Below are 1,044,092 nucleotides of genomic sequence, written 5' to 3' on the forward strand. Positions count from 1 at the left end.
TTAACCATAACCACAGGGTAACCATACTATAAATCATAACTGGCAAGTCATTAATAATAACAAAAAATACAAAAAAAATCATTGATCGAAGTTTCGAAGGTAAAAAATACGTTGTATTAATCAAAATAACCTTCATTAAATAAAATTAAGCAGACATTGTGTGGAATTCAGATTTTAAAATCTGTTATGAACTTGATATTGATTGCATGCGCTTATTTGTGCTATTTTCAACCAAAAGGGTACTTATTCTCGCTTGTCAGTAAGGCGCTATTTCCATATATATAGCTTCAATTACAAATCAACCTTATCGACAACCGACAATGTGGTACCTTTTGGTTGAAAACGTCACATTTATGCGCTTCGCACTTAGAGCGTCCCCACACTAGCGTCTCTCTAGCGTCGGCGTCTAGTCAACTCTATCCTCCTAAGACCCAGCCATACAAATGAAAAATCCATAATTTGCCGCTGAAATTTGAACTGATAGTCTAGGAAATAGAGTTGATTTTGCGTTGTTTGGAAATTGAATGAAACAATGAAAAAGCGACTGTTCCAATGGAATATGATTTACATTTGATCGACCTGAAGGTAGGTAGGTATAGGTAGGACCTTGGGCCTTACGAGGTTAAGGTTGCTTCTAGATGCAACGTTGGCGCAGCGTTGCCATTTTCCATGAGCTGACTAGACAACGACGCTCAAAAGACGCTAAGACGCTAGTGTGGGGTGGCTTTAGGCGGTCTCCACGTTGGATGCGGTTCATGAGATCTGCACCGATGTGGTATGAACGTTAACAGTGTGGTCCAAAATTACGTTGTTATTTTTTTTCTTTGGCATATTGTTATAAGGGACTAACAAATACTTGAGTTTGTGTATCAAAGCTAATACGCTAATTAATAAAAAGGGTTAATTTTGAAGATACCTTTGGTTGTAGTTAAATGATTGTCGTTTTATTTTTTAATTATATTTTGTAAAAGACGGGTAAGAAAAATATCCCTAAAAATTATTTGATAACATTTTTGCTCCCTGTAGTGCGCGTGAGAGGCTCTCATTGTCGTTAAAAGGTTGTATCATAACGTAAAAACTTTAACAAACTGTAAAATCTGAATACCGCTCGTAGTTCTATGAAAAAATAGCTGAATAACGATGATCAGCCGCAGCCTTATAAATAATGGTATCGTATGCTGCGTGTCAGAATTGCGTGATTTATAGCGTGCGAAATTCGACTCACGGCGCGTTGCGTGTCTGGGGGGAACTTAATCCAAACGCTTGCGGGCGAAGCGAGTATTGGCTAGTCTAACCCGAGGGAAGTAATTTAAGAGTTGCATAACATTCTCATAGTTTCCGAAAATTTCTGAAAAATGCTTATGCAAGATTCCGCGTAGAAAGGTCCGTTAATAAGGCATTATTATTTTTACTCGAATATTCTTAACTGTTGACGAATAACATGTAACATCTGTCTTTACACAACTTTCACAACTCGGCAATTTCCTGCTTCGTTTTTCCTGAGGTACTTAATTCAGTATAAATACCAATGATATTTTTGGTTGTGTCTGATTTTTTCCTGTTTATTAAATATTATGCCATAGAACTATGAGATTCAAATAATAGTCGCACCTGAATGAAGATCTTAGAGCTCATTTCAGATCGGACCAAAGTGGGAGGTTTTGAACTATAATTATGTGGTTTAACGCTAGTAATATTTAGTATAATATGGACCTGGAGGTCACAGTTGATATTTTCGACCACCTTCACGCGGTAAACTGGAATATGGTCGGGGCTCCTATCGGGCCCAGGGGATGCCAAAAAGGGGCTACGGTATGCAAGTATCTTATAATTAAGACCCAGAACCTTATATAAGTATTTCGTGCATGTATTTTACATACATACTAGAACTGGGGTCACCATTTATAATTCCTCGCCCCTTGTTGTCTACTTGCTTGTTGTAAATTCCAGTGTTTTATAAGCTTCTTGATTATTACTGGTGGTACTGTTGGGACAGTACCCCCCGTCTACTTGTACGGCAGTGAACTCAAACAAGTGTCAGAGTTCAAATACTTGGGCCATTGGGTGACTGCGGACCTCTCAGATGGCACAGACGTGGAAAGGGAGAGACGCTCCATGGCTGTGCGTTGTAATATGCTTGCCCGCAGGTTTGCACGGTGTACAAAAGAAGTCAAAATAACATTGTTTAAGGCCTACTGCCAGAGCTTCTACACGTGCAGCCTGTGGGTAAGATATACGCAGAGTACTCTCAACACCCTGAGAGTAAAATATAATAATGGGTTTAGGGTACTGTTGGGTCTGCCGCGCTTCTGCAGTGCATCAGGTATGTTTGCGGAGGCTCGAACTGATGGATTCCAGGCCATAATGCGTAAGCGTACTGCCTCACTGATGCGGCGGTTGCGCGGTAGCTCCAACAGTCTGTTGCATGTGCTGGCCGAGAGGCTAGACTGCCCGTTCCAACACCACTGGATGCTGTTGCATGTACAGCAGTAGTGTTTGGAATGTGGCAGTCTTCATTATGTAAATAGTTAAATGTGATATATATTTTTATTTGTAATTTAATGTGTGTTTACTAACATTAGCATTTTAAGATTGATTTAATTGTATTACTAACAAATTATATGGGCATTTGCCTGAAATAAATAATTGAATTGAATTTAGTCTGAAATAATACTAATAATAACACACGCAGGGTTAAAGACAGCTTAGGCTGAGCTGTGCCAACTGGCAAGCGGCCGAATCTGTTGATGTGCTCTGTGTGCCTACTTAGCAAGATCTGCATATATTTTGCATAAACTTATCGTATCCCCTATACGTCGTATTATTATTTTATATACATAGCATATAAAGCTGGTTAAATCGAACGAAGGCAGGCTGGATATAGGGGTTCCGCAGGGGTCTTCGCTCGCAAACTTTAACAAATACAGGTCAACGACTTACCGGATGCTGTAGACGGAACAATGTTTATTTTTTCTGATGACGCATGTGACGTTCTAATTTCAAAAGATATTGACACTTTAGAGACACTTTAGAACAACTGATTACTAGCGACGTACACAAATTGCTTCACTGGTTCTCTGTCAACGGGCTAGTTTTAAACGTGACAAAAACTCAGGCGCTCCATTTTAAAGGTGGCCGACCGCCGAGGCCCCTCGCCGTCGTGGCTAACGAAACTGTTCTCCCACAAGTAAAACACGCTAAGTTTATTGGCGTAACGATCAATTTGGCTTTAAATTGTAAAGCCAAATTGATCGTTACGCCAATAAACTTAGCGTGTTTTACTCCAAATTGAAAATATTTGTAATAAGTTGTCAGGTGGTTAAAACGTCTGTCTCTCATACTTCCGCAGGCACAGGTACGAAATAGCTACTTTGCACTGTTCCATTCGGTACTTAACTACAGTCACAGAATAAGTTTAGTAATAGTATTATCATACTACAATCTCCGAGTTGTGGGGACTTGCCGCTGACTGGCGCCACGCGTTTGTGCTCCAGAAGCGTCAAGCGGGCCGTGCCCCTCCCGGTTCGCCAGCTCGGCAGCCGTTTATATCTCACATCTAAACATAATGATACTTCGACTAAATCTATCAATTCAGTGTTTAGTAAGTTCTTTTATTTTTGTAACTGAAGTGGCGCTGTCTGTAGAAGGTTTTTACAATAAATGTCTTTTCTTTCTATCTTTCAATTTTAAATTTTTGCCACTAAAATCGATACCGCGCTCTTAATTTTAATTTAATTTTAATCTATTTTAATTTAATTTTTAAATTAATTGTTATGTATTATTCTAGTTATTCTGACATTGTATGATTTAAATTTATTTTGCTCATTATCAATCATGGAAAACGTATTAATAATAAGTGTTATTCCGGTTTTTTATCCCATAGCTCAGTCCATCGCTTTGATCAAATATCCTAGTTCATTTTAGATTTCATTAACTATTAATAGTCCTTACACCCTGGCCGGTGCTGCCTCTGCGTGCGTCCCATGACACGGGCAGGGGCAGCATCCGCTCGGTGTACCCCTTACATTTCATAAAGTGTCAAAAGATCTACGTGTTGCCTTCGGTTCCTCGCAGGCCTCCCAAAGGTGATGGGAAAGACATACAAATAATAGTGTTAATTTTATCTTTAAAATGTTTTGACGTGTAATGTATCCGTGCATATACGAAATAAATAAATATGAAAATATCCATACTTTTAGAACCAACGGCCGTAACCGTAATTTTTTGGTCATAATTCATCGCTTCATATTGTTGTCCAGTTGACATTTCCTGTGTTTACGAAATTAATTCTTGATTAAGTCTGTAATAATACACGCGGGATAAAGACAGGCGGAGCTGTGCCAACTGGCAATAGGCCGAATCTGTTAATCTGCGATGTGTGGGTCTACTTAGTACGGATCTCCATATATTTTGCATTAACTTAACGTATCTGAGTATTCCGTATCATCTAGATTCTGTCCGTGACTTTGTCTGCGTGGGATATGACGATCATTGATAAAAATTATCCTATGACCTTCCTCAAGCCTGAAAACATTTCCATACCAAGTTTCATCTAAATCGATTTTGCGGTTTAAGCATAAAGAGTTGGTAATAGGATAAGAGGTAGCAAACAGAGAATCACATTAATAATATTAGTAGGGATAATTGCTATAGAGGTAGAACTTATATAACGTGGGTCACAATAACCCGACACTATTAGGTACCATATAGGTATTTCCACAAGTAATGAATTTTATACAGGTGTATAGGTACCTACTTATCAGTAAAGGGCAAATATATCCAATTGTATACACGTGGGACAATTAGTCTGAAAGACTCACCTACTAACAGAACAGCTAAAAGGTTAAGGGGCTACCTGAGGGTTTCATCGATTTTTGACAAGTTTTGAATCGTATCTCCTACTTTTGCACTACATATAGAATTATAAGACAAGCGGCTATCGGTTCTTCAATCTTTTATCTCCATTTTTGTCTACCGGATTGTGAAAAAAATGAATACTTATTTATTTATGATTGTTTTAAACATTGTCTAAAAAACACTTTTTTCGTATCTCGATTGCTGTGAAAGATCTTACTTATACGAAATCTACATATTTGGGTTCGTCTTAGACGTCTCTAAAAATTTGTCTAAGGTTTTAATTTTAAACTAATTAACACAAAAGTTATGGCCAGAAAACCAGTTTTTTGGCCTAAAATTGTTCAACTTTGATGGCAAATATTTCGAAAACAATGAACTTTGAAGTAAATATGGGATACTATAGGTATATTGCTAAAATCCGTTGCTGTTAATATGATAAGCTACAAAAAACATTAGAAAACTAAGGGATTCAAATCGAAGGCCATTGGGGCATGGAATCCCCTTAAAAACAGGGAAAATAGCCAATTAAAAAAATGAAAGATATGAAAAGAGAAATGATAAGGCAATTGTCACTATCGTAACGCAGTTCGTATATCGTCCCTACTTTTGGGGAAACTTGTATTAAGATACTGTCAAGCAAAAGAGAACGTGGGATGCGTTGCACACAATTTTTTTTATAAGTATTAATTAACTGATCAGCGATTGACACTAGTTTCACCCGATATAAAATAACGACAGAGCCTGAGTTGTAGCTTACAGATTCAGTAATAGCCTATTGTCTCTTGTTGAATCAATAAGGGATAACAGACGACGGGAACGAATTACATTTCTTAGCAGTTTGTACTACTAGAAATGACAAGGCAAATTGCTTCGTGCGAATATCTCAGCTTCGGCGTTGAATAGCAGTATAAAATAAGTAATGTTTTCAAAGTAGTGCTGATATACATTTGTCAAATTCTACATCTCATGATCATGACTGTGTAGAATTGTGTTGTATTGTGTCGTGGGCCCATTTGAATAATAATTGATAATTAAAGAAACTCGCGTTGTTTCCCACGCGGAATATTTTAAAATTATAAACTGTACAGAGGAGCTGTTACACCTGACAGCTACGCCATCTTTTTTTAGGTAAATAATTAAAGTAGATTTTAATTTGGATGTGTCACCAAAGTAATGGTGGTATACATTACGAACATTCGGAAATCATTTAGATTAGCGCCCTGTCACCTGTGGCTGTCCTTTCTCATTTGGCTGATCCCCTCGATCCGACCATAACGCAAATTACCGGCTGATAATAATAAAACATTTCGGTATTCCAATCTACCCATCGCAGGGGATCACGACAAAAGTCGGGGAAAAGCTAAAAAAGAGCCATGAAAATATCACAAAAAACAAACCTGGGCTTACGCAGCATTTGAGAAGGGTTACTAATGGACATTTTTGTTAAAAAGGGGACCTAATGATTTCGTTTTGTTTGCCACACCGAAGATAATAAATGTTCAGCCGACGTAAATGACATAATAATGGTGGAGATTAACATATGAATAAATATAATGACAGGCAGATGGTTGGGTTTTCCGTTATATTGACCATTTTATTATCAACTAGTTTGTGCCCGCGTCTTTGCTCGTTAAACGGACAGAAGTCTTTTTATGTCGAGTCATAGCCTTAAAATTCAATTCAAGCAAGTCATTTTATGACAAAGGATATTGCGGGTTGCTTGTACAATTTGAGAGAAAAACAAGCCTATCGAAAATAGTTAAATATCTCTAAAGAAATAAAGGCTTTCAAAATACATGGCCTTAAATACAATATATGATACTAATACTAGGTTTTTTTGCCTTCGAAATAAGTAGAGAATAAGAAGAATTAAAAATGAAATTGATTCGTTAATTAATATGAACATGGACAGAGGTATTGGAAATGGACGCATAAAGGATAAAGGTGGGTAAAAAATTCTAATTACCTTCAGTCAGACATTGCGGTACCAGAGTTAATTAACTTTAGACTTTTGAATGCAACTCGGTACTCCATACCGGTTTAGGGGCAGCGCATCTGATTGAAAAGCCCATCTTCCCTACAGACATACAATACAGGCTTAAGCACTTTGAATATAGGAAAATGTGGGGTGGCTGCACAGCGGGCGGGCCCTTTACCACGCAACGCAAACGAACGAATAATTTACCTTTTATCATATCCACTGACGCGATCAGTACACAACTCAGCGTACGTTCTTATTAAGCACGCAATGTAGGTGTTGCGGTTTTCGGGTGTAGTTGTAATAAAGGTAAGGGTGTTTCAGTCGACTTATACGTCGGTTTCGACTTTAGTCTGCTACCAACTCCGGGAGACGGCGCGTGCGGCAGCGGAGCCGAGATTCGTAACAAAGTAAAGTTTCGTGATTTGGAAAAGGTTTATTTTCAAATTTAATTCGCCGTTGTTGTTGCTTCTATTGGCTACTCTTGGAAGCTGTACGGGAGATATAAAGGTTTGTTTATTTATTAATTTATGGTCAAATATCAGTTTTTTTTTAGGTATCTGCTCGTTACCTCGATGGACATTTTAAAAACGTGATTACAATAGTTTAAGAATTCGTAATAGATAAAAAGTGCATTAAGGCATGGCCCATTTTTATTTTGTAAAAAATTTTTTTTTTATCGTCATAATTCGACAATAGTTGATGGATATATAGAGTTCCTTGTTCTGTACAATATAAGCTCAATTTTACTGTGACCTACAAAATCTTCCTCTGAGTTATGAAAACTTATGGTATTTTCGTAACAATATTTTCTGTAATTACGTACACCTTTTATTATCTCTAATTGGGATTTTGTATTTATTCCGCCAAGAATGCTGAGCTCTTTAAATTTTACGTATTGTAGTTTACTTAATGAAAAAATGTACCTAAGCACCACGGTACCCTCATCGACACAGACGACACAACAAAAATCGGGTGCTAGTAAAAAAAATAATATTATTTTGTTTTACCTTTGTAAATCTAAATTATTTCTAACGAATTGGAACCTCATTAAGTCAAACAAGAACCTCAGTAGCTTACTAAGTAAATAAGCTTTTCATCACACCAGCTCGTAAAGGCTCACTTTATTCTTAAATAACTGATGAGAAAGTTGCATTTTATCCACAAGAGTGGAAAAGTAATCAGATACTTAGTGTTCCCTTATGTTGGCTGGTGGAATAATATTGAATTGTAGAAATGATTTTTGAACGATATATATTTCATTGCGTTCCTGTAGATATGATTTCTGATGTTCTACAGTTAGTATTTTGCTTGCGTTGGTGTTGAGAAAAATATAGTACTCGGTAGCAAATATTGCTTTATACACAGGACAATACGATAAAGGAAATAAGATAGTTAAAAAGAGAAAATAATTAGAACAGCAAAAAAAAAGGTAGAATTAATTACGTATCAAAAACAGAAAAATTACAGACAGATCGAGTAGGGAAATGTGTGCAGTAGGGAAAAAGCCCTCTCAGCATATTGTTGCAATTTTCAAACGAGGCAAATTCCAACGCTGTTATTCTGCCCAGGCCTTAGGGAGTGACATATAAATATTAGTAAGATATATAAATATATGAAAAAAAAAACATAATAAGTAATAAATAAATAAATTTATATATTATCTTGCTAGCTCGTGTACCAAAATTAGCACGAGGAGTTAAACGACAACTTTGCCCCCTTGTAAAGTAAATAACTATTTTCGAACCACAAAAGAAAGTAAATTGAAAACAGATTTACAGATTTTAAAGAAAGGTAGCAGGTACCAGGCGGTGTTATCGCTGTAAGCGATCTCTTTCAGACAACCACAGGGTAAAGAACAAAAACATTAGCTACGTGTATAGCGCAGCGTAGCTTGCAGCATAGTTTTCCCGGTATGTAGCGAAAGTATTTCGTAGAGGTAATATTTCGTGATTAGCGCCGGATGTATGAAAAACTCTCTCAGGGAATACCTAAACCTTCTTAAATAATAAACCAAAAAGTCGTATACTAATTTTTTTCCGCATACCTATCCCACGAGATTTGTGTCATCAAGGATCTATGAAATTTTATGAAACACACACAAACAAACACATCATACCGTTAGGAAACTGACTTCACCAATGGTGCCCAACTTAGCCCCAGTAAAATATTAAGTACAATAATATTTTTACCAAAATGGGGTTTGGTAACTTTGCTCGTGATCTTTCGCGTTGACAGCGAGCTACGGTATCCGCATACAACCAAATACACGACTAGTACGTAAGTACCTACTTATGTCATTTAGCACACAGCCCGTCTAAAATGAGAATCAAAATGTAGAACAATTCAATTCGAAACCCATTCAAGTGCAGACAATGTAAAAAGTACTTAAACTCCATTTATAAAAGGTCAAAACATTTCAATTATAAGGGAAAAAGGTCAAAGGCGTTTTTGTTCTAAACGAGCTTTAGCAAAAACCATAAATACTGCTAAAATTAACGTTATTAAAAAGGAATAAATTCTATGTAAGAAGCGGCAGGTGTACGGATTGAATGAAAGAAAGAAAAGTCCACATTTTAATCCTCAAGGCGCGGGATGGTCGACATAAATTAAAAGTTGGACTAACGGTGGCTTACTTTGTGTACTAGAGCCCTATTCTGATTTAATACTTTGTTACGGGTTAAATATTATTTTGATACGACCATGAAGATCCCTCACGCTGATAGGTGATGCGAAATGAAGTGAAAGTCGTGCGCGAGAAGCACGCCAATCACCATGACGATCGTCAAGTCCAGTTCAAAACCATAACAAACTGTTAAATTAGAATCGATATCCTAATTTCGTGTTTGCCTTGAGAAGAATCTGTTATGAGTTATACTTGTGAAATTCTTCTAAATTATTGTCTAACATTTCGTGATAAAGGACCACATTTATTACATTTTATTTTAACAGAGATCACCAACTGTTTGAAAGCTAATGGAGTTTGTCTATCGTAAATCCACATTTAAATCCTCAAGGCGTGGAAAGGTCTTAGGCGTGCTGGGGTTGCTACGAGAAAGAAATCTTTTATAAGTCTTACTTGTTTAATTTCTTTAGATATACGTCTTAGGTTTTTGTGATAAAGGACCACTCATTTAATGAGATTTTGCTGTCGTTCCTCGTGCTAATATTGATACCTGACCAAGCAAAAGATTCTAAAATTCTAAAACTGGAATCTTGAGCGTATGTCACCTCACCTCTGTGGGTCTCTGTGTGTCTGGAACCTCAGGTGGCATGAGCTTTATCTGCCAAAAATGTGGGAGATCGTGCCGCTCACGCATCAGCCTCCACAGTCACCAAACTCGTTGTCTAAACAGCAATGCATAAATCGTCTGCAATAGACGCAAAGGCCTGTGATGAGCATGTGTCAGTAGCTACTTTAGGCCTGGTAGGTAGTTACCGTTGCTAAAAATTGTAATTTACTAAGAATTTAGAGCAATGTTCATGTCAAATTTCATGTTTTCAGAATTAGATCGTTACTAATGATTGTATCATGTCAGTTTAGTTCGTGTGACACTAAATGGTTGTTATTACTCAGTCTTTAATTATTACAATGTTGAGCTATTATTACTACTTAACTAGAAACGTAATAATTACACCAATTTTCCACCAAAAACAAGATAATTGTCGTTTCTAAATTACCACGTCGTTACCTCCTCGTGAATTAAAGAAACCATTTTCAACACGTGTCGTTCATGATGGCCTTGTTTCAGCACACGTAAGCCGTAACAGCCACTCTGAAACTCATTAAAATGTATAGTGACGGTCGGGTGGGGTAAATAAAACGGGTAAAAATAAGACGTTTTTAACAATCAACTTACTTATACAACTTATTATATTTCATTCCTATTCCATTTAAAAAGAAGCCTAGTGTGTAGACTTCTTTTGTTGTGTTAACTCACCTAACCCTACCATAATCTCAGCTGATAAATTCCAAATTTAAAATGCTTTTGGATTGGCTGTTCTACGCGAGGGGGACTTGCTTGTAACTTTATACACGCACAAATAAGTGCATTCGGAGGTTTTGGGATTATACTGAGCAACTTTTACTATGGTACCAACCCCGAAATCGCGAAAAGCAATTTGGCTGTTTCATACATTTTGGCTGGTCCATTTTCTATCGTCGCAGTTGAATGCTCACCGCGATCTTGCGCCGCCCCTTTAAAGGCGGAGGTGGCACTCGTTGGGTTTTTAGACGGTAGTAGGATCCTCGTCCTTTAGTCCATCATACTCGTCTCGCTCCCCTCGAGACGGGATGCGTGAAGGCATTTTCCCAACGTAAAAAAAAGGTAAATTTTCTATGGGAGGGTACATTTTTTATAGATACTAAAAGTGAATCCCAGTATAGGTACGCTAGAGAAATCAGAAAAAAGGTGTTGGATCAATAACTCGAGAGCTGTTTAAATCCTGGTTCCAATAGAACCAGGTAGTTCATGTTACCTGGTATCGACCTGTCTAGGCGCAGTGAAAACTCTACAGTTTTATAATATCTAATAATAGTTTCTGTTCGCACGGCTGATCTATATCAGTACCTACATTGTGCAACCGGGGGCCGATTCTATTTGAAGAATTTCATATGGTTTTCATCTTGTTTTATAGGATGACAGTGACCAAAAACAATCAGAAATCGCCCCTTAATGAAAGATTCCCACATACCGGCTGGAGTCGAGTCGCGCCGGAGCGCATTTTCAATATGCCTATATGTACATTATAGAAGCATCAGCCGACCGGCTTGCGGCCGCACAAATGTGAAAATGCGCGCCGACGCCGCCCGTACGGTGGAAATCGTACTTAAGACATTTCACTCGCACTTACTGATTCGAGTATGGTGCCCGATGAAATCGAAATCGTATCAAAATGAGATGAAAACCATATGAAATTATTGAAACATAATCGGCCTCAGTGAATTCAAGTATAAGCAAGAGAAATCAGACAAGAGGTGTTGAAGCAACATAACTCGAGAATCACTATAACTTCTGTGTCCGATAGAAATACTAGTCTCTAGTAGAAACACTAGGTTACCTCGTATCGACCTGTCTGGGTGCAGCGAGCGAAAAGTCTAAATATTGCAATTTCCAACGCTATCGGTTTCCGTCCGCACTTTATTCGTGTTATAAATTTGTAATGCATATGATTATATCTATGTATTATAAATTGATAAAAAGAAATGACTTTCTGAATAAACCTCTAGCACATTGTAACATGAGCTATTCTTACTAGAGGAATATTTTGCCCTGGCCATTCAAATTAGATCCAAAAAAGTATATATTGAGGAATTAATTCCCGGCAAGCTGGAATTCGTTTTAATAACTTCATTTGGTCCTAAATGCGTGTGATCCCTAGCTAGCTATGTTTTTCACAATCCATAACTCCCGCGGGAACAATATAGGCCTTTGTCGTTCAGTACCTGCATAAAATAAGTTCTCGAGCAAAAGTGAAGAGTAAATTCCCTTTTGAAGTCTTATTATTTAATGACAGCTTAATAATTTGTCAGATTAAACACATATTATATGTTTCTTTGATATAACTAAGTTGAAGTGACATTGGTTAGCAAGCTGTAGAAAATATAAGAGTTACTGTGTTTGTCTCGAACTAACCAAACTTTTCTTTTTTTGCAGGTGGAAATTGAGAAAAAGAATCATGCGACGTCTCGCACCATTCACATGTTGCCTGATTATTGTATTCACCACGTTTATAGGTAATATACTTCTTCAAACTATTCTTCATCATTTTGTTTTGGGTCATTTTGCTTTTCATTGTCTCCGCATTTTATATTTTGGAAATTGTTTAAGTAGAAAACATATAATTAAGTACATTTCGGTCTTAGTAGGAGAATAAGTGTTACAATTTTGCAATTTTAGTAGGTATATTTTTGATACCTCGAAGGAAAAAAGCAGTGATTTTTGGAAAGCTCCTTACTAAGTAGATATACTAGCGGTTTAAACTACCTTAGACAAAATAAGACAACACAATCGTGCATTTAAAATTTGTTAAGCTTGTTTTTGTAATAAAACTATGAAAACGGATTATATCGCGTATATTGAATTTATAATACATCCCGACGTTTCGAACTCTTTACAGCGTTCGTGGTCAACGGGTGACACGGGTTGAACGGGTTGTTTTTGTCTTTAATATGGTACATAATTACCTACTAAATAGAACGGCGGTAGGTAATTTTATGCCAGAAATTCTAAATTATACGTTTACATGTAACCTACTTAAGTTACGCGTTCGAGCCTTCGTGTGTATTTTTAAAAGATTGGCTCTATTTATGTTTTTGTTCACAGATGAGGGTAATGGAAAATGGAAAAGTAAAAACAGAGAAAATCTCCAGAAAGACATCGCTGAGTTTCAGGAAATGGCGGGTAATAATATTAACATTTATTTGGTTGAAATGACTCTTTGATGGGTTTATTATGTCCGAACATAATGAATACAAATTTTTGATAGAATTTGATAAAATTGATCTTTTACGTGATTGAGCTAATACTTTTTTTGACTTGCAATTTCTAAGACTGTCTTCTATTTATTTCCAATGAAATATTTAGTTTATATTTATATGTATATATTTTTTTTACAGAAAAGATTGAAGATGAAATAGAAGACATCTACGAAGAATATTCTGATAATTGGGTCAAGAACGCAGAAATTTCTAACGAAGAAGCAACTTTCGACGTGTCTGATGTAGACAATGCTAATAATACTTACAATGATAAAAATAATATCAATATCCTTAATTTAATAAGCAATTATACGAAGGATCTAACCGAGGGCAAAAATAGACCTGTGCCTGAAACTTCCAAGGTAAATGGAACGCCTACAATTGATACAATAAAAATAAGTACGACTGAAAAAGCTAATGTGTTTCGCTCAAAATGGCCAAAATTTGAAGATATTTTGCTGGACATAGGCAAAAAATACGATTGGAAAAATGACAGATGGATTAAAGTAAAAAAGAAAGCCAACCAATCCAGCGAAGAAAAGCACATAGCATTCCATGAGAGACATTTTAGCTACAAAACTGTGAAATTAAATAGAAGTAAAAGTAGACGTAATGTCGTGATAGCAGTCACGGCGGTAAGATAGGACGTGCCAAGTCGCCTGGCTCTCTTTGGTAGAAAAATCTAAAATCTATTTTTATTAGTCGCTGCGGGACCAAAGCGTCATCTAGTCGATAATTTAATATTGAATCGTAGCATTTAAAGTTCTAAAAGGAAGGAATGGCTATGTGATCCCATTTAGCAGTTTTGTATCGATGAGAAATTAGGTTTTCTGTAATATACCTCTCGTTATCGTAGTCATGTGCCATTTTGAATAAACCAGACCCCATTGTATTTAATCCGCAATTGCTTCAAAGTCAGTAAAAAAAAACCTAAATAAGTTAAGTAGATATTTCATCTCTAATATACGTACAGAAATAATTACTTGTAACTCCATGTGGATATATGGACAGGGAAGTGTTAAGAGATTCTTCAAAAATGTTACACAATAAATTATTATTTAAACCTGTCGTGTATTATTAAAGCAAATATCTCAAATTACCACGAAACAACAAAATGAATGATCCCAAACCACAGAAAGCACTGTAATTTTCGCAGGTAAATTCGGAAAAGGGCCTTCTTTCGTAAATATTAAGATTAAATTTTCTACACTCGCTGTGAAGCAATGGAAACAGGGTGTAAGGTGAAATAATTGACTTATTTATCATACTCATCCCTGACCTCTTTTTCGACTACCGTCTTATCCCATTCCTTTTATTTATTACAGACATGTGTTATCCCTCGCCTCTGGGAGGGGCAGATGGGAGTTTCCCTAATTATGTTGTGCTTTGTGTACGTATTTGTAATAACGATAAGTGAATGTCGAAGCTTGTTTTATATTTGGGAGCAGGTGGTGAAGAAACATTTTATTCATTAAAAAAGGTTCATTTTAATAACGGTCCTGTAGAATTTACTTTGAAAAATGAAGCTTACGTTCATTGAATTAATCTCTTTGTGTATGGCAAATAAAAGAGGAGGAAAATTTGTAACAGTAAAGGGAAAATAAAAAGGACATGATAAAATACAAATTTGCAAAACCTTGAATAAACGAATGTGGCTTTCCATCAGAGAAGGGTTCCTATGCACATGGAGCATATGGACTCTTTAGCATGGAAAGCCACATATAAGGTGCCTACCTAAAGCTTTATTATCAAGTTAAGTACCTTTGTAATAGGTAAAAAATAACCCGTTTTTCGTATACCTATATGTAATGTATTCAGAATTAAATACAGCAAACTGACATTTTAAAAGAATTCTGAGTAACGGTACAAATCTGATACGATACAATGTTCTTACTCATTTATATTTATACAAAAAAAAAAAAAAACAGTAAATTTTGGCAGGTTTACATTGGATAAATAGGACCAAATGATGTGAAAGAGAGAAGTGCCTATGCCCAGCAGTGGGGCACTCTTATAGACTAGTAAAAAAATGTCTTGACTTACTTGACTTATTGTCCTATGTCCCCTAGGTGGGGCAGAGGGCGTCCACAATGCGCCGCCATCTGGATCGGTCTTGAGCTTCGTGCTTGACTTCGCTCCAAGTCTTCCCAATAGCCTTCGCCTCTGCAATGATAGTCCGGCGCCAGGTCTGCTTTGGACGGCAACGTTTCCTCTTTCCTTGGAAATTCCAGTCTAGGGCTTGCCTCGGTATGTGTTCAGGATCCCTTCGGAGTGTATGCCCAATCCAACTCCATTTCCGGCGCTTGATCTGCTGGTCGATCGGAGTCTCATTGCAGCATCTCCACAGGTTGATATTGGAAATTTTCTCGGGCCAGTATATACCGAGAATGCGGCGGAGGCAGCGGTTAATACAGACTTGTAGCTGGCGCGAGATGTCTTTTGTGACCTTCCACGTCTCGCACCCATACAGCAATACGGTTTTTACGTAAAAAATGTGAGTTATCATAAATCTTTCGTTCGCTGTCAACGTTTTAAGCGTTAGCGATATAAATCATCTATAGGGACCAAATAGCTTTAAATCTAGTGGCTTCTGTGGGCAGTAGACACGATTAATACGAGTAGCTTAACGCCGACAAATGCGGGTGATAACGCGGCTATATTAGTCGACAAATAACGTCTCTAACATACAATTAAAATATAATACTGTAACTCGTCCACAATTACACTTGTAAATATTCTTAATACCTAAATAAAATATTTGATGTGGTAATACTAACTCTTAAAGTGTGTAATAAATGATTTAACTTTTTGCATGCGAAAAGACGAAAATTGGGCACTTCTCGTATTTATTGTCAAAGAAAATGTTGACATCTTCAATTATGTTGAAGAATTAGTACATTGTGATACAAGTGTGCTACGTTGGTCATTACACACGAGGCGGTATTGTGCGCGCGAGATGTAAGCGAGCGCGCAATAAGAAAGCCGATGTGTGTAATGACCAATGTACACGCGTTTCTTACTCCGTTTTTCAACACACTTTCGAGGAAAAAAAAGAAACTTTCATATTAATCAAATTTTAATTGTTAAAACAGTAAAAGTCTAGTCATCTGGGTAATTAAACTTTTTTGCTAACCTAATTTGACTTGACCTTAATCCTTATTAATTTACCTATGACGAACATTGAAACCAAAAAGGCTATTTACCTATTCATATCGTATTAAAATAAATAATCCCTCAATTTCAATAAGACACCAGTCTTTTTCTCGTAGTTAACACTGAAGTTGTTATTTCTACGAACTAATAGAACAACGATACCAAACTTCGCAAATTTATGCAAATAAGTTCAGCTTTCAGGAAAATGCTTTGAGATTGGTACTTAACATAATGACAGAGCCATGCTACAATTCCGCAAAATGTGCACGCAAAAGACAAATTTATTATAAAACCGGTATACCGTCGCAAGATGGAAAATTTTGTAAGAAATATTGTTATAAAAACAAAAAGGAGTATTATAAGTACTTTTGCAAACAGTAGGCTCTCCTACGTTGCAAAAGAAAGTACTGCTGCTGTGTTCAATTCTAATTTAATACTGACTTAATGAGTAAAGTTATGGTTTGGAACTGCTTTTGATTGTAATATAACATTTAAAACCTTCGCGCTTTAAACACGTATTAAATCACATTTATAGTCGGGTCTATCGCGAATTTATTTTGTTAACTTTATTGATCGACGTTTCAACACAGGTTTCACCGGTCGTGGTCGCGGCTAACTAACATCCCAGCGAAATGTTATAACAGAGATTTGTGTGACTACTCGACGAAAAGTGTATGAAAAAGTTTGGGGCAGACAACACATTTTCAAGTTAACATATATGTGATTTGACGATTGTCTTGGTAAGTGGCGAGTAACTCAAGTAGGACTTTCCTTTATTTAGCATGCATCAATGTGAACGATCTGTAAGGTCGTCTAAAAAAATGAAATCAAAACCGTAACAAGTTGTTAAAGCTGATTCGGGCTTTGTGTTTTGTTACGACAAAAGAACGGTGTATTATAAGTACCTACTTTTGCAAACGGTTTTCGTTCTAAGTATAAGCTTTATAAGAGGAAGTATTCTTACAAAACACTGTCGGAAACAAAATCTAGGAAACGCGTGCAAGTAAATTTTCTCAGATAATAAAGAGAAAGAATGCCGGAAGCTCAGTTTTTCTTCGAACGGCTCAGCGAGACAAAAACAAATTAAATATTTTTTAATATTGTCTTCGGTTACCGCCATATCTATGGTTACCGCGACTGACGCGTTATGAAATAAATATGTATGTACTCATGTATGTGGGTATATTTGTACATTGTAGCTTATCTTCAGTCACCCGTTGACCACGAACGCTGTAAAGGGTTCGAAACGACGGGATTATATTCAATATACGCGATATAATCCGTTTTCATAGTTTTATTTCATAAATATTTTTTATCGAGCAATTTACCTATCGACATCTGAACAACTCAAAAAATAGGTACAATAAAATACAGTCAGCAGTAATATCACGCTTTAGTACTGCTGCATAATGCTGGTGTTTATGAATCCAAATGGTACCGTTTAATCCGTAAAATCTACGAGTAATAGGGCACAGGATCGTCTAAAGCCAACTTGATACGGGCTGATCTCTCAGCAAACTTGCGTAGTTCCTCAGCAAACAGATCTATTTACAATCGAGGCCCTAAGTCAACAGTAATATCCTTATCGTTTTCAAGAGACACTTGTAAGACATGCTATTCAGGCTTGTAAGGGAAAAAAAAGGCGGATTAAAATTTTATCTTGGGCACTGGGGTAATATTGATCTTCGAGCCATAAGTACCTATATCAACGGATAAAAGTTTATATTTAGACCTGAAAATTACTCTTTTTTATTTTAGTAGGTAACTATACCTATGTAGAAAATACAATGTCAGTTGAATAATTTGTGATGGATTTTTATTTAAAAAGCGAAATGCGTTTTCGATTTTTTCGATTGACGGTTGATTTCGTAGCACTTTCTCTTTTTATGTTTCTATTTTTGTGTTTGTGTTGACAAATAAATTATTTCTATCTCTATAAATACTTAATATCCGTAAAGAAACTTGCGATTATAATATAAAAAAATCTTATTTAAATATAGGTGTGTATGTAAATTAGGTAGGTTAAGTATACACGATCACGAGATAATTTTGAATGCAGAAAAGCATGAAATGGCCCTTGGCTCGAAAATTTGTGCTTACACAGCTCACATGCATTTACAACTAGTGACAGGAGTAAACGGCGGCGAGACGGCAGACGAAAATAGCATCTCGGTAGGTAATCCCAGAGTATAAAGTGCTTTGTGTTTATAAAATAATGAATCATATTAAATTAACCATGAGGCACCTTATACAAAAGCCATTCATTAAGTATTCAGGAGTTTTGCTCAGCTTAGTGCTCTTCTGTTCACTTGAGAGGTTAAAGGTGAATCTCAGCTTAGGCCCTGTCAGTGTTATAATCTTTAAGTGAAATGTTAGGCCAATACTTCCGTACCGTACTTCCGCATATCCGTACATCAACGCCAAAGAAGAGAAAAGATGACAGAAGCTACGAAAAGTTTTATTTAAGTTTCGACTGTTATCTTGGCTAGGTCTCCTGATCAGTCGAAGTATTTAAAAACGTCTTTTCTTCGCAATTCTGGGGTTGGTTGATCCCATAGTTGTTCTCTACATTAATGCGAGAAAATGCACTACGAGAAATAACATCAATAATCGAATTTAAGTTCGAATGCCTCCAGGAAAGGGCAAAAGCTCCACTCATTTACTCTAAGGTTAGCTGGAAGAAATCCCTTATAGGGATAAGCTCGCCTTTGTACCTAAATTTATATGAATTTCATGTTATCAATTTTTGTTTTGTACAATAAAGTGATTTACTACTACTACTACTACTAAAAGCTAAGAAATTCGGGTCGTATTCGCGGATAAATTTTTGGACATGTTTTCTGCGACTCGGCAATTTATCATACCCATATATGTTGCGGGCTTGCACAAAAAATCAGATTATTTTATTAAAAAAAACAAAAAGGTACGTGAGCCCGCTCGCGTACGTGCCTTGAATGGTATTAAGCGAAAATGTGGAGTTTATGATTTTTTTACGAGACCGTAGCGAGAGTTGCTGTTACCTAAGAATTTCAATTTGCTGCCGATGTACCTTTAACGACTTTTCAATGGTGGTTTTCAATCATCATCATCGTTCTACGCAGGGCAGAAGCTACTTATAATACCTATTACATAAATCAAATCCTTTGACCGTACATAGTTTCCGTACATAAAAAATATGTTTTACCTAGAGCCCAATTCAGATCAGCCCGAAGCCCGAAGCCTGAAGCTGATCAGTAGACCGACCAAAATTCGAGTCTACAAGACTGTAATTAGGCCAATTTTGATGTACGGATGTGAAGCTTGGACGCTGACTCAGAAAGAAGAGAATAAGCTCTTAGTGGCGGAGAGGAAAATCTGGCGAAAGATTCTGGGGCCTATCAGAGAAGATGGAACTTGGAGGCGCAGGAATAATAGGGAGCTAGAGGAGCTGGTTGCGGTGCCCAATATAATTGGCGAAATCAAAGCCACACGACTCCGCTGGCTTGGTCACCTGGAGAGGATGGGAGAGGATCGTGCTGTGAGAAGAGCGTATGTGGGGCACCCGGGCGGAAAGCGTCCGTCTGGGCGTCCCAGATACCGCTGACGTGACGAAGCCCTAAAAGACCTGTCCGCCCTCGGAATACCCAACTGACGTGAAGTGGCGCAGAATAGGGCAGAGTGGCGCTCTCTTGTGTCGGAGGCCAAAATCCTTTTTGGGTCACTGAGCCAGTGAAGTAAGTAAGTAAGAGCCCGATTCAGAACTTTTTTCAGTTTTGGTCTTATGTTGATACGATCTTGAAGATAGCTCACGCTGATTGGTGCGTGCGAAATTAAGTTAACGCCGTGCGTGAGATGCGCGCCAATCACCAAGACGATCATCATCATATTATCACAACAAGTTCTTAAATCTGTATCAGGCTCCTGTACGGATACGATGGTCGCATAGACATAGTATAGTAGTTATAGACATGAAACCGAGCGACCAGGGGTAAGAGAAAGACATATTCATGTATTGACAGGTTAATGTATGGCAGCATAATTCGTTTTCTCTTTCACTCTTATAAATTTCGGTATTTCGTCATCGCCTCCTACCTATGCTGCCATAACCCGACCATGAAAAAAAAACCCGGTCGGTGATAAGGACAAAGCATGGCACTATTTTCTCTTTCCTCTTATAGGAATCGCAATAAGACTATCTTTCTCTATCAAAGAGTGTCAGGCCCTTGGATGGTCGTTATTGTCTACGTGATAGCGTGATAAAACGGTGTCCGTCACTTTCTATCCCGCGGGTGTTAAAAGGTGACAGTTATTTTATCACGTCGATAAACATCCATAATACGCCGGCTTTAAATTGGGTTATTAAAAATGTTTAGCAATTCGTAATGCATTCTAACAGACAGGTAACTTGGTTGCATTGCATATAACTGAGCTTAAGTTACTCAGTATTATTTTTAAGAACAATTCTCGTACCTAATTTGTTTTTACCGACTGCATGTGATGATACCTATAAATAAATCGATTTTTCTCAGTAATTTTACTCTCATCAAATAAAACTTAGATAAATACTTGCAATTATCATAAGAAGCTCTATCGTTGTTGTAGCAGAAATATGATACCATTTTTAAATAATATTTCATAAAATGGCGCTCAAATTAAAATGTCGCTCGTAAATTTAATTTATGCATCCCGAACGCACCGCACCGCCATACTGTCAATAAATATTCGAGAATAATGTTATTTTTAAATTTTCAACATGGTTTGTGCAAGTAACGATGGGTCCCCGCCATTCTGTATTGTTTGGCGAAAATAATTGTAACGACAATGTTTTTTTTCGCATGATTTGATTCCAGATAAGTTGTATTTCCGAAAAATTAAATTATGTTGAGAAATTGGTTTCTTAAGGTTTTTATGTAACTTTTCTTTCACATTCAAATGTTAAATTTGATACCGGTTTTGCGCAAAAAAAGGCTGACAAAATGTTATATTCGCGTAATAAAAAAAAAAAACAGAAAATTGCCTAATGAATGCTATTTAAATAAATTGTTATATGTTGAAAAGTTTTCGGTATCTATCTAACAGAGTTATTTTAAATAGTTACATTAAACTGTACATGCTACGTGATAATATTACTGAAATATTACTTAAACCTTTATAACGCAATGTAGGTCAGGAACAACATAACTTTTGACCCTGATTTTCCATTTTTATCCTAACCAGAATCATTAGGATAATTTCATTGATGGTCATGGAGAGTTAAGTAAGTACTTTCTGAACAAGTTTGGGAACAAATCAAATTATTTTTATTAAATATTTTGTTTTTTTTTTTTTTTTTTTTTTAAGTAGTCACACTACTATATATAAATTAAAAACTGTAATAGATGTCATATATTAAAGAAAAAGTGACGAAGCCCTCCAGTGGTGAAGGCCGGATTCGAACCGGCGTCTTTAGCTATCGCGGCTAACGCCATGAACCCCTAGGCCACCCCGCCACCACTGGAGGGCTTCGTCACTTTTTCTTTAATATATGACATCTATTACAGTTTTTAAGTACTTTCTGTTCAATACGGGCTTAAAGATACCTGTCATAATAATTTATGCCTATATACGTTACAGGGGAATACAAGAATACCTTTAGCATGCAGATATTTTGCTTGTATTACCAAAAGCTTTTACCCGAATCGAAAAGATATTCCAATGGCTATAATGGTAATGAATGCGCAACTTAAGGATTTATCGGCAATGCCTCTTGGGTCAAAGAAGGTACACCAAATATTCAACATGGACGTGGGTTTACAACTCAAGGAATTTAACTTCGTTTATTTGTGTTAATGTGGAAGGGAGCGTTGGGTGAATTTATTTGCAGCTTAGCTTCGTCTGACTCTTTGCTATTTGCAAATTGGTATTTATACTGTCACTACAGGGTAGCCTAAAAACACGTTGACAGTGATTCTTACTGAGGAACATTGTTGATAATTTTAACAAAGTTAAAAGAGAATATTTTTAAGATGATATGTCTTTTGTTAGTATGATTCAGATTTATTTTCAAGATTATATTTGCTTATTATTATTATATTTTAGATTTTTTTAAACCCTCTTTATTTACATACAAGATATTACTGTATATTTTATATACAGTGGTACTACGTAAACGAAGGTATTTAAACGAAGACGACGACTTATTTAGCCTTGTGAACCGATTTTGCATGTACAACCAGCCTTAAAGTTTATAGTCTATTGGTTCATTATTTTTAGTATGTGGGTATTTTTGGACTTTTGTAGTTTTTCCTCTGTCACCCGTTGACCACGAACGCTGTAAAGGGTTCGAAACGTCGGGATGTATTATAAATTCAATATACGCGATATAATCCGTTTTCATAGTTTTATTTCATGACTAATCGAAGTAACCGAAGACAATATTATTTAAACGAAATTAAGGCTAGAAGTTTTCTTTTAATTAATTATTATAATATTTACTTTTCAATGACTTTTTGTAAAAGATGTAGCTATAAGCCAGAAAAATATTACAAAAAAAAGTCAACATATTTTTGGGCCAGCCTGTATATTTTTAGCCCCGAAGACTTCTTGTGAGTTTTCGGGTACCATAAACTTATACAATAAACATAACATGTTTTTATAGCTTTGCAAATAACGTAAAATTCGCAGGTAAATTTGCGTTGGTAGGTTGTAGTATATCAGCAGACAGTAAAAAAATATTTTAGGTAAATAAATTTGCAAAGGTTTATTATTCTCATAAAAAATTTAAAATTCACAAACAAATTTTAGTATATCAGCAGGAAACAGCGACCGCAGTGCAGCTCACGACCTAATTACATATGGTAACTTGGGAATTAACGTATAAACGCACAGGATCGTATATTTTATCACAGTTGTTCTTCACAACTCAAACTCAGCTAACAAACTCGAGATGGAGACTGATTCAGATTTAACAATTTGATATGGCTTGTATCGCATTTTGATACAACCTTGACCGTGAGCAGTCAACCAAGAGCGTTTTCACATTGTCCGATCGGGTGTTGGATACAACCACAAAGAAATAAAAATGAAAATAAAGCTTTTTTTATATTTATTTATATAGGAATCGATTGTTTAAATGCTCAAAAGATAACCTTAAGCTAAAAAGAAGGGCTTGATAACCGGACACTCTTTAGCAGCTACTTTTTTTCAACGATCATCCGACATTCGATATCGGATCCCATAATGTAAAAACGCTTTTAGTCTTTTTAGTGCGCGTGAGATGTCTGATAACATGACTTAAGACCTTACTACAATAAGATCAAAACCTCATCAAATCTTAAAAACAGAATTGGCTTCTTGGGACGGAACAAAGAAAATTACCTCGTCAGGTCGGCCGAACAAATATAACTTCTTCGTCAAAAATATCTATGCGTTATTCGCCGTTATTACAATGGGTTAGGGTGCAAAAGTGTGCATATCTTTAAGAAAGACTGTAGCTAATGAAATATTTTCATTAGACGAGTGGGTACGCGTAGGTAAATACTCGTACGTTTCCTCTAACGCCAGCGGTTCCTAACTTTTTTATGGGGTAAAATAAAACTAAGAATTTATGGTGATATGGATGATTTGTGAAAGGGTAATTTCTAAGTTCATATACTAAAATCAACTTCTGTGCGAAAGCTGCCACTAGACCTTCGTGATTCACTTGAACCTGAAAGAGAAAATTTCCCTATTCAGGTACTTACGAAGAAACCTAATAGACCGAAACCGAATCCATTTCTTGTTAAAGGGTAAAGGTAAGATTTATCCTTAATGTAGGTAAGGTTACTTGGGAAAGCCTGTGAATAGTCTGGGTTGGCTGTCAAATTACAAATTTGTTAAATGGGTTAGAGATATGTACTTACATAAATAACTCATGCCTATTGCGTAATGCAAAGTTGATAGATAATGGTTATTAGTAGCACTAATATTTTGAAAAAGGGATCTGGAATATAAACATGATAATTTTAATTATTATTTATTTTCATTTTCTTTCCGGGATTTGAACCCGCTCCCGCCCACCCACTAGGCCAGACCGGCCGGAATAAATATTTATTAAACATACTTCGTCTTGGTATTCAATAATTAGTTTCTTTAAGCAGATCATTTGTATAAAATACGAAACTCAATACAGACAAGTAAGCGGATTGCAAATAGAATTCACTTTCAAAGCGTAATGACAAAATTCTCTTATTTCAGAACGAAATTCTATCGAGCGAATTTCGTAATCGAATTAAGTACTATTTTAGTTCTAGGCTAGCTCGAAACTTCAATACTCAATGGTAAACACTATTGCACGAGTCGACTCGATATAATTTGGTATGAAAACACCACCTCGCCTTGATCCTTAAAGCGAGCTGTAAAAATACGTAGGCCGACTCTGTCTTAGCGATTTGATATGATTTTCATCATGTTTTGATATGACCTTGTGTTGGGTTGGGTTACGCTGATTGGTGCTATCGAAATGCAGTCATGAGGCGTACTCTAATTGTAATAAAAGGTCAATAAAAAAGGCAAGGTAAAGCAAAGCAAAGGCAAGGTAAGGCAAAGGTAAGGTAATTTGATTTGGATATTTTAAGGTCCCTTTATGTGTTATCTGTCGTGATATCACCGATTGGGTCCTACAGAAAACCAAAGCTAGTTTCTTAATATCACATAGTGGTCACACTTCGCGAAGGAAAGCGGGATAGATGGCTGGACGAATCCAAAACCACCACCCTCACAGGGCGCGACCTCGGGATACCGGACGACTACAGGATCTTCATGCGGGAGGCCTTATCACCCACGACCGCCTACCTACTCTGGAAAGCCAAGTCGGAGCTAAAGGAAACCAGTTTGTATAAGTTTGTATGGTGTAAAAAAGGATGCATACTTATCAAGAAGGACGAGCAAGGTAAAACACATCATATAAGATCGGTGAGTGATATTGAATATTGGGCTTCCAAAACGGATTGACTCTTGCATTATAAATTGTTTTTCTTTATGTTATTCTCGAACTCCCCATCGGCACACAAACCTCCATAAGGTTTTGCCTACGATGGGTCTTGTAATGATCTAAAACACTGTAATTTGTTTCCTTATTCAATAAATAAAAAAAATAAAAAAAACATATAATATAACATGGAATTATGCTGAGTTGGGTCCATTTCGTGATGCGCATCTGTTTCTCTGCTTTTTATGTCTGTAAATGTTCATACATGTTTATGATTCTCGCGAATTATCACCAAAACATCTTTTATCGTTATCTTTAAAAGTGAACTTTTTTCAACCAGGAATGTCACTTTTGGCACTGACAAATCGTATTCATTAGAAATCTCATTAAATTCATAACCTGTTATTACAATCAGAATATGCCTATTGGACTAATCTTATTAGGCTTATCACTCTCATATATTGGTGCGAGTGAGATTCGCCAGATGGCCCTATTAAATTGAAATGTAAAAGATATCGAATCGTTGTAACAGAATTGGCTCCCTGAACGGTCTTGCCTCGGAGTAACATTGGCCATAAATTTCAACGCAGTAGAAGGGGAAAGAATGATGAGATTGGTGGCAGCAAAATTGAAGCAAGGAATTGAGAAGGAATCATTGTCCACTGAATGATGCATTCTTCATTTTTAAATGTAAATTTATTTAATCTAGGTATAAAATGTTTGAATGATTTTTTTGTACCAGTAAAAATTGCATCACATAATATACCGGGTGTTTCCTGTAACAGGAGCATTAAATTAAGCTGTAGGATGTACTCCTCAAACTGACCAACAATTGTTCAGCAATTTTTAAAAATAACTTGTGTTTTAATTTTCATTACACAGTTTCTTCTAAGACGCAATGTATTGCAAAATTTGTTATGTTTAAAGGGTGACAAGCAACGTCAAACACACAGATGGCAGCGTACATTGAAAATAATATTTAATTGGTATGAAAAAGGTATAATCTAAAAATTTCATAATTTTAAAAAGTTGCTGAACAAATGTTGGTCAGTTTGAGGCGTACAGCCTCCAGTTTAATTTATTGCTCCTGTTACAGGAAACACCGTGAAGAGATAATTAAGCATAGGTACAAACATATCTTAACAATATGGGTACCAAATTAAAGCTAGTGAAAAGAACATTTCAAATATATATGTAAATAGTCTGGTTTTTTGTTTGTTTTAATAATAGTTGCAATATGATGTAACAGAAAATTATACTTTTTTTCAACTTGACACTTGTACTTTTCTTATTTTTGGTTATATCTGGTTATGAAATAAAACTATGAAAACGGATTATATCGCGTATATTGAATTTATAATACATCCCGACGTTTCGAACCCTTTACAGCGTTCGTGGTCAACGGGTGACTGACAATCCCACAATCCTACAATTTAGGAGGGAATTAAATATTCTCGGGTCCGTGGTGTAGGGTTGGAGCCGGCGTAGTTTTTATCGCGTGTATATATATATATATATCTTTACTTGAAAATAATTGTAGTGTATAACTAGCCTTATGAACCGATTTTGCATGTACAACCAGCCTTAAAGTTTGTAGTCTATGATTGTTCATTATTTTAGTATGTGGGTATTTTTGCACTTTGTAATTTTTCCTCAGTCACCCGTTGACCATGAACGCTGTAAGTCGGGATGTATTATAAATTCAACATACGCGATATAATCCGTTTTCATCGTTTTATTTCATGAGTAACTATCGCGGTAACCGAAGACAATATTATATATCTGGTTAATTATTTTTTAATGTTATATAGAGGATATTCACAGTCACTTGGTATGTATTTTGCAATGATCCATTCAGTCATTTTCAATTTAGAGCAGTTCAAAGTCAACTGTGGATTGTGAAATTTTTGAATGTTTTCTAATAATTTGTTAGACGAAGTAGTGAAAAGTATATTATATATTTATGATCTACTCACAAAGCCCTTGCATTTGATATCCCACATGGTATGATTAAAAAAAAAAGTAAAAAACATTGTACTGCCGACTTTTTGACGTCACAGCAACTACCCCCACCACTTTCGCGCTTGTCATCTCATATATTTGTGTTCAGAACATCACACTGAATGCACTGATACCAAATATGTCCATATTTGCGACGACATGAGCGAAAATCGATTTCCAGAAGACTTCTAGACCAAAAACCACCGTACTAAAGCTATAATTTAGACTCAACAAATATTTACAAAACATAGCTTGTATTGTATTGTATTGTAGTTCGGGCGATTTTCCGCAACTCGACGACTGGCGCCTATTTTGCGTGTCATGGGGGTGGGCTAGTCCTGCCAGCCCAGCTCCTCGAGGAAACCTATCAAACCTTTGATGTTGAGTAGGACCTCGGGGAGGTCTCTCGGGGATCCGAGATGTTTTGCCCTGTATGGGGCCACTCCGCTGCACTCTCCAGCACCACGTGAGAGGCTGTTTCTTTTGTCTCCATGCATCCTCTGCATAGGGGACTGTCTGTGACACCTGTTATAAAAAAATGTTTGTTAAATAGTCCATGACCTGTTATGACATTGGTTACCATGCGCAGTCATAACATAACAAAACATAGCTTATTTACTATACAAATATTCGGCTAGCAACCATTTGATTTCATGTTAACTAATGGACCCATATCGCTATACCACCAATTTATCAAAGTGCTCTGAGTGACCGTACGCAATCAGGGTTCAATTGTGTCCCACCCACAGGTGTTTCTCTGTGGCAGCGATATGTCCTCGATACGGGCTAGTTAATTAATAGACTTATATTGACCGGGATATAGACCGTGATTACCTTTTGTATTATTTGTGAGCTCCCGATATTTCGACGCAGTTACATGCATCATGTTCACGCGCAAGAATGAGGGTAGACAGAGCGCTGTCTACACAACTTTGACACCCACCCGCTATCTTCAGTCACCCGTGAACATGATGCATGTAACTGCGTCGAAATATCGGGAGCTCACAAATAATACAAAAGGTAATCACGGTCTATATCCCGGTCAATATGAGTCTAGTGAAACTAACCTTGAATCATTCAAAACTCTAGTTAATTAATGTACAAGTGTACAGTTATATAGGTAGATCGTGTTGTTAGTACCCACAGTACGAGTCTTATTAAGCAGATCAAATATTTTATGTACAGTTATTTCGTAGCGATCCATCAATCAGATTTCGTTATCTGCCTCTCTATATTTGTACGATAGAGAGGCAGACAATGAAATTTCTATATTCATTCCCTTCAGGCCCTTGGGGAGTATCGGGTAATGACGAACATTACTTTACGTTAAATGCGATTAGACGGAGGAGTAATTTTAATTGGCAATTACGCGTGCTAATATTAATATGAGAAAATCTGATGAACTTTTGACGTGTAATATAGTGAAACGTCTTTGAAATGGCATAACACTAATTATCTATTACAATTCATCGATTATTTAACCAGCAGGAAACTGTTTTATTTAATGTATGTGTGTCAAGTGGCTAATTATTTAATATACGAATTCATCAATATTAAAAACTCTCAATCTCTCTCTATCAAGAGAGTAGTGTAGAGGGTAAAATGGAGAACCTGACGTTTTTAAGAAATAATTAACCAACATTAACAATAAAACCTGTTAAAATACAACTGAGTCAGTTTTGATCGCTCATGATTCAATTGATTATTTTAATTTGAATAAAAAACTTGAATACTATGAACAAAATTGCAAATATATTTTATATACTCTTGAGTACCTAGGTATGTACGATCGAAATACGTAGTACTATATTAACATTCATATTTCAGTACCCTTATTTGTGTATGTTGTATGTAGTTTTATCAGGTTTTCAGCTAGTCAGGTGGCATCACCATTACGCAAAAAACGGCAAAAAAAACATATATGTTGTATGGGAGCCCCACTTAAATATTTATTTTATTCTGCTTTTAGTATTTGTTATTATAGCGGCAACAGAAATACATCATCTGTGAAAATTTCACCTATTTAGCTATCACGGTTCATGAGATACAGCCTGGTGACTGACGGAAAGACAAACAGACAAACAGCGGAGTCTTAGTAATAGGGTCCCATTTTTATCCTTTGGGTACGGAACCCTAAAAAACAACGTTTAACATTTATCCCTGCACCATTTTTACATCTCTGTTTAGCCCGATGGTTGACTGGCAGAGAATGCTATGCTGAGTTTAAAAATAATAAATCTTCCTTCTTCGCACCTTATCCCAAAACTCCCTTGTTTCCTTCGAAAATAGATAACTTATAATTTATGAGTTTCAGCCAAAAGTTATCTTCAAAATTTCGAGCTCCGTCTCATTATCTTATCAAGTTATCAAATAATGTGAAGCGTCCCGCCCGATATAAGCTCAACTGATTATTTTAAAAATAATATCTGATCTCGTTGGAAACTCGAGATTATAAAGTTTCGCGGAACCGGATATTTTTGTTCGAAACAAGACTTCTTCTTTGTTTTGAATAAAAATTAAATTACAAGGAAAAAGTATTTTAAATATCTAAGGTCGAAAGTCGTTGATTCATCCTTTTTTGGAGTTTTAGGAAAAGGCTGTAATTGTTTGCTCAGTAAGAGCGTTTTCACATTGTCCGATCCCGATGACGGAAGGAAGTAAAATGTAAGATATCTCTGTCTTAATATGCATTAAATGAATCATTATTATTAAAAAACCATAAATAACGCAAAAAAGGCTGAATTAATGCCAATGGCACTCTCCCGCAGCTGTTAAAGTCATAGACGCCTTCCGACATACGATACCGGAAAGGCGCTTCCGATAAATTCAGCCATGTCGGAGCCATGTATTTGTTTGTGTGCGTATCTGTAGGCATAATGCTTGTTGTCGTGTGCGGGGCCGCTAAAGACGGCGCCCGGGCGCGGCCCCACGGCCTGACTACGCGTATGTAGGATCCTACATCCGATATCGAAACGGACAATGTGGAAACGCTCTAAGGAGGGTTGCAGTCAAAACAGTAAGTCCGGCTGTGGATTGACCTTGCTGTGGTTTTCTAGAAGGGCTAAAGTATGGGGTTATTTAGTTCTAGGGACACCTGGGGGCTTAGCCAAATTGACAGTCGTACGTTCTATGAACGGTATACATTTTCGAGTACTTGCTTGCTTGCCACAATCACGAAAGAGACGTGTACACACTCGTGCTTTATCAGTGCGGCCCTCGCAGGTAGGCATCAAAGCTTTGACGAAGAGCACACAGGCATCACAATTAGACGGAAAGGCCGGCTCTAAATGGAGCATTTTGTCCGGCGTGTGAAAGGCTCACGAGCTAGAAACCTTATTCGGATACTAATATGCAAGGCTCGGAAAAACGCCCGTCATTTTGAAAACATAACCAAGCGAGGCTCACTCCGCGATTTCGTCGCGTCGCTACAAGTACATGCGGCCCACACCAATTTTGTTGTCTAGCCATAGTAGTCGCCGCGCACCGCTACGGAACGGACGCCTGCTCGAGCTTGCGCCACCTTGCGGTCATATCTGTCGTAAGAGAGTGAATCTTCTGTACTATTATTTATTCTGTGACATAACCATAATTTAGGACCAATTTATTAGTCGAAAATGTTCGTTCACAGTCTACGGACGCCATTGGGCATATTTAATCGTTGACATTGGTATAAGGAAGTCTCTGTTAAACGGACCAGGATTATGCTTTGAAAATGACGGGCGTTTTTCCGAGAATTGCTATTATGTAACACCGATTTGTATGAGAAATGGTTAAACCGTCTAAACTCAATGAGAATACCGATTTTGATTTAAATCCATTCATTTCACGTCTAAGAGCCACTTGCTCCATCCCACTAACCCAGGGTTAACTGGTTAAACCTGGAGTTACCGTGGTTAGGTACCAGTACAATTTGACACTGGGTTAACGGTTTAACCCGAGTTATTGGGATGGTGCAAGTGGCGGTAAGCTGCAAGACTGTTTCTATCATCATCATCAGCTTATTCTCGTCCACTGCTGGACATAGGCCTCTCCTATTGCACGCCATTGAGCACGATTTGCGGCAACTCTGATCCAGCTCTTGCCAGCCGCCTTGCGAAGGTCAACGCTCCATCTAGTTTGAGGGCATCTACGTCTACGTGTTCTATGCTATCCGCAGACTAATCTGACATCCGGAGTCGTAAAACATCTCATTCCCACTTGCATAGTTGTAGAAGGTGAAAGAGATGATAATATATGATTTAAGTGGTCATTTTGGTTAGTGGTTAGGTAGTATAAATGCAGCGAACCGTTATCAATATAATTCTCATACGCCAAAGACGCGCTCGAGAATATACTCCCATTTTGTTACAAGCTCTTGAGTAGACAGTGTGCAAGCAACGTACTGTGCAGTCGGTGCAGCTGTAAGCAGGGAAGCTACCTTTGACCTCTTTACACACTAGAGTTTTGAATGATTCACGGTTAGTTTCACTAGACTTATATTGACCGGGATATAGACCGTGATTACCTATTTTTTTTTTGCCGACGCGCAAGAATGAGGGTAGACAGAGCGCTGTCTACACAACTTTGACACCCACCCGCTATATTCATATTCATATTTCTTTATTGCATCCATGGTACACAGGTGTTACATATATAATAGTTTCACATGGGCCCTGGTAGGGCAAGGCAATTATCTTAAATCTAAAGATTAATTTATATATGTACAATATATTTGACAGTGTCTTATTTAACTTTTAATAATTTCATAGTTGTATTATATAATATATAGTTATTTCTAAAGTCCATAACTGATTTTATTTTACCAAAATTTATAAAATTAAAATTAAATATACAATAATAATATACATGCTTAAAACGATTGTAAGTTTATGTCAAAAATATCGATACCTATATAATGTCAATTTCAAGCTTAAATTAAAAATTGTAAAATGAGACATGTCCAATAAATACACTAAACTACAAAAGAATTACATTTCATCTTCCAAAAAATCTTTAAGCCTATAATAACACTTATTAATTAAAAAGTCCTTTAACTGCTTATTGAATAGCGTTTCTGATGTCTGCAATTTAATGTCGTCCCTGATTTTATTATAAATTTTGATGGCCATCATGTTTGGGCTTGATTTATGTAGCTTTAGTACAGAACTTGTCGGTGGCGCCAGGTTATTCTTAAATCTACTTTCAAAACGTCGAGGACGGTCGGCAATTTTTGGAAAGAATTCCGGGTGTTTCCTGACAAATTTGCAGATTTCTAAAATGTACATTGATGTTAATGTCAAAATTTTGTATTTAATAAAGTAGGGTCTACATTCGTCGGAGTCTGTAGTGTTGGCGAGTATTCGTATGCATTTTTTTTGAAGGACAAATAGATCATTTATGTCAGTACTCGTGTGTATTCAGTCACCCGTGAACATGATGCATGTAACTGCGTCGAAATATCGGGAGCTCACAAATAATACAAAAGGTAATCACGGTCTATATCCCGGTCAATATAAGTCTCTTTACACACTATTTAAAACTGACCGCTTAGCATAACTTAAGGTACAGATGTAGTGTATAATTGTTTTCCATCGTATTTTCTCGGAAACGTTCGTATTTGTCATGCTACTCCAGTCAACCTCAGTACTTTTTGTACCGAGACTGACTGAAAAAGCAAGACACGTTCGTACGTTTCCGTGAAAATACGAAGGATAATTGATTAAAATGTCTTTCCAGGGTGCTTAGCCAAGATGCCAAATGCTTACGCTCTGTAGCTAACAAAACGCCAATGTCTCTGTCACACTAATATGGAAGAGTGACTACCGTATCGTACGCCATGGAGCAAACGATTGACATCTTGGCTACGCACCCTGGGCCTCAAACTACCTATACCAAATTTCATCTAAATTGGTTTAACAGTTTACGCGTAGGTAACAAAAACGCAGGCAGACAGACAGATATCATTTCGTATTTAAATTATTAGTAGGGATGTACCGAACATAACTTTAATAAAATTAGGAATACCTAAGTACCAAGCATTTCCACGCCCAAATAAAATTCGCATGAAATTCTTGATTTATCGCCAAAGGAAAAGTAGTAAATAACTTGCGTACCTACTCGTTTTCAAACGTTCTGGAAGAGCTTTGGTTACAAACACACGTGTATAGACAAAGAGCCATCCCCGGAAAATGGTACATATTTAAGGTAACAATAAATCCGCATTAGTTAGTTTGCTATACTATCCTTATCATCATATTTTTATAGCTCTAAATGACGGGTTCCCCTCATCTGCCAGAATATTATTTGTCAGAAATACACTTCGCATAACAAGTATCGCAGAAAACTTTTAGTCGAATGTTACTTTCGCATAAATATATACTTGCCATAATAGTCATTTCGCATAATATTCATTTGGCAGAATTTTCTAAGTGGGTTAGGTTAGGGTTTTCTGCTAAATAATATTATGCAAAAAGAAATTATGCAAAGTAATATTATGCGAAAAGCAGTATGCGAAAGGTAATTTTGCCAAACGAAATTTCTGCCAAGTAACATTATGCAATACAAAAATATGTCAAAAAACTTTCTTCAAACACAATAGGGAACCCAAAATGACAGGCAAGCATAACTTTCTGTTTAAAAAGAGGAATGACAAATGATGAGATGCCGAAGATGTCTTATTTCGTCGGGTGAGAAGCAAAGGTGTCTAAGTACCACCACAACTTCATAGCCATAGTGAACCGTATTATTATCCGAATAAGGTTGATTTTTGTTTAATAATTTTTCAGTAATTCGTGAGTTTTGCTTGTCACTTAAAAATTTAATAAAGGGCCGGTCTTATATTTTTCAGCCTTAATGTACTAATTGCAATTTTTTCTGAAATAAAACTCACAGGTGATGAATGTGTGTGCGCCACACGCGCCGTGGCACGCGCCTACACACAATGGCACACAAAAGCCGACCGCTCACTGAAAAGAGACAATGCCTTTTGTTTAACAGATTACCGTTTTAACCGTAAAAATCATTTGAGAAGATGCATTCTATAGCTCTGCGTCTAGTATTTTCACAAAATGACAACCATTAGTCAAAACAACTGAAAACAGCGCAGTTCCGACTGTGAAACCGCTTCTTGAGAATTTATACGTAACGAAATACTTCAAAGTGGGTCATATTTTATCGCAAGGAAACCGCATGCGCTACATTAGTGTAACCGAAGTAGTTTAGGCAAGGTGGTGAGGTCGTTGTTTAATGTACTGTGAAGAAAATTTCTCATTTTCTTGTATGGTAGGCAAATATTTCCTTTTTCTAAATGAAAGTTTCCTTTGTTTTCTGTGATTTTTTTGAAATTTCTGCATCTTTCACATCGGTAATTCCGGGGTTATATTCTGCTAGTTCTCAAATGATTTTTACGCTTAAGACGGTAATCTGTTACACAAAAACCATTGTCTCTTTTGTGAGAGCGGTCGGCCATTGTGTGTGTGTGCGCCGCACGCGCCGTTGTTTAATGTGCTGTGAAGTACGGAACACAGCTAAACTTTGAAATGAACTGTCGCCTGCGGTATTTCCGGATGGATACAACCTACAAACCTTCAAGAAAAGAGCTTACTACCATCTTAACTCTTTATCAGGAATTATGCAACTTTGAACCCTATCACTGAAATAAAGTTCAAAATCAGGAAATTTATTCCCTCTGCTTTATAAATGCTTAAAGGTCAGTATAGCACTTGCAACCACTGGTGTAGCAGGCGTCCATTGGCGACGGTTATTGCTTGCCATCAGGCGTGAAACCCTTGGGGTGTGGCAAAAGATAAAATTTAATTAATATTTACAAAACAGTCATGTCAATAATTATATTATTTAAAAAAAACTTAAAGCATGGGTATGGGTAAGAAGTATGGGCATTTCCACTTAACGGCCTGGCCACTGGCCATGACATCGCGGCGGCCATAGGTTGGATCGAGACACAGCGATCGAACCTTTCGTTCCCACCTATGGCCGCCGCTCGCCGCTGCCGCCGCCGCGCGATGTCGTGGCCGGACCGTAACTGCAATCGCAATCGTCACAAAACTGACGGTCAATGTCAAATTTGTCAGGAATACATTTTGTCAGGAATGTGACGGTGAGACGTTACTGAAACAGGACTTAAGTCGCGTTTAAAAGTACTTACAAGTTAAAATGAAAATGCCCTTATAAGAGTTGAAGAGTTACCACAATAAGCTTAGTTAAAACTCGGTTAAAACTTATTATACCTTATTGGTTTTCTATCTATACTCTGATTTGTAATTAAATTCCAAAAAACTAACCTCACTCAGATCCTTTTTCTTTCGTAATAATGGAAAATATGTAAAGAAGTAAACTCCAATTTCCCTTTTGCATACTCTAGCATTTAAAATAAATATAGATGTATCCTTCTGTAGTTCTGGATGTAGTTTCTTAAAACAGACGGAAAAGAGAAAAAGTGAGGTTAGATTATTGGAATTTAATTATAAATCAGTTTATAATTATATATGGAGTGAGCAATCAAAGCTTATTTCTCTATGGTATGGTATTTAAATAATAAATATGTTATAGTGTCCATATAATTTTGAACCCATTCGCTTACGAGTAGCTAATACTTTGGCTGCTGACTTTACCAAAGAGGACTCAGTCTCCTTTAAATTAGGTGTTGAAACTTCTGTTTTGACTCATGCAAACTTGGTTCGACGTGTTTGGCTACGTCTAGCAGGACAATTCGAACGTAAACTGATATCATAATGATATTTGAGTCATGTTATTCAGTTATCGTGCGTCTCCCCGCGCCAATACATAGTAACCTCACAGAATAAATAATAGTATTTTATCATACAGAACGGCCACGCACCGCCCCGCCCCGATTCCAATTACCTCTCCCCGTGATGTGACAGCAGATTGACGACCTTTTGCCGACCGCTCAGTACTGTTTTTAAGCAACTTACTCACACAATGACGCTTGATGCGTGTACAGACGTGCCGTTCACACATAGAAACGCAAGTGATTTTTGATGTATAGCGTGTCCGCCCTGTGGTAACCTACAGACAAGTACCTACGAGCGAAAAGCACGATAACTGAATAACATTAGCTAGATGTTATTCTGATATCAGTGTACGTTCGAATTGGCCTGTTAGTTTAGTATCGAGTTGAAACATCTATACTTGTATTAATTAAAATGTCTGAGCTCCCAAACTATAAGATGTTGACATTATTAACATCTGAAGTTTATATAACGTTTAGCATCTATTTAATAAGTACCTTAGGTCGTAGATAGGTAAAGAATAGTGAGGTATCTATGACTTCTATGAGATATAAATATTATTCTAGATGATATCTGTAAAATATTTAGATCACTACGGTTTCACTCGCTATTATTTTAAGTCGCTTTTGGCGACATGTTTCGGACTCTCCGGGAGTCCTTCCTCAGGCAGGAATGTCCGCGGCGGCTCTACTCCGTGCACTACCTGCGTTGCCCGCCTCGTCGCTTGTTGCGCGCGCGCTGATGGGGCGATAGTTTAATTTCGATGATATATGTAGCTTATATATTGTAAGACAAGTTTTATATATTTATTTATTTGAGTTTATTTATGGTAATCGCTTACCAACCAGGCGATTTGTCTACTAGTTTGTCTCCTGTATCATAAAAAACATAAGAAAGATACATAACGCAGACTTAATACCTATAAAGGCATTCTCTAGTACGCAGCCTTATGCTCAAACAGAAATTTATTCACTTTTATGTTTTTCAGTTTGAAATATGGAAGTTTTTTTCATAAAACTATTGACTACTTTTACAGTTTTCACCTAAAACTTCAAATGTATATTTTATTTGTTTTAAGGAATATTAATCAAATAATATGCAGCTTACTGTACGTATTTCAAAAATACTCTTCCAAATTTTTTTCTTCAGTAACTTGATTAGTTTAATCCGAAAGGTAAATAAATAAGATAGGCGTGTAAAGTTTCCTTAAGGTAATTGTAGTCTTTCAGCCGGAGGTAAAAAACCTTTTTAATTAAACTTGGGGGAAAATAGTCCCAGGGAAGTTTGTTATGTTAGAAATAAGGAATTGAGCAGTGGAGTCCCCTGAGTACGGAAGGGGTAAGGTGCTTTGGGGTAAATTCAGTAATTGCATATTTATGTTACAGAAGTACTACTGTATGATTATAAAATTCATTTTCACTGTTAACCGAAACTACTTAGCTAACTTACTAGCTTTTCCAAATAATTCCGATAAAAAAAAAAACTTAATATAAAACCTGTATTTTTGTACATGTATCAAACTCTCGCTTCATTATCATTTCTATTATCTATAGGTATATTTTCTTTTCTTTTAAGAGCGATTATTTCCAAAAAATACCGACCTAATCTACCTATTAACTTTATCAACGAGTGGTACTTGAAAATTTATAGTTATACTATTTACTATTTCGTCGCCGTGATTGATTCATATACCCATGCCAACTTGTAGGTTTCTATACCATAGCACTAACGATCACTGAGCAAAGCCAGAGTTGCTTGAGACACCGACGTGATGAAACTATAAGTCCCTAGTAGTCTACGGAGCCCTAAAAAAATTATAGATTTATCAAAAACTTTCTTCTACGTGATCCCATAGAGGTACGTCGTTTTGTATGTGGTGACCAACTTGATTATAATGAGCCCCAAATCAATCAAATCATTTACGTTCAGGCAACTAAGACCCATAGATACTTACATACCTTACAAACGAACATCTATGCAATAATAAAAATCTTAAATAATTAAAAAAAAATCGTGACACAGTTTTCTGCTGCGGCGTCACCTGCTCTGGTGTAGTGTGTAGGATTACAATTACCCCAATGCACCACCCAATCCTCTTACACGATGAAGGTCCCTGATTAGGTTTTGGTCCTCCAACCGTTATTCCGTGATAAAGGCAGAATAATGAGACTGTGGGTCTACCGCGAACCACGTTTGACGTGTTGCCTCCCTGTCACACTTACGTACGAATTTACAAGTGCGACAGAGAGGCGACAGAGAGGCAATACGTCGAACGTGGTTCGCGGTAGGCCCCCGGGTGCGAAATGGACCGCACGCAGCGAACACACTTATTTACGTTTTTCATTATGTTACATACCTGTCTAGGATTTTCAATCGAATCTAAACCTTAATTCTAAGTAATAAGTTACAAATTGTATTGAAGTTTTACCAGACACCCTTTTTATTGAATTCTATATGATATTAGATCAACGAGGTCGTTACCCGGCATTCATTAGATTCCCATTTTAAGGGTATGGAGAAGATTGTAAGAAATATTGCTTCTGTGTAGACGCGATGAATGAGATAAGCACCTTTAGGGGAGACCAAGGTGAGTTGTGACATCGATGATTTTTTAGAATCTATTAAATAATAACGAGCTCGCAATATCGCGCGTTTGTTAGTTCTTAGTTACTAGCTAACTAACGCGCACTGTTACGAGCTCACTAACAATTAATAGGGCCTAAAAAATCCATTCCACGACTCTCCTCTGTTACTCTGCTTTCTTAGATTTTTGATTATTGTAAAATTAGGAGCGAAAAACGGATTTCATACAAATTTTTAAATGCTCCTAACTCTTATAATAATAATAAATAAAAAAATCAAACGTAGGGGCATAGCTATAATTAATATACTACAAATTGGGTAACAATACTTTCAATAATGTTAATATCCAGAGAGGAAAACGAACTACGTTTGTATGAAAAGGCGATTTCGCGCGGGTCCTCCACTTTCATCTTAAGCTATTCTTGTATCTACGTGTATACCTAAAGTGCCTAGTAATAGGTACCAATATTATAGCTGGTAGACTAAGAACAAATTTCCTCTATCAGCATTTAAAGTCAAGAAGTTTACAAACTTAGTCAGCATTTGAGATTTATAACTTGAATTCACCCTTCCCTTTCTTCGATTCTGTATTCCAGTAGGCCAAGCACATGATTGGCGCGATAGTATCTCGCCGCGAGATAGACTACCCGTCTTTTTCTAACTGTATTAATTAAAGACGGACGGGTAGTCTATCTCGCGGCGAGATACTGTCGCGTCAGTCATGTACTAGCCCGGCTGAGAACGATTGTGTTATAACAATTTGATATGGATTTTATAGGTATATTATTTGAATACGATCTTGAGTGTTGTCATTAAGTCCTCTTGTGTAAATTTCATTCGATATAGCGTGACGTGACGTAGGCGTTTGCGTTGTCATTTTGTATGGGATTTTGAGTTTTCAAAACGTCCCGCTTGGCGCGCTGTTCAAACTCCCATACAAAAATAGACATAACGCAAACGCGAACGCTCGTCATGCTATAGAATGAAAACACTAGGGGTTCTGGTAAACGTGCAATTGTAAATAAGTGCATTTTCAAAGAGATACTTTTTAGGGTTCCGTACTCAAAGGGTAAAAACGGGACCCTATTACTAAGACTCCGCTCTCTGTCTGTCTGTCTGTCCGTCTGTCACCAGGCTGTATCTCATCAACCGTGATAGATAGACAGTTGAAATTTTCACAGATGATGTATTTCTGTTGCCGCTATAATAACAAAAACTAAAAACAGAATAAAATTTATATTTAAGTGGGGCTCCCGTACAACAAACGTGTTTTTTTTGCGTAATGGTACGCAACCCTTCGTGCGCGAGTCCGACTCGCAATTGGCCGGTTTTTACTTCTTTGTAGTGATATCCGATACCGGAACGGAGAATGTGAGCCGCTTACTCTGACTAATTTTCACCAATTGCAACTCTTTCGCTTTTATTCAATCTTTTATTGGTGCGCTTTAGGGATCATCCATTAATTACATCACATGTTTAGGGAAGGGAAGGGGTCAAGAAAATGTGACATGTTGTCACAAGGGGGAGGGGGGAGTCACAAACTTTGTGACGTCACTTAAACTTCATCAATAACCGAAATGTGGCGTTACACCAGGGGGAGGGGTTTGCCAAAAGTGTCCGTGTGAAAAATAGGCGGAGGCGTCAAAAAACCTAGAAATTCGTGTGACGTAATTAATGGATGACCCCTCAGATGCCTGATGACATTTCTCAACGTAACAAAATAAAATCAAAACCACATCAAATTGTTAAAACTAAATAGTGTTCTCCGTCTATAAAACTTGGCAAATTTCGCAATTTCTGTATTCAGAATTGGAATAAATCGCGGTCAACTGGATTACACTTGAAAATGACGAGCGGATGACTGACAAACCTATTACGGTGAGTACTTTAGTGATGTCGACAGCTCGATATCGAATCATTCTGTATCGATTACAAAATTACTATAAGTATATTGGTATTTAACCAGGGTCAAATTTTACATACTCTGAGACTATTTCAAGAGAATGGATGGAATGGACTTCTTACAAAACCCTTTGGGAAACAGAGATGCCTAAGTGTATAATAAAGAACTATTTCCATTTCTTAATATTTGATTTCTTAGATTTTGAAAGCATCATATTTTGGCACAGTAACATTTTTGGTCAACTGTGAGTTGCCCCTAAAGTTTTATAAAAATGTATATTTATTTTTTAATGTGGACAGACTCAGTTACATACAATGATCTTTTCATTTTATGTATAGGTAGAAAATAAAATGGAGCAGTATCTAGGTATTACCTGATCAGTAGTGTACCTATATTTAAGAAATTCCAGGGACAATTCACAATTTAAAAAAAAAACAGTGGGTAAAAAAAAGAGTTTTTTCCTCTATCTTCAATCGTTTCGGATTTCCCCACATTGGTCCACTTAGAAAAAAACACTCTGTGTACTTTTCCTGGTTTCTTTTTACAAACAATAGTGGAAATTAACAGGTTAACTGCCAATTGTCTAGTAGATATTTCTTGGAATCTCACTATAAACAAATGTGATTATTGGTCAAATCTAAGAATTATTATTACATTACATAAAAAATACATTAATCTTATTACGAAAACGATATGTGACGTTTTCAACCAAAAGGTACCACATTGTGGCTTGTTGATAAGGTTGATTTCTAATTGAAGCTTATGGAAATAGCGCCTTACTGATAAGCGACAACCCTTTTGGTTGAAAATGGCACATATAATCAATTCATTACTATCGATACATATTAAGCCCCATCACTAATCACTGTATAGAAAAAACGAACGAGTCGAGACACCATTAAAAATGGTTCGCAAGAAATTAGAGTTTGAGGAGAGACCAATATGTAACGCGGTTACTGTTTACAGATCAAGAGGGTACGTACACATTAACAACATGAACCTAGCTGCCGCCATACAATCGAAGTTAAGCTCTCATTGTAAAATGTAACGTTTTCAATCAAAAGGTACCATTTTGTCTTTTACGATAAGGACGAAATTTGTTTGTGTCTGTAGGCGAATAACCTATCTGAGCGTCCTTACCGTGACCGTTACCGTTACCGTTACCGTTACCGTTGTTGCGTGAGCGACAATGTGGTACCTTTTACTTAAGAACGACACAAATGACATGAAATTTGACATGAACATACAAGTATCTTGTATCTATGTCTGGTACTAATTTTCGTTCCTAGAAATTCTAAGAAGAAATTAGAAAGTTTCAAGTACATATAAAACTTCTACTACCTGATAAAAAACAGAGAACTACAAAACAGACTGTAGATTCTTTAACATTTAAATAAACTTTAGGGGGCCTAGCCAAGATGACAGTCGTTTGCAGAAAACGGGAGGAAACGATAAGATAAAGGTATATAATGTATGGAAATCATAGCGTTTCCTTTCGTTTTCTGCAAACGTGTCATCTTGATTCCCAGTTTTGTTGAATAGAGCAGAAAATTCGTTCTAGAAAAATAAATGCAGAAAAATTAATTCCGTCAGGATCCTTATCATACACAGAGGTAAAAAGTAAAAAAAACTATTTGCATTAAGGTGGTTCGATTTTCATACAAAATTAAATCTGCTTTAATTAAGGCACTACACACTATTACTACACAAATATTTGCTCATTTATCTACTTTGGAATATTCGTTTGCGCTAAATTAATAGAAAAACTTTGTTTCATACAGAAATCATACATAAATCAACGTAAGATTTTTTCATAAATTTTACGTATGTGTGTGTCACAAATGTCGTGTACAAATACGTTGCGTGCGGCGTTGCCGCTCTATGACGTTGGCGACGTTGCCTGGCCGACCTGGCAGGATTTGCAATGCCGTCATGTTTAGTGCATTTTTATTTGACAGTGTTGACACTGACACATAGGGTCATGTTTATTGTGACTTATCAACATGGATACCTACATCTATGCTTATCAATTTGTTTGTATAAATTGAAAATGATAGCAACGTCTAAATCAAGTTACAAAAATCATCGGTGTTCTGGTCCGCGAAAATCCAGAAAAATTCAGACTCAATTGAAGCGGAATTCATGATGGTGAAGTTTCGTAAGGTAGGTACAGTTTCATTCCTTCATTGTACATTGTAATTTTCTCGTGCCGATCTTTTTAGAAAATAATTCTCACTTCTTCCGTAATGGTAGATATAAGCAGTGAACAATACCTATATAATGTAATTATTACTGTTTTGGTTGCCGAATAGTCAATGTGTCACTAACTAGGTTTTTTTAGGTATTGTGCAAAATGAAGAGGCATTCTTGGAAATAAAATGTTTTCCTTCATTAGCCAGAAAAAATCAGGACATCCTCACTGCAATAAAGTAAAATAAAACATTTCCTGGGGATGAAAATTATGGAATTTTGTCTATGAATGAAAAACACAATTATTACTAGGTTTAGAATCCATATTGTTGCATCATCTTTCTTCCTATAACATTAGAGATTTTGTGCTATCATGATATTATTTTTCTTTCAGGTACAGGGACAACTACGGATAACAAATATGAAAAAATGTTATTTCATTTGTTGTGTGAATCCATCTACACCAACAAGACAACCACTGCTGGACATAGGCCTCCCCAGGGATCTCCACAACGACTGGTCTTGCAAGACCGGCCAAAATATCGAGAATTAAATAATATAAATAAACATGATAAATATCCCGTTTTCTATAATAGTTATAATTAGAAGGCCATGCAATGTTGTTACTCACTGTACCTACTTGAATCCAAAAAAAAAATATAAAAAAAGTTTTAATTTTATTTTACAATTACTACTTTATTATTAGTACATTACGATACAAGTGCGAAAAGTAGGAAATTGACAACGAGTGGCGATAAATTGAAACACGACCGAAGGAAGTGTTTTAATCGACACGAGTTGCGAATTACCTTTTCGCACGTGTATTGTACAACGTTTTACAGTACATAATTATGGCCCTTTACATTTTCGACATATGCACGTATTGTACTAATTACCGCACTAGGGCGGTAACGTATATGTAGCACCATATGTACTAAAAAGTATTTTACAGTACATATGGTGCAACTTTCTCGCCCTAGTGCGTAAAGAGCACTTTTCATGCATATGTCGAAAGTTTAAAGGGCCATATGTACTGTAAAACGTTGTACGATACACGTGCGAATAGGTAATTCGCAACTCGTGTCGATTTAAAACACTCTGCGGTCGTGTTTTAATCTGTCGCCACTCGTTTCGAATTTTCTCTTTTCCGCACTTGTATCGTAAATAAATGTTTCAAACTGCAAGGGTACGATGATAGATCTCAATTCAATATAATTTTGCAACATTTGGCATTATTAGGTTATAAATTGTATGGAGATGAAATCTATCATCGTACCCTTCCAGTTTGAAAAATACTATAGAGGCTGGGCAGTAAGGGATTGCTTTACTTGTAGAACTATATTTAGCGCTTTAAAAAAAAACTGATACCTGACACTTACAAACCTGGACTTCCTTGGGCTAGTGCTACTAAGAATCGTCAGTATTCTCCATCCTTTCTGAGTTGGAAGAACCCAAAAAGGTGAGATTTGTGAAAGTCAGGTTTTCAATATATGTGGCGTTTTCAACCAAACGGGTACCTACTTATTGTTGTCATATTTCCATAAAGCTTCAAAATAAAATCAACCTAATCGACAACTGACAATGTGGTACCTTTTAGTTCAAAACGTCACATATTTTTATAAAACGTTATAAACTAATTTATTAATAATACTGAATATCTGGGAGAAAAAGGAAACATAAGTAAAAACTCAAAAACGCTCGTTTTCCCAGAGATAAGACCTAGCTAGATCGAACCCCTTACAGCAAATTTCATCGAAATCGTTAGAGCCGTTTCCGATATCACTGAAATATATTTCTGTTATATCGGAATCGGACAAGAATTCGAAGAATAAAAGGTATAAGAAACATAAGATAACACAAAAAGGACAAAAAAAGTACCCCTGACGTACCAGTCTCGAACCCGAATCCTATTGCACGTATTTCCACGAACATACCGCAACGCCATTGCAGCATACTTACACTGCATGAAATTGTCTACTACAAGCATCACGGAAACACTGTTTGCATGTGTGAGTAATAGTAGGAAATAGCATGACAGAAACACTCTGTCGACTTTAAAAGTGTTTTTTGCACTAATGAAGTATTCAATGTTTATTATAATAGTTCAATATTTATGTAAAGAGTGCGCTAAACATACTTTTAAGTATACAGATACCAACACTATTCCGCAAAAAAATAAAACCTGAAAATTTGCGAAAGTGACGCCATCTAGCGGGGTTTAAGCTTTGGGTAACCTAGTCGAACCACCTTTTTTTTTTACTTTTTAAGGTGCCGTAGGTTCACAGAGCGGAGTTTTTGAAAAATCTGGTTGCAAAAATTTTAATTAGAAATCTTAAGGATTTTCTCTAGGGACTTCAGCGATACGAATCCTGAATTTTTTGACTTTCACTTGATAGAAAAAAAAAACACGAACATTGGTCTAAAACGCATTTAAAAACATTTGTAACATTTTTTTTTTTTTTTTTTTTTTTTTTTTTTTTTTTTTTTTTTTTTTTTTTTTTTTTTTTTTTTTTTAATAATAAATAAATAAATAAATATTATAGGACATTCTTACACAGATTGACTAAGTCCCACGGTAAGCCCAAGGAGGCTTGTGTTATGGGTACTCAGACAACGATATATATAATATATAAATACTTAAATACATAGAAAACACCCAAGACTTAGGAGCAAATATCTGTGCTCATCACACAAATAAATGCCCATACTGGGATTCGAACCCAGGACCATCGGCTTCACAGGCAGGGTCACTACCCACTAGGCCAGACCGGTCGTCTCGGATACGAATCCTGAATTTTTTGACTTTCACTTGATAGAAAAAAAAAACACGAACATTGGTCTAAAACGCATTTAAAAACATTTGTAACAATGTGTGCACAAAAGCTAAAAATATGAAAATGGCTTCTAAAAATGTGCAATTTTATTTTGAAGAGAACTCACTCGATTACGTTTTTCTTTTTAAAAGTTACAACAAATTTAAATTCCAAAAATATGATATCCGCGGTGCCGAGCACGCACATCCTACTCGCTCAAGCTTACGCTCCGTGAGAGTGAGAGAAGAACACGAACCTAAGGGGCCTTAAACACTAATTAACACCGTTCGCAGACACTACTTGCAGCGTCTGGAACTCTTCGACAAAGCGATACAAGCATACAATGAAGCACTCCGGTGGAATGTAAGTAAAATACTAAAAATTATAGTCTGCACCTTCTCAAATGACTTTTTCTCCTAAGACGGTAATCTGTTAAACAAAAGCCATTGTTCCTTTTGTACTAGCGGTCGCCCATTGTGACCAATGGCACGCGCCGTAGCACGCCTTCAGACTCAATGGTACATCATGGGCGACCGCTCGCACAAAAGGAACAATGGCTTTTGTTTAACGGATTCTTAGATTCTGCAGACTATAAGCGCTTATTACATCTATACAGTTGTGATACAACATCGCTTTAGAGCTCATGTGACACCATTGTATCAATAAGTTGTATTATAGTTATTTACGATACAAGTGCGTAAAAGAGGAAATTCGAAAGGAGTGGCGATAAATTAAACCACGACCGAAGGGAGTGTTTTAAATCGACATGAGTTGCGAATTACCTATTCGCACGTGTATCGTACAACGTTTTACAGTACATATGGCAGTTTAAATTTTTGACATAGTTACGAAATGTGCTAATTTACGCACTAGTGCGGACAAGTAGCACCATTGTACTGTAAAATAATGATGTGTATTACAGAATGATGACGTCCATTCTCTGCTCGGCCGGAGCGTGGCGAGAGCGAAGGCTACGTATTACAGCGGCGCTTTAGCGGACGCAATTCGAGCTACTGGTATCTGTCTTTATATTTTATACTTAGACCCCGAGTTTTCACTTATTTTTCTATTTAAAATGAAATAATCTCAACGCAGATGACGTCTTTGAAGTCTTTTTGCCTATACCCAAAACAATTAGTCTGTTAGAGATACTTATACGAACTGTAGAGATTATCTTTCTATCCGGACCTACTATTGATGTCAGCAAGTTGTTATATAGTGTGGTCAATGTTATAGTTAGCTGTACTATTTACCACAGATTATCAGTCATCATCATCTTCTAATATCGTCCTTTGAAGTGAGCATTCGGTAGTTGAACCTCTTTTATCGTAATTTTTATCGTTTTTTCAGAAATAGAACCCGAGAATGTATCAGCGCTGCACATCAGAGCTCAAACGGCGTATGAAACATGTGCCTTTGAGCGTTCTCTTGTTTTGTCACACCGTGGGCAGTTGCTGAGGAAACTGCCGCCAGACTTCGCTGAGTGTGCCAGAAACGCCGAGGAGGCCGTATGTACCGAACACTATTTGAGATAGACCTTCATTTGTTCTCTAAGTTTGAAGGCCAATGGCCTTCAAATTTATGTAATTGATGTTGCGTAGGGATGTGGCCTCGCTCTGTATTTTCTATGGCATGTATAACGGGGAGTGCTCCGGGGAATTGTACGGATTAATCCCTGCCGCTTCTTTCCGCCATCGCCCTACGCGACATTTCCATCTTCACCACTTAGATGGTTCGCAGTCCTCAGTTGTGCGTTTCTCCAGAAATTCCCTGCCTCGCGCAACTAAACTGTGGAATGAATTGTCGTACGCAGTATTGCGTGCTCCCATCTTAAAGGCCGGCAACGCATTTGCAACCCCTCTGATGTTGCGGGTGTCCATAGGCGGCGGTAATTGCTTACCATCGGTTGATCTGACTGCTTGTTTGACTCCTATATCATAATAAAAAACTTAAACAGTATTTGATAAAAACTATTTGTTAGCGAAGTAAAAAAAGTTATTCATTATCTTTTCAAAACCGTACTTCTGTTTCAATACACCAGTCAAAGCCAAGGCAAAGCAGTTTATTACTCCATTCTATGTTCCATCTTAACAAGATATTCTACGTCATCAATAAATATAACACAGCGACATAGGCTGGCAATCAGAGAGTTTGTGCAACTTGTAATAAAGTTAGAACGACAACAAACGCAAACTCGCGAACCAAGGCCCGGGGGAGTTGCGGAGTTCACGCTTGGCATTTAAAAAGTATATGGGTAGGTACAAGATCATTGCAACTTTCGTTGAAACGGAGTTTCTGAGGTGCAACACAATATACACTCTGTTTCAATAACTGCAAACCTTTGACAATGAAATAGGTAGGTACCAGCGAACTATAATAAAATGTAATGAGAGTTTCGTTTATATATGTATTATTATGTATATTTCTTCGATGGTGGTAGTATTACTTTTTTCCATCGATTTTTCAAACCATAGTCGTCTCAATACTTTTCAAGCAGATTTTTTAGGGACTAACTTCGGAATTCTCTTTTATCAAGCCGATTTCGTTTAATCTAGTAAACATTACATTGTAGCAATGAGGATATAATAAGATAGAGCGGTACTGTCATAGTAAATTTTGTAACCACTGTAAATTCACTGCCATCTATCGACATACTTTAAAACTAAAAATGAAGATTTATAAAAATACGTTAAAATGTATTTAAATATGGATAAATATTTTTTTTATTTGCAATAAATTTTTTTATATGATTTTGACCCATGTTCTTTCACTGGTATGCGTTAAAATTATAAATAACAAACGAAACAGTCAACGCCCTCTATACGAGAGTAGGCCAAAACTAGTGGCGCCATCTGATCGAGAATCAAAATTTCGTGATTTTCAAGGCACGTTTTTTCCTTAGACTGTATCCATCTATTACGGGGTTATATCTATCTTCGATTGTAGGTCCGTCAAATGTTAAATGGTAGTCATTTTGACTAATTAAAATACTTACCAATGCATTTTTGCATCGGTAGGACGAATGACAATTTCTGTAAAACAACTGTGAACCATCTTGATAGCTACTCTACTTTACCAGCAACTTGAAACCGACGTAGTATAAAACTTGAAATTACTCGGCGCTACGTCTGCGTATTCTGTAAATCAACAGTTAACTTTATCAGGCTTCGAAGGCGCTCCTGTACGAACACTCAGAATAACACTATATAAATAAGCCTAATATAACTGAATGTTTCTATTTTTCTCTTTTTGTAAACTGGGTTTTGTTTTTATGGAATCGGAAATTAATTTATACTACGAGACTTGTTGTAATATTAGAATATAGGCACGTAGGTTAGGTTTAGGTAGCAACCGTATAATTTTTTTGTATAAATGCTAGAATGGAAGAAAAAAAATTTCAGGGCCATTAGTTGGCCCATAGACCTTGAAACAAGCGTACATACTTATAATAAATATATCTTAAAACTAAAAACTACAAAACACGTTATGCCTACGATGCATTGCAACCACACAGTGTCAGAGAACGGGCCGCGGATCTGCCAGAATCTGACCCCCTCCGCGGCCAAAGCTCCTCTTTGGCTAAGGACGCTACGTTCAGTTAAGATGCGTTGGGATAAGATTGAACGGGTTTTTCATGAGGGGTAAAACAAAAAATCGTCTGTACGCCGAAGCATTACGGGCGACTTTTAATTTCGCATGAAAAACTGTTGTAGGTAATTCAATAACGAAGTATCTACCCGTTATTATTTTAATAAACTAGTTGTCACCTGAGCTCGGTGTTTGATTTACTACATGGTGACAGCGGTGGGATCCTTTCAATCTTACCCCAACGCACCTTACTTCAGTAAGAACGCTCGTCACAATTTATTCAAACTCTTTATTCTTCTAGATCAGAGTATGCACCGGAAAAAGCGCAGGCAAGGTGCTGCAGTCGGTTAATCTCCTACGTTCAGAGGCGTTTGAGGAGATGACCAAGGACGAATTCACGCCTATCGTCATTAAACATCATAGTCGAATGTCACATCAGACAACACATAAGGTAATATTGAAAATAATAATACGTAGGTAAGTTTGAAATTATCTGCGAAAAATCTAATAATCCGTTCAAATATCGATACGTATGTAGGCATTTTATAATGGCGGCCATGCACTTTTTTGACTTGTATGTCATGGTAGTAATTTTTTGTGTATTAAATTTTCCTAGTGATTTTAATTAGGGACATTAGGAATACAATTGTTGTGAACGTCTCACTAGGACCTTTACTGGCTAATATTGATTTAAAAGGTTCTAATTTTAAAGTAATAGGTATTTTAGGTCCAAGACATGTCACGTATTGAACAGCAGAAGAAAAACCAAATGACCCGTCTGATGGCATCGAAGTATTTAGAAAGAATGGCCCACGACAAATATTTCCTTACAAACCTTTGTAAGGACGAGAGACTGGCTTCAGCTAACAAGAAAGGAGCCGCGAAACTACAAGAGTTAGCTACTAATGCGCTCATGGACGTAGAAAACAGACAAGTAAGGTCAATACGGGTGATGGTGGCTGCGGAATAAGGTGTCGCTGGGCTTTACTTTGGGGCCTGTTTACACATTGATTAATGTTTATTGCGAGTTCATACATTTTCCACTTAAAGCAAGTAGCAAATATCTAAACTCCCTACCTTTTGAGGTGTTTCCCTTATGCTATGACTTGGGGTTTTTCAAGAAGTAGGTATTTAGGGTTCTCATAGGTTGGCAACGCATAAGTGGCTCCTCTGATGTTGTTTATGTCCATGGGCGGCGATGACTGCTTCCCATCAGGCGGCTTTATTGCTCGTTTGAAATGAAATGAAATGAAAAAGGTTTAATTAGGCAAAAAACTCTACATCACAGAAAACTTGACAGTGGTCCCCGAACTAGGCCGAGCCTGTATCTTGGGAACCACAGAGAGTTCGTAAGCATTTAAATTTATGTTACACTTATATACATAGCTTCCTATTACATAAAAAAAACTAATCAATGTTTAAACAGGCCCCAATGTGAAGGACAGTCACACTTACCCGTAACTACTTACAATTTTTTTTATTACACAATTAGTACAGTAGTTGAATGAAAAAAATGTGTTTAGATATGGAGAGAAGACACATCACTTTTGAACATCTTTAAAAAAAAATCTAACCAGCAGAATCATTTGGATAGTTGAGCTTTAAGGAGATTTGAATTTACTACTTTGCCTACCTATTCTTAATATTATTATGTCCAGATTGCAGAGATCACTCGTAAAAATGAAGAACAAGGTAGGACCTAAAGTACTTCTCTGAGATTCTCCACAAATAATGAGTAGGTTGCCATTTTTACCACATCACGCAGAGCAATACATTATTTACGCCTCGTATAAATAATCTTTAAATATATTTAGAGCTAAACGATCTATACCATTTAATTCCATTTTTTCCAAGAGCAACGATATACATATACTGTACCAAATCAAAAGCCGTGGTTTAGTCCATGTATAACGACCAACATCTTTTAATTTCGTTGAATGTTTTTTTTAAATAATAATAATTTAAACGTTGATATTAATATCCTTTGATACAATAGTTATTTAGTTAGTTTACAGTTTCCTTTATAGAACAGTCCACAATAAAGCTCACTAGCTATCTATCTACCTTTAGAGTAAGTAAAGTTTCCCAATCCTAATTGGATCCAATCGCACTCCAGCTTTGTAGATAGCATCAATTTATCGAGCTAGGCAAACCGCTTACGGCATGCAACGGCTTGATGCCTCATTAGCCTAGTCGGCAAAGAATATTAGAGCTAGTTTAAGTTAAAACTATAGAAACCTGCTCCTAGTGGATTTGAATACGTTCGAACAAAAACAAATGACATACTTCACCTGATATTACTTTGTTTGTCATAGTTAACAGGAAGTTCCTAAATGTTTAATAACAATTAGATGGATAAATAAATATCAATAATACGAGGATACATTATAGACTGGACGCATCCCAGGTAGCAAGTGACGTCAGCGACGTCATAATGACGTAACGGAGGTCACAATGACGTATAAATGCTACTTGGGATGCAACTCCAAAGGTGTCACATGATCGCCGGTGGCGATGGTTTTTGATTTAGGATTTTACGCTACCTGCACACTTTATTATTTCAAAAATTATATAGAACTACGTAAGATGGGTATGATCTTTATGATAAAATTTCAAAGGAAAAATAAATCTCGAAATAATATCCGGAAAATGCTGACGGCAATAACAAAATGATTATGTTAAGTTTGTATGTAAATGGGGTAAATCTGCAGGGACTTAAATCAGAAGGCACGGAGCCAAGCTATCTCAATAGAATAGATGCAAAATCAAAAACATTTTGGCACGGAAAGACATCCGTTTCTGCTGGCCGAGTTTACTTAATACAGGCTTTATTTGGAGGTCTGTTCTCAAATAAAAATGAGACGTATGGGTGCTCGATTGGAATTATATTGATTCGTTTTTCAAAATTCGACAGTTGAGGGGGCCTAGCCAAAATGATAATCGTTTATTAACAAACTATTAGGACTTCCGGTTCGAGCGCCATCTTAATAGTTAGCATCGTGATTAATTACTTTGTTTTTTTGCTCATTAATATTGTTTAAAGTGTAATATCGATAGCTTATTATACAGTAAACTAATGTGGTAGTGTGCAGTGAATGGAGAATTAATTTTGAAGCGCGTTTAACCACCATCTTGGAGTCAACGGCCGGTAGTCCACGTGCTTCTTGTAAAGTCTAGCTATCGATTTACAAGAGCTAACAAATCACCGTACACTGTCTTGTACAACCGTACAATTTTTGTCGTTTTTAAACCTCTTAATACCTTGATACTGGCGAAATAGTCCCACTGGGCTAAAGCCATAATTTTAAAAGAAGAAGAAGAAGAACAAACTATTAAATGTAAATTTGTGTCTGGATGACGAAAAGTCACGTTGTCATTATTTCCATACATTCGTTAATTTTTCTATGACGTTTTCTAACGTCATGCTCTCTGGCTCCACATTATATTTTGGCATATTTTTTTATTACTCGAGGATTAACTAAACAATTGTTGTTTAATTTGTACCAACTTGAAAAAAGTTATAGGTAATACCCCTATAGTTTGGGAGTACACGCCAAATGAGGTTGAAGGTACCTAGTCCTATCACCGTCAGTCAGATTAGCGAGCCAAATTCGACCCTGGTTAAATGGATGTATATTTATTTGGATTAGATTAAGACATGAAGAATGCAGGCCCTGGCTTTATTTGTACGCAGCCGGTGCTCATATTTTGTGTTGCATTTTGTTTGTCTCGTAAAATTTCCTGAATAAGCACAGCAGTGTGCAGTAACAATATTAAATATTCATTACTAGCATAAACAAATGAAGCATGACATGCGTAAAGTTGTGCAAAATATTGTAAGTTGTATTTGAGTACTTCCGTATACTTCAGATTGTCAGGATATTCCAAAAATGGACTCCAATTTTATGGTATTATGGTTGATTTTTTAAATTACCCGAATATAATTTATCCGCAAAATAATAATGTATATATGGAGCCATACAGTACCAATTAATTCAGCTCAGCAAACACACATGTGACTCCCTGGAGTTGCAAGCGTCCATAGTCTATTGCAAGCACTTATCGTTCAGGCTGTTTGCTCATTAGCCACTGACGTTGTACTAAATGTATAAAATCCATTCGGTACTTCTTGGTCTTGGTAGTCCTTTATCTATTTTTATCAATGATGACACAATTGGACCTACCCCACCCCTTAGGCCTAGTAAACATGAAATCGGTACATCGACTAACAACTAATAAAAAAAGTCACGTGACCATACATTATTAAAATTTAAGTTCCGATTGACGTTTTCTATCAACGGCTGTGACCTTGGCTAGGCCCCCAGGACCTCCAAGTTTAAATCACGCTAACTCAACAGGCCGTTTTACGAGAACGTCGACCCATGTATGCAACATCGCCTGCTGAGAGCGCAGCGCGCGCGCGTCTCCGTCAAGCCCGGAAAGAGCAGTGGGAAAAGGCGCGCCGTCAGAACGTGACAGATGCCACTCGACTTTTGTCAGCTGCTGTGGCTATGCAGGAACAGCATGATACTAACAAGTAGCTATACTGTTAATTAATAACTACATGAAGCGATGACTACATCTCCTGACGCAAAAGTTTTAGGAGCAGTAGGAGAAAGCCCAGCGTCAGAACGTTACGGACGCCACTTGGAGTTCGACGTTCCACGTTCCATATGACTGACACTTATCTGACATGTATCACTGAGAGTTCCCTTCTCTATTAATGTACCTCGCCCGTTACTTTAAATATTACCCAATACACAATTTCCCGCTATTAAAAAAGGTGTTATTGCCTAAAATTCAGACTTCTATAGGTAGTGATTCTAGTTCGTTGACGATAAAACATTTCTCACATGTCCATTGTCTAGATGCCTGGAGTTAGCCGAGTTCGCCATGCAGCAAATAGCACGCCTACCCACCTTAGTACAAACTTTGCTTAGTTTGGGGCTAAGTCGATCTATGTAAGATTGTCCAAACATTTATTTATTTTATTGTCCAGATGTTTGGAGTTGGCTGAATTCGCCATGCAGCAAATAGCACGCAAGCCTGCGCACCTGCTGCCGGACAAAGAAAAATTTCTGCAGGAGTTGTACATGACTGTTGCTCTGGCTTTCCTGGACCAGGTAATTGTTGAAATAGTTATTTAATGTTGTTTAATTAAAGGAGGAGCTGGTCTTGGGAAGTCTTTTATAAGAGGGCAAAAATTTATTTAGAAGTTATATTGATAACCAAGCCAGCAAATCTAAACGTGATATCTAGCGTTGCGAGGGTCCCAAGGCACCAGGTTCAAACAAACTTTGCTGCAAATCGCACGTAAGCCTGATCACTGCCGGATAAACAGAAGTTCGTGCAGGAGTTGTACATGACTGTTTGCCTGGCTACCCTGGACAAGGAAATTGTTGAAAAGTGTATCTCATATCAGCCAGAGAACGTCCACTGCTAGACACACCCAAAAGCGTGCCACAATATCTTACGCCAACCGCATCCAGCGGACTCCCGCGACCTTTACCAGGTCATCAGTCCACCTTGTGGGAGGTCTACCCACGCTGCGCCTTCCGGTACGTGGTCGCCACTCGAGAAACTTTCCGCCCCAATGGCCATCGGTTCTACGTGCAGTATACCTATATAACTAGCTTATATGTTCGCTTGGAATTACATTAGACACCGTGAGTTCAGTGCCGTGGTAATAAATATATGCCATTTTTAAAATCCATTATACTTTGTCAAATGACTGTCTCATTTCAAACATAGACAGAGATAATCATACTATCTTTGTCTTACACTAGTACTAGCACCCAAAAGAAAAGGAAGAGTATAGTTTTTTTGGTTCTTATTTACTGCCAATTTGGTTTGACCAACTATATATCCGATATTAACTTCTGTTGTTTTTATAAATGTTGCTAGGTATTAATTTTAAATGTCACTGTGTATTATGATGTCAATGTAAAGTTGTAAACGTTGTATTGACTCGTGAAAAGGCCCTTGAGGCCTACTTATTATTTCAGGCCTCTTTAATATTTTTATTTTGTATTTTTTTTATACCACGTCCTTGGCAATCAAGCATACGGCCCGCCTGATCAGTTACCGTATATTACCGTTGGTGGTTGTATATTCATATTTTTGGATTGTTTGAATTGATTGTAAAGATGTTTCTGAACAGTCGAGTAATATAATTATGTACGAGTAAATTCTCCTAAACAGGTGTTCACATTGTCAGTTGCTATACGAATTAATTTATTTCAGAAACGAGTCGCAGAAAGTATGAGCGAGGCGGACCGGGAAAAGAAAGCATTCCTCATGCTTGGCATTGCATTGTCGAGGGAACCGAGCAGGGACTCGCTGTGGCGGGCTAGGCCTATGGCTCCACACACTGATGTCAAGTCAGTCTCTCTCTTTCTCTCTTGGTGATGACCACACCAGCTTTCTCTCTCAGATAATAATCTATTAAGATTTGAAAGCAAGCATTGCTCATGCTTGACATCGCAATGTTAAGGAACCGAGCAAAGACTCGCTGTGGCGGGCTAGGACTATGGCTCCACACACTGATGTCAAGTACGTCTCTCTACCTCTCTTTCTCTTGTTGTCTTTTTTGATGATGACGGAACAGCGCCAGAGTATCTACGCATGTAGCGTCCCGGACTACTTTTTCATTCAACTCTAAACGGGAGTTGTTTAGCTACAGGATGTACCTAACTTGAAAAATAAAATAAATCTTTACACTTTGGAAGAAAAAAGTTTTGAAACGAGAATTTAAGAAAAGCAACTTTTTTATTATTAAAAATATGGACTGCACTGGACTGGACTAGCACTGATCCAGCAGTGAAAATCCTTTTTTTTTTCCCAGAATCAGTAAATATATATGTAAAACATATATTAATTTCAGGCAAAAAGAAAAAATCATGCATTTAAGGGTTTAATTTTATGTTTCAATTGGCGTTTTCTATTGACGACTGTCATCTTGGCTAGGCCCCCAGATGCTCATGTTTTATGTGACAAGCAACATTCAACAAAAACTATAGTTCAAACAACTAACCAGATTACATAATTAGATACACGATACTACTATGATAATTAGATACACGAGAGTGTTCCTTTAAACCGATTAGGCCTGTTTAATCCACCCTGTATACGATTAACCTGCGTGGTTCCCCATCGCAATGGAAGCCCGCAAAGCACTGGTCACAGATCACTTAACCACTAGGCACTGGGATACCTTAAATATATAACTTAAGGCGGTTCCCTGAGCCAGAAGGCGTAAAAATCTCCTTATATGATCATGTTTTTCTAAGAGGCGTTGATATTCGTAGACGTGGAAAAAATATATTATGTAGTTCTTGACTATATTATCTTTAATAACATAGCTTCCGATACACGTATTATGACACTTCGCTCGATACAATTAATTCCCAAAGTAACCTCTAACTCGGACTTTTAATTAAACTTTACTCGGTTATTTAAATAGTAAATTCATATTAGCTTTCGAATTTCGATATTGTAAGGTAACGTTTTTAAAATAAATAAAAATCGACAAAATTCGATCGAAATTGACACTTGGCGCGCATGATCTTTCCCGTTCTTTCTTGCGAAATGTGACAGTGACAGCGGCAAACCGACAGAACGGCCTTAACTCTGGGGGCTGACAAAAAAAGTTGCGACATGGTTTTCTAGTAGAAGGTAGCTTAGCTATAGCGAATAAATCTAGTTCTAATCTAGTAGGTGCTTAGAGCGGAGTCTATAATTTGTCGTCTATAACCTGGAACTTGGAGGCATGCCCCGCATTTCCTAGTGGTTCTAGCTTGAAACGAAACCAACGTTAGATGCCAGTGGAAATGAGGTGGGTAGGTATTTCCTTTTACCAAACGGCGGACCATTTCGTATAGTCACAGATCAGTGCCACAAAGAGACTCAAATATCAGCATGACGAAGCTATTTTTATACCATGCTTTATATTATCCTCGCGTCAAATTACACACCCATACACAAACACACACACACACACACACACACACACACACACACACACACACACACACACACACACACACACACACACACATATTAAATCTTCCTCTTGAATCACTATCTATTAAAAAAACCTAGTTTTAAAGATCTAAGAATACATAGGGACAAACAGACAACAGGAAGCGACTTTGTTTTATACTATGTAGCGATTTTATACTTCTATTGCCTTATTTCTTTCTGCGTTGTTAAGAGTGGCATTATTATGGAGGGGCCAATAACTATAGGAATCACCCTACGAAAATTTGGATTTGCTTTTTATAATAATTTCTTTGAGATAATAGTAGAATATGCAATGACACTGGGCGACAGCCCAGAAAAGGAAATTCAAACTGAAACGTTCGAATTTCTTTTCATGAATTATAGATACGCGCAGCCAGAACGAGTACCTGCGCTATTTGTAGAAATAATAGGTTAGCGACGTTAGCGTAATTTAGAAAAAGGTTATACTAAAAAGCCTACTGTTATTGTTATCTGTTATTGAATGGGCATCATTGCTACTCCTAAGGCCCGTCATATTTACGAGAAAATTGCCAGTTGAATTTTTAAATAGGAACATGGTTGAATTACTTATGTTTTTAAATCGAATTAAACAAAAGATATACAACTCTGTTCGTATTGGAAATGGTTTAATTTACATTGAAGTAATTAGTGATATAGCTAGATAATGGCTTTAGATGGGAATTGTATAGAGAGAGCATGTATTGTATACCTACCTACCTACTGCTTGTTGAGAGATCGAGTAAAGCATCGACTAATGATTAATGTTAGCTAAATAGCAATGCTTCATTAAGTGTTATGTTACTTGATATCAAATGTCGTATTGTTAAGCATGCCTATCAATATGTACATATGTATTGTGTACTAATTAGTGTTGAATCATCTGATTCAGTATACGACTTATTATCACACATTATAAAATATTTTATGATAATTTCAGTTACTTCATTTTTATTTAAGCATTGCAATTTTGAATTCAATACTGAATCGATTTTTGGGACGAGCTCACTTTTAACTAAAGAGTATACCTGTATCGATGTTTGCAGGACTCGCTTGCGCAACCTCGAGCGCTCTTTGGCCCTCGCCGAGCGCGCGTCCGAACGTTGTTACATCCTGCACGAACTAGCGCGCCTGTACGTCGACACCAAGAAGGCTCAGAAAGCTAGATATTATTCTACAAAATGTCAAGCAGGTTTGTGATTAGCTAAAACAAATAATTAACAAAGTGATTCAGGAGACTTGAGCATTACCACAAAATAAGTAATAGTATTATCACACAGAACGGCCACGCACCGCCCCGCCCCGACTCGAATTACCTCGCCCCGCGACAGAAATCTGGCGGACTTCTGGCGTAATCTCAGTACTATTTTTAAGCAACTTACTCACACTATGACGCATGACGCGCGTATAGACGTGCAGTTCACACATAGAAACGCAAGTGATTTTTGATGTATAGCGTGTCCGCCCTGTGGCATTACTAACCCTAAAGCTACTTACAGTATTATGTCCGTCAAATCGGGGTATGTAGATGTAAAAGTATATAAGACGAGTACGACGAGTTAGTACGAGTGTACCTATCGAAAATGAACTCACAAAAGCTTAATTATTAAAATAAATTTGTTAAATTTAGAAGCTCGATCGTCAGGCCAAAGCGTGTGGCTTCTCAACGCTACCTTCCTCCTGGCAAGATGCCACGTCCTCCAAAATAACAGACCTGAAGCCCGGGCCGCGCTGCTGGAAGGCTCGTCTGTGGCTAGAGCCTTTGGATATGGCGATGTTTCCGAGTTCTTTGACACAGTACGTATCTTTCCAAGTTTATTACTGTACGGTTTTTACTCACTATTATTTTTAGTCGCTTTTGGCGACATGTTTCGGATTCTTTGGTTTGGTTTGGTTTGGTTTGGTTTGGTTATGTCTCACGATAGTTTAAGTGCGGTTTATTACTGTACTATTTATTGTACTAAAAAACAAACAGACCAGACGCCCGGGCCGCGCTGATAGACAGCTCATATTTGGCTCGACCTTTTGGATATGGTTATGAGTTCTTTGACACAGTTCGTAGTGGTATCACTATAATATGCAGTCAGTTGGTATCACTATAAAATATACTATGGTAGCTTTCAATTGTGTCTGGTTATTTCCACTAGTGACCACCAAGTGGTTTCCAGTGGTAACAATTAAATTAAAACCAGTAGTCCATAGTCGTAACAACTTGGTGATAATAGGTGGGAATAACCCATCATCATGTCCTACATTTTCTGCGATAAAGTACTGAAATGAGTATGACCTTAGTTTAACAAAAGGAACCTTCCAGTCACTCGTTTTAATTGCAAGCGTAGTTTCGTAGTTGAATTTCTTCGCAGTGACCTTATTAAAGCAAGTACCTACACGGGAGAATAATTAAGGCCAGGAATGAAGCCGTGATTAAGTAGGTAGGTACTCCTTTATTTAGCTGGAGTTGATTACTTTAAATTGAATCCCTGAATGACAGTATTTAGTCTGCAAAGTGTACAAGTTTATAAAAAACCACCACATACGCAATCACAATAGACGACAAAAAAATCACGTTTGTTGTATGGGAACCCCACTTAAAACAAATATTAATTTTATTCTGTTTTTAGTATTTGTTGTCATAGCGGAAACAGAAATACATCATCTGTGAAAATTTCAGCTGTCTAGCTATCACGGTTCATGAGATACAGCCTGGTGACAGATGGACACACAGACGGAAAGCGGTCTTAGTAATAGGGTCCAATTTTTACCCTTTGGGTACAGAACCCTAAAAATATGTTAGCTAGAGACGTTTTGACCGAGCGTTAGCGAAAGTCTCCGTTTTAGCTTGGGCAAAAATGCTTTCGTTTCTCCGGATGTTCTTCTCTGCAGGTCGCATTTCTCAACAGATTCTCGTGAAATTTGGTCATCAGAATAAATGTTTTTTTTTTTCGATTTTGGTTTTGAAAATTTTTCAAAATGGCGGACCCATACATTTGTTCCTTTTTAAGTAAAATTATGCTCGTGAGGTCCACAGCTCTCTAAGCCACTAGTGTTAAAAGTGGTAATGGTCCGGAGACGCGGTCAGGAGGGATAGAATGGTTGCACTTTTATCGTCTATCGTGTCTTCCACTTACATACATGTTAGAATTTCATAATTATATTGACAGATAATATAAGTTTTACACATTTTATTCAAATTTACAGAAACAAGACTATATTTTCAAGGGTAAACTTCAAACAAAACTAAGGTTAAAGTTGGTTCGATAAAATAAAAAGAACTAAAACATGTTTAATATTAATTTGTTTTCAATTGTAGGTATATAGTTTCCACGATGCATACTTTTAGTATAAAATAGCTAGTAATATTGCCCAGGGATCTGACAAGCAGATTTTTAAAGAGAACTTTATTTTATGACGCCATTTCCTCCGCCGCAAGATTCATCGCGCGCGCCATGTTTTGTCCCCTTGTAATGTCCTGTCTTTACGAGTTTTAACAATAGTAATCTTACTTACGTAGTGTGCCAACGTGTCGACTGAAGGAGAAATCTTGCTCTCCGAGGAGCCACTGTCAAAAAGAGAGAAAGACATGGTGAGCCTGATGCAGGATGATGACCTGAAATCTGCCGCCGAACACTTGTTCAGGAGGATGTCTACAGTCCCCGTTGCCAGGTAATAGACTTGATGACAATTTTTTTATCAATAGTATCCAGTTGATTGAGTTAGTTTTTTGGATCAACACTATTATTGTGCGTTTATGTATATTGTTGCAATACAATATATATTTTTTAATGTAAGAAATCGAATGGTACCATTATTATTTTCCTATTTGCATGTTAGATAAAAAAAAATTAAACAGGTCTTGTATTTCTTTATTATTCCCATATATTTTATTGTGATAAATTGCTCATTTTCTATCTATTTAACTAGATTTAGTTAAAAAAAATAACAAGTATCAACAACCCTATGGTTTTTTACTTCGCCCATTAAGTAAATACTTGTAATATAGATTGTATATCATCATCATCATCATCATCATGTCAGCCGATAGACGTCCACTGCTGGACATAGGCCTCCCCCAAGGCTCGCCACTCCGACCGATCCTGTGCCGCTCGCAACCACCGAATTCCCGCGACCTTCACCAGGTCGTCGCTCCATCTCGTTGGAGGCCTACCGGCAGTTCGTCTTCCGGTACGCGGACGCCACTCCAGAACCTTCCGGCCCCACCGGCCATCAGCTCTGCGAGCAATTGTATATAGATAAACGAATCTGCTGTTGTGTAGATTTTTTTATAAGTTGTTTGTACGACGGAAGAGATAATAATACACAAAGGCAGAGATAATAACGACTTGATTATCTCTGCCAGTCAGCTATAAAGTAAAGCAAACACGGCCACCGAGTAAAATACCGCAAATTATCGAATCTGTTTGAGCTGTAATTTATACCGGCAATATCGGTACAACGTGTATAATTATCGGCCGCATGATGAATAAATTATTAACAAAATAATTACTGTATCGCTTTCCATATAAAGAGTTGTGTACAAATGTCGAGGAAATATATTGCGCGGTGGTTCTAAATTGCAAACTTCTAATAATAACCAATTTATTAACAAGCAGGTACGTCTGCGAGCGATACTAGAAATTTTATATTTAAGGAAAAAAGGAAAAAGGGAAGGCATGAAAAGATTTGCGAGGTTCTGGTATAGGCTTCCGCGTAGCTCAATTGGTTGAGAGCAATGCATGGATTGCAGAGGTTGCGGTTTCAAGTCCTGCCGGAAGCGTAATTTTTTTCATTTTTCCGTTAATATCAAATTTCTAATAAGAAACTTAAGTTACATGAACAGTGTAGAATGAAATTCAGTGCAAGATAGCAGTACCACTTATTATGAGGAATAACACAAATATTATACTAACAAACTATTTTAATACTTTACAAACTCTGAAGTGAAATAAAAAATAAATGATCGCTTGGTAAGTTTAAAAAAGTTATGGCTTTAAAGTTTTACTGGAAGCCTTTTCCGTAAAATTATTGAAGAAAAGCAATATCTTTACAATCAAGTATTTACGAGGAACTCTAAAATCCAGTTTATTGCATGTACGAGAGTTTGTTCCACTGGGATAAAACTTTATACAAAGTTACGAAATTTATACTGGACTGCAAAATCTTATAGCAGCATTGGACGTTAAATAAGCTGAAGAAAATGTTTATCATTACCTACATGTCATTTTTTTACCCATCACGGAACAATTGTTGGTGTTCAACATTAATGGTGTTCCGGATATTTGGAAGGCGTGCGCCGAGCCGAAGGCAACACGTAGAGACCCTTTTGACACTTTAATGAGATGTAAGGGGTACACCGAGCGTTTGCTGTCCTTGCCCTGTCATGGGACGTAGAGTACGCTGGTTCGATCCCAGCCCTGGGAACTTTTTTTTTTACCACGTCGGTGGCAATCAAGCATACGGCCCGCCTGATGGTAAGCAGTTACCGTAGCCTATGGACGCCTGCAACACCGGAGATTTACACGCGCGTTGCCAACCCTAACACTCCTCTCCCTCGTTGAGCTCTGGCAACCTTACTTACCGGCAGGAACACAACACTATGAGTAGGGTCTAGTGTTATTTGGCTGCGGTTTTCTGTAAGGTGGAGGTACTTCCCCAGTTGGGCTCTGCTCTAGATCTGGAATGACATCCGCTGTCCTGTGCCCTACCACACAAAGCGAGATGTCATTCACAGTGCCCATACCTCTCTTAAAACTCTCTTTTTCTTTCCTATATGACATATATTTCAGTTTTTAATTTATATAGTAGTGTTTCTACTTGAAACAACACGAATCATTTTTTCCCTAGTGATGTGCATTTTGTTGACGTTGTTGTTTTAAAAACTTGCGCTGCTATATTATTAACTTTAACCAGTTTAGTAATCGCCTTGCTTCTCAAAATCCAAAAACTTTCAGCGTGACCCTCCCATTATGGTTCCAGACGCTTCTCAATAATGCCCGGAACGCGCATGGAGGCTGCGCCCGCGCCGACGGGCGGGCGGCGCGCGTCAATCCTGCCGCGCGCGCAGCCCGTGCGACACTACAAGACCTCACACCCGCTCGGTTTCCAGGACTTCGACAATTAATTTTATTTTGTCTAGAAAACACTTTTTTGTATGTCGTTTTTATGGTTCTTTAAAATTTTTGCAATTGGCTTTGATTGGAAAGTAGTTAACAGTAGAAGGAATTTATTGCGAATCGTTGCAAATTTTACTTCATTCATTAAAATTGACCTTTGATATAAAATTTATTTTGAATCTATTAGGTGTTTTCAATAGTCAAAAATCCGTTTAAAAGTCAAAATTACTAATGCTACAATTTTCTTCAAGATTTGTAGAATTTGTAAATTTTACAAAACGGTCATCAACTTAACGATTTGTTAGCTGTACGTCCAATACGTAGTTCGTTCAAATGATATATCAATTCGCATTTCGTCCAACACGTATTTGGTCCAACATCCCGCTCGGTTTCCAGGACTTCGACAATTAATTTAGTTTTGTCTAGAAAATACTTTTTTGTGTGTTATTTCTATGGTTCTTTGAAATTTTTGCAATTTTCTTTGATTTTAAAATAGTTAACAGGTAGACGGAATTTATTGCGAATCGTTGCAAGTTTTACTTCATTCATTTAAATTGACCTTTGATATAAAATTTATTTTGAATCTATTAGGTGTTTTCAATAATCAAAAATCCGTTTAAAAGTCAAAATTACTAATGCTACAATTTTCTTCAAGATTTGTAGAATTTGTAAATTTTACAAAACGGTTTTCAACTCAACGATTTGTTAGCTGTACGTCCAATACGTAGTTCGTCCAAATTATATTTCAATTCGCATTTCGTCCAACACGTATTTGGTCCAACATGCATTTCGTCCAACGGAGCTTTTTGAAGTCGTCCGGATTTGACACAAAGTGTGGTAAGAAAATCAGGAGGGTGATTCGAATTAAAAAAATTTGTTACAGTTTTGAACTGGTTATGATACGATCTTGATGATCGTCTTGGTGACTGGTATGCATCTCACTCAAGACTTTCGATTCCTTTCGCATGCACCAGTCAGCTCGAGTGATCTTCGAGTTCGTATAAAAATAATAACAAAATAAATGTTAGTGATTAACACTCTACTACTAAACTGTAACAAATTGTTTAACCAGAATCGAGCTCCGTTATTTTCCCTACAAAAAGAACTGTAAAAAATTCCACAGTGTTCTTCATACCCCGTTATTGAACTTACCCCAGCTAACCTCAATTAAAGTCACATTAGTTTCCTAGTCTGTAGCAATTCCATACCCTTTTAGCGTTATACCTATACCTCACAATAACAGGGCAGAAACAACCTCAATTTGAAATTGGAACACTAAATGTGGAATTAACCGCCGCGGCGTTGGAAGTGTCCTAAATCATACCCGATCCCTATGCTTGACGAGGAATGAGCAATTAACCTAGCATAACGGAGACAAACAAAATGTATGGATCTACCTAAACTTATAGTTTGTCAAAGGACTGTCTCATTTCAAACATAGACAGAGAAAATCATACTATCTTTGTCTTACACTAGTACTAGCGCCCAAAAGAAAGGGATGAGTATAATTTTCCTGGTTGTTACTGACTGACAAATTCGTTTGACCAACTATATATCGTAAGATTGATCGTACTTAGATCGTAAGAGAGACAGATACAAAAGGGAGTTAGTTAGTTAGTTAGTTATGCTGGACATTTTCCGCAAATCGACATCCAATGCGCCTATTTTGCGTGAAACGAGGTAGCGCTACTCTAACCACCCCAGCTCCTCCACGAAGCCTAGCAAAGTCTTCAGGTTGCTAGTTGCCTCTTTTAGTGTGCATGGATTACCTAGGTATTTGCTCCTATACACTTCTACCTGTTTACAGTCTAGGAGAATATGTTTTGTTGTTTCTTCTTCTTACATGCACGCTCTGCACATGGGGCTATCAGTTTTACCCAAATACAAAAGGGAGGTCACGACCCTCAATATTGAGGAATACGACGCAAGGAGGAGGACCTAAACTTAATTCTCCTATGGCTCAGTACCAACGTTTACCTATTAATGGATAGGCAATTAGACACCTAGTGTAGTTTTATTTATATTATTTTAATGAATAAGAATCAGGAGTTACTTTGTGGAAATGCATATCAATTAATACAAAAATATTATTATGCTAATCCACGAAAAGATTACGTGTTAGTCAATCAGTGCTAACCCGTTATACCTATACTTACTTGCGTATTTTTTACATGCAATTAATGTTCCCACCCTCCCACCGCAAAAATAAATACGCAAATAAATATAACAAATCACCACCAAATAATATTCGACACGTGTTTCGCCTCTCTGCGAGGCATGTTGCCAACGGCAACGAAAAAATAATTCGTGATTTTTTTCTTCTGGTGAATCTTCGCATATTAGCAAAATGATATTTTTGTATTAATTATACCAAAGATAGATATAACTCCGTAATAGATGGATACAGTCTAAGGAAAAAACGTGCCTCGAAAATCACGAAAATTTGATTCTCGATCAGATGGCGCCACTAGTTTTGGCCTACACTCGTATAGAGGGCGTTGACTATTTCGTTTGTTATTTATAATTTTAACGCATACCAGTGAAAGAACATGGGTCAAAATCATATAAAAATAATTAATGCAAATAAAAAAATCATTTATCCATATTTAAATACATTTTATCGTATTTTTATAAATATTTATTTTTAGTTTTAAAGTGTGTCGACAGATGGCAGTGAATTTACTGGGGTTACAAAATTTACTATGACAGTACCGCTCTAGTATAAGTTACTCTATGATTATACTATTTTGTTTTTCTGGCCTCCAGCCGGCCTGCCTTGGGGCACAAAGCGTAAAATTTTGCCCGCTGCGCTAAATGAAGTTGCCGCTTTTCGGCTCCGTCAAACAAAAAAATAATATACACACCTCGGGTAGTAAATAAGACATTTCTTGAAATAAAACTATGAAAACGGATTATATCGCGTATATTGAATTTATAATACATCCCGACGTTTCGAACTCTTTACAGCGTTCGTGGTCAACGGGTGACTGAGGAAAAATTACAAAATGCAAAAATACCCACATACTAAAATAATGAACAATCATAGACTACAAACTTTAAGGCTGGTTGTACATGCAAAATCGGTTCATAAGGCTAGTTATACACTATAATTATTTTTCAAGTAAAGATATATATATATACGCGATAAAAATAAACTATGCCGGCTCCAACCCTACACCACGGACCCGAGAAGATTTAATTCCCTCCTAAATTGTAGGAGGGTATCCCAATATGGGACCGGCAACAAACTCGGCGGGACACATCTTTTCAAAACATCAGAATGTGCAGCATCATCCAACACTACGGTCTCACAGTCTATGTCTCGCTTGCTCCTTTATCAGGTGGACTACAGGATCCCAAGCTGGTGGTAGAGAAAAGCCATCTTCCCTATTAAAGTTTGGATATTTCTTAATCTCAATGGCCTCGCGCAGCATTCTGGGTATGTAACGCTTCTCCTTGGCAAGAACCAGAGGCTTATCAAACTTGATTGAGTGATTGGCTTTATCCATGACATGCTCACAGACAGCAGACCTAGGTCGACGGTGCTTGACATCAGCTATGTGTTCCTTCACCCGAGTGGAAATGCTCCGTTTCGTCTGCCCGACATATGATAGGCCACACTCACAGTCCAGCCTGTACACTCCTGTAGTCTGTAGAGGGGTATTGCATTTTACAGGCCTCAGGAATTGTGACATCTTCTTCATTGGCTTCTTCTTTTTTTTTATCGCGTATATATATATATCTTTACTTGAAAAATAATTATAGTGTATAACTAGCCTTATGAACCGATTTTGCATGTACAACCAGCCTTAAAGTTTGTAGTCTATGATTGTTCATTATTTTAGTATGTGGGTATTTTTGCATTTTGTAATTTTTCCTCAGTCACCCGTTGACCACGAACGCTGTAAAGAGTTCGAAACGTCGGGATGTATTATAAATTCAATATACGCGATATAATCCGTTTTCATAGTTTTATTTCATGAGTAACTATCGCGGTAACCGAAGACAATATTAAGACATTTCTTATTTACAGTCCTAGGTATACCATAAGCCATGGCTCTAAATCGGCTTTATTACTTATTTCGCAAAGAACTAATGATGTCAACAGTAGCGCTTTCAACGCAAAAGCGCTTCAGGGTTCTCAAAATCAATGGTCGGCCTCAGACTTGTTTACACAACGTAATGAATGCGAATATGCAGATGCCGCTAGTCCGCTTCTAGGGGAAACAAAAGTGGTAGTAGACTGGGGCTAAATTATTATGCAACTTGATGTCTACGCGATAACGTGTAGAAAGAGCTACATGATATTTTCCATAATGCCACGCAATGCGTCACATAGTTTGTAACTTGGTTAGAATAGTAGCCCAACTTTTTTTTGTTGAACTCTAAGCACATTAAAAGTTGTGGATAAGGTAAAATACCTGGGGCACGTCCTCACGAGCGACCTAAGGGATGACTTGGACATCGAAAAGGAGCGCAGGGCGTTGGCGGTTCGGAGTAACATGGTTACCCGCAGGTTTGCTCGTTGCGCACGTGATGTAAAAAATCACGTTATTTAAATCGTACTGTCCATCCTTTTACACGAGCAGCCTGTGGGTCAGGTACACGAAACGAGCCTACAACGCTCTGCATCGGGCATGTTTGTGGCAGCTCGCACGGATAGTTTTCAGACTATATTACGAAAATAGTAGATTGTGTTAAAAGGGAGCAAAATGACATATTTACGGCGAGGGCGTACATTGAATCCTAAACGAAGCGAAGGATTCTATAATAGAATCCCGAGAGTAACGAGGGATTCTAAAGTAGAATCCTGAGCGTAGTGAGGGATTCAAATGTGTTACGCCCAAGATGGAAACAATTTTGCTACCATGTGACACATACTGCTTTTCACATCACTTATGAGGTAATTAGGATGTTTAAAAATATTATAAAAACTAAAAAAATAATGTGCAAAAAAATACAAAAATAGTGTCCTAGAACAGAAAAGTGTTACTTTGATCCCTCCTAGCAGGGAAGAAAAGTGCCACTTTGATCCCTCCTAGCAGGGAAGAAAAACCCCTTTTTCGAATTGGTGATGTGAAAATATAATCTCATTACTAAGTCATGTGAGATGTAGTCCCAACAGTAGCATTATGCTGTAGTAGTGTAGGTATATAAAAATATATATTATAAATTAGCAGGTCAAAATTTCTATGTATAAATACTCATCATCATCATCGTTATTCGCTTGCCCTTGTCCCATTCACCTGGGACTTGGAATTCTATGCATAAATACTAACACTAGGTTAAGATATTTGCTTGTTTGTCCTAACACTATGGATACATCGTTTGTCCGAAATAAAGAAATTTATTATTATCTTTATTTATTTTGGGTTTTAGGTTAGGGATTTACAATGTGAGTATGAAAGTAAAATATAAAAACACTTTCAAAACATTACAAAAAATGTATAAACACTATAAAAAACCTAACCTATGGTGCCGCCGGCAGCGAGGCAGGGCCCAGGCTACCGGTGGTCAGGGCCGCAGAGAGAGGAACCGACGTACTATACGCGCCGTGACCAGAATTACCGCCTTCTGCATCTGACCCATGATCCAACCACCCAGCGAGAGTCTCTCTAGGTGTTGGTCGAGACTCTTCGCTATGAGACCGTTCGCTAGCACGACTATAGGAATTAATTATTATTATTATAATGTCACTTAAGTAAGGGTTGTCCAATAGTCCATGTCCATATATTGGATGTCGTTGCCATTCCACAGTGTCCCAACAAATTAATGGACACTGTGTTTACGTGCGGTCCGTAAGTTATTTTATTCCATTCGTTCTGTTTATCATGACGTGACGTTCATTAGGACGAGTTGGACTGTTTTGTGTACTCCGGTTCTACTATTTGAAATACGTGTAACTGATATTGTCTAAAAGGGTTCATGACTAATTTGGAGAAATGGGTCAAACGCATTTTAGAAAAAGGTCACTCCTGTTGACGATATAATAAAAGTTAGCGACTTTATTTGGTACGTATATACCTATATCGTTTTTAGTGTTCCGTATTAAACTTATGGGATCACTTCGGTCTTGTTTTTCTCAGAGACCGTTTGACGTTGATCGCTAAAATTTGGAACAGGTATAGCAATTATTACGAATCAATGTGGAGGGTAATGAGAGGAAAGGAAAACCGAGAAAACGGTGGATGGACTGTGTAAGAGATGATATGAAACGAAAGCAAGTAAATGACGAGATGACGGGCGATAGAGAAGTATGAAACAAAAAGACAACTGCGCCAACCCCAAGTGAATGGGATAGGGGCAAGTGAATGATGATCATGATATTATCATGTAAGTGATAAAACGTGTACCTATGTAGGTATAAATAACATGTCAATAACAGATTTTCTTAAGTTCGAATTCCGCTTTCGTACGGGGCTAATTTTACGAGCCAGGAAACAATTTTAGGGGCAATTCGAAAAATATTTAATAATCTATTCGCGACGTGCCCAAAATATACATCCAAAAATATCTTGATAATGAAAGAGAGTAAAATACTGCTTGAATAGATTTTATTTTTCGAATTTATTTTTGTTTCAATTAGCGGTGAAATAATAATTTGCCATCTAGCATACATTTTATTAAATAAATTTTTTAAATACTGATATATTTTTTTACTCCACGACTGACAGAAAAAAAATATATTTGATGTTTGATGTTTTAGCTTTATACTTATTAAATCGTCTCGAGGCAGAGGTGTAGGGTTGGAGCCGGTGTAGCTTTATTTGATGTTCATAAGCGCATTAAATATGCCTACTTGAATAATAACCTATCTTTTCAACACACTTGCTCAAAGCGACGTTTTTATTCCACCGATTTTTGGCTCATAATCCTAGATATTTAACACGCGTGCTCTTTCAGTGTATTATTCCATTCGTGCTTTTTCATTATATTATCCGACTGAGTTAAGAAGGTAACTGATTGCTAATAATGTGCATGGAAAGGGAGCCTTCTTTAATTGGTCAGACTGGCGGGCACCGGCGCGCCCGACCGCCTGCGGCTGGGGCGACGGGCGGCCGGCAGTATGACAGATGCAACACACAATACTAACTGTTTTAACCTTTAAAATTTGATTCATATGAGATTCTTTTTTTTCTCGCAAGTGTGTTGAAAAACGTCGTATGAAACGCGTGTGCATTGGTCATTACACACATCGGTTTTCTTATTGCGCGCTCGCTTACAGATCGCGCGCACAATATCGCCTCGTGTGTAATGACCAACTTAGCACACTTGTATCATAATGTACTATTATCTCTTATCTTATCATTTTAGTAGACGGTACTAGTTTCTAAAAATAACTTTCATCGTCTTACTTTATAGGTATATGTATACAGTAACAGCATGGTAAATGTCCCTAAGCGTGTCAAGTATGACGTGAAGCGCGACGTAATTGGTCGTTTGTGTGACGTACGCAATAAATAGCCGTAGCCCAGTGCTCGTGACACCCTCAGACGTCAAATATAGCCTCTGCCTAGGCTGCTATTTATAGTTGTGCTTTATACGACTAGTTTAATAATTATTCAAAGTCGGGAAAGTTTTTTAGGTAAGTCGAACTTAAACATACCTTAAGCCTTATAAGATCAAGATCAGTTGAGATTATTGGGATCTTTACGGAGTTTACCGACGTAATTTGTCGTTTCCATGTTATCAGTCTTCTCCCTCCTCTTTAATCGGTATAGGTTAATGTTTTTAATAACATTTAGAAAGAAAAGTGTGTGTATTTTATAAAAATACTGTTTATTCCTACATTGTCAAAGAGGACAATGTCCCTGAGCGTGTCAAGTGTGACGTAGAGCGCGACGTAATTGGTCGTTTGTGTGACGCACGCGATAACTAGCCACCGTCCAGTGCTCGTGACACCTTTAGACATCAAATAGAACCACCGTCGATGCAGTTATTTAACTGTATTGTCCACAGAAGTAAGCTTTTTTAAAAGCTTAGTTTAAATCTATACGATTCTAAAATTAACGATGGCGATAAAATATGATTTAAACCCGCGATGGACACAAAGTTTATTATCATCGTAAACTCAGCGAAACTAGCTTTCCGCTCTTGGTGAAAAATATCATCGTATAGAGTTTAACCCATTCTTTGGGTGACTTAAGGCATCTTAAGGCCTTAAGGGGCAGTTGTTCGGAGCTGTTAAATTTTTGTTCTAACTGACAGGCCGATATCGTCCGGCGGACTGATAGTCAGTCAGTGGGCCCCTTTATAGGGATATTTATTGTTTGTGTGCATGTATATGTAGCCATAATGTTTGATGTAGTGTGCGTGACCGCTGAAACAGGCGCGGCGCGCCGTTCCTAGTACACCCCGTGACCCGACATTGCGGGTGTAGGATCCTTAATACCTAGGTACATTGCCGTGATACATACGGTGTGCGATTACGCTAGTATCGCGTTACTTCGCATCATGAGGAATTTATACAACCGCGACGCAGAACCTCATACCTTTGCGGCAGATTATATAACACTCGCAGATCAGATACAGATACACCAGAAAGAAATCACATCGAAATTATAATTTGTCTGGCGGCTTAAGGGTAAAGAGCCATAAAGATAAGTTAATTCGTTATCTATTGTAAAAAGAGCGTAAGTGATTTCTTACATATACAAAAAGCTAACATAATAGTTTTGTACTAAGGTTCAATGTCAAATGATATCACTAAAATTGCAAATTAATGCAATAAAAACCATTGGACTAAAAACTAAAATATCTATTGATTTTTAAAATATTGGCTGTATCAGCTGCGCTCATGTAAATGCAATATTCGAAATACCAATGAATTTTTTATATTGACCCTATCCAATTGTGCGAACAATAATTGAAATATTGCATTGCATTGGTTGTATTACTTGTTAGTATAGAAGTAACTTGGTGCTGGAAAATAGGGTCTCCTGACACAAGTATTATCAAGTATATTTACCAGGAGGTTTTCTTTTTCCATTTGTAAACACAATGTATGTGACCAATAAACGATTTTACTTTTGTGGCATTCCACGAGAATGTCGCTTACGACATGCCATTCTTTTTGTACTTCTAAAAATGCCGAGAAAGCGATTTTTGATCTTGTAATGTTTCATGACTTGGTTAACAAATTGGCAGTATATTTTCGAGCTTTACGTATTTGATTGAGGTAGGTGCCATACAAGGCAATGCATTTCGTAAGTGACAATCTTGTGGGATGCCCCTTTTTCATTTTTCAAACATTGATTCTCGTGTGGCGTATCTGTAATTATTTTATCTCTGTATTTACACACGTAACACTGTACTTTATGCAAATTTGCGCCGGCATGTAATTGCAGTAGCAAGCAGGAGACAGTTTTAGTGCTGGAATAGGCATAATTCCTGAAATACCGGGAGGCTAAACAACTGGTTGGATTCGTTGTTTGAAATGCGAACGGGAATTTTAGGCTGAATTTAATTGATTTGGATTTGGCTGTACATAGCTGAGTAAGTAGTTTAATCAATCGTTATACATGGTTGATGTGTCAATGATACCACTAAACGCCTACTTTACTCCAAAATTATCTTGAAAATTGGAATTGTAATTTCAATCTTAAAATTACCGTAAAATGGGGTGAGTAGGGTTCGCGGGGAGAGTTGGGTTATGAATGGGGAGAGAAGGGATGAAAGGGGGGTGGGATAGGATTTTAAGGCTACTGCTACAAAAATAATGTATTCCAATTTATAATGGAGCTATAGTAATACACATAATATAATATATATGTATATTATATTTGTATATACTATGTGATTATATGTCATTTTTATTTTATTTTTGGTGTTGTATTTGTAGCACCGCCCACAATCTCTCTGCTTAGCCTTAAGGTTGACTGGTAGAGAATGCCTTATGGCATTAAGTCCGCCTTTTGTACTGTAAGGTTTTTTCTTTTGTGCAATAAAGATTAAATAAATAAATAAATAGATAAAAAATAAAAAAAAACGATACAACAATCTTCCAAAATCACCTTTGTATGAAATCCCATCTCACCCCAATTACGAGGGACTACGGGGTGAGGTGGAATTTCCTGTTTATCGTCAAAGCTATGAAATGGAACTACCCAAAATAAAATAAAAACTAAAATACAAACGTCCGGAACACTTATTATATACACCATTCAGTTTGCATATGTAAAAATAAAATGTTATCGAGGTTTGAATGTCAGTTTTGCTCCTACTCACCCCATTTTACGGTACTCTATTGTGGTAGGTACGTTGATATACATTAGTATCAATATTAATATTGTTAAGAACAAATTAAATTATTTTCTATGAAAATATTTTAATTTTGTGGTTTTTGAAGTAGACACACTACTATATAAACTATAAACTGAAATAAATATCATATACGAAGGAAAAAATGACCAAAGCCTCCAGTGTCCAGAGCTGGAAACGAACCAGCGTACCCCGTTTACCGGACAGGTGCCTGAACCGCTCGGCTATCCGGCCACGGTGGCATGGGTCGAAATTTCCAAGTATATGACAATTCCCGTAGGCTCTGGACACTGGACACTGGAGGCTTTGGTCATTTTTTCCTTCGTATATGATATTTATTTCAGTTCATTAATATTGTTGTTACATGATACACTTAAATGAGGATGTAATATTGTTTTTATATATTAAAAAAAACCGGCCAAGGCGAGTCGGAGTCGCGCACGAAGGGTTCCGTACCATTACGCAAAACAAACACATTTGTTTTATGGAAGCCCCACTTAAATATTTATTTTATTCTGTTTTTAGTATTTGTTGTTACAGCGGCAACAGAAATACATCATCTGTGAAAATTTCAACTGTCTAGCTATGGCGGTTCATGAGATACAGCCTGGTGACAGACGACAGATAGACAGACAGCGGAGTCTTAGTAATAGGGTCCCGCTTTTACCCTTTGGGCACGGAACCCTAAAAAGGCGTACAACGACCTCAATGACCACAACTACTCTGACAAGAGTGTAGGTACTTTTTGATTACGTGTTAATTTGATTATCACGTCCACTGCCGTCACTATGAGCATAAAAGTTCATCTGCCAGTTGGTAACACACACACGCAACGCATTGACACTCAATCAGAATTAGGCTTTAAGTATATGTTTCTCTTTTATGTTAGCTATAGTTGTATTATTTATTACTAAGCTTTACTAATTTGAATTACCTTATTCTACTTTTAATTTTTCGGTTCTACATGGTTGCTATAGCCGCTTATGTATATCTTTAAGTAAATCGTATGATTTCCCTCACGGGAAAGGCTTTGCCTAGTGTGGGGTTCAGTATGAACTGTAAATGCTCTAATGTTTCTGGAAATAAACTATTTGTATTTGTAAGAAAATAAATTCTTGTTCTTCTTCATTTAAATCCATTTATTCATTTATCTATTCATAATTAGTTTTTACCTACACTTTAATACAAAAAGCGTACCTTTTCATCTCAGAATATATAATCTCAGATCTATCATTCACCCATTCACCCAATAAATTTCTGATATCTAATAAAAACGGTTGAAAAGCTGCCATAAAAGAATTAACAAAATACTTTGAAGGATAACAAGAAATATATTTGAAATTCATAAAATGCCCTTTGACTTTATAAAAATACGAATGGAATAAAAAATGAACAAGGCACGTGTGTTCGTCAACCTTTAACTTTGAAAGTTCAGCAATAAATGTTTCAGAAGAAAGTTAATCGGTGTTTCGATTTTTCCAAGAACGACCAGACGTCTGGTTATACGAGTAGTGCTGTTCACACACTTTAAATCATAATTATGTGTTCGAAACACGTTTATAGCTTTAAGACAGTAGTTTATGTAACTGCTATATTATGGTTGTGTAATGTTTTTATGAAACGAGTTGAAAGCGAGTTTCATAATAGTACATTGTGATACAAGTGTGCTACGTTGGTCGGCGATATTACGCAGTAAGAAAGCCGATGTGTGTAATGACTAATGCACACGCATTTCATACGACGTTTTTCAACACACTTGCGAGGGAAAAAAAAACTCATATTAATCAAATTTTAACTGTTCAAACAGTTAGTAAAAGTCTTGCATCTGTCATACTGCCTGCGGCCCCTCGACCAAAATCTAAAAATCTACTCGACCAATTTAAGAAGTTCCGTTTCTATACATATTATTAGCAATCAGTTACCTTCTTAAGTCAGTCGGATTATTATTAATTACCTAACAAGTGCTATAATATAATGGAAAAGCACGCGTGTTTAATATCTAGGATTATGAGCCTAAAAGCGGTTCAATAACTTCCACGTTACGAGTTCCAATTACTCACGTAGATCCGGTACCGGTCCAGATCCGGGCCGAGGCGTCCGACACTTTATTTTTTACCGATCACCCGTCATAGAAAATGAGGTATCGGAATTCGTATGGGAATTGCATCAGCGTTATTGTTGCGACTTTACCATTGCAGCATTGACGCCAACATTCAACTTGTCACTCATTTTATCAATAAAATTGACAGTGATATCGCCCGCGTCACCTGAAAGATACCTTTAATTAATTATTCTACTATTACGTCATCATTTTATGAAAAACTCAGTTATTACACCTTATAAAACAAAGTTCTCCGCCGCGTCTTTCTGTTCGCGATTAAGTCAAAAACTACTGAACGGATTTTCATGTTTTCATAGAGTGATTTAGGCGTACAATTTGTTATCTAAGGTTTTGTGTAACCCGTGCAAAGCCTGTACTGTAGTAATGTACTAACGTACCAATTATTGTATTTAAAGGCATTGATTAACATATGCACAAGCCCGTGGAATGCTGCGTCATCACACATTACATCGATTGAAAAACCATTTTGAATCTGGAATTAATTGAGGGAAAGTACGGTATACAATTCAGTGAATCAAATGTCACTTAATGTTGTTACACGTAGGCTGAATGCAGCTCACAATGCCTGCTAACATGTATTGGCTCGGTGACATAATTAAGTAACCATAGCTCATTTACCTTACCAGTGAAATCAAAACACTAGAGACCGTCTAAGCTAATAGGGTTGTTGACACATGTTGAATTTTATAATTAAATCTAGTTAAATAGATACAAAATGAGCAATTTATCTAAATCAATTGTAACTTAAAAAAAACCTGGCCAAGTGCGAGTCGGACTCGCGCACCGAGGGTTCCGTGCTTTTTAGTATTTGTTGTTATAGCGGCAATAGAAATACATCATCTGTGAAAATTTCAACTGTTTCTATCACGCTTCGTGAGATACAGCCTGGTGGCAGACAGACGGACAGACGGACAGTAAAGTTTTAGTAATAGGGTCCCGTTTTTACCCTTTAGGTACGAAACCCTAAAAATATATGGCCCATAAAATTCAAGCCCTCAGTTTCAAAATTTCAGTTTTTTTCAAACATCCAAAAAGGGAAAAAAATAATGGTACAATTCGATTTCTTAAATTTTATAAAAAAAATGTATAGCAACAATATACATAAACGCAATATTTCGCAATAGCTACGTTACATTGATCAAAACAAACCTAGCCCCGTAGACAAGATGCCAATCGCTAACGCTCCGTAGCGAACGAAACGCAACTGTCACTGTCATACTGATATGGAAGAGTGATAGAGAGACACAAAGCGATTCGATGGCGAAGGGCAAGCGATTGTCACCTTGGCTAGGCCGCCTGATCGACAAAATGTCAAATACCCTATTTTGCATCGACTTTTATTGAAGAAAGTGTAGTAATGTCATTAAGAACGTCATATTTTCATAGACCTCGGCGGACTTTCTCTGATCAGATCGGGGAAATCCTGAAGAAAGGCCAGGTCAAGAGCACCCTAAACCGGCGAGCGTGTATGAGGAATGTTATGAAAGTGAAGGAAGCGAAAGAGGTATGTCAGGATCGTAGCAAGTGGAAATCCGTGGTCTCTGCCTACCCCTCCGGGAAATAGGCGTGATTATATGTATGTATGTATGTATATTTTCATAGAAATTTGACATGTCCACAATTTATTATTGCAAATACCATGCAAAGTTTGGGTGGAAGGAAATATTTCTTACACGTTGTTTTAAGCCGCAAGTGAATCGGAAATTTTCTACGAAAACGCACTCCATTTGTTAAAACTCGAGAGAATTGAGATGTCTCTAGTCTCATGGGTGAAACTCTGTCAGCCACATACACTATTCCGGAGCAGTGGGGCTGATTTGTCTGTCGTTGTTTACTGATTTCACTGCAAAATGGATTGGAAAATGAGCAAACCTCATTACTGAACCTCGGATGAAAATGACAGCTCTGCTATAAATAAGTAAGTAGTGATTCTGTGATGCGATTCTATTGATTTGACCTCAATTCAAGGCATGTTGGTTCTGCGGATGTGTGGCGCTTTCGGATAGTTTTTCCACGTGAGTCTAATACGTTTACGAGTAGAAAGCCTGAACCTGTCCTGTAGATGACATACTTAATCGTTAGCTATTTGGTTTCATTATATGAAGGCTTTAGTCGTACAGCTTTTAAGAAATAGAAAGTTTGAACATGACTGTATAAGTAGCGAGAAAATTAGATTAGAGAGTCCGCAGCAAGCTCAGCCGAATTTCACCTACACATACAAACGGAGTTTCGTTCTCCTTTTTTTTTTTTTTTCAATTTATCGAATAAGGAAGCAAATTACAGTTTTTTAGATCATTACAAGACCCATCGTAGGCAACTAAACTACGTTTAAAACTACGTGTTGGATTGTAATTAAACTTTGCACATGGCATAAGGTATATCTATGCCTGTAATTATTTTATATAGCTCCAGCTTATAAAACAAATGAAATAGAGCAAAAACAAGTTTTGTATGAAAAACTTATATTCGCTGTATTTTTTTTAACTATATATGGTAATCAAAACAAAACTCTAATTATTACAGCTACAATTACAGGCATACCTTATCCTGTTGTAAGTACAAACAAAGTTTCAGAGAAATCTAGCCAGTCGTTTTAAAATGAGAGCGTAACTACGTCTGTATAGCTGCGGACTCTTAAAGACTATTTAATTGTTAAGAGGCCGGTGTCGATTTTAGTCGCAAAAATGTAAAATTGATAGATTTAGTCGGTGAAATTGTACACCTTTTGTTACCTAATTGAAATAACAAGTACTGGTTTCTATTAGCACGTCTTCTTATCTTACCTTTTATCAGATCAATTTTTTGAAAACAGACTCACTAAATTAGTAATGTTGGCTTTTCTGATGGACGTTTAGGTAAACGCGCGTAAAGCACTGATTTTGTCGCTCTTATTTGTAAATTTCGTAAAGTTTGGACTGCTAAACATGGTAATTTTTTATTACACTTATCCTGTACTTGACGTTTGTCAGACTACATTTTTATTATTATGACTTTGAAGTAGTGTTAATGAAAGTTAGACTAAATCAATTTTCTCCAGAAATTACTTCAAAACAAGTAACAATTTCTCTGAAAATCGACTTAATTTCAACATAGTTTTGATACTTAAACAATCTACAACATTTGCTGAAACTATTCTTATACATCAATTTGTATAATTTACTACCATACATTTTTGATGAATTTTTAAAAACTACCCCTTCTTTTCATATATTACCGGTGACGCACGCTCGCGACCTCATTATTAAAAGGCAAGATGAGAAGACGTGCTAATAGAAACCAATACTTGTTATTTAGATATTACGTAACAAAACGTGTATAATTTCAAGGACTAAATCTATCAATTTTAAATTTTTGCTCCAAAATCAACTACGGCCTCTTAATGTGCACAGGCAGAAGCCTGAACTCATTGTAAAAAAGTTTTCGACACACGTATCTAATGTTAGTTATGGCATAGACGTTTGGCGTTAGAACAGTGAAGGAATTTAATTCCAATGCCACTTCGTTGGTACCTTGTCAAAGTGAGAATCAATATAAAAGCCGCTGGGGACCTCATACTATTGTCATTGTGACGAGGTACAAAGTGGTATAGAAATAGATTTCCACAACCGAATTATCCCGTACGGATGTCGGATATGCGGAAAAATATTTACGATGAACGCAAATATTTGGTGAGACAGAATTCCCTCATGAAAATCGTGAAGGCTGTGCAAAAGAGGCACTCCTAAACGGTGACCTACCGTATAATAAGCGTCCCCCGGGACCCTAATGACTTGTTTCGGGATAGGTTCATTAATTATTATCGCGCCACGTCAGACCACGGACGACCACGTCGTTCCTATCCGTTGCCGAATTAGGGAGAGTCAGAGGTTCAGATGAACATGTATTTTAGATGCGACAAATGTTATGGAAAAGCTGTTTTGCCCGACCAATTTTATTGCTTGCCGAGTGCCGATCCTTGCTTGCGAAGGATCGATGCATTTGAAATGTGGTGCTAGGGGCGTATGTTGAGGATACCCTGGACCGCCATGCGCACCAATGTATCGATCCTTTCACAGCTTCGTGTCCGAACTCGCCTATCCACAGTCTGCCAGCAGCGCATATTTTCCTACTTCGGCCACATAATGAGGAGGGGAGATGCCTTGAAAAGCTGATCATTGTTGGAAACACGGAGGGCAAACGAGGCCGGGGATGGCCTCCAACTAGATGGAGCGATCAAGTAAAAGGGGCCCCATCATTAACCAACTTTTGCTCGTTCGTCAGAGACGTGATAGACAGGCAGCGATGGAGGCAGATCACAAGAACCAGGTGTGGAGCATTCACATCCACTGATGATCACGATCCTCAGTCATGAGAGAGCGACCACACAGAGAGAGAGAGAGAGAGTCCTAACCTTTCAGAGGGGGCTAACGCAAAATTGTAGTTTTGATATTGACTTTTTACACGGTTTCATCAAGGGCAAATGCAATGAAAAAATTCACACATAAATAGCTACTCGTATATTAGTAAAATGTTAAATTTGATATTATGTAAAAGGTTTAATTTGGCTCTAGTAATCAAATATGAAAACAAATTTAAAAGTGGAAAAATTACTGCCTTAGCTGAGACTTAACTTAACTTTGGCGACTTAGGTGGGGTGGGTTCGTTCGCAGACGTTTCTGCTTGTTTTTTTTTTTTTTTTACTAGCCCGTTATGGTGTCCCACTGCTGGGCAAAGGCCTCTCCCCTTGTTTTCCACGACTCCCGATATAGTGCCTCCTCCGGCCAGTTGTTGAGAAAGGTAGACACCTCCGTCTGGGCCTGCCGGGTCCGCGCCCCTCTTCTGGCATCCATTTGGTGGCTATGCTAGCCCATCTGCTTGTTAAAAATTAAATTATGAAAACGTCTAATTTTAACTTATTTACAGTTGTAGGTTTATGATATACCTACAACTAGGTTTCCTAGCTGACCCAGCACTACAGGCATGACGCGGCCGGGGCACCGTCTGGTCCTGGGGCCTTTTTGCATCCTTTAAGCCGATAGGCCATAAAACAAACCTAACCTAACCTATCTATAGGATAACCTGAGGAATTCCTGAAAAGTTAGACGTTTCAGAATTATGACTAATGAGAATATGACAATAATTACATTATGACTTTTAATAATTATGTCAAACAAAGGGACCCCGATTTGAACACCTCCCCGCAGTGACTAAAATACTCGACTTGGTTTCACATTACATCTCAAAACTTTTTTGTAGTAGAAAAATTGCGTTGCGAGACTTGCATCTTTTTACATGTAACGTTTTTGATGGGATATTGTTATTATGATGTCATTTAGTTAGCGTGCTCGTCGCTCGAGCCAATACATGTATGGACAAGTACTAGCAAAATGCAAGATATTTGAATGACATCATTAAGATGGCAATCTGATCAGAGTAGGTACGTTCGAATTTGCCTGGGTAACATATAGTTTGTCAAAGGACTGTCTCATTTCAAACAGACAGAGAGAATCATACTATCTTTGTCTTACACTAGTACTAGCACCCAAAAGAAAAGGATGGGTATAGTTTTTTTCTGTTCTTATTTACTGACAATTTGGTTTGACCAACTATACATGGTACTTAAGGGCGATTCTAGGACCGCGCTCGCGCCATCAATGGGAATACACGAGTAAAACTGACAAATTCGTTACATTTTGTCAATGATTAATTACTTATTTGAAATTTCCGTTATTGTTGTCACAGGACGAGATAACTCGCAATACGCTTGTGATAAATAACGTAGTTTGGCAAAATACCTAATACCTGCTTGTTTGTTCTTCAGCGGGGCTTTACGGTGTAATTAATTTGCATAAGCACAGTAATTTTGTGAAGAAACTTGCTATTGCAATAAGAAGGGGTAAGTATTTATCAATACATTTTAACTAACACTTTAAACTCGCGTTTTGAACACAAATTATACGAACGGGTCTCATCATCATCATGTCAGCCGATAGACGTCCACTGCTGGACATAGGCCTCCCCCAAGGCTCGCCACTCCGACCGATCCTGTGCCGCTCGCTACCACCGAATTCCCGCGACCTTCACCACGCCACCACGCGAACGGGTCTACCGCGATTAAATTTCATTGTTTTTACCTTAAATTCCGACGTTTCACACCACAGCTGGTGCAACTCAGCTGAAAAGTATATAAGTAAAGTGCAAAGCGTAAGTATATTCGAGTATAATTTTTTCTTGATTTTCCGAGGCACGTTTTTTCCTTAGACTTTACTTCTATCTTATACCGAGTTACATATAAGTATCTTTATTATTACGGAAACATCGGAGGTAATTTTACCTAATTACATTCGATTAAGTCCAATTTTCCGGAATTATCTAAAAATAGAAAATAGAAAAACCACCTGGTTTATTTAGGTGAAGGCAAGGTACAAGTTACTCCAAGTTTTCTAAGCACCACTTGCACCATCCACGGTTAGCCCACTAACCCGGGGTTAACTGGATAAACCTGGAGTTACCATGGTTACCAGTACGATTTGAAACTGGGTTAACGGGTTATCCCGGGTTAATGATTAACCGTGGCTGGTGCAAGTGGCCCTATTTATAAAAGAATAAGTAGCCATCACAGATTATTTGATTTATTTCAATTTTAACTTCTATCATGCAATAAAAAGGAAATTGGGTAAAATCCAATAATTGCAAAGATTAAAGGCCACCGCAAAATGATTGGAAGCCTGCACGAGGCCGTAAACATGAGGCCGATTATGTTTTCACAATAGAAATGATGACACAAGTTGAATTTTATAACAAAATCTAGTAAAATAGATAGCAATGCTTAAGTGGCTCCTGTGATGTTGCTTATGTCCATGGCGACGATGACCACTTTCCATCAAGCTGCTTGTCAGCTCGTTTGCTGACTATCACATAAAAAAATTCCATTCCATACTAAGATGGGTTCTCAGTTGGACGGTGACGTCACATTCACTTATCGTTTTGTTATAGGAGTGTTTCGCGAGTGAAGTGCGACTGTCGGACTTTGATTATCATTTCTGAATTTTGTATTGCTTTAATGCAAAGGGTCCCATATAGACATTTGTTCCTAAAAACAAACCTGATCGACTGATACTATTAGTGCCAGTTGCATCATCCGCACTTGATAGACTAAACAACGTCTCCCGGCGCGCCGCAGCAGTTTACTATCAAACTTTCCATACGATCAAATTTAGCGAACTTTAACGATGACAAACAGTTTGGTGCAATTTTGATACCTACAACACAACCTTGAAGTTAAAATTCGGATGAGGACTGTAGCTACAATTAGAGATTTGAATGATTCACGGTTAGTTTCACTAGACTTATATTGACCGGGATATATATAGACCGTGGTTACCTTCGGCCTTTCGGGAGCTCATAAATAATACAAAAGGTAATCACGGTCTATATCCCGGTCAATATAAGTCTACTGTAGCTACAATACCGTGGTGACATTACTGATCTGATAGCATTACATTTAAGGTGATCTTATTTTGTTACGGCCTTAAATATCGCTCACGCAGGTAGGTGCATGCAAAATTTAGTGAAAACCGTACGTGAGATGCTCGCCAATCACCAAGATAATCGCCAGTGTCGTATCAAAACCAGTGCAAAATCGTAACAAATTGTTAAATCTGCATCGGCCTCCAGATCGATGGCTCCATTTGTTCGCTGTTTTCATCTCGCTGGACAAACATAGTGCCCACGCTCGTGGGATTGTTTGTTGAACATAAATAGCTTTAAACATACTGTTATGTTATATAGTTCAAGATATTATATATAAGGTATCGCTTTTATTAAATTATCGGTTTTACGGATTTTCTAAGAACGAAACGTACCTAACTAGGAGGTCTATTCTGATTGTAATAACACGTTATGAATTTGATCTAGATTTTGTTATGGATGTGATCTATCAGTCTCAAAAGTGACGTCACATTTCTGGTTGAAGACAGTAGCCATTTTTGCAGTGTTGAATATGGAACCTACTTTTATTCCATTATAGTTCAAAATTCGATTTGATTGTGTTTTTTAACAGGGACTTAGGAGGGTAGGTATCCTTACTTATTTTTCATGTCAAAAATATGCTTAGTTCTATATTGATGTTTCGTAGAATATAACGTTCTTATATATGGCTTAATTTTCTGCAAGTTTTGCCAGTTATTACGTACACGTTATTTTTGCTTAAAAAAAATGAAAAACTTCATTAAAACTTCAGATAGGATAATTTTGAATTATTTAGACCAACACTAAGAAACCGAAGTAGGTTACATATATTTACATTTTACGCCTTATTACAAAGGGATAAAGTGCAAAAGTGTAAACATATCTTGGACATCGACCGTACACAGTTAAGTAAAAACGCCCTTCATTTATAAGATTTCCAAACGGAATTCAGTCGCATAGTGTCGGGGCTTCTAACCTCCGTGGCGACCTGACATAGACCGACTGAGTGACTGGCTGACTGACATACGTTATTTGGAACGACCGACATTCGAATTCCAAATTAGACATGACAATCTCAAGACAAGACTAGTTCACGACAGACAGTGTAGGACGACAGACAGTTCACATAGATATAATAAATATTATTATAATAAATATTATACCTAGGACATTCTTACACAGATTGACTAAGTCCCACGGTAAGCCCAAGGAGGCTTGTGTTGTGGGTACTCTGACAACAGTTGTATCTTTAGATAGCAGAGATTCGCCTAACCAGTGCAAAATGAAACTAGACACTATGCTTTACATAATACTTAAACAAAATTTCAAAAAATGTCTTTAGTTACTGAGATATTTAATGTTTTAAGATAGACGTTTTCGAATTTTTGGACATTGAGTTATGCGTATCTCTTCTAACTCAAGTTAGAATAACTCTTCGCAGTTTTTTTACGGCAAACTGGATATCTACTATCTCGAGTTATCATAGTTTCGCGTAACCACACGCAGGTAGTACGGCGATAGGCGGCTCGCGGTGAGGCGGGGGGCGGGGCGCGGATGGAGCGGCTCGTCGCTCCTTGCCACGTGTATTTGTTTATTTGTGTAGTTACAAGCAAAAGGTACCACATTGTCGCTTGTCATAAGGACATTCTGACAGGTTTTTCGTATAAAGATACAACCAATTTTCGTCTTTATGGTAAGCGACAATGTGGTACCTTTCGATTGAAAACGTCACATTTACATTTCATTACGTACGTAATATTGACCCGGTTAAGTTAGCGTTCCGGTGTTTTTTTATGTTGTTTGTTCAAAGTATGATAAATTAGACTTATATTGACCGGGATATAGACCGTGATTACCTTTTGTATGATCGGGAGCTCACAAATAATACAAAAGGTAATCACGGTCTATATCCCGGTCAATATAAGTCTAGTGAAACTAATTGTGAATCATTCAAAACTCTAATGATAAATTAGTCTTTAAAATGAGTTCTTTACGAAGTAAAGCCTTGTTACGAATGTGTAGTGAGAGAAATGTGAAGGCGTGTCGGATGACCAAAACAGCGTTTGCCTACGTTGCACCAAACCTGTGTTCCACTATTAGGTACAGCTCTCCCGAGTGCTCATTAAGGCATGTCGGATGACCAAAACAGCGTTTGCCTATGTTACACCAAACCTGAGTTCCAATAGGTACAGCCGGGGTTCAGCATCAGCTCTATCTTGGGTACTGCTCTCCCAAGTGCTCATCAAGGCGTGTCGGATTACCAAAACAGCGTTTGCCTACGTTGCACCAAACCTGAGTTCCACTAGGTACAGCCAGGGTTCAGCATCAGCTCTATCTTGGGTACTGCTCTCCCAAGTGCTCATTAAGACGTGTTGGATGACCAAAACAGCGTGTGCCTATGTTACACCAAACCTGAGTTCCACTAGGTACAGCCGGGGTTCAGCATCAGCTCTATCTTGGGTACTGCTTTCCCAAGTGCTCATCAAGGCGTGTCGGATGACCAAAACAGCGTTTGCCTACGTTGCACCAAACCTGAGTTCCACTAGGTACAGCCATGGTTCAGCATCAGCTTTATCTTGGGTACTGCTCCCCCAAGTGCTCATTAAGACGTGTTGGATGACCAAAACAGCGTGTGCCTATGTTGCACCAAACCTGAGTTCCACTAGGTACAGCCAGGGTTCAGCATCAGCTCAGCTCTATGTATACTAAAACCTTCTCCAGAATGTAACAAATACTTTTCTGAAAACCGCATCAAACGCGAGATAATCGCGGACAAACATACGGGTCAAACTGAGACCCTTTTTTTTAAGGCGGTTAAACATTTTGGAGTAACTGACCTTCTGCCGTTAATTCCGACTTTTACACTTACTGGGATTAAATATTAAATAAGGTACATACAAACAAACACACACATACATACATACATACATACATACATACATACATACATACATACATACATACATACATACATACATACATACACACATACATACATGCAATACATGCATACGCTATTAAACATAAGGCTCTTTCCACCAATCGATTGATCTACTTTATAACCAATGATGTAAGGACTGATGGAAATCGGGCTCCTTGTATGTAATGTGAGTTAGCACATTATAAAATGGATTATGTTGTGTAGTCTGGTTACGCGTTTTACTAGGAGCACTAATACAACGAACTCTTACAACTTAAGATAAAAGAACTACGTGTGACCACCTCAATATTCCCCATGCCCTGGTTACACGTTTTACTAGAAGTTGATACAGTCTTCTAACTTTAGATAAACGAAAACCTCAATAAGCCCGCGAGCCGTGGCCACGCGAAATATTATGAGCGCTCATACAACGAACTCATCTAACTTTAAGTTAACATAGTTACGCGCAACCACCAAATGTATGAAACAGTGTTTACGCCAAACTATGTTTATGCGTTTATTTCAAAAACTATGTATTTTTACAAAAAAAAGTAAAGAAATATTATTCTTCACGTCTATTGAAACACAAAACACATATTAAAAATGACTTAACTCAATAAACTCACGAAATATATGAGTTTATTAGTTTTCACGCTCACCGAAAACTTTAAACTCGATTTACTCAAAACTGTGTTTTTTGAGATAGCAGAGATACGTCTGACACGGCAGAACTATAATATATATGATATATAAATACTTAAATATATAGAAAACACCCATGACTCAGGAACAAATATCTGTGCTCATCATACAAATAAATGCCCTTACCGGGATTCGAATCCAGGACCATCAGTTTCACAGGATGGGTCACTACCCACTAGGCCAGACCGGTCGTCGAACATATAAACTTATGTAGCAAAGTTAGTAGCAGAATTACATAGCATTCTCGCGTTTGTAATGTTTTGTTACTACCAACTGCGTTTAGTATGTTAGCATTCTACCGCGAAATGTGGTGAAACTTTCAACTTGATTCCGTAACGTTAATGTTCTGCAGTAGAAAATAACACTGTACACGCTATACACACTGTTTTATTGTTGTTGTTATTGTTAACATAGGGGGAAAGCTCGAGACACCCGTCGGGAGTTTGTACATCTTGCAAACTTTAATTAGAATTTGTAACAAAATGGCAAATACTAAACGCTTGTGCGAGAATCAAACATATTTCAGATTCAGATTCAGATTATTATTTATTTGCGTTAAGTGCATGTACATTCCCTATATTGTAACCGGTATATGGCGCTGTCGTCGTTCACGGTCCCAATAACGAGCAAACAAGTTAGCTGATCCCTGAACAATCCAATACTATTGACAGATTTGAGAAAATATTGTTTGTTGTAGTGTATGTTTTAAATAATTATAATTATAATACATTGTGATACAAGTGTGTTACGTTGGTCATTACACACGAGGCGATGTTGTGCGCGCGTGCTAAAAGCGATCGCGCAATAAGAAAGCCGACGTGTGTAATGACCAATACGCACGTGTTTCATACGACGTTTTTCAACACACTTGCGAGGAAAAGAACGAAACATTCATATTAATCAAATTTTAATTGTTAAAACAGCTAGTATGCGTCTTGCATCTGCCATACTGCCTGCCGGTGCTCCCCTGGCCCTGCATGTGGCGCCTCGCCGGCGCCCTCTTTCCTTGTTGTAAAATCTACTCGACCAATTTAAGAAGGATCCGACTCCATACATATTATTAGCAATTAGTTACAATCTTAATTCGATCAGATTATCATACATTACCGCACGAGTGCGATAGTATAATGAAAAAAAAAACCGGACAAGTGCGAGTCGAACTCGCCCACCGAGGCTTTCCCACTTTATAGTCATTTGTTATAGCGGCAATGAAAATTTTAACTGTCTAGCTATCACGGTTCATGAGACAGCCTGGTGACAGACAGACGGACAGACAGACACGGATAGGGTCCCGTTTTTACCCTTTGGGTACGGAACCCTAAATACAGTTATACAGTATCATCATCATCATCATTCGCTTGCCCTTGTTCCATTCACTTGGGGTCGGCGCAGCATGTATTTTTCTTCCATACCTCTCTGTCACCCGTCATTTCATCATCTACATGCGTTAGTTTCATATCAGCTTTCACACAGTCCATCCGCCTTTTCCTTTTTCACAGTTATACAGTATATACAATTATGAATGTTTACATCAATTACTTACTTAATCTAGCTAAAAATATAATGTATAAAATAATGTCAGGTGTTATATGAATGTCAAATATTGTTATTATGTAAATATAAAAAATAAAAAAGTCAACTTTACAATATATTCCTAAACTCATTTTTAATCAAGTGCGTTGGAAAATATTCTTCAATTGTGTAGAATGGTCTATTAATGAAATAATCTCTTAAGTTAATATCAAAGGTCCTTAGTTCACTACATTGTTTTATGTCACTACTTAATTTATTGAAAATTAATGGATAAAGTTAGATTTAGTTTGAACAAATTTTGATTAATTTCTGATATTAAAATTATCGGTTTCTTCAGCTTTTCTATAGTTATTTTGATTGACATAGATATAAACACAATGCCGTAATTGTAAATATTTTGTGGTCTATAAACATATTGCGATAATACAAAGCCTGAATCAAGTCAAATATCGCTCGAAATGTTTCGCTCCATGATAAGGAGTTTTGTCTGGACTTTAAAAAAATCGATTACATACGAGATTAGTAACTGTATGTGGGGTTTCGTACGTACGGTCCCTATACGTTATGACTCTTTGGACATATACTTTTCACTTCTCATGCTCTCAAAGTGATTCATATTAGACCTGCAAAGCGGGGCAAAAATCGTATTTTAGTCCATAGGGAAAATATTTTTGATTTCGCCTACATTTACTTCTGAATCGAATCAGAATTTAAATAAATCTACCCGGAATACCTCTTTCGCCTCCACAATTGACTCAGAATACAATTAATCTACCCGGGAAAAACATAGCTCTATATATTAAAAATTGTACCAATTGTACTTTTAATATTTCATAAAATATTAAATAAAATAAGTACCTACCTGTTATTTTTTTTATTCAAAGTGAAAAGTAGACTGTATAACTCGGTAATAAAACCCCGTTTAACCTCGCTGTGCCTATCGACCCTCGCCGTTCCGTCTCGGGTAGCTGTATGCACACCTCGCCTGAAATGGATCGTTTTATTCCCTAGAATACAATATTGTGAATAAATTGATTGGTGATTTGGGGCAAATTTTTTATTTATAGTTTATTTTTAAGTTAAGTTTTTAATTTTAGTTTTTCATTTAGTTTGTAATTTTTTTTTTATATTGTTTATTGAGTATGTATCAATAAAAAAAGTTTGTTTATTATTAAAAATAGTGCTGTGCTATACTTAGGACACTTTTCTTGCATATATTTTATAATTTGTTAAAAATAATATAAAAATATCCACAATTTATCTTCAAATAACCTGTTTTTTTTACTTCATCCCATCCCAATTAACTTATTCACTGCCAGTATAAGGAGATTTGTTCAGAATATAAAAAATCGATTATATAAATATATTAATTGTTATAATATTGTGTGATTAGTAACTGTATCTGGGACTTCGTACGTAACACAGTTATATGTTATGACTGGACTATTTTCTTTTATCTTTAAATAATCTATTTTAATATTGTTTTTACTTCGTTCCATCCCAATTAACTGATTTACTCAGTTTCTATTCGCAGGCGCTAGCTACAAAGCAGAAATAACGTGTTATTGGCTATAGGCGTATAGCTCGCACTGGCAGTGTATGCGATTATTCACTTTATTCCAATCAGGGTCAATAATAATGTCAATACTCAAAATTACAATCGTTCTCATTAATGGTCCGCATTTTAAAACAGTTGTTCTGAGTGTTTTAATGGTAAACATATTATAAATTGCAGCACTCATATTTACTAATAGCACTGTAATATAACTAAGGCATTTAGCTGAGAGTTTATAGCTTCTGGGCAGCTCAACATTGCAACGATCACAAAGGATAATGGTCAAAGTAAACTGTTATGAACTCTTATTTCCATTGTGGAAATACAATAATAATAGATGGCTCTAAGACGACGTTGAGCTCCGTGCACTGGCTGAATGGAATTGGAAATATTTTCTACACAAACCATTTTGGTCGGACCACAGTATAGGTACTTAATGATAACAGTAATCTTTCTATTTACGTAGAAACCTTGACAGTCTATTGACAGTAAGCTAGAAACGGTCGGACTCGGTCGGGTCGGAGGCCAGAAAGGTCGCTAAAGATAGGAAAAGCTTGGCGCGAGCTTGTGAAGAACCTATACACCTCTGGGGTGCCTACAGCAATCTATCTCTGGCTATTTAGGAATTCACAATATATGCATCATAATACTGAGAAACAGTTTTTTTTATGTGATAGTCAGCAAACGAGCAGACGAGCCGCCTGATGGGAAGCAGTCATCGTCGCCCATGGACATAAGCAACATCACAGGGAGCCACTTAATCATTGCCGACCTTTGAGAACCCTACATACCCGCTTCTTTGTTACTTATGTTTGGTATATTAAGAATGACCATAGCTTACTTAATACAACCTTGTCAACCTTGTACCTATAACTAATGCAATTTATTTATCTTGGTAGCTCCCTTAATTTAACATCTATATGACATTATTTGCCCATGCAAATCGAGCTAGATGTGCTGCAAATAATATTAAAGTTTATATGTCACCTGCTATAACTAACTAGCAAACAAACAGTAGAACAATTTATAACTTGTTATTCTGCTTAAACCCCCGCGCTTTTACATATCCTCATTTGAAGATGGACTACTCAATTTTAAATTCACTCTGTGTTAAAGATACGAATCTTAGCAGAATGCACTCGCTGATATTTATATTCTTTGATATGAAATATTGGAGCGTCTATTGTGGCAAATCCAGTTTGAATTGGCTGACCTTATGAATAGATATGTTATATGATATTATGTTAGACGTATAAGCTTTGAAGGGAAAGCTAAGATTTTCTTTCTTCACATTTATTCATTGTTGAACGTTAAAAAAACGTGGAGGTTCTGTTTGAGGAGGCTTGGTTGAGAGTTGAGAGTTACACTCCTAGACAATCTCTTCCTATTTCCTTAATTTTCGCTTTGTGGAGTGAATTGCATACTCCCGCAACTCGTTGCTATAACCAAAGAGAACAGATAGTATAGAGGATTATTGTCATAGTAAATTTTGTAGTCACAGTAAATTTACTGCCCTCTATCGACACACGATTAAAACTAAAAATGTAAATGATTTTTATATCAAAAATTTGTATATAGTATGGAAAAAAATTAATGGGCCCTGGAGGGAAAGTACCTTATAACATAACCTTAAGTTATCTCATTTTACTTAAAGGAAACATTATTTTATTTTTAAAAAGAAATAAAACTGCATTCAAAGTTTGTGTAAATTCGCTTGTCTCGCCCGGGAATTGAACCGAACGTTTGTTCTCCCTCCAGAGCCCATTAATTTTCTTCATCCTGTATACATGGATAAATTATTTTTTATTTATTTTTAGAACGCCATATGACTTTGACCCATTGTCTGTTACTGATATGTATTAAAATTGTTAAATACCAAACGGTGTCATCAACGCCATCTAGAAGAGTATAGGCCAAAGGTGTGGCGCCATCTATTCGAGTATAACTTTTTCTTGATATTCCGAGGCACGTTTTTTCTAAGACTTTACTTATCTTAAACGGAGTTCCATATATCTTTGCTATAACATATATGTTTAGCACCTATCTAAGTGTATTGTTTTTATTTTTGATGACAACCTTATACCATAGAGTAACTTATACTAGAGCGTAGCATAGTAAATTTTGTAACCCCAGTAAATTCACTGCCATCTGTCGACACACTTTAAAACTAAAAATAAATATTTATAAAAATACGATAAAATGTATTTAAATATGGATAAATGATTTTTTTATTTGCATTAATTATTTTTATATGATTTTGACCCATGTTCTTTCACTGGTATGCGTTAAAATTATAAATAACAAACGAAACAGTCAACGCCCTCTATACGAGTGTAGGCCAAAACTAGTGGCGCCATCTGATCGAGAATCAAATTTTTGTGATTTTCGAGGCACGTTTTTTCCTTAGACTGTATCCATCTATTACGGAGTTTTATCTATCTTTGCTTATACACATACTTATTATACACTGGTTAGGCAATTATCCTAGATCTCACAAAACATACTAAAAATATAGCACCACTAAGCGCGGTTTGTACCATCCCACTAACCCGGGGTTAACCGGTTAAACCTGAAGTTACCATGGTTACTAGTGCACTTTGACACTTGGTTAACGGTTCAACCGCTTAACCCCGGGTTAGTGGGATAGTGCAAGTCGCGCTAAAGAAGTTAACTATGTTTTTTTTTGCTCAGAGATATTATCCCTGCCTCGCTAAGCAATTCAATCTAACTTTAACAAATTACTTCAATAAACCACGAAACTTCTCCCTTAAAGTATAACAATTTGTCTATATTTTAGTTTAATCTCTCAAATGATTACACAAATGTTTCTTAAAGAGCTCATCTTCTATCCAACTAAATCCAAAAAATTTAATCAAAGGGGAATTTGCAAGTTAATAGGGGGTATCACTGCAATTCTGCCGCCAGAGTGCACCACTGGCAATTATCGTAACATACATACATACATAGAGTAACATACATACTGTGCCTTAACCCTTAAATGCATAATGATGTATATATGCATCGTATATTTGATGGTCCGTGGCTCAATATGCAGCTATCCAAAATATTATTCCCTCAATCTATACAACATGACACATCTATTTCAATTTATTAAAAAGTTATACAAAAAATCATGCATTTAAGGGTTAAACAGTTTTTAGGGTTCCATGCCCAAAAGGGTAAAAACGGGACCCTATTACTAAGACTCCACTGTCCGTCTGTCTGTCACCAGGCTGTATCTTATGAACCGTGATAGCTAGACTGTCGAAATTTTCACAGATGATGTAGTTATTTCTGTTGCCGCTATAACAACAAATACTAAAAGCAGATAAAATTAATATTTACGTTACGGTACGGAACCCTTCGGGCGCGAGGCCGACTCGCACCTGGCCGGTTTTATATTATATATAAGGATTATTGTTTAAGCTGCTAATTGTTTTGTTAAAGGGGCCCACTGACTATCAGTCCGCCGGACGATATCGGCCTGTCAGTTGTTCGGAACTGTCAATTTTTTGTTCTAACTGACAGGCCGATATCGTCCGGCGGACTGATAGTCAGTGGGCCCCTTTAGGTGCATAATTCGATTAGGTAATTGAGCGCTTCAATCGCCAACAAACTGGTTACAGCTTGGCGATGCTATAAATTTTGTTTGTAAGCATGTACCTTTTGTCTTAATAAATAAATAAAAAAGTATAAATGTGACGTTCGGAAGGCGTATTCTGATTGTGATGACGTAATCGTCATCAGACGGAGATACTTTTCTGGTTGAAGAAGTCACTTTTAACACTATCATCATATCCTCAACAAATCTAGATCAAATTCATAACTTTCAACAACTTATAACAATCGGTATACGACGACTGCGGGCTTAGCACGGTAGCAATTTTTATCGCCTGTCACCATGCCTGTCACGTTCTAACATGTATGTAAGTGCGAAAGTGACAGGCATAGTGACAGGTGATAAAAATGCAACCATGCTGATACCGCTGATATTGGTAATCGGCAGTCAATCACTGATGAGTAGTTCGCGAATGAAAGATTCAAATGAAGTACTTCACTTGATGTCACTCTTTCATTCACTAGTTCAGTTCGGATTTTGAAGACTTCCGGTTCGAGCGCCATCTTGATAGTTAGCATCGTGATTAATTACTTTGTTTTTTGCTCATTAATATTGTTTAAAGTGTAATATCGATAGCTTATTATACAGTAAACTAATGTGGTAGTGTGCAGTGAATGGATAATTAATTTTGAAGCGCGTTTAACCACCATCTTGGAGTCAACGGCCGGTAGTCCACGTGCTTCTTGTAAAGTCTAGCTATCGATTTACAAGAGCTAACAAATCACCGTACACTGTCTTGTACAACCGTACAATTTTTGTCGTTATTAAACCTCTTAATACCTTGATACTGGCGAAATAGTCCCACTGGGCTGAAGCCATAATTTAAAAAAAAAGAAGAAGAAGAAGTTCGGATTTATTTAGTTCTTTGCTTCAGCAGTTTAGTTTAATTATCTTTTCATTTACTTGCTCATTCGTCTAAAGAGCGACAAGGACGCCACGTTTAATCCTTCGATTCATAAATTCATTTATTTGAGTGATTCATATTGAATGAAATTATCAATCGAATCCTTCATTCAACTCAATATATCTGCGAATGAGAGATAGAAAACCAGTACTGTTGATATAGATGAATCATAGATGAATCTTTTGAGCTACTGAACTAAACTGAACTAGTGAACTAAAAGAGTGAAGTACTTCACATCGTATGAAAGATGCATATCAATCTTTTCTTTTTAGTGATACATTTTGCGCATGACTACAGTCAATTAACTATATGAACTACGTTATTGGCAATTTAGTCCAATCTACTGGTTAGTTAAATTACCTATATTGTCATTGTTAATTCGTGTATGTTGACTCATAATATCTTATGGTTCTGCTTATAAGCTCTGTTTTTAGGGTTCCGTACCCAAAGGGTAAAAAGAGGACCCTATTACTAAGATTCCGCTGTCCGTCTGTCCGTCTGTCTGTCTGTCACCAGGCTGTATCTCATGAACCGTGATAGCTAGACAGTTGAAATTTTCACAGATGATGTATTTCTGTTGCCGCTATAACAACAAACAAACGTCCAACTCTCACTTGACCGCTTTTTTTTAAATACCTATTCTGACGTAAACTTAACCATAATAAGGAAAATCTCATACCTAACTATAAAAATAGGTATACCTATTTTTTTTAACCTGGTGAAAGAGAGACGGACAGACGGATAGACGGACAGATGGACAGACGGACAGACGACAGACGGACAGACGGACAGACGGACAGACGGACAGACGGACAGGCGGACAGACGGACAGACGGACAGACGGACAGACGGACAGACGGACAGACGGACAGACGGACAGACGGACAGGCGGACAGACGGACAGACGGACAGACGGACAGACGGACAGACGGACAGGCGGACAGACGGACAGACGGACAGCGGAGTCTTAGTAATAGGGTCCCGTTTTTACCCTTTGGGTAACCCTAAAAACAATAACTAATGTACGTTTGCGTGCTATATTAAAATACTAAAACCAAAACCAAAACAAAACTAAACTATTGCGTGCAAAAAAACTAATCTATGAACGCACCTTTCTAATAAAATAAACATATAATTTCATAAATCTAGTAACCCACAAGCTGCACATATATGGTTAAAGAATTAATCCATTTTAATTGCAGGCCGTACGTTAAACGGTCCAATTTTATAGCACTTTTGTGCTCCATTTGTCACAGGAAACAAGTTTTATAGCTTTTGTAGCGACAAATCGGACGATTCGAACGTACACTGACATCAGAATGGTATCTGAATGATGTCATTTAGTTAACGTAAGTCTCGTTCGCGCCAATGCATGTAGGTAGGTACGGACAAGTACGAGCGAAATCCTCGATATCTGAATGACATCATTTTGTCATTCAGATATCAGTGTACATTCTAGGCCTGAAAAACGAGCAACAGAAAATCTGTTGATGAGCATCGAGCACTTGGACAAATTCAGCCGACATTTTTTGCTGACCATAAATACTTCAATAGTGACGTTTCGGAACATTGTTAGCTTGGAATAAAATGTGCGCGTTGTGTTTTTGTTAAGGTTTTTTTGCGGAAAGTAAAAGGCTGATATAGTTACTTAGTTTGTCTAGTTAGGACTACAATTTGCTTGAATAGCTTCTGAAATAGAAATGTGTTGCCACATTGTTTTTGTTATGATACAGGAGGCAAACGAGGAGATGAATACCGTGACGGTAGGTGATTACCGTGGCCACTGGACACCCGCCACACCAGAGGGGTTGTAAGTTACCGGCCTTTAAGTTATTTTCTTGAAGGTCGTATCGGTCGTATGTATTTATCTTAAGCCGGCTACACATAATTTGTCTGACGTGTCGTGTTGTCTTGTGTCGTGTCGTATCAGAACGGTATTCGGTTTCATACGTTTAATAAGATTTGCACATTTGTCTGACTCAGCGTGCATCAAGACCACGACAGACAAATCTGAATTCGGCTTTAGCCCACCTCTGTGCCTGTACCCAATTCCATTTCAGCCCGCCAGATATTTTACTAATATCTTACCATAAATCCAGTTTAAAAGCATTTATCATTCAAAAAGCCAATCCTTCAGTCTAACCCCTTTTATTAAATAGAGTGCTAGTAATACGATTAAACGTGTTTTTTCATCTGGGATCCATATAGTGCGCTCTGATATCTCCGGCTTGAGAGCTGAGCATATTTACCCTTTTGCTGAAAGCTTGCAGTCGGTCAATATTAACTTTATATATTAAAGTTCCCGATTGAATGGTAAGTAAGTACTCTTCATACATACATTACATTAACATAAAATAAGGAATGAGTAGTAACACTGCTCTTATTTAATTATATTTAAGTTTAAGTAGCTATACTAGTAGCAATGTGTATTCAAAACTTGCATTTCATTACTTCTAGTGTTACTATTTTTTTGGTTTTGTTTGTCATTCATCGTTACTTCGTATCTACTCATTTACTCAAAGGTTAACAGGAAAAGATCCCATTCAGGGATAAGTTTGCCTTTGTTGAATTTAATTTACTCTATAACATTGTTCCTATTATTTATTTTACTATGTGCAATAAAGCATATACATACATACTTACATACGGCACAATTTTTGCTTTGTTGTACCAAAGTAAACGCTCTTTTGCACCAGTCTTAAGCAAGAAGAAATAAGGAAATAAAGGCCGTGCCCGGGCCCCGGGCCATGGCGTCCGACATGTCATTTTCTATGATGGCTGATCGGTGATCACGTGGAGCTCGCAATATAAAACGAACCGCCGGAAGCTCCGGCCCGGCCCCGGCCCGGCCCTGGCCCGGTCTAGCGTGAGTAATCCTTTACCACTTAAGCTACCTAACAGAAATGTCTTGTACGTGCCCTTCATGAGCGTTATTCGATTAATACGAGCAGCGTAATAACCAATTTCGTGGAGCTTATCACTGTTATGGCAGCTGCAGTTTCAGCCTTTGTGTCAATTTTCAAGGCTATAATCACGTCTCTATTGAAACGGGTGAATTTGAAATTAGTCTTTTTAAGTACTTAATTGAAAGTTATTGTAGTACTTAGACATTTAGATAATTCTATGAACGTTTTAATAAAATGCTAACCCGTATCCAAAAAGCCGCTGATGATGCGTTCTCCTTTTGAAATTACATAATTAAATTACATGAAAGGCATGAAAGTTAGAAGGCACAATACAATACATGAATATAATAAAAAATAAAACTGAAATCGGATTGAATCGGATAAAATTGAATTTATAGTACATCCCGACATTTCGAACCCTTTACAGCGTTCGTGGTCAACGGGTGACTGAGGAAAAACTACAATGTGCAAATAATGAACCATAATAAACTATATAACCAGACTTAAAGTTTATATTTTATTATGGTTCATTATTTGCACATTGTACTTTTGCACAATGTAGTTTTTCCTCAGTCACCCGTTGACCACGAACGCTGTAAAGGGTTCGAAATGTCGGGATGTATTATATATTCAATATACGCAATATAATCCGAATTCACAGTTTCTTTTCATGAGTTAACTATTGCGGTAACCGAAGACATTATTAAATATAATGTTAAGCAAATGTTCATGTTAATATAATTTAAGCATATCGTTAAATGTGAGCGTAACTTGGTTTGTGTGGTAGCGGCTAGGTTTGTGTAACTATTAATTGCTGTAGCTAATGTGTTAACAGAATCAAATTTACACATGTAGCTTAATCTTACCTACAATTTATTATAAGACTTAAATATTGAAATGAAATGAAATGAAATATTTATTTGCTTAAACATGGTAATTACATACAGATGTTATAAATTAATTTTAGTATCACATGTTAAGCCAAAAAATGGCATGCAAATTTAAAACTAAATAAGAATTTTTATTACAATTTCAAAATTAATATTGAAAAACAAATTTATTAAAACGATTAATATGACATGCAAGTCACATTTTTTTTTTATAACAAGTCACATAAAGTTTAATAGTACATACATTCAAGTATATTATTTAATAATATTGAATCAAGTATATTATTGAATTGTTACTTCTACGAATTCTCATTAATTTGTGTATATTTCTTTGAAACTACTTAAGTCTGAAAAGGAACAATGAAAGGTACTTAAAGGCTCCAAAGTCTAAACATATCATGAAAATAAAATCTTAAAAATTTGCTATTTTCATTAGGGACAAAACTGCCATTTAAATCAGAAATAGGTATCTTTTATTTCTTATTTCCCCCCGCGTTAAGCCAATATAATGAAAATAAAAACAGAAGCGTAACAATTCTTTTCCAAATTCAATTTCACTGTATTATACGATCGCTGTCCTTTTATTTATGTCAAAATACATAAAAAGTATGATAATTTATTATTTTTCCCCCTGAGATTACGAGTTTTGCTGTGCAGTAAAATGCTAACAGAATTTTTAGTGTTCATTTAAAAAAATAATTTCCATTATTTCGCATTTGCATTATTTTCCGTTACCTACCACATTAATGAAGGAAATATTTTTTTATCAGAGAAATTTAAAATTAATTTCAGAGGAAATCTTACACGAATTAACCAATAAGTACTATATCTATGGAATTGTTATACAAATCAATACTTGGATTTACTCATATAGGGAATTCCATAGGTCTGTAGCTTATCTTTGTCAACTAATACTTAATATTTGGGAGACCGAGCTTTGCTCGGAAAACATAAAAACTCAAAAATGCGCATTTTCCCAGAGACAAGACCTAGGCTAGATCAATTATTCGCCCCCGGAAAACCCCCATATTGCAAATTTCATCGAAATCGTTAGAGCCATTTACGAGATCCCCGTAATATATAAATATATAAAAAAATCAATTGAATTGAATATATACAAGAATTGCTCGTTTAAAGGTATAACACTTAGAGGCCAATTCTGATAATGCAAGTTGTTACTTATTATGTCATATAAGTATAAGGCGTCTCACGCCGAGCAAGATGCCTAATGGTACGATTCTGATACGACATCAATCTGCGTGAGCCATCGTCAAGGTCGTATCAAAACAATATCCAGAATCGGCCTCCTGTATCATTAAGATAAGATAAGATAAATTTAATTTATAAACTCGATAAAAGTACGCTTGTAGGTATAAGAAGTTATTCTTGTTGTTGTTCCGTCACTGTTTGTTTGAGAAACTAACGAAGTAGGTTCTTATTCACATGCTGTATATACAGGGTGTATGTTACGGAGACAACACTAAACTCGGTCACAAGCATAGACTATAACTTTCAGACTCCGCTTTGAAATATATTTTTGGAGAGCACTTTGTCACAACATACGAGTATTAGTATGAGCTTCTTTACTTGTAAAATTCTCCACGCCGTACCTAACTGACGGGCCAATTCGAACAATGATCTAGATATCCACTAGATATGAAACAGAAATGATAACGAGATATTCCAATAGTAGTATAGATAGTACGGTAAAATTTCTAGTAGCCCAAAATGAGGAACTAAAAAAGAAAGTGGAGAAGCTTGAGGAGGACAGAAGAAAGGACAAGGAGTACATAAATCTCCTCGAAAATAGAATGGAGGACATGTCGCGCGACAGTCGAAAGAAAAATATTGAAATTAAAAATGTCCCAAAACTTGAGAAAGAGACTAGAGGAGACTTAGTTACCATGGTCACTAAGCTGTCAGAGACCATAGGGCTCCCTATATCTCCCTCGGATATCTCGGACATACATAGGGTACGTAGCCGACCGAATGACAAGCAAAACCCTTCCATTATAGTTGAAATGGTATCGGCTATACAGAAAACTGATATTCTAGTGAAATGCAAAGATTACAACCTGACAAACTCTAGCAACAAATTACGCGCTAAGCATCTCGGCTTACTCGGACATAACATACTGGAGACCCCAATATACGTCACGGAGAACTTAACAGTTAAAGCAGCTCGACTACGATTTTTAGCAAGAGATTTGGCAAGCTCAAAAGGATACGAGTTCTGTTGGACGTCTTTTGGGAAAGTTTTTGTTAGAAAAACGAAATCATCACCTATAATTAACATCACAAGTGAGGCGCAGGTGCAGAGACTTCTTCAAGAGACGTGACTAGCTATAAATCTAGGTATATCTTGTTATTATTACTCTATTGCATGTTTGGCTGCATACTATTGGATTACTTTTTTGTTCTCGCTTTACACGTACAACACACACATACTCCACATAACTATTTATTGTAACACAAAATATATACATGAAACTAATATCTTACACAAATATCACCTAAAACCCCATACTAATTATAGGTTATCCTATAGACCAAATGCACCCGATAAAGTTAGTAAAAAATACTTATGCTCATCATCAAAAGCTACCACAACTGATTTCGAACATACCCAAAATGGATGACACCCTTTCAACTCTTAACCAAATTGACGACTTACTTGTTGCGCAATCTGTGGAATGCAATGAAGAAGACATTCTAAAACATATAAAAGTCAAACAATCTGATATTACTATTTTAGCACAAAATATAAGAAGTATTTACTGTAACTTAGATAATCTCATAGTAACCCTAGCACAGTTTAAGTTTAATGTTGATATTATAGTACTTAGTGAATGTAGATTACATCCGGACAAACCTGTGCCATCATTAGAAAACTATTCAACTTACTCAACAACCAAATATTTAAACCAAAATGACGGAGTAGTCGCCTATGTTGGAATGACACACAAGGTTAAAGTAAAAGAAATAAAACTTACACATGCATCAGGACTAGAAATAAGTTTCTTAGATAAAAAAATAATTGGAATTTATCGATCACCATCTGTTAATAATGCTGATGAATTCATTAACTCACTAAACAAGCACTTAGAAACAATAAAAACATGCAAAAATATTATAATTACAGGAGATATAAATATAAATCTAATCCATCACGAAAATCAGCAGTCCTGCGAGCGTTCTAACAGGTTAAATTATTTAAATATGCTTGCAATGCATGGGATACTCCCAGGACATGTCTTGCCAACCAGAAATAAAACATGTTTAGACCACATTATGATTAAAGTTCACAAAGAACACTCGCAGGCAAATATACTAGTTTTAAACACGACTATCACTGATCACTACACGATATTACTAAGGCTTGGTATGAATAACTTTACAAAAATCCTTCAAAAAACTAGTACCAAAATAAACTTTGAAACTGCATTAAGTAGCTTAAAAGAAGTAAACTTTACAGACATTTATAAAAATGATTACCCCAACTATGTTACTGACTATATAATAAGCACAATTCGAAAATGTCTTGCTACAAATACGATAACAACACTTGTACCTAGAAATAATCGTATTAAAAAACCGTGGATAACTCTGGGAGTTCTCCGATGCATCAGAAACCGAAATAATATGCAGCGAAAGCTTAGGCTGGATCCTGATAATGTAGTTCTTAGAACAACATATCGAAGATACCGAAATTTCTGCAATGGCCTTATAAAAAAGCTTAAAAGGAAATACGACAGAGATAACTTGGTTAGCTCTGGTAAAAACTCAAAAACACTATGGAAGGCAGTAAATAATATAACAAATAGAAAACAAAATAAAAAAGAAAACGTTGAACTACTTGACATTAAAAATACCCCCATCGAATCTCTAAATGAAGTAAATCAGTACTTTTCAACCGTTGGCAAGTCTCTTGCTGAAACAATATTGTCCAATAATAATGTTGTAAGCCACATAAATCACAATCTAACTAACACATGTATGCCTTCTTTTGTACTCTACGACACAGATCCAAATGAGATATATACTACCCTTTCAAATTTAAAATCGACTAGTGCTCCTGGATGGGACAACATCTCTACACAGTTCCTGAAACTGGCTAGTGGTATTGTTGTTCCGATCTTCACGCACTTAGTGAACCTATGTTTCAGTCGTGGTATCTTTCCCGACTCTTTAAAACAGGCTATCATCACTCCCGTTTTTAAGAGTGGGAACAGAAATTGTATATCCGATTACAGACCTATATCGGTCCTACCTGTCATATCAAAAATTATAGAAAAAGTCATAAATACCAGAATATTAAACTTCCTAAATAAATTTAACATTTTGTCAAACGTCCAATATGGGTTTAGACGAAATCTCTCCACAGAAGACGCAGTATCAGCTCTATCTTCTCTAATAATAGACAAACTAGACAAAAATAAAAAATCACTTACCGTGTTCTTAGACCTAAAGAAAGCATTTGATACTGTTTCTGTTCCCATACTAATGAGATCCTTAGAAGCCACTGGAATCAGAGGAGTACCACTGTCGCTACTTACCAGCTACCTTCATAACCGTAAGCAAAGAGTTAAGATTGGTGAATATCTTAGTGAGGAATGCGACATAAGTTATGGCGTTCCTCAAGGAAGTGTTCTCGGACCAACTCTCTTCTTAATATACGTCAATCAACTTTGTCAACTTAAAATCGATAACGGATCGATTTTTGCTTACGCTGATGATACAGCTATTGTGTTCTGGGGGGATAGCTGGGAAGATGTAAAGAGATCCGCCGAGTCTGGACTAGCAAAAATTGCTCAGTGGCTACAAAATAATCTATTAACATTAAATATAGCAAAAACGAACTTCATATGCTTCACTAAATACAAAAGAACGCAGCCCAAGTCTACCTTCACTTTGAGAATACATACCTGTAACGACCTACATGTAAATTGTACATGCCCAGAAATCCACAAAGTTGAGTACACAAAATATTTAGGCGTTATGATAGATCAGAGACTTACCTGGCATGTACATATTGAACTAATCATGTCGCGCACTCGAAAGATGATTTGGATCTTTAAAAATCTTCGACACGTAGCAACAAAAAAGCTACTTAACCAGATTTATATTTCTCTCGCTCAGTCGGTTCTTGCCTACTGTATTCCAATCTGGGGCGGTGCCACAAAAACTAAGTTTTTGGAGTTAGAAAGAGCTCAAAGAGCGTTAATCAAGGTAATGTACTTTAAGCCCTATATGTTCCCTACCAGCGAGCTCTACCAAATTTCGGACCTGCTCTCAGTTAGAAAGCTATATGTAATTAATGCAGTTTTACGAAGGCATAAAGAAACCGTATACAAACCTGAAACAGACGATAATAAATCTAAAAGAAGAAAACCCGACGTAATATCCGCTCCTGTACCTAAATCCGTATTCGCAAAGAGGCAGTACGTAGCTCAGTCGGTAAAATTGTATAATTATATAAATAAGTTGTTAAATATTTACCCCGCAAGCTCTAAAGAATGTTTAAGTAAACTAAATACATGGATTAACACTAAAAGCTATAATGATGTTGAAAATATATTAGTTGGAGTCGTCTATTAATAATAATATTAATTGTATACTGTATACTACATCTTAAAAAAAAAAAAAAAAAAAACTTCCTGCAGCTAATGCATGGGTCTTCAGATTCATTTTTACGCATCCAGAACCTATACACACGCACACAGAAAATTTACATAAATTTAATAAACACGCAGAAACAGAAACACACACACACACACACACACACACACACACACACACACACACACACACACACACACACACACACACACACATCCCCTCGATTATTAAAACTTTATTAAAATTGTAGTCCACCTCATTGTACCTTATATAAAAGAAAAAGGCTTAGGTCCTCTATTAAGAACAGATTTTTGTTAAAATTAGCTTTATATACTTAATTTCTTTCTATTTTTAGTTATTTTGAAGAAACATTAGTTTTAAGCCACAGCTATTGCTTTTATATACATTCTGTTACCACCTACGGGAGAGCGGTGTCTCTTGACACAAGTGTCATTGTACGCTTAAAAAGAGGCACCTGCCCAGTTATAACTACGTTTGTTTGTGCGAACTCAATAAACATTTTTATTTTATTTATTTATTTATATTTAAGAAAGTCATTTCAAATTTGACATTTCCGCGATTCCGAATGTCCTCTTGAACGATCTCTTTAAGATTTGCTTAAGATATTACTTAGACATCCAATTGATATCTAATGGATATCCCAAAACGTCACAATAATTGTAGCATGAAATGACAATTGGTTTCTCGAATCGTACTGCAAAAGATAACTAGTTGAGAACTAAACTATAACGTATCTATTAGATCTCGTATTGTTCTCGTATCTAGTAATTATCACGTTGTTCGAATTGACCGGTGAGTCGATGATGATGAGATGCAACTGTTAAATACAACAGTCTATGTTTACTCCAATAACTGAATTTTCGTTCACTTAATCCTGTTTACAGAAACGGATACGGTTATTACGGTTCTCAGACATTTCAGAAAAGTTTCTTGAAAACAATGGAAGCTTTCATGCTAGAAGTGGAAAAATTCGGTCCTATACAAAAATAAGAGGTTTCCGAAATTTTCCATGCGGAGATTTCGCAATTTCGGAAAGTTTCAGACGGCGCATCAGTAGTTAAGCCTAGAAATGTAAATGATCTGTGGTACAATACGACGGAAGCTTAGCCTTGTCTTTGAGGCGTTTGCAGTTTCGAGAATTGTTCTTATCTGAATATGGGAGGGAAAACTTATTTTTACGTCTCAGATTCAAGACATTTTCACGTAGAGGTGTGCAGTTGGATTGAATGCAAAAATAAAGTTTTATGTTAACTATAAAAAAAACAAAAGCTGCTGTAGAGTTCGAAACGTCGGGATGTATTATAAATTCAATATACGCGATATAATCCGTTTTCATAGTTTTATTTTATAAAAAAAAAACAAATTTTCCGTCGCACGTACGGTATTATATCTACAAGCAAAAAAAACTGAAAAAGAGCAAAAATGCATGCACACCTCCTCCTGGTATTGCGCAACCTCGGATTACACGCATTTAGGACCAAATGAAGAGATTGAAATGTAGCTTGTTAGGAATTAATTCTTTAAAATTTGATTGGCCTACCAGCAGAAAATAACACTGTAAATCTCTCTGCCTATGCGAATCTTGTCAACGAGAACGATATAATTTGGATTTATCACCCCAAAAAGCAAAAGAAAAAAAAATTCTACTGCTGCTAGCAAAATTGGTTTACGAGACTTTAATTAAAATGCTAACATGCAATAAACGATCCTACCAACGCTTAATAAACCCGTATTCCAAACAAAACTTTTTTTAACCGATTAATTCAGCTCCATTGTTTTTTACCGAACGCTTCATTTCGTAAAAGGTATTTGTACACGAGAGAGCTGTTTGATTTTGCATTTTCCGAGAGGTCGGGCCAATGACAAATTTACCGAGCCATCGAACGAGACCGGCCAGAGAGCTAGGTATCTGCCAGTAATTGAAATTACTGGGATATAGGCACCCCAGATGCCGGTTCTGATTTAAACAAACGCAATGGTTTTGGTAAAAGCTTGGTAGGGCTTAAAACCAGAAAATTTGAAGAAAAAAAAGATTGGCCTAGATGCCTAGCCAAAGTGACAATCGCTTGCACAACGAAACGCTTTGTGTTTCTCTATAAATGATTGACATTTTGGCTATGCACTCTACTCAGCGTCTTGCATCTTGGTGCGGCGTCGGATCTCTACATTCCTCACTCGGTCTTGAAGTTTGATGCCGAGCATAGCGCGCTCCATGGCTCTCTGTGCCACTCGGATTTTATGCACAGCCAAGGAGGTGAGCGTCCATGTCTCGCCACCGTTGGTCATGGTGGGCAGGACACATTGGTTAAAGAGGCGAGTTTTCAGGCATTGTGAAATGTTAACGGGTTTGAGGATGTCCGCTAATTTATTAAATGCCGCCCAACCCAGCTGGATTTTCTTGGAGATCTTCTGCTGATGTGTTTTGTAAAATGATAGAATATGTCCAAGATGCACGTATTGCTCGACCACCTCCAGTCTTTTGTTCCCAACCACAATGGTTGGAATCGATTTACCAGAGATGTTCGTCATTTAACTTACTACTACTACCATACATCTGCTAAGAAAATTCAAAGGTAGTCTGTAGTCGCCAACCCGCATTGGGCCAGAGAGCGTGGGGACTCCTAAGTAATCTCGTGCATAAGAGACGACTTAAGACTAGCAGTGGTACGTATACAGCAGCAGGCAGCAAGCAGTGGTCTGAATTAACATTATTATTATTCGCTTTGCTCGTAACTACATAAATGAGAGGAACATAATTAAAAAAAGTAGCTTGATGCATAAAATGAATAATTTTATACCGAAATAAATGTCATATACGAAGGAAAAAAATACACGTCAGTCACGTCACGGTGGCATAGGTCAAAATAAATTATAAATATGTTCATAGAAAATAATTAATTTTGTTCTATGAATAATTTTATTAATCTCATTGTAACATCACACAGTAGTGGCAAAACTAACTCTGAATAATGCTCACCTAAGTCAACTTAATGTTAATGAAGCAAATTCTAAGCCGGCTTAACGTAAGTTTGATTTGAAATCGGAACACGTAATTATTACTATGCTGTTTCCGTCATTATTAATTATTCCATTATTACCTTACCGCACGCGTTGCCATTAATTCGATCACAATATTGATTCATGATAATTATTAAAGGATTTTACAGTATCCCATTTGCATGTAGTTACAATTATTGATTTTATGTTAGTGTGGCAGCAGATTAATACGGTCTACATTTGGTCTACATATATTTCGATGTTCAGTAAATTTCGTGTGCGTAGCGCACTTACTTATCATTAGGTAAATTCGTTTTAGAATAGCACAGTAATTTTTACAATAATTAAAAAGGCTTCATATTAGTAGTAGGTAGTAGTAGTAAAACTCTTTATTGTACAAAGGCGAACTTATCCCTTTAAGGGATCTCTTCCAGTTAACCTTTGAGCAGTTGAGGGAGAATTGGAGAACGGTAGACATCAAAGCTGTACTAAATGGCATAAAAAGAAAATATTTATTTTCTTCTATATTTATTAATATTTTCGTTATTATAATCTACAGCTAGAAAGACATGCGATAGCACTCAACTTTTTTTATTTATTTGATAAAAGTCAAAAATAGGATCGTGACAGAGAAGTCAGAAACAAGACAACGAAAAGAATTTTGACCCAATTTTTTTGCAACCTAATAACAACTACTCACCGCATCGTTCCGGTAACGCAAAAGCCTATTAGAACTTTAAAATCTCAACTTAATTTGATATTTATTCGAAATTACTAACAGTCGATGTAGCACGCTATAACAATAAGCTCAATTAGATGTCAATATCAAGCTGAGATTTTGAAAATTCTAATTGGCCGCTCGCAACCGCACTCGCTGCGACTAAAAAGTGTAATATCCACTCCATGTTTAGTTAATATTGAATTTAGTCGAACTAATTTTATTAAAAAATATTTGATTGCTACACATATTAATAATAGTAATTTTTCATAAATTGCCAGTAACTACAACTGTACAGTTTATAAATTACAGAAGTCGCAGTTCGGCTATAAAATTGTACGCGCCGTGGTTAACAGTTATTCAGTAAAATTTCTCATACTATATAGGAATTGATGTAAAATATGATAGAGCCAGTTACAATTTTTGCTTACAAGATCTTAAATTTTATGTTTACTTTTGTAAACCATGATTGTACATTGATAGTATTTAAGTAACTATTTAAGCGTATTACGATTGTTTGTATTTTTGGATATTTTTCAATGAAATAAATTTTATCTTATCTTATTCAATCTAAAATAGTATATTAATTAGTATTATAAATACAATAAATATAAAATTAAAACTATAGGTAGAAGTACTAAAGCTAAAAATAAAATTAATTATAATTTTAGCAAACTAACAGGCAATGTATAGGTAGGTATATAAAAGGCCTATGTCCCGTTCCGACTGTCACCTGGTCCAAACGTGCCAAAAATGCTAGCGGCATTGCCGCGTTGCACGGCCAGCGATATTTGCTGGACCAGGTAAGAGCCGGAACGGGGGTCGCAGCCCCTATCCCTATCTAAAATTGTTTTGTTTAAATTTTCAGTAATAGCTAAACAAGCAAGCAAGTGTAAAGCTACATTATAAAATAAAGCAATATACTAATTATATAACGGTGCGACTGAAAAAGTCGCAGTTCAGTACATGGCTAAACACACATATATATTGTTAAACAGCACTCCGCCTTAGATTTGAAAGTACTAAACTTAAATTTCAAATATAAAAAATACCATAACAGGTATAGTTTTTGCTCATATAAATTACACAAATATCTATTTATAACAAATTATAATAAACTATTTTTATTATCAATCACACATATTTTTAAATTTAACGAAATAGTAATAATGATAAAATTTACCGCTTCGGGCAAGAATCGCGCTTAAACAACTGAGCTATAAGCAAGCTAGGACGCAAGTGCGATTCTTGCACGAAGTGGTGACGTTTTCCTTTTTTATTTTATTTAAAACTACATTATCAACTGCACCGTTGCAGTATAACGCCCGCTGCTACTGAAAAAGTCGCAGTTGGGCAATAAATTTCGTCTCCGCGCCGAAGCTACAAATATTTTGTTAAACTTGCGCCAGTTATTGAACTCCCGCCGCCGTACACCGCGCCGGATATTGTGCGAACATATTGGACGATATGCCGGTTTCCATATGCAAATAGCTATTTTTAGAATAAAGTAGTGAAATATTCGGTTTTGAAGGGCTAAAGCTATTGAATATCCGGCTGGCTATTTACCATTTTTGTTAATTTAACATATGTTTTTACTTCATCATCTTCTTCTTCAGCTTGGCATGTCCTAAAGGATGTCGGCGATCACAATGCGAAAATCCTCTCTGATTCGCCACTGCCCAGAGTGGTGGTACAACTCCTTATATTACCGCACCATGATGTTCTGGGTCTTTCTCTACCTCTTTTTCCATGAAAAAATCCCTAAATAATGATTGTAATATTGCATATTTGGTGATTTTGGTGTTCCTGTAGATATGTCCAAGATTCCCAGATTTTTGACATTCGCGGCAGTAATGCAGATAGCAGCAATGTCGCGCCGTAATACTGCGGCAGTAATGCTAGTGTAGTCTAAATCCAAACAGTACCTTAAGGCTACTATCTACCTAATATTTTTAATACGTACTTAGGTACCAGTATTCATACTGAAAGTATAATGATCATGTTCAATTATAACTTCCCTTACATAAGTTAGTATGGTAAGGTTTCCCTTAAATTGGCTAAGGTTATATTCAAACATTTTTCACTGATTTGATTTTCTATTCAACGCGTATATTTTCGGCCCCTTCAAAACCTATACTATATTTAAGACCATTAAGTTAATAAAATAACACATACAAACAGATATTAATAAGGCTTTTAGAAGTTTTCAACCATAGAATATACCTAAAAGAATTAACCTGCACTGACATAATTAAAATAACAAACAAAAGCGTGACCGAAAGGCTTTTAGAAGTTTTCAACCATTAAGGTAGGTATATATTACAGTCGGACATAATAGTCGCACATCCCGAGATAACGAGCGAGCGTGAGGGTTTTATGAAACAGGATGAATGTCCAGAACTTTAAACCACGTTTCGCACATAAACTACGAGCGCCAAGTTCTGAAATTGCCTCGGAATTGATTCTCGACGCGCTTGGTTTTTCCATTATTGTTATTATCCGATCGAAGTCTATATCAGCAAGCAGTTTAATAGAATTATAACAGTCTTGGCAGTGTATCATTCGTATGTACCTTCAGGCGTTTAGGTACTCGCTTAGGTACCTATACACGCTGAATTGATTATAGGTTTTCACTGTTACTCTTGGCATAGGCCTCTCCCATATTCCTCCACGAGTCCCTGTCCTGAGCCTGTCTACAATAACCTATCTACCAGTAGGTGATACAGACAGACACAATAAGCATGACTTTATTTTTAAGTAATGCCATTTACTATTGACAGTGTAGTCATTGGGATGAATTGATACGATCTGAAATTTGGAATGAACTAAAAATATCGATTCTTATTTAAGGTGGCCCTTTTCCCGCACATTTTGTTTTGTAAGCATACTAGCATAATACGTCCGAATATGTTAACGTACAACTAGGGTAGTCCGCAGTAGAACTAGGGTCACCGACATAGCTCGCAGAATTGCAAACCTTAAGTGGCAGTGGGCGGGGCACATTGCTCGCAGAACTGATGGCCGGTGGGGCCGGAAGGTTCTGGAGTGGCGTCCGCGTACCGGAAGACGAACTGCCGGTAGGCCTCCAACGAGATGGAGCGACGACCTGGTGAAGGTCGCGGGAATTCGGTGGTTGCGAGCGGCACAGGATCGGTCGGAGTGGCGAGCCTTGGGGAGGCCTATGTCCAGCAGTGGACGTCTATCGGCTGACATGATGATGATGATGATGATGATGAATTAAATTTCCAACAGACTTGGTCCATATTTTGCTCGGCGGATTTAAATACGCATTATGTTATTTTACCCGAACATAATGAAGGTGTGGACCACAATGTAAACTCATCGGACCTTTCATTATTGCTTATTATTTACAAAGGAATTGAGTGAATTGCAAAAAAGTGTACGTATTACGTAATGGAATATTCACAAAAATGTGACGCACGTTGAACACTTCTATAGGTATCAAAGGATTGATTCACCTCACCCCGCGCCGCATCGCTTCGCTTCGCGTTCGCGTGTTGTTCGCCTACGTAGTACGCTGCGTTATTCCGAAAATGTATAATATTAGACTTGATTTAACTGCAAACTCCTTATGAATAAAGAATTCGTCTTGCTACTCGTAAGTCTGAGGCAATTGGGTCTGAAATAACATTGACAATTCATATTCAATATAAAAGCGTTATGTAAATATTTTATAAGTAAATCTCCTATTATAAATCCTCCCATTGTCGATCAGACATTCAAATATTTGCATTTCGTCTTTAAGAAAGAACAAAATGGCTTTATGAGAAATCGCACCATAAAAGTAGTCGCTATGAGATACATCGGAGCGGCCGAGGTGCTCAAAAATATCTGAACACGCACTCTAACGCCTTGAAAATAGAGGCGTGTTCAGATATTTGTGAGCACCTTGGCCGCTCCGATATATCTGATGGCGACTGTACTTGTAGATCGATCAATCCTATCAATTAAATTAAGTAAATTATAATGCACACGTAACTTATGGTTATAGGTTTCAATGTGAGTCTAAGCTGAATAATTAAATCTAAAATGAATTATTAAACAAAAATCATGAATTACTAAGCTCATACTTCTAAACTTTTGTTAATTGCCTAAACTCACACTTGAGTGAGTTAAGCATAAATTTCTAGAAGATCTTACGCTAAATTATTTAAGTATGTGCCTGTCAGAATTTTACACGAAGGAAAATCACTCAGCTGCAGTCGCCATCCGAACGTTACCTTTATGGCTCCTCTACACTATCGGCGATGATAGATGATGACTCGCGGGCACGATAGTGTAGAGGGCATACTCGGCAGTCCCCGCCAGTCATCGTCTATCATAGTCAAGGATCGCCCGTGACCAGTGAGTTGTCTGTTTTTTGGGAACGCATCAAAGCTCTCGGCTGGTTTTGTTGGTACAGGCGATCATGAGGATGCTTGCACGATGATCTTACCAACGATAGACGATGATACTATCAACGATCTTCGCCGATAGCGTAGAGGAGGCATTATATGTAGGTATACATAGGCTGACGTTTTTAGCGGTTTGAAACCCCCCTTGACACCGACTTAGACTTTTGCAGCCACGTAATGTGAATGGATGGATTTCAGCGACCTCGCTGATCCGTTTAAGCCGTCGTACGTCTTAGTGTTAGCGAGTTGGATTGCGTTATATGGGGCAGTAAGAGCGTTTTCACATGGTCCGGTCCGTTATCGTTAGGATCCTACATCCGCGTAGTCCCCGGGCGGGCGACGTTTTTAGCGGCCACGCACACTACAATAAACATTACGCCTACACATACGCTCACTCAAACAAATATTATCGTATTAGGATCGGACATAGTCTGCATCTTCTCAAATGATTTTTACGCTTAAGGCCGTTCCATCGTTTTGCCGCTGTCTTTGTCACATTTCGCAAGAAAAAACGGGAAAGAACATACGCGCCAAGTGTCAATTTTGATCGAATTTTGTCGGTTTTTATTTATTTTAAAAACGTTACCTTAAAATATCGAAATTCTAAAGCTATGAAATTACTATTTATGTTAAGATTGTTTTTTCTTCTTTTTTTGTTTATAGTAAGTATCACATAATAAATAATCGAGTAAAGTAGGATTAAAAGTCCGAGTTAGAGGTTACTTTGGGAATTAATTGTATCGAGCGAAGTGTCATAATTCGTGTATCGGAAGCTATGTTGTTAAAGATAATATAGTCAAGAACTACATATATTTTTTCCACGCCTACGAATATCAACGCCTCTTAGAAAAACATGATCATATAAGGTGATTTTTCGCCTTCTGGCTCAGGGAACCGCCTTAAGACGGTAATCTGTTAAACAAAAGCCATTCTCTTTTGTGCGAGCGGTCGGCCATTGTGTGGCATTGTGTGTGAGCGCCGCACGCGCCGGGGCACGCGTCAACACACAATGGCAGACAAAGGCCGACCACTCGCACAAAAGAGACTGGCTTTTGTTTAACAAATTACCGTTATAAACGTAAAAATCATTTGAGAAGATGCAAATTATAAGCGGGTTAGCAAAAACCAGTATGAGCAACGCTATTAATCTGGCGTGGACGCGTGCGACAGATTTTACCTACAACAGAACCCGTGTGCGTGCGCCCGCTCCGTGCATCCGAGCCAGCTAGTGGGATAGATTAATAAAGGTTAGACAAACTACTCGAGTTAAATTGAAAAATTTATAATAATCAAATTATAAAAAGTATTAGGCCGTAAGTCCGTAACCTAACTGAACTAGCACTCTCAACTGAGATCGTAAACTGCTCACCTGCTGCGTGCAACCGCGCAGCCGGGCTAGCACATGATGCGCGACAGTATCTCGCCGCGACATGACTACCCGTCCCCCTTTAATTCATACAGTTAATAAAAGACCGGTAGTCTATCTCGCGACGAGATACTCTCGCGCCAATCATGTGCTTGGCCTACTGCTAGCGAACGCCCTGCGACACTAAACGTAACATTACCATTTAGCTACATTGAAAGAGACTCTTGCACTGACACCACGCCCTCAATTCCGTCCTGTCACACACCCACATACATCACTCTTAACACAATAAAACTATACGTATGTACTGACGAGAAGAAAAACTCGCGCCGAGCTAAAAGCTATTCGGAGTGATTTATCGTCCCGCTGCGTTTTGTGCTGTTTAGAAAGATTAAAATATAAATGCGAGATAAAAACAACTGAAGTATTTTATTTATCTTGATTGCTTTCTTAGAGTATTTTATTATGATTACACACTTATTTAGCTTCACCGCGTATATATTTGTATATATATATCTGTGCTTCTTCAAATCTTAAAACTTGAATTTGAACATTTTGAACTAGTTCCCGGTGTCCGATTGATTTTATTTATCTTGATTGCTTTCTTAGAGTATTTTATTATGATTACACACTTTTATTTAGCTTCACCGCGTATATATTTGTATATATCTGTGCTTCTTCAAATCTTGAAACTTGAATTTGAACATTTTGAACCAGTTCCCGGTGTCCGATTGAGCTCAAATTTGGCATAAGTACTTCCGTATTTCCGATGACAATACAATAATATGCATACATGGAGCGGAACTCCTTGATGGAAAGACATAAACACTTTGAATTTAGGTTCATTAAAAAGAACTCGAGAAGAATTATTTATTTATTTATTATTTTCATTACATTTAATTACATGAGATAGATTACATTATTTTAAAGTTTTGGGTTGAAAGTAAAAGGCAATTATAAAAGACTGTGTATCAAAAAATGCGTATCAAAGGGTACCTATGTAGATAACGCGTGTTCTAAGCAAATCAGTTGACGACGTCGACATAATATATCGAAACGTTCAGATGTAGTGCATAATCATTTACCATCGTATTTTCACGGAAACGCACGAACATGTTATGCTATTTCAGTCAATCTCAGTAGAAAAAGTACTGAGGTTGACTGAAGTAGCATGATAAATACGAACGTTTTTGAGAAAATACGATGGCAAAAGATTATGCACTATCAGTACACCTGTAATCTGTACATACCTACGAGTATGTATTTATAATGAAGAAAGATGACGTGTAATTTTTTTTATTCTTTTTACCTATAAAAATCTGAATCTGAGTCTTCAAAGTTATATTCGTTAAGTTATTAAGTTAAAGTGGATATTAAGTTATAGTTAGACTTATATTGACCGGGATATAGACCGTGATTACCTTTTGTATTATTTGTGAGCTCCCGATATTTCGACGCAGTTACATGCATCATGTTCACGGGTGACTGAAGATAGCGGGTGGGTGTCAAAGTTGTGTAGACAGCGCTCTGTCTACCCTCATTCCCTAATAATACAAAAGGTAATCACGGTCTATATCCCGGTCAATATAAGTCTAGTGAAACTAACCGTGAATCATTCAAAACTCTAAGTTATAGTTGCCATTATTGAGTTGTAGTTGTGTTCGTGTAGATTAGTCTAGGATAATTTATATTGTAATTTTATATTATGAGAATAAATACCTAAATCTAAATCATTCAACTGAAACACAATATCCTAGACTCCTTATCAACTTACGTATCGACTCCTTAGCGCTAAAGCTCTATAACATGAGAATACGTACAAGCTATCGACGCTTAAGTTCCCTCATATCCCATGTCACCCTGTCAAAGACATCACCCTTATTAAGGGGCTTTACAGTGAGCGATCAAAGCACTTCGATTATTTTCCTTCACCGCATTTCCACCCACTTAAAACCTCATAACGTCTTCTTTGAATTTGGAGGTGCTTAATATTATAATGTTAAGGAAGTTTAATTAGCTTTGATGTGGAGCCCTATTTTATTTTATGAACGGAAAGAGACGATTATTATATGCGTATTTTTGTGTAATTAATTAGTATAAAAAATGTTTAAAAGTTATACGAAGCAGCATACGAGTTATAGCAGCGAAACACGAATTATGACACTTCGCTCGATACAACTAATTCCCAAAGTAACCTCTAACTCGGACTTTTAATCCAACTTTACTCGGTTATTTATTATGTGATACTATAAACAAAAAAAGAAGAATCTTAACTTAAATAGTAATTTCATAGCTTTCGAATTTCGATATTGTAAGGTAACGTTTTTAAAATAAATAAAAATCGACAAAATTCGATCAAAATTGACACTTGGCGCGCATGATCTATCCCGTTCTTTCTTGCGAAATGTGACAGTGACAGCGGCAAACCGATGGAACGGCCTTAACGTGTGCCGTAAAATTTGTCTACTTTGTTCCCAAATTTTCTCTAAAATCGAATTTCAATCGAAATCTTCTTCTTTGCCTGGCCCTTTCCCATTTTATTTGGGGTCGGCCCTCCGTATCATGCGTCTCCAGGCAGCTCGGTCCTGGGTCGTCTCCTTGTTGACTTGGGCTTCTTTGAGGTTCTTATCTACTACGGACATCCATGTGATTCGGGGTCTTCCTCGTCCTCGGGGTTTAGTTTCAATATCTAGCACTTTCCTGGTCATGTGGTCGGATGGTCGCCTCATAACGTGTCCGTACCACCGCAGACGGCTCTCCTGTAGTTTATCTGGGATAGGTCTCACTTTGAAGGTGCCTCTTATGTGTGTGTTTCTGACATGATCCAGCCTAGTTACACCACCCGCCCACCTGAGCATCTTCATCTCTGCGCAGTGTAATTGATTTTCATGCTGCTTTTTGAGTGGCCAGCATTCGGCTCCGTATGTCATGGCCGGTCGGACGGCTGCTCTGTATACTCGTCCCTTTATGCGCACGGGCATTCGGCTGTCGCATAGCACGCCGGTTAGTTCTCTCCATTTCAACCACCCGGTATTTATGCGATGGGTGACATCAGTGTCTATTGACCCATCTTTACTGATGACTGACCCTAGGTACTTGAAATTGTCCACTTCTTTTAGCTGGGTGTTCTGCAGACAGATGGTGTGTTTGCTGTTGACGCCACTAAAGTTGCAGTGCATGTACTCGGTCTTCTCTCTGATTTTCTCTGAATTTCAATCGAAATCATTATAAAAAAATTTATATCATGGCAGGAATGTTTGTATCGCAATTTAAGTCAGACCTCATATGGAGTACTGCTGTCACTTATGGGCAGGAACATCTGGATGCCATCTTGGACCCTTCGACTCAGTCCAAAGGCGCGCTGTACGAATCGTCGACGATGCAAACTTACAAGCGATATTGAACCTTTAAGTCTGAGAGACTTTGCCTCCTTGCAGGCGTCTATACGCTATGGTGACTGCTTACCATCAGGCGGGCCGTATGCTTGTTTGCCACCGACGTGGTATAAAACAAAGTAAGCCAATTGAAAGAAGACCATCACTTATATGTTATTAAATGAAGTCGGGATACAGATTTTACCAATGATTCCAATTAGACTGACAACCAGAATTATTAACGCTAAAAATTATTAACGTAAGGTTACAATTAAGAATTGAGAATCACACCAGAGTATGGAGATATCGAGTAATCTATCTCAGTATATATTATTTAAGTATTCACATTCAAACACTTGCACCGTTCGATATAGGTAAACCCAGGCTAGCTGTACCCTCGTAGGTTGTAATAAAACTTAGTGAGTTTGACTTTCTTTTCCTAATTACCTATCCCTTAGACTATGTTATATTTATTTAGGGCTGTGTAAAATGCTTGATTCTGACTCTTTAATGTACACGTAGGATATAGAGTCTATTCGGAAGGAGAAGAGTCGTGGAATGTATTGGGCCTCATACATTCCACGACCCTTGTCTTCCCGCACACTCTATTAACGGTAACATTCGGATGGCAACCTGTAGCAGCTGCCGACATCTTTACACAACATCGATATAGTTGTAAGATATCGTGCTATAGCATGTGGGTGCTGTGCAATCTCGGAAACCTCTTATACTTAGCCTAAAGTTGCCTACTCAATACACCTCGACTTTGCAAAGACTGATCGCATAGCCGGAACACCAATGCATCTAGATTAAGTCTACGGTGTATGCGGCTCACGTCTTTCGAGCACCAGCAATGTCGCCCCGCATTACTATCAGCAGCAGTAATACAATACAATGCAATACAAATCTTCTTTATTCCACACCTCAATAAAAGAAAACAATACAGAATGCTGAATGAAATACTGGTGGTTTGAATAGCTTGAAGTTGGCCTACTCAATACAACTCGACTCTGCAAAGACCGATGGACGGAGCTGTAACACTAATGCATCTGGATAAAGCCTACGGTGTATTCCGGTCACGTTGGCCGGAGTACGCTTTAATTTGCATTATTAGCTTTAAATGTTATATGGCGGCAATGTTATTTCCTTAGATCCGTTACTTTTAGGGGAAAGTGGAGGACCGCGTCTCCCCACAAACGTAGTCCCCATTTTCTTCTCTCTATATTGACATTGCGGATAATATTTTTACACTATTTGATGTATATTAACTATATCTATGCCCCTTCGTTTACTGTTTAATTTTTATTAGAGTTTAAATCAAAATGCGAATTTATTTTTGAAAGCCCCTAACCCTTATAACAATTAATATCTAGCGAGGAAGATGGGGATTAAGTTTATATGGAGGAGAGGTACGGTAGTCCACTTTGCTCTTCAATTCTTCGAATCCAAGGCTTTAAATCCATCGCTTAGCTTTAGGTACGTAACTAATGCAAGATATAAAAATATGTTTTTATGTTATTTGAAAATCGATAAAAATATTAATGTACGAAAGCAAAATCGTTATTGCATTACCAATCACCAAATAGTGAATGGTGCTCAGTCGTACCTACTCCCAAAATAAATTAAAATAAATTGGATCAACGCAAATACAAACATTGCAAGTTAAATAAAATCCCGCTAAAGTACCTAGATACTATCAATACTATGTTTTAAATAAAACGTTTTTATTTACCTACGTTCTACACACATTCGTTCGAGATACGGGCTTGGAGCCTTTGAAAATAAATATTCCTGGCGCTTCAGTGGAAAACATGGTGGGAAATAAAAATACGAACGAAAGAAGCATAGGGTTAATTCCAATGGAACGACACAGTGGAACGACAACGTAGAAAATTTTATTTGCTCCATGCATGACGGTGGCGCCGCTCTAGTGGGTGTGGGACATATTGCTTGTTTGACAGTTGGTAGCTGACAAATAGTATGAAGATGTCGTCCCATGAAAGTGAAATTGTCACCTCGTGCATTGGAGTCGCTTGTATTTCCCCCACACCAACTTCGCACATAGCCAATACTTTATCGTTCACGGTACTGAATAATTGATCGTAATGACAAAGGGCCTAAACCCAACGATACGACGTAGAAATCGAGGCAGAGAAAGATCAAGACGGAGACGGCGTGGCAACCAACAAGATAGGTGCATATTGCAAAGAGTGGCGCCGGTCCGTCACCGTCAACGCAAGCTCCTGATGACACTCCTCGGTACGGAGTGAAACATGTCGAGCGTTTTTCGACTTAAAATACAAGAGTGACCCGTTATTAATATATTTAATAAGATTTGCAAAGACTGAGGTGCGAGTGTGCATTAGATAGGTCCAAATGGCAGGATAGAGGGTAGGCCTATGTTCAGGATTCTTCTATAAACATTTTTAGGTAGGAATTAATCAGTTCACCTACGCTCGCGAATCAACCAGAATGCAAACCCAGGCTACAGTCAGGATTTAAAATAGTCGAAAAAAAAGTAAATTCACTAAATGAACGCCTTAAAGCTTTGAATTCGTTAACAAAATTGGAGTACAGAACGCTTTGAGTATCCAGTTCTTTTACTCTGATACTGCGTGAAAAACAGAATATTGCCTGGATCAAATTCACTTTGTTACTGTTTTAAAATGTTCGCACTTTTCACGTAAATCGTTTGTCAAATAAACGTGTCCGTTTTCAGAAATGTAGGTTTCTTCTCATCTTTCAGCTTTAATCATAATTAAAGCTGTGAAAAGTATGAAAGTTATGAAACATTCCGCCTGTTCATACGAGCTTAGTATTTCGTATGAACTTTCAACCTCTATTCCATTGATATCTAAATAATACTTAAATAATACTTACAGAAAAAGCGCTGGTAGCCTAGCGGTAAGGGCGTGCGACTTGCAATCCAGAGGTCGCGGGTTCAAACTCCGGCTCGTACCAATGAGTTTTTCGAAATTTATCTACGAAATATCATTTCATATTTACTAGTCGCTTTTCGGTGAAGGAAAACATCGTGAGGAAACCGGACTAATCCCAATAAGGCCTAGTTTCCCCTCCGGTTAGAAGGTCAGATGGCAGTCCCTTCCGTAAAAACTAGTGCCCACGTCAATTCCTGGGATTAGTTGCCAAGCGAACCCCAGGCTCCCATGAGCCGTGACAAAATGCCGGGACAACGCGAGGAAGATGACGATCTAAATAATACTTAAGCTCACCTTACCTTAGCGCTTTTCTGATTAAGCCCGGGTTGGCGGCCTGGATCTTACCCGCTGATTAAATGATGATCAACCTTAATTTAGGGGCTGTAGTTTACGAGTATCTCTCTAGGTCAACTAATTACTTATTTGAAGCTAGGAAAGTGTCACAGAGCATTCGAAATATATAATATAGAGTATGCACAAGCCGCACCTTAAAAATATTAAACACTAACTTTTGCCCGCGACTTCGTCTGCGTGGACTTAGTAACAGCAGCTAAAGTAAGTAGCGCCTGGAAAAATTCTCATAGCAATCATTCAATTTGAGCATATTATGCACACAAATTAGCAGGCACTTCATTAATTATCTCAATTCTACCCCGCTTTTTACTTTCTTAAGGGATGATTTTCGGGATAGAAACTATCCAATGTCCTTCTAAGGGACTCAACCTATCTCTATGCCAAATTTCATCTAAATTGATTCAGCGGTTTAAGCGTGAAAAGGGAACCCACAGACAGGAAGACAGACAGACAGACTTTCGCATTTATAATATTAGTATGGATATTTTACACAAAAGCTATTCGCAATTTGATTTTTGATGGAACTCATCGAATAAAAATAAAAAACATACGCGATCCCGGGCACGCTCAGCCATCTCGCTTAGAATTACGCTTAGTGAGAGTGAGAAGAACCTGAACCCGCGGGGCCTTAAGGAAAGGTGTAATACCGGCTCAGTGCAATTAGTTGCCCTGCCCGGTTGTTAACCATCATCCGCTTACTTCCACTTCCGTTAGCCACTCTACTCTCGCAGGCCTGAGGACATTAGAAAGAAAGAAAGAAAGAAAATAAATTTATTCAGGACGCTTACAGTATTGCTTAAATGTAATACACTTTTATTAATATAAAACATAAACGTCACTGAAAAGGTCTCCCCTCAGCTTGATGTCAAGTTACCTTTCAGGTATCTTGACGGTGGTCTTCCGTGGAGACCTGTCCAAGCGATCGCGTCAGCACGTAAACTTAATTAACATTGGTTAAACTAAATTGAGATCAGAACAGATATTACAAATAAATATTAGGTAGGTACCTATTTCAATTTGACTTATTAAGTATATATTAATATATGGCTTATTTAATAACATATTATTGTAAGACTGGTTGTAAAAGTTATTTTTCAGTGAATAATTATATAAGTACCTAGAGTAGGCATGTATTTAAAAAAAAGCGGACAAGTGCGAGTCGCACTTGCCCACCGAGGGTTTCGTACTTTTTAGTATTTGTTGTTATAGCGGCAACAGAAATACATCATCTGTGAAAATTTCAACTGTCTCGCTATCACGGTTGATGAGATACAGCCTGGTGACAGACAGACGGACAGACGGACGGAGGAGTCTTAGTAATACGGTCCCGTTTTTACCCTATGGGTACGGAACCCTAAAAACCTAGCATGTTGTGTGTGTTTATTGAATATAAACTCCTCTAGTTTTCAACTTTTATAAGTTTTAGTTATGTGTATAGGTATGTTCTTTTTATCTTAAAAAAATAATTTTTGTATACGTATTGATAGTCTATATACAAAATTGGAATATGTACCTATATATTATAAATGTAATATTTAAATAAGATAAAATCTCTTTATTTACAAGATATATACAGTATACAGTGGTACTACGTAAACGAAATTAATAACTAGCTTAAATCTAAAATAGGCCGTCGATGAGCCATTGTACCAAGGATGCTGGCGGCATTTCCTCGCTGTATCGCAATGCTGATACGTTGTGCGAGAAAGCCGCCAGCTCTTCGGTCACCAGTTACGTCAACCAGACGCTTCGCGATTTCTGCAAACATCTTGTGCGCGCTGGGATCCCATGGACCTAGAGTTTCAACTCCAAATGGAACGAAATGATACTCTCTACCGAGGCTCTTATAGTTAATACGTTATAATATATTATATTTAAATAATATATTCACCTCAAAATATAAGCTAAGATTGACGTTACATAGCACTTATAAAACTCGTATAACAGCAATTACATTTAATACTCGTATATGGGTAATTACATTTAATTTGCTATAAATTTAGCTGTAATAAGGCGTGGATCAATAAATATAGTAAATACAATTGGGCAAGCAGTGTATAGCAATGTAAAGTAAACTAAAATATGGCAACACTGAGCCTAAAAAAACAGCAATTTACTATCAAACAACCGCTTGTTTTTTTTTTCTTTTTTATTATTATATACATTTTATCTCTGACACCTAGAGACTTTTACATCTCTAAACAATTTTAGTACTTCTGTTGTTTGTATGTTTTTTATTAGTTTTTTGTGTAATTTGACATTTATATTTATGTAATTGTTTTTTGTAATTTTGGGTTAATTTTATTGTTTGTAAGAATTAAAATTGAAAAGTGCCTCTGTGGCCTATTTGCTGAATAAATGTTTGATGTTGATGTTTCATGTTGATGTATCGCCTCTCGCGCTCTTTCGTACTTCGTATGACGTAAGCACTTAATTCGAGTCTGGTAACAAGGCCGAGGTAGGTGTCAGGCGTCATCCGTCTCCGTCGGGCAGGTAGCCATTAATATAGCCTATAGACGCCTCAATGCCATGGGGATTCACTGGCTAATGCCCAACGATACTGGATGCCTACTCGAAGTATGAAATAGAACTGAATTTGATATTAATATGAAACTTGACTTGAGAGTTATAGTTTAAAGGTAGATACCACTCGGATTCTGTGTACTGCAGCAGTATTGCGGCGCGACATAACTGTCGACTGCATTTCTGCAGCAAATGTCCAGAATCTGGAGCTTTAGATGAGTTTTTTTTACCTTCTATAAAATGTATAAACCAATTTCAATCTTGTCTTCCTCGCGTTATTCCGGCATTTTGCCACGGCTCATGAGAGCCTGGGGTCCACTTAACAACTAATACCAAGAATTGACGTAGGCACTAGTTTTTACGAAAGCGACTGCCATCTGACCTTCCAACCCAGAGGGGAAACTAGGCCTTATTGGGATTAGTCCGGTTTCCTCACGATGTTTTCTTTCACCGAAAAGCAACTGGTAAATATAAAAATGATATTTCGTACATAAGTTCCGAATAACTCATTAGTACGAGCCGGGGTTTGAACCCGCGACCTCCGGATTGAGAGTCGTACACTCTTACCGCCAGGCCACCAGCCTAGTAAAAACCAATTTCAATAATTACATAAACCATTAACTCATTCAATGTTTTCCACGTTTTCTCATTAATTACTGTTTTCCAATTTTCTCTTCAACCAATTAATTACCATTTGGGCATTAATACAATTTCAATTTATTTATTTACTGAAGATAAGATAGCAATTTACCCGAACCTGATTAATTTAGTAATTTTAATATCGAATTGTTAACAAAACTAATTATGAATGGGAAGATTACTCGATGGGATTATGTGAAACTAGTCCCTACCCGCGGCTTCGTCCATGTCGAAATAGTAAAAAAAAATCTGCTGTGTCTGCACTCACCATAGCTGCTGGACGAGAGAAGGGTCAGAAACGCGGGAGGGCATATGACCTTGTGAATGTCATTACCTATCCATCTACGGTACAATCAAGTGCTGACTTGTACTTAAATATTACATACACCAAATTCTGTTATATTTATACTCGTTGTGGAAGTTGATTATACTATATATACTTCAAACCGTCTACTTCATTGAAGAGCACCGAATTATCCTACTAACTCCATTTTATCCCCACTAAGTATTAATTTGGATTTCAAAATATCCTGCCTAGGTGTTATAATTTATTATTATTTATTTATTTTAAACTTTATTGCACATAAAAAGTGTACAACAGGCGGACTTAATGCCATTATAGGCATTCTCTACCAGTCAACCATAGGGCTAAACAGAAATAAAAATAATTAAATAAGAATAATTTTGTAGTAATAGTAAACTCTTTATTGTACAAATTTTAATATACATATTAAAAATTACATGGTACAAATAATAAAGGCGAACTTATCCCTTTGAGGGATCTCTTCCATGTAAAAATTAATTTATTATGGCTCCTCTACACCATTGACCATGATGGCCAATTGCAGGTGATACCGATCGCGTGGACGGCTTAATGGCCTACAGTAGTCCATGATCGCTGATGATGGAGCGTAATCGCCATTTTGTCGGTTTTAGCGCAAACATCAAAGGAAGTGGCGGCCATGAGTGTGCGCGTGCAATCGTCGCCCATTCTGTAATCAACCATCATTGCCGATGGTGTAGAGGAGCCATTTAGGGTCCAACGTTTTGCTTTAGAGGTCAGCACACACTAATCAGTTTAACATTATCTTTAAATAAACTCAAAACAGCCTATTTATTCCACTCCAAAATTGCTTTCCCTGAACGTAGTCTTCACGATTGCTTCATTAAAATCCCATTACATCACCGCTTACATTTGTCCAAATTCTGCGGTTGGTTCCATTTTAACTATTCCTAAACCTTATTACGTAGGCATAAGGTATATCAAAAGTCAGTGCTTTGTAGTTTGTATTTAGTTCAAAGTTCCATTTGCAGCAATTAACGGAAATAGTCGAGCTTTGCGACAATTAATACAAGACAAACCGTGTGCGACAAAATTGCTTAAAGGATTAACCAGCAAAACCACACTGCTGTGCAAAATACTCTGACGTTCAGCAACAGAGCATAGTAATGCCACCATAAACATCAATTTACTATAAAAATATAATGGAACTTCCACACATTATCACGTCAAAGTTGCCAGACTTGCAGACATCTAAGACGGACTTTGTTTACTTCCTAGCTTCATACAATATGAAAAATGTGTAGTCAAAATCTGTCTGGTACAAGTATTTAACCAATACTTCAACCAATAACGTCGGAACGTCAATTTGTAATCAAGATTAAAATATATGGATGGTATAGAAAGGACCGCAATCTCTTATGGCAGAATTGTTGCAAAAGTGACCGCGTTAAGCTTTAAATAATAGTTCCTAATCTCTCCGGTGGCGCTAGTTAGGCTCTGGGACATGAGTATAACATGAACCATATAAGGCAACAAATAACCCGACCAAATTACGTAGGTTGTTTTTGGTAGTATTTCGGTGTATGGTGGCGCCGCCTCTTTACTGTTTTTTGATGGACACTTTTCATACATAGAGATTTGGCTCCTTTATACAGTCTCCATGTTAAAATATATTGCTCGATGAAGGCTTAGCCATAACCTAGATAAAACATCTGACATTGACATAATTGTATAGCTTTTCATTTATTATTATTGTCATGGAGACTATGTAAAGGAGCCAAATCTCTATGTATGAAAAGTGTCCATCAAAAAACAGTAATTAGGCGGTGCCACCATACACCGAAATATTATACAAAACAACCTACGTAATTTGGTCGGGTTATTTGTTGCCTTATATGGTTCATGTCCCAGACCCTAACTAGCGCCACCGGAGAGATTAGGAACTATTATTTAAAGCTGAAAGCGGTCACTTTTGCAACAATTCTGCCATAAGAGATTGGCATCCTTTCTATACCACCCATAATTATTGTTTTTAACTGTAATTTGTTGTAATTTTTTTATACTGTAAAATACCAATAAAATATTTATAATCAATGAAATATAACACAGCTGTTTCAATTTGAATGTGATTGACAGCAGCGCCCTCTGGCGATTTGAGACCTATTATGGAAAATATATTTACAAAATTTCGTGTATTAAATGCTTTGCCCCTTCGTTTGACTTCCTATTTTTTTGATTGAGTTATGATCGAAAACCAAAATGTTAGAATTTTGAAGCTTCAGAAAATTGGGGACTACTTTGATATGAAGAAACGGTAGTCCAATTTCCTTTTAACATGTGAACATTTGTCACGTATCGACGGGGTTTAATACTCCCTCTACTCTGTTAAATCGATCGTATGAAGTGGTGCACTAAGTGTGTAAACTGCCGTGTTGGTTTACGGATATTGCTCCTTGTCACGAGCGGCTAAAGTCATTAATTACTTTAGGTACTAAACCCTGTGAGAAGTTAAACCTAAAACCCACTTTGTTATATAGTTGTCAAGAGTAACATTAACGGGTATAACGCGATATAAATTCATTATTATCACCTTACATTTGACGTTGCACGAGCTGTGGTCATTGAATATGTGATTTAAACTTTCACGATTTTTACTCATTATTATTTATCTCCACGGGACTTAATCGCGTAAAATAGTTTTAAATTTACCTCCGACGTTTCGAGGACGGCTTTGTCCCCGTGGTCTTCTCCGAGACCACGGGGACAACGCCGACCACGGGGACAATGAGTATCGTAATGTAGCACCAGATGTACTGTAAAATATAAATTATAACACCTTAACCTCTCGCGTTCTGTACACATATTCAATTATTATTTATCTCCACGGGACTTAATCGCGTAAAATAGTTTTAAATTTACCTCCGACGTTTCGAGGACGGCGTTGTCCCCGTGGTCTCGGAGAAGACCACGGATATGTGTACAGAACGCGAGAGGTTAAGGTGTTATAATTTATATTTTACAGTACATCTGGTGCTACATTACGATACTCATACTCATACTCATTTATTTATAATAATATTACATATTACACGTCATAATTGGATTTACGTAATATATTCAATTCATTAAAATAATCATTAATTAAGTACAGTAAAATAAAACAATATAAAAATAATCAATTTCAAATATCCAATAATAATTAAGAACACAAAATATAAAAGATTAAATCATATACCAGGATACCATGCTATAATAATACATTACGTAGCTACGTCGAAAATATGGCTATAGTATATGTACTGTAAAACGTTGTACGATACACATGCGAATAGGTAATTCGCAACTCCGGTCGATTTAAAACACTTCCTTTGGTCGTGTCGTAGTTTAAAATTCACCACTCGTTGCGAATTTCGCACTTGTATCGTGAATAACTATTATACGATACGTTGCCTCGCTTAACGGAGCAGCATTCTATACTTGTATTATATCAACCTTTTATGCAATAAAAATACGAAATATCCACTAGCGGTTAGTTTACGATCACGCTGAAACTCTACGGTTTGTGTTCTGCTTTCGTCAATATATCCTAGAGCATGCTCGGAATATAAAATAAATTTACGATTTCGTGCTCACCGCAGTTTGGATCATTCCAAATTTCCGAAATCATAGCTATGATTGTGTCTCGGTCACTCGCTGTAGAGAATCTCAGGAGGAAAAAGGATGGCATAAAACAAGTTATTCGTTTGTAGTAACCCCTCTGCAGTGAACGTCGCTAGAGATCTGATATTATTGTTGGTTGATGCATCGCTGAAGGTGTCGAAGAGAAAAATATATTATAAATGTTTCACTCTTGAGAAAATTCTTGTAAAAAGACAGCGAGATGCTTTCAATTTTATTGTTGGTTGCAAAGGTAACAATTGAAGCCATTGAAGCCAACTAACAAATGGAGAAAGCATTGTTCATCTCTTTTACATTACCTTTTTGTTTGGATGATACACCTACGACACCCATGTAGATTAATGACATACAAAAAATAAAGTCTGTTGCTGGAGAAAAAAATTATAAAAATAGACAAAACATTTTCCATCACTTTAAAACTTGATTTATTAAATAACAAGTTGGTTACGTAAACGAACGATGTGGATAAATTTCGCAAAAGTTTGTAGATTGTAGGTAGGAAATGTAAACCGGTTTTTTTTACTGTGTGCACCAATCAGCGCTAATGGCTTACGGTGATTAGTCCTTACGAAATTAATCGAATAATTCGGTTATTTAATTTATTTATTAGGTAAGTTGAGTTGACATTGTTTGTATGATAATTTTATCTTGTATTATCTTGTGAGCATTTTGGGGTCACCCGCAAGTTTTTCACAAATAAAAAAAGTAGTAGTAGTCATCTCATAAGGTATTTCACTCGCACTTGTTGGTGCGCGTGAGAAGTTTGATGACACAAATGTTCGTATCAAAATGAGATAAAAATCGTAAAAAGGATTCAGATTTAACAATTTATTATGGTTTTGATAGAACCTTGACGATCGTCTTTGATCGTGATTGACGCGCATCTCGACCACGACTTTCAATTCATTACGCATGCACCAATCAAGGTCGTGTCGAAACCAGCTCAGAACATTAACAAGTTATTATATCTGAATCGGGCTCCGTATCAAATTATTAACAAAATAGGTAGGTATTACATACACTTACATAGGTATCGACGTTGTGTGTGAACTGAAAGGGGAGTCTAAATTTAAACCGTAATACCGTATAAGTATGAAATAGAGGGGCGAGACGTCGGTACAAATTGTAAGATATTTAAGTACAGACATTTATGGCCAACACTGATATTACAGGACAACGGTACGAGTAGAATTACAATAGAATAGCTAAAGGTTTTTTTTTGTATTTTAATTTTAAAAGCTTAAAAGTTGTCTTAATAGATAATTAACTGTATTTAAGAGTACTTACCACTCACGTAATTTTCGTAAGGTTGTAAAATATATTTTCGATTTGTTATGAAAATATAACTGTATCTTTTTTTTATGGGTCGGAATTAGGTTTTACGAAACTCCATGTAAAGCCAATTACCGATGGTATGATCACATGACCCTCGGTAATAGGATGTATGGGAATCTATTATCGACCCATTCAATATTTGTTAGGGTTGGTGATAGGTTCTTAAAGAAGTATCTATTACCGAGTGGTGGCATCAGATGATGGGGTCAATGACCTATTATTATTATTTTTTAACCCTCGGTATTAAGTGCCAAATCTTGAGTCGGGTTCCTATTCCCTCCTCGGTAATATAATCTCAATTCGCGGTAATAGAATCACAACCCGTCATTACCACGGTAATAAAAGACTCGCGTTCTTTGGTTTCAATAATTATTTTCTTAAATATAATATAAACAAAAACCGGCCAAGTGCGAGTCGATCTCGCGCACCGAGGGTTCCGTACATTACACAATTTAAACAATGTATTTTTTATGTGAAACGTAAGTGAAAGGTAAATTGCGGTTTACGATTTATGACGTATTAAAAAAAAAGTACTTACTAGATCTCGTTCAAACCAATTTTCGGTGGAAGTTTGCATGGTAATGTACATCATATATTTTTTTTAGTTTTATCATTCTCTTATTTTAGAAGTTACAGGGGGACACACACATTTTACCACTTTGGAAGTGTCTCTCGCGCAAACTATTCAGTTTAGAAAAAAAATGATATTAGAAACCTCAATATCATTTTTGAAGACCTATCCATAGATACCCCACACGTATGGGTTTGATGAAAAAAAAAATATTGAGTCAGTTCTAAGTATGGGGAACCCCCAAAATTTAATGTTTTTTTTTCTAATTTTGTGTGAAAATCTTAATGCGGTTCACAGAATACATCTACTTACCAAGATTCAACAGTATAGCTATTATTGTTTCGGAAAAAAGTGGCTGTGACATACGGACGGACAGACAGACAGACAGACATGACGAATCTATAATTGTTCCGTTTTTTGCCATTTGGCTACGGAACCCTAAAAATGAGTCTTAAAAGTTACGAAGGTGAGTTTAATAATCACTCCAATAAAATAAAAAATCTTGTATATCCAGCTTCTTAACGACCGAGAATTTTTTGGAAACATTCCAAGATTTTCAAAATACCACGGTATTAGGCGCCTATACCTTAAACAAATATATTATGTAGGCAATTACAAAAAGAATACATAATGGAACTAGATATCATACAAAATCTTATATATAATCTAAAAAAATTAAATTCATACTTTCACAAGGGATGACAGATACAAATTACATTAATGTAAAAGCCGGGATTGAATAATAACGGCTCGGTCAGAATCTTAATACATCTCGATCAAACGAGAAAATATATTCGAGAATTCAGTGCGTGCCTTTGAATTTTATTTATATTCAAAATGAATACTTACGAGTAAATATGCTTTTATAGAAAAATGTTTCTACATTAATTCTGTATTATACATCAAACGCAGGCGTGTTTTAAAGGTTGTTGTTTTGAATAGAGTTTTAATTTAAATACGAGTAAATACCAGTACAAGTTAAATAAAGTCACACTGAAGAAGCTGAGTTTTATTTTATGATTGCTCACATAGGCTGGATAGTTTTAAAATCTTATTGCCGTTTAATTTTTGAGATTTATTTTTGTGAAATAAAAAGTCAATTTTAAATTCGTGTTGATTAATGAGTAATATTGATGATTTTATGGTGTAGTCCAACTGCGAAGTTAATTCTTTCCATGTTATAGGATAACAGCATTGCTCTTTAAACTCGCGTTTTGAACACATACTGTGGTATTTTCTATAAAAAGGTACTTATTGTCGATGGCGCTTACGCCATTATTAACGATGCTCCGATATAAATACAATGCCGCGCGAAGCTGTGCGGCGTAAGCGCCATCGACAATAAGGTCCCTTTTAATAGAAAATGCCCCATATTTAATTATATGAACGGGTCTACCGCGATTTAATTTCATTGTTTTTACCTTGAATTCCTGGTACAACTCAGTGGAAACGTCGGAATTCAAGGTAAACACAATGAAATTAAATCTCGGTAGACCCGTTCGTATAATTAAATAACAGCAATGCTGTCAAAAATAATATCAACGCTGCAGCAATACCTCTAATGCAGTCTGAATGTGAATGTCCCCTTAAAGCAGGTAAATACAGTGTTTTGTAACAAGAGGGAATAATTTATGGAGACACGTATAGCTCGGCGTATTCGTAAATTACTTACTCGCGCCTCTTGGGACGCCTTAGTCAAGGTTTGCCGAATGCCATTCAAGTCGGATTTACGAACTTACCGATTATTGTACGCGTACGAAGCTGAATTTTAAAGTTGGAATTGAATGAAATTCTTATTCTTCTTCTTTTCGTGTCGAGGTTCCTTTTCATACGATGGATGCCCAGTAGGCAGCGGTATTGACAGCCCTGGCTGTCGCGTCCCTCAGATCCAGCTCCGAGCAGTGATGTGGGCATGCGGGGCACACCAGTAGATGTGCCATTGTTTGCGTTGCTGTGCCGCAGGTACATTGAGTTGAGGGGCTATGGAGCAGCTATCTAAAAAAATCTAAAAATGCTTGCCTGAAATAAAATCATTTTTTTTTTTAATTCTTATTAAATATCAAAAAGGCAGAATAAGCCGCACTTATTGTAATTTGACCATCTTTGTACCATATTCTATGAAATAAACATTTGTATTTGTATTTTGTATTTGTAAGGCCATTCGGACGTTTCCTGCAAGTATTGTTCTGCAGCATTACTGTTGCAGGAGATATATCGTCGATGTCCGAACATTTGACCCTTCTGCAGCAATGCTGCACGTTCCAGCAGTAATGCTGGTGCAGTCTGAATCCAAACGTCACCTTAAAGGTGACGGTCGGATGGCACTGTAGCTGCATTACTGTTCCCGTAATGCTACTGCCGCGATTAAAACGTCCAATCTATTAAATTAACAGTGACAGCAGTAAATTAGCAACATTACTGCAGAATACAGGGTGGCTAAAAAATAAGTGCATTCCCGTTGCCAGGGAGGTTTTGGGATTAGACTGAGCAACTTTTACTATGGGACCAACCACGAAATCGCGAAAAAAAATGTACCCCCGCATAGAAAATGGACCAACCAAAATGTATTAAACAGCCAATTTTTTTTTCGCGATTTCGTGGTTGGTCCCATGGTAAAAGTTGCTCAGTCTAATCCCAAAACCTCCCTGGCAACGGGAATGCACTTATTTTTTAGCCACCGTGTATAGTTGTCATTTTAATGTAACCTTAAGGTCAATGTGGGTAAGACCGTCATATGATTTTTTTGCTAGGGAAGACCGCCATTTCACACATTAAACCCAACAAACAAATGAATAGAACAAAATCAGTCTATCGGGATACAACCTAGTATCATCGTCTAAAATTCTATGTAAAACAACGTCATGTAAAAACCGCACATATTGCGAATATGCATGGAAATGTCGCGAGGTTGCGACGCAATTTGTGGCCCTAATGCGTCGTGCACATGCGATTTGCCCGTAAACGTCATTCCCATAACCCACAGAGCACTCACGCTAGATAGAGCTTATGACCAGACAGCGGACTGTATGGACCAACCAAGAAATCGCGAAAAAAAATTTACCCTTCCACAGAAAATGAACCAGCCAAAATGTATGAAAAAGCCAATTTTTTTTTCGTGATTTCGGGGTTGGTCCCATAGTAAAAGTTTTTCAGTATAATCCCAAAACCTCTCTGGCAACGGGAATGCACTTATTTTTTAGCCACCGTGTATAGTTGTCATTTTAATGTAACCTTAAGGTCAATGTGGGTAAGACCGTCATATGATTTTTTTGCTAGGGAAGACCGCCATTTCACACATTAAACCCAACAAACAAATGAATAGAACAAAATCAGTCTATCGGGATACAACCTAGTATCATCGTCTAAAATTCTATGTAAAACAACGTCATGTAAAAACCGCACATATTGCGAATATGCATGGAAATGTCGCGAGGTTGCGACGCAATTTGTGGCCCTAATGCGTCGTGCACATGCGATTTGCCCGTAAACGTCATTCCCATAACCCACAGAGCACTCACGCTAGATAGAGCTTATGACCAGACAGCGGACTGTATGGACCAACCAAGAAATCGCGAAAAAAAATTTACCCTTCCACAGAAAATGAACCAGCCAAAATGTATGAAAAAGCCAATTTTTTTTTCGTGATTTCGGGGTTGGTCCCATAGTAAAAGTTTTTCAGTATAATCCCAAAACCTCTCTGGCAACGGGAATGCACTTATTTTTTAGCCACCTTGTATATACGTGGACTTGGTCACTTTTTCTTTAGTGTATGTTAACTATTTCTGTTTAAAAGCGAGTTTGAGTTTTGCAAGTAAATGTCAATAAATTGTAGCGTACGTGATACTTATAAGGGTCACCCGACACTAGCATCTCCCGAGCGACGGCGTCTCGTCAATTTCTATGGCTGCTGCTCGACGCCATTTTCCATAGCGCTAACTAGGCGCCGACCATAGACATAGTATATAGAAGTAGTAAAGTTATAGACGCGCCACCGAGCGACCGGGGGCAAGAGAAAGAATATTCATATAAAATTTGGGCAGCATAGGATTTTTTCTCTTTCACTCTTATAAATTTCGGTATTTCGCCATCGCCTCCTACCTATGATGCCACCCGGTCGGTTATAAGGACAAAGCATGGCACTATTTTCTCTTTCCTCTTATAGGAATCGCAATAAGACTATCTATCTCTATCAAAGAGTGTCAGGCCCTTGACGCTGACACTCAAATGCCGATTGTGTGGTGGCCCTAATCTAGGTAGTGAAACGCCAAGAGGAAAAAATTTCGTTTCATAAAACCTCATGTAGGAGGTAGTCTGTAACACATCCACATCTGCGGGTTCCGCTGGAATTACGGTCGTTAAGGAAGGGGACGTGTGGAGGTAGCAGGTGGTAGGGTATACAGTTGGATGGAGATACTTGTTTGCGAGTCGGACACCCTAAATAATCTGAAAGCTTTTTAGAGTTCCGTACCTGAGGCTCATTCTAAATGGGACCCATTTCTACGTCTTCAACGGTTATCCGTCCTTTAGAAATTAGATTGTTACAAAATATTAGGTGTTTGAAGTTTTGGAACAATACGCACTGTTAGTGTTCGGAAAAAGAAGTCGTGGTGTGTTTTGGGCAGAAGTTAGTGTTGTAATTAAACCATAATATATCAATCCAATAAAAGTAATAAGTTATGTTGATTTATTTTAAGCTCATTCCGCAAATTTACAAAACTATTTGAAAGCAGCTGTTATAGCTGCATTTTGTATGTTAAAATGATTCGTTAATTAGAGGAAAATTAAATTATTATGATTTTAAATTAGTGTCATTTAGGCGGACGTACCGATAATTTCATAATATTCCAGCTTTTCGGCCATATTGAGGGTCTCCGGCAAGCTCGGTTCTCCATACAAACGTAGTTCCGCTCTCATTTTAAAACGACTAGCTAGATTGCTCTGAAACTTTGTACTTGCAATGGAATAAGTTATATCTATGTCTGTAACTAGTTTATGTAGCTTCAGATACCATAGCTAAAAAAATTCAGCGTGTTTAAGTTTTTCATACAAAACTGGTTTTTGCTCTATTTCGTTCGTTTTATAAACTAATTTCAGACCTAGATATAAATCATGTCATTGTATGTGAAAAGTCTCATAGCAATCCAACACGTAGGTTTAAAATGAGACCTGAACTACGTTTGTATGGGAAGGTGTAATTCGGCCGAGCTTGCCGGGGACTATGACAAACTGTTCAGTTATATAAATACTGACAAAAGTGACAAACGCATATAGTCTAAACAGAGGGCATACCGCGAACCACGTTCGACGTGTTGCCTCTCTGTCGCACTCGTAAATTCGTACGTAAGTGTGAGAGGGAGGCAACACGTCAAACTTGGTTCGCGGTAGGCCCTCAGTACGGTGCGCTGCGGCGGTGTGGTGCAAACGGGACATCGCTATAATAGTATATATTTCATAGCGCTGAATATCGCTCACACAGCCGATCCGCGCGCAGATCGCGTCCGTGCGTCCGTGTGACCAAAGCCTTAAAGGAAAGTAGGACCTTGAAATTAGAAAAAAAGAATATTGCTCTTAGAGCTCCACTAGAGAGAGAGAGCGAGGTGAAAATTGGGTTGAAAGTTTTTAATAACTTCTACACCAACGAAGTCGCTGGTGAATTCTCGTTTCGTAATATGAGAGCCATGTAGACACAAAAATAATTTTAAAAAGGAACTGATATGATTCGTGGTGATAAAAAGCACCTTCTCAATACCATTGAATAAGCTTGACGTTCTTCCATTTTATATGTATTCTTAAGGGAGGAAAAACCATTTATCAATGTAAAATAAAATCTAAAGGAAGTACCTTGGATATTGCAGTTTGCATCAAAATCCGTTAAGCCGTTTTCACGTGATGCGCGGTCAAATAAACAGACAAACAGATAAAAAGACAAACTTTCTATGTTGGAACGTGTTCTGTTATCGATTCTAAGTATCCCCAGCCAATTTTTTTTTCGAATATCTTCCAAGTACAGACTTTCGACCCTCTTCCGCTTTATTATATGTATAGATAGATAAAAGGGATTTTTGAATTGCTGTTTTCGAAACTAACCTGTTTCTAACGTTATCCCAATTTACCTTATCTAATCCTTCATAATTGGATTTGGAGTTCTAAAACTACGGGTATTTTAATAGCTTAGGCCAATTAATCATTTGTCCCAGACCGCCCGACTAACCAGTAGGGTTTAGCTGTTAATCAAATTAGCCAATGATCGGCTCGATTAATTTAGTTTTGGGACCCACTTGCGACTAATTAGTCGCATGTCGCAATCATCTCAGTTAAGCAAATATAAAGCGTGTTCTTGCCCTCTAGACAAATAGCGACAGCTATGTCTAGATAGATAGTAGTATTTCTCCAAGAAACATTAGGCCTTACACTCATCTGTCGTACAAAATATCCATAAAATCGAATATTTAGTACTCAACTAACTTAGCGGTTTCACTCACGTATTTTTTTAGTCACTCGCGCGACGTGACGCCCACCCGTCGTGACCGCTACTCACTCAAGCACTGTTAGTGCTTGAAAATGGAGAGCTAGGCTCTCCGAAACATGTCGCGCGAGTGACTAAAAAAATACGTAAGTGAAACCGCTAAGTTAGTTAAATTTTGTACTCAAGAATATTTTTAGACATGCAATTGAAACAAAAATGATTTTTTTAATACAGTTTTGTTTCTTTAAAAAAATTAAAGAATGTTCCCTTTAAGTAAAATGAGCTAACTTAAGGTTTTAAGACACTTTCCCTCCAGGGCCCATAAAATTTTTCCTCCCTGTATTTGACATTATTACACGAATTGACTAATCCCCACAATAAGCTCCAAAAGGCTCAAGTTGTGGGCACTTAGACCAACGTTATAAGTAAATCTATAGAAAATACCACCAACCACCACACAAATAAATACCCTTACCGACTGTCCTAGGTCCTAGGCCAGAGGTCGTCAAAATAACTATCTATTGTTGATTTCTAGTTTACATAATTATATATTATATCCGACATCAATCCCGAGGGCGCGCCACGGGTTCAAATCCTGGCTCGTAATGAGTTTTTCGGAACTTATGTACGAAATATTATTTGATATTTACCACTAGCTTTTCGCTGAAGGAAAACATCGTGAGGAAACTTGCATACATCTGCGAAGAAATGCAAAGGTGTATGTGAAGTCCCTAACCCGCATTGGGCTAGGGTGGGGACTATAGCCCAAGTCCTCTCGCGCATGAGAGTTATATGTTACATGTTACAAGAGGAGGACTGTGCCCAGCAGTGGGACGTATATAGGCTGAATTATTATTATTATATTGTACTAGAGAATCATGTTATATGTATTATATCTGTTACACTAAAAAAACAGCTATGATAAATTCCTTCTGTTCTCCATACTAGCGGCCGTGGAATAACTGTAGGCCGAGCATATGATTGGCGCGACAGCATCTCGCCGCGAGATAGACTACCCGTCTTTTACTAACTGTATGAATTAAAGAGGGACGGGTAGTCTATGTCGCGGCGAGATACTCTCGCGCCAATCATGTTCTAGCCCGGTTGGAACGTTACCAGATTACCTAGCCACATTACAAACTATTTACAACACAATCAAATCTCCGACCAACCACTTCAAACCAATATTGACACTACAAATGAATCTGTCAGCATCAACCGTCATGAATGCGATATAACTTCATCGATGTCCTATCTCATACAAAGCGATGAAATATAAGCTGTATTAACACTATTTAAGATTGATTTTACGTAGATTGTGTAAATGAGCTCAATACAGTGAAAATAGTCTTGCCTACGGGAAGCGCTGAAATCGGTAATTCTATTATTTCCCCCGTAAATCTATTTCGGTCATCACCTGGTGCAACGCTTTTGGGCAGTGTAAAAGGAAATTGCTGTTCTCTGATTTGGCAAAGGAATTTTTTTTGGGTCATTGGAAGAGTAGGCAAAATAATGTATAGTTTATGTTTTTTTAAAACTACAGCTATAGATAATTGTGCGATAAAGATGTAACTTTCCTGCCTTTTTTAGGGTCCCGTACCCAAAGGAGACCCTATTACTATGACTCCGCTGTCTGTCTGTCCGCCTGTCTGTCACCAGGCTGTATCTCATGCTAGACAGTTGAAATTTTCACAGATGATGGTATTTCTGTTGCCGCTATAACAACAAATATTAAAAATTACGGAACCCTCGGTGATTGAATCCGACTCGCACTTGTGCAGTCTTTTATGATATCCTCGTACTAGGCAAACGCGCATATTAATTGTCGGATGGTAAGCCATTACCGTCGCCCATAGACACCCGCAACACCAGACGTGTTGTTAGTGCGTTGCTGGCCTTTAAGAAAAGAGTACACTATTGTCTTGAAGGTCTGAAGGCCTTATCGGTCCTGAAATACCGCAGGCTCATTCCACAGTTTAGCTGTGCAAAGCAGGAAGTTTCTTAAGAAACGCACAGTTGAGACTCCTAATCATCTAAGTGGTGAAGATGGAAATGTTTTTTCGTAGCTGATGGCGGAAAGAAGCGACAGGGATAATAATTATCGCAACAATTCCTGGGAGCCTTTTTTGGTAATCAACTATAAGCATGTATAATGTATAAAGATTATCTTAGCAGCAAGATTACCTAAGACCTAATCTCCGAAAACTTTAAAATTATTAAGACTTTAAATTTTAATTTTCCCTAACGCCTTTTTTTAAAGAACCTTTGAATTTTTAGAAGAATCACTACCAGTCTAACCTTTTTTTTTTTTGATGACCCAGGGGGAATCCTTTATGGATCCCACTGGCCCGGGAGAAGCCTAGTGGGTATGTCCGACTCCCACGGACTAAACCCCCTGGGGTCTTCCGCTGCGCGCTTTGTAGACGGGGTTTCGGGAACTCGGTTGTAGACCTCCGATACCCTACCAGTCTAACCTAACTTAACCCAATGGCTTCTACAGGATGCCTTTTGCAAACGTTTGGAAAAAGTTAAAGGTAAAAAAGAAACGCGTTCAGTCAAATGAAAATTCGGTAAATGAAACATCGGGCAAGCATATTTCGAAGTTGCGACATGTTACCTAGCAGCCAGCGTCAATGCGCGTTTAGAAAGCCATCTTTTCTTCCTCAGTAAAAGAAGTTGATGTCACGACAACAATAAAGGTGTGATAAATGAAGTCAGAAGTACCTACTCTCCTAAAATATGCCTACGTAATATCCCGCGCACAACTGCGCGAACCTTGCCGATTCGAACTCACGTATATTTGAACTCATTTTGATATTACTCGTCTTGGCATCTAGCTGATGTGACTGAAAATGATAATAAGGAATATAAAATGATAATAATTTGAAAGCGAGGAACGAAAGTGATGCTAAGTAGTTAATACTTTTACCAATACATTGCAATACTAATATTCTTTATTGCACACCAATAACAAAAAAAACCGGCCAAGTGCGAGTCGGACTCGCGTTCCAAGGGTTCCGTACATTACACAATTTAAACAATGTATTTTTTATGTGAAACGTGAGTAACGTGAGTGAAATGTCTGTAGCTTCATAGCCCAGCGTGCCAATCTGCCATGAGGGTCTTTCATCTTATGAAGCCAAAGTAGCGCGCTATGATCCGTCACAACCGTGAAATGAGTCCCATCAATGTACGGCCTAAATTTTTCTATTGCAAAAACGACACTCAGTAGTTCCCTTTCTGAAGCCGAATATTTTGCCTCTGTATCAGTGCTTTAAAAATCAAAAACTAAGTAATTAAGTCCGACTCAAGCTTGACTGCACATTTCTAATAGGTTTTCCTGTAATCTATAGATTTACCTATAGGTAAAGATCTATTTTGTGTATTTTTTTCAAAATTTTAGACCCAGTAGTTCCGGAGACAAGGGGGGGGGGGAATGGTCATTTTTTGCCTATTTTCTTGAATAACTTCTAAATTGTTTACCCTAAAATTATAAAAACAAATATATTTGAGATTCTCACAATGAGCTCTTTCATTTGATATACGAGTATAACACGATATATGTAGTTTGAAAAACTTTATTTTTTAATCCTCTCATTTACCCCCCAAAAGTGGCCCCATGTTTAAAATTCATTTGTTTACGTTACATGTTCGTCTTTGGGTCACAAACTTACATATGTGTACCAAATTTCAACTTAATTGGTCCAGTAGTTTCGGAGAAAATAGGCTGTGGTTATTATTATAAGAATTAGAAACGAAAATTTTATTTTATACACGTCTTAACTCTAAAGAACGGTCTCTTCCAGACAACTTTTGTGAAGTGGAGACAAGACAAAAATACCAAGTGATGGACAAGTAAATATAACAGATTTTAAGTTCGAATGCCGCTTGTGATGTAATTCACTTTCAAGCCGTTACCATTTTTCAGGAACTTTCTTTATTTTTCACGCCTGATGACGCTGTAGACAATTTTGAGGTCGTTTACTCGGTACGCACGTTCAGGCGTCGTTGGAAGAGATGGCTCAAAATAGTTTTATAGTCAAAAGTGGCCAGTGGTTTAAAGCCTCTCTAATAATAGTTATTTGTTATACAAGGGTGCAAAGTTGTATTTTACCCGAGACACACACGAGAAGTAAAATAAATTTGCACCCGTGTGTAACACAAAACTTTTCACCTCACTATAGCGAGGAAAGTGCAACATCCACAGGCATTAGATCATCTTCATCACTGGAATCACTCATTTTTTTACGATATTATAACAAAAATCATTGGAAATTCTGTATTTTTACGTAAGAAGTTTTTCAGTAGGTAAAAATTTTGTTGACAATGTTGACATTTCTGACGTATGAAATGTCGATGATGCGTTTTGAAATTGCATCAACTCAACTTGTGCGTTCAGAATTATATTTTCCCCTCACTAGCTCGGAAAGCCGTCTTTTATCCTTTAAAACAAGCGGGGAAAAACGCATTTTATCCACTAGTGGGGAAAGTAATTTGACTTTGGATGGAGCGTGTTTAAGTATCTTTTAACAGATAACAAAACGGAAAACGCTCATAATAATGGTTCGTTCGATATTTATAAATCATTAAATAAATGGTTTGAAAATTTAATAAAAAATACCAAATTTAGCTTTATTTAATGATTTTAAGTCATAAACCTTAAGTTCCATAAGAAACATTTGTTTTTTTAGATGATGTTGAATGTAATTTTACTTAACTTGTGTAACTTTTACTTATAACTCTGTTCTCGTGTAAGTGACTTGTATGTCTTTTATGAGAATAAATATCTTTAAACCAATTCAGAACGCACAAGTTGAGTCGATGCAATTTTAAAACGCATTGTCAGAAATGTGAACATTGTCAACAAAAATATTCTCACCGGCTCCGACACATAAAAATACACAACTTCCAGAGTTTACCGTTATAATTATCGTATTAACGTAAAAAAAATTGTGATTCCAGTGATGAAGATGATCTAACGCCTGTGGATGTCGCTATAGTGAGGGGAAAAGTTTTGTGTTATTCACGGGTGCAAATGTATTTTACTTCTCGTGTGTTTCAATTCCACACTCGCGGGTAAAATACAACTTTGCACCCTTGTATAACAAATAACTATTAATTTCATTATTAAAAAAAAACGTTTCTTATGAAACTTTAAGGTTTATGACATAAACTCATTAAATAAAGCTAAACTTGGTATTTTTTATTAGATTCTCAAACCACATGTTTAATGATAATTAATATCGAACGAACCATTATTATGAACGTTTTACGTTTTGTTATCTGTCAAGCTACTTAAACACGCTCCATCCAAGGTCAAATTACTTTCCCCACTAGTGGATAAAATGCGTTTTTACCCGCTTGTTTTAAAGGATAAAAGACAGCTTTCCGAGCTAGTGAGGGGAAAAAATTATTTTACATTTGCCACTATTTTCTACTGACGAATTGGTTTGTCACTTAGGCAAAGACATCCCCTCATTTCCTCAACTCGACCTTCTCGTTTGTATTTTTTAATAATAAATGTAAAAATCATCGTAATCTTACTAAATCGATAGAACCTTGTACTATTTTTTCATCAAATTTTAATGGAGTTAATTTTTAAAATTAAGTCAATAATTGTCTTTTTTTCGCTACTTCTGGAGGTTCTGAAACTTCGTGATTTGACTTTAGTTTTTTTTATATTATTGTTTGATTAGATTTGATAATATGTAGCTATATTCTTAGTATTAGAATAAATAAAATAGGTACAGTTACAAACCATTTTATCGAATCGTTGACCCAAACAAAATTCATTAGTCAGACCAGTGAAACGAACGAGTAGAAAAAGGTAGCGCAATCAAAATGTCTATCAGTCAATTGGATACCCACTGATTCAGTGAGCTTGGTCCTAATTTAACAATTTGTTACGTTTTTGGTTTTGTGTTGATACGATACGAAAAAGAAAAGAAATATAATAAAGGCAGTAGAAAATAGAGGAGTACTAATTGGACATCTGCTACAACACGACCTGGCCCCGTAGACATAACCAATCGCTATCGCTACGTAGCGAACGAAACGCAACTGTCACTGTCACACTAATATGGAAGGGAAGAGTGAGTCACAAAGCGATTCGATGGCTAAGCGCAAGCGCCGCCCGTTCCTTGAGAACACCATAGAAAGAAAAATAGAAGGAAAGAGAGAAAGAGGTAGACCGAGAAAAAATATTTCAATCAAATAAAAGAAAAGGTTCAGGTAGTGTCATAACAGAAGGTTAAAGAGTTGGTGGAGACCGGACGAGTTGGAGATTGCTTTACACACACACACACACACACACGCACAGCTCTTAAATATAAAGAAGAAGAGAACGATAGTCAAGGTCGTATGAAAACTAGTTCAGAACATAACAAATTCGTATATAGGAGGTGCAAGCACGTATTGCTCGCCCTTAGAGTTGGTCAAAGACGCCTAGTCTTATTAAGATGGCATATAGTCGAGAAATTGGGACCGGTTCCGCCGTGGCGAGGTGGCCTAGAGGTTCAAGGCGTTAGCCCGGATTGCTAAAGACTAGTTCAAACCATAACAAATTCGTATAGGAGGTGCAAGATCGTACTGCTCGCCCTTAGAGTTGGTCAAAGACGCCTAGTCTTATTGATGGCATATAGTCGAGAAATTGGGACCGGTTCCACCGTGGCGGGGTGGCCTAGAGGTTCAAGGCGTTAGCCCGGATTGCTAAAGACCAGTTCAAACCATAACAAATTCGCATAGGTGCAAGATCGTACTGCTCGCCCTTAGAGTTGATCAAAGACGCCTAGTCTTATTGATGGCATATAGTCGAGAAATTGGGACCGGTTCCACCGTGGCGGGGTGGCCTAAAGGTTCAAGGCGTTAGCCCGGATTGCTAAAGACGCCGGTTCGAATCCCGCCTTCACCAATGGAGGGCTTCGTCACTTTTTCTTTAATATATGACATTTATTTCAGTTCATAACAAATTGTTGAAGCAGAATCGACCTCAATGGCGTGTTCTATATTTTTGACTTCAACCAAAAATATAGAACACGCCAACGAATATATAATTTTACGACCTAAACCATTTGATAACAATTTCACTGTAGCAGTGACGCTAGAGTACTTCGTCTGAATTCGAACCTTTAGACTTCGGGAAATACCTGCCTTACAATCGCTAAATCGATTAGTTTATTTTAAAAATAGCTACTGTCCAAATTGAAAATCTAAGCTAAAGTGCCTATTTACGGACTTACTACTGGCTACTTTTTAGCTTATTTATTACATTTAGTTCAGGCAGCCATTTTATTTTAGTGGTACTAATTTAGTTTATAGTCAAAGATACTTACTCTTCGACAAATATGTAGAAATGAAAGTAATCGAATGTCACCGGTGTAGGTGAACAAGAAAAAAAGATTTCGCAATTATAATTATTTATAAACGATTTTGCCACAAAAATAGAATACTCAAAAAAGATTGTCAAAAATGCAAGAAACAATATTTTGAAAGAACTTAAGATTGTATAGTATTCCAATAAACAATGTTTTGAGATTAGTAGTTAAAGAGAGGAGTACTGTTATTTGCCTGTACAGTCAGCAGCAGAAGTTACTAAGCGGGCTAGGTGTTCAAAATGATCTTGACGCGTTTTTATTGTTAAGAGAATAAGAGCGTGTCAAGGTAATTTTGAACACCTCGCCCGCCTACCAACTTCTGCTGTTGACTATACATGATGAGCGCTCATAATGTCCATAATATGCAAGCTGTTTTTAGTGACACTATCTCAGGGCCAAATATAATGTTTCAAGGTTTTATTTAATTCTCTTACTTCTCTTATTTTTCTTCTTGCACCATTTTTATGTCTCTGTTTAGCCCTATGGTGGACTGGTAAAGAATGCCTTTTGGCATTAAGTCCGCCATTTGTAAAGAAAATTGTCACCACCATTTAATTGTTTTTTTTTTTGTGATATACTGATGTGTCCTGCCGAAGTTCTTGCCAGTCCTTCGGGATACCCTCCTCCAATTGAGGGGGGTTTAAATCTTCTCGAGGCAGAGGTATAGGGTTAGAGCCGGTGCAACTTCGTTTGAAGTTCATAAGCGCATTGTAATATAAGAGTTTTGAATGATTAACGCTTACTTTCACTAGACTTATATTGACCGGGATATAGACCGTGATTACCTTTTGTATTGCTTATGAGCTCCCGCCTTTTGCATTGTCGTATTGTACAACTTTGGCACCCATCCGCCATCTTCAGTCAACCGTGAACAAGATGCATGTAACTGCGTCGAAATATAGAGAGGTCATAAATAATACAAAAGGTAATCACGGTCTATATCCCGATCAATATAAGTCGCATTGTAATATGCCTATTTGATTAATAAACTATCTTTATCTATATCTTTACCTATTTCAGCATCATCATCATCATCATCATCATATCAGACCTTTATCGCCCACTGCTGAGCATAGGCCTCTCTTCCAGTACGCCACTTGTCCCGGTCCTGAGCTAATCTCATCCAGAACCTACCTGTTTACCTATTTGCATTTACTTATGTTTTAAATGCAATTCTCTCTGATGTAATATTCATTAAGCTTTGTACAAACCAGATTGGGCCGCCGTTGATGGATGGTGACAGATGAGCGTGAAGCTTACGCGAATTAGTTCTAAGACTGTTGTCTCCAGGTGGAAATTCATTGCGGTGCTCTCTGATAATATCTCTGCGGTTGTCTCTATGGGTGGTAAAAAGATTTTAAAACAGAATTTGTCATAATTACAATACAAATTCGTTAGCTAGTCTAAAAATATTGTTAGACGTAAGTTATTTTAGTACCTAAGTACATATAGCAGTAGCAGTTCTTTATTCTGATATAGATATTCATTAGTTAAAATTGTGTTTATCTCAATTAACATAATGTACAATTTATGAACCTCCAGGTCTTTTTTGTTGAATTTTTCTTTTGTTGCGGTACGTCTTTTGTATCGCATTTTTGATATGTTTATATGACTGTTTGGTTTCTAAATAAACTCTTTATTGCTCACCAATATGAAAAAGAACATGTACAAATTAAGCACATAACTTAGACTATGGTAGACCATAGGTATCAAAAACTGTAATTACGTCCAACTCACGCTTGACTGCACATTTCTAATAGGTTTTTCTGTGTAAAGAGCTATTTTGTATATTTTTTTCAAAATTTTAGACTCCGTAGTTTCGAAGATAAAAGGGGGAATAGTATTTGTTGGCTATTTTCTTAAATAACTTGTAAACTATTTTTTTTATACTACGTCGGTGGCAAACAAGCATACGGCCCGCCTGATTTATTTGATTTGGTTGGCTTTAAAATTACAAAAAATATATATTTGAGATTCTCATAACGAGCTCTTTCATGCGATATGTTCGATATGATATGTGTATTCGATTGGTTTAATTTTACATGTACAGTTTCTGCAATAGTTAGTTGGTTAAATAGTTGTAAATTCTAAATAACCTTTCACAAAAAAAATCGACTTCACTACAGACAGATAGATTGTACTTACCTACCTATAATATGTATCGAGGTTGACTGAGTAACAAATACAACGTAATAGTGAACAACGCTACATCTGTACACAACAACAATTCAAATTAACAGAAGGTTTTTCAGTAGAATTGGGATATTTTTTCTTTTTTTTTTTGCATGCAACATGCAGAATGTTTTGAGAGTATGTTATATAAAAATGATGTTCCGTTTTATAGTAAGGGGTTTTAGCTCAAAATAATTAAAGTCCCATCCAGCAGTAAGGGGGTAAAAACTCTGGTTTTAACGACCGACATGAGAGTTGAAATCATCGCAAGGAATGGCAAGGGAAATTTTACTTATCCAGTTAAACTGGGGACTCCTTCTAACTTCAGCAACTTTTGTTCAAATTCTTAAAGTTGTACTACCTATTCATGTAACTGTCATAATTAACTTAGTCCTAACTTAGGTCGTCTTTAGTTAGGGACCCAGCAAAATACTTTCTAATACTTAACTCATTACTTATTTCTTCTTAATGCAAGAAACTTTCAACGTTTTCATAAAACTCTCAATGTTTTGCCACACACAATGACAAGAACCTGTATTAAAACTTAAAATATGTTCCTGCCAAATTACTTCAATATAGAAAATTTTAATTTTACTTTACGAAATGTACCTATAGCTAAAAAAACAAAACCATTTTAAAATTCATTTAAATTTGATAAACAAGCTAGTGAAGATCCGTTTTATTAGAGAGCGCCATTCCAATTCATACAATATGCTATTGATTTGATATTGGTACGACACGACGAATTTATCAAAAATATCATAGAAGGGAAAGTTGAAGCAAAGAGGAAGAAGGGAAGACCAAGGAGAGAGTACATGCATCAAAAAAAGGAAAAACTCAACGTCGTGTCGTATCAGGCTGTCAAAGAGAAGGCAGAGGACCGCCAAACATAGAAATTGCTCCTCCGACAAGAGTCTTACTCTTAAATATATGATGATGATGATTGATATGATATATAAACGAGGAACTAATGTAAAAAAAACGGGCCAAGTACGAGTCGGACTCGCGCACGTAGGGTTCCGTACCATTACGCAAAAAAGGGCAAAAAAATCACGTTTGTTGTATGGGAGCCCCACTTAAATATTATTTTTATTCTGTTTTTAGTTTTTAGTATTTGTTGTTATAGCGGCGACAGAAATACATCATCTGTGAAAATTCCAACTGTCTAGCCATCACGGTTCATGAGATACAGCCGGGTGACAGACGGACAGACAGACAGACAGACAGACAGTGGAGTCTTAGTAATATTAGGGTCCCGTTTTTACCTTTTGGGTACGGAACCCTAAAAAAGTGCAAGCGAGTCAACTGAAAGCCGTTCAGGGAGGCGTATTCTAATTGTAATAACAAGTTATTACTATTAGATTATATTTGATGTGGTTTTGTTATAGTTAGATATGATTTTTAAGTGTCAAAAGTGTCATTTCTTCAATCAGACACGTCACTCTTGACACTGGCAGATCATATCTATAACAAATCCAGATCAAATTCATAATTTGTTATTAGAATCGGAATAAGCCTCCGGGTCATTTTCATGACGGCCTGATCGTTAAGTTTATCACCTAATTTGAATTTAAATACTACCTTTCAGAATTATGACCAAAGCTTTTAATGTCCTATATAACGCTCTTTAGCTTAATTAATTCCTTCCTTTGCAATTTATATCGCAATAAAATTTAAATGCGGGACCTTACATTTTTAAAGATTTCCCAATTTTTTGTCACTGCGGACACGCCATAGCTCGAAAATCGTTTGACGTGAGTATTTATGTGTATTTTTTATTGACGGTTTGAATTACCGACCTCTTAAAATACTTTCAGATGTACAGTAGCATTATATCTTGTCTCTTACTAACAGCTAAACCTGGTCTCCCGTAAAATATCCTGTCCCCTACCATTGTAATAACAAGGCAGAACCGAACTTAACGGCAACAGCCCGCACGGCAAAACGGGAACGGAATATGAATTAAGTATTGAGGTGTGTGGGGTTATTTCAACAGATTTTCGGCGGATTGAGAGTATTTATAATTACAAGTAAAACGGGGTTTTTACCGTGTAAATATTATTGTAAGAGAATCATGCACTAACTTTGGATCAGTGATCCAAAAAGAATCTTGGCTTCTGTCACAAGGGCCACTCTGCCCTAGTTGGGTACTCCGAGGGCGGACAGCTCTTTTAGGGCTTCGTCACTCCAGCGGTATGTGGGACGCCCGGAGGGACGTTTTACGACTAGGTGCCCCACATAGGTACCCTCTTCTCGCAGCTTGAATGAATCACAACCAGTATAACTTAATTTAAGACTGTCTACGGAATAACCCCATATCACCTTACCTACTAGCGAACGTATAGGTACCAATAATTTTCCATAGACGAAGCGAAGTTCTATTGAAATTCCACTTAATATCATATCAGAAATTCTTTTGTTTCAGGTTTCAACGTATAGTGATCCTGATAATACATTCTGTCAACTTACAATTAAAAAGTCGTAACTGCCATCTAAAATCAGTTTGAATTTGGAACTTGTTACGTTAGAATAAAGTCAAGAATCGAATGACTTTTTTAATATCTATGCGGCTGTTACGCGTAGGGTAGGGTATCGCAGATCGCAGTGTGAATATTTTAAGGTAGTATTTAGATGTCTTTAAATTAAGTGTCCTTCAAAGGGAATTCCTAACCCTTTACCTACGGGTGTCAACCAGAGTTGCCAGTAAAGCAACACCGCTGCAGTACGGGTGTCAACTATAGTTGATCGAAGCTATGTTCATGTTTAATATTTTTTTAAATCAAAACGAGACCTTGTGTCTTGGTAATAGCGGTCATATTATGCATTGGGATTAATATAGGTGCAAAGAAAAAAATATCATAATGTTTCGGTAGATGGCATTGACATAAACATATTTTTAAAATTACCGCTTCTTTGCTGTCAACTGGGGTTGACACCCGTACTGCAGAAGCGCAAATAATTGAACTCAATATGGCGGTCCTAGTGTTGTTTTATATTTCATCGACTTGTTGTAGGAGTGAGACGTGTGGGTGTTTTGAATGTTATTTTTAATTTTTTGACTTTTCTTGGTCCAAATAGTTACAAAATTGGAATATAATATTTTTTTTACTAAAACATAACTTCTTAAGCTTCTATCCCGTACTTACAGAAATATCGACAGTTGTATCGACATGCGCACATCACTATTTTTCGTCAGTAGCAGAGATTTGTTTGTATGCCACATTTTAAGTGATTAATTTTTTGCAATATTTCAATAATTATCATCATTCAAGTAGTTAGTTGTGTTAGATATATAATAAACTAATACTTTAAAACTTAATTTTGAGAAATTCGCTAATAGTAACTTAACATTCTTCAATTTCTTAGTGATTAATATTAAGCGTGAAATAAGAAATATTAGTGAATATAAATACACTAAGTGATAAGTTATTAACTAAACATATTATACTTAATGTGTGTGTGAAATTTCAAGCACGTAGCTGTAGTACTTCAAAAGTTACAAGTAAGTGAAATTATGTCAAACCGCTGACTCTCGCCAATACATGCCCGTATTGAGCGGTGACTGGGTGTTCAAAGTCCCCGTAGGTAAAGGGCTAATTGAAAGTACGCCTGAGAGTCGGTTAAATATCGTACCAGAATTTACTTACTTACCTGCCAGTGTGGCGTGACGACCTGAAGTGAATCTTGGCCTCCGACATCAAAGACCGCCATGCTACTTAACTCTGTCCAAAGCCGGTTCTGTCCAGTCGACGGCTCAGAGTTCGCTAGGTCTTTTTGCAATTAGTCTCTCCAGCGTCCAGACGATTTTCGGCCATTCGGTACTCCAAAGTAAACCCCACTTTTTACTCAAACGTCGATATTTTACAATCACATTTTCCAGAAAATTGCGCTCAAGCTCCATATCAAAACGAGCTGGACATCATGTTAGGGGAAAGGGATTTCATTACTTTTTACGAGGGCTTTTATTATTTACTGTACACACAATGCATTTCAAGTTAAATCTGCTTTAGAATGGTACTGACAATATCATTTTGGATTACAACAATGTTGTGAAATGTTTTATTCTCGAGTAAATGTAACGAATCTCATTAATTTGACGTCTTCTGTAAGCAGCGAAATTCATAGAATTATTTAGAATAGGGTATTTGACTTGCCAATCTTTTTTCGAACTGTAAATACGATTTTTCCACTATGGAATTCATATGAAACACTAGCATGTGACTTCACAATCATCATCATTAATTTAAGAGCCTAGCTCTTGTCGGTGGAGCAATTTCCATGTATCTCTTTCCTGAGCCTTTCGTTTTTATCTTTTCCTTTAGTTGGTCCGTATGTTCTTCTTGGTCTCCCTCTCTTCCGCAACACAACCAAATCACAACCAAATCCACAACAAATCGCAGACTTTACAATCAAATTACCTAAAATACTCTTTATAGTTTTATACGGGTCTTAAAATAGAAATGGTGTCTAAAAGTAACTGCTGTCTACGTGTCTCTATTAATCTTCTGGTGCTTTATTTCATGCATGGTGTAAAATAATTTATTTTTCTCAAAAATGGACGGCAAAGTCGCCGTTGCCGGTTAAAAAGTAGGTCGCGAAGTGCGTAGTTTATGGTCAGTCAAAAAATTATAAAGTTAAAACATTGCAGTCTTGATTTCGGGACTGCAATGTTGCATACAAATTTCATTATTTGTCGAGTTCCAAACTTTTTAAATGTTGAAGTGGCCATATCAAATGAAGGCTTAGGTCCATTAAACAGCCAAACAGATGATTAGTACTTATTATTATAATGTTGGTACCGCGACTATTTAGGTGTCTCAAATAGGTTGGCGTATTTTCAGCAGAAAAATACACTTCCATTTTTAATTAAAAAAATAAAACGGCGGCAAAGCAAATCTTTTTACTTTTTTCTGTGAAAATATATACATAAGAATGTTGCTTCTGTAAAATATTTCTATTATATTTGCATTTATTGCGCCATTTTTGAGAAAAGCACTATATATGCCTCGTCTGGAAGGCTACTTGCTGGCTTCGGATTCAATTAAACGGACTCCCAAGGTCGTCCGTTTAAAACGAATCCTCAGCCAGCAAGTAGCTACTTCCGAGCCTCGACAATAATGTACTATTAAATACAGTCAAATACCCTATTTAATCGCCTTGAACATTTAACTGTAACTGTTACATAATTGGCATGTGAAAGATTTCCTAACATCTTCCAGCAAAATTAATAATCTTATTTTTATTATTTTTTTGGAATATAATAAGTATCAGAATTTGGCTTTAGAAATTAACTTAAGTGTAACACAGTACGTAAAAATTCATCAACTTAACATCTACAATTAAAGAAATAACACTCGATAAATCAAATCGAAATACTACAAATCTGGGCGTTTCACGCTTTAATTAATAAATAGGTAGCTACCCAATTGTCAAAATACTAAGGTGAAATTAAACATCCCGTGTAGGCCTACAAAATTAAACACATCAATTCGAATTCACAAATCGTTTCAGCATTTCCAATACAAAAGAGCCAAAGAGCTAAACCGGTTTACACTGTTTCCACCGGCTCTTTGTTCAACCGCGTCATGCAACAAAAGGTTTAATGCTAAACGTTAATCCTTTGGGACTATAGCATTTTGTTTGAAAGGAATTATTGTGTGAATCTTCGTCATTAAAATTCATGGCGGGCAAGGTGTCAAACCTTGACGGCGGTGGGTGTTATTCTGAGTTACAGAATATAAGGCGAGTTGAGAATAGGCCAGTGGCTAACCAAATATAGTCGAAGAAATATCCAGTTGGTGTAAGTGTGCGATCGGTACTTAGTAAAACCTCCCAATTATAGTGCAATCCAATAGCATAACTATAAGCGCACAAGTTGGATACGTAATTTGGTATAAATAGTACAAGTAGGAGACGGTATTTGGTATAAATAGTACACGTTGAAGATTTTAATTTAAAGCGAGGTTTAGACTAGCAAGAAATTGCTGCAATTTTCATTACATTGCGGTATCTGATAAACATTTTGAATGCAATTTACCTTAGTAGTCGGCAATATAACGTAAATTGCATGCAAGTTCTTGCTAGTCTAAACCTCGCTTAGACCCATTTCGGACCTTGTCTTATCACGGTGACAATCAATATCATAAAGTCGCTAGAGACCTCATACTATTGTCACTGTGACAAGGTACATCATGGGTCCGAAATTTAAACTCTGTCTCTCTCTTTTCGGGGTTTTCTGTGTTTTTTCTCTCGTTTATGAAAATATTTTGATTCATAGTATTTGAATGTCCTAATCCTAAAGCAAAATAGTTCGCCTATTCGCACCTAAGCAAAAATATTATGAGTAACAGTTTTGAATGATTCACGATTGGTTTCACTAGACTTATATCGACCGGGATATAAACCGTGATTACCTCTGACCGTGGTAATCACGGTCTATATCCCGGTCAATATAAGTGTAGTGAAAATATTATGAGGTTCTTTTATACCATAGTTTAGACGATATTTCTTGTTCGACTCACTGATAGTTGTGTAAACAATACCAATTTTGTATTTTCGACCTGAAGCTATCTTCACTGTTTAATTCAAAACGCCCTGTCTAGAAACTAATTTAAAAGGAAATACGTTGTACGATAATAGAGTATATATTAAATATAGTCTGACAAAACTATATCTACCTAGTTAATTTAAAGCTAGTTTGAAGAAATGTTTTTTTTTTTAATTAAAGTCCCTATTTTAAACATGGCAGTTTACCTTACATAATCTTAAAACATTTATTTCAACATGTAACAAATATTGTTTGATAAATTTGTATCAATTTGCTATTATTCTATCTAGTATACTGAGTTAATGGAAAGCTTTTCGCATTTTCATGTTCATAACTTTGCCTTCCAGCTCTTATTTTACGTAGTTTAACCTTTATAGACTAGTGGTGTGCTGTTGTTTCAATCGCATCCTCAGCTATAAGTGCCAAAACCATTTAACGTAGCGTCCTACGTAGCCGAATAACACGCGAACGCAAAGCAAAGCAATGCGGCGCGGGGTGAATCAATCCTTTACGACGCGCCCTTCAAAATATGACGTACGATGATACAGAGAACCTACTAATAGTCGTAACATGATTGTGTACTTTGAAATTTAATACTTAAGACCCATTTTGTTAAGGCGATAAGACTTCTATTGTGTAAGTACTACTATTAATTTATAATTAAGTGAATAATTAAAAATTGATTAATTTTGTCCTTCGCTGCCTGAAACCCAGGAACTCCTAGTTCAGGCATTCGTAAACCACTTTCCTCTACTAACAACTCTTAGTCTTTAAGATGAACCTCTGTACAATACTTTTTTCAATAAATTATTTGTATTTGTATTTGATACCTATAGAAATAGCCAAACTGGCCTCCAAAAAGCTTGGGGTGCTTAACAGAGCCAAACAGTACTTCACACCGGGTCACCGACTTTTGTTATATAAAGCGCAGGTTCGACCCCATATGGAGTACTGTTCTCATCTCTGGTCTGGCGCTCCACAATACCAGCTCCTTCCCCTTGACTCCATCCAACGTCGGGCAGTTCGTATTGTCGGCAATTCCGAACTTACTGACGGCTTAGAACCTCTTAGTCTTCGGAGAGACGTTGGCTCTCTTTGCATGTTCTACCGTCTGTACAATGGGGAATGTTCCGAAGAACTTTTTGATCTGGTGCCATCGTCTCGTTTCTATCACCGCACCTCCCGCCAAAGGAGCAAAGCTCATCCTCACTTCTTAGACACATGGCACACCATGAATAAGCGGGCATCCCGCTCGTTTCTTCCCAGAACGTGCAGAATGTGGAATGAGTTGCCTCCTGAGGTATTTCCTTTGTGCTACGACATGGGATTCTTCAAGAAGCGGGTATTTAGGGTTCTCAAGGGTCGGCAATGCTTAAGTGGCTCCTGTGATGTTGCTTACGTCCATGGGCGACGATGACTGCTTCCCATCAGGCGGCTCGTCTGCTCGTTTGCTGAACATCACATAAAAAAAAAAAAAAAAAAAAAAAAAGAAATGCCCTACGTGGGCGATCTCGTTGCGAACGTGAACGCCGGACGCCGTGAGCCCGCCGCGCCGCGCCGCAGCACCGCACCCACCGCACCGCTTCGCGTTCGCGTTTTGTTCGCCTACGTAGTACGCAGCGTAAGTGGTGTTGGAAACGTTATCGCGTAGAGCGATGCTCTATTTCGGGTTGTCAATTTTGCTAATGATTTATTACTAGTATAACAGATTTGGTATATGCAGTCAGAATAAACTCGGTAAATTGCAGAAAAATGTTCTTACCTATGTGTAGGGTCTAATTTCCGTGCGCATCTACGATTTTTGAATTGTGCACCGCTTTTAACTCATAAGTGATGGAATTGCTCAGACTTGCAATGAATGAATGTGTAAGTGTTGCAGAACATTTTCAAAAATGCATAGACATTTTAAGTTTAGTTGTTAAGCGCTGGTGGCCTAGCGGTAAGAGCGTGCGACTTGCAATCCGGAGGTTCAAACCCCGGCTCGTACCAATGAGTTTTTCGGAACTTATGTACGAAATAAATGCTTATGTTATGTATGGATGTTATGTATAATTTGATATTTACCAGTCGCTTTTCGGGAAGGAAAACATCGTGAGGAAACCGAACTAATCATAACAAGTACAAAAATACAAAAGGTAATCACGATCTATATCCCGGTCAATATAAGTCTAATCCTAACAAGGCCTAGTTCCCCCTCTGGGTTGGAAGGTCAGATGGCAGTCGTTTTCGTAAAAACAGTGCCTACGCCAATTCTTGGGATTAGTTGCCAAGCGGACCCCAGGCTCGCATGAGCCGTGGCAAAAATGCCGGGACAACGCGAGGAAGATGATGATAGACATTTTAAGTTTCTGAAAACTTACACGAGAATTTAACGACAGTTTCCACTAAGAAAGATTCTTGTGGGAATTTTTAAATAATATTAGTTTTTAATAGCAGTAGACATATTTATTAATAATGCCTGTATCTATTAAGGTCTTGACATGTTTACGTTGTTTGCTAAATTTAAATTTATGAGATCCTTTCCTATAGAAATTTGCCAACTTCGGAAACTTTTCCTTGGTACAATGCCTACCCCCATGAATATTTTATATACGTTACAAGTCCACGTATAAGGTTAATTAGGTCTTTCATCCTTCTCCAACTTTGCGTTTCCCCGGGAAGGATAAAGAATGCAAATTCCAAAAAAGAATGAAGATACGTACTTTGCAACTACATTTTTTAAATTTAGCAGCAATATTATCTCAGAAATGCTCAGACTATAGTCTCAGGAAGCAGTCTCTCGACCCGCTATTGGAATACCAGACGGCGCTGGTAAACGCTGCCAGCCAATTTAAAGTTTTAAGCCAGTTATGCTGCAAATAAAAAAGATAGCAAGCCCCCATTCAACTTGCCCTCACATAATGCACTCCGATAATTCAGTCTATAAAGCTGCGGCGGGAAAATTTATTTTCTGATATTTACAAGTAATGGTGGCTATAGTTAATTTTAAAATTTAATTTTGATAACGTCGTTTGGTGAGTTAAAGCTATATAAATAGGAACTATTGCTGTATCAAGCTGATGTAATAAAAAACCTTTATAAGGAGGTATAAACTAATTTACTTAAGACGAAAGTGGAGGACCAGCGCATAAGCGCCTTTTCATATAGTCTGCATCATCTCAAATTACTTTTTCGTCTAAGACACACAAACAAACTAAACAAAAGCCATTGTCTCTTTTGTGTGAGCGTGTGTGTGTTGGCGCGTGCGGCGCTCACAAACAATGGCACACAATGACCGACCGCTCGCACAAAAGAGACAATGGTTTTTGTTTAACAGATTACAGTACGTTACGTTGTCCTCATTTTCCTCTCTGGATATTAATATTATTGAAAATATTTTGACACAATTGGTTGTATATCAACCACAGCTATGCCCCTACATTTAAAGGAGCATTTAAACATTTGTATGAAATCTGTTTTTCGCTCCTAATTTTTACAACAATAAAAAAATTTGAAAAAGTGAAACGTAGGTTTTTTTGGTATTTATGGTAAATATACATCAAATTATGCAAAAGTATTTTCCAATATGTCAATATCCAAAGAGGAAAATGAGGACTACGTTTGTATGGAGAAGCGACCGTCCCGTTTCGTCTCAATTTTATTTATCAAGTATAATCTGGTAGCAACTGATTTAAATACATAAAGGAAATTTGTTTCACTAAAAAGTACCTACCTTAGTACCTAAATGTATATAGTCACAGTGTGTAATGCCTAGTTAACTATTAATATCCCTACTAATATTATAAATGCAAAAGTAACTCTGTTTGTTACTTGTTCCCGCTTAAAACGCTGGACCGATTTAGAACTAACGTTTCCCAGAGGTAGGTTGAATCCCGAAAAAGGACCGATTTTATTACGGAAATCATTCCTTTAAGAAGTTAAAATGGGGGGTGAGATATAAGCGCGATATGATTAATTCTCTTCTTCTTCACGTGCCATCTCCGTCCAGGAGGTCGGCGACCATATGTCTATATGTCTCTCTATGTTCACGCGGTATGCGTGGTAGCGGTAACAGGCACACATCATGGACTGGAAATATAAGAGACTGGTTAAAAGTGAAGAGCATTGAGACTAATTCGCATGACTGAACATAGAGACATGACTAATTCTACGCAGATAAAAATCGCGAACAAAAGTTAGTGCCAAATAAATTTAAATAGAAATAGAAATAGTTTATTCGTGGCACATTATACGACAGGTTAACAAGAGGAAGAGGGAGGAAGAGGAATTTGATGAAGGTTTGGTAGTCAGAGGTGAAAGAAGTCTCGAGCCGAACGTCTCGTACTAATGAATTTCTTGTAAGTAACTTATACAGCAAAACGTCGAGAGGAAGTCGGACTAATCCCACCATGGCCTAGTTTACCCTCTAGGTTAAAAGGTCAATTGGCAGTCGCTTTCGTAAAAAGATGTAGGTACTTGCGCAGCGACTGACATGACACAAGAATCCACAATTTTCAAGAAGAACCAACTTCATTGCCAGATTTATGAATTCTGAATTCAAAGTCACAAATGATGATAGTCTAAAACCTGTAAATTTTTTGGGTGATGACTGTAAAAGCAAATATACCTAAGAGTGCATATTACTTGTGAATTTGACGACCCCTGCCGTAGGCCGCCGTGCTGATAACTCGACTTGAGCATCGTGTACTTCGCAAAGACAAGCTATTTTCCATAATCGAATAAGTCGGGAACGGCTCTGAAGGATTGCTAGGGAAGGGGAGCACAGACATTTTGTCTGCATAAACCTCGCATGTACTTACTACTTACTATAGAAATCTAATTCTGCAGTAATTAGTAAGAGTAATTGAAGAAGGTACACGAAAGTAACATGTAAAAGATTTATTAAACATATTAATAACGGGTCACTCACGTGTTTTAAGTTGAAAACGCTCGACATGTTTCACCGGTCCGTCACCGTCGACACAAGCTCCTGATGACGCTCCTCGGTACGGTACGGTTGTCATTCGCAATTCAACGCGGAAACGCAGCAAGCGTGATGGGCACCTTTGCATCGGGAGCGATGCGGGGTGGGTTATTCGAATAGTTTTTTATGGGTTAGTTTAGGTAAAGTTTTATTTATAGTTAAGTTTATTGCTTAGGTAAATTATTTCTTATTTCTTAAGTATTTTTAATGATAGTATTTTTTTATTGTGACCGGAAATGTAAAAAAAAAAACATAATAAACCAAAAATGCATGAACGCGTGAACACACGACCGTGTGTTCACGTCAACGTCTGAAAGCGAATTCGAACTTACATCAAAAGGATGTCCTTTTGCTATCTCCCAACGTCATAAAACTGACAGTTCTGTCAAACGCCATAAGTTGCATTTGGTTGAAATTTCAGATAAATATAAGTGTGACAGAGTATGTCACGAGAAGTTATGAGAATTCGGACTTCGCATGACGTTACTGCAGACAATAGTCTCGTTACTAAGGAATGTCAAGCCAAGTCAAACGATTTCCCTTAACCTTAATATGTAATTATCGCTGACACATATTTTGGGACATGTTTTCCCAAGTAAATCCCTAGTCTTAAAGTCGACGTGACTTATACAAGTAACTTTAGTCTGGCTGTAAAGTTCTCAAAGTTTTAATGAAAGATACGATTGAGTTCTACAGAACGTGACTAGCAGACAAATTAGTCCAATATGTTTGAGTGGTCCACTTTGATAATGTCTGTGAAGGGTGTTCATTCTGAAACCGCTCGACACTTTTGCAAAATTAATTATGAACATTGAAACTTATAAATTGTCTTCAATGAACACACACACACACACACACACACACATACACACACACACACACACACACACACACACACACACACACACACACACACACACACACACACACACACACACACACACACACACACACACACACACACACACATATATATACACATTTAATGTAGATAAAATTGTATTAGCTTAAGTTTTCTTTCTGCTTTTGTTAAACTAAAAATTACTTGTTGCTACGGAGGAGCGGGGCTTCCTGATACAGGCATAATATACTTAAAAGGAAGTCCCAACCTACTACCTTGTAATGTAACATTTTATTAATGAAATAAAATATTTTCATTTTCATTTTTTTTTCATTTTTTTTTTCAACAAAGCCTCGTAAGGTCACTCATAGGACTTTTTGAGGGCATACGGTTTAATTTTAACTTTTAAAGACTGGCTTCATTATTGTTCCAGGGACATAAATTACACTAACACCACACACACACACTACACTACACTGCCACGGCTGCTGAAGTGGTGGTGTATGTACACCAGAAGACCGGTTACACGCTGAGGGTGTTCCAGCTTCGATCGCGCCACTACGTGCACTTCAACTGTTTTGTGGTGCGCGTGCCGCGACCGCTGCAGTAAACCATCGAGTGCGTAAACTTCTGGCCGAAGGGTGTCGTGTTTCGGAGGTTCCGGGGCAAACTGCCGTATCTAACACAAAAGCAGCCGATTCAACGGGGTCACGCCATTTTGTCGCATAAATAGTGTTTGGTTTTAAGTTTATAACATACCAAAGAGGATATAATAGGATAGAGCGGTACTGTCGTAGTAAATTTTGTAACCACAGCAGGGGGTGTCACTACGCAGTTTAGGTACATTTGGCCGGCGCGCCTCCCGGGCAGGCGTATGGCAGTGGACTGCCGCTCGGCTCGCACGATACTCGCGTCACTTGGCGCTCGCGCAAAATTGAAAATACCCAATGGCTTCGAAACCTAAATATCGATCTAATCCGTATAAACGTAATCCTTACTTAGTATAACTTAGTATAAACATCCTTATTATTTTATTGAATATTGGTTGCCCAGAAACAATATTAGGAACTGACAGACATACTTTCAAAGGAATATAGTCCTCCACATCGATTTCGATGACGGCGACCTCAACAATCAAGGTTTTTCCCTCTCATGAGCTCTTATGTGGCTGGCCAGGCTAAACTTGCTCTTCAAAGGAATACGGCTGTGGCATATCTACTTCCGTGAGAATCAGACATACTATCTCCGGATAATTTTTTTATGTTTACAGAATCAACATATTTGTCCTAAAAATTATAAATCAGTAAGTATAGGTACAATAACTTGCCAAGTGGCAACCCCGTGCCGACACTCACAGCTCGGTCATAAAACTGCGGCGCGCAAAGAAGATTTACGGTTCGTGCGTGGTTATAAGTTTCAATTTTGCTTGCAGGCGGCAGTATAGGTATAATTTTATACCTAAATCAGATTTTTGTGAAGGAGTGAATTTTCTGTACGGTGTAGTACTGTTAGTTATTCTGTGACCACAGTAAATTCACTGCCATCTATCGACACACGATTAAAACTAAAAATGAAGATGTATAAAATACAATAAAATGTATTTATATAAGGATAAATGATTTTTTTTTTTTGCATTAATTATTTTTATATGATTTCGACCCATGTTCTTTCACTGAAATTTTAATAACAAACGAAACCGCCAACGCCATCTATCCGAGAGTAGGTAGTGGCGCCATCTGATCGAGAATCAAATTTTCTTGATTTTTGAGGCACGTTTTTTCCTTAGACTGTATCCATCTGTTACGGAGTTATAACATACATATCTTTCTAACATACATATATACGTTAGTCTGTAATTATGGGCCTTGTTGTCTGATTTTAATTTAAAATAACAAAGGCTTAGACGTATGCACCCACAGAGGTGGGCTAAACTAGCCACGGAGTGGGTGCCACAATGTAAACGCCGGCATGGTCGGCTTAAGAGGAGATGGCGGGCAACCTGGACGCGTTTCTCAAAAACTGGATGGATGCTGCGGTTAATCGGGAGGATTGGAAGTCTAGGGGGGAGGCCTTTGTCCAGCAATGGGACACTTTATAGGCTCGTAAAAAAAAAGGCTTAGGCCTGTCCTCGTTTCCTCCAGTCAACCCTGTCGCTGGTATTTTCCCACAAATCGGGATAGAATGCGTACAAGTCGCCCCGCCACCTCCTTTTAGGTCTGCCTGCACCATTTAGGATATTCCGTGGGTCCCACTTGGTCACCATTTTGGCCCACTTTTGCATGCCCGGGTAGCCGGGTACATGCGACAGCGATGTCTAGTTTTTTCTGATAGGGCAGTGAATTTTGGGGATAATAATAATAAATATTCTTTATTGCACCACAAAGAAACAAAGACAAAGGAAGATCTAAGTCATTAGCAGGTTTTTATGAAAGATTTTTATTTTTAATGCCATTGTTTTTAATGTATTCAGATCATAAGTCCTTGTATCAAATCTACCTATCAACGTTCTCTACCTTAGGTATATAAAAACTTGTTATATTTAAATTTACAGAGATTATCGACTTTGAGAATACGCCTCTATGTAGGCATCGATGAACTAAGATAATGAGGATGGAAAAACTAAATCGTGATACGACTCCATCCATCTGATTTGAATAAAATTGTACTTTGAATCCGATATGTAATTAATCATTATTCGAAACACTGAAACAGGGAGAAGAAAAATTAATTGTCCAATTATTGTAATCAAGCTTCATTATTATCTGTCCATTCTTTTTACGTATATATAAAAATTGTATTCTGTTCACGTATTTCTTTTCATTTAGTACACACGGTAGGTTCCTTCCTAAATTCCTAATGGTACGGTATTAAGATATAATGATTGATGCCTGCCGGCAGCAATACAATTCTGAGGCCCTACCGCCAACCACGTTCGACGTGTTGCCTCTCTGTCGCACTTGTAAACTCTTACGTAAGTTTGACAGAGAGGTAACACATCGAACGTGGTTCGCGGTAGGCCCTGTGTAGCGTTCAGCGTCTTGCTTACGTAAGCGAACGCGAAGCGAAGCGGCGCGGCGCGGCGGGCCCACGGCGTTCGCGTTCGCAACGAGATCGTCAACGTAGGACACTTCTATAGGTATCAAAAGATTGATTCACCCCGCGCCGCATCGCTTCGCTTCGCGTTCGCGTGTTGTTCGCTTACTTAGTACGCTGCGTAACGCTGGGGTGCAGTATGAATTTAAATCTTACCGTTAGGCGTGGTGGGGCAAGAACAACGATTGATAATAAACATGGATGACTAACTTCAAAGAAAATATCAGCTTATAAAAGGCTCTAAAATTAGAATACGCATGCTCACCAGCGGACCAATTGCAAAATCAAAGTTTAGGTATGGGTTTTCTTCGACCAAGATTATGATTAGTCAATTTCACCGACCCGAAATACTATTGGTCTATTTTAAAATTAGTCGCTCTGATTGGCCGTAACCATGCCGTAACACTGTCACTAGTGACATGACAATCAAAACTGTCTCTTAGTAGACGGTTTCATCGACCAAAGCGTAGCGAAGGTCTACTTTTTGACTCGGGCGTTTTGCTTTTGTATGTCCGGATGTTCTCCTCTACAGGTCGCAATTCTCAACCGATTCTCGTGAAATTTTGTGACCAAATTCTATGATTAAATAAAAAATTGTATCGATCCGGTTTTTGGAAATTGTTCAAAATAAGAAAATAAAGAGGCGTTTTATTATTATTATTATTATTATAATTATAACATGGTTCATGGCCAAGATGCGACACTGACAACGTCGATTGTCAAATGTGTGATGAAGAGGAAGAGACAGTAATATGTCTGAATGTCGCGCCCTCGCCATAACGAGAATTAAATACTTAAGGGTCGATTGCGATAGGTCGAAGTGCCCCCAAAACAATAAGATAAGATATCAATTTTCCAAAACAGAACCGGCCTCAGTGTTTGTTATTGACAGACAAAACGAGCGGTATAAATATTTACACATGTAATCTTCTCACGCCAATGTAGCGTAAGAAGCGTGTAGGAGACAGATAATAGCAGTAAGAATACGTGTGTGAAATCATGTATAAAAGAGTTACAAACATCTGGTGCTGCCTAGGCGATGCTAAACGTTGATATTTATAATAAAACCAAATGACATCTTTAATTACTTTATAAGGATAAATTCAATCGTAAGGTAAAGACGCTAAGGACGAAGATTTTTTGTACGCCCACGCATAGTGGCATTGATTATTTTTATACCACGTCGGTGGCAATCAAGCATACGGCCCGCCTGATGGTAAGCATTTACCGTAGCCTATGGACGCCTGCAACACCGGAGATATTACACGCGCGTTGCCGACCCAAGATGATTGCCGGCATCATGGGCGGGACAGGAAAATAATTACCCACCTACAGAGATGGGAAATGGCGAGCCAATGTTAATTACGCAATTCTTCGTAGCTATTACTAAAACATAAACAACATGAAAGATTGTAATTGATCATTAGGGCCTATACAAACTATACTCATGCAGAATGTGTATAAGTAGCACGTATACGCCGCTGTATATTCTACATGTATAATTAATAGGTACCCCCAGTCCCCCATGTTCTGACGTTTAGTAGCTTAAATCGAGTTCTGATCCCAGCTTAAAGTCCAATTTAGCTGAGTCCATTGTGTAGTTAGGTTCTCAAACTAAGTTAATTCTGTATTGTGTGCCTAATGCAGGATATGTTGACCGAACTCGGATGCATGCAATTATTCTACACTTCACCGAGAAATTCGTACCTTTACCATGAGTATTAAATTTCTAATTACAACAAATTTTAAAACGTAATAAACATAAGAGCCTCGGTAGAGAGTATCATTTCGTTCCATTTGGAGTTGAAACTAGGTCCATGGGGTCCCAGCGCGCATAAGTTGTTTGCAGAAATCGCGAAGCGTCTGGTTGACGTAACTGGTGACCGAAGAGCTGGCGGCTTTCTCGCACAACGTATCAGCATTGCGATACAGCGGGGAAATGCCGCCAGCATCCTTGGTACAATGCCTCAAGGGCCTATTTTAGATTTAAGCTAGTTATTAATTTCGTTTACGTAGTACCACTGTATATATCTTGTATGTAAAAAAATTTGTGAAACATAAAAAAAAAAAAAAAAAAATTACAACATAACAACCGAAATACAAATCAGATGAAAGTTATCCTCCAAACGTATAATAAGCAATAAAGTAGAGACATACATATTCTATGGACCAATATCTCAGTATCTCTTTGACTTCGAAAAACGGTATATATGACTGATACTTTACTGACACATATCATTGAATATATGCTCTTCTTCATAAATACAGTGGAAAAAAAATATGGGCTCTGGTGGGAAAGTGCCTTAAAACCTTAAGTTAGCTCATTTTACTTAAAGGAAACATTCTTTTATTTTTAAAAAGGAACAACACTGCATTCAAAGATTTCTTTTTTTTTCTTCAATTTTGCTTGTCTGAAAATATCCTTGAGTACTTACTAAATATTCTATTTTGTGAATATTTTGTACGCCAGACGAGTGTAAGGCCTAATGTTTCTTAGAGAAAAGTTATCATTAACATTAACTGTATCAACTAGTAGAATAAAATAGCAACTAACGTAAAGTATTTTTTGGATTTTTTAGTCGGTTCAATTCCTGGGCGAGACAAGTGAATTAAAAAAAAATCTTTGATAAATGTTTTGTTTCTTTATAAAAATAAAAGAATGTTTCCTTTAAGTTAAATGAGCTAACTTACGATTTCAAGGCACTTTCCCTCCAGGGCCTATTAATTTTTTCCTTATCATATTACCCAATACACAATTTCCCTATATTAAAAAAGTTTTAATTGGCCAATAAAAGTTTTGGCTAAAATTAAATTCTTTATGTCAAACGTTTTGCGTGCCATTACAAAATTTGACTATGTCAACATGCTCGCGCGTTGAGGTTCTCTCGGCACAATAATGTTGAATTTTACAACAAAATCTAGTAAAATATAAAGCAAATGAGCAATTTATCACAATAATGTGGATATTAAAATAATATATGGAAATGATAAAAAAATATAGGATCTAAAAGTTTCAAAATTTGACTGACTATCGTTTCTGACTTTTGTATTGCTTTAATGCAATGGGTCCCATATAGACATTTGATCCCAAAAACAAACCCGACCGATTGATATTATTAATAAAAATTTGTCTGTCTTCTATAGTAATTCTAGTGTGTAATGCTCAAATAGGAAAAAAATAATCATTAGATTCCTTAGATTTTATTAAAAAAATATTGTATAGTAACAATATACACCAACGCAATATTTCACCGACAACATCGCAATTACCTTGTTTTCCATACATCGAAACGGCTTCTAAGCAATAGCGACGTTACTTTATGATGTCACGATGTGTTGCCATTTTGTAGAAGCGTTTCGTCAGTAAAGTGCGGGTGCCAGACTTTGACCATCATTTGTGACTTTTGTATTGCTTTCAGTCCCATACAGACATTTGATCCTCAAAACAAACCTGATCGACTGATACCATTAATAAAAAAATTGTCATGTGTTGCCATTTTGTAGAAGCGTTTCGTCAGTAAAGTGCGGGTGCCAGACTTTGACCATCATTTGTGACTTTTGTATTGCTTACCCATACAGACATTTGATCCTCAAAACAAACCTGATCGACTAATACCATCAATAAAAAAATTGTCAAGTACCCTATTAATGGATCGAGTACTATCACTTAACTCGTGGTAAGGGTTTCGGTTAATAGTGCACGGAAAAAAAAACTTTTGGAACTAGCTACACCAACTTATGCTTGTAAATAAAACCAAAGATAGATATAACTCCGTAATAGATGGATACAGTCTAAGGAAAAAACGTGCCTCGGAAATCAAAAAAATTTGATTCTCGTTCAGAGGGCGCTAGTAGTTTTGGCCTACAGTCGAATAGATGGCGTTGACGGTTTCGTTTGTTATTTAACAATTTTAACGCATGTCAGTGAAAGAACATGGATCAAAATCATAAAAATAATTAATGCAAATAAAAAAAATCATTTATCTATATTTAAATACATTCTATCGTATTTTTATAAATCTTCATTTTTAGTTTTAAAGTGTGTCGACAGATGGCAGTGAATTTACTGGGGTTACAACATTTACTATGACAGTACCGCTCTAGTATAAGTTACTCTATGTTAAAACTCTGTTTTCACTTCTCATGCTCGTAAAAATCAGATCGCATGTAACCGGCATAAAATTGTTTATTATGCAATAGTGATATGATTAGTGCCTTATATATTACTTTATCGAGTTAGCAATATATATATTTCCAAATTATGCTATACAAACTACCACTGCTGCTGCAGGTGGCCTAACCTAACCTTAAGTATTTAATATATCTCAGTACGCTCGGATTGATAAATTGCCTCGGATACAATGGATTACTTTATGCTCTTGTTGTACAATTTACTTGTATAAAGCAAACAAAAGATTATTGCTGTATAGCTAGTTAGCTGTAAGGCGAGGCATTCATAGAACTTGTTCTTCCCACTCCCCCCATTTTCATAGAAATAGATTGGTCTATTGAAAATAAAAGTTATCGAAGCCCTGCTGCGTGCTGGGGGCTTTTGCCCTGATGCTAATTATATTACGTGGAGCGCCTTTGATTGGTAAGTATACGATAAGTTTATGATATCAATGTTGTGTATGTTTAACTGTTTTTTTGCTTTTTGGGGTTCCATAGAGAGTATGAAACACTTTCGCCGATAAGGTGGTAAAGTAAAGGTACCGTTCGGAATAAGACTGCACCAGCATTACTGCTGCAGTGTTGCGGCGCGATATTGCTGCAGAATGTATTGCTGCTGTAAATATCAAAATCAATGTTTATGACCGGATTTTTTTTTGCAGTCTGCAGTATCTCGCTGCCACAGGTTAGGGCGGCACGTACTGCAACCCTATGAGGTACAGAACATTACCCAAAGAATCTGGAACTTTCCGGACTTAACGGACATTAGTAATGAACTTTAAAGGGCCGTCACAATAGATCACTGATTGGTCGAAGTGACACTCAAAGGCCTGTATCAACCCAATAATAATAAATAATAGTTGGTGCAGTGTGAATCCGAATGGTGTTTTGAAACCTATTTGAATAGCACATAATACACCTGCCTAAAACTATTGACCTAAACGTATGAGGGACACTTACGATGGTTTATTGTATGGTTAAAAGGAGCACTAGTTTTTTGTATTTTAATTACTACGGAGTCTTAACAGTAACATGGGCTATTGTATGTGTGCTTTAAGTACCGCTTGACCAAAAATGATATTTAAGTTCCTTTCATCTGTACATACTACTGTATCTGTATCTATTGTATCTGTACTGTCATCTAATAATCTGTGTTTCGCTAATAAAATATTACTTAGGTACTTACCTACTTACTTTGAATCTTTTCTGATATAATGACCAATATTGTACCACAGGATTTAGTTTTTGCCGATTTCTCAATTTATTTTAGTAATCATATTTTTTCCTACCTACAATTCCTGGTTTCTGCATGTTGACAAAGAATCAACATACAAAAGTCAAAAGAAAATCAACTGACAAAGGATGGTATTTAGGTATATGTACTAGCGTTCACACAGTTATTTCTGTTTTACGGCCCCGCAACTGACCACACGAAACGTGAAAAACAGAATGTGAAACATTTTAAATACGCGACAGGCAACATGTGTCACATGAAAATAAAAACACAGACATAAAAGGATCGTTGTGACAGCGGATAACGACAAAAAAGTAGAAAACAACACAGGAAGTCCGCACACGACAAAATAACTTTGTAATGTTAGATCTACGTAATATGAAACTCAAAGAATACGTCGAGTGAAATTCTCGATACGTAAGTCGGGTCACGTAACGGCTTAACTTAACACACATAAATTCAAGTCAGGACCACGCAAAAATGATGGCTTCAAATGCCTCAACATTTCTCAAACTAAGAATTTCCCCCTTGATTGCGTATTTCCTTGAAAACAAAGGAAAATAAAACTGGAAGTGTTTGGAAAACACATGGGAGGATTGGTGGAGACAGGGACAAGTAAATAATTAAGACTGATTGCCTCCATGTAACATCGCGAGCCGCGTGCCCCGCGCGCCTATTCACTGCACTTAGGCACTATTTACTGTTTTTGCATTTTAGTTTGGTTTTGATATCAGTCACTGCTTTTTATCACTCCGAAACGTAAAATAGGGCTTGCCTGTCATAGGCACAAAAACCAAAGCGTAAAAAAAATTACGCAAAAGTAGGCAAGTGTTAGCCTACATTCATTTGTTTAGAGTGAGTTTATACATTTGCTACGAAACGCAAGTAGCAAATGTATAAACTCGCAATAAACACACACATGTCCTAATGTGAAGGCCAGCCACAATTATCCGTAATGACATTACCTCCTCACACATGTGTCGGTCCTCTGCCTTCTCCTTGACAGCCTGATACGACACGACGTTGAGTTTTTCCTTTACTTGATCTATGTATGTTCTCCTTGGTCTCCCTCTCCGTCCCCTAGCCTCAACTCTCCCTTCAATTATGTTTTTGATAAATTCGTCTTGTCGTAGCAGGTGTCCAAGCATCTTTCCTCTTTTATTTTCTATGGTAATGGCATTACCTACTTTTATTTAATACTTAATGAGTATAAGTCTTCGTTGTTTACTAGCATCTAGTGGAGCTTACCGGGATTCAGGCGATGTGCGAACTCATTCGCACGCCCGAGTTCATCCTTAAAATATTGTCGTTTTTATACCTTGCCCGCTAAAACGGGAGGAAATTGTTTTCTGATTGGGTAAAGAGCTGTCAAAAAAGATTAAGGAGCCAGGTTTTTGCGGTTATCTAATATTGGACCAGTGTTCATCGAGACATTTGATAAATGGTTAAATAGGTTGAGGTTTAAGTATGATTTTATTATCAAGTAATGCAGCTGCAGTCGACTTTTTTGCTGTGAAAATGTTGACACACGCAGCTAGACATCTGACGTGTGCATGCTTAGCGTGCCTAGCAGTGGGTTTCCGGCTTTATACGGATTATAATAATACGGTTGCTGGATAATTTGCCACATAATTTAATATGAAAGTCAGTATTTAGTATTTTCCATTTCTAACATGTGAAATACAGGCAAGCCACTTTATACTGAAACTCAGCCTTTGAATGCATAAATACAATTCAGTAAATAAAATAGAGTTGTAAGTAAAAATGCCCTGCAAAAAATAAATACGAGGTAATAAGAATTGTGGGTGAAATGGATCCCTTAATGCATTTTCATATTAAAAGAAACATTTGTTTGATGCAATTTTTTTAGGGTTCCGTAGCCAAAATGGCACAAAAGGAACTAGTTTAGTCATGTCCGTCTCTCCGTTCGTCCGGCTGTCCGTCTGTCCGTCCGCCCGTTCACCTGTCCGTCCGTTCGTCCGTCCGTCCATCCGTCCGTCCGTCTGTCTGTCTGTCTGTCCGTCTGTCCATTTGTCCGTACTTCCGTCCGTCTGCCTGTCCGTACGTGTTGTCACAGCCATTTCACTCGAAAAAAAATTTGCGTGGGTCACGTCATTTGGTAGGTTTTTTAAAATAACTAGTTAGTAAGAATGTTCTTTGGTTATTTATTATTTAAATTCAATGAGCCCTTTCATAAAATTGATGTTTACTAGAGCTGGACCAAGATAAGTCTGCAACGGTTTTGATAGTACACGCAGTGCAAGTGTTAAGCCCGGTTCACATTTGTCTGACGTGTCGTGTTGTGTTGTGTCGTGACGCATATCGGTTTCATACATTTAATATGGTATAGCGTGCATATTTGTCTGACGCAGCGTGCATCAGACAATTAAATGTGAACGCAACCATATTAAATCTATGAAACCGATATGCGTCACGACACAACACAACACGACACGTCAGACAAATGTGAAGCGGGATTTATTTCTACGTAATTTTTTTTTTTATTATGATTGACATCTGCATATACAATTTATAAATTACTTAAATGATGACGGAATTTTGAGTTTTGCTAAAGCACGGTACTTACTTATACAAGTACCTAGGTAAAAAAAAAAAAAACCATTCCTCGCATCCCATCTATTCTCGCAAAATAAAACACAACATCGAACTGCAGTGAAAAAGCAGGGATACATCTTTACGAGCGGATTGTCCATTAAAATCGAACGCAAATTGGCGTAGCTAAGGTTTTTTTGTACAAATGCCATTTGCAGAAATAACAACCTGAAATGCTTTTATGAGAATCTCGTGAGCGTGATTCAAAGTCGAAGTTTAGTTTTTTTAAGATAAAATGTGACTTGCTAACCATACTAGCATTTTTGTGATTAAGTGTATGTTCTACATATCATTTTTAGGGTCCGTACCCAAAGGGTAAAAACTGGACCCTATTACTAAGACTCCGCTGTCCATCCGTCTGTCCGTCTGTCACCAGGCTGTATCTCATGAACCGTGATAGCTAGATAGTTGAAATTCACAGATGATGTATTTTTGTTGCCGCTATAACAAAAAATACTAAAAACAGAATATAATAAATATTTAAGTGGGGCTCCAATACCACAAAACGTGATTTTTTGCCGTTTTTGCGTATTGGTATGGAACCCTTCGTGCGCGAGTCCGACTCGCACTTGACCGGTTTTTTGTATTCATTTGTGTTATTTGTTCTCGCAGGGATCGGTTCGAATTTTTTTTTTTTTAAATAATTAGTCAAAACTAGTTTTCACCAAAAATCTTTACGAAAGCTAATTTGACTGAAAAACCTCAGTTAAAACTGGTTTTCACCGAGGCGATCGGATAACTGATTATAACTAGTGAAAATGTGTTTTCACTGAGGCGATAGGGAATATTATAATTTTACGGCTCCCACATTGGCTGTCATAAAATGTTATATAACATCGTGTGACAGTGACAGCATGGTAGTATTGATAGTGTTTTATTACGTTGTCCCTGTCACACGATCTTGTATAACATTTTTTAAAAGCTAATGTGGGAGCCCCATTAGTGAATAAGTATTGCACACAGCAGAAACAAATCGGTTCGGATATTACAATACCAAAAGCGAGCTTGTGGATAAACAATTGCCGTACGCAAGACTGGAGGGTTATATGAGAAGACAAACAGCCGCAAACTCGTGAAATATGGTTCCAATGATAAATGGAGTGCTCCAGCATTATTAGACGAGGCATGTTAACATGCAGATGCAAAACATGTGTTTGTGGGCTGACATGTTTTCATTTATGTCACTATCAAGGCTTTATTTATGCGTATGCTTGACAAGATTTATTTTGTCTTCGCCATGTTGTCTTCAGTGGTAGGTACTAAAATGTCAATATATTTTTCGCACTTAAACTATCGTGAGACATATTTCAAAATATTTATCAGTACGGTTTTTACTCACTATTATTTTTAGTCGCTTTTGGCGACATGTTTCGGATTCTTTGGGAATCCATCCTCAGGCACGAGTGTCCGCGGCGGTTGTACGTCGTGCACTGCCCGCGTCGCCCGCCTCGTCGCTCGTTGCGCACGCGCTGATGGGGCGAGGGCGGGGGGCGCGGGGCAGTCCGCAGATGGAGTCGTCAAGTGAAGGTCTGGTAGGGCGGCTGTATCGAACGAAGTCAAGCACACTGCACGCACTATGTCCCCGCGATCGTCACAACACATCGCCATCAACATGTCGCTAAAAGCGACTAAAAATAATAGTGAGTAAAAACCGTACTGATAAATATTTTGAATATATTTTTCCTTTAATTTATTGTGGGATGTCCTTAGAGGTGGTCCAGGTTGTGAACCTTAATATACAGATGTCGCTAGTGACGTCGTCACAGTTGCAATGACTAAATTCACGTTGATTGACGGATGTTCAGCTGGCGCAATTAGTAACGCATTGGACCGGCAATCCAAGGATGTGGGTTCCAGTCCCATAATTTCTTAATATAATCAGAGAAAGTTTGTTTAGGTAAACAAATCTTTAATCACGAATATTTTTCAATTAAAACGCGCTCATTGTTTTCGTTAAAAAAATAGAACATTTCGTGTTCCGTAATTCAATAGAAGTTACCCGTATTCACAATAGGTATGCTGGCATTTCGAGCTGTTGAATTCAAAGTTGGTTTAAATTTATAGGAGGAAGTTATCAGACTGGGTGCCGCTTAGTTATGACCGTCGAGTGTTCAGTACAAGGGAAGTAAAAAATCCTACGGCAGAAAGCCGTCTGAAAACGCCATTTGGGCTATGCGAGCTCCAAATAGTTATTACATTGCTACGAGTCCTTTGAATGCTTTGCGACAGCGAGGCGTGAGTCGGAAATGTTCAATCTCGCGAACGTATAAAAATTAAAGCGTTTAATGTCCTGTAAACGTGTTTCGCTTTCGTATTTCAAGATTTCGTGGAATGCAGTAAGAGCGGTAGGTATTCGTTTGTTTTTCGTAACTAAAGGGGCCCACTGACTATCAGTCCGCCGGACGATATCGGCCTGTCAGTTGTTTGGAACTGTCAAATTTTTGTTCTAACTGACAGGCCGATATCGTCCGGCGGACTGATAGTCAGTGGGCCCCTTTATGACATCTCAAATTGCTTATGGTTTTGGGACATTATCCTCGAATGAAAAAGCATTAGCTATACCTACTACTTACTACGTACTTATACAGAAGACAATATGCGACATTATACTTTTAAAAGGAATTTAGGAATTTAACCCATTCTGCTCTGTAAAATTATACCAAGTGAATGTGGGGTAAAATAAACACAGGGGCAAATGAAAAACTTATAGGGAATCCTCAGAGCCGACCAAGCGTGGTCAGTCTACTGTTTTTCTTGCTCCGAGCAAAATAAACTATGTTTCTTAACCCAGCTGACCTTATAAAGACATATGACATATTCTGCTCAACTAAAAAGGTATATTTATCGTTTTTTCGTATATTATTTATATACGGTTTTAGAACCATGTCACTGTAAATGAGCAGCTTGAATACGTTACCATGTCGGTCTAAAAAACATCTTCCTATCAACGTGACCTGTAAATTGTAATTTCCGTTTAAATACAGTTTATTTATGTGCTTCGTTTAGTGTTCAATAAAATATCCAATGTGTAGCGATGGATAAATTCTGGATACTACAATACCCAGAGTGTAGTATTAGTGTAATAAGCCACAGCGTGCAGCGGTAATAACAAGTGGTTATGTTCTTAAGGACAACATTATTTTGCATTTGCAGTGTAAACATTTCTCCCCTTTTTAATGTGTTAATAAATTTCTGGTTAACGGATGGGGTTATTAAAGTATTACTTTAAAGTGTTACAAGAAATTATTAGATACCGCGACAAACCTTGACGGAATGAAGGTCTTAAATACAAGATGGATGGCGTCCTTAAGATCTCAGTGGTTCATCGAAGAGAACATAATTTATGGTTGTCCCGAGTTAAGTGAAGTTCGATCAAAAGTTCTTTGGGTTTGAAGCTGACACTTGTTTAACCACCTTTGTAACTTTAGTATCATCGTTTAAATTGCGAATTCATTGGGCACGCTGTCATTTTGACTAAACTTTATGAGAAACTTTTAGACTAGTGTGATTGTAGATACTTAATGTTAGTTTGAAGATGAAATAGCTATATATCAAGCAAACTCGAGCGTTGCCAAACTTATGTAGCATCGGACAGCAAGGCATATAGAGGTTGTATGTATCTGTTGGAGCGTCGTGCTATCTTGTGATCGAAAATACATAAATTCAACAATGATACTCTGCGCCAAATAACGTTGTGGAGATCCTTGTGGAAGGCCTTTGCACTTTGTGGATTTCATATAACATAAAAAATGGTTGAGCACCCCCTTGTAGTTGAGATAAAGTTACAAAACTTAATAAGTGTACGAAAATAAGGGGGTGCCCCGTCGGAAAAAAAAGGTTTTTTTTGAACCGGCCTATTCTTGATTCTTAGCCTACTTGAATTTCCGAACGATTAACGGCAACATTAAAAATAAAATTATGATTGTCACTCTGTCATTTGTCACATGTCTACGGTGCATAATATGGCAAGTGACAGTAATATTTACTAAATATTGTACAAAAAAAACTATCTATTGCACATTCAAACTATACGTTTCCTAAGTTACTGAATGATTAGAAGATTGCCAAAATATTAATTCGTGATGATTTCATTTTCACACGGGTTTAGCATGTACGGCCAACTAAAATCAATCAACAACAAACCACCAAAGCAGCTTACATTCTGCACGGATTTCGACAAAACTATAGTTATTAACACGTTTATCGAACGAGGGTGGAAGCAAGTCGAACCCACAGAAGCTTGGAATGTGTACTGGGCGAATACAAGCAACTGCCGTTCTATATTCAACGTAGATAATGGCATCATACTCAACGACTACCAACTCATCAACCATTTCCCAAAACACTACGAATTAGTTCGTAAAGACTTACTAGTCCGAAACATAAAGAAATATCGGAAAGAATTAGGAAAAGAAGGAAACCCTCTCGCTGACAAATGTGAAGTTATACAAGGAGATTACAAAGTCACCCGCTATGTGCATTTAGATTTTATTCCAGTAACCTATGTCTTACCATCAGATTATAATCTGTTCCTGGAGGAATACCGACGCTACCCAAACACTACATGGATCCTCAAACCAACAAGCAAATCACAAGGAGAAGGCATTTTCCTCATAAACAATTTGTCGAAACTGAAGAAATGGTCTCGAGAATCGAGGAAATACTTACAGCATCGATTCACCAACAAGGACTCTTACGTAATATCGCGCTACATAGATAATCCGCTTTTGATTGGAGGAAAGAAATTCGATTTGCGGATTTACGTCCTCGTTACGTCTTTTCGGCCTTTGAAGGCTTACATGTTCCGACAAGGCTTTTGCAGGTTCTGTGCGATGAAGTACGATTCGAGTGTCGCTGAACTGGACAACATGTACGTGCATCTGACCAATGTGAGCGTTCAAAAGCACGGTGAGGACTACAATCATTTGCATGGCGGCAAACTTGGTATTCAAAATTTAAAGCTATATTTAGAAGGTACGCTTGGTCGTGAAGTAACCGAGCGGTTGTTCCGCGAGATACAGTGGCTTATAGTGCATTCCCTAAAAGCAGTGGCGCCGGTTATAGCGAACGACCGCCATTGTTTCGAATGTTACGGTTACGATATTATCATAGATGGGGATTTGAAGCCGTGGCTTATCGAAGTGAATGCGTCGCCATCGATGACGCCGACGACGCGGAACGACGGCATCCTGAAGAGGAAACTGCTGGAGAACATGTTGTCTGTGATACTCCCTCCCAGTGGGATACCTGATGCCCGCTGGAAAAAGACGCCGAGCGACAGAGCTTTGGGGGACTTTGAATTGCTAATAGATGAAAGTAGGTTATGTACAGAAGAGTCATAGGTGTTACTCCCTAAAAATATGTTTGAACAAGCATATTTGATTTGAGATATTTCTTAAACGTGAACAAAAATATGAATACGTACTTATTATATTTAATAAAAATTGCTTAAATTAAATGTCTTTATTTTATAAACTGTAACCTGTAAGTAGAAAAAGTTCTGAAAATTCACTATTGAGAGCGGCGATATAAACATTAGTTCATTTTATGGTAGGTTTAACCTATCTGCAAAAAGTAGGGATGTTTATAGATAAAAAACAGTAGTCCAGAGAGTAGTTTTTCAAGGTTTTACTTAAAAATCACAATACAAAAATTACGATAACCTTAAATAATCACTGTCTAAAGCGGCGACTATTCGCCATGTAGTGACGAAGATTACATTCTTCCTTTTCCATGAACTCCTCGTCGATAAGTAAATCGAAGTCACCGAGCGCGTCAGGGCTCGGGGTCTTGTTCCATCTCGCGTCTGGAACGCCGTCCGGCGGCACAACCACTGATACGATATTATCAATCAGTTTATACTTCAGAATTCTATCGTTGTGTGTAGTAGACTGCAACGAAGGCGAAGCATTCACCTCTACCAGCCACGGTTTGAGCGCATCATCAATAATTATATCATAACCATAACATTCAAAACAGTGTCGATCGTTCGCCATCACGGGCGCAACTGCTTTCAATGAATGCACTATAAGCCACTGCATTTCCGCAAATAATTTATCCGTCACCGTTCGACCGCGAGTGCCTTCCAAATATAAACGGAAATTTTGAATGCTCATCTTTCCGCCGTGCAGACTATTGTAATCTCCGCCGTGCTTCTGTACGCTAACATTAGTTAAATGAACGTACATATTGTCCAACTCCGTAACACTCGTGTCATACTTAACTGTACAAAAGCGGCAGAACCCGTGCTGAAATAAATAAGCTTTAAGAGGACGAAATGACGCCACTAACACATATAACCTCAGATCAAACTTTTTTCCGCCAATCAAAAGCGGATTGTCGATGTAACGTGATATAACATAACTTTCCTTGCTGCTGAATTGGGGGTGGAAGGGGGTTTTCGCTTCACGCGACCACTTCTTTAGTTTGGAAAGTTTATTTATTAAGAAAATTCCGGCGCCTTGAGACTTGCCGCACGGCTTCATTATCCAAGTGCTTTGGGGAGATTTCCGGTATTCCTCGACAAACATATTGTAGTCGGCGGGCAGCACATACGTTACAGGTATAAAATCTAGATGAATATATCGAGTGCCGACATGACCGTTCGTTAGTTGCACCTCGGCCTTTTCTGCTAAAGGACTGCCTTCTTTTTCTAAATCTTTTCTGTATCGCTTGATGTTTTTCACGAGTAAATCCTTCCTGGACAGTTCATAGTGGTTTGGAAAGTGATTTATAATTTGGTTGTCGTTCATTCTGTATCCGCTTTCAATGCTAAATATGTTCCGACAGTTGGTGGTGAAGGACCAATAGAAGTTCCACTCGTCGTCGGGGCCCACCTGGACCCAGCCTCTGCGCTCGAAGTTGGAGATGATCACGGACTTTTCCAGGTCGGTACAATAAGTCACTCTACTTTTCTCGTTACATGTCGGACTTTTGCTAAAACTGGGTAGGATTTTTTTCGTTTCCTGATTCATAATTTAAAAGTTTTTTTATAAATTTGAAAAGAAAATAATTAAATAAGAAAATGCGTGTTAAATACTAAAAAAATGTTTGTCATTTAATTGACGTGACATTGTCAACGTTGTCAACGGTGACTAATATGGTTGTTACCAAAGAATAATGTACGTACGGATAGTAAATTTAGACCTTTTTTCCATCTTTTTGCGTTTAGTATTTATTTTCCATATTTACTCGTATATTTGAGTTACATACATACTTACATAAAGTTTATAATTGATTAAAAAATTTGGGCTGGAATTATCAGAAATTAAGCACTTTAATCTCTTTGGTTACGGAATATTGTCATCTCCCGAAACCCCTTAAGTTAACATAACTATGGAGCCGCCCATATGGAGCTTTGGGAATCATTCATCACATTTTACAGTTAACATATTATGTCAAGTATTGAGTAAAAGTTCAACAAAAGTTCATATATTATTAATGGCGTTCTTATTACTTTTAGTGCGTGCATAAAACGTGCTATCCTTTCCAACCCAAACAAAACATTGAGCATCGAAAAAATGCCCATCAGTAAAACAGAACGCGTCGCTGAAAAAAAGGCAAATTATACAAATGAAATCTTGATTGATAGTCGAGCGGCGGAAAGGATTTTCCCGCTCAACCGAGGTAAAAATAAGACCGAGGCAAGCTTTAGTTCACTATCCAATTCAAGTCAAGGCAACTTCAATTCCCTAAAGAAATCTCTCTCAATATTTTCTGTCTTGCGTTTTGTTTATATTGTCTTGATTCTGCGGTTGCTACGATATTATACTATTATTATTTTCGTATGAAACTGTAAACTGTTTGTAGGATTTAGTTGGGTATTGATGCTAGAATCAAATATCAAATACTTTAGGTTAACGTGGACTTACTGAAAAGGGAAAAAAGGTACCTAGTGTAGTGGTGTAGTGTGAGAGGTGTTTAAAATGATCTGAAGGATCAGTGTACATTTTCTTTTATTCATGATACAAATTTAACTGTTCAATAATTTATCTCTAGTCAGTAAATGAAATTTGTTTGCAAGTACCCAGGCTTCAAGGGCTCGTAAGGGGCCCACTGACTATCAGTCCGCCGGACGATATCGGACTGTCAGTTGTTCGGAACTGTCAAATTTTTGTTCTAACTGACAGGCCGATGTCGTCCGGCGGATTGATAGTCAGTGGGCCCATTTACACGAGTGAATACAACATTTACATTCATCTGAAAATATGTTTTTTTTTTATACCACGTCCGTGGCAATCAAGCATACGGCCCGCCTGATGGTAAGCAGTTACCGTAACCTATGGACGCCTGCAACACCGGAGATATTACACGCGCGTTGCCGACCCTTTAAAAACCTGTACACTCCTTTTTTGAAGAACCCCATACTGTAGCCCCTCGGGAAAACCTCGGCAGGGAGCTCATTCCACAGCCGAAGCGTACGCGGAAGAAAATTCCTTTTAAACCGCACAGTACGCGACCATTTAGGTGCTATTTAGCTTATACTAACTCCAGATAAGTGTTACTTTTTAGGGTTCCGTAGCCAAATGGCAAAAAACGAAATTTTATTTTATTTTATTTTATTTTGATGGGTACAATAACATAATGCAGGCAAACAACATTGTAAAATATTTCTTACATAAGCAACTTACACATTACTTACATTACGATTACAATTGTACACAACATTATCGTGGAATAATTATTAAGCTAAATACTAATTTTGACTATAAAATCTTCTTATATCCTTATAGATCCTTTCACTCACGTTTCACATAAAAAATACATTGTTTAAATTGTGTAATGTACGGAACCCTTGGAACGCGAGTCCGACTCGCACTTTTACTTTTTCGTGAAATGACTCTGAACGTAACATATCAAAGAAAGAACACGAGCAACCCATCTGCAGTCACATCTGCTGTTGATCTAAATAATATAACAACAGTTCCGGGTGAAATCGAAGAACTTTTCTCAGAACCTTTTCGTCAAATCAGCCCCCGTAGAACAGCTCAATTTTTCATATCTTAGATAAAATCAAAGGGACGCAAAAGGGCTTGACAGTTTGCATGACGAAGGGCACGATTGGTAGGAAATCGCGATTTTCAATCTTTTCACATCGATATTGTATTCAAGAAGGTCCAGGTCAGGTATTGCTAGGTATAAAAAGTAACACATCTGCAGTTGGCAAGGGCCTGACACTCTTTGATAGAGAAAGATAGTCTTATTGCGATTCCTATAAGAGGAAAGAAAAAATAGTGCCATGCTTTGTCCTTATCACCGGTCGGGTGGCATCATAGTTTTACGAGGCGATGGCGAAATACCGAAATTTATAAGTGAAAGACAAAAAATCCTATGCTGCCCAAATTTTATATGAATGTTCTTTCTCTTACCCCCGGTCGCTCGGTGGCGTGTCTATAACTACTTGTATATAATACTATGTCTATGGGAGTTGGTATAAGCTAACTCGACACAGACTCTCTGTAACATAGGTACCTACTTAGTGATACACTCCATTCTCACTATTAAAATTTCTAGTGTTGGCTTATTTGAATAGGCTACGGAGACTGCTTAATATCAGGCGGGCCGTAAGCTTGTTTGCCACCGACGTAGTATAAAAATAAACTTGATTTGAATGAAAATAGGCACACAGATACAATTGTATTTAAGATTTTTAGTGTTCCCTAACCAAAGGGACCCTATTACTAAGATTCCTCTGTCCGTCTGTCTATCTATCTGTCACCAGGCTGTATCTCATTGAAACGAGACGGAGGATCTCTGTCATCGTTCATTAAAATAATGTACATTAGATACATAGAGGAACTCTTGAAGGAAAACAAATATATCCACATATGTGTCATCTGGTATCATTAACTGAAGTGTTATATGCATGATTGTATGTAGAGGTAGTTTTATATGAGCAGGATGGAGAAATACTTATACATGGAAGATATAAGAAGGCTGTTGTCTCTTCTCTAATAACTTTACTATGTGTTATATAGTTAGTAAAAGGTTGAAAACACATACTAACTAAAACCTGGCTTAATCATTGGAAACTAAAGTAGTAAATTTTGTATCTTGTATCTCAATTTGTTTTATGATAATAAACATACAGATAAACATATTGTAAAGATGTGAAATATGACAGCTTAAGCATAATACCTAATCTTTATTTGGAAACTATGAAAAGAGGCACTGGAGTGCGCATTAAAAGATGGAAACTTAATTTTGTTAATTACTGGAAAACTAGGAAACTGAATTACATGATTCTTATGTAAAATGGGTGTATGTATGTAGTCATTATATAGTAATTTATTAAATAGGAGATTTTATAATATAGTTTTTATTAATAGTTATAAGCGGGATGATTGAGTGGACTCATGTATGGGAACTATTATTGACTAGGAAATGTTTAAATGAGGAAGCATATTATGTGTTTTCTATGTAATTAGTGTTTAGGTAAGGAATTGAAACTCAAAAAGTTACTATATAGAGTAAAATTGGATTTAGAAAATTAACGATATTTTGTATGTATATGGATGTAGAAAACAACTAATTCTGATATTCACAGTAAGATTAAGTGAACATAAAACGTTATAAGCAGCTTATTTCAATTGAATTATATGAAACTTTGTGAGAAAAGTCAGGCAATTGTTAAAGGAAAATGGTTATTTGATCTTTATTTGATAAGAAATGAACTAGGAGGCTTTTGATGTCAAAATCATAGAGTTAAGACATTATTGATGTTCATTATTGCTATGGAAGGTTAAATCATATGCTTTAGCAATAGTTTTAACTATAACTAGTAGCGTAAATATCAGAAAACTTAAGTTAAACATGTAAATATTGTATAAGGAAAGGTTAGGTTCTTGTCAAAACTTTCGAAGATAGAAATCTAGGAATCTCAGCTTAATTGATGTGAATTGTTGTTGAAAACAATTAGAATATAAGTTTAAGAAAGGATTTTAGTCATTATTATCAGTAGTAATATCAAGAAACTTAAGTTAGGCATGTAAATATTGTAATAGGATAGGTTTCCCTCTTGTCAAAATTTCCTTGTTAAAAATTTGGGAAAATAAGCATTTTTATTGTAAATTATTGGTATAAACAATTGAAAAATAAGCTTTAAAGATAATTTTAACCAAAATCAGTAATGAAAAAATCGGAAAATTGATGAAATTTGGATAGTATTTGGTTAGGTTATGTAAGGTCCAAAACTTCAAAAATAAAGTGTTTTGAGAGTAAAAGCTTATAGAAATATATAGATAATAAATAAATACATCCGAATTTGCATTATTTCTCATCTAAAAACAAGTATTTAGCTCAAAATTTGGAAAAATAGTTTCCCATAGAAAAAATGCCATTCATTTGTTTCAAAGGAAAATGAACCTTAATGTCATACAAATAAGGTACAAAGACGATTGCACCTGATGCCCAAAATTGTGAACCAAATGAAAGAGTGAAGAGTACCATACGTATTTGTCAACAAATACGACAAAAATTTCAAATATGCGGTCTAGAACAGGCAGGACCACAAAAATCGGGGTATAAAAGGAAGGGAGGTTTCCCAGTAGATTGATTCAGTCTCCAGCAGCCGAACCAGAAGAAGCTCTCAAGAAGAAGAAACCCTGAAGAAGCAAGAAGAAAGAAGCCTGGAGGAGCCTGGACCAGCCGGGAGCCGTCAAGGAAGCCCTGCGAAGCCTGGACCAGCCGGGAGCCTTTGGAGAAGCCCTGCGAAGACGTCGAGGAAGCCCTAGGAAGCCAGGACCAGCCGGGAGCCATCGGAGATGCCCTGCGAAGACATCGGGGAAGCCCTACGAAGCTGAGGCCGCCTGGAAGCCCGAAGCCATCGGAGAAGCCCTACGAAGCTAAGGCCGCCTGGAAGCCCTGCGAAGCCCGAAGCCATCGGAGAAAGCCTACGAAGCTGAGCCAGCCTGAAGGCCTACAGAGCCGGGAGTCATCGGGAAAGACACCAGAGCAACGTGTATCCGTCAGCAGAGCCCCGGGAACAGCCTACGAGACTTCAAAGCAGAGATCAGCGGGAAGCTGCTCATTAGAAGCCTACGAGAAGCCCGGTGAGTCTTTGAGTATTCACTTAGGATGTATAATTTAACAATTTTGATAGTGGAAATAGAGTCTATGCAATGTGAATTATAAATATATTTATATAGGATAGATTGAATGCTGAAACCTATACTAAGGAATTGGATTAAAATAATAGAATGACTAAATTTTGAAACAATATTGAAACAAAAGAGAATTTTATATTGCTTTTGTGCTATGCGAATTTATACTATTTTGAAATAATATTGAAGAAAGGAGAGTCCTGATTTATTGCTTTTGCTATGCGAATTTTATAATTTCTTAATTTAAAAATGATAATTATTTGGGAAATAAATTTTATGTTTTGAATCTCAAGACTATAAAGAAAATGAATGAGCTTATGTTTAAAGATACAAAGTTAAAGTTTGATTTCTTCTAACTAAAAAGATTTTATACATGCAGAATTATTTACAAACTTGGAAAAGAATTGATTGAGAGAAGAAACTCTTATTAATGAATAAAATTAGACTGAAGCCTTGATTGAAACATCAAAGTTTATATCTGGTTAAAAAAGTGCCAGAATCCAGTCAGATTTCACATTTATAGAGTTCACCAGATAGCAGAGCGACTCTGGATGACTTTGGGTGTAATAAAACCTCACCTGATTTCTGTGAACATATCTATAAACAAAGAATTTGGAATTTGAATTGGAAGGTTTTATTTTATAAGTATTTATTTTATGGGCTTTGTTCTGGTTTAATTCAGATAGATAGATTCTTGTAGTTCGCGTTTACATATAGCTTTGTTTATTCTTCTTTTGAATAATTTGAAGAGTTAGTTATATATCTGGATTTCTATCGTATACAATAACTTTACAGGATCAAAGACATCTGGATGTGTTCATAGTCTGTCTCCAGAAGTCTCTACATAGGGACCTAAATCAGTCTTAGCTTTTTGTTTTATTATAATTGTAGAGTCTAGCTAAATGTAATGAAAATTTGTTTAAAGTATAATGTTTCCTTTTATCGCAATTACAATTATGCTTTTGTCTAGTTTGAAGATCTCTATGTATTGTGGATGTAGGCCTCCAATTCCAGATAGTTTTCTTCTGGATTCTTTCTATCTGATGAATGTAGGTTACGAATCCAGGTAGAGTCATTCGCTTAGTTAGTTAATAGGCAGGTAACTTGATAGGGCTAAAAACCAATAACCTCAAAAACCAAACTAAAATAACAAAACAAATTAATAAAACTTAAAATACTTTTCTCGGATAATAAATGCTTTAAAATCCTAATCAGTTGTTTGCTTTGGTACTCCGAATCGCTTCCTTAAAGTTCCTGGGTTGCTATTTTTCACATCTAAAGGGTCCTAATAACACCACTACGATCAATGCCTGGCCATTAGTTTTAAGTAGGCTGCAAAGCGATGAACTACAAGCTCCAGGGAATTAGAATAAGCTCGTGCATCGTTCTTCAATATGGTAAGTTAATAATGGGTTTGTAATTGGTTAATTATTAAGGGATGGGGGGATAGTTAAGTAAGTTGGGGGGGGTTTCTCTTCATCATGAACCGTGATAGCTAGACAGTTGATATTTTCACAGATGATGTATTTCTGTTGCCGCTATAACAACAAATACTAAAAACAGAATAAAATAAATATTTAAGTGGGGCTCCCATACAACAAACTAGTTTTTTTTGCCGTTTTTGCGTAATGGTACTTCGTGCGCGAGTCCGACTCGCACTTGGTCCGTTTTTTTATTGGCTTTTATAACCCTGAAGTGAAATTATGAGCCAAGTTTAAGTTCCATTTTTAAGTCTTTTATGAGGACAAAGGATAGCAGGTATCGATATCATCATCTTCCTTGTGGCATTTTGTTCATGGCTCATATATGGGAAACCTGCGATCCGCTCGGCAACTTAATCCTAAGAATTGCCACAACCACTAGCTTTTACGAAAGCGATTGTCATTTGAGCTACCAACCCATAAGGGACACTAGGCTCTATGGTGCTAGTAGTTAGTTATCGTTATATTGGTACGAATTTCAAAAGGTAATTGCTGAGTCATGATAAAACTCAAACTTTACCTTTACCGCATTTTTGTCACAAAACGTACGAAAACCGCAATATGTATAAAAATCTTTCCACGAGCGAAGTGGAGTTGAAAATCTCAACAAATTGGGGGTCGTCTAATGGGCCGTGCTAGCGGTTGAGATTGCTCTTGATTTCGGATTTTGTTTTGTTAATGAAAACAAGACGGAAATTCACGGCATTTTAGCCTGGTAACAGATGTTTTTTGAAATGCATTTTAAATTAAGCTTTGGTTGTGGTAAGGTAAAAGTAAATAATAATAATAATAATATCGTTTATTTCAAGTTTTAAACTCATACAATAAAATAAAATAAGGTAACATAAAACTTAAAAATACAATACAATACAATGATGCGGAAGCTATAAATAGATCCTTTGTTAAATTATACCTTAAATAAGTAGATAATTATTATTTTCCATTTTCGTTCAGGTGCACGGCCGTCCAGTGTTTTAGGATGTTATTGCTCGGGTTTACAGTAAACAGCGCCAGAATATCATTTTGCTGCGAGTTTTGCCATACGTTTGCCCAGACCGAAGCTATGCGGGACCGCATGATTGCTTAAAAATCAGGTACTCCCGCATTAGCAAACATGGTCTTAGCACTGCAGTAACGAGGTTGTTTCATGAGTATTCTGAACGCATCGTTATACTGAACCCGAAGCGCGTTATATGAGCGTTTGGTGTAGTTACACCAAAGTGAGCATGTATAAAAGCACTGACAGAATGCCCTAAACAAAGTAATTTTTACGTCAGTGGTGCACTTAATAATATTATTAGGTACTATTTTTAAATATTACGAAGCCATATGAGTTTGTGTGGGATTTACATTACTACATATACGATCTTACAATAAATGTATTTTCTTTCTTTCTTTCTTTCTTTCATCTAGGTTCACGCGCGAAGGAATCTCAATTACAATTTATATTTTATATCAAAACGTATTACAATTTCAGCCAACGTCACGTATTTCAAATTGAGTTCAAGGCTCTTATCTTGGCCTAATATTTTCCTTATTAATAAAATAAGTTAAAATGAAAAACCCGGACAAGTGCGAGTCGGACACCCACCGAGGGTTCCGTACTTTTTTCTATTTGTTGGTTAAAGCGGGAACAGAAATAAATCATCTGTGAAAATTTTAACTGTCTACCACGGTTTTTGAGATACAGCCTGGTGACAGACAGACGGACAGTGGAGTCTTAGTAATAGGGTCCCGTTTTTACCCTTTGGGTATTACGGAACCCTAAAAAGCAGCTGTTGCTGTCCTCTTCGAGCCTAAAGCACGCGAAGTCATCATTAGTGCTGGACTAATGATCATTCCTTGCAATTTTCGCACATTTTTTTATCCTCGACTAGGGAACTAGGTTATTTTTAGCAGTTTATCAATGTTATGAATGCGTGGTAAGTTCCACTGTGGCATCGAAACTCATGAGCCCATTTTGGTTAATGATACTATATCAATAAATTCGTTTACATGGATGACACATATACTTATTTAACAGATTTTGAAGAGGGAAGAGGCTTTTTACGGCCAATCTTAATCGTACTTAGTAGAAAAAACACGCGCTAAATATGTTATCTTATGCCAACCATTTTCTAGACTTATACAGCGAAGAACATATCCCACCATTGGTTAAAAATAACGCAGTAAAAACTTTTTCGTTTTCTTAATTTGAAAGCATTGCGGGCAGCGGCAACCCGTTTAACTTTTAACCTTAAATGAAATAGAGCTGGCGCGGAATTTAATATCTTGCTCGGTGATTACTATGATATTTTAAAAGTGCAGGTCGCATAGTTATTCTTATTGCTATCCGAGCCTCTGCGAGTCGAAAACTTAGATATTTGAACATTAACTTTACCCTCGTAAGGCCCACCATACAAAGTTTCCCTATTTTTAATTTGAACCTTGTTGTATAGAAAATTAGGGTGACTTTCGTATGTTTTAGAAAACATTAAAAGAAAAGAAATGCTACTTAATTCAGTTAGTGTAAGGTTCAAATTAGATTGAAGCAGAGTGTATATTGTAATTCACATTGGGCATTACGAGGTTAAGATACGTCAAAAATTTGCTAAAGATACGACATGGATCTGGGGCCTGTTCCTCAAAAGCTTGTAACTTGTAATACAAGCGGATGTCACTTTTTGACAGCTTTTAGAAAGCTTTTGTATTACTGGCTACAAGCTTATGAGAAACGGGCCCCTGATGTCAGTTTCAAATGTGACATATCTTCAAACAATAACGTCACTTTTGAGACTGACATCCGATCCATATCGTATCTTTAGCAAATTTTTGACGTATCTTAAAGTTCGAATCAGGCCGTGAGGCGTTTGGTCTGTGAGCAATGGAAACAGGAAAAGTCGTAAGAGATATATTTCACCACTCACAAATTTTAATACGAATGGTTTCTAATTAAAATGGTGATTCATTACGCCATTCAGTTTTAAAATTTTGTATGAAACCTGTTTTTCGCTCCTAACTTATAATAATTAAAAAATGGATAAAAATCGAACGGTCGGGCATAGCTATGATTAAAATACATCAAACTGTGTGAAAATATTTTCAATAACGTTAATGTCCATAGAGGAAACTAGGGAATACGTTTGCATGGTCGTTCCCTTTCGTCTTAATGTTATGTCTCACGATAGTTTTATATTCGAACATTCATCCCTGTGCAGCAAATTTGCAGTTGCATTCGCTAGATTTCGACTCACCGTTAATAATTTAAAAGAAAACTCGCGAAACTTTTCATTACAGCATACCTAGTCAGCATTCATGAGGCGAAAAGCTGAAGTTTCCACTTTGCAGTTATAAAAGCAAGTGTAGTAAAAATAACACTTAATAACTTCCGTGAGGTATATGTTGGTGAAGTTTGAAAGGGTTATTCACATTATTACGTAGCTAACGAACGTAATGTAGTATGTAGTAGCTAACGTAAATTAAAAAATTATAGTTTTTATATACGTTTCACAGTTTAAATTTAGATTTTACTTGTATTCTCTCGGCTACAGATACGAGTATAGGGAACAACGGTTGGCTCAAATGAGTTTTAACTTATTTACTTACATTGGCTATGTGAGCTGTAAGACCTCGCGTTCAGCTTCATAAGCTTAAAAAATGTAAAAAACACAATAGTCTTAAGTGCCATAGACCCTACTGGCACTTAAGTCCTTTATTCCAATGTCCGCCATTTTTCGAACATTTTCCAAAAAACGAAACGACAGAAAAATTCTATCTACCTGCTTACAAAATTTTCTCGAGAATCGATTGAGATTTATAATACTTGAGATAGCCTGATAGAGAGGACCTGCAGACATCCGGACATATTACGAAAGCATTTTTGCCCAAGCTGAAAAGGAGACCTTCGCTAAGTCTTGGTCAACGGTCAATAATATACGTACCTTGGTACATAACATAAAATAACAGTCCCAGCAAAAATGGAGCAGTCATATAGAAAAGCTACAAAACTAAAAACATGTCTCACATCACAAGACAACTCAAACATGTGTGTACGTGGAAATTGGACCGGATCCGGACGTTGGGGGCCTTTGATCAATGCCGCACGTTTGGAGGGGAGCCTACGTTATTATACGTCGCATACTTATACATAAAGTATGCTTCAGGAAAATTGTGCACTAGGGAACATGGGCATGGCGAAACGGCGGAAATTATATTTCGTATTCTAGTATAGTCTGCCAGTCAAAGGTCAGTTGGACGGAGAAGAAAACAAATAAAGAGGTTTTACGCATGGTAGGTGAGAAGAGGAGTTTGTTGAGAACCATAGAAAATAGAAGAGGAAAGATGCTTGGACACATGCTACGATACGACAAATTTATCAAAAACATAATTGACGGGAGAGTTGAGGCAAGGCGACGGAGGGGGAGACCAAGGAGAACATACATAGATCAAGTAAAGGAAAAACTCAACGGCGTGTCGTATCAGGCTGTCAAGGAGAAGGCAGAGGACCAACACATATGGAAATCGCTCCACCGACAAGATGATGATAATGATGATGATGATGAGTATAGTCTGCATCTTCTCAAATGATTTATTCGCTAAAGACCCTAATCTGTTAAACAAAAGCCTTTGTTCCTTTTGGGCGTGCGCGTGCCCATTGTTGGTGAGCGCGTGACCATTGTGTATCAGCGAGTGGCATGCGCTCACTAACAATGGCCACGCGTTCGTATAATTAAATATGTGTTCAAAACGCGAGAGTTTAAAGAGTATATTCTAGCTCTAATGTAGTCCTAAAATGATAAAATGAATAATCTCCAAAGCCTTTGCCAATGTAGCCTTATCTTTTCGGTTAGTTACACTTAAACCCGTTGTATGTTCATTCGGAATTCGAGCGCAAATTATCTAGTGGCTCATGCTTTGTGTAATCCAGCTGTGTGATCAACGAATCTATCGGCAGAACTATCACCTAAAGGATATTTTGACCGCTCTGACCTAGTGGGTAGTGACCCTGCCTGTGAACTTTTGAAGCCGATGGTCCTGGGTTCGAATCCCGGTAAGGGCGTTTATTTGTGTGATGAGCACAGATATTTGTTCCTGAGTCATGGGTGTTTTCTATGTATTTAAGTATTTATATATTATATACATCGTGTCTGAGTACCCATAACACAATGCCTCCTTGGGCTTGCCGTGGGACTTAGTCAATCTGTGTAAGAATGTCCTATGATATTTATTTATTTATTATTATTTATTTATTTCGTGTTCTGTGCAGACGAGTAGACCTATATTGGGTGAAATTTGTGCACAAGCACAAGCTGAAAAGTTTACCTGACCTGACATACAGGGTGACCCTAAATACATTGACAAAATGTTATGTACACATATTGAGTTTAGCGTTTGTGTATCAAAGCCCTATTATTAAACACTTATTAATATGTAAACAGGTACCGATATCAGGCCAATTACACCTATCCCGCAGTCACACTTACCCGAATTGACCTTACCATATTTGCGCAAACACTAATATAAAAAAATATGACTTGGGCTTTAAATTATATAAATCGAGAGAAAAATTCGAATGTGTCTCTTACTCCGCTACATTAAACCGGATATCTTTAATATTTGTAACAGGAGGCGTGTTCTGATTGTAATAATAGGTATGAATGTGCTCCGTTTTCTTTATACAGGATGGCCAAAAAATATGTGCATTCTCGTTGCCAGGGATATTTTGGAATTATACTAAGCAACCTTTTACTATGGGACCAACCCTGAAATCGCGAAAAAAAATTTCACTGTTTGATCCATTTTATATGGGAGGGTAAATTTTTTTTTGCGATTTCTTGGTTGGTCCCATAGTAAAAATTGCTCAGTATTATCCCAAAACCTCCCTGGCAACGGGACGCACATATTTTTTGGCCAGCCTGTATATGGCTTTCCCCTCTTCTGGGTTTTGGCAGGAGGGATTTTGCCAATGTTGACGTTTTATGACGTACCACGCACGTTAGGAAATGTTCGGTGAATAATTTTGCTTTAGTAAAGGGAATTGTGTCGGGAACCTAAAACAAAAACATTTATTGTTATGGACGTCACAGACAAAGGACATTATGTACAGTTTATTAGAAAAAGAGCGGGAAGGGAGAAAGTTTTGACAGTTAAGAAGCATGTCAACATAAGAAGAAAAATAAGAAATGGACAATAGATATAAGATCTCAAGTACCAGAAAGTGTAGAGCCGTTAAAGTTTTATATTATTTTCTTGTATGTGTTTTAGAAGAATTCCAGTGATGGGAGGAATAGATGTGTCTGGTTAAACAAATGTCATTTGAATAATTTTCTGCACTGACAGATCATATCCATAACAACTCCAGTTCAAATTCATAACCTGATATTACAATCAGAATACTCCTCCAGTTTAATTCGCGCAGCGGCTCACGGTGTTAAATGGTTCGGAATCGAGATAGTTGCGCTTACTGTACCCATTCATTACATCCTGCTTACACTATACGGCGTAAAGTGAGTAAGAAGTAGTGGCGCTTATGTCCTTTGCATTAAAGTGGGAGTTCCTAAATCATAATACTGAACGTACTTGTAAGTTGGCGGAGCGAGTATTTGCAGTGTTTTAAGTAATTTATGTGAACAGTTACAAGTGATGATTTTGATAGATTTTACTGCGGCAAAATAGATTTATATAAAATATTTATATTAAGGGGGTAATATACAATATTAAGGGGTCTTCGTTTTATTTATCGCGATTTTTTGATTTACAAGAGTTAGGAACTTTTAAACATTTGTATGTATGTACCAAATTTTTCTTTCTGCTCCTCTTATAATATCACAAAAATCTAAAAACCAAACCAAGGGGAATAGTTGTTATTAATATATAAACTAAAAAAGATCAAAACCGTGACAAGTTGTTTAATCAGAATCGGGCCCTGGAAAAGTGGCGTAAACGAACAGACTAAAGATTATGCTGATGAAAAATAAACGCCTCACATGAAAAGGTTCTTTATAATCCAGGCTCCCTTTCCCATACAAATACTTCCAAACATAAATTTGTACACTGAATAAACTTACCGGATGACACAAGGATTTAATCTCGGTATTTCTCGGTGTGAAATCCTGTCGCAAACTACATCAATCACGTAAAGGGCTCGGCTTATAACACCGTATAATAAAAGGGTAAGTGCACTTAAAATTCGAAGGCACTTAAGCCCTTTTTGCTTTAGTATATTTCTGGTCGCAAAATGTTGGGATTCTAAATTCTCCCGGGATCTCATCGTGTCCTTTGTCCGTCCGAAACGGACGACGATGGTATCAGGTAAATACGCGTAAAAGCCGTAACAACCATTGAAAAAATCATTCAATTGTTAACCGTATTCCTGGGTAATAGATTCCAAATTCGAAATGATTTTCTAATGGCTGTTACAGCTGTTTTACCTGGTGGGGTATTTAATGAAAACAGACGCTGCACCTTCGCGTCTTAATTTTTTATTTATGGTATTTATCGATCATTTACACCATGGAATTGAATGCCTATTGTTTCCTTATACCGGGTGTGGCCTGTAACACGAGCAAATAATTTAAATTATTTAGACTTAGATTATACTCAATATTGTGTGGTTAATAGTTATTTGTGCAACAAGAGAGGAAAGTTGGGGGTTTCTTGCGAGTGTTTATTTTGAGTCCCGAGAAAGCGAAAGATTCTAAGGTAGAAACTTGAGCGTAGCGAGGGACTCAAAAACACGAGATGTAAAATAACTTTGCTCTCGTGTTGCACACATAATTTTTCACCTCAGTAGTGAGAACATATTAAAGGTTAAAATGTATTTCGAATTACACAGAATAAACAGAAAAAAAAAGTATTATAATATGTACGATACGATACGATACGATACGATACGAGACGAGACCGGACCGGACCGTACCGTACCATACCATACCATTAAAAAAAAATCTAATAAAAGTATGAAGTTCATGGCCTTCACTAAATTAAAAAGCTACATTGTTTCACTCCCTTGAGTGAGGAAAGTCGCACTTTCTTCACTCCAGGGAGTAACGAAAGTAGGCTTGTTCGAGCTGCTGAGGTGAAAAATAGATTTGCCCAAGCACGCCCAAGCTTTCGCCTCGCCCATGCTCGGTAATGGAATACCTCTAAGACTCGTAAGCTCTTATTTCGCATCGCTTCAATCAACCGAATATGCGGGATAAGCAGAAATTTCTGATCATAGAGCATAAATCTAAAATTGGATTCTAAGTCCTGCTTACTCGACTATCGGAAAATTGTACCTACAGGCCAATTCGAACATGCACCTGTCATCATAACGATATTTGAATCATCAGTTAGCTGGTATTTGCTATTGAGTTATTATTACTTCGTATAGAGAAGCATGGCTTTGGTATACATGGTTAGTAATAAACATCGTAAACGAAATTCATGGCGCTTACGCGTTTAGGTCACGAGATTCACGCTCTGCTTCCATAGTTTGTAGCAAAATACAAGTTCTCTGTGCCTGTTCTATACGTAATAATAATAGTTCAATCGACTCAACTTTAACCCAACAACTCAACACTCAACTCAAATTATTGTCTTCGGTTACCGCGATAGTTACTCATGAAATAAAACTATGAAAACGGATTATATCGCGTATATTGAATTTACAATACATCCCGACGTTTCGGACCCTTTACAGCGTTCGTGGTCAACGGGTGACTGAGGGAAAACTTCAAAGTGCAAAAATACCCACATACTAAAAATAATGAACCATCATAGACTATAAACTTTAAGGCTGGTTGTACATGCAAAATCGGTTCATAAGGCTAGTTATACCTATACATTACAATTATTTTGAAGTAAAGATATAATATATATACGCGATAAAAACTACGCCGGCTCCAACCCTCGGCTTAGTCGTTACATGACCGGTAACTACTTACCTACATATATTTTATTTGACTATATATATAGTATTGCACCTGTCCAATATTTGATCAAATTTATATTATTTGCGTCTCACATTTTGCTTAATGAAAGAATGAAACGCAATGCACATTTGACCAAAATAAGCATGCAGCTTGTAGTGACACTATCTCAGGGCCAAATAGAATCTTGTCAAGCTTTATATAAGTTGCTTTAGATAGTAATGCTAACATTGCGCCGGTATTTTCTCGGGGGTATCCGGTGATATGTTTTGACATTCAAAACCCCATTGTAATGTGCCAAAAATGTAGGTATTTAGATAAATCTTTGTTCATGTCTCGTGTTTCTTGTACTATGACTTTTTACAATCATTTTGATAATTTACAAGAAATACTAATATAGAATACTGCTGTTTCGTAAATGCGGTCCCCCATGTAATAAAACATAAAATCTCATACCTACGTCATGCGAAGTTTTTTTTACGGGCACATTTGATAAAGCGCCAACATCCGGTACCAATTTCCCCGGTCATAGACAAGACGGAGATAAATACAAGCTTTGTTTTGTTCAGTTCAATTGAAGAAGTCGTACAACATGTGTCGCTGGCACCCGTCCAAGGAACTTGCCGTGAGACTAGGGTTACCAGATATCCAGATTTTTTTCGGGATATCCCGATTTTCAACTACCGTAAAACGGGGTTGGCTTTCAAATTGTGAGGATACTTTGATCACTTTTAATTTTAAAATTTTTGTCACATATTCGTAAACTACTGAACGCATCCGATACATATTTTTATGTTAGCAACACTAATAGGTCGGTAATCTTTCCTTGCGACGTACGTTCACAATACGCTACTCTTCTTTGGGGAAAAAAATATATGTTGTGAGTGGAAAATAGCGCGATTTTGTGGTATGAAAAACTTCTGCCCTGCCAGGGTAAGTGTTTTAATTACAGTATTCCGTTGTTATTGATGTTATTATATATAATCATATTTCTTTAGGAACATAAACATGATTCTGTTTTTGGTCGGCGACGGCCATTCTGTTCCCTATTAGCAAGTTAACGAAAAGGGGCTATATTGATAGACAATGTGAGGTGACATTGATAGTTATCATGTTCACCCCAAAGGTTCATCTGACTCCATTCACTTATAAAATGGAACTTGTTTCGTTAGTCAGACAAGTCGGTGAAATTTGAAGAAAAAATAATATTTTCAAAAATCTATTAAAAATAGCCTTGACCATATTTTATGAGGCAACTCTATTTATTTATGTTCAGGAACATATTTTCCATGGAGACTATATAAAGGAGCCGAATCTCTATGTATGAAAAGTGTCCATCAAAAAACAGTAATTAGGCGGCGCCACCATACACCGAAATACTACCAAAACAACCTACGTAATTTGGTCGGGTTATTTGTTGCCTTATATGGTTCCTATGGAGCCTAACTAGCGCCACCGGAGAGATAAGGACCTATTATTTAAAGCTGAAAGCGGTAACTTTTGCAACAATTCTGCCATAAGAGATTGGCATCCTTTCTATACCATCCATAATATTTTCTATCTTAATAAGTTTCATCTGTCAGACGTCTTTGTGTAGGTCGACCATATAAAAAAATAAAAAAATAAAATAAAAATTATCTAATTTAGACTTTCAAAAAATCCATATTTTGTTAGTGATACTTAAACTAGGGAACCTATAAACTAAGTGTTAGTCTAATTATAACATTTACATTTACATTTACAACATTTACAATATATAACGTGGAGATACCACTACTACTATATAGATTTCCAGCAAATACAAAACAATTATTATGTGGCGCGGCCATATTATTCTTCCACAGACATCGCATAGATAAATAGAAGCTTTGTTTTGTTTGAACTGAACAAATGGAACTTCTAAATTCAATAGGTAGTTGAATATTGGGACGTTCCGAAAGAATCAAGAAGTCTGGCCGCCCTACGTGCGACGATAAATTGTCTACACAAGTTGGTTAATCGGCTATACTTGCTGCAATTGCTGTTATTTCCTGATGGTCCGCTTTCGACTTGTTTTCTTTATTTTTACCGCGCGGAAATAGTCGGGTGAGTGCTTGATTAACAGATTTATCTTTAAAAGAATAGAACAAAATCAAAGATTATCAGGAAGGGTTATCAGAAAAACAGGTTTTCACTAGCCGCGGATTTGCTGGACCATGAAGTCATATACACTTAATATAAGACTAAAGGTCTGTCCAAATATATCGACGCGGAATCGTCTAAAGCCGATAGAAAAATTCTTTATTACTAAGCAATAAGAGCGAAAAAGGAGCCGAGCCGAATGACGACTTTTTCGCTCTAATTGCGCAGACATAAAGGTTTTTTCTATCGGCTTTACGACGTTTGTAGATAAATTATGAAGTTGGCAACATTGTATCTTGACAACGAATAACGGATGTTGCGGTCTGTTAATTCCCTGTTTGTTGGTAATACTATAAACAAAGGAATATCATTTTTGGCACACTATACTACGTCCCCCTAGAGTAGCTAAAGAGGCCGATTCAGATTAAACAACTTGTTATTGTTTTGAACTTATTTTGACACGACCACGTATACCATAGATATATGAAAGGTACGTATACAGTTGTCATAGTTAAATATAATGGTTTAATATATTTTCACGAGGTAAGAGGGAATGTTTGTGGCATAACGACTCGCTTTTCAGGTATTTTTTTTTTCCATGCGAGAATAGTAAATAGAGAAGATTGACAATTACATGTTGCCATGGTTACGTTGTTTTGAAAACCAGATTTTAAGGCATTTACTTTTACCAAACACGTTTTCTATTGTAGTTGTTTTTTCCATAAAGCGCCATCATCCAAGCATGTTAGTACAAGGTTGTATAAAATTTCATGTAACATATTGTGGTAATATTATCCCCTGGGCGACAGGACAAAATAAGGACAGGAAAGAGTTTGCTTACTCATACAAAGCTTCAATGTTGTAGATAACGTCTAATATTATTTTTACATTATAATTATTTGCGTATGAAATTTGTCAACTTAATGGTACTTTCTAATGTCGAATTGTACAATTGTACGAGTACACATGCTGTTGTAGACACAAAAATATATCTAAATACCTTTAATTTTTTTTTTTAGGTACGTTCTTATCAAATCAAGGCATCAATTTTTGATCTTCCCTAAGAGTTCATTAGACGGTATCTGGTGTGCTTATAGGAAGTTATCATACAGCATAAAGCTAAAATACAAAAAACCGGCCAAGTGCGAGTCGGAATCGCGCACTGAGGGTTCCGTACTTTTTAGTATTTGTTGTTATAGCGGCAACAGAAATACATCATCTGTGAAAATTTCAACTGTCTAGCTATCACGGATCATGAGTTACAGCCTGGTGACAGACAGACGGACAGACGGACAGCGGAGTCTTAGTAATAGGGTCCCGTTTTTACCCTTTGGGTACGGAACCCTAAAAAGGGTGATAACTGATAGCGCAATTATGACCTACAATGTTTAGGCGTGCGAGCCACGCGCTGTTGTAAATATTTAGATTGTAGGTCTTCTATATCTACTACACTCTTGCCAAGGTTTTTATGTGAACGATACGCAAAAACTAGAGATCACGTATACAGGAACGGAAAAGGAAAATAATGCGTTGTTCGTTCCTGTACCTTATTAATACAGGAACGGAATGAGGAAATTTCCTTGTAACAATAAAAGTGTCCTGTTATATCCTGTTTGTTCTGCCTTTGTTATTTTCGCCTTAATTTTATTTTCCTCTTTTTGTAGTGGCTTTTTTGTGGTAAAAACGTAAATTATTATCTTTTGTTCGTACTTTTACATATGTACTTAGCAATTTATAATATTCAGAAAAAAATTGAAAAAAATTATTTCACGTGTAGCAGAAAATTAAAAGGTATATTATTTTTGAACATTTAATAGTAAGTAGGTTGTGTCACAAGAGAGCAAAATGACATATTTACGACGACGGCGTACATTGAATCCTGAACGAAGCGAAGGATTCTATAATAGAATCCTAAGTGTATGTAGTGAGGGATTAAGGTGTTAACGCCCAAGGTGGAAATAATTTTGCTACCATGTGACACATACTGCTTTTCACATCACCCATGAGGAAATTGTTATGTTCCAAAATATGATTTAACCTAAAAATATAGTATGCAAAAAAGAAAAAAAATCGTGACCTAGAATTGAAAAGTGTCACTTTGATCCTTCCTAGCCTCAATTCAAACCCCTTTTTCGAATAGGTGATGTTAAAATACGTATTTATAAGTAGTTTGCGGTGCAATACTACTTTGTGTCAATAACGCAAAACATTGTGAGAGACATTCTACGTCATTTTTCATAAAATGAGTCATATGGTCGCTAGTTCACTAACTGACATAAAAACTAGTCACCGTTACTTTCAAAATGCTTATATTTACAAACCAGCTGGGACTCACGAGAAAAACTCAACAAAATCAATACGGGCCCGTGTTTACGCGTAGTCATAGTGCCCTCGCAGCTTTATTTGCCCACTGTCATGACAACAGGCTCACCCGTGCCTCAAATATTTGCCCAATGGACCGAACTTTCTGCCTGACTACACGGGACCAGCAAAAATGAATCAGGAAGCGAAAAAAATAGCTACTAGCCTGTATGGGAGAGTGAACGTGCCAGCTGTCGAAAGGTGCCGCGTGAACTTTTGCACGGATTTAGAAAAGTCGGTTTTGCTGAGCAACTTCGAGCGGCGCGGGTGGAGCCAAGTTGGACCAGATGACGAATGGAATTTCTACTGGGCCTCTACACAAACCTGCAGAAGCCTGTTCAGCGTCGAAAGCGGCTACCGAATGAACGACAACCAAATGATAAATCACTTCCCAAATCATTACGAATTATCAAGAAAGGATTTGCTCGTGAAAAATATTAAACGATACAGAAAAGAACTTGAAAGAGAAGGCAGTTTAATAGCTGAAAAAGCTGAAGTAGTACTACCAGGGGGTCAAGTAGTCACGCGTTACATACATCTTGACTTCGTGCCGGTAACCTTCGTCCTGCCAGCAGATTATAACATGTTCGTCGAGGAATACCGTAAGTCACCGCAGAGCACTTGGATCATGAAGCCGTGTGGAAAATCCCAAGGCACCGGAATTTTCCTAATCAACAAACTATCAAAGCTTAAAAAATGGTCTCGTGAAGCGAAAACTCCTTTCCACCCGCAGCTAAGCAAGGAAAGCTACGTTATTTCCCGATACATAGACAACCCTCTGCTGATCGGCGGCAAAAAGTTCGATTTAAGACTTTACGTGTTGGTCACTTCTTTCCGCCCTCTTAAGGCTTATCTGTTCCAACTCGGCTTTTGTAGATTCTGTACAGTGAAATACGATACTAGTGTTACCGAACTAGATAACATGTACGTGCATCTTACGAATGTTAGTGTTCAGAAGCATGGCGGGGACTACAATAGCATACACGGGGGTAAAATGAGTGTGGAAAATTTGAGATTGTATTTGGAGGGTACGCGAGGTAGAGCTGTTACAGAGAAGTTGTTTGCGGCAATGCAGTGGCTTATAGTGCATTCCCTGAAGGCAGTTGCGCCGGTGATGGCGAATGACAGGCATTGTTTTGAGTGTTATGGTTATGATATAATCATAGATAACAAGTTGAAGCCTTGGTTGGTTGAAGTTAACGCTTCGCCTTCACTAACGTCTACAACGGTGAACGACAGAATACTAAAGTATAAGTTAATAGACAACATTTTATCTGTTGTGCTGCCGCCGGATGGTGTGCCGGACGTCCGGTGGAATAAGTTACCGAATGCTGAAGCTTTGGGGAGCTTTGAGTTGCTTATCGATGAAGAGCTTTTGGAGAAAGATGAACCTAGTTCAGGGGCACGTGGAAGGAATAGTAAATATAAGTGAGAAAGTTCATATTTATTATAGAAATGTATTTGATATGTATTTGTATGGTTATTTTACCTTCAATCAAATATAAATTATAAACATGCGCATAATTACATTTTGCCCCGCCACTCAAATATTCGTAAAAATGGTTTATTTTTTGTTATACAACAAATTACAAATTTAAACTAGTTTGAACTAGTTTAAAGTTGTACAGTCAGCATCAAAAGTAGCGGATCAGACTACGCGCTAAAAGTAGGTACCCACCTACCAACCATTCTCCAAGAAGAACCATTCTCTAATGTGTGAACAAAAAATTATGTATCTACTAGATATGTATATGTAAAATACTTAGGTTGTCTTACGATTATCATAGGAGAAAAATAAATCCGTATCCGTTACTGTCATACAAAGTCTGCGTAAAACGATTTACTACACTTTTTTGATCCTATATTGGTATTGAAAAAGCTCGTGATTCTGAGTAATCCACCTACCCCTACACCTACACCTACCTCATATAAAATTTCCAAGTTAAATAAATGGTGTACACCTAATGTACAATTTTAAATAAAATGGCCCATATTTTGACAGTCTTTTTAATGTGACCTATAAGTATAACCAGGTATTATCCAGTAAAAAGAATAAGATTTTTTTTATAGTACATTTTACAACTAGTGTGAAAAGAATGTCTTTCTACCACTAGTACCGAGGTATCTTGCCACGAGCTGAAAGCGAGTGGCAAGACTCGGTACGAGTGGTAAAAAGACATTTCACACGTGTTGTAAACGACTTTTTTTAATACAATTGCGAAAAAATAATAAATTAATATATCATTAGTAGAATCATACCACCAAACCAAACCAAAACCTATTTATAGCTAACTAGCCCCTATTAGAGCTGATGCCACATAAAGTGCATCTAAAGTAGCACACGCTGCTTATTTACATTCTAATGTCAGCTCCGGAAAAATAACACCAGCCACAGGCCATTCTATATGCTAATAATCCCCCTTCCTCCTCCCCCCTAACTTCTAGTTAATGCTGTACAAGTTTTATCCGAACTTGAGTCTCTGAGGTCGAGTTTAAAATCTGGCACTTGTACAGTTTTCGTTTTATTATTATTATCATGCACCTTTTATCTGTAAGAGTTAGTCGAAGAAACTGTCTGAAACAGTCTATTTTTCTTTGTAAAGTGTTTAAGCTAAAAAATCAGAATCCTTACTATACCTATAGTAATAGTATAAATTCGAAAGTAACTCTGTCTGTCTGTCCGTAACCTTTTTACGCTTAAACCGTTGAACCGATTTAAATGAAATTAGGTATGGAGATAGCTTGAGGCCCGGGGAAGGACAATGGGTAGTATTTTCACGCAGACAAAGTCGCGGGCAGAAGGTAGTATAAATAAATATAGTCATGAGCCTATTTAGTCCTCAGAAAAACCTCTTCCCAGAAGACGGGCTTGGCTTATAGTTTCGACGTAAGCCTAATGCAGATTGGGGATTTGATTTTTAACTAACATCGAATAGGTAATAGCAGCGCGCTCTTTCTTTTTTCCTTGGATAATAGGAACATACACAAAATATTCCAAACATACCTAGCAAGATCTTAACTCTATGGACAAGTCTGAAAATAAAAAAAATATATTTATTTAACTGATTAAAAATAGTAGGTACATTTTGGGTATTGTTTGACGTAAATCCACGATTTAAAATTATGTAATATACCAAATTTCAGGACTGTTCTAGAGATTTCGACCTTTATCGTAGTTCAATTGTGCTTCAGTAGGCCGAGCACATGATTGACGCGACAGTATCCCGCCGCGAGATAGACTACCCGTCTTTTGCTAACTGTATGAATTAAAGGCGGACGGGTAGTCTATGTCGCGGCGAGATACTCTCGCGCCAATCATGTGCTAGCCCGGCTGACATAGTTAACTTTTGTCTCTGTGAAAAACAAGCTTTGCTCGGAAAACATATAAAACTCAAAAATGCGCGTTTAACCAGAGATAAGGTCTAGCTAGATCGATTTTTCGCCCCAGAAAACCCCCATATAGCACATCGAAATCTTTAGAGCCGTTTCCGAGATCCCCGAAATGTATATATAATATATACATAATATGTATAATATGTATATATGGATATATGTATATAAACATTTATATATATATAATATGTATACATATATATTATATACAAGAACTGCTCGTTTAAACGTATAAATATAATATAATCTATACATATAATAAAGCGGAAGAGGGTCGAAAGTCTGTACATGGAAAATATTCGAAAAAAAATTGGCTGTGGATACTTAGAATTGACAACAGAACACATTCCAACAGTTTTTAGAATTTTTGTCTGTTTATCTGTTTGTCTGTTTATTTGACCGCCCTACAATTGAAAACGGCAGAACGGATTTTGATGCAAACTTTACTAATCTGTCGAAAAAAACCACGGCCAGGTTATAGGCTATAAAAATTTGAGAAATTTTACCCCTAAGAGGGTTAAAAAGGGGATGAAAGTTTGTATGGAGTTCAAGATTTATTTTAAGTTAGCAATTTGAAACTTCGTAAGAAGATATATTATTGAAATACAAGAAAACTAATTTCAGCGTTTTTGAAAATTCATCCCGAAGGAGGTGAAATAGAGGTTGAAAGTTTGTATGGAGTTCAATTTTTTTTGAGTGCGTTACATGAAACTTTGTATAATGGGCATATTATTATAATATAGGAAAAGTGATTTTAGCGTTTTCAAGAATTCGTCCCCTAACAGGGTTAAAAGGGGGTTGAAAGTTTAAATCCATTACAAATGCTTTGAAACTTCTTAGAAAGGTATGACAGACGATTACAAAAAACTAATTTTGACGTTTTTGGAAATTTAACCCCTCAGGGGGTTGAAAATGGGATGAAAGTTTGTCTTGGGGTGCAAATTTTATTTTAAGCCAGGAACTTAAAACTTTGCAAAACGTTAATTATAATAAAAAGCAAGAAAAAAAATTTCAGCGTTTTTAAAAATTCATCCCCCATGTTGGTGAAAAAGGGGTTAAAAACTTTATCTTGTTAACTATATCATTTTAGCTACTAGGCCAAGTTAGGTACCGTTTTTGTATAAATCGGGTATGCCGAATTCATTTATGATATCAAAATGACACCATTCCCGAGTGAAAACACAAAAAATATGAAAAAAACTTTTTTTAATTTCTCTTTACGCTTAAACCGCTAAACCGATTTAGATAAAATTTGGTATAGAGATAGTTTGAGTCCCGTGGAAGAACATAGGGTAGTTTTTATCCAAAAAATGGAGACTGCGTTTGCATGGAGAAGCGGCCGTGCCCTTTCCTCTTAATCTCTTAAAAAAAAAAACATTTTTCAGTAAATGTCAAACGATTTGGGACTTTTATGCGTTACCATGCCTTCCCGAAAAAAATCGAATCTTTCGCGAAAGTCTCGCAATGCATTGCGGCCACAAGGGGCACGGTCTCAGGAGTCTGAGAAAAAGCACGGCGAGAGACTCAGTGGAGCCAGGCAGGTCGCTTCGCTTTCGGCTGAAACGGCAAGCCAGCGCGAGTCTCTATTGTGATCCCAAATACATCGTACGCAATACATATGTAGGCGCAGATCCTGACGGAGTGTGGCGCCGGAGAAGCCGTGTTCATCCTGCGTATCCCCCTCATTCCGAGCAACTTCCCGTTCCGCTTCAAGCGCCTACAGGTCCCCGTGAGCGTCTGCTTCGCTATGACCATCAACAAGTCGTAGGGGCAGACGCTACGCAGTTGCATTTCCCACTCCGAAAACAAAAAAAAAGGGGCAGACGCTGCCCGCCGCCGGCGTCATGCTTAGACTGATTTGACTGGAGGACCGATTTGGATGACATGATTTTGATGGGAACACCCAAATATTCCGAAATACGTTTTTCCGATTTTTATAACCACGACTTTCATAATCCCGATTATTTATAAGTCCGAAATATCAAAATTACGATTTTTAAAAACACGATGGAATAAAATCACGAATGTGCTATTTCCGAAAATTTTAAATCCGATTGTCACTTGACAGAAAGCTTGAAGTTCCGGTTTTACACTTTTTCGAAAATATTTTTTTTCCGAATTCCTAAATTCCGAAAAATCATTGTCCGATCGGAAATAAAATAATTCGGTATTCAGAAATTCGGTTTTTTACAAGATCGGAAAAATGAAGTCCGTGATATTCAAATGAAGACTCACGTTTTAGTAATTATTACGGGTACCTGTCGTGCCGCGTCATGTTAAATTCGGCATAAAATATTTTTGGCATAAAAATTCGGCATAAATAAATTAGACAGAACTGCGAACCCGAACTGTTGCTAGAAGTGGGTTAGGTTAGGTTAGAACTGTGACCCCCAAGAAAACGAACTGTTGCCAGAAGTGGGTTAGGTTAGGTTAGAATTGCGACCCCCAAGAAAACGAACTGTTGCCAGAAAAGTGCGGTTAGGTTAGGTTAGAACTGCGACCCCCAAGAAAACGAACTGTTGCCAAAAAAGTGGAAATTTAAAAATCACGTTAATTCGGAATAAAGCGGGCAATTCCGAATTCGTGATTTTTAAAATCGTAAATGTTAAATTCGGTGTTTGCCACCATCGGAATTGTTATAGTCGGAGTTATGTAGTTCGGAATTTACAAAATTCGGCTTTTTGGGTTTTCGGAAATATAAATCTTCGTGATTTTCATCATTCGTAATTATGACAGTCGGAATTTTGATGGGTTGAGCATTTAAAAATCGGAATGATGAAATTCGACATTCTAAAATTCGGAATAAAAATTTTCGGAAATATGTAGTGTACCCGATTAGGTACAGTCAAGGACGTAAAAATACAAAAATGGTACTGTGTCGCTCGATATACACCTATTACTCTATGCCGTTTAAATCACGTCAAAAATTTGAACAAGGGCAAAAAAAAAACATTTTGGAGTGTAATTTTATTTAGTGGTAGCAAAGAGGATATAATATTATAGAGCGGTACTGTCATAGTAAATTTTGTAACCACAGTAAATTCACTGTCATCTATCGACACACTTTAAAACTAAAAATGAAGATTTATAAAAATACGATAAAATGTATTTAAATATGGATAAATTAATTTTTTTATTTGCATTCAAATTCAAATTCAAATTCAAATTCAAAATGTTTTATTTGCAAATATAGGTAGTACATACAGTGATGGTAATCTTACAATAAGTGGTGTCTCTATATTTGACCATCACGCATGCAAAAAACAGTGTCTTAAGTCTAAATTAAAAAATTGTGTAAAAATAAACTGAACAGAAATCAGTATCAAAGAATTAATGACAACAGTTACTATTAAGAAGACTAGTTTTATAATATTAAATACCCGGATGTCAAACAATTAGAATTTATATAGTAAAACTAGGAATACAAATGTCGCAATGTCAAAGTCAAATAATGAAAAAAAAAAAAAAAAAAAAATAGAAATTAAATATTCAAATAATCCGAGAGATAATAGTAGCATTTATCTGTTAAGAATGTCATCAATGCTCGTTTGAATTCAATTGTATCCTTATTTCTAATTGTGTCAGGTAGTTTATTATAAATTTTGCTTCCCAAACAAATCACACTCTTTAGTTTAAGGGCAGTATTAGCTGGTTCTGTATGTAAATCGATTTTTACTCTTTTATTTCGTAAATGCGTTGCTTTTTTAAAAAGTGTGGGATTTGTTTTAACAAAGACAGCAATTTCATAAATAAAGAGCGAAGGTAGAGTAAGCACTTTTAGTCTTTTGAAATGTGGGGCGCAGCTATCGAGTGTTTTTAAGCCACATATTGCTCTTATGCATCTTTTTTGGGCTTTAAAGACTAAATCTCTGTTAGTAGAGTTGCCCCAAAAGATAATTCCATACCTCAAAGTAGACATAACATAACCATGATACGCAGCCATAACCGCATCCCTACTGACTATCTTTGCAAGTCTAGATAGTGCATATGAGAATATATTTAGTTTTCTACAAACTTCTTCGGTATGCGGCTTCCAGGTTAATTGACTGTCTATTTTAATACCTAAGAATTTAGTTGAGTTCACAGTTTCTATCTCAGTTCCTAGGTATTCACATTTGATTGGAAGAGGAATTTTCCGTTGATAAAAGTGCATAATTTTTGTTTTGTTCATATTGATTAATAAATTATTATAAGCAAGCCATTCAATAATATTGCATAATGTCATATTAATTTCAGTTTCATAATTATTATCATTATCACATTCAACAATTACAGTGCTATCATCAGCGAATAAGACCATTGGATATTTTACATGTTTAGGGAGATCATTAATATAGATTAGAAATAAAAGGGGCCCTAGAACACTCCCTTGAGGGACTCCGTAGACTATTTTGCGTCTATTGGACACGAAAGATCTTTCCTTTTTAGTTTTTGGACATATTTGGACCATTTCAGTTACCTGTTCTCGGTCACTAAGGTATGATTTGAGCAGATCAAGAACATTGCCACGTACACCGTAAGAGACCAATTTTTTTGCTAGTAATTTATGGTCAACGTGGTCAAACGCCTTCGTCATATCCATATAAATTGCACAAATACGTTTTCGCTTGTCCATAGATTCGATTACAGGCTTTACTAAATCAAAGATGGCCATGTTAATTGTTTTTTGCTTTCGGAATCCTTTTTGTTCTTTAACCAGTAAATTATATTTCTCAAAGTATGAGTAAAGGGCTTTAGATATTACATTTTCAAAGACCTTCAAAAAAATTGAAACAAGAGCAATTGGCCTGTAATTTTTGGCGTCATCTCTGTCTCCTTGCTTATAGACTGGTTTTACAATTACTGGTTTAAGTTGGGCAGGATAAATTCCAGTTGAAATACTGACATTAATTATATGGCTAAGGGGATGAGCAATAGTGTAAGAAACATGTTTGATCACTTTTGTACATATACCATCATATCCAACACTGTTTTTATTTTTAAGTGATTTTATTATATTAATTACATCTAGGGCGACGGTCGGTGGCATAAACATAGAATGTGGACAATTTGCTTTTGTATCAAATGCTTGCGTAGATTTTTGGTTGTTTCTTTGTATTTGGTCTATAAAATGGTCATTAAATGCATTCGCTATATCGCTTGGGTCGCTTATCATTTGTTTATTTAATTTAAGTTTTCTTATGGGTTCCTTAGGGAAGTTTTGTTTAACACTGTTAATTATTTCCCAAGTCGCTTTGGATTTATTGGCTGAAGATTTAATATGATGATTATTTTGTGATCGTCGGGTAAGCGTAATGATTTTTTTATATCTAGCATTATAATTCAGATAGATGTTTTTATTATTGATATTAGGGTTTAACCTATACTCCCAAAGAAGTTGTCTCCTCTTTTTGCTACAAAGTTTTATGCCTCGAGATATCCACTTAGCTTTTTTGTTAGTTTTTAATTTAATGGTATTCATGGGGAAACACAAGTCATAAAAGCATTTAAAGGTTTCTAAAAAAGCGTTATAAGCCTCATTCGCGTCGTAGGTATTGTAAACTTCTGAAAAAGATAAACTATCGAGGCACTTTTTAAAGCGACTTAGATTTTCAGTGCTGTAGTCTCGGCGTTTTATTTTCCATGATTTTAGTGCGCAAGTTTTTTTCACCGGACACTGTAATAATTGAGCCGTGTGATCCGATAGTGCTAAATCAATAACGGTGCCCTTACAGCCTTTGATATTATGGGCAAAGTTATCAATGCACGTATTACTTACTATTCTGGTCGGTTCCTTAATCTCTAGAAGTAGGTTATGACTCTGCAATAGGTGTTCGAATTCTAGTGAGTTGTTATTTCTATTTAATAAATTGATATTAAAATCTCCGCATAAGATGATTTTCTTTTGTGAGTGGTTACAAACTTTACATAACAAGTCATCTAATTTAGTGAAAAATATTTTAAGATTAGATTGCGGAGTTCTGTAAATACAAATTATAATTATATGATGCTGTAGCAGTTCAATAGCGCAGCATTCTATAGAGCATTTAATAGAAAATTGCTTAACTATATCCAATTCCTTAAATTGGTGCTGATTTTTAACTAAGAGGCAGGCACCTCCTCTTCGTTTGTCCCGAGAGAAGCTGGCTGCCAGGGTGAAGTTCGGTATTGTGACTAAGTCTTCCAGTCCATCCGGGACAAAGTGCTCGGTGATGCAGATAACATCGATTGGGGTGCGGTGCGCGGCTAGTTCATCCAACTGGACCGCTAAAGCATCTGCTTTATTTATAAGCCCCGCTATGTTTTGGTGCAATACGTGGATGGACTTGTACGAAAAAAAGCCGCATCATTGTCGTTTCCTCTTTGTAGGCTGTTTGTGCATTCTGAGAATTTGGAATTATTTGCTTCATCGTTAATTTCACAAAACTCGGTTTGGTATTTTATTGTTGCGACTAATTTACTAACATTGTCGTGTATATTTCTGATTCCTCGTTTCATAATTTTCCCTGTGCGCTGTGAAAACATATCTAGAGTAAGGTCCATGTTGGAATCATAAAAATATGCGTACTTATTTGTGTAGTTATCAAGGTTGAGCATACTATTGAATAGCTCGACACGGCAGTTGTAGATTGGCGCTCCACAAATATATGTAGGTACACAAATGATTATATTTGTGTGCGTAATTTTTGTTAAAGTATCTCTTATAGACAGTACAAGTTCTATGTAATGTTTTGTTGTTTCAAAGTCAGTTTCACCTATGACAATGACACAAAAGTCATTTAATGTGAAATCAATCACCTTTTGCTCTAGGTTTTGGAGCATCAGCTGAATTCCGCGTCCTGGGGTGCTATAATGACAGCAGTTAAATTCAGGATAATATGTGTGCATAATGCTGACCATATTGATTTTCTCATCAGTACTTAAAATTATGAGCTTATTTCTTTTGTCTACTGTGTTCTTAATGTTTTGTACATTAACCGTCAGCTGCGGTTCTTTTGGTATGATTAGCGGTTGGGAAATAGCAGGCAATTTTGAATGCTCTGTGACCTGAGAAGGTGTGTCTGAGTTTTGGGTGGAGTCCAAGGTGGACTCATCCAGGGGTCTGGCTTTTTCCGTTTTTTTTTTCTTTGGGATTCGGACTCAAACTCCTACGGCGTGAAGCCTTAGAGTTTTTTTTGTGACTAGCTATTTTTGAAGGTGTCGATTTAAGGGGTGAATCCCCCGTAAGTATTCTTTTGTAGGCTTTGGTTTTCTTTTGTTGACTTTGTATGATTTTTTTAAGGTCTTGAACTTCCATATTCAAATTAGCTATTTCATTATGAGCAGTTGTAACTTGCAAGGTAAGATTATTTATTTCCTGTCTAAGCTCTTTTATTTCCGAGCTCTCTAAGTCAGGGATGTTTGGTAGACTCCTAGGCGTGTCACCCCCAAAAGTAGAGTCAAGGAGGTCTGATTTATTTTCCACGTTGGACAGATCCTCTAGTGAGCTTTGGGGACTTGGCTGCTCCCTAGGTGTGGCAATATGTTGTTGGCTAGACGTTATAGGAGATGGTTTTTCTGTTAAATTGTCAACTTTGTCTAAGTTATGGCATACCACCTGTAACTCTTCCACGCATGGGCTACTAGATGCATTGCATTTTAAAATCGGATCAGGTGCGGTTCCATCGTTTGCATTATTATAGTGATTATTAATAATAACATGCGTAGCCGGCTCAGGGCAGGATTTTATTGTGTTGTTTACTGTATTTACTGGTGATAAGCTGATACTTTTTTGTCTAGGTCTCCTTCTAGTTGTCACATTGTTTATTTCCCCCTTATTCTCGAGACATATATTTTTTTCCTGCTTAGAGGTTGATTGCACCTCAGGTTCAGTCGTTGAACAGAGGCCAACACATTTATCGCAATTCCAACTTTCCTTGTTTTTTTTTGTCATGAGCAGAAACCTTTTTGTACTCACATTTGCCGTGCATTTTATGTGACGAGTTTTTTTACATGTGTAGCATTTAAGATATTCCTTCGAGGTTACATCGGCTCCACATATCGAGCATTTTATTTTTTTACCATCTATACGGAACGACATCTTTTTGCTGTATTTCCTTATTTAAAATAAATCGGATTAGATAATTGTAATCGATAGTCGGTATTCGAGTCGTAGTCGATAGCAAACGATTTATATGCAGTTTCTGAACGCAATTTTTGACACTGGTAACACTATTAACATTTATATTTTTGTTTGTTCAGTTGGTAGTATCTCTCAAGTGTCACTTCACAGCTGACTGTCAGCGATTTGTCGAAAGTACACCCGCTATTTTTTCACTAATTAGTAGATATCGTGATAAAAATGTAATTTTGAAAGTGAAACGGTCGAAATACGTATCTTACGAGTGTGGAATCAGTGTTAAGAACTCCTTTTCTGGGACACAGTTTGGCACAATGTGGGATCTTACGAAAAGTACGTATGTTTTATAAACTTTTTTTTTTTACACAACACAGATTTACTTGAATAACACAATTTTAAATAATTTAAATTCAAAGAGCTCTCCCGTAGACATGTTTGCACGGCTAGGGTTGCCAGTGCCAAAGTCCAAATTTTATTCTTTTTATTATTTTGACATTAATTCTTTTTATTATTTTGACCCATGTTCTTTCACTGATATGCGTTAAAATTGTTAAATAATAACAAACGAAACCGTTAACGCCCTCTATACGAGAGTAGGCAAAAAGTAGTAGCGACATCTGATCGAGAATCAAATTTTCGTGATTTTCGAGGCACGTTTTTTCCATAGACTGTATCCATCTATTACGGAGTTATATCTATCTTTGGTGGTAGGTACATAATTGTAAAATATTTTATCTGGACTACAGTCCTCTAGCGTATCCATCTGTCAACTTTACTTTAAGTTCCGTCTCCAGGGGACAGGGAGATAGATTAGGGGTGAATTAGCCGCTTACTGACAGACCGAATTCCACGCAGGCGAAGCCGCGGGCACAGCTAGTACTTAATATGATACCAACAAACACAAAACCATTATTATTTATCTGTGACTTCGATTGTTGATTTTCCAGTAAATGATATACGTTTCGTTTGCTCTTCAACTATTTATTCAAGAGTAAAAACAACAGCCCAAAAGCTAATACATAATTTATATCTTTGGTGTAAATAAATAAAATATTAGCAGAGTTTTGTATAACCTTTACTTGAAGCTCGAGGTATTTCAGGCTGGCCGACGTCTCAAGGGTGCAATATTAATGCGTTTAGAATGTATTGAGGTCACCTTAACCCATCTAGATCTGGACCTGGCGTAGCTAATCGAGTAGATGAGTTAGCATTAGCAGTCGAACTAAAAATATCACTTTACTCGATACAAATATTTTAGTTTTAGGCAAAGAAAATAAATGTATAGTTATACGTTATACGTGGTTTTCAGTACATATGGCCCTTTAAATTTTCGACATAGTTGCATAATGTGCTGATTATCGCACTAGTGCGGAAAAGTAGCATATGTACTGCAATAGTACATTTCGATGCTAGTGCGGAAAGTATGTCATTACTTCACGAGTACCGAGCCGACGGCGAGTGGCAAGACTCGGGACGAGTGAAGACTGACATATCCGCACGTGTATCGAACGACGTTTTTTAATACAGTTGCGAAAAAATAAGAAAAGCAACAAGTATTAAGGATCCATTCCTTTTCCATTCGAAACTTTTTATATTATTAATTCTGTGACATCATTGACATTGACATTATGAAGAGATGTTTTTCTAGCTTTTATTCGACTAGAATAGATTTTGTTATTATTATTGAACCCACTTCAATGAGTTTTTTTTTCAAATGCATGTTCTATAAGACAGAAACAATTGTAAATATTAAAACATTGTACTATTATTACCTAGATATCGTTATTTACGATTATTTGTGTATCGTATATTTATAAAAACAATATCGAATGTTGCCTTTGGAAACTTAAAACATTCTTGCAGTAAGAAAATACGCCTCTTATTTGACAGGCGTTCCGTTCCATTCAGACAACTTATTAAGAACGGTTTTTCAACATTAAAAAATAAACGTGATACTTATAATGATGACGAGGTAAGTAATAAAATATGAAATATGCATATTTTTCGTATTTTTACATTAACAGTAGGTTTTTATGTTGATTACGACGTTTAAAGGAAACTAATATAAACATTCATCAATAAGTGTTATGAATTGGAACAAGTAGTAGTGTTGTGTTCCTGCCGGTGAGTAAGGTTGCCAGAGCTCAACGAGGGTGCGGTGTGTTGACGACGGGGGACCTACGGAACTCACGGTACTGCATTTGGTCTGTATGGACGCGGCGTACAGGTGCGGCGATCAGGGAGACCCGGTGAAACGGCTGTCCGCTGGCCGCCCGCAGGTCAGTAGGGTTCCCGAACCCAGGGATTACTTAATCTCCGCCCTGGGAGGCTGAACCACCAACCTCGCGTAAAATCCTTGATGTAGTAGTCGTGCCGGAGAAGGAGACCGGAGTGGACCCGGCTGCTGCACCAGGGGGGGACCGGGGGCCCTTCCGTACGCCGTGCCTGTGAACCGCACTACCCTACATATTCCTTTGGCAGATCTGTTCTGTTCTCTTGTCCCTTAAGCCGTCAACGCCCCGAACCCTCTTTGTACACTCAACAACAACAACACATGGCAAATAAGGGTAAAAAAAGAAATGGTTTCTCAGCGGCATCCCCTTCCACACAAGTGGACTTCTGCAATATCAGGGGATTACACTCAAATTTGAGCGCAGTCCATTACCACCTGGAATCTGCGCAGCCGACCATCCTATTTCTAACGGAGACGCAGATATCCTGCCCGGCGGACACTGCATACCTACTATATCCCGGCTATACACTTGAACACAAGTTCATGAGACGCGCTGGTGTATGCATGTATGCCCGGCAGGAGGTCTGCTGTCGCCGCCTCCATGCCTTTGAAGACAGGGACCTGTCAGTTCTGTGGGTGCGTGTGGACTACAGCGGCCACACTCGTGTCTACGCGTGCCTGTACAGGTCTCATAGCGGAAACACGGAGACAACCCGGCTCTTCGAGCACCTGCAATCGACGACTGACAAACTTCTAGAGCAGTACCCTTCCGCAGAGCTGGTGATTTTAGGGGACTTTAATGCCCACCACGTTGAGTGGCTTGGTTCCCGGTCCACCGACCACGCGGGGAGGTCTGCTCACGAATTTTCTCTGGCCTATGGATTCTCGCAACTGGTACATTCTCCCACGAGAATACCAGACATCGAGGATCATACTAGCTCTTTACTGGACCTCCTGCTGACTACACGTCCGGACGGATATTCCATCTCAGTGAATGCACCTCTCGGTTCGTCCGATCACTGCCTCGTCCGGACACAGGCGCCTTGCGCGCGGCCCGATCCACCACGGCCAACTAGCTCGCGACGCGTGTGGCAATATAAATCAGCAGATTGGGACGGACTGCGTGAATTCTACGCTTCGTACCCATGGAGGCAGCTCTGCTTCACATCAGAAGATCCTGACTCCTGCGCAGCCAATGTTGCCGAGACCATACTGCTGGGAATGGATTGTTTCATTCCCAACACGGTAATAGCAGCGGGAGCAAAGCGACGACCTTGGTTTAATCGGCCTTGTAAAGAGGCTACAGTTCGCAAGCAAGCCGCTTACAGGGCTTGGACCAAGGCCGTAGCTAATAAGGATCCGAACGTTTCTGATGTGAAACGCGACTTAAACGCTGCCTCGAGGTCCAGTAAAAAAGCCATTGCCAGGGCTAAATACGATTTCGTCGGCAGAATTGGCGACAAGCTAGCGGGCTATCCCTCTGGGAGTCGCGCGTTCTGGTCGCTCGCCAAAGCTGCCGAGGGAAATTTTTGTCAGTCGTCTTTACCACCTCTGCGAAAAGCTGATGGTGATCTGGCCCACAGTGCAAAAGAGAAAGCCGATCTTCTTGGTACTCTTTTTGCCTCGAACTCGACCTTGAACGACGACGGTAGCGCCGTACCGCCCACCATCCCGCGGTGTGCATACTCCATGCCCGAAATCTCATTCACGCAGAGGGATATTCGGCGGGAGTTGCTATACCTAAACGTTCATAAGTCGAGCGGGCCAGACGGCATTCCAGCACTTGTGCTCAAGCAGTGTGCTCCTGTCCTGAGTTATGTTCCGTGTTGGCGCGTCTCTTCACACTCTCTAGCAACAAACGGCATGTTCCATCTTCGTGGAAGACGGCCCTTGTGCACCCTGTGCCTAAAAAGGGCGACAGATCGGACCCATCGAATTACAGGCCTATCGCTATTACCTCCCTTCTCTCTAAGGTCATGAAGCGTATAATCAACGCAAAGCTCCTGAGATACCTAGAAGAACACGACCTGATCAGCGACCGGAGGTGGGTCCATACGCAAGGAATAACTTGCGACCGGTCGCTGCTTGCGATGGGTCTATCTCTATGGCAGCCACCTGTCCGGTGGTTGGCATGGTGAATGGTCTCGGGGGGAGCACAAGTTGCAGAGAACCTCGAGGCAAAACTGGTTGTGCTCCTTCCCGAGGTTACCGCCTGTTAACTGCCTGGTTCTACCGTAGAAACAGGCAGAACAGAAACAACCAGTTGAATCATCTTGGGGTGAGCTTTGCAACGGATCGAACACCAGGCTCGGAAGTAGATGATGTCATCCGCATGACACCATCTACTACTGGGCCAGGAAAGAGAACCAGTGCAAAGAACACCCCCCACCATCCCTCATATGGATCTATGTTTGCGTGCCAACGTCGAGAAGCCACTGTAGGTTCGTCTTCGTTAACGGAGGCGAGCATGCAGGGGCAGAACGATGGTGGCGCGCAAATAAAGATCCATATCCCGTAAAATCAACCGTAAGCGATGACGTGGCATGTCGCAGCGGGCTTCTCATCCACAAAGAAGGATGATTAGCGGTAGAATGCCACCCGCGTGTTTGTGCCGTGCGCGGGGACCCGTACGGGTGGAGAAGGAGATCCTGGGAGCGGGTGCGAAGCGGGGGTCTGTAGTCGTTATCCCCGTTAGACGAAGTTCCTTTGGCTCTGGATTCATCTCACACGGGAGGTCTTGGCTTAGCCAGCCAGGATCAATCGGCTGTTGTGTCCAGTCAGATGGCCACGTGGCGAGTTTCCTGGAGTGTAGGGGTCTGTAATCGGCGGAGCACGATTCCTGTGTTGGCTGTGGAGCTGACTAAGGTTTTGGCACCGTGCGGATTCATGGGCAACGCACTCTGGGACGCTATATCAGCTAGGTATCTCTGATGTGTCAAAGCATCCCAAATGTGAGGCTCCAAGGAGGGTGGGGAGCCTAGCTGCTGAAAATTTTCCTGTTGGTTTATGGATAACATAATACCTAAAACGACGGTAGGAGGAGAAAAAGCCGGACCCGTACGGGATGAGGCAAAGGCGCATAGCGCAAAGGTTGCTGCACCAGCTGGGAGTGGACCTGTCCCTGACAGGAACACGGGAGCAGGTGGCAGTAAGGCATGGAGGTCCGCAAGGACGGAGGGCGCGCATGGCGCGAAAAGCAGAGGCCATGGTGGAGCAGGCCACTCCAAAGGTACCACCAGATCTTTTCCCCAAGGGTTGAAAAGTGGATGCGTTCAGCAAGTTCCCGTAAGGGGACCGACTAATGCAGGTGCTGGAGGAGTAGGCAGCGGAACGATGGCCCACTGCGAGAGGCAAGCAGGAGCACCACTTCCATATCCTGCTGGCGTTGCTCCGGGCGCCCATGACGGCGCGGCCACGCCCAAGGGTGTGGACGAGCAGTCGGGTGGAGGAGCCGCTATGTCCAGGAGGCAGAAGAGGCGTGCGAAGGCGCGAATTGCGAGGACGGACGCGCAAATGGTGGCCGGACCCAACACTAGTGGAGCGGGAAGGCCACCAAATAAGAGGCCACTGGGGGCCAGTGGCGACTCGTCTCTGCTCGCTAGCGACCCCAAAAGAACGAAGGTAGGAGGATCGTTTGCGGAAGTCGTGGCGAGCGAGAAGATGGCCATCGTCCCAGTGGCCTTTCCAGCTGAGAAGGTGATGCAGGAGCACATGCCGGCGATCGTAGGAGCTCTGCTCCTATTCCTTGATGAGGCCGCCGAACCTATGCCCGACATCACACTCGGCAACCTTGTGGGGGGCGCGCTCAGCGTAACCTGCAAGGGGAGGGAGACCGTGGAATGGCTCAGCACGGTAATCGGAGGTGGTGAGATTGCCGGGCTGCGCCTAAAGGTCATGAGTGCCAGAGACCTGCCGAAACCGGTCAAGATGGCCTGGAAAACGGTGGTTGATGGCAGTCAGGACATCACGAGAGCCCTCAGAGTGCTGCAGAGGAGGAACCCGAGGCTGCACACAAGCGAGTGGAAGATAGTCGACACCGTGGGGTCGGGGCCGAACACCAGGCGAATCGTCCTGATGGACCGGGTGTCGGCCGCCGTCATCAAGGAGGCCGACTATGTTCTGCACTCTGGGCTCGACACCAGCCACTTCAAGCTCCTGGAAGAAGGGAGGGAGCAGGGGCCTGAGGGGGCTGAGATCGGGGCCTGTGGGGTAGTACCCGAGGAGGCTACGGTTGCTACGGTGACAGGGGAGGCCCCGGAACGGGAGGCGCCACCAACTGGCGACGCACCTGTGGAGGTGGCTGGGGACCGGTCGGAGGAGACGGGGGATGTGTTGCAGCCCGGGGGGGACTACGCTGAACCGTTCATGGCTCGGGCATCGTCACCGAACTCGGTGGCGGGCTCAGAGTACCTGAGCGGTTTATCGGAACTCTGCCTGGACGGCAACATATCACCCATGTCTTACAACGACGGGGACGACACGGTCCAAGAAGTGGCTGCTGATCTCAGCACCACCAAACACTAAAAAGCCGCAATGGAGGGTATAAGGTGCGTACAGATAAATCTTCAGCACAATAAAGCGGCCACTGCCCTTCTGGCTAGGCAGCTAAAAAGCGACAAGTTCGATATTGCTCTTATTCAAGAACCATATATTTACAAAGGCGAGATAAGAGGCTTAAACGGTACTGGCGGGACAATGTTGTATGTTTGTCCTGAAAGTAATATGAGAAAGGAATATAACATGTATTTATGTTAAAAATGGCATTGACGCTATGCTTCTACATGCTTTCTGTTCCAGGGATCTGACCACGGTCAAGATCCAAAACAAGGGGGGGGGGTAAGGCTCTAATCTTCTCATCAGCCTACCTTCCCTACGAGGCAGCAGATCCAATCACTGGGCAACTGCGGGATCTTGCTGTCTACGGCAGCCAGGCGAACACCGACCTGATCATCGGCTGCGACGCGAACGCACACCACGTCATCTGGGGAAGCTCGGATGTCAACAGAAGAGGGGAGAAGGTACTGGATTTTCTGGTAAGCTCTTCCTTACAATTATTAAACAAAGGCAATGAACCGACATTCGTCAATGCTAGGCGAGGTGAGGTTATTGATATAACGCTAGCGTCCAACAACGCGAGTAGTAAGATTAGCTCATGGCATGTCTCTGGGGAGATTTCTTTATCGGACCATAGATACATATGCTTTAGGTATAAGACTAAAATTCAATTAGAAATTATACGCAAACGGAATCCCAGAAACACCGACTGGTTAGCGTTCAAAAGCGACTTGAAGGCGGAACTGGGAGACCTTAAAGGCAAGCTAAACTCTATCAGTGATATAGAACTTGAATCAGACCGAATGGTACAAGCTGTCTATACAGCCTGGGCAAACAACTGCCCGGAAAAGAAAATCCTGGCGAAGAAGGTGCCCTGGTGGAACCCGGAGATCGCAAAACTCCGGAAGGAAACCAGGGCTGTCTTCAACGATGCTAAAAGGACTAAGGACTTTCAGCATTATGCGCAGAAACTCACTGAATACAGCAAAGCGGTGAGGAAAGCAAAAAGGAAGGCATGGATGAACCATTGCGATCAAATCAGGTCCATACCGGAAGGCATGAGACTTACAAAAGCGCTAGCCACAACGAAGTCAGTTCCGCTCACTTCAGTTAGAAGAAGTGATGGAGGAATGACTGAAACGGGGTTAGAAACCCTAAAAGTCATGTGTAACACACACTTCCCAGGCTCGATAATACACCAGAGCTTAACGGACGATATAGTAACTAGTGTGGTGGAACAACCCACTAGCACTACCAGGTACAACTGGGACACGTCTAAAAAGGTAGTAGATCACGATAAGATACAATGGGCACTATCAACATTTCAGCCATACAAAGCCCCGGGGCCAGATGGAATCTACCCCATACTACTACAAGAGGGCGCCAATGTACTAATACCACACTTAGGTAGACTGTACAGAGCGTGCATAGCTTTCGGACACGTGCCACGTGTGTGGAGGATGGTAAAAGTAACATACCTGCCTAAACCAGGCAAAGCAGATTACACAGAAGCCAAATCGTACAGGCCGATAAGTCTGTCATCATTTTTCCTCAAAACATTGGAGAAACTGGTAGACAGACATATAAGGGATGGTCCTCTTAAGAGACATCCACTGCACCAATTGCAATGTGCGTACCAGCCGGGTAAATCGACTGAAACGGCACTGCACCTGGTGACAACCAAAGCAGAGCAGGCGATAGAGAACAAGGAACTATGCCTAGCCACTTTTCTAGACGTGGAGGGGGCATTTGACCGCACCACGTATCAGGCAATCAACACTGCAGCATCTAAACATGGCATAGAACCGACAATCTGTAGATGGATTGGTACTATGCTAAATAGCCGACTAATAAAGTCCACCCTCATGGGAGATGAAATATTAGCCACGGCCACGAAGGGTTGCCCACAGGGGGGGGTTCTTTCACCAACTCTCTGGAGCCTGGTAGTGAACTCACTGCTGGAAGAACTAAACAAAGGCCCAATATACACGGTAGGGTATGCAGATGATTTAGTGATTCTTGTAAACGGGAAATTCCCGGGAACGGTATCGGAAATCATGAATACAGCACTGAAGCAAGTGGAGAGGTGGTGCAACCATCATCAGCTCTCCATCAATCCTGGCAAAACAGTAGTAGTACCGTTTACCAGGAAAAAGACCCTTAACGGCATGAAACAGCTGAAGCTTTATGGAAGGGTTCTGGAAATGTCCGATGAAGTGAAATATCTAGGTTTAACACTAGATAAAGAACTGAACTGGAAAAAGCATGTCGAAACTACCATAACCAAGGCACTGAGGGTGTTTGGAATGTGTAGAACGGCATATGGCAAAACGTGGGGCTTAAACCCAAAGGTACTGAGATGGATCTATACCATGATGGTAAGACCTATCATTCTGTACGGATGCCTGGCATGGTGGCCAAGGACACTAAAGAGCACATGCAGGGATGCCCTTACGAAAATACAAAGAACGGCGTGCATGGCTATTACTGGCGCGTTTAGAACGACGCCAACAGCGGCGATGGAGGTACTACTAGACCTCCCGCCGCTGCACCTAGTGATACAATCTGAGGCGCGGAAATCGTTACACAGGCTGGCTTTGACAGGCCTCTGGAGCGATAACAAGCCAAAGACTAAACACACAAACATGGAATGTGACAATTTCATGAAAAGGATTACGAATATGGGCTGCGATAAGATGCAACCCAAGTTTGTGTTCCGTAAGAATTTTAATGTTAAAGTTCCAACAAGGGCTGAATGGACCGAAGGTCTTGAAGCACCAATGTCTGATGAAAATGACATCATATGGTACACAGACGGGTCCAAGACAGATTCTGGTACTGGGGCAGGCATTTATGCAAATGACTTTAGTAGTAGCATAAGCATGGGCAATTACGCCACTATCTTCCAAGCCGAGACATACGCTATAATTGCCTGTGCACATGAGAATATAGTTAGGCAAACCCAAGGGAAGAATATCTATATTCTCAGCGACAGTCAAGCTGCACTCAAAGCGCTTAAGGCGCCTAGAGTGGACTCTAGACTGGTATACAATGGCATCCAAGCTCTGAACAAGCTTGGAAGGCAAAACAAAGTGCAACTGGTGTGGATCCCAGGGCACGAGGGATTCATGGGCAATGAAAATGCAGATGAACTTGCCAGAGCCGGATCTGCAAACAACCTTATAGGTCCGGAACCATTCGTGGGGCTCTCACAGGGAACCATCACAACGGCTATCAAAGACCTTACTAAGACCAAACACCAGGAAGAATGGGGCAGTCTGACGGGTCTAAAGCACTCAAAGCTCTTTATACAAGGGGTAGACTCTGGTTGGAGCAAAAAGCTTTGGAAACTTAGCAAACGGCAACTCCAAATAATAACGGGGGTGTTTACTGGCCATTACGGGGTCAAGGGAATCCTGGCCAAGATGGGGCACGCTGACAACACCGATTGTCGTATGTGTGGCGAAGAGGAAGAGACAATAGAACACCTTATGTGTGAATGTCACGCCCTCGCCAGACAAAGAATGAAGGACTTTGGAACAGGCTACCTGGTACCAAAGGAATTCAAAAAGCTACCCATAAGGTCCATCATCCGGCATATGGAGAGGGTGGGGAAGGCTCTTGAGTAGCGGACGGATCTTTCCTAGGGGGTAACTGCACAAAAGATCCCTATGGGTCGAAGTGTATCCGTAAGGGCCCCCGAAACTATAAGATAAGATAAGACCGTCAGTATGGTTTTCGCCACGGTCGCTCGACTGGTGATCTTCTAGTGTATCTCACTCACCGCTGGGCTTCGGCCATTGAGAGTCAAGGTGAGGCATTGGCAGTTAGCCTAGATATAGCGAAGGCGTTCGATCGGGTCTGGCATCGGGGTCTCCTGTCGAAGTTACCATCTTATGGATTGCCGGAGGGACTATGCAAATGGATCGCTAGCTTTTTGTCTGGCAGACGCATACGAGCCGTAGTAGACGGAAGCTGCTCCAATAGCATGGACATTAACGCTGGCGTTCCGCAAGGCTCTGTGCTATCCCCAACGCTGTTTTTGCTGCACATCAATGACATGTTGTCTATCGACGACATTCATTGCTATGCAGACGACAGTACTGGGGATGCCTATTACGCAGGCCGTGCCAACATCCCTCGTTCCGTGGTGCTAGAGAGTCGTGAAAAGCTTGTGTCGGATATTGAGGGCACTCTATCCAGAGTTTCGGTGTGGGGCCGGGACAATTTAGTGCGATTCAACCCCACCAAGACACAAGTTTGCGCGTTTACCGCTAAGAAAACCCCATTCACTGTGGTCCCACAGTTCGAAGGCACAGCCCTTACCATGTCAGGGAGTATTGGGATCCTCGGTGTCGACATCTCCAGTGACGTCCAATTCCGTAGCCACCTGGAAGGGAAGGCTGATCTGGCATCCAAAAAACTCGGTGTGCTCAATAAAGCACGGCGATACTTTACTCCGGGGCAAAGACTGCTGCTATATAAATCGCAAGTCAGACCCCATATGGAGTACTGCTGTCACCTTTGGGCAGGAGCACCTGGATGCCAGCTTGGACCCTTCGACTCAGTCCAAAGGCGCGCTGTACGAATCGTCGACGATCCCAAACTCACAAGCGGTATCGAACCTTTAAGTCTAAGGAGAGACTTCGCCTCCTTGTGTGTGTTCTACCGCTTGTACAATGGGCTGTGCTCTGAAGAATTGTTTGACATGATGCCAACGGCCGCTTTCTATCACCGCACCGCTCGCCATCGGCAGGGTGTTCATCCTCACACCCTAGCACCTAAATGGTCGCGTACTGTGCGGTTTAAGAGGAATTTCCTCCCGCGTACGCTTCGGCTGTGGAATGAGCTCCCTGCCGAGGTTTTCCCGAGGGGCTACAGTATGGGGTTCTTCAAAAAAGGAGTGTACAGGTTTTTAAAGGGTCGGCAACGCGCGTGTAATATCTCTGGTGTTGCAGGCGTTCATAGGCTACCGTAACTGCTTACCATCAGGCGGGCCGTATGCTTGATTGCCACCGACGTGGTATAAAAAAAAAAAAAAGTATAAATTTAAATAAAGTAAAAAGCACTAGTTCGCGAAAACCAACTTTCCGCACGCTAAACAGCCACGAAATGTAGCACTTTTTGAGCAACTGTATTAAAAAATAATTTAATTGATATGTGATTTTATATTATACCTACTTTAAAACATAGAAAAGTTTAAATCGACGATTTTATAAAATTCTCATAATTTTCGCTGACCACCCATCGGGGCCCCGCCACGTGACTGCTTTTGCGCAAATACGCGGCGCCACTTGGCTACTTTTCCCGTTTTCGCTGGCGCCACTTGAAAGGCTACACGTCTTCGTGAATATTTTAACGTGACGTTTTTTCGCCGAAAGCTTAAGAACTTAGATTGGATGCCCCGAAAAACGCCACTTCACCGCTTGAATTATTAGTGATATTAGAATGTTCTGGGCTGTTTGATGTCTTGGAGGGCTCGTCAATAAATTACGTTAAAATATGGCAACATTATGGTATGATTTGTTTAGCTACAGACGCTGCGTTTCATCTCGTTCGTGGCCGGGAATTTGATCAGCGGGAGACTTGACTTGATTAAATACCTAAATAGTTATATTATTATAAGATGAATACCTATATTTTACAAAGGATTCTTATCTTTGTTTTTGGGGTTCCGTACCTCATAAGGAAAAAACGGAACCCTTATAGGATTACTCGTGCGTCTGTCTGTTTGTCTGTCCGTCTGTCACAGCCCATTTTCTCCAAAACTAATGGACCAATTAAGTTAAAATTTAGTACACATATGTAAGTTTGCAAAGACGGACATGTAACGTAAACAAATGAGTTTTAAACATGGCGGTTACTTCTGGGAGGTAAATGAGAAAATTAAAAAATAAAGTTTTTCAAACTATATCGTGTTACATATCAAATGAAAGGAGAATCTCAAATATATATATATTTTTTTTAATTTTAAAATAAATAGTTTAGAAGTTATTTCTAAACTATTTGGATACTATAATGGAATCCTGAGCTTAGCAAGGGATTCTTAGATAGAATCCTAAGCTTAGTGAGGTTAACGCCCAAGGTGGAAATATTTTTGCAACCATGTGACACATATTGCTTTTCACTTCACCCGTGAGGAATAGTAGATTGTGTTACAAGGGAGCAAAATGACATATTTACGGCGAGGGCGTGCATTAAATCCTAAACGAAGCGAAGGATTCTATAATAGAATCCCGAGAGTAACGAGGGATTCTAAAGTAGAATCCTGAGCGTAGTGAGGGATTTAAGTGTGTTACGCCCAAGATGGAAATAATTTTGTTACCATGTGACACATACAACTTTTCACATCACCTATGAGGTAATTATGATGCTTGAAAATATTATTTAAAGTAAAAAAAATTATGTGCAAAAAAATGAAAAAATAGTGTCCTAGAACAGAAAAGTGTTACTTTGATCCCTCCTAGCAGGGAAGAAAAGTGCTACTTTGATCCCTCCTAGCAGGGAAGGAAAAACCTTTTTTCGAATTGGTGATGTGAAAATTATTTTTCACATCACCAATTCGAAAAAGGGAACAGAAAGTTTCACTTTGATTCCTCCTAGCGGAGAAGAAAAGTGCCACTTTGATCCCTCCTAGCGGGGAAGAAAAAGCCCTTTTTCGAATAGATGATGTGAAAAGTATATTTCTATTTTCCGTTGGGTGATGAGAAAGAATAGGGACAAAAAATAGTTGATCCACCCATTTACCGATTTACAAAAAAGAGGACATTTTATACAAAAAGAATATCAAGTGTGAGTTTTTAAAATGTTTACTTAATATGAAAATAAAATTTTAACTAGCACAGCTATGCAAAAGACGCTAATTGAGCTAGTATGGAAATTCACACGCCTTTTCCCTCGCGTACAAAACCTATTTCCATAAATTTGCAGTTGAATCAATAGCTGCATAGGTATTCCATAATTCCGTCGATCGGCGGCGGAATGTCCGGAAATTGCTTCAAATTGGAGACACCGTCGTGCCAGTCTCAAGCACATTCGTATTCGTAAAACATGATAGAAATAAGGATAAACTAAACGGTTACCGATCACAACGTCGTAACATTTTCTCATCACATTATCTCTTAACCTTTTGATCTTTTTACATCATAAACAAAAACGTCACTATCACGCCAATGTAAACTTTACTTTACTTGAAAGTGTCAAGGTAACTTTGAAAGCGTCCACCATAACCTCTAATAGGTGATCCTTGGCGCTGTGGGCACAACTGGTAACGACCACTTTAGGGCTCTTTGGCGTTCAAAGGCTCTCATTATTCTGTAAAAATTGATGAGAAAGTTGCATTTTGTCCACAAGAGGGCCAAAGTTATTTGATGGAAATGTTGTTTCCTCATGTGTATATGTGTGCTTGCGCATGAAGAACAAACTGAAATTGATATAATAGATATCAAGTTATTAAAATCTGAATACTAACTAGCTAATTTTACGGTTTCACTCGCGTATTCACCCAAAATTAGCTTAAAGTTAGTAAGTCTCATGAGCATTTGTTGATGTTATATTGTAATTGATTTCTTACCAATATTACGTGTGCTCATTTTAATTAATTATTTTAATGAATTTATAATAAACCATTCATTTATTTTCACGTCACAATAAATAAAACAGTAAATAGAAAGTCCATGCATAGATCGTGATCGGCAACGCAGGCTTCGTCAAGTGGACACAAAAGCAAATCAGCAACAGGCTTTTAGCATTTATAATAAAATTAGTTTGTATTAAAATAAAGTATTAGTTGTGATACTTAATATAAGTTTTTGACCGAACAATATTGTTGTTTCATTTTTCACATAAGTGAGCAGCGGAAGATTTCTTTCACCTGATATAAATCAATCATGTCTAATTTTCGGCAGTGCCAGAAATTGGTCAATTTTTAGGTTTAAAACTTATTTTAAAGATTATCCTTGGCCGATTGGATACCTAACAAACATTGTAAGAAAAAGGATAGTGAATACCGTCAATACATAAACGACCCAATATTTCCTAAACTATAAAAAATGTATAATGTCGGCTTTACCTTTAACATAATAAGGTTGTAAGATATCGCTCGCTTCCAAGTCATTTGCCAAATCGTTACAAGATGAACGAGAAAGTTCCATTGAAATATGACACCTGTTAGCGAAGTTGGAATCAAAGGATCCTGATGTAGGGCCGTGCATTGTGATTGGATAAGCGAATGCGGGTTAGTCGAGATACTAATAGCACCAATATAACGGGAACTCTATATACAACCAGAAATATAACGATTAGTGATTTTGACGAATACTTAATATTTACTGTTTTTGCCACAACCACGCGCGAAGCACCGAATATTCAGGATATTGTATGAATATCTTAGAGATGGCTAGGGGGCGCCACAAGCCTTTGGGAAATTGTCATATACTTGGAAATTTCGACCCATGCCACCGTGACCGGATAGCCGAGCGATTCAGGCACCCGTCCGGTAAACGGGGGACGCTGGTTCGATTCCAGCTCTCTGGAGGCTTTGGTAATTTTTTCCTTCGTATATGACATTTATTTTCAGTTTATATTGTATATTTGTATAAATAAACGTTATATAACACCTGTTAGCGAAGTTGGAATTAAAGGATTATGATCTAGAGCCGTGTATTTTTGACTGGGTAAGCGAGAGAGAGAGAGAGCGAGAGTGAGATACCTATACTAGCGCCAGTGTAACTTAAACAAGACAATACAAGTAGAAATATAGGTATCAGTGAGTTCAACGATACTAGTTTGTTCCCGGCTTTAAATATCTTGCTCGTGCTTGTCAAGTTTTTGGAATAACGAGCTGAAGGAAATCGAGAATGTTCTTCCATTTGCTTACTTGAGGGATTATTATCGCCAGTCAATTTATGATGTTTTTTCCTTGAACGTTGGATTTACGTTATGTAGGAAAAGGTGGAATCCAGTCATTAGTAAATGTAAGCGGAAACGAATATCGACAGTCGATAAATCGATGATCGGTAGTGTTGTGCGGCGACAGAGTAACATCCTTAGTGCGCAAAACGATCAAGTTGATAAACATGACCAAGTGCGGGTAGTTCGAAAAACTTAGTTAAACGCGATAAGTCCCGTTGTATAATTTAATAAGGTGGATTATTGTAAGGATTTCGAGTGAGATTTTATTTTATTGTAAATGATCCTCATGTTGGTGTTTTGATTTTCATTATACATCTCTACAATTTAACTGTAGCCGTTGCGCGTTGGTTTTATTATGTCTGGTAGCTTCGATAATAAAATCTACTTTAAATATTAACAAATTCTAACTAATATTATAAATGTGAAAGTAATTGTCTGTCTGTCTGTTACTTCTTCACGGTTAAAACACTGAAGTGTTTTACATGAAATTAACTGTATAATTCGCCTAAAACTTTTTACTAGCCGCCTGATTTCAGTATTACTTAGTCTATCTATAATGTCTATATTAGTACTGTTAGGAACAAAATGAGTAAAATAACGAATGGGCTCGAAAAATAAGGGTTTTAAGAGACAGTACCTTGTAATGTGAGTGAGACAGGGTAACCTGGCAATATCCCGCGCTGTGCGGGCCCGCAGTTTCTTCTTTTGATCTTCTTTCTTCTCTGTCTCACTGTTTAAGTCTGTCACTGTCCAGTTACAAGAAATATAGATGCTTAAGGCATACACAGTGGTGCTGATATTTTGACTTTAAATGAATTTAACGCGAAGGACGCGATATGTCAGCCATGACGGTAATTGTCGAAGTAGTTCTAGAAGTGAAGTTATTTCAATCGGAAGTGACTGAATGATATTTGAATGGACGGATTTTTTTTTATACCACGTCGGTGGCAATCAAGCATACGGCCCGCCTGATGCTAAGCAGTTACCGTAGCCTATGGACGCCTGCAACACCGGAGATATTACACGCCGAGATATTATATTGCCGACCCTTTCAAAACCTCGGCAGGGAGCTCATTCCACAGCCGAAGCGTACGCGGGAGGAAATTCCTCTTAAACAGCACAGTACGCGACCATTTAGGTGCCCTAGCAGCCTGTGCCTGTGAGGATGAACACCCTGTTGATGGGAAATCCGGGAGAATGAAAAGAATGTAAATTCTACGTACAATGTTGCTACATGAAATAATGTATTCCTAAACAAGTACAATAACTGAACGTTGAAAGTCAGAAGTTGAGAACCAATCGAAACGATAGCCACCGATCCGAAATATAAACTCAACAGTGAATTTAAATCAAAGTCACGACGTACTCGATACACAATATTGGAGTTGGGTTGACTAGAATTTGTGTTGTAACTGCTTGCAAGTCAAAAGATCAGCACAACCAGTAAATAATGGACACTACTGTAATATAAACACTAAGCTCTAGCTTTTGTATACATAATTAATGTCACTACCGGGTCTAACGCGATTAAATTAAATTATTTTACCTTTTTTCCGACGTTTCAGCTAGGTTGCACTAGCTGTGGGTACGGAAGACTGACACACTTGAGCAAAATGTCAATTAATGGTGAAAAAGGTAAAATAATGAAATTTAATCGCGTTAGACCCGGTAATTACATTATTTATATTATAAACAGTTACTCTATCTGTCGATTTTGTCTTTTCACGATTATTTATTTATTTAAAATTTTAATCAGGCAACAAAGGCCATATATATATTATTGATTCACAATAAATAAAACAGTAAATAGAAAGTCCATGCATAGATCGTGATCGGCAACGCAGGCTTCGTCAAGTGGACACAAAAGCAAGCGGTTTAATTATTGATTAACATAGGTACATTTTATATTTTATATGCACCTGGCCCGCGGTCCTTTCTTTAAGAAATAATTATAATTATGTCATGATCTTGAAAGAAACCATTTACTCTAAGTATAAAAACGTTTCAGGTAAATTTGGAAATTTGGCGCTAGTTAAACTGACTAACAGCGAACAATTATTTATTTTATTTTATTTATTCAGGTAAATACACATAATATACAACTTAATTACAAAAGTACCGTTAAACCAGTAAGGTTTGTCTCGGTACACCATCCGCAGTAGATTTTATACAATAATAAAATACAACAACAACATAAGCGCAATATAATAGCTGGTATTATGTACTTTTCTGTACATAGGTATGGGTCATGGGAATATTTCAGATCCTCTTCAAACTGCCGTAAAGCATCCGCCGGGTCGGTGCGGATACGACTTTAAGATTTATATCCTACCCAATTTATACCCTACATTGGTAAAAGACTAACTTATAGAATATAAAGCGAAGTGACATTTTCTTTAAACGCTGGTACAGTCACCATCAGATATATCGGAGCGGCTGAGGTGTTCACAATATCTGAACACGCACTCTAACGCCTTGACAATAGAGGCGTGTTCAGATATTTGTGAGAGCATTGACCGCTTAGATATATCTGATGGCGACTGTACTTTCGATCTAGTCGTCAAAAGTAGCACCTTATCGAAATCGCATCGCACGCCCCGATGACCTGCATTGGTATCATGGTCGCATTTTTATCACTTGTCATGTCTTGCGTCACTTTCACTCTTACATACTTGTTAGAACATGACAGACATGACGACAGGTGATAAAAAACGGACCATCTTAGCACCACTGATATATTTTCGATTTATTTGTGATTTTCTATGCTGTAAATTTTGTTAAGAAATTATTACTGTCACTAATATAGTTTTTAAGTTTTATTGTAAGTACTAACATTTTATGAGTCATGAGCTCGAAATAAACGATAATTTAATTTAATTTAATTTTAATTTTATGCCATTCGATTAAATTAAATAAAGGCATGAAAAATTATTGAAGATGGTGTAAAGTATTTTTCTTTAAAAACCTATAATAAATGTTTTCTCCTGCTATCAGGCTATACCTAATTAATCTAATTATACTATTCATAAACTATTTATGTAGCAAATTCTGTTTTTTTGTCGATTAAAAAATAAGTGGTGGTCAAAAATCGTGGGTTCACACCTTAGTCGTCAGAGAAATAAATAATTTTCAAAAAAAAGTTCTAATAAATATTCGGTCATTATGTCAGACACGACAAATTAATAAAGTAATTAAACAATAATTTAAACTACACTTCGGTTACAATTAAATTTTAAACAGCATGTCGCTTGAACCATTATATTTACTGGTAACGAGTTTTAAAAACTTATAATCACATAATTATAGCGAAAACGTTATTTAACGAGTTCCATAAATAAATCTGCAACGGATTATCCACTCTACCCTTCCTTAATCGGACACATTTGTACAAAACCATTAAAAGCGTCGGTGCGGAAAATACTAGGCCGATTTTGATTTAATAATTTGTTAAGATCATCGGGTTTTGATACGATCTTCTTTCCGCCATTAGTTTACGCCACATCATTTCCATTTTCACCACAAAATGGGCCCACTGACTATCAGTCCGCCGGACGATATCGGCCTGCCAGTTGTTCGGAAATGTCAAATTTTTGTTCTAACTGACAGGCCGATATCGTCCGGCGGACTGACAGTCAGTGGGCCCCTTTAGATATAGTTTGAATCTTCTCAAATGATTTTTACGCCAAAGACCCTAATCTGTTAAACAAATGACATTTTTCTTTTGAGCGAGCGCGTGGCACTCGCTCACAGAGCTTTGGCGTAAAAATCATTTGAGAAGATTCGAACTATAGTTACCAGTCCTCAACTGTGCGTTCCTCCCGAAACTACCTGCATCGCACAGCTAAACCGTGGAAATCGTGGAATGAACTGGTGCCGGCGGTATTACCGGACCGATACAATCTTCAAAACTTCAAGAATCTTAAGGCCGTTTTATCGGTTTGCCGCCATCACTGTCACATTTCGCAAGAAAGAACGGGAAAGACCATGCGCGCCAAGTGTTAATTTTGATCGAATTTTGTCGATTTTTATTTATTATAAAAATGTTGCCTTACAATATCGAAATTCGAAAGCGGTAAAATTACTATTTAAGTTAAGATTGTTTTTTCTTCTTTTTTTTTTGTTTATTATGTCACATAAATATAACCGAGTAAAGTTGCAATAAAAGTCCTAGTTAGAGGTTACTTTGGGAATTAATGGTATCGAGCGAAGTGTCATAATTCGTGTATCGGAAGCTTATAAATTAAAGATAATATAATCAAGAACTACATATATTTTTTCCACGTCTGCGAATATCAATGTCTCTTAGAAAAATATGATCATATAAGGAGATTTTTCGCCTTCTGGCTCAGGGAACCGCCAAAGGCCGTTAATCGACTTGCACGACGCCTCTAGATTTGCACGACGGGCGACGGGGCGACGGTTATTACTTACCACAAGGTGATTCATCTTTTTTGCCTCCTAAATCATTAACCTGCCGTCTACCACTGTCAAAAAAAATTTTTTAGGGTTTCGTACCCAAAGGGTAAAAACGGGACCCTATTACTAAGACTTGTTCGTCTGTCTGTCTGTCTGTCACCAGGATATGTCTCATGAACCGTGTTTTCTTTTCGATTAGTTTAAGATGACTCAGTCGTATCAAAATTAGATTAAAATCATATAAAATTGGTAAATCGGAATCAGCTTCTATATATTTTGTATCCATATTAATCCCTTTTAAAATTGGTAAAACTGCGACGTTAAACACGGGTCCGGACTCGGACCCAAACGGTATTTAGCTTTATTCATACATATATTAATTAACGTTGGCGGCGGAAACGTAAAATAAAAGGTTACAAAAGTGTGGTATTTAAAGCCTGGACAAATTCAATTTGGCCCTGAGATAGTGTCGGGACAAGCAGCTTACATATGGCAAGAATAATGTGCATACTTCATGCATAGTCAAATAAAATATCAGTAGGTACCGGTCATGTCAACGACTAATTTCAAAACATTGTTTATTTGAAATTTTAATGCTACGCAATACTTCGTTTTTTTAATCATCTGAAATGTTTTATTTTATTCAAAATAATTATTCTTGCATCTTTGACAATATTTTTTTGGCAGTTTTTGTAAATTCGTTAATAATAGAGAAATCTCTTCTTCTTCTTCTTCTTTTAAAATTATGGCTTCAGCCCAGTAGGACTATTTCGCCAATATCAAGGTATTAAGAGGTTTAAAAACGACAAAAATTGTACGGTTGTACAAGACAGTGTACGGTGATTTGTTAGCTCTTGTAAATCGATAGCTAGACTTTACAAGAAGAACGTGGACTACCGGCCGTTGACTCCAAGATGGTGGTTAAACGCGCTTCAAAATTAATTCTTCATTCACTGCACACTACCACATTAGTTTACTGTATAATAAGCTATCGATAATTCGATGACTTTCAATGCCATTTGTCAAAATGTATGTATGTATGTATGTATAAACTCTTTATTGTACAAAGACATAGAACACAAATATGGCACAGAAATAGGCAGTACAAAGGCGAACTTATCCCCATAATGTCTCCTTGCCAGTTAAATAAATTGGTACCATATTGAAAATTCGCAACATGGCGAAGGCAATACAATCATGCCAGGTTTTAATTTATTCAAGAAACTTCGTTTTCTATTCAGATTGCTTATTTTTAAAAGACGAGGTAGTAAGTTTTACAAACGGACTCTGGTGTTACTTTTTAATTAGTTTCCTGCTGAAATAATGTCGCAGTAAATTAATGCGGGAACGACAATAATACAGGGAGAAAAAATAAAAATACAGAAAACAAATGTTCGTTGAGAATCTATTCCTGGTATTCAATACGGGTCATATTTTATGTATCTAATATCCGTCGTTGTTCTAATTTTCAAAACTTTTCGGTACATAAGTAACATTTTTTTATAGTTAACCCTTTTTGTATTTTACTCTTGCTTATTGATGAATAAGGAAAATAACTCATCGGTACGAGCCAGGATTTGAACCCGCGACCTCCGGATTGAAAGTCGGACGTCAGATCCACTCGGCCACCACCGCTTATCATTTGATATTACTAGCTTTTCGGTGAAGGAAAATATCGTGAGGAAACCTGCATACATCCGCGAAGAAATTCAAAGGTGTATGTGAAGTCCCCAACCCGCATTGGGCTAGCGTGGTGACTATAGCCCAAGCCCTCTCGTCCATGAGAGGAGGCCTGTGCCCAGCCAGTGGGATGTATATAATTATGTAGGCTGAAATATTATGTTATTATAAGAAAAACAAATTAAAGGTTATATTCTGGTTGTAGAAGTATTTGCAGCAGCAGCGAGATACGGGCGAAGTCACTGTCAGACTCCTTGAAAGAGTAAAGGTACCGTTCGGATTCAGACTACACCAGGAGTATTCCAGCATGACATTACTGCCAGCTGCATTGCTGCGGCAAATGTCAAGAATTCGGGCAGCAACATTGATTTGACATCTGCCGCAGCAATGACAGCTTCAGTCGCAACTGGAAAAAACAAGAATCCCCGGCAAGCTCGGTTCTCCATACAAACGTATTTACGCTCTCATTTTTAAACGATTAGCTAGATTGCTATGAAACTTTGTACTTACAATAAGATAAGGTATATCTAGTCCTGTAATTAGTTTATGTAACTTTAGATACCATAGTTAAAAAAAAAACAGCGAATTTAAGTTTTTTATACTAAACTTGTTTTTGCTCTTTTTCGTTTGTTTTATAAACTGGAGCTATATAAACTAATTACAGGAGAGAATACCTTGTGACGTATCATTGTATGTGCAAAGTTTCATTACAATCCAACACGTAGTTATAAAATGAGAACGAAACTCCGTTTGTATGGGAAGGTGAAATTAAAAGTTTTGAGAAATTACATTTGGCATTAAACGATGAAATGTGGTAAAGCATGAATATTGAATAACAGTATTTTCCAAGAGCCCATATATCATGTTAGAAAGTTTAAAATGTCAAATCCAGTATATTCTGAGATTCTAAATTTAATGCTTCCATAAAATAATATTATCTCTGCACTTGATAAATCCCGTGCCAACTCCTTTACTTTGAGAGTGACATACACGATATAGCCGAGCGCATGAAAATAAAATGTTACAAAATTCAACTTTGTATCATTTAAATAAACTGGTTTAAATTTTTCTGGTATATAAAAATTTTACTTGAATAGCTGAGGTCGCTATAATGGTTTAAAATAAGTATATAGAAATACAAACCAATTCAAACGTGCACTGACATCTAAATGACATCTAAAGGTGAAATCAGAGGTTCATTTTGTGTTCATTTTGTAAAGATGCCGAATGAAAATATCCAACACTTGGATTATTTCACTAATGACTAATTTTTTTCAGTGTGTACAAAATCCTGCGTTTATGCGTGTACGTGTTCTATTGGATATATTATCTGTGGCTACTTACTGTTATTATACAAGTATTTTCCCGCGCATCAGTCAAGGCAATCATTTATCTCCGCAACCCATCGCAACCCCGGCGCCGGAGGTGACAGTTCCGTTAACTTATCTAAATACTCGTATTTAAGGCGGTTTTTCTAGGTTCCGTACAGTGGGAAAAGAGAAAAAACTTTTGAGAATTAATGATATATCATGGAGAAGTAGCAAACATTAAATTTTGTAAAATGTAAATACTTTATCTACTATATAATAATTATGAATGAAATTATGAACATATTAATCAAATTTTATAGAAATATGTTTCTCATATAAGTGAAAATGTAAATTTCTTTTTGAGAAAATAAAAATTCTTTAACCGGAAAATAGACAAAACAAAAAGTTAAAGGTCCCCGGCAAGCTGTTACAAAAGTAGTTACGCTCTTATTTTAAAACGAGTAGCTAGTTTGCTCTGAAACTTACAATAGGATAAGGTATATCTATGTCTGTAATTAGTTTATGAAGCTTCAGATACCATAGTTAAAATCAGCGAATTTAAATTTTTCATACCAAACTCTTAGGATCTTATTAGTGTTATAAATAATTAAGATATAATCAAAAAGGTCGAAGAAGGTTTCATATTATTAATGACCTCAGGAGCTACTAACACATACAGGCTGTAGTAAAAAATCGTAATTAGTTAATTTCTTCGTAACCGCTACACCGGTTGTTATGATACTTTGTGTACTGTTTCTAAATACCCTAATGCATATTACATTTCGGCTTTGTCCAATGGCTAGGGACACCCTGTATACTTTGGTATCTTACGATATAGCAAGGTATCTTAAGATGTTATAGCTCGGTATATTATGGGATGCTAGACAGAGAGCGATAAATATTTTGGTATCGTTGTCGTGTGCGGTGCATAGCTATCTCTAAGATATCTGTCGGTATCTTACGGTATCTGTCGGTATATTATCGCACCGTCTGTGACGGGCTCAATTAACTCAAAGGTTACACCTTTTTTCTTTAGGTACTCAGTCAGGGGCTGTAAGGGCTAATCTGTGTGAACACGAAATGGGGTGCTTTTATATTAACCTGTGTGATAAAAGAGTTAAATGCCGTAGTATCCATTTCTGAAATTCCAATGAGTCAAAATTTTTGATTTGCTTTAAATATATTTTTAATTTATTTAAAATATCATTAACAAGTTCCCATTCAATAACTGCGTAATGTAAGTCATGAAAAACCCTTAAAATGGAATCAGATACTTCCGATAGTGATGTTTGCCAGCTTCTGAAAGCTTTTAATCGACGTAGGTAGTTCGACGAAGCGAACGATGCATGAATGATTTTGATTGCAGTTGTGTTTATTTTAACCATTTTAAATCTAGCCGCGAAACCAATTTTTCAATTTGTTGTTTTACAATATAATGAATTGTCATGGACAGGGATTATTCTTTTGAAGTAAAACTTCTTTAGGCGCGACTAGAGGGTAACTCAGATTTTTTTCTGACGGAAGTAACGCTTAGTAGTGACACACGCATAATAGGACACACGTCAAAGTGCCAACATAGCGATAAACGTCAAATAAGTTTTACTAGCGCGCGCGTTACACGCACACACTTTTTTCCTTTTTATAACTTTTAGGTAAAAATAGCAAAACTCCTAACTGTGGACCTTAAAAGACGGTCTACCGATGTACAGTTAACAGCATGGGCGATGGTACTTAGGTGTTTATGTGTTATTTCGTGATAATATAAAGTGTATAATAGGGTAGTTGAAATTTTTTTATGGTATCAGTCGATCAGGTTTGTTTTGAGGATCAAATGTCTGGACCCATTGTCTTAAAGCAATAAAAAAGTCACAAATAATGGTCAAAATCTGGCACCCGCACTTTACTGAGCAAACGCTCTTACAAAATGGCAACACTTCGTGACGTCACTGTGTCACTTTGCTTAGAAGCCGTTTCGATGTATGGAAAACAAGGAAATTGCGATTTTGTCGGTGAAATCTTGCGTTTATGTACATTGTTGCTATACAATATTTTTTTAAATAAAATGTAAGCAAGCAAACAAATGGTACAGTCAAGTGTAAAAATATGGGTGCACTCATCATACTCAAAAATATGTCCCATAGTTCTTATGTTACTGCTCCTAAGAACTGGGACATATTTTTGAGTAAGTTGTATGCACCCATATTTTTACACTTGACTGGACCATTATTTTTTTCCTATTTGAAAGTTAAAAAAATAGTTATTTGTGCAACAAGAGAGGAAAGTTGGTTTTTCTTGCGAGTGTTTATTTTGAGTCCCGAGAAAGCGAAAGATTCTGTAATTGAATCACGAGCGAAGCGAGTGATTCTAAGGTAGAATCTTGAGCGTAGCCAGGGACTCAAAAACACGAGATGTAAAATAACTTTGCTCTCGTGTTGCACACATAATTTTTCACCTCAGTAGTGAGAACATATTAAAGGTTAAAATGTATTTCGTATTAAACAGAATAAACAGAAAAAAAAAAGTATTATAATTATGTACGATACGATAAGATACGATACGAGACCAGACCAGACCGGACCGGACCGGACCGGACCGGACCGGACCGGACCGTACCGTAACGTACCGTACCGTACCGTACCGTACCATAAAAAAAATGTAATAAAAGTATGAAGTTCATGGCCTTCACTAAATTAAAAAGTTACATTGTTTCACTCCCTGGAGTGAGGAAAGTCGCACTTTCCTCACTCCAGGGAGTGACGAAAGTAGGCTTGTTCGAGCTGCTGAGGTGAAAAAGTTTTTTTCGAAACAGGTCTTGTATTTTTTATTATTCCCATATATTTTTTAAGTTTCCAAATTTATTGTGATAAATTGCTCATTTTCTATCTATTTAACTAGATTTAGTTATTGTTATTATTTGTGTAATTAGTAGGATTAGGTACTGATATTATTTGTGACCTTAGCCATCATTGTATATTTTCTTTGCCAACATAAAATGAATTCCGATTCTGCTTTACTATTTTTTACGGTTTGGTCTTGTTATGATAAGACTATAAGACCTTGATATGTTAAGATACACATACACTTATGAGAGCGACTACAAAAAATAATATTTAAATATAGATATATCGCCTTTAATTATGATTATTAAATAGGTACACGTTTCTTATTCAGGTAAAACGGATACCTTAAGAAAGGTGGTGCTTGAATAATAAAGCTTCAAGTGTTCTCAGAAAACAATTTGCAATGTCACTCCGAAAATGTCGGTCAAGTGACGTGACGCTATGCTATATTGAAGTGAGCTATAGCTACACGTATCCGGGCTAGCACATGATTGGCGCGAGAGTATCTAGACTAGACATAGACTACCCGTCCCCCTTTAATTCATACAGTTAGTAAAAGACGGGTAGTCTATCTCGCGGCGAGATACTGTCGCGCTCATCATGTGCTCGGCCTACAGCGACCCGATGATCGATAAATAATACTGTGAACTGTAAAGTCCCCAGTAAATCCCTCGGGATATTTATATTAGCGGAGCACAAGGAAACACAACCGTTAGGAATCTTCGTATATTGCAAGACAAGTCTTAGGTCTACCCGCGCTGTCAAGCGTTTCTTAATGTATTTATATCTACCTACACTACATCCCTCCACACTTAATTACAATTACAACCCCAAAAGAAGTACTTATCTACTTAACCTAAGGTAACCCTTAACCTAGTACTTATACTTAGGAGGATTGTCTACACGACATTGTCTCACCTGACGCTCAGGGCGAGTCTGGGGCGGTACAGGTGCGTTTGGCGCTTTAGCAGGGCTCGGCTGAGGATCCTCGCGGTCGGCATCATGCCACGTCTCCTCTTCTCCCTCCACTTCGAGCTCGCGATTATCTACGCCCTCACCCAACTCTTCGGGCTTCACCACTGGTTCCCGAGTAGTTCGAACCGAATCTTCATTTGGCCCTACCAGTGAACTTAACCTACTTGTCCTCCGTCTCAACTGATCGATATGTCTGTGCACTTCCTTACCATCCTTATCAATAACCTTATAATTTGTTCTCCCTAATTCTTTTGAAACCGTACCCGGAACCCACTTCTCACCTTGTAAGTATTGCCTGTACCACACGGCGTCTCCCGCCTCCACCCTCCGCTGCGTCCCTCCCGCCGCCTCCGTCTGTTTTTTCTGTGCGGCTAAGACCTTAGCTCCCCTATCTGGCTTTAAAGCGTCTAACCTAGTGCGGAGTCTACGATTCATTAACAGCATAGAAGGCGTTTCCCCCGTCGAGCAATGTTCCGTGTTGCGGTAATGCAATAAATAAGTATTTAGAGATTCTAGAACGGGTCTCTGTTCCGATATAGCTTTCTTTATCACTCGTTTCACTGTTTTAACCGCGTTCTCACAGGCCCCATTGGACGCGGGGTGGTAGGGCGCTGTAAATATGTGCTCAATAAAGTTACGACTGGTGTGTTCTTTAAATTCCTTACTGGTGAACGGTGGGCCATTGTCAGTGACCAACTGTTTAGGCAACCCGTACCTACTCCACAACTCAGTTAGTATTTTTATTGTAAAGCTAGCGGCCGTACTTGGCACTTGAAATACTTCAATCCATTTCGACATGGCATCTAGCACGACGAGATACATTTTACCGTTAATAGGTCCCAGGTAATCTAAATGCAGCCTCGCCCAGGGCCGCGCGGGCCAGGGCCAGGCGCTCGGTGCGTGGCGCGGCGGCTGGTCCGCGTGCGCCGCGCACACCGCGCACGCCCGGCACGCCGCCTCCACGGCCTCGTCTACCCCGGGCCACCAAACGTAGCTCCGGGCCATCGCTTTTGATTTCACGATACCCATATGGGGTTCGTGAATTATTTCTAATACCCTAGCCCTACAGCTCTCCGGTATCACTACTCTGTGACCCCACATTAGGCAGCCGAGCTCTTCGTAAAGCTCTTGTTGCCTATTAAAATATGGCCTTAAGTTATCTATGTCGCATCCTGGCGGCCAACCGTCCCTAACGTACGATAAAACCCTACTTAGCATGGCGTCCTTAGCCGTTTTTAATTTTACTACATTGTAATCTAACAATAAAGCCTCTTGAGCGAAATGTAAATATGTCTGCTCCGGAATAGTAGCCTCCTCCGACCGCCCCGGCTCCGGCAACCGCGACAAGCCGTCCGCGCAATTATCTGTAGTTTTGACGTATTCTATCTCGTAATCATACGCGGATAAAATAACGGCCCACCTCTGTATCCTACTAGCGGTCATTTGAGGAATGTTTTTATGTTGGCCAAATATTGAAACCAAAGGTTTGTGATCGGTCCGTAATAAAAATTTGCGACCGTATAAATATTGGTGAAATTTCTTTAACGCGAATATTATAGCTAAACCTTCGCGATGAATCTGCGAATAATTCTTTTCCGCATCACTAAGTGACCTAGACGCAAACGCGACTGCCCGCTCGCGCCCCCTTTCGTCCCTTAGTGAAAGCACTGCCCCAACGCCCCTCGGGCTCCCGTCACAAGTGAGCACCAGCGGGAGGTCTGGATCGTAATGAGCCAGTACCTCCGCGCTCGTCAGCAATTTCTTTACTTCCCGAAAAGACCACTCACATTCTCCATCCCAGTTCCAAATTACATTTTTCCGTAATAAGTTATACAAAGGAGCTAATATGAAACTAATATTTTTAATAAACTTCGCAAAGAAATTGACCATCCCTAGGAAAGAACGTAATTCGGTCACGTTTTGTGGAGCAGCCATTTTTAGAATTGAATTTATTTTTGACTTATCTGCCCTTATCCCGTCTTTGGAGACCACGTACCCCAGATAAGTAACTTCTTGGGTTAAGAACACGCATTTACTTTTCTTCAACTTTAACCCGTTGTCTAACAACCGTTGTAGAACCAATTCGAGCGAGTGAATATGCTCCGCCTCCGTCTTACCCCCAATTATCACATCGTCTAAAAATACCTGAACGTTTGGAATGCCTTTTAATAAACTCGTCATTATTCTTTGGAAAATACCTACACTTGATGCCAGTCCATAAACTAAACGATTATACCTAAAAAGGCCTCGATGCGTATTTATTACGGTGTACATCTTAGACTCGTCCAGTTCCACCTGGTTGTATGCCTGCGATAAGTCAATTTTGCTAAAATATTTATTGCCGTTCAAACCTACTAACACATCGTCAATTTTAGGCAAAGGATAACGATCGATCAGTAAGACGGGGTTCAAAGTAGATTTATAGTCCGCACATAATCTAAGGGTGCCATCAGGCTTAGGAATAGGTACCAGTGGCGAGGCCCAGTCGGAGTGGTCCACGGGCTCGATGACGCCCGCGCGCAGCATGGCGTCCAGCTCGGCGTCCACCCGCGCGCACAGCGCGTACGGCAGCGGCCGCGCGCGGTGGAACACCGGCGCCGCCCCCTCGCGCACCGCCAGCGTCGCCTGGCCGCCCGTGTACCGTCCCAGACCGCCACTGAACAGCTCCTTATATCTGTCGAGTACATTAACAATATTGTTATTCACATGCTTTAATTCCTCTTTCCCAGATACAAAATTACAGCTAAATTTAGGAATAGGTATATCTGGAACCTTAATACCTAATTCGGCCAACCATTGCCTCCCTATTAATGAAGTCGTACCGGAATCTATTATAAACAATTGCAAAACTTTCGTTATATTGCCGTATCTAACTTTAGGTCTAATCATACCGAATGGTTTAAATTTACAATTATTAATAAATGTGAAAACAGTATTTCCGGGTTCTAACACACAATCGTTGAAAAGGTCGTCATACATCTTTTTACTTATACAGGCAATAGCGGTGCCTGTATCAATCTCCATGGTAACAAGTTTATTGTCTATATACACAGAAACACTTACTGGTTTATAGTCGTTCAAGCACAGATGGTTTAATTCTTGCTCGATGTCATACTCATTCCCGCTGATATCCGCGTCCTCCATCTGTTGCACATTTCCGAAATGCAGGCCACTTCTCTCCGCCCTTGCCCACTCTGGGCAAACCCGGCGTAAATGACCCGTGCGCTGGCACTTGCTGCAGATAAAGGTCTTATAGCGACAGCTCCCGTAGGTATGGTTTTGCGCGCCACAGGCCCCACAAGACGGATAGCGCTGTTGCGGCCCGACTGTAGGGCCCCCGCTGGGCCAGTTGGCCCTCGCGAAGCCCGGCCGCTGCTGGCTGGCCCATGCCGGGCCCACTCCGCCACCTCCCCGCTTGCGTAGGCCGCTCCCGCCGGCCGGCGCGAGCGCATGTACCGCGGCCGGCTGCCCGCCGCCGCCGCCGCTCCCGCTGGCCTCCGACTCCCGTGACCCCTTCGCCTCCACCGCGGCCGAGTCCCGTTCCGCCGCCTCGAGGGCGGTCGCGACCTTCACCGCTCGCGCATAGGTCACGCCGTCACTCTCAGCAAACAGCCGCTGGCGAATAATGTCACTCCTTATTCCACATACGAACTGATCCCGCATGTTGTCATCCAGTTTGTCTTCGAACTTGCAATACCTTGACAATTTTTTTAATTCCGCTACATAACCGGCTATAGTTTCATCCGCGCCCTGTCTCCTTTGTCTAAACCGGAACCGCTCTGCCAACGCCGATGGCGCCGGTTGTAAGTGATCACTCATGCACTTTACCGCCTCGGCAAATGTTAACTTTTCAGGTTCCTTCGGGCTAGCCAAATTCACTAATAGTTCGTATGCTTCGTCCCCCATAGACGCGATAAGCACTGGTAACTTCATATCGTCCGCCACTTTATTAACTTTTAAGTACATTTTGAGCCGATCCACGTACGACGACCACACCCCGCACTTAACGTCGAACACACTTAACTTTCCGATCGACATATCGAGCTCCGGTGTTAATTTTATTGTCCGTCGAGAGATCTCTTACTTAATTGACTCGTCGCCACTGTAAAGTCCCCAGTAAATCCCTCGGGATATTTATATTAGCGGAGCACAAGGAAACACAACCGTTAGGAATCTTCGTATATTGCAAGACAAGTCTTAGGTCTACCCGCGCTGTCAAGCGTTTCTTAATGTATTTATATCTACCTACACTACATGAACCATGGTATAATAATAACAGAATACATAATGGTATAATATATTATTATACCATGCTGTGAACAAAAATAGTACATACCGAGTGTAGCCTGTAACAGGAGCAATAACTAATAACTAAACTGTAGGCTACTCCTGAAGCTGACCAATATTTGTTCAGCGACTTAAAAATAACTTTTGTTTTTAAAAGTTGCTGAGACGCAATGTATTGCGAATTTTGTTATGTTTTGACAAGCAACGTCAATCAGGCGGTATGTTCAAAATTGTGAACGAAAAGATATAACATATGCCAATAGACTCTGTACAGCTGCGAAATTGCACGGATAAATTATGAATGAATTCATTAATACTTAAATTTGCCATGCACTTTTATTGCTGATGGTACGTGTACAAACAGTGTCAACTTGACACAACTCCTTATGGCATTGGAACAAAGTACATACTAAAATGTAACGCTAGTTTGTACATATTCTTTGTACATATTCCACGATCTACTTTAAACTTTCATTGTGTAACTAAGGGTTCCAAATTCAAATACAAAACAACTGCTTCTGGGTCTCAGGAGGCTATATTCTGTAGGTACAAATAAACATCCTTTATCATTTAGCGTTGCCTAAAGTTATGCCGCAACTAAGCAATGTAGCAACTAATTCTGTCCAGTCCATACCAGTTTCAGGCTTTGTTGGACAAAATTACTATTACAATTCAACACATAAAACGTATTACAGAAACTTTGGCAAACAACAAACCAGAACGACAGTTTGCTAACATATATTAGTAAGTTTAGGCATTTCTAACCATTATGTTTCCAAAGTTAAGTGTGCCGCAGGGACTAACATATTAGTAGATTATTTGTATCGTATTCAAGGCATTTTGGAGTTATATTGTGAGAATAAATGCTACGTTGGGGATACATTTGCACATCATCGCTTGTAAGGATGCCTTTATACTGAGGCTTAGAGCGGAGATGAAAGGAGACGTGCGGCAATTTTATCAACCAATAGCTTTAGTGGAAAAACTGTCTAACCATCGCAAGCGCACTTTCGGCCGAAATGTTACTTTCCGGTTGCAAAAGCATTACTGTATCCATAGCATTGGATAAAATAAGTAACTCCAAGTAGTGGAGTATCAAAATAAGTCGACTATTACCGGCTTGCCTAATTTTTACAGTTAAATCCGCGTTTGCCCACGAATATTTTCGACGCGTCCTCGATACTCGTCTTTATACCATTTAATAAATAAATAATAAATAAAATAAAAATAAAATAAAATAAAAAGCCTTTTTATGCCTTAACCACTTAAATATACAAATTATTTCTAAACTAAATACTATTTGTTACTAATCTAGTAAAGTGTTAGGAGCCCTTCCGGGTATAGGCCTCCTCCAACCTCTTCCACCGTTCTCGATCTTGTGCCTCTGTGAGCCAGTTGCTCGACACTCTCTCTAAATCGTCTGCCCAGCGGGCGCGGGGACGCCCAGCTCCTCGTTTCCCACTTGGTCCCTTCCAAGTAGTTACTCGTTTTGTCCATTTTTCATCTGGCATCCTCGCGATGTGACCTGCCCACTGCCATTTGAGTCTTAGTGAGTCCTCGAGAGCGTCAATTACTTTAGTTTTTTCTCGTATATTTTTGTGACGTATTTTATCTATTAGCCTAACTTTTAATTTTTTTCTTTCGATTGCTCTTTGACATGCTCTAATCTTGTGTTTAATGTAGTTTGTGTATTTCCACGTTTGACAACCATAGTTAAGTGTGGGAAGTAGACAGGAATCCAGTACTTTTCTTTTTAAATGTAGTGGCAGGGCGCTCAGAAGTATATTTGCCATACTCCAGAACTTGTTCCACGTTTAATACCATTTAATACTAGCTTTAATACTAGCTTTGTTGGTATTTTTGAATTATTCAAAAACTGGTGGAGTCAGCATCAAGGCAGCGAATAGAATAACACGTCAAAAGTGACAATATCTATATACATATATCACCAAAGTTCAAGTTCAAAAGTACCTGGCTCGTATTAATTATTTAACATTAGAGATATATCTCTTTATATAAGCTAATAGAGATTGATTGATATTTGAGATTGGTGCTACCTGTATAGTTCGTAGATTTCAAACAGTCCCCTTTCGGCTTATCCTTTGTCTATTGTTAAATAAAACTGCACGTGCTACTTACTAGCATAAAAAAATGGTATGGCCGTTATAACCGGTTATTCAATTACCACTCTATGGAGATTGCAATAAGGTTTAAAATGAACTAATGGGAAAACATATTCCTTAGCTGTGTGGTCTTTGCGGTTACTGAGTGCCGGCAAGTCGAACGCTACAGAACCAGTCTAAAATGTGTCATCGATATGCGTAACAAAGGCGCGTTATCGGAGAGCGCACTTACATTTTGCACGCTGCCGGCACTACAGACCGAACGAACCTACAGTCCATTGAAAACTCATTGGTGTGAACCAAAATTCGAAACCCAATCTAAACTTCATCAAAAGAATACCGAGCAATGAATAATAACACCAAACTAGGTAGAGGGATCAAGAGTTCCAGACTGACCAATTATAACTTTTAACAGACGAACTAAAAGCACTATCGGTTAGAAATTTAAAGTTCAGCCAGACGTGATATTATTGCTAAAATAAACTTTAATATTTGGATATTACCTAGTGTATTATTTTGATAGGATATTAAATTAACGTACAAAAACTAATCTCAAACAAATTAGATAAAAAAAATCCAGGAATTTTACTATTATTATAGTATAATAACAGCTCTCTATCAAATGGTCAAATAAGTGTTTTTTGAATAGTTTTATTGGAAGGGCTTTAAAATCGTCAGTAAAAGTATTAAATAATTGTATTGCTCTGTAATGCACGTTTTTTCTGCTCAGTAAAAGGTCTGTCCTTATATAGGGCCCTTCACACTCGTGCGCGAATCAAGGTTTTACAACAAAACAAAATGGAAGAACAGCTAAATCACGTATGATGCCGTAGATAACTATCACTTCAACTCGATCAGCTGATGCTACCGCCATCTTGCCGCAAACCAAACTGCGAAATTGCCGCGAGTGTGGAGTCTACGTTAAGGTCGCGATATGTTCGTTCCGCGAAGTCGCGCCGCGATTCGCGCACATAGTCTGGAGGGAGCTTATCGATTATATATATATATATATATATATATATATATATATGGGTGCTTTTTGACTCTGAGTACCTACATATTTCAAAGATGTACATTGCAGGTAATGTTAAAATTTTATTTTGCCTAAATAAAGGTCTGCAGTGATCCAAATACCAAGCCCCAGATATAGACCTTACACATTTTTTTTGTGTTTTAAATATGATATCAGCATCGACTGAGTTCCCCCATATAGTCAAACCATATCTCAATCCGTGATATGCCGAAAGAGCTGTTGCTCAAACATAGACAAACCTCACCTATGCACCAGCCACACAGGCACATATTGGCACAAAGGCGCTGCACTCCAATGCAGACCCTATTTTACACTTTAACCGAGAATGTTGTTTCAGCTTCTCAAAAATTCTGCCGTGAAAGGCTTACTTACCCCAACGGCAAAGAAGATTCCCGGCTTCATATTGCGGCCTTCTGGCACAGACATGTATGTGTAAACACCTAGAGTCTAGACGTTATATATCTAGTCCTGACCTTAAAAAGTATTTTTTCGTATTATCAAATTCGAGCGTTTTAAACACCGCACTTCTATGGACACATTTTTATCGAATTGGTAGTAGATTTTTTACAGCTTTTGATAACTTGACCCGAAATGCCATCGAAATGTCCTACTGCCATTGTCTAATAAGCAATTCGGACCAAACGTTAGAACAATGACTTATTAATTTTTTTGAAATTATATGTATTTATTAGTTTAAAAACTCTATTTCACAAATAAAGAAACATGTAGAAATGGCGGACTTAATGCCAAAAGGCATTGTCTCCCAGTCGACCAGTGTACGAGTACATTGTCTTCTTCTTCTTCCTCGTGTTATCCCGGCATTTTGCCACGGCTCATGGGAGCCCGGGTTCGGCTTGACAACTAATCCCAAGAACTGACGTTGGCACTAGTTGTTACGAAAGCGACTGAAATCTGACCTTTCAACCCAGAGGGGAAATTAGGCCTTATTGGGATTAGTCCAGTTTTCGCACGATGTTTTCCTTCACCGAAAAGCAATTGGTACCTAAATATCAAATGATAGTTCGTACATAAGTTCCGAAAAACTCATGCTACGACCCGGGGTTTGAAACCCGCGACCTCCGGATTGAAAGTCGCACGCTCTGACCGCTAGGCCACCAGCAAGTACTTTGTACTAATCAAATTTTTATTTATTTATTGGCCTATTTTAAATATCCCACTGCTGGACAAAATACTAGTCAAATATGGGGCATTTTCTATGAAAAGGGACCTTATTGTCGATGGCGCTTACGCCGAACAGCGTCGCGAGGCATTGTATTTATATCGGAGCATCGTTTATAATGGCGTAGGCGCCATCGACAATAAAGTCCCTTTTTATAGAAAAGACCACATATGTTGTCTAAATAAAAGACATGTCTGTGGTGTGAGGTTGCGAGATGGGCCGCGGTAATACGCTCACCAAACAGACTTTCATAATAGAAACCTTACAAAGGGACGGAAACAGGACAAAATGTAAGTATTTATTATAAAAGGCTCAGTATCGCGATGTTTTTGACCCAAATGGGACTTAGGTAAGTATATTGTCTATTGTTCAGCATAGACTCTAGATTAGCTTTTGTTCTATTCATTTTTCAAGAAAGATATTTTCTTTCATTATGATATTAAGCTTGGTGTGGTTCTGTTAAATTTAAAAGTATTTTTAAAGTAAAAATACAAAATTAAATAAAAAATACGAACCCTTCATGTAATAGCTTTTAATCTGATTATGAACGCATTAGCTGATTGTGTCAATATGTATAAGAGGCCCGTCATCCCATTTAGTTAAAATAATTATGGTGAGAAGAAATCAGAGGAAACACGAACCACTAAATTAGAATATATAACACGGCGGCCGCCGCAACCGGACAGAATTTTACCGAGCAGGGTCGGCCCCTTTCATAGATTCATTCTCAGCCATAGCCCCTCTTTATCTTCGGGCTGCGCTCCTGCCAGGTCCTTCGATATCGCGTCTTCACATGCCATTCATGAAACCATGTAATTAATGAAATCAGGCATTTGCATCAGGGATCTCATGAAATTACATGATTCTACTGACCTTCATGACACTCGTACATACATACTTAGGACAGTATCTAAAGTAGAAAATGTCTCAGATCACATGTTTGTGATACGAGGCTTTCTTATTTACTGGCCGGGTTGTGTTGGTACATTATTTTTATGTTCAACGAAGCCGGAAAGCGGCAACTTCGTTTAGTGCAGCGGGTCGAAAGTAGACACTTACAGGGCGGAGGGCAGAAAATAAAAATTACTGTTTTACTAACGATTTGATCAATTAGAAACAAGGTCAGACGTCAGACCAAGCTAACTCTGAACAGGCTGGCAAGTGACAGCTGGTAAATGGCTGGAAAAAAAGGTTTTTAATTCGACCAGTTTTTTGTTTTTTAGGGACCCTATTACTAAGACTCCGTCTGTCCGTCTGTCCGTCCGTCCGTCTGTCTGTCACCAGGCTGTATCTCATGAACCGTGATAGCTAGAGAGTTGAAATTTTCACAGATGATGTATTTCTGTTGCCGCTATAACAAGAAATACTAAAAACAGAATAATATAAATATTTAAATGGGGCTCCCATACAACAAACGTGATGTTTTTGCTGTTTTTTTTCGTAATGGTACGGAACCCTTCGTGCGCGAGTCCGGCTCGCACTTGGCCGGTTTTTTGAATGCGTATAGCCAAAATGCAATACTGCACAGTTATTGACACTAAATTGGTACGGCTGTGTATGTATCGGAATACGCCGCTACCGAAGAGAAACGTAAATAAACATCGTGAATTTTGGAGGAGGCACGTCGATACACGCAGGTGCAAAAATTAACTAATCGGATCGCGAGCGTTAGATACTTACCTACATGAATATTCTAACGATAATTATGCAAAGTTAGGGGTGAATATTGTTTCTAAATTATATACGTCATGATAAGGCGGAAAATGTTCCGGTTTTTTGAAGTCGTTTTTGTTTTGTTAAAGATTATTGAACAGCAGCCGGGCTAGCACATGTATCTCGTCCGCGATATAGACTACCCGACCCTCTTTAATTGATACAGTTAGAAAAAGACGGGTAGCCTATCTCGCAGGCGAGATATTGTCGCGGCAATCATGTGCTAGGCCTACAGCTGCGTTTGCACTGCACCATAGAATAAGTAATAATATTATTATACATAACGGCCATCGCACCGCCCCGCCCCGACTCGAATTACCTCGCCCCGCGACAGAAATCTAGCGGACTTCTGGCGTGCTCTCAGTACTATTTTTAAGCAACCTACTCACACTATGACGCATGACGCGTGTACAGACGTGCCGTTCACACATAGAAACGCAAGTGATTTTTGATGTATAGCGTGTCCGCCCTGTGACTGCGCATAAATCTTATAAACGCAACACACAAGCACGTCACGTCTAGTTTGACTAGGTACGTCTATAATGGCCAATTGCACCAACCACAGTTAACAGAGTGATCAACGTCACGCAGCAGAAATATATACTTCCCATACAATACAATGTAGCGAACGCTTTATCTGTGACAGACGATTTGGTACAACCGACCCAAAGATTACGTTGATGTGAGCGTGTAGGCAGTGTTGGCCGAACGTTAATTGCAATTAACCATTTGCCAGTACAAATTGAACCGTAAACCGTAACGGACGGTTACAGTTTACGGTTCAATTTGTACTGGTTAATGGTTAATTGCATTAACGTTTCGGCCAACACTGCGTGTAGGTGCTCTAGGAAAAGGATCAAGAAACGTAAGCAATGCTTTGTTTTTCTTTCTAATTTACCCTTTTAAAGTAGCCTTATGCATAACTTAACACTTGTTTTTATACGTTACACTAAAAATGGGTATAATGGTCCCATTTTCTTAAATGAGACCATTTATGAAAATGTTTTATCTCCTTACCTATTTTTACTGTGTGCCAAGCCCCAAATTGATACTGGCTGTGGAGTGTACTTAAACTGTTACCTTCATTCATATTCCATGCACTTGTCACGTTACTCCCTCCTCCACGTATATTGGAGGAGTGAGTAACGGAGCTGGGAGTGAGGAGGTAGAAAGGAAAAGATAGATATAACAGGGGTAGGTTCTTTATTTAACGGCTATTGTCTAAATATGACACGCTAACAGATGCTTTAACTTACAAAAAGAATAAAATAAAGTTTATAGTCGCGCTAATAGCACGCGCAAGGCAGGAGCACGCACGCGGATAGGCGCGCTGATAGCACGCGCAAGGCGAGGCGCGCTGGTAGCACGCGCACAGTAAGGCGCGCAGATAGCACGCGCAAAGGTAAGGCGCGCAGATAGCACGCGCAAGGTGAGGCGCGCTGGTAGCACGCGCACAGTAAGGCGCGCAGATAGCACGCGCAAGAGTAAGGCACGCAGATAGCACGCGCAAAGGTAAGGCGCGCAGATAGCACGCGCAAAGGTAAGGCGCGCTGATAGCACGCGCAAAGGTAAGGCGCGCAGATAGCACGCGCAAAGGTGAGGCGTGCTGGCAGCACGCGCACAGTAAGGCGCGCTGGTAGCACGCGCACGGTAAGGCTCGCTGGGTAAGGCGCGCTGATAGCGCGCGCACGGTAAGGCGCGCTGATAAGCACGCTCTTCGAAGAGGCGAGGCGCGGTGACAACACGCGCCTGTTGAGGCGAGTCGCGCCGATAGCGGGCGAGGCGCGGTGACAGCACGCGCCTGTTGAGGCGAGGCGCGCCGATAGCGCGCGCCTAGGAGACGAGGCGCTCCGCTAGAGCAACCGCAAAGCACCACCGGACTTGGGCGCGTGCAGAGAGCGCCAGACTTCGCCAGGAACACAGGTAACTTTTTAAGGAGCGCGATCGAGGGTTTCTTGATGGTGCGGGGCCTGGCTTGGCCCCGCACGGACCCTTACAACTGACGTTCCTTTATTGGGAACTAGAAGCAAACTGAATTCAGATGTCCGCTGGACCGCTTATATAGCTAGCAATAACATTTTCTAGAATTCTTCTTTACTTCGTTATTAATTTTGAAAATATTTGAAAATATTAGTTCACCAGTAACAATTTTTAGGTAAAATTTAGAACAAACTACTTGAAAACTATACGACCTAAACTTCATGCTAAATAATTTTGAGTAAATTATTAGTTTGACGGATAATGTCAAAACAAAGAAACAAATATGTCAAGGAAAATTTATAGTGAATTTTAGGTCGATTAGCTTCGAAATTATAATAAAAACATGAAGTGATTAGAAAAACAGCAAGGTAAGTAACCGGACGGGTCAGGGCCGTATTAGGGTAGAAGGAGTTTTGGGAGAATTTAGAAATGATAGCCAGAAAGTAAAACATTTTAAATCAAAAGTTTCAGGGAGTAATTTGGAAGACGAGAATCAGACAGAAAGAGAAGGCAAAAGCGTTAAGGAATTATAGCCGATTGGAGAATCCAGAGCATCAGCCCGTGGGAGTAAGAACTGGGAGTTAGGACCCAGGTATGAGATGCTACATTACCCCAAAAACCACGGAAAAAAAACTTTGTCGTAATCTTAAACGGAAAAGTTTTTTTTTTGTGAAGAGTTAAGTTTTAGGGGAAAGTAAAGGAAGTAAGTAGTTAAGTAAGCAGGTAAGTAAGTAAGTAAGTAAGTAAGTAGGTAGGTAAGTCAGTAAGTCAGAAGAAAGAAAGAGCAAGCTCGTTAATGGGGATGAATAAATGGAACGAGAGGATGAGTGATATAATGGAGAAGAAGATGAATAGATCGAGGAACTTCCCTGCACTCATACATCTCCTGTCATAATCACGCATTCATAAGTCTCTGGCAAAGGAAGGGGATGTGGTTCACGCTCTATGACACACACTCCTAAGAAGTCCTCGCTATGACCTGAGGCTTCTTTATAGAAGGGAGTAGTCAGCCGCTCCACTAGAAAAGATAATAAGATAATAATGAACGACCTAAGGCTTATTTTAAGGGAGTAGTCAGCCGCTCCGCGAAGATAAGTTTATGTACAAGTTCTAGTCGGTTTAGAGCCGACGAGAATAGAGAGTAGGGGTAGAGCCTACTTCTAGGTTGTGGTAGGGGTAGACCTACCACAGTTGAGTAAAAAAGAAGAGTTTGACCATAAGGCTTATTTTTTTCTTCAGAGTTGGACTACCGCTCTGCAGGGTGAAGAAAAGAAAAAGAAGGGCACCTGGCTTATTAAGCCACCCGAGAATATGAAGAAATATTTACAGATGACACACTCACTCAAAATGAAAGAAATGGAAAATGGCAGTTAATGAAGAATGAAAACGAGCTTGAAGAAGGAAAAAGGGGAGAAGGAGGACGGGCTGAGCTGAAGAGTAAAAGAAGTACAATTATTATAAAGTTAAAGACCTATAAAAATACATCATTAGAAATAAAAGTGATAAAAAAAGTAGCTATCTAGTCTGATTGCTATAATAAGATAATCTAAAAAAAACGTGCCATATTGACTAAGGAAATAGAAAATTAAACAGAAAGAGGCCGAAAAGTTATTTAAGATTTAAAGACACGGATTCTGTCTATAATTTAGAATTTAGTGGATTAAGAAAGCCGGTAAATTTAAAAGTTGGGCGCCAAAACTGTCACGTTACTCCCTCCTCCACGTATATTGGAGGAGTGAGTAACGGAGCTGGGAGTGAGGAGGTAGAAAGGAAAAGATAGATATAACAGGGGTAGGTTCTTTATTTAACGGCTATTGTCTAAATATGACACGCTAACAGATGCTTTAACTTACAAAAAGAATAAAATAAAGTTTATAGTCGCGCTAATAGCACGCGCAAGGCAGGAGCACGCACGCGGATAGGCGCGCTGATAGCACGCGCAAGGCGAGGCGCGCTGGTAGCACGCGCACAGTAAGGCGCGCAGATAGCACGCGCAAAGGTAAGGCGCGCAGATAGCACGCGCAAGGTGAGGCGCGCTGGTAGCACGCGCACAGTAAGGCGCGCAGATAGCACGCGCAAGAGTAAGGCACGCAGATAGCACGCGCAAAGGTAAGGCGCGCAGATAGCACGCGCAAAGGTAAGGCGCGCTGATAGCACGCGCAAAGGTAAGGCGCGCAGATAGCACGCGCAAAGGTGAGGCGTGCTGGCAGCACGCGCACAGTAAGGCGCGCTGGTAGCACGCGCACGGTAAGGCTCGCTGGGTAAGGCGCGCTGATAGCGCGCGCACGGTAAGGCGCGCTGATAAGCACGCTCTTCGAAGAGGCGAGGCGCGGTGACAACACGCGCCTGTTGAGGCGAGTCGCGCCGATAGCGGGCGAGGCGCGGTGACAGCACGCGCCTGTTGAGGCGAGGCGCGCCGATAGCGCGCGCCTAGGAGACGAGGCGCTCCGCTAGAGCAACCGCAAAGCACCACCGGACTTGGGCGCGTGCAGAGAGCGCCAGACTTCGCCAGGAACACAGGTAACTTTTTAAGGAGCGCGATCGAGGGTTTCTTGATGGTGCGGGGCCTGGCTTGGCCCCGCACGGACCCTTACAACTGACGTTCCTTTATTGGGAACTAGAAGCAAACTGAATTCAGATGTCCGCTGGACCGCTTATATAGCTAGCAATAACATTTTCTAGAATTCTTCTTTACTTCGTTATTAATTTTGAAAATATTTGAAAATATTAGTTCACCAGTAACAATTTTTAGGTAAAATTTAGAACAAACTACTTGAAAACTATACGACCTAAACTTCATGCTAAATAATTTTGAGTAAATTATTAGTTTGACGGATAATGTCAAAACAAAGAAACAAATATGTCAAGGAAAATTTATAGTGAATTTTAGGTCGATTAGCTTCGAAATTATAATAAAAACATGAAGTGATTAGAAAAACAGCAAGGTAAGTAACCGGACGGGTCAGGGCCGTATTAGGGTAGAAGGAGTTTTGGGAGAATTTAGAAATGATAGCCAGAAAGTAAAACATTTTAAATCAAAAGTTTCAGGGAGTAATTTGGAAGACGAGAATCAGACAGAAAGAGAAGGCAAAAGCGTTAAGGAATTATAGCCGATTGGAGAATCCAGAGCATCAGCCCGTGGGAGTAAGAACTGGGAGTTAGGACCCAGGTATGAGATGCTACACACTCTAGGCGCCAATTCGATTTGATCAGACCAACTTGTCCTCACAGTGGCAACTGCGTAACCAGAGGGGCAGCTTCCACATGATAATTTAGAATAAACGGGGTATATTTATTTAAATACACACATAACACGGCTGCCTGCAGTGTTGGCCGAAACGTTAATGCACCATTGAACCGTAAAGTGTAACCGTCCGTTACGGTTTACGGTTGAATTTGTACTGGTTAATGGTTAATTGCAATTAACGTTCGGCCAACACTGACTGCCTGTGTGTGTAATATTGACTAAAAAGCCAAATACTAAAATTACAGTTTTATTACCCAAAATAGGTACCTACAGTCAGCATCAAAAAGATAGAGACGGCCAAAGTGGCCAAATATATCGTGATACACCCTCTTGTGTGATAGCCAAAGTGTGTAACAATATATTTGGCCACTTTGACCGTCACTGTCTGTCTATTTGATGCTGACTGATACTAGGTACCTACTCAATTTGTCTGTTTTTAATAATTCTAAAACTAACACAGGACTTAATCGCGTACAAAAAAAAAATATGAGTGAAAATCGTATCAGTATATTGTCTGTTTTTTTCTAAAATAATAGTTGGATTGCCAGGCTGGGGGTAATCAAACTGTTAGTATGTTGGATAGAGAAGTAAAAGAGTTTTTTAATACAGTTGCTCAAAAAGTGGTACTTTTTGTGGCTGCGTAGCGTGCGAGAAGCTCAATTTCTCGAACTAGTGCTTTTTACTTTTTAGTTCCAAACTATACTTTCGAAACGCAGTTAAAATTGAATTTAGCGCGGAGCAGGTACCAGGGCCTCATGAGTTACTCGGAGGTGTCGTTGACCAACCCGCGCCGGGCCCGCGGCGGCCGCGGCCGGGGCGCGCACGAGTATGAAGGTATCGCGGGCTGCGGCAGCTCGCGTATCGCGGGCTGTATAGGTACTTTTGGTTTTGGTTTGGTTAGGTGGTATGATTCTACTAATGATATATTAATTTATTATTTTTTCGCAATTGTATTAATAAACGTTGTTTACAACACGTGTGAAATGTCTTTTCACAATAGTTGTAAAATGTACTATATTAAATTCACTTTCATACGCCAGCTCTAATGTATAAAAATAATCTTATACCGTAACCTATTGAAAATTATTTCATATCTCCATGTAAGTAGTACGCTTACGGGTAAGCGGCCAAGCGAAGTGACATCTCAGAAAGAATTCAATACCAAACACACAAAGTCGGCATATATGTAGCCCGTTTTGGACTAATCTCCCCAACATAATAAACTGTTCGTGCGAAGATATTCTTGCACCATGCGTGCCGTCACCATGACAATAGGGTGCGGAAGGGAAAGCATAACGAGGGGGCACAAAAGACCCTTTAAAAATTGCCGCCATTGCTATACGTGCGCACGTAAGGTAACGTGTAACTATTAGAGGTATACAATTCAGGTAGATTTTCTTTAAGGGGTAAAGTTTTTGAACTTTCTGTTGAAAATGTATTACTTGTCAATCGCATGGCTAATTTTATCGTGGTAAATATCATTGACCTTGAAAGTTGTTCCCACTTCCACAATCCAAAGAGTAAGGAACTAAGGGTCGGTTGCACCAAAATGTTTGTCATCGTTAAAAATTTCGTTAAATTTTATTGTATAGAAAGTTTCATAGTAAACCGCCGCGGCGCGGCGGGTGACGTTGATCAGTCTGTCAAGTGCGGCTGGTTCAACTGGCACTGAGTAGTTTCACCAACCACAATTGACAGACTGATCAGCGTCACTCATCAGTGAACTATGAAACTTTCCATACTATAAAATTTTGCGAACTATACGATGGAATGGATGCTGATTTCCGCACCTCTGAATAAGTAATAGATGGTTATAGTTCAAGTACAGAAGGTTGAGCCGTAGACCTAAGTTCTAATCGGTACCTACCTGGGGCCCATTTCGCGAACGGTATTAGTCTAATATTATTAGTGTGTTGCCATGGTAACCCATACGACTTGATAGTCCGTGGACTAATAATATTAGTCTAATACCGTTCGACATAGAGTAACTTATACTAGAGCGGTACTGTCATAGTAAATTTTGTAACCCCAGTAAATTCACTGCCATCTGTCGACACACTTTAAAAATATAATTGAAGATTTGTAAAAATACGATAAAATGTATTTAAATGTAGATAAATGATTTTTTTTATTTGCATTAATTATTTTGATGTTTTTGACCCATGTTCTTTCACTGATATGCGTTAAAATTGTTAAATAACAAACGAAACCGTCAACGCCATCTATACGACTGTAGGCCAAAACTAGTAGCGCCCTCTGAACGAGAATCAAATTTTCTTGATTTTCGAGGCACGTTTTTTCCTTAGACTGTATTCATCTATTACGGAGTTATATCTATCTTTGCCGTTCGAGAAATGGGCCCCTGGTATCGGTGCAAGTTGACGTTAAATGTGGCTGCCTAGAAACTTATGTATCAAACCACAGAGGTTGGCTTTCAACCTTTTTTGTCACTGTATATTTTTTACTGTGCAATAAAGTAAAAAAAAAAAAACCGGCCAAGTGCGAGTCGGACTCGCGCACCGAGGGTTCCGTACTTTTTAGTATTTGTTGTTATAACGGCAACAGAAATACATCATCTGTGAAAATTTCAACTGTCTATCTATCACGGTTCATGAGATACAGCCTGGTGACAGACAGACAGACGGACAGCGGAGTCTTAGTAATAGGGTCCCGTTTTTACCCTTTGGGTACGGAACCCTAAAAAGTGTCGTCTATCGACAATCTTTAATATGCTTGATGTCTAGTATAGATATATAAAATGCCTGACTGAAGTACTTTCCTACTGTGTACTGCGATTGCAATTTCAAATATCGTCTATATGAATCCCCACCGTACGTGTCGGCTTTTACTGATTAGGGTGCATCAGACTGATTTAGCCGCGGCCGGTGCAATATGCATATTCGTTAGTTTGGAGTTTCATTGTTATAGGTAGTTCCGAGCTCGACTTCGTTTCAGCTTGGGCAAACATGCTTCCAGCGATGTCAGCATGGTTGCATTTTTATCACCTGTCACTATGCCTGTCACTTTCGCACTTACTTACTTGTTAGAACGTGACAGGCATGGTGTCAGGCGATAAAAATGCTACCGTGCTAAGCCCGCAGATGTCTGTTTACCTCTACAGTACGGATAGGTATAATGGTCGTTCGTCTATGTAACAGCGTGATAAAACGGTGTCCGTCACTTTCTATCCCGCGGTGTTAAAAAGTGACAGTTATTTCTGTTAGAATATGTATATAATCTCCTTACACCATCTACTTGAACTTAATCTAATGCGTCGCTTAATCTAATGTCTGATTTAATATCTTGTGTTTTTATTAATTATATAACAATTCAAGTCTTGGAGGCCCAGACATCTCTGGATAATTTGATGATCTTTTTTATTATTATATACATTTTATCTCTGACACCTAGAGACTTTTACATCTCTAAACAATTTTAGTACTTCTGTTTATTGTATAGTTTTTATTAGTTTTTTTTCTTGTGTAATTTAACATTTATATTTATGTAATTGTTTTTTGTAATTTTGGATTAATTTTATTGTTTGTAAAAATTGACATGTAAAAGTGCCCCTGTGGCCTATTTGCTGAATAAACTTTTGATGTTGATGTTGATGTCTAGTTGTCTATGCTTATAGAATGCTATATAAGTCTATGGTTTTTGACACCTTTCCTCTTCCGTCATGGCGTCCAATCGATTTGCCATGTAAACCTTGCTCTGTCCTTTAATTAAGTAATTAACCAATATGTGTCAGCTGTGATGTTAAAATAAAAGTCCATTTTCTCAGACTATTTTTAATAAAATAATGTATGAAGAAAGTCCGAGGTTTTGATTTGTGGTGAGCTACCCACGCGCCCTGCCGGGCTAGCACATGATTGGCGCGAGAGTATCTCGCCGCGACATACTACCCGTCCCCCTGTAATTCATACAGTTAGTAAAAGACGGGTAGTCTATCTCGCGGCGAGATACTGTCGCGCCAATCATGTGCTCGGCCTACTGTTGCAACTCCTGCAAAGCCCTCATGTAAGTTGCAAGATCTGCCGACCCATCCGGCGTGCAATTTCATCACGTGGATAAAGCCATCCATAAGGTATATTTTTTCTAAGAGTAACTTTAATGTCAAACTTAGGGTAAGCATAGTAAGATAGCAAATTAAGTTACAATTAATACATCCCGACGTTTCGAACCCTTTACAGCGTTCGTGGTCAACGGGTGACTGAGGAAAAGCTACAAAGTGCAAAAATACCCACATACAAAAATAATGAACCATCATAAACTATAAACTTTAAGGCTGGTTGTACATGCAAAATCGGTTCATAAGCTCAATATAACTATTATATATACGCGATAAAGATACGCCGGCTCCACCTCTGATCTGAGAAGATTTAATTCCCTCCTAAATTGTAGGAGGGTATCCCAATATGGGACCGGCAACAAACTCGGCGGGACACATCTTTTCAAAACATATTATATTCAGAATGTCCAACATCATCCAACACAAAGGTCTCACAGTCTATGTCTCGCTTGTTCCTTTATTAGATGGACTACCGGATCCCAAGCTGGTGGTAGAGAAAAGCCATCTTCCTTATTAATATACGCGATATAATCCATTTTCATAGTTTTGTAATATTAGGAATTGAATAGAAAAAGCAGATAATATTTAAATATTTTATTGTGTATCAACTAAAAACTTAGAGTACATGTCAAACTATTTATTTCATTTAATCTTATCACCTTAATATAAATCATTGGTAAATAACAAAGTTATTCATCTGTTCATCTGTCCATAATAGAGTTAGACCAAGATAAGTCTGCAATGATTTTGATAGCACACGCAGTGCAAGTGTTGTTTTAAATGTCAAGCTTCTCTTGACATATAAATAACACTTGCACAGCGTGTGCTACCAAAATCATTGCAGACTTGTCTTGGTTTCACTCTAGTTGTATTTTATATTCCAGTAGGTAAATGAATGATATATTTAAAACCATAACCCGTCTTCGGCTTCTTCTTCGCTGTCTGTAACTTGGAGATCATCCTGTATAGCAGGATCAGGCTGAAAAAAAAAGAAATTCAGCTTTCATATAAAGTAAGGACTCTAAATTTCGTACATTGACACGTCTGTTCCTATCTCTATCGCGCGTAATTATGCGGGTGCGATGGAGATAGGAAGTGGTGGGGTGGGTCAATGCACGAAATTCTCGTCGCGTCCATACTCCCCATCATCAGTGATCATTCCTGTTTTTTTTTTCAGGGCCCCCTTACTTAGTATGACGTGATTGATGGACAGCCCATTACTCTGATACTAACGTGCCAGTTACGAGTGTACACCGATACTAACCTGCCAGTTCTCAGGCGGCTCCTCTTTGAACTGCGGTGGTTCTATAGAAGAACCCTCCATCATGGGCGGCTCCATGTGCATGTCCGGTTCGATTGGCTCCTCCTGGACACGTCAACAACATAAGTATGAATGTCATCGTTAAAAACTGTAGTTATCGCAGAACACGACACCATAGAGTAACTTATACTAGAGCGGTACTGTCATAGTAAATTTTGTAACCCCAGTAAATTCACTGCCATCTGTCGACACACTTTAAAACTAAAAATGAAGATTTATAAAAATACGATAGAATGTATTTAAATATAGATAAATGATTTTTTTTATTTGCATTAATTATTTTTTATGATTTTGACCCATGTTCTTTCACTGATATGCAATAAAATTGTTAAATAACAAACGAAACCGTCAACGCCATCTATACGACTGTAGGCCAAAACTAGTAGCGCCCTCTGAACGAGAATCAAATTTTCTTGATTTTAGAGGCACGTTTTTTCCTTAGACTGTATCCATCTATTACGGAGTTATATCTATCTTTGACGAGACTAAGACGAGGTGAGTGCTTATATGCCGTGTATGTGCAGATAGTTGCCCAAATGATATTACGCAAAAATTCAGAATCGTAACATATTATACGATATTGATCTGATACTGATGTGTCGTGGGAAAGTTTCCAAAACTGCGAAATTTCCACATGAAAAATTTCGGCAACTCATATTTTTATATGGGGATCAAAATTAAAACTTTCCTTCATTTCCTGTGAAAAGTTCCTGAAATGTCCGAGTACTTCGTTCCTCAACTTGCAGGGTCTGTAGATGTGACTGAGTCAACACACTGTAAGTGGCACTTTAGTTGGCTTTGGCTCAATATTTTGGCAAATATTGCGTATACTTTTGTTGAGTATGCTAACAGAAAGATATAATTGTATTACAAATATTTGCCAAGTGAAACGACTATGGTGTTGTTATTGTCAATAAAAAAATTATTAATTGCCAAATATTTACTTTATTTAACTTTTGGCGAAAGGGAATATGAAATGCTACTTGCCTGGGGCCTAGCCAATATGACAATCGATACTTAAATATTGTATGGAAATAAGTTTTCGTAGCATCTGTCATCCCGATATTCCCGATACATTTTGTCTATATGTTTGGCGTTTGTTGATGTACGAATGTTATCATAGCTAGGCCCTCTGCTTTGAATACCCTAAATGAACATTTCATGAGAGCGAAAGAGGCAGACTGACTTATTAGGAACTCTGTATCGAACGGCTATCGTAGGTCAACATACCTTGATGAGAGTAGGGAAGGTGTACGGCGACGAATGCTGGTCGAGGTCGACGAAGTCTTGCTGGGGCTCAACAGGCTCGCTTTATTAGGAACTATGTACCGAACGGCTAGCGTCTGTCAACATACCTTGATGAGAGTAGGGAAGGTGTACGGCGACGAATGCTGGTCGAGGTCGACGAAGTCTTGCTGGGGCTCAACGGGCTCGCTTTATTAGAAACTATGTACCGAACGGCTGTCGTCTGTCAACATACCTTGATGACAGTAGGGAAGGTGTACTGCGACGAATGCTGGTCGAGGTCGACAAAGTCTTGCTGCGGCTCGACGGGCTCGCTTTATTAGAAACTATGTACCGAACGGCTGTCGTCTGTCAACATACCTTGATGACAGTAGGGAAGGTGTACTGCGACGAATGCTGGTCGAGGTCGACGAAGTCTTGCTGCGGCTCGACGGGCTCGCGCTTTATTAGGAACTCCGATGTGTCGAACGGCTCTACCATTGAGTCATCTTCTGTGGTAATCACAAATTGTCTTTTAAGTATTTATTCTGTTAAACGCAATCGGAGATTATCATAAGTGTCTCCAAATAGGACCAAAAACCAAAAATCGGCTTCTTAGTACTATAATCGTTCGGACGAAACGTTTTGCCTCCTCCTTTTTGGTACGGACGGCTAAGGAATGGAATGCGCTCCCGCCATCTGTATTCCCTGATCAATATGACATCGGTCTCTTTAAAACAAGAGTGAATAGGCTGTTACTGAACCGGTGAGCTCCATCTTAGGCCCTGTCTTCACTTTCCATCAGGTGTGACTAGGGCCAATCGCCGATCAGTTTATAATAAATAAAAAATAAAATAAAATAAAAAATGCTTGATAACAAATGATTCTCTATTAATGTGAGTATTATAACAAACTTTCACCACATTTGTAAAAGAATAACTTATTTTTCACATGCGATTGCATGCACTTTAAACTTCTTTAGGCGCGACTAGAGGGTCTCAGATTTTTTTTCGAAGTAACGCTCAGTAGTGACACACGCACAATAGGACACACGCCAAAGTGCCAACATAGCGATAAACGTCATCGTCAAAGAAGTTTAACTTCAATCGCGCGTAAAGATTACACACACACATTTTTTTATTTTATTTGCCTAACCTGTTATGGTGTTTCTCTCGCCAAACTATAATTAATTGCATATTTAACCCGTTTCGAACAACATCGTGTCGTTTTGCCAGAATAGTTACCCTTTCTTGCCACCTTCACCATATATAGAGCTGCGTACACGTAATTTCATACAAAACATATGAAAAGTCAAACACGCCTGAGATTTAGAGGTTTTTGATATTTCAAAGTGCTGGAGTTTTTCAAAGTGAGGTTAACATAATAAGAGAAATAGAAACTGTAATAGATGTCTTATATTAAAGAAAAAGTGACGAAGCCCTCCAGTGGTGAAGGCCAGATTCGTCTTTAGCTATCGCGGCTAACGCCATGAACCTCTAGGCCACCTCGCCAAGGCGGTACCCGTCCCAATTTCTCGACTATATGTCATCTTAGTAAGACTAGGCGTCTTTGATAAGAGTAATAGTTAAAGTTACCTGGGCGAACAGAGAGCTGAACCATAGTATCTTCGTTTGTCTCCACCTCTTCCAGCCCCGAGCTGCCGCTGTCCGAGTATTGCAGATCTGCGTCAAGAGACACTAAAATAAAGTAATAGAATAATACTATTGTAAAAGCGATATTGTTACTTGTTATGCCTGCCTGTTTACCTTTGTGATGGGAAGTTTCATCAACCTGATAAATGGGCGAATTCCGTTAGGATCTAATAATAAGGGTAATTGAAAAATTTTAATAAAAGAAAGTCAAATGAAAAAAGGCCCTATCAACCGTGGGCAAAACATAAGCGGCCCAAACTTGGTATCTCCATATTTTTTTTTATAATACATATAGTTGGTCAAACCAAATTGGCAGTAAATAAGAACAAAGAAAACTATACTCATCATTTTCTTTTGGGTGCTAGTACTAGATAAGACAAAGATAGTATGATTCTCTCTGTCTATGTTTGAAATGAGACAGTCCTTTGACAAGCTATACATACGAAGGTTGAGGTTTCGAAGGAAATAGCTAAATTCCCTTGTAGGATATCAATAATAAAGTTGTAATGTTCTATCAGGATCGGATACCATCATAATAATACATCATATTTTTACGGTGTATGCTTTTTCTAAGGGAAAATGCGTGTCACTAATTCAAATGCTTAGTCCAATACTGTCATCACAACATACGTTTATTTGTAATGGGCACAAACATCGTGTAAAAAGAAATAGGATATAGTTTAGCAGTTTACCTTCTTCCAAACTATTCTGGTCTTTCCTTGGTCGACCTCGCTTCCTTGGTGTGGCTCCTGAGAAAAAATACATTTGCATGACTTTTCAATGTATACCAGCTGACTCACTGACTCATATTTAAAACCTAGAAGGGACTTATTGGCCCTATGTATGTATATATATGTAACAAAAAAAACCGGCCAAGTGCGAGTCGGACTCGCGCACGAAGGGTTCCGAACCATTACGGAAAAAAACAGCAAAAAAATCACGTTTATTGTATGGGAGCCCCATTTAAATATTTATATTATTCTGTTTTTAATATTTGTTGTTATAGCGGCATCAGAAATACACCATCTGTGAAAATTTCAACTGTCTAGCTATCACGGTTCATGAGATACAGCCTGGTGACAGACGGACAGCGGAGTCTTAGTAATAGGGTCCCGTTTTTACCCTTTGGGTACGGAACCCTAAAAACCTAGAAGCTCGCGTTAGACAGAGATAGTTACCGTCGACGGAAGTGCTAGGTGGCTTTACACTTCCTCGGGCGTCCGCGGCCGCGTTTCTCGTCGCTGGGCGGCGGCGGTTCCTCAGGTTCGTCGGACTGTTCTGCCTTTAACATCTTTTGTTGCACTCGTTATATTCGCGTTCGACAGAGACAGATAGTTACCGTCGACTAAAACATCTGGTGACTTTCTCGGACGGTGCGCCTTCTGTGTTATAGTCGTCTATAGACTCGGGTGGCGAATTATTTTCCTATCGATACTGACTCATCATTATCAAATCCTTTATGGCACTTGCACATAGAACCTTGGAATTTGGCATGGAAAAAGACCTTAACGAACATGCAAAGGAAACATTTAAAAAAATGGGAAAAACTGTATATTTGGTGTAAAAAAGCAATATTATACTATCAACTGATGTCTTGGGTGGCTTGTACTACTTCGGGCGTCCGCGGCCGCGTTTCTCGTCGCTGAGCGGCGGCGGTTCCTCAGGTTCGTCGGACTGTTCTGCCTTTAACATCTTTTGTTACACTCGTTCTGTTCGCGTTCGACAGAGACAGATAGTTACCGCCGACTGAAACCTCTGGTAACTTTCTCGGACGGCGCGCTGTCCGTATTACGCAGTCTCGGGTTGCGTACTGTTTTCCTATTGATACTGACTCATTGACGCATCATCATAACTTATAAGACAGTTACAGACCACCTACAGCGTTGAAAATTGGCATGTAAATAGACCTTAACATACATTCAAAGGAAAAAATCTTAAAAGTACTATTAGTATTTTTTTAAAGCAATATTATACCATCAACTGATGTCCTGGGTGGCTTGTACTTCCTCGGGCGTCCGCGGCCGCGTTTCTCGTCGCTTGGCGGCGGCGGTTCCTCAGGTTCGTCGGACTGCTCTGCCTCTTCTAACATCTTTTGTTGTACGCGAGCTATGTTCGTCTCCAGTTGGCTCACGTTCTCACCGAACTGTTTTGAAAATTATGAGCATTTTTATTTTTATACTACATACATACATACATATAATCACGCCTATTTCCCGTAGGGGTAGGGAGAGACCACGGATTTCCACTTGCTATGATCCTGACATACCTCTTTCGCTTCCTTCACTTTTATAACATTTCTCATACACGCTCGCCGGTTTAGGGTGCTCTTGACCTGGCCTTTCTTCAGGATTTCCCCGATCTGATCAGAGAAAGTCCGCCGAGGTCTGCCCCTTCCAACTCCCGTTTCTACCTCTCCCTTATACACTCTCTTTGTTAGCCTTCTTTCACTCATTCTTTCCACGTGTCCAAACCATCTCAACATACCTTTCTATACTAAAGGCAAAGATAGATATAACTCCGTAATAAATAGATACAGTCTAAGGAAAAAACGTGCCTCGAAAATCAAGAAAATTTGATTCTCGTTCAGAGGGCGCTACCAGTTTTGGCCTACAGTCGAATAGATGGCGTTGACGGTTTCGTTTGTTATTTAACAATTTTAACGCATATCAGTGAAAGAACATGGGTCAAAATCATAAAAATAATTAATGCAAATAAAAAAAATCATTTATCTATATTTAAATACATTCTATCGTATTTTTATAAATCTTCATTTTTAGTTTTAAAGTATGTCGACAGATGGCAGTGAATTTACTGGGGTTACAAAATTTACTATGACAGTACCGCTCTAGTATAAGTTACTCTATGCTAAAGGTTTTATATAAACTTTTGAGAATCAGCATCATCATTATATCAGCCAGAGGACATCCAATGCTGGACATAGGCCTCCCCCACAGAGTGCCACAATGACCGGTCTTGCGCCACCCGCATCCAGCCATTACACGGTTTTACATACATACTTTTGAGAATACACTAACAAAAATTATCTTGCAGCACAGAAAACACCTACGCTTTTACACGCGTTCACATTTGTCTGTCGTGTCGTGTTGTGTGCAACCATATTAAATGTATGAAACCGATATGCGTCACGACACAACACAACACAACACGTCAGACAAATGTGAACCGGGCTTTAGCTTCACTCCATATATCTGCTGTATAGTGTTTCTTGGACCAGACCATGGAGCACATCCTCCAGCGGTGCCCACTCCGCGCATACTCGGGTAGCCCGGATGACCTATTAGACCTGACGGCCGATGCTGTGCAGTGTTTGCAAAATTTGGATGTTGCCTTATAAAATAATATACTGTACATAATTTTTGCCTATGTGACTATATCGCCATACGATTAAATAAATAAATAAATAGTATTGTCTTCGGTTACCGCGATAGTTACTCATGAAATAAAACTATGAAAACGGATTATATCGCGTATATTGAATTTATAATACATCCCGACGTTTCGAACTCTTTACAGCGTTCGTGGTCAACGGGTGACTGAGGAAAAATTACAAAGTGCAAAAATACCCACATACTAAAATAATGAACAATCATAGACTACAAACTTTAAGGCTGGTTATTATAAATTCAATATACGCGATATAATCCGTTTTCATAGTTTTATTTCATAAATAAATAGTGTTTCTTTTCAAATATATACTTGATTCAAATCTTGTAAGTTCGATTTTCTTGCTGCCCCGTGTTTGATCGAGTTGAAATTAGCATACTGCCTAAGTTTTTAGTGACATTACAATAATATGATAGCACGGAGCTGATCTAATGGTGCATCAGTCAGATGGTGGCCAAAGGATCTCTTTGTCCAACAAATACTAGACTTATATTGACCGGGATATAGACCGTGATTACCTTTTGTATTACTCGTATTTGTATTTGTATTTGTCAATATAAGTCTAGTGAAACTAACCGTGAATCATTCAAAACTCATACTAGTTTTAAATTTATGTGTTATTTGTGTGCGTGTGGATATTTTGGTGGAAATATTCGCTGTATTGAGTAAGGTCTTGGTAGCTCAGGTGGCAGCGCACTGGGCTAGCGATCCAGTGGTCGTGGGTTCAAATCCCACCTAAGACAGTGATTTTTTCCTCTTTTAATTTGTTTCTAAGCTTAATAGCATCGTTCGTAGGGGTTTCTACTTAATGCTAAATAAATACTCGTTTACTACTGATTATTATATTTCGACGTAGTTACATGCATCTTGTTCACGGGGGGTTCTAGTGAAACTAACCGTGAATCTTTTAAAACTCTTAAATACTAGTTTATGATGATTATAACGGTCTTGAGAGGGAATATAATTGAATATTGAATTGAAGTATAATGGCAAGGAGGTATTCTTTATATAATAACAACCGCAAAACACCTTGAGAATGGCTTCAGCCTGCCTCGTGAACTGCGAGTTGAGACCGTTGTAGACTTTGCAGTTATCTACAATGAGTTGCATGTCACGTATTTGATACTATACTCAAAACTGACCTGTTCAAGAGCCTCCTGGGTGACCTTGAGAATGGCTTCAGCCTGCCTCGTGAACTGCGAGTTGAGTCCGTTGTAGGTTTTGCAGTTATCTACAATAAGTTCCATGTCACGTATTTGATACTATACTCAAAACCGACCTGTTCAAGCGCGTCTTGGATGACCTTGAGAATGGCTTCGGCCTGCCTCGTGAACTGCGAGTTGAGTCCGTTGTAGGCTTTGCAGTTATCTACAATAAGTTGCATGTCACGTATTTGATACTATACTCAAAACCGACCTGTTCAAGCGCGTCTTGGGTGACCTTGAGAATGGCTTCGGCCTGCCTCGTGAACTGTGAGTTGAGTCCGTTGTAGGCTTTGCAGTTATCTACAATAAGTTGCATGTCACGTATTTGATACTATACTCAAAACCGACCTGTTCAAGCGCGTCTTGGGTGACCTTGAGAATGGCTTCGGCCTGCCTCGTGAACTGTGAGTTGAGTCCGTTGTAGGCTTTGCAGTTATCTACAATAAGTTGCATGTCACGTATTTGATACTATACTCAAAACCGACCTGTTCAAGCGCGTCTTGGGTGACCTTGAGAATGGCTTCGGCCTGCCTCGTGAACTGCGAGTTGAGTCCGTTGTAGGTTTTGCAGTTATCTACAATAAGTTGCATGTCACGTATTTGATACTATACTCAAAACCGACCTGTTCAAGCGCGTCTTGGGTGACCTTGAGAATGGCTTCGGCCTGCCTCGTGAACTGCGAGTTGAGTCCGTTGTAGGTTTTGCAGTTATCTACAATAAGTTGCATGTCACGTATTTGATACTATACTCAAAACCGACCTGTTCAAGCGCGTCTTGGGTGACCTTGAGAATGGCTTCGGCCTGCCTCGTGAACTGCGAGTTGAGTCCGTTGTAGGTTTTGCAGTTATCTACAATAAGTTGCATGTCACGTATTTGATACTATACTCAAAACCGACCTGTTCAAGCGCGTCTTGGGTGACCTTGAGAATGGCTTCGGCCTGCCTCGTGAACTGCGAGTTGAGTCCGTTGTAGGTTTTGCAGTTATCTACAATAAGTTGCATGTCACGTATTTGATACTATACTCAAAACCGACCTGTTCAAGCGCGTCTTGGGTGACCTTGAGAATGGCTTCGGCCTGCCTCGTGAACTGTGAGTTGAGTCCGTTGTAGGCTTTGCAGTTATCTACAATAAGTTGGATGTCGCGCAGGAACTCCGCGCGGCTGTGGTATTTGTGAGCTGTGAATGAAACAACACTTGTATAAACTTATCACGCTTCACGACGTTCCAATACTAATACGTTGCTACGCGTCGTAAAAGCCAACCGCCATTAAGGTACCTTTACTCGTGGAACGTCACAAATAGAAAGTGTAATCTAACGGATTAAATCACAGAAAATATGTTTTCAGTGAATCTTCATATTAGGGTATCAAATAACCTAAAGAGTGTATATCTTTTACATAAAAAAACTATATATATAAATATATATATAAATATATATATAAATCGTGATGTCTCGTAGTTATACAAAAAAAAAACGCATATATTCATTAAAAAAATTATATCAAGTGTAATATTGTCTTCGGTTACCGCGATAGTTACTCATGAAATAAAAGTATGAAAACTGATTATATCGCGTATATTGAATTTATAATACATCCCGACGTTTCGAACCCTTTTCATAAAAAAACAAAAAATTAGTAAATTTAACAAGTTTGGGAACAAATCAAATTATTTTATTAAATATTTTGATTTGTGTTTTTTAAAGTAGTCACACTACTATATATAAATTAAAAACTGTAATAGATGTCATATATTAAAGAAAAAGTGACGAAGCCCTCCAGTGGTGAAGGCCGGATTCGAACCGGCGTCTTTAGCTATCGCGGCTAACGCCATGAACCCCTAGGCCACCCCGCCACGGCGGTGCCCGTCCGAATTTCTCGACTATATGCCATCTTAGTAAGACTAGGCGTCTTTGACCAGCTCTAAGGGCAAGCAGTGCGCGCTTGCACCTCCTAAACGAACTCCTTACGGATTTACGTTGTAGCGAGAGAGACTGGTGCTGCCATCTATGAACAAGTTTGGGAACAAATCAAATTATTTTATTAAATATTTTGATTTGTGTTTTTTAAAGTAGTCACACTACTATATATAAATTAAAAACTGTAATAGATGTCATATATTAAAGAAAAAGTGACGAAGCCCTCCAGTGGTGAAGGCCGGATTCGAACCGGCGTCTTTAGCTATCGCGGCTAACGCCATGAACCCCTAGGCCACCCCGCCACGGCGGTGCCCGTCCGAATTTCTCGACTATATGCCATCTTAGTAAGACTAGGCGTCTTTGACCAGCTCTAAGGGCAAGCAGTGCGCGCTTGCACCTCCTAAACGAACTCCTTACGGATTTACGTTGTAGCGAGAGAGACTGGTGCTGCCATCTATGAACAAGTTTGGGAACAAATCAAATTATTTTATTAAATATTTTGATTTGTGTTTTTTAAAGTAGTCACACTACTATATATAAATTAAAAACTGTAATAGATGTCATATATTAAAGAAAAAGTGACGAAGCCCTCCAGTGGTGAAGGCCGGATTCGAACCGGCGTCTTTAGCTATCGCGGCTAACGCCATGAACCCCTAGGCCACCCCGCCACGGCGGTGCCCGTCCGAATTTCTCGACTATATGCCATCTTAGTAAGACTAGGCGTCTTTGACCAGCTCTAAGGGCAAGCAGTGCGCGCTTGCACCTCCTAAACGAACTCCTTACGGATTTACGTTGTAGCGAGAGAGACTGGTGCTGCCATCTATGAACAAGTTTGGGAACAAATCAAATTATTTTATTAAATATTTTGATTTGTGTTTTTTAAAGTAGTCACACTACTATATATAAATTAAAAACTGTAATAGATGTCATATATTAAAGAAAAAGTGACGAAGCCCTCCAGTGGTGAAGGCCGGATTCGAACCGGCGTCTTTAGCTATCGCGGCTAACGCCATGAACCCCTAGGCCACCCCGCCACGGCGGTGCCCGTCCGAATTTCTCGACTATATGCCATCTTAGTAAGACTAGGCGTCTTTGACCAGCTCTAAGGGCAAGCAGTGCGCGCTTGCACCTCCTAAACGAACTCCTTACGGATTTACGTTGTAGCGAGAGAGACTGGTGCTGCCATCTATGAACAAGTTTGGGAACAAATCAAATTATTTTATTAAATATTTTGATTTGTGTTTTTTAAAGTAGTCACACTACTATATATAAATTAAAAACTGTAATAGATGTCATATATTAAAGAAAAAGTGACGAAGCCCTCCAGTGGTGAAGGCCGGATTCGAACCGGCGTCTTTAGCTATCGCGGCTAACGCCATGAACCCCTAGGCCACCCCGCCACGGCGGTGCCCGTCCGAATTTCTCGACTATATGCCATCTTAGTAAGACTAGGCGTCTTTGACCAGCTCTAAGGGCAAGCAGTGCGCGCTTGCACCTCCTAAACGAACTCCTTACGGATTTACGTTGTAGCGAGAGAGACTGGTGCTGCCATCTATGAACAAATTTAATTTAATTTGATTTGTTCCCAAACTTGTTCATAGATGGCAGCACCAGTCTCTCTCGCTACAACGTAAATCCGTAAGGAGTTCGTTTAGGAGGTGCAAGCGCGCACTGCTTGCCCTTAGAGCTGGTCAAAGACGCCTAGTCTTACTAAGATGGCATATAGTCGAGAAATTCGGACGGGCACCGCCGTGGCGGGGTGGCCTAGGGGTTCATGGCGTTAGCCGCGATAGCTAAAGACGCCGGTTCGAATCCGGCCTTCACCACTGGAGGGCTTCGTCACTTTTTCTTTAATATATGACATCTATTACAGTTTTTAGTAAATTTAACTTAAAACTTTCTAATTTTATCTAAGTTTCGTAGTAAAGTTGTCGAATGAAAGACAACGAGCAACAACTAACCTTGTATCTTCTTCCCCATGGTTTCCATGTCTATCGGTTTTTTGATAACATTATAGTAGTCCTTAACTTGCTTCTTATTGACTGGCTTGAGGAACGGCCAGGCCTCCGGCATCACCTTAAGCTTAGTAGTCAGCAAGTTTTCAAGAATGAACGACAGCGCCACCTGTAAGAAAAACATTGTCAACCACCGACGTAAAAAAGTTCAGTTCAAATATACTTTTCCCCTCACTAGCTCGGAAAGCCGTCTATTATCCTTTAAAACAAGCGGGGAAAAACGCATTTTATCCACTAGTGGGGAAAGTAATTTGACCTTGGATGGAGCGTGTTTAAGTAGCTTGACAGATAACAAAACGTAAAACGCTCATAATAATGGTTCGTTCGATATTAATTATCATTAAATAAATGGTTTGAGAATCTAATAAAAAATACCAAATTTAGCTTTATTTAATAATTTTAACCTTAAAATTCCATAAGAAACGTTAGATTTTTTATAATGATGTTAAATATAATTCTGAACGCACAAGTTGAGTCGATGCAATTTCAAAACGCATCGTTGACATTTCATACGTCAGAACAGAAATGTCAACATTGTCAACAAAATTTTTACTGTTCTTCTCACCGACTCACGTTAAAATCAGAATTTCTAGTGTTTTCTGTTATAATATCGTAAAAAAATTAGTGATTCCAGTGATGAAGATGATCTAACGCCTGTGGATGTTGCGCTTTCCTCGCTATAGTGAGGGGAAAAGTTTTGTGTTACACACGGGTGCAAATGTATTTTACTTCTCGTGTGTTGAAACACTCGCGGGTAAAATACAACTTTGCACCCTTGTATAACAAATAACTATTATTGCTTTGCAACAAGCACTTACACACAGTCTTTTTGTGAAATTCTTAGTATTAAATTTGATCTGTATAATAATTCAAAATTATTATGGAATAATATTAACATCAATAGATTGCTCTGATAATTAGCTTTAAATAATATATATGTACATATTAGGGTTTACTCCCGGTACTGAGTACAAACCTTAGCACATATGTGCCATTCTCAATCAAAAGGGTACTTATTGTCGGTTGTCAATAAGGCGCTATTTCCATATAGCTTCAATTTTAAATCAACCTTATTAAACCAAGCAAAAGACAGAGAAAACTGGATAAAACTGGAGGAGGCCTATACCCAGACAGGGGTTCCTATCCAAAAAAATGATAATGAAACAAATAAACAGTAAAGCAAATAACCTGAGATGGGAAACGAAATGGCTTAATAATAATAATAATAATTGATAAGCGACAATGTGGTACCTTTTGATTGAAAACGACACATTTGTCTACATTATTTGCAAGTTCTATTGACGACAACTTTACCTGATCATTGTCGTCGAGCAGTGGGTTGATCTGTTTCTCCAACTTCATCAGCTGTTCCTCTTTCTCTGCCAGTTTTTCTACGCATCTCTGCAGCATCCGCTGCGCCGCCACCGTCAGGCTACTTGTCGCACCTACATCAGACAAAAGTACCTAGTGTTGCTAGTTATTAGGGTTCCGTACCCAAAGGGTAAAAACGGGACCCTATTACTAAGACTCCGCTGTCCGTCTGTCTGTCACCAGGCTGTATATCTCATGAACCGTGATAGCTAGACAGTTGAAATTTTCATAGATGATGTATTTCTGTTGCCGCTATAACAACAAATACTAAAAAGTACGGAACCCACGGTGCGCGAGTCCGACTCGCACTTGGTCGGCTTTTTTTAGTGTATACCTACATGCCTAGCCGTGGCGGATTTGCCCTAAGGTCTAACTAGGGCGGCGAGATATTAGGGGCGGCAAATTGTGACAAATTTGCTGCTGATAACAAGAAATAACTCAAAATGGGCGGCTACAGGGCCTGAGGCCTAGGGCGGCAAAGACTGCAAATCCGCCACTGTGCCTAGCATACTTATAGACCCCTCAGCGTAGCATGGCTTGAACTATACTACTCGAAGTCGCGCTGACATAATATAATAAAAAAAACTGCCTATATAGGTTGGCAAAAAAATAAGTGCATTCCAGTTGCCAGGGAGGTTTTGGAATTATACTTAATTTTTAGCCACCGTGTATATCATTATTATTATGCACATTGTAAAGTGAGCCGTATTACCGTTGTATAAGGTCGAGTTCTCGACGATCTGGTTGACGTCGGCGAGGAAATCCTCCCGGCTATGGTAGTGCTTCTGGCGCAGGTTGTCGCGGATGGTCTGCAAGTCCATCGGGCGAGATATGATGAGGTAATAGTCTGCTACCAACTAGAAAAAAAATCAAAACATCAATACCTGTACGTGTACTTAATCATATTTACAATGAAACCTATATGAAGTGTTCATGATTACCTAGTATACAGCATAGTTAACAGCTCAAGTAGATGGCACTGTACGGCACCAGTCGTTTAGGGCAAGATACGCATTGTGATAATGATGGAATCATTTCAACTGAGCTAATGCACTTACCTGTACTCACAATGGCATTGTATTATTACAATACTATTATCTGCTTTTGTTCTCGTAGCCGCCGATTAGTTACTTACAAAATAAGTTAGAAGTGCATTGCATGCCTTACTCGTGCACGATCCCTCGACTGATTGGAACGTCCAAACCGCCTGGTTAGAGGAGTGGGCAGCAAAAAACGAAACCACAGACCTATTTCACCTGGATCCCCGTAAATTCCCGCGTGGTTTCAAAGAGGCCCGTCGTGTCTGGTGTTCCTTAAACAGTATAAGAACCGGAATAGGTCACTGCGCTTACCTGCGTAAAAAATGGGGTTGGACTGATGCTGAGAAATGCGACTGCGGAGACCCTTAAACAAACTGTGCACCACATGGTTTTCGAATGCCCCATAACCAAGTATGACGGGTCACCCATGGATTTCAAAGACCTCACGAGCGACGCTATCGACTACTTACGGAATGCTAAATTTAAGTTATGATTTGCATGTTAATACTAAAAACACAGTGTATAATGCCATACGATAAATAAATAATAATTGCATGTATATTGAATTTTTAACCTTATTCCTTGTTGAATGGGGTTAAAATGGTCTAAAAACATGTTGTAACAAATGGTTTTCTACAGAGTGCATTCGTTTTGGGTGTCGACGGTTGTAAAATGCAAATAAAGTTATGTTAGCCATTATTTAGTTAATGTATTTTGTAGTCTATTGTTTAAAAAATAGAGTCGTTAATTTATAACTAACATTTCAAGGCGGTTATAATCTGCTTTTACTACGAGGTAGTTATCCTAATTTGTGGTTTACCACTCAATGGCATTGTATTCTTGAGACTCTTTGAGTAAACAGGTAAGTGCATGAGGTCAGTTGAAATGATTCCATCTATAACTGTCACATATTAGTGGTCAAAGAACCAGTCCAGAATAAATCCAGGGCCAGCACATTTTTTAATATCGTGCAAGCAAATCAACCTACCAGGTGAGAGTGGGCGACTCTGCGCCTGCGTTCGCTCGGCCAAATAGTCCGAGAACTCGATTTCAGTTCCGTGTCACTATTTACAATAATTAAAAAAAAACCGGCCAAGTGCGAGGGTTCCGTACCATTACGTAACGGCAGCGCCACTTAAATATTTATTTTATTATGTTTTTAGTATTTGTTGTTATAGCGGCAACAGAAATAGGTACATCATCTGTGAAAATTTCAACTGTCTAGCTATCACGGTTCATGAGATACAGCCTGGTGACAGACAGACAGACGGACGGACAGAGTACTCTTAGTAATAGGGTCCCGTTTTTACCCTTCGGGTACGGAACCCTAATTAGAAGAGAAAGAAAAAGTTACCAAGTATTGAAGTTTTCCAATGACCAATGTCTTTGAAAATTAAACTAACCTTAGGATTTACGGGTAATAAGAAGGGTTGAACATCAGGTAGATGCCGCATGTGACTCAACACATCCTTCAGAAGCGAAGACAGAGTGACCAGCGGATCTGTCCTTCGTCCGACCGGTCTTTTTACGAAGTAGTCACAAGACTCGTACGCTTATAACGATCACAAAAGCCTTCCAAAATTAAACTTACCTTAGGATTGACGGGTAATAAAAAGGGTTGAACATCAGGTAGATTCAGCATGTGACTCAACACATCATCCAGAAGCGAAGACAGAGTGACCAGCGGATCTGTCCTTCGTCCGACCGGTCTTTTTACGAAGTAGTCACAAGACTCGTTCGCTTATAACGATCACAAAAGTCTTCCAAAATTAAACTTACCTTAGGATTGACGGGTAACAAGAAGGGTTGAACATCAGGTAGATGCCGCATGTGACTCAACACATCCTCCAGAAGCGAGGACAGAGTGACTAGTGGGTCAGTTCTTCGTCGTTCTGCCGGTCTCTTGACGAAGTAGTCGCAGGAGTCGGTGAGCGTGCCGCGGCGCTGCTTGCGGCCCCCCGCGCCCCCCGCGCCCCCCGCACCCCCCGCACCGCCCGCGCCCGGCCGGCCCTCGCCGCGGCGCCCGCCGCCGCGACGCTTCAGCTCGTCGGCGGTTTGCTTACGACAAACAGAGTACTTGTAAGGGCAAAGTCGATATTCAGGTCGAACCATAATACTCACAATCGATATGTGATAACCCCTTAAGAGTAATAACGATAGATATATATAAAAACAATATTGTTAGAGTAGGATAGCGCTTTAGTGAATAAAGAACACTTCCAATATGTCGTTGTTTCAATTAGCTAGTCCTTACATACTCATTGTGACATTTTCAATCAGAACGTACAATATTGTCGCTTACCATAACGACGAAAATTGCTTGCGTCTTTATACGAAAAACCCGTCGGAGCGTCCTTATGGCAAGCGACGATTTGGTACCTTTTGCTTGAAAACGACACAATTAATCAATAAATAGACACTGACATTAATTCATTTCATCATAAAAATACAGAAGTAAGAAATAAATTAGCAAGAAACTTAACTATAAATAAAACTAAACCTAAACTAACCCATAAAAACTATTCGAAAAACCTACGTCGCATCGCTCTCGACGCAAAGGTGCCCATCACGCTTGATGCGTTTCCGCGTTAAACCGCAATGGACAACCTCTGCAGCAGGAACGACCCGGAGCGGCAAAATATTCTCCTTCTTGCTATATCGTGCCCTTAAGAGTCCCCGGCAAGCTCGGCCGAATTTCACCTTCCCATGCAAACGTCGTTCCGCTCTCATTTTAAAACTACAAGTTGGATTGTAATAAAACTTTGCACATATAATGACATGATGTATATCTAGGTCTGAAATTAGTTTATATAGCTCCAGTTCATAAAACAAACTAAATAGAGCAAAAACAAGTTTTGTATCAAAAACTTAAATTCGCTGTATTTTTTTAACTATGGTATCTGAAGTATAAACTTATTACAGACATAGATATATTATACCTTATCCTATTGTAAGTACAAAGTTTCAGAGCAAGTTTTAAAAAAAGAGCGGAACTACGTTTGTATGGAGAACCGAACTTGCCGGAGACCCATAAATTACATCTTTATTATTCGTTTAGTCGCTATCATATTTGGCAATTACTCCATCGTAACTGTATAATCATTAACCTCAACTCTCCTGCCAACAGTTATACGAGACATGAGCCGTTCCGACTCGTTGCCACGGTCGTTATGGGCACTTTTGCAAAGTAAGGAGCGACCTAAATATTTGTGCTTACCTTCATAACCTTAGTGGGCAGGGTAAGTTTGACCCCGTCGACATATCCGGTGTCTTCTTCATCCGGCTCCGGAATGGGCTCGACGTCCGTTTCCGGGGGGGAGGAGGGTCCCCCTCCCATGGACCCGGTGTATAGAGGGCACGCTTTGTTCGTACGCATGTGCCCTACTTGGCCGCATGCGCCGCACTAGGAATAAAAAACAAATTAGAAGCCATCTTAAATGGAAATAATATTTTATATAATCGTGTTTACACGGAATTTATTAGTCCTTTGTGGCCTAAGTACGGCACGTGATTTAAAAATGCAAATTAGTTTTTGGCAACGAATTTATTTTTGGTACAAGCTGTTATCGCTTCTATTTCCACAGCCAACTAATACTCATCGAGACAATTCTAAAAACCCCAAACACAATTAGGTTTCGTTGTTTTATAACAGAGTTCCTATGGCCACCTCCTGTCTCCATCATCAGATCGGCTCGATGGTACCATAATATTAAAATTAAATTAAATTAAATTAAATTGTCATTTATTTCAGGCCTAATACACCCATATGTGTTAGTAATATTGCATTGTCATCCTTACATATGTATGCAAATTTTCAACTTCGTTGGAAGTCAGGAAGTGGATTAGACCCTTACAAACATAAATAGCTTGTGAGAGACGTACGGGGTTGGTTGGCGTCAACAGTAACGCCTCAACACGGGCGTCTCTCTATAATCTGCCTGTTTTTTCTAGAACCGAGGCCACAGGGCACAGGGCTCCCAAATGAACAGGGAAAATGAACATGCATTGCAAGTTAATAAAAAACTTGTAATTAAAACACTATTGTATACAGCGCGTGCTATGATCTAAGCTTGTAGCCGATAACGTATTTTACAGTACATATGGTGCTACTTTCTCGCACTAGTGCGTAAAAAGCTCTTTTCGTGCATATGTATGTACTGTAAAACTTTGTACAATGCACGTGCGAATAGCTAATTCGCAACTCGTGTCGATTTAAAAACACTCCCTGCGATCGTGTTTTAATTTATCGCCACTCGTTTCGAATTTCCTCTTTTCCGCACTTGTATCGTAAATAACTATTTTCGATTTGTACCGAAAAGCGATTACGAAACGAGAACCCGCCTAATAGGAGCTCACTGGCAGTAAATGAGTTAAGAATTTTGACCACCCACGTGGGTTGTCTAGTGAGTTGCATGATCATTACCTTAAGCTTCAAGTCCGGTTTCAGTTTAGCTCGCCGACGGGACGGGGTGTGCAGGTCCGGTTCCTGTTTAATCTGGCCTAAAGGAATGAGTCCTGGAGACGCTGATCCCAAGTCGTTGGATGACGACATACTCATGCCTGTTACGACACAAGACAAATATTATTTTATTGGAGATATATTTAGCTAGGTGATATTGATTCTGGGGAGGGCCCCCCAAAACTGCATATTGTGGGAAACGCCGGTGGGTTTAGTGGGTTAGCTCCTCTCCCTCTTTTCTCAATGGAAAGAGCTGGGAGGTGAGAGTCCCACATATCCCCCATAATGGGCCCACCTCAGGTCAGGGGGGAAATGCGTAACAGCATTCCAACACCGAGAAAAAAAGGTGATATTGATTTTAGAAGAGATGCAAAATCTATGGAAAAGTCTTTATTGAGCCTTACTAAAAAACCTACATCTACGTTAGCTATTAAATCTGTATTTTACACTTTCTCGGATTTTTGCGGAATTGGCGGAAAGCAATGGACATAAAACATAGTGAACCTTAATCAAAAATGAAATTAAATCTTTAAAATTAGTTGAAAAAAAAAAGACACTATAAAACTCCCGTGAGACTCAAACATATTAAACGCAATTAATAGCTCGACAAGCTATTCGACTTAATAATACGTGAGTGACCCGGTTTAAAATAATTAAAAAAGACACTATTTAGATAAAGTCAAAATGTACTCACTGTCAGTATTGAATACGCCAGGCGTAGTAACATTGCCAGCCAGTCTTTCTCTCTCCTGATTTCGTTTGATACGTCTCAGTTGTTCCTAAAACAATCATTTATATTAGTAGTCATTGCAAAAATACATGTAACAGTACGAAAAAATCATCAACATAAGAAAGTCAATGACGGCAAACGAAAAACAAATATTTTTGCACACAGTGCGATTAACAGATTTGTGCGGTGCGTCGTGTAAACAGAGATTTGAGAAAAGCCAGCGCAAAGCTACTTGCGCAAGTAGCGCGATCGGCGTGACTTGAGGAAGTAAAACTATACCTCGTTTTTTAGCATTAAACGAGAAACTAGCAAGAACATGCATGCAATTTAACTGTATTCAAAAGTTTGATCAGATACCGCAGAAATCAAACTTTTGAATACGAAAATTGCATGCAAGTTCTTGCTAGTCTAAACCTCGTTTAATGCTAAAAAAAACGACTAAACTTAAACTAAACTTGCATGCAATTTTCGTTACATTGCGGTATCTGATCAAACTTTTGAATACAGTTAAATTGCATGCATGTTCTTGCTAGTCTAAACCTCGTTTAATGCTAAAAAAACGAGGTGCTTACTTAAGCGTGCAGTTTTTATCAGCATACCTCGGATTTTGGGTGCGGGAATGTTATACACTAGCCAAAAAATAGGTAAAAACTGTAAAAAAAAGAAACTGGTGGACCGGATTTTCGTGTAGGCTTCTAATACGGCGGCCTTCCGTACGAACTCGACGCGGGTGTAGCGCTGGCGTTGTTCTCACAGACTATATAGTGAGAAAAGCCGCCTCGTCTCTGAGAACTAAATAAGGAATATATAGTCAAAAGCCTACCTGAATCCTCCTTTTTTCTCGTTTCATCTCCTCCTTTTGAGTTTCGTCCATAGTCGCGAACTGTCGGATGAAAGCGTCATCTTTTGTAGACCGGATTTTGGTGTAGGCTTCTATTACGGCGGCCTTCCGTACAAACTCGACGCGTGTGTAGCGCTGGCCTGACGCGTTGCGGAATGTGCGGACTATGCGGAGGACTCGACCTGGGAAATATTAGAAAGTTGATGATGTCAAGGGAATATTTCCAAATGATTTTTTGCATTTAACTTTGCTCTACTTATAAACATGACGTTTTTATTGTCACTTCACACAGTGCCTAATGGACAATAGATTATTTTAGACAAAAACAGCACAAAATAAATAATTTAAAACAGGTTAAGTGCGAGTCGGTCTCGCGCACGAATTACCAATCATTACGCAAAAAACGGCGAAAAAATCACGTTTGTTGTATATTTTCTGTGTGTGAAATTTTCAACTGTCTAGCTATCACGGTTCATGAGATACAGCCTGGTGACAGACGGACAGACAGATAGAGGAGTCTTAGTAATAGTGTTCCGTTTTAACCCTTTAGGTACGGAACCCTAAAAAACTATACCTTGACTGGAAATCTGCTGCTGATCCTGCTGGTTGATCTGCGGTTTCTTGTCTTGACCGAGAATCATCTTCCGTAGTTCAGCTCTTTCAGCTTCCTCCCTTTCCATAGACAACTGCAACATACATGTCAGATAAGTTAGTTGGTAAAGTAAGCGCTTGGCAAAAGGGCGGCCACGTTATACATCAAAAATCACGCGTTTCTATGCGTGAACGGCACGCCTGTACACGCGTCATGCGTCATAGTGTGAGTAAGTTGCTTAAAAATAGTACTGAGCGGCCGGCAAACGGCCGTCAATCTGCTGTCGCGGGGCGAGGTAATTCGAGTCGGGGCGGGGCGGGGCGTGGCCGTTCTGTATGATAATACTATTACTTATTCTGTGGCGTAAGTGTACTTTTTTTGTAGAATGATAGTATAAGGGCCATATTATTAAAAAAAACACCACCATATAATAAAGATCATGCACAATTCCCCTAAAACATGACAAGAGGTCAGCACAGCAGAATATTATCTCACACGGGAGTTAGACACTACTTAGACATTCAGATTTCAGATAGACTGTTACGAATATAATTTGTCAGTTGTCAACATTAATATTATATATACAGTAATATTTCACAGGTTACACGGTAAGTGTTAACTTTAGGATTTTTTCCTACCGACGTGAAATAAAAAAGTGACCAACCTGCTCCGTAGTTTTCTTGTTAGCCAGCATGTTCTCGAGATTTTTGCCCATTTCTTCCATGTCAGACTCTTCACTGACAGAACTCTCCGCCTCGTCCGTACTAAGCACCTCAGCACTCGCCAGCACCCGGTTTTGAAGCTCGAATATACGCTGGCATTCTTCTTTATATCTGTAATGAGAATGAGTATGAAGTGGGTTTTCATGTTGGGCTTGTAGTTAAGTATTCTAAAATATGATTCAAAACATTCAAAATTCCATACAATATTGTTAGTACGTACCATCGTTATAGCTATGTGTTAAATAAAAACAAAACTTTCAACAATGAAATCACAAATTCACAATCCAATAAATTTAAATAATGAATATAATAATAATAAGCCTCATAGCCTTAGAAGTATTTTATAATTGTGATTGTAAAATAAAAATCACTTATCATAAAATGTGTCTAAAGTATTTACGGTATGCAAATATTTTTAAGTTATAATTTAGTAAAAGATGCAACTAATATAAATAGTTAATAATTAATTAATAACGTTTACCTTTCTTGATGTTCTGCAATTGAGAAACGATTTCCTCTGGAGAACTTCGTCATGCCTTCCTCACCCGCCTTTGCCTTTTCGGTCGATAGCGTTCTGACGACGTCTATGACCTCCCATCGAGACAGTTTCTTAATCTATCGAGAAAAAGGAAGAACTTATTAATAATCTCTTACGAAAAAACTACTACATAATAAACAGCTTAAAATACTTAGTGCACGGAGTACAGCAGCCGCGGACACTGGTGCCTGAGGAAGGACTCCCGATGAGTCCGAAACATGTCGCCAAAAGCGACTAAAAATACCAAATCGACGTGAAACCGTAGTGATCTAAATATTTTGAAATATGTCTCACGATAGTTTAGTTTCGATTAGTTTAAAATACATCTTATCAACCTCACTCGCCCAGTATTTTTAGTATGATTTTAATTTAATTTAATGTTACAAACCTCTTCCGCAGGAACACCAAATTTTCTCAACAACGCGTTCGCATTATTCAAGTTCCTTCTCAGATCCACATCAGTCCCCGTAATAATCTCTTTGGCTGAGCTTCATCAGTAGGCTAGCTGCTGTGTCGGCTTATTGGACACGCGCACGTAGATGCTATCGCACCCGATCATTTTACATTAATCCATACTAATATTATAAATGCGAAAGTCTGTCTGTCTGTGTGTGTGTTCCCTCTTCACGCTTAAACCGCTGAATCGATTTAGATGAAATTTGGCATAGAGATAGGTTGAGTCCCTGAGAAGGACATAGGATAGTTTTTATCCCGAAAATCATCCCTTAAGAAAGTAAAAAGCGGGGTGGAATTGAGATAATTAATGAAGTGTCTGCTAATTTGTGTGCATAATATGCTCCAATTGAATAATTGCTATAAGATTTTCTCTAGGCGCTATTTTTACTCTTGCCGGGGTTACTAAGTCCACGCAGACGAAGTCGCGGGCAAAAGCTAGTATCACTATATATCCAAAATGTTAACAAACCTCTTCCTCAGGAACACCAAACTTCCTCAACAGCGCCTTAGCATTATTCAAGCTAAGCCTCCTCAAATCCGCATCCGTCCCGGTAACAGTTCTCTTAGGCTGAGCCTCTTCAGTAGGTTGCTGAGTGGGCTTACTAGGCACGCGCACGTAGAAGCTATCGCACCCGGTCCAGTCAGTCAACATTTATAGCACTATATACCAAATTTTATACGAACCTCTTCCTCAGGAACACCAAACTTCCTCAACAGCGCCTTAGCATTATTCAAGCTAAGCCTCCTCAAATCCGCATCCGTCCCAGTAACAGTTCTCTTAGGCTGAGCCTCTTCAGTAGGTTGCTGAGTGGGCTTATTAGGCACGCGCACGTAGAAGCTATCGCACCCGGTCCAGTCAGTCAACATTTATAGCACTATATACCAAACTTTATACGAACCTCTTCCTCAGGAACACCAAACTTCCTCAACAGCGCCTTAGCATTATTCAAGCTAAGCCTCCTCAAGTCCGCATCGGTCCCGGTAACGGTCCTCTTCGGCTGAGCCTCGTCCGCGGGCTGCTGGGTGGGCTTGTTGGGCACGCGCACGTAGGAGAAGCCCTCGCCGCAGCCGGTGGGGTCGGCGGGCCCGGTGAGCTGCAGCAGGCACTTGCCGCGCATGGCCTGGATGTAGGCGCGCGTCGTGTTCCAGGGGGCCACTTTCACCTGTTCGTTAAGAGGCCGGTGTCGATTTTAGTGGCAAAAATGTAAAATTGATAGATTTAGTCGGTGAAATTGTACACCTTTTGTTACCTAATTGAAATAACAAGTACTGGTTTCTATTAGCACGTCTTCTTATCTTATCTTTTATCAGATCAATTTTTTGAAAACAGACTCGCTAAATTAGTAATGTTTGCTTTTCTGATGGACGTTTAGGTAAACGCGCGTAAAGCACTGATTTTGTCGCTCTTATTTGTAAATTTCGTAAAGTTTGGACGGCTAAACATGGTAATTTTGTATTACACATATCCTGTACTTGTCGTTTATCAGACTACATTTTTATTATTATGACTTTGAAGTAGTGTAAATTAAAGTTAGACGAAATCAATTTTCTCCAGAAATTACTTTAAAACAAATGACAATTTCTCTGAAAATCGACTTAATTTCAACGTAATTTTGATACTTAAACAATCTACAACATTTGCTGAAACTATTCTTATACATCAATTTATATAATTTACCACCATAAATTTTTGATGAATTTTTAAAAACTGCCCCTTTTTTTCATATATTACCGGTGACGCACGCTCGCGACCTCATTATTAAAAGGCAAGATGAGAAGACGTGCTAATAGAAATCAATACTTGTTATTTAGATATTACGTAACAAAACGTGTATAATTTCAACGACTAAATCTATAAATTTTCAATTTTTGCTCCAAAATCGACTCTTAAATCACAATCTAGCTGTTATACAAATAACAGGAGGTTAGTGGAATTATTCGTATCAGGTGTCCTAACATCTTGCCTCTCCTATTCCTTATGGTATTTAATAAGCTTCGTCTTTATCCTACCATACTCAAAACCTCTTCATTCGTCTTTCTTTCGGTCCGACTAATCCTTTCCATCCTCCGCCAACACCACATTTCAAAAGCTTCCACATTTTTCTGTCTTTTCGTCTCAGTGTCCATAACTTTTTCATAAACATTTTGGAAGGCAAAATTGAAAAGACGAGAGGCAGTGGAAAGGCAAGTGAAAAAGAATGCGTCGTACGAGCAAATCAAAAGACTGGCTCAGGAAAGAAAGGGTTGGCAATTACTCCACCGACAAGAGCAAAGCTCTTAAGTTATGATGATGATGATAGTGGAATTATTACAAAGGAAATTCCAGTGTTTATAAAGCTTGATTTCCTCCTACGCTGACGTCGGTCGAACGTACGAATTAACACAATGTTCTATGGGCCACCGCACAGCGAACCTGACGTCCGCGGCAGGCATTGCTATAGTTTGAATCTTTTTAAAGGATTTTTACGCCAAAGACCCTAATCTGTTCAACAAAAGCCATTGTTTCTTTTAAACGAGCGCTTGGCCATTGTGATTAAGCGCGTGGCCATTGTGTCAGCGCGTGGCACGCGTTCAGGCAGGCAGACATATGTTCAAACTATACGCGCCGCTAATGGCGCGCGTTGGTCTCGCTCGTCAGCGCCGCGTGCGTCGGTGCGCTGACGCGCTGTACACCACTGCTGATGCAAAGCTGACCGGTTGGTTATAGGCAAATGTGTCGTCGTCAGCATCCGACGTCAGCGACCGATGTCAGCGTAGGAAGAAATCAAGCCTAACTGAAATAACTGTGAATATTTTTGGTATTTGCATTTACAACTAAAACGAGCAATTAGTTAAAAACAAAAATCTTTGTAATTTTAACTTGATCATCCATGTCACAATTCAACCGCATGGTAGAAGCGCCATCTACCTACTTCAGCTGTCAGCTCAGTCTAAACTACCACAGACGTAATGATAATGTTACCTCGTCATCCATCTTCAACTGCAGCTCTTCATCATCGTCCTCCTGCGGGGTGAAGATGAACTTCTCTCCATAGCCAGCGTCCTTCAGCCGTTGTTCAGCCGACGCCATGCTAAAGTACGCGCAACATTGCTCGGGGGACACCATTGCGCGGATCTCCTCTTCAGACGGCAGACGGAATTCGGGTTTTATTACCCACCTAGAGATGTTTCTTCATTAATATAAATTACATATTTTTTTCAATATCAATGTCCGTAGTCAATGGAAAAACAAGATTCGAGCCCTACACCCCAGCAGGGGGTAACAGGAAATGAAGAAGAGAGAGAGAAGAGACATATTTTTTTTTTACAAAGTGCGAAATCGTTTTTAGGGTACCGTACCCAAAGGGTAAAAACGGGACCCTATTACTAAGACTCCGCTGTCCGTCTGTCTGTCACCAGGCTGTATCTCATGAACCGTGATAGCTCGACAGTTGAAATTTTCACAGATGATGTATTTCTGTTGCCGCTACGACAACAAATACTAAAAAGTACGGAACCCTCGGTGGGCGAGTCCGACTCGCACTTGTCCGGTTTTTTTTTAACTTGTGCTAATGTGCTGCGTAAAAATATTAATAAACGAAAATACATAAACTATAATAAATAGAATCTTGAGCATTGTGAGGGTTTCAAATCACTTTCAAATAAACATCACTTATTTTTTTTGTGATTGTGACACGCTTCCAGCGACTATGGAACAATATAATTTGACACATTTCAAACACAGTATGAAAATATGAGCATTGAGCATATGTAAGTTCAAATTTTTTTTTTTTTTTTTAAGCCTACTAAGTGTCCCACTGCTGGGCAAAGCCAGTTGTTCAGGAAGCAGTCCAGGTCATCCCGCCATCTCCGTTTGGGCCTGCCCCGTCCACGCCCCTCTACCGGCATCCACTTGGTTGCTAAGCTAGCCCACCTCTCCGGATGCATGCGGTGGACGTGACCGGCCCAGTCCCATTTGAGCCTAGCGGTTTTCTCGCCTACGTCAGAGATGCCGGTTTTTGAGCGCAGCGTGGTGTTTTTTATGCGATCAGCTAGTTTAACACCTAGAATGGTGCGCTCCATAGCGCGTTGGCAAACCTTCAGTTTGGACTTCTGGATCTCTGTGAGTGACCAAGTTTGGGCGCCGTAGGTTAGAACAGGCAGAACACACAAATAAAATTGCAAAAAAAAAATTGTAAAAAAAAGCGCTGTCTCGCCAACAAACTGCATAAGCAGTTTGGCGAGTAACTTTAAAATTGATCAAACCTTGAAATTGCCTTTGAAAAAAAATTAGAATTTATATACGCATATACAATATACACGTAGCATGGTGGTCGTCTTATTTCCTATTTCACGCACTTACTTAGTTTTAAAGTTCATGTTGTAACGTTGTCTACAAATAGTATGTAGTAACAAAATTAGAAGTCGATATAAATAATTTTGAGTGATTACATAATGAAATGGCAGTACTCACCAATTTGAATCTAATCCAGTACGCTTGAAATCTGCGCAAAGCTTCAGACGTTTTCTTATTGAGCTTTCAGAGTGAGATGGGAAAGCTCTCTTAATGTCGTCCATTTTGATACGGCGTGGGTTGTCACGGGATTTCCAGAATAGGCGATAGATGTAAACCTGAAAAGCAATGTTTCATAATAGTGCATTACGATACAAGTGCGTAAAATAGGAAATTCGTAACGAGTGGCGATAAATCAAACGAATGCGTTGAGAATTACCTATTCGCACATGTATCGCACAACGTTTTAGAATACATATGGCCGTTTAAATTTTCGACAGAGTTACGTAACGTGCTACTTATCACACTAGTGCGGTAAATAGAACTATAATATGTACATATTATGTACTGTAAAGAAATATAATCATTTGGTAGCTCTCGTGAGTACTGTAATAATTTTACGGTTCAAGTCACGTATTTCTGTCGCTACGCGCAACATTTTTCGGAGCTTAGGCTTTGCATTTTAAAGAATTGAGGTGCTGAGTGCGATGACGCTCAGCGAAAACCAGAAAATATGTTAGTATATTCGTAAAATTATTATGGAACCGTAATTTTAGGTTAATTTCTAATAACAGTGTTTTTAATAAATGGTGCAATGTTTCAGCAGAATATTTTATAAATATCATAGAGTAACTTATACTAGAGCGGTACTGTCATAGTAAATTTTGTAACCCCAGTAAATTCACTGCCATCTGTCGACACACTTTAAAACTAAAAATAAATATTTATAAAAATACGATAAAATGTATTTAAATATGGATAAATGTTTTTTTTTTATTTGCATTAATTATTTTTATGATTTTGGCCCATGTTCTTTTACTGATATGCGTTAAAATTGTTAAATAACAAACGAAACCGTCAACGCCATTTATACAACAGTAGGCCAAAGCTAGTAGCGCCCTCTGAACGAGAATCATTAGACTGTATTCATCTATTACGGAGTTATATCTATCTTTGTAAATATTTAAGGTCTAAGAAAACACAACTGCTGTAAGAAAACACGCATCAACAATATACATACCTGTAGGAAATCTCTAACGAAGTTGTTGGCCCTTTTCGAGTTGGGTCCAGGCACCTCATAAAGTGGACATTCCTGGCCTACCACGTATAATGCGTCGATTTCACGGATGTAGTACGCTTGTCTGCAAAAGATTCCACCTTAATTATAAAACATAAATAAATAGTTTCTCTCTTATGATGATGGACAAAAAACCTCTTACAAAATGAAATCTCTTTCGCATTGGGACGAATATAACCATGCCATGTGTAATTTTAAGTGCAATTGTATATTGTGAGATAAATAAATCATATCATATGAATCATATCATATATAAACTGGTTCATGCGAGCAAGCAAACTACCAGGGTACTTATGAACCTACGAAAGGTAACGAATGAAATCAAACCTTGTGCGTATGACGAGGAAGTCCGAAGGTGGTATGTTGTGTTCGTATATAGGCGCTCTGTACATGTTGTTCTCGACGACGGGTTGGGTGGCGCCGGGGGGTAATATACCGAGGAAGGGCGATGTGTGCGCGTACGCAACTTCACCGTATTTCAGAGGTTTCGGGCCGCTGTCCTGAAATAAAAAAGTATTGGCTATCTAGATTTAAATCTTCTCGGGGCAGAGGAGTAGGGTTAGAGCCAGCGTACCTTTATTTAACGTTCATAAGCGCATTGTAATATGCCTACTTGAATAATAAACTTTCTTTATCTTTATATGGAAATATCACAGTTTCATAAAAAAACCAACCAAGTGCGAGTCGGACTCGCGCACCGAGGGTTCCGTACTTTTTAGTATTTGTTATTATAACGGCAACAGAAATACATCATCTGTCAAAATTTCAACTGTCTAGCTATCACGGTTCATGAGATACAGCCTGGTGACAGACAGACAGACGTACAGCGGAGTCTTAGTAACAGGGTCCCGTTTTTACCCTTTGGGTACGGAACCCTAAAAAGATAATGATGTTGTCCGGGCATATTTTAACCACAAATAAATAAATAAATAAATAAATAAATAAAGCCTTTATTACTTAAAAAAAAAATGATTTGAAAAGAATATACTTAAAGGTGGCTTGCATTTATCAAATATGTTAGCGCAATTTGGGTATATTGCCAATCCGCCGACTTAGGTCTAAAATGGTCTCTCATTTCGACACTCAATTTTAAAGGTGTGGAACAGATTTTTGATCATTGTGCCCATCTAGTCAGGAAATGTACAATTGTTACACACCTTCGTTGCACTTCGTTTGTAATAGTTCTTGATCTTGGTGCACATGCCCACTTGACTGATCAGCGGTGGGTGTTCCTCACAAAACTCTACTAGCACCAATTCTCCATCGCGGCCGCTGAGGTCTTCTGGTGTTCTCATGAAGAACACGTCGCCGCCTCCTGAGGCTAAGCGTTCCGCTTCACGTTGCTGTAACAATCAAATCAAACATATTGTTAGTTATTCCCGAAGGGAAAATACGTTGATAAACTGAGGTGGCAATAACTTGGACTCCTTCTTGACAGGCTGGCCGGATATAGCATTAAACAGAGACGAGTGGAAAAAGAGGGGGGAGGCCTTTGCCCAGCAGTGGGACACAGTGGGCTCTGAATAATAATAAACTGAGGTGAATCAAATCTCATCGTCAACGTCGCTGAGAGCCCGTTGATAAGGTTCCTGATGGGCTGCTGACGGTCGGGGAAGATAGATAAGTATGTATATTTGTGCCTATACTGTACCTTAGCCTTCTTCGTGATGTGTTTAAATCAGGGGCTGCACAGGGAGCGGTCCGGGGTTGGCCAGCTGTCCGTACGACAGTTTTCTTAGCGCCGGTTGGTGGAATAAGTCTTGCCGACCCAAAGGGCGCTCGGAGCTCCAAAGCTACTGGGGTACTGTGTTGGATCAAACCTAACCGCCTGTGGCCCAATGTCCTTTTAAAAGGACAACATTAAAATCAAGTTTTTACCTCTTATTATAAAGGCTTCAAAGTACAATACCCGAGTGCTGTTGGATGAATCTCAGCCTCGTGTGGCCCAATGTCCTTTTAAAAGGACAAACTCAAATCGATTGTTAAAACTCAGTATTACCTTGGCCTTCTTCCTGATATGTTTGATCAGGGGCTGCACAGGGTGCGGGCCGGGGTTGGCCAGCTGCCCGTAGGACAGCTTGCGGAGCGCCGGGCGGTGGAAGGCGCGGAGGCGCGCGGGGCCCATGTGCGTCTGCATGAAGGGCGCGCGGAGCTCCACGACGGGGGTGCTGTGCTGGATCAGTTGCCCGCCGCCGACTTTGAGGCGCGGGTTTTGAGATTTGGGCTGGTAGAAGCTGGAACAAAATACGTATGTACACGTGTTCGAGAATTATATGGAATTTTTAAACGATTAGTTTTTGGAAACTATTCGAAATGACGGAGCCTAAATATATCTAGAACTATCCGTGATCTCCGTGGCGAGGTGGCCTAGGGGTTCATGGCGTTAGCCGCGATAGCTAAAGACGCCGGTTCGAATCCGGCCTTCACACGTCACTTTTTCTTTAATATATGATATCTATTACAGTTTATAATTCATATATAGTTGTGTTGTGACTACTTAAAAAACACAAATCAAAATATTTAATAAAAGAATTTGATTTGTTCCCAAAGTTGTTATTAGCTAAATTAATTTAGTTCGTAGTATTATATACCTAGTACAATAAGATATATTGCGTACTGGATCTCGGCAGATTGATGAACTTTTTGTATACACTAACACATTTTCACAATTTCATGCAATAAACATTAATTATGAATTAAAGGAGTCTAAAGATCACAGACTTATAACTTACACATCGTTGGAGATATTGAAGGGATCCCGATCAGGAGACTTGGGCGGCGGCGGTGGTGCGTCCTCTTGCAATACGTTGATAACCCCAGCTTTTCCTAGCAAGATCTTGGATTTCTTGACGTGAGGGTGCGGAATCTTCACTTTGGGTTGAGGGCCTCGTTCTGACAACATAAAGATTCGGTTTTACTTTCAATTCAATCTGTAAGTAGTATGGCTCCATCGATACTGTCGATGATTTCGCCAACGTCAAAGTGGGATCCACGTGGGATCGAATTAATATTTCTTGATTTTCTTCAGCCAGTGTACGGTAAATAAAATTATGGGCCTCTAGGGCTCTAGCCAGACACGGTTAGAGGTAGAAATACCAAATGCTCTTAGAGCACGACGTTGTTCGGTAGTTATTGTTGTTTTCTCGTAAAACCGATAGCTGGATTTTAAGAGAAGCACGTGGACTACCGGCCGTTGACTCCAAAATGGTGGTTAAATACGCTTTGAGATTAACTCTCCATTCACTGCACACTACCAAATTAGATTACTGTATAATAAAGCTATTGATATTACACTTTAAGCAATATTAATGAGCAAAAAACAGGAATTTATCACGAGGCTACTATCAAGATGGCGTTCGAACCGGAAGTCCTCGGTTTTACTTTATGAGTAAGGTAAAGGACCTAGTGTTTAACAGCATAATAGTTATAGCTGACAGCCCGTTTATTACCTCTACTGCTTAGAACTAAGATTGTGGCAACTATGGGACAGTGGGAAAAGTGGCGCTGTCTTGTGTCGTAGGCCGTCTCATTTTGGGTCGCTGAGCCAACGGAGTAAGTAGTAAGTATGGGACAGTGCCCAGTACTGGTTACAAGGCTAAGAAGAGAAGCAGTTGCTAAGAAATCGAGTCATTGAGTCTGAATGAGAACTCTTATCAGTTGTAGAATAATATGCGCTTAAAGGTCTTCGACATATTATGCAGATTTCGTCAAAATAATTTAAGTCTTTTGTAAGAAAAATTGTCGCTATCGAAATACTGAAACCATTAATTGTAGAAGACATAAAAAGTTAGTTTTGAATGATTCACGGTTAGTTTCACTAGACTTATATTGACCGGGATATAGACCGTGATTACCTTTTGTATTATTTATGAGCTCCCTCCCTCCCCACACACACCCACACCCAGCTGAGCTAAGCTGAGGGTGAGCTTTGACACCCACCCGCTATCTTCAGTCACCCGTGAACATGATGCATGTAACTGCGTTGAAATATTGGGAGCTCATAAATAATACAAAAGTTAATCACGGTCTATATCCCGGTCAATATAAGTGAAGTGACATAAAAAGTGTCTTGAAATTATTTCCGAAATGGAATGGAATTTAGTGTTCCGTTATAAAACTATTATATGTACTTCTCTGGAACTCAAACTATCTCTATACATTTCAACTAAATTGGTTTGGGGGTTTAAGGGTGAAGAGGTAACAGCTTATGCCCGTGACTTCATCTGCGTGAGAGAATGATGATGATAATTGATAAAAACTATCCTTGAACCTCAAACTATAGTATAAACAGGACAAAGTATGTTATCTTTATTCAAGGCACCGCGCGCGACTTCTATGTGTGCGCCATAGTATATATGCGTCGCCGCACGCACACTCAAACAAAATCTCGACCCGTTTCTCAGTGCGCCAGTAGAGATTTTGTTTGAGTGTGCGTGCGGCGACGCATAGATACTTATAGCGCACACATACAAATCGCGCGCGGTGCGTTTGTATGAAGATGACATACTTTGCCCTGTTTATACTATGTCAAACTATCTCCAGATCAAATTGAATCTAAATCAGTTCAACAATTGCGGAGAAAAGAGTTACAGACAGCCGTGCAGCCAGACAAACAAAGTTGATTTCAGATTTATAATATTACTAGCTGTTGCCCGCGACTTCGTCTGCGTGGAAATAGTTCCAGCAGTTAAAAATGTAATGGCAATCATTTTGAGCATAATATTAAGCATATTAACACCAATTCATTCATTCATTTATTCCTTTATAAAACATAGTTTTACATGTCAAACAACAACACATGTCAAACATAGTTTTACATGTCAATTAACAGGCATTTCAGTAATTTTCCCATTTTCACCCCCTCTTTTACCCTCTTTCGGGATGACTTCCGACATGAAATCTATCCTGTCCTTCCCCGGGACTTAAACTATCTCTACGCCAAATTTAGACTAAATCCGTTCAGCGGTTTAAGCGTGAAGAGGTAACAGATAGACAGAAAGATAGAGAGACACTTTCGCATTTATAATATTAGTATGGATTATAGGGATATTAGGGATTGACGACGGTCCAGAAGGACCTAAAAGAGATAGGAATAGACAACACCGTAGCCCAAAACTGGAAACAGTGGAAAAGGCAGACAAGGAGAGCCGACCCCAGATAATGGGATAAGGCTTAGGACAAGAAGAAGATAGGGATATTAGGGATGTTTCATAGTTACCTCTAGTAATCTTGGATGGGTCCACATCATCCGGTATCCCCAATATAATGTTCTCATCGTTGGGGTCCAACGTAAGTATTTTCGGTTTCGGGATCTTGGACATGTTTTCAGCATCCCAGATAACTTCATCTTCCCATGTACCGTATACTAGTTCTTCGTTCTCGACGGGGAATATACTGAAATGAAGATGATTATTCAGAATATGGTTGAAGTTATTTACCTAAACAATCCTGGTAATTATTATCATTTGAACTTTGTCGCAACACAATTTTTTGCCTAAGAATATAGTCTGTGCGGAAAGAGAAAGAGTCCTGGAATGTATACAATACAATCTTCTTCTCTGTCGTATCGCTCTTGACAGAGCGGTCGTGGTCACGTTGAGGCGTTCGCATCGGTAGTAGAAGCAACAACAATACAATACAATACAAATATTCTTTATAGCTCACCAATATGAAAAAAAGAACATGACATACAAATTACACATACATACATTCCACGACTCTTCTCTTTCCGAACATACTCTACAAAAACATATAAAATAAATATTAGGGTTCCGTACTCAAAGGGTAAAAACGGACCCTATTACTAAGACTCCGCTGTCCGTCAGTCTGTCACCAGGCTGTATCTCAGTTGAAATTTTCACAGATGATGTATTTCTGTTGCCGCTATAACAACAAATACTAAAAAAAGTACGGAACCCTCGGTGCGCGAGTCCGACTCGCACTTGGCCGGTTTTATTTACATACACACCTGTACCAAGTGTTGTCTTCACCGTCAGCAGACGCGGACGGTTGAGGGTTTGTGGTTGACGTTGACGAACTGAAAAAAAGAGACAGTAAAATATACCATTTATTCGATATAATCATACGTCGCACTACACCGGGCATTTTGGGGGCATGTCACTTCGTAAGGTTCACAAATCAATTTTCGAGTTGTCAGAGTAAAGTAGTATTTGGTACCTAGTATTTGTAATGTGCAAATCCAAATACCTTAGCAACTAAGGCTGTACGTTAGTTAGGTATCTATTCGTTTATATCATATCCCTTTAATTTTAAATAAAAATAAGACTTAATAATATGAACGACAGTCATAATGACGCATGTCAGCTATTTATTTGTTTTGTAGATGGCCACTTAAATGGGCTTATCAGTTGTCACTTCAAAGAGTACACATTAAAGATTAATAAATGATAACTATGTTACAAATACTAAGTACATGTACTCGGAAGTTAATATGTTTTTTTGTAAACCTTACCAAATGACTTGCCAGCTAAATGCCCGCTGTAGTGCGACGTATGGACATAATATTTACCGATGACAATAAAGTAAAATTATTTCCACTTATAGTGGCAGCAAAAGTTACCTTTGTGTCCCATCTGGTCTCCAGTTGACGCCGTAGCGTTGTTAATGTACGGGAAGGCAGAAAGCTTCCCTATACGTGACGTGGTATAGATAAAGTGTCAACCATACCATGAGCTTATACTAGATAGATAGATAAGGCTACACTATGCCCGCTCCGGCCACACACTGCCCTACTCGGGCGATTAATCGCGACGCTTCATACTTCATATTGCCACGAAGTGCTGGAACTTAATTCCGCTTCCGATTCGTGCACTGAAATCGCTTAACACTTTTAAGTCCAAATGTCGAGCATACTTGCTGAACCATCAAATTGAGTTTCTATCTTAATAAAGTTTCAAGAATTTTAATTTTCACATTTATGCGTGAGCTAATTTACCCGTTGTGTGTCACTGACGGAAAGAGCAACCCATTTTCTCTGCTGTTTTATGCAAGCCAACGATCCGCAACGTTGAACAAAAAATGTTAAATTATATCTACCTATTGCCTAATTTCAATTTAATTTCAATTTTTTTTTCTGTAATTCTGTAATTAGTGTTTGACGTTTGTGTTGTCACTCGTTTAGTTTTAGTTTAGTTGTAGCTTAGTTTTTAAGTCAGGTACCCACTGAAAATCAGCGTCATGGCTTGCCGTGGCATTATGCTGAGTGGGGATCCTGTTTTAGCATCTAATTTGTGTTTTATGTGTTCTTCATAGTTTTGTCCAATGTTTATGATGTTAAAATAAATGTATTTTCTTTCTTTCTTTCATATTGCCGGTCCTTTGACTGGCGCAAAAAACCGAGGAGCATGACGAGTGGCATTACGAATAGCGCGGCCACACTACGTCTCTGCCTACTTCCCATGCCACTCGTCGAGTATGTGGCCGGGGTATTCGATGGCAAACGTACGTGGTGGGCTTGGTGGGGAGCGGCGCAGGCTGCGGGCGCGGGTGAGAGAACTGTTGAGCCGTCCTGCTCACTGATGTGGGCACCCAGCCTGCTGCGTTGCTCTTGCTGTTCAGCCGTGCTAGCACCTGCAATATAACACATGATCAGTAGATTCTAGAGTAGTATAATGAGCGAATAGAGAAACTAAGCGGGCGTTGGGGGCATGCAGCACTTCAAACTCCAACGTTTGCGATCAGCCTTAGAGCATGCTGCTCAAATCGCGCCACGCTGGACTACTGCCACTGAGGTCGCAGACTTAAACTGCTGCCCTTATTACCAATGGAATTTGAACCTACTGTATAGTATTTATGGGAACGAGTCCTAGAGGTCCCACTGTTAGACCTACCAGCAATCTCCTGTTCAGTTTTGATCTCTTCTGGGCTGTCTTTTCTACTTTAGTGCGAGCACTCATCATTAACACCCAACCTTACATAACGACCCTGCCACTAATGGTACACGATTAAATGTGCTCACCTTATGTTTGATTTCGCTATCCCAGATGAGGAAATCTTACCATTTCAACTGCGATATTATAAGAAAGGAATCCTCAAGAAACCCACTATAAAAAGTCATCAACCTTCTGATGTCCCGTTTTGGTCTCTTACTTTATTTGACATCCAACATTTACATGGCGACCCTGCCAAACTAAAATCAACGCACCTTATGTTTAATCTCGCTGCCATCCCAAATGACATCATCTTCCCACTGCAATTGAGATACCATAAGGAACGAGTCCTCAGGGAACCCACTGTCGAGACTGTCAGCGGCCTCCTCTTCGGTATTGGTCTCTTCTTCTGGCCTCTCCTTTGATTCGTTTTCACGTTCTGGCGATTGAGCCTGGAAGAAGAATAAGCTTTAAGCGCTAAAACGTTAAGAAAGCAGAGTATTTTCTATTGGAATAACTACATAGTACAAACAAAGTCGCTTCCTGCTGTCTGTCTGTCCCTATGTATACTTAGATCTTTAAAACTAGTTTTTTTGAATAGACAGATTGATAGGGAGGAGAAGAGAGGAAGGTTTATATGTATAATACATCAGCATTGCATCCGTGCGAAGCCGGGGCGGTTCGCTAGTTAATTTACAAAATTGCCTGTTTCATTGCTTTGAATATCTGTTGTATATGCAGTTTTGTAACATAAGGCTCGAAAGTAAAAATAAACTATATACTGTTTTTTTTATTCCGTAGACTAAAATGACATTTCATGTGGTACTAAGAAATGTCATGTCTTACACATGAAACGACATTTTAGTCTACGGAATAAAAAAACAGACCTTATATTTTAGAAATAACTAGGCGAATTTGATAAGGAATACGCGGCGTAGCGTCTAGCGGTAGTATATGTAGTTTTACCTCTTATTTTGTCTTGTTTTATGTTTCCGTCCGTATGGGACTATATACAATGACTTAAAAATGGCTTCTTGAGCAGGCGTTCTACGACCACAAGGAGCTTTTTAATTGAGTAATTATTTAAGTTTAACCTTATGGTTTAGAATTGTATGATATTTGTACAGTTACACGCTGCAATGTAACATACTTATTGACATGTAATGTTATATTATAAATAAATTATTATGATTATGTATTTAGCTAAAACCCCGCTCTGTATGACCCTTACCTTAACTTTAAACCGGTAATCAAAGCCTTCCCAGGCACGTTCAACATAATAATATCGTGCCACACTTAACCCGGCCCGAAACCCCAATGTACCATCGGCTGACATCGACATCGGGCGACATATCACGACACCATCCCTAGTAACAAGTGACGTCTCCGTCAAGTGACCGAGTCATGGGTGTTTTCTATGTATTTAAGTATTTATATATTATATATATCGTTGTCTGAGTACCCATAACACAAGCCTCCTTGGGCTTACCGTGGGACTTGGTCAATCTGTGTAAGAATGTCCTATAATATTTATTTATTTATTTTATTTACGTCTCTCTGTTTATTCTTACCTTGCATCACATCACCCGTATTGTCTAAACAGACATACCTTCACTTTAAACCCGTAATCGAAGCCATCTCCCGTCTCAGGCACGTTCAGCATATCGTACCACACTTGGGCCGGACCGAAACGCCAATGCGCGGGCGTGGGGCGTTGAGACTTGTCGCCAGATTGAGCGTTGTTGCTATCGTTGTTTGACTGTTGGTTTTCTTCCATTGGTCTGTAAGAAAATGATACATATAGTGTTTAAACTTACGAAAAGCAAAGCGTGAAAATGGTAAACCCTTTCACCTCCAAAAACGTCCCAATATCAACCCCCATGCATTTCGACAAGGCTCACGATTAAGCGCGTTAAAAAGGATATTGATCTGGGCATTGTAATAACATTTTTAGTTTCTAAGAATGTTTATAGTTTTCTGGCAAATAAGTTTCTTTCCTTCAAGTAGCGCGCTTGACAGATACGCAGACTTGCCAGTTGAATTTATACCTAAATGAACCTACACATGATCTAGTTTTACTTGTGTACATTAATGACTTCCTCATCTTCGCTCGCGTACTGTGGCTCGTAATTTTCAGGCGGTTGAGGCGCCTTCGTTCGTTGAGTTTAAACCTAACTGCACTAATATAAAGTCTACTATCGCCTGTATACCTACGTAGCGTATTCGTTGTCGCTCGCGTATTGCATAGTTCTCAGGTAGATGGGTTTGTTTTCTTCGTGTAGCGCGCAGACTTGGCAGTTGAATTTAAACCCTACAGCATTGAGATAAGGTCTATATTACCTAAGTAGTTTATCCTCATCATCGCTCGCGTACTGAGGTTCATAATTTTCAGGAGGTTGAGCGGGAGTGTCGCTACTAGTGCTTCCGCTACGACGCCGTCGCCTGCGTTTCTTCACGTAGCGCCATATTTGAGGTAGACTTGATAATTTGCCAGGGCCAAAGAGCCTTGAGAAAAGAAGAACCTGGAAAGTGCTTTGAGGATTAGTAACAGCTTAAATTCACAATATATGGGATCAGATCGCGATCCATTTCACCTGTCAAATATGTGGCTTTAAGGATTTAGGACATCTTCACACTGGCAGGCGTGGCTCACTCCGCGATTTCGTCGCGTCACTACAAGTACATGCGGCCCATACCAATTTTGGTGTCTAGCCATAGTAATTGCCGCGCACCGCTACGGAACGGACGCCTGCTCGCCTTTGCGTCACCTTGCGGTCGTATCTGTCGTAATACTCGTAATAGACGCGTTTTATTAGAGAGTGAACCTTCTGTACCTAATACTATTATTTATTCTATGACATTGGATGCAAATCCGCTGTCATATTTCAAACTAAGAAACTGAATACAACTGAAAGGATTTTAAAGGCTCTGCTTTCATTCACCAATACGGTGATATTAAATGTTAATTCAACTTGTTGTGGGACTTCCTACACTTCATACTTATTTTCCTTCACATTTTGATACTTTATCAAAATGTAAACTTACTTTATCAGGTCTGAAGTCTGGGAAGAGTTCTGTAACATCAGTGTTAGCATATTTCGAAGGTAACATTGCAGCCAGCGGTGTCTCCAGTTTCTTATTTTCTGATGTCTGGGTCTTTAACGATCTGTCCCTGTAAAAAAAATATTATTATTATTATTCAGTAAGCAGGCAGGCAGTTTTGTGTTGCCTGTATCCAGTAATCACCATTTCGCGATTTCGGGGCTGGTCCCATAGTAAAAGTTGCTCAGTATAATCCCAAAACCTCCCTGGCAACGGGAATGCACTTATTTTTTGGCCACCGTGTATAAGGTGTATAAGTTATATAACATTCAGGTTGGATCAATTTATAAAAAGGCCATAGAAACATCATATTAATATAAAAAAATATATTTGATGTTACTTCACACAAAACATTATGGGCACATTTTAAAAATATCTCCTTTACTTCTAATTTTTATACGAATTGTTTGTATTTTATACAAATACATATGAGTTTATTTCATTATTATTTTTTACAGTTAATTTGTTCTCAAGGTATAAAATATAAGGATTAGATTGTGTAATGAAGAAGGTGCGGGTACAGCATGCTAGATTTTAACCGTAAATGTTAAATTAAAATGACTTGAGAAATTTAGGAAATCCTCAGCTAATCTGGTCTAGTTATAGGTAACTAACAATAACTTACGGAATAGTTGAAGGCGGAGGCATAAGCCCTCCATCCCCCTCCATGTCACCCTCATATCCATCATCGCCCGCCCTCTGCTCCTCCTGCTGAAAAATCTCTTTGTCCTTCCAATTCTCATTCGCTTCGCTCTGTGGACAATCACTTTTAACATCTACTGACACGGCCGTGTCAATATCCATCTCATCATCTTTAACTTCTGTTTGTGTGTGTATATCCGGTGCTTCCCGATTAGTACTAGTGTCTTCCTAATGTTAACACAAACATATGTTAGAACAATTAAATTTTAGTTTTACGATTAGTGTAGCGATTAGCTGTTTGTTAGTGGCAGAAGATGAGGATGAAATGAATAGTGATAGATATCATGCTGTGATATTGAAGGTGCGATGAAGTAATGAAAGAATGAGAACGTCACCCAGGAGGCCGGGAACAGTAACATGTAAGAAAAAAACCTGTGGTATAGAAGACCGACATATAAAATGTATTGCAGGGAAAACCGTCATAGGACTTGCGGCTAGCTAGATAGACTAGCTTGCGGGTTGCTACACCGAGTAAGGCGCTGTACGTATCGCGCTTACACCGCAACGGCTGCTGAAGTGGTGGAGTATCTACACCAGAAGACCGGCTACACGTTGAGGGTGTTCCAGCTTCGGTCGCGCCACTACGTGCACTTCAACTCTTTTGCGGTGCGCGTGCCGCGACCGCTGCAGGGGACCATCGAGTGCGCCGACTTCTAGCCGAAGGGTGTCGTGTTTCGGAGGTTCCGGGGCAAACTGCCGAATCCGACACAAGACCAGACGTTTCAACGGAGCCATGCCGTTTTATCGCCAAAATAGTGTTTAGTTTTTAAGTTGATGAAATTTATATGTAAGGTGTATGTAATATGGGCCTGAATTAAATTTTAAAATAAATAAATAGAGCATGAACTCTTGTATTTGTATACATATGTCGCTCAGACAAAGTCTGAAAGAAAGAGCTTTGCTTCTTCCGTTCTACCAACCTTTTGTAAGCAGAGTATGTGTATAAACAAAAGAATTCTCTGGAGTTGCAGGCGTACTTAGGCTATGGAGACTGCTTAACATCAGGCGGGCCGTATGCTTGTTTGCCACCGACGTAGTATTTAAAAAAAACAAAAAAAAAAAAAAAAAACAAACAAACAAACCCATCACCAGCAGCCGAGAGCAGCTTTTTGTTACCATACAATTAAAATTACACACTCATTTTAAAACAACACGCTTAAATCAAAATCATTTATTCACAGTATTACAAAATATCACACGTCCAAGTAATATAAAAAAGAAACATGTCATAATATTTTATTTGACATGTTATTTTTTACAGCCTTACATATATATTTTTTTATTAATTAATTTGGGGTTATTATATAGTTGTAACAATATACACTTTTTTGAATGATATATTTGATGTTTATGGTCACGCGCTTTGTATCTCCGTTTCTGTATTTTTAATGGTGGTTAAAAATTAGTTACAGTTGTTTATTTTTAGTAGGTAAGAACTGAGTTCTATTAACAACATTGATAGTTTGGTATGTCCGTATTTGAAACCCTTCTTATGTACCCCTTGTATTTTTACAATAAGATAACACTCCTCGTGCTTAATAATTGTTGGGATTTAATATGCGGAGTATATGTTTACGTGACGCGCCATCTGTCCTCTTTTTAGAATGTGGGGAGGCAGCCTATATTTAAATTCCGGGCTTTATGAACGTTATCCTCCAATTAGGATTTGGGATCTATTTATTATTATTCGGATCCCATTACTTAAACACTAGGAAATTATGTTGTCAACGAGCGCTGTCCAGCGGAGTTGAGTCACACGATGGGCAATTTGCGGCGAACGGAGCGCAAACGCATCGCTGAGTCCGGCATGGCGTTCACCCACAAGGTTTATCACTCCCATAAAGAAATCTTGGGATGATATGTTTACTGGACTCCAAAATGAACCAAGATCTCCATGTGGCAAGTCTTCATCAGCCCACTGACCTGACTGATCTCGGAATAGCCTGTCCGGATTACGTAATCCTTGTGCATCATTGCTAACCAAGATGCGTTGATGGCCTGGAGCATCATAGTCAATCTTCGCTCCTTCAGACACCATCATAATCTCCCTACGCGACACAAAGAAGATAAAGTTTTTCACGCGATGGACATCTAACTCAAAGTCCTCAATGCCGTATCCAGGAGGCATATAATCATTTGAATTTAGTAAAACTGGATTTCCAGGGTCTACAATAGGCTGTTCCACATGGTGGATTCCAGCTCGCTAAGGCTGGTTCCATTCAGCAAAAGGCAACGGGCACTGATTGTAGAAAGCAGTGCGATCAGCATGTGGCGTGCCAGGATTTGCCATTGCTTCAACAATCTGTCCAAGGTTGGAATATAATATACCAAGGATGTTATCCCTGGGGCATCGTGGGCAGTATGTATCGTTTTTGAACTCGAAGCACCCTATCCCATCAAGCAATTTGGCGAGGGGAGAGAACGTAACAATCATCGACTTAACGACATCGCTTTCTTCCAAAGTGAGGCGAGGTCGGTAAAACATCTGATTATCCAGACTGATCGTATTAATCTGAGCATACTTAGCACGCAGAAGGCGGTATTCAAATTGGGCAAGCGTCACTCTGTAAAAGGCATAGGGTGTACATTCAGGTATACGGTTTGGGCGACGACCATACAGTTCGTAGATCTTCTTAAACAACCACTGGGTATAGAACCCCACTGCCCGGGTGGTCACGGGAACTACTACTGCCAACTTTTGAATAGAAAAATTCTCCGCAACCAAACCGAAGTGCCTCTGCAACCAAAATAGAGCTCTTTATCTATTTTATCCTGTATATCAGCGCCCGGTGAGACTAAGGGTTCTCGCGGAACTTATCCTCTCTTAAAGAACCTCTTTTATGAGTGGATGGTGGTTTGAATTTGTATGGTTTAGGCTGGCGCTCTTCAGGCTCAACTTCTAGCCAATTGTCATAATAAGATTGTATAGGAGGAGGACAACGGTCATCTTTCCGGCAGTCATCTCTTCATTGGCAACACATTTGCTTAAATTCCAAAAAACTTGCTAGTTTCTGATGCTAAAAATTGTTATAAAATAAGTAGTTGAAGTTTAACATGTAAAACTACTACTTGTGTTACTTCAGACTAGTTTAAAAATGAGTGTGTATCTTTGACTGTATGGCGGCAGCAAAGGTCTTAATATTTTTTTTTATCTTTACTGCTATGCTACCAAACAAAAAATAGTTATCAATAAATTTTACGACAGACGAAAGTATTAGTAATGAGTATGTTGCAGCTTTGTAAGCACAGCTTTGTTTATTTTTCATCACACTTGCTCGAAAATGATCTTATTTCATGCAGGTGTACTGGGACAGGCCTATATTGTTCCCGCGGGAGTTACGGATATTGCAAAAAAAAGCTATAACTACTCGTGAGTTATAGCTTTCTTTTATTACGTCACTAATTCATAATAATAATTAAAATAAAATAAAAATAAAATAAAAAGCCGTTTTATTCCATAACTACTAATAAAACATTTACAAACACTAATTCATACGAACTATTAAATGAGTTTTACTTTGAAAATACTGACGTTTATAAATTCTTATTTTTTGTTTATGCTTTAAAATGTTTAATTTGATTAATTTAACCCTTAAATGCATGATTTTTTGTATAACTTTTTAATAAATTGAAATAGATGTGTCATGCTGTATAAAAGTAATAAATGTGATTTTGGATAGCTGCATATTGAGCCACGGACCATCAAATATACGATGCATATATACATCATTATGCATTTAAGGGTTAATAGCCGTTTCAAATATTTTTACACAATGTTCAATTGTGGCTGAATGCGTGGGTCTTCGATGCCTAAACTGCCAAAAAATTTGAAAATGGCGGACGAACGTTTGAAATGCCACTATATTTAAGAATGATTTCGTTTAAAATTCTGTTTTTTCTTCGCAAGTGTGATGAAAAACATTGTGTGTAACTGTGGGGGTAAGAATATTGTCTCTCGACTCGAGTCTTTAATTCACTCCAGCCTGCGGCTGTCGTGAATATAATATCGACTCTAGTGCAATATTTCACTAACCCCCCATGTTGCACAAAGACATCTTACTTGAGCATCCTCGGCGACATCATCAATGTCAAAAAAGTCCACGGCAGAAGGGCTTTTAATTGTGTAATCTGAAATCAATAAAACCAAAGATAGATATAACTCCGTAATAGATGGATACAGTCTAAGGAAAAAAACGTGCCTCGAAAATCAAGAAAATTTGATTCTTGTTCAGAGGGCGCTACTAGCTTTGGTTTACTGTCGTATAGATGGCGTTGACGGTTTCGTTTGTTATTTAACAATTTAAACGCATATCAGTGAAAGAACATGGGTCAAAATCATAAAAATAATTAATGCAAATAAAAAAAATCATTTATCCATATTTAAATACATTTTATCGTATTTTTATAAATCTTCATTTTTAGTTTTAAAGTGTGTCGACAGATGGCAGTGAATTTACTGGGGTTACAAAATTTACTATGACAGTACCGCTCTAGTATAAGTTACTCTATGATAAAACTGAAAATATTAAAATTCTGTAATAATAAATATTATAAGCAATACAACATTAAAAGCTGGACTCATATTAACCACTCTGCCAACCTGAGGAGATTGGCACAGGATAGGAAGTTCCGAGATATTGTCGCCGACGTCCAACGAGGACATGGCACAAGAAAAACAGTAATAATAAAAAAAAATTAAGCCTTTTATTTCTGGGTAACAGAGTAAAACAAAATACCTATATAATATTCTGTAACTTAAGCTAAGATTATTCCTTGAAATGAAATGAAATGTATTTATTTGTCAGAATATGGTACATTGATTAATTGTTTTTTTATACCACATCGGTGACATACAAGCATACGGCCCGCCTGATGGTAAGCAGTCACGGTAGCCTATGGACGCCGGCCACACCAGAGATATTAAATGCGCGTTGTTTAGACTTAAAGAAAAATTACCCCAGAACTCTCTTAAACAAAACTCTCCAAAACAATCTAGAAGAGGCCTATACCTAGCCTTCTCCAGATTGTTCCATTTTTTGCGGTCTTGGGCCTCCCAAATCCAGTTGGTTACTTAACTATGTCATCAGCCCAGCGTGCCAGTGGCAGTCTTCTTTTTCTATTTTCATCACAATCAGTAACAAAGTATATTAAAACGGAGGACTCACATTTTAAAATTCAATAATAGTTTAAGACCGTTTGTTAAGTTTCTCGTTGCAACATTCCAAAAAAACTTTAATTACAAACCTTTTTCCTCTTCCTCTTTTACTTTCTCTTCATTTTCCAGCACCTCAGACAGCATAGAGCCAAGCCCCAGCCGACTGAGTGAAGACAACATGCGCTTGGAGTCCCCATCGAGCAATCCATCGTCTTCCAACTGACCCGATTCATCTATGTTGCCAAACAGAAACCCGGTCAAGTCGACGCCACCGCGGTCTTGGTCGGCGGGGTCGTCGCTGTCGCACATGGTTACGTAAACAACAATTTATAACACACTTTAACACATCATTTGTAGATGGAACACGAAAATAGTGGGAAATAAGAAATAACAGTGCCAAACCAAATAAATATATGATTTTATCAGTCAAGCTTCTTTTCACTGAGTCGAGAGTAGAGTGAACTGAAACTGAATCTGAATTGACATTTTGACTTGACGTTTGACGAATGAATGAAAAAACATCGAATGAAATGAATGGTCATGTCATCATCCGTCAGTTTTGATCTACGCTGTTTGAGGCTCAGTTTAAAACACAACTTTTATGAACAAAAAAGAAACATATTTTTTCTTGGCAGCCTCGTATGAATTGGCGGGGGCGCGAACTGACGCGATGTTTGTAACTTTGTAAAACTGTGCACAACGATTTACGAATGAACTTCAAAATTACCAAATTGTCTTAAGATTATTTATTTTTATTTATTGTTCATTAAAGTTTTTTTAAAGTGTAATATTAATAGGTAGGTAGCTTTAGTATAGTTTGTCAAAGGACTGTCTCATTTCAAACATAGACAGAGAGAATCATACTATCTTTGTCTTACACTAGTACTAGCACCCAAAAGAAAAGGATGAGAATAGGTTTTATTGTTCCTATTTACTGTCAAGATTTGCTTGACCCTCGTTTTTCTCGATGACCGTATGTAGCAAGTATGTAGTCTCTGACGTTTGTGGTAGGACGGTGTGGAGTGACGGACTGCCACTTCCACACTTTGTAAAAAAATTCGACAACAAAATAAAAATCAGCGCAATCAAACTTAAAGGGCCCTCCACACTAATGTGTGAAACACGGCGCTAAGCCCATATATTATATATTATACTACTCTTTGGCTAAGCCGCGAACTAGACTCCACACTCGCGTTCGCGGCTTCACGCCGTGATTCGCGCATGAGTGTGGAGGGCCCTTAATAAGCGTAATTTGTTGGACAAGGTAATGGACCGCGAGCCAGGCGCAAATTTCGTCAGTCATCGCCTCCCGGGCGAAAACTCGTATAGCGGTTAACGGCTATGTATGATGAACCCTCGTGAACGTCAGCTGCCGCTCTGTTGGTGGGTTGAGGAATGGCAGCAAATAAAGTCTATAAAAAAAATTTGTCATCGCCTAGCTCCCGCTTGATACTTTGTCAGATGATAGTTTAGATGCTATTGTTAATAAACAAAATCGAGTTTTCGTCCGGGAGGCGATTGGTCATGGCAATCTGTTCCTGGCCCGCGGTCTATAAGATCCGTAACGGCCGCAACCCCTTTCTCATAAGTATGAAGCTCTATTACTTTATTATTTAGTTTAAGTACCCGTCCACGTAGGTATATCCCCCTGTCTATAAACTCACAAGTGTTGTGGTGAACAGAATGGTTCTCAGTAGTTATAGTTTGTCGGCCCCTTAATTGTGTGCTTGTTTAAGGCGTCCGTTTTGTATCGTACTTCGTTTGGAATGATATATAATAATAAAACGTTTATTTTTTTAGACAACAAGATCCACTTTGTTAGTATTCTACAAACTAAAACCTAAAAACTATGTTAGTATTCGGAACTCACTAATGACAACGTATTTTTAATTAAGTGTTGCATTACTTAGCACTTTCCTTACAGCTATTGCCTATTGTCACATTAAACTATAATCCTAGTTATTATGAGATTTATAACCAGGTATAGTATACTACAGTACATTAATAAGTAATCAGGTTTTAAAAATAGGATTACAACATTTTGGACTACTTATTATAATCTCAGAGCGAGATGGATACTATATTATTTCTAAGTAAAATACATAATTTAATAATTTCTAAATCAACGTAAAAACTCATATATATATATACTCGTAAAAATCCTGTGCTTTCTTAGTGACAAATTTAGGGATAAAGGGCTAATTTAAGTAATATACCCTCCAGGCACTTAATTTTACTACGTAGCTCGTATAAGAAATAATAGATAGGTACCTATAGTATTATCTATTCGCTTCAGAGTGAAAATGGACTGTTTCACGGCACGAGAATTTAAATGGTAATGAATTGAAATATATTTCTAAAGCCCTTCGTTTTTAAATGTTCCATTGTACACTGTTTCTCTCCAATGTCTATTGTACGTCCCTAATCGCTATTCCATCGATCGGGAGATATTTGAAAACTCATCCTGGCGCCTTTTTGTGTCACGAGCGGTAACTGCCCTGAAGGCACATTCAGAGCTTGGAATTTTACTTTATTGTATATATTCGTTTTCTTTCACTGAAAAGCAACTGAAAAATATCAAGTTGCTAATAGTAGTGACTGCTACATAATGAAAAGCAAAGGCATTAAAATACAAGCGTAATGAAATAAAACTATGAAAACGGATTATATCGCGTATATATATTGAATTTATAATACATCCCGACGTTTCGAACCCTTTACAGAGTTCGTGGTCAACGGGTGACATGTCATGTTTTATTTCATGAGTAACTATCGCGGTAACCGAAGACAATATTATACAAGCGTAAGTTTATGAAACGAGCTAAAAATCACACACGAGTGTCTTACTTACACTGAAATGCGTGTTATTTTCCTCGCGTTATCCCGGCATTTTGCCACGGCCACAGTGTGGCCACGGCTCATGGGAGCCTGGGGTCCGCTTGACGACTAATCCTAGAAATCGACGTAGGCACTAATTTTTACGAAAGCGACTGCCATCTGACCTTCTAACCCAGAGGGGGAACTAGGCCTTGTTAGGATTAGTCCGGTTTGCTCACGATGTTTTCCTTCACCGAAAAGCGACTGGTTAATACCAAATGATATTTCGTACATAAGTTTCGAAAAACTCATTGGTACGAGCCGGGGTTTTAACCCGCGACCTCTTGATTGAAAATTGCACGCTCTTAACGCTAGGCCACCAGCGCTTCCTGACTGAAATGCGTGTACAATTACATACAATGAGAATTATGTAAAGTCAACCAATTTGATTCCTAGGCCACTATAGAATCTTGTCGCTTTAACTAGTACATACATGGCATACATCACTTAATAATCACTGTCGTACCTAGAAGATGAATGGATTTATTATGACACGGTTCCAATTTATTTGTCTCTCTCTTTAACCCTTAAATGCATGATTTTTATTTTTGGTTGGAAAAAATATTTTTATTTAGTTATTTGGATGTTATTATGTTGAATCTGTGAGCTGTCCAATGATTTGTATACATTTGGCAACAATATGCATTTAAGGGTTAATTTCTTTGTATTTTGACACAACTGACACAAGCTTTCACTGTCATTCTTGCGTGCACGGGACAGTGACTTTTCCGAAACTTCTAAGAACCGTTTCTTTGCTGTAGCCTTAAGGCGGTTCCCTGAGCCAGAAGGCGAAAAATCTCCTTACATGATCATGTTTTTATAAGAGGCGTTGATATTAATAGACGTGGAAAAAATATATGTAGTTCTTGACTATATTATCTTTAATAACATAGCTTCCGATACACGAATTATGACACTTCACTCGATACAATTAATTCCCAAAGTAACCTCTAACTCGGACTTTTAATCGAACTTTACTCGGTTATTCATTATGTGATACTATAAGCAAAAAAAGAAGAAAACACAATCTTAACTTAAATAGTTCATAATAGGGATAAGTTCGCCTTTGTACATCTTATTATTTGTACCATGTAATTTTTAATGTGTATATTTGTACAATAAAGAGTTTACTACTTCTAATAGTATATATGTCTATGTCTAATCTTTCCCGTTCTTTCTTGCGAAATGTGACAGGGACAGCGGCAAACCGATAGCCCCTCAATAATTATCTGATTTCGGAGGTATCCATCTGATTTTCGAGTTCATGTCAGCAGCAGAATTAGCCAAAGCTCAACGTCGCCGTTGTATATAAAGCGGCTTTCAACGAAAGCCTTTGTTTTTGAAAATAGAGCTATATGTCTTCATTGTTTGAAATGTTTCGTTTGTGGTATGAAATGCGTTATTGCGTTTGGCAATAAAAATTGGCAGTTTTATTTATATTCGTTAGGTTTAAAAAAAATTAAGCCCGTAGAAATACGAGTCCATATAAGCTACATTTACACCGACTTTAACAGAACAAAGTGTGGTGTTGTCAATATAAACCAGTGATGGGAAATTGCCGAGAATATTTCCGATTGAGAGTATATTCTCGGAAATGTTACGGAAACATTTCCAAAACTAGCAATTTATCTAAAACCGCGTGTTTTTTGTATAGAAACTAGATTTTTTCTAATGATGAAATATTTAAGAAATACAAGGTTCCTTATCCTTACGTTGAAACCAGGATCATTTCAATTGAATTGCATTAATTTTTCGTAAATTTAAAATTAATTAAAATTCTCATAAATTGCAGGGAAATTTCCTTGGTAATTTATGTTTTATTATGGAAATATGGTGTATAAATAACATTTCGGTATGTTGTTTCTCGCAATAAAATGCTTAAAAAATGCATTTTAGTGATTGGCATATATTGAAGTGCTAGTTTTGTTAAATCAAATAATAACTGCATGTGAACGCATCAATTAGTCCCCTCGATGAGACTGGTTTCTTCGAAAGTTCATTGTTGAGGTCACATAATATCCCTAGTTACCTACTAACTTTTTTTTTGGTACAATAGTGGTACCGTCAAAAGGGCAAACCTGCCGTAAGTTTCTTTAGAACAAACGCTCTTCTTGTACACACGTTTCCTTAGATTTTTTGAAGATTCTTAAATTTTATAGAAATATAAGAAAGCAAAACAAATAAAGTTTAGCTAGAAAAATAATGAAAAACTCTAGGAAACTGTTGATTCAGGTTCATAATCTCTTAAGACTTTCGGTTCGATTATTTCCCAAAGTATTTATTTAAGCAAAAAATGATCTTAAATACCTTGAAATCATTTTTAAAACCCTATTGAATGATGGGGCACAAATTTATGTACGTTAATTTTTCTATTAAATTTAAATTTTCAAAATATTCCTATCCCTAACTTAGAAACCCTTTTAGGTATGTATTATATTTTCCATTTGTAATATTACTAAATAACTCTTTTGACAGCTCTACTCACTAAGAAAAGTGCAACATAATCATCAAAAAATGTAAATTTCCCTATTTTTCACGTCAGGAGAATATTGCGGAAATATTCTCAGTAAATTACGTTACTGAAAGTTTCCCATAAAGAAAACTTTCCGCTCGCCCATCACTAATATAAACTCTTGGTACAATTTTAAACACAACGTCTCCGTCGCATATAAAGGGGTCTTCAATGAAAGCCTTAGTTTCTGAAAATGGAATAATAGTCCAGGGCCCACGTACACCACGAGAGACCAGCTCAGGGGGCCGAATTTCGAGCGCTAGATTTTGTGTATATGTATATATATATCCCTTCAATATATCTCCACTACTAGGAATTTAAATTCTACTAAAGCCTGACCAGGAATATATATGATCACGCGCCATGTTGCGGAAATTCACTGGAACTATGTTTTTCATGCTATACTGAACTGTCACCCTAATCCACACACACATGCGCAAAAACAGCGCCCTCTTGACAATGATCATATATTACTGGCCAGGCTTTAATAGAATTGAAAACGACTGCATTCAAAGATTTTTCTTTTTTTCTTCAATTTCGCTTGTCTAAAAATATTATCGAGTACTAAATATTCGATTTTATGGATATTTTGTACGACAGACGAGTGTAAGACCAAATGTTTCTTATCGACTATTAGAATAAAATAGCGAGTGTTTAATTGGAATTTTAGTCGGTTCGATTCCCGGGCGAGACAAGCGAATTTAAAATAATCTTTGAATGCAGTTTTGTTTCTTAAAAAAATATGTTTCCTTTAAGTAAAATAAACTTAAGGTTTTATGGCACTTTCCCTCCAGGGCCCATTATTTTTTCCACACTGAATATGGTGGCGCGCCTTCCGTCGGAGTCTTGGGCGCTAGGCGGTTTACCTACACTACACCGTCAGACAAGGTTCCCGCCGTGATAGACCGCGAGCCAGGCGCAAATTTCGTCAGTCATCGCCTCCCGGGCGAAAACTCGTATAGCGGTTAACGGCTATGTATGATGAACCCTCGTGAACGTCAGCTGCCGCTCCGTTGGTGGGTTGAGGAATTTCACGAGGGTTCATCATACATCGCCGTTAACCATTATACGAGTTTTCGCTCGGGAGGCGATTGGTCATGGAAATCTGTTCCTGGCCCGCGGTCTATGACGCCGCCATGCCGCGCGGAGGAGCGGCGCCACGACGCTGGGTTCTGCGGTCTGCGCCTTAATTCAAAATTAAGCTTCACTCTACTCTAACTAAATTAGCGTTCCCGTAAATCCTCTTTTCGCTGCATATTCCATTAATTATGAACAAACTTGAACATTAAAGAGGCGAGAACCTGCATGCTAGCAAGATTCTATTATGAAGTAGGTAGGTACTTAAGTAATAAGTAATGATTACAACAACTACGACTTACGAGCAAACTAGCATCTAAGAAGTCTTTTTGTAATTCCAAATTTATCTACTAGTCATACTAGTGAGTCGAACGAAAGATAAGGCAACTAAAGTAAGGACGCCAAGCACGATAAATTTCGTAACCGCCTGTTCCTTTCTCTATCGCATGCGCATGATTATATTTATGTCTCGCTCGCACAGTGGCTTTTACCACCAGTAACATGGGTGTGAAGTGGCGTATTCGAAGCTGGAACACCCTCAGCGTGTAACCGATTTTCAGACCGTCGTACTTCGAACATATACACACGTATAATTTTCTGCACACCTTTTAGAACAACAATGACCCTGTTTCAGAGCATGAGAAATGAAAAGTATTATGTTTCCTTATATGTAGAACAATCAGACAGTGACCGATACTTATGAATAAACTGTAGAGCAGTGTTGTCAGAGCTCTTGAGTCATAACTTAAGGTACGTTTCGTTAAATGAAAAAATCACATTTTTATTACAAAAGTTACTTTTTGTCCTCGCATTATAAGATACATATAAAGAAAATGCGGTTAAAAATAAGTCGCGCACATGTCACAGACGAGGGCAAAAAGTCACGAAAAATTTCCATCTGGCAACACTGCAACTGTACAGATTTTTTTTTCTATTTATTATTTAGGGACTTAAACCAGTTACATGATTATGCTAGCCCCATTGTACCTTATAATTACTAGTATTCTTACATATAGTTGGTCAAACCAATTTGTCAATCAGTAATCAGTAACAACCAGGAAAATTATACTCATCCCTTTCTTTTGGGTGCTAGTACTATTGTAAGACAAAGATAATATGATTCTCTCTGTCTATGTTTGAAATGAGACAGTCCTTTGGCAAACTATGTCTACTTATGGGATAGTATTGTACCGTTTGAAAAAATCTATAACATATAAAAATACATTTTTAGCCTCTTCTGAGGTCTGAGGTCGGTACAGCTAAGATGCTCTGAAAAGCACCTATATCTAATCTATTTACCTTGAGGGTAGTTAGTAACGATTGTCTATCGCTTTCATTCCGTGCACATTCTGTCAAAATATGTTGCACATCTTAAACAGAACCGCAAACTTGGTAATTTGGGGATTTTTCATCAAGTAAGCAAATTTTTTTGACGGGATATGCCCGGAACGCAATCTTAAGCCTATCTTAATTAACTGTCTACTTAAATTACTGTTAGTAAACCAAGGTATGCGAGGAGGTTCCGATTGCATCGTCTTGTATGCCACACGGCCAACTGTAGAGATAAATCAATACTTTTAAAATTTGGATTTATCTCTACAGTTCGCATTCAAAAGTATCGTGTGTGGAAGATACTTTTGGCGCGTTGTTTCATCCGCTACTATTGGTGGTGAGTTGGCGACTGTAAATACTACCGTAAAATGGTCCTACTATACTTTGCTCCAATATTTGCTCCACTGAAATTTTGAATACATTTTTTAACTGTTCATTATTAAATATTCAGACGAATTAAATATTAAGACATTACCCCCACTTAAATGGTTGGCAGTCCTCAACTGTGCGTTTCTCCAGAAACTTCCTGCCTCGCACAGCTAAACTGTGGAATGAACCTGCGGTATTTCCGGACCGATACGACCTTCAAACCTTCAAGAAAAGAGCGCACTCCCATCTTAAAGGCCGACAACGCACTTACAACCCGTCTGGTGTTGCGGGTGTCCATGGGCGGCGGTAATCGCTTACCATCAGGTGATCCGTCTGCTCGTTTGCCTCCTATCATTAAAAAAAAAAAAGAAGAACATCTTAATTTATGTCATTATTATTGACAACGGCGGGACTTAATCGCGTAAAATAAGTTTTAATTTTTTTTTATTTACCTCCGACGTTTTGAGGACGGCGTTGTCCCCGTGGTTTCGGAGAAGACTGGCTAAAGTTGTCATCAGCATCTTCTAGGCGCGCGAGTTTTTCGAACTACCTGCACTTGGTCTTGTTTATTGACTTGAACGTTTTAGTTTTACTAGGGATGTCACCGGATCGACACAAACACTCACGATATTCGATTTTGTGTATTACATCATTTAGAATTACGAATTCGTAGCTTTTGGTGTCGAGACACTCGGTCCATGGGGCAGGGGTGCACGCGGGCTCCACAAGGGCCACAAGGAGCTCGGAAAGCGGTTGAGTGAGGCAACGGGGGACCCTCGCGCGGGCAGCTTTCTCGCGCAAAGGCTTGCTATCGCGATACAGCGCGGGAATGCTGCCTGAATGATGGGCACTTTACCAAGAGGTCAGGGTTTGTTATAGGGATTTTTATTTTTTTAGGTAGGTTTAGTTTTAATCGTTTTATTTTATAAGTAGTCTTAATTTTGTTTTATACAATTAATGTAAATTTTATTTATCATCTCTTCAATAAAGCTTATATCCTCATTTAGATATCATTTTCATTTTAATGTTTGCGTTCGAATTGGCCTATAAACCGCAACACGGCTTGTCACGTCACGTAAGGTTTTACAACATTAATGTTAGATGTGTTTACGCAAGTTTGTCTACGTTGTATTCGTTATGCTTCTGGGCTGTGTTACGATTGGTTGCGTAAAAGTAGGCGGGTAAAGGATGACACGTTAGACCGGGCCGTGTCCGGGCCGGAGCTTTGGGCGCTTACTTTTCTATGACATGACAGGTGATCACGTGATGCTTTCCATAGAAAACGAAGCGCCGGAAGCTCCGGCCCGGACACGGCCCGGTCTAACGTGAGTCATCCTTAACTCGACCAGTATAAGCTGAATTTGGAAGCCCTTAGTACATTTTTAACCAACTTCAAAAAGGACTAGATTAATTTGGAGTTTTTTTTATTGAAAGTATGTAAGGTTTACTCGGCTAATTCCGAAAATCGGGATATTCCGAAAATTACTAATATCTACTAAACGCGGCTACATTATTTGCTCTGGCAACACTCCCTATGACGTTCAAGTATCTCCCTCCCCGCGTTAGAAGGCTCGGGACGCTAGCGACGAAACTACGCGTGTGGCGCATCAGATAAGCGGGTGAAAAATTCCCGCTTTTTTGACATTCGGAATTAGACGACCATCGCTAACTCTGTAATTTGGGGAGTAAATGAATTGACTGCTTTTGTGTTTAAGAGATTATCGTTTTTTAGCCATTTTAAATGGGCTCAAACTATTCTAGCTTGAATTTTATTACATTTTCAGATTTACCCGAAGTGGGGAATTCCGTGTCACAAAGTGTTCCGGAATTACCCGACCTTGTTTTCTCAAAGTGACAGCCAGTGGTTCTCAAACAATCAAAATTAACTTTTATTTTTCACATATTTTTTTTTTCTCTCATATTCATATATAGTAAATTCTGCTCCACATGTATGGAAAAAGTTTTCTTTAATATGTGGATTTTTAGTAAGTAGGTACATTATCATAAGTCGACCCCTAGGAAACTATTGATACTGGATAGGAATGAAATCGATTGACTTAAAAAAATAAAAGTTTTCATTTTCATACATATTGTATGGGAATGTTTTCCTCGATTCGTGGCATTTCAAGCCGGATTTTTTTTTGTCCTCTGCAAGTGTCATTAAAGTTTGAGTACCACAGATTCCTGATCGGGTAATTCCGAAATAAAAGCTTGACACACACATGAATAAGTACTCCTATTAGCCTAATCGAGTAAAAAGAGCAGGGAGGGTAATTCTAATCAAAAGAGTAATATGTACCTTATGCGACATACACATTAAACTCGTTTTCAAGTGTATTCGGATTTACCCGCACCAATTCGGAATTGCACGTTCGCAACGAAAAAAAAAACTAGATTTGAAACGCTTGTATTTTAAAAATCTTACATTATTTATGAAAAGTCTGTAATCGATTGTTAGGCTAAACCATCTAGTAAGTAAGTTACTCACTATTTCCGTCTAAAAACGTTGCTATACTGACTGGTTCATGGAGACATATACACCTTATCAACTAGTGCAAAAATCATTCGGAATTACCCTAGTGCACCTTATAGGTATATATAGGTCCTATTGTCAAAATCCAAAAAATCAAAATTCATTGTTATTTGTTCCAAATATTATCTGACTATATGGGATACCGACGAAATTCAAATAGGTATTATTAATTAATAAGTTACCCAATTTAATAGGAGAATCCGAAGTATCAAGTGTTTGTAGTGAATTGCTGATGCTTACATAATTCAAACTAAGAGAAAATCTTTATAAAATCTCACAAAACGTCATATTGTCAGTTCCAATTCAGATTAATCGCGCTGCTTGCTCCGAAAGAAGTTCCGACCCTTCAGAGTATTTTGATTTGCATTTCTTTTGAAATCCTCTGATATGTGCGCGCTGACGTGATCTGCATGCTTTTGATTTGTAACATTTGTTGGTTAAGTTTTTCGAAGTGTTGAAGTGTGAAGAAACAAAACGCGTGAAACAAGTCGGACTCGCGCACGAAGGGTTTCGTACCATTACGCAAAAAACGGCAAAAAAATCACGTTTGTTGTATGGGAGCCCCACTTAAATATTTATTTTATTTAGTTTTTAGTATTTGTTGTTATAGCGGCAACAGAAATACATCATCTGTGAAAATTTCAACTGTCTAGCTATCACGGTTCATGAGATACAGCCTGGTGACAGACGGACGGGCTGCGGAGTCTTAGTAATAGGGTTTTTACCCTTTGGGTACGGAACCCTAAAAATACTTGAGTCATTACCACATCGAAGTCACAATCGTCTTAAGTGCCATAAACCCTGCTGGCACTTAAGTCCTTTATGCTTATTTCCGCCATTTTAACATTTTTCCAAATAACGAAACGACAGAAAAATTCCATCAAATTACCGACATTGCTCACAAAGTACCATATGACAATGACATGCGTATCGCAGAGTATGGCTAACCATTTGGTTTACCATTACCACGCGATTTTAGCAGCTAGACCTTGTGCGGTAGGTCATATATACTATCGTCATCAGTGTCATCACTGACGAACGTATACCTATTCTTATTCTTATTTTATGATATCGTCAATTGTAAAACAACATTTTTTACAGTTAGTTTGGTGCTACTTTACCGCACTAGTGCGATAATAAGCTCATTACGCAACTATGTCGAAAATTTAAAGGCCCATAATCCATTTGGGGCATTTTCTATGAATAGGTACCTTATTGTCGATGGCGCTTACGCCGCACAGCGTCGCGCGGTATTGTAAATATTTATATCGGGCATCGTTTATAATGGCGTAAGCGACATCGACAATAAGGTCCCTTTTTTATAGAAAATACCGCATATGTACTGTAAAACGTTTTACGATACATGTGCGAATAGGTAATTCGCAACTCGTGTCGACTTAAAACACTTTGGTCGTGTTTTAATTTATTGCCACTCGTTGCGAATTTCCTATTAATAAATAACAGCCTCCCAGCATAGTTGGTCCATTTTATCAAGGAAATTGACAATGACAGCTTCGCAACAGTAAAGCCCGAGATATACCTTCGGTTCTCAAAACTTTTTTATCGAGTATACTACCTACGAGTATAATTAGAATACTAGTAATTAGATATCACTGAAAATGGGCTATTATTTTGAATTCTCGCTAAGCGCCAAGAATCCAGGGCCAAGCCAGCAAACTTGAAACTAATTTCACTAATCGGATTACGCTATTATCGACGTGTGGCGGGTTAAATTGTTCTCGGCGCAGTTGGATGAGCTGTTTAATTGATGTAGACGTATTATTGTTACACGCTTGAGCACACGTCTTGATTAATAATGGATAGTTTTTAATTTGGAAATCCTTCAACTCAGCATCCAGGGAAAGATTCAAGGGAAAGGTTATCCGGACGAAGACGTAACTCATGACTCAACTAGTCTTCCCATCTATCTACCGGTCTACGTTCTTCTTTTGCCTTGTGGTTAATAATAATTAAGTATCAAGGCAGTCTTTGTTCTGGACGAACTACTGGTTTCTAACACAAGTGTTGCTTAAATAAACCCAGTGATACAATTATAGCACGACCATCAAAAAGGCGTCTCGAGCCTCGTACCGAACTCTATAAACATTTATCATCACGCGGTGAGTAGCTGAGTACTCTGTCGTATGAAAATTCACACCCCCCTTAACGCAAAACTTACGGAAAACTTTGTTGAAACACTTTAAGACCTTTTTTGTATATGACAATAGGCACAAATTTGGCTTTTGTGAAAAGTGTAAATAGGCGGAGAAAGAAAAAGTTAAAGTGTGTATTGAGTATAGAAAATGTGTTTTGTGTTATTAACCATCATTTCTTTTCCTGGAAGATTATTATCAGTTAAGGTTTTTTTCTGATAATTTGAACTTTGTGAAACCTAAATTTTAAACTCACTGAGGGTGTTTTCAATTCCTTTCAAGCATTACAACCTGTTAAGCTGTCTGGGCTTAGGACAGAAATAGTTTATTGAATTAAATATTATCAGATTGAGAATAATAAATGTAATCAATTATAGTAGTTTATGTGATTGCTACCTAATGCATAATTACATATGTATATATACAGCTACATAATATGTTTTATCTACATACATATTATAATTTCTCTATGAAGTGTTCAGAAACCGCATATTACGACCTTAAAAATCTTATTGTTAACAATCGAAAACTTTGAGTTAATAATCACAACCTTCATACAGTATAGCAGTTTAATCTCAACGCATTGTAGTAATGTTGAAACTTCCCCACAACACGATGCCCTATCGGACCGTTGGCGTAATCCACAATAATAACACTGGGGGCTCGCAGGAGATTATGTCTGCTAGTTCCGTGTCGCCAAAGAGCAATTCCCGTTGAGCTTCCGTACTTATAACGTGACTATGATTATAAAGTGTTAACAGTCTATTTTGAAGCTCAGATTTCGTATCTATGGGTCGTATGGTCGTTTAACTTGTTCATTTTTTTTTTTGTGAGAATCAAAAGCTAATATAGGATACATTTTTTCAGTATACTTGAGATTCAAGTAAGAGAAACGTGATATCATGTATATACATGTACCCGAGTCGATAATTTTTATTGTATTGTCCACATAAGTGACCTGTTTCTAAAATGTGTTTGACCCATTTTGAAATTTAGTTTTAATTAATCGTATTGTAGGTTACATCGATTTGTTAACCAAGGGTTGAAAGGCACCCATTTCTGTCGAGGTAGTATAGTATAGACCAGTATAGACTGTGTCGATGTCGTGTGAAGCAGAGGGCTTAAAGCCATCATCGAAAATCGAAATTTCGTTATTTTCCTCTTTATCGCACTTGTAATATCCATGCAAAAGAAAAGGAGACAAGAAAACAGGGATTTAGTAATCCAGTTTAAAATGCCCTCTATTACACGCAGAGATATTTACATTTCTTTTGACGGCCTCAGCCTAAATAGTTATTTATGTTTTCCATGTGTAAAATAAAATTATTTATCGTATATACATATATATCGCCTTCTAGTACCAAAACAAGCTTTATTGAGCTTGCTGTGAGATTAGGTTGTTCATTCTATGTGAAATTGTCCAAAAATTTGTTTATTTATTTACCTAAATATTAATAATTTTACCGTTTAGACACTTGTTTTTAGTCACTCGCGCGACATGTTTTAGGTCTCCAAAACATGTTATTAGCAGGCATCGTAAACTGCGAGCGAAATCCATTGAAATGACGTACTTTGACTTGACAACCACCCTAGTACTTCAATAGATTTCGCTCGCAGTTTACGATGTCTGGTTATTAGTATGTCTCACAACAGTTTAAATTCGCTTACCTAAATATTCGCACTTAAACTATCGTGAGACATATTTCAAAATAATAGTGAGTAAAAACCGTACTGATAAATATTTTTTTAACCTAAATATTAATTCATTTTGCAGTGGTTAGAAACAACTCTCTTGTGAATCGTCATAATAATATAGGTACGATAACGTGCCACGTGATAATCGACCGCACAACTGCGGCGACACACAATGCTAATGTATGCTAATTGAATATACATTCGTAATTGTATATACTACACATGAATGCACTTAAACACAGTCCATTTATAGAGTAGTACATCTTTCTTAGAAGCCATTTTCTAAGAGTTCCAGACTAACAAAACCACGAGCGCAGAATGTCAAGCAAAAATAAAATAAAAAATAAATTACCAGTCAAAATAGTACAGCAATGGAAAAAAACAGAAACATTATGGTGTAGGTAACTTAAACTAAAGTTAGTAATTTTTTTTGTGTTTGGTAAAAGGATACCAGTCTCAACATGTGCTTAATAATAATTCTCCAACTTCTCTCTAGGCCCAGCATAGGAGTGGCGCGACACTAAGGTATCTCGCCCACAAGATAGACTACCCGTTCCTCTAAATAATACGGCAAGAGAAAGACGGGTAGAGTGCATTTTTGAATACTTTTCTCCTTACACATAATTTACCTTAACTATTATTGCAATACTAAACATAAACTATACCAGGCAAGCCAAGAAAACCATTAATTAAGCTTTAGTCCCGGACAGTACTATAATTTTCGCGACAATATTACGTTCATTGTCCACCGCAGAAATGAAATTGTAGTCCTTTAATTCTGATTGATGTTGGTGTGCTTAAAATTATTATCATTTTATTTCTCTCTTTCATTTCGAGGCTCTGTATTCAGCTACAAGCTACAACCAATGGCAGACGGTGGACATGTTCTATCAATATATATCTATTAATCTGTCACAGCATTTAGTTTGCCCATTTCTGGACATACCTATATGCCTTTTCCAAATCCGCCCAAGACTTTTTGTCCCTCACCACTTTTGTATACCACGTCGGTGGCAAATAAGCATACGGTCCGCCTGATGGTAAGCAGTCACCGTAGCCGATGGAGGCTTGCATCTCCAGGGGTGCTATATCCGCGTTGCCGACCTTTTAAAGCCTCGGCAGGGAGCTCATTTTACAGCCGGAGCGTCCGCGGGAGGAAATTCCTCTTAAACTGCTACTATTAGGTAGACGATGAGTAGTACACCATTTATCAGGTACACTCAGGGCGGGATCTAGGGTAGAGCGAGTGGAGCGGCCGCTCTAGGCACCGTATGGCAAGGGGGGCGCTAAAATGGCAAATGAGAAAAAAAAAGGGTAAAAAGCTTTAACGAAGGGCGCCAAAACCCCATTTAGCTCTACCCTGATCAAGGACTCGGGCCGGCACGGTACACTGTAAGTACAGTCAAGGTAATAAATATTGACACGGACAACCCGGCAAGCTCAGCCTAATTTCACCTTCCCATACAAACGGAGTCTCGTTCTCATTTTAAAACTACGTGTTGGATTGTAATGAAACTTTGCACATACAATGACATGAGGCATATCTAGGTCTAATTCGTTTATATAGTTCTAGTATATAAAACAAATGAAATAGATTTGCTGTACTTTTTAGGGTTCCGTACCCAAAGGGTACAAACGGGACCCAATGAGGGCTATCGTTTTTTTGCTCACCAGTTGGCGCCTCTGTTGATGGTGGTCCAAAAGACTAAAAAAACAGCTGTCAGTCATTGAAGTGACAAGTGACATTTGACATTTCGAACTATGGAAAAGACCACCATCTACACTAGCGCCCCTAGCGGCGAATTCATACGCGTTAGCCCTCATTACTGAGACTCCGTTGTCCGTCTGTCCGTCTGTCCGTCTGTGCGTCTGTCCGTCTGTGCGTCTGTCCGTCTGTCCGTCTGTCCATCTGTCTGTCTGTCACCAGGCTGTATCTCATGAACCGTGAAAGCTAGACAGTTGAGATTTTCACAGATGATATATTTCTGTTGCCGCTATAACAACAAATACTAAAAAGTGCGGAACCCTCGGTGCGCGAGTCCGACTCGCACTTGGCCGGTTTTTTTAACTATTGTATCTTAAACTACATAAACTAATTACAGACCTAGAGACACCTTATCCCATTGTAATTATAAAGTTTTAGATCAATCTAGCCAGTCTTTTTAAAATGAGAGCGTAACTACGTTTGTATGGAGAACCGAGCTTGCCGGGGACTTAATATATGGGAATAAGGTCGTGTATTGTAATTGTATATACATGTTTTTGGCACTTTGTCCGTGTCTATATTTAATGCCTTGACTGTATACTGTACCTTACGTATACTGATCGGACCCAGGTATGTCCATAAACTACGTCCGGACCCGGGTATGTCCTTAAACTATGTCCAAAAGAGAGGTATGGGCACTGCGAATGACATCTCGCTTTGTGTGGTAGGGCACAGGACAGCGGATGTCATTCCAAATCTAGAGCAGAGCCCAACTGGGGAAGTACCTCCACCTTACAGAAAACCGCAGCCAAATAACACTAGACCCTACTCATAGTGTTGTGTTCCTGCCGGTGAGTAAGGTTGCCAGAGCTCAACGAGGAAGAGGAGTGTTAGGGTCGGCCACGCGCATGTAACTCCTCTGGAGTTGCAGGCGTACATAGGCTACGGAGACTGCTTAACATCAGGCGGGCCGTATGCTTGTTTGCCACCGACGCAGTATAAAAAAAAACTGATGTATGTAAAAGTTTTGATGTCAGCGCAATTATTCAAATTGTGTCCTTTAATAATGAAAAATCCAGCGTCACTCATGTACAAAAACAACTTAATTAGCATATTAATAGCTGTAAGAGTACTGGAAGGATTCCTGCGACAGTCCTTTGACGCTGTTTGAGATGAAAGCGATGTATATGTGACTTTAGTGAGTCTCATACATAATATTAGCTTTGGAATTTATCAACTTTACTCCTACAAAAGTTTCTACACTGGGTTCAAGCAATTTAAGCAGTTTATGGTGATAATTAATTTTTTAATTTTTGACAAGTACCTAGTAGAAATGTTAAGGTATTACGACTTCTAATAACGCAGCGTACTACGTAGGCAAACAACACGCGAACGCGAAGCGAAGCGATGCGGCGCGGGGTGAATCAATCCTTTGATACCTATAAGTTAGACCGGTAGTGGGACCAGATTTTTGCCCTTAAATAGTTATGATAATTTTAAAGAAGGAAAAGTGATGCTTATACCGCAGGGGACATGTTTTTAAGCATATTTGTAATATATGACGAAAAGTTAGAATGAGCGTTAGGTATTTACATATTTTTTATTCATGATTTTTGAATATTGAATTAAAGTGCCGGACCCGGGTATGTCCTTAAACTACGTCCAAAAGAGAGGCATGGGCACTGTGAATGACCTCTCGCTTTGTGTGGTAGGGCACAGGACAGCGGATGTCATTCCAGATTCTAGAATTCTAGAATTCTATTTAGTTTAAGATTATTTTAGAGCGCACCGCCAACAAACTGTTTCACAGTTTGGCGAACATTAGATTAAGGTACTTATAATGTTATAATTTTTGTTAAATTTTCAATAAAAAAAAAAAAAGATCTAGAGCAGAGCCCAACTGGGGAAGTACCTCCACCTTACAGAAAACCGCAGCCAAATAACACTAAAGCCTACTCATAGTGTTGTGTTCCTGCCGGTGAGTAAGGTTGCCAGAGCTCAACGAGGGAGAGGAGTGTTAGGGTCGGTAACGCGCATGTAACTCCTCTGGAGTTGCAGGCGTAAATAGGCTACGGAGACTGCTTAACATCAGGCGGGCCGTATGCTTGTTTGCCACCGACGTAGTATTAAAAAAAAAGTGCAAAGTTTAAGCTTCATCGTTTAAAACATTTGCTAGGCCTATTTGAATGAAGAAGACTTTGACTTAAAAGCATATTTTTATCTGAGCATAACAAAATGTACTTACTTAAGTAAAATACAAGCTGGTAAGTATGTTAATTCTTCCAGGCATGCAACGTAAGTAGACTAAAAGTACGATGACAAAGTGAACTCTGGAAGCAAGTCCCCTTTGAAACTTTTCAACTTTCCTTCGCAAGTTTCATTCGAAGGTGAGCATATCTACGGGGGTGTTTTTTTTTATTTCTGCGGCCGTAGCACGGTCGCATTTTTGCAATGCCCTAACATGTGTTTCCACAAACTTTTACTGTTACAACTCTATGTACCATGGTTTCGCAATAACGAATTCTATTATATTCTAGTTCTGTTGCTCTTTGGGTGTTACTCTAAAGTGTAGGTGTAAGTACTTTAAAGTGCTGATGGGGCTGCCCAAATTCTGTAGTGCATCGGGGATGTTCGCGGAGGCGCGAGTAGACTGCTTCTACACCACCATGCGCAAGCGAGCTACATCCCTGGTGCGCAGAGTGAGGGCCAGCTCCAACGGCATTCTGAGAATGTTAGCAGACAGAATTGATTGCCTGTATCTGAATAACTGCTGCTTGATACACGCACGCAGTAATAAATAAATAAATATATATATAGTTATAGTATAGTTATAGTTATTAAGGATAGTTATGTATATAGTTCTAACACTTAGATAAGATTATTTAAATTTAAGGTAATTACTAACCCAATGATCCCCGATGGTCTTAAATAAAGAAATTTATTTATATATTATTATTTAAAGTAGGTACACAGCAGCAGCAGGTGCAGTTGATTTCTGCTACATGTATAAAGCTCAAGCTATATTATATGATGTGTAACAACCAGCAGTAATGATGTATATTGTACTCCTATCATTACTGCTAGTTGTTACAAATAATACACATTGTAGCAGAACGTACTAACGTAAACCGCCAGCAACACTTTCGGGCCAAAAACTGAAATTGTCCCAAGTCGTACAACAAAAAGTTATTAACTTTTACGAGATCTCTCCCTCACATAATTTGTAGGTGTACCTCGCCCTCTATAAAAGTAAATAGCAACATTAAGTGACGCCACTGGCTTCTCTACTTTACTTGCTGCGTTTCATTAGCTTCTTGCCTTATAGCTTTGTGTTACTTTATGGGTGAAATATATCTAAAGTTTTTTTCAACACACTTGCTCAAAACGACGTTTTTATTCCACCGATTTTTGGCTCATAATCCTAGATATTAAACACGCGTGCTCTTTCAGTGTATTATTCCACTCGTGCTGTTTCATTATATTATCCGACTGTTAAGAAGCTAACTGATTGCTAATAATATGCATGGAAAGGGAGCCTTCTTTAATTGGTCGGACTGGCGGGCACGGGCGCGCCCGACCGCCTGAGCGGTGCGCGGCCCGGCCGGCCCGCCCGCCGCCCGCGGCCGGGGCGAGCGAGGGCCGGCCGGCACGAGTATGACAGATGAAACACACAATAATAACTGTTTTAACTATTAAAATTTGATTAATATGAAAGTTTCTTTTTTTTTCTCGCAAGTGTGTTGAAAAACGTCGTATGAAACGCGTGTGCTTTGGTCATTACACACATCGGCTTTCTTATTGCGCGGTGTAATGACTAACTTAGCACACTTGTATCATAATGTACTATTATTAAATAGTAGGTAGTAAGGTCAATACGGGTGTATGGGGCTGCGGCTGTGTGGCTGGGTTCACATTAGGACCACACACACACACACATTCACACACATTCATCACACGTTCACATTGGGAAACATTGATAAGTGTTTATTGCGATACATTTGCTACGAAACCGGAAGCCCCAGTCATTCAACGAAGCCGTGTAGACAGGGCAATCGTGCGGGGTGCGCGGGGCGAGGGGTGGGTCGCGCGCACCCGAGTTGCATACATCGCCATGGTTAGTAGCTCGGTAGTCTCGGTACTACTTAGGGCCACATGCACCATTCACTAATCCGGCCTTTCAAACATAGCATACACTAGAGAATTTGGGACGGGTAACGCCGTGGCCGGGTGGTCTAGTGGTCAGGACGTTAGCCGCGTTAACTGAAGACGCGGGTTCGATTCCCCGGTGGACTTGGTCACTTTTTCTTTAGTGTATATTATCTATTTCAGTTTATAATGTTGAAAAGGCTGAAATTATAACAGATTTGACAGAAGCCATAAAACAAGTTTCAGCTACAAATGGGTAATAAAAGCTGAAGCTTTCAGCGGCAATATGGGACCCTTTTAATATTCATAGGGAGAAACTTTGGACGTATAAAGTTTATGTTTTGTCACAGATTCATTATCGTGAAGTAGGTAAAACATTTTTATGAGATTAGAAATTTTATTGCCAGAGATAACAAGTGTAGTGTAGATTTTGAGAAATACCGAAGTACTTAATGTCATTATTGATACTAACAAAATAAATCATAATTTCAATTAAACAGGTCAAATTCATAACCTGTTATTAAAATAAGAATCGCTTTCTGATCCTAGCTAAATTAATAAAAAATCTAGTCACTGATAAAATACAACAATAACACCAACAAACAACACAACAACAATATGTGGACCTAATGTTGTCTGTAGTAAATAAATTTATTCATTTATTCATTAAATAATCATTAGGTTTTAATATTACTCATCACGTTACGCTGCGTCTTACGTAAGCGAACAACTCGCGAACGCGAAGCGAAGCGGCGCGGCGGGCCCACGGCGTTCGCGTTCGCAACGAAATCGCCCAACTAGGATACTTCTATAGGTATCGAAGAATTGATTCACCCCGCGCCGCATCGCTTCGCTTCGCGTTCGCGTGTTGTTCGCCTACGTAGTACGCTGCGTAGCCTGTGTAATGGCAGTGTGGTAGGTACTAAAATTAATGCTGTTAGTTTTACTTTACCTCATAGAGCTACATATTTAAACCAAGGTCGGTTCAGATTTAACAATTTGTTACGGTTTTGAACTTATTTTTGATCTTGATATATATTTGACGACTTTGATGTTATTGATACGACCTTGAAGTTCACTTACCTTGATTGGTGAATGCAAAATTAAGTAAAAATAGTACGTGAGATACAAGTTCGTATCAAAACCAGTTCAACATCATAACGAATTGGTAATTTAGAGCAAGATATTCGTGACTTTTTCAATCAAAAGGTACCACATTGTCGCTTGCCATATGGACGCTCTGACAGATTATTCGTATAAAGATACAAGCAAATTTCGTCTTTATGGTAAGCGAAAAAGGGGTACCTTTTGATTGAGAACGTCACATTTTGTAAGTACTACATATTTTATATTGGGCTACGTATCTGCCCGTAGCAAGCGCTGCGCTTGGCGTAGCGGCACGATTGATGTACGTGTACGACCGCTACAAATGTTCGTAGCATCCGCAATTCTTTGGTTAAACTACGAAAATATTTCAAGCTAAGCGATAACAAATGTTCCTTCAGTTCGGTTCTGCTCGGAATCCTGAAAGACTACGGTATATTATGTTTACTTTTATATAACTAAGCTCCTCTAAATGTGTCATTTTCAACCAAAAGGTACCACATTGTCGCTTGTCAATAAGGTTGATTTCGAATTGAAGCTGTATGGAAATAGCGCCTTACTGACAACCGACAATAAGTACCCTTTTGATTGAAAATGGCACAAATGCTTAGAAGATATAACCAAAAGGAGACGCCTTGTCTGTAATTTTGTGTACAAAACAGTCTGCCGATTTTTGCAAGGGAGGGGAACGTCAAATGTATACATAACGTCAAAATAGCCATGTCAGATAAACGTCAGTCCATACATTGTGTATGACCATTGGCCGCCTATTTACTGTTAATGGCTTCTCGCTACTTTGTTTGGTTATATCCTCTAAGTCTAAATGTTTAAGGCGGTTCCCTGAGCCAGAAGGCGAAAAATCTCCTTATATGATCATGTTTTTCTAAGAGGCGTTGATATTCGTAGACGTGGAAAAAATATATGTAGTTCTTGACTATATTATCTTTAACAACATAGCTTCCGATACACGAATTATGACACTTCGCTCGATACAATTAATTCCCAAAGTAACCTCGGACTTTTAATCCTACTTTACTCGGTTATTTATTATGTGATACTATAAACAAAAAAAGAAGAAAATACAATCTTAACATAAATAGTAATTTCATAGCTTTAGAATTTCGATATTGTAAGGTAACGTTTTTAAAATAAATAAAAATTCGATCAAAAATGACACTTGGCGCGTATGTTCTTTCCCGTTCTTTCTTGCGAAATGTGACAAAGACAGTTGCAAACCGATGGAACGGCCTTAATATAAAAACCGGCTAAAATCATACCGGGCCATGCTCAGTGTAGCGTAGTGTCCGTAATTAATGTCATAACATTCATTAATTAATTCATTAAAATGTGTTTTTCGGTAGTTAATTAATTATGTAAATTTTTCTTATGTATACTTATGTCACTTTCCGGAAATCATGTCATTACTTATTAATTCCTACATTACTTATTAACTTTATTACCTGTACCTACTCATGGGTCGATTCACGAGAATCGGCGAGGATTTTCTTTTAGATATAATTTACAGTTTCAGTACAAATCTTCCGCCGGCTCTCGTGAGTTTTACCTATACCTACCTTCAAACTATTACTACCTAGTACCTACCTACTTTATGTTTTTGTTGTTTTATAGACTGCAATTTATATACAATAATGAAACTCCAGGTCTTAATTTAAGAAATATTTGTAAACGACTGTTTGTTTCTTAAATAAAATAAATTAAAAAAAAACATGCTGCCTTAAATAGGATATACTGGTAAGTACCAGGAAGGAATTAATTACAAACAAATATTGCACAGCATAGGATTAAAGTAAAATGAAAAAACTTCCGTGAGACACAGACATATTAAATATATTAATAACGGGTCACTCACGTGTTTTAAGTCGAAAACGCTCGACATGTTTCACACCGTACCGAGGAGCGTCATTAGGAGCTTGCGTCGACGGTGACGGACCGGCGCAGACTGCGGGCCGCAGCCCTGCGCGCCCGATGACTCGGCGCGGGCGCCGGTGGCGGTAGGGGGGGGCGAGAAACTACCCTCGTTTACGGCATTATTGTCAAATGATGGGTTGCACACAACACTCACTACGTCATTCGCTAATGGTTCGTCCACACTGCCCGCAGTCTGCGCCGGTGCGTCACCGTCGACGCAAGCTCCTGATGACGCTCCTCGGTACGGAGTGAAACATGTGGAGCGTTTTCGACTTGAAAAACCCGTGAGTGACCCGGTATTAATATATTTAAAGTAAAATGGTTCATCATTTTTTGTATGTGGGTATTTTTGCACTTTGTAGTTTTTCCTCAGTCACCCGTTGACCACGAACGCTGTAAAGGGTTCGAAACGTCAGGATGTATTATAATATTAAATATATTAATAACGGGTCACTCACGTGTTTTAAGTCGAAAACGCTCGACATGTTTCACACCGTACCGAGGAGCGTCATTAGGAGCTTGCGTCGACGGTGACGGACCGGCGCAGACTGCGGGCCGCAGCCCTGCGCGCCCGATGACTCGGCGCGGGCGCCGGTGGCGGCAGGGGGGGCTAGAAACTACCCTCGTTTACGGCATTATTGTCAAATGATGGGTTGCACACAACACTCACTACGTCATTCGCTAATGGTTCGTCCACCGACGTAGTGGATGTCGAGCGTTTTCGACTTAAAACACGTGAGTGACCCGTTATTAATATATTTAATATGTCTGTGTCTCACGGAAGTTTTGTTATTAAAAGATGTATTATAAACTCAATATACGCGATATAATCCGTTTTCATAGTTTTATTTCATGAGTAACTATCGCGGTAACCGAAGACATTATTATTTCCACTATACGTCTATTAAATGATATTTTATTTTACTTCTTTTTCTGCTTGATTGATTTATAATATATCTATATGTGAAATTGCAATTTTCTAGCACTAACGATCACGGAGCAAAGCCGTAGAAGGTTAGATGGATAGAGAAACAGACAGACGAACATGGCGAAACTATAAGGAATATTTATTTCCTCTAGATAAGATAAGATAAGATAAGATATTTTTTTATTGTACAACCGTGTTACAGAGGTGTTATAACAAAACCTAACCTAGTATTTTAACAAAATGTATTTTTTTTATACTACGTCGGTGGCAAACAAGCATACGGCCCGCCTGATGTTAAGCAGTCTCCATAGCCTATGTACGCCTGCAACTCCAGAGGAGTTACATGCGCGTTGCCGACCCTAACACTCCTCTCCCTCGAGCTCTGGCAACCTTACTCACCGGCAGGAACACAACACTATTAGTAGGGTCTAGTGTTATTTGGCTGCGGTTTTCTGTAAGGTACCTCCCCAGTTGGGCTCTGCTCTAGATCTGGAATGACATCCGCTGTCCTGTGCCCTACCACACAAAGCGAGATGTCATTCACAGTGCCCATACCTCTCTTTTGGACATAGTTTAAGGACATACCCGGGTCCAACCAACCACTAACCACTCTATCACAGAACCGTCTCATTAAAACAAAACTAACTCGCATAAATAATAAAATTGCATTCGTACATACAGTTTTCACTCGGACTGCGAGACGGCGCGAGGAAAGTTCAGCAATAATAACAGGACGTAAATCTCCTTTGAAAACGCAGTAGTCTCGGCCTCGCAAGTAATAAAGCGGGCCTCGCGCAAATTGTTTCACTTTTTTGTTTGGAAAATTGGTTTAACGATTATTGTTAAACCGAAAAATATACGAAAAATAATGACCAAGGTGTACAGCCAACAATACCATTCGCTTACGTTTGCATATAAACTTCTATGCAGGGGGGTACCTTTTCTCTGCAACTGACTGTACATAATACATTATGACAGGACATAATACATTATGACTTAAAACTTTATGAGAAACAATAGAGACCCTAATTGTTTTTTTTTTTTGTTTTTTTTTTTTTTTTTCCACAATAACAATTACATCACATACAAATTACATTTAAAATACAATAACTAATCTTCAATTAAAATAAAACTAAAACCTTATAAAATTAACTACAACTAAATTAGAACTAACTAAAAAAGTCCCCCAGATCTGATCCCTGCGGAAGGGTGCCCATAATGATTTATTCTGTAAAAAATGTCTACTTGTATCAATTGATATTCTTCCTTTTAGTTTTACTGTAAGTTGGGTAAATATGCTAAAGAAAAATGTAAATTTTAGTTTATTTAAGGACACCTAACCCCATAGAATTCAATAAGTAACGAAATAAATATTTTAGTCCAGCTGATAGAATTAGTACTAACTTACTTTAAAAGGTCGATGAAACGTGAGAACAGAGCAATTTAATTTTCTAGTTCATTTTATCAATCACAGATTATTTACCTTGTAGACGAAGCATACACGACTGGTGGTCACATTGGCACTCTCACACCCAAAAGGCTGTCTGGAATATATCGCTTTTTAGCGACAAGACCGCCTGTTGTTATCAAGTTGTATTTTCCTTTAAAATTTCTTTGTTTTTTTTTATATATTTATTTACACAAAGGGTACATGCTTACAAACAAAATTTATGCATCGCCAAACTGTAACCAGTTTGTTGGCGATTGAAGCCCTCAATTACAAAATGGAATCATGCACCTGAACAAAACAATTAGCAGCTTAAACAGTAATCCTTATATCTAATAACGAACGAACGCGAGAGATTTCCAGGACTCGGGTACTATAAAGCTTCTATACACATCTCTAGTCAGAAGCAAGCTCGAGTCAGCTGCCATCGTTTGGAATCCTCATGAGGTATCTTACGTCTTGCTTTTGGAGAGGGTACAAAAAGTATTTCTCCGGTTCTTATATAAAAAAATATTCGGGTATTACCCGTTTTTATACCCAACCAAATATTTGCTGGGTTCTTTAGGCCTGAACTCTTTGGAGGTAAGACGAAATTTTAAGCTCCTTACGACAGCCTGTTGCGTCTTGCGAGGTGAATCGGATTGTCCCGAACTGGTGGCGCAATTACTGCGTCTTTTTGTCCCTACGCCGACCAGAGTCAACTTCCGGCCTCGGGACCGTGGTCTACTTGTAGGCCCGATATCGCGAACCGTGTCTCGCAGAAAATCCCCACTTGTTCGCCCTTTACCCCTCCTGAATACGCTCTTAACATCAGCGCCCGAGTGTGATTTATTTGCTGGCAGGTGGAGCGAAGTGCGAGAGGAATTGTTGAGGTTCTGTGAGAAGATGGATGAGCGTCCTTCAACAGTTTGAATGTGCTTATTGTATAATAATATTATTAGTTTACCTGTTTTTGTATATTTCATACTGTTATGCTGTACAACTATTTTTAAAATAATAAATAAATAAAATAAAATATAAAAACTAACAGTAGTTTTGTAGTTTTACATGTAGGTAAAATGTATTATTATTGCTGCAATAAATGATATTTACTTACTTACTTATACTAATTATCAGTTGTGTCCTCATTGTACTTCAAAAAAATTGAGTTCTCAGGGTAATCATAGCAATTATAATATGACAGTAACCTCCTAACCTAGAGCTCAATTCAGATTTAACAACGTGTTACGGTTGTGATCGCTCGAGATCGAGAACGCTCACTCTGATTGGTGTATGTGAAATAGGTGATATCAAAACCAGTTCAAAACCATATCTGAATCGAGGTTCCTTGGTTTGTAGTTTGAGATTGAATTCCGATAACAGCATTTATTTGTTTGTGTTTAACACGTATAATTGTTTTGTTACGCAGGTTCCTATATAAATAAATAAATATAAATAACGACTCCTAGTATGAGTTGTATGTATAGTATATGCTTTGCTTATTTATTTATTTAATTTATTTATTTTTCATTGAATAAGCACTAACAGCTAAACTTTACGTGCTAATTGGCATTACAATTAATACTTAATGGCTAACATGCATTAATAATTGCTAAAAACAAAAAGATAGACATACAAATTGCAACTTAACTTAAGTAAATAAGATTTCATTAATATTGTCTTCGGTTACCGCGATAGTTACTCATGAAATAAAACAATAATCCGTTTTCATAGTTTTAAGATTTCATTAATTCAAACCGGAATAAATGTCATATACAAAACACACATTACTTAGTTTGGGGCTAAGTCAATCTGTATAAGATTGTCACCAAATATTTATTTAGTTTTCTTGTTTTGTTGAGTAGAGTCACTGGTGCAGCTAACCATACATTATAACCACATACAACCTGAAAACCATAATCCTCATTTTGTTTCGCCGTACTTAGTTAAAAAAACCGGCCAAGTGCGAGTCGGACTCGCCCACCGAGGGTTACGTACTTTTTAGTATTTGTTGTTGTAGCGGCAACAGAAATACATCATCTGTGAAAATTTCAACTGGCTAGCTATCACGGTTCATGAGATACAGCCTGGTGACAGACAGACGGACAGACGGACAGTCGGACAGACGGACAGACGGACAGCGGTGTCTTAGTAATAGGGTCCCGTTTTTACCCTTTGGGTACGGAAACCTAAAAAGCAGTGTGGCAGTAAATATGCAGTCTTCATAAATGGTTCATTATGCGGAGTCTGAATAGTATAGTCTATGTTATCAATAGACTCATGTATTCCGAGGTCGGTGCTCGGGCCAACCTAATTTGGACCTTATTTCGTACGAGTTCGTAGAATTTATCTTAAAGTTAATTCGAATCAAGGGTTGATTCGACACAGAATAAAATCAACTCGCGTAACCTTTTTATATACGTGTTAAATAAAAACAACAATTTCGAGTTAATTTACTCACCTCAATTTTACTACACAGAGCAAAGTAGGTAATATGGCGCGAGCATAACAGCGCAGCTCTGGGGGCCTATCCAAGTTGACAATCGTTTCACTTTAAAAATATTGACTAATAACATTTTTTTTAAGCGGGAAATTGTGTATTAGATGATACTCGAATCTACGGGTGCGGTGTATTAAATTTATGGAGAAAGGATATCTGTCGCTGCACGGTCACTGTAAATCTCATGGAAAGGGTTCTGTACACATATGATGGTCTTTCTTGTCTACGTGACAGCGTGATAAAATGACGTCCGTCACTTTCAATACCGCGGTGTTAAAAAGTGACGGTTGTTTTATCACGTGGATAAAACCATCCTTAATAAGGCTGCAGGATGAAACGACTCGTCGTAACAACGTTTAGGATCAGTTTCGTTACGGTTTGAGATCACGACAAATACAGATGATACAACAGATGGTGCTCTTAATGCTGTCACTTTTAGCACTGTAATTTTTTAGAAAATCTAATAAAGAAATATTTAGGGACAATCTTACACAGATCGACCTAGCCCCAAACTTGTACTATGGAAAAATATGAAGAAAGTCAAATATGTGTCGAAAAAGTCGAAATGTACTCAAAAATCCTACTTTGTCGCTTACCATAAGGACGAGATTTGCTTGTATCTTTATACGACTATAACCTGTCAAAGCGACAAAGTGGGAATTTTTGCTTGTAGACGAACTTTTCTGCTAAAAATATCATTCAATATTTACCAGGTTAATTAAAAGCCAAATACTACAGCCACCTGCAATAATATTATGTTACTCATCGAAGGCCGCAAAAATATTTGACACGCTTTTATGGGTCTACAAATAAGATCGTGTCAGATGTTTTAAATTGTATCCTTCGTTGTGTAACACATTATTGCAGGTGACTATACATAAAGTTATTTTGATATAATGATGTATACTACAATTCGAACTGAGTTTACCTCATATTTAAACAAATTTAGCGCCAGCTATCGTTCTATCTTAGCATTAGGTATGTTGCAGCGAGATTGTGTAAGATTTGAATATAGCAAAGTTCAGGAATACTTTGCTCAAAATAATAAATCCTTTCCGCAAACTTTCTCCGACGCTCAACTTGCGCGAACTTACCATAGGTACTGTTTTAATTGAAATAAATTGAATAAAATAAGTTGGGTTCAGATTAAAACTAAATCATCTTTATTCATTCTGTCGAGAAATGCAGTTGCATTTATTGAAATATCGTAGCGTAGGTTTTTTTGGAATCTATAATAAGACTAAGAATTTCGACTTATTAAAATTGCTATTAATTATAATTTTAGCTATATAAAACTGTCAATAAGTTAGGTAGACCAGCGGTGGCAGCATGGTTCCATTTTTATCGCCTGTCACTATGCCTGTTACTTTCGCACTTACATACTTGTTAGAACGTGACAGGCATGGCGACAGGTGATAAAAATGCGACCGTGCTACGGCCGCAGACCATAGCGTTTAGGTCAACATCGCGATAAATAATAAGATCGAAATCGCGATAAATTGTTTCTCGACAGATTGTTTTTGCAATGAACGTTTGTTTGAAAATCGGCAGTGCGATAAAATGTTGCTCGACAAAACGGTTTCGTGATGTTTGAAAGCTCGGTATCGCGACCAACAGGTTAGCCATAAACGCTTGTTCTAGAATAGAATAGAATACATTTATTAACGTCACATAATATGATGGTAGGTTACATAAGAGTGTAAAAAAAAGGAGCGGACGAAAAAAGGACCCCCACTCAGCGTAATGCCACGGCTGGCCGCAGCGTAATGCCACGGCTAGCCGCAGCGTAATGCCACGGCTAGCCGCAGCGTAATGCCACGGCTCGCCGCAGCGTAATGCCACGGCTGGCCGCAGCGTAATGCCACGGCTAGCCGCAGCGTAATACCACGGCTGGCCGCAGCGTAATGCCAAGGCTGGCCGCAGCGCTGATTTTTAGTAGGCTGTAACTAATAACAAACTAAAGATTAACATTAAAGTAACAACAAACAAACAATGAGAATAAAAACAAAACAACACAAACAACAAACAAATAATGAGAAAAAAAGAAAACAATAAAAATTCGTAATAGCCATCTATCGTACAATTGTATAGGAATTTGCAATTCGGAGTTCAATGAATCACTTTTCTTTCTGATTGGCTCGGAGATGCGGGCGCGTCAATCAGGAAGAAATACTGCGTACTGCACCGATACCGCCACGCCAAGTGGGGAAGCGGCCTAAAGCTTATTTTTATTTTTTATTTTTTATCTGGTTTTTATGGAGGCTTTGGACACTAGGTGAACATGTTAGCCTCATGGGTGCTATCATAGTTCCCTACTCAAGGGAGAGGTCAATAAAGTGGTAAACACTGATTGCTTTGTCCGATATAGGTTCTGCCAACCAACAATTGATCTGTCCATTGTGCATGGAGCCCAGACTACCAAAAATTCTTTTTCTCAAGTCCGAATTCCGGACGCATTCCAACAACACGTGAGACAAGTCATCAGTCTTCTGACAGTTTGCACATAGTGGTGACGATTTAACTAAAGCTTATGCATTACGAAATTACGATGGAACATTTATACATTGAAGAGAAGAAAAGAATTCACAGAGAAAAGTAATAAAATTCCACATTTTAGTTTATAAATTCGAGGAAAAGAACAGAACCAAGTAAATAAATTCAACGGTATCAAACGCAGTGACATCAACTGCAGTAAATCGTGACTTCTTACACTGTAATGTATACTGTAGATATTTTCTTTTTAAGTACTGGATATTTAGTTTCTGAACACAATGAAGAAGCTCAACAAAGCTTAATAGATAGAAAGTGCATTCGGTTTAGTTACAGAAATTGTGGGAAAGCTTTAAGTTGTTACTAATGGTTGTACTTTAATAAAGGCAATTGTTACTAAATAGAAGCAAAGATAGATATAACTCCGTAATAGATGGATACAGTCTAAGGAAAAAACGTGCCTCGAAAATCACGAAAATTTGATTCTCGATCAGATGGCGCCACTAGTTTTGGCCTACTGTCGTATAGAGGGCGTTGACGGTTTCGTTTGTTATTTAAAATTTTGACGCATATCAGTGAAAGAACATGGGTCAAAATCATATAAAAATAATTTATGCAAATAAAAAAATCATTTATCCATATTTAAATACATTTCAACGTATTTTTATAAATCTTCATTTTTAGTTTTAAAGTATGTCGATAAATGGCAGTGAATTTACAGTGGTTACAAAATGTACTATCACAGTACCGCTCTATCTTATTATATCCTCTTTGATAGAAGCGTCCTATGGTTTATCACTTTTACTGCTAAAAATGTATTTTTTTAAATAAGTAGCGGCTATTAAAACACACTTAAAGTCACTTAAATACACTGCATTGCTGCATTGCACTGGAAACGTCAAAATGACAATTATTTGCGGCAGTAATGCAGTAGGCAGTAATCTCGCGTTGCAATACTGCAGCTGAGCAGTACTGTGTAGTCTGAATCAGAACGTTGAAATACACCGTCGTTACTGTTTTTGAGTGATAATGGCTGTGACATATCGATAAACAGACAGACGGACGGATGGACATGACGAAGTCATAAGGCTATTTAACCTTAAGGATATTTAATTCATAAGGAATTCATATTTAGGCTACGGAATCCTAAAAAAAAACCTTAAGAAACTTACCTTAAACGTAGGACAACGTTCAGAGAGGAAAATGGATACTACTTTTTAACCGACTTCAAAAAAATGTATGTTACCTCAGAACTCCGTCATTTCTGAGCCGATTTGGTAAAATTATTTTTTTGTTTGAATGTATATAGTCCCTAGTTGGTCCCGTTTTTGTAAAAACCCAGTTTTGATTACCCAAGCTAAATAGTTACAATAATGGTTCTTTTGTTCTTATCAAACTATACCAGGGTTGGCATTCGGTTTGACGGCAACTTGACGCTTTTAAGATTTGGCTTGGCATCGACTTCAAACGTATCAGTTTGCTAACGCATATAAAACGAGATAATATATTATTTTTTCCCGTTTAAAGTCGGATTTACTTTTTTTAAAGATTAATTTTGTATAATAAAGAGGTTTCGGGGCGGTCGTCTATAACACTTAACTCACCATCAGTGAACCTTATATCAATGCAATAAGGTATTAATTTGCCAGTTAACAGTCGATACATATGTTGCCAAAACTGTCTCGTTGCAATCACAATATGCGGCAAAAGCTTTCGTCGTTTACTTAAAATTAACGAATTTAACGCACACAATGCAAATGAGTGTTAAGTTCATTATCCGTAATGCTGAAACACAAAGTAAAAATCCCTAGTTGGTCCCGTTTTTGTAAAAACCCAGTTTTGATTACCCAAGCTAAATAGTTACAATAATGGTTCTTTTGTTCTTATCAAACTATACCAGGGTTGGCATTCGGTTTGACGGCAACTTGACGCTTTTAAGATTTGGCTTGGCATCGACTTCAAACGTATCAGTTTGCTAACGCATATAAAACGAGATAATATATTATTTTTTCCCGTTTAAAGTCGGATTTACTTTTTTTAAAGATTAATTTTGTATAATAAAGAGGTTTCGGGGCGGTCGTCTATAACACTTAACTCACCATCAGTGAACCTTATATCAATGCAATAAGGTATTAATTTGCCAGTTAACAGTCGATACATATGTTGCCAAAACTGTCTCGTTGCAATCACAATATGCGGCAAAAGCTTTCGTCGTTTACTTAAAATTAACGAATTTAACGCACACAATGCAAATGAGTGTTAAGTTCATTATCCGTAATGCTGAAACACAAAGTAAAAATCCCTTTAACTACGAGTATATAACCGGGGGCGCATTCAGATTTACACAAGCAATATTTTTGAGCAACTGTAAATAAACTAATTAAGGTGTTTCGTAAAAATACCACTTTCTTTTTAGGGTTCCGTACCCATACGGTATAAACGCGACCCTATTACTAAGACTCCGCTGCCTGTCTGTCAAAGTCAAAGTCAAAATATTCTATATTCAAATAGAACAAGCACTTTTAAATTGTCAAGTTTTACAAATGTTACCTTAGTCTAAATATCAGAGCAATTTATTGATGCAGTTATTATTGTTCTTAAAAACATTGAATTATAATAGATATGACAAACTTAATAATAAGAATTTCACATAAGGACCGTCAAACACCAAAATTGTATAAAAAAATACTAGTCTAGAAACTTTCTAGAATAAAAATCTAAATGTCAAAAAATACGGATTACCTAATATATTCCTACGGATTCCTAATATATTATTGTGTAAATCGTATAATGTAGACCGTTAATCCAGTGCTGGATTAAGGATGACTCACGTTAGACCGGGCCGTGTCCGGACCGGAGCTTCCGGCGCTTACTTTTCTATGACATGAAAGGTGATCACGTGATGCCCTCCATAGAAAACGAAGCGCCGGAAGCTCCGGCCCGGACACGTCCCGGTCTAACGTGAGTCGTCCTTTAAACGGTAAATAGTGAAGACGTATTGTTTTTATTTGGTAACAGTCAGTTGACTGAAATTAATGTAAACGATTCGATCCATTTCAGTGCTGGATTCGATCACTGGACCGGAATGCTACTGGATCTGGAATAAATGTGAACGGGACATTAGTGCTTATATTTCTTAACGTAATAGGGTATTTGACTACTAGTCAAATCAGTTTCTTTTTTCGAACTGTCAAAACGTTTTTACTACTATGGAATTTATATGAAACACAAGCATGTGACGTCACAATCAAATTACCTACTCTTTATAGTTTTAAGCTGGTTTTAAAATAGAGTGTCTAAAAATAACTGCTGTCTACGTTTCTCTATTAATTTTGTGGTGCTTTATTTCATGCATGGTGTATAATAATTTATTTTAAATACTGACTGTATACCCAATTGAACTATCTGATTGATATTGGTATTAATCTGAATGAGTCTGAATACGCCTCTTGGGCCGTGCGAGCTCATTACGGGCACATTTCAAAGCTTATCTTTATCTCTTAGTTTACTAGTTTAATGGGTTGATGCAGAAGCTTAATAAGTTCACCGGGGAAATTGCGTCCACAGGATAAATTCGCTTTTATAACAAAGTATAGTCAAATCTTTTCATGTCTGAATTAGGTGCGTAATATAAATAATTTAACTAATCTTTACGGGCTAAACCTAAAGGGCCTTCCCACTAATGCCACGAGCGAAGATGAGAGGAGACGTGTGGGAAATATACTGTAAGTAAATAGTATTTGTTGTCATCCAGCGGAGCGAAGATGCGGATTACAACCGATGCCATTGGTTGATTCCCGCAACGGCTCTTATCTCCGCTCACCTCCGCCTTAGTGGGAAGGCAGCCTTTAACCCTTTGTAAGGCATAACGGTGTCAGACATTATGCAAAATTGAACCCTGTCACTTTAAAACAAAGTTCAAAATCATGTGGGACATATATTCCCTCTGCCTTATGACTAGCTTAAGGAAGAATTCTAAAGTGACTGACATTCGCCCACCTTAAAATTCCAGCGATTAGTTAAATTAAATATATTAATAACGGGTCACTCACGTATTTTAAGTCGAAAAACGCTAGACATGTTTCACTTCGTACCGACCCCGTGACCCGTCCGATACCGTTAGTGACCCGTTATCATAATATATTTAATATGTCTGTGTCTCACGGAAGTTTCGTTATTAAAATTAGTTAAACTGCCAAAAATCGAACCCCAGGTATGTGTTAGGTAGAAAGGAATAAGAATAGACTATTAGACACATCCGTGGATGTATTTAGCCCAAATAAATATTGGTCTAAAGTACGCTATAGGTCTAACGGCATAGAGTTAGACCAAGAAAAGTCTGCAATCATTTTGATAGCATACGCAGTGCGTGTTATTTTATACGTCATAATTTCATAGAAGTTTGACGTTTAACTAACTTGAGAGACAGGACATAGTGACACTTGTACTAACTTTACCCACAACTTTCACCCTTTTTACTCTGAGCATGACGCCGGTTTAATAATTATAGAAACAAATGCTTAGATATTTCGTAATCCTATCTGCTTTAACTTAGAAGTTTGTTATCATTAATTGCACTCAGAAATCTCAGCAAAATTAAATGTCGGTAAGCCAGAGCGAAGTAGTGTGATTCCGTTATAAACTACTCTTAATAGACTGCGCATTATAGAGTTTATGTTGTTAGTTTCTGACTTTTTTTTTATTGTTACTCATGTAATCTAAACCAAGAAAAGTTATGATACGTCGAGTCCCTTTTGGCTCTTTAATCAGGTAATAAGGGGTACACCGAGAGTGGATGAAATGCACTACACGCAGTGCTGCACCCGTTAAAATGATGTAATCTAAAATGAACTATTGAGTGAAAGCGAGGAATTAAATATTGAGCCATGGGATATAAAACACATATGGGACACATACCTAATAAAATGGTATGCAATTTTATTACCGGCAGACGGTCGCCCCCACAAGATGGCCCTCCACAAAAAGCAATATCTAGGATAACTTAAGGGCAACACTGAAGAGTGATGACATTTGTTAACGTGGCCCTAGTAGAAGTGGTGTGGTCTAGTAGAAGTGATCTGAGGCCCAATGAGCAAACTTGCTGGATGCTGGCTCAGCCGGTTACTAATTAGCACCGACATTGTTCCAAAATCCATTGCTTTTCCAAATGCAGCTTTGTTTTTGCAAGAGTTTATTTGGACGCGTCGTAATTCTCAACCGAATATCCTAAAATCTTTAGACAAATAAAAAAAAATGTCAATTCAGTTTTGGATTTCTTTCAAAATGACGGAGTCATACATGTATTCAGTTTCAAGTTATTCTCGCGAGATCTACAGCTGTATGGTCTATGAGTTCATAGAGCCACTAACTAGTTTAAGGTAATTTTTAAATTATCCTGTTTACGCAATGATCCCAACACACCTTGCTACCTTATGGCAGTAAAATTGAGCTACAAAAACGCTTCAAAGAAATCTCGACTGTTCCCTGTAATATTTACAAGCATTTTTCCTGGCGTCGAAAAAAAAATCCTCTTTGGCACAAGATACGTCCGAACAAATTTTGACACAAAAAACAACGAGCGTTTCCACTCCATGAAATACAAGTTACGGAGAGAATTTTAGGAATATTTTTGTATACGTAGGATTTGTTTTATAAAGCGTGTTTTGTTGCATTGGTTTTACTTTTTTTTTATACTACGTCGGTGGCAAACAAGCATACGGCCCGCCTGATGTTAAGCAGTCTCCGTAGCCTATGTACGCCTGCAACTCCAGAGGAGTTACATGCGCGTTGCTGACCCTAACACTCCTCTCCCTCGAGCTCTGGCAACCTTACTCACCGGCAGGAACACAACACTATTAGTAGGGTCTAGTGTTATTTGGCTGCGGTTTTCTGTAAGGTGGAGGTACCTCCCCAGTTGGGCTCTGCTCTAGATCTGGAATGACATCCGTTGTCCTGTGCCCTACCACACAAAGCGAGATGTCATTCACAGTGCCCATACCTCTCTTTTGGACGTAGCTTAAGGACATACCCGGGTCCCACTTCCCGGGTACTTGTTTTGATGGCTTCCTAACCTAGTTAGTAGTGACCCTGCCTACGGAGCTGGAGGTCCCGGGTTCGAATCCCGGTAAGGGCATTTGTATGTTTATCACAAATATTTGTTTCTGAATTAGGTATATACTCGTATGTGGTTGTCTAGTACCCACAACAACTCTTTTTGAGCTTACTGTGGGACTAAGTCACTGTGTAAAATTGTTAATATTTATTATTATTAATTATTTATTTTATTTATTAACTAATTTACTATACTGATTTAAACTAACACGATTTTCACTCATAATTTTAAAACTAACACGAGACTCAATCGCGTACAAACTTACGTTTATTTATGGCCTGACGTTTCGAACGTGACGTTGGCAAAAATAATAAATTAAGCTGCATAAATGGATACGATTTATACCAACATTCAGACGCCACCAACAGAACAAAAGCATGCATTGCAATAAGGAAAAAACTGGGCACTTACATCGGACTCACGCAACATATAAAAACCAATTTCTCTACAGTGCAATTATCACTCAAAAATAATAAAATCATGCTTACCTCTATCTATGTAGAACCTGGTGAAGATCCTTCACGTACTCTGCCCCACCTGGAACAGTTCCTACAAAATAACAAAAGAGAAGAACACGTCATATGTGGTGATTTTAACGGCTGGCATACAACCTGGGGCTCTACAAGGAACAATGAAAGAGGTGGAGAAGTGTATGATATTGCCGTTGCAAATGATTTAGTGACTTGCAACCAAGGAAACGAACCAACGTTTGAAACACAAGGACAGACAAGAACCTCTATAATTGACCTTACCCTGACAACACTAAATTCATCTAGAAACATTATAGACTGGAAAGTAAACCACAATATTATACCATCTTCAGATCATCACGCCATAGAATTTAAAATTAACCTCAATCAGGAACGGCTAAAAAAGAAGACATCAACTACAACTTTCTTATATAGTACTGACCGTACCAACTGGGAAAACTTTAACACAAAACTAAAAGAAGACTTTGAACAAATGTCATTAGACGCTGTCAACATCGAGTCATTGTGCGCAGATCAAATTGACACGTACATAAATAAAATAACACTAACAATAAACAAGACTTGTGATGCCATTTTCCGACGTAAAACACACTACCAGAAAATCCCATGGTGGACTGAAGAGCTTACTGAAATAAAAAAGAAAGTAATCCATTTACACCACCGACTTCAAGATCTGAAACGCGGTAAGAAAGACCTCACTAACATAATTATAGAAATAAAGGAGGCCAGAGATGAATACAGCAGAAAAATCCGGACTACATCTACAGATCGCTTTAGAGATTTCTGCAATAAGCAAGATAGAGAAAACGTATGGTCCGTCACAAACAGATTGTTAAAAAATACACCTCAGCCACAGCCACCGGCAACTTTGAAAATAGACGGAAACAATTACACAAAATCCACGGAAGACACAGCTGAAAAACTTATGTTCAAATTCTTCCCCGAAGATAATCCAACCGATGACTCTCCGTACCACCAGCAGATAAGAAACGATAATGCCAACACACAAAATATGGTGAACTCTAATACGCAAAATAATGAACCCTCATTCACGACCGAAGAAATCAAAAAAGCCATATATACTATGAATCCTAAGAAGGCCCCAGGCGTAGACCACCTAACCTCAGATATATGTAGACATTTCATAGATACGTACCCGGCACTTATCACTTATAATAGATGTTTGATCTTAGGACACTTTCCAAAGTCATGGAAATCCGCGTATATAAAAACTATACCGAAACCAAACAAGGCAGGTTACGGCGAGCTCGCCTCATATAGACCTATAGGATTAATAAATATTTTAGGGAAAGTTCTAGAAAAGCTTATTGCGAGGAGACTAACGTACTACATGCATACAAGACGCGCCTGTAACTCCAAGCAATTTGGTTTTAAAGAACAGCTTACAACAACAGATGCACTAATTACCGCCATTGACACCATGAAAGAATTAAAACTTAACAAAAAATTAGTTATTGTAATATCCCTAGATATACAGGGAGCTTTCGACCATGCGTGGTGGCCAGCCTTAATTAACCGCCTTAATAAGATAAACTGTCCGAATAATATATTAAATCTCATACGCAGCTACTTCACGGAACGAACAGTCACTCTAAACTATTCCGACGCCACCGTAACAAAAACGCAAACCAGAGGATGCGTCCAAGGATCTGTCCTTGGACCTATCTTCTGGAATACTATAACAGACACCTTGTTGGAACAAATATCACGAACCAACACCCACATACAAGCGTATGCGGACGACATACTATTAATTTGCCACGGTAAAGATATAAATGAACTGGAGTTAAACACTAATAGCATCTTAGAGATGGTATATAGGTGGGGGGAGAACAATAAGTTAAAATTCGGACCTACGAAAACACAAATGATCTCACCAACGTCGAAAGCCAAAAACGCCAAAGTATTTTTTAACAATATTCAAATCCCATTTTACAAACATTTCAAACTACTCGGAGTAATTATAGACCAACGTTTAACATTTACTAAACATATAGAATATGTAATTAATAAGGCACAAAATATTTACAAAAAAATGTGTATGTATGTAAGACCTACATGGGGGGTCCATTCTGAAAATGTTAGCACAATTTATCGACAAGTCATTGAACCCACAATAACATACGCGGCTGAGGTATGGCATCATGCCATAAAGTATAAAAAAGTGAACAAGGCACTTCTAAGCTTGCAGCGTGGCTTTGCTATCAAAATTATTCATGGTTTTCGAACTCTCCCAACCGTACAATCGATCGCGCTAGCTGGACTCACGCCTCTTCCGCTTAAAGTGCAAGAAATTGCTTCCATCGAAACTGTTAAACGAACTAGACTGACAGAATACCTACCAGATGACATAATATATGACAAGAGAGTACCGGTGACTGACTTATTACACCCCGCAGACAGAATTACTATAAATATAACCGACATACATACAGAAAACGACTTAGAACCTTATTATACGTCAGACATGCACAGAATCTACACTGATGGAAGCAAGCACGATGAAGGAGTAGGAGCGGCATTCGTTATACACTATCCTGATGGAAGCGACAGAACTAAAAAAATTAAGCTACATAAGAGCTGTACAGTTTTTCAGGCTGAATGTGTTGCTATAGAAGGAGCGTGTCAAGAATGCATCATACTGCGTCTCGAAAAAGCCACTATTTTCTCAGACTCAAAATCTGCGCTGCAAGAAGTTGCAAAACGCAGCAGCACAAACAGAACGATAAACAATATCCATAAATTAATTTGTCAAATCCAACGAGCAGGTGAAATTCATTTTTGCTGGATTAAAGCCCACGCCGGCCTTCACGGCAATGAGGTAGCAGACGCAGCCGCCAAACACGCGGCCTCATTACACAGAAGACCCGATTTCTGCAGATTTCCCCTATCCTTTCATAAAAAGAACCTACATACAACTATAATAGGAAAACATGAACAAATATACATGAACAGTATAACAGGAACCCACACAAAGCAGCATCTGCCTACACTTACTCATGTAACAACACTTCGCAAGCATATGTCACTCACCTTCCAACTCACTCAAATACTTACCGGTCATGGATACCATAAAGCCTACCTAGCACGCTTCCACATCACTAACACTGATACCTGCCCATGCGATGATACGACACCACAAACTATCGACCATCTACTCAAACACTGTCCCAAATATTCATACTTCCGCAGTGACCACGAGTTTCTCTGCGAACTGCATAAAATTGACCCGTATGATGTATCTAAAATAATAGAAAAAGAAACAACAAAAACATCGTTCGAAAATTTTATCACAAAAATAATAAACTCACTAAAGAAATTTAATAATACATAAATAGATCGTACTTATATATGTATATAAATATATATTTAATTAATATTTTATATTCAGTAATTAACATGTATGTAAATGTAAAATAGAAACAAAGTAATAAGAGTTGTAGGCCGCCCGTACTGAAAGCGAGGACCTACAACTTTCAACATAGATGAAGAAAAAAAAAAAAAAAAAAAAACGTGACGTTACGTTCGTGGTCACAGGCGGGTAGTTCGCAAAACCCGCGCGGCAAGAAGATATTGATACAATTCCTCGCCAGTCTGCCTGTGACCACGAACGTAACGTCACGTTCGAAACGTCAGGCCATAAATAAACGTAAGTTTGTACGCGATTAAGTCCCGCGTTAGTTTTAAAATTATTAATACTAGTCTGAAAATATGACTCCTGTCTTTCCCAACACTATTATACTATACACGAGAAACACATTGTCGAGGCAATCTCTCTGTCCGGGACATATTCATTAAGAGGGCAATTTAACTCGTCAAGTGTCAACTGTCAACCCCTGGGGTAAATGTTCTAATTAACTGTGCTGTACGTTGTTTTTGCTAACTGTACTTTGGAAGTAGCCAGTTGTATTCAGTATTTAGATTAAAGTTATGTTAAAGTCAAAAAAAAATTACAAGCTTTTATTTAAATTTCAATGTTTTTTATGCATGTTAGGGTAATCTTTATTTACTCATGAGCATAAACACAAAAATAGAAAATTATACAAATAGAGAAACATAAAAAAGAGAAAGTACACATGCCCAATATTCCATAGAACTCATAACTCAAAACGCGTTTTATTAATCTACCTCGGCCATGAAAATAGTCTAAACTAGATAGAAATGGTAAAATATTTGCATTCTCCTATCTCCAGCTATCGTGAGAGTCAGAGCTTCAACAAATACGTTTAAATCACAAAACGCTCTGTTTTAATAACTAAATTGAATATGACAGTGTGCGATACGAAAAGGTCTTTGTAATTGTTTAATCCTAAAATTTCAAGCCGGAAAATGTACCCTACCGTACCTGCTACCTGTATACCTGTACCCATACTTATGACTACCTATATCTTTTGACTAGCTTTTGTACTTTTGGCTCTGTGTTTTCCCTCACAGAAGGTTCATATGCTTTAAGTGCAATAAAGAGTTTTTCATCTAAAATTCCAACAGAAATTCTGATCGAATGGTCCATTAAGGATGACTCACGTTAGACCGGGCCGTGTCCGGGCCGGAGCTTCCGGCGCTTACTTTTCTATGATTTCTATGAGGTGATGCTTTTCATAGAAAACGAAGCGCCGCGAAAGCTCCGGCCGGACACGGCCCTTTCTAACGTGAGTCATCCTTAATACACATGAAGCACAAGCATTCTATGATGGAAATCCACATTATATTATAGTTTAAAAGTGCCATAAACATTACCAATATTCCACAAAACTCAAAATCTCCCAAACCACACTTTACTAATCTCGTTCAGCTATGAAATACAGCTATTCCAAGTTAGACAGAAACGGTAAAATATTTGCATTGCATAGCGTGGTGAATACACCGCTTCAACAAATACGATGAATTCACAAAACGCTCTGTTTTATAATAACGGCATTTAATACAATGTAGTCAGTATTTGTACTTCGTTATAGGTATTATATCATTGTCAAATGTACTTAGTGGTTTATAGCCATGTATGCTATTTATAACATTAAATCTTGAACAAATATACTATTAACTATAAAATATGCAATGTCAAAGCATAGTGTAACTTATACTAGAGCGGTACTGCCATAGTAAATTTTGTAACCCCAGTAAATTCACTGCCATCTGTCGACACACTTTAAAACTAAAAATGAAGATTTATAAAAATACGATAGAATGTATTTAAATATAGATAAATGATTTTTTTATTTGCATTAATTATTTTTATGATTTTGACCCATGTTCTTTCACTGATATGCGTTAAAATTGTTAAATAACAAACGAAACCGTCAACGCCATCTATACGACTGTAGGCCAAACTAGTAGCGCCCTCTGAACGAGAATCAAATTTTCTTGATTTTCGAGGCACGTTTTTTCCTTAGACTGTATCCATCTATTACGGAGTTATATCTATCTTTGGTCAAAGTTAGTCTTAAACTAAAATATGGGGCATTTTCTATGAAAAGGGACCTTATTGTCGATGGCGCTTACGCCATGCTTACGCCGCACAGCGTCGTGCGGCATTGTATTTACATCGGAGCATCGTTTATAATGGCGTAAGCGCCATCGACAATAAGGTCCCTTTTTATAGAAAATACCACATATTTGCGCTCAACTAACACGGTGGATTTACATCGACAAATACTTTGGAATCACAAAATCCTCTGTTTTAATAACTTAATTTACGTAATATATCACGTGCGTCACGAATTCTTTTAGTACGAGTACCTACTCGTTTTTCAAGTCTAGTATTGTATAGCGTGAAGATTTTTTTAAAGGTTAGAATAATACATTTACGAATGGATTGACCAAAAAAATAAGATAATAAGAATAAGGATGATAGATTTGTGATTTATAATGTACCTAATTAATGTAGATTATTTTACAACAACTTTTTGACGTCTTTTTTTAATACTACGTTGGTGGCAAACAAGCATACGGCCCGCCTGATGGTAAGCAGGGGGTAGGTTACTACTACTACTACTACTACTACTACTACTACTACTACTACTACTACTACTACTACTACTACTACTACTACTACTACTACTACTACTACTACTACTACTACTACTACTACTACTACTACTACTACTACTACTACTACTACTACTACTACTACTACTACTACTACTACTACTACTACTACTACTACTACTACTACTACTACTACTACTACTACTACTACTACTACTACTACTACTACTACTACTACTACTACTACTACTACTACTACTACTACTACTACTACTACTACTACTACTACTACTACTACTACTACTACTACTACTACTACTACTACTACTACTACTACTACTACTACTACTACTACTACTACTACTACTACTACTACTACTACTACTACTACTACTACTACTACTACTACTACTACTACTACTACTACTACTACTACTACTACTACTACTACTACTACTACTACTACTACTACTACTACTACTACTACTACTACTACTACTACTACTACTACTACTACTACTACTACTACTACTACTACTACTACTACTACTACTACTACTACTACTACTACTACTACTACTACTACTACTACTACTACTACTACTACTACTACTACTACTACTACTACTACTACTACTACTACTACTACTACTACTACTACTACTACTACTACTACTACTACTACTACTACTACTACTACTACTACTACTACTACTACTACTACTACTACTACTACTACTACTACTACTACTACTACTACTACTACTACTACTACTACTACTACTACTACTACTACTACTACTACTACTACTACTACTACTACTACTACTACTACTACTACTACTACTACTACTACTACTACTACTACTACTACTACTACTACTACTACTACTACTACTACTACTACTACTACTACTACTACTACTACTACTACTACTACTACTACTACTACTACTACTACTACTACTACTACTACTACTACTACTACTACTACTACTACTACTACTACTACTACTACTACTACTACTACTACTACTACTACTACTACTACTACTACTACTACTACTACTACTACTACTACTACTACTACTACTACTACTACTACTACTACTACTACTACTACTACTACTACTACTACTACTACTACTACTACTACTACTACTACTACTACTACTACTACTACTACTACTACTACTACTACTACTACTACTACTACTACTACTACTACTACTACTACTACTACTACTACTACTACTACTACTACTACTACTACTACTACTACTACTACTACTACTACTACTACTACTACTACTACTACTACTACTACTACTACTACTACTACTACTACTACTACTACTACTACTACTACTACTACTACTACTACTACTACTACTACTACTACTACTACTACTACTACTACTACTACTACTACTACTACTACTACTACTACTACTACTACTACTACTACTACTACTACTACTACTACTACTACTACTACTACTACTACTACTACTACTACTACTACTACTACTACTACTACTACTACTACTACTACTACTACTACTACTACTACTACTACTACTACTACTACTACTACTACTACTACTACTACTACTACTACTACTACTACTACTACTACTACTACTACTACTACTACTACTACTACTACTACTACTACTACTACTACTACTACTACTACTACTACTACTACTACTACTACTACTACTACTACTACTACTACTACTACTACTACTACTACTACTACTACTACTACTACTACTACTACTACTACTACTACTACTACTACTACTACTACTACTACTACTACTACTACTACTACTACTACTACTACTACTACTACTACTACTACTACTACTACTACTACTACTACTACTACTACTACTACTACTACTACTACTACTACTACTACTACTACTACTACTACTACTACTACTACTACTACTACTACTACTACTACTACTACTACTACTACTACTACTACTACTACTACTACTACTACTACTACTACTACTACTACTACTACTACTACTACTACTACTACTACTACTACTACTACTACTACTACTACTACTACTACTACTACTACTACTACTACTACTACTACTACTACTACTACTACTACTACTACTACTACTACTACTACTACTACTACTACTACTACTACTACTACTACTACTACTACTACTACTACTACTACTACTACTACTACTACTACTACTACTACTACTACTACTACTACTACTACTACTACTACTACTACTACTACTACTACTACTACTACTACTACTACTACTACTACTACTACTACTACTACTACTACTACTACTACTACTACTACTACTACTACTACTACTACTACTACTACTACTACTACTACTACTACTACTACTACTACTACTACTACTACTACTACTACTACTACTACTACTACTACTACTACTACTACTACTACTACTACTACTACTACTACTACTACTACTACTACTACTACTACTACTACTACTACTACTACTACTACTACTACTACTACTACTACTACTACTACTACTACTACTACTACTACTACTACTACTACTACTACTACTACTACTACTACTACTACTACTACTACTACTACTACTACTACTACTACTACTACTACTACTACTACTACTACTACTACTACTACTACTACTACTACTACTACTACTACTACTACTACTACTACTACTACTACTACTACTACTACTACTACTACTACTACTACTACTACTACTACTACTACTACTACTACTACTACTACTACTACTACTACTACTACTACTACTACTACTACTACTACTACTACTACTACTACTACTACTACTACTACTACTACTACTACTACTACTATAGATGGATACAGTCTAAGGAAAAAACGTGCCTCGAAAATCACGAAAATTTTACTCTCGATCAGATGGCGCCACTAGTTTTGGCCTACACTCGTATAGAGGGCGTTGACTGTTTCGTTTGTTATTTATAATTTTAACGCATACCAGTGAAAGAACATGGGTTAAAATCATATAAAAATAATTAATGCAAATAAAAAAATAATTTATCCATATTTAAATACATTTTAACGTATCTTTTTAAATCTTCTTTTTTAATATTGTCTTCGGTTACCGCGATAGTTACTCATGAAATAAAACTATGAAAACGGATTATATCTGAAATCTTCTCGGGTCCGTGGTGTAGGGTTGGAGCCGGCATAGTTTATTTTTATCGCGTATATATATATCTTTACTTGAAAAATAATTATAGTGTATTACTAGCCTTATGAACCGATTTAGCATGTACAACCAGCCTTAAAGTTTGTAGTCTATGATTGTTCATTATTTTAGTATGTGGGTATTTTTGCATTTTGTAATTTTTCCTCAGTCACCCGTTGACCACGAACGCTGTAAAGAGTTCGAAACGTCGGGATGTATTATAAATTCAATATACGCGATATAATCCGTTTTCATAGTTTTATTTCTTCATTTTTAGTTTTAAAGTATGTCGATAGATGGCAGTGAATTTACAGTGGTTACAAAATTTACTATGACAGTACCGCTCTATCTTATTATATCCTCATTGCTACTACTAACAAAAGCACTGGTTATACTAGCAAAAGTGTCATAAGCGTAAGAAGAGATTGACAGTCTATTATTAATTTGTCTTTGGTTTATACATTGTGTAAAGCGAGTTTATTCACTTTGCTTCCTTTGTATCTCGCCTTTTACTTCTTTTATGTCGTTGAGTTGACTTATTCACCGTTTAATCACGTCGTTTAGGCTGTATTAAATGTGACATTTTCAACCAAAAGGTACATTGTCGCTTGTCAATAAGGTTGATTTCAAATTGAAGTTGTATGGAAATAGCGCCTTATTGACAACCGACAATAAGTACCCTTTTGATTGAAAATGGCACAAATTATGTAAGAAAGTGCTTAAAGTCATCATCATCATATCATACGTTTTACTTATTTCTTTGCCTTTTGCCAAACTGCCCGCCAGATGGGGAGCGGTTACCGAAGCCTATGGGCGATTTTGTTGGGATTAGGTTTTAGGTATATTCAAGCTACTTAGCGCCACTTGCACCATTCCAATTAGTTTTTTAATTATTCGATCTGTTTCCTATATGATACCTATTTATCTGTCAGTGTCAAAAGTGTAATTTCTTCAACCAAAAACGTCACTTTTGACCCAGACAGATCAGTATCATATCGGAAACAGATCGCATAATGAAAATGAAAATGAAAAATATATTTATTTTGCACACACAAAAATAAATAAATAAATATTACAGGACATTCTTACACAGATTGACTAAGTCCCACGGTAAGCCCAAGGAGGCTTGTGTTATGGGTACTCAGACAACGATATATATAATATATAAATACTTAAATACACAGAAAACACCCATGACTCGGGAACAAATATCTGTGCTCATCACACAAATAAATGCCCTTACCGGGATTAGAACCCAGGACCATCGGCTTCACAGGCAGGGTCACTACCCACTAGGCCAGACCGGTCGTCAAATGGGAATACACAGATGGAGTATACATGAGGTCGAGGTTGCGCGCATACATCGGTACTAATATTTATAACAGTATGAACAGGGGTCCCCAAACTAGGCATAGCCTGTATCTTGGGCGACCAGTTAGTGAATTAAAAAACTAGATTGAAAAAAGTATATCTAAAGGTAAAGATAGGTGCTAATGCTAAAAACCTTAGCTACTACGGATTTACGTTGGTCAGTCTGTCAACTTAAACTCGAATTAGCCTGTTAAAACAAGTTATGTTTTAACGATAAACATGGCTACTGCCCGGAAACTGTACAGTCAAAAACTTTTAATTATTCCGAACTGCGAATTTTTCCTAACTTCATCGGTTAATGGAGTCCGAGGAGCTTTGGGGAACTGTCCCTTGAGAAATAAGTATGTTAATGTGGTAAACTGTATATAAAATAATGGAGTAAGAATTCAGTGCAAAGCAGCTTTTGCTCTATTTGATAGTTTATAAGTACTGACATTATCGCCAACTTTGCCTCCAGGGGAACTTTGCCCAAAATGGCAATTTTAAACAAATTCGTTAATCACATTTAAAATCGGGTCTATTGGGAAATTAATTTTGTTACCTTTATTTACCGACATTTCGACACAAGTTTCACTGGTCGCACGATAAGCGAAACGTGAATGTTTTAAATATTAAATTCGTTAATGTAGAAAAATTTAAAATAGTTATGGCGACTGCTATTTTTAGTAGAAAATAGGTTATATTTGTGACAAAACTATATACCAATCATGTGCATACTTTGATGAATATAAGGTATATTTCTGCGGGCAAAACATTGTTATATTGTAGTATTGTATTTTTTGGATTTGTTTATTTCTTTCATTGTGTATAAATCTTGCAATATAAGTACGACATTCGAATAATAGTCATACCTGAACGATGATATTTGGGCCTCCGACAAGCTCGGCTCTGCATGCAAACGTAGTTACGTTCTCATTTTAAAACGACTAGCTAGATTGCTCTGAAACTTTGTACTTAGTGCACTTACAATAGGATTAGGTATATCTAGGTCTGTAATTAGTTTATATAGCTTCAGAAACCAAAGTTAAAAAAATACAGCGAATTTAAGTTTTTCATACAAAACTTGTTTTTGCTCTATTTCGTTTGTTTTATAAATTGGAGCTTTATAAAATAATTTCAGACCTAGATATACCTCATGTATGCGGAAAGTTTCATTACAATCCAACACGTAGTTTTAAAATGAGAGCGGAACTACGTTTGTATGGGTAGGTGCAATTCGGCTGGGCTTGCCGGGGACTCTTAAGAGCTGTTGTTTTACGGCACCCAACAATAAACTAAGCACTTCACCACTTAATTTTTAACCAGATGAGTCACTCTCGCCGGAAAGTTTTCATTAAAAATATTTTTTAATCAAATCCAACCTTGCTGCATACATTTTGGGGCCCATGAATTTGGCTTAGTATTACGCTAACGAATTAATTATAATAACAAAACTCCATCATCCTCTCAAAACATCGAGGTAAACACACGTGTTCTTACATTATAGCGTGAATCTCTTAGAAGTTAAAATAAGTACACAATTTTGTAAATTATTTTACTAGTATTTTCAGAGGTATCGTGAAAATATCGGTGTTAAATATGCGACTTTTATTTAACTCGGGAAAACGTTACATAAATAATTGGATGAATTTCGCTGGTTAGAGAAAAAAACATCAATTATGGCATCAGATAATTGGGTTACTTACCTATAATTGATAATATTGTTACACGTGTATGTTTGAACTATGATGAAAAAATGCGCACGCGCCTAAAAGATTTTTTGATTTTTAATGAAGTTGTGTACAACTTTATCTATAATTATGCATGCGGTGTTTACCTGTAAGTAATTGTGACACCACTCCTTACATGTTTTAGCTTAGTACATTATTAATGTATCGATGTCAACAATTGTTAGTAAACCTTAAATAAATAAAATAAAAATAAAAATAATTAAATGAGCCCGATCTCGCCGCACTTGCTCACACGTTCACTAAAGAAAAAGCGCTTAACATGAGAAATTTTGAACATTAACCCGCCTGTTCCTGTCATGGGTGGGACAGCAATAGAATTACGCGCGTGCGATAGAGATAGGAACAGGCGGGTCAGTTTACGAAATTTCTCGTGCGTAGCGTCCCTCTTTGCATTGCGTATTATTCAAATATGGCACTGTTTTGATGCACGAAAACTATCGCCTCAAACCAAAGATTGTACGAAGATGGATACAGTCTAAGGAAAAAACGTGCCTCGAAAATCAAGAAAATTTGATTCTCGTTCAGAGGGCGCTACTAGTTTTGGCCTACAGTCGTATAGATGGCGTTGACGGTTTCGTTTGTTATTTAACAATTTTAACGCATATCAGTGAAAGAACATGGGTCAAAATCATAAAAATAATTAATGCAAATAAAAAAATCATTTATCTATATTTAAATACATTCTATCGTATTTTTATAAATCTTCATTTTTAGTTTTAAAGTGTGTCGACAGATGGCAGTGAATTTACTGGGGTTACAAAATTTACTATGACAGTACCGCTCTAGTATAAGTTACTATATGCCTCAAACTAAACTGTGGAAAATGTTTCAATAACATTTCACGTGGAGGATTGACGGTCTCCATTGGATCGTTTCCTTCTCCCACATATTCCCAGTGGACGATAAACGGAAAACTAAAATGTTAGGAACGCTCACTCGTAAAATGCCGAAGCGTAAATACAGTGAATATAGTAAATTTTAATAACAAAACTTCCGTGAGACATAGACATAAAAAACATATTAATAACGGGTCATACACGTATTTACGGTACGGAGTGAAACATGTCGAGCGTTTTTCGACTTAAAATACGTGAGTGACCCGTTATTAATATATTTAATATAGTAAATATATTAAAACGGGTCACTCACGTAAGTAAACTCACGTAAACAATGACAGCTGCTGTGACAGCATCATCACATTAGGCACTTAGCTCAAAATTTGTTTAACTTATGATATAAAGTTTAACATAAGTGCTGAGCTGTATGTACATAGGCCTTTGAGAAGTTTGAGATAATTTTAAATTTTATTTTAGGTAATATTACAGGAGATAACGTGGCGTGGGTGATTATATTACAAACACAAATAATTGACGCCATAAGCCATAACATATTATTTCTGAATAATGCCGAAATTGTGACATCAATGCGATTTTTGCTGCACTTTTGATATTTGACAGGATCTTGTAGATTGTAGTCTTTTCTTTCAGTCTTGTGTTGTTAAAAATAAAAAGTGATATTTATTTTATTTATTTATTTATTTTAAACTTTATTGCACATAAAAAGTGTACAACAGGCGGACTTAATGCCATTATAGGCATCCTCTACCAGTCAACCATAGGGCTAAACAGAAAAGCGTCAAGGTGGGTGCACTGAGTGAGAAAACAAAAAAAAAAGTAACTTTTGAGCGTAGTAAAACTTCTACATGGATAATATAATAAAATGCTTAATTATACCTTATGACTATGAGTACACTAAATATAATATATATATTATCACGTAGATTAAGCCATATATAATATGCTTTGGTATATTCGCCTTTACTACCTATTTACATAAGTGCGTGCTACCAAGAGCAGCATTTGGAGAGTTAGACCGATAAGGTACTTCGTTTGCAAGGCGTCGAACCAAAACTGTTCCCATTGGGACTATTTGTTTAGAAATCTTGTTCTAGGCGAGTGAGACATAGACATAATTCTTGATAGATACCGCATGTACCGCCATCGCCAGTTGTGTGCAAACCAAGCGTCTGATATCCTAACACATCACAACCCACATTTGCCAAAATATATTCGTGTTGCACTCTTTTCTTGGTGACCATGGACATGATATTATGATGTATTTTTGTTATCGTTCAACCGTGCGTCTCCCTCGCACTAATGGACAAGTACGAGCGAAATGCACGCACGAATGATAACTAAATATTGATGATTTAGATATCATTTTGATGTCAAATGTACGTTCGTATTGGCCTCCTGTTTGTGAAGATATGACACCGTAATGTTTTGTCTTAAGAAACGTGTGCGCGTCGCCACATACAATTTTATTATATTATATGATATTATGGATTAACTAAACACATAAACGTAGGTAACTAAGCACATAAAGGTACCTATGAAGTATCTAATTGACAACCATTATAAACCATATTTCATTAAGTACATTTCGTATCTAATTGTAAAAAAAAACATTAGTAGGTAACTTTTTTTAAACTAACTCAGGTACCTACATTTACAAGTAGAAATTAAAAAAAAATACCTACCAACACACGTAACAAATTTTGCGCTCTCAAAGTCATAATCGCGGGCTTGCGTAGGAACATTTACCTGACTATCTAGCATGAGTTGTGTTCTCGCGCTCGAGTCCATACTTGAAGTCGCGCAAGATGTATGGAGTCGAGCGCGAGAACGCAACATGCTAGCAGATCTGGTCTACTTTAAAATATATCTGTGCTAGTCGTATCGAGACAAAGGGTGAAGCATTGGCTGTTAGTTTGGATATAGCGAAGGCCTTCGATCGCGTCTGGCACAAAGCACTTCTTTCGAAGCTACCATCTTATGGGCTTCCCGAGAGATTATGTGTATGGGTCAGTAGCTTTCTAGCAGACAGAAGCATAAAGGTCGTAGTTGACGGCGAATGCTCAGACTCCATGTCTGTGAATGCTGGTGTCCCCCAAGGCTGTGTGCTATCACCCACGCTATTCCTTCTGCATATCAATGACATGCTGCAAATCAGCGGAATTCATTGTTATGCTGATGATAGTACGGGTGATGCCTCTTACACCGGCCGCACCAATATCTCTCGGGAAAACGTCATCGAGAGCCGGAACAAACTTGTGTCTGAAATTGAGACTTCCCTAAAAGAAATCTCTGAATGGGGTCGACTAAACTTAGTCCGTTTTAACCCTGCCAAGACACAGGTTTGCGCGTTTACCGCAAAAAAGTTAGAATTTGTCGTATCACCTCGTTTTGAGAGCACTCCCCTGACTGCCGCAGCCAGTATCGGAATCCTCGGCGTCGACATTTCGAGTGAAGTCCAGTTCCGCGGCCATTTAGAGGGTAAGGCCAAATTAGCCTCAAAAAAGCTCGGTGTGCTCAACAGATCGAGACAGTATTTCACGCCGGCCCACCGCCTACAGCTGTATAAAGCGCAGGTTCGCCCACACATGGAATACTGTTCTCATCTATGGGCAGGGGCACCCCAATACCAGCTTCTCCCTCTGGACCGCATCCAGCGAAGAGCGACTCGAATTGTCGACCGCCAGCGTACTTCGGAACGGCTTGACTCCTTGGCGCTGCGTAGAGATGTGGCCTCGCTCTGCATTTTCTATCGCGTGTATAACGGGGAGTGCTCCGAGGAATTGTTCGGATTAATCCCTGCAGCTTCTTTTCGCCATCGCCCTACGCGAAAACATTACCATCCTCACCACTTAGATGGTTGGCAGTCCTCAACTGTGCGTTTCTCTAGAAACTTCCTGCCTCGCACAGCTAAACTGTGGAATGAACTGTCGCCTGCGGTATTTCCGGACCGATATGACCTTCAAACCTTCAAGAAAAGAGCGTATTCCCATCTTAAAGGCCGGCAACGCACTTACAACCCCTCTGGTGTTGCGGGTGTCCATGGGCGGCGGTAATCGCTTTCCATCAGGTGATCCGTCTGCTCGTTTGCCTCCTATTTCATAAAAAAAAAAAAATAGTAACACAGAAGGTACCATATACGTCAGTGGTAAGCCCTCCTCGGCGTTACGGGCCGAAGGCGGCAACGTTCGGATATTTATGGCAGTTAAACGCTATAAAAATGTTGGCAACACACATTAGCGAGACTAACTGGGCGCACGCGACACGCATATCGTGATGATGATTCTTTGTTTATGGCTTGTTTAGACAGTTTACGATACGATTTAGAATGTAATGGCCGCTTTAGCGGCTATCCTTCGTTTTTTTAGCATGGAAAAAAAGATAAGCGATCTTGAAGTGTCTTTTTATTGAAAAACATAAATAAAAAAAATAATGACTCAAATCGGACCACGGGTCTCGGAATAATCGGTGAACATACATAAAAAAAAAAAAAATAGCCACAACCGAATACAGAACCTCCACCTTCTATGAAATTGAAGTCGGTTAAAAAGTAACAGCAAATACCTATGTAACAATTATAAATCATAGGTACATTACAATTATTTATCGTTTGCATTCATTTGCTTTTTTCAACATTGAACCAGTATTTTGGGCTTGTTGTTTTGACAACAGACTATAGAAGCGGAGCGTGAATCTCGCGACCTAAACGCGTAAGCGCCATGAATTATACGGAGCTTATGACATCTTGGTCGCGTGGTACTGGTTGCGATTGCGACAATTTCATGGTTCGTATGACGGGGGAAATATGGTTGAAATTCTATTGTTTTGCAATAGAACGAATCAAAGGAAATGCAACTTTGTTCCAATTGAAAATGGTTTAAATTACATTGAATTTTTAATACTACGTGTAGAACGGTGGGCTTAAATCCAATGCAATGCATAATTATTAGACTCCTTAAATTTCCCCCTTATTAAAGCCTAACCAGGAATAATATGATCATGCGCCATGTTGCGGAATTTCACTGGAACTATTTTTTTCATACTATATGAACTGTCAGACTGTCACACTATACATGAGAATGAACAGCGCTCCCTTGACAATGATCATATATTACTGGTAAGGCTTTACAAGTCTCATACATTTTACAAATCGGACTTAAGGGATTCTAGGTCTTAGGTATCTTAACGGTACTAAGAGTTAGACCAAGCTAACTTGGCAGCGATTTTGATAGCACAGACTGTGCGAGTGTTATTTAATACGTCATAATTTCATAGAAGTTTGTCGTTTTACAATAGCACTTGCACAGTCTGTGTTATCAAAATCACTGTTAGCTTGGTCTAACTCTATCTAATTGATATTGATAAAAATTAACAGTACGTTTACATATTTTATGGCAAATAAATACAAAGCTTTCTTTATTGACACAACAAAAACAAGTATGTAAAACATAATTTAAAAAAATTTAAACCTATAAATAAAAAAATTGGCCTAAGTCGTAGTCGGTCGGTAAGATCGGGGTCGGAGGGTAGAAGGCAGGCCACATTGCCCCGCTTTTATGTTCACATAAATGTACCTAAGTACATTAAAACTGTCAAACTTTTCGTTCTAGCAAAACCCATTCTAGCAAACAGCCGTTTAAAGTTGGTGCAACTTGTGCTGAGATTATTCTGAGCACCAAATATAGAATATATACAATAAATGTCGACTGAGACGTGCACCCAACCCGGAGACGATCTCTCAAAGCTTGGATTCGTCACAGATTTAATATACAAGTTTTCCTGCCTCAGATGGGGATCCGCTGTCATGAGATTAAGGATTTTCAGAGGCGAAACTAAATATTTACCCTAAAAATTAGCGTACCTCCGTAAAATTTTATCTTTTTACAGTTGTCAAGATGACGGAAAGGGACAAATTATTATTACGGAGTTATATCTATCTTTGTTATTATTAACAGTATTTTGACACTGCGAGTCATGCTAAAAGCCATTTTGAGAGATTTTTATAAAAATCATAATATATACCGGGTGTTTTCTGTAACAGGAGCATTAAATTAAACTGTAGGCTGTACTCCTCAAACTGACCAACATTTGTTCAGCAACTTTTAAAAATAACTTGTGTTTTGATTTTCATTACACTTTAAAGTTTATTCTAAGACGCAATGTATTGCAAAATTTGTTATGTTTAAAGTGTGACAAGCAACGTCAAACACACAGATGGCAGCGTACATTGAAAATAATATTTAATTAGTATGAAAAAGATATAATCTAAAAATTTCATAATTTTAAAAAGTTGCTGAACAAATGTTGGTTAGTTTGAGGCGTACAGCCTCCAGTTTAATTTATTGCTCCTGTTACAGGAAACACGCGGTATAATTATAACGTCAAGCGTTGGTTGCTTAGCGGTAAAACGAAGTTCGCGGGTTCTAATATCTACGCCATGAACTAACCAAGCGTTAACAAAGGTCTCCGTTTAAGCTAAGGCCACGCCTAACAAATCGGAAAGAAACAAGCCAATTGAACCCTTATTTAACAAAATTGTTAAATTGCCTTGCCCACGGCAATTTAACAATAATGAGTGGCCAATTAGAATTACCCCTCCATTTTATAGTCACCCTATGTCCTGATGTCACTATATAGGTCGCAATTCCGATTTTTTTAATAAGAAGACTTTTGCGGTTAAATAAGTCTAATAGTTGAATAAATGAAATATTTTGTTAGTAGATATTTAAAAAATGTCGCGTCTACCGGTGTGTATTCTTTTTCGCTGAGTAAGCACGGGGCCGGCGGTCTCCGTATGAATAAATCAGATGGACTGCGCTGTAATATTACAAAAACGAGACTAATGTACGTCACAGCTAATAAAATTATTCTGGCCAATGTACAAATGACAGAAAAAAATGTTCTTACAGTTTTGATCCTATTTTGATACGACCTTGCTTGAAGAGCGCTCAAGTTGATTGATGCATGCGGTTAGGTGAAATCAGACGGTTTATTTTGTATTCATGTTCAATGGAACTCGTAGGTGACCATGCAAAATCGCCAACACGATCGTCAAAATCGTATCAAAGCCGTAATCGGGCTTGATTAGTAGAGCCGGCGTAAACTTTTCGAGACTTGTAAACAATTTCCCATGCTAAGAGCCCTTTGCCTATTGAGTAAATTATACTAATCATACATACATACATACACATGTAATCACGCCTATTTCCCGGAGGGGTAGGCAGAGACCACGGATTTCCACTTGCTACGATCCTGACATACCTCTTTCGCTTCCTTCACTTTCATAACATTCCTCATACACGCTCGCCGGTTCAGGGTGCTCTTGACCTGGCCTTTCTTCAGGATTTCCCTGATCTGATCAAAGAAAGTCCACCGAGGTCTACCCCTTCTAACTCCCGTTTCTACCTCTCCCTTATACAATCCACACTTTTCCCTTATCACACTACTAATCAGCCGGCCTAGCCAAGGTGACAATCGCTATCGCTTCGACAACGAAACGCTTTATGTCTCTCTATGCGGCCAGCCGCGAAGCGGGCCGCAGCTCTTCATTCAACCGCCGCGGTTGAAATTTTGTGGCGGTCAAGTGCGTACGATCACAAGCGGTTGGATATTAAACTGGAAAAGCGGCTGGCCGCGCGGCTAGCCGCCCCCGCGGTTAACCGCTAGTGCGTAAGGGCCCTATCACTCTTCCATATTAGTGCTAAAGTGACAGTTGCGTTTCGATCGCTACCATCGCTACGGAGCGTTAGCTATTGGCGTGTTGGCTACGGGGCCTGACCTGTTAATTTGTTTTATCAGTGAACAAGTTTGGGAACAAATCAAATTATTTTATTAAATATTTTGATTTGTGTTTTTTGTAGTCACACTACTATATATAAATTAAAAACTGTAATAGATGTCATATATCGACTCGCCCGCGTTCACACACGTAAAGAATGCACGAATTAGACTTCAAATACAATTCTCCTCTCACTCACTCTATTTAAATTAAAGAAAAAGACCGGCCGGAAAGATCCGGCCTTCACCACTGGAGGGCTTCGTCACTTTTTCTTTAATATATGACATCTATTACAGTTTTTTGTTTTATCATTGTTAAGAGTGGGCGTAAAGTCGGGACTCACAACGGAAGATATGGCCAGCTCACGGGTTTTTACATTTTATCTCAATTACTCTGAAAGTATAGTTCTGAACACAATTCTAGTCTTCAGATCCTAGTGCTATTATGGTATAATATTTTAGGGTGCGTTGGGGTAAGATTGAACGGGTTTTTCATGAGGGGTAAGGCAAAAAATCGTCCTTATGCCGAAGTATTACGGGCGACTTCATCTTACCCCGCATGAAAAACCCGTTCAATCTTATCCCAACGCACCCTTTAAATAAATTATGCTACGTACTATGTATGCAGGGTAACGTTATACGTAGGTACAACTGAAAATAATTGAAAATTAGACATGTTTTTGTATTCTATATCGAACAAACTTAGACTTTTTAAAATCGCTTTTAGGATATTAATCATTAGTAATTTTTTTTAATACTCAATTAGTTCGTCTAATTCTTTTTTTCAGCCGTACATTGGACCTTAAAACGGGCCGTAAAAAAGCTACTTAAACTCAAACAACGAATTAAAAACACTGCTTATTTCACGTCCATCCAACACAGAAGAAACACAAAAAATGCTGGACTACAAGAGGGTAATTGTCTATTCCTGGATTTGTAAATATTTTCTCGTGCAAAAAGCCCTTGCCTCTTGAATAAGTTAGCAGCGCCGCTTAACGAGCCTTGCTATTGTAACCGTGCTCGGTAAATACATACATAGAGTGACTACTGGTTACTGTAAAGTGTAATACATTAGAACACAATACACACAAGAAAGAACAAAACTTCCGTGAGACACAGACATATTAAACGGGTCACTCACGTATTTTAAGTCGAAAACGCTCGACATGTTTCACTCCGTACCGAGGAGCGTCATCAGGAGCTTGCGTCGACGGTGACGGAGTCAGTCTGCGCCGGTCCGTCACCGTCGACGCAAGCTCCTGATGATGCTCCTCGGTACGGAGTGAAACATGTCGAGCGTTTTCGACTTAAAATACGTGAGTGACCCGTTATTAATATGTTTAATACAAGAAAGAACGTTTAAAAACGAAGGTACTTGAGAAATCTATTGAATATAGGTAGTTTTATAAAACTAGTAAAAGGGTGGATCAACCATTTCTATTTGTTTTTCTGTCCTATCAGCCAGGGAAAAATAGTAGTGTGTAAAAATTAAAACCGGACAAGTACTTTTTAGTATTGTTATAGCGGCAACAGAAATACGTCATCTGTGAAAATTTTCAACTGTCTAGTATCACGGCTCATGAGATAAAGCCTGGTGACCGACAGACGGACAGACAGACAGACAGACGGACAGACGGACAAACGGACAGAAATGGACAGACGGACAGACGGACAGTGGAGTCTTAGTAATAGGGTCCCATTTTTACCCTTTGGGTATGGAACCCTAAAAAGTAATTGTGTGGTTTTATGAAACCACGATGCAAAAGTGAAACCTTTTTTCGAATTGTAGGCATTTAACTGAAAATCGGAAATTTATTCGATTTAGGATATTAAAATCTTAATTATGTTACAAAAGCTTCTTCAGATAAAAACGTCACTTTGGTCATTGACAGATCCAATCCATATCGTATCTAAATAGATCGAATTTTTGACGTATATTAAAATTATATCCAGGCCGATAGTATATATACTCCTCCTACTCCATATATTTCCGCCTCAACCCTCGGCGAACATTTAAAACAAATTAACAAAGAAAATTCCCTAGTCGGCTAACGTTAATTTGCCTAATGACGTGCGTGATGCAGCCGACGGGGAAGCGTAATGATTAATTGCCAAGTTGTGAAGTAAGTTACGTTAAATACTTCCAGTTAATCTTCTTAACAATAGCTTGTTAGTCTGGTACAGTCAGCATTCATAATAGCAGACTACACGCCAATTACTAGAGATACCTATGTCTCTACACGGTGGCAAAAAAATAAGTGCATTCCCGTTGCCAGGGAGGTTTTGGGATTATACTGAGCAACTTTTACTAAGGTACCATTCACGAAATCGCGAAAAAAAAAATCGGTTAAACCTGGAGTTACCATAGTTACCAGTACAATTTGACACTGGGTTAAAAGTTTTACCGATTAACCCCGGATTAGTGAAATGGTGCAAGTGGCGCTATAGCTTACTTGCACCATTATTAACCCGGGGTAACCGGTTAAACCTAGAGTTACCATGGTTAGCAGTTCAATTTGACACTGGGTTAACTTTTTAACCGGTTAACCCTGGGTTAGTGGAACGGTGCAAGAGGCGCTTAGAGTGCCATCACCGCCGCCGCATTATTGCTACGATAATGACGTTAATTCCGTCCCTCATTTTATCAAGAAAATTGACAAATACAGCGGCAACAATGAAGTCAATGACGCCACAACAGTAATGCAGCTGGAATTACATCCGAACCTCATCTTTAGTTGCTCCACACACTTTGCAAATAACCAATCAATCAATCAATTTAATTTAATTCAGACATAAATATCCATAACATTGTTAGTAATTATACATTTACAAGACTTATCAGACTATGGTTTTTTTTTTTTTTTTTTTCAAAAAAGTATAACACATTTTAAACTTATACAAGTTTTTTTTTTATGATGAATAGGCAGGCGTTTGACCACGATCCCACCTGATGGTAAGTGATGATGTGGTCTACGGTGGAGCACGCTTACCTATGAGATACCTATTAACTCTTGCCTTGAAGAGCGATGCCGGAGTGCCGTTTGTCGTGTGGTCCGATGGTAAAAATGTTTCGCCAAACTTGCGTTTAACGGCGAAATGGTGCACTCATTTTCAATGTTAGTACCTTAATCTAAATTTAATGAAAAAAATAATTTAAAATAGTTATATAAGTAAATTCAAAATGAAATAAAATAAATAATTGTATATAAAGTTAGACACCCCGTCAGTCATCAACGGATCCAGTACAATGTAGACTGTACTAATGTGCTGCTAACGGAGTATCCAACTTTACAGCAAATATCCTTAGAATACCATTTTCACAATAAGCTTGTCCGGTCACCAAAATTCGTAACAAAATGGAAAATCCCCGTTACATTCCACCCAATGTAAATGCAAACATATTATACTCGTAATATACAGATTGAATGAACAAAGAGCCGTGGAAATTCCAGGGATTTGCTTAACCCTTTCACCGCCAAAGACGTCAACTGACGCGCGTGGCTACAGCCCAATATCAACTTACGTGCATGCCTACAAGGTTCATTATTATGACACGCCGCGCATAACAGGCGCGGTACTCAAGAGCGTTTCTTTTTTTTTTGCCATTTTTTGTGACCTTTTTTGCCACTTTTGTGTTATTTCTAGCCAGGAGAGGAGAAAAAAAGTGTCCCGAAATTTCCATAGGTACATTTTTCAAACTTTCCTTTTTGTTACCGCCATAGAAAGTAGGTATATGCGCAAATGGTAACACAATAGGAAAAAAACCTTCGGACATTTTTTTATCCCATTTGGCTCGAAAGAGCTCGTGATCCTGACTAGAAATAACACAAAAGTGGCATAAATGTCACATAAAAAATGGCAAAAAAAATAAACTCTCTCAAAGGGTTAATACTCATAGGTCCTTCGAATATAAGCCGACCACTGCTGAATATTTATTTAAAACACGGCTCTAGGGTAATGAAAATAGTAATTTTGTATAGAAATTTCCGTATAATGTGACCAATTTTCATTGTTGTTGAATGTACATATTCGTACTAGATTAGAATTTGTACGGTAAGGAACAAAAATAATGAGATATTCATACTGTAGTAAATTAAAGCCGGTTTGTTTCTGACTGACGTTTCTTGTCATATTATCTTATATGTGCCAGGCACACTGCCAGTATAGACAGGGCCTGACTTAGAGTTCTGACCGCCCTAGGCTGACTATGTATATCCGCCCCCCGCTTGTCTCAACTTAGAGCCGCCGCCGCGCCCGTTGGTCCTTGCGCCCTAGGCTTTAACCTTATTAGCCTGTGGCTGTGGGTAAATCAGGCCCTGAGTATAAACTCTGTATAGTAACAACATCAAACCTTTTGACAATCGTAGCGCATACCAGCTGTTGAAATAAAATTCACAGTTAAAATACCTAGTGTACACATGTACTTTACATATTTACATTATGTGTGTCGAATTGAAATTCCTTCAACTCTAAAAGATGTATGCCACTTGAAAGGATAAGAAATATAATACTTTATTTCATATAACAAACGGGAGGATTGTACTTTTGAATATTCTTTACCTTCGTATAAATGCGTAAAATTCATTTTTGTTTGTTTCTTTGTACACGTGTACTATATGCCACTATTCAATAAGAAGTCTTTTTAAAACTGTATAAGATACAAATAATTAATTGGACGATATCTGTTTACTTAAAACTGTTTACATTTCATTTGATTGTACAACTGAAACGGCCGTTATAAAAGACCCAAAATTTCGCTAACAACACCAGTCAAAGAGTTACCATGTGGAAGCTTACTTTCTTAATTATTCTTGTTGTTGCTGTGGAGTTGTCGCAAGGTAAGGATTGTTAATAAATAAAACTTAAAATGTTATTTATTCAGGTAATTATTATGATTATGATTATGATTACCTATCAACCTATTACATTAAAATAATAATTACACGCCAAATATTAAATTTAAATACTAAAATTAAAGCTATAATAGAAAAAATACTAATTAAATAATAACTATACTACTTCTACCATACTTCTTGTAACTACACAGTTTGAACAATAAATGTTTCTTATTTCTGATTTCTGAATAAAATTGAAATAGATGTCATATATTAAAGAAAAAGTGACGAAGCCCTCCAGTGGTGAAGGCCGGATTCGAACCGGCGTCTAGCAATCCGGGCTTAGCCTTGAACCCCTAGGCTACCCTGCCACGGCGGAACCCGTCACAATTTCTCGACTATTCTTACTAAGACGGCGTCTTTGACCAAAACATCACACGAGTGTTTTAATACCTAATTATGTACCTAAAGTTACATACACTGCTTTATCTACCCACACATTATATAAACTCTCTTATGATGTGTTCAGAAACCGCATGTTACGATCGCCATAGCGACATTTGATCGATCACGCACAACATTTCATGTAAAAGTCATTAAATCGATACTGGATTATTACGCAATAATGACGCATTCTCACAGATACAAAGTAATTTTTTTCTAAGAAAATTGTTTAAGGGTCCCCGGCAAGCTCGGTTCTCCATACAAACGTAGTTACGCTCTCATTTTAAAACGAGTAGCTAGTTTGCTCTGAAAGTTACAATAGGATAAGGTATATCTATGTCTGTAATTAGTTTATGTAGCTTCAGATACCATAGTTATAAAAATAAAGCGAATTGTAGTTTTTCGTACAAAACCTGTTTAACTAATTACAGACCTAGATATACCTCACGTTAGTGCAGTTTCATTACAAATAAATTATTTACAATCCAACACGTAGTTTTAAAATGAGAACCAAACTCTTTTTTTTGTATGAGAAGGTGAAATTCGGCCGAGCTTGCCGGGGACTTAATTTATATGGACTTTTTTCTGAAATAGTGTTTTTATTTATGCCTAAAAAATTTTTATCATTTCAGGCGCCTGCGGTGGCGACCCCAACGCCGAACCAGGATGTGCCTATAACTGCAATAGAAAATGCTCTACCATCCGTCGCAAAGAAACCTGCCCTACCTATTACTGCCCAGTCACATGCCAATGCAAAAGTGGCTACTACTATAACGCAACAACTAAAAAATGTGTGTTGCCTAAGGATTGTCCTTCGTCGTAATCAAACTAATACTAAAGATGTGTTATATATTATGTTAGAAATGCCGCTCTCCCTGGACAAAGTTTACGTTCCTATAAGTCCTCTATCTTTGGTCACCTCAGCATTCACTCCTTTCTTTCTGATACCCTAATCCTAACCTCACCTCACCTTAATCCAAACCTCATCTTAAACTGAATAAATGAATGCTTTTAATTGAAGTTGTTTAATTATATAGTTTGTCAAAGGACTGTCTCATTTCAAACATAGACAGAGAGAATCATACTATCTTTGTCTTACACTAGTACTAGCACCCAAAAGAAAAGGATGAGTATAGTTTTTTTTTGGATTTTATTTACTGACAATTTGGTTTGACCATCTATAAATACACCCGTATAGGGTAATTTCGTCAGATATCGTCCACTTATAGGAGATGCCAAATTTGAAATGCGAAAAAAAATTTAAGTAGTCTTACTTAAGTGTGTTATATTTGCTTGTATTGCTCATATTGTCTATTTTAGGTTAATATTACTTGTCCTGAAATAATATTTAAGGTTTATTTTATAAAAATATGTTTTGAAAAAGTAATGTTATTTTAGTTTCCGACCTCCTTGGAATTAATTCCGTCCCTCATTTTATCAAGAAAATAATAACTAAATATTAGGGGACATCTTACACAGGTCAAACTAGCCCCAAACTAAGCAAAGCTTGTACTATGGGTACTAGGCGACGATATCGTATATACATACTATACATAGTTATATAGATAAATACATACTTATATACATAGGAAACACCCACGACTCAGGAACAAATATTTATAACATTGTGTGATGGATGAACAAGTGTTCATCAAACAAATAAATGCCCTTACCATCGGCTTCACAGGTAGGGTCACTACCCACTACTCCCACTAGCTCCCGGTCGTCCAAATAGAAAAATACAGCGGCAACAATGACGCCGCAACAGTAATGCAGCTGCAATTGACATCCGAAATCCGAACGTCATATTTAGTTGCTCCAATGTAACATACATCTCATCATGTCTGACTGTGACATTACAACATCACCAAGGCATTCTTACCACTATCACGCAGTACTTTCTCTTCCGCTTCTGCACTTCTTCTTCAAGCCGGTCACAGTCGACGGAGCCGTTTCGTGGGTCATTTTCTAAGACGAGCTAAAATAATTCCAGAGTTCTATAGCACGGCTAGAAGGAAGATGATGACACGCCCGCGCTGACCCTGAAGACCTGGTGCTGACCCTGGTTGAACACGGCTGACGTCCCTCAGCACTTCATCACTCACAGCAACACAGCGGGTCCAGGGAAACTAGCGTGTGGGAGCAACTACTTTCGTCAACCGGGAGTAGAAATCAGACGGCTTATCGGACTTTGATCCTTCGACATTCTCGTAGGCTCGCGACGTTTTAAGTTATAAATAAATTGTTAATAAGTGAGATTCCTTGTTTTAATTTGAACCTCACAGCCTAAAACGTAGCATCAATCCTCGTTCCATTCCACCCGATATAAATGAAAACATAATACTCGTAATATCCAGATCCAAAGAACAAAGAGCCGTGGAATTTCCAGGGATTTGCTTAACCCTTTTACGGCCAAATATCAACCTTCGTGCATTCCCACAATGTTCATTATGACACGCCGCGCAAAACAGGCGCGGTATTCAAAGGGTTAATACTCATAGGTCCTCCGAATGTAAGCCGACCACTGCTGAATATTTAAAACACGGCTACACGGTAATGAAAATAGTAATTTTGTATAGAAATTTTCGTATAATGTTGCCAATATTCATTGTTCTTGAATGTACATATTCGGATCACTGGATTAGAATTTGTACGGTAAGGAACAAAAATAATGAGATATTCATACTGTAGTAATTTAAACTAGGAGGATATAACCAAGAGGAGACGCCACTGTAGTTTTCTGTATAAAAAAGTCTGCCGATTTTAGCGGGGGAGGGGAACGTCAAATGTTTACGTAACGTAAAAATAGCCATGTCAGATAAACGTCAGTCCATACATTATGTATGACCATTGGTCGACTATTTTCGACAGAGGGGAACGCCTGTCAATGCCTGCTCCGTTTGGATATATCCTCCTAGAATTTAAAGCCGTTTTGGAGCCGTTTTGTTTCTGACTGACGTTTATTATTGTCATATTATTATGCATGGTATAGAAAGGATGCCAATCTCTTATGGCAGAATTGTTGCAAAAGTGACCGCTTTTAGCTTTAAATAATAGATCCTAATCTCTTCGGTGGCGCTAGTTAGGCTCTGGGAGATGAGTATAACATGAACCATATAAGGCAACAAATAACCCGACCAAATTACGTAGGTTGTTTTTGGTAGTATTTCGGTGTATGGTGGCGCCGCCTAATTACTGTTTTTTGATGGACAGTTTTCGTACATAGAGATTTGGCTCCTTTATGTAGTCTCCATGCATATTATCTTATATGTGCCAGTAGGCACTGCCAGTATAGACTCTGTATAGTAACAACATCAAACCTTTTTACAATCGTAGTACATACCGGCTGGTAAAATAAAATTCACAGTTAAAATACCTAGCGTACACATGTACTTTACATATTTGCATTGTGTGTGTGGATCGATGACACCTTATCGAAAAATTCGTCGATGGTGTACTGAGTCTCCGCCATTAGATTACGTATTTTTATATTGTTATGCTAGCGAGTACCAGTAGGCTTATTTAAAAGTCCTCTATGTGGCCTGGCCTAGGACACAGAATAAGTAATAGTATTATCCTAGGATACTGATGGAAGGAAGGAATCTACTTACCAAAGATAGATATAACTCCGTAATAGATGGATACAGTCTAAGAAAAAAACGTGCCTCGAAAATCACGAAAATTTGATTCTCGATCAGATGGCGCCACTAGTTTTGGCCTACACTCGTATAGAGGGCGTTGACTGTTTCGTTTGTTATTTATAATTTTAACGCATACCAGTGAAAGAACATGGGTCAAAATCATATAAAAATAATTAATGCAAATAAAAAAATCATTTATGCATATTTAAATACATTTTATCGTATTTTTATAAATATTTATTTTTAGTTTTAAAGTGCGTCGACAGATGGCAGTGAATTTACTGGGGTTACAAAATTTACTATGACAGTACCGCTCTAGTATAAGTTACTCTATGCTACTTACAAATATTAATGAAATATTCACGGTGTTTCATGACCCACTAAAAACCTAAAAACAGTTTGTTCAAAATCGATAGGAGAATCGATTGCGCTATATTTTAATGGGGGTATTTTTTTATTTTTTTTACATGCTCAGCCTACAAGTTTGTGCAACAACAACATGCAACAAAATGCAACAACATCAATAACTAGCATTTGACACGTTATTTGTCAATGAGCAACACCCTTAACTGGCCATTGGTAAACCTTATCTCGTTGCAGTAAGGTATGCAAATGGTCTGTTAACAGTGTTTACGATGGTAACTAGCAATTGTTTGATGTCACTAAAACGACGAAGCATCTTGTGTAGAATTACCAGTCGAATAGAATTGTTAAGAAAACTAAACAACGAATATTTTTTTAAATATTTATCGGATTTAAGAAAAAATAGTCAAGATGAGTATAAAATAAAAAAAACTGTTGGGGCGTCTCAGGATTTCAGTGGCTCAAGTAACACCGTGTATATTAATACCGGGTATTTCCTGTAACAGGAGCAATAAATTAAACTGGAGGTTGTTCGCCTCAAACTGACCAATATTTGTTCAGCAACTTTTTCAGTACAGCCTACAGTTTAATTTAATGCTCCTGTTACAGAAAACACCCGGTATGAGAAATATAATACTTTATCTATACATATAATAAAGCGGAAGAGGGTCGAAAGTCTGTACATGGAAGATATTCGAAAAAAAATTGGCTGGGGATACTTAGAATCGATAACAGAACACATTCCAACAGTTTTTAGAATTTTTATCTGTTTATCTGTTTATCTGTTTATCTGTTTATCTGTTTATCTGTTTATCTGTTTATCTGTTTATCTGTTTATCTGTTTATCTGTTTATCTGTTTATCTGTTTGTCTGTTTATCTGTTTGTCTGTTTATTTGACCGCGCAACTAATGAAAACGGCTGAATGGATTTTGATGCAAACTTTACTAATCTGTCGAAAAAATCCACGGCCAGGTTATTGGCTATAAAAATTTTAGAAATTTTACCCCTAAGGGGGTTAAAAAGGGGATGAAAGTTTGTATGGGGTTCAAGATTTATTTTAAGCTAGCAATTTGAAACTTCGTAAGAAGATATATTATTGAAATACAAGAAAACTAATTTCAGAGTTTTTGAAAATTCATCCCCTAAGGAGGTGAAATAGAGGTTGAAAGTTTGTATGGAGATCATTTTTTTTTTGAGTGCGTTACTTGAAACTTTGTATAATGGGCATATTATTATAATAAAGGAAAAGTGATTTTAGCGTTTTCAAGAATTTGTCCCCTAACAGGGTTAAAAGGGGGTTGAAAGTTTGAATCCATTACAAATGCTTTGAAACTTCTTAGAAAGGTATGATAGACGATTACAAAAAAACTTAAAAAACTAATTTTGACGTTTTTGGAAATTTAACCCCTCAGGGGGTTGAAAAGGGGATGAAAGTTTGTCTTGGGGTGCAAATTTTGTTTTAAGCTAGGAACAAAACTTTGCAAAACGTTATTATATTAAAAAGCAAGAAAATTACTTTTAGCGTTTTTAAAAATTCATCCCCCATGGTGGTGAAAAAGGGGTTAAAAACTTTATCTTGATAACTATATCATTTTAGCTACTAGGCCAAGTTAGGTATCGTTTTTGTATAAATCGGGTATGCCGAATTCATTTATGATATCAAAATGACACCATTCCCGAGTGAAAACACAAAAAATATGAAAAAACTTTTTTTAATTTCTCTTTACGCTTAAACCGCTAAACCGATTTAGATAAAATTTGGTATAGAGATAGTTTGAGTCCCGTGGAAGAACAAAGGGTAGTTTTTAACCAAAAAAATGGAGACTGCGTTTGCATGGAGAAGCGGCCGTGCCCTTTCCTCTTAATAATGGTCACGAAGGTGGGTACTTTAAAAAAAACCTTTTTCAGTAAATGTCAAACGATTTGGGACTTAAACGCGTTACCATGCCTTCCCGAAAAAAATCGAATCTTTCGCGAAAGTCTCGCAATGCGTTGCGGCCACAAGGGGCACGATCTCAGCAGTCTGAGAAAAACCACGGTGAGAGAATCAGTGGCGCTCTAGCCAGGCAGGTCGCTTCGCTTTCGGCTGAAACGGCAAGCCAGCGCGAGTTCGATTGTGATCCCAAATACATCGTACGTAATACATACCTATATGTAGGCGCAGATCCTGACGGAGTGTGGCGCCGGAGATTTTGATGGGAACACCCAAATATTCCGAAATACGTTTTTCCGATTTTTATAACCACGACTTTCATAATCCCGATTATTTATAAGTCCGAAATATCAAAATTACGATTTTTAAAAACACGATGGATTAAAATCACGAATGTGCTATTTCCGAAAACTTAAAATCCGATTGTCACTTGACAGAAAGCTTAAAGTTCCGATTTTACATTTTTCCGAAAATATTTTTTTTTCCGAATTACTAAATTCCGAAAATCATTGTCCGATCGGAAATAAAATAATTCGGTATTCAGAAATTCGGTTTTTTACAAGATCGGAAAAATGAAATCCGTGATATTCAAATGAAGACTCACGTTTTAGTAATTATTACGGGTACCTGTCGTGCCGCATCATGTTAAATTCGGCATAAAATATTTTTGGCATAAAAATTCGGCATAAATAAATTAGACAGAACTGCAAACCTGCGAACCCGAACTGTTGCTAGAAGTGGGTTAGGTTAGGTTAGAACTGCGACCCCCAAGAAAACGAACTGTTGCCAGAAGTGGGTTAGGTTAGGTTAGAATTGCGACCCCCAAGAAAAAGAACTGTTGCCAGAAAAGTGGGTTAGGTTAGGTTAGAACTGCGACCCCCAAGAAAACGAACTGTTGCCAGAAAAGTGGAAATTTAAAAATTGGGATATTTAAAATAGGAATCACGTTAATTCGGAATAAGGGCAATTCCGAATTCGTGATTTTGAAAATTAAATTCGGTGTTTGCCACTATCGGAATTGTTATAGTCGGAATTATGTAGTTCGGAATTTACAATATTCGGCTTTTTGGGTTTTCGGAAATATAAATCTTCGTGATTTTCATCATTCGTAATTATGACAGTCGGAATTTTGATGGGAATTATGTAGTGTACCCGATTTGCATAGGTACAGTCAAGGACGTAAAAATACAAAAATGGTACTGTATCGTTCGATATACACCTACTACCCTATGCCGTTTAAATCACGTCAAAAATTTGAATAAGGGCAAAAAAAATATTCATTTTGGAGTGTAATTTTATTTAGTGGTAGCAAAGAGGATATAATATTATAGAGTGGTACTGTCATAGTAAATTTTGTAACCACAGTAAATTCACTGCCATCTATCGACACACTTTAAAACTAAAAATGAAGATTTATTAAAATACGATAAAATTTATTTAAATATGGATAAATGATTTTTTTTATTTGCATTAATTATTTTTATTATTTTGACCCATGTTCTTTCACTGATATGCGTTAAAATTGTTAAATAATAACAAACGAAACCGTCAACGCCCTCTATACGAGAGTAGGCAAAAGGTAGTAGCGACATCTGATCGAGAATCAAATTTTCGTGATTTTCGAGGCACGTTTTTTCCTTAGACTGTATCCATCTATTACGGAGTTATATCTATCTTTGGTGGTAGATACCTAATTGTAAAATATTTTATCTGGACTACAGTCCTCTAGCGTATCCATCTGTCAACTTTACTTTAAGTTCTGTCTCCAGGGGACAGGGAGATAAATTAGGGGTGAATCAGCCGCTTACTGACACAGACCGAATTCCACGCAGGCGAAGCCGCGGGCACAGCTAGTTTCATATAACAAACGGGAGGATTGTATTTTTGAATATGGTTTACCTGCGTATAATCGTAAAATATGCGTAAATTTATTTTCAGGGTTCCGTACCAAAAGGGTAAAAACGGGACCCTATTACTAAGACTCCTCTGTCCGTCTGTCTGTCACCAGGCTTATCTCATGAACCGTGATAGCTAGATAGTTGAAATTTTCACAGATGTATTTCTGTTGCCGCAATAACAACAAATACTAAAAAGTACGGAACCCTCGGTGGGCGAGTCCGACTCGCACTTGTGCTGTTTTTTGTTTGTTTCTTTGTACACGTGTACTATATTCTACTATTCAAAAAGGAACCTTTTTAAAACTGTATAAGATACAAATACTTAATTTTACGATATCTGTTTACATAAAACTGTTTACATTTCATTTGATTGTACAACTGAAACGGCCGTTATAAAAGACCCAAAATTTCACAAACAACATCAGTCAAAGAGTTACCATGTGGAAGCTTACTTTCTTGATTATTCTTGTTGTTGCTGTGGAGTTGTCGCAAGGTAAGGATTCTTAATAAATAAAAATAGTATTTATTCAGGTATCAACCCATTGCATTGATTATTAATTACATGCCAAATATTAAAATTAAATACTATCTTAAACTAAAATTAAAGCTATAATAAATAAAAATACTAATTAAATAACAAACTGAAATGGATGTCATAATATAATAAAGAAAAAGTGACGAAGCCCTCCATTGGTGAAGGCCGGATCCGAACCGGCGTCTTTAGCAATCCGGGCTAACGCCTTGAACCTATAGGCCACCCCTCCACGGCGGAACCCGTCCCAATTTCTCGACGTTAATATAGTAAATGTGACTGCTACATAATGAAAGGCATTAAAACACGAGTGTGGCGTTATTCATAAAAATATCACACGAGTGTCATTATACCTAATTATGTACCTACAGTTACATACACTGCTTTATCTACACACACATTTTATAAACTCGAATCTTATGATGTGTTCAGAAACCGCATGCTACGATCGCCATAGCGTCATTCGATCGATCACACACAACACAACATTTCACGTGAAAGTCATTTCATCAATACTCGGGATTATTACGCAATTATAACGCATTTTCACAGATACAAAGTAATTAATTGTTCTAAGAAAATTGTTTAAGGGTCCCCGGCAAGCTCATTTCTCCATACAAACGTAGTTATGCTCTCGTTTTAAATAAAACGAGTAGCTAGTTTGCTCTGAAAGTTACAATAGGATAATATCTATGTCTGTAATTAGTTTATGTAGCTTCAGATACCATAGCTAAAAAAATACAGCGAATTGTAGTTTTTCATACAAAACTTGTTTTTTGCACTATTTCGTTTGTTTTATAAACTGGAGCTATATAAACTAATTATACAGACCTAGATATACCTCATGTCAGTGCAAAGTTTCATTACAATCCAACACGTAGATTTAAAATGAGAACGAAACTATGTTTTTTGTATGGGAAGGTGAAATTCGGCCGAGCTTGCCGGAGACTTAATTTATATGGGTTTTTGTCTGAAATAGTGTTTTATTTTTTATATGCCTAAAAAATTTTTATCATTCCAGCTGCTTGCGGTGGCGACCCCAACGCCGAACCAGGTTGTGCCTATAACTGCAATAGAAAGTGCTCTACCATCCGTTACAAAGAAACCTGCCCTCGCGCATACTGTCCTACCACATGCCAATGCAAAAATGGCTACTACTATAACGCAACAACTAAAAAATGTGTGTTGCCTAAGGACTGTCCGTCGTCGTAATCAAACTAATACTAAAGATGTTAGCCAGCTCATATGTTAGAAATGCCGCTCTCCCTGGACAAATTTTACATTCCTATACGTCCTCTATCTTTCGTCACCTCAGCATTCACTCCTTTCTTTCTCACATCCTAATCCTAACCTTACCTCACCTTAACCCCAACCTCACCTTAAACTGAATAAATGAATGCTTTTAATTGAAGTTGTTTAATTATATAGTTAAACACAGTTGACAACACAGTTTGTCAAAGGACTGTCTCATTTCAAATATAGACAGAGAGAATCATACTATCTTTGTCTTACACTAGTAAAATAATGTAGTTATGTCATTTTGCAATTTTTCCCCTGAATATAAACAATCATTTAAACTAACACCAGTTGTTGTTTTTGCACTTCCATCAAAGACAACACGAATTTTTTCAGTGTCCCCAGATTTCTTAAAAAATCCATGATGAGGCAAAATGAAATATTGATGACCAGAGTCCACATCAAAGTGTGAAAGTTTCATATGACCAAGTTCTAGATATTCCTCCATAAATTGTTTGTATTCAGGGGAAAAATTGCAAAATGACATAACTACAATAATTTTAAATTTTCGGTTGCCCTTGATTGTTTTTACTACTGATGTAAAAATGATGTTTCGAATGACGTGGATCCATCCTGAAGATCAAAAATACACAACATAATTTGAAGAAAAGAAAAGGATGAGTATAGTTTTTTTTGTTTTTATTTACTGACAATTTGGTTTGACCAACTATAAATACACCCGTATAGAGTAATTGCGTCCACTTTCTTATAGGCGATGCCAAATGACCAAATGTCCACTTATTGCCAAATTTGATGCGATTTTTTTTAGAAGGCTTACTTAAATGTGTTATATTTGTTTGTATTGCTCATATTGTCTATTTAAGGTTAATACTTGTCCTGAAATAATATTAATGGTTTATTTTATAAAAAATATATAATGAAAAAGTAATGTTATTTTAGTTTCCGACCACCTATGGGCTAGTTTTCGTCCATGTATAAGCTAGTTTCCGACCACTGCATCATTGAGTTTAAAATCGATTATATATTTCGTTTTTAGTTCTTATGTTATATATAAAACATTTTTAATTGGTTGTATAACATCGCGCGTATAATGATTACTTTCGTGATAAACCTAACCTATAGTATGTCCTTCCTTGGGATTCTAGCTATTTTCATACCAAATTCAACAATCCTTCATTTAAATAGTATCGACGTGCAATTATCCCTTTTTATAGCTATGATAAGGTCCCTTTTTAATAGCTATTTTTTTTTTTGCAAATCAGTTTTAAATACGGCAGATTTAATTACTTTCCTTTTGGTACTAGCTTTTTAGAAGGCCCTTTTCAGTATAATAACTGCGGAGAAAAACCCGATAAATGATAGGATTGTGGCGTCGCAATTCGATTTCAAAGCTTTGCATTTAAATAAGGCTCATGCAGATGCACTTTCCATATTTTTCGTGGATTTCAGGCGCCGGTATGCATTTATCATCGCGGTTGACTTTGTTGGATTGGAAAGTTCAGGGGAACCATGGTAGGAACTCCATTTGTGACTTTCCATCAAGCGCGTTATGGACGTTTTCTTCATTCTAATAGAAATATCCTTATTGCAGATGAAGCATAAGTACCCTTCTCTGATGGAAAGCCACATTTTACGACGTTAAGAGGGGACGTAAAGCCAGAATTTTTTAAGGAAACAAAAGATATGGTGCGCCACGCGAATCTTGCGATCGAAAATATCGCGGGTTATTGCCTTTTACCTCAATAGGTACTTCTGAAAATATATACCTTTGTTTAAAATTTTGCTCGTGAATTCCATTGGCTAATTTTTAGGGTTCCGTTCCCAAAGGGTAAAAACGGGACCCTATTACTAAGACTCCGCTGTCCGTCTGCTCGTCTGTCCGTTCGTCTGTCGGTCTGTTCGTCTGTCCGTCTGTCCGTCTGTCTGTCTGTCACCAGGCTGTATCTCATGAACCGTGATAGCTAGACAGTTAAAATTTTCACGGATGATGTATTTCTGTTGCCGCTATAACAACAAATACTAAAAACAGAATAATATAAATATTTAAATGGGGCTCCCATACAATAAACGTTATTTTTTTGCTGTTTTTTTCCGTAATGGTACGGAACCCTTCGTGCGCGAGTCCGACTCGCACTTGGCCGGTTTTATTTTATTTTATTGTTTGATGCATTATTTTTACAGCATTACAGTAAGAGCTAAGGCACTATACAAATTAATGATAAAAACAAATGACAAAACCAATACAATTTTAAGTGATATCCAAAGTTTCACAGTACACCAGACATCCGGCATATTCGCCCAGGGAGTTAAGGGCAATTTTCTGAGAATATGTCTGCGGTCGCGTCTAATTGCCATAACCCTTTTCATACATTTGTATGGGTCGCGGCAATTAGACCGCAGACATATTTTTTGAGAATAACCCGTAAAGATATCACTTTCTGGTGCCCATGAAAGAAGCTATAATATCACTATTGTACCAACAGTTGTTATGTTGCTTAAGGTCACATGACGTTGGTAGGTGTCGTCTGACTCGACTCATGGCCTTCCATCGGTAATACCGGCCTATTACTTCGCTGGCCCAATATTATAGGGTTCTATGTTAAATTTTCAAGATCGTTGAAATTCGACTTAATGTCACTATGATAAAGTTCAAATTCCAGTTCGATAAAAGTGAAACATAGAACCCTGTAATATTGGACCAGCGACTTGTGCAGTCGGCAATTACTTCCAAAAATACAGGCCAGTAAACACCTGCGGCGCGTTTTGAACTTTACTGTAATGAATAATGTGTTGCCTAAGTAGTCGGCCTGCGCCAAATTTTCAAGTGTACGTTTAGTCACCGCTACCGCTAGGCCACCAGCACTTCGCAATAATAAGCGATGATGGTGCGATGATGTGACGATAATTATAATATCTTACAATAGCTTTTTGGCGTTTTTGACAAAAACCTTATTTTCATAACAATTCCATTGTTGATTTAAACTAACACGATTTTCACTCATAATTTTAAGAAGATGTTGTTACAATTCCGCGCCAGTCTGCCTGTGACCACGAACGTAACGTCACGTTCGAAACGTCAGGCCATAAATAAACGTAAGTTTGTACGCGATTAAGTCCCGTATTAGTTTTAAAATTATGAATTCCATTGTTTGTCACTGCAAGTCTACATTAAGTAAGCTTTAGTTGATAACGACGCTATCAGCGACCTCTAAAATAGCACATCTAAATCCGCACGAGTTCCAGTCCAGCTGGACTGTGACCACGCTTACTTGGTAGAAAGAATGCATACCTACAGGGATATGTAGGTATGCATTCTTCATTATAAGCTCCATAATTTTGGACACAGTCTAGCTGGACTGTAAGCTATGGAGCTTTTAGGGATATGATTCTTTCTACCAAGTTAGCGTGGTCACAGTCTAACTGCACTGGAATTTGTGCGGATGCGGATTTAAATGTGCTATTTTAAAAGGTCGCTGATAGCCTCGTTATAAACTAAAGGTAACTCAACATATGTAGACTTGCATTGACAAAGAATGGAATTGTTATGAAAATAAGGCTTTTCTCAAAAACTTGGAAGATATTCACAAATTTATTTACATACAAGATATATACAGTGGTACTACGTAAACGAAATTAATAACTAGCTTAAATCTAAAATAGGCCCTTGAGGCATTGTACCAAGGATGCTGGCGGCATTTCCCCGCTGTATCGCAATGCTGATACGTTGTGCGAGAAAGCCGCCAGCTCTTCAGTCACCAGTTACGTCAACCAGACGCTTCGCGATTTCTGCAAACAACTTATGCGCGCTGGGACCCCATGGACCTAGTTTCAACTCCAAATGGAACGAAATGATACTCTCTACCGAGGCTCTTATATTTATTACGTTTTAAAATTTCGGCGCTTTCCGCCGCTCCGCCCACTTTTACATTAGTCCGTTGGAGGTGGGACGGTGCCAGTGTGTCTACGCAGGTAGCATCCCACACGATATTAATATTATCGTCACATCATCGCTTATTATTGCGAAGCGCTGGTGGCCTAGCGGTAAGAGCGTGCGACTGCTTCTTTCAATCCGGAGGTCGCGGGTTCAATCCCCGGCTCGTACCAATGAGTTTTTCGGAACCTATGTACGAAATATCATTTGATATTTAGCAGTCGTTTTTCGGTGAAGGAAAACATCGTGAGGAAACCGGACTAATCCTAACAAGGCCTAGTTCCGCCTCATGGGTTGGAACGTCAGATGGCAGTCGCTTTCGTAAAAAGTAGTGCCTACGTCAATTCTTAGGATTAGTTGCCAAGCGGACTCCAGGCTCCCATGAGCCGTGGCAAAATGCTGGGATAACGTGAGGAAGATGATGATCATCGCTTATTATTACAAATTTTCGCTTAATGCTTATCGAAATATATTATCCTTTTAAAATACGCTGCAGCATTTTAATAGTAATTTATCTGGCCGGTCTCATGAATAATGCTATTAACGCTACTGTTACGAGAATTAAGAGGAAAGTGGACGACCGCCTTCTCCATACAAACGTAATCCTCAGTCCTCAATTTTTTTGTAATTTTAAAATAAAATAATCTGGAAGGTCAGATGGCAGTCGCTTTCGTAAAAACTAGTGCCCACGTCAATTCTTGGGATTAGTTGCCAAGCGGACCCCAGGCTCGCGTTGTCTCGGCAAAATGCCGAGACAACGCGAGGTAGATGATGAAATATAAAATAATTAAACGAAGGGACATATCTGTGGCACAGATCATATAATAGCTGTGGTTAATATATCGCTGCCCCAATATTACAGGGTTCTATGTTTCACTTTTATCGAACTGAAATTTGAACTTTATCATAGTGACATTAAGTAGTAGGATGAAATTGTTTGTATGAGTAAGCGGTCGTCTACCTCTCCTCTTTCGATTAAAATTCCGAGCAATCACCGAACGTATTGAAATATTTCAGAAACGAAAATGAAGAAAACAAGGATAAAAGATTACTTTTCCTTCATCGATTTTTAAAGGTTTTTTACAAGCGGTTTTTCTCAGCTTAGGTCAGCGAGAGACTTAATGGATTGTTTGAACCGATTTTATTTTTTGTTAGGATGGCGATTCATAATATTTAGTATGGACCCTAATAAAATGTATTAAAGAAAACCAGTGTGGGTTTATGAATGAGTTTAACCGTAAAATTAGCTTGAAGCTGGCTAAAAAAATAAGTGCACTTCCGTTGCCAGGGATTAAGGATGACTCACGTTAGACCGGGCCTTGTCCGTCCCGGAGCTTCCGGCGCTTACTTTTCTATGACATGACAGGTGATCACGTGATGCTTTCCATAGAAAACGAAGCGCCGGAAGCTCCGGCCCGGTCACGGCCCGGTCTAACGTGAGTCATCCTTTATACTGAGTAACTTTTACTATAGGACCAACCACAAAATCGCGAAAAAATTTTTTACCCTCTCATAGAAAATGACAGCCAAAATGTATTAAACAGCCAAATTGTTTTACACTATCGAATTTCCCCAAAATCTAAAACTTTGGAAGATGAATTTCTTTGAAATAAAAGTAAACAAAGGTAAAACTCTCTGAAATCTTAAAACGTAAATTAGAGTGGACATCCGTAACGCCTCGACAGGGCATAGCTCACCGCGGGCTAACAAACGGCCTGCAATCTAATTGAATTATGTCACCTGCCCGGGAATTACCGTTCGGTGCGAGAGCACGGGAGTTCTCGGAGCAAGAAACTTGATGTTAGATTTGCCACAGAACAGGCCAAAATGTTAATAAGGTTTTTTCTTTTAAATATTTTTTTTTAAATATCCGGGATGAGATCTCACGCCAGCCGGTTATACCCGGTAGAGTAGTCTATTCTGTCGGAATAGAGCTATAATAGCTATACAATAAACGGCCGCGTCACATTTCTCGGTAACCTTTTTCCTCCAAAATAACATATATGTCTTTCACTAATTGGGATCGAGACTAGTTCCTTAATCAAAAATTCGGATAATCGGAATACGAGCTTTTTGAGACGATATCAAGCAAAAATAACATCTTTTTGAATAAAAACAGTGGGTATAGTATATGGATGGTATAGAAAGGATCGCAATCTCTTATGGCAGAATTGTTGTAAAAGTGACCGCGTTAAGCTTTAAATAATAGTTCCTAATCTCTCCGGTGGCGCTAGTTAGGATCTGGGACATGAGTATAACATGAACCATATAAGGCAACAAATAACCCGACCAAATTACGTAGGTTGTTTTTGGTAGTATTTCGGTGTATGGTGGCGCCGCCTAATTACTGTTTTTTGATGGACACTTTTCATACATAGAGATTTGACTCCTTTATACAGTCTCCATGGTATAGTATATTAAAATTTGACGTGCATGTTAAATTACAACATATTTTTTTATTGACAATGGCTACAGCGTTCGAATTATTGAGAGTTCGAAAAATCGAGGTTCTACTGTAATTACCTATTGCCTGATTATTAAGTAAATCAACCTTTATAGTATACAATTTACTTATTTATTAAACTCGCCCTTATTTGACAGGCGATGCCAATCGCCTAGACTATGGATGGTATAGAAAGGATGCCAATCTCTTATGGCAGAATTGTTGCAAAAGTGACCGCTTTCAGCTTTAAATTATAGTTCCTAATCTCTCCGGTGGCGCTAGTTAGGCTCTGGGACATGAGTATAACATGAACCAACAAATAACCCGATCAAATTACGTAGGTTGTTTTTGGTAGTATTTCGGTGTATAGTGGCGCCGCCTAATTACTGTTTTTTGATGGACACTTTTCATACATAGAGATTTGGCTCCTTTATATAGTCTCCATGGCCTAGACAGTGAGAGCCGTCTATTTGAGCTAATTTATAACACGACCGCATCACAAAGCTGCTGCTAACCGGGCGTTCTTGATCATGCTAACTTGTTATAAGCATAAAGGGGCTTCCACACTCGTGTGTGAATCACGTCGCGAAGCCGCGAACACGAGTGTAGCGTCGATTTCGCAGATTGTTCACGCCTTCGCGCTTTGATCCCCGTTTTTTTGTCGGCTTTTCGGCCCGCGTCAAAGTAGGCGCGAAGCGCGAACTTGCAAGACTCCGCACTATTTTGGCTCATAAGTGGAAAGATAAATAAATATGAATGGTTATATTGTATTAAAAGGCTATATTTTACGGTTTTACAACAAACAAAATCGAAAAACAGCTAAATCACGTATGATGCCGTATATAACTAACAGTTAAACTTGATCGACTGATGCTTTTCCGCAATCTTGCCGCAAACCCAACTGCGAAATCGCCGTGAAGTTGTGCGAGTGTGGAGTCATACGTCAACGTCGCGATATGTTCTCTCCGCGAAGTCGCGCCGCGATTCACGCACATAGTCTAGAGGGAGCTTAGTACCTACAGGCTGACACTCGCTCGTATTTGGCAGGCGATAGCAATGGCCTGGACACTGAGAGCGGTTATTTGAGCTAATTTATAACACGACCGCATCACAGCGCTGCTAACCGGGCGTTCTTGATCAGGCTGACACTCGCCCGTATTCGGCAGGCGATAACAATCACCTGGACATTGGGCGCGTCTATTTGAGCTAATTTATAACACGACCGCATCACAGCGCTGCTAACCGGGAGTTCTTGATCATGCTCACTTGTTACGATTATATCCGGTCTTTAATCCTACCCCGTCTACGTGCTTTTAAAGGTTTAAGCGTGAAGGCCGGTCCATCGGTTTGCCGCTATCACTGTCACATTTCGCAAGAAAGAACGGGAAAGGCAATGCGCGCCAAGTGTCAATTTTGATAGAATTTTGTCGATTTTTATTTATTTTAAAATCGAAATGCCTTACAATATCGAAATTCGAAAGCCGTCAAATTACTATTTAAGTTTATTGGTTTTTTTATTGTTTATAGTGTCACATAATAAATGACCGAGTAAAGTTTGATTAAAAGTCCGAGTTAGAGGTTAATTTTCGAATTCATTGTATCGAGCGAAGTGTCATAATTCGTGAATCGGAAGCTGTGTTATTAAAGATAATATATTCAAGAACTAGATATATTTTTTCCACGTCTGCAAATATCAACGTCTCTTAGAAAAATATGATCATATAAGGAGATTTTTCGCCTTCTGGCTCAGGGAACGGCCTGAAGATATACCGACAGGGTTACCTCTAGATTTATAATTTAAATAGGGATTGCAGCGTACTATGTAGGCGAATAACATGCGAACGCAAAGCGAAGCGATGCGGTGCGGGGTGAATCAATCCTTTGATACCTATAGAAGTGTCCTACGTAGGCGATCTCGTTGCGAACGCGAACGCCGTGGGCCCGTGCACCGCTTGGCTTCGCGTTCGCAACTTGTTCGCTTACGTAAGACGCTGCGTAAGCCATTTTATACCAGTTATAATATATCACTCGGGAACGCCAATGTGTGTCACAAGGCTGCTCCATCTAGAAGGGTACGCGATCTCTGGTAATTAAATTCTCACATAAAGCTAATGCAACTCGTATTTCCCCACATTAATATGTCTGCACATCGTACGTGCTATCTTTGAGACATTATTTAGACCGCTACACTAGTATCCAGTCCTGAGAATTACCACAGACTGGACTAAAGCCACAGACTAAACATATAGCATCATGAACATAGCCCGGTTTTATGGTGGCAAAAACATACCAGAGCTTGTGATTAAATAAATATCGACAAACTTTATCGATATCGAGATATAGCAATTTCTAAACCATTATAACAAATTTGACTCATCTTTTAAGTAAAAAAACATTATTATAGAGCGTTAGTCCTTTCATTACTTGTAGATTAAAATCCATTTTAAAATGTTTCATAAGTATATTCGTTCCGACAAAACAAAATATGAATGACTAAACCTTATAAAGCAAAGTCCCCGCCGCGTCTGTATGTTCGCGATAAACTCAAAAACTACTGAACGGATTTTCATGCGGTCTTCACCTATCAATATAGTGATTCTTAGAAATATCCGACATCTGATACGGACTCAGGTCATTCTGACATTAATTAAAATTACATCGAATTATAATTGAGTATATATTTTACTGAATAAACGATATATAATGAAAAGTATAATTATTAAAATTAGATAATGGTGCTCTCTTACTAGTTACGTCATAATTTTATCGATATCTACTGTAAGTGTTATTTGTCCTCGCACTTTTTAGACGTCAAACCAAATTGAACTCATTGAACAGGTTGGCTAGAAAAAAAGTTAAACCAACCAAAAAAAATTACCCTCCCATAGAAATGGACCAGCCAAAATGTACGAAACAGCCAAAAACTTTTTTTGCTTTTTCGGAGATGGTCCCATAGTAAAAGTTGCTCAGTATAATCCCAAAACCTCCCTGGCAACGGGAATGCACTTATTTTTTAGCCACCCTAAATAATTAACCTTTAACCTACCTTTGTGAGTTAAATCACGATACTATCTATTTGCACTACATCTCTACATAAAGTTATATAGAATGTACGCTATACGCTATACGTCCGCCTTGGCTACTAAATTGTTATAATCCAACATTTCCATGCAAAACTTCAACCCTTCACGCGTCCAAGGGCATTACACCTCTTTCGATGGATATACACTTAGTCCCTTATTGTTCCAAGTAAAGAAAGGGTTAAGTCCTTGTATCGCTTTTATTACTTTAATACGACCTTGTCATATTCTCATTTCTTAGCGAGTGGGGTACTTCGAACACTCGGGTAAACCATATATACAAATATACACATATATACAAATGATAAATATATGTCCTAAATATAAAGCTTTAAAAAAAATTGTAATTGGTCTATAGTATTATGTAACGTATGTATGTTTGTAAGCATGTTTGATATTTAGGTACTTTATTAGTTGTGTATCTAATTGTTACATCTGTGTATCTTCATATTTATAGGCAGTGCCGAACAAGCCCTGTTTCTACTTGTTATCAATATCAGTATGTTATAATTAATGGAACTATAGGTCTTATTGTATATCTGCAAGTTTAAACTTATCTGTATGTGACTGTTTGTTTCCTAAATAAAAAATAAAAAAAATAAAACTTTTCGCTCTTCTGCCAACCAATGTATTATATTTATATTTATTCAACATTACATGTCATGTGCATTACAAAAGATGTTAGTTACAGGTAGTTGGTACATGACACCCTGATAGGGCACAAAATGCTAACAGATAGATAGGTACATTAGGTACTTACAATTCTAGGGAAAATCAAAATAATTAATATAATTTAAAGCTAAGATAGTTCATGCAAAGCAAAGGCATGTCAAAACAATATTAAATAAATTAAGAAGTATACAATGCGATGTCATAATCTGTTATTATAATTATTATTTTATATTTACATAATCATATTCATTCCTACTATATTTAACTTAACGTTTTAACTTATTCCATTATATGATATAGTATGATAATTCAAAAAAATATATTATTTTATGATAATTTAAATTTTTGTTGGGATTCGGATATGAGTGGCGTATGGCAGGTTAACCTGTACACGCTAGCGATAGAAATAACACCCAGCTATTCCAAAGTTTCGCAACTAGCCCGATTAACCCCCTCGCTGCCGGTGCTTGCAACTTGCATTAACTAAGATAATGGCTTGTCTCACACATTTGGGAAACGTTTGAGTAAACAAGGGGGTGGTTAAATTTTATGGCGACATATTATGCTGAAAATATGGATTCCACTTGGCAAATAGAGGCAATTTTGATTAATAAATATATAATAGAGCCTTTTATTCCTTAAGTATACATGTACTTACAATTAATTTTGCTTATATTTAAGAAACCCTTCTGGGTATAGACCTCCAACTTTTTCCAATGTGTTCTGTTTTGTGCTTTCTTCATCCAACTTTGTCCAGCTAATGGGACAATATCATCTATCCACCTGGTATTTGGTCTCCCTCTGTGTCTTTTTCCATTAGGTCCATGCCATTCTGTCACCACTTTGGTCCATCTCTGGTCTTCTAATCTGGCTAAGTGGCCTGCCCACTTCCATTTTAAGGATCTTGAGTGGTCGAGTGCATCTATCACTTTAGTTGTGTTTCTTATTTCTGAGCATCTCTTCTTGTCTCTAAGTTTTTTTAATCTAAAACTTAGATTAATAAATACATAATCCGATTTTTTACGACCAGTCTGACCTATTTGTGTGACAACTCTGTTTTAATATGATATAGAAAGCAAACGGGCAGGCGAATCGTCTGACGGTAAGCAAATGTCTTTGCTCATGGACAAGCGGCGTAAGAGCATGGAAATTGGATAACTTTTAAAGGAAATTGACCAAACAATAGTATTTTATACAATCGTGATATAATAGAGCTTTTCAGTCGAGTACCGTGTTAAGTAAGTAAGGCACGAGTAAGGGACGAGGTAAGTGTATTGAGTGTCCAAAATTAACTGGGTGCGTAGCCAATGTGCAATCGTTCACGCTCCGTAGCGAACGAAACGCAACTGTCACTGTCGAACTAGTGTGGAAGAGTGATAGAGAGAGATAACTACGATACGCTACGGAGCGTTAACGATTGGCACGTTGGCTACGGGGCCTTGAATACTAATTCTATGTTTAAGCTTGACTTCTATTTGAATTACGCATTTCTGAGGCAGGATATTTTCTTAAATTATAGAAATAACGTTTTTTTTGTGTTTTATTGTTAGACATAAAGCTTTTTTCTATCGGCTTTTGCCAATTCTGCTTCGATAGGTGAGGGTGGGAGACCCTAACGCAGCGTCTTACGTAGGCGAACAACTTGCGAAGGCGAAGCGAAGCGGCACGGCGCGTTGCGGCGGGCTCACGGCGTTCGCATTCGCAACGTGATCGCCCGCGTAGGACACTTCTATAGGTATGAAAGGATTGATTCACTCCGCGCCGCATTGATTCGCTTCGCTTTCACGTGCAGCCTACGTAGTACGCTGCGTAAGGTAACGAACGTCACTCATTTATCAAAGATATTATTAATTAAAGCGGCTGCGTCTCTTGCCATCCAATTGTCCCCTCGAATAGTCTCATATTGATTTACTTACATTAGAATCGGGCAGAAACTCGCGCACGATAATTGCCTTCGTAATATTCTAGGCCTTGCAACTTAGTATTTAACTAGCATTTCAAAGTTCTCCATGTATTAGTGTTCTGTATTTAGCCCAAAAGTGGAGCCAACGATTAAGTTTTCGGCATCCAAACAGCAAAGCACTCGGAATAGGTAAATGTGCCTTTAGTTAGTTAACTGTGTTAATTTGAAGGCTGGAGCTAAATTCAGTATTAAGGGAAATCGAAGATATTTTGCACAAAAGGGTTGACGACATGAATAGCATTAAGTAATTTATGTTTTTATATATACCTTCATATAATAACTGCATGATATCCTTATTTCCTTAGCTCCTAATAAATAAGCACTGGTAATGGATGGGCCCCTTAAATATTATGGGGCATTTTCTATGAAAATGGGACCTTATTGTCGATGGCGCTTACGCCGCACAGCGCCGCGCAGCATTGTATTTATATCGGAGCATCGTTAATAATGGCGTAAGCGCCATCGACAATAAGGTCCCTTTTTGTAGAAAATACCACATATGTTTGTCTCTTTATCGGTGATATAAATTATCAACTACAATGTTAAATACTTGTTGTGATGTTCACGGGCAACTAGTTTTCAAACGCAATGATTTACTCGATTATAATAAACGCACGAGTAATTGTAAGCCCTGAGGTATAATCCATTACAACAGAAATTAGACAGATGTTGTAGTCAAACCCCGAAACATGGCATTCTGAAGTTGCCTAGGCAAATCTCTAGTTTGCCTAGTATACCAACCAATATCACATCACTCATCACTTAAGTGATCGCATCACTTAAGTAGGTAAATAATGATGATGGTAGTAAGTTGACGAAGACTGTTGCGGAGTTTATTGCTGTATTATTTTGTAACGAAGCGTGTAGCTGATTGTAAGTTTGTGTTCACCTGACGAAGCCTGCGTTGCGGATTTAAAATTATGGTCCCTGAATAATGACGTACTTTTTACATACGTTAAATATGGCGGTGGCAGTTAAGAGTTAAACGGCGAACTGTCCAACTTGTTATAAAGTCAATGGGGCAAAGACCATCTACAAGTTCTTTCGACGTTTCTAACTTGTTTTTACACATACTCTCTTTCTTTCTGACTGCATATGAGCGAATTACGTACCTATACAAATACGAGAGTTCTTGGGGAGATCTTGCATATAAACTTTTCATAAAACATAATATTGACTTCTCATAAAACTTATAACGGATAGTGAGAATATTGACAGAGGTTAGGTAACCGATAACCGGCCATTAGTTGCAGAAAGTTTTTTTACATATTTTTGTATTTGGCAGAAATGTCGTTTAGCAGAATTACCTTTCGCATGCTGCTTTACGTATAATATTACTTTGCAGAATTTCTATTTGCATAACATTATTTGGCAGAAATCTCTAACCTAACCCACTTAGAAAATTCTGCCAAATTAATATTATGCGAAATGATTATTATGGCAAGAATATATTTATGCGAAACTATCATCGATTAAGTTTTCTGCGATACGTGTTATGCGAAGTGTATTTCTGACAAATAATATTCTGCCAGATGAGGGGAACCCAGCCGAAAGGGATAGTGCCTTATATTAGAAAGGGACAGCGTGATTCGTCCCTGAACCGCTGTCAAACTTCGGTTTTGTAGGAAGCTTTCTTTCTGTACGGTAGTACTATAATTTATTCTACGGCGGGACTCAACAGTATTGCAAGTAACGCATATAGTATCTGTCTTTAATTGCCCGACTCGCCATTGGGTGCTGCGGCAAGTATAGGCACACCTAGGTTTACCGGATTTCGAGGTTCGACTACAACACAACAAGTACGTTGTCTGCGGAAACCGCAAACTAAATTGCGGCTTCGAGTGCGCTAGATGTGTGGCGTGATGTAGCCGCAGAAATAAGCATGTTTATTGAAGTGACGTATCAGTGCCGCAAAACTAGAGGTAATTTTACTGATATGCTGACGGAGTTTCCAAAATTGTGAAATTTCGACATGGAATAATTTCGTAAACTTCTTATACTTAGGTATTTTTGTGGTTTTTCTACTAACATGCATAATATAAGTTATTACTTACATAATGTGGATGTATTATTGTCCGAAATAAATGCTTTCATTTCATTTTGTATGTCTTCTTCAATTGCTATGCCCTAACGAACGTCAGCGACCACCTTTAGTTTGCCATGTCTCTTGCTCTTAGCCATTTTTGTCAGTATTTTTGTATGGGAATAGGAATTTTCCATTCTCAAAATGAAAGTTTGCTTTGTTATCTTTGAAGTTTTTGCAAACTGCAACTTGCACAATTGCACATCTGTAGGTAAATTGATTTTATATGGTAATATTAATTTTATTCATTAGTAATAGAAACCAAACATACCTATTTTATGAATCGTTTGTGACACAACGAGTTTATTCTAACCAAATTTATGAGCTATAAAAATGATATTACCTACCTTTTAAAAAATTTCTAGCCATTTCACACTTCAATTAATATTTTCAAACGGGACTATTCATTTTGATAAGTACACTACACGTGTAAAACATGTTCGAAATCTTTTGTAAAAGCAATCTTTTCTGTGACAATAAAAGCGTTTTACCGCTTTTGACAGTTATAAAAGTCCTTTAAAACGCTTTAGCATTTATTTATTTATTATGTAGGTCCTAGAAAAAAGCGTTAACGTAAAACTCAAATTTCTATGAAAACAATGACGTACTTACCTACCTACGGCTGCGATACGTAGCCAAACCGTTGCAAAGTGAGCCTATTATAAACGGACTATTTTCGAAATCTGATTCCAATCAGAGTTAGGGTCAATACCAGAACAGCCACAATTCTGTGTCGCTGTGACCAGCAACGTCCAATCTATGGGCTAATACAGCTGCGGGCGGCCGTTGGCTGTCTGGGGTAAACGAGAAAGTGGAGGACCCGTGCGAACGATGGAGCAAACTCGGAATATACGCATTTGGGACCAAATGAAGGTTTTTTTTTGGATCTGATTTGACTGGCCTATAATTCCAGAGCGATCAATTTACCAGACCCATTTAGCCCACGGACCCGGAGGCGTATTCTGATTGTAATAACATATTATAAATTTGATCTAGATTTGTAATAGAAATAATCTGTCAGTGTCAAAAGTGATCTTTCTGGTTGAAGAAATATATAATCATATCCATAATAAATCTAAATCAAATTCATAACCTGTTATTACAATCAGAATACGCCTCCCGTACATTGTCGCTACTTGAACACGATCAGCAACATGAACGTGCAATCTCCGAGCTAATACGGCTGAGACCGCCGCCGGCTATTTGCTATCTAAGGTAAAGGACTTTTCATCACACTTGCTCGAAAAAGATCTTATTTCATGCAGGTGTACTGAAGGACAAAGGCCTATATTATTCCCGCGTGAGTTATGGATTCTGAAAAAAAAAATTGATTAATTTAATAGCCGTTTCAAATATTTTTACACATTTTTAAATTGTGGCTGAATGCCGATGGCTCTGTGCCTCCGACTTCAAAATAGAGGACGAATGTTTGAAATGTCACCGTATTTAAGAATGAATTCGTTTAAAATTTAGTTTTTTCTTCGCAAGTGTGATGAAAAACATTGTGTGTAACTTCTATTCTTAATATTGTTACTCGAGTCTTTAATTCACTCCAGCCTGCGGCTGCCGTGTTTGGGATATTTTTTGTACCTAATCTTTTTTAAACAGTCTGTATATTTACGCTATTTGATTAGGTGATGCAAATCGGTAAAAACATGCATATAATTTACCGGAAAATTACCGGCTTTTGTCATACTTAATACCTATTTACCTTGATCAGTAACTTGTAATCTACGAGCTAATACAGCTGCGGCTATCTGGGGCACTGAGGCCAGATTAATCCGGCGCGGCGGTTAGCGGCACACCTGCATCTAACGGATTAAGTTTAAAGTAAAAATAATGTTTCATTACAGTGAAAACTTAAACTTTAATGCATTTCTACATTCTTACGAGCCCAAGCGCCTGATTTATTAGCGAATCGATACACCTATTTTGTGACTATGCAATATTATGGTTATAAAATAATTTTTCAAATAATTTTATCCTAAATCAGCTATGTTGATGCGCCACAGCAGTATATTTTCATTATTTCCAAAGAGAGAGATCAATACTACTTAAAATGCCCACAGTGACAATCCTCCTACATTGTCACCACTTAACCAGTGATTAGCAACGAGCAATCTGAGCTAATACTGTTGTAGCTATCCGGGCTAGATTAATCCGGCGCGGCAGTTAGTAAACCACCTGCACCAAAAAGTTTTAGTGTAAAAATAAAGTTATAAATATATGGGTTTTTGCTGCGGAGCTAAGGTGGCTTGTAAATTACACCAACTTTGACATTTATGTAACCTCACATACTGTTGAGAAACAAAGAGTTGAAATGATTGCCTGTTCGTATCCTTATTAAGAAGAAGAAATTCGGTTGTTTCCTTGTTTAGCGGTGTGGTGAAAAAAATGTGTTTCGTCACCCGGTAGCAAAGTTTGTTTAACTTTAACCCTCGTGCCTTGACATGCTTGCAACGCTCAAAATTCCACTTTTCGAACCACTTGCTACGGTCGGGTTTTTATTTTGGAATCTTTCACTTGCTCATGTATCAATATTAGCACTCTAGGGGTTAAACAACAACTTTGTCCCCTTGTAAAAAAAATAACTGATACCACGACAAAACAAATTACTATTTTACGCCAGTTGTATTTTAACCCTATAAGGGTAGAAATTATTCAAAATTGTACCCAATAGTTTTGAAATAAAGTCCAAAATCATTGTAGAAAGTATATTCCCACTGCCTTACAAAGGCTTACAGTATTTTTATGAGCACAAAAAATAACGGAGAGCGTCCAGCCAGGTTATCTGGGTTACTTTTTATTGCCGAGTTACCCTAATAAAAAAATGCAAACATGACTATTGTGAGGGCAAACATTTGTTACTTAGTTGGGTCGCTGGGCACCGGTGGATGCGGTTAGTGCGGTATGATGAAACCGTACTTTGTACGACCGAATCGATCGATGCTAGCACGCCACTCAGATCTCCACCGATGCACAGGTGCCAGGCGCCCGCACTAAATAACAAAGATGGTATTGTTTATAAATTGTATTTTGTATTTATTTGTATTTGTATTTATTTATTTGCATAATCATGTACATTACATTACATAGATGGTATTTGCAAAGTAAGAGGCACTGATACCCTGGTAGGGCATAGCAACGTTTACGTTTTTAAATTAAAATTGTCGTGAGTTATACTAACACTAAGCTAATTTTACGGTTCGCTTTATTGTTTTTTTGGGGATTTAGCTGTTAGCGCTTGAAAATGGAGACTATAAGGCTCTCCAAAATATTTCGCGCGAGTGACTAAAAATAACTTATGTTTTTTCGTAGCTACTGTTAGAGGTGGTGGCATGAATTTAGTATTTTCCTCTTCCATACATATCCACTCCACTTTTCATTTCACTTTTCATGTGACTAATCTATACCTAAGTGTAGTAAGTGTAGGTAGTTCAAGGCTCAAATCAAATGTTTTCCTAAACACACATAATATTGGTGTTAAAGAGCTTCGAGAATCAAAACACCACGGCAAAGATGTTAACTTCAAATTATGTAATTTATTTCGACAGTTTTAATGAGAAGGTAATTAAATATGACGTATTAGTTCCGTGAATTTGGGATGCTTTTCATTTTGAAACAATCGCATCGTTAATTACTTGTGCATTCTGCTTAATTAGCATACTGTAGGGCTAAGTAGGTCGGCTCTTTATCATTTGTCACCATGCCTGTCACGAGTGTCACGTTCTAACAAATATGTAAGTGCGAATGTGACGCATGGCATGACAGGTGATAAAAATGCGACCATGATGCCGTTGCTGAACTGTAATTTTATCGATCGCATTTAAGAGACTAATGATAACCGAATTTAAACTATCATACTACTTACTAACCTTAAGCAAATTTTACGGTTTCACTCACGAATGATAACGTCAAATGATTCGTTGATTATGATCTTTGACAAATAGAGCCAGTTAGGGTGTTACCTAGTTATTAGTAACACCTTTTTTTTACGCAGGGGTAAATGCATTTACGCATCTCGCCCCCCGGGCAGTGGGGAAGCCCATTGGGGGGTGGTATGTGGGGCTCGCTCCTCCCAAGGCTCCCTCTGTTAGTCAGAGAGAGAGGAGGAGAATACCCACTAAAATCCCCTGCGGCGTTTCCGTCACCTGCCGTTGACGGGAGGCGCCACTCTCATAGTCTTCACCATTCAAGATAGCTCAACATTCGGTTTCCGGACGCTAGACCGTCGACCCCTCCAGCACCTCCCAATGATGCCTCGCAGAGGCAAAACACATGTTAACTTTTGTACTTTTGGTAGTTTAGTTAATTAGTTTGTTATATTTATTTGCGTATTTCGCGGTTAGTGGGTGACATTACCAACGCAAAGCATTACAAAATGCATTATCAGCAAAGTAATATTTTTGTTTTAATCAAACTAATTCTGTGGGCAGCATTTCCATTTTTATCGGCTGTCACTATGCCCGTCACTTTCGTACTTACATACTTGTTAGAACGTGACAGGCATGGTGACAAGCGATAAAAATGCGACCGTGCTACCGCCGCTGGACAGAGATTCCAATCACAAAGTCTAATAAACATCATATTTTTATTGAAGTTTGATATACATCATGGCACAGCCACACTTTGTCACGTCAAAGTAGGCGCAGATATAGCTTAGTCCTGCTATACCACGTTATTTACTTAAAGCCTAACACACGGCAACAGAGAGTGACTATATTTTATTGCCAGCGGAACACTAGGTGAGGCTAGTTCAGCCGGTGACCAGAGTGTGCAGTGATGTATGTCAAGCAATCGAGTACGCCAAGTCGTATGTTAGTTTCCAGTGCAATAATTGTCCGTAACATCAGCACAGGCATCAGCGAAGGTCTTCGTTTTAATTCGACCCGAGCCCGAAAAAACTCAAAAAATCATCTGAGATAATTTATTCTAGCGTAGGTTGTATTGGAACAGTAAACGTATAAGCTTCTACATAAAGACTAAGATCCATTGTAGGGTAACTTTAAAAATAACAACAGCTGTTAAAGTATTCCGGTTCACGAGATACAGTCCGCTGACAGACAGATGGTGGACATGAAAGTGCTTTTTATTTCTGGCAGAACTTAGCTTAATGTTAGCTTTTTTAGAGGCTAGAAATTTTTAAATAAATTATTTTTGTTGGTGTGCGCACTGGTGAATATCCAATATGACTTGGAACTGGTGGGTGGTAATACTCTTACGGTAGATACAGATACTCATAGGCGCATATGAAGGATATGGTAAAATATTCGCTGTCAACGGATAAGTTTCGATAGCTACATTGGTAGAGCAGTAGACTGGTACACACCCGAGATACTGAATTGGTCCCATTTTCCTTTAATTCCTAAATAGTCTGATTCTAGTCAGGAGATATTTTACTTACCTTACTGTATCGTAACCCTGCCAGAGCTTATCTCTCGTCCAGATTTAAATCTGGCAGAAATGGAACGTGTTAAATCTGTATGTCGAACTGGGCCATAATTCAGTTCCGATATTTATGGCTTAGTTGGTGAGGCTTAACACGTTCTATGTGTTTACCGTACAACGTAAAACAGCCGTATGTACATTCAATTCTAAACCGTATTACCGTGACATAAATATCAAGTTTTAACTCATTTTCCAATGTCACATACGGTGGTTATGGTTCGTAAGTTAAATTTGTCAACGATAAATTCGAAACAAAACGTTCGTATGTTCAAATACATTGAAATGCTTTCGCGCTGTTGACTTTTATTGGGTTAATTTAATTAGTACCTACGACCAATTATAAAAGCGGTTAAACCGTTTTATTGTACAAGTATTTAAAGTTTTATTTAACTTAAGGTACATTTCGCTAGTTTGTATGTAATTATGAAAGTAATTTATGAATTAGAGGGTCTACTGCGAAAACCGAAATTCGCAAATTGCGGGGATCTTTCTCTTTTACTCCAATGAAGACGTAATTAGGGTGACAGAGAAAGATGCCCGTAATTTGTGAACTTCGATTTTCGCGGTTATAGCCCGGTTCTCAGCAGATCTGATAATGGAGGCGAAAATAAGCCACACAATCCACACAACAAACAGCGATACTAAATATATTCAGTTTGTGTTCATCACGAAATTGTTGATATACAATATTATTATTGTATTAAATAAATACATTCTTCATCAAATAATAACAATAACAACATTTATTCGTTACATTGAAGTACAACAAAGCTAAGGCTGGAAAATTAAATAACTAAGTACATATAACGAAATAATTATATTAAATAGAAAATGGATCGGCCAAAATGTCAACGCCAATTTTTTTTCGCGATTTCGGGGTTGGCCCCATAATAAAAGTTGCTCAGTATTATCCCTTATTATTACCTCGACACGAAAGAAGAAGAAGAAGAAGTATAATCCCAAAACCTCCCTGGCAACGGGAATGCACTTATTTTTTTGTCACCGTGTATAGCACTGGTCTTCTGTAGGTTTAGCCACGATGATACCACGACAGATAAAATAAAGTATAAGTTAAATTCATTTTAAAATAAATAATTTATAATTTACAACAAAGTATTTGAATGTAGAAAGCATTCAAGGTGTTTAAAATTAACACATGGAAATCGCTCCACCGACAAGAGTCTAACGGACGAATTCGAACAATGATCTAGATAAACTAGATATCCACTAGATATGAAACAGAAACGATAACCAGATATTTAAGAAAGTCATGCCAAATTTGACATTTCCGCGATTCCGAATGTCCTCTTAAACGATCTCTTTAAGATTTGCTTAAGATATTAATAAATAAATAATAATAATAATAAATTATTTATTTGGCAGGCAAGAAACCCAATTTTTACAATTAACAAATAAACAAAAAATACAGCGCAAAGTATTAAAACTTACAACCTAAAACAATGAAATAAAACATTTACAAACTTATGGACTAAAGATGGCCGTTCTCGGACCGGTGCAGTTTTCTATATTATATATTACTCAGACATCCAATAGATATCTAATGGATATCCCAAAATGTCACAATAATTGTAGCGTGAAATGACAATTGGTTTACCGAATCGAACTGCAAAAGATAGCTAGTTGAGAACTAAACTATACTAGAGAATATAATGATGATGATCGCAAAAGTAGCTACTTACCTACGCTAAAATTTTTATTCAACATTTCAATGGCTGTCACGTTTGTATGCATGTTTGAGGCAAAATACGAATCACTGCACCTCTGCTAGCTCAATAAATACGAAGTTTAAACAGCCTTACAATAGCATCCTTCAATTAAGTTGTCCTCGATTGTAAACAGAGGGCTGACTCTTTGCATTCGCAATTGGGAGCTCAGAGTAGACTACCTACATTTTATTTGCCTCGAATAAGCATCGATTTAAGGGTAGGTTGCATTATCATCATTATCATGTACCTTCCTTATAGTATGAATCTTCTCAAATGATTTTTACGCCTAAGACCCTAATCTGTTAAACATAAGCCATTGTTTCTTTTTGCGAGCGATCCCCCCGCCCCCGCCCCGCGCTCCCCACGCTCAGACATAATGGCTCACCGCTACTGTTTAACAGATTAGAGTCGAAACTTAGGCGTAAAAATCATTTGCGAAGATCCATACTATACCTCGCGTTTAATCTCAATTCGTTGCCACAGCTCATGTGAGCCAGCTGTCCGCTTTTCAAGTAATCCGAAGAATTGGCGTAGGCACTATTTTTTACGAATGTGACCCTGACTCGTACTAATGAGTTTTTCGAAACATATACGATACTCGTATATCATTTGATATTTACCACTCGCTTTTCGAAGTTATTGATTAGTGAAAGAACCGATGTTTTCCTTTACTGAAGAACTTGAGAAGTATGAAGAAACCGGACTAATCCCAATACCCAATACACTTCTTCTGTGTGTTGGAAGTAGGTTGCATGACGCATGACGCTTGTACAGACGTGCCGTTCACACATAGAAACGCAAGTGATTTTCGATGTATAGCGTGTCCGCCCTCTGCCTGAAAGTACCTGGATCGAAAACGCCTATATCATCAAAATATAAAGCTGCCTAAACCACGTTCAATTTAAACGTTCGCCGGGAAAAATCTCACAAAATCTTTCAATAAAAAGGCTGATTACCTGGAAGTCCTGAAATATATCTTCATTGTATATAATGAAATTTGCACTGTCCCTTAAGGGTCGGCCAGAGACCGATGCCGTTTTGACAATTTGATATCGTTTTTCATATTATTTTGATACGACCTTGAGTCGTGTCATCAAAGCGTAATGGCACGACTCCAGGCCCCTGTTTCACTACGGTCGCATTTGCCACCTGGGTGCGTAGCCAACGTGCCAATCGTTAACGCTCCGTAGCGAACAAAACGCAACTGTCACTGTCGCCCTAATATGGAAGAGTGATAGAGAGCTGAGACTACACTACGGTACGGAGCGTTAATGATTGGCACGTTGGCTAAGCACACTGATATGCTGGTCCTACAAGTAAATATTGACAATAGGTATGTACCGTCTTTACATATCGATCCATAAACGGACAAAAAATTATCAGTCAGGTGTCAATTGTCACTGTGGTGAAATAGGCCCCTGCTGGCCTAGCTAAGTGGTAATCGTTAATAGAAAACGTCAATGGAAAGTGAAATAATACATAGAAATGATCACGTACGTGTCATTTTGGCTAGGCCCCTTGATTGCGTTTCGTCAGCACCAATGAGCGTGAGCCGCTAACGCTAGCTCAAAGCCCGGTTCGTATCAAAACAAGACGAAAACCATATCAAATCGATGAAGTAAAATCGGCCTCCCTAATGAAGTATTTGGCGCCCTCGCGCGCCGTGATTGGAGGATTTGATGATGGAATACTAAACATCAAACGGTGAATAGTTTATCAAATTGTCATTGTTGGCTCCGGAAATATATTTGGGTCAATCAACTTTTTACGTTTTTTATGTGATTCGGGTTTTCATTTAGGTTTTTTTGAGATTTGGAGCAGAGAAAATGTATTAATTATATACTGTATGACTAAGAAGGTTGGACGGTTGGTAGCTAGTTAGTTCAAGACTTGGCTGCAAGAATCTGATTAGTATTATATTAAGTAAGTAAACACTTAATATACACTGCGTTTTTTTTTTCGTTAATTTCAAGGGTGCTTTCCTGAGCTTGAATCAAGTAACTTTCTCAGGCAAGTCACCGGCATTCTAATTAACTCAATTTCGGAGATAGGTAATCAATTTTTTTTCTGGTTAGGCCCCTATGAGCGTGTAGACTTTCCTTAGAGCCTGTTTACATATTGATTAGTGTTTAGTAATAGTTCATACATTTGCTACTAAACTTAAGTACTATCTCGGACGATCGATTTCGAAATGACATTGATATGTCACAGTTTTCAATTGTTTGGTTGAGTTAAATGTAATGCCCTTGTTACAACAACGCTATATGCAACATTTAATTACTTAAAAAAAACTATACCAATTAGTTTTCTTAAACGTACTTAACCATACCCCGAAGTTAACGGAATTCAATAAAAACACAGTGTATAACGAGTTACAGCTTTCACAGCCACTATAGTTACCGCAATACAAACTGGCGAGTGAAGTCTCATTGCTATCTCCTTTACCCTTGCTAAAAGCAACCAAGCGTGAAAGAGATGACATTATGACCTCAGTCGCCAGTTTGTATTGCGGCTATTATAGTATAGAGTAAGTTGTATAGTGTGAAATGCCCGCGAGGCGCCAGCAATGCCACAATTAATAGCCTCGATGCAGTCGCGCGTCATTCATTCCATCTCTGATTCCACAAGCTTACCTACACACGAACGAGTCAGGGTTACTTATTCGGTCAAATTGTGTTGTTTGAAAAACAAATTATAGCCTTTATATTTATAGTAATTTAAGTAATTTAAAAATATTTGTACACCATGTATTATGGTAAATTAAGGATTGGAAACAACATTACGTAACATCAATTTATTCCCTTTTTTACACAAATAAACTATTCTATTCTATTCTTTTATAACCTTTGGGTATGGTGCTACGCACACTAGCGTCCCATCCCCACCCCCTGACGCAACCCTCCCTTTTAGCATAAAATATGTTCCGGATGATAGTTTATTTTTCGGGGAATCTATATATTAAATATAGAAAAAAAATGTCAGTAAAAGAAGTACTTGGAAGGATATTTTTTTACAAGCTTTATCTATGGATAAGGGATACTGCCGGTGATACGTGTTAGATGTCAGTCATGTGGACCGTTTTTTGAAGTCCAAAATGTACTATGGTTTTGTCTAAGTTACGTCGCTGATATAGGTAGTGCACAACACTCGTAGCAATTGGATTTCTCTCGGCGCATTTTATGAAGTCCTTTCAATTTATATTGGATACTGGCCGTCAGCAAAGGAAGTAGCCTTAACGATTCCACTACACCCATGGATTCAGTTGTTTTTTAATATCTTTGAAGTTTTCTCTAATGAAACTGATTTTGGTTTTGTTATTATGGAAAATATTTTTACATAATTTGATGTATTTATATATCAGCCATAGCTATGCAGGCCGCCATCTATTATGCCATCCGCTACAGGTCATAACATAAATAAGTAGCAGCTATTGTAAGGTGCGTTGGGGTTGGGGTAAGATTGAAAGGGTTTTTCATGCGGGGTAAGATGAAAAGTCGTCAGTAATGCTTTGACATACGAACGATTTTTTGTCTTACCCCTCATGAAAAACCCTTTCAATCTATCAACGCACCGTATGAATATTTACTTACTAGTACTTAGCTAAAATGGCAAATAGTAACTCGATGTTGTAAGGATAAGGAAGTAATCTGTCTTGAATATTTACTAGTCTATGGTTTACCTTAAGACCCCGGCTTAAATATTGATCTCAAATGTTCTAATTCAGTATCCTCCTTAAGCTTTAAATTAATTCTAGACCTTAACAATTTCAGCTCGAACCTAGGAAGTAATTCACAAGAGCGTTTATAGCATCTTAACTAAATATACCAAATTTTGCACCACATTTCGTCGCTATACTTACTCAACCTCATATCTGCAACAATCATTTGATGGAAATGTCGCTTTTCTTTCATTCGGGATACGGGTGTTTTTGTCATCAAATGAGTTGCAGATACGAAGTTGAGTAAGTATAGCGGCGATTTGTTATAATTTCTTATCTCCACGACTCAAGGTTGTGAGATTGAGAAGAGATTATTTTTATAGCGATAAGACCTTATTACCTTACTTACAAGCAATCTTATTCATAAATTGTCTTTAATTTCATTTTAGTTGCATTAGTTGCATATAATTTGATTTGTCCCCTAAATAGCTGCACGTCCATAAGTTTAAGAAACAAGTCTTCCGTTCCCTGAGCCAAAAGCCGAAAAATCTCCTTATATGATCATATTTTTCTAAGAGACGTTGATATTCGTAGACGTGGAAAAAATATACGTAGTTCTCGATTATAAAAAACAATCTTAACTTAAATAGTAATTTGACAGCTTTCGAATTTCGATATTGTAAGGCAACGTAAAAATAAGTAAATAAAAATCAACAAAATTCGATCAAAATTGACACAACGCTCTTTGTCGGAAAACCGTTCTTTCTTGCGAAATGTGACAGTGATAGCGGTAAACCGATGTAACGGCCCTAAAATGGAACTTATTTTTTTTTCCAAATTCCCTTGATTATACTCAGTTAATTACTGTTGACTGCCAGCATTAGAAGGCTCAAGGGTATCGCCGAATAATAATTAAATTATTATGGCGGGGCTTAAAACTTGATGCTGGGGGCTCAGCGATGGTAGAGACAAACAAAACTGATGGACAGCGGTTTCACGCTTCAAATATTATTATTATTATTATTTGGAGCCTTACGTGTCCCACTGCTGAGCAAAGGCCTCCCCCTAATTTCTCCACAGATCTCTGTCCAGTGATGTGTCTGGCCACTCCTTCAAAAAGGAGTCTAGTTCATCCCGCCATCGCCGGCGGGGTCTGCCATGTCCCCGATTTGAGTTTTCGGGCTCCCACTCTGTGGCGATTCTTTCTTTCGATAATCTTCAAATTTCTTTTGAGCATGAGCAATACTGATGCATAAGTTGCGGCGGCGACAAACTATTACCAGTTTAACCTCGTGAGGCCCACCATACAAAGTTTCCCTATTTTTAATTTGAACCTTGTTGAATAGTAGATTAGGGTGATTTTATTCAAACTTTTATTGCACAAGCAAAGAAAAATGTACAAACGGTGACTTTCGTTTGTTATAGAAAACAATGAAACAAAAGAAATGCTACTATATGTAGTTTTTGAAAGGTCCGAATTAGATTGAAACCGATTGTAAGATGATGATGGTAAACTTCTGTAGCTCAGTTGGTTAAGAGCGATAGAACCGGTGTTTTAAAAACGCCGCAAGTTCGAGTCTTACCCGAAGCGGTGAATTGTTTTCATTCCTATAAAATTTAGTTTTCCATACTGAGAATCTAAATTTAGTTATGTCTCCGATCGCTTTTGCATATCGAGCGACAAGAGAGGTAAGTAAAATTGAAGAAATTTATTCAGAAAACGCTTAAATTTAGGTATTACATGATACAAACCAATTATTTATTGAGCAATAACATATAATTTGTCACACATTCCACATATAGATTTCAAGCATTATCAAATACAACACACACACAAACACACAACACACATACAAACTAATTTATTATTAAGCGTCACTGAAAAAGTCTCCACTCAGCTTAAGGTCAAGATACCACCTAAGGCTCTCGTCGCTGGTCTTCCGTGGAAACCCTTCCGTGAGCTCGCATCTACACGCTAAAAGTTTTAATTAAATTTAATAAGGCTATAAATAAAATAGATGAACGGACGAACGAAGTGTTTTGCAGTAGGCCCTCTTGGGGGCGTACCCAAGAAGATTCGTTGATAGAAAACGTCAATCGAAACTCAAATAACCCCTCAGGCGGCAAGCTACCTTGAATTTTTTTCTTCTCGTTTGGGGTTTGTCGATGTACGACTGTGATCTTCGCAAGACCCCATGTGCACCCTTAAAGTCCATAAGCTTACACGTCTTTGACGCCGCCGTCCGCACTAATTTGTTTGTTGTTGTATCAATTTGTTTTAATAATTTTATTTACACAATAGCCCCGGAGCGCTAATCAGGGACAAGTTCGTTGAGGGATTTCCGAATTTTCTCAAGTTTCCAATGTTTCACAAGTTTCCAATGAGATATTGTTCTTATTCAATGTTCCTTTGTTACTGGTTATTATACGTTATTAATGGTTTAGTCTGTTTGTTTTGTTTCTAAACTTTAAATTAAACAATGTCCGGTGGTACAGTCAGACATGAAAAGGTCTGCGTTAACAGGACAGTAAAAGGCTGTTTTTCAACAATAATAATATATTTCTCCCGGATCCAGGTTAAAGAATTTGAAGATAAGTAAAACTTATTTTTCATCACACTTGCTCAGTAAATGTTGAATTGCACGCAAGCTTAGCTGGAACTATAGAAAAAGCGTTTTCCCTAGGGAGTAATTAACAGTTTTCTTCTTTATACTTCATTTTTGTATGGCAAGTGCGATGAAATACATTGTGTGTATCTCGGGGCGTAATAATATTGCAAACTCGAGTCTATAAATCTTTAAACTCTCATTTGCAATATTTAACTTACTGTTGCACAATGTACTATTTTCATAAAGTATTTTAGGGTGTTTCGTTTACTTTTGTTCGATCGACTTTAAGTTAAGTCTGTTAATAACATAGCAGATTTAAGAAAACAAAAAAAAATTGTTAGGTTCACCGCAAAACACGGTAGTTAAAAAGTCGTTTGAACTATCTTGAAGGTCCAACGGATTATCGAAATCATATTATTTGCTTATGAGTAAAATGGGGAACGGGATACTATACGCCTTTTTATCCCCATTAATTTGACACACAAGAACAAAATTAAAAAAAAAACGCACGAAGTTCGTAATAAATAACGAACCGGCGACAAAAATAAATTTCCGCCGCACAAACATTTGAATCGTAAACAAAATAAATAATGGCGTAGTTGACTCGGAATTAGGGGCAGCTGGGAAAGTTAACTCATTTCCTTGAAAAACTCGCTGCTGGGGTCACGTCTCACTCCTAACAGGGCTGTGCCATTCCCAAAGGCTTACCAAGTCCGAACATTCGAGTCGAACATTTGGGCAACCGTCTGTCCGTCCTACAGATCTACAATTTACCAGATTGCATGTCAAAAGTGTCAAATATCAAGTTCTACCATCGGAATGATGTCAAGTGTCATTTAAAGTAGGTACTGAATTCGAATATCGTCAGGTGACAACCAAAACTCACTAATCACTACCACAAGTTAATAGCCATAGTGCTCATAGTGAACCGTAGTAGTACAAAACAAGGTTGGTTTTTGTTTAATTTTTTTTTTGTAATTAGTGAGTTTTGCTTGTCACCTGCCGATAATTATAATATATTGACGTAAATTGTTTGCTTTTGTAACTGTGTATCCCAACAAAAACAAATGTGAAATGGGAGCCAGGTTCAATATATAGAATATGTGTTGTTTTCCGACTTGCCGCTTGACTGCGAGTGCGTATCCGTCTGTCTGTCAAGACCTTTTATCTCGGGAACGAAGCGTCCAGGTTGTAAGTTCATATACACGGAACAACAGTAACGCGAAGGCCGAAGGCCAAGCTCCGCGTAGGGCCGAAGGCCCGAAGCGTCCAGGAGATTAGTGCTTAAATACAGAAGAATAATACAAGTGTCGAAATGCGAAGGCCGAAGGCCGAGCTCCGCGTAGAGCCGAAGGCCCGAAGCGTCCAGGATGTCAGTGCTCGCATACACCAATATCTTAATAAGATGTTACGGTTATATAACAAGTTGTTAAGTCTAATTTGGTCTCTGGATCGCCATAGCAATCAAACTCGTCTCCTCCTAGCGTTGGTAATTCCGCCCCAGGACATTAGGTACGTTTCCTCCTTGTAATTACATTTGCTAATATTTCTGTTTGGCCGTTTTAATACGAGTACATCCCTTACGGGTCGCCTATCCCGTGTTACGTGCTACATGATGGCTTTTCTTATTTATTGTGCAAGATAATTCACCTCAAAGTAGACACTTCAAGTCTACAAAGGATCTACTATTTTCTTTAGTAGCTTAAGAGGGTGAGGTCAAGATGGTAAGCGTGTTGGTACATTTTTTATTTCCAATGCTCTTTGTAATTCCTTGGGAAATCAAATAGAGCTACATTAAGTTTTTCTGAGATTGTGGAGCGCAGAATTTTTCGGAAGATAGGTATTTAAATAAAATAATATCACTATCATTGTTTTAAACCGAGATCTTGATTCAGATTAATCAAATTGAAGATCGCTCACGCATGTCCATGCTCTTTTTTTAATTAAAGATACGGATTTTAAAGTAAAAACATTGACATTATTTTTTGTATTTTTGTATGTTTTGGCATCTAATTCGAACACAACGAATGTAACAAATGGATGAATGGATGGGTTGTAACTTGTAGAACAAGTTCAGATACTTATGTTTAATTCAATCCCTTGTAATAAGGCAATAGAAATGATTTTAGATCATATAACTAGTGAGGTGCTTACATAGCTCAGTATACTTTTTTTAGTTTTTCTGTCTAACCCAGTGAGAGCAGGGGGCTTAGCCAAGATGACATTCGTAGGTACATAGACAAACGCTAAACGAAAAGTAAAATTTTATCGAGATAACAAATACTACGAAAAGTCACGTGACAATTTCCATGGATTACCTATATTTATGGTTTTGATTGGGGTTTTCCATTAAAGATTTCTATTAAAGATTTTTATTTTCTATATATACGTTCGATACTAAAATGGTTTCAATAGAAAGACGAAATAATAATTCCACATGTACATTATGTAATCGTATATTATCGAAAATATATTGAATAAAAAACAACAAACACTAAAAAGTAAAAAATTAAATTAAATTATTAAAAATGGATTTTAAAAAATTGAAATAATAAACAACTAATTATCATTTAATTAAAAAGTAAAAAAAAAAGTGTTTGAACAGTAAGTGTCACGTTTTTGGTTGAAGAAATGTCTCTTTTTATACTAACAGATCGGTATCTTATCGCTGTGACATCTTTTAAGCATTGTTCGAATTGGGCCGCAAATCAAGTAACGACTTCTCTTGAAATATACTCCCGAATTTCACTTTTTTTTTCCTAACGCTTCGTATTGGCGTATTCGAATTGGCTTTTTAATAAAAAGCGGTTGCGTATTGTGGGTTTGCGGTGATCGTATTTATCACTGTGTGTTGTGTGTGAGAATATTGTTTCTTGTGCTTGTGTTCGCATCGGTAATGTTGCAACCATAACATTACAGCTGTAGATGAAATCTGAATGTTACCTTAAAGCTGATCTATGAGTCAGCCCTAAGGTCCAGTCAGCGCTCTATTCATACCTGTAGTACTTTACACATTTATTATCACAAAATAGAGATTAAACAAAATCTAAACCTAAATTAGCCTGAGGCATTGTTCCCAAGACACTGGCCGCGTTCCCCCTCTGCAGTCTGCATAGTGAGGCTGAGCTTCTGCGCAAAAAAGACACCCAGACTAGTTTGGTAGAAATTTATTTTACTAGTTTTCTGGTGTCTGACGACCAAGGACCGAAAGTTTCATTTCCGGCACTGTTACCTGTAGTTGGCCAATTTCCTTATTCAACAATACATGAGGAATTAATACCTATAGCGCTGATAGCATAGTGAAAAGATGCAGCTTGTAAACCAGAGGTTAAAGGTTCAAACCCCGGCTTGTACCATTGAGTTTTCGGAACATATATTGTACCTACAGTACGATATATGACAACATTTGATATTTAGTGCAAACCCTGGCTTCGATACTTGGTAATTCGGTGATACTGCATTATTATCTTAAACAGCTCTCACCATGAGGAAATGCAAGCTATAAAATTGATGGCAGCTATCAGTTTTGATGCTTGCAATCGGCAGCGATTTAATTGCTTACATTTCACCATTGTGAGCTTAGCATAAGATAATAACGCAGTATCACCGATAAGCCAAAGTTTGCTACCAGTCTCCATGATTTGCAAAATAAAAACTTCTTTATTTCTATTGGTAGGCGAGTAATAAAGCTTGCAATAAAAGTTTCACTCATTGCAGACTTCCCGTGGCCGGGATAAAGTTACCCGCATCACACGGGCGAGTATCAATTTCTATAATAAATTGAACTAACCGGCGAGATTATCGTAATCTCTTAGGATTTCTATTGAAAAATAAGTTTACAACAAGAACCAATAATTGATATGCTTTATTATCTAGTAATATTCTCAATAACTTGTATTGAGAATATTACCAGATAACAAATCATATCAATTATCCATTTATTGTTAATGGATCCTTGGGAAGAGAAAATGTTCATAACTTTATTTTAAAACCACTACCGTGACGTACTATTTACTTACTTACCTATAACGAAATATTTCAGTAACATTTAAGCAATTAAAATGGACAAAGATACACTGAAAAATAACAAGTATCTTGGAAGGGCCCTGGTGTGGGACGCAACTTGTGTCGACACCTTTGCACAGTCCCACATTCAGGGGACCCGCATTCGGGCCGGCGCTGCGGCAGACCAGGCCCAAGTACTCAAGCGCCGCAAATACTCAGCGTTGCTTAACGACTATGAGTTTGCGGCGCTCGCGGTTGAGACTTTGGGTCCCTGGTCAGCCGACATGAAAATATTCATGGGAGCACTGTCGGCGCGGCTGGTCGACACCTCAGGGGACCCCAGGGCTGGCGCGTACCTCTTTCAACGTATTTCCCTTGCAATACAGAGAGGTAACGCCGCCAGTGTCATGGGGTCCATGCCGCAGTCCGACTTGTTAGAAGGGGTATTTTCTTTATAATTGCGTTCGTTTTTTTTTTGTAGGTAAGTATATTTTATAGTTTAAAAATTGTATTTTTTTTTATTCTGATAATTAACTATATTATGTATTGTGACAATGATGTGTATGCTGTTTCAAATAGAGCTTAAATTTTGGCTCAGTATCTTTTAATTTGATTTTGAGTGAACCCTGGCTTACACCAACTTCCCGCAGAAGGAAGGTTTAAGGAGAAGATGATTGAGATACACGTACGGAATACAAACTTCGCATGTAAGACGTGAGTGAAATGTTTTTAAAAAATCGGTAGGGGTCAAAAACTAAATAATGAAGTCCGACTCACGCTTGACTGCATATTTCTAATAGGTTTTCCTGTGATCTAAAGGTAAAGAATTATTTTGTGTGAATTTTAGACCCAGTAGTTTCGGAGATAAGGGGACGGTATTTTGTTTGCTATTTTTTTTAATAACTTCTAAACTATTTATTTTAAAATTACAAAAAAACATAATTATTTGATATTCTTACAACGAGCTCTTTCATTTGATATGTAACAAAATATAGTTTAAAAAGCATTATTTTTTTTAATTTTCTCATTTACCCCCCAAAAGTGGCCCCCATGTTTGGTTATGTTTAATACTCATTTGTTTATGTTATAACGTTGGTCATATTCACCCAACGACCCACAGTAAATGGCTACACAATTAAAGTTCTTTCGACAAATTCAAATCGGAAACTACCACAAATCCGCTTGCACGTTTTTAACGCCAGCGCCGTATGCGCAGCATATTTTACAATTTCACTAAGCTCTGTTGCACAACGTTTTATAGGATTTACGTTAGCCTTTGGCTGCATTACTGCCGTGGAAAAATCTAGGTGGTCATCGCGGATATCCGCCCTAGTAACACAGATCACTTTCCACCTAACCTGACAATCGTTTGCGCCGCCGTAATCTTTCTCTATCACTTCCATATTAGTGCGACGGGGAGACATTAGTGTTTGGCGATTGGCATCTTGGCTAGGCTCTCTGAGCGTGTACACTCGACGCTGCCACTAATTTTGATACATTGTTTAAAACAAATCTATAGACAATACGACAGATCCAAGCGGTTACTGCTCTACCAATTCTACCATATTGGCGTTATGTGAATTGCGTGGTGGGGGAAAACAAGCCACTATATTGCACGGCGTGGAACGATATATCTTTATACTATTTGAAAGCTGTCAATTGTCAGATAAGTAATGTATCATATGGCCGCTAGGGCGGCACTAAAGTCGTGCACAGATCGCCGTCCCACATTGGCTATGTAAATTAAATATATCAATAAAATGTTCTAAGCGTATAAACATAATCGAAATTAAACTATCGTGAGACATATTTCAAAATATTTAGATCAGTACGGTTTCACTCACTATTATTTTTAGTCGCTTTTGGCGACATGTTTCGGATTCGGACGGAATAGTGAGTGAAACCGTACTGATCTAAATATTTCGTATAAACATAGTGTAAAATGGTGTAGGTAGCATGCAAAATGTATCGAAGACAAATCTAAAATGGAGTGTAGTTTCATAAAATTGAGTCTGTGAGTGGTGGTCTACGGCCCGGAACCGCCCTAAAAGCCCCCGGGGACGGACCGTTGATGAAGCGCTGTGGATATTGATATAGTGGGCTTTTTGTAAGTCCCCGTGGAGTCTATGCAAATTACTGTGCGTAGTTAATTTAGGTTGTTAAAAACGTTATATGTATAAAATGTAGCAGAAGTGGCTAAGAAGATGTTAAAAATTATCTGAACATAATCGCGTGTGTACATTTCGGAGACATCCGTTCTCGACTGTTTCTAAATAGTTTAACACTGCTAGGAACCCGCTAGGCGGGTTTTATGTTCGTAGGCGCTTTTTGCTACATACGGATTTTGCCGTGTTATCGGCACTGTCAGTATTATATACAATTTGCGTTTTGACACTAACTTTACTGTTGGTTCTTAATTGTATTGTTGTCAACATCTCTGTACACAGTTAGACAATAAATCTTATCGTATCTTATTTTATCTTAACTTGTCTTATCTTATCGCGAAAGATTTTTTTTAAGAAATACCAAAAACCTGTCTAGGCTAGCTTATTATGTAGATAGATACCTATTTTACAAAGTTTTTTAATCAGTAAATTTTTAAACACTACCTAATAGTAAAACTTTTTAAACCTTTCAACGAATTTTCTTTGAAATAAAGCAACTTTTAAAATTATATAGGTACTTTAGTTAAACCGACAATATACAACCTAATTCAGCGCAACCAAGCTACCATTATTCAGACGGCAAAGTTGAAATTATCAATTTTACGCGCCCAGTTAACTCAACGTAAAATTACAGTTCACTATCAATCCTTTTAACAGTGCTAAAAGCATGAAAAATTGACAATTGCCATTCAAAAGTTTAAGCGAAAATATTTTATTCATGTCGCACGTCCGAACTGACGAATTTGTATGACAGATAACGCGTTTATTGTCATGGTTAGTAAATAAATGCCGGCGCTCCACCAATCATGTACAGAGATCACGTAGGCCCTCGATGAAAGGTATAATCCAATCAATTATTACGCTCCAATCCTGCAACGGCGAAATGCAAAGGAAAAAGATTTTTTTAAGCCCGAAAATATTGGTCTTTTTGTGGATTTTGGCATTTTGTTTGCAGAGGTTTCGTTTCAATTTACGGTAAATTAGGAGGGATCTTTGCTTCATCTGTTGCATTAGCGTCTGGGGATCTTTAAAGACATTATTGTTTTAATCACTAAGAGTTATTAAAGAAAAGGAAACGGGTCAATTTGCGTTTGTTTTTAAAGGTTCCATTTCAATCTATGGGTAAATTAGAAGGGAAATCCCTTCATCTTTTGCATTTAGCGTCTGAAGTAAGTTTTGTTAACTCTTTAACCTCCAGTCACTATTTGAGAGGATAAAGTTAATTTAGTTGCTATATCAAAGTAAAGAAAATTACTCTCTCTGAACAGTTTAATAAATTTTTCTTGTGGTACATACCTACCTACTACTTATTTGGGAGATTATCCCAAAGCGATTTTGGGGATCAGTACCAAAACAATATATGTGCTAAACTAAAAGTTTTCTTAATTTCTATTTAAAGTTAATACTTGCTTTATAAATCAATTACAATTATTTGATATATGTATTTAAATAATAAAAATAAATAAGTCATTTAAAAATTATGAAACTTCAAAAAAAAACATTATTTGATTTACTTTTAACTAAAAGGGGGGTTGCATCAGGGGGAGGGGATGGGACGCTAGTGTGCGTAAAGCACCATACCCAAAGGTACTACATTAATTTCAAGTTGGCTATAATTTGTTTTTCAAAAAACACAATTTGACGATTTGACCGAATCATTACGATTATAGGGAGAGTGCATAAACTGTAGTGGGCAGCACAGGAGACGTCAGATTTTTGGCGCGAGGCGTAAATGTGTAGTTTATGCTTCCAAAGTAGCCCACAAGATGGCAGCACTTGCTTTGGCGTGAAGTGTCAATGTACATGTGATTTACACGTTTATGGTTCCGATTCAGGCCACAATATGGCACACCCTCCAACGTGCACGGTCGCTATACAACTCTTTTATCGATTTCGAAGGTTTTCAAATAACTGTGCATACGGAACCAAGGAAAGTAAAGGTATTCTGTTATGGCACACATTATTGCCAATAATAGTGGAGCTTGCCGTCTACAGAAAGTTTCTACAAACTTATTCCCAGACCAATATAACCGAGACCTCAAGACCTACTTCAATTATTAGTAATCAGATATCTACTTATACTGGCTTTACTAGACCCAGCAACAAGAGGGAGGGACAGCTATCGCGAACATCGAAAGACCAAATCTCGTTATCTGCCTCTTTATCACTCTTACATATTCGAGCGATAGAGATGCATACTTTCGATTTTCCACGTTCGCTGTAAGCTTTAAGAACCCAGTTAGCGTTATGTATGTGTTAGTGATTCTCTTTAATGTTTTTCTCTGATTGGTTTACTTTGAAGGATTGAGTGGTACCATGATATTGACGTCTCAATTGGACGTTACAAGGATGTTTCAAGAATTGCCAAGTACTTTATTTTTATTCCGTAGGCTAAAATGACGTTTCATGTGTAAGACATGACATTTCTTAGTACCACATGGAATGTCATTTTAGACAACGGAATAAAAAAACAGAATATAGGTACATTTTAGAGATTTCGGGAAGGCACTGTTTTGGCTTTGAAATGCATGCATTTGATTCTTAATCTGTCAAGCCAAGTGCTTATAAGAGCACTGAAGTGACAAATGCTGCCATCAGACTGTGGAGGATAGTTGTAGATGTAGCATCACTGATGTGTCGTCGGAAATTTTCAAAATAGTAGGAAATTTAACATTTTAAACTTTCGCGGTTTGAACACATATTAAATCACATTTACAAACGGCTCTATCGCGAATTTATTTTGTTACCTTTATTTACCGACGTTTCGACACAGGTTTCACTGGTTTGCAAATGTGATTTAGTAGGAAATATGACATATTTTTATGGAAAACTAACCTTTCCATATCCGAAATTTCCATTTAGCTTTTTTCTCTGGAAATTTTTATGAAATATGCGAGAACATTTCCAAAATTATGGAGATTTCGCAACTTTAACACCTATAGACAAATAAAATCTTATCCATTTATTTATTTAAACTTGATTGCACAAATTTACACAAAAAGAGTACAAATGGCGGACTTAACGCTTTGAGGCATTCTCAACCAGTCAACCATTAGGCTAAAGAGAGAGTTAGTTTGGTACAGGATTGTAAAGAGTGGATATGAAAAAGATCCAAGTCGAGACTAAAATACTATGATACTATACTTACACAAATATTTATTATTATCAAACGAGTAAATTTTTATAAACAGTAAGAAATAGGGAACAAATCAAATTATTAAATAAAGTTTACTTGCTTACAACAGCTCCTTACCAATTAGTTAAATCCCTCTCAGACATACCAGAACTCATAAAAGCAACAGTTCTCTGATTGGATGTGGACTAGGATTATGTTGGCCGATAAAGTCATATAAGTAAGTTTAGAACCAATGGGCGAGAGTGCCTCGTTGATTGGGGTACTGGAGTGTCTGGAGCTTAGATTACTCCCTCTAGATGTGGCATAGATAATTATCAAATCCAGTATCAATGTTGCAGTTCATTGAAGATAAGAGCGAAAGTACGTACCCGAAATTCGCCTTTAGTACTAACTAAATTATAAATCATAATTCCACTTTACACTGTATCATGGGATTCATGAGCGACATGAGCATATTCGGAATTTATGTTTTGAAATAAGTCTTAGTATAATATTCAGAACAGATAAATGATACGGCGAAGTTGGAGACGGGTGGCGAAGATGGGGCTCCCTACAGTAGATTATTTTTGTAAACCATGATTTTCAATAAATTGCAATTTGCAGGGTTTGCTGAAAATGTATCCAACTTATACCGGGTGTCGCCTGTAACACGAACAAATAATTAAAACATGGATTGTACTCCTCAAACGGTGACACTTCCGTTTAATATCTTTTAAAAATTATGAACTAGACTCCCTATTTTTCATACAAATTAAATATTATCTTCAATGTAGTCCATTATCATTGTAATTGGCGTTGCTTGTCACGGCTTAAACGTGACAAAATTCGCAATACATTGCGTCTTCGAATAAACTTTAAAGTATACTAAATTACTAATAATCAAAACACAAATAATTTCACGGTTTAGACTCACTTGTTTTAGTCACTCGCGCGACATTTTTCGGAAAGCCTAGGTCTCCTTTATTATTTAATGTTAGTATGTCTCACAACAGTTTAAATTGGATTAATCAAAACACAAGTTATTTCTAGCCTACAGTTTAAATTTTTGCTCGTGTTGCAGGCCACACCCTGTATAATATAGTTTCAGTATGGACATCACCATCATCAGGAAATTCTCCTGGTCGTTAGTCTCCTATTTCGTAAAAAAGAACGCCATAGTGCACGCGATCGTATTTTCCCAGTGATGTTGATCAATGTTAGATCTACTGGGAGGTAATCTACAGTCCGGACGCTCATTGAACGACATTGTAAAGGGTATTACAGACGCTCGTAATCGGCTCCAACTGAATGGAACTGCTAGTTGAAGGTATTACCGCCTGACAGGACAAGTTGGAAGTGTACGGCGGATTTAATATTAATTTGTTCGTGGATTAATACTTTACGTGAGGTAGTTTTAATATAAATGTAAGAAATTGTTCTACATTGGCAAGTTGGCATCCCTTCAACAAGGATAAAATGGAGATTTTTATGGTTTTATCAGTCTCTAGCGCCGCGAATTTACGATTTCGATTAATGAAATGTCAGAATATTCGTTTTTGTAGCCCATGTGTAACAAATTTAAAAAGAGAAGATTCCATTTAGGTATAACAAACGGCCGCATTCGAACAATGCTTATAAGAGGTCACAGCGATGCGATGCGAGTCAAAAGTGACGTTTTTGGTGGAAGATTATTATAGAGACTATTGAAACTGACAGATCGGTATCGTACCGCTGTGACTTCTTATAAGCATTGTTCGAATATGGCCGAAGAATAGCCAGACACAATAATTCTTTATTATGACTACAAGCGCCCGAGGTGTGCTACGAAATGAGCGCTACATTGTAGCCCGTAGCATAGTTAGCGAAAGCTCTTCGTCGTAGCTTTCTGTGCCAGCACGAGCTACGCGCCACGAGCGTAGCCGATAACATCGGAAAACCCGTATGTAGCGAAAAGCGCTTACGAACAGCCGCCGTGGCCGTAAATATGTTTACATATACGATTTCTTCCAACTAAAAGCGGAAGGTCAATTCGAAGTAAAAATTCGCGATAAAAAAACCGAGATGCAAGATGCGAGATGCGAGTTGTGTTAAAATGGTATCATATCAATAGTTAAGTGTGAGACAACAAATACGTAAATGGGATCAAATAAAAAAATCCAATACGCATTATTAGGTTTGTGACTTAAGATAATGTATAGTCTATGTTTTATTCCGTAGACTAAAATGACATTTCATGTGTTGCTAGTTTTTTACGTCTTATAAATATAAATATAAGACGTATAAAACTAGCAATACAGGAAATGTCATTTTAGTCTACGGAATAAAAAAATAGACTTTAGAAAGTAACATTTTTGCTCGAGTCTGAATTTACTTTTGAATAATACCTACTTCTGATTGGAGAAAATAAGCTTGCGTTGTTTGTTCTAAATTAAAAATGGCATTATACTTTTTTTTATCCTATTAATGTCGAAAGAGCTAGTGGTTCTGATAAGAAATAACTTAAAAAAATCTCTGTCCGACATATCGACCGAGATGTGGAACAAGATGCATGTAATTGCGTCGAAATATCGGGAGTTCGAAAACAATACAAAAGATAATCACGGTGCATATCCCGGTCACGGACCGGACAACCCTTTCCGCGATAAAACCCTTTCAATGGACGTCCTTTAAACACGGCTAACACATTGAAAGACTTTCCCTTTTGAACTGCAAGCCCATTCATACCCCTACCTTTGACTAACCCTTACCGAAAAGCTAACCAAAAATAAGGCTAGCCCTTAATAAGGGTTACCCTTATCTTTAAGCGCTTTTTATAAAGGTTTCCCTTTGCGTGAAAGAGACAGGATTAGTATATATCTACGCTAGTGTATGAAAAGGAAAGAAAATATGTGCCTAGTCAAAGAACGCCGCCGTCGCCGCCGACGATCGCTCGGATTCGAAGTAATGTGTGCTTTATGAACAAAGTAGACGATTTAAATTAGCACGCTTATATGCTAAAAGGGAAGCCCTTTATAAAGCTTACCCTTATAAGCAATATGCAAGGTGTTGGTGAGCGGATGATAAGGGTTTTGTAAGGGTATTTGGGCTACCGATTACTCAAATGTGTTAGCTTTATAAAAGGGTTTTTAAAAGCAAAATGAAAGGGTTTCGTCTGGCAAAGGGTATGGTGAGTTAAGCCTTATGCAATACCCTTATAAAACCCGAATAAGGGATAGCGGGCAAGTCCCTGATCCCGGTCTAGTTAGGATATGTCTAGTTAAACCGTGAATCATTCAAAACTGTTATATTGTAGTGTATACATGTATACTTAAAATAAAATGTGGTCCTTTGGAAACTTTGGGTACTTGAGACTACTTAAAACGTCGTTGGCGTTAACACGGTTAATATGGGGCATTTTCTATGAAAAGGGACCTTATTGGCGCTTACGCCGCATAGCTTCGCGCGGCATTGTATTTTTTTTTTTTATTTGGGGCATCAACAGCAGTACAAAAGTTAATACAAATCATAGTGAACAGAAAACATAGCCAATAACAGATGTCCACAAAAGTACAAAACATGCAATAACTAAGTGGAAACACAAAAAAAAGAAGGGAGTAAAAAAGCATTCTATACAAACTATATATGGCTTGCATAACATGTGTACGTGTGTGTTTTGAGTGATTGTGTGTGCGTGTTCGTGTGTGTGTGTATGTGACTGTGACTGAGTGTGTAATGGAAGACGGAAAGATTAAGGTGTGTAATTATTTACCTAGTTAGATTTCGTCAATTGACGTTATTTTTAGATTTCAGTAGCAGTGACTGAACTCGTTTTTTTAAAGTTTATTTATATCGGAGCATCGTTAATAATGGCGTAAGCCGCACAATAAGGTCCCTTTTTATAGAAAATACCACATATTTCAGTCACGAATACTACCAGAAATTTAGTCCGTCTGGCATTACATAGTATAAAGGTAAACCTCTAGTCTTAAGGAATTAATTTAGCTTCTGTAAAATATTAATCTTATTTCGAAATGTTTAATTAAACTTAAATCTTTTCGATTATAAATTAGTCTTGAGTTGATACTAATTTAATGTTCATCTTGGAATGGTATATCTTTCCAAACTGTACATATTTTAATATTCTAATTTATCTGTGGCACAGAATAAATAATACTACGTGGTACAGAAGGTCCACTCTAACAAAACGCGTCTATTAAGACAGATGACCGCTAGGTGGCGCAAGCGCGATCAGGCGTCCGTTTCGTAGCAGTGCGTGGCAACTAAATACTATGATTAGACACCAAAATTGGTGTGGGCCGCAGGTACTTGTAGCGACGCGGCGGCATTCCTCAACCCACCAACGGAGCGGCAGCTGACGTTCACGAGGGTTCATCATACATAGCCGTTAAAAGGTTTCTTACAGACAATGTATATTATAGTTTAAAGGATTTTTTCGAAGCGATGGAAACAGCAAGTGATATGTATTAGATGCTAAGACCAGTTGTTACATGTATATAGTTGTTAATTATTTTTAAGGCTATAAATTGTACACTCGAAACGAGCAACTGTTGATACCATTTGATATAATGAACATCTTTATGTACCTACAGTTTACAATAAATAAATTACTTACTTACTTACTTAACCGCTATACGAGTTTTCGCCCGGGAGGCGATGACTGACGAAATTTGCGCCTACATGCCCTTACCAGGATTCGAACCCGGGATGCTGTTTCCGGGATGCTGCTTTGTAGTTAGGGACACTACTTAAAAGTATTTTCTTTATAGAATTCTTGTACATTATTATGCCAGATCTTTAAGAAAATTTATTGTGTAATTTTCAAAGCTTAAGCTTAAGCTTGTAAGTTTTAGTTTTAGTAATAAAAATACAGAACCTTCATACTCATACTCATAATCTTTATTGCATATCACATTGTATCTTAACCTATACCTAACATAGAATTGTGTACAACATGACACTCTGTAGGGCACAGCAAACAGTTTAGTCAAGAGGAGAACGAGTTTTTTGTACAAGGTTATAATAAACACGCGCAATTTACCTACGTACAAAAAAAAACTTAAAACCAACCGTCTTTGTCATAGTCCAGTAAAAGCAGTATCTGGAATCTCCATATTAATCAAAATCATTAATGAGCCTACGAAATATCAAAGGAGTTTACGTAGCTAGGTTTTAAAATGTGCAAATGAGGATACATTTTCCTTTGCGTATGCCTTACTATCGTAAAATGGGATGACTTTGACATGTTTATGTTTTAGTTAATATATTAAAAAGTAACTTAAAAGGCGGTGATTCCTTTAAAAAGTTAGATTGAAAATATTCCTCTTAAATATTAATCAGAAAAAAATAACGCCTCCGGTGGTCAGGTCTATTATTATGGATGGTATAGAAAGGATGCCAATCTCTTATGGCAGAATTGTTGCAAAAGTGACCGCTTTCAGCTTTAAATAATAGTTCCTAATTTCTCCGGTGGCGCTAGTTAAGCTCTGGGACATGAGTTTAACATGAACCATATAAGGCAACAAATAACCCGACCAAATTACGTAGGTTGTTTTTGGTAGTATTTCGGTGTATGGTGGCGCCGCCTAATTATTGTTTTTTGATGGACACTTTTCATACATAAAGATTTGGCTCCTTTATATAGTCTCCATGTCTATTATCTGCTAAATAATAGTATTTGCAATGTTAAAAAGGTTTATCGCTTTGTTTTTTAAACCATTTTAAGTCAATTCATGTTGCCACCCAATCTTGAGTACCGTAACAATTGCTCAACATTATCGAAGAAAGGCGACAATTATTAAGAATTGCGAGGAGAATCACTAACCAATCAGGAGGCCAATTCGAACGTACCTTTGACATCAAAATTATAACTAAATGATGTCATTTATGTCATCGCTCGTACTTGTCCATACAGGCGCACTGGCGATTGGCGAATGATAACATTACAAAACTACATCTTTAAGATATCAGTTTGATGTCAAAATTTTTATTTTTTATTTTTTTTTATTTATTCAACAGATTACACAGTATGACAGTTAAAACCAATTCACTGTGGAATTTATATTAAGTGTATACAATTATGTAATCAATTATATATAAAGTGTATACAATTATGTAATCAATTATATAACAGAGTCATTTAAAAATATAAATCTAATATATAACAGACGACTCACGTTTATCTATCGCCTCACAGAACTTCATACACTCTCTAAAGACAATAGACCAGTCACTTGCAAAAACATCACATTCCGGTGCACAACACAAAACATCACATTGCGGTCACAAAATGTGAATCTGAATTGGCCTCCAGGCAAAGATGCGCACCTTAGGCAATGTTGAGCACTTATACAGTAACTGTAGGTATCCCCAACTTTTCCACTTAATCCAGTTAGCGAGCCCTACTTATTCCTTAATTAGAGGCATCGCAGATAGAAAGTTCGCAACTACTCTAACTCCCGATCAATCCTTTATTTCGCACAAGGCGCGAGTTGAGCGCTTCTTACAAGTTTTTTTCCATTTTATCCTCTAAGGCTGTAGTCATTAAGCGAAATATAACGGCGCAATTCGGGAAATAAATAAGAGATTCACTAGATATGAAAAAGTAAAGATATGTGACGTCCCACGGGTAAAGGTACCTTACGGAGGTTGGCGCTTACGCTATTATTAACGCCGCTCCAATTAATATTGGGGCCGCCATAAGGTACCTTTTGCCGTGGAACGTCATATATCTTTACTATTTCATATCTAGTGAATCTCTAATTCATTTCCCGAATTGCGCCGTTAGTTTTAGACATTTTTTTACTACGTCGGTAGGAAAATTACGTACAGCCCATCCGATGTTAAGGTAAAGTGTGTTAAGAGTTTTTGAAAAATCGTAGCGTTTTTTTAAATCATAATATAAATGCCAAAAATATTAATAGCTATCTTGAGGTTTTTTTCTAGTAATTTAATGATTCGAAACCTGATTAAACAACTTTCGCTCGATATAAAAAAAACCGGCCAAGTGCGAGTCGGACACGCGCACGAAGGGCTCCGTACCATAACGGAAAAAACAGGAAAAAAATCACGTTTGTTGTATGGGAGCCCCATTTATATATTTTTATTATTCTGTTTTTAGTATTTGTTGTTATAGCGGCAACAGAAATACATCATCTGTGAAAATTTCAACTGTCTAGCTATCACGGTTCATGAGATACAGCCTGGTGACAGACAGACGGACAGACGGACGGACAGACGGACAGCGGAGTCTTAGTAATAGGGTCCCGGTTTTACCCTTTGGGTACGGAACCCTAAAAACGAACGAACAAGGGTTTAAAAACGCTAATTTTTGATCAACCTAATCGATTAAACTTTTTTTTAAACGAACTAAAAATAACACTTCAAAAGCAATGATACATGGGATCCCGGGCACCCACGGCCAAAAGTCATTACATGTTTAGACGGCAAAAATCGTCTTTATACTTTTGTTGGATGCTGTTTAACAAAAATGTGTCAACCCGCAATAATTTTGAGGGTTCCGTATCTCAAAAGGAAAAAACGGAACCCTTATAGGATCACTCGTGCGTCTGTCTGTCCGTCTGTCACAGCCTATTTTCTCCGAAACTACTGAAATAAATAAGTCGAAATTTGGTATACATAAGTTTGTGACCCAAAGACGGACATGTAACGTAAACAAATTTAATGAATTTTAAACATACTATTTTTTTTCAATAAAATGTCAACTTTAAGCGTAAATTTTTGAGTTGACATCTTATTGCAAAATGGATGTGGGTTGGCAAATTATTGCGTATCAGCATCCTGGATGCTGTTCATCAAAAATGTGTCAACCCGCAATAATTTTTCAATATAATGTCAACTTATTACTTTATTTAGTACTATATATTTATGTATGCTAGTACATATTTATTTTATTTTAGTTATTCGTAGACGTTAATATTGTAGTTTTCCTTTTTAAATATTATTGTACGTTCTGTAAGTTTGTCTATCTATCTAATTCGAATTTTCCACTCATTTACTCTAAGGTTAGCTGGAAGAAATCCCTTATAGGGATAAGCTCGCCTTTGTACCTAAATTTATATGAATTTCATGTTAACAATTTTTGTTTTGTACAATAAAGTGATTTACTTACTACTACTACTTTAAACGTCAATTTTTTGAGTTGACATTTTATTGCAAAATGGATGTGGGTTGACATATTATTGCGTATCAGCATCCTGGATGCTGTTCATCAAAAATGTGTCAACCGCAATAATTTTTCAATAAAATGTCAACTTTAAACGTCAATTTTTTGAGTTGACATTTTATTGCAAAATGGATGTGGGTTGACACATTATTGCGTATCAGCATCATTATCCGCTGACGTATTAGCTGTGGCCTTGGTTCCTCAGCACTTCGGCCATCGAATAACGAATAATCGGCTTTCATTAGGGACTGATTTCTCTGAGGAAGATCGATCCGCCGCTTAGCGACTTACAGCGATTTAAAAATGCTGTCTATCACTGCTTCACTCAGCAGTAGCATAGAGAAATATAAAGGAAAGAGCGCTAACTCCATACATCAGTTTTGTATTTGTATTTATTTATTTCTTACCTAAAAGCGAGTGATTTCGTTTCGTAGCGTATCTAGCGCCAAGTATATATAAAAACCGGCCAAGTGCGAGTCGGACTCGCGCACGAAGGGTTCCGTACCATTACGGAAAAAAAACAGAAACAAAATCACGTTTGTTGTATGGGAGCCCCATTTAAATATTTATATTATTCTGTTTTTAGTATTTGTTGTTATAGCGGCAACAGAAATACATCATCTGTGAAAATTTCAACTGTCTAGCTATCACGGTTCATGAGATACAGCCTGGTGACAGACAGACGAACAGACGGACAGCGAAGTCTTAGTAATAGGGTCCCGTTTTTACCCTTTGGGTACGGAACCCTAAATAGCTGGTAATCGATGTACTTAGAGATAGTAACTAAATGTAATGTCTATATACTTATATGAAACGTAAGTTAGTACCTATTTTTTTATAACGTAATACTGCATGCACTGTTAACTGGTAAGCGTTAAGAATTTTTTTTATCTTATTCATGAATTTATATTGTATTAATAATAATACTTATCTTTTATTTTGTCAATGTCTCCTCCTATCCGCTCCGAATAATCAAAATAATTGTATTTATTAAGTGGTGAACGGTGTTGGTCACACATACTTTAAATAGTGTTAAAACTACTATATTTAAGTTTATCTTTTAGTGACTTTGTTTACCTAAATAAATTGAAAAAAAAAAAAGTGGATTTATCAGTAACGATACCTGACACCAGATGTCGGGAGTGTGGCGACTGACGAAAAATGTATTGCTAAAACAATTAACAACTAATATTACAAGCGTTGAAAATAGTTCCGGTTAATCCGGTTATAATATTAGCTGAACATTGTTGAGCATTAGACTTTTCGTTCGTCGCGACATCTATTGTCAATTAGCAGTACTGATAAATTCGGTACTCAAAGCTAGATGTCGACTGGAAATAATTCGCGTTTTGGTAAGAAAACTGATGTATGGAGTTAGCACTCCTTCCTTACTTATATTTCTCTATGGCCGTATGTAGCTGATTTATTGATGAGTTCGCTTTAGGTGTCCGTCCGTGGTAAAGTAAAGACGCTAACCACGAAGAATAGGGTATTTGACTGTATTTAAAATAAATTATTTTACACCATGCATGAAATAAAGAAGGTGACCAGAGGGCTGGCCAGTATTTTGCTCAAAGGATAAGCATTGCCATTCAACGTGGCAATGCGGCCAGTCTTCTGGGCACACTATGGGCAGTGACTTGGGGGACGTTTTTTATTTATAAAGCCTTACTTTAAGTTTATTTGTAGTTTTTAATATTATTATTTTTAAGTTTATTTATAGTTTACTGTTAATGTTGTTATAATTAAGCAGACTATACATATATTAAATAAAAACCAATAAAGCACCAGAAGATTAAGAGAAAAACGTTATTTTTAGACACAATTTCTATTTTAAAACCCATATAAAACTATAAAGAGTAGGTAATTTGATCGTGACGTCACATGCTAGTGTTTCATATAAATTCCATACTAGCAAAACCGTTTTGACAGTTCGAAAAAAGAAACTGATTTGACTAGTAGTCAAATACCCTATTGCCTATATGCAATTAAAATAAATAAATAAATATTAGGGGACATCTTACACAGATCAACCTAGCCCCAAACTAAGCAAGCTTGTACTATGGGTGCTAGGCGACGATATGCATAGGTATTTTATACTTATATAGATAAATACATACTTATATACATAGCAAACACCCATGACTTAGGAACAAATATTTGTGTTCATCACACAAATAAATGCCCTTACCGGGATTCGAACCCAGGACCATCGGCTTCACAGGCAGTCACTACCCACTAGGCCTAACTGGTCAATTAAGTCAATTCAATGTCAATTTTCGTGAATAATAATATTCCCTAGGCATCTCCAAATTCGTATAAGACGAGCTTTCGCTACCCCACGTCTTTTTTTAGTATTACCTATTTCCATCTGTGAAACTGGGCTATCCGCCGACTGGAAACGAAAAACCAAACCCATTCGGACAACTTTTGGACAGCGGTGCCAATTTTTTCTATGCTCTGTCGCCCTAGTTATAGTTACTCTTTGTTGTTAATATTGTAGGCAGTTTTTTTTACCGAAGCGTTAAGCCCCATTTAGACGGAACTTTCATGCTAAAGTTAGACGAAAAGTCTGCAACAATTTTGATAGCACACGCAGTGCAAGTGTTATTTATACGTCATAATTTCATTGAAGTTTAACGTTTAAAACCGACATTGGCAAATTCACCCCGTGCAAAATTGCGGGGAGTAAAAGCCAGATAGGATAAAAAAAAACGTTTAAAAACGTTTAAAATCGTTTAACGTAAAAAAATACGGACTAAGTATTCAATACATGCTAACTACAGAATAGGTACAATGAATTCAATCCTACTGCCATGTTTGTGCAAGGTTAGCGAAGACAGAGTCTAAGATAGTTTTTTAGGGTTCCGTACCCAAAGGGTAAAAACGGGACCCTATTACTAAGACTCCGCTGTCCGTCTGTCCGTCCGTCTGTCCGTCTGTCTGTCTGTCACCAGGCTGTATCTAGATCCGTGATAGCTGGACAGTTGAAATTTTCACAGATGATGTATTTCTGTTGCCGCTATAACAACAAATACTAAAAAGTACGGAACCCTCGGGGCGCGAGTCCGACTCGCACTTGGCTGGTTTTTAATCAAGCACATCCCTTTATTTTATCTGTCTAATCCTGACTGTAAGTAGTTTTCCCTCAACTGCAAAGCAAAGTCTTTGCTCGAGAGCTCACTCGAGCATGGCTTTGTGAAGCAATTTGTCGGAGCCGCGGGCTATTCGGTGCCAAAAACGGTCGGGTTTGTATTGCAGAGTGCGCGGCAGCTCCAACACCATCCTGAGCATGTTCGCTGAACGCGCGGACTGCCCCATGACTAAACACTGGGTACAAATCATCACTGGCCAAACAAAGTGATGATTTTTACCTAGTGTCGATTCGTAATTTATTTAGTAAGTAATTAAATAATGTACATATATATAAAAAGCATGTTTGTAGGGTTAATAATGATAGGGTTAATATTGTATAATTTTAATTTTGAATTTTTATTAATGTTATTTTATATTTTTCATTTTTTTTATTTTCTATTTTTCTTTTTGTAATTTTTGTAATGTGCATAAATATGGGTATGTAAGACCTGAAATAAATGATTTTTATTTTATTTTTATTTATTTATTTTATTGCTTTACATTAATTGCAGGTTTGTGGCTTTTTTGGCTGACTTCAAATGTCATATCCATATTTTTTTAAGTGTGTAATTGTGTATAGTTAACCTAACCTTTAACTTTTAACCTTTTAGAAAATTTAACCGTTCAAAAGGTAGAAATGGTGTATCTAGTTTATAATCGAACGATATTTGCATGAATAAATGCAAGTAAAAAAAAACAACAAAAAAACTCTGTTCAGGAATGGACGGAATGGTTCAGGAAATTCGGAATTAAAACTCAAAAACACTGTTACAATTTATTTGAAAGCTGCACAATGTAACAGAAATAAACTAAAAGATTTAAATAAGCCAGTCATATAGAGGCCAATTCGACTTGCATTCTGATATCAAAATGATGATGATATCCATATTATAAATGCGCAAGCGTGTCTGTCTGTCTGTCTGTGTGGTACCGATTTAGATGAAATTTGGTTTAAAGATAGTTTGAGTCCCGGGGAAGGGCGTAGGGTAGTTTTTGTTATTGGTGAGTTATTAATATATTTAATATGTCTGTGTCTCACGGAAGTTTTGTTATTAAAATATGTACATAATTAATTAAAATATTGAGCATGGATTATTATATAATATTTAATTTTAACAATTTAATGTAAATATTTAAAAAAGTTAAGTTATTTATAATAGAAATTCAAACACAATGTTTATTGTTATACTTAATAAAAATAAATATGAATGCAAACAAAATGATATTATTTTGATATAGGAATGTAATATCGAATGGCCTGACAATTAGTTTTTTCTAAAGGTTTAAAAGCGTTGAAAAGTGTGGAATATTCAATCAAAAGAAAAGAGCGGCGGTGTGCATGCGATGTGCTGAAAACGAGAAAGTCCGGCGGCAATGGCTCTGAATTCTCATGCCTGTAGCGGCAAATCGCCTCACCACTTCTTCCATGTTTTCTCTTGGGAAACCCTGCGAACTAGCATTGTGCCAAAGAGATGAAAAAAATGCAGTTCTCATGAAATGTTGTCGGTATTTTTTCTGCATGTTCATTGCCATTCTTTCTTAGTGTCGATTTTTATGACACTTGAAATAAACGTGAATGAGTGGCGTAATATTAAATGAAACAGTCGTTAACAGTTAAGAACATTGAATAATCCCTAAACTGAACGGAAACTTTCAAAGTGGAAACTTGCATGTTGCATGCATTTTCTGGAAATTTTTGGAATGTTCTGCAACTTGCCATTGCTACTGAGAACTAGTATTTTCATTCCTTAAAGCCTATGACGATGATGGTACTCTTGATTTACACTTATATTAAGTACTGGGCCAGTTCGTTGGTGCGCAAATGGAGTTTGTGCACATTTTCGTTGGTGCGCATGTTCGCTCGGCATTATATGAAAGGGCCTATCCTTACTTTTGAAATCTTTGACTCGGGCGAAATACCCCAGGAACTCACTAATAGGTAAAGTGAGTCACTATAGGTATTTAGCGGTAACTCTGCGGGTAGTTCTGTGTGTAACCATTCCAAATCGAACTTGGTTCATCTGCTAGCAATGTTATTAGCAGGCACTACCGAAACATTTAAATTACTTAACTGAATCCAGTTTCCATGCTACAGTAAAAGATAAAATGAAATGAAATTAAAGATGAAATTATTTTTTTAGAAATTTTGCAGGGTGGTCACCCCTCTCTGCAGCTGACTGTACATACCTACGACTTTATAGAAGGAAGGGATAATGCTAAAAATTTCCTCTTTAAGGTTGTTTGTAAAAGATTCAAACGCTCTTTGTTCCGAGTTCCGAGTTACGGCCGCTTGCGAATGATAGGTATATACCTACTTGCCTACATTTTCACGGTTACTGAAATTGAATTCGTACACTTTCTACTCGCTTTTACTAACACTTTCAGAATTTCAGCAAACTCTCGGAAACTAGGTAAACTCATGATTTTTACTCATTATTATTCACAGCGACGGGACTTAATCGCGTAAAATAAGTTTTAAATTTTATTTACCTCCGACGTTTTGAGGACGGCGTTGTCCCCGTGGTCTAGGATAAGACTAGCTAAAGTTGACATTATAGTGTATAGAAGTCTCGAGCGCTTACGTCATGGTGACGTCACTGACAGCTGGAGTCAGTCGATGTCATGCTGCGAGAAGAGGCGGTCGTACCGCGCGATGTTTGTGTTGCCCAGCTGTTGGAAATACATTACTTCGTATAATTTACTGAGGTAAATACAGTACTTTACAGACATCAACATCTTCTAGGCGCGCGAGTTTTTCGAACTACCCGCACTTGACGACCTTCAAAAGATCGTAGGTACTGAAATCTTAAACGCAGGCAACGCACTTGCAAGTTTGCAACCACCTCTGGGCTCTGGTGTCCGTGGGCGACGTTAATTGCTTACCATCAGGCGATTCTGCTAGTCTGCCTCCTACACATATGTGACGTTCTCAATCAAAAGGTACCACATTGTCGCTTGCCATAAGGACGCCCTGACAGGTTATTCGTATAAAGATACAAGCAAATTTAGTCTTTATGGTAAGCGAAAAAGTGGGACCTTTTGATTAAGAACGTCACATACCATGAAAAAAACTCTAATTCCTCCTCTTTAGTACACAGCCAGGAAGGGAAAGAGGTAAAGAGTTATAAAGAAAAAAATGTTAACTTGATACGCACATTTTATTTCTTTCACATACATCTAGATTCTAACAGACTTAAGTCTTTTCAATTATCAATTTATCACCTAATGGATACGGATTGACTAAATTAATTACAATTAGTTTCGTTAACGAATAACTTGCTACTGGCAACACTAGTTACAAATCTTCCATTTTATACAGGATGGCTGACCTTGGGGATCTAAATACAAAAATCGATATTTTAGCCTTTAATCTAAAACTTTCTTCAAGTTTTATTTGTTAATACCTAGATTTAATAATCTTTAGTTTATAGATCGAAGTAAGGTAAATACGGATAAGTGTGGCTGCGGGATAAGTGTGGCTGGCCTTCAAATTGGGGCCTATTTACACATCGATTAGTGTTTATTGCGAATACGTACGTTTGCTACTGTCCATGTCCCGGGGCCTTTCATACCGGTATGAATGGCAGTCATACTTACCCGTATTGAACTTTGTTCAGTATCACTACATAATATAAAACAAAGTCGCTTTCCGCTGTCTGTCTGCCCCTATATATGCTTAGATCTTTAAAACTACGCAACGGATTTTGATGCGGTTTTCACCTGTCAATAGAGTAATACTTGAGGAAGGTTTAAGTGTATAAATTGTAAAGGTTTTGTGTAACCCGTGCGAAGCCGGGGCGGGTAAGGTAAGGTAAAAAAAACAATCATCAGATTTAAAGCCCCATGATCATAGCCATCCGGTATGTACCTATTTGACTACATACAAAGGCAAAATTAAACTTTAATACCTTTGGATTTAAATTTAATTTCGCATGGCAATGTCAGATAGGTCGAACATAGTTGTATGACATGCTACGCATTTATACTATGACTTGAATATTTACAAGTATATGATATGTTGATATAGTTGAATATACTTCTAATTATGGATATGTATAGCTAGGACAGAAGTGCCCTTGTGTACCGTGTACTGAAATAAAGTTCTATATAATATTTAATTTAGTCGTAATTTAAACAAATAATTACGTACAAAACCACATACTTCTTAGTACAGTGTGACTTTGTTATATTAAGCCAGTGTCTGAGAGTAAGTATGTAGATCATACTAAACAACTTTTACTATAAATCCAATTCCAATCATCGGCATAATAATTCGCCGAAATGTATATAACATTTTTTGTGTTTAATTGTAGGTTCCATAGCAAAATTTTAGTATGACCTGGACACCTCTCAGTTTGGATAGTACATTTATACCTATAGTATAATTATATTATCTCAGTATGAGTACATTATATCTAGATAACAAAATCACCCTGTATAGATCGGCCAGCCATTCGTGGCGTGGCGGTAGCAAAGCAATTGAAGACGGATGGAGGACGATTCTGCTCTTTGGAGACGACTAGTATTAAATATATAGGATTAATCTTCAAATACTTTCTAACAACACGATTGGCCGACCGCTCACTAGATATAAGCCAGTGGTAAAAAAATTATGGTAACATTTTTTTTCCCTATCTGTTACCATTGGGAACAACTGTGTTACCACCGATTAAATTGGTAAAACCAGTGGTAACAACTTTGTGGTAAATAACCCGATATTCTAAGTGACTACTAAAATAAACTGAAAATTGTAAGTAATGTATCAGCTGGCGTCTGATATATGAGACCAAATGGCAATGTAAATTAAACCTTAGTATATTATGACAGAGTTCAAAACTGCGAGCAGTTACAGTTAAATTTAAAAAAGCTTTCCTTTCAATATTAAATATTTATAGAAAATATTTCAACGTGCATCATCTCTTCCAAGAAACCAGATTACATAACACCTCACAAGATAAACCACTCTTGATAAATTCAGTTTAATTAAAGTAACAAAATAAGTATTACTACTGCGAGTACTGCGGCCATCCAAAATGGAATACAATAGCAATGGAAAATATATAAACAGACGGGACCCGGGTATGTCCTTAAACTACGTCCAAAAGAGAGGTATGGGCACTGTGAATATCATCTCGCTTTGTATGGTAGGGCACAGCATAAAACCGTAGCCAAATAACACTAGACCATACTCATAGTGTTATGTTCCTGCCGGTGAGTAAGGTCACCAGAGCTCAACGAGGGTGCGGAGTGTTAGGGTCGGCAACGTGCTGTAACTCCTCTGGAGTTGCAGGCGTACATAGGCTACGGAGACACATAACATCAGGCGGGCCGTATGTTTGCCACCGACGTAGTATTAAAAAAAAATTCAATTCTCCGCGTCAAATCACATACTTTTAAAGACCAGACCACGAACTAACTAACAGACTTAAAAAAACTAAAAAAGAAGAAAAAAGAATCGCTGAGAATATATTTTTCGTTACAGAGTGAAATATCTGCTACGGTATTATGTAGTCTGTGGCAAACATCAACCTGCCAAGTTAATTTCGTTGGAAAAATGGAAAACGGCAAAAGCATTGTATCGGAAATTGAATATTCTAGACAGTGCAAATGTACTGAGAAACGTTTCTTAATTTTATTAAAAGTATTGGGGGAACGAATTGACATTGGAGCAATTTCACGAAAAAGATCGGTAGGGCGGCCAATGCTGCGCTTTAAAGATTGCGCGAATCGTGACATGGTTGCCTTTACCATCTGATGCAACTGGCCGAAACTGGCCGAAGACCGACCCATGTGGCATCGTGTTATTCACGATGGTCAATCCAAGCACGACGATGCCTGGTTTTTCTCATTAAAAGAGAAACGCATGAGGCGCCACGAGCAAGCCTCGCAGGCAGGCAACCCGCGCCCACCTGGGAGAACATACACCTGCGTGTGTGGTCGAGGAATCCTCTCTCGTATAGGGCTCTACAGCCACGAACGCAAGTGTCGTAACCGGGATGCTGCTTAAAACATCTGACACATATGATAAAGGCCTGTTATCATCATAATTTCACGAAATTATGTATATTTTATTTAAAGTTGCACATATACACTTTTTTTTTTATGTTCGATGTTATTTGTACCTACTCAGAATCATGAGTTCTTTCAATCGTAATTTTTAAAAATCAGTACATTTTTCGACTGTACTTTCCGTTACCGTCATACAAATTTTAAAAACGGTAACGGAATGGAAATACAAAATCTTAGGACACATTTCTAAATTTGAAAAAGAAAGTGTAACCTGTGGTGTGTGTGTGTGTGGTGTGTGCGTTAGGTGTAGGCAACATATTTGAATAAAATGACCCATTATTTAGTGCCTACAGTATCCAACTTGTTTAAGAACGCCCCATAGGTTTTCTAAGGTGAGCGCGACAATCAAACCCCTAAAAACTTTTGTTTTGGTCGAAAAATAGTGGAAACCTGTGTGTATTGAATTTTTGTGTCTGCTTTTGTACTTATGTATTTAATGACATTGACGCTTGCCAGTGATATCACTGTTTTTTAACAAAAGTGCCTAATATGATTAATCGCTGTCACAATTTATCGTTTAAAATAAAATTCGGTTCCAATTTTGTGTAAAATGCTAATGTCATTTAGGGAATTATGTAGGTTTTTAAGTGGTCTTAACCAAAATTACTAACATTTTTATTTAAGTTTGGTAATTCCATATAAATATTTTAAAAACCCGCCAGCAGGTAGTAAAACGGTAAATGAAATAATTGCTATTTTATCGGTAAAGTTAAACAAAAATAAATAAATTAATTTCTACATTTTCTTGTCAGCGCCTAGTGAAATGAAAACTTTTTTCAGGACAAATAAAAGGTATTGTAAAATTGTGTACATTTTCTGCGAAAAATTGTGATCAGGTATTTTTCTGTTATACTAAAATGATGTATTGTTAATAATGTTATGTAACCTATAGGCTATGAGAATACCAAATATTAGTGTGGATTTGAGCAGTACATTTTGCACTTTGTTTTGAAAAAGCAGATAAGAAACATGTTACCTATTTTTTATTTGAATTAAACGTACATTAAAATCAAAATTGTGTATGTAGGTAATGATTTTTTCTCATTGTTATTACCTAACTTTGTCATGTCTATTCATCATAAAAATTAAGTAATGTTTATAAATAAATTGCATTTAACAACTAAATCTAGCAATAGTCTTAAAGACATTCACTTCTTTGCAAAAATATACCTAAGTGAAATTATTACCTAGTGAAAAATATCAAACATTTAATAAAACAATGTTTATAAATAAAATGAATTTTCAATAGACTTATATTGACCGGGATATGGACCGTGATTACCTTTTGTATTGTTTTCGAGCTACCGATATTTCGACGCAGTTACATGCATCTTGTTCACGGGTAACTGAAGATAGCGGGTGGGTGCCAAAGTTGTAATATCGGGAGATTGAAAACAATACAAAAGTTATTCACGGCCGGTCAATATAAGTCTAGTGAAACTAATTATTAAAATGGATTAGATGTCTATAATAATATATATCACAGGAAGTTATGAGCTTAATTTCAAGGCTCAAATACAAGATAACATGATCGAACATGGCATAAAATATTATAGATTTTTTAATTATTTAACTATGAATTTCATAACGCTGTTAATGAGCTTAAAATTACTTTGTAATGGACAATTAAACATTAAAGCTAGGATTTATGCAATTCTTGAGTAATAACATCTTAGAACTTCTCAACATGTAGATAGGTTCTCAAAGTATGCTTATAAGAGCATTTTATTTAAAATTAAACACTACAATTTTCAGAATCACGATCTCCTTCGGTGCTAATAGTAGAAAAAAAAGTATCCCAAATACATTTTTCGTTCCTTTCATTCCGTTACACAACGTGCATGAAAAATAGCAACGGAATGAAAAAAAAACAATTTTGGGGCACTTTTTTCTCCTGTAAGGATCGAAAGGGCTCGTGATTCTCAGTAAAATTAACACAAAAAAATACAAATTAAAAAAAAGTGAAGTACTTTACATAAAATGGCCCGTGAACATTTTAAGAACCAATTGTAGGTAGCCATCACGCACACGTACACGAATTCATGGTCTATATATGTCTGTGCCCTCTAATTATTGCCTATATGTCAATGAGCCAACGGCAGATTTTCATATTCACATAAAATTTTATCTGAAATACCTGTTCGTTAATCATAGAATACCAAATCATAATATGTGTGTTATAGCCGTAATTTACAAAATAAAACCTTATTCTTAACTAAATATTTTAGTTTCGCATGCAAATGGCATTGAATGCTTTAAAGATATTAAATAAAATCTCTTTTTTCCTCAATTTATTTCAAGGGAATATTTGCACAAACCCATGTTGCGATAGTACTTATAAGTATAATGTCATATAGTGTTGAATTATTAACATTTCACTAATCATTTCTCTTTTGTCTCCAATTCATAAATACTTTAAAAAACTGGTTTCAAAATGTGACTATTGAAAGTTCAACAAGGGTAAACTATTTTAAAAATAAAGATTAAAGTATCCTCTGCTGATCTGACCTGCTTTAAATACAAGGATCGTCTTTATTAATTTCTCAAGTGGAATTTACAGTACTTATAGTCAACTTTTAGAATAAAAGTATCCAGTTCCTAGTTTAATAGTATAGGTATAGTATTTTATATGTATGCATGTTTTCTTTTCTGTATGTATAAGTTGTGGCTTTAAATAAATGTATTTTCTTTCTTTCTTTCTAACAATGCAAATACCATTAAAGCGCCTGTCACGCAAATGTAACATAATTTAATTTGAAAAAATTACAGCTAAAGTAGTTTTAATTTGAGACGTGGAATCGATCCTAGCTTTAAAAGATGTTACTTAGGTTTTAACGCGACTAGAAAGAATATCCATTTTTATATTATTGTGTATTGTGTATTATGATTAGTCATGTTACTTGAAATAAATCAAATTTATTATTATTGTAGTATCATAGGATATTCTTTATTTTCATAGCAAGCTGTTCAGATACAGTTTCTTTACATCCGCTCCTACTAAACATGGCTTTATTTATTGGACGTTCTGCAGCAATATTTTCCAAGCTAAGATTTCAATAGCCACTTTAGTGCATTTTGTTTAGAGACTGTGGCAAGTCCAGGCATTTTATCAAACAACTAAATTAACATGGACGAAACCAGAAATGAAATGAAGATGTAGAATGCTAGAAAAGTATTGTAAAAGTACAGACAAGATACTTAAGGTGTGATTCCACCAGTGTGCAGCGGCACAAGTATATTTGTACTGAATATATTATGCTTGTGCCGCACACTGGTAGAATCCCGGTTTTACAGGGTAAAAAACGTTCGGGCAAAGCGGGGCCTTTTCCGCTTGTTTTATAATGTCCACAGGAAAGTCGCATAACCTTTACTCGTACAGTTTTTGACCCAACAGTAACATTCTTAACTTACCGCCAAAATCCAAAATCGTGGGTCCAAAATCTTTGCTATAAGATTTACGAATTCTCAGTTAACAGTGGACAATGGCATAGTTCACATCAATGATTATGTATGTTACAAAGGCTAACGTAGGTACAAAGGTGTTCACGTATGTTTGACATCCGACTATATTTTACCGTACTTCACGATATGTACATTCCGTAGCCTTGAAGTCTCACAAAACCGATACAAAATGTTTAATTGTTGAAGTAATTTTCGATATGGCTTATGATTTATATGACCGTAAATCATAATTCATAATTATCTTATAGAACTAGGTAAAATACGCATTGCATGCGCAAATTAATTAGCTACCGTTTCGAAGTGATGCATAAAATTAAATTAACAAAACACTATCATTATAACGCTCACTATTTACAGTTCACTGCACTCACACACTCACGAATGTTCTAATTTCAAAATTCGAATCCTAAAATTATTTTAGGTTAGTTTACGCTGGTACTAGGTTCCCGAGATAAAACGCGAGATGCCCCGAAAGGGCGATGAGAAGCAGTTGGAGGTTTTGGAACGTTGCGCTGGCTTTTCCTGTGGCGGTGCATTCTTTATCCCGGTATTCGTAGCAGAAATTCTGAAAACAAATTAAATTATTAGAAGATTTATGAAGTAAATAAATTAATCGAATTTAAACTGTCGTTAGTCATACTAACATTAAGCTAATATTACGATTTAAGTCACGTAATATTTTAATTAGTCATTCGCGCGATATGTGGTGCGATATTGGTGCGACGCGCGGCTATCGCTGCTCATTCATTTTTAGTGCTTGAATATCGAGACCTAGGCTCTCCGAAACATGTGACTAATGTACGCTAATTTTACGATTTAACGTAAAATTAGCTTAATTAAACAGGACAAATACGTAGTAAAAAAAATCCAGAGTTTTCATCGTTTTTCGCAACTCGAGTGCGCGTTCGATGGATTAATGGAAACTTTTTAGGTATCTTTTTCTCTACAAAAAACAAAAAAAAATGTAACAGTGTAGCTTACGCTAGTTTGGTAGTTGTTATTTTTTATATTTGCAATTCAAAAAGGTATTGCACGTTTGCATTCCTAATCCGATTATGAGATGCAAATTAGAAACTGCATACAAGAGGCGGTTTTGAAAGAGAAGATTAAGTACCTAATTTGAAGTGTTATCTGTCTATAGACTATCTTTCTTTGTTATCTCGAGCACCACCTTTAAAAAAAAGTGTGTGCCATGAGTCAAATTGTAAAAGCTCTTTATTTATATGTTAGTTATATGTATTAGTTTTAAGTGTAAATAGTATAAATAGTAAATTATAATTTATTCTCTAGGTTAAGTTATATTTTAAAATTTGTCCCGCAGCAGGGTCCATGCTGTACTCCATAATGTAAACACCTTGTAATACCATGGTTGCCATTCAATAAATGATATGATATGATATGATATGATTTATTTGTGAATTCGTTTGTTGTTTTATTCATAAGGGTTTTAAGAAACAATCAATTGTTCTTCACCAGTCTCTTTTAGGTGCTGTTAAATGCAATAGGTATCGCGATCATAAACTGAGGAAGATACATTTAATATTTTTGGTAATTCCGCAAATCCGCAAGCCGCAAACACTTCATTTAACGATTTTACGAAATTAATTAAAATTTCGCATTGCAATTAAATTACAGAATCGGGTATTTAATTTCAGGTAAGGTAAGGTGGGGAAGACTATCGACGGGTTAAGACTATCACTTGTATGGAATCCTCATACTGTTTGTCTTGCCCCGAGCAAAATAAACTATGTTAGTCTCACCCCATCTTTCCTTATAAATTATCAAAAATGTTTACTCTCTCGTACACAAACGTTAAAAACGATTGTATTTACTCACGATTATACATTTTGTATGGGAAAACGCACAGTGACAAATTGTACAAAAATATATTATATAACAATAGATAGGTTATAGGTACTCATTGATAAAGAGCACTAAAATTACTTCCATATTTATTTTATTACATACTAATGCATCAGTTGCTGTTTGTTGATACATTTTCGCATAACATTCATATTTGTTACACTCGTTGTTGAACATAAGCTCGTCTCTTTCTCTCTCGGTGTGCGGGAGCTCGTTAGCACGCACGTGCACGTTTCTCGCTTGCCTAGGCGCGACTAAAAAAACAACTGTACAATTTGTACAATTTAAGCGCTTCAATTCCGGAACGCCTATAACCTATCTGGAATTATAACATCACTGGAAACCAAGACCTAGAACTAGTAAATAAGGGTCTCCCCAAATATATCGACGCGGATTCGGCAAAAGCCGATAGAAAAAACCTTTATGTCTGCGCGATAAGAGTGGAAAAGTCGTCATTAGGCTCGGCTCGCATCGGCCGACGCCTTTTTCGCTCTTATTGCTTAGTAATAAAGTTTTTTTCTATCGGCTTTAGCCGATTCCGCGTCGATATATTTGGGGAGACCCTAAGTAAGACAAACCTTTATAATGTTGGAAGCCATTTGCTTAAGGAACTTGCTGGTGAACACGGCTGCTTCATCACCGCACGTCCTCTGTACCGTTTCTTCGGAGCATGACATGAACTCCTGGAATGAGCTGAAAGCAGAAAAAACAGGGTTAATCTAGTCTGAAGAATCTAATATGCTATACTTGCCGCAAAACTAAGTGGCGAGTCAGGTCGTATCTTTCGCTCTTGCACGGCCTTAGGGTCGCCCCAAATATATCGACGCGGAATCGACTAAAGCCGATAGAAAAACCTTTACTACTACGCTATAAGAGCAAAAAAGGCGTCGGAGCGTCGGCGCATCGGGAGAACGGCCGATGCGAGCCGACTTTTTCGCTCTTATTGCGCAGACATAAAGGTTTTTTCTATCGGCTTCTGCCGAATCCGCGTCGATATATGTAGGGAGACCCTTATGTAGCGGGACTGCAATAGTCGTGCAGGAGTATTACGAATAAAAGGTACGGTACTTAACTTACCTGACTTTTATTGCCCGACTCGCTACTGGGTGCTGCGGCAAGTATAAGTAGGGGATGATATGGTTTATCAGAGTGGGATAGCACAGTTTGTTGGCTTCGATGTTTTGACGAATAATTCAAAGTAACTAAGCGCGTTTCTAATACACCTGATGCTGTATGTGTGGTAATGTGTCATAGTGTGTTTAAAATTCACAGAGAGGATAATAATATGATGTTTTCCCAGACTAACCTGTATGTTTATCTCTACTCTTGTTCAAATCATTCCCGCACAGAAAACCCCGATGTATTATATGCATATCAATCACCAGTAGTATTGACTGTCTGAGCTGAAAGGCGGTGACAAGATCCGAAGAGTACACGCTAAGATTGCTCCTATATGCAGTCACATTGAATTCAACCTGACAATTTCTTTAACTTTAATAGCTTTTCATCCGCTTCCGCTCACATCTAGGTAAATCTTATATAATATTTACAACACTAAATGTCGGGAGCGAAATCCATTTCTAAGCAGTTTGCATTAGGGGAGTAAAGGCAAATCGTCTCCGTGCAAATAGACGGTACATTGACAGAAAAATGGCGTCGCTCTTGAATGTCTAAATAGAATGGGAAAGATTGAATTAAGTTCTGAAATTCTCGTACAGTTAAACCATTTTTAAACTGCACGCCCCGTTAGTACATCTCCGCACACATCTAAAGCATAATTATCATCGCATAAAAATAAAACAAAACTCGATAGGTACTCGCCATGTTTGCGTTGCGTTTATGTCTACTATTGAAATGGCCTAATGGATTTCTTTTAAACATTTTTTGCACCATTATTTAATCCCCGTTCACTCACAAACTTTATAAAAAAATCTACTAATTTCCACAGCCATTTTTCTCGGAAAAAAATAACATTTTTGTTTATCTCTCCATTGTGCCAACGCAGGCAGCGATGTGTAAATCCTATGATAGAGGAATATTTTTAATGGAAGAACTGACCAACGGCGGACGAATGGAAAAGGGGGCAAAAACAATATTTGTTTGCATTATAAGTATGTTTGTAGTTTCGCTTTTGCGCTGCGATAGAGGAAAACTCGTCGCAAACATAGTTTATACTAATAGGTACAAGTTTTATAATCAAATATATATTTTATATAGCTCTTGTTGATAGTATTAGTTACATTTTAAAGATCCCGAATACGCTTTTAGAATATATATAAATACAAGCTTAACTTATTTGATTTGGTTAGCTAAGGCTGGAGAATGGTTTAAAATGTTTTTCTAAATGTTTGGGTGGCTTTCATTCCTTCAAACAGCCATGGAACACTGATGTTCAAGACGTTTCATGATACGTATATATCCCTAAACCACTGTACAAGGTCGTCAGGGAGGAAATTACTGACTCGATTTGCCACCAGGTACCTACCAGGTATTAGTGGTTCTGTGATATGTAGACCTCGTGAACCCTCCGGCTCCGCCACTTTGAAAAATAATTCAAAACCAGCCGGCCTAGCCAAGGTGACAATCGCTATCGCTTCGACAATAAAACGCTTTGTGTCTCTCTATCACTCTTCCATATTAGTACGACAGTGACAGTTGTGTTTCGATCGCTACCGAGCGTTAGCGATTGGTGTGTTGGCTACGGGGCCTGAATAGAAACAAAATTCTAGTCTGTTTGTGTCTGGGTTGGAAAGTCCACCAACAAAGCTTGCAAACTACGCTAAATAAGCGAATTCATTAGCATAAGTACAATCTAATCTGCAATATCATCTGTATACCGAATATTTTAAACATTATCGGCAAATTAACGATTCAATTGAAGTAAACGCGGATAACGAAGCCATTAAGATCGAATGAGGCCCTAATACAGAGGCCATAATAAATTCAAGCGGAATCCTTAAACAGTTGAATGGTCACAATGGAGGAAAAATCGGACGTAATGGGGCTGGGACTAAGATAAAATTGATTGATTATGAGTTATTATGGATCGCAAAACACTAATGATGGTTTGTTTGTTGAATAGTAAGCGTTAAGGATAATCATGCTAGATTTTGGAAATTCACGCAAGAAGATTAACTTTTAGGATGTTTATTATGTTTTTACGTTTTTCTACTACCGAAAATAATAGTCTTTTTGGTAACAAAACCAATGTATGGAGTGAGAACTCTATGTCTTCTTAATTCTCTTTGACTACTAAATATTATGTGTGAAATTCGCAATGTCCAATACAAAATCTTTGCTTGAAATCGCGCTAAATACGTTGAAATTTAAAAGAGTTCGAGTGGCTTTAGAAATAGTACGGCAAAATGTATTTTCAATGACTGACAGAAATAGGGTGCTGCTTTTAGATCGGTAACTCCCTTGGCTTTATTTGCATATAATTTTAAACTAAAGCAAATTTCCCTCCCTCCCTCCCTTCGGAAAAATTAGTTTATTAATTTTCCCTTTTTACTCTTCATCAGAAGAAACATCGAGCAATCTTGTTCTTTTATTGGTTCCTAATGAGATTTAATTTAGCTTTAAATATTTCCAAAATAGGGGGTCGAAGGGTCCTATAAAAGCAGAAACTCGTGATGACTATTCATTATAAGTCCGTCTTTTAGTATTATGTTGGGGTAAAATTAGATCGGGTCAAGACCGGGTATTAAATTTACCCATTAGTCCCATTTTATCCGAGCATTCACAAAGATTCACGCCTGGCCCCGTAATTACTTCTAAGGAACTGTTCGATCCCGTGAAATATACTAACGAGGACTATTCAATATTCAAGACTCCGACTCTTTGGATTCCGTCCCTTGATAACTTCACGCAGGCCGATTATGTTCTAACAATTTCTGATGTTTTTTGATACGACATTGGGTTATGTTATCGTGCATGTGACGCGCACGAAAAAGTCTGAGCGAGGTGCCTTATGAGGCGACTCCTGCATTTCGTGAGGACCAATCAGCGTTAAGGTGCCGTTTGGGTGTCAACTGCAGCTGCATTACTCTTACGGCGCATTTTTGCCACCGCTGTATCTGTTAATTACTTTGATAAAATGAGTGCCGGCATGAACGTCATAACCGCGACAGTAATGCGGCGGCAAACGTTACTCAGGTTATTAAGGAAATTTACAGACACGGCGGTAATAACGACGCCACAACAGTAATGCAACTGTAATTGACATCCGAACGTCACCATCAGCAGCTCATGCGGATTGGTGCAGCGCCGCACGTTGACTCAAGATCGTATCAAAACAAGATAAGAACCATATCAAATCGTTAAAAACGAATCAAGTTTTCAGACACTCTAATTTGTAGAAATCAAATTGTCTAAGGGCCAATCCAAAGATGTCTGTATTAGATAATGAGAAAGCTGACGGAATTATTTGTTTTGTTTACAGTTTGCTACAGAAATATTAGGATATACTCTGACTTCAGCAGATACAGGTATAGAATGGTTTGGAAAGTTTGTGGTTAAATTATTTGTTGTAAATTAGAAAAAAATAGTGTGTGACTTGGAAAATATGTTACAATTTTGTGACATTTACAGAATGCGACAAAAAAAGGAAAGGAAAGAAAGGTCTTTAAGGAAATAGTATTTTGGTCGATTGTATGTGTAACCTCATACTTCTGGCTACACTGCTCATAATCAGTCTAGAAGATCGTCACGCAGCGCGCGTGGACCCCATCCTTTACATCATGAAATAGTCTAAATACTAACAAATCAACTTACCAGCAAACTGTCCTCAAATAATCCTCATGGCTTGTGCTAATATCTCGCTGATCCGTAGAATACTGCTCATTCTTCTGATGGTCATTCAGATGCGTGAGCGTAACCTCATACTTCTGGCTACACTGCTCATAATCAGCCCAGAAGATCTTGACGCAGCGCGCGTGTTTCAAGTACTCGTCTTGGTAGGCCCCGGGAGTGCAGAGTTCTTTCATTCCATCGCTGATCCCAGAGTAGATTTTGCGGAACACGGTTTGTTCGTGTCTGGACATGCAGGCGCTTGTGTAGTTGTCGATGCAGGATATGCCTGAGTGTAATTTTCTGTAAAAAAGAGATAAATTAGTAAAATTTTGAAGTAAAGATTCAATAGCAAAACAATACATATTTGCCCGACAATACAGACATTTGGGTTAAATCTCCCGTCTTTAATATTCCCGAAAATTAAGACATTAATGAAACAAAACGCCTATAATTTTGATGCAGGCCTAAACTACGACGGAGACAGCCTTAGCCGATATAAATATTAACCAATTTAGGCTCCCTTCAAAATGGCCAACTTTAATGCTTTTGTACTGATTGCTAGGGCCCATTTTCATCCCACAACATAGTCCCAGTTTAGGTTTGTGTCACAATAACAAACCACACAATCAATAATTCGCCACGCCTGCGGCTTTCAAACATTATGCCACAACTCATTAAGTTGTCAAATTATTAGTAAAAGCTTCGTATTAGAGATGGGCCGCATATCCGGTAATTATTCGGTACCTATTCAGCATATTCGGCATGTTGTTCAATATTCGTATTCGACCGAATAATTCAGTTGAAGGGCCGAATATTTTTCAAATAGGTACATGTTTGTCTTATCTGGTTGCGAATCTGTAAAATGAAATTTTCAAGTTATACTCTCTGCCTGGTTACGCTTTCCGTTGCCATTAAAACGTATGATGAGACGTTGAATTTGTTTTGATTATTTGGCGAGTGTTGAAAATTTGTTTGCGAGTCCTTTGCCTTTTGACCAGTTTGTTTTTAGGGAATTGGCCAATCATCACCTGCTTATGTAGGTAATTGAAGCGTTTTAAAATGGTTTATTAGAATGTTATAGATGAGCCGAGCCGGTTCGGTAAAGTTTGAACCAAACATTCGGCCGAATATTCGTGTTCGGCAAATTCCATATTTAGCCAATCTCTACTTTGTATTTAACATCGTCCACACTGATGTACACCTGACTACAAATAAATAAAGCCCACAAATCATCAGTTGACAGTTGACAGCAAACAAATTCCAATTCCGTTTTTAGTTGTATCTGTATTAACGTTTTAATTAATAGCACGAAAGTTTGCAAATGGCAAATACAAATCACTGTTAATGATTGCGGTTTTCATCAATATGTATCAATTGCCAGTAAATAAACACAACGATAGGTATATTACTTTTAATGTATTGATTTAAAAATGTTTGATTACTTTTAGCGTTTGAGTCGTGACATTTCCGGAGACGGATATGTCACGACACGACGAAGAAAGATAATCGGTCTCGCTTTTGCGCAAAGTCGCGTGATACATACAGGTGGGTAATTGGGTACCATACCATTTAGTTAAAAAAATATAGGAAGTAGTTTTATAAACCATTTTTTTCTACGAAATATCCTTAATCACGTCGAATTAGTTTATTTTCAGTATTTTTTTACCGTAATTTACCATTGTTTTGTTCATTTAATTAACGCCTTTCGTTATCAATATCACAGAATACTACTAAGTGAAGTTAAGCAAATACTTAAAAAAATTACATTTTTAATCCCTATTGTTTCAGGATCTCAAAGGCTTAGTTGTGCCCTTCATACTTTTTTAAATTAGGTACGTATTTTTTTGTCATTCTTCCTTACATCATTTTTGATTATATACGATACAGATAACTCCTATGCCAACCAAAACCCAGACGCCGCATGTTTCCATTATGTAAACTGAGAAACAATATTACCGAATGTTATAACAGTGCAAGAGAAACTTAACTTGATCTCTATTCACGCCAAAGAACTCATTGGCTATTCAGCTCTATCCAAAGTTAGTCAGCCAGACAACTAGTTTCAAATTGCTATTTACCACAAACAAGAACACTAAATTAAGATGAGCTAACTGCGTACCATTCCGCAACTTGCTGACGTCGTCTTTAGCGAAAGTTAGCCATTTTACCAGTTACCCGGTTTTCACGAAGTTGAGCGTCCTGTAAATAGGGTTGCCAGTTGACATACGTTTCTCCCTAACTTGGCATAATTTTTAGTCCTTTGTCAGGTTTGTTTTGGATAAAGGAAACCATTTGACCACAATCTCACCTGACGGTAAAAGTGCCGATGCGGTCTAGGATGGAGCATGCCAACCGAATGATGTCTATTCATTCTCGATTTGAAAAAAATCCAGATAATAGTGGGCTGGGAATAGATTAGCAGGAAGTCAGTTCCACTTGGCCTGGCAAAGACTTGGCCACGACTTGGACCCTGACATTCGGGTTTTTAGAACCCCTTAATTTTTTTTTTTATAAACTGATCGGCGATTGGCCCTAGTCACACCTGATGGAAAGTGAAGACAGGGCCTAAGATGGAGCTCACCGGTTCAGTAACAGCCTATTCACTCTTGTTTTAATTAACCACAATAGGTCTACTACCACTCATCTGCACGCCTATTTTTAAAGAAGTTGCGCGGAGGTTTTCTAGTACCAAAGATAGATAATCTAGTACTAAATAGTAGCCGATTTTTGGAACTAGGGGGGAGATTTTTGGAGAAATAACTGTCACATCCTGGGATGTGTCAGGATTTTTAGCGTGATGTCCGGACTTTTGTCAGGATATTTTTTTTAATATGGCAACCCTACCCGTAGTGTAGTTAATGAACGCTATATCGTCTTACCTACATACTTAACGGTTAAAGACCGAACTATTATTCTTAATCTTGAGCTTAATAATGATTAAGCTAAGATTATGGGGTAATGATTTAAGGGGTAATAAATTACGCAACCACTTTCGCTCTGAGTTCGGAGGGGATTTAAGTGTAAATTAGAATTAAAAGACAGTAGGAGGCAAACGAGCATCAATATCTCCTGATGGTAAGCAATCACCGTCGCCCATGGACACCCGCAACACTAGAGGAGTTGTAAATGCGTTGCTGCCCTTTAAGATGGGAATACGCTCTTTTCTTGAAGGTTTGAAGGTCGTAACGGTCCAGAAACACCATAATAATATGTAAAATGTCATAACGCCAGCGGCCTGCTGAGCGAATTACCGGTAGCTACCACAAACTCACCTCTCGACAACCTCACAGCCTCTCAGAAGTATTGCCTTATTGTCGCACTGCGTGCGGCCGTGGCAGAGCCCACTCAGTGAGTTGGCGAGACACCTGTCTTTCACAATTCTGAGACTGATTGTCAAGACAGGTGTCCACTATTAGTCTCCTCCCATAGCACATTATCCAGACCATCCAACATACAAATCTATTAGCCTATGACTTTAGTTCCCATCGCAGCACAAAAGTGCTGCATTGCAATAGTCTTTGGACCTGGCGGGGACCATCTCCGGATGTATCATATTTTGCGCTCGGAGATGGTCCGACTCGCACTTGTCCGGTTTTTTTTTGTATTGGTCAATTTGGTATTATTGTTTGAATGTTATACTATAAACTACATAAAGGCTATCCCCAAAGATCTTTGCAATATATCAATTCACGCGTTGCTCGCATTCAATAAATGATTACGTACCTGCGGTCATCAGTGTCATCACCGGTAACGTTCCAGGGGTTTTTCCCACGCTACCGCTTGCGGTACGCGATCGATACACAAGAACCTTTTTGCCCCATTAATTATCGATTCTACGAGCAATGTAGCCTACCGTAAGATGTGCCAACTTTGCTCCAAAATTCGAAATTGAATTTAAATTTTAAAATAATTTTATTGTGGTAGCTATGTTGATATAATAATTTATGCCCATTGTAAACACTAAAATAAGGTTGTGATAGGTATAGTTTTCATATATAAAAACTGATCAGTGGAGAGCAAAGTAGTAGTAGCAGTCTGCGCCGGTCCGTCACCGTCAACGCAAGCTCCTGATGACGCTCCTCGGTACGGAGTCACATGAAGTACGGCATGAAGCATGGAGTACGGTGAAACATGTCGAGCGTTTTTCTACTTAAAATACGTGAGTGACCCGTTATTAATATGTTTAATACCTATGTCTGTGTCTCACGGAAGCAGGGCTCGGAACCGGTATTTTTAAAAAACCCCGAAATAGCCCAATATTTTGAATTATTTTATGCTCATTACGTAGGACTGAATCATGTATTTAGGAAACAATTTTGTATTATTAAAAAGTCCCATTAAAAATGAAATTATAAACAAAAGAACGAAAAAGAACGTAATAATACCGGTATTTCTGTATGGAGCAAATACCGGTTTCCGACCCCTGCACGGAAGTTTTGTTATTAAAATAATTTGTAGATTGTAATAAAGTGGTATACGTCACACAATAAAAAAGGAAAAATAGATTAACATTCATGTTATATTTTTCGTAATTTAGTCATGTCCTCGTATACAAGTTTACGCTTGCTAAAATTACAATTTGAAACGTCGATCGCTGTTGTAAATGCATTGCACCGACAGTTTTATTTTCAGGAGCTATTCATCGATTATCTGCAATTAAATGCATGCATAATTCAGCAATCTGTGCTGCAGCTCAGTGTATTTACAAAGCAATTTGTTTGCTGCGCAGTTGAGTAACTTGATACCCGGCTACATTTTACGGCTACAGAATATGTACAGTCAAATCGAAATGGTAGGTACTGAAATGCAGTTTTGATCATCCGCACCCAAAACCCCGGCGAATGGTTAAAATAATCTAAAAATGTGTGAATTTTTTGACGGTGAACGAATGAAAATTGTAAATGGGTTTTTTAAGCGAATGGTGAGGGGGTATAGCACCACTTTTCAGCCAGGGCCTACCGGGAAACATGAAAAACAAAATTTCGTTGTCTGCCTCTCTATCCTTCGAATATATAATAAGTACATGAGTGATAGCTCTCTATCACTCTTGGACATCAAATATTTCGTTATCTACCTCTGTAGATAACGAAATATTTTCGTGTTAGACCCTCAGCAATCAAAGCGTAATCTAACAAAACATTATTAGAGTAGGCAACAGCCTACGACACTGTTCTATTGAGCCTCTATGACTAAACTCAAATCGATACGTATTAAATCTCTATTGGTTGGATAGTTTTTAGGTTACAGTTTTTATTTTATTTTATTTTTTTGTAAATTTTTGTAAGTTTTCATTCTATGTTTTTTATATATAATTAATTGTGTATAGAGATTGCATGTAGCGGAGATGAGAATGTTAAGGTGGATGTGTGGCGTGACGAGAATGGATAGGATAAGGAATGAGTATATAAGAGGAAGCCTGAAAGTTGCACCCATAACAGAAAAAGTAAGGGCAAATCGCCTAGCATGGTACGGGCATGTGATGCGGAGGGATGAAAGTCATGTGACAAGAAAGGTATTAAGAATGAATGTGGAGGGAAGTACGAGGAGAGGAAAACCGAGGAAAAGGTGGATGGACTGTGTGAAAGATGATATGAAACTAACGCAAGTGAATGATGAGATGACGGGTGACAGAGATGTATGGAAGAAAAAGACATGCTGCGCCGACCCCAAGTGAATGGGACAAGGGCAAGCGAATGATGATTGTGTATTTTATATTTCATATATTTTTTTTTTCTTTTGTTGTTTAGTATGTATAGATTTTTGTAGTAGTTACTTACTTTTTTGACTTTTTTGACTTACTGAAAACCAGCGCCGCGGTAATCCGCGGCATTATGCTGAGTGGGGTCCTATTTTAGCGTCCAAATTTTTTTTGTCTGTATGTTTCCTTTTTCATATGTGTAATCTGTTGTGGCGTTAAATAAATGTATTTTCTTTCTTTCTTCTTCTTTCTTTCTATTGTACCAACAATTTTATTTTCAGCTCTTTCAGTATATTTACAAATATTTATAAATAATATTTACTTCGTTGAGTGAGTTGATCTAGTCAGCTACATTACGGCTGTAGATATCTTGGAAGCGGCGGATTGCAGTGTCGGTTGCCCCGGCAGTAGCTAAAACTGCAGTTTGAACGCTATCATTTTCCTGGCAGGCGTTTGTATGGAGATACGGATTTTGTTTCAAGTATTTATATACTTGAAACAAAATCCGTAAGTCTAAGTCGTAGTCGTGTAAGTTTGATATATTTCAAAATGGCCATGGCGACGGACTTGCGAGTGAATTATTTTATGGCATTTGCCCTTGATTAAAACGTGTAAAAATTTAATATAAAACTACAATTTTGTGTTAGCAAATTTTTATTTATTTTAGTTATTTATCGTTAACCTACATACCATAGCAATATAATTTTAGTATAAAATAGCTAGTAATATAGTAATCACGAGTAAATAAACAGAAATGTATTTTAACTTTATCAGTTTTTTTTTTGTTACCTTCTAATTTTCTGGCTTTACGCCCCCTAGAAGCAACATAAGTTCCAGATTTTAGTCATATTGAAATAACTTACATGCAACTCTTGTCCAGTTCTTCTCTAGTTAAGGCGAATGAAATCTCCGGCGAGTTCAGCACAGGCAGATCCATGGCGCATCGCTGCAGCATATCTTTGTTGCAGTTTTCGTTGGCTCCTACGAACAAGATAGGTAACATTTTAATTTAAAAAGTCATATTTAACAAATGTGTCGTGAATCTCGACGTATCTAAATAAATACCAACCCCAAACAACTTACCTATAATAAGAGGGCAGCCAAAATAGCGCAACAGGTTTCTAATACCTACTTGTTAATGCATACTTACTTAAGAATAAATAATATACGGTTTTAGAAATAAACCTAAAAAGGTGTAAACCTAAAAACCGTTCAGAAAAGATGTAGGAGTCCAAGATGCAGCGCAAGCCCAGAGGGCCTACAGCGAACCACGTTCGACGTGTTGCCTCTGCCACACTTACGTACGAATTAACAAGTGCGACAGAGAGGCAACACGTCGAACGTGGTTCGCGGTAGGCCCTCAGAAAACTAGAAGGTAGATTCTTTTATTATAACAATTTGTTATTGTTCTGTTACGTCCTTTACGATCGTCTTGACGATTGGCACACATCTATTGACTTTCACTTCATTTAGCGTGAGCGATCTTCAAGGACGCCTTTCAATAAGATCAAAACCGTATCAATTGGTAAAATGTGAATCAGGCTCATTTAAAACAATATATCACCGATCCAAACTAAAGCAAAAGTGACCAAATCCACCGGAAGCCGATGCGGGAATCGAACCTGCGTCTTCAGCTAACGCGGCTAACGTCCTGACCACTAGACCACCCGGCCACGGCGGTACCCGTCCGAAATTCTCTGGTGTATGGTGTATGCTATCTTTGGTTCATTTTCTCTAGTTGTAAAAAAATTGTTTACGTAACCTAAAATGCGCATTAGAGCACACTCGGCAAACATGTAAACAGAACAATCAAACATTGCATGCGTCAACTCCAACATCTTACTTCAAAAAGTCATATGTTATAATAACTAAAACGGGTTATTTCATTCAAATTTGTATAATACTCTTTCAGCATGGGCGTCGCCAGAGAGTAAATCTTGTAACTAAATGTATGCCCCTCCCCCACCCCTTGGCCATCGGCCATTGCAACTGACCCCCCCACGAAATAACATGAAAATTCCCAATTTAAAAAAAGGGGCAGTGATGACTCATATAAAATCTCATAAGGACATACGTCGTTTTTGTTAAGAATGACTTATGATATGTATGACTTTCATATGACGCGCACTGCTTTAAATGAATTTGCGTGGGCACATATCCAGACGACTTCTGGAGGTGGGGCAAATACGAGTATTTATTATAAATAGCATTTTAGTGAATAGTTTATAAACAGGAAATCTTCAATGGAAACTCGAGAGTCGAGACAGTAATACTTACACTGTAAAAGCTAACATATTTTTATATTTTGGAATATAATTAGGTTGAACTAACTTTAGGACCCCATTGTTGAATTAAATTTTAAGTGTAACACATCTGCATATGTTTGTTCTTTTAATAAAATTATAATGTTATATAATCCATACTATCCATACTAATATTATAAATGCGAAAGTCTGTGTGTCTGTGTGTTCCCTCTTCACGCTTAAACCGCTGAATCGATTTAGATGAAATTTGGCATAGAGATAGGTTGAGTCCCTGAGAAGGACAGGATAGTTTTTATCCCGAAAATCATCATCATCATCACCTTAAGAAAGTAAAAAGCGGGGTGGAATTGAGATAATTAATGAAGTGCCTGCTAATTTGTGTGCATAATAATAATATGCTCTAGTTGAATTATTGCTATGAGATTTTTTCCAGGCGCTATACTGCTGTTACTAAGTCCACGCAGACGAAGTCGCGGGTAAAAGCTAGTGTTATATAATCTCGTAAGAGCATACGTCGTTTTAGTTTTAGAGATATGACTTTCGTATGACGCGCAGAGCTTCAAATGAATCCGCGTGGGTACGTCTCCAGATGACTCGTGGGGGTGGGGCAAATACAAGTATTTACTTACGCAGTAACGTTAATTTCAAGGTAATATATAAGAAGTGTTTCAAAGGAAACTCGAGACAGTTATACTTACATTTTAAAAGTTAACAAGAAATTTAGGAATAAGAATATTTTGGAATATAATTTGATTGACTTTGAGCTTTCGTATTATGCTTAGTAGCAGATCTGCTCCATATATATTCAACTTAAACATGAAACATGATTGCTATTGATATGGCAAATTTTTGACAGCGCATACGAAGGGTTAACCTAGGAGCGTTTTAGGACCCCGATGTTTTATTAACATTAAAATGTAACATCAGCATAATTTTGGACATTTTATGAAACATGTACCTATTCTCCTTGTGTTTTTATGTTTTTAACTACTAAATTTAGATATGTTTTGTATGTCATTTACTGAAGTAAAATATACTGCATACACCAGTTTGAATAAAGCCTAGGGAACCGGGTGCCCGGTCTCGGACCATTCTTCTTCTTCTTCTTCTTGGTCCTGGCTTTATTCCCATTTTACTTGGGGTCAGCCCTCCTAGTATTTTTGCGCCACATCATACGGTTGTGGGTTGTCTCCGGTACTGCATTTATAGCTTTCAGGTCGTTTTGAATGGTTTGTGTCTTGTTCAATCTCGGACCATTCTAGTGTGAGCAATTGCGATTTGCGATGTCACATACTGACAAAAAACAAACTTAAATTCTAGAAACCAGAAAAAAGGGAATATGTCTGCAATAGGTCGATAGTGTCGATACTTACCTACTAAATGACAAAGAGGTAGTTAAGAACACTTTAACCTTCTGAATACAAACAAGCTACGTATTTTTAACTAGATAAGTCATTGTAAACTAAACGAAATTGTAAAAGATCACGTTCTTATCAAGAACAAGCATGGTGTTGACGAATGTATCGTATCTCTGGCGAGTGAGGCGATCATTTTTTATCGCTTTACCAAGCATTTGTCTCATGTGGACCGATATATAAGCGTGAACCTGGAACAAGCACCTGTTAGGAACCGTTATACAAGTTTTTTTTTTTTTCAAAATTTAATATAGTGTCATGTATGGCCTCAGGGCCCTCGCTAGGGATATGGGTGACCCTGTGACCGTTGTGACTTTTACGAGGTGTCAATTTTATTATGCGATACCACATGTGTCATCCGAATCTAACTACTGGTTATCCTAGACGTTGTATTTTTCTAATGCGTTACATTATAAGTATTCAGTTGATAGAAAAATTTTCAGATTTGGGTATAAAATTACAAAAATATGGGCGGACGAAAAAATGTAGTGATGCAAAACTTTTGCACGCGAGTGTAGTTGCTCGTGCGTTCGAGGCTTCGAGGAAAATCAACGAACTCAATCTCAGTCAAAGCTACTGCTTTGACTGAGATTGAGTTAAGATTGTTTTTTCCGCAGCAGCCTGGAAAGGCTCTCTTTCTTTTTCAAAGTTGCATTTTATCCTTTAGAGTGGCATAGCGATTTTATGATTTTGTTTTCTCACGTTGGCTTTAGGATGATTTTAAAATACATATAAATATTTAATAGCAATCATTAGATTTGTGACGTTTAATTTTACTGCTAGTATGTTCTTCACGATGGTATGGCGAAATTTTTTGTGTAACACTGTAGCAAAGTTTCGGGCTTTGAATCCCTTTGCACCCTTGTAAAAAAAAGTATTATTCATATAGTTGTTACAGTTCTCCCAAGGACAACAACAACTGCCACGCGATATAGCCAAGCGCCGGCGCAGCCGGTCATCTGTCACGCAGCGCGCACGCGCGATCAGCTGTTCACACACACGTGATTAGAGCGCAGAGATCTGCAGAGTTATCTGAGGATATTCGTGAACTTGTACGACTTGTAACGGGTTCGCGGGGGTCATAAGAGTCATAACGCTTACGAATGCCGAATGAAGACGTCATAAGAAAAATTACAGATAAATTAAAATTACTACTATTGTGGTTTTTTATCACAGAAGGGTCCTTATGCTTTAAGTGCAGTGCAAGCACGCAAGGACGATACTATCTGAAATTCCAATAGAAATTCTGATAAAAAGTTCCTTATTGAAGCATAAGGGCGCTTCTTTAATGGAAAGCCACATTATTTATCGGGTTTTTAGCGGCCGTCACTTAACTGATGTTCAATGTTAACCCTTAAATGCATAGTGATGTATGTATGTACACAACAAAAAACATATAATTTTATGCATAATTAGGTAAAATCTATTTGGTCCTGTATATTATTTTGATCGTAAATTAATACACTTTCCGTCGTTTTTTTGAAGTTTGCGCAGTATGTAAGTTTAAAAAAATTACATTTCTTTTAACACGAAATGGCGGAAAATTGGGAAAATTTAATGATTTTTAATATGTAATTTAGGCGGTTTTTTCGGGGTTTGTAATTATTTATATTTAAAATCTTTATTATAGGTATATTACAAATAGTATAAATTTCTAATGGTAGTAAGATTTTTTATATCTTTTACCAATAATTGTATAAATTTACATAAATTATTATTTACCCTATGTACATTCTAATACTGGTTAAGCAGTGAAAATCGATGTTTTAATTTATATTTTTATTTTTCCTAGAATCAGTAAACAATTATGTAAGACATATATTAATTTCAGGCAAAAAGAAAAAATCATGCATTTAAGGGTTAAATGTACATATACCTATTTGTAAATTTGGCAAATTACATTGATATTAAGTATATAAAGATTGACATAGCATTATTTATACAGATTATAATTATGTGGTTTAATTATAAATTAACTTGGCTATAAAAGTACTCACGCATTTTTATTATCGATTTTTTTATCTTGTTTGAAATTTACAATGCGATATTTACAGCAACGATCCGATAATATTTACGGTTTATTGGTGTAGGGGATTTTTTAACCGCTATCAGTAAATATGTCTAATTTTGATTGCTACAAACAATTCCATGTGGTGAGAAATTACATTTGATAATTATTATAATGCAGTTGCAAATAACCGCAGGGTCTCAAAATATGCCTTACAAACTTATGGGACTTAGGTACTAATCCTAAAATAATATAATTACTACATTATACCAGAGATGGTAATCTCTATGGTTAATAATGCCTACATTAAATTTAGAGATGTAAAAGGTCCCCAACGTCGGAGAAAATAATAATACTATTTGAAACGTGAAACTATTTACATGCGAATGTGAAATGCGGAATGTGCTATAATATCTTGGCCTCGAATAATCGCCAACATCGTGTGTGTCCTGTTAAACAGGTAGTTATTTTTAACAGTGCCGTTCTAAGAACCATACATTCCGTCATGGTGGGGAGCCGAGCCCACCTTACGGCGCGCTGCCATTGGTTGGCTGGCATCGTATGATGTTTTTGCATGTGTGAGAGGCGCTTGCGTTGGCATGGAGGAGTCATTGCAATCGCTTGCCGAATGCTATGGCTTCCACGAAGCACTATGTGCGTTCTGCTTTATAGCATAGTTGTTATAAAGCTAGAGGTCACATAAGAGTGGTGCGCGTGAATTTTATTCAAATGGGAATACTTAAGACACACATTGTCACCCAATCGAAGCATGATCGAGGGCCAATTCATTCTCGTAGATATAGAACCGCCAATTAACTGTGGAATTGTTAAGATGCCTTAGAAGTCTTGCCTTGACACGCGGTCGACTCAATAATCGTAGTTTATTGATGATTGATTGTCGAACAATTATTTTTTGCATTGTAGCTAGTTTTGGTCCACTCGTAAAGTTGTAATGTCGTCATTCATTCATCAACAACTTGCATAGGAATCAGTTTCATAAATGCAGGTGTTTATAAATAACAATAACTTATTTAAAACAATAATTTCTATCTATTAACATGCCTGAATTGAAGTTCTGTTCTGATTATATAAAGTATTTAGGACTAGAAAGAAAAACATACCGTAAAATGGGGTGAGTAGGAGCAAAACTGACATTCAAACCTCGATAACATTTTATTTTTACATATACATTATTTTGTAGCAGTAGCCCTATGAACCCATCTCACCCCCCTTTCAAACCTTCTCTCCCCATTCATAACCCAACTCTCCCCGCGAACCCTACTCACCCCATTTTACGGTACTTAACCGTTGAGCTTCCTCGTCGTTGCTAAATAACGCGAGTTCAGATTTAATTATTGATAAAACTAGATTTAATTAAAATAGTTGCAAATAGATAGTGAAAATAGCTCACGTATTTCATAATGCCTATCTAATCTAGGCTATTAATGTTAATAGCGAAGATAGGTATGGTAATAAATGTATAACTATAAATAGACTATTCTATCAATATATGACTGTTCTTATGAAAATTACTTTGTAGTAAAACCTTCAATGTGCACTGAAGGTTTTCCAGAATGATTCCATTCACACTCATGGTCAGGGTACATTGGCAACTTAATTTACAAGTACGAATACAGACACCACTTGTTTCACTGATTATTACATCATGGAATTATCCCGTTAATCCACTTATGTACTATGATTCAGAACTAAGACGCTTATTAGTTGCTTAATATGCCCCGTTTTTTTATTTTTTATTAGAATATTTTTACACAATTAGATGTGGGTATATTAACCATATAACCATATGCCACTTTGCTTGACTTTTCTTATTACTTATTGAGTTACCTAGGCTTTAAAAATTTGTATAAAAGTTGTTTTTCGCTCCGAACTCATAATTATCAAAAAATAAAAAAATAAATTAAACGAAGGGACATTATTACATAGCTTCGGCAAAAAACTATAAAGTGTAAATCCATAATGTTAATTACCAGGGCGGAAAACGGGGATTAGGTAGGTATGTTTATATGGAGAAGCGGTTATCTACTATCGAAGGTAAGAACTTACTCCAAATCGTTCCTACCACGCTTCAGTAATAAACAGTAAAATTAAATAACGTGAAGGTAGACCAATAAAATTAGATTTTTTCCAAGAATTAATTTCCAGCAAGTTAGAAATCGTTTTAAGACCTTCATTGGCGTCCTAAATGCGTATAATCAGAGTTTGCTCCATCCCAGGTGTGCATAAATTTTTGCTCTTTTTCAGTTTTTTGCTTGTAGTTCGAAGTTCGAAAACGGTACGTTCGACGGAAAATTTGCTGTATTCATAATAAAAGTTGGCATCTGAGGATGCGAAAGGTACCTTAATATGAATTCGTGGTCAAATATTGTAAAAAATGGCGGCCACTTTAAATTTCTTTTTTGGGATAATCGTGTTAAAATCCGGGTTTTTTTTTTTCATTTGTGTCTTATCCACAACAACCTTGCTGGCAGTGACATTGTAATTGATGGTGGAGTCCTTCTACATCGAGTGGTTATGTCAATTCAAGGTCTCCCAAGACTCCCAAAATTTATGCACACCTGGGATGGAGCAAACTCTGATTATACGCATTTAGGACGCCAATGGAGGTCTTAAAACGATTTCCAGCTTGCTGGGAATTAATTCCTCACAACGTTTTTTTTATCTAATTTGATTGGCCTAAGGTTACAGCAGTCAGTTATATACTATTATATGTAACTAGCTAGGTGTAGACCGCGTGGAACTGCGCCAATATTTACAAATTACTTTTAAATTTCTAATGTTTTTTTTTTAACTTAAATTTTTAGTTTTCGAATGTCGAAAAACAACGCTTGATGGTAAGCGTCTAACGCAGCCAATATATACCCTTGTTTGTATTACTTTAGCGGTGTCACGAGAGCAAATATTTTTGGAAAAACAATGTTAGATCAAGGAGAGAGGTTTCTTGAGTAGAAAAAAAGTTGAAACAAATATTCATTTTTATTTGTTGTAAATAAAAATTGTATGGAAACCAGAGTGACCAACTTTCCAAAAACTAGTTTACAAATAATGATATGGACTAAATGGTCATTAAAGTGAAGAAAGGATAGCTATTAAAAATGAAAAAAAAGTTTGATTATCTTGAAAACCACGAAACTTTTACTAAACCAATAAGTCAATTTTATAGACCAGCCTGAATTACTAAGTATGTCGGTAGTCAGAAGGTTGTCCATTATTTACTGGACATCTTATATAACCGTTATAAAGCATTCGTTTTACCTATACATACTAGGTATACACCGAATATAAAGCTTTGTGATGTTAACTTCAGGATTCTCCAAATTTAAAATTACCCCAGGTGTTCTAAACAGCCCTAACGCGACGGCGTGCTGTAAGATGCACAGAAAGTACAGAAACCCAACGCGAGTTATAATATAAGTTGGTAAACTGGAAGCGGTGAGAATGGATGGACCAAGTTTGGCAAGAACGGACCGCGCTTGTCAAGATTTCACGTCTAACAATGCAGATGCACAGACTTAAATTGGCCAATTACTTTAGGTTAATAATCACACAACCTTTGATTGGACAATGGCCTCCTTCTGCATTGGTTTTCAAACCAATTTATCAGTGTTTGCTTATGGTGTATCTATCTATCTATCTGTATTTTACTATATGTATGTTTTTTTTTATAAAATCATTATATGATTAACGAATTAATTTAACTCGTAAAAAAGCTTAGGGATCGAATCGACCTCCTGTCGCATTGAGCATTGTAGGTATATTCTGAGAGTATTTAATACAATATGATACCGATGACATAACATATTTATTATATGAAAGTGAACGTTTAAATAACACTGATTAACTTTTACAGCAATGTAAATAGCGTGATCAGATTAGGTACTTCCTGATGACCTATTAACCAGTAAATATTTGTAAAGATGAAGTAATATGTTAGATAACTTAAGTTTATCTATATTTTACGATGGGGGTACAAGATGTTCACGAGGAAACCGAAAGATTTTAACCACGCTTTTCTGAGGCCAAAAGATATTTTTTTTTTCGATTTTTCAGATGTATTTGTACATAAAAAGTAAATATTATTGGTAAACTTGTAACTTAAAATGGAATTCTACTTTTTTTTCTTCCTAAAACGTAGCTTTTACAAAGTGTTACTTGTCACTTTTTGACATCAATCAATAAGGTTACTTAGACTACGTCCAACAGTGGCAACATCGACATCAAAAATGCGTTTTGCACTATGTAACAATAAAAACTTGTTTTTTTTTTTAAATTGGTATTAACTCTGAAACTAGGCAAATTACAGAAAAGTTTATAGGACATTTTAGTCTTTAAATATGATCAGGAATACGCTGTTAAAATTATTCGGTATCCTCATGTTACACCGTGTATAATATCACCATTTTTCAGCACTGAAGTTTTTAATCCGAACTTTGCTTTATAACAGTCATTTATTGCATGTTTTGAGTTATCAGTGCGTGACTTAGTAGTTTTCGCTACAAAGTTTATAATGGATTTTCCGATTTTATCGATACGATCTATTTCGAGCAAATTAATACGGAGATATTGAGATAGCTGTAATATTAGGATTTTTAAATACTATACTACATTAGCGAAGAAATTTAGAGCTACATGTGTGTTAAGTAGTATCATGGAAGGATAGCCTTAACCATTTAGTAAGTCCTGTCAGCCTGTAACCAGCAGATGATCATGATACTTATTTTATTTTATAAGGAAATAAAATATTTTCCTTCTAGTTATTTTATTAACTTAGAAATTACATTACATGAGACGAGTAACAGGCGTATCAAGGATTCGATTTCTAGGCTCACTGACACAATTATTTTAATTAGTCTTTGTTCTTAGGCTCTAGATATGCAAACTAAAATCATATAACACCTTTATAATTGACTGCACTAATTTAATGCTTCAAATAATCATATCAATCATAATTAACTCATATAAGCAAATTAATCACGTCAAAGGAAATTTCCTGTTATACCTCTACTGGTAATTTAATAGCGATATAGAACTATCAATTTGCGAAATTCGTATCTAAACACGATAGGTGTGAAGCATGATAAGAGCTAAGTCGCAGTCGTAACTTATCGCTGTTATATCTTATCATTGCGAATTTGTTGTTATTGTGGCTCGGGATTAATCAATTTATCATGTCATGTCACTCGTGATACCTACGTATCTTGACGTGATTTTGTCGATTAGATCTTTTCTTGTGACGCATGTGTATATAGGAAAAACCCGTCAAATGGGATAGGTACCATTTAACGGTTTGAGTTTGGACATTCTTTTTACATTACTATTAACTGATGAAGATTTAAAATCAATGACTGATTATTTGATGACGGAGGATTATTTTTAAATAAGCATGGATAATTATTGCGAAACATTAACATTCCGCAATAATTATCCTGGTTTGTTTAAAAAATAAGTATACCTCTGTATTTCTATATTACACTATTTGATACTGACGAAGAATTAGACCAAGATAAGTCTGCAGCGATTTTGATAGCACGCGCAGTGCCAGTACTGCCAGTGCTACCAAAATCGCTGAAGACTTGTCTTGGTCTAACTCTATCTATAAAATGACCACAAGCAGTATGTTTAACAATTTAATTCAACTATTTGTATATATGTTTTGTACTTTTTGTAGATGATTCTATAATCAGTTGTTAAATAAACGAGAATCGAAAAGCGATCCACTTACATATTCAATTAGAAAATTTACTTAAAAACCAGCCATCTAAAATAATCGTGACAAATTGTCGCTCGAAAAAGTTTTACGGTAATCAGTTACTCAATCTTTTCCGTAAATGGTACAAGTTCTTATATTAATATTTTACAATTTCGAAATTGACTTAAAAATATCAATTTAAATAAATCGCGACAATTTGTCTCAGCAAAATATTACTCGACGTTCGATTTCAGTAACATCGCCAGCTCGCCATTCAATATTTTAGTAAAGAATCTACTACGAAAAATTACTTTTACGTTGTTTCCTAATGACATCATAAAAGATGTATTTATTTATTGCACCCAATTTAGAAATTGACTGGACAGTCATTTACATAAATCACATCGATTGGTTGCTCAGCAAAATATTACTCAACGTTCGATTTAATGTCAAAAATTACTTTTATATTGTTTTCTTGATATATTTACAATGTACCTATATATTTTAAAGAATTTAAAAATGTATACAAAAAAGTGAAACATACTCCGGTTTATCACCTATTTTGGTAATTTAACTTAAAACCTATATGCTCATGTTTAATGTATTAAATGTTTCAATATTTGGAAATTGACTTGATAAACCGCTACAATTTGTCGCTCAGAAAAATATTACTCCACATTCGATATATTAGTAAAGAAACACCTAAGAAAAAAATACTTTTACGTTCTCTCGACATCATGAAAGCCCCAAGAGAATCAGTGACATTAAGCCTGGATCTCGGAGTGATGGCGGAGCAAATCGGCTATTTCGGTGGCTCGAGTCGGCAGCTAGCTCGTTTGTCATCGCGGGATGGGATAACTTTTTGTACAGCCCGCTGACTTCGTCACAAGTTTTATGGAGATATCGAGGGTTATTATCACTTGTGATACTGAGGAATTACAGTACGGAAAGAAATGTGTCGAGTGAATTAAAGTAATTTATGTAATGCGTATAAATTTCTTGTAAAAGTAACCTGTTTTAATTGCTTGTGAGAGTGTTAGTAATGTGTGGAATCCCTACGTAACTGTCTTGCTGTAGTGTCAAGTGGCCTTGCTGCTGGCATTCGATATGGCATTACGGACTGTCGTACCATAAAGTTTTTACAAAATTAGCCATATAGTAGGTGTGTTGACACAATTGTCACATTTTGTCGCTTACTCGAGTCAAATTACACATAGTGACATCTGTCATAGTAGAATGGTAGTTTACAACTCGATTCTATAGTTCGTTTAACCATACTTTAGCCAACTCCTGCCAATCCATCGTGGCTATTTTGTAGTACAGCTATCACTTTACTAAAAGCAACTGCCGAACAACGTCAGGCCCAACAACTTTTGACATTGGCGAAATCAACACAAACTTGTTGGAAACAATGCTTTAAAAGTTTTCTTTTAAAGAATTGGGTAGGTAAAGTTTTTTGAAGATAGACAAATTATATTTTTATCCGATAGTATTCGTCATAGCGATCACGGAAATGCAGCTCTTTTATTTTTATTTCGTATTATTTATTAAATATATATTTTTAAGTGACCGAGATGACGTTTGTGAAATTTAACAGCAGATCGCACTAATGCCTGTGCACGTGATTTAATTGATGAGATAGAAAAAAAAAACGATGACAAATGTCAGTGTCAGTGTCACTTAGCCTTAGCTGTCATTGCCGAAAAAATAAAAATAACGGCCCAACCTTTCTGTTACCTTGCGTTTTGCGATTTACTGTTATCATTGAGATTTTTGACGACCTCAGCACGACCCAAGGACTTCTGATTCACCACGACATCTGCGAGTATTTGGACAAAGATTGAATCTACTTTCGACAACTTGGCACTGCTTATTGGACAACGTTTTCTTCCCTTACGACGACCCGACCCCTGCGCTGACCCTTGGACTAATAAATTAGTAAATTAAGATCACAGACACCATGGAACCAGAATCTGAAAACGCACGAATGGATCTACAATATTACAGGGATGGACTTCAGTGTTTTGTGCCGTCGTGTAAGAAGCGCAGACGAGACTTTACCACGTCGGCTTATTTAAGCATACCAAAGTCTTTACAAGCGATTTGGTGCCAAGCATTGGAGATATATTGCCCAAAACGCAACTTATATGTATGTGAGGACCATATCAATGTAAGTATTGTTTATAATAATCTACATATGTGGTATTTTCTATAAAAAGGGACCTTATTATCGATGGCGCTTACGCCATTATAAACGATGCTCCGATATAAATACAATGCCGCGCGACGCTGTGCGGCGTAAGCGCCATCGACAATAAGGTCCCTTTTCATAGAAAATGTCCCATATTAAGTTTGTAGTCTTTAATGTAGGTCCTTTTTGGCTACAAAGTTGCCGTGTTCTTTCGTTAACATCATTATTCTTCATTTGTCAAATATTACATATTTTTTACACATTGCTACTGTAGGTATTACTGTCTAAAATCATAACCCTCTAGCTGCAGTTTAAAGAATGCTGTTTAAAAACTTAAAATCACTTTAAACAAGTTCTTTAAGGCTTGTGTAATTAATTTACTCACAACCACCTTGGATCATTTTGTGTTAGTGACAGTATTGATCTTAAGGCTAATAAGTAAACATTTTTAAATGTTATTGAACAAAAGTTTTATCGTTTCAGGAAACCGCTTGCAACTGTTTCTTCGAAAGAGACACCTTCCAAAGCCGAGGTAATACAAACCAAAGTGATCGCCAGCTTGCGGGTACACATGGAACATGTCATACGGCGTTTGAGGGATCCGCATTCTTGGAACCTCACTCGACTGTAAACCATAATCATGTCAAGTATGTAGATGAAGCAGTTTTGATAGCATGTGCTCTAGTAAACTTGCAAAGCAGTATAATAAAAATCAAATAATTTTTGCCTCGTTTTATTATATAAATCCACAAATGAATATCCTTTTATCATAAACAAACACTTATCAAATAAATCATATAATAAGTATTAGGGGACATCCTACACGAAGATCGACCTAGCCCCAAACTAAGAAAAGTTTGTAAGTACAGTCGTCATCAGATATATCAGACCGGCTAAAGTTCTCACAAATATCTGAGCACATCTTTATTGTCAAGGTGTGAGGGTATGTGTTCAGATATTTTTGAGCACATCGGCCGCTCCGATATATCTGATGGCGACTGTACTAAGGGTACTAGGAGACGATATACAACATACCAATATAGATAAGTACATACTCATATACATAGAAAACACCCATGAGTCAGGAACAATATCTCTCTTGATTATTCAAAAACTGATGAGAAAGTTGTATTTTATCCACATGTGGGGCAAAGTAATCAGATGCAAATTTTGAGTTGTTTCCTTAGGTTAGCTGGTGGAATTGACTTTTAAATGATGATTTTGAATGATCATTTGGATTTGGTCTTGTTTGATAGTTAATATTTTCTTCGGGTTGGTGTGGTGAAAATTTTTGTGTTTCACTCGGGGGCAAAATTTGTTTAATCCTCGTGCTTTGAAACCCTTGCAACGCTCAAAATTCCACTTTAAACAACAACTTTGCCCCCTTGTAAAACAAATAACGATTGCTCAACACACAAATACCAGGGGCCCATTTCTCGAACGGTAAGGTACATACCTGCGTCAAACAATACAAATCTAAATATTTTGTAGAAATGAAGAACAAGAATAAAACGTAGGTTATTATAGTACTTAATATTCACTTTATTGACCGTCTGAAAAAGTAATTCACTGTGACCCACTCTCCCCTAATTTGATATTTAGGTATCACTACACTACAATGATTTGAAGTTTGAAAAAAAAAATACATTCTGAGATTCAGGCATTTAGGCACTAGGTATTCCGTTATAAGATCTAAGATCATTGGTAAATGGGTAAAATTAAATAAACATTTATAGCGCCCCGGCTTTGCACGGGTTACACAAAACCATAATGTGGGCTGTACACACTCGTTCTCGGCCTGTCTCGGGGTGTCTCGATAACCGATTCTGTGTGCCTTTGGGCACTTATTATAAGACTTTTTTTACCAGCTGATGCAGGGCAATCCTTACTATCACATGATGCATCATTGACATTATTATTTTTTTCGTCTAAGTGAACGGTCACAATATAATTTTTTTTTTCTTAATTTGGTCTCCGGTACAACTTTAGCCCGAAGAATACATTCTGTGTTGCTTCTTTTTATTTCGACATAGCCTACATTATTTTCCACATATCCGTTCCTTGATGCCCTAAAACAATAAAAAATTAATGAAGTTAAGGTTTAAGGTGTATATGTAGACTAAACATTGCAGGTAAAATATAAATAACAAAATGTTTAATGTATGTATTTCACTGATACGTACAGGAGGGCCTTCGCTCCTCTAATTTCGGCGGCATTGTGCTTATCACTGTTATGATAATAATTTAAAATCATAACTAGGTCCATGTGCGGCAAGTTTGTACAATCTGCTCGCATAAACTCGCTCATCCTTCTTGCAAAACTCAGTCCAGGGTCTGCGCAAGGGTCGGGTCGTCGTGAAGGCAAGAAAACGTCCAATATGCAGTGCCAAGTTGTCGAAAGTAGATTTAATCTTTGTCCAAATACTCGCAGATGTCGTGGGGAATCAGAAGTCCGTGGCTCGTGCTGAGGTCGTCGAAAATCTCAATGATAACCATATGATAACACTAAATCGCATCAGAATATGCTTTAGTTATTATTCTGAGGTTATTTTTCGGCAATGACAGCTAAGTGACACTGACAGTTGACTTGACATCGTTTTTTTTTCTATCTCATCAATTAAATCACGTGCACAGGCATTGCAGTGCCTGATCTGCTATTAAATTTCACAAACGTCATCTCGGTCACTTAAAAAAATATATTTAATAAATCATACGAAATAAAAATGAAAGAGCTGCATTTCCGTGATCGTTATGACGAATACTATCGGATAAAAATATAATTTGCCTGTCTTCAAAAAACTTTACCTACCCAATTGTTTCCAAAACAATGTTGTTTTAAGAAGAGATCTAATATTCTACGCCTCTACGGGAATGGGCCTAGGCAGTTTCAGTAGGTATACAAAATATATGTACATACATATATTCACGCCTATTTCCCGGAACGGTAGGCAGGAGACCACGGATTTACACTTGCTACGATCCTGACATACCTCTTTCGCTTCCTTCACTTTCATAACATTCCTCATACACGCACGCCGGTTTAGGGTGCTCTTGACCTGGCCTTTCTTTCTTTCTTTAAAATATATGTTTGTGTGGTTAAAGTAGGTACCTAATTATGTTATTTACACTGCACCTAGTTGGACTGGATGCCAAGACGGCTGTCCCAATGTGCGACAGGGACAGGTCTCACGACATGTAAACATCCGGATGCCAAAATAGTAACTCACAAAACAATATTTACAAGATCACCTACGGACCGAGACACAGGAAAAAAAGATGCCTGATAGGATATGAGTACTTCACCAGCAGGGCCGGATTTTCGCCTAGGCTCACAAGGCTCGGGCTAAGTCAACCTAGCAATGGTTTTTAGATGGGAAGGGGGCCCAAATTATTCTTCTTCTTACGCCTCAATAAAACCGCTTACGTTGGACATGTATACAGACATGACAAATATAATATTGTTAAAGGGATAATAGAGGGAAAAGAGGCAGAGGGAAAAGAAGAACAACTTGGATGGATAACCTTAGGAGTTTGACGGGAATCGACGCTGCCACGCTGGGCAGAAAAACTGCAAATAGAGAAGAGTTCCGGACTGTGGTAGCCGACATCCGAAGAGGATATGGCACCTAAAGAAGAAGAAGCGCTAAGTCAATCAGAGCCTGTTTATCATGCATTTTTCAAGTAGATATTTCCAATTTTCCGCGCTCGCAGCGAACTCGATGCGTGATCGCCTCACCTCGCTTTAAAGTTTTAAAATTCACACAAATGGCCAGTGTGATAAGGCTCTAAAAATCTACTATTGTTCATGTGTAGTGAATCCCTCGATAAGTACAGTCACCATCAATAGTAGAAAAAGGCGGCAAATTTAAAAAATGTAGGCGCGAAGACATGTCCCATAGAAAATTTGAATTTTGCGACTTTTTCTACTGATAAGATTTGCTTGAGGTATGTTTTCTTGTTATTAGAAAATACTTTTGTCACGTAGTCCGATACGCTACTGTTGATACTGACTGTATACAGTCGCCATCAGATATATCGGAGCGGCCAAGTCGCTCACAAATATCTGAACACGCCTCTATTGTCAAGGCGTTAGAGTGCGTGTCAGATATTGTGAACACCTCGACCGCTCCGATATATCTGATGGCGACTGTACACGATGCATCGGCCTTACTTGTAATTAGTTCCTTGATTGATACAATAGCTTCGTAATAGCCAGTTGACGATATTATTCAGTGATTTTCATTGGTCGCCGCCTCATGGGATGGTGACGCTTTCCTACCATAATGGAGGAAACCCGATTTATACACAATTACACATATCATTATATAAAATGATAATGCTTAAGAGTTGTGTACTACACACACTACGTAGATATTATTTGTGGTCATCATCATTAACTTAAGAGTTATTCTCTTGTCGGTGGAGTATCTTCAAGCTTTCCCTATCCCGGCTATCCCGCGCCAGCTCTGACTTTTTGATACGACACAACCGACCCCTACTTTTTCTTTCACTTGATCTAAAAAGCTGCGTCTGGGTTTTCCTCTACCCCGCTTCCTTATCCAGTCCCGCTTCCGCTTATTATTTGTGGTATTTTCTATAAAAAGGGACCTTATTGTCAATGGCGCTTACTTCATTATAAACGATGCTCCGATATAAATACAATGCCGCGCGACGCTGTGCGGCGTAAGCGTCATCGACAATAAGGTCCCTTTTCATAGAAAATGCCCCATTTAATCTTCATTCGATCATTGGAGCTGTTTGTGCGTTTATCCATCGTATAATATTTTTATTGAGACAGATAAAGTCAGCATCAACTTTCAATAGTCACTGATGAAATAACGGTTATTTTATAATAACTCCACATAAAGGGATATATTTTTTTTTCTATACTCGTACTAACTAATTACAAAACTAAACCATCTAACCTAGGTCAGGCCTCATAACTCATGTATATTCTACGTCTGGCAAAAAAGAGTAGAAATTAAAAAGTGGCAACACTGTAATAGTGTCGTCCCTTTCAAATCAATCTAAGAAAAACGGGACAACACTACAGTGTTGCCACTTTTTAATTTCTACTATTTTTTGCCAGATTGTACGTCAAAAATGTGTATAGATACCTACAATGGCTCATCTCATATTCCTCGCGTTATCCCGACTTTTTGCCACGCCTCATGGGAGCCTGGGGTCCGCTTGGCAACTAATCCCGAGAATTGGCGTAGGCACTAGTTTTTACCAGCCACTGCTATTTGACCTTCCAGTTCAGAGGAGAAACGAGACCTTATTGAGATTAGCTCAGTTTCCTCACGATGTTTTCCTTCACCGAAAAGCGACTGGTAAATATCAAATGATATTTAGTAAATATGTTCCGAAAAACTCATTGGTACGAGCCGGGGTTTGAACCCGCGACATTGCGCATTGACCGCATTGTAGATACTTTACAATGGCTTCAATCATATATTGTTAGTCTTAGTTATTTATTATGTACAATGAAATAACGTGTAGAAGTGTAAGCATAACACATTATTTCACGTCTATTGTACAACCATCTCGCACTTGTGCAAATGGTATGAAGGCCGTATTCGAAACTACCCGGCGAATATCGCGTAAGATAATTTCATACGAAATTTTCACCAAACATCATATGAAAAATACAAATGTGTAAGGCTCGCAGGCGATATGACAGCTCACATATAATTCCATACGTTACAACGAGTGCACATGTCACAGGGATTGTACCTATCTAACTAAGATCAGTAACACCTACAATTCATCGCAATATAATATTAAAAGTTACACGAACCGCCGTACAGTCGAAGTTATGACTTAGATTTAGATTTATTATTTATGGCATAATATTAAATTACAATAGGTTAAAATTGAGAAAGGTATGTTGAGATGGTTTGGACACGTGGAAAGAATGAGTGAACGAAGGCTAATAAAGAGAGTGTAAAAGGGAGAGGTAGAAACGGGAGTTGGAAGGGGCAGACCTCGGCGGACTTTCTCTGATCAGATCGGGGAAATCCTGAAGAAAGGCCCACGTCAAGAGCACCCTAAACCGGCGAGCGTGTATGAGGAATGTTATGAAAGTGAAGGAAGCGAAAGAGGTATGTCAGGATCGTAGCAAGTGGAAATCCGTGGTCTCTGCCTACGTATGTATGTATGTATGTACAATAGGTATAAATTATTCTACGCTAATCTATACGAATTCATAATATGATCGTCAAGTAGGAAAATAATTATAGATTATAATTATACAAATGTAAAGCAATAGGTACGCAATTTTACAATTCAAGCAATACAAATATGTATGTCTGGTACTAGTTTTTGTTACTAGAAATTGTAATACAAAAAGTTAGAACGAGTAGAAGTGTTACATACAAAACTTTACTCAATTTTCTTTGTATGTACAACAAGTTTTAGCAACGAATTTCGATTTCGAACGGTTTTGATTGTATGGGATGGGAGCGGTTTTTTTGGCAACGGATTCGTGTAACTCTTATACTGATATCTTAATCTGAAATAATCTGAAAGCGCGAATTAGGCCAATAAAATAACACCCTAAATAAAACTGAGCAATATATCGTAACGTCGAAGATTCCCTTATTTATACACGTATGAAAATATGGCAATAATCCACGGAATCGTATCTTCTGCCGAAGGCTAATCAGGATTTATCGCTATAGTTCGTACAGGCGGCTGAAATTGTTATAATATATCTGAATTTATGACCCCAAAATATTAAAGCTTATATTTTTGGACGTAAAATGTGAAACATATAAATACATTAATAGTGATGGGAGTTTCTATGAATGAGAACGTTGAGAGAAGGGGAGATATTCCCGTATATTTCTCGCAATATAACAAATTTACAAAAAAGTCAAAACAAAATTCATACCTAGTTAAAGTTACGAACGAAATGACCCACAGGTAATTTAACAATGATAAAATAACACCTCGTATAAAGCCGAGAAATATTTCAATACGTGAATATCGGAGATTCCCTTATTTATACACGTATGGAAATAATCCACGGATTAATTTCTTATGCCGAAGGCTAATCAGGATTTATCGCAGCGCAGCATAGTTCGGGGTTCGGGCTACGTTTGTAATTGTTTTATATGAATTTATGGCCCTGTTAACATTTTTGGCCGTAAAATGTGAACTCGGGGCACGAACACTGACATTTACTCATTGAAAATCCTGTATTACTGTAAAGTTTTGAGTTTAAACTATCATAATAATGAACATCACTAGTGTTCCAGCTTCGACTTAGCACTCGTAGATTTTTTTTATTCCTAAAAACGCCCCATCACTATGATGATAATATAAACCACAGTCACATAAACATAATTATAATTTTTCCCGCCATCATCCCAAAATGAGTACAATAAAAATATGGAATTTTGTATTTAGAAGTGAGATTAACTAATAAGTTTTACAAGGACGAAGTATTTCCATCGTTTGAGAACTATCGGGAGAAATTAATCTTCAATTGTAATGTGTGAATTGTCTATCTAGCAATTATTGTTTTCATACGTCTGGTTTCGCGTATCAATAATCATAGCGTGGGAGTATTGGAGCGGCGCCCAGAGAGCGTCCCGGTATACAAAAATACTCCTTCTTATTCTTGAAGCATGACAAAACCACCATAAGTTGATACCGAGATATGAGGTAACTGTGTGTGATGGGAGATCACGCTTATTCTGGATGTATGGTGGTATAGTAGGGCGTAAAATCCCTGACACCTACAGATTCTGAGTGACGTCAGGACTACAATGAACTTGTAGCGAACCTAGTGCACATGTTGCAGCTAGCTGTGTTATCTTTAGTTGCACAGGGAGAGACAGGAATTGGGAATGGTGTAATACTCGTATACAGTGTGAAAAGAATGAATGGGCCCTGGAAGGAAAGTGCCTTAAAACCTTAAGTTAGCTCATTTTGCTTAAAGGAAACATTCTTTTATTTTTAAAAAGAAACAAAACTGCATGCAAAGATTTTTTGAAATTAGCTTGTTTCACCCGGGAATTGAATCGCCTAAAAATTAAAAAAAATTAACACGCTCTTTTATTCTACTATTCGATACAGTGATACAGTTAATGTTAATGATAACATTTCTCCAAGAAACATTAGGCCTTACACTCGTCTGTCGTACAAAATATCCATAAAATCGAATATTTAGTATTCAAGAATATTTCTAGACAAGCAAAATTGAAAAAAAAAAACTGAATGCAATTTTGTTTGCACATATTCTTTATAAATTGCTGTTCTGTTTTAATTTAATTTATTTAATTTTAATTATACTTTTTTTACATTGTAATGTGTGGACCTATGTTGTCTTGAAATAAACGGATTTATTTATTTATTTTCAAAAATAAAAAAATGTTTCCTTTAAGCAAAATGAGCTAACTTAAGGTTTTGTGGTACTTTCCCTCCAGGGCCCATTCATTCTTTCCACACTGTATAATAGTTAGCATTCAGATCCGTGATGTATGTATCTCATCTTCGTTTTCAACCTGGTTAATTCCTACGCTACTGTATCGGCGTCCCAGTCAGGACCCAATTTCCAAATGTTCACCGCTTTGCACGGTTTTCGCATACCGTTTGGCACGCATGTTATCCTTCACAGCGTCCAGCCTGTTTCACCTTCTATCGGGCTCAGATTACTTAAAAAATTTAATTATTACCCACGTAACTCGTAAAGCCATACCCGCAAAGGCAGTTTTATAAAACAGTTATCTGCTTCTTTCTCGTAAATGGAGAAGTTTACTGTACTTTTCTATCCAATACGAGGAAGTAGCTACAAAGGGGTTTAAAACTACACATGCACCGAGGTCGCTAAGGTCTAGTAGTTTTATTAGGGTTCCGCACCAAATACATTTTAAAAAAAAACCACTTATGGTGCACATTGCTAAATATCTCGAGAACTACGTACGCTATCGACTTAAAATTGGGAATAGTTATGAACGAGGCTAACCCATACGCATTGAGTGTTATTTATTTATTAAGCTGCTTTGACGATGTTAGGCTGACTAGACCCCTAGGTCATACATGATACACATAATGGGTATATTCACAGGTTTAGTGCTGAAATCGGAGCCTATAGTCATAACAAACTGATGGAATGACACGGTACTCCGCCAGTATCGTATTTATAGTAGCGTTAGCGCTCACGTTCACACGCTAGTAAAAATGATGTTTGTAGTTTGTAGTACGCGGAAGTTTGTATATTTTTATATCACATGAGGCTGTAAAGAAACAATAATCGCCCACTATACATTATACTAAATAAATTCTGAAATTTATAATTTGTGAAGTTCTCAACCCGTATCGGACCAGCGTGGATACCACGTGGGAACGATATGCCAATCTCTGGGCAATTTATTAGAACTATTAATTAGCCGTTCTCGGGAAATATACCTAATTTAATATTAATGTTAACTAATGTTATACAAGATATATGTAGTACTACGTAAACGAAATTAATAACTAGCTTAAATCTAAAATAGGCCCTTGAGGCATTGTACCAAGGATGCTGGCGGCATTTCCTCGCTGTATCGCAATGCTGATACGTTGTGCGAGGAAGCCGCCAGCTCTTCGGTCACCAGTTACGTCAACCAGACGCTTCGCGATTTCTGCAAACAACTTGTGCGCGCTGGGACCCCACATGGACCTAGAGTTTCAACTCCAAATGTTATAATAATATGTAATTCAAATGTATATGGACATGGTCTGAAATAAAGTATATTCATTCATTTATAACAATAATGTACCTAGTAAGTTATTTACTTAGATATATAGGTACTAACATACAAAAAATTAAAAAAAAAATTCAACATGAAATATTTTTATTTATTTGTACGGGGTCAAGTTATATTACGAACATACGGGATACGAACCCACAACCTCCGGTCTGAAAGCCATACCATACCGCTCGACTACAGGTCTTCTTATAATAACCTGTACAAATCAAAATATTTAAATAAATTCAGTATGGTTTCACTCACTATTGTTTTTAATCGCTTTTGGCGACATGTTTCGAATTCGTCGGGAATCCTTCCTCAGGCACGATTGTCCGCGGCTTGTACTCCTACACAATTCAGCTATACCACCATATACAATTCACTTGTGTGATAACTTGATAAGAAGATATGAAGGTATTCAATTAACCGACTTCTTTACATACGACTTTTTATGACTATTTGTTATAACTGTTATAAGTTATAATAATAACGAATACTTTCCACTTTTGCTAATAAAGTACCCAAAGTAGGTAAGTACCTGAAATAAGTAATAGGTAATTGTTTGTTTTACAAAGAGGCAAAGTAGTTGCTTAACCCTTCGTTCTAATATTGATAACAGAGCAAGCGAATGATTCCAAAATTGAACCACGGACGCCCCTTGCAAAATTTGAAGGTAGGTACAGCAAATATTGTTATCAGATCTTACAATCACACATTTATGAAAAACGATAATGTTAAGGCTTGTTTACTTGTATCTTAAATCGGAATGCGTTCCTGGTACTGTGTGCAATCACAATCATACATTAATCTGACGTAGGTATCTGACAGGTGGATATTTTGTGAACGTGCAAAATAAAACCACTGCAAATTAAAATATGTATTGCAATGTACTTATATAAATGTATTATGTATCCGTGGATTTACTTATATATAGTTTAAGGTTAAAACGAGAATATTTTAGAGGATTCCAGAATTAAACTATATTATGAAGGGGTACGTTGTAAAATTAATTTTTACCTATTAATTTTATTAGGCGTGTACAAAGTACATACCTAATGCTTTTTTATTTTATTTACAAATTTTCTTTTATTAAATCCGTCGATAAGATTTAACATGTATGTCTGTCTGTAGCATCGTAGGCATCGTAGCTCCGAAACAAATTATAAACTAATTTCAATGCGGTTTTTTAAATTCAAGTCTCGAAATGTTTCTTAAATAAATGTATAACTCGCTAGATAGATAACTCGTTGTAACATTGTTGTTTTTTTTTTAAATTTTAAATTTTGAGATGATCAAAACTAATATTCTGTACGTATAGAGGATTTTTATAAGCATTACAATTCACGTCACATACAATTTGTGAAGGGGTAGTGAGAGTGAGCGATATATTTACGAAACTCCGGTTCGTTCATTCGGCCGGAAGGATAACTTCGTTTAAAAAGTTTTCTTTCCTTTGAACCCTCTATAATTTCCATACACGTGTCGGTAAATACTGACCTCAATATACAATATTATATAAATAAATTAAATAAAAATAAATTATTTACCAAGACAAAAACAATGAATTGCAACTACAATAAAAAAATCGGGTAGAATTTACAAATATTTGTGCAGTAAAATGGATGATTCAGGGACCGCTGATTTTCAGTCCCCGACCAAAAAACTTAAAGGTAATTCTTAACTAAGTTATTAAACAAATAACTAACCTAACTAACTAACTAACCAGATGAATAGTTCGCTGCCAAAGCGATATGGACAGTTTATCATTCCAAAGGCTTTTTTAGTACCTAATATATGGTTTGATAGTAATACATAGGATTAATTTGCATATTCTTAGGTAGGCATTATGTTTAACCCATAACCATGCAAATTACTTTTTAAAATGTCACTTAACAGCCTCTTAATCTGTTTTTACCTTCCCGGCAGTCGCTCGCGGCATACCAACATGTTTATTGAATATAAATAATTATTGTATCACAAGACAACCTTGAAACAAGATCACATTGATATGACTTTTCGATCTTATTTTGCATTGCCTGGATCATCACCTGAATGAGAAAAAGTGCTAATAGAATAAGTATAAACTTACCCGCTGAAGTTAAAATCAAGCTAACAAGAAGCCCGATAACCATGTATTTACACATTTTGTTAGCAAAATGTTATATTTGTTTTAAAAAATTTATGTTCACTTCAATCACTTAATCCTAGATCACTTTAACACATATCAACTTCAGTTAATATTTTTTAATTAAAAGTTCACAACTCCGCGTAGTTGAATACGTAGACAAGTTTTGTTAAGGACGAGACGTCCTATCCCCTTGACTTATCAATCTCAACTGTTTACAAAACCAAACGAAATGAATGAGCAAGTGCGTGGAGTGGACAGCAACTGCCGCGCAAACAGTAGTTTGACAATGAAGCACAAATAAAAACAATATAAATATAAAACGTACATTATAGACATTTAGTAACCTGTATAATAGATATATCATACTTTTCTTATTTAAATAGAAATTTCATTAGAAGTTTATTCAAAATGAAAATATCCCAACAAATATTTTAGCAATATTTTTAGCATGGTAAGAATGTCTTGTGAATTGTCAACTGTGACATACGTCAATGTCAGTATCAGCATCAGCTGGATGTTCAATGTATTTATTATTGCTCGAATTTTTATGCAAGAACATTAATAAAAGGCGGTTAAAAACATAAGAATCACTTAAACGAGTCATTGTGAAATATGTTAATGCCACGTTAATGCAAATTACAAAATAAGTCTAAGAAGGAATAAGAAAGTTCATAACATAACCTACAATGGCTACAAAAATGTTGAGAAATATTTTGCGAACTAAGCCGCCAAACATATTGTTTAGGCGTTGGGAGGGTACAGAAAAGAAGGTCGTTGTCTATGATCCATTTGTAAATAAGCCACAAAAAAATAAAGAGACGTATTTGGAAGCGATTAAAATGTTCGAAGGCCGGGACATTCGGCGGCGGGGGCACGTCGAGTTCATTTACGCAGCTTTAGGAAGAATGAAAGAGTTTGGTGTGCAGAAAGATCTTGAAGTGTATAAGGCGCTGGTGGAAGTGCTGCCGAAGGGAAAGTTTATAGCTGAGAATATATTTCAAGCGGAGTTCATGCATTATCCAAAGCAACAGCAGTGTGCTGTTGATTTGCTTGAACAAATGGAAGACAATGGTATATAGTTTCTATATAATTATATATTTGGGTCAAAATTCTTTACATTGTCTTGTTTCTGACCACACTGTCATGCATCTATTTATGTCTTTTATCATCAAATAAATAAATAAAAGTTGAGTGCTATTGCATGTCTTTCTAGCTGTAGATTATAATTTTTTTGACAAAAGTTAAAAACTAAATTTCACCCCATACGGAAGTGAAGCTCCACTCTCACGTCCCATTTTTTGGGGTCAAAAAACAAGACAACAAAAACAATTTTGACCCATTTACTAAGCCTTGTTGATCTTATGTACTACATTAAAAAAACTACTTTGTAAAAATAATTTCGGTAAAATACAGTTTGGTAAAATAAACTAACAATTTATTATTAACACATCACATTCGCGGACGGTAAGTGATGTCATGTGTCATAGGCCAAAGGAAACCAAAGACTACGCAAATGCTATAGCATTCGTGTCAACGAATGTGTTAATAGGGTATATGAATGTATTTAAAATAAATCATTTTAAATCATGCATGAAATAAAGTACCAAAAAATTAATAGAGAAACATAGACAGAAGTTATTTTTAGACACAATTTCTATTTTAAAACCCATATAAAACTATAAAGAGTAGGTAATTTGATTGTGACATCACATGCTAGTGTTTCATATAAATTCCATAGTAGCAAAATCGTTTTAACAGCTCGAAAAAAGAAACTGATTTGACTAGTAGTCAAATACCCTATGGTCTGTCAACCAATCAACCAACCCAACACTGCAAAAAGTTTGTAACACTGAAGTGTCTTTTTCGCATGAAAATATGTATTGAAAATATTTTCTTACTGTTTTAGGTGTCATGCCCGACTCGGAACTGGAACAAATACTCCTAAACACCTTTGGACGGAGAGGCATACCACTCCGGAAGTTCTGGCGCATGCTGTACTGGATGCCTAAGTTCAAGAACCTGAGTCCATGGTACTTGCCGGATGAGCTACCAGGTGATGTGATGGAGCTAGCAAAACTTGCTATACAGAGGATTACTTCAGTTGATCCTGATACTAGAGTTGAAATTTGGCAGGTAACTTTTACGTTTTTTTTTTGTCTTGCATTAATCATTAGCCGGGTCCACACAGACCGAGCGGCCACTAGATGTTAAACAATTTAAACATACAAATTCTGTTCTTAATACAATATAATTTCAGGCAGAAGAAATAGAAGCATCCTTAGACAAAACCTGGATTGTCAGTGCCCAGAGTGACGCACAGAAGATCCTACTAGCCGAGCAGCCAGAAAACGAACCGTTAGTTGTTAGAGGGCCCTACAAAGTTTGCATTCGGGACCAGTTTGTCACATACTTCCTGTTGCTGGGAAAGATCAGGCCAGAGATAAAGGATGACAGTGATCCTGATGGTATGTTTTTCATTGTTAAGACCAGTCTGGCCCATTCTGCTTTTTAATACAGTTGTACAAAAGATTTTCGACAACATTAAAAACCTCTTTCAAAGTCGGTTAAAAAGTAACCTATGCCATGTGTCAAAATCGGCTTAGTAGTTTAGATATCCATAACACTTTGTAAACACCCTTCTATACTAATAAAATGTTATTTTTTCAGATGTTTCTAACCTCAAAAAGCCTTCAGGCATACCTGGCTTCATTGGACAAACGACATTACCGTCAAACAGATGTATAGTGCATGAACAAGATGATGGAACTATACTATCTGTATGTGCTACAGGTAATAAATACTTTTTTTTCTAGGATATGTATTTAGTGCCAAGCGTAACGTTGTCAAGTGATGATAATCCGCATTTGTCTCTCATTCACTCTCTTAGTGCCTTAAGTATATTTAAGTTTAGTATTGGTGGTGGGTAGGGTACATCTAAAGAGTCACATTTTGCGAAAATTTAACCCAATTTGAGCCTTAACTCGGACCGTTAAGGTTGAAATTATATTTACACGTATACCTGGAGAAGGCTTATACGATAATAGGGTTGACAACTGTCAAAGGTTTGCAGAGATGGCGCCATCATAGCTTTCCCCTTCTTTTTATGAGATTTGGCTTAAAGGGCTGGCATCCAGGGCATTAAAAAAACAAAATTTGACACAATTCTTGGGATTGACAGGGCAAGCTATGCTGGCGCCATCTGCTAAACACTTCGACCGGCCAACCCCATTTCGTTACAATAAAGTTTAGTACTATAGCGAAAATATAGCGCTATTGAACATATATTACTTTTCAGGAACATCGTCAAGGGACTCCCTACTCTCTTGGATAAGATTATTAGAAAAGAACGGCAACCCTCTCCTGTCCAACATACCAGTTATGTTCACACTCACAGCGCCACCCAACGACCTTACGGTACCTGAGACGCAACCGGCGACAGGGAATGAAAAGGAAAAGGTGGCTGGCACAAGCTAGTAAATATATTATTGTTAGTAATAAAACTAGATGAATTATGTACATGGTTTTATTTTGTATTTGGTAGGTAAATTGGCTTAGCCTAAAACGCTCTGATTAGTACCACAAAATCTATGAAACTTTTATAGATTTTATACCCAGAGTTGACAGATAGAGGTAGGGTCGCTAATGCAAAATTATGACTTCATGGCAAGCCGATTTCGCACGCACACATACTAACGTACTGGTTAGTCATTCACCGCTCAGCCCTCGTTCTGTGTATGTGTGCGTGTCGCTTGTGAACACGAGGAAATCGACGTGTTATTAAATCACAATATTGTCTTAACTCTAATTCTGCCTACCTTTCAACTCTGTGAAAAAGTCAAACTTATGATGGCTGATTTTGTGAAATTACACTACTTGCACTAAGTATACCAATGTTATGAACGTATTACAATGTCAATTTTTAAGATAAATGGACTAGGATACTATTTTCGCCATGTATTTAAGGTATGCAGATACTTAAATATGTATACATATGAATTATAATGTACATGTCTACGTTATATCACAAAATTTAAGAGCTCACTCACTATGCCCAGTAATGTGAACACTCTTTTCTGCCATCAGTACCCGTACCACGAGTCACTGACAGTGTCAACATTGACATATACGCTAAAGTCTACGTAATTTTCTTTCTATAGGGTCAGGTGGGGTAAATATAAAACGCGGGTAAAAATAAGACTAAGTTTTTAACACTCAAAAATTTATTCTATTTCATTCCTGTAGAAGTCTACACACAGGGACCCCTGATCCTACATCTCGCTCGCACTAATATGTTAGTACGAGCAAGATGCATAGAAAGTAAGTTACATAGACCTTAGCGTAAATGTTAGTGTTGACACTGTCAGTGACTCGTGGCAAGGGTACATACAGGTCAACTACAAGAATCATAGTGCCAAGATTTACCCTGGCTAAAAAGAAACCGGGGAGGTGTCTTTTTTGAGATATAAAGATCTCCGAACTGAGGGGCTAGCACCCCTGGACATCATTTCGTAAGTCGCGCAACAGTATGTTGTTGGGGGGCCTTCCGACGATATGATATTAGCCAGGTCCACACACAGCATAGGCGCGCTTATTGTATCGACATTTTTACTATTTTTAGACGTGCCTCGCGCGCGCCGCCTCGGCCGAGGCATGTCTACACTGGCCGTTTTGTGCGCGAAGAAATTGCCTCGCGCGTATGCTCGCTCTGTGTGGACCTGGCTATTTCCGGTAAGCAGTCTTTACATAAGAACACTGCTGCTGGTGCTACGACTAATGTGCCACACCCAATCTCTCTTTGATTTCATTATAAAGAGATCATTATTTTTTACTACAAAAAGACGCGTCATTTGCGCTAGCCCCAATTAATGATTTCTTAGCATATTCACCTTTGTTACATAGAACCAACACACAAGCTCTAAGCAATCATAGAAAAGCTTAACTGCCCCCTCTCTCATATTCCCGCTTCACTTCAAATACCTATACACGAAGCTCGTACTCAGAATGTGTTAAAATAAGGGTCTTCAAAGTACGGCGGGAACAAACTTATGGCATCAGTTTCATTTCCCAAATGAAATTTTAGCAAGTTTTTTACTTCGCAACCATTTCATTTCCCAACCCCATATTTGCGAAATGAAAATGACGTACTAGGTTGGGTTAGGTTAGGTTGGATTATGAAAATTTGCGAAATGAAATTTTGCCAAATGATAATTTGCGTAAAAAAGTTTGGGAAGTAATACTTTGGGAAACGATTTTTGGCAATACATTAGTAAACCAAGTACGGCCCGCGAACCTTCCAATCTGGCCTACGACAAACCTGGCAAACAAATTTGACAGAAGAAAAAGGTGGGAAATTGAAATGTTGTCACTTTGTGCCAACATTTAAAAAAATTGCGGAATTTTAGGTACTGCTAACAAAATTGGCTTATCAGGCCCTCAGTTAAAAATATTGGACCCCAAAAATAAAATTAACCAACATAATAGAACTCCCACAATCAAGTCCACTCATAGTCCTCATCTTCGACAAAAGAGATCGTGCCCCACTGTCAAGTGATGTTGTGCCAGTCGGTCTGCGGTAGGAGGTAGGTCTCGTTGTCGCTGCGGATGACTGTGACGCCGGCGCCGTAGTAGGGGATGACGTAGGCTGAGCCGTCTGATGGACCTACAACCTGTGAAATTAATGGAAGAGTCATTCAATTGCCATCAGCTTCTTAAAATTATCTCGGCTTTTAGCTACAGCATGTTAAAGGAGCTTGTATCCTCTATTAACAAGCTGTAGCTGTGGCCGTTATGTGCGCGAGGAAATTGCCTCGCGCGTATGCTTGCTCTGTATGGACCCGGCCAATAAATAACAATTAGCGCTGGCACTAGTTTTGAGAAACTAATTAGTATGAAATAGGATTTGATTTGAATCTATTGGTTTAGACTTTAGAAGGTGAAAGTGCCTTATTGTCAAGCTGCCAGCAAGTACTGAACATGAATCTAACATGTATCAATGTCAGTCCTTTCAACATTTGACTCGGATAAGTCAGATAATAATTTCAACCTGTCTTATGTGCAATAAAAGGCGTCAATTCCAAGCAAAAAGTCCCACTTCGTCGCTTGCCATAAGGACGGGTTATTTGTATAAAGATACAAGCAAAATCTCATCCTTATAGTAAGCGACAAAGTGGGACCGTTGACTAGACTCTGACACAAATGTTTACATACATACCTAGTCGGCTCATAAGTTCTGTCACTGGCCTTTAAAATTTAAATTTGGAACTCCTAAAACAAAAACCGTTCTGCATTTGAATTTCGAATCTTTATTAAATATTTGAGTAGTATAATTTTGCAATTTTCTGTTTTCTTCAACATGGAGTGGACGCTTAAAGATAGCCGTACCGCAATAATTGCACTATATCGTTGTGGTCACTCGCCGACTAAAATTTTTAAGCTACTTGAAAATTTAAAATTCTCTTAAGATTTGTGTATCGTACCATAGAAAGATACAGTGAGGTCTCTAGTTTAAATGACAAGAAAAGAAGCGGTCGTCCGCGTACAGCTAGGACTCCAGCGGTTGTACAAGCAATTAGGGCACGCATTGCCAGAAATCCCGCTAGGAAACAAAAAGTTATGGCCCTCCAGATGGGTTTGAGCAAAAACACGGTGAAAAGAGTGCTTAATCAAGACCTGAGACTTCGTGCTTATAAACGAAAAACTGGCCATCTTCTCAATGGTCGGCTTAAAGCTTTAAGGCTTAAAAGATCTAAAGCTTTATTGAAGAAGTACGCTAAAAATAAGCACCGTTGTATACTGTTTTCGGACGAGAAAATTTTTGACATAGAAGAAAACTGTAATAAACAAAATGATAGAGTGTACGCTCGCAATAGTAAAGAAGCGTCTAATAGCATTACCCGTATTCAAAGAGATCATCACCCTTCATCTGTGATGGTTTGGCTGGGAGTTTCTTATGCGGGCGTCACTAGTATGCATTTTTGTGAGAAAGGAGTAAAAACTAGTGCCAACGTGTACCAAGACACGGTGTTGACTAATATTGTGAAACCACTATCCCATACGATGTTTCTAAACCAGCATTGGGTTTTCCAGCAGGACTGCTCCAGCCTATAAGGCAAAGTCTACACAAGCCTGGCTCGCCTCCAATAAAATCGACTTATGAACTTATGAACGTATAAATACGGCATGAAGATTGGCCCTCCTCTAGCCCAGATCTTAATCCTTTAGACTATAAAATATGGCAGTATTTAGAGGAAAAGGTGTGCTCAAAACCTCATGCAAATCTAGACTCGCTGAAAAAATCTCTTGCTACGGCAGTGGCCAATATCGACATGAAAGTGGTGCGTGAATCCATTGACGACTGGCCACGAAGACTTCAAGCCTGTGTAGATAATTATGGCGGTCATTTTGAATAAATGTTATACATTTAGATTCTCTAGTTTATAAGCCTTCAAACGCTGTACAAATTATACGGAATAAACTTAAACTTTTGATTTTATTTGATACTATGTATATGACAGAACTTATGAGCCGACTAGGTACATATAAAATGATTAAAAGACATGAATGATTGATTCCTAGGGGCTCAAAAATCCTTTATGAGGAGTTCAAGTAGGAAAAAATACTATACAGGCAGTGTTGGCCGAAACGTTAATGCAATTAACCAGTACAAATTGAACCGTTAACTGTAACCGTCCGTTACGGTTTACGGTTCAATTTGGACTGGTTAATAGCTAATTGCAATTAACATTCGCCAACACTGTATACAGGTCACAGACAGGAAAGCGTAGGAGTGAGTTGAGGGTTTACGCCTGAGGGCTCAAGAATAAGGTTTGCAACCACTTTAAAATTAAATTACCTGTGCAGCTATCAGGATAATATCCAACAGCTGCCCCAAGAACATGAACCCTAAGGTGCACAACTTTGCCAGCCCGATGCCCGGATATCCGAGATAGAACCGGTCCAATCCAAACATCCCTAGGAACACGGACAGCAGCAGCGCTATCTCTAACGAGTACCCGTTTGTCCATTTGCATGGCATCTTTCTTTTGAATGTGGAATTTGAGGTTCCTTCACATTTTATTCCGTCAGCAGCTCTGCATAACACTGAAAATAAAAATGTTTATTTTTTGTGCCAGACTGTAAGCAACAGTAAAGTAGACGACCAAGACGACGTAACCAAACTGACGACCAGGGTCGTAAAACTTAGGCAGAGTGAAAGGGATGATGACCCCGGTTATCAATTTGGTTTGTGTCTACTATAATGTAAATACTCTATAACCATAAGCAGCACCAATTTTATGACATAAACCAAACATCTGAACAGTTATAATGTATTAGGATTAGCAAACCTATTATTATTCTGCAACATAGTAAAATAAACAAACAGGAAAAAGCCAAAAAACACAGCATTGGTTCAATACTTTTCATTATGGTACATTTAGTCGACGATTTCTAATAGTTTTTAGATTGAAATGACTTACCTTCTGCCTCCCCCTCTGAAGGTACATCTTTCCCAGGAGAACAGCCTCTAAACTGCTGCGTATCGGGATCTATTTGGTCTATGCCCGGATCCGGGCAAATGTACTGCCCTAACCTTAATGTACTACAGTCTACCACGAATTCCTTCGGCTCGTCTGAAGCCAGAGTTGACGAACAGAAAAATAGTAAACAGACGAGTATAAAATGTTTTGTCGTCATAGCTGGCTCCGACTGCCACATGTAGGAGTAATTGGGTATATTAACAACACATTACACTTTCAGAGCCACATTTTTAAAGGTTTTTCTACTACATTACTGCACATTATTAATTCAATATTGAATTAATTTATAGGATTACAATTCTATTTGCAATACGATAAGCATCCAATCCACGATGAATGAATGAAATGAAACAACTCCAATAACTCCATTCACTCGATAAACGTCACTAATGACAAATGTCAATCAGTAGCGTTCGGATACAATGACACATCGAAAATCAACGCTTCGAAAATTGCTCTTGCACATGGCCCAAATTAAGTCACTTGGACAAGTTTTATGTATCGCGTGTACAATAGGTATAGCCCACATAGCCATAGCGAACCATGCTAATCTAGCAACTTGTGCATGTGCAAGCATAAGCTAAACTTGCAAGTAAAGCCCCGGGCCGATACAAACAATATACGCAACTGCTACTTTATAATTCATTCATAATGACTGTGTCCATGTAATTTTGCATCTCACTCTACAAGCATAATTGGCTCAGGATAATGACTAAAGCATAGAAGTCGGGCAAAAATGCTTCGCAAATATGTATACCCGTACTTTACTTCCTTACGAATTAGATAATGTGCCGAAAAGAGATGCATATATGCTTGTTATTTCTCATTTACGTACGGTGTCATAAGTTTGATAATTTGCTAGGGATGTAACTGTGTCGACTTTTTATATCGATAAATTATGCATAAGTTTATGTGCCGTGTAAAATAATAATCACGAAATTGGCAAATTGATAATAGTCTGGCTAATGAAAGATGAACCTGAAAAAACGCGGCAATTTCAAGAAATCTGTAGCAGGCGGCTCGTTGAAATGAAATGAAATGAAATGAAATGCGTGGAATACAAGGATTGCATAACTTTTACACTTTTTATAATTTTCATATTCTAAAAATCGTTAAAAAGTATAAAAATTATGCAATCCTTGGAATCAAAGAGCCGCCTGATATGAGGATTAATGCATGTACCTAATATAGCTTTTATCTCATTTGCAGTCTACCACCCAGAACCGTCTAACTATACCTCTCGTTTTTTTATCATTAGAAAGAAGGCGAGCGATCTTAACGTGTCGTTTTATCGAAAAACACTTGGAAAATAAGTCACAACAAATATAATATACGATCATTTACATACTTTTGCTTTCATAAGTAAAATATTGTTATATTTATAAAAAAACTTGTCAATAAAAAGACACGTGGAAATGGTTTACCGTTTTTTCTAATGCTAAAAGACTAAGTATAGTTTCTAGTCATGTACAGTCAGCTGCAGAGAAAAGGCACCCCCCTGCATACAAAGTTCTGTAAATTAGTATGGACGTGGGGTACCTTTTCTCTGCAGCTGACTGTACCAAATAGGAAATAATAAAAAAAAACGTTCGTGTAATATTTTTTTATTATTTAATAATAGGGAATATTACGCGAAACTCGGCGTAGGTGGCGCCATTATCACAATCTGAGGGTCTATCGCGAAACAAGAAAATCGAACTTTCGTTATTTAACATCTCTGTCACTCTTGCGTATTCGAGCGATAAAGAGGCAGCTAGATAACGAAATTTCGGATTCGAGTTTTCCGGTAGGTCCCCTGAAAACTTGTCAAAAACCTGTTAAAGGTACAGTATGAATAAGTTACTCTACGGTGCACTAAAAAAGCTAGTGCTGCACTCTGGTGGCAGAACATTGCAGTAATATCCCCTATTCCTCGTCCTTTGGAAATCTGAAATAAAAAGTTGAGTTTTGTGACCAACAATATTAATAAAAGGAACATTCATCAATGATCATTAATGTCTTTTTTATTAGGGTTCCGTACCCAAGGGGTAAAAACGGGACCCTATTACTAATACTTCGCTGTCCGTCTGTCTGTCACCAGGCTGTATCTCATGAACCGTGATAGCTAGACAGTTGAAATTTTCACAGATGATGTATTTCTGTTGCCGCTATAACAACAAATACTAAAAAGTACGGTCCCCTTGGTGCGCGCGTCCGACCCGCACTTGACCGGTTTTTAGTATTAAACTATAGTCTGGCAAACACAATCTGTCAGTAAGTAAGAACAAAGAAAACTATAGGTACAGTCGAAGGCAAAAATATCGATCCAGACAAATGGCTTAAAAATATGTGAACACGATTTTATTGTCTGAGCGTACACATATTTTTGAGACTTTGGGAATGTATATATATTTATGCCCTTGACTGTACTCATCAATTAAAATGAGACAGTCCTGGGCCAAACTATAAGAAAGCTGTAAATGTCGATAGGTTATTGATCTGAGGTCGATACATCACTATGCCAAAAATATAACCTTTCATACTTAGCAGAAAAGTTCGAAAATTTATGCAAAAATCTATATAGACTTGAATGCAAGTAATAATTACATAAACAATATATCGATTTCTATGTTTAGGGTCAGGTCCTATAAATTAATTTCTTCAAAATTGAACAAAACTCACCGATTAAAGGTTATCGGTTCGTGCGTATTTTCTTTTCTTCCTGTATGCGATTTACAGCCCTCGATCACACAAGACATTATCACAAAGGGAACTTCAAACCATTACAAATAAAAACTCAACACGTTTTCCAACAATCTTTCAGGAATAGCAAAAATATAATTAAAATAAACCAAGATGACCGCTGAAACATCCCGAAATATTTCAACTAAAATAATACGACTATGTCAAGTTGTTACAGTTGACACTTACCTGTGAAATAACGAACTTATATTTTATTTGGCTGGATTATATTATAGAACCACATAGGACCATTTGACATTTCCCTCAGTACATCTTATGACAATACTGAAAAAAACGAAAGAACTTGCGGATTGTTGTCTCACTCACTCATAGAAAAAAAGTAATAACGTGTTGTGAATACGATATCTTTTACCAAGCTTTTATTTTTGCCCGGCTTCTTTGCTTTAGTCATTATTCTGAGATAATTGGCGAGTAAATGCGGTCGCCACTCGAGAATATGTCTGCCGAAGCCACGGGTTCTACAAGAAAATACACTAACGATTATGAAATTAAAGAAAAAATCAACAGCTTCCGGCAAAATTCGAACTTGCGACTTTTTAGAACATCGATCTGATCATTCTTAATCTACTAAACTACGGAAACTTACCAGAAACATGCGAATCTTTCCATTCCTTCCTTTTATTTTCACGCCTTAGAAGGCGCATAAGTAGCGCGAAATGGTTAAATTTTTAATTTTTTTTTCCTTTAATTAAAAAAAAAAGCTAAGCTAGCTAAGGAGTGGAATTCACTTCCTGCAAATATATTCCCAGTCCACTATAACTTGGATCTTTTTAAATCAAGAGTGAATAGACATCTTTTAGGTAAGCATGATCCATCCTAGACTGCATCGGCACTTTAGACCTGTACCGCTGGCTATATTTTGACCCCTAGGTTATAAAAATATTAAAGTCAATTCTGTTTTCGCTTATGAATACTTTGTTAAGATGTAAATCTTACATTTTGTTTTGTGTCATATATATAATTTGCTTTTCTAGTAATTTGTTATTTTGTGGTAATTATTTTTTATTTTGAATTATCTTGGAGAAAAAAATATTCGAGAGAAAACATGTAACTGTGTTGCATTTAGGATAGTGTTTTTAGTGTGAAAACATAGTTTGTGTCAATTACGTCCACTGCAATCTGATACTATGTCATAATATTCTAAATGACACAAAAAAAAATTAGAGTTAAAAAAAATTACTTAGGTCGAATTTAATCGTTTAAATAGGTCCATTAAATGATTTTGTGTCTTATTAAGGCATAGCTTCATAAGATATTTGATGATTTTGTTGTAACAGGCTGTCACCGTTACAAAAGAATATTAAAGATATTAGAGTTTACATCTTATTAATTTGAAATGCGGGATAAATAAGATGTATGAATTTGTGTCACTTGCATCCACTGCATAAACAAATATTACAAAAATATTATTTGCGTTCAAACGAAGCTAGCGGGTGGTCTGAATGGGCAACGGAGGCCGTGCAGGGTGGGGCCGCGGCGTGACCTTGCCGTACGCAACGCATGTTTACTTCGCCTGTGCGCCAAATTAACGCAACTTATTCAAATAAGTTACGCAAACAACACAACAACAAGCAACAAGCAAGCAAAGAATGCGTCGAATTATCTTTTACCTATTTAAAACTCATAGATATTGTACAATGTCACCATTATGCAAAAGAACTGTAAGTACATGTTTGATTTGCGAGCGAGCTGGCAACATTGCGCAGGGAAATCTTAAAAATATCGCGTTTACGTGAACGCCACATACATTTGTGACAGTGATAGGGAAAAGGTACCACTAAAGTAAAATTTGGTTATTAATACCGTGACTTTCATTCATTCTTTGATAAAAAAAAATTCTATTTATGCAACAAGTGCGGAAATCATCTTTACGCACGTGTATCATACAATGTTTTACTATGCATTGTGCGAGTAAATAAAAAAACATGTGAAAAAATGAAAAATGAAAATGAAAAAAGTTTATTGTGCAAATTTGAGTATACAATAAATCACGGCCCTGTGTGTGTGAGCTAGGAAACCCTGTGTTACAGGACCCAGTTTCGTTATACTAGTTTCTTAATCTAGGTATATATTGGTACAAATTGTACAGAGTTACTTTGAAACTTACAGATAGCTGTGCATACTTTAACATATATGTTGCTGCGTGTGAGCGAGTGTTTGTTTGTATGTATGTGTATTTGTGTGTGTATGTCATGGCAAATAAGTTTAATTATTAAAAGGAGTGTTTTATATCGACACGAGTTGCGAATTACCTATTCGCACGTGTATCGTACGTTTTACAGTACATATGGCCCTTTAAACTTTCGACATATGCACGGTAAGTGCTCTTTTCCGCACTAGTGCGAGAAAGTAGCACCATATGTACTGTAAAAAAATTGAAAACAAAAAGCACTAGTGCGGAAAAGCAGTACTTTCCGCACGATATGGCTCCGTAGGAAACGCACTTTTCGAGCACATGCATTGTAAAAAAAAATATAGGACTGTATCTCCTAAACCATGCGTCGTAGCGCAAAAATAATAAAATTTTCGTTTCCCTTTATGTAACCCAAAAGTAATACATGAAAAATACAATGAAAAAAAAAAACAAAATCTTTATAGGGCTGTATTAGCTGTATCTCCTATATCGTGCATGGTAGCGCAAAAATAATAAAATTTTCGCTCCCCTTTAAGAAGCCCCTAATTAAGATTTAAAAACGCAAAAAAGAAAAAAAAAGAGGAAAAAATCTTTATAGGGCTGTATCTCCTAAACCGTGCATCGTAGCACAAAAATAATCAAATTTTCGTTCCCCTTAAGAAACCCTTAATTAAAACTTAAAAAAAAAACCAGGAAAAAAACTTTATAAAGCTATTATAGCTATATATATAGATATAATATCTCCTAAACCGTGCGTGGTGGCGCAAAAATAATAAAAATTTCGTTCCCCTTTATGAAGCCCCAAAGTAATATACTAAAAACACAATGAAAAAAAAGAAAAAAAATAACAAAAAACTTTATAGGGCTGTATCTCCTACACCGTGCATCGTAGCGCAAAAATAATTAAAAAAATCCCTTTAAGAAACCTCTAATTAAGATTGAAAAACGCAAAAAAGAAGAAGAGGAAAAAAAATCATTTTAGGGCTGTATCTCCTAAACCGTGCGTCGTAGCGCAAAAATAATAAAATTTTCGTTCCCCTTTACGGAACCCCAAAGTAATATACAAAAAACACAATAAAAAAAAACAAAAAAAACTTTATAGGGCTGTATCTCCTAAACCGTCATAGCGCAAAAATAATCAAATTTTCGTTCCCCTTTGTGGAACCCCAAACTAATATACAAAAAACACAATGAAAAAAAAAACAAAAAAAATCTTTATAGGGCTGCATCTCCTAAATCGTGCATCGTAGCGCAAAAATAATCAATTTTTCGTTCCCCTTTAAGGATCCCTTAATTAATACTTAAAAAAAAAACAAAAAAAACAGGAAAAAATCTTTATAGAGCTATATCTCCTAAACCGTGCGTGGTAGCGCAAAAAGAACAAAATTTTTGTTCCCCTTTACGGAACCCCAAAATAATATACAAAAAACACAATGAAAAAAAAATCAACAAAAAAAATCTTTATAGGGCTGCATCTCCTAAACCGTGCATCGTAGCACAAAAATAATCAAATTTTCGTTCCCCTTTATGCAACCCATAATTTATATTTTAAAAAAAACGCAAAATTTAAAAAAAAAAACATTATAGGGCTGTATCTCTTAAACCATGCGTCGTAGCGCAAAAATAATTAAAAAAAAACCCCTTTAAGAAACCCGTAATTAATACTTAAAAAAAAAAACCAAGAAAAAAAACTTTATAGAGCTGTATCTCCTAAACCGTGCGTGGTACCGCAAAAACAATAAAATTTTCGTTCCCCTTTATGCAACCCATAATTTATATTTAAAAAAAACGCAAAATTTAAAAAAAAAACTTTATAGGGCTGTATCTCCTAAACCATGCGTCGTAGCGCAATAATAATAAAATTTTCGTTCCCCTTTATGCAACCCATAATTTATATTTAAAAAAAAAAACGCAAAATTAAAAAAAAAAAAACATTATATGGCTGTATCTCTTAAACCATGCGTCGTAGCGCAAAAATAATTTAAAAAACCCCTTTAAGAAACCCGTAATTAATACTTAAAAAAAAAAAACAAAAAAAAACAGGAAAAAAACTTTATAGAGCTGTATCTCCTAAACCGTGCGTGGTACCGCAAAAACAATAAAATTTTCGTTCCCCTTTATGCAACCCATAATTTATATTTAAAAAAAACGCAAAATTTAAAAAAAAAACTTTATAGGGCTGTATCTCCTAAACCATGCGTCGTAGCGCAATAATAATAAAATTTTCGTTCCCCTTTATGAAACCCCAAAGTAATATACAAAAAACACAATGTAAAAAAGAAAAAAAGAAAAAAAACAATAAAAAAATCTTTATAGGGCTGTATCTCCTAAACCATGCGTCGTAGCGCAAAAATAATAAAATTTTCGTTCCCCTTTATGCAACCCATAATTTATATTTAAAAAAAAACGCAAAATTTAAAAAAAAATCATTATAGGGCTGTATCTCTTAAACCATGCGTCGTAGCGCAAAAATAATTTAAAAAACCCCTTTAAGAAACCCGTAATTAATCCTTAAAAAAAAAACAAAAAAAAAACCAGGAAAAAAAACTTTATAGAGCTGTATCTCCTAAACCGTGCGTGGTACCGCAAAAACAATAAAATTTTCGTTCCCCTTTATGCAACCCATAATTTATATTTAAAAAAAAACGCAAAATTTTAAAAAAAAAATCTTTATAGGGCTGTATCTCCTAAACCATGCGTCGTAGCGCAAAAATAATAAAATTTTCGTTCCCCTTTATGAAGCCCCAAAATAATATACAAAAACACAAGAAAAAGAAAGAAAAAAATAATAACAAAAAAACTTTATAGGGCTGTATCTCTTAAACCGTGCATCGTAGCGCAAAAATAATCAATATCCGTTCCCCTTTAAGAAGCCCCTAATTAAGATTTAAAAACGCAAAAAAGAAAAAGAGAAAAAAATCATTTTAGGGCTGTATCTCCTAAACCGTGCGTCGTAGCGCAAAAATAATAAAATTTTCGTTCCCTTTTATGAAACCCCAAAGTAATAACAAAAAAAGCAATGACAAAAAAAAGAAAAAAAAAAACAACAAAAAAAACTTTAGGGATGTATCTCCTAAACCGTGCGTGGTAGCGAAAAATAATCAAATTGTCGTTCCCCTTAAGAAGCCCTTAATTAAGATTTAAAAACGTAAAAAAGAAAAAGAAAAAAATCTATATAGGGCTGTATCTCCTAAACCGTGCGTCGTAGCGCAAAAATAATCAACTTTTCGGTCCCCTTTATGTAACCATTAATTTATACAAAAAAAAAACGCAAAAAAAAAGTTTTTTTTTATAGGGCTTGATCTCCTAAGCCATGCGTCGTAGCGCAAAAATAATTAAATTTTCGTTCCCCTTTATGAAACCCCAAAGTAATATACAAAAAACACAACGTAAAAAAGAAAAAAACAATAAAAAAAACTTTATAGGGCTGTATCTCCTAAACCGTGCGTCGTAGCGCAAAAATAATCAAATTTTCTTTCCCCTTTATGCAACCCATAATTTATATTAAAAAACAAACGCAAAAAAATCAACAAAAATCTTTATAGGGCTGTATCTCCTAAACCATGCGGCGTAGCGCAACAATAATAAAATTTTCGTTCCCTTTATGAAGCCCCAAAGTAATATACAAAAAAAGCAATGAAGAAAAAGAAAAAAAAAATACAAAAAAACTTTATAGGGCTGTATCTCCTTAACCGTGCATCGTAGCGCAAAAATAATCAATATCCGTTCCCCTTTAAGAATGCCCTAATTAAGATTTAAAAACGCAAAAAAAGAAAAAGAGGAAAAAAAATATTTAAGTGATGTATCTCCTAAACCGTGCGTCGTAGCGCAAAAATAATAAAATGTTCGTTCCCTTTTATTAAATCGCAAAGTAATATACAAAAAACACAATGTAAAAAAAAGAAAAAAAACTTTAGGGATGTATCTCCTAAACCGTGCATGGTAGCGAAAAATAATCAAATTTTCGTTCCCCTTAAGAAGCCCTTAATTAAGATTTAAAACCGCAAAAAAGAAAAAGAAAAAATCTATATAGGGTTGTATCTCCTAAACCGTGCGTCGTAGCGCAAAAATAATTAACTTTTCGGTCCCCTTTATGTAACCATTAATTTATACAAAAAATAAACGCAAAAAAAAACAAAAAAAAACAGAAAAAAAATCTTTATAGGGCTGTATCTCCTAAACCATGCGGCGTAGCGCAACAATAATAAAATTTTCATTCCCCTTTATGAAGCCCCAAAGTAATATACAAAAACACAATGAAAAAAAAGAAAAAAAAAACAATAAAAAAAACTTTATAGGGCTGTACTGTATCTCCTAAACCGTGCGTCGTAGTGCAAAAATAATCAACTTTTCGGTCCCCTTTATGTCACAACCATTAATTTATATTTAAAAAAAAACTGGCCAAGTGCGAGTCGGACTCGCGTTCCAAGGGTTCCGTACATTACACAATTTAAGCAATGTATTTTTTATGTGAAATGTCTTTAAAAGACCCGTAGGGGTCGGATCAAAAACTAAGTAATTAAGTCCGACTCACGCTTGACTGCACATTTCGAATAGGTTTTCCGGTAATCTGTAGGTAAAGATCTATTTTGTGTATTTTTTCAAAATTTTTGACCCAGTAGTTTCGGAGATAAAGGGGGGGGGGGTCATTTTTTGCCTATTTTCTTGAATAACTTCTAAACTATTTATCTTAAAATTATAAAAAAAAATTTGCGAGCTTTCACTAAACTGCTGTAACTCGGTTAGAATCCACAAAGGGGACTTTACTAAATTTTGACACATATTACTTCAAAAAAAAATTATATTGATAAAAATAATGTTATCCGTTGGAGTTGGAGACGTCCTGAAACGAAAGCGTTCAATTCATGTTATGTTGTGGGGGCTTGGGTAACGATAATCGCAAGCCATAATTTTGTAACATACTAATATACCAGGTGGGGCCTGTAACACGACCAAAATAATTAAAACATAATATTCTACTCATCAAACGATGACACTTTTTTTCAATAACTTTCAAATATATAGGTATTATAAAGTCTTGTATTTAATGTACATCATTATCATTGTAATCTATGTTGCATGCCACGCTTAAACATAACAAAAATCACAATAAATTGCGTCTTAAAATAAACTTAAAGTCTACTAAAAATCGAAACAAAAAAGTCGCTGATGTGATATTCTCAATCAAAAGGTAGGTACCACTTTGTCGTTTACCATAAAGACGAAATTTGATTATATCTTTATACAAATAATCTGTCAGAGAGTCCTCGACAAAGTGGTCAGTATGAGGAGTGAAGCCTACAGTTTATTTTTAATTATATTTACATACCTACTCCCACACTACGGTAAGATTGGTAAGGTACCTTTTGATTAGGAACGTCACAAATGATGGTCAGTATGAGGAGTGCAGCCTACAGTTTATTTTTAATTATATTTACATACCTACTCCCACACTACGGTAAGATTGGTAAGGTTGATAAGACAATGTAATTGTGCCTCCGAAATGAAATAAATACACTGTATCGCAAAACTAAGTGGCGAGACAGCTCATATTGCCATCTCTTTCACTCTTGGTTGGTCTTAACAAGGGTAAAGGAGATAGTATTAAGATATAGATATAGATAGATTATTTGCCGCCAGCTAATATTGCGGCAAGTATAATAAGCACCCCACCCGCGTAGGTACCCTTCCCCGCGCACGCCCTTCTTGCTCAATTGAGTTTTATTTTGCCAGATAGTAAAAAAACCGTGGATCAAAATGACCCAAATTATGAATGATGTCTCAATGTGGTATTATAATATTGTAGACGTAAACTTAATAACATGAATTTTTTTTTGTGGCAGATACAGGTTGTTAATTAGAAAAAAAATTTTTTTTAATAAAAGCGGTGGATGAATTTGACACAGATTTGTTTGAATAACATATAACAATGTTCTGTAAAGTACAACACTTCATTTACTGACTATAATATTTTTTTAGGCGTTTTAGGATCAATATTAGGTATTTATTAAATGCCATTATACCCGTGGATGAAAATGACACAAAATACGTGTGTATGTCGGAAGCCACTTTGCCTTTACAGGGAAACAAAGAATTTCGTCTCTAATTTTTTTTTTACAGAATGCTGATTGAAAAAAGAAATACCTAAATTTCTACCTAAGCAAATACCTAGGATGACACAAAATATTATTTTTAGGTTTAGTATATGGTCTGGAAACTATATATAAAAAATAAGCAACATTAATATTCTTATAACCTCAGAAGTTATTGGTACAGGTCTACTTACCATCAGGTGAGATTGCGGTCAAATGCTTGCCTTTTTTTAATTAAAAAAAAATCCTGTCGCTTGCAGAAGTATCTGCTTTAAAAAAAATACATTACCTAAAGGCCCAGTTTAGAATACCTACGAGCCTATTGAAAGCTGTAAAATAAAATAGTGTTTTAAAAATTGAATGACGCGCGTGAATTCATTCGCCAGTGTGAAGAACCCTCGACGCCCCTTGTGACACTTTGTGAGTCAAGAGGGTCCGCTTCAATCAAATTAATTGCATGAGGCTTTATTTGCAAAAATAGTTATAGGTAATGTATTGGTATTTCACAGACGTATTGTACGTTCAAGGGTTTAGCTATTATCCTCTTTAGCTTAGGTAACTGGATTTTTTATACCTTAGGTTTTGGTTTTATAAAACGTGTACACTAGGTATAGGTAAAACTGCAAGAAAGAAATGATTTTATCAACAAATTATAATCATTAGGTACTGTCTTCATTATAAAGTATGTCGGTACTTCAAACAGAGGAGTGCATATTATTTATAGCACTTTTATCTGGTGGTAGTAGGTACATGGTACTGTCAGCATCAAATAGATATTGACGGACAAACCGGACAAAGTGGCCAAATATATCGGATACACCTTTGTTATCATATACATAAATAAGGTTTTGTTCCGATATATTTGGTCACTTTTTTCGTCACTATCTATTTGATGCTGACTGTACCTAATTTCTAAAAAACCGGCCAAGTGCGAGTCGGACTTGCCTTCCAAAGGTTCCGTACGTTACATAACTTAAACAATCCGACTCACGCTTGACTGCACATTTCTAGTAGGTTGTCCTGAGATCTATAGGTAAAGATCTATTTTGTGTATTTTTTTCAAAATTTTCGACCCAGTAGTTTCGGAGATAATGGTAATTTTTTGCCTATTTTCTTGAATAACTTCTAAACTGTTTATCCTAAAATTATAACAAATATATATTTGAGATTCTCATAATAAGCTCTTTTATTTGATATGTAACACGATATAGTTTGAAAAACTTTATTTTTTAATTTTCTCATTTACATAGTGGCCCCCATGTTTAAAATTAATTTTACGTTACATGTCCATCTTTGGGTCACAAATTTACATATGTATACCAAATTTCAACTTAAATGGTCCAGTAGTTTCGGAGAAGGGTTCCGTTATTTCCTTTTGAGGTACGGAACCCTAAAAATCACTTTCAAATAAACTAACCTGAGAAGAATACTGTGGCCCTAGTCCCCTAGTGAATGAAGTCTTGGCCGTCTCGGGCAGCGCAATTGTAAAAGCCTAAAAGGGTGTAAGGCCACAGATTAATAAATAGTTACTAGTAAGGCCTCATACTCACGAGCGCTTTTTCAAAGCGTTTGAATGACACAAATGGAAACATGTGTATTAAATGTGGTATTTTCTATAAAAAGGGACCTTATTGTCGATGGCGCTTACGCCATTATAAACGATGCTCCGATATAAATACAATGCCGCGCGACGCCATCGACAATAAGGTCCCTTTTCATAGGAAATGCCCCAAATTTATTCACACGATGGAGGTGGCGCTTTTTATCAAGCGTTGTTGGATTTCCAACTTTAAGCCCTGGTCTTTAAATCGAATTTAGCGTGCGGGCAGATTCAAGCGCTTTTTAACGCGCGTTGATAAAGCGCTCGTGTAGGGTCACTAAGTTCCATACGTAACACTTACGCCCTTTTACACCCAAGGTGCGCGAAACTTTGTACCCTTTTCAACTAGGGCCACAGTACCTACAATAATAATATACCTACATCATCTCAGCCTCCCACGTGGATTTACCTCAGAATATTTTAGGCACGACACCTAAATAGTTATTTAGGTCCCTAATTGCCGGATTGAGTTACCTGCTCCAGACTGGAATGCTTGATATATGAATATTCAGAAGGGTCACTTAACCAAATGATACAGTTTGTGTCTATTTTTAAAAGTAGGTAATACCTACTTAGGCTTGCCGGTAACGTAAAACGGGGTGACTAGGAAAATTTGGGGTTACTTTGATAGTTTTAGTGACAATTTGTTAGTTTTAAAACGGCCATAAAATTACCATATTCTTCATTATTTACTGAAACTGTTCCTGTCAATAGTTAGATTACTATATATTGATGTTCACCTATTGTAAAAAATCTCGCATAAAAATGAAGACTATGAAGTTGGAAGCCCTGGGTTCGAATATCAATCAAGCTTATAACTACAGCGAAATGTCGTTTATTCTACTCAGAATCACGAGAAAGTATATACCTAAAAATAAATAAAAATAAGTTTTTGAAATAGTTATTTGTTATACAAGGGTGCAAAGTTGTATTTTACCCGCGAGTGTTTCAACACACGAGAAGTAAAATACATTTGCACCCGTGTGTAACACAAAACTTTTCCCCTCACTATAGCGAGGAAAGTGCAACATCCACAGGCGTTAGATCATCTTCATCACTGGAATCACAATTTTTTTTACGATATTATAACAGAAAACACTAGAAATTCTGATTTTTACGTGAGTCGGTGAGAAGAACAGTAAAATTTTTGTTGACAATGTTGACATTTCTGTTCTGACGTATGAAATGTCAACGATGCGTTTTGAAATTGCATCGACTCAACTTGTGCGTTCCGAATTATATTTAACATCATTACAAAAAATCTAACGTTTCTTATGGAATTTTAAGGTTTATGACTTAAAATCATTAAATAAAGCTAAATTTGGTATTTTTTATTAGATTTAAAACCATTTATTTAATGATAATTAATATCGAACGAACCATTATCATGATCGTTTTACGTTTTATTATCTGTCAAGCTACTTAAACACGCTCCATCCAAGGTCAAATTACTTTCCCCACTAGTGGATAAAATGCGTTTTTCCCCGCTTGTTTCAAAGGATAATAGACGGCTTTCCGAGCTAGTGAGGGGAAAAATATTAACCTACATTTTTGTGACGCATTTTTAGATCCTACATTTTGTATGGACCATATAAAAAAAACAAAGCTTAGTTTTTTTTTAAGTAAATTGTACTCACGCTTTTTTCTGAAAGCGCCTGATTTAGAACATCGTTACAATGAGTATGATATTAAATTAGGCTCCCTGAATGATAATGTCTCCCCATATCCGAGAGAACAGTGTCGTCGAAATGAGGAGCGTTAGTTGCGTCTGCAATTAATTAAGAATAGCAATTACTGCGCCCCGTAAAGCCGCGTGCACAAGAGTCTTTGTAAAGTTTGTTTTATATCAATGTGTTTTTACCCTTTCGGACGTGACTCCATTGACCTGCAGTGGCAGCATGGTTCTCTTTTTATCGCCTGTCACTTTCGCACTTACAAACTTATTAGAACGTGACAGACATGGTGACAGGGTGATAAAAATGCGACCGTGCTACGGTCGCTGGGGTCGTGGGTGGTCGCGACGCCTAAAAAAAACTGCGAGTTATGTAGGTCTAGGTACCTACAACCAGCAAAATTGCGGAGGCGCGTTTATTTTTGTCAGAATAAAGGAGAGTCGGCCCTCAAAAAAGATAGATAGGTTGGTTTATATTATACTTACCTCCTTATAAACCGACCTTGTGTTTCGTACCTACATTTAGCTGCAGACTTAGCTGAGCCCTACTGCATAGAAATGTATTTGCAGGGCGGCAACTATCTCTGCTGCTTACTGTATGTATGTACATACGGATATCAATTGCTTTAGATATTAACCCGTCGTCGCTTTTCCAGTGCAAGAGTAGGTAACTTTTTCAATAGATACATAATTCGTACTAGATCGCACTAGTGCGGTAATTAGCACTTTACGTGCCTATGTCGAACATTAAATGGCATGTCCTGTAAAACGTTGTACGATACACGTGCGAATAGATACGACAATCGACACGAGTTGCGAATTACCTATTCGTATTCGCACATGTAACGAACAACGTTTTACAGTACATAATCGCCCAAATCTTAAATACTTAAATTTTTGTGTTTTCTCGTAGGGCATTGTATCTTTGTATTTTTATTTGTTTTGTAGTTCGCAGTGCCTTGGTAGTAATACTGTAATGCTGTGTAACTAATTTGAATAATAAAAAAAAAAAAAAAAATAAAAAAAAAAAAAAAAAAAAAAAAAAAAAAATGGCCCTTCAAATTTTCGACATACGCACGTATAGTGCTAGTTACCGCACTAGGGCGGTTTTGCACCGTATGTACTTACTGTTAATTACATTGTCTTACGGATGGCCTTAGAAAAGAAACGCATGTGGAAAAGTCCTAAGACTCCTAAGCTCGGCGCACCTTAAGAACCTCTGGATTGAGCAAATTACTTGGCGTGCTTAGAGCTAATTGCTCAGTGCAAAGAAATGTACTATCTGCAGCTAATTGATACTTTTTCACTGCTGTCGCGTCTGTTGCCAAAATTTTCTTACTTTCTGGTCATGTAATTTTAGGGGAGATATTTGATAGGTGGGTGGGCGAGATTTTTTTTGTCGATTCTTTTTTTATTTATTTGATTTTGATAAAATATGAAGAGTTGGAAGAGCTTCTTATTCTAGTTGGAATAAACACGAAATCCCAATTTTGGGACACAAAATGTATATAAATTTCCGTTGAGGTACGGAATTTCCATACGGTTAATTGAATTGAATTTTAATTTAATTTAATTTGTGGAACATATCATACCTACGGTGGAATTGCGCTAATGTTTTATTTATGTGATATTAACAAAAATAATAGGCAATTTTTAGAAGGATACACCCTAAAGCTAAACACACATACTGCCAGTAGGTATCTTTCTACAAACGAAATTGTATTATAAGCGCTTACAAAACGTCCTACAGGAAACCGTTGAATTTAGAGAAGGCTAACAAAGGCATAAAGTTATTAACTTCCGCTTTCCCCTTTTCTATCAAAATAATTTCGAGACCACTTGCCAGGGGTCTCTTGAGAGTTGCATGAATGTAAGGCGTTTCAGCCGATCGATTTTTGAAATGGAACTTACGGGTTTGAGGACACTTATTCTGCTTGTCAGATTTACTTAAGAAAAAAAAAACCGGTCAAGTGCGAGTCGGACTCGCTCACCGAGGGTTCCGTACAAATTTAACTTATTTTTTACAAATTTTGAGTTTTTTCCCTGTACTTGTAGTATATGACGATCTTACATGCCAAATTTCATAGTTCTAGGTCAACGGGAAGTACCCTATATATTTTAATTCCCTTGAGTGTGTCGAAATATACGTTTTTTGCGGCATAAACGGACGTATCTTTTTTAGGGTTCCGTACCCAAAGGGTAAAAACGGGACCCCATTACTAAGACTCCGCTGTCCGTCTGTCACCAGGCTGTATCTCGTGATCTGTGATAGCTAGACAGCTGAAATTTTCAAAGATGATGTATTTCGGTTGCCGCTATAACAACAAATACTAAAAACAGAATAAAATAGAGATTTAAGTGGGGCTCCCATACAACAAACGTGATTTTTGACCGAAGTTAAGCAACCTCGGGCGGGGTCAGTACTTGGATGGGTGACCGTTTTTATAGTTAATGGTACGGAACCCTTCGTGTGTGAGTCCGACTCGCACTTGGCCGGTTTTTACGTTAACTTAGAACTTAACCATAGTTAAATCATTTTACGGTTTAGACTCACTTGTTTTAGTGGTGTGTTGGGTGACCCAAACCCAAACACCTCACTGTGCATAGCGCAAGACCTCCCCCAACCGGTTTTCTCGGCGCGCGCGCAGCGAGCGACGCGGCGCGCGGCAGCGGCAGTACGCAATACACGGTCGTCGTGAACGCTGCTCGCACTGTTAGTGCTTGAGAAAGGAGACCTAGGCTCTCCGAAACATGTCGCGCGAGTGACTAAAACAAGTGAGTCTAAACCGTAAAATGATTTAATGTTAGTATGTCTCACAACAGTTTAAATTCGGTTAACCATAGTTATAGTTAAATTCTCACTACCGAGTAAATTATCATATCGCAAACACAACTTGTACGGGTAACTTGAAGTAAAAGTATCATAAAATCGCGTCGCGTCTTCCCTAACTCCCTGCGACACTTTTAAAAACTTCATTCGTTAGCCGCCCGGAACTGGATATAAGAAATCCTTCGGTTTGTTAGCGAGTTCTGTGAATATTATAATGAAGTCGGCCTATTCAGTTGGAAAAGTTCGTACTAATGACTAGGGACTTTTGAAACTTTTGCTATCAATGCAATTGGATTTTGAAGCAAGAAATGCATTTCTTTACATGAATTAGAAAGGTACTTTTTCAACTCAATGCGTGGATATAAGTACCGTAAAACGGGGTCACCAGAAATCGCGGGGTGAATAGAGAAATTATAAACTTTTTCGTTCATGTAGTTATATTAAAAAAACTTACATCTCTAAAATTCAACGAAGGAGAGGAGTGTTAGGGTCGGCAACGCGCATGTAACTCCTCTGGAGTTGCAGGCGTACATAGGCTACGGAGACTGCTTAACATCAGGCGGGCCGTATGCTTGTTTGCCACCGACGCATTGATACCAAAAGAAGTTAATAAAACTGCTGATTTTTTTGACTGTACAGTGAGTCCTCGTCGACGTAAGAAATTAAGCCTGTCTGAAGTCTGAACTTTGTTCTAGCGGTAAATGTAGAGATATTAACCAAGTAAAAGTTCGCTAACGGTAATATGGTATCTGTAATACCTAAATAATAAGTAATATCACCAAATATCTCTATGATTAAGCATTTTTTGCAAAAAACGTGATAAAGGGGTCACCGGATACGCATATGGGGTGAGTAAGTTACGCCATAGGAGGTGATTAGATACCACAAAGGGGTGAAAAAATACGTCTCGGGGTTGAAAAAACACGAAAAAAACAACTGTTTAACAGATTTACAAACTATCTGCCAATAGAGTATGAACATCATAATAAACAAATTCGATTTCTATGACAACTAAAACTTAATATTTCTATTTACCCCTTTCTTGTGTCTCAGATGCAAATTTGAAGAACTAACTAAGACTCAAATAATGATGTCAAAACTTTTACTTTTGTCATTTGGATTCTTGGTGAAAATCGTCCTTAAAGCTGAAAATCGTATCTTTTCACCCCGGTTTACGGTACAATATTTAGGTGAGGTAGTTACAAAATGAGGTGAAAGGAACAAACTTTTTACATATAAAGTTGATCTAATCAAGCAGTCAAACCGCCGCCGCCAACAAACTGTTTCACAGTTTGGCGAACATTAGATTAAGGTACTTATAATTTTTGTTAAATTTTCAATAAAAAAAAAACAGGCTTTTTTGGCAGTCGTGTAAAAATAAGACAATAATTGAAGGTTGGGTTCTAATGAAAATAGTATCGGGTAATAATAAACGTTCAATTAGCCAATTTATTTATTAAAAATAATTCTACATACACAATTACATTTAGGGATATTTATAAATAAGTTTACAATTTCATTGTTCAACATCACGTCTTGATTACAATAGTTACGTTTTTAGTTTTACATTATAGTGCGTCCACACCGAGCGAAAGAATTCTTTAAGTGGCTACTAGTACCTACGCGTAATACAAAAAAAGGTATGTTAGCTCGTTGTGTACGCAATTTTAACCATAGATATAAATAAGAATTACGTCCACATTTGTCTGAGATGTTACAAGAGTTGTTTTAAGCGCACAGTTCGACCTCTGTGCAATTGTCATCAGCCGCGCCAACCCGTGAATGATGGTGATCTAAAATATAATTGTTAGTATAATATTCATTTTTATATCATGGCTCTCCCATTTTGAAAATTTTTCAAAAACTGATTTGACGAATTCGCGTTTTGTACTCGCTCGGTATACTTACGTGTTGAAGCTGGGCGCGGGCTGCGCGGGCGCGGTTTGTTGTGCCAAGTTCCCGAACGTCAGCGTGTTCTGCGTGGCTAGGCTCTCGAACGTGGCGTTGGATTGGGTTGGAGAGCCGAATCCTGGGACAAAATTAACGATTAGCAATAATTACTAATATTTGATAATAAAACTAGTGACCCGCCCCGGCTTCGTACGGGCACAGGGCGGACACGCTATACATCAATCACTTGCGTTTCTATGTGTGCACGGCACGTCTGTACACGCGTCATGCGTCAGTGTGAGTAAATTGCTTAAAAATAGTACTGAGCTGTCGGCAAACGGCCGTCAATCTGCTGTCGCGGGGCGAGGTAATTCGAGTTCGATTCGAGTCGGGGCGTGGCCGTTCTGTATGATCTTATTCTGTGGACGGGTTACAAAAAAACAGGAGGCTAAAATGATGATTGTATGTTAGTTTAGGCACAGAATAAGTAATAGTATTATCATACAGAACGGCCACACACCGCCCCGCCCCGACTCGAATTACCTCGCCCCGCGACAGCAGATTGACGGCCGTTTGCCGGCCGCTCAGTACTATTTTTAAGCAACTTACACTATGACGCATGACGCGTGTACAGACGTGTCGTTCACAGATAGAAACGCAAGTGATTTTTGATGTATAGCGTGGCCGCCCTGTGGTGTAGGTACCTGTAGCGGGTGCTGCGTTTCCAAACACGCTCCCACCGAACGCCGATCCTCCAAACGACGGCGCGCCTCCAAAGGCCGCCGATGCTCCAAAACCACCCGGGCTCTTGTTGAGGGCGCCGAATGCCGCCGGCGCACCGAATCCGTGTCATTTTTATTAAGTATATATTATTGCAATTACCTGAAGGCTCTACCTACTTCTGAGTGCGATTGGCTCGGGACCGGCATAAGTGGCGTACACGCAGAGACTGCTCAGCAGTGGGCGACAGGAGGCTAAAATGATGATTGTAAGTATGTTAGTTTAGGTACCTGTAGCGGGTGCTGCATTTCCAAACACGCTGCCACCAGGCGAGCTCCTACCGAACGCTGATCCTCCGAAAGCCGGCGCGCCTCCAAAGGCCGCCGAAGCTCCAAAACCGCCCGGGCTCTTGTTGAGGGCGCCGAATGCCGCCGGCGCGCCGAATCCGTGACATTTTTATTAAGTATATATTGCAATTACCGGAAGATCGCGGGGTTCTACCTACTTCTGAGTGAGATTGGCTCGGAACTGGCATAAGTGGCGTACCTATGTTCCGCAGTGGGCAACAGGAGGCTAAAATGATGATTGTATGTTAGTTTAGGTACCTGTAGCGAGTGCTGCGTTCCCAAACACGCTGCCACCCGACGAACTCCCACCGAACGCTGATCCTCCGAAAGCCGGCGCGCCTTCAAAGACCGCCGATGCTCCAAAACCACTCGGGCTCTTGTTGAGGGCGCCAATGCCGCCGGCGCACCGAATCCGTGTCATTTTTATTAAGTATATATTATTGCAATTACCGGAAGATCGCAGGGCTCTACCTACTTCTGAGTGCGATTGGCTCGGGACCGGCATAAGTGGCGTACATCACGCAGAGACTATGCTCAGCAGTGGGCGACAGGAGGCTAAAATGATGATTGTAAGTATGTTAGTTTAGGTACCTGTAGCGGGTGCTGAGTTCCCAAACACGCTGCCACCCGGCGAGCTCCCACCGAACGCTGATCCTCCGAAAGCCGGCGCGCCTCCAAAGGCCGCCGATGCTCCAAAACCGCCCGGGCTCTTGTTGAGGGCGCCGAATGCCGCCGGCGCACCGAATCCGTGTCATTTTTATTAAGTATATATTATTGCAATTACCTGAAGGCTCTACCTACTTCTGAGTGCGATTGGCTCGGGACCGGCATAAGTGGCGTACACGCAGAGACTGCTCAGCAGTGGGCGACAGGAGGCTAAAATGATGATTGTAAGTATGTTAGTTTAGGTACCTGTAGCGGGTGCTGCATTTCCAAACACGCTGCCACCAGGCGAGCTCCTACCGAACGCTGATCCTCCGAAAGCCGGCGCGCCTCCAAAGGCCGCCGAAGCTCCAAAACCGCCCGGGCTCTTGTTGAGGGCGCCGAATGCCGCCGGCGCGCCGAATCCGTGACATTTTTATTAAGTATATATTGCAATTACCGGAAGATCGCGGGGTTCTACCTACTTCTGAGTGAGATTGGCTCGGAACTGGCATAAGTGGCGTACCTATGTTCCGCAGTGGGCAACAGGAGGCTAAAATGATGATTGTATGTTAGTTTAGGTACCTGTAGCGAGTGCTGCGTTCCCAAACACGCTGCCACCCGACGAACTCCCACCGAACGCTGATCCTCCGAAAGCCGGCGCGCCTTCAAAGACCGCCGATGCTCCAAAACCACTCGGGCTCTTGTTGAGGGCGCCAATGCCGCCGGCGCACCGAATCCGTGTCATTTTTATTAAGTATATATTATTGCAATTACCGGAAGATCGCAGGGCTCTACCTACTTCTGAGTGCGATTGGCTCGGGACCGGCATAAGTGGCGTACATCACGCAGAGACTATGCTCAGCAGTGGGCGACAGGAGGCTAAAATGATGATTGTAAGTATGTTAGTTTAGGTACCTGTAGCGGGTGCTGAGTTCCCAAACACGCTGCCACCCGGCGAGCTCCCACCGAACGCTGATCCTCCGAAAGCCGGCGCGCCTCCAAAGGCCGCCGATGCTCCAAAACCGCCCGGGCTCTTGTTGAGGGCGCCGAATGCCGCCGGCGCACCGAATCCGTGTCATTTTTATTAAGTATATATTATTGCAATTACCTGAAGGCTCTACCTACTTCTGAGTGCGATTGGCTCGGGACCGGCATAAGTGGCGTACACGCAGAGACTGCTCAGCAGTGGGCGACAGGAGGCTAAAATGATGATTGTAAGTATGTTAGTTTAGGTACCTGTAGCGGGTGCTGCATTTCCAAACACGCTGCCACCAGGCGAGCTCCTACCGAACGCTGATCCTCCGAAAGCCGGCGCGCCTCCAAAGGCCGCCGAAGCTCCAAAACCGCCCGGGCTCTTGTTGAGGGCGCCGAATGCCGCCGGCGCGCCGAATCCGTGACATTTTTATTAAGTATATATTGCAATTACCGGAAGATCGCGGGGTTCTACCTACTTCTGAGTGAGATTGGCTCGGAACTGGCATAAGTGGCGTACCTATGTTCCGCAGTGGGCAACAGGAGGCTAAAATGATGATTGTATGTTAGTTTAGGTACCTGTAGCGAGTGCTGCGTTCCCAAACACGCTGCCACCCGACGAACTCCCACCGAACGCTGATCCTCCGAAAGCCGGCGCGCCTTCAAAGACCGCCGATGCTCCAAAACCACTCGGGCTCTTGTTGAGGGCGCCAATGCCGCCGGCGCACCGAATCCGTGTCATTTTTATTAAGTATATATTATTGCAATTACCGGAAGATCGCAGGGCTCTACCTACTTCTGAGTGCGATTGGCTCGGGACCGGCATAAGTGGCGTACATCACGCAGAGACTATGCTCAGCAGTGGGCGACAGGAGGCTAAAATGATGATTGTAAGTATGTTAGTTTAGGTACCTGTAGCGGGTGCTGAGTTCCCAAACACGCTGCCACCCGGCGAGCTCCCACCGAACGCTGATCCTCCGAAAGCCGGCGCGCCTCCAAAGGCCGCCGATGCTCCAAAACCGCCCGGGCTCTTGTTGAGGGCGCCGAATGCCGCCGGCGCGCCGAACCCGGAGCTGGTTGGGGAGCCGAAACTGAAAACGGCGGGTATTTTAAGTTCGTGTACAATGGAGCACTTAATTTGGAGCAAAATGTGGATGGAATGGGGTTGGCAACTGTCAAAGGTTTGCAGAGATGGCGCCGTCATAGCTTGCCCCTTTTTCTATGAGATTTGGTTTAAAAGGCTGGCATCCAGGGCATTAAAAAAACAAAAATTTGACACAATTCCAGTGGTTGACAGGGCAAGCTATGCTGGCGCCATCTGCTAAACACTTCGACCGGCCAACCCCATTGCAGATCGTGATCGTGATCTCCTCGAATGTAAAGAATGTAGTGTTTATAATTCAAAAGTCATTACTTATGTCAGTCTTTTTGCCTTTTTTTTAACACACGGCAAATGTGTCATGTGTCTAATGAATGAATTTTAAATTTAAAGATTAAGAAGTGCCGGTATAGTAGTCAGACCAATATCTCTGCAGCTAATTTCATAGCACAGACCAAAGATAGATATAACTCCGTAATAGATGGATACAGTCTAAGGAAAAAACGTGCCTCGAAAATCAAGAAAATTTGATTCTCGATCAGAGGGCGCTACTAGCTTTGGCCTACTGTCGTATAGATGGCGTTGACGGTTTCGTTTGTTATTTAACAATTTTTACGCATATCAGTGAAAGAACATGGGTCAAAATCATAAAAATAATTAATGCAAATAAAAATAAAAAACATTTATCCATATTTAAATACATTTTATCGTATTTTTATAAATCTTCTTTTTTAGTTTTAAAGTGTGTCGATAGATGGCAGTGAATTTACTGGGGTTACAAAATTTACTATGACAGTACCGCTCTATCTTATCATATCCTCTTTGCTTAGGGCAAATCCGCCACCGACTAGATTGTGTAATATGCTGAAATAAATTTAAGTATAAAGTGACTATAGTTTTTTAACTTAACGTTTTTTTTTTTAAGACCTGTCTTAACTCCAGATTGTGCAAGTGTTATTTTGAACGTCAAACTTCTATGACATTATGAACTTTAAAATTTGCAGTGATCCAAATCAGCAGAGTTAGCTTGGTCGGACTCTATAAATATTTTTCTTATAATCAATTCTGTTTTTTTATAAAATCTTTATTATAATTTTGCCCTCGACCCGCTTTATAATAAATGAGCGTGATCACTTGACATTATCATTACTTATGCAAGACACTCACCCAGATGATTGGCCGAAAACAGCTTTAGAACCGAAACCACTGCCGAAACCTCCTGCAATAAATATGAAAAAAATATGTAAATCTTGTAAGGTGCAGGGGGACAATTCCAACTGTGGGATTTTTTTATACCACGTCGGTGGCAAACAAGCTTACGGCCCGCCTGATGGTAAGCAGTCACCGTAGCCTATGGACGCCTGCAACACCAGAGATATTACATGCGCGTTGCCGACCCTTTCGAAACCTTTTTTGAAGAACCCCATACTGTAGCCCCTCAGTAAAACCTCGGCAGGGAGCTCATTCCACAGCCGTAGCGTCCGCGGGAGGAAATTCCTCTTAAACCGCACAGTACGCGACCATTTAGGTTTTAGGGTCATCCTGTCAGTTAGAACAATAATTTTAATAACAAAACTTCCGTGAGAAACAGACATATTAAATATATTAATAACGGGCAAAGATAGATATAACTCCGTAATAGATGGATACAGTCTAAGGAAAAAACGTGCCTCGAAAATCAAGAAAATTTGATTCTCGTTCAGAGGGCGCTACTAGTTTTGGCCTACAGTCGTATAGATGGCGTTGACGGTTTCGTTTGTTATTTCACAATTTTAACGCATATCAGTGAAAGAACATGGGTCAAAATCATAAAAATAATTAATGCAAATAAAAAAAATCATTTATCTATATTTTTATAAAACTTCATTTTTAGTTTTAAAGTGTGTCGACAGATGGCAGTGAATTTACTGGGGTTACAAAATTTACTATGACAGTAACGCTCTAGTATCAGTTACTCTATGATAACGGGTCACACGTATTTTAAGTCGAAAAACGCTAAATTGTACAGTTCCGAACAACTGACAGGCTGATATTGCCCGGTGGACTGATATTCGGTCCCTTTACACTACAGAAGGTCGGTAGAGCAGAAGGAGCAAAGGTCTTCCTCTCTGACTGTGTCTGAGCGAAGTACGTATACAAATACGAGAGTTATTGCCCTATGACGGTCATATCAACAAAAAATGACCTTAAAAAAGATTTACCTGTAGAAGAAGTGGGTGAGCCGAATGCTTGCCCCGCTGGCGAGGGGGCGCTGAAGCTGCCCGTCCCGAACACGGATGATGATTGCGTTGTGGCTTGTTGACCTGAATCAGTTAGTTATTCCATTTAAAAAAAAAGTGTTTGGTGGTTATCTTTCCTCAACGTACAAACGGAGCAGCAGCTGACTTTTACGAGGCGGAAAAATTGTCTTTGAACGCCAGCTTATGAATTTTACGATGTTGTTCGCAACCTTAATATAAATTAGAGATGGGCCGAATATGGCCTTTGCCGAATACGAATCTTCGGCCGAATATGAACATTGAAAGTTATGCCGAATATGCCGAATACCGAATATTCGGCCCATCTCCAATATAAATACATGATGCAAGGGTTCAGAAAACCCTAAAAACCCCTATAGTTTAAAAAACGATAATTAATGGATTTCCCGCAAATCAAAGTAAGTCCAGTCCGGTTTACACGTATATGCTTACCAAAACCACTAGACCCAAATCCACCGCTGCTGTTATTATTGCTCCCCCAGAAGCTATTGGCGGGTTGCGTTTGTCCGAATCCCCCTCCACCCCCACCGCCTCCGAAAATGGCTTCGGCAGCAGGGTTGGGTTGACCGAAAGTGGTTTTGCCGCCGAAAACGTTGGTGTTGCTGCTACCGAACCCTGGAGAGCCGGTCGATCTAGAAATATAATAAATGGGTCATATACGGATAGACCTATTTATGCAAAGTTAAGGAGTCTAAATTGTGATCTTTGACCAAAATCAGTCAAGCGGACCCCAGGCGCAGAACCGTGGCAAAAATCAGGGAAGGACCATGATGAAATTGACCAAATGATCTTCAAGAGTATCAAATTTTTTGCATTTTATTTGAGTTTTATGTTTCACATTCATGTAGTCCCGGAAAAAATGGTTTCAAGTTAATGAACTTTAATTTGTTCATATTAGTTTAGATACGTAGTATAAGAGAAAGAGTTAGTGACAAAAAAGTTAGTCTACCGAAATAATCAGTAGTATTTTTTTAGATATTGTCACTCAATTTTCATACATTATTTGCTAGACTTCTCATACAACAACAATTTTTGCGTAAGTTCTGGACAATTATAGAAATTTGACATATCAATTTATTATCTAGAGTATAGAAACTGATATAAGCAATAAAAAAATCTTACCCTCCAAAAATGCTGCCGCCGCTCGAAGCGTCGGTCGTCGAAATATTAACCGAAGCGAACAGAGACTCTCCGCCGAACATAGAGCTTTGCGTCGTAGTGGCCGGGCTTCCAAACACGCTCTGACCACCAAAGGATTGTGTAGTTGGTGTACCAAAGACAGACGCTTCAGTGGTCTGAGTAGGAGTTCCGAAGACTGATGCTTGAGTGGTCTGAGTAGGAGTTCCGAAGACTGATGCTTGAGTGGTTTGAGTAGGAGTTCCGAAGACTGATGCTTGAGTGGTCTGAGTAGGGGTTCCGAAGACTGAAGCTTGAGTGGATTGCGTTGGAGTACCAAATACAGATGCTTGGCTTTGAGCACCGAAAACTGATGGTGATGTCGGACTTCCGAATACTGACTGGTTAGGTTGTGAACTAAAAGCAGGACTGCCGAATACGGAAGATTGTGTGGTCTGTGGACTACCAAAGACAGAAGATTGGGTAGTTGGTGTTCCGAATACAGATTGAGTGGTTGACGTGCTTCCAAAAGTCGCAGGGCTTCCGAATACGGACGCTTGTGTCGTTGGCGAACCAAATACTGAAGCTTGAGTAGACGGTGTTCCGAAAACAGACTGATTCTGATTTGCTCCAGAGAATACGGATGGAGTTGACGTGGGAGCAAAAACTGAACTTTGCGTGGTGGTAGTAGGACTGCCAAATGCAGATTTAGCTGCGGTTGCAAATATGGATGGCGTGGTTGTCGTGCCAAATACAGATGAAGTTGTATTTCCAAATGCTGAGGCTGGAGTAGTGGTAGTACTTCCAAATACTGAAGAAGTTGTGGTAGTACTTCCAAATACAGAGGCTGGAGTTGAGGCAGTACCTCCAAATACTGAAGCAGGAGTTGTGGCAGTACTTCCAAATACAGATCCTGCCGTTGTTACAGTATCTGTTGCTTTAGTTGTTGCAGTTCCAAATACAGATGATGTCGTTGTTACACTATCTGTTGCTTCAGTTGTAGCAGTTCCAAATGCTGCTGTTGTTGCTCCAGATGTTGTTGTTGTTGCTGTGCTTCCAAACACAGACGCTTGAGTTCCAAATACAGACGTAGGTGTTGTACTTTCAAATACTGATGATGTAGTAGTAGTACTGCTTGGTGTAGATGTTTTAGTAGTGGAACTCGTTGTCGTAGTGCTAACTGGGGATGTTGTTCCGAAAGCAGACTTTGCAGCGCCACTACCGAAAACAGAAGATGGAGTGGAAGAACCGAATACAGAGGTTGGTGATGGTAAACCGCCGAATACTGAGGGTTGTGTGGTTGATGTTACTGAACCGAATATTGACGATGTAGTTGTAACTGATGGGGTGCTAGCAGTCGAAACGCTTTGAGTTGTAGGTGTACTTGGGGTACTAGGCGTGGTGGTTTCAGATATTTTGGTGGATGGAGTAACAGAGGCAGTAGTGGCAGTAAACGCGGAACCGAATACTGATTTCGCTGTTCCAACAGTAGAGGATGCCGTTGATGCCACTGAAGCGCTTTCAGTTGACTTCGCTGCACTTTCTGAAATAGTACTTGCAACAAATATAGAAGGCTTTGCGCCGAAGGCACTGGAAGGTGTTGAATTTGCAGCAAATATTGAAGTTGACTGGGTTTTCGGAGTAGAAGTATTTGCTGCTGCAAATATACTTGAAGAATCAGGTTTAGAAGTAGATATTGATTGAAATGGTGTAGGTGCTGATGTTGTTGCGGGAGATCCAAACAATGACTTTGGTTTAGGTACTGAAACAAAGAATGATGGTAGGTGATAATCTACACAAAAACAGGGGAGAAAATGTGTTCAAGCCAGGCTCAGTCCTAATGATTATATTCGTGCCTACAGAAGTTACGCTCTCATTATATTTTAAAATACACATACATACATATAATCACGCCTATTTCCCGGAGGTGTAGGCAGATACCACGGATTTCCACTACGATCCTGATATACCTCTTTCGCTTCCTTCACTTTCATTTTAAAATAGCTTGCTTAAATTACATGACACATGGCGTGAACTACGTTACATGTATCAATGTCTGGTACAAGTATTTTAAACACATATTAAATCACATTTAGAAACGGGTCTATCGCGAATTTATTTTGTTACCTTTATTTACCGACGTTTCGACACAGGTTTCACTGGTCGTGGTCGCGGCTAACTGAAGTCCCAGCAAAATGTCAAAACAGAGATTTGTGTGATTTGTGAGTCACACAAATCTCTGTTTTGACAAAATAAATTCGCGATAGACCCGTTTCTAAAAGTGATTTAATATGTGTTTAAACCGCGAAAGTTTTAAATGTTAGTATTTTAAAATTGTTGTATAAAGAAAATATAACGAATAGAAGTTTTATATGTAAAATTTCTACTCGCTTAATGTGTCTTTTATTATTGATAAAATGATAAAGTAGTGGAAATAAGTTTACTTGTAATAGTAGCATTGGCTGCAGCAAATATAGATGCCGAAGACACAGGCGCTGCTGTAGTTTTTTGAGATTCCTTAGGCGCTTCTGTTTCTAGTTTTGGTTTAGCTTCGTCTGATTTTTGTAAGTCACCTAAAAATAGCAAAACTTTAGAAACAATTTTATTTATAGTCTTATTATCTAGCTGCCCAGAAATTAAAACTTGTCAAGACAAATGCAAATTTGATTTGTCAAAATGAAGATTCAAAATACAGTGGAATGGGAGATCTTTTTATGGGTCTCTGGGCAGCTAGAAGATAGAATATACAGGTTGTCACGTTCAGTAGGGATCAAGCGACGGCTAATGATATAAGACCTTAAAATCTACCGATTTGAACCCCATTTACAAGATACATACATTCATAATTAATTAATTACTAATAAAACCGGCTAAGTGCGAGTCGGACTCGCGCACGAAGGGTTCCGTACCATTACGGAAAAAACAGCAAAAAAATCACGTTTGTTGTATGGGAGCCCCATTTAAATATTTATATTATTCTGTTTTTAGTTTTTGTTGTTATAGCGGCAACAGAAATACATCATCTGTGAAAATTTCAACTGTCTAGCAATCACGGTTCATGAGATACAGCCTAGTGACAGATAGACAGACAGACGGACAGACTGACGGACAGACGGACAGCGGAGTCTTAGTAATAGGGTCCCGTTTTTACCCTTTGGGTACGGAACCCTAAAAATAAAATACAAAGCCTTTTATTTCTTGAAGCTTTACATTTTTTCGTATAATTTGATTAAATTTTGTAAATAAAATATTCAAGAGCCCCGTGTTCACAGGTGAAGGCCTCCTCCAAAGCCCTCCATGTATCTCGATCCTTGGCCACTTGTATCCAATTAATTAATTATCAGAACATTTGTCAGTCAAATCTGGTTATAATATGTAACAAGTTCTGGTTTATTGACCATTATTTTGTTAGGGCATACATTCATATTTTTTTAAATAATCAAGATACTTAGGATAGCAGGTTTCACTAAGAACACAACATCGATTATTTCTCCAACCACAATTTTTTTTCTGAACTTACAAGGGGGTCTAATCGGTAGTTTTTTTTTTTGTCCTTTATTATTTGCATGTATCAAAATTAACTCAAAAATACATACCTGCTTTACTAGTAATTGCAACTGGTTGTGCAACAGATCCAAATAGAGGTTTATTTGTATTTTGGATACTAAATGGTTTCGGCTCATTTTCCTTTTTATCATCTTTATTCACTTTAGGAATCGTTAAAATCACATTTTCCGTCTTCACTGGTACATTCTCTTTCGATTTATCTTTCGGTTCAGCTTTAGGTTCAACTCTTTTGATTGTAATCATATTAGAACTGCCTATAACATCTGGCACATTTGATTTCGTTGTCATAGTAAAAAGATTGGACATCTGCTTTTCTTTGATCGGTTCAGTATTTTCAATAGTTTTATTTTCAGTCTGTGGTGTGAATTGGTTTAACATGTTATTAAGTGCCGATATAGGTTTCGTTGTGAAGGATGACGCTGTTGGAGTTGCGACTATCACTGATGAGACTAAAAATGGAAATATGTTAATTTTGCATGTGTGTAAGGGCTAATATTATTTTATTGCACATTACACTTTTTTCTGAATATCTGGGAAACAAAAAAACTTTTTTATATGATTTCTACTCAGTATCACGAGCTAAAGTGTCCCAAAACGTCTGTGACACATTTTTCTTTCCTACCATTCCGTTGCCGTCATACAAAATCCATGAAAAAATGTAACGGAATGGAAATATTTTTATAAGACATTTCTTTTCTCCTATTATTTAACTAAGCTTATTATTTAAACAAAAAAAAAATGACGAGGCCTGTTGCGGATATCATCATTGGTATTTTTGGGACGAAGCATGTTGCTGATTTGCATTTGTAGCCACCAGACGAAGCTTGCGTTGTGGTTTCCAAATAAAATAAAAACTTAGGATTGAAAGAGCTCGTGATTCAGCGTAGAAATAACTAAAAAGAGTTTTTTTTTGTTTGAAAGGGTAATTTTACAGTTGGTCCATTGTCACCAGGTAGGTAGGATACGAGTATTATGATGGGACCTTGGAGAAGTTGGGGAAGTGTCGAGCCGTCGGCGTATTCGATACAGTCAAACTTATATGACGACCGGTCTGCCACTGCCACACTGCCTGTGAAGCCGATGGTCCTGGGTTCGACTCCCGGTAAGGGCATTTATTTGTGTGATGAGTACAGATATTTGTTCCTGAGTCATGGGTGTTTTGTATATATATATATTATATATATCGTTGTCTGAGTACCCATAACACAAGCCTCCTTGGGCTTACCGTGGGACTTAGTCAATCTGTGTAAGAATGTCCTATAATTATTTATTTATATATACTTACAGTTAAAATTCGTTTAGTCGTTATAGGCAGCTCAACAGACGGATCTCGAAGTCTCTGAAGCGAGATATACGCCGATTCAATACTAACAGTATTGAAGAGGCTATCAAGCGCAACAGAGGCTCGAAGGTGTTTGCCAGAGATCTGTCTATTGGCCAAAGCCAACTGACAAAACTGAAGACCGACGACGGCAGGATCATCTCATCCAAACCTGAGCTCTTGGGAGAAGTCGAGAAGTTCTATGGACAGTTATACACAACAACCCGAGCACCCGTCGTGGATCTAGCTAGAGACCCTAGAGCTAGACTAACTCGACACTATACCGAAGATATCCCGGACGTCAGCCTGTACGAGATTAGTATGGCTCTCAAACAACTTAAGAATGGCAAAGCCCCAGGTGATGACGGAATTACGGCCGAACTCCTGAAGGCGGGTGGTAAACCAGTCCTTAAGGCCCTTCAGACGCTGTTTAGTTCCGTCATGCGCGAAGGAAAAACGCCGCAAGCGTGGAACAGAAGTGTGGTGGTGCTCTTCTTCAAAAAAGGTGATAACACCTTGCTGAAGAATTATAGACCCATCTCACTTCTGAGCCATGTCTACAAGCTGTTTTCGAGAGTCATCACGAACCGTCTCGCACGCAGGTTTGACGACTTCCAGCCTCCCGAACAAGCAGGTTTCCGTAAAGGCTATAGTACCGTAGACCACATACATGCGTTGCGGCAGGTTATACAGAAGACTGAGGAATATAACCTCCCCCTTTGCCTTGCATTTGTGGACTACGAGAAAGCCTTCGATTCGATCGAGACTTGGGCTGTGCTGCAGTCTCTCCAAAGGTGCCAAATTGACTACCGGTATATCGAAGTGCTGAAGTGTCTGTACGAAAACGCCACCATGTCCGTCCGACTACAGGGCCAGAGCTCGAAGCCTATTCCATTGCAGCGGGGAGTCAGACAAGGAGATGTAATCTCCCCAAAGCTGTTCACCGCTGCATTGGAGGATGCCTTTAAGGTTCTGGACTGGAAAGGACGAGGCATCAATGTAAATGGCGAGTACATCACTCACCTTCGGTTTGCCGATGATATCGTAGTCATGGCTGAGACCATGGAGGACCTCAGTGCGATGCTCGCTGATCTCAGCAGAGTATCTGAACGAGTTGGTCTGAAAATGAACATGGACAAGACGAAGATCATGTCTAACGTCCATGTTGTGCCAACTCCCGTATTAATCGGAGGCTCTGCGCTCGAAGTTGTTGACGATTATGTATACCTAGGACAAACAGTCCAGTTAGGTAGGTCCAACTTCGAGAAAGAGGTCACTCGTCGAATCCGACTCGGTTGGGCAGCGTTCGGGAAGCTCCACAGTATCTTTTCGTCCAAATTGCCGCAGTGTCTTAAGTCAAAAGTCTTTGACCAGTGTGTGTTGCCAGTGATGACATACGGATCTGAGACGTGGGCGCTAACGATGGGCCTCATAAGAAGGCTCAAGGTCACGCAAAGGGCAATGGAGAGAGCTATGCTCGGGGTTTCTCTGCGTGATAGAGTCAGAAATGATGATATCCGCAGTAGAACTAGGGTCACCGATATAGCTCGCAGAATTGCAAACCTTAAGTGGCAGTGGGCGGGGCACATTGCTCGCAGAACTGATGGCCGGTGGGGCCGGAAGGTTCTGGAGTGGCGTCCGCGTACCGGAAGACGAACTGCCGGTAGGCCTCCAACGAGATGGAGCGACGACCTGGTGAAGGTCGCGGGAATTCGGTGGTTGCGAGCGGCACAGGATCGGTCGGAGTGGCGAGCCTTGGGGGAGGCCTATGTCCAGCAGTGGACGTCTATCGGCTGACATGATGATGATGATGACTTACAGTTAAAATTAGAAGGGGAACAAATCTTCTGCCCCATGAAGTTGTCCATAGTGTTTTCATCTTTTTTCACTTCGACGGTAACTTGTTTGTTTTCGAGCAGGTGTTTAAGGACGTTGCGAGAGGCCGTCGGTGTGTTGGATATCGTGAAGCTGATTTCTTGGTTAGGTTGTGTTTGAGGGCTGTGGGGTTCTTTTTTTGGTTCTGAAACAATACATTTTCGTATGTCATCATGAACCTTGTCGAAATGTACGAAGGTTGATATTGGGCTGTAGCCACTGCGTCAGTTGACGTGTTTGGCGGTCAAAAAGTCTCATGAGACACCTTGATGAGGACATGAACAAATAATGGGGCGACATATTCGTTCACTCGAAAAAGCCCTTTAATAAAGATTTAAACAAAAAATGAACAAATAATGTGAAGAAAAAATAATAGGGGATATTACTGCAATGTTTTGCCACCAGAGTGCAGCACTAGCCTTTTTAGTAAATCATAGAGTAACTTACACATACTGTTTTCAGAGATAATAAAATATGACATTGATGCATCAAGGCGGTTTGTTTACAGAGGACCACCGGGAAACGCGAATCCGAAATTTCGCTAGCTGCCTCTTTATCGCTTGAATATGCAAGTGACAGAGATGTTAGATAAGGAAATTTCGATTTTCTTGTTTCGCGATAGACCCTCAGATTGTGGTAGTGGCGGCCCCTACGCAGAGTTTCGCGTAATATTCCCTATTGACAACACATATATATGTAATATAACATACTACGATTCGTATGATAGTGTCTAGTATGGGCGCTTTGTGACTGCGACATTAGTGGCAAATATTATATAGGTCAAAATTATTTTCGTTGTCTTGTTTCTGACCACTCTGTCACGCGCTTGTACACCCTAGGCCATAAGTATGGAAACAACGTTGTTTTCTTTAATATCTCCTGTTTCTATCTTTGTTGTATATATTTGTAAACTAAGACTTACATTAGGCAAACCCAAAAGATTAAAAATACACGCTTAGTATCAAAACATCCTAAAATATTGTCAAAAAGCTAAAAAAATAAAGTAGGAAAAAGTTACATAATTATACCTACCCTTTAATTACATGACAAAATGTTGAATTGGCAACTATCACAGCCAGAGTAATTTACTTTTAAAATGTTCTATTATTATTTTTAGCAAATTGTCAACGAGTAGTATACAATCCATCGCTTAAAATCTAATGAAATACAAGCTTGTTTCCATACTTTTGGCCCGGGGTGTATATGTGCCTTCTATCAAGAAAAAAATAAAATTCGAGTGCTATTGCATGTCTTACTAGCTGTAGATTATATTTTACACAAGAAAAAATTAAAACTAAGTTTCATCTCATACAAAAAGCTCCACTGCGTCACATTTTTTGTGTGCTACTCTGCAGCGGCGCCACCATAATGAATATCAATGGGTTATATGGTGAAATGATGTACCAAAAAGGTACATCATGTACCTATAATGTTTATGGCTGTACCTGTGATAGGAAACGAAATAATGGGCATTGTAAGTGGCGCCGCTGGGGAGCATACTCTCCAGCGGCGCCACATAGTACTCATAGATAGAAATGATATTAGCTATTTTTTTCTTATGTAAATTGATGTACTAATGCTGTTTATTACGTACCTATTGAAAAAAATCATGTTTTTCATTAATTTGTGATTTTATTTACTTTCTTTAGTTCCTAACCTAAGTAAACGGCATGCGCTGTAAGAGAGGCGCGCGGGTGAGCGAGAGGGAGATAGAAATTCTCCTCTCTTACAGCGTATACCGTTTAGTTAGGTTAGGAACTAAAGAAAGTAAATAAAATCACAAATTAATGAAAAACATGATTTTTTTCAATAGGTACGTAATAAACAGCAATAGTACATCAATTTACATAAGAAAAAAATTGCTAATATCATTTCTATTTATGAGTACTATGTGGCGCCGCTGGAGAGTATGCTCCCCAGCGGCGCCACTTTCAAAGCCCATTATTTCGTTTCCTATCACAGGTACAGCCATAAACATTATAGGAACATGATGTACCTTTTAGGTACATCATTTCACCATATAAGCCATTGATACTCATTATAGTGGCGCCGCTGCAGAGTAGCACACCATTTTTTGGGGACAAAAAACTAAACAACAAAAAGAATTTTGACCGATACTTACCTTTGTCTTCTTCTTTCTTCGGCTGATAAATATCAATTATCAACCATTGAATTGAACGTCGTAGTTAAGGGTTTAAGACAACGCTTATTTCGAGAGGCGTGTTGAGTTTTAAGAATAAGTTGGTTGAAATATTACCTTCAGTGAACCTAGTCTTATTAGTAGGTGGTGTAGCAGGCGTGACTGCTATTGGTGCAAACACCGGTTTCGATGGTACTTTCACTGGTTTAGGTTCTTGCTTAATAGGCTTCACTTCTTGTTTCACTTGCACTTTCACTGAAATCAAAAGTTGATGATTTTCAAACTTATTCAAATCGTCGACGTTTTGCTAATAACAAAGTTTTTATCTAAGGGCCACTTGCACCATTCACTAACCCGGGGTTAACAGGATAAACCTGGAGCTACCATTGTTACCAGTTCAATTTGACACTGGGTTAAATGTTTAACCGGTTAACCCCGGGTTAGTGGGATGGTGCAAGTGGTGCCAGGAATATCGTATCAAACTGCTGTCATTTACTCTTTTTACGACCTGAAGCCGATGGTCACGGTTTCAAATCCTGGTAAGGGCATATATTTGTTTGATGAGAATGGATATTTGTTCCTGAGTCATGGATGTTTTCTATGTATTTGTATATATATGTGACGTTTTCAATCAAAAGGTACCACATTGTCGTTTACCATAAGGACGAAAATTGCTTGTATCTTTATACGAAAAACCTGTCAGAGCGTCCTTATGGCAAGCAACATTGTGGTACCTTTTGATTGAAAACGACACATATATGTTCTAACAAATCCATTCGACCCTCTAAGCAAATATCTACCTTATTACCTTTTCTCAAATACCAATATCGCGTAATCTGACAGATGGATTTACCCGAGTTCGAAGTTAAGCGACTCATATATCGTACCGTCATCATTCGCTTGCCCTTGTCCCATTCACTTGGGGTCGGCGCAGCATGTCTTTTTCATCCATACCTCTCTGTCACCCGTCATCTCATCATTCACTTACTTTCACCATAGAGTAACTTATACTAGAGCGGTACTGTCATAGTAAATTTTGTAACCCCAGTAAATTCACTGCCATCTGTCGACACACGTTAAAACTAAAAATGAAGATTTGTAAAAATACGATAGAATGTATTTAAATATAGATAAATGATTTTTTTTATTTGCATTAATTATTTTTATGATTTTGACCCATGTTCTTTCACTGATATGCGTTAAAATTGTTAAATAACAAACGAAACCGTCAACGCCATCTATACGACTGTAGGCCAAAACTAGTAGCGCCCTCTGAACGAGAATCAAATTTTCTTGATTTTCGAGGCACGTTTTTTCCTTAGACTGTATCTATCTATTACGGAGTTATATCTATCTTTGCTTTCACTCATCCATTCATTCATTCACTTACTTTATTTATTTACATTTTCGGGTCGTAGATAAATAATATAAATTTGAATATTTACATTTTAATTTTGAATATTACATACCTGGTTCAGCTTTTATCGCTCGTTCCCTGGCCTTTTCTTCCCTCAAACTCTTCTCATAGCTCATCCTCATAGTGGTCAAATGATGCCTCATCTCCACATTCACTGGTTTAATCTTGACTGTCTTGTGGTTGGACAACATGTCGCGCAATGCGTCTAGCTTTTGAGGGGTTAGTAGATTTTTGGTCTCGGATTTCTGGGGTTCCAGACTCATGTTTAGAATGTTTTTGGTCAGTTTGGAGAGGGGGTCTCTGGAAATGGAATGAGAAAATATTTTTTGGTCAAATGTAGCAGTTAATAAGTTAATATTATTTAATGTACATCATACAACTAAAAATACACAGAAAATTAAATACATGTAAAAACTAGATTTGTACACCGGGCCGTCGTGTTCTTGAGCATCTTGAGCACTGCTTCTTGCCGACTGAGTATTTCCTGTTGCTTCACTAGTGGTTAGTATAATGTAGTTAGTATCTAAATTACTTAATTTACTTTTTAAAAGGTGTGCTTCTCAATATAGGTGTACACCGGTCCGTCGCATTCATTGAGCGTGTTTCTGAGCATCTTGAGCTCAGCTTCTTGCCGACTGAGTATTTCCTGTTGCTTCACTAGTGGTTGGTACAATGTAGTTAGTATCTAAATTACTAAACTTACTTTTTAAAGGGTGTTGTTCTCAATATAGGGGTAGATTTATGAACCGGGCCGTCGCATGCGTTGAGCGTGTTTCTGAGCATTTTGAGCACAGCTTCTTGCTGACTGAGTATTTCCTGTTGCTTCACAAGTGGTTGGTACACTATCTAAATTACTAAACTTACTTTTTAAAAGGCGTGCTTCTCAATATAGGTGTAGACTTGTACACCGGGCCGTCGCATTCGTTGAGCGTGTTTCTGAGCATCTTGAGCATAGCTTCTTGCCGACCAAGTATTTCCTGTTGCTTCACTAGTGGTTGGTACACGTCGTCCATGATTGGTCGGATCATGCGGGGGCCTAGTCTGGAATGATTAAAAAGTTAATATCTGTTAAAATGACCCCGAAGGCCAAGCTGTTAGGACGCAGCGTTCGGATAAGAACCAATCGTCAAATGTATTAAAGAGTAAGGGCCAGTTGCACCAGCCACAATTAACAGACTGATCAACGTCAAGCAGCAGAAAATTATGAAACTTTCCATAGAATAAAATTTTGCGAACGCTGAAACGGTGACAGACGGTTTGGTGCAACCGACCCTTAATCGATGAATTGAAGTTCCATTGAATTTGATGATGTAGGTCCTCGGGAGACTTGACCCTTACTTAGGTACCCCCTGACTTTAAAAATTATAAAATAACATATTTAACATAATTATCTGCATGAGAAACTGATATTCGTCATACCATTTTTCCTTTATACAATTTCATAGATGGCTGTTTCTGGTTTTTTTACCTACGCCTTAAACTTTTTCTCATTTTTCCCTGACCTCAGTAGAAATTTCCCGACTTTCCCTGACTTAACAGAAAGTGGACAACTCGTATATGTATGTACAGTCGCCATCAGATATATCGGAGCGGCTAAGGCGCTCACAAATATCTGAACACGCCTCTATTGTCTGGGCGTTAGAGTGCGTGTTCAGATATTGCGAACACCTTGGCCGCTCAGATATATCTGATGGCGACTGTACATACTTGTTAGACTTTGATTCTTGCTCAGCGAGCTGATTCCACTTGTAGTTGAGCGAGCTGTGCGCCTGTTCGAGCTGGTTTTGCACGTAGTAGGCGAGTTTTTTGACAGACGCCACCCGTTTTGTGGTCAGCGGGTCCGCTTGGGTCCATTGATCCAGGTCTTTTGCGCTGTAAGGCAAACAAGGTCTGGTAAACTAATTGTTTCAGTAAATAACGACGAAAATGAAGGCGCGAAAGTTCGATCTCCAATAGATTTTTAGATTTAAGAAGAAGAAGAAGAAAGACATTTATTTTTAGAATTAGTGACTTTTTAACAAAGTAATTTGTATTGTATTGTATTTATCGCATATCACATGTACATTACAGGTTTTACAAGTACTTAAGAGTATAGGTAGGTACACAAATGACACATGAAACCCTGATGGGCGCAGCAATAGGTAATAATAATCGTTTCGAGCATAATATTATAGCATTATACAATTAGGTACACTGTTATTTTCGCACCGAGACATAGGTATTGGTACCTCGGTACAGTTACCATTTCCATGGACCTCGGTCGAGTCGGGATAGTCACGCCACCGAACGGATGCTCATTCTTCATCATATATTAAAAAGTTAGACTCTCTTGTCGGTGGAGCGATTTCCATGTGTGTCGGTCCTCTCCTTCTCCTCGACAGCCTTATACGACGTTAAGTTTTTCCTATATTTCGCTTGTGTGGAGGCTAGCCGTACTAAAATGGACTTACTCGGATTGTGTCCTAGCCTCAGCGACTACAGCGCATGAGCGGACTAGGTCTAACTTCAGCGCGATAATGGCGCTGCGCAGATCCTCAACGGAGCACTCTTTCTTCAGCGTTGCGGCGTCTAAGTTTTGGAGGTCTGCATTCGTGTCTATCGCGTGGAGGTCACGGTAAAACTGTAAAAAAAATAGTTTCTTTAATGGGATTTTTTTAACCCGGTCCAAGATAACTCTGTAGTCTATCTTCCGCTCGTTTGTTTATTGTTCTCTACTCCAGGGGTGTCACATGCGACTCGCTGGACCTTTAAAAACCTTGGAAAACATAGAGAAACACCGTGAAAACTGACCTGCATCTGCGCCTGCCTCGTCTTCGTAACGAATTCGTACAGCTCGGTCTGAAACTCGTTAACCTCCCTGATGAGCATGCTTTTAAATTCCAGGTCTGCTTTCTGTTTATTGGCTAGCTCCTGCTCGGCCTTTAGGGCTGCGTTTATTTCTGGAGTGGGATCTTTTTGGGGGATTGGCGCTGGTTTTGGTTTGACCTGGAATATTAAGATTAAACATGGTCAATAGATAAAAATTATCAAATTACCTCATGTCATTGTATGTGCAAAGTTTCATTACAATCCAACACCTAGTTTTAAAATGAGAGCGGAACTACGTTTGTATAGGAAGGTGCAATTCGGCCGAGCTTGCCGGGGACTCTTAAAGAGATTAAAGATTTGTAAAGCTTAACTTTACATTATACAGATTTCTGCATGTTATTAAGGTAGCTGTCATACGCGTCACGTTCCTGATAAAATTGCCCTTTTGTGGAAGGCCCTTATAACCACAAAACACAGGAAACATAACGAACCTGCACGGGGGCTGGAGGCGCTTGGACTTCTACAGGTTTTGGCGGCTGCACTACGGGCGTTTGTTGCGGCAATGGTTGTGGTTGGAGACTTGGCACTATAACAAATATTTAAATGTTGGCAATACGATAGTTTAAATTGTAAGTAAGTAAACACTTTATTGTACGAATAAGGAATCAAGGTTACATCAGATAAAAGTAGTACAAAGGCGAACTTATCCCTAAGAGGGATCTCTTCCAGTTAATTGTCCACGAAGAATGTAGCCACAGATCATATAATAGATGTAGCTAAATAATACATAGTATTTATTACAGACGATTAAGACATAGCTTAAACATCTTTTATATGTTACCGGTCGACCGGCACGATTATCTTACTTTACTAGTTGACTATAGTATGAATCAGTGTTGGCCGAACGTTAATTGCAATTAAGGTGGTTCGACTAGGTTACCCAAAGCTTAAACCCCGCTAGATGGCGTCACTTTCGCAAATTTTCAGGTTTTATTTTTTTGTGGAATAGTGTTCGTATCTGTATACTTAAAAGTATGTTTAGCGCACTCTTTACATAAATATTGAACTATTATAATAAACATTGAATACTTCATTAGTGCAAAAAACACTTTTAAAGTCGACAGAGTGTTTCTGTCATGCTATTTCCTACTATTACTCACACATGCAAACAGTGTTTCCGTGATGCTTGTAGTAGACAATTTCATGCAGTGTAAGTATGCTGCAATGGCGTTGCGGTATGTTCGTGGAAATACGTGCAAGAGGATTCGGGTTCGAGACTGGTACGTCAGGGGTACTTTTTTTGTCCTTTTTGTGTTATGTTTCTTATACCTTTTAGTCTTCGAATTCTTGTCCGATTCCGATATAACCGAAATATATTTCAGTGATATCGGAAACGGCTCTAACGATTTCGATGAAATTTGCTGTAAGGGGTTCGATCGAGCTAGGTCTTATCTCTGGGAAAACGAGCATTTTTGAGTTTTTACTTATGTTTTCTTTTTCTCCCAGATATTCAGTATTATTAATAAATTAGTTTATGACGTTTTATAAAAATATGTGACGTTTTGAACTAAAAGGTACCACATTGTCGGTTGTCGATTAGGTTGATTTCATTTTGAAGCTTTATGGAAATATGACAACAATAAGTAGGTACCCGTTTGGTTGAAAACGCCACATATATTGAAAACCTGACTTTCACAAATCTCACCTTTTTGGGTTCTTCCAACTCAGAAAGGATGGAGAATACTGACGATTCTTAGTAGCACTAGCCCAAGGAAGTCCAAGTTTGTGTCAGGTATCAGTTTTTTTTTAAAGCGCTAAATATAGTTCTACAAGTAAAGCAATCCCTTACTGCCCAGCCTCTATAGTATTTTTCAAACTGGAAGGGTACGATGATAGATTTCATCTCCATACAATTTATAACCTAATAATGCCAAATGTTGCAAAATTATATTGAATTGAGATCTATGATCGTACCCTTGCAGTTTGAAATAGTTATTTACGATACAAGTGCGGAAAAGAGAAAATTCGAAAAGAGTGGCGACAGATTAAAACACGACCGCAGAGAGTGTTTTAAATCGACACGAGTTGCGAATTACCTATTCGCACGTGTATCGTACAACGTTTTACAGTACATATGGCCCTTTAAACTTTCGACATATGCATGAAAAGTGCTCTTTACGCACTAGGGCGAGAAAGTTGCACCATATGTACTGTAAAATACTTTTTAGTACATATGGTGCTACATATACGTTACCGCCCTAGTGCGGTAATTAGTACAATACGTGCATATGTCGAAAATGTAAAGGGCCATAATTATGTACTGTAAAACGTTGTACAATACACGTGCGAAAAGGTAATTCGCAACTCGTGTCGATTAAAACACTTCCTTCGGTCGTGTTTCAATTTATCGCCACTCGTTGCCAATTTCCTACTTTTCGCACTTGTATCGTAATGTACTAATAATAAAGTAGTAATTGTAAAATAAAATTAAAACTTTTTTTATATATATTTTTTTGGATTCAAGTAGGTACAGTGAGTAACAACATTGCTTGCCTTCTTAATTATAACTATTATAGAAAACGGGATATTTATCATGTTTATTTATATTATTTATTTCTCGATATTTTGGCCGGTCTTGCAAGACCAGTCGTTGTGGAGATCCCTGGGGAGGCCTATGTCCAGCAGTGGATGTCTTGTTGGTGTAGATGGATTCACACAACAAATGAAATAACATTTTTTCATATTTGTTATCCGTAGTTGTCCCTGTACCTGAAAGAAAATTAATATCATGATAGCACAAAATCTCTAATGTTATAGGAAGAAAGAAGAGGAAATGTATGTATGTATAAACTCTTTATTGTACAAAGACATAGAACACAAATATGGCACAGAAATAGGCAGTACAAAGTAATAAAGTAATAGTAGTAAGTAGTAGTAAGTACAAAGTAATGTTTTATTATACTTTATTGCAGTGAGGATGTCCTGATTTTTTCTGGCTAATGAAGGAAAACATTTTATTTCCAAGAATGCCTCTTCATTTTGCACAATACCTGAAAAAACCTAGAGTTAGTGACACATTGACTATTCGGCAACCAAAACAGTAATAATTACATTATATAGGTATTGTTCACTGCTTATATCTACCATTACGGAAGAAGTGAGAATTATTTTCTAAAAAGATCGGCACGAGAAAATTACAATGTACAATGAAGGAATGAAACTGTACCTACCTTACAAAACTTCACCATCATGAATTCCGCTTCAATTGAGTCTGATTTTTTCTGGATTTTCGCGGACCAGAACACCGATGATTTTTGTAACTTGATTTAGACGTTGCTATCATTTTCAATTTATACAAACAAATTGATGTCACAATAAACATGACCCTATGTGTCAGTGTCAACACTGTCAAATAAAAATGCACTAAACATGACGGCACTGCAAATCCTGCCAGGTCGGCCAGGCAACGTCGCCAACGTCATAGAGTGGCAACGCCGCACGCAACGTATTTGTACACGACATTTGTGACACACACATACGTAAAATTGATGAAAAAATTACGTTGATTTATGAATGATTTCTGTATGAAACAAAGTTTTTCTATTAATTTAGCGCAAACGAATATTCAGAAGTAGATAAATGAGCAAATATTTCTGTAGTAATAGTGTGTAGTGCCTTAATTAAAGCAGATTGAATTTTGTATGAAAATCGAACCACCTTAACCATTAATTAGTACAAATTGAACCGTAACGGACGGTTACAGTTTACGGTTCAATTTGTACTGGTTAATAGTTAATTGCATTAACGTTTCGGCCAACACTGATACGAATCTTCTCAAATTATTTTTACGCCTAAGACCCTAATCTTTTAAACAAAAGCCATTGTTTCTTTTCTGCGAGCGGTCGGCCATTGTGTACGAGCGCGTGCCATTGTGTCTGAGCGCGTGCCATTGTGTCTGAGCGCGTGGCACGCGCTAAAATTGATTGAAACTAAAATGACAATATAGACAGTCCAGTGCGTATTGGGAATACAAACCGGCACCAAACGCCGGAGCCGCCGACACGCCGAACGGAGCAGGCGCCGCCGGCGTCGCTTGCGGCAGTGCGGGCAGTGCGGGCTGAAATATAATAGTACATACATTACGATACAAGTGCGAAAAATAGAAAATGGTGATAAATTAAAACTCGACCGAAGGGATTGTTAGGGTTCCGTACCCAAAGGGTAAAAACTATTACTAAGGCTCCGCTGTCCGTCTGTCCGTCCGTCTGTCTGTCTGTCACCAGGCTATATCTCATAAACCGTGATAGCTATACAGTTGAAATTTTCACAGATGATGTATTTCTGTTGCCGCAATAACAACAAATACTAAAAAGTACGGAACCCTCGGTGCGCGAGTCCGACTCGCACTTGGCCGGTTTTTTTATACCCACACGAGTTGCGAATTACCTATTTGCACGTGTATCGTACAACGTTTTACAGTACATATGGGCTTTAAATTTTCGACAGTTGCGTAATGTGCTACTTACCACACAAGTGCGGTAAAGTAGCGCCATTATGTACTGTAAATTAAGATAATTGACAAAAAAGTTAAGTTAAACTCACTTGTTCTGACGACCTGTCTGGCCGAGTGGGTAGTGACCCTGCCTATAAAGCCGATGGTCCCGGATTCGAATCCCGGTAAGGGCATTTATTTGTGTGATAAACACAGATATTTGTTCCAGTCATGGCTGTTTTCTATGTATATAAGTATGTATCTATCTATATAGGTATGTATATCGTCGCCTAGCACACATAGTACAAGCTTTGCTTAGTTTGGGGCTAGGTCAATTTGTGTAAGATTGTCCCCAAATATTTATAATTATTTATTTATTTATAAATATTTACAATGACAGCAAACCGGTATTTGCAGTAAAATAAATGGTTTTATTTATCTTCTATATTTACAACAATCTGCTGGTTACTCTCTATCACCTGTTCCTTTATTGAAGCCTTTAAGAGGCCGGTGTCGATTTTAGTCGCAAAAATGAAAAATTGATAGATTTCGTCGATGAAATTGTACACCTTTTGTTACTAAATTGAAATAACAAGTACTGGTTTCTATTAGCACGTCTTCTTATCTTGCCTTTTATCAGATCAATTTTTTGAAAACAAACTCACTAAATTAGTAATGATTTTTTTTCTGAAGGACGTTTAGGTAAACGCGCGTAAAGCACTGATTTTGTCGCTCTTATTTGTAAATTTCGTAAAGTTTGGACTGCTAAAAATGGTAAATTTGTATTACACATATTCTGTACTTGACCTTTATCAGATTACATTTTTGTTATATGACTTAGAGTTCGAGAAAATGAAAGTTAAACGAATTCAATTTTCTCCAGAAATTACTTCAAAACAAGTTACAATTTCTCTGAAAATCGACTTAATTTCAACGTAATTTGGATACTTGAACAATCTACAACATTTGCTGAAACTATTCTTATACATCAATTTGTATAATTTACCACCATAATTTTTTTTTTTGATTTTTAAAAACTGCCCCTTCTCTTCATATATTACCGGTGACGCACGCTCGCGACCTCATTATTAAAAGGCAAGATGAGAAAACGTGCTAATAGAAACCAATACTTGTTATTTAGATATTACGTAACAAAACGTGTATAATTTCAACGACTAAATCTATCAATTTAAAATTTTTGCTCCAAAATCTACTACGGCCTCTTAAGGCAGAGGGGATTCCCACATGGTTTTAAACTTTATTCCAAACTGATAGAGTTCAATTTTGCATAATTTGTTACACCCTTATGCCTCATAAAGTGTTAACTGAGGCAGTTTGTGGACTGTTTAAGCATCGAGGTGACTTACTTTAGGCTGCGGAGCTACTGGGGGTGGAGCAACGGGCTGTGCTTGTACAGGGAATGGTGTGGTGCTGCGAACAATGGAAAAAAAAGACATTAGTTTATTAGACTTATATTGACCGGGATATAGACCGTGATTACCCGATTACTGTGAGTGTAGTATACTTTGAGAGACCATCGAGTGTGAACGCGACCAGGCCCCTATTTCACCACGGTGACAGGTGCGAAAATTGTCGACATCGCTGTTGCTGACGTCACAGGCCTCCATGGGCTACGGTTACCGCTTACCATCGGGCGGGCCGTATTTCTGTTTGCCACCATCATTGTATTATTTAAAAAAACTTTATTATATCGGCAGGGTTCCGTTTTTTCCTTTTGAGGTACGGAACCCTAAAAAGATCATAATTACCTGACAATAGTAACCGGCGAGCAGATCTGAGGAGCCTCCTTCCTCAGGTTGATGACGTTGAATACGGTCAGCAATCCAGTCTGCGACAGTACGTGTAGCGTCGGCATGAACGGCAGATTCTCATTTTCACCTGCACAGATACACAAATTAAAGAATGGAGGAGTAACGTCTGAGACAGTCCTATGTAACAACTCTAAGCGCCACTTTTACCATCCAACTGACCCGGGGTTACCGATTAAACCGTTAACCCCGTGTCAAATGTAATAGTAACCATGGCAACTCCAAGTTTAACCAGTTAACTCTGGGTTAGTAGGACAAGTGCAAGTGGCCCTATAATAATTTTCAAACTGGAAGGGTAGGATGATAGGTGTCATCTCCATATAATTTATAACCTAAAAACGCCAAATCTAGCAAAATTGTAATATTGAAATGACAGCTGTCATTCTATCCATCGTGTTTGAAAAATACTATAAGCATACTTACATAAACCAAGTAATTAAATGGTCGTTCTGATTAGTAAGGGGCGTTTTGTGCGATTGTCAGACTTTGACTGTCACTTCTGAATTTTGCATCGCTTTAGTGCAAAGGGTCTCATATAAACATTTGGGTCAAAATTGTTTTCGTTGTCTTGTTTTTGTCCCCAAAAAATGTGACGGAATTAAGCTTTTTGTATGGGGTGAAATTTAGCTTTTAATTTTTCTCGTGTGATCAACAGTAGGCCTACCACATGACTGGTGAATGATGTGCTAGCCCGGCAGCTAGAAAGACATGCAATAGCACTCGACTTTATTTATTAATTTGTCAATAGACAAAAACAGAGTCATCAGAGAGAGTTGTCAGAGTGGTCAGAAACAAGGCAGTAAATAATATTGACCTATTTGGTCCTCAAATCAAACCGCATAGACTGACCATGTTTTTTCGAAAGAAATTAAATAGCTACTAGTACGATACTACTATCATAGAGTAACTTATACTAGAGCGGTACTGTCATAGTAAATTTTGTAACCCCAGTAAATTCACTGCCATCTGTCGACACACTTTAAAACTAAAAATGAAGATTTATAAAAATACGATAGAATGTATTTAAATATAGATAAATGATTTTTTTTATTTGCATTAATTATTTTTATGATTTCTAGTGACCCGTTATTAATATGTTTAATATGTCTGTGTCTCACGGAAGTTTTGTTATTAAAATTATATAGCTAACGAATAGTCTAATGACTAAATTTAAAAGTGGAAAAATTACTGCCTTGGGTGAGACTTGAACTCACGGCCTCTGGATCGATACTCCAGCGCTCTGCCAACTGAGCCACCAAGACCTCATCCACCCATCGTTTAAGTGTAACACTCTTACGGTAGATGTCGCTAGGGTCCCCTAGACCCATATAGTGGGAAGATTTGCTGACTATGGATGAGGTCTTGGTGGCTCAGTTGGCAGAGCGCTGGAGTATCGATCCAGAGGCCGTGAGTTCAAGTCTCACCCAAGGCAGTAATTTTTCCACTTTTATTCTAAGCTTAATAGCATCGATCGCAGACGTTTCTGCTTGTTAAAAATTAATTTAGTCTAATGACTATTACTAACCCCAAGGCAGCTGGTGAATAGCGGCTGTATCAATAGTAATTCCTATTGGATAGTTTTCTTGCTTCTTGTCCGTCAGCGGTAACTCGGGCCTGGCTTCATCTGACTGTGAACAGAAAACTATTACATAGAAAATTTTGTCTTCGGTTACCGCGATAGTTACTCATGAAATAAAACTATGAAAACGGATTATATCGCGTATATTGAATTCATAATACACCCCGACGTTTCGAACCCTTTACAGCGTTCGTGGTCAACGGGTGACTGAAGAAAAACTACAAAGTGCAAAAATACCCACATACTAAAAATACGCGATATACCGTTTTCATAGTTTTATTTCATTTTTTTTTATACCACGTCGGTGGCAATCAAGCATAAAACATAGAAAAACATACGACCGATTAAGAATCTCTTTTTTTTTAAGGATTCCGTACCCAAAGGGTAAAAACGGGAGCCTATTACTAAGACTCCGCTGTCCGTCCGTCCGTCACCAGGCTGTATCTCATGAACCGCGATAGTTAGACAGTTGAAATTTTCACAGATGATGTATATCTGTTGCCGCTATAACAAAAAATACTAAGAACAGAATAAAATTAATATTTAAGTGGGGCCCCCATACAACAAACCTGATATTTTGCCGTTATTTGTGTAATGGTACGGAACCCTTCGTGCGCGAGTCCGACTCACACTTGGCCGGTTTTTTAAATTATTATTATTATGTTTGTCCTTTACATAATCTCGGGACCATGGGGTCCCGGACATTTGGAAGGCGTGCGTGGGGCCGAAGCCAACACGCAGAGGCCCCTTGTAAAAAGACAATTTACTCTAAAAGGTGATGTGACACCAACCGGCGATTATCCCTGTATGCACTATAGTAGTGCACCCAAGGACAAGCCCAGGTTAGTGCAGGACTATTGCAATGATAAGAAACAAAATAAACTAGGCTATTGTGTTGAGATGTTAGTGTACTGGTTACCGGGTCTATGGAAATACTATGGCACCTACCCCAATCTATGTTTAAAAACACGAAAAAAATGGACAGGTGGTGACTCGCCAACTCACAATATGGGTCCCCGAAAACGGCCGCTCGCACGGAGCGACAAGGGGACAACATCGCGTGAGTGGCTCAGGGTGTGGAGAGGTGTGCACCGCTTTCTACCCAGTGGCTGTAAACACTCACAGCCACTGTGCCAACTCGCGTCTTATGCATATTTCACTTCCACCCTGCGAACTAGCTCTGACACCCCACTCTGGAAGGCCGATAAAGGCAAGCCAGAGGTGAGCGTCCTGCGGCCCCTGCTCAGTGTTCACTCCAGCCGGCCAATGAAGGCAAGCCGGAGGGAGGGGCCTGACCGACTCTCGGGGGTATGGGACCCAAGGGACGTCACTTCCCATTCAGCTCGCCACAAGCTGCCCTGGGGGCTTATTATTATTATTATTACAGCTTTGTTTTCCACTTAACAATGTATTTTTCAATTTATACTTTATCTATAACTGTCTTTGTTATGTGGCCCCTCTGAGGGTAAAAGCCTCCTCCATTCTTTTACACCTTTCCCTGTCCTTTGCCGTATACATCCAGCTTTTTCCTGCTGTGCTTATTATGTCATCGGCCCATCTTTTCTTTGGTCTTCCCCACTTTCTTTTGCCTTTTGGGCCTAGCCATATAGTTGTTTGACGCGTCCATCTCCTATTGAAGTAAAATCTGGAAGTCTCATCTAATTCTCAAACCTTAAGCGAGGTTTAGACTAGCAAGAACTTCCATGCAATTTAAGTTACATTGCCGACTACTAAAGTAAACTGTATTCAAAAGTTTAATCAGATACCGCAATGTAACGAAAATTGCATGCAAGTTCTTGCTAGTCTAAACCTCGCTTTAAACTATAGCAAAATGTTACCTGCCATAAAATATCCCTAAACCCTGTTAATTGTTAAACGTGTAATCGTAAAATACAACTGTCAGATATTTCTGCAAACAATTCCGTGCAAGGTATTATCAAAGAGAATTGATTGTAATAGAGAGGTAGTCTAAGAAAAAAAGTTGCCCCTTAGTTTGACATCCAAAATAGATGGCGCTGTACTGCGTCATATGTTTTGCTGTCACTGAATTGTCAAACGTCAACTTTTAACAATCAGAATAACCGCAAACTGTATACAGCGCCATCTCGTTTACCTGTCAAATTCGAAGCACAAAATTGTGTTAGATTTTACGCATCTTACTCAAATGTATCTTTGGTATTACTACAAGCGAGGTGACTGCACCTATCATCTACAACTGTTATGTATAGTATTAAATTAAATTTAAGTATCAGTACCTGACACCATTGAAGCCAACTGGCGCCATCCGCAGTCCCAAGCGTGGCGATCTCCATGCTATTTGATGACGAACATAGAATCACATTCCTGAAAGAAAACAAAGATTAGAATAGGGGTTCCCAATCTTTTTAAGTCCACTTGCAAGTTCAAAATTCGGCGGGGGCGCTCTAACCTAGCTCGGCTATTCGAAACAGGTAACATGGTGAGGAGGATTGCCTCACGACGCCCTTCTGCTGTCTACGGAGCCCTAGGGCGCTGCGGCGCACAGTTTGGGAACCCCTGGATTAAAAACATCCGACTACTGATCACTAAATAGTAACATAGATTTTCACAATGCCACAAAACAATTTTAATGTAAAAGCTTCTCTAATACGAAAGCTTAAGAGTTGAAAATCGCTTAATATTGTGCTCGATATTCGCTTAATATTGAGCACACATCTCCGTAGTTAAAACATAATGACTGTTCGACTTCACATAAAAGTGAGTTCTAAAAAATCTTCTTTTAAATTGCTTGAGTTGAAAATCGCTTAGAATTGGACGAGCCCTCAATACCGCTGACGAAAATGAACTCTAATTTGACTGTTATAAAGTTTATAATCACTTACCATTGAGCAAGCCCCTGGAGATAGTAATACCACGGGCGATTGGAGCCCATACTGTAGCACACATCTTCGTAGTTCAAACATGACGGCTGCCCGCCTTTAGGTGTGTTCACGATCGTTACAGCTGGAAAATATTATTAAATTATACATATGTGGTACAAGTCTTATTTATTTAAAAAATCAGGCATCAAGGCCTTACAGACTAACATTTATATGCATTTTATAACCTTAAAAACTAAACACTTTTTTGACGCAGGGGTAAATGCATTTACGCATCTCACCCCCGATAAAAGAAAGAAGATAGTATTTTTTTTGTGAAAAACCACAACCGCACAAAAATCATACCAATTCAAAAAGCACAAAAATCCAAAAATATTGCCAAGTCGTCAAGTTAGAGCCGTTTCGAATACCAGAATGGATAGCCAAAAATTGTCTTTGTCTCTATACGCCGAAATCGCTCTATAAACACCTCACGAAAAAACCTCAGCAGTAGCAACGCCTGCAGTGTGCATGGCGCGTTCACTATGAGTGATAAAACGGAATTATTTGAATAATCATCATCTGCCTGCGCAATTTCCCATCATCTGGGGTCGACTCTCCTTGTCCGTTTTCTCCATTCCGGACGATTTTGGGCGATATCTGGGTTCATATCTGCTTGTTTCAGGTCTTTTTGGACCGTCGTTAGCCAAGTGGCGGAGGGCTTTACGCTCCCACGCTTCGTCGTTGGTATGTCTAGCTCTAAGGCTACTCGCACCATGTGGTCTTCGGGACGCCTGAGGATGTGTCCATACCAGCGTAAACGTTTTTTTTTTTTTTTTTTTTTTTTTTTTTTTATTTATTGCAAAGGGAAACAAACAGCATATAATCACACATATAGTTTAACAAATTGAGTTGACACAACAGCCAGAACAGTTTCCACTTATAGGTAACACAATTATTGCTCTGAGAGAAACAACATGCAGTACATGCACATTCGTAAATTAACAAGGCGATTACAAACTAAAACTGAAACTAAGATTATACAATTTAATGACAAAATTTATGAACAAGTAAATTAATGATAATATTTAAAAAAAAAGAGAAAGAAGAAGAAATTTTAAACTGATTTACTACATTAACACGCATCAGCTCCAAGAGCTGCTAGTGTAACAAAATAAATGGAAAACAATAATAAATAAAAATTAGTGCTCGTTGTTTAGTAATTGTTTTTTTTTATTTGTTTATTTTTTATTTTTTTATTATTGTTATCATTTGTTTGCTTATTTGATTTTGATGCTTTCATTGCAGATACAAATTTACGGGGATTTAAGTGAAACATGTCTTTATGTAAATATTTCTTATTATAAGTACTACATGCTCTTACTAAATACTTGTTGTTTGAATATCTTTTTCGACTAAATGGAATAGAAAACAAATAAGCGGACCTGGTACGAAAGGTTGGACATCTAAACGACAATTTGTTTACAAAATATTCGGAGTCAACCATATTGTTCAAAATCTTATACAAGAACGTGATATCCCTTTTTTCTCTACGCATCTGAAGACTTTCTATATTTTCACAAACGAAGGAGTTGAATTTATATTTAAGACGATTAAGGAACTTTTTTTGAATTCGTTCTATTGAATTTATGTGCACTGAGTATAGAGGGCTCCATGCTGCAGACGCATATTCCAAATGCGATCTGACAAATGCATTATAAAGGAGAAGTATTGTGTTGGGATTTTTAAAATCTTTACTCTGTCGAAGGATGAACCCGAGCATTTGATAGGCTTTAGATGTAATTTTGTCAACATGAGACGTCAGCTGAATCTCACTATCAATATACACTCCTAAGTCCCTGACCACATTAACTCTGGTAAGTATTTGCGTACCTATCTTATACTTGAAATGTATAGGCTGATATTTCCGCGAGAAAGTAATTATGGAACATTTATCAATATTCAGGAAAAGTTTATTATTTGCGCAATATATATCTAGTCTGTTTAGATCTTCCTGTAACTTGAGACAATCGTCTTCGGATTTAATAACTGTAAAAATCTTAGTATCATCGGCATATAGTAATATATTTGAATGTGAGAAACAGTTGATAACATCATTAATATAAATGTTAAATAGTAGAGGTCCTAAATGGGACCCCTGCGGGACGCCCGATGTAATAGGGATGAAACTAGATGTAAAGCCTTTAACAGTTACAGCCTGAGTCCTATCTCGCAAATAAGATGTGAGCCATCTGAGTAAATCGCCATGAATGCCGAAGTTTTCCAACTTTTTAAGTAATATAGAATGGGAGATTTTGTCAAATGCCTTAGAGTAATCTGTATAAATGGCGTCTACTTGATAGCCCCTATCCATGCCAGTCAAAATGTAATCTAGAAATTCACACAAATTTGTTTCAGTGGATCGTTTGTTAATAAAACCATGCTGTTGGGTTATCAATAAAGATCTCACCGAGGGGTATAGAGTATCATAAATAATCTTTTCGAATAATTTAGGAATAACTGATAGTTTCGATATGCCACGATAGTTTTTTATGTCTCGTTTATCACCCTTTTTAAAAATTGGAACTACAATCGATTTTTTCCAGATCTTGGGTAACACTCCTGATTTCAAGGAACTATTAAACAACAGAGTTATCGGTAACGCTAAAGAGCCACTGCAACGCTTGAGAAATACTGGATGAATACCGTCGGGCCCACTACCCTTTGACTCGTTTAACGTCTTCAGATGCTTCTCGACTAACGACACTGTGATGTCAACGTTATTGATGACGCTTATTGGCAGATTATTTTCTTCGGAATCAGTTGAGCTCGACAAATTTACAATGGGTTCAAAAACGGATAGAAAAAAGTCATTAAATAAATTAGCTGTAGAGTGTCCATCATTTGCTGATCTATCATCTAAAAATAGAGTGTCAGGAAGCCCGGTATCGTTTCTATCAGTTTTGAATTTTATGAATGACCAAAAATGTTTGGAATTAAATCTGATATTATCTTCAGCTCTAGATAAAAATAACTTATAGCACGATTGTTCCATAGACTTAATTTTGTATCGTAAACTGGAGAAAGCATTATAGTCAGATATTCTTTTATAAATTTTCCATTTTTTATGTATTTTATTTTTATTCTTTATTAAAGTAATGAGAGAACGGGAGAACCATATCGGATATTTACAGTTATTATTAGAAAGAGTTTTTGTGGGAACGAATTCATCTATAATCTTATTAACTATGGAATAAAAACAATCTACGGCATTTTCAACGTTATTAATGTCTAAATACAATTCCCAGTTTATTTGGTTTAATTTTGAATTTATGATATCATAATCGGCTGCATAATAACGGCGAACCGTACGTAATGCAGGTTTTAAATGACGCTCAATCGAACCTATATCAGTCGTTATGCAAAAGACTGGGTGATGAGTGTCAATCGGAACTAATGGGTCTACGATTTTGACTTCACAGTCACGGTTACAAAGCACTAAATCCAACTGCCTACCATTTTTATTAGGTATATTATTATACTGTTGCCAGTTACAAAAGTGCAAAAGTGCCGCTAACTGAGTAGTGAGGCAGTTCATGTTAGGATTACTTAAGTTAAGGGATTGTGAACGCTGATCAGTATGGACCCAAACTGCATCTCCAATATTAAAGTCATCTATGACTAAAAAATCGTCATCGGGAAAATCCGTATTTAAATTAGATAAATATTCAAAAAATAATAACTGAGAGTTTACTTGATCTTTTCCTTGGGGAAAGTAGCATGTAAACAATCTAAGTTTTTTCGTCGAAGGACTTTGAGTGTAGGGAACATCAAGATAGGTTATGTCAGCGTCCGGCAGGGCGACGACAGGCCGCGCTCCTTGATCTGCGGGTAACTCGCGGCGCACTGCGATCAGCGTGCCGCCGCCTCTCGTTACCCCCATTCTTTCGCAATCTCGATCAGTTCTGTATACGTTGTATCGTGAATCGAAAAGTTCTGAATTAAAAATGCTGGGCAACAACCATGTTTCCGTGATACAAATAAAATCATAGTTTGAATTCAACACATTGGATAAAAACTCTCTGGTTTTAGTACGGAGCCCACGGGCGTTCTGGTAATAAAAGCTAAATATCATTAATTATTAAGTGTGATGGATAATTCATGTGTCTAATAATTTTTATAATAATAGCTTTAAATTGTTTATGCATAAACATTGTCTTAGATTCCTTATTAAGATTTAATTGAATTGTAGCGAAATGAGGATACATCACTATTCCAATAGATATGATTCTGAGCATATTCGAGCAGGTCCAAAATATAGTAATAATTAAGAAGAGTATATTGTTTCTGCAATGAAAGAGTCGTACTCGTATAATAATAACTATGAGCAAAAAAATACGGTTGTTTACGTTGTAAACACTTATGTTATTTTGTTTAAAGCGTCTTCGGAATTTATGTACAAAATAGGCGAGTTATCAGTCTTACGGACCATAACCGTGCAGTTTTGAACCCAACACCACTTATATTCCTTTTGATTTTTCCTTTGTTTAGCCTCCTTAAGCAAATACTTATTGTAAGCAGATAAATGGTCGTTTTTCTTGGACTTTTTCAACTATGAGGGCCATTTTGAAATTATTCGACTAACCAGTTTTTTATAAATTTAATTCTAAACAATTGCCGAGATAGAAGGAAGCACACACAACATTTTACATAACATTTATACTATGCCAAATCGCAACACCTTACTTAAACTTACCTGGTTTACTATTATCCGTCGCATTTTTATATACCACAGCGAACTGGAACGTCGATATCCAATATATAGCCAATACTTCCACGGGTGCATTTTGAAACAGATTCGGTGCAGGAAATGATTTCATCAATGACAGATCTGGCTTGTACTGGCAGATCGTGCCGTCACTGTTGCCGACTACTAGCTGCTTGCCTTTAGGACTCCAGCAGAGGCATCTGTAATCATATTAAACATATTAATAACGGGTCACTCACGTATTTTAAGTCGAAAATGCTGGACATGTTTTTGTTATAAAACAAAATGTTACTTTGGCACATATTCTTCTAAGGTTCTGAACTCTAAGAAAGGATATTCTTAAATGAAAATATATTGAATATCACTGGAAAGTCTACTATTTAAATATGATAGACAGTAAGTATTCAGGTGTCTTAACTAGCATCCTAACTAGGATCCAAAAAAATTGTTCCTTGTTAGGCCGTCTGATTGCAGTGCTAACTTGCTTAACGCGGTTACACCTAGTGGCTAAGTCATTTAGGGTTCTAAACTAAGTAAGATGCATCAAGCGCTATACTCCTAACATTAATGGTTGGGCAAACTAGTTGATTCCAACTTTTTTAGGTTCCGTGCCCAAAGGGTAAAAACGGGACTCTATTACTAAGACTCCGCTATCCGTCCGTCTGTCACCAGGCTGTATCTCATGAACCGTGATAGCTAGACACTTGAAATTTTCACAGATGATGTATTTCTGTTGCCGCTATAACAACAAATAATAAAAACAGAATAAAATAAATATTTAAGTGGGGCTTCCATACAACAAACGTGATTTTTCCCCTCCCCCAACCCCCCAACCGGCTTTCTCGGCGCGCGGCAGCGGCAGTACGCAATACACGGTTGTCGTGAACGCTGCTCGCACTATTAGTGCTTGAGAAAGGAGACCTAGGCTCTCCGAAACATGTCGCGCGAGTGACTAAAACAAGTGAGTCTAAAATGAGTAAAATGATTTAATGAAACGTGATTTTTTCTCCGTTTTTTGCGTAATGGTACGGAACCCTTCGTGCGAGAGTCCAACTCGCACTTGGCCGGTTTATTTCTACAAACCTTGCACTGGACTGCAACTTCTTAACCTGCCCTTGCCCTGCCTGGCATATGACAATGGAGCCATCATAGAAGGCATAAGCAATGGTGTCAGGAATGCATGGGTTCCATTTGACATCTGACACAAATGTGGATGGGCTGACATCAAACTGCACGGACATAGATGGCGACACATTCTGAAATGTAAAATAAAAATTATCAATATCATTATGGCACATATCCATGAGGTTCTTGAGAGTAGTATGAAATATTAAAAAAAAAAAACCTGTTGCATTACTATGATGGAAAACATCATGAGGAATGTTAACATTGGTGTAGCAGTTCAGATGTTTGTGATATTCGAAATTAGCATTAGGCTAGCATGGTGGTTACTACACCCCTCCCACTTGTATGTGTAACTAGAACTAATAACTACAGTGAGAGGAGACCTGTGCCAAGTAGCGGAATGAATATGAGCACCCAGAAACTTATTAATAAGCGTCAGATACACAAAGTATAGTTTTCATATTAGAAATAACTTCATAGAAAGAATCATAAGGTAAATCAGGCACATTATACATTGAAATTTCGCGAATACTGTGCTATAATGTGTACTTTCTTGAGTTTCTTTAACTACATACAGAGTACAGAACAAACTATAGGTATCTACAGTCGAAGGCAAAAATATCGATCCAGACAAATGGCTCAAAAATATGTGAACACGACTTAATTGTCTAGGGTGTAAGAGAAATCAGAAATATTTATTTATTTATTTGAAATCAGAAATATTTATTTATTTGCTTAGATACAGTAATGGGATGTTACATATTTATAAATGTACTGTGTATCTTGCCTGCGTGCAAGCATGCAAATCAAATCAAGAGTGTACACATATTTTGAATACTTTGGGAATGTATATATATTTATGCCTTTGACTGTACCTATTAGGTTTACTTATTATTTATTTATTTATTAACATTGAGTCTAAGGCTAAATTTCTCAAGAAGTTTTTTTTTTACTACTTTATAGCTATTGTGTCTACTTCATCTATATATATGAATTCGAATAGTATTATATGAATGTGGTATGTCTTCAAAGTCGTTATGACATTTGGTTAGTTTATATTTGGTTGTTAAATCATGTCAGTGGTTATGGGCTAGTTGTCATTGTTTTACATTGCATAAAATGAATACAGTTCTCATGCTTCCTGCAGTTCATTCTAATGCTATAAAAGAAAAAATATCCCTCGCCCTCTGTTTCTTAATCCTTTCTTCAACAACAGACCTGGTTGAGCAAATCCACAATTTTGAAGAGAACAAACAGCCGACCTCCCGTAACAGCCAGCAACTCTTGGTCGCTGTTGACTGCTATATGTGTCGGCTTCTCCTGCAGTTGCACAGGCAAGTGGTTCGGTTCACACTCCTTCTCTACCAATTCCTTGAGATGGTATACTGAAATTTATTTGAGATGTGAAAAATTTAATGTGAAATCTTAATAAAAAGGGTAAGTGTATTGACATGAATTGTAATATACAAGATTAAAAGTTGTATGTATTAACAAGTTTTGTTTTTCCCGCATAAAATTACTGAACAAATGCACTTACTCATTTGCATTAGCTGTGTACAGATAAAATGAAATGGCATTCATTACCTGCTAGTTTTCCATCCGGTGTACCAACAAAGACAGCTCCATATTTACTAGCACAGGCCACTAGATTATACCCTCTATTCGGCAGCGCGTCACTTGTATCAAACACCTTGATTTTACGTTGTAATTTATACAGCAAATTCTAAAAAAAAATTGACTCGTAAATATAACCTATAAGTAGCAGTAATTTATAGAAGATTTTTATGATTAATATGAGTATAGCATTCGGAAATACAATGCTACAAGCAAAAATCTATTTTCATAATCTTGAAATATCAATGAACTTTCAATCCACCGAAATCTTACCGGTTCATCATGAGCATTTGGACCAAATTGCACTTCCATTTTAAATGTTTACGGCCTCAAAACAGAATCAACATGTAGCTTGATAAGCCATATATACTGAAACAGCCTTAAAACTCAATCAGCGTTCTAAAAATCTTAATTAAAAGCTTTAAACAGCATAATAAAACAACTTGCGCGCATTTGTGAAATAATTCTATCACTCATATGTCAAACCATTGTCAAACTGTAACTGTCTAAAACGTCAATTTTTTTTTTTAAATGTTTATGACCTGGATGCGAGCAAAAGCTTCAATTTCAAATATAGTTTGTCAAGGGACTGTCTCATTTCGCGCGTAGACGGAGAGAATCATACTGTCTTTGTCTTGCATTGGTGCTGGCGCCCAGAAGAAGGGGATGGGTGTAGTTTTTTGTTCTGTTTTTTGACAAGATTTGCTTGACCAACTATATCTTAAACTTCTCACGTTTTTTTAAAAACATTTATGGCCTGGATGCAACTACTTACGGTTGTCAGGAGGTTGTCAGATTTGAACATTATATCACGGATGTACATATGCATTATATTTCCATTCCAGCCACTCGCATAAGAAATGGACGGGTTTGGCAAGTATTTTCTATCCATGAATCTAGTATAACTGGATCGGTCATGAGGGGTGGGGGAAAATGACCGAACGGGATAGTCTTATGTATCTTTCAGTAGGAGTAGCAGAGAAAGCGCTGTTATTGTTTGTCCTTGTCATAGTTTCACTTTTCCACCGCTGCCACAACCGAGGTTGTGGCAAACAAATAAGTACGTGACATGTCATGTTTGTTGGTTGCTTGTTTAATTATCGTTGTTTTGTATGAAATTGTGCTTTCTCTTATGAAATATAGTGATGGTTAGCGTTTTGAATGCTTGAACTTTGATAAAATAATAGTGAATTGTTCTGTAATCGGCTGTAATAGCCGCTCTGAGCAAAAATATGAGATCATAACCTTTCACACGTAAGTACGGTATTTTACACCTTCCTCTTAACGCAATATGTGAGAATAACATCGTAAAATTACGTTACACTCAAAGCAATGTAGAATCAAACGCTTTCAATGAAAATATCACAATTATTTACGCAAATTAACAAAACATTATTTGTAAAATTATCCGCCCAAATTACGTAGGTAGGTAGGAGTCTGAGGTCAGCCATTTTTAAACTTCTTCTTAATTTAGCTGCATAACAATCATGTTAGGGATACCAGATGAAAATATCATAATTTTATGGGTAATATTGACCTCGAAGTTTTTTCGTACTTCTAATTCCAAAAAATAAATAAACAAATGTTGTGAAGATTAAATGTGGTGTACATTAATTGGTGTGATTGCGATTTGTGATTTCTTCAAATTAAAACCCATAATACATTTTATTTTACGTTTTATTTACTAAACATGTTTAGTTTTGTACCACCTGCGCGAATTATAGGAGGTATTTAATTGTTTATACGCCTAAAAAGAACGGCCCATTGACATTTTATTTAACAATTTTTTAATACCGTCAAACAAGCTAACTTTGCCTCCAGGGTAATCGCCCCAACGTGATATCAAATATTGGGGTAATTTTTACCAATATGGTATCCCCACGTTTATGACGTCATCTATGTCTATCCCTTACGGGCGCACGCATATAGCTGGTCTATGTAATGCTAGGTCTATGTTTCTATCAGTAGAAAAAGGTGGCAAATTTGAAATTGGAAAACTAAACTAATATTTTTTAAGCGACTAGCAGCTTAAAAAAAGTCTAGTAATTCATTAATATAGCCTTTCAAACAACTTTGTCAGTAGAAAAAGGCGCGAGACTTAAATTTTCTATGAGACGATAATCCTTAGCGCCTACATTTTTTAAATTTTACGTTTTTTTTCTATTGACGGAAATGGCTTGACAGACTATAGTAGTTACCTTTCTTAATCTTCCTATATAGTAAAAAAAAATTCAGTGTGGTATTTATAAATGTACGTAAGATAAGCCAGTTATGTTAGTAGAAAAAGGGGACAAATTTGATTTTGAATGTAGGGATATGTAGTTGGTCAAGCAAATCTTGACAGTAGAAAAAGGCGCGAAATTCAAATTTTCTATGGGACGATAACCCTTCGCGCCTACATTTTTCAAATTTGCCGCCTTTTTCTACTGACAAGATTTGCTTGACCAACTATAGATTTCGAATGTCGCACTTTTTTCTAATGTTAATATTGTTTGCCAGAGTCTATCAGTTTCTATCAGTAATAAAACAGGAATGGATTGTCATGGATAATTTTTTATTTAGTTTTCATTGTAAAATTTAATATTTACAAATATACCTACTTATAAAATATTATAGGTACCCATATTTTATAAATAAGTTCAGTAACACTTTTCAAAAGGTTTTCCGCCTTTGGTCAAACTTGTATGTTCATAATAAACTAAAATAATAATAATAACTACTTATTCTAATAGTGTTTAATTCTGTGCCAGCGCGAGCTACGAGCGGAGCCGATAACATGGCAAAACCCGTATGTAGCGAAAAGCGCCTACAAACAGGGAACCCGCCCAGCGGGTTGCTGGCAGTACATGCGTTTAAACTTCTGGAAAACTCAGGAACTTCTTAATCAACCAAAGATGTGCCGCTTCAGGGACCGGCATTTTCATCAAACTGTAATAAAACGCGTATCTCCACGATTGCACTTTGTACAAAAACCTAGGCTTTTCATCAGTTAACGCCTTAGCAAATGTCTCAATTATATCTATATCTTTTAAAGAATTGTAGTTCGAACTTTGACACGCGCTTTGTAGGTAGTCACTGAGGATCGTTATTCTTTTTTCGAAAAGTTTCCGTTGGTCCGGGTCAAGGTGGTCGATCATTTTGCTGCATGAGTTAGCTTGTCCTGCCAGTATGTTGCTAGATCCAACAAAACCTCCTGTAAAAAAAATAAAACATAACTAGGGGTGGTATTCCACCTAATCCAAATTTATTTGTCCAATACAAGGGCCTGACACTCTTTGATAGAGAAGGATAGTCTTATTGCGATTCCTATAAGAGGAAAGAGAAAATAGTGCCATGCTTTGTCCTTATAACCGACCGGGTAGCATCATAAGGTAGGAGGCCATGGCGAAATACCGACATTTATAAGAGTGAAAGAGAAAAATTCTATGCTACCCAAATCTTGTATGAATATTCTTTCTCTTACCCCCGGTCGCTTGGTGGCGCGTTTATAACTACTTGTAAGTATATACTGTGTCTATGGTCCAATGTGTATTGCTATGGATGGTATAGAAAGGATCGCAATCTCTTATGGCAGAATTTTTGTAAAAGTGACCGCGTTAAGCTTTAAATAATAGTTCCTAATCTCTCCGGTGGCGCTAGTTAGGCTCTGGGACATGAGTATAACATGAACCATATAAGGCAACAAATAACCCGACCAAATTACGTAGGTTGTTTTCGGTAGTATTTCGGTATATGGTGGCGCCGCCTAATTACTGTTTTTTGATGGACACTTTTCATACATAGAGATTTGGCTCCTTTATACAGTCTCCATGTGTATTGCGTCTCACATTTTGCTTAATGTGAGACGCGATGACATTGTACAAAGAAATTGGATTAGGTGGAATACCTAATAATAGCGCCATGTTAAAAAAACCGGGCAAGTGCGAGTCGGACTCGCGTTCCAAGGGTTCCGTACATTACACAATTTAAACAATGTATCTTTTATGTGAAATGTCTTTAAAAAACCCGTAGGGGTCGGATCAAAAACTAAGTAATTAAGTCCGACTCACGCTTGACTGCACATTTCTAATAGGTTTTCCGGTGATCTATAGGTAAAGATCTATTTTGTGTATTTTTTTCAAAATTTTTGACCCAGTAGTTTCGGAGATAAAGGGGGGAATGGTCATTGCCTTACTACATGCCTACTTTCTTGAATAACTTCTAAACTATTTATTTTAAAATGATAAAAAATATATATTTGAGATTCTCACAAAGAGCTCTTTCATTTGATATGTAACACGATATAGTTTGACAAACAAAATTTTTTTATTTTCTCATTTACCCCCCAAAAGTGGCCCCCGTGTTTAAAATTAATATGTTTACGTTACATGTCCATCTTTGGATCACAAACTTACATATGTGTACCAAATTTCAACTTAATTGGTCCAGTAGTTTCGGAGAAAATAGGCTGTGACAGACGGACAGACAGACAGACGGACAGACAGACAGACAGACAGTCAGACAGACGCACGAGTGATCCTATAAGGGTTCCGTTTTTTCCTTTTGAGGTACGGAACCCTAAAAATAATAATTTCATAGAAGTTTGACGTCTAAATTAGCACTTGCACCTTGCACTGTGCAAGTTGCACAGTCTGTGCTACCTAAATCACTGCCGAGCTAGCTTGGTCTAGTATCAATGCTGTATATAATCAAATCGAAAATAAAAGTGGCTAAACGGCCAATGAGGTAAAAGTTACTTTTTCCGCATACATTTAATATCCTCCCTACAAAATGTATTTCGCGAAGTAAATACCTAACTAAAGGTTGAAAAAAATCCTATGATTATGCAAATTATGCAGTAGGCCCGGGCCTAGGGCGGTAAGACATTAGGGGTGGCAGCAAGGCGGCAGTGTATATTATGATATTTATGATGCATGCTCTGAAAAGGAGCGGTTAGTAGTTACTACAGGGCCCGGGGCGGCCAACACTGCAAATCCACCACTGATCATCTTTACTGCAGAAGGAAACGTCAAATTTAGTATACCTAAATTTCTCGTTAAAATTACCTTTTGACATTTCCTGCAGTTGTGCAGTCGACTGCAGCAGTATTGCAGCGCGATAATACTGTCGACTCGACTGCCTCAAATGTGAAAAATCGATGCTGCCCGGATTTATGACATTTGCGTCAGTAATGAAGTCGGCGGTAATGTCGCGCTTCAAAACTGCTGATGCAGCCTGAATCCAAACGGTGCCATAATATAGGTATATACCATTACTAGGTATCCCCTTGTATCAAGATTGGTTGAAACCGTTTGCGGGCTACCAATTTAACTAAGTGGTTTTCAGTAATTTGACAGCTGAACGAAGGGTAGTTACTGCGTGACTACGATTATTACGTTATTTTGTTTCATTATGGATGATGTATTTGTTTTGTAAGACGCCGAATTGGATCAGGCAATTTCCGGCTCGATAATGTAGGTACCTTAGCGAAGATATTTATCTACGTTACAGAAAAAGTACAATGGTTTCCGAGTCCATTGATATAAATTTGCAAGCATTTCAGGTAGGTACAGTATAGGCATTTGGGTGCAGTAGAAATAATAATAATGGCGCCAACTCGTATCGGAGGCCAAGACTCACTTCGGGTCGCTGAGCCAGCGAAGTTAGTTTTAGTTTTTTTTTTAGTTAGTTAGAAATAATAATTTCCGTACTATTTTGTACTTTATAACATTTTAAACTTTCGCGCTTTGAACACATATTAAATCACATTCGCGATAGACCCGATTGTAAATGTGATTAAATATGCATTTTGTACTTTGTCACAGACGTCACAGTGACCATCAATATGAAAATCGCTAGGATCCATAATATTTTCACTGTGACAAAGTACGAAATGGTACTGAAATTAAATTCCTTGATCGCACAATTGGTTATGAGTTACCTATACTTTATACCTTAGAAAGTGCAGTGTCAATGTAAACGATTCACGTTGGCCTTTTGCTTTCTTAGTAAATCTACTAACTTTAAAAAAATAAGCTGTGCAGATCAAACATACAATTTTTCCTGACGGCACAGATTTAAAATCCACGATCATCGGTTTAGATTTAGAGTCCATGGGCTCATAAATCCATACGCAGTAGTGCATGCAAAGGTGAAGGTGGCTAGTAGGTGATGATTTTCGGCTATAGACAAACCCGATTGGTCAAAAGTTGAAGCCATTGCCCATTACTGTTCATCACTGTGGCTGTACCAGACAAATGCCACAGCTGTGAGCCCATGGTCTCGTAGCTCCATATGCAGCGTCCGTCTCCACGCCAGTAGGCCAGCTTTACTCGCACTATATGAGGCGAAGCCTGGCAGAGCTAAGACATTCAGCACCAGAAATACTCATAAGGCGTGCAAGAATCATTCAACGGCATTACCCTGCTCTGATCTTGACCTGTTTATTTATTTATATCTTTCCTATTTGTTCTTACAGGGTGAAGCCTTACCCGGTGCGAAGGCCACAGCTGTGAGCCCTTAGTCACTAGTATAATATTCGAAAACCAGCGCCGTTGACCACGCTAGTCGTGCCAGCTGCATTGCTGAGTGGAGACCATTTCGGCTTCACATCTCCATTTCTACTGTTTCGTTTACCTTTGTCTTGTATTTGCTATAATGTGTGTTGTATTGATGTGTTGTCTGAATAAATGATTTCTATTCTATACTAGTAAATCCACTGGCTCGTGAGGGTCGAAGCCTTACCCGGTACAAACGCCACAGCTGTGAGCCCATGGAATCGTAGCTCAAGACCAGTTTATCGAGTTTCCTTATTTTTTTCCGTAGTTTTAGTCATACGCTTGTATAAGCTGAAGCTATTACCTGGTACAAAGGCCACAGCTGTGAGCCCATGGTCCCGTAGCTCCATACGCAGTGCTTGCGTCCACGCCAGTAGGCCAGCTTTGCTCGCACTGTACGGAGCGAAGCCTGGTAGCGGTTGTAGGCCGCAGTGACTCGCTACGTTGATTATCCGAGGTTTTATTCCGTCCTAATAAAAAAAATACAGTAAGGAGCTTCTCGCCTGGCGAATACTCACATTTTTTTACTTAATATACTATCCGTTCCCAACTTTGCCTTATCATTTTTTTATTAAGCTCGAAAATTATACTTAAAAAAAAACCCGGCCAAACGCAAAAAACGGCACGTGTGTTGCATGGGAGCCCCACTTAAATATTTATTTTATTCTGTTCTTAATAGTATTTGTTGTTATAGCGGCAACAGAAATACATTCATCTGTGTAAATTTCAACTGTCTAGTAGTATCACGGTTCATGAGACATTTGCGTAGCTGGTGACACACAGACAGACAAACGGACATTGGAGTCTTAGTAATAGGGTCCCGTTTTTACCCTTTGGGTACGGAATAACCCTAAAAACACCTTATTCGCAGCAAGCTCGGCCAGATTTCACCTTCCCATACAAACGGAGTTTCGTTCTCATTTTAAAACTACGCGTTGGATTGTAATGAAACTATGCACATACAATGACATGAGGTATATCTAGGTCTGTAATTAGTTTATATAGCTTCAGTTTATAAAACAAACTAAATACCTAGAGCAAAAATGAGGGGTTGCGAACTGCATCGCAATCATAATTGTGTGTTTTTAGTTACCTATAGTTTTTATTTTATTTTATAATAATATGTATGCTAGTTTTAAGGTGATCTATGGGCCAATAGTTGCCTGAAAATAAACAATTTCATTTCATTTTTAAAAACAAGTTTCGTAAAGTACTTAAATTCGCTGTATTTTTTTAACTATCGTATCTGAAGCTACATAAACTAATTACATACATAGATATACCTTATTCTATTGTAAGTACAAAGTTTCAGAGCAAACTAGCTAGTCGTATTAAAATGAGAGCGTAACTACGGAGGCGTAACGTTTGTACGGAGAACCGAGCATGCCGGGGACCCTTAATGTATATTATTTATTAAATGATTTTAATTGTCAATTAAGTATATATTTGGTGTATTTTACAAAGGACTCGAGTGTTTCTTCTTTATCTATTAGTTGTTTAATATTATATGCAGGATCTACCCATATATTGTATTTGCTACATATGGTGTCACGTGTAGTTATTTTGCAGGTAGTAGCACGTGCGGTTTTACTTACCAATAGCACATAGAGATAGTTTGAGTCCCGGGGAAGGACAAAGGGTAGCTTTTATCTCGGAATTCATCCTTAAAGAGGGTGAAAAAGGGGGGTGGAAGTTTGTATGGGTAATCGATAAAAATCAGATTGAGTAAAAAATAGGCCACGCTAATTACTAACTCCACGTAGACGAAATCGCGGGCAAAACTAGTATACAATATTACAAGTTTTAAGAAATCCCTGACATAGGATTCAAAAAGAAATCAAACTAAATTTTGCTGACACCGAAATGTCAAGCACACTTCGACAGAAATATTGCTTGGCCGGCCAAATCGAACATGTGCAATTTATTTCAAGGTAATGCTGATTGATACCCTTAGCAACTACTTTATTCTATTCTAACCTCTATTAAATCCATACTTTACTACATAGTATAAAACAAAGTCGCTTCCTGCTGTCTGTCTGTCCCCATGTATGCTTAGATCTTTTAACCCTTAAATGCATGATTTTTTGTATAACTTTTTAATAAATTGAAATAGATGTGTCATGCTGTATAAAAGCACAGACAATATAATGTGATAAAAGTAATAAATGTGATTTTGGATAGCTGCATATTGAGCCACGGACCATCAAATATACGATGCATATATACATCATTATGCATTTAAGGGTTAAGCTACGCAATTGATGCGGTTTTTTTAATAGATAGTGATTTAAGAAGAAGGTTTATATGTGGTATTTTCTATAAAAAGGGATCTTATTGTCGATGGTGTTTACGCCCTTATTAACGATGCTCCGATATAATTACAATGCCGCGCGACGCTGTGCGGTGTAAGCGCCATCGACAATAAGGTCCCTTTTCATAGAATGTTTCTACTTGTTATCGCATTGCACCCGTGCGAAGCCGGGGCGGTTGTTATAGCGGCAACAGAAATATATAATCTGTGAAAATTTTAACTGTCTAGCTATCACGGTTCATGAGATACAGCCTGGTGACAGACAGACGGACAGACAAACAGACGGACAGACGGACAGTGGAGTCTTAGTAATAGGTCCCGTTTTTACCCTTTGGGTACGGAACCCTAAAAAATGCTTACCTATTTATTTTTGACCAATTAGTAATCCCTTGAGGGGGTGAAAAGAAGGGTGGAAGTTTGTATGGGGAGTCAAGAAAAAGCAGTGTATAAAAAATAAGCTACCCAAATTACTAATTCCACACAGACGAAGTCGCGGGCAAAAGCTAGTATAGGAACGTCTTTAGCATGTCGCTGCCCCAATATGTTTCACTCAATCAATGTGTTTCTATGTTTACAATATGTTTTTCTATGTTTCACTTTTATCGAACTGAAATTTGATCTTTATTTTATTTGACATTAAGTCGAATTTCAACTATCTTGAAACTGTAACATAGAACCCTGTAATATCGGGGCAGCGATGTACCTAGGCAAACGATATGTGGGCGGGTACGTAAGTGTGTCAATCGAGAATTTAAGTTATGTAAGTGAAACAAAAGCTTGCGTTGCAAATAATGACGCTGACGACGCGGTGATGCTGATGACGTAAAAAGTCGTGTTAGGTACTAGGGTCGGTTGCACCAAACCGTCTGTCACCGCTAAAGTTTGCTAAATTTTAGGGTTCCGTACCCAAAGGGTAAAAACGGGACCCTATTACTAAGACTCCGCTGTCCGTCTGACCGTCTGTCCGTCTGTCTGTCACCAGGCTATCTCACGAAGCGTGATAGCTAGACAGTTGAAATTTTCACAGATGATGTATTTCTGTTGCCGCTATAACGACAAATACTAAAAAGTACGGAACCCTTGGTGCGCGAGTCCGACTCGCACTTGGCCGGTTTTTTATTGTAAATATGGGAAGTCTCATAATAGTTCATTGCTGAGTGACGTTAGTCAGTCCGTCAACTGTGATTGGTGCTACTTGGCTTTTAAAGGGCTCACTGATTACCAGCCCGCCGGTTAGATAATATCAGCCTGTCGGTTGTTCGGAACTGTTAACTTTTTGTTCTTACTGATAGGCTGATATCGTCCGGCGGACTGATAATCAGTGGGCCCCTTTAGAGTCGTCAGGGGCATCATTCAACTTGGATATTTGATAGATCGTGACATGACTAATCTTGACTTATATTGACCGGGATATAGACCGTGATTACATTTCTTTTTCTTTTCTGATCTATATCCCGGTCAATATAAGTCTAGTGAAACTAACCGTGAATCATTCAAAACTCTTATGACCAATTTTGACGTTAATTTCAATAAATTGTTTAGGACTTGTAGGAATATTTTACATTTACCAGTTGGTATGTCATTTTCAAAATGCTTACTTTCTTTATTTCTATTGAAACTGATTTTATCGGAAATTTTCCGTAAACTTCATTTTTCGTTCACCTTTCGAAAACATTTTTGTACCTACTCTAGGGTGAAGAAAGAAAATATGAAGAAACTGGAATTTAATCTCGATAAAGTTTTTGTTACTTGGGGGCGAGCCTATAGACAAGATGACTAGCGTTTGTATGAAACGAAACGCTATTGTCTCTATCACTCTTCTATATTAGTTCGATAGAGACGATAGCGTTTCTCGTCAAGGCCCCCGGTCAGATATTAATGAATATCGCATCGCTCATAGCCCCGATCAGTTTCACCTTACCGCGTTCTATCATTTAAGTCTTATCCAAGGGCCTGACACTCTTTGATAGAGAAAGATAGTCTTATTGCGATTCCTATGAGAGGAAAGAGAAAATAGTGCCATGCTTTGTCCTTATCACCGACCGGGTGGCATCATAGGTAGGAGGCGATGGCGAAATACCGAAATTTAGAAGAGTGAAAGAGAAAAAATCCTATGCTGCCCAAACTTTATATGAATATTATTTCTCTTACCCCCGGTCGCTCGGTGGCGCGTCTATAACAACTTGTATATGCTATGTCTATGGTCTTACCACTTTAAGTTGCCAATCTTATATCGCTTCTTAGGTCTTATTGATTTGTTATCTCTATCATGCTATATTGGAGTGACAAGGACTTACCTGTGAGGTTTTCCTCAGTTGCGGAAGGAAAGCGGAGACTACCCTCATAGCGCCAAGTAGGTTCACGTTAACCGCGTTTTCTATCATGGTAGGAGTCTGCCATTCGTAGTCACCTATAGTCATGACACCAGCATTGTTGACAACGGCGTATAGGCCTGAAATGTAATACAAGCTTAGAAAAGTTTAGGTATACTTAGACATGCAGTACACGGCGCGCCCTCGACCAGTGAAGGCGTGTCGTTGCTCCGTGAAGACGGTCTTCGTAAATTGGACCGAAACATGTCGAGCTATTATTTGTGGGTTATACGTGAGTGACCCGTTTAAAAATAATTTAACTCCCTTGTCAGTAGAAAAAGGCGCGAAATTCAAATTTAATGTTCTAATCTATGGGAAGTCAACCCTCCGCGTACATTAACCTTTTTCTACTGACTAACTGGGTGTGCCAGAGTTATGTATATCTAAATAATTTTTTGTGTCCGACCTCCGACCGAAACATGTTTTTTTGCCGAAACAGAAACCGAAGGTTCGGCTTTGGCTAGTTTCGGCCGAAACCGAAACCAAAACTTTTGTAGACCACCATAAAACCACTTTTATACACATATTAAGACTGGGGACTGGTTATCTCTATCGTTTCCTATAAAGTTTTTAAGTCATAATGTATTCATGAAATAAAACTATGTCGTCGGGATGAATTATAAATTCAATATACGCGATATAATCCGTTTTCATAGTTTTATTTCATGAGTAACTATCGCGGTAACCGAAGACAATATCATAATGTATTGTTTGTCCACATTTTCGTTAGTCATCATTTGGTTTTTCTCAGAAACGTGTAACGTTTCAGGTTTTTTTTTTTAAATCTTTATTAAAGGGCTTTTTTGAGTGAACGAATATGTCGCCCCCTTTTCAGGATTGTCATAAAACTAACCTAACCTTACGAAAATCCTAAAAAGTTAACGGTTTCAGGTCCCACTGCTGGGCACAGGCCTCTCCCCTTGATTTCACTGTGACAACTTCATGTTTAAGTTTAATATATATGGAATAGGTAGATCTGCTCCAAGCATACGAAAGGTTAACCAGTACAAATTGAACCGTAAACCGTAACGGACGGTTACAGTTTACGGTTCAATTTGTACTGGTTAATGGTTAATTGCATTAACATTTCGGCCAACACTGATCGTATGCCATTGCCAACCAGGGGGTCCAGCCAAGATGTATCGTAAGTCGACAAACGCCATAAGAAAAAAAAATTGGGATGATAGATGTTATGAAAAGTCATGTGAATATTTTCATACATTTTTAGGGTTCCGTATCCAAAGGGTAAAAACGGGACCCTCTTACTAAGACTCCACTGTCCGTCCGTCTGTTTGTCTGTCAGCAGACTGTACCTATCTCATGAACCGTGATAGCTAGACAATTGAAATTTTCACAGATGATGATATTTCTGTTGCCGCTATAACAACAAATACAAAAAAGTACGGAACCGTCGGTGGGCGAGTCCGACTCGCACTTGCCCGGTTTTTTATTTACTTAGACGTTACCCAAAGAAAGTCTGAGAACTGAAATTACTTAATAAAATTTTATTGTCAAATGATATTTCCTATGCAAATTAACGTATTGCCAAAAGTGAGGTAGTAAAAAAAAAAAATTACATTTTAAAGTTTTGAAATATTTTAAACCCAAGAAAAGATTTATTCGCAAAAAAATATAGTAAAAAGTTTTTTACCAAGGTAACAAATTCGGTTTTTGAATTTAACAAACAAAAAATGTTTCCTTAGCAAGTCTTTAAGAATTTGTACTTTTACATCCAAAGTTACATTTCAAGTACGAATACATAAATATTATCAGAAATTAAGAGTTTATCAGAAAATTTAATGAGTTCTTAGAAATTCTGACATAGTCTTAAAAACAGAATTTATTATTTTTTGACAAGTCGTAAACTTCATTTCTCGTCATATAAAATCCTTATCTCAAAACGATTAACTTACACAAACAAAAACAAAAACTTACTGTAATTAGGGTTATCTCTCAACAGCCCGTGTACATACTCCTTAAACCCAGCAACACTGTCCAAACTCCTCACATCCAAAGGACACGAAAGAACCTTTAATTTCTCTAAAGACTTCGCCGCTTTAGAATCCACTCCATTGAACATTCCGGCTACCGTCACCATGCCTTCACGGGCTATGCGAGTAGCCAACGCGTATCCTAAACCACTGTCGCATCCCGTGATAGCTACAACACGAGTTAGATTCATTATAATTCGCCGGTCAAATTACAGTACGATAGCGGTATCATGCAGAGAATAGTCTAGATAAGAGGAAAGTCGGTATTCAACTGCGGCGAGAACAGGATCCCGAGCATTTTAAACAGGTTTCGTGTTTCGTTGCATATTAAAAACGAATTTCATGTTTATATTTACGATTGGGTTTCAGAGGGCGCGGACTACTTATTTCGTTCGTTCATCTTTTTAAGGTTCCGTACCTTAAAAGTAAAAAACCGGAACCTTTACAGGATCACTGTTGTCCGTCTGTCTGTGTGTCAAAACCCTCTATCTCGGGAACGCGTGGAGGTATCGAGTTGAAATTAAAAGTATTTTAAACCATACACTTAGGTCTACAGCCCCTTGAAACTAAAAAAATCAAACAATTTAAACGTAAGTAAAAATAAAAACCGGTCAAGAGAGAGTTCGTTTAACTCGCGCACCGAGGGTTCCGTACAACCTTTATATTTTCTCATGTTACTGTAATCACGAAAGACTGTTGACCAGAAGCACAATTGCAATTGCTAAGCATAATTGTGTACAGCGCCACCTATCGGCAAATTAGCTAACTGTTTTTCGCGCCCTGTATGTATTTGGTTTTTCAGGGATAATTCTTTATCATGTAAACCGATTTCAACAATTTTTTTGAAAGAAGGTGTTTTCAGTAATAAAATATAATTTTTCGTTGGTAAACTCCGGAGATAAGGAGGGGAATGGTATTATTTCACATTTTCCTTCATACGAAAAAATAATAAAAAATAGTTTTGTAATGCCCAATTTGAGCTGTTTCAAATGATATCCCACTTGACCTGGTAAGTAAATTTTGAAATTTTGCCCCGCTTTTTATATTGGGTATTTTCCAAAAATAATTTCAAATCGATAGCTTCATTAGTTCTCGAGATATTTAGCAATGTGACAGACAAGTACCTACCGTAGGTACTCTCTGTTGTCCTAGAACAATGAAATTTGGCAAATAATATCGTCTTATTAATAACAAAACTTCCGTGAGACACAGACATATTAAATATATTAATAACGGGTCACTCACGTGTTTTAAGTCGAAAACGCTCGACATGTTTCACTCCGTACCGAGTAGCGTCATCAGGAGCTTGCGTCGACGGTGACGGACCGGCGCAGACTGCGGGCCGCAGCCCTCCGCGCCTCTTCGTCTTTCGACTTAAAACACGTGAGTGACCCGTTATTAATATATTTAATAATATCGTCTTATACTACTACAAGTACAGAGGAAAATCTTAAAACTACCTAATACATCACAGCCGGGCTAGCACATGATTGGCGCGAGAGTATCTCGCCGCGACATGGACTACTCGTCCCCCTTTAATTCATACAGTTAGTAAAAGACGGGTAGTCTATCTCGCGGCGAGATACTGTCGCGTCAATCATGTGCTCGGCCTACTGGTATAATTAAACCAATTATAATTGTATGGGTGACCAAATCTTTTTTTACTTTTTATAACACGTACTTACCAACAAATTTGTACGGAACCCTCGGTCAGCGTGTCCGACTTTGTCCGGTTTTTTTGTCTATTTAGAGAGGCAGACTGACATTTTATTAAACCATTTAAAAATTGTAACACATAGGCATTTAAGTAATAATGTCTCCGGTTACCGCGATTGTTACTCATGAAATAAAACTATAGGTATTTAATATACGGATTAAGTATAAGTATTACGTACACATAATAAAGTTAAACTACGTTTCGAACCCTTTATACTTACCATAACACCTTTGTCAAAATTACAATGTGCAAAACTACCTACACACAAAAAGAATGAGAACAAAAATTATTAATTCCTTTTTTGTGTTAATTTTTGTTCATTATACGCTATATAAACCGTTTATATAATTTTATTCAATTTGAACACGTCTATAAAAGTTTCGATTTCGGCCGAAACTAGAGCCATAAAGAGACCGACAGCCAAAACCGGACCATAGTTTTCGGTTTCGGTTTCGGTCGGACTCTAAATTTGCCTTTCTAATAATTCGAATAAGTAAGAGTACGAGTAGGTACCTGATGAGAAATTCATATGAGGTCGAGAAATGTCGAATTCAACAAAGATATGCCAATAAAAGAGGATTCGTTTCAGCACGGGTGCTCATCTGAGGGATTAGGCGTATTGAACGGAAACAATCTTGTATTTATGGTTGACTTAATACGGGCTCCGATCTTGTCGAGTTGAAAGTGTTTCGAGTATTTTCGCAAACAAACTCTGTCCCGATTTCGTGAGGATCATTCGATTTCATTATTACGGACCTTGAACGGTAATTTGATTGAGATCAACGAGTATGTACCTACTTCCGTGAGACAGATATATTTAATATATTAAAACAGGACACTCATGTATTTTAATTGCTCGACGAGGAGCTTCAACGGGAGCACGCGTTGGCGGACCGACGCACTGCGGGCTGCAGTTCTCCGCGACCTATCTAGGCGCGGGTTTATTCATGTTATTACATCGTCAACTCACTAATAGGGGATATCGTACTCGTACTGCAATGTTCTGCCGCCAGAGTAGCATACTTCTTAAACCATAGAGTAACTTATACATACTATTTTCTTGTTTCGGGGTAGACTCAGTTTGTGATATTTGTGATAGATTGTGGTAGTGGCGCCCTCTACGCAGTTTTGCGTAATATTCCCTATTGCAGAAAAATAATTAGGTATATAAAAATCAACCTTATTTTGGATAGGTAGTATTATAATATTTATAATCTACGGTTCACGATGGCTCTGAACGTGTGGTATTAATTGGTGAATTTTGGTTGTCATCTGACGACACCAATAAAATAAAATAAAACATTTATTCTGGCGAAATAAACCCTATTTTACATTTAATTATTCTGCCAAACTGCAAGACAGTTTGATTAATTTATATAGATCAATAATGTGCCATTCTCAATCAAAAGGGTACTTATTGTCGGTTGTCAATAAGGCGCTATCGCTATTTCCATATGGCTTCAATAAGAAATCAACCTTATCGACAACCGACAATGGTGTACCTTTTATTCTTTATTCTTTATTCAAACAAACACAAGTATAAGTTTACAGCGACCTACGCCAAGACACTTATACTGTTAATACATAGTCAGTATCATAAACATGTATACATTTTTCGAACTACGAGTATCTCTAGGAACTTAAATTAAACATACATACTACAAAGTTACATAGGTAGAGTTTAAAAAAATCCTGACACTACTTTGTAAGGACGGCCACTTGTCTGCGAATATGTCTGCGTTTTGGATTGAAGCTAAGAAGTTATTTAGTAATTCTATTGCTCGGTACGTGGGTGCGTTTGAACCGTGATAGGTGCGGACATTTGGATATGCGAAAAGGTTTCTGGCTCTACGTTGATTGAAAACGTCACAAATACAGATTTAGGACGTCACAAATACAGATTTAGGTAGTGTATATTAAAATTTTAATATAATCCATACTAATATTATAAATGCGAAAGTCTGTCTGTCTGTCTGTGTGTTCCCTCTTCACGCTTAAACCGCTGAACCCATTTAGATGAAATTTGGCATAGAGATAGGTTGAGTCCCTGAGAAGGACATAGGATAGTTTTTATCCCGAAAATCATCCCTTAAGAAAGTAAAAAGCGGGGTGGAATTGAGATAATTAACGAAGTGCCTGCTAATTTGTGTGCATAATATGCTCAAATTTAGATTGCTATGAGATTTTTTCCAGGCGCTATTCTTACTCTAGCTGCGGTTACTAAGTCCACGCAGACGAAGTCGCGGGCAAAAGCTAGTTATAGGATAAGTTTTACTCTTGTAATATTGGGCTTATAAATGTTAGGTAATTTTAAGCGAACGGTTAAGGTTAAGGTAGAACTGCTGTGACGGAAAGTCATAAAATTATACCAACTCAATTTAATAAGTCGATTTCGTGAAAATCCACTTTCTGACGAAATGTGAAATCATTATGTCAATGGAATCGGAAGTCGTAGAACCGAAATAATTGGCAAAAGAAGTTTTCCAATTATGTATCATCCTGCTCAGTGGGTTTCCGATACGTACTTACTTCATTCTATAATTTATTTATTAACACATAAGAATAATGAGAAATTTGCCAATATTTTTGGCAATCTATGTAGCTAGCTGGATTTGAATTTTTCATATTTTTATTTTAAAGTATTGTCTGTTATATTCCAATAGGGTATTTGACCACTTAGTCAAATCAGTTTGTTTTTCGAACTGTCAAAACGATTTTGCTACTATGGAATTTATATGAAATACTAGCATGTGACGTCACAATCAAATTACCTACTCTTTATAGTTTTATACGGGTTTTAAAATAGAAATTGTGTCTAAAAATAACTGTTGTCTACGTTTCTCTATTAATCTTCTGATGCTTTATTTCATGCATGGTGTAAAATAATTTATTTTAAATAATAACAGTCAAATACCCTATTTTGGAATGTTCGGTTGCTCGGGTATCAATATTACCGCAAGGAGTTTACGGCATTTCCCCATGTAAAACAAATAACTATCTTTAATCTGAATGCGGCAATAATATAGTTATTTACGATACAAGTGCGGAAAAGAGGAAAATGAAATGAAAACATTTATTGTCAGACCACAGGTAGAAATATAAAAGATGTTAATGGTGATAATTTAAGTCCTTTTCCGCAGTCTACCGTATTTACGGTGTACAATATTTAGTGTCATGCACAACAACAGGAAATTCGAAACGAGTGGCGATAAATTAAAACACGATCGCAGGGAGTGTTTTAAATCAACACGAGTTGCGAATTACCTATTCGCACGTGTATCGTACAACGTTTTACAGTACATATGGCCCTTTAAACTTTCGACATATGCACGAAAAGTGCTCTTTTACGCACTAGTGCGAGAAAGTAGCACCATATGTACTGTAAAAGTACTTTACAGTACGAGTACTTTTCGTGCATATGTCGAAAGTTTAAAGGGCCATATGTACTGTAAAACGTTGTACGATACACGTGCGAATAGGTAATTCGCACCTCGTGTCGATTTAAAACACTCCCTGCGGTCGTGTTTTAATTTACCGCCGCTCGTTTCGAATTTGCTCTTTTCCGCACTTGTATCGTAAATAACTATAACATCATTAGGTAGGTACATTACCTACATTAAATGTAATGGTATGATATGGTTAAGCCGTTATACACAAAGGAATGGGAAATCCTCAGAAGATCACTCTCTTGTCTGTCCGTCTGTATCAAAGCTAATCAGGGATGGATAATTAAGGTAATTTTGTATTTCATGTATTAACTTTTCATATTATTTGTGTGTGGTGGTCGAAAAACGTGGCTTCTAACCTCGGCACATAATAAGTAATAGCATTATCATAATCTCGGTTGTGTTGTAACGGGTGTCCCAAAAAGGACGCAAGATTTCAATTTGCCGCCATTTTTGTATTTTAGTGCTGGCAACCGTAAAAAAATATATTTGACAGCTGAATGTTTAGAGTTTGTAAAAATGGCGGGTTATAATAAATAAAATAAATAAATAAATAAAGTTTTATTTCAGGCAAAAAGTACATTCGTACACCCATATCAAGATACAATTTAAAAGTTAAAGCGCCAAAAGAAGTAGTACTTAATAATAAAATAAAATAAGTTGAACAATTTAAATAGCATAAATTACACTATTTTTACGTTATACGAAAGATCAACGCGTTTTTATTATTGAACAATATTTCAAAAGTAATGAAAGTTTGGCCCCGTAGATCTTGCGATTTAACGCCTTTAGACTTCTTTTTAGGGTTATTTAAAGTATAAAGTCTATGCCAATAAGCCCACAACCACGCATGCTTTAAAAGAGGAAATTCGACGCTGCATCGGAGAAATTCAGTCGCATCTATGCAAAATGCTCATAGAAAATTTTGACAAAAGAGTGCGTATGTGCCTGCAAAGCCTAGGAGGACATTTGCCTGACGTATTATTCCACAAATAACCCTATTTTATGTATTTAAGATTTTATATACAAATGTATTAAAACGAAAAAAAAAATGTGTTTTTCATCAATTTCAAATATTGCGTCCTTTTTGGGACACTTTATTGTTGTATTAAGCAGAAAATATCGCTCGAGTCTCTCGACATTTTTTTTTTATTTTTTTTTATTAAGGTTCACCAACAGTGGCAACAACAACTTATAGCTTATAGACTAACTCACTTTCATAATAAGCTAAGCTAACTCAATTGCTAAATAAGAACAAAAAACTATACTCATCCTTTTCTTTTGGGTGCTAGTACTAGTGTAAGACAAAGATAGTATGATTCTCTCTGTCTATGTTTGAAATGAGACAGTCCTTTGACAAACTATATTAAATTGTGATTGCGTCAACAACATTTTAATAAGATAAGAAGAATTACCTTTATTTGATCGACTCAACACGGTGTCGCGTCACGTAATGTAATTTCGGCTGTAATCTTCATTGTATGTATGTATTTGGAAGCCGTTGTAGGTACTAAAGGAAAAGGGGATCCTCGTAACATCACTCACTTGTCTGTCCGTCCGTGGTCCGTCTGAACATCAAAGTAACTAAGTTAATTTTGTATTAGATGTCTGCTAATTATTTCACAATGTTGGAACTAAGTACCTAATTAATGGAAAATAAATAAAAGATGACATTGGGCGAGACTCGGCGAGACTCGAACTGGCGACTTCAGGATACATAATGAACCACGAAATCAACTTGAAAACTGAAGACTACCTCCACTCCAGAGTGTGTAATCTAAATCATATAGCCGTATGCCTTTGACACATGTCGAATAGAGGCAGTCTGTCCCAGCAGGATACGAGTACTAATTGTGACGCACAAACCGGATATTTACATTATTTACCGCATCGTTTTTTATTTTGCATTGATTTTACATAAATTTGCCACCATAGGGGGCCGTCGACAGATTGTAAATATCAGCCGATTTGGGCACGTGACACAGATCACTTGCGCACTAGATGGAGCGTAAGCACACTCGTAATCGGTGGTGTCATGGTGTGGTACTGTGGTATGCAATAGGGTATTTGACTGTATTTAAAATACATTATTTTACACCATGCATGAAATAAAGCACCAGAAGATCAATAGAGAAACGTAAACAGCAGTTATTTTTAGACACAATTTCTATTTTAAAACCCGTATGAAACTATAGACCTATTGCACTTTTACCGACCTTCTCCAAACTATTTGAAAAAGCCATGACCAAACGAATTTATATTTTTTTTGAAAAATATCAGATCTTTGACAAAAATCAATTCGGCTTCAGGAAGCGACATTCGACAACTCTTGCAATCTATAATTACATCCAGGAGATACTTGATTACCTAAACTCTAAAAAATATGCTGTAGGGCTACTCCTAGATATGTCCAAAGCCTATGATCGTGTCTCCCATAACATTCTTCTCCGGAAACTATACGACATGGGCATCCGCGGTAACGCCCATAAATGGTTTAAGTCATATTTACAAAACCGCAAACAGTGCGTACAAATCAGGGACCGGCCCGCTATCCCTTATCGGGGTTTTATAAGGGTATTGCATAAGGCTTAACTCACCATACCCTTTGCCAGACGAAACCCTTTGTTTTGGTTTTAAAAACCCTTATATAAAGCTACCACATTTGAGTAATCGGTAGCCCAAATACCCTTACAAAACCCTTATCATCCGCTCACCAACACCTTGCATATTGCTTATAAGGGTTAGCCTTATAAAGGGCTTCCCTTTTAGCATATAAGCGTGCTAATTTAAGTTGTCTACCTTGTTCATAAAGCACACATTACTTCAAATCCGAGCGATCGTCGGCGGCGACGGCGGCGTTCTTTGACTAGGCACGTGTTTTCTTTCCTTTTCATACACTACCGTAGATATATACTAATCCTGTCTCTTTCATGCAAAGGGAAACCTTTATAAAAAGCGCTTAAAGATAAGGGTAACCCTTATTAAGAGCTAGCCTTATTTTTGGTTAGCTTTTCGGTAAGGGTTAGTCAAAGGTAAGGGTATGAATGGGCTTGCAGTTCAAAAGGGAAAGTCTTTCAATGTGTTAGCCGTGTTTAAGTGTCGCCCATTGAAAGGGTTTTATCGCGGAAAGGGTTGTCCGGTCCCTGGTACAAATTGATTGGTTTTATAAAAACACGGGTGTAGTAAAGGCGATAACCTCACCAATGCGGACCACTACCTGCTCAATTCCTCAAGGAAGCGTGATCGGATGTGTCCTATTTCTGGCATATATCAACGATTTGCCTAAAATTATGGACTGCAAATGTGTGATGTTCGCGGATGACGTCTCTTTATTGCTAAATTGTGCGGATAGTACCGAGTGTAACGAGCGCCTTCCACAAATTACAGAAACTATAACGGAGTGGCTTTCAGACCACAATCTTGAAATTAATTTAAAGAAAACTAAAATATTGCAATTTAAGCCTATTCAAAAAAAATCACTGCAAATGTCATTACAAACAAAAAACGAAAATATAGAGGAAGTAAATGAATTTAAGTTATTAGGAATTAAAATAGATACAAGTTTAAACTGGAAATCACATATCGAAAATATAAAATCTAAATGATCGAGCTTTATATATGCGTTGAGTGTGCTCAAGGTCAACACTAACTTGGAGACCGCCCTGTCAGCATATTTTGCGTTTGCGCACGCAAGGCTCCAGTACGGTGTGATTCTGTGGGGGGCCAGCACTGATGTAAATCAACTATTCCTAATGCAGAAGAAATGTATTCGCATACTTACCAACACCCATATACCAGATAGTTGTCGACCGCACTTCGCTGCATTAAACATTCTCACGTTACCCTCTATATATATTATGGAAGCGGCACTCTTTGTTAGGAACAATTCGCATCTATTCACAAAAAAAGTTGTTAACTCGCAAAGAAGGCAAAATAATAAAATTGAAATACAACTACCCCCAACAAAATTAGAAATGTTTAAAAAAGGCCCTTATTACCGATGCATACTTGTAGCAAACAAACTTCCCGAAAAAATTATAAACGAAATCGAAGACAATGTGTTCAAGAGGGAACTAAAAAATTTGCTTCTCAAAAAATGCTATTATTCCATAGACGAGTACCTGAATGATGAATCTTTGCCCAAATAAAATAATAATAATTTAAATTATATAAAAATACCTAAAATGATAATCTACATTACATTTAAATTAAATACATCTACTTATAATATTATATATTGAGTGAATGGTAAATTAAATTAAATATATTTAATGCAAACTTATTAATGCTACTGTGGGAATGTATTTAACAACAAATTGTGTAATAAAGATAAAATAAATCAATACTTATATGTACCTATTGAAATAGTACCCAAATAAGTACATAATTGATTATAATAAAATAAAATAAAAATTATAATAAAATAATAAGTAATTAATATAATAAAATAAGTATAAAATAATATATATGCGTTATTGATATAAATGCGTTAATTTTAATTTATGTACCTAGTTATAGTTTAGTTTTAAGAAACACTTGCTGTGCCCTAACAGGGTTCATGTGTGAACGTACCCTAATGTAACATCTGTTTTGTACCACATGATAATACGCAATAAATGAATTATGAATTAACCTCCTGGATCCCGAGGTACTCGCAAGAGTACATAATAAATAAATGAATTTCAACCTTATTCCGTAAAATAACTATTGCTGTCCCATCAAGCATACCGAATTTTTGACTATACATGTAAGCGTCTCCGTGGTCCAGTGGTTCCTATACATGCTTATAACGGCTTCTGCGCTATTGTGGTCGTGTGTTCGAACCCCAGGAAAATTTTCAAAAAAATATACTCGGATTCGCTTCATGGTTCGGAATCCATGTAAAACTGTAGGTCCCGTGAACCGATTCCGGAGGATGTGTACGCCTCTGGTCCTCGCTAGCGCAAGCTATCGTGGAGCAAACGTTGCCCCGGCCGCTCACGATAGGGCACCACTGTCGTGTAACATTAACCAATTATTGCACGGCCTTAGGAAACTGTTAAAAAAAAAACCAAGGTCTGTCCTCTGCAGGCCATCTGTGGATCGCGATCTGCAGGTAACCACCTGAGAAAAAAAACTCGCGCACAATAAGGTTGAAAGTTGTATTTCAATTTAACTGTGTCCGGGTTCCAGGAGGTTAAAGAGTAAGTGATTTGATTGTGTGTGACGTCACATGCCAGTGTTTCATATAAATTCCATAGTAGCCAAATCGTTTTGACAGTTCGAAAAAACCGGCCAAGTGCGAGTCGGACTCGCGCACGAAGGGTTCCGTACCATTACGCAAAAAACGGCAAAAAATCACGTTTGTTGTATGGGAGCCCCACTTAAATGTTTGTTTTTTTTTTTTTTTTTTTTACTTTATTTAGAACACAAACAGTCACATATACAAATGGGTTTGAAGTACAAATGTACTTAACATACTTAAGAAAACAGACCTGGAGGTTCATTAGTAAGTACATAATGTTAACATACACACTAAACAGCAAAGATAAAAAGGAGATAAAAGAAAAACATGAGCCTACGGTTGTCCTACCGGAAAGCCGGAAAGTTACATTTATACATTTACTTATTTATATTTATACTTGACATATTAAAACAACTTATGTCTAAGTTTCATTCTAAGACTAGACAGGGAAGTGTGAAAAGGATCAATGTCATGTAGGTGCTTATTATAATAATTTGGGACTCGTCTGAAAAATGTGTGCCGAGCGTAATTCTTGCGGGCAAAGCTGATATGAAATAGAGGATTGGGATTGTTTTATTCTGTTTTTAGTATTTGTTGTTATAGCGGCAACAAAAATACATCATCTGTGAAAATCTTAACTGTCTAGCTATCACGGTTCATGAGATACAGCCTGGTGACAGACAGACAGACGGACAGACGGACGGACAGACGGACAGCGGAGTCTTAGTAATAGAGTCCCGTTTTTCCCCTTTGGGTACGGAACCCTAAAAAAAACTGATTTGACTAGTAGTCAAATACCCTATTTGCGAAAATTCTTGGTAAATTTCCCACGAAACAGGAAATATTCGACTTGGGCATAGGATCCAGATGTAATTAGGTACGCCTCGGTCACGAGCGTGCACGCTTGATGGTATTTTTCATTAAAAGTTTGGTTAAGAGTAAAATAAATGTGGTCAGCGTCAGCGTGAAACGTGTACGATCGGACCGGGCGTTCCGTGGTCCACGTGTTACGGTTATCACGGTTATTATGGTTAAAAACTACCTTGGGCTTTAAAACCTACTTATTTTGTTAAGTCTCTTATGGTGTAATACTTATAATTTATAATAGAGTAATAAGGTAATCCGCACAAGCATCGTCATGACCTTATTCTACAAGCTTCGTCAAAAACAACCATAAACTAATGCCCATCCCCACCTTGCACCAAGTATGGCCCAAAAGTTCTCATTATGCTTGCAGCATTTCCACGCTGTATGGCGATGGAAACTTGTTATTGGACCAGCCAAGATCCAGAGAGGGCATCATTACCCCTTTTCCGTAAACACCTGCCCAACCTGCCTGCCTGCTATTATTTAGATGAGCATAAAAAGCCAGTATTTAATAAATACAACACAAGACGGGTACGAGAGGGGAAGTTAATACAGCCCCCAGCGGTCAACTATTATGGAAGAAGGTTAAATAAATATTTAGTGCCTAGGCTGTTTAACGAAATAGGGTGGTTGAGAGATAAATCTAGGTTTAGTAAGCCGGTCCTTAAAAAGAGACTAAAAACATACCTTTTAGAAAATTGAACATTGGGAAAATTTATTTACTTATTAGGTATTTGTGCATGTTAGTTTTTATGTTATATATAAGGATTACTGTCTCAGCTCAGGTGCATGATTCCATTTTGTTATTGAGCGCTTCAATCGCCAACAAACTGGTTACAGTTTGGCGATGCATAAATTTTGTTTGTAAGCATGTACCCTTTGTGTAAATAAAAAAAAAAAAAAAAAAACTGCCTAAAAGTGAATAATTAAAAAAATTGTCCTTCGCTGCCTGAAACACAGGAAATCCTAGTTCAGGTATTTATTCATATTATAATGACTACATTATGCTGTAGGGGAAAAACTGATATAGTTATTTACAAAAGGCTTCAAAATTATAATTCACATATGTTTAATTTATATAAAGAATAAATTATAAGCAGACACGCATGACCACTTTTTAGATAAAACTATAAACCTTTCTAATATTCAACGTATTTCCAAACACTTCATACACACGATCAAGAATGGCTGTAGAATTGTTTTTACCTGTAACACATATTTAAAAATAAAATTAGCAGAGGGTTAAATCTACCATTTCTTAGTGTTGTTATAAAAAAAATCCCTGGCTTGCCTGTTATATCGATAGATGGGCGCCGGGCCTTGGTAAATACCACAAAATGAACGTTTGGTTAATTTAAATGCCATAAAACCAGGATTTAAAGACCGGCCAAGTGCGAGTCGGACTCGCGCACGAAGGGTTCCGTACCATTACGGAAAAAAACAGCAAAAAAATCGCGTTTGTTGTATGGGAGCCCCACTTAAATATTTATTTTATTCTGTTTTTAGTATTTGTTGTTATAGCGGCAACAGAAATAAATCATCTGTGAAAATTTCAACTGTCTAACGGTTCATGACATACAGCCTGGTGACAGACGGACAGACAGACAGTCAGCGGAGTCTTAGTAATAGGGTCCCGTTTTTACCCTATGGGTACGGATCCCTAATAACCAAATAGGCCTGCCTATGATACTCGTATTTGAAGTTTCCTCGATTTCTTATTAGGCCCCGTAGACAACATGGCAATCGCTAACGCTACCTAAGGAACGAAACGCAACTGTCACTGTCACACTAATATGGAAGAGTGATAGAGAGACACAAAGCGATTCGATAGCGAAGCGCAAGCCAGTAAGCGCAAGTAGGTCGACAGGGGGCCTAGCCAACATGACAATCGTATGAAGGAAACGAAACCAAAAACGAAGATAAACGTAAAAAACTTAATAGAAATGTTAGCGTTTCGTTTCGTTTTCTGCAAAAGATTGCCATCTTGGCTAGGATTTTAAACCAGGGGCGAATTTAGAGGTGGGGCTAAAAAGCTCAAGCCTCAGGTTTAAAGCAAGTAAAGCAAATTAATTTTTTTAGGTTCCAATCTAAACTTATCATCATCTATCTAAACCTGTCTCATAGGAATGAATACCTAACCCCCAGAAAAGACGTACAGTCAACCGGGGTGAATAGGGCCAAAACTTAAAAATGTGATTTACCAGACATTTTCTTAAAAAATACCCACACAAATTGTATTATACAAAATCTATTATTATTTTCAATTGAATGATACAATTTGTGTAAGTATTTTTTAAGAAATTGTCAGGTAAATCACATTTTAAGTTTTGTCCCTATTCACCCCAGCCATCCCTATTCACCCCTGTTGACGGAAGGTCTAGAAATAAGAGATAACCTATAAACTTACACAATTGTCATACCGTAGATTTGCCTATGTTTGATTTAGTGTTGGGGGTGGTTGGGGTTAGTGTGACGTTCTTTAAGTAATAACTGCTGTATGTTCCTTGTAATAACTGTATATCACCACGGTAAAATAAATATTCAGAACTGAAAAAAAAAGAACTTTAAATAGTTTACCCAATTAGGACTCCAGAAAGCAAGCTTAGCGAATTCGAAAGTACACTGACATCCGAATGTTTGCAACTTTGCACCATGTCTAAGTGGGGTGCGTTGGGGTAAGATTGCACGGGTTTTTCATGCGGGGTAAGATGAAAAGTCGCTCGTAATGCTTCGGCATACAGACGATTTATTTATGTGTTTTTTCCATAGAAACAGTTAATGATTTAAAAAAAAGGCACTTTTTGAAAAAAAAAAATCGTAACGACAGTTTTCATTCCAAATCGTCTCAAATTCATAAGTTACCATAACCATGCTGGGCTAAACCTATTTGAATAAAAAAAACATAAAATAACGATTTAGGTTTCTATAGACTTATATTGACCGGGATATAGACCGTGATTACCTTTTGTATTATTTGTGAGCTCACAAATAATACAAAAGATAATCACGGTTTATATCCCGGTCAATATAAGTCTAGTGAAACTAACCGTGAATCATTCAAAACTCTAATTAGGTTTCTATGTCAATGAGAGCCGAATTTCGTCCTACAGCGCGGCGGTTTTTGCTTCGAAGATATCTTCAAAATACGCATTTGCCACAAGATACGCATTTATCCCGGTTGACCTTGCCTATGTATTCAAAAGAAAAACTTACTGATTGCAAGAACGAATTCACCGATAATCGGTTTCGTATGTGCGAGTCCGTGTAATACACCAATAGCAATAAAATTTATTATTTCGATAAATATGCTTATAAGTAGTATCATCGCATATGCTCGTTTAGCCGTCACTCGGTTCTGTAAAAAGAAACGTTCCTAATAGTCAAGTATTCATTGAATTAATCAATTCAGTGGCAAATTTCTAAACACGGCGTAATTTATTTAAATTACCAAAACTATTGATAACAATTGAAAAGACACTCCTCAATTATAATACTGGTAAATACCTTACGAATCCCGTAATACAGAAACATAATGCTAGCGATTATGATTATAACACAAAATATCCATCTAACGATATCCAAAATCACACCTGAAACAAACACGACAGAACCAGCATAAGATGATTGTTAAAGGACAATCGGCCTGATTAGAACTTTAATATAATTAGATACCGTCAAAAATATGTGCTCTAGATACGATATGGATCGGATATGTCAGTGTCAAAAGCAATAATTTAAAAATTAACATAAATAAAACAATAAAAAACAGTTTTTTTTAACAGCTCAATTGGTTAAGAGCAACGCACGGATTGCGGAGGTTGCGGGTTCAAATCCTGCCGGAAGTGTAACTTTTTCCATTTGGAATAAAAAACAGGCCAAATGCGAGTCGGACTCGCGCACTGATGGTTCCGTACTTTTTAGTATTTGTTGTTTATAGCGGCAAGTCGGCAACAGAAATAAATCTGTGAAAATTTCAACTGTCTTGCTATAACGGTTCATGAGATACAGCCTGGTGACAAACAGACGGACAGCGGAGTCTTAGTAATAGGGTCCCGTTTTTACCCTTTGGGTACGGAACCCTAAAAATGATACAATTTCAGACATAATACCGAATTAAACATATTGATTTAGAAATTAAGTACAATGGTTCAAAAATTGAGGAAGTAGATTCTGCATCATTCCTTGGAATAAACATTGACCACTTCTGCAATTGGAAGAGCCACATTGATAGCCTACGCACTAAATGCACACTTGATGCTCTCTTCTTTTCTTGCTGTTGTTGTCTGTACATGTTCGTACTTGTGTTCTGATCGTCACGAATAAATGTCTTTTATCTTGTATCTTTAAATTGGATCGATTTGTTTATGTACTCTATCGTATCCGCAATTTGGTTGCGGAAGCAGCCGCTCTATCGGCATATCACGGGTATTATTATCAGGTTTTAGACGAGCAGGGTAGGTCAGCACACAGACATAGTGATCAGCTTAAACGTAGAACTAGGAACTCGTTGGTTTACCCAGTCCACCGCGGCAGGGGAGTCGCCCATCTTTGGAAGGAAAGGTTCATCCTGTGAGGGACTCCAGTCCGGAGGTCGCTAGGTCTTTGATGGCTGACAGTACATCGGAGGCGGGCAGCTTGAGCTCTAATGTAGAAAGTGCAAAGCCACTAGGGCTCAGAGAGGAAGAGTCCGAGTTTATTGCGGGAAAAGCATACCGGAGTCGAACCCGCCAACCGCCTTACCGCTCCGACCCCGTCCGTTACGTGTGGATAATCCGCTGGATTATAAGGTATAATATGTAATTAATATAAAAGTATTAGTCCATAATGACATGTATCAGCGATAAGTATTATTTGTTGCTTATAGAAAAAGTGTTTATTCAACACAAACAAAAATATATCATTTATACCCAGGGATTAGCCATATTGTAACAGTTGTAACTTTACTCATTAGTCCTAAAATGTTAGTTCTAGTTCTTAATAAAGGTGGTGTAGTTGTAGGTACAGTCGCCATCAGATATATCGGAGCGGCCAAGGTGCTCACAAATATCTGAACACGCCTGTATTATTAAGGCGCTAGGTGCGTGTTTAGATATTTTTGAGCACCTCGGCCGCTCCGATATATCTGATGGCGACTGTACCTATCTATATTATAGATATCTGTATAACGGATAGATATAATCTTGTGTCATTGGATGTGGCATTCCGAATAGGTATACTGTTGCTCAGTGACTAAGCATTTCCTTTCAATACGTACCGTGTGACTGGATAACCTGAAATCCGCCGAATAAAAGCGAACATATTATATTGATCACCGCTATGATAATGCTTCCTGTACGCAGATTGTACGAAAAACAACAGTTTTTCACTGTACACGCCATGACCACTCGAACATAAAAAAACTATGTATAATTTCGTATAATTCTTTGGGTTACACACAAATGTCAGTCACTTGACGTTTCTGAGCTTTCATAGACTAAGTACAGTAGTTATGAAAGGTAGAGGTATGTAGTACACCTCTGCCTGCCATACTAGTAGCAAAGATAGATATAACTCCGTAATAGATGTATACAGTCTAAGGAAAAAACGTGCCTCGAAAATCAAGAAAATTTGATTCTCGTTCAGAGGGCGCTACTAGTTTTGGCCTACTGTCGTATAGATGGCGTTGACGGTTTCGTTTGTTATTTAACAATTTTAACGCATATCAGTGAAAGAACATGGGTCAAAATCATAAAAATAATTAATGCAAACAAAAAAAAACATTTATCTATATTTAAATACATTTTATCGTATTTTTATAAATCTTCATATTTAGTTTTAAAGTGTGTCGACAGATGGCAGTGAATTTACCGGGGTTACAAAATTTACTATGACCAACTATGACAGTACCGCTCTAGTATAAGTTACTCTATGCTATGACAGTACCGCTCTAGTATAAGTTACTCTATGCTAGTAGTGAAATAAGTAAGACCAAAGTAAGACGTATAGTCATAGACATAATATATACAAGTAGTTATAGACGCGCCACCGAGCGACCGGGGGTAAGAGAATAGTAGATTGTGTTACAAGGGAGCAAAATGACATATTTGAGGCGAGGGCGTACATTGAATCCTAAACGAAGCGAAGGATTCAAGTATGTTACGCCCAAGATGGAAATAATTTTGCTACCATGTGACACATACTGCTTTCACATTTTTTTTTTCTTTTTTTTTATTATAAACTGATCGGCGATTGGCCCTAGTCACACCTGATGGAAAGTGAACCACCACCACCTATGAGGTAATTATGATATTTAAAAATATTATATAAGCTAAAAAATAATGTGCAAAAATATGCAAAAATAGTGTCCTAGAACAGAAAAGTGTTACTGTGATCCCTCCTAGCAGGGAAGAAAAGTGCCACTTTGATCCCTCCTAGTAGGGAAGAAAACCCCTTTTTCGAACTGGTGATGTGAAAAGAATATTCATATAAAATTTGGCAGCATAGGATTTTTTCTCTTTCACTTATAAATTTCGGTATTTCGCCATCGCCTCCTACACCTATGATGCCACCCGGTCGGTGATTAAGACAAAGCATAGCACAATTTTCTCTTTCCTCTTATAGACCTCAGAAAAACATAGACCCACGTGCATAATATTCATAGTTCAATTTCAGTTTTGACACTTCGTTGACGTGGCGCCTGAGTGGCAGCTTTTGTGTTTGACACGGCGTCGAAAAGGTTAAATAAACATTTGAAAGGTATACTTAACCTACTGATTGAGGGCTATCGTTTTTTTGCTCACCAGTTGGCGCCTCTGTTGGTGGTGGTCCAAAAGACCATGGAGATTATATAAAGGAGCCAAATCTCTATGTATGAAAAGTGACCATCAAAAAACAGTAATTAGGCGGCGCCACCATACACCGAAATACTACCGAAAACAACCTACGTAATTTGGTCGGGTTATTTGTTGCCTTATATGGTTCAGGTTATACTCATGTCCCAGAGCCTAACTAGCGCCACCGGAGAGATTAGGAACTATTATTTAAAGCTGAAAGCGGTCACTTTTGCAACAATTCTGCCATAAGAGATTGGCATCCTTTCTATACCATCCATACAAAAGACTAAAGAACAGCTGTCAGTCATTAAAGTGACAAGTGACATTTCGAACTATAGAAAAGACCACCATCTACACTAGCGCCCCTAGTGGCGAATTCATACGCGTTAGCCCTCCTCTACGACTAGTGTCAAAAACCACTTTTTCGAGGATATTTCAGATTGCCCATGATTGGTTCCTCGTCCATATACTGGGGCAGTAAGTACCTTTTAAATTTCGATTTCAATCACACGATGCCATTGGGTTGTTCGACGCTTTTCCTATAGTTGAAGCGTTTTTTGGTAAATTAATAATTTTTGTGCAGAACATTGGACATCTCAATGTTTCTCTTGGACATATCACTATTTCTCTGGTGACATCATAATCGTGTCTCACAATGGTATAACTTCCCCAGCCGATTCCTTGTAATAACTGTACACCACCCAAAAACAGTACAGGTTAAAAACTGAAAAAAAAAAACAGATTAAATAGGTAACATACGGGTAGTCTATGTCGCGGTCGCGGCGAGATACTCTCGCGAGTCTCGCGCCAATCATGTGCTAGTAGGGTTGCCACCTTTTTTCTTTACACATATAGTATTTTTGTCAAAATATTGAAAAAATATAGTATTTACTGGGAAATTTGAAAAAAAAATAGGACGCCGATTTGAGGCGAATTAAAAATCCAAGTCGGGTACGATGCGATATCGGTGACATTTGTATACCCCATTTTTGAGTGATGAAAATATAGTATTTTTCGTACTATATTGTTTTTGTATAATACATAGTACAAGTGACTGGAATATAGTACGATACTATATATTATAGTATGGCTGGCAACCCTATGTGCTAGCCCGGCCGCAGGACGTAAATAAGACGTACATTTTGAAAGCATCTACTGACGAAATAATATTCTGTTCATTACACTTTATCATCCCAGCAAGGCCTAGTTTCTCCTCTGGGTTGGAAGGTCAGATGGCAGTCGCTTTCGTAAAAACTAGTGCCTACGCCAATTCATGGGATTAGTTGCCAAGCGGACCCCAGGCTCTCATGAGCCGTGGCAAAAATGCCGGGACAACGCGAGGAAGAAGAAGAAGACACTTTATCATTTAAGTGATGTTTGCATGACCTTTGTCATATGATTTATAATTAAATGTATTTATAACGGGTCACTCACGTATTTTAAATCGAAAACACTCGACATATTTCACTCCGTACCGAGGAAAATACGTTTCGATTTAAAATACGTGAGTGACCCGTTATAAATATATTTAATATGTCTGTGTCTCACGGAAGTTTTGTGATTTATAATTGTTACACATTTGCTGTGACTTATTTTTCAAAATTGTTTTATAATAAAAAGACACGTCGAGATCGCTTATCTTCTATCTAATGGTAAAAAAACGAAGTATAGAAAGGGTTTAGAATAAATTTAAGTGAAAAAAATACTGCCTTGGGTGAGACTTGAACTCACGCTCGCTCTTACGTTAGATGTCGCTAGGGTCCCTTAGACCAAAGATAGATATAACTCCGTAATAGATAGATACAGTCTAAGGAAAAAACGTGCCTCGAAAATCAAGAAAATTTGATTCTCGTTCAGAGGGCGCTACTAGTTTTGGCCTACAGTCGTATAGATGGCGTTGACGGTTTCGTTCGTTATTTAACAATTTTAACGCATATCAGTGAAAGAACATGGGTCAAAATAATAAAAATAATTAATGCAAATAAAAAAAATCATTTATCTATATTTAAATACATTCTATCGTATTTTTATAAATCTTCATTTTTAGTTTTAAAGTGTGTCGACAGATGGCAGTGAATTTACTGGGGTTACAAAATTTACTATGACAGTACCGCTCTAGTATAAGTTACTCTATGCTTAGACCCTAGATGAGGTGTTTTGCTGGCTCAGTTGGCAGAGCGCTGCAGTATCGATCCAAAGGCCGTGAATTCAAGTCTCACCCGAGGCAATATTTTTTCCACTTTTAAATTGGGGCATTTTCTATGAACAGTGTCGATGGCGCTTACGCCGCACAGCGTCGCGCGGCATTGTATTTTATATCGGAGCATCGTTTATAATGGCGTAAGCGCCATCGACAATAAGGTCCCTTTTTATAGAAAATACCACAGTTCGCGGACGTTTCTGCTTGTTAAAAATTAAATTATATAGAAAGGGTTAACGGAAACATGCAAAAACATTCTTACACGTCATAAATGTTGCGTTTATTAGATTGAAAATAACTTTGCTCCCTTTAATTAGTGCTATAATAAAAATTATGAAATCCACGAAAACTTTTACAGCCAATACATATGCATACATTGCCATTGCCCATAACCTATCCTGTAAAAGAAATACAAAAATTATAGATAAGATAAAATTTATTTCATTGAAAAATATCCAAAAATAAAAACAATCATAATACGCTTAAATAGTTATGTTTATAGCTATTGAAATAAATTAAATAATTAGTGATCGGTAATAACGTTTTAATTTCATGGCAGCGTTGTAAATTCAGCTGAAATTATTAATTAGGTTAATAACAATTATATGAAACATAATTGACATCCTGCTTCTAAGAATAAGAATAAAGAAAAAATTCTAAATTATTCTAAATTGTTACTTTTATTACTTTAACTCGACCACCCTGCCATGAAATTAAAACGTTGTTACCTACTTGAGAATACATATTATTATTATTTTTTTATTATTATAAACTGATCGGCGATTGGTCCTAGTCACACCTGATGGAAAGTGAAGACAGGGCCTAAGATGGAGCTCACCGGTTCAGTAACAGCCTATACAAGAGACCGCTTATTGCTTATGCTTAGCCGGTATATTAAACTATATTATGCCACGTTATAGTAGGGCAAGCTCGCGTTATTTGCTTCAAAACTTGTATCACCGAATTAGGCGTGTCACCAAAAAATGCGAGTTTACCCTATTTTGCAAACAGCATGGGTACGGTGACAGATGTCAACTCCATACAATTTAAAATATATCTTAAAACGCAAAATTTCGATAAATTTCATTGATATGACATCTGTCACCGTACTCTCGATATTTGAAAAGTATAGTAAATTGAATAAAATAAAAAATTACCATAATTATCCCACACACCAGAAACAAAATGCTGGCTACGGCTGTTATTATACAATCTATGTATGTGGACAAAGCTAAAATGAAAGCTGAAACCAATTAGTTTTAATGTACTGAGTTGTAGTAAAGAGTTTCCTTTATATTTAAACTAGCTTTTGCCCGCGACTTCGTCTGCGTGGACTTAGTAACCGCAGCTAGAGTAAAAATAGCGCCTGGAAAAATTCTCATAGCAATCTAAATTTGAGCATATTATGCACACAAATTAGCAGGCACTTCGTTAATTATCTCAATTCCACCCCGCTTTTTACTTTCTTAAAGGATGATTTTCGGGATAAAAACTATCCTATGTCCTTCTAAGGGACTCATTACCTATCTCTATGCCAAATTTCATCTAAATCGGTTCAGCGGTTTAAGCGTGAAGAGGGAACACACAGACAGAAAGACAGACAGACAGACAGACAGACTTTCGCATTTATAATATTAGTCCATACTAAATCCGTCCGTACTCCATAGTACGGATATGAATTTATTAAAAATCACATTTTGCCTTAAAAACGTTTAGTTGTTTTAACCCTTTTAAAGGCAGCACAAATCTAGGTGATTTACCCAAAAAATCCAAATAATCTTCTAAATACTTTTGGTTTAGTCATCCATTTGAGACAAGTCACATTTTTCTATAATCCAATCTAACTTGGTCAAAATTTAGAAAAATCGTTCTTTAGAAAAATTACTAAAAATTAGGCCAGGAAGGCTCATACACAGACAAGAGATTTAAAAAAGTGCTGTAATTTAATTTTTACACGTAGGTATAATTATGGGCGATAAATCGTACTATGCCTGAAAAAGGATTAAAATAGCTAACTAAAATAAAAGTATATTCCGGCCTAATGGGGTTGGCAACTGTCAAAGGTTTGCAGAGATGGCGTCATCATAGCTTGCCCCTTTTTCTATGAGATTTGGCTTAAAGGGCTGGCATCCAGGGCATTGAAAAAACAAAACTTTGACACAATTCTAGGGATTGACAGGGCAAGCTATGCTGGCGCCATGTGCTAAACACTTCGACCGGCCAACCCCATAGACAATTTCGGCGCGGCACGATCAAAATGTATAGACTGGAATGCTGATGTCAAAGATAGATATAACTCCGTTATATATCTATGCTGATGTTGAAATGTTTTGAATAGCGGCGGCCCACCGCTCCGCTCGCCGCGCCGCGCGCCGCGTGCGTCTATTGCGTCTAGTCCGCGGCCTAACTGGTGATAATAAATAACAATTTCGTACCAAAGTCTTCGTAGCTGGGATAGCCGCAGAATAAAAGCGAAGTTACCAACATAAGTATCCCTATTATTATGCAGCCCGTGCGCAATGAGGCGGTGTAACAACATGCCTGCAGTAGTGCCATCACTGAAACAAAACAGATTATAATAAATAAATAAATATATATTACAGGACATTATTATACAAATTGACTAAGTCCTACAGTAAGCTCAATAAGTCTTGTGTTGTGGGTAGGTACTTAGTACTTAGACAACGATATATATAATATATAAATATGTACTTAACCGTTAGGTCATGTTATTGCGGATCAATTTACTAGCTGATTATGATTAAAGTACAATTTCACGAGAATATTCGAAAGATGGAAAGGTATGGGCATGGATGTAAGTAAGTAATTCAGAAAAGTGTGTGATTCAGAAAAGAAAATATTATATAGTCGGACGTGATAATTAAACATACCTTTTAAAACTACGTCCTGTTTCTTTCGATATGCATGATTTTGAAAATCTCACCCACTTATACACTTTAAAAAATCATGTGTGTAAATTAATATAAAAATATTATCAAGAAACATAAATAAACATATAAAATGTCAAACTTCCGCCAATGAGCGCCAAGCTCAGTTTGGTTTGACATTTCTGAGGTTCTATATATGGAATGTAGAGTTAACTCTACATTCCATAGTTCTATAAACTCGATGAAATACAGACGAGATATTTTTAGCATGTTTTTTTAAACTTAATGGTTTTAAGGACCTTTATACATTGCACTTATCGGCCCTATCAAAAGTCCTTTTCTTGTGGCTTCAGAAAGTAATTTTTTTTTAAAATAAACCTGTATAGGTAATATTTTTTCATTTACATTTATTCATTTGCGAACATTTATAAAATAATTAAAATCTATTTATCAAGTATGACATCAACCAATCCATAACCAATCTATAATTTAGCATGACCTTAGAGTCTGTGTGGAAAGAGCAGTTGTGGAATGTATGGGGCCCAATCAAGGCCCAATACATTCCACGATTTCCACGACTTCTCTTTCCGAACAGACACTACTCTGAATAATTTGCTGTTAGTATAAAAATATAAATGATCTTTCATTAAAGCTGGATTATGCCATTCCTCTTGTTTCTTCTGTATGAAATTTTGTGTATGGGATTTGGCTCAAAAGGCTCGCCAGGGTCGTAAAAAATTCGAATAAATAAAAAACAAGAATGTGACACAACACATGTGACAAGTTAGGAAACACTAGTATGAACACTAGGGAAGTTTTGTATTCGTGAACATATTAAAATACGTATAATTTTCAGTTCAAAATAATTATTTTATACAAAAATCCTCAAATAAAAACTTAACCATTCTCGATACGAAGGGCCCACGGTCCGTAGGGCCGCCGGTTTTAAGGGCGGCCTCTCGGGAAATCTCAGATAATAGTGTTTGGTCATTTAAGTGTTCTTCTGTCGGTCCGTGGGTAATGGAGGGATGTGTTTAAGGACCGTGAGTCAATAGAGCATACAGGATGACTATGGAAGGTATTTTTTTCGCATATTCTAATCGATTATAGAATAGGTCAAAGCCATCCAGCGGGGTAATGTAGCCAGCCTCATGGGCAATGGGCACCCTTCCGCAGGGGACGGACTTGGGAGACCTTTCATAGGTGGGTATTTTTCTGTGTTTCTATATTACTTAAATTTTTAAGTAGTTTTATTTTAATATTAGTTTAGTTTTAATTTGTTTAGTTTATATGTAGTTTTAATGGTTTTAGGGTTCCGTAGCCAAATGGCAAAAAACGGAACCCTTATGGATTCGTCATGTCTGTCTGTCTGTCTGTCCGTCCGTATGTCACAGCCACTTTATTCCGAAACTATAAGAGCTATACTGTTAAAACTTAGTAAGTAAATTTATTCTGTGAACCGCATTAAGATTTTTACACAAAATTAGAAAAAAACAATAAATTTTGGGGGTTCCCCGTACTTGGAACTGAAAATCAATAATTTTTTTTTCATCGAACCCGTACGTGTTGGGTATCTATGGATAGGTCTTCAAAAATGATATTGAGGTTTCTAATATATATTTTTTTAAACTGAATAGTTTGCGCGAGAGACACTTCCAAAGTGATAAAATGAGTCCCCCCCTGTAACTTCTAAAATAAGAGAATGATAAAACTAAAAAAAATATATGATGTACATTACCATGCAAACTTCCACCGAAAATTGGTTTGAACGAGATCTAGTAAGTAGTTTTTTTTTAATACGTCATAAATCGTAAACCGCAATTTACCTTTCACTCACGTTTCACATAAAAAATACATTGTTTAAATTGTGTAATGTACGGAACTCTCGGTGCGCGAGTCCGACTCGCACTTGGCCGGTTTTTTTATCTGTTATTAGTTTTTAAATTGATAATATATAATCGATTATTGATGCTTTCAAGTTCTAGAGTTATGATTTTTTGGCTATTTATACGATTTATTTCTTTAAGGCAATAGTTTTTAGATTCAAATTGGCCGAGCTATAGTAATTCTAGCTTCCCCGATAGCCGGAGCATTTTTCGCCAGCGCCACACAAGGAAATCCCTCGGGCTATAATAGTGTTTGCTCATTTAAGTGTTCATATGGCGGATTGTCCGTGTGTGCGATGGGGGATGCGTTTAAGGACAATGTGTCAACACGAGTAGGTATACAGGGTGGCTTTGTCATTCGGGCTTTAATCGCAACGATCAGTTTCAAGGATTAATTTTTATTCGATAACTTTTAGAACATACTTTATTCCCCTATGGCGGCTAGTTAGTGTACGGTCCAACTGATGAGAAGCAGAGGTTCTCTGCCTTTTCGCCGAAAATTGTATTGCAGAACTTCACTTGGCAACCTACTTTTCGCCAAAGTTTCATTTGGCCGAATTTCATTTCCCAAATTTACATAATCCAACCTAACCTGACCCAACCTAATACGTCATTTTCATTTTCCAACTATGGGGTTTGGAAATGAAATGGTTGCGAAATAATTATTTGGTAACGATTGGTTTGTCAGAATGAAACTTTGGCGAAAAGTTGGTTGCCAAGTGAAATTCGGCAATACAATTTTCGTCAAAAAGGGAGTACAGCGAAGTGGTTACGGTAGTCTTTGAATGCTTGCAATAATTTTCTTGTGGCCTCTACAATGATCAACGATAATCGCATTTGATTTTGCGATACATTGCGGCATTTCATCAATTGATTGAATTCGTTGCTCCTGCAGCCGGCAATCTGTGGAAAATTGAGAGAGGGCCAATAAAGGGTACTCTAGGCACGAAGAGCGATGGAACGCAGTATGCTCGGTATATCTCTCTGCGATAGAATCTGAAACGAGGGGATCCGGCGACGGACCAAAGTGGTAGACATCGGCCGACGGATTGCAACTCTGAAATGGGCCTGGGCCGGACACGTATGTCGCAGAGATGATAGGAGATGGAGCAAGCGTGTTCTAGCGTGGAGGCCTCGATCAAAAAGACCAGATCACAGACCTCCAACAAGATGGAAGGATGATATTAAAAAGATTGCGGGCCCACTCTGGAGGAGAGAAGCAGCAAATCGAGCTGCTTGGGGGAGTTTTGGAGAGGCGTATGCCCAACAGTGGGCGCATACTCGCTGAGGAAGAAGAAGAAGGCGAAGTCTACTGAGGGTTGGTTAAGAGATAGATGTATTTGAACTGGCATTCGGAACTCCGTAAGCGCGATGAAGAACGTGCTAACGCCATCTGTTAGAATCTTGTGGCACAATGTTGCCAGTGATAGAGGAGCCACAATCTAAAATCGCATGCCATTTGTTGCAAGGTGTGTAGAAGCCTGTAGTCTACAGTAGCCAGTTTAAAATCGGAGCGGACAGATGCACAAAAATATCTGAACACTGACTGCGACACAAATATAACATGACATCCAAACCAATACATTAGCACTCAATCACTTAAGCGCAGCTGCGCCATAATTAACTATGTACCTATTTACTTAACCGGCAAGTATTTAGGATCGATGATTTGCGGCTGATTGCTCTTTCATCCGTCACAGATCACCTCCAGTTAGATATCGCATTTTACTCCTTTTCGTTCCTCACCTCACGCATCGAATGATTTATTATTTCCTTTAAGTTTTTTTGGGTCGGGCTTAATATAAAAAATATTTAAAGAATTTTGTTTTTACCGTATTTTTTTTACTTAAATGTTACATTTATTAATAAATTAATGCGTCAAACTTCCAAAAAATATCTTTAAACATTTTACGTGACAGCTACTCCATATAAAAATGAACTGGGGAAACTGCCATATGGACATTATGGACTATCTTTCGACGCGAGAGACTGCCGACAAGATGTCGACAGAATGATAAGGGTTTTATTTTATTAATTGTGACGCTCTCAATCAAAAGGTTACCATAAGGACGCTCTCACAGGTTATTCGTATAAAGATACAAGTAAATTTCGTCTTTATGGTAAGCGATAAAGTGGTACCTTTTGACAGAGAACGTCACAATTATGACCGGTCTGTGCATAATTTTTGTCTTTGCAATGCGCTGCCCCTTTTTACTGTCTTCATTATTACGGGATCAATAAACTGGTTGTTTGTGTTGCACCTTTTATTTAATCTGTCCAAAGCATGGGTGACCTCGTAACCGCGTACGTTAGTCGCCGTTGCGCCTTGTAATTTCATTTTTGTAATAGGGTGAATCAAATTAACTTTTTCTTGTCACTCGTTGCTATAGTTACGGTCGCCTAGGTCACCACATCCTGATTTTATGGCATTTGAAATAACCCAATATGCATTTTAGTGGTGGTAATAACCCTTTCCACAAAATGCCATTTATCAAGCACGATATTATAATAAATAAATAAAAAAATAAAATGCGTTTATTTTCAGACAACTCATAGGTCCATAGCATCGTTAGTAAGTTCTTAACTAAAAAAAATAAAACTAAAATTATTAATACTAAATACTAAAAACTAAGATACTACAACTAAAATGAGTTAGTATTAATTAATAACAATAACAAAGGTCTAAGCTAAAAGCCCTGCGTAACAGAGCCGTGGCGCGCGGTTCACCGAGGCTCACGCACACTCGGAGCATGCAGCTCGTTGAACCTGCCGAGCACGGCACTGTCCTGCCTCCCGGCCACGACCTGCAGGAGACTGTTGGGGCTTCCCCTAACCCGTCTGATGAGCGACGCGACTTTATTGCGCACGAGCGCATAAAAGTCATCAGTGTGCGCGTCGGCAAACATGCCTGACGCGCTGCAGTATCGAGGAAGCCCCACCATCGCCCGGAACAGGTTATTGTACAATATGCGAAGGGTATTATACGCATTTTGGGTATAGTTGGTCCACAGACTGCTGGTGTAGTTGAGTTTGGCAGTATGCCTTAAAAAGCGTGACCTTGACCTCACGTGTATTATGACGTGAAACAAGAGTTCTCCTAACAAACTATGCCATTATTGTCGCCTAACACAGAGTAACAACAAGAAATAATTGATTCACCCAATAATAGTTAAAGAATAGATTATGTTTGACCCGAGCAGTTAAAACCCTCCAAGATTAGCCATACAACTTTTTATTTATAGGGGCCCACTGACTATCAGTTCGCCGGACGATATCGGCCTGTCAGTTAGAACAAAAATTTGACAGTTCCGAACAACTGACAGGCCGATATCGTCCGGCGGACTGATAGTCTGTGCGCCCCTTTAGAAGTTAATAAGTAGGATGCGCTATCTAGTGGTACTTGGTGATCTGTGATCCATCATCATCCGTCAGCCGGGACGGCTACTTTCGGAATAACCCGTATTTTCGTGTATTTGCGGCATTTGGGACTAACATTCATGCATGCTTGTATTTTGTATTAGTTGCTAGGTAATTTCAGAATTAATGAGAAATTGGGGTTCTTATAGTCGATCATTAATTATTTTCTTTATAAAAAAAAACATTATATTATCATATATTATTATTGGAACTGAATGACGAAATAAGCAAAGACGTGAAATTTTAAATGTATTAAACAATAACAATCTTCGTGGACTCGAGATCGTATTAAAGCTCTCACTTCCGACGGTTAAAATTAGGTATGATATTAAAAAAAAAAACAAACGCAGAGAATATCTACATATTAAAATAAGCAAATAATATATATATGTATTTTCAAATCTTAAATTGCATGATATGTATATGGCCGATTCCAAAAACTTTCATTGTGTTTTACAAGACCATTTTATTCTGTTTTACAAGAATTCCCTTGTTCCCATTCATACTTCAGCTATCAATTTTTCCGCGTAGCTACATAAATCTCGTGCAGTTGGCGCCATGCACAATTTACGGATACAACAGGCCTGCCAACGACAAAATAGGTACGACCAACCAGACACGTACAGAATAAATACTAGACTTTTTTATATTTCGTGGATGATATGGCCGACCTGACTAGTAAGGATCCCATTTACTTATAATATTCCTATGTTGTCTTTTAAATAAACGGATTTATTTTATTTATTTAATATTATAAATGCTAAATTAACTCTGTCTGTTCCTAGAAGTTTTCCTAGCCTACTAGAGAGGTTTTTGAGCAACGAGTGCGGTAAGGTAGACCGATTGATCTAAAAGTGTATCATATGGCGGTTATCAACTTATTACATTACACTGATGCGAATTTACACGCAGGGGCGTAATTAGAGGAAATGGCGCCCGGGGCAGGGCACCAAATTTGCGCCCCCCCCCAAACGTAGCCTGTAGACCTCCGTTCGACGCGGCGGGAACAATCAATGTTTTTGAAAATAATTTTATATTTTTCGCCCGTTTTGGCGCCCCCCTTGGACGGCGCCCGGGGCACGTGCCCCCCCAGTTACGCCACTGTTTACACGTCTTAGTGTTTTGCCAGAAATGCCAGAATGCGCTGATCATGTTCTGCGCTCTCTCTATTAAATACACGTTTATGGTAGCTTGTACGAATGTTTTCCATGTTATAAAAGTTTATTTTCGAACGTAGTACATGTTTGGCTTACGAGAGGCTTATTGGTTGAATGGTGCAGGCAATGAGAATCCAACAGATATAGCGGCTTGTTTGATAATCAGAGCGTCCTGTTAGAATACAAATCGCCATCAGACATAATCGGAGTACCTGAACACGCCTCTATTGTCAAGGCGTTAGAGTGCGTAGCATATCTCTTGTACGCAGATGATCTATGCCACAAGCCACAAGTTTTTATTACCTGAGTGTAGCCAAGTGGCGGAGTGGCAGGAATTTTAAAAATATTTTTTTTCCCATTATTAGGTACCTTCTTGCATAATGTTTCGTAGGCACTCAAAGGTAACAGTTACAGCGCAATGGTTACGCCTTTTTAATTTTATTTTAAACGGTGTGCCCACGTGAAAAAAAGCCGCACAAACAGGGCGCCGCGTCAAGTGCAGATACCTAGTGCCTTTTGTATTCTCCTTGATGCACTAATTAACTTTTAATAAGGTATTGAGGTAACAAACAAGACACAGAAATACTATAGTACCTATGTTCTTTAATAAACAAAATACTTATGGACTAACTACTAACTAAGTAGTTTAGTATCATATAGTTTTTTCTATTGACCGCGGTTAAGCTGTTAACATATCAAATACACACGTCTTAACTGTCTAATTCCGGATGTTAGCTCTAATCCAATCCAAATAATTATAAACATTAGTGTAAAGAGACGGCACCTGCGAGCCGCAAGGCGAGTCCGCCCTCTTGCCGCTCACGATCCCCGCGACGAAGTACTTCCCTCTATGCAACATCATCAGAGGCCCTCCCGAGTCCCCCTTGCACGTGTCCTCCCCCGTGTGTCCGGCCGCACAAAGATGGCGGCGCGTCAGATGTGGATAGTGCCTCTTACACTCTCCTTGTGGGACTAAGTTGACAACGGTGGATTGCTTGACGTCGGATCGGTAGCGGCCGTTCCGGCCCCAGCCGGCCACGGAGAGGGGGAGGTTGGAGAAGTCGGGGCTGTCGACGTTGATTTGAGGCAGGCAGATTGGGCGAATGTAATCTGAAAATGGGGAAAATGGGGGAATAAATACTTGACAAAAAGCAGGTTTACATTGCTTAGATACGTTTAAAATAACCTATACATACTTACAAGTAGTGATAAGACTGATAAGTTTATCATGCAAATTAAAGCTGATTCAATTATCAGTGTCGTTTGACGATTTTCTTTAAATATTATTTGTCGAGGTACGCCTCAATTTTTTACCAAATGACTCCTATTGTGTGAATATATATAAATTGATATAAAAATTCACATTTAATTATGTTCGCTTGATACACAAGACACAAGTAAATCAAAAATACCACTAATAAAATCTTCTTGGTATGTTTTACCTTAACACACTGTACGAAATGTATTGCGATAAAATACAACCATATCCAAACTGCATTCGAAATATTAATAAAATAATGATTTGTGCAAATGATTAACACAAAATGTATTATGTTTGAATCCAATTATAAAATATACTATAAACAGAAACTAAATTAACCACCATATTTCCGATGTCGAAGCTTCATTGCACGGCTTGTTAATAAATATTTTACAAAACAGGTTGCTGACCGCAAATGAGAGTTTTGTTACTTCATTACTTGGTCAGGATTCAAGTTGGTGCAACATACCTACAACCTAACAGAGTTAGGTACTAATCCCATCGCTTAACGAGTGCACCACTAGCACATTTTGCCGCGATACGCACAAGATGCATAAATTGGCGCCTTTTGATATAAAAGCCAGTCCAGGCCAGACATGTACAGAATGGAATTCATTCATAATTTCTACATGCAATTTCGAACCTCACTGTACATATATTAAGTGGTGTGGACGCAATTGAAATGAAATTGAAGAACATTGGCTCGCCGATTCCACTATGAAATTGTGTATCTACGTGTGAACGCTAGATGAGATTGCCGTTTTTTTCTGATCAAATTGTCAATTTGACCATCCTATCCCTTAACGTACAAAAAAGCTGCTATAATCATGCTATTTTATGAATAGGTATATGGATGATTAATTAATCAATAGTTATTTCGTTTTATAATATAGGTATGCTATTACTTCGCCCTAGTAAAGAACCTAAAATGAAATCATCAAATATTTAGTAATTTGAGGTTAGATCAAACATTACACGATTAAATGGAGGTTAAAGCCTGATGAGGAACAGATCCAAGCAGTTTTCTATTTGGCTGGTTAACTGATAAATGTTTCAAGTACCCGAAAATGTAAAAACACATTTTAACTACCTAAAGATACAGACTATATTCTAATGTTCTAATACCTGTGTATGGAGCAGTTCCTCTTAGCCGTATCAAGGCTATATCGTTCTGCAACCTTGCGTCGTCATACTGAGGGTGTAACACTACATCTTCAGCTCGCATGGCTATGTTCTCGATGCACCTCCGACCTTCACCAGGGCTGATCATGCAGTCGCGAGGGAACGTGCGTTTGTCGTATTCCGCTAGGTATATTTCGACGCTGAAATAGCAACGAATTGATTACAGACTGATTCAAATAAAGACTATTTAGTTTCCCTTTGGGTGGGAAGGTCAGTATTTCTCTTATTTAGATCATAGTCGCAATTGGGTGGACCCTAGAATCCTTGTAGTGCGAATGTAAGTGTAGTGCAAATTTTCTAACGAGGATAATACGAGTATTTTTTCTATCGTATCCGTAGTTCCGTATATTACAATCCGACTAAGTTATGTCGCCATTATAAACGCATTAGGTACTACTGTGCTATAAGAACGCTTAAAAGATGACTCACGCTAGACCGGGCCGGGCCCGGGCCGAGGCGTCTGATCGGTGATCACGTGGTGCTTTCCATAGAAAACGAAGTGTCGGAGGCTCCGGTCTGGTCTAGTGGTCTAGTGTGAGTCATCCTTAATCCGTCACATATATTTTACCAAGGACCTACAGGTAACGATGCCTTGGTAGTGCCGAATGTCACCACCACCACTTGGATTCAGACTAACACCAGCATTACAGTCGCCATCAGATATATCGGAGCGGCCAAGGTGTTCACAATATCTGAACACTCTAACGCCTTTTTAATATTGTTCATATATTTGTGAGCACCTTGGCCGCGCCGATATATCTGATAGCGACTGTACCTACTAGCTAGTGTAGTCTGAATCCGAACGGTACCTTTAGATAGACTAGTAATATTTAAATTTAACTTACTCGGACAATCGGGAGGTTTCGTCGTACAGACAATGAGCGGCGGTGAGTACATAGCGTGCGCTGATTAAGGATCCGCCGCAACTAAACTCGGTCGTTGTTCTTCCGTTTGTGAATTTTGAGTTGAGTAACACCGTCCACGGGAATTGGTCGATCTCCGTTGTTTTTCCACCTAGGACACACTGAGTTATTTAGAGCTACCTGTGATTATTAATATTATATATGCACCTGTATTGTATGACTAGCTTTTGGCCGCGATTTATTCCCCGTAAAATTGGAACATAAAGTAGGTTTGTCGCTTCACTTACGACCGTACATTGCCACTGTAAAGTGGATGCACACTTGCATGATTAGAACTTTGATGCTTGTTAATATGACGATATGATTGATGACGACGATGCAATTTGATAGGTAAATAAATACCTAAGCTGTACACTACCGTAGTTACGAAACTGCATTAACTTCTCTGAATTAAGTTACACTTGCCTATGATCCTGTCAGCATCAGACACATCCCGTCCGCAGCAGCCCTTATTCGGCTCCGGTGGAAAACTTGTCAAAGCCGAGCATTGCCCATTTCCACCCGAGCTTTGTTCGAATACACGCGAATTTTGCCCGAATCTACCAGAATGTTGTCCGAATCCACCCGAATTCTGCCCGAATCCACCCGAACTTTGTCCGAATCCGCCCGAACTCTGGCCGGATCCGCCTGTGCGCCCATTCGGCCCTCTCTGACCAGGTTGCGTCCTGGGTTTACCCATAAAATAAGGGTTTTGAAACGGACTGCTACCAAACATGCTCTGCATAGGCCTGTTCGGTCTATTAGAAAAACCTGTATCAAACGGCCCTTGCTGCCAAAATGGCATGCGTTGACTGTCGTATTCTTTCTCATTATCATTTTGTTGGTCTTGATTCATCCATACATTCTCTGTCTGTCTTTGCATTTCATATTCGACGGGGTTTGTCGTTGAATCGTATTTGTCAACAGATCTAGGATGTTTTGTACTGATTTGCGGAGCATGGCTTACTGTTCTACGGTTATTAGCGAAGTTAACGGCGTTCGTGTGAGGGCAGCATATCTGTGTGCGTTAGAGATTTAAGTTATTAAAACGGCGGCTAAAAACAAATCGCAACACACCATTATTTTAACCATAATTTAACGATCAAATCAAGTACACCTTATTTTGTACATACGTACCTACTGCTTATTACTATAATATAAATTCAGGCTTAATAAAATATCCAAACAGAATTGGAATTCCCTATTTGTGAAGGGAACTGGTAATTATGTGGCGACGACGGCAATTTATCATGCGCCGACCTACATGACGTCACGCTGATTAATCGGCGCGATGGATAAAATTGCAATTTTAATGACAAACATGCATCAGGAGAAAAATAAATATAACTGAATTTTTTTTTTAATTGGAAATTTTCTATTTTGGAATTGCTGATAAAATCATGTTCGTGTGAAAACGGTATAAATAATTTGATACATTCACACAAGTTTTCGTTCCGAAGCCAACACCATCACAATTTCAACATGTCTTTCTGTCTGTCTATTTAGCTCAATGATCAGTAATGCCAGGAAGAAGTAATTTGACATAAATACAAATAGCTTAAAGAACTAAGTAAAAAGCTCGTCAATGCTACCGGTGACCAGAGTTTTGCCATTCAGCGAGGGAATGCTGCCAGCATCTTTGGCCTTACTAAGTTTTTAATTTTTACTATGTAGTTTTGTGTTTTATTCAAATAAAATTTGATATTAAAAATACATGAATGATTTAATAAAAGAAAAAACCGCATTAAAATCCGTTTAGTAGTTTTAAAGATCTAAGCATACATAGGGACAGACAGACAGCAGGAAGCGACTTTGTTTTACACTATGTAGTGATGACACGGCTATAGTGACATAGTCGGCTATTACATTCTAGAAACTATAACTATATTATTTCTACATATGTACATAATAGGAATATTTTTAATGTTTATCAATAGTTACCACCCAGGTGATATTTATACGTCATTATGACGTCAGCGAAGTCTTTATGACGTCATTATTACGTCATAATGACGTCGCTGACGTCACTTTGCTACCTGGGCAGTGAATTCATTATATGAATATGGAGGTTATCCGAAGCTAGATTACATTAGATCTGACAGGTAAAGGTTATACGGTTTACCTATGCATATTCTTGCATAATAAAAAGAGCGGTAGGCCAGGGTGCGTAGCCAACGCGCCAATCGTTAACGCTTTGTGGCGAACGTAACGCAACTGTCACTGTCGCACTAATATGGAAGAGTGATAGAGAGAGATGAATACGCTAGCGTAAACGATTGGCACGTTGGCTACGCACCCTGGTAGCGGTAAGTGCGATTTTCAATCCGTAGTTCCGGAGGTTGCGGGTTCAACTTCAAATCTCGGCTCGTAATCAGTTTTTCGGTACTTACCAGTCGCTTTTCGGTGAAGGAAAACATCGTGAGGAAACTGGACTAAACCCAATAAGGCCTAGTTTCCCCTCTGGGTTGAAAGGTCATATGGCAGTGCCTACGCCAATTCTTAGGATTTTCTTAGGATTCTTGAATGTCAAAAAGCGAGGCAAGCAACGCAAGGAAGATGTTAATGACAAAAACTTCTTCTTCTTCTTTGTCGGTCCCTCATTACTGAGGATCGTGACCACTTGGTTTTGCAGCTCCTGTGATTTGTCTCCATCGGTCTCGATCTCCCGTAGCCCTCACCGCTTGATGGAGTTTGCCTGAGGTGGCCTTCTTAACCTGGTCGGACCATCTAGTTGGTCAACACACTTACAAACAACAAAAACTTACATATTGTTCTTTAGCATAAGGCACCAACCCGAAGTCAGCCTCAACACCCAGCTTAGGAAGGGTGCAAGAGAACTCAGCCGTCCACCGCTTTTGTTCTGCCTTGGTCAGGTTCCCGAATACCAGGCAGTGTTTGACGGGAACGCATTTTATACAGCTTTCTGAAAAAAATATTATAATTTAAAAAATATAGGTTATCTTTATTAAAAACCGGCCAAGTGCGAGTCGGGCTTGCGCACGAAGGGTTCCGTACCATTACGCAAAAAAACGACATAAAATCAAGTTTGTTGTAAGGGAGCCCCACTTAAATTTTTATTTTATTCTGTTTTTAGTATTTGGTGTTATAGCGGCAACGAAAATACATCATCTGTAAAAATTTCAACTGTCTAGCTATCACGGTTCGTGAGATACAGCCTGGTGACAGATGGACAGACAGAGACAGACAGCGGAGTCTTAGTAATAGGGTCCCGTTTTTACCCTTTGGGTACGGAACCTTAAGGATCGTTAGGGAATCGAATTAGTCCCAATAAGGCTTACTAACTGGCTTAGTTTCCTGGTTTAAAAGCTCAGATGGTAGGTAGGTATAGTGTGCATCATCTCAAATGACTCTTTCGTCTAAGACGGTAATTAAAAAAAAAACTGCCAAATGTTCCGGGGTTCCAAGGGTTCCGTACACAATTTAAACAATGTATTTTTTATGTGAAACGTGAGTGATGTCTTTAAAAAACCCGTAGGGGTCGGATCAAAGACTAAGTAATTAAGTCCGACTCACGCTTGACTGCACATTTCTAATAGGTTTTCCTGTGATCTATAGGTAAATATCTATTTTGTGTATTTTTTCAAAATTTTAGACCCAGTAGTTTCAGAGATAAAGGGGGAATGGTCATTTTTTGCCTATTTTCTTGAATAACTTCTAAACTGTTTCTCCTAAAATTATAAAAAAAATATATTTGAGATTCTCACAATGAGCTCTTTCATTTGATATGTAACACGATATAGTTTGAAAAACTTTATATTTAAATTTTCACATTTACCCCCCAGAAGTGGCCCCCGTGTTTAAAATTCATTTGTTTACGTTACATGTCTGTCTGTGGGTTACAAACTTACATATGTATACCAAATTTAAACTTAATTGGTCCAGTAGTATCGGAGAAAATAGGCTGTGACAGACAGACAGACAGGCAGACAGACAGACGCACGAGTGATCCTATAAGGGTTCCGTTTTTTCTTTTTGAGGTACGGAACCCTATAAAGCCATTGTCTCTTTTGTGTGAGCTGTCGGCCTTTGTGGGCCATTGTGTTGGCGCGTGCCACACAATGACCGACCACACACAAAAGAGACAATGGCTTTTGTTTAACAGATTACCGTCTTAGACGAAAATGTCATTTGAGAAGATGAAGACTATAGTTTAGTTTAAACCAGAGCATGAGACAATTTTTAGGATTAGGTTATCAAGCGGACCCTTGGCACCTCAAGTGAGCCGTGTCAGAATGCAAGGACAACGATAATTTTATTATTTATGATGAGATTTATTATTCAGCCGTCAACCCCTCGCCCAAAATTAACATTTATTTGTGACAATATTTTTTGTATTTATAAAAAACTGTATTTTCTACATTATCTATAGCTACATAGTCATAACTGTTCCACCTTGCACAAACTATTTAGATGAGGTACAGATAGGTTACTTAAAATGTTATTCTGTAATAATTTTAATTCAAATTTAAAACCTGTTTAAACTTCGCAATACTCTTCATTTACCTTTACTTTTTCTGTACAAACTAGTAGATATCCCAAAGGCTTGTTAGAACTACCACAGTCCACGTGTCTACAGGATTAGGAACGGACCATCAGCGTGGATTTACCCCAGTTAGAAAAGTTTTAACTTTTAAGCCACTTACTGGTTCGAGAGTTCGAGACCCGAACGAACGGTATTTCATGAAACGCCGATTAAATGCTGAGTTTATTTTTGGCGCGTATGAATGTAATTATAAAATAAGGCGATATATATAAATCTATATCCTCAGAAAGATTAGTAAGTGATGAGTAACAAGTTTATCTATAGGTTAAAATTTAAAAAACCGACACAATTCTACCAAGCACTAAAGTAACTATGTCGTCAGGTAAAAAAATCAAGCTCTTCAGAAAAACAGCGAACTCAAATCGGTTCGTCCTAAAATACCACAGCAGGCGTACCTGCAGATATTATAATACAATGCTATAAAACTTAAAAGCTAAATCTAAAAATAAATAATACTAACCTTAAGATAAAATATTAAAAACATATTATTATATATCATCATAAAAACATATAATACCACTCTTTTTGCATCGGAGATCAGTGTTTATATGAGTACATAATATATACATACGCGTACGTATAATATAGACAAAACACTTTTTTGTTTATTCAATCTTGCATATTTCTTAAATATCTAAGAAACCATTAATTTCCTTCAAGCTATACCTATTAAGGTCCTTGCATACAATTTATAACAATCCTTCCTTACCTTTTGTTATTATCGCCCCACTAAAACCAGCCAAACACACAAAACACAATAATAATCTCAGTATCATTATCACTTCACACTCAAAGTACAGTTTTTCTCGAAAAATAAAAAAACAACTGCTACGCTTTCAATTTTTTTCGAAAAATAAAAAAACAAATGCAACGCGGCGACTCGTTGACATCTATGACATGTAGTGATTAAGAATTAATGAACACTGTTTTAATGATGTCTGTGGGTATTTGTCATTTAATTACTTCCCTTTCTGCGGGTACGAAAGGACAGATTTGTATGTATATCTCACGGAGCTTACGACTTATTTAAACAGTAAAATCACTATAGTTAACGATGATTAGAGCATTTATCGAATTGTTCCAATGTTTTATGAATTATCTGTGGTTTTACTTTGTTCATTGTAATTAGAAATACAGAAAAAAATAAGCGTTTTGTAGGTAGTGTTATTATTAGTAATGTTTGGAAATATACTAGGACTAAGTTAACCAAATAGTTAACGTGCTAGTTTAATCTTAACCTCGTAAGACCCACCATATAAATATTTTCAAATTTTAATTTGGACCTTGTTCTATAAGTAAATTGGAACGAATTTAGTTTGTTTCACAACGCAGTAAAACAAAAGAAATGCTACTCTATTTGTATCGTCAAAAGGTTCAAATTAGTTTGCAATGAATATGTACATTTTAATGTACATTTATATAGACTCACGAGGTTAAATCAAGCCTTTTCAGTACGAAATTAAAATTTGAACGTTATTTAATTCGCGTGTCATTAAATTTGCTACCGTTATTATTTAAGATCTTTTACGTCGTTGATAAAAAAAAATAAGTTATTACGTATAGGCAATACATTGATAAGTATTTAGAAGAAGATTCATATATTCGATGTGTATATACCTACTTACATTTAGTAGGCGTTATTACACTTATTACTGCAATGTTCTGCCACTAGACTAGAGTGCAGCACTAGCCCCTGTAGTAAACCATAGAGTAACTTATACATACTGTACCTTTAATACACTCCTTTGTCTCAAATTAGTAAGGATAATTTTATTTAAAATCACTACTTCATCTTGCTTTTGTACTCAAAGGGAAAAATGCAATTAATTATAAAACCCGTCTCTTGTACGTTCGTCAAATTTCCTCTGGAACGGAAAGAAATCATAACTTCAAAAGGTTTGGGAGACACATTATTAAGAGCAATTCAATTATTATTTTTCTTTTCCAGTGTGATTACTCGTATTGAACACATCATTTTGAAATAAAATTAAGTCGACAAAAACAGAAATGAATATTGCATGATTTGCAAACAATAAATGTTTTTGATTTTTAGGAGGATACAATCCTTCCTTAATTTTTTACCGTCCTACAGGAAATGTCAGCATTTACTGCAGCAAAGCAGTCGGTGGCAGTGCTGAACAACAACGCTGCTGCAGTCGCAACTATTGGGCATGAGTGCGTGCTTGCGTGCATGCGTGCGTGCGTGCGTGCTTGAGTGTGTGACGACCAGGAGGGCGATTTAAACTGTAAGTAATAATCTTTTTAATACAGTTGCTCAAAAAGTGCTACTTTACGTAGCTGTTTAGCGTGCGGAAAGTTGGTTTTCGCGAACTGGTGCTTTTTACTTTTCCATTTTTTTTAAATTTATACTTGTTCCAATTCATGACTACTTATTGATGAGTGTTAATATTAGTTTCCTTTAAACGTCGTAATCAACAAAAAACCTACTGCTAATGTAAGAATACGAAAAAATACATATTTTATAATTTAATTACTTACCTCATCACGTTTATTTTTTTATATTGAATATTGAAAAACCATTCTTAATAAGTTGTCTGAATGGAACGGAATAGCTGCCGAAACGCCTCTCAAATAAGAGGCGTTTTTCTTACTTTTACTACCTACTAAGAGGCATTTTAAGTTTCCAAAGTTTTTATTCCTTAGTTGTTGTTTTTATTATTTTTTCGCAACTGTATTAAAAAACGTCGTTCGATACACGTGCGGATACGTCATTCTTCACTCGTCCCGAGTCTTGCCACTCGCCTACGGCTCGTGGCAAGATATCTCGGTGCTCGTGAAGTAATGACATCCTTTCCGCACTAGCATCGAAATGTACTATTTTATTTTAATGGTTTTATTGGCAGAAATTACTATGTGTAAATATGTCTATATTTCATTTATTGAGAACCATAGTGGTACTGCACAAAATAAAGACCGTTCATATAGCGACGTTATTTGATATTTCAAAGGTTGAATTTTGAGGAACAAACGATTTTGCATAATGGCATAAAATAAATAACTATGATTTTCAAGGAGCGAATTTTAAAGCTAAAAGCCCGGGCTATATCACTAATGTCAAATGTGTAGGTAGATCAGTAGGTACAACGGATGAAACAACGCGCTATAAGTATCTGACATAACATAACTTTTCCAAATACATATAGAACAATTTCTAGACACGTTCAAAAGTATCTTTTACAGTATTAATTATCCTATTACTAGCTTTTGCCCGCGACTTCGTCTGCGTGGACTTACTGCGTGGAGTAACAGCAGCTAAAGTATAGCGCCTGGAAAAATTCTCATAGCAATCATTCAATTTAAGCATATTATACACACAAATTAGCAGGCACTTCATTAATTATCTCAATTCCACCCCGCTTTTTACTTTCTTAAGGGATGATTTTCGGGATATAACTATCCTATGTCCTTCTCAGGGACTCAACCTATCTCTATGCCAAGTTTCATCTAAATCGATTCAGCGGTTTAAGCGTGAAGAGGGAACACACAGACAGACTTTCGCATTTATAATACTAGCTTTTGCCCGCGACTTCGTCTGCGTGGACTTAGTAACCCCAGCTAGAGTAAGAATAGCGCCTGGAGAAAATCTTATAGCAATTAGTCAATTTGAGCATATTATGCACACAAATTAGTAGACACTTCATTAATTATCTCATTTCCACCCCGCTTTTTACTTTCTTAAGGGATGATTTTCGGGATAAAAACTATCCTATGTCCTTCTCAGGGTCTCAACCTATCTCTATGCCAAATTTCATCTAAATCGATTAAGCGGTTTAAGCGCGAAGAGGGAACACACAGACAGACTTTCGCATTTATAATACTAGCTTTTGCCCGCGACTTCGTCTGCGTGGACTTAGTAACCCCAGCTAGAGTAAGAATAGCGCCTGGAGAAAATCTTATAGCAATTATTCAAATTGAGCATATTATGCACACAAATTAGCAGACACTTCATTAATTATCTCAATTCCACCCCGCTTTTTACTTTCTTAAGGGATGATTTTCGGGATAAAAACTATCCTATGTCCTTCTCAGGGACTCAACCTATCTCTATGCCAAATTTCATCTAAATCGATTAAGCGGTTTAAGCGTGAAGAGGGAACACACAGACAGAAAGACAGACAGACAGAATATCCTACATGTATGAAGACATCACGTTTTGTTAAGCTGCTGCAGAATGGTTGCATATGAAGCGTTTTTTAATCAACTACTTTTGATGCTGACTGTACAGTCGCCACCAGAATTATATCGGGGCGGCCAAGGTGCTCAAAAACATCTGAACACGCGCTCTAACTCCTTGACAATAGAGACGTGTTCAGATATTTGTGAACACCTTGGCCGCTTCGATATATACGATGGCGACTGTGAACATTGTAGACTAGTTTATAGAACTTATTTGTGCTAGTACTCCTAGTAGTTATATAGCTAAGGCCATGACGTAGTAGTAATTAATCATAATCGGCCAATTTTCATTGATACGCTAATTAGATGTGGCGTGGGACGGATAGCTAGCAAAATGGGTTTTTCCATTCGGCTTTTGTCAACCTTTTCCTGCTATTTCGTCACAGTAAGTTTCGTAAAAGTGGTTTTACGGTAGGTATTATTGTCTATGAGTTAAGGTTTGAGTTTGAATACCGTTTGGATATTTTTTCTAAAACCGCTCCCGAAAGGCAAAGAAGGTACTATTGAATGAACGGATACGAGTATAAGCACCTAATTTACCGCACCAGATTGCCGACTACGGAATCGTCAAAGTGAATCGGAAATCGGTTACAAAATTGGACTGACTACGCGTCGGGAAACGAAATCGAAACTTTTAATTGACCATCGGTAAACCTTTATGTCATGGTAATAGGGTTTATGTTATGTCAAATTACAGCGTGGACAGCGGTACAAACAGCAATGCTCCTAATTGATCACAGATGGACTTTATTGTCTTTGAAATAGGGTTTAATAATTGTCAGCTAAAGGTGGGCACGATGGGACGTACATGAGGGAATTTAATTAGTAGGTAGCATCCGTACGGGCGTGTTGCTGCAAAACCCGATAACGGTGAATTAGGCATTTAGTAAAAGTGCGGTATAACCACCCAACTGTGGTCACAGAATAAGTAATAGTATTATCATACAGAACGGCCACGCACCGCCCCGTCCCGACTGGAATTACCTCGCCCCGCGACAGCAGATTGACGGCCGTTTGCCGGCCGCTCAGTACTATTTTTAAGCAACTTACTCACACTATGACGCATGATATGTGTGCAGACGTGCCGTTCACACATAAAAAAGCAAGTGATTTTTGATGTATAGCGTGCTATAGTCCTAAATATATCAACTGTGGTCCAAACTAACTCGAATATCTTCATTTAGGTATAATTATTCTTTGATGACTCGGTTCTTAGAAAAAAAAATTGATAATTGGGAGAAAAACCCTAGATAAAACAAAAAAGAACATGGGTTCATACGTAGTTATATATCTTAAACTTATGGACCATATTTATGGACTATAGTTTTTACAGGATTTAAGGTACAAGCCCTTTTTGTCGACGCGAAGCAGGAAATTTATTGGAAACCAGGTGGGAGGAGGTGACCCAAACTGCCCAACACCGAAGTCAGTAAAACATAGAGGATAACAGATCAAAATAAGAACAAAACTATCATTTAAACTACTATAGTTAACTAGTCAGTCATGGCGCCCAGCTTCTGATTTTCCATAAACAATTAAAGAGCATACTAAACCAAGCCGAGCCGGAGCCGCTACTGTGATATACAGGGTGGAAAAAAAATATGGGCCCTGGAGGGAAAGTGCCTTAAAACCTTAAGCTAGCTCATTTTACTTAAAGGAAACATTATTAATTTTTTTTAAAGACACAAATCTGCGTTCAAAGATTTTTTATTTTGTTTTTAAATTTCGCTTGTCTAAAAATATTCTTGAGTACTAAATATTACATTTTATGGATATTTTGTACGACAGACGAGTGTAAGACCTAATGTTTATTGGAGAAATGGTATCATTAACATTAACTGTATCGACTAGAAGGATAAAATACCGGATGTTTATTTTTTGGAATTTTTAGTCGGTTCGATTCCCGGTCGAGACAAGCGATTTTTAAAAAGTCTATTATTCTATTTATTGGCCAATGCTCAAAGGTACACCTGACTAAGCTTTGGCCAACATTCGTACCGGCAAAGAGGATATAATAAGATAGAGCGGTACTGTCATAGTAAATTTTGTAACGACTGTTAATTCACTGCCATCTATCGACATACTTTAAAACTAAAAATGAAGATTTATAGAAATACGTTAAAATGTATTTAAATATGGACAAATGATTTTTTTATTTGCATTAATTATTTTTATATGATTTTGACCCATGTTCTTTAACGGATATGCGGTTATAAATAACAAACAAAACCGTCAACACCCTCTATACGAGAGTAGGCCAAAGCTAGTGGCGCTATCTGATCGAGAATAAAATTTTCGTGATTTTCGAGGCACGTTTTTCCTTAGATTGTATCCATCTATGACGGAGTTATATCTATCTTTGGTACCGGACACGACACCGGCGCTGCAAGCCCTTTGTGTCCTAGGGCGGAAATAATTATCTCATCATCATTCCAAAGGAGTCGCAGGAGACAAAAGCGGTGTCTGGCTTATGCCAGTTATAGGCCAGGACACCACCAAATTTTTGCATTTATCTGGTTATTTCTAATAGGTACCAACCATTCGTTCAGGTATGTAATTGTTAAATACGATCGTTGTTGTCTTTAGCGTTAGCGCTTTCTTTCTCGGTTGCACCTTAAAGGAGCCCGGGGTCTGCTCGGTGACCGTACTCCAAGAATGGACGTTACAATGGGGAGCAAGTATCAAGTAATAGATATTTACAAGACTAAAAAAATGTTCAGATAGCTTTCTGCTTTCCATATTTAAAGTAACTTTCGTCGATCGTGAAAGTTCACGATATAAAGTAGACTTCTTATTTAGTTTTTTTACATACGTTGTACCTGGATTTATTAAGATATTTTTATAATAATCATAATCATAATCATAATCATTTATTCATTTCTTGAATGCGGTACAATAAAGATGTAATAAAACAATTTTTGATCAGCACATCCTGCCTGAATAGGCATAGAAATAATAAGTATTACCTATAACTATGACTAGATTCTTATGACCTATCATGCAGCATGCAAAAATAATAAAGTTCCGAAGTTTATAGAAGGTACCTATAAACTACTGTCAGTTTTTCCTATTTATTTCTGGGTTGATGTGTAGTCCATTTTCTCAGGATGTTCTGCTTCACTGCGATTGAAAATTACCTTTTCCCCTCACTAGCTCGGAAAGTTGTCTTTTAACCTTCAAAACAAGCGGGGAAAAACGCGTTTTATCCACTAGTGGGGAAAGTAATTTGACCTTGGATGGAGCGTGTTTAAGTAGCTTGACAGATAACAAAACGTAAAACGCTCATGATAATGGTTCGTTCGATATTAATTATCATTAAATAAATGGTTTGAGAATCTAATAAAAAAATCTAACCTTAAAATTCCATAAGAAACGTTTGTTTTTTATAATGATGTTAAATATAATTCTGAACGCACAAGTTGAGTCGATGCAATTTCAAAACGCATCATTGACATTTCATACGTCAGAAATGTCAACATTGTCAACAATTTTTTTACCTAAAAACTTTTCTCACCGACTCCGTAAAAATACACAACTTCCAGAGTTTTGTGTTATAATATCGTAAAAAATGAGTGATTCCAGTGATGAAGATGATCTAATGCCTGTGGATGTTGCACTTTCCTCGCTATAGTGAGGGGAAAAGTTTTGTGTTACACACGGGTGTAAATGTATTTTACTTCTCGTGTTTCAATTAAATTAAATAAATTAAACTATTAAACTCGCGGGTAAAATACAACTTTGCACCCTTGTATAACAAATAACTATTTATTATGACATTCATGATCCGATAAACAGATAACTGATAAAATATGAAGTGGTACCTCAACCTATCTCAGTATAGTCCCGTAACTGGCAATTTCAATTTACTGTTAAAACATTGGCCTTGTTCCAAGTAACTAATTAAATAAACTATGGATCAGTTTTACAAATAGGTAGCTCATTAATTTCTGATAAGGGTTCATCCATTAATTACGTCACACGAATTTCGAGGTGTTTGGACCCCTCCCCCCTCCTTGTCACACTTGTGACGTCACATTTTTTCAGTGAAATCGGCAAATCGAATTAAGTATTATTAATATTTTATCAAAATATTTTTGACAAAAGACATATTAGTAATTTTATAACCCAAAACAGATTTAAAGAAATTAAACGATTAAAAACGTTTATCTTTCCAAAAACTTGTTATTTAACTGAGCGAATAAAATAATTTAAATAAGTTAATGTGACGTCCCAAAGTTTGCGACTCCCCCCTCCCCCTTGTCACAACATGTCACATTTTCTTGACCCCCCCCCCCCTAAACGTGTGATGTAATTAATGGATGACCCCTAATTGGAGTATCAGAGTTTTGTGATGTGGACTTGTGGAGCGCTAGTTAATAAAATTGTATACCATTTTATTACGCATGCGTCTAGTATTACATACCATAGCCCCGAATTCCATATATAGCCTAGTTCATTTAAGATTCCATCCATTATATCAGTACAGTTTCACTCACTATTATTTTTAGTCGCTTTTGGCGACATGTTTCGGATTCGTCGGGAATCCTTCCTCAGGCACGAGTGTCCCCGGCGGTTGTACTCCGTGCACTGCCCGCGCCGCCGGCCTCGTCGCTTGTTGCGCGCGCGCTGATAAGGCGGGGGCGGGGGGCGCCAAAAGCGACTAAAAATAATATTGAGTGAAACCGTACTAATCTAAATATTTTAGTCCTAGTAATTTTACTTTTTAATGTTGTCCTTACACTACTACACAGAAAACACTCATCTCTTGTTAATCGGCCATAACAACTTCTTGTTTTCCAATTCATTTATTTTTCATCAAATCCAAGTGGTATTTGCTACTCAATGACCCGTTATATTTTTGCAACGATATAAAAGGACCTAAGTTATTAATCCGAAATGTTACAATTTCCATAAATATGTATACATATTTCTACTTTGTCCTATGGACTTAAAGTTGAAAGATGTGTAGATATTTGTGACTTTAAGTGTATATTTGCCGTTCTTATAGTCTGTTGGGCATCATAAAGGGCTAGGGTGCGTAGTGGTGGCGTGCAAGACTTCGTAAAAGGGTTGGTATATACAAGTCATGGCTGTAGTGCGTTTTATATTTACTACAAGCTTAATTACAGTGTTAGTTCAAGTAGTAATTATAGATGAAAATACATTTTGTAGGTGAAAACTTCGATTACAATGAAAAATAATCTTATATGATAGCTATAGTAGCTAATATTTTCTCCAACATTATGCGTTTAAAAAATTGTTTAAAATGAGGAAGATAGAGAAGGCCGAGCCAAGGCGAGGACGTCAAAAAAAAACAGTTAATAACCCCATTAGTTAATTTCCTACCGGCAATGCGGGTAAAGCCGATGTGGGTTTAGTGGGTAGGACTTTTCCCCATTTTCTCGCTAAGAGAAAGGAATGGGAGATGGGAGTCCCACATAACCCCCGACACCTCTAGATCACAGGGGGTATGCGTAACAACATTACCATATCGTTAAAAAAAGGCATATTTATTAGGAACGTAAGATTTTACTTCCTTACATGTCTGAGCGGAAAATTAAATTATAGCTCATAAAAATACATGTGCATAGTGCTCAATCTAAGGCGCATGGCATACGGGGTAGTATAGTATCGTGCTCCGGAGCGATTTGCAGTCGAAGCTTTACAAAAGTATTTAGAGTAGGTACTAGCTTTTTACCCGCGACTTCATCTGCGTGGAATGATGATGATGATTGATATAAACTGGCCTGTCCATCATCGAGCCTAAAACTATTTGTGTCATTTTCAACTAAATGGGTACTTATTGTCACTTGTCACTAAGGCGCTATTTCCATATAGCTTCAATCAACAAGCGACAATGTGGTACCTTTTGGTTGAAAACGTCACATTTATGAGGCCAAATTAAACCGATATTACCTAGAATCTAGAATGATATTGGAATCACAATGCGTAACATCGATTGTATCTATGACAGCGGCATGGTTCGTGTGAATCTTAGAAGGAAGTCCTAACCTGTTATATTGTAAATAATGTTTTTTTTCTGCACTCTTTAAGTACTGGTCCGCCAATTAATCTCGTCTAACAAACTCCAGTCAAAACATTACACCATTCACTACACTGCAAGCTCCGTAGCATTCAAACCTGTTCCATTGTCGCGAGTCTAATTTTCTGCACTTTTAGCGAACTGCACTTGAAAACACCGTTCTGGCAGTCAAAAGATCATTGTTGACGGCTGTGAAAAATAGGAAACTTGCAAAGGGGGCAAAACGGGCAAAACTAGGAGCATAGGTCACTTGCTCACTGGATAGAGCATTAGGAGTCCCCGGCAAGCTCGGCCGAATTGCACCTTCCCATATAATTACAAACGTAGTTCCGCTCTCATTTTAAAACTACGTGTTGGATTGTAATGAAGCTTTGCACATACAATGACATGAGGTATATCTAAGTCTGAAATTAGTTTATATAGCTCCAGTTTATAAAACAAACGAAATGGAGCAAAAACAAGTTTTATATGAAAAACTTAAATTCGCAGTATTTTTTTTAACTATGGTATCTGAAGCTACATAAACTAATTACAGACATAGATATACCTTATCCTATTGTAAGTACAAAATTTCAGAGCAATCTAGCTAGTTGTTTTAAAATGAGAACGGAACTACGTTTGTATGGAGAACCCGGAGCGTCCTTAGGTAAGCGACAATGTGGTACCTTTTGCTTGAAAACGACACAAATGGACCAGCCAAAATGTATGAAACAGCCAAAAATTTTTAAGCTACTTCGGGGTTGGTCCCATAGTAAAAGTTACTCAGTATAATCCCAAAACCTCCCTGGCAAATGGGAATGCACTTATTTTTTTAGTCCCCGTGTATACACAACACATGCCTTATTGAGTTTGTGGGACTAGGTCGATCTCCTCCTGTAGGTCCTGAAATATTAATTTATTTATATAATGGTGCTTTTTTACTGATGACCACACCACCATTTATTCACGAACGCTGCAAACTCCGTCGCATTCAAATCTGCTCCATTTGTCGCTGTAATTTTCTGCACTTATCAATATCATTGCGAATTCTACAGGAGGTTATCTACGACATGGAGTCATTGGCAAAGGGTCTTTTCAGAGGCAACGTTGACATTGTACGTGCTTGCCGAGCAAAGGGTGAGTTTATCACTTGAACAAATCAGAATAAGTAGCCACCATTCAATTAGGCAGCAAAAAATATGTATAGTGTGTAACCAGGCTTAGTATTTTATAAAAAATATATTTGACAATCAATTCTAAAAACATCTAGGTCGTTGTTGAACTGACACATTTAGACCCGTGCGTAGCCTACTTGCCCGCGACCTTTTTTCAACCGCTGGAAGGTTATTTATTAAAGGTCCTGTTACACTGGCGATGGCGGCCACACACTCGCCTCGGCTACATCACCACACTCGCGAAGGGATGGGAATAAAGCTAGGTGAATGCCGAGTGTTTCAAATTACGCTCCGCGTTTTATGACGTGTAAATACGAGTCTAGAGTACTAGCTGGGAAAATATACGTGATATGGACGCAGCAGCACAGATTACTTTTAAATTTTATCATCATCATTTTACTCTCGTTATCCCGGCATTTTTGCCACTGCTCATGGGAGGTAGTTTTTACGAAAGCGACTGCCATCTGACCTTCCAACCCAAAGGGTAAACTAAACCTTATTGGGATGTCCGGTTTCCTCAAAATGTTTTCCTTCAGCGAAAAGCGAATAGTAAATATCAAATGATATTTCGTACATAAATTCAGAAAAACTCATTGGCACGAGGGGGATTTGAACCCACGACCTCCGGATCGAAAGTCGCACGCTCTTATCGCTGGGCCACCAGCGCTCTTAAATTTATAAGATGAAATAAAAACGTCGTCCGGGCGTCCCAGATACCGCTGGAGTGACGAAGCCGAAATTTCAACTGTCTAGCTATCACGGTTCATGAGATACAGCCTGGTGACAGACAGACGGACAGACGTACAGAAAGACAGACGGACAGCGGAGTCTTAGTAATAGGGTCCCGTTTTTACCCTTTGGGTACGGAACCCTAATAAGAAAAAAAAAAGTCACTAAGATGAAAATAAAGCTAGTATGTAACATGTAAGTGATCTGTGAATATGGACGTATTTTACTATTTTACGTAACGGTAATCATTTTGCTCTATTAAACTAAGAATTAACTCTTAATTAATATTTTAACAACATAAGCGTACAGCGTACTCCCTATCTTAAAGGTCGATTATTTCTCGTTAGTGGTGCGCGTGCCGCGGCCGCTTCTGGAAATCATTGGGACCGCAGAGGGCCTACCGCGAACCACATTCGACGTGTTGCCTGCTTGTCACACTTACGTAAGAATTAACAAGTGCGACGGAGAGGCAACACGTTAAACGTGGTTCGCGGTAGGCCCGCAGGCTTCTGGCAAAGGGTGTGGTTATGATAGGTGTGGTTTTTCTGCGGTTCTGTGGGTATCAGCCGAATCCAACACAACATTGACGCAGCAAAAAACTGTTGTTTCGTCAAAATGACTTAATTTTTAGTATTACAATTATTGTATGTATGTTAGTCTGTATCAAAGGGCCTTTGTTACCTGACATTTTTTTAAAGTTACTTCGGACAATTGTAAATGAAATATTAAAAACCTCAAATCTGCCCGCTTATACGTCGCTAAACTTCCATCCCACTTTGCAATAAAACATCAGGGCAGTAACAATAACGAACGAAACACGGACTTTATAATTAACACACTTTATATTTTTAAAATACGCGGCAGCCATTTTTTGCTCCCATTGTAGTGTAGACGCAATGTGTTCGCGACGTGTTACGGCTGCAGTCGCGATTTATTTTAAACGCCTGAAATATGCGCATAAAGGGATCCGATTTGATTTCATTAATTCTGTTTATCAAGTTGTTTTGAATCTGATTAGTTGTTTTTGCAAGGCAAATCGGTTGCATATGGTGTACGGTCGAGCTTACAAACACCTTTACAAGCCAACATTCCAAAAATATATTTACAGGACCTTAGAGGAGCGTAAATATATTTCTGGAAAGTTGGCTTGTACTACAAATGTTTTTTTAACCTTAGCCAACCCCGAAATTGGAAAAAATAGTACATTAAGATACAAGTGCGAAAAATAGGAAATCCGCAACAAGTGGCGATAAATTAAAACACGTCCGAAGGGAGTGTTTTAAATCGACACGAGTTGCGAATTGCCTATTCGCACATGTATCGTACAACGTTTTACAGCACATATGGCCCTTTATTTTTGACATAGTTACGTAATGTGCTAATTATCGCCCTAGTGCGGTAAAATAGCACCATATATATATATATATGTACTGTAAAAAGTTTTTCAACACACTTGCTCAAAACGACGTTTTTATTCCACCGATTTTTGGCTCATAATCCTAGATATTAAACACGCGTGCTCTTTCAGTGTATTATTCCACTCGTGTTTTTTCATTATATTATCCGACTGAGTTATGAAGGTAACGGATTGCTAATAATATGCATGGAAAAGGAGCTTTCTCTAATTGGTCGGACTGGCGGGCACCGGCGCGCCCGACCGCCTGCGCGGCGTGCGGGCCGGCCGCCCCTCGCCCCTCGCCCCGGCCGCGGGCGGCGGCCGGCAGTATGACAGATGCAACACACAATACTAACTGTTTTAACTATTAAAATTTGATTAATATTAAAGTTTCTTTTTTTCTCGCAAGTGTGTTGAAAAACGTCGTATGAAACGCGTGTGCATTGGGCATTACACACATCGGCTTTCTTATTGCGCGCTCGCTTAAGCTCGCGCGCACAATATCGCCTCGTGTGTGATGACCAACTTAGCACACTTGTATCATAATGTACTATTTCCAAACCATCAACATCTGATCAACCAAAATGTATGCAACAGCCAATTTTCTTGTCACAATGTCGGGTCCCATAGTAAAAGTTGCTGTGTGACCTGTTTATTCACATCGCAAAATATTACAAAAAATTGAAATAAAATAGAAACAGTGTATACTCCAAAATCTCCCAACTATGATAAACAACTCTCCCACCCATCTTTGTTTTGGGGTACCTAACTTTTGCTGTAATCATGCAGGGAGGCGATTTTTGAATTTCGAGGGCTCGATTTTGTCACTTGAAAGTCTGTGGAAAACGGCGAAATGCTATTTTTGAAATACGAACGATAGAAATTGGGAATCTAGTTGTATTGACCACTTGTGTTCAATTCCATTAGTAGAATTTAAAATGCCTAGAGATAGTACTGAAGGGAGCCGCACGAAATCGAGCGCTCGAAAATCAAAAATCGGCCCCCAATTTTAATATTTCGGAAGAAAATTAAAAGTAAAAATATTTGCATCCAACTATGAAATACCTGACGTGAAAAAAGCAAAAAACGTTAATAACCGCAGTGGGTCCTGTTAATAAAAGTATCACGGACACTTGGCAATTTAAATTTTTAAATTTCGAACTTGCGAAATGCAGCAGTAACTTGCAGGTAAAGAAAATGCGACCGTATCATTTTTCCAGTAGAATTCCAATTTACTTAAACAAAAACAGATAAAATGAATGTGTTTGTGAGTCGTGAATTATGATATTGTTTTTTTTTTGCAAGATTTTATGAATTTTGTTTATTATTTTGTGATTCTGTTCACCTCACTCAAATAGGCTTAGGTAAAAGGGGTTCTAAAATAAATATTGAAAACCTGATTCTTTAATCTGGATATTCTTGTCTCTCTACTCGAAATCGATAGCATTCTCCATCCTGTCATTAAAAAAAGATGTCCCAAAATGTCCATTTCATTACGTCACGTTTTAGTGTGAATTTTTTACATTTGTATGTGCGTGACGTAGTGGAATGTACAATTTTCATACAAATTTTTAGGACATTTTTTTTATCATCAGGATTGATTATGCTAGTGATTCTGAGTTGAAAGAACCCAAAAACACCAGGATTTTATAGAATCAGGTCTTCAATATTTATTTTAGAAAACGCCCAAATATCTACAGCAATAAACAAACGGTATACAAATAAAAGTTATTACTACAAATATAAAAATATTATGTTTATGGTACTCCACACTTTGTCACGTCAAAGGTGGAGGTAAATATTATTTACTATTTAAGACGATGATTATTTTAAATTACAAATCGTTTCATCGCTTAGCCCTCAAATTTTCACCTTTGATGTATCTCTTGGTCTATCACAGGCACAGGTAGTTAGTAACTGTAGTTCTTATATATTTAAATTCTAATACCTACTATTAGGTAGTGACCAAGTGACCAGTTTAAACTGTTTAAAGGCATTAATGCGAGATTAAACAAACCGGCAGTAAAGCTGCCGGTTTTACGCTGCCCTAAAACGGTTTCGCGTATTGCTCTCCAAATTGGTAATACGTTTAGGTTCACGACCTATAAAAATGAACCAACAACATCGTTAATACAAACGGATTCTTAAATATAACGTAAACGAGGTTTCTTTAAACGCAGGGATGAGTAAGAATTGGTTTTAAAGACTTAGCACCGAATAAAATAAGTAGGTCGGTAGGGAATAAATAGTACATATTTCACACAAAACGGATCAATGATATTATGACTTCAGATAGGTTGCCTATAAGCGTTTCAAAATTGAAGCTCTTAGTGTAAGGCCTGAGTGGACGCTCGAAGCGGAGCGTTCGGCGGGGCGTGCAGCGTGGCGTCGGGCTCACAATTGATTTGAACAGGGTGCACTAAGGCCGCTCCTATACGTTTGCATTTATTTAACATGCACGCTGCACGCCCCGCCCCGCTGCACGCTCAACTCAAGCGTCCACTCAGGCCTTAAACTTAAATTGTACACATTGTACAGATGCTCTTTAGTCGCACCTAGGCAAGCGGGAAATGAGCACCCCTAAACGAGTTACCGTATAGGCAGTTTGTCTACATATGGGGCATTTTCTATGAAAAGGGACCTTATTGTCGATGGCGCTTACGCCGCACAGCTTCGCGCGGTATTGTATTTATATCGGAGCATCGTTAATAATGGCGTAAGCGCCATCGACAATAAGGTCCCTTTTTATAGAAAATACTACATTACATATTGACATACAGGCCGTATCTAATAGTGCGTCTTGTCCGACGGTAACTGGATAAAATCATTAAGTCCCATAAAATCCCCTAGTTTCCTAGCGTTTTAAAATATTAATTCGTTTGTTTCTAAAAAAACCTGTAAATTTAATGAAATTCACTCACAGCAGTCGCAGCTGCTAGAAAATGTATTCTTTATGTAGATCTCGTTGCATAATTTATTCAAAAAGTATATTTATTATCCAAATAAATGGGTGACAATGCTGCTGTTGTACACAGATAAGGCATCGCTTCCCCTATGTAAGCATTTATTATTAAACACTTGCAAATGCCATCGGAATACAGCACGGATAATACGGATATATATCTTTGTAGATCACGTAAACGTCCGCTCGTAAGATTCTAAGAATCTTGCCTTCATTATATCATGTGTTAACAATATATTTTTCCCCATCTACTTATAAAAGTTTGAATTAGATCGATTATTTCAAATGGTGAAGGCAATATTTTGAGCTGTTCTCATCTGACTAAGTTTGAACTTACTACATTTGCAAATCGAACAAAGTTAAGGAACAAAATAGGATGAACTAGTCGAGTCAATTGCATTGCAACTTTGCAACTGTGACTCATAAATAAATTCGCGGTGAACGAGGAATCAAATGGTTAGCTGGCAAAATTGGTAATGCGTTGGACCGGCAATCCAAAGATGTGGGTTCGAGTCCCACGTTAGCAAAAAATGATCATCGTTGATTTTTTTCATTCTGATTGACATCTGCATAATATGACACACACATACACATTAACACTGACATTAACATTAAAATAGGATGAGATATAAAGGAACCAAAATCTAACAGGCCAATTCGAATTCGACAATGCACTGACATCACACTGATATTAGAATGATATTGGAATCATATCAGTTAGCTATCATTCGCGCGCGTTCATTTTGCTCAGACTTGTGCGCACAAGTATTAGTATTAGTGCGAGCGAGACGCCCGCGCGGATGACAGCTAACTGATATGACCACGGGGACAACGCCGTCCTCGAAACGTCGGAGGTAAATTTAAAACTTATTTTACGCGATTAACTCCCGTCGTTGTGAATAATAATGAGTAAAATCGTGAAAGTTTAAATCAGTGTGTAACTGATATGATTTCAATATCATTTTAATATCGGTTAGATGTCAGTGCACGTTCGAATTGGTTTGTAAGTATAGGTATTTTGCCTGTTCTATTAAACTTACGAACGTCACAAAAATTGTTATTTCATTTTATTGCCCTCATTCGCTCGAATATACTTACGATTAATAGAGAGCCAGATAACAAAATATAGAATTTCGAATTTTGCGGTAGACTATCAGGGCCCGCTTGCTTTAAACAATCGTCACAAACATATGCAAAGTCTATTATGCAGACATGTCTGTGACGACTAACGCACCCCTCTTGGTTATGAGGGGTACGTGATTCTCATTTGGTGGCAGAATTTAGGTTGCAGTTTCGTGTAGCATGGTGTTCGTCTCATTTGCCAAATTACTTTGCAGTGTAGGCAGTTTCAGGGGGGCGAATTGTGATTGTTATGATATCTGGATTTCTTATGGATATGATCTGTCGGTGTCAATAGTGACGTTTCTTGTTGTAGAAATATAGGGATGAAAATTCCGGATTTTTTTTTACTTTAACAGGATAAGGTCAGCAATTCAAAGAAACATCTCCAAGAGTATTAAACGTATCGGTTCTAGCCATTATGTTATACATAGAACCCACAGCTTCTTCAAAATTCGACAATATTTCCCTCAACGGCCTAAGTAACTAATCACTTACAACATGAAATTTAGTAAGATATAATACGGCATTAAATCCCGCAACCATCGGCCGACACCCTCGCAGAGTCACGACCAAAACTAAACAATTAGGCGAACACTCGGAATGGATCCATCCATCTCTGCAAACTTAGGAGCGAAAACATTACAGATCCTTACTTAGTATGGTTATAAATATTCTGGAAGAGTCAGTTAGCATAATATTATAGCAGTTTATGCGACTGCGACATAATGAAAGGCATTAAAATACGTGTGGGTTTATGAAACGATCTGAAAGCAAGTTACATAAAATCATTACACGCGTGTTTTAATGCCTAATTATGTACCTTGCAATTAGGGGTGCACTCAGAATGGATCCATTCATCTCTGCAAATTTAGGAGCGAAAACATTACAGATGCTTAATGCGTAGTATGGACTCTATATACGATTGCTGAAGCTCGAAAATTGAAATGCTTTATCTGCTTCTCAATCACTCGAATATGCAAGAGCGATAGAGGCAGATAACGAAATTTTAGGTTTTGTTATTCGCAGTAGACCCCTCAATCACTTTTTTACTTTCTTGGTAGATTACCCTTTTACAACGTCAATTCATAGTCGACAAATTTCTTAGAACATCAATTTCTTTAGAAGTCACGTTGTCACGTTGCTTTGCTAGTAACTTTTCTGGCGTTTTCGTAGAGAAAATGTCAGGTATACCTACTAGTGGATTTTTAACCCTAGATTTGTGCAGGTTACTAAGATTGCTGCCATGCGCTGATGGCCTAGCGGTAAGAGCGTGCGACTTGCAATCCGGAGGTCGCAGGTTCAAACCCCGGCTCGTACCAATGAGTTCTTCGGAACTTAAGTACGAAATATCATTTGATATTTACCAGTCGCTTTTCGGTGAAGGAAAACATCGTGAGGAAACCGGGCTAATACCAACAAGGCCTAGTTTCCCCTCTGGGTTGGAAGGTCTGATGGCAGTCGCTTTCGTAAAAACTAGTGCCTACGCCAATTCTTGGAATTAGTTGCCAAGCGGACCCCAGGCTACCATGAGCCGTGGCAAAAATGCCGGGACAACGCGAGGAAGATGATGACTAAGATTGCTGCCATACGCGTGCCCCGACAAAGAAGACCTTTTTGTGGAAACTTCTGCGTGTATTAAGGCAGGGTAGATTCAATGTAACACTTTAAACTCTCGCGTTTTGTACAAATAATTAATGTCATTAACGGGTCTAATGCGATTAAATTTCATAATTTTAATTTTGTCTTCGGTTACCGCGATAGTTACTCATAAAATAAAACTATGAAAACGGATTAGGTATATCGCGTATATTGAATTTATTACATCCCGACGTTTCGAATCCTTTACACCCGTTGACCACGAACGCTGTAAAGGGTTCGAAACGCCGGGATGTATTATAAATTCAATATACGCGATATAATCCGTTTTCATAGTTTTATTTCATTTCATAATTTAACCTATTTTCCTACGTTTCAGTCCGCTAACAGATTGCACTAGCTGTGGTCGCGGAAGGGTACATCCAGCCCATGTAGCATAGACTTTATATCCATGTAGCAACTCTGGCAACATTTTGATTGCGGTGGCCGCGCGGTCTGCTCGCGCCGTAACTTCCCGGATAACGCGGTATTAACCGTTTTCTTAATGTAATTACCAGCTAGATCAATTTAAGAAGAGGTGAATCCAACACATGGTTAGTTAAATGATATTAATATTACACAAGTAAAAGAATTTTAAAACTAAGTAAGCAAATCTTCTTTTTCAGGTTTTTTTTTCAGGGGCCCAGTATTTATAGGTTTCTTCAAAAAGCGACTGCACAGAAGTTTTTAAAGAGTCGGCAACGCGCATGTAACATCTCTGTAGTTGCAGGCGTCCATGGAATACGGTGACAGCTTTGCACAGGCAGGTCTTATGCTTGTTTGCCGCCGACGTGGTATTTAAAAAAACCAGAACTAGGTAGCAACATTACAAGTCTTGTCGCTAATAAGCGATCTCTTCCAGACTATTTCCAGTTTTTTTCATACCAAATCGATGGGAAACATACTATGTACTGCAGCCTGCAGGTAAGCGGCTACAGTAGCCTATGGACGCTTGCAACTCCAACAGGTCACATGCGCAATTGCGCGATTCCACACTCGCGTTCGCGGCTTCGCGCCGCGATTCGCGCACGAGTGTGGAGGGCCCTTAAAAACATAATATGTTTTGGTTTGTGATATGTTTGAAGAAAAGTCTATGTTGTCTGTTCCTCATAACAGCACTTCGCTTACGCCTGCGGCTCCGGCTTAAGGGGCCCACTGACTATCAGTCCGCCGGATGATATCGGCCCGTCAGTTTTTCGGAACTGTCAAATTTTTGTTCTAACTGACAGGCCGGTATCGTAGTGATAGTCCCTTTACATTGTAACCCACGCCACTCGCCTTTTTTGACCCTTCTTATACAACGGTTGCATAAAATACTATTAAGGACAATGTTTATATTTCTGTTTATAACAATTCTGTTATTAAACAAGAGATGTTTATGCAGCACAATTCTACGGGAACAATTATATTTGTATAACAGGAAAACGGAAGCACAGCTCCTCATTGCTATCAATTTACTTGACAATTTCATCTTATTATGAAGCAAACAATATCTATTGAATTATCCCGGAAGAAAAATAATGCTGCTTTGCATGTAAATAAGGAAAAAAGAGGAAACCGCTAGCAGTTCGCCACCAGTTCGCAAATAGCCCTACTTAATATATTAATTAATTTATTTATTAAAAAAATTAAATCAGGCAACAAGGTCCATATTACAAATACCTTACAGACTAACATTATATATGCATTTTATAAACTTAAAAACTAAACGCTATTTAGGTGACAAAACGGCGTGGCGCCGTTGAATCGTCTGGTCTTGTGTGGGATTCGGCAGTTTGCCCCGGAAACTCCAGAATCACGAAGTTGGCACACTCGATGGTCCCCTGCAGCGGTCGCGGCACGCGAACCACAAAACAGTTGAAGAGCAAGTAGTGGCGCGACCGAAGCTGGAACACCCTCAACGTGTAGCCGGCCTTCTGGTGTAAATACTCCACCACTTCAGCAGCCGTAATGCGAAAGTAACTGTCTCTGTTTGTTACCTCTTCACGCTTAAACAACTGTAGTAAATAGCAGGTACAAAGGCTTTGTACCTGTTGCTAAGCAACAAGTTTGTAGCCTACAAACAACAAGCAGTCTTAAATTTTCTAGAAACCATCACGTTGCCGCGAAAATGGAACAACCAAATACACAATCACATTAATAATTTAAGGATCAAATCTAATCATAATAGTAACGGGATACCTCCCTCCTTATCGTACCCTCGATTGGATAGTGAATTACCATAGTGACTCGAGTGAAAAATGATATAAGTGTCATAAAAGTTGTATGAACCTTGAACCTTTTGTCACTAGAGTCACGGTGCTAATACATAATTATTTCAGAGCAAAGTCAGCGCGGCGCGTCGAGTCGTGACAATAACTTATATTTGAATTAATTCTATTGTGCCTCGTAATCAGAGATAGAATATAATAATATACAGGGTGGAAAAAAATTATAGGCCCTGGAGGGAAAGTGCCTTAAAACGTTAAGTTAGCTCATTTAACTTAAATGAAACATTCTTTTATTTTAAAAAAGAAACAAAACTGCATTCAAAGATCTCTCCTTATTTTTTTTTTCAATTTTGCTTGTCTATTTTGTATGGCAGAGGAGTGTAAAATAAAATAACCGAATGTTTCTTGGAGAAATGTTATCATTAACATTAACCGTATCGACTAGTATTATAAAATAGCACTCGCTATTTTTGGAATTTTTAGTCGGTTCGTTTCCTGGGCGAGACAAGCGAATTTAAAAAAATCCTATGGTATGGTAAAGAATTTGTGTTTTACTCGGGAGCCAACCTTGTTTAACCCTCATGCCTTGAAACCCTCGCAACGCTCAAGACTCCCGTTTTCGAACCAATTGCTATTCTTGTGGTTCAATTTTGGAGTCTTCCGCTTGCTCGGGTATCAATATTAGCGCGAGGGTTTAAACAACAACTTTGGCAAATAACCATTGTTACTTTTATGCAAACATCTCTTTCAGTGTTTAACTATTGTAGGTAGTTGTGATTAGTCACAATGTTTGTTTACACTACACCGGTACAAACAGTTAATAAACAATAAATTCTACAGGTCCATTAGCTCTATTCACGACCCTAAATATACAAACTACCTTTATCTCTCAAAGTTATCACTCACCTGAAGTATTACCTATACGGCAAAGTTCTCGGCTCATAGTGTGAAATCAGAAAGTTACCCCTCCATCTGTTTCCATCTAGTTTGCTGCTAACTTCGGGCCACACGCAAAGCTATTACTAGTTATCCCTTTGCCCTTTAGTTTAAAAGCAACACTTGTGCTTTTACTAGTATTATAGAAAGGAATTGAAAAGGCTACCCTACGTACCACCACACGCAATTTAAGAAGGAATATTTTAACACTCCAACTACGGAACAAATCAAATTATTTTATGAAATATTTTGATTTGTGAGTCGGTGCGCAATAGAATAACGCCCGCCGTAATAGTGTTATACCTCATACACTGAAATAGATATCATACACTAAAGAAAAAGTATTTCATAAAATAATTTAATTTACTGATATAAACTTTTTCGATACGATTTTTACTCATTATTATTCAACAACGACGGGACTTAATCGCGTAAAATAAGTTTTAAATTTACCTCCGACGTTTCGAGGACGGCGTTGTACCCGTGGTCTCGGAGAAGACTGGCTAAAGTTGACATCAACATCTTCTAGGCGCGCGAGTTTTTCGAACTACCCGCACTTGGTCTTGTTTATTAACGTTTTGCGCACTAGGGATGTCACCGGGTCGACACACAACACTCACAATATTCGATTTTTCAACTTTCGATATTTGTTTTCGCTTACACTTACTAATGACTGGGTTCCATGTGGATGAGATCTTAAAACCTTCGTCTACGCGTCGTGTTTTTACGCGATTAAGTCCCGTAGTTGTTGAATAATAATAATTTAATTTGTTGTTTAGTTGGATTATACCTATTGTTCATCTATTATACAGGTACCTAAATGTAATGGTACACAAGTCATTTAGGAAGGTACCTATCACTCTTACCGGGCGTTATTCTACGTTGCGCACCGACAAATATCACTTCGGTGTGAGAAATCAGAAAGTTGGCCTTCCCTCTGTTTCCATCTAGTTTGCTTCTAACTCCAGCCTCGGGGATTGTTGGAATATTCGCGGCGCACGTACGCCATAGTTGCTGTAATAACTGCTATTAGCAGTTTCTGAGTGCTGAAATATGCAGCCGTCAGGATTGTAGAGCTTTCATTATTAGTGTTCGGTAAAATTTGTATAGCTCGGTATTAAATTTTAATTTTTAGCCGGTGCGGTGATAAAGGCGAATATTATTAACGTTCGTGCCATTTAAATATGGATATTTTCCTCTAAAGGGGCCCACTGACTATCAGTCCGCCGGACGATATCGGCCTGTCAGTTGTTCGGAACTGTCAAATTTTTGTTCTATCTGACAGGCCGATATCGTCCGGCGGACTGATGGTCAGATTAAATATAACAAAGTCTACAACATTAGTACATGTTTGTGACTTCACAAAGTAGTAAGGACGTAACTTGGCGCTGATTTCGGAAACACACATACAGTTATTTGACAATTCGTAAATCTTCTTACAAAGAAAGGTTTACTGATGGTCAGTGGTGCTGTTAGTAATACGAGTAAAATATTAAACCTGAGCAACAATAGGTAAACCACAACAATAGGTAGGTAATAGGTTAAGTGCATTTTCAAAAGGAATGAAACACACTAGTAATGTAGTTAAGTAGTTTATATCCATAGTTAAGAGAGGTATGGGCACTGTGAATGACATCTCGCTTTGTGTGGTAGGGCACAGGACAGCGGATGTCATTCCAGATCTAGAGCAGAGCCAAACTGGGGAAGTACCTCCACCTTACAGAAAACCGCAGCCAAATAACACTAGACCCTACTAATAGTGTTGTGTTCCTGCCGGTGAGTAAGGTTGCCAGAGCTCGAGGGAGAGGAGTGTTAGGGTCGGCAACGCGCATGTAACTCCTCTGGAGTTGCAGGCGTACATAGGCTACGGAGACTGCTTAACATCAGGCGGGCCGTATGCTTGTTTGCCACCGACGTAGTATAAAAAAAATATCCTTTTAACATTTAAGCAGATCGCAGAACAACTGCTTTCATACTAAAAAGACAAAGACTCCAGAAAAGGAATATCAAAGCGTTCCGCTAGGATACTAGCTCTATAATTTCCCGGAGAAAATGCTTATTGTGTTAAATATTTCCAAGACTATTCAAAAATGCAGATCATTTACAAGTTGGGAAATGCAGAGTAATGAGCAGATTTAGTTGCAGGAAGGGCGTGTGGAGGTTGGCTTTTGGATTTAATAGGACCTTTTTGACGGCGGACTTCCTGCCCCTAGGGAGAACGCTTCCCGACTGCACGAAATACGCTCAGCTAGTGATGGTAAGACTCAAGTCTTGAGTGATAAAAATGTAAAAACTCTTAATTTTATGAGTCTTTGTTGGAGATTTTCATTATAATTGAGCATTTGGAAAACGAAATTCGAAAGGATATGAGACGTTAAAGACTTTATCATCGGTTTTGAAGGTAAAGTAAATTAATTAATCGCTATTGAAAAACTTTAGTAGATAATTCATTTAGGCAAGTTTAAAATAAGTTTCTATTGATCTGATTTTCCCTTCATCAAATTTTGTATGACTGATACAAAATGAGCTTTTTTGTAAAAAAATATATGGGGAAATTGGATTATTTTACGGGTACCTGAGATACCTAGGTAAAGGTTTCGGTATATTTTTTTTATATTTTAATGAGTTGTCCTATAGAACAGAGTCTTAAAATTTCTGAAAACTGGAGTCCCAACACTACTCCTGCCGTGTTTACAGTCCGGAATTTAAAACGACAATTAATATTCCAAGATACGCAAACGCTTTGAGAAGCAATCAGCTGGGTTATTGGGATTTAGAAATTCAAAGTGGAACGTGATTTTTTCAACAGGAAAAGTGCAACTAGAAATATTAAAATGTTTATAGCACTTTAACTGACTTCCGAGATGTTTCGCAGTAACAGTTTAGTTTAGTGAACATGAATAAAATAGAGAGTCCAAGTAAAAATATATTAGGACACACCATTTTAGAACAAAGATAGATAATTGGGTTTTTGTATTCAAAGCCTACCTACTCAAGAATGACATAATTAAATTTAAAATACAATTGTATAATAGACAAGCAAAAATGATTCCGTAAATTGTAATATTATGTAGTCTAAGTACTTATGCATATGGCGATTAGCTCGGAAGGCTGGTCTAGTTTCTTCAACTTCGGCCGCATAACTTTTGCAACGGCGTTTTTGTGTTAGATTAGATTAGATATATTTATTTCACAACATATGATTACAGTACAAATTACATTAATGTCAATTTATAAGAATCTACATTGTGATCGTCAGAAATAAATTTAAATAATAGCAAAACAATCCAATATTAATTTCATTAATTATACATTATATGGAAAATTTCCCCTGAGAAGGATCGTCAAATAGTAACAATAATAAACAAGGAAAATGTCAAAAATGGTATGCGATTATAAATTATACAGTTATGTCAAAAAATTCACTTATTGAATACTAGCTGTGCCCGCGGCTTCGCCTGCGTGGAATTCGGTCTGTGTCAGTAAGCGGCTAATTCACCCCTAATTTATCTCCCTGTCCCCTGGAGACAGAGCTTAAAGTAAAGTTGACAGATGGATACGCTAGAGAACTGTAGTCCAGATAAAATATTTTACAATTAGGTACCTACCACCAAAGATAGATATAACTCCGTAATAGATGGATACAGTCTAAGGAAAAAAACGTGCCTCGAAAATCACGAAAATTTGATCCCCGATCAGATGTCGCTACTACCTTTTGCCTATTACTCTCGGATAGAGGACGTTGACGGTTTCGTTTGTTATTATTTAACAATTTTAACGCATATCAGTGAAAGAACATGGGTCAAAATAATAAAAATAATTAATGCAAATAAAAAAGATCATTTATCCATATTTAAATACATTTTATCGTATTTTAATAAATCTTCATTTTTAGCTTTAAAGTGTGTCGATAGATGGCAGTGAATTTACTGTGGTTACAAAATTTACTATGACAGTACCGCTCTATAATATTATATCCTCTTTGCTATCACTAAAAAAAAATTACACTCCAAAATGAATATTTTTTTTGCCCTTATTCAAATTTTTGACGTGATTTAAACGGCATAGATATCGAAAGATACAGTACCATTTTTGTATTTTTACGTCCTTGACTGTACCTATGCAAATCGGGTACACTACATAATTCCGAAATTTTTTATTCCGAATTTTTAAATGTCGAATTTTATCATTCCGATTTTTAAATGCTCGACCCATCAAAATTCCGACTGTCATAATTACGAATGATGAAAATCACGAAGATTTATATTTCCGAAAACCCAAAAAGCCGAATATTGTAAATTCCGAACTACATAATTCCGACTATAACAATTCCGATGGTGGCAAACATCGAATTTAACATTTACGATTTTCAAAATCACGAATTCGGAATTGCCCTTATTCCGAATTAACGTAATTCCTATTTTAAATATCCCAATTTTTAAATTTCCACTTTTCTGGCAACAGTTCGTTTTCTTGGGGGTCGCAGTTCTAACCTAACCTAACCCACTTTTCTGGCAACAGTTCGTTTTCTTGGGGGTCGCAATTCTAACCTAACCTAACCCACTTCTGGCAATAGTTCGTTTTCTTGGGGGTCGCAGTTCTAACCTAACCCACTTCTAGCAACAGTTCGGGTTCGCAGGTTCGCAGTTCTGTCTAATTTATTTATGCCGAATTTTTATGCCAAAAATATTTTATGCCGAATTTAACATGATGCGGCACGACAGGTACCCGTAATAATTACTAAAACGTGAGTCTTCATTTGAATATCACGGATTTCATTTTTCCGATCTTGTAAAAAACCGAATTTCTGAATACCGAATTATTTTATTTCCGATCGGACAATGATTTTTCGGAATTTAGGAATTCGGAAAAAAAAATATTTTCGGAAAAGTGTAAAATCGGAACTTTAAGCTTTCTGTCAAGTGACAATCGGATTTTAAGTTTTCGGAAATAGCACATTCGTGATTTTATTCCATCGTGTTTTTAAAAATCGTAATTTTGATATTTCGGACTTATAAATAATCGGGATTATGAAAGTCGTGGTTATAAAAATCGGAAAAACGTATTTCGGAATATTTGGGTGTTCCCATCAAAATCATGTCATCCAAATCGGTCCTCCAGTCAAATCAGTCTAAGCATGACGCCGGCGGCGGGCAGCATCTGCCCCTTTTTTTGTTTTCGGAGTGGGAAATGCATCTGCCCCTACGACTTGTTGATGGTCATAGCGAAGCAGACGCTCACGGGGACCTGTAGGCGCTTGAAGCGGAACGGGAAGTTGCTCGGAATGAGGGGGATACGCGGGATGAACACGGCTTCTCCGGCGCCACACTCCGTCAGGATCTGCGCCTACATATGTATTACGTACGATGTATTTGGGATCACAATCGAACTCGCGCTGGCTTGCCGTTTCAGCCGAAAGCGAAGCGACCTGCCTGGCTAGAGCGCCACTGAGTCTCTCACCGTGGTTTTTCTTAGACTCCTGAGACCGTGCCCCTTGTGGCCGCAATGCATTGCGAGACATTCGCGAAAGATTCGTTTTTTTCGGAAAGGCATGGTAACGCGTTTAAGTCCCAAATCGTTTGACATTTACTGAAAAATGTTTTTTTTAAAGTACCCACCTTCGTGACCATTATTAAGAGGAAAGGGCACGGCCGCTTCTCCATGCAAACGCAGTCTCCATTTTTTTGGTTAAAAACTACCCTATGTTCTTCCACGGGACTCAAACTATCTCTATACCAAATTTTATCTAAATCGGTTTAGCGGTTTAAGCGTAAAGAGAAATTAAAAAAGTTTTTTCATATTTTTTGTGTTTTCACTCGGGAATGGTGTCATTTTGATATCATAAATGAATTCGGCATACCCGATTTATACAAAAACGATACCTAACTTGGCCTAGTAGCTAAAATGATATAGTTGTCAAGATAAAGTTTTTAACCCCTTTTTCACCACCATGGGGGATGAATTTTTAAAAACGCTGAAAGTAGTTTTCTTGCTTTTTAATATAATAACGTTTTGCAAAGTTTTAAATTCCTAGCTTAAAATAAAATTTGCACCCCAAGACAAACTTTCATCCCCTTTTCAACCCCCTGAGGGGTTAAATTTCCAAAAACGTCAAAATTAGTTTTTTTTTGATCGTCTATCATACCTTTCTAAGAAGTTTCTAAGCATTTGTAATGAATTTAAACTTTCAACCCCCTTTTAACCCTGTTAGGGGACGAATTCTTGAAAACGCTAAAATCACTTTTCCTGTATTATAATAATATGCCCATTATACAAAGTTTCAAGTAACGCACTCAAAAAAAAAATTGATATCCATACAAACTTTCAACCTCTATTTCACCTCCTTAGGGGATGAATTTTCAAAAACGCTGAAATTAGTTTTCTTGTATTTCAATAATACCTATATATCTTCTTACGAAGTTTCAAATTGCTAGCTTAAAATTAATCTTGAACCCCATACAAACTTTCATCCCCTTTTTAACCCCCTTAGGGGTAAAATTTCTCAAATTTTTATAGCCTATAACCTGGCCGTGGATTTTTTCGACAGATTAGTAAAGTTTGCATCAAAATCCGTTCAGCCGTTTTCATTAGTTGCGCGGTCAAATAAACAGACAAACAGATAAACAGACAAACAGATAAACAGACAAACAGATAAACAGATAAACAGACAAAAATTCTAAAAACTGTTGGAATGTGTTCTGTTATCGATTCTAAGTATCCCCAGCCAATTTTTTTTCGAATATCTTCCATGTACAGACTTTCGACCCTCTTCCGCTTTATTATATGTATAGATAATGGGTTGTCTAGTAAAAAGTTTCTCAATCGACGCTTGAATGTTGTATCGGATGGTTCCGTCCTTATTTAGTAAAATGGATGACGTTCGTTACCGCAATACTTCGCGATTCGTTAAATCCAGCACTCATTTTATAAAGGAAATTCAGAGTAGCAGCTCCGATGTTGACGCAGAAGCAGTAATGTTGCACCTGTAATGAAATGAAATGAAATGAAATGAAATGAAATGAAATGAAATGAAATGAAATAAAATGAAATGAAATAAAATGAAATAATGCAGTATGGCGTTGCATTTGACTTTTAGACTTTTCGTCGCGTTATGAATAACTATTCAGGAGTGATTCTCAAAATAGTGGCATCTTAACCTGTCATCGAGTTTTTGAATGGAATGTATGCTTATTTTCTCTTTTTCATAAGAAACAAAAAGACGTATAGATAAACAAAAACAATGTTAATCGAGGCCAAGTCATTATTTTTATTTAAATTTAATACTTATATTTAAAAAAAATAAAGAGTACCAGTTTTCACTGTAACCTGTCTTGTCCAAACGCATCGCTGTTCTAGTTTTAGTCCTTTAGATTTTATAAGCAACAATTAATGTAACAAAAATATCATGCTATATAACAACAAGAATAATACCTTTAGTTTTTTATATAGCACTGGTCTTTTATATATTTTTTATACAACAATATTTGCGCACGAAGTTTGTCCAGCGATATTTTCACTGTAACCTGTACATCCGTGGTGATGCATCTGACTCACACATAGAAAAACATATTATGATCATAATCCCTGCAAAACATGCCGCCAGTATCGAACTACCCATCGTAGTAAACTTTCGTGCCTGAGGTGTCGTAGTTTTGTGGATAAAACTAATTGAAGGAAGGAATCCGGAGTTTGTAACAGGTATGTTAACTTTAACTTACCTTAATTATTTTATCATTTTGGTATGGAGCCTTTTTTGCTTATACCATTTTAATGTTGTAATAAGTAATACTGATTAATACTAAAAATGAGCAATGCGTATGATTAACGGTTTTAGAGATAAAATAAATGAACAATACTTTTCACTCTAACCTGTGTAACTTTAACCTGTAATCAATGTACAAGTTAAAGTGATCATAGACAGGTTAAAGAGCCCCATGTACAATGTATGGATGTTAATGGGACGCTTGCCAGGGGAAAAATATTTTTTCACCTCACTCGCTCGGAAAACCTCAGTTTATAGCGCGAAATCTGCGTGTAAAAGTCTATTTTATCCGCTAGCGTGCATAAGTCATTTGAATTTCGAACACGATGAATATGAGTGCTTTTCTTTGTTTATTTTGTTTGGATTTGAACGTGTTATGTCTTAAATTTGATATGTTAAATAGAGGGCAAAATTAAATTACAAAAAATTAAATTATATATATATATATAACTTCAAAACTACGCCGGCTCCAACCCTACACCTCGGACCCGAGAAGATTTAATTCCCTCCTAAATTGTAGGAGGGTATCCCAATATGGGACCGGCAACAAACTCGGCGGGACACATCTTTTCAAAACATATTATACTCATATTGGGATACCCTCCTACAATTTAGGAGGGAATTAAATATTCTCGGGTTCGAGGTGTAGGGTTGGAGCCGGCGTAGTTTTCCTAGACTTATATTGACCGGGATATAGACCGGGATCAATAAAAGTCTAGTGAAACTAACCGTGAATCATTCAAAACTCGGCGTAGTTTTTATCGCGTATACCTATATATATCTTTACTTGAAAATAGTTGTATTTTATAACTAGCCTTATGAACCGATTTTGCTTGTACAACCAGCCCTAAAGTTTATAGTCTATGATGGTTCATTGTTTTTAGTATGTGGGTATTTTTGCACTTTGTAGTTTTTCCTCAATCACCCGTTGACCACGAACGCTGTAAAGGGTTCGAAACGTCGGGATGTATTATAAATTCAATATACCGAATATACGCAATATAATCAGTTTTCATAGTTTTATTATATTTATAACAAGTTTTAGAGTTGATAATAAGTACTTTGTTCTTTATTAAGTTTTAAGCGAGTTTTGAACTTATTAATAAAACTTTTTATCATACCTCCCAAACCAAACAACTTAATATTACTTATTAAGTAAGGAAACTAATGTATGGAGTGAGGACTCTAAGCTTACTTATTTTTCTATGTCCATGGTGATTGTGAATGATTATACTGAGGTTGTGAAATATATAGTTAGTGCCATTTAGTTATGGTTCGTAGAAATAAGCATAATAAAAATTAACAAATTTCTTAAACATAATTGGTATTGTTACCATAACTCGACCGCACATATTTTTGGTATAAACTAATTAAAATCAGAGCACTTTCAGATTCGTCTTAGCTACGACCATAACGTTGGTTGTAAAAATATTTCAAAAATATATTGATTAATTGATAACACTTTTATTTTATTTTCCATACAACTCTCTTTAACCTGTCTAATGTCACTCTCACCTGTACCTTCAAATCTTTAACAGGCTATAACTTTTACATTTGTATGATTTTTTTGTGGCCTTTAGTAAAAATGCTAAAAGTGATACTTTAATAATATTTTTCCATCCTTAAAATGTGAAAAAAGTAAAAATAAAAAAAAAGGTTTCACTTTAACCTGTCGATGCCACTATTTTGAGAATCACTCTCGAAGATGGCATTCTAGGATTATGGCGTAAGTGTAGCACATAATTCCTCTTGAGTCGGGTTGATGTATAATTTTACTTCAGCTAAAACTCAGCTCCCATACGAGAATGTTACGTACCGGTACATTTTGTGAATACTCTCGGTCCTGCACGATTCGGACATCGTTAGCGGCTATTCATATAATGTAGACAATTTGAATTGCAGTGTGACATTTTAGCTTCAGGTCAGACCGTCAACATCTCTAGCATATCCTGACGATGCCTCGACGACACGTGTCGAGTTTTGTACTTATGATGGTGGTTTGTTATATTTATTTACGTGTTTTCGTGGTGGGAGGGTGTTAACATTGATTCTTCTTCTTCCTGCCCTTATCCCACGTTATGTGGGGTCGGCACAACATGTTTTTCTCTTCCATTCTCCTCTATCTTTCGTCATCACACTCCTTTCTTTCTCATATCCTCTTTCACACAATCCATCCATCGGTTTTAGGGTGTTAAGATTGATTACTTACGTGAAAAAAATAATACGCAAGATTGTATCTATAACGGGTTAGCTCATTTTATCAAGGAAATTGAAAGATACAGCGGCGGCAACAATGACGCCGCAACAGTAATGCTGCTGCAGTTGTCATCCAAACGTCACCTTTAAAAACTTCGTTATGTGAAATTTTCGTGAGATCGTGAAAATACTATGTGAGACTCCACGGGTAAAGGTACCTTGTAGCGGTTAGCGCCTACGCTACAATATTATTGCGGTGCTACGCCACGTAACGCAGCGTACTACGTAGGCGAGCAACACGCGAACGCGAAGCGATGCGGCGCGGGGTGACTCAATCCTTTGATACCTATAGAAGTATCCTACGTGGGCGATCTTGTTGCGAACGCGAACGCCGTGGGCCCGCAGCGCCGCTTCGCTTCGCGTTCGCGAGTTGTTCGCTTACGTAAGGCGCTGCGTAAGCGCCAACCGTTTAAGGTACCTTTACCCGTGGAACGACACATATAGCCGCCACACAGAAAAACCGAAATATAAAATGGTGACACGAAATATGTATTTTCCAGAGCTTAACCAGCTATTATTAAATACAATATGCTGTGGACGGCGTTTCCCGTGTTTATAATCAAAGGCACGTTAACGAGGTCCTGAGACTCCTGAGTATCGTAGCTCGCCTAGAATTTCTCTGACGTTATGTTACCTCAAGCTTATGCAAATTTAAATTAAACGAAAATAATTCTACTTAACCTCGTATTCGCTTTGATAATGTAGTTTGAATACCTTTTTAAACAATTATGTGTGTGGGATAGGTGGGTACCAGCGCAGGGTGGACCTTTTAAATGGGACACTGAGGGCAGCTATCTGATCCCGTGCTGATACGGGTAATATTATTTGTTAGGTACCTATAAAAAATATGTTTATATATACATGAAAAGTATATTCTTTTGTATAAATAGGATGGGAATACATTTAAAGCTAACCTAACCTCTATTAAAACATATTAATGACGGGGTCTGTCGCGAATTTATTTGATTACGTTTTATTTCCGCCGTTCGACGCAGGTTTCACTGGTCGTAGTCGCGTGTAACCGAGATGTCCTAGCAAAATGTCAAAACAGAAATTTGTGTAACATTACAATTTCAAACTACCTAACACATATGTTAATTATTGTCAATAGTTCGACACGCAACACACAATATCCGCGCACACATCCTTGGCTTTTACTTCTAGATCACTGGTCCTCAACCACCTGACTATAATTAAGTATGTACATCACTTTGGTATAATTGACGTCACTAGACAATCGCCTTTCATCACCCGGAAACCTTTTTTGTTTAATTTCTTTGTTTATTATCCTGAACTTAACGGAGGTTAAAACGGATTAGACACAGCTCTGTTGTGCCAGGCTTTGCTACGCCTCCATTTTTATGAAGCTTTCATAAAAGCTAGCTCAATGCTTTGAAAAAATGGTTGAATCAAGAAAAGCTGGCGAGATTATGAAGGTTTATTTATTTATTTGTGTCTGCGAGTGAAATATCTGCTGGTACTTCAATAAGGGGACGTTATTAATTAGTTTAATTAATGCATATTTAAAATATATTTATTGTAATTATGCTACGATGTTATTTTCGAAATAAGCTACCTACTGGTAGGTATTAATTGAAATGTCTTTAAAAAACAACAGCATTTGAAAATATAATTATCTTAAGAGTCAATTATAGAGCATTATACATTTTCAATGTACATTTTAAGTAGGTGGGTAATTATTCCATTTTACATTCCTAAACTACTTTACATAAAGCTTTATGTAATATTTTAAATAATTTTCTTAAAACGCGTCAGAAATTTATCTGCTCTGTGCTCGTCTTCATGAAGAATCCCGAAATAAATCTTGTTGCATAAGTAATATTGTTTAACAAAGTATCCAATGACGAACTTAACTACCTTCGTTGTTGGTTGTCTTACGTCGTTGTGCCACTTTCCAATCAAACCTCAAAACTACAGTACCTATTTATTCTTCTGATCAGACATACCAGTATGTCTGATCAGAAGAACTACCCATGAACTACTAGGAATGGGTAGGTAGGTAATTTTCATGAACTACCCATTACTAAAATGTACAGATCACGAAATATCCAACGATCACGACAAATATAAACAATACTCATACTCATACTCATATTATTTATTATATTTCTAATATAACATGTCAAATCAGGATACAATTTATTTATTAACTGTAAATGGGTTAATAAAATAATTAGCTAAACATTTAAAAATTCGTCATAATTATAGAACGTGTGCTCGAGAAGCAACTTTTTAGTTTTGACTTAAAACTAATCAATGAAGGAGCTGAAGTGACCGTCTCAGGTAGCCTATTGTAAACAGTTGGACCCATTACGTGTGTTACCTTGTTCGACCGTGCTAGTCTTCTTTGTACCGGAAGCAATCTGCTTGGGTTCCGTAAATGGCGACCGGAGTCCGCGCGTGTTTTATATTCCGATTGGTTCATGTGTACGTAGATCGCTATCTGGTAAATGTACTAATAAGTAGTGAGGGTAAAGTTAGGATACCCAATTCTTTAAAGCAAGGCCTCGCCGAGGTATCTTGGGACACCTGGGCTACCGAACGCACGGCTCTTTTTTGAAGTCTGAAAGCGCGCTGCCAGTCCGCCGCGCGCCCCCATAATTCCACACCGGACAGGGATGTTCATAATTTTGTATTGATCATACAGAAATGCACCCGTATAAACTGTCGCAAAGAATCTATTCATTGATCTAAGCAGATTGCGTGGATCAAATGTAAAACTTTTGAATATTGATATCCTTAATTTAGTAACACAAGACACAAAACATATCTACATATTATCTACGGTTTACTAATGTATTGCCAAAAATCGTTTCCCAAAGTATTACTTCCCAAACTAAGGTGAGTTCGGCAAAGTTACGGACATCGGGTAAGATCGTATGATTCAAATTTCCGCCTATTGTGGGGTATATTTTTAATGCTGGCAAGGTGATGCGATGCGCCATTTTGTTCCGCACCCCTCTTCAGTCCGCACTTGTTGCTCTGACAGACTAGACGCATGTTTTGTGCCGTTAAGTAGAAAAGTTCAAAAAATTTGTTTTTATTTTCCATCCGGATATACCCTCCGCTAGTTTTTTTGGAATAACTGGTAAGTTTAAGCGTTATTTGTTTCTTTTACAGATTGCATGTTATTTTTATTAAATTTGTGACAAATCTGTATATTTGGAATTCTGATACGATGCCTCTAAGCCAAGATCCGGTCTTACCCGAAGTGGTAAAAGATCGGATGCAAATCATCCGATCTTAAATTCTCAGGAATGCTCAAACTTTATACGTGTCACCACGATGCTTGATTAAATTTCTCTAACAGACGTATATAGTGGTGTTTTTTTTACATAACCGCAAATTACAATCTAAGCGTCTAATATTGCACACTTAAGTAGGTAACTGATCTCTTTATGAATAAATAATTATAAATATTTTTATTTACCTATCTGCTGTAATTATGAAGAGGTAGGTTTATTTGTTTGTTGATTATTATTATTATTTTAATAATGTTAAATAAATATAATGGTTTCTTGAAATATTATTGTTGAAATCAATTCTTACTTGGTTTAAAATGTGTGCTTATCAAAGCGAATTGGCCTGTTTGTAAGATCGAGAGATGTTTTCTCACACGAAATCATACTCGTAGTTATGTGAGATGGCGTTGGAAAGTTTACTAAGTACCTATAGACTGATATTACTGCAATTGATTAAGTTTTGGTCGTATTAATTCCTCCACTTTCATTTTATTTTATCCTTATGTCCTATTTTATCACCCTCTTTCAACCTACCGCGCTTAAGATGTCAATGAACCTACGTGGTTCATTGACCCACATGGGTTCATTGACCCCACACCTAAAAGTTTGACAACCATAATTTCTTGAAAATTGAGCGCATGGTGTAAGATCGGACGGAAAAAATGCAAAAAAAAAAATGGGTCGGATATGATAGGCCGAATTACTGCTAGGCCAATTCTTCTATATATGAATCGGTGAGTAAAACCGGTTATTTTGCAATAGTAAACTTCATGGTACCGGCAATAGGGCCGAACTTATAGGCCCGTCCGTTCTTACACCACCAGGTAAAAAAAGAATGCTGTCAATTTATTTTGTTTCCTATATTTAAACACTCGTTACACGCTCACTATGACGTTTAGAAAGATAATAAAATTCAATTATATAGAGCATTTCATTATTATCAATTCTGTACTTAAATCATGTCCGTACCCTATCCAAAAGCTGAGAAAAAAAAAAAAAAAAACATCATCTCAACCCACCTAAAATCGTCCGAAACTTAGCCGAACTCACCTTATTTTACGCAAATTATCATTTGGCAAAATTTCATTTCGCAAATTTTCATAATCCAACCTTTTTTTTTTTTTTTTGTTAGGAGGGAAAAATGCATTACGCATACCACCCGGGTGCGGGGGGTGACCCCAGTGGTTATGTGGGACTCCCGTCTAGGCTAATGAGGCCCACGGTGTACCCACTAAAAACCCCCCATATGCCGCCTCGCCGCCCTATTGGTGGGGTTACAGGAACGCTTGCGCTTGTCATCTGCGACCCCACCGGCGGCAGCCGCCCACGAGCGCGGCTCCTTCGCGGATGCCCGAAGGCCCTTCACGCTAGGCGCGCCAGATGGTAAGACGCGCCTTCCTCCTCGGCTTCCATTCTGTATTGTAGCGGACCCCCCCGAGCCCGCCACAAGGAAGCCACGGGCGCCAGGAATTTCCCCGGCGCCCGGCGACAGATCAGGTCTATGGTTCTGCCGCAAAACCACAACTCGGCTGCAGAGGACAGGGAGAACGGCACAACGTAACACCGAAACTCCTCTTCCTCTGCAGCCCCACCAACGCCGCTACAGCGGAACGGCCCCGCCAAGTTCGCAGGGGATAGGGAGAGTGGCGCATCGAAATACCATCACTCCTCTTCCCCTGCGATCCCACCTCGGCCGCCGAAGATAGGGAGAACGGCTTACCGCAATACCGACACTCCTCTTCCTCGACGGTCCACCTTCGGCGCATCACAAGCGGGCTTAACCAGCCCACTTGGAGCGTCCTCCTCGGGCCAGCCCGCGACCCAAACAGGCCGGCCCTGGTTGCCTCTTCGCTTCACCGTGGGTGACCAAGCCACGGTTACTAAGCCCCTCCACCACGACAAGGTGAGCAACCCGCGGGGGGTCATAATCCAACCTAACCTAACCCAACCTAGTACGTCATTTTCATTTCGCAAGTATGGGGTTGGGAAATGAAATGGTTGCGAAGTAAAAAACTTGCTAAAATTTAATTTGGGAAATGAAACTGATGCCATAAGTTTGTTGGGAAGTGAAATTTGGCGAAAAATATTTTGGCTAAACGGCGGTATCCCATTATCTACATAAGCATGAATAATGTATCTACTGAATAGAGAGATCTTTAATTTTGTATTGAACATACGTTCGTTAGCACCCGGCTGCAGAATGCACCTACATATATAACTTAAAGCAGAAGCAGAAGCGTAGCGCTAATTAGATTGCTCAGCTCCTTCGAGACGTGACTATGAGCGCTAGTGGAGAATATTTACAACTGATGCTGATTTGCTGATGCGTGATACCAATGGACTAGACTGGATTAGATCTCAAAAATGACCCCACGTGATTATTGTGCCTAGAGCGACTCGACTGTACTGCGGGCATCTTAACAACGTGCATTCAAGGTCAAATATCGTAGTGAAAGATGTTTGACATAACGTAGAGGCTCCAGTGCCCGACAGCTCCAATAATCGACATTTTCAATCATAATGTCATAGCAATAAAGTTGACAGCAAGGTGAATATTGGGTCTTAACATAATGCCAGTCAGCAGAATATTATCAGTGCGTGACGAAAGCTACACAGGAGTTAGTGCACGCGCTGATCTACTTAAGATAGTGTGGTGTATTACTATTTGTCACCGCAGGGCATAGATGTGAGTACGTGTTTTCATCTTAAAGGATATACCTAATAACCAAATGGAGACGCCTTGTCTGTCATTTTCTGTACAAAACAGTCTGCCGATATTTGCGGGCGAGGGGCACGTCAAATGTATACGTAACGTAAAAATAGCCATGTCAGAGAAACGTCAGTTCATAATAGAATGTATATGACCATTGGGTCCATTGGTCATACATTGGTCATATAGTTTTGACAGAGGGGAATGCCTGTTAATAGCTTCTCCGTTTGGTTATATCCTTCAAGGTTTACATATATGTAAATCATTCCCATTTGTCTCAGCCTTAAGTATGGCGGCGGTCACGTGGGGTGGGGACATATGGGAAATACATCGATATGTTTTCTTTAAACTGTATCTTTTACTAAAGTGTGCCAACAAAGAGTATCCTCGTAAGGCCCAACAACAACATACAGTTTCCCTATTTTTAATTTGAATCTTGTAGTATAGTAGATTAGGGTGACTTTCATTTGTTTTAGAAAACAAAAGAAATGCTACCTACTTTATGTAGTTTTTGAAAGGTCCGAATTAGATTGAAAACGAAATCGAAATCGAGGTTCGAATTAGGTTGTGTACATTGTAATGCACACTGGGCCTTACGAGGGTATTCTATCTATCATTTTTAGGGTTCCGTACCCAAAGGGTAAAAACGGGACCCTATTACTAAGACTCCGCTGTCCGTCTGTCCGTCCGTCTGTCCGTCTGTCTGTCTGTCCGTCTGTCCGTCTGTCCGTCTGTCTGTCTGTCACCAGGCTGTATCTCATGAACCGTGATAGCTAGACAGTTAAAATTTTCACAAATGATGTATTTCTGTTCCCGCTATAACAACAAATACTAAAAACAGAATAATATAAATATTTAAATGGGGCTCCCATGCAACAAACGTGATTTTTTTGCTGTTTTTTTCCGTAATGTTACGGAACCCTTCGTGCGCGAGTCCGACTCGCACTTGGCCGGTTTTTTTTTCTTTATCTATTTATATCGCCATAAATTAAAGAATGTAGTGTTTCGAACGCCGGTACAATCGCTCTCATCAAACAAACGCCAAACAGATGCTCCTAAAAGTCACGTGACTATGTCCATAGGTGTAATATGGTAATGTTTTATTTAAGTTTCGATTGGAGTTTTCTACTAACGATAGATACTACTAGGAGCCTTAAGTAGCTAGGCTCCTATATGCGAAACTACAAGATCAAAATATTAGAACTCGACTTTAATATCTACTAAAAGCATCAGTTTCCATTACCAGTACCACCTAAGTGCCTCATCTACTATGCGTCAAAGCGGCACATCGGTGAAAGATATTAGCGCTTGACATAAATTTATGACACTACTATATCTTGTCATAATTTAGTTTAAATGTAAATTTAAATGTTCTAGTTCAATGGATAGAAAATGAGTGTTTAAACAACAGATTTCGTAACCGCGTCGTACTGACTCGTCCATTATTGTCCAGGTACTCGACCCTAGCGTGTGGCTGTATAATGAGTAATAACTTCATTATGATCACGATCCAGTGTCTAAGATTGCCTCTCAACAAGGTAGGTACCTATCTAAAATGTGACCAAAATCGGAATGATGTCAAAGTGTCTTTGGATGTATTGAATTCAGAAATAATATAATTGCTTAAATTATTTGCTTCTGTATCAGCACCTTATGTCCTAAATACACAGTTGTTTTTGTTTTTTCTTGTCCGCAAATCTTAAGTTTTGGTATGATAATACTATTACTTATTCCTTGCTTTTGGTACAATTAAAGCGGCCGCTGGCGGTCGCCATGGCGCTCAAAAGTGGTCACGTTTTAGGTATTCGTTTGTAGTCTGCATATTACACACATGAAATGTGCATATACTTACCTGATAGATTATTTGCGCACTTAAATTTAATTAAGAAGGCCGTTAAACTAGTGACAAATAACAATCAAACACAATCTGTGACCCACTTATTTTAATCATGTGTTTAGGTCGTTTAGGTTGTGTTGTGTTTTTGGTAGTGATAAGTGTGCTGCCCGTGTCGGAGTCGTCACGTCGCTGTCGCAGCCAATCTTCACTAATTAGATAACGAATTAACGTCTTGCTAGACTGTTTGCCTCATCAGGACCCTTTGCAGTTTGCGAGCGGTTTAGACGTGTGAGACTGTTGACTTACTCGCTACAGTAAATTAATGTTAGGTGTTTCTTGAAATGGGTTTGGGTGATTAGCTATACTGTGTAGGTTAGGTGGGTTTTAACTAGCCGATGTATATAAGTATAACAGTCAGTGCAATATTATACTCTGGCAAACCAGATTTTCAGTAGAAAACGGCGGCAAAGCAGGGCGTTGATTTTTTTAAGCAATTTGGCCCAGAACATACTGGAACGTACAAAATTGATACGGACCTCACGTTTATCGTCATAATTTCTAGATTATACGTATCCTCGGCCCGGACCTCCTTTCGGTATCATCCTTTAGTCACAGTCTGCTTTAGACTGCACACTAGCGTCTCTCGAGCGGTGCCGTCTAGTCAACTCTATGGCTGCTGGCTGCTGCTCGACACAACGTTGGCGCAACTGCGCAGCGACGCCATTTTCCATAGCGCTGACTAGACGCCGACGCTCAAAAGACGCTAGTGTGGGGTGGCCCTAAGTGAGTGGGTAGACCGCTGATAGAAACAGAGCTATGCTAGCTTAAACAGGTATGTATAAGATATTATAAACTAGGTATTGTCCGAGTTCTAGAACTTCTAGACACAAACAGTTTTAATGACGTTGGCGAAACTCGTTACGAACTTCCAAGTGTCCGTGCGCCGGATTTTTCGCAATTAGCTAGTTTAAACTGTTTTATACCGACACTTCATTTTATCACAAAAGGATGCTTCGAAATCTCATTTCTCCGTTGAATCTTAGTAACGTTCAGCGTAGTGAACTAATTATGTTTTGCAATTGAATTCTAAATCGTTTTACGTGAATCTAGGCTTTAACAAAAACACTTATTTTTTTTAAATTTTTAAATTGTATTAAATGTTTGGAATTCCTATATAATCATTACATACATTGTATTAAGACTAGAAAATAATTAAAGTTAATAAATTTTCAAAGTAAAAAAAAATTTGTAAAATTGTCACAAAATGAACGCACAAAAGCTATTAAATATTTAAATTAAAGAAAACCGGGTCCTTTTTGGAAGGATGAAAATTATTATCATAATTATAGCAATTTTCAGGAAGTATTTAAGTACTATCCCATTTTATAATAGAATACTTAAATTAAAATTATTATATTTAAATTAAATTCAAACAGTAATAATAATAAAACATTAAAAAATAATTTTAGTACTTAACAGTATTTTTGTCGTAAAAAATTATTCTCCTTTATAATAATTGATACTTATCTTGCGACTTGATTATGTTTGGCAGTAGAAAGGTGGTAGAAAGGTACCGTTCGGATTCAGACTGCACCAGCATTACTACAGCAGTATCGACTGCATCACTGCCGCTAATAATGACAAAGTCGATGTTGCTGTCCGGAATTTTGTCATTTGCGGCAGCAACGCAGTCGGCAGTAATGTTGCGCTGCAATACTTCAGCAGTAATGGCGGTGCAGTCTGAATCCGAACGACACTTTATTGTATAGGAAAGTCTTTCGTCATCGCTTAAAGGATGACTCACGTTAGACCGAGCCGTGTCCGGGCCGGAGCTTCCGGCGCTTCGTTTTCTATGGAAAGCATCACGTGATCACCTGTCATGTCTTAGAAAAGTAAGCGCCGGAAGCTCTGGCCCGGACACGGCCCGGTCTAACGTGAGTCATCCTTAATACAAATAAACTAAACCCGGCAACGGCTACTTTAAAACCAGACCAATGTACTACTTCAATGTCAACATCACACCAAAAAGGCGTGTATATTTGTATAACCCCCACAACACACAAACAAACACATACACACGCACACATCCACGCACCCCTTCGCTGTTTATTGCGCATCCCAAATCAGATGGGAAATGGCATTCGATTTCCCTATTTGTGTTTTTTTTTGTGCAAACAGTGAGTTCCCTTTTTTTCTTAATTTGTTACTCTTTTGAGAATTGTTTCCTATTAACGTAAATACGTTACAGGTGTAGCTGCTTGAGTCTAAGAAATTGACTTAGTTTTGTGCGTATAAAATGCTTTTGAATATTTTTAATTATAAATTTTGAAGTTTTTATCCAAATTTTATTAAAGAAAATTACAATTTTAGAAATGATTTGTTTATCAAAAAAACGTAACTTCAAAAACGCATTGTTTATCTATAGCGGGCTAGTGGTCTTTCGGTTCCTCAGTTATACATTTTTGTCATGTTTAGGCCAATTTCTTCGCAATAAAATCAAGATAGCAAATACGAGTATTTATGTCAACTAGGGAATGTAAACCAGCTTTTATTTCTATGAAATTTCGGTTCATAACCGGTTTTTCCATACAATTAAAAACCGGTTTACATTACCTAATGTCAACTGAGCCAAGTCGCAAAAATTGCTCCTTAAAAAAAAATACAAAAATATTTATTGCCAGAAAACATTGTTAACAAATTTTTCACAGTGACTGACACTAGGCTGAGCCTGTCCTGCCGAGTCCCTTACAAAGATTTACAGAAAGCAACACGCATGCAATAGGAAAAATAATTAATAATATTTTCAAGTATACATATTTATCCAGATGAGGTTTAATATTATATTATATTTGAATAATCGAGAGCAATTCAAAAATTATAGAATAAATTACACTATGTCAAGATATTGACAGACAATGCATAGCTATATTTTTTGTTTTTTAAATTTTTTTTTTTTGTTTAATGCCTGCACCTACTACTACTACTGTTTCTGTTTAGCCTTATGGTTGATTGGTAGAGAATGCCATTAGGCATTAAGTCAGTTTCAATATATTAATAAATAATACTGTACTTAAACTTAAATGATCTTTTCAATGCTGATGTAGCATAGACATAGTATATACAAGTAGTTATAGACGCGCCACTGAGCGACCGGGGGTAAGAGAAAGAATATTCATATAAAATTTGGGCAGCATAGGATTTTTTCTCTTTCACTCTTATAAATTTCGGTATTTCGCCATCGCCTCCTACCTATGATGCCACCCGGTCGGTGATAAGGAGAAAGCATAGCACTATTTTCTCTTTCCTCTTATGGGAATCGTAATAAGACTATCCTTCTCTATCAAAGAGTGTCAGGCCCTTGTTATGTAGAGTTACTTCGAGTTAAATTGTCTGTGATACGTCTACACAGTGACGTGGGGAGTCACGGTTGTAAATACGACGATGATAGCGCTTTATTCTTTGTATTCTCCTTATCAGAGACAATTTCATTAAAACTACTGTCAATTTAATTTGTGAAGTGCAAACCATAATAATTAAAAAAAATTTTTTTTTAATAAATAAATATATGGGGATAATCTTACACAGATACACCTAGTCCCAAACTTAGCAAAGCTTGTACTATGGGTACTAGTCGACGATATACATACTTACGTATATAGATAAATATATGTATATACATAGAAAACACCCATGACTCAGAAACAAATATCTGTGTTCATCACATAAATAAATGCCCTTACCGGGATTCGAACCCGGGACCATCGGCTTCATAGACAGGGTCACTACCCATTCGGCCAGACCGGTCATCTAATTTATTATTTCGTACATCTCTTTGACTCGCTTAGCGTCGTTAAGCCTTTTAGTGAGTTTTTTTAACTTTCCTCAAAACACTACAACTACAAGTAATACTAAAAGTACAGGACGTATATGTTTGCGCCGTAGGTAATTTAACAATCAAGCGAAGTTAAAATTTGATAGCAATACAACCAAACATTTTCCAGTATCTTGTCCAGACTTGGCAAGTTTTCGCAAAAAGTATTGGCTCGCCGATCATTGATACGACGACTACGAGATCGACAGTCAAAGTGCCAATTTAATTTCTGATCACATTGGCAATTTGATTGTCCCGTCTGGACTCCTACTGAGGTTTCACTGAAAATCACCGTCACTTTACTGGCACTGCTTTTTTCGACATATAAAAGATATCCTTTTTGGGACAGAAAAAAAACACATTTTGAATGTTTTCTTTTAGTTTAAAGATTCTTTCTAATACAATTATTTTCTTTGTATAGTCTTTATTATTTTCTTGTCTCTGCCTTCATCTATTTTTACGAGTGGGGACAGGAAAGTCGGAATCAACTCTGGAAGCCGGAAGCCACTGCCCCTATTGTCTGATTTTGTGTTATTTTATATATAAATATTTATTATATTTCCTTATTTGCTACTACCTAACTTGCTTTATAATAAAAGTCCTCTGCATATTGCAGTTTTGTCGTAAAAAAAATCCAGAGAAATATTTTTCCCTGTCTAGGTCAGGGTCAGGTCCTTACAGAACAACGACTTCCGAAAACACTTCAATTTTTTGACTGTATATCTGTTCTAGCGATATAATAAAAGAAATTCAAACAGATTTAACTGCATAACTTTACTAAACTTATACCACTATGGCATGCAAGGTGAGCAACTGAAAATAAACGAATAAACTGGGCTCATCTCTTTTAATTTGATACTAAGCCAACGTGTAGACCTTCTAATCAGCTCGTTGGTCGTTTTACTACCGGGTCTCTTGGTCTAACCATATGTCGTTTTCAGTAGCACACCAGTTTGTTACTTTACTTTTGTGCAGAGATAGCTTAAACGGACTCGACCTACACGATTTACTTTATTTAACATTTTATCTTTCTTCACTTATTTTCATTTCTTGCTATAAACCGTAAGAAGGAATTTTAAATAAAAAGTGCCCCATTCTTCCGTTCGAGTGGCAATATAAATCATAGTCTTACACACCTGCCTCAGTGAAAAATATTAAACCGTTCAGCTCGGATATCAACAAGTTCTACAGACCGATTGTGTTTTAACAATATGATATGGTTTTAATTTTTACCCCTAGGCCACCCCGCCACGGCGGAACCGGTCCCAATTTCATCATTTCATCATTTATTTAATGCAAAAACCATGGTTATAAAAGGTGTTACATAGAGATTTGGTACATGGTCACCCTGCAAGGGCGTAGCAATGTCTTAAAAACTAGTTAAAGCTAAAAAGTTAATTTATACAAAACAAGATATGTTTAAATTGGTACTTTCAGTGGAAATATAATAATAATCAATTCGTAGTAAATATATAACATTGAATTGGTGAATTATCGTCAAGAAATAATTTTATAATTATGGCAAATTAGAATGTTATATTGTCAGTTTATTCAATTATTCCATTACAGTGTCAACAAATTGGTATTCAATTAGGTAATTAATTATGAGATAACATTATTGAGTATCATATGTCATAAATTCTTGGTAGGAATAAAATGTTTTATTAAGTAGCCACGATTTTAGGTTATTTCGAAATATATTAAAGGTTTCGGCTTGTTTGATTCTCGACTATATGCTAAGACTAGGCGTCTTTGACCAACTCTAAGGGCGGAATTACGATATACCGAGAGAGATTGGCGCTGCCATATACATAACATTGGGAACAAATCTAATTATTTTTTTAAATATTTTTGAACTGTTTTTTACGTCGTCACACTACTAATATACAAAATATAAAGTGAAATAGATGTCATATATTAAAGAAAAAGTGACGAAGCCCTCCAGTTGTGAAGGCCGGATTTCATAAGGTATAGGTGGCAAACGATCAGACAACTCCTCTGGTGTGGGGTGGGGTGGCCCATACCGCGGACAAGATTCTTCCTAAACGCATTTCGTGCGCGCCAATCAGCGTTAGCAGCTAACTGATTGGTGATGGGTACTGACTCAACGTCGTATCAAAATAAGATGAAAACTGTTCCTAATTATTAAATCAGGATCGGCCTCCCCATGCTTCGCCGCTTAGCGCTTTGTCTAGAAGGAAAGGCTGATGCGGGATCTAATGTAAGGAAGAGATAGAAAATTTAGTTATTGTATGATAATTTGATTTTGTAAGGAGTGCTATAAAATAGTTGCACCGATTTTAACAAGTTAATGGAGTTGTTTGTAAACTTAAAATAATCCACGCAGTCAAATATCTGTTTACAATTCTTAGGGTTCATCCACATATTACGTCACAGCAACAGGGGCGGGGGGGTGTCATGCCAAGTGTGACAGTACGCATTAAATACCTATCTTTTTCTTATGCAAAACTGTGACAAGGGGGGAGGTGGGGTCTAAATAATCGAAATTTTGTGTGACGTAATTAATGGACGACCCCTTACTAAACTACTTAGAAGCAGTTCTATTATAACAACAGTAAACAAGATGCCATGATTAGTGTTGCGGTAGCGTAAGTGTTTCTATAGTATGAAAGTTTATTATTTATGTAGGTATTAATAACCATTATCAAAATTAATCCAGTTTCGAAGTAGCCCTAATTCACCCTTTACTAATAAGAGTAAGCAGTTTAAGAATGTAATCGATTCTGCATGATCATTGATTACATCTATCGTATCAAAAAATAGCGCGTGGAGTCCCTCCGCGCGAAAGAAGTGAAACTAGCATCAATTACCCTACTTTCGGGAAATTACCCTATTCAACTTACTGGTCACACTCTTGTTTCGAAGTTTGATAATTTATAAAAATTTGAGCGTAAACCTCCTACATAGTTATGTTCGCTTGGTACATGTTTGTATATTCAAACAAGTATACATATAACTTTGTAATTTTAACGGATTCAAAATGTACTCTTCAACATTTGAACCGCTGTACTTACGTCTTTAGGGGCATTCCAGTAGCTTACACAATAATTCGTCTAGTACTTAAACTCTGCGCTGCCAAAAAGAAAGTTATTTTACAGTGGATTCCCTCTCACTGCGGTGTTGTGGGGAACGAGGTGGTGGATCGGTTGGCTAGGGAAGCATCCGAAATGGGTGACAATTGCCATAATGTTCCTTGGTTTTCTGATGTCCTGTTTAAGGTCAAAAATATGTGCTTTGACATGTGGTCCGAATATTTTGACGAAAGATCTCGCACAAAGGGCATATGGTATCAAACGATCCAACCCACACTCCCTCGTGCTCCATGGTTCTCTTTCTGTAGGATGAACAGGCAGAATTTAATTGTTGCTCTTAGATTGCGATCTGGCCACATTCCTTTAAATAGCTATGCGTTTATGATGCGTAAAGTTGACTCGCCCAAATGTAATTTTTGCGGAGTAGTTGAAGACGTGTTTCATGTTACAATGGAATGTCGCCGAGGTGCTGCGCAGCGTCGACTGCTTAATGTCAGGTGCTATGACCTCGGCAGGGTCAATAGTATCCTGGCTTGTCCAGCCTCAGAAGAGGCTGGGCTTCTTTATAATATGGTCAAAGACATCATTCAACTTAGAAATAGTGAAAGTTAGTCTGTTGTAGTTTTTTTAGAGAGCCACTATGAGGGTGGCATTTGTTTAAAACTTAAAACCCTCTATAAATAAATAAAGTTTAAAAAAAAAGTATACACACACACACACACACACACAGAGAGAGAGAGAGAGAGAGAGAGAGAGAGATACAGACAAAGAGAGAGAGAGAGAGAGAGAGAGAGATAGAGAGAGAGAGAGAGAGAGAGAGAGAGAGAGAGAGAGAGAGAGAGAGAGAGAGAGAGAGAGAGATACAGACAAAGAGAGAGAGAGAGAGAGAGATACAGACAGAGAGAGAGAGAGAGATAAGAGACACCGTGCTGGTCGAGCAAAAGTTTACTTTAGTGAGTTAATAATAGAGTGCTTTCATACCCCCTCCATGGTAGCGTTAAACGTTTAACGCAACCTTGTTGGAAGTCGCATTAGAAGTTTCACTTCAAAAATCGGTTTCAAGGATTCAATGGGTGTAATGATGCTTACATACGGTGCTCACAGTGTGTGGCATAATGTTTCATATCTGGTTTGTACCGGGAGGCCGATTTTAAGTTTAAAATATGAACTTTAGTAACCTAAACGGGGTCCTTTTGTTTGACAAACTTTTAGTTCATCATATTACCATTAGTTTTGGCCGGAAGGATCTTGATCGTCATATTACAATTCAATCTTTAGTGTGATAATGGCATTTTTTACATCTTATATAATCAATTAATCGTTGCTAATTCTTATTGTAAATTTGCGCTTTTGGTACGCGCGACATTATTACCAATCATTACCAAATCAGGTTGCGATTTTTAAAGTTTCAATAAGCTTCTAGGCACCGCGATGGCGACAAATCCCTTTACGATGTCGTCACTCTTCTAGACACGGTGTTATAAGCCCTTTAACGCACTTATAAGACGTTCCGTTAAGACCTTAGTGGGAAAAGAGCACGTTTTCCCGTCCAGTGTTTTGTTAAAAGCACGATGGACCACAATGGTGTTTGTTGGGCTTAAGAGAACTACAACTTCACTATACTTAACTACTTTTCTTCGTCGTTTGTTGTTTTGTGAAATATAATGACAGAAACTGTCTAAAACTTTTGTTAAAATCGTCAACGTACCAAAAGTGGAGTTCAATAGGAAAGGCAAACAATATCCACAAATATGACAGATTTTGTTAGCATGTGACGTATAACGTATAAAAGTTTTACGATTGTTGTATTGAAATATTAATAATTACCATATATTTTAACAAGTAATTGAGATAAATAAAAAAAAACATTATACACACTGTTGATAAAATCATGGTTGTCCACAAAAAGTACGAGATTACGAAGAAATGAAGGTAAATTGGTTTATTTACATTATGCCTTTTCTATTGTAACTTTACTTATTAATGCACTAAATTTTTCAAGAACAATAAAAGTTCGTAAAAAAGTCCCCATTGTTTATACTGACATCCGAAGAACATTAACTGAACATGAATCTCATTGCATCTCCACATCTCTCGAAAAGTATCACGGCTTCCACAACATTAAACTTCCGTACATGCCCACTGTAAGATGACCTCTCTAAGCTCATAGACGAGTGTTTTAATTGCCACTAGGAAGGGATCAACATAATTTGGCGCTATTAAAGGCAGACACAATGTCTAAGATGCAGGTACTTGCCATTGTCTTGGAATGGTGTCTCGTGCCTTCCTTGGCATAATAAAGATGCTTGGCTGAATTTCAGGAATATACATCATGATTAAAGGGTAATCAGTTAAGAGAGCCTTTTAAAAATACTTGTGTTGGATAGAAAGCTGAACACCTGGTGCAATCGAAATGTAAACTACGTAGTGGTTTTACAGTATATTCTAAGAATCAACCAACTAAACGCCGCTTCCATACAATCGAAGAGACTCTCTCATTTTTAAACGACTTGCTTAAAGTAGACTTATATTGACCGGGATATAGACCGTGATTACCTTTTGTATTATTTGTGAGCTCCCGATATATCGACGCAGTTACATGCATCATGTTCACGGGTGACTGAAGATAGCGGGTGGGTGTCAAAGTTGTGTAGACAGCGCTCTGTCTACCCTCATTCTTGCGCGTCGGCTGCGTTCACTTTCAACGGTACCAACGGTCGCATTCACACTTGTCGAAATATCGGGAGCTCACAAATAATACAAAAGGTAATCACGGTCTATATCCCGGTCAATATAAGTCTAGTGAAACAAACCGTGAATCATTCAAAACTCTAATTGCTTAAAGTACATGAAACATGAAACTTACCATGAATATTTACACAATATCTGGGAGAGAGACCCCCATGTAGCAAATATCATCGAAATATTTAGAGCAGTTTCCGAAATCCCAGAAATCGTTTAAAGGTATACACATAAGATTTAATTATACGAACGGGTCTACCGCGATATAATTTCAAACGTCGGAATTTAAGGTAAAAATGAAAATCATTGGCTGTGGCTATGCCCAGGTAGCAAAATGACGTCAAATGACGTCAGCGACGTCGTAATGACGTAATAATGCCGTCATTATGACGTCGCTGACGACATTTTACGTCATTTTGCTACCTGGGTGTTCGTGTGATTCTTGAGGCATTCTGCTAGACTAACATATCGCATAATTCGTAATAATGTAAATTGCCAATACTATATGTCTGGTTACGAAAGCATTAGGGTAAACAGATTTTTTTTATTTAAATAGGGTCAGAATAAAATAGTAGATGTAGGCATTAAAATATCATTGTAATAATAAATCCGATATTATATTACCTATATATTAATCTAAGAATAACAAAAATGCTTTTCTTTCAACGTCAGAAATATCAAGTCAAAGATATGTTACATTTTCGCCTTACTATAAAGGAATAAGGACTAAAATAATGAAAATTGACAGTAATGTTAATTTTGCTAACCTACGTAATTAGACGACGGAAATAACAAAGAAAAAGACAGATTTTTCCGAGAATAGTTATTTGAGTCTGACCTTTTTATTTACGCCAACGCCTCGATGTTATTAAAAGACTAAGAAAATTAATTAAATAAACTCTATGAAGAGGAGGTTTGAAATGACTATAGTAACATAACATGAGATAAAAACCGGACAAGTGCGAGTCGAACTCGCCCACCGTACTTTTTAGTATATGTTGTTATAGCGGCAACAGAAATACATCATCTGTGAAAATTTCAACTCAAAAGTTCATGAGATACAGCCTGGTGACAGACAGACGGACAGACGGACAATGGAGTGCTAGTAATAGGGTCCCATTTTTTCCGTATGGGTACGGAACCGTAAAAATATATAGAATTACATAATTTAGTCCAGCAGGGTCGGCAACGCGCATGTAACTCCTCTGGAGTTGCAGGCGTATATAGGCTACGGGGACTGCTTAACATCAGGCCGTACCTTGCGGTGGTTCCTAGCTATGTTTGATAAAAATCGATCCTGCAGTTTGAAAAGTATCTATAGGTATTAGCTTTTTTCCAAAATGATGTATGTAAGGCATTTTTGGCATAAAGCATAGGGCGTTATAATTTTTTTAATTTAATCATATCTTCAAACGAGCAATTCTTGTATATATATATTTATATATTTCGGGGATCTCGGAAACGGCTCTAACGATTTCGATGAAATTTGCTATATGGGGGTTTTCGGGGGCAAAGAATCGATCTAGCTAGGTCTGGGAAAACGCGCAGTTTTGAGTTTTCATACGTTTTCCGAGCAAAGCTCGGTCTTAGGTTGTTATTATAAAACGACATTACAAAATAACATGAAATATGACATGAACATTCAAGTAATTTATATCTGAAAAATATTATTACAAAGGAAATAGATCGAGCAAAAGTTTCGTATGTAAAACTTAGTGACAACTTTCTTAATTGGCGAATTTAGAGGGAAAATCAATGCTTGATTTCTTACCTGTCTTCTTAAGGATAACATAAGAGAGATAATTTATATTTTATCCCTTTCTTACAAATACATAAGTAACATATCTATCAGATAATTGAGGCTTATAGCGAGATTATGATTAACGCCACTAACCTTTATCTTTTATAAAATTGCGTAACGAAGCTACATAATATTACTTATAAATTCTGTCACTGGTAGCTAAACTACCACAGACAGTGACGAATTTAACAAACATTGGCGAAAACTGCACCGGTCCGAGAACGGCCATCTTTAGTCCATAAGTTTGTAAATGTTTTATTTCATTGTTTTAGGTTGTAAGTTTTAGTATTTTGCACTGTATTTTTTATTCATTTGTAAATTGTAAAACTTGGGTTTCTTGCCTGCCAAATAAATAATTTATTTATTATTATAATAAACATGTTACCACTTTAACGTTATCATAAGTAGTGCCAAAAAAATTAATTTACTTGTTGAGTTGTTTGTCTCCCCCTGTCGGCTGTCTATCTCCGGTATAAATCTGCTTTATTGGCGCATTGCTCGTAAAACTCTTATAGGCGCTTTGACGTCTTTAGACAGGTAAACAAGATGTTGGCTGTATTGAATACTGATAATAATATCAATAGGGACAAGTGTGGCCTTTGGGGCCTGTTTACAGATTTATTAGTGTCCATTGCGAGTTTAGTTTGCGTTAAGTAGCAAATGTATGAAGTCGCAAAAGCTCGCCTTCAGTTTACGTGATTAGGCACTTAGTACTCATTGAATAGAACAATATTTTATTTTTGTATATTCGCGGCGAGCGTGATGGGCACCTTTGCGTCTGAAAGGGCGCGGGTCGAGTTGTTTGACTAAGTTCTTAGTTGTGGCTTTGTTTAGTGTAGTTTAGTTAATTTTAATGTTAATTAATGTAGGTATTAATAAGTTTTAATTTGTAAAATGGTTTCTATTTGTTGTTAATTTGCCATGAATAAATATTCAATATTCAATATATTCTTTATTCAAATAGGCCTAGCAACAAGCACTTTTAAATTTTTAAATGATTTTATACCTATTGTATTTGTAAATATGTTGAAGCGTATTAAAATCCCCCAAGTAATTGGTTAATTCAACTTTTAGATTAAAAACTATGTAAGTAGGTACCTATTCACTATTCAGCTTACCGGTTGAGCTCATTTCTTAGTTCCCAAGCCTTTCATCTCGCCTGCACCCAATACTACATGGACCTACTTACATTATTAATATTAACTTTTCAAAGGGTTATTGTGTTGGCTGCATGTATGTTTAGATTTGTATCTTGGTTCCATATTATAATTGATACAATAATATTTCTTAGATGCTCGTGAAATTTGGTTAGCAGGTTCGATAATTACAAGTATGGAATTTATTTGTATATTCGGGTCTTACGCAGCGTCTTACGTAACTACGTAAGCGAACCCCTTGCGAACGCAAAGCGAATCGGCGCGGCGCGGCGCGGCGGGCCCACGGCGTTTGCGTTCGCAACGAGATCGCCCACGTAGGACACTTCCATACACTGATTTTTACTTTTATAGGTATCAAAGGATTGGTTCACCCCAAGCATCATCGCTTCGCTTCGCTTTCGCGTGTTGTTCGCCTACGTAGAATTGCTCAGTTTACAACTTACAGAGCCACCAGTTTTATTATAGTATTTTTTTAAACAGCTTGGGCATACCCAAGCCACCATACCATAGTAACAGATGTCATCTTAGTGAAACTTTGCGAGATTTTTGCGTATTATTTATAATTAAATTGTATGGAGATGACATATTTCACCGTACCCAAGCTGTTTGAAAAATACTATTAGTCATTTCGGTTCACGGAATAAACTAAATGCCTCACTTATTTCCCCTTGGAAAATGTTAGTGTTACTGACAATAGAGTCTAGCTCACTCGTTGAGCTAATTCCCTAGCTCCCCAGCCTCTCAGCTCGCCTGCACTCAACAATACACACTATTAACTGTTTCAAAAGATATTGTGTGGACTTAATGTATTTTTAGATTTGTATAAAGAGTAAGTAATCTTGGTTCGGTATTATGTTAAAGATTTTATGGTTGACTTGCGGAAAATTCTTTAACAAAAGAGCGCCTAAATAGTGACCGATTTTTGTGAGCGATTCAGAATTTGAGTTCTGTGGTGGTATTTGTCCCTCAAGTAAACATAACACTATTACCTACCGTGTATTTACCGTTACATACTAACTTACTCCTGTGGCGCGACGACCCGAAGTGTATCTTGGCCTCCGACACCAAAGAACGCCATGCTACTCTGTCCAAAGCCGTTTCTGTCCAGTCGACGGCGCCGAGTTCGCTGAGGTCTTTCTGCACTTCGTCTCTCCACCGTATTTACCGTTAGTTTCTCTATAATGTGTCCGTATTGCATCATAAGTAAGCATGTCTCCGCTAATTCCACGTAAGTATCGGTCAGGTCACTCATTTTGGCGAAAACTACAACCCAGATAGAAAAAAATGGTTTTTCTGCCACCGAAGAACCACAGAAAATATCAAATTATATTTATAACTAGGTACATAAGTTTCTAGAAACTAATAGGGAATATTACGCCAAACTCCGCGAAGGGGGCGCCACTACCACAATCTGAGGTACTATCGCGAAACAAGAAAATCGAAATTTCTTTATCTAACATCTCTGTCACTTGCATATTCGAGCGATAAAGAGACAGATAGCGAAATTTCTGATTCGCGTTTCCCGGTAGGTCATCTGTAAACAAACCGCCTTGATGCATCAATGTCATATTTTATTATCTCTGAAAACTTGTCAAAAACCTGTTAAAGGTACAGTATTTATAAGTTACCCTATGGTTTACTAAAAAGGCTAGTGCTGCACTCTGGTAGCAGAACATTGCAGTAATATCCTCTATTGATACGAGCTAGACTTGGACCCATGAATGACCTCTGCCAGTTTGAAGCCACACGCCTAGCTGGAGCTAGTGGGTCCATAAATACAACTTTAAAACCCCGTTTGAAATGGATGACCACGCATTGGTCGCATTAGTTTCGGACCAAAGGGGGCCGTTACAAATGTGGGGTCCGTAGGATAACACCAGCCGGGACTTTAATGTGAATTATTTACGTTACATTTGGCTTAGTTATTTGGTAATTTAGCTTGTTTATTGGCTAGATTTAATACATTTATTGCATTGAATTATTTTGATTGTTTTCTACATTTTATGGCATGAATATAAATAGAAGAGTCAACATCAATGTACTTTTTACATGTTCTTGTGCAATAAAGTTTAAAATAAATAAATAGTAGCAGATGCGGACGCTTGAAAAGTACCTGCCATTCGAGTACTCTTTTCCAAATCCATCCATAGTAATATTATAAATGCGAAAATGTGTCGGCCTGTTACCTCTTCACGCTTATACCGCTAAACCGATTTAGTTGAAATTTGGTATAGTGATACTTTGAGTTCCGGGGTAAGGCATAGGGTAGTTTTTATCCCAGAAGTCATCCTTTAAGGGGGTGAAAAGTGGGGGTGGAAGTTTACATGGGGAATCGATAACAAGTAGATTGGATATAAAATAAGCTGCCCAAATTAGAAGTCGTCTAGACAAGGCAATCGTGCGGAGTGCTAGGGGCGAGGGGTATACCGTGCGCACCCGATCTGCATACATTCGCCATTGTTAGTAGCTCGGTACACGTCAAAGTCGTCGGTCCACTGTATAATTTTTACACTGTGCTACAACTATGGTCTAAAGGTTCAATACCAATGTTCTTTTCTCTTGTATAAATGTTTTCTTCTATTTATGAATATATTTTGCCTTAGAACCGCGGCTTTCAAATAAATACACCTAAATGAAGATATGTGGCGTTCCATACCTAAAGGGTCCTTATCCTTATTTTTATAGGAATTTCAGATGGAAAGGACCTTATTGCACTTGAAGCATGACCCTTCTGTGGTCATGGAAAGCCACATATTGGTGTCGCTTTTGAACCGTAGTCGGAACCGGAACTTCTTTGACTTATTTAAGTAATTTTACGGTTAACTCGTAATCATATTTAAAAATATTTAGATCAATACGGTTTCACTCACTATTATTTTTAATCGCTTTTAGCTTTTATTTTGTAAACCGTATTGACCTAAATATTTTGAAATATGTCTCACGATAGTTTACTTTCGATCATATTTCATTCTAATATTTTTGTATTGTTTTAATAAATATACATATAAAGCGTATCTACATTCCATTTTAAGCGCGAAACAACACATTGACACGCCACAACTGCTGACTCGTATCGTATATTGTTTGAACAGGAACAGTTAATATAAATCAGTAGATAATTGCTATTAAATTACCCGGAATTGGTATTATTTCGTGATGTGGTTATTAAACAAGTATTATGTTTCGGTTTTAAAAGAACATTGTTTTCATTGGCGTTACCTAGTTAAATATATTTAAATATTTAGAATTTAATTTACTTTAATTTAAAATTAGAAGATTTAATTTCCACAATAACAATTACATCACATACAAATTACATTTAAAATACAATAACTAATCTTAAAATAAAACTAAAACCTTATAAAATAAATTACAACTAAATTAGAACTAACTAAATAAGTCCCCCAGATCTGATCCCTGCGGAAGGGTGCCCATAATGCTGGCTACATTCCCCCGCTGAATGGCAATTCCGATCCTTTGGCCAAGGAATGAGCCAGCTCTAGGATCTCTGGTGGTGTCTAGGAGCATCAGCAGTTAAATTCAAAATTCAAAAATTCATTCTGTAAATAGGCCTCAAGAGCAATAAAACATTTAACAATGATCATATAGTGACATGAAAAATACATAGAAACATTAAAAATACAACAGCTAATACCTGGGTAAACATTACATTATAAAAAATTTGGGGCTTCCTGATACAGGTATAATATACTTAATAGGAAGCCCCAACCTACTACCCTGAAATGTAACATTTTATTACTGTAATAAAATATTTTCATTTTCATTTTTCAAAAATCTTAGAAATAAATAATTACCTACTAATATATAAGAAATATATAGTCTACATGATTTATGGACATTTTTTTTCTGTAGTGATGCAATGGACTTTTTTTCCAAAATAGGTAAATTTGATGTTTTTCCTATTCAAAATCACGATCTCCTTCGTTCCTACTACGAGGAAAAAAGGATCCCAAGTTTTATTTTTCCATTCCGTTACCATTTGTCAAACACTGCACGGCCGAGTACGGCGGTAACGAAATGGAAAGTACGTAAAATGTATGAAAATTTTGGGAGATTGTTTCTTTCCTAGGAGCAATCAGCTCATGATTCTGGGCACAAATAACATTAAATTTACATATCCTACAAAAAAAAGTCCAGTGCATCTGTACAGAAAAAAAAATGCCCTTATATTCAATTTGGAAGAGCGGGATCTCCTGTCACAAGTATTGCAATACTTACTAGGAGGTCCCAACCCTTTCTCAGATTGTACCACAATGATTGTGACCAATAAACGATTATTCATTTTTCATTTTCATTTTCATTTTCAAAAGGTCCCCAGTCAGAGTAGAGAACTAATACTTGGAGGTGTTAAGGCTCTCTATGTGAAGGGGCAGATGGATGAAGCCTCACTTGGTATGATGAAATTAAAAGTCAGGAAACAGGGACGACGCAGTATTTATTTATTGAAATAAAATGGCGCCTGTAACAATACAGACAAGAAGTTTGCCCTCACATCCAGTTACACATATGTATAAAGCACTTTCGTAAATTACTTAGATATTACTAAAAAGGGGTCCCTTTGTTTGACATAATTATTAATTATTATTTATTTATTATTATTCGGAGATCCAACAGCTGTTAACATGCATTATTATTAAACATGTCGCGCGAGTGACTAAAAACACGTGAGTGAAACCGCTATGTTAGTTAAGATAATTATTGAAAGTCATAATGATGATTGTCATATTATCATTAGTCATAATTTTGTACTAATATAATATTTGATGTTTATCATACTTAGTTTAGTTTAGTTTATTCATTAACCATAACGTAATATGATCATTACATGGTAAGTCAACATTTCATACAATATTATACTTATAGAGAGAGCATTATGGATTTACACAAGGTAATTACGCTTAATAATAATTGAAATCTAATATTTACAGTTTGCGTCAATTAAAATATGTTTTAATGATAAATATTCAGTAATCGAATAGAAGGCATGGTATTGGAAAAATGTCTTGACTGTGTTTTTAAATAAATTAAAAGGTAAATCCGTGACATCTGCGGGCAATTTATTGAAAAACTTTATTTAAAAAAAAACCCTGTTTTTGACACTTTTTTAATCTTAGTGATGGAAGTATTAGTTTGCTATTGTTCCTTGTATTATAATTGTGGCAATCCGAACGCTTAAGTAGAGTGCTTGCTTTCTTGTGAATTTCTAGCACAGAGTTGTATATGTATAAACAATGATATGAGTACTTATATTTTAGTTCTTGGTTTAAATTATGTACGTTTTGAAGTTTATAGGAGAACGTCGAGGAGCTAATAAAAAGAAGTTTCTCGCTTTAATTACATCTCTCATACAAACAAAAGTAGTGTTTATTCCGAAACTTATTGTATCTCGTAAAGTGTTCCGATTGCCTCACATAATTGTTCTTGTGTATGTGTATTCCCATCCACAGCGAGAACACGGGCGCATTGAATAAGTACAGCCAAATAATTTAATTTCCGACCCATTTTGTACCTTGTGACAATCAGTATGAAAGTCGCTGAGACCTCATACTATTGTCATTTTGTGACAAAGTACAAAATGGGTAGGATTTTTTTTAACTGTATCTTTGTGTGCGTTTTTCCAGTTGGCACTTACTTTGAACTTATAGAAACCAGAAAATGGGTGATCTGAATAATCAAAATAGACGAAATTAAAAATTCCTCTTAGTTCGAAAAACTAATCGAACTAAATTGAATTTTTTAATTCCTCGTTGTTGAACTAAAGTGAAACACAAAATTCCTTATAGTCCGAGTGCGACAACGAGAAATTTAAATTCCTTGTCGTCCACGAGGCAGGAGAAAAAAAAAGTAAAAAACCTACTACCCGATTTAACGTCATTTTGTTTGTACACAAATTGGGACCGGTTGCGCCGTGGCGGAGTGGCCTAGAGGCCTAGGGGTTCATGGCGTTAGCCGCGTTAACTAAAGACGCCGGTTTGAATCCGGCCTTCACCACTGGAAGGCTTCGTCACTTTTTCTTTAATGAGTACCGTAAAATCTAGTCCACACGTAACTTTAGTCCACAACTTACAACTATGGTCCAACTTAAAGTTCTAGTAAAAATATGTCTAAGTATTTTTTAAATTAATTATGTTGAATATAAATTATTATAGAAAGAGCATTAGTGTATCTAAGCTCAAAAATAAATGTAGCGAGTATATACAAATCATAAAGGCGCGTTAAGAAAAACTTTAAAAACTGGACCATTAGTTGTACTTAAGGACTATAGTTACGTACCTAATTCAGTTTACATTTTATCTGTGATATAATCACGGTATAAAGTGCTTTTACGGTCACGATTGACAAGCCCCGCGTTAGGCAAGCGTTTGGAATCAGACCGAAACTATAATTGGAACAATCCCATTGTTTCCTTACTCTCCCCGCATTGTACAACATACAACCCTCAACTCTTTGTCTACGAAGAGCTTATAAAGTGCCTATCGACTATCGACCCCCACATCCATACTAATAATTATAAATGCGAAAGTCTGTCTGTCTGTCTGTCTGTCTGTCTGTGTGTTACCTCTTCACGCTTAAACCGCTGAACCGATTTTGTTGAGATAGTTCGAGTCCTGGGGAAGGACATAGGGTAGTTTTTATTCCAGAAAGGGGGTTAAAAGGAGGGTGGAAGTTTGTATGGGGAATCGATAAAAAACAGATTGGATAAAAAATAAGCTACCCAAATTACTAACTCCACGCAGACGAAGCCGCGGGCAAAAGCTAGTGTTTATTAATAAACTTCTGTCACTTTTTTCATGATTTCATCGAACCTGTTTTTTGTAGGAAACCAATTAAGGCATAAACACATCAGATTTTAAGAAGCAAAATTTAATATTGTCTTCGGTTACCGCGATAGTTACTCATGAAATAAAACTATGAAAACGGATTATATCGCGTATATTGAATTTATAATACATCCCGACGTTTCGAACTCTTTACAGCGTTCGTGGTCAACGGGTGACTGAGGAAAAATTACAAAATGCAAAAATACCCACATACTAAAATAATGAACAATCATAGACTACAAACTTTAAGGCTGGTTGTACATGCAAAATCGGTTCATAAGGCTAGTTATACACTATAATTATTTTTCAAGTAAAGATATATATATATACGCGATAAAAATAAACTATGCCGGCTCCAACCCTACACCACGGACCCGAGAAGATTTAATTCCCTCCTAAATTGTAGGAGGGTATCCCAATATGGGACCGGCAACAAACTCGGCGGGACACATCTTTTCAAAACATCAGAATGTCCAGCATCATCCAACACTACGGTCTCACAGTCTATGTCTCGCTTGCTCCTTTATCAGGTGGACTACAGGATCCCAAGCTGGTGGTAGAGAAAAGCCATCTTCCCTATTAAAGTTTGGATATTTCTTAATCTCAATGGCCTCGCGCAGCATTCTGGGTATGTAACGCTTCTCCTTGGCAAGAACCAGAGGCTTATCAAACTTGATTGAGTGATTGGCTTTATCCATGACATGCTCACAGACAGCAGACCTAGGTCGACGGTGCTTGACATCAGCTATGTGTTCCTTCACCCGAGTGGAAATGCTCCGTTTCGTCTGCCCGACATATGATAGGCCACACTCACAGTCCAGCCTGTACACTCCTGCAGTCTGTAGAGGGGTATTGCATTTTACAGGCCTCAGGAATTGTGACATCTTCTTCATTGGCTTGAAATATGTTTTTATAGAAGCACGCTTCAAGATGTGGCTGATCCTGTCCGTGACCCCCCTGACAAAAGGCAGAATGGCAGGCCTGCGCTCGACTGTGGGGATCTTAAGCAAAATTTAATTAAAAATTTGCAAAATTGTGACCTGTAGTATTACCAATAAATTATGTCTATGTCTAATGGCAGGTAGGGATGTCCTGTCACGCCCTCACCAGACAAAGAATAAAGGACTTTGGAGCAGGCTATCTGGAACCAAAGGAATTCAAAACGCTGCATCATCCGGCACATGCAGATGGTGGAAAAAGCTCTTGAGTAGTTGATGAATCTTTCTTAAGGGGGCAATTGCACAAAAGATCCCTATGAGTTGAAGTAGGGCTAAGGGCTCCCGAAATTATAAGATAAGATAAGGGAGGTCCTACCGATACATTCAATTATCGATGATTCATATATTTAGTAGTGATCGCTTCTAAAAATTTAATTCTATTAAAATAATTAAAACAAAACAAAACAATTAATCAATACCAATATTCTTCTTTATTTTCTTTTCTTCAGTCTCGGTATGACCGACAGATTTCACGTCGAATATGGCTTAGATAAAACCCGGTATGTCAACATTGTTAGGATAAATTGTTTTCTGCCCACTAAACTATCTTATGCAAAAAAATTCAGCATGTAGGCACAATCCTACTAGACTCCCAGCCAAGTCTAGCTGAACTGTAAACAATGCCATTCAATCTTCATCACAAAGGATTTTTCATACGGGCCAGTAATTCCAGAGATTATCCTACTAAAAGGCAACTTCGTGCCAGTACAGCCAGCGTCAATAGTAACGGGTGGTAACGGATGGACACGCCGAAATTATCCGCCACCCTGAAGTAATTTTCCTATTAGTGATATATCTCGCATGAAAATATTTGTCAGTCTAATTGTTTTTCATATATTGTCTTAACACATATCTATTTTTGGAGCATTCCACGAATATTTTGTTTGTAGTTGTTTGTACGGGACAATGGTAGACATTGTAATTGTGACTAAGGATCAAAAAATTGCTTAGAAAAATATTAACCATCACCCTAAAACACTGAAAAATAAATGAAAAATAAATTCTGATCTACGAAATAAAATGTGTTTGTTTTATCAAACGCTCACTTCAAGAAGAGTTTACAGTATCCCCAAACCCCGTGTCATCACTTCTTTTGCTCATCGCTTCTCGGTATTTATAATAAAGTAGTTAAAATTTGTGACATTAGGCATTGTAACGTAAATGAGGCAAAAATTCATATACTAAACCTGCTAAAGTCCTGGAACTATGTGGAATCAGAAGCAATTCTGAAACCTTCCCACGAGACTCCTAACACTACATATTCATAAGATTTCTTTTTCGAGTTCTTCTATTCACTTTTTCATAACGCGCGAACACAATTAATACATTACACTTTTAGATTTCACACAAACACACACATCTCACTCCCTCCTCACAACAAGCTTACACACATACAAGTTCACACTTCACACTCCTCTTTTTCTTTTATCTTTATGTTTGATATATGTAATATAACTCGTAATCACCTTGAACCCTGCGATACAGGCCATGTCTAGTGCGGGGTTCACTGCAATGTGCCTGTGAAATTGTTTTAATTGATAAATAAAGTTTTTTTTTTTGAAGTACGGAACAACCCATGGAGTGCTTCTTTTGAAAAGTCATTAAAGAATGATAATAAGATACCTACTAGATATTTTTCTTCTTTTGTGAGTCTTCTTTTCTTTTGGTGCCGACTGTACTTCTTTTGTTTGTAGCTGGTAAAAACCATTATCATTTCCAGAAAGGCGACAGGATTTGACGACAAAAGGACGATCAACAGAAACTGCCCGACTCTTTGATTCTGAATAACGAATCATTTTATTTCACTGAAAGGCCAGTGTGTTTACCACCAGTTTAGCACTGACAAAAACGCTTGCATGAACGTAACTTACTTTCAGACATATTAGTGCGAGCGAGATGTATAGAAAGTAAATTACGCGTAGACGTTGGCGGTTATATCAGTGATGATACTGTCAGCAAAGACAGATATAACTCGCTAATAGATGCATACAGTCTAAGGAAAAAACGTGCCTCAAAAATCAAGAAAATTTGATTCTCGTTCAGAGGGCGTTACTAGCTTTGGCCTACTGTCGTTTAGATGGCGTTGACGATTTCGTTTGTTATTTAACAATTTTAACGCATATCAGTGAAAGAACACGGGTCAAAATCATAAAAATAATTAATGCAAATAAAAAAAACATTTATCCATATTTAAATACATTTTATCGTATTTTTATAAATCTTCATTTTTAGTTTTAAAGTGTGACAGATGGTAGTGAATTTACTGGGGATGCAAAATTTACTATGACAGTACCGCTCTAGTATAAGTTACTCTATGCTGTCAGTGACTCATCTCATGGTACGGGTCATGTTCGTAGTTTTCCTGTCCTGTAGACACAACTTGCGATAAGCAATTTTAAGTTACCATTAATAAATGAATAACATAAGTAGAATATAATGCTGTATTAAAAAATACGAAACATGTGCTCTTGAAGGTAAATAAATAACCTAGACTAGATAAAAACCTACAGAAGGAAATAAATCCTCATTTCTATGTTAAAAACATGTGCAATTAATAAGTCATAACTCCACGGTTTGCATAAAAACGCAAAGACGGGATGAGAGCCCAGAGCGTTTTCCATTTTAAATATTCCGCATCAAATTTAACTCTTGTTTACAAAGTAAATCCGCCTCCGTAAACACTTTCAGAGAAAAATGTCTAGTTAATGGTTAAGTTTACATATATTTTGCATAACACATGCCTTCTTAAAATAACGCGGTCTGACACTTCTCCCCTCGAGGGTGCTCGAGTAGTTTATTGACATTTACTTTGCGAGGGCAAACACGGGAACAGAAGCTTTCTGTATATTCGTTGACTTCGCAAAATTACTATTGCGCCCACCGTAGCACATAGTAGTTTGTGGGTATAAACTTCTCACTGTCATACAAGACCAAGGGCCTGACACTCTTTGATAGAGAAAGAAAAGAAGTCTTATTGCGATTCCTATAAGAGGAAAGAGAAAATAGTGCCTTTGTCTTTATCACCGACCGGGCATTTTTTCATGCTCGGGTTATGGCATCATAGCAAGGAGGCTATGGCGAAATACCGAAATTTATAAGAGATTATGAAAAAAAGGTTTATGCTGCCAATGCTGCCAAGCATCCTAATCCTTAATCCTTAATAATAATCCTTTTTCTCTGAAACTGTCAATACCTACATGAATATGTCTTTCTATTACCCTCTGGCCTTACCCTGGTCGCTCGGTTTCATGTCTATAACTACTTGCATAGAGTAACTTACCTATATACTAGAGCGGTACTGTCGTAGTAAATTTTGTAACCCCAGTAAATTCACTGCCATCTGTCGACACACTTTAAAACTAAAAATGAAGATTTATAAAAATACGATAAAATATATTTAAATATGGATAAATGATTTTTTTTATTTGCATTAATTATTTTTATGATTTTGACCCATGTTCTTTCACTGATATGCGTTTAAATTGTTAAATAACAAACGAAACCGTCAACGCCATCTATACGACAGTAGGCCAAAGCTAGTGGCGCCCTCTGATCGAGAATCAAATTTTCTTGATTTTCGAGGCACGTTTTTTCCTTAGACTGTATCCATCTATTACGAAGTTATATCTATCTTTGCTACTTGTATATACCATGTCTTTGTACAAGACCGATGTTTAACAGTGAATCACGTTGTCCCTAACAACGCGTTACTTTTTGTTATTCTTTGTTTTTTTTAATTGACTGAAACCGCTGCTTATACTGTCCGCTCGCCAATTCCGTGCATTCGGAGGTCGGAGAAGTGGGAGGGTGTGCGCCGCGCCCGTACGTACTAAATGACACTTCTCTGTCATGACGCCCAACATTCCTAACATTCCTTAGCCGTGCACGGAATTCGCACGCGGACAGTACATAGGGTTATTTCCTATAGATAAATTAAATTGTTTCACAGCAGTTATGAAACCTCAACAGGAGTACACAAAAAAAGGATGTATCAATTTGGGTCTACATTTTTGGCATGGCATTACCAGTAGCCCAAAGTACGTTTTTGTATTAGTGTAGATAGATACATTTATTATTTCTTAACGTCTTTTCCAATATAAACTACACAATACAATACACATTATACCTATGTGCAAGTATCAGATTTTTGTTAATACATAGTTGTTTTTAAGAATTTAAATTATTTCTTGTTAGTAACTTAGGTACTTGAAATCTTTTTAAAGGAATCTCTATAGTTTCCCCATGACCGTTAGGTTTTCCGTAACATAGCTTTATTTTTCATTATCGATGTGATATCTGCTTTTATGAACTTTACTTAAATTTAAAAAACCGGCTCAGTGCGAGTCGGACTCGCGCACCGAGGGTTCCGTACTTTTTAATATTTGTTGTTATAGCGGCAACAGAACATCATCTGTGAAAATTTCAACTGTCTAGCTATCACGGTTCATGAGATACAGCCTGGTGACAGACAGACGGACAGCGGAGTTTTGGTAATAGGGTCCCGTTTTTACCCTTTGGGTACGGAACCCTAAAAATCAATGTTACCGGATTACGGAGCACCGAGACTAATGCAAATAATGCAATATGTATCAACATTTTTACTTCAGACGAATAAAGCCGTAACTACGAACAAGTTAGATGCATCCCTGCTTTTCTACATTTTGCTGCTTTTATCGAGGATCTGACCCTTTCAGACAGCTTTAGGGCTACTTATAAGATACTAACACGGCCCTAAAAGTTTCAGACTGTTGAATTTTTCAGCTCAAGTCTTTTAAGCATATAAGGTCTGGAACTTTGTAAGTACACGTGGGCCCGACCAATATTTACAGCATTGAGATAAAATCAATTGTTATTAACAAATTAAAAGTCTAAGGTTAAAGTTTGTTACTTTACGACTCTTGTGATTGGCAAACTTGTATAGTCATTTTGTTATGTTAGCAATTTTGTTATGCCTGACCATACTGTGTCTTCTGTTCCATAGAATACCTATATTGGCATGATTTCATCTGATACCATCAGAAAGCAGATGTTTTTTTCTCGCGATTTCGGTGTTTGATTCCATGCTGTTTTTTAGGGTTCCGTACCCAAAGGGTAAAAACGGGACCCTATTACTAAGACTCCACTGTCCGTCTGTCTGTATCAGCCTGTATCTGTGGCTGTAGTTCATGAACCGTGATAGCTAGACAGTTGAAATATTCTCAGTAGGTATTTCTGTTACCGCTATAACAACAAATACTAAAAACAGAATAAAATAAATAGTTAAGGGGGGCTCCCATACAAACTTGATTCTTTTGCCGTTTTTTGCGTAATGGTACGGAACACTTCGTGCGCGAGTCCGACTTGCACTTGGCCGGTTTTTGTTACATAAATGTCTATTATATTTCTGTGCACTCATGCCTGCCTGCTGTCGTTAAGTTGCGGGTCACAGCACGCCGCCTATGCCAATCTAAAATTTGGCTTCGAGAGCATCAGTTGGCGCGCACAAGTGGGGCAATAACCGGATACACATAAAGTTGGGCCGTCAATTTTACTCTACTGGCATAATAGTGGAGTGTTATTTCGTTCTAATACTGGTTACATCTGCTTGGATAATCATTGGACTACTTGCAAAAATAAAACTATGAAAACGGATTATATCGCGTATATTGAATTTATAATACATACATAATACATACACAAATTTTTCCTCAGTCACCCGTTGACCACGAACGCTGTAAAGAGTTCGAAACGTCGGGATGTATTATAAATTCAATATACGCGATATAATCCGTTTTCATAGTTTTATTTCATGAGTAACTATCGCGGTAACCGAAGACAATATTACTTGCAAAAATGTAAATCATTGTGAGTAAAGGCAGTTAGGAAGTATGATGCTCTCCTGACCGATTTCAGCCTCAGCGACTGTGTGCTCTGGAGTAGGCAATACGTACCCTATCTTCTTGCTTTACTCGAGCGCATTTTGGGCACGTCAGCGCACCACCTACATAGTTGTAGGGAATCGAGGTTGGCGGCCGAGCCTAAAGCTCATCTCGTTTCCTGTCGAGCCCACTGCGGCGTTCAGTCTCGAAATCGGTGAATCGATCGTGAATGAGGCGCCGCCACTCGGGCCGTTGCGTAGGAAAGTATAGTACTTAATTACTTAAGCAAGTTGTGAGACTTGTGAGTATTCAATTCAACTTACCTTAAGAGTTACATCCAATAGTTGGGTGGTTCTACGTGCCGGTTCTATCTCAGTCTCCGCGTAAAAATCCCGCCAAACTGCATCGGTCACATTTACATTCCCACTTGCGATCTTTCACAGCCTCGCTCCGCTAGCGCTCCCAGGAGGGCAGTTCATCATTCCTGGATAACACATGTTAATCTAAGCCCGCAACGTGTACGCGATTTAAATATTAAACTAGAAAATGTATTGCACTGACTGAACTATTTGATCGCATGTGTATCTGAGGTGCGATATTGCTAAGGCATACTTGGGTACACTTTTGAAAGTAGCAGACTGCTAAAAAATTATAACCTTTTTTGCTCTGCTGAAGTTAGCAAATCTATAGGTACAATTAAAGATGATGAAAGGTGTAGCAGCTGCTTACATCCTAGAGCAATCTTATGTATGTATATCCGGAAAGTTCCCAAAATTGCGAAATATCCATATATTTCGGGAAATTCTCATACTTTCCCGAAACTTCTGAGGACTTTTCAACTGTTTCTCAACTTACACATGCCCCGTATTGTACCGATTTTTGCTGCTTTTATATGCGTTTAGTGTCTTTAAAAATTGCTTTTCATGATACTGTTCCTTTAGTGTTGCGCATTTTAAAATGTTTAATCTCGACCTGCCTTAAATAACTGTAATTTAAATATAAAAAAAAGAAATGATTTTTATTCGTGACGATCACAAAACATGTAGGACATGTACAGATTTGGTGATCATTAATTATATTCATGATTTTTGGTGTTTGAATACAATTTGAAGTAATAATTAATAATAATTACAAGGTGGTACTTTTGTAATTTTAGACCTTATTTTTTTAGTGTTTAGTATTTTTTTTTGGTGAAAGAAATTTCTTTATTTAGGGTACTAAAGTATCTTTTGGTGGTCATTATATTTAGTGGCAATATTAAGTGTTCATCATGGAATGGACACAACTCAGCATAATGCTAGTTGCCGGCTGGTCTTCCGTAGGACCCATTCGGTGATGCCACGACAGATAACACAAAAAGATACACAAAAGGAATAGTTAAGAAAAAAAAAAACAAAAAAAATATACAGAGAAATCATATTTCATTAAATTTAAAACTTTGATTGTCAACCATACTAAATACAGTTTAAAAGAAATATAAGCTGTAATATTTAAACTGATTTTCCCCAATTTCAGATTCATACAAATTGTGGTTAAAACTAGCTTTCGTCATCAATATTCGTGTATAGATGTGGTGCATAATTATTTTCACGGAAACGTACGTACGTGTCTTACTATTTCAGTCAGCCGATACAAAAAGTACTGAGGTTGACAAATATGAATGTTTCCGAGAAAATACGATGGAGAACAATTATGCACTAAATCTGTACCACTGTCAACATATTTAATAATTCATTCGTGACCCTTATCACGAAGACTTAAGGTATAAAAGGAGTCGTGCTACCGTTCCAACATAAAGAAATGTGTCAATGTCGTTGTTTACCGACAGTGACAAATCGCCACGCAACTTATTTCGGCTTGACCTCACGTCATGTGGACTTTTTTCCAAGTCTCCGGTGAATTTCTATAGTAGGCATTGGCACATATTAAATCTTGTTTAACCTTTTATTTCCCAAACAGGACTTCTTCGTCCGGGGTATATTAGTCGAGAAGGGATAACTGTCAGTGTTGCGAGTGTCAGTAATATGGACCATTTTTGAAAATTAAAAATGTACTGGGAGCTTTGTCTATATAATATAGTATATGCCATTGCTGTACATTACATACAGGAAAGGTTTCCCTTAAGTTGTTTACTTATACAATCAACGATATAAGCTTATCTTTATTTGCATTTATATAGTTTTTTTCATCCTGCGCTGTTTTACATTTTAGATGGAAGAATTTAAAACAGGATAGAGTTCCTAGTTATGATAATTAACTAGCATATCTTCACTGCTTGTAATTAGCACTTTTCGTTTTATGATGTCAGAAAAGAATTGTGTGGCCACGACGTACAAAGGTTAACTGGAAGAGATCCATTTAACCCTTTATCGCAAACAATGCCATATTTTACTCTATAGACAGCTGTTAAACTTCAAATTTAAACAAATATTTTTATTACATGCAGTAACGGGTTATATAGTTCGCCTTTGTACTTAATGACGAATGTTATTTTTCCTCTTTTGTTTTTATTTTTGTACAATAAAGTGTTTTACTACTACTAATACTACCTACATACATATGAAATATATAAAAAGGATGGTGGATAATACGTGTTATTAATTTTAAAATTTAAACCAGCCTCGTAAAGGGGCCGGACATAGGCCGGACGATATCAGCCTGTATATAGGCCTGTCAGTTAGAACAAAAATTTGACAGTTCCGAACAACTGACAGGCCGATATCGTCCGGCGGACTGATAGTCAGTGGGCCCCTAGAACAAAAATTTGACAGTTCTGAACAACTGACAGTCCGATATCGTCCGGCTTACTGGTAAACGAGGTAATTTTTGTGTTTTTGAACTTTCTTTAATTTCTATAGGTAATAGTTTAAAACTAGATTTGAATTTGTAGTTACAGTCAAGTGTAAAAATATGGGTGCATATAACTTACTCAAAAATATGTCCCACAATTCGTAATTCGCTGACAAGAGCTATGGGACATATCTTTTTGTATGATGTGTGCACCCATATTTTTACATCACTTGACTGTACGAGTACGCGGTGACTTACCTATAGTGTCTTATTGTTTTGATTATTGTTAATTAAATTATTGTAATTGGGGTCCCAGCGCGCACAAGTTGTTTGCAGAAATCGCGAAGCGTCTGGTTGACTTAACTGGTGACCGAAGAGCTGGCGGCTTCCTCGCACAACGTATCAGCATTGCGTTACAGCGAGGAAATGCCGCCAGCATCCTTGGTACAATGCCTCAAGGGCCTATTTTAGATTTAAGCTAGTTATTAATTTCGTTTACGTAGTACCACTGTATATATCTTGTATAGTTTTCTCCTTTATTAAAATAAATAAATAAAAAATAAAAATAAAAACAAAAAATTACAAATTCCCGTGTTACCACAAAACTGGTCCTCTCAGCAATTGCTTGGTAACCGAGTGGAACACAGTTCTGCTGGCAACGGGCGGCGATAGAGCGCCGTGCCGGTGCCAAATTGCCCTGTACGCGTATCATCTGGATTACGTCTCGTCCATGTTGGCTGCATTTTATAAATATTTTGTTTTATATAAAAAAATATTGTGCCAGCCGAAAAACTGCTCATAGAAGGCCTTTCTTAAAATTTACAATAACAGGTGCACGTCTCACCACGTAACAGCCGTAACGGTTATACTCGTGTTCATTGGAAATTAGTATTTAGTATTAGTTTAAACGAATTTTAGTCATCATTGTAAGTAAATTTCTTCTAGAACCTTTTCTTTCTGCTATACAGTGTGGAAAGAATGAATGGGCCCTGGAGGGAAAGTACCTCAAAACCATAGCTCATTTTGCTTAAAGGAAACATTCTTGTATTTTTGAAAATAAACAAAACTGCATTCAAAGATTTTTCATTTTTTTTTCGAATATTGCTTGTCTAGAAATATTCTTGAATACTAAATACTCGATTTTATGGATATTTTGTCCGACAGACGAGTGTAAGGCCTAATGTTTCTTGGAGAAATGTGATCATTAACATTAACTGTATCGAATAGTAAAATAAAATAGCGTAAATTTTTTATTTTTAGTCTGTTCTATTCTCAGGTGAAACATGCTAATTTCGAAAAATCTTTGAATGCAGTTTTGTTCCTTTGTAAAAATAAAAGAATGTTTTCTTTGAGCAAAATGAGCTGACTTAAGATTTTAAGGCACTCCCTCCAGGATCCATTCATTCTTTCCACACTGTGTGCAGCACAGCCGAGGTTTTAGACTCATGGTTTTTGACAACCACACACATAATTATGAAATGTTAAGCGAGCCGTGGCAAAAGCCGGGACGCTAGCAAGAGTAAAAGGACTTTATTTTACTTACTTACACACGGATATCTAATAAAATCCTACATATACATACCTCAACGAGAAGGAGGCATATTCTGATAGTAATAACAGGTAATGAATCTGATCGAGAATTGTTATTAATCTATCAGTGTCAGCGTCATTACATTTGACACTGAAATATCATACCCATAATCAAATTCATAACCTGTTATTAGAATCAGAATACGCCTCAAGCTCTTCAGAATATAGAAGTCAGGAATTCGCTTTGACTCTGTGAACTCCGCACGTTGCTCTTCCTGCGCCAAGTCGCACATAATCGTGCCTTTATACCGCACTTGCTTTACAAATAAAATGCTGAGTACCCGGTAAAGGTACCGTGAACTAGTGTTGTGAACTTGGAGGATATAACCAACGGAGACGCCTTGTCTGTAATAATTACATTGTAATTTGCTGTACAAAAGAGTCTTCCAATTTTTGCGGGGGAGGGGAACGTCAGATGTATACGTAACGTCAAAATAGCCATGTTAGATAGACGTCAGTCCATACACTGTGTATGACCATTGGCCGACTATTTTCGACAGAGGGGAACGCCTGTTAATGGCTACTCCGGTTGGTTATATCTTCTAAGGTTGTAAAGATTCCTTGAGACTCGAATTTACGAGTATTTCCTAAAAAGTTGAAAGTATCATATGTTAAGTACCGTTTGGATTCAGACTACACCAGCATAGTTGCTGCAGTATTGCAGCGCGACATTATTGCTGGCTGTATTGCTGCCGCAGATGTCAAAAATTCGGACAGCAACATCGATGACATTTATGGCAGCAATGCAGTTGGCAGTAATATCAGCAATAATTCGCCTCAAGGTCAAAGTATTGCCCGTATTGGATTTACACACTGCATAAAATTTGTCAATTTTAATAAAACACACGAATCATAACTCATTCATCATTCGCTTGCCCTTGTCCCATTCACTTGGGGTCGGCGCAGCATGTCTTTTTCTTCCATACATCTCTGTCACCCGTCATCTCATCATTCACTTGCGTTAGTTTCATATCATCTTTCACACAGTCCATCCACCTTTTCCTCGGTTTTCCTCTCCTCGTACTTCCCTCCACATTCATTCTTAATACCTTTCTCGTCACATGACTTTCATCCCTCCGCATCACATGCCCGTACACGAATCATAACTAAAAAGATTTAGAAAACTTTTAAGCGCTGGCAAAAATAGTCAAGTGTATCGATTTTAAACTCGTAAGACTCGAATTCTGCCATCACTAGTAGGTACCTGTACTAGTACGCACCCTCTTTTGTGTGAAATTCCTTAGAATTTACATGAATGTACGTAGTTTTCCGGAAACATTGGTCGGATTTTCGGCACTTATGCTTCTCATCCGGACTAATTGTTTCTACTTAAAAAGTTTCCACGTTCTGCTTGAGTTTGTTGACTTACCGATGTGAAATGGGGATATTAAATCACATTTACAATCGGGTCTATCGCGAATTTATTTTGTTACCTTTATTTATATATATGATTATAGATATATATGTGATTTAATGTGTGTTCAAAACGCGAAAGTTTTAAATGTGAAATGGGGATGTTTTAAATAGCAACACTTTTATTTTTGCTAAGAGTAGAAACTTGACTGATAAGAATTTCTCATTTGCATTTCATTATAAGTCACTTGACTCTGAAGTAGGTACTTACCTATTTGCAAAGTACGTATACGTAAACAGACTCGTTTATATTCTAATTTTAGTTGGTCCTTCAAATTTTGCATCGTTAGCTAAAATATTTAGTATTGGTGTCTTTAGTATAGGTGTAATGGCATAGGTACTCAAATGAAAGTTATTTATTTATTTTCCTTTAAACTTTAACGAATTTCATTTCGATCGGATCTTAATGTGCAACTTTTTTAACTATCAGTAAGGTAGGTTTTGCGCTGGAAGCGCTGGTGGCCTAGCGGTAAGAGCGTGCGACTTTCAATCCGGAGGTCGCGGGTTCAAACCCCGGCTCGTACCAATGAGTTTTTCGGAACTTATGTACGAAATATCATTTGATATTTACCAGTCGCTTTTCGGTGAAGGAAAACATCGTGAGGAAACCGGACTGATCCTAACAAAGCCTAGTTCCCCCTCTGGGTTGAAAGGTCAGATGGCAGTCGCTTTCGTAAAAACTAGTGCCTACGTCAATTCTTAGGATTAGTTGTCAAGCGGACAATGCCGGGATAACGCGAGGAAGAAGAAGAGTAAGGTAGGTTTTGGGGTACCTTCAAAAGCAAAAATAATTTAAAATGGCAAATATCTACTAATCTAGAAGCGCTTTCTACTGTAACAATAAGCAAGATGCCTTGGTAAGCGTTGATAAAGTATGAAATGCTTCTGGTTTTATATAGATGTCCCATTTTCAAAATTATCCTGCTTGAAAGCTTACCCCAATTAATGTATCTTATCTAAAGCATATTTATCAACATTATTATGATACCTCCAGTTACAAGCATCCATACGCTACTTAGTTCCACTACCATCACCAGAGCCTGGAATTCTCGTAGCATTTTTGAGCTGTCATTAGGGACTTCTCGTTTATCGACTTCCGATTATACATATGTATATCGATAATTACAGAATACAATATGTAAAATATTATGATTACGAGTGAAAGTAAACAACATGCAGTCTTATCGCGAATGAGCGATCTCTACGAAATAACCTTTGGATACCAACTTTTAGGAAATTATAAATAGAAATTACAATAATAATATTTTATTGTTTCTTATAAATTATAAGACTGCATGTTATTTACTTCTACTCGTAATCATATTTTACATATTGTATTTTGTATTTATTGATATACATATGTATAATCGGAAGTCAATAAACGAGAAGTCCCTGTGACAGCTCAAAAACGCTACGAGAATTCCGGGCTCTGATCATCACTTAAAAAAACCTACAATACATTTCGCCAACACATTCCCTAGACCTATGGATGGTATAGAAATGATCGCAATCTCTTATGGCAGAATTGATGTAAAAGTGACCGCGTTAAGCTTTAAATAATAGTTCCTAATCTCTCCGGTGGCGCTAGTTAGGCTCTAGGACATGAGTGATGAACCATATAAGGCAAAAAATAACCCGACCAAATTACGTAGGTTGTTTTTGGTAGTATTTCGGTGTATGGTGGCGCCGCCTTATTACTGTTTTTTGATGGACACTTTTCATACATAGAGATTTGGCTCCTTTATACAGTCTCCATGCAATTGAACCTGACAATTGACAGCGTCTACCCAAAGGCATAGACATAGTATAGTAGTTATAGACATGAAACCGAGCGACCAGGGGTAAGAGAAAGACATATTCATGTATTGACAGGTTAATGTATGACAGCATAATCCTTTTTCTCTTTCACTCTTATAAATTTCGGTATTTCGCTATCGCCTCCTACCTATGCTGCCATAACCCGACCATGAAAAAAAACCCGGTCGGTGATAAGGACAAAGCATGGCACTATTTTCTCTTTCCTCTTATAGGAATCGCAATAAGACTATCTTTCTCTATCAAAGAGTGTCAGGCCCTTGACCCAAACGGGCATGTATCGTTGCAAATATTTCTCCCGCCGTGTTTTGCGTCACTTCCGGTCCCGTCCCACCGGAAACGGAACCAGCGATAAATCATCGGCCATTGTCGCGTGCCCAATTGACATTGATTTTTCTGTTTTGTGTGATTGTTATGTATTGTATTAGGGTAGAATTTATGGCTTAATCAGGGATATAAATTGGGGATTTGGTGCTGTTTGTCAAACTGATGAATGTTTATTATAATGCGTGTTTTTTTCGTATAAAATATATGTGTATTTTGTCTAGCTTCTGACCATAAAACTATCTCGTTTATTATTCTTATTTATCTTGTTTTGTTTGTTTAAGGAATTAATCGTATTTTATTGTTTGTTCAGCCTAATTTACAGAATTGCTTCTTTATTTCACCTTTGATTACGAAAACCATAATTATATTATACCTGTTAACACACACACACACATGAAATCTGCTCCACCAGTCCACCATTCATAACACCCGTGACAGCCATTGGAAAACGATAGTTGATTCATCAATTAATAGATATGTACATGTTATTCACCATTCATAAGTGCTTGTTGCATAATGTATATTTGAACTTTGAACTTCATATTTAGTATAATACGCATAATAGGGCGCCCCGTGCCGCACCAACACCGGCGCGCGCGCCTCTCCGCATCCGCAGGCTTCTTACTACGTATAACCAACACTTTACCCACTCAATACTCGCGGCTAATTTTAGATAGGCCTCTTATCTTAGATTCCTTTAAAAACCCTTAATTGAAATTCAAGTTTAGTTAATAGTCTATTTATTGCTGCTTTTTGTTAGGAAAGGAATGTCGAATAAAACAATACTGTTAATTATTGTAAAAATTGTGATATATATATTCTTTGTTAAACTATGAATATTTAACTGTACAAAATACAAGTAGATATCTAATTTACACTTTCAATATAATTAACAAAATAATATTTATAAAACACTACCTATTCAATGGCGGGCGAGGAGCGATCGTTCGTGAGTGCCTTCCTTAACTTCACGGTCGCAAATTGTTGAGGCCTGCACAAAAAGTTTACCTTACTAATTACTCTAAATGTATGGTAAAATCTCTTTAATTTGGTTATATAAAAATAAACAAGGTATAACACATATATTAATTTATATACTAATATGGCCTTAAGTTATTTTCAGAATATCGATGTTTTATAAGGCGATACACAAAGAATACAAGGTGTTTACCAACTAAAAAATTAAGCCAACGTAAATTTTAAGAGCGATAAAAACAAAAACATAACAAAACCTTTAGATCTATTTGTAGACGCTAGTTTCGCGACCCCATAAGTCATACCATGGGCCGAAAGTATGGCCATCTTCGGGTAGCTCGCTTCCTTCTACGGATCTCTTGAGCAATTTGGTCCGAGGCAGCAGCTGCGGCCGTTGTTGCTTCAAAGCCTCGTTGAACTTTTGGTCATCGGACTCGCTGTATGGTCCCTCGGTACGCCTGTCGGTCAACCTCCTGGCCTCTAGCCTCGCTTCTTCTTGTCTAATTTTCGTCTTTTCTGCTTTCTTTGAATCTGTTTCGTAATCGTATCGTGAAACGCGTCTCTCTTGATCACTGAAGTAGGATATGTTTGACTCGTAATATCTATCTGTGCGTCCGTTGTACTGCAGTGAACTATCGTCGTAGCTTCTCTGCCCCCTGTTTTTGTTTCTCGGATCCCGATTGTCTCTTGGATTTGTGAAGTCCTTCCGTACGGCACGTCTGTCTAATGAATAATCTATCCTCGGCTCCCTGCTTTCATAAGATCGCATATCTTTCTTCGTAGTTCTAATTTCAGCTTGTGGGTATTCCTTTTTGTTGTGATGTCCATTATCGAAAGTCTGGGGTTGTCTATTTTTTTCCTCTTTACTGGAACGTTTTTTGTTATATTTAAGTGTTCCTTCGTCACGTCCGTTGTACGAATTTTCATTTCTTATGTCATTATTATTGCGTTCTGTGGGAATGCCATAACGATCAGTAAGTGGTTCATCGTTGTCTTTGTACTTCAACGTCTCCGAAGATGCAGAAAATGTCTTAACATCTTTTGAATTGTCTTTGAAAGTTTTAAATTCCATTGTTTTAGGAGGAGAGTGTTCGTGTGATGATCGTTTGGCTTTATCAGAAGACATCGTTGCACGCACATGTGGTTTTATAGGGGTAACTTCAATTTCTTCAAATTCAGGCATATATGCGTTCTCTTTTCTTTTCTTGATGTCATCTTCCATAACTTGCGCTTGTCTGCGTTTATCAAGTTCTTGTTGTTTTCTAGACGTCATATGATCATCTACTATGATGCAATCATACGGATCAGTACTAGATGCCACCGAATTAACATCAGAACCGCTGTCATTGTCGTATCTTTGCAGTATTTCACGTCGTTTAACAGTCTTCATTACAAAACCTTCTCCATTTTCATCGTTATAGAAACTGTTCTCGAAATTAGTTTTGATAGTACTGGTGTTTGTTAAATCAGAATGTCGGGACTCATTACGAGGTACTATTTCTTCCAATTTTTCTTCAGCGATTACTTTTTCTGATGACGTCTTTTTATTCAAGGCTTGATTTTGGTGGTATATTTCGCTCTTTCTGATTCTTTCAACCCGTTCCTCATTTTCTATTGAGCCCAAACTTTTTGCTTGACGAATACCATTGGTAACTTTAACATCTTTTCTATCAATTGTTTCTTTCGGTCGCGACTGTCCATTTTCAATTGGGGGTGTCTTTTCTGGAGTCATTTGGTTCCTTGTCTCTGGAACCTCCGGAGCAGGTCTCAGATCTTTCTTGATTTTAACAAAAAGTTTTTTCTTATATTCTGGTACAGTATCAACTATGTCGCGATGCTGCCAAAGTGACATCCCCTCCATTATCTCTTCGCTTGTCGTTCGACCAAATTTCCAAAATGACTTGGTCCGTTTTACTTTCTGTGAATCTTTATCCATTTCCAGCATGTTCCGTAGCATTAGTTGCTGGTCATCCGTCAAGTAGCCATTTACATTGTTTGGTTTGGGTCCTCGTTTCAAGCTTTGGGTTTTGAGCAGGTAAGCTTTATGATCGTTTGAATGCTGAGCAGATTTACTACGGGGCAGAAAATAAAAGGGAATGAAATTAAACAAGCGCTACTTTAATAAAAATTTAGCAACGGAACAGGGTAAGCAAAATTCTAAATACTTTAAAATGATGTTTATTTCACATACCTGATGGGTACACGCAAGCGTTGAGCCTCCTCATCGCTATAATCAACGTCAGGCTGAGGCGGCGGCTCGTTGGAGAATCCGGAGTCGTTAGAGCTATGCAGTGAAACGTTGCCCACCGCTCCGACGGCAGACACGGCTGTTTTTGCTGGGCCAGCTTTGTTTTGAGACATCTGTGAAATAATATAACAAAGGACTTTTAAAGTTCAATGCTTTTACATGCATTTAATTAGTATCATCAGTTAATGCTTTGATTTTGTTTTTTTTAGACTTGCAACTTGTAATCTGTTTGTTCCAATTGGTGGTGCATTGGTTTTGAATTACCGGAGAACGGAAGGGCAGCTTTAGCGGATCAAAAGTCCTCGTCCCGAGGACGTGCGTTGTTAAGCTAGCAGCGGAAGACGAGTTCTTAATAGCGCTGGTGGCTACAGCAGCTGTGGACGAGTTATTTGTTTCGAATTACCTGAGAACGTAAAGGTAGCGTTTGCGGACCGAAAGTCCTAGTCTCAATAACAGCATGCGTCGTGAAGCTAGCGGCTGATGTCGAGTTCTTAATAGCGCTGGTAGCTACAGCAGCGGGCGTGGACGAGTGGAACGTGGCGCTGGCTGACGAGCTTAGCGCGCTGGGCGATGGAGCCGGTAAGGTGGGCGGCAGGCCGGGAGAACCGTTGCCGAGGCGACCCTGGTTATGGAAGCAGAAATATGGGTTAAGTTGACTTGAGTGATAAGGGAATTCACAGAAAAGTGTGACTCGATCTAGCGAACGCGCTACGAATTCTAATTTATCTGTCGCGTCCATTATGCAATTCTTATTTCCATAAACATTTCATGATCATTCACGAGTTCACAATAAATATCGCTGAACAATGATTATTTTACCGTTGTTTATTATCGGCTGTTTCGACTGATTCAGCTCTGATTGGCTATATTAATGAATTAGTGAATCGTGACGAAGAAAGTGCCTAAAAAATCTTCGGAGAATGTGAACCTTTAAACCATGCCTTGTCTTCTTAACATGCATCTATATAGTCTTTTTACCTACACCTACAACTAGTGTGATGAAAAAAAGCATGCTCGCTTTTAAAAGTGGTAAATACCTTGTTAACATGATGAGCGGTGACGGTGTCTCCAAACATGCGTGTCGGAGGGTGCTGGTGCGTGCTCGGCGTCGTGTGTGAGACTGGGGCCGGTGGTGGCGCCTCGCTCGGGGTCTGAGCGCAACCCCAGCGGGCCGGAGAGCTGTTAAAGAGAAGTCAGTGATATGTTATATATCTTCCCAACATTCACAGCGTCACTTAGGGAGCCTGGGGCACTGATCCTTGTTCCAATTCGGCACAGGCACTCTCGCAAGCTTTCGTAAAAACCTTCCAACTCAGAGGGGAAACTGGGCCTCATTGGGATAGGTCCGCTATCCTCATAATTATTATTTTACTTTGTAGCTTTATGAACTGCTTTCGACACAGTTTCACATTGAATGTCTACTGTAGGTATCAAAAGTAGGTATTTGTCAAACAAAATAAAAAAGTTAAAATAAAAAAAAAACTAAATTAAAAACGGAGCCCGTGTGTCCACCCAATTTGCAATATATCTATTATTTTCCTTATCAAGCCCCAGGGATGAAGCTATCTAAAAAAGCACATTTTTTGAGCATCCTTCATGAGATACTTCATAAATTGGAGGTCGCTGGTGGTGGCTATTTAACTCCGATCGCTAAATACAAGTACATAGAAAAAAAAAACATTTTGTAAGAAGGTGACTTACCTAACATCATTATCAGGTATCGGCTCAGTATACGCTAGCGGGAACCAGCCTGCATGATGAGTGCGCATGTTTTCCCCATACTGCCAGCCCTTAGTCCGCTCGCCCAGCAAGGCCAGCACATCTCCCTGCTGGAAGCTGAGCTGGTTGTCACCGGCCGCCGCGTAGGCGTATAGAGCTCGCGCTAGTGGTGGTTCCCTAGTCGTGCAGGGTGGTGGCGCTAATGATGATGGACGCGTTGCTGGACGGGAGTCGACGTCTGTAATAATAAAATTCTGGATAATATTTGTCCTGGTACCTTTTAACCTGATCAGCCCTAAGGAAGCGATATCGGGGAAGTTAAAATCTCAAGGTCGTTTTTGGTTAGCAAATCCCTGGAACTTAAGTCACTCAAAATGCGACGTGGTAATTAAGAACTGACCTTGACTAAGTTTACTGACTAAGTCGGTGAAATATTGCGTCTATGTATATTGTCGCTGTACATTATTTTTTAAAATAAAATGTAAGGAATCGAATGGTACCACAATTTTTTTCCTATTTGGAAGTTAAAAAAAATGCATTTTTGAGGTCTTGTATTTTTCTATTATTCCCATACCTATATTTTTTAAATTTCCAAATTATTGTTGTACATTGCTCATTTTCTATCTATTTAACTAGATTTAGTTATAAAATTCAACATGTGTCAAAAACCCTATTTGGAGTTGTCGAAATAGAAAACCCGATGCAATGAAACGGATGAACTGATTTAGATAAAACTTCTTTGATCACCGCTAGAAATGTCGCTTTGGAATAAAAACCACATACAAATAGGTCTATACGTTCGAGAGCTACGGTGCTACAGGACACACACATATAGCGGTCAAATTTATAACACTCCTATTTTTGCATTTATTTTTTATTTTATAGTTGAAAAACCATCATGCTCTAACCTTGTTCATCAGTGTGTAAGCTCGCTTGCAGATTGAAGTCGGATTTAGCCCTCGACAGACCCTGGGCCGGCGAGCCCAGGTCCCCGATAGACCTCACGTCGAGACACGACGCGTCGACGGACCTGGTCTTCCTCAGAGCAGACCCGACGGAAGCGCGGTCATCGTCATCTCCTGCGCGGGGACTGGCGTATACTTCCTCATCAGCCCAAAATGAGACTTGCTGTTGACGAAATAAAGTTCATTTTACAACGACAAGGAAAGGCTTGTCTTCGTTATGAGCCCGGGCTCAATATCAAAATCTTCTAATCTTCATTCCGGAATGAGACTTGCTGTTAAAGAAATAAGTCTCATTTTATAAAACGATTTTAGTTAAAGAGTATATAGAGCTGTTAAAAGAATAATAAGGCATTAATTTAAAACACAATAACGTTCCCGAACGCATTGGAAAACAATGTTATTAAAATTTTATGCTCTTATGCCCACGCTTTGCCCATCTAAAGAATATTGGTTTTAAAGAAAGAATGGGAATATGAATGCGTTCTGCAGATTATATAGGTCGTACGAGTTTCGAATGGGCTATTCGAGGAATAATAGCGCCATAAAACAATTTTATATTAATGTAGACAGGTTTTACGTTTTGTCGTCGTCATACCCATTTAGAAAGAGTCATCTGAAAAACATGTCTATCAATATTTTGGCAGATATTTATTTATATTCATTTATATTCACAAGAACGGTTTACACCAATTACACTTGCTACTATGCTAATTATTTTGCTACTATGCTAATTAATTGCTACATTAGCATTAGTAGTAGTAGTAAAACTCTTTATTGTACAAAAAGAAACATAAAACAAGAGAAAAACGCATCATTGGTACAAAGGCAAACTTATCCCTATCAGGGGAGAATTGGGACAACGGTATACATCAAAGCTGTACTAAACGGCATAAAAGAAAATATTTAGTTTCCTAAAAGACAGGTAAACCTATAACCTACAGTATATAGCATGGGCATGGGGCATGAGCATTATATTTGTTTAAGTAGATGGATTTGTACAGACGTTAATGTGATGGGCGCTTACATATCTAAATTGTATGGATAATTCATGAGGTTCAACGCAAAAATAGAACGAAAATCTTCTACCAGTTAGATCCATTTTTAAACTTATTTACTTACTTAATGGCGCAGTGACCCAAAATGAGTCTTGGCCTCCGACACGAGTACACGCCAGTCGTCTCGATCCTGTGTCATCTCCCGCTAGTTATCGGCATGGAGATCGCACAAGTCTACTCTAATAACATCGCCCCGGCGATACCTGGGACGTCCGATCGGCCTCCGCCCCACGGGGCGTCTCAAGTATGCCCTTTTGACACCGCGATCTTCCTCCATTCTCAAAACGTGGACGAACCAGCGAAGACTTATTTAATTTTCTTAAATATCTACCACCAGGTACTTACCTTCATTCGGCTCACACACATGGCTTCCACATTAGGCCTTAGATACCGAGTCCGAGACATCTCAAGGCAATCCAAGCTTGTGTTGTATGCAGCAGTGCCTAAAAATGATCACTGTTGTTCCATAATTATTTTACGCTCATTCTGCTCACGGGCATAGTTTCCATATTAGGCGGAAGGTACTCCCTGGTCCGAGACACCTCAAGCCACTCGTCCAAGCCTGTTGTAAGCGGCAGCGCCTAAGGAGTGGTAAGCCAGCCAGTGCTTTGCGAGGGAACACTGTCGCTCCAAAACACCTCAATATCATCCACACGGTACTCACCCTCATCCTGCTCACGAACATGGCCTCAACATTAGGCGGCAGGTATTCCCTGGTCCGAGACACCTCAAGCCACTCATCCAAGCCTGTGTTGTATGCAGCAGCGCCTGAGGAGTGGTAAGCCAGCCAGTGCTTCGCCAGGGAGCACTGTCGCTCCAAAACGAAGCCGTAGCGGCGGCGCTCTTGGGTCATTGCCTGAAAAATATTATCATTCAGAAATCATGTCTCCATTAAAAGCCGTAACAGACGGACATACCGGACCAAGGCCTTGGTACGGTCAGTATATCTCTTTCTCGCTCTCACTTATAGATGCGTCCTTAACTGACGTACGATGGACCACCTCGAACGAACGGGCCTCGGACTGGACCAAGGTTGCGGTCCGATACACCCGTCTATTACAGTTTAATACGTTTAATAGGTCTCGTTTAAGATTTTTTTTATAATGATTCTACCAAAAAGGCAACTCAATTGGATCAAGAATTTTAATCGTCTTTTCAGCGTAGTCCCAGTTTTACAAAAGGCTTCACCAAGATCCTATAGATATCTGATTTCTTATTGCTGTAGGCCGAGCACATGATTGACGCGACAGTATCTCGCCGCGAGATAAGGTGACAGTCCATTTCTGACCGCAGCTGCGCGACTGCACCGACACTACTGCAGCGGCCTGAACGCGTCGGTGTTATTGTCAATTTCCATAGTAAAATGAATGACGATATCGACTGCACGTAATATGGTGATTTTAACGTTTTCCCGACCGCAGCTGCACTACTGCTCCGACACGTCGGTGTTATTGTCAATTTCCATAGTAAAATGAATGACAAGACCGACCGCACGTAGCATGGCCATTTTTGCGTATTTGGTGTATTATTGCAACTGCGGCTGCAGACCGCACGTCAAATCTGTCACCTGCACTGAAATGTCTTTGGTCACAGATATTAGTAGTTCTAAGCAAAGAGGATATAACCACTACGTTCTAAGGAGCTTATTACACCCACGGACAAAGAATCCCGATGGTACAGTCGCCATATATCGCAGATATATCGGGGCGGCCAAGGAGGTCACACATATCTAAACACGCCTTTATTGTCAAGGCGCTAGAGTGCATGTTCAGATATTTTTAGCACCTCGGTCGCTCCGATATATCCGATGGCGACTGTACCTACTGTAAACTTTTTTGCTAATCTATATTGAGCCCTAGGAGGATATAACAAAACGGAGTAGCCATTGGCATTCCCCTCTGTCGAAAATAGTCGGCCAATGGTCATACACAATGTATGGACTGACGTTTATCTGACATGGCTATTTTGACGTTACGTATACATTTGACGTTCCCCTCCCCCGCAAAAATTGGCAGACGTTTATGTACCGCAAATTACAGACGTGGCGGCTCCGTTTGGTAATATCCTCCTAGATTGAGCCATGTCACAGAGCCAGTCAGGAAACTATAATGATAGGTCCGAAAAGAGAGCGTCAAATTCGGAAGTTAACTATAGTCTGGCAAACACTTCGAGCAACACCGGCTTCCGACACGTCGGAAGGGAGGAGCCCAAGCGATATCTTACCGTACAAATCGTTCTGCCATTTTTTACGGAGGAAAACGTGCACACAGTCTCACTCACTACTTACAAAATCCAATCTCTAATGATGACACAAATACATAGAAAATGACACACGTCAAAGACAAGTCTTGCACACCTCGATCTCTTTATAATAAAGAGCGCATTACACAATTATTGTGTGCAACACGAGGTGTGTGTTGTACGTACCGCGCTAGTTGTATGCATGCACAATTGATCTTGTACCTCGACAGAGGGGAAATAGTGCGAATGCCGACTCCCTTCCGTGTTGCTCGAAGGGCAAACCAAATCTGTCAGTAAATAAGAACAACCAAAAATCTACTCATCCATTTCCTTTGGGTGCTATAGTATACTAGCCCAAGACAAAGATAGTATATGATTCTCTCTGTCTGTTTCAATTGAGACAGTCCCTATATTTTCCTATGTGATTTTTTTAACATTTCATGATAAATTCATTATATAAACTGTTCTTATATTTTTTCGTAGTTTTGCGAAGATAGCCATAAGGCCTATAAGCTCGACAGGGCACGAGCGATAGAGAGGCAAATAGAATACCGAATATTCGACAAAGTGGCCGAATAGGCCGAATACCGAATAGTTGCGAATATTCCTGGCAACTCTAGTCGTAATATCATAGTATAGTTGGTCATCTAATGTTTGAAATGAGACAGTCCTTTGACAAACTATAATTATATAATGTCGTTTATGGTGACACTTTCTCATTTTGTCATTGCAAAGCCATTCCTGAGCTAAATAAAAGAAGCAATCATTAATTTTTATTACAAGGGGCAAAGATGTTGTTTAATATCTCATGGTATTGATACCCAAACGTACGAAAGGATACAAAATTGAACTACGAGAGAAGCGAATGCTTTAAAATTTAGAATATTGACAGTTGCGGGGATCTCAAGGCATGAGGGTTAAACAAACTTTGTTACAGTGCAACACGCAATTTTTCATTACACCAACACGAGGAAACCATTTATTATTCAAATTAATTTATTAAAAGTTCTTTCTATCGGCCAAGGTGAGGGAAATAGCTTAAGGATTTCTTGTCTCGCCCGTCAAGTTTTATATGGATGGTGCGGTCATATCATGAAGAGTGGGACACCTGCAACACGAGAGGAATTATAAGATTTAAATTTGTGTTTCAGTTTGAAATACGAAACTGGACAATATGAAGTGTAAATTGCGCAATTACTTATAGCTCTTACAAATTATTTTATTCATCATACTTCATTGTTAGGTACCTAAAGAAAGTAAAATTGGCTTAATATGAATACTTAGAAAGATAAATCTGTAATACTTTGCTAATACGGAACGACTGTCTGCCCACCATTGGATAATTTATTGTTACGTGTCGCATCGCCATCTCCGGAACCCACGAATCACTGCAGAAATCAATGAGACCTGATAAAGAGCCTACCTGGCATGGTTTTGAGGGGACATTTATCACAGACTTCTAAATCCAGCCGCACGTTTCTGACGGCCGAGTAGGTACCTATACTTGATGCAGGTGGATTAAGTAGTATATATCACGAACTACATGAGTCTCGTTTGCGTCGGCTTGCTGTGTGCGGTGGTCACGCATTCAGGCAAGAGGATGGGGAAGAAAATTTCACAATGTGATCTTACCTTAATGTTAAGAATAATATTTTTCTTCTGCATTAATTTCATTTGAGGAATTTGGTTGTATTTCGTCAATTATTAAGTCTCATTCAATGTTGAATTGCTTTTCATTTAATCGGCAATATTCCCTGAATAAACGATCACCATTAAATATCAGATTTTATATTAATATTGCGTAGCTGCCTTCGTCGGACTCTGACTATTGTACTATTGTAGAAAGGCAAACTGGTCTTCTTTTTCATGTAACATGTAGCATTATCGTCACTCGCTTCTCGTAAAAAATACAAAACTAAAATAAGTATTTTATTTGTACGTCTGACATTATATGACTTGACATTGACAAGCCATCAACTAACGCTGTCGCGACTGCACGCCGCAACAGCAGCAGTCGTGCTGCTACAGTAGTGCTGGACCGCGTAACGTCGCAACTGCAGTGCAGCGGCAGTCACAAATGGACAGTCACCTATAGACTACCCATCTTTTACTAACTGTATAAATTAAAGGGGGACGGGTAGTCTATGTCGCAGTGAGATACTCTCGCGCCAATCATGTGCTAGCCCGGATGGTGTATTAATTAAATTAAAACTTACATTTTTCAAGCTTTGTTCACAAAACGCATCCAGTTTTGTTTTTTCCTCTTCCAAAATTTGCATGTTCTGAAACAAAATAATGCTTACATTTTATAACTGTACCCCTAGTGTAAATTTTGTTTCATTTCAAAGTGTACAAAGAAACTACAAACAAATTCTAATCAGTTAATCATTTTTCACATTAATCTTACAAAATGAAAACCGTCACGGCAAGAAACTTGGTCAAAGTTTTTTCTCGTCGATAAATTTCTTAGAATCGTAAAAGCAATTCCAGTGAATAGAAAACAGGAAAGTTCGGGTCTTGTTGAAAGTACCTAGATTTATTTCTAAGCAACGGGTTCACTGTCTAAAGTAGGTACATCTTATACTAATTAATTTCACGATAACTATTGAATAAAAAAAATTGAAAACCCCTTACACATTATGCCAAATGCCTTACTACATTTTGGAACAGAGCTGAATACTCTTCAAACTGCTGGAACGATTTTGATTAAACGTAGCTAAGAACCACCACAAGAAAACTCACTTTCACATTAAAAAAGCGCCATCGATATCGGCCCATCCGTTTGAGAGTTACGAGGACACAGACAGACATTGGCGTCAAACTTATAACACCCCTCTTTTTATGGGCCACTAAGAATGAATAAGGTATTAAGAATGAATGTGGAGGGAGGTACGAGGAAAGGAAAACTGCGGAAAAGGTTGATAGACTGTGTGAGAGATGATATGAAAGAAACGCAAGTGAATGATGAGATGACGGGTGACAGAGAGATATGGAGGAAAAAGACATGCTGCGCCGACCCCAAGTGAATGGGACAAGGGCAAGCGACTGATGATGATGTATGGGCCACTAGTTGCCTGAAATAAAGTTATTTAATTTCATTTCATTTCAATATCATATTAGAAACAGATCGAATAACTAAAACTCGAATTGGCCTGGCAGGCAGAAAGAAAAAAATTCTTCTTTCTGTAAGTGGAGTAGGTGTGTGTACCAACGAAAGAGTTAAAAGCAACGAAAGAGCTTGTAGACGGTCCTCCCTTATACACGGTGGCTAAAAAATAAGTGCATTCCCGTTGCCAGGGAGGTTTTGGGATTATACTGAGCAAGTTATACTATGGGACCAAAATAATTTCGCATTTTGGCTGGTTTATTTTCCATGGGAGAGTAAATTATTTTTCGCATTTCGTGGTTGGTCCCATACTAAAAGTTGTAGCAGTATAATCCCAAAACTTCCCTGGCAACGGGAATGCACTTATATTTTAGCCAGCCTGTAGACGGTCTTCTCTACATTAAGCTTAGCTTCATATTTAAAAATAAGTACCTTCATTTCTTTGTCCATCGCAGAGCCAACCTTGGTGACATTAGTCTTCTTCTTCCTCTGCTTCTTGATGGTGGCAGCTGCCTTGCTGTAGCTCTCAGATCTCAGTTTATGTTGCTGCAGGAATCGCTTCTGTTCAGACTGCAAACGAAAATTATTATTTTACTGCTTCGGCAGAATTTTTCCATTAATAAAAAAAGTAGTATCGCTCGCCGACGTTATGCTTGATAAAAATTTGCTTATGTTTAAGTGTAGACATATATACTCTGGCAATATGCTTTGTTAGTAGAAAAAGGCGCGAAATACTCAATTTTCTATGGGAGGACAACCCTTCGCGCCTAAATTTTTTTAAATTTGCCGGATTTTTCTACTGCCGGAAATGGCTTGCCAAACTATAAATAGTGCTCAAATCTAACTACTGAAGTATGTACATTGTCAAATGTTAGTGGTAGGTACATAATTTTATATATTGTTGGTATATTTTATTGATAAGACTGGTCTGGCCTAGTGGGTAGTGACCCTGCCTGTGAAGCCGATGGTCCTGGGTTCGAATCCCGGTAAGAGCATTTATTTGTGTGATGAGCACAGATTTTTGTTCCTGAGTCTTGGGTGTTTTCTGTGTATTTATGTATATATTATAGGTATATATATCGTTGTCTGAGTACCCACAACACAAGCCTTCTTGAGCTTACTGTGGGACTTAGTCAATCTGTGTAAGAATGTCCTATAATATTTAAAAAAAATCCGTTCCTCTAAATGTAATATTTACCTATCAAAACATTTATACTCGTTGCTATTCTCAGACGAGATTACAAAAACATGGTGCCAACCAAAAAGTAGCTCCAACCAAATAAAATATTACGGGGGACGTTTAGTTCCGGAAAACTTTTTTAATATATAGAAACCCTTATAAGAAACGAGATACCCGCCTAAGCTATTTGAACTCCGGGCCCTCTAGTAAACAATTCTCGCAAACGTCGCATTCACAGGATTTGCGGAGGATTTTCTATTTGTAAACAAACCTGTACTACTTTCGTGTCCTTCTCCAGATTTGTCTCCAAGGGAACCAGAAGATCCACATAGAACGCCTTTAACTGAAAAAGCAAGTAAATTTTAAAAATAAAATAAATCCGACAACGTAACAAATTTAATACAGAGATTGTAGTTAGAATGGTTTTTAAATATTAAAACGTTATAGATCCTAAATGGTGATTTAAAAACAACGATCAATTAAAACTAAAGCTGATATTCAAATCCCTACCAAATGATACCATACTCTACATAGTAGGTCGATTAAATTTTTTCGTACAATATGGAATCTGATTGTCGCCATTTATTATTTACTTCTTACTTTCATTTTAGTGACACTTGGATAGAGTCTGTTCGGAAAGACAAGAGTCGTGGAATGTATTGGGCCCCATTATATTCCGCGACTCTTCTCTTTTCGCACATACTCTATAATTAAGGCAAATCGATTGATGCAAATTAAGAATCATCAAAATCGGCCCACACATTTGGTCTCTATAGTGTGAATAGTGTCCCAGAAAGGAACAAACATACACACATACATAGACTATAAAAACACATTACCCTCCCTTGTGTTACTCTGCCGGGTAAAAACAGATATTATTTGTTAAACTTTTAACAGGCTAGGGAAACATTAATTCGCTTTATTGCCCAAGCATTAGCCAGAGAGAATAGGAGCCCGATTTAGATTATAAATTTGTTATTGTTTTGATCACTTGGTCCATTCGAAACTAAGTGAGTGCTGCTGATGGCCTACCGCGAATCACGTTAGACGTGTTGCCTCTCTGTCGCACTTGTAAATTCGTACGTAAGTGTGACAGGAAGGCAACATGTGAACGGTGGCCCTCTGTTGCGTGATATAGATACGCGCCAATCACCAAAACAATCGACAAGGTCGGATCAAAGTCAATTCAAACCATATTAATTTAATGGAATGGAATGGACCTTAGGTGCTTTAATACTGACATAAATTTTAATTATTCCATCTTATTTTCATACGACCTTACTGAGCACTAATCAGCGTTAGCGGCTTACGCTGATTGGTGCTGACGAAATGCGATGCGCAATTTTTTGAATTTCGAGCGCTCGATTTCGTGTGGCTCTTTTCTATTACTAGGCGTTTGAATTCTACTAATAAAATTTAAAACGAGTGGCCAATACCACTTGACTCCCAATTTCTATTGTTCGTATTTCAAAAATGTCACTGATTTTCGAGTGAGGAAATTCAAAAATCGGCCACCCAGGAGTCGTCTCATAAGGCATTTCGCTCGCACTTATTGGCGCGCGTGAGATTCCTGATAACAACACAACTAAAGGACATATCACATTTAGATGAAAAACAAATTTGTTAACACAGAACCAGCCTCTGGGTGCTAATAAAAAGTCACTTACGATATTCATTTGCTGATCTTGTATTTCTCGGTAAACTTCCACGACTTTCATTAAGGCAGTCCCTGTAAATGACAAAAAGTCTTCGATATAGAGCTGAAAATATCACTTAATGAGATTTGAATTATTTTTAACTTTGATATCATTAAAAACTGTAATAGATGTCATATATTAAAGAAAAAAAATCTGATAAAATTTGATATCATTAAAGTAGCTTACTATGGCCTAGGAAAAAATATTAGGCCGACTTATCTTACTTATTTAAGATATTTTGTTTTGTATAATAAAATAATAATAATAAAAGTGATTGAAATAAAACTATGAAAACGGATTATATCCTTTCCAGCGTTCGTGGTCAACGGGTGACGGGGGTCACCCGTTGACCACGAACGCTGTAAAGGGTTCGAAACGTCGGGATGTATTATAAATTCAATATACGCGATATAATCCGTTTTCATAGTTTTATTTCATGAGTAACTATCGCGGTAACCGAAGACAATATTAATAAAAGTAATTGTTTTTGTAAATAGCAAATAAAAACCCACCAGATAAGTTATAATTTTACATTATTATCCTGCAAATCACCAAACATTTTATAAACCTAAATCGTCTTAACTTAGGCCTGTGATTAATTTGATTCTTAATAAACAACGAGTATAATTCTACAAGTTTTTCAGTCGCCCAAATAATATTTCTAAAAATATATATGTAGTAAGTTTTGACAATGAAAATACATCGCAACTTCAGCTAAGAAAAATCGATTATAAGAGATATGGGAAAAGTTTTAAGTGGGTTTACCGTCGACCATCATTACTTTAGAATCTCACATTAAATTCAATCTATCCTTTAACGTCAAATTCACTTAAGTAATTTATAAGCAAATTTGCGCTTTTTCAATGACATACAATGATAATGTGAGTCATAATATAAATAGACACACCTACGTATTTGAAAGTCACTAAGAAGGTTGAACAGGATCTAAGTTATTAACAATTATATGTGTAAATAGATTAACAATTACAATATTTAATGTAATGTTTATTGATTAGTTAGTTTAAACATGAGACCGCGCACAGGTAAGTGTTGTGTAGGCAGTCTGTCAATTTGTTAAATGAGATGAATAAATAGGTTTCCTAGAAATGAATTGAGGATTAAGTCATTTAGAAAAATATATATATCCCTGTCGTAAGAGTGATGAAACGTTCGTTTATTTTTGTGTCGGCAGACGCGAACCGGCATTAGAAACATGTAAATTTTCAAGTAAATTTTCAAGTTTAAAAGGTCATTTATTTCAGCCCATTTGGACTTGATAATTAAAGGTATACTTACTGTAAGGGATCGCAAGGCAATTCCAACTTCACAAATCTCGTCTTCGGTTACCGCGATATCGCGTATATTGAATTTATACTACATCCCGACGATTCGAACCCTTTTTGATTTGAGTAAGTAGAAGAGTGCCAGTGTGGTGTCCACGCGAAACACCCCTATGTTTCTCCGGTCCTCCTCCGCGAAATTAAGAGTATGCATTGCATCGTTGCAAGAAAACATCCTTGAAAATCACTGTCCCCTCGACGAGAGATTACGTATGTTTGTATGAAGGTTACCTATATCTGCACATCCTCCCCAAGTGCCCTGCTGGGCCTGGCGACCCAGCTTGCCCACTGCATCCACGTACAACCGAGAGGCTGCGGCGGCTCCTGGAACAAAACATAGCAATCAGTACCCAAATTTTGCACAAGGCACAGTGTTAGGACACATTATCTTTTTATTCGATGCCATTCATAGACAAGACATAAAACCAAAGGTGTATTTTATGTACCCGAAAGTAAAGGATTCTATAGCCTTATTTTCAGCTTGTGACATAACTGCCAAAATACGTCTATTTATTTCTAAGGGGCCCACTGACTATAAGTCCGCCGGACGATATCGGCCTGTCAGTTAGAACAAAAGTTTAACAGTTACGAACAACTGACAGGCCGATATCGTCCAGCAGACTGATAGTCAGTAGGCCCCTATAGTATGTGTCAAAATTGTGGACGTTCCTTTCATTCGCCTTTTGTAAACAGTAGACATTTCATAATCTTACACTCTTGTTATGACCCATCAACACAGTGAATATTATAATTTATCCTTACCTAAATACATAGAGTAACTTATACTAAAGCGGTACTGTCATAGTAAATTTTGTAACCCCAGTAAATTCACTGCCATCTGTCGACACACTTTAAAACTAAAAATGAAGATTTATAAAAATACGATAAAATGTATTTAAATATTGATAAATGATTTTTTTTATTTGCATTAATTATTTTTATGATTTTGACCCATGTTCTTTCACTGATATGCGTTAAATTTGTTAAATAACATACGAAACCGTCAACGCCATCTATACGACAGTTGGCCAAAGCGCCCTCTGAACAAGAATCAAATTTTCTTGATTTTCGAGGCACGTTTTTTCCATAGACTGTATCTATCTATTACGGAGTTATATCTATCTTTGCTAAATACTAGTATAATATCATTTAAGGGTCAGCAATTGGACGTATGAGACCTCAGGTTTATTTGTCGTGACTTGGCGAATATTACTTCATTATTGTTACTTTCTATAGTTTTATTATCTTTAGCGTAAATAAAGATTATGATAAAGTAGAAGGTTAACTTTAAAGGTTAATTAAGTCACGCTACTAGAAATTATTATTGAAGCTAAAGGCTAAGTAAAGGTGAACAAGAATGATATCTGAAATAGAATAACAACTTCGCAAGAAAAACAACCATGATATGATCCATACTAATATTATAAATGCGAGTCTGTCTGTTTGTGTGTTCCCTCTTCACGCTTAAACCGCTGTATCGATTTAGATGAAATTTGGCATAGAGATAGGTTGAGTCCCTGAGAAGGACATAGGATAGTTTTTATCCCGAAAATCATCCCTTAAGAAAGTAAAAAGCGGGGTGGAATTGAGATAATTAACGAAGTGCCTGCTAATTTTTGTGCATAATATGCTCTAATTGAATGATTGCTATGATAATTTTTCCAGGCGCTATACTTACTTTAGCTGCTGTTACTAAGTCCACGCAGACGAAGTCGCGGGCAAAAGCTAGTCAGATATAATGATTACTTATATCATTACGGAAATCATTTCTCATAATTCACCGAAAATCTCGATTAAAAAGCGGTTACTTAATACATGTTTTTCGGTAATAAAATCACGATTATACCCGCAAAGACCCAGTGATGAATTGCGTGTGAGAACTCATACATCAGGGTTTACAACACTTAAACAGTCCAAAACCCCATTAAGTGGTTGTTTAGCGAAATAAATTAGTTCACCACGAGCCGGCCATAGTGTTGGTTAAGACTTGAGTCTTTTGAGTCTTCTGCTTTAAGACTCGGCTCAGTTATACACTATACAGACTAATAACTAAGACTTTAAGATTTTTTTTAAAGCATAGTCTCATCATCATCATCATGTCAGCCGATAGACGTTCACTGCTGGACATAGGCCTCCCCCAAGGCTCGCCACTCCGACCGATCCTGTGCCGCTCGCATCCACCGAATTCCCGCGACCTTCACCAGGTCGTCGCTATATCGCGTCGCATAGTCTCATAAAAGGACATTTTCACTTAAGTGTACCATTTACTTTTTTCGAAAATCCACTAACTTTTGGGTTATTTCTACTCAAAATCACGAGGACTATCGATTTAAAAAGAAAAAAAATGTCCCCAAAAAATTACAGTTTTGTAACGCATTTTCACATACATTTTGCATGGACCGATACAAAACTGACACTGGGGACACTTTTTTTCATTGTCTTATTCAATAGTACTCGTGATTCTGAGTCTGAATAACCGAAAAGTAGATGGTTTTTCGAAAAAAAGTAAATGGTACCATTTTTTCTGAAAACCTCCAAAAACGAGTCGTGTTCTTTAAATTTAGTCTCAAAAACTGAAGTTCCTACCAACACTAGCCATGATAAAGTAGTAACAGAACAAGCTTGGATGCCCATACATCGCGAACGCACAAGTTTATGGTCGTAGCGTCAGCTTTAATACTCTAGATAAGCCAGAGACAATTTGACACGGACCACGTCCTAGTTCCGTAGCCAAGCACTGAGGTTTTGCATATAGATGCACCCATTTGGCTTACGGTGTATAAAATTAATTGCCTTCGCTTCAATGACTTCGTGTAAGTTGTGAAAAGATGTACAAAGTTTGTTTTGGCATAAAGTTTGACTTTATTTAGTCAAAGATTTAGAATAACTATGAAGCTCAAAAATGGCTCGACGACGTTGAGGAGGTTATATTCACCTGATTTGTCACCGTGATGTCAAACTGAGATAAATGGAAAAAAACTATTATTTCGAATTACATTGATACAACAATTACATTATAAGTATGCAAGAATTTATTGACATTATTGACATCAACGACAGGTCGCCATCAGCGAAATACCTACCTACATAGGTATAGTTAACGCTATCTCTACTGAGCTCGTTCACTTACCTGTACTAACAATGGCATTCTGTTAAACAAAAGCCATTATTTCTTTTCTGTGAGCGCGTGGCCTTTGTGCCTGAGCACGTGGCCATTGTGTGTGAGCATCAGGCACAAAAAGGCCACGCGCTCACACAAAAGAAATAATGGCTTTTGTTTAACAGAATGCCATTGTTAGTTCGTAAGTGAACGAGCTCAGTAGAGATAGCGTTAACTATACTTATTTTTTTTCTCGGTAGGTACCGACACCTACCTAATAGGTATTACCTATACCTGATTATAGCCTTAGGGTAAATAAAAATGTTTTCATAGTCACACACAAGAAAACTGGTTTTAAATAAACAAACTAAAGTTTATTCACCTAAAGTCAAGAGTAGTTAAATCTCGCTCCTTAATTTATTTAACCCCAAAATAAATGATGACCGCATATTTCTTGAATGGGAGTGGCATTCGAATCATACAATCTGATATTGACATGATAACTCGCACCGTTTCTCGCTCGTCAATGTACAGGTACATAAGTACGAGCGAGACATGCGAATAACAAGATGAGATCAAATTAACATTATTGTGTATGTTCGTTCGCTTCTAGATCGTGAACGGTACACCCTTCGAGAATTTCTGATGCTAATACCGATTCGAAAACGATAAAAACAGGGTCAATGAACCTTTAATGTCCAAGATACTGCGTAAATGTTTAGAAATTGCGTATAATAAAACTAGTAACGGTGGTTAAGCCTGTACAGCTATCGCAGGGGTATGGCTTTTATAATCTTAGCGGAATCACGGAAATAGATAGCCTTGGGTAATAGTTTATGTAATTAATTGAAGATAAAGTGAGTACTCTGCGTACGGGTAAATGTAACTGCCTTTTATAGTTAAGTGCAGTTAGAAGCATAAGTTCCTAAGCGAAAGAAAAAGTTAAGTATAAGTATCTATACAGGCTTTTATTTTTTTAGCAGGAAACTAATAAGCTTGTGGGGTGATGATACAACACAATCTAAATATGTATTAATTATTACATCAATTTTTTATCATCAATTGTTTTCATTTGTAGCCACCTGACGAAGCCTGCGTTGCGGATTTTTTTTTGCATGTAACTATATTATTTTTTAAGATTTTCTCAAATGCTGTATTTTATTTTTAATGTAGTGTGCTCATTTTTATTGTTTTGTGTGAATAAATGATTTAAATTATTCAACAGTTGTAACATACATCAAAATATTCTAAATTAAATAATAACAACAATATACAGACACACATAGAGGTTTAACTATTTTTCCCACTAAAAAAATTTGGTTGAAAATTGAGATGTTTTGTTATCTTTTTAACCTTAGAAAGGTATGTACAAAAATTGTAATGTTTGTCAGATATAGGCCAATGAAAATGGGTCATTTTATAGGAAGTTTTCAAACGATTCATTTTCATTGCTTCTAAGTGTATTATTATGGAATGTCCTTGGGCGGTGACGGACTCGTGCATGCACAACATATTATTATGTGGGAACGTGTTTTTGCGACTTAATAACGCTGTCTACACATTTTACTGACCTAAAGTAAACCTTATTTTAACTACATAAGGTTTACTAATAGACCGTAGAATATTGCGGTTAACCGTCACTTATCTATCATTAACGAACAGATGGTAAAAACTCTTTCGAGCATCTAACATCAGATAGGTGACTTAGGATGAGGATGACTCGATTATGACTTCATTGTTTTTAAATGCCGAGCGACGAAAGATCGGAATGCTACTTAACTTCGCTAAAAAACGCTGCAAATGGTGTTAAGAGGCCGGTGTCGATTTTAGTCGCAAAAAAGTAAAATTGATAGATTTAGTCCGTGAAATTGTACACCTTTTGTTACCTAATTAAAATAACAAGTACTGGTTTCTATTAACACGTCTTCTTATCTTACCTTTTATCAGATCAATTTTTTGAAAACAGACTAACTAAATTAGTTATGTTTGCTTTTCTGATGGACGTTTAGGTAAACGCGCGTAAAGCACTGATTTTGTCGCTCTTATTTGTAAATTTCGTAAAGTTTGGACTGCTAAACATGGTAATTTTGTATTACACATATCCTATACTTGACGTTTATCAGACTACATTTTTATTATTATGACTTTGAAGTAGTGTAAATGAAAGTTAGACGGAATCAATTTTCTCCAGAAATTACTTCAAAACAAGTGACAATTTCTCTGAAAATCGACTTAATTTCAACGTAATTTTGATACTTAAACAATCTACAACATTTGCTGAAACTATTCTTATACATTAATTTGTATAATTTACCACCATGATTTTTTGATGAATTTTTAAAAACTGCCCCTTCTCTTCATACATTACCGGTGACGCACGTTCGCGACCTCATTATTAAAAGGCAAGATGAGACGACGTGCTAATAGAAATCAATACTTGTTATTTAGATATTACGTAACAAAACGTGTATAACTTCAACGACTAAATCTATCAATTTTACATTTTTGCTCCAAAATCGACTACGGCCTCATAAAGGTATAAAAATCGGCATGATTGATGTTTAGTCCATATAAATCAATTTGATCCATGGCACAAAAAAAAAAAACAGGAGAGGAGTTATGACGTCATCTTCTTTTGTATGGAAAAAAATAATTTTTGTTCAGAAACCTACAAAAAAAAATCCGACATATCGTATCTGAAGGATCCCAAACTTGGTATGTTTTGAAAATTATTTTTATTTTAATTTAAAACACGTGCATAAAATGTAACGATATGATATATTTTTAGAACCGGCTCAGAATGTCCTTTCATTTAATACCACACGCGATAGGTTTCTGAACACAAATTATTTTTTTCCATACAAAAAACAGATGTCATAACTCCTCTCCTTTCTTTGGTGCTTCGAGTCAAATTGATTCATAAGGACTAAAGATCAATCGTGCCGATTTTCATAGCTTTAACACCATTTGCGGCATTTTACTGAATTTGGGGTGAACCGCCAGGACTAGTAAGATATTCAACAATAGTCAGCAATTGAGGCTTCCTAGAAATATTCATGATAAATACTGTGTGTCAGTTTAAAAAGGAATTGCTCTTGAACCTTTTAGAGGCAGCGGCTTGGTTAATAAAAAGGAAAGCTTGGACTAATTTATTCCGTAATAACTAGTCTTGACATATTATGCAATGTGCTATCTTAATATTGCGCTCTTAATCTATGGCATTACAATCCTAATCTTAACGCGATCTTCTGCCTAGTTATCGTCACGCGCTGATGCTATATTGCTAACTGACACAAACCTATTTTAGTAGGGTACAAAAGGTGTTTTTTCAAGCCAAGATAAAGTACCGTTCGGATTCAGACTGCACCAGCATTAGTGCAACAGTATTGCAGCGCGACTTTACTGCCGACTGCATTGTTGCCGGAAATGTCAAAATACTCGATTATCGCGGCGTTGTATGGGGGATGTCAGCCTCAATTCTTTATTTACTATTAGCGACCCGCCCTGGCTTCGCACGTATACATATAAACCTTCCTCTTGAATCACTCTATTTATTAAAAAAAACCGCATCAAAATCCGTTGCGTAGTTTTAAAGATCTAAGCATACATAGGGACAGACATCCATCCAGACAGCACGAAGCGACTTTGTTTTATACTATGTAGTGATACTCTGGTACAGTCGAGTTCATAAATATGTGTACATTTTTCCACCTTATTGCAATGGATTAAGGTGAAGAACTTAAGAAACACAAAAGAACTTACCATGTAAAGCTTTTAAATAAGCCTTCCCAGCCGTTATCATCTGCCGAGCCCCAGGATTGAACTTGTCCAAAATGTTCTGGAACAAAAGAAAAAGTTTTGTAAGCGAGTGAAACCAATCAGTCAATTCATTGTTAGTGGAGCGAACAATTCAATGAAGTCGGCCATCTTGTGTAACCGAGTTACGACATATTATTTGCAAATTAGACAAATTGTTCAACGCTGTAATGGTTTGCAAAGGTTTTTTTTTTGTAAGGAAATAGAGGAGTTGTTGAGAAGTTTTAATTACCAAAATGTTTTCTTTATTGTACCTTTTTTCATTAAATCATACTTGTTTGCCGTGTAATTGTGCAATTTAAATTTCTCCAGCTGTCAAATATATCAAGAATAAAATGGGACTAAACCGTTATTATCTAAAACAGCACTAAGTACTAATCATCGTAATCAAAAACCTTGAATTAGTATATAGCACTGTTATTTTTATCAGCATTTGGACAGTTTCACAGTAGATACTTTTTTTAGTTCATGTTAATTAGGATCGGGTCGGCACGGGGAGTGCTCCGAGGAATTGTTCGGATTAATCCCTGCAGCTTCTTTTCGCCATCGCCCTACGCGATAACATTACCATCCTCACCACTTAGATGGTTGGCAGTCCTCAACTGTGCGTTTCTCTAGAAACTTCCTGCCTCGCACAGCTAAACTGTGGAATGAACTGTCGTCTGCGGTATTTCCGGACCGATATGACCTTCAAACCTTCAAGAAAAGAGTGTATTCCCATCTTAAAGGCCGGCAACGCACTTACAACCCCTCTGGTGTTGCGGGTGTCCATGGGCGGCGGTAATCGCTTTCCATCAGGTGATCCGTCTGCTCGTTTGCCTCCTATTTCATAAAAAAAAAAGGATTTTTGAATACAACGATTGATGAGTATGTAATTGAAATCGTCTCATTAGCACAAATATACCAAAATAAAAATTACAGATTGTTAATCGAGTGTAGTTGCAGAAAGTTGAAAAAATAACGGAAATTTCACAAAAGTCATTGGCAATTAAGGAAACTTTCACTTTGGAGACGGAAACTTTTGATTTTCACACATTATGAGAAGTTTCCGAAATGTTTGAATGGGGATATTTCGTAATTTTGGAATGTTTTCGACGGCACATCAGGGGCCCATTTCTCGAACGGTATTAGTCTATAAAACTCCCGTGAGACTCAAACATATAAAATTATTTTAAACCGGGTCACTCACGTATTAGAGCTATTCGACTTAATAATACGTGAGTGACCCGGTTTAAAATAATTTTATACGGTATTAGACTAATATTATTAGTGTGTTGCCATGGTAACCTATACGATCTGACAGTTTGTGGACTAATAATATTATTCTAACACCATTCGAGAAATGTAGTTGGTAAAATAATAATAATAGTCGGATAAAAAAAACACAATTATATATAATTAGCATAAGAAAGACAAGAAATTTTGCCTTTACCTTTAACAAACACCACACCTAATAGAAACCACCGTTAATAGGTATTTTAATCAAGCCTACGCAGTACACCGACTCATTCATTTGCAATTGCAGTTGAAATGAGGTCTACACCGTAAACAGTCGGAATGTGGCCTCTCAAGGATGCTGCGGCGAGGTGCGGCTACCTGTCGGGCCGGGCTTGCATTCCGCAAATATTACTTAAAAACATCTTGAAACGCTAAATACAGATGTAGAGATCTTTCTAAGCCTTTTCAGCTTTAACCCTGTACTACTTCTAGAAAGAATTTGGTAGCGGTTAAATGATGACGTATATATCATAATATTGTCTTCAGTTACCGCGATAGTTACTCATGTAATGAACTAAAACTACAATTTAGGAGGGAATTAAATCTTCTCGGGTTAGAGCCAGCTTTAACGCGTATATCTTTACTTGAAAATAGTTGTATTGTATAACTAGCCTTATGAACCGATTTAGCATGTACAACCAGCCTTAAAGTTTATAGTTTATTATGGTTCATTATTTTTGTATGTTGTGTATTTTTGCACATTGTAGCTTTTCTTCAGTCACCCGTTGACCACGAACGCTGTAAATGGTTCGAAACGTCGGGATGTATTATAAATTCAATATACGCGATGTAATCCGTGTTCATAGTTTTATTTCATGACGTAAATCTCTTAAAAGCGTCATATTTTTTTAGATACACAATCTGTTGGAAACAAAATTATAAAAAATTATTACATTATGTAAAAACATTTTGAAATGCTAACTACATCTGTAGACGTGTAGACATATCTTTCTAAGCCTTTTTAGCTTTAACCGCGTTAAAAGGGTTTGGTAGTCGATTTTATGTATGTACATGATGATTGATGTCGTAAATCTCTAAGAGGCGTATTTTTTATAAGGTAACATAAACGGTAGCATAATAATCAGTCGAACACAAAATTCTTGATCTTGATACGCTTGATACGCTTAATTTAGCCGTAGAGATTATAAGGTTTAAAAAAAAAAAATTCATTTATTTTAAGCTGCAAGGCTCATAATCAGTTTTTACACATAAATTTAAAAGTGGAAAAAATACTGCCTTGGGTGAGACTTGAACTCACGGCCTCTGGATCAAGTTTAAAGCCTTTATGATGTCCTACTTTGGGTTAAAAGGATTTGGTAGTTAAAAGTGGATATCTTGATGTAAATCTCTTTAAAACAGCGTATTTTTAGAGTTCCGTCGTACCCAAAGAGTAAAAACTGTCTGTCACCAGGCTGTATCTCATCAACCGTGATAGCTTAGACAGTTGAAATTTTCACAGATGATGTATTTCTGTTGCCGCTATAACAACAATGAATAGGTACTAAAAAGTACGGAACCCTCGATGGGCGAGTTCGACTCGCACTTGTCCGGTTTTTAAATATGTAAACGGTACAGCGAGCTGCAAATCTGCAAACGCACTTTTTAATGGAATTAATGCATAGAGTAGGTATGCGCTTTTGCAGCTGTGTGTACTTAAGGCCAGGATTACACTTGTAAGTTTTACTTACGTAAGTAGGGACACAGCTATACTACAGAATGAGATATGAATATCGTTATCTCATTCTAGTAAATAGCTTTGTCCCTACTTACTTAAGTAAAACTTACAAGTGTAACCCTGCTGGCCTAAAGATAGAAAATCTGTGGAACACTATGTGACTACACTTACCTACTTTATTCTAATAATACTCTATTAAGATTTTACGGAATAGTAGGTATAGTTATTTGTACCCAACACTTTATCGGAGCAAGCTTTAACGTTAATGTGCGTAGATACGGAAAAGCGAGGCAAATGGCCCAATATACGCGCCTTACAAAAAGCCAATGCATTCCCTTTTACCCTAATATCCAGTGGTCTGTGCCACGTGGGGGCCCCAGTACGTGTTAATGTGTTTTCGAAACGAGCCAAGCCGCGTTTCTAGATATGTTAGACGCGACGTTCGTGTTAAAATGGGAATATTGGGAATATTATAAGGATGGTATTAGGTACATAAACACCAGCGTATTGTTTGTTTTTTTGTAAAATGGTACTGCGTCTATAGTTTTTTTGAATGAGAAAAATCTTAGCAGTAATACGCATGACAGAAATTATCGAGTGCTTTATAAGGTAAAATATTAAAATAATCTCAATTATAGCGTGACTAATACTTACCACTGTACCTACTTCAAATTTTTACCGCATAAAGTGTCTTGATTTTAGTAAAGGTACGAGTAATATCATACTTACTGCAACGTATACTGAGATTACTGAGATATGTAATAAAGAGTATTCTATCTATCTATCTATCTATCCTGCTTCTGTAGAGTTCTCTCTTAGAAATTAGTAACATGTAGGTAGGTATTTTTAGGTTAGGTTTAGTTATTACTACATTACTTACGTTTATGGCAATGGCAACTAGGAAGGGGTTAGGAGCAACCAGAAGACTTGACCAGTAGGGACACAAGAAACATTTTATTTAAAAAAGTGCCAAAATTAAAATAACAGCACTCCAACTTAACGATGCCTTTTAGTAGTGTACATGAAACATGCAAAATAGGAATACTTTCATTATAGTTCTTTTTTAAGCAATTGTTCAAGTCATCTCCTAAGTATAGTGGGCAAATCTCTCGAAATCCCCTAAGATAATATTGGCACTAAAATAAAAAAAGGCTATATCGGAAAAAATCAACAAAATAATGACGTTTCTTCCAAGTCACGCGTCGAAATCGTAAAAGCTAACCTGTGTACCAATTTCAAATGATATTAATATTATGAATTTCAATACTAGATTGTATTCCAGTTGATATAAAAAGATGTCGTACGTGTGCGTAGCACATTAAGGCGAGAAAGGGTGGCTTACGGGCCGGTCACGACTTCGCGCGGCGGCGGCAGCGGCGAGCGGTGGCCGTAGGCAGGCGTGGCTCACTCCGCGATTTCGTCGCGTCGCTACAAGTACATGCGGCCCACACCATTTTGGTGTCTAGCCATAGTAGTTGCCGCGCACCGCTACAGAACGGACGCCTGGTCGCGCTTGCCCCATCTAGCGGTCATATTTGTCGTAATAGACGCGTTTTTTTAGAGAGTGAATCTTCTGTATCTAGTACTCGTACTATTATTTATTCTGTGCCGTAGGTGGGAACGACCGGCCGGACCGCTGTATATCGCTCCAACCTATAGCCGCCGTTCGCCGCTGCCGCCGCCGCGCGTTGTCTTGGCCGAGCCGTTGGCGAGAAAGGGTGGCTTAGAGCCGGCACGAGCCTGCCTGAGGCAATTTGGTACCAAATGTCGTTTGCTACGTGCCTCCCAAATAAAGAGGATGGGATAAAGCCTGTACCTATTACATTACGAATTGTTTGAATCATTCACTGCGTAGACAAACCTTGTCTCTGAGGTTGTAATCGTAGTAAAAATAAATTAGTTTATTATTGTCTATGTTGTGTTAATATTGTTTTAAACACATTTAACCGATTTAACCAACTAAAGGCTAGTCTCCAACCACAAATAACAGACTGATTAAAGTCAATTAGCAGTGAACTAAGTTCATTTCCATATTATAAATTACCTATACAATAAAATGCTGCGAGTTTGGTGCAAATTAAATTCTTGTTTGGAACTCAGAAAAAAAAGAAAGTTCCAAATTCAAAAGCGTAAAAATCCCTGGGTCTTACGAGGTTAACCAACTAATACTTAGATTCCAGGAGCCCGTTTCTCGAATGGTATTAGACCGATAGATTATTATACCATGGCAACACACTAATAATATTATTAGACTAATACCGTTCGTAAATGGGCCCCAGTAGTTGACGGTATTTATCACCTAAGTATATTGTTAGTAATTAAGATCGAAGGCGGAAACTATTGGGGTTGTGTCGAGCTTTAAGACATTCAAGTTGATTGCCAATTTGCTTTTAATGGGGTTTGACTTTGCCTTTGTATATATATATATAGTTACTATCAAAACTTACCGAGACAAATGCAATTTAGATTTGCCAAAATAAAGATTCAAATTACAATGTACGAAAAGCCTTTTTATGGTCTTCTGGCTAGCTAGAAGATACTTAATCCTAAAATAAAATGCAAAGAAATGAAGGGCCGAATACGACATCTTAAATTGTAAAATTTCGCGTCCATGTCAAATCAACTGATGATTATCTCAAATGCGATTCTGTCATATCACATGCGATAACAACCAAAACTCACGAATTGCAACAAATAATTAAAGAAAATCAATTTTGTTGTTTGGCTTTGAACTTGAGGTAATTATCGATTTTTAGGGTTTCGTACCCAAAGGGTAAAAACGGGACTCTATTACTAAGACTCCACTGTCCGTCTGTCCGTCTGCCTGTCACCAGGCTGTATCTTATGAATCGTGATCTCATTTCAACCGTCTAGCAGGTGAAATTTTCACAGATGATGTATTTCTCTTGCCGCTATAACCACAAATATTAAAAAGTACGGAACCCTCGGTGGGCGGGTCCGACTCGCACTTGTCCAGTATTTTTTTTTCAGATTTGGTATTAATGTTTGGTGGATACAAATGAATTTCCCTATTCTGAAAATATAAGCGCCAATTTGACCGTAAGTCCAACAAAATCTACCACTGAGTTACGAAAACGTATTTTATTTCATTTTTATTTTATTTATTAGGCACACAGATAACATTTGTTACATGAAATAATTATTTACGGAAGAGGTTTTGGTTGGGAATGCCATCCAAAGCACATCATGAAATACATATTAAAGAGCGAAAACTACAACTATATACTCGTACTAAGATACATACAATAAAACCATTTTAGACACAAAACAAAACACGTATGGAATTAGTTAGCTCAACGGAAACCTACATTTTTATTGTCCCAAATTGGGATTTCGTGTTTATTTCGACCAGAATGAAGCTCTTCAAACCTATTAAATTTTATCAAAATCTGAATAGAATCAAATCGACAAAAAAAATTAAGTAGCTCAATTATGATCTTTACAAACCCCTAAATAAACATAACGAAACACACTGATTTAATTTAAACTTTCACTATTTATACTCATTATTATTCAAAACGACGGGACTTAATGGCCGTAATCTTAATCGGAGGTAAATTTAAAACTTATGTTACGCGATTAAGTCCCGTCGTTGTGAATAATAATAAACATAACGCAATCAAAGAGCGCGGATGCACCATTAATTCCTTTTTCCAATATCGCGGACCCTCCGCGCTGCTGAATTTTTGTAAGTGCGCATCTATTTTTCACCCCTGGCCCTGACAAGCTATACACGGACCCTCAAGATTTACGTCGCCGACGCGAGCAATAAGCGAGGCCACGACACAGGGCGTTAGCTATTTTAAAACGTACAGTCAGAGTCAATAGTAAGTAGCGGATGCAATAAATAGATATAACTCCGTAATAGATGGATACAGTCTAAGGAAAAAACGTGCCTCGAAAATCACGAAAATTTGATTCTCGATCAGATGTAAAATAAAATAAAATAAGATGTCGCTATTACCTTTGGCCTACTCTCATAGAGAGGGCGTTGACGGTTTCGTTTGTTATTTAACAATTTGAACACATATCAGTGACAGAACAAGGGTCAAAATAATAAAAATAATTAATGCAAATAAAAAAACATTTATCCATATTTAAATACATTTTATCGTATTTTTATAAATCTTCATTTTTACTTTTAAAGTGTGTCGATAGATGGCAGTGAATTGACTGTGTTTACAAAATTTACTATGACATACATAGGAATAATTTTCTAAATAAGAGATTTTCTACAGTGTGGAGTCCGTGGGTTCAGCCGGCCTAGCCTTGTCTCTCACTCTTCCGTATTAGTGCGACAGTGACAGTTGCATTTAGCGATTGGCATGTTGGCTACGCGGCCGGGTTCTTCCCTCACTCTCACTGAGCGTAAGCATGAGCAAGAAGGCTGTGAGTACCCGGGATCGCGGATACCATGTTTTAGAATTGTTATTTTTAGTAAGTTTAAACAAAAATAAGTAATCGATGACTTCGATCAACAATAAAATTGATCATTTTTGTAGCATCTCTATATTTTTAGCCTTTGATGTCACGATTTTTACCTATGAAGCGAAAGTTAATCAGGTTTCCAGCCGATGAAGTTAGTACAGAGGCCACAAGATTGCTAATTAAGTTTGAAAAAGCGGTACGATTTTTCAAAAACTGCTGGCAAAGTTGCTTTCAGACAGCGGAAAGCTGTCTGTCCCTATGTATGCTTAGATCTTTAAAACGGATATTGATGCGGTTTTCACCTATCAATAGTTCTTGAGGAAGGTTTCAGCGTATTAATCGTAAAGGTTTTGTATAACTCGTGCGAATTCGGGACAGGTCGCTAGTAAGCTATAAAAGAATGATACTTTTGACGCATAGTCTGATCCTTCATAACCCCTAGTGTACATTTAATTCGATAGCATGATGTGCGTTCGCGTTTGTATTATGTCTATTTTGTGTATGGGATTTTGAACAGCGCGTCAAGCTGGACGTTTTGGAAACTCAAACTCCCATACATAATGACACTTAACCACATGGCGGACACGCTATACATCAAAAATCACTTGCGTTTCTATGTGTGAACGGCACGTCTGTACACGCGTCATGCGTCATAGTGTAAGTTGCTTAAAAATAGTACTGAGAGTACGCCAGAAGTCCGCCAGATTTCATTCGCGAGGCGAGGTAATTCGAGTAGGGGCGGGGCGGTGCGTGGCCGTTCTGTATGATAATACTATTATTTATTCTGTCACTTAACGCAAACGCGTAAGACATGTCACACCATCGAATGAAATTTACACTCCTACTGAAGGTGACTGTACGTCTGAATCTTGTGAAAAATTGCTTTCCGCCCGCTCTTGGGAGTGGTGAGTCGGAGATCTGCATCGAACGAGCAAAACATGGGGATGGATAAGTTATTTAAAGGAAGACAGGAGTGTTTGTTATGAACGACACCCCTTGAATGAATGATGACTGACTGACGCTTATTGAAATCGTTAACGATTTTAAGGGGACGTCAAAATTTAGAATTTATTATTGCGATAATAATAATGTTGAGCTTACTTCATTACCGTACCAAGTGGGGTAGCATTAGACAAAGGAAATATTCAATCAATCAATCAATCAATCAATATCATTTATTTGCAAGAATACTTAATTTTAGTTACAGGATGTTATTGTAGTATATTGAACAGTATTCTATCGTGATTAAACGATGCGTAAATTTTATAGTACCTACTTAACAAATAATTATCAGTCTAGCACATATGTTAGACTGAAAATAATTATATTATTAAATTTAATTTTAATGCATGCAATAACAATTACAATAACAATTACGATTAATATATTTCACTTGGACTAGTATCAATACAATACATCACATTGGTTGAATATAAATTATAACTACGTTACATAAAAATTATATTGAATTTGATTATTATAAGTATGTAATATTAATTATTCGCATTATTGTGCTCAATATACTCCTTGACACTATAAAAACAATGTTCTAATAGAAAGCTTGTCATTTTCTTCCTTAATTCAGTTGTGTTTAGACTTCTTAAATTGACAGGCATACAGTTGTATAGTAGGATACACATATTATACGCGTTATTTTTGTATATAGCCGTGTTGCATCTTGGCTGATATATTATCCAATTATATTCCCTAATGATACTCTGTATCTTTAGGTATTTAAATAAAAGTAAACAAAATCTACCTTCAAATGGCTCCTTTAACCAGTTGAGGGTAGTTGAAAACATTACATGATCAAATAATGTAGGTTAACGGTTACCGCGATAGTTACTCATGAAATAAAACTATGAAAACGGATTATATCGCGTATATTGAATTTATAATTCATCCCGACGTTTCGAACTCTTTACAGCGTTCGTGGTCAACGGGTGACTGAACCCACCCGTTGACCACGAACGCTGTAAAGAGTTCGAAACGTCGGGATGAATTATAAATTCAATATACGCGATATAATCCGTTTTCATAGTTTTATTTAATGTAGGTTAATATCAGGTCGTTCAGTGACAGATCCATGGGGTTTTGTATTTGGATGGTTAACCAATAAATGTTATAACTACCCGAAAATACACAGTTTGTTTGTTTACTTTTATTTAAATACCTAAAGATACAGAGTATAAGTAATTATATAGGTGGTTGACAGCAGTGTACTTTTTACAATCTTTGAATCAGGATTGACTAGTAAATAGGGTCAATATTTTAACTAGCTAGATTAGAACATAGTCGAAAACATTTGTCTATAGTTAGTTAGTCTGTAGCGGAAAAAAAGATGTGACGTTTTCAATCAAAAGGTACCACATTATCGCTTACCATAAGGACGAAATTAGATTGTATCTTTATACGAATCACCTGTCAGAGGGTCCTTATGGCGAATGACAATGTGGTATCTTTTGATTGAAAACGACACAAATGATTGTCTATAGTTTAATAATTATATTATTACAGTTTGTTGAGTTTATAATTACTAAAGGTACTGATATAATAAAGCGTTAGTGTTATAATAAAGTTAGTCATTAACAAACCTCGTTATCAAAGATTTGGAATACCTAAGTTTTAGAAAACATATTTTTTAATAAAATAATAATAATAATAAGGCGAAGTTCGGGACGGGTGGCGAATTTAGGTAATTTTTATTGTGAATTCAATGGATATCTTTTACGTGGTCATTAAATTAATTTTGAATGTTTCACTTGGGCGAAGTTAAGCACCATCGGTGAAGTCTGGGTTCCCTGCAGTAGAATTTTTTTGCCAACCCCGATTTGCGATGATTTGCAACATTAATGACGGGGTTTGCTCATTAAGTTAATGAATTAACCAGTAAACATAGATTAATTTAAAATACCTTTAACTGCAAATTAATACAACGGTATATTGTTTCATTATACAAATTATAATCCATGTTGGTTGTTTTATTTATTTATGTTCAAACAATTTGATTTATAAGCGTTATGCCTAGATTCCAATGTAATTATATGTTGCGTTACATCGTTAATACAAATATATGAGTTAGTTATGAAATGTAATTAAGTGGCTTCTGTGGCTACATGATAATAACCAGCTCGGAGCGAATTTAGAGATGAAAATTATGATAGCAATTTGATTTTAACAGTGCATCGGACTGGAAATAATATATCTACAGGTTGGGCCAAAGATAACCTTAACAAAGAAATTTTAGAAATATTTTTCGTACTTAAACCGTCCCTTATAAAATTACGATAAAAATTAGAACTACAATAATTTAACTAAAACTTTCTTAATATATAGGTACAAGCGCAAACGTTAAAATTGACAATAATGCCGCAGTAAAAACCTTAAGTGTAGTATTTTTGAGCGACTTTATAACGTGAATGGCTGTAATGTGAGGTTTTTAACATAGAAATGGGTTAAATACCTACTTCATATTTATTTAAGGGTTAAAAAGTTTAGCAACTTACTTCCAGGTTTTTTTTAATGGCTTTCCCCCTTTTGGCAGGGGGGATTTTGCCAATGACGACGTTTTATGACGTACAACGCACGAAGATAATGTTCGGTGAATAATTAATTTTGATTTGATAAAGGGAATTATGTTTAGAACCTAGAACAAAAACATTTATTGTTATGGACTTCACAGACAACACAGGATTATGTACAGTTTATTAGAAAAAGAGCGGTAAAGGGGACAGTTTTGACAGTTAAGAAGCCTTTACTTCCAGTTAATACACCGCCAGTAATAAACAGCATATAAATTGACATGTTTAGGAGTTTCAACTGTATAGTAAGTGACTGTCCGTTAAGTTACATCAGTTTAACAGCACTGGCTTCTCCGGCATACGGCTGGCCAAGCATATGATTTATTTATATTGGTCATAATAAATCAATGCCGCACTTAATCAATGTCTATATTTGAAAAGAAAATCATACATAACAGAACTGTGACCTTGCTATTCAATAAGGTTGCATAGCTTAGTGTTACCCAATATCATTGAAAAAACTTGTATCTACTTACAGGCAAATAATGATAGTAATAACACCTTGTATACCTTGTATTGGGGTAAATTCGAACGCGGAGTAAATTTTCAAAATTATTGATATCTACCAAACTATAAACACTTCTAATTTTAAAACTAATACGGGACTTAATCGCGTAAAATTTACGTTTATTTATGGCCTGACGTTTCAGATGTCGCGAGTGTTGTGTGTAGGCAAAGTGACCTAGCGTACCAGTGAATAATCAAGATCAAGTGCGGGTAGTTCGCAAAACCCGCGCAACAAGAAGATGTTAAGGCCGTTCCATCGGTTTGCCGCTGTCACTGTCACATTTCGCAAGAAAGAACGGGAAAGATCATACACGCCAAGTGTCAATTTTGATCGAATTTTGTCGATTTTTATTTATTTTAAATACGTTACCTTACAATATCGTAATTTGAAAGCTATGAAATTACTATATAAGTTGAGATTGTTTTTTTATATTTTTTTGTTTATAGTATCACATAATAAATAACCGAGTAAAGTAGGATTAAAAGTCCGAGTTAGAGGTTACTTTGGGAATTAATTGTATCGAGCGAAGTGTCATAATTCGTGTATCGGAAGCTATGTTGTTAAAGATAATATAGTCAAGAACTACATATATTTTTTCCACGTCTACAAATATCAACGCCTCTTAGAAAAACATGATCATATAAGGAGATTTTTCGTCTTCTGGCTCAGGGAACCGCCTTAATACAATTCCTCGCCAGTCTGCCTGTGACCACGAACGTAACGTCATGTTCGAAACGTCAGGCCATAAATAAACGTAAGTTTTACGCGATTACGTCCCTTAGTTTAAATCAATATACAAGCACCTTCTACTGTAGCAGTAGTAAGCAAGATGCCTGGATAAGCAGTGCAGTAGCTAAAGTGTAAAGGGTTTAGTAGATATTAGCCATTTATAATTACCCAAATTTCGAAGTTAGCCCATCGCATCGTATTTGTCGCAGTAACGCACTAATATTAAAATCAAATTGGTAGGTATCTTATTTTACGACTCTAAATAGGTCCCCTAGTAGATATTATTTGGGAGGATATTCAATTTTATGGCTACGAGCCAACACCAACAAATACTAGACAATTTAAGTATATTTTGAAATTGTATTACGGCGCTACGGATAAAATATAAAATAGAATGGGCATATGGGTATATGGGTGTATGGGCAGTGTAGTGTACTAACATTTAATATTTTTTACGGTTTAGACTCACTTGTTTAGAAACAAGTGAGTCTATATAAACCGGAAAAAATATTTAAGGCGTATTAATTGTTTCAATCACTAACGATTTTTGTTTCATACACTAAAGTTTCTGTGTATTTTTAGGGTTCCGTACCTCAAAAGGAAAAAAACGGAACCCTTATATTATGCTTCCGTTTTTTCCTTTTGAATTTTGACTCGTGCGTCTGTCCGTCTGTCACAGCCTCTTTGCTCCGAAACTATTGGACCAATGAAGTTGAAATTTGGCACACATATGTGACCCAAAGATGGACATAATAAGTAACATCTACAAATACATTTGAAAATTTGAAATGAGGTAATTAAAAAACAAAGTTATGAAACTAGGTACCTATATCGTATCGTGTCGTGTCATATATCAAATGAAAGGGCTTTTTGTGAAAATATCAAATTATTTATTTATTTATTTATAATTTTAAGATAAACAGTTTAGAAGTTATTCAATAAAATATGCAAAAAATGACTATCCCTTTATCTCCGAAAGTACTGGGCCAAAAAATTTGAAAAAATACACAAAATAGTTCTTTACCTAAAGATGTCAGGAAAACCTATTAGAAATATACACTCCAGCTTGAGTCGGACTTAAGAACAAAAATGCGGTTAGGCTGTTTTAGGGACAGCCGCAATCGTTTACGTGAAACGTGGTGTTGTTATTGTGTGATGTACGGAACCCTTAAAACTCGAGTTCGACTCGCACTTGGCCGATTTTTTTCAAGTATTTAGCGAGTATTAACGGAAAACCGTGATTTATTTAAGGAGTACCTTAACATTAACATATGGATACCTGGTGTCTGAAATAAATATATTCATGAATTCATTCAATGCAAAAAAAGACTACTACCTACACAGAACGTTTTAGTTAACATAGCATTAAATAAAGCGTTAGCGTTAGAAATAAATGAAATGAAATGAAATTAAAGCAATGGTCATTTCCCATCTTTCATAAAACATGCCCAGACGTTTGCCTCCGAACACTTGTCGCCACTTCACGGGCACTGTGTTTACAATGCAATTTAATAGCGGTGCAAGACTGTTGACTCGGTCATATTTACCTTAAAAGGGGTTTCCATCTGTATATACTTGACTTTAATAACGTGAAGCTTTTGTGAAAAATATATAAGAATAGTAGTAAGTGTAAGAAAATAAAAATAAAGGTTAGTACTTAACCAGATCACGCTGATTGGAAAGCCAAAGCTTCCTCAGATTAGCCTTGAGTGACGCTACAGACTGGGACTGTTTGAGCGACAGGGGCAACTCGTTCCACAACTTCACAGCGCGAACCGTGAAAGAATTTGCATACGATCGCGTCTTATTAGGAGGAATAGCAAGAATAGTCATCATTCGCTTGCCCTTGTCCCATTCACTTGGGGTCGACGCAGCATACTTCAATACTCTGTCACCCGTCATCTCATCATTCACTTGCGTTCGTTTCATATCATCTCTCACACAGTCCATTTTTTTTAATACCACGTCGGTGGCAATCAAGCATACGGCCCGCCTGATGGTAAGCAGTTACCGTAGCCTATGGACGCCCGCAACACCGGAGATATCACACGCGCGTTGCCGACCCTAACACTCCTCTCCCTCGTTGAGCTCTCACACAGTCCATCCACCTTTTCCTCGGTTTTCCTCTCCTTGTACCTCCCTCCACATTCATTCTTAATACCTTTCTCGTCATATGACTTTCATCCCTCCGCATCACATGCCCGTATCACGCTAGGCGATTTGCCCTTACTTTTTCTGTTATATAATTATATAAGAATAGTACAGTAGGTATAGGTGCCGTGAGTTATTTCATAGCATAAAGCTGTGATCATTTTCCATCTTTCATAAACATTCCCAGACGCTTGCCTCACACTTGTTGCCACTTCACGAAAAAGGATTAACTGGAATGAAAGGAAGACAAATAAGGTTTTGAACATGAATCAAAGTAAGATCAAAACCGTAACAAGTTTTTTTAATCTGAATCGCGGTCCAGGATAAATTACCTGACTGGCGGAAACCACGTACGCTGTAACTTAACAAACTTATGTACTTACTCAACTTTTCGAGATAAAATACATTTTATGAATCTCGTCCAATTTTTGACAAAAAATATCAACTTTATTTCTAGTTTATACTTAGTATATAAATAGGGCTTGAGGTAATTGTACTTATAATAATTCCTACGAATGTGAGTAAGTGGTGAATTGGGATAACTTCGAACGTGGGGTGATTTTAAAAATGGCTACTATTTACTAAACAAGAAGTATTTCGTACTTTAGCAATACTTCCGCTACTTCAACGCTTATTATGGCATATATTTTACTCTAATAGAAATTGCTTCTAGATTAGTACATATTATCAATTTTAAAAATTATCCTAATGCACCTTACCTAGCAATTTAACTAGCTTAGCGGTTACACTCACGTGTTTTTAGTCACTCGCGCGACATGTTTCGGAGAGCCAGGTCCTAGGGGAGACCTAGGCTTACACGTGAGTGTAACCGCTAAGTTAGTTAAGTTAATATGACTCACGATAGTTTAAATTCGATTACCTAGCAATATATCGAAGTATCTGTTTAATTTGATGATATATTTTATTTCCAACAAGACAATAGTCTAATAAACGGTTAATATTTTGTTATAAAACTAAATCTAATTAAAAACTACAAATCTAACTACTCTACTAACTCTGTTTAATTATTTCAATAGTTAGACATTAAACCGAAATATCTCTCCAGCCTTCAGTTTCAAACTGAATATCAATTTCGTAATAAATTATTTGAAACAATTAGTCCCCATCAAGTCGGTTTGTCGCTCCCGATATTGTTAGCCAATTCTAACTTTGGTCACCGACACCGCAAACAAACATTTTAGACAGAGCAAATAATATTTAGGCGACTTGGCAAGTTCAGCCTTGCTCTAATTGTCGCAAACCGAGAAACAATGCAGACAATATATGGCAATACGGAACGTTCTACAACAAATAACTTATACAACGTGCCCACGAGGAACCCGAAAGATTAAAAGACTAAAATCTCGTATAAACTGTTGGAACTCGCCTAATTTCAGACTTAATGCCAATGAAAAAAAAAACATTATTTTATTGTTACTCATTCTTTTTGGTGGCGATGTTGCCAATATGGGGCCTAGTCTAAATATCCTTATCGACAGAAGAAGTCACAACAAACACTTTGTAAAAGCTTGGTTTTGCCAAAATTGACAATTTATTTTAAGTCATAGTTTTACCAATAACATTTACTATTTACATAACAAAAGATCAAAAAATCTAAAAAAGAACAAAATACATGCATTAGATTATTGTTATTTGATAGTAATGAAATAAATGTAAAAAAATGTTAATATTAGTATGTCTCACAACAGTTTAAATTCGATTAAATTCGAAATAAATGTATTTGTATTTGAACAAAATTTTTTTTTTGCGAAATTGACCTAAACTCATACACCTAACATTTTTTCCTACTTTTGACTTCAGAAATGCGTTGTTAAAATCTTACGGGTTCCTCGCAGGCACCTTGTATAGAGCTCTGACCTAAACGCGGCAAACGCCAACCTTGTAATAATGACGTATCCTCAAAGCAATTGACATGTTAGCATTGCTAATTATTCCAAGCTCCGCTCACTACGTAAACAACTATCTATTTTCACAGGTTCTCTTCCTTTGGCAGACGTGCATTTCACAGTCGAGTTACCTGCAATATGGCCGGTGAATTTAATTAGCAACCTTACCTACCGTTTGTATTGGCTGTCTAATGTGATTGTGAGTTTAATTCATACCCAGATTTAAAAGAGACGATCACACTAATTGCAAATCCGTAAAGGCAACAGCGTTAATGAAGAAAAAGTACGCAAAGTAAAAGCAAAACTGTGAAAAAGGTACGCTACAGCGAATAGTAAAAATCATTAATTCCGAAGTTCGAACTCTTTAGTGGGGAGTATTTGTTAAGTGCCGCGTCGGAAACTTTGAAAAAAATTAAAGTTTTCAAAGAGAATCAGAGCGGTCGGCACCGGCTGCGTTCATTTGAATTACGGGACGCCTTTTGTAGTCAACTTCATTTAGAGAACTTTGAGACTTTTATTTTCCTTGTGAAAGAACTAAAGGTGCATTGTTGAATCTGTAACAAATTGCACACTGTGATTGCGTTAAAACTGCGCCCATGGCGTACTTCGATTTTATTGGACGGAATTAAAAATGCAAAGAATGGTTTTAATTAGCGCTCAGAGGTTTATTTAATTAAATTTTCTTCCCTTAGTCTTTGATATATGCAAAGGAACGAGGAAGTTGACCCTTGCAGCTAATAAAGTAGGTAAGTTAAAATCTTTACAGCATTTGCAAGAAGGCGCTTTTTAAATGTTACTGTTATCTTTACTTATTAAAAATATGTACTTTTTCATATGTACTTATAGCAAATTATTTAATTAGTGACACTTATGAAATTAATATGTGTAGAAATAACTTAAAACCACAGCAAATAAAAAAATATATAATACAACATAATTAATAGTTTAATTCGCCTTCTAAATTTAGATTATGTATGTTATTTGTTGACTACAAATAGATACATTAACGTTTTTAAATTAAAAACGCGCTTGGATGGGAGGAAGTAATTCCCCATAACTATTTGAAAGAAAGGTCATGAAGAATCCCTACTAATATTATAAATGCGAAAGGACCTAGTTCTTCTGTCTGTCACATCGTCACGCTTAAGCTACTGAACGGATTTTGGTGAAATTTCGTATGGAGATAATTTAGATAGAAGGACATAGGATTTGTAACAATCATCATCGTCATGCATCGCAGACAACGTCGCGGGCATAAGTAATCAATATAAATATTGGCACTACTTTGAAACAACTCATATCTTGAAATAAAACTATGAAAACGGATTATATCGCGTATATTGAATTTATAATGCATCCCGACGTTTCGAACTCTTTACAGCGTCCGTGGTCAACGTTATACGTGGATAGTTTTATTTCATGAGTAACTATCGCGGTAACCGAAGACAATATTAACTCATATCTTGTTCTGTCAATAAAAATAAAAATGTATGGGATGTATACAGACTTATTGCCTTTCGACTTTGAGAAGCAGGTGTGAGATACGAGATTTTTCAGTCATTCAATTCATTCAATTTAAGAGCTGTGGGCTCTTGTCGGTGCAGCGTGATGAAGTTGTCTCCACCTTGGTCGATCCGAAGCCAGCCCTTTAGTGTCTTGCGGGCTTAGCACGGTAGCATTTTTATCGCCTGTCACCATGCCTGTCACGTTCTAACAAGTATGTAAGTGCGAAAGTGACAGGCATAGTGACAGGTGATAAAAATGCAACCATGCTGACACCGCTGGTACGACACGGCCCCTACATGCTCCTTTACTTAGCTCATATAACTTTTTCTTGGTCTTTCCCTACCTCTACTTCCATTTATTTATTCTCCCTTCAATGATGTTCCTGATGATATGAAACAATTCAATAAAATTACAATAAATTCGTGTTTTATCGTTGTTCGTACTTCGTTGTACCTATATCGTTACCCTGCAGCACACTAGCAGTATAATTTTAGTATAAAAAGCTAGTGATATAGTCAAGGGATTTGACGACCTTTAAAATAAAGTATATTTACAGAGTACTTAATTGAGTTTAAGGTAAAAACCTAAACGACGGCGATATCTTCCGTCGCAAGTTTCGCGCGGCGCGTCATATCTTTTATGTAGCTATACAATATCACATTTTTAAAATTAAGTTTCATCAATTATTAATATAATATTGATATTACTCAATAAAATTGTCGAGCCCGTTAATGAGCTTATTACTCGTACATAGCATTCAACATCGCGGTTTATAACGAATCCGCCGCAACGGATTTTATTGTGGTATTTGTGGTACGCTTCCATTTGCGGTCGTATTGGGAATTAACTTCACATTTAAGTGGTATCTGCTATGGACAGTTTTAAAGAATTTAACGCAATTAATTTGGCTAATTTATTAGCTGTTTGTAGGCGACAAAGGCTAACTTAACAAACAACATCATAAACCATTTCACTGTAGCGCATCAGGCGGGCCGTATGCTTGTTTGCCACCGACGTAATATAAAAAAAAAAAAATGTCTTAGTGCTGGACACTATCCCAATAGTTGCCACCATTTCGATAAATAGAATAGACAAACGGGTAGTCGACTTCAGGGATTAGTCTGTCAAACACTAGGCCGTCCGTATACTAATCTTGCAAAACTTACTAATGTTGCAAAATGAAAATGGGTATTACGTGAACTAATATGTAAATTTTATAATCTTTTGCATTGTAACAACTTACAATGTAGTTTACTGTCGTTCATAAGCTGATTGATTTCAAAGTGATTACGGCCAACGACGTACGGCTACGGCGTACCTACTAATACCACCTGTTAACTTTGTCAAAAACGACTACAAAGTATTTAAGTAAATAAAGTACCTATGGCGTCAGCAGTAAGTAAAAAGGGTGAGATGTTGAAAATAATCTGAACACAACTTTTTTGTTAAGATAGACGGTCCGATTCGAATAATGCTTATAAGAAGTCGAAGCGGTACGATACCGATCTGTCAATGTCAATAGTGACATTTCTTCAACCAAAAAACGTCACTTTTGACACTGACAGATTGGTATCGTATCGCTGTAACTTCTTATATATCTCTAGGGGACTTCCGGTTCGAACGCCATCTTGATAGTAGCCTCGTGATTAATTACTTTGTTTTTTGCTCATTAATATTGTTTAAAGTGTAATATCGATAGCTTTATTATACAGTAATCTAATGTAGTAGTGTGCAGTGAATGGAGAATTAATCTCAAAGCGTGTTTAACCACCATTTTGGAGTCAACGGCCGGTAGTCCCCGTGCTTCTCGTAAAATCCAGCTATCGGTTTTACGAGTCAACTACAAATAATAACTACCGAACAACGTCGTGCTCTAAGAGCATTTGGTATTTCTACCTCTAACCGTGTCTGGCTAGAGCCCTAGAGGCCCATTATTTTATTATTTACCGTACACTGGCTGAAATATTAATTCGATCCAACGTGGATCCCACTTTGACGTTGGCGAAATCATCGACAGTATCGATGGAGCCATACTACCTAAAGATTGATTGATTGATTGAACTTCTTATAAGCATTGTTCTAATCGGGCCGAGAGAGTATGCTATTTTGAATACCACACCCGTTACCTACTTCTGCTGCTATTTGTAGTTGTACCCTACCTATTATGGTCATAACTATGAATGGAGGCATATTAACAAAAAAATTAAGTCTGCCCGATGCAACTTTAGGTTTTAAACGTTTTTAATTTATCTTGTAAATAATTCTCTGTATTTTATTTAAAAAAATAAATAATTCCAACGAAATTGCTCATCCAAAAAACAAAAGAGTTTACTTAGAACCGAAGCAAAATTAAGTGAGATAGTTAAACTATAAATACAAGTAGAAGTTTACCTGTCAACAAATAAATCATTATAAACAAAACATTATTGATACGCATTCCAAAGAACTTAACTTTTTTGCCTCGTCATAGACAATGCCAACAGCTACAGCGCATTACGCAGTCTAATCTCACAACGCAGTCACGAATCGAGCCGCAGCCGCATTCCGTGCGATCCGACGCAAGGTGCCGCAATAAGCACTCACAACACCATGAACCTTATAACACAGGATTAAGAACTAGTTTACTAATTGTGGTGTGATGGTGACGATAAACGCAAAAAAAGCATTCAAAATTCGCGTGCCTGGTAGGTAATGGTAGTATCGATTAATTTCGACACCCAAGGCTGAATATTCAAATGGTGTGTGATCTAGACTCGATGTGAGGCAAGATTTCATTTAAGTGCATATTTTATTTGGTATTTAAACACACACACATGTATAATCAGAGACTAAGAACGCAATAGTTTATGGACGACATTGGCGAAGGTCGAAATGTTTGTGACTTTGGGAGACATAATATACTTACTCATAATAATATCTTCTTCCTTGCCGCATCCGGCAATGGCGACCCCATTAACAATTCTGGTCCGGATTATGAAATGCCCTAATGTGGCTCGCAAAACCAAACTTTGTCTTGAAGATGCGGTCACAGGATGCGCAATGGCGTTGTCCAGTCGAGTTGCGGGTGTACGTGTAGGAGGGCTTAGGTCGTGTCTTGCGGATATGTCGCTTAGCATCTAGGTCTTCCAATCGCTGCTGCTCAAATACGCCATTCCGATCTTTGTAATGGACTGTCCTCCCAGCAGTCAGTCGGTATACCGCAAGCGACGAGGTTGCGTTTGAGGACATCTTTATGTCGCAGGTACTGGCCGGCTGGCTGGCAGGTACTGGATACTTACTTACAATGTACCTGTACCTGTTTTTAGGTGTAGCAACCAGGGCTCGGAACCGGTATTTTTTTTAAACCCCGAAATAGCCCAATATTTTGAATTTTTTTATGCTCATTACGTAGGACTGAATCATGTATTTAGGAAACAATTTTGCATTATTAAAACGTCCCATTAAAAATGAAATTATAAACAAAAGAACGAAAAAGAACGTAATAATACCGGTATTTTTGTATGGAGCAAATACCGGTTTCCGACCCCTGGTAGCAACTACTTATGACGAAGCATACTCTGTAGATACCTATTTTGTACCTATTTTGTGGAATGAAGGTTAAATTAAAAATATATAATAATAATAATAATCTATGTATGTGTGTGTGTGTGTGTGTGTAATTTTTATTCTGAAATAAATAAATCTAATCTAATCTATATAAAAAATAATGTACCTACCTAAGGTAATTCAGCAGGTATGTTATTTAAATTAGCAATTAATGAAATTGCGATTTAAAGCAGACTAAATGGAGTTAGTAATTGTAATTATACATACATACATACATACATACATATAATCACGCCTATTTCCCGGAGGGGTAGGCAGAGACCACGGATTTCCACTTGCTACGACCCTGACATACGTCTTTCGCTTCCTTCACTTTCATAACATTCCTCATACACGCTCACCGGTTTAGGGTGCTCTTGACCTGTGGCCCGTTTGTCAAAAGCTTGTAGCTTGTAATACAAGTGGAAGTCCCTTTTTGACAGCTTTTGTTAGAAAGAGACTTCCACTTGTATTACAAGCTACAAGCTTTTGATATACGGGCCACAGGCCTTTCTTCAGGATTTCCCCGATCTGATCAGAGAAAGTCCGCCGAGGTCTGCCCCTTCAAACTCTCGTTTCTACCTCTCCCTTATACACTCTCTTAAGAGAGTAATTGTAATTATATTAACAAAATGTATTGACAAAATGTTTAGTTAAAGTAGGAATCTAATAAATTAGTTTTTATTGCTTAGATTAGTTTAACTGGGTTTAGGTTAGTCTTGTTAACGGGGAAGTTTCCTCTACTTAAAATAAATTATTTCACACCGTGCGCGAAATAAAGCACCAGATAATTATTAGAAAAACATAGATAGCAGTTATTTTTAAACAATTTTTATTTAATAAATCGGATTCAAATATAAAAGCAGGCAGTTTGACCGTGACGTCACTAAACTCGTTTTCATATAAATTTCATATTAGAAAATCGTTTTGACAGTTCTAAAAAAAGAAGCTGATTTGACTAGTAGGAAATTATTTAGCTTATTGTAACCTTTAAACCACATTTTGATAATAAGGTGCGGTGGGGTAAGATTGAATGTGTTTTTCATGAGGGGTAAGACAAAAAACTCGAAAAAGACTCGCGCACCGAGGGTTCCGTACTTTTTTTAGTATAGGTTGTTATAGCGGCAACAGAAATACAATACATCATCTGTGAAAATTTCAACTGTCTAGCTGAGATACAGCCTGGTGACAGACAGACGGACAGCGGAGTCTTAGTAATAGGGTCCCGTTTTTACTCTTTGGGTACGGAACCCTAAAAATCATCCGTATGCCCGAAGCATTACGAGCGACTTTTCATCTTACCCCTCATGAAAAACCCATTCAATCTTATCCCTACGCACCTTACTTGAGATAAACGTAAAACTAGTAACTAAACTGAAATATTTAACCCTAACCGGTTAACTATTGAAAACTTAGCAACTGCATAAGTTATTTCTTACTCCTACGGCTATGCAATTGACACACTTAGGAAGTTTGAATGTAAGCAGGCTATGCACCTTGCTCAAGTGAGATATTAAAATGCAAACCTCCTACAAAGGAAATTCTATTATAAATGCAATCATGCCCATGCCTTCACGTTTCGAAACCGTTATTACAATGCTTACGTGATTCTTAGAAAATATGCAGTAACTTGTAAACTACATAATTGAAAAGTTTGAGGCAAACGAGCAGATAAATCGCTTCATGGTAAGCGATTATCGTGACTCATGGACACCTGCAACACCAGAGGGCAACCCCTCAACAACAGCAACAAGTGCGTTGTTGGCCTTCGGGAGTATGCTCTTTTCTTGAAGGTCGAATACGTTGAAGTCGCAAAGCAAGAGTGAATAGGCTGTTACTGAACCGGTGAGTTCCATCTTAGGCCCTGTCTTCACTTTCCATCAGGTGTGACTAGGGACAATCGCCGATCAGTTTATAACATAAAAAAGTCAAAGTAAATGAAAGACAGAAAACAAAGACAAATATATGTAAATACATATATTACAGTACATATGTTGCTCCATTACGACACCCTGTGCTATAATAAGCACATTACGTAACTACGTCGAAAATTAAGAGGGCCATTATTATGTACTGTCAAACGTACTCGTACGATAACCGTGCGAATAGGTAATTCGCAAGTAATAACTATAATAAAATCAACGTAAGTATAATATTTGTCATGAAAGTTTTAAATGTTATTTTTAGGAGTAAACTTGGGTCCTGTTTTTATGCCATCAAACAAGTATACCCTGACCGCCGGTTTTCTACCATAGTTTAAGTGCTTAATTTGTATGTCATGTCCTTTTTATATTGGTGAGCAATAAAGAAGATTTGTATTGTATTATATTGTATAAATCCCTTAAAAGTGGGAGCTGTAGTCATCCACTTGTAACTTAAGTAATTTAAATTAATAAAATAAATTACATAATTTATCGTTTGCCAAGTTAATTCCACACGTTACGTATTTTACTTACTTGATCATACTCGTAGGACTTAAGTAAGTAGGATTTAATTGAATTAGATAATAAGAGATAAAAAGTGACCAAGGCTTTCTCTAGTGCCCGAGGCTGGAATTAAACCAGCATCTTCAGCATTCGCCACGGACGTATGTTCAGTAACTTGTCAATTAGCATTACTCAAGTGAGGAATGTGAATTAAGAAAGTTGAATACTTCTTTTCGCAATATGTCGACAATTGTCATATGAAGCTTGAAATACCAGTTAACTGTTACACGTAAACTTTATTGCGAATACATAAGGTGTATCAATTTCCAATTAAGTCTGAGTATAGGCAAAGAACTTATCCACTTATAGAAGGATTTAGTAACATGTATTTAGTAAGTTCATTGACCGAGAGAAAGTAGGTTTAAAGCCTACCAGCTGGCTTTAACCTAATAGTCAACGTTGTTCGTTTAACTATGCACCGGATTATCTTTATTACCCAACTGTGGAGATGGGATGGTATAATAGAAGAAACATTGTAATACTTACGTACCGTAAAACCACCAATCTAAAGTCCAGTACTACAACTATGGACACGTAAAGCGACAAATTGAACACCTAATTAAGTACTTACAATACAATTTTTTTTTTCGGAGTTTTCACTTTAATTTATAAATATTATAGGTGTGCCATAGACATTCATATAATCAACAGAATGAAGATATTTGAGTTCATTTTTAACCGACTTCAAGATTTCATAGGAGGAGGTTCTCAATTCGTTTTTTTTTTTAACGTTTGTTACTCCATAACTGTCATTTCTGGACCGATTTTGAAAATTCTTTTTTTGATTATAAGTATATACATACAGATTGGTCTCTTTTTTGTCAAAAAGCAGTTCTGATGATGGGATCCATGAGGAATCGAGGGAACTCCTCAAATATTAAAGGCATACATATAGTGATTTTAGTATTTTCATCAACAAATCAAGCACTTACATTTAAAAAGTGATATTTGATAAAGTGGAACTGCTGATGATGATCAGAATGGAACTCTTTAATGACGCATAGTTTACGTTTGGCGATTTGTCCTCTTCGTTATGTTTGTTAAGCAACTTAAGTTTTTAAGACATATTTTTGTCAAGCTCGAGTTCTGATGATGAGACCCACGAGGAACCGAGGGAACTCCTCAAATCTGAAAGGCATACATATAGTGATTTTTGTATTTTCATCAACAAATCCAGCATTTACATTAAAAAAAGTGACATTTGATGAAGTGGAACAACTGATGGTGATCAGAATGGAACTCTTCAATGACACATAGTTCACGTTTGGCGATTTGTTTTCTTCCTTATGGACCCAGACCTAAACTTGGACCCGGACTCGGACCCGGACCCGGGTCTGAAAATGGACCTTAACTCGGATCCGGACCCGGACCGAACTCTGACCGAAACTTGGACACGGACCCGGACTCGAATCCGGACCCAGACCCGGACCCGGACATGCTACTAGAAAAGTGGGTTAGGTGGGTGGGTGGGTTTTGAACTGCGATTCTCACAGAACAGAACTGCTATCAGAAAAGTAGGTTAGGTTAGGTTAGAGCTGTGACCCTTACAGAAACGAAATGCTATCAGAAAAGTAGGTGAGGTTAGGTTAGAACTGCGACCCTTACAAAAACGAAATGCTACTAGAAAAGTGGGTCATTTTACCTCTCCTTTTCTACATAATTAGGCAAAAGATGCTGTCTTTTTCATTTCATTGTCTGGAATCTAAGAGTGCACCATCAACAATAAGTGAACTTTTAGCGGCATCCCCCATTGAAGTCGGGTTTTTTTTCTTAAAAATTATAGATCATAGTTTCCCAACTATGGTCCAGAATAAAGCTCCCGCTTTGAGCTAGTCGGGAGGTTTTACGGTAGGCATGTATTTTTGGTACGACCAAAAGGCCAAATCGAATTTGTAGTTCTATCAAATATGTGGCCGTCTCAGAAAGTACATAATCACATGTGTTTTGTTACTGAAATTAGTTTACACAGACGTAACCATTGTTTTACGTACTTATTAAAAATAGTACAACACAATTTTATTCAGTTTCATTTTTACACGTTGTATTGATCTTTGGTAGCTTATCAAGTTATCATTTTTATTTGTGATGTTTTTTCTTTTCGTTGCGCTTGCAACTTCCTTTAAAATTTTATTACCTGAGCACACTTGAGCAACTCGAATTAACAAATACTTCAAATTGTTTACCACCCAATAACCGCCGAAGTTGCAAGATAAAACGAGAAATAATAACAGGAGTTTTCTTTTCAAAACTCCAAATACAATGCCAAGTCGTTTTGTAGTCGGCACGTTGAATTCCCGGCTTCGGCATATTCTAAATTAATTTTTAACAAACAGAAACGTCTGCGATCGATGCTATTAAGCTTAGAATAAATTTAAAAGTGGAAAAATTCTGCCTTGGGTTAGACTTGAACTCACGGCCTCTGGATCCTCCAGCGCTCTGCCAACTGAGCCACCAAGACCTCATCCATAGTCAGCAAATCTTCCCACTATATGGGTCTAGGGGACCCTAGCGACATCTACCGTAAGAGCGTTACACTTCTTAAACGGCCACCGGAGTTCCAAGTCATATTGGAAATTCACCAGTTACGATGTGCTACCCATTCTAAATTAAGTTTTAACAAACAGAAACGTCTGCGATCGATGCTATTAAGCTTAGAATAAATTTAAGTGGAAAAATTCTGCCTTGGGTGAGACTTGAACTCACGGCCTCTGGATCGATACTCCAGCGCTCTGCCAACTGAGCCACCAAGACCTCATCCATAGTCAGCAAAACCAGAGGCCGTGAGTTCAAGTCTCACCCAAGGCAGAATTTTTCCACTTTTAAATTTCGGCATATTCTGTTTCAACTATTTGATATGGTTTTTATATTGTTTTGATACGACCTTGAGTCGTCTCATTATCATCTCATGCGCATTAATAAGTGCAAGAGAGAGAAAGCGATTTGTGGATTCAGACTACATTCTCATTTCTGCAGCCTTTTAGCAGCGTGACATTACAGGTACTATCACGTCAAAAATCCGGGTACCAACACAGGTTTTAACATTTGTGGCAGTATTAGGCATTACAAACTGTCGCGTTGTAGCTGCTGCAGAATTGATACAGTTCAAAAAGCGAAAGGAAATGTCAAAATGTCTCGATAAAATGACCTCTATGGCGATTCCTGCCGCAATGCAGCCGACTGCATTGTGCAGCGCGACATCACTGCCATACTGTTGCAGTAATGCTGGTGTAGTATGAATCCGAACGGTACCATTAGTTATTTAGAAGGAAGAAAGAAAATACATTTATTTAACGCCACAACATACATAAAAAAAGAAAGGCATGCAAACATAAAAAAATACATTTGGACGCTAAATAGGAGATACTCAGCATAATGCCGCGGCAAACTGTGGCGCTGGTTTTCTGTGGGGACCTGACTTAATCTAAATTTAATGGCGACGCCAACGACACAAATATTATTAAACATAAAAAAAAATTAAGACGCTAATTGGTCTTCACAGAATGCAATCAGAACAGAAGTAGTAGTCTCATTAGACCTGCTAGCATGAATCGTGTTCTCACGCGCGACTCCATAGTATGGAAGAACGCAACTCATGCTAGCCCTTCAGGCATCTCACTCGTACTTAAATATTGGTGCTCGTGAGACGTCTGCTGACACGACTCAAGGTCGTGTCAAAATGAGATGAAAACCATATTAAATTCAAGATAGAATCGGCCCTTGGTCTAGAAAGAGTTTTGCTGTAATGAAATTCTTTGGATATCTCTATGTGGATTAAAATTCATGTAAAATTGTGCGTGCGGCTTTCTACACGCCCTGGCAGCGATTCTAAATATTTAGATCTCCCTTTTGGGTGATAAAATTAATTTTAGGGGCTATTCTAAATAGGTTTATGTTATGACATTTATTATAAAAGTCTTTGATGATTTGTAATCACGAGTTTATGAGGAACATAAAGTTAATGTGTGTGTTAAAATTATATTAATTATCACTTTTGTGATAGTTATTTAATAGGCTTTTGATGACTTACTAGCTCATCATAAACTAAAACTTTAAGTGATAGTCGCCTATAAATTATATATTAATTACTTAATTATCACATTCGCGTTGTTTTTATCTGGTGCATGTCTGACTGTTAATTGGTTATAACTTCAAGACGCTTTTTGAAACTGTAGTTTGTTTACAAAAGTGTTTTTGATGTCGTATATAAATTTTTAGGGTCCCGTTTTTACCCTTTACGAAACCCTAAAAAAAGAATTAAATTCATAATAACTACTGTACTATTACTTAAATTTAAAGTAAATTTATTATTATTATTCAGAGCCCACTGTGTCCCACTGCTGGGCAAAGGCCTCTCCCCTCTTTTTCCACTCGTCTCTGTTTAATGCTATATCCGGCCAGCCTGTCAAGAAGTAAATTTAATGTAGTGAAATAATGATTGCAAGAGTTTTTAATGACAATAAATGTATGACCGTTAGTGTTTAATTACGATAGAGTAGGTGCAGTCGCTATCAGATATATCGGAGCGGCCGAAGTGCTCACAAGTATCTGAACCCGCCTCTATTGTCAAGGCGTTAGAGTGCGTGTTTGTGTTCAGATGTTTTTGAGCACCTCGGCCGCTCCGATATATCTGATGGCGACTGTCCCAGGACAATTTAAAACCCTCAGTTAAAATTACACTAAAATATTTGTGCGCGTGTCATAATTGGGAAATCTAAATCGGCCCCCAACTCAAAATTATAGCGAAATCTTATAGCGAAAATAACTAGCCATTAATTTTCAAAATTTCTAGTATTTCTAGTAACGTCAATACGTTGCTCATTAATTTAAACCTCTTCACCTTTAAGCGTATCACGTTACGAAATCACGTTTCTATTAATTAATGTGTATAAGTAGGCATTGACGTTTACCTTCGACAGTCACGTCTGACGTTTTACCATCAATCACCATCTTTAAGTATTTTCGAGCCTTATTAGAATTTAGAATGTGAATCACAGGTCGGGCACACTGTGCTGTTCAAAACGCTCACCGAGAGTTGGCGAGTCGTGCAGCCTAAGGCCCAAGGTACACTTGTAAGTTTTACTTACGTAAGTAGGGACACAGCTATACTGCAAAATGAGAGATGAATATCGTTTTATCTCATTCTAACAAATACCTTTGTCCTTACTTACGTAAGTAAAACTTACAAGTGTATCTCAGGCCTAAGGCCACGGTGGACTCACGCGACCGGCGGAGCGGCGAGCGAAAATCAATCAATGAACTGTTTATACCTGAAGTTGTTAGCTTAACCATCCTTATACGATTTATTTCATAAAATTTAATTTTGACGCTTGGAGAGCTTTTACACCTCCAAATCTTATTAGTATTAGTACTCTACTCTGACATTGGGGACCTTTTACATCTCCAAATTTAATGTATTGTTAAGTTCGATTATTGTTAACCATAGAGACTAATACATCTTTGTTATTAATATTTTAGTAATTATTTATTTTAATATTTTTATAATGTTATGTCTATCCCAGATATTGGCTGTTGTATTTATAAAGTTGCTATGTATTTTTTTATGTCACTGTATAGTCCTCATCGTTTTCGATGACGGCGACCCTAAATAATCATTATGGACGTTGTCTAGTGTGAGCCCTAATGCGGCTGGCCAGGCAGGAATGTTCCTGTATGATGTCATTGTAAATGTTTTACTGACTTGTAAAAGAGCCCTAGAGGCCTATTTACAATTTTTTTTAATTAGTCAATGAGTTCCGCTGATAATTTTATTCAGTAAGTATACAATTTTCAGAAAGATTAAAAGGATAATACTCGTATTAACAGCATGGCGGAATCCTCCTGCACTGCCCCATTAAGTTCGCAACACACGTTCGTAAGTACATGTCGTGCAAATATTTATACGGCGCGAATCGCGCTAACCACCTGAATTGTAATCAGCATTGATTGGCCGATGGGATTGATGATTTTACGCGATTTTATAGCTATGAATACATCGGTAATCTTGTAGTATTGGTAGCACAGTTGTTTTATTATACCAAAAAATGTGCCCATTTACTCCCCACTGGGTATGTATGTATGTATGTATGTAAACACTTTATTGTACATAAGACAGATTACAAACACAATAAAATAACATAAATATATACAATGTACAAAGGCGGGCTTATCCCTATAAGGGATCCCTTCCAGTCAACCTTTGAGCAATTGAGAATGAAACAATAAACAGCTCAAGATAGACAAACGAACACTATGAACAGAAAGTAAATTATGGTTCAATTATTACAAACGTAAATAATTAAAACCTGTAATCTAGAATATAAAATAAACATGTATATATTATACATCCGTATATATATATATATATATATATATATATATATATATATAATACATATCCATATAAACACAACTAAATAAATAATCTTAGTACTCAACTATGTACAACACAAGTCATCAGAAAGCCACAACTTATGTAATTTTCCCTTGAGTGATGCTACCGACTGGGACTGTCTAAGGGATAATGGCAACTTCGAATGGTATTTCGAATTTTAGAGCAAATACGAGTAGGTATGTGTTATGTGACATAATAGTCAAGTTTGGAGCGATGCATTGGCATTGGCATATTTTAAGGTATAAGCTGTTAATTGGTAATATCCATTAAGTAGTCAATATCATTGACCTTTGATTCAGATGCAACAGATAAGTAGTCAAGCTGATCTTTTTACGCTGGTATTAAATTTGAATTTTAAACAACCGTCACCCGTCACCCGTTGACCACGAACGCTGTAAAGGGTTCGAAACGTCGGGATGTATTATAAATTCAATATACGCCATATAATCCGTTTTCATAGTTTTATTTCATGAGTAACTATCGCGGTAACCGAAGACAATATTATGGAAACATCATTAATAAAAGTTTCGCGTGTAAGGTAAGGTACAGGGGGACAATTTCGACTGCGGGAAATTTTTACCACCTTATGCGCTGCGATCGCTTTACCACTTGCCACGATGCACTTCGCACGGTGCCAATAAGTTATAACAGTGTATTGCTGTTGCTATTGCAAGTTACACTGTCCGTTAACATTTGCGATTTCAAGTCATCCGTGATCAAAATTAACAGCGAGTACCATGGAGCCGTCAAACAAAGAGTTCATACCGCCCTCGTCACTGCAGACACTAATAGAATAGAATAGAAACAATTTATTCGTTAGCACACACAAATAGAAAGTTATACAAAACAGAGAAACATAAATAAAAAGAAAAAGTGTCACGAAATGGTCTCACCTCAGCATGTTGCTGGCGACTTCCAGCGCTACCGTCCCGGACTCCTCGGCACAGACCACTTTTCTACTATAGGGAGCATGCGCTTTGGAAGATCTGCCATCTTGTGGCCTAAATCAGCAAAATACACTTTTACATTGACACCTCACGTTAAAGCAGGTTCTGCCCCCAGGCAGTTATGCACGCTACGCGCGTTGTTAGTTCTGCCATCTTGTGGCATAAATTAGAAACATAAGCTTGACATTTACATATTGCACCAATAAACAGGGGGCTCTTGTGCTGCCCTCTACAGTTCATGGACGCTCCCTATTAAACGTTTGGCTTCCAGATAGCAGTACGTAAAGTGCGAATATGCAAGTGTGAATGAGAAATGTTATATGGCCCTGATTATCAGTTCGGTTAGCGGATTGCATTATATGAGAAATTAATATAGTGACGAAACCATGAAATTACAGACAGACTAACATATTTACAATATTATAATAACTAACAGTAAACATTATTTAATACGTTTAGCTGTACGGTACCTATACCTAGAGCAATCCTGTACCCAAAAACAACAGCGACTACCCTGGAGCCGTCAAACAAAGAGTTCATACCGCCCTCGTCTCTGGGGACACACTAATACCGTCCCGGACTCATTCCGGAACAAGGATAACTTAATAGACGGATGATTTTAGACGACACAAGAGCCCTCACTGCGCCCATACTAGGTCCACCAGTTTTGTGGTGGTTAGGTTTAAAGGTCGCCCTGTTCATTTAAGTGGTATTTAGTCCTATAATTTATTATGCGAATTTCAATTTTTACATTTACATGGGTCGCGTTTTATAAAAGGCTTGTAAACTAATCGCTTGTAAAATCTTATAAATTAGAAGACAGCGATTTTAATTGACACACATACACAATATGTAAGTTTTGTTACAAATATGGAAGGGTTTAGAATACAAAATTATCACTACTCTCGACGTATCTATTTTACAAGTAAATACGTACGTGTTCCGGATCATCCTAAATGCTTCCGAACGCGGAGTCTACAACACGTATTCTATGACTCGGGTGAATTTAATAAGACGAAAACGTAAGGAAATGGAGCGATCTTTCTTTACGTAAATTTAGTCCCAAGACGGCCGCCATCTTGATGAATATACCCTAATGCTCCATTACTCCAAATTTGACTATTGTGTGACATAACTTAGCCAAGAATAGTTATTTCCTTCATAAAAGCAACCGGGTAAATCTGATTAGGGCTTAACAAACTGTAGTGTTAAAAGAAAATAACAAAAGCCACTCTACAGATTCTTTGTTCTTTTGCAGAAGGAATTTTTAGAGTAAAAGTTTTCTTGGCAATGAAAGTCGGCTGAACTCCGCACTGTTAGAGAATTTGTCACGGCGATCGACCCAGTACAGTTCACTAACGAAAACACTCAATTATTATTAAGTAATGTGTCTTATTACTTTAACTTTACGACTCAAGTTGCTTTGGTAATCTTGTTTAAGTTAAGGCGAATGGTTTAATTGCGTTTTAAGTCTAAAATTACGTATTCCGTGGTCGTATGAAACGAAATTTGCAATGAGCCGCGTCGAAATAATATGACTATTGTCACGGAGATGTTCTATACAATAAAATTTTTGCGGTTATTAGTTTTTCTGTTTTTAGTTAGAAAGTGTTGAAGACTGGCCCCGTGAAATGTTACACAAGTTTAGACGGTCACATTCACATTCCTCTTCTAGTCATTTGTTTTGGAATGTATGTTTAAGGTCAGAATTATTTTTAGGGTTCCGTACCTCAAAAGGAAAAAACGGAACCCTTATAGGATCACTCGTGCGTCTGTCTGTCTGTCTGTCTGTCCGTCTGTCACGGCCTATTTTCTCCGAAACTACTAGACCAATTAAGTTGAAATTTGGCAGACATATGTAAGTCTGTGACCCAAAGATGGACATGTAACGTAAACAAATTAATTTTAATCATGGGGGCCACTTTTGGGAGGTAAATGAGAGAATTAAAAAATTAAGTTTTTCAAACTATATTGTGTTACATATCAAATGAAAGAGCTCATTGTGGGAATCTTAAATATATATTTTTTATAATTTTAAGATAAACAGTTTAGAAGTTATTCAAGAAAATAGGCAAAAAATTACCATTCCTCCCCCTTTATCTCCGAAACTACTGGGTCAAAAATTTTGAAAAAAATACACTATATAGATCTTTACCTATACATTACAGGAAAACCTATTAGAAATGTACAGTCAAGCGTGAGTCGGACTTAATTACTCATTTTTGATCCGACCCCTACGGGTTTTTTAAAGACATTTCACATAAAAAATACGTTGTTTAAATTGTGTAATGTACGGAACCCTTGGAACGCGAGTCCGACTCGCACTTGGCCGGTTTTTCTGTTTACGAAAGCTAAGAAGGTTAGACCAATATGTCGTACATTTCACAGCCAGAAATAAGAATCCAGAGTTCTTAATATAAGGAAATAAAAACGACAATTTTAGATTTTATCTGTCTATATAATCATGTACAGTTAGCAACACTATTTATTAGCTTTGAACTCTTGTATACAAGTGTTTACAGAGGTGGTAAGCTAATGGTTTTGCTGACTGTACTTAGGATAGATTTCAGTAAAAAAGTGTGGAGAAAATAATTCAAAATAAAATGGTAAGTATGTTCTCTCATTGAATACGATACCTTTATGTATCTTATCTTATCTTATGGTTTCGGGGGCCCTTACGGATACACTTCGACCCATAGGGATCTTTTGTGCAGTTACCCCCTAGAAAAGATCCGTCCGCTACTCAAGAGCCTTCCCCACCATCTCCATATGCCGGATGATGGACCTTATGGGTAGCTTTTTGAATTCCTTTGGTACCAGGTAGCCTGTTCCAAAGTCCTTCATTCTTTGTCTGGCGAGGGCGTGACATTCACACATAAGGTGTTCTATTGTCTCTTCCTCTTCGCCACACATACGACAATCGGTGTTGTCAGCGTGCCCCATCTTGGCCAGGATTCCCTTGACCCCGTAATGGCCAGTAAACACCCCCGTTATTATTTGGAGTTGCCGTTTGCTAAGTTTCCAAAGCTTTTTGCTCCAACCAGAGTCTACCCCTTGTATAAAGAGCTTTGAGTGCTTTAGACCCGTCAGACTGTCCCATTCTTCCTGGTGTTTGGTCTTAGTAAGGTCTTTGATAGCCGTTGTATACCTTTATGTAAGTTTTAGATGTAGGTATTCGCGTTGAGCATTTTTATATACTTAACTTTTTTATTTTTAAAACTTTATAATCTACTGTTATTTAGCATTCTTCATAAATAAGAATATAAATCTCTTAAAAAATGTAATCTCGGGTGACATCGTTCGCATTTCGCTGCTTTTTAATTTATTCCTTTTTAAATTCTTTTTAGTCATGTTTGACGCAGCTTGAGGATTAAATATGCATGAATTATATAGTATACCCGTGACTACGCTTGACTAACCTATAACGAAATTAATTTAAAAAAAAACCTTTCTTAGTGGAACTAACTGGGTAGATTCAATGTCCTTCAATGGTTTACACCGTACGTTGTCTGTCCGTATACCAACATCACAAAGTAGAGAATCAAAAGCTAATTTTTACGCTGCAGGTGGATGCATTTTTTCACTACTTGAGATACAACTAAGAAAGTGATGTTTGTTTATCTGTTTTTCTTACCACAGGCAGTTACCCTTTAAATTTGCGCGTTACCTGCGAACAAAAATAAAACAAGATTAATAATTGGGTCATTTAAATATGTATTTAGTAACCGAAATACTTAAAAATAATCTAGAAATCTGGAAAGCTACTTTATACACATAAAGAAAGTGATATATTTGTACTCGAGTCGTTAACTTTTATTGTATTGAAATTATTTGACCCAAAAGCAGCGTTTCTTTCTTTAATTCAACTTGTTCAGTAGCTTTGCGAAGTAGGAAATTAACAAGGAAACACATATGTAACATAATCAAATTAGAGTCCCGTGTTCCAATTATTAGCGAAAACGCTCATGTGTATGGATAGCGTCAAACGCAATTAGTATCTGGCGTCACACAACCAACTGCGTCGCTGAACTAATAAGGGCAAATTGTGCCGTTTTCATATTTGCACAAATTACATTAATGCTTATTGCCCTGCTGGGAGATAGTCCTGGCATTACAGACGGGCGTTTCTAATGGATACAATAGACAGCATTTTTGTTGTGATTTTCAGTTAGAGTTACAGTCATGCATGAATCTCGACGACCTCAATATCAAAAGGACTATTTGCACCTAACGCGTAGGTACTTAGTTATTTAGCCATCTGAGCAGAACAGGACCAGATAGTCAGGAGAAGCTCATAAAAGCGTAGCAATGGACATATGGCCATTGGCCATGCGTTGAGCGGACGGAATAACTTCAGAGACTAAAGCCACATTACTGGAGAAGAGAACTATATGTGTCGTTTTCAAGCAAAAGGTACCCTTTGTCGCTTGCCATAAGGACGCTCTGACAGGTTATTCATATAAAGATGCTAGCAAATTTCGCCATTTTGGTAAGCGACAATGTAGTACCTTTTACTTGAAAACGTCACATATAAGCATAAAGTGATATACGGTAGCAAATTCATCGGAACCCTTAACCCTCTAGCCTCTAGCCGCCCAGAGGACTACAAAAAGGTCTCCCGTTCCATTCTAATTTAAATCCTTATTATGACAACTCAAAATTGCATTTCACTTGGCACGTATTGACATCTAGGCGGCTACAAGCTAAGATGAAAATGAGCGTTTGAAACTCAGCGTCTAACCCGCCGCACCATCACGAGTTAGCGTATTAACGCAACACATCTGTATAATGACGTTACTCGACTTTCCTGACGTCTTTGTACCGTTGATTGTCGCTTTTAATTGCCTACGTTCTGCGCTGTCGTCTCCGACAGAAATTACGGAGATATTTTACTAATTACTAACGTGATTGTTCGTGATTTGTGTTGCAGAACAAAAATTAAGGCGGAGTGATGTTGTTACAGTGCACAGACGTAGATATGATTTAGGCGGCCAAAAGTCGATTTTGCAAAAATCAACATATTGATAAAAAAATACCACGTGGAGGTAGTCTATAGACCCAGGCATATTATATGACCCTCCCCACTCCTTATCATCAAACCTTGAACCGCATAACAGGCAGTCGAACTCTGACTATCGCTCAGCGCGCAAGTTTCTGTTCTCGACGCTCCAAAATATTGCAAGTTTTCCCAAGTGTTTAATTGGTTTTTCTGATATTTTCATAAAGTTTTTTCGATGGATTCCAGTTATTCAGGTAAGAATTTATATATCTCAATAATTTTATACTACATTTTTGACATTTATCATATATTTTGAGCTCGTTAAATATGACCCTTCACAAAATGTTGTTTTTTCATAGATTTTGATTTTTTAATGGCATTTTTGTTATACTTCAGGGTGCGTCCCTGTCTTGTATTGTATATGCCTGAACAGATTACTTAGTCGTCTTTATGGTGTCTCAGAAATTAGCCGCCACTAGCCGCCCCTATGTGGTATTAGAGGCTTTCAAAGATAACCTGAAAGAAGCATTGAAAGTGAAGTGAGTGATGTATAAAGTGAAAGTGAAGTGATATTTAGTTATTTTTATTGTAGTGTAGATTTGTGTGTATTTTAATTTTGTATTAAATAAATTTAAAATATTTTTTTTCATAATTTTTTTATATTTTTTTTATATATATATTTTTTGTTTTTAATTGACAGAATACAATTGATTTTAGTATAAAACAACGTTTTTACATTTTTTATCTCATTTTGTACCGAATTATACCCAAAAATAATTTTAGCCGCCTAAATCGGTCATATCTACGTCTGTACAGTGTTTGCCATGTTTAAGTAAGATCGGCTACGTAACGGCATAGAGAAATATAAGTAAAGAAAGAGTGGTAAATCCATACGTCAGTTTTCGCGCCTTATTTCGTAGTCGACGAACTCTAGTTTCAACTCCTACGGTACGGTTACTCTGGTTATAATATTAATTAGCTGAAAATCGTTGAGGGTTTGACTTTCTGTTTGCCGCTACATCTACTGTCGAGTAGCAGTACTGAGAGTTCCGCTACTTGACGCTAGATGTCGACTATGAAATAAGGCGCGTTTTGGTAAGAAAAGGTGCATTAACAGTCTACCCCCACCACAGGGCGGACACGCTATACATCAAAAATCACTCGCGTTTCTGTGTTAACGGCACGTTCGTACACGCGTCATGCGACATAGTGTGAGTAAGTTGCTTAAAAATAGTACTCAGAGCACGCCAGAAGTCCGCAAGATTTCTGTCGCGGGGCGAGGTTATTCGAGTCGGGGCGGGGCGGTGCGTGGCCGTTCTGTATGATAATACTATTACTTATTCTGTGCCCCCACTCCCGTCACACAAAATAGGCGCCAGTCGTCAAGTTTAGGAAGCCTGCCCGTACTATACAATGCACTGTTGCTAAAGTATGAAGAGCTTCTGGTTTTATTTTCAAAATTACCCCGTTTTCGACATTACCCCAATGCACCTTTCAAAGAAAAAGCTATCGACAAGCACTATAGACCGTAGGCCATGACGAAAATTAGACACGCTCGAAAAACATAATCCGCCATATTTTTTTTATCGATGAAAAACCAAATATCATTTTTGATCATTTCATATTAAATTTATAGCCTTTATAGGGCTTCATTGTATTGAAGAATAAATGTAAAATTCAAATTTCATTATGTATTTTGAAGGTTGAAGGTAAATCCTCTTCTCAGACGATTTTCCTTGCACTGCATTTTATATTCTCTCACGGACTCTTATAAGATCATTTGTCTGAGGGGGTGGAACTGCTTGGGAAAATCTTTTAACCAACTGGCGAAAAATGGGGTGTGTAATATTCTTTGAATGCATTTATGAATGATATTAATATATGATATTTAACAAAATGCATTCGGTAGGTTAATTTGAGTTTTTTTAAATATCACATATTGTTAATGCAACTTATGTGGGAGACCGTACCCAATGCAACTTACGCAGCCTACCGTACGAGATCGCATCATCGGCAGCCAATCAGCGCCGATATCATGGCATCTAAAGCCCCTGTGATTGGTCCAGGACGTTGCTACGGAGGAGCCGATCCCCACCTACTCAAGGCATTCGCTATTCACCGCATTACCAGATGCACGCATACGTGCCTTTTTATATATACTTATACCTTTTCTGATTTCTGTACAAATTGTACTAGTTTGTAATTAAAGTATTTAAAACGAAAGGCGTCGTCTACATTATTGCTGCTGAACCCGCTCCAAGAGGCTACGAGCTGAACCTAGCCATATCCACGCGCGTACATAAAGTTTGGACCTTCGACCTCGGATGCAACCAGCGACGTGGCTACAAAGGATACTTGGCAAGAGTAACGCAATCGGCAAAGATAGCCATCGGCAGCTACTCAGTGCTTTGGTAAGGCGAACCAATCAAGAATAGCGGCCCTGTCTCATTTCAGTTGTGATAAACGTGTTCATATTTAAATTCCAGTGGTTGTAACGTGCCGTCTTTGTGATCTGCCTACACGCAAAGGTCGCCAGGCCGGCAGCTGCATCGTTGGCAGTTGCAGGGAGCGATAAGTACCTAATCCGGATAACTGTAAGTACCTCGCTTTTTACATCCTACCGACATGGCGGAAGATAAGGTGTTAAAAGATCTTATTAAAAAGAGAGGTTCTGTTAAAGGTAGACTCACAAAATTTATTAAATATATAGAAACGTTCGACCAAGGTTTATCCATTAATCAAATGGCCGAAGTTAGGCTCCGTACACAAGGCGCTACGGGTTTATATACCGAATTTAATATTATTCAGTCACAAATCGAAGATGCACTTCCCGAAACAGATTTGGACGCTCAACTCGACGCGCGAGACGAGTTTGAAGCCGAGTATTATAGTATATTGGCCCATGCTGAAAGTTTGGTAAAGGACGAGGTTAAAATCGATACCCAAAAATCGGCGATTGCATTAAAATCGGTTAAATTACCTACCATTTCGTTGCCTAGCTTTGACGGTTCACATGAGCACTGGATTGCCTTTCGAGATACATTTTCGTCATTAGTACACAGCTCGCGAGAAATTTCAGACATTCAAAAATTTCACTATCTCAAATCGTCACTTACAGGAAGCGCGCAATTAGTTATAGACTCACTTGAATTTTCAACCGACAATTACAATATCGCATGGGAGTTGTTATTGAATAGATATAATAATAGCCGCTTACTTGTTCATAATCATGTAAAGGCCTTATTTTCAATGCAAACGCTGCAAAAGGAATCACCGGTGTTGCTAAGGAAACTAATAGATAACGTGTTAAAAAATATACGCGCTCTCAAAGCCCTAAAGGAGCCTGTAGACTCGTGGGACACATTACTTATTTATATGATCGTTTCTAAATTAGATTCCACCACAGAACGAGAGTGGGAGCAGCACAAAGGTTCTTTGTCGGCAGATTTAACTGAGTCAAAATTAACTATTGACGATTTACTAACATTTTTAAGAGGCAGGGCAGACATGCTTGAAACTTTAATCGTAACGCACAGTAAGGCCAATTCGCAAGACACTAAAAAGTATACTAACAGTAATTATACACCAAAGTTGCACTGCAATGTCGTGACGGAAAAACCGCAAGTGAAAACACCTTTCAAAAAACAATTTAAATTATGTCCGATGTGCAGTGAGAAGCATCCTTTATATTCATGCCAGGCGTTTCTTGATTTGAAAATGCAGGATCGATTGCAATTAGTACACGATAAAAACCTTTGTGAAAACTGTCTGCGAACTGGTCATACAGCTGATGTGTGTAGGTATGGGCCTTGTAGGAAATGCGACAAAAAACATAACTCAGTTATTCATCGCGATGAAGTTAATGCTATCAGTACAAATAGTTGCTCCGGCACGTCGAATGCGAGCCAAAATAAACCTAATGAGCCCCATACTTCCACTGCTAAATCTAGCAATTATTCTATAACGAATCACGCACACATTGACAACGGTCAGGTGTCTAAGTTAGATGTCCAATGCGCACAGGCATCATTCGATGATTTCGATGAACCGGTTTTGTTGACAACCGCTATCATTGAAATAGTCGATGATTTAGGTAAAATTACGAAGGCATGCGCGCTTCTCGACAATGGAAGCGAACGGTGCATTATATCTGAATCATTATGCGATAAATTAAATACGCGCGTTATACAGTCCACACGAAGCTTATATGGCGTCGGGGAGGTGCCAGTCTCACAGGACACGCATTTTTGTGAAATTGGCATTAAATCCTTAACTAGCACTTATTCTACGCGCATTAAGTGTTTAGTATTACCACGCGTAACCCCCCCGCGGCCATACCTTAATATGCGCAAAGAACAATTCGTTATACCGGACGGAATCGTACTCGCGGATCCCAAATTTTATGAAAAAAAACCGATAGACCTAATAATAGGGGCAGATAGATATTGGGACGTGGTTCAAGAAGGTATTATTCGCCTAGGTAACGGAGCGGTGATGCAAAATTCGTATTTTGGCTGGTTCGTATCCGGGCGTACATGCAATTCATATAATACGCGCAAAAATACAACGAGCACTAACGTTGTATGTAATTTTATGCAAACTATAGACAAGCAAGGTTCCATAGACGAGCAGTTACGTAAATTTTGGGAACTCGAAGACGCGCCGATAAGTCAACGGGTTAACGAATCGCGCAGTGAGGATGAACGTATTTGTGAGGATTTGTTCATGCAAACCACAAAACGGCTTGACGACGGTAGGTTCTGTGTATGCATTCCGTTCAAACAGTCACCTGAGATTTTAGGCGATACGCGCAAACAAGCCGAACATAGATTCCTCGCACTAGAGAGACGGTTAGAACGTTATCCGAATTATAAAAAAATGTATAGCGACTTTATTAAGGAATATTGCGACTTAGGTCACATGGCGCCAGTAGATTCGTATGGTACGCCACACTACTTTACGCCACATCATGGCGTGTTTCGTGAACACGCCAAAACTACACGCTTAAGGGTCGTGTTCGACTGCAGCTGTGCTTCTACGTCGGGATATTCACTTAATGATTTGCAATTTGTAGGCCCCGCGATACAGGGTGATTTGCTATCCATACTATTGCGCTTTAGGGAAAACAAGTACGTGGCGTGTGCGGATATCGAAAAAATGTACCGCCAAGTACTGGTCGACGAGAAGCAACGCGACTTGCAATTAATTCTTTGGCGGGAAAATCCGTCTGACCCCCTACAAGTATATAAATTAAAAACTGTGACTTATGGCACGAATTCCGCCCCGTTTTTAAGTTGTAGGTGCCTTAAGCAGTTAGCGCTAGAGTGTGATGACCCTGAAATAGCCAGCGTAATTAATGATGATTTTTACGTTGATGACCTTATTTGTGGCAACCCTAGCCAGGATAAATTAAAACAAATTTGTTCAAAGGTCGACAAGGTCTTGCAATCGGGTTGCTTTCCATTGCGTAAATGGATTTTTAATTTCGATTTTGATGAATTTACCGAATCGATGGACTCGTCCAAAGAGTTATCATTAGGTGAAAACGTACAAAATAAAACATTAGGGTTAGGATGGTATAACCGTTCTGATGAATTGTTTTATAACACTAGATTTGAAATAAATTCTAAGCCGATAACAAAGCGCATTATCTTATCGGTTTCGTCTCAAGTATACGACCCTCTCGGCTTGCTTAGCCCGACTATTATGATCGCAAAGGTACTTTTACAGAGGTTGTGGATGTTAAAGGCCGATTGGGACACCCCGGTCCCAAACGACATCGCAAAGGCATGGACACGATTTGTCGCTGATCTTTCGAATTTAAAATCAATTCGCATTCCGCGTTACGTATCAAGTGACAATCCTAAACATTTAGAGTTGCATATTTTTTGTGATAGTTCTATAACCGCGTATGGAGCGTGCGCATATGTTCGCGCTATTGATAATGATAACAGCGTCACAGTCAGGTTATTATGCGCAAAGGGGAAAGTGACCCCAATAAAACCGGTGACCCTGCCAAAATTGGAATTATGTGCGGCTCTAGTAGGGGCACGACTGTATGCAAAAATAGATAGCTCACTTCGCAGTCGGTTAAACAAAGTTGTATTTTGGTCCGATTCCACAATTGTGTTATGTTGGTTACGCACGCCACCTAACTTACTTAAAACGTTTGTACAAAATAGGGTCACCGAAATACACGATTTAACCCAAAATCATCCCTGGTATCACGTCAGAAGCGATAATAACCCCGCTGACTTGATTTCCCGATCTCGGCCGTTAAATTCGTTGTGGTCTTCTACATTTTGGGAACAAGGCCCAGAATTCCTTCACGATATAAATTTCGAGCCTAACTCTGACTTACAAAATAATAACAATGACGATTTACCCGAGCTAAAGGCGAATGTTACACTTTTTTGTGTACCTAAGCGTGATAATGAGGGATGTTTTCCTTTCCATAGATTTTCTCAATTTAATCGTTTACAGCGTACCGCGGCCTATGTTTTGCGGTTTATTTATAATGCGCGCAATAAACTTAGAAAAAAAACTGGGTCATTAAGTGTAGACGAGTTGAATGAATCCGTTCTGTTGCTGGCTAGGCTGGCGCAGTATGAGTCATACCGAGATGTGCATAATTGCTTATCACGTAAACAGCTGTTAACAAATAAACACGGTGCAAGCCTTACTAAATTAAATTTGTTTCTAGACAATACCAACGTATTAAGAGTAGGCGGCCGTTTAGATAATGCTAGCCAGTTTAGTTACGAGAAAAAACACCCTATTTTAATTTCGTGTAAACATTATTTAGCCGTGCTATTATTTCGTTTCGAACATAAGCGACTGTTACACGCGGCGCCACAGCTGTTGTTGTTTACTATAAAGGAAACCTGGTGGCCAGTAGGAGCTAGAAACTTAGCACGGAAGATCGTTCATGATTGTGTCACGTGCAAACGGATGCAAGGTCAAACATTGACACCTATCATGGGCAATCTGCCTCGCGAACGCTTGGAACCAGGGTATCCGTTCATATACTGCGGCGTAGATTATGGCGGTCCAGTGCTTATTTTGAATCGCAAAGGAAGGGGTGCGAAATTAATAAAATCATATATTTGTTTATTCGTATGTTTAGTAACGCGCGCTATTCATTTAGAACTGGTCGGTGACCTCACGTCTGATGGTTACTTGTTAGCATTAAAGCGTTTTATATCGCGTAGGGGTAAACCCGTTGAAATAATAAGCGATAATGGAAAAAACTTTGTCGGACTAATGAACGATTTTGAAAAATTTCTTTCAAGTATATCTGGCGATATACAAGAATACGCCGTATCTCAGAAAATTAAATTTCGCATGAACCCGCCATATGCAAGTCATTTCGGTGGGATGTACGAGGCAGGTATTAAAAGTTGTAAATACCACTTGCGACGCGTTGTAGGCAACGCACATTTGACATTTGAGCAATTAGGCACGACCTTGACCGAAATTGAGGCCTTGCTTAATTCTAGACCACTTACTCCTATGTCATCCGACCCCAACGATTTTTTACCGCTTAGCCCAGGGCATTTCTTGATTGGTCGTCCGCTAACTGCACCTGTGTGCGCTAGCCTGAGCGACGTTCCTGAGCATCGGTTAACGCATTTATTTTTATTTTATTTATTTGGCTCACAAAACAAGTTACAGACAATTTCAGAAATTAATACAATATTAGCATACAGTTCAGATCTAGACTATAACTCTAAGCATGTGTGCACAGAAGGATTAGAAGATTTAGTTACAATTTATTGCTAGGGAGGTGAGATGCCATTTCTACACAAGATTATGGACAGAAAAGTAAAATAAACAGTAGCAAGATCCAGTTTACAGAGTTGCGTGCGCTAGTAATTAATCTACCTAAGTCTAAAACTAAAACTAAATTATACTAAATATTTTCAACTAATTAATTAATCAAAAAGTGTTTACGGAAATTACAATTATGAACGCAGCCTATGGACACAAAATTTTGCGGATTTTATTTTTGAATGTGGGTAAACTGCATTCAAATATATCTAAGGACGGATTCTCGGTAACGGTTTCGTTATATAAGCGACACATTCTTGTTATGGGATTATAAAATGATGTGTTGTTTTTGTAGATCTGTAGATGAAATATTTTGAGTGAGGGGTTGCGAGATTTGTATCGAGTGACAAAATTTAGAAGAGAAAGAAGGGTGGGACAGTCAATTTTGGAGTGTACAATTTTGTAAAGTATTAACAGTTCGCTGCACTTCCTGCGATTTGCAAGGGATGGAATATTGAAGTACTTGAGCCTGCTGGCATATGATCTGAGGCTGCGACCAAGCTGGAGCCTGAAGCTGAGGATATTAAGAAACTGCTTTTGCACTTTTTCTAACCTGTCGACGTGAGTGTTGTAATAAGGTGCCCATATTACAGATCCATACTCTAAAGTGCTCCTAACCAAGGAACAGTATAAGTATTTTAAAACGTATGAGTTTTTTAAATCCTTGGTAAAGCGAGATATAAAACCATTAATCTTGAAACCTTTTGAAATCAAGTACTCATAGTGAGATTGGAATGTTAATTTTTCGTCAAAGCAGATACCAAGGTCCCTAATTACGGATGTACGATTAAGCGTGAAATTATTTAGAGAATAATTAAAAATTAACTTTTGTTTTGACGTTGAGAAAGAAATTACGTAACATTTATCCGTATTTAGGAACATACGATTGGAGATGCACCATTCTGCAATTGCATTCAAATTACTCTGAAGGATTTCACAGTTTTGGACGTTAGTTATTGTTGAGTAGATCTTGAGGTCATCTGCGTACAGTAAGCATGGACACGACAGACGCTCGACTAGGTCATTAATAAAAACAACAAAGAGAAGAGGACCCAGGTGCGATCCTTGAGGAACGCCCGAGGTAGCTTTCATTGGCGCAGACAGATGACCTTTGACACTTACAAGCTGACTTCTGTTTTCTAGGTAAGATTTAATCCACCTTAGCAAGTTACCGTGTATTCCATAGCCTTCCAATTTATTTATTAAGATAGTGTGATCGACTTTATCAAAGGCCTTGGAAAAATCTGTATATATTGAATCTACTTGAGTTTTTTTAGCGAATGCCCCGCAGATATAATTTTTGTATATTAGTAGATTGCTAACAGTCGATCTGCTAGAAACAAAGCCGTGCTGATTAGGAGAGATTGTAGTTTTAAAATGAGAGTAAAAGGAGCAATACATAACTGATTCAAATAATTTAGAAAATGCTGAAAGTATACTAATAGGCCTGTAATTGTTACAGTGACTGCTATCGCCCGATTTATGGATTGGAATAATATGAGCAATTTTCCACGGGGAAGGGAAAGTACCGCTCTTGATGGATCGATTAAAAATTATGTAGAGAGGTTGACAAAGCTCCTCGCAGCATTTTTTTATAAAAGACGGGGGAATACCGTCCGGGCCGGCGCCCTTGTTACAGTCAAGTCCTTGGATTTTTGCTTTGATTTGGTCAATGCTAATATAAGTGTCACTTAGGCTGATATTATTAGATGGTAACGCTGGGAAGTCGCTGGTACCGCAACTCGAAGGTTTCTCGAAGACAGAACCAAAGTAATTAGAAAACATTTCCGCGACTTCCTTCGCGTTTGATGAAACTAGGTTATTAAATTTCATAGTGACAGGGAAACAGTTAGTAGATTTTTTGTCATTAACATATTTCCAGAAATGTTTGATATTTTGTTTAATTGAGACTTGAACTGACTCTATGTAGGCTTTATAACATTCGTCAATTAGTTTCTTACATCTTGTTCTAAGAAGATCAAACGTGTTATAGTCAAGTGGATTACCAAATTTTTTATAACGTCTATGGAATTTTAGCTTTTCTTTTAAGCAACGAATTAAAAAAGGGCTAAACCAACACGGAAAGGCTTGTGACCTGGCTCTTTTCAGAGGTGTATGCCTCTTAATGATGTCATTAAGCATATCTTGGAAGATTAGTACAGCCACGTCCACATCGGCATTCGATAGCAGTCGCTGCCAGTCGATACAGGCTAGCTCCCTTTTAATTTCATGGTAATCGCACTTGTGAAAGTTAGGCTTACCCTGTAGTTTTGCAGTTATAGTTTCAGAGGGCGAGGCTACGAAATCAATGTCTATTAGCAGCGGAGGGTGATGGTCATCTATTCGACTTAAGGGTGAAGCTCCGTAGACATTAATATTATCTAGTGTAGATAGTACCAGGTCTAAGAACCGGTTATTTTTATTAGGGATGTTATTGTATTGTTTAAGGTTAAATAGAGATATAACATCGGTCAATAATTCGCTCTTGTTATCCTGAGAAGTGGTCGAGGCTATCATTTGTGATGAGTTAGGCAACTTTGTCCATTGAATGTAAGGTAAATTAAAATCGCCAATAAGGAAAAATTCTACGTCGGTTTTAAGCTGCGCTAGTCTATTTTCTACATTAGAATAAAAAGCTTTAAGTTTAGTAATTTGAAGGTCTGGTGGTAAGTAACAAAGGCAAATAAGTAGGGTGGTACGGCAGACTTTAACTCGGAGCCAGATGTCTTCAACCTCGCTTTCCCACGTGTGCAAGCGCTCAGCTGCCAGTCGCTTATTGATGGCTACCGCTACCCCCCCGCCCTCACTTTTACCGATAGTAGTGGATGACCGGTCGCGGCGGAATATATTGTACCGAGAATCGAGGATCTCGGCGTCATAGACGCCGTCGTTTAAATTAGTTTCCGTAAAGCAAAGTATGTCATAATTACAGTTTAGAATATTTAAATTTAAATCCTTTAACTTACTCCTAATTCTATTAACATTTTGGTAATAAATTAACATTAATATTAAACAGGAAAGATAAGTTCAAATAAAAGTTACAAATTATAATGTGGCTAAAACTAACACTTATACTAACTAAAAACTAAAAATTATAATTTGTTCAAACAATTAGCGTCCTTAATATGAATGGCGTCCGACTGTTCATTCTTACGTACGTAAATTTTGCCATACCGTGTCCATACAATATTGTAACCTTTTGATTTGGCTACTTTTCTAGTTTCAGCGTAAAGCGTTTTGCACTCCGGGGAAAGATGCTCTACCACGTAGATCCGTTTGCTCTCGCCGGTGATTCCTAGATGCATACTGTTGAGTAATTGGTTAGTGGGGTCCGTGGAGTTTCTCGCCGCCTTGTTGTGACGACTAGCCATAGCTAACACCGTGTCGCGAACGAGCGGAGACGAAAGTGATACTAAGATGTTACGTGGCCTGCTCGATTTGGTGTCCATCTTGGCAACTCGGCGACAAGCGATGATATTGTTTTCCGCAATTGACATATTTATGGTGGAGCACAGATTTTTGAACATGAGCATTACATTTTCGTTCTTTTTCTCTGGTACTGCCTGTAACTCTAAATTGCAACTTCTCGAAATATTTTCCATGGTAGAGAGTCGTGTGGATACAGAGCGGAGACTCGCCTGCAGCTTAACCTTTTCCTGTTCGAGTGTTTTAATTTTATCGTTTTGATCCGCGATCTCGGACTTGTGAGTTTGCTGTTCCGCACAGATAAAATCGGTGGTGGCTGTGAAATTCTTCTCGATATCGCGTACTGCACTCTGAACTTCCTCACGGACCATTTGCTTCACATCCTCTTTGATGGCATTGCGAACCGTGTTCACGAATGCTGATAAAGAATTATTTAATTTTTGCTCAATAAGTGCGGAGACGGAAGTATGGATTTTCTGGTCAAGTAAGGTACTTATATTACTTAATGTCACAGTGTCGTCTCTGAGATAATTTTGTGGTGTAAGAAGGCTCTTGTTCTGAGTTTCATCAAAATTGGAGACGTGCATGCTATTGTCGAGTGACATGTCCAAACTTAGGTTCCCCTGTGGTATCTGATGTTGGCGTACTGGCGTGTCCGGGCGGCTCCTCAAGCGGCGAGTGTTTACATTAATACAACTCGGGCACATCCATGTTTTAGCATAATCAGGAGAAAGCGAGTCAAATTGTGTTTTACTGATATTTAAGCATTGCCTGTGGTATAACCCGGGGCAGCAACTGCACCTAAGCACATCATCAGTTGGCTTAATTACATTTCCACATTGAGCCCCGCATTCCATTGTGAATTAATATTATGCGTGAGACTTAAACGGAACAAGTAGTGCCCTCTAGCGGGTGCGCTCGGAGACACCAATATCGGCTATGACAAACAAAGTCAATGTAAATCATTCACAACTGGTTAGAGGTTTAATTGTTATAGTAGTTCGTATGGCTTGCAATAGATGGTGCTGATATTAAAAAGCGAGATGACACAGCTGATTTTGACGTATTAATATTTTAATGATCACTGTATAAGCTTAACTTGCGGCGGTGTTGTGATAAAAACAGTTTTAATTAGATTGTATGAAAATTGCACTCAAGTTAAGTTCAGAATGTGAAGTGACGGTTGATTCACTAGTGTATTGCACGGATAACGGGATTATACCGGTATGTAAGTCACAACGCACAGTTTTTCCTCTTTTATTGATTATATCACAATGCACTGAGTTCAATTGTTATTGTCACATGTAAGCACTATCACTATGTATTTGGCGCAACTGGTTTATACGTAATTAATGTCTCGTTACTATTTAAATATAAAGTTTTTATAACTGGAGAGTATTTTGACATCTTTACTAGAGGGGCGAACAGCTTCGTCAGCATTTCTGGAGTCGTTGGTCGCGAGAGTACGTGACGGAGTTACAAGCCCGATCAAAATGGAGGTTCCAGTCTGACGACCTTAAAGAAAACACGCTTGTCGTCATAAAGGAAGACAATACTCCCCCGCTAAAATGGAGTTTAGGCCGCATCGTCAAAACGTATCCAGGCAAGGACGGCGTCTCGAGAGTGGCCGACGTAAAGATGCCTTCAGGAGGAACTGTGAGACGCGCTTTCTCGAAACTGTGTCCGCTTCTTCAGCCAGACTGTTAGCTACATCTCCGACCTATTCTTCACATTTTGTAAACCACCAGTTTCCAAGGCCGGGAGTATGTTAATGCAACTTATGTGGGAGACCGTACCCAATGCAACTTACGCAGCCTACCGTACGAGATCGCATCATCGGCAGCCAATCAGCGCCGATATCATGACATCTAAAGCCCCTGAGATTGGTCCAGGACGTTGCTACGGAGGAGCCGATCCCCACCTACTCAAGGCATTCGCTATTCACCGCATTACCAGATGCACGCATACGTGCCTTTTTATATATACTTATACCTTTTCTGATTTCTGTACAAATTGTACTAGTTTGTAATTAAAGTATTTAAAACGAAAGGCGTCGTCTACATTATTGCTGCTGAACCCGCTCCAAGAGGCTACGAGCTGAACCTAGCCATATCCACGCGCGTACACATATGGTTAATATATTATTATGCAAGTTACGGCTCAATGTGACTAGACATTTTTTTTAAGTTCTAATTTTTAAAATGTTTGATAAGTTTAACGTACTCACTATATTCGATATAAAATATGACATGTCGTTTAGATGTTATGAATAAAAATAAATTTATTAAATTAGTCGAAAGGTGACCCGTTTTAAAATAATTTAATATGTTTTAGTCTCACGGGAGTTTTATAGTAAAAAATAAATTTAGTTTGAAACTAAAAACTCTTAGGTGACTCGAAAATTGATATAACTTCGTATATAACTAAGTAGCTCGTTATATAAATATGATCTGTTTAAAATTAGTTGTAGTTTAGAAATAAGCTCATGGACAAATTTAGAGGAACGCAAAAAAAGTTTAATTACTAATTTTGAAATTTCTTTAATAGGTGCTGTAATCCAGTAATTAAACATTTTTTTACGTTCCTCAATTAGTCCATGAGTATAGATGTTTTTATAAGCATTTAATAACAATACGATTATTTTAGGTAGGTATCATTCCATAAGCTATAAAATATGCCCTCATGCTACCTGCTACAAAAAATCTGCTTAATTGAGAATTTACACGTCGGCGTAAAAATTTAACAAGATTAAAAACCGCTAAGTCTAAACTAAGCGGATTTGGAGACAGAATTTATGATTGTTTACACCTGCCCGGTCGGCAGCGGAAAAATGGAGGGTATTCGGAAAATTAAAATATGATACCAATTTTATTTTTTGTTACTTCGTTATTCCGCCCGCACACCTAGCTTCACCACCCATAACAGCCAATGGCAAACCAGTTTCAATTTTTTTTTTATAAAATTTCCAATGGTTGTTATAGCCTTTTCACGTCCAATCCGATATCGGATACTACTACAAAGAAACAAAAAGAAAATAAAGCTCTTTCATATTTTTTATAAGTACATTCAATTATTAAATAAAACTATGAAAACGGATTATATCGCGTATATTGATATTTTTTTTGCACTTTGTAATTTTTCCTCAGTCACCCGTCGACCACGAACGCTGTAAAGGGTTCGAAACGTCGGGATGTATTATAAATTCAATATACGCGATATAATCCGTTTTCATAGTTTTATTTCATGAGTAACTATCGCGGTAACCGAAGACAATATTATACATTCAATTATTGTTTATTGTTCAAAAGAAGGAGTCAATGCCAAAATAAAAGGACGATGTCATAGGGCATTTTCTAGCAGCTGTTTTTCTCCAAAGGTCATCCGACATCCCATATCGGATCGGACCATTCACATTCACGCTCTTACGACGTTACGACTGTTACGCTCGATGGGGCAGCGAAAATCATCGCGCATAAAATAAAATATATAAATGTTAATAGTTACCTATACTAAAAATGTGGACACGTTCCCAAGTCTGAGCATGGAGCTGAGTAACGTTAGACAAATTATTTACATATAATACATATTACATATGATATAACTTTGGAATTGATACCTGTCATGAGTAAAGTTAATGCCTAGTTGTCCTTCCCATCACGGAACAATGGTGTTCCGGGCATTTGGGAGGCGTGCGCGGAGCCGAAGCCAACACATAGAGGCTAATTTGACACTTTAATAGAATGTAAGGGGTACACCACGCGGATACTGCTCTTGCCCGACATGGGACGCACGCAGAGGCAGCATCCGCCAGGGTGTAAGGACTATTGAGAGTTGATGGAATCTAGAATAAACCTATCCAGTTGTTGTTGTTGTTGTTGTTGGCCTATGGCACCCCAGAGGTGCTAAGGGCCTTCACAAGCTCGCGCCACTCCTTCCTATCTTCAGCGACCCTTCTGGCCAGTTGTAGGTATTATTAACTTACACTAACTCTAACATTACACAAAATAGACTGGTATCCGTGTAACTTTCTCCAAGCTTGTTTGTATCAGCGCTAAGGTGAAATTATGCTCATACCTTGAAGAAAAAATATGTTTATTGTTGTTTCACAAGGGGGAAACGGTTGAGACTTAGCGGAACGGTATAAATAAATTTTCTCGTCGGGGTGGCTGGGTTCTATTCACGTTAATCTCTCAAAGGCTGATCTGATCTGGCACATCTGTTCATTTTAATTTTTTTAGACACGAGTCACGACAAATAAGCAAGATTTAAGAACGATGAGAAAGTTTGTAAAGAAAACAGCTATTTTTGTAAATAAATTTACGAGTTTACGCGAAATAAATATTACAATTTCTGTTAAAAAGAGCCTTTTGATATAAGTTTTGTAGCTTCTTAGATATTTAGATGAGTTCATGGAGCGGAAATGTAATGTAATTTTCATAGATTTTGCCTTTATATTTGTTTTCAGTGTTTATTTAATTATTTTATGTCACAATGAGGAAAGCATACGAGTAGGTACCTATATGAAATTAAGTATTGCATGTGATATTGATACGTTTTAATCCTTTCATTCGTAACGTATGTTATACATAGCATAACCTTTGTCCCTTTTTTTTTTTCATTTATTTTCCTAACCAGAAGCATTAGGATGATCGAGCGGCTTGAATCCACTACATCGGTTTTTTTTTTCGCTTTTTACAGTCACGCTCCGTAATTGTTGAGCCATTTAGGCTTCTAGCTAAATTGGATATTCCATAGCGTAAGTATTGACTAACCAATTTAGCTAGGACCCTAAGAGGCAAGTTATTAGAAAAAGATAAGAAATAACGCCTTACAAACTAATTTTCTCCCTAAATACAAACCCAATTTTATTTTGTCACTGTTAAGACTTCTCCGTCTAATATCTCATTTCATTCAAAATTCCTTTTATAAAGCCCCGCCTCCATACCGCATGTCCTTATAACTGTCATCCAGATTTAATATCACATCTTCCATTTGTACGGGTTCTGCCGAGTGGCAATTTCCCTCCTTAAATTATATTTCGACGTATACGCGTAAACTAAATACGTATGCGACCCGAAAGACAAATTTTATTTATATTTTTCTCTGCCACAGTCCCAACGTGCTCTTTTACTGGGCTTTTGTATTGATGGTTTTATCTTTTCGTGTTTTTTTCCCATTTCAAACGTGACATAAAAAATGCGATGGAAAATCAACATAAACCAGAAAATACTGAATGTATAAAGTCGATAGTAAATAATCGAGATGCGGAACTTTGTATGAGATTTTATAGTTTTTCAAAGTAAATTATCGTGAGTTGCTGGCTGCATCCACTCCACTTTGATCGAACTTTCCCAAGATGTAGTTAGTACGGATGACTATTACTCACAAGTGGGTTAGACTGGATTCTTTATTGGTAGGATCTTGTTGGAATCTTTATTTTATTGTTGAGGGGGTTTTGAATTAAGATTGTGTTCAGAAATAGGTAAAGAGGTAAAGTATGAATGGGTTCCTTTAGAAAATCAAAGATCTTTTGATTACACTTAAGTTGCTTCCACTTTTAAGCGCAGTGCTTTAGAATTCTCATTAAACGGATGCTGGTTGTTGTATATAACAGTAGTCATTAAATTTTCACAGGATTATGAAGCAGAATAGACTAATTGCGTATCATAATATTACGAATTAGAATCCATACGGAAAACACTAGGAACGAGACACGTTGTCATCTCTAGACAAATAAATGTGAAGATAGAAAGCTCAAACTCTCATTTTAAGTTCGTGATGAGCTGTTAGTGTAATGGTAATTTGACGTAATGGAGGTTCCTTGAAGGAGATCGCGCCGAAGTTAAATGTCCGCCCATCAGCGCGCGATCGTGATCGCCGTACTAACAGGAACATAGACCATCAATGAACCGTAAAGCTTTGTGAATAAGGTTCACAATTTGTCAGCCAACTGTGTACGATGATACGTAACAAATCAACCTCGTAGGAGAACCTCGTATTACTCAACGTACGTTTGTAAGCGATGCATGCGTTTGATGCAGTGCTGTTTAATATTAACCGATCGGAGTAGTTTGTCAAGACGGAAGCATATGAAGGCCGATGGAGTCATGTTTCGTAAAATGCTCTTGACAGGTACAACGCAAATATCGACTGATAATATCAAACACCTATAAGTATTTACAATCGTGGGAGCGGCCAGGCGAATAGCAACCGCATTTTTTCTGCGTTTACACACTCGCCTTTGCTTTTCGTCCCGATGTTTGCCTACCCCTACAATGCAGAGTGAAAACCTGAGTGGAGATATATTATATCAATTTGTAGTTAGTGGAAGGTTTTAAACGTTGCTCAGTTTGAAATATGAACTAACGAAAATAACAAACAAAATTGGGGCATTTTTGACAAAAAAAATTAAAAGAACATAAATAGCAAACGAGCAGGCAAGCCGTTTGATGGTAAGCGGTCACTGTTTAATAATAAATTCCTTTTAAGAAAGGTCCTAAACGACAGCAGGGGCACCGTGATTTCCTAATACAAAAAGCCCTCGAGGGTCGACCCGCGGTTAAGATTGTAAGGCAAGATGGCCACTAAATTTCCAACTAAATTGCGCATCGGACATGTCAACTGAACAAGTCGAGCGTCGACTATCGGTGTCCCGAAGGATAGTGAACTCGACTTGACCATTCTTATTCAAATAAGCGCGGGCAAGCGATTTACTCGAGGGAGACAAGCCCGACGCTTCAGATAGAAGCGGTTCCGACAACTAGAATAAAATATGTAAGTATTCAATACAGTTCGTGTGCGTAGCGTAGCTGTTGCCGAATAAACATGTTGGTCGGACATGGAGCGAATGCGGAATGACTCGAACATGTCAAAGTATTTGCTTGGAACCGTTAAACGGACGTGTCAGTGAGAGCAACAGCATATTTACTTTTAAGGCCGTTCCCTGAGCCAGAAGGCGAAAAATCTCCTTATATGATCATATTTTTCTAAGAGACGTTGATATTCGTAGGTAGACGTGGAAAAAATATATGTAGTTCATGATTATATTATCTTTAATAACACAGCTTTAATACGCGAATTAACCTCTAACTCGGACTTTTAATCAAACTTTCCTCGGTTATTTATTATGTGATGAAGAAAAAACAACCTTAACTTAAAGTCTTAAATAGTAATTTGAAAATCGAAAAAAAATCCGATCAAAATTGACACTTGGCGTGCATGGTTTTTCCCCTTCTTTCTTGCGAAATGTGATAGTGATAGCGGTAAACCGATGGAACGGCCTTAATGTGCAGTGTTTTGCCTTCTCCAAACTCAGCTCGCTGAGCACTGAGCGGACGGCCGTGCCTGCCCGGGACCGCGGATATCATTGTTATTGAATTGTTATTTTTATTTAGTTATTTTATTAATAAAAAAAGTAATCGATGAGTTCGATTAAAATAGTTATTTACGATACAAGTGCGGAAAAGAGGAAATTCGAAACGAGTGGCGATAAATTAAAACACGACCGCAGGGAGTGTAAAAGAGCACTTTTCGTGCATATGTCGAAAGTTCAAAGGGCCATATGTACTGTAAAACGTTGTACGATACACGTGCGAATAGGTAATTCGCACCTCGTGTCGATTTAAAACACCCCCTGCGGTCGTATTTTAATTTATCGCCACTCGTTTCGAATTTCCTCTTTTCCGCACTTGTATCGTAAATAACTATTATGCATTTTAGAAGCAATTTTGATATAGTAAAAAAAAATTTAATGGTCCGTTTTAGACCTATGTTCATATTTTTTTTCTAAAAAGCGAATGAAAGTTGTTTTATCAGGTTTTCAAATCGATGAAGCTACTAGAGGTTTTAAATTGCTATTCATGTTTTTGGCAACTATGTGATCTTTTAAAGGCGCTACAATTTTTCAAAATCTCTGCTGGCTGAACCCACGGCACCTTAAGCAGACGGACGTGTCAGTGACAGCAACTGCATGTATTTACTTGAAGGCTTTTAACGACCTATTGTGTGCAACTAGGTTACTGTAAGTATGTTTTCAAGTCAACTGATCGTAACAAGTGTATAGGTAGATAGCGAATAGTATGTAAATAAGTTACATTATTTTGCTTTCTTAAATGTTATAAGAAATAGGAAAATATGCAATTATTTTATGATAATATTTTTATTTGTGTTCTTAAAAATAAAACCCAAAGCAGTAAGTACAAAATTATGAACTACCTACCTAATAAATAAATGTCATTATTCGAAAGGAAAAAGTGAACAAGGTCTCACATAAATACTAAAGAAATTAGACCCAGGGCACCGTGACTCGGGTGTCATAGTGGTTATGGCGTATGCCCTGGCCACTGGAGGCTTTAGTCACTTTTTAGGCTTCCGTACCCAAAGGGAAAAAACGGGACCCTATTAGTAAGACTCCGCTGTCCGCCTGTCCGTCTGTCTGTCACCAGGCTGTATCTCATGAACCGTAACGTGATAGCTAGACAGTTGAAATGTTCTCAGATGATGTATTTCTGTTGCCGCTACAACAACAAATACTAAAAAGTACGGAACCCTCGGTGGGCGAGAGCGACTCGCACTTGTTCGGTTTTCTTTTATATGTATTCGTTTTCAAGAACTGTAGGCAAATAGACATACTTTCTTTCGGCTTCATGAATAACATAGCAAAGTGAAACACTAAAAAAATTGTAGAAAAGCAGAAGCAGAACGCTGTGGAATAAAAATAAATTGTGATATTACAGCTTCCAAAATAAACCTTATTTGATTATCCCCACGGGGCAGAACATTCCACTCTTATTGACCGGCAAAATCACGCAATACACGAATACCACAGACTACACAGACTCCGCATGAAGCGTTTTCAAAGCGCGTGTTCACCAAATAGGTGCAATTTGATTTGTGAAAATGCGAACAGCGAGAAACATTACCGAGTTGCATCTTACACAAATAGACTGTTTTCACTCCTAGAAGACAGTTTTTGGAGATAATTTATAAGTTGTTTACGAGTTGAACTAGACAAATAACAATTGCCTATACACAGTGGCTAAAAAATCAAAAATCAATGCATTCCCTTTACCAGGGAGGTTTTGGGATTATACTGAGCAACTATTACTATGGAACCAACCCCGAAATCGCGAAAAAAAATTTAGCTGTTTCATACATTTTGGCTGGTCCATTTTCTATGGGAGGGTAATTTTTTTTTCGCGATTTCGTGTTTGGTCCCATAGTAAAAATTGCTCAGTACAATCCCAAAATGTCCCTTGCAACGGGAATGCACTTATTTTTTAGCAACCCTGTATAGAAAACGTCAATCTAAATCAATTAATGTATGGAATGATCATGTGACTTTTCGTTTCTATTTTTCGATTGGCGTTTGCCGATGAACGATTTTCTGTTTTTGATACGGCCTTGGTAGTAAACATGTACTTACGTACTGCTGTGACGCAACGACCCGAAGTGGATCTTGGCCTCCGACACCAAAGAATGCCATGCTACTCTGTCCAACGCCGTTTCTCTCCTAGAGTTCGCTAAGGTCTTTCTTCTCTCCAGCGGTACCTAGGGCGTTCAGACGGTTTTCGGCCACTTGGTACTCCAGAGTACGCCGACTGCGCGATCTTCCCTCATCCGGATAAATCCGGACAAACATGTATGCAACTGAAATAAGCGACCGCGCTCGTAATGCTAAATTAGTGCGGGAGTGAATGTTTGGTAACCACAAGTTGTCTTAAAAGCTCCATTTATTATTTACTAGCGACCCCGGCTTCGCGTGGGTAGTTTAACTAATTTACACAAAACCTTTTACAAATTATACATATAAACCTTCCTCTTGAATCACTATCTATTACAAAAAACGTATCAAAATCCGTTGCGTAGTTTTAAAGATCTAAGCATACATAGGGACAGACGGACGGACAGACAGCGGAAATCGACTTTGATTTATACTACGTAGTGAAGATGATCTGTGACCACGAATAAACAGATACAGCGTAACGACGAAAATTTACATTAGGCTGGTTTAATGTCGCGAAGCAATCTCATTCTAGGAAGGAAACAGAATCAACCAAGATACTTTGGCTTGTGAAATGGTGTAACATCTAAGTAGTGTGTGAGTGTGAAGTATGGGCAAGGGGTCCCAGAGGTTGGTGGGATACATCAGTTACGATGCGTCAAGCGATATCGCCAAGACAAATGAGAGCTTGTGTGTAACCTTCACTTTCTTTCCTTAACGCATTAACTATCAACGCGAGCGACTCGCTGTGGTTGCAACTAGGGTTTGCACGACGGATCTTAAATGTATACGAAGATCCGTGGATCCGGATCTAGATCCGGATAAATTTGTACATTCGGATCCGGATTGCAAACCCTAGTTGAGTCAAGAGTCAAAATATTCGGTCGAGTCGGAGTCGGAAGAGTCGGATCCGGATTGCAAACCCTATTTGCAACCGATTTTTCCGCTTTGTAGCGAAATGAGCCTACGAACATAGAATCGCTGGCAGTGAATGCGTTCTAACCTAGCCTTCGCCATACAAATTCATACAATCGAAGTTACACTATCATTTTAAAACGACATCCTGATATTACATGAAATTTGGCATGAATATTAAATTAACACATATCTATGTCTGGTGCCAGTTTTTGTTGCTTTGGAATTGTAATGCAAAGAAATATGTATGAGCGAGGTTTTATGTATAAATTTTCTACCCGCTCTGTTTTCTTTCTAAGATTCTGTTTAATTGAATTGATTTTGTTGGAAGTTTATTTGAATTGTGTGACTAAGTAAAAAAAATTGAATTGTGATTGAATTGTGGGAGAGAAGAGAAGCCTGCTGAGTACCATAGAAAATAGACGAGGCAGAATGATAGGTCACTTGATACGACACGACACTTTCTTTAACACTATATTAGAAGGCAAGATAGAAGCGAGAAGAGGCCGCGGAAAACCACGAGCAAGCTACACACAACAACTGAAAGCGAAAGCAAATGTCGTGTCTTACAGGGACCTAAAGAACCTGGCCGAGGACCGAGAAAACTGGCGCATACTCCACCGATAAGAGCCATGCTCTTAAATTATGATGATGACTAAATAAAAATAAGGTTGGCCAGTTATTGGAACGTGGCAAGTAATAGACGGTTTACCTTACAAATTATATATTACAAATTCTAGCAACGAAAACTCCAGACATATAATTATATTATGTATATAATTATGTTACTTGTAGTTCGAAATGTAGTTTACCGTGAATAATTGAATTCTATTCTATTCTATACTTAAATATTCATGCAAAATTTTATTTTATTTTAGAATGTCGTTTTAATGCGTGCGTAACTTGTAAGGCGGTGGCTAGTTTCATGACCTTAAACGGTTTATGAAAAGGTGAACGGAAATAACCTTGAACTGTTATAACTATTATTTTCTCTATTATACACCTGCGCTTTACCTTGTCTACTAAACAAATTGCTGTTTATTATTCAATAACAGTGTATAATAAGGTCCATTTGCATAATGTAATTTGAATAAGAAAAGAACAATAATCCTGAACTTTTCCTTAGTAAAATAAAACTATGAAAACGGATTATATCGCGTATATTGAATTTATAATACATCCATTTTCCTTAGTAATTTAGGCATCGTATATTTGTATCGCAAATTAACAACGAGATAAATTCGTTTAAAGCTCTTTCTTAAATCGAAGACCCAATTACTTAAGTCAATATATACAAAAGCGCCTCGTGGAGGTGTATTCAGATTTTAAAATGTGATATTTATTTGATATCAATCTTACTGCATCCTTCTTGCATATAAGTGTGACATGACTCACATGAGTGACAATTATACACTAAGTTTAAAACTCCTCAACTTTCTGCCTTGATTTTATATTGAAATTGCCTGGTTTGGTAATCACGGACCTTTACCCCTAGGTACTATTTATTTAATCGTATGGCATGCATGTTTAGGCAATCAGAGTACAGCTTTGAGGTTGTTAAGCCAGGTAACCACGTCGGGTGTCAGGGCATCCAGGTCCTCAGCTGGGCCAGGATAGGAGTGAAGCGGGCAGCGCCGAACTATGTGCTCAGTGGTTTGGTCTTCTTCGCCGCACTCGCAGAGGGGAGACTCCTTCCAACCCCACTTATGTTGAGAATAATTACAGCGGCCATGACCTGTTCTCAATCTATTAGATTATTTTAAACCGGTTTAAAATAATCTAATATGTTTAAGTCTCACGGGAGTTTTATAGTTAAAATTTGTTAACTCAACCTATTCAGACGACACCAGATCTTACGAGGTAGATGGAATCCTTTTGGTTTTTTCGTTGGGTCTGGGAGATAGGGAGCGTCTTTTTCAGCCGTGGCAGTAGACCATTCATCTTTCCACCTGTCCGAGACGTTAAAGTTGTTTAGGCTTGGCGCTATAGCACAGGGTGGGTTTCGAGAAACCAAACGTTGTGGAGGAGGGTGGCAGAATTCTTTATGGGCTGGTAGCGTTGGGTTTTTCAAAAACTTCTCCGCCTCTCTCTTCAAAGTCTAAGCGTCGGAGATGAGGCGGGGCTACATGGTTTAGTACTGGCAGCCAGTGGACCGGAGTAGATTTGCATTTAAAATGCAGCGCATGGTCTCGTTCAGCTTGACATCCACTATGTTGGTATGTGCACTACCTAGCCATACTGGTGCGCAGTACTCCGCGGCAGAGTATACAAGAGCGATACCTGATGTGCGTAAGCAATCCGCCGAAGCTCCCCAGCTGGTGCCACAGAGTTTATGGAGAAGATTATTTCTCGTTGCTACCTTTTGCGAGAGCTTGGACAGATGTTCCTTGTAGGTCAGGGACCTATCTCGGTGGATATTTCGGGCAAGGATTGTACTTGATTGCTTCATTATTCAGGTATACAACTAACTGGGCGATAGCCGGCCATCTGGTTGTATACATGAAAACAGGAAACTTCAGTCTTACTTTGGCTGGGTATAAGTCGCCACGCGCTAAAGTATGCTGTCAGAGCTTTTAAGTCCGATGATAGTGTTTGGGCTCCAGATTCAAAATCTTTGCTCTGTGAGACAAGTGCGATGTCGTCGGCATATATAAACTTGGTAGCGTCTGTATGCGGAAGATCTGAAATATACAAGTTGAACAGCATAGGCGCTAAGACCGAACCTTGAGGAAGGCCATTGTTTAACTTGCGCTTTCTGCTCTTCTTGTTTCCCAAGAAAACTTCGAAGGTTTTTTTTATATTTTTATTTTTATAGCTATTTTTAACCAGAATCATTTTGGAGTATCGAGACAAACCATGCTTGTTATCAAATATCATGTAATTGTGATTTATCTCTAATAAATAAAATAAAAAATTGATACTACTTATTGAGCGCCGAGGAGGTTTGAACTCACTACCTCCCGTGTCGCCACGTTTTTAAAATCTGAGTACACCTCCGTAACACTTAAATTCCTCGGTGGCTTATCAGGGTCCTCAAACGACTTCTTTATGCAGAAGAAGCCATTTTGTTCCTGTAAAATAGAGGTCACAAAAGTACTGCTTACTTCGAAACGTCTTAATTTTCCTTACGGATGCCCGTTAAAGTGGCGACGAAATAAAAATTCGGGTAAGTGCGAGTTGTCTCGCGTTGAGGGTTCCGGCCATTAAACTTTTTTAGGCGAGGCTACCTGGTCGGTTTTTAAATTTTGATTATATTCAATAGAATTTGCTCTTAATTAAACGCTATGTTTGTTGTAAGCAAAAATTATGTATATTCTGGAGAAAAAACTTTTACTAAAATGCTACTTGTAGCCCTTGTAGGTATCCCTCATTTTTATATATTTATTAGCTTTTGCCTGCGACTTCGTCTGCGTATTGGGTAGCTTATTTTTTATCCAATCTGCTTTTTATCGATTCCCCATACAAACTTTCACTCCCCCTTTTCACCCCCTTTAAATAATGACTTTTAGGATAATAATGAGAGGTATGTTAAAACATATAATTAATAAGCTTTAAACTGGCTCAAAAACTAATACGTAAAAGCTTAAATCTAAGCATAAGTTTCCTCAAAGCTCGATTAAAACTTATTATAAATGGGTTTTTATCTATGTATGGAGTAAGCATTCTAAGGTGTCACTTATTTCTCTACTCTAAGGTCTCGTTGGGTTCTAGTGCGGAACTCTAAACAATCTACAGGGTGGAATTTTGCCGGAGTCACGTACTTTGTTTAATAATTTAAATGGGAACGTGTTTAGGTTTTCCGGCCGCGCCGGGTGTCGCCCTTAATTATTACTTTGACATTTGCAGTGCCAGAGAAATTCGCGTAATAAATGTATTGTGTTTTGTAAAAAAATCTGTAATTGTCGTATGTTTCTGGAGTATAAATAGCATAATAAGAGTGATAACAATTCATAAGATCGGTGTATTAGATAGAAACTTTGCAGTCTGCGTATTGATTTGTATAAGTACGAAGTATAAGTATAACCATAACACAAGCCTCCTTGGACTTACCGTGGGACTTAGTCAATCTGTGTAAGAATGTCCTATAATATTTATTGATTTTATTTATACTAATATAAAGTCTGTACAGGACAAAATCCGGGCATGAACTATCTGGTATAGGTATATTTATAACGGATGCACATATTAAGGCGGTTCTTTTATTTTAATAATTTGTAATTATAGCAGGGGTCGGAAACCGGTATTTGCTCCATACAAAAATACCGGTATTATTACGTTCTTTTTCGTTCTTTTGTTTATAATTTCATTTTTAATGGGACGTTTTAATAATGCAAAATTGTTTCCTAAATAAATGATTCAGTCCTACGTAATGAGCATAAAAAAATTCAAAATATTGGGCTATTTCGGGGTTTTAAAAAAATACCGGTTCCGAGCCCTGAATTATAGTACTGTCTCCTGAAAGTAAAACCATATTACTATAAATGGGCTTCTGTGAGTTTTCGCTGAATATATTCCAGCATACCTTAAATTTTTTGTACAGAGTTTTTTTTATCGTCACCCTTCCTGCTACAATGCCACAACTTTTTTTTTCATTTATTTATTTATTGAAAACACATTTACATGACATTACAGTGTAAAACTAATGCGCCATGAAAGTTAATTACATTTAAATTACAACTATTACTATGATATATTTACAACACTAAATTACTACCGTTGATCACCTATCATCCATCCTCTCACAAAACCTCAGACATTCACTGCACACAGCCGTCCATCGCCACGCAAACATGTCGCAGTCAGGAGCTGATGTCAGGAGCGCATTCAATAGTGTGAGAGCACGAAGAAGTGGTGAGTTCTTACGCGACACAGTGCGAGCCGCCGGCATATTTATATTTTTATAAGCTGTTTTATGCGGATTAGAATGTTATCTTACCAAAAACATACTTCTTGAAATTCTTTTCTATTTGAGGTAGTAAGGAAGAAAGCGCTGAAAGTCGTATTTATATGGGAGGCATTTTTTTGTCAAATTCAAATTCACTAAAGTTAAAACACCACAGAACTATCTCAATCTGAATACAATTAGATAAGTTTTAACTGTTGTGAAAAGATAATGTAATGAGGTAAGTATAATTTGTCTTGTATAATTAAAAATAATAAAATGTTCTTAATAAGAGAATTTGATAAAGTCGGAAGACAGTGTACAAAAAAATAAAGGTACTGTGGAATAAATAATGGTCTAAGTTACAGACAACCTAATGTTAAATAAGGTTTGTAATTTTATTATGTAGTTTAATAACCACAAATTATTAAATAAAATTGCTGCTTGATAATGCACATTCATTTAAAAGATTTTGACTTGTAGTCTTATTACCTGTAACACTCTTAAGCCTAAAAATTAAATTAGGATTAGGACTGATTATGTACCTATAGGTATATTAGGTACTAGCTTATATCGGCGACTTCGTCTGCTTGGGATGATGATGATAAATTTGAGCACCTTTGTCCTTCATCGATCTTCAAACTATCTCCATACTAAATTTCATCTAAATCAGTTCACCGGTTTAAAAATAACCGGCCAAGTGCGAGCCGGACTCACGCACGAAGGGTTCCGTACCATTACGGAAAAAACAGCAAAAAATCACGTTTGTTGTATGGGAGCCCCATTATTATTCTTATATTATTCTGTTTTTAGTATTTGTTGTTATAGCGGCAACAGAAATACATCATCTGTGAAAATTTCAACTGTCTAGCTATCACGGTTCATGAGATACAGCCTGGTGACAGACAGACGGACAGACGGACGGACAGACGGACAGCGGAGTCTTAGTAATAGGGTCCCGTAAAAAGCGTGGCGTGAAGAAGTAAACAGGCTGACAGACAGTTACTTTTAAATAAAAATTCTTTACAGTTATATGACTACATGGGACTTGATAGGGTATATTCGCCTCGACGGAAAAATATGGCAAAAATAATTTGTGATAACTCAAATTTTGCATTTATTGTTGAATCTTCTTATTTCCCATAAATACTTACAAAAAACGCTTAATTCGGAGTATTCGGGCTCGGGTAAATCTCTCCCAACTCCACAGTAATAAAAAAAGTCTGAGCAATTTACCAAAATAACGTCTTAATTCTAATTCCTTTTGTTCTCTTTCTCGTGAATTTACAAAAATCTCACGGTCCGCGATTAAATATAATGATATCAAATTAGACTGACATATTGACCTTCTGTGTTTAAATAGCCATTTAAGATACACACTGATAATTATGTAGAATCTTACTTCGAATATTTCAGGCGCTTTTAATAGCCAATGGCCTTGAGGTTAGGAGCATTTCTTTTTGAACTAGAATAACCTCAATTATGTTGATTTTTGTTTCAAAAAAGAATACTGTTACAATATGATACTGTAAGTTAACAATCATTTTCTACCTAACACATTTTGTCCAATCGTGCATTGAATACATGGTTTTTAATACGTTTCTTACTTCGCAAAATCTTGTAGGTATATTTTGTTTAAAAAAAATTAAGTCATTTTTAATTTTAAACGTCTAAAGACTCTAAAGTAAGTACATATTATGGAGAAACGTGAGTTCGTACTCGCGTTCGTAATCTCTTCTGTTAAGATATTCAATTAAAGGTCAATTTAGTAGAAAGTGACAAAGTTTCACTGCTATACTCATACTCATATATTCATAATATTCTTAAAATATTACATGTCAAACATCAGAATATATTATTATTATCATCACATAATTGATAATGAAAACTTTTATATTGTATATTGCAACATTGTAAGTTTAGTTTTTATTCAAAGTAATGAACTAAGTAATGAGTATAAATTAAATTATACATATAATTAATACCTTAAGCATGCAAAGCTGGAATATTGTTTGTTATAAAAAGGTACTGATGTACATTATTAGGCATAGTCTGTGCGGGTAGAGAAAAGTCGTGGAATGTAAGGGTTTACATTCCACGAGTTTCTCTTTAGATTCGTGTTATCGAGGTTTCACTACCAAGAAGATTCCCTCCAAGAACATTACAGCAATTAAACCAGATTCTCCACTTACGTTACGGAATTAGGGCCTAGGTATTTTTATGGCGCTATAATTAATTTAAATACACGAGAGTGGCGTATTTTAATTAATTTATTATTTCGTAACAAGGAACTCAGTTCAGTGTTTTCATATTTTATATGATACTTAATCCATTACTGCATCAGTAAACGTTTTAATTTTCATTTCGTACAGTAATTTTTTTACGCTGGGCCTTCGTTTGTTTATTATTTTCCAGAAGAGTAGGTAAACATTAATTTTGCTTATGACGTTTTAAAATTAGTACCATTTTGACGTTACTTTTTTGCCCGCGACTTCGTCTGCGTGAAATGAATGATGATAATGATTATTACTGATAAAAACTACCCTATGTCCTTACCTGGGCCTTAAACTATCTCTACCAAATTTCATCTAAATTGGTTCAGCGGTTTCGGTGTTTTTTGGTATCAGACTGTCGTCAAGCTCACTATACTTATTAACCTATCGAATGAGCTGATGCCTTTACTGAATGAGCTGATGCCTTTACTGATACTGGAAAAACGATATGTAAACATACTGCATACCTATACGAGGCCTGGACGTTAGTGAGATGACGATAATTCATTGCTGGTGTCCTACTTTGTTACCTACGTATAACATGAGTTAAACCTGATTATCCATCTGGTTACTTGGGCTTCATAGTCGCCTCCAACCTCCCCTTATAGCGACCCCTTTCCGCACACTAAGTTTACCTTAAGTTCATATGATGAGTGGTTACACTTTCTCGTAACTACAATGTGTTCTATAATTCTAAATTACTAATATCTTGGGACGAAACCCTTCGTATAATTATTATTGAACTTCACTTACATTAGCCATGAACCCTCGGATCACTGTTAACACTCTGAATACTGATATCACAATGAATGTTAGTCACAATCTACAATAGACACCTCATTATTCAAATAACACCATAAGAAACTCCTTGAATAGATCCTAAAGCAAATATCCCTCTTCCCGTCGCTTTGTTCGCACCCCAGCTCCTTTTCTTACTGTCGTTCGCGCGTATACCCTCTTGTTTTACCCTTAAAAATCACAACAACCTAGAAGCGGTTATTTCACTTAAACGTGACTACGAGCGCCATCTACTCCATGACGTTGGCAGCTATTAGCCGATTCGCGATATTCGCGACACAGACAGATAGTTATTTTCGGATATATAATATTAAATAGGGATATGAAGTAGGAGTACCTATATTGCTATCATGTTATAAACTAGTACAGGGAATCTTTCTCGAAACACTCTTAAAATCAGACTTGAGTATACCAACCGAAAGACAGAATAAATACAATCAAAAAGAATTAAACAGTGTTATAAAAAAGGAGAAACTTAAGCATCGCAAATATCATTCATTAGCATTTTTATTATTGTGAAAGAGGACTTTCAAACAAACATTCTCGTATCTGTGATAAATGGAATGCGATAAAAATTTAAATTTCGATAAAAGCGTTAGAGAAATCGAATGGAATGCCCATTATTTAGTAGTTTGAACTTGACATTTTGTAAGGCAGGTGTTATGCCTGTTTTTATATGCGGATATTTTCACCTTAAATTATAACTAAGTGGACGGCGCAAACTAGTTCGGTGCGTGCATGCCAACGATATACTCAACGGAGCACATTCCAATCATTATTATAAGACAACTCATGTTAAAGATAAATAATATTACAATGCGCTTATGAACGTCAAACAAAGCTACGCCGGATCTAACCCTACACCTCTGCCTCGAGAAGATTTATTTGGAGGAGGGTATCCCAATATAGGACCGGCAACAGACTTGGCGGGACATGTTACTCTCTTCAAATCATTACATATTATACTTAATATGCATTACGAGTAAATAAGAAAAATAGTCGATTGTACAACAAGTGCATAATAAATGCGATCCATTACTATCCGAGGCAATATAGTCGAGGATAAAATGGACTTTTATGCCTGAGTTATACACCGCTTTTCACTTCGATTGTGAGTAGAATATACAAAAAAAAAACAATATTTTAGGTTATTTTACCGTATTTCTTCGACTAAAGAAAGTTGTACTCGGGCCGGTCGGGGGCGCGCGCAATTCGAACTTTATGAGAAGTGAAAATACAATTTAAATTACTATAGAATTCATGCAATTACATACAGTAGGTACTTTCTTTTATAGAAATTTATTATTTATGTTTTATGTTATTATTGATTATGTTTTATAATGTTATTTTAAAAGTAAAAATTGAAATATTTACCTATGTATGGCTGGTGGGCATACTAAAGAAAGCGATCATAAACAAGGGCGTTCTACGCTCGCGTGTTCAGTAAGTCAGTAACGGCCCCAACATTAGCCAACAGTTAACGGTCACTATTTATTTATTATTTTAATATTCCATGTTAATTATTAATTTTAAAATTCCATGTTGTAAATGCAATCTATTTTTTCTTAGGTTTATTAAACCATATATTATCATCAGGCCATCACGGCTAGCATATTTAAAGTAAAAGGTAAGTATTTACTATTTAAATTCTAAACACAATAGATATATATAAAGGAAAAATTGACCAAGGCTTCAATGTCCGAGGCCGAATTTTAATAATTGTTTTCAGCTTTCGCAGCAATATCAGTTTCCGTGCGTCGTATATTCATTCACAAAAATATTTATTTTAAGTTGCAAAACTAAAATCACACAAACATTGTCAATCTTAACTTTCGCGGTAGATCAATTTATCTGACACAGAATTCGTACTGTCAATATTTTCATACGAATTCCACAGATTTCGTGAATAAATTTGTACAATGCGACATCTATGATGTATAGAATATAATAGAATAGAAATAATTTATTCGTATGTTACGTTTTCACCTTTAAGGCCGGGTCGCCAACATCCGCGTAGCGTCCGGCGGCATGAATTGGTAGAAGAGCCGGCAGTAAAGTTTCGAACCAACGTGATACCGCGATGAGATGCACAATGGTTTCCCATAAAACTGATGCTAAGTCCGAATTTGATAGTCTGCCACGGCGGAACTAGCCGAAAGTACAAAAAAAATAGCCACTTCCGGTGCGAAAAAGGGGGGGTCATTTAACCCATCTGATACTACAATAAAAGCTATGGCATCAGTTAGAAATTTACTGGTAGATACAGAAAAGCGAAATCTGCCAGTATGATTCCTGCCGGAAGTGCTTGGCATACGCTCTCAAAGGTGACCATCGGGACCCCTAAATTAACCCATCTGATACCAGCATGAAACCAATTCCAGTCGGTAGATATGAACCTTCTCTTCAGGAATATATAAGTCTGCCAGGGCGCTTTCAGCCGAAACACCTTGACATACGAGATTATGTGAGCAACATCCGTGGAACCCGTATTTTGGAATTGTACAGATTACAGACATTTTAATTATTGCAGGCTTATGATTTATTACCTAATGCTTATATTTGTATATTTTTATGCCATTAATAACATATATTTCAAATTTATTAATATACACAATATAATTTGGGCATTAATTTAATACCTGCTTACGGCTTTGTACTTCTTTGTTTGCCTTATAAAGGTGCTAACAAATTAGCTACCGATATCTTTACAGTTGATAGTACTCGGCTCCTGAAGTATATGTAAGTATGAAACATTATAGGTTTTATGATATTATTTTGAGAAAATAGGAAAACAAATTTGCTTTGTAAAAAAACTCTGTTAATGAGATAATTAAATGAGACCTCATTGAACAGATTCTAAAACCTCTTTTAAATATAAAACTTAACTGGCCACTTCACGCTGATAAATCAAATGACACGTTGACAATGACATTTAAGACCAACAAGCAGTTAAATACATGATGATTATTTTTTAGATAGAATTATAGTTTATTTATTTTGTTCGGTAAATAAAATAAAAATTATGAGAAACTTTCTTAATTTCTATTAAAAGTTAATTGTTCTAGTGTAAAGTACCAACCATCTCGTAAAATTTCTGTAGCTAATTTGTTAGCACCTTATATATAAATAATACAATAATTTCAAATTACAATATCCTTTATTTACCAAAATGAACAAAATTATTATTATTACATACTTATTGTAAACGGGTGTAAAAAGACAGGATTTTCAACGTCAAGGACGATTTTTACCAATAATCCAAATATGAACATTTTAAATCATTTTTAGGGTTCCGTACCCAAAGGGTAAAAACGGGACCCTATTACTAAGACTCCAATATATTATATTCTGTTTTTTATTCCGTAATCCGTAGACTAAAATGACATTTCATGTGGTACTAAGAAATGTCATGTCTTACATATGAAACGTCATTTTAGTCTACGGAATAAAAAAACAGACCTTAGTTATCTCAATTTGTAGTGTTATAAAACAACACCCTGAATGTTAAACTAAGTCAGTTTTGCGTCAACGTCAAGAAATGTAGGGGAGAGGTGGGCATGACGGGATACTTAATGTTTCAAGTCCAATAAAACTGAAAATGCTATTTTTTTAAAGTTTTTGTTATTTTTATTTTTATCTTTGGTAATCAGTCTTTCATAATCAACACTTACTAGGAACTCTCTAGTTAGATAATAAAATTAAAAATAAATTAAAATGGCCAAAAGTGCCTTCTCTCCATCTTGCCCCCCAAGTATGGTAAGATGGGGAACCCCTACGGGACAAGATAAGAATGATTCATATAAATATTATATTTAGGGCCTAAACAAAACTTAAATTTTTGGCTTTTGGGTCCATCGTCTGATAACTTCTCACGAACTGTTTTACTTTTATTTCTTAAGTCGTCTGAGAGACAGAAAATGTGTTTACAGCTAACATGTACCCCATCTTCCCTTGTTAATTTTATTGTTTGTTGGGTTAATTTTATTGTTTGTAAAAATTGACATGTAAAAGTGCCCCTGTGGCCTATTTGCTGAATAAATGTTTGATGTTGATGTTGATGTTGAAGAATAAATAAATTCAAATCCGCAATTCTTCATCAGTTTATCACTTTAAAACTACGGCCGTCAAGATGTACCCCATCTTGCCCCATGTGCCTAATGAAATTCGAAAGTTTTTTGTAAAATAAACCGTACTTGAAACCAAACAAGTCCTTAGCTGTTGGCGTGATTGCTGGGCCATAGGAATAAATTAACAGTATATATGTGCTGGTGATAATAAGGAAACAAACGCAAACCAAATAAAACACAAAAACCGGCCAAGTGCGAGTCGGACTCGCGCACGTAAGGTTCCGTACCATAATACCATTACGCAAAAAATGGCAAAAAAGTCACGTTTGTTGTATGGGAACCCCACTTAAATATTTATTTTATTATGTTTTTAGAATCATTTATTCATCAATTGTGCATTACAGGTAATGAATACAGGTGTTATAAACAATTAGTTATAGTTTGTTATAACGGCAACAGAAATACATCATCTGTGAAAATTTCATCTGTCTAGCTATCACGGTTGATGAGATACAGCCTGGTGACAGACGGACAGACAGACAGACAGACAGAAAGCGGAGTCTTAGTTATAGGGTCCCGTTTTTACCCTTTGGGTACGGAACCCTAAAAATAACAAGGAATATGACAAAAACAGTTTTTTTGCAAATAAATAATTAACGACACCATTTGTCTAGCCGGTCACTGTGCGAACTGATTGCTATGATGGCGACGCATCGTCATGCGTTAACGGGATTCTGATGGTTGGTCAGTCGTTTCGCCATATAAAGCCGCTACCCCGTCTTACTCGTCTTGCCCCTCTCTCCCCTACATAAGATAGTGATTAGATACACCAAATAGGTGAAAAAACGCCTCAAGCGTAAAAGAAACCACCAAAAATCATTTTATGTCGCATTACAAGCCTGATTTAGCTATGAATACTAATACCCCCTTATTCGTTAAACTTTACGAGCCTGAATTAGTTAAATTATGTTTTATCCTTTTCTTACAAATACATAAGTCAAAATGACAGACAAAGACAAACGATTCATATAGACTGATTCAATGACTATTAATCATATTAATCACATTATTTAATTTATTTTAACTTAATTTATTATAAATATGTGTTATTAATAACGTAATAATATACAAATATAAGCATAGAGTAATAAATTAATAAGCCTGCAGTATTTGAAATGTCCGTAATATGTACAATTCCAAAATACGGGTTATACGGGTACCACGGATGTTGCGCCACATAATCTCGTATGTCAAGGTGTTTCGGCTGAAAGCGCCCTGGCAGACTTATATATTCCTGAAGAGAAGGTTCATATCTACCGACTGGAATTGGTTTCATGCTGGTATCAGATGGGTTAATTTAGGGGTCCTGATGGTCACCTTTGAGAGCGTATGCCAAGCACTTCCGGCAGGAATCATACTGGCAGATTTCGCTTTTCTGTATCTACCAGTAAATTTCTAACTGATGCCATAGCTTTTATTGTAGTATCAGATGGGTTAAATGACCCCCCCTTTTTCGCACCGGAAGTGGCTATTTTTTTTGTACTTTCGGCTAGTTCCGCCGTGGCAGACTATCAAATTCGGACTTAGCATCAGTTTTATGGGAAACCATTGTGCATCTCATCGCGGTATCACGTTGGTTCGAAACTTTACTGCCGGCTCTCCAACCAAATGGTCACTTTCTAACTTCTTGCGCGGTTAAACTAGATTTAGGTACTATTACGACGAAACTAGATTTTTATAAAAGTTAGTTGTGGTCGAACTAGTGAAAGTTGTTTAATGGTTAATTATGGAGATGGGCCTACACGAGATTGTGTTACGATGTAGTGAGCATTAATCAAAAGTTAGATCTTTATCATTTTGTAGAGCTTAGGTAACAATCAACAGCAGAAGCAGCAGGTGTTCATGATCTGGACACGCTATTTTTCTTATTACAATAAAGTTATGTTCAGCTGCTGACTATAGAAAAGTGTTTACTACTATTAATAGTTCAAAGTGCATTATCCATCAAACCACCACACCACCATCCTACAAACACTGGCCGAGAGGTGGGACTCCCCTATATTGCGGCGATGGATTGAACTCCATTCCACGGTGGGGAATTAAAAAAAAATAATGTAATTTTCATGTATTTTATTAACAATTTATTTCCTGTGTACTAACATATTTAGTTTTAATTTAAGATTAGTTATTTTATTTTAAATGTAAATGTAATTGTATATGGAATTTTTATTCTGAAAAAAATTATTTGAATTGAATTGAATTGAATTATTATTGAAGGCTTAAAACTCTGTATTCTCTCTAATAAAGGAAATTATTTTTACATTTACAGGAGCATCCGATTTGAACGACCGTAAATATAATTTAATAATTGATAGTGCTATTGAACCCTATATTTTTAATTTTTATACATATTTTGTCTCGATGCAATTTACTTTTCCGCTCAAATCAAAACATGTTTGTGTGTGCTCAGTATCTTCGGAATCGTTATAAACTATTAAGTGGGTTACAAATTGCATGAAAGTTACAACTTATAATAGTTATAATAATTATAATAACTAACCTTATAAATCCCGTCGACGAGTTTAGTTAGTTCTTCGGTCTCCATGGCGGTCGATTCAAACCCAATCGCGATAGTCAGTTACACATAAAACATAACGTTTACACAAATATCGACTTTAACACTTATAGCACTGAATTCACATTTCATCACTGTCTTTATCCGCGGATTGTATCACTCAAACACTCTCGAAGACATCTGAAACAAAAAAGTTTTAATTTAAAAATTTGTTTACATATTTCCTTTAACATATTTGAAAAATTACACTATAAAAAAAAGGTTAACAAGATTGTGGATAAATAAATAAAGATATAGACCTGCTATACGAGATAAATATCAGTGATAGTGCAACCGAAGCGTGCGCTCGGAGAGCGGCGCGCAGGCAGACTTAGCTCGCCTCTTGACTCAAGTAATCTCGGATTCTCGGCTTAGAAATACAGTCATCGGACCGGTGTGGTATGGACCTGTTGATGTCTAAACCGGCGATAGAGAGGCTTTTAGCTGTTTACATAATCAAATACCGAGTTGTCATTTTCAAATAGCCGTGGGTCATCGACATTCTATTTGTAGAAGGTTAGAATTTTTGATTTGCTAATGGACATTTTTATTGAATATGAAAGTCAATTTGACATTAACAATACGCATAAACTATGGCGTGTATTAATTAATAATTGACATATTAAAATACAAAAAAATACAAAATTCTATCATTTATTGTTAGAAAGTTAGTAATAGAAATGATGTGTTACATAAAGTGCGTCACAATCAGCCAGTATTTGAGATTGAGTAAGCTTTTTACTAAAAATACCCTGCGGGCTTTTAAATGATGAAAAGTACATTACGAAAGCTTATTTTGGCCAATGGAACGCAATCACAAATATTTTTAAATATACATGCAATTTGCGTGGCAGGTGTTACCTACGTAGGAGCCCCTAAAGTAGGAGCTGAATAGGCGTAACAATAAGTCACTTTCGTTTTCATGGCCGCAGCACCCACGGTTGCAGCACCTAATCCGGTTTCGTTCGTGATCTTCGAATTTTAAATCACAAACGTTGCTTTCGCTTTCCGATTTAGACTCAAAATCGACACGGAAATGGACTGGCTAATAAATTAACTGCGTGCAGACATTTTGCATAATTACACAAGAACTTTATGCACTACGCCGGCTAATCGTATGCGTGGGCTCGTCAGTTAAATTAGCTTTTATCCCAGCCTATACTGGCGTTTGAATTTCTAAAAAGACAAAGTTTGCGGCCGCAAGTATTTTCTCAATAGGCTAAGCCGTCTGAAACTATCGCAAAGTTTTTTTCGCGCGTCACATGCCGAGGAAGAATATGAAACAATTTTCCGAGAGGATCCGTAACTTAATTCTGAACAAGGGAGATTCACGCCCCGCGCCTCCCTTGCATATGCACCCGGTTGAGAAAAGCTGGGCTTTCTACTTTTCTTTTTCCCTGAGGCTCGGAAACAAGTGTGCGACGGCTGCTTATTTCAGTTTCAACTTGTTTAGCTTGGATTGAACTAGTTCGATACGGATTTGGGAGTTGAAAGCCTCATAAATAACCACATTTGAGAGTACGAAGTGAATCAGGGATAGATAACGTTCGGAATCCGGTGTACATTTCAGGTCTGAGCTAACTTAGTAAGCTTTAGGTACGCTATTCTTTCGCAAATGTAAAAAAGTTTGTAGGATACTAGATCTTTTATTTTTGTATCCATTATTAGATTTGTAAGCGAAACATACCTGTTATCTGGGGGCATCAAAGTGCCCCAACTAAGAAGAACAAAAAAAGGCGGGGCACTACCTATTTACGTTTTCGAGAATCATTTCCTCTCATTTTTGAACCCCCATAGCTTCGTCCCTGATAACAGCAGATAACTTCAGGATAAGATGTAATTGTTTCTTTATAACAAAAATTTATAATAATACTTAATATTCAAACAAAAATATTTTCCAGGATATCATGCTGCTAAAATTATAAGAAAATTATGGTATATTTAAAAGTATACCTAGCATAAAAGTATAACATTTCTTCTAACAAACTACGTTACTATTGTCACCTAGCTGACGGGATGGAAAAACAACAAAAAAGTTTACCCAAAGATACCATTTCTGACTAGGCGAACAAAATGTGAAATCCTCAATACAATCCAGCTGTAAGAATATGAATATTCAGCCAGAACGTGCGGCCATATGCAGGATAGCAAGGCTCGTCAGCGAAATGCGGGAGCGTTGACTGCTGCTGCGTCCCTATTATTTTATGCAATCCTTAGACTTGGCACGAGGAGATAATTTTATATCTCTAAGGCAAGTATTTCAAATACTTATTTAGTTTTTAGGGTTCCGTACCTCAAAAGGAAAAAACGGAACCCTTATAGGACCACTCGTGCGTCTGTCTGTCTGTCTGTACGTCTGTCACAGCCTATTTTCTCCGAAACTACTAGACCGATTAAGTTGAAATTTGGTATACATATGTAAATTTGTGACCCAAAGACGGACATGTAACGTAAACAAATTAATTTTAAACATGGATGCCACTTTTGGGGGGTAAATGAGAAAATTAAAAAATAAAGTTTTATGAACTATATCGTCTTACATGTCAAATAAAAGAGCTCATTGTGAGAATCTGAAATTTTTTTTTTTTAATTTTAGGATAAACAGTTTAGAAGTTATTCAAGAAAGTAGACAAAAAATGACCATTCCCCCCTTTATCTCCGAAACTACTGGGTCTAAAATATTAAAAATTTTTACAAAAAATAGATCCATACCTAAATATCACAGGAAAACCTATTAGAACAGTCAAGCGTGAGTCAGACTTAATTATTTAGTTTTTTACCCAACCTCTACGGGTTTTTTAAAGATATTTCACGCACGTTTCACATAAAAAATACATTGTTTAAATTGTGTAATGTACGGAACCCTTGAAACGCGAGTCCGAATCGCACTTGGCCGGTTTTTGTAATAGGTCATTCGTGTTGTAGAATATAAGTCGATGTTCATGGGGCACGGGCGTAAAGGCAGGAAATTATAATAACAAACAGGAAACGAGAACTAAAACTCACAGAAAATTTAATATTTGCAGCATGACATCCTGGAAAATATCCTTGTTTTCAAATATAATATTCTTAATCTAATACAAAACCTTATCAATGATCTTTTGGAGTAAGAATGAACCCATGGTAGCTAGACATAATATTAACCTAATATCCTTTATCATTATACATTATATCGCATGCTTAGACGGCAAGACACGAACTGCACTGTACAACATGTCATACTCGTAAATGGGATTATTAGAGCCCAATCATGTTTGCGAGACGTATTTCCTATTGATGTATTGGTCGGGTTTCAGTCTATGCAACGTGTGCACTTGACAACAAAATTGGATACTCAGTTCCATGCGTTCATTTACTATAAATATATTCGCCGTAAGTCTGAAATTCGTGTTCGCCCCGGCAAAATGGGTAGTTTTATTAATTCATTGATAGATTTTCGCACCGTTGCGTACTGCCTCTGCGAGTGTTCACAACATTTTTATTAAATATTCACTTGTACCTACCTACTTATAATTTAAAAACGTTAAATTGAACTTTATTGAACGCAGTTTCAACCTCAAGTAGATAAAAGGCATAAATAAAGCAATATAAGCAGGGGGGTGTCACTGCGCAGTTTAGGTATATTTGGCCGGCGCACCGCCCGGGCAGGTGTATGGCAGTGGGCTGCCGCTCGCGCAAAATTGAAAATACGCAATGGCTTCGAAACCTAAATCGCGATCTAATCTGTATAAAAGATAATGTTCTGTTTACGGATGTCTGAATAAACGGAAGAACAAGGAAGCAGAAAAAACATTTTTTTTTTTTTAATTCCGGACTATATTGACCGACATATTTTCAAAGGAATAAGTACTTCTGTGGCATACCTACTTCCGCGAGAATCAGACATACTATCTCCGGCTAAAAATTTTATTTTTACAGAATCAACATTTGTAATTCCTACATATTTATCTTAAAAATAATAAATCAGTAGGTGTAGGTACAAAAACTTGTCAAGTGACAACCCCGTGCCGACACTCGCAGCTCGGTCATAAACATGCGGCGCGCAACGAAGATTCACGGTTCGTGCGCGGTTATAAGTTTCAATTTTCCTTGCAGGCGGCGAGTGTAGGTATAATTTTGTACCTAAATCTGGCTTTTGTGAAGGAGTGAATTTTCTGTACGGTAGTACTATTAGTTATTCTGTGATATAAGCCCTGTGAAAATTGATTAAGCATCGATGCATTAGTGCGGCGCACTGTCCAGTGCAGTTTACTAAATAGTGCATTCGGCAATAAGGGTTAAAGTGATAAAAAGGTGGAGAGCTTTGCAACGCGATGCTATTAGGAAATATAATATCTTATCATACCTTATAATACCTTAATCGAGTAGCGATCGAGTTAGATTTGTTCTCTTGTTCTCTGAACGAATTCACAAGGGCTACGCTTTACGTATTGTGCTACTGTAATCTGTATGTTAATGTATTGTACCTATTTTTGTGTCAATTTCCATACTGTCGAATTAGGATTTCCTGTAATTGATGGTTGTGTATGTAAAAAAAAAATGTTGATCCAAAAAAAAATAATTGCTACTTAATTAATAACAGAAAAATGATACTGCAATCAAATACTAACAAATGCAATTAATATTGTCTACATTTTATTACGTAACATGTTACATCCATTCAATGCGTTATAATAAACGTGTAAAACGAGTTAACTGGAAAGCTGTCCGATGTTTTAATTAGTAGTCCCTCAAAAATATGACCTTCAAATCTTCAAGAAAAGAGCGTATTCCCATCTTAAAGGCCGGCAACGCACTTACAACCCCTCTGGTGTTGCGGGTGTCCATGGGCGGCGGTAATCGCTTACCATCAGGTGATCCGTCTGCTCGTTTGCCTCCTATTTCATAAATATATATATATATATATACACTTTTGCACCTTATTATAATTGTAATAAGGCTGACATTGTAAAGATATTTCTGCCATCGAAAGCATCTATAGGCAGCTTCGTACAGTAATTAAAGGTGAACACAAAAAACCTTTTAATTTCAATTTCGAATGGAATTCAACGTGCGGTGGCTTAGCATGGCTTCGTTTTGTAAAAGCATTATAGTCGAGCAATAATGGCCGCAAAGAATTCGAGTAGATTACCCCCAGCTAGACGGCACAATGGGACCCTTCTGGCAAAGTGAACAAAACCGCCATAATGCGACGTAGGTACTTTTTAGTTGCCAATTCTGAGATGAAATGGTATATGTCACACGGTTTTGCGGTTTACGGTACTTGAGAATGTTTGGGAGATGTAAGTTTACTGTGAGGTCACAAGATGAAAATAACCAACTCAAGTAGGTACCTAGAGCGTCGTAGCAAGCGTAGCGAGTGGTTCGAAAAGTGGAATTAGGGTTAAATAAATTTTGCCACCGAGTGAAACACCAACGCGAGCAAAATACCAACGGTAAAACAACAAACAAAATGAAACCAAATCAAATCCAAATGTACGTTAATTAAATATTTATCATTCAAAATTAACATTTAAAAGTCAATTATATCAGCCAACATGAGCAAACAACTCAAAATTTGCATCAGATTACTTTGCCTCACATGTGGATGCAACTTTCTTATCAGTTTATGAAGTACATAGAGAGCCTTTCAGAGCTGGTGTGGTGAAAATATATGTATCTGTCTGACTGTATATTTAAAATAAATAAAGTAGGCAAGTAAAAGGTACCTAAATCAACTTTTTGCTATGTGAAATAAACTAAATTTGCTCATACATTCTGCACGCTTCGAACTGGGAATACTCGTTGTCACTGCAACTGAAACACATCAAACTAACTACAAACTCGATCACTGTGTTCCGATTTAGGCCTTAGAGACAACACGAAAGAAATATTTGCATAACAAAACATTTTGTTACCACTTACACAAAAATAGGGGAAATGCGGTTTGTAACAACCAACATGTCGATTTATATAACAACAAAATCGGTTTTAGGATTATTTTTTTATAAACTGATCGGCGATTGGCCCTAGTCACACCTGATGGAAAGTGAAGACAGGGCCTAATATGGAGCTCACCGGTTCAGTAATAGCCTATTCACTCTTGCTATAAAGAGACCGAGGTCATATTGATCAGGGAATACAGATGGTGGGAGCGCATTTCATTCTTTAGCCGTCCGTACCAAAAAGGAGGAGGCAAAACGTTGCGTGCGAAAAAACTGAACGTGGACCACGAACGGGTGCATTCGCTCCCCACGCCTGGATGTCCGATGATGAAAAGGGGAAGGGATATTTACCATAATATCCATAATTAATTTCCTTATAAACTTAAGTTCAGTTATTTTTTGAATTACTCTATGAGTTAGGCTTATTATTTTTTAGTGATTAAAAAAAGCATATTTATAAAAAAAACATTAGCAGGGTGCGGAAACCTACGTTAAAATCTACGTGCCTACTTTAAGAACTAGCGTTCATTGATAGTACTTTATACAAGTAAATAGCAGTAGAGTGGCAGTTTTTAATGTAAGATAAAGATAAAAAACCGGATAAGTGCGAGTCGGACTCTGTACCTAAAAATAATGTCATTTTGCAATATTGACAATTTTCGCGGTTTTGTTAGTCTTTTTAAATTTATTAGACTAATCAACTAAAATAACCAACACCCCTATACGCCCAACATATACTACAGAGCAACGAGCACGTAACACACGTACGTACGCACACGTCATATCACGTATCGCTCACACCGCAGTTCGCTTTAATCGCCCGCGCCCGGTGTAATGACCGCTTAAGTAAATTAATTTTTGTTTTATGAGTACGTTAATGGAAATAAAGATTAGTGATAAACAATTGACTGCTGATACATTGTTGTGTGAATTGTTAAAGTGGAAATATTATTGGATGATGAACTGTTTGGTAATTATTGATATTATTCCGATGCCTACTAGCATTTTTAGGGTTCCGTACACAAAGGGTAAAAACGGGACCCTATTACTAAGACTCCGCTGTCCGTCTGTCTGTCACTAGGCTGTATCTCATGAACCGTGATAGCTATAGCCAGTTGAAATTTTGGGTGATGTATTTCTGTTGCCGCTATAACAACAAATACTAAAAAGTACGGAACCCTCGGTGGCCGAGTCCGACTCGCACTTGTCCGGTTTTTTCATTCGTAATTATTTTTTAGTTTACTAGGTACTGGAATAATAAAGAGTTGTATTTTCTATCGAAATCCAAGATCGCAAAAATAATTTACAAGCAGCAGTGCACGGAACTAGGCTGTCCTTGCCACACATTTAGGGATATATCTCTCAATCATGTTTTTTATTTTATTTAAATTTAATAATTGACTTTAGCAACACAAAATTTGACTGACTTAAGATAACATTTAAATGGCGCGTAAATAAAAAAAATTCTAACTTTGCTGCGGTTGCAATCTACCATAACAACCGTAATCAAACTGTATTTTTTTTTCTCGTATTTTTGTAGGACGAATTATATATATTTTATGACATTAATTTAGTAATTTTACTCGCCTTAACTACTTAACTTTAATGAATTTACCTGCAAATATAGTCGAGTTCATTGATATGTGCAAGTACATTTCTTCACCTTTATCCATTGCAAAAAGGTGAAAAATGTATACATATATATGAACTCAACTGTGTCACATTACAACCCATTCACTGACATCGACATCACTATCAAGAGCCTGCCCGTTCACATGTCATGTTACCTTAAGTTAATGAGATTGCCATTCGCTCAGGCAAATTTCCCATGATGCTGGATTTATACTTGACACTCCAATCCCATAACCGCTCTTCAATCATTCATCGGGACGGGAGTGACGTGCAATGTGCAATTTTTAATATCTCGATTTCGACGTTGAGGTACTTACGGATTTATATCAATGTAAATTGTTGTAAATGTAAAGTGTTGACCCACGAGATGGTCTGATGGTGTGAAGAGGGTGGTTGGCGGCAACATGCAGTGCGTGACTCATGTGGCTTATGACCGCACGCTATGGAGACGGAGCATACATGGTCGCGATCCTCAGCAATGAGGGACCGAGGAAGAAGAAGAAGAAGAAATTGTTGTAAATAAAAATTATTTAATTATTTAATAAATACCGAACGGTAAATATCACGCCATTTTAAATTAAAGATAATTATGATATTTTACCATTGTCATACTTTTTTTCATGTGTGTCATTAAATACTTACATACCTACATTAATCAATCATATTTCGTTTTCCTTTATACAAGAAATGCCCCGAATATGGCTAGATTTTCTCGTTGACCTAATGAGGAATATACTTATATGATAAACCACAACTGAAGATTTTAGATAAGTAAATAAAATTAATCAATCTTCAAAGTAAAAAAATAGATATAAAATTGTACAACATTAACCGAAATACAGTACAGTACAGGTAAATGAGTTAGATCTTGTGAAGAACAGCATTTAATTATAAATCATTTTATCCACAAGAGTGGCGAAATAATTTGATGCAAATTTTGAGTTGATTTCTGATGTCGGCGAGTAGAATTGACTTTTAAATGATGATTTTGAAGAATCGGTATTAAATAACGTTCACGTGGATTTGATTTTAAATGTTTTACAGTTAGTATTTTCCCAGCAGCAAAGTTGGTTTAAATATAAATTTTTTTTTTTTTAATTTAATCTTTTGTTTAATTAATTATTCATTAGACAGGAAGCTAGAGTACATTCTGTTTTTTTAAGTCTACCTGCTCTTTGGTTAATATCAAGCATTCCCGCACCGAAAACCCCGATGTATGCTTATAAAACAAAAGTGTCAGATCGTAAGAACGTTATTTTGTCTTGACGATAAAAACAGACCACGCACAGCTGCATATATCTGTTGGCGTAAAATTTAAGTGTTCAGCAATTTTAGCGCGTATCGTAAAAACTTAGAGAACAAGCGACCCAAACGCCGCGTCAGGGGCGGAATTTTCTTGTATTTTCGGCTTCTTCGCTAACAAGGGGCCCTACATGACCAGAATATTTTTGTCGCCAATTTCCTTAGGTGAACGGCTTAACGCCCCCCGAAGTTACTTAGACTTACCTGAGCCCCGCTTGTCAAGATACCGTATATTTTATGTTTTTTTTATGGACCCCGCGCACATTCGCTATATTGCATTTAGACTATGTGTTGTTGAGACCGATTCCGTATCATTTTTGGGTTTATTACCCGCTTTTGTTGCCGCATATATTCCTGTAAAACCTTGTTTCAACAGAAGCGACTCATTGACAGTGTCATAAACAAAAAAAAACCGGCCAAGTGCGAGTCGGATGCGCGCACCGAGGGTTCCGTACTTTTTAGTATTTGTTGTTATAGCGGCAACAGAAATACATCATCTGTGAAAATTTCAACTGTCTAGCTATCACGGTTCATGAGATACAGCCTGGTGACAGACAGACAGACGGACGGACAGACGGACAGCGGAGTCTTAGTCTTTTTACCCTTTGGGTTCGGAACCCTAAAAAGTCACTTCTTCTAGACTCTGACCACCCAAACTTTACACAAACTTGGTAGTAAGAATGCAAACCATAAATACTTGACGCAGCACTTGGCACGACTCTGTACCTATACTATAATAGTTAGCCGCATTTTTAATAAATATCTAATCTAATATGTAACGATATTATTTCAATAACAAGATCCCTGACAGATAATCTTCCGGGTTCGAATGATAAGGACCAAAACGGCAAGAAGACACTTGAGAATCTCGAACGGCAATATATCACTTAAAACGACGTAGCATAAATCTATGGCGGTCGTTATTTGTAGTCGCCACGTGGAGGTTTCGGGTGAATATTAACGATATCGCCAATTTTCCAGGGGCTTATTCCCGTCGCAATTTCTCGCCAATTGAGCAATCGCATCACATCGGGGGGCGTGATGCCAAACTGTGAGTTTCGTGCCTAAACGCGCGACTTGCTGGGCTTAACGTTAGCGTTGGGGTAGTTTGTATCGTACTCGTACCTATAATAGGATAGCGCACCTATTCAATGGTACCGGTAGTAAACGGGGTGGCTTTAGGAAATTTTGGGGTTACTTTGATACTTTTAAACTACTAAATTACCGTTACCATTATTCATTATTTTCTGAAACGGTTCGTGTAACTGATTGGATGATTGTTATGGTTGATTATTGTGTGTTGTGTGTGTATTGTTCACCTACTGTAAATAATATTTTATGGGTTAAAAATTTAAATTTCAAAGTCACCCCTGCCTTTCAAAAGGTCCCCGTTTAATGGTATTATTGAAACACATTCGTCCTATAAAGGTTAGAGTACCTACTTAATACCTATAGGTATTTGAAAAATCATATAAAAATCGTTTCGCCATTTATTACTTCTGACCTAAGGCAAAAAAGTATAAAAATACATCAAGGAGAGATACGTCATCAGAGATACGCATAAAATAGTTGTTGCAGATTTAGATCCGCAATACCTATTTTAAGTAGTAACGTTTACAGAGAATACGTTTCAACCTTAGGGTTCAAATCAGACGGATTGTCTGCACTCAGTTAGCAATGGTAACACGGAGAGGGTACACGGGTACATTAGCATGTAACCAAGCTATTTCCCATGCTAATACGCTCCGCAGACTTGTTACACGTAGTTATTACCTCAGTACAGAGACAACTCCGCCGCGCGCTCCAAGTATCTACTGGGAACCGGGGGTGAATTCCGATTTTCGAAGTTTGTGTCTCCTGAGGTCTGCATATAAATATATATGAGGTGCGCGCGGTGTGAGGTATGAGGTAGGCGGATGTATATGTGACAGGAGAGAGGGACAGATTTTAATTCAGTCTTATTACACCATTTATGAAGACACATGCTTTTTATTTAATCGCCTCCACGCCTCATGGCGACCGTGACAGGACATCTTAGTCACTCAATTATTTTAAAAGAGGATAAACAAACTTTATGTTTCAATATTTGCACATAAAATCCTTATTATCGTATAGAAGAAATTAAAATTTGCACTTCAATTACCATTTAGAAGAAATTTTAGGGTGGCATCAATCAATCTTATGCAATTAAATGGTAATATAACCAAAATCTTTCGGACGATAGGAGTCTATGCCCAGCACTTGGACGTTATTAGGTATATAAAGATAATAAAGCTCATATGGAGAAAATAATGTAAAAGTTAATTAACTGAAACCAACACATTAGTTTGTGTAATTCCATATATTTAAAATATACTTAATAGTTTGTGTAATTGACCAAGTTATTTGAGTGGAATATTTAGCAAACATTTTTTTTGGTAATAAAAACATTTAATTTGGCTCTATACGATCTAATTTCGATAGATAAAGTAATCTACGATCTACTTGATGGTTTTTTACTACTGAATTTCGGTTTATATCGTGAAAGCCATAACAATGAATGTAGGAACCCTAAATAAAACACCTAAATAGAAGAAAATAAATAAGTTCCGACGCAAACGCTTAAATTAGGGCCAAAACAAAAGTTTTCTCTAACGCGATGAGTTATGTTACGATGTACGTTAGTTACATCAAGAGTATCAAGCTAACTTCGCGACTGGGAGAAAAGTTGATGCGTTGAATTCAATGCTTGCTGTTTATAAAGGAGAGTCGACAGCTCAGATCACCAGGATAACCGTGACCACAAAATTCTAAAGGAATACTGGGGGCCAAGCCAAGGATGACAGTAGTACATCGACAAACGTCAAACGAAAAGTGCATTATTTACCTCAATTTCGATTAGACAAATTGGACAGCTAAAGTAACATGTGTCGCTGGAAAGTATCCAAAATAGCTAAATTTCTATAAGGGAAAATTTTGGAAACTTCTTATATTTTTGTATGGAGATTGAAATTTTCCGTTTTCTTTCATGAAATTTTCACCTGCGAACGTTTTTCCAACTCGCACATCTACTTATCTGTTCTTTATTCATCTTAGTATTCCATTGTCTATGCTAATAAAAGTTTTTTATCTTTGGAAAATGAGCCATTATTTATCCATGAAGCGGATTGTTAAACTATTGATAAAATACACGGCGTTTTATTTATTTACTAGTCGATATTTTTGCTTTGCGTTATCATCGCTTTGAACGCTCCCAGAGCGCACTTCACTCATTAATAACCCTGAGGGCCTACCGCCGACATTGAAAATCGAAAAACGTTATCTGCCTCTTTATTGATCCTGCGTATTCGAAAGATAGAGAGGCAGATAACGATTTTCAATGTTTCGATGTTATCGGTAGGCTCTCAGTTTGTCTGCTCATCGTCGACTCAACTGCGATGAGACTGGAATAGCAAGGATCTCATCTCAGTATGTTTCTGAAAACGTTTTTCCTTATGATATCCTTCAGACCCTTAAACAGTGTTTAACGAATCGTGTTTTACAGTAAACGTACTTAAAAGTTCGTTTTGTTATTAACTTTGAATTATTTTACGTCGAAAATGTATCAGTAAATTTGAGTTTAACAAGATTATGTATATAAAAGAAAGGTGAAACTCGTGTAAAGGGATAATAAACTTTATATTTTAATTATGAATATCTTAGTCACTATGATCGTGATGAAAATTAATTACTTAATTTTTTTGCCAGCACAGACTACAGCGCAAGAAGATTGTTAATCTTTTTCTAACGCTAAAATAAACAAAGTACATGTAGAATAAGTTGGTTGTAGTTGTAGGTTAAATATAGGTCCTTGTCGCCGCTACACATTAATCACTTAGTAGATCTCAAGGCGTGCCTATTCATTAAGTTGCGCCAATAAATACTCTCATTACAGCCGTAATTGGACATTAGGTGGAATCTAGAAAAACGGCTTCTAAACCCCGTCCGGTTAAATCGCAGACCACCTCAGCCACATATAAGTAGACGGAACATATGAGATAATTCAATGTACCATTGGTTTCATTTTTTTTATATTACGTCGGTGGCAAACAGGCATACGACCTGATGGTAAGCAGTCACCGTAGCCTATGGACGCCTGCAACACCAGAGATATTACATGCGCGTTGCCGACCCTAAGCGACATAAGCGCTGCCGTAGAAATTTAGTGTTTGCCGCGATCGCGTCGCTTTAATTGCGTTGCGCCCACAATTACGACTTAGTACCTACTCGTGTAAATTAAAAAATATTTACAAAAATTAAGGAGTAGGAGTGTTGGCAGGCTTATAATATCAAATGGTGTAGTAGGGTACAACTCAGTTGTGCTCTTCAAATTGTAGCATATCACAAATAAAATTGGTAGTGATCCTGCCTACAAAGCCAATGGACTGGGATTCAAATCCCATTTTTGTGATGATAACGGATATTTCTTCCATTACTTCGTGTGTATTTTGTGTGTTTTTCTACGTATTCAAGTATTTATAAATTACATATATCATTGTCTAAATACGCACAATTCAAGGCATATTACTGTGGGGCTTAGTCAATTTGTGTAATTACACATTGTGTACAAAACATTTATTGAGGTGATTTTTATTTACCTATGTAACGCTTCATGACATTACACGGTAGGTGTCTGTGCAGCCTGTGGGTTAAACACACCGTTTATATCCATTAAGGGCGTCGGACACGTAACGGGTAATCATATTCCGAGCAGGCCTCGTATAAATCAAGAGGCTAACCGGGGGCGAAAACAACGTGACCGGTAGCGGAGGCCTAAACACTGTTTATTGTAGGTTTTACATGCAGTTAATTGCGGGTGGATTGCTAGATAATAGCAATGGCGTTTTGAATTAGCGGGATTTGAAGGGTGAAATGCACCAGTCAGATCTGTGTTATCTCGAAGTATTGAGTGCGGCTTTTTTGTTGTCTGAATGGACAACGACAGAAATTCAGTATTACCACAGAACAAGTAATAGTATTATCATACAGAACGGCCACGCACCGCCCCGCCCTGATTCGAATTACCTCGCCCCGCGACAGCAGATAGACGAGCTTTTGCCGACCGCTCAGTACTGTTTTTAAGCAACTTATTCACACAATAACGCATGCCGCGTGTACAGACGTGCCGTTTACACATAGAAACGCAAGTGATTTTTAATGTATATCGTGTCCGCCCTGTCGTAAATATTACTCATACTCAAATTCATACTCATATCTACTCTGTGTGCAAGTGGAAAAATTCAGGTAGTTGTTTCAAAAACTGCCTTTTTTATCCTAAACTTCCATTTTTACTACATCTGGTATCCAGCATACATCCAACCTGTACTGATAAAGTCCGTTTTTGTAGGCTGTTATAATTATGATAGCATATTGATAGATAAAAATCGAGCGCATGGCTTATTCAAGCAGTGTTAGAAAGGGGCGTATGCTTAACGTTGTTGTTGTCGTTTCCGACATGATAAATCCGAATATTATACTTCTATTGTAATCTGGCAACACTTTGGCACCAAAATCCAGACAATTAGATACAGATTTGGTTCAGGTAGACATTAATTCAGGTAACGAAAATGCTTATATTCGTCACCTGAATTCAAAAGCTCTTATTAATTAATTCAACCAAAAATTACCAGTCATTTGTTTTTCTTATTTGACCAAAAGAAGCAAAGAATTTGAAATGTTTGCATATAAAATACTAATATCATTATTTTAAAACTATGTTTGGTATGGTCGAACACGGCAGCTGCCTAAGCTAACGGTATTGGCAATAAAAAGGCGTTAACAAACTATTCATTCCATAGACAGCACGGTCGAGCTCTAAGGAACTTGAACAATTTATTTATTAGTAAGTATTTGAAAGATACCGACACTATCGACAACGACATATTTGCTAGTAGAGCGTACGAGAGTATTTTTTCCTCATTCTTAGAATTTTTGTTAATAATATTTATAAATGATGACAAATGGGCCAAAATAGTCACTAGCTGGCATCTCCAGAGTAGTCGTGGCAGAGGCAGATCAAGCAAGAGATGGCGGGACGACTTCGATGCATTTCAGCGGGATTGGTGGGATCTTGCTCAGCAAATGGAGGATTGGAAAGAGGCTGCAGCAGTTGGACACACAAATAGGCTAAAAAATATATATATTAATAGATGTTATCTGTTCACTTATCGATCATAGAACATACAGCAGTTGCGATATATGTTTTGAAGAAGTTAAAAACTTTTTTGCATTCAAATAAATTGTCAGCTAATTTTGCATTGACTTTGACGTGACAGTGTGTGAAAGTTTCACAAAAAACGTCATATTTTCATTACAATTGACGTTAATTCTGAGACTCCACACTTTATCATTGCAAAGTTTGTTCAGAGTAAGCTTTGTTTGGCTCTATAAACCAACTTCCAAGTAGGATCATTGTTAGATCTAACTTAGAGCTAAGTTTGATGAGTACTGACGTGAACACGGCGCAATCTCCTCAATCAACTATGATCTATGCGGTCGGAATGCACAACTCCTAATAACGGAAACATTGCATGTTTGCTATTAGGCGATACTACAAATATCTTCATATTGTTTTAATATTTACTAGCTTTTGCCAGCGACTTCATCTGCGTGTACTTAATAGTAACAGCAGCTAAAGTAATTATAGCGCCTGGATAAAGTTTCATGGCAATCATTCAATTTGAGCATATGCACACAAATTATCAGGCAATTCATTAATTATCTCAATTCCACCCCGCTTTTCACCCTCTTAAGGAATGATTTTCGGGATAAAAACTATCCTATGTCCTTCTCCGGGACTCAAACTACCTCGATGCCAAATTTCAACTAAATCGGTTCAGCGATTTAAGCGTGAAGAGATAACACACAGACAGATAGACAAACTTTCGCATCACTACATAGTATAAAACAAAGTCGCTTCCTGCTGTCTGTCTGTCCCTATGTATGCTTAGATCTTTAAAACTACGCAACGGATGTTAATGCGGTTTTTTTAATAGATAGAGTGATTCAAGAGTAAGGTTTATATGTATAATATATCAGCATTACACCCGTGCGAAGCCGGGGCTGGTCGCTAGTTTATAATATTTAGTATGGATTTCAACTAAATCGGTTCAGCGGATTAAGCGTGAAGAGGTAACACACACAGACAGACAGACAGACAGACTTTCGCATTTATAATATTAGTACGGATTTATTTTCTTTATTGTTCTTCTTTATTACTTCCTAAGGACAGCGTGCTGTGACAACCAGGAATAGGAGTGATTCAGGAGTCAACCTATGATCGATGCGGTCGGAATGCACAACAGCCAACTACTACTAATGGACGCATTGCATGTTTGGTAGCATTAGTGAGTCCACTGAGGGATTTAGAATAGTGGGTGATTTAGCGATAGTGCGACGATTATCAAAGGTGTTAATTTGATTGAGATCTTTTGATTAAGAGCTATATTTGTTTATTTTAACCTTATGGGGGTCTTGAGTTAAAGTTGAGATTGGGGTCAGATGTTGTTTTCTTCATCGATTCCTAACTTTTTTTTATTTATTTTTATTTTCCCCTATAAGTACTTATACTGAGGGTCTTGTATTGTCATTAGGTTAGGCGGTTAGGCGATAGGTTCTTTAAAGGGTTTTGATAAAAGAAGCGTTCTTTATTATAACTTTCAAACATCCGTCTGGGTTTAGGTCTGGCTAGATGTATTGCCCCTGAATAAATAACACCCCTATATATCTACTTAAATACATCAAAAAACTCGTCTGAGAAAGGTGTGTTGTGTGTGTACCCAAGTTCTTAAATGAAAACCCTTGGCATTTATTAACACAGGTTCTCGGAATTCAGGCAATATCAACAACTGAGTATTAGTCACAAGTTTCATTTATTTTATATTTATTAGGTAGCTAAAATAATAATAGGCCTTTTCATCTGTGTCAGATGTTTTAAGCAGCACCCCTTGCGTTCATGGCTATATAGCCCTTTCCCCTCTGCAAGGCAGGTGGACGAAGTGCCCTCTCCGCGGATGCTGCTGCGCCTGGGTCAGACGACTTTACGGCAACACGGGCTTGCCCAGAACCCGTACCACCCTCTCTCTCCTCCCCAACATGTTCCACAGGAATGACAAGTCAGTACGTGTGGTGCCGGTGCCTGGCTTGCGCCTAAATGGTGACTCCAGATCCGGGTATATTATTAGTTTTCCTTCTTTTTTCAGACTAGACAGCGTCTCGGAGCTTAGTGTTTCATAAGACACACTTCAGCCGTAATCCCTTAGTCGCGTCTTACGACACCCACGGGAAGAAAGGGGGTGGTGACCGGTGGTGCGATATAAGGAGTCCGATGTTTAAGCGCTGGATTTCTGTTCACATGGATCAGAACAGAAAATGACTCTGCACTTAACATGAGCGATCTTAATTTAAATACCTTAATTTTAACTTGATTTATTTTTAATATGAGTGGCACCCTTTTACAGTGTCACTTAGTTTTAATTTATTTTTGTATGGAATATGGGTAACGGCCTGAAATAAAAGCTTTTTATTTTATTTATTTTATTATTTATTTATTATTCTCGCCCGACACTACACGGAAAGTAGCTAAAATAATGCTATTTTTTTCATCTGATGTAAACCTAAGATCAATACCATTATACAGTGAGTACCTACTGTGAAACATACATTTTGCAATATCTCACAAGCGTTCCCCATTTAGTAGCGAGATGATAGACTAAGGGGTCGTTAAATTTAAAATATGTGCTGTCATCATAGTACGTATACTCCTTGCGAAAAGCCAAGAGTAAGACATTGAAAAGTGGCCTATTAGCTTGGCACACTTAGCTTGTTTTCGCGTTCACCGTTAATTTCAAAACACATATCATAGCAACATTCTCCTCGTAAAAATGCCCCGCAGCATGTCTAATGGCCACGAATTTCCATTTTAAGTGGAAGTAGTGGAACCCTTTGACGGCATTAATTCAGTAGCCGTTCAGGACAACATTCTTCAAATCTGTACGAAGACCGCGTAAAAGCCTTGAGGGTCGCATTCCTGCTACTTTATATTTCATGCAGCAGGTCTGCTATTCCTGATTAAGACAGGTGAGTGTTTGTCCGAGATTATTTCGATAAAACCAGTAGAATTGCGAGCTCTGGTTATAAGTTTTACCTCTACTCATGCATTTAGAATTTTCGCATAGATGATTAGATGCATATCGGAGCTAAGGAAACCGAAGGGCAATGGCATTATGTTTTAAACATACTTATAAAAAATTAAGAAAGTGTGTTTTTTGCTTGAAATTCAGCAGAGGTATAAAAATTGACAATACTTCTCAAGATACTGCTTTTGCTAAAGAATATTAAACGGCTATGAAAAATTATTGGTGTTCTTCCTTAAATTTGCCAAGCCCCTTCACCTTTCACTATTCATATTATTTATTTATTTATTTTAAACTTTATTGCACAATAAAAAACAAGTAAAAATGGCGGACTTAATGCCTCAAGGCATTCTCTATCATTATGTATTTTTTCTATATTATGTAATTTGTAAGAGAATAACTTCCCTTAACATAACATAACAATATTTTCAGGGGGGCTAGCCCAGACGACAATCGTTGTTAGAAAACACCAATCGAAACACAAATAATGCATGAAAATATTCACATGACTATTCATAGCATCTGTCATTCCGATACATTCATCATCATCATCATCATGTCAGCCGATAGACGTCCACTGCTGGACATAGGCCTCCCCCAAGGCTCGCCACTCCGACCGATCCTGTGCCGCTCGCAACCACCGAATTCCCGCGACCTTCACCAGGTCGTCGCTCCATCTCGTTGGATACATTATTTGTGACGTTTCCAACTAAAAGGTACCATGCATTGTCGGTTGTCGATAAGGTTGATTTTAAATTGAAGCCTTCTGGAAATAGCACCTTATTGACAAGTACCCTTTTGTTTGAAAACGGCACATTTCTATTCGTTTGGCATTTGTCGATGTACAATGTGTACAGTCGCCATCAGATATATCGGAGCGGCCAAGGTGCTCACAAATATCTTAACACGCTTCTATTCTCAAGGCGTTAGAGTGCGTGTTCACATATTTTTGATCGCCTCCGATATATCTGATGGCGACTGTACATCACAGGTACATGTATACTGGTTTGACATCAACGAACACTCTCCTTCGCATACTAACCAAAAAGAATACAGATTGAGGCAGCGCCTCCGCCTTCACCTGTCTACTTTCGACACCTCGGGACTTAAACCGCTTACAGAAAATAAACTTTGTTCAGAGTTCACCTCCCACGGAATGTCAGAAGATTTCATCGCATTTAGCTGTCACTGCGAGCGCGAACGATATTTCAGTGCAGCAAATGGGCGGAAATGAAAATCAACTGAAACATTGCGGAATTACAGGACCCCCACTTCGCTAAGTACGCTATGCTGAATTCAGGATTCCGACTAAATTTAAACGATTCGGGCAACGGTTTTGAATTTAGGTAAAACAATTTACAGATAAATGTATGAAATAGCTTGTAGATTGGACGTTCATAATGAATTAAAGTGTTATGTATTGGAGTTGCATATGTGTAACTGAATACCACTATACCATCTATACATTTGTAGTTTTGAATTTAAAAAAGAAGTGTACCGCAAGTCGCCTTTCATAGTATTATGTCATAATTAAAATAAATAAGACACACATTATATATGTAGATACAGACTGTAAGATGCATTGGGTAACTTAGAAAGTGACATAATTTTGAAAATTTCACATTTCAGAAACACTTCATACTTTACAGACGCTGCATAAATCATCTGTCAAGAAGGGTGACATTTTCAACCAAAATGTACCACATTGTCGCTTATCAATAAGGTTGATTTCAAATTGAAGCTGTATGGAAATAGCGCCTTATTGACAACCGACAATAAGTACCCTTTTGATTGAAAATGGCCCAAGGTACCTTTACCTTTTTCTTATGATGATGAGATTAAATAAAACGAAACTACCTGTAGGCCTAGCATAGACTACCCGTCTTTTTCTAAATATGTTAATAAAAGAGGGACGGGTATTAGTCTATCTCGTACTGTCGTGCCAGTCATGTGCTAGCCTGGCTGACCTACATAATAGGGAGTACATGTATCTCTATGACCGTAAATACCTTAAACATCGAATTGAAAACTGTTGTGAGACACACTAACATTAAATAATTTCACGGTTTAGACTCACTTGTTTTAGTCACTCGCGCGACATGTTTCGGAGAGCCTAGGTCTCTACTGCGTACGCAATACACGGTCGTCGTGAACGCTGCTCGCACTATTAGTGCTTAAGAAAGGAGACCTAGGCTCTCCGAAACATGTCGCGCGAGTGACATAAAACAAGTGAGTCTAAATCGTGAAATTATTTAATACCTTAAACATGTAAATTCCAGCAAAATCTCATTTCCGCACTAGCAAAACCCAGTTTGCTTGTTATTCAGAATATTGAGAACATTAACCACCCCGACTCAAGAGGCATTATGAAGGTGCTGAGCAATGAACAATAGCGTTTAATACGGTGAAAACATCGTGTTGCCACCACATTTATTTGTTGGTATAATAAATTACATGATTCAAAAGGGTGAAAGGACCAAATTTTAATAGAATATTTCGAAAACCGACTGAATATTCCAATTAATTTTAATCCCGTTCGTTAGCAGGAATAACTTCATATAATTCATTAGCTTTAATAAAGTCAACACAAAATTACGTTACGGACTCAATGGAAACCGAAATGACCGTTATGATTCATAGTGCATGAAGTTCTGTGAGAGAATGGATAAACGTGAATCTTCTGTTTTGTATTAGTTTTTCATTTTTGCATTTGTACCTACTGCTTCTCCTCTACTTAAGACCGTATAATGTACCTAGTCTGTATGATACTGTCTGTTTTAAATTTCACAGTGTATTAGTTCGCTGTAATGCTGTGTAATTTTTTTTGCATCAATAAATAAATAATATTTTAAAAACAATCCATTGATATTCAATGTTGCTATTTATGTATGTGTATTATTAGGTATTATTATTTCTCAATTTCTATCACTTACTGCATCACCTACTCACATTACTTGTTTTTTTTTTCTAGTCGCCATTACCCTAAGGTTGTCTGGAAGAGATCGCTCTTTAGCGATAAGACCGCCTTTTGTCTACCATAGTTTAAGTGCTTAATTTGTATGTCATGTTCTTTTTCATATTAGTGAGCAATAAATAATATTTGTATTGTATTGTATTGCTGCTCATTGGGTGCTTTATCTTTATTGTAAGTACCTGCAACAGTAACGCTATATAGTGCAACCTGAATCCAAACTGTAAGAGTTTTTCTATTTACCTCGCGATTGTGGCGAGTAATAAATGGCTGTTATTTAGGTATATAGTAGAAAACAATAACAATTTTCTTAGTACCCCTTTTTTTGAAATGCCAATACATATTAATTTTAGTATAGACGCGGTATCAGGCGGGTCAAAATTCTTTTCTTTGTCTTATTTATTTTCTCCAACAAATGTGACGGAGTGGAGCTTTTGTATGAGATGAAATTCAGTTGAAATTTTTTCTCATGTAAAATATAAAGACGTGCTAAGCACTCTTTTTTTTTATTTAGTTGATAGAAGACACAATCATATACAAGCGTGAAAGAGTGGTCATAAACAAGACAACGAAAATAATTTTGACCCAGGCCTAACCTAGACCTAAAGGAACATTACAATGTTAGATAACCCAAATATATTATATTATATAATAACCCGTAGCTAAGTAGAGCAATTTACATGACAGCGAGCATGTAGAGCTAGCATGTACCTATTTGAGAAGCAGTGTCGAAGATCGAACTCAGTGGTGTGCCAGTGGTGCCATGGGACATGCTTATAATACGGCCACGATCTACTAAGACGCGAAATAAGGCCCTGCGCCAGATGCCTGGCGACAGCTCACAGTCTAACTCCCTCCTCAACCCCTATATCTTCGATCTCGTGAGCTGATTGTATGTCCAGCAGTAGACTCATCATCATCCTCCTAGCGTTTGTCCCGTACTGTGACAGGGTCCGCTTTCCTACTTTTTTCCTTCTCTATCCTGGACATCGGTTTCCGCTAACCCACAGGCGTTTAAATCTGGCGACGACATTACGCCACCGCTGCCTTGGTTTGCCCCTCCTGTTTGGGCCTGGTAAGGCAAAGCTAAGGGCTCTGTTGCCTACGTACTCAGGCGGCCTTCTTTTGACATGCCCAAACCACCTCAGCCGACTTTCTTGGAGCTTATCGGCGACGTCTCTCACTCCGAGGCTACCACGGATGTGTTCGTTGAACAGTAATGATAATGATGATACGAGTTAGTTAGTTAGTTAGTTTTGCTGGGCATTTTCCGCAAATCGACATCCAATGTGCCTATTTTGCGTGAAACGAGGTAGCGCTACTCTAACCACCCCAGCTCCTACACGAAGCCTAGCAAAGTCTTCAGGTTGCTAGTTGCCTCCTTTTAGTGTGCATGGATTCTACCGTGACGATACGAAGTGCCCTATGTAAATACGAAGTGCGTCGTCTGCTGTTGCTTAGAACTCATCAGGTGCATGTATTGTTTTCAGCCAGCCCTAATCGGATTTGAGACCTCATTCCACTTGCTCACCAAGCACAATTGAGCCGAAAATTAATACTAACCATTATAAATGCACTTTAAGAGGTTACCCAAAGCTCTAGAGCTCTGGGTCATATTACGTTGGTTTTTCGTATGATTGTGACACGCAATGTTATTACACAGTCTGTTTTGGCACTCAGTTCACATTAATGGAATTAAACTCGACGCAATTACAGACTAACGACGTTATAGTATACTTTGTGATTGGTTAATGTGTTTCATCTAGCGGTTTTATTGGTTAATACACTGATTACCGTGATTGTGGATGTTATTGTAGAAGCCGTGGGGAATATCATAGTGCGACGTCGCACTGTATCAAAATTAGTAGGTACTTTGAGCGAATTTCATACTACTTATTTCTCGCTTGCACTTGTGCCGCCCTCATCGCGATGTCTCGTTGCAATTGCTAAAACGGACAGAATATTTTAATTAAAGCTTAGTTAGCAATAACATTTATAATTAGTTGTAATTTATGAAAATTTTAATTTCTTTGTAGTTACTTATTATGTTGTATATGAATGCAATAAAGAATGATTACTTATTAGTTGCTGGAAGTTACTTTACGGCTAGTTTCTTCATCAAAAAAATTAATAGGCAACGCCAAGTAATACCTATTCCTTGCATAAGTTGAAAAAACTTACTTATCACCTACACAATAATACTAGCATTCGAATCTACTACCCTAACTGCGACGCAGATTGATACAACGTGTAACGTGTGTCAATACTTATAATATACTTACATTAAAAATGGGAGACATTAAGATCTATATGTAATATCTATTAAATTAAATAAATTAAAAACCCTCTACGCTTCCGTCTGCATCAGGTACTGCCTCTAACGTAACAACGAATTTGCTGTCAGTAATTTTAAGATTTGCGGCAGCAATGCAGTCTGTAGTAATTACGCGCTGCAATACTGCATCAGTAATGCTGACGCACTCTAAATCCGAAAGTCATCTTATAAAGATGACTTGTGTGACTTTCTTTACAAAAAATTCTAAACTCCGTTGCGTGCGATGCGTCCAATGCGTGCGGATCAGTGGACGCAATTGTGTGATTTTCCATAAAAAGGATACTAAAAATCCGTTGCGTACGATGCGTCCGATGCGTGCGATGCGGACCTGTGGACGCTTACCTTAAACCTAATACAGAATACCTCACTTAGAGAACAATGAAGATGACTCTAACAGTTTTACAACTACACTAGTAGGTGCGTCACGTATCGTCCCGCCAAAACCGATTACATCCGACTACGGCGAAAATACATTTCCAAACACCGATTTAAACTACAGATTGCTTTTAAATTAAATTAGGGTTAGTCGAGCTCCGTGTGGCTTGAAATTAATATTTATTTATATGCTTCAATGGTCGTTGTAAACGAAATTCATTCAATATCATTTGATATTTGCCAGTTGCTTTTCCGTGAAGGAAAACATCGTGCGGAAACCAGACTAATCGCAATAAGGCCCAATTTCCCCTCTGGGTTGGAAGGTCAGATGGCAGTCTCTTTCGTAAAAACTAGTGCCTACGTCAATTTTTGGGATTAGTTGTCAAAGCGGACCCCCGGCTCCCATGAGCCGTGGCAAAAATGCCGGGATAACGCGAGGAAGAAGAATGGTCGTTGCAAACGCCCCAAAGGAAATATAAATAGAAGTTTTAGTCTGACTTGTAACAATTCGGTGTACCTTATATCGCGTTACATCTCGAGTATTGCAAAGGATAACGATCCGGGCCTGGGCCGGGGCGCCCGACACGTCGGTTTTCTATGAAAGTATCACGTGATCATCGATGTCACCTGTCATAGAAAAATAATTTTCGGAAACCTCGTCACATGGCACATGAATCATAAGGACCCTTTTCTGGTGGAATGCCACAAATGATCTGATGGAATGCACGGAAGATACATTACGAGCAAAAGTTACAAAACACTCGACTGTACGCTCTTGCCACAAGAAAAGAATTGGAACAAATTAAATATATTTTATTCTGATATGAAGCATTCTCACCTGTTCCAATCAGCCTCAGAAACGAACAATTTACTTTCTTTTTTCTACTCAAAACTGAATATCGACATAAAGGATCCCAAACTTAATTTCATTTGTTTTATACATTTTTGCTTTTGTCAGCAGTTTTCCTTATCCAGCAGTAATATCGTCTTGCTAGGGCGAAGGCCTGCATTCTGCTCTCTAAATCTAAATTAAGGGCAATCTGTTTTATCGGTGCGTCTCTCTTTTAATGGTCTTACAAATTCATTGCCCTTATGTTAACATAGTACCTGTACTAGTTACTATGCTATAGACATAATATACTCTGTTGTGTTCCTGCCGGTGAGTAAGGTTGCCAGAGCTCAACGAGGGTGCGGAGTGTTAGGGTCGGCAACACGCATGTAACTCAGTGAATGTAATGCAATGAGTTGCATGAGTTGCAGGCGTACATAGGCTACGGAGACTGCTTAACATCTGGCGGTCCGTATACTTGTTTGCCACCGACGTAGTATAAAAAAGATTACCGCAATGTAATGAAATTCTCATGCGAGTTCTCGCACCGACTAATTGCGGCTAAATAATTTAAACGTGTTAGCGTCTTCATGGAACGTAAGTTTACGTCAAACGAAAGTTAAGAGTATGATGTTGAAAAGTCTGCGTAAGTGTTCGTCTAATAGCATCAGTCAGGAGTGTCAGGACAGATAACAAAATCAGACAAAACAGAACACAATTCCAATCCAACACCAATACACCAACATTCATTTGAGAATCGTCCGGATATTCAGTAAGCACGGCACTCCTCGCGGAATTCCGTGCCAGCTGTTCACATGATCTGAATTATTATACTGACCCAGCTCATGTATAAGGCATTCCATACATGTCTAGTTAGAAATTAGTCAAATTTCTTACCCCTTGTTATGTTAGACACTTTGAGATTACATTACCTTAGCTCTAGGGTAACTAATTACTCTGTTTCAGAGGCCGAAGTTATGTTCTGAAATTGGATTAGGCAGCAATTTTAAATGACTTTCAAACAAACTTGAGTAAAACAATTACAAGTATTGGAAATGCTTAAGTTACAATTTAAGTTAAATTATTTTAAATTACTTATTTTTACACAAAACGCAGGGAGCTCCGGAGCTTATTATGGACACCGCCGGTATATCATTTACCCTCCTTCCCAAAAAAGAGGATTTCCAAAAAAGAAATTATACTCGTATCCTATTTAGTCCATAGGTTATTTGATTTTTTAAAGAATAACCCATAAAAACAGCTCAAGTTGAGCGTATGAAATACGTAAAAAAGTTGCACATTTATCAATAAATTACAATTATTTCCATTTACATTATGACGACAGACTATAAAGACCGCGGAGACGCGGTTATCACTCGACTTTATAGGCACTAATATTGATATACGGGGCAAATTCGGCTGCCGAACCGGTATCTAATGATAATTGACGGCCTCGCAGTTAAAAAGATGGGTTGCCAAACTTCGATCGTATCAAAGGGGGAGCAGGGACAACCTTTATTCTTAATGCTTACAACGAAAGCGAGTCCAACCTTCAGTTATTAGCTAGCATGGAAGAGGTCCCTCAACCTCAAAGGGATAATATTGTATTGTACAAATGTACAACCAGGTAGCACCATTCCATGAATTTTTCCACCACTGTTATACCTACGGGAGTTTTCTGAAGATTTACAGGTACAGGAGTTTCTTTTTCCGTGACAAGTGGTCGAAAATATGCCCAGAAAAATTATCACCGGTTTTAAACGTCGGTAAAAAGGTCTTATACTCGAATTATATTACATGTATAGAAGAAGAGAGACTCTAAATAAAATGCGCTTCTATAGGTACAGTCGCCATCAGATATATCGGAGCTCCCAAGGTGCTCACAAATATCTGAACACGCCTCGATTGTCAAAGCGTTAGAGTGCGTGTTGAGATATTTTTGAACACCTTGGCCGCTCCGATATATCTGACGGCGACTGTACGGTACAGCCCGTGGATGCTTCCCAGCCGCAAAATCGCATGGCCATTTTATCAATGAATAAATTTATAGTGTATCCAGGTAATGTCAGCTTGCTTTAGGTACTTGTTTATTGTATAATAAAGTTTTTATTACTTACTTAACTTCAGGATAACCATCTGTTACTTTGACCTCGAGATCTGTAAGAACCAAAAATGTGTAATCAATAAATATTAATATAATAAAATCGTGGGAGAAACGCGCTCCAGAAGAACTATGATATGATCAATCATCAGTGTGTAAGTATATGCATATTATCAAACCGGTTGTCAATGTTACAATTTAATTTATTGAAAATAAGAGTTGGCAGAACTATCATCTACTACAGGGAAAGCTAACTTCATAGTTGGTGTCCATCTTCGCCTAAGTAATACATTAAAATAATAATTTACCAATTAATAGATATTTACTAGATTTATATTGAGCGGGATATCGACGCAGTCAAAATATCGTTATCCCGGTCAATATAAGTCTAGTGAAACTAACCGTGAATCATTCAAAACTCTAATAGATGTTTAAACCGAAATAAATATCATATACGAAGGGAAAAATAACCAAAGCCTCCAGTTCAGCTCTGGACACTGGAGGCTTTGGTAATTTTTTCCTTCGTATATGATATTTATTTCTGTTTATAGTTTAGTTTAGTGCCTACTTGAAAAACACAAATTAAAATATTTTCATAGAAAGTAATTTAATTTGTTCTTAGATTATTAATATCTTTATTGAATTTACAGTGAGCGTCAGCTACTCCAACTTAATTTTTAGGGTCGCGTACCTCAAATGAAATAAAACGGAACCCTTATGGTATCAAGTCGTTGTCCGCCTGTCTGACTGTCCGTCCGTCTGTCTGTCCTTTTATTTCGGGAACGCGTGGAGGTATCAAGTTAAAAATTTAAAAAAATCATATGTTCAGGTCTAGTCCCTTGAAACTGTGAAAAAAAAAATTGAAAAAAAGATACGGCCGTATATGCTCAAAACATAATATATTTCGACACTCAAGGGAATCAAAATGTATAGGGTACTTTTCGTTGACATAGAACTTTGAAATTTGGCAAGTAAAAGTACGTCTTATACTACAAGTATAGGGAAAAATCTGCAAACTATACATTTGTGATTGAATCATAAATTCGTGAAGTATAATAATATTTTTACGGAACCCTCGCTGGGCGAGTCCGACTCGCACTTGTTCGGTTAAGAAAATTATACTCATTACAAATCCTCAATGTTGAGTAACTAAACGCCCATATTACAGTGAAATTATGATTTACCTAATGATAATTAATGCGCAGTTATGACTAAAGTCGAATTTAGGGACGGAATTAATAGGGCACCCGGTTTGTTTAGCCTGATCCTTTCGAGCATTGATCATGCTTGCGTTTAATCAAACTATTGGAATAGCCTCTGCTCGTGAGCCTACTCCCACGTTTGTTAAATTATTTTGAACTTTGATTCAATATCATAAGGATCAAAGTTGCAGCACATCCTAAACTGACACTGCATTTGAACTTTTTCACTTGCTTTAAAATTTTCTGATTACTCTCACGGAGTTCCTAAACTTTCGCGTAAGGGATTGCAATTCTTGAAAAGGTTTCTCCTGATTAAAAACGGAAGTTCCCGCTAACTGCTTTTTTTAATGGAAACAGCGGGTGATTTATATGATTTTTGTTTGTATTTTTAAATAAAAAAACCTCCGCCAGCTCCGACATACCATTAAACTTCTTCCGAACGATTATATAATAAATATATCAAAAAATTAAAGATCAAAACTCCGGTTGACAGTTGTTATTTGTTATCATTTCGTTCCATTTGGAGTTGAAACTCTAGGTCCATGGGGTCCCAGCGCGCATAAGTTGTTTGCAGAAATCGCGAAGCGTCTGGTTGACGTAACTGGTGACCGAAGAGCTGGCGGCTTTCTCGCACAACGTATCAGCATTGCGATACAGCGGGGAAATGCCGCCAGCATCCTTGGTACAATGCCTCAAGGGCTTATTTTAGATTTAAGCTAGTTATTAATTTCGTTTACGTAGTACCACTGTATATACCTTGTATGTAAATAAATTTGTGAATTACTAAAAACATTGAATAAATAAAGTGTTATATCCATGTGATGCAGCCCGCAGCCGTTGCTAGGCCCGCACGAAACATATTATATACATAAGCCCGGGGTATGAAAATTTATTACATATTATGTATAATTATGGAAATCGATTCTTAAGAACTCCAAAAATTACAATAAGTAAAATACTGCGTTATAGAAAAGGTTAATTAAAAAACAAGTGCAAATGCAAATGCAAATGCACATGTACATCTAAGAATACCATACCTACTTACTATTATTTACTTAAACTCATTTTCATTTATCCATTTCGCAACTATGCCTATATATCGGGCATTAGAATTACAGAACGATGGTGTCGATGGTATATAATTTTATTGTATTGACATCTGTAGCGGAGTTTTACTCCAAGGGAGATGTAATGATAATCTCGCTACATGGATCTCTATGTATACAAAGCACAATATAAAATAGCTATTGCACTGACCAGGAATCAACACTCGATGGGCGCACAATTCCATCTGCTCTCAATCTCATATCTCTATTCTCTTGTTATGAATGTAACCTCAACACTCTCAGGGAGATTAGAAGGGCCCCAAGTCCCGTGGCTTGTATCAGTGGATGCACGGCACAACTGAATCTCGACAAGAGAACTCATCGTGCATCCCGCATCTCATAGGTATACTCTTCTCAACCTCATGCGATGAGTCCTGAGGTGGGGACCATGTGGTCCCCGACGAGCCTTCACAACAACCCCTACAGCTCACCATCAGCCTCCATATGAAACCTCCAGTTACTTAAACCGATAAACTCCAGCCACCTCACTTGTTACATTCAAACTCGAGCTACACACAAAGAATAACAATTCTTTAACTCAGCTCTATCTCAAGCATAACTCAAGTCTCTCTCGTTAATTCAAGGTCACTGCAATATCTATATATCACAAAATATAGATATGTTTTGCTTACCAAGAGCCTCCTGTACCTGAATGCACTCACAACACCACGTGTTACGTATCAGCATTCAGACGACCTTTCTCAACTTGTCTCCACTCGTTCCCGCCATCTCGCTTCGCTGTCACCTATAACACTGGCCGACCTCGATCGCCAGTGTTACCAGTGAAAAGTACGCTAAGAGTGACAGATAGGATACATACCACAATAACAGACTTCGCGATCTCCGCGACAACATCGACTTAGCAGCCTCGCATTGTTTAAACGTCAAACAAAATATATATTCCGTCAAACCGGGATACCATCATTTATTTTTATTTATTCATTTATATTAATTTAAATTCAATATAGACTCATTAGCTGTTGTTCGTCCATTAATTTAATTCTATATGAATTTAGGATGATTAATTTTTCGATTTTTCGATTATTGTAAAAATAAAAAAATTTAGTTAAATTCCACAATAACAATTACATCACATACAAATTACATTTAAAATACAATAACTAATCTTAAATAAATATAAAAATAAAACCTTATAAAATAAATTACAACTAAATTTGAACTAACTAAAAAAGTCCATTAAATTATTTTTAGATCACAATATAATAATTTCTGTCCATTGTACGTATTTTTCGTTTTTGTTGATTTTTTTTCCTGTCCTGATTGTTTCACGGGATAATTGTCTTGTGTGATTGTGCTTACGAATGAATAATTTCTATTCTATTCTAAATTCAAAACCACATCTTAAAAACATCAATCTTGAAAATCCCAATCAAAAAAACAAGCCACAATTTTGTTTTTTCGGAAAAATCTGTACCTGTTCAGACATATTGCGTTTACAAACTTAGCCTGATTAATCCCTCGCCAGATTTATAACCAGAATAAATCAATACAAACAACCCTCGGACACGGGTGCCTTCGACTTTTTTGTCTTCCCTATCAGATTTATGGCCGTAGACTGGTGACTTCAGCAACACAAATTAAGTTCCGATACGCTATTATATTAGTGAATCTTTTGAAAATACTCTAATTTTCTAGCGTGGCATATATTATAGTTTTTAAAACATAATAAGGGCGATATTTTTTCAACGCAGCTATCGTGGCACTGACAAAAGAAATCCTAACATAAGAGTTGACGAAGTTTTTACAAGCTTTTTATTTATTTATTTACATAATAATATTACTTATATGTATCAACTATTTAATAAAAGAAATGACTAGCTTACTTTTGTATACGAATTAAGAATATCTTTTTGAGAATAGTAGACAAAAGTTTAAAATAATATACTTAAATACTTGAATAATAAACTTTCTTTATCTTTATCTTTATCTTTCAATACTCCACAACACCCAACGCTCTGTTAACTTGACAGTACATACACCGTCTGATAGGTCAATTCGAGATTTAGTTATTCGATCTGTGTCTGATATGGTATTGATCTCAGCGTCGTGACGTTTTTGGTAGAAGAAATGTCACTTTTGATACTAACAGATCACTGTCATATCGGAAACAGATCGAATAACTAAAACTCGAATTGGCCGGTATGTTCCGTGTTCGTGAAACGAGTTATGTCTACTACGCAAGATCCTCCCAAACTCGTAAGATTTTATCACTTGATAAAAACGGGAAAAGTCCTCCCTTTTCCCGAACACGGTGACCCCAAGTTGTATGCGGTTGACTTAGAGTCCTCCCTTACTAATAACACCATAATTCCGAAGTTTCGCAGACGGTCCCGGAAAGTTGGAGATAGGTTAAACGTAAATAACTAGTTGCTGAAAGTTTGTGTTAGCTACTCAGAGCGATGTTGGAAGAGGATTATTCGGTTCAAAACATGAGATTTCTAACTCACAAAATAAGTGTACTGAATGCACTATCGTACAAACACTAACATCCCTATTATTATATCCCATAGACATCAAGTCTAAAATGTAATCATTTATAAACGATTAAAACGCGCTAAATGGTAGTAGTGTAGTAGTAAATCACTTTATTGTACAAAACAAAAATTGTCAACATGAAATTCATATAAATTTAGGTACAAAGGCGAGCTTATCCCTATAAGGGATTTCTTCCAGCTAACCTTAGAGTAAATGAGTATAGTAAATTGCATATTAATAAAAGCCGGGTGGAAGACGAGTTGTGAATATAACGATTTTTGTAACGTATTTTTCATTATTTTCTCTATCAAGCGAACTTTATTATGTCAAAAATAAGTAGTGCTCCTAGTTTCAAACTTTCAACTAGTAACATTAATTAATGGCCAAAGTGGTAGGAAAACAACCGAAATCTCCATTTTTTTAGCTCGGCCGAAGTTGGTACCTCATCTCAAGTCGATATAATACTATCGTAACATTATAATTTATAAAAAAAATTATTACCTAGGTACTAAAATAAATTTTTAACAAGCAGAAACGTCTGTTCTATCCCCAATTTTTTTTCTTACCTAATGGTGAGTGTTTTTTCATGGTTTTCCTGTGTTTTACTACTACTAACCTTACAACATTTTAAGGTGAGATTATACTTTTAATATGACTGTGTTTCAGCAGCAACGTCAAGCCGATATACTAGCGAAATTCACGATCGGTGTTATTAGAAACACAATAGATAGCGTAGCGCCTCCGCCATGTTTGCGGAGGCTCGAACCGATGGCTTTGTAGCAATTATACGCAAGAAAGCGGCCTCATTACTGCGCAGAACCAGGGATAGCACAAACAGCATTCTAAGGATGATTGCTGATCAAGTTTGTTGTCCAATAATGATAACCTTAATTAAATTAATTAAATCTAATATAACTTTTAAGTATTAACATAGTTTTTAAGCCTTATAATATATAATACTAACACAATGGGTTCATGTTATCTTGAAAATAAATAATTGAATTGAATTGAATTGAATTGTAGCCCTTGTCGAATACTCAATGTATAAGTATTACTGTCTCCCAATTTGTGCCGCTGTGGCTCTAGCTGTTAAGGTACACATGAAATAAAACTATGAAAACGGATTATATCGCGTATATTGAATTTATAATACATCCCGACGTTTCGAACCCTTTACAGCGTTCGTGGTCAACGGGTGACTGAGGAAAAATTACAAAGTGCAAAAATACCCACATACTAAAATAATGAACAATCATAGACTACAAACTTTAAGGCTGGTTGTACATGCAAAATCGGTTCATAAGGCTAGTTATACACTACAATTATTTTCAAGTAAAGATATATATATACGCGATAAAAACTACGCCGGCTCCAACCCCACACCGCGGACCCGAGAAGATTTAATTCCCTCCTAAATTGTAGGAGGGTATCCCAATATGGGACCGGCAACAAACTCGGCGGGACACATCTTTTCAAAACATCAGAATGTCCAGCATCATCCAACACTAAGGTCTCACAGTCTATGTCTCGCTTGCTCCTTTATCAGATGGACTACAGGATCCCAAGCGATTACGGCGAAACTATGAAAACGGATTATATCGCGTATATTGAATTTATAATACATCCCGACGTTTCGAACCCTTTACAGCGTTCGTGGTCAACGGGTGACTGAGGAAAAATTACAAAGTGCAAAAATACCCACATACTAAAATAATGAACAATCATAGACTACAAACTTTAAGGCTGGTTGTACATGCAAAATCGGTTCATAAGGCTAGTTAAACACTACAATTATTTTCAAGTAAAGATATATATATACGCGATAAAAACTACGCCGGCTCCAACCCTACACCACGGACCCGAGAAGATACAATGTTAAGGTACAATAATTGTCAACTTAAATAATAATAAAGAAACAAATAAACAAATACTGCAGCAGTAACGCAGTCTGAATCCGAACGGTATCTTAACATAAAAAGCAGCCATATTTTTCGCAGTTGTCCGTCGGTCACGCTGTGCATCCGAGCGCGTTTTCCCCTCTGCACGGCCGTTTTATGCCGTCATCAATTCGGTCCGTTGCCACCTACGGGCGGCGAAATGAAAAATATCGGCGCAATAAATGAGTTTTAATGCGATATGACTCGTTAAATTGTCACTTAACACGTTACTTTTAATTTTTTTAAAGATACTTTTATTGCTGACTACTTTTTCTCATTAGCATGCCTTTGATAGGCAAACACAGTACTTATGTAGACCTTTCTAATGGACCTAAACTAGATACGTTTGTATTTTTTCACCTCAGCAGCTCGAACAAGCCTACTTTCGTCACTCCCTGGAGTGAGGAAAGCGCGACTTTCCACACTCCAGGGAGTGAAACAATGTAGCTTTTTAATTTAGTGAAGGCCATGAACTTCATACTTTTATTACATTTTTTTCTTATGGTATGGTACGGTACGGTACGGTACGGTCCGGTACGGTCCGGTCCGGTCCCGTCTCGTATCGTATCGTATCGTATCGTACATATTATAATACTTTTTTTTCTGTTTATTCTGTGTAATTCGAAATACATTTTAACCTTTAATATGTTCTCACTACTGAGGTGAAAAATTATGTGTGCAACACGAGAGCAAAGTTATTTTACATCTCGTGTTTTTGAGTCCCTCGCTACGCTCAAGATTCTACCTTAGAATCACTCGCTTCGCTCGTGATTCAATTATAGAATCTTTTGCTTTCTCGGGACTCAAAATGTTGCACAAATAACTATTTCATCGAGGTGCCTTCCGATTGCATGATGTTATCAGCTCCATATTAGCATATGTGCAATTCTCAACCAAAAGGGCACTTATTGTCGGCCGTCCGTAAGGCGCTATTTCCATATAGCTTCAATTTGAAATAAACCTTTTCAACTAGCGACAATGTGGTACCTTTTGGTTGAAAACGTCACATATTATTGCATTGTCATCAGACTTACGAAAGTCCAAGTTTTGAACTTAAGGCACCATGAATATACTTCAACCTCAATGTTTGACGCTAATAAGTATTAAGTACTGATCATATTGTGCCATATGAAAGTTTCCGAAATTGCGAAAATTTCACATTGAAAAATTTCGGAACTTCTCATATTTTTGAATGGGGATTAAAATTTTAAATGAATGTTTCCTGTGATTTTTACCTTAAATTTTCGAGTTTTTCTATCTTTTTTGAAATTTACCGCAACTTGCATATCTAATTAATTAAGTAAAAAATAAAATGGACGACCGGTCTGGCCTAGTGGGACACAGCCTATGCCTATGGAGCCGATGATCCTGGGGATTTTTTTGTGTTTTTGAGCACAGATGTTTTCACTGATCATAGATGTTTTCTATGTATTTCTATATTATTTATTATATCGTTGTCTGGGCACCCACAACACACACACACACATTCTTGAGCTTACCGTGGGACTTGAGGGGCCCACTGACTATCAGTCCGCCAGACGATATCGGCCTGTCAATTAGAACAAAAATTTGACAGTTCCAAACAACTGACAGGCCGATATCGTCCGGCGGACTGATAGTCAGTGAGCCCCTTTAGTTAATTTGTGTATGAATGTCCCTATAATATTTATATATTTTATAAATATTACACAAGAGACGCAGCAAAATAATAAGCTTATTTATGCAAAGATAAGTAGCCGTGGAGCGAAACGTAATGAGATAGGGAATCCGACCACTGATTAGCAAATCTGATCCCGCTCTGTTTTGCGGAAAAACAAAAAAAATGCCTATTTAATTAACTAGAGGGAAGGTATAAAAAAAAAACTTTGAATCTACAAAAAAATTTGAGTATAGCGCGTTTTTATGACATAGGAGGCAAACGAGCACATGAATTGCTTGATTGTAAGCGATTACCGTCGCCCGTTCGTTGTAAGTGCATTGCCGGTATTTGAGATGGGAGTAAGCTTACACGTACACTTTTTGAACACGGTTATGGTAGGTAGAGCACTGAAAGCCAATATACATCATCATTAACTTAAGAGTTATTCTCTTATCGGTGGAGTATCTTCCAGCTTTCCCTATATATCCTGCTTTTACTTTCACTTGTTCTAAAAAGCCGCCCTAGATATACCCCATTTCATTGCATGTGCAAAGTTTCATTACAATCCAACACGTAGTTTTAAAATGAGAACGAAACTGCGTTTGTATGGGAAGGTGAAATTCGGCCGAGCTTGCCGGGGACTTAACATACAAAATACCTACTACAAGTATTAAAATTATAAAGACTAAAAGAGCTTAAGTTAATGTCACTCGTCGATAAAAACTTGGAGCTTTTTTTATGTTTTTCACGACTTTCCAAACTTTGCTACTTATTCGACCTAGTCCTTATAATTTACCTACGAAATGTCAAGCTCAGAATTATAAGTTTGCGGTAAAATCGAAATAAGAACGCGATTAGATGAAAACGATTTGCGAGTGAAAGTGACAGGTCACGGGTGAAAAGAAGGGCGTCTCCGCGACAAGCTGACGGCGGTCAGCGCTTTTATATAGCTTTTATAATGGGGTGACGTTTGAGAAAATGGGACTAGATGTAAATCTGCTTATTAAAAAACCTGACAAGTGAGGGTCGAATCGCGCGTAATACGGGGTCTGTGAGTACCTTTATAGGATACGAAAAAGCAACATGCCATAAACCATAGAAGTATAGGTAGCCGTTCGTAGCACTTACGTCTTTTTATTTAGAGGAAACATAGTTAAACAAAGCTTCATTCATCAAACTTTGTTTTATTGACATATTTTGTATTTTTTTATAGCTTTCATTCTGTACAAAACAATAATTTTTCATATAAACAAATATTACTACAGAATAGTCCAATAGTAGTACTACAGAATGTTTCAGAAAATTACCCGAATGATATAGGTACATAATACGTAAATCTATATATTAGTAGGTACATGATCCTAGACAATGTAAGCTTAAATAGGTATTATATAATGTTCATCACATACATGTTAATTCCCTAGGATAAAAGCCAGCTTATCACTAATCGGTAAACAATAACGTCTCAAGCATGGCTACGTAGGTTTGCGGACATACATGTCAGACAATAGACGTTCGTTCACACAGTTGACTGACAATACGTACGGCTTATTGCAATAGCATACGGTTCAACTATGGTTAAGATTGTTGCTGTTAGTACGGCGATTAGGACAGTTTGATCATAATACTGCTTCGACACGTATAAGGCTACCTTTCCAGGTTGAGATAGTGGAAATGAGAGGAAACGGAAACCTAACTACGTGGCTAATATGGTATTCGAAAACTCATTCAAATGTTTCCGTGTTCTCGCATATAAACCGCATAATAAACCGAACCTCAAAAAGTTAAGTTATGCATATGATGTAGTTAGGGGTAAAGGTGACGTCCGGATATCCACTGCAGCTGCTTAATGTTACAGCGTCGTTGTTGCTGCCGCGGTATCTGTCAATGAGTGACGTTCGCCGCCGCATTACTGCCGCGATTTAAGATCATTTTATCAAGAAAATAGACAGTGACATGCAAGTCTGCAGGAGAAACGCTGCTGCATCCGCCATCCGAATGACACCTTAACAGGTCTTCATCCACCAACTGACAGGGTATATTTAGAATTTTTCATACTTTGATTATCACATTCCAATGTTTTGTTTCGGACGTCTAAAGGTGACTGTCCATTTTCAACCGCAGCTGCGTTACTGCTCCGACACTACTGCAGCGGCCTGAACGCGTCGGTGTTATTGTCAATTTCCATAGTAAAATGAATGACGATATCGACTGCACGTAATATGGTGATTTTAACGTTTTCCCAACCGCAGCTGCACTACTGCTCCGACACGTCGGTGTTATTGTCAATTTCTATAGTAAAATAAATGACAAGGCCGACTGCACGTAGCATGGCCATTTTTGCGTATTTAGTGTATTATTGCAACTGCGGCTGCAGACCGCACGTCAAATCTGTCACCTGCACTGAAATGTCTTTGGGTCACAGATATGAGTAGTTCTAAGCAAAGAGGATATAACCACTACGTTCTAAGGAGTTATTACACCCACGGATAAACAACCCCGATGGTACCGTCGCCATATATCGCAGATATATCGGGGCGGCCAAGGAGCTCACAAATATCTGAACACGCCTTTATTGTCAATGCGCTACAGTGCATGTTCAGATATATTTAGCACCTCGGTCGCTCCGACATATCTGATGGCGACTGTAGTACTACTGTAAACTTTTTTGCTAATCTATATTGAGCCATACGAGTATCACAAAGCCAGTTAGGAAACTAGAATGATAGGTCCGAAAAAGAGAGTGTCAAATTCGGAAGTTAACTATAGTCTGGCAAACCCTTCGAGCAACACCGGCTTCCGACACGTCGGAAGGGAGGAGCCCAAGCGATATCTTACCGTACAAATCGTTCTGCCATTTTTTGCGGGGGAAAACGTGCACACAGTCGCACTTCTCACTCACTACACTTGCAAAATCCAATCTCTAATTAGGATTGTTCATTTTTTTTTATGTTCTATTTCGAAAACCATTTCGAGATATTAGGTTTTTAAACAGTTTCCGACATTTGCTGCGATATAATAATCGAGGATTGAAAATATTTCAACAAATATACTGATGACCTTAGTTTGACCTTCTCGCGAGGCTGAATATAATAATGTCATCGTATAGTAAAAGTTATCGAACCATAGTAAATAAATCCGTCACTCACGTAATTGTCAAAGATGTCATTGTCATCAATTGTCATAATAAAAAAATTCAGTTAAACCGCTAGTTTCTTACGATTTGATTTATAATTTTTAATACCTAAACAGTAGATTTTGATTGCTTAATATATCAAAAACCTTGTTTCCACTTGTGGGAATGATTTACAAAAATTATAGTCCGCGAAGACCTACGTGAAAGACGGTGTTGTCGTGAAGTAAATGTGGAATGGAATACTTCAAGTGTTACACACAATATTGCTGTGAGGATCACGTCGATGTAAGTATAAAATTAATATTATTTTACTACGAATATTTAAAAGTCCATTTTGGTGGTCGGGTCACTATTACCTATTTATTTTCTGTGATGATGTGGCCAGAATATCTAAAGACAAACCGTTTAACACAGCTTGTCCGCTACTAGCTCCGTTTTACTGATTTGAAGTTAAATTCAACAAACAGACATACATATATGTAACTTATAACCATCTTGCAAGCAATAAATCATATACATACAAAAATACATAGTTATATTCAAAATACAACATGAAACTGAAAAGATAATTTCTAATTTCCAGGTACCTACAAGTTGCAGTTCAAGGCTCAAGCTGCTGATATCACGATCATGGCGGACAAAACTAAAGTTAATAAATAGTTGTGAAAAATAAAACATGTCTTATTTTTTACTTTTTTATTAATTTACGAAAAACCTGTTTCCCAAAAAAGTGTATACACATTCTGCACGTAAGGTTGACATTGAGGGCTTTGTTTAGTAGCATTCAGTTGAAGTTGATTTAGGTTCTACTCTTGTTGATCCAGAAAATAATTGTATAGTTTATTATTAAATCTATGCTCACGCCCAGGCACTATTCTTGCTATAACTTTACATTCTCCGCCTTCTCTAGAAATTTGTACATTATATACATCCAATAAAACTAAGGTATATAACTTAAGGCAGATTTATTTATTTATTTTTATTACAAGGGGCAAAGATGTTATTTAATACCTCATGGTAACATATTGATATCCAAACATACGAAACGATACAAAATTGAACCACGAGAGAAGCGAATGGTTTAAAATTTAGAATATTGACAGTTGCGGAGGTCTCAACGTAATTCTTCACACCAACACGAGGAAACCATTTATTATTCAAATTAATTTATTAAAAGTTCTTTCTATCGGCCAAGGTGAGGGAAATATCTTTCTTCATAAAGGATTTCTTGTCTCGCCCGTCAAGTTTTATATGGATGGTGCGGTCATATCATAGAGTGCCGTCGCCCATTCACACCTGCAACTGGACAATATGAAGTGTAAATTACAAATTATTTTATTCATCATACTTCACTGTTTGGTACCTAAAGAAAGTAAAATTGGCTTAATATGGATACTTAGAAAGATAAATCTGTAATATTTTGCTAACACCGAACGACTGCCTGCCCACCATTGGATAATTTTATTCTTACGTGTCGCATCGTCATCTCCAGAACCCACGAATCACTTTGCAGAAATCAATAAAAGGCCTGCTAAAAGAGCCTACCTGGCATGGTTTTGAGGGGACGTTTATTACAGACTTCTAAATCCAGCCGCACGTTTCTGACGGCCGAGTACCTATACGTGATGCAGGTGGATCAAGTGCGCACTCCCCCCGTATATATCACGAACTCCATGAGTCCCGTTTCCGTCGGATTGCTGTGTGCGGTGGTTACGCATTTAGGCAAGAGGATGGGGAAGAAAATTTCACATTGTGAACTTACCTTAATGTTAAGAATAATTTTTCCTCTGCATTAATTTTATTTGAGTAATTTGATTGTATTTCGTCAATTATTAAGTCTCATTCAATGTTGAATTGCTTTTCATTTAATCGGCAATATTATCTGAATAAAGGATCACCATTAAATATCAGATTTTTTATTAATATTGCGTAGCTGCCTTCGTCGGACTCTGACTATTGTAGAAAGGCAAACTGGTCTTCTTTTTCATGTAGCATGTAGCATTATCGTCACTCGCTTCTTCACGTAAAAAATACAAAAGTAAATTAGTATTTTATTTGTACGGCTGACATTATATGACTTGACATTGACAAGCCATCAACGAACGCTGTCGCGACTGCACGCCGCAACAGCCGCAGTCGTGCTGCTACAGTAGTGCGGCACCGCGTAACGTCGCAACTGCAGTGCAGCGGTAGTTACAAATGGACAGTCACCTTAATGATTACACTTAGCTGGTACCTAATAATCTTGGACTTTTCTTTTCCAGAATGCATCTAAAAGTTTCCAACAATCTTATGATATTACAAAATATTCTAGCGAATGTATAGATCGCACATTTAAACTGGATTTATTTATTACAAAATTAATTTGCACGCAACCGCTCTGATTGTAACTCGATACATTTGTAACATAGACAACCTTCTATAGATGTACCAAAATGATAAAGATTATCGTAAACTTTTTGAATTTTGAGGAAAACGAACAATAGTAACGGGAGCTGGAGCGGATACTGCGTTGTTTCAAAGTTTTAAACTTAGAAATTTTGTACTCGCAGGTAACTTATAAGAAAACTCGCACTCGCCACACTCATACATGTACTCATAAATTACTATGCTACTGGTTATACAATATTTAAACAAGTAAGTTTACCTGGATATTAAATCATGTTGATAATGCAATTAAATTCATGGTTAGTCTTCGTATTTCATGGAATATAAAAGTAGACAGATGTCATACAGAAATATTTAATTACGTAACTTTTTAAAATTATTTTTTATCAAGACATAATTTCCGTCAGTAAAAAAAGCCCCCATACAAAATTTGAATTTTTCCCCTTTTTCTACTGACAAAGTGGGTGTGGGAATCGAACTAATGGGAGTTTCGTCGCTGGTTCGCTAAACCTAGCATAGCCCTTCGGCTACAGTTTCTTGCTGAAGGCTGAAGAGCGAACTGTCGAAGTGTTACGTAGGCTGCCTTGGTACTTGAACAGTTTGTATGCTCCATCTAATGGGTGAGCAGTCTGCGGTTTGTTAAGTGAATTATTAAATTAACGTTCCTATATGCCGCTTAACGAATTCTAAGCATGTGAAGGCTTATAGGAAGCCTTACATTCTTGCCATTTCATACTACATAGTTCTATTATAGAATAGCGGCTGAATTATACTGTATAGTAGTCTGTATTATTTAAGGAAGACATAAAATAGATTGAACAAAGGGTTCGTATTTCATTTGCAATTAGCTCCATGCATGAATTTATTTTTATTTTTGGATTCATAATTTATATCGTTGGAACACCGGAAATGATAAAAATACTTTTGTAAACCTTAACATTATTTTATTAAAAAATATTTAAAATGTTGAAAATTTTTGAGCGGTTGAAACGCTCATAATTTTTGGCGCGAATTCGACAGAACGTGATGACGTCACACGTTGGGCGGCCCAACTGACGTTTGCTACTAATGACACTAATCTGTCAAACGCGTGACGTCACGTGGCGTTTCGAGCGTTTCGCTCACTAGCTTTTCGCGGGCAAATTTTTGTGCTTTTTGTTTATAATTTTAAGTAATTAAATGGTAATTAAAAACGGAAATGCATTTGTAACATGATATAAAGGTAACAAACATCCGAATAAAACATATTTCGTTCAAATATAAACTTCATGCATGAGGCTAATTGGTATTTATTGCGGAAATTATTTTTCTGTCCGTGTCCGTGTAAGTAATGTTATTAATAAAGTAGAAAGTGCTATGTATGCTCTACCTTGGCATACTTGTCAACCAGCGCCTAACATGGCATTTGCACATAGAAACACTCATGAACCGAATCAGAAAGCTTATATGGAGGTCTTTATCTTAAACAATCTTTGTCGTATATTAACTTTTAAAGCAAATACAGCAAAGCTATACGAAAACCATCCCTTAAAACTGGTTGACTGGTTTGGGAACTAATATGCTCCATATTGTTACATTTAACTATTATTGCTATTTTCTCTGTGCCGGTTCTATACGTTTATAGAACCGGCACAGAGAACCAGTATTTTGCGCCATGAGTTGCTGCCGTTTTGGCATCAAACCATAGAAGCGAAAGGTGAATCTCGCGACCTAAACTCGTAAGCGCCATGACTTCTACGAAGTTTTGGTCGCGTGGTACAGGTTGTGATTGCGACAATTTCATTGTTTGGTATGTCGTCTCTTTAGTAATAATAATTCAGTGTATTGTAATGACATGTATTTTACTAGATTCTGAGCATATTTTGTAGTACCTATTAATTTATTCAATAAATGTGTCGTTTTCAAGCAAAAGCTTCCACTTTGTCGCTTGCCTTAAGGACGCTCTGACAGGTTATTCGTATAAAGATACAAGCAAATTTCGTCCTTATGGTAAGCGACAATGTGGTACCTTTTACTTGAAAACGTCACAAATTTCTTAAGTGAAGCTCACGTCAGCAGACATAATAATATACGTATACTAAGAACATGACTGTCAGTCAGGTCAGGAATATCAGAGGGATGTGGTAATACTCTATGTATAATGGCTTATTGTGCACGCCTGATTTGATAGATCGATGCGTCTTGATATTGAATTCAACTGACGTGCAACTAGCAGGCTGATTCCATTTTAATAATTTGTTATGATTTCCACTTCTTTTTTATGACATAGTAGGCCAACCAGCAGAAGAATCGCTTTACCAGCAGCACCACAGGGGTAGCAAGTGTGTTGCCGACTTTTATAATGAGAGAACGCTTTTTTCTTGAAAATTTGAAGGTCGTATCGGCCCGGAAATACGGCGGGCGACTGTTGATTTCACAGTTCAGCTGTGCGAGGCGGGAAGTTTTTAGACGCGCACAATAATAGAGGACTGGCAACCATGTAAGTGGTGAAGATGGAGATGCTGTCGCGGAAAGCAAAGGCGATTGGATCATTTAAATACGAACTTGACCGAAAGCACCAATCACAAGTCGTCTATGGCATTTCGTTCGCACTTATTGGTGTGCGTAAATTGTCTGATGACACATCTCAAGGTCGTATTAGAATTGGATGAAAACAATTTCAAATTTTTAAAGCAGAATCAGCATCTACGTAAACACAATGTTCTGAGTATTCTTCTTATCTCCTACAAATGTAATTCCAATTTAATTTATGTGTCCGTACGTTTCGCATTTAAATAAAAAAGAGAATAGAACGAATAGAAAATAAATGAAATTATAAACAGGTATGGAAATACAATGCTATATTATTTTTAATTTGTGCTTTGCAGGTGGTTTTGTACACCTAATATTTATATCTTGTTGTTACAATATATCATCAGTATTAATAGAAAATCAAGTTCAGTCAAGTGCAATAATATGGGTGCACTCATCATACTCAAAAATATGTCCCATAGCTTTTATGTCAGCGAATCAAGAACACTTGACTGTTCATTGAGTTCTTTTTTATTTCGTCCGCTCCGCATGATAACAAGCAATTCCCATCTTATTCCCATCGCCAAATTTCCTATTATCTCTGATTCTGTGTAAAAACAGCCTAAGTATTTAGCTAATTTGACTATTTAGTTCCCTACCCTAACGCCTCAACAAAGGCATTTGATGAGGAAATCATGTAGCAAAGTATCAAGTAACCAATTGATTGAGTGAAAGTAAGCTTTCGTTCAGCGGAACCACACAATGGGAACATAAATGATGAGAACAGAGAAATGTGGTACAATGTCATGTTTGTTTGTATGCAGCGTAAGTTTTTGCGTAGTCTCGCTGTGAAGTGGTAGAATTGGAGCATGGGAGACTTTCGTTGTGCGTTATGTCAATCTTTGAAACTAGTGTTTAATGTTTTCGATAGGAAAAGTTAGCTTTTACTAGGCGATGTGAAAGGGAGAATGCATTACTATATGTACTATGGTAACAAACGAGCGTATGGGTCAATCAACTTTAAGAACACTTAATTTCGTGTCCTTGGACTCCCTAGCAAAGAAAAATCGATTTTTCAAAAAACCATGTAGTTTTTTTTTCTTTTTCGTTTACCACATTAAAACATTAAAATTAATGTGTAATTTTCATTTTCATTTAACACATTAAAATTAACAATTTGATCAGATAAAAGTTACATATTGTACGGTAACGCAGCAGAAAAAAGTTTTCTCCCATACAAAAATCGGTGACACTACTATCTTTGTATTTATCTGCTGCGTTACCGTACAAAATGTAATTTTTATCTGATCAAGTCGTTAATTTAAATGTGTTAATTAAATACTTATGTATCTAATAATGCCCGTATAAACAAAAAAGTTAAAAAATCAACATGGTTTTAGAAAAATCTAAAACACGAAGTCAGTGTTCTCTAAAAGTTGATTCGACCCGTATCTACGGCTGGTAAGCGAAAACCGATTTGTTACAAGCATAATTTATTATTACTATAGAGAAGCCATACCAAACAATGAAATTGTCGCAATCGCAACCTGTACCACGCGACCGAAACGTCGTAAGCGCAATAAAATTAATGGCGCTTACGCGTTTAAGTCGCGAGATTAACGCTCTGCTTCTATGGTTTGTTGTCGAAACAACAACTAACTCATGGCGCAACATACTGGTTCTCTGTGCCGATTCTATACATAGTAATAATATTTTTTTTATTTTAACCAAAATTTTTCGTAATATTACCGGTACAACATTTAAACCTGACATAAAATATGTTCAGCTTAAAACCTTAGGAATAACTAAGCATGCATTTTTATTACTAAATATTCGCATTGAAGTTACGATATTATAAATGTATTATTATAACATCATTCCTAATCCCAACAAATAAATTACTTTCGTCAAAGTAACATAAGTGGTTAAATAAGATAAAAGCAAATGTATGTCGCGTAACATTGAATAAAAAGGTTTACTTATGTAAACGTAATAAACAAACCAATAAAGCGAGTTTCATATCCATATAATTATTACAATTCATGTCTCCTCTTATCTTGAGTAACCACGGAAAAGTCTTTTGTGCTAGGGTTACCACATTATGTGTTTTTTTTTTCAGGATATTTTTAATTTTAATACGATTTTTTTTTTGGTGAATATTAAATGAGTTATTAAAATAATAGCAAAACAAAGCTCGCTTGCAGTGCATCGCGGGTATTAGTTACTCAAGGCTATTTTGGATCAGGGTGCCTAGCCAAGATACCAATCGTTTGCATCGTAGCGAACGAAACGCTAATGTCTCTTTGTCGCACTAGTATCAAAAAATTATAGAGAGAGATAATCATAATCATAATCATAATAATTTATTTATAAAACCAATTTACACGTCAATAATAAATAATTAATAATAGTGATTTCGCAATAATAGTGATCTAGTTATTAGGTATAAACAGTTCTGATTAATAATAATTAACTAAATGTTTTAATAATAATTGTCAATATAATAATGTATACCGCAAATGGTGGAATTAACATATGATAATAGTAAGCATTATGCCTTACACGCAATGAATTCGTCATAGCTATAAAACGATTGCTCGATAAGCCACTGCTTTAGGTGGAATTTAAAGCTGCCCAAGCTTGGAGCATTAATTATGTTTCTAGGCAACTTATTGTAGACAGACCTTATTGTAGATATGACCGTTTCGTTCAAGTTCAAGTTCAAATAATATACTTTATTCATGTAGGCCTAGCAACAAGCACTAGACTAGCATTTTGTCCCAAATTTTGTCCTGAATGTACAAATTCGTATTTGGCAACCCTATCGCCGGCAACGAGTTAAGTCAACCATAAATTTATCCCAAATGGGCGATCGGAATAAGTTATCAACGGCAGTTAGGAGGCGTTTTTTCGATAACGCTTCCTTGTTTGTATTTTCTCAGTATATTCATTGATAAGCCGTTTTTGCGGTTTTTCGTTGAGGGGTTTCGATACGGTGTAACGGGTAGAGACCTATATGGAGAACTATATAGCAAACATGAACGACAAAATATGTGAAGCCTTTGTTTCTTTTGCGGTGGAACTTATATGTTTACAGTACATATGGTGCTACTTTCTTGCACTAGTGCGTAAAAGAGCACTTTTCGTGCATATGTCGAAGGTTTAAAGGGCCATATGTACTGTGAAACGTTGTACGATACACGTGCGTATAGGTAATTCCCAACTCGTGTCGATTTAAAACACTCCATGCGGTCGTGTTTTAATTTATCGCCACTCGTTTCGGATTTCCTCTTTTCCGCACTTGTATCGTAAATAACTATTGCAGTGGAGCCTCAGTAACACGAATCTTAAGAGATACGAGCTAATTAAATGTGTGAAGTAGTGTAGGTTTTTAAAGTTCGATTTTGATTCAGTAAAGTTGTTGGTACACAAAGGAATCAAAAATAAGTACCCCTACCTTTAATCACAGCTGCTTTTTGTGTAGAAAGTTCGACAATACCAAAGACGTAATTAAAAATTGCCTTTCCCATAGTGAAAATGCAGTGTGATGTACAAATAACATGCCGAGTTATAAATTAGTTCGTAAACTGACAAAAGCATATCAAACAGTTAATATTTAGTAACGAATTTTTAAATGCAGTAACCATTTCCCGCCTGCATTCTACACGCTCCGTAATTAAAATCTGTCAATTTGCACCCAGGAACGGACGAGAAAAAAGTAAAAAAAACTCGGCTAACTACACATAAAAAACTCAGCTTTATTAATTTAATACTCACAGAAAAGAGAAAGAACCCTTTGCATAAGCCCGATGTAGCGTAAGCAAATTGTTTGTAAAACGCGCTGCACACTCGGCAAAAAATCTCATTACCATTTCTAATCCTGAAGGATACGGCGCTTATGAAAATATGCTTTTACACTGACTTTCACTTGGTTTTACTGGAGTTTAAAAATATTCTAGATAGTTTTTCTTTTCTTAAATGAAGGTAAAATTATGGATATGTAGATTATGTAAGTACCTCTTTAATCCTTTATGAGTGCACTGGAGCTGGGAGTTCAAAAAATTATGTTTAAAATTACGTTACATCAACATAACTACTCATTTGAATTTGGACCCTACAGAGAAAGTACCTTCATATAACATAGATAGCATATTAATTTTACTTATAACTATAATTGAACTTTGTAAACTTGACATGTTCTCATTTATTGATTCTTAATGAAATGTGTATGTAACTAGTTATTATTTAGAACATGACGATCAATAGGAGATACTCATACTTAGTTAATAATCCCGTATTTTGTTTTTGACATGAATGCATAAAATTTAATTTTTAATTTAATTTAAAATTTGTAAGACATTTTTTTGATTTGTATCTATTAATTTATTAAATAATGTTATGTAAATACCTAGTCAATGACGATCATAATATAAATTCATGTAGATTAGTCTAGCATAATTTATAATGTAATTTCATATTATGAGAATAAATATCTAATCTAATCTTACCTACTCTATTCGCTAGGTGCACGGCGGGTGCTGCTCTCAATTTGTGGGCTTTTCTACGTTAAATCTTATGGAGTACAATTAGATCAAACGGCTGCCGAGAGCATTAATGTGCGACAATCCATAAAATTACGTGTGTGACAATCAGCACCACATCTCCCTCCGCCGACTTTGCACCTCGCCAATACCTAAGTAAAGTTTATGAGTTACATATTAAAGTGTTAAAATATGTCGTTGGTTAAGTGTAAACCTGCTAAATCCATTTTGAATTTAATTTATGTTTAACTTTAATATCTATCAGAGTAGGTAGGTACAAAATTCTCTATATTTAGCAGGTTTACCAAGGATGTTACAAATAGTGAGTAAGCCAGCCAAATTTTATCCAAATATAATAAGTAACTTTCAGTAACGTAATATGAGTCAAATCGTTATTAGTTATCGCAGCGGAAACATCCGGAGCAAAGCAAACACTTTATTGATACGCTTCGTTACGCAAAACCACAGATCACTACATCTAGATGGTGTATATGAAATGAACATCAGTACATAATATAGTACATAAGGCGTTATCAAACTAGTACTCGTAGTTATAAGAGCGCAATCGTTAGTTTGTGTATGAGTGAATCGACTTTTTCTTCCCTCGTTGACATGGTTACGGTCGCCTCTTAGGTCACTTTTAAAACCTTGTATTATGGTATTTAAAATAACCAATTACAATAAGTCCTTTCCACAATGAGTGATGACTACTTAGATTCGCTTCGCCTGGCTGACGGGACAGAATCACAAAAATAATTGATCCATCCGTATACGTTTACAACCAGTAGGTACGCAATTTTAGAGATACAATACAATACAAATATTCTTTATTGCTCACCGATATGAAAAAGAACATGACCATACAAATTAAGCGGGCCACCATACAACAGGCGGTCTTATCGCTAAAGAGCGATCTCTTCGAGACATCTAGAATCATCGCACTATTATAGCTATGTGCAAAGTGTGCGGAGGGCCGGACGGAGGGGTAGATCTAAAAGCAATGATCAGGCTCGATGTGGCAAATACTTCGTCGGCTCAAATATACTATTTCACATGACATGTTTCAACTGTCAAATGACTTATGTATACCCTAGCTGCTAGGCAGGCACTATCAAAATCCCTACTTAATATTATAAATGCGAAAGTAACTCTGTCTGTCTCATAGCTCTGCACGCTTTAACAGCTGAATAGATTTAGAATAGTTTGAGATTCTGAGATGGACATACGACACTCAGGGATGGACAGAAGCTATAAGACGGGATCTATGGGAAGTAATCTACGCTCAGAACTGAGCAAACAACCACTGAGTAATGAACACAAAACTAAACCGAACTAATAAGTTACCGCGTGCTGATAATTGATTCCGCGTCTGTGATAACGGCCATGTATTGAATGGGTTCGATCAGAACAGTAATGAAAACTTACAGTAGGTCGTAGTAGTAGTACCTAGTAGTAATCACTTTATTGTACATAACACAACACAGGTGTACAAAAAAAAGTAATTGAAAGACAAAGCCAAAAAAAAACACAGTCCGAAATACAAACTTAAGACTAAGTTTGTATCTCGCTCTGTGTATTTTTTAACTTTATGGTGCACAATAAAGAATATTTACTCACTTACTTACAAAAGGCGAACTTATCCCTATAAGGAGTCGTCTTATATTGTTATTATAGTTCTATGGCTCAACTTCATAAGGATTCGGTGGTTTTCCGAGGTCCATTCAATGAAGACGTTTATATAAATATTATGTAAAATTCGCTTGTTACGAAAAGTGGCTTAATACAGCTCAAAATTTGTATGTACCGAGGCCGATGTAACCGAGTAAGATGTTTATCGTGCCGTATATCGAGGCGAATTAACGAGACAAGATGAGTGCGGAGAGGGGCGGTATAGCAGTTGTCGGCGCAGCGTGACTAGTAGATGTCGCTAGTAGCTGCGTGAACAATAGTTTATTTTCAGGTTTTTTATTGATTAATCGTTAGTACTTTCGACGAAAAGTCTCCCATGTGGATTTTCTAGTAAAGTCCACAGGGATGACTTTTAATGCGGGCTAATTTTGAAAATGGCATATATCTACTAAACTAAAAGCATTTTCAGAACCAACAGTAGATAGGTGCAGTAGCGCATGTGTTACTAAAGAATGAATGCTTCTGGTTTAAGTGGAAGTTACCCCGAAAGCGAAGAAAATATAAAATGAGAATGTTGGCCTACTGTTTGTCTCCATTCTTGTGAAGAGACCCTTCCTACTAGGATGCGAACGTGACGGGAATGTTACAAACTCCGGCCGTTTCTATTACATCGATAACCAAATTTCGGGCTCCGATAGAATACATGAAAAAGTTATTTAGGTACCTTAAAACACGTAAAACAGAGGCCATAATTATAATTATCGAAATCCTACACAACACACTGGATTAAAAGCTCTTTTAAGAATAGGTATTATTTTTTAAATACTATGAAATAACATTTATTATTTGACGTAAATGCATAAATAAACTGCAGCGATCCATTCGATATACAGGTAGGATTTAAAATTGTGAAAAAATATTTAATCAGCTCATGTCATTCAAATTAAACTTTTAAAATAATAAATGTGAGAAATGAAAAACACCACTATTTTGAAAGTAACTCATATAACCCTTACAGCACGAAGAATTTATTTTTGGATTTATTATTTAAAAACGAATTTTTCGGTGCATTTAAGCCCTCTAGAAAGACAAAAAAATACAAAAAAAAATCCTCCCCTCTCCCGACATTGTCAAAACCCACCCGCACGATCGTTTCATTCCGTCACGACCCCTAGTAAAGATTTTATTTTTTAGGTAGGTAACCTTACGGTAGTTTTTAGTAAATGATACAATATAAATGGGTAATTAAACGTTTATTTATCAGTTTGTTGACTTGGTACATTTTTGGCATGAAAAAACTTTAAAAAAAACTTCACATCACTCAATAATTAACTTAAAACTGCCTAATGAACGCTATAATTTGTCAAATTCGACATTACAAGTCATGACATGAACAATAAAAATAATAGAGCTTCTCATTACAAATAAAAAAACAAATAAGTTACTAACTAATCGAGATCGTTAGTCAGTCTTGACATTTTTAAATATTTTAAATTCTTAATAATTAATTCAAAACATAACTACTAGCATTATCAACTATACTTAGAAAAGTTTTGAGATCTTTTGACAATGTGGACATTTTAAGCAACTTTGTGATAGTTGTAAAAGCAATTATTAGCCCTGGATAAGCACAAGTAAACATTACATTTATTGCAATAAATTTTAGATCTAGAACTGCAACCTTCAAGATGACAGCAACGAGGAGATTGTATAGTATCATCGAACAGTGGTAGGTGGTCATATCCATCAAACCTTTTTCCCTTTGAAGGCGGTAAATGAGGCCGATATCTGCCTGCATTTTGAACTGACGAAGACTCGACACTATCAGTGTCTGGGCCACTTTCTAATCTATCCAGCTTCGGACAATGTAACAACGAGTCAGCAATATCCAGCCGAAACCAGAGTAAGTCTTTAGCAGATGCCTCAGTGCCTTGCTGTCGATGGTCTATCTTGTACAATCGCCACGCATTTGCAGCCGCCAAATCTAGAAGATGAACCAAGACCTTTACTGTCCACTTCCTATTTCTTTGGAATGTTCTGTAATATTCAATTGTCTGATCCAAAATATCTACTCCGCCCATGAACTCGTTGTATTTCAAAATAACAAGAGGTGCTTTTCCGTCGCCGATGATTTCAGCCACCAAATCAGATGTTAAAAGCCCTAAACAAAACAAAACCATTCTTAGTAATACAATTTACATTTTTCACTTCCGTCCTGACACGCTCAATCGTGCGTTATAACTTTCGGCACGAAAAAATACCTAAAATATAAGTATGAGGACTAATTCATGTACACTATACAAAAGTAGAACGTTTACTTTAATTAAAAAACAACGCAAGAAACTTAAAATACACAAACAAAATAATTTCGTAAATACCTACTTTTGGTCCGGCCGTCCGTCAGGTACACGTCCATGCTCAACGCTCACCTCGCCGGCGACTGACCTCCACACTGGCTCCGCGAGTGTTTAAAGTGAATAATAATCGAACGCACGATCGATCGGTTCCGTATTGACGCGGCAAACTTGATTATTTTTAAAACTATATTTTTTTAAAGTTGAACGCACGATCGTATTAGCCTGTGCTGTAAGGGTTATAGCTTGATTTAAATAAATATTTCAAAAAAAACCTCGGTTCACATGACTTAGTAACATCATTTTAATAAATCCTACTCCTTAAGGATTTTTTTTCGATTACTCCAACTTAACCTGCGTAAAACTGTGTTTAAAGCTTAAACTGTGAAAATACTTTCCATAATGAGTATATGTGACAAAACACATATATAGCTGGTCAAACCAAATTGTCAGTAAATAAGAACAAAAAGAACGATACTCATCCTTTTGCTTTTGGGTGCTAGTTATAGTGTAAAACAAAGATAGTATGATTCTCTCTGTCTATGTTTGAAATGAGACAGTTCTTTGACAAACTATATTTTAAAGCATATAACATCATTAATTATAAACCGCTTCAATCCAGAATAGGCATCAGCTCATCAGTCCCTATTCAACGTTACCAAAGCCATCACAGCCTAAATTAATTATGTAGACTGGCCAACTAAACTGCTCCGTAGGTAATATGCATTTAATCAAACTGCGTTGCATACAGCCTCCCTAATTGCAAAGAACGGAGTCAGCTAAGATTTACCAATTAAGGCAGGCGAGAGCGGAACCACCATGCTGCGTCAGCGAGCGCATGGAGTGGGGTACCTAATCATTCCTATTGACCTAGGGCCGCGTAATACTCTGAGCTCTGTGCACGGGATTTCTTTGTTAATTCCCAGAATAAATAATAGTACTACGTACAGAAAGCTCACTGTATAACAAACTTACAAAACTCCTGTTTAGGTATAGCAAACGGACTTAAACGTTGCCGATTGAACATATTGTGTACACTTATGTGTATAGTCAGCATTTTTATCAATGTTTCTGCAACCAGCTGCGATGCAATGTTTGCTTTAAACATATGTATGCGACACCAGATCTGGTGACGGTCGCTCGACGCGGAGTGACACACACCTGGTTAAGTGCTAATTATAAGTATTAGCACTTAACCAGGTGTGTGTCACTAACCGAATAGAGATATCGGATCAATAAATGCTTGAATGGCAAAAAGTTAGGAATATAAGTATTTTCTATTTATCGTACACCTCATAGGGGCCCATTATCAGTCCGCCGGACGATATCGGCCTTGACAGGCCTGGCTTAACTGACGTTAGAACAAAAACTTGACAGTTCCGACTAACTGACAGGCCGATATCGTCCGGCGGACTGATAGTCAGTGGGCCCCTAAATAAAATCAACACAAACATTTTTGTCCGAAAGAATCTAACACTGCCGCGGCGAGCCTGTGAAACATCTTACGCAGCGTACTTCGTAGGCGAACAACACGCGGACATGAAGCGGCGCGGGGTGAATTAATCCTTTGATACCTATAGAAGTGTCCTACGTGAGCGATCTCGTTGCGAACGCGAACGCCGTGGGCCCGCCGCGGCGCTTCGCTTGGCGTTCGCGAGTTGTTCGCTTACGCAGCGTTATGATTTTACGTAAGCGTAAAAAGATAATAATATTTCTTGCGGCAATAAAGGGAGTTCCATATCGCAATAAAAATTTGGTGGAAAAGTAATTTCGTTGTATTAAACAGATCCGGGACCGGTAATTGTTAGCCGAACCCGAAATGTGCATTCCCGGTCATTTGCACAACAATGAGATTAAAAGAGGCATTACTTTTAAAGTTATCTCTGTTTTACCCTACTGAACCCCTGACCGAGCTATAAAAAGAAAGTGACCGGAACAAAGCAAAGGTACTTAAAATAAAAGGTAAAAATAAATAGACAACACGTCTTAACGAGATTCTTAAGGCTCCTTGAAAAGCTATTCTGTCTTATTTGCTCCCCCCCCCTCCCTCCACTTACGATTTCATTCAAACGAAAATTTCCCTTTCTATTCACGAAATACGGATTCATTCTGGTGATTGCTCTTGTAGAGCAATAAAAACCTAATCTGAATTTTAAGTGAAATATTAACTTAAGACGAAAGTGGAGGACCCGTGCGAAATCGCCTTTTCATACAATCGTAGTCCTCATTTTCCTCTCTGGATATTAACATTATTGAAAATATTTTGCACAATTTGTCCTATAGAAACCACAGTTATGCCCCTACGTTAATGTTTTTTCGAATCTTTAATTATTACAAGAGTTAGGAGCATTAAACAATTTGTATGAAATCTGTTTTTAGGTCCTAATTTTTACAATCACTACATAGTATAAAACAAAGTCGCTTCCTGCTGTCTGGATGGATGCCTGTCCCTAATATGTATGCTTAGATCTTTAAAACTACGCAACGGATTTTAATGCATTTTTTTAAATAGATAGAGTGATAGTGATTCAAGAGAAAGGTTGATATGTATAATACATATCAGCATTGCACCCGTGCGAAGCCGGGGCGGGTCGCTAGTAAATAAAAAAACGAAAAATGCAAACGTAGGGGCATGGTTGTACATCAAATTATGTAAAAATATTTTCCATAATGTCAATATTTAGAGAGGAAAATGGGGACTACGTTTGTATGGAGAAGCGGCCGTCCCCTTTCCTCTTAAAGCCTGTGACTACATAAAATTCACGGATAAATAAATAATTTTGAATTGCCAAAAATAATCTAATTTAATTTCGTTTTGATAATGCAAATTAAAGTAAATTCTTTACCTAATAAATTTTGTTCCCAAGACGACAAAAACTTTTTATGAAAGCAATTTGTATAAGAAGTATTTATTAAATTTTGTATAAAATATGCAAAAAAGGCCCTACCCATTTAATTAATTAGTAAGAAACAACAGATGATAGACTTTTCTTTCTGACAGAAAGGTTTCCAATGCATCCGGACTAATAATGGATAAAATGAATATTGTGTATTTTTTGTTCAACAAAAAATAAGAAGGGGAGTTCATCCCGACAAAAACGACGAAATTAGCAAGGTGATTGCAAACAAGTGCACCCCCAGGCACCCCCCAATCAAACCATAATTTCAAAATGTCGACACGACAGTCAACGGGGGCACGTTAACAATTACAAGCCAATTCGATCGTAGTGATCGTACACTCTCATCAGAATGATATTTGAATCATGTTATTTAAGTATGTACCTCTTATTTAGATCACTACGATTTCACGTGGTTTCACTCATTATTATTTTTAGTCGCTTTTGGCGATATGTTTCGGACTCCTCGGGAGTCCTTCCTCAGGCACGAGTGTCCGCGGCGGCTCTACTCCACTAAAAATAATAGTGAGTGAAACCTTAGTCAAAATATTTTGAAATATGTATCACGATAGTTTAATTTCGATATGTACCTCGTTATCGTGCGTCTCGCCCGCGAAAATGCATGCGAAAGTACAAGCGAAATGCACGACAACTAAATAACATGATTCAAATATAATTCTGATGGTAGTGTACGTTCGAATTGGCCTGTGAGTGTAGTAATATTGTGATGTCGGACAATTTCTGCGGCGCTCGGCTGTCACGTGCAGGTGTTGCGATGTGCTACAACCCCTCGCTGGAACCTGAATAGCCTCCATACAAATTATTTCACCACAGAAAGATTGGACCAAACTTTTCACCCGCACCCGAAAATGGCAGGCACTATCGTTCAACGAATTTAGGATCGTGTTTTGTTCGATTTTACGTCGATTGTTGTTCGGATTTTATGAATCTAGTTTGGAAAGTTCGCCCACGCTACAGTTATGCAGGATAAATGGTTTTGAGGAAAACCTTAGGTATCATAAAATTAATGAATATTTATGAAAAATACAGTCATACACATATCCGTGTAACTTATGAAGACTTGTGTTTAATTGTTTCACCAAACGTCCACCTTCAATATACGCAAAAAATACCTCAATAAAAGAAAATACATAAAACATATTACAGCGAATCAAGCAGAGGTAGGTATAAACAAGAGGCGGGGAGAGGAGAGGGTATAAAAAGGAGTGTACAGGTTTTTAATGGGTCGGCAACGCGCATGTCATATCTCTGGTGTTGCAGGCGTCCATACGCTACGGTGACTGCTTACCATCAGGCAGGCCGTATGCTTGTTTTGGTATTTAAGAAAAAGGCGGTAGCGGAAATAAAACACATAAATAGATTACGTTTTAAAACTAAGCGTACCTAGTTCCTATTTTTTTCATAGGAAAAATATTTGACTAAACATGAACAGTTTTAAAATATCGAAGTTTGATTGATTAATTGATTTTATATTTTTTGTCCTTTTTTCCTTCAAGTAAAATAAAGTTGAAAACACATTTTCCCGATGCTTAAAGTTACCGAAGTAATTCGCTAAATATGTCTGACCCAACTAAATTTAATTAAATAATTTTCTCGTTAATATTACTGGACTATTCTGAGATGCAAAAGATAAATGAGAAGCATTTCCACGAATGTATATTAATCAGCAGGTATTCACTTCGCAAGATTTTTTGACGTTAATTATCAGGTGCCGTCAGGGTAACGCGTAGAAATAATTACATAAAACATTTAACAAAATGTTTTAACATGCCATTAAATATGATTTATGACTTCTGCCAAATTCTTCTTGTTTAGTATATACTAGGCTAAATGATCGATTTGTTGTATTTTAGATTTGACTTCATATCGAGACAACTTTTTATATTGTAACCATAAAATAAAAGATTGGTTTTTTATTTTCAATTAGTGAGTTTAGGTTATCACCTGAGCTTGGTTGGTGAGTTTTGGATGTCAAAATGGGGAACGTTCCCGGGAGTATTAAGACATAATGACATGTAAAATATGTTTTATCAATAAATGATCTTTGAATTTCGATTTCAAAAAAGCTTTCGATCGCGTGGATAATGACGTACTTATGAGAAAGTTACATGACTTAGGCTTCTCGCCAAGGTTGCTTGCTTTCTTCGCTAATTATTTGCGCGATCGTCAGCAGTACCGTTCGTTATGGAAGTTTCGTCTCGGCTCCGTATCATACCAGGTCTGGGGTCAGTCAGGGTTCGATACTTGGCCCGCTCTTATTTGGACTCATGATAACCTGGAATATGTGGTCAAGCATGCTCAATGTTTGTTATACGCTGATGATTTAAAGCTTGTGTATGGAGTGCAGAGTAGAGCGGATTGTGTCTCTCTTCAAGAGGATATTACCTCAGTTAATAGCTGGAGTATAGCTAATAAGCTGCTTTTTAATACATTGAAGTGCTCTGTGTGCACGTTTAGTCGTTCCGCTACCCCCCAACTTGAGCAGTACATGCTGGGAACTGAGGTGATCGGCAGGGTATTTTCCGTAAAAGATCTTGGTGTAACCTTTGACGAGCGCCTGAGCTTTCACGAGCATATTCGTACACTCGCGGATAGTTCCTCTACGAGACTAGGCTTTGTGATCCGCAATGTCAAGGACTTCTAAGACATTGCAGCCATAAAGATGATTTACAGCGCATTGGTCAGAAGTAAGCTTGAGGCCTCGTCTATCATCTGACACCCGTACGAGTCCACTTACGCCTTACTTCTGGAGAAGATCCAAAAGGCATTCCTAAGATTCCTATTTAAAAAAAGATTTGGTTATTATCCATTTATGTATCCAACGAAATATTTACTCGGATGCCTCGGATATAATTCACTAGAGGTAAGGCGCAACAATAAACTGCTGACCACCGCTTGTCGCATACTGCGTGGCGAATCCGACTGCCCGGAGCTTGTGGCTCGAGTTTTACGGCTGTATGTCCCGGACTTGCCAAAAATCCCTTTGAGACCGCGAGCGCGTCCATTGCTGGCAGTGCCGGCGGCGCGCACGGTGTCGCATAGGAATTCGCCGCTCTATCGTGCGCTGACGCTGCTCAATGCGCTCCTGACATCGGCACCTGAATGTGACTTGTTTGCTTGGAGATGGGCGACTGTGTGCCGTGAATGTTTAAAGTTCTATACTACTATACTACTACGGTTATACTGTACGGTTCAAGTTATAAGGTACGATGTTTCCAGCTATAAAAGGCATATTTATGACCATTCCTAATTAATTAGCGTGTTGCCAGATAAGCCACAAATCTTTAGTATCAGTCGGAACCCGACGCCTTTATAATCCATCTTATTAAGGCCCAATTTAATTAAGTTATTTAATACAATTTTCTAATTACTTCTGTAAGGCGTCCTGTGCTTGTTTACTTTAGACCCTTTGTAAAAGGGTAAGTTTACGATTGCCTGAAAGGTTTTCCTGTATATCTTAATTAAGTAGGTAGGTATCTTAATTACTAATTTGGTGATTCGTGATTATGCTTTAAAGAGGATTTTTTACAAATATTCAACTTTGAAGAAATTAATGAATGTAAACTGAAATAAATGTCATATACGAAGGAAAATAATTATAATTATTATTCATAGAAAATAATTTGATTTGTTCTTAGAGTAACTTACAATGTACCTATGTAATATGTATGTATAATGTTTGTGAGGGTCAAATCTTGCAAGTTAAATTTGACCCACTTCCCAACTTCCAATGAAGCTGAAAATTTGTATACATATGTAAGTCGGGTGACAATGAAATATTATAGTACGATCGAGCTTATCTGATGATGGAGACAGGAGGTAGCCATAGGAACTATGTGATAAAACAACGCAACCAAATTGTGTTTGGGGTTTTAGAATTGTCTCGATGAGTATCAGTTGTCTGTGGAAAGTACAGTCAGCGATAAAACCTTGTACCAAAAATGGAATTTTTGCCAAAAACATTACCATTGAGACATTACCACTCAACTGAAACATTACCACTCAACTGAAATAAATATCCTTTTTCAACACACTTGCTCAAAACGACGTTTTTATTCCACCGATTTTTGGCTCATAATCCTAGATATTAAACACGCGTGCTCTTTCAGTGTATTATTCCACTCGTGCTTTTTCATTATATTATCCGACTGAGTTAAGAAGGTAACTGATTGCTAATAATATGCATGGAAAGGGAGCCTTCTTTAATTGGTCGGACTGGCGGGCACCGGCGCGCCCGACCGCCCGCTCGGCTCGCCGCCCGCGGCCGGGGCGAGGGGCGGCCGGCAATATGACAGATGCAACACACAATACTAACTGTTTTAACTATTAAAATTTGATTACTATGAGTATCTTTTTTTTTTCTCGCAAATGTGTTGAAAAACGTCGTATGAAACGCGTGTGCATTGGGCATTACACATATCGCCTCGTGTGTAATAACCAACTTAGCACACTTGTATCATAATGTACTATTACACGGCTGGAAAAAAGATTGTGGCAGATATTTTTGCGCGCATAGTTACTTGTGCAAAATATAACCAAATGTGCCATTTTCAACCAAAAGGGTACTTATTGTCGCTTGTCAGTAAGGCGCTATTTCCATATAGCTTCAATTAAAAATTAACCTTATCGACAAGCGACAATGTGGTACCTTTTGGTTGAAAACGTCACAAATAAATAGGTATGATTCATTAGTAAGCTATGCAGTAGCGTAATTGTTGCTAAAGTATGAAGTGTCTCTGGTTTTATACCAAGATATTTGCCATTTTCAAAATTACCCCGCTTTCGAAGCACCTTATACATATATCAAGATTATTGTAACTTGTACAGTGTACGGTAATCATAATGTAAGAAATTATTGTAGAATATCACCATATCTTTATATAGGTCAGTCAAACCTGGTACATTGTCCATTTTCCCACCTCTCAAAACTTTGCTTGCCTAAAAACTGGTCCCTCGCGTTATAAAAACAACTGCAAAACGCATTGTCAAACTCCACAGTATCCTCAGTTTAATTTCAGACTTCTCCAAAATTAATTAAAAGTCACAGAGAGGCCTAGGGGCAGCTCCCGAGGTGGTACGTGCTCAAAATACTTTTCCACTTCCCTTTTTGTATTAGACACTCCATTTTTGTTTGGACACGCGCGTTTTGATTTTTTTTTACTAAAATAATTGTGGTTAAAATTGTAGAAGTTTGGTAAAGGTAAGGACTTGGGTACTTTTAATATATTTGTTTTATTTTTATTTTATATTATCCATAAGACTTAAGAAATGGTTTGTTCTTCTAAACCGTTTTATCACTAGGTAAATTTACTATTATTAAATAAGAACATAAAATCCTTACATATTATGCACACATGCTCTCGCATATATTGTCTGCGGGGTCCCTTTGTTTGACATAATTATTGAAAGTCATAATGTAATGATTGTCATATTATCATTAGTCATAATTCTGAAACCATTAACTTTTCAGGATTTTCCTCGGGTTATCCTATAGATAACCGGGTTAGGTTAGGTTTGTTTTATTATTTTGTTTTATGACAATCCTGAAAAGTTACGCGTTTCTGAGAAAAACCAAATTATGACTAATGATAATATGACAATCATTACATTATGACTTTCAATAATTATGTCAAACAATAAAGACCCATTGTCTACAGGATTGACAAATGTTATCTTTAAATGCCACATCGGTAGAATCATGACTAAAAAAAATATATTCTAGGTGATAAATGATAAGAAATTTACAAAAAAATTAAGTATACTTACATTAAAGCAGAACAATATACGGCATTCTCACTCCTTACAAACATGCAAGGATGAAATACCTGAAACAACAAGTAAATTGTTTAGAAACGACACTTAATATTTCGCATAGAATTTTAAAATAAATTATTTCCGACCATGAATGAAATAAAGCACCAGATAATTATTAGAAAATATAGATAGCAGTTATAATTTATATTTAATCAATCGGATTGAAGTATAAAAAGTAGATGATGACCGTGACATCATTACATTTTCATATAAATTTCATATTAGCAAATCGTTTTGACAGTTCTAAAAAGAAACTGATTTGACTAGTAGAATACCCTATTGCACAGGGCGGACACGCTATACATCAAAAATCACTTTCGTCTCTATGGGTGAACAGCACGTCTGTACACACTAAGCGGCCGGCAAACGGCCGTCAATCTGCTGTCGCGGGGCGAGGTAATTCGAATCGGGGCGGGGCGGCGCGTGGCCGTTCTGTATGATAATACTATTACTTATTCTGTGCCAATTGGAATAGAGTTGCATTTGTTTAGTTTCGTATAATTATTGAACGAAACAAAATCAACTGTATTTCTTACATTATGGGTTCAAATTTCACTGTCAAATATTCATTTTTTTGTTGTATGGCTGACCCTTAGGAGGCTGACACATGACATTGGTAATGCCATTTCCTCACTTTGTCAAATCAAATATTTCTTTCAGGCAACTAGCTCATACTCACATAAGCTGCTAAAGTTGCAATCTCTCATACTGGAGTAAACATTTAGTCATATTATTACCAAATTTATTTTATTTGACAATTAATTAAAACAAAATAACTTTGTTTTCCGCAAAACAATACATTCGAAACACCAGAGGAAAATGCCCACCGAATTGCGATAATTCTTCAACAATAATAAATTTAAGGAATTATACTGATTTAATATTATATAAATCCGGTTGTGCGTTCAACCGTAGGTAATAATTGAATTATAAAGAATCATGGGACGGAAAGCGTTCAGAATTTTATTGTTGTGCACGGGGGATTGTAAATACTTATATTTATAATTATTTACTCGAGCATAATATTAGAAGGAAAGGGAACGGTCGCTTCTCCAAATATTCATAACGTAATCCTCATTTTCCTCTCTCTATATTAACATTATAGAAAGTACGTTTATACAATTTAATTTATATTGACCATAGCTACACGGTCGTTTGACTTTTTTAGATTTTTTGATTATTATAATGAGTTCGAAGCGAAAAACGAATTCCATACAAATTTTTAAATGCTACTTTTATAATATATTAAATATATTAATAACGGGTCACTCACGTGTTTTAAGTCGAAAACGCTCGACATGTTTCACTCCGTACCGAGGAGCGTCATCAGGAGGAGCGGTACGGAGTGAAACATGTCGAGCGTTTTCGACTTAAAACACGTGAGTGACCCGTTATTAATATATTTAATATGTCTATGTCTCACGGAAGTTTGGTTATTAAAATTACTTTTATAATAATTAAAAATACGAGAAAAATCTAACGAGCAAAAATCAAATTTAACGAACAAATTAACAAAAATCTAATCTAAAATAGCTGTGGTTGATATATATCAAATTATGTCAAAATATTGTCAATAATGTTAATATCTAGAGAGGTAAATGATGTTTGTATGAAACGGTGGTTTTGGAGCGGTCGTCCAATTTCGTCTTAAGGCGAAGAATTTCCCACCGAGTAAGTATACTTCTTAGTTAGTCTACCGTTTAAGAGAAGGCGGTCGATAAGAAATTATCATGGTTAGCTACTATATGTTTGAAGACTTGGCTGCATAAAAGCTGTCTAGTATTTTGTTTAATTAGAAAAATTGAATTAGATGTGCGAGGCAAAATGTAATGAAAACATTGATACTTTTATTAAAATTGTAAATCCGAGTTATTATAACCATAGAGTAACTTATACTAGAGCGGTACTGTCGTAGTAAATTTTGTAACCCCAGTAAATTCACTGCCATCTGTCGACACACTTTAAAACTAAAAATTAAGATTTATAAAAATACGATAAATTGTATTTAAATATAGATAAACGATTTTTTTAAAATGATTTTTTTTTTATGATTGTGACCCATGTTCTTTCACTGATATGCGTTAAAATTGTTAAATAACAAACGAAACAGTCAACGCCATCTATACGACAGTGGGCCAAAACTAGTGGGGCCCTCTGAACGAGAATCAAATTTTCTTGATTTTCGAGGCACGTTTTTTCCTTAGACTGTAAGTCTGTAAACATCTATTACGGAGTTATATCTATCTTTGTTATAACCAATCTATCCGGATTGCAGTATTCAGTTTTTAATTAAGTAACTTTAGTGCCTTCATTGCACATTGTAGGTAATAAATTTAATATAGTTTTATTGCATAATTGGCCAAATTTATAATAATTATAATTTATAATTATAATACAAAAATAAACGCAATTTTTTATTTAAATAAAAGATAAGTAGATAGATAGATATAAAACTGTCTCTTCTTCTTCCTTTTTCTTTCTTTAGGCTCACCTGAATAAAAAATTTAAATTTAGAAAAACAACAATTAATTAAACATTTTTATCGCTAAAAAGCGTTTTTTTTTTCAGTCAACCGTTGGGTAGCGGAAACAGAAAATTTAGTCAAAAAGTAGGTATTTCAAAATAAATATTACATGTACATATTTCATTCTGTTTATTACTTTCAAAAGTTAATAATAAAACAATCCACGCAAGCATAACATTCATATTCGACAATCTTGATTGAGTAAAGCAATATACCTATAAATATATCAAAATTAACTGCGGGATACTATTGGGAAAAATATTTCACAGGAAAAGCTTTTCGGATAACGTTTCACATATCACACTACGAATCGAATGGTATATCGAGTTATCCATTCGAAAGAGTGGAGCTAAATAAATTTAAACCCATATATCCAATAGCAGTATTCCCAGAGTGGAAATCTTAGTTTGCCTTGGACTATTTTTATATATATACAATAAGGTTTAAAATACGGATTGTAAAATCTATTATAAAACATGAAAATGTTATACAGTTCGGAAACTTGCTAACTTAGTACTATTCGTGCCCAGCGCCACACAGCCTGATTCGAACTCTAAGATACGTCAAAAATTTGCTAAAGATACGATATATTATGGATCGGATATGTCAGTGTCAAAAGTGAAGATTCTTCAAACAAAAACGTTTTTTGAAGTATCTTAAAATTCGAATCAGGCCGACATTTCCAATACAAAATGAACCCACCTAGCGGGTTCGTTGCTGTGAATATGTTAACACTCGTTGATAGAGATTGGAGAACTGGTACAGTGAAAATACAGAATATTAAAATTCTCAATCCCTCGCTAGAGCACAGTTTTATGTAATAACTTTTGTTGTATTTTTTCGTTGTGTCTTAAAAACATGAGTGTACGTGCTTTTAGGGGAGCGCAGTTTAAAAATAATTCATCTCTATTAACGCCTGACAAGATTCTACTCGGCCCTAAAGTAGTATCGCTACAAGCAGCTTACATAAAACATTGATTTAATTGGAATGCTATGCAATGCTTAGTCCTTTTCTTGGTGTAAATGTTTTATTGTATTCATATAATTTTTATTGCGTCTTTGGCAAACTTTTTTGTATTTTTTTGGTAAAATCGTTTATGATTGCGAATTATTTTCTTCGATGACTTTCCACTCATCTGTTGTCATAGAATTTCCTGCTAGTAAAATAAATTAGTACCACTGATAATCCGCAACACGGCGAAAGCTAACATAAAATCTTGTCAAGGTATACTGAGTATATCGGCATGTAGGTACCTGTGGATAGCTATGACGCAGCGAAAAAAGAAGTATTCTCAATAAAACATGTGTGCCCAGGTACAGGTTTCGATGTTTAATTCCGCTAAAAGCGTCCACCTCATTGTGGTCGACCGTGATTCGGGATTTTACTGCCGTTCCGATGCACGTTACGAAGCCCCGGTTAAAAGTGCCCGTGGTATACGTACAGTATAGTGCACTACCTATTTGACATTGACGACCCGTTTAGAGTGAACCTCTAGCTTTCTTCGTGGTGTTTTTACGATGCACAATGAAAAGGAATACCGTAAAACCACCCAAGTGTATAGTCTAAAAGCTCTCAACTTCGATCCAAATCTAACTTAAATATCTGCGTTCAGATGTGAATATTATTTGATTATGAGATGTATGATAATTGGTTACTTTCCGACCGCATCATCAGATCAGATCCATTTTATCATATTGTTCCATTGTCATCGGAAATACGAAATTACTCAACATTTCAACTGTCACCGAGATTCTAATTTGTGTCACAAGTTTTGAGAGACAATTTTAGGTCAAGTAGGCAAGTAGGAAAGCGGACCCTGGCAAAGGCCGGAATAGCGCTAGGTAGAAGAAGAAGATACGGAATTAAAAAAGTAAGTAACTAATTTACCCCGCGATCTCTATTATGAAATCTACACTTTTTAATCTTATGTATCTTGACACTTCGTTTGTTCGAGCGGTCCGATTTTCCCGATCAAAGGGACCAGGGGATCACCCCACTCCATTACCTACCATTTTGCGAATAGGTCCAATTCGTACTGCACTGAAATCCGAGCCTTGGCTATAAACGCAAAATACTTCGTTTGTTCCGTCTATCTGCCACTGTATCGCTCGAATATACAAGTGCGAAAGAGACAGATAAATAAATATCGGTGTTCGATGATAACGGTAGGCGTCATAACCACCGGGGCTCTCAGGTGCCTCGAAACAGGAGTATTGCAGCTAAAACCGCAACTCATTCCGCTGATATTTCATTGCTTTTGTTCTGTTATAGCGAACTGATTGTCGTTAAGGGAATATAGAGACATTTGTGAATACTCTTGGAAACGATCGAATTTAATGAGGTTTCCCCACATATGTCGACACGGAATCAGCAAAATCCGATAGGAAAAAGCTTTATGACTGCGTAATAAGAGCGAAAAAGTCATCGTTCGGCTCGGCTCGTATCGGCCGGCACCTTCCGACGCGTCGACGGCTTTTTCGCTCTTAATGCGCGGACATAAAGCTTTTTCCTATCGGCTTTTGCCGATTGCGCGTCGATATATCTGGGGAATTTTGAAAATAATCAAAAAACTGAAAATGTATAGACAACAATACAATAATAATTATCATAATTTTTCTAGCGAGTAGAAGTTTTGTAGGTAAAAACTTCTACAACAAAACTTCTACTCGGTCTAATTTCTTTGTATTACTACTTATCTGTCACTAATAAAAATAAAAAAATAAAATAAAACATTTATTCTGGCGAAATAAACCATATTTTACATTTACTTATTCTGCCAAACTGCAAGACAGTTTGTTGGCAGAGAGGACTCCCTTAAAACAGATGGGTAGTCTTAGCTAATTACATACTAAGTACATAGCCTACATAGGTACATCTTAGTGTTTACGGTAGTAACTTAAATTTAATTTTGTCTAACAGAAACATTTTTATTTTAAACTTAAACATCCTATATGACTTACATTTTCTTATATCATACGGTATGTCATTGTACAAATAAGTCAACACTTTTGCACCTCTTTGTGATAAAACTAAAAATAAATACACATTTTTGACTTCCACGCCTGACATCAGAATGTTATTTAAATCATGTTATTTATTTATCGTGTTTCTCACCCGCGCTAATATATGCACGGACAAATACGAGCGCAAAGCACGATAACTAAATGACATCAGTTAGATGTCATGCTGATATCTGATGAATTCGAATGAGCCTGTTCGGCCCTACCTACACAGATACAGCGGTGTATTGCCGGCTATTTATAAAGGGTTCTGTTAGAAAGTTTCGAATAATGTTAGGGATTCCAGTTAATTTGACAAGGGACAAAATGTGTCCACATATAAATTTCACTGTAGATAGTGATGTGTTGTTTCCGGGTTTCTCTGCTTTAGAATATTCCTGGGAATATTCAGGGAATAAACCCACATTTCCGGTAAATTTTGAATGTAAGTCATAAATTAAATAAAAGTAGAAATTATGGACTTGTATCCAATGTAGTCAACAGTAAAAATATTTAATTACTTAATTACTTACATATCCACCAGAAATTAACCAGAATTTTTTATCGGCAACTTATTAAAAACAATAGTTTTGAATGATTCACGGTTAGTTTCACTAGACTTATATTGACCGGGATTTGGACCGTGATTACGTCTAATATTGTTTTCGAGCTCCCGATATTACCCGTGAACAAGATGCATGTAAATGCGTCGAAATATCGGGAGCTCGAAAATCACAGTCCATACCCCGGTCAATATAAGTTTATTAAAACCATGACCAAATATGAAATATGTTATGAAAGTGAAGGAAGCGAAAGAGGTATGTCAGGATCGTAGCAAGTGGAAATCCGTGGTCTGCCTACCCCTCCGGGAAATAGGCGTGATTATATGTATGTATGTATGTATGACCAAATAATTTTAAACTTTGTTTGTTGAGTGTGCTTACTATGGTACCCAGAATTTTATTTATTATAATAAAAAAATATATTTTAATTTTGCTACAAATGAGATAAATATACTGAACAAGAATTAAGGTCTTAATCAAGTTTTTTTAAATATTCAATTTCATGAATAGAATAGAATAACGGAAACTGGGGAATACCCCAGGAGCCATTTCTCGAACGGTATTAGACTAATATCACTAGTCACTGAACTGTCGTCGTATTGGTTACCATGCTAACAGACTAATAATATTAGACTAATACCATCCGAGAAATGGGCCCCAGAACGTCACTAGCTAGTAAGGAGAGTGTTTAGTTTACCCTCGTTCTAATAATTAAGGCCGGTATGAATGGACGTTTGTTTGCACGGGATTTCATTAACATGAAGAATGGTTATTAAACCCTATAACAATAGACTTTGGACAACACTTATAAGTAATAATAAATAAAAAACTGTCTCTTTATTATACCCAAAAACACTCACTAATTTAGTTGTGACTTTGTTACCTCAACACTCCGTTATTTTTATTACGATTTAGAAATATATTTCTCTAGTTATTAGGGAATTTTCATTTAACTGTGTACCATTAACGACCGGTTAGCAATCGTCACAAAACTGACGGTCAATGTCAAATCCCATACAGTCATTTAGTCATGAATGTGACGGTTAGGCGTTACTGAATAAATAATACAAGTAAATATAATACAAGTTAAAATTAAAATTCCCATTTACAAGGCCATCCATATTTTTAAAATTCTTCCACATCAATAGAATTTTAAAAGCTTCGCTAATACTACGCACGTGTTAAAAAAGTTGTTTTCGCATTTTTATAACCTCTAGTCGCCCGGAGGCCTAAAATTTGGCATTCCATTTCATTATTATTTTGCATATTATTTAGAATACCTATATCAGAAGACTGTATTAAAATAGCATTTATCATACAGGTTTTGGTCGGTGGGCGGCTAACGTGTTTCTGTATATTTTAATACCTAGCATATTACTTTTTTTGTGATATACGAGGCAAAAGAGCAGATAATTCGCCTAATGGTAAGCGATTACCGTCCATGGACACCTTCGGAGTAGTTATTGCGTTGCCAGCCTTTAAGATGGAGGTACGCTCTTTTCCCATTACATAATAGAGTCAGACCAAGACAAGTCTGCAACGATTTTGATAGCACACGTAGTGCAATTGTTATTTTAAACGTCAAACTTCTATGAAATAATGACGTATCGTGTAAACAACCAAAATGCGTGTGCTATCAAAATGGTTGCACTTATCTTGGTCTAACTCTAGTAAATATAAAGCCATTATAATTTCACTACTAAAATCATCCCCCATCGTTTCCATGATATCAAATTGCATCTGTCAAACACATTGATTCCGTCGCAAATTATAATTAGTTTTAACCATTAACCCAAACATGAAGTTTTAATTTAATAACTACTAGCTACGCTCAAGAGTTTCTCAACTCAAACCGTAGTTGCAAATTAATATCACAATTAACTGCGCTATCCTTTTCATTTATACATAAATGTGGTGAGAAAGAGATATTACATTGTTAAATATCTGAAATCCGTTTGCTGTCGAATGGTTTGAACCGGGGGTGCTTATCCAGTGAGCGTTGCAAATGAACGATTAAACACAAAACACCGTAACTATATTCAACATGAACATCGAAATTGAATCTTATTCATATGTAGATAGGGTAGACAATCGAATATAATGCTCCACAGATAATACACCTTTGTGTAGTGAAGCACTCCAAATGGGAAAACAATTAAACAAGCTTAAACTTCCTCCACTATACAGATTCAGCTTAATTCGATGATATTGGAATCGTACAGCATAAAGCCCGTCACAGACGGAGAGATAATATATCGTACGATATAGCAAGCATCTTACGATATCTATTATTATGTACTAGTATTTGGCAGAGTCCACACACGAAGCTACAATATATATTTTAGTATCTTCCGATATAGCAAGGAATCTTATAAGATGTTACGATATGTGTACAGTCTGGCAAAAAAAAACACTTTTTAATTTCTACTCGTTTTTGCCAGACTGTAGTTCGGGATATTTCGTCTCTCTCACAGTGTCTAGACAGAGAGCGATATATATTTTGGTATCGTTGTCGTGTGTAGTGCTTAGCTATACTCTATATCTGTCGATATCTTACGGTATCTGTCGGTATATTATCGCTCCGTCTGTGACGGGCTTAACGCTTCGTGGTGATGCCAGATAGGACGCGCTGTAGGTAAGTAAATGTATTCTAAACCCATTTCAGTTGTAATACCTACGGTTTAAACATGTAATTTTACAGAATTATTTCATAAAGTAATGCAAAGTTGCGGTTTTAATCATGATACGGAAAAACTGTACAAAAAAATACAAACTTCGTTTATTTAATAACAATATTCCCGTGTCCCACAGGCTCACGTGAGGTCGCAAATTCGAAACTTGCCGGAGGTGGTGAGTAGTGGATTGGTAGTATCGCTCGCTGACGTTTATGTTTGATAAGAAATTAGTTTCCGTACTTTTACATTTTTTTTTTTTATAAACTGATCGGCGATTAGCCCTAGTCACACCTGATGGAAAGTGAAGACAGGGCCTAAGATGGAGCTCACCGGTTCAGTAATAGCCTATTCACTCTTGCTTTAAAGAAACCGAGGTAATATTGATCAGGGAATACAGATGGCGGAAGCACATTCCATTCTTTAGCCGTGCCTAACTTTTTAGTAGTAATTACTATGTAGTAAAGTAACAGTAACACGTTTATAAATGATTCGGCAAAGCAAAGGGTTAAACCCTAGTCTACATGTAAAGCAGTAAACAGGGTATATTGGGCGTTAGGGCCCGAATATTGCGTTAGGTCAGACAAATTGGGATCCGTTAGCGAATATATTACAGTCCGGTTCTAGTAGACTAAGAGCTGGCACCGAAAAATGGTACATAGTGACGAAACTAGACAGTTTGCTTATACTATCCTTGTTACTGGATTTCGGTTGTAGCTGTTCGTGGGAGACCAGAGTGGAAGGCCAGCAAAGGCAGTGATTGACAGGTGCTAAATTTTATCATTACAATAAATTTCATTTCATTTCATTTCATTTATTTGCACACATGGACAACATATTAAGTATTTACACCAATTTTTGTGAACATGTACCCTGGAAGGGTGTAGCAACATAAGTACTTAATACTAAAAACTACAAACTAAACTTAAAACTAAAATAATTAACTTACAATAAAATTATTGTTTTAACTTTACTATTTATATGTATATTATATGTATAAATAAGATTATGTATTATTATTATGGATGCCAGAAGAGGGGCGCGGACCCGGCAGGCCGAGACGGAGATGGCGGGACGACCTAGACACCTTTCTCAACAACTGGCCGGAGGAGGCACTATATCGGGAGTCGTGGAAGACAAGGGGAGAGGCCTTTGCCCAGCAGTGGGACACCATAATAGGCTAGTAAAAAAAAATGTATTAGGTATTGCAGAAACGAAAACGGCAGGCAATGACTATGAATAACGTTAGTCATCACCCATTTTGAATCCCTCTAACTTCGTTGTGAAAACTATAAACCTGAATTTTCAAAGACCTTCAAAGGGCTTTAAATTTAAAATTAAAGTAATTGTAACGGTTTAGACTCACGTATTTTTAGTCACTCGTGCGACATGTTTCGGAGAGCCTAGGTCTCCTTTCTCAAGCACTAACAGTAAGGCTAATTCTCAATTACATTATATTTAAACTTGTAGTTCATTATTGCAAGTCAAAGTTTCTTAACCTCTCGTCTGTGTATGATAAGGATCATGATTATTTTGTACTCCATATACGGCACGACGTGGTTAACATTATGTAATATGGTTGACACTGTGTATTATAATAGTATGATTGAATTGACTGGAAGGAGAGGAAAACGAATGCAGAAGTATTGGATCTGGTAGGTGAGAAGCGATCTCTGCTGAGAATGATTGAAAACAGAAGGGGAAACATGTTGGGGCACCTGATACGGCACGATACTTACATAAAGTCTATAATAGAAGGAAGAATAGAAAAAAGAAGAGGCAGAGGAAGACCGAGACGTGCGTTTTTGGACCAAGCCAAGGAGAAAATCAACGTAGTGACGTATCAGGAGCTCAAAACAGCGGCAGAAAGAAGAACGGAGTGGCGGTTACTCCACCGACAAGAGCCAGGCTCTTAAGAGTTATGATGATGATGAATTGACGTGTAAAATTTGTACAATTTTATTAATAAATGTATCTTATCTTATCTTACCGAGATATAAACCCACGATTTATAACCACCGCGTACTCGTACTATCGTACATAAGGAAGGTTAATTTTTTCACGTGATTTTCCGGGGCTACCTCTTTGTCTATAGCCATCGGTTTGTTAATCGTCCCCTGTTATTTATGTCCGTTTTCACTGTTTATTTTCGGGTTAAAGTTCCAGTTTTATCTGTGCTGATTAAGTGGTTAATACGATATAATGAGACCGATATATCTGCGATGGATTAAATTTTATTTTATTTTATTTAATATAATATGTTTTGTATTTAATATTGTTTTAATTCGTTTTATTTAAATTGTTAATTAAATTTGTTAATGAGATGCTGTTCAACAAAGCATTATTATATATGTAGGCGTAGAAAAAACTATATTCAGAGGTAAATATGGGGACAGAAAATAAGGTGTATTTGGTTTATTGCCTCTCACGTCCGCATGTAGGAAGATTTTTCGGTCTGGCCTAGTGGATAGTGACCCTGCCTGTGAAGCCGATGGTCCTGGGTTCGAATCCCGGTAAGGGCATTTATTTGTGTGATGAGCACAGATATTTGTTCCTGAGTCATGGTTGTTTTCTATGTATTTAAGTATTTATACTATTATAGTATTTATACAAATATATATATCGTTGTCTGAGTACCCACAACACAAGCCTTCTTGAGCTTACCGTGGGACTTAGTCAATGTGTAAAAATGTCCTATAATATCTATTTATTAATTTATTCTATTGCATTTTGTAGATGAGAGTTTGCGAGAAGCCATGTTCAACTCCTAATTGAAATTTGGAGGAAGTGTTTAGGTACATTGACATGTTCTTGATCGCATATTTTAGTCTGCAATATATTATATAATTGACTTGATTGAATGGCAGGTGTAAAACCCAATCCTTAGCTTTCTTTTCAAACTCGTATCACTAAACTATTATCGACGCAAACGAAAAAAGCTACTGCCAAAGTAATTTACGGAAACCGCCAAGGAACTACCTTCGTCTTCATCTACACTGCCACATGCCAATAAAAGACGAAAGTGTAAATTGGACTAGACATACGATTTCCGACTTACGTGGTTAATTTTTCATTTATTCTTTTAAAATTATGACTTCAGTCCAGTGGGACTATTTCGCCAGTATCAAGGTCTTAGGAGCTTTAAACATTACTGTATAATAAGCTATCGATATTACACTTTAAACAACATTAATGAGCAAAAAACAAAGTATTTAATCACAAGGCTAACTGTCAAGATGGCGCTCGAAACCGGAAGCCTTATAAGAACTATTTAGTCAAAGCGGTATGATACCAATCTGTCAGTGTCAAAAGTGACGTTTTTTGGTTGAAGAAATGTCACTTTCACACACACTTTACCATCTTATCTTATCTGTAATAATGTTAAGCAAATAAACGCATTTCATTTCATTTCACTTTTGACATTGACAGATCGAAATCGTACCGCTTGTGACTTCTTAGAAGCATTGTTCAAATCGCGGCGTATCACACTAATGTTTAAGAGGGGGTGTGAAGCCAGGAAATTAAAAGGAAACAAAAGATGCCACGCCCCGCGTAAATCTTGCGATGGAAGATGTGACTGTCGCGCGGGTTTTTATTTTATCTTAAATAATCTAAAAATATACCTTTAGTTATAATTTAGCCCGTCAGTCGCCTCGGCTATTTTATACTAAAATTATACTGCTATACTATGACATATAAAACTAAAAATAAATAAAAATTTGCCATTTTTCGTGTTTTTTTTTCTATCAAGCCATGCATTGACCTTTTTAAGGTTTTTTTTAATGATGAATAGGCAGGCGTTTGACCACGATCCCACCTGATGGTAAGTGATGATGCGGTCGGTTTTGGTTAGAGTCTGCGCTTTAAAATATATTTTTGATTAAAACGTGTAAAATTTCAATATTAAATCTTCAACTTTGCATTAGCCCCCACTTAAACGCACATATGTAGCGATGTCTCGCTCACACGCCGGAGCTGCGTGCGGCGCATGCAATGTAAAGCCTTTTTTTCCCAGTCTTTCATGTGGTCGTGTGTATTCATTAAGTGAAACAAGAAACTTTTGTTCCTTTTTTTCGGTTCTTCCTTTGCATAAAGTGGGCCATAGACATAAATTGTAGGGTAGGGACAAATTGCGTTCCGCCTGTAATGTATTCAGTGTCATTCCCGTAGCTTACAAAGCTGCGAGTTGGAAGTTTAAACGAGCAAAATAAAGGCTAGCTTACAAATAGGGTATTTGACTTTTATTATTAATGGTATCAGTCGATTTGGTTTGTTTTGAGGATCAAATGTCTGTATGGGACCTGTTGTCTGAAATCAGTACAAAAGTCACAAATGATGGTCAAAGTTTGGCACCCGCACTTTACTGACGCAACGGAAACAAGAAAATTGCGATTTTGTTGGTGAAATATTGCGTTTATGTATATTGTTGCTCTACAATTTTTTTTTAATAAAATATAAGGATAACAACGGCCTCCTAGCCTAGTCGGTAGTGGCCCTGCCTGCGAAGCTGGAGGTCCCGGGTTCGAATCCCGGTATGGGCATTTATTTGTTTGTTCATTAAAAATATTTGTTGCTGAGCTATAGATGATTTCTATGTATACAAGTGTATACGTATACATGTGCATGTGTGCCGAATATTGGAATGGATGATAAAAGCAACAGCTGTTTACGAATCTCATGTTACAATGGGCCAGAAACCTCTCCTCGCCCGCGCTCGCACAACCAATCACAATTCACGGTTGGTTCCGTATTGCGCCGCACATTCATACATGTCAGCTGGATTCGGCTAAATGAAACTTTGCACTCTTATCCCGGTTTAAACTGTGCTTTGGGATATGTAGTTTCTTTCTTACAAATAAAATGTTTTTCAGCCCATTATTCTGCAATTTCCCTGTATTTTCTACCCATTTATTGCAGTCCAAGTTACAGTTAGTTTAATTACGTACGTTTTATTTGATGGAATGGTAGCGTTTTATTTTATTTCATAGAATAATTTTATCATGCTTCTAAAATATTACATGAATTATAGATATCCGGAAAGTGCACTATAAAAATTATTCATACAATTATGATGAATACGAAGTGCTTCCGAAAGGATATGTTAATATTTGGAACATTGCAGTTTAGTGTATTTTAACTATACTAAAACTTTTTAGAGTAGGATTAAAAAAAATCGTCTTTAACACAATATTCAAATTTAGGCTACTTTTAGACGAAATGAAGACGATAAAGAAGTTTTTTTTTTATATAATTAAAACTAAACCCCTTATTAATACTACTTGACACTCCTCTCTAAATTCGTCCCTTTCTCATGAAATAAAAGTATGAAAACGGATTACATCGCGTATATTGAATTTATAATACATCCCGACGTTTCGAACCCTTTACAGCGTTCGTGGTCAACGGGTGACTGAGGAAAAGCTACAAAGTGCAAAAATACCCACATACAAAAATAATGAACCATCATAAACTATATATAAACTTTAAGGCTGGTTGTACATGCAAAATCGGTTCATAAGACTAGTTATACAATACAACTATTTTTAAGTAAAGATATAACGTCGAAACGTCGAGATTATTATAAATTCTATGGATGGTAAAGAAAGGATCGCAATCTCTTATGGCAGAATTGTTGTAAAAGTGACCGCGTTAAGCTTTAAATAATAGTTCCTAATCTCTCCGGTGGCGCTAGTTAGGCTCTGGGACATGAGTATAACATGAACCATATAAGGCAACAAATAACCCGACCAAATTACGTAGGTTGTTTTTGGTAGTATTTCGGTGTATGGTGGCGCCGCCTAATAACTGTTTTTTGATGGACACTTTTCATACATAGAGATTTGGCTCCTTTATACAGTCTCCATGATAAATTCCATATACGCGATATAATCCGTTTTCATAGATTTATGATTTCTCTGTATCTGTATATATTAACATACGATTAAATAAACAAATACTTTTATTTCATGAGTAACTATCGAGGTAACTGAAGACAATATTTAGTCCCTTTCTAACACAAATGTCAAAATGACGGATTAGGGCAAACGATTATCAAGGCTTTATTAGACTTAACAGGCGTTTATTAATAATGCCATTGGAAAAAGGTCTTCAAAACATCTGTCAATGGGGTTGGCAACTGTCAAAGGTTTGCAGAGATGGCGCCATCATAGCTTGCCCCTTTTCCTATGAGATTTGGCTTTAAGGGCTGCCATCCAGGGCATTAAAAAAACAAAAATTTGACACAATTCTAGGGATTGACAGGGCAAGCTATGCTGGCGCCATCTGCTAAACACTTCGACCGGCCAACCCCATTACAAACTATACTCATGGACAGACTAAGAGGAACGCAAAACAAGGTTTAATTACTAGAAACTAAAGTAATTTCAGAATTAGTAATTAAACTTTTTTTTTGAGTTCCTCTTTTGTCTATGAGTGTAGAAAGTCGCGGTTTATCTGATTGTAAGCATGAATAAATTTTGCACCAAATATGGAATGCCTTAAAATCACATTGCCTTTTAAGATTCAAATCAAACTTCCAAAACTTGGTTCATTAATGCATGCACTCGAATACGAGCAAAAACTTGCTACTAACATGAAGTGTAAATTGACTTTCCTTTTCCCCATAGGGGCATGGCACATTGCGTCCGATTTGCACGTCGCTCCGACGTGCGAGCGGGATGTCGCTATAATACGCGCATAGCGTTGTCTCGCTCAAGCGACGTGCGAATCGGACGCAGTGTGCCATGCCCCATAGTTTTAAAAGTACTTCAACAGTCCATAAATCAAGTCGATATGTCCGGGAAATGCCCATTTTCATCAGGGGATTTATCCCGTGTGAAATATGACCAGATTATACAGGTCTGGCCGCAAAATTATATTTTAAAATTGTTTGGGTGCGTTTTATATGTTAACAGGTATTTAATTGTGGCCGCGTTCAAGCCAATGTTTTTATGATATTGAGTTGGTCATCTAATGGATAACTGATGGAGAATTCTTCAGCGATCATGCGTATGCTTAGTCTTGTTTTTTATAAGGGCCCTCTACACTCGTGCGCGAATCGCGGCGAGAAGCCGCGAACGCGAGTGTGGAGTCTAGTTCGCTAATCAGCGAAATTGACTCCTCATTCGCGTTCGCGGCTTCGCGCCGCGTACTCTAGAGCGGGCTATACGTAAAAAATAGAGGATGGCAAGATTCCCAAATAATATTTTATGTGACACTTTTTCTCATTCTGTAAGTCTATAAAGTATTCCCAAGACCTTTCTAATGAGCCTAAACTCGATGCGATGTTTTCCATCTATGGCTACTTCCCGACTGCATGCAAATGCTTCATGTTAGTATATTATTGTATGGTCATCGGAATTACTGAAGTAGATACGGCAAATTTCAACGGAATCAGATACCAGGGCCAGGGTAATAGGTGGAATTAGAATAGGAGGTCCGCTTGTAATATTAGTTGTAGTTTATTATGCAACAAGGCCCAGATTCAAATTTGTTATAAGATTTGAAGCACACAGCACACATGACCATGAGTATGTGTGCGAATGCGTGTATAAGAGTGTATATAAGCTAAATAAAAGTGCCTAAAAATAGGGATAGATAAAAATGAAAATAGAGAGAGATTTGGACAGAATCATTGGACTGTGTCAGAGGCTAGCAGTTTTATGCTGTGCTCTGCGGTGCATTTGAGTTGATACGAAAGGAAATTTGGATAGGTTTTGCCGAATTGTTTGTCGTCAAACAGTTTATTCTAGTCTGTGAGTACTAGGTGGTTTTATCTTTTTGTTTTCTGTATTTATTCAAGACCTTGTTTTATTAAACCCAAAAATATCAAAAACCTGTACCTAAGTCCAAACTAAAAACAAATTGTCTTGAAATAAACCGATAGTGAAAATAAGATTTTAATTTTTATTAGTGTACTTCTAGGTACATTCAATAAAGTGCAAATTAATATTTAATTTACTAAAAATATGCGTTTACCTACCTATAGGTTATTTTTCTCTGACACGGTAAATTTGTTTGTAACATAATTTGCATCATTTCATTCCAAAATCATTGGTAAAGATAAAAGACACTTCTAAGTGGACAACCCTTGTAATGTAACTTTATGGAATGACATTTACCAAACTTATCGAGACATTGGATAATGCTATCAGAGAAAAGTATTTTTATGAAACTACGTTTATCCAATCCACCCCTATGTCGAAAACAGTACTAAATCTCGTCAGCCAAATTACTAGCCGTCAGTGGATTTATCTAAAGAGGTATGGGCACTGTAAATGTCATCTCGCTTTGTGTGGTAGGGCACAGCACAGCGGATGTCATTTCAGATCTAGAGTAGAGCCCAACTGGGGAAGTACCTCCACCTTATAGAAAACCGCAGCCAAATAACACTAGACCTTACACATAGTGTTGTGTTCCTGCCGGTGAGTAAGGTTGCCAGAGCTCAGCGAGGGTGCGGTGTGTTAGGGTCGGCAACGCGCATGTGGTTCCTCTGGAGTTGCAGGCGTACATAGGCTATGCTGCTTAATATCAGGCGGGCTGTATGCTTGTTTGACACCGACGTAGTATAAAAAATCTAATCGGTCTTTGTAAACTATTAAAATATGGTCACTGTATTTAATTAACCGTATTTCAATTAAAATTAGCAGATTCGTCTATCACTTCGCCCTTCCGTTCCATTTTAGAAAAAACACTAAAAGCGATTTAAATACCCTTAAAGTAATTAAGTGTAGTCCCTGATTTATAATAGACAGAAAGGAGAAATAATTTTAAATTGAATTTGTTGGCGGCTTTCGTAAATTTACAATGGTGCTGGAAATTGCCAACGCTATTAAATTCACGGAATGCTCAATTTACTTAGAAAGGACTTGGAGACTCCCGCTGTGACCTCCAAAATTAGATGACAGTTGCGAGAAATCATAAGCGAAATTAGTTAAGTTCTTATACATTTAAAAGTGACAAATATGACTGGTTTGCGTAAAAATTATAGAGCCTAGACCGCGCTTATGTCGATATTTGATTAGATTTCCTGAGGAGCGAACTTTAAGCAAAAACACGAACTTTTTTGTCAGAAGGACTTTATAAAATAAACGGTTGATCACGTAAGTCATATTTAAAAGACACTGTTATACTTTCATGTCGCTTCAATATTTAAAGCCCGATCGGACTTACGGAAGTTCATAGATTTAATAACATTGCTGCAGATGCAGAGATGTCCTTTACATTTCTTATTACAAAACCTATAATATACCTAAGTGTAACGCCTGAGTGGACGCTCGAAGCGGAGCGTTCGGTGGGGCGTACAGCGTGGCGTCGAGCGTCCAAAGGATTTGAGCAGCGTGCACGGAGGCCGCTAACATGCTCCGCTACGCTGCACGCCCAGCTCGAGCGTCTACACTGAGTGGACGTATAGGAGCGGCCTTAGTGCACGCTGCCCAAATCGCTGCGCTCCGCTTTAAGCGTCCACTCAGGCCTTACACTAAGGAGTATTCCAGAAGTGTAGGGTACGTGACGCTATTTTTAACGCTTCTGATAAAGCTAATCAAATAAAGTATAACGTTTGATAAGTTACCTTTAAATTCAACGGTATACAGGGTGGCTAAAAAATAAAAACATTTCCGTTGCCATGGAGGTTTTGGGATTATACTGATCAACTTTTACTATAAGACCAACCACGAAATCGCGAAAAAACAATTTACCCCCCATATAAAATGGACCAGCCAAAATGTATGAAACAGCCAAATTTTTTTTCGCGATTTCAGGGTTGGTCCCGTAGTAAAGGTTGCTCAGTATAATCCCAAAACCTCCCTGGGAACGCGAATGCACTTATTTTTTAGCCACCGTGTACATATAATACATATTTCTGCAGGTTATTAAGGCGGTTCCCTGAGCCAGAAGGCGAAAAATCTCCTTATATGATCCTGTTTTTCTAAGAGGCGTTGATATTCGTAGACGTGGAAAAAATATATGTAGTTCTTGACTATATTATCTTTAACAACATAGCTTCCGATACACGAATTATGACACTTCGCTCGATACAATTAATTCCCAAAGTAACCTCTAACTCGGACTTTTAATCCTACTTTACTCGGTTATTTATTATGTAATACTATAAACAAAAAAAAAACAATCTTAACATAAATAGTAATTTCATAGCTTTAGAATTTCGATATTGTAAGGTAACGTTTTTAAAATAAATAAAAACCGACAAAATTCGATCTAAATTGACACTTGGCGCGTATGTTCTTTCCCGTTCTTTCTTGCGAAATGTGACAAAGACAGCGGCAAACCGATGAAACGGCCTTAAGGTATATAGCTGCCATACGCGTTACAATCCTGGACTAAGTAGACCTTAATGTGAAATGCCCCAGAAGAATATGTAATTTAAAATTGCTATCTATGAAAATCGAAAACTCAACACGTCGTAAAACTTAATTGAGAGAAATGAATTGACTTGCAGACAATCAAATTAAGCCGCACGTTAAGTTTACAAACAAGCGCGAGTAACTAGCCAAGTTTAGTTATGGTTGTCCAAAACTATAACCTTGTATGTGGTAAGTGAATATTTTTACAAAAATGCATAACATTTTATGTGGACAATAAATTATGCAATAAAATTATTTATTGACCTGAAAACTAGGTTAAAAAGTTATCTATCAGAACCCACGTTCCATGTCCTACTAAATTATATCAATAAATTTATCAGCCTAAGTTAACCAAGTCAGCCAAGTGGTAAGCTGAAGACAGAAACTCCTCACGCAGGTACCTGTGATTAAAGTAAGAATGCACTTTAAATACGTGGCACAAAGTTAAATTCGAAAGTAAAAATGTTGCTGAGAATCCCGCCGAATTAGTGAGAGCTTTCTAAACATTTTCCATGGAAAAAAACTTTATTTCGGAGTTTTCAGTCAGCAGCGTTACCCAGAGGCCGTTGTTAGAAATATCAAATCGCTTACTCGCTAAACGGTCTTAGTCACATAAAAGTGTATTTAGCATTTGCACATACTGTAATGTATCTTACTAGCTTTTAGTCCGTAGCAGCCGCACCGGGCAAGTTTATCAAAGAGATTGTAGCAGGAACAAGTTGGCCAACGAGTTGGCCTTCGCCGAAGTATGCGATGCTGGGCCATATCATCCTATTAGCGAACGATAAAACATTGATTAGGTTGCATTGGGTTGGGTTGGAAGTTGCAACGACAAATAAGGTAAACCTAAATAAATACATGCATGCTGTGGTGAAACGTTTAAATTTCATTAGTTGTATCCATCCCCGGGATGTTCATTTGGCATTCTACTAATATTAAAAACGCGAAAGTGACTGTCTGTCTGTTACCTTTTCACGCTTAATCCGCTAAACCGGTTTAGACGAAATTTAGAATGGAGATAATTTAAGAGCCGAGGAAGGACATAGAACGGTTTTTATCACTTATCATCATCATTCCGCGCAGACGAATTCGCAGGCATAAGATAGTGAGAAAATAAAGTCAACCTTTTTTTTATACTACGTCGGTGGCAAACAAGCATACGGCCCGCCTGATGTTAAGCAGTCTCCATAGCCTATGTACGCCTGCAACTCCAGAGGAGTTACATGCGCGTTGCCGACCCTAACACTCCTCTCCCTCGAGCTCTGGCAACCTTACTCACCGGCAGGAACACAACACTATTAGTAGGGTCTAGTGTTATTTGGCTGCGGTTTTCTGTAAGGTGGAGGTACCTCCCCAGTTGGGCTCTGCTCTAGATCTGGAATGACATCCGCTGTCCTGTGCCCTACCACACAAAGCGAGATGTCATTCACAGTGGCCATACCTCTCTTTTGGACGTAGTTTAAGGACATATCCGGGTCCAAAACCTCTAAACCTTATGCAGTAAGTGTACCTTAAATATGTGTCGTATTTTTTTATGTGATTTTGTTTTAAATCGTTATCAAGGTTGACACTACATACATATTTAACATACCAGGATCGGAATTCATCTCAGGATAACAATTTTGTTTAAATGTAGATGTTTTTTTACCTGTAAACAAATAAACAAAACATTAGGTGGGTACACTCATTTTATATGAAATCATTTTTTTTTGAGCAAACATTAAATAGATACAGCGTGGACACAAATAAACTGACATGATTAACTCCTAGATCCTAAACAGCGTAAAAACACAAAGTACAAGTTATAAAAACATACCAACGCACACATACCAACAATTTAAAAATAACTTTCCAAACTTATTAACTTATAACATTTCTCAGAAAGCTTTTCATTTGCTGCTGTTGATTGTCAACTGTTGCAACGGTAGAGCGACAGAAAGGAAACTTATGGATTAAAATTGACATATTTTGTTCCAGAAATTAATTGACGGGATTTTGAACAGCGCGCCAATCGGGACATTTTGGAAACTCATAATCTCATACAAAATGAGACTTAACGCAAACGCGTCCGTCACGTCATGATATATCGAATAAAATTTTCACTAGGGATTCTGAACATTTCTTATACACGTCTTTATTAGTCTAACAATGAATGATATCAAATGCATTAGGAATGTTGACAAATTTTAAGAATTTCCAGAATTGGAAATATAAATGTGCAATTTATGGAAAGTTTCAAAAAGTCGGAAAAAATCTCGTAAATTTCAGGATAGTGTCATAGGAAAATTTCATTTAGGAAACGGTAAATTAGACATGATTAGACCAATATGTAGACTTTTCGCAAATTTACTGTTTTTTCGGTACTGTTTGTACATCTGTAAAAGTAGACTTGGTAAGTCTATGAAAAATTGTTACAATAGTAATAACAGGCAATGTAACCCACTTCTCACATACAATAAAGATTATGATAATGGACATAGATGTCTCCAACATCCAACCCGGAAATCAAAATCACCTGTATGTATACCCATTATCCAACTCCATGAATCGGGGATATTACTGCAATGTTCTGCCACCAGAGTGCAGCACTAGCCTTTTTAGTAAAGTATAGAGTAACTTATACATACTGTACCTTCAACAGGTTTTTGACAAGTTTTCAGAGATAATAAAATATGACATTGATGCATCAAGGCAGTTTGTTTACAGAGGAGTTTGTTTACCTGGAAACGCGAATCCGAAATTTCGCTATCTGCCTCTGTGTCGCTCGAATATGCAAGTGTGACAGAGATGTTAAATAACGAAACTTCGATTTTCTTGTTTCGCGATAGACCCTCAGATTGTGGTAGTGACGCCCCCTGCGCAGAATTTCGCGTAATATTCCCTATTGAATTATAAAGGTGACTGTCCATTTGTGACTGCCGCTGCACTGCAGTTGCGACGTTACGCGGTCCAGCACTACTGTAGCAGCACGACTGCTGCTGTTGCGGCGTGCAGTCGCGACCGCGTTAGTTGATGGCTTGTCAATGTCAAGTCATATAATGTCAGACGTACAAATAAAATACTTATTTTAGTTTTGTATTTTTTACGAGAAGAAGCGAGTGACGATAATGCTACATGTTACATGAAAAAGAAGACCAGTTTGCCTTTCTACAATAGTACAATAGTCAGAGTCCGACGAAGGCAGCTACGCAATATTAATATAAAATCTGATATTTAATGGTGATCGTTTATTCAGGGAATATTGCCGATTAAATGAAAAGCAATTCAACATTGAATGAGACTTAATAATTGACGAAATACAACCAAATTCCTCAAATGAAATTAATGCAGAAGAAAAATATTATTCTTAACATTAAGGTAAGATCACATTGTGAAATTTTCTTCCCATCCTCTTGCCTGAATGCGTGACCACCGCACACAGCAAGCCGACGCAAACGAGACTCATGTAGTTCGTGATATATACTACTTAATCCACCTGCATCAAGTATAGGTACCTACTCGGCCGTCAGAAACGTGCGGCTGGATTTAGAAGTCTGTGATAAATGTCCCCTCAAAACCATGCCAGGTAGGCTCTTTATCAGGTCTTTCATTGATTTCTGCAGTGATTCGTGGGTTCCGGAGATGGCGATGCGACACGTAACAATAAATTATCCAATGGTGGGCAGACAGTCGTTCCGTATTAGCAAAGTATTACAGATTTATCTTTCTAAGTATTCATATTAAGCCAATTTTACTTTCTTTAGGTACCTAACAATGAAGTAGGATGAATAAAATAATTTGTAAGAGCTATAAGTAATTGCGCAATTTACACTTCATATTGTCCAGTTTCGTATTTCAAACTGAAACACAAATTTAAATCTTATAATTCCTCTCGTGTTGCAGGTGTCCCACTCTTCATGATATGACCGCACCATCCATATAAAACTTGGCGGGCGAGACAAGAAATCCTTAAGCTATTTCCCTCACCTTGGCCGATAGAAAGAACTTTTAATAAATTAATTTGAATAATAAATGGTTTCCTCGTGTTGGTGTAATGAAAAATTACGTGTTGCACTGTAACAAAGTTTGTTTAACCCTCATGCCTTGAGATCCCCGCAACTGTCAATATTCTAAATTTTAAAGCATTCGCTTCTCTCGTAGTTCAATTTTGTATCCTTTCGTACGTTTGGGTATCAATACCATGAGATATTAAACAACATCTTTGCCCCTTGTAATAAAAATTAATGATTGCTTCTTTTATTTAGCTCAGGAATGGCTTTGCAATGACAAAATGAGAAAGTGTCACCATAAACGACATTATATAATTATAGTTTGTCAAAGGACTGTCTCATTTCAAACATTAGATGACCAACTATACTATGATATTACGACTAGAGTTGCCAGGAATATTCGCAACTATTCGGTATTCGGCCTATTCGGCCACTTTGCCGAATATTCGGTATTCTATTTGCCTCTCTATCGCTCGTGCCCTGTCGAGCTTATAGGCCTTATGGCTATCTTCGCAAAACTACGAAAAAATATAAGAACAGTTTATATAATGAATTTATCATGAAATGTTAAAAAAATCACATAGGAAAATATAGGGACTGTCTCAATTGAAACAGACAGAGAGAATCATATACTATCTTTGTCTTGGGCTAGTATACTATAGCACCCAAAGGAAATGGATGAGTAGATTTTTGGTTGTTCTTATTTACTGACAGATTTGGTTTGCCCTTCGAGCAACACGGAAGGGAGTCGGCATTCGCACTATTTCCCCTCTGTCGAGGTACAAGATCAATTGTGCATGCATACAACTAGCGCGGTACGTACAACACACACCTCGTGTTGCACACAATAATTGTGTAATGCGCTCTTTATTATAAAGAGATCGAGGTGTGCAAGACTTGTCTTTGACGTGTGTCATTTTCTATGTATTTGTGTCATCATTAGAGATTGGATTTTGTAAGTAGTGAGTGAGACTGTGTGCACGTTTTCCTCCGTAAAAAATGGCAGAACGATTTGTACGGTAAGATATCGCTTGGGCTCCTCCCTTCCGACGTGTCGGAAGCCGGTGTTGCTCGAAGTGTTTGCCAGACTATAGTTAACTTCCGAATTTGACGCTCTCTTTTCGGACCTATCATTATAGTTTCCTGACTGGCTCTGTGACATGGCTCAATCTAGGAGGATATTACCAAACGGAGCCGCCACGTCTGTAATTTGCGGTACATAAACGTCTGCCAATTTTTGCGGGGGAGGGGAACGTCAAATGTATACGTAACGTCAAAATAGCCATGTCAGATAAACGTCAGTCCATACATTGTGTATGACCATTGGCCGACTATTTTCGACAGAGGGGAATGCCAATGGCTACTCCGTTTTGTTATATCCTCCTAGGGCTCAATATAGATTAGCAAAAAAGTTTACAGTAGGTACAGTCGCCATCGGATATATCGGAGCGACCGAGGTGCTAAAAATATCTGAACATGCACTCTAGCGCCTTGACAATAAAGGCGTGTTTAGATATGTGTGACCTCCTTGGCCGCCCCGATATATCTGCGATATATGGCGACTGTACCATCGGGATTCTTTGTCCGTGGGTGTAATAAGCTCCTTTAGAACGTAGTGGTTATATCCTCTTTGCTTAGAACTACTAATATCTGTGACCAAAGACATTTCAGTGCAGGTGACAGATTTGACGTGCGGTCTGCAGCCGCAGTTGCAATAATACACCAAATACGCAAAAATGGCCATGCTACGTGCGGTCGGTCTTGTCATTCATTTTACTATGGAAATTGACAATAACACCGACGTGTCGGAGCAGTAGTGCAGCTGCGGTCGGGAAAACGTTAAAATCACCATATTACGTGCAGTCGATATCGTCATTCATTTTACTATGGAAATTGACAATAACACCGACGCGTTCAGGCCGCTGCAGTAGTGTCGGTGCAGTCGCGCAGCTGCGGTCAGAAATGGACTGTCACCTTAAGGAAGCTGTACGAGACTCGATTGAGATGAATGTCATGCGGAAACTAAAGCGAAACCTCTTAGGGTAATATAAGATAATTATATCGGGGCTTAATTAACTACATTATGATGTTATTGAGGTGGTAATAGCTTGCAAGTTGTTTAGTAATTTACTCATAATTAGGTACCGATAACAAAATTCCATTCAAATCGAATCCACTCTTGGATTGATCTTTTGACACATCATGAATCATAACATAACATAAAAACTTAGCTAACTTTGCGGTTTTACTCACGTATTTTACTGCTAGTGCTTGAAAATGGAGACCTAGGCTCTCCGAAACATGTCGCGCGAGTGACTAAGAATACGTGTAAAACCGCAAAATTAGCTAAGTTAGTGTTTGACGATAGTTTAAATTCGATAACATAAAAATTATGTATTAGTGTCATTTTTTCAAAAAGTTAATATGGCCATTATTGTCTTCGTTACCGCGATAGTTACTCATGAAATAAAACTTACGGGGTTCGAATAGTCGGAATCTATTATAATTATTATAAATTCATTGTACGCGATATAATCCGTTTTCATAGTTTTATTTCATCAATAAGTTAGATAAGTTCGACCTTCATGCAAGATGATCTCATCAATGCAAACTTATATAAGTATGTCATGGGCTAATAATAAAATCACGATGCAATTCACGAACACGCCTTTCAATCTATTTAGCAATTATTTATATTTAAAGTCCGTGGTGTAGATAATATTGTAAGCGTAGGTATTAAAAATATGATTGCTGCCAGTGCTGCCACTAACTTTAATCCTTCTAAAGATCAACGAACAAACATGCGTAAAAATCAATGTTTCTGTCCGGTTTTTTGACATTTCCGGCAGCAGTGCAGTCGGCAGTAATGTCGCGCTGCAATACTGTTTCAGTAGTGCTGGTGTAGTCAGAATTCGAACGGTATGTCGAGAGGTAAATTTAAAACTTAATTTTACGCGATTAAGTCCCGTCGTTGTGAATAACGAGTAAAAATCGTGAAAATTTGAATCAGTGCTTAAAATAACACTTGCACAGTCTGGGGCTATCAAAATCGCTGCCAAATTAGCTTGGTCCTAACTCTATGCCATTGCTGTAGGAAGGCATCGTACTCAAAGACAAGCTAAAAATAATTTCCATAACCCAGCTGATTATTACATAAAGAAATGAAATGAAATGAAATGTATTATTCATAACACACGGTTATAGGTCAATACAATTAGATTATTTTACATTTAGTATATTTAAGTACTTATTTTTAAGTATTAATTTATTAAAATACATTATACGTATTATTATTAATAACAAAAAAAAAATATTTATATTACAAGAGGCAGATTGAAAAAAATCTTGATAATTATAATTATAAATGATGATAGAGCAGTCAAAGTAAACATAAATTAATTGAGTTAGCCCACGCAACGTAATTCCTAATGAAATCTCGATGTCATTACGTTGTGCTAACAGTTTTGGCAACACTAATAAAGGGACTCATTATTCAGAAATCCCGATTGTTGTCCGCTGCAGTTAGATATTTGCCGGCCGCGCCAGTAATGAATTTGCGTTAAGTAGAAAATGATACGATGATCAAACGTATAGGTATAATTTTCAATCGCTTTGCGCGTAGCGACCGAGGTGAGCGTAGGACTATTTGAAGTTTATAAATCAATGAATTGCATTTCGCTTGTAACAATATAGTTCGGTAGGTACCTACTAGAAACATGTTTTAGTTTTCTAATGATGTCAACATTAGTTCATAATGAGATCATTTAGTAAAGGGTCATCGCTGTTCAACGTGGCAACGCGGCGAGCGTGATGGGCTCCTTTGCATCTGGAGGGGCGCGGGGCGCATTTTGTGAATAGTTTTTGTGTTTGTTAGGTTCTAGTTTAGGTTAAGATTTTTATTTAGTAAAGTGCAAACAGGCTTCCGTGAGAATTTAAGCGATTTTATATCAGCGTCTTTTTTCGCAATTTGGGGGTTAGTCCATAGTAAAAGTTGCTCAGAATGACCTATATTTTCACCCCGTAATTTATTTCAGGTGATTAAATAAAAACCCTGTATAAAGCTTGTCAATTAATTTCTTTAAGCTACCCTAAGCTAAGCTAAGCTAGCTGTCGTGGTGTACTTCAATTAGGGCAGTTACCACATTAACAGGTTGTTGAAATAACTAACCAGATAACCATCACGAGGTGTCATCAGCAAACAACTAAAATAAACTAACGGCGGCTTGCACGCGAGCGCGTAATTTGTTATTGTATGAAACACCTGCTGCAAATTGCCCAGGTGGATGAAAGTGGATCAAGTAGTTCATAGAAACTCTTAGAAAATAAACACTAGGATGACCAAGTTTTTGAAATTGTCCTATGGATTGATTGGGTTAAAATTATTGCCATGAAACAAAATATCCTAACCTTTTATTTCACAATGTTCGTCAGAACATACATAACCTCTGACCCATTAATTTCAATATCGTTTCCTAATGTTCGTCAGAACATACATAATCTATGACCACTCTCTAACCCTCTTAACTTCAATATATTTTTCCTAACCTGAACCTATTGAGGATCAAGAATGCTTGAACTCAGTAGGTAGATCACCTTAACTTTGTTTGTGCTAAATATTAATTTCTAAAATTTTTGAGTAGGTATACATACATATATACAAAAGATTTTAAAATATTTACTTCTTTAAATGATAACATTACATATACAGAAAACCTATATTCTAGAAGCACAAAAATCCAATCGAATACCTCGCCCAAATGTTTTTAAAATACCATTACGTCTACATCTAAAGTTGGTAAATGTATTCTTATAAACACGAATCACACAAACACGGCACAAATATCGTATTTAAATATGGGGTTACTCCATGTTCATGAATTCATAATAAATAGGTACCCACATTCAAAACTTTAAAGTGAAAATTTAAGCATTTTTTGTGAATATGTGTTAATTTAAAAAATTAGGTGAGGTGCCAAACTAAACATAAAAGCAAAGTATTAATGCTAAGCGCGTACGAATTTTCACATTTCCATCCTTTCATAACACGAAGCTTTATCTTATAAAATTTGTCTTATTCAAGCCGATTCATAAAAGTAGATTATGAAAAGGCTGACGAAGATAAAGAGTTAAACTCACAGAAGGCAACTTTTATTTGAAAGTTCAACAGTTCATTAGGACTGCCAGTTATAATGAACTTAAAACTTTTAAGCAAATTCATACGACTTGGGGAGTGTCAAAGAATATGGAATTATGGAAAAGTAGGTGAACTAGCTTTTACTTGATATTAAACATTTTTAATACATTTATACTAAAGAACCACGAGAACCTAGCCGTTGCCATTCAATCCAAAATACGCTGTTACACACAGAAAAATGAACGGGTAGATGATTGGTATTTAAAACTAAACTTCTACTAGCTCTAATTTCATTGTAATACTATTTATACCTTACCTTACCTCATCTGACCTTAGCGAACTCGGCGCCGTCGACTGGACAGAAACGGCTTTGGACAGAGTAGCATGGCGGTCTTTGGTGTCGGAGGCCAAGATCCACTTCGGGTCGTCGCGCCACAGCAGTAAGTAAGTACTATTTATAGCAATGATAACTAATACATAGACATACTACTTTAATTAAATTAAAATTATAATATTTATATGTGTGTGCCTATTACTCGTACTTCGCGAACAAATAGTAAATTATTACTATGTTGACATATTAGCGAGGCCGATTAGGAACAAGGCCAAATTTGCCATCTGAGATATTCATAGTGTTTTTCTTAAAAAATACGTGGAAATATAACCAATGATTAATTGTTGGTAATTTTTCGCCTAAGTCGGCAATATGATATTTTGCAACCTAAGCACCGACCAGCGCCCGCAACCAACGTAATGGTAAGTTATTTCCACATATATTTAAAGAGAGCTCTCCACGCGCAAATATAAAATGTAAAATAAGAGTGTAAAAACGCTTAAAACACCTATTTATTCCACTGTAATTATAAAACATCCATACAATTTGTAGCAGCTAATATTTCCTAAACCTTGTTACTTAACCGCGAGCAGAATGGTGTAGCGATTGAGTTTTTACGTGCGTCAGTTGGAGATAAAAAGAAATCAACCCGCCGGGCCATGCGCGGCGAACATTCGTCCGCTTTTATTAAATTCTGACTTTTACTACAAAAATGATTGGAACGCAGTATATGGGACTTCGTTTTTGCAGAACTGTTCTACATTCTGAATTTTGCGTCGTTTTATCCACTATATCGGTGCCCATGAGGAAAGGGAAAAAAATTAACCACGTATTCCTGGGGTCGAATTATGCTTTTTTTTAATTTTCATAGGTACATAATAAATACATAACGTTTGCCTCTCTAGTATAAAAGTGCCTTAGGGCGAGTTGACAGAAAATATTCAAATATTCTGACGGTTAATATACGTCAACAAGGTGTTTTGTACTGGTGATTTACTTAAACTTTTTTACACAAAAACAAAGCCGAATCCAGCAAACATTATATGACATTTTTAACTTTAAATATAGTCAGGAATACGCTGTTTAAATTTTTCCCTTTCCTCATGGGCACCGTGTATGTATAACGTGTATGTTACGAGTAGTGGCGTACCAAGCTAGGAGCTAGGAGCTTTAAAAACCCACTTGCATTTTTCAATTAGCTACCTACGTATTGAGACCGGGTTTTATTTTTTATTTTTAAGCCGAGTTAAGTACTGGGGCCGTAGGATATCGTTTATCGACAACTGTTTATCGAAAATTGATGATGCTCTCTTGACCGATTTCGGCCACAGCGACTGTGTGCTCTGGAGTAGGCAATTTTTAATTAAGAATGTATCGGAGTGACAGATGCGAAAGAAAAGTCACGTAAATAAAGCACGGAAACATTATTTAAGTTTTTTCTGGCGTTTAGTTAACTAAAGATTTGTCGTTTAGTGTCAGTTCAGTAGGATTACAACTTAAATAATACACTTTGTGACCAACTAAAATCGAGGTGAAATAGCATAAGGGTGGACAATTTCTTGGCATCGGGCCCGATGTACCGCGTAGTGTAAAAGTGTAATAGGATTTTGGTGGAGCGCTAGGAATACTTATTAACATTTTCGTAATTAGGTCGCGAGGAGAATTGGGTTCTGGAGGCTGATTCTGATTTAACAATTTGTTACTTATATAATTGATCTGGTTTTGATACGACCCTGACAATCGTCTTGATGGTTTGTGCTCATCCCAGCCCAGCGCTGGACCAGCGAGATGGCTATGCGATGGTTGAGAGCACGCACTATGGAATGGGCCACGTGTAGATAGATGCGTACGCACCATCGCTGGCCCTCTACCTTTAATGTGCGGACGAAAAACCGACACCGTGGCCATCCCATCACCATCGCCGCGCCATATGCTATTCGACACCACTACCCACTCTACACACTGGCCCATCTTAGTGGCCCATCATGTAGGAGCTATTAAGCACAACCTCCACTGTATTTCGCATTCACCAATCAGCGTTAGTGATCTTCAATATCGTATCAAAATAAGGTCAAAACCGTAACAAGTTATTAAATCTGAATTAGGTTCCTGGTCGATCGTTGAACGAAATGGAACGGGATATTTTTTTTTTCATGTCTCATGTTCGGAATGTTTGCTTTTCATACGTAGACAGTTAGGAGAGATTTCTCTGCCTACCTGGAATGATGATAGATGATGACTGATAAAAACTATCCTATGTCCTTCTCGGGTCGCAAACTGTTTCCAAACCAAATTTCATTTAAATCGTTTCAGCGGTTAAGCGCGAAGCGGTAACAGAGAGGTTACTTTTGCATATATAATTATAAGTATGGTCAATTCGCCTACTTTAGTGTGTGTATCCCCTGTGTTAAAGGTATATTAGGTAAGATACACTAGTCTGGATGCCCTAGGTACCGCTGGAGGGAGTACAAAAGAGACCATAGCGAACTCGGCGCCGCCTTCGACTGGGCAGAGAAGCAATATGGCTGTCTTTGGTGTCAGAGGCCAAGATCCACTTCGGGTCGCTGCGCTACAGCAGTAAGTAAGTACACTAGTATTTATTTTTCCCTGATATTAAACATCCTCCAAGAATTGTCGATAAAATATCACTTTACAGCCTTATGCATTTGGCAGGCTTCGCGCCTTCATACGCATTAAAACAAATATCCACCCGTTTATATTCAGGATCCCTGCCAACAGCGAGAGCAGGGGATAAACGACCTTAGTGTCTATTGGATAATGTTTTAGTGTAGGTATATTTTTGGAAGCAATGGTTGTCATTGCGATTGCTTACCAAGGTTTCATCTTAATCTATATATATAAACGTAAAAGTCCTGACTGACTGACTCACTTAAATCAACGCCCAGCCCAAACCATTGGACCTAGAGAGCTGAATTTTTCACAATAGATAGCTTTTATGACGACTAACGTCCACTAAGAAGGGGTTTTTCAAAATTCAGCCCCTAAGGTGGTAAAAAAAAGGGTCGAAAGTTTGTATGGAGATCATAATTTTTTTTTAGTGCAGGACTTGAAACTGTATAAAGGCATATTATTAAAATACTAGAAAAGTAATTTCAGCGTTATTAAAAATTCATCCCTTAAGGTGGTGAAAAAGGGGTAGAAAGTTTGTATGGAGGTCAAACATTTTTTTAAGTGCACGACATGAATCTTTGCATAAAGGCATGTTATTAGAATGCAAGAAAAGTGATTTCAGCGTGTTTAAAAATTCATCCCCTAAAGTGGTTAAAAAGGGGTTCAAAGTGAATCTATTACAAATACTTTGAAACTTCTTAGAAAGGCATTGTATAAGATTCCACAAAAGTTATTTCAACGTTCTTAAAAATTCAACCCCTAAAGGGGTTAAAAAAGGGATGTAAGTTTATATGTGGTACAAATTTTCTTTTAAGCTAGGAACTTGAAACTTGGTAAAAAGGGCATTATATTAAAAAAGACGAAAATTGATTACTTACACCGTTTTTGAAAAGTTTGTATTAATAGTCTCGGGAGCGAATTTTTTTTTAAATAGTGGACTTGTAAATCTTCTAAGAGGGTCGAGAGGGATTATATCACGAACAATTTTTTTCAGTTAGGGTCTGTTTTTCAGTTTGTATGTTGGTCTACATGTTCTATATTATGCTCATGTAGACCAACATACAATTCCACGCGTATGAAGTCGCGGGCAACAGCTAGTTATACATAGGAAGCTGACCCCAGGAACAATCACATCACATACCTACCCAGATATCCCTCGTTTTAGCTACAAAACGTTCTACGACTTCTACGTATAAGCAGATCAGCTATATTCACGCGTAAAATGTAGATTCCAGCATATGTAAAAGTAAAAAAAATATACATACTATGTGAGGTAAATATGTATTGTTAATCTGAATATTTTTACTATGGTGCTAAGTTTAAAATCACGAAAATAAATCACGCAACAGCTGTTTTTTTACATTTTCGTAGATGACCACGAATGTAAAAATGGTTCAAGATAACTTAATATTATAACCTCGCGAATTGTGGTCAGCCATAACCTTAGAGGATATATCCAAACGTAGTAGCTAGTAACAGAGGCGTTACCCTCTGTCGAAAATAGTCGGCCAATGGTCATACACAATGTATGGACTGCCGTTTATCTGACATGGCTATTTTGACGTTACGTATACAATTGACGTTCTCCTCCCGCGCAAAAATTGGCAGACTTTTTTGTACAGCAAATTCCAGACAAGACGTCTCCGTTAGTTATATCCTCCAAGGCCATAACCATAACAAAATCATCCTTACATTGTGGCCTGAGACAATTTGTTGGAAAGGAATGAAAGGATATAGGAATAACTACTCTGCCACCGTACAGTCGCCATCAGATATCACGGAGCGGCCACGTCTCTATTGTCAAGGCGTTAGAGTGCGTGTTCAGATATTTTTGAGCACCTAGGCTGCTCCGATATACTGTACATCTGCGGCGAATGCCTGCGATTTGTAGCCACTTCCGCTGACAATGGGACTAAACAACGATCTTGGCGAGCCACAGAGTACTGAGGAGTCTAGAGTTACAGGTTCAATTTATTACAAGGAGATATATAGCAACATAGTTGTTCTTTTGCCCTAATGAAGAATGAAAATGAAAAAAATAGTTGTCTGTAAAGTCGGTTTACGGACGATAATTTTGCGTGATAACGTCATAAGAATGTCACGTCGCGTTACCATGGAGATCTGTCCACAAAGTGACACTTTTTCGTGCATGCTACCGGTGTTCATCGATTTAAGACGTTCCCCTCCCCAAATTATCGTCCGTAACCCGACTTTACAGACAACCATATTTTTAAAGTCAATATTAAGAGCTACGTACTGTGTTAATTTTGAAAATTGCTAAAACGATTGCCTAGCTGATAGTGATAGCAAATAGCACCCAAAAGAGAAAAAGATAACCTTGCCGTAAAAGTGTATCATTGCATATCAAATAAGTCCACTTAAAAACCATAACATTATTAATTTATGTACTTATACAAAATAAAATTAAAGTCATTTCAGCAAGCATATATCAGACATAATTTTTATTGCATGGGTAATAACAAGAACAAAAGTACTCATGAAACTGTTACTCTGGCCATTCTGTTCTCTTTGTCAAAGCTTTTCTCAACAAGATATATTATTAGCCAGCTTTGTTATACGCGAAAGAAAGTCGTTTGAGATAGTTTAAATGGTATTTAGGTACGGTATAGTAAATACGAATAAATTAAACGTCTTTGTACGGTTTCAGCTTTTCTGTATTTGTCATTTCATTATTTTATTTAGAATGTACAAACAGCTTTTCTGTGGAGTAAAACTTCCAATCTTCTCTATAGTTAACTTATAGTAGGTATATAGAATAAGTGAAAAACTATTTTGTGATTCAGACATAAATGAGAAAGAAGAATGAGCTCTTCCAGACAATCATAAAAAAAACTTTAATTTCTCAACAGATTCTCTTCAAAATTAGTGAGCAGTTTGCAGAATAAAATAGATTTAATAATAGATTGTTTCAAAAAAAATTCAAAATGGCGGAGCCATTGGGGTTCGCGAGGTCTACTACAGAGCTCACAGCCATTAGTGGAATGTAGCTTTATTTAATATTATTCAGGCATTGTTTAACATGGTGGGCAAAGGTGCTCACAAATATCTGAACACGCCTCTATTGTCAAGGCGTTAAGTGCGTGTTCAGATATTTTTGAGCACCTCGGCCGCTCCGATATATCTGATGACGACTGTACAAAACGCGAGAGTTTAAAGTGTTCACATAATTAATTAATGTATATGTAAATGTCAATTCATTTTAATCGCACTTTTAACTTTAATTTTAATTTTGAATTTAATGTGAATGTTATATTAATTTTAATCCAGTATCGAGACAAACCATTCTGGTTTAACGATACTTTTTATTAATTACCATGTAAAATTTGTGATTTATCTAGTAAATAAAAAAAAAAAAAAATCTTATATTCTTATCTTATCTTATTATCTTATTTAATATTAATTTAATTTAATGAAATATGGACTCAATTGTCTGAAATAAATGTTTTTTTTATTTTATTAATTGTATTTTGCTGGGACGTCAGTGTTCCATGACCACAGCTAGTGTAACCTAGCGGAAACGTCGGAAAAAAGGTAAAATAATGAAATTTAATAGCATTCGACCCGTTAATGACATTAATTATGGTGGGCAATCTTGAGTAAGTTTACAATAATAAAAGTCTTATAACCCTATAAACGCCCTCCACCGGTTTATTAGTTAATTAAGAAAATTCATGATACCAAAGTGTCATAGTCGAGACGCCAAAGAAGTTTTACACGACTTTATAAAAAAGCTCTGTATAATTTAACTCTGTTTTAGCGAGATGGCATTATGCAAGCGAATGTAATTTAAATGCTATGACTTTCAAGCAAGGACTTAGTCTTTATTAAAACTAAAATTATATAATACACTATACATTAAATAAATGTTAGACGTTGAGGGGAAAAAAATCATCTCTGAAATTAGATAGCACAAAGACCTTTTGCTTTGAAATTTATTTTAAAAGTTTTGCTTATAAAGATTATCATAAAATATAAAGTTAGACACAAATTGGTAGTATACAGGTTGGCTAAAAAATAAGTGCATTCCCGTTGCCATGGAGTTTTTGGGATTATACTGAGCAACTTTTACTATGGGATCAACCACGAAATCGCAAAAAAAAAAACCCTCCCATAGAAAATAGACCGGCCAAAATTTTTGTGGCGTTTTCCGGGTTGGTCCCATAGTAAAAGTTGCTCAGTGTAATCCCAAAACCTCCCTGGCAACTGGAATGCACTTATTTTTTAGCTACCCTGTATATTATGTTAGGTTTGGCTTGCTAAAAAATGTGATTTAATAACTAATACTAGCTTATGCCACTGCTAACACATCGTAACTAATCAAAATGGGCAGTGATTTAAAAACTGTAAAATTGAGTTATAAAAAAAATTGAGGTTAATAATGTAAACGTATAATAAAATAAACGTAGGTAATGTGAACTTTCGTCATTAATCAATGTAAAATTGTACGTCCAACTAAGAAAATCATACAATATTATAAACAAGTGCTTAATTATTTAAAATAAATATACAAATATTGCTTTCTATAGACAAAAACCTAACTCACTCCAACCGATACAAAAGTAACTTTCCAGTTTCCCTACACAAAGGATTTTCATAAGAAAACATAAATATTGCTTATCATGCAAAGTGTATCAATCATCGAGCTACTTTTGCTTGTATCGAGGTCGAACTGAGTCAAATGGAGTACAGTCATGGTCATAAGCATGTAAACATTTTTCCTCTTTTATTTTCTTTTCTTATTTATATGGTTGACATCTATGGGGTACATTACATTCAGTCCATTCGACCCTGCAGAGTCGACGTCAAAGATATGTTAAGATTTTTTGCCTTATTAGAAAGGAGCAAGTTTAAACATATTTCTGTCGTCGACTGTTATGTACATGTTCTTTCAAACGTCTGAATTTAATAATACTTTTCGATAGCAATACTTACTTATTATATCTTGCTTCGATATTTAAAATGTTTAGTTTCAAACGACAAACGAACGAATTTGGCATAAACTTCTTTAACCGGCAACCGCAAGCAGAAACGAAATCCTTCTCATTCTAAGAGCTCGTTCACTGTTTATTGTAGGATCCGATTTTGTGGCATCAGTATTTCAATGTATTTACGTGTTCACACAAGCGTACGGTTGAAGGATCCGGTAATAAAACGGATCCTGCAAAATGTGTCATCCGATTTTGCGACTACAAATCGGTCCGGTCGTTTGGTGAAATGCCGGATCCGATTTAGTGGCAACAGTATTTCAATACATGCATTCACACAAGCTCGGATCAAGAATCCTGCAAAAAACGAGATCCAGATTATAAAACCGGGCCATGTGAATACACTATCCGGTTTTACAGGATCCGATATTTAGTAGATCCTACAAAACTTGACGCCGTGTAAACGGGTTCTGACGTGAATGAACGAAAACGGTTTGATAAATAAAACGGATATCAAGCCCTGTGTTAAATACCATAAAAATATGAGTTATATGAGATAAGAAAGATGAATGTTTACATTTTTCATACATAAATCGAGGTTCATATATTGCTTCTATTTTCCCCAGTTGCCAATTAGCCAATGCAGAATCACATTACAAAAACCAAATAGCATTTACTAATCAAACATTTAACATATCCATGAATATCATAGTCATGATTGTTATACAGATTTAAGAGCACGTAAGATGTAATCTGTTGGTAATCCTAAATAAATAAAATATAATAAACTAGCTTTTGCCCGCGACTTCGTCTGCGTGGACTTAGTAACCCCAGCTAGAGTAAGAATAGCGCCTGGAGAAAATCTTATAGCAATTATTCAATTTGAGCATATTATGCACACAAATTAGCAGGCACTTCGTTAATTATCTCAATTCCACCCCGCTTTTTACTTTCTTAAGGGATGATTTTCGGGATAAAAACTATCCTATGTCCTTCTCAGGGACTCAACCTATCTCTATGTCAAATTTCATCTAAATCGGTTCAGCGGTTTAAGCGTGAATAGGGAACACACAGACAGTAAGACAGATAGACAGACAGACTTTCGCATTTATAATATTATAAATATAAATATGGATAAATAAATATAACCATAAAATGATCACATTATAAACCCACAATTGGCTGAATTTGTTGAAAAGATATGAATCAACCTCCGGAATAACGTGTGGCTTATTGTCCGGAAAATAATGGACATCCGTCGGAAAAGTGAAAAACCGCGGCGGAAATATGTACGCGTATATCTACAGCGATTTTTTTGCAACATTAGTCGTTCGTTACAAGACATTTGATGCTTGAAAAATCTGAACACTTATGCAACAAATCAAAATGTGGTACTTGACACATTTTGAATATTATAACAAAGTTTAGCTAAATGGATAGAAAATGAGCCATCCATTATAAAAAAGTGGAATTTAAAAAGATATATAAAAATTTATTAAATATATTAATAACGGGTCACACACGTATTTTAAGTCGAAAAACGCTCGACATATCGATATATAATATATGTCTGTGTCTCACGGAAGTTTTGTTATTAAAATATATTAAGATCATAAAAAAATACAAGGCTCCAAAGTCTCAAAAATGTAATTAGTTTATGTAACTTCAGAGACCATAATTAAAAAAATACAGCGAATTTAAGTTTTTCATACAAAACTTATTTTTCCTCTATTTCGTTTGTTTTATAAACTGGAGCCATATAAACTAAAAACAGACCTAGATATACCTCATGTCATTGTATGTGCAAAGATTCAAACAATCCAACACGTAGTTTTAAAATGAGAACGAAACTCCGTTTGTATGGGAAGGTGAAATTCGGCCGAGCTTGCCGGGGACTCTTAAAGCAAATGGTTAAATACAGTAATAGTTCTTACATCCCCACTAACCCCTTCATACAGAATGAATCATGACCGTCTCTAAATCCCTTAAACAATCTCATCATAAATAAAGCCGCGCACCTGACGGGCAGACGACGATAAATCTTTGCTCGACTAATCTAAACAGTCCCCTAAGAAAAAACTGCTTGCGAAAAGTGTATCACGTATGAAGTACAGTAAACTTAAACAGTATTTTAACTTATTTTTTACGAGCCTATTAAAGTATCCTACTGCTGCACAAACAGGCGGTCCCTCTTTCCTGCTAATTCGGTCCTGTACTTTGTGTCTTATTTGTGTATCTAATATAGAAACGTAAAAAATATTACACATACCTTTTTTTTATTAGCCTACTATGGTATCCCACTGCTAGGCAAAGGCCTCCCTTCGTTTTTTCCACTCGACCCTGTTATCGCACGACTTGCACGCATTCTACCTCAAACAGTGGGAAAATGCCGATGCCTACATACATTCCTAGTAATAATTATATATAAATACTACAGGGATGATATTTTTTTATCCGACTGAATAAGCCTGTATGTATATTTAGTAATTTTATAAAAACATAAATATTATGACATTGAAGATTGAAGGTATTGAAGGTTCTATAGTGTCGAAGAATATCTGACCTCAAAATATGTATAAATAAGTTAATTATGTAACAAAACTAAATGACGTTAATAATAATAATTAAGTAATAATGCTGTAATAATGCTATAATAATAATAATTGATTTCATCCATTTATATTTCCGAAATGTACATACCTACGTAAATCTTGACATGTAATTTATATTACCAATAAAGTATGAGTATGAGTAGGTATCCTAATTAAAATTGATTTTTGTAGTTTTTATCAGAAAAAATGTCATTACTTAAGCATTTTTCTAACAATTTATGGGTTAATAATTTAAGATCTACAGCTTATTTTCAAACAGAAATATTCTAAATTTTAATTTGATTTAAATGGACCCATCAGCGGGTCATCATCATCGGTTCAGTTATACCGCAAGACGAAACCATTTCTCTTGTATCTCTACAACTACTATCTGTGCAACTCTAATGGCACCCAGGGACGAAATTATAAATTAAAATAAAAACTAAAGCATTTCTGTGAACTACAATGTCATAAAGTTATATTTTAATAGTCTTCTACAAATTAAGATGAAATTGTTAATTGCCAATGATCAAAAATTTAGATCACTACGGTTATGAACACATATTTTTAGTCGCTATGAGTTTGTGTTGCAGTAATCTAAATATTTTGAAATATGTCTCACGATAGTTGCCAATGATCAATTATCATCGAATTGTATGATTGATAATAATGATAATTCTTCACTGGGTCCATGAATTTTATTAAAAGCTGCTTACAACCTAGAAACTCCCACTTTCAAAATACTGGCAATAAAACTTTTCTTGTGCTAAGCTTGTTTTATAAACTGCTAACGTTTGCGTATAATGGTGTAGGGGCGGGTATAGACTCAAAACGTGGATTTTAGGCTTTCTGATGTAACATTTTTTTTCGAGTTTTATCCAACAAATAACGGCCCTATTCCAACAATGATTATATATAAGGTATCGGTGTGACATTTTATAAGCATTGTTCGAATTGGGCCTTAAGTAGCAATCCGCTCTTTGTATATTGAGGGGGTAGCTACCGCCTGTGAAAAGTTGCATTTTAAGGCCCGAAGAGTGATTTTGTGGCAGCTATTACTGCTGCAGAGTTGACGTGGGCGCTTTCACTGTATTTTCGTGATAAAATGAGTGACAGATTGAACATGAACGTTCTAATCGCGGTAGTAATACAGCAGCAAACTGTAAATAGTTGCTATCCAAAAGTAATCTTAAGGCTCGTAATTTAAAAATGCATCTTAGCCGCGCACTTAATGATTCCCCGACATTAATAGGGCAGACGAAGCGAAGCATTCAGCTCGGGTGTAGGAAGGAAAAAAGTATGCAGTCTAGGAGCATAGGTATTTATACAAAGTAATTTTGATTTGATTTGATTTATAATCTCAATCTCACAATTTAATTCACTTAATAAAGTTGGATAAAGCCTCTGGTTCTCGCCAGGGAGAATCGATATATTTGTAGCATGAAACCATTGAGATTATTTTAATTGTATGTTAATTTTAATTTTAATATTTTAATATTTGATATGTAAATTGTATATGGATTCCGAATTGTCCGAAATAAATGTTTTTTTTATTTATTAAGAAATATCCATTCTCCTAATACCTATACTTAAGTAAACAGCATTGTATAAAATCTTATGACTAGATATGATACGTAGATTAACTCAGGCATTTTGTACTAGTATTATAAGAAGCTTGTTATGACAACAAAGAAGATCAAAAGCAACTTGCCAGCAACTTTCACCGCGTCGGTTTCAAAACTGAATAATTTTCCCTAGCTTAGCTGTTTCATCATTATAAACTTGGCTTGTTACACTAGTCACGAATAGCTCCTGGATCCTCTTTACTTTACGTAACGCCTTTGACGCGTCCCTATTAGACCGCAATGTAGCCCAATCCACGTGTTTTCATTTGCTACACTAACAGGCCAATTCGAACGTACACTGATATCAGCATGATATTTGAATCATGTTTTTAGGGTTCCGTACCCAAAGGGTAAAAACGGGACCTTATTACTAAGACTCCACTGTCCGTCTGTCTGTCACCAGGCTGTATCTCATGAACCGTGATAGCTAGACAGTTGAAATTTTCACAGATGATGTATTTCCGTTGCCGCTATAACAACAAATACTAAAAACAGAATAATATAAATATTTAAGTGGGGCTCCCATACAACAAACGTGTTTTTTTTTCTGTTTTTTTTCCGTAATGGTACGGAACCCTTCGTGAGCGAGTCCGACTCGCACTTGGCCGGTTTTTTTTAATTATCGTGCGAGAATACGAACTTACAAACGAACGTACGTACGTACGAACGTCCGTATATGTCAATTGTCAATACACGCTAATGGGGTTGGCAACTGTCAAAGGTTTGCAGAGATGGCGCCATCATAGCTTGCCCCTTTTTCTATGAGATTTGGCTAAAAGGGCTAGCATCCAGGGCATTAAAAAAATTTTTTTTTGACACAATTCTAGGGATTGACAGGGCAAGGTATGCTGGCGCCATCTGCTAAACACTTCGACCGGCCAACCCCATTCATAGTAATACGCCTAATTTGATGTGTTTACCCCATGTCCTGGTAGATGGCGCTGTTACGGTCAGCGAATATCCTGCATCGCGCGAACGTTTGTGCATCGTAGAATGTATAAGATGTTAAACTTGCTTTGATTTGACCGGCCGCTTCTGATTTCTATAAAAAAAAAGTACTTATGTAGTTTGGAGAGGATTCACGTGGAGATTAATCAGCTTGAATAATTAATTCTTGCTTTCCCTTCGGAACCAAAGTGCAAAATTGTATTTTTTACGTACACTACATATTTTGATACATCGCACATATTGTGATTTAACAGGTGAAACCTCGATAATACGATTCTAGAGGAAACGTCAAAATTAGTTACACTATTGGTAGTATTGGGGTTCTTCAAAAAAGGAGTGTACAGGTTCTTAAAGGGTCGGCAACGCGCGTGTAATATCTCCGGTGTTGCAGGCGTCCATAGGCTACGGTAACTGCTTACCATCAGGCGGGCCGTATGCTTGATTGCCACCGACGTGGTATATAAAAAAAATTACAAATTTAGTCGGATACAAAGTCAACTAAGCGTATATAACTACGGTGTTTTTAGATATCGATTACACAAATTCAATTTACAATTCTATTATAATGCTAACAATGCTCAGCTGTTGCGTGGTTTCATTAATTGCCTTTTGCAAGACATGAGTTACGATCTAAGTTAATAGTAACAGAAGTGCATAACATGGCATAATCGTTACATAAGCTACCTACATTTACATTTCTTCTTGTTGTCGCAAGTGTGATTATAATAATGGTATAAAATAAGAGGGATCACGAGGGATCACGTGCCAGGAAACTGTCTTAGGTCTTTACCCAGCTATCAGCTATTTTACAAGTTTTTATTTAACTTGCAATGAATGTAACATGTATTAGTCAAATCTTGCAAGCTAAATAAGACCAACTTCCCGTTGTTCGATTGTGCTAAAACTGTATTCCCGTTATTAGATTGTGCTAAGACGGACAGACGGACAGACGGACAGACGGACAGACGGACAGACGGACAGACGGACAGACGGACAGACGGACAGACGGACAGACGGACAGACGGGCAGACGGACAGACGGACAGACGGGCAGACGGACAGCGGAGTCTTCGTAATAGGGTCCCGTTTTTACCCTTTGGGTACGGAATCCTAAAAATAAATAAACTAAAATTTCTACTTTTAATTTTAATCATTAACACTGCCTTACATCGTTTTGAATTACTAATAGGATTTCACGCTTCGAAGATTTAATAATGTATATTTATGTGCTCACTCCATAGGTTATAGGTTATAGGTGTTCGCGGGCTAGGTTTCCGCAACTCGACGTCTTACGATGCGCTTATTTTGCGTGATGGGTTGCCGGCACTACTCCTGCCAACCCAACTTCCCAAGAAGCCTAGCAGACCCTTGATGTTGCCGACGACTTCTGGGAGAGACCCCGGCGAACCGAGGTATTGTGCCCGGTATTCTGCCACCCCTGGACATTCGAGGATGACGTGGGCGGCTGTCTCTTCTGCCTCCATGCATGCCCTGCAAAGGGGGCTATCTGTAACATGCATGGTTAGTAAGTGTTTGTTTAGTGAGGCGTGGCCAGTTATGGCTCCAGTTAGTAGCCGGAGTTGTGGCCTCTTCAGCAGTCGCACTCCATTAACACGGTGCAATGACTATGAGAAACCTGTATGCAGCTCGCTAACCTTGACATATACTTGAGATCCGATAAGCTGTGTCAGAGACCAATGAATAATAAAGATTGGCGGTCTATATACACAAGTAGCACGTGCTTTTAAGCAAAAAAAATAAAATTTACTGCATTTAAAACAATTTTGTATTTTCCATTAAAGAGAACCATCGAAATTGGATAGTTTTATTTGAAAAAACCTACACCTCAACCTGTGATTACAATATTTCAAAGCATGCGTTAGGGAGAGAAAAGATCGAATAAAGGAACTGAGCTCTAAAGCAGCTGAATATATTAAGGATTAAGTGATCAATGTGCTATACAAACTTTATGGTTGTGAACATTAAGAGCGCGTCATGTCTCAACTCAACAATGACTATACAAACATTTATTAGGATTGATAGTCTATATTATTGACCGGTCTCTGTTTAACCAACAATGGCAGCAGGCCCCGACATTACGCCTATAAATGCATACCTTTGTAATGCCCTCTTAATGCCCGTTCCGAACAACAAGGTACCAAACAGACACCTGCAACATATAGGCACCTCGTTTAGCTTAGAATACATTTAGGTATGCTTATTATTGATAGTCTATATTATTGATCGGTCTCTGTTTAACCAACAATGGCAGCAGGCCCCGAAGCTACGACTATAGATGCATACCTTTGTCCTCTTAATCACTGTTCCTAGCATCAACGTACTAGACACCTGCAGCGTTTAGGCACCTACTCGTAGTTTAGCTAAGAATACATTTGTGCTTAACCCTTAAATGCATCGTATATTTGATGGTCCGTGGCTCAATATGCAGCTATCCAAAATCACATTTATTACTTTTATACAGCATGACACATCTATTTCAATTTATTAAAAAGTTATACAAAAAATCATGCATTTAAGGGTTAAAACCACCGAGCTAGGTATAGTCAAATAGGTCCACAAGTTCAACCCGTAACTAACCCAGTCCATAGCGGCAACAAACAGTGAAATCCGTTTATTATGACTCCGTTTAACTGACCAACCGCTTACTATGACGCAATTACTGTGCGAAGTTTGGTTTTCATATAAAATTCTTTGTGACAAAGTTAGATAAGATGACTTCGTGTAACGACAAATCGCTTACTATGACCTATAAATCCTATTTTTATGAAATTATGTCCGGTTATACTGACATATTCGCTGTGGTTTTCGTGGCCGTCCCTACGTCTTTCCCTGCGAGGACGTTTGGTGCATGCCTGGCGTTCAAGTTGTTTAATCTTTGATTTTCAGTGAAAGTTAATAATTGGTACAAGATTAGTAAAACTCATCTTTCACAAAGGAATTTGAGATTAGATTAAATTTGGAAAATATAACAAAAATAAGAATTTAATCAACTATGCTTTATGTGACATCCGCTTAGTATGACATGTTTGTCACTTCCCTTCGATGTCATTAGAAGCGGATTCTACCTTGCCATCGACGTCATACTCATAAATACTTAAAACAAAAACGCATCTCTACAATAAGAATTACGATTCGAAATCGAATGAAAAAGGGATGAGAAAGGAAATGTCAAATAATTTAACGGTGAAGTATCCATACCAATGTTGTTATCAGTTTTTTCCACGTTTGATCTCTCATTTATAAAACATTTTGCCTCCATTTAATTTTAGGTTTAAAATTTCCTTTTTGTATTTTACCATTTACTAACATTCGTTAGAGCCGTTACTTATAGACCCTTTAACGCATATCTAGTGTTCTCTCTTCTTTATAACAGTTATAAAAAGCCTTTTACTATTTTTTAAAACCGTAAATTTCCTTAACATTGCCTACAATGCTAAAATAACGGTCGCCTTTCTCCCATCGTCAGAGATAAATATATAAAAAACCTCCTATTTAGTACAAAATCACTATGTTTTTAACCAGGAAAAGTTTGCAACTAAACGCAGTATTACCTCGACTGTCCTACTGTATTTTTCTCAACTATATTCTATTAAATTATTCATCCGGTTATAAACGACTTTAAGCCATAATGTTTATGTATTTAGGATCATAATGTCATGCACAATTAGACGGCTTACCGTCTCGAGCCTTAACAGGATCAAATATGTATAAGGCGCCAGCTTAATCTGTTTTTCTCAAGTGTAGGTGCCAACCCACACTTGAGAAAAACAGATTAAGCTAGCGCCACACTGAAGCTAATGGTTCTGCAGTACTTAAAATTACTTAAAGTCCGACAAAACAAAATAGGTACCTACAGAATAAGGTAGGTAGGTGTTTGTGAGTACCTGTAATTGGCTTAGTAAGCATAATGTTATTGTAGCTGTTGGTACTCCTAAAATAATAAAATAAAATAAATAATTTAGGGTGTAATAGTTGAGCTTTAGTTTTCTTTATTTTCTTTCAAAGGCTAACTCTGCATGGCATAATTTGCGTAAAGAGTGGCCATGTCATAATTAATATCAAATTTCTATAAGAGTATTACGTTTTTAATGATATGTCTACAATTTGATGCAGAATTAGCATAGAGGTAATATTTATCTTACCGAATGGTCCTGTTAATGAAAATAACTAGCCTATATTTTAATAATTATTACATGTTTAATTTATTTGCACTCAAGTGCAAAGGATCCCCAAAACGCTCGAGCATCGGGTGTTGATCGCATGTCATGTAAGCTTAATATACCATCAGTTCATATATTCACCTACAAACGTTAAAATACATTCAAGAAACAAGTTTTAGGGGGTTTTCCCACTTTTCTTAATATCACATCTTATCATGGCTGGCATATGATTTCTTAAGGCCTCAAGGTAAGGCCATTTTACTCGTAATGTATTATTTGATTTCTGAAAAATTAACCTGAGTTCACATTCCGCTTTGGGTCAGCTTGAGGACTAAAGCTCATACCAAAGATAGATATAACTCCGTAATAGATGTTTACAGTCTAAGGAAAAAACGTGCCTCGAAAATCAAGAAAATTTGATTCTCGTTCAGAGAGCGCCACTAGTTTTGGCCCACTGTCGTATAGATGGCGTTGACTGTTTCGTTTGTTATTTAACCATTTTAACGCATATCAGTGAAAGAACATGGGTCAAAATCATAAAAATAATTAATGCATTTAAAAAAATAATTTATCTATATTTAAATACATTTTATCGTATTTTTATAAATCTTAATTTTTAGTTTTAAAGTGTGTCGACAGATGGCAGTGAATTTACTGGGGTTACAAAATTTACTATGACAGTACCGCTCTAGTATAAGTTACTCTATGCTCATACCTTATTATACATTGTGAGGAAGGTGATGAAGAGTCCGAGTTGAAGAGGCACAGTCCTTGGGATTAGGTTACTGAACCGATCTGGGGCTTCATTTGCAAATAGTCGAGCTTTTCGAGACATGGAGAATAATTGTTGCGAAACAGCCAAGGTGACATCTCAGTTCATCACAGTTGAGTTTAACGACTAACATTTTACGCGGACAAAGTCGCGAGCGAACTTGTTTTGAATAAAATGCTGTACCATCTCACGCTCTAAAGGAAAATGTTGCTTATTACAGGCCATGGTACACCACGGATCTTGTAATTACATGTTCAAAGTACCCTATGCGTCTTCATCACTTTCCAACAACTTTCATTCACGTCCACGTCGTGATGCAGTCTAAAGCTACTACTCACTCACCTGTCATAGAACCGACTTCGGGCGTGTGCCGGTCGAAGCAATTGCGGAATTTTCCTAGATATCTGCTTGACAGGAAGGACTAAATCGGGAGATCAAGGGGAGAGATCTTTGCTTAACAGTGTTTTGCATAACAGCTAAAATCGGATATATAAAAAACACATTCGTTTACAGATACCTATCCAACTATCGCACGAGCAAGTTATGCTGCAGTCAATGTAGAAAGGTAGGAAATGCCCTGCTGCAGACACAACCTAGGAGAATGGCCCTGCTTGCCTACAACTCAATTGAAGATGCGATCAAAGGCCGATTACTATATCGATTAAATAGACCAGGGGTCGGCAAAACGAGGCTCGCGAGCAAGCGGCTCTTTAAACATGCAATTGGTGCTCTTCAAGGCACTTGTACCAGTCAACTATTGTGGCTCTTTGTCATTCGTATATTGATGATTTCTACTACAATTAGCTCTTCTCTTCAAAAGTTTGCAGGTATGTGAGTACCTGCTTTAAACACGCTAAACGAGTTGAAATCCGAGACGTCTCGCCGACGGCACTGAGATCGGCAATTTGCAAAATTGCAGTAGCGAGGGTCCCTGGTAATTGTGCCCTGCAAATAAATACGGGTAGATTTCACCCGCTGCTGATTACCGAGCTATTCGAGCTACAACGATCGACACGGCAGAGGTGAAGCTTGAGAAGAATTTGTGAAATTTTATTTACAAACCTTACAAGTTGATCGTTAAAACCCGATATGCGTTTTATTATAAAACTCACCGTAGATATAGGCCCCCATAAAGTATATTGAGGGTTTAGAGCATCATTAAGACAGATAAAGAATTTGCATGCTATTATCGTTGGTCGATCCGCTAAATCATACTAAATTCATTGTACTCTGTACTTACTATCGAATGTTGCACGCAAGTTTTTGAACCGTCTAAATGGGGCTTTACAGTTTGCTGGATGAAGATGGATGGAATGTGACCGTCTAGTTACCAACTCAGGTTTTAAACTATTTGTGTATGAGATATTTATTATGTATAATCTCTCTTTAAATACAGTATCTCGCCGATAGATAGTAGCGGGGTCCAAAATACCAGGACTTAAAACTACCTAAAATCACCCTATTGCAATTTTGTCAACCACTGCCGATCTCTCTTAATACGTAGGTATATGTATTGATCATGATCACATAATTCACATACATGTCATGTCGCCACGTTTTGTTCTTTCATCAATATTTCATCGACGAAAAGGCCCGTAACTCGCAAGTCTCGCGTCGTATAAGATGACCCCAAATCTAATATCACCGCCTTGCGGGAACAACGAGCGGGTCTTCCAAACAGTGTTACCAGCTCGATAAAATGTGCTAAATTTAGCAACTTTTGCAGCCATCTAGCACGCAAATATGTCGATTAGCAACTTTTTTTTATATATGATATTTACTTCTTTTAATACAAGTACCTATGGCACTTTTGCCATACTTTTATTTGTAGATTTTAGAGGAAAAATTAGGCCAAGGTGCTGGTATGCAAAAAATATCTTCAAAAGAAGATTCGTTTATTTCACGTTTTATTATAATATACTCGTAATATGAACATTTTTATTTGTGTGTGACGATGACTTGAACAAAAATTTCCATTGTAAATTGGGTATTATTATAAACAGTTAAGATTAAAACCCACAACCCACAGATATAGGTACCAAGACCTCACGCTCCAGTCCCTTTTGACAGTTCATTTTTATATGGAGTAGCTGTCACATAAAATGTTTGTAGACATTTTTTTGAAGTTTAACACACTAATAAAATTTATTTATCAATATATATATATATATATATATATATATATATATTATATCTATATATATTTGTTTTTTTTTTTTTATGTCCAGCAGTGGACGTCTATCGGCTGACATGATGATGATGATGATGATATATATATTTCGGGGGTCTCGGAAACGGCTCTAACGATTTCGATGAAATTTGCTATATGGGGGTTTTCGGGGGCGAAAAATCAATCTAGCTAGGTCTTATTTCTGGGAAAATGCGCATTTTTGAGTTTTTATATGTTTCCTGAGCAAAGCTCGGTCCCCCAGATATTTTAAGTAATAAATAACGGTAACGATAACGGTAACGGTAAAAACTTATTTCTTCAATATTTTTAGGCTTCCGTACCCAAAGGGTAACAACGAGACCCTATTACTAAGACTCCGCTGTCCGTCTGTCCGTCTGTTCGTCTGTCACCAGGCTGTATCTCATGATCCGTGATAGCTAGACAGTTGAAATTTTTACAGATGATGTATTTCTGTTGCCGCTATAATAACAAGTACTAAAAAGTATGGAACCCTCGGTGCCCGAGTCCGACTCGCACTTGGCCGGTTTTTTTTTTTTTTTTTCAATTAAACCCACCCAAAAGAGACTTATAGGAACTGTCATAGGAACCATCATTCGACGCCCCGGGCTTGCATAATTGTTAAAAAGGTTTTGGAAATACCTACATATTTTTTTAAAGCCTAAATATATTTTAGCTGATTTTCTCCTCACGTTCAAACAGGCAACACTGCTCAACCTATCTTGATCCTATCTGGGGATTTAGATAGTGTCAAAACTCTTTACGATACAGTCCGTAGGGACCGGGTCAGGGTAGCGATTTAGGGATGAAGATTAAATGGTAAGAACTAAACTATTTGACCTTCGACGGAGATAAACGGTAAATATATATGTAAGAATATATATGTTATTTTTGGTTTATTTAGTCTTGAGAATAGATACTATTTCGATTGTATCAATTTCAGCTCCAAGTAAATACTAAGTACGAACCATTTTTCATAACAGTTTTGATACTATATAATGGGTAGTCGACATTATTTATCATTAGAATTTTTTCATAGCAAAAGTATTGTTGAAATGCAACCCACGAGTTGAATATTAGGAATGTATTCCTAATAAAATTTACTGGAAAAAAAAATCTTGTAGTTACATAAAAATAATTATGTCACTTTGGTAATAATTACTACCAGGCAAAGAATTATTCCGATGAGAAATTTAAGTGTAAGTTTCGGAAGGTTTCCAAAAAATTCTAGAAAATTTTAGGAAAATTCATTTTGTAAATGGAACATTTCGATTCCTATACAAAAATATGAGAAAGTTCCGAAATATTTTCATGTGAAAATTTTGCACGACGCACATCAGTGATATCAAAAGCAGCATTGTGCCTTAGAAAACACTTTTCACAGTACTGGAGTTACAATTTATGTCCAAATAGTGCTTGCAGAATATGCAAGCCGTTTCTATCGGCATTTTATTTCTCCAACGTAATAGCTGTCAATACCCGTCGGGCACGGCGTTCGCCAAACATGCATCAGGAGGCATGTCTTGGTTTCAAAATCACATCAGGTTTTGTTATTGATTTGATACGCCTCTGTGGGCGCTTTTATGGAAAGTCGTCGATGTCGGCGGCCGATCGTAAAGTTCCTGTGTAATGTGACAGTACGGTGGTCACATTGGACCAATATATATATAACCAAACGTGGGATAACTCGGGGCACGTTCTAGGGATTTTATGTCGATAAATAAGATGTCAAATTGTAGATATATATTTATACATATGTGCTCACTGAAAAATCCTCGATTACTAAAAAGTGGTTCGATATCATTTCCGATATAGAGCCTCTTAAGATAATAAAAGTATACCGATGTAATTTCCATCAAAATAATCATACTATGAAATCAATTTTAAAATAAAAAAACCGGCCAAGTGCGAGTCGGACACGCGCACCGAGGGTTCCGTACTTTTTAGTATTTGTTGCTATAGCGGCAATAGAAATACATCATCTGTGAAAATTTCAACTGTCTAGCTATCACGGTTCATGAGATACAGCCTGGTGACAGACAGACAGACGGACAGATGGACAGCGGAGTCTTAGTAAGAGGGCCCCGTGTTCACCCTTTGGGTACGGAACTCTAAAAATAATACACGTTCTAATTTGTTGTGTATTTATTTTAAAATGCAGATAAAATAATAATTATTATTTAACATCTAGATGAATAACATCTAGATGATGATGTTGACATTAACAAAAATATCTTGCTACGTCCCGAGTTATCCTCGCGTTATGTACCCATAATTAATGTCATTAACGGGTCTAAACGGGGGTAATATAGGATAGGTTCAATAGACTGCTTCAGGTGCCCAAATGGCAAACCGTCCAGTCGACTTAGGGAACGGGAAAATGATTTTCACGATATGCGTAGGAATTTCATGATCTGCCTGATTTTACCATTGCCCGCCGACATCAATCTCACTTTTTACTCTTAAATGTTATGTTCTTCCTAAAAAAAGGGTCTTATAATTTTTTTAACCGTCCATTCAACTACAAGTTTCTTTTTTAAAATTTCGAATAGGCCTCCAAGGTACAAACGAGATTCCAATTTGTTTACAAGTTTCGACATTATGTTCACGTAAGCTTAATTAAACTAGGCTTAACAGACGGATCCGTGTCGCGTTGTAAAAGGATTAATATGGAGGGTTTATTTTTTCGATTATTAATGTGTTGACATTCTGGGTGTTGTTTGGGAGATTTTTAGGTAGCCGTTTTCAAGCTTAATACTGGAAAAGGTGCCAAAACAATGTGCCAATACAAAACCATTGTGATTATATTATCCAAAATTGGGATTTTGGATAATTTAATCACTTGCAACTTGGGAGTCGCAAGCGTCGTTTGATCTCTACACCCAATCTATCCGGTATGAAATTCGCCGTCACCCCATGGTGGGCACCAACTCAAACAAAAAAGGTCGTATGGGGTACGAAACCCTCAAAAGTTGTGTCTTTTTGTGCTGAGTAAGGTAAGGGACTCAATTTCTCGCGGCTTTCCCTAGCCGTGTGTTCACTATTTCCATTGGTCGACGAGTCGTGTGTTCGGGTAAACCATTGTAAAGTAACTTTAGTCACGTAGTGTAGAATTTAGTCGAAAGCACATTTGCCCTAATTCGAAAACGCTGCCAGGCAATTCGCTGTACGGTACAATCGCCATCAGATATATTGGAGGGGGCGCCCTCTGGTCGCATAATAACTTTTGTCATATTTTTAATTGTCATGACACTTTATGCATAAAATTGTAAGTCATAAAAATCTTTAGTCAGAATTATTCCTGAGTATAACTGGGTTTTTGTCATAAATGAGATGTCAAAATTTTTTAGTCATCAATTTAATTCGCATAAAAATTTAAGTCATATGCTTGATATCCATAATTGTTTTTCGTTCGAAGTATTGCAGTGCATACTAATTAATATAGACATAAAAAATTAAGTCATATATTTAGTGGTCATAATATGTTTTTTTTTTTCATAAATGTTACAAAGCATGAATAATAAATATGTATGGTTGTGAGGAACCCATGAAGCAAATATTCCTTTAGTCATAATTATAACCACACAAAGACCGTATAAAAGAGGAGATCGAAGGGAGGAGCCCCCTCTAGTAGGAGTAACGGTTTTATAAAAGAAACTAATCATAGATATAAATTAATTTAAATAGTAGGTAGGTTAGGATCGTTAGGTTCCTCACGGACAAACTACGCAGAAATAGGAGCCCCGCGCGAGCGGGGCTCCGTCGAATTAAGTGTTTGGACGGAGATTAGGGAAAAGGTTTCTTTCGAGGAGTTTCTTGTGTTGCTTATCATTTTCTTTTAGACGTTATGGAGGTGGGTGTATGTACGGCTATCAATAAGTTAGTATGCCTTAAATCATTATGGTTCAAAATTATTATGGTACAAAACGTTATATGTAATTACATTTATAAGTATCGATAAATATGCTTTTAGTTTGTATGACATTTGATTCATTATAATTAAAATGTATATGACCAAAAAGTGTCTGACAACTGCTGAGTAAAAATGTATGACACAATATAATATGACTTTTGATTTGTATGCGCAATGATGATTATGACACAAGTGGTTATGCGTATCAAAGATATTTCATTTGTATGCAACCCAATAGATATTTCATTTGTATGCAACCCAATATAAAGACCCGGGAGCCCCACTTTAATATTTATTTTATTGTGTTTTTAGTATTTGTTGTTATAGCGGCAAAATAAATACATTTCAACTATCACGGTTCATGAGATACAGCCACAGACATAGACAGACAGACAGACATTTTTGTTTAGATATTTGTGAATACCTTGGCCGCTCCAATATGGGTCTGTCTGTGTCTGTTACCAGGCTGTATCTCATGAACCGTGATAGTTGAAATGTATTATTTATTTTGCCGCTATAACATCAAATACTAAAAACAGAATAAAATAAATATTTATTTTATTTTGTTTTTAGTATTTGTTGTTTAAATTTTTGTATTGTTGTATGCAACAAACGTGATTTTTTTCCGTTTTTTTGCGTAATGGTACGGAACCCTTAGTGCGCGAGTCCGACTCGCACTTGGCCGGTTTTTTTAAAGCTGGCGCTTTTTTTGTGACCCTTGAGAATTCACTCTTCGATTCCATAGATTATATAGGTTATACTAGATTGACGCGGACGCTGGTACCTAGGTAAATTGAAATACGATAACTAGGTACACGTTTTTTTTAATGACGCCGCTGATGACATATTTAGCGTCTATCGTAATTCGTTAGAAGCATTTATACGTGGTTCTGAATGAGCCGTAGACTCGCCATTCCTCGTAAACTACTGGAATGACGCTCGTGACACGGGGTTCAATACGCGACCCGACCCTTAGACGTCACACTTAAGTTGTGGCTGAACGCTTTCCATCAACTACTCGCTGAATACGAAGTATTTCACATATGTTAGTCTTCATCATCTATGTAGACAGTCATCATAAAGACATCGACATTTTTTTTTGGTCAACAAAGAGTTTGGTCGCCTTCCGCAAAGACAAAAAATAGTTTGATTTCTACAAAAATATGGTCAATTGTGATTTAAATTTTACGACAGAACAGGAAAAGCCGAGATCATTTAGCGCAACTCCTAATTTTGTGAAATAATTTTTATTTAGTTTTAAGTGTAAGTATTATATGTGATTGTGCTAATAAATATTTTATCATTCTATTCTTTCCTTTTTTCTTTCTAAAAATGTATCGAAATGACAGATACAACGAAAAGTTACGGATGTAATTAATTTTAATATATATTACATTACTGACGTTTTCTACAAACGATAGTCGCTTGTCTTGGCTGAGCTACCTAAAGTTAAAAGATGTATTTCATTTAATTTACTTACCCACTTAGAACGTTAGTGTCATATCTAATGGGCAGTTAAAATGATTAATTGTCACATGAATTAAATAAATTGTAATTTATGATAGCCCTTAAGGGCTTATAGCCTAATCTCATGACTTATTAAAAGAATTTATTCATATAAAAAGTTAAATTTGCTTTGATCATATTTCGAATGTTAATGACTTAATTTGTAAGCGTCGGATTTACGGAATGTATACCTTTTCTTAACAAGAAAATATAATGCTATCTGATCAATACTCAGTGGGCGTAGATGTAAATCAATTTTTCTCAAGTCAAAATTGTCAGTATTTCTCAATACAAACGTTCTCGACTACTTCCTCCCACGCTCCGTAGCGAACGAAACGCAACTGTCAATGTCGCACAAGCGGGGAAGAGTGATAGAGAGAGATGACAACGATACGCTACGAAGCGTTAACGATTGGCACGTTGGCTACGCACCCAGGGCTACCAGGATACATCCTATGGGTCCGCATTTGAGCATAATTTTCCAATATGATTAATATGTGGGTACATTTACATAAATGTTTATACTTACTTAATAAAGCTACGAAACTCTCTTTATTAGTCCGATTCAATAGAACTTAAAAATAAACCTATTTAGTAGGTACAGAAAAGCGCAAAAATCAAAACCGACTGAAACAGAATATTTTATAACGAAACCTCTGTTTAAAAGAGTTCTACCAGTAAAAGCTCAGCTTATGTTACCTCCCACCAAATCCTGAATATTGGAGTACCATTATGTAACTTGTTTTTTTTTAAATTTAAAATAAATGAATTGAACAATTCGTTTCCATTCAGTCAGTTTACAGTTGTTTTGATAGCCGGTTGTCTAAATTCACGCCGCCGGCCTTTACCAAAAGAGTTTCCTGAATATATTTTAGAAAATTTATGCGAAATAGAACAGAGAAATTAAGCATTAATTTGCTATCCTTGCCAAAGGAATTTACATATTTATCGAAGCATAAATCCATCGTTTGGGATCTTGAGGGGAGTTCGAACATACCCGTTCATAAATCACGTCGAATTGAACCTTCGCTTTGTAGACATGGCGGTTCTGTGACGAGATGGACTTACCTGAAATTCAAAGGATATTATTAGAGGTGGGACTTCATATCAGTTGATCACTATATCTGAATTAACTACAAAGCTTACTATAGAGTACTGTTATATATTCTGTGCTATAGGTAAGTATCTATCTGCTGTAACTTGCCACATGAGAATGCGGTATAAAATGTAATTATTATTGGTCAGCATTGTTTAAGTACCTACTAATATACTTACGATTTTACTTTCACGACGAACTTAGTAGGTAATATTAGTAGTAAAACATTTTATTGCATACAAATATCCTTTTAAACAAAATGATAGTAGGTAACAAACAGAAGCGAATGACGTTAAAATTCACTTCCCAATCCGAGTTCAGTTAATTTTAACACTGCGCGCTTCGCTCTGCTACAGATTACCTACACCTTATAAACAAATTAAATTTCATAATCATAATATATTAGTAAGGTCAAAAACTCACATTACATTTAAAATAAACACCATATTATCAAATTGCATATGCATGATGTATGAATATGATATTTAATATGAACACTCGAGCCTCTCGTTAATTTACACGTCAATCTTGAAGGCCGACCCATTCACTTAAGGCCACATACCAAACATACATTTAATTACAAAATTTGACACTTCACTAGGCAATTTGATTCCAAACTGTACGGTTTTATTATGTTAGGTTTAGTTTATTTATGAAGCGATAATGCTTGCATGTTAGTTTTTTTACCGGAAATCTAAAGAAAAAAATGTCAGTCGTAGGTTTAAACTTCGATTGTGCTGTATACACACACACACACACTAGATACAGCATCAATAATCGTTCTCGAAAAACACCACCGCCCGCTAGGCTCGTTCGACAGGTGACACCCTAGAACCTAAATGGTCGCGCACTGTGCGGTTTAAGAGGAATTTCCTCCCGCAGACGCTCCGGCTGTGGAACGAGCTGTCGAGGTTTCCCCGAGGGCCTAATAGTATGGGGTTCCTCAAAAAAGGAGTGTACAGATTTTTAAAGGGTCGGCAACGCGCATGTAACAACTCTGAAGTTGCAAGCGTCCATAGCCTACGGCTGCTTACCATCAGATGGGTCGTATGCTTGTTTTCCACCGTAGTGGTATATGCAAATAGATTACATAAAATTCGGCCAGGACTACACAGACAAGAGGATAAGATTGCCAATGCTTAACCGTAATAAATGATAATGAAACTATAATAACCATAGATAATAAAACAACACTGAGCCTAGTAATTTTCTCTTTGTAACAATTGAATTAAATGTGACCGATATCCACAAGAATTTAATCTTAATAGCCCAGTAAACGGCTAAGGGAAAGCATATTTCTCTTTAGAAAGCACTGCAGCCTAATCGTCCATACACCATTGAGCAGATAGATGACCAATAAAAAATAGAGAAAAACTCCAGTGCTGTAAACATTTATTTGTAAAAGGATACTTTATTATATATTTTTTCTAAGACTAACTTTAATGTCAAATTTAGGGTAAGCATAGTAAGATAGCAACTTAAGTAGGTGCATAAAATTTAAAAAAAGAGCGCTTTCTCGCCAACAAACTGCATTTGATCATGTATATTATGTGCCTTTGAAAAATAAATGAAAAAAAAACGAGCTCCCAGCAAAGCTAAGCCTATTTAAAGTAGAAAAATGTCAACTTCAACCTGATTTGTTGTTGATATGATACGAACTTGACACTACAAATTTGTAACTTGCGGAAAGCGTCCAAAGAGCTGAAAAACATCCAGAAGATTTCAGTTTTTTTTTACAAGGATTAAACGAATATTTCATTTCGAATGTGAGAAATTTTGTATTCATTTAAAAATGAGAGAAGAATCCGAAAATCCATGTCCAAAATTTTCAAATTTTTATTATAATGTGGGCTCATCAGTAGTAGACACGTCGTATCGATACTGATTTGGCTTCATGGCTGTTTTCTTAACAATTTTTTTTTTTTTTTTTTTTATGATGAATAGGCAGGCGTTTGACCTCGAACCCACCGGATGGTAAGTGATGATGTGGTCTACGGTGGAGCACGCTTACCTATGAGATACCTATTAACTCTTGCCTTGAAGAGCTCCAAATTGTACTCATAACGTTTTATTTGCATTTATAACTAGGTACTGCCCAAGGAAAAAGTATGGAACGCTCATTGTTTCGTGCATAGTAAATGTATGGCGTAATACTTTATAGTTAAAAAAACAGACTATAGTAGTTTAGTAGCCTTATAAATCGTATACCAAAACAAGTTAATAATATTCTAAATTTCTCATCGGCCTCCAGAAGGCGAATGACTTGTTGTGGTAGCGAAGGCCATTAACATAATTATTCGAGCATAAAACCGTTTATTGACTCTGCTTGGATTCAACAGAGTGAGCACAGTCAAAGATCATAAGGACAAATTGAATAATTTAATGGGCCAATTTGGAGAACTGTTGCTTGGAAATGGTTTGGAAACTTGGTATCCCGAGTATCAAAATGAACTTTGAGTGAATAAGTTATTTCACTTCTTCTATTCGGTGTGGTTAGGTTTTTAAAATAATAAAATCATTACTTTTGAAGCATAGCCCATGAAATAATTAAAGATGATGCTAACCTAAATATAATATGGTGGCTAATAAAAAATAATATTCAACCTTATTATTTTAGGTATCAATGATATTTTTTTAAACAAAGCTCGTCTATTTGTAGTCAAATGCATTAACTTCCGATATATATAATTAATTTACTTTATTTTAAGATAAAAATGTAACTTGGTTTTTCCAACTCATTATTCGATTTTTATTATCTGTACATAATAAAATGCGTCCAAAAATACGTATCTTAGGTGAAGCAGCAGCTGAAAGATTTATTTAAAGGCCAATATATTAAAGATTACAGGATTAAAATATGTTTAGCATATTTGTTTTATAGATTTGGGAATTTTCAAGTTATTTCTACTTAGAATCACGAGCTCTTTCGGTTCTAAAAGAAATAAACAGTGTCCCAAAATTTTCATACATTTTTCATTTCCTACATTCCGTTATAGTCATACACAGTCTATAAAAATGTTAACAGAATGGAAATAAAAACCTTGGGCCACTTTTTTTCTTCTATTAGGATCGAAAGAGCTCGTGATTCTAAGTAGAAATAACACAAAAATACAAAATCTAAAAAAGTGTAATGTAAATAGAATTCATTTCAAAAGTCTTAAAAGAGTAAGTAGTGTTAGGTAAAACTCTCTAACGGAATGCTGCAAAACTTTCGAGATGTTTACATAATTCATGTAGGTACCTAAGTTAGATCAAAAGTGTCTCAACTTGGTTAAGCTTAATGTAACATCGGGGAAACCGATCACAGGAATTTTTGCACACGTTGAATATTAATGTGTGAAGCTGCAGTGCGGTGGAAGGAGATTTAAATTACAAATAAGATGACGAAGATGTACGAGTATATGGGTTTTTCTCTCTCCATACAAACGTAGTTACGCTCTCATTTGAAAACGACTAGCTAGATTGCTCTGAAACTTTGTACTTACAATAGTATAAGGTGTATCTAGCTCTATAATTAGTTTATGTAGGTTCAGGTGTAAAAGTAAAAAAAATACAGCTAATTTAAGACGATTCTCGCTGATTTGGCCTTGAGCGTCTCAGCGTCTCTGTACCCGCACCCCGCTCACTGCGATCGTACGTGAATTTCGTCTCGGTGCGGCGACTGCGGCGGAACGAGGTTCAAAGAATAACCTACAGCCCAGAGGCGCGCGGCATTTGGCGCTATACCTCGTATTTGTGTATCTTTTGCAGATATTTTGTTGTTTGAGTATGAGTAGATCATGCGTGTAGAGGTCGTAAATTATAATAAAAATATATTCCCTTATGCATTATACTTTACAAGCCTCAATTAGTTAATTTGTGTTTTATCTGTTTCTTACAAATAAATACCTAAGCCAAATCGACGGATTAAGATTTATAGCTAAAGCTTGGTATGTACTAAATTGAGGCGTACAGTGCGTTTATTTTATACAGTTTTTTTTTATCCGTAATAAATAAATATAAATAATGCCATTAATAGTTAACTTATAAAATTAAAGTACCTAATAGCTTCATATACTACTACAAATGTGTTATTTTTCGAAATTCGAAGTTTTCTCAATCATTACGTGGGAATATCATCATTATTAGGGTTCCGTACCTCAAAAGGAAAAAACGGAACCCTTATAGGATCACTCGTGCGTCTGTCTGTCTGTCTGTCCGTCTGTCACAGCCTATTTTCTCGGAAACGACTGAACTAATTAAGTTGAAATTTGGTGTATATATGTAAGTTTGTGACCCAAAGACGGACATGTAACGTAAACAAATTAATTTTAAACCTACAATAAACTTAATAGTAAGTTTTTCCGTAAATAAAAATACGATAGGCCGTTTTGCTAGTTCTCAATCGATTAAAATTATTTTTAAACTACAAAAACAATGTTTTTTAACAGGTACTATTCATACATACAACGTAATAGGTAATAGGTAGCTTATGATCAATTATTTATTGTTTCGAGATGGAATGGAACATTATTCAAAACGTAAAACTTGAATGACATTATAATATGTCGGTTAGAAAACATTTATTTATTTATTTCAAATGAAGTTTTCTCAAACATACGTATATTATAGTATAATATATACGGATATTATCATTACATTCATTGTAATAGACCGCAAAATACCGTGTTGCGCTCGCTAATGCGCGTCGCAACCAAATCAGCGCTCTGCAGTTATTTATTCTTTGGCCACAATAACTCCGATATTATAGCACTTTGCTTGTGCATAAGCGAACATAGTGCAAGGAAGGCACGGAGCGACGAGCGACACAGCCTCCTCGTCTCAAAGCTGGCACACGACTGCCGGCCACGCCATTTTCAGGCTGCATACGCATGAAATGTGGAAAAACGTTCGATTTCTTAAGAAAATATTTTTTGATTAAGAAAAGCTATGTTGCATTTGTAGAACCTGTTAAAACATTTTTGTTAGTTTAAAAATAATTTTAATCGATTAAGCCGTTTAGAAGTTATAAGCAAAGTTAGCCGCAAAACGGCCTGTCGTGTTATTTTTTTTTCGGTGAAACTACAAATTTCAGGAAGAAAGTCAAATGTTGCGATTGTTGTCCATAGAGTGAAGATGCATATATATTTTTTTCATAATTTTTGGTTGACTCATTTAGAAGTTATAAGCTCTAAAAAGTAACAGTTTTTGGCCAAAAACTGCGCGAAGCGCCTTAAGTTTTTCATACAAAACTTTTTTTGCACTATTTCGTTTGTTTTATATAATGGAGCTATATAAACTCATTACAGACCTAGATATACCACGTCATTATATGTGCAAAGTTTTATTACAATCCAACACGTAGTTTTAAAATAGAACGAAACTCCGTTTGTATGGGAAGGTGAAATTCGGCCGAGCTTGCCGGGGACTTCATTTGAATATATAATTTCAGTGGTTATCTCGATAGGTTTTTGAGCTAATTGATGTTGGTGGTTAAGCTCGAAAGGCATAAGAAATGTTTTTTTTTATTGTGACTATTATCCATGTATTGGATATAGCATCGAGCTACGTTTTTTAAAAGCACAGCTAGAGAAAATCACTGATTTAAGAATATGACGTTTTTATATAAAACAACCGGGTAATTCTAGAAAAAAATAAAAAAGATTCTTATGATATTATAAAATATTATGACTCAAGCTACGCATGGGACATAAAGAAGCAAACACAAACAGCAGTGAGCTTGCAATTTGCACACATACTGCTAGTGACCGGAGCGAACGGCAGCGAAAGCTAAAAAAACATAGTATTTAGTTGAGACGAACCTCAACAGTGTTTCTTAATTTAAATTATTTCAAATTTCAGAATAACCTCAACACACCTTACTCGAACTCGAGCTTAACCAAATGGTATTTATTATTTATTTATTTATTTTCTTTTAGGTGCAAGACAAATATAGTATGATTCTCTCTGTCTATGTTTGAAATGAGCCAGTCTTTTGACAAACTATATCATTGTTCTCAGTCCTACCTGTTTCAAAAATAAATTAAACGTAGATAGATTAAACAAAAAAACTTTCCAAAAAGGCAAAACTCGATTCTGTGCGAAACTAAACTTTTGCAATAAAAACGCTTGAGCATTTTGCTGCGTCTAGCTTCACGGTGGCCGATTCTGTTCTTACTAGTCAACCGAAATAAATGCGTCTTTCACTAAGTCAACTGGGATAAATGCGTCACTTGAGATAAATGCGTCTTTTACTAAGTCAACCGAGATAAATGCGTCACTTGAGGTAAATGCGTCTTTTAAGAGTCCCGGGCAAGCTCGGCCGAATTTCACCTGCCGATACAAACGGAGTTTCGTTCTCATTTTAAAAACTACGTGTTGGATTGCAACGAAACTTTGCATATAAAATGACATGACATATATCTACGTCTGTAATTAGTTTATACAGCTCCAGCTTATAAAACAAACAAAATGGAGCAAAAACAAGTTTTGTATGAAAAAAATTAATTCGCTGTATTGTTTTTAACTATGATATTTGAAGCTAAAACTAATTACAGACCTAGATATACCTTATCTTATTGTAAGTACAAAATTTCAGAGCAATCTAGCTAGTCGTTTTAAAATGAGGGCGTAACTACGTTTGTATGGAGAACCGAGCTTGGCGGGGACTCTTAAAGATCTCTTCTAAACTAATTGTGGTCACTGAACTTTTAATGCACACGGTTATAATAGGTATAATATTATGTTGCGTTACGAAGATATCTTCAAAAGACTCATTTACCACAAGAAACGCATTTAACCCGGTTGACCTTATTTGATTATGGTTTTACCTTGTTTTTGTACGACCTTGGATTGTGTCATCAGCATACCCTAGGTTTTGGGTGTGGGAATATTTTTTGTATTTATAACTTTACTAGCTTTTGCCCGCGACTTTGTCTGTGTGGACTTAGTAACCGCAGCTAGAGTAAGAATAGCGCCTGGAGAAAATCTCATAGCAATCTAAATTTGAGCATATTATGCACACAAATTAGCAGGCACTTCGTTAATTATCTCAATTCCACCCCGCTTTTTACTTTCTTAAGGGATGATTTTCGGGATAAAAACTATCCTATGTCCTTCTCAGGGACTCAACCTATCTCTATGCCAAATTTCATCTAAATCGGTTCAGCGGTGTAGGCGTGAAGAGGGAACACACAGACAGACAGACAGACAGACAGACTTTCGCATTTATAATATTAGTATGGAGTATGGATTGTTGTAAGCAAATTAAACAATGTTGTTGTAAATAATGAATTTAAGGTAGTATACTCCAAATATGCTTAGAAATATTAAAATACTTTCTATTTTTACAGTTTTTACCTATTTTTGGTTAGTGTTTAACATTTACACACTCAAAATCCCAGGGTATGGTTATCAGGCATCTCAACCGCACCAATACGTGCGAGCGAGATGCTTCACAAGACGCTTCCTGATTGCATTTTAAGCGTTAGCGGCTCACGCTGATTGATGACTGACTCAAGTCTTATCAAAACAAGTTGAAAACCATATCAAATTGCTATAGCAAAATCGGCCTCATGAGATTTAAATGAAATCTGGCAACAAGTTCGTGAAACATTTAATTAGTGGCGTCAAGAGTTGAGCGGAAATGAAACATCTTGCGAACACTGTCAGGTACAGATGATGTGCCTATTAGATGACGCATGTATGTTTACTCGCGTCAATCACCGACCTAGTATTTTTTCACCACACCAGCTGGTAAAGGCTCTCAATTGTTCAAAAACTGACAAGAAAGTTACATTTTATTCACATGTGAGGCAAAGTACCTAATCAAATGCAAATTTTGAGTTAGAGTTTTGAATGATTCACGGTTAGTTTCACTAGACTTATATTGACCGGGATATAGACCGTGATTACCTTTAATATCGAAATATCGGGAGCTCACAAATAATACAAAAGGTAATCACGGTCTATATCCCGGTCAATATAAGTCTAGTGAAATTTTGAGTTGTTTTCTTATGTTTGCTGGTAGAATTGACTTTTGAATTGACTTCTTCTTGATGATGATTTTGAATGATAAATATTACATAACATTCATTTTGAATCGATTTGCTTTGATTTTGTTTGAAATTTTACAGTTATATTAGTATTTTTATTGTGTTGGTGTGGTGCAAATTTTTGTGTTTCACTCGGTGGAAAAATTTGTTTAACCCTCGTGCCCTGAAACCCTCGCAACGCTCGAGGTTCTATTTTTCGAACCAATTTTGGAATGTTTCGCTTATTCGAGTATCAATATTAGCACGAGAGGTTAAACATCAACTTTGCCTCCTCGTAATACAAACAACTATAGTACGGGTGTATGGGAGTGTTCCGTACGAGACTCACAGCGACATCTCTTGTCGCCTTGTCGGAGAGACGCAGTTGCGTATGTCGCGTGATACCTATCGCGGCCAATACGGAGCCCGAGATACGCTTTCGTCACCCTACGTCACGACATATTGTTCCCCTCTACCCCAATATCCTCGAATCATGTACAAGTAGATTAAGCATTTAGAATTATAAGAGTAAGCACGTTAAATTTCGGATTTTATTTCACCATCCAAGAAAAAGTCGAATTTTCAAAATACGCAGCGCCTAGTCACGAACATATTGGTCCTTCTTCGCCAAATATATCAAAGGTTTCTTCGCCAATCGTCGAGTACGAAATGAGAGGCCATTGAGAACCAGCACCTTTGGAAGAGAAAGCGCACATCGACATTTCTTCTTGGACGGAAGGCGCGTATGCAGCACGAAGACACCCAAGGACGCGCTAATTTGGGAAACTGCGGATACCTATAGGACGAGAACTGGACATCCAACGATTTTAAACGCGCATATTTCGGTACGGACATCCAGCCACCCTATACCTAACCCTTTGTCTTCAGTTGCTTAATGCCGTGCTTAATCAATTCCAGTGAGCCTGTGACGAGTAATCATTGCGTGACCGGTACCCTCGGACTCCTTTTTGCCGCCACACAACGCGGAGTTGCATCAGGGTCCAAAGTCCACACGTGAGTACTCCAGCTTTCTATACTAAACCTAATCAAAATGGGAAAAGATGATATTGTGGTACCAACTGATGGTAAATCACGCGATAAATCGCCATCTAGGGCCATCTGTGACGCCGCGATTGAACCTCACGTTCGCGAATTGGTGAAAAAACGTGGCATTATAAAGGCTAGACTCACAAAGTTCGCAACCCACATTCAAAGCTGTAGCGATAATTTAAACGATTTAACTGAGCCTTGTAGAATCAATTTAAAATTACGCATACAAGGAGCAGAGAGCCTGTACACTGAATTTAACGATATTCAAACTCAAATAGAAGCGAATGTGTACGAATCAAATCTCGATGATCAGTTAACGCAACGAGATCAGTTTGAGGATAGTTATTTCAGTGCGCAGTCCCTCGCCGAGTCTATACTAAGTAAATTTAATAGTACAGAAAGCCAAAGTCCCACTATTTCGCAAAACACAACAATGAAGGCAATTAAACTGCCAGTTTTATCACTTCCCTCTTTCGACGGCACGTATGAAAACTGGCTCGCTTTTAGAGATATTTATTTATCACTAGTTCACAATACGAAGGATCTCTGTGACATCCAAAGGTTCCACTACCTAAAGTCATCGCTGACAGGTAGTGCTTTGTTAGTAATAGAAGCGCTCGAACTAACATCAAGTAACTACGCGGTGGCATGGGAGCTCCTTCTTAATCGCTACAATAACAATAGGTTATTAATCCACAATCACGTCAAGGCACTATTTACGCTTCAGTCTCTGCCTAAAGAATCACACATACTTCTTCGAAAGTTAATTGACACAACACTAAAGAATTTACGCGCTTTGAAGGTCCTAGGCGAACCTGTATCGTCATGGGATACCCTAATTATTTACATCTTAGTGTCAAAGCTCGATAAAACCACTGAACGCGAGTGGGAACAACATAAAAGTAGCCTTTAAGAGCGGCGACACTCAGATGAAGATTAAATTGGATGATTTATTGCAATTTTTACGAAACCGTGCTGATATGTTAGAAACATTGCAGGCATCACATTCACAAAGTACGAGTGTACGCGATAAGCACGAAGTGAACAAAAAATATATCACTCCTAGCTCCACTCACAACTACAACAATAACAAAGTAAATTGCAATGTTTCTACCAACAGCAAACCACAAAAATCACAGCACAAATCAAAATTCGCGTGTCCTATGTGTAACTTAAATCATCCACTTTATTCTTGTGTCAAATTTCTCGATACTAACTACGAATCTAAACTTAAGTTTGTAGCCGACAACAAGTTATGCACTAACTGCCTCCGAGCGGGACATTCCGTGGAGTCATGCGTATTCGGCCCGTGTCGCAAGTGTAATAATAAACATAATTCAATTATCCATCCTCCTAGTGATGAGTGCGCTCGCGTCCCTGCCCCCGCTGACGTCACAACCCCCGCTGCATCCACTTCGGCCGCAGCTGCATCTAGTTCGGCCGCCGCCGTGTCGGTCAATGTGCATTGTCAGCGAATTCCTTCGCAGTACCCGATCTTGGAGCCGGTCTTGTTGTCAACTGCGCTTATCGACGTGATTGATAAAAATAATAAACCGCATACGGTCGTTGCTCTGCTTGATGATGGCTCGCAACGATGTTTTATAAAAGAATCCTTACGTGATTTATTAGGCGCACGATTAGTACAGTCCACTCACGAAATAAGCGGTGTAGGTCGTACTGTGACGCAGTGTACGCAAACCTGCAATGTCCAAGTAAAATCGCGCATTAATGCCTACACAACAAATTTGCATTGTTTTGTTTTATCGGAAATAAACACAGCAATGCCAGTTGTATATAAACATTGCGCAAAATTCGATATTCCAGATAATATACAACTGGCAGATCCGCAATTTTTAGATTACAAAGATTTCGATATCTTAATAGGTGGTGATAAGTTCTGGGATTTGTTTACGATGGAAAAAATAAAATTACGTAACGGTCCCTACTTATTAAATACCGAATTTGGATGGGTAGTAGCAGGTCCTATCAATTTAAACGCACGCATTGAAGGCCACATCCAATGTAATTTTACGCAAACAACAGATTCGTTATTACGGCGGTTCTGGGAGATTGAGGAGGTACCTACCACTCAGGACGCATTGTCTGACGAGGAGAAGGCTTGCGAGGAGCATTTCGTTCGCACCACTACGCGCGACAGCGAAGGAAGGTTCTGTGTTAGCATGCCACTCAAGCAGCCACCCGAAATGCTAGGAGAAACGTATCCTCAAGCTGAACGTCGTTTACTGGCGCTGGAAAAACGATTACAGCGTTCAGAAACGTTTAAAAAATTATATACAGACTTTATGCATGAGTACCTCGATTTAGGGCACATGAGTAAAGTGACGTCATATAACTCACCGCATTTCTTTTTGCCACATCATGGAATTTTTCGTGAATCTACAACCACACGTTTAAGGGCAGTTTTCGATGCTAGTGCGGCAACTAGCACGGGTACGTCTTTGAACGACATTCAAATGGTAGGTCCTGCGATCCAGGGCGACCTTCTGTCGATTCTTTTACGCTTTAGGCAGCATCGTTACGTGGCATGCGCGGACGTAGCTAAAATGTATCGTCAGGTACTAATGGCAGAAAATCAACGTGACCTTCAACTGATCCTTTGGCGCGACAGCCCCGACGAACCTATACAAATTTATCGCTTAAATCGTGTCACTTACGGTATGGCGTCGGCGGCTTTCTTAAGTGTCCGTTGTTTAAAACAGTTAGCCACTGAATGCACCGATCCCGACATTAAAAGAATAATTAACGAAGATTTTTACGTAGACGACATGATAACTGGGTCACAGGATAAACTTAAATTGTTACGATTATGCAATGAAACCGCGCGAACATTGCAATCGGGTTGTTTTCCGTTACGAAAGTGGGTATTCAACTTTAGTGAGCCGTCGTTAGAGTCTAATTTCGCACTACTGTCTGACGCGCAAACTAAACTAACGTTCGATAAAGACTGCAATTCAAAGACGTTGGGCATAGGTTGGAATAATTACTATGATCAATTTTATTTTAACTCGCAACTTGATTTAATGAAACCCAATGATAAAGTAACCAAGCGTATTATTTTATCACATATCTCGCAAATTTATGATCCCTTAGGTTTATTAAGTCCAACAATTATGCTCGCCAAGGTCTTACTCAAGCGTTTATGGCTTCTTAAACTCGATTGGGACGATGAAGTACCTTCTGACGTCATGCGCACCTGGAATGATTTTACTAAATCGTTATCAGTTGCTCTAAGTACTATCCGAGTGCCGCGTTATGTAATAGGTAGCAGTAATTATACGCGCATAGAAATGCATATCTTTACAGACGCGTCACAGGTTGCTTACGGCACTTGCATTTATATTCGCACAATAAATGATGATGATGAAGTATGCTCACGATTGTTATGTTCGAAAGGGAAATTAAGTCCAATTAAATCCCTTAGTACGCCCCGTCTGGAACTTTGCAGCGCACTTCTAGGCGCTAAATTATATGACAAGGTCATAAATAGTCTTCATTGCAAATTTGATAACGTCGTTTTTTATTCCGATTCGACTTGCGTTTTAGGGTGGTTGCGCATGGCACCTAACTTATTAAAAACTTTTGTGCAGAATCGAGTCACTGAGATCCATGAACTAACCAAAGGGCTTCCATGGCGCCACGTCAGCGGTAAAATCAACCCAGCTGACTTAGTTTCGAGAGGCGTTCGATTGGAAGACCTAGCTGGATCCAGTTTATGGTGGGAAGGACCTGAATTTCTGCAGGATGTTAATTTTGACCCTAAAAACATGCCAAAATTACCAAGTTCGAATGATGCGCACGACATACTGCCGGAGGTTAAATCTAACGTAGATTTAGCGCTTACCGCTACCACACAAGCGGCATTATTTCCTTTCGAGCGGTTTTCTCAGTTCTCGCGCATGATACACGCCGCTGCTTATGTTTTACGTTTTATTCATAACGCGCGCAATAAGAATAATAAGCGTACGGGTAGTATTAGCGTCGAGGAACTGCGGGAATCAACAAATTTATTAGTCAGGCTGTCTCAACTGGAATCGTTTCCAGATGAGTACAAGCTATTGACTAATAAACAAACAATTAAAACTAAGCATAATTTAAGTAAATTAAATTTGTTTATCGATGAAGATCGCGTTATGCGAGTCGGCGGTCGCATTGGTTATTCGCAATACTTTGCTTACGAAAAAAAGTACCCGATTTTAATAACAAGCAAACATCACTTTGCGCTTTTATTATTTCGCCACGAACATAAAAAACTTCTACACGCTGCGCCTCAAGCCCTTCTTTTTGAACTGCATGATGCTTGGTGGCCACTAGGTGGTAGGAATCTAGCGCGAAAGATTTTTTATGACTGTGTTGTTTGTAAGCGATTAAGAGGGAAAACCCTTACTCCTTTTATGGGAAACCTACCCGAGGAGAGAATTACGCCTACATATCCTTTTTTAACTTGCGGCGTGGACTATGCAGGGCCAGTTTTCATATTGAACCGCAAAGGCAGAGGTGCTCAAACTGTGAAGGCATATATTTGCTTGTTTGTATGTTTCGTCACGCGAGCCATCCACTTAGAGCTTGTCAGCGATCTGACTGCCGATGCTTACCTTCTAGCTCTCAAACGCTTTATAGCGAGACGCGGAAAGCCTAACGAAATATACTCAGATAATGGCAGGAACTTTGTGGGTTTGATGCACGACTTTGCCAAGTTTTTATCGCAATGTAGTCCCGACATCACAGATTACGCTACTAGTTGTAATATAAAATTTCATTTTATTCCACCTTACGCACCCCATTTTGGTTCCCTATGGGAAGCTGGAGTAAAATCATGTAAGTTTCATTTACGCCGTGTTATTGGTAACGCTCACCTCACGTTCGAGGAATTTAGCACGGCATTAAATCAAATTGAGGCGGCCCTAAATTCCCGTCCTTTATACGCCATGTCATCGGATCCGCACGACCTTCTTCCTCTGAGCCCTGCGCACTTTCTCGTCGGTCGCACTTTGACGTCGCCCGCCTCAGAGGACCTCCAGCACGCGCCTGCTCATCGACTCAACCGGTACCAGATGGTGGAGAAGATTAGGCAGCATTTCTGGGCCCGCTGGTCCAAGGAGTACGTCTCCGAATTACAGACGCGATCCAAGTGGAGGAGCCACTGCGAAGACCTGAAGCCGAACACACTGGTTCTCATAAAGGACGACAATCTGCCTCCGCTAAAATGGCATTTAGGACGTGTCGTCAAGACTATCCCTGGGCGAGACGGAGTGTCAAGAGTGGCAGACATCCATACTGCATCAGGCACCATAAGACGCGCTTACACCAAAATCTGCCCCTTGGTGTCTCAGCCAGATGAAGAGAGGAGAGACGCTCAAGAATCCTCTTGAAAGCCAGATCTTTCAAGGCCGGGGGCATGTTCCGTACGAGACTCACAGCGACATCTCTTGTCGCCTTGTCGGAGAGACGCAGTTGCGTATGTCGCGTGATACCTATCGCGGCCAATACGGAGCCCGAGATACGCTTTCGTCACCCTACGTCACGACATATTGTTCCCCTCTACCCCAATATCCTCGAATCATGTACAAGTAGATTAAGCATTTAGAATTATAAGAGTAAGCACGTTAAATTTCGGATTTTATTTCACCATCCAAGAAAAAGTCGAATTTTCAAAATACGCAGCGCCTAGTCACGAACAGGGAGCGCAACCGCATATTTCCCGTTTTTTGAAATCTTGTAACTTATATAGGTAATTATAGAAAATTTCAACTGTTTTTCAATAGCTTAACAATAGCAAACTTGAGCTTGTTTTAAAAGATACATGTACACACTTTAAAACAGGTCATTGTACTTAATTTCCGAGTAAATCAATGAAAATGTCTTATGAAGTTAGTATTCGATCATGCAACAAGGTTTTCTGACCCACGTAAATGACATTGGAAAACCAGTCTGAACTGGGAATATACTTGCCGCAACACGTACCTAATCAGTTGAAACAGTTTTAGAAGACAGTTGTGTGACTCGTGCGGGCGCGTTTCAAGCGCAACAATATGGTGGTGACCGTTAAGGCTTTATGATACGTTGTCTGTGGGAGATAGTCTACGCTGTCAGACACCTCCGTGCGTGACTCTTTCCCGCTGATAATTTGCTTTCGTACCCTTCATTTTGCGTGAATAGATTTACTGTATTAAATTTTCTCAGGAAAAGAGGAAATTTCCTTTTCTTTATTGCATGTGTCAGTGCCTGGGATTGTATCAAATTTATTTTGAAACAGCGTCCAAGGTGATAAGCCTTTTAAGATTGCTTAGAAAATTTGAGATGTTTGCCACAGCGGCTGGGTGGACTAAGATAAAGATAGTTTATTATTCAAGTAAACCTAGATGCATATAAAAAAAATCTGTACCCGCGACGCAGACAGCCGCAGAATGCCCATGCTAATCGCTCCTACTCGCTCCGACTCGCGAAGGCCCGAAAGTCTCTCAGTGTTATCGGGTCAAAAATATACAACAAAATTCCTAATGACATTAAATTTACAGAAAGCGATTCAATATTTAATAAAAAACTTAAATGTCTACTCCTTGACCAAGCATGTTACTCTATTGATGATTTTATGAAAGAGATTATTTAAAATATTATTGTATTCACAACTATTGCACGATGATTATTTAAGAAATTGAAAACTTTGACCAATGTATTTTATCAATCATATTTAATTGTATATAACTGTCGTATTTCAAATGTACCTGTGTGACCTGTAAAATTCTTTTTACCAATAAATAAACTGAACTGAATTGAACTGAAGGCATATTACAATGCGACAGTAAAGGTTACAATATCAGCCGCGAATGCCACAGGCGTTGGTTAGAATCCTAGGCACAGAAAAAACATTTTTTTTACCTACTTGTTGGAATTTGAACTTCATTCAAAACAGAAATCATTTTCACACGAGACTCGACCAGCGTTAAACCTGTTATTTCTAAAACACTGCACACTCGTGATGAAATGAACCAAAGCTAACTTTTATTTAAACCAGTCACCGCGAGCCAGGAGCATATAATATCGTTAATCATCGCCTCCCGGTTGATACTTTGTCAGATGATAGTTTAGATACTATCATGATAGATACTAAAATAATTTCACAGTTGCGATTTCAATCACGTAGTACTACTAAATCCTGTAACTAAACTGTCAACTGCATGTTCTTGCAAATAGATTTACACGCACTTAACAATTTAAACATATATATATACCCATACTACGTGACCCACTTTTCACGATTTTTAACCCACTCCCTTCCCTCGGTGACCACCGAATTTATTTTGGACCATAGTATTGACTAAAGTTGGGTGGGTTTTACGGTAGTAATTCATATGGTTTTTAATTATTTTTTGCAAACAGAAAGTAAAAAAACAATGATTTGCGTCAGTGTTGACCTTTGAATTTAAAAAGCGCTAAACGACGGACACCTCCTTCCTTGGACGCTAGCAACTCCAGAGGAAGAGGAGTCTGTAAGCCAGATATTCACTTCACCGACAACAGTGCACAGTGCAAGGATGCATCCTCGGGCCAAATTTATGACCAGTAACTGAAGTTTTTGTATCTTCTTACTTAACTTAGGACAAGTGTTGTGGTTTATGAAGCAAAGTTATGAAGTTTGCTCTAGACATTGTATTCTTCGTCTGAAATGTTGTGTTTATTAAGGTTCGGTGCACTCCGACTATGTTACGGAGACACTGTGACGTACAATCTGGGGCCCGATTAAGATTTAAAAATTTGTTCTGATTTTAAACTGGTTTTGATAAGAACTTGATGATCGTTTTGGTAATTGACGCGCATTTCTCGCACGACTTAGGGCTCTTACACACTCGGTTTTCTCGGCGATTCCATACTAATTAGCACGCCGCGCGACTCCGCGACATGTGATTTTGTATGGAAACGCTGAGAAAACGCAGGCCCTCTTACTGTGAGCCATCTTTAAGGTCTCGAATCAAGGTAATATACAGAATGGCCCAAAAATACGTTAACGAAAACATGTTTAGAGATAATATTTTTATTTACACACCTTTTACATAATGTCATAAAAAATACTAATAACTATCAATCAATCAATATTTTTTTCAGACCAGGTCCATAGTGTTAGTGTACATTCCCTTAATCCTAAGTTAGTTAACCCTTATAATAAATTATAAACAAGCCCATTATAAACTATACTCATTTAGCTGAAACGAAACGTATTATCTTTCAAAATATCCTTTGGCTTTGATACATAAACGCAAACTTTTGGTAAAATTATCAGCATTTTGTGATACACCTTTTCGCCTTAAAGGTAAAGCGGTACCTAAGTCACCGTATTCGAGCGAGTTTCCATGAACTTCTGAACTTAGTTCGCTTTTTGAGACCTGACACTATAAACTAAGTTCTTGGCTAAATTATTGTAGTTGCACTAATTATTATCTCATAATGTTTGGGTGATAATTAAAATTTAGCTGTAAGAGGAAGAAATTATTTTAGTTTTAGTTGTTTTAACTGCAATGCTCATAATTACAAATTACTTTACGTAAATATAATAACCTTAATTCTTTATTTTTGGTTCGATTCTATTTCCGCTTGAATTTTATATTGAAGCAAAGGTCAATCTTAAGATGTTATTTTTATTTAATTGAACATAGCAAACAATACCTAGTTCATACCTAGGGTAGTAAAGTCAGAAATGTCTCAGATCACCTATATCATGTGATCTGAGGCTTTCTAATTACCATTTTATATATTATACTAGTTTTCTGATTGACACAGCCGGACAAGCGGTAACTTTGTTTGCGCAGCGTGCCGAAAGTTGACGCTTTCCGCATATGAATAGAAATTGTATGCAGCCTAGTTACACTCATAGAATTAATAGTTAAAAAATAAATAAAAGCAACACGAAGGTATTTAAACTATGGGCAGTTACTTAAATAAAGCTCAAACTTTAAACTTAGGTAATTTCAAAATTGTGTATTTTTTTGGTAGATGTAGTTACCATCCGTCACCTTAATTACTTAGAGGTTATACTCGTAATCACCGCCACTCGCTATCGACACTTATTCTTCACTGTCGTGAGCTTATGAAAACGTTTTCAGCGCAAAATGAAATCGCAACTTTGGAAGAAAAACGCCGTTTAAACCTACAGGATTAGAATCGACTTGTGATATTATTCCAATATTGACTCAAAACGCTCGACACATGTGTTGGGTGCTGTTCTCGTCGCCTGTCGAGTAAGGGTGAGGCAAAGGTTTTTAGTACTTACGGTCTCCAGTTACAGTAGTAGGTAATGTAGAAATTAATAAAAAGGAAATCAAATATTCATATATAATTTCTTGCCGTTATTGTTTTTCATTTTACAATTTACTAAAACGGCTTTTAAGGGACCCTACGCTGAGCATAACAATGCTTTTGACCAGTTCTTCTGCATGAACCCGAGCCTCGACTCGGTACTCGACTAATGGTGGGATCAAACGGTTCACTCGAATGAATGAAATGTACACTTGAGTGAATGTTTCATTTTTCTTTCATTGCATGTTCGTTGCTTTTTCCAAGAAGTCTAGGTACTGCTCACAGGATACGAGAAGAATATGCAATATCGGAATGAACATTCACTGTGTTCACACTGTTAATTTTTTTGTTTATTCAGAGTGCGAGTGAAAGATGCCGAATGAAAATATCCAACACTGTTGGATTATTTCACAAATGAATTAATTTTTCACTTTTGGTTCATTTTGTGTTCACACGTGTCACTGAGTGAAAGATGAATAGTGAAACACGAAAATGAACACCCACTTATGCACTTAGCGAAATGAAGAAAACCACCGACTTCCAAACAGCACTTACAACATAATATTATGCATGAACCGTCTGATTTCACCTTTAAGGTAACTCGCATGAGAACACTGCCGCTGAAGGATTTAATAACGTTCTACAGTGGAAGTCGATCAATTTCCACACCAAGTGTTCCGAAGAGTAATCGCACGTCGTTTGTTTCGTCTATTTATCACTAGTCTGTTACGGTAGATTTTTCACTTAACAAAAAGTCGATTTTTTTTCCTAGATATTGGGGATCTGACAGACCCTGTCAAAACGGAACCAGACAAACCGGACTTCTTTAAAGAGTGACCAGACACAGCACTGGATCGAGATCAGTGGAGGAATAGAGTGAGGCCTTTGCTCAGTGAAAGGCTCATAAAAAGTTGTAGGTAAGGAGTCCGGCCAGATACCGCACTCACATCAGTGGAGCAATTTGGGTGAAGCCTTTACCCGGCAGTGGGACGCGACTGGCTCTTTACAGAAAATTCGAGATAGATTTTAAAAATATTATTTGCCGTTTGCGTAAAGAATACGTTTAGCAAACCAACTTCACCATTTGAAATGATTAATATAAATAGAAATCGTTTATTCGTGGCTAAAATATACAGATAAAAAATAGGAACATAAAACAAACTTACACATAACATTACGTTACATGACACATAATATTAGCAACGAAATAGTCCCGACTCAGCATGGTGTTAGTCTGGATGGGCCAACGCTGGTATTCCGTCGCGGCCATAGACTAGTGAAGCACGAAAAGTACACAACATTTAAAAAAAGGAATAATAAACAATGGCAATAAAACAAACAAATGAATGAAATTAATAACAGTTTACAGTAAAAAATTATGTACATAAAATTAAAACTAAAAGTAAATGATAGGAATAAAAACTAAAACGTGAACGCGACCAATTTTGACATAAATGTCGAGCAGCTGGCACCATCTGTTACAAAACAGCACGAATTAAAACGCGTTGAGCAAAAACAACAAAACATTGGCCGTGGTTCACGTGTTGCAAAGTTTTATAGGCGAAAAGTATACATACTAGTTAGTAATATAAAGAACTACGTAAAACAATGAAAATGAGTGTGAATGACAGTTACGGAAGGGACAGAAAAAGATGGTACCTAAGTACGTACAATATATTATGAATGTTTAAATTAATGCAAATTGTCTCAAGTTTGAGGCATTCCTCGCTTAATTGGTGTTCGAGCATGAACTTTTCTAAGGTTGTTTTAAAACTGAATGATTTGCAGGTTCCTGATACGATGAGGTATCTTGATCAAGATCGACAAGATGTCTGATTAACTTAGTTTCATGCTCAATGATTTTAAAAGGTGTAACGTCTAAGTTAACACGGTTGGCTCATCTTTATTCAAATACGTTCATGAATAACGCAACGTCTGTAAATACAACTCCCCGGGGAACTAGTGATAACGCAGGAAATGTTAGGAGTAATTCGGTTCGTCTTTATTGGGCGCTTAAAGGGACTCGTCCCGATGGCTTTTCATCTGTATCTGTTTTGTAGCATTTTTTCTGAGTAATAAGTCATTCAAATTTAAGTAACTTAGCGGTTTCACAAGTTTGGAAACAAATCAACTTATTTTATTAAATATTTTGATTTATCTTTTCTTAAATAGTCACACTACTATATATAAATTATAAACTGTAATAGATGTTATATATTAGAGAAAAAAGTGACGAAGCCCTCCAGTGGTGAAGGCCGGATTCGAACCGGCGTCTTTAGCTATCGCGGCTAACGCCATGATAAGCGGTTTCACTCACGTATTAAGTAAGTCACGTAAGTTAGTTAAGCTAATATGTCTCACGATAATCGAAATTAAACTATCGTGAGACATATTTCAAAATATTTAGATCAGTACGGTTGTCTCACGATAGTTTAAATTCTTTCATTCAAATTTTGTCAATTGTGTACCAAAAATTTGTTTACAAGACATATTTCAAAATATTATAATATCAGTACGGTTTTTACTCACTATTATTTTTAGTCGCTTTTGGCGACATGTTTCGGATGTCATGGACATGTCGCCAAAAGCGACTAAAAAAATAATAATAGTGAGTAAAAACCGTACTGATAAATATTTTGAAATATGTCTCACGATAGTTTAAGTGCGATTACAAGACATATTGTTAAAAAAAGTTACTATTCAAACCCGAGGCTTAAGGGGCCGACTGACTATCAGTCCGCCGGACGATATCGGCCTGTCAGTTGTTCGGAACTGTCAAATTTTTGTTCTAACCGACAGGTCGATGTCGTCTGGCGGACTGATAGTCAGTGGGCCCCTTTAGACAATTTAGCGACCACACATTCTACATTAAATGAGTAAGATCGAAATTCGATTGTCATTTAAGAACAGTGTAAAATTTAAGATCTCTCATATGTACATATTTGAAGTCAATAAGGCACTAATAATAAAATAAGTATATAGATTTTAAATAAATAAGAGCATAAAAAAATCTACTAGCAAAATTCTACTTATATTAATAAGAAGAAGTACTTTTTAGATCGAATTTGGAAAAATCATAAAAACTAAATTTAGCATTTTATTTAAAAAGTTCAGCCCGTGCAAATAAAATTAAAGAGTGATGAAAAGAAGCGCTGGTGGCCTAGCGGTAAGAGCGTGCGACTTTCAATCAGAAGGTCGCGGGTTGAAACCCCGGCTCGTACCAATGAGTTTTCCGGAACTTATGTACGAAATATCATTTGATATTTACCAATCGCTTTTCGGTGAAGGAAAACATCGTGAGGAAACCGGACTAATCCTAACAATGCCTAGTTCCCCCTCTGGGTTGGAAGGTCAGGTGGCAGTCGCTTTCGTAGAAACTAGTGCCTACGTCAATGCTTAGGATTAGTTGTCAAGCGGACCTCAGGCTCCCATGAGCCGTGGCAAAATGCCGGGATAACACGAGGAAGATGATGATAAGAAACCGATTAGGGGGTTAAAAAAAATGATTTTTCTATAATTCTTGTACGAAGAATATCAACTTAAACCTCTTCAAAAGACGACGATTAGCGCGTGAACCCGCTTAATACGAGATAAGATAGATTCTGCATTATTAAATGAGCACAGATACGCAGCAATGATCGCGTAATGTGTTTTAAATGAGAGGGACGTGGCGGGAAACTTAAAACGAAAGTGGACGACCGCCCCGAAACCGCCGTCTCATTCAAACGTAGTCCCTATTTTCCTCTCTGGATATTAACATTATTGAAAATATTTTGACACAATTTGATGTATATCAACCATAGCTATGCCCCTTCGTTTGTTTTTTTTCGAATTTTCAATTAATATATGAATTAGGAGCATTTAAAAACTTGTTTGGAATTGAGTTTTCGCTCCTAACTGATCTAATAATCAAAAAATCGAAAAAAAGGGCTAACCTATGGCAAAATACATCTAAATGTGTAAAAATATTTTACAGTACATATGGTGCTACTTTACCGCACTAGTGGAATAATTAGCACATTACGCAACTATGACGAAAATTTAAAAGGCCATATGTACTGTAAAAGTTGTACGATACATGTGCGAATAGGTAATTCGCAACTCGTTTCGATTTAAAACACTCCCTTCGGTCGTGTTTTAATTTATCGCCAGTCGTTTCGAATTTCCTATTTTTCGCACTTGTATCGTAATCACCGTAATGCACTATTCTGTATTGTTAATATCCAGAGAGGAAAATGAGGACGTTTATATGGAGAAGCGGTCGTCCCCTTTCCTCTTAAGACTAATGCGATGATTCGGAATTACTGCGTTTGTTAAATGCGTAGCCGATTCGAACTCATTTTGATACGACCTTTTCCAAATCTCAGGTTGTACGAAATGTATTATGTATTACATATTTATCCTTCTGTTTTTATATTTATTTTCATTTGTGGTGCCTTTAATAAATACTTACTTACTTATTTGCGGTCATAAAAGTACGTCAATTAATTAGTTTAATAACTAAAATTTACTACACTTTTAACTAAAATATATGAGCACTTAAAATTTCATAATGAAACGCGCGAGATATGAGTCCACAGGGGAAAATACGCGAAATATACTCATCCAATTTTAAGAAAACAAAAACCCCTTAGAGACCTTACCTATGTTCGCACTATGGCCAAGTGGGGTCCTAAGATACTTTAAAACAACGTAATTTCGACTTTATTCTTCATTAATATGGTTCAATATAGTTTGACGGGAAATAGAGCTACGTTTACGTTCCGTTATATTTAGAGTGCTTGGTAGAAATGTACTCCGATAGATAGATAGATAGATAGATAGATAGATAAATTATTCCCTCATTTTGCTGGATAGCGGATTGGGAGTGATGCCCATTTGTTCCATAGAACAGTGACGTCATAGAATTATGTGATATTAAAATTTTCAATTAATCCATGCCCGGCTATTAGGCTTAAGTTTGTTCTTAAGTTTATTGAATTGGTTTTGTTTTTGTATTGACTTTTACCTGAATAAATGATTACATTTACTTTTCGATTATTCCATAGAACATAATAAGGTTACCAAATATCATTTGTTCTATAGAACTATTATACTATGGGGCATGCGTTCGCATCGCTTACTACTATGCTTATATTGACCGGGACTTGGACGGTGATTACCTTTTGTATTGTTTTTGAGCTCCCGATATTTCGACGCAGTTACATGCATCTTGTTCAAGTTGTTCTTGTTCTTGTTGTTGTTGTTGTTTGTTTGTTCATATCCCGGTCAATATAAGTCTAGTGAAACTAACCGTGAATCATTCAAAACTGTTATTTATATACAATGGAAAAAAAACATATGGCCGTATTATTGTCGTTTGTGCTACAGAACACATGGCAAAAATGCATTTTAAAATTATTTCATGGAACTGACAAGGTACAAGCAAAAAGCGAATAAAAATAACAACCAATAAGCTTTTGCGAGCTGCTGGTGTAATGAAAATATATCGGGATATGAAAAATGTCAAAATCTCGAGAAGAAACCTGAAATTCGGTATGTATGTTATTTAGAGATCCCGTTTCCATGCCCAGGCCATATCACGTTTGAGGACCTCAAACTACCGCCGGCTTCTTGTAAACCATGTCTCTTCCGTAAGAAATTCGCCATTCATGCTAAATATACGCACTCTATGAAAATATGATTCAGGACAACATTGTTATTACATACAAATCAAATTTTAGGTTTCTTCTCGATATTTTGACTGCGAATCCCCACTGATACTAATGTCAAATAGTAAGTTAAAATTTCATTGTGCCGTTATAGAGGGTTTTCCGAAAAATATTGAAAGCCTGATTATCACAGATCCTGATCTTTTTGGGCTCTTCCAACTCAGAATCACTACAACGTCGTTTGCACAGGATTGTCCAAAATACTAGTACGTAATTCTCTATACTTTATGGGACATCTAGGAAACGTAATTATTATTTTTAACACGCTTTTATTAGGTCGACCTGTATGTAACTATGTAATAGAATTTAAGGTAACTAATTTAACCATCTTCCCGGTTTCCGATAAAGCAGAAAATTTGCATACGCATGTAAGTCGGGTGACAATGCAATATTATGGTACCATCGAGCTGATCTGATGATGATGACAGGAGGTGGTCATAGGAACTCTGTGATAAAACAACGCGACCTAATTGTGTTTGGGGTTTTTAGAATTGTCTCGATGAGTATTAGTTGCTTGTGAAAAAAAAGTACAGTCTGCGATAAAAGCTTGTACCAAAAATGAAATTTTTGCCAAAAACTTATTTTCCATGGTGGAACAAAGCGAGATAAAACTATTTTTATTTTGTTCTAGTGCGTCACTGGCAATGGCAAGTAAACTAGGGTAATAAGACAGTATGTAGTTCTATAGAACAAAATGGGGATAATAATGCTGTTTTCTACCATGACGTCAGTGTTCTATGGAATAAATGGGAATCACTCCGCATTGGCGTAAAAGTTTCAATGTTTGGTTATGAGCTTATGAGGTTTAGTTTGCGCGGCTATGAGAAACTAATTTGTGTTATTTAACTTGTATATTACAGTAGCAAATGAACTCGCCGGAAGATCAGCGCCGACACTTGGGTCGGCATTATGCTAAGGCGAGCCCATTTCGTGGTAATATGTTTTTTTAATTTTCCTTGTAATGCTAGTATGTAAGTTTATCACGAAATAAATGATTTATGATTTATAGCATTTCGATTATCCGAACTTATTGGGACCGAGACTAGTTCGGATAATCAAAAAATCGAATAATCGAAATGTGTGTTTCACGGCACGAGATTAAACAAATACACCTTTTAACATAAAATCAATACAGTATATTAAAATTTTACGTATACGTACGTAAAATTTTAATATACTGTATTGATTTTATGTTGGCACGCATGAAAGGGTTTTAAGAACCCTCAAAATTGTCAGAACGCATCAATAAAAATTGACGATGTTGTAAATAAAAAAATATGTTAAAAAGTATTAGATTTTTTTAGGCAGATCTATTTTATTTTCACTTTAATATTACTATATTAAAGTGAAAATAAAATAGATCTGCCTAAAAAAAATCTAATACTTTTAATATTTTTTTTTATTTATAACATCGTAAATTTTTATTGATGCGTTCTGACAATTTTGAGGGTTCTTAAAACTCTTTCGTGTGTGCCTGTCTGCAGTGGCGCGTAATAGGTGTGTATACCAAATTATTATTACTTTTCTTAGACAAAACCAATACAAATATAAAAGGTCATTGGTCTCAAATTGTAAATTCAGTCAGTCTCACCGCTGGACCTGAATTCATCGCCGGACCATGAATAAATCGAGACTTAAAACGCAAATAGATCCCGCAAACGGATCGCGACGTGTATTCTCGTATTAACAGCAACAATTCACTAACCATCGATGCACCCTGTTGTCTTTGCAATAAGGGTCAGGTGGTATCGGGTAACATAACAGTGCTGATACACGTACCTGTTAAGGTGCAGTGAGTCCCTCTGAACGTAGCTCGCTGAGCACTGAGCGGACGGCCGTGCGTGCCCGAGATCATCATCAGTGTGTCATTGTTTTTGAATTCTAATTTTAAGTAAATTTTTAACAGAAAAAAGGAAAGGTATGAGTTCCATCAAAAATAACATTACGCATTTTTAGAAGCAATTTTCATGTTAATAGTTTTAGTGCAAATATAGTTACAAATTTTTAATGGTACGTTTGTTTTTTTTTTGTCATTTATTCATAAAGCTAATTTACACGTTATAAAAATGGAACATATTTACATATGCCGTTAACAAATAAACAAAATCAATTTGAAATACATATAACATCACATTATTCGTAATAATATAGAAAAAAAGCAAAAGTTGTTTAATCAGGTTTCAAATCAATGAAATTACTAAAGAATAGCCTCAAGATTGCTCATATTTTACGCAACCGTATTATGATATTTATGATTTAAAAAAAGCGCTACAATTTTTCAAAAACTGCTGGCTGAACCCACTGTGTGAGACAATATTAAATGAAGGGGCCCTGATCCTGACCGTGTCTCCACATGAAAACAACTCATTGCAACTCTTAATAAATTTATTTTATCTCCACAAAAACTAATACATATTTTCCATCTTGACAACTCAAATCCCTTCTATTGTTTTATTCACATGTTTCTCCCATAGACAAAAGTATAACAAAAAACCTAAAGAGTTTTGATAACTTGTGTTCGGTTATGAACACCCACTGCACCTTAACAGTAACCCACTGACCATCGGTGATCCGTACGTCTTAGCCATAAGGTTCAAAATACGTCAGTTACTACTAGTACTACTGCACAGTCACTCGAGTCAACAGCCTTTGTGGCGAACCTAGGTTGAACATGATTTGAATACTGTTAGTGACTACTGTTTGCTGTTACTTGTGTTAGACAAGTTCATGATTGTGTTTAGCCTCTGGTGTCCTACGGTCCTAATACTAGTACTAAGGTACCTGTGCTAATGAAGGCCCGGTTCTTAAGCTTGCCTGCCATGTATTTCATACTTTTACAAGTGTGAATGAGTTCAAATTATGCGTCTATGTTCGCTAGTACCATATAAAAAGTTCATATTATTGTATAAGAGAAATAAAAATAACGATAGGCCTTTTTTGGCGCCGGTACATTTATTACTTTCAATGAAATTTAAATCATTTTTAATTGGGACAAAGTTGGATTTCTTTTGTTTGTACGATTTTAGAACATTATAAATTCTATTCTATTGCGTAAAACTATTGATTCAAATTTTACTGTCAATTTTTCTTTCATGGCACGCCGCTAGAGGTTCTTGCCCATCGATAACCTCCTCTTAGTGTTTTTTCAACTGCATCAAAAAGAGTTCTGTTTTAATAATTCCATCTTATTTGCAATTACTGGCGCAAGAACTAGAATTTACGAAAGTGACCGCAAGCTGATATTTTAACCCAGAGGGGAAACCCCTAACTTACCCATCGAAGATAAAAAATAGTTTCTCAACGCAGTTCTAGAATTACTTACAAAAAGTTTTAATGTCCAATTATGTCTAACGTAAAATCAAGTAATTACTTCTTCCTAATTTCACTCGGAAATTAGGAGGAAATCCTAAGAATCATCAGTATCATCACCCTCAAACAATTTTGAGAATTAGCACAACTCCATGACAAATGTGACATTTTCAACCAAAAGGTACCACATTGTCGCTTGTCAATAAGGTTGATTTCAAATTGAAGCTATATGGAAATAACGCCTTATTGACAACCAACAATAAGTACCCTTTCGATTGGGAATGGCACAAATGAATGAATAATCAAAACAACACGCGTGTCGTAAAGTATGAGAACGATTGTAATAACGAGCGCTGTTTATGCGTCTCGACTCGTCCGGAGACAGAAATCACAAACTTTTCAATTTCATTTTACACGCTGTGATAAATCAGGAAATCACACATGGGTAAACCAGTGTGGGTAAAGGCAGATTAAACGAGGTATGGAATATCAGTCTAAAAAACATGTCTAGTACAATACAACTACAGATGTTACCGTTAGAACATTTTGCAAATAGTTGCTGATTGAAGCTTTTTTTAATATTCCAGAACTTTGAATACCTACAATGCGTCAGATCCGGCTTAATGCCACAAAAAACACAAGCAGGTTATGTACATCGGCATCGGCTGCAACTTGCATTAAATTTTCATAAAATACGCTAAAATACGTTAAACCTTAGCTAACTTGCTGGTCAACACCTTCACTAATTTTATTCTTAAGGTTTCCAAAAGTGAATAATTAATAATTACCGGGCTCGTTTACAGGAACCTCAGGGTCATTCAAACGTACACTGATATCAAACTGACATTTAAATGATGTCATTCAGTTATCGCGCATTTCGCTTGTACCTACTTGTCCGTAGGTACCTACAGTCGTGTAAAAATATGGGTGCACTCATCATACTCTATATTTTTATATGTCACATACATAGCTCTTATGTCAGCGAATTAAGAACTATAGGACATATTTTTGAGTAAGTTGTATGCACCTATATTTTTACACTTGACTGTACATGTATTGGCGCGGGCGAATAACATGATTCAAATCATCCGCGGCGGTGGCACGGTCGCATTTTTATCGGTTGTCACCATGCTTGTCACGTTCTAATAAATATGTAAGTGCGAAAGTGACAGGCGATAAAAATAGAACCATGCTGCGCCCGATGTCAGTGTACGTTTGAATTGGACTTGGCGGATTTGCTCTGAGCGTTTTATTTTGACAAAAACTGTAAATAGTCTGTTCCTCTCACTATGACTTAGCACCGCAGTAGACCGTAACAGAGCTTCAGCGAACCACGTTCGACATGTTGCCTCCCTGTCACACTTACGTAAGAATTACGTACGTACGACAGAGAGGAAAAACGTCGAACGTGGTTCGCGGTAGGCCCTCAGGTACGTGGCGCGTACTGAAACTAAAAACACTCATTTATCACGAGAGATGAGGCAAAGGAAAAATAACGTTATGTTTCGCTTTTTCTACAAGTTGGCTTAGGACACCGGTGCTTCGGACGGGAATTAACGCTCCTTGTAGGTAAATAACATTAATCTTAAATAAAAACAAAGTAGGTTAAATCTACGAACTTTTTTAAAGGTATGTCTTTCAAATCTTCAGACTGATACTTGTAATTATATTCTTATTATTAATAACCTGTAACCTCGACAAACCTGTTATGGATTTCTGTGGTCCGATTTTTTTAAATATATATATAATTCTGCTTAGACTATGAGAATCAGAATCAGAGGCCCTAGCCAAGATGACAATTTGATGGTAGAAAACGCCAACCAAAACGTACTATAAAGTATTCTGTGCCAAAACTTAAATAATGCATTGAAATAGTCACGAAATTTTGCGTAGCATCTGTCAACCCGATATTTTTAGGGTTCCGCACCCAAAGGGTAAAAACGGGACCCTATTACTAAGACTCCGCCCCGATCTCATGAACCGTGATAGCTAGACAGTTGAAATTTTCACAGATGATGTATTTCTGTTGCCGCTATAACAACAAATACTAAAAATTACGGAACCCTCGGTGCGCGAGTCCGACTCGTACTTGGTCGGTTTTTTTATTCGCCGATTGTCGATGTACATGTCATCTTGGCTAGCCCCCCTGACGATCTATCATACGTCAGCTGGATTTTTGACGTAGTGATGGGTAGTTGTCGCATCTAGGCCCCGAGAATATGATAAAAAATGTTAAATGTAAAACAAAAATTCGCCTGTCTTTATTTATTTACTCGAACTAACAAAGGCTGACTCGATACCATATGAAGTTCGGCAAGCTCGGTTCTCCATACAAACGTAGTTACGCTCTCATTTTAAAACGAGTGGCTAGTTTGCTCTGAAACTTTGTACTTACAATAGGATAAGGTATATCTATGTCTGTAATTATTTTATGTGGCATCAGATAAAAAAAAGAGTGTGCGTGTAATCTTTACGCGCGATTGAAGTAAAACTTCTTTGACAATGACGTTTATCGCTATGTTGGCACTTTGACGTGTGTCCTATTTGTACATGTGTCACTAGGTTATATAATTATATTATGTCTATGGTCACTAGTCTAGTCGCGCCTAAAGAAGTTTTACTTCAAAAAATATAGCGAGTATGTTTTTCATACAAAACTTGTTTATGCTCTATTTCGTTTGTTTTATAAACTGGAGCTATATAAACTAATTACAGGCCTAGATTTACCTCATGTCATTGTATGTGTTTCATTACAATCCAACACGTAGTTTTAAAATGAGAACGAAACTCCGTTTGTATGGGAAGATGACATTCGGCCGAGCTTGCCGGTGACTCTTAAGGCTATCGGAAATCCGATATTGGAGACAACGCTGCCGATATCGTTAGTCCTGTCCAACCCCTGTCAACTATCGGACGATAATGTTTGTTTGTGTTCTACTCAAAGGAGAACACTTACCCTACTATCCCTATCAGTTAAACAATTGAATTTAAACTATCGTGAGACATATTAAATGGAGACCTAGGCTCTCCGAAACATGTCGCGCGAGTGACTTAAAATACGTGAGTGAAACCGCTAACAAGGTATCGGTAGTGTTGGTTAAGACTCGTCCTGGTCCTGGTCCTGGGTGGTGGTGGTGGTGGTGGTGGTTGGTCGTGAATCCTTTGCTTTAAGACTCGACTTACTTTTACTCTAATAATTAGAAACCGGCCAAGTGCGAGTCGGACTCGCGCATGAAGGGTTCCGTACCATTACGCAAAAAACGGCAAAAAAATCACGTTCGTTATATGGGAGTGCCACTTAAATATTTTTTAATTCTGTTTTAAGTATTTGTTGCTATAGACAGAAATACATCATCTGTGAAAACTTCAGCTGTCTAGCTATCACGGCCTGGTGACAGACGGACAGACAGACGGACGAACAGCGGAGTCTTAGTAATAGGGTCCCGTTTTTACCCTTTGGGTACGGAGCTCTAAAAAACACAAATAGAAACTCATCACAACTCAAATTTCAGGTGTAGCTGTATGTAAGTGTAGATGGATGCTATAATCGAGTAACTCCGGGGACTTATTACGGGTACGTCGTAATAATTACACTAAACCTCCACATAAAAACTTTAATCGTCAAGTTTCATAGTCCGTTTCATTGCGGCGCGGCTCCGCGAAAATACGGAGACTGGATGGCTAGTCTATACTAATAAGCAGTAATAACCGCGAAAATCGAAGTTCGCAAATTGCGGGCATTTTTCTTTGTCACTCTAATTACGCCTTTATTGGAGTAAAAGAGAAAGATCCCCGCAATTTGCGAATGTCGGTTTTCGCCCCACGCGTTAGCCCCACAGAGCCCGGAATTCTCGTCGCATTTTTGAGCTCTCGTTTATAGACTTCCGATTATACATATGTATATCGATAAATACAGAATACATTATGTAAAATATGATTACGAGTAAAAGGAAACAGGTAGCTGTTTATCTCGACTCTTACTCAAATCATTCCCGCAAAAAACCCCGATGTATGAATTTATGTTGTTGTCATAAGATATTTTATTATTGTATAAAATCTACTGCGGATAGTGTACCGAGACAAACCTTACTGGTTTAAAGGTACTTTTATAATTAAGTTGTATATTACGTGTATTAACCTGAATAAATAAATGAATAAAATAAATGTCAACTAACATCTTTTAATTATTATTTATTGTTTATCATTTACTGCAAACAACATTGGTTCATATACATAATAAGCATAACACAACAAAAACTTTCAAAATAACATCATCTGCAGCTGTACCATGGTTGCATTTTTATCATTTGTCATGTCATGCGTCACTTTCGCTCTTACATAGTTATAAGAACGTGACGGACATGATGACAGATGATAAAAAGCCGACCATCTTAGCCCTATGTCCGTATTTCTAGTGTTTTTTCCAGTAATTTAAAAAATGTAGGTATCCTTTTTAGCCAAAAAGCGGTCCTGTTTTAATATCTGTACTTTCTCATCTTGCCCAGCTAATTAGAGCTCACCAGGGATGCTGCGATACTTTTGTCATAACAAAGTCCTTCCTTTATTTTTATTGCCTTTCGGATTTTTCTCGTTTTTATCGTTTCCGGAATTGGCTGTTTAATTTCTTTCAGTGCTTTAGTACCTAGAACTGTAAAGTGTTTGTGTAGGTATTTCAGTTGTTGTCTGATTGCAGACATAACGTTCAAGTTATAGTCGCAGTTTCTGAGGTGTTTTGATGTTATAACTGTTCAGATATATATCGCACTATGAAGTATCTACGAATGTGCAATTTTACTTGAGAAGCGGTAATTCAAATGCTTTCTACATTTTTTTAGTATAACAGCTCATGCAGTCGGCAGCAATATTGCAGCGCGACATAACAACCGGCTGTATTACTGCCGCAAATGTCAAATTCGATGTTACTGCCCGAATTTGTTGTATTTGCGGTAACAATCCATTCGGCAGTTATATCGCGCTGTAAATAATACCACTGAAGTAAAACTGGTGAAGTCTACTACAATTAACTAATAATACACGATATTCCAGATATATACAGACTGGCAAAAAAATAAATGCATTCCCGTTGCCAGGGAGGTTTTGGGATTATACTGAGCAGCTTTTACTATTGGACCAACCACGCGAGACTTGTCCGCCGAGGGGTGGGCGAGTCCGACTCGCACTTGGCCGGGTTTTTTTTATTTTAATAATCCACGTGCTATATGATGTTAATCCCACACAAAGCTACAAACACATTAACACACAGAAACGTCTGCGAACGATGCTATTAAGCTTGGAATAAATTTAAAAGTGGAAAAAAATCCAATTCCAATTTTTCCACTTTTAAATTTCTAAACATTGTAACGTAACCATGTTGTTTACCGAGGACCTGGACAACATATTTTTTCCATTAATATATATGACTATTAACCCCGGCCACATTAGCCCCAAGTCCCTCTGACCTGCTTTAATATTTTCATCTTTATTCAAACAGGCTTATGAATAAAACAAGGCACACTGTGGGGGCAGTGCCGTCAAGATGTTCCTGTCATAACTTTATTCATTTTGTTGTCTAAGTAAATTAAAATAGAGACCCTTGAAAGACAGGCCTATATTAATTTGGCGTTCCATAATGCGAGACGTAAACGCTATAGAGATTCCACGCATCAAAATTCGCATTAGAGCTACTTTTAGGACGAAATTTTAATAGAGGGGGATTGGGGCCACGTACATAGTGTCATAATAGAATCAATTGAAACGTAATGCATTTCTAAATTGGTAGTAGCGACGACAAAGCTCTGTTGTGATCGAATTTGCGCACATTGTGCGTAGTCATTGCGTACCCTATAAATAAGTTGCGGGTCCCAAACACAATTTAACTTGAAATAAAATTTCGCTACCTACCCCCGCTATAAATAGGCCGTATATGGCTCGGAAGGGCGCGTCCCGCTAGTGTTGGTAAGAGCTCGAGTATTTTTTATGTGACTGTGCCTTAAGAACATTCGAGTCTTTTAAGTTCCAAGTCATAGTCTTAATTAAACGCAAAAAGACTAGAGTCTCTAAATAAACTCTGTCTACAATTTTGTAGGTTTTATCTAAACACTAGTATTTAGCAGTAAAGGCAAAAGAAAACTGTCTCGCCAAAATGATTTTAAGTTTTTAAGATTTTTTTATTGTATATTGTACCTATGCTAGTTTGTGAATTTTATATGAAGACAACTCATTTTGCATTTTTTGTAAAAAAATTGAGCTCTAAAACGGACTCGTCTACAAAAGACAAGGGTCTCTAACTAGTTGAAAAGAACCTAGTTTCGACTTAATTATAAGTGAAAAAAAATTGAGTGATGCTTGTTTGTGAATTTTATATGAAGACAACTCATTTTGCATTTTTTGTAAAAAAATTGAGCTCTAAAACGGACTCGTCTACAAAAGACTAGGGTCTCTAACTAGTTGAAAAGAACGAGTCTAGTTTCGACTTAATTATAAGTCAAAAAAATTGAGTCGAGCTTTAAAGCAGAAGACTCAAAGACTCGAGCCTTAACCAACACTATCCGGAAGAACGCATCCCGCATTATATTGTGAACACCCCGTAACTTTCCTTCTTTGTGTTTTGTGCCCAATGAAATGAGTAAGTAGAAAATGCGATTGACATTTCTCGCCTCGAATTCAAAGTCAACTTCAGGGGCGCCGGAACGAAATTGACAAGTTTGTTTGCCAATATTTCATTACATAAGAGTCTCACGACGGAACAATGACGTACAAACAAAAACGAGAGACAGACCAATTCGAGTTTAAGTTCGATATAATACTGATTTCATTTCCTCAACCAAAAACGTCACTTTTGACACTGACAGATCGGTATCATATCGAATATCTAAAACTAGAATCGGCCTAACAGACTAATAGGTATATGCTTTGATCCCTTGCCTGTTTTGATAAGGATCCCGAATAATTTTCAGTGAACTTTTTGCATTTTTTTCGAAACATATTTTTTTTAGAAACTTTTTTTTATTACAAAAATAGATTTATGTATTAAAGCAAATCGTATCGTAGTCTCGATATCGTTTGTCATTAGATACAGTCTGTACTATCAACCTACTCCTGCGCCGGTATCATGGTCGCGTTTTTGTCACTTGTCACATCATGCGTCACTTTCGCACTTACGTACTTGTTAGAGCGTGACATGTATGGTGACAAATGATAGACGCGGCTGTATTCTGAGCAAGCTCAACTGCGATCGCTTAACGTAGTTAGGTTTTACGTTAAATAAAACTCTATCATAGCGAAATAAGTAAGTACATGTACATGGCTTTCTTTTCTTATTAATAATAAGTTGTATGGGAACTATGGTAATAAAACTTATAATATAAGTTTAAACTTGCTTAAAACTTGATCAATACACCATATAAAAGAAATTATGTGTGTCTACCTGGTGAAGGTCGCGGGAATTCGGTGGATGCGAGCGGCACAGGATCGGTCGGAGTGGCGAGCCTTGGGGTGGCCTATGTCCAGCAGTTGACGTCTATCGGCTGACATGATGATGATGATGATGATGATGTGTGTCTAGAGCCTATATCTGTGTGTTCGCGATAAACTCAGCAACTGCAATTCATGCGGTTTTCACCTATCAATAGAGTGATTCGTGAGTTCAAATCTTGTTACAAATATGTTTCGCAAAGCTCGCTTAAAACTAATTATAAATGGGGTTTATTTATATATGGAGTAAGCACTATAAGCTTTCTTATTTCTCCATGAGGCTGTCTAAATAATTATAACAATTAGGTATTTATAATTACGTTATAATGCAACTCGTGGCATTTAAGAGATTTGTAATTCTGAAAAGCAATTCAATAATTTAATTGACTCCAAAACTGTTTTCACTGCGTAAATTATGTTCCAAACACATTTAGTTCGGTTAGTTTGCTCCACTACGATTCGTAGAAAATGCACTAAATCAGTTTAATTATGCTAGACATTTAGCGGAAAGCTGGTTGGAATTGCTGGCAGGGAAGGTACGGTTAAAGAATATAGTAACCACCAATCATGAGACGTTCAAATGCAAAATTGAACTAGATATTGTTGATATTTCACTGATTTCCTGTAAACTTTCTACCGCTTTTCGAGTTAGAAGGTAAATATCCTATTCGTCCTTTATGTTTTCGATGTGTTTAATGAAAGATACTGCCATTAGGTTCTACATAATAAACTAATTAAATATATGGTTTTTTTCTCCAGTTATGGGCAATATGGCGCCATTTATTTTTAAACAAACAAAAATTGTGGTATTTTCTATAAAAAGGGACCTCTTGTCAAAGGCGCTTACGCCATTTATTAACGATGCTCCGACGATATAAATACAATGCCGCGCGAAGCTGTGCGGCGTAAGCGCCATCGACAATAAGGTCCCTTTTCATAGAAAATGCCCCAATTAATGACACGTCAAACTTGGGCAGCTGTATGGATATTGTTTATGGTAAAATATTGTCAGTTAAAGGGCCCACTGACTATCAGTCCGCCAGACGATATCGGCCTGTCAGTTAGAACAAAAATTTGACAGTTCCGACAACTGACAGGCCGATATCGTCCGGCGGACTGATAGTCAGTGGGTCCCTTAATAAACATTTATAAATACTATATAAAAATGTATACAGGATCTGGTTATACTTACAGGATTTTTGGTATGAATCCCATTACTGGTGCCACGTCCATCATAGTAGCATTTATACAATTTCATTCCTTGTGTTTCAGGGCGTTTACTAAATATACCATTTCATACCTTGTGTTACATTCTAAGTGTCCGCTGAAATTATTTGTATTTTATTTAGATGTCAATAAACTCGGGCCTTTGGCGTGGACTGAAGTGCTGTTTCAATAGAAGCGGGAATACGCAAAAACGTGGACAAACAAGTAAAGGTTTTCAGTATTTTATTTAGAGGAATGTCCGCCTGTTTATATTACAAATGTTTGGCTTCCCAAAAATGTACTAAATGAAAATAAGTTTCAGAGCACTTTATTTCTAGAGAATTTTTTCAATATTTATTTAAGATTTTCGTTCATTTAACTTACGAAGCCTGATATTAAATATATTAAAAACGGGTCACACATATTAAGTCGAAAAACGCTAAAGCCTGGTATTGTTCTAGTTATTAACAGGTTATTGAAGTTATCGGAATATTAATGACCGTGACATTTTGCAAAAAAAAGACTATAATTTATATTATGACTTAGACCCACTTCCCGGTGTCTAATTATTCTTATAAGATAAAAATAAGATTCTGATAAGTTGAAATTAGAATGAGGTGTAGGTACTTTTCCGTCATGCCGGTGACAACGCAATAATATACTAAAGGTCTCGATGAACATAGTTGTTTTTTTTTTTTTAAACGCGTTCGGCCAAATGTATATTCGGAAAATGAAACATTAACCAAACATATTTCGAAGTTGAGATAGCTAACCCTTGCAAATCAATAAAAGTGTATTAAAAATAACTGTATGTTAAACCAAAACACACAGCCTTCGCTTAAATGCAACCCGTAAATTGGAAGCATTTGGTTGCGTGAAAAAAAAAAACACGGCGCCCAACGTAATAACGATCCACTATGAACAAACAGCGTACGAGCTGATATCAATTTCACGCAACTTATGCGGATACGTCTTGAACAAACACGGTTCAACCTCAAGATAAGTGCACAGATTTATATCAGTAAGTTACACGGTGATTAGTTAAATAGGTATGTACAACGTATTTAAAATTTTAAAGCAAAATTTAAAAATAAATAATATTGAATTAAAATCATCTACAAGTTTTAAGATCTTTTAAGAATGCCGAATTATGTTATATGCATATGTATGAATTTTAGTCCACGACAGTTCACAATTTTGCCACATCGAGAACGATCGATCACGCTTTTATTTTATCTTTTCTTTCTTTTACCTCCCGATAAATATTACCCAATAGACAAATAGGTATTAATTATTATAAGTAATTGAAGTTGACAAACATCTTTGTTCAAGCCAATGTACCAAAAATATAATATTTACTCAGGAGGATAATTGTACTGACATTATCCATTATCCTCCTGAGTGTGAGACACTGATCTCACAGGCAAGTAAATATTTTTGGGACGTTGACTTGTAAAGATTTCTATGATCTCGTCAGTACATATATATTCTGTGTAGTGTGTCCCCAGTGCGTGGGAACTGACACCCGCGGCATCGCGCCTGAGCCTGCTGTCTATACGAGTACCCTCTTGTTTATCCTACGCTTTTCTTACGATAATATGATTCCCGGCTAGACATACACCGAAATAATACAAGAATTGTTTGTCACAAACAGGATTTTTTGAGCGAACATGACAATTATTGTGACAAATATGAGCACCTATACGGAAATAAAATAGAAGTTCACGTCACGTAGTTGAACTAAGGGAACAAATCAAATTATTTTATTAAATATTTTTGTTTGAGTTTTTTAGGGTTCCGTACCCAAAGGGTAAAAACGGGACCCTATTACTAAGACTCCGCTGTCTGTCTGTCTATCTGTCCGTCTGTCACCAGACTGTATCTCACGAACCGTGATAGCTAGACATTTCTGTTGCCGCTATAACAAAATTCTAAAAACAGAATAAAATAAATATTTAATTGGGGCTCCCATACAACAAACGTGATTTTTTTGCCGTTTCTTTGCGTAATGGTACGGAACCCTTCGTGCGCGAGCCCCACTCGCACTTGGCCGGTTTTTTTAAGTTAGTCATACTTGTATATATAAATTATACACTGAAAAAGATCTAATAAAGTAACCGAATCCTCCAGTGACAGAGGCCGGATTAAAATCAGCGCCTTCAGGTTACACGGCAAATATAGGTATGTAGTTGACGGCAAATAAATACAGGTTCAAATTCTCCAATTAAAATTCAATGAAAAACCTAAGACCATAAGAAACCATGTGTCCCAAATTCTCAAGCACGAACTCCAAAATATTTATCAGTACGGTTTTTACTCACTATTATTTAGTCGCTTTTGGCGACATGTTTCGGATTCTTTGGGAATCCATCCTCAGGCACGAGTGTCCGCGGCGGTTGTACGTCGTGCACTGCCCGCGCCGCCCGCCTCGTCGCTCGTTGCGCCGCGGACACTCGTGCCTGAGGATGGATTCCCAAAGAATCCGAAACATGTCGCCAAAAGCGACTAAAAATAATAGTGAGTAAAAACCGTACTGATAAATATTTTGAAATATGTCTCACGATAGTTTAAGTGCGACGAACTCCAAACACCCAAACAGCCACAAATCTCAAGTCCTCGATCTTTTCATCCGTACGTTAAAACATATAAAACCGAAATAGAATGCTTTTGTTAGATAACTCATATAAGTTAAACAAACGATTTGGAATCCAACGAATTTCGATAAGAAATCAGCTACGCGTACCATTTCCTCGCATCCACGATAACAAAGCGTTATGATGTGCTCCACAAATTTTATCACGTTACATCAGGCTTGTGTGCGGTTTGTAAGACGTAGGTAAGGAAAACTTATACGCATATAAACTACAAATTATGTACAGTAAGTGCCCATCTCACCATAACTGTATAGAGGAGTTGTTACTTATGTTAGGGCACCTGGGGTATTCCAGAAAAGTGTCGGGTACGTGACGCTATTTTGTAACACTTCTGATATGATGAATCAGTAGCTTTATACATTTAGCGTTTGCGTCAAATCCGGTAGTTTTCATTTTGTACACTTGTTTATGATGTTGGCCCAATGAATAATCCAAGTAAGACCTCGAGCGCCGAACGCAACCTTGTCAAAAATCGAAAAAACCGCGAAATTTTATTTTACATTTGGGAAATTATAACCATAAAGGACTAATTTTGGATACTACCTTCTCAAAGCGTGTTTAAAGTAGACTACATTTGCTAACGAGACTATAATTGCCGCTGTAGATCTAATAGTTTCCGAGATAAAAAACAAGAGTGAATAGGCTGTTGCTACTGAACCGGTGTGACTAGGGCCAATCGCCGATCAGTTTATAATAAAAAAATAAAAAAAAGAGAGCCTCGAAATATATATTTATTTTTGAACGTGAATCCGTAGAGTGAGTATGCATGTTTATCTCAGGCGATGCCGCTTGGCACGATATCGTTCCTAAGGTCAAACAAAGCTGATTTGGCCCGGTATCCACAAGATCGATCGTCGAATTCAACGCTATAGAATACAGATTCCTGCAGGTTATCAAGGTAGCTGCCACACGTGCCACGTCGTCAACGAAGTAGACCTTTTTTGTGTAATGCCACTTACAGAATACAAAACTTACTATGCGAAGATGTGTAGGCAGAAATACACCTTACCTGCAAAGTAGAGAGATTTTAGTCAGTGCACAAATTTTGATAAGTACGAGATTAAAATAGTAGGTATTATAATTCTTTTTCATATACAAACTTGTACAACTTTCGACGTCAAAGTTTATATTTTTTAAAATTAAAGTTTATATTTCTCGCCTTGTTATCGAGGAGTAAGGTGAAGAGAAAAATAAAGAAAAATATCCATAACAATAACAATATAAAAATCGGTTCAGTTACATATTGCCTACGGCCATACAGGTGGCTACAAAATAACGCAATACTGCCGAACACCTAAACACCATACAAAAAAGCATAATACCTTATTATAAACATACGGTAGTATATCAAAAAGGTTCTCGAGGGCGCTGCGAGCGGTTAACGGACATGCTTTCATATTTCGAACGCTATGCCTAATGAAGTGAGAGGAATGATGGATGGGGTCAGCCGATATTATACCAGGAGCCGCATTCCGAGTAAAAATATTGAATATTGTTTTTTTTTATGATATAAGAAGCAAACGAGCAGACGAATCACCTGATGGTAAGCGATTACCGTCGCCCATGGGCAACATCAGAGGGGTTGTAAGTGCGTTGCCGACCTTAAAGATGGGGTACGCTCTTTTCTTGATGGCTTGGTCGTATCGGTCCGGAAATACCGCAGACGACTGCCAACCATCTAGTGAAGATGAAAATGTTGTCGCGTAGAGATTTAAAATATGTGATTAAGAAGAATAGAAATAACTTATTTGTAGTCACAAACTCAGAAGAAAAAAATATAAAACACAGACAACCTTTGATGCTACCTTTATTTACATTGTAAATCAGTTTTTAAATTTTGTTCTCTTTGTGGTACAATAAAGAATATTTATTATTATATATCTTTATTTATTTTCCTTCTTAGGCTAGGTCATTTATAATACGAATATAAAAGTAAAATATAAAATCACTTACAAAACAATACAAAATACACATAAAAACATTATAAATAACCTAACCTAGGGTGCCGCCAGCAGCGGGGATCTTCCGATAAGACCATCCGGTAAAACAATCACGACAATTAACAGAATAGAGAAAAAACATACAATATTTAATATTACTCAGTGCTGTATAATTGCTGAGAGCAAGCACTGAGAGTAATATCAAATCAAAACAGATTATGGAGGTTTAAATGCCGCTTATATTGCGGCCCCCTGCACAATAGACGTCAACATAATAGAATTATTTAATGTAAACAAAATGAACATACGTTTGAATGTGTACATAGATGCGCGTGCCAGAGGCTGATTCTGAATTCAAAATATGATACTTATTTAATATATAGCATTATATCATTATTCTCGCTTGTATTTTATGAGTAGGTACGTGAGCAAGAAACAACACATATATTCATATTGTTATTGATAGGAAATTGCTGTCATATTTAAGAAATCTGAATATTCTGAATACGCGGTTTAGTGATATTAAACACTTATTATAATATTTATTTATTCATGAATTCATTCATCGGCGTCATTAATTTGTTTACCCGTACCAAATTTCATTGTTAAAGAGTCTCTAGGCTAAAGGCTAGGGATCTTATATTAAAATTAAAATACTTAATTGTAATATAATAAATAAATAAACACATTTATTTCGGGAGATACAATCCACGTTTTTATGATAATGTATGGATAAAAATATATCTTTGATCATCCTATAGTCAAAGTAACGGATCAGACTACCGCGTCAAAAGTACCGACGATTCTCTAGATAAATTAACAAAAACGGATATATCTCTATATGTAGAACAATTAGACTATAATATGACATCCGCTACTATTTATGCTTACTGAACCCACTACGATGCTTACTGAACTTGTCTGTAATGTAATCTGCTTAATATGTAACAGGAACATTGTATTTTTATAGATCCATGGTCCATTTTGCCGTCGGATCTCGCATTAGAGATCTGTGCCAAAAGCCTTTTATTGTCCCTTCTGACATGACTGGTTGTTTCAATAGCTTGCCACACATTCGCCACACTTACAAGCCAAAATCACTTGCGTTTCTATGTGTGAACGGCACGTCTGCACACGCGTCATGTGTCATAGTGTGAGTAAGTTGCTTAAAAATAGTACTGAGCGGCCGGCAAACGGCCGTTAATCTGCTGTGGCGGGGCGAGGTAATTTGAGTCGGGGCGGGGCGGTGCGTGGCCGTTCTGTATGATAATACTATTACTTATTCTGTGCCGCCGCCATACAATCGATGTTACGCTCTCACTTTAAAAAGACATTCTGAAATAATATGAACGTTCAAGTAACCTGATCCATTGATAGGAAAAACTATCGCCATCTGTAAAATACTTCGATCGGCCAACCCCACTGCAATACAATATAATCATTTATTAATAAAATAAAAATTTTACACGTCATAGTAATGATACACACTTCAAATACAAACAAAAACAGATATATCAAATACAAAGATATAGTAATAATACAAAGAGATTTGAACTAGTTCTATTAGTTTCACAATTTTCACATACAAAACTTCTATCCTATCTATAATTTTCTTTGTATAACAATTATTAGCAACGAAAACTAGTAACAGACATACTTATATATTACTTGAATGTTCATTATATATTTATATATTACTTGAATGTTCATTATGCATTTCGTTTTAAAATGAGAGCGTAACGCTGCGTCTTACGTAGGCTAGGCTCATGTGACTCGCTCGACCAATCAGCGCAAGTAATTATCGAGATCGAATCAAAACAAGACCAAATCTTTAACAAATTATTAAATCAGAATAGACCTTGTTCTATCGCTCTGCGCTTGGTGAGAATGGCATTCTAGTGATTTATTGGGGTATTTCACTTTCTTTAATTTCCCTTGACCTAAAATCGGGGGCAATCAATCGTACTGCGGATAATTTACATATCCGATTTCCGACTTTCTGAGAAAACTATGTAGTTATGTAATAGTTATTTGTGCAACAAGAGAGGAAAGTTGTTTTTTCTTGCGAGTGTTTATTATCGCTACGCTCAAGATTCTAACTTAGAATCTTTCGCTTTCTCGGGACTCAAAAACACGAGATGTAAAATAACTTTGCTCTCGTGTTGCACACATAATTTTTCACCTCAGTAGTGAGAACATATTAAAGGTTAAAATGTATTTCGAATTACACAGAATAATACAGTTTTTTTTTTATAAAAGTATGAAGTGGCAGTTCATGGCCTTCACTAAATTAAAAAGCTACTTTGTTTCACTCCCTGGAGTGAGGAAAGTCGCACTTTTCTCACTCCAGGGAGTGACGAAAGTACGCTTGTTCGAACTGCTGAGGTGAAAATATTTGTGTAGGCGTTCTTTGTTAGTAGGTAAGTTACTTTTTACTTTGTGGCTGACATGTTGCTGTTATATTTATTTTGATTTGGGTCTCCGTTTCGAATGTGTTGACAATGCTTTCGTATGCCCGGACACGCCCGGTGTTTTCCTCTACAGGTCGCAATTCTCAACCAATCTCAAAGCAAATTTGGGAGCAGTTTCGATGATTAAATAGATTTTTACTGTCGTTTCAGTTTTTGTATTTTTTTTTAACTAGCGGTCATACATTTATTTAGTTTTAGGCTATGCTCGCGAGGTCTACAGCACCAGGCGTGGCTCACTCCGCGATTTCGTCGCGTGGCTACAAGTACATGCGGCCCACACCAATTTTGGTGTCTAGCCATAGTAGCTGCCGCGCACCGCTACGGGACGGACGCCTGTTCGCGCTTGCGCCACCTAGCGGCCATATATGTCGTAATAGACGCGTTTTGTAAGAGAGTGAATCTTTTGTACCTAAGACTATTATTTATTCTGACAGCACACAGATCCACTGGTATAATAGCCCAGTTTAACTAAGTAACTAAATAGCTTGGAAACCTTTTCCAAAAACAAAGGTATACCTATAATACAAGCAACAGAAGCACACTGTTGCAGTATTAAAACCAAAGAGAATATATAGGATATAGAGGGTTACTGTCATAGTAAATTTTGTAGTCACAGCAAATGTACTGCCATCTATCGACACACGATTAGAACTAAAAATAAAAATGTTGAAAAATATCAAAAAATATATATATGGATAAATGATTGTTTATTTGTATTTATTATTTATATATGATTTTGACCCATGTATTTTCACTGATATGTCTTAAAATTGTTAAATATCAAACAGTGTGGTCAACGCCATCTAGCCGAGAATAGGCCAAAGGTTGTAGCGCCATCTATCCGAGAATAAAAATTTCTTTATTTCCGAGGCACCGGCAGGTTTTTTCCTTAGACTGTATTCATCTTATACGGAGTTCCATATATGTCTTTGTTAAAACTAAATTATTGTTTTAATTTGCCTTAGTTATCGTTAATTGTTATCGGGCGGGTCTTGTTGCTTTAATTAACATTTGCTAGTGTCAGCATTAAGGTTCCGGGTCCTGTCACAATGGGGACCTTTGTTTGTCGCGGTCCGTTTACTTAGTGCGGACGCAAATGGAGTGATGTGAAATGTGGATAACAGGTCAATATCAGTGTTTTTGTACTTTTTAGGGTTCCGTACCCAAAGGGTATAACGGGACCCTATTACTAAGACTCCGCTGTCCGTCTGTCCGTCTGTCTGTCTGTCACCAGGCTGTATCTCATGAACCGTGGTAGTAATTTTCACAGATGATGCATTTCTGTTGCCGCTATAACAACAAATACTAAAAAGTACGGAACCCTCGGTGCGCGAGTCCGACTCGCACATGGCCGGTTTTTTTTATCTTCCTACATTTCTTTGGAAACCATTTTGACGAGGTATTTCGAAGTATGTAATCTTTATTGACCCGAACGGAGGTTTTGTACATAATCTTATGACATTGCTTGCATCACTACATAGTATAAAACAAAGTCGCTTCCTGCTGTCTGTCTGTCCCTATGTTGTGTCCCTTATGCCAGCACCACACTTCGCTGTATTTGTCAAATATTCGTGTTGCATCCCTTTTGTTTTGTATGTCAAAGGAAAGAGATGCAACACGAATATTTGCCAAATAAGGTAAAGTGTGGTGCCAGCATTAGATCTTTAAAACTACGCAACGGATTTTGATGCGGTTTTGTTTAATAAATAGTAATTCAAGAGAAAGGTTTATATATATATCAGCTCGGGTCGCTAGTTACATGTATAAATGATTACACTTTTGATGACAAATTTTGTATAATTTACAATTAACGTATATTAATAGGATAATTCTATATAATTTCAAATTTAAATGATTGATAACACAACACCCCGAAGGAATGCTTAAAATATGTTTTTAGTGCAAAATTACAAAACAATAGAATCCATAAATCAATTCTATCCGTACCGCTACGCATTCAATTGTTTATTCCTGTCAATCCTGTCAGCTGTCTGGAACTGGATTCATATTACCGTTAATCAACTTAATGACGTGTAACGGATTTCATTCTTACACGCTTATTGGCGAAATTGCCAATAACTAGGCACCTTTATATAGCCAACTGGCATCTATGCATACATATAGCCTTTAATGCCCTGCGCGTGCAATATAATAATGCACTCAGAATGTTGTTGGGGCTGCCCACGTGGTGCAGCGCATCGCATATGTTCGCCGAGGCCCATACAGACGATTTTCACGCGGTTATGCGAAAGAAAATCGTCTCGATGATGGGCAGGCTTAGGGGCAGTACCAACAGCATTCTGGAGGTCATTATAGAGAGGATTGAGAATCCTATACTGGCGCATTGGATTCGCCAAGTTATAGGTTTTCGTAAATTTAGAAAATAGGTTATGTATATATAGTATGTATGTATGTATAAACTCTTTATTGTACAAAGACATAGAACACAAAAATGGGACAGAAATAGGCAGTACAAAGGCAAACTTATCCCTTTAAGGGATTTCTTCCAGTTAACCTTTGAGTAGATGAGAATTGATGAAGAACGGTAGACAGATACAGCACTGCGTACAATAGACTAGAGGAAAGTCAATAAATTTATAAAAGAGGGCGAAAATAAATAAAATAAGATAAAAATTTGAAGTAACAGTATAACAAATATATATAATACCTACGTTATAGTATAGTATTAACAAATTGGCGTATAGTTGTAGTATTATGTACAAATTTAACATTAGTTCCTTAGTTATACTAACAAAATATGGATGTAAATCTGAAATAAATGTATTCAATTCAATTCAATATGTAGAAAACAAATAATGTACAGTCAAGTTCAAAAATATTCATACCTAATTATTTTCGCCTATAATTAAATTGAAGAAATGTATACATATTTGATATTTATAACCTCGACTGTACTTACTAACACCACTCTTTAGAGTGGGTAACTCAAATTTGTACTTAGCTATTATATTGATTTTTTACACGATTTAGTCAAGGTAAAAATGTTTTAAAAATTTATATTACATAAACCTATTTTTATCGTATGTATCTTTAACCGTTTCTCTCCAAAAATCACACGTTTGCGACTCGCCTAACATTTTAGTACATCACCCACTGCCGACTCAATTCCGCGATGATAATTGGAATCACACCGATATCCTCTCCTTTTGTTAGCCCTGAGTTATTACAGCCAATTGGGAGAAACAAGCAATATTAACACTTCGAGCCTTAACAACTATTGGTCGGAAGTATTGGGTATCGTGCGGCACTTATAGCCATTTGATTCGCCGTTGCAGATCTATTATCGCTTGCCGTTTAATTTAGTCGCATGTAAGTTTGGTATAATGTTTATTGTCTGTTTACTGCAAAGTTACTGGAAAGCAGTTTTGATTTGACGCATAGTTACTGAGTTCAGAAGTATATATATATGTCAATAGATAAGTTTTGCAATAGACAAATATAAAACAAAGATATGGCATATCACATACACTTTTTAAAACTATATTTCCATATAGACAATGTTTAGCCTAAATAAAAATACTTTTTTAAATTCACTTATACACACAGCACAGTGTATAAGGGAGAGGTAGAAACGGGAATTGGAAGGGGCAGACCTCGGCGGACTTTCTCTGATCAGATCGGGGAAACCCTGAAGAAAGGCCAGGTCAAGAGCACCCTAAACCGGCGAGCGTGTATGAGGAATGTTATGAAAGTGAAGGAAGCGAAAGAGGTATGTCAGGATCGTAGCAATCGGAATTCCGTGGTCTCTGCCTACCCCTCCGGGAAATAGGCGTGATTATATGTATGTATGTACTTATTTTACGTCTCAAAAATTGAGCATACCTTTCCAAAGTTACAATATGGTCACTACCTCACGTAACGTACCTGACGTAATAGGCAAAGTTAGTTTATTTAGAATAGAATAGTATACATTTATTAACGTCACATGATGGTAAGTTACATAAGAGAAGGAGGATGTATAAAAGGAGTGTATACTAATATTTAACGCTTTTATTGCCTGTCCATTTTTATGGGATGTTGGGAGCCGGTAATAAAACTGGAAACGAATGTGGAAGCGACGAAATAGTACAGTCAGCGGTATATTCGATAGATATAATGAACAGGCCGGATATAACTAGTATGTAGTTATTTTGGTGAGCCGTTTGATTTAGAGTAAATGACAGACCAGTGAACAAGGCGCAGCGTAAATATGTAATAGTTATTTGTTATACAAGGGTGCAAAGTTGTATTTTACCCGCGAGTGTGGAATTGAAACACGAGCAAGCGAAAGGATTTTATAGTGGAACCACGAGCGAAGCGAGTGGTTCTAAAATAGAATCCCGAGCGTAGCGAGTGTTTTAACACACGAGAAGTAAAATACATTTGCACCCGTGTGTAACACAAAACTTTTCCCCTCACTATAGCGAGGAAAGTGCAACATCCATAGGCGTTAGATCATCTTCATCACTGGAATCACTAATTTTTTTACGATATTATAACAAAAAACTCTGGAAATTCTGTACTTTTACGTGAGAAGTTTTTAAGTAAAATTTTTGTTGACAATGTTGACATTTCTGACGTATGAAATGTCAATGATGCGTTTTGAAATTGCATCGACTTAACTTGTGCGTTCAGAATTATATTTAACATAATTATTAAAAAACAAACGTTTATTAAGGAATTTTAAGGTTTATGACTTAAAATCATTAAATAAAGCTAAATCTGGTATTTTTTATTAGATTCTCAAACCATTTATTTAATGATAATTAATATCAAACGAACCATTATTATGAGCGTTTTACGTTTTGTTATCTGTCAAGCTACTTAAACACGCTCCATCCAAGGTCAAATTACTTTCCCCACTAGTGGATAAAATGCGTTTTTCCCCGCTTGTTTTAAAGGATAAAAGAGGGCTTTCCGAGCTAGTGAGGGGAAAAGTAGTTTGCTATTTTTTATTTGCTAGAAAAACTGGGAAACAATTGAAACAATAAAGGCACAATAAAAATAGCCTTAGAATATTTGTAAACAGCATTATGACTACGACTACGTTTTTTCTCGCGGCGGATATTTCATCAAACTCTCGCCCGCAAATTGTGTTTCTTTTTAAGATATAGGAAGCAATCGAGCAGACAACCCGCCTGATGGTGAGCCTGATGGTAGTATTTTGGTGTAGTCGATCCTTAGTATAAAATTCGCAAAACTAATCGACTTACCTTTTATTCGAACCCTTGAATAACTCATTAAAAGTTAAAACTATTAAAGTCACCTCAAATAAATGACAAAAAGCAAATTGCATATCCCTTACTCCCGACTAAACAGAGACGATAACTAGTCATAAAATTAATGTGAAGCTTTGTTCATTTGTGTGTTTGATTCAAATGAAATGAATGTTCCCAACTTATCTGCACTTGACGAGTAGTCTGCGATTTTCAGCCGTGATACACTTGCGATAGTTGCCAAATAGGTTTTAGGTAGGACATTATTAAATTGTTAATTTTAAGTTCTGTATTTGACGACCGGCCTAGCGTAGTGGGTAGTGACCCTGCCTGTGAAGCCGATGGTCCTGGCTTCGAATGCCGGTACGGGCATTTATTTGTGTGATGAGCATAGATATTTGTTCCTGAGTCATGGGTATTTTCTCCGTATTTAAGTATTTGTATAATATATATATCGTTGTCTGAGTACCTTTAACCTTACAACACAAGCCTTCTTGAGCTTACCGTGGGACTTGGTCAATCTGAGTAAGTGTCCTATAATACATTTATTTATAATACCTATTATTTCCCCTTATCCTTTGCCTATATCCTATTAAGTAGCCTTTTATATTCAACCATCAAAACATCACTAAACTAAATGTCGATCAAGGGATCTTATACAAATCTGTGCATGTCATCTTGTAAGCCCACACAATCTAATCTGGAAATATTTAGGTACACAGTATCTACCCTACCCACCCGGTCCGTCTGTTATTGCACAGTCACGAACTTTAATAGATAATATTGGGACCCCGGGACAAAGAAGCCAGTCATTTTATGAAAAGCGCACGAAGTAATGTTGGTTAAAACTCGAGTAATTTGAGTCCTCTGTTTTAAGAAAACTTGATTTTTCAGACCTAAAATTAAGTCTAAACTAGAGTTTTTCTAACGTGTTAGAGACCCGAGCCTTTTGTACAGACTTGAGTACTTTTCAGAGACCACAATTCTGTTTTACAAAAAATATTGCATTGTCTTCATGTAAAATTCATGGGTTAGGTAGGTACACTTTTTGAGCTCTGCTTTATGACTCGAATCGACTTATAAGTAAGTTGAAACTCGTTAGAGTCCCGAGTCTCTTCTAAAGACTTGAGTCCTTTTCAGAGACAATTTTTTTAACAAAAAAAAAACAAATTGCATTGTCTTAATGTAAAATTCATGGGTTAGGTAAGCCATACAATAACGCTTATTATCTTTACTGCTACCATTATTTAGATAAAACCTACAATATTATTGACGGAGTTTTTATTCGGAGGCTCGAGCCCATTTGAATTGCGTTTAAAAAAGGCTCAATAAAAGACTCGACTCGAGACTTAAAACTCGTAAGTTTTTTAAGCGCAGAGGATCGCGTAAAAACGCAGTCGCGTAAAAACTAATTTAGTGCTCTTCGTTATGTAATAACTCGAGTCTTTTGAGTATCTATAAGACTCGAGCTCCTACCAACACTAGCATAGCAGTAAGATTAACTGAATAAATTACACGGAAACTTGTAAAATTTGATGAAATTAAGAAATTCCGGTCTTCCATATCAAAGTAAGTTATTTCTTTTATCTATAAAAGCTCCTTGTACCCTCTTTTGGCGTTATCTGTTTGCAATGAATCATCTGCCTAACAACCTTTTCTTGCAAGATAAGATAAAAATGCTGCAAGTAACAGTTATCCGCTAGATATTTAACAATCTTTTTCTTTTATAATATATATTAAGACGAAAGTGGAGGACCCGTGCGAAATCACCTTTTCATACAAACGTATGTAGTCCTCTGGATATTAACATAACTAATACAATACAATTTTTTAGTACGTTATTGACACAATGAAAGACTAGGTTTATACGTTTTCAAAATTTACAATAAAAAAGTTGAAAAAAAAAAATTTTTTTTTACCTCAAAATTTTCCATTTTCCAAGATTTTTAGTACGTTATTGACACAATGAAAGACTAGATTTAAACGTTTTCTTATTCAAAATTTGCAATAAAAAACAATGAAAAAAAAATTTTTTTTTCAAGGCAAAACCTATAAACCTAGAATATACCTATTATGCTGAAACGATTGACATCAAAATGAATGTGATTTGTTAATATTTAGCTAACTAAATCTTCCACTAATGGAATGACAACCGTTTTCTCCCGAAATGGAAATTTCATCAAAAAAGTACGTAAGATCGCAAAGCTAATCTTCCCTCTTAACATTAACAACTTCCTCTAAATTACACAAAAACAACCCACTCCGTTCAAAACTGCCTCATAACCACTTTACCATTAATTCATTCTAAGGAAACGAACTTCAAGTCAAATATTTTGATCCACTTTCGATTGCTAGGTTCAAGTTAATTTTCCCGAGTTGTAAGACTTGTAAGTGAGAGCAAGGAAAGTGAGGTTTGAAATAAGGCGTAAGGGGGGCTTATCTTGCCGTATATTTCGCGCGGAAGCTCGCTTCAGGCGTCCGATCTTAGATTGGACGTTACGGATCTAGAGCCCACATAATACTGGTTATGCTTAATAGAATGCTTGTAAAGTTATAGGAGTGAGAGCCTCGAGTGATTGCGGGTGGTATCGCTCGGCGAAGCTCCTCGTTTGGCTTACATAGATCCGAGCGATGTTATGCAACTTTACTGATAAAGGAACTGTATTAGGCTGTATTAAGTATGTTATTTAAGGCGTTTGTGGTGCACAGTTTATTATGCGAGCATTTTACATAGTTCTAACATCTAATATGTACAAAAGGATGGAAACAGTTGTAAAGGCAAATATACATTTTGGAAATGGGAAATATACAGGATGGACAAAACAAGCACTTCATATGTACGTGCTAAAGAAACATTTACGTTACTGCAACACTTACCAAGGCTTACCTACGGTTGCTGGAGTAGAAATTGCTTCTAGTTCAGTCGATATTTTCAAAATTTTCCCGCATTTTCTCATTTTTAACAAAGCGACAATCTTTTTTTTTACAATTTTAACATATCGACCTAGTCCCACAGTAAGCTCAATAAGGCTCGTGTTGTGAGTACTAGACAACGATATACATATACATAGAAAACATCCATAACTCAGGAACAAATATTTGTGATAAACCCATAAACCACAAATAAATGCTCTTACCGGGATTCGAACCCGGGACCTGTTGCTTCGTAGGGAGGGTCACTACCGACTAGGCTAGGAGGCCGTTATATACATTTAAATAGCATTATTTAATATATTAATAACGGGTCACTCATGTATTTTAAGTCGAAAAACGATCGACATGTTTCACTCCGTACCGAGGAGTGTCATCAGGAGCTTGCGTAGACGGTGACGGACCGGCGCAGACTGCGTGCCGCAGCCCTCCGCGCCCAGCATTATTTAATTTTATAGTTTCACAAACAACAAGAAATCTGTCTGTCTGCCCTCCCATTTGGGGTCGGCGCAGCATGTCTTTTTCTTCCATACCTCTCTCTCGCCCGTCATCTCATCATTCACTCGCGTTCGTTTCATATCTCTCACACAGTCCATCCACCTTTTCCTCGGTTTTCCTCTCCCGATACTTCTCTCCACATTCATTCGTAAATCCTTTCCCGTCACATGACTTTCATACCATTACATGTCCGTACCACGCTAGGCGATTACATGATACCTCGTAATATTCATTATTAATTACTGTCCATTTTATAAATCAAGTCTGGCCAACTCAACCCACTCCGTTATTATCTCACTGACGACGTAGAGTTTTCGCTACCTTCAATACTTGTCCAAACTTTGTCAAAGTTGTCAAAACAGGTCCCTTTTTGCTGAAAGTTACAACTTTCACGTTACCAAACCCAGGACCGTATCGCTTTGAATCTATTGTGATGCTTTACTTTAGTTTATTCAGAAAGCCAATGTAATTTCCTAACGTTTTCGGGCAAAACGGATAAAATAGGCGCCATTATCGACTTAAAAATGCGAACGATTGCGTTCATAACTAAAGACTTGTAAATCGGTAGTATAATGAATTAATTATATATTTTAATATTAATGTTTATTTACTAGGCTATTGTATTTATAAATGTTGCTACGTATTTTTCATGTCATTATATGATGTCACTTTAAAAGTTATAAAAGAATCCTTGATGCTTAAATGCGAAATAAATCTTTCAATTTCGAACTATGTCTGTCTCTTTCAATCGCGCGGTATTAAAAGTGACATTTGCTCTATTAACGTAATAATAACTATTCCGGGGTAGTTATTTCCGACTAAACGAAATATTTTATCCTATTCGTTTCTAGCCTAGGTTAGTTTTAATATAAGAACTTTACCATCAACATTTGAACAAGTTTTGAGAACAAATCAAATTATTTTATTAAATATCTTGATTTGTGTTTTTTAAGTAGTCACACTACTATATATAAATTAAAAACTGTAATAGATGTCATATATTAAAGAAAAAGTGACGAAGCCCTCCAGTGGTGAAGGCCGGATTCGAACCGGCGTCTTTAGCTATCGCGGCTAACGCCATGAACCCCTAGGCCACCCCGCCACGGCGGTGCCCGTCCGAATTTCTCGACTATATGCCATCTTAGTAAGACTAGGCGTCTTTGACCAGCTCTAAGGGCAAGCAGTGCGCGCTTGCACCTCCTAAACGAACTCCTTACGGATTTACGTTGTAGCGAGAGAGACTGGTGCTGCCATCTATGAACATTTGAACAAGTTTTGAGAACAAATCAAATTATTTTATTAAATATTTTGATTTGTGTTTTTTAAGTAGTCACACTACTATATATAAATTAAAAACTGTAATAGATGTCATATATTAAAGAAAAAGTGACGAAGCCCTCCAGTGGTGAAGGCCGGATTCGAACCGGCGTCTTTAGCTATCGCGGCTAACGCCATGAACCCCTAGGCCACCCCGCCACGGCGGTGCCCGTCCGAATTTCTCGACTATATGCCATCTTAGTAAGACTAGGCGTCTTTGACCAGCTCTAAGGGCAAGCAGTGCGCGCTTGCACCTCCTAAACGAACTCCTTACGGATTTACGTTGTAGCGAGAGAGACTGGTGCTGCCATCTATGAACATTTGAACAAGTTTTGAGAACAAATCAAATTATTTTATTAAATATTTTGATTTGTGTTTTTTAAGTAGTCACACTACTATATATAAATTAAAAACTGTAATAGATGTCATATATTAAAGAAAAAGTGACGAAGCCCTCCAGTGGTGAAGGCCGGATTCGAACCGGCGTCTTTAGCTATCGCGGCTAACGCCATGAACCCCTAGGCCACCCCGCCACGGCGGTGCCCGTCCGAATTTCTCGACTATATGCCATCTTAGTAAGACTAGGCGTCTTTGACCAGCTCTAAGGGCAAGCAGTGCGCGCTTGCACCTCCTAAACGAACTCCTTACGGATTTACGTTGTAGCGAGAGAGACTGGTGCTGCCATCTATGAACATTTGAACAAGTTTTGAGAACAAATCAAATTATTTTATTAAATATTTTGATTTGTGTTGTTGTTTGTTTTTTTTTTTTTTTTCTTTAATATATGACATCTATTACAGTTTTTAATTTATATATAGTAGTGTGACTACTTAAAAAACACAAATCAAAATATTTAATAAAATAATTTGATTTGTTCTCAAAACTTGTTCAAATGTTCATAGATGGCAGCACCAGTCTCTCTCGCTACAACGTAAATCCGTAAGGAGTTCGTTTAGGAGGTGCAAGCGCGCACTGCTTGCCCTTAGAGCTGGTCAAAGACGCCTAGTCTTACTAAGATGGCATATAGTCGAGAAATTCGGACGGGCACCGCCGTGGCGGGGTGGCCTAGGGGTTCATGGCGTTAGCCGCGATAGCTAAAGACGCCGGTTCGAATCCGGCCTTCACCACTGGAGGGCTTCGTCACTTTTTCTTTAATATATGACATCTATTACAGTTTTTAATTTATATATAGTAGTGTGACTACTTAAAAAACACAAATCAAAATATTTAATAAAATAATTTGATTTGTTCTCAAAACTTGTTCAAATGTTCATAGATGGCAGCACCAGTCTCTCTCGCTACAACGTAAATCCGTAAGGAGTTCGTTTAGGAGGTGCAAGCGCGCACTGCTTGCCCTTAGAGCTGGTCAAAGACGCCTAGTCTTACTAAGATGGCATATAGTCGAGAAATTCGGACGGGCACCGCCGTGGCGGGGTGGCCTAGGGGTTCATGGCGTTAGCCGCGATAGCTAAAGACGCCGGTTCGAATCCGGCCTTCACCACTGGAGGGCTTCGTCACTTTTTCTTTAATATATGACATCTATTACAGTTTTTAATTTATATATAGTAGTGTGACTACTTAAAAAACACAAATCAAAATATTTAATAAAATAATTTGATTTGTTCTCAAAACTTGTTCAAATGTTCATAGATGGCAGCACCAGTCTCTCTCGCTACAACGTAAATCCGTAAGGAGTTCGTTTAGGAGGTGCAAGCGCGCACTGCTTGCCCTTAGAGCTGGTCAAAGACGCCTAGTCTTACTAAGATGGCATATAGTCGAGAAATTCGGACGGGCACCGCCGTGGCGGGGTGGCCTAGGGGTTCATGGCGTTAGCCGCGATAGCTAAAGACGCCGGTTCGAATCCGGCCTTCACCACTGGAGGGCTTCGTCACTTTTTCTTTAATATATGACATCTATTACAGTTTTTAATTTATATATAGTAGTGTGACTACTTAAAAAACACAAATCAAAATATTTAATAAAATAATTTGATTTGTTCTCAAAACTTGTTCAAATGTTCATAGATGGCAGCACCAGTCTCTCTCGCTACAACGTAAATCCGTAAGGAGTTCGTTTAGGAGGTGCAAGCGCGCACTGCTTGCCCTTAGAGCTGGTCAAAGACGCCTAGTCTTACTAAGATGGCATATAGTCGAGAAATTCGGACGGGCACCGCCGTGGCGGGGTGGCCTAGGGGTTCATGGCGTTAGCCGCGATAGCTAAAGACGCCGGTTCGAATCCGGCCTTCACCACTGGAGGGCTTCGTCACTTTTTCTTTAATATATGACATCTATTACAGTTTTTAATTTATATATAGTAGTGTGACTACTTAAAAAACACAAATCAAAATATTTAATAAAATAATTTGATTTGTTCTCAAAACTTGTTCAAATGTTCATAGATGGCAGCACCAGTCTCTCTCGCTACAACGTAAATCCGTAAGGAGTTCGTTTAGGAGGTGCAAGCGCGCACTGCTTGCCCTTAGAGCTGGTCAAAGACGCCTAGTCTTACTAAGATGGCATATAGTCGAGAAATTCGGACGGGCACCGCCGTGGCGGGGTGGCCTAGGGGTTCATGGCGTTAGCCGCGATAGCTAAAGACGCCGGTTCGAATCCGGCCTTCACCACTGGAGGGCTTCGTCACTTTTTCTTTAATATATGACATCTATTACAGTTTTTAATTTATATATAGTAGTGTGACTATTTAAAAAACACAAATCAAAATATTTAATAAAATAATTTGATTTGTTCTCAAAACTTGTTCAAATGTTCATAGATGGCAGCACCAGTCTCTCTCGCTACAACGTAAATCCGTAAGGAGTTCGTTTAGGAGGTGCAAGCGCGCACTGCTTGCCCTTAGAGCTGGTCAATGACGCCTAGTCTTACTAAGATGGCATATAGTCGAGAAATTCGGACGGGCACCGCCGTGGCGGGGTGGCCTAGGGGTTCATGGCGTTAGCCGCGATAGCTAAAGACGCCGGTTCGAATCCGGCCTTCACCACTGGAGGGCTTCGTCACTTTTTCTTTAATATATGACATCTATTACAGTTTTTAATTTATATATAGTAGTGTGACTACTTAAAAAACACAAATCAAAATATTTAATAAAATAATTTGATTTGTTCTCAAAACTTGTTCAAATGTTCATAGATGGCAGCACCAGTCTCTCTCGCTACAACGTAAATCCGTAAGGAGTTCGTTTAGGAGGTGCAAGCGCGCACTGCTTGCCCTTAGAGCTGGTCAAAGACGCCTAGTCTTACTAAGATGGCATATAGTCGAGAAATTCGGACGGGCACCGCCGTGGCGGGGTGGCCTAGGGGTTCATGGCGTTAGCCGCGATAGCTAAAGACGCCGGTTCGAATCCGGCCTTCACCACTGGAGGGCTTCGTCACTTTTTCTTTAATATATGACATCTATTACAGTTTTTAATTTATATATAGTAGTGTGACTACTTAAAAAACACAAATCAAAATATTTAATAAAATAATTTGATTTGTTCTCAAAACTTGTTCAAATGTTCATAGATGGCAGCACCAGTCTCTCTCGCTACAGCGTAAATCCGTAGGGAGTTCGTTTAGGAGGTGCAAGCGCGCACTGCTTGCCCTTAGAGCTGGTCAAAGACGCCTAGTCTTACTAAGATGGCATATAGTCGAGAAATTCGGACGGGCACCGCCGTGGCGGGGTGGCCTAGGGGTTCATGGCGTTAGCCGCGATAGCTAAAGACGCCGGTTCGAATCCGGCCTTCACCACTGGAGGGCTTCGTCACTTTTTCTTTAATATATGACATCTATTACAGTTTTTAACTTTACCATCATTAAACTCCCTACTCGATTATCGAACTGTTAACATTTTTTAACTTATGACGAAATTAAACGTCAATCGTCTAATAAATCCACAATAGTACATTTCGATGCTAGTGCGGAAAGTATGCCATTACTTCACGAGTACCGAGATATATTGCAAGACTCGGGACGAGTGAAGAATGACATATCCGCACGTGTATCGAACGACGTTTTTTAATACAGTTGCGAAAAAATAAGAAAAGCAACAAGTGAGGAATGGAATTCGAAACTTTTATATTATTAATTCTGTGACACTGACATCATTGACATTATGAAGAGGTGTTTTTCTAGCTTTTATTCGACTAGAATAGATTTTGTTATTATTATTGAACCCACTTCAATGTTTTTTTTTTTTCTAATGCATGTTCAGACAGAAACAATTGTAAATATTAAAACATTGTAATATTATTACCTAAATTTCGTTATTTACGATTATTTGTGTATCGTATATTTATAAAAACAATATCGAATGTTGCCTTTGGAAACTTAAAACATTCTTGCAGTAAGAAAATACGCCTCTTCTTTGACAGGCGTTCCGTTCCATTAAGACAACTTATTAAGAACGGTTTTTCGACATTAAAAAATAAACGTGTTATAATATTTATAATGATGAAGAGGTAAGTAATAAAATATGAAATATGCATATTTTTCGTATTCTTACATTAACAGTAGGTTTTTATGTTGATTACGACGTTTAAAGGAAACTAATATTAACACTCATCAATAAGTAGTCATGAATTGGAACAAGTAAAAATTTAAAAAAATTGGAAAAGTAAAAAGCACTAGTTCGCGAAAACCAACTTTCCGCACGCTAAACAGCCACGAAAAGTAGCACTTTTTGAGCAACTGTATTAAAATTTATATTGCCAATGCTCTTGAATATTTCATTTCTTAACTGTGATCTTAAAAGTAATAAGGGTTTTTTTTTAGTCTTCGGTAAAAATAAACTTTAACTATAAAGTTTATAGTTTATTATGGTTCATTATTTTTGTATGTGGGTACTTTTGCACATTGTAGTTTTTCCTTAGTCACCCGTTGACCACGAATGCTCTAAAGGGTTCGAAACGTCAGGATGTATTATATTAGATGTTCAGGATATCTCAAACGATCTTTTAGTTTTATTTTTAAAATATCTGACAAGTGACACATGGTTTGCCGCGGTTTTGGACAATAATGCCATTGACAGGAGATTAAGTTAAGACAGAGAGAAAAACGCAAGCTGTTGGATAAGAGATTTGTATTGTTTAAATTATTGAAAACTCAAAAATAAATAATCTATTGTAAACTAATTTGGAGTTTTAGTGAGTGGCTTTTACATATAAATTCAATATACGAGATATAATCCGATTTCATAGATTCCTTATACAACCTATTTATAACAATCAAAAAATTATGAAGTCCAAAAAAAATATACCTACCTTCAAAAAAAAATTTTTTTTTCAATCGTGTGTTGTGCTGTATAGAGCATAAAAATCATATGACTAAAAATTCGATTAGGATCCATATCATACAATATACAAGTAGTAAAGTTTTAAGAAAACTTCATCACAACACAGAACTCTCCCAAGCACATCCCTATTAAGTAGCAACTTGCTAGAACCAAGGACCCCTGCCGACAAGCGGATTACTGACACCTAAGCTCCGTCAAGCAACTGTTAGAGGTCAAGTCAGAACTTGCGACAGCGACCCGCATTCCAGGTCACCCGGAACTCCTAAAAGGATTACCGGAGGATGAGTGCCGTCGAAATTGCCGACCGAATCCAACGGGGCGAGTGGCGACGGATAGTCGTTCGACTGCCATATTTGAATCCGCGTAGCCACTAGAGCCGATATTTTCAGAAAACGAAACCGTTTTAAAAATATCTAGTTTCGACTTTGACCTCTAAGGTCAAGTCAGAACTTGCGACAGCGACCCGCATTCCAGGTCACCCGGAACTCCTAAAAGGATTACCGGAGGATGAGTGCCGTCGAAATTGCCGACCGAATCCAACGGGGCGAGTGGCGACGGATAGTCGTTCGACTGCCATATTTGAATCCGCGTAGCCACTAGAGCCGATATTTTCAGAAAACGAAACCGTTTTAAAAATATCTAGTTTCTTTCTGAAATGCATGAATAAAATTCAACTATTAAGCGTTGGTCGCAAGTCGCTTTAAATTCTTTTTAACGTTATTCTCCTTACAGATTTTTTTTAGTTGTAACGTTCGTAGGTAAAACGGTTGGCCAAATGGCCAGACGAAATAGCTACTCATGGTAAAATATTTCATAAAACCTGGAAATTAAAAAAAAATAGGTTTTTTTTATAGCATTTAAACGATAAAGATATTTTAATATTCAAGTAGGTATTACAATGCGCTTATGAACGTCAAATAAAGCTACGCCGGCTCTAACCCGACACCTCTGCCTCGAGAAGAAGCGACGAAGCTCAAATCTTGTCGTTTCCGATAGAATTCACTAAACGTTCAGCTACTTATTTTAAAACAACTTATTTCTTAGGTAAACTTACTAACCAGAGAAACAGTTTTTTCGAAATCGTTACCAAATAACGCCCAGCTCTAGCAGCCACAACGGAGGCATGTTCCAATCCAAGCAAACCTCGTTCACCGCGACCTAAAACTTACCCGCTCGGGGCAAACCCCAGCTTAAAGGCACTTGAACATCGACTAAAGTCAGGGATAACGTTAAATCCAGAAAGGATACAGAGATTAGGTGATGAAAGTGCGTTAGATTCGTACCGTATACGGCGGTGGTATAAATTGCAAGTAATTGGATAAGTTTATGCGACGAGACTCCGTTGTAGGGATCACAATGGCGGTCCCGAGCGAGGTATTGCGTTATCTCATATATATATTCGCAATAATTTAGCGTCCCCACTCCGGGCGGCTGTTAAGAAGCGGAAGATCTTTAAAAGAAAAAGGGACTATCAACCTACAACACGCATACACTTAAAACTAGTTTCTTATAAGAAATATAAGTTAAGGGAATTTTGTGCGTAAATAAAATTTTGATGGAAAAGATAGCGTTAATTAATAACTTGGTTATATCGCGAATAAACTCTGATTGTCTGCTACGCCAGGAAAACACTTACCATAACTTTAATGTTCTTGGCTGGCTTACGAACTAAGTTTAGACTTAAAAGGCGTCATGCATGCAGTGCTTTTATGTACTTTAAGTATATTATTCAGCGCATGCGATGTGAAAAGTTATGGATGGGTGTTGTTAGAAAGGCCAACAGTTTGCTGGGAATTAATTGATGTAAATATGTAACAATGCACATATTGAAAGCAATATTAAATGTTGACAAAGGTAATAAGACAACCGGTCTGGCCTAGTGGGTAGTGACCCTGCTTGTGAAGCCGATGGTCCTGGGTTCGATTCCCGATAAGGGCATTTATTTGTGTGATGAGCACAGATATGTGTTCCTGAGTCATGGGTGTTTTATATGTATTTAAGTATTTATATATTATATATATCGTTGTCTGAGTACCCATAACACTTCGTGACACTTGTATTTAAGAAGAAAAAGTGTAACTATCGTATTAACAAACAAGAATCTCTAATACTGAAATTATTTTTGAATTTCCAAGTGAATTAAAAAAACACCTTAAATAGTTAAACAGGTATGGGCCTTGACTCTTAAAGCGCTATGGTGCGTTTAAAACCAAAATACCTCATCCTAGATAAGATACTACACTTCCAGCGCCGCAGCTCCCTCGGACCTCCATAAAGGCCGCCTACACTTACGTACATTCACCGTACGCTGATATAACTTAATAGATACCACGTAATAACCCCTAGCCACTCTTCGCCAGTAATTGTTCTATTCAATGAGGTGTTGAGGCCCTAAAGTGATTTATACGGCTTCTTTATAACGCACCCTTACCCTAACGTATATATTATTATTTTATAGTACATCTGGTGCTCCATTACGACACCCTGTGCTATAATAAGCGCATTACGTAACTCCGTCGAAAAAAAGGGAAAACTGCCTTCGGTCTTGTTTTGAAATTCGACACTCGTTGCGAATTTCCTATTTCTCGCACTGGTATCGTAAATAACTATTATTATAGCTAAAGTAATAAAAGAAAAAGGTTGAATTTATAAAACCATTATAAGTTTTTAATTGCAACAAATAAAAAAAATCATATACCTATATTACTAGAATATTAAATATTACTGCTAAAAACTTCTAGTACGTATAAGAATTTCGGACTCAACAGTAATCATCTTAATTATGTTGTTATTTTAAGAAAGTTACAAGCTAACAATGTGTCAAATGTGTTTTTGTATGTCGTTATTCCTGTATGTTTAAACCGCTTTGAAACAAATCGTTTTGTTTCCATTTTAAATGGCCTAAATTTTAGGCCCTAAAACAATGGCTTTATTACCGTAAAAGTACGTTATTATTTTCGAAACTCCAAAATATAGGTGTTATTAAATTTTTCGGAGCAAGTAAAAGTGTCTAAAGAGTGCAGTTTTACCATTTCTATCGAGGTAATTAAGAATAAATACTCGTTTAGGAAAACGTGAATTGAAATTTGGTGTTAACTGGTTAAGAAAAAGTGAAGCTAATGACATAACCGTGGAACCTCGATAACTGGAACCTCGATAAGGCGAATACCTCGTTAACTCGGAATAAAATGCTATTCCTTTCCCTTCAAAGCCCAAACCCTCCAAGTCTCCATATATCGAAATATTTACCCTCAGTACAATTAAAAACAATGAGACTGTACATTCCGCGTTTATATTATTAACTCTCTAATACGAATTTTTTATTTGTTTTGCCTCTTTAAGCCGAACAAATACAACATCTATAGGACGAAAGCTAAAACGAACTATTTGGCATTTTCCTTGAGATACGTGTTATCGAGGTTCGACTGTATTTCCTTTTGCGCCGGTGAAAACCTAAATATTATCACGTGGAGCTATCAAAAACACGCGCAAAAACAGAACCGTTGCAAGACGAACTGGAGCACACCGCAGCAAAAAAACTAAATTGACTGGTTCAATTAAACTGTGTAGGCAACAAATCGCAATTTTACATCTTGCATAAGAAAGCGTGCTAAAATATCTGATAAAATCTTATTTGTAGATGTAAGGTAAGATAACAACGCCTTAAAATCTAAGTTGAGTATGTTTAATAAAGCATATACTCTGTTATCTCCCTTAGGAGGATTAAAGAAGATTGTCTTTTTTGCGCGGCAGGGAGCAGAAGATCGACATTTATTATTAGCAAAGAGGCCCCATTTATTAGTAATTTGACTTGTAGTTGCATTTAACTCAGACTTTCCTGCATATAAATACTGTTTTACTTGCAGTAATTTAAAAATGTTTAATGAGTTTACACTTTTGCACCTTACTCCTTTGCAATAAGGCAAAAAACATATCTTTGACGTCGGCTGTACAGTCGCCATCAGATATATCGGAGCGGCCAAGGCGCTCACAAATATCTGAACACGCCTCTATTGTCAGAGTCGTGTTCAGATATTTTTGATCACCTCAGCCGCTCTGATATATCTGATGGCGACTGTACATTGTACTATGTATTCTTACGGTTCCGTACCTAAAGGGTAAAAACGGGACCATATTACTAAGACTCCGCTGTTCGTTTGTCCGTCTGTCTGTCAACAGGCTGTATCTCATGAACCGTGATAGCTAGACAGTTAAAATTTTCACAGGTGATGTATTTTTGGTGCCGTTATAACAACAAATACTAAAAAGTACGGAACCCTCGGTGCGCGAGTCCGACTCGCACTTGGCCGGTTTTTTTTCATTGTCATTTACACGGGCTTGACTTTTACTCGTACTTTAAATTCAAAAAATTCAAATTCAAAATTCTTTATTGCGTAAGACACACTTATTTCATAATATAAGGTGATGGAGCCACCCGGTAAGCAAAATGCCTGTGTTGGGTGGCGCCGCTCTTCCTTCAGGTTACACAACTATATTATATTATAAGTATATTACGTACTTAATTCGATTAAATATTTTAAATTTTTATACCAGAGAACAACTATAACGTCTCAGGAAAAAGGATTTGATCTATTTATAATTAAACTTTAATGATAGCAGCGCCTTATTTAATTATCAGCAATATATCCCTTTTTACTTGAAAAGAACACAAAAACAAGGTATAAATTATATACTTACGCCATTCATTATTTACGACAATTTTAAGTGTCCACCAAATGAGAAAACTTTAAAAATAAGTAAAAGTGCAACCGTAACATTAATATGAATTTGAACAAAACTGTTGGCTGATAAAACTCTGGCCCTACATTAATCCCTTGAGGGATCCTGGTCTATTATTACCAATGCTACAAAGTGAATGAAAATGTTCACCCAGTCAAACGCTTCACCCAAATCCTAACAACCTTGCGTAATCAAAGGTTGCCTATTTACTGGTTAAACTGAGACAAAGGCTTGCTAACTCTCGGAAAGCTATATGAACACGGAACCTCATTCCCAACTTTGCCACATAAAAGTTAAAGGGCACATTAGGGCAAGCAATAAGCGAACAAGCCTGAATTGGAATGAGGCTAGTCCAAGTCTCCGATCTATTTACGAGGAGTACAGCCCTAATTAATTTTCTTAATCCACCTTAGAATATACGTAGTATACTGAGTTTAAATGTACCCTGGTAATACAGTTATATCGACTTTTCTGATTAAGTGCAATATACTTTACTCTTAAAACATGTTTTAGAAAGAAATCTGTCAGAAGGCTTTGATAACGGTCTTGTTGCGAATGAAATAATATATTTATGTCGAGATTTGAATGTCTCAATTTCTAATTTGTTTACACAGTAAAGAATACTCTCGCATATGTACCTGTAACAAAAAGAAAGTAAATTTAATAAATACACAGATACAGTGCCCAAAGTCGATATAATGTCAGTCAATTAGTGTAATTATATACTTTTTGTTGCAAAACTATGTAATCTCAATGTTTTATACATAATTTGTAAAAGAATTCCTGCGAACGCCTTCAGGTCTCCGAGTGTGGAATGAACTCACTTTGAGGTTTTTTTTGTATGAATTTCTTCAGTGTAGAACCCTATAACATAACTGTTGGTGTATTTTTTTTTTTTTGAAAGATGGGCAGCGCAAATCGCCGCTATACTTACTCAACCTCGTATCTGCAACACTCATTTGATGACAAAAACACCCGTATTCCGAATGAAAGAAAAGCGAAATTTCCATCAAATGATTGTTGCAAATATGAGGTTGAGGAAGTATAGCGACGAAATGTGACTCCTTTGTAAAACCATAATAATCAGTCTCCTCCCCAGCAAGCTCGGTTCTCCATACAAACGTAGTTCCGCTCTCATTTCAAAACGACTAGCTAAATTGCTCTGAAACTTTGTACTTACAATAGGATGAGGTATATCTAGTGCTGTAATTAGTTCATGTAGCTTCAGATACCATAGTTAAAAAAATACAGCTAATTTAAGTTTTTCGAAAAACTTGTTTTTGCTCTATTTCGTTTGTTGTATAAAGTATAAACTGGAGCTATATAAACTAATATACCCCAGGACTAGATATACCCCATGTCATTGTATGTGCAAAGTTTCATTACAATCCAACACGTAATTTTAAAATGAGAACGAAGCTCCGTGATTGGGGACAAATAGGCGGGTCTTAGGTACACGTTTTGTCACAATTTGTTATCTCATTATATTTTCATATTTAGAATTAGCCCCACGCTTTTTATTCATGTAAAAACCTGATAAACAACAAGCAGATGAGAAATGTCCTGTTCAATATACAATATCGCCTGACTACGTTCGTTAACAAAAAATATGATTATAAATTCAGTTTCGATAGCAGTGCCGTGCTCCCGACGTTGATGGATTGATCACGTCGCTCGTTTCTTGCAGGTGCAAACTGGGGTATTATTGTTTCGAGTAGGGAGCTCATTCGCGCCCTTTGTGTTTATTGATTGGAGTACATTTGTGCTGACTTTTGTTTTGTTAATTGGTGATATTAATATAGTCGTCTGTTTGGGCGATTAGAAGTTTTGATTGAACAATTATTTTTTTGTTCTTGAGGTACTCAAATTGTTCTTGACAATATTTAAAAATTCATTAATATAAAATATAAATATATATATTTTGAATACAATTACAGTCCAAAATCCTTCGTGACAAATATTATGGCTTAACAACTGAAATTTCAGTCACCTCTGCTTTTCAAAGCAACCCCGAAAGTGGAGGACCCGCTCGAAATCGCCTTTTTACACAAACGTAGTCCTCATTTTCCTCTCTGGATAAATTGTTGTATAGCAACCACAGCTATGTTTTTTTTTTTTTTTATTATTATAAAAGTTACGCTCATTTAAAAATTTGTATGAAAACTGTTTTTCGGTCCAAATTTTTATAATAATAAAAAAATGTAAAAAGTCAAACGAAGGGTCATACTCCATAGCTATATAGGTATACATCAAATTATGTAAAAATATTTTCCATAATGTTAATATCCAGAGGAAAATGGTGACTACGTTAGTATGGAGAAACGGCCGTCAACTTTCCTCTACCTCTTGTCTGTGTTTGATTACCTAAAGATCCAGACCGACATTTTTTGCATTTTTTCCGAGAACGATTTTTTCTACTCTATCCAGCATGACCGAGGTTTGAATCTACGATTCTTGACGCACCTATGAAAGGTTAATAGAAAATTGAATTCATAACCACAAATCGACCTGCCAGTCTCACCTTAATTATATTCAATCCGTGGTATTATGCTCATTCCAAATTCAAACCCTCATATCGTGAATTTTAATTTTCAATTCAACTACCCAAAACACATTTCCAACTTGTCGAACATTTCAAACAGAATGTTAATTCAAACAGTTGAAAATCTGGTTTTGCGTTCTGCAATTAGGAATGTGATAGCCGGTTATTTTCGTTTCTGGTTTGATTATGGGGTATGAATTTCAACGAGATAATGTTTGAGATGCATGTTTTAACATTTTGAACAGTGCTCATTGGAATCTTGTTATGAAAAAGTTTAAACAAATACGTAATTAAGAATAAAATAAGGTTGGAATGGAGTGTTTTATTAAGAACACAATGCATGATAATTAATATTTCCGACAAATGTAGGCTTGTTGGTCTGTCCCTCAGTCTATCCAATTTTGCTTTTATTCTTTTTTTTAACAATTTTTAGATGTCGTTAAAAATATTTTATAATACTATACTTTATATTTTATACTTTTTTATAGGTCTACCTATCTTAAATATCTTCAGATATGAAATGGGCTTAATTTGTCTTAAAAACCGATGCGAACCAACAGTTATAAATAAATCTATGTGACACCTAACCGCCATCATCCACACCGTTTACGTAGGTACCTAAACCTTATTAAAAATATGCTCATGAGCTTACAAGTTAAAAACTAAATAAAATGGCCCGCGTTACAAGTTACAAAGAGAACTGTTTATTCTATTGTCATCATCACATTGTCTTGTCACGTTGTCGCTTGACTTACAACAAGGCCGCAAGTAAAGTTGGTATCCTAGCCAGGCCACATTGCGGTGCACTTTCAAAGCAAGTGTCGAAACCGGTGCGCTGCGGTCAGATGTAGGTTTGCCGCAAGATAGCAGGCTAGGGTTAGCCTATATACTTAGGTATAACTGTATTAGACGGTATAAGAGATAATTATTAACTTTACTAAGACGTACTTACTCCTCTGGCGCAGCGACCCAAAGTGTGTCTTAGCCTCCAACACGACTGTTCGCCATTGATCCCGGTCCTGTGCAGTTTCTCGCCAGGTTTGAACCTGGAGCTTGCGCAAATCAGCGTCCACCACATCCGCCCATCCTAGGGCCTAGACCTAGGTCGCCGGACCGGGCGGCGTGCTGTCGGTTTATTTACTAAGAAATATATGTAATTTAATATCATTAAGTTCAGTTCATTGAATTCATTAAGTGGAGTAGGTTTTTTCATTTGGATTGCCAATTTAACGAGTTAGGTATTAAAATGACGGAATCAAATTCGATACCCACCGGCTTTTCTATTTTGTGACACATTATTGTAACGTACACTGCTCGAAACAAATTTGTCTGACGATAACGTCCCCCGCTACTTCTATACCTGCTTAAGACTGTCATATTTTCTGTGTGCATGAAAGTAGCGATGGTTGTGGGACTGAAATGCGTCAGTTATTATTATCTACTCCGTGCAGTCACTGGCCGCCTTGAAGCAGCTAATTATCGGCAAACCCAGTTATTATCCTTTATATATCACCCGCAAGATAACAGTGCACAAAGCGCCACAGACAAATTGCAAGCAACTAATAACGATATAACTTCGAAAGATGAATCGCAGTCTCAAACACGCTCAGAGGTAATAAAACTGAAATAAACCGAGAACTCGGAAAAGCTAAAGAAAATAAATTTTCATATAACTGTAACACATGTTTGAGCGCCTCGGGGAAGTCAAGGGTTGTCATATAGGGAGATTTATAAACGGTTTTTTTTTTTATACCACGTCGGTGGCAATCAAGCATACGGCCCGCCTGATGGTAAGCAGTTACCGTAGCCTATGAACGCCTGCAACACCGGAGATATTACACGCGCGTTGCCGACCCTTTAAAAACCTGTACACTCCTTTTTTGAAGAACCCCATACTGTAGCCCCTCGGGAAAACCTCGGCAGGGAGCTCATTCCACAGCCGAAGCGTACGCGGGAGGAAATTCCTCTTAAACCGCACGGTACGCGACCATTTAGGTGCTAGGGTGTGAGGATGAACACCCTGCCGATGGCGAGCGGTGCGGTGATAGAAAGCGGCCGTTGGCATCATGTCAAACAATTCTTCAGAGCACAGCCCATTGTACAAGCGGTAGAACACACACAAGGAGGCGAAGTCTCTCCTTAGACTTAAAGGTTCGATACCGCTTGTGAGTTTGGGATCGTCGACGATTCGTACAGCGCGCCTTTGGACTGAGTCGAAGGGTCCAAGCTGGCATCTAGGTGCTCCTGCCCAAAGGTGACAGCAGTACTCCATATGGGGTCTGACTTGCGATTTATATAGCAGCAGTCTTTGCCCCGGAGTAAAGTATCGCCGTGCTTTATTGAGCACACCGAGTTTTTTGGATGCCAGATCAGCCTTCCCTTCCAGGTACTAGTATGAAATCTTTTTTATATTAGAGCGTTATTTTAATTTATGTTTGTACACTTTTTTATCATCCGCGTCGTCGTTAAAAAAATTGAACTATATTCCTTTCTTAAGCTTTTCGACGCCGTGGTTAACACAAAAGCAGTCATCCAGACGCCACGTCACCGAAGTGTCAAAACTGAAATTGAACCTTATGCACATGTATGTAGGTCTATGTTGCTCTGTGGTCTATGCCCGATTAATCGGTCTTTGGCGTTGAACCTACGGTGCGTATATATCGGTCATTGGCGTCCAAAAGATTAACGGAGCTCTGCAGAATTCGAAGAATATAATATATTGTGTTTAAAATTCATGTGACTTTCAACGATTTGGGGAAAGCATTGTCTGTCAGTATTTAAGAAATGGAGTTGTTTAATATATACTCATAAGTAGATATATTTGTTTTCACTGAACTGATATATTATTTATTTTCTGAAGCTCAATAGAGCAATAATCGCACTTAAACTATCGTGAGACATATTTCAAAATATTTATCAGCCGCCCTAACAGACCTTCACTTGACGACTCCATCTGCGGACTGCCCCGCGCCCCCCGCCCCCGCCCCCGCCCCATCAGCGCGTGCGCAACGAGCGACGAGGCGGGCGGCGCGGGCAGTGCACGACGTACAACCGCCGCGGACACTCGTGCCTGAGGATGGATTCCCAAAGAATCCGAAACATGTCGCCAAAAAGCGACTAAAAATAATAGTGAGTAAAAACCGTACTGATAAATATCTCAATAGAGCAATTACTTATTTTATTTGGATTGATATTTGAAGTCATATTGTTGATATAAATTATAACGCAACATGGCATCAGTAGAGGATATATTTCCCACTATTCGAACTTTCTTTAATAGGGTTCAAAAACCTTTGAAAAGCCAACACTATGACATTAAATTGCATGCAACCCAATATGGCGCCCACATTAAACATGTCCCATTTCTCAACCCGACACACGGCATGCTTCACAAATCTCCGGAGAAAGTCATACAATTTTCATCCGGCGGGTCGGGAAGTGCCGTAGGTGTGTCCAAACCAGTCTGTCATATGTAAGTCCGTGCACACCATGTTCCATTGCTCATACATCGACTGAACTACTGAGACCTCATGACTCATACAAACTACGCGTAATAAGAGACCACATAACACTGGTCCTGGTTCGATGGGAACAGCACTGGAAACTGGTCACGACGGATTTTCGATCATTTCACTCTCGTATGGCTTTCACTGCTCGGCCGGTTTTACATTAATAACATCATAATCGCTAATTTATTAGTCGTTAAATAAATTGCTTGTGATTATGGCTTTCCTATAGTACTACATCTGATGTGTTTTATAGAGACAATTAACTTTCATGGCCTGTCATTTCACACTTTTTGTAATTAAAAAGTTAGGCAGTTAAATTTTATTATATCGATTTCTAGAAATATTCTTACTACGATGGTGTAAATATTCCTTTAATTTGTACCTACACCCACACTGATCCCATTGAAAACTTTGTTTGAAACTAGTCAAAATATAAAAGGTCATATGTATTTTTTGTAAACAACTTTTCCCCTTAAGAACTTATCCCTAAAAAAGCTAATGAGACAAAAGAGTGATTTGGTAATTGTTGTACAGAGTACGCCGGTGTTAACACGGGATAAGTCGAAATGCCCCGAAAGCTTTCAACTAAAGTAGGCCGAGCTAATGTTTTGCCCATTATGAACTCTCCGCAGCTCCGCGAAAAAATATAAATTAAAACATCGCCGACGCGCCGAAATCCGCGCTTTTCTTTCCAGAAATATTATCTAGAGTATCGTTTTAAAAGCAGAGCTGCACGCGCACGTTAATGAGTACAGTTCGTAAGTATTAAGTTAAAAGCAAAGTTGGAGACTTCAGTGATTAAGCGATAGAGGTGAGTCTCCGCCTTATGCTCGGTTACGGACCATTGCCCACCCTCAGGTGCTAAAGGCGTTAATACGATTAAGAGGTCTCCTATGGGCCCTCAAAATAACACCCGATATATTCTCGCTCGCCGCCTCTCTCTCTCTCTTATCACACTTTGGCACAATTTCCTCAATTACCGGGATCAAGGAGAAGTAATGAAATGAAAGTAATCATTATCTTATTTCTTTCGTCGCCAGAGGCCGCTTTAAATAAAGTATTAAAAGACTGCTACGGATTATCACACAATTTATTCAGGTGCTTAATTTGAGCGGCTATTCCACTTCGAGCACAATTTATTTTTATTTCACTTAATAGAGCCCCTGGACCGTAGAGATTTACCTTCAATTTTCATTTTAAAATGCTTCTTTTGTGAATCCTATTCTTTATCTTATGGCAGGAAAGGAAATGGGAGATCCGTTTTATGCTAGCAGTTTACCTGATGTTAGCTATTTTGATTGGGAAATATGAGAGTGAGCACGCATCTTAAACTATTCAGTCACGATAACTTTCTCGAATGCACCCAACTCACCGGTTACCTATGTACGTCAAAGTTGTAACAAGTTGCACGCGTGGAAACGGACAGAAACCGGCGCTAGCTTGTCATACATCGCAGGAACTTTCAACAATTATGGAACTGGAAATCCGTATTTAAATTGAGCACACATTTGGGCGCGCATTAAAGTCCGATCATAGCCTGGGAGAGCGCACATACGCTGCACTGAATGGTTGGCACTCCAATCGAAACTTTTGATTAAAATCAAGCAAACCAGCCACTGCACGCTGATTCCAACTGAGTGCTGATATATCTTTATTTGAGCTGTTATGTGTGCTCAAATTGGGGATCTATGATTGGAATTCCATGTTTACACAATCGATTGACCTCCACGGTTTCCAGTTAAAATAATTAAAAAGGACGATATAGTGCACTCGTTATACGGGCAAACTAGATAGTGGTTCAAAATCCGTCTCGAACCGTTCAAATCAATTTGTTCCGGCAATTTATATTGGCGCATTTACTAGTTTTATTTGATTGTGGATAACCTTCTTTTTGTGAAGATAAAGTCGTGACTGGCAGCTTATTTTACAATAGAAATAGTAGTAATACCTAACCACAATCCGATTTAGTAATACTATTTATAGGAATCAGTGTAGCTTAAAAAACTGCATTTACAAAAGAACTTGCTAAATTAATGTATAATTAAAATATAATTATTGTAATCATTTCTGTTATGAAATGATGGTTATCATTCTTTATTTATATTCACAAGTACTTACTAGCCTACTTACTAGTAGGAGGTAACTGGGAATAATACGTTATCTTTTAGACTATCTAAGAAGTGAAAAGATAGAACCAGAGGGAGCTCTTGATCACAATCTGCCCTTACATTCGTCAAGTCAAAGAATGAGGGCCACTGGGAGGCCTCGGCGTTCACTTATCATTTGTCTAAGAAAAAATTTATTAAACTTTCACGAGAAAGATTTATGGCTATTTAATTCCGAATTCCGGGGGCTCTCTTTGTTTATTAATATTCATTGCTCATTGCAAAGTGGGGTCCCAATTATCAAAGGTGTCAGGTTAAGGGTTTCGACGTCAAAATGCCACATGCAAAAATCATTTAAACACACGCCCCGTTCTTTAGGGTTTAATCGGATTACGAGGGGAACTAGGGGAGCAGCGTGTTGAGGGAGCCGTGTATGCGGTTGGTGCTAGCTCCACGCCTGGCTGGCGGGCGTGGGGAGACGCAGCGTGGGCCGCCGGTGCGCCACGCCATGTCCGAACCCGACATGCACTCGCCGGGCTATGATGCGGAAATTCCATTAACGATCTCGAATTTACTGCTGCCCGGCTTCATCGATTTTATATTTAGAAATTAGTATCATATTTGCCTTAACAGATTATGAAACCATTGAGGGCACAAAATTCATTTAGTAAATTGTAACGCAAAATGAACTACGTCTTTAGGAGTCAAAATGGCTTATTACACTTTGTTAAACGAATCAAAACGTCGATTTAATGAAGGAGTTAAAATGACTTACCTATTACCCGTTGTTAAACGAATCAAAACGTCGATTGAACGATTCATTGCGAAAATATTGCATAAAGATGAAGTTATTAAAAAAATAACAATTCGCAATATTTTCAGTCCATTTTAGACAGGACAAAAATAAATAGTTTCTCCGTGTGTTTTTATATAAGTACTTACTTTATTTAAGGCCAGGATTACACTTGTAAGTTTTACTTACGTAAGTAGGGACAAAGCTATTTGCTAGAATGAGATAACGATATTCATATCTCATTCTGTAGTATAGCTGTGTCCCTACTTACGTAAGTAAAACTTACAAGTGTAATCCTGGCCTAAATCATGCAATGAAACAATCAAAATTATTTTGCGCACAGGAAAGCAGCATATTTAGTTTCAAGTATACCTAAACCTACCTCCTCCCTCCCGCCTCTCTACCTCGGTTTTACCTATTAGTAGTATTGTAGACTAAAGCGTTCTACAACACAAAGTAGCAATTTATTCGACGGAGTGCGCGTATGGTGCGCGTCACATTGAAATACAACTCAGACATCACTCGGGCTACTAAAAAGACATAATTAAGACGCTGAATAATGATGCCTCAAAACAAAGCTTGTCTCAATTTCAAAAGGAAATACCGGCTTTTATCTGTCTTCATTTTCCCTGGCTTCCTCTTTCCTGTTTAACGTATCTCGGTTCTTGCTTTGCGAAGGCATTTGAAAAATACTAGTGAAAAGCAGCTGTCGGCTTACGTACCCATTACTTCTGTTCAGTGGCACCTTTTAAAAGTTTAAAAGCTGTATTGTGACTGAACAAAATACTTTTGCTGGCGTAGACTGTAATGTGGGTAAAAGGTTGCTAAAATGTATGAGAATTGACCGATTGGCAATTTCAAGTTATATTTTGTCAAAGGACTGTCTCATTTCAAACATAGACAGAGAGAATCATACTATCTAGTACTAGCACCCAAAAGAAAAGAATGAGAATAGTTTTTTTTCTGTTCATATTTACTGACAAGATTTACTTGACCAACTATATTTATAAACGTGTTACCAGCCTCAATTAACGTTTGTGCCTGTCATTTTGACTAATGTTTTTGTAAGGAAGGGATAAAACATAAATTAACTAATTGAGGCTTTTAAAGGGGGTTAGTCTTTAAAAGTTGCATAATTCAGATGCTCTTAACGTTCCGTGTTCGTAATCCTGTGTAGGAGGTGGGAGGGTATTTGCATGCTTGTTACGTAACACTGGTGACGCATAAATATTAAACACATTGATTGCAAATGAGAACAAAGGAGACATAATGGTGATTGTACCTATATTAGGATGGGTACATCATAATTGTAAATATGAATACCTACCGCTGTCAACGTCCTAAGATTGATTGCGACAGGATATGTCAGCAGTTGATGCCAGTAGGCTAAATGTGAAGGTAGCTAGTTTTTGGTACAATTGGATCACCCCTGAATTCCTGAAAAAAATAACAATGACAAAAAGATCTGAAAAACAACATTATTTCCCAAAAACTCATGAAATGTGAAATGCTCTTATGACGTAAATAGATATTAAACAAATATCTGCGAAAATGATCTAGGAGGTCAATAAAAAGTAAATAGGTAAAATTATATTAAAATATTATAGGAAAAATAGAAAAATCCACCGGTTTGAGTAAGACTCGAACTTGCGACCTTAAAAAGTAAATAGGTAAAATTATTTTAAAATATTATAGGAAAAATAGAAGATTCCACCGGTTTGGGTAAGACTTGAACTTGCGACCTTTCGCAACACCTGTCCACTGGATCGCTTTTATTTAAACAAGTAAACAACTGAGCTATCGAAGCTTACCAGCAACCTGCAAATTCTTCCATAACTTCCTTTTTAGGGTTCCGTACCCAAAGGGACGGGACCCTATTACTAAGACTCCGCTGTCCGTCCGTCCGTCTGTCCGTCCGTCTGTCACCAGGCTGTATCTCATGAACCGTGAAAGATAGACAGTTGAAATTTTCACAGATGATGTATTTCTGTTGCCGCTATAACAACAAATACTAAAAACAGAATAAAATAAATATTTAAGTGGGGCTCCCATACAACAAACGTGATTTTGTTGCCGTTTTTTGTTTACACAAGAAGAGGCGAATAGGTGTTCCGAATGCTCGCGATCTCGAGTCTTGCCCGTAGCAGTAGTAGGTAAATTCAAAATCCGTCTTACTAAATTAAACTATTTTTTATCAAACAGACTTATCTACCTTATTGATAAAAAAATTAGTTTAATATACAAACTGTTTTAGGGTTCCCTAGCCATAATGGCCCCCATCGCTCGTAAATCGAGATCAAATAGACATCAATTTGTAAGTTTAAATCGGCCTGAATGCCGTGAGAGGTGTTAGCATTACCAAAGATAGATATAACTCCGTAATAGATGGATACAGTCTAAGGAAAAAACGTGCCTCGAAAATCACGAAAATTTGATTCTCGATCAGATGGCGCCACTAGTTTTGGCCTACTCTCGTATAGAGGGCGTTGACTGTTTCGTTTGTTATTTATAATTTTAACGCATACCAGTGAAAGAACATTGGTCAAAATCATATAAAAATAATTTATCCATATTTAAATAAATTTTAACGTATTTTTATAAATCTTCATTTTTAAAGTATGTCGATAGATGGCAGTGAATTTACAGTGGTTACAAAATTTACTATGACAGTACCGCTCTATCTTATTATATCCTGATTTGCATTACGTTACTTATTACCCCTTTCAGCCAGTGACATCTATATCAATTTTGGCGACCTTTACCGCCGCAGCCGTACTTACTAAAACGGTATGCCATTTTCAACTTTATCATAATGGAATATGATGCACAATTGTTTAAGTATATTTGAATTCTGTATATTATCCAATCTATTGTCGAACATTTGGGTAAATTGCAAGAGCAATGCATTACGCAACAAAAATACGTAGGTAACTCATTACAAATGATCACGCCGACAATTTGCCTATCGTATGATGAAGATGAGTTATGACCCGACCATGGCCTGAGACGCGCATATGCCACTATAGTTATGCGTTATGCAATGGGGCAAAGGGGAAAGGTCGCAAATTAGAAACACAAGCGTGGCGAGTGATTCAAAAATTGCAATCGTAAGTGGTATGGGAATGTTATGAATTTTATGATTAATTGAGTTACGAGAAATTCAAAGCAAGAAATTCGACTGCTGGCGATCAAAATAAACTTACCCCCTCAGCAATGAGAGGCGAATGTAAAATATTACAAAAAATATATTAGGTAAGAATGTTTCACTCAAAATAACGGCGTTAAACTTCATTTAAATAGTTTTCGTTTAATTCAAATTAAAATAAACGTTGAATTATCTCTAAAGGATCAAATCGACACTTTCGCACTTGATGGATATATTATCTATCTGTCTTCTCTGTCATTTCAATGCGTTTAAATATAGAATAGAATAGAAATCATTTAATCAGACAACCCTAGTAAAAAAACACGTGCATTGATGCCTTTATATTTAAGTTAATATTTATTTTTACACGACTGCCCAAAGAAAAGAGTGTAATGTTTTTAGTTTGTATTATTATTTTTATGTTAACACGTTCGCCAAACAAATAACTAAGCGAATGCATTCGTGTCAGTATTATTGTTAAGTAAGTTTATAGTTTTTTTATAGTTCATTGTCATTTAACTTTGTAGTCTCAGTAAATAAAATAAAAAATATGACGTGCATTTTAAGTTTTTTTATTTTATTTTACACCACGTATTCATATTCACCGTAAGCATATTAAGTATACCTTCGTATTTGTACTCTTTGTAATAGTTACTATACGATTTATTTATAGGTAAGTAGGTATACGGGGTAGGCATACGAGTTTCTAAATATACTTAGCGCCATCTTAGAGCTCATCTAGCGTAAGTATGCTTCATTTATTTTGTGAAGAGGTCATGATGTGCACATCTATTAGGTAACAAAAGGACCTGGCTCGTCGTTCTGAAAGCTTGCCGAAGCCTTCAAATTGAACCAATAAAACAAGCAGAGCTTACGAGATTTAGCCTTCTAAAATAGTACATATATTCCATTTTTTTTTTTTTATAACCTGTAGTATCCCACTGCTGGGCAAAGGCCTCTCCCTTAGATTTCCATGACTCCCGTTGTTGAGCTGTTTCCGGCCAGTTATTAGTGAAGGTGTCTAAGTCGTCCCGCCATCTCCGCCTGGGCCTGCCACGTCCGCGCTCCTTTTGCGGCATCCACTTGGTGGCTATACTAGCCCACCTATCCGGATGCATGCGGCAGACGTGACCTGCCCAGTCCCACTTCAGCCTCCATACTATACCTATATCTGCAATGCCACGTTGTCCTGAAAATGGCTACATACAGTGTAGTAATGTCAGTATAAAGCCAAACGCACGAGGTGATTAATTCAGTCGCCTTAAGCATGGGGGAGATTAGGGAGACTTGATCCTGGGGGAGACTTGATCACCTCGATTATAAAACCATTACTATTTGCCAATAAATGAAATATATAACTGTCCTAAAAGGAACCAATCGCTATAATGTTCTGATTTTAACAACGTAGTAGAATTAGAATTACTATTTTAAATCTATTATAAATTTGATATAACATATAATGTAGGGGACCAAGTCTCCTCTAGGATAAAGGATAAGGTCTCCCCATTCCTCCTTTTTTATTTATCTGAATCTCAAGTTCACGTTACACTGGTCGCTCAAGTAATGTACCTAGGTATTCTCTTTACACAGGAATAAAAAGCTCTGAAATGAGTCTGCCTCGACCCCGTCTTCTACTTTTTTAGCGTTTATCTCTAGAGACTGCCGAAGGTTACTATTTAATGGAAAAAAAATGATTTAAGTCATGTCAGGTCCCGACGGATGTAACGGAGTTGTAAACTTGTCAAGGCATATTTTTTTTAACTTTTCCATAATGTACCTACTTTGACACGGGCCGTGCGTGGCAAAGTCATATAGCAAGGTCACGTTTGGGCTCCTTTATCGAGTGTGTGAAAGGAAAACTCAGATATGCCTGCAAACGATACGAGTATCGTAAAGCGTTAAACAAAACGGAAGGAATGGAAACATTTGCACGCTTCTGGTTACCTTCGGTAGCTCAGCTGGTTAATGTTAATACCGATTGGATCGGTGTTGGAATCTTGCTCGAAGCAGTGGATTTTTTCCTTTAAGGGGCTCCCTGATGCCAATGACCTTCGATCTGACACCCATAGTTTTGGAATGTTTTTCGTAGCTTATCTTATTAACAGCAACAGTGTATCATATACAGTATCCCATATTTACTTCAAAGTTCATTATCTTCGAGATATTTGGCATCAAAGTTGAACAATTTTAAGCCAAAAAACTGGTTTTCTGGCCATAACTTTTGTTTTAATTAGTTTAGGAAAGAGAAGGAGCCGCAGTTTAACGCGGTGGCCCGACCGAAAAAAGTGTTTTTTTTAGACAATGTTTAAAAAATAAGTATTAATTTCTTTAAAATCCGGCTGACCTGAATAGAGATAAAAGATTGAAGAACCGATAGCCGTTTGTCTTATAGTTCTATCTGAAGTGCAAATATAGGAATAACGACTCAAAACTTGTTAAAAATCGACGAAAACCGCGGGGAACCCCTTAATTATAATGTAGTATTGTTTGCAGACATTATATGCTTAATAAAATTAGTTTATTTTTTTTATGAGTACTGTGCGTAAGAAACGAAAGAGGCCCTTTCGCGAGTTGCGCTGTAAAATTTCTACACTATCATTTTGCCCATTGTTAGCCTAGAAATATTGATGTATAACTTTACTAATTAACAATACATAACTCACCTATTATTTTATTATTTATCTTAACAATAGTCATAATAATTACCTGAAACAATAAAGAATAACATGTTATAGTAAGAAAATCCATACATAAAACAAAACAAATACTTTCCTATCTCAATATGTGTACAGAATTAATATACCAACACAGTACCGGCGACAAAACTTTTTTTTACACAACGGATAAAAACCCAACAGACTGGAATAACCCGCTCAGGTTTTCACAACAACGATCACATGTCAAAACATAAAAGTTACGTTACTTTGCGATTTATCGGTGTTACAAAAAGTTGGGGAGATTCGGGCAAGACGGCATAAGGGGCAAGACGGATTTTTACCTTACCTCAAAAAGTAACTCAATAAAATGATGTTTCAATTACGAAAACGTGACTAATTTAAATTATTTCATCTTTATTACATAAAAGAAAACACATCGTATAAAAGGCGAACTTAATGCCATAAGCATTATTCTAGTTAACCTTTGGGCAAAACAAATAATTTGTAAGCGGTGCGAAATCAAGATTTCAAACAGAAGTATATTTTCAGATTTATTGAGGGAAACCGTTAAAACCCGCGCGATGATCACATCTTCCATCGCAAATTTCGCACGGCGCTCCATATCTTATGTTCCCTTATTTCCTGGCTTTACAAGTTTACTTTCTCTTAAGTATCCCGTCTTACCCTTACCCAACCTCCCCTCCAAAGCATACGTAAAAACACAAAGCTTTATTTGCCAACATCAATGAAAAAATGTGAGCAAACAATGTCAGAGCAAATATGAACGGAATTCAAAGGCGTAGAGGCAAAACGTGACTTACCGAATTACGGATCACAAGGTCAAAACGATAGTCTTTGACAAATACTTCACTATACAAAAAGTACTTGTTTGTAATTCTATTAACGCCACTTACACCATCCCACTTTTTTTTTTTTTTTTTTTTTTTTTCGTATGGCTTTTTGTGTTACTCTACTTCAGAGATTTACAGTTTGTAGATATTGTACCGCTTCCTTGGTTAAGGTGGTGAAATCCTCCACCTGCCCATGGTATCTGGTTAGAGGACAATCAAATACGTGTGGTGTACGGTCTGCCACACCATCCCACTAGCCCGGGGTTAACCGGTTACACCGTTAACCCAGTGTCAATTGTACTATATTATTATGAAGACGATTCGGATTAAGTTATAGAGGCTTTTACTTATCTCAGTAGTAAAGATTTTGTGCGGCGATTTTCTAGTTGAAGATAGCTGAGTTTTGGGACAAACTAGTTTGTATATTATATTTTTATTTTCTTCTCTGTCGTATTGCTCTTGAAAGAGCGCTCGTGGTCACGTTGAGACTTCCGCATCGGTAGTAGAGACGGACACAGCTCTTCGCACGATCTCCCGCCATCTCTTCCTGATGGTAGACTGTCTGTTTCAGTCAGATACGCGGTTTCCAACTGCGGATTTTATTTGGTCAGTCCAGCGCATAGGTGATTTGCCGCGCGATCTAGTTCCCTCCATTCTTCCTTGTACGACCAGTCGCGCTATGGAGTCGTTATCTCGCCTAGAGACATGTTCAAAGTACTGCAGTATGCGCTACTGTACTACGGTCGATAAACGCTGCGTGATGCCGAGCTCATGGAGTATGGACACGTTAGTGAGGATATTTTTATATATTTAACATCAAACAAATCAGCTTCATGCAGCCAAGCCTTCTGCTAGTCTGTAGCTGTCCATATTTATTTGTTAGGGTCAAATCAAGCTAACTCGGCGGCGATTTTGATAGCACAGAATTAAAGTAATGTTTCTATGTTTTTAGTTACCTATATACTTCAAAGTCAATTATCGAAATAATCTTAAATAAAGTTTTCGTTAGGAGATTTAACTTCTATTTATGTATAGAGATTTAAAGTCACACGATTTTCACTCATAATTTTAAAGTGTTTAAAACTAACACGGGACCACGAACGTAACGTCACGTTCGAAACGTCAGGCCATAAATAAACGTAAGTTTGTACGCGATTAAGTTCTATGTATAGATTCGTGGACCTTCCCAGGGTTTTATGATATTTATACATTGTACATATATTTGGTACGATGCGATATCCGGCCGGTACAATATGTATATGCAGGTGGAAGATAAAAGTAACGTATGTATCTGCTGAGACGATATCGCGCCAATGGGAGTAAAAGGGTTAAATATAGTCAAAATTATATTTTTTAATCTAAAATCGCCGCTAGATCTTGCACATTTCCGATTTGTCACGGTATGGTCGCGGCGAAGAAAGTCCGCGCTCGATTACGTCGCGGAGAAAACTGATTTTCACGGTCAAGTGCAGTCGGGCTACTTGTAAATAAATAAAATAAAAATAAAAAATAAAAATAAAAATAGCCTTTATTTCTACTATTACATTTACATAATAATTTAATCACATTTACAGGTTAGGTAATAGTAGTCGCCTCCGTGGCGTAGGCCTCCCCCAAGTAAACTTGTAAATAATAAGCGTAATTACATACTATGTGGGTTTATTCAGGTCACTTAAAATTAATTTGTAAAAAATAATTTGTTCAGATATAAAGAAAATCCTCAGGTGCATCACGATCAAAAAAAATATTTAATGTCTAAAAAGTTTGTATAAAAAATAACAGACAGACGACAGACTTTTGCATTTATAAAAAAAAGTATAAGTAAGTTAAAATGCACAGAAAATTTAATAACACGTTTATGACTAAATCACAACAGTGATCTCTTTCAGACAACCATAATACATATAATTTTTAATATTAATATAAAATGTACACAAGTTCTTGGTAAACAAAATCGTCCTCGCATAATATTGCATCCAATATCCAGGAGGTATCTAGGACGGACTATTACAATGAAACTGCCCAGCTGCGGCCCGTAACGGTTTTACCTTCACTCTCACACTTTCCTATCTCACTCATCTAAGCTATTGTAAACCGAATTCTATAAAGTGTATAATAAAGCTTACATTCACTAAGCAAAATGAACTGTGATAAGAGTTTGTATAAGTTACAGAAATTCCGCGTTCTAACGGTCCCTTGTCTCAACGCTTGTCATTACGCGCCAGCCGTGAATGGAATTTAATAAACACGCCGAAAAGAATACACATTAATTGACAGGTATGTAATCAATATTGTGATGGCGCCATTTTTGCGTTGAATAAGTAATCATGAAGCTGTGAGACAATGGGAATTATGAATAGAAATACCGGTACCTATACCGATATGGTAACACAATTTCGTTGATTATTTTTTGTCTAACGGCGGGTACTCCGTCTTGCTCTGTACTCCTCTATGTATATTATGTTTTATTGCTTGTGAAAAAAAAATTGTGTGCTTTTAGGAAACCACAATGCAAGTGAAACTTTGTTTTCAAACAACTGAAATTTAAAGGTTTTAAAGAGTGGAATGAAAATAACAAAAACATAATAGTAAAGTAAATAGGTTGAATCCACCACTTGCAGCTCCTGACTCTATATCCATTTTCTTTGCAATAATTAGGTATCACATTAGGATAATTTCGGGTAATATCGCCACGCTCTGTAGCTCCGTACACAGTTTGCTCCAAAAATTCTTTAAAATTAACACAATATGAGTAATGATGTCATGATTAGTCCATCCAGTAAGTCCATCTTGTAGCTGAATAATTTCAGGCATAGCTCTTATCTCTAGTATAAGCAGGAACTTCCATAGATACGCTCTAGTTCCTCCCACGTGCCTTTAGCGGGATCAAATCGCACTATTTTTTTACAGAATGCCATCGGACATAGTTGCCGTGAACAAAATTAAAATTGCCTTGAGCACTACAAAAAATTTAAGCCTCCAGGTATTTGGGAGGCTAATTTTCCTATTTTAACCCTTCTCGTGTTTAATGCTTGCTCCATTTTTATTCGGTTCCACTTTAAAATTAATAGAGAAAAAAAGGTTATATTATATCTGTTTACGATATTTACTTCTGACAGTTAACAACAGTTGCTAGGTTACAACTGCCAGGGTGACTTTTTGCCATTCACAGTACAATAGAATCTAGCGAATGTTCTTTCACATTTAGAATATCGAATATTCTAGATAAACATAGAATAATGACAAAAGACTGAACTCTAACTAGGTACTAGAATTAAAGTAGAATTTTACTAACGTACATACCCATTAAAATATTTATGTATTAATTTTGACCACAGACCTAAAATTTATGTGATTCTGACTGATTCTATTTGAATTTGACAGAAGTCCACCGTATTTAAGGTTAATAAGGTCTATTGACCTTAAAATTTTGTATGAAATTATAAGCAAATATCAGCCATAATGAATTAAGTATTGTATCCGTGATGTTCAAAAACAAAAAGTATGCTTATTTTAATTTAAAGACTATGAACTCTAAGCCCTAATATGGATGGATATTTGGCATGATAACATTTGATAATTTAGCTTTACCATCACCGGTACTTTCTGCAGGTTATTAAGGTTGCAACACGCGTTAAGTCCTAGATTAAATAGACCTTTTTGTGGAATTATCAAATCTGGATCAGATTTTTGACATCTGAACGCCGCTGGTCACTCGTGACCGGCGAATTGCGGTCAATTGTGTTGATGCAACCGGTAGAAATGTTTTGTTATCGACAAAGACAAGTTGACGCAACATTGAGACAAAGAATTTGAAATGGAGGGGCTTATTGCTTTGCCAACCATAAATTTGATTTAATCAAATCAATAACAGTACTCGTATCGTAGAAGAAATTTAAGTCACTAAGGCAAGATGTTTACCGCGATCGCTCGAGTTGGATCCAGCTAAATCTGTACAGAGAGCCTAACCAAGATGCCAATCGTTTGCGCCGTAGCTAACAAAACGCTAACAGGGGGGTGTCACTGCGAAGTTTAGGTATATTTGGCCGGCGCACCGCCCGGGCAGGTGTATGGCCGCTCGCGCAAAATTGAAAATACGCAATGGCTTCGAAACCTAAATCGCGATCTAATCTGTATAAAAGATAATGTTCTGTGTACGGATGTCTGAATAAACGGAAGAACAAGGAAGCAGAAAAACATTATTTTTAAATTCCGGACTACATTGAACGACATATTTTCAAAGGAATAAGTACTTCTGTGGCATACCTACTTCCGTGAGATTCAGACATACTATCTCCGGCTAAAAATTTTATGTTTACGTTTGTAATTCGTACATATTTATCTTAAAAATAATAAATCAGTAGGTATAGGTACAAAAACTTGTCAAGTGACAACCCCGTGCCGACACTCGCAGCTCGGTCATAAAACTGCGGCGCGCAAAGAAGATTCACGGTTCGTGCGCGGTTATAAGTTTCAATTTTGCTTGCAGGCGGCGAGTGTAGGTATAATTTTGTACCTAAATCTGGCTTTTGTGAAGGAGTGAATTTTCTGTACGGTAGTACTATTAGTTATTCTGTGACGCTAATGTGTCTGTCGCACTTATATGAAATAATGATAGAGAATAAGTCGTTTCGTTCACTACGGCGCGAACGATTGGCATCTTGGCTAGGCCCTCAGTTATTGCAATAGTCGGGACAAGCAGAGCATTTACAATGACATCGTTAATGTCATATTTCTATGATAATATGTACATATACCTCATAATGACACTCCCTGCCCTCATCTTGTTCTATTCAAGTGGTAATGTCTTCATACACGTCAACTTTCTAAATAAATGTACGCCAATCAATATCACAGGCGTGTCTTTGACGACCGGTCTGGCCTAGTGGGTAGTGACCCTGCCTGTGAAGCCGATGGTCCTGGGTTCGAATCCCGGTAAGGGCATTTATTTGTGTGATGAGCACAGTTCCTGAGTCATGAGTGCTTTCTATGTATTTAAGTATTTATATATTCTATGTATCGTTGTCTGAGTACCCATAACACAAGCCTCCTTGGGCGTACCTCATCTGTGTAAGAATGTCCTATAATATTTATTTATATTTATTTATTTAATGACACTCCACAATTTGTTCTGTCAAAGTCGGTGCAAAAGTAGCTTAGGCTCTAGCTAAACGCTTTGTCAATAAGGTACATAACTGAAGAGGAAAAAGAGTGTCGAAAAACTCATTTATTTATTTGTTTATATTTATATTCACAACTCATAATCAGACATAGAGATTTTTCTAGCACGAACGTCATGTTGTTAGTGCTTGAAAAAATAAAAACATCGACAATCCTATTATCGATAAGCACCCCTTCAACGTTAATCATTTTCCTATTTCTGCCATGCACCCATTACATCAGTGGAATTTCAAAAATCTTTTATTCAATTTATGCGGATTTTTTCAAAAAGGCAAAGAAGTTTTACAACCGAAAATATGGAAAAAAAATGCAGTTTAAGTACTTCGAGAATCATGTAGGAAAACCTATGTGATAGTTTTATTGGCAATTTGATTTGAAAAACAATCTTGGTGTATGTGTGTCATGGAGTTTTTTTTTTTTTTAAGTATGAAGTATGTGGGCAAAGTATTAATGAATAGTCTCGTTTTTCTTGTTAATTTATTTCCAAACACATTTGTTTATAACATTATTATGACAGTTATAAGATATCGATAAACTAAATCTCAGAAGGTAGTCACTAGCGTAGCGTCGTACGACTCGTACGTGCTAGAAAAATATCTGTCTGCTCATAATTCTTCACTTTCTTCGATCGAATGAACCGAACCGAATGACTAAAATGAAGGGACTGTATATTACTTCCGTTTACATTAGGTGGTCAGACAATAAGTGTCAATTTCGGAAGGATATAAAATCCCCGAGCCCATGAATTTTCCGTATTACCGGACTGCGTGACTTGACTGGCGAAAGACGAGATTAATGGGCCCCTGGACGCCGGTCACACCGTTATGTCATAATGAACTATACGATCGTTAACGGACCGGCTAATTTCTTTGAGCTTTTATGCCGAAGTGTTTCGACATTTTGTTGACATTTTCAACAGCCTTCTCGCTTAGTCAGTAGTGACCCTGTCCAAAGCCGATTTTAGGAATTTCGTGTATTTCGTTCAATAATATCTCCACTAGTAGGTACCGATGGGCGGATGTGGTAAACGCTGATCTGCGCGAGCTCCAGGTCCAAGACTGGCGAGAAACGGCACAGGACCGGGATCAGTGGCGAACTGTCGTGTTGGAGGCCAAGACACACTTTGGGTCGCTGCGCCAGAGGAGTAAGTAAGTAGGCGTTTAAATTCTACTAATAGAATTGAACACGAGTGTTAAATACCACTAGATTCCTAATTTCTATCGCTTTTATTTCAAAAATTTGCATTTTGCCGTTTTCCAAAGATTTTTGAGTGGCGAAATCGAGCGATCGAAATTCAATAATCGCCCCCCAGGAGGTCCCGGCTTCGAATCCCGGTAAGGGTCATTTATAAATGTGGGTTTTCGCGAATAATATTCTGTTTCTGAGTCATGACTTATCCATCTTATCCAAACTATCCAAGTATGTCTTTATATTAAAATATTTTTATTTTATTTTTATTTTAGATCCCTACCTTATAGTATTTTTCAAACAGGATGGGTACGTTGGCACATTTCATATCCATACAATTTATAACTTTAAAACGAAGAGTCTCGCAAAATTATATTGAAAAGACATTTGTCACCATACTCATCTTGTTTGAAAAATACTATAGTAGTCAGGGATCCAACTACCAGAAATATAATATGGCTGTCGAAACGGCTGTGATATTGACCCAAAGACGAGACTAAGAACACCCTAGCGGCCGGTCACACCGTTATGTCATAATTATACGATCATTAACACTGCGGGTGCAATTATTAACGCTTCTGCGCAAGCGCTGACTTTTGACAAGATGAATTAACGGTGAAATATAATAAAACAGTAAGTGAGGTAGACTGGTGTAACTTCGAAAGCGGGATAGTTATAAAATTGGTAAATATCTACTAACTAAACTAAGCACTTTCTGTTGCAGCATTTTTTTTCTCCTATCAAGATCGAAATCGTGTATCTCAGTAGAAATAACAAAAATCCTAATCTGAAACAAGATGAAGTTTAGATGTATTGAAGAGGCCCTCGCTTCGTGTCAAATATCTGCTTTAGGCTTATCTTCAAGTAACTCATTGAGTCATTAATTAAATGAACAGCAAAGTTAAAGGCTGAACATTAAAAACGAACGAAGCTTTTAAGAATGAACTTTACTTTTTTAGCGTACTTTTACCGCGACGTGTAATTTTTTGATGGAAATTACATCGGTATACTTTTATTATCTTAAGAGGCTCTATATCGGACAAGATATCGAACCTCTTCTTAGTAATCGAGGATTTTTCAGTGAGCACATATGTATGAATATATATCGACAATTCGAAATCTTATTTATCGACATCAAATCCCTAGAACGTGCCCCGAGTTATCCCAGGTTTGGTTATCAGTTCCAGATCTCAGTTCCGATGGGCCGGATGGTTCCGTCGGGCTGACGGGCTCTACTCTACACTACTGGCCCTGCCGTCCACGGCACAAAGGCATTCACTCAAAGGGTCTAAGTTCTGTCCTAGGGCATTGTTGTGTTAAGCCAAAACGGCCGATGTGTATTTCGATCAAAGCATAATTTACGAAACAACCTGTAGACTTAATGTCTTTAAAAATTACAGAAGATTATGTACTGAAAGATATGTATGTCATATACTAAAGAAAAAGTGATGATGCCCTCCAGTGGCTGAGGCTGGATTCGAACCAGCATCTTCAGCTTACGCGGCTAACGTCCTGGACATCTAGGCTACTGGCCGGGTAGCCGGGAGAGCTTGGTCACGTTTTCTTTAATATATATGACAAATAACTCAGTTTATAATTTATAAATAGTAGTGGGACTACTTAAAAAAAACACAAATTAAAATATTAAAAAAAATAGCATTTGATCCCTAACGCAGCGCACTACGTAGGCGAACAACACGCGAACGCGAAGCGAAGCGATGCGGCGCGGGGTGAATCAATCCTTTGATACCTATAGAAGTGTCCTACGCGGGCGATCTCGTTCGCGATCTTCGCGTTCGCGCGAGTTGTTCGCTTACTTAAATTTAGAAATTAATCAAATCTATGTTATGTTAAGTTTTGTAAAGTATTTTTAAGTATTTAGTTTTTAAGATTTTCTTGCTGTACCCTATTCAGGGTCCATGCTGTTACAATTAAAATGATTATAACACCTATATGTACCATGGATTGCAGTAAATAAATGAAATGAAATAACGTAACTTGTTTGATTTTAATTTAAGCCTTTGACTGTCAATGACGTCCAATTTCAATAAAGTTTACATGAAGTGTTACATAAAATAGTCGTGAAGATCAAACTGTTAAAATACAGTAGCTTCTTATCAAATACGAATCTAACGACAACACAACCTTTATCCGTCAAGCCACCTGACAAGCACTTATCATTCGTTATTATATCGATTAATACTTAGGTAGTTATTATTTATTATTATGTTACATTCAAATGTAACCTTCACTGGAATTTTGAACGTAATAACAGTGCAATTGACTATAGGTAAATACTGTTAACAAAAACTAAAACGCACAAATATAATGACCGTGTTGGAAGTTACAACGAAAATTATCGCTATCAAGTCCATATCCGCTCTATTACTAACGGAAACCGTCAAAACGTTTAATCGCTTTACAAAGTTTATCTAAATTCTTAGAGTAGGTTCCCATTGACACAAAGCGCATACGTTTCATACAAATATAGTATACATTTTTTTTAAAGGTTGTTACGTTTTTATAAGAATTTCCGCGTGGTAGTAAAAAAGCCGATTTTTATGATATATTTTTTTGTACTTCCAATATTATTTAAGTAAAGGTTACAGTTCATTTTGAAACAATGTCAAGTAATGCAGAAGAATTATAAGAAAAGATCCAATATAATTGATCTAAAGTTGTTTTCCCCTAGTTTTCATTTTCCTATCGACTGCTATTATATTGCACACAGCTGTATATGTAATCTAAGCAATTTGTTTAAAATGAGAGCGTAATTTTGATTGTATGAGAGAGTAAGCAGTGGCGTAATTAGGGGGGGGCGGCAGGGGGGGCAAGTGCCCCGGGCGCCATCCAAGGGGGGGGCGCCAAATTGGGCAAAAGGCAGCAGCAGGGAAACTTTTGTCAGTCGTCAGGGGGCGCAAATTTCTTGACTGCCCCGGACGCCATATCCTCTAGCTACGCCCCTGAGAGTAAGTTATACTATACAAGACGAGCTCTCTTTTTAAATTTTAGTAACACCGTCAATTTATGGTGACCGCGAGCCGTCACACCTATACGCTCATGTAACTGTGATATCATTGTAATCAAAGCGGTATTTTTAATATATTGACCGGTGTGATATAATCTAGTCTCAATTAAATTCGATACAGAGATCGATAGCATCTGAATAGCTCATTACTTCGCACAGAGGAGCTCAGCAAAAACCGAATGAGCAAAAAACATAGAAGAAATTGACATTACGAATTGGGATGCGAGTTCGATTGAGCAAACGGGTTTAAATTTAAGGTACAGTGACTTTAGGTCCTTCTCCGATAAGCAGGTTGCTGAGCACTGAGTGGACTTGCGTCGTATCGCGGATGTCATTGTTATTTTTAATGATGAGTTCGATTTAAAATAACATTACGCACTTTTAAATACAATTTTTTTGTTAGGGTTCCGTACCCAAAGGGTAAAAACGGGACCCTAACAAAAAAAATCTGTGTCTGTCCGTCTGTCACCAGCCTGTATCTCATGAACCGTGATAGCTAGACAGTTGAAATTTTCACAGATGATGTATTTCTGTTGCCGCTATAACAACAAATACTAAAAACAGAATAAAATAAATATTTAATGGGGGCTCCCATACAACAAACGTGATTTTTTGCCGTTTTATACGTAATGGTACGAAACCCTTCGTGCGCGAGTCCGACTCGCACTTGGCCGGTTTTTAGTAGTTTTTGTGCAAAAATAGTTTAAAATTATGATTTGTTTTAGACCCATATCACTGTTCGTGTATCAATATTTTTTTTCTATCGAGCGAAAGTCGTTTAATCAGGCTTCGATCGAGTTAAAGTTACTAGAGAAAGGCCCCTTGCTATTCATATTTTTTGGCAACCATATTATGATCTAAAACTGATACGATTTATCAAAAACTGTTGACTGAACCCACTGCGCCTTAACTTAATCAAAATGGACCATCTTCACGCGATGAAGTCGTGTAGTTTCCACACCTTGTAATAAGTGCAATGTAATAAAGTGAAGTTTTAGTGCGTTAAGCTGCGTTTAAAGTAAGGTTCCGTCTTTTTGTTAATACTTATACTACAACTCCAACTCTAATTGTGTATTAAACACAATTAGGTACGTATTTGAAGTTTTAATAACAACTTCCGTGAGACACAGACATATTAAATACTTATATTAATAACGGGTCACTCACGCATTTTAAGTCGAAAAACGCTCGACATGTTTCACTCCGTACCGAGCTCCTGATGACACTCCTCGGTACGGAGTGAAATATGTCGAGCGTTTTTCGGCTTAAAATACGTGAGTGACCCGTTATTAATATATTTAATATATATGAAATTCCTAAGGTTGATACTTTTGACCATGATCTTGATCTATTTACACAGCTTAATCATGCAATTGCGTTAAAATTCAGTGTCTCAAACCAAACTTATGACCCGACCCGATCCCTAGGTTTGAATACCAAAGTGAGAAACTCGGGATTAAACATTGTTTTTTTTTTTGTGTCATTGATGTGTTCCATGTCAAAAACTCATGTCTGAGGATCGTGACCACCATAGCAAGCGTGGCTCACTCCGTGATTTCGTCGCGTCGCTACAAGTACATGCGGCCCACACCAATTTTGGTGTCTAGCCATAGTTGCCGCGCACCGCTACGGAACGGACGCCTGTTCTCGCTTGCGCCACCTAGCGGCCATATTTGTCGTAATAGAAGCGTTATGCTAGAGAGTGAATCTTCTGTACCTAGTACTATTATTTATTTTGTGACCATAGATGAGAATAGTCACACTATGTTGTTTTTTTTTAAACCCCGAAGTAAAAAGAGGAGTGTTTTAAGTTTGACCGCTATGTGTGTGTGTGTGTGTCTGTGACACCGTAGCACTGAATATACGGGGAAACCAATATAGAAGCGGTTTTCTTTTTATTTGAAAGTAGATTTTTTAAGCGCTATATTCTTAAGACATATTTTTTTCAAAATCAGTGCATCCATATCATTGCGTTTAGTTTTTTTTATGAATTCATTTACATCTTCGCCGATTTTATCGTTCTTAAAGGAGCTAAGTAATACTACTACTCGATCTATATTATGTTGATACATTTATATAAAATACATGTTGTATTTAATAATAATTTTCTAAAGAGGATCCCTAACAACCTGGTAACAGTGGTAACATATTAATGCGTTGTGAGAATTATCTCAAGATGGCGATAAGAACGTCATTATGTACCATCTACGGGCGTTTGAATTACACTCGGTATTATAATCAACGGGTTATATTTGTGCGAAAGTTGGACTTTAACTTTCTCAATCAATCGGTTAATACATCGTCAGTAAATACAGAACCTCTAGTGTTGATTCGATAGCATGACGAGCGTTCGCGTTTGCGTTGTCTATTTTTGTATGATTTTTTTTTTATACTACGTCGGTGGCAAACAAGCATACGGCCCGCCTGATGTTAAGCAGCCTCCGTAGCCTAGAGGAGTTACATACGCGTTGCCGACCCTAACACTCCGCACCCTCGTTAAGCTCTGGTAACCTTACTCACCGGCAGAAACAACACTATGAGTAGGGTTTAGTGATATTTGGCTGCGGTTTTCTGTAAGGTGGAGGTACTTCCCCAGTTGGGCTCTGCTCTAGATCTGGAATGACATCCGCTGTCCTGTGCCCTACCACACAAAGCGAGATGTCATTCACAGTGCCCATACCTGTCCTTCGGGCGTAGTTTAAGGACATACCCGGGTCCACCGATTACGATACGGTACGATTTTGAACAGCGCGCCAAGCGGGACGTTTCGGAAACTCAATATCTCATACAAAATAACACTGAACGCAAACGCGTTCGTCGCGTCACGCTATAGAATGAAATTAACACTACAAATTTACACCTACAGGTAAAAAAAATACGTTGACAAAACATTTTTTTAATGCTTCATAATTGTTGATAATTTTCACAAACGTGTGCGTTTGTGTGTCAGATACATAGACATAGTATAGTAGTTATAGACATGATATTAAAAACCTCAATATCATTTTTGAAGACCTATCCATATATCTATGAACCACACGAATGGATTTGATGAAAAAAATTTTTTTAGTTTCAGTTCCAAGTATGGGGAACCCCAAAAATTTATTGTTAGTGTTCCGTGCAAAACTTTGTTTTGACAAACTGAACACTTATGGGATCACTTCGGTCTTGCAAATCAGTTAAATGCGTTTTTTTTTTCTATTTTTGTGTGAAAATCTTAAGGCGGTTCCCTGAGCCAGCAGGCGAAAAATCTCCTTATATGATCATGTTTTCTAAGAGGCGTTGATATTTGTAAACGTGGAAAAAATATATGTAGTTCTTGACTATATTATCTTTAACAACATAGCTTCCGATACACGAATTATGACACTTCGCTCGATACAATTAATTCCCAAAGTAACCTCTAACTCGGACTTTTAATCCTACTTTACTCGGTTATTTATTATGTGACACTATAAACAAAAAAAGAAGAAAAAACAATCTTAACTTAAATAGTAATTTCATAGCTTTCGAATTTCGATATTGTAAGGTAACATTTTTAAAATAAATAAAAATCGACAAAATTCGATCAAAATTGACACTTGGCGCGTATGATCTTTCCCGTTCTTTCTTGCGAAATGTGACAGTGACAGCGGCAAACCGATGGAATGGCCTTAATGCGGTTCACAGAATACATCTACTAGTTTTAACAGTATAGTTCTTATAGTTTCAGAGAAAAGTGGCTGTGACATACGGACGGACGGACAGACAGACAGACATGACAAATCTATAAGGGTTCTGTTTTTTGCCATTTGGCTACGGAACCCTAAAAACCCGGTCGGTTGTAAGGACAAAGCATGGCACTATTTTCTCTTTCCTCTTATAGGAATCACAATAAGACTATCTTTCTCTATCAAAGAGTGTCAGGCCCTTGGTCAGATAGAAGAGGATATTTTGAAGACATTTTGCTATTTTAGTTACTATCTATTCTGTGCCACTTGAGCTTACGTTCTTACAAAAGTGAATGTTTCCATCGTATTACATACAAAGTCAAGGTTAGAATGGACGAATGGACTATTAAATAACAGGTTCAGTCTTTTTTTGTGTATTTTTTTTATATCAGAATACATATACAGTAATGTTAAAAAGTTACTTGTTATTATGGTCTTGATCTTGAAGAACCGATATTAAAATAATAATCACTATAAGCAATTGTCTTCCTTATAGAGCAGGGTTTCTTAAAGTGGGGTCCACGGACCCCTTAGGGGTCCGTAGCATGTTTATCGGGGGTCCGCAGTAAGTCAGTTACCTACTTTAAATATACTTATTAGAAAATTTTGTAGTAAACTTGACGAAATCTAAGTGTAATGAAACTTAATAAAAAAAATATAGATAAGGGATAAAATATTTTTTGGCCGGGGTCCGTGGAAATATTTAAATTGTGAAAATGGTCCGTGTGCAAAAGGTTTAAGAAACCCTGTTATAGAGCATCCTGGATATACCTACTTACTTAAACTATATTTTCGTGTAACTATTAGATTAAGTAACTCCAAATTGTGCTATACCTACTTAATAATTATAGATAACTTAGTGTAAAAAGAGATTGATACTTGACTCCACAGTCAAACTAATTACAGTTTTGTGGAGCTTTGTTAAATTGTAATTTTTAACATTTGATTATAATAAATAAATCAAATAATAAATAATAAAAGTAAAACATGTATATAAAAAAGATGATCATTTAAAAACGATTGGTTGCAGACATTTCATTTTGCAAATACGGTCTATTAGGTTGATCTGTGTAATATTGTCCCTAAATATTTATTAGTTTTGATATTCATTTACTTAAGGTAAAGTGGGCCGTGGCCAACTTGTCTAAGCATCTAGATAGTCTAGATCTACAACTTATCTCCCTAGTAGCATTTTGTTGGGCCTGGTAGCTGAGTTTTAGGACGAAAACTAATTTATACTTATATATACCTATATGTTTTTTTAGTTACTTAACATAATACAAAATCAGCTTCATGTAGCCAAGCTTCTACCAGTCCGTAGTTTCTTTATAATAGCTCTTACCAACCGCATCAGTTAAACAGACACCTATGGAACTAGTCCACCTTCAACTAACGTCAAATGACTAAGAAAGAATTTGAATATGGAAATTGCCTTAAACATTGGCCCGTTTTCATTACCCTGGGGTACACGATACAAAATAGAATCGGGAATTTCACAAATCACAAGCACACCTCACCTTATCTCTTCTCTTAAACTTAATTTATTTGTATCGATCCGATGAATCGAGATCCCGGTCGTCGATAAGGCACGTACACACGACGCAGCATACTAAACAGTTGTCAATAGACCGGGTCGGATTGTCTGAAACGGTTTAAATGTTTTAATCAATCCGTATTTAGATGCGGGGTCAGATTGGGGAGTACATTTTAATAAAAGATTTGTTAGTTAATTTTCACAGGAAATATTATTTACCTATATTAATTTAGACTAACACTCATAATTAAACTGAAGCGGGTCTAAGTAAGTGCACCCGATAAGGTCTCGTTAAACTATGTAAGTATTTAAATATGTATTTATACCTATTAAATTTTCGTGTAGTATTTCTACACCTTCATGAAAACTTCTTAGAGAAGTTTTGCATATATATATAATTTTTCCTAATTAGCTGATCCTCCTCGTGATAATTAAAGCGTTTAAAACAAGCGCAGACAATAAACATACATAAAGCATTTTCATTCCCATGTGGCATCAACTTCAGTATATAATTTAAAAAAATATGTTGATATCATTAAAAAACATGCATTTTAACAAACTTAACTAGGTACTAATCTTAAACTAATAAAATATAGTAGTGTGCCAACATTACATATTATGGATTTTCTTATTGGGTCAGTGAGGGCAGCTACCAGAATCGACTGGCATAAAAAATAAAAGTTTTCATTTTCATACAAATTGTATGGGAAAAGTTTTCCTCGATTTGTGGCTTTTCTAGCCAGAATTTTTTTTTGGTCCTATATAAGCTTTCGATCCTGGATAGGAATATGATCGATTGGCATAAAAAAATAGGTTTGTCAATAATGACCTCTTTCTCGCATCCTGTATGTTTTTTCCAACATCTGTAAACGCCAGACCATTTTTGCGTAGCAGCACGGGATCTGGTAGCTGCTCTCACTGACCCAATAAGAATATCCATCGTGTATTTCATAAAATAATTTCATTTGTTCCCTACAGCCGTCGAGAAGAATAGTAGTTTAAGATACTTCACTTTTAGACATCGTTAACATTCACTTCATGTTTCATACGTCATGAAACTAAGTAGTATCTCAGTTAACTTCTACGTGACTTCCAGACACTGAGCTGCAATGAAATAAATATCCAATGCAGCTGCACCGTCTTTCAACAATGTTTCCGTGTAAAGCCGGCTACTGACACTCCTGCTGCTGGGCAGATTTAAGGCGTGAGATTTTTAGCGCAATTTCAAGATTTGTCTACACACCTGAGTAATACACAAAAATTTGGTTCACGTCTCTCCTGTCGACATACCTATCCAGAATGCCTACTTTTTATACCATAAACCGTATTAACCCTTTATCAGACTGATAGTTCAAAAATGATAATCGAATGTCAGTCTTACTCATTAAAAATAGAACACATCTTTGAAGTGCCACATGTGGGGAATACGAGTATATAGCCTGATAAAGGTTAAAGTCCTAATTTTCAACTAAGCGCTTAATTATTATCCACAGTTCCACCTGAGCCTGACGACGTCTGCGATTATAAACGTCCCGTTGAAAACACGTCTTAAAAACCGGCCAAGTGCGAGTCGGACTCGCGCACAAAGGGTTCCGTACCATTACGGAAAAAAACAGCAAAAAAATCACGTTTGTTGTATGGGAGCCCCATTTAAATATTTATATTATTCTGTTTTTCGTATTTGTTGTTATAGCGGCAACAGAAATACATCATCTCATCTGTGAAAATTTCAACTGTCTAGCTATCACGGTTCATGAGATACAGCCTGGTGACAGACAGACAGACGGACAGACGGACGGACAGACGGACAGCGGAGTCTTAGTAAATAGGGTCCCGTTTTTACCCTTTGGGTACGGAACCCTAAAAATTAAACCCTAGTTACCAGTATTATCGTGACCCCAAAAGATAAGTATTGAATACCCCAATCGCATTACACATGTGGCAAATGAGTAAGGCGACATAGATACATAACCTAGTGAGCTAGGAAAGTTTGGCGCTCCCACCGCCTTGCAATACCAATCCAGCAATTCGCCTCTACTTACTTATATCACTTATATCTCAATAAAGGTGGCGATTAAGCAGGGCAAAACCCCTAAATCGCCCTTCCGCAGGTGTGTAAGTAGCCGGCATAAATCATCCAGTGGCACTGCAGTCACGATATTACATTTTTCACTTCCTCCCTTCCTTATGAATACCAAAACGAGGCTCCCCCATTATAAGCTTAAGTACGTATACTGGCTGAAAAGGAAATTTACATTCATCACTTTAAATAACAATATTTTTATGGCGTGCAATTTTGTTCTTGATTTTAGACTAAATGGAAGATTTTGATCTAAAAAGCTTTGTGGAAAACGTCTCACTACACAAGTTCGTAGTGGTAGACCAGCGTCATAATATCCAAAGTGTAACTTGACACCAAGCTGAGTGGAAACCATCTCCGTGACATTAGAAAGTGTTTTTGTGACATGTGTTACTAACTAATTAGTTCTTGTTGTTTTAAACTTCCTTAATAAATTTTATATAATTCTATTTTATAACTTCTGTAAATCTTTTTTCTGTGTCATGATACTCATGATATCAAACTTAGTCAAATGGTGTTTGATTGAACCGAAGTTTTGCAACATCATAAATGTGGGGAACAATTCGATATGGAGCTCGTTTGATAAATAATTCAAACATAGGATACCTATGTATCAATGTTAGCAAATGGAAATCGCGATTGACTGTTTTCATATAGTAATGTGTCGTTTCTCCTGACACCACACTGACTACAAGCCTACAAGGTCTTCGCAGTGATTGCTTGGTCCTACTCCCTTAAAATATGTGCCATTTTCAACCAAAAGGGCTTTATTGTCGCTTGTCAGTAAGGCGCTATTTCCATATGGCTTCAATTAGAAATCAACCTTATCGACAAGCGACAATGTGGTACCTTTTGGTTGAAAACGTCATATATTCTGCTTAAAAGTCCCGAAACACAGTCCGTATATCATTAATTGCAAGAACCCATGATAGACGAGACCGCATCCCTCGCTCGGTAACTGTACATTATGTGCACTCGACAGTGAGCCGTAATTAAACAGAGATACACACAACTAACAATAAACCTTATTTACTTGCAATAAGGTCTGCCAATGATCAATTAAATGTACTGTATATTGGGTACTTATCAGCACGGACGGCGCATTTGCTGGTGAAAAAAGGTTTAATCTCTTCGATTTTCTGTGAGCAACAAGCAACGATCTATTTACGTGTTTAAACAACACTGACAAGTACTTACTTGGCAGTAAATACTTTATAAGAATTATAAGTGAAATAGCTTAAATTTGAATTTAAATAAGTTCTTAAATTATTTTAACAAAGTGTCTGGATCGACCACAAAGATGTAGACCGAAGTTTAGTACATACTTTAATCTTTTTGCAACTTTTTTATTTAAAGGGGGCCACTGACTATCAGTCCGCCGGACGATATCGGCCTGTCAGTTAGAACAAAACTTTGTCAGTTCCAAACAACTGACAGGCCGAAATCGTCCGGCGGACTGATAGTCAGTGGGCCCCTTAAGTATATCTTAGTCGATAAAGCATGTCGCAAGTCGCAAGGTTACGAATACTGAGTCACGATTATAATACTTGCCAATCGAGTGGCATTTATCCATAGGGTCATTCTACTTTTTACTGGCTACTGCAGATTTTTACGATTTCAAACAATCATGAAATTTTAATATTCGTAATGCATTTTAACTTACACTAGCCACAAAAAATGATATGCACAGAATAGGCCTCAATATTTAACCCTTGGCTTTTTTATTTTTAGTATTTATAGCCTGAAATGCTTTAAAAATGCATTAAAAACTTACCTAGTAAAAAAAGCATACTACACATTAAATGATTTTTTTAACGATAATATGGACTAATAACGTTACCAGCACCGATAAAAGTTTGAAAAAAAGGTTACAAGAGTGACCATTATAAATTATACACTAGTCTTTAGGAATTGGCTTATGCCTATGATGCATGTTATGTCATAAGTTAGTGTTAAGTATATTGCTATACCCTTACAGGGTTCATGTAGATCTGTATTAAATAATTTTAAGAACTGTATACTAATATGAGTGCAATAAACAATTCTAATTCTAATTCTGAAGTATACAATATACAAGTTTGTTACCGTCGTCCCAGCTCTTTCAATCATAATGACAACTTTGTTACTTAAAAAAAAAATATAAAAAATAGATAAAATATTTTTTACTTTAGTCACAATGTATTGTTAGTGCAGCCTTAAAATGTTCTTTATATTGATATACAATTAAACAAATTACATAATTTACAAATATAAAAATTAAATACTTTCTTCTGGGGACAAAAAAACCTGCAGTTAAAAGTGGAATGACCCTATAGGTATTCTAGCTCTAGAAACTGCCTTTACCACAGTAGGTCAGAATCAGAATCAGAATCAGAATGCTTTATTTGTAAAACATAGGTATACATGGGTCTTAGGTGTAGGTATACATTGAGCACTATGTTTTGCCGGTTGGCATACAAATGTCAAAGAGAGCGAGAATCTATTTAATATTGAAATGCGCAAAATGTTATCTTATAAAATAAATAAATTACAATTAAAATTAGCATTAAATTACATTTAAAATTAAAATACAATTTTATTAATATACAGTTCGAACACAATTAAAATAAATTACAATTAAAATTAGCATTAAATTACATTTAAAATTAAAATACAATTTTATTAGTATACAGTATACAGGTGCAGTATAATTAAAGATTTCAATATTGCAAACGTTTTGTTTTTATTTACGTAAAGCCAAAGTAAAAAAATAAGGCAAGATATTTTTATAAATGAAAGAAAAAATTCAGACAATACCAAAATGAACATTGCTATTAACTTAATTTATTTAATCGTATGGCATATATTCATTGAGAGCAAACAGAGTGTAGCCTTGAGGTTGCCAAGCCACGCAACCAACTCAGGTGTCACGGTGCTCAGATCCTCAGCAGGCCCAGGGTATGAGTGGTGTGGGCAGCGTTTAAAAATATGTTCTGTGGTCTGCTCTTCCTACTAATACTAATACTTGATTACGGAGTTACGCATTGAACATGGGGGCATTTCTTCTTTTTTACCAGGGCTAGCTAAGGAACCTAGTATCAGTGGGCGCAAGCACCAATTTTAACAAACGCGACTGCCATCTGATCCTCTATCACAGGGGAAAACTTGGTTATATTAGAATTCGTCTCTATCAGTATCAAGATTCTACCCAACCTACCCAAGATTTTCAGACTTGCGTGGTAACATTTAGAAAAGTAACAAATGCACATCGAACATTTGTATGAAAAATTGAAAGTGTCCTCTTTTTCATCCTCTCCCAGTCTTTCTTACTTCGTTGTCAACGTTTCATTTGTATAAGATCAGATGTGTACACTGTACATATAAGTTCAGGAAAGCATCCAAATAGTTGAAAAGTTTCTAGGAAATTTCAGGAATATATCACAGGAAACTATAGAGACTTTCATCGTAGAAATGGAAATTTCGATTTTCATTAAAAATTATTTATTAATTTTCGACGTGGAAATTTCGCAATTTTGTTCACTTTCCGACGGCACATCAGTAAGTACCTATGTATAAATCCTATTAGAATTTTAACCCCGAAATATGGAGCACTGTTAAATCAGATTATTTTAAATTATCTTGAAGTCCTTGACTCCAAACTAACGCACACCCATTGAACTTTATAAATCAGCCTAAACTTGGCAAAAAATCAAGCAATTTGGGCCTCAAAAGGCTAATGGGTCCATTTTAACGGAATTTAATTACGGCCGCCGTAATTTTTCTCACATTTTTACTCAGATTCTCCATTAATTAGCCGCACCGTAAATTATAAGAGCTCAACAAGTACAGTCGAATAAAATATAATTAAAATGGCTAATCCACAACTTTGGGAACAAATAAAATTATAAAATGTTCAGTTTATAAAATGGTTAATATAAATATAAGTATTTAATTAAAACAGACAGAACAAGCTACTTTCGCATTTATAATATTAGTCGGGATAGGGATATTCGTAGGGTGTACCCAACTGTTCCCAGGTAGCATATATACGTCACTATGACGTCAGCGACGTCATAATGATGTCATAATTACGTCATTGTGACGTCGCTGACGTCACTTTGCTACCTGGGTTACTTCATTCAGCTATCATAGGCACGATTATATCTTACACTAGCGATCCGCCCTGGCTTCGCACGGGTTACACAAAACCTTAACAAATTATACACCGTCCTCAAGAATCACTCTATTGATAGGTGAAAACCGCATAAAAATCCCTTCAGTAGTTTTTGAGTTTATAGCGAACATACAGACAGACAGACACGGCGGCGGTCTTCGTTTTAATAAGGTGTAAGATATTTCCTATTAATGACTAAGTAAAAATTAAATAAGTAAAGAGAGTCCCAGGTGAGAGTTGAAACCTCTAATGGATTATATGAGAATTCAAATAAAATTTATATTAACAGAATTTAGTCATTAATCATTCATTACAGCTTCCCTTGAGCTACTAATAATTGTAACATCGTTCGTCTAATGCAAATTTAAATATTTTAAGATGGTTCCGCTCTAAAAGTATGTTTATATAAATAATAATGAATTTAGAATTTTCGAATTAATTTTTAAAAATATTTAAATTAAAGGAAAACTTGAAAAATTCACCGGTCCAGCCAAAAAGGAACGTATGGAACAATTCACGCGCTTCTGGTAAGCTTTGATAGCTCAGTTGATTAAGAGCGATTGGAGCGGTGTTCTAAAAGGTCACAAGTTCGTATCTCGCACAAAGCGGTGAATATTAATTTATTTATTTTAAACTTTATTGCACAAGAACAAGTAAAAAGTACAAAAGGCGAAGGTGAATATTTCCATTTTGCCAGTTAAAAAAATTATAGTACCTATCGCTTTCAGGCGTAGGTATCACTTTAATAAAAAAATAGTTTATGGCTCTACTCTCCCGATAATTCAAATTTCACGTGCTCCCCCTACCCATACGTACGTATGTCTAGGTAGGTACCTACATGGCTGATTTGATAGTCTGTGGGTCCAAATAGATTTGCAGACCCAAAAGGATCCAATGTTCCATCACAGTAAGCCGAAATTGACCAATTTCACATAACTCCCTTTCGGGCCTTCATCCCGATACTATTTACTTGGGATCATCTTAAGAGCATCTTCCAACACCAATTTAGCTAACAACGTAGACAAATTTACTTAAAACCACCGTACCTAGTTTCCAACTTGTTACGGCGTTAACAATGTAGTCTTAGCTTAACTTAACTTATCCATTACTTAACGTCGAGTACAGGATACCAACGCATTAAAGTGGTGGTCAGAATTAAGTAGGTAATATATACCTAGAGTAAAACTACAGCTGTTTGTAAATGAAATTGCGATGAAGCAATAGTTATTTACGATACAAGTGCGGAAAAGAGGAAATTCTAAACGAGTGGCGATAAATTAAAACACGACCGCAGGGAGTGTTTTAAATCGACGCGAGTTGCGAATTACCTATTCGCACGTGTATCGTACAACGTTTTACAGTACATATGGCCCTTTAAACTTTCGACATATGCACGAAAAGTGCTCTTTACGCACTAGTGCGAGAAAGTAGCACCATATGTACTGTAAATTTCTTTTTTTAAACGTACGAGGAATTTCCGAAAATAAAAGTACAAACTAACTTTACATTCAAACTTTCAGAATGTTTAGGCACACATTAATAATAACGAAAACAAGACCTAATCATGTATAATTAAGTTTTGAAATTACTTCTGACGTTTCGAGGTCGACTTTGTTCCCGTGATCTTCAAACTTCAACATTTATTTAGCAAATATGCCACAAGGGCACTTTTACACGTCAACATGGAATTTACATACAAACAAAAAAACACATCAACAATTATAAATTGATCTCGAAGAATGATAAATAAAGTAACATTCATTTTATAAACTATACGCTAATTAAATTAAATACACGCTCGCAAACCTCAGATACAATTTAAAATATCACATCATTCAGACGACCGGCACTTACCGTTTATAGTGCTGATGTTGTCCCGCGATTCAATAATCAAGACGCAGTTTTTATGCAAAACCACGCTGATATCGAGTCCGAAAAGTTTTTCTGGTTTATCAAAACACTTTCAAATCCAATGACACAATCCACAAGTTCGATAAAAGTACACAATAATCACGTCAAACAGTTTCACTTTCGAGTCACGACTAGGGAAGGTGGAAAACGCGCGATCTCCGACAAACTTCCGCCGGTTAGCAAGCCACCCCGCTGTAGCGCCCGAACGCCGAACGGCAACTGTGATAACGACACTTCCCGCGAATGAACCATACACAGGGTAAGCTCGCCTCTCTCTCGCAGACAGCCCCTAACGGATACACCCTATCCATATAGTAATAAGACTCGTATTCCCACACGCTTGCTGCAAACGCATAACGAGTTTACGGCACGTAAATCGTAGTAGATTTGTTTTGCAGCACCGCCACAGTAATTCAGTTCTTCGCCCCGACGCACACAGAGCTTTTTTCCGATTTGGTTCCGGTTAAATAGAGCCTTCTTTTTGTACCCTGTCCGGTAGCAGGGAACTCGGAACCGCTATGGACAAGATGCCAACTTTCTAAACTAGACCTATAAGAGCGCTCTATTGGGCCGGTGAATTACGTTGTTTTTATTGGAAGTTACTCTATCCGGGACAATAATAATAAAGCATTTAGGAAATTGGATGTTCTCCGCGATTACTACGCGAACGGCCGTACGTGTTGTAATTTCGCTGAGCGTTTTTTGTTCTTAGATTATGGATATAGGTGATATTTTCCGCTCGGCCGGTGTGGATTAAGTGGCCGAGGCCGAAGCCTCGCAAGTGCAGGGCAAATTGGATAGTCAACTGAAGTAGGTACATAATACCTACCGCCTCGTGAAGGCTGTCCTTCGTTACGCAACTAATCTCTTCAAACCTATACACGGTGAAACTTAATCGTTAGCGATTACATTTATTTATATTTTTATCATGCCTGATTTATAAGTTGAAATTCAATTTTAATTAAAATGTATGGTCACCCTACCAAACCAATCAAAAACTCCTTTCCAAACCCATAAAAAAACAAAAAAAACTTATGATATGGGCAATAATCTGTCAATTTGTGATTGTCAAATTGTTAAATTCCCCGCCAAAGCGATGGCACTTGACATACAACTATGTAATTTCCTTCAAAAAAATTTTTTATTATTAATTTTAACGATGTTGCATGGAATCTAGCGTATTTAATTCAATTTCTAGTATTAGTTTATTTAAAATAGAATAGAATAAAATTTTATTCGTAAGCACAAACAAACATTACATAATATAAAAGAAAACATAAAATAAGATTAAAGTGTCACGAAATGGCCTCATCTCAGCATGTTGCTGGTGGCTTCCAGCGCTGATTTTCCGATGGGACCATCAGGTGAGAAGAATCACGGAAGGTAACAACAGACAAGAAGAAAAACAGAAGAAAGTTAGGTATGTTAGGGCCACTTGCACCATCCCACTAACCCGCGGTTAACCGGTTAAACCGTTAACCCAGTGTCAAATTGTACTGATAACCATGGTAACTCCAGGTTTAACCGGTTAACCCCGGGTTCGTGGGATGGTGCAAGTGGCGCTAATAAATATTTCTCAACCTGATCACCGATAAAATTTCACCGTGTAATACTCGAATAGATAACAACTTATATCGAGTCAGGTTATACGTCTAACATTACGTGAAGTCAAATATAACTTGAAACTAACTTGTCTGATATGAGAGGTTTTCGGATATTGAAATCGTAAACCCTTTCGGGTCCAAAGACTGGAAGTAGGTCGGGAATGGATGTGCCGGTGGAATATTCGGGACTCGAAAGTGGATGTCTGCCAACGCCGTCTTGGACCTAACATGTAATAAACTTAGTTAATATCGTTAGTCTAGTTTCAAATAGGACATTGATATACTGATACTTGATAGTCTTATTCAATCGAATTTTTAAGTTGCAAAAGTATTAATATTATGTTCGACGTGTATTTTATTTTATTCCATATTTTCTATTAGAACTTTCGTGATTATTAAAACCAATTTTCTTGCCTCACCTTTTTAGGGTAAAAACGGGACCCTATTACTAAGACTCAGCTGTCCGTCTGGCCGTCTGTCTGTCACCAGGCTGTATCTCATGAACCGTGATAGCTAAACAGTTAAAATTTTCACAGATGATGTAATATCTGGCGGTCTAGCATAAGTTGCGTTCTCGCGCGCGACTCCATACATCTAGCGCGACTTATGGACGTATGGACTCGCGCGCGAGAACGCAACTTATGCTAGACCGCCTGTTGCCGCTATAACAACAAATATATAATTTTTTTATCTATGTAGTTTGGCTCTAACGTCCGTCTCATTAAACCGATCGGGTTCCTTACTGACATAAAAAATAACAGGGTCGTAAAAGTGTAGTGCGGCTGCGCACTCGTCACATTATGGCGGCGGTCTGCCAATGTCTGTTATACAGACTGTACCCTAGGGGGATCGAGTCAATTTTGGACAATTTATGAGACTGTTATACAGGAATAAGTGTACTCATATCATGGTCAGCACTAGGGAATGTAAACCGGTTTTTAATTCTATGAAAAAACCGGTTATTAACCAAAATTTCATACAAATAATAACCGGTTTGCATTCCCTAGTCAGCACTGAGCAGATTACATGTATACTAGGAGACAATAGAGAAACATGCGATAAAAGATATGGCAATTGCGCGGGTTTTTTACTTTCAATCTCAATCTGAATTACCTACTCTAAAAATCCCTCGGATATATCACTAGTATATTTCATAGGTACTAATATAATACTGCTATGTTATGCACGGAAACGATATATATATACGACGGAAAATAAATAAAAAAAGACGTTATTGAGATTTTTTTTCTTCCTTCTAAAGTTCTGGTTGGAGCCTGGCCTTGCAAATACAGTCTAGTCTAGACTCAGTCAAACAAATGAATTTCTCAAAAAAAAAACTGTTGATCGAGACATATTTTGGTCAATGGTTGACTGGTAGAGAATGCCTCAAGGCGTTAAGTCCGCCATCTGTACTCTTTTTGTGTAAATTTGTGCAATAAAGTTTAAATAAATAAATAAATATTTCATGCTAAAAGGGGGGGTTGCGTCTGAGGGAGGGGATGGGACACTAGTGTGCGTAAAGCACCATAACCAAAGGTATACTACATTCATTGCAAGCTGGCTATAATTTGTTTTTCAAAAAACAATTTGACCGAATCAAAAGGCAAATTTTTGAGGGTGTTAGGTACTGTACTAAAAGGAACACTCTTCGCTGATATTGTGGCTGGACCCACGGCTGGACCTTATATTTTTGCATTACGGTATACGAATTCAACGCTACAACACTAAAATACCGCTTCAGAACGTGTAGGGAAACCTACATTTTTTTTATACTACGTCATTCATTCATTCATTCATTTATTCCTTTATAAAACATAGTTTTACATGTCAAATACAGTATTCCATATTTACAACTATTTACATCTAAATTACATAGCAAAACACATCAGTATGAATATAATATTAGGTATAAGATAATTATGTCAGGTAGGTACAATTATTATTTAAAATTTATTATTTACATGTTTAAATGATTACAGCATTTTCGGTGGCAAACAAGCATACGGCCCGCCTGATGTTAAGCAGTCTCCGTAGCCTATGTACGCAATCAAAATTCAAAGGAGCAAGCACAAAACAAGTCCGAGCCGCATTAATCAACATACCAGACCAATCGTATCATACATTTGAATACAATCCTATTTACATTTATTAAAATTCCAAACACGATACTAAACTTATTCTGTCCTCGATCTAGAAATATTCTCGTGTAGAAACAACTGACGATAAAAGATAATATTACGAGTGACATGTCATATCTATTGAAATTCTATATGCAGCGCGGGGCCCTATATTTCTCTTTAGTGCTAGACAGAGTAGCGAGTTGCATTTGAGATGTATGAAAAATGTAAGAATTGCATGAACGAATTTGTGACGGCAAAGATAGAACTAAATATATTTCGCATGATTTACATTCTTGACTTTTTTTATATACCACGACGGTGGCAAACAAGCATACGGCCCGCCTGATGGTAAGCAGTCACCGTAGCCTATGGACGACCACCCTCATTCCATTTTTTTTGGGGTGAGTAGTTTTTATTAAAGACTCGTTTAGACAGTACAGCATGCGATTTTCATAAGATTGCAGATTACTCAGGATAAAATTCACGTGTAGTGTAAGTTATCGTACCGTCTAAATACTCTAAATAAATGACCCTTATTATTAAAAACGATACAATTATCGTAGGTACTTCAAGATGCGATATCGTAAGTTAGTTTACATTATATTATAATAATACGATTTCGCATGCTACTATAATTATATTTTCGAAACGAGAAAGTCGCACCATGTAAATATTTACCTAATTTACCTTTACGAGTATCATATGAAATAGGTAAATGGCTATTTCATGAATTTAGATTTAGATTTATTTATTTATTTCATAACTAGCTTTTGCCCGAGATTCCGTCTGCGTGGACTTAGTAACCGCAGCTAGAGTAAGAATAGCGCCTGGATAAAGTGTAATAGCAATCATGCAATTTGAGCATATGCTTATGTACACAAAATATCAGGCACTTCATTAATTATTTCAATTCCTTCCCGCTTTCGACCCTCTTAAGGGATGATTTTCGGGTTAAAAACTATCCTATGTCATTCTCCGGGACTCAAACTATCTTCAGCGGTTTGATCGTGAATAGGTAACACAGACAGACTGACAGACTTTCGAATTTATAATATTAGTATGGATAATAAATTACAATATAAATGATTTTACACTAATCTATACGAATTACATACACACACACATTACAATACAACATTACAAACATACATTAATTACATACGATACTACATTTAGGTACACTTCATAGTTTTCTCGCATGAATATAAACAGTTTAGAATGATTTGTTTTACCGCTATAAATTTTACGAGAAATTTCAATCGTATCATATAAATGGGCCTTAATAAATGCAGAAGCATTGGCAGAAGCAGACTAATTGGTTGAAATACCTTGCTATCTAATTATTTAAAGCGATGAATTGATTTAACTCTTTTTTAATTATCACTGTGTGTAATTACTATGCTCGTTAACCTTGATGTATGTAATCAATCCCTGAGTAAGTGTTCAACTAACAAACTTAATTACATGTTAGATACACAAATATACGGTCGCCATCAGATATATCGAAGCGGCCAAGGTGCTCACAAATATCTGAACACTCCTCTATTGTCTAGGCCAGTGGTTCCTAACCTTTTTAGTACTGTGACCCCTTTGACTAACTAGGGAACTCGATTCTACCCCTCCTCCATAATCATTAATATTTTTTCTTATAGATAGGTACCCCCGTAAAATGCCAGTTTTACCCCCTGGTTAGGAACCGCTGGTCTAGGCGTTATACTTATTAGATATTTTTTTCAAGAATGTTTAAATTAAAGCCTTAGGTAATAGTAAACTTTTTTATTTAAATTAGGTTTTATATTGCAAAGTCTAAATTGCAGACACTTAAATCTTTACCCTTGCGGCCTAATACTTTTGTAATTAAAGTCTTAAAGTCGGCTCAGAACAAATATTTCAGCTTTTCGGCCAGACGTGCCCTTCCTGTGTTCATTGGAGTCGAGATATCTAAGTTTTAGGAGGATATTACTGTAAATAGGTATAAATTCACTTAGGACGCGAAGACTTTCTTCATATCAATTAGTTGAAATGAAATGAAATGAAATATTTATTTGCTTAAACATGGTAATTACATACAGATGTTATAAATTATAGGTAATTGATTTAGTATCACATGTTAAGCCAAAAAATGGCATGCAAATTTAAGACTAAATAAGAATTTTTATTACAATATCAAAATTAATATTGAAAAACAAATTTATTCGTTATAATACTTATATGTCGTCTTCAAGCAAAAGGTACCACTTTATCGCTTGCCATAAGGACGCTCTGACAGGTTATTCGTATAAAGATGCTAGCAAATTCGCCCTTATGGTAAGCGACAATGGTACCTTTTACTTGAAAACGTCACATATAGAAACGGGACCTAGTCAAGTAAAAATAGTTTACGGAAAACTCCAATCGAGGTAATAGTTTTCTAGGGTTCCGTACCCAAAGGGTAAAGACGGGACCCTATTACCAAAGAGGATATAATAGAGCTGTACTGTCATAGTAAATTTTGTAACCACAGTGAATTCACTGCCATCTATCGACACACTTTAAAACTAAAAATGAAGATTTATAAAAATACGATAAAATGTATTAAGATATGGATAAACGATTTTTTTTATTTGCATTAATTATTTTTTATGATTTTGACCCATGTTCTTTCCCTGATATGCGTTAAAATTGTTAAATAACAAACGAAACCGTTAACGCCCTCTATACGAGAGTAGGCCAAAGGTAGTCGCGCCATCTGATCGAGAATCAAATTTTCGTGATATTCGAGGCACGTTTTTTTCCTTAGACTGTATCCATCTCTATTACGTTATATCTATCTTTGCTATTACTAAGACTCCGCTGTCTGTCTGTCTGTCCGTCTGTCGCCAAGCTGTATCTCATGAACCGTGATAGTTAGACAGTTGAAATTTTCACAGATGATGTATTTCTGTTGCCGCTATAACAACAAATACTAAAAACAGAATAAAATAAATATTTAAGTGGGGCTCCGATACAATAACAAACGTGATTTTTTTGCCGTTTTTTACGTAATGGTACGGAACCCTTCGTGCGCGAGTCCGACTTTTTTTAAATTGAGCCCAACCAAAAGAGACTTGAAGGACTTACTATTAATGCAAAAGACTAACAAAACTCACACTCCGGCTATCTGAAGAACCAGCTTTACGTTCGCTAGTCATTACACAAAAAGCTCTGCATTTTGTATAATGCGGTCCATTATTTGTTTAACACTCCATTATATACCTTCCTCCTTTGTAATAAGGTATACAATATGTGTGACGAAAGTTGGTGCATGTTTAAACCGTGGTAGTATCGACATCGACAATAGCTTTATTCTTGGTTCGCTCTTGGCTAACAAAACCTTGCGAACGTCGACTTAGCGTGTATTTTAGGTGTAGTGTATTCCGTATCACAAACTCAATGGTCGTGTCAATATTAATACTATATCGTGGCAGACGTGGCTCACTCCGCGATTTCGTCGCGTCGCTACAAGTACATGCGGCCCACACCAATTTTGGTGTCTAGCAGCAGTAGTTGCCGTTGCCGTGCACCGCTACGGAACGGACGCCTGCTCGCGCTTGCGCCACCTAGCGGTCATATCTGTCGTAATAGACGCGTTCTAGTACTATTATTTATTCTGTGAGCGTGGATAGTTTTGGTAAAATTTATTTCTTTTTTGTCTTTTGAGGCTAAAAATGAAGAATTCGACTCGTTTTTATAAGACTTAACTTAAAAATCTTCAGTCTTTTTAGCTGCGAGTCGAGGCCTTTTCAAAATTGAAATTTTGAGGACGCGCAAAAAAATCTTACTATCAATACTAATCACAACAGATACATCACTTAGGTACAAACTAGTACAGTTTTGGTTATCAAATCTGCAAATATTAAGTAGACTCGAATACCAAGACTTAAGAGTAATAAAAAAGAAAAAAGTAACGGCGAGATCTTTTCTGCTAACATCTTATAACAGAGACAACGTTATAATAACCCTATCGACTAGTTCTGAATAGCTCAGCACATACGCATTCTAATCGCTCATTTAGACAGGTGAGTCGAATGCTCCAATAAACCAGTATAAATGAAGTTTCCGATTACGAACAGCTTTTTACGCATCTCTAGACCACGATTACGCTGGTTGTTGGACTACACGCACATGATAAGCTTTGTAAATATGAGCACACAGATCACTTACGTACTGGCACAGAATAAGTAATAGTATTATCATACAGAACGGCCACGCACCGCCCCGCTCCGACTCGAATTACCTCGCCCCGCGACAGCAGATTGACGGCCGTTTGCCGGCCGCTCAGTACTATTTTTAAGCAACTTACACTATGACGCATGACGCGTGTACAGACGTGCCGTTCACACATGGAAAGGCGAGTGATTTTTGATGTATAGCGTGTCCGCCCTGTGGTACTGGTAAGTGTACCAGCATCGTAGCTAAGGCTGGCGAGGAAGCAGCAATGGTAGCTAAGAGTAAGTGGTCAGACGCACGACGCACGGCTTACAAACCGGAAGTTATGGGTTCTTTCTAAACCTGGGTCGTGCCAATTAGTATCGAATATTTTATATTTACGAATCGCATTTAGGTATTAGAAAAATCGTAAAGAGTCGCCATTCATCCGTGCAGAAATTCAGAGATAAAATGAAATTATATGTATGGAATTATGGATTGTGTTGTGATTGTTGTAAATGCGAGTCGAGATAAGTCACGGTATTTCAGTATGGTTGTTTCCCACTGTGATATTAAAAAAAAAATATGTTTTAGAGTTTGGAATGATTCACTGTTAGTTTCACTAGACTTATATTGACCAAAAGGTAACCACCCGGTCCGGACCCCGGACCCGAAACCGGAAAACCCGGACCGGTTTTTACAAAAGGTAATCACGGTCTATATCCCGGTCAATATGTCTAAAAAAAAATTCTTTTTTTTTGTTAATTTCATAGTGCGGAGTCCGGGTAACATAGTCGATACACATCACAATGGGTCCAGCCAGACGCCCGCTTAGCGCTCAGCAGACGCCATGTCGCATGCATTATTCATTTCATACACAAGGTTTTATTAGGAAAAATCCGGACAGATTAACTTTTACATAAGCTATTGGTTTTATTTTGTATATTTTGTCGGCGAGAATTGAGATAGAAATTAGGATAAGTGTAATAAGCTCTAAGCGAATTTGCTGATCATTGTGGAAGTCACGGCGGCCAAGTGAATGCGGACAAATAATAATTATGCTGTTTCCCTTATTTCATCGTGCGAAATATTAAACAAGATTAAGATTGTATTCATGTGATTGCCATCGCAATTCACTTGTGAATACTTTGTAGGCATTATGATACATTTCGGAATGTTCATCCTGTATAATATATTATTGATAGTTAGGTATCTACACGTGGTCTTAATTATGGTGTTATAATAATAATTAGCGTCGTTTCCAAGCAAAAAGTCCCACTTTGGCGCTTGCTATAACGACGCATTGACAGATCATTCGTATAAAGATACAAGCAAATCTCGTCCTTATAGTACAAAGTGGCACCACCGACAAAGTGGGACCTTTGACTAGACTTCGACACATTAGTATAATATATACCTAACTATACTTAACTAGGTTTTTATTACAGCAAGATTTCTAAAATTATACTTACAGCAAATACAGTAAACAGTAGACACCGTTGTAATTAAAAGATAAACAAACAATTAAATAAATTATGATGTAACGACATACTTAGATAATTTTCCAGTGGTTTCTTTTGCGGTTAACGGTAAAAAGTTATTATAAAGCATTTTCTGTAAACAAAAATGTAAGTACTTATTAAAATCTACCGTAAGTAACTGTAGGTACATGGTTATCCATGCACAAAAACATCATTTTTCTTTACTTGCATGCATACCTTATATTATAGTAGAACTAAGAGTTTTGAATGATTCACGCCATTCACGGTTAGTTTCACTAGACTTATATTGACCGGGATATAGACCGCAAAAGGTAATCACGGTCTATATCCCGGTCAATATAAGTCTAGTATAGTAGAACTGATAATTTCAAGACAAAGTCCCATCACTGTTGAAAATGAGCCACATAGAAAAGTCTTAGATACCTCGGCACCATCCATTTTCTGTCTTTTTAAGATTCCCGTCCAGCCAAAGCTTTAGGAACATACTTCCTGTTTGTTTTGGTTTTTTTAGGCTTTTACAAATGTAAATGTAAATGGCAGTTAATTTCATTTTTTTTAATGTCATTTGTATTTAGTTTCGGGCCCGACAAGTCCAGTGGCGTTCTTAGGTTGCTTCAAAAGTCGGGCTTACCATAAAAAAACTATTGACTAGGTACCTATTACTATTACTAATAGTTACTATAAATACATAACGAATCACTCAAAGCAAACCAGAAAAACTACAAATTAATAACGTGACATAACTTTGAAGGGGGTTACCATGACAACCGTTGTCTCCTCTATTTAAGACTTCTTATTCGAGTTTTTGACGTTAATTTTTACGGAAGGGTTTCCGCTATTAGACTAAACAAAGTAAAAAGAGGAAATATTCTACAAAATTTTCTTTTGTTGATAAAGCAGCCTGTGCATCGGGCAATTTTCCTCCGACAAAGAAATTTGGGGTGAAAGTTTCCCTTTTATGCAATTGTTATTTTTGCTGTCAGCATTCCTGTTTATATGGAGATAGTGATCTTAGGGGTGTAGTATAAATAGGAAGATTTAATGGCAGCGTTCGTGATAATACGTGAGATATAAGCAAAATCAATTCAGTTAACAGTACACAAAAATAATGTCGGTGTATTCGCGGTTCTAACTTACGACTATATAAGTTTAAAGGTTCTTTCTCTCATAGCTTGGCATCAAAACACGTCTTTCCACCATTTTCCATTATCGGTTGCTTTCTTACTTTGGCCATGTTATGCGTACCTAATAGGGATAATGAAAGCTTAGAAAAAGTGATCGTGCTGGGAAATGTGGAAGGCGAAAGACCTCAAGGCCCCAACTAGATGATCTGACCAATTTAAAAAGGCCACCTCAAGCAAACTCCATCAAGCGGTGAGGGCTACGGGAGATCGAGACCGATGGAGACAAATCACATCATCATCACAATTTATGAGCATGGCTCTTGTCGGTGGAGTATGTGCCAGTTTTCGCGGTCGTCTGCCAGGTTCTTTGGGTCCCTGTAATGCTGTGAGACACGACATTTGCTTTTAATTTCAGTTGTTGTGTCACAGCTTGCTCGTGGGTTTTCTCTTCCTCTTCACGCTTCGATCTTGCCTTCACAAATCACAGGAGCTGCAAAACCAAGTAATCACGATCCTCAATAATGAGGGACCAACACAGAAGAAGAGTGTAAAGATACCTTACTACCAAAGGTTAGTGCCCGCAATGTGCCATGCTATATGTTAAATCACATTTAAAATCGGGTCTATCGCGAATTTATTTTGTTACCTTTATTTACCGACATTTCGAACGTTTTTAAATGTGATTTAATATGTGTTCAAAACGCGAAAGTTTTAAATGTTATATTGCTATATGTTAATTAAACACGATCAGTTTCAGAAAGCAATAAAAAAGTATTTTTGGTGTCTTTTGTAGAGATTTTGTAAAAGTAACAGTTACGCCTGGGCGTTATTTTGATCGATACTATTACATTCTCACTCGACTTTTATCATAAAGGCAAATTTTACTTATCACCTACCTTCCCCCTAACATACGCCGGCTCGCAAAACATTCTACAAAGACGCGTATCCGTTACAACTAATTGCAGAGAAATTCACACTGTCCAGCCGGTCGTTACGTAAAGAACAAAAGGGAATGCAGTGGAAAACATTCATTGTTAACCCAATAGTACATAAACAGACAAGGAAAAGCTTTACCAGCCGACGGAACGAGCGTATGGGCCATTTGCTGCAAACGAATTTCACCGTTTAAAATGGAAGGATCCATGTTGGTTTTTGTTGAAGTGTGCGGTTAAATACCCTTGCCAAGTTTAAAGATGCAGATGCGATGAGGATTTTAGTAAATAGTAGTAGTAAGTTATAGGATTTCCTGACTGAAATAAACTTAAAAACATATGTTGTGTAATATGTTTAGGCTTATTCTTAAAGTCTATTTAGTGGAAGGACTGGTAGGGCCTCAAGGGCCTCGTCAGAGCGTATATATATCGGTTGTGTCCTCAGATACTTAGGGCCGCGAAAATTCGCAAATTGCGAGGATCTTTCTCTTTTAATCCAATGAAGGCGTAATTACAGTGACAAAGAAAGATGCCCGCAATTTGCGAACTTCGATTTTCGCAGTTATGTTATGTTTTGGCGTACAAGGTCCGTTTTCCGACTTTTTAATAAAGGATACTATGAAGCGTTAAATTATGCTATTCTACTCGTGGAAATATGATCTGAACTTGCAAGTTTTGAAATCGCGAGCACATTGCTCTCTTCTTTATAAAAACTTGTAGAAATATGTAAATTAAGATGTAAGTATCAATATCTATAAACAGTGATCAGGGTTTTGGATGTCACACCGCGGTATATCAAGTTAAAATAGTAATATGGATACGCCCTTAAGCCCGTGGTACCTTATAAACTACTGAAAAAAACGTAATAAAATATGTGACAATAAATAAGCAGTTATTGAGTTCATTCAACCCGAGTGGCAACCAAAACCCCGACCACTGTCTATAAAGTATAAACTAGTTACCTTTTGGTTTAATTTCAAATGACTTTCGCTCTTTTCTTATTCAACCTTATATATATATTCCTCGACCGTTATTCCCATTTACTTGGGGTCGGCCCTCCTTGTCCATCTTCTCCATTGCACGCGATTTTGTTTTTTGTTCTTATTCAACCTTATAGTTTTTGTTTTACTTTAGGAGGAAGCACCAGCACCCATACTTCTCCTAGATTTAAACAGACGAAACTTAATCAACCTCGCGTACAAAGCAACAGGATCGAGCAAACTGTACAAGGAAAGGGAAGATTAAATTTACCTACACACAAAAACAGTCTGATTCAAATTAAGAAAGTTGGATGCTGGAAATTTGGCTAAATAAATAGATTCAAGCAGAATTTCAGATTGTTTTAGCGATAAAATAGTTTGTAGGCAATGTCAAAAATTAAATTATACTAACACCCTGTTAACTTATTTTACGTAATGAAGACCTATGCTTAGAATTCCTGTTTGTTATTTGCTGTTGTTGTAATCTTGTAACATTAGAAATGCCTTAAAATGTAGGGCATAGCGACATTTCCGCACGTGAAACATTACACAATTTACCTACTCGCCATTGAAGCCTTATAACTTGAAGACTTATGTCCCTACTACCAGCAAAGAGACCTGCCTATAGTCAGAAATCGGGCCTAGTAGGATCATTTTGTGACATGGCAAAGTATATGTAGGTAAGGTCATGCCACTTATCCGTATCCCGGCATGTTGCTTTTACTAGCAAATGTATGAACTCGCAATAAACACTAATACACTAATCAATGCCAGCTACGGTTTTACGAGTCCTTGCACATTTTTCATTTAATTACATATGTAAACTTGGACTTACAGTAGCCACGCCATAACTTGTAATTTTTAGGGTTCCGTACCTCAAAAGGAAAAAACGGAACCCTTATAGGATGACTCATGCGTCTGTCTGTCTGTCTGTCCGTCTGTCACAGCCTATTTTGTCCGAAACTACTAGACCAATTAAGTTGAAATTTGGTACACATTTGTAAGTTTGTGACCCAAAGACGGACATGTAACGTAAACAAATGAATTTTAAACATGGGGGCCACTTTTTGGGGTAAATGAGAAAATTTAAAAATAAAGTTTTTCAAACTATATCGTGTTACATATCAAATGAAAGAGCTCATTGTGAGAATCTTAAATATATTTTTTTTGTAAATTTTAAAATAAATAGTTTAGAAGTTATTTAAGAAAGTAGCCAAAAAATTACCATTCCCCCCCCCCCCCCTTGTTTCCGAATCTACTGGGCCTAAAATTTTCAAAAAAATACGCAAAATAGTTCTTTACCTATATATGACAGGAAAACCTATTAGAAATGTGCAGTCAAGCGTGAGTCGGACTTAATTACATAGTTTTAATCCGACCCCTACGGGTTTTTTAAAGACATATCACTCACTTTCACATAAAAAAATACATTGTTAAAAGTTGTGTAATGTACGGAACCCTTGGAACGCGAGTCCGACTCGCTCTTGGCCGGTTTTAATAATACCTAGAGGACTCAAGGGCATACTGGCGCCAACTCGAATTGGCTTCCAATATACTGAAACAATCGAGAATCCTAGCAAAAAAATCCCTCTTTTCACCAATGATATTGTTCGTTGCTTTTTCGAAATAAAGTCAATAGTGAAAATCCTGAAATCAAATACAGCTTCTCATCTCAATATAAGACATGCGAGACAGAATTATGTATCCGATGCGAAAACTTTCAATTTCTTTATGTAAATCGCAACGTTGTTTCAGTCTGTCTATATGGAGCTCCGAGCGGCATTTGAGAAATCGGTATCATTCCCCAGTCTGACACTAACCCGATTTGTACACTCAAGGGCAATAAAATAGGGTCACTTTTGACGGTAAATTTGTACAAAGCGGTCTGTTTTTAATGCTCTTAAGTGTAGTTTACATACAATTTAAGAACCGTGTATAAACGTAGACTATTTGCTAAATAAAGTTTGAGTTTGCCCTTCGAATAATTAAATAAATCAGGAATATCAGCATTGTAGACGTAAAACATCCATGATTCAGGAACAAAAGATCTGTGTTTTTCACAAAAATAAATGCCCTTACCGGGATTCGAACCCGGGACCATCGGCTTCACAGGCAGGGTCACTACCCACTAGGCCAGACCCGTCGACAAAGTAAGTATGTCATGTAATGTAATGTAAGTCATGTTTGAATTAATATTTAATTCATAAATTTTAATATAGTAATCACCAGGATCTGTTTAGATGACCTGTGACCTTGATGTAAATCGTGACAGCGACGTCAAAATGTTGATTTTATACAATATTGCAATAACTTAAAATAGTTATTTGTTATACAAGGGTGCAAAGTTGTATTTTACCCGCGAGTGTGGAATTGATACACGAACAAGCGAAATGATTCTATAGTTGAACCACGAGCGTAGCGAGTGGTTCTAAAATAGAATCCTGAGCGTAGCGAGTGTTTCAACACACGAGAAGTAAAATACATTTGCACCCGTGTGTAACACAAAACTTTTCCCCTCACTATAGCGAGGAAAGTGCAACATCCACAGGCGTTAGATCATCTTCGTCACTGGAATCGCTTTTTTTTTTACGATAATACGATATTATAACAGAAAACTCCGGAAGTTGTGCATTTTTACGTGTCGGAGCCGGTGAGAAAAATTTTGTTGACAATGCTGACATTTCTGACGATGCGTTCTGAAATTGCATCGACTCAACTTGTGCGTTCAGAATTACATTCAACATCATTTAAAAAACAAATGTTTCTTATGGAATTTAAGGTTTATGACTTAAAATCATTAAATAAAGCCAAATTTGGTATTTTTTATTAAATTCTCAAACCATTTATTTAATGATAATTAATACCGAACGAACCATTATTATGAGCGTTTTACGTTTTGTTATCTGTCAAAAGCTACTTAAACCACAGAACTAGGATGACATAAGCATAAATTTTAGGACTGTGACTTAAACACGCTCCATCCAAGGTCAAATTACTTTCCCCACTAGTGGATAAAATGCGTTTTTCCCCGCTTGTTTTAAAGGATAAAAGACGGCTTTCCGAGCTAGTGAGGGGAAAAATTATAATTCCACGCGACGCTATTAAAAGCTCAAACAACGGCCAGGATTTGATTTAACTAAAGTACAAAGAAAAGCAGAGATTATTCTCTTGATAGGAAATAAGTTCGCAGACTGTGGACATAGTATCTATTGATTTTAGTCTAGGGAATAAATCTACATTGATGATAGGGATTGTAAAGTTTCAAGTAAGTAATTTTTAGGGTTCCGTACCTCAAAAGGAAAAACGGAACCCTTATAGGATCACTCGTGCGTCTGTCTGTCTGTCACAGCCTATTTTCTCCGAAACTACTGGACCAATTAAGTTGAAATTTGGTACACATATGTAAGTTTATGACCCAAACACGCATATGTAACGTAAACAAATGAATTTTAAACTTGGGGGGGGGGGGTAAAAAAGTTTTCAAACTATATCGTGTTACATATCAAATGAAAGAGCTCATTGTAATAATCTCAAATATATTTTTATTATAATTTTAAAATAAACAGTTTAGAAGTTATTCAAGAAAATAGGCAAAAAATGACCATTCCCCCTTTATCTCCGAATTTACTGGGTCCAAAATTAAAAAAAAAATACACAAAATAGATCTTTACCTATAGATTACAGGAAAACCTATTAGAAATGTGCAGTCAAGCGTGAGTCGGACTTAATTACTTAGTTTTTGATCCGACCCCTACGGGTTTTTTTAAAGACATTTCACATAAAAAATACATTGTTTAAATTGTGTAATGTACGGAACCCTTGGAACGCGAGTCCGACTCGCACGTGGCCGGTTTTTGTAACAGCCGCCATCTAGTCGGTACCACTGACGAGGATTTGTACATCAGATTTGTACATCTTGTTACTCAGTTATGGATGTCTTCTATGTACAGTCAAGGGCATAAATATATACACATTAAATAAAACTATGAAAACGGATTATATCGCGTATATTGAATTTATAATACATCCCGACGTTTCGAACTCTTTACAGCGTTCGTGGTCAACGGGTGACTGAGGAAAAATTACAAAATGCAAAAATACCCACATACTAAAATAATGAACAATCATAGACTACAAACTTTAAGGCTGGTTGTACATGCAAAATCGGTTCATAAGGCTAGTTATACACTATAATTATTTTTCAAGTAAAGATATATATATATACGCGATAAAAATAAACTATGCCGGCTCCAACCCTACACCACGGACCCGAGAAGATTTAATTCCCTCCTAAATTGTAGGAGGGTATCCCAATATGGGACCGGCAACAAACTCGGCGGGACACATCTTTTCAAAACATCAGAATGTCCAGCATCATCCAACACTACGGTCTCACAGTCTATGTCTCGCTTGCTCCTTTATCAGGTGGACTACAGGATCCCAAGCTGGTGGTAGAGAAAAGCCATCTTCCCTATTAAAGTTTGGATATTTCTTAATCTCAATGGCCTCGCGCAGCATTCTGGGTATGTAACGCTTCTCCTTGGCAAGAACCAGAGGCTTATCAAACTTGATTGAGTGATTGGCTTTATCCATGACATGCTCACAGACAGCAGACCTAGGTCGACGGTGCTTGACATCAGCTATGTGTTCCTTCACCCGAGTGGAAATGCTCCGTTTCGTCTGCCCGACATATGATAGGCCACACTCACAGTCCAGCCTGTACACTCCTGCAGTCTGTAGAGGGGTATTGCATTTTACAGGCCTCAGGAATTGTGACATCTTCTTCATTGGCTTGAAATATGTTTTTATAGAAGCATGCTTCAAGATGTGGCTGATCCTGTCCGTGACCCCCCTGACAAAAGGCAGAATGGCAGGCCTGCGCTCGACTGTGGGGATCTTAATGTGGGACCTCTGGTTGACCCGCGGTATCCTGAGCTCGTTTGCCTGGAGCGCGCGCCTGGCATGCTGGAGCTCCGCGGCCAGATGCTGGTCATCACATATCCTCTGGGCTCTCTGAAACAAAGATTTGCCTACTGTAACAAGTTGACTGGGATGGTGATGCGATTTGCCATTTAAGTACCTATCAGTATGAGTAGGTTTCCTATACACAGTGCGACCTAGGGTGTTATCAGGATTTCTTTTTACCAATACATCTAAGAAGGGGAGAGAACAGTCTTTTTCCAACTCCATAGTAAATTTTATTTTGCTATGGATGGAATTTAGGTGATCCAAGAAAGTTGAAACACTACTTTTTGGAAGTATAGTAAAAGTGTCATCTACGTATCTTTTAAATATCTTCGGTCGCACAGGAGCCAATGAGAGTGCCCTCTCCTCGAAGTCCTCCATAAAGATGTCAGCGACTACTGGAGACACCGGAGACCCCATGGCCACGCCGTCGACTTGAAGATAGAATTCACCATTCCATAGCAAGTAGCCAGATGTAAGGCAATGTTCCAACAGCTTAGCATATTCCTCTGACATGTTCTGCTCACATAACCTCTTCTTGACAATTTCAATGCAGTCTTGTACCGGTAGGCTTGTAAATAGCGACTGGACGTCAAAACTGACCATGATCTCATCATCAGTCAATGTTAGGTCTTTAATCTCACCGATGAAATGGTAAGAATCCTTTGTATGCGTGCTAGTGTTACCACGTAATGCTGAGAGGGCTCCCGCGAGGTACTGAGCCAATTTATATGTGGGAGCATCTATCTGGCTCACTATGGGACGTAGTGGGGCACTAGGTTTGTGTATTTTTGGCAACCCATACAACTTTGGAGGCACGGGGCAGTCAGGAACTAAACTTGCAACATTCAGATCAAGGCTCTCCGAGTAATCACTAATTAGTTCTTTAGTGGTTTTCAATACTTTCATAGTCGGGTCCGTCTTTACATGTTTGTAGGTTGTAGTATCCGCTAATAATTCCCTAATTTTCTGGTTATAATCTGAAGTATTAAGTACAACCGTCGCATTTCCCTTATCCGCTCGAAGAATAGTAAGGTCTGGATCATCGCGTAACGTTTTCAACGCGACCAATTCATCTCTAGGCAAATTCCTTTTTGGAGGCTTGGCTTTCCGTAATAATGACGAAACATCCTGCCGTATAGCCTCCAAATCTTCCTTCTTTACCTGATTTTTCACCAGACAGTCTTCTACACTAACAATAATGTCCTCAAAAGGGATCTTTCGCGGAGCCACAACATAATTAAGACCTTTTTCTAATACTGAAAACTCAGACGTCGACAATTGTTTACTGGATAGATTGACAACCGACCGATTTGACACTGACAGCAACGTTCCGTTAGCGCTATTATTCTGAAGCCCTCCGTTATCGCTGCGTCTCGTTTTCGATTTTAACCTGTCAAACTTGGCACTTTGTCGTTTCTTGCATTGTTCAAATGTAAATGCGTAACGTTTATTACCTTGTTCAACAACATCATTAAAATCGGTCCTTGTCAACACTTCCTGCAATTGACCGGTGCCTACCTTAATCTGTTGCTCAAGTCTATAAGCCGTGTAACGGTTGTTATGGATGGTTTTGCACAGTAATCTCTCACTCGCCCGGCGAAGTATGCGTTCACTGCCGATAATGTCCTTCTTCGGAGCTATCTTCACGCATGTAGGAATAAGATTTTCATCTCGACACCTCTTCAAGAAATGCAGAGCGCAACGAGCGCGCGCGAGCTTATTCCCAAGGTCTTCATGTCGCCGGATTTTGGTTGCAACTTCCAGTCCGTACTGGTGTACATAATATTGTCTTCGGTTACCGCGATAGTTACTCATGAAATAAAACTATGAAAACGGATTATATCGCGTATATTGAATTTATAATACATCCCGACGTTTCGAACTCTTTACAGCGTTCGTGGTCAACGGGTGACTGAGGAAAAATTACAAAATGCAAAAATACCCACATACTAAAATAATGAACAATCATAGACTACAAACTTTAAGGCTGGTTGTACATGCAAAATCGGTTCATAAGGCTAGTTATACACTATAATTATTTTTCAAGTAAAGATATATATATATACGCGATAAAAATAAACTATGCCGGCTCCAACCCTACACCACGGACCCGAGAAGATTTAATTCCCTCCTAAATTGTAGGAGGGTATCCCAATATGGGACCGGCAACAAACTCGGCGGGACACATCTTTTCAAAACATCAGAATGTCCAGCATCATCCAACACTACGGTCTCACAGTCTATGTCTCGCTTGCTCCTTTATCAGGTGGACTACAGGATCCCAAGCTGGTGGTAGAGAAAAGCCATCTTCCCTATTAAAGTTTGGATATTTCTTAATCTCAATGGCCTCGCGCAGCATTCTGGGTATGTAACGCTTCTCCTTGGCAAGAACCAGAGGCTTATCAAACTTGATTGAGTGATTGGCTTTATCCATGACATGCTCACAGACAGCAGACCTAGGTCGACGGTGCTTGACATCAGCTATGTGTTCCTTCACCCGAGTGGAAATGCTCCGTTTCGTCTGCCCGACATATGATAGGCCACACTCACAGTCCAGCCTGTACACTCCTGCAGTCTGTAGAGGGGTATTGCATTTTACAGGCCTCAGGAATTGTGACATCTTCTTCATTGGCTTGAAATATGTTTTTATAGAAGCACGCTTCAAGATGTGGCTGATCCTGTCCGTGACCCCCCTGACAAAAGGCAGAATGGCAGGCCTGCGCTCGACTGTGGGGATCTTAATGTGGGACCTCTGGTTGACCCGCGGTATCCTGAGCTCGTTTGCCTGGAGCGCGCGCCTGGCATGCTGGAGCTCCGCGGCCAGATGCTGGTCATCACATATCCTCTGGGCTCTCTGAAACAAAGATTTGCCTACTGTAACAAGTTGACTGGGATGGTGATGCGATTTGCCATTTAAGTACCTATCAGTATGAGTAGGTTTCCTATACACAGTGCGACCTAGGGTGTTATCAGGATTTCTTTTTACCAATACATCTAAGAAGGGGAGAGAACAGTCTTTTTCCAACTCCATAGTAAATTTTATTTTGCTATGGATGGAATTTAGGTGATCCAAGAAAGGGCACTCTCATTGGCTCCTGTGCGACCGAAGATATTTAAAAGATACGTAGATGACACTTTTACTATACTTCCAAAAAGTAGTGTTTCAACTTTCTTGGATCACCTAAATTCCATCCATAGCAAAATAAAATTTACTATGGAGTTGGAAAAAAACTGTTCTCTCCCCTTCTTAGATGTATTGGTAAAAAGAAATCCTGATAACACCCTAGGTCGCACTGTGTATAGGAAACCTACTCATACTGATAGGTACTTAAATGGCAAATCGCATCACCATCCCAGTCAACTTGTTACAGTAGGCAAATCTTTGTTTCAGAGAGCCCAGAGGATATGTGATGACCAGCATCTGGCCGCGGAGCTCCAGCATGCCAGGCGCGCGCTCCAGGCAAACGAGCTCAGGATACCGCGGGTCAACCAGAGGTCCCACATTAAGATCCCCACAGTCGAGCGCAGGCCTGCCATTCTGCCTTTTGTCAGGGGGGTCACGGACAGGATCAGCCACATCTTGAAGCGTGCTTCTATAAAAACATATTTCAAGCCAATGAAGAAGATGTCACAATTCCTGAGGCCTGTAAAATGCAATACCCCTCTACAGACTGCAGGAGTGTACAGGCTGGACTGTGAGTGTGGCCTATCATATGTCGGGCAGACGAAACGGAGCATTTCCACTCGGGTGAAGGAACACATAGCTGATGTCAAGCACCGTCGACCTAGGTCTGCTGTCTGTGAGCATGTCATGGATAAAGCCAATCACTCAATCAAGTTTGATAAGCCTCTGGTTCTTGCCAAGGAGAAGCGTTACATACCCAGAATGCTGCGCGAGGCCATTGAGATTAAGAAATATCCAAACTTTAATAGGGAAGATGGCTTTTCTCTACCACCAGCTTGGGATCCTGTAGTCCACCTGATAAAGGAGCAAGCGAGACATAGACTGTGAGACCGTAGTGTTGGATGATGCTGGACATTCTGATGTTTTGAAAAGATGTGTCCCGCCGAGTTTGTTGCCGGTCCCATATTGGGATACCCTCCTACAATTTAGGAGGGAATTAAATCTTCTCGGGTCCGTGGTGTAGGGTTGGAGCCGGCATAGTTTATTTTTATCGCGTATATATATATATCTTTACTTGAAAAATAATTATAGTGTATAACTAGCCTTATGAACCGATTTTGCATGTACAACCAGCCTTAAAGTTTGTAGTCTATGATTGTTCATTATTTTAGTATGTGGGTATTTTTGCATTTTGTAATTTTTCCTCAGTCACCCGTTGACCACGAACGCTGTAAAGAGTTCGAAACGTCGGGATGTATTATAAATTCAATATACGCGATATAATCCGTTTTCATAGTTTTATTTCATGAGTAACTATCGCGGTAACCGAAGACAATATTATATACACATTCCCAAAGTTTCAAAAATATGTGCATGCACTTACACCTTCTTATTGTCTAAATAAAGTCGTGTTCACATATTTTTGCCCCATTTGTCTGGGTCGATATTTTTGCCTTCGACTGTACTTAAGTATTTTACCTATATTGTCGTCTATTTAGTACCTTCAATACAAGCATGGGGCAATAGCAAGATTTACATTAGGGCCTGTTTGCACATTGAGATTATTGCAAGTTCACACATTTTCTACGTGCTACTTGCGTGTAGTTTAGGGAGTTTATAGACCTTAGTGATTTTGATATTTTTTTACACAGTCGAAAAGCACTATTTGGTAAAATAGAATTGCCGATGAACATTGAATTAACTTTAGGTTTTTATATTGAAGCCATCGCGTTTAATTATATTTTCCCCTCACTAGCTCGGAAAGTTGTCGTTTATCCTTCAATACAAGCGGGGAAAAACGCGTTTTATCCACTAGTGGGGAAAGTAATTTGACCTTGGATGGAGCGTGTTTAAGTAGCTTGACAGATAACAAAACGTAAAACGCTTATGATAATGGTTCGTTCGATATTAATTATCATTAAATAAATGGTTTGAGAATCTAATAAAAAATACCAAATTTAGCTTTATTTAATGATTTTAAGTCATAAACCTTAAAATTCCATAAGAAACGTTTGTTTTTTTATAATGATGTTAAATATAATTCTGAACGCACAAGTTGAGTCGATGCAATTTCAAAACGCATCTTTGACATTTCATACATCAGAAATGTCAACATTGTCAACAATTTTTCTCACCGACTTGCGTAAAAATACACAACTTCCAGAGTTTTCTGTTATAATATCGTAAAGAAATGAGTGATTTCAGTGATGAAGATGATCTAACGCCTGTGGATGTTGCACTTTCCTCGCTATAGTGAGGTGAAAAGTTTTGTGTTACACACGGGCGCAAATGTATTTTACTTCTCGTGTGTTGAAACACTCGCTACGCTCAGGATTCTATTTTAGAACCACTCGCTTCGCTCGCGGTTCACCTATAGAATCCTTTCGCTTGCTCGTGTTTCAATTCTACACTCGCGGGTAAAATACAACTTTGCACCCTTGTATAACAAATAACTATTTATCATAAACTCGCGAGTACGCGTAATTGAGTCACATAGTTTCCATTTTCGTCGGAGACAAATTATACAATCTGCGACACTGTGAACTGGCAGTCTTTTGTATAGCGTGGTATTAACACAATTTCCTTCGGGCCAAATCTACGTTAGCAACAAGAAGCAATTCCCTTTATCTCAAGACACTTGTATTTTCGCTTGCCTGCGAATTACGCAGGATTCGCAGGAAATATGTGCGTGGGACAATATTAGATATTGCTTACGCTTCAAATAATAGCCAAAATAATATTCTTACAGCGTAGGTTACCCCCTCAATTATAGCAACAAACCATTAAAAATTAGGTCAAACAATTTGTTTACCATGAAATTACAAAATAACAGCCATAGAATACCGACAGCAATGGTGCCCATGAGACCGCTGAGTTTGTTTTTAGGGTTCCGTAACCAAAGGGTAAAAACGGAACCCTATCACTAAGACTCCGCTGTCCGTCTGTCCATCTGTTCGTCTGTCTGTCTGTCACCAGGCTGTATCTCATGAACCGTGATAGCTAGACAGTTGAAATTTTGACAGATGATGTATTTCTGTTGCCGCTATAACAACAAATACTAAAACCAGAATAATATAAATATTTAAATGGGGCTTCCATACAACAAACGTGATTTTTTTCTGTCCGTAATGGTACGGAACCCTTCGTGCGCGAGTCTGACTCGCACTTGGCCGGTTTTTTATTATTATTGTTTGTTTAATTTTTTTTAAGTGTTCATTTAATTATTTCGTTCTTGCGTGGTCCTTGCTTATGGCCTAGGGCAAAAATTACTTAGTGCCATCTTATCCAAGGAGCCATCCATATTTAACAGCTAATTCATTGAATGATATGATAAGATCAGATCTAAGCAGAAGAAGCTGAATGTGATCCCGATGGAGGACTACATAAGGTCAACCGGGATAAATGCGTCAATTGGGTTAAATTCGTCTTTTGTAGATATCTTCTAAACGGAACATTTTACAACTATTGCAATTCTCTATGTTCGAAGTATGGTCACCAAACTTTTAATGTAGACGGCTATAATAGTTATAATATGTAGCGTTTCGAAGATATCTTCAAAAGACGCATTTATTCCTGTTGTCCTTACAATCAAGGAATCTGATTTTTGTGCTACCATTTCGTGACAATCAAAATGAAAGTTGGTAGGGATCTTATATTATTAAATATATTAAAATGGGTCGCTCAGTCGAAGATTGCTCGATATGTTTCACTCCATGACGAGGAGCTTTAACAGGAGCGGCGTCGGCGGCAGGGGAGGCAAGAAACTACCGTCATTTCATAATTATTGTCAAGCGTGTCAAGCACTTGCACTTTTTTAGGGTTACGTAACAAAACAAAATTACTCTGTATTTCAAAAATATCGAAATTCGAAAGCTATCATTGGTAGGTATCAGACAAGATTCGAAGCTACAACCTTCGGACCACCGAATGTCCCCTGATAAATCCTAAAGGGGCCCACTGATTATCAGTCCGCCGGACGATATCAGCCTGTCAGTTAGAACAAAAATTTGACAGCTCCGAACGACTGACAGGCCGCTTTCGTCCGGCGGACTGGTAATCAGTGGGCCCCTTTAAACCAAGAGGCACATATCTTGCGATAAAATATGAAGTAGTTTAAGCTCTAAATAGCCTATAAAACACGGTTAAGGCTAGAAATCCGAACCAGCTAGTCGTTTAGGACTTATTCCATGTTTATTATAGAACACTCCAAAAACCAGAACAAATGGGAACTCAAAATACGTAGCAACTATGCGTTGTTAAAGACCAGTTAATACTGGTTAGAGCCGAAGTTCATGTAAGCTGTGGAAATCCAACAGAAGCAGGTCCAATCGCCTAATAGACATTGGTCTACCATCGATGCCGTATGCTGTTTACCTACAGCGAGAAATATCGTCGCTATACTTACTCAACCTCATATCTGCAACAATCATTTGATGGAAATGTCGCTTTTCTTTCATTCGGAATACGGGCGTTTTTGTCATCAAATGAGTGTTGCAGATACGAGGTTGAGTAAGTATAGCGGCGATATTGTTGCTCTTATGGCCGATACAGGTGGACTGCAACCCGACTGCAATTTGTATGAGAACTTCACGCCGACGTTGCAGTCGTCTGTACCGGCCCTTAACCAAATGAGCTACTGAAACTACTGAAGCTAGTAGGATATAACCAAACGGAGTAGCCATTAACAAGCGTTCCCCTCAGTCGAAAATAGTCAGCCAATGAACATACACAATGGACTGACGTTTATCGGACATGGCTATTTTGACGATACGCATACATTTGACGTTCCCCTCCCCCGCAAAAATCGGCAGACTTTTTTGTACAGAAAATTATAGACGTGGCGTCTCCGTTTGGTTATATATTTCTAGTACTGAAGCTTACCAGAGCCGTGCGAATTCTTTAAGTACATTCCTTCCTTTTTTAGGGTTCCGTACCCAAAGGGTAAAAACGGGACCCTATTACTAGGACTCGGCTGTCCGTCTGTCACCAGGCTGTATCTCATGAACCGTGATAGCTAGACAGTTGAAATTTTCACAGATGATGTATTTCTGTTGCCGTTATAACAACAAATACTAAAAACAGAATAAAATAAATATTTAAGTTGGGTGTATGGGAATAACAAACGTGATTTTTTTGCCGTTTTTTTGCGTAATGGTACGAAACCCTTCGTGCGCGAGTCCGACTCGCACTTGGCCGGTTTTTTATATACACACTTTAGCTCACAATAAAGAGTGACAGACAAAAGAGATTTAATTAAACTCGCGATTCTACAATAGGTATACCTAAATAATCTCAAATAAAATAAAAAGCAAAAAGGACCCTATTTTAAAATCCCCGTACTCTAGAGAAATCTCAAGGTCACGTTACCCTGGAAGCCCTCAGACCACAGCGATTGCACACTTGGAATTAAACTAAAGGGTAGGTAAATGTGCCGAACGCCGCCCGTTCCATGTTACATGATCTACCGTGGTCAAGGAACCTGACCTTAAACTGGAACTTTACTGTGTAGAATTAATCTTAAATTTAATGTAGGTATATTATACTTCGATAGCGGAGAGGAGACGGTTGTAAAAACGTATATTACTCGTAAACTAGCGACCCGCCCTGGCTTCGCACAGGTTACACAAAGCCTTTACAAATTACCAGTTTACAAATTACTCGTATTCCTTTAGACACTAAAACCTTCCTCAAGAATTACTCTATTGATAGGTGAAAACAGCATCAGAATCCGTTGCGTAGTTTTAAAGATCTAAGCATACATAGGGACAGACAGACAGCGGCAAGCGACTTTGTTTTATACTATGTAGTGATGAGCCTGATTGAGAATCAAGATTGATTCTCCCGATAGGATGCGCCTACGGAGCCATATCATGCGGAAAGTACTACTTTTCCGCACTAGTGCTTTTTGTTTTCAATTTTTTTTTTTACAGTACATATGGTGCTACTTTCTCGCACTAGTGCGGAAAAGAGCACTTTTCGTGCATATGTCGAAAGTTTAAAGGGCCATATGTACTGTAAAACGTTGTACGATACACGTGCGAATAGGTAATTTGCAACTCGTGTCGATTTAAAACACTCCTTTTAATAATTAAACTTATTTCCCATTATATGTTTTTTTATTTACTCGCACAATGCATAGTAAAACATTGTATGATACACGTGCGTAAAGATGATTTCCGCACTTGTTGCATAATAGTTATTTACGATACAAGTGCGGAAAAGAGGAAATTCGAAACGAGTGGCGATAAATTAAAACACGACCGCATAGTGTTTTAAATCGACACGAGTTGCGAATTACCTATTCGCACGTGTATCGTACAACGTTTTACGGTACATATGGCCCTTTAAACTTTCGACATATGCACGAAAAGTGCTCTTTACGCACTAGTGCGAGAAAGTAGCACCATATGTACTGTAAATAGCTATTTGTCAATTTGCTGATGAAAAAAAATTTGCGATTTACAAAGTAATAAAAATGGCTCCTAACAATATAATACAGCAATAACATAACATGTCATCGAGTTTAACTATAAAGAAGTTGCAGGGACTTCGCTCCTTTTATTATTAAAGAAACTTGTACCATTACAGAATAGGGTTTAGTCCAATCGTACTCTTTCGTAAATTAATGCCTTTTTTTTTCATGTTGACGAATACTACACGAATAAAAGACATCCTAAAATAATAAACCGCAAACTTTACTATTATTTTCAATCGCATACATGTAGCAATTTGTGTTTTTTTTTTCAAATGTCATATCCCTATTCATCTCGCCATCCCTCTTCACCCCGGTTGATGGTACCAACATTTTAAACATAAAGCTTTTAGACTACTTAATATGTCTGTTTACCGATATAAGCGGCAGCAAAAGTTGCTAAGCGGGCGAGGTGTTCAAAATTACCTTGACACGCATAAAGTCGCGTCAAGATAATTTTGAACACCTGGCCCGCTTAGAAACTTCTGCTGTTGACTGTACCTACAAAATAGAGCATTCTTATTACTTCACAAAATTAATACACGGTTTTAGTTAATATTAACAATTAGTCATTTCCCTGCCATGCTCATGCCTCCATTACAGAAACCCGTAACCCCTAAATCCCGCTTTAAAACCGCCTTCATAAGGCTTATAATTCCGTCATCATTAAACAACACTTTGCGAAACAAAATCCCGATGTACATCAAAGAAAATCCGAGCATTTAATTCCTTTCGTGTTCCCAGCTTCCACCACAAATGAGATAAATTCGAGATGTTACATTAATTTATGTCATTTTCTCGACGGAGTTTGCAAATAACATTCTTGTTGGAGTGTTATTAAACTTTTTAATAGTTATTATTACTCCAGCTTAAGGTTTCGCAAACAACAAAAACCTGTCTAGTTCGTCATGTCCGTCAGACAGTCTGTACTGTACGCCATTGTAAGTAACGATAGGCCCTAACGGCGCGCCCGCGGCGGTCAAAAATGGAATACCTAAGTATACTTGTCAGCAACGTTAGGTCCTAAGTATGATTTCGGTTTTAAGTTTTATTTGTGAATTTCTTTGCGGCTACTATGTTTACGGAAACCTACAGTGAGCATAGCCCGATTGTTGACGAATCAAAATTATGTCACCTGGATTTTTTGCCAATAGAATCGTGTAATTGTTACCGTAATCTATCTTACACCATTTTGCCGCCGGCACTGAGAGCTATATATAGAAGCAAGATTGCACAAAATTTGTATCTACCTACCTTATACCAACCGCCATTCAAATCGCAGCTACCACCGACCACGTCGACCACCACCTCAGACGTCGATTCCCTGGGTATTATAGGAAAAACGGTATTATTTATTCGGGTAATTCCGAAAATGGATTTAAATGAGACGAACTGTTTGTAGTCAAGTTAGCTGACCATTTGTGGCACTGGCACAAAAAAATCTGAAATCTCTATTACTGAATTAAAACAGATTTATGAAATTAACGTTATGACTAAACTTATTGGACTAGACGTACATACCGAAGTCCTGTTGCAATCTTCGCTGCCTTAAGGTGTGTCTGTTTGATAATAAATTACTGTAAGTTCTATTATTCTATATTCTCCCTTTTCCATAGTAGGTACTTCACTCACAAAACTCTAGCCCACAACTTTAAATATACGTATTTATAATTATCTTTTTATGTATTTTATATTGGTAAAAAAAAAATAAGTTACTAGGCAGACGTTGTTGTCAACATTAAAATCTTCTTTTTAACTACTGTTTCTGATATTGCCAGTTTGACAGGATAAATAAAAAAAAGCGAGTTTAATGAGTGAAACTTCTTAAACCTTAAACTTTTAACTGCAGTACTTTATTGTGATAAATATGACTGATATGCACAAAAAACTCATTTGGTTTCGACACAGGTTTCGAACCCACGACCTTCAGTTTGAAAATCACATGTCTTAGCGCTCGATTTTCGGTGGTATCTGCATGACAAAGATCCTCGTTATAGGTATAAAATATTGTATCACGTCACACAATTCTTTTTACATAGGTATTCCTTTGACTACTCTAATAAAAAAACACTATTTTTATTAGACACCTGTTACAATTGCAAGTATTTTACATATTCTGCCTTTATCTTGAGGACTTGAGGACACGTGTGGTGCTAAAAATTGTAGGCATTCTACTACATACATAAGTACGTCATTAGATAACCATTTACTATATAAATATGAGTATGGTATACGTAGGTACCCACTTCACTCAACGAATTATTTCTAGACAGATCTGATAATGTCATTTTCAGTCCGATGCTGCATCATATTATTTGTTGCTGCTTACACAGCGGCCAAAGATTATTTTCATCCACTCTCCGACGAGTTCATATCTCTGATTAACTCAAAACAAACCTCTTGGAAAGCTGGCCGAAACTTCCCATTGGACACTCCGAGTACCCACATCGAGAGACTAATGGGAGTCATCGAGGATCCATTCTATTCTACGCTGCCCCCCAAAGTTCATGATGCTGACCTGAGAGCAAGCCTACCGGAGAACTTCGATCCGAGAGAGAAATGGCCCAATTGTCCGAGTTTAAATGACATAAGAGACCAAGGATCGTGTGGAAGTTGCTGGGCCTTCGGAGCTGTAGAATCTATGACTGATAGAATTTGCACTTACTCAAATGGCACGCAGCAATTCCACTTCTCTGCTGATGACCTGGTGAGTTGCTGTGAGTTTTGTGGATTGGGCTGTTCTGGTGGTATTCCATCAGCAGCGTGGTTGTACTGGGAACATTTTGGCATTGTATCTGGAGGGCCGTATAATTCGTCGCAAGGTTGCAGGCCTTATGAGATTCCTCCTTGTGAGCATGGTGTAGATGGAATTAGGCCGAAATGTGAAGGGTTACATGAAACGCCTGATTGCGTAGAGAAATGCGAAACTGGGTATAATGTAGAATATGCTAAAGATAAGCACAAAGCAAAAGTTGCTTATTCTATTAGCGGCGAAGATCATATTAAAGCAGAATTATACGCACACGGTCCCGTGGAGGCTGGGTTTCAAGTGTACGAAGATTTCATCCATTACAAGAGCGGAGTATATTCTTATACATCGGGAATACTTAAAGGGGGTCACGCTATCAAAATTTTGGGATGGGGTGTCGAGAATGGAAAGAAATACTGGTTGTGTGCTAATTCCTGGAACAGTGATTGGGGTGATAAAGGATTCTTCAAAATACTGCGAGGTGAAGACCATTGCGGCATCGAAAGCGGAGTTGTAGCCGGGGAACCCGATTTAAATGGATTTAAATAAAGATATAAACGTACCTGGTTGTCTCTTGGCAGCAATTATTTTATCTTATGTGAATAAATCTAATAAAGTTAAGATCACAAGCAACCCTTCAGGAGTTTCAGGACTAAGTGTCTGCTTATATTTAAACACGTGAGATTACTGACAAGGCTATCTTAGGCCCACTTGCGCCATCCCACTAACCCGGGGTTAAGCGGTTAAACCGTTAACCAAGTGTCAAATTGTACTGGTAACCATGGTAACCCAGTGTTAAATTATACTGGTAACCGGTTAACCCCGGATTAGTGGAATGGCGCAAGGGGCGCTTAATAACATTGGTCTATTTTTTTTATTCCACGAGGGTGGCAAATAAATTGCCCGACAGTTCGTAAAAGAATAGATCACCTACGCTTATGGACGCTTGCAACTCCGTTAAACAGGATAAATGCAACATGGGGTAATTGCGTCTATTCGTTGTTTGTCCAATAAAATTGTAGCGTTTTATTCTGCAAGTAGCTCAGCAGGCTTTTATCACTATAGTGATAAAAGCCTATAGATGACGGGATGTTTATTAAATAACTCAAATAAATTCAATAAACCTATAGTTGCATTTACACCGGTTGACCTAACAAGGATTATCAGTTTTGACAGAAGGCTAAAGGCAGTGGCGTAGTTAGGCGTGGGCGAAGTGGGACTTCGTCCACGGCCTCGCGCCCTAAGGGGGGCCTCGCGCTTCGGGCACAGTGAAAGAAAAGGGCCTCGCAGATGCTACTTCGCCCACGGCTACATTAGTTAACACTACGCCTATTTCACCAGTGTGCGACACTATGCGGCACACTGGTGAAATGTCGCCTTAAAGCTAACATTTTACCGTCCCCTCCCTAATTCATCTAAGTAACTCAATTAAATTGCCGTCCTATTTTTAAATCCGTTTGTCCTCCCTACTGACCGGTAACCGGATATCTTGACTTTGATTGTTCAATGTCCCATTAAACTTGCGGGAGGCAGGTTTATTCTTGATAACATTTCGATCGTTAAAGGCAAAATACTTAAAATAATCTAAAGCAAAAAATGACTGACTTCGCAAAACAGTTATAAAGGGGCCCAATGTCTATCAGTCCGCCAGACGATATCGGCCTGTCAGTTAGAACAAAAATTTTGACAGTTCCTAACAACTGACAGGCCGATGTCGTCCGGCAGACGGATAGTCAGTGGGCCTATTTACACATGGCACTATTTTATGGTCTTCCTCAGCAGTTCCACTTCAAATGGTACTTTCCGAAAGTATCCAAAGATAGATCTATTAAATAGTTACTTATTATATTTGAAAAGTTTTCTCGATTTCTCTAGGATCCCATTTCAGATCCTGAGTCTTGACGTAATGACCATGGCACGGCACCAGCTGCCAAATTTCAAATCGATCCACGCGTCTTAAAAAAAACCGGACATGTGCGAGTCGGCCTCGCCCACCGAGGGTTCCGTACTTAGTATTTGTTGTTATAGCGGCAACAAAAACACATCACATGTGAAAATTTCACCTGTCTAGCTATCACGGTTCATGACATGCATGGTGACAAACAGCCGGACAGACCGACAATGGAGTCTTAGTATTCCTGTTTTTACCCTTTGGGTACGGAACCCTAAAAATGTAAAACATACATAGCAAAAAAATAATCCACATTTTTGAGGTCGATTGAGGTTATCACGTCACGTTAGTCGTCGTTTAAATGTTTACGTTTCTCGTCTTATTGCAAAGTAAATTTCAAAAGTCTAAACAGATATAGGTATAAGCTTTATTGAAAAGATGATAAATAAAATTTACATTAATTGTATAAAACAAAATTAAGACTACTTATAAAATAAAACGATTAAAACTAAACCTACCTAAAAAAAAAATCCCTATAACAAACCCTGACCTCTTGGCAAAGTGCCCATCACGCAGGCAGCATTCCCGCGCTGTATCGCGATAGCAAGCCTTTGCGCGAGAAAGCTGCCCGCGCGAGGGTCCCCCGTTGCCTCCCTCAACCGCTTTCCGAGCTCCTTGTGGAGCCCGCGTGCACCCCTGCCCCATGGACCGAGTGTCTCGACACCAAAAGCTACGAATTCGTAGTTGGCGCCGAGACAGCCATATTTATTTGCTTTAAAGCGCTCTCGGGCGTCGGCCGCGGCATTTCTGCTGGTTGATGAAATGTAGGACGCTGCCAGCGTATCGGCGCAGGTAGCGTCCCACACCAGTGCACGGCCCATCCTCCAGGGGATCAACGACATCCCGTCGGGGCAGATATATATAGGTACTTATGACGGCGACTGTACAAGTCGGTAGTAACTTAACTAGGTCCCTTTCGTCGGTTATTGATTACTTCTAGAGTGTCAGCGACCTCTCAGCTCAATGATTAATATGATATGCCGAAACTATCAAAACCTTTATATTTATTAATTTGTAGCGGATCCGTAACACGCAATATAACTACATATTATATGTATTATAATACAATGCAGCAACCGCAAGATGATAGGTACACTAAAATCACAATGGAAAACTTAAGCTGCAGAGATAGCTGACCCCCTGCATAGAAAGTTGAATCATCTCTGTATGTCTGCACCTGTATAGCACAAAAATTAAAATAATTATACTCTCTGTCTGACTTAGGTTCTACCAATACATGTATGGTCGTCTTTAGATATACCTATATAGACAGTTATTTATTAGGATGACAATGATTTATTTTTTCTAACTTGTTATTAAGTGTGCTGTTGAAATGAAACTATGAAAACGGATTATATCGCGTATATTGAATTTATAATACATCCCGACGTTTCGAACTCTTTACAGCGTTCGTGGTCAACGGGTGACGGGGTCGGGATGTATTATAAATTCAATATACGCGATATAATCCGTTTTCATAGTTTTATTTCATGAGTAACTATCGCGGTAACCGAAGACAATATTAAGTGTGCTGTTGTTTAATTAAAATTATCTGGTTATGGCTTCTGCCGCAAATGCAAAAAACGCTGGTTTGATCCCAGCCCTGGGCACTGGAGGGCATAGTCGCTTTTTCTTTCATATTTATGGCATCTAGTAAAAATCTTAAAACTAAACAAAAATCATTTTAGCGACAGTTTTCGTTAGCGTCATCTGTTTCGGGGTTCCGGTGTAAGAGCCGGCAGATTCCCACGGAGCCATAAGTCCGCAGTTTTAAACGAGCGAGGTTCAAAATCTAGAACTTCACGCCGATCGACAAAATAAATATAATTTCATAACAATTACAATTGTTTGCATTGTACTAAATAACTTCGCGTAGAAGTAAACATTCCAGTCCCCGACTAATTATTTCCGAGGGGCAAAACAAATGTTTGCTAATCGTTGTGGAGCGTTCGACCGTAATCTCTGTTAACTTTGTTTATTGATAGACCTAACCTTCGACATAGGTCAAGCATCGTCCCCTATCACGCCTGTGTACTCACTGTAATATTGTTCAATGGTGTAGGTGAGTCAAACGCTTGGGAACCAGTGAAAACATACCAACCATAACGGCATCAGGAGAAGACGTCTCAAAAAATCCTTACTTTTTTCACCACACAATATGCAATATTTCTCTATGTCGTTATCGTACGCGGCCACGAGTGGAGATCCTATTTTAGCGTCCAATGTTTTTTATGTCTGCATATGTCTTCTTTTTCTTTATGTACATGTTGTGGCTTAAATTTATGTATTTTCTTTCTTCTTCTATCTATATAATGATGCGTTCTTTCTTATTAGAGTTAATAGATGCCTACGGCTTGAGTAATATTTACATCTGAAAAGTTAGCTTTGTTTGCTAGCTGTAGTGTAGATGTACGCGTAACCTTCGACATAGCGGTCAAGCATCGTCCCCTATCAGCCCGTGTAGGCACACACACACATTTCTATCGGTAACCGAGCGTAGCCGAGTCGAATGTTAAACCAAATGATAGAAAGTGTAAAAACTGTGTGCTTAGAGATCGACTGTCATTGATGAAGATTTCCTAAGCCCTTTTTATTCCAAAAAACCTAACCTCCGTAATCTGTTGATGTTGATGCATCTCACTATTACGAGCACTCTTGGTAAGAGAAAATACGGAACCCTAAACGTGTCCAGATTTCTTATTCTTAAATGTAAGTCGGACTTTCTTTTTGGAACCCTAAAGAACTTTATGATTCAGATACGATATTTTTTTTTGGATTAGTTTTTTTTTAGAATGGCTTGAGTGGTTCATCTGAGCGTTCGACTCGACTATACATGAGGTTGTAATCCCACTATAACCGTTTGTACCGAGGCAATTACACGCGACGCGAGCAGCGCTTGGACCCAATCGCATATACGTCTCGCACGTTCGTCGCTCCCCTCAGTCGGCGGCTCTCGCTCGACGCCGCTTCACGTACCACAAACAAATCATGGTGGCCACCCCGGTATTCGCCGCGCTCCTCTTCGTCGCCTTCGCTACGGCGGCGATGAGCCCGCTCCACCCGCTCTCCGACGAATTCATAGTCCTCATAAACTCCAAGCAGAATTCTTGGAAGGCCGGCCGCAACTTCCCACTCAGCACCCCGCTGGCACACATCAGGAAATTAACTGGCGTACTCAAGGATGACACGCTTTTAACTCTCCCCGTTAGAGAACACGACGCCGATCTCATCGCGAGCCTGCCGGAGAGCTTTGACCCAAGAGACAAATGGCCCAATTGCCCGACTTTGAACGAGATAAGAGACCAAGGATCCTGCGGAAGCTGCTGGGCGTTCGGAGCCGTCGAAGCTATGACCGATCGTGTCTGCACTTATTCTAACGGTATGAAACATTTCCACTTCTCTGCCGAAGATATGCTGAGTTGCTGCCCGATTTGCGGCCTCGGTTGCAACGGCGGTATGCCATCTTTAGCTTGGGAGTACTGGAAGCACTTCGGACTCGTATCAGGTGGCTCGTACAACACGACCCAAGGTTGCCAGCCTTACGAGATCCCTCCCTGCGAGCACCACGTCCCCGGCAACAGAATGCCTTGCAATGGCGATTCAAAAACGCCCAAATGTGTCAAGAAATGCGAAGCCGGATACGACGTTGAATACGGTAAAGACAAGCACTACGGTAAACATGTGTTTTCGGTTAGAGGCGGCGAGGATCATATCAAAGCGGAGCTGTATAAAAACGGGCCTGTTGAGGGGGCGTTCACTGTATACGCGGACTTATTGAATTACAAAAGCGGGGTATATTCGCACACATCAGGAGACGCGCTAGGTGGCCATGCTATTAAGATCTTAGGTTGGGGCGTGGAGAACGGCAAGAAGTATTGGCTTATAGCTAACTCATGGAACAGCGATTGGGGTGACAATGGTTTCTTCAAGATCCTGCGCGGAGAGGACCACTGCGGCATCGAAAGTTCTATTGTTGCCGGCGAACCGACGTTAGATGGATTATAAATTTAATTAGATAAGTTGCAATTTACTCGTATAACCAAAGAAAATGTTGATTAGATTTAATTTGGTACCATGAAATAAATATTTTTAGTATTAAATAGTTTTTTCTTCCTAAATTATTTACCTACCTACAATTACATAATTATTTACCACCCAATATATATGTACATACTACCAAAGATAGATAATTAACGTTAAAGAAAAACTTAAACAACAACGTCAGTTGAATGATAAGTTAAGTAGGTAAATAAAAATCACCGAAATAATTTAACAGCCCATTAGCCAACCAGCAACCCCCTTATTCATAAAATTTTACAAGCCTCTAGCCTCAATTAGTTAATTTATGTTTTATCCGTTTTTTTGTTATATTTAAATACATAACTCAAGAGGGCGGAGTACCGGTGGCAAATTTCACACTAAATGTATGGAGTCGCCTAAGTATTCTTATGATTAAATAAATAACGAATAAATGATTAATTTTGCATAATATTTTTTAGGAACTTATAGAAATTATCTTACGAGCATACAAATATAATGTAATATGTTGTTAATATCTATAATACATAATAATATGTTTTCTTATCAAAACATTATCATTAGGTACTAAATACTAGACAAAGAAGTTATACCTGCCAAACGATATATTATTTTCAAGACCAAGTCACTATTCATCGATATAATATTTTTTACCATATTTTTTTTTTTATACCACGTCGGTGGCAATCAAGCAAATATGCAACCTTTCCTATCAAAAAGTTACTAATTTACAAATTTATGAGACATTTAGAAACTAATTATTTGACATTGTCAATTTAGACAGCTGCTTTACATCTATATTATCTGAATTATTATTGCGTCGGCTAAATATTTAAAACCGAAATATATCAAGATGAATAAGCCATGTGAAGCAACAATTCTGCGGATAATTTCAGATAATTTCTATAAGTTCCTAAAAATTATTATGCAAAATTAATCATTTATTCGTTATTTATTTAATCATAAGAATACTTAGGCGACTCCATACATTTAGTGTGAAATTTGCCACCGGTACTCCGCCCTCTTACATAAGTCAAAATGACAGATAAAGAGAAACGATTAATAGCTAATTGTAGCGCGTCTATAAATAAAAAGTTGTCAGTTGCGTGTGTGTACAGTCGAGTTCATAATGTTCATAAAAATGTATACATATTTATGAACTTGACTGTAAGTATGGCAGGCACATTATTTTTCACAAGTAAGTGCCTAAGTAGATAAATTACGCGTAAGTCGCGTACGCAACTTTGTACTTGCAATAGGATAAAGTATAATATATTTAGGTCAGAAATTAGTTTATGTAGCTTCAAATACCATAGTGAAAAAAATACAATTTTTTTTTCCATACAAAACTTGTTTTCGCTCTATTTCGTTTGTTTTATAAACTGGAGCTATATAAACTAATTACAGACCTAGATATACCTCATTTCATTGTATGTGCAAAGTTTCATTACAATCCAACACGTAGTTTTAAAATAAGAACGAAACTGCGTTTGTATGGGAAGGTGAAGTTTGAGAGTTGAGAGTCTCCCATACAATGATATGAGGTATATCTAGGTACGAAATTAGTTTACTTTATATAGCTCTAACAAATAAAACAATCGAAATAGAGCAAAAACAAGTTTTGTATGAAAAACTTAAATTCGCTGTATTTATTTAACTATGGTATCTGAAGGTACATAAACTAATTTCAGACTTAAATATACCTTATCCTATTGTAAGTACAAAGTTTCAGAGCAATCTAGCTAGTCGTTTTAAAATGAGAGCGTAACGTTTGTATGGAGAACAGAGCTTGCCGGAGACATATGGGGCATTTTCTATGAAAAGGGACCTTGTTGTCGATGGCGCTTACGCCGCACAGCGTCGCGCGGCATTGTATTTATATCGGAGCATCGTTAATAATGCCGTAAGCGCCATCGACAACAAGGTCCCTTTTTATAGAAAATACCACATATTTCTTACGACTATAGCGTGCTCATTTTCTGTTATTATTAACCAATCTGTTGTTTTACTGATAAGCTGTGAGAGTAAGTAATGTGCGAACTGGGTTCCTTATTATACCCATTCGTCAAAACTGTGTCGAGAAACTAGGAGACAACGATAAACTGTAATGAAATTTAAAGGCAAATTGAGATACTTACTAAGCAGATATTATCTCTAATTTACTCGTACTAGTGACTATGTGAGCTCGTGATAAGTTTTATAAGCTTAATTTTTTTTTTAATAAAAATACTTCGTTGAGTCATTTTAACAGCCAACTCAAAATGGTCTTAAGTGCCATGGATCTTACTGGCACTAAAATCATTTATGACCATTTCCACCAGTTTCAACATTATCCAAAAAAGGAAACGACAGAAAAATTATATCTATAGTTGGTCAAACCAAATTGTCAGTAAATAAATAAAAAACTATACTTATCCTTTTCTTTTGGGTGCTAAATGCTAATACTAGTGTGAGACAAAGATAGTATGATTATCTCTGTCTGTTTGAAATGAGACTGTCCTTTGACAAACTATAACTACACGAAATTTCACAAGAATCGGTTGAGAAATGCAAGAAAACATTGGGATATATGAAATCATTTTTGCCCTAGCTGAAACGGAGACCTTAATTCACGCTCGGTCAATTAGTGCGAGAGGAATGCCCTGAGATTGATGTCACGATTGTATCATATGTTTTTATTTCGAATTCAACTACTATGTTTTTATGCGTTGCTTCGCAGAACAATGGAGTTTATGCACATGTAATCATACTATGAAGCTCATAATACGTTTGTTTAAAACTTTCATACACCGTGTTTTTATTGAATTCCGTTAACTTCGGGGTATGGTTAAGTACGTTTAAGAAAACTAAATGGCATAGTTAATTTTCAAAAAAAAAAGTTTTTTATTTGTTTCTTGTTTTTTTTTAAATAAAAAGTAATTAAATGTTGCATATAGCGTTGCTGTAACATGGGCATTACATTTCACTCAACCAAACAATTGAATACTGTGACATATCAATGTCATTTCGAACATCGACCGTCCGAGATAGTACTTAAGTTTAGTAGCAAATGTATGAACTCGTACTAAACACTAATCAATATGTAATCAAGCCCTAAGGCAAGTGTACACGCTCGTAGGGGCCTAATCAGAAATTTTTTTTATTGATTATCTCCGAAATGGAGTTAATTAGAATACCGGTGTCTTTAAGAAAGTTACTTGATTTAAGCTCAGGTATGCACCCTTGAAATTAACGGAATTAAAAAAAAAACACGGTGTATAACTTAACCACAATCAAAACTATGGTGAAAAACATTGTGCGTACAAACGGGCGACATTTAAATTAACATGAGTCATACAAAACTTTTTCTATTGACTACAATAAACAAATTTTAGCTATGTCCTACTTTATTGCACATGTATGAAACCTACAATATTCTTATAGTTAATTTGAATTAAGTAACAGAGTAAAAACACTCATTGAATTAAACAAACGTGTCACACTTGCCTTTGTTTACAGACATAAGCGATAAGTTGGTCAACGAATCATTTTATTATTCCACAATTAGGTTATTACTTATTTAACCTTTTGGACGCCAATGACCGATATATACGCACCGTAGGTTCTAAAGACCAATTAATCGGTCATAGACACAGAGCAACATAGACCTACATGCATATATGCATAAAGTTCAATTTCAGTGGCGAATGACTGATTTTGTGTTTGACACGGCGTCGAAAGGTTAAGTATAGGTACATTAATAAGTACCTACATATGTACATAATTAAAGGACCATCGACAAAAAAAGTAGGTACTTGATAAGGTAAGAGTTAATTAGGGGTAATAAATTGTAAGATTATAAAGGGTAAGATAATGTGTTACTACTTAATGACATATGTGGTATTTTCTATAAAAAGGGACCTTATTGTCGATGGCGCTTACGCCATTATAAACGATGCTCCGATATAAATACAATGCCGCGCGACGCTGTACGGCGTAAGCGCCATCGACAATAAGGTCCCTTTTCATAGAAAATGCCCCATATGTACTCGTATATTTAATTTCAATTTAGTATTAATAAATAAAATTTATACTTATATAATTAAAGACAAAAATAAAGGTGACAATCTGACAATCGACTTTAATTACACTCAATATATTTGGATAGGGAAAGTAGGAAGATTACTTACATGATAGGATACTTAAGCATTTATTTAAATAATAAAAAAAATAAAAAATAAAAATAAAAAGCTTTTATTTCAGGCATTTACCCATATTGCGTACAATACATACATACATCAAAGATCCCTTTTCCTAGCTGAGGGTTAAACAAATGAGTAACCACGTGAGATAAGTGGTAGAACAATCTTTAATCACTTGAAAGCTTGAAAGCAACAGTTATCTTTACCTTTATTAGGCCAGGATTACACTTGTAAGTTTTACTTACGTAAGTAGGGACACAGCTATACTACAGAATGAGATATAAATATCGTTGTCTCATTCTAGCAAATAGCTTTGTCCCTACTTACGTAAGTAAAACTTACAAGTGTAATCCTGCGGGCTTAGCATGGTAGCGTGACAAGGCCGTGATAGGGCGAAATCGTGATAGTTATCCACATCTGACAGCGGTAGATGACAGAATGACAGCGGTAGATGACAGAATGACAGCGGTAGATGACAGAATGACAGCGATAGACGACAGAATGACAGCGGTAGATGACAGAATGACAGCGGTAGATGACAGAATGACAGCGGTAGATGACAGGAGCTTGACAGACGACAATTTGCATAACATAGTCGTTGCCGTCGGTGGATAATTTGACACATTGTCCCATTTTGACAGTTCAACTTCGTTAATTCTATCTACGTGCTTCTTAGGTGACGATAAGCCTTGTCGTGAAAGCAAAATTATTGAATAAACCAATTTTAAGGTATAAATTACGGGTAAATATCAGTTTTTCTATGATATTGAGTTATTAGTTACAATGTTCCGCTGTATATATATTGTCAATGTTTTCTTTGCAGGAAAGTCAAATTTTATTATTCCTACTCGCGGATGCTGTTAAAGAAAAAGAGCGTCTAAAAATCTCGTGCATAGCTTTATCAAGACACTCTTACAACCCGTCTGATATGCCAGACGAAGAATTTCGGGCATTTCGCATATTTACAGTTATGTGCCGAACTTAACGCCGAGCCTCAAAAGTCAAAACGGTGATGGATTACTAAAACACCTAAAGGTAAAGCTATAAAATTGCAGTGTTTCTCGTAAAGTTTACATGTCTGTCAAACAAACGTCTCGATAACAATGCTCCTAAACTCTTAAATACTACCTCACATTATAAATGTAAAAGTTAGTATGATAAGATATCTGTTGCACAATCTCTTACTTATGCTATTAACCTAGGTTAGGTTACATTACTAAGATACTTTTTACCTCAACATTCAAATCCTAACCTAAGGGGGAAAATCTACTTGAAAAACTTACATCTAGGTAGATACTTTTTTGTTTTAGGCTCTAACAGGTGTAATAACACCTTGCTGCTGCTTTGCTGCTTGCTGATGGCAACTAGTCCATTGGTCAGACTACTGTGAGCCAGTAGCTATTGAAGCAATTTGTAATAGCTGTAAATAGAAGGTAGGTTCTTTTGAGTACCGAATTAAGTACTAGACATAAAAAAAACTGTAACGCTCCACTAGGTCTGTCTTAGTAGGTAACTTTTACTCTTTTGAATAAGTATGAGTGTGGCTGTATTGTGCAATGAGATAGGTACCTATTATTTGATAGTTAGGTACCTCTGAGATACATAATCTGGGAATGCAATATTAGGTTTAAATAAGGCACCCAGTTCTAATCTAATCTGCGCCTTGTTTACAGACATAAAGACAAATGATTGTTCCCGGCGATTATTTAGTATATCTTGGGTGCAAATATACTGTTCTCATGTGAAAATATTTCCTCCGTTGCTGCCACATGAACCTACTTTTACTTATTTCCTTCTATTTCTTCCAGAAAACTTCTCTTGGATCAAGGGAGAAATTAAGGAAGGCGCTCCTCAAGGACTTCCTTAGCATCATGCACAAAACCGGCTGTTACTAAGAGTGTGCGCTTGCGAGTTGCTAGCGAGCTTAATAAATACATACTTATGTCGCTTATGTTTTACTATCACACGAATACCTACCTAAACTATTTACCTATGTTTCTATACAAGTAGAGACTAGTAAACATTCAAGACGGACAATCTTCATACAAAACAGCATTCCCCGCAACTTTAATGGACTCGACATAGGTGAATAGGTTTCGCTTATTCCTATTTTTTATTTTAGCTTTATACGTAATAAATCTGTCACTGTTAGGTACTTAGTACCTCTATTATAGCTGACTCATAGCGCGGTCCCGATACTTTAGCACTGAATTATCTCTGTTAGTGCTGAGACAAAACAAGCCTCTATAACTGAAATAACCTCAAGTCTCATCTCTATAAATGGAACCCTCTGTAAATGAGACAGAAATTTACTTATACCTGGCTGAGACCCTGGGTAGGTGGAATAATAATAATAAAATTCTTTATTGTGCACTACAAAGAAAAATACATGTTACAAACAAAGACAGGACATAATGTTTTAATGTTTATTTGGGCACAAACTGTACATGTTTCTTATAACTAGTTTCTTATAAGTGAGAAATATTGCCCCCCCTTGATGAGATGAGTATAGGCTAAAGGTGTGGCGCCATCTATTCGAGTATAACTTTTTCTTGCTTTCCGAGGCACATTTTTTCCTTACACTATTTATCTTGCTTATACGGAGTTACATAATTATGTCTTTGCTATAAGTAACTTAAATTCCATTTACAACAATGACAATTCTCGCGGCGTTGTCAGTCTTCTATGTTTACTAATGTAAACTCTGATACAGATATGTAACAATGTCGGATTGTCGGCTCTGTGCTGCTGGAGAGAATATTATAAATGAGTAAATAATACAACCATTGCCAAGAAAATAAACGAAGTTTATTTACACAAACCTAACCTAACCTTTTGCCACAATACACACATATAAAAGAAACAAAAGAAAAATATAAAAACAAAACAAAAAAAACCGTAGGATTGCTGTGTGCGTTGCAGCAAAACAAAATTGCTGTGCCCTTACAGGGTCTGTATTCTTGTAATTTGTAATACTATGAGCAATAAATATGTTTGAGTTTGAAAAGGGTTCCAAATTATTGTTATAATTATTAGCTTCTTGACATATTATAAAAATGTTAAATTAAATTAGATATGCAGGCATTATAATTGGTACAAGCAATAGATTATAATATAAGTATAAGTAGGTAACAAAGATAGATATAACTCCGTAATAGATGAATACAGTCTAAGGAAAAAGTGCTTCGAAAATCAAGAAAATTTGATTCTCGTTCAGAGGGCGCTACTAGCTTTGGCCTACTGTCGTATAGATGGCGTTGACGGTTTCGTTTGTCATTAAAACAGTTTTAACGCATATCAGTGAAAGAACATGGGTCAAAATCATAATAATAATTAATGCAAATAAAAAAACTCATTTATCCATATTTAAATACATTTTATCGTATTTTTATAAATCTTCATTTTTAGTTTTAAAGTGTGTCGATAGATGGCAGTGAATTTACTGTGGTTACAAGATTTACTATGACAGTACCGCTCTAGTGTAGGTAATGAGGGCTACCGCGTTTAATTCCGCCGCTAGGGGCGCGAGTGTAGATGGAGGTCTTTCAAAATGTCCAATGCAAAGAAGTTTTAGGGGCTTCAAGCTTTTTTATCGGGAATTTACTTAACTCCTTCCTTATTCATAATTGTGGTAAATCTTTGTTCGTCTTTGATTAATCATGGTAAACATGATATAGCTCAATAAATGTTAGTGGTTTATAAAAACTGCCAACTAAAATATATGCAAAATTAAACAAGTTGAAAAAATGGCACATTTAGACGTTAAAATACCTTTGTGTATATTAGAACGTATTGATTTTATAAAAATAAGCATAGAAGAATTTACATCTACAGTGGCGCCAACTGGTGAGCACAAAAACTTTAGCCCTCTGTAGGTACCTCATAAGTACTAACATTATGTGCCCTACCCGGGTGTCAATGTACTGACTACATTTTACTAACATCTTCTGTAATGCACATGACTTTTAATGTTAAATAAATGAAATGAAATAAGGATTTTGTTCAAACTGATATTTTTGATACAAGTTTTTATTGCCGATTCTTTTAACAGGCAAGGAGGACTATCGTTTTTTTGCTCACCAGTTGGCGCCTCTGTTCTTCTTCTTCTTTTAAAATTATGGCTTCAGCCCAGTGGGACTATTTCGCCAGTATCAAGGTATTAAGAGGTTTAAAAACGACAAAAATTGTACGGTTGTACAAGACAGTGTACGGTGATTTGTTAGCTCTTGTAAATCGATAGCTAGACTTTACAAGAAGCACGTGGACTACCGGCCGTTGACTCCAAGATGGTGGTTAAACCATTTACTGCACACTACCACATTAGTTTACTGTATAATAAGCTATCGATATTACACTTTAAACAATATTAATGAGCAAAAAACAAAGTAATTAATCACGATGCTAACTATCAAGATGGCGCTCGAACCGGAAGTCCGGCGCCTCTGTTGATGGTGGTCCAAAACACTAAAGAACAGCTGTCAGTCATTGAAGTGACATTTGACATTTCGAACTATGGAAAAGACCACCATCTACACTAGCGCCCCTAGCGGCGAATTCATACGCGTTAGCCCTCACTAATACTTATCAAGACAATTCTAACAAATCCAGACACAAATTAGGTTGCGTTATTTTATCTCCTTCTATGACCTCCTATATGACCACTTCCTGCGTCCATCATCAGATATTCGATCGTACTGCAGGGAAAAGGTACCCTACGTTCATACAAATTTAAATTTGTATGCAGGGGGGTGCCTTTTCTCTGCAGCTGACTGTACCATAATATTGCGTTATCACCCAACTTATATAATGTATTATGTTATCACCCAACTTAAAGAATGTATGTGAAGTTTTAGCTCAATCGAATACAGGGAAGTGTGGTCGTATTGATTTTATAAAAATAAGCATAGAAGAATTTACATCTACAGTGGCGCCAACTGGTGAGCACAAAAACTGTAGCCCTCTGTAGGTACCTCACAAGTACTAACATTATGTGCCCTACCCGGGTGTCAATGTACTGACTACATTTTACTAACATCTTCTGTAATGCACATGACTTTTAATGTTAAATAAATGAAATGAAATAAGGATTTTGTTAAAACTGATATTTTTGATACAAGTTTTTATTGCCGATTCTTTTAACAGGCAAGGAGGACTATCGTTTTTTTGCTCACCAGTTGGCGCCTCTGTTGATGGTGGTCCAAAACACTAAAGAACAGCTGTCCAGCAGCAGATGGAAAAGACCACCATCTACACTAGCGCCCCTAGCGGCGAATTCATACGCGTTAGCCCTCACTAATACCAATAGATGGATACAGTCTAAGGAAAAAACGTGCCTCGAAAATCAAGAAAATTTGATTATCGTTCAGAGGGCGCTACTAGTTTTGGCCTACAGTCGTATAGATGGCGTTGACGGTTTCGTTTATTATTTAACAATTTTAACGCATATCAGTGAAAGAACATGGGTCAAAATCATAAAAATAATTAATGCAAATAAAAAAAATCATTTATCTATATCTAAATACATTTTATCGTATTTTTATAAATCTTCATTTTTAGTTTTAAAGTGTGTCGACAGATGGCAGTGAATTTACTGGGGTTACAAAATTTAATATGACAGTACCGCTCTAGTATAAGTTACTCTATGCTAATACTTATCAAGACAATTCTAACAAATCCAGACACAAATTCGGTTGCGTTATTTTATCTCCTTCTATGACCTCCTATATGACCACTTCCTGCGTCCATCATCACATATTCGATGGTACTGCAGGGAAAAGGTACCCCACGTTCATGCAAATTTAAATTTGTATGCAGGGGGTGCCTTTTCTCTGCAGCTGACTGTACCATAATATTGCGTTATCACCCAACTTATATAATGTATTATGTTATCACCCAACTTAAAGAGTGTATGTGAAGTTTTAGCTCAATCGAATACAGGGAAGTGTGGTCTAATTTATCTTGCAGGACTTGATACATACATTGCAACGTTGCAACTTAAGTTTGTAAAAAAAAATCCTTTACACTGTAATAGATTCACCTACATATGTTTTACAAATAAACACTGACTATTGACTATTCGAAATGCATGGACATGCCACTTGCTGAGAGGTTTGTTCCAGGCGGAATGTAAGAACTTTTCTTCTTTCGTTCGATAGCTAAATTTTATGACTATCCCTTTTCTAAATAAGTCTTCCATGTCCTCGATAATTTGAGTGTCCTCTAATATGTTATGACTGAAACAGAAACAAAATAGATTAGATGAGGTCATGAGTTGTATAGTGGTGCAGGCTAGTATGGCGGTTCATTGGCAAATTATGAGAAAATAATGTCACTTTTAGAAAGCTCTCGTTTTTAAGTCAGGGGGATTTTTTTGTTTCTCAGTATTCAGCAACATCTACCTGTAAGAAATGATCTTAACAAACACACACACACACACACACACACACACACAATGTGCTAATACCCATACTTAACTTTTTTTAAAGCAGAAACATATGCGAGCGTTACTCCAGATTTTTAAATTAAAGGAAAAATGGAATAATTTACACCTCCGGCAGGACTCGAACCTGCGACCATTGGAACATCGGTCCAATCGCTTCTGCCAACTGAGCCACGGAGCCCTACATAATTTATGGCACAAAGTGTGGTGGTCTTTTTTGTCAATAAACTTGGATTCTTGCATACAAAACCAAGTTCTAGAATATAGGTACAGACAGGGTAAGAAAAAAATGTTTTTGAAGTTTTGAGTGAGGTCGACGGGTTTCAAAGTTTTTAATATTTGTTAGAATCCTTATGCACTTTTTCTATAGTGTGAGTAAATGTATGAATAATTACGTAGTTTTTAACAAGCAGAAACGTCTGCGATCGATGCTATTAAGCTTAGAATAAATTTAAAAGTGGAAAAATTACTGCCTTGGGTGAGACTTGAACTCACGGCCTCTGGATCTATACTCCAGCGCTCTGCCAATTGAGCCACCAAGACCTCATCCATAGTCAGCAAATCTTCCCACTATATGGGTCTAGGGGACCCTAGCGATATCTACCGTAAGAGTATTACACTTCTTAAACGGCCACCGGAGTTCCAAGTAATATTGGAAGTTCACATTCAGTTAGTGATAGTTTAACAAACTTACATACATACATATAATCACGCCTATTTCCCGGAGGGGTAGGCAGAGACCACGGATTTCCACTTGTTACGATCCTGTCATACCTCTTTCGCTACCTTCACTTTCATAACGTTCCTCATACACGCTCGCCGGTTTAGGGTGCTCTACCTGGCCTTTCTTCAGGATTTCCCCGATCTGATCAGAAAAAGTCCGCCGAGGTCTGCCCCTTCCCAACTCCCGTTTCTACCTCTCCCTTATACACTCTCTTTGTTAGCCTTTTTCCACTCATTCTTTCCACGTGTCTAAACAGGGAGTATATATATATATATTTCGCTAGCATTTTCTTCTGCGCCTAAGCATCGTCATCGACTGAAAAACAAATTCATGATAAAGTCAGTTATTGATTATTGGTCAAACAATCTACACGAACTATAACTTTTTCTATAAATAAATTATTGTTCTTTAGAGAAACTTACATTATCGGTGGCATTTTCTTTAGTTTTCACATCAAATCCAAAGAGCATATAATCACTACGTTCTTGATCAAATCAGTATATATTTTTTTCTAGTCAGTTTGTATTTTCTTCAGACGCGCACGCGTGCTTGTCAATGTCAATATTGTCAATTGTCAAAACGTTAAGCCCGCTACAGACTACGCGGTGCGAAGCCGCGAACGCGAGCGTGAGTCGATTTCGCTTTAGATTAACTTGCGTTCGCGGCTTCGCGCCGCGATTCGCGCTCGAGTGTGCTTTAAGTTGAGAGAACACAATTATCCGTGCATGTTAGGCCCCACCCATTCGCACGAGAGCTTATAGAAAGAGATATCGCTTTCTCGCTCTTACTTATGGGTGCGTCCCACACGCAACGCTTTTTAAGCTCTCGTGCGTATGGGGCCTTATAGTTGGTCAAGCAAATCTTATCAGTAAATAAGAACAAAAAAAACTAGACATCCTTTTCTTTTGGGTGCTAGTACTAGTGTAAGACAAAGATAGTATGATTCTCTCTCTTGTTTGAAATGTCTATGTTTGAAATGAGATGGTCCTTCAGCCCCATAGACCTACGAGTAGCATTACATAGATGCGGCCTACCGCGTGCGCCCGTAAGGGATAGACATAGATGACGTCATTAACGTGGGGATACCATATTGGTAAAAATTACGTTGGGGCGATTACCCTGGAGGCAAAGTTTGACGGTATTAAAATTGTTGAATAAAATGTCAATGGGCCGTTCTATTTAGGCGTATGAACAATGAAATACCTCCTATAATTCGCGCAGGTGGTACAAAACTAAACATGTTTAGTAAATAAAACGTAAAATAAAATGTATTATGAGTTAAAATTTTATGAAATCACAAATCACAATCACATTATTCACACCAATTAATGTACACCACATTTAATCTTCACAACATTTGTTTATTTTATTTTTTAGAATTAGAAATACGAAAAAACTTCGAGGTCAAAATTACCCATAAAATTATGATATTTTCATCTGGTATCCCTAACATGATTGTTATGCAGCTAAATTAAGAAGAAGATTAAAAACGGCTGACCTCAGACTTGTCTGAGTAGCTGACAGATTACCACAAACAACCTACGTAATTTGGGCGGATAATTTTACAAATAATATTTTTTAATTTGCGTAAATAATTGTGATATTTTTATTGAAATCGTTTGATTCTACATTGCTTTGAGTGTAACGTAATTTTACGATGTTATTCTCACATATTGCGTTAAGAGGAAGGTGTAAAATACCGTACTTACGTGTGAAAGGTTATGTTCTCATATTTTTGCTCAGAGCGGCTATGACAGCCCATTACAGAACAATTCACCATTATTTTATCAATTCAAAACGCTAACCATCACTATGTTTTATAAGAGAAAGCACAATTTCATAGAAAACAACAATAATTAAACAAGCAACGAACAAGCATGACATGTCACGTACTTATTTGTTTGCCACAATTTCGGTTGTGGCAGCGGTGGAAAAGTGAAACTATGACAAAGACAAAAAGTAATATATTGCTCTCTGTCACTACTACTTAAAGATACATAAGACTATCCCGTTCGGTCATTTCTGTTTAGATTCGTCTAGATTCATGTTTAGCCCGCTCCAGACTACGCGGCGCGAAGCCGCGAACGCAAGTGTGGATTCGATTTCGCTGATTAGCGAACTAGACTCCAAACTCGCGTTCGCGGCTTCGCGCCGCGATTCGCGCATGAGTGTGGAGGGCCCTTTTGACAAACTATATAATGCAAGTCAATTTGTATAAAGCTGTCACTCAACTGTCACTCATTTAAACTCTTTTCAATTTGGAAGTGTAGTAATAAAACTAACTATTCGTGTTCAATCTTTGTCCGACACACGTCCGAAATTTAAATAAGGCCAGCCATTGACATACACTCTAGGCATAGATAATCGTGGTCACTTTCGAATGATTGTCGATAAATTTTTTCATTACCGACGTGATATTGTTATCGTAGTCATGTATGAATGAATGAATGTTTTTCATGGAAATATGGGACACTTGGCAACACTGGCGCACGTGTGCGGCAGTCTGTAAGGTTCGCACCGTTTTGACGTATTTGCCTTTACAGGTCGTAACACACCGTCGCACCGCACCAAGGTCATTGTGCGACGCATCCATAAGTAAGAGCGAGAAAGCGATATCTCTTTCTCGCTCTTACTTATGGGGGCGTCGCACAATGACCTTGGTGCAGTTCTAGGAATAGGTAGTACTGGCGTGGGCTTCCATACTATCGCACCGAACCGTCAAAACGGTGCGATCCTACCTTACAGACTGCCGCACACGTGCGCCAGTGTTGCCAAGTGTCCCATATTTCCATGAAAAAAAAAGAAAAACATGGAAATATGGGACACTGTGTCCCTATTCCTAAGGGCCCTCCACACTCGTGCGCGAATCGCGGCGCGAAGCCGCGAACGCGAATGTGGAGTCGATTTCGCTGAATAGCGAACTAGACTCCACACTCGCGTTCGCGGCTTCGCGCCGTGATTTGCGCATGAGCGTAAAGGACCCTCTAGAATTGCTCCAAGGTCACGGTGCGGTACGATGGTGTGTTATGGCCTATAATTTCGAAGTGTAATAATAAATCTAGCTATTCGCGTTCAAACTTCATCTGACACATGTCCGACAATTGAATAAGGCCACCTATTGAATGGATCTTTCAAAAACTCTAGGCATAGACAATCGTGGTCACTAACGAATGATTGTCGATTAGAGACTTCCGGTTCTAACGCCATCTTGATAGTAGCCTCGTGATTAATTCCTTTGTTTTTTGCTCATTAATATTGTTTAAAGTGTAATATCGATAGCTTTATTATACAATAATCTAATGTGGTAGTGTGCAGTGAATGGAGAATTAATCTCAAAGCGTGTTTAACCACCATTTTGGAGTCAACGGCCGGTAGTCCACGTGCTTCTCGTAAAATCCAGCTATCGGTTTTACGAGACAACTACAACAACCACCGAACAGTTTGTTCCTACCCTTTTACGTGACATTGGCTACGGGCAACACCGCCCTCAAGTCCATCAAGAAAAGGAAAAAAAAAAGATTGTCGATTACTTGCATTATCGACGGGATATTGTTATCGTAGCCCGGTACCATGCTCGCAAAATGACAGTTTTTTACGATAACGTTAGAAGACAGCAGTCCTATCACGCGCAATATGATAATAACCATTTCACGCGCAATATGACAATAACCGTGCTAAGCCCGGCCTTATGTCTAGTATCATAAACAAAGCATTATTATGATTCCTATGTAAGGTAGCTATGAGTATGAGTAACCTCAGTTACACACAACAGTTCTGAGAATTACTAGCACGGGTAACTTATGTTATGAGCAAATTTGTAGTCAATAACAACGGGAAACGAGAATAGTGCGACTTTTAAAGTTAGTGGGTGGTTTTGAAAACGATTTACAAATGTATCAACGAAAATTTTAATCATGCATATTAAACATATTAATGCCGGGTCACTCACGTATGTTAAGTCGAAAACGCTCGACATGTTTCACTCCGTACCGAGGAGCGTCATCAGGAGCTACGTACACCACAGGAAATACGTGAGTGACCCGTTATTGATATGTTTAATATGTCTGTGTCTCACGGAAGTTTTGTCATTTGGTGCATCATCATAAGTCATTTTAAGCAGGTTCCTATGTCGTTGCACGTGTTTCCCAAATGTTTATTACATACTAACTTAAGCTAATTAGTCAAATTTAAATTCGTCAAAATAAGACTGAGAATTTGTTAAACGATCATTTGTTTGCTACTATTAATACCATGATTCCTTGGTTGGGAAACGAAATTAGGGCATTTTTTTCGCTGAAATGGCAGTAACTAACCCGTTTTTCTTAGATTGTTTTGAAAGGGACGACACTACAGTGTTGCCACTTATTTGCCAGACTGTACTCTTGATCTTATCGTACACCATAAAACCTTAAGTCTGTCGCCACCATACAATAATAAAAGCCAGCTTGAACGGAATTTCAAAGCAATCTAAGATAAGATTTTGTAGATCTATTAACTAGCGATGTTAGTGATCGCTTACCGAGCGCGAACTCAAAGTGCACAACCGAGCCAGTCAGCGCGTCTAGCCTGTAGGTACCTACTTAGCAACAACATACTAAACTGAGACTAGGCCTTATCCCTTCACAATAAGGTTTGATCACTAGACTTATATTGACCGGGATATGGACCGTGATTACCTTTTGTATTGTTTTTGAGCTCCCGATAATTCCGGTCACCCGTGAACAAGAATGCATGTAACTGCGTCGAAATATCGGGAGCTCAAAAACAATACAAAAGGTAATCACGGTCCATATCCCGGTCAATATAAGTCTAGTGAAACTAACCGTGAATCATTCAAAACTCTTAAGGTTTGATCAGTCAATAACCAACCTCGCCATAAAAAAATTGAAACCACCCTAACACAGACGGAGAGCTGGTGGAAATTTGGAGTAGGTCCTTGAGGCAAGCTGAAAATTTGCCTGATGCTTCTCCTATCTTACCCTACCTCAGCACTACAAGTCTGGCTGCAGGGTAGCGGGTCTAAACCAACCTATAAATTTTTAAAGAATTTTTTTTTGGTGCCCAAAAAAGGTTCTTGAGGCAATCTGTAATTTCTACAAGTGAAAATTGAATATCTAAATAGTCATAAAAAAATTATGCCAGACGATTTGGCCGGGTCTTTAACCTTGCCAGACGCGTGCAAAATATTTTTTCAAAAAATTCAAAAAAGGTTCTTGAGGCAATCTGTAATTTTTACAGGTTAAAGTTAAGTATCTAAATAGTCATAAAAAAAATAAGCCAGACGATTTGGTCGGGGCCTTCTACCTGCCAGACGATCTAGAAAGTTACGTATGGCACTTACTCGCACGCAAAATTAAGTTTGTTATCCTGTATAAATGTATGCTAATACAAAGTTAATTTTGTAGTGCAGAAAATTAAAGATAGAAAAGTACAAATTTGGATGTACGATGTGATTGTGAGTATATATTTATGATAATTATGGGTATGAATAGGGTGTGGGCATAGTACATATGAAATTAGCGACAATATGTCCAGCTGTATCTCTATTGTAGATACATGGGTAGTTCATTAGTTATGACGAAGGCCTAGGCCGGGAAATATTTTTATTTTATTTTAATGTAAACATGGCGTGCATGGCTGTGTTCATGATTTTTTTTTCATCTTTCATATATCATATAATATAATTAAATAATAAATAATTTATTAAATAATTAATTAATTATTTTAGGGGTTTAATATAATTTTAGTCTAATTTAATTTTAATTTTAATCTTAACTGTAATATAATAATTTTATGTAATGTTATAATGTAATGTATTATGATCCTAAGTTGATTGAAATAAATGAATAAATGAAATAAAATTAATTACATCACACGTTTAGGGGGGGAGGGGGTCAAGAAAATGTGACATGTTGTGAGGGAGTCACAAACTTTGTGACGTCACTATAAGTTATTTAAATTATTTTATTCGCTGTACAGTTAAATAACAAGTTTTTGGAACGATAATCGTTTTTAATCGTTTAATTTTCTTGACATGCAATGAAATATCGTCCACATGTGCGTCAAAACAGCCTTCAAAGTATCACGTTTCGGGCGGAGCAACTCGAGAGAACTGTAAAGCGAGGTTTAGACTAGCAAGAACTTGCATGCAATTTACGTTACATTACCGACTACTAAGGTAAAGCAAGTTATTGCTAGTCTAAACCTCGCTTAAAGGAATTTCATACGAAATTGAGTATTTATTTTTATTTTAATGTAAACATGGCATCTGTGTTCATGCGAACGGGCTAAACAGCTGAAATTTGTTTTAGTCGGAGCGCAAAAATAATCAAATTTTCTTTCCCGCGTAAGCAACCCTTAATTTATATTTAAAATAAACGCAAAAAAAAACAAAATCTTTATAGGGCTGTATCTGCTAAAGCATGCGTCGTAGCGCAAAAATAATAAAATTTTCGTTCCCCTCTAGGTAACCCTTAATTTATATTTGAAAAAAAAAACCAAAAAGACAAAAAAATCTTTATAGGGCTGTATCTACTAAACCATGCGTCGTAGCGCAAAAATAATAAAATTTTCGTTCCCCTTTATAAAACCCCAAAGTAATATAATAAAGAACACAATGAAAATCAAAAAAGAAAAAAAAATATAGGGCTGTATCTCCTAAACCATGCGTCGTAGCGAAAAATAATAAAATTTTCGTTTCCCTCTAGGTAACCCTTAATTTATATTTAAAAAAAAAACAAAAAAAAATTATCATAGGGCTGTATCTTCTAAACCATGCGTCGCCAAAAATAATAAAATTTTCGTTCCCCTCTAGATATGATCCTTAATTTATATTTGAAAAAAAAAAAAAAAACAAAAGAAATATCTTTATAGGGCTGTATCTCCTAAGCCGTGCGTCGTAGCGTAAAATAAATCAAATTTTCGTTCCCCTTTAAAAAACCCCAAAGAAATATAATAAAGAACACAATGAAAATCAAAAAAGAAAAAAAAAAGAAAAAAAAAATTATAGGGCTGTATCTCCTAAACCATGCGTCGTAGCGAAAAATAATAAAATTTTCGTTTCCCTCTAGGTAACCCTTAATTTATATTTAAAAAAAAACAAAAAAAAATCTTCATAGGGCTGTATCTCCTAAACCATGCGTCGCCAAAAATAATAAAAATTTCGTTCCCCTCTAGATATGATCCTTAATTTATATTTGAAAAAAAAAAAAAAAAAAAAACAAAAGAAATATCTTTATAGGGCTGTATCTCCTAAGCCGTGCGTCGTAGCGTAAAATAAATAAAATTTTCGTTCCCCTTTAAAAAACCCATGTGATAAATAAAAAACACAATAATAATAAAAAACAACAAAAAAACGTTATAGGGCTGTATCTGCTAAACCGTGCGTCGTAGCGCAAAAATAATCAAAATTTTCCTCCCCTTTAGGAAAGCTTTAGGAGTTAATATAAAAAATTACCAAAAAGAAAAAAAACAACTTTATAGGGCTGTATCTCCAAAACCGTGCGTCATAGCACAAAAACAATCAAATTTTCGTTCCCTTTCAAGGAACCCATAAGTGATATAAAAAACACAATGATAAAAAAAAAAAAAAAAAAACGTTATAGGGCTGTAACTGCTAAACCGTGCGTCGTAGCGCAAAAATTATGAAATTTAAAAACAACGAAAAATAAATATATATATATGGCTCTAGCTTCTAAACCGTGCGTAGTAGCGCAAAAATAATAAAATTCTCGCCCCCTTTTAGCCCCCACACTGAATATCCTATGAGTACATGAAACAATCACCATCATCATCATATTTGTATTATTATTTGTATTATTCAAGCATTAATAATAAAATAACAAATTCACACATTATAATAATTACAACACATTACTATTCTGTATTTAAATTGTACATGTATTTATTAAAATTACAATACATTCTTATAAATTCGGTCATATTACATTTACTATATCCCTACTAATACTCAGTGTACATAATTATCATAAATATACAAATATTCATAATCACAATCACATCGTACATCCTAATTTGTACCTTTTACCTTTAATTTACTGCACTACAAAAATAACTTTGTATTAGCATACATTTATACAGGATAACAAACTTAATTTTGCGTGCGAGTAAGTGCCATACGTAACTTTCTAGATCGTCTGGCAGGTAGAAGGCCCCGACCAAATCGTCTGGCTTATTTTTTTTTATGACTATTTAGATACTTAACTTTAACCTGTAAAAATTACAGATTGCCTCAAGAACCTTTTTTGAATTAAAAAAAAAAATATTTTGCACGCGTTTGGCAAGGTTAAAGACCCGGCCAAATCGTCTGGCATAATTTTTTTATGACTATTTAGATATTCAATTTTCACTTGTAGAAATTACAGATTGCCTCAAGAACCTTTTTTGGGCACCAAAAAAAAAATTCTTTAAAAATTTATAGGTTGGTTTAGACCCGCTACCCTGCAGCCAGACTTGTAGTGCTGAGGTAGGGTAAGATAGGAGAAGCATCAAGTAAATTTTCAGCTTGCCTCAAGGACCTACTCCAAATTTCCACCAGCTCTCGGACCACTACCTTAGTGTTAAAACATGAAAATTTGAAAGAAGATTTATAGTGTGGGATGGTTCCCGTTTGCAGAACTACGTCCCAACGTCCAATTATCGTCTATCTTCATTTCCATTCGCTCTTGCTTCATTGGAGTAAAGAGATGAAGATACACAAATTTAGATTTTCAAAGTTCTCAGCCCCGTCCGGAATAAAATTAAGCAGTCACGACAGATCGACTTACGAGAGCCGGCCCTGGTCATGGTGATAGGAACAGCAGACAGCAGGCTGGCTTGGAAATAACATGCCTACTACCACATACAGTAAGTAGCCAGATCGGCTGAGCCAACAGTTCCATAGTTCTATGAAACAGTTGGCTCAGCCGAATTCCGAACCACGCGAGGTAGACCATAGCAGGTATACATTTCGCTTCCCCAATATTACATGGTTCTATGTTTCACTTTTATCAAACTGTAATTTGAACTGTACGGGTTGTACATCTGAGTTGATATGATTCTTGATCTTGATGGTTGATTGATATCTTGATGGAAACACTGATTTATGTATATGTCTTTATTTATAACCAAGGTATATAATGAGTACTAGCTAGGAGCACGTATGTACGTAAACTGAAATATAAATCGAATTAAAGCGTAATCGCATAAACAGCAATCATTCATTATATTAAATGCTGACACGAGAAATGTGCGATGCTTGCATTGTACATATTCCCCGCCAGGAGATGAAAAATTGATAAGAGATGCTGAGATATCTTTATATAAAACTGATTGTTAGAGTGAAATAACATTTAAGTGAAATGAAATTATTTGATAGAAGTAAATCCCCTAAACATAGAAGTATTTGTAGAGTTGAGCGCAGTTGCCGCGACGCGATGATCTTGTCTCTCAGGGGGTTGTCCACTGTGATTGATCGATTGTGGTCGACTTGATGTTGCTTATGTGTTGGTTGAAAGTTTTGTGCTGATTTTGCATTGATGTTTCAACTCTCTTTAGTAGGTTGGCTTCCGCTTCTATAACCGAGGTTTGATTCCTTCATAACTGTGCCAAGTGTTTCTCATTAGCTCTGGTCAGGTCGATGTCCTTCTGGTATTGTTCGGCGAATTGATCGTCGAGCACGCCGAACAGGCTGTGAGCGACGTTACCGACGGCGTTGAAGTATGCCCTCCTCTTTCGTGGTGATTCGACGCGTTGACCGAGTAGCATGCTGTCGTAGTATTTTAATTCCGAATAGGCGTGTCGCAGTTGATTGAGTACGATGTTGCACTGTTGTTTATTTTTAATGGCGTGACACATATTTTCCAAGTGCTTGATGTATTTGGAAAATAGTTCTGATCCTTCCCAGTATGGATTGATGTCATAATATACTACAAGTTTCCACTCGTCTCGTGCCAGTTTCATATTTGTTATTTTATCAAAGTAAATGCCTTGACCGTCTTTGAAACGTGATACGTCATGAGTGCATTGTGCCGGCGATATAAATAACATAAACAGCATAAGCGCCATAGTGATGTAACCAATGAGTTTGGATTTTGTTGGTTTTCTTTGCTTTGTTTGTCTTGCAGGGGGCGTGGCCGATAAGTTTTCTTTCTGTTCTTCACTGATTGATGCTTCATTTTCTGATACTGGCAGTTTTGACAGCTTGATGATGGGCCTTTTGATTATTGAGTTTTTTGTCTTTACTGAAGCGACACGGACTAAACCATCCTTTCCTGCATGAACATCTGATACTCTGCCAAGGGCCCACTTGCCGGCAGGTAGATTTGAGTCGTGAATGATTACGACGTCGCCGATCTCAATGTTGGGCTTGGGTTGCGTCCATTTACAGCGTGATTGTAACTGACACAAGTATTCAGTTTGCCATTTTTTCCATATATCTTGGAATATTTTCTGTGTTAGGCGCCACCGTGTACGCTCGTCCCTTTCAGTCTCAACGATGTGGAGAGTCGGACCACTTGCTAAAAAGTGTGCCGGCGTGATATAGTCCAAGTCGTCAGGGTCTTCGGTCAATGCACACAGTGGACGTGCATTCAAACAACCCTCTATCTGTGCTAATAGAGTCGAAAATTCTTCGAAGGTTAGGTGTTGTTCTCCCAGCACTCGGTGAAGATGATGTTTGAGGCTTTTGACGGCGGCTTCCCACAGGCCGCCCGCGCTGGGCCACGAAGGTGCATTGAAGTGCCAGCTGATGTTCATATCGCTGATGGCTTTGAAGAATGATTCATCTAGCGAGGCAGTGATCTCTTCATACTCCCTTTTTATTGCTTTGTTGGCTTTGGTAAAATTCGTGCCATTGTCACTGAAGATGTGACGGGGTGCTCCACGCCGGGCGGACATTCTGCGTAGAGCGGCCAGAAATGATTCTGAGCTTAGGTCTGAAACTAGCTCTAAGTGCACAGCTTTTGTCGCCATGCAGACAAACACAGCAATGTAGCCCTTAGTCGTTTTGATGCCGCGACCCTTGCTTGCCTTCACTGATACGTATCCTGTATAGTCTACACCGGTATTATAAAATGGCCTTGATGGATTTGACCTTGATTCAGGTAAGTCACCCATGAGTTGTGATAGCTTTGGAGGTTTCTGCTTAAGGCACGTTATGCAACGGCGTAGGAGATTTTTCGTTGCTCTATTACCTCCTACAATCCAGACTGATTCTCTTAGCTTGGAGTGAGTGAGTTTGGCGGTTCCGTGCAAAACAGCTTTATGTGCTTGATCTATAAGCAGCTCCGTCAGGCGACCTCTATGTGGAACGATAAGTGGATGCTTCATTTCCCAGCTGATGTGTGCGTTATGAAGTCGTCCTCGAACGCGTAACATTCCGTGTTGATCCAGGAAAGGTCTTAATTTCAAAATATTGCTTTTTAAATCCACTGATTGATTTGTTTTCAAATTGATGATTTCATTTGAAAACTCTCTTTCTTGCACGTACTTGATTATTCTATTTTTAGCGCTTCTTAACTCGTCAGCTGTTAGGTAACTCGAGTTTTGCTGACGCCGCGAAGCCGCTCGTAGTATCCATGCGAGTACGCGGGTGCAATGAGTCATGTTGCTATGCTTGTTTATTAATTCATTGATAATGTCCCCGTCTGATTGTTTACATGTTACCGCGTGGCATTGTTTTGATGTTTTAACCTCTTGATCCGTAGTGAATGTGGGCCTTTCTTGATTTTCACTGTATGTTGATAGCCAGTTTGGACCATTCCACCAAAGAGGATGCTTTAGTAATTGCTGGGCCGTGATTCCGCGACTAGCGCAGTCGGCCGGGTTTTCTTCGGACTTGACGTAGTTCCAACAAGTCGGCGGTATGATTTTTGTAATTTTCGTAACCCTGTTGGCTATAAATGGCTTCCATTTGCTAGGTTCGCCGTTTAGCCAGCCCAGCACTGCTGTACTGTCCGACCAGCAGACCAATTTGATATTGTTTTCAGATAGGGATTGCTTGATCTTCTCCATGAGGGCTGATAGAAGTAGAGCTGCGCACAGTTCTAATCTAGGCAAGGTCACCGATTTTTTGGACGGTATGAGCCTTGTTTTCGCTGCTATCAGTACTGGCGGCGGCGTTGATTTTTTGTCATCGGTAGAGACGACACGACAGTAGATTGCGCACGCGTATGCTTTAGTCGATGCATCGCAATAACCGTGTAGTTCAAGGTCTTGATTCTTGTAGGTATTTAGCCAACGCGGGATTTTGATTTCTTTGATAGTTTGTAGGTCTTGTGAAATTGTGTACCATTCCTTCTTGATATTAGGGGGTACTTGATCGTTCCATCCAATGTCATTTGATATGACATTTTGAAACAGTAACTTCAATTTTGTGGTTACTGGCGACAGCCACCCCAGAGGGTCGAATACTTTCGCTATACTCGACAGTAACTCTCTCTTTGTCATTGTGATAGATGTTTGAGTTGATAGTGGTGTTATTTTTAGTTGGAAAGTAAATATATCTTCTTGGGGGTGCCAGCGTAGACCCAGTGTTTTCGTTGTTTCTTGATCTTTGAATTCGAAAGTTTGTTGCTGATCTTGAGACTTGATAGCTCCTTGCAGTAATTCGGGCGTGTTTGATGCCCATTTGCGAAGATTGAACCCTCCTGATTTTAATAGGTCGATCAAATCTTGTTTCATTTTCTTTGCTGATTCGAGATCGTGACAGCCGTGTAGAAGATCATCCATGTAAAAACTCTCTTCTACGACCTTAGCCGCTTCGGGGTAATTGTTGCGTTCGTCCTTGGCTAGCTGTCTTAGCGTCATCATGGCTAACCAGGGGGCAGCTTTGGTGCCGTAGGTTGTGGTCGTTAATGCGTATACGCGAAACCTTTGATGTTCGTTGTCTCTCCAAATGATCTTCTGATATTTTTGATCTTGAATGTTTATACCAATCATTCTAAACATTTTTTCTATGTCTGCAACGTACGCGACCTTATATTGTCTCCACTTAATGATGAGTGACAATAATTCGTGTTGTAAATTGGGTCCGCTGAACATGATGTCGTTCAGACTTGTTCCATTTGACGTTTTGGAAGACGCGTTATACACAACTCTAAGAGATGTAGTTGCTGATTCAGGTCTTTTCACGCAGTGATGTGGCAAAAAGCACTCTATTGTCGAATTGGGTGGCCCGTCGATTTCGTCTGTACATTCGCGCATATGGCCTAAACTTATGTATTCTTGAATAAACTTCTTGTACTCTCTCTCGATATTTTGATCCTTTCGAAACTTGATCTCGAGTTGCCTGAACTGTGCTATGGCCATGTTCTTTGAATGTCCTAGAGCATTTTCCATCTCTGGCTTCAAGGGCAATCGAACGACGTATCTTCCGTCCTCTTGTCGAAATGTAGTTTCGCGGTAGAAGTTTATACAATGTTGATCTTCTGATGATAAATTTGATGTTTCATTGATGTCTTCTATAGTCCAGAAGCGCGAGATATCAGTCATGTTGTTGACGACGGTGCAGCATTGATACGATGGCAATGGGACCTTCCCGCTTATGATGTACCCAAGTTTTGTTTTCTGGGCTACAGGGAGGCCGTCGCCTTCTATTATTGTTCCATTTTGGACGAATTTAGCGTAGATTTCTGTTCCTAAGATTATATCGATATGGCGGCTGATGTTGTAATCCGGGTCTGCCAGTGGAAGGCCTCTTAAGTGCGACAGATCGGGTTTGACGAAGGTTTGATTCGGGAGTGGAAGAGTGAGTTTATTCATGATAAATAACTCGCCATCAAATTGATAGTCACAGTGCATTGATGACATGGTGACGTTTATAACACCGTTGCAGGTGTTTCCATTAATGCCGAGGCCATACATAGTATCTTCACAGCTTTCTCGGGGTATTTGTAGAAGTTGAGCCGCAGCCTCCGTGATCAATGACATCTGTGCTCCAGGATCAATAAAGGCTCTCAGAATGTGATAAGTTCCATCTACTGCCCTTACTTTGATGAGGGCGGTTGCTAATAAAACTTCTATATTATTCCTAAATTCTTGCGTAATTGTTGCAACAGTTTTCCGTTTATTAAGTAGGTCGGAAGTATCTTGTTTCTGACTGTAGGCATCATGTACGAGCGTATTATGTTTTCCTTGACACGTGCGGCATCGACTTGTTGAAATACATTCTTTATCGTAGTGATTGTAAAGGCAATTTTTGCATAAATTCAAACTTGCAATAATGCCTCGTTTGCTTTCTGGCTTTGCACCTTGAAATGTTTCGCAATAAAATATGCCGTGATTCTTATTACAAACTAGGCAATGTTTTCTTTGATAATAACTTGATTTAACATCATTTGAATTATTTTGTGATAATGATGTATCTTTAATGCCTACAAATGATTTGTAGTAAGGCTTTCTTGATGCTTCTGATTGTTGGAGTGTTTTTGGTGTGTCCAACTTGCGGCGGCTTGCTTCAAATGATGTGAACTTCATTTCTAGGAAATCTAGAAACTCCTTTAAGGTCGGCAAGTCACGTGGGTTCTTCAATGATTCGACATACTCGGTATGAGTTTCCGCGTCCAACTTTTGTGATAAAATATGGACGATGAGCGGATCCCATGACGAGGTGTCCACGCCGAGGTTCCTGATGGCGTTTAGGCACTCGTTGGTGGTGTCATGTAGACGCTTGATTAGTTGATACGATTGTTGTTGCATTGTTGATAGCGACAACAGGTTATTGAGGTGGGCGGTGAAAATCAGTTTTGTGTTGTTGTACCTGTGGTTTAGGATTTCCCAGCAGGTGTCATAATTTTCTGAGCTGATGTTGAGATGTTGAATGAGTTTTTCAGCTTCACCTCTGACCTTATTTTTCAAGAATTGCATCTTTTGTGCGTTGGACATGGAGCGATTATGATGTATGGCTTCATTAAATAGATCCTTGAATGAAACCCACTGTTGGTAATTCCCACTAAACGGCGGTATGTCCATGACGGGGGTTGATTTCTCCCGGTGAGCCATGGACCATATTTTCGAATTGATAGATTTTTTGATGTCTTGGAATTTCTTCTCATATTTGCAGAACGTTTGATTGTAGGTTTCGTCATCTTCGAAAAGTTCACTGTCGATGTCCCAGTGAAGAGTGTCAATTGTTGTCCAACGAGACTGGACTGATTTGAGTAAATCTTCCAATTCCCACTTTTCATTGACGGTGGAGAGGTCGATGTAATGTAAAGTACGCGCGAAGGCCTTGAAGTTGCTCTGTTGTTTTCTCATCTTCTCTGATAATTTGGCAGCATCGACGCTTGGGTTTTCGGTGAAATTGAAAATAGGTGGAATTGCGAACCCTGGATTGACTGGAGCCCGGATGTCCGTCTCTTCTTGATTTTCAGATTGTTGTGGTTGAGGGACGGCGCGGCTCTGATGATTTGATGGCTCAGGGTGCACTTCTTCATTTTTAGTGTTTATTGTTTTTTCTTCTGCCCAATTGGACATTTCTGGCGAAGGGTGTGTTGAACGTTCTGCTCGCTTCGGTGAGATTGGCCTAGGCCTCGGTGATAGAGGAGCCTTTTTAGCTGTATCCAAATGATCTAGCAATACAGACCGAGCTGATTCGTAGAAGGTTTTGGTTTTGTTATAAGTCTTTTCGGCATAATAAGTGCAATCTTCGTTCTGGAATGCTACCAACCTTGCATGATTGTTTTGAAACTCTTGCCAAAATCCGTCGAGGCCGGTCAACTTGTTATTGATGTTAGACACAGTTCGGCGGCTTGGACCATCTTTTTTGTAGTTCTCAAATAGCCTGTTCATACTGGCCATGAGCTGATTTTGTTCGTTGCGAATCGTTTCCATTTCCTTTTCTAAACTCATCTTGATTGATTGATAGGTATTGAAGTTGATATTGATAATAAGTATTAATCAACAAATAATTGATAATACTGTGGCCACTGATTTGATGTTTGATATTGATGTTTGATATTGATTTTATTTGCCGTAGCAGATTTCTCTTACTTGGCTTGATAGCAGACGTCTCTTGATAATCTTGATAATGATGATCTTCGATGATGAACTGATACTCCTATGACAATGACAATCCGCACGGTGAGACCCGCTTGTGGGAGGCCGTTTGGACGAACTCACTGCCACAGTCACTGATAAGCTTCGAAGGACCAAAAGATGTACGGGTTGTACATCTGAGTTGATATGATTCTTGATCTTGATGGTTGATTGATATCTTGATGGAAACACTGATTTATGTATATGTCTTTATTTATAACCAAGGTATATAATGAGTACTAGCTAGGAGCACGTATGTACGTAAACTGAAATATAAATCGAATTAAAGCGTAATCGCATAAACAGCAATCATTCATTATATTAAATGCTGACACGAGAAATGTGCGATGCTTGCATTGTACATGAACTTTATCATAGTGACAATCGAATTTCAACTATCTTGATAATGTAACATAGAACCCTGTAATATTAGGGCAGCGATTTACTACTTATTGCCGAAATTCAAAAATTATGTTTTTACGCCATATTACACTTCGCGATTGTTAAGCCATTTAGGGGGCTAGCTAAATTGGTTGTTCAATACTTACGCTATGGAATGTCCAATTTAGCTAGAACTCTAGGCGCCACTTATGGTGCAAGTGGCGCTTACAGTTCTAGCTAACCTGGGGTTTACCGGTTAAACCGTTAACCCAGTGTCAAATTGTACTGGTTAGTGAATGGTGCAAGTGGCCCTAAATGGCTCAACAATCACGGAGCGCAATTTAACTGTACTGTACTATTTTTTTTTATCGTTTATTGCATACATGTGTTACAATTAGTTTTTTCGCTGAGCATTTGTAAATTATCCCTAAAACAAAACGAATCCCAAAATTATCTCAAGAGATTCTAGTTCATTTATAGGTACAGTCGAGTTCATAAATATGTGTACATTTTTTCACCTTAATCCATTGCAATAAGGTGAACACATGTATACATATTTATGAACTCGACTGTACCTACTCTTTATAAAATTTAATCGCTAAATAAAAGTGCATATCTGACGCACTGTTCCTTTTCCCAAATCCCGCGGTACTTCATTAGAGGCTGAGCAGGCCATTTAAAACAGTACTCATGTATTCGTTACACGATTAAAACGACTCCGCTTTAAGCCTAGACCGAGCTTACGTACTTAACATTTTAATGAAATGCGAAAAACGAAGACTTTTAATGCCTCAGTCGGCTGTGGTTAAATTAGCGCTTAGCGTAATGGGTGGAGTTTTGCAGTTGTAATGTATTGTACTTATTGGGTTTGAATTTTAAATGGTTTTATTTGAGAAGTTTTGAGCGTGATTTTAAGTCCCCGGCAAGCTCGGTTCTCCATACAAACGTAGTCGTTTTAATATGAGAGCGTATCTCATTTTAAAACGACTAGCGAGATTGCTTAAACTTTGTACTTACAATATGATAAAGTATAACTACTAAGGTATAATTTAAGTTTTTCATACAAAACTTGTTTTTGCTCTATTTCTTTTGTTTTATACACTAGAGCTATATAAACTATCTACAGACCCAGATATACCTCATGCCATTGTATGTGCAAAGTTTCATTACAATCCAACACGTAGTTTTAAAATGAGAACGAAACTCCGTTTGTATGGGAAGGTGAGTCCCCCTTAATGCAAGGTTTTTTGTTTGCGTCCTGACTTCTGTGTCATTCAGTAAAGAGAAAGACCTAGGTAGGTATACACACCCCAGGTAGGTGTTAAGATAATTTTGACTTCGTAACGATCGAGTGTTAGCGAAGGTCTCCGATTCAGCTTGGGCAAAAATGCTTTCGTGTGTGCGGATGTTCTCCTCTACAACCGATTCTCGTAAATTTTTGTGACCATATTTGATAGTTAGATACAATTTTTCTGTAGTTTCGTTTTTTGGACAAAAGCTTAATGGCATAACCTCCTAAGGCCCAACGTCCTACCTATAGAACTTCTTCAGTTCGATGACATTTAAACCGTATTCAATTGGAACAGCTGCATTTCTTTTGTTTGATTAAATTTTCAAACAAATGAATAGCCACTCTATTCCCTGCACTATAGGTTCACATTTCAGTGGCAAATTTTGGGTTTTTCATTTGTATGGCTGTGCCTTAGGAGGATAAAGGACTTTTGCGCCACTTAACTGACTGTGATAATGACTCAACGTCTTCGCACTTAGGTATTTTAAATGTTTACATTTTTAAGCTTATCGCGAGGTCTATTTACAGCTCACAGAGCCACCTTCCTATTTTTGGTAAGGTTTTAATTAACCCAATAAAGGGTTAAGGGCCCATATAAAAACAACATATTATATACAAGGGTGGAATAAAAATATAACATGGACGCTTAGCTACCATCAAGCACATGACATGTGCTATAATTTCAATGCATTGATATAACCTGTACCGAATAAGAACCCAATGGCCGTTGGTCTAGAGCCAAACTAACCATAAATGATGAAAACCTGATTCTCACAGATCCTGGTGTTTTTGGGTTCTTTTAACTCAGAATCACTAGCATATTCTATCCCGATGATCATACCCCGTAACCGAACCCGCAAATCTGTAGCATTTGACAGTTTGATGTCAGGGTTGGCGATTACGATGAATAATTTACCTACTCTACTGCACGTATAAGTACTTATTAATGATAAGTAAAAATAACCTTACTGACCTTCTTTAGATAAAACCTAGTTTGATTTTCTATCAAAGAAAATAGAGTAATAATTATGTCAATGTCATCAATGTTAAATGCGTTTTAATGTGTCTGTCATTTTATTCATAAAAGCACGTATTTTGAATTAATATGGAATCTTTGTTACTTGAAAATATTGGTGTACTAGAAAAAAACGAACAAAATATTTTTTGTATCGTATGTGCAGCAAATATAAAATCAAAGAAAGACAACGTCGTTAAACATTTAGCTAGTAGAAGCCATCAAGAAAAGAAAGATGGTTACTCTTCACATTTAGATTTTCTTTTACAAGATAAACCAGGATTACAGGTAAAAGATAACAAAATTTACTGTATTTCATGTAATACTTACATTGTCCAAAGAAAACATAACATTGATCTTCATTTGACGACAGATAAACATCGTGATGTTTCAAAAAAATATCAGTTCGAATTCAACAAGGATCTAACAGCTTTTTTAGTCCATTCCAACATTCCGTGGAATCAGCTGCAAAATCCTAAATTCAGAGATTTTCTGACAAATTGTATCAATGGCAAATATTCAAAGGAAACTATTTTGCCTAGTGAATCAAATTTGAGGATTAATTACTTAAATAAAATATACGAAGAGAAAAAAGAATGTATAAGAGAAAAGTTGAAAGATTCTTTAATTTATCTAATGGTTGATGAAACACAAGATGGTATGGGAAAACACGTTGCTAATGTCCTTGTTGGCGAATTATCACAATCTGAGGAGTCGAAATCACACTTGATTGCATCAAAAGTTTTAAACACGACGAATCACGCTTCTATTGTAAATCTAGTGGAGGATACACTAAAAGACTTATGGGGAACAAATTATCAGAAAAATAAGGATATTTTTTTATGTTTTGTTACGGACGCTGGTTCTTACATGCTCAAAGCTGGAAAAATTCTCGGACAAATGTTTAGTAACTTAACACATGTGACATGTCTTGCACACGGATTAAACCGAGTAGCTGAAAAAGTGAGAAATTTATATCCAAAAATAAATACTTTAATTGATAACGTCAAAAAAATATTTAACAAAGCACCTAAAAGGATTGCAAAATTTAAGGAAACCCTGCCAAATATGCCCCTCCCGCCCAAACCAGTATTGACTAGATGGGGAACTTGGCTAGATGCTGTGGCCTATTATGACACGAACTTTGACCAAATTAAGGAAATAATTAATACATTTAATTCAAATGAAGCAGTGTCCATTCGAAAAGCACAAAAAGTATTCCGAGATCCCATTTTAAGAAATGATTTGGGGTTTGTTAATATTAACATAGGCAGTATTATTCGATCTTCCATAAAAAAATTGCAAAATCCGAAACTTACTGTCAGTGAAGCTTTGAATATTGTAAATGCCACAGAAAAAAAAGCTTTCCAGATTGAGGCTTCATTTAACAGGAAAACTAGTTTATTACAAATTTAAAACGGTTTTAAAGAATAATCCAGGGTATGCTGCTGTTACAGCAATAAAGAAGCTTTTAAGAGGAGAAGAAACTGAGTTAACAACAAACATTAATAAAAATACATTACAAAAGTATACATATTTAAATTATTTACCATTGACGTCGGTAGATGTGGAACGCTCGTTTTCGAGTTTAAAATGGATTTACACAAGTAGGCGACGCAGTTTGACTGCAAAAAATTTAGAAAAAATTATGATAATTTATTTTGAAGATCGATAGAACATTGAACACGTCCTTAATTTCTGTCGACATTTTTCATCAGATGTATACAGACTTAGATTGCCTGCAAAAGTCCTGGCCGCAAATACAAAAAGAACAGTGTTCAAAAAATTAATTTGTCAAAGTCATATTTCATGTCACAAAGAAACTGATTTTTAAATAAATCCCAGATATAATAATTATTTAAAAAGATGTGTCGGGATTTAGTTCACCACTTATTTAAGAGAGAAACAGGTCAGCTATCTCATATGTGTAGCGGGCAGGCTAAAGTACCTAGCCATATGAATTGGAAACATCGAGTGACCATATACAATAGAGCAGAAGGTTCAGATGGATCACAACTTGCATATAATTCACGATGGTGCCTTTCATACATTACATTTATGGATAAGGACGTAATTATACAGGAGCATAGATTATTTCAAAATAATGTTGAGATAAATAAGATATTTAGTTCATAAAGATATTTTAAATAACATTGTGTTTTTTTATTAGTAGTACATAGGTAGTGACAACCCTGACGTACATTTGCTTCGGATTTGCGGGTTCGATTACGGGGTTTGCCGATGATATTTTTTTAATGAAAATTGTACATTCCATTACGTCACGCACATACAAGTGAAAAAAAATTCACACTAAAACGTGACGTAATGGAATAGACATTTTGGGACATCTTTTTTTAATGGCAGGATGGAGAATGCTGTCGATTCTGAGAAGAATGAGCCCAAGAATGTCCAGATTTAAAAGAATCAGGTTTTCAATAATTATTTTAGAAAACGCCCAGATGACAAATAGCACAGATTAATAAATAGTTACTACGTAACAGATACATCATTCCCATACAAAAGCGAAAATACCTACGCTATAATAGCCTACAAAATCTTAATAATAATACCTGCTGCTCAGGACGAGAAAAAATGTACCACAAGTACGCGCACAAAGAGTCGAGACTGTATTGCCCGCCGTGCGAGTCACGTGCCAACGCGTCATCGTAAGAATGCGCTAGGGTTTTGCCTATGATGATTATTGTAATAAAACGAATGTCAACCACATTTTTTATTAGTCAATCAAATATTTAAAAACAACACTTTATGATACCTGACTCGAAAAACTCCTTAATTTACAATTTACCTACTTATGTTTAAAGAAATAAATGGTGACCAAATTCAAAAAGATAGATTTAAAATTAGTATTTTACCTTTCTTCGTCTCTCGCCAATGAAAAAAACGACAAACTTCCTTTGTTTTTTGACTACTGAACAATAATTACGTGGTTTCGGCATTTCGAAGCGTAAGCGCGGGAAACGAGCGCTCAGGCGGGCGTTCGGCGGCCCTCTGTCGGTTGTATCGTCGACGATACGCCGAGCGGTTGGCATATAGCGCGTGGCCTTGAGCGAGTGACGGAGGCCTGAAATAGGTAAGCAGCCGCAGGGGTGGTAATAGACTGAAACAACTTTATATTTAAATAACATTTTATTAATCCTCAGTTTCATGTTCAATGCTTATATATACTACTAGAGCTATTAATTCATCTATCCTATATGTATATCACAAAACATGACTGATCACTTGATTTTGACTGTCCAGTACATATTAAATTCAAGTAGTAAAATAAATAAATCATAAAAGATACCATAAAGTTACATAGATTTAATGCATTGTTTGAAAATATTTGTCTAACTATGACTATCAGAGACCAGAGGGCCTAGCCAACATGCCAATCGTTTGCCGTTGCGAACGAAACGGAATCTCTCTGTCATTCTTCCATATTTGTGGTATTTTCTATAAAAAGCGACCTTATTGTCGATGGCGCTTACGCCATTATTAACGATGCTCCGATATAAATACAATGTCGCGCGACACTGTGCGGCGTAAGCGCCATCGACAATAAGGTCCCTTTTCATAGAAAATGTCCCATTTGTGCGACAGAGAGACATTAACGTTTCGTTCGCTACGGCGCAAACGATTGGCATCGTGGCTAGGTGCCAAGTAAATAATAAAAACTTGTAAATGTTATACAGAGTGTTCTTCATTAGTTTTGTTGATAAACAAACTATGAAACAAACACTTTTCTGAAAACCGCATCAAAATCGGTTCAGCCAAACGCGAGATAATCGCTAACAAACATACATGCATACATACATACAAACATACGGGTCAAACTGAGAACCTCCTTTTTTTGAAGGCGGTTAAAAACGAAGAAAAAAACGAAAAATGTGTTAAAATAAGTAAACGGTGAATTTTATTAACACAATCGAAATAATTAAAGTTACATTTTTTTATTATTTACTCGTCTCTGATATCTATAATACTTACGTAAATTATGCTTTTGCCACGACATTTACAATAACAAAATACGATATCAAATCAAACAGAAACATTAAGCATTAAATTATCTGGAATGCTGGCACTTATCAGTCGGGTGCAGCCATTTGTAATGAGCATACCTACACAAAATAATACCAACATACGAAAAATAGTGAAAATATGTATAGTATGAATCTTCTCAAATGATTTTAACGCCTAAGACCCTAATCTGTTAAACAAAAGCCATTGTTTCTTTGTGTTGGCCATTGTGTCTGGGCGCGTGCCATTGTGTCTGAACGCATGGCATGCGTTCAGACACAATGGTCGACCGCTCGCACAAAACAAACAATGGCTTTTGTTTAACAGATTAGGGTCTTACGCGTAAAAATCATTTGAGAAGATTCATACTAAAATGTAGCCTAAAATCTTGACAGCTAAAGTAGATGTTTTTTGTTTGTTAAGGAAATGGAAGCAAAACGAGTACTTAGACGAATCGCCTGGTGATAAGCACCAGAGGTTGCAAGTGCGTTGCCGGCCTTTGAGATGGGATAGCGCTCTTTTCTTCAAGGTTTCAAGGTCGTATCGGTCCGTAAATACCGCGGATGACAGTTCATTCCACAATTTAGCTGAGTCCAGCGTTTTGTAGTAAGTAGATTGTCAAACTTTAATGCGTGACAACCTAATCCCGTGATGCCCATACAGCACTATCTATACTATCTATAGTTTGAATCTTCTCAAATAATTTTTACGCCAAAGACCCTAATCTGTTAAACAAAAGCCATTGTTCCTTTTATGAGAGCGCGTGGCCATTGTGTCTCAGCGCGTGGCGCTCACCAACAATAGCCACGCGTTTGCAAAACAGGAACAACGACCTTTTGTTTAACAGATTAAGGTCTTTGGCGTAAAAATCATTTGAGAAGATTCAAACTATACTTCAGCGTTCGGAATTGCGGCTCCAATATTTTGCACCATTTTACGCATCCTAGTATTATTTTGTCTACATTATGGGGCATAAAAGCGCCAAGCAAATGTTGAAAAAAATATAATTTATGTCAAGGTCTAATTTAATTAATAACTAAATATAAAGTAGAGATCACTATCTAATAAATAAAAAATACCTTAAACGTTAAAACTATGACTACGTTAATAAAAATATCTTCTCATAAATAAATAAAAACAGATACATTTTTTTGTTGCCGAAGAGATACAATTTAGCAAAAAAAAATATAATTCATATTCAAATTTTAGATAAACTATTTAATTGTTTTAATTTAATTGTTCATTGCACATACTAAAAATATTAATGTCCCGTTTTTAACTAAAACGTGTGTAGTTTTTGCAAGACGACATAACTTCATACACAGAAAAAAGTTATATAATAATAAAGTTTTCATACAGTACAAAAAACGAGCTTTTTCTTATTTTTTTTCAGCAAAAAAACTACTTTATCCTCTAGCGTCAAAAAGGTTTACTGTCTTTTTTTGCACTTAAAGAGTCGCTACAGAGCGAAGATAAGACTGATTTCTCAGCATTCAATATAATGGACTAGGCCCAGCAGCTGACGTTCACGAGACATCATCAAACATCTCCCTTAATCACTTTGCCGAGTTATCGCCCGGGAAGTAACTATTAACAAAATTTTGTACCTGAAACTCACGGCAACTAACTTCGCAGACAAATAACTATTGACGCACTGAAATATTAGTGAGACGAGTAATAAACAAGTTTAACAGTTTGATAACGCAAACAAAATCTAAGTTTTTTGGCACGACGGCAAATACAGTAAAATTTCAGTGCGTCATTTTACTTTCAAATCATTTTCGTCCCGATTTGAGTACAAATCGGGTTACGTTACCCCATTTACATTGTCTAGACGTCTCCATTTTATCTCGAACTTTAAGTGTGACGATTTTACGCACAGAACTGAAAGAGTTGAAAATAAAAACTTTCCTATTTTAAGTCTAGAGGTAAATTCCAACGATATTGTGAATAAAAAGAGGATCGGCTAATAATCAAAAGTTACAATCGACGAGTAAAATAAACGAAGATAGATACACGCCTTTCTGGTGATTTGTAACAAGGATTACAGCAGAAATTCGCAATAAACACAGTACCTCAACACTTGGAAAGGGAAAGTTTTTTAAATAATTCTGACATGCCTTTTACTGCATTGGAGCTATACTAGGGATAAATTGTAGAATGAATAAATACACAAACCCAACTAGCGAACGCAACCAAAATGCAATCATAAATAGATGGAGATACTATTGAAAATTTAATGAACTATGGTGTTATGGAGGCGCTCGCTGATCGTCATTTCATTCCAAAATTCGACCGTATATTTACAAAAATATGGTAGATAATTGAATGAAACCTGTTATTGTAAGTCTAATATGAGTCGTAGCCCGAGTTGAAAGTTAAGAAGTCCGTCTCGGAGTCGTGTCGTAGGTTGAGAGCGCCGCGGAAGCTATCTAGAATCGCTCACTGAACATCATTCAAAATTCAACCGTATATTAAGTAGGATATGGTTGAAATTTCCACGGATCCTGTTGGTGGATTTCTATGAGTCGTATCGCCAGTTGGGAGTGAGCGGGTCCGTCTCGGAGTCGTGTCGTAGTTGAAGGCGCTTCAGAAGCTATCTAGAATCGCACACTGTACGTCATTCAAAATTCAACCGTATATTAAGTAGGATAAGGTAGAAAATTCCACGGATCGTGTTGGTGGATGTCTATGAGTCGTACCGCGAGTTGGGAGTGAGCGGGTCCGTCTCGGAGTCGTGTCGTAGGTTGAGGGCGCTCCGGAAGCTGTCCCGGAGGCGCTCCCTGAACGTCTTGTAGTCTAAGTTGGCTTGCTGGCCGAAATCGAAGTCTGCTACTTCTATTGTGTATCTGAAACAAGTTTAAATACATATTTTAGTACTTACAATTTACAATAAACCTCTCGTCTGTGCATGATAAGGATGCTGAAGGAATGTTTAGTGATATTTTGTGTTTTCTTTTTGTACGATTTTTTTCCGCTATATACGGCACAAACAGGGTTTGAAACCTGATTTTTGAGCACCACAAAAGGTTAAAACGGTTTAACTGATAGGTGAAATTTTGTAAGTTCGGATGCCATGA

At 37.5% G+C, this 1,044,092-nt stretch overlaps 15 protein-coding genes, 1 long non-coding RNA gene and 3 other non-coding genes across 21 annotated transcripts; 8 read left to right on the plus strand and 11 right to left on the minus strand.

The window, feature by feature from the left end:
- The first annotated feature begins 6,836 nt into the window (after positions 1–6,836).
- On the plus strand, positions 6,837–14,233 carry LOC134743860 (uncharacterized). Its single transcript, XM_063677487.1, has 4 exons — positions 6,837–7,345; positions 12,493–12,572; positions 13,162–13,239; positions 13,455–14,233. Exons 2-4 carry the CDS (start codon positions 12,515–12,517, stop codon positions 13,958–13,960), a joined length of 642 nt encoding a protein of 213 aa, XP_063533557.1. The 5' UTR covers positions 6,837–7,345; positions 12,493–12,514; the 3' UTR covers positions 13,961–14,233.
- A 27,275-nt stretch (positions 14,234–41,508) lies between these two features.
- On the plus strand, positions 41,509–63,357 carry LOC134743941 (outer dynein arm-docking complex subunit 4-like). The gene is made up of 13 exons (XM_063677571.1): positions 41,509–41,604; positions 45,926–45,995; positions 46,555–46,648; positions 46,983–47,140; positions 49,522–49,671; positions 49,948–50,154; positions 53,579–53,757; positions 54,220–54,343; positions 55,464–55,600; positions 58,286–58,431; positions 58,870–59,036; positions 60,751–60,902; positions 63,213–63,357. Exons 1-13 carry the CDS (start codon positions 41,534–41,536, stop codon positions 63,355–63,357), a joined length of 1,800 nt encoding a protein of 599 aa, XP_063533641.1. The 5' UTR covers positions 41,509–41,533.
- Positions 63,358–172,482: 109,125 nt separating this feature from the next.
- On the plus strand, positions 172,483–173,887 carry LOC134744059 (polyglutamylase complex subunit TTLL1-like). Its single transcript, XM_063677722.1, has one exon. It carries the CDS (start codon positions 172,596–172,598, stop codon positions 173,853–173,855), a length of 1,260 nt encoding a protein of 419 aa, XP_063533792.1. The 5' UTR covers positions 172,483–172,595; the 3' UTR covers positions 173,856–173,887.
- Positions 173,888–174,177: 290 nt separating this feature from the next.
- Positions 174,178–175,566, minus strand: LOC134744058 (polyglutamylase complex subunit TTLL1-like). Its single transcript, XM_063677721.1, has one exon. It carries the CDS (start codon positions 175,485–175,487, stop codon positions 174,186–174,188), a length of 1,302 nt encoding a protein of 433 aa, XP_063533791.1. The 5' UTR covers positions 175,488–175,566; the 3' UTR covers positions 174,178–174,185.
- Positions 175,567–195,500: 19,934 nt separating this feature from the next.
- Positions 195,501–196,900, plus strand: LOC134743861 (polyglutamylase complex subunit TTLL1-like). The gene has a single exon (XM_063677488.1). The coding sequence runs from the start codon at positions 195,602–195,604 to the stop codon at positions 196,898–196,900; it is 1,299 nt and encodes a 432-aa protein (XP_063533558.1). The 5' UTR covers positions 195,501–195,601.
- Positions 196,901–254,336: 57,436 nt separating this feature from the next.
- LOC134744109 (transcription initiation factor TFIID subunit 1) lies at positions 254,337–299,811 on the minus strand. The gene is made up of 36 exons (XM_063677802.1): positions 299,512–299,811; positions 298,328–298,395; positions 294,191–294,435; positions 293,509–293,635; positions 292,804–292,985; positions 292,073–292,244; positions 290,739–290,915; positions 290,040–290,164; positions 288,543–288,611; positions 287,793–287,968; positions 285,307–285,466; positions 284,574–284,808; positions 283,732–283,917; positions 282,902–283,074; positions 282,518–282,638; positions 281,458–281,615; positions 279,967–280,162; positions 277,904–278,167; positions 276,492–276,625; positions 275,953–276,121; positions 275,271–275,382; positions 274,679–274,878; positions 273,820–273,904; positions 273,090–273,226; positions 271,884–272,069; positions 270,446–270,724; positions 268,339–268,483; positions 267,570–267,700; positions 266,202–266,364; positions 263,356–263,498; positions 259,687–259,855; positions 258,405–258,461; positions 257,656–257,742; positions 256,442–256,572; positions 254,780–254,881; positions 254,337–254,494 (listed from the first exon to the last, which is right to left on the minus strand). The coding sequence occupies exons 1-36, from the start codon at positions 299,729–299,731 to the stop codon at positions 254,420–254,422; spliced, it is 5,559 nt and encodes a 1,852-aa protein (XP_063533872.1). The 5' UTR covers positions 299,732–299,811; the 3' UTR covers positions 254,337–254,419.
- Positions 261,788–261,860, plus strand: Trnaa-agc (transfer RNA alanine (anticodon AGC)). Its single transcript has one exon. It is a non-coding gene; the product is annotated as a tRNA-Ala (tRNA).
- A 95,379-nt stretch (positions 299,812–395,190) lies between the features above and the next one.
- Positions 395,191–481,755, minus strand: LOC134744115 (uncharacterized). Its single transcript, XR_010128065.1, has 2 exons — positions 481,724–481,755; positions 395,191–395,329 (listed from the first exon to the last, which is right to left on the minus strand). It is a non-coding gene; the product is annotated as an uncharacterized LOC134744115 (long non-coding RNA).
- On the minus strand, positions 429,328–467,423 carry LOC134744102 (uncharacterized). Its single transcript, XM_063677793.1, has 5 exons — positions 467,208–467,423; positions 442,654–442,771; positions 436,075–436,392; positions 431,880–431,994; positions 429,328–430,003 (listed from the first exon to the last, which is right to left on the minus strand). The coding sequence occupies exons 1-5, from the start codon at positions 467,260–467,262 to the stop codon at positions 429,866–429,868; spliced, it is 744 nt and encodes a 247-aa protein (XP_063533863.1). The 5' UTR covers positions 467,263–467,423; the 3' UTR covers positions 429,328–429,865.
- LOC134744096 (evolutionarily conserved signaling intermediate in Toll pathway, mitochondrial) lies at positions 467,738–970,579 on the plus strand. Of its 2 annotated transcripts, XM_063677784.1 has the most exons (6): positions 467,738–468,317; positions 469,153–469,379; positions 469,504–469,711; positions 469,914–470,036; positions 470,542–470,719; positions 970,503–970,579. In XM_063677784.1, the coding sequence occupies exons 1-6, from the start codon at positions 467,933–467,935 to the stop codon at positions 970,558–970,560; spliced, it is 1,179 nt and encodes a 392-aa protein (XP_063533854.1). In that variant the 5' UTR covers positions 467,738–467,932; the 3' UTR covers positions 970,561–970,579. The 2 variants fall into 2 exon arrangements, with proteins under 2 accessions (XP_063533854.1, XP_063533855.1); XM_063677785.1 differs by lacking the exon at positions 970,503–970,579 and having other exon boundaries at positions 467,740–468,317; positions 470,542–470,758.
- LOC134744103 (TM2 domain-containing protein CG10795) lies at positions 470,766–476,102 on the minus strand. The gene is made up of 3 exons (XM_063677794.1): positions 475,724–476,102; positions 475,099–475,346; positions 470,766–472,912 (listed from the first exon to the last, which is right to left on the minus strand). Exons 1-3 carry the CDS (start codon positions 475,959–475,961, stop codon positions 472,790–472,792), a joined length of 609 nt encoding a protein of 202 aa, XP_063533864.1. The 5' UTR covers positions 475,962–476,102; the 3' UTR covers positions 470,766–472,789.
- LOC134744110 (nuclear pore complex protein Nup214-like) lies at positions 494,310–533,733 on the minus strand. The gene is made up of 29 exons (XM_063677803.1): positions 533,546–533,733; positions 533,243–533,381; positions 532,877–533,043; positions 531,617–531,789; positions 530,522–530,733; positions 525,790–525,910; positions 525,184–525,271; positions 522,875–522,977; positions 521,290–521,419; positions 520,888–520,951; positions 519,064–519,145; positions 515,520–515,614; positions 515,011–515,205; positions 514,671–514,840; positions 513,928–514,092; positions 513,085–513,261; positions 512,920–512,922; positions 512,273–512,520; positions 510,921–511,058; positions 508,608–508,808; positions 505,497–505,916; positions 504,345–504,473; positions 501,907–503,662; positions 501,217–501,416; positions 500,728–500,829; positions 499,694–499,745; positions 498,340–498,518; positions 494,762–494,882; positions 494,310–494,646 (listed from the first exon to the last, which is right to left on the minus strand). The coding sequence occupies exons 1-29, from the start codon at positions 533,582–533,584 to the stop codon at positions 494,616–494,618; spliced, it is 5,700 nt and encodes a 1,899-aa protein (XP_063533873.1). The 5' UTR covers positions 533,585–533,733; the 3' UTR covers positions 494,310–494,615.
- On the minus strand, positions 535,810–546,848 carry LOC134743863 (D-beta-hydroxybutyrate dehydrogenase, mitochondrial). The gene is made up of 4 exons (XM_063677489.1): positions 546,427–546,848; positions 544,417–544,571; positions 540,113–540,278; positions 535,810–536,465 (listed from the first exon to the last, which is right to left on the minus strand). The coding sequence occupies exons 1-4, from the start codon at positions 546,671–546,673 to the stop codon at positions 536,125–536,127; spliced, it is 909 nt and encodes a 302-aa protein (XP_063533559.1). The 5' UTR covers positions 546,674–546,848; the 3' UTR covers positions 535,810–536,124.
- LOC134744060 (phenoloxidase-activating enzyme-like) lies at positions 576,680–584,903 on the minus strand. The gene is made up of 6 exons (XM_063677723.1): positions 584,715–584,903; positions 582,207–582,364; positions 579,868–580,459; positions 579,385–579,553; positions 578,483–578,679; positions 576,680–577,206 (listed from the first exon to the last, which is right to left on the minus strand). Exons 1-6 carry the CDS (start codon positions 584,779–584,781, stop codon positions 576,815–576,817), a joined length of 1,575 nt encoding a protein of 524 aa, XP_063533793.1. The 5' UTR covers positions 584,782–584,903; the 3' UTR covers positions 576,680–576,814.
- LOC134744082 (brain-specific angiogenesis inhibitor 1-associated protein 2) lies at positions 659,263–754,765 on the minus strand. Of its 2 annotated transcripts, XM_063677753.1 has the most exons (16): positions 754,676–754,765; positions 754,362–754,556; positions 681,863–681,938; positions 675,232–675,324; positions 673,631–673,692; positions 672,235–672,306; positions 671,216–671,353; positions 669,894–669,959; positions 666,101–666,292; positions 664,325–664,544; positions 663,399–663,654; positions 662,735–662,876; positions 662,101–662,319; positions 661,641–661,810; positions 659,707–661,521; positions 659,263–659,465 (listed from the first exon to the last, which is right to left on the minus strand). In XM_063677753.1, exons 2-15 carry the CDS (start codon positions 754,404–754,406, stop codon positions 659,715–659,717), a joined length of 3,558 nt encoding a protein of 1,185 aa, XP_063533823.1. In that variant the 5' UTR covers positions 754,407–754,556; positions 754,676–754,765; the 3' UTR covers positions 659,263–659,465; positions 659,707–659,714. The 2 variants fall into 2 exon arrangements, with proteins under 2 accessions (XP_063533823.1, XP_063533824.1); XM_063677754.1 differs by lacking the exon at positions 659,707–661,521.
- A 29,890-nt stretch (positions 970,580–1,000,469) lies between the features above and the next one.
- On the plus strand, positions 1,000,470–1,001,499 carry LOC134743942 (cathepsin B-like). Its single transcript, XM_063677572.1, has one exon. The coding sequence runs from the start codon at positions 1,000,470–1,000,472 to the stop codon at positions 1,001,484–1,001,486; it is 1,017 nt and encodes a 338-aa protein (XP_063533642.1). The 3' UTR covers positions 1,001,487–1,001,499.
- Positions 1,001,500–1,005,775: 4,276 nt separating this feature from the next.
- LOC134744061 (cathepsin B-like) lies at positions 1,005,776–1,006,988 on the plus strand. Its single transcript, XM_063677724.1, has one exon. The coding sequence runs from the start codon at positions 1,005,877–1,005,879 to the stop codon at positions 1,006,891–1,006,893; it is 1,017 nt and encodes a 338-aa protein (XP_063533794.1). The 5' UTR covers positions 1,005,776–1,005,876; the 3' UTR covers positions 1,006,894–1,006,988.
- A 10,664-nt stretch (positions 1,006,989–1,017,652) lies between these two features.
- Positions 1,017,653–1,017,727, minus strand: Trnai-gau (transfer RNA isoleucine (anticodon GAU)). Its single transcript has one exon. It is a non-coding gene; the product is annotated as a tRNA-Ile (tRNA).
- Positions 1,017,728–1,018,016: 289 nt separating this feature from the next.
- On the minus strand, positions 1,018,017–1,018,089 carry Trnay-aua (transfer RNA tyrosine (anticodon AUA)). The gene has a single exon. It is a non-coding gene; the product is annotated as a tRNA-Tyr (tRNA).
- Between the last annotated feature and the right edge of the window lie 26,003 nt (positions 1,018,090–1,044,092).

Source organism: Cydia strobilella, chromosome 9 (assembly GCF_947568885.1).
Source record: "Cydia strobilella chromosome 9, ilCydStro3.1, whole genome shotgun sequence".
Classification (NCBI taxonomy): Eukaryota; Metazoa; Arthropoda; class Insecta; order Lepidoptera; family Tortricidae; genus Cydia; species Cydia strobilella.

What these genes read in the sequence shown, in the direction of transcription:
- LOC134744109 (XM_063677802.1), bottom strand. Translation starts at nt 299,731, where the DNA reads ATGTGCGACAGCGACGACCCCGCCGACCAAGACCGCGGTGGCGTCGAC. An exon ending in ATTACGGGTTTAAAGTGAAG is followed by an intron (nt 290,916 to 292,072) that starts GTATGTCTGTTT and finishes TTCTTCTTCCAG; the next exon opens with GCTCAATCGCCAGAACGTGA. An exon ending in ATTGCAGAACATCAAGAAAG is followed by an intron (nt 276,122 to 276,491) that starts GTAAACGTTATT and finishes TTCTCATTACAG; the next exon opens with ATATAAAGAAGAATGCCAGC.
- LOC134743860 (XM_063677487.1), top strand. Translation starts at nt 12,515, where the DNA reads ATGCGACGTCTCGCACCATTCACATGTTGCCTGATTATTGTATTCACC. An exon ending in TGTATTCACCACGTTTATAG is followed by an intron (nt 12,573 to 13,161) that starts GTAATATACTTC and finishes TTTTGTTCACAG; the next exon opens with ATGAGGGTAATGGAAAATGG. An exon ending in TGAGTTTCAGGAAATGGCGG is followed by an intron (nt 13,240 to 13,454) that starts GTAATAATATTA and finishes TTTTTTTTACAG; the next exon opens with AAAAGATTGAAGATGAAATA.
- LOC134744082 (XM_063677753.1), bottom strand. Translation starts at nt 754,406, where the DNA reads ATGGAGACCGAAGAACTAACTAAACTCGTCGACGGGATTTATAAG. An exon ending in CTTACACACTGATGAACAAG is followed by an intron (nt 663,655 to 664,324) that starts GTTAGAGCATGA and finishes TTATTATTACAG; the next exon opens with ACGTCGACTCCCGTCCAGCA. An exon ending in CCGCTCATCATGTTAACAAG is followed by an intron (nt 662,320 to 662,734) that starts GTATTTACCACT and finishes TTCCATAACCAG; the next exon opens with GGTCGCCTCGGCAACGGTTC.
- LOC134743941 (XM_063677571.1), top strand. Translation starts at nt 41,534, where the DNA reads ATGGTTCGCAAGAAATTAGAGTTTGAGGAGAGACCAATATGTAACGCG. An exon ending in ACTGTTTACAGATCAAGAGG is followed by an intron (nt 41,605 to 45,925) that starts GTACGTACACAT and finishes CACCGTTCGCAG; the next exon opens with ACACTACTTGCAGCGTCTGG. An exon ending in GGACGCAATTCGAGCTACTG is followed by an intron (nt 46,649 to 46,982) that starts GTATCTGTCTTT and finishes TCGTTTTTTCAG; the next exon opens with AAATAGAACCCGAGAATGTA.
- LOC134744059 (XM_063677722.1), top strand. Translation starts at nt 172,596, where the DNA reads ATGATTTCATTTTCACACGGGTTTAGCATGTACGGCCAACTAAAATCA.
- LOC134744110 (XM_063677803.1), bottom strand. Translation starts at nt 533,584, where the DNA reads ATGGAAGTGCAATTTGGTCCAAATGCTCATGATGAACCG. An exon ending in ACCGGATGGAAAACTAGCAG is followed by an intron (nt 533,044 to 533,242) that starts GTAATGAATGCC and finishes AATAAATTTCAG; the next exon opens with TATACCATCTCAAGGAATTG. An exon ending in AAGTTGCAGTCCAGTGCAAG is followed by an intron (nt 530,734 to 531,616) that starts GTTTGTAGAAAT and finishes ATATGATTACAG; the next exon opens with ATGCCTCTGCTGGAGTCCTA.
- LOC134744061 (XM_063677724.1), top strand. Translation starts at nt 1,005,877, where the DNA reads ATGGTGGCCACCCCGGTATTCGCCGCGCTCCTCTTCGTCGCCTTCGCT.
- LOC134743863 (XM_063677489.1), bottom strand. Translation starts at nt 546,673, where the DNA reads ATGAATCTAACTCGTGTTGTAGCTATCACGGGATGCGACAGTGGTTTA. An exon ending in AACTGAGGAAAACCTCACAG is followed by an intron (nt 540,279 to 544,416) that starts GTAAGTCCTTGT and finishes TTTTTTTATTAG; the next exon opens with GACGGAATAAAACCTCGGAT. An exon ending in AGCTGTGGCCTTTGTACCAG is followed by an intron (nt 536,466 to 540,112) that starts GTAATAGCTTCA and finishes TTTTTTTTACAG; the next exon opens with GAGGTTTTGTTGGATCTAGC.
- LOC134743861 (XM_063677488.1), top strand. Translation starts at nt 195,602, where the DNA reads ATGAATCAGGAAGCGAAAAAAATAGCTACTAGCCTGTATGGGAGAGTG.
- LOC134744096 (XM_063677784.1), top strand. Translation starts at nt 467,933, where the DNA reads ATGGCTACAAAAATGTTGAGAAATATTTTGCGAACTAAGCCGCCAAAC. An exon ending in CTAGAGTTGAAATTTGGCAG is followed by an intron (nt 469,380 to 469,503) that starts GTAACTTTTACG and finishes ATATAATTTCAG; the next exon opens with GCAGAAGAAATAGAAGCATC. An exon ending in ACTATCTGTATGTGCTACAG is followed by an intron (nt 470,037 to 470,541) that starts GTAATAAATACT and finishes ATTACTTTTCAG; the next exon opens with GAACATCGTCAAGGGACTCC.
- LOC134744103 (XM_063677794.1), bottom strand. Translation starts at nt 475,961, where the DNA reads ATGTGGCAGTCGGAGCCAGCTATGACGACAAAACATTTTATACTCGTC. An exon ending in TTCAGAGGGGGAGGCAGAAG is followed by an intron (nt 475,347 to 475,723) that starts GTAAGTCATTTC and finishes TTTTATTTTCAG; the next exon opens with TGTTATGCAGAGCTGCTGAC. An exon ending in TTATCCTGATAGCTGCACAG is followed by an intron (nt 472,913 to 475,098) that starts GTAATTTAATTT and finishes TTAATTTCACAG; the next exon opens with GTTGTAGGTCCATCAGACGG.
- LOC134744060 (XM_063677723.1), bottom strand. Translation starts at nt 584,781, where the DNA reads ATGATACTGAGATTATTATTGTGTTTTGTGTGTTTGGCTGGTTTTAGT. An exon ending in TGGGGCGATAATAACAAAAG is followed by an intron (nt 582,365 to 584,714) that starts GTAAGGAAGGAT and finishes TATTTTTTTCAG; the next exon opens with AAAGCTGTATAAAATGCGTT. An exon ending in GAAACCTCCCGATTGTCCGA is followed by an intron (nt 578,680 to 579,384) that starts GTAAGTTAAATT and finishes TTGCTATTTCAG; the next exon opens with CGTCGAAATATACCTAGCGG.
- LOC134744058 (XM_063677721.1), bottom strand. Translation starts at nt 175,487, where the DNA reads ATGAATCAGGAAACGAAAAAAATCCTACCCAGTTTTAGCAAAAGTCCG.
- LOC134744102 (XM_063677793.1), bottom strand. Translation starts at nt 467,262, where the DNA reads ATGTGTAAATACATGGTTATCGGGCTTCTTGTTAGCTTGATTTTAACT. An exon ending in GAACTGGACAAGAGTTGCAT is followed by an intron (nt 436,393 to 442,653) that starts GTAAGTTATTTC and finishes TCTTTTTTACAG; the next exon opens with AAAATTACACTCAGGCATAT. An exon ending in TATTTGAGGACAGTTTGCTG is followed by an intron (nt 431,995 to 436,074) that starts GTAAGTTGATTT and finishes TTCTGCTTTCAG; the next exon opens with CTCATTCCAGGAGTTCATGT.
- LOC134743942 (XM_063677572.1), top strand. Translation starts at nt 1,000,470, where the DNA reads ATGTCATTTTCAGTCCGATGCTGCATCATATTATTTGTTGCTGCTTAC.